The sequence below is a fragment of the Zalophus californianus genome, chromosome 12, assembly GCF_009762305.2.
Source record: "Zalophus californianus isolate mZalCal1 chromosome 12, mZalCal1.pri.v2, whole genome shotgun sequence".
Lineage (NCBI taxonomy): Eukaryota > Metazoa > Chordata > Mammalia > Carnivora > Otariidae > Zalophus > Zalophus californianus.
In genome coordinates, this window is record NC_045606.1 from 33,319,226 (window position 1) to 34,472,658 (window position 1,153,433).

Consider the following 1,153,433-nt stretch of genomic DNA (forward strand, 5'->3'; position numbering starts at 1 on the left):
CCTAGCAACGCGCTGGCTTGTTAACAACCGGCCAGCCGGCTAGAGCCAAAGTAGGCCGGTGGGCTGCGGCTGGGGCCACTGTCCGGACCCCCGGGGCTTTTCACGACTCTAGCGGCTCTCAGGCGGCCTTCCCTTTTCGGTGGCGGGGTCTCTTTGGGTCCTGCAGCTAAAGGGAACAGGGTAGGACAGAAGGACCCTCCCTTCCACCCCTCACTCCGCCGCTGCAGCCATGTGGACAGCGGGGGCCGGTGCGACGGCCGAGGTCCAGGAACCCGGAGGCAAGCTCAGGTGCAGCAGCACTCGCCACATCCCGGTGGTCGGGGTGGTGACGGAGGACGAGGAAGCGCAGGTATGGACGGGTGTCTGTGCTTTGGGAAGTGTGTGTGTGTGGGGGGGGACGTTGAGATCTGGGGGCAGCAAGAGCGGAAATGGGAGCCGGAATGGAAACTCTCGGAACCCGCGGGACCGAGGTTCCAGGTGCGGAGCTGATGCCTCCGAGAACTGCGCCGCCTGAGGGAGGGGTTGGCTGTCGTCAACCAACCTGTCTGGGGACTTGGGGCGCGATCTTCTCCCGGAGCGTCTCTCTAAACAGAGTAAGCGAGGTTTTGCCGCTCTTCTTCGTAAAGTGTGACCACGAAGGTCTGGAAGGCAGTGAAACGTTTTTAGTGGGGAAAAAAAAAAAGGAGTTGATGACCATTTTGTTTGCACTGGGCTTATATGTAGATACCTGTTATCAAGTGATGTTCTTGATATATGCGTAAATTCTCTCGTGTTTAAATTTGCTGCTACTTTAAAACCTGCACCTAGAGGGGAAGAAAACGCTGTTAAAATTAGAAATTAGCCTCGTTTTCATATGAAATAGAAAGCTGGTGATGGAGTCGGAGTGAATCGAGAGAGAGCAGACCTTATATATTTTACTGTACTTGTATTTGGTTTTGAGTTTACTTTTATTATGAATACAATATTAATTCTTCCAAGTCGGTCTGTTGAGATATTTAACTTCGGAACCCTCGGCTGGATCTCCACTGGTGGCGGAGGTGTTTAGAGACTCTAAGTCGTTAACACGCTAGAGTTCCATTGCTCCTCCCTAGAGAGTATTGATCAAACCCTAAAACGTGAATACTATGGAGGAATCCTGCTCTGCCTCCTCACACTTGATGGGGTCACTATGGGAATTTCTGTTGAGGTTTTGCTAGTCTCAGGCTGCGTCAGGAACCCTGTCTCCTACGTCCACATCCTGGAACCTTGGAGAGTTCCTTGGGAGTGGCCAGTTGACTGGGGACCTCTTCTTTGGGAATAAAGAGCTCTCTGAGTACTGTCTGACATTTACACTGTAGTAACCTGCGGAGCAACAACACTTTTCATGAGGAGGAGCTGGTCCTAGGGGAACTGACCTAATCAGTTTTGTGGAAGTATTCCAATCTGACGGGGAGAAGGACTTTCAGGAACAGCAGCTCTCCACTCGCAAGGCTGCAGGGGGTCTCAACTCTACCTCCATTCTCCCAGACACAGCACAACTGAGAAGTAGGTGAATTTGGTATCTGACGGCTCTCCTTGTTCCTTCACTCGGTGTAAAAAAGGTGGGGGGGGGGGACGAGAGCCGAAGGGTGGGGCAGTGGCAAGGTTATATGAGGTAGGCTAGTACCGGTTAAAAAGAAAAAAACGGGAAGTAACTTTTAACAAGCCATTGCCAAAATAGTCTACAACATATCAAGTAAAGCAAAACAAGTAAACCTGTGTGTATGTGTGTGTATTTTCTCCCTTCCCTTTCTTTTTTCCTCTTCTTTCATTATTAGCCCTCCTTACAGAGCCTTGGATTGTCATCCAGGAAGAAATCAATTTCTATTAGAGTTCTTGGCTTATTAATAACTATTTGTAGAAGCATTAATATTTTTAAAATTACTGGAGCAGAAGAAGGCAGTTTCTCTCAAAAGAAATGAAATAAATTAAAAACTTTTTAGAGCCGGGAGAAATGATCATTCAGCATTTTTGGGTTTTGTTTGGTTATTTTTACAAATGAGGACCCTAAGGCCATGAGAAGTTAACAGAGTTACTCAGTTTCTTTACTCAAGTGGGGTCTAGCAGTCTTTGCCATCATTAAAATGATAAACTTTTAGACTTTTGCCTCAGACCAGTAGAGGAAAGATTCTTAGAACTCTTGGAACACTTGAGATACAGTATATCCGGTAGCTAAAAGTGACTTTGGAGAGTCTAACTCGGTTCATTAAGCCAGCTCCATCCTATGCTTGAAATCACAAATTGTTTACCTTTCTTTATTTCCTCTTTATTTTAATGTTGCTCTCATTCTAAAGAATTGGAAGCCCTTTAGAGCAGCGCTTCTCAAACTTTAGTGTGCATTTGGAACGCCTGGGGATCTTATTAAAATACAGATTATAATTCTGTAGGGCTGGGGAGGAGCACTGGATTCTGCCTTTCTAACAGATTTCCAGGTGATGATGCCATTGCTACTGGTTGGAAGACCCCATTTCCCACTCTAAGTAGCAATGCTTAGTGTATTATAACTGCAGTAGGGTATGAAGAGTGCTACAGAATTTCATAGGTAATACCTGGAAAGCTGTAGGAGGTAGTTTCATATGGATCTCTTTTCTTGTCACCACAAGGTTTCAGTCAATCTTGGATTAATGTCACATCCTAGTTAGCGCCTCTCCCTCTCTTCCCAATCTGTTTCCCGTAAATACCACTTTATTGTCTTCCTTTCTCCCTCTGAGCCCCACTCTCTTTAGGATTCCACAGTAGCTTCTTATTGCTTACCTCACCATATATAATTACACTGACCAAATCACTTAATTCTCTAGGCTTTGTTCCTTTTTCTATAAAACAAGCCTGTGTTAGATGAGTGTTCCCCAAACCTGGGTGACCATCACAGTTTTCTGAGGAGTTCAAAAAACTGTACATAACTGGGCCCTAACTCACATCTACTGAATCATAATCCCCGGTGTGGAGTCTGGGACTTTTTAAAGAGCTCTCTCAAGTGATTTTTAGCCTCAAAACCACTGAACTAGATGATATCCAAGGTCTCTGCCATCCCTAAAGTGCCTCAGGTCTATTCTGCTGTGTTTTCAGGGTTTCCCAATGCACAATCTGAACTCATCTGTACTGGATGCTCTGTTCAGTGCCACAAGGGCAGAATTCTTGCTGGTAGTTTTTTCCTGTAGTGTCCTCCCATAATCTCCCAGGATTCCCCAGTAGCACCCAGCACAATATCTGGTACTCAAGAGGTGATGTTAAATATTTACTGAATGAATGCCCTCCCCTTTTTTCTGAATTTAAACCTTACCCTACGTCCAGATCCTGCCTCTCTGACATAAAGTACTCTCCCAATAGGAAGCACTTCCCATTTATCTTCACCCTCACAAATCCTCTCATAAATGAGCATAGTCCTAGGTCTGAGTCATACCATTTCTCCCCTAATTATCACTTGTGTTATGTTCGCACCTGTTTCATTTGCCTAAATTTTGTCTCTGCCCCTAGAATATGGGTTCCTTAAGTGTAGGAAATTTATCTTAATGCCTATGTGTCCTTCTCCCCCGTGACTCTGAGCTCGGAGTAAAAATTTTTTTAAACATTATGTCTTACTTAGTCCTCGACTTTACCATATAAACTTAGTATTATTATACTGTTGCTGAAACTGGGGCCTTATGTGTTAAAGTCACAAAGCTAGTAACTGGGCTAGTAGGTTCCAACTGTACAACACGGTGATTTCACAGGTTTGTACATCCTGCTCTGCTCACCACAAGCATAGCTACCATCTGTCACCATACAGTGCTGTTATAATATCATTGACTGTATTCTCTATGCTGTACCTCTCATCCCTGTGACTTATTCATTCCATAACTGGAAGCCTGTATCTCCTATTGCCCTTCACCCATTTTGCCCAACCCCACCATTCCCTCCCCTCTAGCAACCATCAGTTTGTTCTCTGTATTTATAGGTCTTATTCTGCTTTTTGTTTGTTTATTCATTAGTTTTTTTTGTTAGATTCCACATATGAGTGAAATCATATGGTATTTATCTTTCTCAGTTTGATTTATTTCACTTAGCATAATACCCTCTAGGTCCATCCATGTTGTCACAAATGGCACAATCTCATCTTTTTTTATGGCTGTGTAATATCCCAAAGTATGTATATATTACATCTTCCTTGCCCATTCATATATCATTGAACACTTTGGTCGCTTCCATATCTTGGCTATTGTAAATAATGGTGCAATAAGCATAGGGGTGCATATATCTTTTGAAATTAGTGTTTTTGTTTTCTTTGGGGTAAACATCCAGGGATGGTATTATTGGGTCATATGATAGTTCTACTTTTTAACTTTTTGAGGAACCTCCATACTGTTTTCCATAGTGGATGCACCAATTTACATTCTACCAACAGTGTACGAGATTCCTTTTTCTCTACATCCTCACCAACACTTGTTATTTCTTATCTTTTTTATTTTAGCCATTCTGACAGGTATAAGGTGATATCTCACTGTGATTTTGGTTTGCATTTCCCTGATTGTTAGTAATGTTGTTGTTTTCATGTGTCTGTTGGCCCTCTATATGTCTTCTTTGGAAAAATATCAATTTATGTCCTCTGCACATTTTTTAATTGGATTGTTTGTGGGGGGTTTGGTGTTGAGTTATGTAAGTTCTTTATATATTTTGGATATTAACCCCTTATCAGATATGTCATTTGCAAATATCTTTTCCCATTCAGTAGGTTGTCTTTTTGTTTTCTTGATGGTTTTCTTCACTGTACAAAATATATTGATTCTATATGAAAGCAGGAGATTTTGTATGTTTCATTCAATACCGCATCTTTAGCATCTAGAACAATGTCTGACACAGCATAAGCCCTCAAAAAATACTTGTAGAATAAGTAAATTGTGATTACTTGACTTGCATAGGTATCACAGCTGAGCTTCCTTGCCCAAATTTGCTCTCCCTCTGAAAACCTCCACAATTTTCTAGTTGATGTCCTATCCTGCTACTGTCTGTAATGCTGCCATGGACTGTGTCATTAAAATTGCCTACCATGGTTTTGGAGTAATTGCTAGAAATAATCTCTGTGTTCAATTGAGAAGTCAGGCAGAGAACTAAGGTGCAAAGAACCAGCACTCCTGCATCAGTCAGACCTGCTGGCCCAGTTACTAGCTTTGTGATCTTAACGGGCAAGGTCCCAGTTTCAACAGGATAATAATACTAAGTATATATGGTAAAATTGAGGACTAATTAAGATATAAAGCTAAAAAAAAGGAGGGGAGGTGGTACCTGCTGGCTCCATTGGTAGAGGATGCAACTATTGATCTCAGGGTCATGAGTTCAAGTCCCACGTTGAGCATGGAACCTACCTACTAGAGAAAGAGAAAGAGAGAGAGAAAGAAAGAAAGAGAAAGAAAGAAAAGAAAGAAAGAAAGAAAGAAAGAAAGAAAGAAAGAAAGAAAGAAAGAAAGAAAGAAAGAAAGAAAGAAAGGAAGGAAGGATATAAAGTGCCAGACACATAAAAAAAAGACATAAATTGCCAGATATATAAAAGGACCATAGTAAATGTTAATTCCTTTTCCTATAACTATATATCAAATGAGCAGGATTTCTCCCCTTTGACATGTCTCTTGGTAAAATGGGAAAATAAGTTCATCCTATACCTGTAAGTGAAGGTTTAATTTTCTTCAAAACAGCTTATTAAACTTTTGATTTTAAAAGGTTTTGTTAAATGTTTTTACAATTCTCCATGAATATGATAACAGCAATTATTTTGATACTTACTTCTGTATATCCTCTTTTGCTTCACTCTGCTCTGTGCTCTCATTTACCCAAACTCTTCCAATTATTACTTTAAGCCTCTGATTTGGAAATCTCTGCCCCCCAATTTAACTTATTTCCAGCCTCAACACAAGCCTGTTCGTCCAGACTTTCCTGTCTCAGCAAAGGTTGCCAATACTTCTATAATTCCTCAAGCCCAGGAGTCATCATCACCTTTGCTTCTCTCTCCCATGAAATCAAATCACTCCTTAGGTCCCACTGATTCTACCTCCTTGATATTTTTCATTCCATTCCCTTTTGTCTATGCCAGTACCTTAGTCAAGGCCCTTTACAGATGTCTCCCACCTCCTTTCCAGCTCATTCTAGACCTTTCTAGTTCAGTCTCTACTCAGCAAACTAAATTACCCTTTTTATTGTTATGCTCCTCTGGTTAAAGCCTGTGGAAATAAACAAAGACCACCTTAATGAGAATAAGCAGGGACTATTTAATATTCAGAGCTTACTATAGAAAGACAGTCAGCCATCATTAATTTGGCAGAGACTCCAAGGTAGGCAGGGAAGCTTTGAAGTGAAAAAAAGGGAACGCTTCTGGTATGCTCTGGTTGGAGGTTGTTGCCATGGGGAAGCTGGAGGTGGGCTAACTACATATATACATATTAGGGATAGTATAAGCCTCCCAGGTGTTTTTGGAAACAAGTTTTCCAGGATCCTGAGGGGGCTAGCTATTGTTAGGAAAAGGTCATTTATTACTGTTTAGTAAAAACTCAGTTATGAGATTCTTCAGATATATATTGGTGGGTCATATGCTTGGAGGATGATTGCCAACATGTATCTTGGAGGGGAGGGAGTGAGAGAAAGGAAGTCTCCAAAAGAATTTTTATATGCTAAAGTAGACTTACAGGATCCTGGGGGTTGGGCTAAGATAGCCTTTTGCCCTTAGCAAAGTATTAACATTGAGGCAGCTGAGTCCCTAGAGGAATGTCACTCTGCCTGTTTCCAGAATTTGGGATTGGGCTGTAAGTAGTAAGGAAATTTAAGCTTTCTTTTACCTTTGTTTCTCACATCTATTTGACCTCTCCTTACCTAATTAGCATCATTTATAGCCACTATTCCCTGTGGTATCTTCTCCAACCTAGCAAGCTCCTCTCCATCCTCTCAATGCCTTATTTTCTCTTCCTCCAGGCCCTCACACATGCTTCTCCTGCATCTCCATCTCTCAAACCTTCGGTTCATCTCACAAATCCCACTCCATCTCACCTCTGCCTGCAGATTACTTCTTCCGAAAGTTGTCCTATGCCTTTCTGTGCCTAGTCTGTATGCTTCCAGAGTACACTTTTCAGCATCCGTGGAGCATTTTGTAGCATGTTATCTGTATTGTATTCCATTCCAGACTGATAGCTACTTGAAGTCAGAGCAGTGTTGTTCCGCATACCTAGCACAGTTTCTGAAACATAGAAGCTGCTTATAAATATTGGTGGAAGGAGAAAAAGGCTAACGGAGGGAGTGAAGGAGAAATCTTAAAAATATGATATATGCCAAGCAAGTAAAACACAGAGTAGCATCAAGTAATAATGCAACAGAAATCTAAGAGTAACCTATGCTCTAATCTTTACTACTCGCTGTTTTTTAATAAAAGTTATACCTGCTCATTTGAGGAGAACCATTCTGATAATACATGCAGGTATTAAAAAGAAAATTTTGCATTGACTTTTCATTTCAATATGCTTTCCAGGCCTCAAAGCCAATATTTCAGAAAATCTGAAAATAAAAACTCACTATATATATTTCTCAGAGAACACAAGAGGAAAAAAGAAGACAACTGAGGTAGTGGTAGATGGCACTGTTAAATCCCCAAATCTTAGAAGGCAAAATTGTATTCAACAAATTTTTTGGTAACAATAAATGTAATCATTTAAATAGTTAACAGTAAAATGTAACAGTTTTTAAGGATAACCATAATACCAGGTATAGATCAGTATTTAGTATATCATTTTTGATTAATTTTTTAAGAAAAATCATTTTGAGTTAATAAACTCACCCAATTACTTATTCTACAGACTTAAAATTAGAATACCTAGCTCAAAATTGTTTTTGAAAGACATTGCCTGAAATCAGAATATGAGTTTGTAATTGTGAAAGGAAAGAAAATTCTAGATTTAAGAGGCAATGGAATAATATCTATGTAGAAATATAGAAATGTATGTATTATAGATTTAAAAATCAGAAAATACAATGGTGTTAACACTAAGTGAAATTAGGTTTTTACACATGTAAATAATAAGAAAATAGTATATAAATACATGTATTTATACATGTAAACATAAAGAGAAAATAGTATATAAAAATTTTTTGTGTAACTACTTAAATTTGGGATGATAGCACCTTCTGTTTCCTTCTCCACTTACCTACAAATAACTTTATATGCCAGGCCCAGTTTTTGGTGCTGGGGATGCCAGAGAACAAGTCTTTGTCTTCAAATGAGCTTTGGGGCAGGGTGTGGTAGGGGATGAACATGCAAATCATTTTAGAACTATGATGGGAATTGTAATGGGTATGTCCGTAGAGTGCTATGGGAACACAAAGGAAGGATATTTGTTCTATACTTCTTCACTTGGGGAAGCAACACCTGAGCTGAGTTTTGAAGCACATGTGGGGGTTAACCAAGGAGAGCAATAGGATTATCACAACAAATGATAATATAGGAGGGGTGGGGGCATTAATGGAGAATCATTGAATGATTTAGATGAGTTATGTTCAGATTTGAGTTTTATTATCCAAACCATAGAGTAGAAGACCATGTTGAACGGTGCAAGAGTAGAGGCAGGAAGAACAACAGGGAAACCCCAACTGAGTGAGAGATGAGAACTGAATAAATCAGTAAGATGGCATGGGCTCAAGAAATATTTAAGATATAAAATTTATAGACCTTGGACATTCTGTTTTTTTTTTAAGATTATATTTATTTATTTGAGAGAGAGTGTGCACAAGCAGGGGGCATGGTGGGGGAGAGGGAGGGAGAAACAGACTCCCTGCTGAGCAGGGAGCCCCATAGGGGGCTGGATCCCCAGACTCCGTGATCATGACCTGAGTCTGAGTCGAAAGCAGATGCTTAACCGACTGAGCCACCCAGGAGCCCCGACATTCTGTTTTCTAATGAGGATGACTGTAAGAATGCTGGTACTAACTGAGAGAGGGGATAACCTTCCTTGTTCAGGAAGGTAATCTCCTACCTGTGGTTTAGAGGCAAGTCTTATGTATATCTGCATAGGCAAACTCAGTGTAATTTGCATGCTTGGGATGTGTAATATCTACGTACCGGATCATTTCACTTTCCAAAGTATGGAAGTGCTATTATTCCAGATGCATTCTTGGGCCTTTCAGGGCTAATAAAATTTAAAGACAGTAAAATTATAAGACAATACTAGAATTCGAGAGGTGTGTTTTATTTTTAATTTTTATTTTATTATATTATATTAATCACCATACATTACATCGTTAGTTTTTGATGTAGTGTTCCATGATTCACTGTTTGCATATAATACCCAGTGCTCTATTAAATACATGCCCTCTTTAATACCCATCTCCAGGTTAACCCATCCCCCCACCCCCTCCCCTCTAGAACCTTCAGTTTGTTTCTCAGAGTCCGTAGTCTCTTATGGTTCTTCTCCCCCTCCGATTTCCCCCCCTTCATTTTTCCCTTCCTACTATCTTCTTTTTCTTTTTAAACATATAATGTATTATTTGTTTCAGAGGTACAGGTCTGTGATTCATCAGTCTTACACAATTCACAGCTCTCACCATAGCACATACCCACCCCAATGTCTATCACCCAGCCACCCCATCCCTCCCACCCCCCACCATTCCAGCAACACTCAGTTTGTTTCCTGAGATTAAGAATTCCTTATATCAGTGAGATCATATGATACATGTCTTTCTCTGATTGACTTATTTTGCTTAGCATAATACCCTCTAGTTCCATCCATGTCGTTGCAAATTGCAAGATTTTGGGGGGTTTTTTGATGGCTGCATAATATTCCATTATACACACACACACACACACACACACACACACACACACACACACACCCACACACCACGTCTTCTTTATTCATTCATCTATTGATGGACATCTTGGCTCTTCCCATAGTTTGGCTATTGTGGACATTGTTGCTATAAACATCAGGGTGCATGTACCCCTTCAGATCACTACATTTGTGTCTTCAGGATAAATACCCAGTAGTGCAATTGCTGGGTCGTATGGTAACTCTATTTTCAACTTTTTGAGGAACCGCCATACTGTTTTCCAGAGTGGCTACACCAGCTTGCATTCCCACCAGCAATGTAGGAGGCTTCCCCTTGCTCCACATCCTCACCAACATGTGTCATTTCCAGACTTGTTAATTTTAGCCATTCTGACTGGTGTGTGGTGGTATCTCATTGAGGTTTTGATTTGGATTTCCCTGATGCCAAGCGATGTTGAGCACTTTTTCATGTGTCTGTTGGCCATTTGATGTCTTCTTTGGAAAAATGTCTGTTCATGTCTTCTGCCCATTTCTTGATTGGATTATTTGTTCTCTGGTTGTTGAGTTTGATTAGTTCTTTATAGATTTTGGATACTAGCCCTTTATCTGATATGTCATTTGTAAATATCTTCTCCCATTCTGTCAGTTGTCTTTTGGTTTTGTTGACTGTTTCCTTTGCTGTGCAAAAGCTTTTTATCTTGATGAAGTCCCAATAGTTCATTTTCGCCCTTGCTTCCCTTGCCTTTGGTGATGTTTCTAGGAAGAGGTTGTTGCGGCTGAGGTCGAAGAGGTTGCTGCTTGTGTCCTCCTCTAGGATTTTGATGGACTCCTGTCTCACATTTAGGTCTTTCATCCATTTTTAGTCTATTTTTGTGTGTGGTGTAAGGAAATGGTCCAGTTTCATTCTTCTGCATGTGGCTGTCCAATTTTTCTAACATCATTTGTTGAAGAAACTGTCTTTTTTTCCATGGGACATTCTTTCCTGCTTTGTTGAAGATTAGTTGACCATAGAGTTGAGGGTCCATTTCTGGGCTCTCGATTCTGTTCCATTGATCTATGTGTCTGTTTTTGTGCCAGTACCATACTGTCTTGATGATGACAGCTTTGTAATAGAGCTGGAAGTCCGGAATTGTGATGCCGCCAGCGTTGCTTTTCTTTTTCAACATTCCTCTGGCTATTCGGGGTCTTTTCTGGTTCCATACAAATTTTAGGATTATTTGTTCCATTTCTTTGAAAAAAGTGGATGGTATTTTGATAGGGATTGCTTTAAATGTGTGGATTGCTCTAGGTAGCATTGACATTGTCACAATATTTGTTCTTCCAGTCCATGAGCATGGAATGTTTTTCCTTTTCTTTGTGTCTTCCCCAATTTCTTTCATGAGTATTTTATAGTTTTCTGAGTACAGGTCCTTTGCCTCTTTGGTTAGATTTATTCCTAGGTATCTTATGGTTTTGGGTGTAATTGTAAATGGGATCGACTCTTTGATTTGTCTCTCTTCTGTCTTGTTGGTGTATAGGAATGCCACTGATTTCTGTGCATTGATTTTATATCCTGCCACTTGACTGAGTTCCTCTGAGTTCTAGCAGTTTTGGGATGGAGTCTTTTGGGTTTTCCACATAAAGTATCATATCATCTGCAAAGAGCGAGAGTTTGATTTCTTCTTTGCCAATTCAGATGCCTTTGATTTCTTTTTGTTGTCTGATTGCTGTGGCTAGGACTTCTAATACTATGTTGAATAGCAGTGGTGATAGTGGACATCCCTGCCGTGTTCCTGACCTTAGGGGGAAAGCTCTCAGTTTTTGCCCATTGAGAAAGATATTTGCTGTGGGTTTTTCATAGATGGCTTTTATGATATTGAGGTATGTACCCTCTGTCCCTACACTCTGAAGAGTTTTGATCAAGAAAGGATGCTGTACTTTGTCAAATGCTTTTTCTGCATCTATTGAGAGGATCATATGGTTCTTGTTCTTTCTTTTAGTAATGTATTCTATCACGTTGATTGATTTGCGGATGTTGAACCAACCTTGCAGCCCAGGGATAAATCCCACTTGGTCATGGTGAATAATCCTTTTAATGTACTGTTGGATCCTATTGGCTAGTATTTTAGTGAGAATTTTTGCATCCATGTTCATCAAGGATATTGGTCTGTAATTCTCCTTTTTGATGGGGTCTTTGTCTGGTTTTGGGATCAAGGTAATGCTGGCCTCATAAAATGAGTTTGGAAGTTTTCCTTCCATTTCTATTTTTTGGAACGGTTTCAGAAGAAAAGATATTAATTCTTCTTTAAATGTTTGGTAGAATTCCCCTGGAAAGCCATCTGGCCCTGGGCTCTTGTTTGTTGGGAGATTTTTGATTACTGCTTCAATTTCCTTAGTGGTCATGGGTCTTGTTCAGGTTTTCTATTTCTTCCTCCTTCAGTTTTGGTAGTTTATACATCTCTAGGAATGCATCCATTTCTTCCAGATTATCTAATTTGCTGGCATATAGTTGCTCATGATATGTTTTTTTTTTAAGATCTTATTTATTTATTTGAGAGAGAGAGAATGAGAGATAGAGAGCATGAGAGGGAAGAGGGTCAGAGGGAGAAGCAGACTCCCTGCTGAGCAGAGCCTGATGTGGGACTCAATCCCGGGATTCCAGGATCATGACCTGAGCCGAAGGCAGTCGCTTAACCAACTGAGCCACCCAGGCGCCCTCATAATATGTTTTTATAATTGTTTGTATTTCTCTGGTGTTGGTTGTGATCTCTCTTCTTTCATTCATGATTTTATTTGTGTAATTTCTCTTTTCTTTTATCAATCTTACTAATAATTTCAAAGAACCAGCTCCTAGTTTCGTTGATCTGTTCTACTGTTCTTTTGGTTTCTATTTCATTGATTTCTGCTCCGATCTTTATTATTTCTCTTCTCCTGCTGGGTTTAGGCTTTATTTGCTGTTCTTTCTCCAGCTCTTTTAGGTGTAGGGTTAGGTTGTGTATTTGAGACCTTTCTTGTTTCTTGAGAAAGCCTTGTATTGCCATATACTTTCCTGTTAGGACCGCCTTTGCTGCATCCCAAAGATTTTGAACAGTTGTGTTTTCGTTTTCATTGGTTTCCATGAATTTTTTTAATTCTTCTTTAATTTCCTGGGTGACCCATTCATTCTTTAGTAGGATGCTCTTTAGCCTCCATGTATTTGAGTTCTTTCTGACTTTCCTCTTGGGATTGAGTTCTAGTTTCAAAGCATGTGGTCTGAAAATATGCAGGGAATGATCCCAATCTTTTGGTACCAGTTGAGACCTGATTTGTAACCAAGGATGTGATCTATTCTGGAGAACGTTCGATGGGTACTAGAGAAGGATGTGTATTCTGTTGCTTTGGGATGGAATGTTCTGAATATGTCTGTGAAGTCCATTTGGTCCAGTGTGTCATTTAAAGTCTTTATTTCCTTGTTGATCTTTTGCTTAGATGACCTGTCCATTTCAGTGAGGGGGGTGTTAAAGTCCCCTACTATTATTGTATTGTTGTCAATGTGTTTCTTTGCTTTTGTTATTAATTGGCTTATATAATTGGCTGCTCCCATGTTAGGGGCATAGATATTTACAATTGTTAAAACTTCTTGTTGGATAGACCCTTTAAGTAGGACATGGTGTCCTTCTTCATCTCTTATTATAGTCTCTGCTTTAAAATCTAATTTGTCTGATATAAGGATTGCCACCCCAACTTTCTTTTGGTGTCCATTAGCATAGTAAATGGTTTTCCACCCCCTCATTTTCAATCTGGAGGTGTCTTTGAGTCTAAAATGAGTCTCGGGATGCCTGGGTGGCTCAGGCGCTTAAGCGTCTGCCTTCGGCTCAGGTCATGATCCCAGGGTCCTGGGATCAAGTCCCACATCCGGCTCCTTGCTGAGCAAGGAGCCTGCTTCTCCCTCTGCCTGCCTCTGTCTCTCTCTCTCTCTGATAAATAAATAAAATCTTTAAAAATAAATAAAAAAAATAAAATGAGTCTCTTGCAGGCAGCATATTGATGGGTCTTGTTTTTTTATCCAATCTGATACCCTGTGTATTTTGATTGGGGCATTTAGCCCATTTACACTCAGGGTAGCTATTGAAAGATATGAATTTAGTGCCATTGTATTTCCTGTAAGGTGACTGTTACTGTATATTGTCTCTGTTCCTTTCTGGTCTGTGTTACTTTTAGGCTCTCTCTTTGCTTAGAGGATGCCTTTCAATATTTCTGCGTTTGTTTTTTTTTAACTCAAAATTGATTTACTCTTATAAGCTTTTCATTCTCCCCCTTTTTTTTAATTGAAGTATAGTTGACACATAATGTTACATTAGATTCAGATGTACAACATAGTCATTCCACAAATCTATAGTTACGCTGTGCTCACCACAAGTGTAGCTCCCATCTGTCACCAGACACTATTACATGCCATTGACTATATTTCCTGTGCTGTCGGTACCTTTCATCCCTATGATATTCTTTCCATAACTGGAAGTCTATATCTCTCACTCCCCTTCACCCATCTTGTCCATCCCTCCATCATCCCCTTCCCCTATCTTTTTCTGTAAGATATTTTTAAGTTGCCAAGGGATATCATATAAAAATAGTGTTTGATGTGATTTCTTGATTCTCATGACACAAATTCTAAGAGTTGTGTGTGCTTTTAGGGTGCTTTCAAGACCATGGACCTAAATCGTGTCAGCAACCTCCTTGAAGAGACTGATAAAGTAAGCTTTGAGAGAACATTTCTCTGCTATATCACTTATAAACTATGATTTCCCTGAAAGGTAACATGTATTCCCCCAAAATAAGTCTTGTTTCTTTCTTTTTGTTGAAAAGGTTTCAACTAGTAAGTGTCTTATATTCAAGGACTGTTTAAATAAGAATGTATTTATGAATGTATAATGAATGTATTTAACCTGGTAGGGAGGCTGGAGGAGGAGATTACATTTGGTTTTGTGGGATGGACAAATCAATGGTGGATATAAACAGAAGGTATCCAAAGAGTAGAGGAAGACTCTTGTAGCCTTTATTAATTGCTTTATTAACTTATTTATTAATTACCAAGTAGGATGTGGGGAGCAAGGGTAGAAAAAGCATATCATGATGTACTACTTAAAATTTTCTGATATGAAATCTGGAGATATATATACACACATACATACATACTCATACATACTCATAAGTAATCTATTTTGAGAAGAATCTTATATGGAAATGGAAATGAAATTATTTCAGGTATAAGATTCAAAGTGGAGAGTTTAGGCATTGGGAGAAAAGATAATAAATGCATTTAATGCATGCTTACACACCACACTCTCCTGGCATTACCCAAGAATCCACAGAGTACCTAAAAGCCAACACAAAGTATAAAATTACTACAGAATGAAGATTGCATACTTTTAATATGTGGGAAATGTGTTGATCTTGGTAGAGCCAATCAAAACCAAACAATGTCTAGGGATTAGTAGGCACAAAAATTTACTTATTATCTTAACATTTTTTAGTTTCTACATTTTAACATAGAAAAAAAGCTTTTTTTCTTGCTGGCTGTGTTTGTTGTAAAAGTTATTTTTAATTTTGAATATATCTGCATTTTAAAAAAAGAAAACTCAACCACATAGAGCTCCTACTAGTTGTTAAATAAGGGTAGACCAAAACAAAAAAAAAGTATAAAAATGCCACAGCTTCTCATGAAGGATTTAAAAACTTTAAAAGGACAGAGTGATTCAGTTATGTAAACAAACACATCACTGTATTGATTTTTGTTTTGTTTTAACTGGCTGAAGATGTTTGTGCCAGTATACTGGGCATAATTTAGAGGTTAAAAATACAATTTCTGCAGACAGATTGCCAAATCTGACTTCTAACACCACCACTTATCAGCTAGCTGATTTTGGACAAATGAGTGTTTTGCTTGAGTTTCCTATTCTGGAAAAGAGAGATAGTAATGGCACCTTCCTAATAGGGTTGTTTTAAAAATTAATGAAATAACATGTATCTATAGTACATATATGGTGCATGGCATAGAAAAATGCTCAGCAAATTCAAGTATTGTTAATATTATTTCTGAAAACAAATGCTGCTGGGGTGCCTGGGTGGCTCAGTCGTTAAGTGTCTACCCTCGGCTCAGGACATGGTCCCAGGGTCCTGGGATCGAGCCCCACATCGGTCTCCCTGCTCTGCAGGAAGCCTGCTTCTCCCTCTCCCACTCCTCCTGCTTGTATTCCCTCTCTCACTGTGTCTCTCTGTCAAATAAATAAATAAAATCTTAAAAAAAAAAGAAAAAGAAAACAAATGCTGCTTTTATATTAACTTAGTTTTTATTCTCAGTTGCCTAATCAAATTTAAATATGTTTATTTTTCCCCTCACTGTTTCAGGAAACATAATGCTTACATTATAATATAGTAATTTAAGAATTATTTGATAAATTTAATGTCTACTTTTTATATTAAAATTTTAAAAATCTCAACAGATTTAACAGCACAAAAGAACTAAAATAGATAACTTGTTTTAGGATGATTTAGAAGAAAAACAACTTAAATCTGTCAAGAAACTGGTGCAGTGTTATCAGAATGGATTTGTATCCTTTACATATATATGTATGTTTGTTTCATTTATCCTAAAATGAGAGAATTTTTATTAGAAAATATATTATTTTCCTCTTGCTGCTGTAACAAATTACCACAAACTTAGTGCCATAAAACAGCTTAAAGCTTTTATCTTACGGTTCTGGAAGTCAGAAATCCGAAATCAGCGTCACTGGGCTAAAGTCAAGATGTTGGCGGGGCTGGTTTCCTTCTGAATGCTCTCGAGGTGGATGCCCATCCTTGCTCTTCCCAGCTTCTAAGGTGGTCAGTATTCCTTGGCTCATGGCCCCTTCCTCAAAGTAGCACCACTCTCACCTCTGTTTCTGTGGTCCCATCTTCTCTGATCCTCTCCTGCCTCTCTTTTTCCCAGGTAAGATCCCTCTGATTACTGTGGGCCTATGTGGATAATCTGGGATAACTTTCCCATCTCAAGATTTTTAATTTAATCACATGTGAAAAGTCCCTTTGCCATGTAAGGTAATATATTCATAAGTCCTGGGACTTAGGATGTGATCATCTTTGGGCAGGCCATTATTCTGTCTACCACAGAAAGTATCTAACATTTTGTGTTTTTCACAGAATTATACTTTTTGTTTTTCAGAATATAAAATTGAAAAAACAGATTAATGTACTTAATTCTGTGCAGATAATGGCAGTTTTTATAGACTCAGAGAGACAGTGGATATAGTTAGGAGGGCCAAGTCAAAGTCTTATTTCTACCAATATACTTGATTAGTTGTAATTTTGATAAACTTCTTAATTTCTCCACCCTTATAAAATGGGGATAACAGCACCCCATGAGGTTGCTAGGAAGACTAGATGAGATAATGTACATGCAAGTGCTTGATAACCAGTAAAATATTATATAAATATGTTATCCCCATTGTATATATCACCTGATTGGAATATATGGAAACCAGTGCAACTCAGAACTGTCTGTGCTCAAGAACCAGTTTATTGTTAGGTTGTTGTTGTTATTGTTATAAGCTTTGCATGTATTAGCTATTACAGAAGGCAATACAGTTGTCACAGGAAACTCTCACCTTCTGTAGTCGTCTTACCACAGACTGGTAACAGAGAATTTCAGAACTGGCAGTGGTCCATAGAGCACCCCTTCAGTGGTAGTGATCTCCACAACCTCCAAAAATTCTCTAAAGATGTAAGTCTCTAATATTAGCTTGTTTCAGTGTTTCAAACATCTTAAGCCTCCCATTCAGGGAAATGTGCCTTAAAATTTTATTTTAATTCTTTTATTGCCTTATTTTAGCCTCCTTTTATATGGATTTGTTGAGTCCATCAGTTACCTGAGGGCTTGTGGATATCAAGCATTATTTACTGGTAGCCAAAAAAGTCTACTAGCAAGTGATTTCTTTCCCTGTCTTATCCGGATACCTCAACACCTCCATCATTTTTTTTTTTTAAAGATTTTATTTATTTATTTGAGAGAGAGAGAGAATGAGAGATAGAAAGCACGAGAGGGAAGAGGGTCAGAGGGAGAAGCAGACTCCCTGCTGAGCAGGAAGCCCGATGCGGGACTCGATCCCGGGATTCCAGGATCATGACCTGAGCCGAAGGCAGTCGCTTAACCAACTGAGCCACCCAGGTGCCCTCCATCATTTTTTTCTTCTTCAAGTTAGAGAGTTAGGGGCAAATGGCTCTATTTTTTTTTTTTTTTTTTTTTTTAAGTAGACTCCACACTAGGGCTTGAACTTACAACCCTGAGATAGAGATCAAGAGTCAGACTTGGTTAACCGAGTGAGCCTGCAAGGTGCCCCCAAATGGCTCTATCTCTGAAGGCCTTTCATAGGCTGCCTTTATATATGATAAAACATAAAGCAAAAATAAGAGAAGTATCTTGGTCACTTCCATAGGTACAGAGGTTTGTACTTCCAGTATATCCAGCTTTCCCATCTTTTCCTAAGAAGATCCTAGAAAGAGACTAGAAGTGATAGGACTCAACCACAGAAGTATGTCACAACTATCATGTTTCCTTGGCTTTAAAAGAATATCCGTGAAATTTGTTTATGTACCGCTTGAGTTTTTTAAATAGATAAAAAGTGCTGTTACTTCAAGATTTAGAAGAAGTAAATTCTGCTTTTATACTAGTTTTAAATGAAATAAAATCTCAACTTATACCTTAAAAGCAAGAAAATGCATCTGAATAACATTAATAAAATAAAGAAAAGGTAGGGTTGGGTTGTTTATTCTGGAGCAGTGTATGTTTTGTGTGTGAGTGGGGAAAAGATGAAGGATAAAAGTGAGTCATTAACTGTTTTCAATTTTTATTACTTATTGTCAATAGTTATTGATCAGCTGAATCCATGGTATAATAGTTAGTAATCAAATTCTAAAGATGTGGTGAGAAGAGAAAACAATATTTTGAATAAGAGGTTACTGAGACAAAAATTAAATAATGTTCCTGAAAAAAATATGGTTCTAAGTTTTCCTATTTACAGTTCAAAATTAGTATAATTAAAACATTGTCAACCACATTTAACAAAACAGATGGAATTCTATAGATTTTCTTGACAGAAATCTATAAAGACTATGCTGATAAATATTAATCTTAATTTTATTTCTTAACTAAAAGTATTAAAGCCCCTAAGGGATTTAGCACAAATATTTAAAATTTTGAATCTGTGTGCAGAAAAAATTGAAAACCAGCCCCACTTTATAGAATCTGCATTAAATATCCTAAAATTATGTGGGTAAGTCTCTTTTCTTTAATTTACATTAGCATGCAGTATTTTATTATGTTTTATTTTGTATTACAAAGATATACAGTATGGTATAGTAAAGAGGTAACTCAGAAAACTTCACTTGATCACTTGATTCCAGTTGATATTTCAAAGGTAGTCACTTTTATTGTAGTCTGAGATAGCTAGCCACAAAAGATTAAACTGTAAGTATATTAAAATGTTTTGTCATAATAAGTTGTTCTCAAGAGAGCAATAAATGTAAGGTGAAAGCAAGAAATTGTGACTTTTTAGAGAATTTTTGAGAAAATTTATGAACACTGCTAAATAGTTTGTCTAGTTTTTTTCTCTTTTTAGAAAATTTGACTCTCCAAGATATATTAATTTCTGAGTCATGTTTTATTGATTTTTATTGATTTTTCAAATTTGAATGAAGAATAAAATATCACCAGTCATTTCTGGTATATATTTTTTATGTAAATTAGAGGTGAGCATTATAAAACCAATTTTAAATTTGTTTATGTAAATGTAAATTACATAAATATAATTTTTAAAATGTAAATTAGAGGTCAACATTATAAGATTAATATATCCTGTCCTCCATATTATTTTTTCTCCAACCATTTGGGGGAACTAGTAGTATCTTCAGCTTGTTTGCTGCCACACAGTAGCTAATCCAGATATACATTAAAATATCCATTTTTAGTTTTCAATATAATATTGTAGAGGAGATTTCTTAAAGTAGGAATAAACCTTTCCATAAATTTAACCTTCTAAATCTTTCTACCAATTTAACTTTTTAAATAGCATGTTTCTTTTAGTATACAAATAGTAGTAGTAGTAGTATGTATACATGGTAGTATGTATACATGGGAGTTTCAACTCTTACTCTTAGTAGCAATAACATTTAAAAATTTTATAACTATATACACTTCATTTTTTTTGATATCTGAACAAAATCATAAAAAATAATTTATTGAATGCCTTTACCAGGGCTTACTTTTTAATACAGACTGTGAAAAATAAAGAAATAAACTACTGCTCTGGTGCTTTCAAGGAAATTTTATGTACTAATTGGAAATTATTATTATATTGATGTGAGATTATATTGTTATTTCAAATTTCAAGGTTCTGCAAGTCCTAGAAATACCAGGCCTATAAGCATTACTTTGAGCAATGCCAGTGAAGAGCTCCACCAAGAACTGGTTCTCTGTGAAAGCTGTGATTGAATGTTTCCTCACATAAAATGACAAGACTTTGGAATTACACTCTTTACTTTCCCTCAGATTTCATAATTATTCACATTATTTAATTTTTTTCTCCTTTCCTAATTTCTGTTTTCATCCTGTGTATTTCTCCACACCTCACCCTCACTTGATCCCCTTCTCAAGACAATTTTGGGGGATAAAAACATTGAAAATAAAAAATAAAACCTAGCCTTTCTGTTTTGGCTTCTATGTAATATGTTTTCTCACTACATCAGAAGTATAATGCATATTATTTTTATAACCTTTTGAGGGGGAAACTCTTCTAGTGCTTTATCTTATAGATTGTTTCCTCTGGTAGAAAAGGAAGTTTGAGGACAAGAAGTAATTTTAGACTTCTTCACTTTAGAGATCCAGCTTGAGCTGGATAACAATAAGTTATTGATTTCAAATGAAAAATTCTAGTAAACACTAAAAAATGAACCTCTGTGGCATTTATAAAATTTTCCTTTCATAGCTTGCCCTTGAAATATCTTGAAATTTTTTCTTGAAAAACTTGAATTAAAAGTCCTATAGAGAGGATATATTATACTTTTATATAGCACATGAGGTTCAAATTTTGAACTCATGAAATACCAAAATAGTTCATATTTTGTATTTAAGAAATAATTTTTTCTCCTTTGACATTTAGACTAATGACCTAGGTTTGAATGCCCTGTCTTTTATGATTTTTAAATAAATTATTTTCAAGTAACTTTGGTTATAGTAGCGGTGAAGTATAATTCTAATATCATTAATATTTGTTATGTTTTTATATAATTAATATAAATTCTTAAATTTTTTATTTATACAGTGTTGCAAGATGGCTTTCTTAACCCTTGCCTTTTATGTTCATCTCTCTTCATTTTCATAAACCTATTCTATCTTCTATTTGGTCAGTTAGAAACACAAAAATTTTTTGATAGTTGCCAATTCTCCCAGGGCTACAGAATAGGATATTATCCTCATTTAATTCTTTAGAAAGGATTTTCCCCTACTTTGCCAATGATGGTTCAATTAAGGACTTCGTTAAACATAACTCCTGCATTCTTCATTCTTATTGAAGCTTGCCATTTTTGAAAAAGAAAGTATCAGATGAAATAACATATGCTGAAGATACTGCTAATTCAATCGCGCTTCTGGGTAAGTTAAGATTTCTTCAAGATCGAGGGGTGTAGTATATGACAGGCCCTCCTGACAAGAAAGAAATGTCTTAGTCACTAAGTTTTAGAATACTCTTTCAAATGTAGGTCCTTTTCTTGTTTCCGATTGGGAATTAATCATAGTGTGCTTGATGATAATTTTTGTATTGTTTTCCACTAAGGCGTTTTATGATACCAACAAGATTCTGTGTTCCTTAATTGAAGGACTGGCAGATGCTTATTTGTCTTGATGTTATTTAGTTTGTTGAAATATTTAACTTTTTTGTAAATCTGAAGTATATGTACCTCTCAATAATCACAAAAATGTTTTCAAATTAAACTCTAATAATTGCTAAAATTTAATTGCTAGAATCACTGAGATCCAAATTATTCATTAAATAATCTAAAATTTTAAATAAAATCATAAAATAGGGAAACATTAATCCTTTTATATCTAAATAAGTTTCATAGTCTTAACGGTAGATATTCTGGGAGAAATTATTATGGCCTAGAGTGGATAAAGGCATCAAGGAAATTAGAATAAACATGGGGAGTTAGATAAGGTGACCACAAGGAACAACCAGGTTGGAAACTAACAGGAAACTTTAATTCTGTGAATCTCTAGCATCGAAATTTACACAGAGAAGCCAACCCATTATCATTAATGGTCATTAATCATAATATTAACAGATAAAAGATGTAGGTTTGGTTGATAACATTAAAAAAATGCCTCTGTTACCCTTATTTTTAAATGTTGTCTCTAAGAGTATTGGTAGGCATTTGTATGATAAATACATGGCTCTTTCTTACTGTGTCAGTCTGCTCTTTGCTGAATAACTGCTTGCCTGTCTTCAAACACTTGAAGGAAGTATGAACTCTTAGCTTAAAATGAGCTCCCTTCACTGATTGTTGACTGCCAGTGCTACTGTTCTGTCCCTTGTTTTTTAATAGCTGGAAACATGAGTTTAAACTAAAATAATTGTATAGATTATAAAGGGTTGAACAAAGCTGTTCATTTTTACTAATAACTTCCAGTTTCTACTATGTAGTATTAAATCATATTACTTTTTCTTTCAAGCAATAGTTATTTCTGATTCAAGAGTAGGATTTTGGAAATGTATGAGGGAAAAAGTTGGTACTCTGTCCTGAGATTATGAAATAGGAAACTGTGAGAAATAATCTAAACTTAAAAGAACTAAAAGGGTAGAGAAGCAGATGAGAAACCTTAGAATTTCCCATAAACTTGAACATTTGTTTAGTTTTGTTGGAAAATTTTAGTTGTTCCTATTGAATAAATTTTTCCAAAACATAGTGATTTTTTTCAACATCAGAGGAAGTGTTCAAAAAAAAATTAAGGGAATCATCTTGAAACTGTCTTCTTTTCTTCTTCTTTTTTTAGTGGTATCTTTTGCAGATAGATTCTCCTAAAGCAAGGGTGAGATTTTCCTATGTGCTTCCTCCTTCTGTCCATTTGCATCCCCACTCACTGATCATTTCCAGAACATTATGCAAATCCTAATGCAAAACAGGAGTGTTTCAGGAACACCTCATTATCTGTTTCCCTCACGGAATCCACTCACATCTGGTTCAGCCCTGAAGCTGATTCTCCCAACTCCAGTCATCCCAGGCATGCAGAGGACATGGAATAGTTCCAGAATCCCACAGATCATTTTCAGATTCTCTTAGGGATCATAACTTGTAGTTCATCAGAGCAAGAACAATCCAGTTTGAAGTACAGGCTGAAGCCAGTTCAGAAGTAATATAGATAGACCTGAAAAGGAAACTTCCCAATCCTTCATCTCCACCAAGATAACATGAACATGAAACTATTATATGTAGGGCAAAGATTGCCTAGAAACTCACTGTTTTCCAGTCTGTCTGCAAATTGAAAAGCAGAGCTCACTTGGAACTTCGCTAAGCAAAGGATGCATTATTAGAGGCAACAAATTACTGATTCTCTAGTTAAAGAGAAAAATGCTAACCCATATCTTGCCAGAATAATAATAGTAACTTACTATATGCCAAATGTTATTCTCAGCTTTTTATCATATTAATTCCCACAGCAATCTTTAAAGTAGTAACTATCATTATACACATTTTATAGATGAGAAAAGTAAGACACAAGCTCACATAGGTAGTAAGTGACAGAGCCAGTATTTAATCTTAAACAGTCTGGTTCCATTATTTATGTTATTAACCATATTTTCTTCCTTTCTTCCCGGGAAGGAAAGGCTGAGTTGATTGAGGAGCCAAATATTATAAGGATAGGTCCAAGATATTTCATGTATGCATGTGTGCATGTATAAAATTACATGGTCCAGTTTGAACTTCTAGTGAGGATATTTTTAATCATATTACTAACACATTTAAATTTGCAAGTAAACATGACAATGTTATTAAATAGCAGTCATTTCTCTTTCTGGCAGGTGAATTAATGAAAATACCAAATTCTGAATTGAGGATACAAATTTGTAAGTGTATTGTTGACTTTTATCATGCAGAACCACCAAAGAAGCATATTACAGGTGAAGTTTTCAATGATCTTTTAGTAATAACTAATGTCTGTAAAATAATATTCTTTCTCATTCTCTTTGAACTTGGAAAGACACAGTGGGATTGATGCAGGCTGGCTAGGTCCAAGGACCCAGAGGGGTTCCCACTGGACCAACCAAGAGGGTCGTTGGTTCTGTGCAGGATAGGAATCAAACACAAGCCAAGTGGAAATGAGAGCAGAGATTACCAAAGACATAGAGAGAGTGTAGATATGGACAGAGTGTCCGGAAGACTCAGAAAGGAAAGAAGAGTGAGTCTTGTCCTTGCTTGGGGCCTGTGGTTTTTATTGAGGATTATGGTCAGGTGCACCTGTCTTCTCAGGCTCCCAGAAACAATAGGTGTCTCCAATATGCCCTCGAGCCAGGTGTCTTGATGAGTCAATATTCTTGGAAAATGTTTATGATGACTCTGCCCAGTTATTCTTTAGATATTGTCTATTCTGGAAGACTCCAAAGAAATAATTAAATCCTTGACCTTTATAAGGAGGACATACGTCATTATATTATATATATAATATATACATTAAATTTAATTTTAAATTTTTGAGTTGACTCATTACCTGGCCTTTTATAGAAAAAATTTTGCCCAGGGGCGCCTGGGTGGCTCAGTTGTTGGGCGTCTGCCTTCAGCTCAGGTCATGATCCTGAAGTCCCAGGATCAAGTCTGCATCATTTGGCTCTCTGCTCAGCGGGAAGCCTGCTTCTCCCTCTCCCACTCCCCCTGCTTGTGTTCCCTCTCTCGCTGTCTCTCTGTCAAATAAATAAATAAAATCCTTAAAAGTAAAAAGAAAAAAATTTGCCTATCCCTGTTCAATACCACTGTAAAATGCCATACTTTTTTTTAAAGTTGTTATTGCTGTTGTTTAATAATATTACTCATTCCTTTGTCTGAACATAGATGATTACTATGTGAGGTAACTTACATATTTATTAACTAATTGTTGTTAGGTTACCAGCAAGCAAGTTCATCATACAAGATTAAGATGGCTGAGGTCGGAGGACTGGCAAAAACAATGGTCCAATCATTGGCCTTACTTGAAAATCAACTTGTTGAGAAACTTTGGGTACTTAAAGCTCTGCAACATCTCTCAACTTCTGGTTTGTATATTATTAAATTTAAATACTTCTTTCTGAACTATTTTTGTTTCTGTTTAATGGTGTCAAGACTGTACAATGTAAATAATTTTTAATTTTCAGAAGTTAATTGCACTTTAATGATGAAAGCACAAGCAGCCAGTGGAATCTGTGCTCACCTCAATGACCCAGATCCCTCTGGACAGCTTCTGTTTCGTTCATCAGAAATACTTTGGAATTTATTGGAAAAATCTCCAAAAGAAGAAATCATACAACAGCTTAGTAACTTGGAATGTTTGCTGTAAGTAAATGGTTACGTAGGAATGTTTTTTAACCTTAAAATGACAACCTATAACATAACTAATGTCTTTGTTTGAATTTGTTTTCAATTAGGCTTTTGAGTCATATAATGACTATGTTTCAGGACATCATTTTTATGCTGTGGTAGGAATGCATCTGTGCAATAGCAAGCCATTTTTTTCTATTTGGAAAGATTTTAAAGTAGCTTGTTAACAAAACTAAATTATGTCTTTGAAGAAGTATAAAATAAATTAGACATTTAAAAGAACTATTTCTTTTGTTCATTCAATAACTTATTTTTAAATACTCTCTTCTGGATATTGCAATAAGCATTAGCAATAAAATATAAGCGAGCCTTTAAGTTATTCATTTATTCATCAAATAATTATTGTCTGCTCTGTGCCAACTTCAGTACTAGGCCGTAGGAATACAAACGAAAACAATGCAGACATGATCTCTGCTTCCAAGGAATTTGCATTATGTTAGAAGATGGACAAGTAAACAGGCAACTAAATGCTATGAAAGAGACTATCACCGGTGCTACATGTTGTCTAGAAAAGAGTGATTCTGCACACACCCAACCCAACTGATTTAAACCACATAGGATACTTATGGGCTTATATAACTACAAGGTCAAGGATAAAACTGGTTTCATGTCCTCAGCAAATAACAGGATGTGACCTTCATCATCTTTCTACAGTCTTCCATGGTGTTAGCTTTATTCCCTAGCTCCACATGGTGAGACCTAAAGGAAGTTTAGGTTCACATAATTACAACCCCAAATCAAGCAGAAGAGAAGACTTCCTCTTCTGAAAGGCCAAAGAAAATTCTTTGAATTGAGTCTCTGTTGATCCTGAGTGGTCTAGGATGGCCATATGCCATCCCAGAATGAACTACTAGTGACAGAGAAATGCTCTGGCTAAAAGGAAGTTGAAGGCAACTTCGCAAGACCAAAAGAGTAAACGCCTAAATAAAAATAAGGGTACTACTATAAGAAGGGCAAATAAGGGGCACCTAGCTGGCTCAATCTGTAGAGCATGCGACTCTTAATCTCAGTGTTGTGAGTTCAAGCCCTACCCTGGGTTTAGAGATTACTTAAAAAAATAAAATCTTAAAAAAAATGATGAACCTGATGAACACTAATTTGGTATCTGAATGATAAATACAAACTGACAACACAGAAGAGTTTTGCATTCAGAGAGCATCCTAGACAGAGGAACAGAAGTGAAAATAGAATTTAGCAAAATAAAAAACTGGAAGATATTCAATATATTGGGAGCAGAAAATAGAATCGTGAAAGATGAAGCTAACAGTGTTAGCAGGGACCATAACATGAAAGGCTTGATAAGGCTTGGTAAGAAGGTAGGACTTTTTAATCTTAAAGAAAAACCTTTAAGTAGTTTAAAAAGGAAAATGATATGAATTATCTTTACTTTAGAGCAGTCACTTTGCCCACAGGTATAGATTTGGATTGATGGATTCTTATCTGATACAGACTTGAATCCTATGGCATATTTGGAAATGTAGAAAAGATCAGAAATACTTTGAAATGAATAGTATAATATAAAAAAGGGGATTTTGTTGATAGACACTTAAGTGGCATTTGCATGGAAATACGGTTTTAAAGATCTGATTTTACTTTCTAGGGCTTTGAAGGAAGTATTTAAAAATCTGTTTATGAGAGGTTTTAGTCATTACGATCGTCAGCTTAGAAATGATATATTAGTAATCACTACAATTATAGCTCAAAATCCCGGAGCACCAATGATCGTAAGTATGAGTCAAACTGCATTAATTTTGATTGTGGAACAATCAAATTTGATAAATTTGGTGTGGGGGGAAGGAGTCCTAAACAACGTTGTAAAATTTATGAACTTTGTTGTGATAGCAAGTTATGTTATAATGTCATTATGGTCACCAGTAGTTCTGCCAGTTCTTTACAACCTTTCGGAAACGAGATTCTCTTTCATATTTTATAATTCGCTTACATATTTACCATTTATGATGTATTTCTTTCCTTGCTGATGATACGAGTTTATATCTGGCATCATCTCTCTTTCACCTGAAGAATTTCCTTTCCCATTTCATATGATGCAGATCTGCTGGCTGCTGGCAACAAATTTTCTTAATTTCTTTTATCTGAAAATATCTTTAATTCAGCTTAATTATTGAGGTCTGTGTTCATAGAATATAGAATTCTAAGTTGAACATTTTTATCTTTTGGCACTTTGAAGCCATTGTTCCACTGTCTCCTGGCCTCATGTTTCTGATCAGAAGTATTATTTCAAGTTGTTTCCCCATGGACAATGTATCACTTTGCTTTGTGGCTGTTTTTCAAGATTTTCACTCTATCTTTGGTTTTCAGCAGTTTTACTATGATGTGCCGAGATGTGATTTTCTTTGTATTTATCCTGCTTGAGATTCATTCATAGAGCTTCCTGAGTATGTAAATTGACTAAATTTGGAGGATTTTTGTCATTGTTCTTCAAATATTTTATCAGCCCCATTCTCTCTCTCCCCTCTTCTGTAATTCAGATTACATGCATGTCTGTCGTGAGGCTCTGTTCACTTTTTTCAGTCATTTTTCTCTCTATACTTCAGATTTGATCATTTGTATTGGTCTATATATCTAAATTCACTGACTTGTTTTCCCTGTCATCTTCATTCTGTTATTAATCCTATCCAGTGCCTTTTTATTTCAGATGTTGTCTTTTTCAGTTTTTGAATTTTTGTTTCCTTTTTATAGTTTCTATTTCTCTGCTGAGAGTTCTTGTCTTTCTGTTTAATATGAGCATCTTTACCATGGATTCTGGTGTACTCTTCTGAAAAATACTTATTCTTTTATATTAATAGGCATTTAGTTTGGGCTCCTCATCCCTACGGTGAATGGCAGGTCAAATCTCAGTTCATTTCTTTTAGCCTTACCTAGGATGCTTGAGTAGTCCCTGCCCTGGCATGATTCAGGCATTAGCCAGAGACTTGGCAGTTTATACACGGAAGTTGAAGTTCCCTTTCCGCTGCTCTCTCCCTTATGGGATTTCTCCCTTCACTTTCCAGGAGCAATAGTTGCCCTGAGATTACCTCTGCCCTCTGAGTGTTCAAACCACTAAGATAACAGCTTTATCCTGAGTTGTAGCATCCACACATGGTGTGGACTAGGGCCTGGCTTCAATCTAAAAGCCATTTTTTAAAAAAGGGACACTCATGCAGTACCATCTCCTTCTTCAAAGTTCTGACTCCCCTACAGTATTTACTTGGTTTTGGTCACAAGACAGTTGTTTTTATATTTTGTTCAGAGTTTACAGTTGTTACCTGTAGGAAGGTTTCTTATAGAAGCTACTCTGCCATCCTAGAAGCTGAGCCTCCCTATATCTTATAATGTAGAAATCACTGAATGATTGACATCCCAGAGTAGAGATCTTTGGCAATGATATTCACATAGCCACAAACTTTCTAAGTTGTATTTAAAGGAAATTTGGGAATGAAGTCCTCAATCCCAATGGTTATCAAATGATTATCAAATGATTATTGGTTATCAAATGATCCCAACAAAGAACAGTCATAGAATTTATATGCGTAAATGGGGGCAACAATCCTACCTAGCTTTCTGGTCAAGGCTGCAATGTTTGGGTAAACCCATGTTTCTTTGGAAGCCCCTGGTTTCCAGTTAGTTAATAAATTCTCATTAGCATCCTTGCAAACATTCAGGTGAGTTTTATGAGTCAAATAACATCTTCACATTTAAAGAAGACATATGGATCCTAAAGCAGTAGCACCATAACACTGCAAGCTCAAAAGCCTAGGGGTCTGCCCCTGTAAACTCTCCCTAATTAAATAAAAGTCCAATTAGGATATCCCTGGCAGGAATAGGTTCTCTCATGCTGAAATGTTTGGAATTCTGGTTATTCTTCAGGGCTTTTCATGTTAAGTAGGAACTGTTATGTTATCTCTTGACAAAACTTTTCACATGAGAGTGGTTGGGGTCAAGGTGGGAAGGGGGGGTTATTTAGGAAGAAAAGCTGTCGAAAATATCTTTCACCCTTATTTTGTCACTTAGAGGTATAGATAATGAATTAGATAAGTAATTTGTAGTCTTAATACATTTTGGGTAATTACCAAATTTTAAACAGCATCTTATAAGATATTCGTAGAATACTGTAAAAATACTTCTTAGAACCAACAGTTTATATTAATTACAAGTTTATTGGGCTATATGTTTCCTGCTTTCATCCCTTTCTATTATTAGTACTTTATAAATTCAAATGAATGACAAGGGGAATCTGATAAAGATAAATATTAGGTAAATTTGGCATCTGTAATTTCCATCTAATTAAACTATCCTTCTGTGTATTTATATTAGGAATGTGGCTTTACCAAGGATTTGATACTATTTGCAACTTTTAATGAAGGTAAAAACCATAAAACTTTCAACCTATAATTATCTTGATGAGTCTTATACATTATTTTAGCTTTTACTTTATCTTATTTTTTTTCCCGCTCTCACAGTTAAAAGTCAAAATCCTTTGGTAAAAGGTCTTAAGCTTTCTAATTCCTATGAAGATTTTGAATTGAAGAAATTGCTATTCAATATAATTGTGATCTTATGTAAAGATTTACCTACTATACAGGTAAAAAATAACTAAAGTGTCTCACTTTGTAGTATAACTTTTTTAAAGTCATGATGACAATTCTTTCATTAACCCATACGTTTACCATAGAAAGTAACTCTTATTGGCCAGAATTTCATCTTCTCAAAATTTCTTTTGCTTATCTGTTAATAAACAGTGAATTCACCAAATTTAAACCACATAAACAAAAAAAGGCAGGAGAATCTTAGAGAATTTTTTATGTATTTAGATCTCCTGAATAAGAAAACATAAAATGAAAAAAAATCCATATAGGCCCATCCAGCCTAATAGTCTACCTCTGACCATATTATGGTTAAGGCTTTAGTCAGGCGGAATGTAGTGCTGTCATTTTTCAGCAATGTGATCCTGAATAGGCTGTTTAGTTTCTGTAAATCCCAGATATCTTTTTTTTTTTAAGATTTTGTTTATTTATTTGAGAGAGAGAGAGCACAAGCAGGGAGAGCAGCAGGCCAAGAGAGAGGGAGAAGCCGGCTCCCTGCTGAGCAGGGAGCCCTGGGATCATGACCTGAGCTGAAGGCAGATGCTTAACCAACTGAGCCACCCAGGTCCCCCAATCCCAGATATCTTAATTTCAAAATGAGGATAACACCTATCTCATGGAATTATTATGAGAGTTAAAGGAGCTCAGAATTTTTTTGGTAATACCACTTTGAGGAACACACACATATATATGCACTAAAATATGATCAGAGAAGAAAAAAATTGTCTTTACAGTTACAACTTTATTATTTACATCAAAAATATATACTCTATAGAATCTAAATGTATTTTCGGAAATGCCAAATAGAATATCATTACATAAAATATGGTTTTATTAGTACAGTGAAGTATTATATAACTATTAAAATCTCTATGGAGACAAAATGTACACACCACAGTTTATAAACCACTTTAGTTGACAACAGAGTCAAATGGCATAAAGACTATGGTGAGCTTCTTAAAGCACTATGTGAGAGGTGGAATCAACTAATTTTTTTTTATGTCATATGTTTGTGGCCCAGTAATTGTAGTGATGATGAATATGTGTACTGTTATTTGTAGTTCATGGAGTATTTTGAAAACATTTCCACTTAACATTTATAGTAATGCTAGAACTAGCTGTTGTTCTTATTCCTGCTTTCTCAATTCTAAATCTTGTGTTCATTCCCAGTGGACTAGTAGAAAATTTAGAGAAGTTCATAGATGTTATTGTGAAAAAGTCTTTATAAAATAATGCCAAATGAAAAGAAAATTGAATAGAAGATGGCACATTGTCTGCTGCTATCTTGTGAACCATATGTAAGCATCAATCAGAATCAGCCATAATATTAACTACATTGTCATATTATAATAGCTATGCATTTTTCTGTTTTATTGAAATCATGGATTCAGTACAATTTTAAAATTCTAGGCATGTAATTATAAATATGGCTTGTGACCTGAGTGGCATTGGTTGACTAGAATATTTGTATAAGTTCTGTTGCAAGTGCTTAAAAATTAGCCACAGATGGGGCGCCCGCGTGGCTCAGTCGTTAAGCGTCTGCCTTCTGCTCAGGTCATAATCCCAGGGTCCTGGGATCGAGCCCTGCATGAGGCTCCCTGCTCACCGGGAAGCTTGCTTCTCCCTCTCCCACTCCCACTGCCCCTGCTTGTGTTCCCTCTCTTGCTGTGTCTCTCTCTCTCTGTCAAATAAATAAATAAAATCTTTGAAAAAAATAAAATAAAAAAATTAGCCACAGTCATTATTTTGGAAAAATTGATATTTTTATAGTATAAAGTCTGTGAAATGTTTCTTTTTCAAAAACTGAAGGGAAGAGAGAAATGCCAGCAGTTTATTTGCCCCAAATTTTCTGCTCTTGTGGTTTGATCATAAGCAGGAGTTAAATTATATATATAAGCATAGACAAAAAAATTAACACTTATTTATATTATTGTTAGCTAGAGAGTGCATATCTGAGATAAGGGGATCATAGCCCACTGGTTGTTGTTTTTGGTTTTGTTTTGTTTTGTTTTTGGTACTTACTGTAGGTTGGGATCTTTAGGAAGGAAATTTTTAAAAATTCCTAATAAAACATCACACTGGAAATCTTTAATTTTCTTAGATTAAAGTTGTTTTAATTATGTTTCTAACAAAGTGCTTTTTGCCCTTCCTTATAGCTATTAATTGATGGCAAAGTTATCTTGGCTTTGTTTACCTATGTTAAAAAGCCTGAGAAACACAAAATAGTTGAATGGTCTGCGGCACAGTATGAAGAATTACAACTGCATGCAATTGTCACTTTGTCATCAGTGGCTCCTTTATTAACAGAAGAGTATATGTTGTGTCAGGGTAATGCTCAAGTCCTTGCATTTCTAGAATGGTGTGAGAGTGAAGGTGAGTGATACCTGTCAAAATTCTAATTTACATATTTCAATTTAACTCTCAATATATGCATAGAAAAAATAAAATTAAAGAAAAGAGAAATAAAAATATAGATCTGATTTCCCTTTGATTTTCATGTGTTTACATGTTGTTTTAAAAAAATCTGAGATTTGATTTAAGGTTAGACACATTAGTAATTATCGTAACTATAACTGATGCATACCTCTCAGTAAAAGAAATCATTCATATAACCTGATTTAAATTTTTGTATCATTAGGCTTATCCAACATTTATACTAAGTCCTGGAAATATTTTAATTATTCATTCAACAAATGTTTGTTGAATGCCTACTAGGTACTAGATTGTTTTAGCTGCTAAAGATACATTTATATTCAAAATAAATAAAATCCCTACCTTCATGGAGCTTAAAATCCCCAGCCAGAAGTAATGATTCCACATGCAGTCTACCAAATTAGCAGACTACCAATTTGTACAAATACTTTATTTCAATTCTCATCATTCTTAGGAAATAAGAAAGACTTTCTTTTTAAAAAAATGTTTATAAGGGAGATACTGCATTTTTTTTTCTGGTAGTTATTTTGCTTTGGAAATAATTTTATATGATACATTTTCAGTAGATCAAGAAAATCATATATCCATGAGGAAGGAAAAAATTATAGCTGATTTTTTTTATTCTCTAGTTTCTAATATGCAGAATTACTAAATTTATTCTTGTTAAGTTGCTGTGCATTAAATAAAACAATTATTCTGTCTATCCTTTATATCATTTATGTCTGCAAAAGAGGAAATGCTGCCTAACATGGGGAAGACTGATAGCTAACAATTATTGAGTACCTACTGTGTGGTAGGACTTAAACACCTTATAAGTATTAACTCATTTAGTCCTAACAAATCCAGAGGTTGAAGGTACCATTACTATCCCTGTTGGTCCGATGGGTAGAACTCAATCAGAAAAGTTAAATAACATGTTCTTGGTCACACAGGAAGTGTCAGATCCAGGGTTTAGTACAGGCAGTCTAGCTCTAGAACCTACATTTTTAACCCATACACAATACTCAGAACAGTGTTTTTAAATTTTTTTTAGCTTTAAACATAAAAGAACCTTTGAAAGAATGTATATTTTTTGTAAAAAAGAAAGGAGAACTTGCCTTGCTGTTTATCAAGACCTACCATAAAGCTATAATAATTTAAACTGTATGGTACTAAACAAGGAATAGACCAATGAAATAGAATATGTGGGAGGCTGGCATTAACAAAGATGTTATTGCCTTCAATGAAAATAAAAATTCGGTTCTTTCACCTTGTTAAAAAAGATCAAGTGCAAAATGAATTAAATCCTAAATATGAAAAGTTAAACTGTAAAAATCTTAGAAGAAAACATGGGAAAATATCTTTATGATAACAGGGTAGGAAAAGACTTTGAAAAACCAGAAGAACTTAAACTATACAGAAGATTAATGCATTTAATAATGTAAAATTTAGAAATGCTGTATGACTAAATGTGAATAAAATAACAACCTCAAATTGAGAGAATACATTTTCCACCCCTGTGACTAATAAAGGATTAGAAGCCAGGCTCATAAAGAACTCAAAAAAGAAAATAATTCTGCAAAGAAGTAGACAAAGAATAGAGACTGCCAAGTCACAGACAAAATTTCAAATTTAAATTAACATTAAAAGATGTTCAGCCTTATCGGTAATCAGAGAAACACAAATTAAGATAATAATGAACTGTCATTTCCCATTTAACAGATTGGGAAAATCTTTTAGTCTTGTACATTGTGTCCATATAACCACTTTGAGAAGCAATTTAGGAACTTTAGTGAAATTCAGTCTGGGTGTACTCTATATAATTCTGGTGTCACATGGCAAAACCTTTCTCAGTGGGAATAAGAGGACATGAACCAGAATGCTCATTGTGGCAGTTTGTCCTAGTGAATGGATAAACGTGATTTATTTATAAAATGATTGCCAAGGGGCGCCTGGGTGGTTCAGTCGGTTAAGCATCGGACTCTTAATTTCGGCTCAGGTCATGGTCTCAGGGTTGTGAGATTGAGCCCCACATGAGGCTCCACGCTGGGCGGGAAGCCTGCTTAAGATTCTCTCTCCCTCCCTCTCTGCCCATCCACCACTCTCTCTCTCTCTCTCTAAAACAAATAAAATGAATGCTGAAAGCAATTAAATGATTTAGATCTGCTTGTGACAATGTAAATACTTTAAAAAGCATAATATTTAGTAATAGTAGCAAGTTACAAAAGATACAATATGACACATTTGAGTAAACTTTTAAAGCATATTTCTATTCTGGGAATAGGAGAAGGGGAAAGGATAATATTTATTCCTCTAAAAAAAAAAAAAAACTAAAGCAAGTATGACAAAATTTTAACATCTGCTTAAACTTAAGGGTAGATATAGACGGTATCTGATATATTCTGTTTTATTTGAAATGTTTTTGCTTTAAATTTCTTGATGTAACGTATTAAATTATTAATATTTCTCCACAGATTCTTTCTTCAGCCATGGTAATAGTTTTCATGGTACAGGTGGCCGTGGCAACAAGTTTGCCCAGATGCGTTACAGTTTAAGACTCTTGAGAGCCATGGTCTACCTTGAGGATGAGACTATAAACAGTGATCTTTGTGAAAAGGGAGCAATTCAGCAACTTATAGGTAAAACATGTTTGTGTACTTATGAAAGTAGAATACTTATAAATTAGAGGTTTTGTTTAAAATGCTTTTTACAAATTTATTTTATCATTCTAGCTAAGAAACTCCTGAATATTCTCTTGATTTTTGTTTCATATTGTTGCTATAAATCAGTTTGTCATTACTAAAACATGATCACTCATTCTGTAAACATCTGTTTACTCCAGATACTATTTCATTTAGGATTATCTTTTTTTTTTTAATGGGCTACTGTTATCTTCATTTTTCTAGTAATAAGATGACCACTTTTTGGCCAGGCTTTTGAAGTCATTTAAAAGAGGATAACATTACAGTGCATCTGACATACCAGAACACTAGTATGCTGGGATACACAGAAATGTACACAGGAGATTCTTTTCTGTTATGATATAGCAGAATATCCTTGATTTTCAGTTTAGAATTGACTATAGAGAATCACCTTATCCCCAAAATACATACATGTGAGCTCAGAATAAAATTCAGAACCCGAAACAAAAGCTTTTTACCTTTGTTAATTAAGAAATAAATAGTCTTGAAAACAAGTAATATGAGATATAATATGTCTAGTCAGGAGCCAAGCTAGGAAGAGTTTTAAATAGCATCCTCTTTCGATGTGGGGAGCCATTAGTGGTTTTGATCAGGGAAGTTATATGTATAGTGCTGTTTTAGGAAAAGGAATCTGGAAGAAATTATCAGATGACTTGGAACAGAACAAGGAGAGGGTAAAGGCAGGGAGCTAAAGGATACTGAAATATGAAGGAAATAATTCAAAACATAGCATGTGTTACAGACAACAGAGAAACTGGCAAGCCTGCACTCACGTAGGAAGGAAAATGAGATCACCTAGAAAGGAGAAGCAGACCTGTGGCCAACCAGGTTGGATTCCTAGATGTTCCTAATAAAGGAGAATAGGCCAATCTGTTCCTGGCATGCTCCTGAACTGAGCCTCCAGCATGCTCAACTAGCTCTGCTAGGGACTGATCCTGCACCTGTCATGCATCCTAACAGGACCAAGAATCATCCCTTCAGGGCCAGGAAATAAGTTGTGATTTCCCTGTCCCTCTTACTTTGGAACATAAGTCCACCCCTTCCTGGTAGGGCCAAGGACCCCTTTAATAGAGAAGCAGTGATTTTTGTTCCTCATTTAAAGCTTAAAGGAAAATTCCTTTTTGAGGCAAAATTTTATTGTGACTGTCATTCCATCAGTGTAAGTGGCTATTTTCCAGTCTTTCTAAATTTTGATTAGAAGCAGGGGAGATATTTCAAAGGACATGGGAATACTGCTACTTAAAGTTATTGAAGATACCTCCAGGTAAGCATAAGGAGAGAATGCAGAAAGAAGTAACAGGAAGAGAAAACATACTTAGAGAGGTCTTCTACCTTTGCCTAAATTGACCCTGTTAACCATGAGGAGATGAGCCAGTTGTGATGAGGCATTTTGGTCATATATTTGCAAAGGCACTCATCTCTGCCTCATGACACTGCATATTTCTATAAACAGTTCTGTTTTTCTGTTTGTTGTGCAAAGTACCAGGTTGTTAGGGCATCTTTTAATAACACTCCATTAATTCTGTACTAGAAATGCTATATATATGGGGCTACTGATTGTATTCAGAGCTCAAAGAATCCACTTATCATCTTCTGTCTACAGCTTCTATATAACTGTGCAATTAAAATAGCTCCTTTTAAAATAGTTTCTCTAACTGAAATTTTATAAGAGATTTTTTTAAGAAGGGATTTCAAAACAGTAATTGATCAAAATAAAAATACAATGTCCAATAAGTTTACATTCTTTCAATTTTTTCACACCAGGAGTTTTTAAAAATACAATAAGCAAGGCTAATGACAAAGAAGAAGCCATTGTTTTGGAAATTCAGTCTGATATATTACTTATCTTATCTGGTCTTTGTGAACATCATATTCCTAGGAAGGTATGTATGCCTGTGAATCGAAGTTTTGTTCAGATCTTCCAATCCAGATGAACTGTTTCTTGGTGTCCATAAATGTTGGTGTTTTTTTAATCTTGTGAGGATTTAATTTAGTATTCTTTTTTATAAGGAGAGTATAATTATATACAATAAAGTATATATAAAGTGTAAATTTGATAGGTTTTGATGAATGTATACACCCATTTAACCAATACCTCAATTAAAACAGAGATGATTGTTATTCTCTTTGAAATTATTTCATGCCCCTTAGTAGCCATCCCCCTATTTGCCTTCAGGTGACCACTATTCTGATTTCTGTCCCCATAAATTAGTATTGCCTATTCTTTTACTTTATATGAATGGAATCACATTCATATAAATGTGCTTTATATGAATCACAGATAAATGTGATTTACTCTTTTATATCTGGTCCTGTCATCATATTTCTCAAATATATCCACATTATTGCAAGTATTAGCAGTTCATTCCTTTTTATTGCTGAATAGTATTTCATTGTTTGAATATACCCAATTTTTTTTTCTCCATTCCCCTATTGATAAACACTTAGGTTGTATCCATTTGGGACTATTATGTAAAAACCTTCAGTGGAACATTTTTGTAGTAGTCTTTCTGTGTACCTAATGCTTCCATTTCTCCTAGGTAAATATCTGGGAGTGCAATTAATGTTCATAAAGTAGGTATATGTTTTTAAGAAACTGGCAAACAGTTCTTCCAAAGTGGCTATCACATTATAAATGCTGTTTTGAGTTTAAATTGGATTCAGGGTGATGGGTATGTGATGAGCACTGAGTGTTGTATATAAGGGATGAATCACTAAATTTTACACCTGAAACTAATATTACACTGTATGTTAACTAGCTGGAATTTAAATAAAAACTTAAAGAAAAAAATTGGGTTCATACGTAGAACTAAAACTTAGAAAAAAGAGTTTAATTCCCTTTGATCTTTTAAATTTTGTAACAAACTGAGTCTCTAAGATTAATAACTTAAATAGCAAAAGACAGAATTGGAAAGATAAAAATTTTAAATTATGAAGTTTCCAATAGAGGGATTCTAGTGAGAGGCAACAAGAACAGTGAATGCATACCAGCTCTGAGCTTTGATGCAATTTTTTCTTATATTCTGCCACCCTGTGCCTTTGTTCTTCTGGAAAAATACTCATAGTCTTGCTTACTGGGTACCAGAACTGAACAACAAAACAATGAGAAAGGTAATTGGTAAGCAACAAATAATAAGTGGTAATAACTCAATATAAATTATTAAAGATTTTAACTACCATTTAAATGTTTATTTCTCTCTTGGGAGTATTAAAAAGTCTTCCATGATAGAATTTTAGCCTCTTAAATTAGTTTTTGCTATCTAGTATTCATCTGACAGGATACTAGACTACATTATAATGCAGAAGAAAATCATGGGGCAAGCTTATGGTTCACTTTTTTTAAAAAGAGGGAAAAAACAAAAAATAGAAAGGGACATTAAGCTGACATATTGATTGATGCCATTTCTAAAAATGATTAGCTTTATAATAATTTGCCTTAAATTCCTGAGAATGAGTGCAAATTTGAAAAAAAAATATTTGTATAAAACTAACAATGTTCTGTTTTTCTGGTATAAAAAGTTTTAGGGGACAGGATGAAACAGGAAAGAATTAGATTATTTCATAAAATAATTTTAAATAAATCTCTCAGGAAATTTTTGGAACTGAAGGAGTGGATATAATTCTTCGTGTAATGAAAACAGACCCCACAAAGTTACAGACTGGATTAGGCTATAATGTACTTCTTTTTAGTACATTGGACAGCATTTGGTGAGTATTACTGTACCCTAGTTAGAACCTCAATACAAGAAAATTACTTCTATGGTATTTGTTGGCTTAAGGTCTGATTTTTTTTTCCTGATAGATTTAAGATTTCTATCTAATTTTGAAAAACTACACAAATTTGTATGAAGTAAAGCCTAGAAAAATTAAAACTGTAGATTGAATAGAAATAAAATTAATCCTAGTATGCATGATAGAGAAGGGAAAATTTTGGTGCTATAATTTCTTCATGGTGTTGGACTTAGATCAGTTAAAATGTATTTCTGTACCATAATTTAAGCTTCAGTAAAAGTTTGCTTAATTCATAAAAAAAGGTTCTTCCCTCAAAACCACACCAGAAAGATAACTCTTCCAATACCTTTTTCAATAGTCCAGAAATGACACTTACCAATGTCCTTTGGAAAGTAATCTTGTCCATAGCTCATTTATAAAACCATTCTTGTATCTAAATTTAAATCCTTGTTTTTATTATTTGAACCCATTCTATTTTGGCCTCGTCTGGGAAAACACAAGCATCTACTCTTATACAGTGTTCTTATACCTGAAGACAGTTGAATTCCTCATTCATCTCCTCTTCAAAGAGCTGAAAACCTATTGATTAGGTATTTCCTAAGCAATATTTTTTCTCAAACTTTTTAGCATTCCTAAAGGGCAAAAAATAAATCATACATATATACATACACACATACTGCTTTTCTTAACATTAATTTATAAAATTTTGTCTTGGACAAAATTACTTGGGTTTCATGTATCATTAACACTTAACACATTTCTTTTGTCCTATTTGGGTGGGATTCATAAAAGCCACACTGCAACATATTTGGGGGGAAAAATAATGACTATGGACCTAACAGGCATATGCAGAATATTCCACTCAATATCAGCAGAATACACATTCTTTTTAAGTGCTATGTTATTGTGCTTTATATTAAGAAATATATATTTGGTCCATTCCTAGTACAAAGCTCCTAAAACTTTTGTCATTTCCTAACCATTAAGAGCAATGAGAACATCTTTTGTTACAGTATTTGGTCTTTTATTCTCAGTTCCTTTATTAGCTTCAGAGTAATAACTATGAAGGTAGTGTCTTTTTTTATTCATAACAAGCCCCTTTCAGCCACATCTGAGTTTATGTTAATGAGGTAATTTTTTAAAAGATTTTATTTATTTGTTTATTAGAGAGAGACAGAGCATGAGTGGGGGGCAGTGCAGAGGGAGAGGGATAAGCATAAAGAAGAATGGGGGTGCCTGGGTGGCTCAGCTGGTTAAGTGTTAGACTCTTGGTTTTAGCTCAGGTCATGATCTCATGGGTCCTGAGATCAGCCTCATGTAGGGCTCCTTGCTCAGTGGGGAGTCTGTTCTCCCTCTGCCCCTCCCCCCAAAATAAATAAATAAACATAAAAAAAAGAATGATTCAAATAAACAACCTAACTTTAAACCTAAAGTAACTAGCAAATGAAAAATAAACTAAGTCCAAAGTTAGCAAAATAAAGGAAATAATAAAGATTAAAACAGAAATAAATGAGGGAATAGAAAAAAAATGGTTTGTTTTAAAAAGACATCAAAGTCTACAAGCCATTAGCTAGACTAAGAGAAGGAAAAAGACTCAAAATTATGTTAAATGAAATAAATGAAATAGAACACATCACAACAGATGCCACAGAAATAAAAAAGATCATAATGGATTACTGTGAACAACTATATGCCAACAAATTGGACAATAGAGAATAAATAGATTCCTAGAAACATACAATCAAGATTGAATCAAGAAGCAATAGAAAGCCCAAACAAACCAATTACAATAAGGAGATTGAATCAGTAATCAAAAACCTCCCAACAAAAAAGCCCAGGACCCAATAGCTTCACAGGTGAATTTTACCAAACATTTAAAGAATTAATACCGATCCTTCTTAAACTTTTCCAAAATATAGAAAAGGGAACACTTCCAAATTCATTTTATGAGGCCAGTCCTGAGGAACATGTAAGCAAAAATCCTATAGGAAATATTAGCAAACCAAATTCAACAACACATTAAAAGGATCATACACCCCATGACCAAGTGGGATTTATCCCTGGGATGCAAGAATTGTTCAATATAAGCAAATCAATGTGATATACCACATTAACAGAACGAAGGACAAAAATCACATAATCATCTCAGTAGTTGCAGAAAAAAGCATTTGACAAAATTCAACAGCCTTTCATGATAAAAACTCTCAACAAATTAAGTAGAGAAGAAACAAACACAGTAAATGTCATAGATGAAAATTCCACATCTAACATCACACTCAATGGTAAAAAGCTAAAAGCTTTTCCTCTAAGATCTCTAACAAGGCAAAAGTGCCCACTCTCACCATTTCTACTCAGTACTATAAGTCCTAGCCAGAGCAATTAGGCAAGAAAAAGAAATAAAAGGCATCCAAATCAGAAAAGAAGTAAAATCATCTCTGTTTGCAGATGACAGGATCTTTTATGTAGAAAGCCCTAAAGACGCCACCAAAAAAACTGTTAGAATAAATGAATTCAATAAAGTTGCAAGATACAAAATCAAATACAAAAATCAGTTGGCGGGGAGATGAACCATGAGAGACTATGGACTCTGAAAAACAAACAGGGTTCTAGAGGGGAAGGGGGTGGGACAATGGGTTAGCCTGGTGATGGGTATTAAAGAGGGCATGTTCTGCGTGGAGCACTGGGTGTTATACGCAAACAATGAATCATGGAACACTACATCAAAACTAATGATGTAATGTATGGTGATTAACATAACATAATAATAAAAAAAATCAGTTGCATTTCTAGACACATTTCTATTCACACTATTATGAACTGTGCAAAAAGAAAATTAAGAAAACAATCACACTTGCAATAGAACCAAAAAGAATAAAGTACTTAGGAAGAAATGTAACCAAGGAAGTGAAAACCTTATGCAGTGAAAACTGTAAAACACTGATAAAAGACATTAAAGCAGACACAAATAAATGGAAGGATATCCTGTGTTCTTGGACTGGAATAATTAATATTGCTTAAATGTCATACTAGCCAAAGTGATGTACAGCTTCATGCAATCCCTATTAAATCCTAAAGATATTTTTTTACAGAAATAGAAAAACAATGCTAAGATTCCTATGGAACCACTAATCATCAGGGAAATGCAAACCAAAGCCACAGTGAGTTATCACCTTATACCTGATGGAATGATTATTATTAAAAAAAAAAAGATATGTGTTGGTGAGGTTGTGGAGAAAAGAGAACTCTTGATTTTGGTGGGAATGCAAATTGTGCAGCCACTGTGGAAAACAGTATGGAGATTCCTCAAAAAAATTAAAAATAGAATTACCATATAATCCAACAATCCCACTTCTGGGTATATATCCAAAAGAATTGAAATCAGGATCTTGAAGAAATAGCTGCACTCCCATGTTCACTGCAGCATTATTCACAATAGTCAAGATATGGAAACAACCCAAATGTCCATCAACAGATGAATGGATAAAGAAAGAAAATATGGTATATACATATAATGGAATATTACTCAGCCTTAAAAAAGAAGAAAATCCTACCATTTATAACATGGATGGACCTGGAAGACACTACACTAAGTGAAATAAGTCAGTCACGGAAGACTATCTCTTTTTTTTTCTGTCTAAATGTGAGACAGAAGACTATCTCTTATACATTATTTCTGTTACATGAGGCATCTAAGACACTCGAAAATATAGAAGTAGACAATAGTATAGAGACAGTAGGATCCTTGTTAAGTGAGTAACTTCCTTTTTATTTAAGGTGCTGTATTTTGGGGTGTTATCCCTCAGAAGATTACTTTCTTGAAAAGGAAGGCATTTTTCTCCTTTTGGACTTACTGGCAGTAAGTATGATTGTTAATAATTGTAAACAAACAAACAAATAAATAAATAAATGTTTTTATTAACTCTTTCCAAAACTAAGTACCACAGAACACTATTCTATAATTAAATATGCCCACAAATTGTTTAAATGTTTGTTTTAAAAAACAAAATCTCACTTGGAGATCCATAATTTGCATTGGCATAATAAAGGCTCTGAAAATTCCTCCTGTGACGAAACCTATTTACTTAGGTCAGCACTCCCAAACACCTAACAGCAGATAGTTTGTTTTATGGGATTTTTCCCAACCACCTTTAAAGAAATAGTTTGTGAAATGCTAGACAACATCAAAACCCATAAGCATTATTAATAACGTCTAGCTTCTTCTCTTAGTATTAAAAGTTAAGGGCCACATTAGACAAAGGAGTAAAGATCAGCATTTTTAAAGAACTGAATAGTTTGTAGGTAATGTGAAGAATCGAGTGTGTCTTAGATCATTTTACAGAATGAGCAGGAATGAGTATATTAAGTTTGCCAGAAAAGACAGTTGCTATTCCAACACCAACAAAGAATGGCAATGACGCTCAATTATCCTCAAAGTAATTCCCTACTGGCCTCAATTCTAAGTAGGTCAAGATGTCAAGATGATGTGGGAGGAAAAGTGTAATTTGGTTTCAATAAAACTTTGAGAGAAAAAAAAAAACTTTGAGAGATATTCTCATGTAGAGTCCTACCTATGTCACTGCCTTGACTGCCACCATTCATGATTTTATTAACAGAATAACCACGGGGCACCTGGGTGGCTCAGTCGGTTAAGCGTCTGCCTTCAGCTTAGGTCGTGATCTCAGGGTCCTGAGATGGAGCCCCGCATCGAGCTCCCTGCTCAGCAGAGAGCCTGCTTCTCCCTCTGCCCCTCCCCCTTCTCATGATCTCTCTCTCTCTTTTTCTCAAATAAATTAAAATAAAATCTTAAAAAAGAAAACAAACCAGAATAACAAACCTACTTGGATTTAGCAAAGGTACTAAAGTTATCTGTGTCCCTTCATCTATCTGAAAGAAAATTAGTTGGCATTACATATAGGAGAGCAAACTCATTAGATATAAAACATTACAAACAAAAAATAAATAAATAATAATAACCCATTTTGATAAACAGGAGTGAGTCATAACCAGAAGCCCTTGGAAGGTTCAGAAAATTGGACATAATACAGAAAGATATATGTGTGGCTTTACTAAATGATCTATATCTCACCATGTTTCTCTGATAAGAGTACAAATATGCCCAGAGACCCGTGGTGATTTGTCAGGAAATTCTCAAAGTCAGAGAATTAATTTGGCACGTCTTCCTAGAATCTTGTTTTTAGTTAAAGACTAGGAAATGGGGAGTTATATTAAACATGTATATTCTAAATAGTTAAATTCTATGTGAATATTTAAGGTTATATAAAAGACTTCAAAGACATTTCTCACTTGTGTTCACTCTCCTTCACCACTAGGGTTTCTCTGATGGAAAGGCATAAAGAAGACTGGTAGGAGAAGCCATATAGCACAGTGGTTATGAGCATAGGCTGCAATCAGTCTGACTGAGGCCTCCAATGCTTGTTAGCTGGGTAACTTGGACAAGTATTTAACATCTGTTATATGTTTCTTCATCTGTAAAACAGAGATAACAACAGTATCTATCCCCTGCACTGCTAGGAGAATTCTAAGAGTGACTGTGCATGTGCACATATGCACACACACACACATATATATATATATATCACACACATATATACAGTATTTGGAATAGTTCCTGGCACATATTTTTGCCATTTAAGTGTTTTCTATTTTTATGAATATAATTATTAGATTGTGCTTAAGGTGGATTAAACCAATTAAATTAATTACAGATTACAAATATTATTTAATGAAGTTTTTTTTAATCAACTCCAACCCTTGAAATTTGCCTTTTTCTCCTGAAAGTGAAGTATAGGAATAAAAAACCCAATTGAGGCTCTGTTTAATACAATCTGCTAAAATATTTATTCAGTGTGCAATGATAATAATTGCTAATAATGTTAAATATTATTTAGAGCTTTCTATGTGCCAGGCAGTCTTGTATAATTCATCATAATAACTCTCTAAAGCAGGTAATATTATCCTTCACTTTATAAAAGAGGAAACTGATAATGTTTGCAGTTAAAACAACAGGTTACAGGTTTCCTGTGCTATATTCTATTAGTGGTATACTATGAGTTAATCAACAAAAAATATTCCAGACACAAATTATTACTGTGTGGAGAATATAACTCTAGATGGACTTTTCTATACCTAAATTTTGGTTTGCTGAAAGCTAGTAGCAAAACAAAGGAAATATGCTTGATAATTTTTCTTAAATGCTTACTTTGCAAAATACAAAATTACATCTCATTTTGATTTTTTTTCAAATGTGACTGCCACTTGCAGTTACCATCAGTTATTTTCTTAGTTACAAGGTTGTAGTCATTATGAGTCTTTACCAACCTTAATAAAGCATGTAAATTGGAAAGATCCTATAATTAGAGTGAACTATGTATAGTACTGTTTACCTGCTCCACTTAAAATGAACATCTTCACTTATTTTTATAATCTCTCTTTTTCTGGACTGAACCAAATCAATTAAATTTTTGGTCATGACATATTTATGACTATATCAGAATTATATTGAATCTTTTTCTTTTTATCCTTTCTAACTCTTAATGTCTGAAAACATACTTTTTAATGAGATTGTCCCAAGTCATACTTAAGTAGAGTGTGAATTTTTTAAGGGAGTCATTTAGAAGAAAGTTACTGGTTAATAAAAGTGTTTCTTAGGGTTTTTTTTTTTAAGGCAATAATTCTTAAAATTTATTGCAACTCTTTTCCTTTTCCATTTCCTTGCAAAAGTTGAACCAAAAAAAATTCTGTAATCTAATACTTGGAATAATGGTTGAATTTTGTGATAATCCCAAAACTGCGGCTCATGTCAATGCTTGGCGAGGAAAGAAAGACCAGACAGCTGCTAGTCTTTTAATTAAATTGTGGAGAAAGGAAGAAAAAGAACTGGGAGTAAAACGGGATAAACATGGGATGATCATTGGTAAGTGTATTTATAACTGTTAGTAGTAGAAATTAGATGCATATTTTTAATTGAGATATAATTGACATATAACATTGCACTAGTTTTAGGCATACAATATAACGATTTGATATATGTACATATTACAAAATGATTACCACAATAAGTTTAGTTAGCATCCATCACCACACAGTTACAATTTTTTTTCTTGTGATCTAACTTTTAAAATCTACTTTTTCTTTTTTTTAAAGATTTTATTTATTTGACAGAGAGAGACACAGCGAGAGAGGGAACACAAGCAGGGGGAGTGGGAGAGGGAGAAGCAGGCTCTCCGCTGAGCAGGGAGCCCGATGCGGGGCTCGATCTCAGGAATCTGGGATCACGACCTGAGCCGAAGGCAGATGCTTAACAACTGAGCCACCCAGGCGCCCCTAAAATCTACTTTCTTAGCAACTTTCAAATGTACAATAAAGTACTGTTAACTGTAGTCACCACCCTGTTCATTATATCCCCAGGACTTATTCATCATTCACCCATATTTTTTTTAAAGATTTTTATTTACTTATTGAGAGAGAGAGAGTGATAGAGAGCATGAGAGGGAAGAGGGTCAGAGGGAGAAGCAGACTCCCTGCTGAGCAGGGAGCCCGATGTGAGACTCGATCCCGGGACTCCAGGATCATGACCTGAGCCGAGGGCAATCGCTTAAACAACTGAGCCACCCAGGCGCCCCCACCCATATTTTTAAAAAGAGATCTTTAAAAGATACTAGGGAAGTATGAGGACTTCCACCCCTTTGTTTAAAGTTCTTTTCACAAGAGTTTGTAGAACTTGCTATCAAATTCTGAATGAATGGAAGAAAACTAAGTAAATTAGTAGCAGGTTCATATTTTTATAAAATATTTCAGGAAGTGATATTATATTGTTTAACTCAAAAAAAAACAAAAAACAAAAAACCTAACATCATGTCCTAAAGAAGTTCGTTGAGTTACTTGCTTTTACAAATAGATTCAGTAATGTTTCATCTACCAATTAAATTAGGGATGTAAATAGAGTGCCTGAAAACAATTTTTATAGTATTTTGTACATTTCTGTTGATTCATATTCATGAAGCAAGTTTACTTTTTATATAAAAGAAGAAATTGTTTTCTTTCTTTTTTTTAAAGATTTTATTTATTGGGGCACCTGGGTGGCTCAGTCGTTAAGCGTCTGCCTTGAGCTTCCGGTGATGGTCCCAGGGTCCTGGGATCGAGCCCCGCATCGGGATCCCTGTTCTGTGGGAAGCCTGCTTCTCCCTCTCCCACTCCCCCTGCTTGTGTTCCTTCTCTCGCTGTGTCTCTCTGTGTCAAATAAATAAATAAAATCTTTAAAAATAAAATAGAGATTTTATTTACTTATCTGGGAGGGGGAGAAAGAGAGAGAGCGCGCACAAGCAGGCGGAGGGGCAGAGGGAGAGGGAGAAACAGACTCATCGCTGAGCAGGGAGCCCCATGTGGGGCTCGATCCCAGGACCCTGGGATCATGACCTGAGCCAAAGGCAGATACTTAACCAACTGAGCCACCCAGGAGCCTCAGAAGAAATTGTTTTCTAAGTAAAAATAAATCAAATGTTCATAAATTTTAATTACCAGCAATCTACAATGCTAGAGTACATTTTCTAAGCCTCTTAAGTTTCTTTTCATCTAAACTGTTAATATTGTTAATTTTTAAATGAAAATACTCCCCCTTTAACTTCTGATTTCTATTTCTATTTATTATTTCCGAGTTTTGATCTGTAACATCATAAATTTTTTTTTTATATTTATAGCATAATATATAGAACTCAAAAGCAAAGGAGATTACAAATTTGTTAAACTGACATTATTCATCATTCATCATCATTCATATTTGGATCTCAAAATTAGAAAAGTTATTTACATAAGAGTTTCACTTTTTAAAAAGTTATTTTGTAAAATTTCCATATTTTATGTATAATTAAAATGAAAGCTTTAAGTTTTGCCACAGAATGAGGAATAACTGATTACTAATGCTTTCAAAAGAATAACCATATACAATGTACTATTTTATTCTAATATTTTTATATATTCTATGTCTGGACTAAAATTTCAAAATTAGATATTAATTTACTACATTTTTATCTGTCCTTTCTGTTTTCATGATATGCAACGATTAGATACAAAGAAACCTCTATTTACCAGTTTCCAAGAAGAGCAAAAACTCATGCCATTGCCTGCAAACTGCCCGACTCTTGCAGTTATGGATGTTGCCGAGAATATCAGAGCAAAAATTTATGCTGTGCTGGGCAAACTGGGTAAGAAGCTACTTGTCAAATTCTCAAGAGACTCTGTTTTGCTGAGTTTGCAAGGTGATTTTGCTTTGGAGTCTTTTCAAACATGATGATAAAAAGTCCCTTTATACAGATAAGTGTGTGTTCCATTGTTACCCCAATGCCCAAGCTATGCCCTTGATCAATTAAAATCAGAATCTCTGGGTTTGGGGCCCAGGCATCAGCATCCTTCAAAGCTCCCCAGGCAGTTCCAGGATTAAAGGTGGTTAGTTTAGATGATTAGGCTTAAACATTAGAATTCTGAAATACCTGAGTTTTTAAAGTCCTTGCTTCCTATTAAGGAAAAAAGTTGTCAAACACTCTTCAGCAAGCCAGAGGCTCACAGAACTAACTTTTTCATAATCAAGATGAAATAAAAACTAACTCTTGGCATTAGTTTTTATGATAGATACATACATTTTGGAATCACTTGCTTTGTTACAGTAATTCTTTCTTTATAAACTTTGTTTAGATTTTGAAAATTTACCTGGCCTATCTGCTGAAGATTTTGTCACTCTTTGTATCATACATAGATACCTTGATTTTAAAGTGAGTACCTTCTTAATAATCTATTAAACTCTAATATGACAAAAAAAATCAAATGGGAAATAAAAGATCTATTCATAGTTGTAAGCAATCATCCATGTACTATATAGTTTTTATTTTCCATTTTGCATCTGGTACTGTTCAAGAAACCTACAATTGATTGGGTATCTTCCATAGGATATGATTTTATCTTACTATTAGTTTACAAAAGGAGATGGATGTTACTGACAGAACTATTCAGAAGCTTAACAGAATTTTTAAAAAATATAGTTTCTTCTCTTTAGAGAGCATTAGGAACTATAGTTAAATGAATTATTGCTTATTAACAAATTATTAATATTTATTAAAGATTATTTTATCCTTAATTTATATGATGATCAAATATCAGTTAAAGGATATTAGGTTTCTCACCCTGTTGGTTATATTTTTATTGGCAAATGAATACTTTTGAAGTTTCAGCAAAGTCTTTTTAAGTACATTCTCTTCTGATATTAGTACTATGTATTTGAATGTTATAAATGAATAAGTCTCTATTTTCAAATGAAAACAAAGCTCAGTTTCATCCCAGGCCTGGATATATAAATTTTTCTATAAATATAAGCATACTCAAGCACATTAATTTACAGACAACCAAGAATATGAGATGGAGCTGTGAGTATGATGAAACCATGGAGTTAAGAGCTTGAGATTCAGTTCCTTTCTGAGCTAGAAGGTAAGGGGCAGGGGACAGTGCTCTGGAACCCCAGTTATCCCCATGTTAATTGCCCTACAAGTTCAGCTTGACCTAACTTTGATTTATTTTTTAAAAGCATTCCTATTCTTTTTTTTATTTGTTTTTAATTTTTTTAAGTAGGCTCCATACCCAATGTGGGGCTCTAACTCATGACCCCAAGATCAAGAGTTGCATGCTCTATGGACTGAGCTACCCAGGCACCCCCTCAACCTAGCTATTAATACAGGGCTTTTGGGAGGAATCCATCAGTAGTTCAAAAGGATATAACTAAAGCAGCGGTTTCTGCAGCTGTGAGAACGGTGTGACTATAAACCAGAGGGCAGTGACAATGGTAGTGAACTAAACCTAGGTAGTAGAGCCTCATCCACGCATACCTCATCATTGTAAAACATTTGAGAAATTACTTCCGAATACTCAACTGTAACTGGTGCCGCAAATCATTCCCAGTGCACTTATTCCCATGTAGGAAGATGGGGAGAGGTGGTTCAGTAAGTGTTAACTTTGGAACAACCACCCAAATAAAGGATTACCCAAAATTACATCATTTATTTTTGGTTAATTTAACTTTTTAAACTTAAACTTTGTTATAACAGATTGGAGAAATATGGAATGAAATATGTGAAGAAATAAAATTAGAAAAATTAAGACCAGTCAATACAGATAAAAAAATTTTGGAAGTTATTACAACAGCATCAGAAAATATTGGAAAGATGGTTGCTTCTCTTCAAAGTGAGATGATTGAAAGCCAAGCAAACCAAGATGTGCAAAATGAACAGAAAGTATATACAAAAGTAAGTCACATATACCATTAAGGCAGGAAATAATAATTTCAATAAACAAGCTTACCATAGGATATATTTGCCTTACCTGTGAATGTTCCAGCACTTAGAGTTATATTGTAGTTTTTCTTACAATTATTTTCAGTGTTTCTGTGCAATTTTTAAAGAAACCATGGAATTAACAGCCTGAGATTCAATTACTATCTTCAGTATGGGTTTGTGGCATTATGATTTGATTTCTGTAGGCTTACATTTTAAAAAGTAAACAGATACGTGGAGCTCCTGGGTGGCTCAGTCGGTCAAGCGTCTGCCTTCGCCTCAGGTCATGATGGGGTCCTGGGATTGAGCCCCGTGTCAGGCTCCCTGCTCAGTGGAGAGCCAATTTCTCCCTCTCCCTCTGCCCCTCCCCTCTGTTAATGCTCTCTCTCTCTCAAATAAATAAATAAAATCTTTAAAAAAAAAAGTTAACAGACACCTGAGACACCTTTTTTGAAATGTCAGAGTTCCAAAATTGTGGTCTATTTAAGTGTATATGTTTAGCAAATTCTATCTGACCGTGTATCTCTGTGACTATATATGTATAACCTCACTGAGAAAGTTGACCCTCCATCCCTCATTCTGTGATAGGTCCTTACTGGTATGCCAACCATAGGCATATTGATAAAAGCTTCAATCTTCACTTCAGTGCCATAAAACTTACAATGAATGTTCTATCTATAGATCCAGAGGTAAGCTGGTCTCTAACTTTAACTAATCAGGAAAAAGCCTGCCAGGAAAATATAAGCCATTTTCCTAAAGCTTTGTGTTCAGTCGGAAACTGAACACAACAGAAGTTTTTGAGCAAATGGGTCTTTTAAGTGGCTCTAGCTTGTCCCCCAAATACAAAGACAATGCAGATTCCCCATTTCGGCTTGGTGACCCTTTATGATTACAATAAAATGTTTAAAACTCTTTAAGGTGATTTCCAAAGTGTTTTCTATTGCCTGATCTTTCACATAGTCTATTAAATGTTTATATCTACAGCCTAGTAGGAATTCTGTCTGCGTCCATCTGTGAATTCCACTCCATCTTAGACACCAATTTGCTTGAAAGTTTTATTTAAGAGTTTTTATTGCATAGATGCTGCCATTTAAGTAATTTATTTGTTTTCAAGTGGGATAGCCCTATTGGAAGTTCTGCCTCATTAGTCTGTTGAACGGCAGAATGTCTGCTGTGTGGACGAGCTATTGTTGATTTGTTGGTTTTCGTTGATTTGTATGGCTTTGACCCCACTTATTTTTAAGCAGTTGTTTAATTAAATACTCTTAGGTTCATAATCTATATTTAATAACATATTATTTACTAACCAAGGGCATGTGTTCTCTGATTATATATTTAGAGAACTATATAGTCTTTGCAGTTTGTTAGCGGTTATCTCCCTAGACTGCATCACCACAACCAACTCAGCACTCTCACAAAACTGCTTATCTTAAACTGCTACAGTCATAAATTAGTAGTTTTACCAATATAACCTTCCATAAACTATTATCAGTGGCAGCAGGAATCTCTTTATTTTCTCCTGTGAATTTGCTGTTGGGTCATTTATATAGCTTGTTCTGGATTATAATCTGTCTTCACAAGTGATAATCACAAAGCAATCAGTCTTGCTGAGAATGATTATTGTTATTTTTATTTTTAATATTTTCATAACAACAGTTTTACATCACATTTAATGGAGCGCAGTTCAAATCTTAGCCACATAATGCAGGAAGGATTTTACTCTAATCCTTTTGCTAGTCAGCCCTAAAATTAACATTGGTAAAATCTAGGTCTTCCTTCAAAATAAGGGCTTTAAAAACGCCCTTTGTTATCCTTTCATAGGAACTAGAACCCTTAATTATCTTTCTCATTTCAGATACAAGCCACACACAAGCAAAGAGAATTGGCTAATAAATCATGGGAAAATTTCTTGGCCAGAACATCAAATGCTAAAACTTTAAAGGTAGGATTTTAAAAATATTGTGGTATCCCCAACAAATAGACAATTCTGACAGGAAGATTTTTTCAGGAATAAATATTCAGTCACCTTTTCTGCTGACCTTTCTATAGAATACCAACACTGTTAGATCCTTATAAGTAATGTAGGATGATAACTATGCATTTTTGTAGTTTCAGAAGATGCTACTTTGAGTTTTTTTGCTCTAGCAGTGGGAAGCAAGGGTGATGTTCCTGGCTTGCCTAAAGGAGATGATCATTAGCCAGGAATAAGCAGGAGAAATGTGCTCCTACTTTCCACTTTGTGTCATTGATCATTTCTGTAAGAAGCAGAGTGAAGAACAGAAAAAACAACTGTCTGGGTTACCCTCTCCCCCAAGGGTATTTCCCCTCTGTGACCACCAAAAGAAACATTATATTAACACTTAAATGAGAACTGGGGATAAGCATCCCTTTGGGAAAAGGTGATAAGCTGCTTGAGGAATAAGCTGGAAACTCATCTACAAATTTTATAATGTTGATTGTTCACTAGAAATATGTGAGAAGCACCATGTATTTTCAAAACCTCATTGCTTTTCCCACTTTTTCCACTAATAATTTGGATATGTTTTTATGTAATGTTACAATTCTTTGGCTAGATATGAAATTGTTGAATGTTAAATTAGTCCATGAAAACAGTGAAACCACATTAAGGTAGTGAAACCAAAGTTAAGAACAAAAGCTCACTTGAGGTACTGTGTCTCCCCCTTCTCACTAAAAATTCTTCCCATCTCTGCTTAAAAAATATCCTCACAACTGCCTGTACTTTGAAGGAATAACTAATGAAAATCAGCCATTCCATGCAGATTGTTACCGCAAATTTTACATGTTCTAAACGTGCCTCAACTACTGAGTTTGAACCAAAGTGCAACAAATTATACAATTTATATTACTCTGAAAATAATTAAGTGTTCTGAATTAGTATTTATGCAAAATATTTTGAAAACATGTATCACCCGAGGTAAATTTAGTAATTTTATTAAATTATGGGCTAAAATGTGATTTCCATAGGACCTGCTTTATTCCTTAGTCATATATGAGTGATACCTCTGGAAATCTCAGTAATGTTCTCAGGTGACTGGTGTCTTCTGCAATGTATAAAAGATGTAACTTACTAATAACTATCTTCATAGCCTAAGTGAGTAAGTACAGGTTACAGTGCTACTTAATAAACAGTTCAAGTAGAAATCGGGCACAATTAAATGTACTTCACATGCTTCATTGCAAGTATGATAGTTAATGCTTTAATAGCAATTCATATTACTTTCTTTCTAATTTAAAAATCTTCAGAAAGCAAAAAGACTTCAGGAAAAAGCTATAGAATCCTCTAGATATGGTGAGCATCCACCAAACGCAATATTTCACAGGACAGATATTAAAGGCCTTAACACAACGGTAAGTTTTTTTGTTTGTTTTGCTTCATAATTTTTCTTAGTAGATACTGAATTTAGTCTCCATAGAATGTTATTTCCATGGGGGTTTTTCCTCATATTTCTTCTTTTTCTTTGGTCAAATTTCACATAGTTAAGCCATATTTATATCCAACATACCTTTACTCTCACCCAGTTCTGGTTTAGACCCGATCAGCCCTCCAGGATTCCCAAGAAACAGCTATAAGTTTGTATCTTTTCTAAAGTCAGCTGAAGGATGAATGGGTTTTTCTCTTATTGAAAAATTTTGTCAATGAACTCTTATATATACCTTTTGCTTTGTCAGGTGCCTTCCGGTCTGGTAGTAACAGTGGAAAGCACTCCTGCCCGATTATTGGGAGGACCTCTGGCTGATACAGATATTGCTCTTAAAAAACTGCCTATTCGAGGAGGAGCCCTACAAAAGGTGAAAGCAGTGAAAACTGTGAATGAGTCAAAGAAGAGTGTTCCTACATAAAATAATCTACAGACATTTTGAAAAAAAGTTTGCTTATAATTTTTTAGTTATATATATCTTTATAAACATAAAGCAAATAATTTAGTAAAATACTATGAAAAAATATAAGTAAGCACATGTAATTTGTTTGTATGGAAAATATCTACCTATAGCATCAGAAGAGTTGTCTTTAATTTCTTTGGATAGATCACTAATTCCCTTAACTGAAATTGTAAAACATGCTGTGTCAGTTCAACTCCTTTGGTTGCATGTGAACTACTCCATCTGGTTTAAGCCAATAAAAACTTTTACAGGCTCTGTAGCCATCAAATGTAGGAGTAATTAAGACTGCAGGCATTGTTGGATCTAGGGACTGAAATTCTGTGAGTAGGATCTTCTCCTTCCCTAGCAGTTCCTGGATTATATTCTCCCGAGTTGATACCCAGTAGAGAAGAATACATGCCTGTTTTTCAACAGTCTGCAACTGCCTCTGCATCTTGGGACCCTTGATTGGCCACATGCCCACTGCTGAGCCATTCACCATGACTTTGGCCAGATCTGGGTAATGCCTAGTCCCAGAACCAAAAGTAGGCCAACTCCAACCAAAATATATGGATGGAGCGGGGAATCAGGATATTGTTATCCTACGTATATATAAATACCGGGCAGCAAAAACATTTGCAACAAATTTGTTGGTCAAAGTAAAATAAGTTATCTCTGTTATAAAAAGTAAATATCAGTCATCAGCTAAACAATAAAAATAAAAAATAAAAATATAGACGGCTTTACTCTTAATATATAAATATGCGAAGCAAACTCTAAAGCTACTACTTTTCTTCTTTAATGGGGAAGGGAAGGGGAGAGTGAGGAAATGTTTTCCCTCCTTTGGTGGTGAAGGTGTTTTGCCAAAAAATAGGAGATAGATGCCTTAATGCTGGATGTAGAGCAAAGTGCCCCCATATGCTATTAAAAGATTTCCATAGCCTGTCTCCATGCCCATCAACCCCACCCAAGAAGCCACAAAATCATGTCCAGCACTGGGAGAGACAAGAACCTCTTTTCTTAAATTGGGAAATACACTGGAATTTGAGTCTAAATTCTAGGCCCATAGGCACACTCAGCAGTGTACTGGTAAATGTGTAACAATCAGCTCTTCAAGGGGGAAAAGGCCCTAATTTGTAGTGTTTGCCAATTTGGATGGTGTAAATACTCCCACTGTGACCAATTACAAGCTACTAACATGATCCTACTGAATGCAAAGTTGGGAAGACCTGCATAAAATCTACTTTATCAAATAAGAGAGGGCTCCATCGCCCCCTTGGGCTCACCTTCTCCTACTTCCTCCTTCATCCTCTCCTTCTTCCCCCAACTCACATTCCTCCAGGAATTTTCCATTATCCCCATCTGTGAAGTTAGTAGAATCTGCAATGAAGGGAGAAACTGCAACTGTTGTTAATGTTCTAATTCGAATGAGTTGATAGTACACCATTAGCCAGCAGCTTCTCATCCTGGCCCAGCTGCCCATTCTTGTGGCCCATAAGAGTAGATAATGTACATCAGCTTACCAGAGAACTTTGCCTCTCCTGAATCCTTTTCTCTATTATCACCACCAACAACAAGATATTAGAAGGCATAATTTGTTCCTCCTCTTCACACAGGAAGCCCTAAGCACAAAGATTCCATCAAAGAGTAGTTACTGGGATCCTGAGACAAGAACGGACATAGACAGGACATGCAATGATGAGATGACCATACGGAAAGCACAGATATACCTCAAGTATATCAGATACAAAACCAAGATGAAGAGCCCACGGCTAAGAACAATAAATCTCTACCTCATTTTGTAGACCATAAGCTCCTTTCTCAGATGCTAAGCTCCCTAAGGACAAGGTAGAAACCACATTTCATTCATCATTGAAACACATCAGTAAGTAAATTGCTAAATAAGTGTGATGGCGGCCTCAGCTCCTGGCAGCCTTTCGCTTGAGCTCCGCAAGGGCAACAAAGTCCTGAGCTCAAAAGGAAAATTCATCCAATAAAATACTATACACGCAAGGCTAACCACAAACATTATTAAAGTTCAAATGCATTTACTCCCTAACAGTGATAGACTTTCTCTAAAATGATGAGACAGAAATACTATTCCATTAACCGATACTATGACATAACCAATGTGTAGAAATAGAACTGATATCACTTGGTTGGATATAATTTTTGTATGTAGTACAACTTGGTATCTCCAAACTAATTAGGACTGACTACAATCAAAATAATCTGTGATATCTGTGGACCTTTCCCCCTTGCTGTGTAGATCTTACCCATCAGGAAGAGGAAAGTTAAAATAGGGCAGGATGTTACCTGGCAGCAAATTTAACAGCTGAAGAAATGTAGGTGGATGAAGCGTAGCGTTGCTTAATCCAGACACTTGCCCTTGGTAGACAGACATGCATCAAGTTTGCAGATTACAATTCCAGCCACCCTTGCAGTGAGCAAGTGAATCGGTCTGATGATATCACTAACTATAATAGGTCTCTGTCTCTCCTCACATCCAGTGCTTCCAAGGCACCCCTGAGTCCACTTAGCCTAACCAGTCTGACTGAAATGCAGACAATATATTTCCCTTCCACGAGTCAGTTGAGACAAAATTTCAAGCTCTCAAATTGAAACTTCTGCTAATAAGCTAAATGCAAATAGAGTCAAAAGAATAAAAATGGAGTTTAATGCATACAGATGAAGTGGTTTCGACACACTTCAGTAATGAGATGTTTACCACATGAGGGAGCTCATTCCTTGGTTAAACTGTTAGCCAGTTGTTGCTTATATTGGAGGAAAACCAGTGAATAATCAGGTGAATAACTCATTCATCTCATCCTCTGGAACACAAGGTACATTTTATGTCACAGGAAAAAAACCTTTCATGTTCAGCCTAAATCTTTTCAGGTCAAATATCCATTTTCTGTAATCATTCTTACTTAATCATTCCAGACATTATATCTGGCCAGCCCCTTCTGAAGGGCCACAATTTGTTAATATTCCTCTAAACTGTGACCAAACTGAAAAAGATTTCCAGGTGTAGTAGGACCCATGAAGGATATACTGAAACTAGTCTTCCTCATTTTTGCACACTTTCTGCCAACATAGCCTACGCTTACGTTAGTTTCATTAGCAATTATGTTTCATAACTGCTTGTATTAACTTTCCAGTCAAGGATGCTTTTTGAGAAAGAAAAAGGCAGCCCCTGACATTCAGGAACTGGCCCAATACTATCAGGTCAAAATTCTACAGAAAAACCCATTGCCCAGATCTTGATTTCTAATTAATATTCTCCAATAAAAGAAACCAGGTCTCTTTGAAGAAATGGCCGGTTCCAGGGATGGGTGGAAATACACAAGATGAGTCTGGAGCATCCTATAGAGTTCCTAATGACCAAAGCTGGAACAATTTCAGCAACAAAATAAATAATGTAGTAGTGCTGGATTATAACCCAAAGTATAAGTAAAAGTCTATAAGTCCCTACTGATAGAAGTAAATAATGAAAGAACAGGAATGAAGAAAGCGGAAGAGGGGGAGGGAGTGAGGGTAGACAAATCTCCCAATATAAAGAATTCCAGATAATTTATGTAGATATTCCCTCCTCCAGTAGGTGGGACATAACTGCCCATTCCCTTAGGTGTGGGTTATGCTTAGTGACTTGCTTCTGAAGAATACAGTATAGAAAGAAAAGAGAAAATAACATTACAGTGGAGAAACCTGGTATATACTAATGTAGCCAAGGTTAAACATCAGTGATAACTCATGTTGATGGCATATACCCTTGATCTGAAGTATTGAGAATAATACTTCTGAGGTCTTCATCCATAAAATCTATAAAGTCAGTCTAACCATGAGAAATACAATCAGGCAAACCCAAATTAGATATTCTGCAACATACCTGACCAGTGCTCAAAATTGTCAAGGTCATTGAAAACATCTTCTTAGACCTAAGGAGACAAGATAACTCAATGTAAGATGGTGTCCTGGATGGGATCCTGGAACAGAAAAAGACATCAGGGAAAAACTAGTAAAATCCAAATAAAATATGAAGTATGGTTAATAATTTATCACTAGTAGATCATTAGTTATGACAAACATACCATACTAATGTAAGATGTTAACAACAGGAAAAAATTGGTGGAGTATACACGATTTCTCTGTACCATCCTTGCAAATTTTCTGCAAACTTAAAACTATTCTAAAATAAAAATTGTATTTAAAGTTTAAAAAATGATCTTTTGACTCATCTAGTCAGATGATTGAATAGGGCAAAAGAGAAATACACATTATTCCCCACTCAACCACATTTCGACCACCATTTCTCTTTTTTTTAACTTATATTTTGGTATCATAAAACTACTTCTGAATTATTGTATTATTTCCTACTCTACCTTTGTCCCACTGCAGTGACAGCTCTGTGAGTCAAGGATTATTTAGCAGCGTACTTCTAAGCTCAATGAGTTTTTATTGAATGAATGAATGATGAAAAAAATAATAAATTTTTCTATATACAAATGACATGATTTGTACCAAAAATTGCGGGGTGGGGAGGGGATTTTTAACAGAACATGATATCTAAGTGCCAGGAAAAAGGCTTAAGATGAACTGCTCTAAAACCAGAATACCCATTTTGGCAAATGTCCTTATTTTTCCTATGTTTAATAATCCAATGTAGCCTGTAAATTCAATTAGGAGAACTAGAAACCAATTTGCAATTGACCTATTTTGGAAGGCTAACAAGTTTAATTAACACTAAAAAGTTCATCATTGCTGCAATAGAAATTTTTATGACAACTATGGTGATGAAAACTGGTTGAACCATTTTTTAGGCTAAAATTAATCTGGTTTTGCTTTATGCCATTGAACTTTTGAGCTTCAAAAATTTGCTCACAGGTAAAAGAGAGATAATCTCTAAGGAAAATCATGACCCTGTGCCTCTACCTGTAGGAAATTAATTAGGCAACTTCTTGTGTATCTTTCTGGTCATTTGAATAAGAGAAAGTAAGACCAACCCTCCAACCAGTTGATTTTATGAGCTTAGCGATCTGTCCTTAATTGGCAAGATAAAATATTTTCAATGTGGAAATTCATTAGACTTAAAACCTCATATTATCTGCAACCAGTTATTATATAAAACTGGGTTATGTGAAATATTGGTAAAATAAAACTTGAAAGCTATGTGATCCATTTATTCTTTAATATTGGGGATTCTTTTAAAAAATGAAGCAAAAAATTAAAATTAAAAAATATATTGGAGATTAACTTGGGGTTCATGACCCCTCCCCCCAAAATCATACACAAATGTTGGACACTCTGTACATACAACTCTTAGTAAAGTGTCTATAGCTTCATCAGAATTTCAAAGTGGTCCATAACTCAAAGAATGTCAGCCCCCACTCCACCCTTTAAAGTTTATTCTTGAATCAAGTCAAACCATCAGACAGTTACACATTTGTTGAGTATTATTTGGGGGGCTTTTAAAATTATATGTAATTGAGTTTGGGTCTGCAGGCATCAGCTTGCATTGAAGGGAATCTGACATTGCCAGGAACTTGAAAACACAGTGCTGTATACCATGGTAGCCATTATAAACCCTATGATTTTTATTGGTTCTTAGTCCTAGCAAAGACTGGGCTTCTCCTAAACATGTTGTTTGGTTTTTCTTATCAACGGTGTGAATCTTGAAACTGCTCATGAGTTCTTCACCTTGAGAAGTAGGAAACTCAGACCAATTTACAGCTACCCTTTTATCAAATGTATAGGCTTTTGCAACATGCATTTGAAAGTATTAATCTAAACTACAACTACATATTATTAGTTTCCTGTCTTCATTTCCCATCATCTCAATTTCCTCATCTACTTCATGTTATCCTATTGTTTGGTATATATTTTTAAAGCTTCATATCCTTTTTGGAATAAGATGTGAGATGTAAATAGGAAATATATTTAAAAAAGAAGAAAACCGAGCTTATAACTAAAGACAAAAATTCTACCAGACTTCACTTTACTAAAACAAAATTTCTCATTACCTTTCTGTTTGTTATTCTTTTTTTAAAAAATGAAGACAATAAAAGTGAGAACATAAAAAAAAGTTAGTCCTTAATGCATAGAAAAACACTTTAATATATAGGATGGCTTGGTGATGAAATGCACATTTCAGAAGCCACTCAGTACACTACATCAAGATTAAATATTATTTTTTAGGACAATACTGGTATTAATTTTGGCACAGTTTTAAAGTCAACATTATGTATAAGATACCTTATAAAATTAGTTACAGCATTACTCCATTGACTGCTGTATTTAAAAATATATTGCATTTGAATTTTAAATGTTTTCTTTAAGATAAAGATGCTTTACAAAGATGCCTTCCAAATAAAAAATTATTGACAAGTTACCTGAAAACACAGAAATGCTAATTCAATAGCCCTAGAGCATTTACACATCAACAAAAATACAACTTTCATAAATATTAAAGAATCAGAAATAACAATTTTGATAAATACTACAGGAAATATTTGACCTCAGAAATACTGACAGAATTAAACTTTCAGGTTGATGTCACCTTGCTTGAGGTCTTTTCCATGTTCTTTCTCTTATACGTAAAACTCATGTTTTGTAAAATCCAGTCCTATAATATTAGAGAGGAGAAGTTAATTGTCACTCTAATGTGACTCTTAAGATTTCTTACTTTCAAATAACCCTATTGAAAAAACTTTTAAAACCTAACTACATGTCCTATGTTTAAAATTTCTTCAATAAATGTAATAGGAATAATTATAGTGTTAAATAGCTTTCTTATGAACTATTCATGGGGAAAATAAGGTAATAATTTTAATGGTCTACCAAATGTATTATGTCTCAAGGTCATTCAGATCTCTGCATATCAGAGCTCCCGCAGGTTCTAAATACAAAATTAGTAAAAATGAAAATCAAAGTCAATCATATTAGGAAAAAATAAGGCAAATTTGCTAGCTTTTTGGCAAATAAGGATTAAATATTGAATTTTTAAGACCACTAAACTGCTGTTCTCATAAGTACACATTTAAATTACCTCCTGTTATCTTCTGTGGAAAATCATACTTGGGAGGCATCACCTGTCTTCTGCCCATTCCATGAGATCGTGAAAGCAAGCAGTCTACATACATGTCCCAGAAATCCTGAGCTATACTTAAGAAGACATTGTAATGTTTGGGCCGCTGAGATTTTTGCAAGAACAACATGAAATTCCAGAAAGCATCCACATTGTGCTGTATCTTGAGTTCCTTGAGATCTATCATGGTCAAAGAGCAAGCATTCCAACACTGGAAATCAATATCTTCTGTGATGCCTGGGCTGATGCTGGCAAGCACCCCCTTTTGGAATTCAAAATCAGCATTAATCAGATTGATTAGCATCATGCAGCCCAGTGGTAGGCAGAACCATCTTCTTGTGACAAAACCCATATTCTATACAGAAGGGGGAAAAAAAAACAAGGAATATATTTTTTTAAGTTTTTATTTTTATATTTAAATTCAAGTTAGTTAACATACAATGCTACACCGGTTTCAGGAGCAGAACCCAGTGATTCATCACCCAGACGTTGCTCGTCCCAACAAGTGCCCTCCTTAATGTCCATCACCCATTTAGCCCATCCTCCTACCCACCTGCCCACCAGCAACCTTCGGTTTGTTCTCTGTATTTAAGAGTCTCTTATGGTTTGCCTCTCTCTCTGTTTTTATTTTATTTTATTTTTCCTTTCCCTCCCCAATGTTCATCTATTTTGTTTCTCTAAAAAAAAAAAAAGAGGGAATATATTTTTAAGTTAAAAAGAAAATTATTCGGGACGCTTGGGTGGCTCAGTCTATTAAGTGTCTGCCTTTGGCTCAGGTCATGATCCCAGAGTCCTGGGATCGAGTCCCGCTTCAGGCTCCTTGCTCAGCGGGGAGCCTGCTTCTCTCTCTGCCTGCCGCTCCCCTTGTTTGTGCTCTCTCTCTGACAAATAAATAAATAAAATCTTTAAAAAAATAAATAAAAATAAAAAATTTATTCAATTACTTAATGATCTGTTTAAACCTAAAAATTTGTAAATACATACATATTTGGTTTTGATCAAGCCAAATTTGCCTTCTATGTATTTGTTGGTTTTCCTCTAAGTTGCCGACTCTGGGACCTTCCTTTGAAAAAAATACAGTTACAATTTGTTTACCAACCTTCTGATAAAGTCTTCAGGAGCCACTGAAATCCAAAACATGTTTATGAAGATGTGATGGATTCATTTCATCACAGACTTTTAGAGCTGAAAGAAATCTTTAAAAGCACGTGCTCCAACCTTCTCCCTTTACAAATTAGAAAAATTCCCCTGATATGTCTCAGCAAGTTCTCAGGTCTCCGGTCACCCTATCCAAGACTCCTACCACAACACATTCCAACTAAGGGGATCAGAATACCGTCCATTCTATGTGGAGCCATGAGAAAAAGGTGTTCATTTATTTATTTAATTTAGATGTCACCAGTCTATTAACCCAAATGGTGTTGGATGCTCAAGCACCAATTTTCAAAGTTACTGATGCTTCTTACATTTATTCATCGAAAAATATTTGTTATGCACTGATGCCTGGTACATCCCTGGCTTCTCTCAGGTTGTTCAGGATCTGTTTGGAGAAGATTAACATACACACCTGAAGGAGCACGAAGACAGTAAAGGTAATATGATCTAATATGATATAGTGCAGGGTCAATGACATTCGGCAAAATCTTGGCATTTTCTAATGGTTCTTTGCTCAAGTTTCCCTGCCAACTGATCACTCAGTAAATTGGCTACATAAGTGGACATCGAGGGCTAAATTGGCTTTGAATTGCCACGGAGCTACTATTCCAGGCTAACATTGGAAATGTCCCTGACACAACCTTGACAGCCGGGGGGGGGGGGGGGGGGGATGTGACAGATCCAGAAGACTCACCACCTCCTTACTGATATACCGCTGTCTGACACCTCCCTTAAAATAAGTTAGGATAAAGAAACAAATCAAAAGAAACACATTTAAACTTAGGTTATTCCGGTCGTTTCACATTGTCGAAAACTGCAGATTCCCCCAAATGAGCTGAGACTGCCAATTTATGATACGAGTTCTAAAAGAAAAGGACTGGGTGGGGCCTGAGAATTTTCTTCCACAAGAATTTCAGGTTACACTCCTGACCAGTGCCCTCCTCCGGGTCGGTCGTCCGGGCTCGGGAGAGGGAACGCGAGCGCTAATGGAGTACCTCTCTTCCGCGCCGAGGCGCGCGTCCAGCGCGGTGCTCCCGTGCGCTCAGCTCGCTCGGGGTCTCGGGCGGCTCCTACCTGGGAGGAACAAGAGGTCTCAGCGCGGGCACCGGACGACTCCCGGACCTTCCGGCCCCAACCCCCAGCCCAGCCGGACCCACCCCCGGCGGCAGTCGAAAGGCGGGAAGCCGTCCTCCGCGGGCGCCCAGAGCGCCTCGAACTCGCCCTGCTGAAGTGTGTCGGCCCCGCGGCGCTCCGGGGCTGGGAGGCTCGCCGAGGGCGGAGCTTCGGGCTCTGCAGCGAACCTCGCGAGTGGCGCGGTGGTCAGCCCCGCAGCCCGAACCACGCTCCTTTTCTAGAGAAAGAGGCGGCAAAGAGTGGGTGGCCACGCTCCCGAGACCCAGCCCTCGTCTCGCCCACCTTCCCTGACTGGAGACCCACTGGGCCCGCCACGCCCTGCACTGGGTCGCTGCTCCCGTCTTGTACTCCTCCGAATTTCTCGAAATTACAGCGGCTCAGGTATTCCTCGCTCTTTCCCTTCCTCTTTCTGCCTTTCTGTGAGAAAATCCAGCACAGCAGTCAGTCTACTACATACCAAGGGTATTTCCTCCCTCCACCCACCCAGCCTTCCTCCCAATTCTGCTATCCAGAGAAGAACTTTCCTAAGGCTATGGACTCTATTAAAATTAACCTCCTTGATGAGTTCTAACCTCTAGCTAAGTGCCATTTAAATTAGTAATACTAACACATACACAGTTGCAACGTATCTTCCCTTCTACCTAACTAGTGTTTAACGCTGAGAAGAGAGTTTTCCTTAACCTTTGGTAGAATGAAGACTCGGCTCAAGTCCCTTAAATATCTATCTGTATATTGTGCATCAGTCTCAGCCTTGACACATCATTTGGACTACCTCTGTGTTTAAGTCTGTGCCCAAATCCCAATAGCAATCATCACAGGAGCTGTATGGGAAATCAACCCAAAGCTAGTTGCCTTATCCCCACTTACCCTTAGGCAGGTCACCCTTTCCTCATGGGTTCTTCAGCAGGGATGGTGAGACTGTGGTCAAACCCAACAGCCCCATCTCCCAGCAGCTGTCCTCCCTAAAGTCCACTTCTCCCAGCCCTACAGCTATTCAAAGCTCCACCCTGCCCTCCTCATCATCAGTGCAGCCATCATTAGTCCTGCCCTGAATGCCTTTTCATGTCCCTCCCAACATCAGGACCAGCTCTTCCACAAAACAGAACTGAGAAGTGATTCATTTACCCTGATTAGGTAGAATGCACACAAATCCATCTCACAGCAGATTTTCTTCAGCTCTAGGTTTCCAGGCATTTCAGTCCACTATTAATCATGGACTCTTAAAATTAGCAGAGACATTAAAAATGACCTAATCCAACATCCAACATCCCATCTGAAACTTGAACCCCTCCCTCTCCCAAAGAATTCCCCACCCACCAAAGCTGTTGTCCAATTTGACTTGACCTTGGGCACTCCATTCCTATAAAACAAGCAAAGGACACAAACTAGTAATTCATAGAAGAGTAATAACCAAAATCCAGTATATATGAGAAAAGATGTTTGCCTTCAAGGAAATAATACATTGTTTTCTCTAATTAAAGTTTAACAAAAATTGAAGCATTTGATATTATACATTAGCAAATTTTTGAGAAAATGAACACTTTCATATGCTTTTGAGAAGAGTGTCAGCTAGTGAGTATAATCACCATGGAAGAAAACTGGCATACTTTTTTCAATCTGAAAATGATCCAGAAATTCCACTCTTAGTGTCTACCATCAAGTCAATGACAGAAAATATCCACTATATGATTGATTTCTCTCCAGGGTCCACATGCTACATTATAAATAGAACCTGTCTAAATGATGACAAATGTATTCTTTAAATCATTTTAAATGGTTTAAATGATTTAAAAATGATTTAAATCCAGAAAATGAAACCTCCAAGGAAAGAAGGTAAGAGAGGAGAAAGAAGAAGAATCAGAGTAAGGAAAAGGGGAAAGAGGAGAAAAACAGGAGCCTAAAAAAGTGAGATATGGATAGTAAACTTGGAATTTGTTAATTGATAAATACATATGGTAAAAAGTGAGATAATAGATATTGAATTTACACTTTGTAAAGTTGTTCAATATGTATGGTAAAATTTCTTGGGTAATTTCTAAATGACAGAAATAAGGAACACAACTTTTGAACAGGTAGAAAATAAAAACTGAATAAGAAAAACAGATTGATATGTGAGCAGTGTAGGTGGTCTTGCTCTGTGCTTCGCTGCAGGCTGCAATTTTGTCCTCTGAGTCATGTGGGGTTGGATGATTCTTCTCCTGATTCTAACACAGCCCACTGTTACAGTGAGCTGGCCACTCCGGGCCCTTCCTCCTGGAGGATCCAGAGAACTTCCAGACGTAGAAGGCAGCTCTACTGCTCTACAGAGGAGTGGGATCTTTTCAGCCACAAAGCCTATTGTTGAACCCCTACCCCTTAGGTATGGTGCTGACTCTGCTCTCTTGTCTTTATTAGACTGACGGAGTCCCTGGGGGGCTTAGTGGAGAGCCCATTGCCTGGGAGCTCCTGGACCACCAAAAGTCAACTGGCTAGCGCAGAGCCCCCAAACACCTTCCAGACCATCCATCTAGAAGGGTGTGGATAAGATCTCCCTCCACCAGCTATAACCTTGGAACACGGCACTAAGCATGTCCAGCCAGGTGTCAGAATCCTGGGCAGGCAAATTCAGAGCGTAAGTGTTATCAGAACTTGAAGGTCTTCTCCATCTGGATGTTCCTTGTCCTGGATGAAGAGCCTGTTTAATACACACATGTGAGTGGGTTGCCTATAACTGCGGGATGGAGTGATGTCACTCTTCTCCTTAGGTTCTGCTGTATGCTTTGCTGTCCTTGGCAACTGGACGTTGGCTCTGATGTCTTGGCTCTTAGATGGGGGTTTGTGCTTCACGTTTAGCTGCTGGAAGATGGTGTCATTTTCATCCTTGCTTCCTCAACATCTGCCAAGAGTTCCTTCATACTTGGGTGTCTTATTGTCACTTTATTTGGTGTTCAGCGTCTCTTCCATGAGAACTTGTCTGTGTGCAGATAACAGTTGAAGCAATGTGTAGGTTGGCTGTAGAAAGGGGTATGATGGAGTAGTTAGTATGCAATTCTTATGTTTCACATGTCAAAGTCCTTTCTTCAACATAGTGTATATGTGCATATATTGGTCTGAAGGGGGCAATAGAACAGCAAAGCCTGCTCAGGACATGGAATGATGGCTACTGTGTGGCGTAAATGAATTTTTCTCGTGAAATAAAATTGAATATATATTTTTTAAAAAGAAAGAAAAAGGGATTAGCAAATAGGAACTCAATTCAGAAGGCAAGAACAGAGGGGGGGGAAAGCATAGAGAAAAATGACAAGTAGAAAGCATATTTAAGATAGAAGAACTAAATCAATAATCACAATAAATACACATGGTCTGAACTTGTCAATTAAAAGAGGAACAATATGGTTAGATTTTAAAATTCTGCTATATGCTGTTAAGACAAGATACACAAAAAAATAAGGACAGGGAAACTTGAAAAGAACAGAAATAGATATACCATGCAAATGTTAATTTTTTTAACTGATACAGTTTTATTAAAAAAAATAAAAGAAATGATAAAGGAGAAAAAAGGAATACTGTATAATGATAGAAGATGCAATTCAGGAAGAAGATACAAATATTCTAAATTTACATACAGTTCAACATAGCCACAAAATACATAATGCAAAAATTGACAGAAGTAGAGGGAAAATTGGAGAAACTCACCATCATAATGAAAAATTCAACAAACTTTAGGTTAGAAAAACAAATAATTACTAAAAGTATAGATGATTTGAACAACACAGTTAACAATTTTATATAGAACCATGAAACATACAGTTAGAGAACACTCTCAATAGAAAATAAAGTAAGTCTCATGGACATAAAGCAAGTCTCAACAGATTTCAAAAACTGTTATCATTCAAATTTTGTTACCTGATCATGATATAGAAAGTTTACAAATAAAAGCAAAAACATAAATTTCCATATGTTTAGAAATTTAGACAACAATGTTTTTATTTATACAATAATCTTATTTAATAATAAATTTTAAAATAAATTACAGGGGTGCCTAGATGGCTTTTGATTTCAGTTCAGGGTCCTGGGATCAAGCTCTGCATACAGCTCTGCATTCAGGAAGCAGTCTGCTTCAAGATTCTTTCCCTCTCCCTCTACACTTCCCCCTACTCTTGCACTCTCTTTCTCTTTAAAATAAATAAATCTTTAAAAAATAAAAATAAATTATAATGGCAACCATAAAATATTTAGAACTGTATAATAATAAAAATATGGCATATCAAAACCTGTGAGAAGTCATTAAAATCATCCTTAGAAGGAAATTTACATCTTTAAATTCTTGTGGCAAAAAAGGAAAACAGGCTGTGAATTGATGATACAAGGAACTAAATTTAACAGTTCGAAGAGAAATAACAGAATAAAGACCCCCAAAGGATAAGAGATTATTTAAAACTACACATTAATGAGCTAGGGAAAAAAACAGTTGATTCTTTTTAGAAAGAATAATAAAATAGACAACCTCTGTTGAGACTGATCAAGAAAAAAATGAAAGAAGGTACAAATAATATTGGGAGAAAAATGGTATATATCTTATCTATACATATAAAAAGGGATTAAAAAGATATGTGACCATGAAGAAACATGATATACCATAAATTTGAAAACATAAATGAAATTAATATATCCTTAGAAAAATATATTTGTAAAATTCATATAAGAATGCAAAACCTGAGAGGGGTGGGAGGGATGGGGCGGCTGGGTGATAGACATTGGGGAGGGTATGTGCTATGGTGAGCGCTGTGAATTGTGCAAGACTGTTGAATCACAGACCTGTACCTCTGAAACAAATAATACATTATATGTTAAAAAAAAAAAAGAAGAAGATAGCAGGAGGGGAAGAATGAAGGGGGAGAAATCAGAGGGGGAGATGAACCATGAGAGACGATGGACTCTGAAAAACAAACTGAGGGTTCTAGAGGGGAGGGCGTGGAAGGATGGGTTAGCCTGGTGATGGGTATTAAAGAGGGCACATTCTGCATGGAGCACTGGGTGTTATATGCAAATAATGAATTGTGGAACACTACATCAAAAACTAATGATGTGATGTATGGTGATTAACATAACATAATAATGAAAAAAATAATAATTAAAAAAAGAATGCAAAACCTGAATAGTCAATGACATTTAAAGACCTTGAATCTTCCCATTGGAAAAAAAAAATCAAGCCCATATGATTTTACACTCAACTTTCAAGGATCAAATATTTCCCGAAAATTAAAAAAATGATAAAACCGCTAAATTCATTTTAATATACCAAAGTGAGAACATTGTGTGAACAAGAGTAAAGGCACAAGCCCATCTCACCAATAAGTATAGATAAAAAATCCCAGAAACCCCTCGTTGCCTCAGTTGGTACAGCATGGGAATCTTGATATCCTGGGTTATAAGTTTGAGCCCCACATTGGGTACAGAGATTACTTAAAACTCTTAAAAAGAAAAAAATCCTAAACAAAATACTAGCAAACCAAATTCAGCAGGATTTATAAAGACACGTACCAGTATCAAGCTAGGATTATCCTAGGGTTGCAAAAGTAATTCCACATATGAAAAATCAATTACTGTATTCACCATATAAACAAATTAAAGGAAGAAACCACTTGATAAAATTCAACACACATTCAAGATTAAAAAACAAAACAAAATGAAATGAAATAACTCTTAGCAAACTAAGAATAGAAGGAAATTTCCTTAACCTCATATCCACCAAAACCCTAAAACAAGTATCTTTCTTACGGTAAAACATTAAAAACATTCTCTTTTAAAGCAGGAATTAGGGGCACCTGGGGGCACAGTCGGTTAAGGGTCTAGTTTGGGCTAAAGTCTAAGCTCAGGGTTGTGAGATCAAGCCCATGGGGCTCCTCCCTCAGTGTGGAGTCTGCTTGGGTTTCTCTCTCCCTCTTCCTCTGCCCCTCCCCCTGTGCTCGCCCTCTCTCTCTCTCTCACTGAAATAAATAAATCTTTAAAAAAAATTCGGAACTAGGGGCGCCTGGGCGGCTCAGTCATTAAGCATCTGCCTTCGGCTCAGGTCATGATCCCAGAATCCTGGGATCGAGCCCTGCATCGGGCTTACTGCTCAGCAGGAAGCCTGCTTCTCCCTCTCCCACTCCCCCTGCTTGTGTTCCTGCTCTCGCTATCTCTCTCTCTCTGTCAAATAAATAATAAAATCTTTAGAAAAAAAATTAGGAACTAGACAAAGAAATAATACAATATACATAAAAAAATAAAAGAAGATAGCAGGAGGGGCAGAATGAAGGGGGGGAAATCGGAGGGGGATACAAACCATGAGAGACAATGGACTCTGAAAAACAAACTGAGGGTTCTAGAAGGGAGGGGGGTGGGGGGATGGGTTAGCCTGGTGATGGGTATTAAAGAGGGCACGTTCTGCATGGAGCACTGGGTGTTATATACAAACAATAAATCATTGAACACTACATCAAAAACTAACGATGTAATGTATGGTGATTAATAAAACAATAAAAAATTTAATAAAAATCCCACCTTCTAGGTTAAAATGACAATTTGTGGCTTGGGCAAGTTACTTAATGTCTTTGTGACACTGTTTCCTTATTTGTAAAACGGGGATGTAAAACAAACCTGCTTCATAGGGCTGTTTAGATAATTAAATATTTATAAAGTGTTTGGAACAGTGCCTAGCACATAGTAACCACGCTATATATAAGCTTTTGTTTAAAAAAATAATAAATTATATCCACAGACAAATTAAATTAACAAGAGAATTTTGTAAGGTTCTGTAAGATTGCTGGATATAGGATCAATCTACAAAAATCCAATGCATCTCAATATATGAGCAACACACAGAAAATATAAATCAGATAGAGGGGTGCCTGGGTGGCTCAGTTGTTAAGTGTCTGCCTTCAGCTCAGGTCATGATTTCAGGGTCCTGGGATCGAGCCCCGCATCGTGCTCCCTGCTCAGCAGGAAGCCTGCTTCTCCCTCTCCCACTCCCCCTGCTTGTGTTCCCTCTCTAGCTGTGTCTCTCTCTGTCAAATAAATAAATAAAATCTTTAAAAAATATATATATAAATTAGAAAAACAGGTGCTATTTACAATAGCAACAAAAATATAAGGCGTCTAGAAATAAATTTAACAAGGGCATATACATCGTTTATGGAAATTTTTTTTTTAAGATTTTATTTATCTATTTGAGAGAGAGAGAATGAGAGATAGAGAGCACGAGAGGGAAGAGGGTCAGAGGGAGAAGCAGACTCCCCGCCGAGCAGGGAGCCCGATGTGGGACTCGATCCCGGGATTCCAGGATCATGACCCAAGCCGAAGGCAGTCGCTTAACCAACTGAGCCACCCAGGCGCCCCGTTTATGGAAATTTTTAAAAATTTGAAAGATATTGAAGAATCTAAATAAAAATAATGCTAATATATGGTGTATAAAGATATCCATCTTCCCTGAGTAATATATAAAATTCAATCAAAATCAACAAGGTTAATGAAAAGTTATTCTGAAAGTTGTATGATAATGCAAAGATCCAAGATAACTAAGATTTTCCTAAAGAACCACAAGAAGGAGAGAGACTCACTAGTAATTAAACAGGGTGTTCCTGGCTCAGGAATAAATAAATCAACCAGTGGAGTAGATTAAAGAACCTCAAAACAGACCCTACACATTTATGAGACTGCCTATGTAACATAATCAGTTTTGTAGATCTGTAGGAAAACAGTGGCTTTTCCAGTAAATAAGGCTAGGACAGTTGGTTATCCATATGGAAAAAATAAAAGTGGATTCCTACCTCATTTTATCACAAAAATTAATCCCAGGTAAATTAAGAATTCAAGTGTGAAAAGCAAAGCATTCTAACTTTAAGAGAAATTCAGAAGAGTATCTTTCTGATCTTGAGGTTGGCAAGGATTTCTTATACAAAATACAAGTAGTGCTAACCATAAAAAAACTAATACATTTAACTACATTAAAATTTCTGTTCTGTTAATCACAACACATCATAAGCAAAGATAAAAGATAACTATAATCAGGAGAAGATAATTACACTACATAAAACTACAAATAGATTAGAAATAGGATCCAAGATCTAAGAGTCTTCCATGAAATCAATAAGTACAAATACCATAATAGAAAACCTAGCAAAAGGCATAAAGAGGCATTTCATAAATAAGAAAGCATAATGAATGAATGCATAAATATACTCATAACCTCAATACAAGCAGGGAAGTGCAAATTAAGACCACAATCAGATATGAACTAATACCTATAGAACCTAAAGAAGTCTAGCAACATCAAGTACCAGTAATCATATAAAATATCTTAGTCAGGGTCCTCCAGCAAAACATGGGAAAAAAGAGATATGTGTGTGTGTGTGTGTGTAACTTTACATATTTAAAAATTTATTATAAGGAATTAGCTCATGTGATTATGGAGGGTTGGAAGTCTCTTGACCTGCTGTCTACAAGCTGGTGACCCAGGAAATCTGGTGATGTAGTTTCAGTCCAAGTCCAGAGGCCTGAGAACCAGGAGAGCCAATGTGGGTAAGTCCCAGTCCAAGGGAAAGAAAAAAACCGATGTCTCATCTCAATAAGTCAGGCAGAGAGAGTAAATTCTCCCTCACCAGGCCTTTTTGTTCTATTTAGGTCCCCAAGAGATCTCCACCCACTCTGGAGAAGGCAACCTTCTCTGCTCAGTTTACCAAGTCAAATGTTTATCTCATCTAAGAACACCCTAATAGACTCACCCAGAAATTCCATTTGACCAAATTTCTGGGTACCCAATGTCCCAGTCAAGCTTACTCATATAGTTAACCATCACATGTAGCAACAGGGACCCTTACACAGCTAAGAGGAGCACAAATTCATTCAATTAGTCTAGAACACAAACTGGTACTATCTTCTAAATTTGAACAAGCACATAATTTAAAATCTTTTCACTCCAAGAGTATATCTTGAAGAAAGTCTTACATGTGGGCACCAAGAAACTTACACTAGAATGGAATGTTGTTAGCACCGTTCATAAACGCAGAAAACGTGGAAATAATCAAAATGACCATTAACAGGAGAATGGATAAATTAACTGATATGTTCTCATACTGGGATGTTATTCAGTAGTGAAAATGAATGGACTCCAGGGGCGCCTGGGTGGCTCAGTCGTTAAGCATCTGCCTTCTGCTCAGGTCATGATCCCAGGGTCCTGGGATCGAGCCCTGCACTGGGCTCCCTGCTCAGTGGGGAGTCTGCTTCTCCCTCTCCCTCTGCCCCCGTCTTGTGCTCTCTCTCTCTCTCTCTCTCTCTCATGCTCTCTCTCTCAAGCTCTCTCAAATAAATAAATAAAATCTTAAAAAAAAAAGAAAATGAATAGGCTCCAGCTATACTCTTTATAGATGAAAAAAAGCAATTTGCAGAAAATACCATTTTTATAAATTTCAAAGACAAGCAAAATGAAACCATATGTTCTTTACAAATACATATATATGATAAAATAATTTTAATAGTAAGAAAGTGATTAGCATGAAATTCAGGAGAATGGTTAGGTTTGGGTATACAAGGGAATGAGATCTAGAAAGAATGTATAAAGAACTTCAATGAATGGTGGATTCACTAGTCATTTATGATTATGGTTTCCAACATATATATGTTAGGTATGTTCTTTCCTACTATGGAAAATGCATAATAAAAGTGTTAGGATAGTACAGAATAATATATTTCAAATACAGAAAGACAAAGCTGGCTGACTGGTCACAATGATTTGAAATGGAAATAAAAGAGAACTCATGTTTTTAGCTTACCTGCTTATGGGGGTGACAATAATAAATATGAAAGACGGAAAGGAAGATGATTAGTGGGGAGGATGGATTTGATTTAGTATTTACTGCATTAGAATTGACTTTGAATTTTCCAGAGTATCTAACATTTAGCTAGAAATATAACTAAGTTGAAGGGTCTCTATTTTGACATAAAACTAATTACTGCTTTGAGAATATACAATGATAAAATACAGCTGAGATGAAGATGGAGGACTATGCCTAAATTTAGGGGTCCTTGAGTTGCAAATGTAATCAATGAAGGAAGGAGAGAAAGAATATTCAGTCTATACAAGCTCTAGGGTAGTATAATGTCACAGAACCAAAGGGAGGATTTTACCGTCTGAATGTCTGTGTCCCTCCCAAAATTTATCTGTTGAACACCTAACTCCCTAAACGTGATGGCATTAGAAAGTAGAGATTTGGAGGAATGCTTAAGTCATTGAGGGTCGATCCCTTATGAATGGGATTAGTGTTTTATAAAACAGGTTCCAGAGAGATCCCTAGTGCCTTCTACCACGTGAGGACACAGTTAAGAATTAGGCAGTCTGCAACCCAGAAGAGAGCCTTCACTAGAACCCAACTATGCTAGCACCCTGATCTTGGACTTCAATCTTCAGAACTGTGAGAAATAAATTTCTGTTGTTTATAAATTACCCAGTCTTTTGTATTTTATTATAGCATCCCAAACAGACTAAAACAGAGGATATATTTCTTTTTTCTTTTTTAAGTTTTATTTATTTATTTGCCAGAGAGAGAGAGAGAGAGGGAGTACAAGCAGGGGGAGTGGCAGGCAGAGGGAGAAGCAGGCTTCCCGCCGAGCAAGAAGCCCAACGCGGGACTCAATCCCAGGACCCTGAGATCATGACCCAAGCCGAAGGCAGACGCTTAACCATTTGAGCTACCCAGGCGCCCCGAGGATATATTTCAAGAATCAGAAGGCTGCAGTAGGTCAAACACTTTAGAGAAGGCTAGAACTGGGTCTTGAAATACCATTTTTCATCTGGCAAAAAGAAGGTGCAGTGGTGAAACTCAAATCCACACAAATACATTTTAAAATAGCTATGATAAATTCATGCAAGAAGTTTAGATTTAACAGTCAATGTCTGTAATGCCAAGTCAACTAATCACCTAAGTTATCATTATATCTAAAATAAAACCTCTAACTAAGCAGATATGTTTTCCCAGCAGGCATTATTTTAATTAAAATCATTGTTACTTCCAGCAGTATATTCATCGCCATCCTATCATGAGCATCCTGTTGCTGGCATATCCCCATCATTCAGAAACTCCATCTCTGAGTTGTATTGAAAGCATCTCTCCCTTTCTGTCACTTTAGGTCCTAACCTACTTCAAAGTCCCTTCTACTTAATTCAGTCTTACTTCTGCAATTAGGTGATCATTTTCACTACATTACTTGGCATCTATTCATATTTGTATTTGGCACCTATATTACCTATGTCATCTTTTTTCTATGAAAATGTGTTATCTTCCCTACTAGTTTATAAAAATACTATCTTTATTTCATGTTTTTTTTTCCTAGTGACTGGCATATGATACAATGGGCACTCAAGAAATATTTTTAGCTGATTTCTTCTTCATATCCATAATATTCCATCCATGTAGGAAGATGTGTCAGCTTTTCCACAAGGCACACTAAGTATTTCAGAACTCTAGTGTTGTCTGTGAGGATTGCCTGGTTGAGTCAGGCCAGTGGCCTATTCATTCCCCCCAACACCACCGTGCTTCTTCCTACCTTCCAATCACTGAGTTGCAGTTCTGTCACACTTGGGTTATCCCGTTTCTATTTTATACAGCATGCTTCTCCAAGAAACACTGCCATCATCACAACCCACAGAATTTAGAAGAGCACTCCACACATGGCAAGGACATGGTGACTGACTAATGCTGAATACCTACAAAAAGAATAATTTTTCAATTCATTGATTTTCTGACTCATTATAGTGAAAGACAATTTGAAACATCTACAATTGCAATTGCCTCTAGTAAACCTTAATAACAACGTATTTATCAAAATGTGATTCAATGACCTTGGGGAGAAAGAGCAGGAAATGAAGTTGAAACAAGTAAGTACCCTGCAGAGAAAACAAGCACTGCTTGACTGTGACTAATTGAAGGGAAAGAAGGCATAACTTTTTCAGGAATACCGAGACAAAGATGAACAAAATGTTGTCTCTGGAGACAAGAGAAAAAGAAAAAGTTCAGGAGAGAAGTTGAAAAAAGATCGTTAATCCTTACCCTTGCCAAAAAATTAGTAGAAAATATTTTCTTGACATTGTTTAAGAGGAACAAGAAATAAAAGTGTATCTTAGGTTTACTTTATCTTAAGTTTAGCCAAAACATAGAAAGTGTATAAATATCATGTATTCCAGGATCCTAATTGTACCTCTTTGTATTATTTTGTCCTGGTTGCTTTAAGGATCACAATATATAATCTTAACTTTTCACAGGAAAGTTAGGGTTAATGTTGAATCGATTCATGTAAAATGTAGAAATCTTGCAAACTATGAGTTCACTTACTCACCTTTGCATCCTTTTTGCTGAAGTTGTCAAAGGTATTATATCTACATACATTAGATGATATATTATAATTTCCATTGTTCTTCATTCCTCCTCCCTCTACCAAGATCTGAATTTCCATGTTTTTATTTCTCTTAACCCTGAAGAACTTTCTTAATATTTATTTTTTCAAATTTTTAAATTTAAATTCAATTAATTAACATATAGTGTATTATTAGTTTCAGAGGTAGAGTTCAGTGATTTACCAGTCTTATATAATGCCCAGTGCTCATTATATCATGTGCCCTCCTTAATGTCCATCACTCAGTTACCCCATCCCCCCCCACCCCTCTCCCCTCCAGCAACCCTCAGTTTGTTTCCTCTGGTTAAGAGTCTCTTATGGTTTGTCTCCCTCTCTGATTTCATCTTGTTCATTTTTTCCCTCCCTTCCCCTATGATCCTCTGTCTTGTTTCTCAGATTCCTCATATCAGTGAGATCATATGATAATTATCTTTCTCTGACTGACTTATTTCACTTAGCATAATACCCTATAGTTCCATCCACATCATTGCAAAGGACAAAATTTCATATTTTTTTGATGGCTGAGTAGTATTACATTGTATATATAATATACACCACATCTTCTTTATCTATTCATCTGTCTGTGGACATCTGGGCTCTTTCCATAGTTTCGCTAATGTGGACATTGCTGCTATAAACTTTGGGGTACAGGTGCCCCTTTGGATCACTACATTTGTATCTTTGGGGTAAATACCTAGTAGTCCAATTGCTGGGTCATAGGGTAGCTCTATTTTCAACTTTTTGAGGAACCTCCATACTGATTTCCAGAGTGGCTGCACCAGCTTGCATTTCCACCCACAGTGTAAGAGGGGTTCCCTTTCTCTGCACCCTCGCCAACATCTGTCATTTCCTGACTTATTAATTTTAGCCATTCTGACTGGTGTGAGGTGGTATCTCATTGTAGTTTTGATTTGGATTTCCCTGATGCCCAGTGATGTTGAGCATTTTTTCATGTGTCTGTTGGCCATTTAGATGTCTTCTTTGGAGAGATACCTGTTCATGTCTTCTGCCCATTTCTTGACTGGATTATTTGTTCTTTGGGTGTTGAGTTTGATAAGTTCTTTATAGATTTTGGATAATAGCCCTTTATCCAATAAGACATTTGCAAATATCTTCTCCCATTCTGTTAGTTGTCTTTGGGTTCTGTTGACTGTTTGCTGTGCAAAAGCTCTTTATCTTGATGAAGTCCCAATAGTTCATTTTTGCCCTTGCCTCCCTTGCCTTTAGAGACATGTCCAACAAGAAGTTGCTGTGGCCGAGGTCACAGAGGTTGCTGCCTGTATTCGTCTCTAGGATTTTCATGGATTCCTGTCTCACATTTAGGTCTTTCATCCATTTTGAGTCTATTTTTGTGTATGGTGTAAGAAAATGGTCTAGTTTCATTCTTCTACATGTGGCTGTCCAATTTTCCAACACCATTTGTTGAGGAGACTGTCTTTTTTCCACTGGATATTCTTTCCTGCTTTGTCAAAGATTCATTGACCAGAGTTGAGGGTCCATTTCTGGGCTCTCTATTCTGTTCCATTGATCTATGTGTCTGTTTTTGTGCCAGTACCATATTGTCTTGATGATTACAGCTTTGTAATAGAGCTTGAAGTCTGGAATTGTGATGCCACCAGCTTTGCTTTGCTTTTTCAACATTCTTCTGGCTCTGTAGGGTCTTTTCTGGTTCCCTACAAATTTTAGGATTATTTGTTCCAGTTCTGTGAAAACTGATGGTATTTTGATAGGGATTGTATTGAATGTATAGATTGCTTTAGGTGGCATAGACATTTTAATAATATTTGTTCTTCCAATTCATGAGCATGGAATGTTTTTCCATTTCTTTCTTTCATCTTCAATTTCTTTCATGAGTGTTCTACAGTTTTCTGAGTACAGATCCTTTGCCTCTTTGGTTAGGTTTATCCCTAGGTATCTTATGGTTTTTGGTGCAATTGTAAATGGGATTGACTCCTTAATTTCTCTTTCTTCTGTCTCATTATTAGTGTATAGAAATGCAACAGATTTCTGTGCATTGATTTTATATCTTGCCACTTTGCTGAATTCCTGTATGAGTTCTAGCAATTTTGGGGTGGAGTCTTTTGGGTTTTCCCACATAAAGTATCATGTCATTGCAAGAGGGAGAGTTTCATTTCTTTGCCAATTCGGATACCTTTTATTTCTTTTTGTTGTCCAATTGCTGCAGCTAGAACTTCCAGTACTATTTGGAACAACAGTGATGAGAGTGGACATGCCTGTTGTGTTCCTGACCTTAGGGGAAAAGCTCTCAGTTTTTCCCCATTGAGTATGATATTCGCTGAGGGCTTTTCATAGATGGCTATTATGATATTGAGGTATGTTCCCTCTATCCCTGTACTGTAAAGAGTTTCAATCAAGAAAGAATTCTGTACTTTATCAAATGCTTTTTCTACGTCTATTAAGAGGATCATTTGGTTCTTGTCCTTCCTTTTATTAATGTAGAGTATCACAATGTTTGATTTGCAGATGTTGAACCATCCTTGCAGCACAGGAAAAAATCCCACTTGGTTGTGGTGAATAATTCTTTTCATGTACTGTTGGATTATATTGGCTAATATCTTGGTGAGAATTTTGGCATTCATGTTCATCATAGATACTGGTCTGTAGTTCCCCTTTTGGGTGGAGTCTTTGGTTTTGGGATCAAGGTAATGCTGGCCTCATAGAAAGAGTTTGGAAGTTTTCCTTCCATTTCTATTTTTTGAAACAGTTTCAGCAGAATAGTATTAATTCTTCTTTAATTGTTTGGTAGAATTTCCCTGGGAAGCCATCTGGCCCTGGGCTCTTGTTTGTTGGGAGATTTTTGATTACTGCTTCAATTTCCTTGCTTGTTATCCATCTGTTCAGGTTTTTTATTTCTTCCTGGTTCAGTTCTGGTACTTTATACATCCCTAGGAATGCATCTATTTCTTTCAGATTGCCTAATTTATTGGCATATAGTTGCTCATAATATGTTCTTATAATTGTTTCTATTTCTTCAATGTTGGTTTCATTTATGATTTTATTAATTTGGGTCTTTTTTCTTTTGGATAAGTCTGGCTAGAGGTTTATCAGTCTTAATTCTTTCAAAGAACCAGCTCCTAGTTTCATTGATCTGTTCTATTGTTCCTTTGGTTTCTATTTCACTGATTCCTGTTCTAATCTTTATTAATTCTCTTCTCCTGCTGGGTTTAGGCTTTATTTGCTATTCTTTCTCCAGCTCCTTTAGGTATAAGGTTAGCTTGTGTATTTGAGACTTTTCTTGTTTCTTGAGAAAGGTCTGTATTGCTATATACTTCCTTCTTAGGACCGCCTTTGCTGCATCCCAAAGGTTTTGAATAGTTCTGTTTTACTTTTCATTTGTTTCCATGAATTTTTAAAATTCTTCTTTAATTTCCTGGGTGACCCATTCATTCTTTAGTAGGATGCTCTTTAACCTCCTTGTATTTGAGTACTTTCCAAATTTCCTCTTGTGATTAAGTTCAAGTTTCAAAGCACTGTGGTCTGAAAATATGCAAAGAATGATCCTAATCTTTTGGTACCACCTGAGACTGGATTTGTGACCCAGGATGTGATCCATTCTGGAGAATGTTTTCTGTACTCTCAAGAAGAATGTGTATTCTGTTTCTTTAGGATGGAATGCTCTGAATGTATCTGTGAAGCCCATCTGGTCCTGTGTGTCATTGAAAGCCTTAGCTTCCTTGTTGATCTTCAGCTTGGATGATCTGTCCATTGCAGTGAGGGGGGTGATAAAGTCCCCTACTATTATTGTATTATTATTGATGTGCTTCTTTAATTTTGTTAGTAATTGGTTTATATAACTGGCCTCTCCCATATTAGGGGCATAAATATTTACAATTGTTAGATCTTCTTGTTGTACAGACACTTTAATTATGATAGAGTGTCCTTCCTCATCTCTAAATACAGTCTTTGGTTTAAAATCTAATTTATCTGATAAAAAGATTGCCACCCCAGCTTTTTTTGGTGTCCATTAGCATGATAAATGGTTCTCCACCCCCTCACGTTAAATCTGGAGGTGACTTTGGGTCTAAAACAAGTCTCTTGCAGACAGCATATCAATGGGTCTGTTACTCTGTGTCTTTTGATTGGGGCATTTAGTCCATTTACATTCAGAGTAACTATAGACATGCTGCATCCATATCACTAGAAATTCTAAGATATGAATTTAGTGCCATTGTATTACCTGTAAAGTCACTGTTACTTTATATTGTCTCTGTTCCTTTCTGATCTGTGTTACTTTTGGGCTCTCTCTTCACTCAAAGGAACCCTTTTAATATTTCTTGCCGGGCTAGTTTAGTGATCACAAATTCTTTTAGGTTCTGTTTGTCATGGAAGCTTTTTATCTCTCCATGTATTTTGAATGACAGCCTTGCTGGATAAAGCATTTTTGGCTGCATATTTTTCTCATTTAGCACCCTGAATGTATCATGCCAGTCTTTTCTGGCCTGCCAGGTCTCTGTGGATAGGTCTTCTGCCATTCTAATGTTTCCACCCCTGTACGTTACAGACCTCTTGTCCTGAGCTGCTTTCAGTATTTTCTCTTTGTCTTTGAGATTTGCAAGCTTCACTATTATATGTCGAGGTGTTGACCTATTTTTTTTTAAAGATTTTATTTATTTGACAGAGAAAGACACAGTGAGAGAGGGAACACAAGCAGGGGGAGTGGGAGAGGGAGAAGCAGGCTTCTGCCGAGCAGGGAGCCCAATGTGGGGCTCGATCCCAGGACCCTGGGATCATGACCTGAGCCAAAGGCAGATGCTTAACGACTGAGCCACCCAGGTGCCCCCATAAAACATGTTTTGTATGACTTTTCGCCAACTTGCAGGGAGCAAATTGAGGCCTGCCCTTATGTCAGAAACTGTGAAAACAGAATTCTGAGTACCTCTCTTCTTACAAATGTCAACTGCCCTTTTGGTTATTCTCCAATGCCAGTGTCTTCAAGTTATTTGTTCTTTATCTTTCGCTTAGAGTTTATCTTTGTTATGTGTAGGAGGATTAGTCTCACAAGAACAACTCATGCCAGCACTCCTCTATGGCGCTTACTTTGTAGGTTATGAAAACAGAAACAGAGGTGTTTCCTTGTTCACTGGAATTGGGGTTTGTCACCATGAGAGTGGAGTTGTAGTAAGATAGAGGTTATAGGGCAATTTCCTTAAGTGTAATAAATACCACTAGTTTGAATTCATTGGAGTGACACCCAGTGTTAGTCAAAATTCTGTATTATAAAATAATGTAAAAGAAATGCTTTGACTTTTCATTATATTTTAAGGAATTTGCTAGCAAAGTGCTAAAAGTGGAGGTTCTTAAAAGATAATGATTTATTAAGTATCCTAAAACTGAAATTAGCATACCTATATATATGCAAACAGATCACCTAATATGAATGTTTATTTCAAAAGTTAAAGTAGCATAACATATACAGCCTGGGTGGCTCAGTTGATTAAGCACCAGCCTTCGGCTCAGGTCATGATCCCAGGGTCCTGGAATGGAGTCCCGTGTCAGACTCCCTGCTTAGCGGGGAGTCTGCTTCTCCCTTTCCCTCTGCCCCTCCCCCTGTCTTTCTCTCTCAAATATATAAATAAAATCTTTAAAAAAATAAACAATTATTCTTACTTTTCTGGATTATAGAATTTAGAGTATTTTTTCCTTTTGTTTGTAATATTTTGAGCTATATTGCTTTGTAATCAGAAAAAAAGTGATTTTTAAAATGGAATACATTCTAAATTTTATTCATAATAAAGCATTTTAAAATTCTTATTTATTTTTTTTTTAAGTAGGCTTCTTGCTCAACATTGGGCTTGAACTCACAACCTCAGGATCAAGAATTGCATGCTGTACTGACTGAACCAACCAAATGCCCCTAAAGCATTTTAAAATTCTATCCATGCTTTCTCATAGACTGTGCAATTAATGCTGCATCCATATCACTAGAAATTCTAAATTAGCATGGGCTCCACTGAATATTATACTAAAATAAAAGCAAATATCTGAGTTATTTGCAATTAATTTCCTCATAAACTTATGTCCTTATACCATAAAATTTTTTAGTGAAAGGATTAAAATGCTTAATTTTTAAAGGAAAAATTGTTATATGTAAGAAAAATATTCATGATAATGTAAACATAAGCAGAGAAAGAGAGAAACAGAGAGAGCACTAGCAGGGGGAGAGGCAGGCAGAGGGAGAAGCAGGCTCCCTGCTGAGCAAGGAGTCTGATGCAGGATCCTGGGATCATGACCTAAGCCGAAGGAAGACTCAACCAACTGAGCCACTCAAGCATCCCAAGCAGATGTTTTGAAAGCAAAGATCTGCATTAGTAGTAAACTTTTAACCTTCTACTTGTACTTAAAAGTTAACAAAGATTTCTAGATTTTGAAGAAAAATTTAAGCTTTACATTTCTTCCCAATGAGGAGAATATTTTTTGAGCTTTAAGAACAACCGTCACATGTAAGTTCGAGCCCCACATTGGGTGTAGAGATTACTTAAAAATAAAAATAAATCTTAAAAAAAGAAGAATGACTGTCACAGTTTGGCTTCTCCAGGAAGCAGATGCTGTGATAGCATTTTGGAGGCAGGATGTTTGTTAGGGAGTGCTTTTGGAATCAACACCTGTAGGATGGAGGGAAAGGAAGCAGGATTGGGCAGAGGGAGAAGTTGAGCTGTAATGCATTTTCAATGAAGTTATCAGTGAACTCCATGGGAAGTGCTGAAGGTGAAATTGCCCATCAAAGTTACCCTGTTGAGTCAAACTGGTCAGCCTTTTTAAGTACCCCCCGCACCACCCCCAGCCGTTAGTCATTGGAAGACCATGCCTGAATGGATACAACCTTGGCCAAAATGGCTTTTGCAGCTTAAACAATCCTTGAAGGGGCTTACAGCCAAAGGCTATTTGTGGACATCATTCTCAGCAGGTGAGGCAACATGTTCTTCCTTGAAGGGCTCCTGGTGCTACATCTCCATATTTATCACAATTATGAAATTTCCTTTCTACTGGAAAATTCAACTCAGTGCTAGGTTCAGTATGAAACAAGTAAATTTATGCCCATATTTAAAGAAAATCAGAAATTTGGATTATTTCCCAACATGATTGGATATAGAATTCTGGGCAGTAAAGGGCTCATTTATAAAATGTAGTTGAAACATAATTATTTTAACTAAAAACAAGAAACATAATAAGAAGTAGATGGGATTATCAGGCAAAATGTCTAAGAAAGTACAAATACTGTACAAGAATAAAACAATCTTCTGAGCCACACTGCTGCTAAATCTCTTTAGAATTCTAGAGGTTGAAAATAGAGTGCATCAACCAGTATTCTAGGATGTGAAGCTTCTGTACTCTGAGGGTTACAGCTCCCTTTGTGCACACTCTGCATAGGTCCACAGTGCAGAAGCAAGAGAAGGCTGTATACCAGAAACCAGAGAGAAGGAAGAAGAATGCAAAATACTAAAAAACAAGGTCCAGACCAGAAGAAGATGCCAGGCATAAAGAAAAACTGTTCTACAAAGTCAAAAGGCAAACCAGCATAACATGAATACAACTTTATTGAGGTTGGATTAGGTCATCTGGCACTCCACCCAACCCAGACTAAGATACACATTCAGTGGCCAGTATTGTAGGTCTTCTGACAGGAAATGCCAAAGGGAGGGAGTGCTTTCTTAATAAACAACACACCTTAATAAACTACCTTCTTAGCCCATCATCATTCCTTTTACTATTCTCTAACACTGTAGCTATTCCCAGAAACTCTAATTCTTCTCCATTCTGAGCTCCCTGCCCCCCAAAACTTCTCTGACAACTTCTTCATATGTCTTTTCTTTCCACCTTCTCTCTTTCTTTCTTCTGTAGCTTTTTATTATGTAGCTTCACATAGCTTTTCTGGTTTCATTTGTTTTACCTTGTGTATTTATTTAGACCCACACTTGAATTTAGGAGACCAAATGATAGCCCCAAGGGACCAAAAAAAAAAATCCTTTCTCTTATGTGTAGGGGATGTTCAAGGAGAAGAGAGAGACCATGAATGTTCACAAATCGGTAATTATGACTACCCCATACAATTAATAATTTTATCTCTATTACAAATAATAAGAAGAGTACACTGTATTTTGGAGTTTCCCTATTAGATGTGGCAGATTTTGTTAGGGGTGATTGGGATCTAGATCCATTTGTAAATTCTGAAATAGATACAGAGAAGCTTTCTGGAACTATTTTATAGACTACAACTATTGAGTTCCTCTAAACTCTGCTGGGTGGAGATAGAGAACAACTTGATGCCTAGCCCTTTTTAGATTAGAGGAAATATGTTTTAAAACCCATATCTTATGTTAATTTTTAGCTAGAATCCATGAGTAATGTAGCACATTCAGCTCCCTATATCTAGTTGTTTGGGAGTGTTACCATTTAAAAGACCCAAAGCAGATTGGACATCATCAAGAACACAGGCAGTAAAAAATAAAGCATGACTAATCGGGGATTACTATGGGCCAGGCAACACCATGGTGAATTTAAGGGTAGAAAAACTAAAGAACAGGGGTGCCTGGGTGGCTTGGTTAAGTGGCTGCCTTTGGCTCAGGTCATGATCCCAGGGTTCTGGGATCAAGCCCCACATCAGGCTCCCCCTACTCGGCAGGGAGTCTGCTTCTCCCTTTCCCTCTGTCTGCCGCTCTGCCTACTTGTGCTCTCTCTCTCTGTCAAATAAATAAATAAAATCTTTTTTTAAAAAAAGAAAAGCTAAAGGACAGTTTTAGGGTTCAAGGGTTTAGATGTTTACCATAATGATGGACCAGCTTACTGAAGAGGACAATTACAGAAGGAATGAATGCTGGTATAGGAGACACTAAGAGAGCAGTTGGAAAAGGGAATTACAGATTATTGTCATTTGTAATCACTGTGATTCTAAACAATCCAGATTCACATTACAATCTAGTCAGGTAATATAGGTCTTCACAGTAAATACGTATAGGTTTCTGTAAGTTTCTACAAGTATATGTTATAAAAACTAGGACTATAACTGTGACAATATCAACACATTTCATAATTTTTTATAAAGGAAAATCACCACACTCTTCATTCAACAAGTATTTGATGAGCACTTCTTGTCATTTGATGAGCACTTGTTGTCAGGTGCTGAGCTAAGTTTTGGAGTTGCAGCGGTAAACAAGTAAACAAGGCCCTAGAGGAGGGAGACAGACAACAAACAGGTAAACAAATGTATAAATAAAAGGGATTGTTGTGGATAGTGGCAAGTGTTATAAAGATAATAAAATAGAAAGGGACTGAGAGGTGAGTGCTATCTTGGAGATGGTGGTTTCAGAAGATATCTCTGAAAAGATGACATTTTTAAAAATTTTTAAAATATTAACATATAATGTATTATTTGTTTCAGGGGTACAGGTCTGTGATTCATCAGTCTTACACAATACACAGCCCTCACCACAACACATACCCTACCCAATGTCTATCACCCAGCTACTCCATCCCTCCCACCCCCCTCCACTCCAGCAACCCTCAGTTTTTTTCCCAAGATTAAGAGTCTCTTATGGTTTGTCTCCCTCTCTGGTTTCGTCTTGTTTCATTTTGAAAAGATGACATTTTATGCTGGTACTGAAATGATAGAGTTGGCCAAGAAGATAAGAACTGACTATTTTAGAACATGCCAAACAGAGGGACAGCTAGCAAAATGGCCTTAATTTGGGTACATGTTGAGTGTGTTCAAGAGAGTATCATAAACAAATTGTTAGTGGCCAAGTCATGTGGGACCTTAAAACTTTGGATTTTACTCTCATTACAATGGGCAGATACTGGTGAATTTTAAGCTAGAAAAGAAAATGATCTGATTTACATTTTCAAAGGCTCCCATAGACCACTCTGTGGAAGATGGACCAAAGGGGCCAAGAGTAGAAGTAGGGTTATCAATTAGGAGGCTTTTACTACAGTCCAAGAAGTTAAATAAGGGTAAGAGTGAAGGTGGTGAGAGGTTACTGGAATTGGGAAATATTTAGGAGGTTTGGTCAAATAGATTCACTGATGGATTGGATGTGAGAAGCCAGGAAGAGTGGAAACAAGATTGACTGAGGTTTTTGGTTTTATCAGTTATGTGAATGATTATGCTAATAACCAAGAAAGGGATGACTGAGAAAAGATGATGTCACAGAAGTAATAGGAAGGGGGTACAAAAACTCCCTATACTTACATGGATGGGCTTTGCAGAAAGATCCTTGAATATCCTTAAATGGAATGAAAATTTTGTGGATATGTTCACACGGACTTTAAGGGGGAATATGCAAAAGTTTCGTTATATTCTTAAGAGAATTTGAAAAGTTAACTTTGGAAAGTAAAGACAGGCACTTCTTAACATCTTGCCTTTTGGCTTTTCTTTTTCTTTTTCCTTTCCTTTGTGTTTACAATTATGTGAAAGTAGACAAGAAAGATCAAAGTTGTTATTAGAGAATTTAAAATATATGTAAAGAAAAGGACACATTTTGAGAGTTGGTCTTTTTTACTTCATTGAGAATATAAATATATACAGGATAGACCTAAAAATACTTCTGGATTCCTCTTTAATTTCCTTGTATATTCAAGATCTTTTGGCATTCCTTGGAATAGGCTATGCTCTGGCCTTCCTGGTCTCCCCTAAACATACATTTTCTTTGCCATGTCCAAGGGATATTTTTTACCTCGGGTTTTTTGAGCTCTCCCACTGAGGTATAACTGAGAGTATCTCTTATAATCCTTTCTATAAATAGGCATTACATTAGTTGGGTTGAATCAAGAAAACAGAACACTATGAATAGTATGGAATAAGGGACTTATTATAGGTATTAGAATCAATACAATTGGGGCACCTGGGTGACTCGGTTAAGCCTTCAACTCAGGCCATGATCTCAGGATCCTGGGATTGAGCCCATGTTGAGCTCCCCACTCAGTGAGAAGACTGCTTCTCCCTCTCCCTCTGCCTGCTGCTTTGCCTGCTTGTGCTCTCTCTCTCTCTCTGTCAAATAAATAAATAAAATCTTTAAAAAGGGGGCTCCTGGGTGGCTCAGTCGTTAAGCATCTGCCTTCAGCTCAGGTCATGATCCCAGGGTCCTGGGATCGAGCCCCACATCGGGCTCTCTGCTCTGCAAGAAGCCCGCTTCTGCCTCTCCCACTCCCCCTGCTTGTGTTCCCTCTCTCGCTGTCTCTCTCTGTCAAATAAATAAATAAAATCTTAAAAAAAAAAATCTAAAAAAGAAAAAAAGAATTAACACAATTGTGAGAGAAGCTGAGGACAGAAAGATCTGAATGTGAATAGTTGGAGGATTAGAGAAAAATCACTTACAAAGGACCACAAAAGGACTTGTGAAAGACTCTGTGGAAGGCTGCTGCCTTTGTGTCTAGTGGTGGGCCTGAAGTTATTGTAAATCAGCAGGTCAGGAAGAATCAGGAAGAGAAGCTGGACAGACATTAGGGTAAAGCAAGGACACGTTTTTCTTCCACAAGTACGAACTGGAACATGTACTGGTCACTCATTATGTCAAACTCCAAGGAAGCAGGCCTTGGGCCCACAGAAAAAGTTGCTGCCTTTGACCATCTTGCAATACATGCTACAGGCCCAGGAACTGGAAAAGTTAAAGGAGGTGACCTTATGGGAGCTAGAGAAGCTGTGGGCCTGGGTGCTAATCCATATGAACAAGGTGAGCCAGAACATCAGTAACCACACACACACACACACAAGCTCGTGCATGTGCAAGGACACAAGCGTGTACTGAGCAGTGCTGCCTGATGGGAGCTAGAGAAGCTGTGGGCCTGGGTGCTCATCCATGTGAACAAGGTGAGCCAGAACATCAGTAACCACACACACACACACACACACACACACACACACACAAGCTTGTGCATGTGTGAGGACACAAGCGTGTACTGAGCAGTGTGCCTGAGGCCCGGCATCAACCCTCTGAACATAATGGCTGCTGTTTCTCCCTTCCAAATCTCATGCAAATTTCTCTAACGGCCAGCTCTAAACTGAAACTACTAACGGGAAAGAAATTCTAGAAACCATAGTTACAGCTGAATTGACACACTATGAAATTATCAGTCGTGCTGTTCACCAAAATACCATGAGAAAGAAGACAGTAATTCACCTCAACCCCAATCATGGCATGGAGTGAGGCTGGATGTATTTAAAACTTACAAAATGTGATGGGACAAAATAATTCAATGAACTCAACTTTCTTGTCCTAGCCACCCTACCATTTCATCTGAAATTCTCAGACATTAGGACTAGCACTTGCATAACAGTTTTCATAAATTTGGGCTACTGTTGTTAGTAAAATGTTGGCCTGGGTGGATCACAGCTTTGACTCAGTCATAATTCCTATGTGCCTATGTAAATAAAATGGGTCAAGATTACTCAATTTCATGTCCTCTCTAATTCTGCTACAGCCTTTTATATCTGGCTTCAGGGTAATGTTTTATAAATAGTAATCTTTGCTTTCTTGTTGCAACACTTCAATGTCTTATAAGGAAGTAATAGGAAATTGATGTACTTATTGTTTTCTTTCCCCTTTGAGCCATAATTTCCAAACATGACAGATCTCATCTTCTTTTAACAAAATGTGTTTGGGGCGCCCGGGTGGCTCAGTAGGTTAAGTGTTTGCCTTGGACTCAGATCATAATATCAGGGTCCTGGGATCAAGTCCCGCATCAGGCTCCCTGCTCATCAGAAGTCTGCGTCTCCCTCTGCCCCTCCCCCTGCTCAGGTACTCGTGCTCTCTCTCCCTCTCAAAAATGAATTTTTAAAAATGTGTTTAGGCGCCTGGGTGGCTCAGTTGTTTAAGCGTCTGCCTTTGGCTCAGGTCATGATCTCAGGGTCCTTTGATCAAGTCCCATATTGGGCTCTCTGCTCAGGGCGAGTCTGCCTTACCCTCTCACTCTTCCTCTCTGCTCTCCCTCTCTCTCTCAAATAAATAAAAAAATAAAATCTTTAGAAAGAAATGTGTTTATCAGCTATAAGACACCATTTTTCTTTGATAAAAAAATAAAGTACCTTTTATCTATGAGAGAATTTTCTGTCAGAAATCTTACATGGCAAGACAAATGACAATATTGAAATTTTTTTCTAAGATGACTTTTCATATGAGAGATGATTTCCTTAATGAAGAGATGCAATCATTCCTAACTGTTGGAGACATAATTTACACAGTAGGCAAAGAGAAGTCCAAATTTGAAATTAATGGCATACAAGAGAGCAGTTCTCACTGTCCAAGATCAGCCCATAGAGGTTTACTTGAAGGATTGTTAATTCCTTTACATTTCAGAAGGGGGGGCAAAATGATAAAAGAGGAGGTAAATATCATCCCCAAATAAATATCAGTTATTATAATAGAAAAGTTATAAAGAGAAAAAAATTCATATTAACACAGTCTTCAGTTCCCCATAGCTAAATTATTAATGAACTGAGAAATGACCAAAGTTCATGCAGAGAGGAATTGAAAATAATATATTCATGTCTTAGTCAAATTCAGTTCTAGCCCCAAATTTCATATTTCTCAAAAAAGGAATATCTCGGGACATTGACAAGTTATAGCTGACACATCAAGACAAAATGGAAGCTTCATACTAAAGTAAGGCTCCAGAGCCAAATTCAGATATTTTTATTATGATTTTTAATTCCAGTATAATTAACATACAGTGTTATATTAGTTTTAGGTGCACAATTCAGTGAACAAGTTCAGATTTTAAAGGAAATGATAACAAAACTCTTGGACCTCTCAGGTCCTCCATCCCCAAACGGTAGGGAATAGGAGACGCCTGTTCCCTCTCCTCACTTTCATTTGGATATGCAGGGGCCTCCAAAAAGCCTACTGAGAAAGCACACTGTCTTATCCCTGCAGTGGTGAGGCTTATGACTAGTCTGATTCCCATCCAGAGAAATTAAGAAGTCAAGAGATCAGCTTACCAAATGCTGTGGTGCTAAAGGAGAAGAGGTTCTATTGTTTGGAGATTGGCCTGCACTCTCAAATTTGCCGTACATGAGAGTTTCCCATAGCTGGATGTGGGCCATATATGAAGAAGAGCTCACCTTGGATTCAGTTCGATGGAGCTACTGAAAGGGATCAAGGGGTCTATCCACAAGGATAGGATCTAAGTGAATCCCTTATGTCTAGAGGTAGCAAGGGTGGAAAGATCAAGGCAGCATTCAAACACAAATTTATCTATCAGGGAACCAGAGGTGAGAGACCCCAGTGGTGGGACTCTTTCAAGTACCCACAAAAGCATCCATAAAAGAGTTAGCCCTAAATATCTGCCAATCCCAGGAACTCAAATCTAGCCCGCCAAAGTCAAGTTCAAGTAAAAATACACTTATCATCTTTTTCTTCCTGCTTCTCATGCTCCAAATCTAGAACGACCTGAAGCCAAGGTTAGCAAAATGGCACCTAAAATCAGCACAACCTGAAAGAAGGGGTGAAAGATGTAACTTTCAGTTAAAAGCAGAATTTAGATTATTATACAAGAACCAACACTCCTAATTTATGAATCCAGACTGTTTGGGGCCTTAAAATGTTTTTAAGGTATGTTTATCACCTAAGAGTGAGTAGAAAACCTTGGGGTGTTGGGGGGGGTGCCTGGGTGGCTCAGTTGGTTAAGCCTTCAACTCTTGGTTTCAGCTCAGGTCATGATCTCAGGGTTTTGATATCAAGCCCTGCATAGGGTTCTTTGCTCTGTGGGAGTCCGCTTCCCCTTCTCTCTCTCCCTATGCACCTCCCCTGACTCGTGCTCTCTCTCTCCCTCTAAAATAAGTGAATCTTAAAAAAAAAGAAAGAAAGAAAAGAAAAGCTTGGAACTCTAATTCAATAGTGGGGGAAAACTCCCACCATTGGAAAGATTTAAAGAGATAATGGGAAGCAAAAAAAAAAAAAAAAAATGTGTTTTATTAGGTCTTATGCTTAGGGCTTGTTCAATGTAAAAGTAATTTAAAAAAAATCACTCACACATAAGCCTTACACCAATTCCACCCTATAAGGCTCCTGTGTAAACAACTTATTGTTTACTTGCCCTAGATAGAGACTCATCCTTTCCATTGTTCAATTACTGCCACCTCTTTTTGACTCATCAGAAACTTTCTTAGCATTCAGGGGAGCCAATGTATAATTGCCAAACTTTGTGGGTTTTTTTTCCACTTAGTTTTGCTACACACTGGGGTTTAAGCCTACTTTTTCTTACTAATAATTATATAAAAGAATTACATAAAATCAGTTCCAGATTACCTTTTGGTAGCTACATTTTTTTCCCTCTCCTGTCTGTTAGCATTCAGTTTTGTCAACAAAAAATGGGAGAATATCCCATAACTGTAATTGCCTCACCAATAGACATTTCCAGATCAAATAAAATACGTACTGAGAAAAGGACCTAATGAGTATAATTTTAATGAAATACTAACAACAGTAATAAAGCTCTAGTAGGTTGAAGAGTCAAAGAGAGATAGGGAAACTGATACCAGAAATGAATACCAAGGGGCGCCTGGGTGGCTCAGTCCTTAAGCGTCTGCCTTCGGCTCAGGTCATGATCTCAGGGTCCTGGAATCGAGCCCCACATCAGGCTCCCTGCTCAGCAAAGAGTCTGTTTCTCCCTTTCCCTCTGCCCCTCCGCCTGCTTGTGGTCCCTCTCTCGCTGTGTCTCTCTCTGTCAAATAAATAAATAAAATCTTAAAAAAAAAATGAATACCAAAATTTCTGGGAGCTCTACATAACTAAACGAGAAATTTAGGGGCACCTGGGTGGCTCAGTCGTTAAGCGTCTGCCTTCAGCTCAGGTCATGATTGAGCTCAGGTCCTGGGATTGAGCCCCACATCGGGCTCCCTGCTCTGCAGGGAGCCTGTTTCTCCTTCTCCCACTCCCCCTGCTTGTGTTCCTGTTCTTGCTCTGTCTCTCTCTGTCAAATAAATAAATAAAATCTTTAAAAAAATAAATAAGTGAGAAATTTAGTGCTGTTGGGAGAGTTAGATGGAATGAATAAATAAATTTAAAATCCAACCAGAATTATTACAAATCCAATTTTTTAAAATTATCTCTTTGAAGTGTATTGGGTCCTTAGGAAAGATTAAAAAAAACTATATATTTTTTATGTTCTCTACAACTCTTGAACAAAATAAGTTCTTAATTTCACTTCTGTTCACACAACCATATCCTCTAGTAAGTTGTGTGTTCTTCACCTTCTCAGAGTATAATCTCTGCCATGTGTCCTATGCAGACTACATAATGGGTGCAATGTACACAAATGCTTTTCCACTCTAAAGCTGTAGCTTACTGTGTATGGAGTGATAGTCTAACACACACATGCGTAGTGTGACAGCGCTCCAGCTGGTCTTAAGGGCTAACTTGCTTCAAGTTAACATGCTCCTTGCCTGCTCACTTAAGGTCCTTGATCTGTAACAGAACTAATTTGCCTTCTTTGAGATTTGTAGATCACTGACCTTGGGGAATAAGGGACCAAAACTCCCAAGCCACAGAGGCCAGCAAGTCGGCTTGAAGCCACCTTGGCTTTCTGATTAGCCCAGCAATCTTCTAGCAAAATTTTTTTTCTTTTTAAGGTCACACAAATGACTTTACTGACCTCTGCACATCTATAGCGCTTACCCTCCTTTGCAGAAAGAACAGAGTACTCCTGCACAACCACCCCCTGGTACCAAGGAACCAGACCTTCTTGCACAATTTCTGATTACCAAGGTAACTCTGTAGCTGGCATCATCGAGTCTCCATGTGATCAAGAAGTGTCACAGACCACTGTACTCCTTTAACCAATTAAAACCACTTAAAAATCTCTGGGCCAGGTGCCTGGGTGGCTCAGTTGGTTAATAAGCGACTGGCTTCAGCTCAGGTTATGATCCTGGAGTCCCAGGATCGAGTCCTGCATCAGGCTCCCTGCTCGGCGGGGAGTCTGCTTCTCCCTCTGATCCTCCCCCCTCTCGGGCTCTCTCGCTCTCTCATTCTCTCTCAAATAATAAATAAAATCTTAAAAAAAATAAAAAAATAAATATCTGGGCCAGGCAGAAACCTCGGAGTTGGCCTTTGGACAAGAGTCCCCCTTCTCCCCAGGCAGCTGGCTTCCTGAATAAAGTTCATATTCCTTTCCAATCAAAACTCATCTCTTGAGTAGTGGCCTTTTGAGTGACAGGCAGCCAAACTTGGGGTTTCGGTAACAATAGGACAATGACTTACATGTTCTTACAATACCACTTCTAGGAGAGAATATTTTAGATGATTAATTTATGATGAAGTAGTAATAAAGACTTAAAATAATACATGAATATGTTAATATAAACATTCATTTCCTTATCTGGAATTATTATTCAAATTATCTAAGAATTCTATTTTATTGTGGGTGGAGTCTGCTTTATGGAGTATCAGTAACAAGCAACCAAGAAAATGGGTTAGGTAAATGAGAATCCCGAATACATTACTGAATTTCCTGCTGTAAGAGTGCTCACTCTTGTTTTGGACAGGCAGGAAGCAGCATTATCAAAGGTCCTTCTGATAATTCCACCGCCATTCTTATAGCTGTAGATGATTAAAGGAAAATATTAAAAAGAGAGCAATGACTCATAGTATAGTAGAAGCCCCTTAAAATACTTTTGTCCCTCTAGTACAAGTAGTTGACAATGGGGGTCTTAAAAACATGATTCAACCAATTCTTAGGATTTCTATAAATATTTCTCAGAAAATAACCTTTTTGATGACATTCCTCAAATTAAAAACAGGGTGCATGAAAAGCAAAGCAAAACCATGCTCATTAGGAATAAGTTTCTCCACTCACTATGAGTTCAGGTATCAGAAATAATAGAATTTATTCCTTGCTTTCATTAACACAACTACTCTGCTTAATTATTCTTGCTTAGTTATTCCAGTAACTATGGCAGTGTCTTAGCCCATATCTGAGTATGTAGGATAAATTAGGAACTCAGTAATTGTTAAATGAATGAAGGAATGAACAAACCATAAATCCCTAGGAAGAAAGGCAATAAATCTACTGTTTTTCTTCACATAGGTTTTGTTTCAGGGTAACAATTATATGGCCTGAGGCCCTCACTTTGATAATGCGACATTTTAATCTAGAGAGATAAAGTTTAGCAGGTATATGGCTCTAATTTGTTCAATCTATTTACCTTTATTACCTAGGAGAACTTGATTTAATCACTGAGTGTAAGACCCCAATTAATAATCATTTTCAGAGTAACAATATTTTTAACTGCAAGAAACTAAAAGAATTTATGTTAATTTTGGAGATTATAAGGCTAACAAGTGAGAATAACTCCGTGCCCCACTTCAGGTGATTCATATATCATAGGAGTTAGAAATCTAGCCACTGTCTTTCTTAAGAATAAATTAATTACAAATATTCAGGGAGTATATATTGAGTCTGAGGCCTAAGCCAGATGGACCCTGTTAGGAAATATTAAAAAGTATAAGATGTAGACATCTAAATAGTTGGAGATGACAATGTAGCCAGTTTATTTTTTTAAAAAATCATTTCAAGATTGAGGTGGCAATGAGACGTAAGAATGAAACTTTCAAGAAAGCAACTTTATGTTCCCACCTGGAACATGGATATGATGGCTGGAAATACAGCAGTCATGCTGTATCTGAGATACATCTGAGAGCATAAGGGGATCTTGAATACACTGATATGATCAAATGCATAAGTTTAAGAGGGAAAAAAACACATCTGGAGATCAATGGATAAATGGTTACAGTGAAGAAGACCTTTGGGTTACATTATTTTCTCTGTATATGAAAACTAGTGAAGCCTGATAACAATGCATTATAGAATCAACAAAATAATTAAGATTAGAATGAATCTTAGAGAAGCAGTGTAAGCTCCCACCTTCTGTTACACTGAGGACACCAAGAAACCTTCCTTTTTCCACATATTCCCCCACTGGAGGATCTCCCACACTAAAGCTTGAAATTCTTTTAGAAGTTAGGGCCTTTTGTTCATTTCACAAATAGAGATAAAAACTAAAAGTAAATGCCCCAAGGAATTAATGCACCAAGTTAAAATCATGTCAGCTTGTAAAATACAGGTATCGTATTCATGCCTGAGATCAAGTTTTGATGGGCACTGTGAGAGGAAAGCAGAAGGGTACTTAGTACCTATAGCAAAAGTAATTACAGTGTGCAGATGCAGAAAAGGAAGCTTAAGAACACTAAAAACAAACTATCATTTCAACATTTTGTTGTTGGGGTGGTTCTAGAAGAGGAAATGCAGAGAGAAAACATTTTGTTAGTAAATACTAGTAAATCCAATCTAATGATTACTTCTTGCTAACCTATAATATTCATAAAAAAACCATAGATACAAAAATAAAAAGAACTGTAGATGCTGAAAAGTATCAGAAAGTTAATCTCATAGCAAATTTTGGGATAAACTATCTCCTGAGTAACTATATTAATAGAGAGAAATGAGATGAATAATTTAAACAATAAAAATGTTTTTTATAGTACTATAGTATAGCACTATACTTGCACTTATGTGTTGTAGATGAAATTTCCTGCACATTTCAGTACAGTTATTACCTCATAAAAAGAAACAGGCTTATTTATTTATTTGGGAAATTAGTTTTTGGTGTAGAGGAGAAGGGGTGGGCATTTCAAGGAAGTTAGTGAATATCCAAGGGAGTGGTGTAAAACTGATGACAGTTTCACATTACAGACCCTGTAACTTAGTTACTTTGACTTCTGAACAGCAGAACCAAAAGCATGATAAACAAAAGGTAGGAATCTAATAGAAGTTCAGAAGACAAAAGATCAATTTAGATAATCTACAAAGCAGATAATCAATTTAAACAATTTTCATTTTAGTCTGCTGACAAAATTATATAGTACAAAATCATAAAATGTTAGATTTGTTAATTATATATTTGTTCATATTATACTTAAAATAATAACTACACTAAAATATTTATCAGATTAAATGTAACGTGGTATCCAAGATTATATTCTGGAACAGAAAAAGGTTGTAGTTGAGAAAGTGCTGAGATCAAATAAACTCTGTAGTTTATAGTATTGTACCAAAGTAAATTCCCTAGTTTTGACAAATAGTTGTATGTTAACATTAGGACAAGCTGGGAACTCTTTGGGCTATCTTTGTAAATTCTCTGTAAATTTAAATTTCTTCCAAAATAAAATGCTTATTAAAATTTTTGTATTAGAATAAAATTTTTGTATTAGAATAACTCTAGTTTATATTAAACATTTTTTGAAATCAAATTGTGAGGTATGCCAATGGCTCATTTGGGACTACCATGCTCATTTTGCAAAATTCTCTAGTGCCAAGGAGTTTAATTGTTTGCCTATACTTTTATCTCCAGAGCAACCATGGGGAAGAGAGTCGTGTTTTCTCAGTGGCAGAAATAGTGATATTTTTATCCAATTATGATATCTGCATCAGGTCTGGATAATACCTTGGGTCATTTCACTTCATGTTCATTTTAGTTGCACATGTTAAAGGTGACAGTTTCCAGTTTCATGTTTCTTTTACTATGTGATAACCAGAGCTATAATAAATATCTCAGGCTCCGACTATGTTTTGTTCAAGGAAAATATACTTTATCCTTTGTTTATAGTACATAATGTTCCTCTGTATTTTAGGATGTTTTAGTATCATTTTCTCATTTATTTTTCATTTGCTGTTATCATTTTCCCTTGTATGTATTATGGGAAAGAAAATAATTTTGGCCTGTGTTCACTAATAAGAAAAAAAACTTAGAAAATAAATAAGTAGATTGGGCTTAACACTATTCTGACAGAAGAGAAAGACCTAGTAAAGATAGTAATCTAAATGGCAGCAAATACTAGCAAGATTAAACTAAGCATCTACATACTAACAGCCTAACGTCCTGACTAATCACAGGTTAAAGGAGAACCACAACTTTATTGACTGGTAGGGAAGAGTGAGGTTCAGTAGCAACAAAGGAATCAAGACAGAAAGGGATATTTTTTACATTTTGTATTTCCAAATAATCACTTTCATAAAAGCGGGGTAAAAATATGAAAAGAATTCTAGAAATGAAGTCTGGAGTGGTTAAGAAAGATTCCAGTAAGACTGGCAGTGTGGTGCGGGGCCGCCTAACTTGGCTGTGGATTTTTTTTTCTTTTTAATTGTACGAGGCCTTGGGGGAAAGGAGGTGGGTGGAGATGACTTCAGGGTGGCCACTCTGCTGCAGGTTCTGCTCAGGCTGAGGAAAAGTATGTTTTAATTCTCACAAAGGCGCGCTTTAAATGTGAGGTGGAGAAAGACCCTTGTCTATCCACCTCCAAGAAGCTAAGGTCTCACTAACTGTTTAAGACAAATTTCCTTCCCCACTAAACACAAATGAAATTGTTACAGCCCTAGGTCCTGACATTTGTGTCCCAAATTCTAGATGCCTTGTCTCCGAGCATTTACTAAAGATTATTCATCAATGAACGAACAGCTTTTCGGGCTCTTTTTTCGCAATTGAATTTGTGACTTTTACGCGTTTGGCTTTATTGTCTGTTGGCGGTTTTTTTGTTTGGTTTGGTTTGGTTTTTTCCACTCCGCTGCCCGGAGTGAAGACCGTATTACCTTTGGTCTCCTCGATTAGCGTAAAAATTCGTGCAAGGCAGTTCAGTGTCCAGTGCCATCCCATACAAAATGTTAATTCCTCAGGTATCCACTCTGCACCTGATTGTCCCGTGCCTCGGTGCGCCTCAACATTTTCTCGGTGTTTTTCGCTGCTTTATGCCTACACAGAGGTTAATTTCTCCCACCTACCAGTAAGGCACACCGCTCATCGCCTGCGCCTGCGCGTGTCCGCGGGAGTTCGCTATAGAGCGCATGCGCCCTCCCTGCAGCTGCGTGCAATGGGAAAAAAAAGTGTGGGCCGCCGGTGATGATGTAAAAATTCCGCGCGTTACCTCGATGCGCACAGCTTCCACGGGAGTGAGTCCTGGCCCGTCGCAGTGATGGTACACTGCAGTTGCGTGTGGTTCAGAAGGGTACGTGACTGGTGTTTCTCATCCTGTTCCCCAGAGCCTGGTGCCTGTAGCCCCACCTGAGAACTCTGGTTCTCCTTTCCTCCCTGCTTCCCTCCTTTCTTTCTGAGGGCCTCTTTCCTGCTTGGTTCTCCTGTAGTTGTCTCAGCCCTTCCAGAAGTCAGGCTTGGCCCGTGAGGGGTGGGAAGAGTATATCTACCTGGCACGGTTTAGGACGGTTGTTTGGGGGCATAGGGTTTTCGGTTCTTCAGGGGAATTGTGTGCATGTGGGATGGGGAGCTGGGAAAACCTGCTTACCTTTTAGACTTGCAATATGGTATACATAGCGTGTAGGTTGACGTTTTCTTTTGGCTCAAGTAGTCTATTTTTCTTCTTTTAGGTAATAATATCCATAGCCTGTTCCTATATATGTTTTCCTCGAGTGCACTCTTTTTAAGAGCTTTCTAAAAACTACTTTTCATCAGGAAACGAAAATAATGTAATTGGCTTGTCTTCTTGCAAGAAATTTAGGTCAGTTTTTATGCAGTGCTCATTTTAGACATCGTTTCTGTAAAAATTTACAGTTGCTTCAGAATTAAAGAAAAACTCTTAGTCTTACTAGTATGTTTTGAAACTTGCTGGCATTATGAAGAGTCTTACTAGTAATGTTTTGAAACTTGCTGGCATCATTAAAAATGACAAGAGTCAGAGACTCATAAAATAAGTTTGGTTTCTAAACCTCTGAATATGATGAATCTAGAGTAGTAAGAAATGTGTCACGCATTGAACGGAACTTTAAAAACAGGAACTTTCTTTTACTGGAGAGGCATGGTTAGTAATATTTCTGAATTAAATTATACTTTTTTTTGAGTTTGGAAATTTTTCGTTTTTTCAGTAAGTTCTACACCCAATGTGAGGCTTGAACTCAGGACCCTGAGATCAGGAGTTGCAGGCACTACTGACTCAGCCAGCCAGGCATCCCAAATTAAATCATACTTCAGTCCTCTATTTTCCAGAAAATAGGTAGTCAATAGAAAAGAGACTTGTGAAACGTAGCATTTGTGTATATGAGGTAACTAATTCTTCAGCTAGAAAGAAATTGCTTCTTCTTTTTTTTTTTTTTTTGTGGTTCAGTTCTGAAAGGCTGCTTGTGTAGCCTTACTGCCATGAACAGTCACCTCCACTAAATGTTGTTTACAAGGAGAATCTATTCACTTATATGTGACGCATTTCTGATCTAGCCTGGCAGAATCAAAGTATAAGTTCTTCACCTCCAAGAAAAATACTCTGGCTAGCCCTCAGGTTCATCTTTTATATATTCCTTCTACCCTGTTCCCTTACAACATTCTATTTCATGAGTGCATCTGCATACTCAAAACCTGAACTTTGAGTTCTTTGTTGTGCTCCCGTCCATTGCAATCTGAGCTCTAGACTGCATCAGGATCACCAAGGGAGCTTTTGCTAAATCTGCTGGTTAGACCTATCCTTATTCCCTTCCCCAGAGTATAGTGGAATGGTCAGTGGACTATACATATTTTGGAAAAAGCTCCCAGATGGTTTTGATACTTAACCTATGCTAAGTGACTAAAGACCAGGAATTTAAGAAATTACTCTGTAAGGAATTTTGATAGTTTGAGAGGTTAGTACATAGGATCTTTACATGCAGAAGTTTAGTGAGGAAAACAAGTAAATACTAAATGCAGTGTAAGATTTCAAAAGGCGTCATAATAAAGATATGATCTAATGGCTGAGAGAGTCCAGCAAAGTCAGTGCTAAGTGTTGACTAGAGGAATAAAGAAAGACATCAGAAAATGTGAGATTTGGGTGGGTTTATGATAGAAAAGAACAAACGACAGTGGAGGAAAAGCATGAGCAGAGTGGCATGGAAATGTGATAGTAGATTATGTAGTACAGAGCAAAGAGAGGAAGGAGAGATAGAGGCTGGACAAATGAAAATAAAACTGGAAGAGTAAGTTAAGAACTTTTAAGATTTCTTTAAAAATTTTATTTATTTGACAGAGAGAGAGACAGCGAGAGAAGGAACACAAGCAGGGGGAGTGGGAGAGGGAGAAGCAGGCTTCCTGCCGAGCAGGGAGCCTGATGCGGGGCTCGATCCCAGGACCTTGAGATCTTGACCAGAGCCGAAGGCAAACGCTTAACAACTGAGCCACCCAGGCGCCCCAGTTAAGAACTTTTACTACTGAGAATTTTAGACTTTATTTTACAAATAGCCATAACAAAAAAACATGAATGGTTTTTGAGTAGGGAGAAATATAATTAGAGATCAGATTTGTTTTCAGAAAAATAGCTCAGGCAGCAGAGCAAAGGCTGAGTCAAAGGAATAATTAGACATTGCAAGAGCATTTTAGGAGCCAATGTAATGGTCAAAATACTAAGGCACTTGTACGAGAAAGGAGAAATAGGTAATAGAGCTTTGAGAAAAGAAGCAGGTGTAGTCAGAGATTCCCCAATGTAGACTCAATGACTAGATAAACTGTGGTTTCATTATTTGAGAGAATATTGGGGGAACAGAATTTACCTGAGGTAAAGTTTGGTTTTGCCATGTTATCATATATCTAAGGTGACTATTATCCTTGCAACGAATATCTAAGAAAAAGTTGCATATTTGAGAGGTTTCAAATATAAATTAAATGCAGATCTTGCTCTTGGTTGCTTTAGACTATTAAGCTTACCTCCTGATGGAGATGTCCAACAGACTAGACATAGAGAATATCTTACCTAGGTGATAGTTAACTGGTATAGTCTGATATCACCCGGAAGAGAAAGTCTAGATTGAAAAGTAGGACGGGGGCATCTGGGTGGCTCAGTCGGTTAAGTGTCCAACTCTTGATTTCACCTCAGCTCACGATCTCAGGGTCATGAGATCAAGCCCTGCATTGGGCTCCCCGCTGAGCATGGAGTCTGCTTGAGATTCTTTCTCCCTCTCCCTCTGCCTCTCCCCCGAGCTTGCACGCACACGCACTCTCTAAATAAGTAAGTAAATAAAATCTTAAAAAAAAAAAAAAAGTGGGATGGTGTCAGAAACCTTGAGACAGAAAGTGGGAGAACAATTGACAGTTGAAAAGGATCTTTTTTTTTTTAAGATTTTATTTATTTGACAGAGAGAGACACAGTGAGAGAGGGAACACAAGCAGGGGGCATGGGAGAGGGAGAAGCAGGCTTCCCGCTGAGCAGGGAGCCCGATGTGGGGCTCAATCCCAGGACCCTGGGATCATGACCTGAGCCGAAGGCAGACGCTTAATGAGTGAGCCACCCAGGCGCCCCCCCAAAAAAAGATCTTAAGAGAGTTAATCAAATGGGAAAGGGGGGTCAGACCAGAGGTGAACTAAGAGAAGACTATGGATTTGACATTCAGAAAGACTATATTGACTTTTTTAGGAGCTTTAGTGGTAACAGGATTAGGAGTTCTAACTTGGTAAGCATGTTTGGTATACAAATGGTCTCTTTCTCTTTTTTAAGTATGGAAACTTCATTGATAACCTAAGACTCTTCACCAGAGGAGGAAGTGGTGGAATGGGTTACCCTCGCTTAGGTGGAGAAGGTGGAAAAGGTGGTGACGTCTGGGTTGTAGCCCATAACAAAATGACTTTGAAACAACTTAAAGACAAATATCCTCAGAAACGGTTTGTGGCTGGAGAAGGAACAAATAGTCGGTAAGTATTTACTGAATGACTTTGATTTTAGAAAATTAATCCCTCCCAGAGGAAAAAAAAAGTTAGAAGATCAAAATTGAACTGGTAATTTGAAGGAAATTATAGTCTATATTTGTAAATGAGCAAAAGTCTACAATAATTGTCTCAACTCTAGTTAAGATAAAAGGTAGATACTAAGGAATGTTTTGGAGTTTTTAAACATTATTATCCTTTTCTTCTCTCAGTGTCTGTTTATATTCTTTTGCACTTCAGAAAAATGGTCTGAATCTCCACTGTTTCCTTCTAAAATTAAATTTTTAGCAATCTTTAGGAAACCTTTTTCAAATCTCAGCTGTTCTACCCACCCTACCATCACCAGTAGTTCTACCAGAATCTTAAGATTTAGAGCCTGTTTCACTCATAAGTCCCTTGTATATTTTCTTTTGGCTTGTTTTGGTCTTCTCTCTGTGACATCAAAACCTTCCATTTATTTTTTGTAAATTTTATTTTTTATGGAACATATATGCCGCCCTCAGAATAGGAAAGGAACTTTTTCTTTCGTTACAAAGATATTGAAGAAAAATCTTACTCAGTTATCTATTTTGGAAGTGGTGCTTGAACCAAGTCTTGAAAGGGGAATAGAACTTTGCCAGATAATCAAGGCAGGAAAAGGTGTGTTGGCAAGTGTACAACATTTATAAAGGCAGTACATTAGGAGGGAACAAACTGTTTGCTGAAATAATACTTATTTCTAGCATAACTGTGGTACAAATGGGGTGGCTCATTTTAAAATAAAGACATTATAGTCCAGATCATGAAGAGCCTGATATGCTGTGTTACAGAGTTTGAAGATTATCTTAGAGTGATGGGGAGTCATTGAAGGATTTTAAATAGGCAAGTGACATTAATAAATTAATGTCTTAGAAAAATCACTCTAGGGTTAATTGGTTAAAGAATGCATTAGAGGTGTTGATTGAGACTAGAGACAGGAGATCAGTTTGGAGAATACTGCAATATTTCAGAAATGAAGTTCACAGTGTCTGGCCTATACCCATCATTCTGGTTTCATCTCCCTCCATGTTCTGTGTGTTCTACATTCCAACCATGTTGGCTTTCTTTTAGTATCTTTTACCGGTATTTGTCTTCTATCACTGGGCTTTTGTTTGTGTTATCTTTTCCGTAATGCTTTTTCCTCCCCTTCATCCAGCTGCCTCCTATGAATCCCTTAGATTTAAGCTCAAGTCTTTCCTGATCTCCTTGATTAGGTCAGGATTCCAATATGAACTCACATGTCTAGGTTCTAATTCATAAGACTTGTCACAGTTATAATTTTCCATTTTCTCATGTATTTGATCAATGTCTGCTTGCCAGACTACCACTGAGGTCCATGAAGACAGGGGACATAACAGTTTAGATCATCATTTCTTCCCAGATATCTAGTACAGTGATTGGTACATAGTAGATACTCAGTTAACATTAGTTCATGATGAATTAGATTGACAGAAATGGATGGATTGGAACTATATTAAAGAAGTAAAATAAATAAGACTTTGTGATTGATGGAGTATTGAAAGAGAATAAGTCAAGGATGCTTCCTGGTTTTGACTTGAGGAGTGGGTAGATGATAGTATCATTCTTTGAGAAGGACTGCAGTAGAAAGTGGCATCTGAGATATAGAAAAAGGGAGTTGTGAAGGGCCCTCAGAGATGTCAGCAAGCACTTGAAATACAGGTCTGTGATTCAGGAATATGGTCAGGTCTAGAGATAAATTTGTTGATCATAGGCATGGACTTGAGTAAGTGCATTACAGAAGAGAAAAGGATTGAGGATCAAATTCTGTTATTCACCAACATTTAAGGAAAAGAAACAGAAGGTGTGATCTAAAATAGATAGTCAGGAGAGACTTAATGTCATGGAAGCTAGGGAAGAATTTAAAGGAGGAGGAGGTAACAGTCTTATTTATCTTGTGGAGTTCCGGTAGATTAAGCCAAGAAGTTGAATAAACTTACTGAATGCCAGAATTTGAATGAACTATTTTATAGTTTTATGAATTATGCCATCATATGTCTTTATTTGGGTCTTACAAGAAGCAGGTACCAAAGTAGGATTTGATGAACGAGATTTATGGGGAAAACATCTATAAAGGCAAATTGGGGAGGGACCTGAAGGAAGTTGGGAAAGTTGTCAGACCACTGTGCAAGTCTAAGCCTTACGAAGGAGAGAGGGAAGGGCAAAGTTTTAGTCCATTGTGCAGTTCTGAGAAAGTTTAGGCAAAGCTGATGGTGACTCCTTAAGCAGAAGTTGCCCATCAGAGGAATTCTTGTCTCCTACAAAGGGGCTGCCTTAGTAACCCTGCCGTACCAGGTCATTGGCTGGAAGTAGACTGTGGGAAGCATCATCTCTTTAAGATTTCAGAACATACCAGCTGGGGCCATAGGTCTTTGATGTTCCCTGCAGTCACATCTGAGATGCATTTTTATGGCCCACTATGGCATGCAATGTTCAATGTTATTTTTATAATCAATTGTTCAATGTTTTTTATCAATATTCAGAAATCTACAAGGGTTTTGCAAGTTACCTTATATGACATTTTGTTTCTGGCTATAGGACCAAAGGATGCGATTCTTAGATTGATGAAATTGAGCTGTCATTGATTTTCATTTTGCAGTGGTAACAGAGATAGTGTCTATTTTGTTCAATTCAGCACACACTTTCTGAGGATCAAGTATAAACCAGATACCAAAACAGTATCTTGCATGTAGTAGACTCAGATGAAATCATACAGTGGGGTATGGTGCGATTTCATGCTGTGACTTCAAGGTATTGCTTTGTAAACTGCAGTGCAAAAGCATTGTATAAGTTAGTTAAAATCATAAATGATTGATTTGAAAATTGGTATTTTAACTTTTTGAAATATGTATTTGGAGTTTAATATTTAATACAAGGGAGTTTTTTTGTATACTGGTATCTACACATTGCCTCATTTATCCTGCATTTTACCTCAAGAATGTGCTTTCCAACCAGTCTGCGTCCTTACCCAAACAACCGAGCTTTCTCAGTACAGTCTCACTCCTCACACCTACTCACACCTCTCCTCATTTTCTGTTTTTCAAACAAAGCTCACTTCCTTCCATCTAAACAGATTTGTTCCCTATTGAGTATAAATCTCAACTCCCTTTTCTTCTTTTCCTTGAAAGATTTGTTCATGTGCTTTAGTTTTGGGGATATGAAGAAGTTAATCATGGGAAAAAGAGCTCAACTATTAGACTTCCTTTTAAGTACTCTCAAGTAGTATTTTTAGACTGTGTCTTTCAATTCTTTAATATGGTACTTTCAAACCATTTTTAGTGCCACCCATACTGAGAAACATTTTATACTTTTACCCAAACGTGTATTATCTCTGTTTTCTGTTCTGTGGCATATCGTACATTGTTGTTTTCCTTTATTTTGGGAAAATATACATAACATGAAATTTACCATTTTAATGTGTACAGTTCTGTGGCATTGTACTACATTCATATTGCTGTACAGCAATCACCTATCTTGTTTTAAATGCTGGTGATGATTGCATTTTGAAAAACATTGCCTTAGGGTTGTAAAATCAATTTATTAGATTTCATATAAAAAGTAGAATAGGAAACATTAGCACGTATCACATAGTAAGTATGGTTTCACAAAACTTTAAAGTCATATATATATGAATTTGTGTGTATACATGTATGTATACATACATATATATGAATGACTGTATCATTTCTTATTGAGTTGGAGTTGAAAATTGAAAACTACTGCTCTGAAGAAGCCATGCCTTCAACATGTAAATACCTTTATAAAGTGTTCAAGATCTGTATAAAAGTGTCTGTTTCTTCAGCTATAAAATAGGGATAATAATAGTACCTATTTCTCTTTGAAAAAATGAATAAAATTGATAAACCCCTAGCCAGACTTATGAAAAAGAAAAGAGAAAGGACCCAAATAAATAAAATCACAAATGGGAGAGGAGAAATAACAACCAACACCACAGAAATACAAATAATTCTAAAAGAATATTATGAAAAACTGTATGCCAACAAATTGGACAACCTGGAAGAAATGGATAAATTCGTAGAAACATATAAACTATCAAAACTGAAACAGGAAGAAACAGAAAACTTGGACAGATTGATAACCAGCAGAGAAATTGAATCAGTAATGAAAAAACTTCCAACAAACTAAAGTCCAGGGACAGATGGCTTCCCAGGTGAATTCTACCAAACATTTAAAGAAGAGTTAATACCTATTCTTCTCAAACTTTTCCAAAAAATAGAAATGGAAGGAAAACCTTCAAATTCATTCTGTAAGGCCAACATTATCCTGATACCAAAACCAAAGACTGCACTAAAAAAGAACTATAAGCTAAAATCCCTCATGAACATGGATGCAAATTCTCAATAAAATACTAGCAAATCAAATCCAACAGGACATTAAAAGAATCATGCAGCACGACCAAGTGGGATTTATTCCTGGGCTGCAAGGGTGGCTCAATATTTGCAAATCAACATGATATATACCACATTAATAAATGAAAGGATAAGAACCATATGATCCTTTCAAAAGATGCAGAAAAAGCAATTTGACAAAGTACAACATCCATTTATGATAAAAACCCTCAACAAAGTAGAGATAGAGGAAACATACCTCAACATCATAAAGGCCAGATACAAAAAATCCACAGCCACTACTGTCCTTAATGGGGAAAATCTGAGAACTTTTCCTCTATAATCAGGAACAAAACAGGGATGTCCACTCTCACCACTGTTAGTGAATATAGTACTGGAAGTCCTAGCCACAGCAGTCAGACAACAAAAAAATAAAAGGCATTCAGATCGGCAAGGAAGAAGTCAAACTTTACTATTTGCCGATGACCTGATACTCTGTGTAGAAAACCTATAAGATTTTCTCTATGATTGCTAAGACTCTACCAAAAAACTGCCAGAACTGATACAGGAATTCAGTAAAGTCGCATGATACAAAAATCAATGTACAGAAATCTGCATTTCTGTATACCAGTAATGAAACAGCAGAAAGAGAAATCAAGGACTCAGCCCCATTTACAGTTGCACCAAAAACCATAAGATACTTACGAATCAACCTAACCAAAGAGGTAAAAGATCTGTATTCTGAAAACTATAAAATACTGATGAAAGAAATGAAGATGACACAGAGAAATGGAAAAACATTCCATACTATGGACTGGAAGAACAAATAATGTTAAAAAGTCTATATTACGCAAAGCAATCTACATATTTAATGCAATCCCTATCAACATACAGTATTTTTCATAGAGCTAGAACAAATAATCCTAAAATTTGTTTGGAACCACAAAGACCCCAAATAGCCAAAGCAATCTTGAAAAAAGAAAAGCAAAGCTGGAGGCATCACAATTCTGGACTTCAAGTTATATTACAAAGCTTTAGTGATCAAGAGATCAGTGTGGTGCTGGCACAAAAACAGACACATAGCTCAGTGGAACAGAATAGAAAATCCAGAAATGAACCTACAACTATAGATCAATTCATCTTGGAAAAAGCAGGAAAGAGTATCCAGTGAAAAAAGACAGTTTCTTCAACAAATTATATAAGGAAAACGGGACAGCAACATGGAAACTGGACCACTTTCTTACACCATACACAACAATAAATTCAAAATGGATTAAAGATCTAAATGTGAGACAGGAAACCATTAAAATCCTAGAGAAGAACACAGGCAGTTACCTCTTTGACATTGGCCATAGCAGCTTCTTACTAGATTGTCTCCTAAGGCAAGGGAAACAAAAGCAAAAATAAACTATTGGGACTTCATAAAAAGAAAAAGCACAGTGAAGCACACAATCCACAAAACTAAAAGGAAACTTATGGAGTGAGAAGGTACTTGCAAATGACATATCTGATAAAGGGTTAGTATCCAAAAAATATAAAGAACTTATAAAAACTAAACACCCAAAAAACAACCCAGTTAAAAAATGGGCAGAAAACGTGTCTTTTCCAAAGAAGACATACAGATGACCAACAGATATAGGAAAAGATGCTCAATATCACTCATCTCAGGGAAATACTAATAACAGCCACAATGAGATGTCACCTCATACTCGTCAGAATGGCTAAAATTAACAACACAGGAAACAACTGGTGTTGGCAAGGATGTGGAGAAAGGGGAGCCCTCTTACACTATTGGTAGGAATGCACACTGATGCAAGCCACTCTGGAAAACAATATGGAGGTTCCTCAAAAAATTAAAAATAGAAGTAACCTATGATCCAGTGATCACACTACTGGGTATTTACCCCCAAAATACAAAAATACTAATTTGAAGGGATACATGCACCCCGATGTTTATAGCAGCATTATCAACAATATCCAAATTATGGAAAGAGCCCAAATGTCCATTAACTGATGAATGGATAAAGAAGATACGGTATACATATATAATGGAATATTATTCAGCCATAAAAAGAATAAGATCTTGCCATTTGCAAGGATGTGGATGGAGCTAGAGAGTATTATGCTAAGTGAAATACATCAGAGAAAGACAAATATATGATTTTACTCATGTGGAATTTATGAAAACGAATGAGCATAGGGGGAAAAAGAGAGAGAGGCAAACCAAGAAATAGACTCTTTACCATAGAGAGCAAACTGACAGTTACTAAAGGGGAGCTGGGGGCGCCTGGGTGGCTCAGTTGGTTAAACAACTGCCTTCGGCTCAGGTCATGATCCCGGGGTCCTGGGATCAAGCCCCGCATCAGGCTCCCTGCTCAACTGGAAGCCTGCTTCTCCCTCTCCACTCCCCCTGCTTGTGTTCCCTCTCATGCTCTCTCTCTCTCTCTGTCAATTAAATAAAATCTTAAAAAAAAAAAAAAAAACTTTAAAGGGGAGCTGGGTGGGGGGGTGGGAGAAATAGGTGATGGGGATTAAGGAGTGCACTTGTGATGAGCACCATGTGTTATGTGTAGGTGTTGAATCTGAACACCTGAAACTAACATACTGTATGTTAATTAACTGGAATTTTAAAACTTTAAAAAAATAGCGGTGCCTGGGTGGCTCAGGCGTTAAGCGTCTGCCTTTGGCTCAGGTCATGGTCCCAGGGTCCCGGGATCGAGCCCCGCATTGGGCTCCCTGCTCTACAGGAAGCCTGCTGCTTCCTCTCTCAGTCCCCCTGCTTGTGTTCCCTCTCTCATTGTGTCTCTGTCAAATAAATAAAATCTTAAAAAAAAAATAAAAAAATAAAAACTTAAAAAAAGATAACAGTACCTATTTCATAGGATTGTCCTGAATCTTAGGGTAATATAAGTAAAGCTTTTAATAGTGCCTGGTACATATTATTGGCTGAATAAGTGGTAGATGATTATATAATAGCCTTAATATGGTTATCATTATGTAATTGTATAATCTTTTTGATTGTATATTTTTCTTCATTTTATCTCTACATAAAGGTTATTCAAGCTCATTGTAAAAATATCAGATAAAATAAAAAAATTTGAAAAAAATTCAGTCACCTGTAATTCTTCCACCTGTAGATAACCACTATTAATCTTTTCTTGACTTTCCTAAGTCTTTTCTATATGTTTATGCAAAATGACTTGTGGCAGTTAGCTTGTAATTATGTGGGTATATATAAAATTTGGGGGTACAAAAATGAGAGCACAATATTTTCCAGCCTTTTAACATTTTTTTTCCATGCCAGAGAATTGTTCAGAATGGCTGCATACTAAAATACTATTGGAAATAACTTTTTTGGCATTCATTTATTTAGCTATAGACTTTTTTCACTGTTATAGTCACAATGTAATATATATCCTTGTGTATATAGTGTTTTACATGATTGTTCAGTTATTTTTTTAGGATAAATTTCCAGAAGTAGAGTTGCTAGTTAAAAGTTTGTACCAATTCTATCATGAGCAGTGTTGAGAGTAGCTAGATGAGTCTCTTATAATTAAAGTACTCTTATTTGAGGTCAGTTTGTTAAAATGTTACTTAATGGATTTTCCATTTTTTTTCTAGCTTCTTTGTGTTATAGCAATGATCTCTCCATTTTAGGCATATAATATTTTAGTTCATTATCAGTTAAAATGACTTGGCATTTAGCTTGGTAACTTAAATCATTACCTATTATTATTATTACTTGTTTTTATTATTTTATTTTTATTGTTTTTATATGGTAGTCTAGAATGCAAATAGCGATAATTTTCCTCTGATATTTGGCCATTTAACATCTGCATTAACAAGACAGTTTGGTTGCTTGTCTCTGTAAACCATTATATTTGCTTGAGTATAATCCATTCAATATAGTGGGTTTTCCCTATTTTAATTTAGCTTTTTTTTTTAGAGTTAGTGCACTGAAAGGGTCTAAAGGAAAAGACTGTGAAATTCCTGTACCTGTGGGTATTTCAGTAACTGATGAAAATGGTAAAATTATAGGTAAGTGTATTGTAGATTCTTTTTTTTTTTTTAAGATTTTATTTATTTATTTGACAGAGACAGCAAAAGAGGGAACACAAGCAGGAGGAGTGGGAGAGGGAGAAGCAGGCTTCCCACTGAGCAGGGAGCCCAATGGAGGGCTCGATCCCAGGACCCTGGGACCATGACCTGAGCTGAAGGCAGACACCTAATGTACATATTTTCTAAAATTGTTTGGGAACTGTGGGGAATAGCTCCTCTTTAAATTTTTTAAAAACTATTTCAACTGCTAATTTATAAGAGATTTTGAAAACTTTATATAAGAGTTGTTCAAGGGGAAAAAAAGTTGTTTAAGGGGCACCTGGCTGGCTTAGTTGGTTGTGCATCTGACTCTTGACTTCAGTTCAGGGTCCTGGGATCAAGCTCTGTCTGAGGCTCCTCACTCAGCGGGGAGTCTGCTTGAGATTCTCCCTCTCCCTCGGGCCCTCCCCCTCCCCCTCCAGTGCGCAGGTGTTCACTCAAGCACTTGCTGTCTCTCAAATAGTAAATAAATCTTTTTTTAAAACATTCAAAATTAACTGCTAGATTTAAGATTATTTTAAAGATACAGTTCTTGAGATTTATAAATTGGAATTTTTTTGGCATCTGTTTCTGAACCAAAAATGTCGTTAGTGATTAACTCCACTTAGTTATCTTTGTTCTAAGTATCTTTCTCTGTCTTTTTAAGGAGAGCTCAATAAAGAGAAAGACAGAATTTTGGTAGCTGAAGGAGGTCTTGGCGGTAAATTACTCACTAATTTCTTACCACTGAAAGGCCAGAAACGGGTCATTCACCTTGATCTAAAACTTATAGCTGATATAGGCCTAGTGGGGTAAGTATCATTTGTATTTTTATTTTTGTAATTTCAGAGAGATAGTTCATGAGTAGGAGATAAATATAAATGGTAATTTGGGACCAGTGTTATGGAATTCGTGTGTTGTTTGCATACTTTGAGAATGATGCAAAATGTAGTTATTTTAGTATTGCAGACATAGAGTTTCACAATTAAAATTTATTTGTAAAAAGAAAGGAAGATCATAGCAATTGAGTAGGCTAGTGGGAATGGTAGGGAATGAATCAAGAAAGAAAAATCAATCAAATGCAGTAGTATAAGAAGGTGAAAGAAAGTTACCAGATACCAAGGAATAAAATTAAAATTCCAAACCACATTTTATGAAGTGTATAGGAGGAAATAAAAAGAGAAAAAATGATTTAGATATTCTTAAAGTCTTAATAGAGGTATCACTAAATTGTTGATCAGGTGGCTACTGGCCGATACAGACAGTCTCAACCATCAGACTTAGACACTGTTGAGCACCAGGTTGGATCTCGATACGATGTTTTCCCGTCCTTCATGCTTTACTTAGGCTCTGTCCATTCTCAGTACTGCAGACCCCCCCGGTGTTGTCCTCTTTCACAGGTTTCCATTGTTTCCTCAGACAATGTTGTTTAGCTGTAGGGTTTGCAGTACTGGCACCTGACTGAGGGGGACAGATAGCAAGATAGAAAGTAGGTAAAGGAAAGGAAGACTTCAACTTTGCATTTCTTCTCTCCCTCTCTGCCTGGCCGCCCTTCAGCATTACACAGTAGTCACATGAAACACCTAAGAAAAAGGTAGGGAACACTGCCTTATAGCTGGCCCTACTTCAAACTTCCAGTTCCATTCCTCTCCTTACATAGCTTCTTTCTAACTCTCTTTATCTACCATTCCAGCCATCTCACTGCTTCCTTACTAGAGTTATCAGTCTGAATCCCTCACTTCTTGCCATGCCTGTGTAGCTACTAGGTCTTACCATCAGTGGCATAGAATTCATAAAGGCCCCATTCCTCCTGACATAACAGGGAAAGATGTGATCCTGGTGTTCAAGCTTGTCATTTGCTTTTAGTCTTTTCCATAAAACAAAATTATCATACATAGTTTCTGTAATAATATATACTTTTCACAATGTTGTGGGCTTAGTAGGGTTTTGTGGACAAGACTGAGAATCTAGCCATTCACAGTCTCATTTGTTACAAAAATGTGTTTCAAGTTCCATAGAGACACCCCTGCAGACTAAGAACCTCACAAGGCAAGGCTGAGTAGTAAACATTGGGTGAGGATGGGGGACTCAAGTGAGAGATTTTTTGGGTGTAGTAAACGTTGGGTGAGGATGGGGGACTCAAGTGAGAGACTTTTTGGGTTAGAATCTCATAGCCTCTGGAGACCACCTGGAAAACATTGGATAAATTTTGGAATGTCTCTAAGCCTTTGTTTTCTCATTTTTAATAGTGGCTGGAGATGTTGTTAAAATGTTGTAAGATAACACATTTACAGCACAACACATGCCTTGGATTTATGAATGCTTAATGAATGAATGGTAGCTGCTGTCATCATCATCATTACATTGCCAACTTATTGGAGAGTACATACAGTGAAATACTAAGCTTTTTAGAAGTGGATTTGATATTACAGTCAATAACTAAAGCATCACTTTTTTTTTTAAAGCATCAAGTTTCTTAAGTACAATGCTTAATGTATGTATTTTAGTGCTTTTAAATTAGGCAACTATTCTTAAAAGTTACTACTGTGCATACCAGCATAAACAGATACCTGTTTGTTGGTTTCAGGAATGAACTGAAATTTAAAAGAAAGGTGCCTATAACTAAGATATTTGTACTGCTGTTGTCAAATCTGATCTTTGCATAGGTTGGATTTCAGCCTCTAATAAAATTTTTATTAAGTACTTTTCAGGAAAAATCTCAATTATTTCTTCAACCATTAACATCCTTTTTTTCCTCACATTTTGATCTCTTTGAAAATAGTCGCTGGCATTTTTCTGCATTTAATACTGTTATGAAAATATGAGGATAATGGAAAGAAGTAAGCAAGTCTAGTTAGGGATAATCATGAATAAAAATTATTGCAATTTGCATTTCAAAAAGTTACAGGGGCCTAGGTATAATAAGATATAAGACAATACTGTATTTCCACAAGAAAATGAGTCATTAAAAAAATCTCACCTAATTTTATTTAAAATCCATTCTAGGAAGATATATTTAATGAGATATTTTAATTAGATTTATTTTGAATGTTAAAAGAGCTCTACTAAGGGGTTATAAATTTTTATAGAATTTCAGATTAATTTTTCCAAAATATTACACCATTATTCCAAGTGAAAGTTTGGCATGTTTTGTAAGAACAGCTTTCTCCAATTTGAATGAAAGCTGTGAAGGTGGGCGCCTGGGTGGCTCAGTTGGTTAAGCGACTGCCTTCAGCGCAGGTCATGATCCTGGAGTCCCGGGATCGAGTCCTGCATCGGGCTCCCTGCTCAGCAGGGAGTCTGCTTCTCCCTCTGACCCTCCCCCCTCTCATGTGCTCTCTCTCCGTCTTTCATTCTCGCTCTCTCAAATAAATAAATAAATAAAATTAAAAAAAAAAGCTGTGAAGGCAGGGATCACATTTCTCTCATTGCGGTATTTTTGATGCCTAGTATATTGCCTTGTACAAGTTAATGATTAATAAATATTTGGATAAATTTAATGAAAGTATCTGAATGGAATTGAGGAAATTATCTCTTTTTTTTTTAAGATTTTATTTATTTGACAGAGAGAGAGAGATCACAAGTCGGGGGGTGGGGGCAGAGGGAGAGGGAGAAGCAGGCTCCTGGCCGAGCAGGGAGCCTGATGCGGGGCTCGATCCCAGGACCCCGGGATCATGACCTGAGCCAAAGGCAGACGTTCAACCGACTGAGCCACCCAGGTGCCCTGAGGAAATCATCTCTTAAGTGACTCTCATTCCTAGTACTTTCTTTCATATATGGTGGGCCTTTCCTAAGGTAAATTTAGCAATAAAATCAAAGCCTTTAAAACAATATATATTTTAATTATATTGTAATTCAGTATTTTCTTATCAAGAAATATATCTTAAGGGGCGCCTGGGTGGCTCAGTCATTAAGTGTTTGCCTTTGGCTCAGGTCATGATCCCAGAGTCCTGGGATCAAGCCCCAAGTTGGGCTCCCTGCTCCGCGGGAAGCCTGCTTCTCCCTCTCCCTCTGCCCCTGCGTGTGTTCCCTCTCTCGCTGTATCTCTCTCTGTCAAATAAATAAAATCTATTAAAAAAAATGTATCTCAAGAAAGAGATTAAAAGTGTATGTAAAAGTTCAAGGATAAGGGCGTGTGGGTGACTCAGTCGGTTTGGCTCAGGTCATGGTCTCAGGGTCCTGGGATTGAGCCCTGGATTGGGCTCCCTGCTCAGCAGGGAGTTTGCTTCTCATTCTCCATCTGCCCACCCCCCCCCCCGCTCGTGTGCTCATTCTCTCTCTCTCAAATAAGTAGAATCTTTAAAATGAAAGTTCAAGGATAATAGCTGTAGTTTTAAAAGTTAGATAAATAGTAAATGCTGAAAGAAAATTTCCTGAAAGAAGAAAGTAGTTATCTATTAATTCCACCACTTCGGGGTGACTGTTAATGTTGGTATGTGTCCTTCTAGCTGCATACAGTTTTTTTGCAATGTCATTTATAATAGTAAAAAATTGGAGATAACCTAAATGCCTAACAAGAGGAAATTAAGTTACAGTGTGCCCTTGAAAGGTGTTCACCTTACATTACTCAGTTTAAAAAGCAGAACAACCAACTATGAAGTAATCTTCCAGAAAAAGAAAATCAAAACTGAACCTAATCAAGGCTTTATCTCAAACTAACAATTTATGGAAAAACTGGGGCAAAGGAGCATGCTAAAGGACATTATGGGGGTGTCAGCAAAAAAAAAAAAAAAAAATCCAGACTATAGGAAAGAAACGCTATAGGACAAATGACCCAGTTTCCTTAAAAATAAAATTGCCGAGGTGCCTGGGTGGCTCAGTCAGTTAAGTGGCCAACTCTTGATTTCCACTATGGTTATGGTCTTAGGGTCCTGGGATCAAGCCCCATGTGGGGCTCCACACTCAGCGGGGAGTCTGCTTGAGGATTCTCTCTCTCCCCGTGCCCCTTCCCCTGCTTGTGCTTGCAGCACGCACACATTCTCTTTCTCAAATAAATAAATCTTTTTAAAAATATAAAATAAAATTGCAAAGAGGAAAGAAAATGGGGGGAGACCTTTACCAAGAGATATTTAAGGGATACATCAATCAGTTGTAATACATGGACCTTAGGTGAGTCCCTGTACAAACCAACTTCAAAAAAAGTATATTGGGAATGTGTTATTTGTTGAAGCTAGGTGATTCCTAAATAAGATTCAGTACTTCTCTCTACTTTTCTATGTATTTGTAAATGTCCATATAAAACATATTAAAGAAAAATCTACAAAACAATATAAGCAATATTTTGTCATTGTTTGGCTAGAATTAGTGGATTGTTGGTATTTTTATTAGTTTCTTTTTGTTTTTCTATGATTTGCAGGCTTTTTAAAGATAATGGAATTATTTACACTCAATACTAAAGCATCTCTAGTGCCCAGCATGAATATCTCTTTACTTTTTTCGTATGTATATTTCATTCAAGTTTTTCAGGATTATTTTTAATTTATATTCTACTTTTATGCCCGGAAACATTCAAGAAATCTACTTCCTGAAATGTTAGAAATTCAGAGATAAGCAAGTATTATTAATAATACTAATATTTGTTTTAATATATTATTTTTTCATTTCAGATTCCCAAATGCTGGAAAATCCTCTTTGCTAAGTCAGGTCTCTCATGCAAAACCTGCAATTGCAGATTATGCATGTAAGTATCATTTGTTGTGCGTTTTAATGTGTGGTGGTAAATTTTTAAAGACTAATCTTTCTTTGAGTGTGAATAAAGTGACGACTCTGAGGGTCTTAGTTGGAAAACTCTTGGCCGCTAGAATACATGCATTTCCCATTAATCCTCGAAATCTCTTTAGCCCTCAGCAAAGTTCCTAGTACTTTTTAGATACTTGCTTTTTTGCATTTATTTCTCCTTTGCATATTCATTTATTTGATTTAGTTGTGATTTTATGAGCACCTACCCTTTATCTACTGTTCTTTCATTTAACAAGTATTTGTTTCTGTGAACTGCAGTGGGTTCTGGAGTTACAAAGACTGGTAAGCAGAAACAGATACTGTTCTGACTCTTACTGAGCTTACAGACTAGTAGGGAAAGGCACATATATCACACCTGACTGTGGGGGAATATATTATGATTCTATGAAAGAGTAGGTAGCTGCTTTAAACTTCTTTGGGAAAGTGTGATGCCAGGGCTGAGGTGTGAAGAATACATGCGTTAATCAGTGACAGACAGTGGGTGTGAAAGGTGCTTCAGTCAGAGGAAATAGCATTGTACACAGAGGCTTTGTGCTGGCAGGGAGATCTGTGTGTCTAGAGAACATTTAGTAAGGGAAAGAGGGAATTGATAAGTAGAGACCATATCATATAGACCAGGTAGGCTTTATTCGTTCTTTATGTCTAAAGAGCAGCTGATAGCCTTTTAATCAAAGGATAAAATGATTAGATTTGCTTTTCAAAAAGATCTCTCTGCATATAATATAGAAAATTGATTGATGTGGGATATAAATGGGTCTGGAAAGAATAGTTAGGCTATTACAGTAGCTAGATGAAATATGCTTAGACCGAGTAATGAATAAATGTGATAGAATCTCTGCCCTCATTAAACAAAAAGATATAGAAACATCCATTAACCTGGAAAATACAATTAAGCCATTCTAAAACTCTGATGAAATAGAGTTAATTTGGAGCTAATTGCTATAAATTACATGACCAATATTTATTGTTATAATACAGGGACTCTTGAGAAGGAAAGAGGAAGAAAAGTTCAGTCATAGGAAGGAGGCTAGTGCAGAATTGATGAGGCTTGAGGATAAATGAATGAGAAAGGACTAAACAAATTTCATCCACAGACCCAGTGATAGAAACCTAAATTCTGTTCTACCCACCAGCACCTTTATCACGTTCCTTAAAGTACAAGCAAAGAATTTTGAAGCCCACTAATTAGATTAGATCTATGCCTATACAGATTATAATTGTATTTTCCATTCCAACAAATGAGAACATAATCTGAATTAAGTTGTTTATAAAAAAGAAGTATTATTTATTTTATAGATAATGCTAAGACAGTTTTGGGAGTACCAGCCTTTATTCTAGCCTTAATTTGTTTTTTTCTTTTAGTTACAACATTAAAGCCTCAACTTGGAAAGATTATGTATAACGATTTCAAACAGGTGAGTATTTTTAAAGTAAGACACTTGGTTAGAAGTGAAAGTACTTGCTTTTGGTATGTGGACTTTGTAATATTTGATTGTTTCTGTGGTGTTAGGGGGGAAAAAGTAGCAGAATTTTGTTTTTGGTAAATGAGACCATGATCGAATCAATTCTGCTAAGCACGATCGTAGTAAAATATTGTATAAAAATATCATTTTGTCCTTCCAAAGTTTAGGTCCGGTTTATCATTACAGCATAGAATCTTCTTTATCTCTTTGACCTCTGTTTGTTGTCATTGCAAGTCCATATTTTACTGCCATATTTGATTATTGATTTTTGTTTCCTAAAAACATTTTCCAAAGTTCATGGAATTGATTTTATTCCAACTCTCTTTCCTAAAAAAAGTTTTTAATTGAATGGGATTCTGGTCTAGTTATTAAAATTCATTTTTTCTTGATAAGGAATAACTATAGATCTTTTGAATAATTAGAGTAAAAACAAATAACAAAGGAAAGTAACAAAATTTTTAAAATGTGTAATGTATGATAAGCACTTATGCTCCTTGGTATTTACCCAAATGAATTAAAAACATACATACACACAAAAACCTGCACATGGATGTTTGTAGCAGCCTTGTTCATAAGTGCCAAAATTTGGAAGCCACCAAGATGTCCTTCAGTAGGTGAATGGATAAATCAACTGTGGTAATAAAGGAATATTATCTAACACTAAAAAGAATTGAGCTGTGAAGGCATGAAAAGACATGGAAGAACCTCAAATATGTATTACTAACTGAAAGAAGCCAATCTGAAAAGGCTACATACAGTACGGTTCTATGTGACATTCTGGGAAAGGGCAAAACTATGGACATAGCAAAAAGGTCGTGGTTGCCAAGGACTAAGGGGAAAGGAAGGATGAATAGAAGAGCACAGGGTTTTTTAGGGCAGTGAAACCAGTCTGTATGATACGGTAATGGTGGGTACAGGATGATGCACACTCGTCAAAGGCCGCAGAATGGACAACACCAAGAGTGAACCCTGAGGTAAAATGTGGACTTAAGGTGAGGATATATCAATAAAACATAAAAGATTTGTATTCATTCATAATAGTTATATAACAGTAAAAATTAAAAAAAACTTCAGCAATTATATAGAATAATAAGTAAAATTATAAATACAGGATAGTATGAATATGGAGAACAATATTTAGAGGAAAAGAGAACATTGTATATTTTAAGGGAAACTTAATTCTCAATAGCAAAATTCTCAGTGGAGAACCTGCAAACAAAATTTCAGGACATGAAAAAAAAATATTTTCAGGACATGAGACCTCTGTTGTATTTTGTCTGTGTGACTGCTTTGTCACATAGCCACAATTTCCTTTAAAATTCTGAAGTCCTGGGGCGCCCAGGTGGCTCAGTCGTTAAGCATCTGCCTTCGGCTCAGGTCATGATCCCAGGGTCCTGGGATCGAGCCCCGCATCGGGCTCCCTGCTCCATGGGAGGCCTGCTTCTCCCTCTGCCACTCCCCCTGCTTGTGTTCCCTCTCTCTCTGTGTCTTTCTGTCAAATAAAATAAATTTAAAAAAATTAAAAAAAACCTTAAAATTCTGAAATCCTATCCACAGGGGCAGTGTATGAAGAGCAGTGCTTCTCACCCCTTACTGCACATCGGAATTAACTGGGTGGCTTCAGAACAACAATGATAAATGAAGCCTGGGGCCCGGAGATTTGAAACCAAATTCCTTGGGGTAGGGCCTGGGTATCTCTACTTTATAAAAGATCCCTGGGTGTTTATAATGTGCAGTGAGGTTTAAAAACCACAAATGTAGACATGGTTAATAACTTATAATTTCAAAAAGGAGTTATAAGAACCTTATATCCTTTACTTTCAAAAATGGTCAGTAGTCCTCCTGGTAGAACATAAACAGAAAAGGAACAATGATGCCATATAATCAATTACATATGGAATTTAAAACTTGAAACTACAGAGCTATACTAAGTCAATGTCTGTGGAATTAATATCCTTCTATTCTTTTAAGAATTCATAAAGTTGAAATTCTATGACAGGTTCATATTGAACAATATAATTGATAGAATTCTAAAGAGAATTTATGTGATTAATAAATGTTCAACTAATCCCTAGAATTCTTAGGCTGTTAGATTAGTAAGTAAAAATGGGACTCTATCTAATTTCTGATAAAGGATTTTAATTTTTTTTTTAAAGATTTTTATTTATTTATTTGACAGAGAAAGAGACAGCGAGAGAGGGAACACAAGCACGGGTATTGGGAGAGGGAGAAGCAGGCTTCCCGCTGAGCAGGGAGCCCAGTGTGGGGCTCGATCCCAGGACCCTGAGATCATGACCTGAGCCAAAGGCAGACGCTTAACGACTGAGCCACCCAGGCACCCCGATTTTGATTCTTAATACCTTGGCTTTATAAAGATGCAATGATAATCACAAATTAGTAACTGTATTTGAAATATGAAAATTTGAGGATGTAATTGTTTTCTTTTTTATCAAACCGTTTAACTTTGTATTAGATATCAGTAGCTGATCTTCCTGGTTTAATAGAAGGAGCACATATGAACAAAGGAATGGGCCATAAATTCCTCAAGCATATAGAAAGAACTAGACAACTACTGTTTGTTGTAAGTCATATGTGTACCAATGTAATGTTCAAATGAATTTGAAAATCAATGTGTTTAGTTTTCCTAGAAATTTTTTATAATAATAAGATTTAAAGATAAGGTAGTTATCATATGTTACTCCACTGAGCGTTTAAATGGGGGTCAAAATATAGTAAGTAATCTTCGTTTATAATACAGAGTGAAAATGGCATTAGTGTATCAGATGTAAATTTGGCCATACTTGTAAAGTTTTAATTTCTTAAGATTGTCAACATACTGCTATGTTATATAGTATCTCTTTCCTACTTCACTGGTGGTGCTAGAGCTGTATATGAGATTGTCTGTATAGTACATACAAATTTTTTTATCTAAACTAGTTTCTTATTTCATTAATGATTGTAATTTTATCAGAATAATTATGGCTGTCTTGACACCACAGTTTCTCTTACTTATTTTGAATTACTGCATTACCAATAGTGTATAGATTGAGAAATTATTTTTAGCTTGAGAGAGTAAAACATGTTAAAACATTGAAATAATTATTGTTTTTTATGTTAAAGATTGTCTCTTTCCATATTTTTTTTAGGTTGATATTTCTGGATTTCAGCTTTCTTCCCAAACTCAATACAGAACTGCCTTTGAAACCATAATACTGCTTACAAAAGTAGGTTTTCTGTTCTACTGTGTTCTGCATTTGGTCTAATATATAGGCATATAGACCTGTATTAAATAACAGATAATTAGAATAAATACATATCCCACCTCGACTTTTTGAAGCTTTGATGTCAAAGAATCATCTAAACTTGTTTTCTCCTGTTCTATATTAACCCACTCTTCAACCTATTACAACCAATGAAATCCTCCTCTGTTCTAAATCCGTATTACATACTTCTCAGACTTTATCTTGCTTGAACTTTTATTCCTACTTTTTAGACTATTTCTCAATCTTTTTTTTTTTAAGATTTTATTTATTTGAGAGGGAGAGAGAGCACGAGTGGGGTGAGGGGCAGAGGGAGAAGCAGGCTCTCCGATAAGTAGGGAGCCCCATGTGGGGCTTGATCCCAGGACTCCGGGATCATGACCTGAGCCAAAAGCAGACATTTAACCAAGTGAGTCACTCAGGCGCCCCTCAGTCTATTTTTTATTTTTTAAGATTTTATTTATTTATTTGACAGAGAGAGAGACACAGCGAGAGAGGGAACACAAGCAGGGGGAGTGGGAGAGAGAGAAGCAGGCTTCCCGCTGAGCAGGGAGCCCGATGTGGGCCTTGATTCGAGGACCTGAGATCATGACCCGAGCTGAAGGCAGACGCTTAACAGCTGAGCCACCCAGGCGCCCCCCCCCAGTCTATTTTTTTATGCTCTTTCTGTTTATTCTTTAGGTAGCATTCAGTTGCAGTTAATATGCTGATGACTGCCAAATCTGTTTCTGATACCTGCATCTTTTTGGTCTTGCTTTAGACCAGCTGCCTAATAGATATCTTTCATTGGATGTCCCATTACATTCTCAAACTTAATATGTATACAACTGAACTTTACTAGTTTTGTAAACCAGGCTGTTTGGTTTCAATTCTATCTTTCTCACCACCTGCATTAAACCCTGTCAGTTCTATATCCTAAATCTCTCTGAAATTCATCCACACTGTTATAATCATCAGTCCCCCTCACTAGAATGCTTTAAGTATTCCTGTACCATCGCCTTGCTTCCAGTCTCACTTCTTTCCAGTCCATTTTTTTAATTGAAATTTAGTTGACACACACAGTTACAGTATTTTCAGGTGTGTACCACATAGTGATTCAACAACTCTGTACATCATCATGCTATGCTCACCACAAGTGTAGCTACCATCTGTCACCACACAATGCTATTATAATACCATTCTCCAGTCCATTTTTTTCATATGGCCACTAGAGTGATCTTTGTGAAAGAACCAAGCTAATGCTTATTCTCTACTTAGAACACTGAAATGGTCCCCCACTGTTGTTAGGTTAAAGTCTTACCCTGAACATGGTTTTTGAGATCTGGCAAGGATTGGCTCCTACCTAGCAGTTCATCTCTGCCCTTCCTGCCTTACTTTCTATTCTCAGCCACATGGTTTCTCTATAGCACAACATGATGTTGCTTACCTCCAGGACTTTGTATATCTTATATCCTTGTCACTTTTTGTCTATTATGAATAATGCTCCTGTGAGCATTTGAATATGGGTTTTTGTATGAACATGTTTTCATTTCTCTGGGGCATATATACCTAGGAGTAGAATTGCTAGATAATATGGTCAGTCAATGTTTAACATTTTGAGGAACTGCCAGACTTTTACAGAGTGGTTGCACCATTCTACCATTTTATAATCGCACTAGCAATGTATGTGAGTGTTCTATTTTTTCCACAAGAATGCCAAAACTTGTTGTTTTGTCTGTGTTTTTTATTTTTAGTTATCCTAGTAGGTGAGGTGGTATTTCATTATGGTTTTGACCTGCATTTCTCTAGTGACTAATGATGTTGAGCATCCTTTCATGTGCTTTCATGTGCTTATCAGCCATTTGTATGTCTTTGGAGAAATGTCTGTTCAGATTCTTTGCCCATTTTTTAAATTGGGTTACTTGTCTTTTTATTGTTGAATTGTAAGAGTTCTGTATATTTTGGATACAAGTCCTTTATCAGGTACATGACTTGTAAATATTTCTCCCATTTCACTTGTCTTTACTTTTTTTTTTTAAGATTTTATTTATTGGGGTGCCTGGGTGGCTTAGTCGTTAAGCGTCTGCCTTCAGCTCAGGTCATGATCCCAGGGTCCTGGGATCAAGTCCTGCATCAGTGGGAAGCCTGCAGGCTCCCTGCTCAGTGGGAAGCCTGCTTCTCCCTCTCCCACTTGCCCTGCTTGTGTTCCCTCTCTGGCTGTCTCTCTCTGTGTCAAATAAATAAATAAAGCCTTTAAAAAAAAGATTTTTTTTATTTATTTCAGAGAGAGAAAATGAGTGCATGAGCAGGGTGGAGGGGCAGAGGGAGAGGGAGAAGCAGACTCCCCACTGATCAGGAAGCCGGGAGCCTGACAGGGGGCTCCATCCCAGGAACCTGAGATCATGACCTGAGCCAAAGGCAGACACTTAACCGACTGAGCCACCCAGGTGCCCTTGTCTTCACTTTATTTATGATACTTTTTGAAGCACAAAATTTTACATTTTAATGAAGTTCCGTTTGTCTGTTTTTTCTTTTGCTTGTTCATTGGTCATAGCTAAGAAACCATTGCCTAATCCATGGTCGTGAAGATTGACTCCTAAGCACACTTACTTTTTCCAAGAATAATATAAGTATAGCTTTAGATTGTCATTATTTACTTCTGAATTTTATCAATGTGCTTAATAGAAGTCTAGATATCTGTATTTGGCCCTATGCACAGATCACAATGTCTCTAGGATGTCATTTAAGTTAAAATATATCAACATGTGACCTAACCAGTGAGCATTTTATGAATTTTCTTTGTCACTTAATTTTGTGGTTGTTGAGGTTTATTGCATTTCAGAAATGTGAGTGTGCTCTAAATTACCCAGGCCTACAAAGTAAAGAGAGATATTACTAAATAGGTAATCTATATAGATTCTTTAATAAAATTACGTGATTTTTCTTTTTTGATTTGAAGGAATTGGAGTTGTACAAAGAGGAACTTCAGACAAAACCTGCACTCCTGGCAGTTAATAAAATGGACTTGCCAGGTGCACAGGATAAATTTCGTGTACTGATGAATCAACTCCAGAATCCTAAAGGTAAACCCATTTGTTCACTTAATGCCAATTTAATGATTACCTGTTGGGTGCAGAGAGTGCTAAGTGGTATAATCAATGGAAAAGAAAATTGACAGTTGCTACTCTTTAAAAAATTATGTTTGAAGAAAGAACACATTAATATGAAACTTTAAATAACATTGTAACATAATACTTATCAAGTTTCAGAATCGTGATATGGACAGTAAGTTGGAAGAGACAAAAGGAAAAGTCAGGCTTCATGAAGAAGTAAAATTCAAACCGGGCCCTTAAAGAGTTAATGGGATTTGGATCACGAAAGGAGAAAGTCAGCATCTACCTGTAAATTCTTTTACTTTAACATACCTCACAAGTTCTAGACCTTCATTCCCCTAATACACCATAAATTTAAAACCAGAGCAAATAGTTCTAAAGAGGTATGTATCTTTGCAATGCCAGCAAAGTACTGTGAAGAGTGCTAATCTTCTAAAAAGAACTTGAGTACCTACGTGTGTGTGACATAGAAAAATAGATGCTGTTGTTGCAAAAGGATTTATTTGTTTGAAATTTGTTCCTAAATGGACCATTTTGTGTAAAGGAACTTAAAGGGACTCTCCACAGTTTTGAATATTGACCTTTATGGAACACTTCCTATCCTACAGTAATGATGCTTTCATTTTTCTGACTCTAGTAGAGGACCTCTTCACAAATGAGAAGTCAGGTGGATGGAAGGTGGCTAGTATGTTTTTTATTTATTTTTATTTTTATTTATTTTTTTTAAGGATTTTATTTATTTGAGAGAGAGAGAATGAGAGATAGAGAGCACGAGAGGGAAGAGGGTCAGAGGAAGAAGCAGACTCCCTGCTGAGCAGGGAGCCTGATGTGGGACTCGATCCCGGGACTCCAGGGTCATGACCTGAGCCGAAGGCAGTCGCTTAACCAACTGAGCCACCCAGGCGCCCTAGTATGTTTTTAAATAGTAGTAACTTCTCTCTTTTTATCCTTCTGATAGAAAGGGGGGAAATAAATTATAGCGTACTAGGACTAGCATACATCACCAGAAGATCCTTTCTCCCTCGAAAAAATCTTTCCCCTGCGTAATTTATGTAATGGAGCTGTCCTTGAGTTGATAAATTACTTTCAGGATATAAATACTTCTTATTCCTTAATGTCTTTATTCCTTAATGTCACTTGCTTTATGAGGTCATTGCTAGTTGGTCTTGCAGGAAAGGGAGTTTTCAGAGGAGATGTCAGAAGGGAGGGTAACTCTCTTGTTTGTGCCTGTCTTGGACTGTCATAAAACAAAATATAGTGCCCTCAGTGATAATTCCTGAGTTAGCTTCTTTGGACTTACTTGGGGATGTATGAATCTCAGAACTGAAGCTCCATCTTGGCTTGTCCAGTCTCTCTCAGTCCAGCCTTTCCATTTCATATCCATGTTAACCCATCCCATCAGTGTGCCATCTCCCTTCCCATTGTCTTGAAGGCAGGGAAGAGGAAAAATTAATATAATAACTGTCAGCCCCTGTGGGGTGACAGATTGGACTCATCTGAAATGATCTCCCCTTAAACTGTCGCCAAACCTTTTCAATTTTAGTATGGCTCCTAACACCAGTGATAATAAGCCTGTAGTTTAGGGCAGCTAAAGGCCACCTGTGTACTGGGGCAAGCTACTATATCCCAGTCATGAATGATGAAAATCTGTGTTGCCTGATTTCATTGAACTCCTCCAAAAAAAGCAAATTTATTGCTTCTGTAAGTAAATCATGTATGATTATCTTTTATTTGTACTTAATTTGGTTTAAAATACATTCATCCAACAAATATTTGCTAAGCACCTATCGTGTGCTAAGAATCTTACCATTGTCATTTGTAAAAACAAAAGTTTCTGAAAGCTTATTAATGAGGGAAGGAAAAAAGGATTAAAAATAAGGTACCAAAGGTACCTTAGTACCAAGGTACCAAAACCTTGATTCATAAATCAGACCTCTAACATAGTTTTAATTTCAAAGACAATGAAAATCAGCTTAGTTTTGTGTTCCTTGTTTCAGATTTTCTGCATTTATTTGAAAAAAACATGATTCCAGAGAGGACCATGGAGTTCCAACATATCATCCCCATCTCTGCAATTACAGGAGAAGGAATTGATGAATTAAAGAACCATATAAGAAAATCTCTGGATGAACATGCCAATCAGGAAGATGATGCATATCATAAGAAACAGTTGCTTAATTTGCAGATTTCCAATACAATATTTTATAGTGATCCACCACCAAAGAATTCTGTTACTAGCCCCAGATAGATGTAATTTAAACCTATTAAAAATGATACCAAAATTATATTCATTTGGAAGTTTTTCCACAGACATGTATTTTTTAGAAGGTTAGTTATTACTAACCTTCTGCTATAAATGCCATAATTCAAGAACCATACCTTCTTGTTTTGTAGTTAAGTGTATAGATAGTAAAAAACTGAGACCTAAAAATGACAAGTTATAATTTTATGGCCAATCTACCTATAATAAAATCCTCTGATATGCCTGTATTTATGATGTCTCTAGTGAGATCATTTATATATATATAATTACATTATATAAATATAAATATATTTATATTTAATACTAAATATAAAATAAAATATAAATAAAAATATAAAACAAAATTAAATAATACATTTATATTTAATATATAAATATACAGAAGAGCATTCTCTAGAATATTATTAAAATGAGCAACCAGGTTTTGTTTGTTTTTGAGTCTGTCATATATCTGATTCTACTAAATTACCTTTTTTGGAAAACCTCAAAACCCTAAATTTCAACATATGTTCAGTGATAATAAAGATCACTAATAATATTTAACAGAAACCAGCAGGTAGATGTTTACAATTTCACCTTTTGGAAATTTTTCTTTCTTAAGTGAAAGTATTTTTTCCTGCTTTGAAGCAGATTGGTATATGTCTCATTTTCTTGCATTCAAATCTGTCTTGTCTATTTTCATGTTTTAGTAAAGAGAAGTAATAGGAAGTGCAAAGTTGAAACAATATTTTCAATCAGTATATTAAGATTAAGGGCGCCTGGGTGGCTCAGTCGTTAAGCATCTGCCTTCAGCTCAGGTCATGATCCCAGGGTCCTGGGATCAAGCCCCGCATTGGGCTCCCTGCTCAGCAGGAAGCCTGCTTCTCCCTCTCCCACTCCCGCTGCTCGTGTTCCTGCCTCTGTCAAATAAATAAATAAAAAATCTGTAAAAATATATATATATATATAAGATTAAAATTTGTAAATTTCTAAGTTTCAAAAATATAATTGGACATTTTCTCTTCGTAAGTTTTATTATAAAATATATATGTTCATTGTAGGAAATAAAATTTAAACCACACAAAATCTTGAAAAAAAAGTTCCCATCTTCCTACATTGGACCCTCTGGTCCTTCCCAAAGAAAATCACTGTTAATAGTTTCTTATATTCCTACAGAATTATTTATTCATTTATCTTTTTACTAAATGAGTTCATCATGTAAACCTTTTCTAAGTTGGGTTTTTTTTGTTTTTGTTTTTTTTAAATAGCAAGTTAATGAGCTTTTAAAAATTATACTTCAAAGGTGCTTTTAAATTATTAGAAATTATTTTGGGATTTAAGGCTCAGTGAAGCCTTTACATAATGGTAATAAGTATTACATAAAAATGATGTCAGTATTGTTCTACTTAAATTTCTTCTGATGTGACACTGAGTTTTTACGAGCATTATTTCACTTTTATTTGTTTTCTGTTCTCCACTCCCACGTCCCATTCGAGGCCCCAGATTGGTGGCTTTTTTTGTATTTCCTTCATTGCACAGGTATTTATTGAGTGTCTCCCATGTGTCAGGCACTGTGCAAGCCACAGCATGTGCAATGTTAAAGACAGGACCTGCTGCCCTTATGGATCTCACATTCACAAGCAGAAACTGCAGGGTAATCGATTAGAATAGCCTGGTTCTGCTTTACATCAAAGAAATGAGTGAGAAGAGCATTTGGAATTTAAACATCTGTACTGATCATTCTGACCATGTTTCATTTTGGGTATGTTTTACACTTACAACTTTAGTATCCTTTTTCTCTTTTTTATTATTTCCTAAATATAAAGAAATAGCAATGTGAGGTCAGTTTCATCAGGTGAGTTTCTGAAGTTCTGACACCATAATCTTACTTTCTGCTATGGCAAAGGATAGTAGATACATGCTGAGAATTAAGAGGAATTATATCTTACTTGCTCTGTCAGTAGTGGCCAGGTTACTACTCTACAACTAACTGAAGCATTGTGTTATGTAACTCACTAAAATGTTCCATGATTTGTATTTTCTAGTTACCGAAAGTTGATAGTTTTTATTCTAAACAGGAGAAAATCTGGATCCCTTTTTATTTTACAAAAAAATACATTTTAAAAACTTAAAAGATTTATTTTGAAATATACTAACATCTCATATGCCATTTATTCTGTCCTTAAGCAAGATTTTTTTCATTTTCACCTTTCAAAATATATATACTTTTTGGAAGACTTAATTTTTATATTACTGAATAGCCAGGGTATCAATGTGCTATGTATAATAAATTTTTACCAAGTCCCAGTAGTTCTTGAAGAGCTTGCTGTGTCAGATTCATTTACATGATGAATTTTAAGTTTATACCACCAGACACTGTCAAGTATTAAGTATATCATACTGTGAGGTTGGATTTGTGCTTCGAAGATTTCACCTATGAATAAAAATGTTCCAGAAATAATTGTTCTTTTTGCAGTATATATCCATATTATTCTTATCATAGCAAAGTGAACTTTATGGAAAATTAATGTTATTTTAGATTTTATTTATTTATTTTAGAGCGAGCATGAATGGGGGGAGGGGCAGAAGGAGAAGAATAAAGAAGGACAAGCAGACACCGCAGTGAGTGCGGAGCCCTATCCGGGGCTTGATCTCACAACCCTGAGATTATGACCTGATCCGGAATCAAAAGTCTCAGCCGCTTAACCCGACTGAGCTACCCCGGGGCCTCTAATGTTTTCTTTTAAGTGGTAAACATGTATTATCTAATCGGGGGGGGGGGGAAGTCTTCATAATGGGAAAAATCGGGCCAAGGGTATTTTATTTCAGGTTTTATCTAGTTAGTTTTCTTGTAAAGTTATATGTCATTGTTTGCTTTGGGAGAATGGAGTACAGAGATTCCTTTGAGAAAGTTAATGAGAGCTAAAGATTTTTTTTCTTGCCAACATGTACATAAACACATGGACTATTTTCTAAGTAGTTTCATAGGGTTTGCAAAGTTCAGATAAAAAAAATCAGTTAAAGGTAAACTCCCTCTAGAAATTTGTAATATCATTAAGTTACATTAAAAATGTTTCCAGCGCCTGACTGGCTCGGTCAGTAGAGCTTGGGACTCTTGATCTCAGGGTCGTGAGTCAAAGGCCCACGTTAGATGCAGAGCTTACTTTAAGTAAATAGATGGATAGATAATAAGTGACAGCTATTTAAATAAAAGCACACGTAATAAAATTTTTTTAAAAAATGTTTCAAAGCAGCACAAGTTAGCTCACAAACTATAGCTTAAAAATGAAATGAAAATTAGCAGTAGTTTAGGGGAGGGTATGTGCTATGGTGAGCGCTGTGAATTGTGCAAGACTTGAATCACAGATCTGTACCTCTGAAACATAATACATTATATGTTAAAAAAAAAAAAAGATAGCAGGAGGGGAAGAATGAAGGGGGGCGAAATCGGAGGGGGAGATGAACCATGAGAGACGATGGACTCTGAAAAACACTGAGGGTTCTAGAGGGGAAGGGTGGGAGGATGGGTTAGCCTGGTGATGGGTATTAAAGAGGGCATGTACCGAATGGAGCACTGGGTGTTCTACGCAAATAATGAATCATGGAACACTACATCAAAAACTAATGAGAGTTATTGGTGGCGGTTGTTGACACCGGAAGGACTCCCGCCTCACCTCACCCACCGCCCTCCACCCCCACCCCCACCCCGGGAAAGGCGAGACTCGGGAGACAGAACAAAGGCGAAGCCCGGCCGAGGAGGCGGACCGAGGTGCCGGGAGAGGAGGGCGGTGGGGCTGGGCACGGCTGGCGCCGCGAGTCCGTTTTGCCGCGGTGCCCAGTCGGTAACGCGCGGTCCCCGCTGCTGGAGCACAGGCGGCCGGGTGGCTCCAGGTGGGGCCCCTCCCACGACCCCCCAAGCCTCGTTTGATTGTCAATCACAACGTGAGAAAAAAACAAAAACCTGATTGCTTTGTCCTGGGAAATAGTAACCCTGACGAATACACCTGCTCGCAGGGGACAGAGGATGTGATGGAGCTGCTTGAAGAAGATCTCACGTGCCCAATTTGTTGCAGTCTGTTTGATGATCCGCGAGTTTTGCCTTGCTCACACAACTTTTGCAAAAAATGCTTAGAAGGGATCTTAGAGGGGACTGTGCGGAATTCCTTGTGGAGATCCTCTCCATTCAAGTGCCCTACATGCCGTAAGGAAACTTCAGCTACCGGAGTCAATAGCCTGCAGGTTAATTACTCCCTGAAGGGTATTGTAGAAAAGTATAACAAGATCAAGATCTCTCCCAAAATGCCGGTGTGCAAAGGACACTTGGGGCAGCCTCTCAACATTTTCTGCCTGACTGATACGCAACTGATTTGTGGGATCTGTGCTACTCGTGGTGACCACACTAAGCATGCCTTCTGTTCTATTGAAGATGCCTATGCTCAGGAAAGAGATGCCTTTGAGTCCCTCTTCCAGAGCTTTGAGACCTGGCGTCGGGGAGATGCTCTTTCTCACTTGGATACCTTGGAAACTAGCAAAAGGAAATCTCTACAGTTACTGACTAAAGATTCAGATAAAGTAAAGGAGTTTTTTGAGAAGTTACAACATACATTAGATCAAAAAAAGAATGAAATCCTGTCTGACTTTGAGACCATGAAACTTGCAGTTATGCAAGCCTATGACCCAGAGATCAACAAACTCAACACCATCTTGCAGGAACAACAAATGGCCTTTAACATTGCTGAGGCTTTCAAAGACGTGTCAGAACCCATCATATTTCTGCAACAGATGCAGGAGTTCAGGGAGAAAATAAAAGTAATCAAGGAAACTCCTTTACCTCCCTCTAATTTGCCCACAAGCCCTTTAATGAAGAACTTTGATACCAGTCAATGGGAAGACATAAAACTAGTAGATGTGGATAAACTTTCTTTGCCTCAAGACACTGGCACATTCATTAGCAGGATTCCCCGGAGCTTTTATCAGTTATTTGTGGTAGTCATTCTGCTTAGCTTTCTTATTTTCTTTAGTCCCATCATATTCCTAGAAGGGTCTTTATTTGATGAATTCACAAGTTGGAAAGACCATCTCTCAAACTTCAGTTCTTATCTGACTAAATCAGCTGATTTTGTAGAACAATCAATGTTTTATTGGGAACAGGTGATGGATGGGTTTTTCATTTTCAGTGAAAGATTTAAGAATTTTACTTTGGTGGTGCTGAACAATGTGGCAGAATTTTTGTGCAAATATAAACTACTATAAAATCTGTTGCAAGTGTACGGTTCTCTGTCTTTTGTTAGAAATTTGTTAAAGAGCTGAGTGGTAGTTCAGATTTGGTCAAGATTTCAGTCAGATATCTTCCTGCAAAAGTATTCCTTTCAAAAATAATGTCCTATACGTGTTGTTCAAATTAGGTAGCATAAAGATAAATGTGAGATTTAATACTAAGTCCTGAACCCTCCTTCCTTTTTAAATAGTGCTTTTGTAATACTCCTCCTACCCCCAATATTGGTTGTGTTTATGCTATGGAAAAGAGGTGAAAGAAGAGCACATGATCTAATATTATGTAAATGAGGTAGTGTAACAGTGATTGTTCATTTAAACATGTAATAAAGACTACTCTTGTAAAGCAAAACAAAAAATGATGTATGGTGATTAACATAACATAATAAAAAAATTAACAGTAGTTTAAATTGTAAACCTTATACAGAAGGCATTTTATTTCAAAAACATGGTAACATTTTGTTTGAAGACCAAGTGGTGAATTGAATTTAATGTATATTTTTAAACCTTTGAGTATCTCAAATTTAGTTTAAATCTGTCTCTCCTAATGGAATAGACAAGTGAAGCAAATCGAGAAACAGTACATTGTCTGTGCTGGTAATAATATCTAACACTAATGTTTCCATATGCTGGGCAGTGTACTGAGTTCACAAATATCTCTTTTAAACACTACACTATATTGCTTTTTGGTCATTTACTAAGTTGGGTGGTGGGTACATGAATGTTTTGGGTTTTTTTGTTTTTTTTATTTGAGGGAGAACCAGAATGAGCAGAGAGGAGAGGGGCAGAGGGAGAGGGAGAAGCAGGCTTGCCGCTGAGCAGGGAGCCCAATGCAGGGCTGGATCCCAGGACCCCGGGATCATGACCTGAGCCGAAGGCAAACGCTTAACAGACTGAGACACCCAGGCACCCCTGTTTTGGGGGTTTTTAACCTTTTGGGGAGTCTACTGTATTTTATAATTTAAAAAAATGTCTTTGCCTTATAAGAGTTTATACCTTGGGAATAAGCCATTTAGATAAACATAGTTAACAAATGTTGGCCGACAACATGCTGTAATATTTACTGCAAAGTTAAATAATAATGAAAAATTTATTTATTTTTCTTAAATAGCTATGTCAGAGAAGCATTGTATTTGTTTTGTTTTGTGATTGGAGCTTGACAAGTTGAGGGAAAGTATCAGAGGAATCTCTTTAGCTGTAAGTGGGTGTCACAAGCCAGCTGAAGGAAAAGTAAAATCAAGTAGGTAATAGAAATGAGAAAAGGAGAGAGAAAAGAAAGAAAAGCATGTATATTGGAAAGTTGTAGTACTTCCCTGTGGATAATTCAGGAGTAATGTGGGTTATTGCCTCAGTTGTCTGTCAGAAGGATGAAAAAGCCAGGCGCAATTTCAACTACCATTTCTGACCATAACAAATCATTAATTTTAGGCAGTTCTAATTTTTGTACTTTTACTGTTTCTCATTATATGACTGTTGCTTAATTAATAGTTGTGGAAGATTTCAGAGAAGCAGTCACCTTTGTTTATATTATTAACGTGTTTATAGTAGAAATTAAATTTGTTGGGTTGCCCCAGATACTAGGCTATGTGAAGCACAGCTATTATTTGAACCCAGTCCTCTGAAATACTTAGAATTTGAAGAACAGCATATGCAGTTTATATTATAATTAATTTTGGAGCAATATATGGCAAAGTTGGGGTTTTTTTTCTATTTATTTTGTAAACTTTAAGTGATTGAAAGTTGAAAGGCAAAGGGCAAAGCTTCCTTTGTTCATGGCACATATTTCAATATATTTTTCTGAAACTGCCAATATCCTCTGACCAGTGCCTTCATTTTCTTATTTGTTATCAAACATTATTACTGGTATTATTCCAATATGAAAGGCTTTAAGAAGACCATGGTATAATTTTCTTAAGAAAAAGGGTGTGATTATAAATCTAAAATATGCCTTCAGTTTTATTTGGATATGGTTTGCTACAAATTGAGGAGATTGAAAATACTTTAAATCAAGAGCAGGCATTGAATAGAAGCTTCTGGCTTTCAGTGGATTTGCAACATGATTAAATGACAGTAGATAAAAGCCTCTGGTCAACCAAATCCTAAAGGGGAGAAATAAGAGTACTATAGAATAATTGAGCCTCGGTTTCAAAAACAAATCTTAAGGGGCGCCTGGGTGGCTTAGTTGATTGGGCGACTGCCTTTGACTCAGGTCATGATCTCAGGGTCCTGGGATCGAGTCCCACATCGGGCTCCCTGCTTGGCGGGAAGCCTGCTTCTCCCTTTCCCACTCCCCCTGCTTGTGTTCCCTCTCTCGCTGTCTCTCTCTGTGTCAAATAAATAAATAAAATCTTTAAAAAAAAAAACAAAAACAAATCTTAACATGAACTGGTACTACCTTGAGGTCAAGAGAAATTATAAGAACAATATAATGTGCATGCATGGCCTTTCCTATAAAAATAGAAACCAGAAAAACTCACCTGCTTTAAAGAAGCATTTATCAAGCGTTTATCAACGTTTACCAACGTTCATCAAAAGTTTAAAATACAGGTTTATTTGTAAAAACTAGATTAAAAACAGTGGCGGTGGAAGGAGAGGGTAATAGGCATGGTAAATGACAAAGATTTATAATACCTGAATGCAATTATGGGCAAAAGCCTTCAGTTATCATACTTTAAGCGAATTCTTTTGTACAATTTCCTTCCCTGGGGCACCTGGGTGGCTCAGTCCTTAAGTGTCTGCCTTTGGCTCAGGTCATGTTCTCAGGGTCCTGGGATCGATCCTGGGATCGATCCTGGGATCGAGTCCCGCATCGGGCTCCCTGCTCAGCCAGAAGCCTGCTTCTCCCTCTCCCACTCCCCCTGCTCGTGTTCCCTCTCTCGCTGTCTCTCTCTGTCAAATAAATAAAATAAAAAAACTGATTAATTAAAAAAAAAAAACTTAAAAAAAAATTTCCTTCCCTCACTCCCCTATTCACCAGTAACTTTATTAAAGAAGATTGGAAACAAGTGCAGTCATCCTACCTCTTTTATAGTAGACAACAAAGTCCTAAACATTTTTAAAGTGACAGCTCACTGCTTGATTATCCAGAACCTTCTTTCCTTATTTCTCGTATTAGTTTGCTAAGGCTACATTAACAAAGTACCACAAACTGAGGGATTTGAACAAAAGAAATATATTGTGTCACAATTAAACTAGAAGTAGGAGATGAAGGTACTGATGGAGGTGGTTCTTTCTGAGGGCTGTTGAGGGAGATTCTCTTCCGTGTCACCTGCCTAGCTTCTGGTGGTTTGCAGTGTTCCTTGGCTTGTAAAAGCAACACCCCAGTTTCTGCCTTCATCTTCACATGGCATTCTCCCAGTGTGTGTGGTTGTCTCCAAATTTTTCCTTTTTATAAGGAAACAAGTCATGTTGGATTAAGACTCAAACTAATGACCTCTTTTTAACTTGATTACCTCTATAAAAACCCTGTCTCCAAATAAGGTTACATCCTGAGGTATGTTGAGAGAGGACTCCAACATTGGAATTTTTGAGGAACACCTTCTACCCATAACATTCCCCTACTTTTCTCTCTATACTTCCCAACTTCCCAATTAATAGATATTTATTATTTTTTATTTGGTAGTCTCCTCTAAAAAGTAGTATATGGGGAGGGTTTTTTTTTTTAAGAGGTATTTATTTCGGAGAAAGAGCATGCATGGTGGGGGGGATGGCCAGAGGGAGAGGGAGAGGGAGAGAATCCTAAGCAGACTCCCTGCTGAGTATGGAGCCCGTTGTGAGGCTCAGTCTTAAGATCCCGAGATCGTGACCTGAGCCAACATCCAAGAGTCGGACACTGACTGAGCCAACCAGGCGCCCCCAGAGTTTTTTAAATTAATCTGTATTTGTTGAGTTTCAGTCAGGGACTTGAAAATACTATGGTGAGATATGACTAACACATAAAAAAGGAATATTACGTGCCAGTTAGTTTCCATTTGGAGTTGATACATGTAATTTACAGAAGATAAAATTATTCAGACAAGGGGAAAGGTAGGTAGGATTTGAGTGGGCAGAAAGGGTAGTAGAAAGACATTACAACTTCAGGAATAGCTCCAATAAGTGTTCAGAATAAAGTTTTAGCTGCAGAAATCCAAAATAAAGAGACTGCCCTGAATCTGATGAGTTCTGACTGGTGACAACAACCTTTTGGGAATATCCTCCACTTACTATTTCTTGATTTTGAGCACATTATTTAATCTCTTTGCATCTCAATTTTTTTGTCATTAATATAGATTCATTGTGATTAAATTAGATAATTCATAGAAAATATCCTTGGAATGTAATAAATATTGAATGTTCTCTATTATTTTTAAATCTACATTAATATATATGTAAGGAAATTATTGCACATATCTTAATGTGAAGAGGTAAGGGCTTAATTTTTTAAAAGATTTTATTTATTTGAGAGAGCATGAGCATGCGTGTGAGTGGGGGTGGGCAGAGAGGGAGGGAGAGGAAGAGGGGAAGAGGGAAAGAAAGCTCAAGCAGACTGTGAGCTGAGGCTCCACACAGGGCTGGATCCTATGACCCTGAGATCATGACCTGAGCCAAAACCAAGAGACCAACGATAAACTGACTGAGCCATTCAGTCACCCCAAGATGAGGGCTTTAAATAGGATTGTGACAATTCTTTGTATTGAATAAGGGACAAATGGATATTTCAAAGAAAGAATCAGGATGTGGTTCCTAATTTGAGTAAAAGGTATGAAGAAGATGTCAAAAACAAAAGAAGATAAGAAAGGGGAAACCACTGACAAAATAAGGAATGATGGAAGACATAAGCAGAACAATCATTATTTTTTATTTGGAGAATGTTGAAATTAAAGTAATAAGTTAATCATATGAGCTGGTAATTAGAAATAGGACTGAAGTTATGGAAAGTCTTAGCCAGATGTGGATTTGGGGAGATAAAAAACAGATTGCCCTCTGAAGAAGTTTTTATTGATAGGGCCCCAGGACAGAGCCTTTTGATAATGGGGGAGTGAGGAGGAGAAAGTGAAAGCAACAGGTAGACAGGGAACAAATCAGGTAAACCAGAAGAAGAGTAGAAATGTTGGTGTTTCCAAAAATGAGAAAGCAGAGTTTAGGAAAAAAAGAGGCAATCAGAATTGTGCAGGAGGTAGACGAGAATGAGGACCAGAAAGAGACCCTTGGATTCAAATAGAAAGAAGTGATTAGTGACTGTGGCAGGCAGAATATTGGTCCTGTAAAGATGTCTTCATCTTCATCTTGAGAATTTGGGAATACATTCAGTTACATGGAAAGGGAGTATTACAGTTGCTCATCAGATGACCATAAAATAGAGAAATTATCCGGGGTAGTCCGAGTGGGTCAAATGTTATCACAGTGCTCTTGAAAGATGAGAGATGCAGAAGAATGTCAGTGATGTGATTTAGATGTTGAAAGATTCAAGCAGCTTTTGCCGAGTTTGAAAATGGAAGGGGATCATAAGCCAAGGAGTGCAGGGTCCTCAGGAGGCTGGAGGAGACAAGGAAAGTCTCCCCTGAAGCCTCCAGAAGAAATACAGCCCTACCAGCACCTTTAGTTTAGCCCAGTAAGATCTGTGTCAGGTTTCTGACCTCCAGAACTGTAAAATAATAAATTTGTGGTTATTTTAAGCCACTGAATTTTATAGTAATTTGGTACAGTGATAATAGGAAACTAATACAGTAAGTAGATATTTGTAGAATTTTGGTGGTGGTATATTGCAGTGAATTTGTTTTAAGATTTGACTTACTCCTTAATGAGTCTCTGTTGAGAAAAAATGGAAAGCCAGGATTGTTAATTGCTGATCTAAAGTCTTACCTAGGGGCATCTGGGTGGCTCAGTCAGTTAAGCGTCTGCCTTCAGCTCAGGTCATGATCTCAGGGTCCTGGGATCTAGCCCCACATTGGGCTCCCTGCTCAGCAGGGAGCCTGCTTCTCCCTCTCCTCCCCACTTGTGCTCTCTCTCTCTCTCTCGCTATCTCTCTCTCAAGTAAATAAATAAAATCTTAAAAAAAAGAAAAAAATAAAGTCTTACCTAAAGTACTTCTGAGAATGATATTCTAATAATCTAGTTCCACTAGGGTACATAAGTATTTTGTTCTATCTTTGCTATACTAAAGGCCAGGGTAACCATAGATGTGAACTTATCAACAAGTTTAGAAATAGTTCATCACTTCCTTTTGGTGCTGTTATTTTTTTTTATCATTATAATCAACTACATATTCATCCCAGCTAAAATCTGCTAACCAAGTTAATTCATCAGTGATTATGAACTAAATTTTAAATTGATTTTGTATAGAGTTATTGGATTCAATTCAGTTTTATAGATGAAAGAACTGAAATTCAGAGCAAAGAAGTAAGATATGCTGTGTCATATTGCTATCATCCATCTGGCTGGCCTGTGTTCAGAGATCCTTTTACCCCCAATCTTTCTTTCTCGTAATTACATTTCTAGGTCTAACTTTGGGATTGGATTGCTTCAGGCCTTAGATAACTCTATCCATCCTCTGAAGCAGTATGGAAGATTAGAAGGTGGTTATAATGGACAGATAGTGAGTGGCCTTTTCCCCTTTTCTATCACTAACAAAAAGTTCCTCGAGAAACATAAAATGAAGAATGGTAAAAACAATGTCAGACACTGTTGTAATCTTCTCTATGTATAGTAACTCATTTAATCCTTACCATTATTTTTTTGATGTGGATAACATTATTACTAAAGGTAAGATCCTGAGCCAGAAGGGGGTTACTTAACTTGTCCGAGTTAAATACAGGCAGAGTGGGATAGGGATGGATGCAACCCTTGACTTTTGTTTAAAACTGTGATGCTTTCTACTGGGTATTTACCCCAAAGATACAAATGTGGGGATCCGAAGGGGTACGTGCACCCCGATGTTTATACCAGCAATGTCCACAATAGCCAAACTGTGGAAAGAGTTAAGATGTCCATTGACAGATGAATGGATGAAGAAGATGTGGTATAGATATACAAGGGAATATTATGCAGCCATCAAAAGGAATGAGATCTTGCCATTTGCAACGACGTGGATGGAACTGGAGGATGTTATGCTGAGCGAAATAAGTCAATCAGAGAAAGACATGTATCATATGACCTCACTGATATGAGGAATTCTTAATCTCAGGAAACAAACTGAGTGTTGCTGGAGTGGTGGGGGGGGTGGGAGGGATGGGGTGGCTGGGTGATAGACATTGGGGAGGGTATGTGCTATGGTGAGCGCTGTGAACTGTGCAAGACTGTTGAATCACAGATCTGTACCTCTGAAACAAATAATACATTATATGTTTAAAAAAAGAGAGAAAAGAAGATAGCAGGAGGGGAAGAATGAAGGGGGGGAAATCGGAGGGGGAGACAAACCATGAGAGATGATGGACTCTGAAAAACAAACTGAGGGTTCTAGAGGGGTGGGGGTGGGAGGATGTATTAGCCTGGTGATGGGCATTAAAGAGGGCACGTTCTGCATGGAGCACTGGGTGTTATAGGCAAATAATGAATTGTGGAACACTACGTCGAAAACTAATGATGTAATGTATGATGATTAACATAACATAATAATGAAAAAATAAATAAAACTGTGATGCTTTTCTTCAAACTTTTTATCTTGAAAAATTTTAAAGATACAGAGTTGGAACAGTAAATGAACACCCATACACTTCCTTTCTCTAGATTCAACAATTATCAACATTTGCCACATTTACTTTATCTCCATTTGGTGTGTGATCATTTGAAATTAGTACGCAACATGACACTTCAACATCCTTTTTTTTTTTTTTAAACATTTATTTATTTATTTGACAGAGAGAGACACAGCGAGAGAGGGAACACAAGCAGGGGGAGTGGGAGAGGGAGAAGCAGGCTTCCCGCTGAGCAGGGAGCCCGATGCGGGGCTCGATCCCAGGACTCTGGGACCATGACCTGAGCCGAAGGCAGAAGCTTAACGACGGAGCCACCCAGGCATCCCTCAACATCCTTTATACATATAAAATACATCAGTCCTATACAAGACTTCTGAAACCTTTATTTTAATTCAGATATTCACTAATGCAATACTTCATATTTAGAAGCCACAAAGAAAGGGACAGGATAGTTGGAACTGTGCAGAAGAGTAAAGTTACTTTAAATATCTAATAGCTAGTTAATGTGCTCAGTGCTTTGCCTGTATTTAGTCCCTTAATTTTCAAGACAATTCTATGATGTAGGTGATCTTATTATCCTCATTACAGATAACCTCAGAGAGAGGTAACTTGCCCAAGGCCACCCAACTAATATGGAGCAAAACCCCATATTAAACCAGGCAGTTAAATATATTTTTAAATATTTAAAACAAAGGATGCTGAAGTGTTCATGATGCCTATCACCTTAGTGATCACACACACACATAAGTGGAGATAAGATAAATGTGGCAAATGTTGATAGTTGTTGAATCTAGAGATTAAGCATACAGGTTCATCGTACTATTCAAGTTATCTGTATCTTTGAACATTTTCAGAATCAGTTCTAGAGTTTGAGCTTTTCTACTTGTGCCTTGGTAAATGCTTTGTGGAAAAAAGTATTTAAGGATTTTTGCTAACAAACCTTACGGGGAGATCACATTTAGTAGGAAATATTTAGTTGGGTACCCAACTCGAAACTATTTTTAGTTTTGTTTCGTTTAACTTTTTCTTTTTTTAAACACCTGTAACCCAAATCTGGAAGGAAGTGAAGGTGCAAGAGGAGTAAGGGGGCTGGAGGCCAGGGAGAAAGAAAGGCAGGAAGTGATCGCAGGATGTTGCCTGAGGCCGGCGGCCCAGTGGATTCTGGGAATTGTAGTCTCCCAGTCATCCAGGGCGTTCCTGATTAGGGCCTCGGGAAAACCTGACTACGCTCCCAGAAGCCTCTGGTGCGGCTCGCTGGGAACGCACTTCCTGGGACGCTGCGAGGGAGACGCTCTAAGAAGCTCCTCAGTGTGGGCGAGTGAAATGTCTTGGATGTGAGAAACAGGTAGGTGTGGTCAGGAATCTGATTTTTGTGTCTTTTGCATAAGTCGTTGAGGATTTCGTGTAAAATAGCTAAATCGAAGGGAACCAGGGACACTGAAAACTGTTGACCCCACATCTGTGGACGTGAAAATTGAATGAGGAGGTATTTGATCAGGCTTTAAAAAAAACAAAAATTGTGTACACAGGAGTGTGAAAATGTCGAGGTGTCTTGCCGGAGCAGCCGAGGGCTTGTTGGCTAGCGGGGTGTGCGGTGTGGAGCTGCAAGTTGCTATTTTTGAATCACCAGCTGGTTGTGTAATGATGACCTGCTCGCGGTTCAAACCCACTCCGTGTTGCAGGGATGGGTTTGTTCTGAGAGCGGTAACAGTCACTGTTGCGGTCTCTTTCTATTGGCTCTAACCAGGAGAGCCCCCCCCTTTTTTTCTTTCTTTCTGTTAGCTCTGGTGCTCCTAAGGACAGGGCTCGAAGGGAAAGAGAGGAGAGGAGGGGGAGTGCGGTTTGCTCTGGAAGCTTGGTTTGCTTTACTCTGAAGCCCAAGTTGTGTGTAATAGGCCTTGGAAGGGGCCGGTTACCGCGTTAGAGGAAGGCCAGACTTGGTGGCCCCACTTAAAATGAAAGCTCAGGGATCCTAGTGTGTGCTTTTAATTGTAAAACGATTTTCCCTTAATTTGGAGTGAGCAGTTATGCTTGGTACCAACTTAAGAAACATCTTTAGAAAAGAAAAATCATAATTTGAAATCTCTTCTGTGCAGACTCTTGAGGACAACATTCTACATAATAATAGTGAGGCTAGTGATAAATGCCTTAATCCAGGAAGTTCTCTGGCGTTTATAAGTTTGCATCCTGCCTATTGTGATAAATAGTATTTGAAAAGGAAGTTGTTGATGCCTAAAATAGATCTATATAAACATATTTAGATGGCAGGTTGACCCATTGGTGGAACTGTAAACTCAAAAAAGAATGCTAGTTGCAAATTTTAGGATGCACAATGCAGATCAACTTAGCCTAGTTTTGTTATCAGTGTCCTTTTAAAAGGTACAAAAGAAACTGAGTTTCTTTTACTTCGAAGACAACTAACTGCAGTGTTTCCTTGGGCCTCCTTATTCTTAGTTGTGAGTAGGATTTAAAAAATCCATTGTGTGTGTGTGTGTGTGCATGCATGTGCTCGCGTGTGTGTATAACACACACACATAATTTAAAGAAGTATTATATTAATTTAGGCATTTTTCCTATTTCTTTAGGCCCAGATCTCTACTGTCTATTCAGATGTGCATATATTTCTTCTCTCAGTTGATTAAAGTTGTTTTACACCTGTCAAGTACCTCAAAGAGTAAGTACATCCTTTGATTTTACTCCTTTTCCTTTTTCCACCCTCTATCAGATGGCATGTTTTTCTCTTGTTCAACAGAATGAAGTTATAAGATAGAGTTCCCTTGTGAGAGCAATGATTGATAACCTGTAGTTTCTAAGAAAACTCCAGTTACAGGTCGAAGGGACTGCTAGTCTTACCATCAAGAAGTAATGTAGCTGCTGTTACACATGTCTTCTATAGCTATTCCTGGGATTGTCCCAGAAAAAATTACATAGTGATGGGTCTGTGAATTCTTAAAGCTGTTAGCCATTATTTCTGCCTCGGACTTCTTTGAATGCTATTCAAAACCACAAAACAGCTATCTTTTTGAAAATACTTTTAGTTGAAAATGATATATTTGATAACTTTAACTGTGTACCGAATTCTATCCATCTACTTCTGAAAGTCACCACGGAACAGATAGATGACAAATGTGAAGTGCTTATTTTGAAACAGAGTCCTTATTTGATTTGGTCAGTAACGGCTCCATAGAGAATGCTCTGTTATTATTGTTACATGGCTGTAATCATCTGTGAATGATTGCTGAGATCCAGAAGAAAAGCACATTCCTAGCTAAAGGAAATAAATAAGTCTACTAATAATCATTATAAACTTAAATTTCTGACCATACTCTGTTTTACAAAGGGCTTTACTATTCATAATCTTACAGATACCTTGGGGGACATTTTACTGATGAGATATTTGAGGTTCAGAGGACATGGATAACTTGCCCAGTTTGTAAATGGTAGGTTGTGACTGGCATTTGGGTCTTTGGTTGCCAGGACTGTAGTACCAAGTTGCCTCTCACATGGAAACAACAAGCCCAGACATCTATATATTTGACCCAGCTTAAGGCTGTTGCCTAGTTAGTGTTCAAGAAAACTACTTAGATTTGTTAGATTAGTGTGTTCTTAACCTGGCATATTTTCTACAGTCCCTAATAAGGGATTTTCGTATGGCAAAAAGATGTTTATCTTTTTTCTCCATTGCTGTATTAAAAAGAAAATATAAATACAAATATAGTAAATTGTTCTACTTTAAAAAATAGTTTTGCTTTGATAAACAGGCATTAATTTGATATATTAACCTGTTAATAAAAAGGGGGTATATCCAGTAGTAACAAACCTATTGAGTTGAAAACATGAGGATCAACACAGGTATAATTGATCGACTCTTTGGCCACTGTGAAAGTTAACCAGTGTTGCCAAACTTAGTTATGTATTTTTGGAAGAATAGTCTTTATGTAAATACTTGGGAATCGCCTCAGTTTTAGGGGAATTTTTTAGGGGAAGAAAATGACCTTTGTTTTAAAAAATGGGAGAGACTGGCCAATAAAGTGGAAAGTGGAGGGCATGGTTTAGAAGCAACTTGGAAGCTTCAAAACGTAAGATATGAATGAATGATAACAGAGCAGATTTGTAACTTTGGATCCTGACCATACCCATATGGAGCTTACATTTGTTTCTTTGATTGTTCAGTTATTTAACAAATAATCGAGTGCTTTCTGTGTACCAGTGTGGGACACAGTGAATAAAAGAGAAGGCTTTCTGTCCTGGAATTCAGTCTAGTGAGAAAGATAAATACTGAACAAGGAATTATAAGCATAATCACTGCTCCCAAAGAGAAGGTGCAAAGGTGATTTCAGAGCATTTAACCAGGGCTGGGGAAGGTAGCGGATCAGGGAAGAGAGAACAGGGTTAGGGCCAGCCTCCCTGAAAATTAGAAAAATGAATACCTTTTAGGTAAGCAAAGAATAGAATGGAATTAAGAAAGTTCTAGAAGGAAGAATAGCATGCAGTAAAGCCCTTAGCCAAATTTAAAAGTGCCAAATTTGAAGACTGAAAAGAAAAGTAATATGACTACATAGTCTGTAACATGTTAGATGGGAGAGTGACACATAAGGAAATTGAGAATTTGACAGGAACTGATGGTGGGATTTGAAACTTTGGAAACTATATAGTTTTAAAATTTAGAAACTATTCTGAGGGAAATAAGAAGGCATTGAATGTGAGAAATGTAGTGAGGGGTACCTGGCTGGCTCAGCTGGTGGAGCATGCAACTCTTGATCTTGGGATTATGGGTTTGAGCCCCACATGGGGTGTAGAAATTACTTAAAAATAAAATCTTAAAAAAGAAAAAAAGAAATATAGTGAAATAATCAGATTTGCATTTGAAACAAGTTATTTTGGATTAAAAATTAATAGGCATAGGACAAGAGTAGAGATCTTTCACCCTCTTAATATGAACAAATCCTAACCTGAGAGCATTATTTTCAGTTTTAAATCACTAAACATACTCCATCTCCCAACTATCCCTGTAAAATGATACTTCATCCCTCTAGTGAGATATATGACTTATCAAATCATGCAGATGTGGAGTTAAGAAAAGATCATAAAAAGGAAAGTAGCCAAAGAAGGTTAAAAAGAACAGGGACATTAATTCCAGCTCTGAGGTTGAAATTAGCTAAAGAAGTGAAGTTAATAGTATTTCCCTTCTGAAAAAATGCCATGGTATCCTTGTTGACTGTGTAAATTAGGACTTTCAGTCAATCTCTGGGCTCTGAGCTAAGAATGCTTCAGTAAAAGCAAGTTCAGGGGACTGAAACAACATCTGTGTTGATTTGATGCAGGATAAGTTCGAACACACTTGATCCTGAAGTAAATATTGACCCACCTCTGCTCATTAGTGTCATTTGATAGTCTATAATCTAAGAATTACAGAAATTTATTTATAATAAGTCGTTCATTCTGATCTTGTTTCTCATTCCCTTTTCATTGTAGGAATTAGTGGTACAAGGCATCTTGATTGGAGAAATCTCAGTATTTCTGATACTCCCAAGTTTTTTACCCCTATCTGAAAGCAAGAGAAATTTATGATTGGGTTAGGACTCTGAGTACATCGCCTGAAGGAGTTCTGAAGCTTTGAGAGAAACAGAGGGAACTTTTTTCTTATGTCTTTACAACTTTAATCAAATCATCATTCTCTTTCATTGCTCAGTCTTTCTCTAACCCTGGGTGATACATTTTTTATGAACAGGTACCTTATTGGTTCACTTTGTTTAATATCTAACAATTATCCTTTGACATGTAGTGGTCATACAATTGATTCACTCTCAGCATATTGACTTCTCATAGAACAGCATATTCTTTCCCTCAGTCTGATTGTTAACACATTGGAGCAAGGTTCAGATCTTAGTGGCTTCAGTGTCCCTCCAGGGTCTAAGAGTATTTTGCATGTGCTGGATACTCAGTAAATACCGGAATTGAATGAATTGATTATTGAATGAATTATTACTTGGTAATAGCTACTTCCTTGTCCGATTCTACATTATCAATAGCCTACCTTTGTGAGTTACTGTGGAAGAGTGCCCAGTACTCATTTATTCAGATATTCCTAGAATGACTTATGTGTTGGGCACTGTGCAAGTCACCAACAGTGTATGGGGGAGACAGACAGGTAAATGAGCAAAAGCCAGTAAGAAGCTGCATTTTGGAGCTTGACATCATTAGTAGCCTTTTCCAGTGTAAACATCCTCAAACCTGCACCACAGTTTCCACTGCTGGAACAAGGTAATTTGATTGCTAAAATTAAAACAGTTTTTCTCCCCATTTTGCATGAAAAATATAAATTAGGACTGTAATTCTTTTGTTTTCATCTGTAAACAGTATATTTGTAAGTAATTGCTACTTCTAATAATATTGACAGAAGACAACATGATAAACAAGTAGTAAACTAATATTAATGGAGAAACTTAGAACTAATTATGCTTAACTTGAGGACTTTGAAAAATGGTTCACTTGTGCTTAAACTGATTTTATATTGTACAGTTATATAGGTATGTATGTGTAACTATATATTTTCTGCTAGTAAAATTTTTCCTAGTTTACATGATCAGTTTAAATATGCAAATATGTTGTTTTCTAAAGAAAAAAAAAGTGCCTTCCCGTTCAGATACATTTGATCAAGTCCTAACCCAGTTTAGCATTTTGATCTTCTTTCTGGCCCCTGAACTCCTGGAAATGCTATTCCACCATTGCAGCAGATAATAGTTGACTCTGCAGAGGATTATGGGTACTCTGAACACATACTGTATTCAGAAACAGTAATATTCTCAACCTTGGCCCTTCATCATGATCTGACTAAAAGAAGTAAATATGCTACTTTAAGTAGTCTGTTGTGTTGCCTCATTGGGGGTGTGTTAGAAGGCAGAGAAAATATACTTGGGTGGTGTTTGGAGAGTGAGTTTCAAACTCTTAAACTAAAGCTGAATAAGATATTGGTCTTTATAAAAAGAACACAGTCTTTTAATTTGGAATGAGAGAAAGGCCTGGCTACTTTTTTTCTTTTTCTTACAGTAGCGTTAATAGAGATAGGTTGTCATTACCTCAAGAATTTGTGCTTTCATTTTATGTGAGCAGTAATGGTATAATAACCAATAACCACACGTGTAATAACCTGAAATGCATGCAGGTCATCTTGAATCAGCCAGGAAGTAGTTGAGTAGAATCATTTCAGGGATCTTTGTTCTCTTCATTTGACTAATTCAATGGAGAGGAGTTCATTTACATTGTGTAATTATCCAGTATGCCTAGCATATAGGAATGAGATGTTGCTTTTTCTTATTTAACATTTATTCAGCAAATGTTCTTTAAATTGCTCCAGTATGCCAGGCACTGAGCTGGTCACTGAGTGCTAAAAAGTAGTGAACACTTGAATTGCTCTTAAAATGTGCCAGACATGTTTTAAGCAGTGGACAGTATATTAACTCACTCAGTACTTAACTCTGTGAGGTAGGTACTGTTATTTTTCCCATTTTACAGATGAGGAAAAGGAATCACAGAGTTCTGTAGCAGTGACCCAAGGTCACTTGGCTAGTAAGTGAGGAAGTGGGGATTAGAACCCTAGCAGTCTGGCTCAGGGTCCTCCCTCAGCCAGTCTGCTGTCCTGTGATCCTTCTTTCTCTACATCTTTGTCTTCTTTGAGCCACCTTCACCTCAGCTGCATGCTAGTTTCATTTTCCATTTGCATGAGCACTGGGGACTGAATTTGTGTTGTTTTGTTGTTGACGGTTGATGAGTGCTCTGACCCTATATATTTGAGTGGCTGACACATGAAAGTATGTGGTAGATGTGTGTTGAGTGAGTGATAATTGACAATTGAGAGACTTTCATATGTGATGTTAAAAGGATTTGAAATTATTTTTATTGTTCCTCTGCTTTGCTGGGAAGTAAAATACTCATGTCCAAAGACTTTAGTTCTTTGGTCGCTACCTGACCCGGCCACTGGTAACCAAGCATAGGTGAGTGCGCCTGCGCTCCGGGGTCACAGGCACATGTGTTTACGTGCCTTCATATTGTATGTAGGAACCAGGGACAGACTTTCCCTCTTTGCCTTGACATCATTAGTTGTGCTGCCAATCAGCACCACCCTTCCTGCTCTGTTCTCCTATTGTCCCCTCATGATTTGTCCTCTTGTGTGTCACCCCCCAGTCTGACTGACGGTACTGCACAAGCCTACCTGCCATGGGCTGTCGGGATGTCCATGCAGCCACAGTCCTCTCCTTCCTGTGTGGAATCGCCTCGGTAGCAGGCCTCTTTGCGGGGACTCTGCTTCCCAACTGGAGGAAATTACGACTGATCACATTCAACAGAAACGAGAAGAATCTGACTGTGTACACTGGCCTGTGGGTGAAGTGTGCCCGATATGATGGGAGCAGTGACTGCCTGATGTATGACACTACTTGGTACTCATCAGTTGACCAGCTGGACTTGCGGGTCCTCCAGTTTGCCCTGCCTCTCAGCATCCTGATTGCGATGGGTGCCCTGCTGCTCTGCCTGATCGGAATGTGCAACACGGCCTTCAGGTCCTCAGTGCCCAACATCAAACTGGCCAAGTGTCTGGTCAATAGTGCAGGCTGCCACCTGGTGGCCGGGCTGCTGTTTTTCCTGGCAGGTACTGTGAGCCTCTCGCCTTCCATCTGGGTCATCTTTTATAACATTCATCTGAACAAGAAGTTCGAGCCAGTCTTTACGTTTGACTACGCAGTGTATGTCACTATGGCCAGTGCTGGGGGCCTGTATATGACTTCCCTTCTACTGTTTATTTGGTACTGTGCATGCAAATCTTTGCCTTCTCCTTTCTGGCAGCCACTGTACTCCCATCCTCCCGGTATGCATACCTACTCACAGCCCTATTCAGCACGCTCCCGCCTCTCTGCCATCGAAATTGACATTCCAGTAGTTTCACACACCACCTAATGGGGAAATCGTTAGTTCTCAGAGAAAACTTGTAGCCTCACATTTCCCTTGTACAAGGACCCATATACATTTTCCTTTGTTTCTGACGAGTCAATGAAGCCAAATTTGTATGTCCTGGTAGAATGAAGTGCTGCTAGTTTTATGAAAAGTACATTATTTTAAATGTGAATCATTCCTTTTATCTTGCTTCTTATGCTAGAAAGATTTTTAACCTCTATATTGATATCTGATCAGTTATTCAAGTGGAAAGGGCCTGTGTCTCAGTTGAGGTAATTTAGAGCAACATGGTAAAGTAAAAAATGAAGACTAAGAGAGCCTATTGTACATGATCTTTATGAGTATTTTAGAATGTGTATTGTCCTCTTTCTATAATACCTTACACTGGGAAAAAAAGGGCAATTTCAAATATAAGAAATTCTTTCAGGTAAGAGTAATATTTTAACAGTAGTAAGTCTACCAGCTTAAGGCTGTAACTTTTCTTACTTCTCTCTCGGGGCTAATTATATAAAACAGAGTTTCATATTTTGAAGATACTTTTCTTTTGTGCGTTCCTTATCTTCTACCTCATGGCAGTGTTTAAAAATAAAATGCATTTTAAGTGATGTCAGAGAGAATAAGCCTAACATTTTTAAATAACTACTAGTATGGATAACATTTAACATAATTTTAAAAGTTAATAATTCTATAAATTGTATTATTAGAGTTAGAATGGGCCATGTGATGGATCGGTGCTTCCCCTCTTAGGCAGAAAAGCCTTTTTTTTTTTTTTTCAGATAGCATCCACCAAGTAGTACTCATGGTCCTGTATAATCTCTTAGTGACAAAGAGAAAGAAAGAGGCCCAAGTGGTGTGTTCTCTTTCAGACAGTGGTAGGGGACAAGCATCTATTCTTCATTGACAATATCAGAGATTCATTCTGGTGGACTGCCTTTTGAATGATGAGTGAAGTAAGTTATGGCTTCACCATGACCACATTCACTCTTGATTCAGTTCCTGCCCTCGTCACTGATTATTTCCTTGAGCATATATCTTTGCTCCACACTTTAGTGGGTGCTATAGAGGATACATGAAAAAAGTATGAGATCCGGTCCCATCCATTAAGAAATTTTAACATAACAAAGAAGATCAACTGTTATCTAATAATAGGAAACAGTCTGACTTTATTGGCAGCTGGTCTTAATTTCTCAATCATTGATCCAGGAATATAGTTCAACCAGAGACATGGCTTTCTGACAGACAGGCTTATTGTACAATACCAGCAAGGTTCTGGAACTTAGAAATTCAATTCATTGGATCCTTTAGAGCACTTACCTTAGCCTAGACACTGTAATAACACTATATCAGATTCATGAGAATGGGCAAAAGTAGTAAAGAAATTAAATTGTTCCCTTTTTACCTCTGAAAGTATGATGATGTAATGAAGAGGGAGGAGTATTTAAAATCTCTTCTAACAGGGTAACATTTAGATGCATCTGCATTAACACTGAGATGAATGCTTAGAAATTCAGGGATATTGGGTCTTTACCCTTATGAATTTGAGCTGCTGACTTACTTGGTATAATTTGCTATACATTAGTATCATGTTCATAAGGATATTGTTTTATTAATCATTACAAATTACACAAACCACTAGTTGCATGGTAAACAGATTATTATGCCTCTTTGCAAATCTGGATATGATTCTGGTACTTCTGTGGATGTAAGTGCTACTTTCCTTTTTTTCCTAATTACAGCACTGGTTTATGTATATAGCAAATAAATCCAGTTGTAGAATTTTTAAATGCCATCAGTATAAAGCATGCAAAACTATGTTTTTTTAATTTACAGCTTCTGATTACCTTTAGTTCCATTCCTTTTTACTCCTCTCAGATGTAGCTGAATCTTGATCACTCCAAGACAATGGCAGGTAGAATTTTAAGATTAATATTAATTTCCTCCTTTGCTAATTAATATCAGTCCTCACTCTCACTAAATTTGTCGAGAAGTGTCAAGAATTTACCATCTTCCTGTTAGTATCAGCAATGTTAAAGAAAAGTTGACTCAACCATTAATATACTAGACAGGTTTTAGTCCATGGGATCATAAATATAAATGTGAAGCTTTTTCTGTAAGCATCTTTTGCAGTCTTTTCATAATCTGTAGCCTCAAATTAGTATTTACTATGGCTACATTAGGCAAAAGAAACAGGTGTTTCCCTTATTGTCTTTAATATTTCAGATTTGCTCTCAATCGCTATTCTTCAAGGCCATCAAAGGAAAGCAAGTATTTACAGTTCTTTTTAGTAATTTTTGAGCACTCATCAGGCTATCATTGTGATGGGGGATATGGATTTTTTTGTTGTTGCTGCTGCAAGTTATTAATGTTAAGGGCCTTTTACAGAAGCCAGCTTGAAACAACCTTAAATGTGGTATCATGCACCAGATTTGGTTTATCCGGCCATGAGAGAAAAAAAAACCAACAACTCTGAGTTTACTTGTAATTATACACTATAATAAATAATGTTTGTTGTAAGCTGCAATGTAAAACCTCAGTGAAACTGCACTGTACTTCTTGGTGTTTATTAAAAGATGTATTTTTACAAGTTTTTGTTTCTATCCTTTTCCTCAATGCTTTAAGGTAAAATATTTTAAGGGACGCCTGGGTGGCTTAGTTGGTTCAGTTTCTGACTCTTGATTTTGGCTCAGGTCATGATTTCAGGGTCATGAGATTGAGCCCCATGTCAGGCTCTGTGCTGGGCGTGGAGCCTGCTTAAGATTCTCTCCCCTTCCTTCTCCCCTCACTCACACGTGCACTCTCTCTCAACATAAATAAATCAATAAAATATTTTGAGAAATGTTTCTCAAATATATGTAAATTGAAAAAAGATACAGCCCCATTTAAAGCCCTACAGAGTAGCAATTGGAAAGGAATTAGAAAACATGGATTTATTATTCCAGAAGCATCAAGACCTTTCATCCATTTCTAAGAGTAGTCCTAGGAATTCACTGGACTGTTTCAACATTCCACAAAAAAACACTGAGTGAAGTTAGTGTGCCAGATTTGCCTCATCAATGGAGTTTTCTAATGGTCTGTGTTCTTGAAAATTGAGAGTTCTCAAATGGTTAGGTAGGAGGACCTTTCCTTACTCTTCAGAACATGAGGTTTCCAGGAGAAGTGGTCCTGATAGGTAAGTCACCTTAAAATTTCTGAAGCTTGGGATGAGCTTTTAGTCTTTTGGATTGCAGCCTTCTGGGATAGTTCTCACATGCACTCCTCACTGAACCCCTCCTCTATGGTAGCACCTTAGATGGAAGAGCCATCCATTACACTAGAAATCTGAAGCTGCTTCAGGTTAGACATCCCCAGCTGAATACACTAACAATTCAGAGTCTGCCCCTCAGTTGGACAGATTCATTGAGGGTGACTATGTGCTAGAGAATCCCTTCATGCTAATCAAATTCAAGAGAGACTGATTTACCAACCAGAAATGATAAATACAGATTACTTACAACCACTATCCAAGGCCTGTTTTTAAAAATACACCGTAGGGGCGCCTGGGTGGCCCAGTCGTTAAGCGTCTGCCTTTGGCTCAGGTCATGATCCCAGGGTCCTGGGATCAAGCCCCGCGTCGGGCTCCCTGCTCAGCGGGAAGCCTGCTTCTCCCTCTCCCCCTCCCCCTGCTTGCGTTCCCTCTCTTGCTGTCTCTCTGTCAAATAAATAAATAAAATCTTTAAAAAACATAAAAATAGACCATAAAACAGATCTCCTTCAAGAAAAAACTGATTCCAGTCCTGGGATAGGGAAAGTACAAGACAAGCCCAGCATATCTTGTTCTTCCAGAAAGTAAGGAAACAAAGAATGATGGGGAGTTATCAAATTACATAGGAGCCAGCTTGAGGTTCCCACTGACCAAATCTGACAATCTGAGCATCAAAATAAACAGTAATGGGTTATAAGCTATTAAATAAAGCAAAACTCTGTGTGTCTATAGTGATAGAAATGGAAAGAAAGAAAAGCTGTTTGTTATAGTAAAATACCAAAAAATAAATACAGAAAAAAAAGATGGAGTTAGGAAAACATCAATAGAACTAAAGCTGGTTGGTGAAAGTTTGATGAAAAATGGGATAAATATCCTGTAAATACTTAGTCTCAAAATTCTGCTCCACAAATGACTTGTTAATTTCAAAGGGAAGAATAGTAACTTTATAGTGGGTAAACTTGCCAGACACAGCTTTAACCAAGTGATCAAATTTATCACTGATAATAAGACCAATAATTCACCTCCTGATATGATGCAGTAAGACCACACCATTGCTTTTGTGGTGTTTCCATTAAAAAAAAACAAAACAAACGAAAACATAGCTTGAGAGACGCCTGGGTGACTTAGTCGATTAAGCGTCTGACTTTGGCTCAGGTCATGATCTCAGGGTCCTGGGATCGAGCCCTGTGTCGGGCTCCCTGCTCAGCAGAGAATCAGTTTGTCTCTTTTCCTCTCCCTCTGCCCCACCCCCCACTCCGCCCCGTGCACGTGTGTGCGCATGCATTCTCTCTCAAATAAGTAAAATCTTAAAAGTACAGAGCTTGAGATTAATTTTGAGGAAAGATGTGCAGCTTGCCAGTTCCATTTTTGCTTTTTGCTTTCTTCTCTTTCTCCTGCTCTCACTCTTCTTCAATTTTATAAAAAAGCATAAAAACTTACCGTCTTAAGTTGTCTCCAAAATATTGTATACAGTAACTCTTTCAGGAGGGATTTTGAAGAGCTTGTGTTAGGTCTTCTGAAAAAACTAAAAAGGAAAGATCCCTTGCAGGAGAGCTGTAAATCAAAGTCACAGAACCACAGGACTCGGGTCTTAATTAGCTGTCCCATTTCCATCGATTAGGAAAATATCTTCATTCCTAAGACATACTGACCTGTTACCCTAAGAGTCTCCCCTTGCTCCCCCTCCCCCACATTGGAGGAACTTTTCTAGGCGAAGGTCATTCCTCCAATACCAGCTGGATGTCTCCCCACCCTCTAGTTTAGAAGGGCTGTGGAATTTGGGTAGGAAAAGCACAACTGTAGTCTGCCTAGTATTCATATCCAAATCTGCTCTTAATGGGGAATTTGGGTTGGTTTGTTGTATTTAGTCTGGAAATACGCCAACCTTCAGACTGTTCTATAAAACAAATTCTTAAGCAAATACTGAGGAAGAACATGAGATGGTGGATGAGAAAAAGAGAAAATTTTCCTTATTTTGTATGAAAAACCGATGTGACTGGGTACTGTTAGCAGGAATCTGGTAATTGGAATTTTGAGTGGTCCTTGTTCATTAAAATCCTCTGTAGAAGAATATATCTTCACGTCTCTAGAGTTTTACTTTATGGAAAAAGGTAACAGCTGCTGCTCATTAAGAGAAAAGGTATTATTGGTACTTTAACTGTGTTATAACTAGTGGCCTCACTTCAAGATTCACTCTCAACAGTTTGAAAGGATACTTAGAGTAAATAAATCAAGATAATTCACTTAAATTTGAAAACAATTTTTGCCTCTACCCCCATGTTCCTTTTCTTGCTTTCACTCTCAGAACCTACACCTGTGATCCGGAAGGTCCAGGTGGGAATTGTAGCAACAGAAGTTTGCTGTAAGTAGTGGGGACCCCCAAGGCCTAATAGTCCCCTCTAGGATAAGCAGGTGTCTAGGAATCCTGCCTTCACCCTTGCTGGCCATGTGGACAAGGGCTTTGGCTTAACTGGTCCCTCATGTTCTAGAGCTGCTAACCTGCTCCTGACTACTTCTGTTTTAAGAACTCAAAGGTCCAAGCGGATGCTGGAGCCAGGTGATACCGGCCAATTCTGCACATCTCTTCCCAGCTCTCTATCCTATGACATCATGTTGGTGGCTTGACACTGGCCATGTTAGAAGTATGTATGCCACGGAAATTAGCAAATGCTACAAATTAGGGCTTTTCTTTTTTTCCTTTCTCTCAATTCGTTGAACTTCAGCCTAGTTGATGAGGAAATTTATAATGATAACAAGTGCTGAGAGCTGTAAAACTTCACCTGTGATAAAAGGACTCTCTGAAATAGACTCTTAAGAGGTCCATCTCCAGTATTGCTCTGTCTTCCTTTGCACCACCACTTCATCCTGTACACAGGTAATAACCTAATAAAATGCAAATATGACCTAGCGTCTCCCCTACTTAAAATAATTCAGCTGCTGCCCTTCAGAACAGAATCTAAGCTCTTGCCTTAAGTCCCAATGGAAGGTCTCATACAGTAATACAGGGTACACCAAAGAATATAGAGCCAGCCAAAGTGAACTCCCTGGCATAGCACAATGACACAAGAGTTATATGGAAGGGGATTTTATCCCCATGCCCATAGCTGATCAGACTTTTAGCAATTATTGACACTAACAATATCTCCCAAGTCTAATGTGTAACAAAGAATGCAAATTCAATAATAAATAATAGGAAATACCCTTTTTCAGTGACTACATTGGCCACATGCTTTATTCAAGGAACTTATATTTTGTATGTGATAGAGTAGCATGATGATAGCTAGCCTTTAAGATGGCCCCTAATGATCCTTGTCTCCCAGCATTCATACCTTTTTGTGGTCCCATGCCACTGAGCGGGGCTGACCTATGTTTCCAGTAACATTTTGCAGAGATGATAGTGTGTGATTTGTGAGGTTAAAGTCATAAAAGACATTGTAGCTTCTGGCTTTCCTTCTTGGATCACTTTCTTTGGGGGAAGACAGCTGCCATGTTATGAAGACATGAACAACCCTATGGTTAATACAGGAGGATACCAATAGCCAGTACCAACCTGGCAGCTCTTGTAAGAGAGCCGTGTTGAAAGCAGATTTCCTTAACCCCAGCCACGCCTTCAGATGACTGCATTCCTGGACAACATCTTGATTGCAACCTGATTGAGAGACCCCAAGCCAGAATCACCCAGCTAAGCTGCCCCCAACTTCCTGACCCACACAAACTGAAATAATGCTTATTGTTGTTTTAAGATGTTATGTTTGGGACCTGTTATACAGCAGTAGATGACTAATACAAGAAACGTACAGCAAATGCAGAGGACCAGTCTTTAAGAGTATTTGTTTTTGCCGTGAAAGACATTGTGAACTTTCCTTGCTCGCTATTAGAAAAAAATCTCTGTCATGACCCCAGATGCCCTTGAAAAGTGCTGAATGTTGCCCAAGTGTGGTAAAACAGTCTAATCTGAAGTGTGTATATAGGGAGTGGGAGGTGAGAAAGATTTGAGCTTAGTTTAGCAGAGCTCCTTCTAATTTTGGTTAGGTTGTGAGTGGCTACATTTGTTACCAGAGAAATAAACTGAAGAATAAACATACACAGAGTTTGGAATGGAAGTTAAATACATTTATAGTCAAATTAATCTGATGCACATAGTGGTTATGTTGTTTTATGGTTACCAGGAATAAATAAGCCATACTTATGAAAAACACGTAACTTGTTTTTATCTAACCATCCAATTACCAACCAGCTCTACTGGAAGAAAACGAAACAGATAGTTGCCCATGTAGAAGAGGAAATAGCTGATTCTATGACTCATCAGGCAGTTGAGATGACAAGTAATACCTCTCTCTAGTAAAAACAAATAGCAAGACAGCCTGTGGCAGGAGTCCTGAGAGAAGGGTTGCTAGAGGGAAACTGAATTGTAAAGACATTTCATTACAGTGAATATAATCTGATTGCTCTCTTTTTTTTTAAAGATTTTATTTATTTGAGAGAGAGAGAATGAGAGATAGAGAGCACGAGAGGGAAGAGGGTCAGAGGGAGAAGCAGACTCCCTGCCAAGCAGGGAGCCCGATGTGGGACCCGATCCCGGGACTCCAGGATCATGACCTGAGCCGAAGGCAGTCGCTTAACCAACTGAGCCACCCAGGCGCCCCTGGTTGCTCTCTTAACACTTGCCCTGAAAAGGGCAATCAGCCTAAGGACACTGAGCTCCTTGGCTGGGGAATAAAAGAGATTCCAAGGAGAAACTGTGACCTGAGTGGAGGGATGGCTCAGCAACGTGAAACGTCAAAAACTAACTTTTCCTAATCTTTTTAGGTTGCTTCTCTCACCACCGAGCTTGTCAGGCACTGAAGTGGAGAAAGTCATAAATGCTAAAGTGGATTGGAGGAAACTAGTAAATTTTCCCCAGGTAGAACCACAATGCCTGTGGACTTAAGAGAGCTTTGACAGAGAACAGAGTAGGAATTAAGGGAGTCCTAACACCTTGTGGTGGAATTATCTGTAGTTCAGCTCAAGTCAAGTGAAACTCTGTGTCCTTAGACATGAAGCTGCAAAAGAATGATGAACAAAAATTCAGTTTGTTCGGAGAACAAAAGTATATGAGTGTTAAGGAAGTAAAGGAATCAAACTTTTAAGATTCTCCAAAGAGAAAAACGGCAAATAAAAAGAAAATCATCTCCCTCTTACGTTTTACTTAAAAAACCCAGCTATTGTCATTTGCATATCAAGCAACTGGCAGCCTGTCTTTCTGTATTTATATATTTGCTTTTGTTTCTACAGATGCCTCTGAAATTTTTGTTAGAAGCAAAGTCACTAAGGTTGCCAAGAGAAATTTGCAATGCTTCCATGGTGGCATAGACATGAATTATGCCAAGAGGGATAAATAAGAACACCCCTTTCCCCAATTCCCACTAGATCTGTGCTTTTGGAAGGCATTGTGACATAAGGGCAGGACAGGCTTCATGGACATGAGACCTGTGCAGCACACAAGGCCCTGTGCTCAGAAGGGCCCTGTCCCTGGTTTAATATTCTGTGGTCACTGTCTTGAAATTCTTAATTTTTGAACAAGGGGCACTACATTTTTACTTTGTGCTGGGTCCCAAAAATTATCTAGCCAGTCCTCCATGAGGTCACTGTGGGAAAGGCAATACACCAGTTTGTGGGCATGCAGATTTGGGATTAGACATCATTGTGAAAGAATGCAGATCAAGCACCTGGTATAGTATGCCTGGTTTTACTATGAATATTATTCATGAAAGCCAAGTCTAGATCTCAGATCCCAATTGATGTTAGTGCTGGCCATAAAATAAATATCTTTATAAAAACATAATTCTATTTTTGCTTTACATTTTAGAGGTGGTTATGGATTTACATTACCACTGCTGTCACTTTTGCTAGGATCCTCATGCCTTCTTATTACTTTACTTGGAGCCTTTAGTAGAGACTAAGAAAATTAATAATTTTCTTAAGTATTTGCTACTTCAAGTAGGGTAGTTATGTTTTTCATGATTCCACTGAGAAACAAGGAATTCAGTGATTCCTGATTCTCTTAAGAAAACATGATGGTGACTGTATATACTAAAAAACATGAAGGTGACTATATATATCATACCATTATGGTGTCATTTCTGATAGTCTGGGACAAAGGATTTTTCTACTGTCTCCACTATCAAAGCAGCAGGCCCCCTCTCTGGTTGAAGGGAATATAAATTTGAAAACTTATGAAGTGATCAAACAAATTGCTCATCTTTTAAGCCAGCCCCCAAATAACTGCAATCAGGGAAACATACTTATTCTTTACTTTGGAGAAGAGAGTGATATTGGAGCACCAATCAAACCTTCAGTACTACATTGAGCAGCTCAAGTTGTCCTTACTGTGGGGAGAGGACAGGGAGCCAAGATAGGTCCTGACATTACACAGGATTGAGATAATGTACCTCAAACCAACACATATGAGGTTGTGTCTGAATATAGTAAATTCTCATTATTCATGGTAGTTATATTCTATCAGATCACAGTGAACACTGAATTAGTACTGACCCGTTGCTCCTGGGAGAAATAGAGAGTTAGGTTCCTGGAAACTTCTGGCCATAACATTTTCATCAGTCAATGACTACAAAACCTTGTTTTATGTGTATGTCTATTTAACACCTTATTTATCGTTGATTCATTAACATTGAATTCAAAGCCAATAGCACTATAACTCATGCCTGAGCAAAGCTTATCTAACATATGTGTTTTCTCCCTAAAGCATATAAGAACTTTCTTGTACTTTGGAATATTAGACAGCACTTAAGCACTATGTTTGAGAGTGTTTTAAGCAGTAAAATCACCAATAAAAAAACCCCAAAATGTGAAAAACGTGGCACTAAATAGATTGCAAAAAGGACACTTGTTTATGAGAGCTGTAACAAGAAGATAGTGTTACACTTTTTGACCTCAGCTAGGAATGAGCAAGATGGGTCATTTGAATTTTTTGCTGCTCTGCTTGTGTCCAGGAATGACCATGAAAGCTTATGAGTATTGATTTGGGGGTTGCAAATACATTTTAGTGAGTAGGCAAATTTATAAATATGGAATCCATATGGAATCTATGTGTATATGGAAATTGAGAGAGAGTGATTTCACTACCTTAGTGGACTTGAAGAGAAAAAAAAAATCCAGTAGGTTTGTTAAGAGATGCACGCAGATAGGAGATCCAGCCATCTCTCTCATCTCCTTTTCCAGTAAGATGCAGCAGAGAGCACCCTGGACATGGAGTCAGGAGAACTGAGATCTCTACAATTCTTCATCTTTGTCTTACCAGCTGGGCACCCTTGGGTAGGCATCTGAAACTCCATGTTCTTATATCTCAGTTTCCACATCTGTATGTTGAGACCAAAAACATCTGTCTTCCTTCAAAGGGTGGTTGAGAGGGTCCAGTGGATTTTTAAGTTCTGTACCATCTGTACCATAAACCATAAGGTGTCATATTATGTATCAGAATCTTCCTTTGTAGATGGTTTATCTTCCCAGAAAAAACAAGAGCCAAGTCTATGCTAACATTTGGATTTGGATAATAAGTATGTTTCTATTCAAAATGCATTATGAGGGCACCTGGGTGGCTTAGTTGGTTAAGCGTCTACCTTCGGCTCAGGTCATGATCCCAGGGTCCTGGGATTGAGTCCCGCATTGGGCTCTGTGCTCAGTGGGGAGCCTCCTTCTCCCTCTCCCTCTGCTCCTCCCCCTGCTCATGCTCTCTCTCTCTCTCTGTCTCAAATAAATTAAAAAAATCTTGAAAAAAATACATTATGAATCCAAGGGGATATAATATAAGTATATTCTGGTTAAACTGTCTTTTCTAAGTAAGATAAAGTAATTGAGCCAATAGTTTTAAGACCTACCCCTACTTCTAGGATTTTAGGGACAAACATGGGAATGAAAATACTTGTGATGTAACAGTGTTGGGATGGGGGCAGTGAAATTTGACCCTACTCTGATGTGCAGGAGTTGGGTGGGGGGGTGAAGGAGACACTACAAAGGACCAAATCCTTGGTAATGGTTGCACAACATTTATTTTTTTTTTTAAAGATTTTATTTATTTATTTGACAGAGAGAGACACAGCAAGAGAGGGAACACAAGCAGGGAGAGTGGGAGAGGGAGAAGCAGGCCTCCCGCGGAGCAGGGAGCCTGACGCGGGGCTCGATCCCAGAACCCCAGGACCATTACCCAAGCTGAAGGCAGACACTTAACAACTGAGCCACCCAGGTGCCCCAATGGTTGCACAACATTAAGAATATATTCAGTACCACTGAACCACTTAAAAATGGCTAACGTGGTAAATTTTTTATTATGTGTATTTTACTATAATAAAAAATTAGAAAAAATAAAAAGTGAAAAATCAGTGGTGGGCTGGACTTGGCTGGCTGGAATTTGCTAGCCTCTGCCCTAGTAGATCATCATGGGGGGGGCATTCCACTTAGGAGACTCTTGGTTTGTAAGAGAGAAAGGGTCTGTTTTTGCACAGTTCTCCAATAATGTGAAGTAGAAGAATTTTTTTTTTTTTTTTAAAGGATCCAGCCCAGAGCTACTGCACTGTTCTTCCATCACATTAGGAAAAGGATGCAGCCCTAACCCTTGAGTTCTAGGGCAGGACATATGGAATATGCCGTGGTCCATGAAGAGTCATTCCTATTTCATCAGCTGTAAGCTCTGTCCATCTGAAGGAGATGTATGCCAGAGCTGTGAGTGGGTCCCCCCAGACAGGGGACTGGGCACTGACGTCATTTCTAGCTTTTACAGTTTGTCCACAAACTTAATAGGTAGATTTATTTTCTTCCTTTTAAAGTGGCTAAGGTTAAAGGTATTTAATTTAGTTGAATTATAGATAGGCTAGAGGAAGTCGATAATAAGCTGTTAGTATTTTTTAAATGAACACCAAAAAAGTAATTCTTCAGGAGAAAAATCAAATAAGGTATGTAAACCTGCTTTGAAAATTGTAGAATGTACCATGACCAGAAAGCATTAGGAATTGACTGGTATCTCTAGCCAGATATGCTTACAAATATCACTTTGTTAACATAATTCCTTTCAAATGAAAGATGTTTAAAAAGTACTTGCATCTTTAGGTTTCGTATGCCTGGCAATGCCAAACACATTAGTTTGCCAAGACAAGATTTTCTCAGCCCTTTTCATTATTATGATTTTATTTTATACTTGATATAAACCCAAATAAATGAACAGCTATTTCTGAAACTTATCACCTAACACTGTTGATTCACTTTCCTGTTCAATTGGCATCTCCTGCTTCTTTCTTTGATGAAGAAATTCTCAAACATTTATGTAACCCTGTGTCTACATGCAATTTTTATATTTGGAGCACCTTAATCAGAAACTAAATATGGATTTCGTTTCAATATCTGCCTTAGTAATTAGTTTATGAAAACATAAGTAAGTGACATGTATTGCCTAATATATTTGTGCTTATTTATTTTAGATCAACATAAAATATGCAACTGGAAGAAGAGCATTGGGAAATACCGTGACAACATGGATTTTGGTAAGCTGAATATTGTATAAGGTCTTAGGTTTCCCCGTGCATTCATACTTCTCAGTAGTAAGATCGCACTGAGTTGTATCGTCATTAGCTTAAAGGACAATACAGGAGACATACAAAGCCCAGATTAAGAGGCACCTCTCCCTAGTGTGCTTGCCATCCCACCCGTCTCTTTCTAGGTGAACCCAGTGAATTTTTAAAACTATTCAACAGTAAGTCCTTGAAGGGTCACTCCATCCAGAGATATTTTACAGTTAATATGCCACTCCTAAAGATTGGAAACTCTTTTTTTTTTTTTTTTTTAGGTTTTATTTATTTATTTGAGAGAGAGAGAGAGAACATGCATGAGCAGGGAGAGTGGGAGAGGGTGAAGCAGGCTCTTGACTGAGCAGGGAGCCCAATGTGGGGCTCGATCCCAGGACCCTGGGACCATGACCTGAGCCGAAGACAGACGCTTAACCCACTGAGCCACCCAGGCGCCCCAAGATTGGAAACTCTTACGTTCTTCAAAATTAATCAGCAACAGTGGAATTTTAGGTATTATTCATGCTAGAAGTAAGATTCTTTGAAGCCTGAGTTTCTCCTGGAAACTCGCAAGTCAGACCATGTGAAACTACCCAATTTTAGTGCATTTTAGGCTAAAGCCTAGTCAAAGCATATGAAAATTTGTTGAGACTTCTTTATGGAAAAATATTTTTTTAAAAGATAATTTGAAGATCATTTTATGAAATGCTCTATTTTGCAGAATACTTTGTGACATGCAAAATAGTTCTTGTTTTAGAACTGCACTGGAAAGCATGTATAAGTACCAATTATTTTAAAGCGAAAGGCCATATATGGGAGGTTTTTTCCAACCTTCAAATTCTCTTATCTGGCTATAGTTTAATTTTTGTGCAACAATTGTGACATCTGGTGGTTAAACTAAGTAATTCCACTGAAGGGTTTCACACGCTGTTTTCCTTAAATTCTTTTAATATGGGATCTTGCTATTCATACAATACTGTACAAATGTCTTTGCATACTTAATCATAAGGAACAAAGACCAAGTAGTGGAATTCCTGAGTGAAAGGATGTATGTAATGTTAATATTGTTAATTCACCATTCAAAGAAATTTGTACCAATTTACACTTCCACTGTGACTGGGAATAGTTCTTCACATCATCACAACAATGTGTATTACCAAATGCATTCATTTTTGTTTTATTTTTAACTTCTATATAAATGGGGCAATTCATCCTCTTACGGCTTTTTTTTTCTTTTTCTTTATTCTGTTTTTTGTGGGGTTTTTTGGCCACTTGCATTTCATTTATCAGTGAGGTACCAGCCCACATCTTTATCCCATTTTTAGAAATGTACTGGTTCTTGAGCATGTTTTGTGTGTGCATGTGTGTAAAAGGTTTTTGCGTATTGAGAAGTTAGTCATTTATCTGTCATTTGCACTGAAAACATTTTTCTGTTTTGTCATTTATTGTTTATACTTTGTGATTGTTTTCTTCTTTGTAACATTTTAAATTTTTATGTAGTCAGATATAACAATTTTTCCTTTTATAATTTTAATTTTATGTCATATTTTAAGTGGGATATTGGCAAGATAAGCAGAATTTTGCTTTTGTCTCTATACAATTCTCTACTACTTGAACATATTGCTATGAATGTGAATTATATTATAAAAATTATTTTAAGGGAATATTTCATCCTATGGAAAGATAATTAGGATCTATAGTTAGCTGAAAAAACAAATTGTAAAATATAACCCCACTTTAGAAAATAAAAGAATGTCTATGCAAACAAAAAAGACTGTATGGAAATGTACCTAAATGTTAATGATTTCAGAGTTGAAGGATTTGGGTAACTTTTATTGTTTTCTTTTTTATTAATTTCTATTTTTTAATCACTCTACAATGCACTATATTACTTTATGATTATAAAAAGTAAAAAAATTTATCAGAATTAATTCCTGTATAGATTTCTATATAGTACTTTAAGTATGATTTCATATAGCTTATGTTTTACTCACCCGAAGGCCTAGCACTGCCCTTCTCTCTATTCCCCACTCCACAGACTTATTTCATTCTTAAGAAGTTTGATTCATCAGACATTTCTTATAAAATAAGATGATATACTCCATTAATACCTTTAAAAGGATAAATTTCTAGTTCCTGGAGCCAGAAGATAATTGGATACAAAAATATCTGACACGAAGGTTATTTCTTCCACCAAATTTCAGTCATGCAAGACCCTTAATCCTTGGATTTCTTTTCCATACTTGACTGATTTCATCTATATCTTACGTGGGATAAGTAGCAAATACTTCTGTTCTTTGACTTACTTAAAAATTATTTATATAATTATACTCACACTGTTCCAGAAATAATTTAAAGTAGTTAGTAACAACTCACAAAGTTTAAAGCTAAATAAAATGTAGCCAGATGACATAAAATGTAAAATAAACAAGCAAAGAAATCAGAACAAAGAAAATAAGAGATAAAGAGTGATAAGATGAAATCTAGCCCTTAAGGATCAGCGCTCTTCTTGAGGGTGAAATTAACCTTTCTAAGCAGCTCCCTCCCCACTACCACCCACCCCCTGTGAAAGAGACCAGAGTTTGAAAAGGTCACGGTGTCCTGAGATTGAGGCCAGAGGGAAATTATTCAGGTGCAGGAGGTTTACCTGTGACAATAGCATAAACTGGGGCTTCCTGTGGGTCAAGAACAAAGCTAAACTCTTTAAGTCCTGGTTCTGTTTAATCTTCACAATAACCCCATTGTTAGTGGGGAACATTTATTCCCGCTTTCCAAGTTTACACTTGACTCCCTGGGAGGGAAACACTGGGAAGTAGTCTTTTGGGCTTCTCAAATCTGCCCCCTTAGTAACTTCTTCCTCCTCTGGACGAGTTTGGGAGAATTGGTGAGTTTGAGAGAAGGAAGGGCAGCTGCAGTGCCTTCCCCAGGAGGGCTTGTTCTCCTGACTGGGAAGGTGGGGGTTTTCTCTGGCCCCCTTGCTCTGGAGAGCTCAGTCCTTATACTTGTGGGGTTCTGATGTAGTTCTCAATTCAGCTTTGTCCGTAATAAATGTGACACTGTCCACAACCCTTTATCTGAAACTCCTGGGACCTGGTGGGTGGGTTCCAAACTTCAAAAATTTTCAGATTTTAGAAATGTATGGTTCATTTACAGTTTTTGGGACAACGCTCACTTATCAAACATTATTATTTCTGCACTAAAAGGTATGAATATTCACACTGAGTGGGATAAATTAAGACCATATCACATCAATTCAGATCAGATTTTACTGTCAAATGAGTTCAGATTAAATTGGATTTTTCTGCCAAATGAGTTATGAAAACACTTTTGGCTTTTAGAACTTTTTGGATTTTGAATTGTAAATAAGAGATTGCTTGACTGTGTTTTGATCTCTAACTGTGACTTTTGTGTCTACTTTTTCAGTTGATTCCTGGCCTGCAGAGCAGAGGAAAGCAGAGGTAGGTATACCAAGAAGTTATAAAAGCTTCAGGATTCTTCTGTGACCTCATAACTTACTTTGTATTTATAATGTCAAATTCTTGCGCTTAAAGAGACTCTTCAAAAATATAAGCTTCAGGTCCCACAAAACCTAGGTTCACCTGTAGAGAGAAGTATGATTGTCTTCCCTAAAAGCCCAATAGCCTAAAGGTAGGTACCATTATCATCCCCATTTTACTAAGGAAGAGACTGAAGCAGAGATGTTAAATTTTTTGGCATCCATTTGTAAATGGCAAAATCTGGATTCAAACCCAGTGGAACTCCTGAGTTATTGCTTTTAACCATTGCCTTTCTACATCTGTGGATAAAAATAATAGCTGACATTCTTTTTCCAATTAAATTTCAGAGGTTAGCCTTTATCCCAACAAAAATAACCTAAGGCATCTTAATTTCTGTCAAATGTCTTAGTTTGATAAGAGAAAAATGAAATTCTTCAAATAAAGTTCTCTAGTAACTTAGGAAAAAAGCACTACAATAACAAACACTCTGATATATTTTCTTCCAAAGATAATCCACAAGATTATGTCCTGTTTACAAATTATCATTTTCCTGATAGCAAGCCTTTAATGTTAGGCAGAATCTACTCCTTTTCTCCAAAATGTAGTTGTATTTGCACTTCCGAACAACTATATTTGGCTTTTCATGAAATTCAATCCAGAAATCAGTGAAAACTGTACACAGACTCCTCTAACATTTCTATAACAGTAAAAGGTTTTGTGTATATATGACCTCATTTCTCTGCATAACAAGCTGCGAGAAAGGGAAACTGAATACCCACATTTTACAAATGAAGACAAGAGAAAGTAACTTCTCCAAGGTCACCAAGTAGTGGTAAAATTGGCACCAAGACTCAGGACATTTCCTCTCCCCTTGTCCAGGGCCAGTATTACCACCTCTGTTTTGTAGAAGCTTGAGGGAGAAGTTTCTTCCTAAGGGGAAATGTAGAAGGATGTTTATTTAAAGAGCATCGACTCTGGTCATAGAGGCTCCAAGTTGTCTCATGTATAACTTCATCTGCTGGCTAATTACTAACTTCACGTTTCTAAGAACAACAAACCCCACACATTCAGACTGATTTTTATTTTGCTCTCAAATTGTGTACTTGGCATAAGAGAACAATAAGGAAAATGTTCTGTTCCTCACAGTTACAATACTATTTTAAACATTTTGTTATGAAATATAAAGTTATAGAGAATAATGATCTTTTAAAGAAGATAATAACCCACCCACGATACGCCTTAACACTTTGCCATATTTGCTTCGGATATTTTCTCAGGCAATAAAGAGTTTTCCCAATCCCATTCTTTTCTTGCACTACCCAGAGGTAAAACCAGAAAACTAAATTTTGTATATTAATCCATAAATATTTATATAATACTTTGGCATTTACATGTTCTAAATACAGGTTTTTTTGTTATTTATAGGAAGAGGTAAATTTTATCATTTATATAAATATCTTGTATCTATCATTCTGCAATTTGTTTTTTTACACGCAGTGTTGTTTTGGGATTCATGCTGGTTTGAAAGCTAATAGATATATGCCTTTAGCTTTTGTGATATTGTGGATGGGATCTTCATTTCAACATTTCCTATTTGGTCATAACTGGTATATGAGAACACTGTTGGTTTGGGATCAAGGAAACTTTGTGAACTCGTTTATTAGTTTTAATAACTTGTAGATTCTCTTGGCATTTCCATGTGGGCAATCATCTGAAAATAAGTCCAGGCAAGCATTTTTAAATGATCTTATTTCTCAGTGTGACCTGCTACTTTACAGAATAAAAAGCTCCCAGGATATCTTGATTTCTAAAATAAAATCATTCTCCAGTATCTACAAGCATATGTTCAAGTGCAGATATTCAGGAAATGCCTTCTTTCCCCTGTCCTGCATGTTTTTCAAAAGGTGTAACTATAACCATATTCTTTTCTTGCTCTGTCACCCTAAGACTTTATTCTCAGACATTATTGCTTGGTGCAACTTCAAATGGAGCACCAGAAGTTTCAAGAACTGGAAGCAAATGGGTCACTTATATTTCAAAAAGACCCTATTATCCCACTTAACATTATCTGTGATTTTATAGAACAGTGGAGAAATATTTTGGAGAAATAGTCTTTAGCTTTAAGAAGCTCCAAATCAGATTTCTCTGTAAATTGAAAGAAAGGTGTTCTCTTTTTATTTATTTATTTTTAAATATTTTATTTATTTATTTGAGAGAGAGAATGAGATAGAGAAAGCATGAGAGGGGGTAGGGTCAGAGGGAGAAGCAGACTCCCTGCTGAGCAGGGAGCCCGATGCGGGACTCGATCCCAGGAGCCTGGGATCATGACCTGAGCCGAAGGCAGTCGCTTAACCAACTGAGCCACCCAGGCGCCCCTCTTTTTATTTTTTAATAAAACAAGTTAGAGATGAGAAGTGAATTCAACATAATCTGTTCCCATTGAGAAGAAAAGTTAAAGAGTCAGATAATGAAAATCAAGGCCAAAGACCCATTATCTTTGTGGCCATTTATTCTGACCACCTATCAGTACTGGGCAAAAAGACCAGTTTTTTTTGTTGTTGTTGTTTTTTTAAAGATTTGACAGAGAGAGAGGGAACACAAGCAGGGGAAGTGGGAGAGGGAGAAGCAGGCTTCCGGAGGAGCAGGGAGCCCGACGCGGGGCTCGATCCCACGACCCTGGGATCATGACCTGAGCTGAAGGCAGATGCTTAATGACTGAGCCACCCAGGGACCCCAAAAAGACCAGTTGTCTTAATAAAGCAAGTCTCCTGAGAAAGCATACTCTGGTTTCCATGTGAACTGGGAGCCAGAGTTTTAACTCTATGTCTTTTCTCATTATTTTGAACTGACATTGTTAAAGGACATTTTTCTAAAACTCTGCTCAATAGAAGACATTATTAAATACATGCTGTGTCAATTAGGCCTCTTTGGATGCAAACAATAGGAACTGACTACTTAAGCAAAAAGTTATTGGAAATATTCTAGGTAGCTCAGAGAGTCAAAGGGAATGTTGATGAAGGGAAAGGGATGAAGGCACTTCTGGGAATCTAGGCAACTAGGAATGAGTGGAGAGTCTCTGCAGAGAACTGCCCTACACGTAGTCCTGTCTGTGTTACCCCACTCAAGATTCAGACTCCTGGAAGAGAGAGACTGGTTTGCCTGACTCATGCTGTGTGGCCTCTCCTTGGTGTGTGTTTTTGGTGGACTGAAGAAGGGTGGCAGGGAGGGCACCTTCGTTTCCATGTCCTTCCAGGAAATCAGGGTTTCTTACCCAAGTAAAGGGGAAAATTGCTGTACAGGAGGACACAATAGACACAATAGATACTTCATTCCTCCTCCACATGCTTTTATCAAAGCCCAGTGCAGCGGTTTCCTGGCAGAGCCTCTTGGCTGTGGCACAAAAGGGGTGTCAGACCCCGGAAGGAGATAACGCCTGTGAAAGTAGTCCTGAGAATGTTTGGAGGGGAGCCTCCATCAAGTCCACCGAGGACAGAAGGCTGCCAGCGTGGATCTGAGTCCTCTTGAAGGAAGTAGCCTTATTACACACAGGAAAAATGGGCTTAAGCCTTTTAAAGATTTGTATTTTTTTTTTAAGATTTTATTTATTTACTTAACACAGAGAGAGCGAGAGACAGAGAGCAAGCACAAGCAGGGGGAACGGCAGGCAGGGGAGAAGCAGGCTCCTGGCCCGATGCAGGGCTCTATCCCAGGATCCCAGGATCATGACCTGAGCTGAAGGCAGCCGCTCAACAGACTGAGCCACCCAGGCGTCCCAGATTTGTATTTATTTTAAAGAGAGAGCACGGGTGCCAACAGGGAGAGGAGAAGAGGGAGAGGGACAAGCACACTCTGCGCTGAGTGCAGAGCCCAACCCAGGGCTTGGTCCCCGAGATCATGACCTGAGCCAAAATCAAGAGTCAGATGCTTAAGTGACTGAGACACCCAGGAGCCCTGGGGCTAAGTAAGGCTTTAGAACTGAGAAGAGTCTGCTTGGTGGACACTTATGGGTAGGTTGACCTAGATGGCTTCCAGGAAAGCAAAAAGGTCCTCTAAAGGGACTTATTATTATTATTATTTTTTAACTTCAGACTATTGTTAGAGCAGTTAGCTAGCTCCCCCAAGGGAGTTCTGTGGTGCCTGTCTCCCTGTTTGATGCCTCGGCTCCACTACATAGCCAGGGAGATTTCTCCCTAAAACATCTCTCCCATCACCCTTATTTTGCTTCTGTTGCTGCTCCCATTGCCTTTGCCTCTATAGCAGGTAAATGCAGACTCCAAAGCGGACCACCTCAGTTCAAATCCTGAACCTTCTACCTACTTTCCGGTGACCCTCTATATCCCTATCCTGGCTTAATCCAAGTGACCGTTGTTGCTAATGTCTAATCACTTATAGCTCTCCAGTCTTCCCTCCTTCTTTGTAACATTTATTAAGATACCCAATCATAGCATTACCCCCTTTTCCTGAGAGCATCCAATCCAGAGGAAAGTCTTACTTCCTTAAGCCCTTCCCCAAACACAAGGCCAAATCCTTTAACAACTCCTTTCAAACACTTACTGAGATACCCCACATTTTCCCATGTTGTGCACCTTCCTGCTCTGTTCTAAGAAATACACCCAGTGTGTTCAACTTCAGGTGTGTTCCTGGTGGTCTTTAGCTGGAGGGTATTGGCACAATCATGGGTTTTGAAATTTCAGTGACCTGGTTTAGCATTCTGGCTCCATTAACCAGCTATATGAACTCACAGGTCTCTTAACCTCTCTGTACCTCAGTCTCCTCATTTGTAAAATGGAGGTAGTTGTAGCACTTTTCTATCTGAACTGTTATTAGTATTAACATGTAAAGAGCTTAGCACAGCACCTGACACATAAGTTATCAATAAATATTTGCTATTATTATTTGCTCAGCAATAGTAGAATTTTCTTACTTTAACAGAATACTAATTCCAAGATTTGCATTTGATTTTGTCCTTTGATTGGTGGAATTATCCTTGATTTTATTCCGTGATTCTTGCCAAATTACATAAATTTGAATTCCAATGTATGTATGTGAATGTGTGCATGCATGCATTTGGTGAGAGGATGAAAGGAGGGCCTAACATTTACTGAACATTACATACCAGACGCTTTGCTGGGGTTGTTTATTTTTTGTAATGAACAAAAGCTAAAGAGATTTTCATGAAAAACTTTTTGAAGCTAGATGCACAATTTTCCAGCAGAGCTGCAAACAGTTCTGCTGAAAAAAGGGGCCACTTAGCCATCCTCCTGAGGAGTTTGAGTCTGATTTAAGCCTGAAGCAAGGATTTAGATTTAATTTTCCTGCAAGGGGTAGAAAAATTCTCTGCCAGAGACGTGACCTTCAATTTTTTTTCCACAAAATGCCTTTCAGAGCCTGCAAAACAAAATTAACCCACATGAAAATGTAAATCAAGTTAAGATATGAAATCACATATGCTATTTACTGGCTCTATAGAAGTTTGACAGCAGAGTTTAGGTTGCGACAAGCTTCAAGATATCTGAGAAGACCTTTCATTTCAGGGTCTGGAATGATTAAATGATTAAAATTGCTTTTTAATAATTAAACGTGCCATCTGTATAAGGTAGAGTGTGACCTTTCACCCAGGTCTCTCAGGCTGTTCTAGAATTTCTGCAGTTGGCACATATGGTATCAGAAATCCATTGCTATTCTTCCTTTGAAATATTAGAGGAGCAGACTTAGAGCAGCTGTTTTTGGGCTGCCAGATTTCATTGAAATGTGGGTTTTAAAAGCCCTTGGCTTGTCATTTTGAGTTAGCTTACCTTAATCACAAATTTCACCATAATATAATTCAACTGATGCCTGAAACTCAATATAGCAGAACATTTGCTGAACAATGCACTTAACAACACCAAACAACCAGAATGTATGATTTCCTTCAAAATGTCCCTTTCGGGGCACCTTTGTGGCTCAGTTGGTTAAGCGTCTGCCTTCGGCTCAGGTCATGATCCTGGGGTCTTGGGATAGAGCCCCAAGTCTGACTCCCTGCTCAGCGGGGAGTCTGCTTCTCCCTCTCCCTCTGCTGCTCCCACTGTTTGTGCTCACTCTCTTTCTCTGTCAAATAGATAAATAAAATCTTTTTTTTAAGATTTTTAAAATTTATTTGACAGAGAGAGAGAGAGTGGGAACGCAAGCAGTGGGAGTGGGAGAAGGAGAAGCAGCTTCCCGCAGAGCAGGGAGCCTGATGTGGGGCTCAATCCCAGGACCCTGGGATCATGACCTGAGCCGAAGGCAGATGCCCAACCGACTGAGCCACCCCAGCGCCCCATATAAATAAAATCTTTTTTAAAAAATGTCCCTTTCATGTTATATGTGCCCTCGAAAATGTCTAATAGCTTATAAGCATTCCTTTTCTACAACAACAAAATACAAGAAAACAGTCTCCACCATGCTGTCTTTCCCCTGGTGGGCCATGTAAAAGGGAATATGACATTTGGAGAACTATCTGCTCTACTATTGCAGTGTTTCATTTCCATTTGTCTCCTTGTATTTTTTAATTTCCTCTTTTTGAATTGATGCAACCCAGTCATTAAGCCAACTGTAGTAATTAGATAGCAAGCAATGAGTACACTTGCATATTTGTCTCAAATGTCATTTCAGACAACTTCCACGGCTCAGAGATTGACAGATATAACGGTCAGAACAAAGGAATATCAGTCACCATAAACATAATTTCTGTGTGTTGGGGTTGGTTTTCATAGTGCTCACTAATTAATCCATAGTATCCTGGAGACTTTTCATCTGCTGGCCTTCAACAGGCTGTTTAGTTATTAAAGTTCAGCTTTGAGACTCCACTTGAATGCTTTCAGTACTGACTTACTGCTTCCTTTGGAAATAAACTCAATTCATCATTTGCATTTAAAAGTGTGAATTTTTAATCTAGAAGCAAAGACAAGGGAGCTAGTCTTATTTTAAAATATGCTGCAAATTTTATTTTTAAAAGCCAATCCATGGGAGAAACTCTCTTAGAATCTGCTATTTAAATTTATTGCTCACATAAACTTATAGCTGGGGATCAAGAGAAACTATCGTGTTTGCCTTATTGTATTCAGGAACCAAAGGAAATTCACTGGGCGTTAAGACATAAGATAAAATAGGGTACATTTGCCCTTTTTACCCCCAGCAAGATCTTTAAGCCAATGGACAGATAGTAAGTATTCATTCATTTATTTATTTATTTTAAAAAATGTTTATTTCTGAGTTCCTCCTATATATATATATATATATATATATATATCTATATATATAGATATATATATGGATCCTGGCACACTTACCACTATGAATGAGATTTGTAAGAACTCCATCTGGGTTGAATATAGAGAGTGAAATACATAAAATAAGTATCCATAATACAAGGCAATTTTATATATATACATAGACACAGACATGTGCACTTGCGCACAAGGATTTATAAATCAAAGGAGAGGACATTTCACTTTGTGAAGGAAAGGTATGCTGGTTATTTACCAGCTCACCTTCCAAATCCATTTTTGACCCTTCTCTTCCCTGCCCTGACCTCTACAGATCGCCTTACCCGAGTTTCTTTGTCCCTCTGGCTTTGGGAAGGTAGATAGTAGAAGAGAGAGCTCTGGGTATTTATTCCCTCTGCTCCCTCAGCCAAACTACGTTTCCCCAACTTTATGACTGTAGCTCTTATCAGCCAGTCCCTCTCCAGTTCTCTTCAGATTGTGGCCTCTCAGGCCCCATTTTGCCCCTTCAGTTCCAGCACTGGTAAGAGCTTCCCTTTGGTGTTTGGTCGTCCCTGGGTGCTCCACCATCTTTGTTCTTGTCATTACTGCCCATGCCTCACTATTCAGTCCTCTGCTTGACTTCTCTTCATTTAACTCTCCTGCTGGTGTCCTGACTGACACAGAAAGAAGGAATACAGAAAGTCAAGAAAGATAATATGGAGGTTCCTATACCTTTGAATGTTCCACAGATACACTTTGGTAAATCAGAGCAAAATTATCCCAGCTAAAAACATGTTTCTCTTGCCACCAGCAGGTGGCATTAGCAGTCATATCAGTCATGTAGGGCTGTGCATTGTTCTTTCTTTTGAGTCTGTTGGCTATTGTGATACTGTGATTTATAATAAGAAATATATATTTGGTCTTCATCCATATTTTTGGCTCAGAGCTCCCTAAAACCCTTGGAATTTCCTGAGAAGAGCAATAAAGTTGTCTTTTGTTATGTTAATGTGGCGACTTTTAGAAAGCACCTAGGGATGGGGGCTGGTAGCCAGGAGAACCAACCCTGTGATTTGAGGGTTGGAACTTGTACTTCTATTCCCCGCCCCCGCCGCCCAGGGAAGGGAAATGGACTGAAGGTTTGAATCAATTGCCAATGGCCAAAGTTTAATCAGTCACGCTTCATCATGAAGCCTTTGTAAAAACTCAAAAGGACTGGGTTCAAAGAACTCCCGGGTTGGTGAACCTATGGAGATTTGGGGAGAGAGGCATGCCTGGGGAGGGCATGGAAGCTCTGTGTTCTTTCTCCATACCATGCGCTGTGCATCTCTTCATTCTGGCTGTTCCTGACTTAATCCCAAGTGGCCTAGTAAGTAAAGTGTTTCTCTGAGATCTGTGAGCTGCTCTAGCAAATTAAGCAAACTCAAGAGGGAGGTCATGGGACCCCCTAATTTATAACTGGTTGGTCAGAGGCACAGGTGATAACCTGGGTTTGTGATTGGTATCTGAAGTTTCTGGGGACAGTCTTGTAGGACTGAACCCTTAACCTGTGGAATCTGATGCTACCTCTGGGTAAATAGTGTCAGAATTGAGTTGAACTATAGAAACATAGCTGATGTCCAGAGCATTGTTTGTTGGTGTTGGGGGACCACCCTTCCCCCACTACCTACACATTGAAATTGGTGACCAAAGCCTAAAAGAGCTAATTTACTCTATTTTTAAAATGTTATACAAACATTAATTCTACCACCTGAGGAAAGCAAAAGCTGTGAAAGAGTTGAAAAACTATTTTAATAGGCACACATTTACTTTTGATAAAGGCAAGAGTAAAGATGATTTGGAAAAAATGCAAAGGAGAAAGAAAAGAACAAATTTTGCATGTGCACAAGGAATGAAATTATGTACTGACAAATAGACAGTAATCCACAAAAGACTAATCCAAGAGGCTGAAGCAATGAAAAAAATGTGTGTGTGTGTGTGTGTGTGTGTGTGACTAAAGGATCATAATTAACACAATTAATGCCTGTTAGCATTAGGAAAGGGCTAGGAATTTGTTCCAAAACTTAAAATGAGGAATGACTTTGAGGCTTCTCTCCTGGGTGACTGGATGGATATTAATGCTATGAATCAAATTCAGAAAACAGGAGGAAGAACAAATTTGATAGAAAATGTCAGGGAACAAGAATTCCTGTCCCCTTTAAGGGTCGTTCTAGCTGGACTAGGAATCAAATTGACATGAGAAAGATTAACAGGAGAAAATCGAATGTAATAGTGTATGCCCAAGGAATCCACACAGACATGGAAGTTCCAAAGATAGTCAGGCAAATGAGGTATGTATGTCATCCTTCCCCAAGTGGGTAGGGGTCTGGGACTTCAGGGGAAAAGAATGCACTTCACAGAGTGATAAAAAGAGCAGATGTTTGGTAATTAGACTTTTGCTCTGCCATACAAATGGGTGACTCAGATAAAATTTATCCCTGCTATTAATCCTTATTCTGGGAGAGACTCCCCAATTTAGATTCTTCTATGTAGTTAAGGGAGAGGCAAAAGTTTCTCTTGAGCCTGTAGGATCTTGATTGCTGATTGCCTTCAGTTTAGAATAATCTTCATGCCAAGTGGCCCATCCTGGGGTGGCCTGTCCTTGGCCCTACTGGAAGATGACTCTAACTTTGGGCATACTGAGTTTAAGGTGTGTGAAGGACATTCAGGTAGAGATTTCTAGATGGAACTTGCAGTATAAGACCAGAACTAAGGTGATAAATGATTTGGGGCTATAGCTTTAATTTTTAAAAGTATTTATTGAACACCTACTATATGCTAGGCACTATTGTTAGGGTTGGGTTATATCAGTAAACAAAGGAGAAAAAAACCCTACTCTGTGGAGCTTATATTCTAGTGGACAGGAGAAAGGAAAATAGCAATAACATAATAAGAAAATTATACAGTGTTTTAGATAATATGATACCTGGGAACAATAGAGCATAGTAAGGGGTTTGGGGTTGCTGATATGAACAGATGTGGGTTCCAGTATTCTCTGAGGTGGTTCAGATTAAGCCTCATTGAGAAGATGCCATTTAATCAAAGACTTGGAAGACCTGAGGAAGTTAGCCAATGGGCTATCTGAAGGAAGTGTGTTCCAGCCACCATAAAGGTTCTGAGATGACAGCATGTCTGATGTATTTGAGTAACAACAAAGATGGCAGCATGGCTGTAGCCTAATCACACAGTAATAGTAGATGATGCCAGAGAGGCAAGATGGAGAAGTGTCAGATCACATAGGCGTCAGCTTTTTGTAAAAAGTTGGAGTATTACTCTGAGTCAGATGGAAGGTTCTGAATAGAGGTGTTCCCTAGCTTGACTGACTTCCTTCCTTCCTATTTATTTTTGTTTATCTATTTATTTATTTACTTATTCATTTATTCTTTTTATTAAGTTTTGAATTTTAATTCCAGTATAGTTAACATACAATATTATATTAGTTTCAGGTGTACAATATAGTGATTCAACAATTCTACACATTGCTCAGTGCTCATCGCCATAAGTGTACTTTTAATCCCCTTCACCTATTTCACCCATCCCCCCACCCACTTCCCCCGGGAACACTAAGTTTGTTCTCTATAATTAAGAGTCTGTTTCTTGGTTTGTCTCTCTCTTTTTTCCCCTTTGTTCATTTGTTTTGTTTCTTAAATTCCACATATAAGTGAAATCATGTGGTATTTGTCTTTCTCTGACTGACCTATTTCACTTGCCCTTACACTCACTACCTCCATCCATGTCATTGCAAATGGAAAGATTTCATTCTTTTATAAGGCTGAATTTCATATATATATATATATATATATATATATATATATATATATATATATATGCCACATCTTCTTTATTCATTAGTTGATGGACAGTTGAGCTGCTTCCATAATTTGGCTATTGTAAATAGTGCTGCAATACACATAAGGGTGCATGTATTCACTCTGAATTAGTGTTTTTGTATTTTGGGGGTAAATACTTAGTAATGAGATTATTGGATCATAGGGTAGTTCTATTTTTAACTTTTTGAGGAAACTCCATACTGTTTTCCACAGTGGCTGCACTAGTTTGCATTCCCATCAACAGTGCCAAAGGGTTCCTTTTTCTCCACATCCTCACCAACATTTGTTGTTTCTTGTGTTTTTGATTTTAGCCATTCTGACAGGTGTGAGGTGATATCTCATTGTAGTTTTGATTTGCATTTTACTGATGATGAGTGATGTTGAGCATCTTTTCATGTGTCTGTTAACCATCTGTATATCTTCCTTAGAGAAATGTCCATGTCTTTTGCCCATTTTAACTGGATTATTTATTTTTTGAGTGTTGAGTTTTATAAGTTCTTGATATATTTTGGATACTAACTTTTTATCAGATATGTCATTTGCAAATATCTTCTCCCATTCTATAGGTTGTTTTTAGTTTTGTTGGTTGTTGCCTTCACTGTGCAGAAGGTTTTTATTTTGATGTAGTCCCAACAGTTCATTTTTGCTTGTTTTTCTCTTTCTTGCCTCAGGAGACCTATCTAGAAAAATGTCACTATGGCCAGTGTCAGAGCAATTACTGCCTGTGCTCTCTTCTAGGATTTTTATGGTTTCAGGTCTCACATTTAGGTCTTTAATCCATTTTGAGCTTATTTTTGTGCATGGTATAAGAAAGTGGTCCAGTTTCATTCTTTTGCATGTAACTGTTCAGTTTTCTCAGCACCATTTGTTGAAGAGACTGTCTTTTTCCCATTGCATATTCTTGCCTCTTTTGTCAAAGATTAATTGACGATATAATCGTGGATTTGTTTCTAGGCTTTCTATTCTACTCCATTGATCTATGTGTCTATTTTTGTGCCAGTATCATACTGTTTTGATTACTACAGCTTTGTAGTATAACTTGAAATCTGGAATTGTGATACCTCCAGCTTTGTTTTTCTTTTTCAAAATTGTTTTGGCTATTCTGGGTCTTTTGTGGTTCCATACAAATTTAGGATTATTTGTTCTAGGTCTGTGGAAAAATGCTGTTGGTATTTTGATAGGGATTGCATTAAATCTGTAGATTGCTCTGAGTATCATGGGCATTTTAACAGTATTTGCTCTTCCAATCCATGAGCATGGGATATCTTTCCATTTGTGTCACCTTCAATTTCTTTCATCAGTGTTTTATAGTTTTCAGAGTACAGGTCTTTCACCTCTCTGGTTAAGTTTATTTCTAGGTATTTTATTCTTTTTTTTTTTTTTTTAGATTTTATTTATTTGAGAGAGAGAGAATGAGAGACAGAGAGCATGAGAAGGAAGAGGGTCAGAGGGGGAAGGAGACTCCCTGCTGAGCAGGGAGCCTGACATGGGACTTGATCCTGGGACTCCAGGATTATGACCCGAGCCGAAGGCAGTCACTTAACCAACTGAGCCACCCAGGCGCCCCTTATTTTATTCTTTTTTGAAACAACTGTAAATGGGATTGCTTTCTTAATTTCTGTTGTTTTATTATTAGTGTATAGAAATGCAATGGATTTCTATACATTGATTTTGTATTCTGCAACTTTACTGAATTTATTTATCAGGTCTAGTAGTTTTGGTGGAGTCTTTAGGGCTTTCTATATAGAGTATAATGTCATCTGCAAATAGTGAAAGTTTTATTCCTTGCTTACCAAATTGGATGCCTTTTATTCCTTTTTGTTGCCTGATTGCTGTGGCTAGGACTTCAGTACTATGTTGAATAAAAGTGGTAAGAATGGACATTCTTGTCTTGTTCCTGATCCTAGAGGGAAAGCTCTCAGTTTTTCACATTGAGTATGATGTTCGCTGTGGGTTTTTCATATATGGCCTTTATTATGTTGAAGTATGTTCCTCTGAACCTACTTTGTTGAGGGTTTTTTCATAAATGGATGATGTACTTTGTCAAGTGTTTTTTCTGCATCTATTGAAATGATCATATGGTTTTTATCCTTTTTCTTGTTGATATGATGTATTACATTGATTGATTTGTGAATACTGAACCACCTATTTGCATCCTGGGAATCCATTCTACTTGATCATGGTGCATGATTTTTTAAAATATATTGTTGGATTTGGTTCGCTAATATTTTGTTGAGGATTTTTACATCTGTGTTCATCAGAGATATTTGCCTGTAGTTCTTTTTTCTTGTGTCTTTGTCTGGTTTTGGTATCTGCATGCCTTATAGGATGAATTTGGAAGTCTTCCTTCCTTTTATATTTTTTGAAATAGTTGAGAAGAATAAGTATTAACTCTTCTTTAAATGTTTGGTTGAATTCACCTGTGAAGCCATCTGGCCCTGGACTTTTGTTTGTTGGGAGTTTTTTGATTACTGATTCAATTTCATTGCTGATAGTAGGTCTGTTCATATTTTCTATTTCTTCCTGATTCAGTTTGGGAGGTTATATGTTTCTAGGTATTTATCCATTTCTTCTAGGTTGTCCAATTTGTTGGCATATGATTTTTCATAATATTCTCTTGTAATCCCTCATATTTCTGGGGTGTCAGTTGTTATTTCTCCCCTTTCATTTCTGAATTTGTTTGAGTTTTCTCTTTCTTTCTTTCTTTCTTTCTTTCTTTTTTTTATGAGTCTGGCTAAAGATATCAATTTTATTGATTTTTTTCAAAGAACCAGCTCCTGATTTCATTGACCTGTTCTTTTCTTTCTTTCTTTCTTTTTTTGGTTTCTGTTTCATTTATTCTGTTCTAATCTTTTTTTTCTTCCTTCTATTGGTTTGGGGTTTCATATGTTTTACTTTTCCTAGCTCCTTTAGGTGTAAGGTTAGGTTGTTTATTTGAGATTTTTCTTATATCTTGTGGTGGGCCTGTATTGTTCTAAACCTCCCTCTTAGAACAGCTTTTGCTACATCCCAAAGATTTTGGACCATTGTGTTTTCATTTCCATTTGTCTCCTTGTATTTTTTAATTTCCTCTTTGATTTCTTGGTTGACCCATTCATTGTTTAGTAGCATGTTATTTAACATCCATGTATTTATGCTCTTTTCAGATTTTTCTTGTGGTTGATTTCTTTTTTTTTTTTTTAAGATTTTATTTATTTATTTAACGGAAAGAGAGACACAGCAAGAGAGGGAACACAAGCAGGGGGAGTGGGAGAGAGAGAAGCAGGCTTCCTGCTGAGCAGGGAGCCCGATGTGGGGCTGGATCCCAGGAACCTGGGATCATGACCTGAGCCAAAGGCAGACACTTAACGACTGAGCCACCCAGGCACCTCTTGTGGTTGACTTCTAGTTTCATAGCGTTTTCATCAGAAAACATGCATGGCATGACTTTGATCTTTTTTAGTTTGTTAAGACTTGCTTTATGGCCTGATATATGATGTATTCTGGAGAATGTTCCATGTGCACTTGAAAAGAATGTGTTTTCTGCTGACCTAGGATGTTCTAAGGGCACCTGAGCGGCTCCATTGGTTAAGCGTCTGCCTTTGCCTCAGATCATGATCTCAGGGTCCTGGGATCGAGCCCTGCATTGAGCTCCCTGCTCAGCAGGGTATCTGTTTCTCCCTGTTTGCCCCTCCCCCTGCTCATTACTCCTCCACATTCAAGTAAATACATAAAATCTTAAAAAAAAAAAAAGGATGGAATGTTCTGAGTATATCTGTTAAATCAAGCTGGTCCAATGTGTCATTCAAAGCCACTCTTCCCTTGTTGATTTTCTGTTTGGATAATCTGTCCGTTGATGTAAGTGGGGTGTTAAAGTCCCCTACTATTATTATATTACTATTGATTACTTCCTTTATGTTTGTTATTAACTGCTTTAGGTATTGGGTGCTCCCACTTTGAGTGCATAAATACTTACAATTGAATCATTATATAAAAAACTAATGATGTTCTATACATTGGCTAACTGAATTTAAATAAAAAATATTTACAATTGTTATATCTTCTTTTTTTTTTAAAGATTTTATTCATTTATTTGACAGAGAGAGACACAGCGAGAGAGAGATCATGAGCAGGGGGGGAGGGGTAGAGGGAGAAGCAGGCTTCCCACTGAGCAAGGAGCCCGATGTGGGGCTCAATCCCAGGACCCCAGGACCATGACCCGAGCCAAAGGCAGACGCTTAACCGACTGAGCCACCCAGGCACCCTACAATTGTTATATCTTCTTGTTGGATTGTCCCCTTAATGATTATATAGTGTCCTTTTTTGTCTCTTGTTATAGTCTCTATTTTAAACTGATAAATGCTTCTCTATCTCTTCACTTTCAATCTACATGTGCCTTTAGGTCTGAAAGGAGTCTCTTATAGGTAGCATATAAGTGGGTCTTTTTTTTTTTTTTTAATCCCATTCTGTCAGCCTGAGTCCTGTGATTGGAGTGTTTAGTCCACTTACATTGAAAGTAATTATTGATAGGTAGATATTTATTGCCATTTTGTTACTTGTTTTATGGTTGTTTTTGTAGTTTTTCTCGGTCCTTATCTTGCTCTATTCTCTCTTATTAGTTGGCTTTCTTTAGTGATATACTTTGATTCCTTTTTCTTTATTTTTTGCATATCTATTACTGGTTTTGTGGTTACCTTTTGGTTTGTATATAACATCTTCTGTATATAACAGTCTATATTAGGTTGATGGTCACTTAAGTTTGAACCCATTCTTTATTCCTGTCCTCCTCACGTTTAATTATATGATGTCATACTTTATATACTTTTATTTTGTGAGTCCCCTTGATTGTTTTTTTTACAGATACACTCATTTTTACTGCTTTTGTGTTTCCTACTTTTTATTACTCTTGCTTATGGTCTTTGCTTTCCACCCTAAGAGTCATGTAGGGCTGGTTTAGTGGCCACGAATTCCTTTATTTTTTGTCTGGGAAACTCTTTATCTCTTCAATTCTGAATGATAGACTTGCTAGATAGAGTTTTCTTGGCTACAGAACTTTTCCTTTCAGCACTTTTCATATGTCATGCCATTTTCTTCTGGCCTCCAAAATTTCTGCTGAAAAATCAGCAGATAGCCTTATGGGGTTTTCCTTGTATGTAACTGCTTTATTTTCTCTTGTTGCTTTTCAAATTATTTCTTTATCACTACTTTTTGTCATCTTAACTACTATGTGTCTTTTTTTCTTTTAAGATTTTATCCATTTATTTGAGAGAGAGCAAGCTAGAGAGAGAGAGAGCATGAGCAGGGGGAGGGACAGAGGGAGAAGCAGACTCCCTGCTGAGCAGGGAGCCTAATGCAGGCCCTGATCCCAGGACCCTAAGATCATGACCTGAGCCAAAGGCAGACACCCAACCAACTGAATTACCCAGGTGCCCCCGCTTTGTGTCTTGATGTGGACTTCCTTGGGTTGATTTTTTTTTGGGAGAAAGATCATAAGTTTTGAACATGTAGAGATGAAATGTTTGTTTGACATTGTTTGAAGATGTTGAATAAGTATTTTGAAATATTTGACTGGAGATGGGAAAGGTCCAAGCTGGAGATATAAACTTAGGAGTCAGCAGCACATGGATGAAGAGGAGTAGAGGAGAGTTGTTGGAGCAATGCTGTTGGAGAGATGTGGAAGGTGAGATCTAGTGCCCTTGGGGCAGGTTTGGTTTTGAATAGGAGCATGAATAATTCCTCTATAGCAACAGGCAGAAAAGCAGAGAATGAGAGTGAAGGCACTAGGGTAAATGTGGAGGTGGAGTCTAGATTTCCTCTTGACTGGTTCCATTTTGTCTGAGATAATAAACAAAGTCATCAACTAAGGATGGTTTGGGAGGGTGATGAATAAGGGACAACTGTTATGTCAGGAGTGTGTGAGATTGCTGATTCCAAGTCAGCGAGAGTTGGGGCTACATCTCTGGGCAAATTTCTCTCTGGGCAAGATGAAGCGATGAAACGTCATTCATAAAGCACCAAGATACTGAGATCAGTGTAAGATTTTCAGGCATAATGGGTGGTAACATCACTTTCTCAACTGTCTGCCTGAGGTGGGATGTTGCAATTATCTGAACAGATTCAGGGACTCAGAGCTGGTGAGGTATACATTTGGGCAAGGGGAGGCTTATAGTTAGGGACAGCAAAGTGACACTCTGAGGGAGGGAGTGTACTGATCTCTTCTGCTGTTCTGCCCTGAAAATTATGGGTTTTCTGTAACAGGCAACAATCACAATCTTCTCTTCTTAATTTGGGACAATATCAAAAAAGTTTCCCTTTATCTTTTATTTATTTGGATAAACAGATAATTTTTGTTCATTTTGTAGTATGTGTATAAAAGTATACATACCTGTATGGAAATGCGTATATGGCTAGAAAGAGCAAGATAGCAAGCTTGATTTATGAACAAAGGAGCTTTATACATGGGATTTGTAGACTTACATATTTCCCTTCCTCATTGCAGCTATTCAGATCAACTCTAGGAAAGAGCACAGGGACCTTGCATAAGAACAATAATCACATCTGTTATCATCATTTTTCCTTCCTCTGAGGAATCTTAATATGTTGCTTTCAAGGAAGGAATGCTCAAGAGACATAAGAAAACATAAGTTAAACTGGCTTAAGCAAAAGGGGAATTACTGATTCAGATAATAGAACAAATTGACTCCAGGGTCTGTTTGATCTAGTTTCCAGATAGATCAGCAGGATTCTGTTTCTTCTTCTGAAATGACTCCATTCTCATGCTGGCTATTCCCTTATGAAGTAGAGTCCTTTGAGAAGCAGATGCCGACACAGAATTAGACATGGTGATGATTTGGGTCTCTATGAATCAATGTCAACTCGGGCCCTGTGTATAAAAGTCCTCAAAATGTCAGGTACTCCTCTTTTTCCACTTTACAGCCACTCTGGTAAATAATCGTAGTGAATGGGGAAGGACTGGAAGAATCATTATAGTATATTTTTGATGCAGTTGTTCGTGGAGTCCCTTCTAGAACCTGGACACTTCTTCAGTCAATGAGTTCTGGATTTGAAAATTGGCTCAAGTTTGGATGATGAGGAAGGGATTGTGACTTTTTATTGGAGCTATGACCTCAGCCTCCTGCTCTTCCATTCCTGCCCTTTTCTGATTGTGGATGTTAAGCAGCACCCTTGATTAATGCCCCTCTATTCTACCCCAAGGAATGCCATGTTCTTTTAGCCATCTCCTATGAGTCAAGCCCCCATTTGCCGACCCTCTGACTTTGGCTGTTGTTTTGATTATTGTGGCTTCCTGAATTCTTGTGTTTACATACCACCACTTGACCATTATTACTTTAGGAGCTCCATCATTCCCGTTGGCTATAAGCAAGCCCAGCTCCATGACTGCTTCTACTATCAGTCTTGGCCTGCATCACTAAACACTAGTGCCCTCTTAGCAGCATGTTTCTGATGGCATTGATGTTTTCTCTGGACCCTCTCCTGGAACATAATCATCTGGTGGTTTTTCTAGCCTCACATAATACATCTATTTCAGTAAGCCCAATTCTCTCAGCCTTTCTATTCCTTCCTCTTCCTTCTGTGTAGGCAACTCAGGCATTACCACTTTCCTCCAGGTTGGCCCTCACTTTCTTCAGACTTCTAAAAGCCACCCTAACAATGAATTTGCCCCATCCCCTGGGGTCTTGCTAGGGTATTAAATCCCATGAAAGAACCCCAAGTCAATGAAATCTCACTTATCCAGTTTAACATTCTAGTGCCTGGATAAGCATCTTCAAAATTCAGTTTCAGTGGTACTCATTGACTCCTTTCAATACAAGCTAGTTATACTATAGAATATAGTTTTTTTTCCTCTCTTATCAGCCACAGTGTGTCCTCATCTGGATTCTACTAAGTTTAACTCTAGTTATTGGCCTATCAGCCAGGAGAAGGAGTAGTAGGGACTCCCAGCAGGGGAGTCCACCTCCACAAGCTCTGAGGTTTCAAGGGGACCTGCAGAGTCAACATCACATCCTCGGGAGGATCCATCCATTTACCAAGGCCATCAGGTATATGGTGGTAAAAAGAGAACTGCATCACTAAGAAGTTCAGTAGCTCTCCTCCATAAACCAAAACTGACAGTAGAGATAGTCACAGAACTGGGCTCATTAATATCCATGGAATTAATGAGGCTTCCAAAGTAATAGAGACCATGGTGGTGGTGGTACTTAAACACAGAAGCCATGTTTCAGCCAAGCTTTCCCAGCCAGAACTCTGGCCTTAGCATGAGACCTGCCTGGCTCGACACATAAATGTCTCTGGAACTCTCACTATCAGGTCCTCATTCCGCTGCTTAGCTGTGTCCATTCCCACTACAGGGGATAAAGGCTGTCAAAGAGGTCCTCTGGCTTTCACACTTAGTCTTTAACTGCTAGTCAGTAGCCCTTGGTTTCTCATTACCCCGCTGTCGGGCATCAATACAACTCTATAACCAACCCATTCTGCTGTCCTTGTAGGCACCACTCCCCTTTATCTTTCAAATGATTGAATCATTACACCTGCCAGGACATTCCTCTCCACCGTATCATTTTCATGGAAAATATTTTACCACTAGTGAATTTTTTTAGCAATTCAGCTGTTGTCTCTCTCCAGGGACTATTCATACTCCACATACTGCTCAAGATGGCATCATTTTTACCCATTGGATAGTAACTGAACCAGTTTCAAAGCTTTACCTTACCATTTGTTTCCTCCAAAACTTCTAGTAGTGTTTGTATTAATTTGCATCCTTCATGGATCAGCTGCCAAGATGCGACTAGAAGTGCAAGAGGTTTATCGGGGAAACAGTTGGGAAAGATAACAGAAAGGGATCTAGTGAAGGTGAAGAGAATCTTCAAACAGTGATACAGGGATGACACCTGTAAAGGTGAGGTGAAGGAATTAAGATTTGTTTGGAAGGATTTCAGAGTACAGACTAGTTCTAAGAAAATTTCAACCAGATTGATGCGGAGTCCTCAAGCCAAAATCTTCCATTACAGACATTCTGGATTAGGGTTCTTACCATGTTTAGTCTTGGCTGAGAGAAGCCTGTAGGAAACATGGCTTTGGCATGAATATGGTGGAACATCTGAGGGACAACAGCCGAGGCCATCATTCACTTATGCTCTAAACTGGGCGTTTTCACAGCCACACACTACGTGGTTTCAAGCATGGCTTTTAGCAGCTACAGGGATTAAATCCTTTCAAGTTTGAATCCAGAGAAAGATAAACATCTTTGTCCTAGCATTTCTAGCAGAAGCCCTGAGATTAACTTGGATTGGACCAGTGTGGGTCATGTGCCCACCTATCTACCTCATGGTGGCCAGGGAAATAGCATGTTCTGATTTTTTTCAGGTCTAGTTTTCACGCCCCACTTCCAGGATAGATTTTGGGGCCCCATTCATACCATGAGAACTGAGCAGTGGTGAAAGGCAGATTCCCAAACAAAAACATGCACATAAAGAATATATGTATTTTTAATTTTAAACACTATTGCCAGGTTGCTTTCCGTAGACATTATAACAATTCAAAGTTCCACCAAAAAGGAAAAAATGGTACCTTTTTCTCCATATCTTCACCAGCAATATGTGTTAACTTTGTTTTAATATTTTTGCCAAACTGATGGATACAAAATGCTAGCTCATTATTACTTCAGTTTACAATTTCCTAGTACTAGCATATTTTGAAATATGTTTTCACACATTCATTGGCTACTTGGATTTACCTTTCTATACATAGTGTCTTTATATCTTTTGTCCATTTTTCCATTGTTTTTCTTTTTTTTTTTGTCCTTTTCTTGTCAGTTTATATTTTTCATATTATAGCTAATAATGCTCGGTTGGTCTGTCCTCTGCATTGCAGATAGGTAAGGAAAAAGCCTGAAACTCTGCTCATGTCTTGCCCATCTTCATCTTTATAATCAGTACTAGATCATAGGCCTCAGGGGGCAGTTTAGATCAATATGCCAGGCCTTGGGACAACTGCATCATTCATTTTTGAAAAACAAAGCAAGATAGGACCCAGTGAAGCACAAGTTTCCATGCCCCATCCTCGCTCAAATTTCAGTAATTCTGGAACCACCTTAACAGTTTTGTTGTCTCCTTTAAATTTTGTACTACTATTTATATTTCTGAAACTTGGCATTTTAACATAGATTTATTTTAAAAGTTTATGTTGTTGCCATTATATCACTATACCCACTAGTTACAGTTTTCCAATACACATTAAAAATAAATTCACAGAGGCGCCTGGGCTGTGCAGCTGGTTAAGCCACCCACTTGGTTTCAGCTCAGGTCTCTGCTCAGGTAGTGATCTCAGGGTCAAGATGGAGATCCATGTCCAGCTCCACGCTCAGCTCAGAGTCTGCTTAAGTTTCTCTCTCCCTCTCTCTCTGCCCCTCCCCCTTACACTCTCTCTAAAATAAATAAATAAATCTTTTATTAAATAAATTCACAACTATGAAAGTAAAAGATATCCGTCTGCATACCACTTAGAATACACCATACTTTGGGAAACGACATCAAAGCATGCCCTAGGTCCACAGACCAGTCAAGGAGAAGATCAAGGATTTACAGAGCTGTCAGTTTCACTGCTTATCTGCAGCACAGCAATCCCCATGGGGTGGGGTGTATGGTAGCTTCATTTATATCTGAGGAAAACAGCACAGAAACGTACAAGTGCTTTCCATGCCATTGGGTGGTGGACATTAGAATCCAGGCCTTGCTCCAAAAGCAATGGGGTAGCAGGGACCCATCAAATCCAGTGGGCGAACTTTCCCTAGTGGTCAGGGCTCTAGGAAGCCTGAGCCCAGGGCAGGCTGGGATTGCATTACCAACATTCTGCGTTCTGGCTGGAACGCTACAAGTTCTAAGGTTCTGCGAATTATGCTGGGGTCCAGGGCTCAGAAGGGGCTGCCTCGGAAGGTGCTGTGATTTGGTTAGGTCACAGTCCCGTCAGGGATCCTCCTGTCCAGCCTGGTACCTGGTGCCCACTACGGTCCAACTGGCCTGGAATCGGCAGAACCCAGGCTGGAGGAGTGATGCGCTGGCTGCGGGCATGGGGCCAAATCCTCTTGCCAGTTTTCCTCTCCCTCTTTCTCATTCAACTGCTTATCAGCTTCTCTGAGAATCATTTTTCCCACATCTCCAGACAGAGGGGCAAGCAGAGATCAAAGTCTTTGGATGATGGTGAGCCATTCCAAGCCCAGAGGCTGATGCCCTATACACGCCACTGCCACCACATTTCCTTTTGACTGTGCCACTCTGGCAGCCTGAAATTTTCATCTCAAAGTTGTTTAGTGTTGGTGGGAAGATATTTTTTAGGGCTCTTTGATGTTTTTGGTGAAATCCAATTTAATTGGACTCGAATTAATTTGCTTTATCAGAAATGTGAAGAGTGGATTAAAACAGTTTAAAAATTTGGGAAAGCATGTGCCCCCTACCCCCCTCACTTTTTGCATGACCTATAAAGCACATAAAGTTTGTGCTGTAAGCTGTAAATTAACTAATCAGACTCTGCTCAATAGTCATGGCTAGTCTTAGTGCTTTAAGGTTTTAATTAATACATTGCTTAATTTGTGTCTTAAGAAAGAATTGCTTTGGTCTGGAGATTTCCCTTAGTTTTCCTCCCCAACTGAAGAAATTTTGGAATGTTAAAATTCATGCTGAGTTGAATTCATGAACCTGGAAATAAGATTTTTAGTATCCTAAATTGAGATTGTATAGATAGAATAAGGACAGGATTTGAATTACTTGGAAAATGCCCTGTAAAAAGATTGCTATTTGTATGAAAACTATAAGAATTACTGCTGTCTGGTTTCTAGAGTCTAAAAGAATGTTAATATCTATAAGGAAATTGGTCTTCCTTACTAAAACCGAACCCAAAACTCTCAGCTTTGTCCTGAAATGAGACTGCCCTTTGAGAGGATGGAGAGTAGGGAGAGGCTGAATCAAAAGGCCTAGCTTGTTTCCTTTGGTTTCATCTTTCCCATAGATTTTTCTCTTTTGACTTCTTGGTCATCCCCATACATACTCCAAGAGGAACAGTGTTCTAGTACCATCCCCACCATGTTCTCCACACAAGCAGTGCCTAAAAACATAGGCCAAGCATAGAAAGAAATCCTTCCTTTTGTTCCCTAGCAACTTGGAGTCATACTGGAATTTTTCTAAAGGTTTTATTAAAATGCTGATGAAGAACTAAAAGGGAGTGAACAAAGACACAAACAAATCAAGAATTACAGGTAACATAGTCTGGTCTCCAAAGGCTGAAGGTTCTGCTTCTAGGTAGCTCAATTCTAGGACTGGCCAACCCTGTTCAATGTTTCTGTGGAAAGCTTCCCTTTGTGCGGGAAAGCCTAGTTCAGCCTGTCCTGGACCTCCCCCCACCCCCAATTTTTGCTTCCTAGCCTGAGGCATTTCCCCTTTGTGCTTGCATTCAACCTTCCCATCTAACAGGGACATGGTTTCTTAGACATCATTCCTTCAGCTCCAAATCTGAGAAAATGATTCTAACCCCTACTATGATCCCCACCTCCATCCTTCCTAGCACTCGGATTGATAGGCCTTTCCCACAGGACTTTGTGAATGATCCCACAACAAGTGAGACCTACCACAAAGGGGGTTGCTTTGATCCCTGATATTCACTTACATCCGAGAGCTCAGTAAGCAATTTCCTATGAAATTACAGTTGCACTTGGAACTTTGGGTTAGGAATCTTTTCCCCCAATATCTAAGGAAAGAGTAAAAAACCACACTAACATGTAGTGATGTTCTTTCACCAGGAGCAACCAAACAACAAAGGGGCATAGTCTAAAAAGCCGCTGGCAACCAAGGAAAAAAATAAAGGAAAGATTCTGCATCAGAACAGAATAGTACAGCATGACAATGCTCCAAATACCACTATCACCCTTTAGAAGTCACTAGTGAGTAACTAAATTCCAAGAATTTTCATTAATACTCCTGGAACTAGAGAGATGCAAATTGAGTGGGTATCCTATTCTTTACCGTTCTGAAGAATAACAGGAAATTGTAACAGTGGAGAAAAAAAGGGAAAAAGAAAAACTGAACAATGGATGGAAAGGTCAGTTCCTGGGCTGCAAACTTGGTTTAGGGGCAGATCTACAGTCCCTTTTATGGAAATGGGTAATGCCTCTGATTAGCTAGAATCCTGGCAGAGGAAAATGACAAAATCTTAAAAGAGTGTAGAGCCCAGATATTCTAACAAACTCTGGCACGGCCTCACCTGAGTTCTTTCCCTTTGTCAGGTGCTGAGAACGACTGAATGAATAGAACATAAAATACCATAAAACTGTAGTTTCTCAGAAAAACATCTCAAGGATAGTTTTAGGTGGTCAAGGTGTCACCTACATCATGTCAGCACAAATAGAAGGTCTGAACGCAACAATCCAAGCATTAGTAAGATGAAAATAGACACAGAGCAACTATGCAAACACTGCATAGCTAACTCAATAATGAAATTAAGGAGTTTGGTAGCATGTAGAAAACAAATAATGTACCCTAGAATAAAACATAATTCAAGGAACAAATGCAATTTTCCCCACAAGTGCTTTTAGCTAGAGAATCACCAAATAAGAAATAGATTCAGTGAGGGGCACCTGGGTGGCTTAGTCGGTTAAGCATCTGCCTTCAGCTCAGGTCGTGATCCCAGGGTTCTGGGATTGAGCCCCCACATCTTGCCTCCCTGCTCAACAGGGAGTCTGCTTCTCCCTGCTCTAGCGCTCTTGCTCTTGTGCTCTTACGCTGTCTTTCTTATTCCCTCTCAAATAATATCTTAAAAAAAAAATAGATTCAATGAAACGAGTCTCAAAGTAAAGATATCAGAATGAGGTAAAAAGGGAGATTTCTCCGATGAAATACATTGAAGGCTAAATAATATGAACATGAGGCAAGTCTTCCAGGTTTTCTCCTTAAGTACCCATTTATTTCTGCTAATGTTGAACACACCAAGAACATTTGTCATTTACACTCTAAAGTATGCATATTATATTGGGCTCTGATAGCTGCCTCCTTCCCCTTCTTCTAGCCTAGGGGGTGCTGATATCTGGGAGGAAGTGGCGTTTCACTGTCTTTCCCCTCATGGACTTTTCAGTTTCTTCCATCACCTGTACACCTAATTCCCAGTACTAAGTTTCCTATATTATATATAGTTAGAGTAATTGCTATCACTCAAGACCCTCTCTGAAATTTATACTCCAAGATATTATTTAGAAAAATGAAAATGAACCAAAGGGAAATGTAGCATTCAAGAAAGAGTAGTAAACAAAGAGACCAATAAAACTTAGAGTTAATTTTAAATGTTTGATTTTAAGTCAACAGCAACTTAAATGTAATAATAATTTAATAATGATTCATAAGTATTTAATAGTAATTAGAATTCCTGATTACATCTACCTGGGAAGTGGTATGGAGAGGAAAGGGAAGAAAGCAAAAGCATATTAGGATCCTTATATAGGTAGAGAATGTAGATCCTGATTAGGCAAAGATTATAAAGAGGCATATAAGGGGTGCCTGGATGGCTCAGGATTTATGCATCTGACTCATGATTTCAGCTTAGGTCTTGATCTCAGGAATGTGAGTTCAAGCCCCACATGGAGCCTACTGAAAAAAAAAAGGCATATAAAAGATATATCTCAAAAATTTTTAAATAATAGCTTATATGTAAATAGAACCAGGAGGTGTGGCTTCAAACCACTAGAGGAAATAAAGGAACAAAGAATAAATTGATGGACTAAAATATACCTTTCAAAAATGCCGCTGAGAAAGAAAGCAAGTATAGCAATCTTAATATTAGATAAAATAGAATTTAAGTAAAAGAAAATCTTTAAGTAGAAGTGATAGTCCATGCTGATATTATAGCACAGTACATGAAGATGACATATGAAGCTTTGTTCATCAAACAACATAGTTTTGAAATAGATGCAGCAAAAGTTGATAGAAATAGAAAGAGCATTTGACAAGTTAAATCCACATGGGATCACTTTACATGCCTATATCAGAAATCAACAGATCAAGTATATAAAATATAAGGCTACAGTATAGAGAATTATAATATATAAAGCCTTGTGATCTGGCCCCCCGTTGTTTTGTTTTGTTTTGTTTTCCTCTTAGCTGTTCTTAAAACAATTCCCCTTCCAGGTAAACATTAGAATCAGCTTGTCTGATTAAATTGTTCTATTTTTTAAATTATTAACTTATTAATTCATTGCAATGCCAATCAAAAAGAAAGTTCTTGTTTTGATATCTGGTATAATATATTTTGATGCCTAGCTTCTCTAGGTGTTTCAAATTGTGGTCCTCCTGGGAGAAGAGAAGAGGACCAAAGATGGAACTTTATGCAATAACATTTTAGACTTTGGTAGAGGAAGTGGAACCAGTCAAGGAAATTCAAAAAGAGTGGCCAGAGATGTTCCAGGAGAACTAGAAGAGAATGATGCTGCAGAAGTTGTGAAAAAAAATATAATTAAGAGGAAGGAAGTGACTAGATAGAATGTAGATATACAAAAATCAGGCCTGTGGGGTAAGGGAAGAATCTGGTACCTAGCTGTGTAAATAGCTAGTACCTCTTCCTTCAGGAATAGAGTGAAAGAAAGAAAGAACCTATTGCTTCATGTAAAATATGATCATGTAGGTTAGCTGGTCCTCACTGGTTCTCCAATAAGGGCAGGAAAGGCTATAGGAAAAATTTCTGGGTAGTTATACAAATGTTTAGTCTAAACCTCTGAGATGGACCACATCAGGTCATTCACTGACATGAGAGTCAAGCTAAAAGAGAGGGAAATGAGGCCATGAGGGGCAAACAAGGAAGTTCAAGGTCAAGGAAAGTGAAGTTTTGAGTGAGGTCAAAATGCAAGTGAGAGAGGAAAGAAAAGAAGATTCCAGTTAGAGAATAGAATATTGGAGTTTAAGATTTTGTGGTTGGAGCCATCCAGAATGATGCCAAAATCTAAGATGAGATTATGGAAATAATTTGCTTAAGATGAAGAATCAAGAGTTTTTCTGGATGGTGGAATTTCAATGTTTGTTTTTACTGTGTACATATTTCTTATATTGAACATGTATCATTTTTGTAGCTATAGAAAGACAATAATCCTGTTTTGATTTTGGAAAAAATATAAGTATCAGGAATGAAAATAAGGAAAATATCAGAACTTAGTGGAAAGAAACAAAGCTGTGGACTTTATACTAACTGGAATGTTTTTAGATGCAGTGTAAGAAACCAAGATTTTACATATAAGAAAAACATAATTTGTCTTGCTTAAGTGAAGCAAAAGAAATGTATGGGACCTCAGAAATGAGTGAATCACCATCATCTCCATATTTCTCCTTTGTTTTCTCTCCTTTTCTCTGCTTATCAAACTCATTCACTCCTATTAGCTTCCTCCTCAGGGCTTCTATGGTCACTGGCAGCTCCATCTTCTCAACTTCCCAAACAAAGAGAAAGTGGCTCCCTGCTACCTCTTAACCCACACGTTTTCATTTGTAAATCATCAGAGGAAGGCTCTCATTGGCCTGACTTGGTCATATTCCCTCTCCCTAGACCAATGTGGTCTGGGATTCACCCCGTTTGGTTCAGGTGTGCAGGCTTACATGCCTGGCTGGGACCAGGGAGTTTGTGTAGGAGGGAGCAGTTACCAGTTGTACCATGTGTCTACTGCTGAGGAAGGAGCAGTCCTGCCAAGGAAGGATGGGTTATATTTCCCAGGAGAAAGGAGAGGTACTGGTGGTCAAAACAGCTTAAACCCACATTCTGTCATTAGCAAGTGAACGTCAATGTGTTAATTGACTTTTCTGAGGTCAGTTTCTTCATCAATAAAGTGAGGTTAATAATAACCACCTTTCAGGATTGTGAAGATTGGTTATAATTGTTTTCAAATAAGCATTTATGTTTATAAATTGCTTAATAAGGATTCCACATAATCTGAGAGTGAAGGCCAATTTATATTTCTCATGAAGCTGGATTGATTGCTGGCTGTGGCTGCTCAGAAAGGGTTTGCATTTTTCCAGTTGGCTCTTTCAGAGAGTCACCTTTTCCTAGTTTACACAAAGATGCCCTGTCTTCAACTAGTGCTAACAGCAGCCCTACATCTTCAACTTTCTCTAATGTATATAATATAAAAAAGGTAAATGAAAACCATGTTGATATCATGCACATGCTGGTATGATGTGATGTGGCAAGTTCACCTCTGCGGTATTCTTCCCCCAAACCCATATCTTCAGTCTAATCTTGAGAGAAACAGACAAATCCAAATTGAGGGATATCTACAAAATATTTGGCCAATACTCTTCAAAACTGTCAAGGTCATGAAAAACAAGGAAAGACTGAGACACTGTTACAGACTAAAGGAGACATTATGACCAAATGCAATGTGGGATCCTGGATCTTGGAACAGAAAAAGTGCAGTAGTATAAAAAACAGTGAAATCCTAGTAAAATCTGGAGTTTAGTTAAAAGTAATGTATTGGTGTCAATTCCTTAGTTTTGATAAACGTACCATTGATAGTGTAAGATGTTAGCCATGGGGAAAACAGGTGAGAGGTATACAGGAACTTTCTGTATAATCTACGAAATTTTTCTGTAAATCTAACATTATTCCAATGTAGAAACTTCAGCTGTGGAAAAAAAGCTGTGGGAAACAAGTAGAATTTGGAGAGCCCATGTGGCTAAGTCACATGCCTTTTGTTTCCCTGCTCCTGCCTCCTGAAGTAAGCCTGAAGCCGGCTGCCCCCAACATAGCTGAAGCAGTAGAATCTTTCCCATTGACCTTGCCTTTTACTCAACTTCCCTTTGGAGGCTCCAAAAGGGTCGGGTATTACTCCAAAAGTAATATTCAATAGGGCTTAATTTGAAAAACTCTCATAAGTCTTTGGCCAGCCGAATCAGATCTGTATCCAATCAAACAATTTGAAATTAAATAGAAAGGCCTGACCTTTCCCACAGAGCTTATGAACTCTGTCCCCAAAATAATAAAGTGACTTTATTGTTATTGCATCACATGAAAGCTAGGGGATTAATTCCAGACTCTACTTACTTTACAGAGATGTTGGAGTAAGAAAAAGAACCATCAAAATGCTTTTTTTCCAGACTTATGGTTTTTATTCTAGAACTTTCAAATATAAATTATATTGTTTATTTTTTTATGAAATAAGAAGAATGAAAATCCTCATCTGGGAGAAGTTTTTAAAACTTGTGGCACAACAAAATGAAGAATTAATTTTTTTTTTAATATTTAAAGACCTGGGGTGCCTAGGTGGCTCAGTCGGTTAAGCGTCTGCCTTTGGCTCAGGTCGTGATCCCAGGGTCCCGGGATCAAGCCCTACGTCGGGCTCCCTACTCGGTGGGGAGTCTGCTTGTCCCTCTCCCTCTGCCCCTAAGGACTAATTAGCCAGGAATATCTTAGCAAAACCATGTTGAATAACAAAGAAATTACTGAAAGAGGTTTTTTAAGTATGATGTTGTAAATATATAGTGATATTGCCAATTTGTTTTTCCTTTATTTCCTTTTTATATGGTTCCAATAAAACCAATTTATTGGTTTTTGGAAGTTATTTTTTAGAACTTAACTTGGCTAATCAAAGTTGGATAATGCCATTTCACATTTTTCCCAGCAATAGTAGAAAATAAGGGAGTTAGGATTTAAATAGTACCAATGGGAAAAGTGTCTAGATATGTGAAAATAATGAAATAACACACTGGGGTATGGATGAGTATGCCATTAAACAGGAATGACTAAATGAAATGCACTTTTATATAAAATTAAGCAACAAATAGTCTTTGCATTTACATTTTTGCACTTAATTTTTTATAGCATGTGCTGTAAAGAAAAATTGTCAATTATGTACAGAAGATAAGAAAGTAAGTTAACTTATATATGAGAAAATTGTCTTGGGAATGTTATAAAGTCACATAATTTACAGTTGTAAATGTACTTCCTTCTAGAAAATTACGCTTTAAAAACAAAAAAAAATTTTTTTGCTTGAAAAGAATTATACTTTGGGAAGAATTTTTTTTTGTAAGTCAAGGAAAAGATAAGCCCTTTGAGATGCAGTGACAATTTCCTTGCTACTCTATTATCCCAAAACTAGAAAGGATGACACATTGTTCCTTAACTAAAATGTAGCTAAGTTCCCTTCTCTGATGATTAGGTAGCTGACATTGTTCTTCACTTCAGATTTGGAAGAAAGCAGGAATGCCATAAGAATTGAGGGGTATGGTGTTACAGAGAGCTTTGCAGCAACCCTTACAAAACCATTCAACCAGTATTGGAGAACCGACAATTAACACCAAAGACAGAGAGACATGAAATCACTAATTAGAAAAGAGCATACCCTAGTAACTGGTATCTGTCATAGTGATTTGGATGCACGATTCTGTGTGCCTTCTTATGGTCATCAGTGCCAGTCCTTCATTTAATGAGGACCTGGGCTTCTGGCTCATGGACTTCTCTATCCAACCTGTGTGCTTTTCAAACTCGGTGAAGGCCCAGACACACTTGATCCCTCAGGGTCCTGACTTCCTCAGGTCTGCATTAAGAAGTCACTTCCCTGGCCACACCCTGAACCCTGCACAGTCTACAGTGGCTCCTAAATTTTCGTTCCCCTTACACTGTACTTACTTTTCACCGTCAGCTAGACTGTCTTCTAGTCCTTTAATCTCTCATTTTTCCTTCAGCTTATTGGCCCTCTCCTATGGACTCCTTCAAGCATCCTTCCTGTGAATTCTCATGGCTGTCCACTTGAATGAAATATTCTTCCACATTTCTTTGTTTGTTACAATGGAAATTTTCAAACATATAAAAGCAGAGAAAATGGTATAATAGAACTGTATACCTGCAAGATCCATCTTTTTTTTAACTTTTTTTTTGTTATGTTAGTCGCCATACAGTACTTCATTAGTTTTTGATGTAGTGTTCCATGAATTATTGTTTGCATATAACACCCAGTGCTCCCTTCAGTACATGGCCTCCTTAATACCCATCACCAGGCTAACCCATCCCCCCACCCCCCTCCCCTCTAGAACCCTCAGTTTGTTTCTCAGAGTCCATTGTCTCTCATGGTTCGTCTACCCCTCCGATTTCCCCCCCTTCATTCTTCCCCTCCTGCTATCTTCTTTCTTTCTTTCTTTTTTTTTTTTAACATATAATGTATTATTTGTTTCAGAGGTATAGGTCTGTGATTCAGCAGTCTTGCACAATATGCTGTTCCTCTGGATAATGTGAAGTTCTGCTCTTTGAAGACTTTTTAGACTTAGTTAAGGTGTTAGTCAAATCTTTTTGTGATATGTTACAGAAGCCCAGCTCAAACTAATTTAATAAACAGAAATCCAACTCAAACTGATTTTTATTGACTCACAAAAGTGGGAAGTCCAGGGATGGCCTTGGGATCATGCACAGCTAAATCTCCAAGGATGTTATTCCCATTTCCTCTCTTTTCATCTTTCAGCTCCGCCTCCCTCTGTGTATTGAACCTCCTTTTGTCCTATGGCAAATGTGGACATTTTCCATATAGCTCGAAAGAGCCTGGCTCCCAACAGATACCTCCCAATGTCTGTATACAACTTCAAAGAAAATTCTAATTGGCTTTATTTGGGTCTTCTGTCCAGTCCAGCACTAGTTACTGGGCCAGAGGGATGGGCTACCCTGAGTACCACTGACTGGGTTGGATGATTCCAGTAGGATAGAAATGGTGGAGCAAAGCTGACTGACAGCTGCAGAACCACTTAGAACTGAAGGATGACAGCCACAAAGGAGAGAAGGTGTGGTTACCAGAAGGACAAGGCTGGTGACACAAGCTGAGCAAAAGAGTAAAAACAAAAAACAAAAAACAAAAAAACTACCTTAGTCTACTGTATTTCACCCTTCAACTTTTCAGGATGTGAAGATCCTACTTTCCCTATCTCTGCATTTTAAAAAATGCTCCTAGCAAATAATACAAATAACCCTCAACTAAAATTGTCCTTCCCCAAAGTCAGTTAGTTATTGCCCTCTAGCTCTGTCTGGAATCTCAGAGCGGTGTGCATGATATGTGGATGTTCCGTTGACTGTCCCTGGCCAAGCAGTGAGTTATTGGTCACCAATCTGGCTGCCTTAGGCTCAACCTGTGAAGGAACTCCCTGTTCCATTGTTCTCTGAGCTTCTGTCAGAGAGAGGCACAGGAGAGAATGTCTCCTTTGGGGACTGCACTGCTTTAGGAGCTCACCTGATCTGGACTTGGTTACGGGGGCCTGGGAATCAGCTTAGCACTGAGTAACCACAAGGTCCTGTCTGACAGGTTCAGGTTTTTCTGGCAATTCATCTCCCATAAAAACCTGCTAGATGGCATGGATTTGATTCCTAGAAATGCTGAGAACTCTTAGCCAAGATGAGAAATCTCTGGGCTATAATCTGAATCTAGGCTTTGATTTTGCAGTTCTAGTCTTTAAGCAACAGTCTGAGAGGATAGGACCCATTCAACCTAAGTGACTCCATTTGACTTCTGGTCTTGGTTAACATGAGAGAAAAGCTGGCCTTTGATATACCTCCTGCTCTCAGGCAGTGACTAAGGGGTGGTTCTTTACTTGGAATGAGTCATTATCTCTGCTGGTCTCAGGATGTTCAGCAAGAAGTGATTTGGAGGGGTCTGGGATCAGTCTTATAAGATTGGTTACCTGCACAGAACCAGACTGATTAGGTTAGAATCCAAGTTCTTCTGTTCACTAGCTGTGTGACCTTATGTAAGTCATTTGACTGTTCTGTGCCTTATTGTCCTCATCTATAAAGTGGACATAATTTTTCTTAGCTCACAGGGTTACCATAAGGATGAAATGAGTTAATATATAAAAGGGCTTAGAATGATGCCCGTCACATGGTAGGCTCTATTTAAGTGACATTTTTACCACTCTGTCCTCATTTTTCTTTTTACTCTTCCAGATTCTAGTCTTATCTCCTGCAATGGTTTTCACCTTTATACCTTCCTTTTGCTTACTTCAGCAGGGGACTTAGAATTCACTTTTCCTATTTTTCACATGATTATCTCAACACCCAATGAGCAGAAGGGAGAAGGGCATGAGGTATGACTGATTGACAGCCCCACCAAGCCCACATGTAACGGAGGAATCCCCAGAGGAAGGAGTGAGTGTTATAGACAAGGGGAATGGGAATGAGTATTGAGGGGTGAGAGGGGGGGGGGGGAGAGAGAGAGAGAGAGAGAGAGAGAGAGAGAGAAACCCTATCTACTGTAGTTGTTATTACTACTTTATGAAATCATGTCTCAGGTTTAGTTCTCTAAACATAGAGCCTAAGAAAGGGATTCAGGTACATGTGATTTCTTGAATGATTGCCTTTAGCAAAATTCTATGGAATAAGAGTCTCAGGGCAAGAAAGGGACAAGAGCCAAGAAAAGATACAGTCTTGGGATGCCTGGGTGGCTCAGTCGGTTAAGTGTCTGCCTTCAGCTCAAATCATGAGGACATTGCTTTCATTTTTTTTTCTTTCCAAATACAGTGTTTTTGGTGCAGTGAAGAAGGGGCTTGCAAAAAAATGTGTTTTCCATATTTTGGGTGTCAATTCAGTTCTATATATTGGTCAAATTGTAGAGGTGAGTTGTCCTTATTTGAATTTTTGTGTACTTTTTCTCCAGTTAACTTGCAAATACTGTATTTCATCATATTTGGAGGATTATAAATTATTATATTTGCTTTATTAAAAATATAGCAAATCTGTTCATTGATGTTTCCCTGGATACAGGCTGATACTGGTTGTTTCCAACCAGTGTTGGTTCAAGCTAGGTCAACATTCATTCTGATTGGTGAGTACCTTACCATACCAGCTGTTGACTACTTTAAGTTTCAGCTCTAATGTACTCTAATGTATGATAACCATTACCCAGTGAAGGGAGGTGTTTCATGTTGTTTTAGGAACTCCAGGAGTTTCTTATACACTAGCCTTGGGGTGAGGACATATTGAAATATGCCCAGGAACATTACTCTAACTTACATTTCCTCAACTAATATAATCTATAATGACAGTTGCCATTCAGAACAGTGACTCCCTAGGACTGAACAAATTTTAATCATCTTTATATCCATAATGTGTTTTTTTGGTATGTTATATGGTACTTACCAAAGCATGGAATTGTACTAGAACCTTATAATAAGTTTCCAAAAAAGGTGAAATGAAAAGCTTTCCTAGTGAACCCTAACTATATGAGAAAACCCAATCTAGAATCTATGTTTATTTCTTAATTGAAGTGAAAAAAAAAACACATGAATTTTGCCCTCAATTCCCTGTTTTTTCAGGTACTATCAGGTATGTTTAAATCATAATTGATTGTAGCAAAGAGCTTATGAACAAGTAATGATTCATATATTCAGTGTGAATGGGAAGCCCAGTTTCCATTTCATGTTCTGTCCTTGTAGCTTCATTTTACGGATGTACACTGGGGGTGATGGAATCTGCAAATGCTAGAACTCTGCTCTCCCAGCAAGCATTTGTTGTCTCTTTGACAAGGAGCTCCTGAACTCAACAAACCTCCCCCTGCTATCTGCATGCATCTTTACAGAAACAGCAGACTGAGGAATCTGCTCCTTTCTGTTGAGATACTGCCTGGAATGAGTTTAGAGGGAAAATACAGGGAAAGAAATAAGCCAGTGGCCTAAGAGTTTACCAGTCTGGAGATGAAGGACATTAAATGCTACATCCTTTTAGCAGCTGATTCTTTTCTAATATTGGTGATTATTGTATTAATGGTAGTTTTACTGGAGTATATGATGATGTATGTTATACTGTTTTTCCATAACTTGTTAATTTGTATTTAAGAATCAAACTGCATGATACTAGAAAAGATAAAAATATAAGAAATTATTGCTCTTCTATTAACTTAAAATATATTTCTTTTCATGCATTTCAGTTGACATGTTTGGATTCCTGATGCTTCTACTCATCATAATATTAATTGCAGTACTCATTTGGTATTGCTGCATCTTTCACTATTACCTGCAGGAGTATGTTCATTTTCTCCTTAGTAAGAATGCACTTGGGGATAATATCACTGAAGAGAATGCTAAGCTAGTTATCAGGAAATGTTTTACCTTTTATATGTAATAAAAATAACATATCTATATGATAGGGGGAAAAAACATTCAGAAGGTAACAGAAGATTATCAAATGAAAAGGAAAATTTAACTTGCCCACTCCCCACTCTACCTCTTACACCTCCTCCCCAGAAGTAATCCTTCTAGTATGATTCTAATGCAGTTCTTCTTTTGGTTACTTCCTATATTTGAACAATATGGTTATGACTCCGTCTCATGATTTATTAACTTCAGATGTTATCTATTGAGTCCCCAGAATGAAAGCTGAAAATTTATCTTGCACTATCCATAGTCTTCTGTTATTTTGCTCTTAGTGGGTATTACCATTTTGTGATTTTTGAATTTTAACTATCATTTTTCATTCTTGGCTCTTAAGATTTCTAATATTTCTTCTATTGGTTATTGTTTCAACTTGATTGACTTGATTACTTTGAATAATTGGCTTAGTGCTCTGTCTCTGTATAATCAATTCTTCTCCCATTACTTAAATAAGAAAATTTGGAACCCTGTACTTCTGTCTATTCTTTCCTCCTTCTATCTCCTAAACTCTGTAAGCTTTCTCACTCATTTGACCTTTTTTTTTAAAAAGATTTTATTTATTTATTCGACAGAGAGAGAGAGAGACACACAGTGAGAAAGGGAGCACAAGCAGGGGGAGAGGAAGGGGGAGAAGCAGGCTTCCCGCTGAGCAGGGAGCCCGATGCGGGGCTTGATCCCAGGACCCTGGGATCACGACCCGAGCTGAAGGCAGACACTTAACAACTAAGCCACCCAGGCGCCCTCTCACTCGTTTGACCTTATCAAGTGTATAATGTTTACTTTCTGTTTGATAACTATATCTTTATATCCTGAAATGCTTACTCTATAGTTTGAATCTAAAATTTTAAAAATATAATAAACATAATTTTTAAAATCATGATTGTATAAATATTGCTCAGTAAAGACCAAACTGAAAATAGAAAATGTGATTCTATGTAATTAGCTGTATTACTTGAAAGAGAATTATGAGGTGTCTGATCAAATAGATTCTCTTTTCTTACTCTCCATTTCTCAAAATCATGCTACATTTCATTTTGTTTCATGTTTACATTGTGACTTTCTTCTACAGCTTTTGCATTTTTCTAGGGTTTTAAATTACCTTTATTATTTCCTTTCAAGAAGGACAGTCGTATATATCTATTCCTATCACTGTGATCATTCATCTTAGTATTTGGAAAAATATTTTCATTTTCATCTTATAGACACTCTTCTAAAAACCTGAGTTTTTGTTCTAATTTATAAAAATTAGTTTCTTTTCAGGGCTCTATTGAGCTAAAACAATTTTTTGGATCCTGTATCTTCCTCTTTTTAGAATTTTTTTCCCCTTTTACTGGAATATTCCTCAAGCAACTTTTTCAAAAGGAGTTCACAGAACATATGTAAAGTGTTTCCATAGTCCACACATGTTGAGAAATTTTTCTCCATTTTCCTTTAGCCAGCATTGCATTACTTTTTTTCCTTATATTGTACACCTTTTCCGAGAAAGACCCTTAGACAAGATAGAAAGACCCATAAATAAGGGTGCACACTAATAGGTTCATCTGCAAGGAAAATATGCCCTATGAAAAGATAAAGATTAGCTAAATGTCCTGTTTGTTTACCTGAGACCTCCACTTTGTCTAGGACTTCATATTTTTTTTGGCTTTGAGATTTTATATCTTTTCCTTATTAACAAACAAGAATAAAAGAAAATGTAAGATGGAAGATCATTTCTTACTCTTTACCTCTAGAACAAAAATATATCCAGAAGGAAGAACCAATAGGGTATATATTACATGTGTGGTAAGAGGATGTGGCAAATACATTGTTCTTTCCTTTTTTATATTTTCTTCCCAGGATTCTGGTATCTTTAAAGTGTCATCCCTTTTTTTGTATAGTGCTGAGTAAGGTGGCAAATTATGCCCACAAGAGAGTAGGGACCTGAGCAAATATACATCACTGAAGCTTCTTTTGTATGTAGTTTCAAAGCAAAACCCTGAAGCCTCTCAGCAAATACGGTCCAACAATTGCACTCAGTTCTGGTTAGCTCTGCTATTCACCCACCATCTCATCCTTTTCAGTTTCTTTTAGAGATCTAGATCTTGTTAATTCAATGAACACTGTATACTGTCAGAAGAATTTGTCATATTAAGGACTTATTGTACTCCATAATCCAAAAATCCTGGTTGCATTCCAGAAATAGTCATCTTTCATTTAAAAAACACCTTTGAATGACTAATGGAGCATCAAAGTATTGATGACTACCTGTGATCTAGTATTCTTTTTATTCAGCAGATGTGATTTAAAAGTTAAAGCACTTTTAAAAGTTCCAAATGTTAAATAATATGAATGTTTAACTGCTAATGTACTTAGTGCCTCCTTGACTCTCATCTATTTCAGCAAATATTTATTGAGTATTTTTTATGCCCTAGGCAGTGTTGTTGTCACTAAAAAAAAAGATCACATCCTTAGCTTCATGGTGAGGATATACTCTACTAAGGGGACACAGACAAGTCAACAAGCAATCGTTAATTCTATTGCTAACTTATTGATATTTTCAATGATATTCCATTTATTTTAATTGTGTTTTTCTTAAACACTAAAATCTCCATGGTGGATACATAAAAGGAGAATTTAATTTAATAAACCAATGGTAATAAAAAGTTGCATAAATGCAGTCTAATGTAATGAAATACAGTTGACCCTTGAACAACACATTTGAACTGTGTGAATCCACTTTTATGCAGATGTTTTCAATTAATACAGTGCCGTACTGTAAATGTATTCTTCCTTATTTTCTTAATAATGTTTTATTTAGCTTACTTTGTTAGAGTACAGTACATATTACATATAACATGCAAAATATGTGTCAATCAACTATGTTATCAGTGAGGCTCAATAGTAGGTTCTTAGTAGTTAAGTTTGAGGGGGTCAAAAGTTATACATGAATTTTCAACCATGTGATTAGCACCCCTAATTCCCATGCTGTTCAAGGGTCAACTGTAATTTCAATGATAACCTTAACTATTCTGACATAAACCTCATTAATTCTAAGTTCATCGTCATTTTGAACAGAGCTCAAGTCTGTGTTGCTGGAAGACTACGCACAGTTTATATTCACCGTGGGCCTACTGCTGGCAAGTGTTTTCATTTACTTGATGGGATGTCCCAGGCCCTCAGTAACCTGCAGATGGAAGTCTTGCCCTTACTTTTTTTTAGGCATCAAAATTAAAGTATGGGTAGAAAACACAATAGCAGATTTCTTTGTTCTAATTTCTAAGACACATTCTTATAACCTCAATAGTTAGTCTAGGATGGGTAAAACCACAATATTGATAGAGAAGAGGTAAAAATTTCCAATCCAAATGGGATATTAATAGATTTCCCAGTTCCCCCAACTCCCACTCCACAAAAGCAATTCAACAAAAGATGACATTTGCCTTGAGGAATTAATTTACTTCATCTTACCTAGTTGGCGGACCCTCTATCCACTCTTCTCAACTTGATTATTTAAACTTTCCCTTACTTACAAAATTCAAATCTTGGCTTCCTTCAGCTCACCATGCATAGCTCCTGGGCAGGTCCTCCTACTCCCCTGCTACCCAGGCCTGGATCCTAGAACCCCAACTGGAGTCAAAACTGTACCCTCCCCACCTCCTTTCACCTGGGTAATTGGACCATAAATAATTTTAGGTCAGAATATGGCTGAGGAAAGTGTTTTATAACTGAAATAAGACAACTACAAAGTGCTTCATAATTACTATTAAAAATAACTCTGGGGGTTATCCAGGTTTTTGTGCTGCTCTGGCCCTGTAGGACACAATACTAAATCTGAACAAGAAGCAGGGTGAAACTCGTAGGGGTAAGGATGAAAGGTCAAACACATACACATTCCATTGCCAACTCCTAGATCTTCTTATGTAAAAATTGTGTGTTTTTTTTTTTGTAAACAGGATCATGAGGTGTTCCAAAAAGCTATTTGAGTTGGGGAGCTGAAGTTCAGGGTGATTGCTGTTTCCTGGGGTTGAAATCAAACCGGAGGACTGCAGAGAATAGCTCTGTGTTTCAGTTTTTCTCCCTCCATTTAAAACGTCACAGCAAACTGGGCTAGGAGAAATGTTTTGAAAAGAGCACAAGGTTGGGTTGTATTTATTTTGGTAGAAACAGTTATCTATTCACAGATTGAGAACAATTAGTTACACTAGATTCATTGTAGGGACTACAATATAATCAAATTAACAAGGCAGGATTATTTTCCGCCCAAGTGAATAAACTGCAAACCCGGGGGGAATGCTTGTATTAAAGGGTTGAGTAAAGGAGACAGGATTCTTCAAAAGGAATTGAAGATGGAAAAATGGGAGATAGTGGTGTCATAGAGATCAAAAAAGGAGGGTCTGAATATGGAGGGAGAGAGATTCATGGGTGTTCTTTGGATTTACAAATTGGGGAGTTACTGGTAACCTATTTGCATGTGATTGTCTAATGAGCATTTATTTGAGACATAGAATAAGCGGACTTCTGATTTATGGAAGAGGAAAATAAGGAACCTTATACACTCTGTATTATTTGACCATGATGCTCCTCACCCACAGTCGTTTTCCAGGAGTGGTGGTAATATCCCCTCACTTAGTCCTTGGTCTATACTTCTCTAGCAAGTGAACTCAGAAGATGATTTGCTGGGATTATGGATTCATTGATCATCCACAGGTTTTCTGTCACTGGAGACAACTAGTCTTGTGGTCACCACAAAATATTTGACCTTTTCCTCTTTGCTAAATCCATACCCAAGTCAGTTAAGACCTTAAGTCTTTTGGAGCCCTAAATGTTAAAATCACAGTAATATTAAAATCTCAGAGTAGAGATCATATTGTTATTTACAAATATTTTGTGTTTAGCATTTTAAAAATCAGCTAAGTCATCATTGACTTTTCAGAAAGACTTTGTAAAGGTAAATTGATTTTCTTTTTTCATAGGATATGATGAATAGATAACTGGAAAAGATAGATTTCCAGAGAGAAAAAGAGGGTTTCTTCAATGGTAAGCTTCCCAGTTGTATTGTATGAATTGTCTGCATGCCTTTTCCCTCCTCCTATTAAGCAACTTTTAAGAAATGTAATCAGAGTTAATTAAGAAAGTTGAAACCAAATCTGTAAAATGTAAATGATTTTCAATGCCTGAAAATATGTAATAGAAGGCAGCAGAAAAAGGAGATATAACAGCTCCTCAGTCAGGCTGCCTTCGTTGAAATCTGGGCTTCATTGACTAAGTATGTCATATTGGACAACTAACTAAATCTGTCTCTGCTTTAGTTTCCTCATTTGTTAATATTAGCTAATAATAGTGACTAAATCATTGGGTAGCTCTGAGGACAAAATGAGATTTTACAGGTAAAATTTTTAGAATTTTCCCCGCCATTGTTACTACTGTTACCACCAATGTTACTAGAGTAGTCACAGAATCTTGGCACTTATATCTCAGGGTATGAAGGTCATCCTGCCCAAACCCTCATCCAGTGCTAGGACCCTCTTATCAACATCTCTAGCCTGTTGGATGATGAGCAGCTTGGGACTGTCACTTGGATGGAAACAGTTACTAATTTGGCTTGGTGTGTGTGTGTGTATACCGCATGCAAAGTAATTCATGAATTTACAATGATTTCCTCTTGATTTTCTTTCACCTTAGTTTTCCCCTCCTCTCCCTTCCCCTCCCCACCCTTCCCCTTCCTTCGCTTGTCTTTCATCCTTTTTCCCTTTCTTTTTCTTTTTCTTTCTTTCCTTTCTTTCCCCTTCCTTCCTTCCTTCTTTCCTCCCTCCCTTCCTTCCTTCCTTCCTTCCATCCAGAAGCGGACTCATCAAAGAGGAACTTGATGATAATAGGATTGTTTTAAAATGTTTTATGTCTTCTCATGCTACGTTGTTGTCTAACTTTTGTATCAGAGCATTTCACTTTGAATCAAAATGCTATTGCAGGGTGGGGGTATTATTGCAGAAGAGCTTTCAGGATACAGTTGACCCTATGATAATCATATAAAGACTTTAAGTGCATAATATAAAAGGCAATATTTAATGCTTTTTGGTTAGATATTATGTTAAAAATAAAACAGTGAAACATTTAAAAAATTAGACTTTTAAAAAATAGACAAAACTTCTATATGGCAACACCTTAAAATCTTAGAATAACACATTAAAAACATACTAGCACAAATTATAGAACTACTTACAGATTCTTTTTCATATCTAATTAGTCAACTTAAAGAAAAGATAGGGAATTCTATTGAGAGAAAAGAAATTGACCAGGCTTGTTAGGACACAGGACTGTGAGGAGAGAGACCTAAAGAGTAAGACTGGGACTGGGGAAGCTTTCGTTTGGGTGATGAGAAAGCATTTGAAGAAAGCAGCTGTCTTAAACTGGGTTCCCTGGTAAATAGGCTCCAAGGCAGAGATTGGCCTACAGGGCTCTACTGGGGAATACTTGTAGGAATAACACTTGTAAGAGAGATAAACAGACTTGGGCAGGGGGAAGAGTTGAATCGTCATACGGTCACTACCTGGGACAATCTTATGGTGAGCTCTGGAACCTGGATGGCGTCCCTAATTGAAGCACAGGAGCCCAAACCCCAAATCAACCATCCTTAGATGTGGGATGCTCTCTAAAAGGAGGCTTAGGGGCACCTGGGTGCCTCAGCCATTAAGTGTCTGCCTTTGGCTCAGGTCATGGTCCTGGGATCCTGGATCGAGCCCTGTATCGGGCTCCCTGCTCAGCGGGAAGCCTGCTTCTCCCTCTCCCACTCCCCCTGCTTGTGTTCCCTCTCTCGCTGTCTCTCTGTCAAATAAATAAATAAAATCTTTAAAAATAAATAAATAAATAAAAGGAGGCTTAATGTTGAGTGAAGCAACTCCCTTTGAAGGCAATACCCAAAAAGAGCCTGGCAGCTAGAAGAATGAGTGCCTTGATCCTGAAAGGGTGGGCTGGGTAGTGCACAGTAGCATCTACCACAGCAGTTGTCATTGGTTTGGGGGAATACTAAGAATAGTGATGCTGGGAAGACAGGATTTTGAAGTGTTCTATTGCTCATTAAGGGCACAATCCTCCTTCACCACTTAAATGCTTTCTATACAACCTAAGTAAATATTTACATTTCTTTTAATTCTATTTTTCCGTTGTTATTGAATTGATGATGGTGATGATGGGGAGGATGATTTGACCCAATGCAGAGATTGGGTCAATGTGACCAGCTTTATTTTCAGGTTAGATAAATTTTGGAATGGGATTAGTTGTGATACTGACTGAGAAGGGGAAGATATGTAAACTGATGATGATAGGTTTACTTGAAAAAGAAGGTAATTGAAAAATGGGATGTCTTGAAGAAGTAGAAGCAAGCAGATCTAAAGGGACCGAAACTGGGGGAGTAGATTGTGGCCAGAGAGTATAATCTCCTTCTAGAACATTGAGAGATGCAACAGTTTAGAAGACAGAATAGCATTTTCTATGAAGGACCAGATAGTAAATATTTTAGGCTTTTGGGGTCTTACCTTCTACTCATTTGCTGTCATTGTGCAAAATCAGCCATAGACAATACATAAACGAATACACATGACCGTGTCCCAATAAAACTTTATTTACAAAAACATGCAGAGGGCCAGATTTGGTCTCAGTCATCGTTTGTGAACCCCTGGTTTAGATGACAAAAAAAGACCGCTGAATGGCTGTGTTTGACTAAATTGTTACACTGATTTGTGACTATATATATATATATTTTTTTTTTTTCTTTTTAGAGAGAGAGAGAGAGTGTGCGCACTAGCAGGAGAAGGGGGAGAGGGAGAGAGAGAGAATCTTTAGTGGGCTCCACGCTTAATGTGGAGACCAACAGGGGCTCTATTTCACACCCCTGAGATGAGATCATGACCTGAGCCAAAAATCAAGAGTCAGATGCTTAAATGACTGAACCACCCATGCACCACTGTGACAGTTTTTTTTTTAAAGATACCAAATAAAATAGCCAAAGGAAGATACAAAGAGAAAGCTAGAATAAAGTAGCCACATGTAACTCATAATGCCATCCCTTCTGTCCCATGCTTGATTATGCACAGCCTTTCACTTCATGATTTCCTAAGTTCTTCATGCTTCACATTTATATGCTTATTTTGGAAATAATCAGTTTTTGAGATAGAAGCAATGATTAATCCAACCAACATGTGCCACCCTGATAAATCCAAATGGGTTTCAACAAACACATCATAAGAAGTAGCTAATCTCATGATAAGAAATGTAGCAGCAACCCAAAGGAATAGATTAGACTTCAGGAATACACGTGACAGGGAAGGGATCTTTCCACTTAATTTGTGTGATTTTTGACAAATCTTTTACCCTCCTGTACTTTATTATGCAGCTATCTGATAAAAACACATTTGGTTCTTTTCCAGAGTTTTGAAATCTACATGACACATTTTAAAATCATTTGAAAACGATGTTCAGTGCCTTTTTGGAATAACGCAGTATTTTTCACATCTAAGTAGCCACCCGGCCAAATCCACAAACAGGGATGTTATTAAGGAAAGCCTTTGTTGGACTGTAGGGGAGAAGAGATGATCCTAACAATCACAATTGTACAGGCAGTAGAGATCTGCTTCAGAATTTCATTCACTGTTATAATTTCGATGCCCGAGTAATTAAAAAGGGGAATCAGAAGGCTTTATGTCTCTTAGCTGTCTTTTGGGAAACATATGCTGTTGAATTACATATTAGGCATACCAGAGCCTAATGAGCAAATTGTGACTGATAATCAAGGAGAAAGTCTTAACCTGGGTGTCCTTCTGGTGGAGGAGAGCGACAGTTAAAAGGCTGAGGGTGAGTGGCAGAATGACAATAGCTTTGTTAACCTGACTCTGTAGATGAGATGATCATTGCCTGAAATGCCAGCGTCTGGTTGGCTGTAAGAAAATGCCTTTTTCTCCCTCCATTTAAATGGTAATTACACATTTATAATGCATTGCAAGTGTGTCTAGTTTTACTCAGAATCCTCTGGGAGCTCTAGAAACTAGTACTTTTATAACGATGGATACTCTTTTGGAGTTATTTCTTTGCTTGGGATGATTTTGTTTTTATTAATTTTCAACATTCACCTGCATTTTCCCCCTTCAAAACCAATAGGATTTTCCCAATCGAATAGTAGCATTGGCAAAATTGAATAATGACATTCAAGTCATGTAACATTAAATAATATCTGTATTTTAAATATCTTTTAATTATCTTGGTAGTTACTGCATGCATGTTAATTTGGTATTGAGTATTGTTTTCTCATAAATAAGTCAGGCAATTTCTAGTAAAATCACCATCCCCTAATTTTTCCTTTTCCAAAATTATATTCTTGTATTCCTTTAAAATCTAATGGTTAATTCTGATACTGCATATTTCCTTTTCCCTCTCTTCTCTCTGTGCATGGCATTTAGTTCAGATTCATTTTGGCATTTATATCAGTACCCACTTATTTCTTTAGGTGTAGTATTTTATCTTGACCTTCCAAGCTGAATGCAATAGAAGCACCAAGCAAAACATAAGGATCTGGAGAAATTAATAAAGACAAGTACTAAATATAGATCCCTCAGCATGTTCCTGACCTAGTGTTATTTACATAAGCAATCATTTTCTATCAATAACTTATCTTTCTGATATCAAGATCATTTTAATGTAAAACTCCATCAAATTCTTGGAAGAACAAGCTTTTTTTTTTGGACAAGTTATTTATAGGATTACGTAAGATTGTGTAGTCAATATGTAAAGAAAAAAGTTGACAGAATATAATGCAGGAGTAACATTTTTTCTATAAATGTATACAGTGATGGTTCTAGCAAAAGGATATCTAAATGAAATAAAACCACATAAATGAAACCCTGTGACTAATAAAATAATAATTATTATTATAATTGGAAAGGCAGTAGTATTTTTTTTTTCTTAAGGGACTCCTCCTAAAATATGACAAGTGCTTTTTTTTGGTTGGGGGGGGCAGGGGAGTTAAGCAGTCAGGTTTAAAAGTTGCATCTGGAATGTATTAGCTGTGAGATCTAAGGTAAATAGCTTAACATCTCTGAGCTTTGATTTCTTGATGCATATAGGAATAATAATAATCATTTTGCAAAGAAGCTTAGGAATAATGTAGGAAAAGCTCCTGGAATATAATATATAATCAACAAACGCTAGCTCTTGAGCAGGGGAGAGAGCCAGACAACATACCACCATCAAGTAGAAAGAGTCCAATCCCCAAACCAGCAAGCTCCTGGGTTCTATTCTCTGCCCAACACCTGTTAGCTAGTTAATACTGAGCAAATTATTTAAATAGTAAGTCTTCCTGTCTAAAAGGGAAATAATAAAACTATGAAAGTTGTGTGAGAAGTAACTTAAATACTGTATGTAAAGCACTTTTTTATAGTACCTGGCACCTAGTAAGTACTCAATAAAGGGTTCTATTATTGCATATTATAAGCCTATAACGTCACTATAGTTCTGTAGGCACTTGGGAACATGTAAAGGAACCTTAGAGGGTAACTTGAGACACTTTAAAATCTTTTAAGGAAGATAAGACCTTGAGATAAGTATAAGTTTCCATAGTATAAAATATAGTAGGTTCCATAATGGGGGTCCATAGGTACCTGAGAGATGAGTTAAAGTCTAGAGAACCTGTGTTTGCGGGATCAAGTAGTACTACATGGTGGCCATTGTTGCATCTCAGCTGAGTTTGAGGGTGGGCAGCATATCTACAGGCAGAGACTGGAGCTTGTTAGGGGGAGAATGTTTGGAAGAGGAAGCAGAATGTGCAATAATGGTCACGAAAGTGAAAAAGGACAGATTATATGTGAGTTTTGGTGAGAAGGAGGAAGTTTTTATGTTGAATTTGTGGTAATAGCAAGTTACTAATGCATGTAGACACTCCAGAGTTGAGAGCATGGTTGCGGAGAGCATCTGCCTGGCTCAGTCAGAGGAGCCCGCGACTCTCGATCTTAGGGTCGTGAGTTTGAGCCCCACGGTGGGTGTGGAGATTACTTAAATAAATAAAACTTAAAAAAATAAAAAGGACAGAGAGTTGGGAGCATGGGTGTGGCATGGAGGAAATTTGAGCTGGAGACCTAAAAGAGGAAACAGTGTATATGTAGCCACGGGTGTGGGTGAAAATACTGTGGTGTGTGTCAAGAGAGAACAGAAGGGCAAGGATGGCTCCTTCAGGACAGCCTTAATCTAGGATGTGGCAAGAAGATGGAGGAGCAACTCACACAGTGAGCGAACCAGGAGGTAGTAATGCTAAGGTGTAGGATAAGGGCAGTCAGAAGCACCACATACATGCCACAGGCAAGAGGTCTCCATACACATAGTCTGTTTTGTAAACTCCAGTCATGTTTTTATACTATTAAGATGTTTCAGGATACTGAATAGCACTTTGCTAAGTACTAGGCTCTATGGTAGCCGAAAATAGGTTATAGCTTTCTAAAGTGCCTTAAATTTCAGGATACATTTTCTGTCCTATGGGAAGGGCCATGCACAATAAATGGTTTATCTGACAGGATACAGTTTGCCTGGAGCATCATGTAGAATCTGAGCAATGCACAGGCTCAGTGGGAAAGAACACTGAGATCTATTAGCAATATCTCCACTCTGAAAGGGGTAGGGAATACTGTTTCTAAGTTGGTCTTCTCTTGATTAGATGCTTTCTAAGCTATTGTGAAAACTCTAAATTTCTATGGTTTTCAGAACCCCATTTATCATACGCATCAACTAAAAAAAATTAAAAAGGCAAATGACTCTTCATGATTTTGTAGCCCAGCTTTCCAGTGCTAGGACTTGTAAAATGAAGCTGGATTTTGGGCTTTCTAGAGTGAATAAATGAAATGAAAAAAAAATTATGTGTATTCAGCAGAATACAGGAGAATGACTGCACACCTTCAACTCAGCTTTTAACTACTTAATGCAAGTGTGAAGTGCGTATGTGTGCCTGTGTATGTCTGTGTGTTTTTAGTTGTTTGGGACTTTAGATAAATGTTCTAATGGGAGTATGGTGGGACTATGTAAAGGGAATTGAAAGTAATTGCTTTTTACTGTAAGATGAAGAAAGGTTATTTAAATTTCTCTAGTCAAGGACTTTGATTATAGAAAACCACAGGCAGGGAACATAAAGAGCAAACGCTGAGTTGAATTATTCACTGAGGGGAATTTATGGTAACCACATTAATAATGTTTTAGATGAGACTCTCCACTGTTCTATGTGAATAACTGATGTAGAGAAACTTCTATTTTATAAGTACTCCTTATCAAAGAAATTTGCTGTCTTTTTTAATGACTCACTAGGTTAATTTTATTTTTAATAAGCCCAATACAGAATAGATTGATTCATTTTATTTTTTCTTAATTAAAACATTTTTAAAAATTTTTTTTAAACTTTCATTTATTTATTTGAGAGAGAGAGCGCAAGTGAGAGAGCACAAGCCGGAGGGAGCAGCAGAGGAGAGGGAGAAGCAGAGTCCCCACTGAGCAGGTGCGGGCCTTGATCCAAGATCACGACCTGAGCCTAAGGCAGCCGCCCAACCAACTGAGCCACCCAGGCACCCCTAAAATATTTTTTATTGAAGTATAGTTGACAAGCAATGTGCTATTAGTTTTAGGTGTACCACACAGTGATTTGACGACTCTATCTATACATTATGCTGTGCTCACCAAAAGGGTAGCCTCCATCTGTCATCATACAAGGCTATTATGGGACCATTGACTCTATTCCCTTTGCTGTGCCTTTCATCCCTAAAATTTACTGTTCTCAGTCTTGAAAAGGTTGTACATAAACACTCTTGGAAAATACCATTATAATTTAAATACCTACTAGAATTAATTTTAAAATGATTTCCTTTGCGGAATTCTAGTGCTCTATAGCCTCTCGTATTTCTTCTAACGTATTTACTGTGTTGTAAGACTATACCAATCATTTCATCTCTGTGTCAGAATATAAACCCCTTGAAGGCAAGGGCGCTATTTTATCACCAAACCATTGATGTCACTTGTGTGTAGTGCCCAGCTGCTCTCTAGTCCTCTCTGACTTTTCCTTGTGTCCACTGCTATTTTCAACCCCTCTGACAAAAGTGTAAGACATGGTGCCTGCCCTCAAAAAACTTAAAATCCAGTTGCTGAGAGAATAACCACCAGAAATAGATAATGAAGTGGGGAGATAACCAAAAACTTAGAGAATAGGTCCGAAGTAATTATCATCTTAAAATCTTAATTATATTTTCATTCCTTTTTGGACAACAGATAAATTCTCAGTGATAAGGCAAGGGCTTTCCCTATTTGGGCTCAAGGGATGGGACAACATGTAAAAACTCTACTATCTCTATCTCCTGTGCACGCTTAGTATCTCTTTTCCTTGTATCTTTGTTCTATTTTCTTTCTGATAAGGGCCTCTGGCACCAGTTCCTGGTACTCATTTGTCAAAACTCTAACTTTTTTTCAAATGTCACCTTAATGTCACCTTCAACCAAATTTTCCCAGACTCCCTTCAGCAAATGTTGCCTTTCCCCTCTGAATCCCTTTCCCTTTCCCCCCACTCATGCTCACATGCGCATTCTCTCTCTCTCTCAAATAAATAAAATCTTAAGAAAAAGAGAAATGAATAAATTCTGAGGATCTAATATATGGCATGGTGATTATAGCTAATAATACTGTATTATATACTTGAAAGTTGCTAAGAGAGTAGAACTAAAATGTTCTCACACAAAAAAGAAATGCTAATTATGTGAGCTGATGGAGGTGTTAGCTAAGGCTCTGGTGGTAATCATTTTGCAATATATGAGTATCAAATCAACACACTGCACACCTTAAATTTCACAGCGTTGTATGTCTATTATATCTCAGTAAAACTGGGAAAAGAAAGAAAGACAATGATCCCAGCGTAGATACAAAAAAAGTGAGGAGCAAAGGAATATAATTCTGGGAAGAAAAGATGGGACTGAAATTTGAGGGAGGGGGGCGAGGTGGGGAACCTGCTTGAGATAAATAGGAAGGACCTCCTTGAGGGAGGTCTTTAATCAAAGACCAAAATATGATAGGGAGTTAGCCAGGAGCAAGGTAGGGGGAAGGAACATTACCAGGTGGAGACCGGGATGAGACAGAGATTGGCGTTTTGGAGAAACTGAAGTTCAGCATGGATGGAGTGAGCAAGGATCGGATAGTGTGGGCATTTATAGGCCATTAGAAGGAGTTTGGGTTGCACTAGACTTGACTGAGAGGGTGTGATTCTCAGCTGGGTTTAATAAGCCTATGTTAATGTAGGGGAGTAGGTATTTGAGATGGAAGAGCAAAGTCACGGGATTGTGATGAAGAATAGTGTCAGGGAAGGCAAGAAATAATCTGAAGAGGAGCTGATTGGTGCATATGAGAAGCTTCTCTTTGGGAGGGCATCATGCTATATATATTACGTGTATATATACACGTATATATGTATATATATATATACACGTAATATATATATACATATATATACGTGTATATAAATAACACAGCAACGGCCTCACAGTAACCAACTTTGACGGGCTCTTTCTCAGAGCAGACAAAAAGTCAAGCTGACGTGGTGACCTTTTGGAAGAGATGGTTTCTTTTCTGAGAAGAACCTTTTCGGGGAATATTTGTGCTGAGTGAGCTTTCTGACCCTCGGGCAGGGTGCATAAATGCTCTCCTTCACGAACATTCAACTCTTTTCCTTTCATGTCCGCAGAAGGAAATAAATCATTTATGTTAGTTTTGGTAACTGAAGGCTTTTCAGTTCCAATTTACCCCCGTGTGTGTGACTAACTTGAGTTGATAGTCATTATTAGCCATGCACAGCTTTTCAGTGGATGGACCATGAGTTGGAAAGTATTACACTTCTGTGAAAATTGGTGTAAAGGCCTTGAATTTAAGCTTTCTAGTCTAAACATGAAACCTGAGAATTTACAATTTACATTGTATTACATTTTCAATAATGACTGTGTCGTTTTTCTTTCAGGCTTCCTTCAGGATTTTAATCATCCTTACAGTCTCTTTGAAAATGATTGAACTTTCAAATTCCCTTAAGTTAAAATTTTAAATTATATTGAACGTTTTTGTAGAGCATTTCATTACTTTTACATTATGACTTGTTCAGTAATTTGAGATCATAAGGGTTGAAAAAGCTCTTGAGACAAGATTTTATGGTTAATTTAAAAACTTTTTAAAAACTTCTGAATCATCTCCTTCCTAACTAGTTTTACAATCTTAATGTTCTTTTCTTGGAACATAAAGTGGTATAAATAAAGAAAGTTCAAACTTCCAACATGTAAATTTAAATATGGCATAGGGATTGGAGGCTACACCCAAGATTACGTATGACGTTGTTGTTTTCTAATCAGTGTTACCAGACAATAAGCACTTGAATTCTAATTTTGTTTATATTTATTATTACCAAAAAAACCCTGCTCCACTATTCAAAAGCTTCCCTGGAATAGCAAATCTGAGGTAATGATTGATATCATTAGTATCTGTATTGATGACACTTTGGGTGGATTAATGACAACATATTTTTAATGCTGTAGATACTTTAAAATAAAAAAGGTGAAGACTCTTAACAATTTAAGGAAAATACTAGAGGATTTTTTTAATAGAGCAAAATTATGCCAGACTACCAATACCAGGTAGTTTCTTCATTAAAATTCAGTAATGTTTTGATACATTAATTATTAAGTGTGTTTCACCAACTTTTTTTTAACTTCTGCCTTTTAGGCAAAATTTGGAAGATGAAGCATAAACTTATATTTGATATTGTTGCTATTTGCTGTACTTTGATATAAAACTAATGTGGCTTTAGTTAAATTTGACAGGGGAGGGAGGATCATCTGATATCAAAAATTGTGAAGAAAATGATCCATTGTCATAATGAGGATGAATAAAGCTTGATTCTATATATTTAGACTCCCCCCCCCCCCGCCAAGATATCAAGACTGGAATTACTAGAGCTAGGAGAAACCAAATTTGTCTAAGTTGAGGTGGCCATAACATCCAGCAAGACAGATCTTGCGCTGGATCAAAGATTGATTTCTTTGTTTGGCAGAAAATTTGACTTTGGTTGAAGAACTGAAGCAGCAATATAGAAATAAGTAATTTGTCTTGTTCCACCCAAACCCAAGAACTTCCTCTGTCTTTTCCCCCATGAAGTGATAGACTATCTAGTAAATTGAGGCTCTCTCCTGTCTGCCTCAGGTAATGTCTTTCCCCTTCAGCTCAGTTCCTGGACTTTGTTCTTATTTTATTTTCTCCTCAGCTTTATTGAGGCATAATTGACAGGTAAAATCATATATATTTAAAGTGACAATTTGACATACATATACATTGTAAAATGATTACCACAATTAGTTTAGTTAATACATCCATCACCTCACATAATTACCTTTGTGTGTGTGATAAGAATGTTTAAGACTACTCTCATAGCAAAGTTCAAGTGTGAGATACAATATTATTAACTATCCTCACCATGCTGTACATCACATCTCCAAAATTTATTCATCCTATGACTACAAGCTTGCACCATTTGACCATTTTCTCCCCAATTCCCCCACCTGCTAGCCTGGTAACCACCACTCTATTCTCTGTTTCTGTGCACTTGGCCTTTTTTTTTTTTTCCAGAGCCCACTTGTAAGTGAGATAATATAGTAGTTGGTACTTCTCTGGCAGGTTAATTTCACTTAGCATAGTATCTTCCATGTTCACCCATGTAGTTGCAAATAGCAAGATTTTCTTCTTTCTTATGGCTGAATGATACTCCATTGTTACATACACACACACAAACACACACACCCCTTAGGGTGAATACTGAACCTCACTGTGAAAATCATACATAGTCCTATAGAACTCTCAGTTTGCCTTTATGGGTTTTTTTGGTAATATGTTTTTCAGTAGCTTTCTCGGGGCTTATATATGCAATGCGAACCCAATCAGCCTCATTCTTCAGTTGTAAACGCAGTGCTGGTACTAAGGTAGCAGACAGATAGGGCCCAGGAAATGCAAGTTTTATTAAACTTGTTACAGACTGAAGCTTTATTCTCATAATTCTAGGTAAAGGTGTAGAAAAATTTTGAAGAATAACCAGGAGTACTTGTTCTCCCGTTTATAAGATTACCATTTCCCAGGTTTAAATATATCTTTTTTATTAGGAAGATTCATATCTCAAAAGCATACTAACTTTCAGAATGTTAAAAATATATCCATTTTGTGTTAATTCTCTACATATGGCTGTTTTCACAAACTTTTCAAAATCTCATTAATTGATGTCTTTGGGAGAGTTTCATCTTTTTCTCCTTTCACCATAACAAATTTCAATTTCATTTCTCACTTCAAAAACAATTCAGTATGGACTGCTATTTTCTATAGAATGTCATGTTATCTCCAACAAATTGTGAAAAAAAATCATCCTTTAATCATACAACCTGAGTATGGCTCTTGATTTATAACCACCTGAGAAAAGACTTCTATAAATAAACACCAAAGGAAATAAAAAATATTAAGTCATGCTTTATTTATTTTATTGTAATTGTAGTAGAATTTTCAATTAATCTCTTCATTAATGGCCCTAATTAATTCATTCTAAAATCTACTATAATTCTATATTTTAAAAAATTATTTACTGACTTTTTTCAATTTTTTTCTTACTTTATGTGATCAGATTGAATAATTATCAATGTATCATAAAATACTATATTTAAAGAATTAGTGATTTTGTATTTGTTTGGTGTTAAATGAGATTATGAATAACCTTGTTCTCTTGTGTTCTGTTTGACTTTTTTCTTTCATCACCTATTAGGGAATCTAAAAAAGTAAAGTGCTACTCAGCTGCTGTCTTTGAAGAATAACTATTTGAGATGAGAGTAAGTTGATAGTGTAGTAATAAGGTCTGGTGATAGGTTTCCCAGGAGAGATCTTATGCAAAAATGATAGAGGGCTGCCCATCATTGAACACAGAGTGCTGACATTCTTGACTTTAGTAGAGAAGCATTTATCTCTGGCACCTGCCCCAGTATATGAGTAGCTGTCATGTACTCCAACAAAAGAGAGGAAAAAGTGTCACTATGATTTAAGAAATATGCCTTGGCATAAGAAAAAGCAAAATATTTTGAGCACTTAGAGCACTTTTTTTTTTGCTCTATTACGCCTGGTTTCTAACAGTGAATTATTTAAGTTATATGTAATAGTATTAGAATTTTCCTATTGAGTTCATCGGTATGACTTCATCATTGTAGAAAGCTCTTTGAATTATTGAAAAGACCCTGTGTGTGTGCTATAGGAGTAAAAGGTTTTTGCATTTGTGATTACTGAATTTTCAGCAGTACATAACAAATGAAACACCTAGATAAAATGTAAATGCGGTCTTTACAAGTATATCAATAAGACATTAAATTTAAAGTTGATCAATTAAAACTTATCCCAAACACTTCACTTATTAAAACAAACAAGCAAAATCATGGAATAAAATGCATATTGAAATTGATTATTGAAAAAACGAAGGGTTCTTAAAGGTTTTTAGATTCCTGACAGGTTGGCTATGGAACCAGAACCTTTAAATGTGTTCAAAATATTGAAGTGCTGATGCTTTTTTTTTATGGCATTTTTATTCCTATTACTGCTTTCTTGGGTAAAATTATGAAGGAAGTCTGTCAGATCTCTTTTACATTTATATTTTCTCAGCAGGTATGCCCTCCCATGGCATTTTACATGCTGGCTTTTCTGCTGCTACTGGCTTTCAATTCTAACTCTTCTTTTAAAAATATGTAAGAGATTTTAAGTTTATATACATACATGTGCATGCATAGTGTGTATCCATATATAAAGCATAACAAAAATTTAATTTGATCTTTTTTTTACTCATTTTTTTGAAACAGATTTTTTTTTTAAAGATTTTATTTATTTATTTGACAGAGAGAGAGAGAGTTAGTGAGCAGGGGGAGTGGAAGAGGGAGAAATAGGCTTCCCACAGAGCAGGGAACCTGATGCAGGACTCGATCCCAGGGATCATGACCTGAGCTGAAGGCAGACGCTTAACGGCTGAGCCACCCAGGCTCCCCTTTTTTTACTCATTTTTTAACAAACACTAAAATTAAGTACCAAAATTAATTTTCTCCCATAAGAGTATGCACCATTAGAAATTATTCACTTATTTCCAGTGCTGCTGATATTACTTAAAATGTCTTTGGACCTCTTCCTTTGAAATGTCCTTTAAAACCTGCAAAACATTTAAAATACATCTTTAGTAGTGGCAGGTCATCATTCTTTGAGGATGGCTGAGAATGGGAACAAAGAATTTGTTTTTGAAAGGCAGAAAGGCATTCAGAGCCATATGTGATGAACAGGTAACAGATTGTTGCAGATAACCCATTTTTGGTCAAAGTCAGGTTTAGACTATAATGTGCACAAGAAAGGAAAAAAATGAAAAAGCAGGAAGGAAAATGGTGGGGGGGGGCGGACCAACTATGATAGCCATTTGTAAAGAAAAATCCAAAATGGTTGCAGCAGTTGAAAAAAGCTTTGCGTTTTTCATGGTGACTGCTTTGAAAGAATGCAATCATTTGGAAATACTGGCAACCCACGAAGTTCTGAGGTTTTAAATGATTTTCATTTATAATTCTGAGCTCATTATATCCACATTGGGATTTAAAGTGAACAGCATATAAATTAAAACGGACTCTGATTAATTCTTCCTAAGGCTCTTTATTCTAGGCCAAAAACCTTACTCCCTTACTCTCCCTTTTGTACCATCCTCTGTGATTCTTACTGAGGAGACATCTTCTTGGCTTTGTGGAGTTTCAGAAACCTCTAGATTTGCTGAGTCGAGATGGCTCTAGGAAATGTCAGCTTTGGACAAAAGGAATGAAGCAAATTTTAGAAAAGAGGGAAAGGCTCCTAGATTCAGAGAGAGTCTCCATTCTAACCAGAACTTGGGGTGGTTTTCAACTTAGGAAGCTACAATCTGGGGAGGGATCAAAAAAGATCAATTTAGGGGCACCTGGGTGGCTCAGTCTGTTAAGCCTCCGACTCTTGGTTTCCGCTCAGGTCATGATCTCAGGGTCATGAGATTGCGCCCCCTTTGGACTCCCTGCTCAACGTGGGGTCTGCTTGAGATTCTCTCCCTCTCCCTCCCCCTCTGCCCCACCCCCAGTGTGTGTGCACGTGCTCTCTCTCTCTCAAGATAAATAAAATAAAATCTTAAATAAAAAGATCAACTTAATACCAGTTGCCAACTGAAATTTCATACTAATTGTCCAAACTTCTTTGTCTTACGTCGTGAGATTGATGTTATGCTTGGAAGAAGAGACCAAGGTTTAGACTTGGAGACCTAGTCTGACCCTAAATTACTTGAGATCTTGACAGATTTTTTCAAGAAAAGGATGGTTTTTCTCATTTTCTAATGAATCCTTTGAGACAGACAGGTAAGAGTGCCCCAATTGTATAGATAAGGAAAACTTGAAAAACAAGCTCGACACAGTAGAATATATTGCCCAAGATCATTTGGCTTTAAGAAGTGGAGCTAAGCTTGAAAAGACACAGCCTTTGTCTCATAGGAAGCTGCTTCTCTGGGGCACCTGGGTGGTTAGTCGGTTGAGTGTCAGACTCTTAATTTTGGCTCAGGTCATGATCTCCGGGTTGTGAGATCCAGCCCCTTGGGCTCTGCACTCAACAGGGAGTCTGCTTGAGATTCCCCTCCCTCTCCCTTTGCCCCTTCTCCCTCTCTCTCTCTCTCTCTCTCAAAAATGAATAAATAAATCATTTAAAAAAAGAAAACTGCTTCTCTCTGAGGTTATAGCTAAAAAATTTCCTTTAAGTTTGTCTAAAATCACACAAGAAAGAGGTTATTGTGTTAGAAAAATACTTCCTGTCAATGAAACTAAACAATTCTGGAGGAAATGCTTTCTCAACTGTGTACCAGTAAACCAGAAAACTCCATGCTTGGTTATAAAATTAAGGATAGGTTTACTTTTTATTACCCTTTAATTTGGTTCAAACACTTCCAGTGACTTCCAGCTCAAATGTTTTCTTTGTTCATCATTGTGAAATTCCCAAAGCACATATGATTAACATATTAAGGGCAGTCTTCTAGTCATCTGAAAATCAAATTCCATGAGGACTCAGGTTCTGTATTTAGGAATGAATTTATGTTGAGTTTTTAATTCTAACAACATTTGAGACCCTACTGTACAAAGCATTATAGGTTGTTCAGAATAATTTCAATAACATCACTGCATATAAGAATATTACATAATGCCCTGGATATCATACACTGTAGATACAGATTCTAACTAAAAGGATATTTTCATATCCTCTTGCATAAACTTACTGTTGTAGATGGAGGTTATTTCATTTGAAAAGATAATTGCAACCAAAAAAAAAATTGAGTGTTTATAAACATCTGCAATTGCCAGTATGTTTTTTTTTTTTTTTTTTTTTTTTTTTTGGTACAGAAAGAGGGCAGAAGAACAAAACATCCATGTTTCAAAATGCTTAATCAAATGTCTCTCATTCTCTCCAATTGTCTCCTCAAAGATGCCTGGCAAAGTTTCTCCAAAAGAGCCCTCATCATTCTACAATCTTGCACATTTGATTTGTACTAAGGGAAAAAGAAAGGCTAGATTGCTTCAGGAGAAAGAACCACTTACAGTGTTCTATGGCATTGAGCCACATTAAGTACAATGTTAGGAGATGATTACAGTATTCTATTTAGTATATACTTTTTGAAGTGTTATGTAGTATATGTCATTTGATATATACATATATATAAATGCATATAATATGTGTGTATATATATATACATTTTAAACATAACGTTTTGCTAACTTTTATAAAAATACTGACCCTCAGATCCCTTAATCAAGAGCATAATTTTGCCATAGTTCTCCTTTGCAAGAAAATGAATCAATTTAATTATTATTATTAACTTACGCAATAACAAGGGTAAAATTTTGTGTAACTTTATGATAACAAAGCATTGTCAGAATCTTATAACCCAACAAGAGGCTTTTTTCTTCTTTCCCCATATTCCTCTCCCTTTACCTCTTCATTTTTTTTTGTTTTTCCCTCAGTTTTATTGAGATATAATTGACATATGACCTTGTGTTACATTTAGTATTAGTATACAACATAATGATTTGATATATGTACATATTGCAAAACAGTTGCCACAATAAATTCAGTTAACATCCATCACCTCACATAGTTACAATTTTTTTCTTGTGATGAAAACTTTTAAGGTCTACTCTCTTAGTAACTTTCAAATATGGAGTATAGTATCGTTAACTACAGTCACTGTGCTTTATATTACATCTCCAGAACTTACTTATTTTATAACTGCAAGTTTCTACCTTTTGACTACCTTCACCTATTTTATTTCCACTTCCTGATTCTGGGAACCACCAATCTGTTCTCTGTACCTGTGAGTTCAGTTTTTTAGATTCTTCATATAAGTGAGATCATACAGAATTTGTGGTTCTCAGTCTGACTTCACTTAACATAATGCTCTTAAGGTCCATCCATGTAGTTGCAAGTGGCAGGATTTCCTTCTCTTTTATGGTTGGATAGTGCTGCATTGTTTATATATACACATATATACACACACACTGCATTTTCTTTATCTATTCATCTGTCACTTAGGTTTCTTCCATGTCTTGGCTGTTGTAAATAATGCTGCAATGAACACAGGGGTGCAGATATCTCTTTGACAGAGTGACTTCATTTTCTTTGAAGAAATACCCAGAAGTGGAATTGTTGGATCATATGATAGTTCTGTTTTTAATTTTTTGAGGAACCTTCGTACTGTTTTCCATAGCAGCTGCACATTTACTTTCCTAGTAACAGTGCATAAGGGTTCCCCTTTTCTCCACACCCTTGTTATCTCCTATCTTTTGGATAATAGCCATGTTACAGGCGAGAGGTGGTGGTTCACTGTGGTTTTGATTTGTGTATCCCTGGTAATTTGTAATTTGAACACCTTTGCATTTACCTGTTGGCCATTTGTATGTCTTCTTTGGGAAAAAGTGTATTGAGTTCCTCAGCTCATTTATTATTGGATTGTTCATCTTTTGCTATTGAGTTGTATGAGTTCTTTATATATTTTAAATATTAACCCCTTATTGGATATATGATTTGCGATTATGTTATCCCATTCTGCAGGACCCTGGGATCATGTCCTGAACCAAAGGCAGATACTTAACCAACTGAGTTACCCAGGCGCCCCCTTCTTTCCTCCTTTTTGCCTGATTGCTCTGCCTAGGACTTCTAGTAATATGGTGAATAAAAGTGGCAAAAGTGGACATCCTTGTGTTGTTCCCAATCTTAGAGGACAAGCTTTCAGCTTACCATTGTTGAACATGGTGTTAGCTGAGAGCTTGACATGAATGGCCATTATTATATTGAGGTACATTCCTTCTATACCTAGTTTTCTGAAAGAGTTTTTTTTATCATGAATGGATATTAAATTTTGTCAAATGCTTTTTTTGCATCTATTGACATGATCATATGATTTTTATCCTTCATGTTGTTAATGTTTATATCATGTACATTGTGATCAAGTGGGACTTATTCCAGGGATGGAAGGATGTTTCAATATCTGCAAACAAGTCTTTCATTTATGTTTGTTTAAGTCACCATATGTCCCAATTTTTCCAGGACCATCCTACTTTATACCTGTTGTCTTGGGGTAATTAAAAATAGAACCCCCTCAAATAAGCACATGAAAACATGTTCACCATTGTTAGTCATTAGGAGTATGCAAATCAAAGCCAAAATGAGATATCACTACACACTCACTCAATGGCTCAAATTATAAATAAACACTGACCACCAATGGTTGCTGAAGATGAAGATGTGGAGAAACTATACTTTCTTTTTTAAGATTTTATTTATTTATTTGACAGAGAGAGACACAGCGAGAGAGGGAACACAAGCAGGGGGAGTGGGAGAGGGAGAAGCAGGCTTCCCACTGAGCAGGGAGCCCGATGTGGGGCTCGATCCCAGGACCCTGGGATCATGACCGAAGGTAGACGCTTAATGACTGAGCCACCCAGGTGCCCCGAAACTATACTTTTAATACATTGCTGTAAAGAATGTAAAATGGTACAACCACTTTGGAAAATTATTTGATAATTTCTTAAAAACTTAAATACACCTACCATACCACCCAGCCATTTTATGCCTAGATGTTTACATGTGGAAAATGAATACATATGTCCATACCAAGACTTTTACATGAATGTTCATAGCACCTTTGTAATAACTCTAAACTGGAAACCCAAATGTTCATCAATAGGAGAATGGACAAACAAATTATGGTATAGCCGTATAGTGGAACACTACTCAGAAACAAATAGGAAAAAACTATTGAAACAACATATAAGAATCTCTATGTGAAAGACATCAAACAAAAGAGGACCTAGTATATGATTCTGTTTATATAAAATTCTAAAAAAGCAAACTTGTGACCAAAATGAGGTCAGTGGTTTCCTGGGAATAGAAAAGGGGGATGAAAGGAGAGATTACAAGGTGACACAGGGAAACTTTTTGGGACGGTGAATATGTTTATCATCTTGACTGTGGCAAGAGTTTCACAACTATATGCCAAAACTTACCAAAGTGTACATTTAAATGGGTGAAGTTTATTATATATCAATTATACCTCAATTATACATTTTTTAAAATGCCACCTTTCACTCTCAAAGGTATTTCAGCTCGAATGTTGGTATTATTCTTTCTTAGTCTGGGTGCTGATTTCATAGATTTTTAAGTAGCGTATTGTGATTTATTCAGTTTGTGAAAATCTACTTAAAATATGTGTACTTTTCTGTATATATATATATATATATATATATATATATATATATATATTATACTTCAATCAAAACATCACCCCCCAAAAAGAGCCTGAAAGATTCCCTGAGGGAAATATATGCAGGAAGTATTCCAGTTGGAAAGTAAATTAAAGGATGACCCTATCCTTTGTATTTTTATTTTTTTAATGCTAGAGAAAAGAAAACTAAGACTTACAAACAACTTGCAAAAACCCACAAAAATAGTAAATATTTCCATGGAGACTTCAGCTAGTTTTTTCTTTCCTGAAAAATCTATGTGCTTTCCTATGCTTTCCAGGCTAGTGAAAGAACTGGTCTCTCTTCAATGAAGGATTATTATGTTAAAAAATAATCATCTTATTTATGATCATCCCTTACATATTTATGTCATAATTCATGATCATTCACAATAGATTTGTTCAGAGCCGAAGAATAACATTCATTTCAATACTCCAGCAAGTTTTGGGACACAAAGCAACTGATTCTTGTCAATTAGTTCAGTGGTACCAATATGGTCTTTGGGACAAGAAGCTGTATTAGAAAAGGATTTTAAGAAAACAAAAGACCTAATCTCAGGAAACAAACTGAGAGCTGCTGGAGTGGAGGGGAGTGGGAAAGATGAAGTAGCTGAGTGATGGACATTGGGGAGGGGATGTGCTATGGTGAGTGCTGTGAATTGTGTAAGACTGATGAATCACAGACCTGTACCCCTGAAACAAATAATACATTATATGTCAATTAAAAAAAAAAAAAGACCTCCCGTTAGTGGAGAATATAATACTGAAGATAGAGTGAAATGACCAGTAGAAGATAGTAATATACTTATCAGCATTTTGAGATAGTGAACACTTAAGAAGAAAAAAAATCCATGCATTGATATGGATTTTTATGTATTGTGGTGCCAGCAACTCAGTGGAAATCTTTTCTCTGTGGAAGATATTTTTTTATTACCAGGGTAAAAAGAAACAAATCTTTGATATTAAGTAGCAATTTAGTTTAGAAATTGATTAATATTATAAAATAATAAACTGCCTTTTAAGTAATATGGCATAGCATTTTAATAAATACTCCTTAAAGATTAAGTTATATTAATATGATGCTTTGCATACAGTAGACCATCAAAGTGGCATAGACTAATTTTGATTCATAGCCGGTTTAGGGGAAGCAGAGAGGGAAAACATAGTAAGGCGGATAGGGAAGAAGGAAAAAATAGGCATAGTAGAGCAAGAGACAGCAGAGAAATATTCTGTTGGTTTCTAAAATAAATCATTTTTAGTGATCTTCAGCTGTTACTTGAGGCTCTGAGCTACTTATAGAGTGTAGAAGATTCTATGGGTTGCCTATTCAATATCTACTTTCTTATATGCATATGTTAAAATGACCCTGATTTTGTTCAAATAGCTTGCCATGTGGCCATCTACTCAGAGAGTCTGGTCCCATTCCCAGCCCCAGAGGGTAAATCCTAATTGGTCTAGGGCATTCTCATTTTCCTTGCCAGTAATTGTTTTAGAAAGGACACATGACCCAATTCTGACCAATCACAAATGAGAAATCTGCTGGAAGTTTCTAGGAAAGGATTTCTCACTCTTAGATAAGACACAAAAAAGACACCTTCCTCTTCTTAATTTGGGCAATATTTTATCTAAATGTGACTCCCAGAGCTGCTGCTTCCATGACTTTCCTATCATGAGACAAACAAGTCTGGAAAAAGTTGATACCTAGAGAAGAGCAAAACTGAAAATTGGAAAGAACCTAAGCCCTTGATGATGTGATTGAGACACTAAATTATCCAGCCCTGGGGTTACTAATCACCAGCCAAATGATCTCGAAGATTGATCTGGGCCTCAGTTTCCTCAACTATAAAATGAGGAAGATGAATTTTTGACTTGATCCAACTGGGACCTTCAGCTCCATTATCATCCCATGGTTCTCGAAATCCATAAACCTGAAATGGTTTATGGAAGTTACTGTGAAGTGGTTTAGTGAAGTTACTGCACTCTTCTTGCTGGTGAAAATATATAACCCAGGGAGTGCAAACATCAGGAAACTCTAACATGATTTTTTCAGGGTCATTTCTAGGAACACGAGTTTTAAAAGTTGCCTAAGGCCAAGCTATTAAAAGATTTATAGGCATTTATAAATCTTTATAAAAGATTTCCAGGCATTCCAAATATCAAAAGCTGATAACATGCTAACAACATGCTCAGTGTTATCATAATGGAAGAAATAATTGCTAAAAATCTGAAAGAAGTGCTGAGAAGCAGAACCTAGGCTGGAACTCCCAACATTCCTGTTATTATATCGATCACAATATAAAAAAAGAGATGGGCTAAGCCAGGCAATCTCACCTCACCCATTTTTCTTTGGGTCATTAGACATTCATATTAAGGTATTTTGTAACATGGTGACTTTCACACTACTCTGACTTTACAATTTTGAAATTTCAGCTTAAATGAGATGAAATGGAATTGTCTTTTGCACCAGGAGGTCACGAGGACTGTTCTATCTCTTCTGCTTTCTGTGGTGTTGCTGCTACCATCTTTTAACTAATATCCAATGTTTCAAAGCCATTTTCTCTCTCTCTCTCTCTCTTTTTTTTTAAAGATTTTATTTACTTATTTGACAGAGAGAGACAGCGAGAGAGGGAACACAAGCAGGGGGAGTGGGAGAGGGAGAAGCAGGCTTCTCGCGGAGCAGGGAGCCCGATGCGGGGCTCGATCCCAGGACCCTGGGATCATGACCTGAGCCGAAGGCAGACGCTTAACGACTGAGCCACCCAGGTGCCCCTAACGCCATTTTCTCTTGATATGGGTGTGTTCATGTTTCAGAATTGCCTGACCTTTCAAGAATTTACTGTTTATTTTCAAGGCAAAAAGAAAAATAAAAGAAAAAAGGATTTTACATCAAATGAGGTTTTAAGCTAAATGAAATGCAAGGCCTATCCCATTCTTGAGAATCCCTGAGAAGTAAACATTTTTCCCAATGGAACTTTTTCTATTTTCAAAAGCAACTGTCAGTGTTTCCAAGTTATTGATAGAAATGGAAGTTTTTAAGTCTTAATCCATCTAAAGCCTGCCTTATGTGTAGGCCAAGAAGTGATTTTCAGGTGTCTTGGGATGTTCCTATTAGTCCAGCATCTGTGCTTGAAATGCCTGCATAAGGCAGTTAACCTCCATCTGGGATAGGCTTCTCCTCTTCCTAGAAAAGATGGAAAAGAGGGCTCTTGAAATATTTTTCCAGGCTCAAATTTCTATGAATAATTATCATATGAATTAGGAAATTACTAAAGGCTATTTTACTTGCTTCCATATAAATCGAATATTTATACCTGTAATGTATAAGGTACTATGTTTTTATTTTATGCAAAAGTTAAAGTGTTAGGACCAGACAATTAAGCCAATAGAAATGTAAACATCACCTTAGAAACCCTGGACAAAGAAAGCAAGTGATAGAGCGAGTGGTGGGAAGGGGTAGGTAGAAAATCCTGCAATTTGTGGCTTAAATTAAATTGTATCTTAGTTCCCCATCTATATAATGATAGTACATTGAATGCTTTTGACTATTAATAAAAGCTACCTGTTTATAAAGGACTTAAAATGTTATGAATTATTGCAGAGCAAATATAAGCTTGACTTGGGAATCTTAAAACTAATGATAGGGCGCCTGGGTGGCTCAGTTGGTTAAGCGACTGCCTTCGGCTCAGGTCATGATCCTGGAGTCCCGGGATTGAGTCCCACATCCGGCTCCCTGCTCAGCAGGGAGTCTGCTTCTCCCTCTGACCCTCTTCCCTCTCGTGCTCTCTATCTCTCATTCTCTCTCTCAAATAAATAAATAAAATCTTAAAAAAAAATTAAAACTAATGATATTCTCACCAAATGCTTTTTTTAAAAAGTGCTCAAACTGTCTTTTGGTCATAATGGTTCTAACATTGCAAATATCACTGTCAAAACCCCAGGTTTTCTCTGACCAGAGTCTTCTTTGGAAGTAATGTTAGGGAAAGCCAGCCCATGTTCATCGCCCTGCCTCATTTCCTCTCCTTTGTCTTTTCCAAGGATGCCCTCTATTCCAAGGATGCCCTCTATTCCTAATTCCACCCATAATTCTGTTTAGTCATAAATTCCGCAGACTATCTGCAAGCTTTTCAGAGTTAGCTCATCATACCAGACCTGAATCTCTGAGCTGTTCACTCAAACATCTGTTTTCAACAAGCTTGGAGTCTCTGCTGTGCCTTGGATTCCTTTCTCCTCTCTCCCTTCTCCTGGTGGGCTTATCCATGAATACAGCATCTGCCTCAGTCACCTTGTTTACTTTCTCACCTTCCTCAGCTAAGAGTAATGCCTCTCTTCCTAGGATCAACCAGGTCCTGCCAGGCCATCCTACAAAACAAGTCATCGATATCTTAGAACTGAGCACCAGACAATACTTTCCAGTATTATGGCTGGCCTCCTGGCTTAAACACTATTCCTCCTCCTTTCAGAAGCAGTCCCAACTTTTGTTTGAGATCCACCTTTCCCCCATTTTAGTCAAATAGACAGGGTAGGCCTCTGTTCTAAGCCCTAGAGGATGAAGTTTGGGACCCAAGAGAGCCTATTCCCACAATGATCGATTCAGAGGTAGGAATGTGACCTAAAATGACCCAAGCAGAGAAAATGATAGGACTTCCCCTAGAAGTTGTAGGATAGTTGCTTTTTCTTCTTTGGTTAAATTTGAACCTGAAAGGTTATAACTGAAGCAAGTTTGACCTTAATATTTACAGGTCACAGAACAATTAAACAAATAGAGGTCTATGTTCTAAACATAGAAACATATGCCTAAATATGTAAAAATTATAAAATCAAACACAATATGAAATAGCAAATTGTTGTTTTCTCCTATCTGGATGAATATATTTTCATAACGACCTGTAAGTTCAGGTTAAAATTCTCAGACCTGGATTTCTAATTTGGAACATGAAAAGGTCACACATAGTTTGGCTCATCTCTTCTCACTCCTGCCTCAATTCTTTACCACAAGAGGACTAGTAAGCCATGTATGAATACTTCAGACTGTTCATTCGAACTCTATACACATCTTCTGGAAACAACTAACTCTTGGACCTAAAGGTAGGCAAATTGGCAATTTAGTTCACTCTTAGGTGGACAGACTCAAGGAAGAGGCCTACCTAGGGCTGAGAATTAGCTTGGAAATTTTTAGCAGAGAATTCTTGGGTCTGTGGTACCCAGAATATAATCTAGAGGGATATGAAAAGATTCCGGGGGAGTACATGCCTTTGGCTCCAGAGCTCTTTGCACCATGGGGAGGGGACATGGCTGGAGGAGAGCCAGAGAAAAACTCTCTATAGTGCAAAGTCCAGGGGAGGGGATCCTTTTGCCTGGATCTAAGGGTAGCACTTAGGTTCAGGAAACCATCTCACAACCATGAGGGTAGAACCTGTCTTAGAATAAATCCAACATAACAAAGAAGAACAAGCCAAACCAAGAGATGGAGGTAACTGGGTTATGTTTATATCACATGAGACTCCATATAAGCCACACCTAAAGCCAACCTCATCCTGGGACTATCCATTTTATGAGCTGATTCATTTGTTTTTTTGCTTAAGCCAATTTGGGGTGAGATTTCTGTCACTTGCCAACTGAAAGAATTATGTCTGATATAGGCTTCTTAATGGTGTTGTGTGAATGACTCATGTCTGGGCTGTTCTGCTTCCTAAGACTGTGGGGTTAACCTTGATCTAACCAATCTCCTCAAATGAAAAAGTTCCCCTACCTCCTCCCATATACCCTGTTGGGGAGGGGGTTCCATGTCCAATGTCTTGACAATCTCTTCTTTGTCAGCCTCATTTGCCTAGGGACCAGCCTGCCTCATACCTACATTCTCCTAGTTTGTAAAGGGAAGCCGCTTTCAAATGCCAAACAATAATCCACTCATTAAAGTATTGCTAAATTTATAACACCCAACAGTTGAGCCAACTGAAAATAGGCCTTAATGTGATAAACCACAAAGAAAAGACTCAAACAACCTAATGAACACTGTAATCTTGAAAGCATCAATTCTTCAGTATCAGCATCCTCAGTAAGGACAGTCCAAACATGTAGAAAGGAAATAAATACTCCTATTTTGAAAACTGGTTCTTCTGTTTATTGACAGGTTGCATTTCATAATTTAAGAAGATGTGTACTTTTGTACAAATTTTTGTTTCCTAGTTCCCATCTCCAATGGCCCATCTGATGTTAGCCCCAGTTAATAAAAGCTCAGCTCAGAATTCTGGCCCCCTAACAGAGACTCTAAACCCTAGAAATTAACTTCCTGAGGTCATATAGAACCCTACATGATAATGAATGAATGAATAAATGAATGAAAGAAAATACTTTATCAATTTCAATTGATATATCACTATTTTCCCCATGAAATCATGCCCCAGTGAAGTGTGTGATTTTTTTTTAACCAAGAAAAGTATTGAAGATGGGGTCATACATGTGTATCTTTAAAAGTGAATATTACAACATGAAGTTTTCTGGACATTAAGCCAACTACAACAAATCCCTCGGTATCTAAGAAACAATGTCCCCTGCTCCCATAGATGGAAAGTATGTCTGCTCTATTCATACACATGCCTCATCACCACTGCATTCACCTTTGGCCACAGAGAGGAAGGGGATGGGAGCAGGAATAAAGTTGATAAGCAAAGAAACAAAGATGACAGACCAAGGTGAGAGACCACAAAGAGACTTGCATACACAAAGCAAGAGTGATGGCCAAGGATCTTGACAGCTTTCAGTTCCTGATTCTACTCTCATCCGAGGTCCACCTTCGATTCCTGCCTATTAGCTCTGAGAGAGCTAGCTCCATAGACTTCCAAGAAAAAAAATTTTTTTTCCTCTTTAGGCTAGGTCCAGTAGGTTTTTGCTAATTCAAATGGAAATTCTTAACAAACATATGGTTTATAAAAGTTTGTCTTCTAATTTGTGTACAATCATGGGTTTTCAGCTCATTAAACTTTAAAGAAAATCTCAAGAGTGACTTGTTTTGGTCTGCGCATATTCTGAAATTCTGCAATTATTGTCTAAACAAGAATTTGCTCTTGAACAGAAAGAACAAGAAAGTCCTATTTAAAGCAGTCCTTTTTACTGTGGATAATGTGAATAGTGTAATTTGCAATGTTCATGGAATTTTAAAGATCTTTCCCCTGAACTTCTCAACCATAATTAGATCTCTAATCAATTGCTAAAATCCATAGTGACTCAAATCATCAGCAAACTTGAAGATATTGACCTTCACTTCTTGGTTTTAATGGTCTCTATGTACTCTATATTTCAGTGATTCTAGCACACAATGACGTCCTTGAGTAAAAGAAAAGAACTGTTTTCTAGCTGCTCTTTTTTTTTTCTAACCTTGATTTATTCCCCATGCCTTCTTTTATTTAAAACAGAAAACAAAAACAAACGTCTATAAAAACCTCCTTATCATTTAAACATTTGTATTGGTTTGCTAGGGCTGCCATAACAAAGTACCACAGACTGGGGGGCTTCCACAAGAGGAATTTATCTTCTCACGGTTCTGGAAGCTGGAAGTCCAAGACTGAGGTGTCAGCAGGGTTGGTTTCCCCTGAGGCCTCTCTCTTTGGCTTGTAGATGGTTGTATTTCTCCCTGTGTCTCCCCATGGTCTTTTCTCTGTGCCTGTGTCCAAATTTCCCTTTCTTATAAGGATACCCTTCGTATTGGATGAGGGCCAGCCTAATGACATTGTTTAACCTGAATCATCTCCTTAAAATACCCTATCTCCAAATACAGTCATGTTCTGAGGTACTTGAGGCTTAGGACTTCAACATCCTAATTTGGGGTGTGGGTGGGAGGACAGTGCAGCACATAGCAACACTTAATCAATATTTTTTGAGTCCCTCATATGAGCTATTTTAAAGATTGGGAACAGCTTTACCCTCGTAAAGGCTCCAATCTCAAGGGGTGTCTTTTACTTAGAATGCTGTTTAAGCCTCTGTGATGTAGAATAGGTGGGAATTCCTCTCCCACGTTAGAGTTCCAAGGTGAGCAGCCCAGGCCCACTGGATGGCTGTGTGCTGTCCCAGCACTCGCTTTCTGTCTGGCACGGGTGGTTCCTCTGGTTCTCACCACCACCTCCGCATCGCAGCCAGCAGGAAGGAGGAAAGGGGAATGCACACGCCTTTTAAGAGATGACCTGGAACTTGCTTCTAGTCAAAAGAGAGTCATAAATCCACTGGTGGCTTCAAGAAAGGCTAAGAAAATGTCCGTATCTAAGTAGTCATGGGCCTAGCTAGAACATGATTCCCTGCGGATAAAAGGGCAAATGGGTATTAGGGGACAATTAATGGGGACAGGGGCCAGAAACAGGCAATGACTTCATGTAATGGAGTAAGTGAGAAAGGGGCATTGGGTACAGAAGCAGCCAAGGCTGTCGTAAGAAGAGATGGAAAAAGACAGAGATGCACAGAAAGATAGAAACTAGAGACCAAAGACCAGAGAGGGGGCAAATGAGAAGGAAGCTGCCTGGGTTTCCACAGCTTTTTAGATCCCGATTCTAACCCGTTGTGGGAGTCCTCTCTTAGTCCTTATTTTTTAATTCTAAGTTGATTATAAATTCAAGTTTTAGTTTCTTTCCAGAGTGACCTTCCTATTTACAATGCCCATTTACCTGCCAGACAAGTGCTTGCTTTCAACCAACAATTCAGAAAACTATGTCTTAGTCCTCATTCTAACTGGAAAAAAACTGCCATAGTGACAAGTAGGAAAAAAGTCAGCTTCACAGTTGTTTGATTATATACACTGGTATTTTAACTATGTGACCACAAGAGAAGGTGTGTACTTTTTAAAAAAGAAGAAATGTATAAAAGAGGCTGAAAGTTATTGACAAGGCTTGCTAACCCTGTTAAACCCTTCTATTTTTTAGAAAAACATCCTTTAAAAGAAATAGTCCTCTTAGAAAAGGTGCCACACACATTAGAAATTGTTACCACAGGATTGTAGATTTTTAGCAATAAGGTTTTCCTGTGTGGTAGGATAAATGCATGCAAAATATTTCAGTCAAAATTTTGATCTACCAGTGGTTGTTGAAAGCTACAAAGCCCAGATGATCATATGAAAGTTTAAAAGGGAAATTCATGTACTTTATTTATTTCCTAGAGAGGTTTCTAAATGGTAATCCATAAATACTTCTGGATAAAAAGAAATCTGAGATTCCAAAATTATTTACTCTCTAATCAATGTCAGTGAAAATGCACCGAGGCAGCTAGATTTTGCTCATGGGTCCTTGGACTTTGGCTACCCAGCATTCATTCCTCCTTCTTAACAGCACCCAGTTTCCTTTGAGAAATTACTCCTTCTGCTTTGGAAATACTCCTGGTAAACTGGTATGTTAAGGTCTCTTCCCTGCCACTACAGATGAGAAAGTGGCCTTTGGAGGCTCTTTTTTTTTTTTTTTAACCAGAGCCTTTTATTCTACAACCAGATGGAGCTGGGGGCTAACACTTGATGTAAGCTAGGTCAACTTAAAGCTAATGCCTGGGCGTCTAAATCTTGAATAGAGTAAAAATGAAACGGACATTGATAGGATTTACCTGTTCCTGCACTGGCACTTTACTCATTGAATCTAGGCACAGGCCTCCAGAGATTTGCATAAATTCTATGAGTTTTCATATAATTCCATTGTCCTTCTATTCAGCAGACTTGATTTGTGTTGTTTTCTATCTAAAAGCTATGATTCAGCTTCTATCTATTGATTTATAAATTCACCACATTGAACTATGATTTCAAAACTAAACCACAGACACACACACACCACCACCACCACCAACAACAACAACAACCTTACAACCTATGAAAGAATTTAGTCAGGAAATACCAACAAATGAAAAGATGGACGGAAAGAGAGAAGTGTGAATAGAGCTGTTACAAAGTTTTCAAAGATCCTTACAAACATGGTAATTGTCCCCAGTAGAAAAAAGGAGGGGCGGAGGGAGGAAATATCAGAGTATCACAGAAAAAATAGTTCAACTTTATCAGTAATCAAAGAGAAATAAAAACTAGATACCAACTTTTCCTCATAAAATTGAAAGTGATTTAAAACATTAATACTGTTGAAGAGGTGGTGAGATAAGCATTTTCACAAACTTCTGGTGGGTGTTTAACTGGCTATGAGTTTTCAAGAAAGCAATTAGCAATATGCAATATGAACCATCAAAAAAACTCATAAACTGTACGAGTCAGGCAGGTAGAACCACGATGAGGGTTACAGAAAATGGGATTTATTATATGAATAGAGCTGTTAGTTGTGGGAAAAGCCCGGAGAGGATTTGAGAATCAGAGGAGTCACTAACCAATACTCAAGCACCAGGGTGGGTGGACAAGGCAGAGCAAATCTGAGAAACTGATGTAGATATGCAAAAGGGGATTTGTGGGAATATCTCTGGGGGGCCATTGCCTTTGAGGATCCCCAGCCAGACAGGATGGCTGATCTTGGGCCGCTATCCATCAGCAGGGCCAAGGGACGGGAAGAAAGGCTGGGTGCCAAGGTACCAGGAGAAGTGTGGGGACAACCAGGAACCTGATGAGCAACTCAGTTTCTGACAACAAAGATCTTCAAAGAGTAAGCCAAGCTGCTGCCTCACTTCTCTTTCCCAAACTCCAATTCTACCTCAAAGTGTGCAGGGTAAGGAATTCTGGGTAATACAGTTTCCAGTGTAACCAAGTTGAGAATAGAACAACCCAGCACCCATATCTTTGGATCTTGTAGTCCCATTCCACACTTAGGAATGGATCCTAATGAAGTGAAAAATGTAGCCAAAGATTAAATAAAAATATAACAGGGCTGTCATAGTTAACACAGACAAAATTAGAAATAAGTTAATTTCCAGTAATAGGGGAAATAGACTAAGGTAAGACACAGAAAGGACTTCCACGCATTCATTTAAAAAATTATTTCAAATGGCCTTTTAATGACATGGTTGTGTCCTCATGATATAGAATGAAAAAGTAGGCACAAAATTATATCTGCATTAGAATTATGATTTTGGAAACATATGTGATTTGACTTCCCTTTTATGCTTTCTTATTCCCTTCCTTATTCATTCTTCACAAAGCAAGCAAATCCCAATGTGGTTTTCCAGTGCACCTGGAACAAAATCCAAACCCTTCTCACAGTCTGCAAAGTCCTTCATGGTCCTGCCTTTGTGTTGATCTCTGATGGCTCTTTGCTTGGCTCATTCAACTCCAGTCCGACTGGGCTTTGGACAGTTTCTAGCCGAGGCTAACATTCTCCCGCCTTAAGGGCTTGGCAATTATTACTTTTGCTTAACATGCCCTTCTCCCAGATCCTGACTGACCCCTTCTCGTTATTCAGCTCTCAGCTCAAATGTCACCTCCTTTAAGGGGCCTTTCTCTGAGCACCTCATCTACTGTCTCCATTCCCCTTCCCACCCAGCAGTCATTCTCCCTCTCATTTTTTTCCTTAACTAAAATTCCTGTGCTTTTTACTTAGCAGTCTACCTCACTAGAAAGCAGGGAGGGCCCACAAAAGTGGGAACATTATCTGTCACATTCATTGTTGTACCCCTGTGACTCTAAAAAAGCCACAAAGGCTCACTATGGTTTCACTGGTTGAATGGATAAATGAACAAATCAATTTTCTGAGTTTTCTACAGTGAGCATCTTCCCTTTTATAGCAAAGAAAAGGTATTTGGAAGGAATATGTTGCTTGAAGGGCAATCTCGTGTCACGAAGGATTTCACCTGTTACATAACTTAAGCTTTCCCAATTGTCATATCTAGTGATTATCCAGGACTATTTTGGCTGTTGTATTTCTCTTAAAAGATAGGTAGGAGTCTCCACTGTACAGGAAAAAAAAAAAAATGTGAATTCAGTGTCAGCAAAAGCACAGGAATTTGTAAAGCATTCTCCCAGATAAATCATGTCATGTGTAGCAGTTAAGTAGCCAAAACCCCTTTTACCATGATAACACTCTAGAACTCCCAGAGATCATGAACTCAAAGCCTGTTTTAGGGCTACAACCATCTCCCCTTCTAGCTCAGTGTTCAGTGACTGTTAACACCTCTGTTTTGCCTCATCAACGCCACCCATCCAGCCACAATTCTACTCTCTTCAAGACTCTCAGCTCCTCCTGGTTTTGTGTCTTACCCTATCATGACCAAGGGGCCAACCACCCTGACTGGTTAATCCTAAACTTCCTTTGCTCTATACTTCAGACTCTCTGAGAAAATCTCAACTATAGAGAAATCCAACTGCTTATCTTCTCCAGGTTAGTGTCTTGGCTTTAAGCTGTCTTCAGAGGAACAAAATTTTATCTCCTTTTGCCTGAGATTGCCTTTTTACGTTCCAGTCTTTTGATGTCCTTAGTTCACTAGGTACTTAAATATAATGGAAGAGGTGAGGCAAGGCTTTGTGATGTCAGGCTATGGAGCCCAAACATTTTCACCTTCCCAATCCAACAAAACACACACACACACACACACACACACACACACACGCAAGGGCGGGAGACAGTACTCTATATGTTAGGTTTCTTTGGAGCCTTCCCTCCACTGCAGTGGCCAAGCATCATCCAGGCAGCTGACATATGATTCACTCACTTGGCTGAGAACTAACAGAAAAGGGTAACACATACTCTCTGAAACCAGCCAGGCCTCTAGTCTGGGGAAATGTTTCATTCTTCCTGGGATAGGGCTAAGTTTTAGGCATAAGAAATGAAAGCATCCGAGTAGAGCTTTAATTAGATTTTATCCAGAAGGTAGAGTAAAACAGGTGCACCTATTTCTCAGAAATTCATTTTGGGGGATTTTTCATAAGACAATCTTTTCCAAAATAATCAATGACAAACTTCCAACACTCTCCTGTGGCTGATGAATTTAACTATCTTTAGCAAGCATGAATTCCACTGAAGGCAGATAAATAGACAACTTTATGGCAGGTAACTCTCCAGCCTGGCCTGTTTTGTGCTAACTTGATTCTTAATTTTGTGGCAAATGAAACTTTGTGTGACAGGTTTCTTTTTTAGACTCTGAAACTGGCAGCTATTTTGTTCAGTTTTATGGTTAAATAAATTTTGTTATCAGCCTCAGTGATTTTTTATGCTTTCCATGTCCCCCTAAGAGAAAGTAGGCAATCATCAGAAAGTAGCCATGGAGAACTTCCTCTTGCCTATTACTAAGTGCTGCTGGAGAAAAATCACCCTGTTAGGCAGATTGATTTCTCTATAAATTTGTGGATACCCACTTCAGCTGGGCTCACAGCATTCCCTGTCAATCTTCTGTTTCTGAACTCACTTCCTTCTCTTATTCTCAAACAACTTTTTCAAACCTCTACTACCAACATTCCAATTCTTTCTTTATTCTCAGGAAAAGACTGTATGACTTACTTGGCATAGAAAATACAAGCCATCTGAAACACACTCTCTTCACACTCACTACAGTTATACAAAACTAATCTAGATCCAACCCTTCCCCCTTTCTTTCTATTACCATAGAAGAGGTCTCCCTCTTCTGCTTAAAGTTCATCGCTCTGCAACAGACGGTCTGTAAGATGGATCCCAAGAGGGATACCTGGGTGGCTCAGTCAGTTAAGCAGCTGCTTTCAGCTCAGGTCATGATCGCAGGGTCCTGGGATTGAGCCCCGCATTGGGTTCCCTGCTCCCTGCTCCCTGCTCAGTGGAGAGCCTGCTTCTCCCTCTCCCTCTGCTGCTCCCCCTGGTTGTGCTCTCTCTCTCTCTCTCGGAGTCAATAAATAAATAAAATCTTTTAAAAAAAGATGGCTCCCAAGGATCCTCACTTAATGATATTCATGCCCTTGTGGCATCCCTGACTCTCCAAAGAAGGTTGGAAATAGGTGACTTATTCCAACAAATAGAACATAGTGAAAATAATAGAATGTCACTTCTTGTTAAAAATGTTGTAACCTCTGTTTTGGGTATTCTTTAGTTCTCTCTTGTTTTTTCACTTATTGACCCTGAAGGAAGCCAGCTGCTATGTTGTGAGCTGCCCTGAGGAGAAGTTCATTTGTCTAGGGAGGCCTCTGGCTGACAGCCATCAGGGAACAGAGGTTCTTAGTCCAAGAGCCTGTGAGGAAGTGAATGCTCACAATACCCACATGAGCAAGTTTAGAAACAGATCCTCTCCCTTCCCCCCACTCTTGAGTCATCTGATGAGACCACAGTCCAAGCAAGTAGCCTCTCAGCAACTCCATAAGAGACCTTTAGCCAGGTGAACCCGGTTAAGCCATGCCCTGGTTTCTGACCTATAGGAACAGGGAGATAATAAATATTTGCTGTTTTATGCTGCTAAATTTGGGAGTAATTTATTATGTAGCAATAGATATCTAATACAACCTTCATCTATGCTCTGGATCTTTCTCACCTGCTTCTTTTTTTTTTTAAAGATTTTATTTATGTATTTGACAGAGAGAGACACAGTGAGAGAGGGAACACAAGCAGGGGGAGTGGGAGAGGGAGAGGCAGGCTTCTCACGGAGCAGGGAGCCCGATGCAGGGCCCGATCCCAGGACCCTGAAATCATGACCTGAGCCGAAGGCAGACGCTTAACAACTGAGCCACCCAGGCGCCCCTCACCTGCTTCTTTTTTCCACATCTTCAAATCTTCCCTCTCAACCCATTCCTTCTAATTAGCAAGTGCTCATGGTAAAATGATTTTTTAAAAAAGAAAATCTTCAATTCCAATTCCCCTTCCAGCTACAGCTGTATGTCTCCCTTCCTTTTAGAGCCAAATTTCTTGAGTTATCCACATGTACTTAATTCCCCTTCCATTCATTTTCTTTCCGTTCCATTCACTCCCTATTCATTCCACTGCAATGTAGTCTTTAGCCCCATGAATTCCACAGAAACTTCTCTTCCCCATGTCTCCAGTGTATCCAATGGGAATTTTCAGACCTTATTTTGCTTGACATTCAGTACACTTCATTCCTCTGAAAAATGTTTTCCTTCCTTCCTATCAATTATACCAGACTCCCTGGTTTTCCTCCTTTCAGAACATTCCATTTCAGCCTCTTTTGCAGGCTCTTTTTACTCTGCCCTAAAAGCTTGTGCTTCTCAGGACTTAGCCCCAGGTAGTCTGTACTTCTCACTCTATATACACCACTTGGGCAGTCTTACTTCCTAATGAATCCCAAATTGATATTCCCAGCTCCTTCCTCAGCTCCAAACACATATATCGAATGGCAGGGAACTGACATTTTTAAAGTATTTTGAAATAATTCTTTAGACCACAGGAAGAACAATGAATTGGAAACCATTTGGAAGGCTGCTACAGTTATCCAGGCAACAGATAATAATGGTGTCCTGGCCATGGTTGTGGCATTGTGAATGGAGAGAAGTGGACAGAATTGTAAAGTATTAAGAAAAGAGAAAGATAACAATTGCATATACAGACAGATGGAAGTCAAGCTGACTACTTTTCTAGTTTAGGCAAGAATGGTCAAATAGTAATATCATTTGCTAGGGTAGAAGAAAAAAAAGGCAGATGAGGGTAGTACTTAATGACAAGGTTAGTTCTGTATTTGCTGAGAGGAGCAGTGGCTCACAAACTTGCACGTACATCACAATTACCTAGAGGGCCTGTTAAGTCACAGATTGTTGCGCCTCATCTCTAGAATCTCCAATACAGTAATTCTGAAGTGGGGCCTCAGAATCTGCATCCTAGCCAGTTCCCAAATGGTACTGATGCTGCTGATCTTGGGACCACACTTTGAGAACTACTGCTCTGGTCTTCTTGAAAATACAGACTCTTAGGTCCCATCCTTGTACTACCAAATCAGAATCTACATTTTAAAAAAAAATCCTCGCATTGTTTATATGAACATTAAAGCGCTTTTATTGAGGTGCAATTGACATGTAACATTATATTAGTTTTGGGATGAACATTAAAGGTTGAGAAGCATTAAAGCTCTCATTTGGATGGTCCTGTGTAAGTCAGACAATTTCAAGTTCACCCTGTGAATATGGCTTTTGTGCTGTAGAATTATTGTCATAACTACATGTAACTTTCATCTTTCAAACTGGTTTAAAAAAAAAGGGGTCAAATTATGTGTGTGGTCGTACTCTTTGCCTCATTAATTAATCCTCCTATAGATATAAATTTCCTTCTTGAAAACATAGAAACCCTAACAATAAATAGAGTGCTTCACATAAATTGGAATATGTTATATGTAAACCAAACACTTGATATTCTCTCTGTGGTTTGTATTCTACTTGCAAAGTTTTTCAGTTGATTTGTTAGGCTTTTCACAGGTTGCCTTTTTTTATTTTAAGATTTATTTATTTTTAAGAGAGAGTCTCAAGCAGACTCCACGCTGAGTGAGGAGCCCAACGTGGGGCTTGATCTCATGACCCTGAAATCACAACCCTGAGATCACAACCTGAGCCGAAACCAAGAATGGGAAGCTTACCCAACTGTACCATCCAGGCGCCCCTCACAGGTTGCCTTTTTGAGGTTGCTGCCTGCCACAGTTTTCAATTTTACTCCAAGCTGAAATATAACCCCTGTCTTAACTTCCTAAAGCAAGACCTGGCTATAACTTTACCAGAGACTTGGGGATCTATGGAATGGAGACTTGCAGAAAACCAGCCCCTGCACACAAGTGCTTCAGGAGTTCACAGCTACTCCTTCCCAAGGAATATTCTGACCTTTGACTTTATTCCTTGACCTGTTGCTAAAATGTACTTCACCTGCCCCACCCTCAACCCCTGCCTTCTGTCCCATGGTTATGCCTCTTCCAAATTACCACCTACCCGGAACACAGAGAAAAATCTAGTTTTCCCCTTTTGTCCTGGTGCAAAGCCTGCCCCACTCCGTGGGTGTCATTTGCAGTCTAGCTCCTTGGAGTCCTTGAAACTCTCCAATCTGGAAGAGATTTTGGCTTTATCTTTGCATAGTCAAAAGGTCCATTGGAGGTTTCTAATCACCACTCCTCTACCCCCCACAAATTTACTTGCCTTCAGATGCAGTTGGTGAAATAGAAAGATGCTGTAGGGTTTTTCAAAAACGCTAAACTTCTACCTGCAGATAGAGCACCCTTTCCACATAAAATAGTTTTGTTCATTCATTCATGTGATAGATCCAACTGTCAGAAAGTCACATGTGTGATGGCTGTGTTTTTAAACAATATTAGTGGTCATTTGTGCATGCTTGCTGTATGACTACAAAGAATGACTCAACGATGAGTCAAATGCCCGTTTTTTACTCCTCATTTCCTTTTTCCAGTATTTTTCAAAAGTTTCCTGCTAATTGACATAATTTCAGTGAAATTAAACTTACACAAAGTCTTTTTTATCAGGCAGTGAGGGAACAAACAGATATTCAGTGGGGGGAAGATGAAACTCAACTTATACCTCACACCATACATAAAAATTAATTCAAGATAGATTATAAACCTACACATAAAATGGAAAACTATAAAGTTTCTAGAGGAAGTCATAGGAAAATATCTTTGCAATCTTCGGGTAGGCAAAGATTTCCCGAGGAAAGCACAGAAAGCACTAACTGCAAAAAAGAAAACAAGAACTGGTAAATCAGACTTCATGAAAGTTAAACACATTCAAAGGACACTGATGAGAGAATAGACAAGCCACAGACTGGGAGAATATGTTTGCAACACATACATCTGACCAAACACTTGCAACCAAAATATGTAAAGAATACATACAACTTAATAATGATTTAAAAAACCCAATCTTAAAAATAGGTGAAAAGATTTGAACAGACACTTCATAAAAAATATACATCAATGGCCGATAGACACTGGAAAGATGCTGGACATCATGTTCTCATATAACTTTAAAGCACAACGAGATACTACAACATCCACTAGCTAGAATGGCTAAAAGTAAAGAGAATAAAAACTCTAAACTCTCATATATTGCTAGGGGGAGTATAAAATGATGTATTTTTATACTGGAAAATTGTTTGGCTGTTGCTTGTAAAGTTAAACATATCCTTACCATACGTTCAGCTATCCCACTCCTAAATGTACACCCCAGTGAAATGGAGGGATGACTGCCCAGACACCGATATGCAAATGTTCATAGCAGCTTTGTTCCTAGTAGCGCTAGATTGGAACCACCGCAGGTATCCATTAACAGGAGAATGGGTCAACAAAGTGGGGTATAGTCATAGAGTAGAATACAACTCAGCAATAAAACTGACAATTGATGTAACAACAAGGATCAATCTCACAGCATTATGTCCCAGTAAAAGAAGCCAAACTCAAAAGAATACATACTGTATGATTTCACTTACATGAAGTTCAACAACAGGTAAAACTGATCTATGGTTACAGAAATCGGAACAGTTGGGGATGGAGGTGGTGGGAGTGACTGGGAATAGGCTGAGAGAACTTTCTGCCATGACAGAACATTCTATCTCTTGTGCGAGTTTTGTCAAAAGTGATGGAATTGAGAAATGGAAGGAAAACTTCCAAACTCATTTTATGAGGCCAGCATTACCTTGATCCCAAAACCAGACAAAGACCCCATCAAAAAGGAGAATTACAGACCAATATCCTTGATGAACATGGATGCAAAAATTCTCACCAAAATACTAGCCAATAGGATCCAACAGTACATTAAAAGGATTCTTCACCACGACCAAGTGGGATTTATCCCTGGGCTGCAAGGCTGGTTCAACATCCGCAAATCAATCAACGTGATACAATACATTAACAAAAGAAAGAACAAGAATCATATGACCCTCTCAATAGATGCAGAAAAAGCATTTGACAAAGTACAGCATCCTTTCTTGATCAAAACTCTTCAGAGTATAGGGATAGAGAGTACATACCTCAATATCATAAAAGCCATCTATGAAAAACCTACAGCGAATACCATTCTCAATGGGGAAAAGCTGAGAGCTTTTCCCCTAAGGTCAGGAACACGGCAGGGATGTCCACTCTCACCACTGCTATTCAACATAGTATTCGAAGTCCTAGCCACAGCAATCAGACAACAACAAGAAATCAAAGGCATCCAAATCGGCAAAGAGGAAGTCAAACTCTCACTCTTTGTAGATGATAGGATATCGTATGTAGAAAACCCAAAAGACTCCACCCCAAAACTGCTAGAACTCATACAGGAATTCAGTAAAGTGGCAGGATATAAAATCAATGCACAGAAATCAGTGGCATTCCTATACACCACCAACAAGACAGAAGAGAGACAAATCAAGGAGTCGATCCCATTTACAATTGCACCCAAAACCATAAGATACCTAGGAATAAATTTAACCAAAGAGGCAAAGGATCTGGACTCAGAAAACTATAAAATACTCATGAAAGAAACTGAAGAAGACACAAAGAAATGGAAAAACGTCCCATGCTCATGGATTAGAAGAACAAACATTGTGAAGATGTCAATGGTGCCTAGAGCAATCTACACATTGAATGCAATCCCCATCAAAATACCATCCACTTTTTTCAAAGAAATGGAACAAATAATCCTAAAATTTGTATGGAACCAGAAGAGACCCCGAATAGCCAGAGGAATATTGGAAAAGAAAAGCAAAGCTGGCGGCATCACAATTCCGGACTTCCAGCTCTATTACAAAGCTGTCATCATCAAGACAGTATGGTACTGGCACAAAAACAGACACACAGATCAATGGAACAGAATAGAGAGCCCAGAAATGGACCCTCAACTCTATGGTCAACTCATCTTTGACAAAGCAGGAAAGAATGTCCAGTGGAAAAAAGACAGTCTCTTCAACAAATGGTGTTGGGAAAATTGGACAGCCACATGCAGAAGAATGAAATTGGACCATTTCCTTACACCACACACAAAAATAGACTCCAAATGGTTGAAAGACCTAAACGTGAGACAGGAGTCCATCAAAATCCTAAAGGAGAACACAGACAGCAACCTCTTCGACCTCAGCCGCAGCAACTTCTTCCTAGAAACATCGCCAAAGGCAAGGGAAGCAAGGGCAAAAATGAACTATTGGGACTTCATCAAGATAAAAAGCTTTTGCACAGCAAAAGAAACAGTCCACAAAACCAAAAGACAACCGACAGAATGGGAGAAAATATTTGCAAATGACATATCAGATAAAGGGCTAGTATCCAAAATCTATAAAGAACTTATCAAACTCAACACCCAAAGAACAAATAATCCAATCAAGAAATGGGCAGAAGACATGAACAGATATTTTTCCAAAGAAGACATCCAAATGGCCAACAGACACATGAAAAAGTGCTCAACATCGCTCGGCATCAGGGAAATCCAAATCAAAACCTCAATGAGATACCACCTCACACCCGTCAGAATGGCTAAAATTAACAAGTCAGGAAAGGACAGATGTTGGCGGGGATGTGGAGAAAGGGGAATGCTCCTACACTGTTGGTGGGAATGCAAGCTGGTGTAGCCACTCTGGAAACAGTATGGAGGTTCCTCAAACAGTTGAAAATAGAGCTACCCTACAATCCAGCAACTGCACTACTGGGTATTTACCCCAAGGATACAAATGTAAGGATCCAAAGGGGTACGTGCACCCCAATGTTTATAGCAGCAATGTCCACAATAGCCAAACTGTGGAAAGAGCCAAGATGTCCATCGACAGATGAATGGATCAAGAAGATGTGGTATATATACACAATGGAATATTAGGCAGCCATCAAAAGGAATGAGATCTTGCCATTTGCAACGACGTGGATGGAAGTGGAGGGTGTTATGCTGAGTGAAATAAGTCAATCAGAGAAAGACATGTATCATATGACCTCACTGATATGAGGAATTCTTAATCTCAGGAAACAAACTGAGTGTTGCTGGAGTGGTGGGGGGTGGGAGGGATGGGGTGGCTGGGTGATAGACATTGGGTAGGGTATGTGCTATGGTGAGCGTTGTGAATTGTGCAAGACTGTTGAATCACAGATTTGTACTTCTGAAACAAATAATGCAACATATGTTAAGAAAAAAGAAAAGAAGAAGATAGCAGGAGGGGAAGAATGAAGGGGAGTAAGTTGGAGGGGGAGACGAACCATGAGAGACGATGGACTCTAAAAAATAAAGTGAGGGTTCTAGAGGGGAGGAGAGTAGGGGGATGGGTTAGCCTGGTGATGGGTATTAAAGAGGGCACATTCTGCGTGGAGCACTGGGTGTATGCACAAACAGTGAATCATGGGACACTACATCAAGAACTAATGATGTAATGTATGGTGATTAACATAACAATAAAAAATTTTAAAAAATAAAATAAATCATGCGGATGTAAAAAAAAAGTGATGGAATTGGACACATAAGATCTATATGTTTCCTTCTATTTAAGTGATATCTCAATATTTTAAAACTTGAGCAGCTTAAAATAATATAGTAACTGCATTTTGCCTCTTATAACCATGGATCCATTGATTCTACTAATTCTACCAATGGTCAACTACTCAATGGTAGTGATGGATAGCAGTTACATGTGTAGTCTAGTCAAGTAAAACTCTTGTTACTATGAATCTTCTGAATTTTGTTAAACATACCTGCAGATTTATTTTAACTTATGTATTCATCTACACCAAATGTAGATTTGTTTTCAACTCACTTTTTTCAATGCTTTTGTTTATCTTTATCTTCTGATCTGAAAGGTCTTCAACATGTTGTCCCTTGTTACCAAAATCCCCCCCAATGCATTACACACAGTTCAAGTGCCATTTCCTCTGTGAAGCTGTTATTTTCCCCGCAGCTAACATAGCTCTCAATTCTTTCCTAAACTAGGGAAGCGCTTTTTCTCTCAAGTACTAATTCCCATGATGACGAAACAGCTTAAAATATATTTAGAGTTTTGTTTCTGGAATGACCTTCTTTTCTAGAATGTAGGCCACACAGGGTTGGGCACACAGAAGGCACTCAAATGCCTAAATAAATATATGAACTAAAAAAAGTTTAATCTCATATAATGTGGATTTCCTTCCCCTGAACTCAGAGTATACATGTAAGAAGATAATTTAAATGTGGCAAATAGGTCTTGCCTTAATGAAAAAGAATAATTATAGGAAAATTTGAATGATACTTTAACTTTTAAACTCTTATGGTAAAAAATATATTGTTTTAGTAACCAAGGTTATTTTATACATTACAATCATTATACTAGAGAAAGTTCAACAAAATAAAATAAAAGTGATTGACAATTTCCTCCTTATTATCAAAAGACAAGAGACTGGTTTGACTAGAAGTATCTGTTTTCAATAGGCACATTCTGCTTATCTTTGGAAGGCAGTTAAAAGATAGCTCTATATTTCAGATTATTTGGGGCAGTAACAAACATTTAGCCTATTCATTAATGAGAATATTTTATACTCATATCGTGTGAAAGCCTGTAATATGTATGAGGGACTGTCGCTAAAAAAGTGTATTTTGGTTTTCAGTGGTTACATTCTGTACTTGATGACTAAGATTCATATCAGTCAGTCCTATATTATAATAACAATAACAGAAATATTGCTAATAAGTGATGATTCATTACACTGGACGTACAAACTTGGCTTCATGAATTTGCTAATTGTTTTTCACTGTTCTGGACAGTAGCCAGTCTCTATTCTTTTTTTTTTTTAAAGACTTTATTTATTTGTCAGAGAGAGACACAGCAAGAGAGGGAACACAAGCAGGGGGAGTGGGAGAGGGAGAAGCAGGCTTCCCACTGAGCAGGGAGCCTGATGCGGGGCTCAATCCCAGGACCCTGGGATCATGACCTGAGCCGAAGGCAGATGCTTAACGACTGAGCCACCCAGGGACCCTGCCAGTCTCCATTTTACTACATGAATATTTCAAAGGCCCTGCCAAATAAGTTCATAAAGAAAGTAGGAATTAATATAGTATTAAACAAAGTACAGTAATGCAAATATTCTATACATCAGATCCTAAGGTAAAGATATTGACTAAATTGAAAACCACCAGAGGGCAGCTTAATACAAAAGTGATGGATACTTGAAAGAGTATGGTAGTTGAGAGATGATGGACTCTGAAAAACAAACTGAGGGTTCTAGAGGGGAGGCGGGTGGGGGGATGGGTTAGCCTGGTGATGGGTATTAAAGAGGGCACGTTCTGCGTGGGTGTTATGCACAAACAATGAATCATGGAACACTACATCAAGAACTAATGATGTAATGTATGGTGATTAACATAACAATAAAAAATTTAAAGAAAAAAAATCCCCTCCCCCCATTTTTTTGGCCGCAGCTAAATTGGACAGGAGGTCAGGCCACTTGGCCAATATTAAAATTTTTTAAATATGATCTTAGGTTTTCCTCCCTGTGGTGGCCAGTGCTTTTCCTAAGAAAGAAGTAATTGACACCACTAATTTGTTTTGTTCTAATTTAACGGAATTAAAAATGAAAATTAAGATGATACTGATGATTCTCTTTTAAGTGCTTTTCATAATTTTAAATAATTGATGTATGCAGCTGTTTGCGTTTTGTCTCTGCCTCTTGTTTAAATACTCTATGAGGTAAAGGACATGTACTTTAAGGACCTTGCCAAGTACAGTGGCTAGGAGGTTGGCTTTCAATAATTACTTGTTTCGATTAAGTAATTAACTGTAAATTCTTAAGGGACTAACATTTCTGGAGACTATTCTATGTTTCCATATAGTCAACAGCAATACCTCTCTCTATCCATCCACACACCCACCCACCCACCCATCCATCCAGCCAGCCACCCATCCACACATCCATCCATCCATCCATCCATTCATCCATCCATCCATCCATCCATCCATCCATCCACACACCCATCCATCCACACAGACATCTAACCCTCAAAGAGAATCTTCAGAAAGAGTTCCTTTCTCTTTGGTAATTGAAAAAGAAACTTTCTCAGTGAAGATTTCCCAGTTCAAAGATCTTCCTTCTAGAATGCATAAAATTGCTTGAGGAATCTTTACAATAGGGGAAGTCTCATTTTTTTTTTTTTTTTACAAGACTGACAGCTCTCCTTCTTGTTGGCCAGTTCCCTGGTGAGAGTACGGGCTCACCATGCTGTTTCCCTCCTGGTTGCTGGTTAAGAACTACCTTTTGACAAACTAAAAGATGAAGCCTTTCTTCTTTCACATGATTTATGTTATTTGTCTTGTAATATGTCAGAGTTTCTGAAGAAAATTCATTGTCATTCTTGTGGCTTCTTAATAATAAAAATGAATCTTAGGATTCTGCCCTGGACCATGATCTCTTCTCACTTAAAAGCCCCCACAACCTTAACCATCACCTCTATGCTGATGCCTTACAAATTTGTACATTAAGCCCCGACTGTTTCCCAAAACTTCAGACTTATGTATCCACCTGGATGATCCACAGCCACCTTCTACCCATAGTGAGAAGGAAAGGACAGGGAGGAAAAGGAAGGAAAATGAGAAGAGGGGAGAGAGAATAGAGAGACTGAGTGTTTTTGTAGTTTACTTTCCACCTCTCCTCCTCAAAAACTGTGAGAATAGAAACTTCTAGAAATTTTTGGCATTCGTCAACAGCAGAGGCTTGTCTTCCTTCCATCTGAATATCTGGGAAGACAATGCCATTCAGAGAGCCCAAAGACAGTGTGGGGCAGGTGAGATAGAGTAAACTGTCAGTGTTTCATTTTTAGGCAAAAAGAGAGCCTAAAGAAGATACCTCTCCCCCAAGTTCTTCAAAGCCTACATAAGGCAGAGAGAAGATACAAATTTCCATATCCCGAGGCTTGGGGATGCTAAGGATTAAGCCAGGGGTCTGCCAGAAGTCACTGTAAGGGGATCACCTAGAGCTGGGGGCTAGGTGGCAGAAGGATATCCTCCCCAAGTGGGCTGAAGGGAGGCAAATCAAGGGCATGACAGAGTGATGGGGTAGGGAAGGAGGGTCAGGGGTTGGGGAAGAGAAAGGACAATCACAGGTCCTTAACAGTGTTTGCCCAGAGAGGAGATGGAAAGTCACACTGTCCAGGCACTCAAAGAGCACTTGCAGTGAGGGTGGGACAAGACACCCCTCACCTGTGGTCCGTGGGAACCAGCATCCTGCCCCCACTGCCATTACGTTCTGAGAACTGTCCCATCCCCCAGAGATCCTGAGAAGGGAGGGAATGGAAGAAATTTTGAGAAATGAGGGCAAGAGTTCACACTTTGTAATGATAAAATAGTGAGCCAACTCTGACTGGATGTTTACCAAAAGGCACTCAATTTTATGCTGAAAGTAACTAAGCTCCCTATAATTGACAAGATTAAGTGTTTTCACTGTCACTGGAAATGGGATCTCACAGCAAGTGGAGCTCAGTCTGAAGTAATAAAGTAATATTTCTTTATAACAGAGATGTGATTGAATTTTGTAACACCTACACAGAACTTATCCCACGTTCTCTCACCTGCAGATGAATTGTATATGTTTACTTTTACTATCTTTTCTCTCTTTGCTATGCATAACACCGGATTTTTATAATGTTGGGTTAACATTTAACTGTCTAACCAGTTCTTTTTTTCACTTAGTCAAGAACTGTGAACATCTTTTCAAGTCACCAAATATTTTCCTTTAGTGTAATTTTTTTAAAGACTTAATTTTTTGGAGTAATTTTAGGTTCACAGCAAAACTGAGAGGGGCTTTCCTATAACCTCCTTGCCCCCACACATGCACAGCCCTGTTATCAACATCCTCCCACCAGTGCGGCATATTTGTTACAATTGATGGATATACATTGACAGCTCATAATCACCTAAGATCAATAGTTTATCTTAGGGTTCACACTTGATGTTGTGCATTCTATGGGTGTGGACAAGTGTATAATGACATGTATCCATCATTATAGTATTGTACAGAATATTTTCACTGCCGTCAAAGTCCTCTGTGCTCCACCTATTCATCTCTCCCTGCAGCCCAACCCCTGGCAACCCCTGAGATTCTCACTGTATCTATAGTTTTGCCTTTTCCAGAATGTCATATAGTTGAAATTACACAGTATGTAGCCTTTTCAGATTGGCTTCTTTAACTTGGTAATATGCCCTTAAGATTCCTCCACCATCTTTTGATGGCTTGGTAGCTCACTACTTTTTAGCACTGAGTAATATTTTATTGCCTGGATGTACCACAGTTTATTTATCCATTTACCTACTGAAGGACATCTTGATTGCTTCCAAGTTTGGGCAATTATGAATAAAGTTGCTATAAACACCCATGTGCAGGTTTTTGTGTGGGCATTTGTTTTCAACTCCTTTAGGTAAATACCAAAAAGTATGATTGCTGGATAGTATAGTCAGAGTAGGTTTAGTTTTGTAAGAAAATGCCAAACTGTCTTCTAAAGGGGCTGCACCATTTTGCATTTCCACCAGGAATGAATGAGAGTTCCTATTGCTCCACATCTTTGTCAGCATTTGGTGTTGTTAATTTTGGCCATTCTAATAGATATATAGTGATATTTCATTGTTGTTTTAATTTGCATTTTCCTGATGACATATGTGAAGCATCTTTTCATATTCTTACTTGTCATCTGTATATCTTCTTTGGTGAGGTGTCTGTTAAATTCTTTGGCCCATTTTTAAAAATTGGGTTGTTTGTTTTCCTGGCATTTTAAGAATTCTTTCTATATTTTGAATAGCAGTCCTTTATCAGATGTGTCTTTTGTAAATATTTTTGCCCAGTCTGTGGCTCATTCTCTTAACATCATTGTTCATAGATGACCATGTTCATGAGAACATCATTGTTCAGCAGAAGTTTTTAATGTTAGTGGAATCCAGCTTATCAATTATTTCTTTCATGGATTGTTCCCTTGGTGTTATATCTAAAAAGTCATCACCCACACCCAACATCATCTAGGTTTTCTCCTGTGTTATCTTCTAGGAGTTTTATAATTTTGCATTTTATATTTATGTCTATGATCCATTTCGCATTAATTTTTGTGAAGGGTGTAAAGTATTTCTAGATTCATTATTTTGCATTTGGATGTGTAGCTGTTTCAAGTACCATTTGTTGAAAAGACTATCTTTGCTCCATTGTGTTGCCTTTGCACCTTTGTCAAAGATTAATTTAATCACCTTTACATGGGTTTATTTCCAAGCTCTCTATTCTGTTCCACTGATCTATTTGTCTGTTCTTTTGCCAATATCACACTGTGTTAATTGCTACACTTTATAGTAAGACTTGAAGTTGGGTAATGTTAGTCCTCCAACTTCGTCTTCTCCCTCAATATTGTGTTGGCTATTCTGGGTCTTTTCCCTCTGCATATAAACTTTGGAATCAGTTTGTTGATATCCACAAAATAACTTGTTGGGATTTTGATTGGGATTGCATCTAATCTATAGATCAAATTGGGAAGACCTGACATCTTGGCAATATTGAGTCTTCCTATCCACGAACACAGAATATCTCTTCATTTATTTAGTTCTCTGATTTCATTCATCAAGAGTTTTGTAGTTTTCCTCATACAAATCTTTTACATATTTTGGGATACTACCATAAATGACACGGTGTTTTTAATTTTAAATTCCATTGTTCATTGATGGCTCTCAGTATAATTTTTTAAAATTTTATTTTATTATGTTATGTTAATCACCATACAATTTTTAACAGCAGCATTGTAATTGATCATATGGCTGTTTGGAAACTTAATTAACTAACCTCTTTCTTTTAAACAATATTTAGATTGTTTCTTGTTTTCTGCCTTTTTAAATACCAGGAAGATAATGAACAATCCTATACATATATCTTTAAGTGTTCCTAAGAAAATTTCTTTAGAATAAATTCCTTAAACTGGAATTTCTGGATCAAAAATTATGCTACTTTAAAGGTTTTTGATACATCTGGCCAAATTGACCTTGAGGAATGTTAACACTTTAAATTTCAACTGACAGTGTGAAAGAGTGCCTTTTTCCTTACATCCTCAGCAGTGCTGGGTATTACAGTGTTTAAATTCTCTTTTGAAAAAATGTTTTTGATTGAAAAAATTATGTTATTTTAGTTTGTAATTATATGATCACTAGGGAAATGATACAGTAAATCCCTCTGTTGAGGATATCAATAATTTGCCATATGCTGTCAGTATTTTCCCCACTTTGGTATTTTGACAGGTATTGAGCTCATCTATGAGTACAGGAGAGTGGCATGAAGGTATGAAAATATCAGTAATGACACAAGCAATAGGTATGTGTGTGCATGTACATGTGTGTATAACCAAATGATTTATGCTTAAAGAAGTGGTTAATGAACATGGTATAAGAATCCTCTTTTACTCCTCAAAAAGTTAAACATAGTCCAGAATAGGAAAATTCATAGAGACAGAGAGTACACTAGTGGTTACCAGAGGCTAGGGGAGGGGAAAATGGGGGTAACTACTAAACAGTACAAGGCTGCTTGTTGGAATGATGAAAATATTCTGGAATTAGACAATGGTAATGATCGCACAATTTTGTGAATGTACTAAAACCAACTAAATTGTACACTCTAAATGAGTGAATTTTATGGTATGTGAATCATATCTCAATAAATTCATTATTTTTAAAAGTCACTATGCTTATTTTTCAAGTGTACAAGTGATAATTTGAATAAAAGGACAACGTGTTTTAAATCATTTTCCCAAGGCAGAAGAAAGAACAGAGGACTCTAGGCTTATTGAGCCAACATTAATTCAAGGATAATGGGTGCAAGGTTTCCATTTGGGGTGGTAAAATTTTTCCCTAAAATTAGATGTTGATGATGCTTGCATAGCCTTATGAATACACTAAAACCCAGTAAAGTATACACTTAAAATGGTGAATTTTATGGTATGTGAGTTACAATCTCAATTCTTAAAAAGTGTTTTTAAAAGTTGACACAGGGGTGCCTGCGTGGCTCAGTCAGTTAGGCAGCTGCCTTTGGCTCAGGTCGTGATCCCAGGGTCCTGGGATTGAGCCCCACATTTGGCTCCCTGCTCTGTGGGAAGCCTGCTTCTCCTTCTCTCACTCCCCCTGCTTGTGTTCCCTCTCTTGCTGTGTCTCTCTCTGTCAAATAAATAAAATATAAAAAAAAGAAAAATTAAAAAAAAATAAAAGTTGACACAGAGGGGTGCCTGAGTGGCTTAGTTGGTTAAGCATCTGACTCTTGGTTTTGGTTCAGGTCATGATCTCAGGGTCATGAGATCGAGCCCCAGGTCAGGCTCTGCACTCAGCTTGGAGTCTGCTTGGGACTCTCTCCCTCTCCCTTGGCCCTTTCTCTCTCTCTAAAATAAATAAATAAATCTTTAAAAAAAAGTTGCTATATGACCCAGTCATTCTACTTCTAGGTATATGCCCAAGAGAAATGCAAACATATCTCCACACAAAATCTTGTACACAAATGTTCATGGCAGCAGCATTTATAAAAGTGAAAACAACCCAAGTGTCTGCTTATCAACTTATAGAAAGATAAACAAAATGTGGTATGTCCATACAACGGAATATTGCTCAGCAATAAAAAGAAATAAAATATGGATACATGCTACAATAGGCCGAATCTTGAAAATGTTATGCTAAGTGAAAGAAGCCAATCACAAAAGATCACATACAGTATGAGTCCTTTTTTGTGAAATGTCCAGAATAGACAAATTTATAGAGGTAGAAAGTAAATTATTGGTTGTCTTGTGGGGAGGGGGAGAATGGGGAGCAACTGCTAAGAAGTAGGAGCTTTTTTGAGGGGTGATGAAAATATTCTGGGATTAAATGGTGCTAGTGATTGCACAATCTGAATATACTAAGACCCATTGAACTGTACACTATAAATGTATGCATTATGTGGTATGTAAGAATTGCATCTCAATAAAGCTATTTAAGAAAAAAATACTATCAAGTTGTTGCAAAATGTTGAAACAAATATTGAAGACAGGTGGTAGAAGGTAGTCTTTGCTAATGTGATATAAGAAAACCTCAAAGAAAGGACCAGTCTGTTCCTTTCAACCTTCTTCATGAATTATGGCTAGCATTTACCAATATCTTGAATTTATAATGACTCCTTTGACCCTTTTCTAGGTCTTGAGTATTTTACTTGAGGTTATTTCTCCCTCTCTCCCTTAGGGATTCACTGTCCCATGCTTGTGCACGTTGCAAATGTCCTGCTTTCTCGCAGGGCTTATGGAATCTATGTGCGTTTTGTTGTGCAACATCATGCTCTAGTGTAGAACAATAAAGAGTTTAACGCCATCTTCACATTTTTACCTTTACCTTGCACTCTTTTTTTAATAGACATGGTAAATAATGTTGATATTATGCACTCATGCTGGACAGTCACCACGTGATTGATTTTGCCAGAAGAAGAGCATTTACCACACGGCTGTGGTTCTTGTTATTCAACTCTCTCTCCACAAAAATTACATCTCCCTGGTAACTGGGTTGTTTTAGCCATTGTTTTGACTTTTAACAGCCTTGGAGGTGGAATCTTGTCAAATGTTTTAAGTTATAGCACTTGTGACTTCATTCATCAAACAAAATTCAGTACCTGTCATTGTCCAGGCATCATTTATTTATAACGAACAATATAGAACTCCGTAAGATTCAAGTGAGTGCTTGGAAGGCACCTTGTCCCACCACTTCTCATCTTCAGCTTTGTACTTCTCAGCTTCCTGGAGCGTGTGCTCAATGTCTTCCTTGCTCAAGTGGCTCTTGTCTGTAGTGATGGTAATCTTGTTCTCTTATCTACAGCAGAGACATTGAAGATGCATTAGCATCATCAAAAGCAACTTCAATCTAAGGAACGCCTCAGGTGGGGGGGCAGGCAGAAGGTATAGCCTGTTAGTTCAAACTTGCTTGAATCTTACGCATTCAACATGAAAGCAACTGCTGAAGATGAAATCTTCAGGGCAAAATCAATGATGAAGATAAACAGAAGATTCTTGAAAGTATAATGAAATCATCAGCTGGCTTGATAAGAACCAGACCGCAGAGAAGGAAGAAGTTGAACGTCAGCAGAAAGAGCTGGAGAAAGTCTGCAACCCCATCATTACCAAGCTGTACCACCGTGCAGGAGGAATGCCTGGGGGCTTCCCTGGTGGTGGAACTCCTCTATCTGGTGGTGCCTCCACTGGGCCCACCATTGAAGAAGTTGATTAAGCCAACCTGAAAATAGGTCTAGCATTGTTCTACACAAAACATTTGAAGGACCCAGGTTTGTGCAAATCTCATGGTAGTTTTAAAGTCAAGCTGCTATAGTAAATACACTGGGCATGCTTTATACTCAGATATGGAATATATGCACAGGGAAAGGAAATAACATTGCACTTTATAAGCACTGTATTATTAAGTGGAAAATGCAGTGTCTTAAATAAAACTGTTTAAAATTGGCACAAAAAAAAAAACAAAAAGAATTCCAGTTGATCAATCAAATTGATTTTTCTCTTACAGATACTGGTAAGAGCACTTCAAACATGAAGGGGAGCATGGGGGGGGGTGCTCGTCAGTTAAGTGGTGGATTCTTGATTTTGGCTCAGGTCATGATCTCAGGGTCCTGGGATCAAGCCCTGCATCAGGCTCCCTGCTCAGCAGGGAGTCTGCTCAAGGATGCTCTCTCTCTCCCTCTCCCTCTGCCCCTCTCCCTGCTCACACTTACATACTCTCTCTCTCAAATAAATAAATAAATCTTAAAAGAAAACACCAACTGTGAATGCAATTAATTCAGGATTGTTTCTCCTGACAGATAATCTAGTCTGTCTGCTGTTGAATGACAGGCAAAAAAGAAATTGGGTAAGAAGAAAGTTATTTGAATAAATTCTTCTCGCATTTGTAGAGTGGTTTTGTTTTTTAGGGTTTTTTTTTTAAGATTTTATTTATTTATTTGACAGAGAGAGACACAGCAAGAGAGGGAACACAAGCAGGGGGAGCGGGAGAGGGAGAAGCAGGCTTCTGCCGAGCAGGGAGCCCAATGTGGGTCTCGATCCCAGGACCCTGGGATCATGACCTGAGCCGAAGGCAGACGCTTAACTGACTGAGCCACCCAGGCACCCCCCGTTTTTTTTTTTTAATTGTAATACAGTTGACATACAATGTTGTATTAGTTTCAGGTGTACAACATAGGGGTTTGATAATTCTATACATTACACAATGCTCATCATGTTAAATGTAGTTACCCTGTATTATTGTTATTACAATATCATTGACTATATTCCTGATACTAAACTTTTCATCTCCATGACTTATTTATTTTACAACTCGATGTTCATACCTCTTAATACCTTTCACCTATTTTGCCCATCTCTCCACTCACCCGACTCTGGCAATACGAGTTGGTTCTCTGTATTTATGAGTCTGTTTCTGTGTTTGTTTGTTCATTCGTTTGTTTTATTTTTTAGATTCCACATATAAGTGAAATCATATATCTGACATTTCTTTGTCTGACTTCTTTTACTTAGCATGATACCCTCTAGGTCTATCCATGCTGTTGCAAATGGCAAGATCTCATTCTTTTTTCTGGCTGAGTAATATTCCATTGTATATATATGTATATCATATCTTATTATTCCACTCATCTATCATTGGGCGCTTAGGTTACTTTTGTACCTTGGCTATTGCAAATAATGCTGCAATAAACATGGGGTGCATATATCTTTTCAAATTAATGTTTTCTTTTTCTTTGGATAAATATCCAGCAGTAGGATTAGCAGGTCATATGGTAATTCTATTTTTAATTTTTTGAGGAATCTGCATACTGTTTCCATGGTACTGAACCAATTTCCATTCCCACCAACAGTTCATAGGGATTCCCTCTTCTTCACATCTTCCCAACACTTGTCATTTTTTGTCTTTTTGATACTAGCCATTCTGACCGGTATGAAGTGATATCATTGTGGTTTTGATTTGCATTTACCTGATGACTGGTGATGCTGAGCATCTTTTTATGTCTGTTTGACTATCAGTATGTCTTCTTTGGAGAAATGCCTATTAACGGGACACCTGGGTGGCTCAGTCGGTTAAGTGTCTGACTTTGGCTCGGGTCATGATCTCAGGATCCTGGGATGGAGCCCCGCATCAGGCTCCCTGCTCAGTGGGGAGTCTGCTTGTCCCTCTGCCCCACCCCCCCCAACTCATTCTCTCTCCCGGTCTCAAATAAATAAATAAAATATTTTTTTAAAAATAAATGCCTATTAAGGTCCTCTGAGCATTTTTTTAAAGATTATTTATTTATTTATTTAAGAGAGAGAGTGTGAGCATGAGTGGGAGGGAGGGGCAGAGGAAGAGAGAGAAGCAGGCTCCTCACTGAACAGGGAGCCCAACATGGGGCTTGATCCTGGGACCTTGAGATCATCACCTGAGTTGAAGGCAGATGCTTAACCGACTGAGCCACCCTGACGCCCCTGAGCATTTTTTAATTAGGGTTTTTTTTTTTTTTTTTTGGTATTGAGCTGTAGGAGTTGTTTGTATATCTTGGATATTAACCCCTTATAGATATGTCATTTGCAAATATTTTCCCCCATTTAGTAGGTTGCCTTTTTGTTTTCTTGATGGTTTCCTTTGCTGTGCAAAAGCTTTTTAGTTTGATGCTGTCCCAATAGTTTATTTTTGCTTTTTTTTCTTTTGCCTGAGGAGACAAATCTGGAAAAAATGTTGCTAAGGCTGATGTCCAGATTACTGCCTATATTTTCTTTTAGGTGTTTTATGGTTTGGGGTCTTAAATTTAGGCCTTTAATCCATTTTGAATTTATTTTTGTGTATGGTGTAAGAAAGTGGTCCAGTTTCATTCTTTTGCGTGCAGTTGTCCATTTTCAGTTTTTTTTAAACAATTTTTTTTTTTTAATCCTCACAAGAATCTTGGGAGTGCAGCTCGGCAACACTTGCCCCATTATTCTTCAGTGGATAAAGACATGAAATCAGGGAGATTATGTGATGTGTTTGCTCAGAGGTGTATAGGAATCCAGAAAGTCTGACTCTATTTTATTTCAACTTGACTTCTAGAATTAAACAAGACTGGTAAGCAAGCCTCCCTAACATTTTCTAAACTGTCTATTTTGCTCAGACTTGATTCTAACCTAAAGTTACCTTTATGAGGAAAGAACCCCACTGAGCTCTTTGCTCAGTGGGATCTGGTATTCCATCCAATCTCCCTATGTCAGTATATAAATTGACTAAAGTTAAAAAAAGAAAACAATATTTCCTCAGTGTTTGGGAATGGCGAGCCAGAAAAGATTACCTACAACATATGAAGAGGTAAAGTATACCTCTGCTTTTTGGTAAGAAAAGTTCAGAAATGATTGTGCTTTTTTTTTTTTTTTTTAAGAAAGGACTATGTTTGGTTAATGAAAATTTCACAATACTTATCTTTGGCTAGATATTAAACATAAAAATATCCATTCATTCAAAATGATAATTTTTATAAAATTATACATAGTAAAAGCACATGGATTAGATTCTTCATCTGTTGCAAAAATCTTACAGCTTTAAACATTGCCCAAATGTGTGTAAGAGCTATATTTGGAACCATTTCATAATAATAATTTCTCACTTTTACCCAGCACTAATTGTGTAGGGTGTAGGAAAAAACCTGTATTCTTCCTCCTGTGTATCTCTTTTATTCTCACACTCTTATTACCTCACTCACAGCACTTCTGACACCAGATGTGTGGGGTTTTTCCCCCACCAGGCCGATCTGGGACACCAGCTGGGTGTCCTAGAAGTTAACTCAATTCTGACACTATGTACCTAGAGATAGCATCAAATTCCATAGGTTCCCATGACCTCCTCCCCTTGGATTCATTTATTTGAATAAGACACTTGCTTATGTTTACCAGTTTGTTAAAGGCTATGATAAATGATACAGAGGGGCATCTAGGTGGAAGAGACATGGAGGGAAAGGTATGTGGGAAAGGACACGGGGCTTCCATGTCTTCTCCCAGCACCTCCGTGTTTTCACCAACCTAAAGTCTTTTACAGACCCCACCCTTTGGGGATTTTTGTGGAGGCTACATCACAGTGCCATGATCGATCATTAACATCATTTTTAGACCTCTCCCTTCTAGGGAGAGCTGAGGGTGGGCTGAGAATTCCAAGCTTCTAATTGTGACTTGGTCTGCCGGTGACCAGCCCCCCTCCAGGCACCCGCTAAGAGTCACCTCATTAGAACAAAAGACACTGCCATCACCCAGGACATTTGAAGGGATGTGGGAGCTCTATGTCAGGAACTGTGGTCAAAGACAAAATATTAGAACCAAAGATGCTCCTAACACCCTTGTCACTTAGGAAATTGCCAGGGTTCTAGGAGCTCTGTGCCAGGAACTGCAGGCAGAGACCAATGTATATATTTTCTATTATCTCACATGTACTAAGAACTATTATAAGTGGTGTTTATAAGTATTAACTTAGCTAATTCTCACATAAGGCTATGAGGAGAGCTCCATATAACATAACAGAATGTGATGTGACATGACATAATGTAATGAAACATAATATACTTTCATCTTATAGATGAGAAGCCTGAGGCAGAGAGATTGAGTTTCTTGACCAAAGTCTCATAGCTTTTATGAACTAAGGTCAAGATTTGAACTTAGGCACTTACGTACTACCTTCTTTAGATCAACTGCTTTCATGTTAGGCACATGTTCTTAATTCAGATATCAGCCGCTTCCCCCATACTTATTTATCGAAAGCAAATAGTGAGTGCATCAACACCGGGGCCTTAGCAAAGTTTGAAATCTTTCTTTAGCATCTTTCCATCCCCCCCCATTTTTTTAAGAATATTTATTTATTTGAGAGAGAGTGAGAGAAAGAGTGCACAAAAGGGGTAGGGTCAGAGGGAGAAGCAGACTCCCCGCTGAGCAGGGAGCTCAATACAGGACTCGATCCCGGGACTCCAGGATCATAACCCGAGCCAAAGGCAGTTGCTTAACCAACTGAGCCACCCAGGCGCCCCAGCATCTTTCCATTTTCCTAAATATATCTGTAATTCCTTTCTTTTGTCCTTGTCCACCCTTTTCTGTCCTCCCATGGGCTCCTGCTCAGGCCCCCAGACCCAATCCAGGACAGCCCTTTTATCTAGCTGAACTGTTCCTTCTTTTTTCTGAATCTAAGTGGGTCCCCATGGTGCCTCGGCTATTATGAGGAAAGCCCAGGAATATTTTTGCCTACAGAGGAACCTGTTGATTAGGCCACAAAGTCTGGTCAGGATTTGAAGGTGACCAAGAACAATGAGTCCTAAGGTTGTTTTCCCTTTGGCTTATTCCAACTTAGCCAACAAACAACACAAGGGATGGATAAGAAATGAAGGCTGCCAAGGAGTGGCCTTGACTATCCACTACCTCCTCAGTTTCCTACATGGTGTATCTGAAATTTAATGGCATTTCCTGACCATAGTGAAAAAGCACTAGGTCAGAAGAGCCCAAACTCCAGGCTAACTTCCTTTGACATGTGCGGTAGGGAAAGGAGTCCCATCACGGCCCAAGGGCCCACAATTTTTGCCCACTAGGAAGCTTGCTGCGCCATAGTCACTTAATTCTATGTTCCAGGTTTTGGGGCCTACAGAAAGATTTATCATAAAGCTAATGAAGTTTAATCTTCAAGGCTCTTCATTTCCCCAGGCCCCTGGGAGTGGCGGGAGTTGCTTGACGTTGTAGAGTGTTCTAGGTGGGAAAGGGAAGCCAGGCTGTAAAGGAAACATGTCTGTGTAGGCATTTCTGGTATATGTCCTAGAGACCTCAGACAAAAAGGACTTGAACCTTTCAAGCTCTGGTGTTTTACTGTGATTTCTTTTCTCATTCTAAATAAATGGCCAGTTCGTACTCAATTTATAATTGTAATTTTGTTTAATTAATTAATTAATGTGTGTAGAGGGCTCATAAAATTGCATCAGCATAAGGCCACACCTGGAACCTGCCTGGTCCTTCTTATCTTAGCTGAATTAAAAAGGAACTGATTTTTTTGGAAAGAGATGGGGGAGCTAGCTGCCTGTACTGGATATTCTGCTTGCCACTCCAGACCCCCCTCTCCACACTTCTCTCCCCTAGTCTGTTGCAATGCATCCCTGGATCCCTTGCAATTTAGTCAGGGTCCACCAGTGGGGACCCCCACAGGAGGTGGGATGACAGGAGGAAAGGGCTGATGCCCCTGGCTTCTTCTTTGGTCCCAGCTTGGAACCTGTGTAGTCAGTAGGGCCCCACGCTTGGAAGGGCCCTGCACTTGACTCAATGCTTTGCTGACACAACTTTGAAATTCTTCATTTTGTCTTTGAATGTGAGTTTTGTTAATGAAGTCTGATACACAAACAGAGGAGATACACACTGTATGTGTCGGCCAGTTCCGGCTGCCCCATTTGCATGTAGCATCTCCAGAGCCCCATGATAACAGGATTCCTGTGAATCTGTGGGAGTTCAGTGAGACTCAAAGCAAGTACAAGGTAAAGCATATCACATCTATGACTGATTAAACTCTAAAATGCCTCTTTCCATTTGAACCAAAATTTGCTTCAAATTCAGAAGAAAGGTAATGACATTCTAAGAAACACGAACAACCAAAGAACTCTTATATTCTTTCCTACTCATGTTACTTCCCTATATTAGCCAACCACTTACACTAAAACTAATGCCATAGAAGGAAAGGGAAAGATAGGGCAATCCACAGCCGCTTTTCCTTTTAGTTCCTCTTTACTCATCAGTAAGCCAAAGGCAAAGAGTGTTGGTACAATGTGTGTATGTAAAGAAGTGAAATAAACAATTGAGCTAGTTTTGTGTAGTGTTTATACTGTTCTAGTAAAAAAAAAATATATGTATGCGGGAACTATAAAATACACATCGTATCATTTTGGTGATTTTGCATATGTGTTAAATGCTCTCATATTGCATCTAAAGCTAACATTGCACATTGTAGGGGTGCCTGGCTGGCTCAGTTGGAAGAGCATGCGACGCTTGATCTCTGGGTCATGAGTTCAAGCCCCATGCTGAGTGTAGAGATTACTTAAATACATACATAAATAAATAAACTTAAAAAACAAAACCAAACTAACATTGTACATTGTAAATGGCAAGATTCATGATAATGATTTAAACTTCTCATTTTTTCTTCATTTAGAATGGTGTTAAATTGAAACATTTAAAAACATGACCAGTCAAGAGAGAGGGAAGAGATACTGTGGAAGAAAACCTAAAGCTTTATAATGTAGGACTTTTTTTTTTAAAGATCTTTATTTATTTATTTGCCAGAGAGAGAGAGTGTGAGAGCACAAGCAGGGGGAGCGGCAGGCAGAGGCAGGAGCAGGCTCCCCACCGAGCAGGGAGCCCGAGGTGGGACTCCATCCCAGGACCCCAGGATCACGACCCGAGCCGAAGGCAGATGCCCAACCGACTGAGCCACCCAGGCGCCCCTATAATGTAGGACTTTAGCAACATTTTTTTTCTTGCTTTTTTCAGTTCGCACTGAGCCTCACACAGTATGTCCTGGGCCATGGTGGCCAGTGGCCGCATTACTCCACCGAAGGCCGCAATTCCTGACAGGTGGGCCTTTTCCCACTCCTCCAGGGCTCCCTGGGTGTCAGGAGTTGGTCCTTTTCCCTTATGCCTTCAAGCCTGCTGCTGGTAGCATTTCCCATTGTTGCCACTCCCTAGTTTCCCTTGAACTCCTGCCCACAACTTTGCAAATAAACTTTCATCAGTCTCTCTTTTACACTCTTCTCTTTGTTTTTATATATTTCACTCTGGACAATGTCAAACATAGACAGAGAGAGACGAGGATAATGGACACCCACGTACCTACTCTCCTGCTTCAACAGTGCTTCTTTCACTCCTTCGGAGGGTGCCATTTGTTTCCTGTGGGGATCCTGGCTGATGGAGGACCTTCCTGTGCCTTTTGACTGTTCACTACAGCCTCTCCTCAACAGGGAGCAGCAAATTGGCAGCTTATTTCTGAAAACAACCGAATGGACATTATCCCACAGATTAAAATGGAGGAAGTGATTTTAGACAACTTCCCTGCCTGTTCCGTGAAACTTGGTTCCTTAACTCCTTTCTGGGCACCCTGGCTCATCTTAAACTGGCCTTTGTTTTGTACACAATACTACAGAGAGGGGACACATTTGGCACTGTCTAAAATAAGTGAATCACATTGATCAACAACATTTATTCCCACAAATTAATAAATGCTTTATCTTTTCACTCCTAAGACAAAAGGAAACACTTGGGAAGAATTTTTTCTTTGTGAGGGAATCCTTTTTATGAGAGGATTGATTGTGTGGTCATAGATAAGCAACGTATCTGTCTTCTACAATTTCACGAAAATAATTTTGTCATTAATGAGATTTGCTAGTAAGGCAGAAAGGTCCTATCTATAAGGATAGAGTCATTTGTAATATGAGACCCTGGTCTCCTTTCTCAGCAAGAGAAAGAATCATTTCAGATTTAGTCTCTTTGCCAGTAGATACAATAAAAGTAGTATACAATTTTATGAATTAGTATTTGGAAATAGACCGTTTTTCATCATGACCCATCAGGGGTCCATAGAATTGTCTAAATCAATAGGAAGCTAGAGAAGGAAGAAGTAGGGAAAGAACTAATTTTATCGAATGCCTTCTTTATATTATAAGTGCTCTCAGCTTTATTATCGTGTAATCCTCGTAGTAATCCTAAGAGGTAGATGTTATTATTCCTGTGATAGACAGGAGGGAAGTGAAGCTCAAGGAGGATAAGGTGCTCCAAAGCCCACAGCTACCTCATTACAACAGCCACTATTTACGTATTGCCGTGTTTGACTCTATGGGCAGCACTCTACAGCCTATGAAATTTAACCTATATCCGTAATTCAGATAAGGTGGCTGAAGCATCTTGCCCACGGTCACGTAGATGAGGGCTGGCAGGTTAGAATTCTGAGTCAATCCTGGCTGATTTCAATCCTTACTATTCTTACTACCGTCTGTTGGCTCCCAAGGGAGATGGGTACGCTGTTACAATTTCTTTTTCCATCTCCAGCTTCTCTTCCCCTTTACCAGTGTCCATTCAATCATTCTTTGTTAGATCTTTCACTTTGATAAAGGACACGAAAGCAAATGTATGCAGACAGGTCCTTTGTCATCATATTTCATTGCACAATCAGTCTCAACAGTAGTCCTGTTCTTTCCTTGCTCATTTTGTTGTCTAACATAATTTTCTCCTTTCATTGTCTCCAGTCATTTGAACTCAAGTACTCCTAAAATATTTTAAGAAGCAATAAATTCCTCACCACATTTCTAAGTTGATGCCTAAGATTCTTTATCATGCTAAAAGACTTGTAAATATACATATAAATTCCAATAATGACATTTAAAAATAAGCTGTCCATCACTATTTAAAAACTCTCTAGTAGAATCTAAATAATATAACAATTTGATGCCCCATCATACATTGTAAGTATACATAAATCAGTTCTTCTTTACCTGTAGGAAATTTTCTTTTGTTTGTTTTTCTTCTTGAAATTATATTTCCATTCCACTTCCTAATATATCTTTATACTTAAAAAATTTCATGAATCACATACTTGTATGCAATGAAAATATGTCAATAAAGGGAAATAATTTTAAAGTTTTTGTGACCATAAGGCTCTAAGTGTTAGAAAATTCTACACAATCTCTCAAAATAGCATAAATGCATTACAAGTATTGATGAATAATTACTAGACATAAAATGTAAAATTGTATTGGGATTGTGGTTCTTAATGAGATGGGTAAAGTCTTTCTCCCCAGATATCCAGGGATAAATATAACAGGCTTCAGCATTAATGATGAATGTAGGATATGTAGGTAACAAGTGCTGAGAAACTCTTCACCTAAATAAGTAAATAGGAACAATAGAGGTTTGTTACAGCAATAGGGCTCAATTCTTTGAATTCTTCTCAGTTCTATGCCAAAATTTACATGGTAATCTATCATCAAGATTAGTTTTAGTAATTTCTCATCTGACAACTCAATTAGGCATCCTTCCCTTTGTGGAAAACGGAGAATTGGAGTCCATCTGACTTGCAAAAGGATTAATTACCCTATCATTAGAGTCATTCATTCCCCCTTTCTTGAGCACCCTAAAGGTTCTTCTAACCTAGGCAATGACTTAGTAGGTTTGGGAGGAGTGTGAGATATGCCTTTCTATCATCAAGTGATACAAGAAAGGTGACTGCAGAGGAGAGAGGAAAGGAGAGACAGCCTAATAGGAGCTTTCTTGTGTCATTCCATTTTAGGAAAGCTTATCTGAAACAATCCATGGCCACTTACTCCCTTCCTCACTCCCACCCCCAGCCCCAGAAGACCACATACCTCCCCTCCCCCAGTGGATCCTGTTCTCTTGCATTTGTTTTTCAAGCCTTTGCTCATTTGGCACTTTAGCACTTGGCGCTGGTGATAAATGCTGTGACTGGCTTTTTTAATTTAATTTTATTTATTTATTTGAGAGAGAGAGAGAGAGCGCGTGAACAGAGGGCGGAGCAGAGGAAGAAGGAGAAGCAGACTCCCCACTGAGCAGGGAGCCCGATGTGGGCCTCCATCCCAGGGTCCTGGGATCATGACCTGAGCTGAAAGAAGACACTTAACTGACTGACCACCTAGGCTCCCTGTGGCTAGTCTTTTATGTGTCCTGTGAAATGGGTCTTTTTCCTTCCCACCTTTAGTACACACTTTCTTAAAATTTTAAGCTCTTCCAAAGAGCTCCCCTTAGGGCCTTGTAAATAGGGCAACTATATGAGCACAGATATTTATCCTGGCCAATCCATTTGGAAAGAAAGAAAAAAGAAAGAAAGAAAGAAAGAAAGAAAGAAAGGAAGGAAGGAAGGAAGGAAGGAAGGAAGGAAGGAAGGAAGGAAGGAAGGGAGGGAGGAAGGAAGGAAGGAAGGAAGAAAGAAGACAGAAAGAAAGAAAGAAAAAGAAAGAGAGGGAAGGAAGATCCCAAATACTCTGGAAGATACAGAGGGGATTTTACATTATAAGAGGTTGAACCCGTATAGAGGGGCTGTACATCAGGCGACAGTTATTCAAGCCTCTTAGACTTACACAGATATTGATTGGTTGCCTCCATTCAACATCTACTCCTCACTTTCCACAGCAAGAACACCTCCAGCTCCTTCTCAGTTGCATGGCTTTGGTGGTTGATGCCATCTCAGCTCTGCGGTTAAGACCTGGAATTTGATGTTCCTGGCTGTAGGAATTGATTAGTTCAAGATAGCACATAATTCAATCCAAGAGATTTTGCCCATGTTTCTTGAGAGAAAGAAAACATTTAAAAAATTTAAATATATGTTTTGACAGATGGTCCGGACAGAGATGCTTTCTCTGCTGCTGGACACAAGTGAAGAGAAGTAGCTCCAGGAATCTCTGGTAGCCATTTTTGAACCACAAGGGCAGAGGTCTCTTAAACATTATTTGTTTGTAGTAAAATTTCCTTTTCCATCTTGAGCTTCTCAGAGCTCTTGGCAGAGCCAAAAAAATGGAGAGGAAAAAAAACCTAGGAACTGGTCATGGTCATTTGATCTAGGATCAGCCTCTCCCTGATATGGGTAAATTCCCCAATATTCAGTTACGTGAACCAATGAATTTTTCTTATTGCATGTTAATCTGAATTGAGCTTCCTCTTACTTGCTACATAAAAAGTAGTAATTAATTTAATCACTACTGTAATCAGAATATCTCTGCATTTTTTTGTTAATCATTTTTTTTCACATATTGGGACTATAAGATATACATGGTTTAAAGAAAGGATACCATCGTTTAAGAAGACTGAAAAGCTATAGTCCTAGATTTCCATTCATTTCAGGAAAGAGATAACTGGTATTTGTATGGGTCAATGTACAACACCTCTCTTTTCTCTATGTGATCTCCAAAGATGTTGAGATCTAGATCAAAATGTCAGCATTCTTACTGATGGAGCTCCTGTGGTCATAGCGTAGCTGTATCATCATAGTGGGCTTCCTAATACTTTAGGCCTGAACTGGACTTCACACTCAGCCACAGACACTGAACCATCACAGGCCCGTTCTTGTAAAACTCCTGACAAGGGCATGCAGACAGTACACACTCAGTAGATAAGCTGGCTTCCAAGAAGAGGGAGAAGCAGGGTGGGGCTTGGCTTCAGCATCCAGTGTCTTATCCCAATCAGCATATCAATCCTCTGATCTGGAAGGAAAAGGGAGGGACAGGGGCTGAGAGTCAAGAAAGCAAACATACAAAAATATGTAATCAGAATTATGGCAAATACAGGGAGGGAAACAAACAAGGCCTTGTGTAAAAAAATAAACGAGTGAGGTTGCTTTAAAATGGGTAAGCTGGAAGGCTCTCTGAGATGACATTTAAGTTGAGACTTGAGGGATCAAAAGGAGCCTGTCATTCAAATGAGAGGAGGAGGTTGGAGTCAGGGAGCATTCCAGGTAGAGAGATCAGCAAGTACAAAGGCCCCAAGGTGAGGAAGAGTTGGTGGGGGGAGTTAGGCAGGGGCTGAACCATGTGGAGCTGTGAGTGACAGTCAGGTGTTTGGATTTCATTCCGAGTGTGGCGGGAAGTTGTCAAACCACTGAACAGTTTAAACAGGAGAGTCAGGAGAGTGACATGAACTTTCACGGTTTAAAAAGAATCCTTTGGCTGTTCTGAAAATGAACTGGGCAGGTGCCAGAGCAGAGACAGGGAGGTCGGTTGGGAGGATATAGCAATAGTCCAAATGAGAGATAATGATGCTCTGATTTAGAGTAGTAGTGGTGGAGATGAACAGAAGGAGAAGAGTCTGAGACATTTTGGAGATAGGCTAGACACAGTTTGCTCGTGGATTAAATATAGTTAATTATATTATAAATATGATTAAATATGGGAAGTAAGGGGCATCTTGATTTTTGGTTAGAGCAAAATATAATCCTTCCTTCCTTCCTTTCTTCCTTTTTCCCCTTTCCTTCTTCTCCTCCTTTTTTGTCTTCTTATTACTATTCTTACTACTCTTAGTATGAGAAAAATACATCAGTATTTTATTTGTAGACATGTTAAGTTTGAGATACATAGCTGAGACTCAACTATATGGATATATGAATTTGGAATTTACATTTGGGGTATACGTTTGGGAATTATCAGCAATTAGATGGCATTTAAAGCTATGGGAATGATTGAAAGGCTCTCCAGAGAGAGCAGATAAAGAGAGAGGCCAAGGAATCAGAGGGTCCTCAACATTTAAGGGTCTGATAAAAACAAAAGGGCTAGAAAGGAGATTGAGAACGAGTAGCCAATTGGATAGGTGGGAAACCAGAGGATAACATCATGGAAATAAAGAGTATTTCAAGGAAGGAGTGGCCAACTCTACCATGTGTACTCCGAGAACACCATAAGATAGGACAGAGAGGTCTCCTGCGTTTGGTTGCATGGAGGTCTTGCCCTGTTGACAAGAGTGATTTCAGCGGGGAAAAGAAACCTAAACTAGCGCATTGAAGAATGAATGGGAGATGAAGAAGTGGAAACAGAGTTGTGGGCAACCCTGTGGAAAGATTTTGCTATGAAGGGGAGTAGAGAAGCTATAAAGTTTAGGGAAGGAAATGTGGGGACAAGGGAGGTATGTCTGTGTGTTTAAAGACAAGAGACTTTAAACCTGTTTGTTGCTGATGGAGATGGTCCAGTAGGGTAGGAGACGGTGACATGCAGGAGAGAAAGGTTAAGCAAAGTAGTGAGGTCCTTGAGGAGGAGATTGAATCCAGAGCATAACAGTAGAGACTGAAAATTAAGTGGAAGGGCCTGTCATCTACCTGTCAGGACAGAACAAGGAGGTGGGAGCAGAAGTGAGCAGAGATGAAGGAGCGTCCATTTGGTCCTTCTGTTTTCTCACTGGTGTTCAAGACCTTGGATAGAGTAATATGGTTATATCATCCCTGGTAAGTCCCATGTCTTATAATAATATTTTTAATGCTGCCATATGTAAATCAAAATATGGTTTAATTTATAACATTGTGAGACTTTTCACAGATACAAATTCACAAAGAAAAACAAATTTCTTGGTCAAAGCCTATGTGTAAATTTTTTCACTAAAAGTACATTCTGATTGACCATATTTTGAATTAAGTATAAGAGAACCAAGAGTATTCTATAATTATGATAATAGATATGATTACTGACATTTGGAAGCTGCTTGCCTGAGTAGACCAGACAATTAGAATTTCACATGAAATAGGCTGAGGTTCAAACCTATATGGGACTGAGTACTTTGCACAGAGAAAAATTTCCATGGCGGAGAACTGCATTCTTAACCTGTGCCAGGTATTTAAAAAACCTGCTGTTTTGGTCATAAGGGAGCATAGAGAGGGGGTGGAATGGGTGGGGAGAGAAACATTACGGATGTTATGCAAACTCATCACTGCTGCTGGAAAAACAACACAAAACCACAACCAAGTCAGTAACGTTATCTTTGGCCTATAAAGAATGGTACATTTTTTTGGCTGACTATCATCCTCAATAATTTATCTTGTTGTTACATAATGTGTTTCCTTAAGAAAACTCAAAATGCCCCACACAAGTTATTTCATTTGTCTTCATCGCATTATGAAGCTGAGAGCAGAAGGGAAGTTGTCTAGACCAGGGCTGTCTAATAAAAATATAACCCAAGCCATGTATGAGATTTAAAATTTTCTAGTACGCACGTTTTTTTAAAAAGGTAAAAAGAAATAGGTGAAATTAATCTGAATATTATGTTTTATTTAGCCTCATATATCTAAAATATTATCATTTCAACATACAGTGAATGTTGACTGAATATAAGCAATGGCTTATGAGATCTATTTCATTCTTTTGTTGGTACCAAGTCTTTGAAATCTGGTGTGTATTTAACACTTAGAATACATATCAGTTTGGACTGGGTGCATGTCAAGTGCTTGGTGCCACATGGTGTCTCGATTCCAGAGAATAATGGAAAGGATGATGGTCACAGGATTCAAAGTCTGGGCTCTGTTGCAAGCTAATAAAATGTAAGTGTTTATCACTGTCCTGCTCAAAATCCTCCCAAGACTTCCCATCACTCTTTTTTGTTTTGTTTTTTAAAGATCTTATTTATTTGAGAGAGAGAGAGAGAGAACAAGGATGAGGGGGGATGGGGCAGAGGGAGAGGGAGAAGCAGGCTCCCCGCGGAGCAGGGAGCCAGATGCAGGACTCGATCCCAGGACCCCGGGATCACAACCTGAGCCGAAGGCAGATACTTAACTGACTGAGCCACCCAGACGTCTCTTCCCATCACTATTAGAACAACAGCTAACCTCTTACCTATGAAGCTGAACGTGATGCAGCCCTACCTCCCTTACCAATTTTATGGCTTACCAGTTTTCCCTTGATCTTTCTGTACCCACTCCTGCCACCACCCTACCTCAGATGGTGGCACTTCCTCCTCCTTCAGCCTGGAATGCAACTTCTCACGGCTTAGTCAATGAATTTATTCAAGTTTTAGCCGAAGTGTCATCTCAGGAAGACAACGATCTAAAATAGCAATTTTCTCTAGCCACTCTCCGGCAACTTACCCTCCTTTCTTAGTGTTCATTACACTGAGTTCTGAAAATATGCATGCACTTTTTAATTTGTTTACTATCTCCTCCAATAGAAGGTTAAGTTCTATGAGGTCAGGGGCATCGCTTTGTATGCTGTTGGATCACTAGCACCTGGAATAGTGCCTGGCACACAGTAGGTTTGTTGAATGTATGAGTGAATGGTGTTATTTATGGCAGATCATTTAGAGGGTATAGTATAATGTTTAAGGGTGTACATTCTGGAGTTAGACTCCTTGAGGTCAAATTCTAGCTGTCTGCTTACTATCTATTCCTTTGTGTAATTACTTAACTTTAAACTTCAGCTTCCTCACCTGAAAAATGGGGATGTTAATAATGGCATCTATTTCATAGAAATGATATTGTTTGGTTTTGATGGTTAAATGAGATGAAGTATATAAAGTACCTAATACAGTATCTGGCCTGTAGAAAGGACTCAAGAAAATTTCCCATTATTTTCTGTGAAATACAGATTAAAATGAGTGCTTTGGCTTACATGCATCCCTCAACCTACCCCAGTGCTCCAGAGACATGGCTCTTGACAAGGATACTAACACTCCATTCCTTTTGCTTCTGCAATGCATGTGTTCCCATTTCTAACTCGGCCACCCTTTTAACTCCACTGGATACTGTCAAACTTTTTTTTTGACTTCCGTAGCACATAGGCCTTCCTACTGCTCCTCTGCTTGTTCTCTCTCACTTCCCTTTGCCGACTCCTCTTCCTAGTCCCTTGATTATGTTCCTCCAGGCTCTGCTTTTGATGCTGGTTACTCTCCACCCACTCCCTGAGCCATCTCACCCACTCCTAGGATTTCAATTATCATTTCTCTGCCGCCGATTCCGGATCTGCTTTTCCAGCCCAACTTTCACTCCTGAGCTCTAGGTCCATATCCGCAGTGGCCTTGTAGCCATTCTGCTTGGATATCCAATACTGAAATCATTCCATTTCCTCCAAACCTGCTCCTCTTATAAGTGTCCTATCTTAATCAAGGGCCCCCACCCACCCCTTGTCCAAACCAGAAAAGGCAGTATCAGTCTTGAGTCCTCCCTCTTCCAGACCACAGTCCAATCAATCATGAAGTACTCACAAATCTGTCTTTTACCTTCTCCTGTTGTCCTACCTGAATCCAGGCCAACATCACCTCCTGTCTAGATTCCGGGCTAGACTAAGCTTCCTAATAGCCACCTATGTATCCACTCTTTCCTCCCTCTAATTCTCTACAAAATGACTAGAGTAATTTTTTTTTTAAGATTTTATTTATTTATTTGACAGGGAGAGACACAGTGAGAGAGGGAACACAAGCAGGGGGAGTGGCAGAGGGAGAAGCAGGCTTCCCGCCGAGCAGGGAGCCCGACGCAGGGCTCGATCCCAGGACCCCGGGATCATGACCTGAGCTGAAGGCAGACGCTTAACCACCGAGCCACCCAGGCATCCCAATAACTAGAGTAATCTTAATAAAATAAAATTCAGTCTCATTATCACGCCCAGAGCCTCATTGCTTAGAGCTGCAAGGTGATACATAGCTCCTCATTGCCCTTAAGGATAAAGTCAAGTTTAGTGGTAATTTAATTATACATGTTCAAAGGTTATACACACATACAAACAAAACAGCAGTCCTCAGCAGACCCTCTTCCATGTCAGTGTCCATCATGTCTTGTGCTTCAGCTCCCAGGAGGCAACCACTATCAATTATTTTACCTGACTCCTTTGGAGTCATTTCTGTACCTCTAAAGAACATGTTTATATTGCCTTTTTTTTTTTTTAAATAAGTGACTTCCAACTCTAGAAGTTGAAGATTCAGCTTATTTTCACCAACCCCTATAGTCCTTACTGTATGCATGAATACTTCCCATTCCTCATCTTCTCAATGTGGCTAAAACTTGATTATATTGCATTTAGTATTTGCACTGATAGGGCTTTGTAAATCATAGTGTATACTAAGCTATGAATATTTATCTTTTCTTGTATAATTTTTTTCTTTTTTCTTGGGTTAATTACTGCCACCTCCCCCCCTCCCTGCCCTGTAACTTGGTTTTTGTAATGAGAGGCTTGACTCCATTTTGATGTTTGTTGACAGTTTTCAGTCTCTACCCCTCATTTCTTATCTCCCCCACATCTGAGCAACCAAGAAAGAAGACCTGTGTAGGCCTTTACCTCTAAGAGTCGATGGGAATTTCAAATATAGTGCAGGTTCTGAATCCTTGTTAAGTGGAATCCCCACCATGATGACTCTATCCTTTAATCACAATCAAAGCCCCAGACCACTCCTAGCCCTTTGCTCATTCTCTCACCATACCCCTGAATGAACTCTTTCCCTGCTGGGAACCCCCAGCTTAGTGTTAGTACTAAATATACTTCGTTTGTATTCACTGGTGGGTGCATTGGGTCATGTGTCTGGACACTCAAATAAATTCCTGAGTGGTGATCATGCCTACCTCTGGGTAGACTGATCTATGTGTTCCTTTCTACGTATTTATCATTAATACATCCCCAAACTGCCCACACCCTCGGTTTTGTAAATTTTCCCTCAACATACTTTAAACACCTGTTATTTTATCCGTGTCATTTTCTTGATGATCTTTCTCCTGGGGCCTCTGCTCTGCTCTAGTCGACCAGATGGCTGGATCTCTAAGTTTCCGTTAGAGCCATGGGCTTAGATTTTTTTCCCTTCACCATCATCCCATCTTTCTCAGGTATTGGAATCTCATTTCCTGGATTCCATTTTCTCTTTTCTTATTTTGGTTGAACAAACCCTCTGATAGCTTCCTCTGAGAGAAATGGGCCTATGAAGCAACATTTTTGATCTTTCATGTCTGAAAATATATATTCTGTCTTCCCACTTAATTAATAATTTGGCTGGGGAATTCTACATTACAAGTTACTTTCTTCTACTATTTTCTAGCATCCAGTGTGGCTGTTGAGAAGTCTGAAGCCATTCTGGTCCCTAATTCTTTTTAGATCCTGTTTTTCTTTTCTGGCAGTTTTTCGAATATTCTAATACCACAATAGGTTTTCCAATTTCATAATGATGTGTCTCCATGTAGGTTTGTTTTCATCCACTGTCTTGGGAGCTCAAAAGGCTGCTTCATTTGGGAAGTCATGTCCTTTCATTCCAGGAAATTTTCTCAGATTGTCGTTTCCTTGATAATTTCCCCTCTCCATTTTCTCTGTTCTCTCTTTCTAGAACTCCCATTATTCTGGTATTGAACTTCCTGGACTAGTTTGTCCTTTCTCATTTAAAAAAATCTCTTCTCTTTCCATCTTTTTGTTTTACTTCCTGGGATAGTTCCTCATCTTTATATTTTAAGCTTTCACTTGAAGTTTTCTTTTATACTATGATATTTTTAATATTGAAGAATTCACTTTGCCCTCTGGCGGCTACTTTTAAAAATATTTATAACATCCAGGGTTGCCTGGGTGACTTAGTCGGTTAAGCATCTGACTCTTGAATTTGGCTCACATCATGATCGCAGGGTCATGAGCTCGAGACCAGAGTTGGGCTCTGCGCTCAGTGGGGAGTCTGCTTCTCTCCCTCTGCCCTTCCCCCCCAAATAAATAAATAAATCTTTATTTTATTTTTTATTTTTTTTAAGATTTTATTTATTTATTTGACAGAGAGAGACACAGCGAGAGAGGGAACACAAGCAGGGGGAGTGGGAGAGGGAGAAGCAGGCCTCCCACCGAGCAGGGAGCCCAACGTGGGGCTCGATCCCAGGACCCTGGGACCATGACCTGAGCCGAAGGCAGACACTCAACAACTGAGCCACCCATGTGCCCCAAATAAATAAATCTTTAAACAAAACACAGTTAAAAAAAATATTTGTAGCATCCTGTTCTTATCTAATGGTTACAATATCTTATACTAGTTCACTATCTTTGAATCTTTGAAGATATTCGTAATAGGTTTTTTTTCCCCCTCCTGCATAGTCTTTATTTCTTCCTGGTTGCTTTTCCTTTTCTTTTCTTTTTTAAAGGTTTTATTTATTTATTTGTCAGAGAGAGAGACAGCACAAGCAGGGGGAGCGGCAGGAAGAGGGAGAAGCAGTCTCCCTGCTGAGCAAGGAGCCCAATGCAGGACTCGATCCCAGGACTCTGGGATCATGACCTGAGCCAAAGGCAGATGTTTAACCTACTGAGCCACCCAGGCATCCCTTCCTGGCTGCTTTTTTATGTTAGTTTTGGCCTCTTTCTTATTAAAATATTCCATCAGCTGTCTGGAGATTTTTGTCTCTCCGCCCAAATCTAGGATACAGGTACTAAAAAGTTTTAGGCAAAGTTAACTTACATTGTTGGGCCTGGAAACTGGGTTTCACTAGAGGGCAATCAGTTGGTCAGAATCATGCGAAGAAAGTGAGGAAAGAAAGTTAGGCATCTTGACATTCAGTTATAAACCTTCAGTAGGTTGCCTGTCAGCCCTGCCAACTGCTGGCTTAGGGTTAAGCTTTCTTGGGCCTGCCAAGTCAGTAACTACTCAATTATGGTTTTTCCGGCTTCCAAAATTGTTTAGGTGGTGTTTCTTCTTTTATTATCTATGTTCTTGTGGACTTTTGCTTTAAAAAAAAAAATCCATTCAAACTATTCATGGTTCAGTCAGTTAAATGTCCGACTCTTGATCTCAGTTCAGGTTTTGATCTTAGGGTTATGAGTTCAAGCCCCATGTTGGGCTCCACTTAAAAAAAAAAATCCATTCACTATGATTTTGTGGGTTTTCGAGAGGAACAGAAAGTACCATGAGTGTTGTCTAACATTTCTAATAGTGCTTAGATAGCCTTTACTGTATGATCACTAAAGTGTCTACTTTTTGGTCCTTGTCAGATTCACCAGACCATTTCATATCCATTTTATGCTCAAACCACCTTTCAGTTTCTTGAATGCACTATGTTCTTCCTTTTTCATCAGGCCCCAAGTGCTGATCCGCCTGCCAGGGACTCCTGCGTGCCCCCTAACTACCTCTACAGATCTTTCAGATCTCAGTTTAGCTGAGATTGCTCTAGGTGGACTTGTCTGATCCTCAGATGAAGGAGAAATCTCCCTGTTGCATGGTATCGATCGCACCCAGTTCTTCCTTTATTTTAAAATGGGTCATCTTTTATTTTCCCTCACTAGTCTGCAAGCCCTGGGCAGGCAGGGGTGTGACTATGCTCCCCCCCTTTCATTGCAGTATATCTGCTCTTAGCACAGTGTCTGGGACATAGTAGGTGTCAAAATGCATTTGACCAAGAAACAGACTCTAAACTGTAGAGAACAGACTGATGGTTACCCGAGGGGAGGTGGGCGGCGGGATGGGTGAAATAGGTGAACGGGATAAGGGAGGGCACTTGGTGTGATGAGCACTGGGTGATGTATGGAAGTGATGAATCACTAAATTCTACACCTGAAACTAATATTACACCTATGCTAACTAACTGGAATGTAAACAAAAACTTGAAAAGAAAATAAAAAGTAAGCATTTGATAATTATACAAATGAAAACAAGTGAAATTACTTGCTTATGATAAGAAAATAGAGATAATGCTGGAAACCGATTCTCTCAATCCTTTCTGTTCAAGTCTATCGGCCAATCTCTGTTTTCTTGGTTTGCAATTAGAAGAAATTAAATATACTTGGTTAGGAAAAGGAGATGATGATCTCTTAAATTTGTAGGTGGGAAGGACCAGGATAATTGTCTATCTCTTGTTTACAGCTGAGAAAGCAGAGGATTGGTGATGCTGTAGAGGTCACTACAGAAGGTTCTGGAACTGAGAGTATCTTCTGGCTCCTAACCCTGTTTTCTTTTTTACCATTTGAAACACATCTAGGATGTTACCTCTCCAATCTTACTGTCTTTTATGCTCCATGAATATTTCTACCTGGTCTTCTCTATCTGATTTTCATCAAATAACTACCATCATATTGTTACTTAAGGGACTAAATTAATGATTCTTACTTGATGGAGGTTGTACGGGAATCATCTTGGAGGCTTTTTCAATCTATATGTGTCCCTTCCTCCTCCTGCCTCTCCAGTCCCTGCCTAAGATGTTCTAGAATGATCCTTTGAAAATGCTTCCCTAGTGCTACAGACTGAATGTCTGTGTCTCCCCAAAATTCATATGTTGAAACTTAATCCCCAATATGATGGTATTTGGAGGATCTTTGGGAGATGATTAGGTTATGAGGGTGAAGCTCTCGTGAATGAGATTACTGCCCTTATAAAAGATGTCCCAGGGAGCTCCCTCACCGCTTCTGAAATGTGAGAACACAGTAAGAAGTTGACAGTCTCCAACCTGGAAGAGAGTTCTCACCTGAAGTCTACCATGCTGGCTTCCTGACCTCAGACTTTCAGCCTCCAGATTGTGGGAAATAAATTTCTGTCGTTTAAAAACCACCCAGTCTATGGTATTCCATTTATAGCAGCCCAAACGGACTAAGACACCAAGTGATTTTATTATATTTTTTTGAAGATTTTATTTATTTATTTGACACACAGAGAGAGGGGACACAAGCAGGGGGAGTGGGAGAGGCAGAGAGAGAAGCAGGCTTCCCACTGAGCAGGGAACGCAATGCAGGGCTCAATCCCAGGACTCTGAGATCATGACCTGAGCTGAAGGCAGATACTTAATTGACTGAGCCACCCAGGCGCCCCAGACACCAAATAATCTTGATATGACTCATCCTCATAGGTGGAGAATATTTTATTAAATATTGGTTATGACCAAATTGCATTTTATTAACCCAGTACCCTGACACGTGCTGCAATGGCTCAACAAGTGATAGTTTCAGAATGTTTAGTTCATTTACAAACACCACTTAGAGTAGAAAGGAGCCTCTTTTTCAAAGTCAATTGTATTATCTTTCAATACTGTACTTTTAATATTTCCCTTATGGTAGGAGATATCAAAATACAGCACTGGGATTTAGGAGCTTTGATCCATCCATTAACCTGCTTGAGTTTGGCTGGTTTTTTGAACTCTCTCTGCTTCAGAATAGTTCCTTTCTATACAATAAGGACAATCCTAATTATACCCAAAGTATAGCAAAAGAAAAAGAAAATGTCCTATAGCATGCTACAAAAATGTTTTATAAAAGAAAAGTTTTTCGTAACCAAACTGTGTCTCAATCTAAAACTGGATGCTGTGTGATGATCTTGGGGATGGTCTCTTGGCATCTCTTGGCCCATTTCCTTGTGTAACATCATGATAATGATAATGTATAGGTTAAAATGAGATCATCAATTTATAGCCCATTATAAAACCATAAGTATTTTAATTACATTTAAAAATAATAAGTAGTGAGTTTAGCTAGTGAATATGATATGTCTGATGATACCATCAATGTAATTATCCTATGGACACTTTTTCTGGCTTATAAGCCCTTGATTAGAATAGGCATGTGAGGGTCACCTGGGTGGCTCAGTTGGTTGAGCCTCTGCCTTCTGCTCAAGTCATGATCCCAGGGTCCTGGGGTTGAGCCCTGCATTGGGCTCCCTGCCCAGTGGGGAGTCTGCTTCTCTCTGCCCCTCTGCCCCTCTCCCACTGGCCCTCTCCCACTCGGGCTCTCTCTCAAGTAAATAAATAAAATCTTAAAAAAAATAGGCATGTGAATGCAGATGAACTGTCAAGGGCCTTGGAAAGAAAGATTAGGATGTTTTTGATAGAAGAGCTGTGTTTCTGAACTTAATTGCCCCTAATAGGACTTGTCTAGACTGATGAAAAGGCATAAGGTTTTGATTCCCTAAAGCATTAGCTTCTGACCACTGTCACATCCATATCTAGAGTTCAATTACAGGACTGGTCCCTGAAATTTAATTCTGATGGATGTGGAACAGGGTGCATTAAAATGGATGACAGCCATAAATGGGGGCCCTTTCTTAATGACACATCTATATCATACACACAAATAACACCAAAGGGCCGAATTAAGTGACTTATATCTTCGTTAGAAATGGTGGTTGGTATTTTCTTATATAGACTTCCACTGTACAAATTATATAATAATGGAAAGCAGGAATGAGGTAACATTAACATTTATTTAAGCATGGTTTTAATAGGACAGGGCAATTTACCAGTATTTCGATGCATGCTTTGACCCTGGTAGTTAATTTTCTTCAAAACTGTTCTGAGCTAATTTATACTTGACATCATTTGGATGTTTTGGCAGCTTCTCTGTTCTTATTATAGCCATTTGCAAGTACATCAATTACTTAGGTCCCTAGGTCTCTTGAATACATGATGAACAAATATAGAATTACCTATAAAACAATCAGACAAATACAGGTTTTATTTCTGCACAAGCTTGGAGGTTTGTGGCAACAGAGTGATTCTGTAAATGTGAAAAGGATTGAAATTAGGAGTCACTAGGCAATGGATGGCTGATAGAACAGGGTGAGGGAAAGTTGGGGGGCTCCATTTATATGAGTGTGAACACCCTGGTTTCTGCAAACTTCCATTTTCCTCCCCCTTTTTATTTTAATTTGCTCTATGTCAAAAAAACAAGAACAAAAACCAGGAACTCCTTAAGGCCAGACATTATCCAACAATTGGAACACAAAAGTTGGTGAGAAGAGTTTCAGATTCCATGTACTAGTTTCACTGATGACTCACTGGGAACTTGGTGTAAGTCACCTAACCTGAGAAGTTCCTGCTGGATGTGTTCAAAAAAGGAGGATAATATTTGATCCTAAAAATAATTAACTAGAGTGACTGTTTAGACTTTCTAAAAGGATATTTAATTATGTAAATTTCTGCCACTTTAATAATTATAACCTGCTTATATGTCTTAATATTTACCCTTTGGCTAAATTCTAAAGTTTTACATTAATAAACATACATTTTCTCTCTTTAACTTCACTTTCTAACTCTATGCCCCACGTACTTGGCATCCTTGTTTCGTGGATTTTTTTTTACTGACAGTGTCTTTTCATACTGTTTCGGATCAGTAAATCTGTTTCTGCTTTTGCTGGATTCTAGATTCTAATCAAATCCTCTATATTTCATCTTATTTGGATTAGGATTCATTCCCTTAAAATTTACTGCCAGTGTATTAGCCTGCTATTTTTCTTATATGGACAAGATCCATTTATAATAAAAACATAATTTATGTATAACTGAACTAGAAATAATGTATCCCATTGCACATAATTTTTGTTGATGGTCTTCGTCTGTCTTATTTGCATGTTAATCACTTCTCGTTAGTATATCTACCTTGTATATAAGCTGGGAGAGGAAAAATTTCACCATTCAACTTAAAATCAGAATCTTGCTGCTATGAATGCCCTTAGAGGTCATCTAGTTCAAGCCCCTCATTTTATAGATAAGAAAGTATGTAAGTCACTTACTTATCTAAGGCCACACAACACTTAAGAGTTGGATCTCCAGCCACTGTTGCTACTACTCAAGGTCTCATTAATACATATGCATGCTTTAAATGATAAGTTTGATTAAGGTCAACCCATGCTGGGTTCAGCCTCTAGGTAAGCTTATCTGTTTGTATTCAGATTCTGCCTTTAATTCAGGCCAGCCAAAACGATAACCTTGTGAACCTGAAGTTCGGAGGGAGAACTGGCACAGATTCATCCTCCCACTGAAAATACATATGCCACACAGATGCTGGATAGTCATCTTTGTTTCTGAGGACAACACATCACTTCTCAGTGGCAGCAATATATTCCACATTCATTTGACATTTAATTTATATCCACTATGAAATAGACATCATGCTTTTGGTATCTAAGGTCCCTGCCCTCAGTGAACTTACAATCTAGGATGAAGACATATGTGAAACAAATAACTGTGTCAAGAGTTGAATCCTCTAAGTGTTCACATTTTAAAAGCATCCAGTTAAAAATTTCCTTCTTTGTGTCACGGTTTCTTGCAAAACTAACCATTTTAATATATAACCAACAAAGGAAGTTGTTAAGCATATAATGGAAAGTTGGTTATTCATATTTGACAAGGTTTATTTGGTCCATTACTGTCTCTCCTGTTAGGTATACTCTTGTGATTAGGTGAAGCTTGTTGGAGGTGGGAAAGCTGAAGTTTTGGAGTGGGGTAGATAAAAATGAAGTAAATATTATTTTTATGTTTTAAATTAGTATTTTTATTAGTATTTATAAGTAATGTGTTCTTTGGGTAAAACATTCAAATTATACTTAAAGGTATAAAGGGCAAAGGGAACATTCCATTCTGGGTATGCACACTTAACAGTTCTTTGTTCTTTTTAAATTTTTATTTATTTATTTGAGAGAGAGAGAGAGAGAGAGAGAGCCTTGCACAAGTGGGGGAAGGGGCAGAAGGAGAGGGAGAGAGAGAGAGAATCTCTATGGGATTTTGTGCTGAGTGCAGAGCCCTATGCAAGGCTCTATCCCATGACCCTGAGATCATGGCTAGAGCTGAAATCAAGAATCAGACGCTTAACCCTGAGCCACCCAGGTGCCCCTTTGTTCTTTTTTAAGAGAAATTTTCTATGCATATAGAAACATAAGTATATTTCCTCCCACAAATGTGTTAATGATTAATATGCTTTTTATTCACTTACCCTAGATATATTTATCCATCAATACATACTGATTTATCTCACTTAAAAAATGTTTACCTACTGTACCTTTGTAAGGATATACCATGATTTACTCAGGCAGAAGCTGACCTTTTAAAAAGTTGGAAATATTAAATACTGGGGAGGTGAAAAGGAGAATCTATATCTGTATGTGTATTTACCTATATGATATAGTCACTGTCAGAATGACTAGGATAGCCACAGACATATAGTAGTCAAAGTTTATTTTTAAATTTTTAAAAAATATTTTATTTATTTATTTGACAGGGAGAGAGAGCACAAGCAGGGGAAGAGGCAGGCAGAGGGGGAGGGAGAAGCAGGCTCCACACTGAGCAGAGAGCAGGATGGACCTGGGGCTTGCTCCCAGGACCCTGGGATCATGACCTGAGCCGAAAGCAGACACTTAACCAACTGAGCCACCCAGGTGCCCCGCAAAGTTTATTAAATTAGTAACTATTTCATCTTTGTTGACTGGTAGATAGAGCCCATCAGTATGTTGATTGGTTGCTTTTTGTCTTTTCATTCATAGCTGCTGCTAACTTTCTCCCTAACTAGCCCAAGGAAGTGGTAAAAGTCAAAACTTTTTCCTGTCTGAGGACATACTTGGTGCTGTCTGTAATATCTAAATATGGTCACTAGGACCCAACATCCTTGCATTTTAACTCATACTGACTTTCTTGATGAATTCCCCACCCTCCTTGGCTCCCCACTTGGCTTGACTTCCTGTCTTTTATCAGGAGCAATCTATCAAAGACCCAATAATGTGCTCATTACAGAACAGAACAAATCGAAGTGTTCTACCTCACAATTTAAGGAAGGCAGGGGGCTAGTTTTTGTTTTAAGATAAAAATCTTTTAACAAAACACAAACTCCCCAAAACTTCCTTTAAACCAAACAGCATTGTCACACGCTCACAAGCTCTTATTACACAGCCAGATGACTCAAGATTACTAAATTTCTATTCATAAGGAGTTTGCTGGCCGCAAATCAACATTCAGGCCCTCCCCCATCTTCCTTCTCTCTCCCCTGGGACACTTAACGTTTGGAGCGCTCGCTGAACCACGTTTTAAGAGAATGAAGACGATGTGTTTGCTGGCTGAACTGTTCTGGGATTTTATAAAGCCTCCTCCAACCCCCTCCTTTTTAAATTTTTTTTGAGGGGGCGGGGAGAGGAGGTCAGAATCTTTTTGGCCTCCCAGCCTTCCAGTTTGGAAATATATTCTAAAACTGGTAGAGACGAAGGACTTCTGTTTGCTATTTATTATGGAACTGGGTGTTCCTATCAGCAATTAGCTACATCTACATTCCCATCAGTCACTCAGAGTGACACAGGGGTGAAGGAAACAGCACTAGCCCGGCCTTGGGGGGTTACAGTTGACGCTTCTACCTCTGCACTTGACTCCCCTAAAAAACGGGCCCACCTTTCCCTTTGGATCTTTCACTTCACAGTCTTTCTGGCAAAACTGGGGGGGAAAAAAGTCACCGTCACACCCGAGCGGTCCCCCAGGCCTTTCCATTCTCCGGACTCAGAGGCAGTGGTCGCGGCCACCCCCTCCCCCCAACTCCTCGCTCTTTTCACACGCGTTCGTGGCAAGGAGAAAACCACTCAGATAAATGACCGAGATCCAGAGCCTTCCCTTTGGGTGGCCTCCCCACAGCGTGAGACAGAGTCCCCGCCGCTGCCAGTTCCCAGCCCTGCCTGTTAGAGGCCCCGCGCTGGCCGGGTCCTGCAGCGCGCGGCCGGGGCGGGGCGGGCCGGGCAGGGAGAGGCGCGCGGGGGCGGCCGGGAGGGGGCGCCGCGGGGGCGCGAGCCGGGCTGAGAGGCCCGAAGAGGACGCGGACTCCGAGCTCGGGAGCCGAGGTCCCGCTGGGGTCCCGCGCCCGGGGTCCTTTGCCCAGGGAAGGCGGGGCGGAGGCGCCGGGAGGGGCGGTGAGGGCGGGGCGGGTGGCGGTTCCGCTCTACGGCTCTTTTCTCCCGAATGCCCGAAACTCGGGGCTGAGAACTTCTCCCCGCCTGTGCCCCGTGCACTCGGCGACCCCCGGCTCCCGCACCTTGTTCCCAGCCCGCCCCCACCCCGCCTCCCGCCGCGCCGCCCCCACTGCCGGCCGCCCGCCGCGCCGCTCTCGGTTACAAAGGAGGGAAAATGAGCCGGGCGGCGGCGCGGCGCGGGGCTACCGCGGCGGCGGCGATGGCTGCCGCCCCCGGCACCACGTAGAACGCCCCCGTCCGCCCAGCCGCGGCCCAGGCCCGAGCGGAGCCTACAGCTAGCCACTCGCCTCCCGAGCCCAGCGCGTCGCCTTCTGGCCGGAGGAGGAGGAGGAGGTGGTGGAGGAGGAGGAGAGGAGGAGGAGGCGCCGCCTTCTCCTCGCCGCGCGCCCTCGCCGTTGTCTGCGCTCCGCTCTGGACCAGTTTGGGGAAGTTGCCGGAGGCCGGTGTCGCCCAGATGTGCGACCTCATTGAGCCGCAGCCGGCCGAGAAGATCGGCAAGATGAAGAAGTTGCGGAGAACTTTGTCGGAGAGTTTCAGCCGCATTGGTGAGTGGCGCGCTGCCCCGGGCACCCGGCCGGTCGCCCCCGTCGTCTGCTCCCCTCCCCGCGCTTCTGGCACCACCAAGGCAGCGGCCACCTGGGGCAGGCGTGGGGTGCGCTGCGAGCGGACGGTGGACCGAACAGTGCCCGGAGCTGGGGGGAGGGCGACAATGGAAAGGAGAGACACCCCTCTCTCTCAGGATCTGGGGGTTCGTTTGTGGATGATCTTGAGCCTACAGTTTGGGTTCCGTCTCCTCGCCACTAGCGCTCGGGCTTTCGCGCCCGCGGTGGACAGGCGATGGGACGCCCCGGGCCCCGCTGCGCAACCGGCTGCACGGCCTCCTGGGTCACTTGTTTTTTTATTTATTTATTTATTTATTTATTTATTTATTTATTTATTTATTATTTATTTATTTATTTATTTATTGCGCGCAGGCTTTGCTCTGGGGTGTTTCGTAAATAATTTAGCTTTGGAAATTGGTGAGACGTTGAGTTGTGCCTTGGTATTGTTTAAGACATCCAGCCTAAAGGGAAGTAGGACAGATACCTTGGGACCTTTTGTTCGGTACTTCGGGTCCTCGAAAGCGAGATTTGGCTGTTCCGTCCCGAGCTCTCTGAATCTTTCCATTGCGGCAAATAAATGCGCGCCGTGAACTTCTCTGAACGTTTACGAATGAGTCTCCCGAACTTCTCACATTTACTAGAGCTCCGGAACTATTGTCTTTAAACCAGCCAACCAACCGACTGATGTACAAATAAAAACTGAGAAATGTTTAGGACATTTAAGAATAAATCCATGTCACAGACTATAACAGGGTGACAACAGTATTGTGTGGAATGGATTTGTTAGCTTTTTAGGGTTGGCCATAGAAAGCCCTTTTAACCTTAAGACGGTAGCTGCTTCTTCTAACATTATAACTTTCATTTATGTAGGTAACTGTTTTCAGCAAGAGAATCATACAAGCACTAAAAATAACCGCTCAGATTCCCTAAGAAGCCTTCTAGCCTTTGTTTCACTTGTTTAACATGTCATCCATGTTAATGAACGTGTTAATGGAAATTAAGCATAAGGTACTTAATTCCTTAAAATAAACCCCTGGGGTGCATATGAGTATTGTAGTCATCCTTCCATCCCTTCCTTTAAAAATCATTTTATAAGTGCACTCTAAAATATGCAAACTTTGTTCAAGCAAGAGAAAATATGGATCAAAATTTAGCCTAGTTTTCTTTGTTGTCTTTAACTTAAAATTTCCTATTGGTATACAAAATCTCTCCCAAAATGACTGTAAAGTTATCGTGTGAAACCAATATTTAATCCTGGTTTTACTTATTACATGTATCGGATATTTGCAGTTTCACTTTTACTTAGGGATGCATATGAAGAGTTCCTACATGCAAATGAAGATTGAAGCCAAGAAGAATGTGAGAGAGCAAGGTGTTGAGTTGGTGTGCATTTTTAAGGAGAATGTTCTGCCCCGGACTAAAACCATCACAGAGGCGGGTTCTGGAGTCCATTAAGCCCTGTTCTAAAACACATTAACTGTATATTTACTAATGCTAATGACTCTGTTGGAGCCCTTCCAGTTTTGTGTTAAATAATTCATTGCAGTTGAATCTCAGTAAGAAACCAAGGACATTAATACAAAAATTCCTTATGTTTAAGCAATTTCAAGATTTTGATCGCCAATCAGTAAAATTTGGATTAACTACAATGCTGGCAAATGGGGTATTACAGTTAATTGGATTTTCTAGCTTACTGAGAGTTAGTGATGTGAAACTCCTTTTGATTCCAACACTTCTTAAAATATCTTCTAAGATACAGTAGATTTTGCTTCCTCCCTTTCAGAAACAGTACAGTGCAGTGAACATAACTGATTATTTCTTGTAGTGATGGAGAGTCATGATTCTGAATAGTAACTCTCATTCTGGAATACTGTAAAAGGAGATAAAGAGATTTTACGTGGTTGTGCTTGTGAAGCAAACCCAACACATGCATTGGAAATGGGATTACAGAAAAAATGATCTTTGTTATCTGTATTTTCTTAATGTTTTATTTGCAAAATTACAAAGCAATAAAATCAATTTGATTATGTAAAGATTTTAAGGTGCTTGAGGCTACTGAATGGAGTTTGTACTATGGAATTATATAGTGCATAGCCACAGGGTGTGGGCTGTGTGTGTCAGACCACTGGGATTTCCCATCTTGCTGCTTGTAGCTATGTGACCTTGGACAGGTCCCTCCACTTCTGAGCTTCGGTTTTTCATGTACAACTCAGTTTTGTTATTGGCACGTAGTGAAATAACGCATATGATGTCCTGTATGGTACATAGTGCAGACTCAATAAAGATTCATAATATGTTATTATCATTATTGGTGATTACATCATATAGACATAATTGATCTTCTAGGTGGGAAGCAAGAGAAGTGAGGGGAAGAAGGGGCTACTGACTTTACAGTATAAAAACAGGATGGGTTTTGTAGTTAGTCTGGTCTGGGTTTGAACCCTGTTTTCCCAGCTTGCTGTGTGCCTTGGGCAACTAGCAGAATATCCCTAAACCCCAGAGTTCACATGTATAAATTTTCTCAAGGTTGTTGTGAAGATTAAATCAGGTAGGATACATAAAATATCTAGTGCAGTATCTGTTACATGTGAAGAACAGTACTGGGGGCTGATACTCTTCCTTCCCATTTCTCTGTTTATCCCCCATCTTCCTCCTGTCTTCATTGGTACTTCATGAGGAGATCAAAGAGCGAATGGTTTATTCTTGTTGAATAATCCAACATCTCAGCGTTTTCATTCCCTTTAAACAATCTACGATGGCTTTTGAAATAAACATACTGACTTAATTTTGCTTTTTTAGGATGATTCAAAAGTGTAGCTTGCTATATGGCAAAATATACAGTATCGTTGTTTAGCCATGAGAAATTAATCATTGATAGAAAATGAGGACGTTTGAAAGTATGTGATAGTCAATGTTTATTATTAACGGTTTTGACTCTATAAAAGTGGTAATGCTAATGTTTAATTTATTCACACATGAGTGATCATGTCAACTTTGTCACTACCCATCCCAAATACAGCTGATCTGAAATTACTATATTATATAAGGTCTAATAAAACACACTTGCTTTCAAGCCATAGCACTCTAATTTATGACATCTGCCAAAAAGTGACTATAACACAGTTACAGTCCTTTTATAAGATGGGTGTAATTGAATTTCAAAGGCATTCACTGATTTCAGTGGTGAGTATCGTTTTCTACTAAATAGTGTCAGTGTGTTCACATATTTAGGAACTACTGTAGTTGTCTTATGTTTTTTGTTGTTTGTTTTGTTTTGTTTTGTTTTTTTGGTTAGCATAAAAAGTGACAAGTGGGAACTTCGTTGTTAAAAAGGTTATATTAAAATCCTTTTCCTCTTTTCTTTCCTTCTTTCAATTTTTAAAGGATCGCCTAGGAGGAAGAAGGCTTTCTGTAATATCTGGCGTAAGATTAAGGTCAAACTGGCATTTCTTCGTATTCATTTGAATGCATTTCTTCACGCTTATTTGGATTAACTTGTAGAGAAAGGAAGTTTATACTCTGTGATACTGGAAATGAACCCCATGTATACCATTTCTTTAAAAGATGTAGTTTGTGAGAGAACTGAACAGAAGGAAGAGGCTATGGTTACACTGAATTTTGGGGTTTGTTACTTTGTGCTGTAAGTATGTAATGTGGGGTCTAGCTGTCATGTGATAAGTCCGTTCTTAAGGGTAAAGGTTCAGGCACAGAATTTAAATATAGTACCACGTTCTCTCCCCATGTAGTTTCAGAAGATTTTAATTTGCGAACTGTGACATGGAATTTATATCCATGATCCTTTCATAAGAGAAAATAGTATATGGTTTTCATATACCAAAACTTTAGTGTGTCTCAAAATGTAAGAGACTATTGTTTTGCCATTGAAGTAGAACTCATTAATTCAACAAATAATTATTGAGTACCTCATATGTGCTAGATACTGTGCTGACATTGAGATTCAGTGGCCACTGTTACCGGTCCTCGAGGACTTTAAGAGGATACAGGCCAGTGAATGGGCATTGACAATCTTAGAGTGACAGATTTTACCAGGAAGATTAACATAATTTGCTGTTGGAGAACATAGGAAGGACATCACTTTAGTCTTGGTGGGAACATGGAGAGCTTTCTAGAGGAAGCAGTGTCTGAGTAGAGGACTAAGTAGGATATCTGAATATCTTAAATGATTTAATATATACCACCTTGTTAACCCATAAAAATGTAATATGCTTGCTATTCCAAGATATCTTCCAAGACAGTTGTGAGTTTACATTTACACGAATGATTAATGACAATCAGGGAATGTAAACAGTAATGAGATGTTGTGTGCTTGTTTAGGTCAGGGTTTATTCATCAATGACCTGATAAATATTTGGCAGAGACATCTTTAATTGGCCTTTGTTGTTACTGTTAACTGCTGTTCAGGACAAGGATTCAATATTTATAAGAAACTGTATAAGGTGTCAGTCTACCAATAAAGGGTTTCAGTGAAGCCATGGCTTTTTTGGGGTCTTAAAATGTTCTCCCCTGTGGTATCTTGGGCTGGAGAATAGAATGCGGGGGAGAGAATCTAGCTTCCTGCTCCTTATATTTTAGAAAACACCTGCAGTTCCTCTTCTATTTCTTCCTTCTCTTTTGCCCTCAGACCCACCTCTTTATCCAGGAGGCAAGAAAGAAAGAGCCCCGTCTGGATGTCAAAGACATTTTAGTTTTTTGCTTTCTCTCAGCTTGAGGGTCTTCATTCTGTTTGCAGTTACCGGAAAGATAGTTCAACTGCAGTTCCTATTTGATGCTTTACTTAAGACAAACCATGGCTAAATTTTGGAACTTTATTATGTCCAAAGTATATAAAGTATAGGAAGTTTGTGCTGTGAATTATAAGTTTGGTGCTTTAGCTTTGGATCTTGCATGACAGCCATATAATTTTTCATTCATCTTTGTTAAATGAGCTAGGTATGAGGCTGTACAGTGATTGACTTTGTATTTGGAATCACTGAGCTAATCATTTCTTATTCCAAAAAAACACTTTTTTTTTTTTAGATGGAACAACTTGCCTATATTTATGTAGGTCATTAATATTTTATCTAGGAATCACTACTCAAGTATGTTGATTAGAGGACATGTCTTAGGTTTGAAGGAAGTGAGGGTTGTAGTTTAGGATATGAGGGTTGTAGTTGGTTGATATTTAAAGAAAGCCTTCCAGATTAGAAGTTTTACATTCTAAGTTAAAATATAGCAATTAAAGATCATCTAGGCTCTTAGCTTTCTTGATAGCTTTCTATCGAAATAGCTTATTTTGGATTTAATGTAAGTTAAAGCAAATACATAATAAAATGTGTGTAAGTAATTGAATGCAAGATAAGCCATTTCAGACTAGGAGAAAGGGCTGTCTTAATTTTTCATTCAGAAGAAGTTGTCCTCTAATAAAGCAAGTAGAGAAATATATTACAGATCAGTTTCTTAGGCAAAAAGGAGGAAAACTAAGAATTAAACTTTCAAAAACATTTTATCTCCCTCAATCTGCTCTCATCCACCTTAACTCTCCACAACCTCATCTATAGTAGGAAACAGAAAATATCCTTTTCAAGATTGCTAGACTGTATAGTACAGGCTCTGAAATGATAACTTCAGTTTAAGCACATGACTTCTCTCAGAGCTTAATTGCCAACATAATTTGCTTTCCATTGCTTTTGTCAGAACATAGCTTTCCAAGTAAGAGTGACACAAGTGCTTCTATCCTGACTAGAACTGTCTAGTATAGACCAGTAAACACCTATGCACAATTCTATAAATTGGAAACATTTCTCCAACTAGTGCTTTCAGCCAAATTAGTTCCTTTGTGCATTCTCCTTAATATGAAACATTCTAAGTAATTGTAGGATTTAAGCAACTAGGGTGTTTGCCAACAATGCATGAAATACTTCTCTTTCTCTTTAGAGTAATAAAATTCCAGTTCTGAAGCTGCATATTTAAATAAATTTTAAGTATTTGCTAACTCCTATAAAATATTCTGAATGTATTGTTTCCTTTGGTGATACTTTGTTATAAAATGGATCATGTTGAAATGCTTGAATTATGTCTCTGCAGTGCTTATTTTACATGCTTAGTCTTTTCTCACCGTATTTAAACTTCTCTTGGCATGAAAATCTCATTTAGGGCACTGTGCAGAGGGGGTGTCATCCTGACAATTGGTTTGGGAGGATCACACACTGTGCCCAATGATATATGCTCAAAACCCAGGAGTTGAGGGGGAAATTTCTTTAAGATTACTTTTTGATGCTTTCGTACTTTCATTAAAACGTTTTTCTACTAAAGAAGAGATAGGGGAAAGATATGCATACTTCTTTTCCATACTTGGGAGGATCGTCCATTTACATATTTATGAAACTGTTTCCACGAAGATGCATGCTGTGCAATTCTCTGTCTCATTTGCAGCTTTCCTATTTGTATCATAACATTGTTATTCAGGTTGGGGTACAGTTTTACTTTCTGAAATGAAAACACCATACTGCTTTGTTTTCCTTCTGTTTTCTAGAACTTAGATGCTTAGTCTCTTTGAGATGTTTCACAATAACTGTTTCCTTTCCCTTTTTATTTTGTAGCTTTGAAGAAAGAGGACACCAGCTTTGATGAGGTAGGTTAAATTTCTTTATCTAATGTTAGATGTATTTAATTACCGCCAGGTACAGTTAATAGGTGCCAACTTCACACTTAGAAAAAAAATGCCTTAAAAAAAAAGATGTCATCTCTCTAGTTACATTATTTTCAGGTTTAAGTAATCATTCGAAGGAGTTTTGGTAGCAATCAACATAAATATGTCTTTTTAAATGAATAAAAGATACCCACTGGCCTTTGTATTGCTGCTTTCTTAATGGTGGCAGAGCTGGTGAAGCCCAGTGTGAGGTGGATGCTTAGGGCAAGTCTGGATTTGTTGGGGAGTTGGGCATCGCGGTTCCCTGCAGCCCTCCTCTGACTCCGGGTGTGATGTGATGTTGACGCCACATATTATCTGTCAGACTCCCAGAGGAGAAGCTGACTTTTCCTGTTCTTGTTTTTCTATTCTTTGTATATCAGATCTGTCTTTATCTACTTGCTACAAAGTAGCAAAAAAAAGTCTGTTCCAGTAAGGCGCGGGTTCCTATGTAATTAATAGCATCTGAATGTGATTTTTAAATTGTATTCTTTCCTGAGTTTTGTGTAGTATCAGTGGGAATCACGAGAGACACAGTGTGTTTACAAAATATTCTCAAGAGAGCTATAGAGTGAAGTGTTTCATTGTCACCGTCCAAAGCCATGGTTACTGATCTGTGTTATAAACTGGGCCACATGTGTGTATATATTGGAAGTTTATATGTGAACACAGAGGTATACACACAACGTGCTTATCCTGCAGCCTAATGGAGCCTAGATTAGTTTGGTTGTGGTTGTGATTTTTCAGTTGCAGATTCCATGAAATATGCTACCTGTCATCCCTCTGTGTAGTGCTTCAGAGAAGTGAGGACATTTGTGCTCAGGGAAAGGCCCCTTGACCATGTGGTTGGCCCGGGTGCGGGGCAGGACCACGCAGGGAGAGCCTGCTCCAGATCGGGATTTCTGGATGGGGTCAGTGACTTTTGGCTCTCACCGTCTGCTGCTTCGTCGTTTGCACCTGTTCTTTTTTTTTTCCTGGCGCCCAGCTCTCTGGAGCTACGTGTCCCTGGACTCCAAAGCAACTTCCCCTACCAGGAGTCCTGAAACATCCTGTAAATCTTAGTTATTCTAGACCTGAAGCAATAGAGGACTATTTTCTTCCTCATCTGTAGTGGGTAATAATGATGTTCTCCTCTAAACCTGTATTTCTGGAATGTCTGCAGTGTTACTGAGATGCTTTTAAGAGAGTATTTTCTTCTCAGAAGAAATCAATGTGAGAATATTGGACACCTTTTCTCTCTTTGTAAAGAAAAGTCTCCCCTCTAATTATGGAGGTAATTTAAGCTTACATAAAAAAGAAAAATAAGGAAAAAGGAAGAAAAATCTACCAATCCTACTATCTAACCACTACTAACCACCTACTAACAACCACTGTTGAATGTACTTGCTTCTTTCTCCTTGTTCAGAAACAAACAAACAAAAAAAGCCATATATTGCATCCTGCTTTTTTTCTTATAAAAGCAATAATGTGGTATTTTCCATGTTTTTACAGAGGACTCCTAATCATTATTAGGGATTTGAAAAACCTCCTATTTAGTTTAAATGCCATTGTTAATGATTGTATGTTATTTTGTCATGTGGCTGTGAGATTAGCTTTCAAAAAAATCTGAGGCTGGAACCTAGATGAAAGTTAAGGATATATCAAGCCAGTAACAACCCACCCTCCTTTACCAGGAAACCTCTGCACAAAGGTCTGGATTTTGTCATTTGGGGCAAAATTATCCTTAGCTTTTACAAAGTGTTTTCCTTCCTCTGCACCACAAGAGATTGGTTAAAAACCTCAACTTAGAAAATTGCAGAATGGTACACTGGGAAGAGATGTTGGAAATCATGTGACCAACTTCATCATTTCACTGATGAAGAAATTGAGGTCCAGAGGGGCCAGGGAATTTCCAGTTAATTATGGGAAGTGCCAGGGTCAGGCACCTAGGAGACAGTAGTAGTAGTAAAGTCATGCCTGGGTGTAAACCCGAACTTGACTACCCTTTCAGGGGCTATTGACTTACTTTTTCCAAACCTTTTATCAATTAGAGATACTTATCTCCCTCCTAAGATTGTTCTGAAGATTAAATAAGCTATGTATGTAAAGGTAACAGGTAGTGATGGGCACATAGTAAGTGTCTCAGTTGGTATTGTCATTGTCTTTGTCATTATCATCATCATCATCATCATTTCTTTACCGATGTTCTCACCATGACATCACCTTCTGTATTTGGAAGGGCTACAAGGAGGAAGGAAAGATTTAGTTCGAAATTAAGAATTAGAGCTATAAAGAGAGTTACTTTCGGATACTCCTCTAAAATTCCGCTTTGTAATCCTCGGGTGTCTTGCACGTGGTTAACATTCAGTAAATATATCTGTTGAATATGAGTAAATATCTGTTGCTAATAAGGAAAGAGAGTGTTGAACCAAATGTCAGACAGTGTGGATTCTCCTTTGCCAGTTTCTAGCCATTCAGTTTTCTTGTTTGTAAAACCAGTCAGGTAGATAGATGATCATCCTCAAGTTGCTTTCTATCTTTAAATGTAGGCTGAAATCTTACGAATTTACAATTTTACTAAGATCAGAAAACAGCACTGCGTCTGTGATTAAATAAACAGAAAATCACCTAGTTGTTCAATGACCGTCTTCAAACTACAGTGTTAGAAGTTTTCTTGAACTCATTTCTTGGTCTTCTTTTCCTCTTGTAGTCTGTTGGAATTCAGGTAAAATTTGATTCTTCAAACGTGGGGGCTGGGTAAGCTCTTAGATATACATCAAGGTGTGGCAACTCTCTTCTTACTCAGTATTTATGAGGTGGAGGGCTACTTAGCTTGCGGATAGAGTTTAGTTGCTACTCCCTGATTGCTACAGAGGATTTCTCTAGGGTTTGTGTAAATGTTTGACCTTGAGGAGAGGAGAAAAAGAAACGTGGACCTATTTGAAAGACCTATTTATTCATTCATTCTTAAATAGGCTAAAATACCATGATTGCAAATTTTTATAAGCATCCTGGAATTATATTCAGAAACAGTGTGCTAATGGTTGTTGTAGAGAGAGAATGAGGCTCTTTGGAAGTTAAGTATGGAGGGATGTTTACAAGAGGTAATTTTGTTGGAGTAGGAAATTTTGTTGAAGCCCATCATATTTGGGGAGAGGATGACCTTTTGGCCTTCATTCATTGTGTATCTGGGCCCTGATTAAAATAGGAAGCATTTTGTGCTCTGCGGGTTTAATCTATATATTTCATGTGGATAGACTAACCATTTATAAGGATATCCTGATATCCTTATATAAAGTTGCAGAACTTTCCAAATTTTTCTCACCTTTTGTCCCCAGTAGATGTTGTAGGTCCTGTCCCCTGAGTGGTCCCATTTTCCCTGTGCCAGTGAACAATACTGTACTATGACTTCAAGGAAGGCTTTGAATCTTATTTTTTTTTATTTAGGGATTTGTTTTAAAATGAGACCTAAAGTACATTGGGGAGGGTATGTGCTATGGTGAGCACTGTGAATTGTGTAAGACTGATGAATCGCAGACCTGTACCTCTGAAACAAATAATACATTATATGTTAAAAAAAAAAAAAGATAGTAGGAAGGGAAAAATGAAGGGGGGGGAATCGGAGGGGAAGACGAACCACGAGAGACTATGGACTCTGAGAAACAAACTGAGGGTTCTAGAGGGGAGCAGGATGGGGGGATGGGTTAGCCTGGTGATGGGTATTAAAGAGGGCACATATTGCATGGAGCACTGGGTGTTATATGCAAAAAATGAATCAAAAACTAATGATGTAATGTATGGTGACTAACATAATAAAATTAATTAAAAAATGAAAATAAAAAAATAAAATAAATATGAGACCTGAAGTATAAAAGGTCAGAAAATACAGTTAATCTCTTCTAATGTAAAAGTACTTCGCCTAAAACTTTTCGAACGTTGAAAGTAAGAAGTTCTAAGTATAAACGTGTGTAGAAAGAGTTGTAAATGTCTAAAGCCACAACGATTTATGAATTGTTCTTGTGTGTAAATGAAAAAGGTTAAATTGTGTAGTTTTTGTTCTGCTGCATGCCTTTGTGTTATTTTAGCTCTGATGAATTGCCAGAACAAAGTGTTGACTATGCTTGGTTCTTTAGTGAGACATACAAAAATTCTAGTGATTGAAGTAAACTTTTGAAAATACAAAGAGTTTTGTTTGTTTATCATATATAATCCAGATAATTAAGCACTTATTTGTTTGGAAAAAAATGAAGGATCACTTACAACTTTTCTAATTCTTCTGTGCTCTGGTCATTTGTTCCTTGTTTGCAAAGTAGAAGGGGCTGCCTACACAAGTTTTGGCATTTTCCAGCTATTTTATTTCTTGTATCCTAAGGAAATGTGTACAGAGCGTCTGAAATGTCTTAACATTTTTACATCTGATCTCTCACTTCCTCAAGTACATTTTTATAGGTTAACTTGCTTCTTCTCTACTTAATATAATAATTTTGCGCGCTAGATGGGGTAGTATGCGTTGATCTCTGCTTCTAGTCCAAACCCCTCTTCGTAATTATGTATAAATATATACCGGAGAGGATGGATTTCCAGTAGTCATTTTTCTGAGAACCCAATTCTAGGAATCATGTACAAATATGATTTGGGGATACCCCTGGGCATTATTGTCCCTGCACTGTGGGTGGTGGGAGCTGTTGCTGTTTTTTTCACCACCCAGCTACTGTTACCACCTCAGGCCTCAGAGTGTGTGAGTAACGTATACATTGTATACAGCGGTCTAGCTTCCAACTTCCCAGACTTCCTCATGGAAAATATGAAATCCCAGTAACAGTCTTTCCCTGTTAGCTTCCTCACGCTCTCTTCTCTTTGCTGGCTCCTTGTTTCCAGATGACGCCTTCTCCATCTGCCCTATCCCCTTCTTTAGCCTGCATCCCATCCCCCTCCCCTGTTTCCTTCTCTCTTTGCTGATGGTACATCACTCCCCTGCCAGTATCCTCCATGGCCGTATCCCTTTGTACTTTGCTGGTAATCTACTCTGCCAGCCCTCGATTCTGACCTGGCATCTTTTCCTCTCTTACCCACTGGCTGCCAAGAGCTGCTTGAGGAAATCACTCTGTAAATAAATTTATCATCTCTGGCCTTCGCTGGAACCCGAGGCGACTGTGCACAGTCTTGCACTGTGTGGCTGGCCTGTTTCCTGCTGAAACCTTTCCGTGTCCCTCAAACCTCCTAGCTACCCTTCCCCATCCCTCCTTCCTTTAGGAGATGACTTTCCCTCTGTATTCGTTTGCTAGACTTGCCATAGAAAAGTACCACAAACTGGGTGGCTTGAACAACAGGAGTCAATTGTTTCCCAGTTCTGAAGACCAGAAGTCTGAAATCAAAGCATGGGTTGGGCTGGTTCCTTCCGAAGGCTGTGAGCGAAGGATATGTCCCAGGCCTCCTTCCTTCGTTTGCAGATGGCTTTCTTCTCCCCGTGTGTCTTTGCATCACCTTCCCTTAATGAGTGTCTGTGGATCCAACTTTCCCCTTTTTATAAAGACACCAGTCAATGAAGGAGGGCACGTGATGTCATGAGCACTGGGTGTTATATAAGACTGGTGAATCACTGACCTTTACCTCAGGAACCAATAATACATTGTATGTTCATTAATTGAATTTAAGTTAAAAAAAAAAAGAAAGAAAAAATATAAAGACACCAGTCATATTGAATTAAAGGCCCACCCGACTCCGGCATGACCTCCTCTTAATTTAACTAACGACATCTGCACTGACCCTATTTCCAAAGATCACGTTCAGAGGTACGGGGTGGGGGTGTGGGGTGGGGAAGACTTCAACATAAGAATTGCCGGTGGTCACAGTCCAACCCGTAACACCCTCCAACTCCTTGGAACACTTAGTACTATTAGATGTCAGCACCTTGCCCGCACGGGTACCTCCAATTTTCCTTCCCTTTTTCTGGTCTCAGAGGAGGATGTGTCTTTGCTGCTGTCCCAGGCTAGTTTCCTCCTTCCCTCTTCATTCCTTTCCCTGCTTTCACTCCAGAAGCGTGTGTAATTGAGTCCTTCCTTATCTACTTATCCTTTCTTACTCTGTCTCTTCCTTTGTACAGGTCTTTTAGCTGAGGCGCTGAGCGAGGGCAAGCCTTCCCCAACTCTTCAGTGGCAGCAGAAGCCTTCCGTCCACCGTGATCATTTTGTCATGGTCCCCCGAGGAGTCTGTCCAGCTCTTGCTTTTGGCTACTCCCTTATTATACTTACACGCACCTGGCTGACCTCACTTTCTGCTCTGAACTCCACACCCAGATATTAGATGTTTCTCCCTCTGTGTCTCCATGTCACCTCAGTCTCAGCATGTACAAAATACTCCTAAACCTCTGCCTTTTCTCTTTCCCGTATCAGTGATTTTCCAAGGCAGAAGCAGCCTGACACCGACCTGTGCTTCCCTCCAGGCCCCACATCCTGACACTGGCTTGGTCCTTGTTGCCTCCTGCCACCTCCCTTCCCCCTGCTGAGGCGCACAGTGAGCCTCAGCCTCTCTTGCCTGGGCTTGCAGTCAGCATCTCATGGCTTCCCTGCCTACAGCTTGCCTCCTGTTCCAGCACTGTACCAGATCTGAAATGCCAGTCATGGCGTTTCTCTGGCTTAGTATTTTATTTTCTTTATTTATATGTTTATTTTTTTTTAAAGATTTTATTCATTTATTTGAGAGAGAGAGAAAGAGATAGAGAGCATGAGAGGGAAGAGGGTCAGAGGGAGAAGCAGACTCCCTGCTGAGCAGGGAGCCCGATGCGGGACTCGATCCCGGGACTCCAGGATCATAACCTGAGCCGAAGGCAGTCGCCCAACCAACTGAGCCACCCAGGCGTTATTTGACAGAGAGAGACACAGCGAGAGAGGGAACACAGCAGGGGAAGTGGGAGAGGGAGAAGCAGGCTTCCCACCGAGCAGGGAGCCCGACATGGGGCTCGATCCCAGGACCCTGGGACCATGACCTGAGCCGAAGGCAGACACTGAACGACTGAGCCACCTAGGCGTCCCTCTCTTGCTTAGTATTTTAAAAGCTCCCTCTTGGCTGCAGGTTGAAGTCCAGATTCTTAAGTTGGCATTCAAGGCCTTCTGTGATCTATCTTTTGCTCACCTTTGCACCCTCATCAGTTGTCTCTTACTTTAATGCCTTCATTATCATTCCAGCTGCCACCACCTCAGTTCCGACTTTATCACTTTTACCTTTTTTTTTTTTAATCCCAGTAGCCTCTTAATTGGTCTCACTGTTCCATCTCTCACTCCTCTCCGCCACCCTTCCCCAAATGTCTTTCTTGTCATGACACTTCCTGATGCAGAGATTTGTGCAGCAAGTATTTATTGATGTGTTTTTTATGTCAGCCTCTGGATATGCTCTGAACCTGACTCTCAGTCTAGTAAGTCTCACAGAATTTAATCCCACTGGCATGTACCTGTTGGCCTGCTCCTGTCATCATGGCGTGTTGGGCCTGGGCACAGATTCAGTCTCACTCTCTTTATAGTAAGATTTTACATGACTTTATGTCCGCTTTTATTTTCACCGTGGTCATGTCTGACATCCCTGGAACCTGTACCGTGCAAGAAGTCTGGAAATTTACAGACTATTCTCTGATTGTGCCAGTAATCTGGTACGTAGTAATTTTTCAAATGTGACATTTCGGGTGGCTGAAAAAGAACCTCACTTCCTCCTTAATTCTGTCATTGGAACTTAGTTGAAATTTTTGGATTCTTACAACTTTCTGTGCTTTAGTTTTTCCTTTCTATAAATGTTTGATCACATTTACTGTCTCCCTAATCATGGTAGACATAATTACAATAATTATGTCTAGTCCCAGACAGTGGCTAGAATGTTTGGGTAGTGCTGTAAAAATTCAGAGAGGAAGTAACATGTCACACAATGTAAAATGTATGACATTTGGGAGAATTAGTCACTTCCATATTCTTAACTCCCAAAAGATAGAATGTTACAGAAATTGAAAGCATGAGTTGGGTCCTGTTTGTCTTCGTGAGCTCTGTGCATCCTGGTGGCAGACCTGTTAACCTATAAGAAGTCTCACCTGTAAGAGTAGTTGGTGTTCCCTTACTGGGTGTGCTTTGATTTGCATGTTTGAATTCTTTTGTAGAGAGCTGGCCTTTGGTGTAGGGAGTGTTTTTAATACAACTTAAGTGTTCATGATATTCTTCAACAAGAACAAAATGGGCCCAGTTACAGGGAGTATGTTATACCCATTTTCTTTCTCACTGAAATTTGAGCCAGTGATTTATCATCTACGAATCCTTAAATTGCTTGGTTGCATTTGAGATGGCCTCTTACTTACTCTAGGCACCATAATGATAATTGAAATCAGCTAGGCCAAGGGGTTAAGGTTTTCAGAGGACTGGAATCATGTTCTGTACTTGATCAGGAGTGTGCTGACCTTTAGGTCAGTGTGACAGATAAGTGGCCCTTCTCTGAGAGATACACTTATTAATTTTTCTTTGTAGTCTAAAACACACTTAGCTCTTTTTATTCTCTGTGTCATAAAATTTACAAAAGGCACAATTACAAAAAATTGGAAGCAAAAAATTGCTCTTTATTTTGCAAGCTTGATTCCTCCAGGGTGCATCAATATGAGGCTTTTGGAAGGCACTCTTTCACTATGTAAAGACAATAATTAAAGGAATATTCAGTTTTTCCTTCTGAATCTGTTTTGTTGTCAGTATATAAAGTTGGTTTAGTTTAGTTTTTAAGTTTTCTTTCTTTTCTTTTCCCTCCCTCCCTGCTTTCTTCCTTCCTTCCTCCCTCCACCCCTTTCTTTTTTCTTTTCTTTGTTTTAAAAATATGGGTTTGGGGAGTTCCTTAAAAAAATTTTTTTTTAATGATCTGAAAATATGGCAGTAGTCTGTAGTACAGTGTCTTGTGCAATATTATGTGCTTAATTTAAAATGCTTCTTTTCTGAGAGTCTGTCATATCCCAAAGGTGTGTTCAGATGATGAAAATGACTGAGAGCCACTTTCTGAATATCTGTTATTGAACTATTAGAAAGGAATTGAAGATGGACATTAATATAGTCACATGTGGTCTGAATTTTTTTTGAAGAGCTCTTGATTTCAGATCATGCATCCTGATTTTTGGCTCAGAAAAGTAGTTTTTTTGTGTGTGTTTAAGTCTTTCTAAATAGCGACTCTAAATCCTAAATTCCATGATATTAAATGTTATATCAAGAGTAAGGAATATGTGGACCAAAAATTTTTTAAGGCTTTTACAACTAAAGTAGAAAAAATTGTTGTAACATGTAATTGTATACTCAGCTTAAGTCTTGTCAGATAGAGTACTTAGTTGACTTTTCACTGATACACATTTTTCTAACCTGGCAAATCAGACTCATAAGTATTGAAAGAGACTTGGAATTGAACAGAGTCTTGGAGTCACCAATTCTGCGTGCTTATTTGTGTTTTCTCAATCTATATATACTCTCACGTTGAGATGTCTGTAAAGTGTGATGTCTAGAAGGTATCTTCATATTCAGTGTGTGGGAATTAGTATTCTCGTCTAGCCAACCTCAAACACATTGTTACAACTCTGTGTTCTTATCAGCTGAAATATTGAAGTGTGCACATAATTTCCTTTAAAAAAATGTAGAGCAGATTGATGTCAGTCTCTCAATTGTTATTTGATGTATTTTCTTGAGTGGGAAAGAAAGGGGCTGAGTTGCAGTTAGAGTACCAGGAATTTGGCATATTCCAGAGTTTGCCCATGGGAAACGTGCCAAGTATGAAAGTATGACATTTGTCTTGGTGGATACAAACTAGTCTGTTCCTCTAGTCTGTTTCTTGCCTTAAAGCTGGGCTTATGACAATAACTAGTTACTTCAGAGCATTATTTGTTCTATTTTTAAAGGATTTTGAAAAAAAAGGAGATTGCACCAGTTCTATAAAACAGTGATGAGTGTGAAGGGTTAGTTTCTAAATGCTTCCTAAAGATTTCAGTGCACTTCCCCTACTAAAATCACACATTTTGAGAATACTGCTGCTGCATCTAGCCAGGCTTCTTTTTTGGGAGTCTGTCATTTCCCACAGGAATGCTCAGATGATGAAAATAACTGAGAGCCACTTTTCTGAGTATCTGTTATTGAACTATTAGAAAGGAATTGAAGATGGACATTAATGTGGTCATGTGTGGTCTGAATTTTTTTGAAGAGCTCTTGATTTCAGATCATGCATCCTGATTTTTGGCTCAGAAAATAAAGTCCTAGTTCTACAATTGTGTATTTCTTTATATCTCAGTTTTCTAGATATTTTAGCCAAAAGAAAACTAAGACAGTGATCAAGAATTTTTTAACAAGGAAGAGGCTAAGTAGACGTTAGTCTACAACAGAGAAAAATGAATAAGAATAACTTAGTTATTTTTTTCAGTTTTAATGAAAATTTCATTAATTAAAAAGTTAAAGATAAAGAAGAGATAAGATTGATGAGATAAAATTGTGTTAGTAATCATCGTTCAAAGCATGAATTACAACTTCTTTTGTGTTATAGGTGTTCATTTATTTAAATCTTTAGTTGTGTAGTTCTCTTTATATCGTCTTCAAGTGAAATGATGGAGAATGTTCTGCAGCGCTTGATTCTCTCCTCTTAAAAGAAAGACTATTTAATTTTATAAATGAGCATTCTTGGGTCATTAGATATTGGGGTTCAGGTGTGCAAAAGGCCTGGTAACATATGGCCTGTCCCCAGACGCCCTAATTGAGCTCAGAACTTTCCTCAAGAGGTTTGCATTACTTTATCTAAATGATGTGTTACATGTGCAACAAAAAGTGCTTTAGTCATAAAAGGAAGAAATAGATAAATATATATTTTGTAAGATACACTGGTTTGCCTTTATATTAATTTCTGTACAGTTATTGGAAGATAAAAATCTTAAAGCCCATATTAATGACATTAATTGGATGACCACAATTTTGGATAATTGACTTTTAGTAACTACAGTGTTTCCTTTATTTTTCTTATAATATTTATATATATGCATTTATATACAATCATTTCCCTCCATTTGAATATATTTTTAGGTAGTACGGTATATCGAACTCACCCTGGACTTTTTTTCAGGTTCAGAATTTTTCCTTCTTATCACAGTTGCATATTTTTCACTCAATAATTTTAATACTTGCTATTAAGAAAGTAATCATGCTCATTACAGACAATTTCTAAAATATTAAAAAACATAAAATAAAGCTTACAATGTTGAGTAAAAACAACCATTACATATAGAGTAGGATCTCAGCTTTGTAAAACATACGTATCCCTGTATGGGGGAAACATCTGACAAAAGGAAATACAACAAAAGGGTAATACGGAAATTGAGGCTCATTGAAGTTGTGACTTGCTCAAAGACCCTCAGCTAGACTGTGGTCTAATCCATGATTGCAACCCAGTCTGTTTGACTCCAGGGTGTGCTTAGCATTTTCCTGGGCTGCTTACCAGGAGAAGGGAGAAGAACAACAACACAGGCCCTGTGGGTGTACTTTGTGGCGTACAGATGGGGGGAGGACCTAAAGTTCTTACAAGGATGCACCTGATGTTTGGTAGATGAGTGATTTTCCTAATAAGGAATAAAAGCAAGTAAACTTAAAGGATTCCTGCAGTAGATCTGTGTCATTTTTGAGCTGAGTTACACTCATTTTACAGAGAGGGAACAGGGCCAAGAAGATTAAATAAGTTGCTGAAGAGAAACATGGTTAGTGTGAGATCAAGGAGGCCTCTTGTCTGAATTATTCTTTGCATTTTAGATTTCAATTTCAAGCTTATGTTAAAACTGTGCTTGTATTTCCATTTTTGTCTGGATTTGGGTGGTGATTGGATGGAATTATTTGAGATATAAACTTGATCCTTCTGGTAGTAGGAGTTGAATACAGATTTCCTTAGGGCTCTGCAGACAGTGAAGGCTATGGAAGGGTGATGATTGGACTAGGGACCATGGATCACCAGCCTGCCTACAGATTGGTTCCAGCGGAGGCATTATGAACTGATGCTGGCGTGTGTTTTAACTGGCATGGTCAGAAAACAGTGTCAGAAGATCTGCCAATGGTTGTAAAATTGCCTCCTTAAACAAGACAAGTAGTTAATATCAAACAGAAAATGTCAGATAAACTCAGTTCTTTTCTTTAAATCCTGTCTAACACACACACACACACACACACACACACACACACACACACACTCACACGGGCATGTGAAGTGACTCTAGCTTCATTTTTGTTTCATATTGTGACAACCAAAATCTTTATGAAGGTTAAAAACATAGCAGAAAAAGGCAGATATTTTTAATATTTACACCTTAGCCGAAAAAGAAAGATTTTAGGTGGGCATGGAGAGAGACGTTGACTACTTTGTATTCCTTTTCATTGGTAACCTGGGAGCTGAGAAAAGAAACAGACCAGTTTTTTCTCTCTTTCTCTTCTTCCTATACTTCTGACATCGCTGGGGTTTCTTCTTTCCTTTTTTACCCCCTGCAAACTGCTTGGTCTTGGTGGGGACAGTGAGCTCCATCTTGTCTGAAGCAGATGGCTCAGCCGCCTGCACGATGCTTCTCTCGCCCTGAGCCCCTTCACAGCCCAGGCAGTGGGTCCAGGCTCCTGATGACCTATGGGCTGCCTGTGCCATCCTTCCACTGTGCCCGAGATCATTCTGTTCTGGTTCGTGACTGGGCAAGGGAAGAAGAACACAAAAGCAGGCAGGGGATGCCAATGTTTTATGGTAATTGGCCCCTGTACGACAATGATCAGAATGACCCCTGAAAAAAGACTTGAACTTCCTTATTCTCCCCACTGCATTTCAGGGACTGGTTCTGGCACATATATTGTTTGATTTGTCTTCTTTGTTTACCACCAGTTGAGTAGGGAAGATTTGAGGGCACAAACATGAAGCGTGATTTTAGATTCTTCTCTGATACAAGTTGAGCTCAGAAGCAGGAGAATTTGTGCCTTCTTAGTGGGTTTTTTTTTTTTTTTCTCTTTTTGATGAGAAGGATCAGAGAAGTGAAAATATCAAGAGAGCAGAATCAGTTTTCCGGTCACCAAGCTCATTAAAGTTAATATTTACTTTAAAAATGAATGTATTTGCCAACCCTTCCTCTTATTTGTTTGGGGAACATTTAACTTATGTGGGAGAGCCTTTAACTAGTTTCCACTTCTTTTGGGCATTTTTCCTCCAAGGCCAGTGGCATGTGTGATGTGCTGCTGAGCTCGGTTTTAACACCTATTTTTTTTTTTTTTTTTTTTTACTTCAGATTCCATTTATCTTGAGGGTAAAGGAAGGGAAAGAAATGAAGCTGTCAGATTTTTTCTGTTTCTCTGTGTTTACTGCTCAATCTTGTTTTCAGTAACTCAGTTGACACATTCAGGGGTTTATGAAAACTGGAAATTTGATTAAAATACAGCCTTGAAACTCAAAGATTACATTTGAAAACTTTTGATATTTTTATTGTTCTTAATTAGAATCCTATTTTTATACATAAAATGATACCTGGTCACTCATGAAAAGATAAAAAAATACAGATGATAAAAAATCTGAAAATTTAGAAAATTAAAATTTCATATTTAGTAAGGAATTATCTTGAATACTTTTAAAAGAATATCATTTCAGTTTACAGTTTTTTTTTCCTGTGTAGGAACATGGTATGTCCCAGTGCTGTTCATGTTTTATCTTTTTTAAATAAAAATCTCTTCATAAAGTACATTATTGTAGTTTTCTTAATCTTTGTGGCTTGCTTTTTTCATTTGTCATTAATGTTATTTTAAGACATCACTTGAAAAAGATAGCTAATTAAGAATGAGAATCAATTTTTATTGTTCTTGTTCCCATAGGATTTTATATATTTATTTTCTATTTTGCTATTTTACTGAACTCCATGGGTTCCAGGATTTTTCAGGGGCTTCCTTTGGGTTTTCTAGGTATATAATCATATCATCTGCAAATGATTTTTTAATCTCTTCCTTTCTTGTATTTATCAGTTTTTTCCTCTTGATGCTTGTAACTTTCTAAGTGAAAGCTGTTATTTTTCTTTAGGTCTCAGATGAATATTTTTCAACATAAAAAATTTTAATGAACATAAAATATTGATTATTTCAACTTCTCTAGACATTTAATAACCAAAGGGTAGAGTAAGTTTGCTGAGTTTTTAAAACATCCTGTGTCGCAGAACTGATGATTAGGTTTAATTATTTGAAGATTGTTTTGAGGAATGTTGGAGATACTATATGCCTCTTTAGTACCTTTAGTTTGACATTCCTTTGCTCTTAAAAGTCTATTAAATATTTCTGTAGTGAAAGCCACAAGTGTGTCCTGTAGATGGTACAATTAGTGCATAGTATTTTTGTCCAGTTAGAAATCTGAAAAATGTGTATGAACTTTTAGTGGGACATCTACCACCATTTCGGGGATCAGCGAGGATCACCCGTTTGGGGGTGAGTCACAGGAATTATTGATTCGATGTTTGGTGGGCTAGGTATTTGTCTTTGAGAGTTGATTTATTTTCGAATGATTAACTGATTGGCGCTGGCTGTCTTTGGTTGTGACTGTGTTCTCTGTGTTCTCCCGGGCTGTGAACCCATTCCTCTCCACCCTGTGCTCCCTCTGATGTAGGGCGGTGAGTAAAAATCACCGTGGGATCTTGCTGCCCCATCTTCCAGCTGGATTGCCCCTTCCCCCCCACAGACAATCTGTGTGCACCTCCTTTTCCTTTTAACTGTACAACAAGGGTCGTAATCTCTACCTGGCAGAGTTATTGTGAAGATCAGTCAGATAATGCTTGTAAATTCTTTAATAGGTCTTGGGACATAGCAGGTACACTTCTTCATAGAACTTGATTGTGCCACTCACAGCACCCGTCACACTCGGTGACATTTATGTCATCCTCCTTTCCACACAAGCTGAGGGTTGCGTGGTGCCTGCCTAGCTTTATCATGGGACATCAGTGATCTAATTTTAGGAACCTCCTCATTTTAAAGATGGGGAAACTGAGGCTGGGAAGTCCAAACTTAGGCTTCCTCCTGCCACTGTTCCTCTCCTCCTCTGTCACAGTAGCCTTGCCGTGACCACGTGCTGACTGGATCTGGCAGAAAGCAGTGTCCACTTGTGGGTTTGTCAGCTAGATGGGCTTCGGTGGATGGGATTTTATATCCCAGAAGACACTCAGGAGCTCTGTGTGAACATTCTTAACCAATGCCTTAGTAGGGAACAGTGCTCACATCCATCCCATCTAATAATGTGCATTTGGTGACAGGAATTTCCAGGAAGATCTGTGATGATTACCCTGTTTACAGAGGGAGGAAAATCTTCCCCTGTTTTCCCACTTCTGGGTGGCTGCCTCCCCCGTCATCTCTGATGATGTCCATGTGGTTCTCTTTCTTGGTTACCAGCCTTTTAACAGGAACCTATTCATTGTCTTGGCAAGGGGAGCCCTTAAGTCCCTATTCTCTATTCTGTGTCCATGAGTTGATGAAATGGGAGATTTTCTCCATCAGGATGTTCTCCTCTCATACATTTATTATCATGATCTTGGGACCTGTTGTCTGAACAGATATTTGCATCCTTAACAATCACCTCTTATTTCTCCCCATGGGAGCATGTGGTTTTTGGGGGTAGAGGTGCATTTCTACCTCCTTCTATATCTCATTTGCTCAGCATAGTGTTTTGTACCTGGTATGTGCTGAGTAAGTGTTCCTTGAAAGCATAAATGGATACTAGTATTGGGGTCTTTCGGTGAGTTTATTTCTATAATTCAGTTATAAGATTTCTTTTGTCCTTATTTTTCAGAATGCTGTAGAAATTCACCAATCGTTTATTGATGGTGACACTTTAAAAAAACCCTTAAATATAAATAAAATAAATTGAATACATTTTTAAATCTTCTCAATAACATTGGCATTATTATTTCTACTTTTACAGATGGGGAAACTGAGATTTAGAGAAGTTAAGCAACTGACACAGGGTTGCAGGGCTAGTGAGGTGTTGGAACTGGAGGTGACCTGGACAGCCCCCTGGGCCAAAAGCCGAAGTGGGCAGGGCGTGCGGGGAGCCTCCTGGACTGTGGCCTTTTTAAAGGAGCCTTGAAAGTTCCTTGCATTTAAATGATGGCTGAATTACATTTACTGTTGAATTGTGTGACTTTTAAGTTGCAAATGAATGCTAGGAGTGTGTTAGGGTAGTCCTTGGCTGTGGGACTAATTGAGAAACAAAATGAAAGTGCTGCAAATAAATTGATTTTCCTACTTGGAGTAGGTGCTCACTCCACTTCTATCAGTCTTGTGGCATTTGCCTTCAGGAGTCTTTCTTGTCTAATTAAAAACTACAGGCCAGATGTTTTGCGGTGTCAATAATTTAGTACCCACGTCTTCCCCCCGCCCCCCAGTTGTTTGTTTGGAAACAGTTTAGAATAATCTGCACATTTAAAAAAAAAAAGTGAAATGACTGTCCGTTTGTGTGGCAGTGTTTTTACTTATTTAGAATGTAAGGATTTTTCTGTGCCTCTCTTGAAACTATCTTCTAGAAAGACTGTGGATCCAACGTGATGACCTTTTCAAGACGTCTCTCGCTTGTAATGGGAGGCAGAATCAAGTTGTGATCCATGAACACATGTGTTGGGGTTAATTCTCTTCATATCTTTGGTTTTTCCTCCTCATTCCCGAGATCTATGAAGATCAAGCATTTGAGGTTGCACACTAGTGTGTTGGGTTTTCATCTGGGGCTGTCCCTTCTCTAAGTGGGGAGTGAAGGTATTGGGAGGGTGGTGCAGTTTCCCTAACTTTATCAGTGGTTTGGGAGATACATTATTCTAATCCTTAACATCCTAAGCAAAGACTACCCTGACTGTGTTTTTACTGAAAGCACTTCTTGTCACTCTGGGTAGTTCCTAGTTTATTTATTTACCTTTGTGTAAGGGAATTCCTTCTTTATTGTGCTGTCTTATCTTCGATCAAAGTTTCCACCCAGGGACCCTTACTTAAATAGCATTGTCTGAGGCTTGTGTGTGTTTTCTTTCCTTCCTTCATTCTTTCTTTTCTTCTCTTTGAAAAGCTTTCTGCGTTTTTGCCCCATCTGCACTCTGGTTTTCCTTCTTTCTATTTATGACTATTGTGTAATGAATATTCATAGTTCCCATTATTAATGTAGTAGCGTGCCATTTGTCAGCTTACTGGCTTCTTTGTACTATAATTTTAAAAAAATTCTGTTTCTTTATTTTTTAGTTTTGACATCTTTCTTTGTCTTCTTAAATTTTGTTTTTTCTAGAGTTTGTAATCATATCAGTCCCTGGCCCCCAACCAAGACATATGTGCAGGTCTAAAACTGCACAGTACAGGATGTCGAATGGCTTAAAAGGATTTCTGTTGTGGACTGAAAGAGTGGATCTGTGCCTTCTGAGGGTATAGTCTGACTGCATGAATACTAATAATTAGACATCTTTTATTTTAAGAGAGGGGCAGCTGTTACTGTAGTTGAATTTGAAGATCTTTCGTTATTTTGCTCCTCTCTTTAAAGGGCTGTTCTCCATATATGCATCTCCTTGGCAGAGTTGATTGCAGACCCAGATACTGGCATGTTGATAGCATGAAAAAAGGAGGAAAAAGAATTTGACAAGGAAAATCTGAAAGGTTCTGAACATTAGATTTTAAGGTGTTAGGTTTGTTTTCTATTTATTTATTTATTTGACAGAGAGAGACACAGCGAGAGAGGGAACACAAGCAGGGGGAGTGGGAGAAGGAGAAGCAGGCTTCCCGCTGAGCAGGGAACCCGATGCGGGGCTTGATCCCAGGACCCTGGGATCATGACCTGATCCAAAGGCAGCCGCTCAATGACTGAGCCACCCAGGCGCCCCTAGGTTTGTTTTTTTAAGTCTTTTTTTTTCCAGCTTATTAAAAAAAGAGTAAAACACCTAAGCATTGTGCATATCAATTCTTTTTGAAGTGATTTGAAGGTAAAATTTCCACCATCTTGCATTTGACTGGAAGGTCTAGCAGTCAAAGTTCCTTTAGAGCATCCTCAGCTGTCCCTTGGAGACTTGATTAGGATGGCATTTGCAGTGATGATTGTGCCTTCCTAGATTTTCAAGCTTTTTATTTAAATCAGTGCTTATTATTTCTCATTGTTAAAAAAAAAAGCTGCTGAATCTTAAAATCCAGTGATGATTTCCTCTAGAGGGTTGAGTTACTGAGTATATGGTGTTAGAGGGACGGACCTCCGTCTCCCTCTTTGCTAACATCACAAGCCCTGAAACCCCTATGCATGCTGGCTAATCCAGGCAAGAGTGTCACTGCATAATCAGAGCAGATTTTGTAGGGCTTCAAAGTTTACAAAACAATCTCATATGTTATTTCGGAAAATTCTTGCAACAACCCTGTGAAGTGTGGTGGGTAAGTATTTTCATCCCTGTTTTGTAAAAGAGGAAATTGCATTCTGAAAAGGTGAGCACTGTGCCCCAGGCCACAATTTTCTGTTCTCACAGTGGAGCTGGGCCTGGAGCCCATGTTTCTTGTCTTCCTACCTTCCCCGCATTATTCTGCTTCATCTGACAAAGTCAGGATTTAAGGACATTGTGTTCAGGATCAGATTAGGGAAGGTGTGTGACCTAAACACGCCAGAAACAGGGATTTCAAAATGTTAGTTCTTTCCTTGGTACTTTAATGACAAATAATACGAGTTACCCACTGATTTGTCCATTCAGACACATGTGTTTTATTTTCCATGTTCCATGACAGACTTACAGACCTGAATCCTTAAATTCACATCCCTGTGAAGAACATAAGTCCTGCTTTGTATTCTTCACATGCCTCGAGAGCCAGCAGCTCAAACTGTGGCACGAATATTGACAGTTTGGCTAAGAGGAAAGAAGGGAGAAGTGTGGCTAGCAACGATCCTCTAGAGAATAAGAAGAAACTATGACATTTTTGGACGGCATTACGAACTGGGGGAAAAGTTTGGCGAAAACAGGAAGCTGCCTTTGAGAAGAATTTGGCATTAGATACGGATTCGAATCCACATTCCGCCACTTAGTAGCTATGTCACGAGGAACAGTCAGTCTCTCTGCGCCCGTGTCTCAGGGCCCTTCTCTGAGAGGCTGTGAGGCGGCTTCATGGCCCCGGTGAGAAATCAGGGTGCTCCAGCCGAGCGGCCGGGTGTCCTAAGCCTGCAGTCGTGTCCAGGCTCCAGCACTTCTTGGCTGTGTGGTTCCTAACCTCCCCATGCATCTGGAGCAGGGGGGTAAGACTAATACCTGCCCCATAGGGTGGTTAGGATTGCATGAGTTTTACTACATGTAAATTCCTTAGAACTGTGAATGGCTCATGGTGAATTCTCTACTAAAAGTTATTTTTAAGTGGGATAAGGTAGGGAATCTCCTGGTGCCTCTATTAAGCTCTCACTACGTGAGTTTTTTTCTCTCCTATATAGATTTGTTAAGATCAAGCCTAATGAATCTAAAAACTCCCAGAATAGAATGTTTTTGTATTGCATCAGATTTCATTCATGTAGTTGGTGGCCTCTTACACCTTAGACGTTTATTTTTTTAAATGTGATCTTTTTGTACGGTAAATCACTTAAAATACTGTGTTATATCATGTCTAGGAAATTCAGTATAAGCCTTTCTGAGAGAGAAGTCCTTGTGATAAAAGCCAGCTGCCCAGACATTTCCAGCCTCCTCACCCATCCCCCAGCCGACCGCCGAAGCAGCGGGTTGGCGGAGATCCAGCTCTCCTCCGAAGCGATGGGATTGTTCCAGGGCCAGGAATGAGAGCAATCTGCCCAGACTGGAGACGGCTTCAGCTCCTCCACTTGCTTCATGTTCCTAGTCTCCTTCCCCAATGGATCCAGCCCCATTTGCCAGCGTTGGGGATATTGTTTTAGCACTGGGACGCATGGAGGTCTTCATATTAAAAAAATGATTTTTGAGTCTATTTTTTAATTCCATGGAAGTTTTTCTGTTTTTCTTTGTACCCTGGGAGAAGAGCTGTGAGTTCATTTTAATTTACAGCTACTTGTCTGCCAATCGATAGGGGCCGCCTCTGGCTGTTGTCCAAGCGTAGCACCTTTCTGGATCTGACTCAAGTGTCGAGACTGTGGTTTCACCTTCCCCGCTTTACATCGGGGCGGGAAGGTTTAGTTATTTGACTGGCTTAGGCCAGGAAATTATTGGCTATTGTCAATGGAATTTGTTTATCTTTTCCACTCCTCTGCATTCCTAGACTCTGATAGAAGTCATCATCACTGTGATTGCACTCCAGTCTAACTCCTCCCCTTTGTCTCTTTTTATTAAATGCTTGCTGTTTCTCTCTTTTTTAGATGTAAATTCAGGGACCCCCATGCAGACATTTCAGAAAGGGGTCCCTTGATCAGCAGTTGTTAAAAAAAAGAAAAAAAATCTACCGAACATCTCTTCTGTCCCCTTTTTATTCGGCCACCGCCTGAATGTTTTCTGCAGGTATTCTCCAAGATTTAGGATATATCTATCTACATAACTTTTTAAATTTATGCTTGATGCATGCATAATTCTCATGAGCTTCTAGACCAGCATTGTCCAACAGAATTAACACAAACCATGTACAATTAAAATCTTTCTAGTGGTACTATTACAGAAATAAAAGAAATAGGTTATTTTAATTTTACGATGTGTTTTTTAGCTCAATATATAAAAATACTATAATTTGGACATGTAATTGATATAAAATTATTATTGATATATTTTCTACTTGTTTGTACTAAGTTTTCAAAATCTGCACAGCGTATCTCTGTTTGGACAGACCCCATTCATGTGGTCAGTAGCCAGATGTGGCCATATGTCATATGTCACCACAGATCTATCCTGGAACTTTTCTTCTCTCTTGAAAAAGCATTGCGCTGTACTGGCAATTATGTCCCCATCGCAGTGGCTTAGAAAACAGGCATGAGTCTGTGCCTCATGTCTTTGCCCATGATTAACACATACCTAGAGGTTTTTCCTTTGTTAGGAAAACTAATTGGGATAAAATACCCTAAAACGTGAATTCGGAGTAGCATGTGTCAAGTCTCCTAAACAGTTGGCTGACTTACTGACTGCTCATGATAAAAATTCCTTTGTCTTCTGGAAGCACGAAGCAGTCAGAGCAGGACTCAGCATTAAGCCCAGTCCCTGGATGCCTTCTCTCACCCAGAAGCCATGGAAGTCCGTTTCATGCTCCTGAAGGCCGCTGCAGCGCTGCGCATGGTGCTCGTGAGTGACGTGGCACTGTCACGCCTCGCTCCCCGCCACGGGTACCGTCAAGGTCATGAGGTTTCAAGGGTGAAAGGTGACTGATGTTTAGGATGCTAGCTCCCATGCTTTATGCCTCATCTTGTGCCCTCATTTTTCCAGGACCCCTCAATTACCTTCTTTGAGAAAATGGTTATTGAGTGTTAAAGACCATTACTGAGTCTCAAATGTACATGGTTATGGCTGGATTTCAGCCACTGGAGGGTCAGTATAATCTATTTTAGGACAGTGTTTCTCAAACTTTAATGTGGATGAGAATCACCTGGGGATCTTATTAAAATGAGATTTTGATGCAGCAGGAATGAAGTGGGGCCTGCGAGTTTGCCTTCTTCAGAAATTCTCCAGTGATCCTGATGCTGCTGGTCCACAGACCACATTGGAGCACAAGGATCTTATGGTAACAGAAATGCCAATCTGTGATAAGTTATTATCAAACCGCAGCAGAAAGAGGAAAATAATAATGTAGTGAGTGAGGTTTTCCACCATTTTTGCTTTATGTTTTTTAACATTCAGAAATAATTTCTTTTCTGCCTTCCTGTTACCATGGTGATTGTAAATGGTAGTTATTATTTAAAAAAAAACTTTCATTGCAAAATTAAAAAGCTGACAACCCTATTTATGTCTCCAAGTTAATAAAAGAAAATAATTTTACTAATCCACAAACTGTTAAAGTCTGATGCCACCACCACCTAAATTAGGAGTTTATAATTTCCTTTCCTGGCACTTACAGTATTTTGTATTGATATAATTACTTGGGTAGTTGTTTAATGCCACTTTCCCCACTGTGCTCTAAGCCAAATATACATTTATATTTATATATATATATCCCCCCCCACTGCTTTGGTCCCTACTGTCTAGCACTGGGTCTGGTATCCTGTTAGTCCCTAATCGGTATTTTTAGGACAGTTTTATTCGGTGGGTCTTAGTGGGAGTGGTACTGCCTCTCCTCAGGGAGTGTTTGGAAACTCGTGGGAACTAATTTTGGTTGTCCACAAGAATGGAGTATGCCGTTGGTGTTTGATGGGTGGAGGACCAGAGGTGCTAGACATTCTGGGGTATACAGAAAAATAGCCAACTGATGAAAGCTTATTCTGTGCATTCTGCACAATCTTAGAATGTCTCTGTTGAAGATTCAGTTGGTGAAAAAAGCTATTTGTAATCACCTGAGCCAAATATCTAACCCCGCTTAACATATGAAACAAAAACTTTTTTTTTTGGCCCAATTTTCATGTGTTCTGAAATTTTCAGTAATGTAACTGCTGAGTACATCAGAGTTGTACTTTGATTTATTGGAGACTTTGCAAAGACATATCCACCGTTTTGGCAAATCCCATCACTAGAAGCAGTGCTGCCTGTGGTATTTAAACTGTACCAACACACATTTATGGACAGTGTGATGAATATGGACATACATATATGTATATACACATGCACACACACACACACACATTCAGTCTTTATTTAAAAATATCCACTAAAGTATCGAAAATATGCAGGTGAATGTCTGTCTTTTAAATTCATATTTACTCATTAAAAATAGTTGTAAGCATCTTATTATCTCATTATATCATTTATTGTAGTCATGTCTATTTGCATATTAAGATATATATACGTATATACATACAGTTTACACATCTGAAAGACAGTAAAAATTACTTCTCTTTATTTTACCTCTATATTACAGTTTTCTCTCTCTTTCCATGTGTGTATTCACTATCTCTGGATTTCAAACATTTGCTGTGAAAAGGTGGCACTGATCTGATTGATAGGGCTGAAAATTCCTGTTCTTACGGGAGCATCAAGGAATCAAACATTCCTACATTCTGGCTTTGGCTGATTTCTCCAAGCTGTTCAATGAGTAGCTGTGAATTCGCTGGGTGATGGACATCATGCAAGTGATAGTGTTTTGTGAGTGACTAAACACACAGCGACATGCCTTAGCTGACTTGGTGACTCTGCCTAGAGCCCCTGGGAAAGGCAGACTGCTCACCTGAGACTCACTGCTGTGCTTCCCCTGCATTTTCCATTCGGGAAACAGACCATCTTGGAGGAAGGGGTTTGCCAAATGCCGACATAGGATGGGGTCTAGGGAGTGCTGGTAGTGGTGGTGGGGCTGTTTTAATGAGTTAAAGTTCAAGTTTGTCAGGTGAACAAAAGTAGATGATGTTTTATCTTTCCAAGAAGAATTTCAGATACTTAGACTAGGGGTCATTATTGTAAGAATTTTTGGACAGTTATATATTTGTCTGTTTGAGAGTGACTTACAACAAAATCCATTGAGACTCACAGCCCGGGGAGACTTGTGTGTCTTTCTCAGTGGTTGGCTTGGATGTGCTACCAGACACAAAGGCGGAGGGGAGTACGCAGTGTACATGTGGTGCCAGGAAAGGGGACTGAGTTGGGGAAAGATGGTAGTAGTAGGTTCCACAGCAGAAAGCCCCTTCTCACACAGCTAATTCCAATAGGCTTAGCTGGCTAGAATGTTGCTCATTAATTGGAACTAGAAAGATGTAGGAGGCTCAAGGATAATTGGCACTGGAAAAAGTTCACCGAAGGTGAATCCGCTTAAGATGGAGATCAACATTTCACGTCTCATAGGCATCCAAGGTTTAATTGAGATTTGGTTCTTATGGAAAAAGAACTGATAATCATGAAAATAAAGTTTGTTCTGGTTTTTATTTGCAACTCCGTGCTGCTTTTTAGAAAAAAAAAAATGAATTAAGGTTTTCTTTGGAGTATTCTGAAAATTTTATGATAACACATTTGCTATCCGTCATTTAAACATAATCATTTAAACATAAACATTTAAACATAATCATAAAGAGTCCTTTTTGTTTATTTTTATTTTTTCAAGGGAATTTATTTTATTTTTTTATAAAGATTTTATTTATTTATTTGACAGAGACAGCAAGAGAGGGAATACAAGCAGGGGAAGTGGGGAGAGGGAGAAGCAGGCTTCCTGCTAAGCAGGGAGCCCGATGCGGGGCTTGATCCCAGAACCCTGAGATCATGACCTGAGCCGAAGGCAGACGCTTAACGACTGAGCCGCCCAGGTGCCCCTTTTCAAGGGATTTTAAAAAGCTTGGTAATCATTTCATTCTCTTTTAGAGCATCGATAGAATTAGAGATTGCTTGCATCTTTGTTAATTAAATTATCCTGAGAGCCTCATTTTCTGTGGTCTTTTCCAAAGTCACTTTCATTATTCTCATGAAATATTATCTATTTTGCAAGATTTGTAGTTGATCTGTTTGAATTTTCATGCTACTGGCAGGAGGAGCAGATTGGGGGGAATATTTGACTATGGAACTGATTTTAGAAGTCATCAGTTCCCCAGAGAATATTTTTGAGTTCTAATGACCTAAGTTTGGGGATCAATATTTGGATCACAAATCCCCTTGTAACCCTCAGATTCTTTGTCTATTTTGTGATGCCAGTTTGGTGATAGAATCAAGGGATGAAGTGTGTTTATCCTCCATATCTCTATCACAGAGGCTTATGCAAAATAACTTTTTAATAAATGCTATTGAATGGAATTGTTGAATTTATATTCTTCTATGATTTCATATTTGCAAAGTTTCTCTGTGTTGCCCAAGGTTGTTATAACATCTTTTTTATGCTATACTTTATAAGGTATCATTTTCATCTAAAATTTGGATCATGACTATTAAACATTTGCTTCAAAGAGAACACTTTGTTCTTTGAAATTAATAATAATTAAACACACACACACACACACACACACAGAGGATAGCATCTGCACAGGGATCTTTCCCCTCAGTGTTATGAGCAATTATGAATCATGACCAAAGAGAGAGGCCTTGTAAATTATGAATATTCTGAAAACAATGAGGCATATTCTGCTGCTACAAAGATTAACACCGGAGTTAATGGAAGCACCATATGCCTAGGGGGAGATGTCATCAAGACAAACATGTAGTTTGTCAAAGTGACATTTGGATGAGTATAAGCAATATTAACCCAGTCATAAGCTCTTGTCAAATTTAAATCTGATTTTAAAAGTAGCTGCATTAGGTTTATTTGTATATCTCTGTCTAGTGTAGCAAGTGACTTGAAGCCATCAAACTTTTAGGGTAAAAGAAAGTGACATAAAAGTTATCAGCAGTAAGATCTCTTCTCACCAACTGCTGAAATACAAACCTTCTTTATTATTTTAAATGTCTTGACTGCTTTGACCCATCCTAGTTTATTATGAAATTTTGGATAAAGTAAGCTGCTTTCTCCACCCAAGGTACCACTTTCTGTCCTGTAGAGAAAGAGGTGTTAGCAAAGAGAGACTTTGTGTAATAAGACAAGTATTCATTATGCGTAATCATCCCAGGGAGCAGAAGACCCTCTAATGCAGTCGTCTTCCAACTGGGAAACAAGGCAGATGCTTAACTGACTGAGCCACCCAGGTGCCCCCCCTTTAAATAAACTTATGATTAAGTGTTCCAGATAACCTTAAAAATTAAAAAAATTGTGCACAATATTTCTTCAGTCTTAAGTATCAGTTTTTTGGTTGTATAATATTTCATTGAGTTGATGCATGCTACTTTGCTTATTCTCCCCCTATATACTTTCTTTTATTTTTCTTTCCTTTTATTTTTTTAAAGATTTTATTTATTTATTTGACACAGAGGGAGACAGTGAGAGAGGGAACACAAGCAGGGGGAGTGGGAGAGGGAGAAGCAGGCTTCCCGCTGAGCAGGGAGCCCGATGCGGGGCTCGATCCCAGGAACCTGGGATCATGACCTGAGCCGAAGGCAGACGCTTAACGACTGAGCCACCCAGGCACCCCATTTTTATTTTTTTAATTAATGAAAATTTCTGTGACATTTTAGTTACTTTTACTTTCATTTTTTTTTTTTTTTCTTTTTGCTGTTTCCTTTGGAAACAATCTTAGCTAACTCTCAGGAATGAATAGATTGCTGAGATTTATTTTTTTAAGATTTTATTTATTTATTTGAGAGAGAGAATGAGATAGAGCATGAGAGGGGGGGTGGGTCAGAGGGAGAAGCAGACTCCCTGCTGAGCAGGGAGCCTGATGCGGGACTCGATCCCAGGACTCCAGGATCATGACCTGAGCCGAAGGCAGTCGCTTAACCAACTGAGCACCCAGGCGCCCGAGATTTTTGATAGGTATTTCCATGCTACTTTTCTGAAGGGTTGAAGTAATTTTTGTCATTTAAAATAACATTTTACTCTTGTGTTAAATATATAATGTTCCCTAGTTTAGTAAAAGTTGCTTTATTGTATTTCTTTGACTAAATTGTTTTGAAACCTGTGTTTGTTTCGCATTATTACCTCATGAATCATGAGCATTTTATTTATTCAATGAGCACTTTCTGAATACCCACTCTGTGTCAGAACTTGTGCCAGCTACTGGAGATACAAAGATGAGAAAGACTTATTTAGCCTGTGCATTCAAAATAATTCTCCATCTCATGGGGAAATAATTACAGTAGGTAAAATGAGGGCTTCAATCAAAGTATAAAAAAGGTGCTTGAGAAGGGATTTGGGGGATGTGGCAGTATAGGAGGCGAGGTGATCTGTGTGTGCAGCTTGGAAGATGAACCAGCCTTTGCCTGGAGGAGAGATAAGGGGCAAAGAGAGGGCGTTCTGAGTGGAGTGCGCGAGGATTCCCCAGAGTTCCCTCCGGCTGACAAGTTGTCAGCTCCCTTGCGTTTCCTGTTGATTCACTAGCACATGCAGTTGCTGTTGGTTTTAATATGCTTTCACTCTTTATGTCCCATCAGATATTAATATAAATGTTAATCTTTGTCATGTTTAAGGCAGATATTTTAGTCTGTTCTTTGACTTCTTTTAGCTACTTTTCATCTTTTACATTCTCATCACACAGGATTATAATTACTTGTTTTGATGTGTACCATATGGAAATTTCTTAATTCATAAAATTATAGATTTGGCTGATCCAATAGTAGCAAAATCTTGTTTCTGAAAGTGGTTTTCCACCATGTGATGAGAAGAGTTGTGAAATGTATGTGGAGCCCCTGTTTCCCACACCCAAGTTCTTTTTTTGTCTGATCCCTTAGGATAATACAGCCTGGTATTATTCTGACGGCTGAATCAGGAAGCCAGGAGACCAATTTCTCTTTACTTGCCCATCTTCTCAAGGTAGAGTGGCTTAATTTATTTGACCCAAAGAGCCAAACCCACGGTATTATGCTGTATGGTTCTATGGCGGCAGTGAAGGGACAAACTTGTTCACTTCTTAACAGCCTGAGATTTTTATTCTTTCAGCAATATAGTAGATACTAAGAAGTGAGAGAACAGAAATCAAAGGGAGGGCACTTGAATTATGACTAAATTATGTTTCCCCCAAAATTCCTGTGCTGAAGCCTTAACCCGCAATGTGACTGTTTTTGGAGATAGGACCTTTGTGGAAGTAGTTAAAGTTAAATGAGGCAAAAGGGGAGGAGGCTCTGATCTGATAGGGTTAGTGTTATTATTGGAAGAGACACTGGACAGCTTTCTCTCTCTCCCTCTCTTCCTCCAATGTGAGGACACAGTGAGAAGGTGGTGGTCATCTGGAAGCCAGGAAGGGAGCCCTCACTAGAAACTGAATCTTGCCAGATTTTAGTCTTGGACTTTCCAGCTTCCAGAACTATTGTTTAAGTCACCCACTCTGTGGTCTTTTGTTACGGCAGCCCAAGCAGTCTAAGACAGGCGTAATGATAATAATCAAAGCAATTATTGACTGCTTAACATGTATTAATTTTGGATTTCTTTTCAGCAAAGTATGAGTTAAGTCATATCTTTATCTCCATTTTACAAGTGAGGAATCTGATGATTAAGTGACTTGTTTCAGGTCTCAGTGTTGGGAAGGGATCTATAGATCCCTGTTGAGCTTATGTCCAATTTGAGGAAACAGCTCCATGTAGTTCATTTACAAAGTGAGTGGGGATAAAGATTCACCAATAACCACACGTGCAGATTACAAAGTGGTTCCTGCTCAAAGAAGCTTGGGAAACTTACATCCTTCTCTTGGTAGATGCACATTTAATACTCAAGTTTCAGAAATTCTTCAGTGAAGAAACTTGTTTAAATTTACCCTCATGTTTCTCAGATCACTTCCCAGGGGTATCCCCAGTGATTTGCTGTGGAGCAACATCTCTTAGACACCCATTTGGGTATGCAGCTCAGAGTGGTCATCAGACTCCTGCACTGGCCACCAAAGGCCAGTTTAATTTACAATGTACTCAAATGTTCAATGAACATGGATGGATATTTATTATAATTTATGGAATTAAAACATGTAATGGGGTTAGTCGGTTTGGTGTCCGACACTTCATTTCTGCTCAGGTTGTGGTTTTATGGGGCTCTGTGCTCAGCGCAGAGTCTGCTTGAGATTCTCTCTCCCTCTCCTTCTGCTCCTCTCCCCTGCATACACTCTCTTTCTCTCTCAAATAAATAAATAAATCTTTAAAAAATGTAATGAGATTGTTCATGTTACTTCAAAACATTCAGTTCAATTTAGCTTTTATTCTTGCATAAAGATTAGGCAAAAAACTCAAGGTAAATAGTTAGGAAAACTTTAGACATCTTACCTCTAAGGAAAAGAGAGTAGATGCCTTTAGAAAAATGAGCTCCTTTGATTTTAGTGAGTACCTGCTATGTGGCAGGCATTTTATAGGAAAGAAGGAAGGTCCCAAGCTCATGAAATTTACATTGTACAGAGTTGTGGAGATTAGAGGTTACATGTGTCCTTTTCAACATGTTTATATATATCCCTACAAATTTTTATAGTTGGAAGGTTTTCTACACATTATTACTTTGGGCCCTTGGCCTTTTCTTGATAAGTAAGTCCTCAGTTTTTTCAGGCACTACTGTTTTGACTATGGAAACTAAATTTGGGCCTGTCCTTGGTTTACAGTATATCAGTCTATAAATAAATCTTAGATCTAATTATTAAAAGAACTCTTTCCCTTTTTAACAACCTTAAAATGATTTAAAATCTCTAAAAGAGACTGGTTAGACTTGTCCTACCGTCCACCTCCCCTTTTTTTCCTCTGTGACTCAAAGGGAGTTTTAAAATTCTAGACATTTGCCAGGTATGAATTGAGAAAGAACCTAAACATCTGGGTGAAAGTGTTGGCAAGGTTGTTTAGGGGTTTTCTGTCTAGTCTCATGTTAGCATTGCTACAGTGATTTCTTAGGAAAATTCTGGGTATTTTCCTCCTTCATAAATAGGTCATAACACATATTTGATATCACTTAAATGAATGTTTTTAGACAGCTGTAATTTATTTTTAGTGAGATTAACCAAAGTGCCCTCACCGGTTAGCAAACACAAGCCCATTTTAAGATATAAAGTTCTCATCTTTAACATATTGGCCAAAAGAGAAAAAGACTGTTCTTTTTAGAAGCAGGTTGTCCTGCATCAATTTCCTTCTAAGTCATACGCACTGAGAATAATTAACAGCTACTTACTAGACTTCCTTTAAGCAGATCACTGATCTGGGAAGTGGTCACTTTGTCTCAGAAAGGGTTTGGTCAGTGGAGAAGAAAATCGCACCTGACATTTATGGGTAGAGCCAGTGGGCGGGAGCAGCCAGCTTTTTGACGGCAGTTGTGTGCTCTGGATTGACTCCCCCCAGTTAGTAAGATGAATGCTGACTTCTCTTTGTTTCTTTAACCTTGCCACTCTTCGCCTAAACATTCAGAGAAAGGCAATTCTGTCACAGTTCATGAGTCACAAAGCTTAGAGCAGGAGGATGCTGATCTTGTGGATGCCTCCAGTGCTTGAGTTAGTGGTTTGCATTAAGATGGCAAAAGAGCTTTCATTCCCTAATTAGTGGGAGGCACACTGGCAGTGTGAAGGACCTTTTTGCTCCTGGAGATATATTTGTAACGGCTGAATGTACATGCGAGTGGCTTAAGCCCAAAGGTAGACCTTGGCCGCTTTGGGCTACATTGTAAAATTAGTTGAAAAATAACTCTAACCTAAACCTTTATTTTTTTTCTTTTCTGTTCTTTTTTCATGTTAAGCTCTTCCCCATACTTAAAAAAATTAGAAATACATGCATGCAGGACAAAAGAACATACAGTAAAATGTTTTTCTCCTCCCAAGTCCCTAGTACTCCTCCCTAGAGGCAACTATGAACAGCATTTTTAAAGATCTTTATTTATTCATTTGACAGAGAGACAGCGAGAGCAGGAACACAAGCAGGGGAGTGGGAGAGGGAGAAGCAGGCTTCCCGCGGGGCAAGGAGCCCGATGCGGGGCTCGATCCCAGGGCCCTGGGATCATGACCTGAGCAGAAGGCAGACACTTAACGACTGAGCCACCCAGGCGCCCCTGAACAGCATTTTTAAAACTCCTTTCTGACACTTTCTAGGCTTATATGCCCTCCTTCCTTTTTATACTAACGGGGCATATCTTGTTTTTCTTCCCAACAGTATCTTCTGACGGTGTTTCATATTAGCCCATATGCAGCTCCAACTCATTTTGTTTATAGGTTGCTTGCTGTTCATTGTATTGTTGCGTTACAATTTATTTACCCATTTTTAAAATTGATGAACATTTTGGTCATTTATAGAATTTTATCCCGACAAACAGAGGTAACTGAATAGCTTTGTTCACAACTGGAAGTGCTGAGTCACACAGACTATGTACAGTTGTAGTTTTAGTATATATTGCCAAGTTACCTTTCAAAGAGTATGCACGGATCCACACTCTCACCCACAATACTTGTGTTTACACCTTTGCCCTGATGTGTTTCCTGAAACTTGCTGATTTTTCCAGCCTGGCCCATGAAAATTAATGCTCTACTAGTTGTTTTAAATTTGCATCACTTTAATTATTAGTTGAGCTAAGCATCTTAAGTTTATAAGCTATTTTAATTCTCTTTCGCTCTCCTTTCTCTTTTTCTTTGTCTTGTGAACTCCAGACTCCTTTCAATACTTAGTTGTCCTTGATGATTGCTGCACAGTTTAGCAGGGGAACACCCAGAGACTTGTGTCTTAGAACCTTCTTAGTGTCACTAGAAACCTTGGAGGTCATGTAATTCCACCTCCCAATAGGTATAAAAATTTTTTGTAATCTTTGATCATCTGCTTGAATGCTTCCAGGATTAAGGGGGCTTAAAACCTCATGGGCATCTAATTCCTCTGCTAGCTTTGGTTGACGGAAAATTCAAGATAGGTTAAAAGAGTAGTGGAATAGAGAGGGTGGGAGTAGCTGGACTCTTTAAAGAAACCACATTAATGAGGCTAGAAGATTCCTTCAGGCCCAGTCAGGGGACTGGGAGCAATGTATGTTAAGTGAGTCTTGTCCATTTGACTAAGGAATGAGAAGATATAACCAGGGACGGCTTTTTGAGGACATGTATGTTGTTGCTCCATAGTTAGTTATCTGGAAACATAGGCCTTAAAATAATAAGTATCTGTTAGATGTTTATTTAAGTTAACTAAGGTTTCATTAGAGTACATTAGAGTTCCTGTTGGTCAGGAATTTGGGAGCCACCTAGCTGGGTGGTTCTGGCTGTGGGGGTCTCGGAGGTTGTAGTCCAGATATTGGCTGCAGCTGCAGGCATCTGAGGGCCTGACTGGCCTGGAAGGTATGCTTGCACCATGGCTCACTCGCATGGTTGTTGGCAGAAGGCCTCAGCTCCTGGCCACACGAACATCTCTGTAGAGCTAGAGAGGATGTTCTCAGATCCGGGCAGCAGGCTTCTCCTGGAATGAGTAATGGAAGAGAAAGCAAGATGGAAGCTGTAGCATCTTTTATGACCTCAGAAGTGACACGTGGTCATTTCTGCAATATCCTGTTGGGTACGCAGGTCAGCTCTATTTCACATTCACTAAGAGTGTGAATACTAGAAGGCAGGGATCCCTGGCGGCTTTCTTGGGGAATGACTACCCTCTGGCCCCCAAAGATTCACATCTCTCTTACCTGTAGAACAAAATACACACCTCTCAGAGGCCCCAACTCTCATTCCAATACAGAGGCCAACTCTTTGTGTCAGAGAATTAAGAGACACTTAAACAGATTTAGACGTGCTAGGAATCTATGAAGAATTTTTCCTTGTTGGAAGAAATTGTTGTTATTTGGGCAGTGTTCTCAATTATACCAGTATTTCTGTATGTACTATCCTATGAAAAGTCTGGCCCAAATAAATAGGAAATAGGTTTATATCCTGACGGAGGAAAGGAGTTCTAGTGAAAAATTCCAGCTTATTTTTGGTCAAAAAACCTTCATGACATTAACTAATTCTCGAAAATCAGGGTTAGGTTCTCGGAAAGCCCATACTGGGGAGGTCTCCATCAAGGAACTTGAAATGGAATGGGGGAAAATACGGATATCAAACTATGCTGGCTATTTATTTGTGTTTTCAGCTTCAAGCCCACCATCTCCTACTTTGTTTTGGAAGGCTGCGAAATCCACTTCCCAGATTCCCTTCCCAGCCGGATTCCTGTTGGTTTCTGGCAGTAGGAGACCCTGGTTGGAAGATTGAAATGGAGGAGGAAGGCCGAGGAAGGATGTTGCTGTTTTCAGCTCCTGTCAGCCTTTCTCCTGTGGCCAGCTATAGCTCAAGTCTATAGTTTCTTTCGGAATTTTTGACACCAACTTTGGCCCCTAACCAAGGTCCAAGGGTCAGTTATACTGTTGTGTGTCCTGTTCCCTCCACCCTCCTTGTAGTCCCTTACCAGCCCCTCCTTGGAGCACCCGGGTTCTGATAACCCCACATCTTCCCTTTTATTTCTTCAGTCCCAAGGTTGTAGCTGCTTCTAGCAGTTACTAATATTGGGGTTATCTCTGTGTTTCCGTTTTACTTGTCCAGTCTCCCAGCATGTAGGTAATCACTTTCTTCTATTAAACCTTTGCCATTTAAGATACCTAATGTCTAGGCGCCTGGGTGGCTCAGTTGGTTAAGCGACTGCCTTTGGCTCGGGTCATGATCCTGGAGTCCCGGGATCAAGTCCCGCGTCGGGGTCCCTGCTCACCGGGGAGTTGGCTTCTTCCTCTGACCCTACCCCCTCTTGTGCGCTCTCTCTCAAATAAATAAATAAAATCTTTAAAAAAAATAAAATACCTAATGTCTCAGATTTCTGCATTCCTACGGACTAAAAGAGTTACTCATGTTTCTAGATTAGTCATCCTTCGTAATTACTATGACCTGTTTGTGGTTAAGTTTTCTTTCTTGCAAGGTCATAGCTAGAGGCCACTGTCCTTCATCTGTTTTTTGTCCGGATGTTTGGTGCTTTTCTGATTTTTAGTGCTCATAGTCGTTGACTTCATTTTATGAAGTCCCTGCTTCCTTATTTCCGTAGTGGTCTTAGAGGTGCAAGTTACCTGAGATGCCTGAGTAGTTTCCTTCAATCTACTTAAAACCAGTACTTTCTTCATTGATTCCTAGAACAAGGGAGTATATCCTCTGTCCTTGGCTCTACCTGGTCCTTCCTGAGCACCTGCGTTTTGAGCCTCTGTCCTAAATACTGCCCACTGGTGGGCAGCTGGGGACCTGCACTTATTTTCCCTCTTCTTTTCTCTTTCCCAAGACTTTTTACTTCTGCTCTGCTATCTGCTTTCTTCCCCTTCTCCCTACTCCAGTTTTCTCTTTTTCTTATTATCCCCAATGGGAATGCTTTATAGTTTGTACATATTAAAATTGGAAGCACTTGCCGAAAAGGTGTATCTGCTGAATTACTTGAATTTTATATAAGGAGAATTTTTGCACGAGGAAGCATAATTATATTAACTTATGAATCAAGCGAGCATTTTCTTAGACCGGAGGAAAACAGCTAGTGATTTCATTAGTGATACTTCTTTTCTGCAGGTGAATAAATTCATTGAGCCTTTACACTTTTATTAGAGGGGTTTTGTGTGTTGTTGTTGATTTTTAGTAAACATTTATCTTGCTTCCCTGTTTATACAGTGCTATTATCAAGTAGGTGCATTGGGGGATAGCAGAGGAGTAAAATGACCCAGAACTTGCCTGTCTTCAAAGACTGTACTGTGTACCTGGGGACATAGAACACATACACTGAACAGCTATGGGAACAAAATAAGTGTGAGAGGTTGTGATAGAAACTGTACTTAAGTGCATAGTGGGGCATATAATAGCGATGCTTCCGGTGTACAGGCACCAAACACTTTATGTTGTCTCATTTAATCCTTACTAACTCTTAAGCAGTTCCTCTACTTAGTCTTCTTTTGCAAGTGGTGAATCTGAGACTCAGAGGTCTGAGGATACACACCTACAAAGTGTGAGTCTGAAGACTCTAATGGGTAGAAGTGAAGGTTGTGTGCACTTGTGTCATGCTTGCGTGCGTGTGTGTTCTGGGATGTGCCAGATATATTCTATTTACTGCCCTGGATCCCTTCCCCATTCTTCTCCAGCCTGCTCTGTGCCCTGGGCGACTGACTTGTGTGGATTATACCAGTGAACACCCTAGCCCTTGGGATTCCAGACAGATTTGACCAATGGGGAGACCCACTGGGGAGAACTCCGGAGATCTGAGGGCAGATGGAGAGTGATTCTGGGTGTTTGGTCCTCTAGCTCTTCTGTGCTAAGTCTTGGCCTGTTGGCTCCACAGCACTCCCTGCTTCCTCCTGTCCTCCCTCCGTCCCCTCTGTGAATTCCAGGAATCAGCTCACCCCTTGACCCTTCCAGCACAGAGGGGTAAGGATTATCCCCTTAGTAGCACTAATCCTGCCCCTGACTTTATTTTATTTTTTAAATTATTTATTTGAGAGAGAGAGAGAGAGAGAGAGAGCACACATACATGAGAGAACACGCGATCGAGAGGGCACGCTCAGGAGAGGGAGAGGGAGAAGCAGGCTCCTTACTGAGCAGAGAGCCCGACATGGGACTTGATCCCAGAACCCTGGGATCATGACCTGAACCAAAGGCAGACGCCTAACCAACCGAGCCACCCAGGCGCCTCCTGCCCCTGATTTTAAACGTTGTTTCTTGGTCAAACTCCATTTGAATGCATTACATCCAGTGTGAATGTATCTTGTGTTTCCTGTTGAGACTGATGGGAGGAAATATTTCTAAGGCATTCCTCCCTTCCGTCCCTCCCACCCCTCCCCTCCTTCTATCCTCACAGACTGTTCTGCATAGAGGATAAGAAATAGCTAAGACATGGTCTCTCTCAGGGAACTTAGAGTATAGGGTAAAATTTGACTAATAATAACAGAAAGGAAATGGATTTGAGAAGTCAACTGACTGAAGAGAGAGTCTGGCACATGAAATGGGTGGACTACTCAATGTGAAATGTAGCTGGCAATTCACAGACTTGTTGCTTATTCTTTCTACTTGTACATTAGCTTTGTCCCCTGGCCAAAAGTTTGAAAAGCTCATCTTTATTAGTTTAATAAAGCAACATCAAGGAGGTCTTTTTAAAAAAGTACATAACTGGAAGTGTGGTTTTCAGAACTCATTATATTCACTAAAAATGTAAACTCACCGTAAGTGTTGTCAATCAGATACAATTCTCTACATGTGTCCCTGGATTTAAGATGCATATGAAGTTTCAGAAGGTCTACCAGTTGTCGCTGTTCTTGTTTTAAACTGATAGACTATTCTTTGGAACAGGTTCAAGTTTACAGAAAAATCGAACAGAAATTAGTTCTCATATCAAATCACAACTCCCTCTTTTCACCCTCCCAGTTTCCCCTGTTATTAATATCTTGCATTAGTGCGGTACATTTGTTAAAATTGATGAGCCAATATTAATTCATTATTATTAACAGAAGTCCATAGTTTACATTAGGGTTCACTGTGTTGTTCACTCGATGAGTTTTGACAAATGTATAATGACATGTATCTACTGTTATAGCATCATACAGAATAGTTTCGTTGCCTTAAAAAGTCCTCTGTGGTCCACCTATTCATCTCCTCTCCCCTTCCCCTGAATTCCTGCCAACCATTGATCTTTTCACTGTCTCCATAGTTTTGCCTTTTCTAGAATCTTATATGAGTTAGAATCATACCATATGTAGTTTTTTCAGATCAGCTTCTTTTACTCAGGAATATGCATTTAAGGTTTCTTCTTGTATTTTTGTGGCTTGATTGCTCATTTTTTTTTATTGCTGAATAATATTCCGCCGTCTGGATGTACCACTGTTTGTTTAACCATTGACCTGCTGAAGGACATCTTGGTTGCTTCCAGATGTTGGCAAGTATGAATAAAGCCGCTATAAACATTTGTGTGCAGGTTTTTGTGTGGACCTAAGTTTTGGAGTGGTGTCCAAGGATTTAAGAGGTAAGTGGAGATTAGGAGGGTCTATCATGTTTTTTTTTTTATGTAAATAGCTAGGAAAAATAAAGTTTTTGTTTCTGCCCATGTTCAGTTCTCGTGCTGTTGTATTAGTGTGGCTGTTTAGACGAGCACTTAAGGCAAGGACATAACATCAAAACACAATACAGGAAAAGGAGGTATTTCTGGAGTAAACTACCCATTCTCTGATGTGAAGTCTGGTCTCTAATCCTGAAAAGGGTTATTTTTTGAACTAGTCAGAGCCAAGGGCAGATACTGGCTTCCTTGCCAGACACACTGAGGCTGAATTAATCACCTAATTAATCACATAGTTTTATGGGTAACCTGAGAATCAGAGTTGAAATACAAACTGAATATCTGATCTACTAAATCAAGTATAAAATACTGAACTGTTTTGCGATTTTATGTGAGCAGTTTACCCAATGACTTTTATTTCAAATAGAGGAGAGTAAACACATTACAAATGCGTATCTCATGTATGAACACATCTTTGGGATGTTAATGTGGCTCTTCCTTGCTTTTGAGTAAGCAAAGAGCCATTCTTTCTCAAGACTTCCTGTGGCCACCAGTAATTCTGCCAAGGGGTCCGACATCCTGGGAATTTGCCAGCCTTTCTTCTGAGACTTTGACTAATGCTGAAACGCCCTCAGGGTTTCTAGTGGTCTGTTTAAGTCTACTGGTTCAGTGTATGTGGGTGCTGAGCAGTATATATAAATTCCCATCTCGAAACTCCTGAGTGGTGTAACTTCAAGAAAATCACTTCAACTTTTTTGTGTTTTAGAAAGTACCAAGGCTGTCTCTGCTGCCTGGGGCTATTATAAAGGTGGATTAGCCCATGTTTTTAAAGCACTTAAAGCTTCAGGGGCAAGTGCCTTGCAACTTCCAGGCATAATTACTGGCTCTATTCCAGCTGGAATAAGGCAAGCAGAGTGCACTCACTTTAAGCCAAATGCTCACCCTTTTCTTTTGAGGACTCCATTTAGCTCCTTTGTAGAGGTAATGTATCTTGCATGTGAAAGCATTTGAGTTGCAGTGAGGGATATTTTAATTATTATTCAGTATTCCATCATAGATTTGGACTCATCATTTTGTATCCGAACCTAAGGACATCATACACAGTGGCCCAGAATCTTCCTTAACTTAAATGAAAGTGGACAGGTGCTTCTCCTTCATGTTTCTGAAGAGCACTTAGGCTAAGCTTCTTGATCTGGTTTTTCCTCTTTAATGGAACCGTTCCAGCCTGCAACATTCTGCATGTAGTTCAAAGCATCCGGTGTGATGATAAAAGTGAGAAACAGTAGGGAATGGCTTTCTGATTTCCTACAATTATTAATCAAAATTATAAACAAGATGTTTATATTTATAAAACATTTGTTTTGGTTTCATAATGGCAAAAATATTGCACATCTCATTGCTCTTGGAGATTTAAGCCTCCTGTGTTGACATCAACAGATAACGTGGGAATTGGAAATAGCTGCAGAGAAATAGATATTTTAAACTATTTTCTAAAAAATAATTTATGGAGGAGAAATCGATGTCACGGACATTTGGTGGATTGCAAAGATCACTGTTGCTCCTTTACTGAATTCCTTCTCTTTTTCTTTTTGTAGTAATAGACCCTCATACTTCTACACTTTGGATGGGCTCATTTGACAGCCCCGACTATTCACTGGGATAAGGACTTTGGTTGCAGTTTGATTTGGTTTTGTTTCTTCTCGTTTGAAATATATTTAGCAAATTTTCAGTGACTTTATTTTTCCCTCCATCTTATTACTGTCATGACAGAACTTTTGGTAGTCGATGCTAGCAGTTTTCTTTTTCTTTCTTTCTTTCTTTCTTTCTTCCTTCCTTCCTTCCTTTCCCATTCATTTTTTTTTTTTTAAAGATTTTATTTATTTTTCAACGGAGAGAGAGACAGTGCGAGAGAGAACACAAGCAGGGGGAATGGGAGAGGGAGAAACGGGCTTCCCGCAAGCAGAGAGCCAGATGTGGGACTCGATCCCAGGACCCTGGGATCATGACCTGAGCCGAAGGCAGATGCTTAACAGACTGAGCCACCCAGGCGCCCCTGTGCTAGCAGTTTCTTAAGTTCCATGTAAAAGCTCAAAGCTGGATGTAAAAGTTTAACATGATAGTTCATTTGAGTATCTTTAGGTCTTTAGTGCAAGGATGGTAGAAATGCTGTAGATCTTCACTGTCCAATACTGTAGTCACTAGACACTAGTGACTGTTAAGCATGTGGAATGTGGCTTATGGGACTGAGAAACTGAATTCTTAATTTTAATTAATTTTAACTTAAATAACCACACAGTTATTTTAAGTAACTGCTGTATTGGACAGTGCAGTGCAAGTGAGTCATTTAGTTAACTAAAGGCTTGCCTTAGATTTTATCTTAATGTCCTGGCAGATGCAGCAAAAAAAACACAAAAAAACAAAAAAACAAAAATAAAAATTGATCCATCTGTTTACTTTGTGCTAGAGATTTCACTGGATATTTAATTTTTTATGATTTATAACACCCCCATGAGCTCCTGTTTTACTGTGAGGGATCCAAGGCTCAGGGAGCATAAGTAATTCAACTGAGGTCATAGAGCTTAGTCTACATTTGTTCTTTCTGTTTTGTCCCAGGATATAATTTTGGGTCAAATTGTGACATCAGTTTTTTTGTAGAACACCTCTCAGTTTAGGTTTGTCTGATGTTTTCTTTTGATTAGTTCAAAGTTTTATAATATTTTCTTCACCCCCAAATGAAACCTCATACCCCCTGGCAGTCTTCTCCTAGTGCCTAGCAACCACGAACATTCTTTCTCCACAGATTTCCCTATTCTCAAGGTATCACATAAATGTAATCATACACCACAGTATGGTCTTTGTGATTGGCTTCTTTCCTTTCACATAGTGCTTTCAAGGTTCATCCTTGTGGAAGTATCTATCAGTACTTCATTCCTTTCTATGGTTGAATAATATTATATTACATGGATATGCCACATTTTGTTTATTCACTCATCAGTTGGTAGAGACTTGGGTTTCTAACCATTTTTTGGTTATTATGAATAATCCTCCTATAAATGTTCATGTATAAGTTTTGGTGGAGACATATGGTTTCTTTTTGCTTGGGTGTATACTGTATACCTAAGCGTGTAGTTGCTGGGTCCTGTGGTTACTCAATGTTTAGCATTTCTGAGGCAGGGGTAGTTATTTTTTGATAAATGTGGTTGGTTCTCTATTTTTTCTTGCAGTTTCCGTTCACTAGTGAATTAGGGTTGCAGTGAAGTGTAGATTCAAGACAGCAATAATAGTGGATCTGGTACCCTCCTTTAGTACCACAGAAAACATTTTTTAAAAAATAATCAGTACTTGTTTTTACACTTCTGCACATATGTTTGGGATTAAAAAATGGGTGACGTTCTTCCTCATATCTTTTTTTATACTTTTGTTTGAAAAAATATATATATACAGGTTGGTATTTATATAAGCAGTATTCCCAGTGTAATGTGGATAGTAGGAGTCTACAGATTGTTGGTAGAATATCAGTTGAAATAATTTGTACTTTTGAATAAGTATTCAAGGTTGCTGTGGGGAAAATTTATGAACTTGAGACAGGACAATCTCTTTTGGTTTATGGCACTTTTCTAAGCCTTACTATGTTCAGACCCTAAAGGATTGGACTACATGCCTCCCTGCTGATTTGTCTGCAAGAAACAGCAGAATTTTAAGGCAATATAGCTTTTTATTTTGCTGTCGCTCGATAAATAGATGTTTCTTGCTGAGACGACAGAAGTCTGCAACTACTTCTTAAAAGTACACAGAGTTTAACTCTGCAAATGTTTCCAGAAATGATGTTATTAAAATAAGGTTATGATGTACTTTGGTCTGTAAGAATATAACTCTTGAGTTACAGCACAGTTGATTTAAAAAGAAAGAAAACGTCCTGAGATAAGAATCTCCACACTTGTGATATTTTCCTAATTTCTCCTGTTTTATCCAGACATTTCCTATTGTATATTTTTTGTGCTAGGTGGTAAGAAGATCATAAAAGTATGTGTGTTGTTCTTGTCTTTAAGGAGCGTATGCAAATAACAATATAAAGCACAAATGAAGAGAAGGTTCCAAAAATGATACACAGAGATGTGGGAAGGTTTCAAGTGGTTCAGAAAGAACTGAGCAGTGTGGGGTCCTCGGATGGGATCGAATCCTGGAGCTCGGGGCTGTATGTGTGTGTATGTGTGTGTAAATCTTTTGGGTTGACTATTTATTCTTTTTTTTTTCCCCAAAGACTTTTTGTTTGGTTTTAGGTTTACAGTAAAATTGAGAGGAAGGTACAGAGAGTTCCCATGTACCCTCTGCCCTCACACATCATAGATAGCCTCCCCTGTTTTTAACATCATTTTTCACCAAGGATGAACCTTTGATTGACTCCTTATAGTAAAAGTACAGCTGTATTAACTTGGAATTCACTAATTGGGAACTTTTTGTGAAATACTGGGTAAAGGTTGAGCTTTCACAGATTTATTCCAAGAAATTAATAGCATCAGTGACAGAAAGTGAATTAATTGCATCAATGACATGAAGTCAATGTTCCCCTGTTTAGGAGAAGAGACTGGTTCAAAGTACTTTTGTAATGAAGGAGCCATGCATAAACGTTCCAGCAACATTTACTGAATAGTAGAATGGTGAGAAAGAATAGTGCGGTGGCCAAGAGCACAGATTCTAGTATCTGACTCCCTAGTTTCAAATATTGGCTCTATTATTTACTAGCTCAGTGTCTCAGGCAATTTATGTTAACTTATCTAAGCTTCAATTTCTTCTTCTGTAATATGGGAATGATAATCTTGTCTACTTCATTGCATTGCTGTGATGATTGAATGTATTAGTACACATGAAATACTTAGATCCATGCTTGGTACCTGATGAGCATTCATTCAGCATGATAACTTAATGGGTTCCTAGCACTGTGCTAAGTGCAGTGGAGAGATAGAAGAGAATTTCTGGTGTCAAAAATCTTACAGACTAAGAGGTAAAATAACATGTATTGATATATAATATACATACAACTTCACTATAATATAATTCAGATAAGTGCTTATTTTCTTTCTAATTTGTGATTTAAAACCTATAATCAATTCAATGGACTTTGAAAGACCTAGCTCGAATCTCTTCAGATAACAGAAAAGTAACAGGCATTCATATAACATCCTCTCTTGTTAAGACTTTTTCATAACTCTGAATGACTTTCCCTGTTGGGTTGATTTAGTGAAATTCCCAACTAAGCCCGTTGGAGTGAAGGCACACTAACCTTCATCCTCACGTATCTGGTGAATGTATCAGTTACAAGAAAATGCTCCTGTTTCTTGAATATTTTCTTATAGCCCAGCTGCAAAACATTAGCTCTTGAGCCTAAATAAGTAGAAACTGGCAAAATCATGGAGCGAAGCCACTGCATGAGATACCACTTGGCACCGAGAGACCGAACTGATGTTGGTCATTGGGCCATTTCCCAGTGATTCTGAAACCTTTCCTGAGAAAATGTTAAGACCCTGGTGAGTTGAAGTCTGTGTCTGCTTCAGGAATCCTGCAAAAACTTTTGAGAGGTTGAGATTTGCCCTTTGAGGTCTACTCAAGCTGAAATTAAGAACTAAAATACTTTGCACAATTTCTGTTGGCAAAAGATACTTGTGGCTACTGCTGTTCCTTTTCTAGCTTTGTTGTTATTTTAAAAGTGTGCTGAGGGCAGCTGTAGTGCACAACTCCAGAGGACAATACTAGTGGATGGTTTATGTAAAGCGTGCCCCCTAGATTTGTGCAGTACGTGGCCTGCGCAGCTGCACATGGAGGTCCTAGTGTTGCATTTGGCTTCATCTTGTCCTTAGAACCTGTTGTGACAAGTTCTTTGGAATGTGTCTTAGGAGTGAAATTGGGCCTTTAACTGGATAAAGTCTTGAACTCTAAATACTCAGATAACCCTGTATTTAACTGCATGCCTTCTCTGTCTGGTGGCATTAACCCAAACTCTCAGGATTATTACCCAGGTTAGTATGACATGTGTTATCACTGTAAGGCATCTGGTGACTGGTTTAAAGGATTTCTAACCCTTGTGCACTGGGACTTCATGAAGCATTCTTCACTTTGAAGCCTGATTTTTGTTGCTATAGCCACTGTTGCTGGGATCGAACCTTCTGTTGTCACTTGAAGGTACGGGGGATTTATAAATGCACGGATGCTTGTGTGCAAGAAGCTGCTCAATCTCATACTGCAAGTCGGGCCTCCAGCGGCTGTGGGCGGGGCCTTGGGGTCTGGAGCAACTGCAACAGCTGCCCTAGGAGTCATCAAAGCCCTCTCCTGCATTACAGTGGGATTAAATATGCTATTTGCTAGAGCTGTGTCTGGCAAGAGTCTTAGACCACTTCCAGGAAAGAAAAACAAAATTATATTTCACAAAGGAGTAAGAAAAGTTGGCCCTGATCTCCATGAGGTCACTTCACTTTGTACAATTAGTTTGTGCTTTTTATTTTAACCAATTTTGTCGGTGCTTTGAGGAAGACTAATTAAGCTTGTGATTCTGACTTAGGGAAATCAGAAAAAAAACTATTAACTTTGGGGTGATTGGAACCAAGGTGATGTATTTTGCTCATTTAGGTTATTATTAATTTATATTTACTAATCAACAAATGAGATTGCTGTTCTTGCCCAGATTTTTTAATTTCACATGTTTGGTAGTTAGGAATATTGGTATAAAGTAAGTCCGCCGACTTAAACACAGACATCTAGAACTGGAAGAAATTCTGATACCATTTATCACAAGCTACTCATTTTACAGGTGTCAAAGCTGAGACGCTGAGAAGCTAAATAATTTGTGCAAAGTGACAGAGCCAATGAGTGGTAGACTCTGATCAGCACCCAGGCCATGCTGTGCTGGTGAGACATGAGTCATGCTCCCTCTGTCCCCATGACAGGCACCCTGGAAAAGCCAGGCACTGGCCTGGGCAGGTACAGAACCCCTCTGTGCAACCGAGGTGATTCTCATGTCAGCACTTGATTTGAATGGTGTGGGGTAATGGTTATAAAAGACCCTAGGATCTACTGCAAGAGTGACCCTGCAGTCACTTAACTTCTCTGTCCCTCAGTTTCCCAAACAGTAAAATCGCATTTACTCCACATACAAACTCAAGGATGCTATGAGCGGATACTTATAAAGCACTTACTACAGTGTTTGGACCATAGTAGGTGCTCTGCAACCGAGAGCTGTTAAGATTATGTACTGGAGGTTGCCTTTTAATTTTCTAAAGCCCAAGTGTAGGAGAGGAAGTATCTCTAGAGAGGTGTAGACAGTCATCTTGTGATTTTGCTTGTGAGTTTGAAAAATGGAGCAACTTTGGCACCAGGTGATCATAGTTTAAATCTGGGCTCGTCTACTTTCTAGCTATTTGACCAGATTCAGCTCTTGCCACAGTTTGTCCAGTTAACCTGCCAGCTGAACACCCGCCCCATCTTCATCTCTCCTTTTCTCAGTCACTGTTTTTAATCTCAGCACCTCTCTGTGAATGCTTTCTGTTTCTTTTTCTTCTTCTTCTAATTCTTCTTCTTCTTCTTTGAGAGAGAGAGAGAGAAAGAGAGAGAGCACGGGAGCCAGGGGGCAGAGGGAGAAGCAGGCTTCCCACTGAACAGGGAGCCCGGTGCGGGGCTTGGTCCCAGGACATGACCAGAGCCAAAGGCAGACGCTTAACGACTGAGCCACCCAGGCGCCCCTAAGGCTTTCTGCTTCTGATCTCTGAAGAAAATCCATCATTCCTTTGTGACTGTTGTTGTAGCACAAGAGACTAGAGTTATTCCCAGGCTTGGAATTTTTATTAGCCAAATTTCTGCTTAAGATTTTTGGTCATACTCTTCTATTCAGAGTCTCTCTCTAAAAATTCATTACAACCTTCAATCACCCTTAATAGAAAGCAAAGACAAATTTCTGTCATTTCCATGGTTCAAGGACTCCTTGATAATGCTTTCATTTTATAGACCTCTCCTCTGAAGAATAGAAATTGCTTTTATTTTTTTTTTTAATTTATTTATTTGAGAGAGAGAATGCGAGCATGATTGACAGGGACAGAGGGAGAGGGAGAGAGAATCTCAAGCAGACTCCATGCTGAGCATGGAGCCTGATGCAGGGCTTGATTTCAGGACCTGACATCATGCCATGAGCTGATACCAAGAGTCAGACACTTAGCTGACTGTGCCACCCAGGCACCCCAGGATAGAAATTGCTTTTAAGGAAATACTTAGTTTTTAGAGTCCGAAGCCAGTGAAAATTGTTTACAGTATCCATCTGGAGGGTTTTAAAATATAATATTTTCTAATATGTTTTTTGTAACACATTTTTTTATTTCTCACATTTGGTGTAAAAGTTTTCTAAATGCATTTTTTTCTCTGGCACGTAAAATTGTGTTGTTAATAGTATTTAAAGAGCATTCATTCATTCATTATGCATTTTGGCAGGTGCTGTGCTAGGTTCTGAGAACATAGTGAATGACACAAATTTGGCTTTAGCCCTTAAGTAGTTTACAGTGTAGTGGAAAGTAGGAAAAAAAAACCAGGTCTTCAAATGGGTAAGGAAAGGTTAAAGTCAACAGAAGTCACTAAACTCTACTAGTTCTGAACCAATGAATATTAAAAGAAAAACTGTTCAAGAGGGGTTGAGCTGTGAAGATAAGTCAAGATGCATGTATTTTTTTCCCCTCTATGATTGTTTACTTTTGTAAGGTCTATAACAATTTATTTCTCCAAACTTTATGTGGCACAGAACGCAAAGGACCTTAGATATTTTTCTGTAGCCATCTGAATCTATGACAGATTCAGCCCCATTGGAGCATAGTGTTTGAACTTCAGTGTGCAGCAAAGCAAGGGAAAGGAAAAAGCATCCATCCATAACTTAAGACCACAAGTAGAGACAAGGTGACTCTTCTCTGATGGACAACCCCACAGTTAAACGAAATTTTGAATGCCTTTACTCTGCACTAGATATTTATCTAATGATTATAAAGTTGGATTATCACAGATAATCCCCCTCCTGAAGGCAAAAAAGAACAAGCAAACAATCTCCTCAAGTCCCCCTTGTTTCTCCACAGCTTGATGATATTAGGAAAGCTCACATCCAGTATAAAATGTTTTTTTTTTTTGCCCTTTTTGAAAGAAGTAGGAGCTTAATACATTTGATAAAGTTTATGACTCATAAATGGTTTATGGTCTTTATCTTCTATTGGACATCACCTACACAGATAAGTTTAATAACCCATAGCAAGATCATCGCAATGAGCCTGTTCTGTGCTTGAGAGAAAGTGTACAGATCTGAAGAGTAAAGCTGGTTGAAGGGATTCTACTTTTGGGGGTAAATTCTGATAAATCTCAGCTGATGATCAGCTTAGCTCTGTCTTGGAACCCTAAAATTTTTACCTAATGAAAAAGAATATGAAGTCATGTTTTACCTAGGCCAGGTCATGACTCAACTGCAGTAATTACTGCATTTTATATAATTACATCCACCAGATGCCTGGAAAATCTATTTGCTTGTTCCTTTTAATTGGTGGGTATTGTTTTTATTGTTAATTATCCCATGTTATATATTCAATTTGATAAACTGCATTTTGGGGGATGATGTTTAGATCAGCATAATGCTACTTAATAAAAGTAAAACCAGGCATCAGAGTGCACAGTGCCTGAATGTAAATAAATGCACAAAGTGCAGGGGTGGTAGGGTGCTGGGTGTAGTTGGAAGGCTCATCCTTTATCTGTAGCTGTTTATATCCTGCAACAAATCCAAGCTCAGTATTGTCAGATCTTTAAAAATATCAAGGCACTCAAGAAATCCAGGCTTTATGTTAAATCAAAAGATTTTAAAATATCCATAACTAATTATTATTATTATTTTTTTAAAGAGCACAATGGATGGCAAACAAACCAGTTACAAAGCAAATCCCAAGCCAGGCAGCAAGGGGACAGTTTTAAACCTCAGCTGCAGTCAGGGTCGATAATTGAAAGCGCAACACGGGAAATGACTACAGAGCAGCTTTTAAGTAATGAGGGGAAATTCTTTCAAGTGGCAGTATATCCTGGAAGCTTTCTCCTCTTTCTAGAAATCCAAGCATAAGAGGAAAACGAGATTTTGGAGAGGTATTTTCCATGTGTGCGATGCAGGAGAATTGCACATTAAAAAATGTCTGCATTTGTAGCTGATAGTAGGGTGAGTTGGAATGGTAGTAGTATTGCACGAGTGAATTATACCTAGGCTGAAGTTTAAATAATTGTAAATAGGGAAGAGGAAGTTGCTTCATTTAGCAAATCAGATCTGATGTGCACATGTGACTTATCCAGGGCAGATCATCATGCTTCAGGGTAGATATGTATCTACTCGGGGAAACCAAAAGGAGTTACAAGTTGGACTACATAACTCCTCTGTTTAGTCCTTCAGTGACTTTCCAAACTTAGTAACCCAGCAGAGCCCTTCTCTATCTGACCCCTTCCTGCCCCTTCAGCCTCATCTTCTGCCAGCCCTCATCCCCTCATGTATTCATTCCTCTTTTTCAGTAATAGGGGGCCACTCTCAGTTCCCAAATGCTTTATTGAGTCCCTTTGCTTTTGCATCCCTGTATCTGCTACTCCCTTTGTCTTGATTACAGTGTTGCCTGGTTAGCTACTCTGATTTCCAGATTTAGCTCAAATATCTTTTTTTTTTTAAGATTTTATTTATTTATTTGACAGAGAGAGACACAGTGAGAGAGGGAACACAAGCAGGGGGAGCGGGAGAGGGAGAAGCAGGCTTCCCACTGAGCAGGGAGCTCGATGCAGGGCTCAATCCCAGGACCCTGGGATCATGACCTGAGCCGAAGGCAGACGCTTAACCGACTGAGCTACCCAGGCACCCCTCAAATATCTTTTCTTAAGCAGAATCTTTCTTATATCTAAGTCAGCATTTCATAAACTCTAGTTCAGGATGGATCTTAAAAAAAGACAAAAAATTGTATTAATATCAGGTTCAGAAATGATTCTGATTCTCTGCCAAGGTTTGCAAGAGAAGTATTTCATGAGCTTACTAGGTATGCTGTATAAATCAGTGGATTTACATCAGTTTCCCAAATTAGGCATATTATAGCTCCTTTGGATGACTCATGGCGCACATGAGCATATTAATGACTGAGAATTAGTGTAGTAAATATATTACCTTTGTTTGACCCAGTGTTTCTCAAACTTACTTGACAATGGAATACTTTTGTTTGAGAACATCTGCTAATGTTTTGAGGAACGTCTGATTTGGGAGTATAGTTTTGGAAAATACTGCCCTAAAATATGGTTTTGGTTAATAAGAGGAAATGTCTTAGGAAGGAATGTCCTAGAAGTAATGGAAACGAGAGTTTTTGTCCATTTCTTTGAATGGATTTCATGACTTGGTTTCAGTATTTCAATATTTACGTTATCAGTGGAGACCCTTTAAAGCTCTGGCGGGCCTAACTGCTACATGGTACATCCAACAATAAGAAATGCAAATTTCTATTACAATCTCTTATAATTTTTTCTTTGAAAAATTTCATACCGTAAAGTAAAGAGGAGGGTATGTTGAACCCACATATTCCTATTGTGCAGCTTCAACAAAAATTTTGGGACTTTTATTCTTTATCATGTACCCTCTTTCTGCTGACCTATTCTAAAGCATATCCAAGATGTCATGTCATTTCATGCTTATACTCTTCAGTATGCATCTTCATAAAAGGGGATATTGCCTTATCTTACCTCAGTAATATTGTTGCCCTTATGAAAATTATAATAATTCCTTGGTAATGTCTAATATCCAGTCCATATTCAAACTTTTAAAAAAATTGAGGTATAATTCACTATACCATAAAATTCACTCTTTTAATGTACAAGTCTGTGGTTTTTAGAATATTCACAAAATTATGTAACAATGACCACTATCTAATTCCCGAACATTTTTATCAGCCCCAAAGAAAACCTGTACATTAGCAGTCACTCCCCATTTTCTCCTCTCCCCACTAACCTAATTTTTCTCTCTAGATTTTGCCTGTTTGGAGCACTGTGGGATCTTTTGTGACTGGATTTGGGATGTTTCCACTTTTTGGTTATTACAAAAAAAAAGCTTTATGAATATTCATGTGTCAATTTTTGTGTTGACATTTTCATTTCTCTTGTGTATATCCCTAAGAGCGGAATTGCTGGGTTGTATGGTAACTCTATATATGATTTTTTGAGGAACTGCCAAACTGTTTTCGAAAGTGATGGCAACATTTTACGTTCCCACCAGTAGTATACGTACGAGGATTCCAGTTTCTCCACATCCTTACCAATACCTGGTATTGCCTATTAGGTTTTAGCTGTTTTAGTGGATGTGAAGTGGTCTCTCACTGTGGCTTTGATTTATATTTCCCTAGTGACAGATGATGTTAAGCACCTTTTCATTTGGATATTGATCATTTGTATATCTTCTTTGGAGAAATATGTATTCACATCCTTGCCTAGTTTTTAAGTGAGTTGTCTTTTTATTGGGTTGCAAGAATTCTTTATATATTCTGAATGCTAGTCCTTTATCAGATATATTGATTGCAAATATTTTATCCCATTCTTTGGGTTTCATTTCACTTTCTTGATAGTGTCCTTTAAAGCACAAAATTTTAAAATTTTGATCAAGTCCACTTTACCTATTTTTTTTTCTTTTGTTGCTTGTGGTTTTGGTATCATACCTAAGAAACCATTGTTTAATCCAAGGTTGTGTAGGTTATGCTGATGTTTTTTCCTGAGAATTTTAGAGTTTTAGCTTTTACGTTTAAGTCTTTGATATATTTCTATTTCATTTCTGTATATAGTGTAAGGAGGGTACCACACTCTTAAAAGTAAAATGTTAGCTTCAGCCTTCAGGGTGACCTAGAAGGATGGCTATTTTCCTTTTGCCTCCATCTACTCTGTACCCATCCCCCGTTCCAACTCCTCCATCCTTACTAATCATGACATAATTCATTAGAATCTATTTGTGTACTAGGAAGTAGTATAATCAGAGTCTATGAGAGGACAAAGTCTCTATTGCACATGTGATTACATTTAATTAAGCAAATAACCACGTTGTAATGGACATCTGCTGTTTTTGCCTTTCTTGCCTACTCTTTCTGTTTTTCTGGAAATGGCACTTGGTTTGTTCTTTGGAGTCCCCTCCACACAGTCTCTGTCTATAGGCTGACCTTACAACACATACTCCTGTCCAAGGTGTGGGCAAATTGCGCTGACTTAGCCAATGAGCATTTTATCTCTAGAGCCATAGTGATTGGTTCAGAGATGGGCATGGACCCAAAAAGGGTCAGGAGAGAGATACCTATAATTAGTGGGAAAGAAAACTGGTGTAGCCTGGAAGTACTACTATCTTATTACCAGAAAGAGGTGTCTGCCTGTTTATAAGAGCAGTGTGAATAGAAAGATGAGCTGGGAGATGGCTTCTTGACTGCCCGTTGAATGACTGAATGTAGCTTTGCCTGAAGCTTAGACTGCTCCGGACCTTTCTGATACACGAATCTGTATATTCCTTTTTACATTCACAGCTGAGAGAGTTGTGGTTATTAGAGACAGAATGCTAGAAGCTGAAGACACAAAATTTATTTAAGATACTTTCTGCTTTCATGGACTTGACAGCCTAGAAGGGAGACAGTTTTTTTGGTATTTCATATCTTCTATTTTGGCTTGTTCTTAAGAAAGAACCCCTTTCTTAACAAAAGCTGGTAGGGTTTGCAGTAACATTCTTGAGGAAAAAGTAAAGAATAGAGGAGAATTTTCTGTGGATGAGCCTTTTGTTTAGCACATTGCCAGCTGGATGTTTTCATCATTTGGAGTTTGGTACCCAGACTCCACTGGAATGGCTGGATGGCTGCCATTTTTCATCCAGATGGTGCTCCCTGTGCCTGTTAAATCAGGCGGGAAGTTGTGGTCCTCGTGTAGATTGGCAGCACGCAGGATTTCCAGCATACTGAATTTGAGATCTAACAATTATTAGAAGTCACAGATTCTTTTTTTCTGTCTCTTGTTTTTCTTGATTGTTTTCTTTCTTTTTTTAAAGATTTTATTTATTTGACAGAGAGACACAGCGAGAGAGGAAACACAAGCAGGGGGAGTGGGAGAGGGAGAAGCAGGCTTCCCGCCAAGTAGGGAGCCCGATGCGGGGCTTGATCCCAGGACCCTGGGATCATGACCTGAGCCAAAGGCAGATGCTTAATGACTGAGCCACCCAGGCACCCCTCTTGATTGTTTTCTTGATTTTCTTACTGAGCTACTGTCTTCTCTGCAACCCCCATAATTAGAAGGTTAGACAGACTCATTGTAGCTTGGAATAAGATGATCAGAAATAAGTATGAAAATGGTAAGATTTAAGCAAACAAAAAAAGAGAAGTCAAAAAATATTGTTTTCTTAAGTATTGAGGCTAATGTTTGGTGCCATTCCAGGGGCAAGCACTCAAAATCTTTATACAGAAGAGGCGCAGAAGGGGAAATCGGTGTGGCAATCAAGATGACGTATCTTGAAGTTTCATTTGGACAGCAAGACCATATTTTCTCACTTTGTATGTCTTTTGGGGTGGTGGGATAAGGGACAGCTGATGGAGTGATTCTCTTCCGTCCCTCCTTCCGAGCAAACTTCAGTATGTACCACTGCTTATTTCTTGTATCATTCCCAGTGCTCAGTGGCATTGTTTATAATGAATTTCCCACTCTTGTGATTGTGGAACTTGCCTAACAAATAAGAAGTTCCTGTGGCACATTTACTAGTGGTGTGTAAAAACAAAATGGGCATGATATATGACCACTGGAAATTTGCTGTCTAAAACTGAGGATGACACAAAAAGACAACTGTGTTTATGCTGGGCTGCAGATTATTCTGTTCTCTTAGGTGTCCAGGAGCCATTTGTCAGAGCTTTGGGAATAGAAGAGCCTGTTCTCATGTTGAATGTAATTTATTTTGGGGGATAGGTGGGAGGAAAATAGAACTTTTGGAATTACTCGGACCTAGTGTTAAAGGGTGACTGGAAGAAGTGAAATCTGAGTAAAGCAGGGAGAGAAGAATCTAGAAGAATATAGGAATATAGAAAATCCTATAATTTTTTTTTAGTCATAGCTTTATTTAGATATAATTCACATGCTGTACAACTCATCCATTTAAAGTATACAGTTGAGGGGCGCCTGGGTGCTTCAATCGTTAAGCATCTGTCTTCGGCTCAGGTCACGATCCCAGGGTTCTGGGATCAAGTCCCACATTGGGCTCCTTGCTCAGCGGGAAGCCTGACTCTCCCTTTCCCACTCCCCCTGCTTGTGTTTCCTCTCTTGCTCTCTCTCTCTCTCTGTCAAATGAATAAATAAAATCTTTAAAAAAAATATACAGTTGAGTGGTTTTTAGTACATTTGCAGAGTTGTGCAACCATTACCCCAATAAATTTTAGAATGTTGCACCTCAAAAAGAAGCTTTGTATATTTTACTGTCACACCCCTATTGCCCTTTGCCTTCTCCCCTCCTCAAGCCCTAAGCAACCACTAATATACTTTCTGCCTCTATAGATTTGCTATTCTGGACACATTTATATAAATGGAATCATATAGTTATAATAGTGGCCTTTCATGTGTGTCTTTCACTGAGCATAATGTGTACAGACCCCCTCCCTGTTGCAGCACTTATCACCGTTGCATTCCCTTTTATGGCTGAATAATATTTCTTTTTTTTTATGTACTGTGTTTTAATTAAGTTTGGAATATTTCCTATTTTCTAACTTTTTTAATTGAATAATATTTCATTGTAGGGACTTATCATATTTTGTTTATCTAGTCATCATTTGATTTACATTTATGTTGTTTTTACCTTTTGGCTATTAGGAATAGTATTGCTATAAGCATTTATGTATGTGTTTTATTCTTACATGGATGTAATAACAGGTCAGTGGGAAACTATTCTAGCCAATATGTCAGAAACATTTAGTTTGCCATAGTTTCAATGCTGGTTGACCTTTTATACCACAAAAACTGTGACTTACTTCTAAGGAACAGATACAGAATTCAGGAGACTGATTTTTAGTTCAAGTTATGGAGCTGGAACTTTAAGTGGTTCCATTCTGAGGAATTATTAAATTTATTCACTTATACACATCGCTCTTAAAGACAGTGGTTCTCACACTCTTATCATTTCACTCTGCCTAAGGGAGAGGACATTCTTCCATCAGACTCTGTGAGGATCTCTACTGGTGATTCTCAGGGAGCAAGGAGGGGCAGTAAGCAGATGGAAATAAACATACGGATATCGTCCAGTGTGTTCGATACCATCATGGTACCTCAGTGATAGGAGAAAGAAGAAGGATGGTGCCGCCATCCTGGCAGAGTCAGTGAAGACTTCACCTCACAGTTGTGGTCACACTCAAATTTGAATTTTTTTAAAAAATGAGAGAGAGCCTGGATTTTTGCCACATTATAAAATAGCTTAAACTTTTGCTCACTAATTTTTTTGTTACTGTCATAATCACGATTGTTTAGCACTCAATATTTTTTTTGTTTTTAAGTGCCACTCCTTTCCATTTTTATTAGGGAAACAAAATAAAAGAGATCATGTTTATGTAACAAACTACCAAACTGTGTCAGTTGAACAGAATTTTTTTTTCTATGAACTATTATTACTACTTTCTTCTGAGCTATTTTACATTTAAATTTTGACTGTCTTTTTTGTTCTTTTAACCAACTACTAAACAGAAAACTTGAAATGGAATAGGTGGGGCTTTATGGGGAAAGATGAAGTTCTTAGTGTTGAAATAATAGATTTTATGAGTTTAAAATCTTAGTTCTAGTGTTACCATTAATGCAGATTTTTGCATAAGTTTTCTCAGTATACTTACACCATACAAATGACATTTTGAAATGTAGGTTACTGTTTAAGGAATATGAATGAATTATTGTCTTATTATAGATGTTATGAAAATTACTTAGTTTATTATATTAAAAGCTACAGAATTTGGAAGAAACTCTTAAAACTGATTAATCCATTGTCCAGAGACACAGTAGATGGTTCTTGTTGATGAGATTTTCTCTAGAAGTCTCTGGCTTCAGTATGATGATTATTCCAACACATGGCATTACACTGAAAAAAAATTGCATGTGAATAACCGCAAATCCATCTTTTATAGATCGCAAAACTATAAATATCAGTCCTTATTTGTTACTCAACACATTGTTGCTTTGCTTTCATAGTTGCTACTAATTGCACCAATAAAATAATGGAATACTATGATGGATTTTTAAGAATTTTGACATCCCCTGAGTTTATATCAAAGTTAAAACTTATTTTTATAGATATCAAGAATTGAATAAATGGAATTAACAACTTGTTTGTCACTCCATAAACACGCCACTTACTGTTTTTTATAGACTGTTCAGTCATGCTGATTGCATTGGGATGAATGCTTTCTTGTGGAAACACTCTTGACATTTGGGCTTTTGAGTAAGTTGGTTGTCTTGGACCTTAGTTCCATAGTGAGATGGTCTATTGTTCATAATGAAGGGGGCTCTAAAATTGCAAGGCAATTTTGAATGACTCTTATGAAAAGGCTGCTTCCAAAGATAGAACAGTAGTTTTAAGAATATGGTTATCTATAGCAAGAAGAAAAATACAGCCTCTAAAACAAAGCCATGTGTTCGTAATCAGGCTATGGGTCTGCCAGGGTAGGATCAGGAGGGAGAGTCTGTAGAGTTGGGCCTCTGGCTGGGGGAGGTGGCTAGGATCACTCGGTGGGATTGTCAGTGTGGATTGGAGGTTTCAGCCTGAACAAATCCTATCAATCTAGAGAGATCCTGGTCATAGCTAGAGAAAGACAATCAGTTTGGAAAGGTAGAACCACAGCTCCTCTAGAATAATATGAAAGATGAATTTCCACAGATATAGAGATGTTGAAGGTGAGAAGATGTTAAAATGAGCTGTAGACTAACTTCAGCAGCTTAATTTGCTTCCATAATTATCCTGGGAAATGCGATGGTAAAACAAATTTAAACTTTTAGATTTAAATGTTTTAGGGATGATTGTTTTCTCAGAGGTCTAAAAAAAAATCATGCAATGCATAATTATGGTCTGTGCAAGCATCTTTTCCAAAACATTTTGTCTAGGCAGTTTTACAAATGGTGAATAGAAACCACAGTTACACCTTTGCTCCACAACCCCCGTCCCAGGAAGCACTGCGCGCTCCTGCCCTGCACACTGGCAGCTCCAGGCCTCCTGGAAGAGGCAAGACCTCTCTCAGCACTCCCATTCTGGCTTGGTGACTAAGCCAAGTACATCTTTTACCTTTCCTTCCCTGCCTGGAGGGGGCGCCCCACTCCAATCAGAAGTTAGAGCCCAGCCCTATCCATCTGGGATTTATTTTGGTACATGGTGTAGAAGAAGATTGAAATAGTACTGCTTCTACCCAAGAGTTGATTTTAGGAGACCTGTTTATTGAGTACAGTTCATTCTTATTACGTAGTGCTTGGCTATGGTGGGGGGGAGCCATATGGGCTTATTCATAACATGGATCTCATTAGTACTGAGATGGGGTTTGTGATGGTTTTGAGGGTCAGAAAGCCTGGAATCTTGCCCATTCAACCTTCCTTTTCCATATACTAACTTTTATATATAGTAGTGTTTTTTTTTCTTGAGATGTTATTTTCCATTGATCTTTGTGTATATTCTTGTGTGACATTTTCTAATTCTTGGTGTGGCTAGTCTGCCCTTTAATTCTGTTTTCAAACTACTTTTAAATATTTATTCTGTTTGAATGCTTTGCTTTTATGGTCTGAATATAGGCCCTGCCCCTTCTGTGCCCCCCCAACCCATGTTGGCATAGACTGTTTAGAACTTTTTTCTTGAAATGTTAATTTGGCTACTTTAGCAAAGTAACAGTAGTTAATTAGAGGGTATCATGAAGTTGATAGGAAAGGATGTGCTCTATAAAATAACCAGTCAACTGTAACTCTATTAAAGGGAATATATGCTTAACTTTTAAAGAGCACCTTCTTGAATTATACTCAGAAATAGAACCAATTGGATGCACCAATGTAATTTATTCTCTTTTCTATATATGCAAGGAGATATACAAATTGCCTGTTTTCTATATCAGTTAAGTATCAACCACCTCTCTGTGAGCTTATAATATGATTCAGACTTTGCAAAAAGGTACACAAGAGAGAAAGAGAAACTTTCATGGCAACCATGATCTTGCTTCTATATTTATTGATTTCTTTACATTCTGCTTGTTTTCACAAACATTTCAGGTTGCTTAAAATAAAAGTCCGTTTAAAAATATTTTATTTATTTGAGAGAGAGAGTGATAGAGTGGGAGCAGGGTGGAGGGGCAGAGGGAGAGGGAGAAGCAGACTCCCCGCTCAGCAGGGAGCCCGACTTGGAGCTCCGTCCCAGGACCCCAGGATCATGACCTGAGCAGACGCTTAACCAATGGAGCCACCCAGGTGCCCCAAAAGTCAATTTTTAATAAGACTGAAAAAAATGTATATAGGAAGAAGAAAAGTAGGAGGGGATGGATGGTGAGGCAGTATGCCAAGAACTTTTGGCTAGGCAAAGGTCCCGTGAACTGAGATTAACAGACTTCACAGCTCCTCAAGAAGGCAAACCTCTAGACCAGTCTAAAAACAATCTTTGTTGATTCCTTCATTTATTCAGGAAATATCTATTGAACACCTACTGTATGTCTGGCACTCTTTTAGGCATTGGAAATATAGTAGTGAGCAAATCAGACACAAATCCCAGCCCTCATAGAGCTTAAATTTTAGTAGAGAAGCCACAATAAACCAAATGTATAACCCCTGTGGTTATGTTTAATGGGAATAATTGCTAATGAGAAAAATAAATTATGTGTGGAAGGAAGATAGGAGGTGTTGCTCTGTGGGGGAATGCTTACCATTTGGATGGAGTGATGGAGGGAAGACTTCTCTGAGAAATTGACTTTGAAGAAATGGCCAGAAGATCGTGCTGGAGCAGTAGGGACATTAGGGGAAGACAGGTGCTGGCAGAGGGAGCCGCCGGAGCCAAGGCCCCGGTGTGCTTGGAGGAGCGGGAGGAGGGAGAAGAGGCGGGGTAGAGTGAGGGAGGTGAGACTGGTAGCCGGGTGTGGTTAGCACCTGCAACTCCAGGACCAGACCTAGATGTTTCAAGGTTTTTCAGGTAAGAAAGGGCAGGGCCACAGATAGAACCAAGGAAACTAGCCACACACACCTTCTAATTTTTGTTCAGTTGTATATCAGGTTTTTTATGTGCTCTGAGTCTCTAACAAACACCTTGAAGAGTGAGCAGTAATGGTGTATATGGGTACAAGTTTACAGTTTCTTTTCTATTTACCTGGACATAGACCATTTTGAAACACTAGTGGACATTTTAGGATGTACTTCTAAATTTGATATATTACTGTTGCTTTTAGAAACAAATGAGAAAATTCTGACCTCTCTGGATACACTTGGCATTATGAATATGTAGACAAATACCCAGTAAGAGAGTATTGTGCTATCAGTTTATGAACTCTGTGGCTCGTAATCTAAGTAACGATCCCTGAAATATAATTTCCTGTCATTCACCTAACTGCCAATTTCCCCCTAAATTCATGGGTTCTGTAAAACTTACTGTGAAACTTGAGATGCTGAGAATAGTCGACTTCAGATTAATTTTAAAAATTTTTTCCAGACAAAGGTGTATTAAAATTATGCCACTGCAGTCCTGTAGTCATTTTCACACTTATGGTGTTGTTGGCTGTTTGTTATTATTGAAAGAAAATAGAGTGATGTTTCTAAAATCATGGTTTCAGTTCTGTTCCAGGAAGTCTAACTGGGTAGTCGTTTTGCTGAGTTCTCTTCCGTGTGCTCACTAAAGGGGAAAATACCCAATCACTCTGCCTTTTCGAGGTGATGGGGAGGAATACATAATATATTTTCTTGGAAGCTGTTTTTTTCTTCTTGTGAATAGGAGGAGGGAAGCCTACCATCTGTGCCCTGATGCATGTATAATCAAGCCTGTTGCCTCTGAAGTTGATGTTTGGTGCCGAAGATGAGTTGATTTTTTTCATTTTAGTGACATTTATGTCTTTTATCACTTTGTGGAAAGGGAGATGGGGGTGAGTGTTATGAATGTCAGGTCTCTGTGGTTGACGCATTAGTGCACGTTGCTTCTTTAGGCCACCAGGGGAATGGATTAGGACGATGCCCAGTGGTGCCCCACACAGCTGGACCACAGAGGCGCCTCTTTGGCAGAGTCAACAATTGGGCAAGAAAGGCTGTGGCTCAGTGATGAGTGTAAACACTGTTTAGTTGGAATTAGGAGCGGAGCTTCTGGTCTCCCAGTTATTAGCTAATGAAGAGTGAAGTGGAGGAGAGGGGCAGCCTTTGCTGGAGAACAGCACTGTTTGAAGCATATGATGTAGCGGCCTTATTAAGGGAAGCCACTTAAGTTCAGAATATGGGATGGAGCCACAGCTTTGGAAGGCAGGCATTTGGTGGGTTCTGCAAGACTGAGCAGAGGAACTAGCAGAGGGGAAGTGGTTTGCCTGGCCGTCTTGGCCAGTGCTTAGAATAAAAGCAAGGTGTTGGTTGCCGAGAGCCTTCACCCATCACATTAATTGGTACATGAGCAAATAAACCTGACCTAGAGCTTTAGAGGGGAAGAGTGATAGCAAGAGCCAGGGCACTAATTATCTCCTGCATTATTTATGTTTATATCTTCCCCACTAGACCTTGCATGTCCTGAGAGTTGTGTTTATGCTTAGTCATTTTATATCACCACTGTATACTGGAATGAACTGACGGATGGGATGAATTTCTCCTTTTAATATCATTTTTTTAACCTCTTCAGTAAGGTAAGGTAACTTGATATTCAGATATATTTTGAGGAGCCCACAGTATGTAGCATCACTTTTCTTCCTTTTAAAAGTGTGGGATTTAATGAAGAAGGATTACATAAGGGCCGAGAACAGGGTCGTCTTCATATAAATGCAGAAGTAATCACTGGTTCATTGTCTATCAGTTCATTCATTCATTTTTCATCAGACATGCACCGGGCACTGCTTATCATGTGTCAGGTGCTGTGGATGCAACACACAACATAATCAGTCATTTAAGAAGGAGCTCACAGATTTCCGTATTTGAAATAAAGAGAACAAGAGAATAATCATCCACCTAAATTGTTTCCCAAGGAATTGTATTAGGAAAGAGTTGCAAAGAGAGTCGGAACAGTTCTTAAGAAACCTAGTTCAGAGATAATATTGTGTGATCACCTTAAGATACATTAACTGAAATAACTTGAATTAAAATAATTTAGGGGTGCCTGGGTGGCTCAGTCGTTGAGTGTCTGCCTTCCGCTCAGGTCATGGTCCCAGGGTCCTGGGATCGAGCCCCGCATCGGGCTCCCGTCTCCGCGGGAAGCCTGCTTCTCCCTCTGCCACCCCCCTGCTTGTGTTCCCTCTCTCGTTCTCTCTCTCTCTGTCATATAAATAAATAAAATCTTTTAAAAATAAATAAATAAAATAAAATAATTTCAGTTACATATTCAGACATAACATTTTAAAGTTTGTTACTTAAGATTAATTTTTCTCATAATATACACAAAGTATTTCCATTAGTGTTTTATAATAATACTAATGACTTATTAGCATAGGTAATATATTGTCTCCTTATTGGCCTGTAATGGAAGTTATCTCAAACTGAATAAATGTACGTTTTGTCAAATTGTTTACTCCTTCCAAGGACCTCTAGAAACACAAGTCCTGAAAACAGTTTGTTTTAAAAGAAAGTTATAGGTCATATTGCAAAGAATGAAGAAAGATTGAACTGGTGTCATTTTTTTTAAACCTCTTAAAATACTCTGCATGTTGTGGATGTGCAAGAAATGCTCTTAGTGACCCCAGTAGATTTTTTTTTTAAATTTTTTTATTGATATGTTAATCACCATATATTACATCATTAGTTTTTGCTGCAGTGTTCCATGATTCATTGTTTGTTCATAACACCCAGTGCTCCATGCAGAACGTGCCCTCCTCAATACCCATCACCAGGCTAACCCATCCCCCTACCCCCCCTCCCCTCTAGAACCCTCAGTTTGTTTTTCAGAGTCCATCATCTCTCATGGACCCCAGTAGATTTATTGAATCAGAGGAGATGGTTTTCCTTTTTACAAATCAATCTACTTTTGTTCGCATAGTGCAGCTATGTTGTATGATTTGCTGTATAAATCACTGAACCTCTCATTTTTAAGAATGAATTTTTTAAATGATCTTTTGCTATTTAGATTCATAGCCACCGTAGGCTATTGAAGAGGCTACCTTAAAGTGTTGAGGATGGATGTCTCCACTCAGAAATGTGCTGGGCTCTCAGAGGCCATTATCTTCATTATCTTTCTCCTAGTGCTTTGGATGTGATTAAAAATGATTCTGTGTGGGTAGAGTATGAGGGTTTTATAGCATTAGCATCTTTTTGTTTATATATGTACATATGTATATATATATGTAAAATTTTTGTTTATATATACATATCGGTTTATATAGATTTTACACACATATATATTTGTATATGCATATATATAGTGTATATGCATACATAAAACATATATATCCCTATCTATATATGATAATTTGAGAACTGAATATGAAAATATCTAGTCTTGTGTAGCATCATAATTTCTTTATATTGTGAAATATTAGCTCCACTAATGACATTCATTAGAAGGACATCAGTTTTTATCTGTCTTGGATTTCACGACAGCCTCTTTGAGGTAAACTTGAATTTTCTTGCATCATTAGACATATTTTCTAAGGTCTGATTAAAAAATAGTTTATTTTGTTATCTTAGGTTGTCAAATATTATTTAATATAATGAAATTTCTTCACCCATAAGCAATGTGGATAGAAGAGCACCAGTTCCTCATTGATTGGAGAAATAAAATATAGCATGAATAATAAATTTAAAATCATGGTGTAGAAGAAGCCAGATGAGACCCCAGTCAGACAGAATGAGTTTCTATTTGTCTTGCTTTCAAAGACACTGTTATATGTTGGAAATCTATTGGGCAAATTAATCACATTCCCTCTATAGGCAGTTCATAACAAAGCAGTGCATTAAGTTGCCTGTCTTGTTGTCATCACATATCACGTGTGCATAACACGTCCTGTTTTGGATCAGCTGCTGGAATGATTGGACACTTTTGTTCCTTCGAGTCCTTGAGGGTAGAGAAGAGGTTGGGTGATAGAAGTTAGTTCTGGGGACCCTGACAATTACCATTGCTTTATAGGTACGTATTTCCGATGGAGATGCAATTGTGGTCACAAATTAGAAGACCGAATAACTCATTTTTAATGGTTTAAAACTTTGTGAGGCAAACCAGACTTCAGCCATGCCTGGGTGTACTTTAGAATATGACTGTCTGTACAGTTAACACATTTTTCCAAAAACTCTGTTGGAAAATTGAAGTCTCTTTTATGGATTCTGTGAAGAGACCAATTCCTGCATCTGGGAGCTGTGTACATGTTCGAAAGTATGGATGCTTGGATTTATTTTATGGGAGAGGATCAAAGTCAGAGTTTTAACTCCCCTTTTGTCCTATGTTCTTGTTATTCCCTTTTAATTTGTACATTCATTTTTTTATGAAATACTTCAAAATTTGACTACTTGGGGCACACATTTCAAACTATATTATCTAGCATCAGACATTTCTGCTCTCTCATATTGCTGGTCTATGTGAAAACACGGAAGCTCTTAAGCTGAGCCTACTTGCCTATAAACTTGATCAAATGTCACTTTAATCCCTGTTCATGTCTGGAAAACTAAGAGCTATTCATGCAGTGCTTATTAGTTCACTTGTTTGAGACAAATATTTTCATTATATACTTGGTGGAGGTGACCCCATTTGGGTATCTACCAGACACTCTCATAGCTGATCTCCATTTAATAGACGTGTGGATTACCAGTTATCCCCCACTTCCTCTGAGAGCGGACTGACTGGCAGTGCTCAGCTACTTTCTAGGAGGCCCATGCACGGCTGCTCATTGGCTACCTGCATATTTTCGCTAATTGTACTTGTGTTTGTAATAATATAATTAAGTAACAATAAACTGGTAAGATATAACTGCATAAAGAAAAAGACTGTGGTTGTTGCTATGAAAAGTAAGTTAAATGTGTTGGAAAGATACGATACAGGCATGTTCCTTTTTTAAAAAAATATTTATTTTAAAGAGTGACCGCGAGTGAGTGGGAGAAGGGGCAGAGGGAGAGGGAGAGAGACTCTCAAGCACATTCCCCGCTGAGCATGGAGCCTGACATGGGGCTCCATCCCACGACCTTGAGATCATGACCTGAACCAAAATCAAGAGTTGGATGCTTAACCGACTGAGCCACCCAGGCACCCCAGTACAGGCATGTTCTAAATACTTTTTTTTTTCCTGTTGACTTGGGTATAGGAGAGATAGCTCTAAAGATTGTACAAATTTAGAAGACTTTAGCCCAGTCATCTTTAAATCTTTCCCTTATGAAACTCAGTGGTGGAATTTGTAGATGATGTTCTATGGTTGTAGTTAATGTGGGGAAGAGAAAAGACTGAGTTCCTGGACCATCTTCAAAGAAAAATCCTTCATTCTATTTCAGAAGATACCTGTGTGAATGTACATTTATAAGAATTAAGTAAAATGTTTGGGGCGCCTGGGTGGCTCAGTCATTAAGCATCTGCCTTCGGCTCAGGTCATGATCCCAGGGTCCTGGGATCGAGCCCCGCATCGGGCTCCCTGCTCAGTGGGAAGCCTGCTTCTCCCTCTCCCACTCCCCCCTGCTTGTGTTCCCTCTCTCGCTGTCTCTCTCTCTCTCTGTCAAATAAATAAAACCTTAAAAAAAAGAAGTAAAATGTTTAAGGAATACATTATGCTTTTTTTGGTGAATTGTTACCTTAAATAACATCTTTTTTGTACTGTACATTTAGTAGTGGTATCTACCAATGGGTAAATTATTAATTTACATTTTACATTAACTTACCTGCATCTTTTTAAGCACTGAGGTTATATTTGAGCTTCATTATTTTGTTATTTTTAATTCAGATAGAGTCCCCGAATATTAAAGTTTATATATTCACTATCTAGTAAGAAAATATCAAGAAAACAGTAATAACCTAAAAAAACTTTCAGGGAGAATGTATAAGTGTCTAAAAGAAAAGCTTTTCTTGTGAAAGTAGAAGCAAACTAATGTATTTAGTAAAAATCACCTTTTTATTTGGAAATAATTTAAAGTTAATGTAAAAGTTTTAAGAATTCGTGCAAGAACTTTAAAATATCCTTTACCATCCATCTGCTTTGTTGTTTGTCCTGTCTGCGTGTCTGGCTGGCTAGCTATCATTTATCTAATGTGTGTGTACAAAGAGATATAGGTTCTCTCTGTCTCTCTGTCTCTATCTCCCTCTCTCTCCCTCTCTTGTTCACACATGGGCTCACACAGACACACACAGACACACACACTCTTTTTTCTGACCTATTTGACAGTAAGTTGTTTATAAGATAGTATATATTTTCTAAGAATAAGGATACCCTCCTACATTACCACAGTGAAGTTATCAACTTCAGTATGTTTAACATTGATCCAATATTTTTTATCTAATCTGTGGTCTGTTTTCCAGTTTTGTCAATTGATCCAGTTACCTTTTTTATGGCATTTTTTTTTCTCCTCCAGTGCAGAACCAAGCCCAGAATCACACTTTATAATTAGTTGTCATGTCTTTTTAGTCCTTTTAAATTTGGAATGGTTCATATTTTATGACGGTGATATTTTTAAATATAGTTTCTTTTCTTTTTTCAAAAATGGAACATCTCTCATGTAATGTTTGTGTGATGTTTCCTGTGTTTAGATGCAAGTTATGTGTTCCCTGCTGTAATATTTCATAACTACTGATGTGTCCTCAGGGTTTCACATCTGGAGGCGCATGATATCTGTCTGCTCCTCAGTTTTGTTGTTAATTTTGATCATCCACTCAAGGTGTTAGCTGATTTCTAAATACTACTTTTCCCCTTCCTATTAGTAGGCAATATGAGGGGAGACATGTTATTTCCATGGAAAGATCTTGCTCCTCATCAAAATATTCCTACCTAGAATTAGTATCCATTGATCGTTCTTTACCGTGGTTGTTGCAAAATGGTGATTTTCCCTCTGTGTTGACCCACCAGCACTTGGCCTTCTCATATAAGCAATTTCTTCTTCATTTATTTATCTACTTATTGGTGTGAACTCATAGTTTCCTGTTCTTCCCCCTCTGGTTTATAATACATTACTATTGTAAAAGTAATTTTGGTGCTCAAATTGTCTGGATGGGTGTGGGAGCCTCTTCAAGGTGGCTCCTGTCTTTGTGATATGCTAACCATTTCGTTTTAGTTCTTACTTTATGGTGTTATGGGCTTATTTTATGCCTTCCTGATCCAGCATTTCCCCAAGGAGCCCTGAATTCTTTTTGAGTGGGGAGTGATGTTAGAAACCCGGGTTCTGGGTGCGTCTGTTCCTTGCTTCTGGGGAATATGCTTTTACGCCCTTTGAGCAGACAGAGCTAGAAAATGTATGCATGCAGGGGCGCCTGGGTGGCTCAGTCAGTTAAGCATCTGCAGCTCAGGTCATGATCCTCGGGTCCTGGGATCGAGCCCCCCCTGGCTCCCTGTTCAGCGGGGAGCCTGCCTCTCCCTCTGCCCCTCCCCCCACTTATGCTGTCTCTCTATCTCTCTCAAGTAAATAAATAAAATCTTTTAAAAAAGAAAATATATGCATGCATATTTTATACATACATGCATATATACATTCACAATCCATATATGTATATATGTATGCATGTGCATACCTTTACACATACATATTTTAGAAATCTTGAGTCCACACCATACCCCTCATAGAGTTTTTCTTTGTGTTTCTCCATTTCCTATCTGTATCTCTCTTCTTCCATGGTAAGAACCCTAGCTCCCAACAACTTCAGTATATTTACTCATTTGTTGAAATCTTTAATGTATCTCAAATAGTTTCAGAATTGTTTTGCCCTAACACTCTAAATCAAGCCTGATAAAATGAATTGAGGGTTGTTTACCAAGTTCTCTGCCCCTTCCCTCCTTCCAACTAAGAACACTGTTCATAAATTTTGTAAGTTCTTCTCCCCCTCCCTCTTCTCCTCCTCCTCTTTTGATGTTGCAGTGTGGTTATATCATTCATTTAAAATACAATTTGGGATGATTTGTTTCAGTTTGCATTCAGTTTTAGTCCTCCCTGCCTGTCCTTGTTCATTTAATTTTATTTTTTGAATATCAGTAACATTAATATGCTTCCAAAAGTTAAAAGTACACAGAAAGATATACCAGGAAAGTGTCACCCCCTCCAATGTCCTTTCCACCCTTTTCCTACTCCTTAACCCCATACAGGCAACCACCTTCTTTGTTTCGCCCACACTGAAGAGGTGGGGACTGAGGATCCATCTTTTGAAGGGAAGGGAATGGAAAAACTGGGAGAGGTGTTTTATCACCTCCATGTCATGTTTATGATTCTTTGAAACCTGTCTGTCGGGGCGCCTGGGTGGCTCAGATGGTTAAGCGTCTGCCTTCGGCTCAGGTCATGATCTCAGGGTTCTGGGATGGAGCCCCACATTGGGCTCTGGCTCAGCAGGGAGTCTGCTTCTCCCTGTCCCTTGCCTCTCCCCCTGCTTGTGCTCTGTCTCTCTCTCTCTCTCTCTCAAATGAATAAATAAAATCTTTTAAAAAAACCTGTCTCTCTACCTCATGTACATACCTATGTTTAATTTCAGATTCCAATCATATACAAACATCCAGTGAGGCCATCTATACCCTGTAACATAAATGAGGTTGTCTTATACTTACCTTTTCCACTTATAATATGCTGTGCACATGAGCATATTAAAGTTTCTGAGAAACTTTTTAAAAATCAAACCAAGTTTTAAAAATTTTCTTGACCATAGAATTTCCTCCTACTTCTCCACCCTTAACTTTTTAATAATGTTCCAAAGAGCTGGTCACCCTATACAAAAACTTTGTTCTGGTATCATCTTTAAGCACAGTACTTGTTGTTTCAAGTGTTGTCATCATGTTAAATATGTTTCTTTTTATTACTACTTGGCTGATTATTTTTTTTAAGTAGCAGGACTATCTTGAAAGTTCCCATATAGTTTTTTTTTTTTTTTTTACTGTTATAGATGTTCTGTGATATTCATTGGACCCATTCGTGTAATACGTAATTACTAATATATAATCACTTTCATCTATTTCCTAATGTTGGACAGCCTTACAATCTTGGAATACATCCTGTTTCATCTTAAATTTCATTTGCCAGTGTTTTTGTGAATTTTATATTCATATTCACAAATGAGACTGATTTAGGGTTTTACAATTTGCATTTTACATTTTTGGGTGTGAGGGCTATGCCAGTGATTAAAGAAGTATCTGTTCCATGAAGATTCAGCAGACTTGCCCCAAAGCAGCTGGGTCTGATACCTTTGGGATGATAGATCTTTGATGGCTTTGAAATTTCTTATGTTGTACAGCTTGTTACATCTCTTGGATTAATTCTGGCAATTTATATTCTTCAAAAATCCTCCATTTAATCTACTCCCCCTCCCCAAAACACTCAGTCCTGAGTATTTCTCCTCTTCTGTTTTTCCATTTAAACTCATTAATTTCTGCTTTTTTTTCTTTTTTATTCCATTATTCTTCCACCTACTTGTTTGTGGGTAAATTGTATATGATGGAGATCTGCTGTTTCTTCAAAAAGTGTAATGAACATATTTTAAATCTACTAAATACTTAAAAATCACAATTGTGATGCATCCTTATTTATTTAGCTAGTTCCCTGGTTACAGACAATTAGATTCTTTTTGTTTTTCTTGCTGTTAAAGTCAAGGCTGTGATTTACATCCATATACATATATCTTTGTATATGTTTTATCCCTCAGAATACATTTTGAGAGAATTTCTAAGTCAGTGTGAAATTATGTTTTAACGGAAAATGTTAAACTGTTCACCCGAAAGACTGTTCCACGGTAATTGTTTGAGAACCCCGTACCACTGCAATTTCCGGATCCTCTTAGCTTTTACCTAAATTGACGTGATGAAATTATTTTGTTCCTATTTGTGTTACTTTGATTTCTAATAAGGTTGAAGTATTTTCATTGGCTTGATGGTCATTTGCTTTTGTGTGTGTGACTAGTCTGTTTCTATCCTTTGCCAGTTTTTCCATGGGTAATAATTTTTTCTTTTTTTTTTTTTTTTTTTTTTTTGATGTCTGATCGTATTTATTTGTCACTCATAGAAAATCTCATTTTTGACTGGACTCAGACTTAGAGGTAGAGGCTCTCAGAGAAGACAGCCTCCGTCTCTTGGCAATCTGTTCCTGGCGTTTTTCTTTGGCCTCCTTCATTCTCTTGGCCAAAAGTTTAGCATATTCTGCAGCCTCTTCCTTATTTTTCTTAGTGCGCTGCTTCTTCAAAGCAATACGCCGCCGTTTGTGCTGGAGGACTCGTGGAGTAACAAGACGCTGAATCTTAGGCGCTTTGGTTCTAGGTTTCTTCCCTTCTTTGTTTAGGGGCTTTCTCACAACATACTGGCGGACATCATCTTCTTTAGAGAGATTGAAAAGTTTGCGGATTCTGCTGGCTCTTTTGGGCCCCAGGCGACGAGGCACAGTAGTATCAGTGAGTCCAGGAATATCCTTCTCCCCTTTTTTTACAATGACCAAGTTGAGAACGCTGAGATTGGCATCCACAATGCAACCCCGAACGGATTTGCGCTTTCTCTCTCCAGTCCGCCTTGGTCTATAGCAGGAATGCCCCTTACTCAGCAGCAGGCGGACACGACCATGGGTCAAGACACCCTGCTTCATGGGGAAGCCCTGTTTGTCATTGCCACCACTGATTCGGACCACATAACCCTTCCATTCTTCACCCAGAGCATCAGCAGCAACTTCTGTGGCCATACGCTTCTCATAAAAGGTACGAAGTTTGCGTTCATCGTCTACTTCAATGAGTTTCTGGCAGCCAGTAGCTTCATCCTGAAGCAGCCTACCGCCTCCGAGGCGCCACGAAAAAGAGCAATAATTTTTTCTTAATACTTTAGGAGCTGATTGTATTTCTAGGGACAGTAATCTTTGCTTTCTGTATCTATATAGCAAATAATTTTTCTGGTTTGTCATTTTTCTTTCAAATATGCATAATTATTTTTTTTTTCATTTTCAGGGAATCAAGTTTATCACTGGGATTGTGTTTAAGTTTTCTATACTAATATGAGAAAAATATCCACTTGTATTTTGTTCTGGTAGTTTCATTTTTTGCATTTATACTTTTTAATTATCTAAATTTATTTTAGCATAAGGATCAAGTAGGGAACTCATCTTTCCCTTTCTTTTAAATCGCTTTTCAGTTGTCTCAGTAGCGTCTATTGAATGATCCATCTTTTCCCCACTGCTTTGAAGTGCCACCATTATCACAAATGAATTTTCAATATATACTTAGGCCTGTAACTCAGTGATACTATTACATTGATTTGTCTTTTTTTTCCTGTGTCAGTACTGCTCTATTTTAATTACCAAAGCATGTTAATACACTTGGTGTACATTTAGTCTTCCAATAAATATTAGAATTTCTTTTCAAAATTAAGACTGTTTCCTATTTAGATTTTGATTAGCATGGCATTGTATTTAAAATTAATTTAGGAAGAATTGATATTTTTAGTATGTTTAAGTCTTTCTGTTCAAAAACAAATTAATTCTTCGGTTATTTGTTTTCTTCTCTGTTTCTTATTTGTATTTTCTAGTTTTCCTCATATAGGTACTATGGATTTCTAAATAATTATTCCCTGAATATTTTACAGGTTTTTTCCTTGATATTTTGATTATACTTTGTATTCAGTTATATTTTCTGTTTTAACACTTCAAGAAAGCTGTTGTAATTTACATGTTAACTTTAACAAACCATATAGCATAGTGTGTGTCTTTGGGCATGTTGCTTGCTGCAACTTTCTCCTAAGAAGATAGTAGTTGTAGCTGCGTCATAGGGATTGTTTAGAGTTTAAATAAGATGATATTTTAAAGGAATTAATGCATAGTTCTAAATAAATGTTAATTGCCATTATTAATATGATTTTTAGTTTTTGACCATTTTTGTACCGAATTTTCTTATTACTAGTAGATTTTTCATTTTATTCTCTATAATTTCCAGATATTCAGTCATTCACCTGTAAATAAATATTTTGCCTTTTTGTTCCAATTAGGTATGATTTCAAAGTGCCTTTCTGAAAAGCAGTTTAATTCAGGGAAAAGGTGTCGGATCATTACCATTTTCAGCTGCCTTTGACTTACTGATCAAAATGTCAACCATCTCCTAACGTAAATGAATTTGGGGAATGAACTTGTGAAAAATGAATTATATGGTGTGGTTTTCTTTATTTTTTTGAGAAGCTCCTGGAAGGCCTGGTCTGTAAGAAAGGCCTGTTGCCCACAGTGTCTTCATTAGACCCTGAAGTCAGTGTTATCCTATTAAAAGAGGACTCTGTCTTGTTCTTCAGTGGAGCCCATCTCCCCATAGAAGTACTAGTAAATATTGTCAGTTAAATGGAATAACCAAAAATTGTTATGTGGAGTGTACAAGATATTAAGAGAATTTTTAAAAAAGATTTTATTTATTTGAGAGAGAGGGGTGGTGAGGGGAGGGGCAGAAAGGGAGGGAGGGGGGCAAGCTGACTCCACGCTGAGCCTGAGTGCAAGCCTGACAGGGGGCTCCGTCTCCTGACCTTGAGATCATGACCTGAGCTGAAGCCAAGAGTCAGATGCTCAACCAACTGAGCCACCCACGCGCCCCAAGAGTATTTCTGTCATTATTTTCTAAAAGTAAGGTGCTGTCAGGAAAATGGTTAAGTCCAAATTGCCACTAGTGGCTACCAATCCTGAGATAGAGATTATTGAAGTCAGTAGAATATTATTTTGCCTTCAGTTAAAATTTTCCATGTATTAAATATTCACTTGTGCTTAAAGTGAATTTTAAGTGAGTAATGCGGCTTCATTATATTGTATGAACAACAGAAAATGAAAAACTCTATCCAAATACCAAATTGTTCATGAACTAAAGACCAGGGAGGAAGAAAGACGTAAAAACCCATTTATCATGACCTCCTCTAATGAGTGAATGCATGATCTAATCGTGAATGAATTTTTTTTTTTTAAAGCAGCATCTGCGACTTACACAATTTAGAAATGTTAACTTGCAACTAGATCAAACCATTCACATCAGGGCAGAAGGTATAATTTATTCAAAAAGGCACTTCAGTATTTCTTAAGCCATGATCTGGGTGGGCTGCAAACTGCACGTAAACATGACAAGTAGAAAGATTTAAGGGATGGCTAGAGTAGTGAAATATGTTCCTTTTCCCCCGTTAAACCTAAAATATCATTTTCAATATGGGTCTGTTACATTAATCAACCAATGTTAAGGGTCTCTTTGGAGCTGCTTTGAAAGTCAGGCTGGGTAAGAAGCAGCTCTGGGCTACTGGACTTTTGGATTGATCAAAACAAGACTATGAGGAAAAAGGCTTTACTGAGGAGGTGGGATTTAAACTGGGTTCTGAAGGGTGAACAGGGTTTGGGGAGCAGGTGAAAAAGGGAGGCACAGGGGGAAGATGGGAGTGGTGGGACTGAAAATAGGAATAAAAATTATGGGCTAGGAGGGCAAGCACTGATCCAGATACATATTAATGACTAAATGTGTAGTGGAATGGGGAAATAGGGAAGCAGTGTGCTAGGGTTTGGGAGTGTCTTGATGACTGGGGAGGTTTTTACCCGAGGTACTTTGGGCAACAGCCCTCCCCACGCCCCAGAGAAGGATTTAGGCAGGTATTTAAAACATAGCATTTTACCTTTAAGGCCTAATTAACTTTTTCCAAGGGAATCTGTAAGAGAAAGGCATTATTAGTCTTGAGGAAACTTAACCTCGATCTTAATTTCTGGATATTCTGATAAGACTGTGAAATGGTGGCATCTTTTCCTGATGATCTACAACAAAAAGGAACAGTTGCTGCAGCTGAAAGCAGTAACTGCTGAGGGACAGAAAAGACAGCCAATAAATACTTGATTTAAGTCACCAGGTTTGACAACCGAGAAATGTGACTTAGAATTATGATTTCTTTTTTCACAATGTCACCTAAATCAATACCAACAATATTAGAATGACAAAGTATAAAATTAAAGAGCTCAGACCATAAGGACACGATGAGGAGGGGAGTTCCAGAAATTCAGGCTGGATTGTGGTGATCACGGAGCAGTCAGAATACACATGTACAACACATTCCCATGACCCTTTCCTGCATCGAGAATGAACCGAATAGAATTATTGCTTCACAGATTTCCTGCAGACATCCAATATCTGTTTTTGACACCTGGGATCAGTCATAGACCAGTGGATACAGATTTCTAATAGAAGTCAGTAATGACACCTGAGAAAATAAATAAGATGGAAATATAAATAGAAATGGCATGTCACCTTGTGATCATATTTAAAAGCCCAAAAATTTCTTGAAGACTTATTATTATTTTTTACTTAGGTCATAATTAACCATCGCCATGTGTCCCTACTATTAAATTATTTAATTAAAAACCTGTTTAATAATTTCTGCTTCATAAAAACATGGTTTTTTCATTGTTTATATAGCACATGGAAATGGCATAACAGTCACACGTTACAGCATTGAGTCAATAATTCATGTGCAACGACAGTAACCACTATTAACAAAATATCCACTGTTAACAGATTATTGCAAAAGTAAACTGGAGAACACAGTGTATTGCAGGTAAACACGATATATTGAAAATTATTATTGTAATAAAAACGATCCTACATAGTGTTCCAGTGGGAAAATGTACTAAGACGGGATTTTTGAGACCACAGGCATTAAGATCTGCCTTGGTGTAGTCCATGCTGACGTCAGAGAAAGTTTCAAATAGCATAGAAACAATGTTTACAATGTGATAACGTGATTGGATTAGGCCACCAACTCAAACATCATAATAAATTTGCGGAGTCTTTCTCTTTGTTTTCCTTTCTCCTTTTCTCTTTTCTTTCCTCCATCCCTCGCTCCTCCGTCCCACCCACCGAAATGACTGTGTTCTTGATGTCTACCAGACGGTGTGTTCAGGGGTGCGGCTCTAGACAAGATGGAGAAGTCAGTCTCTTGCCCTCCCACAGTGTTTGCCTTGAGCTCTGCTCTCCTGTGTTCTGCCGGTGCCCCAGTTTTCAGACAAGTTGAACAGACAGTTACAATACGGCGCTCACATGATTATCAGAGTCACTGATAGGATTATCTTTATCCGGGCACTCCAGGAGAAGCAAATATGGCTAAATGTGGTTGAAGAGGTAGAAAAAGACTTGTGGAGTTCTTAAAGGGACCTGCGGTGGCTCTCAGGAGCCACAGAAGGTGATGGTGCTGATTTTAATGACGAACTTAACCTCAAGTTTATGGTTTTAAAAAATATTTGGTACTGGTACCGATTAAACACTATGTTTATCTGTTATCATCGGGATCATTTGTTATTTTATGTGTGGACTGAAGGGATGTTTAGGGAAGCTCGGTGTGGGTAGAGAATTTCTTTAAGTTGTTGCGCCAAGAGATGGCAGAAAAGGGAGGCAAGGATTAAAGTGGAGGGTATGCAGGAATGAAAATAAAAAGGTGTAATTAAGTGAGCTGTAGTCTGTGAGTCTTTGATCTCCCTTAAGGAGGAAGAGGGAAGGCATTTTTACAATTTAGGTCTTCCTGTACTGGTCCCAGGGGGAACTGTTAACCTAGAGTAGTTTACTTGCTGACTGGGAGGCTGTCCCTTGTGGAAGGGTAGCAGATCCGTGGTTGTTGGGGACAGACTGCGTTTGGATATTCAGTGTGTATAGATTGAGTTTCCCTAACTAAGGGAATTTCTACCTCAAAATAATATTTGAAAGTCCATTGAATTTGCTCCAATTACTTGGAAGACATGAAATATACCTTATCTATTTTTGGATCCCTCCCTAGGTAGGTTCTAGGCACTTAATCATTGTTTGCTGAGTGGATGGAAGAATTTGAAAGTTGCTAATAAATCATGAATTACTTGGAAATCATTCTTTGATGATCTGTAAGAAGAGAAACTTTGGGTCTTCTTTGAGAAAGTTTTTACAGAATTTCAGATTCATGATTGTTGTAAGAGACTTATGCAGTCTAACTGTTCTATTGATAACTTAACATTTTTAGGTTTTATTGAAAGTTTCTAAAGTTAGGGGTGCCTGCCTGGCTCAGTCGGTAGAGCATATGACTCTTGATCTCAGGGTTGTAAGTTCGAGCCCCACGTTAAGTGTAGAGATTACTTAAAGGTAAAATCTTAAAAAATTTTTTTAAAGTAAATAAAATTTCTAAAATTAATGGAGACATATGAAACTGCATTAGAATAACCTGACTATTCTGAGCATCTTCATTTTTAATAGAATGATGTACCATCAAAATTGAGGGCCCACATCTTTACACTGTAAATCCTCTAAGGCAGATATCAGCCTATTTTTAATGCTCTGACAGGCGTGCAAGGTGGGTTTGCTTGATATTTGCTGTCTTAGAAGAGGCAGGTAGTGTCACACTTAAGCATGTGGGCTTGGTAAGGTGTGTTCCAGTTTGAATTCACACTCTACTGGGATTCCTATTAAGTGGCTTATTTTTTCAGTGCTCTAGTTTTCCTCACCTGCAAAATGGGAATAACAGTGTATCTACCAACCTTAAGGGACTTATGTACAAATTAAATATGGCAATTCGTGTAGAACAGAACTACCTGATGGTGTTATTATTAACATTATTAACTTACTTCACTATGTCTATGTAATTTTTTATTTAGGAAGTGTTTCTTAAATGAATTTAATTAAATACCACACCTTTATTTCATCTATGAAGGAAATTCCTTTAGAAACACTGAATACTCCATTTGTAACAGTATTCGATATAATACTGTGGTTTCTCTCATATTGAGCCAGATGGCGTTCTCTAGCTACAGAATAAAGAATCCTTTAGCTGTGTGTCATTTTTGGAGCAATCACATACATTACTTTAAAATGAAATTAACGTGGAATTAAAAATTGATATATGGTAACTGTATAGAATTTTCCACTTAGTTGTAAGAGAATTAATTTTGCATCTAGATATTTTAAGAGCATCAAAAAGATTCATTACAATAATTACACCCAAAAGGGCTTGTTTTGACAAAGATTACTTGAGAAAGTGAGCAAATAAAAGTGAAAACAGAAAAAGCCTGTAAGTTCAATTATAAATGTGACCACAGTTCTCTCAATACTCAACTCAGATTTAAGTCTGTACTGTACTCCGTATTGTGAATTTTCTGTTTCATTTTTATTCATGGTAATAATTACTTGAAAACATTTTTTTTGAAGTCTAAAATGTACTCTTTATTTGGTCCCATGTAGTTTGGTGATTTGCAAATAGAAATTCACAAATACTTACTGAATATCTAGTGTGTGTTTATCTCAGCTCTGAACTTTGAGGCTATAGCAGTGAACAAAACAGACAAAAATCCCCGCCATGCTGGAACTTAATTGTGATGGGAGACAGGTAATAAACACAAAGGTGAACTTTATTTGTCTGACATTAGTAAGAACTATGGGGAAAAATAAAGCAAGAGAATATATGGGAAAATTCGTAAGTTTAAATAGGATGGTCAGGGGTGCCTGGGTGGCCCAGTCGGTGAAGCGTCGGACCCTTGATTTCAGCTCAGGTCATGATCTCAGGGTCGTGAGATTAAGCCCTTTGTCAGGCTCTCACCCTCTCCTCCTCCCCACCACTGGCGCACTCTCTCTGAAATAAATAAATAACTCTTAAAAAAAAATAGCATGGTCAGAGGAGATAGCACGGGAAATGTGGCTTTTGAGCATAGACTTGGAGGCCATGAGGGAGTGAGCCAAGTGGATGCGTGGGGGAAGAGTATTTCAGGTAGAAGCAACAGCAAGGCAGCAATTGTGGGTGGGACAGAGTGAACAAAGAAGAGTAGTAGCAGTGATTTCAGAAACATAAGCAACATAAAACATGGGGTCTTATTGACTACTGTAAAACTGACTTTTATTCTTAATGAAATGGGAAAGCATTGGGAGTTTTTTGGGGGGGCAGGGGGGTCAGTAGAGGGAGAGGGAGAGAGAATTCTGAGCAGACTCCTGCCCAGTGTAGAGCCCGAGGCAGGACTCGATCTCATGACCCTGAGATCATGACCTGAGCTGAAATCAAGAGTCGGACACTTAACCGACTGAGCCACCCAGGCGCCCCACCCATTGGAAGTTTTTGAGTAGAGTGAAGTGATTTGGCTTCCATTGGAAGAGCACCATGTCATCAGCTATTCTGACAAAAGACAGTAGGGAGCAGCAGGAGACCGGATGAGAGGTTCCTGCAATAATCTGTAAGATGCTGGTGGATCACCATCCAACTAGGGTGGCTGCTCTGGAGATACGGAGAAGTGGTTGGTAGAGTCAACGTGATTTGCTAATGTATTGGATATCAGATTAGACTCATCAAGGCTTTGGGTCTGAATAACTTGACTGATGGAGTCACCATCAAGTGATCTTTGAGGAGCCTGTTGAAGGAGTCTGTTCTGGGATTGCTCTTGGGCAGGAGATCAGTAGTTTTGTTTCAGATGTGCTGAGTTTGAGGGAAAAGGTACACATTTCTACGTATAATCTCATAGCACACGTGTGTTCTTTAAAGATATAAAAAATAAAAATGAGTTATGGAGTGTTCCAATTTGAGAAATACATGCATTTTACATTTAGAATTATTTTAACGATTCACTTGATTGCAAATATTTAGGAACCCATATTTCTGGCTTGCTTCCTTGTGTCGTTACTCCATCTAACACTTTTTTCCCTATAAACCGAGTGTGTGTTTTTGTTTGTTTTATTGGTTTGGTTTTAGATAAATACACCCAGATATTCCATTACATATCTATTTTTCAGGAACTTATCTTTCAGATATTACCTACATTGGATAGCTATGTGTTTATCCCAAAATGATACCACAGTTGCTCAAATTTTTTTTTCTGTAATTCTGTTTTTAAATTAATTCAAAACTAGCTTATAAGCCACCTGGGAAAATTAGTCTTGAAGGGATTTTCAATTTTTAGACATTGACTTTCATTCAACCTCAGCTTTGACACATTGTACATTGATACCCCTTAAGAGTCAACAACTTTTCATGTGACAAGCTTAGTCTTTCACTCGTAAGTAGACTAATGATGTGGACTAATGAAGGTACATGAGGGCTCTGCTTGCTGGAGACTATGCTGGGGATGCTGGGGAAGGCAGGGGCCCATGACTGTCCTCTGCCTCCTTCTGCCCAGCACTGCCAGGCACCAGGACTGTTCTCACCTCTCAGGCTGCAGGGGGGGGGGGGGGCGGGGGGTTGGGTGGGTCTTTTTATTTCTCTGAAATAGATATTCTATTTTAAAAATCTGTTTACTCTCAGTAGATAACTTTTAAAGTAAATGAGGTCTTGTTGTATTTGCTAAAAAAGGGATATTCTTCAATTATATAGTAATCATCTTAGGGAAATCCTTGTCACAAATTCTCCTTGTTTCCCAGATCAGGATTTGTTACAGTTCTCTTGAGGATATTGGCTTTTGACTTTATTTTAAAAATCTTTACAAACACTCAATCATGTCACTTAACATGGCAACTAAGAAGCTTACAGTCAAATTTGTATTTGTTGTCTAGCAAATGTGAAATCCTTTTCCTTTGACTTAATTTTTTCACACACTTAATTTTTAATTGTGAAAAAACCATATAACATGAAATTTACCATCTTAACTGTTTTTAAGGGTATAGTCCGGTCGTGTTAACTGTATTCACATTGTTGTGCAACAGATCTCTAGAACGTTTGCATCTTGCAAAACAAATTCTATGCCTGTTGAACAGCAAGACCCCATTTCCCCTCCCTCTCATTCACTTATTTTTAAAGATTACTTTGTAAAAATCAAACACAGATGTCAGATCATACTAAATGGATGATTATTATAAAAAAAGCACAGCAGTTTATTTCCCACGTGTACCCTCATTTTTCTATTTCCCTTTACTTGCCCTAATCTATGTAGACAGTGACATTCAGCTTTTTTTCACTATTTCTCTAGTATTTTTAGGTTGTATCATCATTCTTATTTAAACAAGTAGTGTATATTTTTCATTATGAAGATGTCAGTGTTCACTATCCAGTGCTATCTTTTGCCATTCATGTACACCTTTTGTTTTAATTTGCGTTAATAATTCACACTTGTTGCCCATTTGCTTACTTTTCCAAATTCCTTATCCTTTTTATTGCCTCCCAATGTGCTGACAATCTTTTAAATGATTAAATGCTTTTGGGGACCTCTGTCTCACAGCTTCCACTTTTCCAGCTCCAGGATAGATGGCCTATTCCAGGCCTGAAGAATCTCCATTAACCTGGGACTTCCCTCAGTACGCCATCATGTTGGATTGCCTGAATGAAGATTCCATGCCTGTGCTTCCTGTTTGATAGAACACTCAACCAGTAGTTTCCCTAAGGAAAAGAATATGGGTGGCTAAATTTTTGTTACTTTCGTGGCTGAAGCTGCCTTTATTTCTGATCTCACACTTGAATAATAGTTTGACTGGGTATAGAATTCTATGTTTAAAATACTTTTATCCTGTAGAATTTAAAAATTAATGCTCTATATTGTCTTATAGATTTAATTTTCACTTTCAAAAACTCTTTGCCATTGTAATTGCTAATTTATATATCTGTATATGTATCGTAAAAAATATTTCTTTGGAGGCTCTTGGGATTTTTTGTATATTATTATTTCTGGTATGATATAATTTCATAATAGTTTGCCTTATAATAGGTGTCTCTCTCTCTCTCTCTCTCTCTCTCTCTCTCTCTCTCTCTCTCTCTCTCTCTCTCTTTCCCCACTCATTGGCCTAGACACTTGAAGGATTTTTTTGAATCTGAAGACTTGTAACCTTTGGTTCTGGGATAGATCCTGGAGACTTTTTGTCTTTTTGTTCTGGGAAATTTTCTGGTTTCATTACTTTACTAATCACCTCTCTTTTCTACCTTTTCCCTATACTTTATGAAACTCCTCTTAGTTAGACTTTGGATCTACCGGATTATGAGATTGGTATTCTAATATTATTTGTTCACTTGCATTTCCTATCCTTTGGTCTTTTGTTTCTGTTTTCTAGATTTCCTTGATTTAGTTTTCCAACTCCATGCTTTCAGTTTTTACTTGTTCATTATATTTTTAATGTCAGTCTATTTCTTGGTCATTGATGATTTCTTTTACATAGCATTCTGTTCTTTTATATATGTGATCATCTTCTTTCTCTGAAGATATTAATTATAGATTCTATTTGTATTTAAATTAGTATTCTCTGGGGATATTAAATATGACTTTTTAAAACAATATAAAAAGGTTTTTTTTTGTTTTTACTTTTAAAATATTCTTCTGTTTTATGCAGTGTCTGTGTTACATCTAGATCCCCCTCTCTCCCCGTTTATTTTTGTATGTTACTCTTTATATTGGAGACTGTTCTTAAATGTATGGTTATCATTTTCTATCAAGTGTCTTTTACAAATGAGTCCTGACATGTTGATTAGTGTCTCTCTCTGTGTGTATAGCCTATTGGCAGGTTGTTTCGTTTGTCTCGTAATGAAGTAGCAAGCAAGTTGCTTCATCAAGGGATTCACAAATGTCAGTACGTGAAGTTTTTCTTTTTAGACAGGTTTATTTTTCCAGAGGAGACTTGTAACATCTTGGTTGGGGAAATTGGGCTCCCTATATGGGAGCAGATCAGGGAGTAGATCTGAGAGTCTTAGTATTTTTCACTTTGCAAATTCTTACTCAGTCCCTCTGGGTTCAGTCCTAATTCTCAGTCTGCTTTCCTTTGATGATGACTCTGATCCTTACACCTCTAAAGATCACTTTCTCCAGAAGATAACCTGGCTGCATTGAGGAGATCTAGGGGTTTCAGTTGCACCATAGAGAGATTTCACCCAGCTCTCTTTTTTCTGCTTCTGCTCCTCACTCGCTCTGTCCTTGGTTTATGTGGCTTGTCTGAGTTTTGTGCATGAATTGGCTCACATCTCGCTGGTATCCCCCTGACAGGCACTTGACCAGCAGCTTTCTCTGCTCTGTCAAACTGGTAATTGCTCCTCCAGCACTGTTGAAATGTTCTGACTTTCTCTTTGTCCTGTTAGGCTTAGGTCCTTTTTATTCCTTTACTGGCATGTATTTTTAGAGGAAAGCAAACAAAAAGGTGCAGGTGGCTAATCTGCCATGTTTAGCCAGATGTCCCCTTCAGCTTTTTGAAGTTTTATTTTATCTTGCTATATTGTAAGTATTTCACTATTCACCTTAAAAAATCATTTCTGGAATAAGGCTGGGTATAAAATGTTTTGAAAGATGGTACCATGAGTGAGTATAAAACTGTAATATGTAGCAGGACACAGAATTGAAAGTTATTGAAACCATAATATGGTGAAATAGTGAATAGAATTTAGTGTGATTGAAGACAACCTTTGCATTTTTAGATGTCTGAAATATATAATCACCATTCTTTCTACCTGGATTGTCTTCCCCCCAAAACAAAAAACAAAAAAGAAAATAAAAGAGAGAGAGAGAGAGAGAGGAAAAAATGACAAAGAATAATGGATTATGCCCTTAGGCATATTTTGTCTCCTTTACTACATCTTTTTCACTGCGTTATGAGCAATTTAGAGATGTGGGCACCTTGAAAAATGGCTGTGCGATTCTTGCTGACTACCATAATTTTTTATAGATTCTATTACTAAAAATAGATTTTAAAATAAAAGAATTCAGATTTTATAGTTTGTAGGTTTTTTTTTTAAAGATTTTATTTATTTATTTGACAGACAGAAAGAGACAGCGAGAGAGGGAACACAAGCAGGGGGAGTGGGAGATGGAAAAGCAGGCCTCCCGCTGAGCAGGGAGCCCGATGTGGGGCTCGATCCCAGGACCCCGGGGTCATGACCTGAGCCGGAGGCAGATGCTTAACGACTGAGCCACCGAGGTGCCCCTATAGTTTGTAGATTTGATCAGTATCTGTTTTTCTGTGTGAGGGAACTATTCCAGGAAAGTACCGTGGAAGTTCACAATTATTACCCTGTTATTTTTTAAAGATAAGTTTAATCTTTAGTGGTCATGTGACTTAAATTTAGGTAGGCAAGTGAAGATGTGTAAGAACCATTTTATATTTTTGTTTGCTAAGTCGGGTAGCTAAGGTTATTTATTTGGAGTCTAATCAAAAAGAGACCAACTCCTCATATCTGTATTCTATGTATTTTATTGAGTTAGCACATTTTTGTATGTATCTCCTAAGCAGCGAATAGTGCATTTATATAAAAGCACTTTCTTTGTTGCAGTATATTTCGTATATTGATATACAGATATAAAATGTTGTATTTGAAGGTTAATTAGCTTTTGAGCACATTGTAGTTGGTTTTTTCATGTCATTGCTTCTGCATTGGCCAAAGTGCAGAATTATTTTTATTTTTTATTTTTATCGTATGTATTAAATGCATCTATAGTGTTTACTATGTGCAAGGCACTGTCTTAAGTCCTTCACGAAGATCAGCTAATTTATTTCTCACAACAACCGTCTGAGGTTGGTACTGTTTATCCCCATTTTCTGGTGGAGAAATCTGAGAGAAGTGAAGGAATTTGTCGAAAGTCACATAGCTGGTAAATAGAGTCATGCTATGAATGCAGGCAGTCTAGGTCCTGCGCCCATCAACCTGACCCCTATGACTTAAAATAGTAACTCATTCCACAGTGATTGCTCTGCATCAACAAAAAGTTGGGACAGCTCCCCTTCAGTCTTTATCCAAACCATGATAGACATTAAAGGGTTTCAGCTAGTACTCACGGAAATAGGACTGCCTCCCACTTTATTGAGACTCCGTGAATATCTTAAAAAGAAGATAAAATCAATCTGGCATTGGTAGATGCCACTCCCATGGTAGAACCTGGGAGATTTTATAATCCACCCCCCCCCCCCCAATAGCCAGTGAACCACAGAGAAGGCAGGTGGCCTAACAGCTTAAATGTCTCAAAGGTATGCATTATTGACCAAAACCTAATGGATTCCTCCAGCACAGGGGTATGCCCAGTTCTCTCTAAAACCGTCCACATTGTATCACTATGAGGGGGTGGGCCAGATGGCCAGTTCTCAGAGGTACTAAAATAAATTTGCATGTCTTCAGCCTGGAATATCTATATTTCCTCTTTGTGATGTCCTCATAGATGCACATTAGACTTTGATAGACAGTGTGATCTTGAGTCCTTCCCACATTTGTAGGTCAGCAGATAAATATCAGAATGACTCAGACCTCCTGTCAAATGTGGGGGAAAGATGAAGAGCCTTCGAGGCAACGAAGGAGCGCACATTATCTCATTCCTGTGTTAGAAGTTGAGGGTGCTGGATCGAGGACTTTACACAATTGAATCCCAGAGCTGTTACAAGTCCACAAAGCTCACATAAAAGCACAGAATATCCCTTCTTGTGCTGAAGCCAACATGGTACCCACCATGTGCTGTGTTAAGGAGAGACTAACATGACTGAAGATTGCACCATAACAGAAAACAGTATGGAATTAAGGTGTTGTTTAATGAAAACTAGGTACTTCTCAGTAAGTAGATGCTTTCCAGTTACCCACGAATTCAGAATCCTGGGAGGTTTGGCGGATAAGGAACAATTTGGCCTGCAGGCTTTGGCATCGGCCGACTCAAGCTTGAATCCTGGTTCCACCACTTATGTGACCTTGACCATGCTGCTTAATCTCTTTAAGCTTCATTTTTCTCCTATGTAAAATGGGGGAGAATAGTAGTACCCTTCTCCTAGGATAATCAGTGGGATTGAATGAGATATTATAAACAAATGTTTGGTACAACGACAGGCACATTGAAGCACTGAGTGCCTTTTAGTGATAATAGTGTTAGTTGTAATCACCGTCATCATCAGCTGCAGCAGCATCTCCCTCTCCTTCACATGCTCGTCTTGTTGATTTCATGTGCTAAGTCCAGATTTCTTTTCTATTCCTGTCACCTCAGTTTTAGTTTTCCTCTCTAACCAACACTTGTACAATACTGTCCTATTTGGCTTCAGTGACTCATCGTATGCCTCTAAAATCCCTCCTCAAAATTCTTGGTATTGATCTTTTTAAAACTCAAATGTGACCATGCCCCTCACTGCTAAATCCCTTTCAGTGTTCCTCAGAGCCTTCAGGATAAAGATGATCCTTTTCATAGTTACAGGACGAGATTTTCTCTTTGGGTTTAAGACCCAGGTGGTTATTTTTAGCTCTGACAGGCTACCATTCACAATCTTGGTGAAAGGGACAAAGGGTTATGCTTCCTTGCTACATCCTAGATCATAAAGTCAACCACTGAGCAGTCTGCATTGGTACATTGGCCAGGTTTATGAAAGAGAGCTAATGATCTTGAGACCCCCCAGCCATGATCATACAGCTCTTTAGTCAAGTCAGTAACTATTTATGGAATACTGTCTATGAATTTAGCAAATTAGATTGGACTTGTTCTTTCTGAATCTCAGTCTGATGCCCTTTTCATTTAAGCAATTTCTGAATTTACTGTGGGTCACGAATCTTTGGGGAATGCAATAGCAAGTAGAGTTTATGTACTGGTTATTTTTATCTTATTTTGACTCCACCAGAATTTCTATACATCTGTTTTGACGATTTGGAAATTTAGGAAGGCAGGTTATCAGAATTGGCTTCCCAGTAGTATCTGGGTCTTCCTTGAAAGATATCATTATCAGGAGGGGTTCCTACTTGCATAAGATTATTTTATATTTTCTTTGTTTCAATTGTGTGGACTCTAAAGTTATAGATCTGATACCTTTGTAGATGCAAACCCAGTTTCATTTTCTACCTTATAGCATTGACTTGCATTTTTCATTATATTTTGCATAGAGGTCACTGCACTGCTATGATGAGAGAGAAAACCTGCTTTAAATTCAAGGCATTTCTTCTATCAAGTTAAAAAAAAAAAAAAAAGGATTCTCCCCAGAGAGAAGCATTTTGCCAGCAGGGTTCTGTAGCTTGTAGGGTGTACCAGGAGAAGGTGCATAAAAATGTGAAGCACATGAATGAAGGTATAGTTCATTTAGCCTGTGTGTGAAAAGCTGGATTTCTTTTTCATGCTGTTATAGGAAGTATTTCAGATTTTGTACATATTTGCTCTTTTTCCATTTTGAAATGGTTGCTCTGTGTATTCTTCCCAAAGGTATTTAAAATGTGACGACTTCTGTGGAATGTAAATATTAAGGTTGATGTCTAAAGGTCGTTTTTAAAATTTAAAACATCTGCACTCCCTCATACTTAAATATTTATTGAGCAGAAGTTGTATAAGTTATATAAGCTGGTGGCGAGTCCTTGTAATAGACTCTAGTCTGTGATGCCCACAGAGATTTGGAGGAAACAGGCCAAGATTAGCGCCCATTTTGTAAGTGTTCCCACCTGGTGGCAGGCATCTTCAGGGGTTTCCCCATTCTTTCCTAACTTGAATCTTTGTCATGAATAGCTTTTGCAGATACTTTTCTTTTTGGCTTTCTCGGGAACACCATGCACTCACAGTTGTGTTGGTGGGGAACTTCCGGGAGAGGCTCCTCAGGGACGTGGCTCGGGAGAGCAGAAATTGAGCTAGTTTGTGCTGCAATGTAATTGTGTGGTGTTCCTTGTGTGTCCCGATCAGTTCAGCGGAGGTCCCAGGCACACGTGAAGTCCAGTGAGTGAACATCTACTCTGGTCATTGATTTTGGGTGCTCTGCCTTTGTTCATTTTTCTTAACGATTCCCTTTCTAGTTCCTCTCTGACTTGATATGAATCATAAACCTGCTCATGGAGCAGAGAGAAGTTGTTTAAGCTGGCTCTGATATCACATGTTCATTCACCTGAGTGGTTTTGCTTCCTTTTAAAATGGATGCATAGTGTAAGGACGGTAATGTGAGAGCTCATTGAGGCAGAACAAATGTGTCATTGGCATTAAGTCATTTGCCTCAGGAGATAAAAGCAGACATAGGTGGGTTATATAAATTAAAGCCACAGTTCACACCAAAGGGATGGCCAGAGGGTGGGAAGGAAGGAAGGAAGGAAGAATGGATTGCTGTCATCAGACTCTGCTTCAGGGTGGAACTCTGATCTTTTCACTTTTGCACCTGAGCACTTGGCCCTGTGCCATACCTGTGATGCGTGTTCAGTATATGTTTTTGGAAACAGTCGAAGATAGAGTAACTGTCAAACAAGATGTTGAGAGTAAGATCTAAGAAAAGAGGGGAAGTAGTGATTACATAACAAACACTAAGGATACAGAGAAAGCCAAGAGGAATAGAAGGCAAACCATGATTTAAAACAAAACAAAACAAAAAAAAGAACAGTGAGGGCGCCTGGGTGGCTCAGTCATTAAGCATCTGCCTTCGGCTCAGGTCATGATCCCAGGGTTCTGGGATCGAGCCCCGCATCGGGCTCCCTGCTCTGCGGGAAGCTTGCTTCTCCCTCTCCCACTCCCCCTGCTTGTGTTCCCTCTCTCGCTGTGTCTCTCTCTGTCAAATAAATAAATAAAATCTTTTTTTTGGCTATTTATTTATTTAAATAAATAAAATCTTAAAAAAAATAAAAACAGTGAAAGCAAACCCACTTAAGGTTAATTGAAAGGCATCTGATTAAAAAAGAAACTTCGAAGACTGACCATATTTATTCTATATTGTTTCTTTATACAAAGAAATATTAAATATGAAAATTAAACCTACTTTTTGAACCTTAACAACACAGGATTTTTTTTTTTTTTTATATGCCTCTTGTCTGGAACAACTGATTTGAATTCTAGGCTATTCTGCTATGTGATCAGATGCCAGTTTTTTTACGAATTAAAAAACATAATTGAGTTTTCTTATTGAATATTTCGCCACCCAAAGTACTATTAACATTTAATATTCTAAGTAAGTTAACTGATTTACTGTGCATATGTGAGAATCTCTGTGCATTAATTAAAGACAGTCATGTGAATGTTCTTGAAGTGCTAATTGATTAAAAGTTGAAAATATTCAAATAGGAACATGCTGAGAAATGTTTCATTGGGAAAATGAGAGGAAAGTATGAATGTGCTAAGATACGTTTCATTGAGAAAATTAGTTAAAACTTTGCGAGCAAGAAACTATGAATACCCTTTAGGTATGAATGTTAAGGGGTTAAATAATCATTTAAGACTGGTGTGGCGTGTCTTGTTTCTCTGCAGACCTTGAGCAGCTAAGTTGCTACTTCAACCAAGAACAGACATGGTTATGTGGGTTATATAATCTTATGCGACCAGAGTAATTTTTTACAAATGAAACTGCTATTTTTCTGCTTATGACGGCTTGTTGCCTACAGGATAACATCTAAAACAGGTCGGCACACAAGATCCCTCGCGATTTGTCTGCTTTCAGTGTTACCACAGTTCAGTTCAGTTTACCCATTCTACTTCCTTCTTCCCCTGCTCTCTCCCCAGATTTCCTGTAGGGAACTCCTTACATTCCTATAAGTTGTTACAATATTTCCTAGCTCATCTGCTGTGCCCATGCTGCTCTTTCTGTGTAAACTTCCCTTAGCTAACATTATGAGGCTGTAAAATTGTAACTTGGAAAATAGTTAGTGGCTCCTTTTGGTGTTATACCATCTGTATTAAAGGAATAAACAATTGAAATGTATACTGTCTATTCCCATAAGCAGCGAGTAAGAGTATAGAAATGATTATTCATGTATTCATCCAACAAATATTTATTGAGCACCTATTCGCCAGACACCGTGTTTGGCCCTAGAGATTTAAGAGTAAGCAAGACAGAGAAATTCTGGCCCCCAGGAAACGTTCACTTTAGTGGGAATGACAGGCGGACAATAAACAGAAGTAGAGTGGTCGAGAAGTGCAAGGAATATCAAGCAAAGCAAGGGAAGCGGAAAGAGACACATGAGGGGAAGTGTTAATAAAGTGGTCAGGGAGAGTATGTCTGAGAGGGTGACATTTGAATGTAGATCTGAAAGAAAGGAGGGAGCAAACTGGGTGAATACCTGGAGGAAGAGAGTACAGTGGCCTTGAGGTACAGAGGGGCTTAATGTTCTTAAGAAACAGGAAAGAGCTTAGGGTGGCTGGAGTACCATGAACAGGGGGACTGGTAAGAAGTCAGAGAAGTAGCCCCTTGCCGGTCATGGTTACAATGTAGCATTTTATTCTAAGTTAGAAACTGTTGGGTTTTGAGCAGGAGAGTGACACTTTTTAAAATCCTGGTTGTTGTGTATAGACTAGGGCTGGGGGGGAGAATAGGAGAGTGGCGGCAGAGAGATAAGTTAGGAGGCTGTTTCGATCATCTGGAGATGCATGGTAGCTTAGATGAGGGTGGAGGCAGTGGAGGTGCTGAGAAGTGGCTGGATCTAGTATATGCTCTGAAAATAGCATGAAGAGAACTAGCTGTTGGGTTGGATGGAGGATATCAGAGAGAGCAATCGAGGGTTCTCAGGTTTTTGACTAGGGAAATCGAGTGTATTAATGGTAGGGCCATTTATTGAGATGTAGGCTATTGGGGTTGGGAGGGTGTGAAATCAGGAATGGGGTTTTGGACCTGGTGAGTTTGAGATTCATGTTAGATATCCAAAAGGAATTCTTTTATAAACAGTTGAATATATGAGTCTGGGGATGAGGGAAAGGTAAGGCCTAGAGGTATAAATTTGGGAATTCCCGGTATATTGATGACATTTAAACCATGACATTTAAGATCCCCTAAGGAGGGAGTAGAGACAGAGATGAAAAGAGATCCACATCCCAGGCTTGGGACACCATCATCTTTGGAAGTTGGGAAGAAAAGGAACCTCCAGCAAAGGCGACTGAGAAGCAGAGCCAGTGAGGCTGGAAGAAAACTAGCCATGGAGCCCAAGTGAAGAAAGAGTTTCAGGAACGAGGAGGTGAGCAGTTATGCCAGTTGCTGCTGAGAGGTCCAGGTGAGGTCTGGGAATTACCCACTGGAATTGGCATGTGGAGGCCACGGTTGACCATGGGTGGAGTGGAGAGGACAGAGATCTGGTTAAAATGAATTTAAGGGAGTTTTCGCTTTTGTTGTCTTTACGTTTTGCTGTCAAAAAATCATTGCCATGACTGATATGTGGCTGTCATTTTGCAGTATATACATATGTTAAATCATTATGTTGTGAACCTAAAACTACAATGCTATATGTCAATTATATCTCAGTTCTTTTTCTTTCTTTCTTTTTTTTTTTTTGAAAGCAAGAGAAGCGGTAGAGCTAATTGGGGTTAACTACTCTTTTTGAAGAATTTTGGCTAACAGGGAACAGAGTAATGAAGCTTATAGCTAGGAGGGGTGGCGGGATCAAGGCAGATGAAGGTAGAAGACAACTTTGGGAATACTAGTTTCATTCCTCTCCTCTCTTTTTTGTGAAGCAAGAAGACATGCTTTAGCTGAAGCAGTTCTTAGCTCTAATATTTATAGTCCCTAGAAACATGAGAAAATTGTCATTGAAAGAGAGAGGGCTTATTACGTTCTCTATGGTATTGAAAATCATTTGTAAGGTATCAGATTTTGGTGCAGTTACAATGTACTTTCTTCTTTTAACTTTTCAGGTGTTAGATGGTGTCTTTGAACTGATATAAAGCTGAACTGCCCTGTGTGAGATCGTTCTATAAACCTAGGAGTAATTTTAGAGTACAAATTTTAGAGAGGACTTGTATGTCTGAAGCGACGCTGATGGCAGTTACAGCATTGCAGTTCTGTTAGAATATCTAAATGGAGTTAAAAGAATCAGACATTTTCCCAATAAAAAGAAGTGTTGGATGGACATGGCCAATTGTTAAAAAAAAAAGTTCTTAAATTATACTTGAAGAAAATTAGCTAATACAGGCTATTTGATGCTTGTCCTGATAGGTAGGGTTAGTTTTAGTTAAAATTAACTGTGTCACAATTATATGCTTACTTTATATTTTCAGTGTGTGGGGGGCATATCTTGGAGAAAGGGTTGTCTTCAGAGTCCTGTGTTGGTATTTTCACTTGTGCTTGTATACACTGTTCTAACAGTAATTAATTTTTATTAGTGTTTATATTCTTTTTTTAAAGATTTTATTTATTTGACAGAGACACAGCGAGAGAGAGAAAACACAAGCAGGGGGAGTGAGAGAGGGAGAAGCAGGCTTCCCACTAAGCAGGGAGCCCGATGCGGGGCTCAATCCCAGGACCCTGGATCATGACCTGAACCAAAGGCAGAGCTTAATGACTGAGCCACCCAGGCACCCCTAGTGTTTATATTCTTGATTTAATTTCATGCTAATTGCAATGACAGCACAATAATGAAGTCTACCTATAAATTATTTTATCTACTATTTTAAAAAAATTATTTACTTATTTATTTTTAAAAATATTTTTTTTTTTAATTTGAGAGAGAGAGAGAGAGAGAGCACGAGGGGGTGTAGGGGCAGGGGGAGAGGGAGAAGCAGACACCCCGCTGAGCAAGGAGCCCAATGTAGGGCCCAATCCTAGGACCCTGAGATCTTGACCTGAGCCAAAGGCAGATGCTTAACCCTCTGAGCCACCCAAGCCCCCCTGTTTTACCTACGATTAAAATACAATTTCTAAGTTATACTACCTTATGCTCCTTGCACATGGAAGTAAAATACTTTGGTAAATGAAAGAGCGGGATGATGATTGAGGTTTACCACATGTGGGTAGACTCTGCTTCTACATAGATATCATCATAGATTTTAATTTTAACTTTAATAAGAAAGCGGATTATTTGTGTATGTTTTATAAGCTGGTGCCTCAGAATTTTATTCCTTCCTTGATCAGATAGAACATTTTGTTTAGTGCAGTCTCAGAAGACAGAGTCTTGCTTCCTGATTGGCATCGGTTATCTTAAAATACCCCCAATTCTTTTGGAAACGTGTGCATGCCAATTTAGAACTGTTTATTTGAAAAGTTACTTGGTTGCTCCCGGCAAAATTGATTCTTGATGAATTTTTGTTTTCTAATTTTCTCTTGTCCAGGGAGTTTCTAGTGGCAGCCAGGTATGAATACATTATGTGGCTGATTTTCCTGTTGGTAAATGTAAAGTTTACTTCTTCTAGCATTCGATACTCACTAAATTTCCCTTGTGTGTCCTGATGGTGGTAAAATCTCTTGCTATCATTCTAATCTGTTCAATAAACCTTGTCTTTGAAGTTTCATTATATAACCGTGGGTTCTCAGTCTCAAGTTGACTCTTAAGCGGCAGCTTTGTAGTTACAACGGGGAGACATGACAGAAGAGGAAGAAAGTCTGGAGAGGGGGTCAGTGGGGAGGAAGGAGGAGGAATCAGAGTGAGCAAAGCTTTCTCATTAAAACTCATAGAGAACATATATAGCTCCTTCTACCTTTAGCCAAAGGAAATATCAAGAAAGGCTGTAGGGTAGTACATATAGCTGTTAAAAAATAGTTGATAGTTGAATAGCTGTAGTTGAATTTAATGGAATGGTACAAAAGCACAGTTCAGTCGCAATTGCAATTGAAATAGAAATATAGATACTGGAGAAAAATCAATAGGAATTGGTGGACATAAAGAATGACTGAGAAAATGAGCCTGTGGCTGCTACAGAAGCAGAAGGAAGTGCCCAGGCTTATCTGAGCCAAGAGAACCCAGACCAGTAGCAAACTTCATGCAGAAGTATGAACCCCAGGGGTGTCTGAGGTGCCTAGAGGCTTAGTGCTGAACTCTCCTCCGTTTGCCTTATGCTTATCGCTGGGCTATAAAAGTCTTTGTTTTACTGAACGCTGTTTTAAGCAGTTTAGACACCAGTTGGCCTCACAACAAGCCTCTAAGGTATTGAATTATTATTATTATTATTATTATTATTATTATTATTATTATGATTCCCATATGTTAGGTATCTTGCCCAGGGTCAGGAACCCAGGTTTGTCTGGTTCTTGAGCTCACATTTTTTTCCATTTAGCTGTTCTGCATCTGAGCTTACGTTGAAGTTAATGCTTCAGTGTACCCATCTGCATGATTTCACCTATGATGTCTCTTTTCTCCTTCTCAAACCTGTATTATCTCTGAGGGTTTTGACTTAAGGAACCTTGGTGGAAAGGAAATACCTGAACCCAGATCTGCACCCAGTTGGGGCTCCTTAAAGCCAAGTGGTCTTCCTGGGGCTGTAATTACTTTGTATCCAGAGTAGGAACTGATTGTGAGGGGGTCAGTCAGGAAGTATGAACGGTTTGTTTTTGTTTTTTTTTAACATGAACTTTTATATGAATTGAAGTTTCTTTGAATGGTTAGAAGAAACAATGACTATATAGGGAATCAAGTGCTTCAGTAGAGGATAGATAAAACCAAGTTAATCAGTTTGGCCTTTGTATTGTGATAAATAAAATGTTACCTTCCCTAAATTAGAATCAGGACTGGGGAGAGGAATGAGAGCTAACGGTGGTCTCCAAGTTACCCATGACTAGCTGTTGCAAAAATTCTCAAAACTCAGTTTTCCTTAAGGAATATGGAAAAAGAGTTTGGTTGTCTGCATTGTGGGTCACTAGGAAAAAACACATCTTTGAACCAGATGGGCAGGCCAGTGTACTTGGAGTCCCTGGAGTCCATCCAAATACTCTTCCACCAAAGGGGAGAAAAGAACCATTGTTCGTGAGGTTTCAGATCATGGAAGTTGTTCAACTCTTCTAGACTGTGCTTCTATGATACTACAAAGGTTCTTTGTTAAGTTATCAAATTACGTCCAGATAGAGATAACAATTCTTGTGCTAAGAGTGATCATCACTAGTTTTTGGATATACATTTTCTACCAACATCTTAGCTCTGAATTGTGACTCTGCTATTCAGAGCTTGATTACCTAATGTGAAAATCTGCCAGTTTTGCTTTATCTATGAGACTTTCCTCATTCTGAGGAATAGTATTTTCCTATAGTATTTTCCTATAGTATTTTCTTTTAGATCTTCTGTGGCAATTATTTCTTGTATTAAGCTTACTTGTTTAAGTGTCTGTGGGGACAGCAATTGTGTCTCATTCATCTCTAGACCCCCTGTACTGCTTAATACAAAGCTAAGTAAATGGTTGGTAAATGAATAGAATGTGAAAAAAATCCTTTAGTAATGAAATACAGAAAATGTAGTTTACTCTCTGTCTTCTTTACATACTCCACACGTCCCTAGTGTACTTTTGTGACTTTTTCTAAAATTCCCTTGCTGTTCACTTGTTTAATTTTTAATAACCCTCTTTCCCTTCATGGCCAGAAAGCCTTTAAAGCCCAGGTCAGCGTAACAAACTGATTTCCTTTTTGTAATTCCAGTGACATTTCTTAGCTACATATGGCTGGTGTTATTTACCAGCAGTTTATAAATGGTATCCGCCAGGCCAAATCAGTTTAGTATCATTTACGTGTTGTTCCTAAAATTTGAGAATGTGCTATCACAGCAACTTGTATGCCTGGTTAAACTAATTGGTCCGAGTATTTAGGCTTTCTACAGGTGCAGATAACCGGTTCATGGGTTCATGCTCCATGTCTTGTGGCAGCTATACAACTTCCCCTGTAAATTACAAGAATAAATTTAGAAGTTTAATATATATGATAATTTAGTACAAATTTATAGAAATACTAGTATGTACCATAGGTATGTGAAGCCACTTTGTGAAAACATTTGGCTGCTATTAAACCCATTCTTTCCTACCGTCATCTGAGTTGACATCAACCTTAAATCTCCTTTTCCTGGGGTTTAAAGCAACATGTCTACGAAGTTTCTTAGCCGCAGCTCTAGCATCAGTGTTTCACCATAACTGCCTATCCTTTTGTACATGTATTTCCACGAGCACTGGCACTCTTGGTTACAAGGAACTGAAAATCAGCTCGAAGCGTTTAACCATTTTTTAAAAAGATTTTATTTATTTATTTGAGAGAGAGAGAATGAGAGATAGAGAGCGCGAGAGGGAAGAGGGTCAGAGGGAGAAGCAGATTCCCTGCTGAGCAGGGAGCCCGATGTGGGACTCGATCCTGGGACTCCAGGATCATGACCTGAGCCGAAGGCAGTTGCTTAACCAACTGAGCCACCCAGGTGCCCAGCTCGAAGTGTTTAGAGGAAAAAATAGGACTTATGGGCAGGTTAGTGTGGCAGGATAGAAGCAAGGGCTGAACAACCACGTTTTAAGTCAGCCAACTGGGGCGCCTGAGTGGCTCAGTCAGTTAAGCGTCTGCCTTCGGCTCAGGTCATGATCCCAGGTCCTGGAATCAAGTCCTGCATCGGGCTCCTTGCTGGGCGGGGAGCCTGCTTCTCTCTCTGCCTGCCGCTCCCCCGGCTTGCGCGCGCTCTCTCTCTCTGACAGATAAATAAATAAAGTCTTAAAAAAAAAAAAAAAGCCCAGCAGGCAGTGCCGAGGACCTCAGCGGGTGGGACCAGGGATGCCGTGGTTTCAGTGCTGTCTGTCTCTTGCCCTCATCTCTGCTCTTACTCCTTGTTAGTTTCAGGATTTCAGTCCAGCTTCTGTGCAGGGCTTGAGACACGGACACCGGTGGCTTCTCAGCTGATGATGCTCTCTGCTTTGCCACCATCGGGAGTAGAGGGATGTAGGGTCCAGTTCAGCTCTGCTTGGAGAAGTCCCAGGAAGCAAATGGCTTAAGTTGGATGGCTGGTCTGGTGCTGGACAGGACACAGCCCTCCCTATCCTGCAGTGCATGGCGTCAGGGGAGGAACCACTCCCAGAACCAGCTGATTTTCGGAACCATTCAAGTGAAACATTCCACAAGAAGTGGCAGAAGGGACTCAATCAGTATTTGAGTGCTGCTCTTCTTAGTGTTTCACTGGATACAAAAGGCATGTAGGAGTAAAAGCATTTCAGAGCTGGTAACATCCCTGGTACTTAAACGCATTTTTTGCCTCAAACCTCCTCTGTTACACTAGTGAGACTGGACTGGTTATATGATCATCTGACAACTCTTACTTAGACAAATGATTACTTTGGTTTGCTTTCTGCTCTTTGAGGATGGTGTATGTGTGGTTTCAGAGTGATCTGAATCATACCAGCATTAGCTTGAAAAGGCAAACACCAAGACATTGGTCAAAGGAAAGTTAATTAAATTACATAGGAGCACCTATTTTAATTTCACTTGTGAGTTTCTTCAGTTGGTTACCTTTTCATTATCATGCTTACTGTTGAATGCATAGCATTGTTATCCATTCTTTTCCCTGGCCCTGCTTCCTATTTTGTTTTTTAGGGGTATAGAGTGAGACAAAGGAAGAAAATTATTTAATAAATCCTTTTTATTTTAATATTTGAAAGTATATACTAGATCAGTGGCAGGGAATTTCTAGATTAAAAAATGTCAAAGGTGATTTAAAGTTATTTCTGTCTGTCTATTTGACAGGCTCATTTAAACAAGTTTTCTTCCTTTGGGATTTTCCTGATTTTCTAACTAAGTAGAATTTTAGAAAGCTGGTCTAAAGTTCCTAAAGGCAGTAAAGCTGACTTATAACCCTGAACTAGAAAACTTTTTCTTCCCTTTTCATAGTTAACATAAAAAAACTTAAGTAAGTTTTTTTAAAAAAAGACTTAGCTCCTTAAGAAGCTTTTTGATAGTCCTGGATTTGTAGCCTCTCTCCATACTAGAATCCTGACATCAGGAAGAGAGAAAATCCTCACATCTTTTCTCAATGCCTTTTGCCTTTCTTCTTGCTTCTACCTGAGGATTTTCTGTCTGCCACTGAAGTCTTATAATTTAATTCACATTTCTAAGATGATGTTAGTGCTACACATTTGGAACTCTCTGATACTGTTCTTCTGTGAATATGGTCATAGTAAGATCCCTTTTACACCTGCATCTCCTGCTCAGTTTCTCATACTTGGGGCATGACACCCCATCAAAAACCTGGTTGTGTTTTTGCAAGGGTGTGAGTAGGAAAAACCTCACTAGGCCATGTGAATACCTAGGCATTTTATATAAGTTACTTGAATAAATAATAAATACATAGTGTGTATAGATATGTATACAGAAACCATGTAATGCATATTTTAATGCAAAAGTCTTATGTGCCAAGGATTAGAAATTTAACTGAGGAGAGGCGAAGACTCAGATGTAGACAAGTTGTTACCCAGGATAAATTGAAGACACACAACCTGGAAATACAACATATAGGCAGGAGGAAAATTGTTCCCTAAAAAGGAGTAGACTGAACCCTTGGTTCAGAAGCAGAACTATGATCAGACATCACATTTTTAAGGGAGACAAAAATAAGGCCTGCCTTTTTATTACTGTGATATGTATCTACCTGTTTCTGTTGCTAGGATTCATGAAAATCAACCTTCCATGCTGCTTTTTGACAAACATAATCTAAAGTTTCCTTGCTATACCTCTGTCTTTGGGCTTTTAATCTCCAACCTAGATGATGTTCATAACTGAACTTTTTTCACCTGGACATATTTTCTGCAGTTCATGGTGACCAGCATAGGATTTATCTCTAGTCAAGAAACAAATATAGAGCATCTATTGTATGCAGGACCCAGTGTCAGCACTGTAGGGAAGACAGAGATGAAGAAGATATGGCGCGCGTGTGTGTGTGTGTGTGTGTGTGTGTGTGTGTGTGTTACGGTTATTGTTTTTGTTAGTGCTCTGGATGCATGGATTTTGAATAGTCTGCCCTCAATCTTATTTTCCCGTAGGCCTTCATATTTCTACGGTGCAATTTAACGGAATACAACATTTTTCAAGAACAAATTTATTGGGTTGTGATAGAATTACCTGTATTTACTGATAAACTTAGTTCTAGAAGTAGCTCTAGAGCTAATTAGCTCTAGAGCTAATTCTAAAATTAGCTCTAGAATCCAGAAAACACTCAAATTGTGTAAATATTAAGGAGAAAATCCTAAGGTTTCCATGAAATGACATGAGTGATATATGGATATTTTTGGTATTGAGAAAGTATTTTAAATAAATAACATTTCTCTGAATATATGGAAGTCTAAGCAATGACTAGCATTAGTGGAGAAGAATTAAGTCATAAAATTTTTAGGGTTTATTAAAAAATAAAGGTTTAGGTTTACTAAAACCTTGTGAGCATCTTTAAAACAATCATAATACGAACATTTCACTGTAAAACTTTGCAGTAGAAAAAAATTGCTAGGGTTGCCTGGATCTGTAATAATTTGAAATTCAACCTCTTTTTTGGGGGAACTTCTATCTTTTCTCTATCACTTTTCAAAATAAAATATCTTTGCTTCCTTGAGACTTAAAAGTTTATTGAGATTAATTCATAAGGCAGACTTATTATATGAGATTTATATGCATAAAGTAGACTTTGCTCTTACCCCTTTCCTGACCTTATTTCCTTATTTAATATTTTCCTTTTCCCTTTTTTGGTTAAAAGAAGGGCTTTCTCTATCCCTTTCTTCACTACTTCTTTTGTCTGGGTTCCTTTTTTATGGGGGGAGGCCATCTTGTCTGTTAGACTCTACTTCTGTGAAGGTCGGGCATCTGGCAGCCTCATAGGTCTGAGATGGCTCCAGGTAAGCTGATAGGAAATCAGAATTTCTGCCCAGGTGAGAAGTACCTCAGAGCCGAGGGTACAACCTGTGGTTGGGGGGTAACTAGGCTAGTACTTCTCCACTCAGGAGACAGTTCATAGTTCTGCTTTGCACTGCCCTTTTCTCACGTTTGCACAAACCTCTATTCACAGTGTTCTGATAAGCCTGTTTGTCCAGTTGCCCAAGTTTAGGCAGTTGAGGAAGGTTGTGACAAGACTGAGAGAGTGTGGTGGCCTTAGGAGGAGGTGGCACGTTTAGAGCCTTAGGAAAGGAAGCCTGATGGCAAAGAGAGAATAAACCATAATGATGATGCAAAGGGTCACATGGGTGTCGCGTCTGGAGATTGGGAGCCGGTGGCCCTGTATACTCTCGGTTAAACCCTGATGGCTGTCACTAATGTTCACAATGGATCCAGTCATCATCAGTTGAAGATTAGACTGTGTTTATTATAATTCTTTGGAAAGTCAGGGAAGTGCATGATGCTATAAAGGTAGATACTTCAAGGGATCAATTTTTGTTTTCCTGCAAAAATGACCTAAGCAGTTAGAGGTCAGAGTCTTGCATTTTTATCAGTTTTCTTTCTTATCTTTTCCTTTATATCTATCAAGATGATGTTTTTACAAAAGACTTTTGTAAATAGACCCTTTATTTTACCAGCTGTTATTGTTCTTCTGTGGTGTGGTTTCAGATACATCTCAATGTCCTGTCATAAAGATAGTCTTAATAGCAGTGGATTGTGAGTCCTGACAACATGAACATAATGATTAATTTCCTGTAGCTTTGCCTTCTAGCCTCTGTTTTTTCACTTCTGCTTTAAGGCCAAGCTTGTGTAGCTGTATACATACGTTGACACTATATTTTCCCCACACGTTCTTCCAGGCCCCTTTTGTTCCCACTCTTCGGGAGCCCACAGAATTTGTCTGAACAATGGTCATCTGCAGCAGCTCTTCCTGATATTTATTTTTTCAGCAGGTACTGAGTGCTGTCCTTGGGGCTGGAGCAACGCAGAGAGCAAATGAGTAGAAGCCCGTGCTCTGGGGCCATTTACATGCTAGGGAGGGCAGAAGACAAACAAATAAATACATTAGATGGTGCAGCAAACACAGTGCGAGGTGACGGGGAGGGAGGAGCACCAGCAGAAGGGGGAAGCCAGGGAAGGACTCCCAGGAGGAGATTACTGACATCCAACCGAGTAATGAGAAGGCGTCAGCCAAGACTATCTGAGGAAGAACATTCTAGGCAGTGAGAGCAGCACAGACATATTCCCGAGGCAGGAATTAGCTCTGAGGAGAAGAAACATTGTCCATTGTGGCTGAAGCATGGAGTGGTGAGTGCTGGAGGTGCCCTGCTCAGAGCAGCTTGGTCAGTGGGTGCCTAGGCTAAACAGAAGCCCTTCCTCTCCAGCCCCCAGTCAGTGATGACCAGTCCAGGCGTACGCAAGGCCAGCCCTCTTGCTGCAGGTGGGACGAATGTTGGGTGTGGCTTTTTCCGCTGAGGCCACTCTTCATCGCTTTCCCCCATCCTCCCTGTCCTGCCTCCTCACTCCTTCTCTCTGAGAGCATGTCCTCAGTAAACTAGGTGAACAAGAATCCTGGCTGAGCTCTGTTTCTAGGAAACCATAACATAAGACACATACGTGAACGTCTGACCATTTTTTTTGCAGGTTCCAGACCCTTATATAATTGCCTACTCCCCACGTCCACTCGGATGTTCCAAAGATACCTAAAACCCTCAACATGTAAAAATTGAATTCATGATAATTTCTCCCGTATCCATCTTCCTGTATCCATCCCTTTAGCTTATGATTCCACCTTTCCCTTTCACTTCATTATACTAAGAATTCAGGGCCATGCTTGGATTTTCCCTTTCCATTAGCCCTCCTGTCCAGTCACAACAAGTAACTCAGAGTGAATGTCTCTCACCTCCCTTGTCTTTCCATCCCCATTTTTTTTTAAGGTTTTATTCATTTACTTGAGAGAGAGAGCAGGAGGGGGGGCGGGGCAGAGCCGAGGGAGAGAGACAAGCACGCTCTGCACTGATTGCAGAGCACGACTCGAGGCTCAATCCCTCAACCCCAAGATCATGACCCAAGCCGAAACCAAGAGTCAGACGTCCTACTGACTGAGCCACTCAGGCTCCCCCATCCCCATTTTTGTTGCTTTAATTCAGGGCTTTGACTGAAGTATTAGTCTCCCAAGTAGCCTCCCCAGCTCAGTCCTGCAAACTCTAATCTGTTCTACGCCATTGCCCTGTTGTAAAATGAGAAATCCCCCCCCAGCTGCTCTTCTGCTTATAGTCCTTTAGTGCCTTCCTGTGGGATTAAATGGCAGCTTCCTGTTGGATAAAATCCCTAACTTCTTAGCATGGTTTACTGGTCTGTTACGCTCTGGCATCAAGCCATCTCTCCCTCAGCCTTCCCAGCTGCCACCAGTCTGTTTACTGCTCGGCGGTTTCCTTAGACAGCTCCCAGTTTCAGGCGTCCGATGCTTGTGTTCAGTCCTGCTGGTCCTCAGATGTCTACCCCCTTCTGGCCGGTGCCTGGAAGACAGTCTGGGGCTGCCTCCTCAGTGAGGTCTTCTCTGAGCCACCCTCATTTGTACCCAAGTAAGCGCTCCCAAAACACATTTCAGTATATTATAATCACTTGCTTTATTTCTAACCGCTCACTGGGTTCCTTGCATGCAGAGAACATGGCTGTTCCTATTGCTGGGGGCATCAGCACACGTCTATTGAATGAATACGTGAGAAAAATAAAGGGGAAACTTTATTCCGTGCAGTTTGTTGGCTCTTATGCAGGAAAGCTTCGTGACCGTGAACGTTATACACGTCCTTATCTGCCAACTCTATAGGAAGAAAGATACAGGAACTACTTGGATGAGGTGACTGAAGATAACACTTCTAACATTTTTTTTTTTTTTATATTTCAGGGAACATTGAATGATGGGGGAAGGAGGTAGATTACTTAAGCCCTAAAATATGGATTTGGGAAATGTATTAATTCTTTTAAGTATTCATTTAATATTTTCCAGATAGCTAGCATTGGGGGAATAAAAAAAGAAGCAGTTGATACAGTTTGTTCCTCAAGGACCTTAAAATGGGGGAAAATGTGAACAAGAAAGCTTTTTTTAAAATTAATTTTATTTTATTATGTTAGTCACCATACAATACATCATTAGTTTTTGATGTAGTGTTCCATGATTCATTGCTTTCGTATAATACCCAGTGCTCCATGCAATACGTGCCCTCCTTAATACCCATCACCGGGCTAACCCACCCCCCCACCCCTCTCCCCTCTAAAACCCTCAGTTTGTTTCTCAGAGTCCATAGTCTCTCGTGTGAACAAGAGAGTTTCGAGGCAGCATATGATTAAGTGTTAAATGATTTAAATAAAAAGCACGGTTGGTTCTGAAAAAGGAGAGTCTTTGTGGGCTGGAGGGTTGAGCAATCACAAACAAAATCTCAGATTCTTATAGGAATGAAGTCCCCTCTCCAGAAAAGGTGCTCATGGACCTCAGTAGTTTTCAGATATTAAAGAGGTAGCTTTCTCTCTTGGCTTTGTTGTAAAAGGAAGTACATAATAGTTGTGTTTGAAGAACTTTTTGTAAGTTTTTGAATGAGCTTTTGTGTTGCAGAAAAAATAAAGTTCAGTATCTTCACAGTGTGATTCAAAAGGCTGAAGGTGAAAATGGTTTGCAAATGGGAGATATCTTTTTTTTTAAATTTTATTTATTTGAGACAGAGAGTGCATGAACATGAACAGGGGAGGACCGCGGGATCATGACCTGAGCTGAAAGCAGATGCTTAACCCACTGAGCCACCCAGGCGCCTTGGGAGATGATTTCTTTAAACCAATTAGGATGTGAAGGGAAAACACTTTTCCCTGAGCTTTCAAATTGTAAGTGCACCCAGTCCTGTGGGCTATGAGAATATTGGCTGCTTGCTCACCGTTGACACAGTAGTTACCTCCTCTTGTACTTTAATCTCTTAATTAAGTAAATATCTGTGATGTCAGATTTCATGCTTAAACTTGTAAAATTTCTTGCCTAAAGTGTTTTTCAGTTATATTCTTGTGTCTTAGCCTAATTTATACCCTTTCGTGGTTCTGTATTTTGAGGATAGGAAGTACTTTCAACAAAGACAAATTGTAGCTTAATCACTCTCCTGTAGGGGTCGCTATAAGAGTAGCCTTTTGGCATTCTTCCTTGCCACCCAGCACCCAGCACTGTGTGGTATGACTTGACATAATTAACCTAAGGACTGTGAGATCTGCTTTGTGTTGGCATTTTACTTTTGGGAGTGACAGAAGCTCTAACCCCTCTAACCAAGAATTCTGTAGGCTCGTAACTATGTATCTTATCACTTCGGTGCTGTAAGTGCTACACCTGTGCATTTTTAACCTTTATTTGGTGCATGGTTATTTTAGAGTTCTCATTATGCCCCATTTGCATATGAAAAATATATACACATAGACACATTAAACTATTTTAGTGGCTTTTGCAGCACGGATGATGGTAGCCTTCGTTGGCTTGCTATAGGACCTCAGATTATTGTTTAATGAGGTTGTCACTCAAGATCCTTACTGGCTTCCTCCAGTGCTTTTAAAAAAATGAATTGAGTATGATGAGGTACATCCCCTTGATTAAATGTTTTTCCTCCTATGCAATCACCATTAGCTGTTTGGCTCCCATTCTGTATTCTTTTGAAGCAGCCCTGCCTTGCAAATCAATATCTTTCTGAAGAGACTGTGTTGTGAATTGCCTGGACAGCATATGCACTGTTACTTTGGCTGCAATGCTGCTGCAGAGCCTGGTTACTCTGCCTTCCTGGGAACTCCACAGGCAAGTCCATCGTGTTTGGAGAAAAAAAAAAAAAACACTAGATCTTTTGGGGGGGGAGAAATGAACTGTTAAAGCTATTGATACTGAATGTTAGCATGCCCTTTGTATTCTTGTGAACTATTTTTGGTCTTATTCCACTGAGATTAGTTTCTCTTAGGTGATTTCTGGTGTGTGTTTGTGTGTGTGTGTGTGGTTTTTTTTTTTTTTTTGCTTTTGCTTCCCCCTTTCTTGGTTGTAGTACGGCCGTACCATTTCAGCTTGCTAGTGCAGAAAGATGTGAATTCAGTTGCTGTATGAACCTGGCCTGGTGCAAACACATTGCTAGAGACATGTTAAAGAGTTCCAGGTGAATCGAGCCTAAGAGAGACAACAGCAAAACGGTAAGACGGAGCATGCTTAAAATTAGAGCAGGGGTTTTAATTTGGAGCATCTCGGCAAGTCTGAATCCTGACTCACTCATTTACAACTTGAAAAGGATTCATTTTATGCATGTCATTTCACTCACCCCCTTCTATTTAACTGCCAAAAACATCACAGATTGATCAAGGGGGTATTTAAATTAGGGATCCAACAGGAGGTTACTCATGGGGAGTCTCTTGAGGCTCCCAAGGCTACTGCTTGTAGTTTGTAAACACCAGTAGCAGTGATGAGACGAGCAAAAGGTTTAGCGTCTGTGCTTTGCCATAGCTGAGTGTTATTTCTTATGAAACTCGTCTTATTTATTACAGCTTAAAGAGATCTTACAGATTGTTTTGCCTGGCTTTGCTTGGCTGAATGCCCTCTGAGTCAAGCCAGTGAAGGACGGGAGACCACTTCTTTCATTTGGGTAAACTGATGTCCATGAATTAGCTGGATTGGATCTGAGTGGAATAAGCATCTCTAATGTATTAGGGCTGTGGGGTTTCCTCCTTGCTCCTTCCACCCCCTTCCCTTCTAGAGTGCAGAAACGTACCTGTTTTAAGTCTGTGCTTTCTGGCAGAAGTCAGTGTGCTGGTATTTTGCATCATTACACCTGGAGTGGTTATGCTTTCATGTACGGAAGTGATAATCCTTCATGCAGTTCTGCTTGAAGTGCTGGCTCTAATAGTGGACAGGGAGCGTTTTGGATTCTAATGGAGAACCCGGCATGCATGAAGGACTGGGCTAGCAGACAGGCTACTCCAGAATGCTGCTTACCTGCTTGTGCTGAGGATAACAATTGAGAGACAGAGATGTAAACCTTGGTATCTACAGGGGTGGCATTTCTATTTCCTTTGTTAATTGGCACACAGTATTGGGGGTGGGGGACAGCTGAAGTTGCAGAACATGTTTTAATATTATTAAAGTGAGGCTACTATATTACATGGTCCTGGTGGATTTATTAGGATCCATCTACTATATAGGTGCTGAATATCCAGGGTGTCAGCATTTGATTTTTTGCTTTAAAAATATTCTACTTACATATACTGTAACTCAGCAAATCACGTAAAATGTAAATAAATGATGCAGATGGTGAATATCTGTTGAGAAAATCATCGGTAACTTGCTGTAGCATGTTGGTCATAAGCGAGTTGTGTATAATTTTGTGACATTAGTATTTTTAAAAAAGAACACATGATTACTTGATAGACAAGTGAGATAAATTTTTGAGGGGGGGGCCACTTAGGAGCCTTGAATATCCTTCTGTGTTTACTCAACTCTTGATTACAAAGGTGGGACATTGATTTTGGGGAATGAATATTTGGATTTTCTTCCAAAGAGAATTCAAGTTTTATTTTAATCACTTACTACTTTCTAAAAAGTCAACATGAACTATAAGCTGTTCTTTTCCATACTTCAGTTGTTTTTTTCTGAAAAAAACTTTTTTTTTCTGTTCAGAAGATGATGTACTCTGTGTTTGTTTGTTTGTTTTTTCTGAGAGTGATATGTTCTAGCTATTTATATTTTTACCTTCACTTTGTATAAGCTGTGAGGTTTATTTTTTCGCCCTATGACAGAAGGAATTGTACATTTGCAAGAAGTAATTTTTAAAAAGGGGACGAGTAGAGCAGTTATATGACATTGATTTTACAATCATATACTTTTTTTAAAAAAAGATTTCAGTTATTTATTTGAGAGAGAGAGAAAGAGAGAGCACAAGCAGGGGAGTAGTAGAGGGAGAAGGAGAAGCAGACTCCCCACTGAGCAGGGAGCCTGATGCAGGGCTCGATCCTTAGACCCTGGGATCATGACCTGAGCTGAAGGCAGACACTTAACCGACTGAGCCACCCAGGTGCCCACAATCTACACACTTTTTAATTCCTCGTTCTGCAAACGTTTATTAGCCATCTACTATGTGTAAGACATTGTAAGACTTGCTGTGAGGAAGTACGATGAAGTGATAACACTCCCTTCCCTGAAGGAGCTTAGATAGAGTAGCATTGGTATTTTTCTCTGGAATATGCTCCTTATTCTTTCTTATGAATAAGTAAATTTGATGCTTTTTAAATATTATATTTTCTCTCTAGGAGACTCCTATTTTCTTTTAATCATTTATTAAACAAACATTTATGGAGAGTCTACTGTGTAATGGTGTAACTGCTCTGTAACAGTGAGTCAAAATGATCTGGGGCCTATCCTCATGGAACTTACCATGTACTGTACTTTTTAAGATATTTCCAGGAGAAATTTTGGAGTAGGTTTCTTTCATTTGCGACAATTGCAGTACTTTTTTCATTTTTTAATTGTGTTATAAAATATACTTACCGCAAAACTCACCTCTTTAATCATTTTTAAGTGTACAATTCATTGGCGGTAAGTACTTTCACAAGATATTGCTACTATCACTGCTATCCATTTCCAAAACTTTTCCCATCATTCAGATAGAAAAACTCTGTACCCATTAAATAATAACTCCCCATTTTCCCTCCCCCTGGTCCCTGGTAATCTCTAGTTTACTTTCTGTGTCTATGATTTGCCTCATCAAGTGGAATCATACAGCGTTAATCCTTTTGTGTTTGGTCAGTTTCACTTAGCATGTTTTCCAGGGTTCATCTGTGTTGTAGCATGTACCAGAATTTCATTACTTTTTAAATATATGCTTTGATTTTTTTCTGGGGGGGGAGGGGCAGAGAGCAAACGTTAAGCAGGCTCCATGCTGGGCGTGGAGCCCCATGCAGGGCTCGATCTCAACCCTGAGATCATGACCTGAGCCGAAATCAAGAGTCAGACACTTAACTGACTGAGCCACCCATGCGCCCCAGTATAAGCTTTGATCTTTATATGGAAAAACACCAGAATTCCCCCTTATATGCTTTCAATGAATCAAGTTACCATATGGGCACCATAATAGATAATTTAGAGATACTAAAACTCAAAACTTGTAGGGAGGGGCAGGAAATGCAGAATAGAAATGCACTGAGGGAATAATCTATGGATATATTACACTTGGATTCTCTACATGCCTGATAATTGGTCTACTTAGATTTTCATGTCAGTTCTTTGGTGTGAGAGAGCAACAGTCAGCTGAAATATTCAGTGGAAGGCTGGACTGTGGCTTTTGTCATTATTAACATTTGAATTTCACCCCCTCTGCTTCAGTTCCCTTACTCTATCTGATCGTGTTGAGGTCCTCCTGCAGACTCTTAGAATTGGCAGGTTCTTCAGCAAGTGTATTGTCTACTTGGCTCATCACCATTGGTTCAGCCAGTGGGAGAGGGAGACTTTACTCAGTCTCCTGATATCCACTGCAAATCCTCCTTCACTCCCCACTGCTGTTTTCAGTGAACGCTCAACCTGAAAACCTCATGTTATCTTCTGAGTTGGGCAGAGAGGAATAGGAGAGGGTATAAGCTTTTTGCCACATTAAGCCCGTTTCCTTTGGATGAGGTAAGCCTGGTTTCATCAATATAGCATTCTCTTTCTCAGATTTCTTCGTGATACTGTTTATCTTAAATCCAGATGGTTTTTCTGGTAGTGAATCCTTTTTAGAAAGCCAGGTTAAGGCTCCCAGAGGTATCCATTTATCTGCCATCGACTGATTTGATGATTCTTGGATGGGATCAGTCAGCGGTTTATGTCCACACTATTCAGGAAACACAAACATATATGGGAAAGGAAGATTCAGCGTGGTAGTGCCTCATGCCTGAGTCATTCCATCTTCCCATCAGCCTGTCCTTTTTAATGATTTTAATGCTTTCTGCCCACCCTAACTACTTTGCTGTTCAGCCTTAACTTTTGATATGAGGCTGATTCAGAATCAGGTCAGTCAAAGGCATATTCAGTTTAGGTGGTGGAAGTAGCAAGGGATGAAGGGAGGATGGATGAGAAAACCTTAGACCACAAAGCACTTACTTCACTCAGCTTTAAAAGTGCCTTCTTTTGCATCAGGAGAAGAGAGAATGAGAGAAGTGTTGCGGATAGGTCTGGCCTTTGCTTATTTCTCTTGAAATATAAATCCCAGGGAACATGTAAGGAAGACATCCCAGTGGTCAAGAGCTTGGGCTTTGTAGTCAGAGTCTTGGAATAAATCTCGTTCCCTCTGCTTACTCTCTGTGTCGTCTTGGACATGCTACTTAGTTCTTGTGTGCCTCAATTTAAACATCTGTAAACTCAGAATAATAATCCTACCTCATGGCGCCATTGTAGAGATTAAGAAATTACTTATAAAGCATTTTTCAAAGTAGCTGTTACATAATAAGAGCTCTGTAAGAACCATCATCATTATCATTGGTATCTAAAAATCCTTCATTTCCATCTCTCTTTTCTTTCAACTTGAATTTATCTTGCCCAAGTTTAATCCTTTTTCAGTTTGCTTGTTTATTGAGCATATATGACAAGTCTTAGCGTTATTGTGTTTGAGGGGATAAAAAGAGGATTTGAAAGAGTGTTCCGGTCTTCCATGTATCATGTGGTAGGCTTTGGAAGGGTATATGTTCTGTAAACTTCCTCCTCTGCCCCGCTGATAGAAGTTTGCCCCAGCGGCTTCTTCCTCAGCTAAATGAGATCTTGCTAAAGTACAAAGAGGACAGTGAAATGTTCCTGGAAGCACTGAGGCTTATTTTCAGGTGGCAGATGAGCAGCAGGATTATGTGTACCCCGCTGCTCTGCTCTGTTCACCTTGACGATCTCCGTCCGGATTCACTATTGACTTTTCTCAGTCATAGGAAAGGTTGACAGAACCAGCCCTCATGAAATCAGCGAGGACTTTATTATTAATGGATTGCTGTCAAATTTATTATTGCTGAAATTTTAGCTCTTTACAATAGATGGACCAATTGTCAAACCTGCATTGAAAGAGACTTCCATTTTTTCCCCAAAGGTTCATTGTTCCCTGTGTTTCTCTTCATAAGCTCTGTGTGGTTAGTGACCCATATATGATTCTCTGAAAATTTTAAGAGCTTCAAAATCAACCCTATATTGAGTGATGCCCTGTATTTTTCTGAATTCTTTGGTCAGGTTTGTATCTCGATTTATTTTATTAGAATAAAAACATTAAACTTTTAAACTTTATAGCATCACTCTTGACATTAGTCACTAAATTATTTAAGCATTAATAATACATCTAAATTTTATTAAAAGGATAGTTATTGTAGGTGACGAGATAGAAGTTGTGCTTATTTATATAACCATCTGTTTCAGAGTAAAAAGATAGTACACAATTTTATTTCTCCTTCAGGAAAGGAATTTAAAGATATTTATAATCTTTATTTTTAAATGCTGTTCATATGGTTACCAGGGGAAAGAAATTCAGGCCCTAATGGATCAGTCAGTACCTCCAGTAGTGTCTTTTTTCAGTTTCCATTTTTAATGTTATTATGCCTTCTGGATGCTTGATCTTACATGAGGGACAGAATAGTGAGCTACAGATATTTGAAAGGTATAAACATGAAGGAAGAACTAGCCTGGTTTAGTACAAAGAAGCTATGGGTGGTGCAATGAAATTCAGAAGAGAAACAAAACAATTCAGAAGGTATCTAAGACTATCGTTTGCACAGCCTTTGAGACAGATGACAGCTTCTCTGGTCCTTGTGATGTTAAAAAAACCAAAAACTGAAAAAAAACCGCCTCAAACAGTAAGCCTGTGTATACAGGTAGAAAGCACCCTGGACCATGTTCATGATTTCAAACAGCCGTGAATCTGGAGTTCAGCCTGATCTGTTTATTGATTATAAGTACTTCTGGCATGGTAGACATTTTAAAATCGCTGTAGGTTATATTAGTCAGTCCTTCTTGCTAGGTTTATTTCACACCTCTGCATGGCGTGGGGTCCTTTGAAAACACTCTGGTTTCCCTTTCTCAGGTTAGGAATAAAAAGAATAACTATATTTAAACCTGTAAATTTTGTGAGAGAGGGGAAAAAGGTTCTTATTTGCAGGAACAGACTTTTTCTTTTCTAGGATAAGAGCTTTAAGGGAATAGTGTCTTGATGAAGAAACTAATTAGCCATGTTGTGAGCCACTTTGTGTAGCCTGAGTCTCTGTTTTGTCGAGAATGGGTATTCCAGTTCCTCACTGCAGCTGTGAGAATTTTGTACGTTGAATAGGCTTTTGCTTTGTGGAATCTCAACAAAGCCACTCTCTTACTTCCTGTGGGGGGATTCTCATTTCGTGTGCCCCATTTCTGAGCCCTCTGGCTATAAATGGGAGAGGGTAGGTAATAACAGATGTCAATTGTAATATTTCGTCTCCCAACACTATATATTCATTTGGCCATATGATATGAATGCTACACTCTTGACTCTTTTTTCCATGATGGAGTTTTAGCCAGTATATAATTATGGATGCCAAGTGAGAGAAAATTCACATATCTTCTTTCTCCTCTTGACCTTTTTGGGATATAGAGTGTGTTTTTAGTGGAAACAGTGACTGAAAGCCACCCAGACTTCCACAGAATTGCCATGTCCTTCTATTTGTAAATAGGGGTTCTTGTCCCTTATCCAATCTAGGATGGGACATATTCAGTTATGCCAGGTAGGCAAAGGGCTTTTTTTTTTTTTTCTCCTCTCCAGGGGAGGACTTGTTTTAGGATACATGATATACTTCACAAATGTAAGTTCCTTTTAAACTCTTGTTTCTAGGTCCTAAAGTGACTTCCTTCTATTTTTTTATTATTATTATTTTTTCCCAAAGCTACCAAATAAACTCTGGTAATTAAAGAGCAAAGCAAGATTTTGGGTCCAAATTTCCTTAGAATAATTTTGTGGTAATTTTTGTCATAGATCTGGTAGTCAATGGCAAAACAATGCTTCTGTATTAGAAACACAGAAATCCACAAATTTCTACAAATGGTACAGATGTGGTTGTGACTCATGTATATTCTTTTTTCTCTGTTTTTCACTTACTCTGATCCCATTGCTTTAAAAAAATTCATAAGTATCTTGGGTATACCTTGTTGGACAATTTTACTTCAGAATATTTAAAAATTATATTAAAAATTATATGAAATTGACATGACCTTTTGTGGGAAGTTTGAGTAAAAATGTTGCCCAAGGAATATTGAAATGATTATCACTCATATAGTACCCAGAGTTTGAAACAAATTTTGCCTCTTAAACTCTTGACCTCTCGCACAATCTCAATCTCTTATTTGGCCATACCAGCAGAATCTATCATTATATGGTGTAGGGCACTGCAATTCTTAACGTGCACACAAATCCCCTAGGGATCGTGTTCAAATGCAGGCTCTGACTCAGTAGGACTTGAGGGGGGCATGGGGTGGCATTGAGATCCCAGGTGTTGCCAGCACCGCTGGTCCACAGCAGAAAGGGGTTAGAGAATATTCCGGATGAAATCCTTATTTCCAAAGATAGCTGCGTTCCAAAAATTCTATGTAGGCCACAACTAACAATAGGGCATTTTTATAATTTATGGTGTGTGTTCATCAAACGTTGTGTTAAATTTATCATTGTGATTTGGGTGAAATAAAGAACATAGAGGTCAGTGAGTAGAAGCATCTGTTTACACGAACCTGTAAGCAAACTATCACGTATATCTAAAATCAATATTTATTTCAAGAGAGGGAGCATGGGCGTGCTCAAGCGGGGGGAGGGGCAGAGGGAGAGAGAGAGAGAAACACCCATTTCATGCTGATGCGGGATGCAGGGCTCGATCCCACGGCCCTGAGATCATGACCGGAGCGGAAACCAAGAGTCAGCTGCTCAACCAACTGTGCCACCCAGGTCCCCCTCAAGAGTATAATTATAACAGAAGGGAAAGGAACTGAATAAAATTATTTTAGCAACGTATATTAGCGTTCAAGCTGCTGAGAAGACCACCAAAATATTTCATAATAAAACTAGACAAACAATCATCAAGCCCCTTGGTGGTAGAGCACTGAAGCCCAGTGAGGGCTGTAACAAACCTATGGTCACTGAAGTGTCATAAAGGATTCGAGTGTCGTCAGGACTTCTCCATTCACCTGTGTCTGGTAGCCAGTAAGTGGATTCAGGGTTTAAATGAAATTAGGCCAGACCCCGAAGAAACCAGTCAGTAGAAAAATAAGCATTTTTAAATGAAACCCAGCAATAGACTTGGGATTCTGGTGAGCAGGAACAGCTGGGAAAGCCTTTCCATTGACTGGAAAAGATCTGGACTCAGAAGGTGCCGCATTGTTAGGTAGGGAGGACCAACTGTTTTCATGGCCTCTTTTGTTAAAGGGAAAGACTCATAATAAGGAAAACAGTCCATCTTTGAGTAAATATTAACAGAACACCCATTTCATGCCATCTTTTGGGCTTTCCGGAATATTAAAGAAATGGAAGATCGTGATTTCTGTGTTCAAGGTGTTTCCAGTTGGGTCATAGAAATACAAGGAACACATGAGAAGCAGAGCAAAACAAAAACCTCCTCCCATCCCAGCAAAACAAACTGAACACATGCCAGCAAATTCCACAGCGGCTTATATGAAAGCATGCAAGACAGCATTTATTTAAGTGACAGATGATGAAGTACAATCTAAAAATGCCCTAGTGGTTTTGCGAGGGCATTTTTGGCTGTGACAGTGGCAGTGACATAAGGACACGACTGGCGTTTAGTCAACAGATCCGACGTTGCCACACGTCCTACAATGTGACCACTGCGCACGCAGCTCGCAGATGATTTGTCGGCCAGAAGGCGCAGGGTGCCGTCACAGTGCCGGGCTTTTGGAGCTAAGGTAGACTCACGGTTCCTGGAGAGGTCAGGAGGTGCTCATGGTGTGAACCTGTCTGCCTTCCTCCTAAACCTAAAATCCTAAGGGAAACGGGATGTAAAAGGAAGCACAAGGAAGTGAGGTTACGTGTCTGGCCTTATGTAGTTGATCTATTTAAAATCATTTACCGGCTGTCAGCTGCTGCCTCAGGTTCATAATAGGAGAGTCGAGCTGTAAAAGATCTTAAGAGCTATTTACTCCAGCTCTCTCATTTTACAGATGAGAAGACTGAGACGCAGAGAGTGTAAGTGACTTGTTCTTAGTCACTTACGTGACGTATGCGGACAGGAGGCTTTGCCTGGATGTTAGCTAATGTTCTGAAGGTGATTTTAGCCAAGATCTTGGTTCCAGGGGTGCCTGGGTGGCTCAGTTGTTGGGCGTCTGCCTTCGGCTCTGGTCATGATCCCAGGGTCCTGGGTTCGAGCCCCGTGTCGGGCTCCCTGCTCAGTGGGAAGCCTGCTTCTCCCTCTCCCATTCCCCCTGCTTGTGTTCCCTCTCTCGCTGTGTCTCTGTCAAATAAATAAATAAAATCTTTTAAACAAACAAAAAGATCTTGGTTCCGGTAAAACATAGCTGTAAGTAAAAATACACCCATGCATATATCCCTTTTTGTACATAGAGATAACACATCCCATATCTTTGCTCCGTGTAACCATTCACACTGCCACCTTTGCACGCATGCACACGCACATGCACACACACAAGAAAAAGACCACAAAGAGAGGGAGCATACTTTTAGATCTTGCAAGTTGAGGTTAGGGATGAAGGTAGCTGTCATGGGTTATGATGCCAGAAGCATTAGGAATTCCTCCTACTCCACCCCCTCACCCCCACCCCGCACCCCCACCCCCACCAGAATACCTTGCCCACCTACGCACCCATACCTGAAATTCTTTTTAAAAGGAACGAAGCTTTTTATTCTATAATGCTTAAAGTTCAAATAATTCTGGGAGAGGTTACATTCTGATTTAAGTGTTCAGAAGCTTGTAGATGACTGATGATGGGTTTTTTTTTTATTGGGAGCAGATTCTGAGAGGAGACACTGAGTAGGAGAAACCTATCAGACCCTCACAGGGTAATGGATGAGGGGGAAAACAAACATAAGAGTTGTTGCAGTATCAAGATTTTTGCCTAATTATATTCGCTAGCTTTGTATTGGACGGGTCATGGATCTTTCTTCCATGAATGTCAAAAGACCATGACTTAGCTTACTGCCTGACTCATGATGCATATTTGCTGTGGGTCATTGTAGAGTCCTTTAAGCCAGTTCTTTCCCTGGTGTCTGTCTTCATGAAGAGTGTGGGGTGAAGAAGTGGGGAAGATCACGCCATGAACTCAGTAAAATGTCGATCACCAGAAAATGGTTGATTCAAAGGGATAATTTTCACCTTGAATGGATTCACTTGAAATGAATGCCAACCTTAACTGAATTAAGTTGTGCTCTTTCAAATCCACTGCTGTGAGTTTGGTAGACAATTGTCTGGATTTTACATAGCTCCAAGCTAAAATCGTGGGTCAAACTGTGACTTTTGGAGCCTCCAACACTACTTGAATATCTAACAACTTTTACTGAGTTTTGAGTCCACCAGCTAATGTACAGACTCCTGTTAATGATGAGTGAACCAAAATAATTGATTCAGATGAACACCCAAATTTGTGGGTGCATCTCTAACCTTGTTTGAATTCTAGGTTCTATTGAATTTACTGGAAAAAAAAACTCCAGAAGTTTATTTTGGTATTTGTGATGATTGCTTCTTTTTTATCTGCCTTCAAGTACCATGAGACATCCCTGCTTATATAAATTTTATCACTTTAGTTTCCAAACGACAGGCACAAGGAACAAAAGTGCAGTCATAAAAAGACACAGCCTTATTCCTGTTAATATTGGAATGTCTATTATTTTCAGGCAGTACTGATAGCCCAGCTATTTCCTGTGATTGGCTTTGGGAAGAGGTACCAAAGGTGTTTTCTTCTGACCCTATCATTTGAGAAAACCACTCTAAATCTATGTGTAAAGCCCTTACTTTCTGTAAATTAGTCAAAACCTTTGCTAGACCCTTCAAGTGGAGATTTGAAGGAGAAGGTGCTCTTGGCCGGGGGGGTGGGGGGAGGGTTGCTATAAAATAAATAGAAAACACCGTCTTTGCCAACTGGAGGAGACAGTCAAGTTGTTGAGGTTAAAGTATCACAAAAAGAATATAGTCCCAGGTACACAAAATATTGGAGCAAACTAAGTGGTGAGTGGGATTTAATCAACAAAGGCTTCTGAGCAAAGATAATTTTTGAGAAAAGTCTTTTTTTAAATTGAAGAATAATTGGCATGTAATATTGTATTAGTTTCAGGTGTATGATAGAGTGATTTGATATTCATATATACTACAGAATGGTCACCATAATAGTCTAGTTACCATCTGTCACCATACAAAGTTGATACAATATTATTGACTATATTCCCTATGCTGAACATCTCCATGTCTTATTTATTTTATAACTGAAAGATTGTACCTTTTAGTTCCCTTTACCTATTTCATCCATCCCCCCAACACCTTCCCTCTGGCAACCATCAGTTTGTTTTTTGTATCTATGAATCTGTTTCTGTTTCATTTGTTTGTTTTGTTTTTTAGATTCCACATATAAGTGAAAACATACAGTGTTTGTCTTTGTCTGTCTGAATTTCACTTAGCATCATATCCTCTAGGTCCACTCATGTTGCAAATGGCAAGATTTGATTCTTTTTTTTTTAAGATTTTATTTATTTATTTGACAGAGAGAGACACAGCGAGAGAGGGAACACAAGCAGGGGGAGGGGGGGAGGGAGAAGCAGGCTTCCCGCTGAGCAGGGAGCCTGATGTGGGGTTCGATTCCAGGACCCTGGGATCATGACCTGAGGCGAAGGCAGACGCTTAACGACTGAGCCACCCAGGTGCCCCAAGATTTCATTCTTTTATATGGCTGAGTAATATTCCATAATATTTATATGCACTATATCTATAAAACACCTTTTTTATTCACTTATCTGTTGATGGGCATTTAGGTTGCTTCCCTCTCTTGGCTAAATAATGCTTTGATGTAATGGTGTGCAGATGTCTTTTCGGATCAGTGTTTTTGTTTTCTTTGGATTAATACCTAGAAGTGGAATTGCTGGATCATATGGTATTTCTATTTTTAATTTTTTAAGGTACCTCCAAACTGTTTTCCATGGTGGCTTCATAAATTTACGTTTCCACCTACAGTGCATGAGAATTCCCTTTTCTACACATCCTCACCAATACTTGTTATTTCTTGTCTTTTTAATATACTAGCCTTTCTGATGGGGGGAGGTGATATCTCATTGTGATTTTGATTTGCATTTTCATGTATCTGTGGACCATTTCTATGTCTTCTTTAGAAAAGTGTTTATTCAGGTCTTCTACCCATGTTTTATTCAGATTTTTTTTTTATTGAGTTGTATGAATTCTATAGAGATATATTTTGGATTGAACCTCTTATTGGATATATCACTTGCAAATATCTTCTCCCATTTAGTAGGTTGCCTTTTTGTTTGTTGATGGTTTCCTTCAATGGGCAAAGGCTTTTTAGTTTGATATACTCCCATTTGTTTCCACTTTTGTTCTTGCCTGTTGAAACAGATCTGTTGCATTAACAAAACAAAGGATAAAAATCATATGATCATCTCAGCGGCTGCAGGAAAAGCATTTGACAAAATTCCACACCCACAAGATAAAAACTCTCAACAAAGTGGGCATAGAATATACCTCAGCATAATAAAAGCTATACATGACAGACCCACAGCTAACATCATACTCAGTGGTGAAAAGCTGAAAGATTTTCCTTTAAGATCAGAAACAAGACAAGGATGCCCACTCTTGCCACTTTTATTTAACATAGTATTGGAAGTCCTGGCTATAGCAGTTATGCAAGAAAAAGAAATAAAACACATCCAAATTGGAAAGGAAGAAGTAAAACTGTCACTATTTGCAGATGACATGATACTACTTATTGAAAATCCTAAACCTTCCACCAAAAATCTATTAAAACTAAAAAATGAATTTATTAAATTTGCAGGATACAAAATCAACACACAGAAATGTGTTTCTATACACTAATAACTATCGGAAAGAGTATTTAAGAAAACAGTTCCATTTATATTTGCATCAAAAAAGAATAAAACAGCTAGGAATAAATTTAACCAAGGAGGTGAAAGACCTATACTCTAAAAACAAGACATTAATGAAGGAAATTGAAGATGACACAAATAAAGAAAACAAGCACAAATATGATTATTGCAAATTATATTACTGTACTTAGACTCATCCTATTTAAAACACCAACGTTGTAGGTTTAATTAAGTTTATTATTATTTCTGTGTGTCTTTGTATACCTTCCTAGGGTTATAGATCTACTTATTTAAATTATTTGCAGGGGTTTCAGTAATACTTTTTGAATCTTCTTGGGGTCGTGTAATCTTTACAGATCCACAAACCAGTGTCTTCTCAGAACAGCTGGGCTTACAGGATCTGAGTTGTTGACTGTTGGGGTCTTGGTTGCTTTTTCCACAGTGATTCAGATCTGCGTCACTGGTAAGCAGTCAGTTGGGTTTTTTTTTAAGGGTTAAATTTCACTTAGTTATTAAAATTTAACTCATTTCCAAAAAAAGCCTCCCGCCTTGGTTTCATAGAAGTTTTCTTTGCGATCTGGTTTCTCTCCACTGGGCATGTTCTTTGTAAAACATTGCTCAGGCAACATGGCATACTCTTCAGTCTGTTACTGTGTTATATTGACCTGCCCTGGTATTAGAGCGTGTTCTTGTGGCTGCCCTTCCTACCCTTGTGCTGCGTAGGCTCTCTTAAGGCCCTGACCAGCCATTCCTGCTTTGGGTACAGTTCCTACTTTTTCTAGCACTAGTTGCCTTCCTCCTTATTTAATGCAGTTCCATGGATTAAAACCAACCATATCCTATTATGTTCATGCTTTTTTTATTTTGTAACTGCCTTTTGCCCTTTATATTAACTTTTCTCTTTTTAAATCATAATGGTCTTTCCCTAATTCAACTTGTTCCATTTAACTGTAATTTTATTTTCCTTGCGATGCCTAAATACATAATTACAGTTTGGCTATTAGGAATCCCTGTAGGCAGACTCCTTTGTCCCTTCTAGCATTGCCCCCTGACATTTTTTTTAAAAGAGCCTAGTTTTCTGGTAACAGCTGGATATTTCACAGCTGTTTTGTGTTTTCTGCCTCGTGAACTGGAATCAGATTACCTTTCAAGGATTCCTCTTTTTTCATAGTGGAGAATTGGAACATAGACCAAAATCTGGACTCTAGAGGTACACATGAAAGTTAGTAATGCATCTAAGAGCTACTGTTTGGTGGTTGGAAAAGTCTGCCTTTTTGAGGTTATGGGTTCCCATTGATTTTTCCCAGTTTGACATATCATGCTTCTGTCCTTTAGTTTTGTTATAGTATCAGATTTTATGTGTCTTCAAGACTTTCTACTGCACTGAGCATAAGCATTTTGTTGTGGGAAGAAAGAGATTCTATTTGGGTAGGGGGAATGTTTATTTAATAGTTTGCTAGCAGGCTGATAGAAGGAATCAGATGAAGACTTGGGCACTGGGGAGTAGCGCCAGTGGATAACCTGACTTCTAGAACCCTCTTTCATTGCTAGGACTCCAGTGTGCTTACTCTTCTCTTCGTGTGCCCTGGGTTCTTCAATAAATTTATTCTTCGGGCTGCCAGAAATTGCAGCTTTCTTGGGAGAATGAGTACTATTCTTTCTTCATCTGGCCCGTATCTTTCTCTGGACCCAACCCCTCCGTCTTTTTGGGGTCTGCAGGGTGAGTTGCCTGACAAGCTCATGAGGTCAACAAGGCTGGCTCCCTGTATCTTTATGAAGGGCCTGGATGCTTCTTTCTGTTCTGCTTGTGGTTAACAGAGTTGGCTAGATCATGTTTAAGTTGTTTGTCCCAAATATTGGAAACTTGAAACTTTTCCAGAACAGTCATTCTGTCCTGTGTGGAAAATTCAAGTATAGATTACTTTCCTGGATGAAGGTACATGCACAAAGCAGGTGCTGATAAAGGTATTATTCACATAAACCCCAGGCAATGTGGGGACCAGCATTAATTGTGTATAACCTTAATTATGTAGAGAACTTGTTTGTGGGCTTTATAATGCTGATGGAGAAAGCTCTCAATATATGGTCATTTATTGATAATGGTCCTAAGATTCATCACTGACGTTTTCCTGGATCAGATACAGTAGTATATCAAATTCAGAAAGTGGTACCTGCAACATGTTCCTAAGAACATTTTGCTCAAATGTCCAAGTACTTCAAGCAATTCCAGTAAAGTGAACGTATTAGTTTTCTATTGCTGTGTAACTTATTACCACAAACTTACTAGCTTCTTAGCTCCGCTTCTGTAGCAGTTCAGGCACAGCACAGCTGGTTCCTCTGCCCTTAGGCTCACTCGAAATCAAGATGTTGGACATGGTTGTGGTTCTTACCTGGGGCTCAGGATCCTCTTGAGCAACTCACTGGTTGTTGGCAGAAATAATTTTCTTGTGGTTGCAAAAGGACCAGCGTCCCCATTTTCCTGCTAGCTGTCACCCAGTAAGCACTCTCAGCTCGCCCAGTGCTGTGCCATGTGGCCCCCATTTTAGTTCACAGCATGACATGTTTGCTTTCTTCCAGGCTACCCAGATCACATCTCTCCTTTTTTCCTGCAACTAGCTGAAGGAAACGCTCTGCTTTTAAAGAGCTCGCCTTGGTTGGGTCAGGCCTACTCAGGATAATCACCCATTTGCCACGTCACAGAATATAATCATGGGAGTGATACCTCATCGTATTCACACTCAAAGGGGAGGGGATTATTCAAAGGGGAGAAATTTGCGTTGGGGTATAGTCCTGAGCATCCCTGCCTTCCAAAGGCGAGGAACATGAGGTGTCATTTTAGAATTCTGCCTATCACAAGGAGCTTGTCGTTTAAAAAAAAAAAGACAACCACAAAAAACTTTTGTTGCTAGTATTTTATGCACAGATATGTATGTTTATTATTTTTTGTGTCAAGACTGCTGTCTTTTTTTTTTTTAAGATTTTATTTATTTATTTGACAGAGAGAGACACAGCAAGAAAGGGAACACAAGCAGGAGGAGTGGGGGAGGGAGAAGCAGGCTCCCCGCGGAGCAGGGAGCCGGATGCGGGGCTCGATCCCAGGACCCTGGGATCATGACCTGAGCCGAAGGCAGAGGCTTAATGACTGAGCCACCCAGGTGCCCCAAGACCACTGTCTTTTGGACAATGGGCTTTTGGATAAGAAATGTTTCAGAGCTCCAGTCCTTTTAGCAACAGCAAGAAGACTGCTTATTTGAACGAACTTTCTCACATCTGATACATTAATTTGACAGAACCTTAATGAGCTTTCTGGTGGGCCAGGCACTGAGCGAGGCTCGGGAGGAAAAGGGTGCAGTAATGTGGACAACCTTGTTGCCTGCATGGAACTGGGTAAGAAGATTCTGAGTCTCAAATGTGCTCTCCTGCTGGTACCGGGGAAAGCGTGGTACTCTGCAAACCACTGTGGCATACAGATACATTTTAAAAAATGATCATATGAAGTAGGAGCTAACTAGCAAGAAATATGTTGTGAATGTAGCAAAGAAAATCACAGCCATACGCATGTCTCCATATAAGTATGCTATTTCCAAGAAGTTTGTTTTATGTTAATGATAGCTTTCTGCATGTATTTTGTTGTTTGTTAGTAGAGGGCAAAATGATAAATGTGAAGTGCTTAAGAATGTTTGTGGGAAATATTTAAAGTTTAGGAAATTTTGTTGAAATACCCTTTCCCTTCAAAATTAGGAAAAGGCTGCCACTCTTCTGCTTTAATGGTAGAACACTAGAGAAGCTGGTTTTCCACAGTGCATAGTTCACACTGATTTTTCAATTATCAGTGTGCTATAGTCAGGTCTGTGAAATGAGAGGCGACCTGACTGAACATATAAATGTAGGGCCCTTAATATAAAGCATGAGGAAAGACATAAGCAGTACATTCCGTAAGAATATCTCTTGTTTAAATTGTATAGATTTAGAGGATTTATCCAAATATCCAGTTAGAGTACAGCTGTCTCCAAAACTTAACAGATAACCTTGCGAGTCTTAGTTTTGCCAGAACTGTTAGCACAAAGAACGGCAAATGAAAGGTTTATATGGATTTATGTGATTTTGTGAACTCGTTAAGAATTAAGTTCATTCTTTCCGCTTCGATGGTGCCCTTACAGTTCTTTTTTCCTCTGCGGACATGTTGCTGTGACGTTTGTCATTTAGACCTTGCTGATATTTTTTGCTGTAGCTCTGCTGATGTACATGTGTTACAAATTTATACGGCATAGTTAAATTTCCCCCATGTATCTAGAAAAAGTTTTTCACACATATTTCCTGTAAATATAGAGAAAAACCAGTATTCTATCTGATAAAATATATTTTACTAAGACGGTTTAAAGACCTTGGATAAGAAATAGAATATAGGGTTAAGTGGAATGTAAGGTTAGCTTCATATTCTCCTTTGCAAAACTAAGAGATGTTCCGTGGCGCTTTGCTTCCTGGTGCTATTTGCAAGGATAGAGTTGTAGTCCAGATATGATTACCATTTTCCCATTATCCGTGTATCAATTCAGTCCACATATGCATCTTTTTATATTATCATTTTATATACATTTATTAGCTCATTTGATTTATATATGTGTATGTAAATCTTCTTTTAAATTAAGAAACTAGTAATATTTTATGGCTGAAACACAGAGATTAGCTTCTTCCCAAAAGTGTCACAGTAAATTGAAAAGACCCATGAATTGGTTTCTTCCTTTTTTTTTTTCTTTTTTCTTTAGGTTTTACTTCTCTCAGCCATGTTTTTTGTAGTCCCTGTGTATAGATCTTGCACATATATTTGGTCAGAATTATCACTAAATATTTAACATTGTTCAAAGCTGTTGTGAATTGTTTTTTATTTCATTTATTCATTTTTTATAAATTGTTTTTTAAATTTAAATTTCTAATTGTTTGTTGCTAGTATCTAGAAATAGAAATGCTTTTGTATATTGATCTTCTGTCTTGCACCCTTGATAACTTATTTATTAATTCTAGTGGTTTTTTTTCTGTAGATTTCACTGGATTTTCTACATGGATGATAATATCTTCTGTGAATAAAATTGGCTTTACTTCTTCCTTTCAAGTGTAGATGCTTATTATTTCTTTTCTCCTGCCTTGTGGCATTGTCTAGAATGTATAATACAATGTTAAATCAGATTAGAGTGGACATCTTGATTTGTTCTTGCTCGTAGGAGAAGATTTTCAGTTTCTCATCATTAACTTTTATGTCACTCTACTTTTTTTGTAGATGCCTTTTAATCAGCTTGAGGAAGTTTTCTTCTATTTTTCTAAACTTTTTATTTTAATTTCAGTTAGTTAACGTACAGTGTTATGTTAGTTCAAGTGTACAGTATAGTAATTCAACACTTCTTTACATCAACCTGTGCTCATCACCACAAGTGCCCTCCTTACTCCCCGTCACCTATTTCACCCATCTCCCCACCCACCTCCCCTATGGTAACCATCAGTTTGTTCTCTATAGTTAAGAGTCTGTTTCTTGATTTGTCTCTCTTATTTTTTTCATTGCTTGTTTATTTCTTAAATTCCACATATGAGTGAAATCATACAGTATTTGTCTTTCTCTGACTTATTTCATTTAGTATTATACTTTCTAGCTCTGTCCATGTTGTTGAACATGACAAGATTTCATTCTTTTTTATGGCTGAGTAATGTTCCATTGTATATATGTACCACATCTTCTTTATCCATTCATCTGGTGATGGACATTTAGGCTGCTTCCATATCTTGGCTATTGTAAATAGTGCTGCTATAAACACAGGGGCCCATGTATCCCTTTGAATTAGTGTTTTTGTGTTCTTTGGGTAAATACCCAGCAGTGTGATTGCTGGATCATAAGGTATTTCTATTTTTAACTTTTTAAAAAAAATATTTCATTTATTATTTATTTGAGAGAGTGAGAATGGAGAGAGAGAGCACATGAGAGGGGGGAGGGTCAGAGGGAGAAGCAGACTCCCTGCCGAGCAGGGAGCCCGATGCGGGACTCGATCCCAGACTCCAGGATCATGACCTGAGCCAAAGGCAGTTGCTTAACCAACTGAGCCACCCAGGCGCCCTATTTTTAACTTTTTGAGGAACCTCATGCTGTTTTCCACAGTGGTTTCACCAGTCTGCATTCCCACCAACAGTACACAAGAGTTCCTTCTTCTCCATATCCTTGCCAACACCTGTTGTTTCTTGTGTTGTTAATTTTAGCCATTCTGTGTTTCTATTTTTAATTGGTTGAGTTTTTATCATAAATGGGTACTGGATTTTGTCAGATGCTTTTTCTGAGTCTATTGAGATGATCATATGATAAAAATATCTATGTATTAGTTATTTATTGCTGCATAACAAATTATCCCAAATCTTAACATCTTGAAAGAGCAAACATGGTTTTTCTAACATTTTCTGTGGGTCTAGAATTCAGGTACTCCTTAGCTGGGTGCCTCTGGGTGCCTCTGGCTCAGGGTCTCTCTGAAGTTTTGATCAAGGAGTAGGCCAGAGCTGTGGTTGTACTTGAAAGCACAGATCATGTTGGTGGTTTCAGGCCCCAGTCTTTCTGCACATGTGCCTCTTGACAGGGCTGCCTCATGGCATAGCAGCTGGCCTTCCTTAGGGCTAAGTGATCTAAGAGAGAGGGAAAGAGTGCCTATACAGAAGCCCAGTCTTTTTATTATTATTTCTCTGAAGTGATATTCCATGATTTCTGTCATATCCTATTTATTGGATACAAGTCCAAAAGTAGCCCACATTCAAGGACTAAATGAGAGTGTGAATACCTGGAAGTGGCCATCACTGGGAACCATTTTAGAGACTGCCTACCGTTCTTTATTAAAATGGTACACTACACATTGTGTGTGTGTGTGTGTGTGTGTGTGTGTGTGTGTGTGTGTGTGTTTAGAGAGAGAGAGAGAGTGCTCGTGAATGGGAGTTGGGGGAGGGGCAAAGGGAGAGGGAGAGAGAGAGAATCTCAAGCAGGCTCCACACCCAGCATGGAGCCCAATGTGGGGCTTGATCTCACAACCCTGAAATATGACCTGAGGTGAAATCAAGAGTCAGACGCTTAACCAACTGAGCCACCCAGGCGCCCCTAAAATGGTAACCTACACATTTTTGAATGTTAAGCCCACCTCACCTTCCTGGGATTAATTCTACTTTTTCATGATTTATTATCCTTTTTACATACTACTAAATTTATTAAAAGTGTGCCAATGATTTCTACATCTGTATTCATAGAGAGCAATCAGTCTGTAATTTTCTTCTAATATTTTTGTCTGGTTATAGGGTTGAAATGATGCTGGTTTCATATAATAAGTTGGAAAGTATTCTTGCCTCTTTAATTTTTTTTTTTGAAGAGTTTCTGTGGAATTGGGTGTTATTCCTTCCTTAAATGTATGGTTTACTTTGCCAGTAGTGTTGCCTAACCCTCGCTTTTTCTTTGTTGAAAGGTTTTTGGCTACAAATTTAATTTCTTTAATAGACACAGACTTACTTAGTTTATCTGTTTCTTCTGGAGTGAGCTTTGGTAGTTTATGTCCTTCAAGGAATTTGTTTCTTATAAGTTGCTGAATTTATTGCATAAAGTTGTTCGTAATTATCCGTCGGTCCCTAGTGATATCACGCCTCTCCAATTTCGGATATTGGCAGTATTTGTTTTTTACATTTTGTCCTTATCAGTCTGGCTAGAGGTTTATTTATTTATTTTTTAAAAAAATCTTCTCTGAAAATGAACCAACCAGCTTTTGGTTTCATTGATTTTCTTTATTGCTTTCTATTTTCTATTTCATGTATTTACATTCTTTTTGTTTGTTTTTAAAGATTTTATTTGATTTATTTGAGAGAGAGTGAGAAAGAAAGCACAAGAGGAGGTAGGGTCAGAGGGAGGAGCAGACTCCCCACTGAGCAGGGAGCCTGATGCAGGATTCTATCCTGGGACTCCGGGATCATGACCTGAGCTGAAGGCAGTCAGCTTAACCAACTGAGCCACCTAGGCGCCCCTCATGTATTTACATTCTGATATTTATTCATTATTTTCATTCTTCTCCTTATTTTGAGTTTCAGTTGCTCTTCTTTTTTTGGTATTTTAAGGTATAATCACATTGCTTGGAGACCTTTCTTCTTTTCTACTATATGCATTTAGTACTATAGATTTTCTCCAGTTGACGTACTACTTTAGCTGTATGCTACCATTTTGATATTTTGTGTTATTTTCATTTAGTTCAAGATACTTTCTAATTCTCCTTTTCTATCATTTAGTTTCTAGATATTTACTCTCATACTTATCTTTTAAATCCCTTCTGGCTCCATGCTCACTTCGGCAGCACATATACTAAAATTGGAACGATAAATCCCTTCTGGCTCCTTTTTAAGGTATTCTCTTTATCACTGGCTTTAAGCAATTTGATTTTGATGTGCCTTCATGTTTTTTCTTTTTGTGTTTCTTATACTTGGGGTTTGTTGACTTCTCCGGCCCATGTGTTTATACATTATTATAATCTACTTGCCTCAGTGATATGGTGGTTTCACATCCACATCACATCTATTGCCTCTTACTATCACATCCTTAAGAAGAAAACATAAATCCTTAAAAATATTGAGTACATCTCATCTACTTGTGATAAATTGTTAGTTTTTGATCATGGGTAGAGGAATCTGCCTTAAATCTTTTTCAAGACACCTTCAACAGTATTGTGGTTTGTAAAGTATGATGATATCCTTCTCATTTGACTTAATTAAAATTCAACCTGTGCTTTGCAGTTGAGTCATACTCTTGGGACAGAGCTGATGTTTAAGATTTCTTTTTTTTTTTTAAAGATTTGATTTATTTATTTCACAGAGAGAGAGAGAGAGCGAGCAGGAACGGGTTGGGGGGAGGCAGAGGGAGAGGGAGAAGCAGACTCCCCTGCTGAGCAGGGGCCTGATGCAGGACGCTGGGATCATGACCTGAGCCAAAGGGAGACGCTTAACTGGCTGAGACACCCAGGTGCTCCAAGATTTAATTAAACTTTTTTTTTGGTTTGTTTAAAAATTTTTAAGGAAGGGCATAATTTAATGCTATGTACTTTCCTACTCTAGCAGTTTTAAGAAATTACATTGTCAGACATGTTTATTATACAATTCAAACAATACAGGGCATATAAAAAGTTAGTAATCTTACCCTTTACCAGTTCAATTCCACATGTCTGGAGGTATTCCATGTTAACAGTTTGGTGTGTTTTCTTCTATTCCTTTCACTGTGCTCAGACATATACATAGGAATACTTATGTCTATGTCTGTTTCTGTGTGTCTGCATATATATCCATTCATACACGTAGATACATGTGTTCCTCATGTGGGATCATTTATGCATAACACTCAGATACTTTATATTTTTATTTTAACAATATGGGGTTTTCTTGTTTTCCTGCTTTTAAAAATAAAGATGTGGAAACTTCACAGCAAGAAAAAACTCTAAAAGCAATTTCAGAATTACCTTTTCTCTAGAGAGAACAATAAAGTTTACCTAACTTCACAGACAAGCTAGGTGCCATAAAATTATTAAATAAGAACAACAAAGTCTCCAGAGTATAGGAAGAATGAAAGGCTTAGAACATAGAGTAGAAAACAATGGGGCAAAAGTCAGAGACTAAAATAAAATGCGAGAGTGGGGCAGGCAAGGCTAGAGAATGAGGGGAGTTGGGAAGCAAATAGGGGTCTTGTGGATTTTGAAATGAGTGTTATTCAGTGTTTCTCTTTTATGGTATTATTTCTTTACATTCATTAGTTTTGGTATTAGAAAAAATACTGTTTTCAATTTTTCAACATCTCTAACCATTAGCTCTTTTATATGCACAAGTTTTATATTCCAGTTTGGAGATGAACTTTGGACGGGACAGATTTACTTGAAATAAATGGTGATCTTTTTCTCTAGCTGTGTTAGCTGCTTCTATGATGACCCGTCAGTTCAAATGCCCATCTGATTTAACTCAACTGATTTTTAAAAAATTACTATTATTAAGGCAAGTTGTCCAACTTCCTAATCATTCAGAATCATTGTACTTGCAGGCAGGTGGTAAGATGTGTGACGGTTCAAGAACCACATTAGGGAACTAGTACCCTAAACCTTAAGCTTTCCATTTTACGGATAGCATTTTTAGTGTCTGCCCTAAAGGAGTAGAAGCGGAATAGTTATGAGGAATTTTTTCATACTGGGATTTAAGCTGGTATAGCTTTTAGAATGTGGACTTTCTGAGCATTTTCTGAAATGGAAATTAGCAGGCTTTCCTAGAATAATAAATCGCATGTTTCATGATATTAAAGCTTCAATGGGGAGTTCTGAATTTCTTTCTTTCTTTTTTCCCAGATATGTGTCACAAAGATGTCTACACGGAACTGCCAGGGAATGGATTCAGTGATCAAACCCCTGGACACAATTCCTGAGGATAAAAAAGTCAGGGTTCAGAGGACGCAGAGCACCTTTGACCCATTTGAGAAACCCGCTAATCAAGTAAAGAGGGTGCATTCAGAGAACAATGCTTGCATTAACTTTAAGTCCTCCTCCACTGGCAAAGAGTCTCCGAAAGTTAGGCGGCACTCCAGCCCTAGCTCGGTAAGTGCAGTCTTCTTAACCAGCGGGGAAGCAGAAGGAGTATCCCTCCAACAGTCGTGGTCCGCTGTGCTGGAAGAGGGCAAGTGGCTTTATCAGTGCATTATTATGCACGCTCTCTCAGGGTGGTTTAGTGTTTTTTTTTTTTTGCAGTCTATATACGGACTCTTTATTCATAAGTACCCAGCAAGCAAATGAGAAATGATTCAACTTATTTTTGGAAAAAAAAAATTTTTTTTTTCTAGTTGTTTCCCATTAGAGGATTTATAATTAAACATCCTTTGGTGTTTCAAGCCCTTGGAAAAGGATATTGAACTTTACTGTTTTTGCGGGCAATATAGTTTTGAGTTCTGCAGATTCACAGAGAATGTTTCAGAGTAAAGGTTCAAATTTAGTCACTTGTCTTCTTCCAGTTTGTTTTCAGTGTAAATGTTTTAAATTTAAGAGCTAGATGTTGAAATTGGTCTTCTTAAGGAGAAGTCCTATTCGTCATAATGAAATTTTCTTACACTAGATTAAGGCAAGTCTTGCCTTTTGACCTAAGGAGTTGTAAAGTTTTGAGGTAAATGCTGCTTTTTGACAGTAAAATTTTTACTGAAACTTTTATTTCCAAAACTGGCCTGCATTTAACCCTGTAAAAACCCTTACGATCTTTTAAAGTTAAGTAATTTTCAGATTTAATTTACACTTGAGAACCTTTTGAGTAGATGTTCTGAGAGTTTAAAAAGTAAGAGGAGAATGCTAAGAGAATTTTGATTCTATCATCCTGCTAAGAAACATGTCATTTTATAAATACTACATTTGATGAGGACAAAGCAGAGCCAGAAATGTCAACTGCTAGAGGAGTATTGACACTTCAATTAAACTGTATGACACTGCACATATCTGGTCACATTTTGTGTTAATGAAGCCAAAATAAATATTATCAATGCAGCATTTGTGAGGAGCATTGATTATCTGCTTTTTTTCCAAACTGACCCCATAGTCTTGTCTATGAGTGCAAGGTAGCATCCATCTAGAACACAGACACATCACTAACTTCTGGGAGAACTTTTAGATTTAGTAGCATTTTAGAAGAAATGAAAGAAGTTGTTGAGAATGATTAAGCCTATGTTATGGAAAGAGAGTTATATATATTTTACTATATAGTTATCATAATATTATTATATATCAGCCTAAAATGATATATAGAAATTGGCATTTTCAGATATTGCAATGAGGCATACTTGTACTAAGGAATTACTTACTTTTATCTGAAATTTAAATTTAGCTGTCATGTATTTTATCTCAATACTAGTTATAATCTACTGGTGTAGTCCTTCTTATGTTGCTCAGATTCTTCGTACTTTAACCATTGGGAGCTCTTTCAGTTTGGCTCCTGTGCCTTTTTGAAATGTCTTTGTCCCTCTGTTTTTGGAACATGTCCTTACCTTCTGGTCCTACAAGACACTTTTGGCTGATACTGTATTTTACCCAACCCCAGACCTAAAACCACCCATTTCTCCAAAGAATCTCAGTTCCTTTTATTGGAGAGTGGTAGTTAGAAACCAAGATGTGGGTGCTGGATGTGCTTGGTGCTACCAGGGGTCATGTAGATTTAAAAGTCAGTGCATACATCGTAATATAAGTGATAACCATGGAGCTTCCATATTTTTAATATTTAATAAGGAATTAGTTTCAGTTTTTTCAAGGAAAGTTGAATGTTACCTGATGCTTTTTGTATTTCTCTCTCTCTCTTTAAAGTTCCATTTTATCTTTATTAAAGTAATGCTTGAACATAGCTTAACAGATCAAATAGACAAGTCTGGGGGGATGGCAGCGGCCTAGGTTTTGAAACTCAGAACAACTAGTATAGTAAAACCACAACCAGTGGATAATATTGGCAACAAATACAGTTGACAGGTATCTCTGTGAACCTCAAAATAGGAGTGAGGAGGGGAACAAACCGTGAGCAGTTTTCAGAACTGCATGGTGTTAGGAAGGGTGAGGATGGAAGCTCAGGGAAGGGAAAGGACTCCTCTCTGAAACTCTACTCTCATAGCCCCCCCCCCCCCCCCCATTGCCATCAGGTACATACTCGCAGCTTGTTGGGACATTCTTAGGACAGTGGCCGCAACTGGGAGGGACTTCGATGGCTTTTGTGAGTAGGTGAATGCAGAGACCAGGGTGGTTTACTGATACTGGAGTAGTCTGCTGGCCTCTCTGGGACTCCTCTAGAACGTCACATTGAAGCCCTGAAGACCTTTCCAGGACGAAGCCCTGCCCTGAACGGAAAGTGCAGAAGCAGGCTTTCGTGTAGGTCACATTCAACGGGGGCAAAGGAAGTGGATGGTTCAGAAAGAAGTGTGAGCAAAACAGATGAGGGAAGATCTCAGTGTGTGTGCTAGTTCGTTTTTATTTTTTAACTTCATGAAACGGATGAAAGAACTTTATTTTCGGAAGCTAGAAAGGCTATCTTGGCCACAGCCCTGTCTTAAACTACTGAATCATTCATTTTACTTAAAATAACCAATAGAAAAATTAGTGGTTGAATCTTACACAAAACGAGGGAAAAAGAGAAAAAGGAACAGCATAACATCTTTACAGGTAGTGAAGGCAGGCTAGAAGGAGGTGAAATGATCGTTTTGTGCAGATTTTTGCTGATGTATCTGGAAAATCTAAAAGAATCCGTGAAAATACTCTAAATAGTGAGAGAAGTTAGCGAAATAGCAGGTTAAAAATTAACATACAAAGCCCAAGAGAAACCTTTATAAAAACAAGAATCATTATTGAAAACTGGTAACTAAAGCGAATAACTAAGCGTTTATTTTCTGTGATTTCTACATGAAATTGACCTCATGGTAACCTAGTTTTGATGGGGGGGGTGAATTTGTCTTTTAGAAATAATCCCACTAATACATCGAGAAAGAATAATATATTTAGGAATCACACTTTGGTAATCCCTGAGGCGGTAATACATGTAGGTAATGATGGTCAGTACCTGCTGACATCGCCAAGAGAGCTAGCCAGACATTGTGATGTCCTAATGGAAGTTTACGCAAAGCACCTGCAAAATTCAACCCGAATCTGAGCAGACCTCTCGCTATAATAACCACTGGAACACATCAAGAGAGGATTTTCCCTGTTGTGTTGCTATCCCCAAATATATTTTCCCCTACTTTCTGGCTTTTAATATATGGTGTTTGTAATCTTGTGATGCTCTAAATGCTATTCATAGCAAGGCCACATGATATACTATGATTGAATTTCTTTCTTTGAAGAACTTTCTTTTTTTTTTTTTTTTTTGAAGATTTTATTTATTTGACAGAGAGAGACACAGCGAGAGAGGGAACACAAGCAGGGGGAGTGGAAGAGGGAGAAGCAGGCTTCCCGCCGAGCAGGGAGCCCGATGTGGGGCTCGATCCCAGGACCCCGGGATGATGATCTGAGCTGAAGGCAGACGCTTAACGACTGAGCTACCCAGGCGCCCCACTTTGAAGAGCTTTCTAACATTTTCTTTTTTCTTTGAAGTATGGTAGACACACAATGTTACATTAGTTTTAGGTGTGCAACATAGTGATTCAACAACTCTATCCTTTGCATAACTTTCAGATTTTCTTAGTCGTAATTGCTTTCTCTTCATTTATTCATAATTGATATAATGATTTATTATAATTTCAATTACAAATTGAGGTCCCAGATTATTTGGTAAAACTATAAAACTTCTGAAACAAATCACAAATCAGGTAACTTATCAGTTTTTCTTGCCCCCCGAGACTGTCCTTGACGTTGTCAATCCTTCTAATCCAGTCTGGACTACTTGATCTCCAAGCCTGCTATCCTGCGGCTTCCCTTCACTAGCTTCCTGAGAAGTTTCTTTTCCCTCATTTTTGTGTTAAATGCCTATGCTTTGGGTTATGCGTCTTTCTTGTTCTTGGTTTATGTCATTGCACATATGACCGTACCTTTATTCATACTTGGTAACCTGATTAATAATCTGGGTATAGGATTCTAGTGTAGGAAATAAATTTTTTCATAGCCTTTTGAAGACATTGCATTGTTCTTTTCTAGGTCCCTTTATTGTTATTTTAAGCCCTAGACTATTCTGATTCCTAATTCATTCTTTGTGGAAACAGATCTAGGACTTTGTTTTCATCCCTGATGTGGACCTTTTTCTTGGTACTCAGAGAATCTTTCCAATTTTGAAATCAATTTCTTTCAATTTCAGAAAATATTCTTTTATTATTAATTTGTTAATTTTCTTTTTGGTTTTCTCTGCTTTATGGATATTTAAAAAAATTTTTAATGCTTCAGTTAAATTTTTAATTGATGCTAACATTTATTTCCAAAAGCTCTCTCTTATTCCTCAGATTTTCTTTTGAAAATCAACCTGTTCTTTTTCAATGAATGATATATTGTCTCCTCTGTTTTTGAATATACTAAATGTAGCTTGGGGGAATTTTGAAGAGGTTTTTCTTTTTCTTTTCTTTTCTTTTTTTTTTTACTACCTAAATGATCTCGAGTTTCCTTTGAGTCTTTGAGTTCTTTGTTTTGGGGTTTTTTTGTTTTTTTTTTTGGTTTCTGCCTTGCCTGTTGAGATTTTTAATTTTGGTGAGTCTAGATCATGCCTTTGGAAAGAACTTTTGACTGAGTTCATATTATGAATAATGTGCAAAAAAGTTCATAGGAAGTTCTTTGTGCCACCGGTGCTTGTCAACTAGGGGAGGCCTCAGCATAGGGAATATCAGAGAAGACCTAGTCGTTTCGTAGGAGGACTATCAGATGTCAGTATCAATCCATCTTTTTCCTTGGCTGAGTTGATCCCCCAGAGCAAATTTACCGGTCGATTTTTTAGGATATGAAAGCCTAAATGCTATTTTTCTGAGATGATCAAGAAGGGGCCCAAGGTCTCCCAGTCCTACACAAACTTTCTTGTGCTCTGTTTTCATTCAATATGACTCTTCATCCTGATTTCCACTGTACCTGGTGTCCCGGTTCTGACCTGTCTGGTTCAACCTCTTCTCTGCTGAGGATCACGGTAGGGCATACACCTGCCTGAGAGAGGCAAGTTCCCAGGAAAAGGACCTGTTCCTTAAACCCACTCCGACTAAGCTCTTTGCTTTTCGCCCCTCGTTGAAGTTCAGCTTCCAGTTCTTGAGTGTTTCTGGGATTCTGAAGTATGAACTGAGTTCGTTCTTCTTGGTTTACGCCTTTGGTCATCGTCCTTGTCAGCAGCCTCCCATCCATTTGTCTCCCATTCCCAAATTTTTGTTTGTATCTTGTCTGCAATCTTCTTACTTGTTCTTTTTGCCCTTATGAGTTATGACTTTACTGTCAGTTTAGTACAGATTTTTGAGGGAGAGAGATAAGTACATGTGTTAAAACCACCATGTTTAACTAGAAATTTCCACTGTTTCGCTGCTATTGTTAACTTCCTTTAGATTCTTTTTCTTGAGTTTCTTACTGGGCTTACCCTTTCCTGTTCTACCCCAGGAAGTCTTTCTTATATATATCAGACCACTTATATAACTTTGTGTGGAAACTGCTTTGCTTTCTTTTCTTTATAGGAGTTTTTGCCTCCATTCAGTATGCCTTAGAAAAAATGTCTTTGCTCTTTTCTCCTCAAGTTGGAAGTGGTTTCTTTTCTCTTTTAGCTTGGTGCTATAATACTCTGTTTTATTCTGAATCCTTTCTACCTTCTGCCTTTTTGTTCTCTTCCATATTGCGACGGAAGAGGGTATTTTATGATACTCTCTTTATGGAAAGACCATTTTCCTTTGGATTCCTCATTGGGCAGAAAATGGAGGCAGTAACACATCTTGTGTAATACCACTCTGTAGCCCATCTGATAGTGTATGGGTTTGCTCATTTCATACCCACAGTCATAGGAGTTTTAGGACGGATTTTGTTATACAAATTTTTAAAGGCTAATAGGCATCAGAATAGTCCCTTTACCCAAGGGCCAGCAAGATTAATGCCATATCTTTATTTTTTTGTTATTTCTTTGAAGTATTAGTTATCTTGAATAGGCTCCAAGAGCACAGTTGAGAAGGAGGGAGAAAGTGAGCAGAAGTGTGGCACTGTGCCGAGTTCCTGTTTTAGTGAGGACAACGGGCTAGCTGTTCTGGTTTCTTGGGATTGCTATGGTGGATGTATTGTACGGTACCACGTCTCCCCACCTGCCCTTTCCACATGCTGGTCATTGCTAGGAATCATGACTGAAATCAAGAAACCAAGAATACCTTGACCTCAGAGACCATCACATTCATCTGTATACTTCCTTAATTTGTTTAGAGAGTGGCACTTTAAAATTCAGGCAGAATCTAAAGAATGTGATTTTATTGGAATTGGTCTATTACAAGGGGTATTGGACAGCTTTTATTTGCTTTGACACTTCTTGAATGCCTGCTCTTCTGGGCCTCGTCCCTGAGTAGTGTTTGATACTGCCACGGACGGGGCAAAGCTTTCTTCCCTTTTTCCCTCCCACCCCCTCCATCCCCGCTGCGCTCCTCAATAGCTAGAGCTACTGGAAGTGCTGTGGGAGACCGCCTGTCTCGCTCGCCCAGTTTAGAAGGGATTTCATTGAGCTGTGCCATCATAAGCTAAGCTTAAAGAGAACATATTTTCAGAAATTCATTTTTAGATTAAGGTCCTCTATACATTCCACCACAGAGTCCTCCAAATGTACCTCCTCCCACCTCCAGATAAATCTATATCCCATGATAGGCAGGCCCAATCTGAAGAGGGGAAGCAGGTGCACACTTGAGAGTCCCACTTCAGTTCTCAGGGTTTATCCTTGAGCGACGGGGTCTTATCTTGGCATTGCCTCCTTCTTGTGCTGACTAGAACATTCCTAGAGAGCACCAAGCCCCCTCGTCAGGTTGTTACCACCTGTGGTACTTGGGTTTATCTCTCTGTGTAGCATCTAGATCTATTTTGTAACCAAGTTACCCATCAACTGTGGATTACCTTAGTGTGACTTTGTGATCCGGCTAGAAATACAGGATGCTAGAGCCTCTTTCTGAGATCAAAGGCAGAAGAAAAATTAGCAAAGGAAAATTTCACTTGAAATTCTTGTTTAATGAGGCCACGTGAATCCTTCCCACTTTACCCTCACATCCACTCTCAAAATTATAGTATAATACAGTAGTGCAGATTGTGGTTCTCCTGCAATTCAGGGCGTCATCAGTAACGTTAAGCAAGGGGTTATATATGAAGGTTAAAGTCAGTTTTCAATGAATTCAATATGAAACTGTGGACATTCCTATAGCCGTGTCATGGTATCATTAGAATGGACATAGAGGTATACTCATGCATTTTATAAAAATGCAGTTCAAAAATACATCCCTGCTTTTAGGAATGGGGTTTCAGTAGATGATAAATTTAAGCATAATTTAATGCCTCTTCTATGAGGATTCGGTCTTTGTGGGAAGATTCCACCAATGCAGTAGTGGTAAAGAGAATAAGTCCTTGATTCTAATTAACTTGGTTTGAATTCTAGCTCTGCCTTTAGCTACAGGATGTCAGATGAGTTATTTACTTCTCCAGTCTTTAAAATCTTCATGTTCGAATGAGGATACTAATAGAGCCAACCTCAGGGTGATGTTATAGGGATTAAACCTAGGTGCTGTATTTGAAGTGATTAGCTCAAAGCCAGGCACGTAGCCAACACTTGATATTAACTAGCTGTCATTGTTAATTACACAAACAATGAACTAGAACTAGCAAAGGCCATGAGTATCTCCTTCATGGCAGGGTGGCAGGCACCATTCAGCCGGAATATTATCTTCATTTTTTCATTATCTATGCCAATGTTCCCCTCCGCTGGTCCATACAATTGATGGTTCTCTGTACCTTTATTCTATTTTTACAAAAAATGTATTTACATTATCTCATTAAATTCCACATCTCTGTGCAGTTAATGTGTTGGTTAGTAATTGCTGATTAGCCCTCTGTATTTCCAGTTTTCTAAAGTGCTATCTCAAGACTGCACTCTAAGTAGGGAAGTGATAAGCAGAGGATACTTGCCCCATAAAACTTTCCAATTCACCCATGCACCTGACAGCAAAGACCCAAAGATAATATTTACAGGTGACTACGTATGGGTTTGATCTAGCATCTGTTTAAATGTTGATGATTTAATAAAGTTGCGAGAAAAAAAAATAGGCAAACCCAGGGCCTGAACTTTAATTATCAAACAAAATAGGACCTCTCCTTCTGAATTATTCTTAATTTCATCCATTTGATGGGAAGGATTTTATTATTGGCCTCTTTAATGACTTAGCAGTTGGATTCCTTATTTATATGCATAGTAATTACAGATCAGAACATTTCTGGTTACTTCAAATAGGGGGACTGACTTTCTAAGAGTCTGACTCCTAAAGCTCAGACTATCTTAAGGCATGCCCTATTCCATAGGCCCATTCTTTTTTAGATAAAAATTTTTAGAGAGACATTATGTGTGTATGGAGCTATGAAGCTAGCATGATTTATCTGTAGATTACAGTGTATTTCTGCAATGTATACGTGTCAGTTTCACAGGGAAAATAACATTGATTGTCTTAGCATCAAATGTGGCAAAATATTAGTTTCCTGCTATCACAATATTAATAGGGTGTATATGAACCATGGTAGTTAGTACATCCAAATCCATTTAATTAGATAGAGTACTTTGTGCCATTAGCATCTTCTTTTACTTGATTTTTCTTGTGAATAAATAGGGTTTTTTTTTAAGCATATTCTCCTTGTTTTTCTGATTTCTTCAATTCTGTTTCTTCAAGTAGTACATTTAGTGTGGTCTGTATCTTAAAACAGTTACATCAACTCTGATATATAAGGCAGTTGATAAAGAGTGAAATATTTTAGAAAATTATTTGTGCCTTTACAGGAGGAGAAAATATTGGCTTCCTCTTCTCCTGCCAGTTTTGTGTGACTGTGTCTTATACTTGCTATAAATACGCATTAGCAGTTTATCTCCTAATATGAGTAAAGGGGTAATTTTCTGCTGCTGCTTTTTTTCTTGAACATAGATTAGATTTATTCTTAAAGGAGCACAAAAGCAAACACAGACTTCTCATTCTAATTTTAAATAATTTAGAGTGGAACTGTGAACACAATATTTTCCCCATTGAAGATCATTTTATACTGAAGTTTAATATAGGTTTTAAAATTTCTATTTAAAACTTGGGCTCAGGAGGGTGATGGTAAAGTGTGACATTCACAAGCTGTTTCCCAGGGATGAAAAATGCATGAGAACATAACCCACACAGGACTAGCCAGGCGATTTTGAATGTAATTTTCCATTAAGTTTTACTTGATTCAACTCAACACATGGTTTGTACCTTACAAGTTTCTTGAAGAAAAGAATACGTGGTCCATTGTTTTTATTAATCCCTTCTTAGTATGTCTAATTCATATTACTTTCGACCTTTCTTCTTTTCTAGTATGTGCATATGTATTTATATTTTCTTGTTATGTATTGATTTGGCTGTATCCCCTGGGTCTTAAAATGTCATGTCCTCAATGCCACATATTTATTTATGAATTTTCAATTTTGATTTTCTTTCTCACACGGCTAAACTATTTAAGGTTTCCTTTTGTTCTTAATTGCTAATTTTATTGCATTATGTTCAGAAAAAGTAACTTAAGGTATTTCTGCAGTTTTAAATATTGAAAGTGGTCTTTTTTTGGGAATGTTAAATGTGGGCTTGAAAAGAATATATATTAACATGTGTATTAGATTAAAATGGTAATTCTCATATTCAAGTTCATAAATCCCTTACTTCTTCCTTGTCTGCTTGCTTTTTTGATGTCTGAGTGATGGATGTTTGTTGCCCATTATCACCGTGAATTTGACAATTTCTAATTTTATTGCTACCAGCAGTTCCATACATTTCAAAGCTATGTTAATTGACTCATACTAGTTCATGATTATTAAATTTCTTTGTGGATATTAATGTTCATTTTTATGGGGTATACTAATTTAATCTATTTGTTGTTTTATGAATTCTATCTTGTTTGCCATCAATATTGCGATAACGCATTATTTTGTAAAATTCCTTTTTTTTGCTGTATTTTCCCTTTACTCCTTTATTTTCAGATTTACTCGTTTTAATTTTGTCTCTTAGGAATAGGATATTGCTAGACTTTCTTTGTTTTTTTTCAATCTGAGAAGTTTCTCTTGATAAAGGAAGTTTGTTCATTTATTTTTATTACAGTCAATACGATTGATATGTTTTACACGATTGATATGTTTAAACTTAAGTTCATATTTTATGAACTTTTACTTGACGTGTTTTCTTCTTGAGCACCCCCCCTCCTCTGACCTTTCACTTTTTATTTTCATCCCTCTCCTCATTACATTGTGTTCTTCTATTCTTTTCTCTCTAATTTGTTTGGGATTTGTGTATCCAGTTCATATTATTTTGTGATGACCTTTGAAGAGTTAAGAAACATACTAAAACATATGCGTTTGGAGTTGCTCAGTTTCTGCGGTCTGCCCTGATCAATTGAAGAAATCTCAGCCTGCCGTTGCTTCTTTTTTCCTAGTGTTCCTTGCCTTTCTGTGCTTTTCCCATCACTCCAAGTATGTCTTATATCAAGATAATACAGAATTCTATATCTAGATTTTTTTTCTGTAGGTGGCAACATTACATCTTTTCCATCCTACTGACAGGACTATTTGGGGTATAGTATTAGTGATTCAGAATCATTTTCTCTATTTATTTTGAAAATGTTGCTTAATTGTCTTTTTGCAGTCACTGTTGTCTATGAGGATATTATGCTGATTGGATATTTTTTCTATTTAGGTGCAACCTCTCCCTAAAGTTTTCTAGGGGAATTCTGTTCAAACATTGAGCTTATTACTTTTCATATGTGTCCATTCTTTTATTCACTGCCCATTGAATATTTTATTTCATTGATTAAATATTTAATCTCTAAATCTCTAATTGTTTCTTCTTGAAGGTTGTAGTATCTTCTGAAATCTCTCTGAACATCCTGGTTATTTTTATTCAGAGTTATTCTTGGCAATGTCAACTCTCCTACCAGCGTTTTTGTTTATCTGCCCATTAAATATTATGCCTTTTTTCCCAGTTATTGATTTTCCTGAAATGATTTGTGATTTTTGATTATATACGCATTTTTGAATTTGAGAATTGCTGTCAGCTTATTCAGTTTTCTGTAAATCATCTGTAGTGATCTTACGAGAGAGCCAAGGATTACAGCTTGGGCATGGGGTGGGGGGAGGGGGATTGTCATCCTTTTTCTAGGCCGTGGCTGGTTCTGTCCTTGCTCTGCCCCTCTTGCCCGAATACCCACAAGTCTCAGCTGTCTCCTCTGTGCAGATGTACCTGCAGTTTGCTTGGGAGGACACCCTGTGCTCAGCTGTGTTGATTAGTTTCACATTTTCCTGGAGGCTCCTGCTTCTTTTCTTTGTAATGGTCTTCTTCTCCAGGTTGGGGCTTTAGGTTGCCCCAGTCTTTTCTCTGAAGTTTTGATTCTGATTACTGTCTGTCTTTCAGAATTTCTCAAAATTTCTGATTAAATATTGGCACTCTTTCTTGTTTCCCATTCCTGTTTCTGATTTATTATTTTTGAAAAATATCTTCTCAGTCACTGTGTGGCATTTTGGGTGGGAAGGAGGTAAGAAGCATGTGTTCAACTTGCCACACAGGATCTTTATAAATGGTGGGAGTCAGATCCATTGCCAGCATGTTATGTTTTCCATAAGTGGTATAAGAGCACATTCTCAAGGATAGTGTTCTATAAACTTTCTGCAAGAAGATCTTTTCCTGAGCTTCTGAAATTCATTAATTATGCAGTAACACAATCACCAGTAACTTTTTATCAATTATTTATGTATTTATAACTGAGATTGGTTAATTCCATTAAGATGCTTTTAATTCCTCATATAATTATCATTTTCTGATATGCTTTGATAGTACCCTTTTATAGTGACATTAAAATAACAGGTAACTTGGCGGTGCCTGGGTGGCTCAGATGGTTAAGCGTCTGCCTTCGGCTCAGGTCATGATCCCGGGGTCCTGGGATTGAGCCCCACATCGGGTTCCTCACTCAGCGACGAGCCTGCTTCTCCTTCTCCCTCTGCCTCTCTCCCTGCTCATGCTTTCTCTCTCTCTCTGTATCTCTGTGTCTCAAATGAATAAAATAAAAAAAAATAATAATAGGTAACTTGCCCCATGGAGGATAGCACTCCCCATGTCTTGCCTGGTGAAAGTTGAGGCGGGAGCTGGGGACAGCAGGAGTGAGATTACTCACTTTCAGCACTTTTATCATCTTGATGGGATGTACCATGTCTTTAGGAAGAGTTATTTTGCTGCAGCTAAACTTAAGGGTCAGTTTATAATACATAAGACAGTTCCTTTTGTGTTAATGAGTAATATCTGAGTGATACATCTTTGATTATTTGTTTGCATTATTGCTAAGAGGTATTGGAGGAGTACCTTTATCCGGCTGAATATTATACAGTCATGATTTACAACAGGGGTCAGAGGGTAAATATTTTCAGTTTTGTTTATATCACCTCTGCTGCGGGTATAGCTCTGTTGTAGCTTTCAAGTCATAGACAGGATGGCAATGAACATGCATGACTGTTCCCTGATAAACTTTGTGGACACTAAAATTTGATTTTCATATATAATCTTATTGTGCTATTAAATTTTATTCTTCTTTTGACCACCCACCCCATTAAAAAAAAAAAAAGTAGAAACTTTTCTAAGTTTGTGGGATGAACAGGTGTTAGTTTGGACTAGCCAGCCCCTAATTTAGAAGGTTATATAATAACATGGAAAACATTCATAATATGTTGAGTGGGGGGAAAAAAGCAGGTTAAAATCAGTATGTTTAGTGTAATCCCATTTATGTAGAAAAGCAGTCATCAGTATGTAGATAACACTGGAAGAAGAGATACCAAAATATTAATGGTGGTTCTTTCTTGGTAGACAGATTATGGGTAAGTTTAAACTTTCTACACTGTGTTTATTTGCATTTTCTGAGTTTTGTATCCTCAATAGTTATTATGTTGTTTTTTAGAATAAATATTCTTATATCAGAAAAAAGGTATTTAACAAAAGTGACAGAATTTATATATTTTTAGCAAAATTGGCCTATTCATTGTAATTAGTTTGATACAATCTGTTTTGTTTACCCTCTGCTCCATTTTTAGCCGACAAGTCCTAAATTTGGAAAAGCTGACTCATACGAAAAATTGGAAAAACTAGGGGAAGGATCTTATGCTACAGTATACAAAGGGAAAAGCAAGTAAGTTCATTCGGTTTTTAATATTTCGCATTTAAAATGTACCTGCTCTCTTAATACTGATTATTAACAATTAATAATATTAATTTATTTAAATAATTCTCCTTTAATATATAGTAGATTTTCCCTCTCAGTTTTTGTTGTTGTTGTTTTAAGAAGTGTGAAAGTCAGCAGAATTGGTTTTCCCTGCTAGCAGACAATTTTGCAGGCTTGTCCAATTTATCTTTTCTGTCCTACCCCTGCCCCCCACCCCCAACGTTGGGGCTGGAACCCTCAAATGAGAATTCGTTTCCAGGTGAATGATAGGATTAATTTCTTCGGGAGGTTTAGTGTTCGCTTAAGAATAAGAGTACTGATTTGACAAAGTCAAATATATTGGCCATTCCTGCATCTTTTTAAATTGAGCTTTTACTCCATCTGAAGAAACCACTAAATTAAAAAAAAAATGCAGAATTTTTCTTTTTTCCTGCCTGTGTACTTTGACACCATACTACATATAGTTTCACATGGAGAAGCAACCTTCCCTCCTGTTGTTATTCTCCACCCCCCGCATCCCCCTGCCCAGTGCTATCCTGGGGTCAGGCACAAGTTTGCGTTCTTGAAAAGCTTACCCCAGATGTTTCTGATAGGCCTCCTCCCTCTCTTATTGATTAAGAGTGCAGAGTTACTGTATTCAGTTGCATGCAGAAATGTAATGCTGTATCTCAAATAACTGTAGGAAATTTACCTTAATAACATTACCAAATAATGTTGAAAAATAATTTTCTGAACCATTCACTGTTTTTGTCTCTCTTTTAAGTCATTATGGAAGATAGGAAATTCTAACCTAACTAATTACATAAAAACATGTAGTGGAAAATTCTCTGAAGGAACTTTCTAAACCCGTAATTGGAAATTTTGGCCATTTAGGTAATCTTTGGCTTTTCTGGAATGTAGTTTTATACCTTTGCTTATGTTTTTAAAGAAGATGAAGAGATATTTCTGACAAAGGAAGATATGTGGGTAAGGATGCAGGAATAATATAAGTAACAAATAATAGTACTAATTTTGAGATTTTAAATATTTACCAAAAAAAATCTTTTAAAAAATTTGTATGAAAAAGGAACATGATGGGAATAAAAAAAACAAGTCAAATCTAGAGGGTTGTTTGTTAATGACTTATCTAGAGTGCCTGAGAGTTATAGAATATTGTTGAGCAATTTTTAATAGAGGTTGTGTGTGAAACTTTGTATTCTTTCCTAATAACTAAAATAGTTATTTCTCTAGTATATAAAAATTAATTGTACATTTAATGTTTATAACGTGGGGGTCACTACACTGCATTAAGCAATTGTTTTGCATAATGTATGGTATATCCATTGTCTCATCATTTCTCATGATGCCCTACAAAGATAGTTCCTATAATTACCACCTCCATTTGACTGGGAGTCCTGGTGCTTGGAGAGTTTTCACCACTTGTCCAAGTCCACACAGCTGGTTAGTGGCAAAGCTTGTTTTGGGGTCATGTCTCTGGTTTGCAGCCATTCTTTTCCTAACCATTATACGATACTTCTTGCACAGTATAAGGCCTTCCTTGGAAAGCCTTGGTCCTTGTTGAATATTCCAGATGGTTCTCACATATGCTCTGGCTTGTTGTAATCATGAATCAAACAGAAGCAAACATATTATTTCATTATAAGGAAACACACCAGTTACTTTGAAGTGCCTTCCCAAAAAAGATGGGCTCAGCTGATTTCCAAATGTAAGTTAATAACTCTATTAAATGTTTAACTTTGTGATTTGTGTCACAATCTTGGAGATAGTTGAAAAATCCTCCATTTATTATGCTCGAATAAAAAGAAAGGCTGCCTTTTAAGTGTCTGCAATCTTTGAGAAGGGCGGTTCCGGACAGTTAATACTCTTCACTCCAGCAGGCCTAAATGTATCTTGTCAGCATTTCTCAAGCAGTTTCAAGCCTGCTGGTCACATGTAGCATTTAATTTCCTCCAGCTGGAGATGAAAGCCATTGACCACTCACCTGCTTTAAGAGAGGACAGGTTGCCTGTGCTTGCTTGCTTTAGGGTGGCAAGGTCAGGCCAGAGCACAACAGTTTACATGCCATCTAGCAAGGTTTGAGAGCTGAGTTTGTTTGATGTGTCCCCTGAAGTGCTGTAATTTGAATAGCCAGCGAAATGTTGTGCCCCTCATCCTAGGACTCCTCACCACTCTCCCATACATGTCAGCATCCCTGCCTCCCATCTTTAAACATTATCTTTAGCATCTTCTTCTCCAAGAGCAGCTCTCATTATATTGTGGTAAAGTTGCCTGGTATTTGTGGAGATCTCACTAATTTCTAGTTTGTGAGCATTTTACAAATACACCTTGAATCACATGGGTCAAGTTGGGATTTTGCCACGAACCTCACTGTATTAGTTTGCTGGGGCTGCCAAAACCAAGTACCACAGACTGGGTGGCTTAACAACAGAAATTTATCTTCTCGCAGTTCTGGAAGCTGGAAGTCTAAGAAGGTGTTGACAGAGTTGGGTCCTTCTGACGGTTGGTTCTGTAGGGGAGAGAATCTGTTCCCTGCTTCTCTCCTAGCCTCTGTGGTGAGCTGGCAATCTTCGGCACTTCTGGCCTCTACACACGGCACTTCAGTCTCCGCCTTCCTATTCACATGGTGTTCTCCCTGTGTGTGTCTGTATCCAAATGTCCCCTTTTCAGAAGGACACAAGTCATATTGGACCAGGGCCCACCTGCATGACTTCATTTTAATGCATTTACCTCTGTTAAAGGCCCTATTTCCAAAGAACCTATGTCATATTCTGAGGTATTAGAGATGGAACTTCAGTATATCTTTCTTTGAGGATATAATTTAATCCATAACATGTACACATTTCAAACCTCAGTAATTTGGCACTGCATTCATGGCAGTGTTCTTCTTTTACTATTTATGGTATATCTTGAGTCATCTTTTATTTCATGGTTCTTTAAATAATACAGGCAAAGGGGAGCCCCCTCCCCCACCCACAAAATGTCTGTGTACTTGTTGATTTCGGTGTAGCTGCTGGTAGCTGTAGTATAGAAACTCTTGAAGGAATAGAGAGGCTTTTTATTACCTTGAATTCTCTTGAGTTTCTTACTCTACATAGAGTGGGAAGAAGTTGGCTGAGATTTCTGTACTGCGTAGCCCCCTTGGTAAAGAGTTTGGTTCTAGGGGCGCCTGGGTGGCTCAGGTCATGGTCCCGGGGTCCTGGAATTGAGCCCGGGCTTCAAGCTCCATGCTTAGCAGGGAGTCTGCTTCTCCTTCTCCCTCTGCTGCTCACCCCCCCCACCCCCGCCCCCGTTTGTGCTCTTTCTCTCTCTCTCAAATAAATAAATAAAATCTTAAAAAGAAGACATTTAAAAGGACAAAAAAAATGTAAAATACTTGAATGAGCTTGTATTAGTCTTTTGTAATTTGGGGTAATTATGCTTTTCTTTTTAATACAAAAAAACTTTGAAAAGGCAAAAATAAATAATAAAAAAAGAGGAGCATGGTTTTAAAGAATATGGCTGGTACTGCAACCATGTCAACACAAAAAACTCACAAACAAGCTCTTCAATTTTTTTAATAAAAGCTTTGGATTTCCCACATTTTCATATTTGAGTAGAAATATATTTTTTTTAAATCAGTGTTCTTCAGCTTACTTTGTGTGTGTGTTTATGTTTGGGGAAGGGAGGCAGTTTATCATCACTCGGACTACGAATCTCTATCCTGGCTTGGTTTCCTGATTATGTTCTCTCTTTTAAATCCCTGTAGCATTTAATATAAGATTTAGAAAAATTATGGATTGTATAATATTTCGCATTTAAAAAATATAACATTTAAAATGTTTTTAATTTAGTACCTCAAAATCATTTTTACCTTTCAGGAATTGTCCCAGGGACTTTTGTACATTAAGAGACTTGTTAACATTTTTTTTTTTTTTTAGCTTACTCAACTACTGATGAGTGTTTGTTATGTTGTTTTTATGCCCTTTTTATACTGTAGGTGAAGAAGAGGTGAATCACATGCAGATTCTGACCTCAGGTGCCTTCACAGTTTTGAAGGGAGGTGGTCCATATACCTAAATAACTCAACATAAGTTAGAATGTAGTGTATTCGATATGAGCTAGAATGCAGTAAAAAAGGCCCATGTAAAATGGTGTGGGGTTTTCAAAAGGAAGGAAGAGAGGATGATGTTGACTAAAGTATTTTAGATGCGTTCTCTCCAGGCGTGACTGATCAAATTCACAGCCTCATGTGCTTTTATTTTTTCAATTTTTAAAAAAGTTTTTATTTTAATTCCAATTAGTTAACATACAGTGTTATATTCATTTCAGGTGTACAGTGTTGTACAGATTGAGCACTTCCGTACATCACACAGAGCTCATCATGACAAATGCCCTCCTATGTCCCCGTCACCTATTTCACCAGTCCACCCCCCCCACATCCCCTCTGGTAACTATTAGTTTGTTCTCTATAATTAAGCGTCTGTTTCTTGATTCTCTCTCTCTCTCTCACTTTTTTCCCTTTGCTTATTTGTTTTGTAAATTCCACATGTGAGTGAAATCATTTGGTATTTGTCTTTCCCGGACTGGCTTCTTTTGCATCAATAGAATGAAATCTTGCCATTTACAAGGACCTGGAGCTAGAGAATATAATGCTAAGCCTCAGTGCTTTTAAATCAAGCCTCCCTCATCACTGTGTGTATTCATAGGAATCCTTGGGACAGTTGTCTTTTGGGCTCTGGCCCCCAAACAATTATATTTTCACCCTTTGTTATCAGACTCTCCACTAAACTTGTTAAAGACCGGAGCCTTAACGGAAAAGCAAACTGATTCATTTTGATTATTGTGCAAATTTTGATTAAGCAAAAGTGTACTGTTTAAGTGTTAAAGTGGAATTGCTTAAAGCAATGTAATTTGGCAGGGTCAGTGCGTTATTTATGTGTGAGCACCCATTAAGGCCTGGCTATTGCAGATAAGGGCTGGGACCACAGACAGCCACCTCAGACTTGAGATGTGGTAGGACCACGTGCTTCTCAGTGTCCTGGATCTGCACCCCGTCATGAGTACTGAGAAGTTATGAACCTTTCCTCTTGCCTGGAACAGAGTTCTCTCCTTTCCTTCCTACTTACCTAGGGGGTATGTGAGGCTACAGATGCTTGCTTTTGATTTTCTCATACTTTGTGTCATTTAGCGAAGGAAAAACCTGCTCTTTGTTCCATCTCTGGAATTAGAGTATTCGACTTATTTAGACTAAGTCATCCCACAGATGGTTCTGATTTTTGGTCCTTTTTTTTGCTTATCTTGCATTTCTTTTGAGGTGATGGTGCCAAAGCGTTGCTCCTGTGGGAGCCTGCTGAACAGAGAAGCCTGCCGCATGGGTTTGTGCCAGCCGTAAATTGTTATCTCAGAGGTCAATAAGAACAATGGACGAATTTGCTCATTTTATGTAACATGAGATTTATGGGATTGAAAGTGCCAATCTTCTTTTAGCATTTCATTCTGCCAATTTGTGCTGAATAATTGAACTTGAATTAAACGACCTCATAAATTGAGAGACTATGCCAAACCAAGACTGAACTCTACTAAACACATTTCAAAGAGCTCTTCAAAGCCCCAGGAGGAATAGGGGGAGAAATGCTGTTAATTAAAACAAGCAGCAGCAAGAAGAAAGGCTGTGGCAGTTAACCACCTTTTCAGAATATGTGAGATTAAAGAGGTGCCTCTCACTGCTTGCCCTGAAGGTCAACTCCATTGAAACACTATCAGGGGCAGTTTGAAGAATTCTAAAAATCAGAAATCCCCAGATGGAAAACACTGGACTCCTGGTTCACTGAAGTTTCAATCTTCAGTGTTGACAACTGGACTGTCGTGCCAATCTCCAGCATCCGGAGAGGTTGCCTCCCACAAAAGAGGCAAATCTGATTACATTTTATGAGCTCTGCTGCAGGAGGCTCCTGAGGCCCAATCTCTGTTTCTCATTAGGTCTGCTCTGATTTTCTTTTAGACTTTGGGTCCACAGGCCAAAGCTTATTATCACCACTCACATTAAAGATCAAGCCTGTATCCACGCTATTAATCACAGGGTCTGAAAATGGCATCATAGTATGATAATGCTATCAGTGTGAGCTTTGTAATTTAAATTGTACAAAATGCAGCATTACAATGTACAACAAGAGAAATTGGATTAGAAAGAAAAAAGCCAATGGAGTAAATGAGTTTACACCTTGTAATTTTCAGATCCGGTGCTCCTTCTGTCTAGGTGAAAGTTGAAAAAGCAGAATTCTTACCCTTATGTAGGCCAAGGAGGATAATGGCCCACCCACCAAATCTGCTAATTAAAAAAACCCTAAAGTCTATTCAGATTGCAGATTGAGCCCTGACTTCCTTTAGAGGAAGAATGCAAGGCATTGGAGTCTGGTTCATGGGTACAGCTGGTTTCATTTAGCTTGCAGCAGATAAACAAACAATGCCTAATTTTTTTGACAAAAGCGACAATGAGGATATTGTTTAGGCAAGAATCATGATTTCAATTATTAGACTAAACTATGCAGGAATAACTTTCCTATTAGACAATGTCTAAATGTATTGGCCTCTGTTAGCCATTTTTATTACCAGAGTCCTTTGATCATTTGATTAGGAGACCCTCAAAAGAATCCGTGATATTTGCTGTCTTCAGAATTGTGGTCATATATCAGATATGCCCAGCTGGTGAAAATGGAGGCATTTTTTTGGTTAGGGGAGGAATTTCTTGAAAAAGTTGGGGTAGAATTTCCAATTATCCTAATGTCAGGGCTTCTTGAATCTTTCTCCCATAGTTCAATCTAAGTGGTTTTTGAGGAGGACAAGGGGAAGGATATTATGATAAGATCGGTTTCAGTTTAAAGCATACCCACATTCCTGCGTTGTTTCATTATTATTGTGATTCTTTTAGTTTCAACCAGGATGCTGGGGAAGTAGCATCTTTCCATTCTAAATCCGTGGTTCTCAACTGGTTCTAGATGTTGCTCCTCAGGAGACATTTGATGATATCTGGAAATATTTTTGGTTTTCACAACTTAGGGGATGGTGGTGGTTACTGGCATCTAGAAGTCAGGGATACTGTGAAATGTTCTACAAATGAATAGGACAGTCTCTCACAACAACGAATTATTTGCTCATTTGCCTCAAACTGTCAGTAGTGCCAAGGTCGGGAAGCCCTGTTTAAACAAGGAATGCATGGAGGCAGTTCACATTTTCTTTCTTTCTTTGTTGTTGTTGTTTTTTCTGTTTTTGTTCTTTTGTTATGTTTTTTGTCACGTCTCCTTAAAAGAGCTCCTTCCTTTAGAGATATTTACCAAGACCCTAGTATGTTCTGTGTACTGGGCCAGGCGATGGATATGTAATGGTGAGCAAAACTAGGTTCTTCTTTTCATGGAGCCTATCATCTAGTGGGGGAGAGAAAAACAAATCAAGCCAGCAGACACATCTGTAATTTAAGTTGCATAAAAGAAAAGAGAGCTGTGAGAAGGAAGATAGAGAGTGGTAGGTTATATATATTTGCGTGAGAGAGAGGGGTGAGCAATAAGCATGCTTTAGATGAATGGACAGTGGCAGTCTTGCTGAGGAGGGGACACTTACTCTTAGATCCAAAAGAGATGTGACCAGCCAGGGAATGTTCAGGGACAAAAGTGCTTCAGGCCAGACCCCCAGGTGGGGTTGGTGTGTTCTACAAACTCAGAGAGCCCCATGTGACATGGGGTATGTTCAGGGGAGAATGGTATGAATCGAATTTTGAGAAATCTCCAAGGCCTTGAGGATCATGTTAGGAATGTTCTGCTTACATATTACTGCAAAAATGAACCACTTTGAAACATAGAGACTTAAAACAATAGCTATCGTTTTTTTGCTCATGAATCTGCAATTGGAGAAGGGTGGGAAAAGTTTGTTTCTTCTCCCTGAGGTATCATTTTGTGCAGCTTGACTGAAATATGAGGGACCCATTGCCAACATAGCTTACATGGCTGGCAAGTTGGTGCTGGCTCTTCCCAGGGCTTGGGCTTTCTTATAGCATGGTGACTGGGTTCTCTGAGTGAGCATCCCGAAACATAGGAAGTGAGACTTCTGGCTTCAGCTCCAACATGTAAAGAACTTGGAAGCTGATGCTCCCATCCTTTCAAAGAGGAAAGGCTAGGCAAACAGAACATGCGAAACTTTGGTTCAATTCATCAAAGAGTGGAGGCCACAGGGCAAACCACTGTACTAAATTCTGGAGAGGCTGACATATTCAGATAGAAATAGCCCAAATCTCCTCACCAGGAGCACAGGCTGCTGGAGCCATAAACTGGGAAGAATACTTAAATGGTAATTTTTATGAGTTGCTGGAGATGGGCTGTGGTCTAGCATGAGAGTGAGAACTCTTGGGGACCACAGTCTTAGGGAGACCCCCACACTTTCTTTTGTTTTGCCTCCGGGAACCCTACCGGGTTCCCACAGTGAAGATCATGGAAAGATCCCCCTTGGGGCTCTGGCAGGGGAAGAGGAAAAATAATCATAAAATACACCCAGAGTGTTCTCCATCACAGAAGCCTGCTCTGTAGGCAAAGGTCTTTGCTAGAGCCTTATTCCAGCTGATGGAAGGGAATTTCTCCCACTCACACTCTCTCCAGCCTTTCTGTCTCACTTAAGTGGGAGAAACCATACTCAATAATGGTTAGGGACTCACTGCAGTCAGGGAAGGAAATAGGGGGTTGAAAGGGGGAAAAAAAACCAATTATACCACTGGAGAAACACTTGTGAAGGTCACATCCCATGATGCAAGCTCACTAAATGAATTCAGATTCACTCAGAAGCTTTTGAGAATGTTCACACTCCCTCATACCTTACCATCGCTCCAGTGTAATAACAGTAGATTATGCCTGAGAGAGTTGCAAGACAGACTCTCTGTGAGGAGGAGTACTAATGTAAGCCTCAAGTCAGGAGGAGACAAAAACAGGGACACTAGAATCATTTGAAGCAGTTACAACAAACAGTAAACACAGCCAGATTAACATAAATCTTTAGGTTTGGCTTTCAACAAAAAATTACAAGGCATTCCAAAAGATTGGAAAAAATACAGCCCCAAAAGACAGAGCAGTCGTCACAACCAGACTCGGATGTAGCACAGATGTTGGAATTGTCAGAGAGGGAATTTAAAATAAATGGGATTAATATATTCAGGGTAAATGGATAAGGGAAACAAAAAGCAAGAGAAGTGGGTAATGTAAACAGAGAAATGAGAAAAGAATCTAAGAAAGAATCAAAAGAAAAGAGAATTTAAAAAAAAACCACTATAAAAGAAATGAAAGATGCTTTTGATGTGTTCAGTAGACTTCAACACAGCTGAAGAAAGGGTCAGAGAACTGAATATAGGTCAGTAAAAAAAACCTTCCAAACTCAAATGCAAAGAAGAATAAAAATAAAAATGTCTGAGAACTATGGGATAATATCAAAAAATGTAACATATGCATAATTGGAATACCAGCAGAAGGAAGAATCAAGCAGAAGTATTTGAAGTAAAAATGGCAGAAAACTTTCCACAATTTATGACAGATACCAAACCACAGATCCATGAGGCTCAGAGCACACCAAGTATGTTTATGTGTAAACAAATCTGAAAAACAAAAATAAAAACCCTGTATACCTAGGCATATCATATTCAAGCTGTGGAGAAACAGAGACAAGGAGAAAATCTTAAATGAAGCTAGAGGAAAAAATACTTTACCTACAGAGGAAAAAGAATAAGAATTTCATCAGATTTCTCATCAGAAACCACAAAAGCAAGAAGAGAGTGGAGTGAAATCCTTAAGAAAAGAGGTTAAAAAAACCACCAACCTAGAATTCTATATCCAATAAATATCTTTCAAAGGTGGAGGAGAAATAAAAACTTTCTCAAACAAAAACTGAGGGAACTCATTGGCAGTAGACTTGTCTTGTGAGAAATTTTGGAAGTACTTTAAGCAAAATGAAAATGATACAGGTTGGAGACTTGGATCTCTATAAAAAAGAGCGTTTGAGAAGGAATAAAGAAAAGTAAAATAAAATCTTTTATTGTCATCTTAGTTGAACTAGAAATGCACTGTCTGTTTCAAGCAATAATAGTAACAGTGTATTGGGAGATTATGGCATCTAGATAAGTGAAATGAATGACAGTAGCATCATGAGGGTTGGATGACTCAACGGAGAACACTGTTAGAAGGCACTCTGCTACACAGGAGCTGATACCGTGTTATTTGAAACTAGACTTAGATTAGTTAGAAATGTAAACTCTAGGACAACCACTGTGACGATTTCAAAAAGTCTAAACGATACACTAAGAAGATAAAATAGAATTATATAAAATGCTCAATTAAAATTAGAGGAGGCAGAAAAAGAGGGAGCAAAAAAGGGACAAATACAATAAAAAGAAAACAGTTACAAACAGGATAGATTTTAATATACCTATATCCAAATCGCATAAGGTATCATTGGTCTAGATGCACCAAATAAAAGAGATGATCAGTGTGGATGAAAAACAAGATCCAACTCTGTGCTGCTTACAAGAAACCTACCTTAATTGGATTAAAAGTAAATTCATAGAAAATATGCCATACTAACACTAAAAGAAAGCTGGAGTAGTTATATTAATTTCAGACTAAGTAGACTCTTTTGAAGACTCAGAAACCCATCAGGATAAAGAGGGGGCATCCCATAGTGATAGAGGCATTAATTTCCCAGGAAGATATAATAATTCTAAATGTGTATGCACCTAACAATAGAGTGTCAAACTATGGGAGGCAAAAGCTGATAGAACTGAAAGGAGAAATGGACAAATCCACTCTTGTAGTGAGAGGCTTCAACACCCTCCTGCCGGTAACTGATGGCTCAAGCAGGCAAAAAGATCGGTAAGGAATAGATGACCTAAACAGCACTTCCAAGGTACAGAAAGTGGAAGCTGCCAGCATTTTAAGGCCTGTTCCCAGAACTGGAACTGTGTCACTTTCACCTTCTTTATTGATCAAGTGTTCCGAGAGACCAGAATCAAGGGTAGAAGACATAGATGGTACCTCTCCATGAGGAATGTCAAAGAATTTGGGGGCTATGTTTTAATACGTCACAATATAGTTTGGATTTCATTTCAGTCTAGAATTAAATCTTTGCTCTCACCTTTGCAGAGTTCTTTCAGTTATCTTTTCTGACCACATATTCACTGATGCCTTTTTGGATTAACCTCACCAAGTGTTGGATACATTCCTGAGAACGAGGACCCAGTGTGGTGTTCGGTGCCTTGTGGAGAGAGGCATCTTACGTGCTGGTTGGCCTAAGACAATCCTGGTTTTTGCTTGTCTTTGTGTTATTATTAATAGTGTTTCTTTTCACTAATTCAGTGTTTCTACTATCCATTGTCTCCATTTGGGTGATAAAATATACAACCACCTTACTTATACAGTACTTTATTCCTCTAGAGACTTGATAAAGCATTTTGCCAAAAACCAGAAGTTATTTAAAGTGCCTTATTATGGAATTCAACTGAGTATTTAGAAGCCTTAATTTCGGTGAACCTTTGGGAGCTTTTTAAAAATTGTGATTGTCATTGAACCTCTAATGAAGATTTGTCAATTAATTTAAAAAGATTCATGACGATTAATGACCTTTAGGTACAGCACATTCTCTTAGACAGCAGGGTATGGAGTCTAGAGGTCATGATTTTTGTGGAATAAAACTGATCAGTCTAAAATTCAAATGACCTACCCAGATCCCTTACTGCTCAGAGTAATTCAAGATAGTGGAAATGCTGGAAATTTGAAACAGGAATTAATGAGTAAGCTGGGACTTGGGTGGAATCAGGTGCTATTAGAGATCAAAGAGTCAATGACATTGGGGAGGGTATGTGCTATGGTGAGCGCTGTGAATTGTGTAAGACTGTTGAATCACAGACCTGTACCTCTGAAACAAATAATATATTATATGTTAACAAAAAAAAAAAAGAAGCTAGCAGGAAGGGAAGAGTGAAGGGGGGATATTGGAGGGGGAGACGAACCATGAGAGACTGTGGACTCTGAGAAACAAACTGAGGGTTCTAGAGGGGAAGGGGGTGAGGGGATGGGTTAGCCCGATGATGGGTATTAAAGAGGGCACGTATTGAATGGAGCAGTGGGTGTTATATGCAAACAATGAATCATGGAACACTACATCAAAAACTAATGATGTAATGTATGGTGATTAACATAACATAATAAAAAAAAGAGTCAATGAGTTTTAGTCAGATGCTTATAGTTTATTTAGCATTGGCACATACAAGAGGGATATACTATAGTATTAGGAGGAATTATAATCCTGGGGAGATGGCAAAAGTATTTGGAAAATCTAGAACTATAAATTGCATAAAGTAATCAAGTACAAGATTTGGATTGTAGACATTGTTGATTTGGGATGATTTTTGAGGAGTGTGACATCTGGTAGAGCAAGATCAGAAAGGAAGGCTTTGGAGAAAGGAGTGGGGCATGATCTGATTCTTTTCTTACGTTTGGGTTTCCTGGGAAGTTCAACTTCAGGCTCTTGTTTGTTGCCTCATAATGAACTGGCAAGTGATACCTACCTTTGTCAGTAGAATCTGAAAATGGAAAAGATAATACAAGCTCAGTGACTTTAATGCAGAAACATATCTGACTTTAAAAAAAAATCTCGAGACAGAAAGGAAATGTAAAGATTTTAGGTATGAGACATTTTTCATGCTTAATGGTCGATAACCAAGCAAATATGTGCTTTCTTCCTTCCGGGGTTCAAGGACTTAAACATATAGTTCACTGTATAAACAAATTTTTGAAAATTTGAAAAATACCTTTCTCTATTTCAGAATGGTCTCTTGGGGATTGCAGTATTTTTATTTTATTATTATTTTTTAAGATTTTATTTATTTATTTGAGAGAGAATGAGAGAGAGAGAGAGCGCGCGCACATGAGAGGGGGGAGGGTCAGAGGGAGAAGCTGACTTCCCACCAATCAGGGAGCCCAGTGTGGGACTCTATCCTGGAACTCCAGGATCATGACCTGAGCTGAAGGCAGTCGCCTTACCCACTGAGCCACCCAGCTGCCCCGGGGATTGCTGTATTTTTAATGGTCTCTCTTTTCAGGGATTTAAATCAGCGATCCTACAGATCTATGAGCATTGTCTGAGCTGAGGGAAAATTGTAAACACCAGGAACTTCCAGTGAATAGTTGAAAGCCCTGTTGTAATTCGACAGAGAATAAGATAGAAGTCATCCCTTATTGGCCTGATGTGTGAGAGAAGAGTGACTTCTGAAGCAGTTTAGCAGCCAGCACAGGTACCCACAGACAAAAAAGCCCCTGAGGAAGCAGGAAAAGCAACCAGAGGCTTTTGTTGTGTGTGATCAAAGCCCTGAGGAGAAAGAAGAGCGATATGGAGATACTGAGAAACCAAATAAATGTTCCTAATGAGGCCAACTGGGGATCCCAGAAGAAGCTGAATTCCTAAGGGGAAGGCAATGGGCTGGGTTAAACAGAGTGACAGATTTGTCGGGAGTTTTTTGTTTGGGTTTTTGTTGTTGTTGTTGTTGTCTGCTTTAGTCCCCTGGAAAGTTTTAGTGTTAAGCTCTGGAGAATTAAGGGCACCTGGGACTGTGCCCAAAGTAAAGCGCAGAGTATTATTAAATTAAAATAGAATGGATCTCATCTCTGAGTGAAATAGAAGTGATGGAATAACAGAACACCAATAGTTAGAATTAGACGAAAGAAGAACCACAGGATCTGAGAGGGGTTGCCTAGGAAGGCAGCCAGAAAACCAGCCAAATGCCAAGGAAGGCAGAGAGTTACAGGGGCCTGTGGGTGATAATGTCCAATATTCAGCAAGGTCCTGAAAAGATTGGTCCTGAAAAGAACCCATTAAATTTGCAACTAGGAAGGTTTTTCTTTAGTTCCTGTAGGGGACTGGTGGGGTTAGAGACTCTCCTGCTTTGGATTGAAGAGAGAAAGGGGAGGATGGAGGCCGACATGCAGGGAGTTGAGGCAGGCAGCAAAGGAAAGAAGATAGGACAGAAGTATTTTTTTGTCGTTTTAGTTTTAAACCAGACAGGAAAAAATTCAGTATGTGTATAGATTATGAGCCAGGCATCAGTAAAAAGGGAGAGAGAAAACAACTAAGGAAACACTTGAAGTATATTCTTGATGAGGGAATTTGAGGAACTCTGTTTTCTCTGTTGCTTGAACTTTATTCCATAGGTCTTTGGTAATGCCTCTCCCTGTCATGTGTTAATAATATATAGATATAAAATAGTTTTTATTGCCAGTTTCACCTCATTTAGGACATAGATCTATAAGAGTATTATTATTCTTAAATATCTCTTCTATTTTTATTTATGTTCCTTAAAAATTTAAATACATCATTGAATTCTGTGTAGCACATGGGTTTCTCTGCTTTCCTCTTTTTCTTCATTGATACTAGTTGTAGTTTTTAAATGACAATATTTTTGTGTCTCTCTCTCTCTCTCTCTCTCTCTCTCTCACGGTCCTTTCTTTCTGTAATTTAGGGTCATGAAATAAAGCTAAGATTATGGAACACTGGGCTAAGCTTCATTTTGTCACTTGTGAAAGTAGGGCCCAAATATTAGAATTGATTTCACACAGCTGTGAAGAATCTATGAGAATGAATGCATTTGGAGTTTATAAAACATCTCGAATATAGTACCTGTTAAATGAATGTTGGCTATTACTTTTTTCTTTGTTTTTTCTAACGATTCTGGAAAAGTTTTGAAATGAGATGATTTCTCCCATTTTACAGATGGAGAAATGAGGCCCATAAAATCTGAGTAATTTGCCCACAGTCACTGACATAGCTGTGTGGCAGAGCCAGGACCCAGACTCAGTCAGCCCATCTCTAGAGCTGAGTTCTTAATTTTTATCTCCTTTTATTTTTTACTTACTCATTTTATTTTGAAAAAACTTAAAATCTGTGCTTACTCTCCCCTCTTATTAATGATTAACCCTAGGGTACGTGACCAGTTCTCCCATGATTCTTAATCTTCCCTCTGTGCCTCTGCTGTCATTTCTCCTTAGTTTTGTATCGCCCACATTCTCCACTGTTCTAGGCAACTCCACAGTGACACATAGCTCCCCGCCCCCCATACTTCAGCCTGCTGATTTGTGGCTTTCCATGTAGAAGGGACTGCATGAAATAGAACACTTACTGCTCCCCTTTTCCCTCCTTTAGATACAGTTATTTCGGACAAGGTTTTCCATTTCATTGCTGCCTTCTCTGTATGGACATCGGCCGGAGATTCAGTGGCACCCATGTCTCTTACTACTTTTTCTTCAATTCCTGTGACACACAGAACTCCTGATCCACCAGCACATTTACAACCCTTTTGTCCTTCTCATAAATAACGGAGGAACTAATATTATAGTAAGAGCAGTACCTTAACAAAATAATTCTTTCAAATAGGTTTTTGAGTAAATCGGGAACTCAGCACCCTTGAGCCACCCCTTCCCCCCCAAGTTATTCCCAGCCGTAGCTGTGAATGCGCTTAAGTATTCAAAATGGAATTAAGAGGAGGAAATGATTCTGCTTGTTGTGTCCTTTGAGAGTCTTGCTGAATTTTCTGGCCCACTTTTCTTTGTTCTTTTTTGTCACTTCCTTATGAACTTGTGTCTAAGCAGGTACATTTATATTGTTTGTATGTGTTTATTCACACAAACTTTCAGATGGCTTGATTAAATTTTAAATCATTTTCGTGATAGCTGGTGTGACCTGAGCTAATTTACCATTGACCCATATGTTAATAAAAGGACTTGTTTAATTAATAAGAGCTGAAGAGAATATCTGTACTGAAGTTATTTTGTTTAGTAAATATGGTTAGGTGAATGATGCTTCATGACAAATGCAATTTTTGAAGCTGACATGGCCAGATCTCTACCTAGGGACAATGCTAGTAGCCACTTATTTATTTATTTATTTTTATTATTTTTAAATTTAATTTAATTTTATTATGTTATATTAGTCACCATACAATACATCATTAGTTTTTGATGTAGTGTTCCATGATTCATTGTTTGCGTATAACAGCCAGTGCTCCGTGCAGTACGTGCCCTCCTTAATACCCATCACAGGGCTAACCCATCCCCCCACCCCTCTCCCCTCTAGAACCCTCAGTTTGTTTCTCAGTGTCCATAGTCTCTCATGGCTCATCTCTCCCTCCGATTCCCCCCCCTTCATTTTTCCCTTCCTTCTCCTACTGTCCTCCATGCTGTTCCTTATGTTCCACAAATAAGTGAAACCATATGATAATTGACTTTCTCTGCTTGACTTATTTCACTTAGCATCATCTCCTCCAGTTAGTAATCAGTCGGCAGAGTTATATTTCCCTTTCTACTTTTCAAAAACTTCCCATTGTGTTGCATATATTTATATAATATACAAATACACGTATATTCATGTATGTGTATATATGAAAAGGAAAATGCGGGTAGCAGAGATTGTCTTTGAAAGTTGGAGAGAGCAGAGTTGACAGGTTGAATGGTGGGCTGTAAATTTATACTCCTGAGTAACAACATTGTTGCCCTGAAACCTTGGGTATCTCAACTTCTCATCTGTCACTTTCTTATTCTACTTCAGAACTGGAGCCATTCCATCTATCTAAAATGAGTAAATTTCCCTGTTTTCCCAAATATCCTTTATAATTCAATCATACTTTCCCCATAGTCATTCAAAATGAGTGAGCTTTTATAGCATAAGGGTTGGATGCTTCTCTGACATATGATTAATCATGCTTTCTCACTTTCTGAAATCCATAATCTGAGTCCAGTTGAATAAATAGTGGCCTGGATTTTAAGATCATAGTAAAAAGAAGAAAATAAGGAATGTGTTTTCTTTAAAAACCAAGAAAAAAGAATAAAAACTAAGAATAAGGTGATTCTGTGTGTTATAACCAAAGATGTTTATCTACCATGGACCCGGGACGTTAGTTTTATAGTGTTTATTTTTTATAGTAAGTTTTATATTACTACTTATGTAGCTATAGGTACTATATATATTGTTATATGTATGGTTATATATACACACAAAGACACATGTGTGTATATATATGTGTGTGTGTATAACTATATTCCATTTTGAAACAAGGAATATGTATAAAATAAAACTTAGAAAAAAAGAGGAAAATGGTAAATAACTATAAAGTGACTATTTTATTTGCAGGTATTTGACATAGAAAGATTTAGATATATGTATTCAATTTACCCAGTTTACAGATATATTACTTTTTTTTCTGTTTACTTATTATAAGATAGCATATTACACCAGCTAAAGTCTTATTTATTTTCTGGGCCAGGATTTGTATGTAAGGTGTTGTCACGGGAGAGAGTTCCTCAGCTGGGTGACTACTGATGATTTCCCATCTGCTGCAGTTGGAAGAAGAGTCATGACATTTGTCTCCATTTCTCCTTTTAGGTGAAAACTGAGTAAATGTCTAATTATTTTTCAGTATATGTTGCCTCTGAAGTCAGAGACTTTATCCTCCAACACTCATTTTGAACTTAAATGAAAAGCACATTGGAAAGCTTTCTATTAATGGCTGAAAAGATTCACACACACAGAGACATTTAGGAAAGCTGACTTTCGTGAATTCTTAGTTATAGAAATTATTCTATTGGGGAAAGCTGATGGGATCTGCCCTATCTGAAGCTGTGTGCTAGTTTAGCCCTTGTTGGAAGTAGTTGACTTCATTCATTCCTGTGTGCAGTATTTACTGAAGCCAGACTCTGCAAAAGCCATGTAATACAAGGAAAAGCTATAGAACGTGGTTTCTCCTCAAAGTGGCTAAATTATGTTGTCTCACTGAACAAAAATTAGAGTTCTTATTGGAAGCTAGATTTGGTGCCCGAGACTTTACATCACTGAATAGCCTCTTGTTTAAGATCTTGTCAGTTTTCCTTACTTTGTAGCACTAAACCTGGCAAAAAGATTCCTCTTTAGAAAAGGGATGCTAATGTCTTGTTTGATGGTGATAAACTCACATGTTACTCCTTGGAAAGCCCTGCAAGTTAGCACAGGTAGATTTAACAGGTTGTGTATTTGGCTTTCTTTGTCTTTACAATAAAGACTTGCCACCAAATATTTTATAGTATGTACACATGGGTACAGTTTAAATCCTGGACATTTTTTAATTTTTAGTATGTTTTAATGTTAATCTGTATTTATAAATATATTAATTTTATAGTCTGTTTTTTCTCCTTTTAATTTAGTTTAATTATGTTATGTGAGTCACCATACAGTACATCATTAGTTTTTGATGTGGTGATCCACGATCCATTGTTTTCATATAATACCCAGTGCTCCATGCAGTACGTGCCCTCCTTAATACCCATCACCAGGCTAACCCATCCCCCCACCCCCCTCCCCTCTAAAACCCTCAGTTTATTTCTCAGAGTCCATAGTCTCTCATGGTTTATAGTCTGTTTTAATCTATATATCATGAAGTACATTTAGTAGACTTATAAGCTCAGTTAACTTACCTTTATTGGTTAGGAATGTATATTTAACAGATGAACATTGTTGATATGTTAGCTTTTACTTCATTCAGAGCTCTACCCTAAAAAAAGTGTTAGCAGGTAATAAATATAATGTCTCGCAAGATCAGAGGTCTAATTACTTTACTGGATCAATCCTGTGGTGGACTAGAGGCATCCAGATCCCTCTTGAGTCTACTATTTATGCTCTACTGATTCCCTGGTTTTTACTCTCTGTACTTTTAAGCGGACCTCCCCACCTCCTTCTGCATCTTTGTTTATAGATCCCTCTGTGTAAATGGCTTGCTTCTCCTTTTCACATGCCCATGGCCTATCCCATCTTTAAGGTCCAACTCAAGTCCCACTCATACTGAGATTTTCCTGGCTTCTTACAAGACACTGTCCTTGATTAAACTTAAGCTATGCTCCTCTAAGTCCTCCTCCTGATAGACCTTGACTTTGCCTGCCACAATCCACCCTCCCCCGCCACCTCCCGGCAACCCCTTGTCCTTGCCAGGCCTTCCTAGCCTAGTTTTAGCAAGATTCCTGCCATTTAGAGAAAATCTCCCCACCCTTGCTTTCTGGTTGCTCTGGCCTGCCCTTAGCCAGGATCCTGTTAGATCAGGTTAGCAGAAACTACCCCTACCCTTGATGTCACTTCTTAGTAATTTTCCATCCATCCGTGAATGACCCCCTAACTTCTCTGTGGCTCTAAATCCCCACTGTTCTTGTATATTCAGAGTTGAGCCCTGTCTTTGTCTCCCTTGTTATAATAGTCTTGAATAAAGCCTTACTATTTAAACAGGTGTCAGAATAATTTTTTTTCATGATTTAGTTACTGCTTTGCTTTCTATGTCCTTTACTTCCTCATGTGTATGTAACTTACATTCTTATGTACGTCATGTACTCTTATGCATATATGTGTTCTTCAGCACCTATCACAATGCTATTAATACATACTCAACTATAAACATTAACTAATGATTGGGGAAAGTGTTTAGGGATGCCGTGACCACACTCTTTAAGTGTGTTGAGAAGACATTGACAGATGGCTCTTGGGAGTAGAGATTTGTAGTCAGGACATAAGAAGTTCTTTCTTCAAACGCACATTTGATTGCCATGGGTCTTAGTTCTTCCAAATCTAAAGTCACGTATCTGGGTTCATAGAGTAAAATCTTCTAGCATATCTATCCTGGAGGTGATTTGATTGGTTGCTTTCCATCACTAGGTATGAAGCGGTTCCATTACCCTAAATTCCAGCCAGGCCAACTTAAGGAACTGTGCCCCATATAGGTCCTGCCCCCATGTGGCCGTCAGGCTCATACTTGCTTCCTCTGTCACGTCTCTCTTGCTTGACTAGTGGGGTTGCTTTCATCAATATACCAAAATGAAAGTCATGAAAATTTATGAAAGAAATAAGTACTGGGGCCATTTTCCTTAAAAGGAAGTATGAGCTTGTTTGAACTTGAGGTTTCCTGGATTTTATATCAGCTCATCCAGTAAAAAGATAGATTATTAAACCACACACACAAAAGTAAATGACCAAATATAAAAGTGGGATACCATTTAAGAAAAACACCCACCCACAGAAAGAAGTCTAGAAGATACACACACATGTTGAAAAATTTACCTCTGAATAATGGGATTATTTTGATATAATTTTTTTTTCTGTGTTTGCCAACCATTTTGCCATAAACACGTCACTTTTACAATTAGGATAAGACTTATTAATGCCCATTCTAAAACACATTGATCTATTTTAAGGTTTGTAAAAAATTATTAGAAAACACAAAGAATAATGACATTGCTTTGACAGTAAATAATTTGATCACAGGTGTCTGAAAAAAAAATACACTGATACACAGAGCGCCTTTGTTGAATGTAGGAGTAGTGCGAGAATATGGCTCACGTACCTTTCTTCTGTGGTTCACGCTGTAATTATTGCTACCCCACAGAGAACTTATGAGTATGGGTTCTGAAGTCTGACCTCCTAAAAATTCTGAAACTGCCTCTTTTGGTTGTGTGATCTGGAACTGTGCCTTGGTTTTTTTTGTTTTTTTTTTTAATAAAGTGGAGATGGCAATAGTATCTATCACACAACTTTGTTATAGGAATTAAATGAGACATTGTAAATAAAGTCCTTGGCCCAGGGCCTGTCACATTTTAGGTGCTTTAACAATAGTGATATTCAATGCAAGTGCTATTTTTGATTTAAAAGACACCTATTTTAATTTTAAACCTATTGGCTGTATGTAAGACCATCTGATTCCATATCAGGGTAGTTTGTACTCTGGCTCTAGTGCTAGGTTTTGAAAGTAATACTAAGCATAGATCTTATTATATCAATTCTACATAATTTTTATAAAGTCCTTATCTAATCAGCTCGTTAGTAAAACATGAATTAATACAAAGCCTGAGCCTCACCATGTGTAGGTGGATTGTTTTCAACTTTTTGTTTGAGTCATTTTTTACATTGACACCTTGCTTGCCTTTACAGCAGTCCATTGTAGTGCCCCTTTTATTTTTAGGAGAGTAATAATAGTCTTTAGATTTAGTAATTAATGATGCCTAAGCATTGTTCTCCAATCCTTCTTGTCATAAAAGACTTCATTCAAACTAGATAAATTTGGCTTTGCTTGATATTGTTTTAGAAAATTTCATTTCAAAGATATTTAACAGTGACACATTTTCTATAATTATGACAGTAATCCAATTTAATGAAGAAAATAAAAATCACTCATAATCCTCTTCACTTGATAGAAGTCTTAGTCCTTTAACCAAGCTACTGTGTATTTATAATAATTATCTTTGTTGGTTCTCTATGGGCCTTTGCTGCCAACCACAAAAAAGAAAATAACCAGGTTGCTATCCTGGTTGACATAAACTGGATGGGTGTGTGTGTGTGTGTGTGTGTGTGTGTGTGTGTGTTTGTGTCTTTATTAGAATGGGTAGAAAATAGTCTGAACTCTGAATACCTCTGCCTAATGGCTCTCCAGGGCTGCTTTAATTGTTTTATCCTGCTGTTCCAAACTTCACTTAATTTTGTATGGCTCTGTTTGAATGGAAAATGCAAGATCTCTGTGATTAACACTATTTGGCAACGAGTATTGGGGGGTTCCTTAAAGTCTTGTGGTGAATCAGTGATGTGCTTTTTGGTGCATCTCATTTAACTTTTTTTAGAGATGCTTTTTTCCTGCGAGTGGAGGCCTGATTTCTCTCTTACGATGCTGAACATGTGTGCCTCAACTAGAGAATGGGCACCATTTCTGACTCTGTTAGTGAAATGGGAACATCATGGTTTAAACATATCTTTGCACTGAGAAAGCTTGAGATGTTCTAAGGTGGAGCGTCAGACTTTATTCTCTTCTTTAATCCCAGCTTGTGTAATGACTCAGGCTGATTGTGATGCTGTAGTTAGACTTTAAAAAAAATTATGAATGAGTGGATTTTAATTTTATATTTAGATATAGTATGAGATACAGTATGTAAGCATTAGCTAGAAAATAATAAGTAATCCAAGGTAGGGGAAAATGATATTATCATCAAAAAGTATATTCATTTCTTTTCTGGTTTTTTGAGGCATTTTCTATGGGAAAAAAGCTTCTGAAGATAAAAATCTACTTGAAGTGGCAACTTGACCTCAGAAAGAGAAAATTTGATTTCTCTAGAAATGTAAAATGCTGCCTTTCCAAAGACCGCAGTAATATGCTTCCGCAGACAAGTGTGCTTGAAAGTGGAACTAGGGAAAAACAGGGAAAAACCCAACTTCTCCTTTTTTTTCTTAACCTTCACGCCGTCCCTTCGTTCTTAGGTTTCAGTGCATATGGGCATATTTGGGTGTTGTATGTTTAGGGACATAAATTGTATGTTATAGAGAAAAATTTGTAGAAATATTTATTTATTTATTTATTAAGATTTTATTTATTTATTTGACAGAGAGAGATGCAGCGAAAGAGGGAACACAAGAAGAGGGAGTGGGAGAGGGAGAAGCAGGCTTCCTGCTGAGCAGGGAGCCCGATGCAGGGCTGGATCCCAGGACCCTGGGATCATGACCTGAGCCGAAGGCAGACGCTTAACGACTGAGCCACTCAGGCGCCCCATTGTAGAAATATTTAACAGTGAATTTCAAATCTCACTATGTGTGAAAAATCAGTTTCTAAAAGCTCAAACTACATTTTACTTATTTTTTAACGAAACCCTGCCATCTCATTAAACATGCCCCTCTTTAGTAATTTCAGGAATATGTGTCACCAACTACCTTTACATTTGTAGGTGTCCTGGGCATCTTTTCTGTGCTTTGTGCCTTTTTTTGATATGTGAACAGTTCTTCCATTCCTTGTCTTTGATTCCTTTGCCTTACTTTTTTTTTTTTTTTAAAGCAACTTGTCTTTGTTTATCTTGCATTTTAGTTGCTTAATACTGTCTTATTTCTTCTCTGGCTGGTAATCTCCTCAGAGGCTGTATGCATGGGACTTTTGCTCTATCCAAAAATGGTTCCTTGCATCTGGAGGTATTCCAGAAGAATACCGAGAAGTGTCCAGTCCGTTGCCCTAAAACTCTGGAAGATTAATGTATCAAAATGGATGGTAAAATCTCTCAAAACCAAACCAACACAGACCAGATAACCACAATACAATGCAGCTCAGTGAGAGAAGGAGAGGAAGCATCAGAAGCCCAGGAAAGGCTAAGGTTTCAAGTTGATACATAGAAGATGCCACTGGGGTAGAAAGGTGCTGGAGAATGAGTGCAATTACTCCCCTCTGTTTTGCTTATATCACTGCTACCAAGGCGAGTGAGCTTCTGGAACCAAAACACAGAACAAATATAAGAGTGAATTAAATTATCAAATGTCTTGGGAAGTTTGAGAGTACTATGGTTCTCTATGGAGTTCTGGTTTAAGACTTAATATGATTATTTAACTGAATTTTAAAGAAATTAGGGTTGAGATTGTCCCATCCCTGTCAGTCATCCTTGAGGAACTATGAAAAATTGGCAAGGCATTAGCAGCCTTGAGAGGTCCACATAGTCACAGAAGACAGATTCTCTGAACCAGATCCAGGGGAAATGGTGTGATCGACCTTCTCTCTGCATGCCCTTCTCATTCCCTCTCCCCATCAGAACATTTTAGGACAGATCACGCAGATGACTTCTGAGTAGTTAGAAAACAAAATAGCGATCTAAGAGTTCATAAATATTATGTCATCCCTAAATAACCTTAATTCCTTTTTCTGATCAGATTGTTAAGCTAGTAGACCAGTAGAACCCTGTAGATACTGTATATTTGTTTGTTTTTCAGATGCGGGGAACGGTTCCTGTTTGTGTTCTGATAGGTAAGAGAGTGATAGGCAGTTGAGTGCTGTGCTCTTGCTGGTGGTGGGTTTACAACAGGCTGATTAAGGATCCCTAAGAGTAGTAGGGTTTCTTCTACCTCCTTTACATGGTAAGAGGTTGACTCATTTGTTCACCGCTGAGCCCTAATTATGTGTCAGATGCAAATTTTCTAGTACGGTCCAGTGGTAGAGGTAGATGGTCAGTGTCATGGTCTGAGAAGGAGGGGCCATGGAAACAAAGGACTAGATTGGAGAGGTTGAAAGTGAAAAGAGGAGGGAGGAGAGAGTAAAGAAAGAAAGGACATTTAATGAAGCCAAGTCCCCAGGAAGGTGTGTGGGGTAGGGGTCAAGAGTGTGGTGTCAAAGGGCACTGTCTTGGACCTCATCCTCTTCAGTGTTTTCATTCCTACCTCAGATTAGGACACAGAGAAGGGTGGGTAGCCAATGCCCATCAAAAACAGGATCGGAATTTGGAACATATATGAGGGGCATGAGCAGTTGGTTGCTGCTGACAAGTTGGAATTTTATTAGGGATAAATCAGACTCCTGAAGTTGTGTTTAAAAAGTGAATTATTAGGCATAGGGCAAGTTAGAAATGGTGTGATTGCAGGGCCCCTGAAGAAAACTCAGGGGTTTTCATTCTTGGTAAGATTAGTTTGAGTTTACAGTATTTTGTGACTATCACAGTTTAAAACATGCTTAGGCCAAAGTAGTACAAGTTCGGTTTCTGGAACGGGGCAGGGTACTATCCCAGTCCATCCAATGCTTTTCAGACCACATCTGGTAGTGTGTCCACCCTGGCAACCACATTTCAAAAGGGGCCAAACAGCTGGGACTTCTCAAAAGCTTGCAACTAAGACTGAGGGCTAGTCAACTATTTCAAATAGCTGAGTACTTTGGGATGTTTATTGTAGAAAAGGAGACTTGGACGTGTTCCAGACCAGACAAAGGAAGAGAGGCAATGAGAAGTTGATGTAAGAACCTAAAGGCTTAACAGACTGGTTCTCAGCACCCCAGGGTGTTTTAAAAAATACAAATGCTTAGGACCCCACCCTACCGCCAATTAAATCAGGAGTGTGGCCAGGCCAAGATATGTTTTAAAGCTGCCCAGTTGATTCTACTATGCAGCCAGCACCTTAATCCTCCACGCAGCTGCAGAGGCTGGCCCCAGTCCCCTCCATGCCTTGTCTAATGCTCAGAGGCAGCCACAACAGCAGCCCCTGTCCCACCTGCTTCCAAGAGACCGTCAGGACGGAATCTCCTCTGCTCATCACTGTTTACCACGGGCACCACCCAAGGGATAAACTCCCGGATCATCTGCTGTCTCTCTGACCTCACCCCCCTACTTCTCACTATATCTTTTACACTGTCCCTTCCTTTCCTTCAGGATCTTCCTGTGTCTTCTAGATCTAGAACATCATCCTCTGATCAACAAACATAATCTCTACCTCTCTCTGAATTTTTTCTTAACTTCCGCTTTAACAGAAAACTGGCTCTCTCTTGAGGTTATCACTTCTCTTGAAGTCCTCCAGATGACTCACAGGTTTTTATGTCTAGCCTAGATTTTTGTACTGAGATCCAGATCCACCAATACCAGTGCTTACTATGTGTCTCCACTGGGGATGCTCCCAGGCTAAGATCCTCCGAAACAGGACTCTACAACTCTGTCTGAATCTCCTCTTCTTTAGTTTCCCTCAATTCAGTAAGTGGTACCTGCATCCACCCAACACTGGAGTCAGAACATTTGGAGTCATCTTTTACAACATTCCCTATACCCAATCCAATTTATCCTGACAGGTTGTTGATTGTGTCTTCAGAATGTCCTTTTCCTTTTTCCCATTGCTCTTACCAAACACTGTTTTTGTGCGGCCGCCATCTTTCCCCAGGACCACTGCAACAGTTTCCTGCCCTTCCTTCCTGTTCCCACTGGTGTGCTCTTTCAGGCCATTCTGATTTAAAGTGGAACTAGGGGGTAGTGGGTGAGCTGCAGACACATAATTTAATCATAGCATTTCCTTTCTTTAGATCACCAGTGTTTTTCCTTTCCTTTCCTTTCCTTTCCTTTCCTTTCCTTTCCTTTCCTTTCCTTTCCTTTCCTTTCCTTTCCTCTCCTCTCCTCTCCTCTCCTCTCCTCTCCTCTCCTCTCCTTTCCTCTTTCCTTTCCTTTCCTTTCCTTTCCTTTCTTTTCCTTTCCTTTCCTTTCCTTTCCTTTCCTCTCCTTTCCTTTCCCCTTTCCTTTCCTTTCCTTTCCTTTCCTTTCCTTTCCTTTCCTTTCCTTTCCTTTCCTTTCCTTTCCTTTCCTTTCCTTTCCTTTCCTTTCTTTTCCTTTCCTTTCTCCTTTCCTTTTCCCTTTCCCTTTCCCTTTCCCTTTCCTGTGGCTCTTAAGGACCTCCATGATCTGGTTCTTCCATTCCTCTTTCCAGTGCCTTCCTAACTCTCCATCCCCTCTCCGCCAACAGCAAGAAACTCCAGTCACTCTTTCCTTCTTGTATCTTTGTTTAACACATTGTGTTCTCTGCCTCTGAGATTTTATTCGGTTGGTTGTTCCATCTACCTGGTTCCAATCTCTTAGTCTATGGGTTCCTCCCCTTTTTTGCCTTGAAATTTATTTGTTGAAGAGACAGGTTCATTTTTCCTATAGAATTTCCTATATTGTAGATTTTCTGATTGTATCCCAATGGTAACATTTAATTTTGTTACCTTATCTCCTTAATTCAGTAGTTAGATTGAGACTTGGTCAGATTCGGGTTGGGTTTGTTCCATAGGAGGGGATGCCTGCTTCCATCAGGAGGTGCATAATATCTGATAGCCTCATTTTGTGATTTTAGCAACCATTAATAATCCGTTAAGTGATTAAGGTTAAGAATGGTGTTAATTCAGATTCTGTCATTCCTTCTTCATTTGTTATACGCAGTACATCTATAAAGAGAAACTTCCATATATCAACTATCTCGTTAGAGTGAAGGACATTGTATATGAAAGTATATGAAGAGGGAAGGTAAATGCTTGATATATTCTTTTCAGCTGTTTTGAAACTAATGATATGGTTTTGTTTTACCCTCCAAATATGACTCCTGAGTTGGTTTTGTTTTGTTGCATTATAAACTTATTGAATTGAATATGTTTGATAGCTTTCAATCACAGGTATTAGTTTAGTGATGCTTAAATTGTTCCATCTTGGATGAGTGAGAACCTCTTGTTTCTCTTTGATACTTTATGCCTGTCTCCTTGGTGAGACCTAAGTGCAAGGATCATGTCTCTGTTCTTCATCCTTTATGCCAAGCACAGAATCACTCTCTCTCAATTTGTTGATTTAGGGGCAGGATATTAAAACTTAATTATGGGACAGACTATCTTATGAAAGAGCATTTAGTTAGTCTTTGTGGATTCAGAACTTGAATCAGACAGTGGAAGTTACAGGAAGCAAATTTTGGCTCATGCCAAAAAAATTGGGGTAGTTTAGGGGAGTTGAGTTCCATCAAGTCTTTTGAGGGGCTGCTTTGTTCCAGGGAGGGAGCGGACAGGGTAAAAACTCAAATCAGTGAGGATCTTTTTGCTTGGAGCCCGAATGGTCATTGAGATCACTTCTGCTTGCAAGGTAATGGCTCTCAAATCCTTAGTTGACAGATTTTATTTTTGGAAAGGTGCAGAGTTGGCTGGTTTAAAATTGTTGAAATGTAATTATTGTTTTCTCGCATGAACAATATATGTCACTCTAAATTTGGTTCAAAGTATAATGAGTTTGTACATTTGATGAAACATTGGCAATGATGAATTATGCGTTAGTAGCAATCATTTCTTTTATAAAAGGTTATAATTGTCCATCGAACAGACTTCTCATTGCATTAAATTCTCAGACTTTTTGCATTGTTAGTCACATTCTAATAAATAGCCATTATACTATTCTCTTTTTAATCTTTGGATTTTATTAGTAGTCTTTTCTCTGTATTGATAAAGATTAGCATGAAGTGTGATTACTGGCAACTTACTTTGAAATTCTAATTTATTTTTCCAGAATAAAATATAGTAAATAGTACTTTCAGGATATTGCAGAATTGCCAAGATTTCTCACTTACACCTGAATAAAAATTGAATTTAGATGGAGATAGCAAGACCACGTGTTTAGTTAACCAGGTGGCTCAGTTGGTTAAGCGACTGCCTTCGGCTCAGGTCATGATCCTGGAGTCCCGGGATCGAGTCCTGCCCGCATCGGGCTCCCTGCTCAGCGGGGAGTCTGCTTCTCCCTCTGACCCTCCCCCCTCTCACGTGTGCGCGCGCTCTCTCTATCTCTCATTCTCTCTTTCAAATAAATAAATAAAATCTTTAAAAAAATATTTCCTTTAAAAAAAGAGTTTTAAATTTTTGAAGTATGTATATAATACAGCAAGTCAGCACTTTAGCCAGTGTCTTAAGAGGGAATTAATAAAACAAGCACTATTAATAGTACCTTTAAAATATTTTAATGACTTTTCTGAAAATTTAAAAATTCAGCCCAATATATTGTCCTTGTTATAACTCTAGTTTGCCATTGTTGCTTCCTCAGTAGTATCTACATTTCCTTCTATAGCTTCTAGACAAATACGGTTGGTATTATTTCCTAGCAGTTTCTCTTGAGACAAAGTCATAATGGAAGAGAGGCAGAATATATTAAATTTTCCAGAGTATATTAAATTTCTTTTAGGTATATTGCCTTAATTTCCTTTGTATCCTCTAGATATAATTTCTTCTAGGTGTTAGCACATGGACACTATTTTCAAAGATGACCTGGTTAATATTTGTAATTTTGTTTTATTGTACTAAATTATCCTATGAAGTTGAAGTAGCTAATGGAACAGAAAACCTTTGGGCTTTCCTTTGAGAATTTTTGCTCATAAGGAAATTCTTTCTGTGCATCATCTTTTGAACCTGGAAATTTTACCCTAAAGGGGGCATTTTCCTTTGTAGGTTTCACAAATGTTGAATGAACAAATGAACAAATGCATGAAAAAATGAACAGGCTGTGTTCCTTGTTCAAAACCCTTAGATCTTCTTGTTTTTCTCTTGCAAGAGAACTTTATTTTTCACAAACTTAGGGCATACAGCACTGCGGACAGAGTTTCTGAAGTTCATAGAGATTTGGATTTGTGGTTAGAACCAGTTTGAAAGCTGGATCCACTTGAACATGGCTCTGCCAGGACACCCAGTATCCCCACGTCTCTGTGTGTGGAAAGCTCTGTGCTTGGGCATTCCCCTGGCTCTTCCTCATCCTGCATTTGAAAGCTCTTCTGTGTGACCAGCGGACTGAAGGTTGATTCATCCCTGGGCCTGAAGTCAGCTTGGCCAAGTGAGATGTTGAAAAATTAGAGAATAGTAAAGAATCTCTGAAATTAAAACGGCTCCTTAAATAGCTTAAGACAACTGGGTAAAACCTGGCAATACCTCCAATAGAATGTTCTGTAGTATTATTAACACAATTAAAAGTTTTTTTTACTATGTTAATCACCTGAATTAATGTCTTCATTGCCAATCAAGCCTTGATTGCCTTCTATTCATTAGCTTTTGATTTAATTAATGAGACTTGTTAAAGAGGAATCTTCAGTGTTTTCCTGTAAACAGCTCTAATTTATTGATTCAATTGGAATTTTGTAATTATTCTAAGGAACTTAAATCAATGTTTGAAGTATATGTTTTGGATCTTTAAATAAAATCGTTTAAACTACACAAGGTAGTTATTAGATATAATTTCTCTGTTACCTCCTTTTCTATGTTATTCTTTGTCATTTTTATAGAATAAGAGGTATCGTCTTTTGATGTCTTTAACAAAATGACATTTTGTTAGAGTTAGTGACTTGGAATTTTAAGTATTTCAGTCTATGCTAAAGTTTATAAAAACATATGCATCAAAGGTAGAACATTAGAAAGTTGGTAATGTTATTTTTTCGCAAAGGTATTCTTTCCAAAAGTGGAGCAAGTGACTTAGCATTTTTCCCTAGGGCTTTAGAACTGAGGGTTTCAGTAGTTGGTGAGTGTCTAGACATGTAGAGAAAAACTAATTAAGAAAAGAGAAAGTCACAATGACTCTAAGGTTAAAGAGCAATTTGATAATCAATATGATTCCTAATGGGAGACCACTAAAGCAGTTGAAGAAGAGGGGATACTGATTAGTGGTCTAGACACAGATAATTAAAGGATAGCGGGGGTTTTGAAACATGGCTGTTGGGTGCAAAAGGGTTAATTAACAAAGTATTCTATAAACTCTGAAACTTTAAGTAAATGAAAACTTGCCATATCCACATGTGTCAAAATCAAAGAGGCTACACATTTGATTTGAAAAAGAACAATAAATACTTAAACCAAACATGAAAGAAGATACTGAAAACTTTATTAAATTTGAGATTTCTGAAACTTTGAAAGCAGCAATTATTATACTTTGTTCTTTTTTTTTTTAAAGATTTTATTTATTTATTTGAGAGAGAGAGGGAGCATGCGCAAGCAAGAGAGCACAAGCAGGGGGAGTGGGAGAGGGAGAAGCAGGCTTCCCACTGAGCAGGGAGCCTGATGCGGGGCTGGAACCCAGGACCTTGGGATCATGACCTGAGCCAAAGGCAGACGCTTAACCGACTGACCCGCCCAGGCGCCCCTAAACTTTATTCTTGAGTTATCTTTCAGGTATAAGAAAGGAATTATCAGTATATTAACATTATTCAATAAATGTTTTTGAGAGCCTACTCTCTACCAAGCAGTTTTAGGCACTGGGCACATAACAGTTAACAAAACAGAAAGACTTCCTTCACTCCCAGAGCTAATAGTCTAGCATAAGTTTTAAGGAAATTTTCAGTGTTATGTAATATAATACATAAAACTCAATGTTTCTAGCTGTTGTGATTATCATAACTATAAGAAATTAATGCTTGGAGTTTCAATTCATGGAGAATGATGCTTCAGAATCAGAATTCCATTAATCTGGATCTGGTACTTTTTATGCAGTTATCAAAGTAAATATGTTAAAAAATTTTTTCACCACAAAAATAATGCACATTAGTATATGAAATTACTTAAAGGTGTTCTACCTCTAGTTGCATTTAAAGAGTAAGTGTTGGCTTAGTTGAAGGTTTCTCTCCTTTTAATATATTATAGGGGAATGAATTATGCTTCATGGTCTGAGAGTGTTTTAAGTATATGACCTTCAAAAACATGAATTCCCTGTATTCTAGAATTCAGTTCATGGTACATATAAGTTAATGATCTCAAGGGAAGTAGAAAAGCTTTGTGGGAAGAAGGTTGTGTGCATTTTTTTATGGGTGAGGGGAAAATATCTGTAAATGTGGGGAAAGTTCCAAGCAGTTCCTGGAAGCAGTTACTGCCTCCTCTGGGGAGCCAGTGATGAGCTCAACTGGGCTGAGAAAAATCTGTGCAGATGTCAGCACTGACTGCATTCCAGCCTCAAGCCCCGCCAGAGACCACCACCTCCCCCCCTTTGTCATAAAGGACAAAGTGAGAGCACAAGGTACAGTCTCCAGTGGAACTCCATGTGCGTATCAATTTTTTGCCTACACCTGGGTACCTAGAGCACAGTCAGGAACGGAAAAATCAAGGTAATGTACTGAGGTGCAAAAAGGATGCAGAGCAGAAAAGCAGTTGGCCTGTCATCCCGGCTGAAAGACAAGGAAAAATACCTCCTAACCTTGAGAAGAGGGCACATTGTGGGGCTTTATAATCAGATGGCATTATACCATCAGGGTAACCAACAAAGTATTTCCATAGTTAGCGCAATGAGGAATGCCACTGGGATGGTTGGGCTATGCTGCATTCTTCGGACTTTCAAGTTTTGTGTCTGTGGCAGTTTTTCGAGCAAAACCAGACCAATTGGATGCAGTTCTTAAAAAAGAGACATTCTCATTCTTTGTTTCAGACTCAGGCCCTGGATTTTCTGGACCGCATGAGTTCTTGTTTGCTGGTTCCATAAGCTCTGAAGATTTGTGGTTGCAATTTTTGTCTCTCAGATTGGCAGAGTCAGTGGTTGATAACATTGTATAGGTGAAGGGGCTAACAGGAGCTCTTACAATTGTTCTGTAGGAATTATAAGGTGGTACAACCTCCATGTAGGATAATTTCCCACTATTCATCAGAATTAGAATTTGGATATGCACATACATTTCAAACTTGCAATGCCACTTTTAGGAATTTATCTTCCAGATATTTTTTTTTACCTGAATGAAGTTACATGTCCAAGAATATTTATCGCCATCATTATTGTAGTAGCAAAACAATGGGAACATGCTAAACGACCATCAGTAGAAGACTGGGATTAAATGAAGTATATTACATGTATACAAAGGAGTACCCTGTGGTCTTTCAAAAGCAATAGAAAGTTTTCTCTATGAATTTATGAGGAAGTCGCCAAATTTGTTAAGGTAAAATACACAGTGTACTCTGTCTAGCATACTACCATAGATGTGTGTGTGTAAGTATATATGAACAGTGGTAACCGGTGACCTCACAGGATGGGAGCTGGGTGGCTGAAGGAGCGTAGCAGAGAGACCTACTTTTCATCAAATGCCTTCTTGTACCTTTTGCATTTGTAATGTGTGCTTGTTTTATCTATTCTTATTAACAAAGGATGCTGCTGGGCCTAGTAAAGGTAAAGGAGAGCATTTGCCTAGAAGACCAATGTAGATTGTCATGTTTTTGTTAACAGAATTGACTAGATAAAAAAGTTATCTGTCTACTGCAGTCTGACTTTTAATTAGAGCCAATACACATTTAGAATACGTCTGGAAGAACCATCTGCTTTGGAAAGGTCCTGTGTAATCTTATAATAGTAAAACATTCATAACTTTTATTTTGATGATATACTGATGTATAAGACACATTCAGACCAAATATAATTTTAGAAGGCTCTAGTAAAAATAAAATAATGAGAAAGGGAGGAATGAGTGATATTGAGAGAGAGAAAGAAGAGGGAAGAGAGAAGTTTGAGTGTCGAGTTTCTGACCTTGGGGATTGAATGACCTCAGCTTCAGACTGAAGACGAAGACATTTCAGCCAAGGAAACGAAGGAGCTATTGGAAAAACTAAGGACAAGAGTTATTTTGATTTCTTGATTTCTGATTAGTCTGAGAATGATTGATCAAGCATGGTGATTTTGTTAAGCACTAGTTTCATTCTGGAAGGAACATTAGAGGGAATCATAGAAAACTTCGGTTAAATCTTGGACGAGGCGAGTGTGAATATTTAAAATGTGAATATTTATAATGATGATAGAAAATTCCCAACCTTACTGAAATTAATGTTGTGGTGGCATGATTGAGTCACTGACATTTTCAGTGCAAAAATGCATAAAATATAAACTGTAAGAAAATTAGAGCCGTAACGGGAACATATTCTCACGGATTCACTTTTCTTTTGTTTCTGCCAGAGTAAATGGGAAGTTGGTAGCCCTGAAGGTGATCAGGCTGCAGGAAGAAGAAGGTACACCTTTCACAGCTATCAGGGAAGGTAGGCATTTTCTTGTTACCTTTGTTTTTGTGTTTGCATGATTCCTGTCGCTGTTTAAATATTATTCACCTCTGCATACGCAGAGTTTGTAAATTATATGGTTATATCTCATTGGAAAGTGTAAACTGAAATTTAAAAATCAGGATCTCTTGCAATCATATCGAGTCATGTTAAATAAAATAAGACAATCCTGCTGTATACTCAGGTGTGGGGGGAAAAAACCTGATGTGTATTGATGGTGAGACTGAAGCTGACTGCAAGGAATTTTATATGCCTGGTTTTGTTTGTAGGGTTTCTAAGGTACACATTAATCTAGCATTACTTTATATTCATGCCTTTTAAGAAAATTCCTTACACATACTGGGCTTATGCTATCTTGTTAGTCATTTGTCTTTCTTCTTTCTTGATTTCTTTGTTCCTGTCCTTTACTATTTTTTCTGTTGGTCTTTTTTTTTTTTTAAAGATTTTATTTATTTATTAGAGAGAGAATGAGAGAGAGAGAGAAGCACATGAGAGGGGGGAGGGTCAGAGGAAGAAGCAGACTCCCCGCTGAGCAGGGAGCACGATGCGGGACTCGATCCCAGGACTCCAGGATCATGACCTGAGCTGAAGGCAGTCTCTTAACAACTGAGCCACCCAGGCATCCCTCTGTTGGTTTTTCTTATTGACATATAGATACTCTTTATATATTAGCATCATTTATCTTGTAATATTTTCTTTGGCCATTTTTCTAAAAATTTCTCTTACAACATAGTTTGTTACATACATGTTTTTAATTCTTATAAAATAAAATTGCTTTATATTTTATTTCTGCAGAGTTTCTCTAGTCCAAGAGAATAAAATATCTTTTTATTAGTGGGAACTTTTCAGTTCAGTTTCACAACTTTTAGTATTAATAGCTTTCCCTCTACTACATTTAAAAATTTTAGTGCCAATATAGTTAACAAAGTGTTATATTAGTTTCAGGTGTACAATATAGTGATTCGGCCCTTCTGTACATTACTCAGTGCTCATCACGATAACTGTACTGTTCCTCCCCGTCACCTGTTTCAGTCATCCCCCCACCCACCTCCCCTCAGGTAACCATCAGTTTGTTCTCTATAGGAAAGAGTGTTTCTTGGGTTGTTTTGTTTTTTTTTGTTTTTTTCCCCTTAAATTCCACATACCAGTGAAATCATATGGTATTTGTCTTTCTCCGACTGACTTATTTCACTTAGTATTATACTCCCTCCACTACATTTTTAAAAGTACAGATTATCTTGATGTAAGACTTCAGCTTATTTTTTGCATTGAAGGAACTATAGCTGGCCCACAACAAGATAACTGCGAGTGATTTACTGCAGTAATATCATTAAGGTATTGAGGAATTAAATGTAGTCTGTCACTGGTCTGATTCGTTCCTCACAACCATCATTCTGATTTACATTTGTTTCTGAGAGGCCTCCCTTCGCTTTTCACTTTCTCACCTCTCATTCTCCTTTCTCCTTTTCGTACCACTTCCGTTTGATTTCCATCATTCCTACTTAGCTGAAAATGTTGTTGTGAAGGCATCTTTATGAAATATTTGTTGCATAGAGGGTGCTCCGTCTGATGGGATTGGAAACCACTGGTTGAGATACAGCAGTGGTTCCCATCGAGCTCTGGAGGTAGGCAAGGTGGAATGCTCTTGAATTGGATTTTGCTAGACCCTGAGTGCTAGGGAGTAGGAAAGGGGCAAAGAGATGCTGGGCCAAGAGAGAAGCAGGAGGAAATGAAACTGAGCAGCAGGCACGCTCCCTAACGTGTGGGGTATACACTGCAGGTTACCAACCTGCCCTTGCTGTTCATGCTAGCCTCGGTTCAAGGTTCAGGGCAAGTTTATAATGGTATTAGAGGATCCAGTTGTGACAGTTGGACTCATCAGTGCGAAGTTCAAGGGGAGAAACAATTAGAGCCAAATTGAAGTGGTTATTGATCTGTTCATACTGCCTTGGTATGAGGCAAGGCTGTTGGGCACAAGGTAGGCCTTGAGATAAACTTGGGAACGGGCCCTGGGAGGCAGTTGTGTCAGAGAATGCAGGCCTCTGTGGGTTAGGGAGCCTCTGAAGACTTTTGAATTGAGTGTATTAGGAAGATAAATCTGATATTAGGATATGATATAGATTAGATGAGGAGGAACCTGGAAGCTGATAAATCAGTCATTCAAAGTCGTGCAGATTTGAAATTACGAGGACCTGGATTGATTAGAAAGCAGTGACAAAAAAGGATTTGTAGAGAAAGAAATGCCAAAACAAGGTGAATTACTGGGGTTAGAGATTATTTGAGAGGGAAACATAAATGGTTTTGAGTTTGAATGAGTAAAAAAAATGGTGCCAGAGAGAGAAATAATTTGTGTTGCTTTTAACACTTCACAGTTCGAAAGGGCAGTTATCTACTGTAAGCTTCACTTGAGCCCTCCGAAGGGATTTTGTATAGACTTTATACTGTTTATAGAATCTGTGATACGAGTATGGAATTGAGGCCTAGAGAGGTTAGATAACTTGTCCACGGCTTTGGATCTTGTACCTAGGCTTTCTTAGGTTCCAGAATGGTGTCATACTAACTCTGTGGAGTAGTGGATTTGAGTTTTGGACTTTCTGAGTTCATGATACGTCTATACAAAAAATGTCTTTTGGGCGATGTGGGAGTAGATCTCATGAGAGTTTAGCATAAACAGTATATATTTAGCATAGTCCTTAACAAGCTGAATGAGTGTAAGATTTTTGTGGGAGAGGACTTTGAGCAAAAAACAGGAAGTTAAATTGGAAGGGAGCATAGTGAGGTGGAAAGCCCCGTGGATATTAAGAGTCTAGAAATCTGGGCTTCATTCTGGCTGTTTTCCATCACCTACTGGACAACGCGAGGCAAGTCACCTGTATTACTTTGCTAGGGCCCCTGTAGCAAAGTACCACAGGACGAGTGGCTTAAATAACAGAAATTTATTGTGTCGTAGTTCTGGAGGCCAGAAGTCCGAGGTCAAGGTGTCGGGATCTTGCTTCAGAGGGCCATGAAGGAAGGATCTGTTTCAAGCCTTGGCTTGTGGATGGCCATCTTTTCCTTGTGTGTTCACATCATCTTCCCGCTACCTCTGTCCAGTTTCCTTTTCTTGTAAGGACACCAGTCATATTGGATTAGGGCCCACTCTAATGATCTCAGTTTAGCTTAATTACCTGTGAAAATCCCCTGTCTTCAAGTACAGTCACATGTTGAGGTGCTGGGGTTAGGACTTCAACATGTGAATTTTGGGGGACACAATTCAGTCTCTAACACCACCTCATGGCTCTAGGCCTCCGTAACCCTGGTTGTGGAACATGGGAGTTGGTTTGTGCCATCTCTCAGGAACCATCTCCCTTTATGTTATGGTTTTGATTTCCCACGGGGTCTTCAAACTCAGAGTTTTGAATACCGTGGAGAGCAGGGGAGGCTGCAAGAATTTTGAGGCCTGGAGGAACAGATCACAAAATGACATTGTATTTTCCATTGAATAAAGTATTTTGAGATTTCCTAATACAGTCTGACTTCTCGGTGACTTTTAATGGAGATAAGTGACCCGACAGAAGAGGAATTAAACTTTGCGTCAGTTTTGGTTATTTACTCCTCTCTTGCCTTCTCATTCCCTCCTCTCATAGTCTTATTTTTCTCATTTTTCTGCTCTGTATGTGCGAAACCAAAAGCTAGCACAATTGCTCCCTTTTGCTGTGAATAGTGATTCATGCAAAATAACTCCTCTATGTATCTGGTGGTAGAGTTTGAAATATTTAGGATGGGGGGTGGGTGATGTTTGGGATATGTTCATTTTTGCATTTTTACATTTTTGCATCTTTACATTGATGAGGGTGTAGCATGGCTTGCTCAATTGAGACGAAGCACTTTAATTTGAGTTTGCCTCTTTTCTGCTGTTGTGGTCAATTTCCTCATTCACAAAATGTCAACAGCAGGAGGTTTTCAAAGGAGGAAAGCAGCAAAGTAGTTTTCAAGTGGCAGCTTGCCACTTAGAAGCTTACCTGGGAATTTAGATTTTAACACATAATTTTCACCTAAAGTAGAACTACTTGTCAGCAACTCTAATCTTACCTGGATTTATGTCCAGAGATGGACTTTGAATTTTATCTCAGAGCTAGAGTGCTTAATGGCTTAATTCGGGTTCAGGTGCTTTGAGACTCATTCTATTTTTGATGGCAGCTTAGAGAAATTACAGCAGTGCTATGGGCTAGCTATTCTATTTTTTATTCTCATATGATATCTTCATAGATTCTGATGGTAAGGATAGAGTCAAGAGATACTGGCATGGTTTCAAAATGAGTAGATAAAGTTTCTTAGGATATCCCATCTTTTTTTTTTAAGATTTTATTTATTTATTTGTTAGAGAGAGACAGAGAACACAAGTGGGGGGAGGAGCAGAGGGAGAGGGACAAGCAGACGCTGACTGAGCGCCGAGCCCAACACGGGGCTCGATCTCGCGACCCTGAGATCATGACCTGAGCCGAAATCAAGAGTTGGACACTCAACCCGACTGAGTCACCCAGGTGCCCCAGGCTATCCCATCTTCATAAACAGCTTCAAGATGTCTGTATTCTTGCTCTGTGATACTATATTCTAGATGTTCAGCAGTTTGTTTGTTTGTTTGTTTGTTTGTTTGTTTGTTTTTGGCTAAGATTTGCCCAGAGAAAGAATAGAAGGGAACCAGTTACCATTTTTTGTGAATTTTTGAATACCTAATAGTTTTCTTAGGCAAGAGTTACGTTAAGAGAAATCTAGATGCTCTGAAAGAGAACAATTTTTTTTTAAAGATTTTATTTGTCAGAGAGAGACAGAGCGCACAAGCAAGGGGAACGCCAGGCAGAGGGAGAAGCAGACTCTCTGCTGAGCAAGGAACCCAATGTGGGGCTCGATCCCAGGACCCTGGGATCGTGACCTGAGCTGAAGGCAGACCCTTAACCAACTGAGCCACCCAGGCATCCCTCACCCTTCCACATGCAGATCTTTACTGAATCTCCCTGTTTTCATTTCAGTTTATGCAGCTAGTTTTAGTGGGACTAAAAGATATTGAAGTACTTAGGGCATAAAATGATGAGGCTCTGTAAAACAGTGGGGGGAAGGAGGAGATGAATGTGTTTGGGAAGGACTTTAGAGGGATAGCTGGTAGGGCTTGATGTTTGACTAGACATGGAGCTTGATAGAAATGGGATATTCAGAATATTCCAGGATTTTTGGCATTCATGAATAGTTAGATAGTGAAGCTAATAATAAGAAAGGCACTACAGGGTAGGGGAGTTTATAGGAAGGGAAAGAGAGTAAGTTCAGTTCTGATCATGTTAAGTTTGAGATCTGGCCTTCAGGTGGTAATTGTTTATGCAGTGGTGCAATTTAGATAACCCATCAGTTGTACCTAAATTGGGGACCTTACCCCACATTCCAAGTACATGATCTCATTTAGTCTTTCAACATTGTGAGAAAGGTTGGTGTTATCTTCATTTTAGTAATTAAGAAGCTGAGATCTAAAGAGATTTTTTTGTCCAAAGTCGTACAAATAAGTGGCAAATTTGGGTCTTCTACCCAGGACCCAGGCCAATGCCTGATGCCTGATGGTCACTCAGTACATGTTGAGTGAGTGAGTAACAGAATAAGTGAGTGAATAAATCCCAAATCCTTTAGTGTTATTCTACTATATTGCATCACTGTTGAGACAGAAACCTCTATGATCAAAATTGTATATGGATTCTTTTCAGGCTACTAAGCAGAGAGGTGAAGTTGGGAAATCGCCTTAGGGCAGTCGGAAAATGTTGAGTCTTGGTGAAGACTATGGCACTAGCTACATGAGCATAAGTGGGTCACTTAACATATTTAACCTTTAGTTTTTTCATCTTGTGATGAAGGGGTTTGGACTATATGATCTTAAAGCTTTACGATTAAAATAACAGTACCAGTGTGAATCATTACGTGGATAAAGGATCCTTAATTGTATCATCAGTATGCTTTATACACACATGGTGTAATATGATGCACATTTATTGTGTTGAAAATATTTCTTTTAAACCCTCTAATAATAATCCTTTATGTCTGTCACTGAAAAAATTAACATGAATTGCTTCAGAGCATTTGACAATTGACAGACAGGTTTTTCTTTAAATGGAAGATAAAAAAATCCATGAGTCTAGACTTTGATTTTAAGTAAGCTTATGTAAATTGCCAAAATTGTTATTCTCTGTAAGAATGAATAATTTGATGGATGTCTGCCAATTGATATCAACAAAAAATTTGCAAGCTTTTAGATCATGTGACTTTAAAAACTGAAAATCATATGTTTTCCTTTGCATGTCTTTAATTTTAAAGGATGAGGTTTGTTAATAAAGTAATTTATTTTTTGTCCCCTTTAAGTTTGTAAAAAATTTTATATTGTATTTTCTCTTATTTGAAAATAGAGATTTCCAATTACATTTGGAAATATAAATGTAAATATTTTATTGGAAATGTAAATTGAACTATGATATACTTATGTTTAAAATATTTTTAGGATTACACAACTAGTTCTAATCTGAAGGTGTTTGTAATTGGCTAAAAATCTCCAAGGACTTTTTCAGTATCTCCTGTATGCTTATGTTTTAAAAATGCTATCTCATTTAATTCCTCCCAATATTCCTGTAGAGGTATGAATATCTCTGTATTATTAGGTGGTGATTGAGGCCTGGAGATAATAAATGGTCTTGTATCACACAATTTACTAGTAAACAGCTAAGTTAGGATTTTAACTGGGGTCTTTTAACTAAAGTGTTTGTTTCAAAGATGGTAATTTCTTCTCTTCAGAATTTCTAATCTAAAAAAGTTATGGGAGTCCATAACCTACATATAAACTTCTTGTCTTGACATTATTATCATTGCTACTACAAGTTGCCGTATAAAAATTCCATCCAGGCACCTCTGTTACTTCTCAATATTTGAAGTTGTATTGTTGATCTATGTATGATCTATTGATAGAAATAGTCAAAGGATGACAAACAATGCACAGTACTTAATTCCTGACCAATGTCTTGACCACTGACAGAATTTAGTGTCATTTATCTTCAAACTCTAGATTAAGGTAAATTCTTTAATGTAAGAGAATAGTCAAGGACAATAGTAAACAAGGAGACTAATATTCATTAAAAAAATAGGTATGTCATGTATATTGGAAAGGAACTTGACAGTCTTAGAGGAGACAGAAAGATGAGCAAAAACATATTTGAAGGGAATAATTGCTAAAAAGTTACTGAAATTGTTGAAAAATGGAATTAATCTATTAATTCAAGAAGATAAATGACCCCCATTAGGAGAAACATAAAGAGACCAAAACTTACACCTGTCATAGTCTAAGTTTGTCTCTGAAAGACAGAGACAAAGAGAAAATCTTGAAAGCAATAGGAGTAAAGCAACTCGTTACATTTAGGAGGAGAGAAAAAAAGTATGTTTGAGATCTAACCTGTTATCTAAACCAGAGGACGCAAGAGGCAATTGACATATCCAAAATGCTTAAAAACAAAACAAAACAACCTGTAAACCAAAAATTCCACATGTAACAAAAAATATCCTTCAAAAATGAAAGTTAAAGACACTTTTAAATCAGCCACAAATTAGGAGAAAATATTCTCAAATAAAATATTTTTTTTAATTTTATTTTATTATGTTATGTTAATCACCATATATTACATCATTAGTTTTTGATGTAGTGTTCCATGATTCATTGTTTGTGTATAACACCCAGTGCTCCATTCAATACGTGCCCTCTTTAATACCCATCACCAGGCTAAGCCATCCCCCCACCCACCTCCCCTCTAGAACCCTCAGTCAACCAAAATATCTAAATTATATTAAAAAGGTCCCAAACTCACCAATTAGCAGACTTCCTCCAGATTTTTAAATGGGAAAACAGTTTGAGTATATATTTCACCAAGAAGACATATCAGTAGCTAATAAGCCCATGAAGTGATGCTCAAAGTTGTTAGTCATGAACTATATGAAAATTAACACCATAGTGAGATGTGACTGTATACCCAATACAATAACTTTAATCAAAAAGACCAACAATACCAGGTGTTGAAAAAGGATGTGGAACAAGTGGAACCTTCATACTTTGCTGGTGGGAATATCAAATGGTACAGCCACTTTGGAAAACCTTTAACAGTTGTTAAAAGTTGAATATGCAGTTACCATACAAACCAGCATTTCCACTCCTGGGTATCATATCATCTCCCCAGGAAAAAGGAAAACATACTTCTACGCAAAGACACGGACGTGAATGTTCCTAACATTACCATGCTGAATGGCCAAAATCAGGAAACAATCTAAATGTCCATCAGCTGTTGAACTGATAAACAAAATGTTGCATATCCATACCGCAATAAAAAGAAGCTAACTACTAATAACATGCTTCGAGACTTTTGGACCTCGAACACATTATGCTTGGTTATATAAGCCTGGTTGTATATACATAAAATTTCCAGAAGGAGCCAATCTATGAAACAGAAAGCAGAGACCCATGGTTGCCTGGGGCTGGAGCTGGCAGCAGGGATTGGCTGTAAACTGTCACCCACCCTTGTGACATGAAATTGTTCCTCTGCTAGGTTATTTTTATGATTTGACAAATCTGAGTTGTAGTGGCTGTAGAACTCTGTAGATTTACTTAAAGTCATTAAATTTTATACTTACAGTGGGTATATTTTATGGTTTATAGGTTATACCTCAAATAAATTTTCTCCTAATTTTATTAAAATATATATTTACAGGCTTAGCTAAAAATATACACTTAGCTAAAAATGTGTTAACACTAGTGATCATTATTAATAATAAATTAATCACTACATTGCAAAACCTAGAAAATCTCTCTTTTTTCCAGTTTCTCTAAACTTGTATTATTTTCAATATCAGAAATAAGACTTGTTGACTATAAAAACTGACACCTCCTATTTTCAAAGATCTTAAAATTTATTAGTGGAGAAAGATAAACACGTTGGCAGTTGTATTTGTAGGACTACAGTTACAAAAGTCTCTTGGGGGCCAGAGTGAGTGGGAGCCTGTTGGTAAGTCAAACAGCCTTGAAACTCATGAGAGAAGTGGGGACACTTGAGCAGTGTTGGCGGGTCACATTTCACCTCAGACCTTGAAAAACAAAGCATCATTCCAGTCCCTTGTCAGAAGCTGTCTTCTAGTTCGCAGTGTTGACATTAGCTTATATTATAGCTCTCATCCTTCCAGGAAGCCAGAGAACACGAAGTAGCAGAAGTGTGCCGAATTGACCTGCCCTAACCACTTGGAAGAAGGAAAAGAGACACCCTATGAGGTTGCAGTGAAGAACCTTTTGAAGTTGTGTGTCACTGCTGTCAGTTTTTGACAAACAACTTTAATCACAACATACTATTTGTTCAGTGAGATAAAATAACCCAGTATGAACAAAGTATCCCTGTATAATTTACGGAGCCAAGATGCTGATTGAAAATGACAACCGGCGGGTTGAACTTTTATGACTCCACAGTGGAGAAGTGGCCAGAGAAGCTCGATCTTGGAGGAAGGAATGTCCTTTGCCCTTTCTCAAGCCTGAGTTCTCCCAGCCCATCTGCAACTCTGCTTTGACCATCTTTTTTATTTTTGTTTTTTTAAAGATTTATTTATTTGGTGGGGGAGGGCAGGGGGAGAGGGAGAGAGAAACCCAAGCAGTCTCTGCACCGAGCCGGACGCAGGGCTCGATCTCATGACCCTGAGATCAGGACTGGAGCCCAAACTAAAAGTGTGGCGCTCAACCGACTGTACCACCACCCACGCTCCCCATGCTTTGACCATCTTTCAAGACCTTCTTAAAGTGCTCTCTCTTTCTTTCTGAAACCTTTGCTGGCTTTCGTAGAAATAATCTTTTTCTTTTCTTTTTTTTTTTTTAAAGATTTTATTTATTTATTTGACAGAGAGACACAGCAAGAGAGGGAACACAAGCAGGGGGAGTGGGAGAGGGAGAAGCAGGCTTCCCGCCGAGCAGGGAGCCCGATGCAGGGCTCGATCCCAGGACCCTGGGATCATGACCTGAGCCGAAGGCAAACACTTAACAACTGAGCCACCCAGGCGCCCCGAAATAATCTTTTTCTTTTTGGGCTGCTTTGCCTTGCTTGTTTTGTTGTTGTTGTTTTTGCTTATATGCTTACCTCTTGGCATTTATTTATAGCACTTACATTATACTTTATGATACGGTCAGTTTTTTTTTTTAATACTTCCTTTTTATTTTTATTTATTTTTAATTTTTTATGAACATATAATGTATTATTTGTTTCAGGGGTACAGGTCTGTGATTCATCAGTCTTACACAATTCACAGCGCTTACCATAGTACCTATGGTCAGTCGTTTTTAATTATAAACTATATATATGGCCTTTAAATCCTGAGGGTTGTGATGTGAAGCAAGCACTGGCTAGTCAGATTCTAGATTTTTCCCTTCTGTCACCAAAATGGAACTAACCAGACTCCAGTTAGTATTTTCATGAATTTTAAGCAGTAATGAAAAGTGCCATGGTAATTTGTGAATTAAAAGGAAAAGAGCTCTGGTGTGGTGGTGGAAGACATGGGGTTTGGGCTAAGCTTAAGTGATAGTGTGTAATTTGTTCAGGTTGCTATAACGAAATACCAGAGCCTGGGTAGCTCATCAACAGCAGAAATTTATTGCTCACAGTTCTGGAGGCTGGAAGCCCCAGATCAGGGTGCTGAGATGGTTGGGGTACCCTGGTCTCCAACTTACCTTTTATTCTCACATGGCAGGAGAGAGCTCTATGGGGGTCTTTTTTAAAAAGAACATTAAGTACCTCCCAAAGGCCCCACCTCCTAACACAGTCACCTTTGGGGGTTAGGATTACAACATAGAAATTTTGAAGGGAGAGCACAAACCATCAGACCATAGCAGGTAGGTAGGATTCATATACGGAGAAATGAACAGAGAAAGCCCGGCCTGCTAAGGTAGCTGGCTCACGTAGGAGATATCACTTCCTTCCCCTCTCAACCCCATCACCAGTTTGACTGGCATAGAGGAGTTTAAATCTCCTGACAGTGGGGTGGGTGGGTTGCCCCTAAATGTTTTCTGATGAAAACTGTAGCTGTTCTTTTGTTCACTATTTTTCTACTAAAAAGGTAATCTGGGTGTATGTTCTCAGCAAAGTCTTAGTTTCTAGGACTTCTGTTTTTTATTTATTTATTTTATTTTATTTATTTTTTACCTGCTTTTTTTCTCTAAATGAGGACTTTTATTTATTTATTTATTTTTATTATTATGTTATGTTAATCACCATACATTACATCATTAGTTTTTGGTGTAGTGTTCCACGATTCATTGTTTGCATATAACACCCAGTGCTCCATGCAGTAGGTGTCCTCTTTAATACCCATCACCAGGCTAACCCATCCCCCCACCTCCCTCCCCTCTAGAACCCTCAGTTTGTTTCTCAGAGTCCATAGTCTCTCATGGTTCGTCTCACCCTCCGATTCCCCCCCCCCTTCATTCTTCCCCTCCTGCTATCTTCTTTTCTTTTTTTTAACATATAATGTATTATTTGTTTCAGAGGTACAGGTCTGTGATTCAACAGTCTTACACAATTCACAGCGCTCACCATAGCACATACCCTACCCAGTGTCCATCACCCAGCCACCCCATCCCTCCCACCCCCACCACTCCAGCAACCCTCAGTTTGTTTCCTGAGATTAAGAGTTCCTCATATCAGTGAGGTCATATGATACATGTCTTTCTCTGATTGACTTATTTCGCTCAGCATAATACCCTCCAGTTCCATGCACGTCATTGCAAATGGCAAGGTTTCATTCCTTTTGATGGCTGCATAATATTCCAGTGTGTGTGTGTGTGTGTGTGTGTGTGTGTGTGTGTGTGTGTGTGTGTGTGTGTGTATCACATCTTCTTTATACATTCATCTGTTGATGGACATCTTGGCTCTTTCCCTAGTTTGGCTATTGTGGACATTGCTGCTATAAACATTGGGGTGCACGTACCCCTTCGGATCCCTACATTTGTCTCTTTGGGGTTAATACCCAGTAGTACAATTGCTGGATCGTATGGTAGCTCTATTTTCAACTTTTTGAGGAACCTCCATACTGTTTTCCAGAGTGGTTGCACCAGCTTGCATTCCCACCAACAGTGTACAAGCATTCCCCTTTTTCTGCATCCCTCCAACATCTATAGATTCCTGACTTGTTAATTTTAGCCATTCTGACTGGTGTGAGGTAGTATCTCATTGAAGTTTTGATTTGGATATCCCTGATGCTGAGTGATGTTGAGCACTTTTTCATGTGTCTGTTGGCTATTTGGATGTCTTCTTTGGAAAAATGGCTGAAAGACCTAAATGTGAGACAGGAATCCATCAAAATCCTAAAGGAGAACACAGGCAGCAACCTCTTCGACCTCAGCCACAGCAACTTCTTCCTAGAAACATCACCAAAGGCAAGGGAATCAAGGGCAAAAATGAACTATTGGGACTTCATCAAGATAAAAAGCTTTTGCGCAGCAAATGAAACAGTCAACAAAACCAAAAGACAACCGGCAGAATGGGAGAAGATATTTGCAAATTATATATCAGATGAAGGGCTAGTATCCAAAATCTATAAAGAACTTACTAACTCAACACCCAAAGAACAAATGATCCAATCAAGAAATGGGCAGAAGACATGGACTTCTGTTTTTTAAATTGTTTTTTGTTACTGTCACATGGGTTACTATAGCATGAGTTCTTTTGTTGATGCTGGATCATTAATATCTGGGGTAGTTGGTGAGCAAAAATCCCAGAGACCCAGGATCCATAAGGGAATATCATGAAGTCTGGGGAAGTAGAGATAGAACATGAACTGAAAAGGAAGAATGCGTGTAGTCGAGGGGATTAGTAAGGAGCCAAGAACAATTTGAGTGTCTTAAGCAAGGGTGAGTGTGAGGAGGACAGCACCATTTACAGAAACAGGAAGCAGGAAATGGCAGCAACTTTAGGGTCACAGCGATTGAATAGATGTTACTTACATGTGCCGAAGTTGAGGTGATAGCCATTTATCTCAGTAAAAATCCCTGAATGGTAGGATTGTCGAGCTGAGAAGAACGTTGGTGATTATGTAATCTGGTTCCTTCGTTTCACAAAAGAACACACTGAGTCCCAGAGTGCTCGCTTCGGCAGCACATATACTAAAGTTGAAATGACACACTGAGTCCCAGAGAGTCCAGTAGACTGTTTGAACTACCGAGATCAGGAGAGTTCAGGCCCAGAGTGAGAGTCATGTGAGTCATTACCGTGGAAAAAGGTGGTCTGAGATCTGGCAGTGAATTACATCTTTAAAATGCAGTTCCCACCACAGATTATATCTGATCTTGGTGTAACGTGCCAAAAGGCGACGTCATTTAGGTTTCTCTGTATTTCTCATTTTCCTCTGACATTTTGGAATGTGGTGGAACTCTTCAAAAGACCATCAAATAATTCATGTTTTAATTTTTAAAAAGCAAATTAATAGCATGTGTGGAGAGACATACCATATAGTTTATTGTGGGAAAAGTTTAGAAGTAGAAAGCTACAGGAAATTTTAGTGGAGGACATTTATATTTTTTGGACACGTGCCATCTCAGTCAAGTCCCTGAATGTACTCATAAGAATTGAATTGATAATAGCACTTTTTAAAAGCCCTAACAATTTGAACAGGGCCCAAGAAAAAGAATTAAGGGAAATAATAAGCAAGAACTTGGCAGTGGTTCTCTTTTTGTGAGCTGATACTCCCTTCTGTCCTAAAGTTTAGGGCTAGTGTGGGCAGTAACCAGCAGCAGGGGTCAGTTTTAGTGATGACAATTTGGTTTCACAGAAGTACTTATGATTATAAAATTTTCTTGATTAAGACTAGGATTAATTTTTCTGTAGGGGCTTTTTGTGGGGGGGGTCAGCATTTTAAGGCAATTTCCATGATGAGCAGCAGATTGATTGGATTTAAGATGATTGAGATAATATTTAGTAAAAGATCTGAATGCATACTAGTCATTTAATGAATAGTTGTCTGTGACTTTGCTTTCTAAATGCCTTTAATTATTCTATAAAGATTGTAAGTCTTGTGGGAAGCAGGTAAACACTTCCACTCTCTTGGGGACTTCCAGGGTTGGTCTGGATATGGAGTAGGTCTTTCCTTCTGCCCCTTTTATGTTAATATGTTTGGAATGTTGTGGATGGTTAACGGTGGTAAAGGGAACCAGTAACTCCTACTACCTACCCTTTCTAACCGACAGATTGTAAACCTGATGGACTGACTACCAGATGGATTGAAACCCAGGTCCATCTGACTCTACAGCACAGCTGTTAATACTAGGATGTGCTTCTTCTCAGAGGCAGGATTACAGTGGTTAAGACTTTACCCTTAAGTGATTTGCTACTTCATGGCCCAGAGCCTCAGACCAGAACCCCAACTCCTACTCCAGATTTCCTTTCTTAGTTCTCTCTAGCAGAATCATGAACTACACTTAGAAAACAATTGAAACTTAATGGCAGGGATTCACCCATAACCAATTAAATTTTGGGAACATAGGTTAATCAAATACTATAGACATCCTGCTATTTCATAAAGTGATTAATATAGCAGAACTTATTGATACTGCATGTGGTGGAGTAGTTAGTGCAAAAGAAAATATTTTTGAAGTGTTGCTCTATCAGGGGAGCTAAATCAAACTGAAAATAGGAAAACATGAAAGTATAGCTGCTTATCACACAGTTTTGTTTTTGCATAATTGGACGTTTTCAGAATAGGAGACTTCTGGTAGCTTAGCTCCAGTTGGAAAAACTGTACTTCTAGATATTTCTTATACTTCCAGATGGTTTTTACCTAAGTAATAGATTCTTGAGAATGCTAAGCCAACAAGCCTATGCTATTATAATTTCCTATTTACCTAAACCATTAAAAATAAAGTCAAAACTAGAGTAAACTTTGTTTCTTAGGGATATTTTCCCTCAACCGTAAATTTTATGCACAAGATGGAAAAAATCGCTGGTATTAAATCTGTAGTATTGAAGAGGAAGTCCTGCCTTCTTAAACTAAAACCTTCATCAATCTAAAAGTTTTTAAGTAAAACAAAATCTTAAAATGCACAAAGAGCAAATGGGCCAGTCTTTTGTGTGTATATATATTATTTGTTACCCAAACTTTTCATGTGCTGCCATATTATTATACATATTGCTATACTTGGAGCAAAAATAGGACCAGAGAAATATATGGGCATATTATTTCAATGATTTGATAAACCTGGGTATTGCTTTTGGGCATCATAAAGCATCTAGGCAAATCCTTAAGTACAGTGATATATTACTTTGGTCTGTGCATGGAGTTGTTAGCGGAAACTTTTATGTGTCATTGGAGGGCAGTATATGGTCTTTTATATTTCAGAGATGAAGTATAATGCAAAAGGAAATTTGAGGTGACAGTCAAGAGCTGAGATTTTCAAACGCCATGCACTGTTCTTACGAGGAATGTTTATTTTTCTTTGTTTACAAGAAAGTAACTGAAGTGATTTGTTATGCATTATATGACCCAGAGGGTATCTAGCAAGGTTTCTTTAATGTTAATATTTTCAGGATACAGTTCTTTCTGCACACATGCACATGAATATATACATTGATACATCTCTGCAAATTAAGAGCTTATTTTAGATAACTCATGTTTAATAAGTGCAGTTCATGTTTTTTATTTCCCTGATGATTGCGATTTTTTTAAAATTTCATAGAAATAAACATGTAGGAAACTGTCTTCTTTTTAGTTGCTGTGGGCCCCCTGAGTTCATGTAATCACTCTAAGCAATTTGTATCCTTTAGAGAAGAGAGAGAGAAGACATTTCTTTAAGGTTTTATATGGTCATTTATAATGCATATAATAATGTAGAAAACCAGTCTTTCGAGAGCTTCCAGCTTTTTGAGGAAGTCTTCCCTCAGTAGGAAGAGGGGGACTTCTCATGTTGAACATTTGCTCTTTCTCTCTAGAGGAATGAAATTCCCCCCTTTGAGATAATTTTGATAAAAGAATAATTTGATCCGAAGTCACATTAAGTTTAGAAAGCAGGCATGGTAATTCAAAGATAGAAGTCAGTTACTCTTTTATAGGCTTCACATTTTTGGTCATCCTTTTTATTTATTTATTTATTTATTATTTTAAAGATTTTATTTATTTATTTGACAGAGAGAGAGAGACAGCGAGAGAGGGAACACAAACAGGGGGAGCGGGAGAGGGAGAAGCAGGCTTCCCGCCGAGCAGGGAGCCCGATGCAGGGCTTGATCCCAGGACCCTGGGATCATGATCTGAGCCGAAGGCAGATGCTTAACCGACTGAGCCACCCAGGCGCCCCAAATTTTTGGTCATCCTTGACACCATTTTGTCATTTGACACAAAATTTGCTGCTACCATCGAAGAGCTGTATGACCCTTGCAGTATTTAAGTAGGCATCCTGTGTTGTATTTTTGTTAAATCTGACATCTTGAAGTATCCCCTCTTGTCTCTCTGGAGGTCTTCTCCTTTTTCCGTGTCATGTAGGCATCCTGCATACCCATGGACCTGACTCTCCTCACTTCCTCATGAAAGTTCGTCTGCTCTTACGGTACCAGGTCTCCCCTCCCTGTGCTGGTTTCCCAGCCCACATCTGCAGCCTTGACTACGGCAGCCCCCAAATTCAAACAACCCGAGGTGACTCTTACTGAATGTGCTACCACTGCCTCCAACTCAGTGTGACCAAACCAAACTCTGTTTGGAATGCTGCGGACCAGGGATCTCGTTGCATTCCAAGTCGGCCTTGTTTCCACTGGCGGAAAGAAGTCTGCTGGGTGGTGTTATGTCAGACTCCCCTCTCTCCATACGTAATCTGTACATTTGTCACCAGGGTGGCCATGATTTTCATCCTCTTCGTTGTTCTTTTTACCCAGATGTAAAGTATTTGAAGGTCCTGAAATAATTTCCTTTTTGGGCCCCTCTGATTCGCGTTCCCTCCTTTCAGTGTTTCCTGCCTTCTGCTCTTGGATTAGTCCTCTTTCAGCACAGTCTGATCCCTGGGTCAGATCCCTGGAAACAGACTCAGAGGCAGAGTCTCAGGTGTGTTGGGGCGTGGACTTCAGAAGATAAACCTGCAGGGAAGTGAGGAAGGCAGGGTTGGGCAGAGGGGGATGCTGCCTGAAGTGAAGTTGTGTCTGAAGCCTCAGCTGAGCCTAGAGAGTGCTCCAGAGTTGAGATGGGCCTTCAGAGTTGTTGCAAACTGAGAAACAGGGCCAGACCCTTTTACACCGCTCCCTTGAAGGTCCCCCCGGGGAGCCCCCTGATGTGCTCCACTTCAAAGGCCCTCTAATTTCATTTGCTGTATGGCTGTCCTTTGGTCTGCAACCACCATATTGATCTCTTCCTTTCTGCCTTCTCAAATGCCTGCCTCTGAGCCAGTCACCCCCTGAGAGGAGGGGTAGGCTGTCCCTGCAGCTAAGGACTCTTCCCAGCAAAGGACACAGCTGTGGAGCGGCAGCTGAGGGATGGGTGTGCTGGCACTGAGAGGGCTGTGAGCCCCACCAGATGCACTGCCATCCCATTCAGCATTTCATTTTCCTGTAGGAACCTGAAGGGCTTCCCTGCTGGCTGCTTCATCAAGGGAAATGTCTCCGCCTGACTTCGAGGTCCCCTCCCTTATCGCTTACTTAGCCCCACCCTACCTGCTACTGACCTCAGTTTCTCGCCATCTTGCCTCCCTCCCCTCCAGTTGAGGAAGGGTTATCCTCAGTGTAGAGTCTGCCAGTAGTGTCTGCTGTGTAGCCTCCTTGATATTCCTGCCCACCCATTGCCTACTCCACATCATCCTTCAAGCCTTTGCTTCTGGGGTCCTCTCCCTGCAACAGCCCTCCCCTCTAGGTCTTCTCTTCTGCTTTGAAACAAGTTTATGCATCCTGCTTATAGTTAGTACTGTACAATTCTGTACCTCATGGTATACTTTATCGTATTTCTCCATTAGCTTTGTGTGTGTGTGTGTGTGTGTGTGTGTGTGTGTGTGTGTGTGTGTGCTATTCTTAATGTGTTTAACATTAATTATTATGGAAGGTGAGACTTACATTTAATTTCTTTGGTATTTTTGGCAGCATCTAGCAGAATGCTAGTCTCATATTAGAGGCTCCTTGAGTGGCTGTTTTATTTCCCAGTTGTTTTTGTAAGCATCACAGACAAAAGTAAAAACCAAACAAACAAACAAAACACCTAATCGAATGATGAGATAAGCTGGAGGGAGTTTTCTGGAAAGATTATATTTGAGTTCAAGGGATGACATTTTCTGAATTTCAGAATTACATGTTTCTGTGAGTTTGTGTGGCTCCTGCATGGATGACTTGAAGTAAATTATGAATTAACAGCAGTTTCCTTATTCTCTTGTCTCAGTTCACTCTCTCATACCGTTTTTGGGCCAGGGTAGCCGGTGTTCTTCCCTGTGATTCCAGTCTCCCTTGAGGAATTTTCTTCCTGTCCTGGTATCCAAGTACAATGTTCCGCTCCACACCTTCCTCCCTCAGCTGCCCTGTAACCTCTTCCTTTACACATAGAGCTGCCTCCCCGGGGCATCACCCCTGAACATCCTCCTGGTCAGCTCTCGCCTTCAAAACTTACGTGTATCAGTGAACAAACTACGTTTATGTACAACGAAACATAACGTTGGCTGAAAAGAGGCAGACACAAAAGAGCGTGTGATAATTGTCACAAAAATGGGCAAAACTAATCTATGGTGTTATAGTCAGGATAGTGCTAACTGTTGGGAGCAATCGTATTTAGAAGAGCACACAAGGGGGTTTCTGGAATCCTAGGAATTCTTCATTTCTTAATCCAGTGCTGATTACATGGGTGTGAGCTTTGTACTTGTGAGTGGTACTTATTTATATGTGTGTTATAGTCTGATAGGAAGTTTTAAAAAATTAACTCTCTGCTCGGCAAGCTGATCATTTTATAAGCTCTTCTGTGGATGGGGGCATTTGTTACTCTTCTGGAAGTACTGATTTAGAGGTAATAGAAAGAGGGGAGTCCTGAACTTGGCCCTCTTTGTTCACCCTTATCATGGTGTTTCTGGGGAAGGGTGTAAAGTTGTTGAACGCATCTGTCTGCTACTGGACATTATTATAAATTAATAACAAAAAAAAACTCATGTTCAAAGTCTTGAATTTTTCTTCCAATAGAGCCTAGTTATCAGATTGTTTTTCCTTGTCTTATTAACTCCTCCTGTCCCAAAGAAAAAGTCTTTACTTTTGTTTTATCTTCAGCAAGAGTTACAGAACAGTTGATTGCAATTTTCCTTTGGTGTTCTAGATAGAACAATAATCTTTTGAAAAAATATCTCCCAATGAACTCTTCAGAATATCTGGGAAGGGAAGGTTGAAGTAGAGGAAAGTACTATTAGTTGTTTACTTTGGCTCTGTCATTCAACTTGGATGCACTTTCTCATGGTACCAAGGCTTCCAGCAACAGAGAAAAGAGACCCTGTTGGACTTTTTACTTTTCCTTGGGTGGTGTAAGTTAATATAACAAAATTGGAAAGGCAAAAACAGGAGAAGTGCAGGTAGCAAGCTATAGAGGAAAGAGTAGATTTGGATCAGCCAAACTAGTCTCCAGTTTGGATTCTGGCACTTAGTAAGTATGGGAATTTGGGCAGATTGTTTAGCTTTCTCTAAAAGGGTGGTCACTGTGCTGTCTTCATGTGCAGGATTCGTGTGAGGATTAGACATAATGATTGTATAGCTCCAGAGCCAGTAAGTGCTCAATTAAAGGCTGTGATGACATGCGACTGGAACAGAGAGGACCAACATTTTCCAGATTGTTATTTTGAATACATGGTAGTTCAATAAAGGTATCCCATACCAAGCACTTCCATATATTGGGAAATAAAAATAAATAGAAGGAAGCAATCCTTCCTCTTCAAACAAGGACACAAAATTTCGTGAAAGAATTAAACAATTTTAAGGCCATACATGAGCAGGTATTACAGAGTTTTCATAAATACATGGAGAATCCAAAGTAAATGAAAATTCTTGTGAGATGGGGTTTGTCAGGGAAGGCTTACATTCACAGAGGAAGCTGTGCCTAGAGCAGAGTTTTGGAAAATTAATCATAATGATGACAGACAACATTGATTCTGCATGGATTCTGAGCTGGGCATCAGACTTCCTGCTTTAAGTGTATTATCTCATCTAGTCTACACAAGTACCCTGTGAGGGATAGTTGCTGGCACTATTTCCGTCTGATGGCGAGATAAACCAAAGCTTCCGGAAGAGATGCAGCCTACCCACAACCACACAATTAATGGAGCGGTGGGGCCGGGTGTCCAAAACCCTCATAGCCATCTCTGCCATCCTCAGAGTGAACATAGTATTTGTACAGGACAGTACCTACATTGTTTTGGAAACAGTTGCTTTCAGGGCACCTGTAAGTCAGTTGGGGAATCAATAATTCTACCTTTGTTCTCTTAAATTGCAACAGAACAGCGACTAATGAAAGGTGGCATGGTGTAGCGGATAGAATGTGGATGTGGAGTGGGATGAACTGGTTTCAAGCCCTTGCCACTTGTCAGCTGCTGTGTGGCTCTGGACAAGTTACTCAACAAAGCTGGGCATTCGTTTCTTACGCTATCTTTAAAAGAGGGGCGAGAAATAATGTACTTTGCCATTTTGCTCTAGGGGCTATTGTAACCATCTCCAGGGTTTATGAAATTGTCAAGTGCTACAAAGTAAGTTATTTTTGTTAGTGTTATAAGTAATAGACTTGGTGATGATGATAATAATGATAGCGGTGAAGATGGTACAATAACACCAACAATAATAATTTAAAATAGTAGTAAAAACAGTCCGTGATTGCATTGTGTCAGATAGCCACGAGGATGGAACTGCCCTTGCTGGCAATATTTCAGATATTTGCTGATTAAGTGGTTTTGGTAGATTTGCAGTTTATGCCCTTCTTGGCTCAAACAAGCAATTAAATACTCCTCAGGAAATCATGAAAGGTTACCTTTCATGTACAGCCTATGCTGTTGGAATTTTGGCTTCAATTCAGGACTCATGGCCAAATTAACATCTGAATCACTGGAAGCCTATTCATAAAGAATGGGATTATGTACAGAACTAAAGTTTATGTACTCAGCTAGAGTGACTTGAGTTTCACAATGTAGCCAGGAGATAGAAACTGTTCTCCTGTACTTTGTGCTCCAATTCACAGACTGAAATGCAGCGTGCTGTGGGTCTGTTATTGTGTTTCTATGTAAGGGAGCCTCTGACTTGGGCCGGCGCCTGTTAATTTAATGGAGGATGCCTCCAATTTAGCAATTGTGATTCCTAAAGGGCCCCTAGGGCCCGCCAGGAAAATTTTTGTATAAATGAGAGATAATGGCAATAGTTTTTAGTCTTTCGCAAATCATCTCTTTAAGTAAAATGGCTTGTGAAAACTACTAAAACCATAGTATAATTATTTCTGAAAATTAAATTCAGTTACTCTTAGAGGGACTTCTTCAGAGCTAGAAAATATTTGTTTCATGCTCGTAGTTGTTGCCCTTGCCTTTCTTGCTGTGGTATAAGTAGTAGAGACTCGTGTATACAGACTCCTATCTTGGAAGTGGTTATTTTTAGATCAGATTTTTTTTTTTTTTTGGATGACTGTCTTTTTTTTTTTAAGAGATAGCTTGATACTGCAAATTATAGCAAATACAGTTCTTACAAACAGAATTTTTCAGATACTATGAACTTTTAATATTAGGGACTTGGTAAATAAGTGTGAATATTTTTAATAAGCTGTTTTGCTAATAGGACTAATTCTGTTTGACAAAATTTCTATATCATAAATTTATCATTGTTTAAAAATGTTAGTACTCATATTTTGGAAAGGATCCTTTGAGGGTGTAGATTAACATAAAAATCACACAGAATGTGGTAGTTATGCTTCTGGTAGTCAAAACTCCTAGCAGTTTTATTTTTTTAATCAAAGACTTGATTAGTCATTTGGATAGAAATTTCAATTAATTGCCTTTGCAATTATAGCTATCTTAGAAGAATTCTTTCCAGAAAAGTTGAGCAAGGATGCCAATTAATTCCAGCTGTTGGAGTGCATTGTATGTAAATGTCTGAATTCAGCCTCCAGTAATTTAGAGAGAAGCTCTCAAATGCTATAATTTAACAACCAAAAAGCTTTGCAGGCTGTTAGTCCACTCATTTGACTGAATTTTTGAATGAAGCATTGATTTCTGCGTTTCCTTTTTCATAAGCTAAGTATTCCTGGCACTGTTGGCCATCTCTGTGGAGATGCCAGTTCTAGTAGGTAGACAAGGTTGGAGAGGTTTAAAAAAAAAAGGCTTAATTTCTAATTTTAAAATTATATATTACTTTTAAAATTTCTTTAAATTCTCCAAACTGAAATACTTGGTTGCATATATGTTTTTTTTAAAACAAAAACTAAATATACTTTTTTTTTTTAGAATAGTTTTTAGGTCTACAGAAAAATAGAACAGAAAAAACAGTGCTCCCGTAAAGTCTCCCCGTACCAAATTTGTTACAATTGATGAATGAATATTGATACATTAGTATTAACTGAAGTCCATACCATGGCTTACTTTGGGGTTCACTCTGTGTTGTACAGTTTTATGGGTTTTGCCAAATACGTAATGACATGTACCCATCATTACAGTCTCATAGACAATGGTTTTACTGCCCCAAAGATCCCCTGTTCTTCCCCTGTTCATCCTCCCAGCCCCTTCACTCCCTGTCCCAACCCTGGGCAACAACTGATCCTTTACCGTCTCTATAGTTTTGCCTTTTTCAAGAGTGTTGAACAGGTGGAAGCAGCGAGCATGCAGCCTTGTCAGAGTGGCTTCTTTCACTTACCAATATGCATTTAAGGCCCCTCTAGGTCTTTTCAGGTCTTGATAGCTCATTTCATTTTAGCACTGTATAATCTTCCCTTGTATGGATTATCACCCAGTTTAGTTGTCCATCCACCTGTACTGAAGTTGCTTCCAACTTTAGGCGACTCTAGATAAAGCTACTCTAAACATTCTTGTGCAGGATTTTGTGAGGACGTACATTTTCAATTCCTTTGGGTACTTCAGTTCTTTTTACCTAGGGAGCAAGTAGACCCTGAGTATATAGATGAGGGTCAAGAGAAACTCACATTCCTATGGAGGTCAGAAGTGGGAGTTGGGAGTAGGGAAGATTGACTATTCACAGTTTACAGTATGGGTTATTGGGGAGGAAAATTTTTATTCTACCCTTCAAGATTCTTTTGGCTGATGTAAGAATTACATTGACATGAGGCAGATTAGCAGGAGAAAATAAAATTTAATTACATATGTATGGGGGCTCCATAAGAAGATGAGGCCCACAGGCAGGCAGGCAGTTGAGGCTTATATGCCATCCACAGCTGAGGAAAAGGGGATAGGAGTCTGGGACTTCTAAGGGAAGGAAAGCAATTTACAGGTAGATGGAAAAAAGTAAATGTCTGCTGGGCCATACAGTAACAATAGGACACGAGAAGAATTTTAACAAACAGACTGGTGAATTCCTCCCTGCCTACCACACCAGAGTTCATATTGTAATGTAGTTATCTATGGTGATAGCTCCCTTCCTGGAGCGGGTCTTCTATCTAAATTCTTTTAGGAAGGGGGCAGAGGGTCAAAGGTTGTCCTGAACCTTTTGTTTCTTAAAAATAGCCTAGAATAATCCACATGCCAAAGATACACATTTTGGGTTGGCAGATTTTTCCTTCCTACAGTGTCCAGCAAAAGTTGGCAAATGCCAGCCGGTCTCCTGCCAGTGGCTAAGTGGACCATGGGAAGAAGCTGGAAGGACATTTTCCTGCTTGGTTACAGCTCAGAGCAATCAAGAGGAGTACCAATAAACAGCCCTAATTGGTCCTATTTACAGGTCTGATTAATTAGATTCCCATAAATACTTTTAAACTGCATTGATAAATCTGCTATATTTAGTTCTTTTTAGACATTTACATGCCTTGATCTAATAACCAGAACTTCTCCAAGTACTTAAATTGTTTTCTGCAAACCTAATAAAGCCACATTTATAAATACAGTTCATCTTAAGAATTCTGATGCTGCTGAGAATGTAGTAAAACTCTTAAGCCTTTCAATTTAAAATCATAAGTTGGAAAGAAATTAAATTGAAATTACAAGCATAGTTTGTTAACATATCAAACTATCTTAAACATAATAAATGCTTTATCAGCTAAATGTTGAACTTTGTCCAAGTGATTATACATTGATTCCTAAACTTAACATCAGAAGTTTTAATACAGTGGATTTGATTTGATCATTATGTCTCTGTTTGAAATTAAATATTCCCAGAGTTCTTATCACATAGAGTAATTTAGAATTATCATTCCAGGAAGATCAGGCTTGTTATACAAGGCGAATTAAGTAACTTAGCAGCCAGAGATCTGAGACCTGGTGGAGGGCTGCCATGTGGCCATCCAGAGGCACTCTCTCTCAGCCACTGAAGGACCTGCGTGCCATTTTATATAGTCCGTATCACAACTGGAGGACTCCAGGTCTCTACTCTTCAATAATTCTTTTATCTCATTTGGATCCTTGGATTGCAGAATCAACTAATCTCTTCACCTTCTCATGGAATTCTATATTCTTTTCCTTTTTCCTGTCTTATTAGGTCAGAACTCTTAAAGCTGTTTTAATCTAATTCTACTTGAATTTCCCTGTCTTTCACACCTTCATCTGTGTCTACACATGTTGTGTAGCCACAACAATGAAGTCTTACTCATGACATTTATGTTGACCGAGCTTCCAGCTATCTCTGATAGAGATGCTCATCTGTTTGTTGAATGATGGCACTGAGAACAGTGGCCCTGAATCATACTTGTTAAGCAAAGGTGAAGAACTAGTGTCCTGTTAGAATTCAGCTAGTTGAGGTTTCATGTGACATTTACATAGTATGTAAATATTGTCCGTAAGTGGCAGAGTGAGTTTCAAATACAGAGTTGTATTTGCGCTGCTTTTTATAAGAGATCCAGTATGAAGTACAGTTTTTAGGTTAGATTGTTAAGGTTGACTTGCGTCTTTCTCTCAGCCTCCCACATCTAGTCCATCAGTAAATTCTTTTGGCTTCACCTGTAGAAAAGATACAGAATGTAACAATTTCTCACCACAGTCTTGGCTGCCATTATCTCCAGCTTGGGATTTACTGTTAAATAAATAGCCTCTTGATTTTCTTTTCTTCCACAGTAACCCCCGCCCCCATTTACAGTTTATCTTCTATATAGCATTATCTTCTATATGGCATGATCTTTTTAATACATAAATTAGTTATTCTACCACTATCAACCTTCCAGTGGCTTTAATGATAATAGACTGAAATCAAGATTTTTTAGAAATATGTTCTAGCTGCTAGCTTCTTTCCTACCTCATATCTGATCTGTGTCCTTAACTAGACTGGCCTCCTTATTCTTCCTTGACCACATAGCACACATGAAGTTCCACCTTAGGATCTTTGGACTTACTGTGCCTCTTACATCAGCTCTCTGCCCTTGACTATTAGCACGCCCTTCACATTTAAGATCACTTCCTCAGAAACATATGCAGAGGGTACATCTGATCACCCTTTCAGATTTAAACTCCCTCTTTGTCACTCCACCATCGACACACACTAACTTAGTCCCCATCATTGTGTGGTCTTTTACTGATTAATTTTTATTCATAGTCCTTACCAATAGCTAGCATTGTCCTGTATATTTCTTTGTATTGTTACAACTTCTATACTATATCCCTAGCACCTACCAAATAATTCCTGGCACTAGTAAGTGTTCATTAACACTTACAGTACAAGATACTTGCTGAATGAATGAATGAATGAATGTCTTCCTCATTAAGATGAAAGCCCAGTGAAAACAGGGCTTTGCTTGCCCATTCCCAGTGCATCCCCAGTGCATCCCCTTTGACCCCATAGGAAGCACTCAATAAATATTTATTGAATGAAAGATGGCTTGATGTAGGCTTAAGTCTCTGTGAAGCATTTTCATTCTTGGTGTTAGATTCCCTTGACCTTGTCTTACTTAACAGTAGCCCACCCCCTTTGCACCACTCTTCAGTGATGAAGTCACCAAGGGGAGTCTTCTGTAAGGTAGACATAACAGAGTCTGATTTAAACACTGTCATTGGGCCCTTAACTGATTGATTTAGTTTTCCTCATGTAACCAGAAGTAAAATTAGTAGTATAAGCACAAAGTTGAGAATAAAGTGGAATTCTTGAAATTATTTGCAGACTTGGGGTTGCTAAAGTAACTTGTCATCTTTAGCATGGAATTTACAGTAGACATTGCCATTTAAAGTTTTTTTTTTAAAGCCACTTTACATACAGAGTGATTTATAGTAAAATATCGGGGATTTAAAAGAAGATAAGAGTGTTTAAAAAAAATACCTGAAAATCCCTTAAATCAGTTTGAATTTTTAAAATATCCAGGATAAAAAAAAAAAAGAATATGTTGCTAAATATTGAAGTGTCATTGAGGATAAAATGAGCCCTTATGTTTGAAGAGCACCATGCGGTATACAGGATACTTTCCCTACTTTATCTGAAGCACTTATGGGCCTGAGATTAGGTTTAATAAAAATACTTGAGCTTCAGAATGTAGGAGCTTATCTAAAAGGCTTTGAAGAAGTTCTTTTAGAGAAAGGTACTCAGGGTTGTGGGTTACTCTCCCTAGGGTGAGTCAGTGGAGGTGAGGAAGGTCACATGGGTTGGGACTCGGGAATGTTTCTAGAACTGTTGGTGGTGCCTGTACCACTCTCACGCTTGTAGCCATCTCTGTCCCACCTTCCAGCCCTCGCCTTGTCAGCCACCGTGTCCATGCTTAGCTCTTGACTCTGCCCTTGTCTTTTCTCCAGAGGCGTAGCAGAGTAGTGAGACGATGGGATTCAGAATCACCAGGCCTGGGTGTAACCTCTGAATGGCCACTTGCTGTTTTATGGGCCGACTTTATTTCAGATCTCATTCATGTTCTATAAGCATGTTCCATGCTTCCGACTGTTGGTTGATTGATATTGGAAACCACATTTCTAACATTTGTGAAACCATTAGTCAAATAGTGACTATGATATGAATACCGTGTAAGGGCTCTGGGGCTGTGATTCTCAAACACTGTGTGTATCAGATCCCTTGGGGAGCATTGGGAGCATGATTCCAGGGCACACCCCAGGGATGCTGAATCAGAATCTTGAATGCTTATGTACAGAGATCTCATTTTTTCAGTTTTGATATTTGCAACCACTGTTCTGAGAACCCAGGAAGAATTATAAGGCGTTGTCTCTGCCTTTCAGATGCTTGTCTAGTTAGAATATGAAAATGAACATGAATGGCACAATTAGACAATGTTGGAGTTGAATTTTTGTTTATTTGGTTGATGTGAGTGGAGAGGAGCTCTAGAGAGGATAGCATGGGGTTGGGTGCCCTTAATTTATGTCTGGGTTAGAGAGTTTGGATAGAAAAGTATCAGATAAGGTGACAGCAAGATAGCAAGATGTATTTTAGTTTATCAGTCATAAGAATGGCTTCAAAGCACATATAATGTTAAGTAGCCTTTTATGTATTTTTATCTCTATACCTCCCAAAGCTGGTAGGATTTTTCAGGAAGGACATAAAAAGAGACCCAGCCATTTTGGTTAAATTTATTTTGTTGTGAAAATAAACAAAAACCTCCCAGCCTTTTATAAATTTGAGTTACATCTCCTTTCAGATTCCTTTAAGAATGTGAACTTTGGATATTGCATAATAGTTCTCATCATCTTAACAACACTTTAAAACATTTAGACCAACTTACCCAGTTGCTTCATGACAAAACTGTACAGGCAGTTGACTAAAAGATCCCTTGGCAGTGATTAAATCATTATAAGCTCTTGATGATTGTCCTCTTGTAGTTTTATGGTCGAAAAGATTAATGGCTTTCTGAGACTTTATTGTAAGGGCTTTTTTTTAAAAAAAAAAATAAGATTTTACTTATTTATTTGAGAGAGAGAGCAAACACGAGTGGAGGAGAGGAGCAGAGAGAGAGGGAGAAGCACACTCCCCGCTGAGCAGGGAGCCTGAAGCAGGGCTCAATTCCAGGACCCTGGGATCATGACCTGAGCTGAAGGCAGATGCTTAACCGACTGAGCCACCCAGGTGCCCCCATAAGGGCTTTTATAAGTAAATGATCTGAAAATAAGATGGAATCAATTCGAGAAAACTGTATCTCTTTTTTGTATCTCTTATTTAGCATATGTAATTAATACATCTTCCTAGAAATTATTTTCAAAAAGATATTAATCGACAATGCTAATAGGTGTTCTTTGAGAACAAAGCTATGATTACGTTGAAACAATGGGAACATGTGTGACATGGAGACTGACTTGTTTGAAGCTGAGTAAAACCAAGTGAGGCTGGAGGCTGAAGTGGAAAGGCTAAGGTGGGGGAGTGGTTAGGTTAAATAGGACCTTGTGTGTAAAAAGTTGTGATTTTATTATGAGTGCAATGGGAAGCCATTGGTTAATTGAGAAGAAACTAGTGTTTGCTTATTTGCAAGGGATTGGTATAATCTGATTTAAGTTTTAAAGGATTCCTTTGCATTTTTATTTTTGGTAGGCCAGAAAGAAAGATGTTGGTAGTTTAAGATGATAGTAGGGAGATAGGGACAAGAGAATGGAATCTGGATATATTTTTGGTGGTACCACTAATGTGCCTTACTGCTGGATTGATCCAGCAGATAAGAATAAAATAGGAATCAAGACCAACTCCTAGGTTTTGTTTGTATAGCATTTCCTGGAATGTGAGACACTGTGGGAATAACGTTTTGGGGGGCAGATCTGGGGGAAACCCAGGATTCATCAGTTTTCCAAATTGATATGTCTAGTTGGCAGCTGGATGTATAAGGCTGTTGGTGCTCAAGAGACACATAGGCTAGAGGGAAAGACTGGAATGGATGGTCTTTAAAAAACCACAGAAATAGATGAGATCATTCAAGGAGTGAATGTAAACAGAAAAGAGGGCCCAGGACCGCGCCCAGTGTTTAGACATCAGTCATAGGAGGAACAGGAGGAGAAGCAGGAAGAGGAGGAAGCAGCAGAGGTGACTGAAAAGAGTGTTAGGTTAAGGAGAGATAAACAAGAGAATAAAGACATGGAAGGAGAGAGTAGTCAAATTCGTCAAGAGTTTTTAAAGAGTCAGAAATTGACTAGAAATAATCAAAGAGCTGGAAGCCAAATTAGAATAGCTTGTGGACCAAGCAAAAGATGATCTGAGGAATCAGCAAGGATTGGCATCTCTCTGAAGAGTAACTGAGAAATGCTTGTTGGAGGTCGTTTAGAGTGGCAGGTGGGGGGTGGAGAACTCGAAGCCGAGGAAGAACACGTAGGCTGTGTGTGCTGGCGGTGATTTGGTACAAAGAGAGCAAGTGTAAGTCGTGAGAGAGAACAGATCATTGCTAGAAGTCAAAGGAGAGATGATGGAGTCTGCCCTTGACAAAAGCAGTGGATGACAGGGACAATGAATACAGATGTACCTGCTGTATGAGAGACTCTGTACAAGACAATGATAAAAGGAAAGTCAAAGCTTGTTGTTAACAGTCATGTGTATAAATGTGAGGTGATCCTATTATTTTACAAGTACTTCTACTGTTACTGCTAGCTTTCCTTATCTCTTCCTGCCTCTTTCTCACCTTCTACCAGGGCACATACAGTAATACAGTATTAATACAGGACAGTGTGTGTGTGTGTGTGTGTGTGTGTGTGTGTGTGTGTGTGTGTGTGTAGTGTTTCTCCAATGATGAACAGTAAGTGGAATATTCACCTCTTTTAGATTACAGACTTTTGAATACAAAATGATAAAAAAAAACAACAACAGCAATGCACATTTCACGGTTTTCTGGAACACCTGGTGTTTTCCTATGGTCCCCAGATTGACTCAGTTCTTTAGTTTAACGAGACAACTGAGCCATGTTCCCTCCATTCTGTGTAGTGTAGAGCAATGATTATTCTTGGGCACTGTGATCAAGTACACGATTTACGTGAGAGGAAGTTTCTATGCCATGGAGAGTTTGTTTTTAGATTTTGCTTCTGCAAAAATATTTTTAAGTAATATTTACAAATGAAATAAAATTCTAAAATGCCGAATGATAACCTTAGTATGTTAGAACATGATACCAGAGTCATCACAGATTACACAGAGGGAATTAGAGTTGGACTGACTGCCACACCCCCATAAAGGCTTCTATCTTTTTTGTTGCCCTTTGGTTTTATACCCAAAGGCTGGGTATGTCATCTCTATAGAGGAGAAAGGCATGTTGGACCCAAAAGAGCATGACCAGAATATCACAGATGGATTTAGAAGCCCAAAGAACCTGTCTTTTTTTTTTAATATTCTATTTATTTATTTATTTGAGAGCGAGAATGAGATAGAGAGAGCATGAGAGGGGGGAGGGTCAGAGGGAGAAGCAGACTCCCCGCTGAGCAGGGAGCCCGATGCGGGACTCGATCCTGGGACTCCGGGATCATGACCCGAGCTGAAGGCAGTCACTTAACCAACTGAGCCACCCAGGCACCCAAGAACCTTTCTTTGAATTTTGCTACTGGATTCTGCCTTTTTGCCTCTGGCAAGTGGACAGGCATGTTGTTTCCATGACGCAAATTATAGGACATCCACCTATCCTAATTCTCTTGACTGCAGCAGATATGCTGGTAGCCAAGTAAGAAGTTTTGTGGAAAGTTGGGGTGAAAAAAATGTTGAGATTTGATTTCATTCATTCATTTAAGAGTTGAGGAAATGGATCCAGTCTCAGAGGTTAATTGCATTAGCCATAAGGAACATTCTTGCTGGTCCAGTGTGGTGGAATTCATGAAGAGATAGCTTTCTAGTAGCAAAAGTTGTATACAGGGGACCCCATTTGTTTATTTCCTCCCATCCCATCTTTTCTTCTCCCTGCAAGAGACTTTTTTTTTTTTTAAAGATTTTATTTATTTATTTGACAGAGAGAGACACAGCGAGAGAGGGAACACAAGCAGGGGGAGTGGGAGAGGGAGAAGCAGGCTTCCCGCAGAGCAGGGAGCCCGATGGCGGGGCTCGATCCTAGGACCGTGGGATCATGACCTGAGCTGAAGGCAGACTCTTAATGACTGAGCCACCCAGGCGCCCCTGCAAGACACTTTAATGGTCTCTACTTGCTGTGATGTGTTTTTCAAGATTCAGAAACAAATGGCAGATTTGTGCCTCAGGAGTCTTACAAAGGTCTTGTAGAAACCACGTATCACATATAAGAAACAAATACTTGTATTTGCTGGTCATTTTTCAGACTTCTCCCAATAGTATCACTGAACTCTGTGCTTATCTTAGCTCATCTAGGATAAATCGTTGTTTTTAGTAAAATATAATTACACAGATAATAGAGTTATATGCATAGTTTTCATTGAGAATCAAAGTAGGATGTGTTATTGAATGCCTGTGAATAGTGAATTTTACTCTTTTTTGAAATTGTTTCTTAGCTTGATGATGATTCTTCATCCTTCCTCTCTGTACTGACACACAGGTTGGCTTGCTGGGACGTTCAGTTCCGTGCAACCAAAATTTACTGTATGCCTACTGTAGACATCTGGAAAGATATAAAAAGAATGAAGGGTGAGAGTTAAGCTGACTGTCATTTAAACGTAGGGTTAGATGGATGAGAGGCTGGAAATAACTTGCTTCGGAGGATGGGCTATGTCTGTTTTCCTTCTGAGAGGAGCTTGACTCTCTCATTACCTTGTCACTGTCACCAGAAGCTGTCAGACTTTCAAGCCAAGATGTTCTTTTCTCCTGTCTTCTCTGGCCTAGCAACTTCCTATCTTCCTTTCAAAGCCTCCTTGTGTTTTAAATGACTGAAAAAGATAGTGAATGCAGATGTCCCCATTGTGGAGACTGGCAGAACGATTTTTCAAGAACCACGGGATGACTGGAGCTCAAGTCTTACTTTGTCACTTGAGCCATGAGCTTTGGAAAGTTCATGATGCTTAAAAATAAAACTATAAGAAGGATTTTGTTTTCTTTAAAGCCTTATAGTGATCTGCCAAAAGTATCCAACAGAACAACCAGAACAGGACATTCTCCTAAAATTAATTATAAAATGCCTTTTGATATTTTGAGACTTAGGAAGGCAGGAAGAACAGGTTTCTTACCTGTGGTCTCTCCCATTCCTTGCTTTGCTGGGGCAGGGCAGGGCTGGTGAGTGGGGAGTTGGAAAGACAAGGGAAATTTGTGGCCTGAGTTCTATGTAGAGCAATGCAGAAGCTCTGATGAGTTGTATGAATTCATACTGAGTCAGATCACTCAATACATGGATTCTCATCTACTGAAGGGCTACAGCTGGACTCCATTGAGAGGTTTAATCAATACTGCATTTTTAGAAATTCTGAGGGGTTTTCCTTTACTTTTTCATTGACACTATGTCTGTTTGAATGAAAATGCGAGTGAATAAAGAGAAGATACAAGACAGTAGATACACACACACACACACACACACACACACACAACTGCATACTTATATGGTGGCATATGTATGGAAAAAAAGGAGGAAAGGCAACAAGTTGTGGTTATCTACCACCTGGATTATGATAGATCTTTTTGCCTTTTACCTTTTTAAATTGTTAAAAAATTTTTTTTGGTAATGAATATATTTTACTTTCGTCATCACAGTAAAACACATTATTCCTATTTAAAAAATAAGTCATGGGATTTTTAGAGTAGTGAAACTATTCTGTGTGATAATGTAATAGTGGACACATTTGGCGGAACCCATAAAATATACAGCACAAAGAGTGAATGTGATCTATGGACTTTAATTAATAATCACGGTTCATAGCAACTTATCAGTTGTAACAAATGTAACACACTAATAATATGAGGTGTTAATAGGAGAAACTGGGGCAACTCAGGGGAGAAGAAGGAGTGTATGGGAACCCTTTGACTCTGCTCAATTTTTCTATAAACCTAAAACTGCTCTAAAAAATAAGGTCAATGATTTAACAATAAAAGTGATGTGGACTATTGTTAGATATTTTAAAAAGATTTATTTGTTTATTTTAGAGAGAGAGCAGGCATGCATGGGGGGGGGCAGAGGGGCAGAGAGAGAGAGAGAGAGAATCTCCAGCAGACTTCCCACTCAGTGTGGGAGCCCAACATGAGGCTGGATCCCACAACCCTGAGATCACGACCTGAGGCAAAATCAAGAATCAAAAGCTTAACCAACTGAGCCACCCGGGTGCCCCAGAATATTGTTAGATTTTTGAGAGTAACTGAACATGTTGCCCAGTGATCTCTGTTAGGAAAGGTCACCTACGGCAGCACTTGCATATATAGTTTTCGGCTGAGTGATGGTGTTTGCATTGTACATACCCAGTTATTGGCTTTCCCCAGAGAAGCTAAGGGAGGTGGCAGAATTAGAAGATGTGGTTAAAACAGGGTACTTCTTAAATACCTGGTAGGTCCAGACACTTGCTGTGGAAAGAAGGAAACTGATTTCTATGGAGGGCCCGCCCTGTACTGGGCACTACACTAGGTGTCTCCTGTGTCCTCAGGTAGCCTTTGTTGTACCACCGTGATACAGATATTAACATCTTCATGTTACGGCACCTGGGTGGCTCAGTTGGTTAAGCGACTGCCTTCGGCTCAGGTCATGATCCCAGAGTCCCGGGATCGAGTCCCGCATCGGGCTCCCTGCTCGGCAGAGAGTCTGCTTCTCCCTTTGACCCTCCCCCGTCTCATGCTCTCTCTCTCTCTCTCATTCTCGCTCTCAAATAAGTAAATAAATAAAATCTTTAAAAAAAAATCTTCATGTTATAGGTGAGGAAGAACCTGAGCAAGGTCACAAGCTAGCAGAGACCAGAGCCTAAAATTCAGATCTACATGACCCTACGTTCTTTTGACTTCTAGTGATGATTCTTAGTTATGTACCATCCAGATTTTACCTCCGATTTTGTATTCTCCTTCAAGATGCCATTTTGATCCTATGAAACTATCATTTGACATTTTGGCAATAACGTTAGGCCTATGACTTCATTTTCTTTGTTCTTATCTCGCGATCCTCACGAGTATTTAGTGCTATGTACGACTCATATGAAGGATTTGTGAAGGGTTTGAAAGAAGCCAGATTAAGGTGAGACATGTTCACTTAATAGTGAGCTGTGCAAAAGAAGGCAGTGGGAGTTTGTGCCAGGAAATAATTTGGTAATACAGCTTTAGGAAGATGAAGACAGCAAGGAAGGGGATTAGAAACAAGTAGCACAGATTGGAGAAAGCAGCTGCTAGAAATGGCTTTTGAGACGAGAGACGTCTTTCTCTCGGAAGAACCAGAGTGTGTTGATCACAATCTGGTGGTTAAACACACACATCTAAGTGCATCTGTACGTGTGTGTGCACGCGCATGCACACACACATTTGGCACTTTGTTGTAAAAATTGGTATCATAGTTAACAGGTGGCTAGCACCGCGCAGTCATCTAACCGGAAGATAATGGTTAGGACCTGGAATCCTACTTTGTAAACCTTGCTAATCCTTCTGATACTGGCTGAGTTGTGCTGAAGGTGCGATCCTCCTAGATAAGGAGGTGTCATGGCATTTGCTGAGCTATAGTGCATCTTTTTCATAGGAATACCAGACAGCCTTATTGCTAATGTTGCTTTTATTGGAAAGATTTGCAAAGTGATTGTGATTTTCCCACTTGGTTTTATTGGGACCAAGGTATTATTATTGTATTGTAAGGAGTGTTCTGCTGTTAATTGTTGAGTTTGCTTGTTTTAAGTAGATGGGGGAAATTGTAATAGCTCCTTAAATTCACATCTTCTTCACTAAGAATGACATCTACTGATTTTTGATTAGAGGTTATAGGAATTTGATATAAACCAAAAATTGGCATCAAATAATGCTATTTCTCTTTCAGCTCTAGTGTGTTGGCCAGTGAGTCATTAGTCTTAGTCCTTTATTCCTTCAAAAAGTACATACTTGCAGTTTCATGTAAGTTATGTATATTTATCACACACGAAGAGATGTGAATTTCAATTTTAAAAGTAGTGATTTGGGGTGCGTGGGTGGCTTAGTTGGTTAAGTGTCTGACTCTTGATTTCGGTTCAGGTCATGATCTCAGCGTTGTGAGATGGAGCCCTGTTTAGAGCCCAGCATGGAGCCTGCTTAAGAGTCTCTTTCTCCCTCTGCCCATCCATCCCCCTCTAAAATAAATAAATAAATACGTAAATAAATAAATGCAATGATTCATCTTGGTATTTTAGATTAATTTTGCAGCTTTATCCAAAAATGACTAATGACTTGATTATTTTTTGCATGAAAGTTAATTGATGATCTTCTTAAGCCACTGGGAATTAACTACCTCCATCTTAGTGGGTTGACCTTGTATATAGGATAGATATTTCTACAGCTCTGAATTTTAAGCATGATGTTTGTTAGGAAAAATCACATATCCAGTCACATTCTTGAATGTAAAGCATCCTGGATATAAAATCTACCTGTGGTTCTGGTCTCAGTGCTAAGATGGTCGCAGGGGATCCTTTTGGCCAGACCTTCCTGGTGAGGCTGCCTGAAACAGAGATGCAGTGCCCTGGAAATGAAGAGTTCTCCTGTGCCTAAGAGTGCCAGGAGCAGTGTCTCGGGAACTTTCTGCTCCAGAAGCCAAAGTCTACCTCCTGGTTAGAGGGGGGAAAATCCTTGTAAGGGCACTATATAGGGAGATCCAATAGCCTAAAACCAGTATGGACAGAGTAAGCTCCTTATTTGAATCCCTTGTGTAATCCATTTTTTTTCCCTTCAAAATCAAGTGGTAATTCAAAACTAGCAGGAAATAAAATGTCCAATTTCAAATGTACAACGTGTAGGCAAGCAGAGATTGTTTCTGCTAGCTCTCTTCTCTGGTGTCACTCATTTGCACTTCTTCCCAACAAACCTTCTCATAACACTTGTTATAGTAAATGATATTATTTATGTGACGAGTGACAGGCACCACTCAATGCTAACCTTGTATTAGACACGTACATTTTCATTACCTCAGGTAATAAAGTTTTTGACAGTGATATGTGTGGGATAGCATTGTTTTTACTGAACTCTATCCCATCGCTAATCTATTTATGTGACATCTTGAAAACTTTTACTAAGGAAAAGGTAAGCATTTCCATTCTATTTTCACAGAACCACCAAGTTATGATTGTGGTTTTGTAGTTTAAAATGTACTTTAAAAATTTAAAAATTTTTTTAAAAAATTCCCATTGCTCCTTGGAGTACCCTTAGCAACAGGTATATAACAGAGCAACAGAGCAGTAACAGGGTCTACAAGTTCAGCAAGAAAGATTTTAAAAACTTTAAAAAGCATTTTAATCACTAACTGCATAGACAATTAATATTGGGGCCTCAAGAGAATCATCCTGTGGAAGTGTAGTCAGGATTGGGAGTGAGGAGAGACGAGTTCAAAATCTGCTTTCAGTAAATCCTGACCTTGGCCAAGGGGGTTAACTTCCCAGCATCTCAAGCTTTAATCTGCAAAACAGGGAATTTGGTCTAGATGACCTGAAAACTCCCTCAGCCAGCACTGTTTTCATCTAAAAAGATGGTGAAAGAGCAGTGGGATTAGGAGTTAAGGTTAGGAAATGGAGCTTCCAAATTTCTGTGCTGGGTTTTAGTCTCTCCTTGAAAATGAAATATGAAGTAGGGGCGCCTGGATGTCTCAGTCTGTTGGGCATCTGCCTTCAGCTCAGGTCACAATCTCTGGGTCCTGGGCCTGAGCCCCACATTGGGCTCTCCCTCTGCTTCTCCGTCTCGCTCAGCTCCTTCCCCTGGCTTGTGTGCACTCCTTCTTTCTCCCTCTCAAATAAATAAAATCTTTTTAAAAAATGAAGGATGAAGCGAAATTATCCTCTCAGAACTTCTAGATAGAAAATTCTGTATTTTCTGGTGTACATTGATAGTCTGTTTGCACAATTTTTCCCAAAAAAGATGGTAGGAATGATCAGCTTTCATTTCTAAGCTCCAGATTCACAGTTTATGTGATCTCAACCCCCTCTGAAGTCAACAAATGATAGATAAGAAAGTATCAGTGCTGTTTATACATCAGGATTTTTCTATTGCAACTCACAGACCACTTTCACTCAAATGGTTTAAGTGAAAGGGAAAAATATATTATCTCACGCAATTAGAAATGTCGGGCTCCAAATGCTGTGTGGTACTCCCTGCTTCCTCAATGACTGAGGAATCCCCTCCTTAGTGTTGGCTTTGTTCTAAAATGGTATGCCTCCCATCAGTTCCAAGGTGGCAGCCTGTGGCTAAATGCTTCCTTGTTCCTGTCCAGCAAGGAAAGAGAGGAACCTCCAGCATGGAGTCCTTTATTTTTCTTTTTACTACTTATCATACTGTAACAACTACATATTTTATACCTCCTTGCCCCACCCCCACTTCCTTCTTTGTTTCTTTGTTTCTTTCTTTCTTGTTTGTTTTGGTTGTCTCTCCTCACAAGAATAGAAGCATGATAGAGTGGTATTTTTGCTTATTTTTGTCTTTGTTCACTGTTTTCTCCAGCACAGTGCCTCACACATAGTAGTCACTCAGTAAACATTTATTGAATGAATGGATGTTTTTGATGTTTTATAAGCAAATGTTGCATTACATATTTCTCTGAGCTTTAAAGTAACATCTGTATTTTTGAAGGTATTGAAATGATAGAAATTACGTAAATCTGGCTAACCATTTTTGGACATTTTTGTTTTCATACCACTTGTTTTATAAAGGTTTTGTTTTACTCTTCATCTTTTAAAATCACTAAATGGAAACATGATTTTCTAGGAGAAATTTCCGTCAGAAAGTTGAGTAAGTTCCTTATTTGAATCCCTTTTGTCATCCATTTTTTTTCTTCAAAATGAAGTGCTAGTTTCTTTAAAATGAGTGGGAAATAAAATGTCCCATTTCAGATGTACAATGTGTAGGCAAGGGGAGATTGTTTTTGCTAGCTTCCTTTTCTGGTGTCCTTCATTTGAATAATACATTCTCAACAAACCTTCTCATAAGACTTGTTATAGTAAATGATATTATTTATATGACAAGTAACAGGCACTACTCAATGCTAACCTTTTATTAGACACGTACATTTTCATTTCAGTTATTATAATACTTATATGAGTTTTTCTGAAAAAATAAAATGAGAATTGTTTTCCCCCTTGGTGACACTATTATGTCACTGAAGGATAGCAGTTAGTAATCTTGTTTCTATCCATTACCAGCAGTTCTGTCAAGTTGTCACTAGAATAGTATATTCAGGTAGTTAGTCATATATGAAAGGACTCCCTCCTTTTGGACAGCAGTCTATTCTATTCCTGCTGGATGAACCTTCTGGAAATTCAAGTCCTATTCAGCCCTCCCCTCTTTTTTGTATACAGTGTAATTAAACTCCAAAAGAACCTGACAGTGAGGCCCAACCTTTGTCTCAAACTTTGTCCCCATTACTTCCCTTTAGACATTTGTTTTTTTAGTCAAAATAAACTACATAATATTTATTCATTCATGACTCTTGTTCTTTTCCCACACTCAAGTTTCTTGAGCTTCGAATGTTCTATCTCCTTATAGCACATCCATGGTTTTTTTAGAGCAATTTATATGACACCCCTATTACAAGATTCCACACTTTTCTTTTTATATATATGTGTGTGTATATATATATATATATTAAAGATCTATTTATTTATTTGACGGAGAGAGAGAGAGAGAGAGAGAGACAGCGAGAGAGGGAACACAAGCAGGAGGAGTGGGAGAGGGAGAAGCAGGCTTCCCACGGAGCAGGGAGCCTGACGCGCTGGGATCATGACCTGAGCTGAAGGCAGACGCTTAACAACTAAGCCACCCGGGCTTTTTTCCAGTTTCCTCCCCACTTTTCTCCAGTTAGAAGTTCTTTCTTTTTCTTCTTCATTGCCTTATTTCAATCATTCAGCTGTTCTTCTCTACGGCACTTACATAGATCTGTGAGAGTAAAGTTATTTGTGTGTCCTTTCTCACTGACTTGAGTGTAGAAGTTTTGCTCAACATGAGGATCCAGGTAAGATGCTTCTTTGAGGTGCCACAGTCTGTGCTGTTGCTGAGCATTCTCTGTATCCGCTCCAGGAATGTTTACAGGAGAGCATCTCAGTTTGCTGGAAGTAGCTCATCTGCATATTTCCATCAAATTGAGCAGTACCCCAGGTCCTAAATTGGGTCAAAGAAATATATTTATTTGTTGAAGTAGCAGGAAAAGAGGAAAAAAATACAAACACATGCGTTATCCAGTCTACCATGCCAGAGTAGGGTTAACTCTAGTCAAGACAGAGGAGAGGAATGGCCAGCCGTGGGTGTGATCAGTCATTACCTGGTTATGGGTCAATCACTTGCCTTGATTTTATGAGGAGATTCATGGGAAAAGAAATAAGCATCATCTAAATAACCAAAATGGCACCCCACAGTCTCACATTGGGGCTCAGCCTCTCTATAGACTGTTGCCCTGTCATTTCCCCTTACCCTTGTCAGAGAGCAGTTCACTTTCTGTTTGGTCCATTTCCCCTAACCTGTTATATATGAACGAGGGGAGGGCAAGCAGAATTTTATTTCTTCCCTTCCAAGACTCCAGCAGAAGATTCAGGGGAGGAGAGGAAACTTATTTATTTTTGGTTCCATTCCTTTATCTTATTTGGGGAAGCAGGGCTGGTAATTGTACTCATCAGAACATTTCTCTCGGCAGTTCATACCAAGCAATATGGAGTTGTTCTTGGATGCTTGTCTACTCCATAGCTAATCTAAGCATAGTATGATTTTAGCTTATATTGCTAGAAGAGTAAAATCTTAAAAGTCTTTCAGCACTTGCAGTACCTTTCTACATCTTCCAAGGTTAGACAATTGCAAACAGATCATAGATGTATAATAAATGTTAGCTGAATGAATGAATAATTATTTGGTTAAATAGATACCTGTAGAGAACAAAAGAATTTTGAAAATTTTTTCATTAATTTTTTATTAGCTACATTTATAATATTAAATAATAGATGATCTAAGTAAAAAAAAATTAAACTCTCTTATAGTGAGTGTAAGAAAAAAAGTGAACTACCACTCCATCCACACTTTATTTCCTGAGCCCAGTGTCATTCAGCATAGGGCTGTCTGTTCGAAGCTTCTGGAGCATTACCATCCCCTCCCACTTCCCTTTTAAATACATACTGCTTTCAACTTGATGTCCCTTTCTCCCTCTCCCACCCCAACTAAATATATCTTAGACATGTTTTGTTGTTAATACTTATAGAAGTATTGTTCTTTTTAATAGATACACAATTTTTTTGTTATATGAATGTGCCATATATTTTTTAACCAGAACACAGTGAATTTAGGACAGTTAAGAATATTTCAAAATTTCACTATTAAGAACATGAAGAGAACATTCTTATTAATGTCTCTTTGCTTATTTCTACATCTGTCTATGAATTTCCAGGAGAAATGCTGGTTTAAGGCCTACAGGAAGTATTTTAATTTTTTAACGATTTATTTATTTATTTGAGAGACAGAAGGAGAGAGCATGTGCTCATGAGCAGGAGGGGCAAGGGACAGGGAGAGAGAATCCCAAGCAGAATTTTCACCGAGTGTGGAGCCCAACATGGGGCTTGGTCCCGGGATTCTGAGATCACTACCTAAGCTGAAACCAAGAGGCCGACGCTCAACTGACTGCGCCACTGAGGTGCCCTGGGAAGTATTTTAATTTTTAATAGATGTTGACCAATCTCCTCTCCCACCTCAGTAACATCTGGCCTCAAATAGAGTATGAGTGTATGAATTTCCTTAAATCCTTGCCAGTGTTAAATATTATTTGGATTTGCTCTGAGTTTCATGTTTGGGTTTCCTCACAGATGATTGCTTCCCTCCCCACTGAGTCCTTTGTTGGTGTATTGGGGAATGTCAGGCCATCACAAGCGATGCCTGTAGTTCTCTCAGACTTTAAACTCTTCAGTTTTCTGGGTAGAAGCCTGGCACAGTGGCTTGGAAATCAGAGACCTGGCTCTTGGCGCAGCTTCGCCATAAGCTTGCTGTTGCGGCCGTGAATCAGTCCATTTTGATTCTTTATTTCTCATTTTCCTAGGCTGTAAATATCAGATGTTTAATGCCTACCTGACATTTTCCCTAGATCTCTGAGAATGAATTGGAGAAAAAGCGGGCTAGAAAGGAGAAGTGATGTACCAAATTGTATGACTTTTGACAATCTCTCTGGGGCTACAATGTTCTTATCTAAAGAAGTCCATCAGTTGGACTGAATGTCCTCCAAGGCCTGTTTAGATCTGTCAGTCAATGAATCTGTATTCAAAATGACATGGGGAAAAAAAAAAAAGCCCCGTGCTAAAAGTCCTAAGGGGCTCCTGTTCTACCTAGTGGGTCTCGGTGGGGCTTTGAGATGAGCAACTTGAAATGGGTATAATTTCATTCCTGCCTGTTCTTCTTTGGTAGGAATTGCGATCTTGCTGTAGTAACGTGTTGCTCATTCTCCTTCTGATCGCCTTTCTTAGCTGTGTGGTTTCTGGGACTCATAAAACTCACTTTGGATTGGCTGCTTCCAGTTTCCTCATAAGTTTTACTTTAGCTTATACAGTCAAGGTAATGGACTTTTATACATGACGTACAAATATTGATTCAGAGATCACAGACTTCAAGGTCCAGTCAGTATCAGGGTCTAAGAGTCTCTGCCAGTCTTGGGGGGACAAGGAGGTGGGGAAGCATAGCAGTGATATCTTATATAAGGGGCAGGTTGTGCAGCTCTGGACATACAACTTTTATCCACATTTGGTTTTTCTAGAAAAGCCAAAGTGTAATGCATTTTATGTGAGATCCTCCAGTTCTTAAATACTTAATAAATTTCTAAAACATGGCAGAAGCCAAACAAACTAAGTTTGTGGGTTGGCTTTCACTCTGTTGTGACCCCACCCACGTATGGTTTAGAACTCTACTCTTCTTTTCTCATTGATGTTGCCCTATTGTTTATGAGCTTATCTCCTTCTGGGCAGAATGTTAGGATGTAATACCAGTTTCTAACATGAGCTTTTTGAAACAATTTCAAATAACTTTCACCATCTCTTCCATAATCTGAAATGTGAGTGGAAATAAAATAATGACTTCTTAGTTATAGCAGGAGTATACAGCATTTCATCTGCTTATGAAAGGGAAACTCCTAAATGACATCCTATAGGATGCTTCTTTGCTTTTTAAAATTCAGTGGAATCTCTAGCCTCAGTGTGTTTGTCAGTTATTACACAATAAGAATGCATTTATTTTGATCAACATATCCTGCTGAACTAAACACATTATAAGAGGATAACCAACCGACAGCAGAGTGCAATAGTAGCAACTGTGCCGCCAGTGGCAAGTTATGGAAGATCATTTAAGGATTTTGTTTTTCATGTTTATGCATGCATTATTTAATCAGCACTTAACAGGCATCTTCTCTAAACTCAGCCCTGAATTGTGTGCCATGAGCACAGCTGGAGGAAGAGCAAATAATGAGTGATGGGGGATACAGACAGGTGGAAATAGGGAATCAGGTAATTATAACACCGGGAAGAACACCTCACAGTGTGGATGTACTCATCGGAAATGCCCCTAACCTGAGCCCTGGAGGTCCACAGAGACTTCCAGAGGAAATGATAGCCAAGTAAAGATCTGAATACCCAGTACGAAGGAGGGCCCCGAGGCTGTGGGAGACAGCAGGGCAGAGGGAGGAGCACCCTGGTGGCCTGAGCTGTGCCTGCATGCCACATGGCTGGAGTTCAGAGTGTGGGGGAGAGTTGGGAGAGCTCCCTCAGGACCCCTGTTGTGCGGGTCCCGTGAGTCCTGTCAGGCAGCCCTTGAAAGGGTTAAAGAAGAGAAGAGCCTCAATCAGCTGGACATTTTTTTAAAAGATTTTTATTTATTTATTTGACAGAGAGAGACACAGCGAGAGAGGGAACACAAGCAGGGGGAGCGGGAGAGGGAGAAGCAGGCTTCCCGCTGAGCAGGGAGCCAGATGTGGGGCTGGAACCCAGGACCCTGGGATCATGACCTGAGCCGAAGGCAGACGCTTAACGACTGAGTTGCCCAGGCGCCCCAGTTGGACAGTTTTTAAAAGACAGTTTGAATCGCAATTTCCCCTTTAGCTCTCTTCTTACTGCTGTCTTTTTAGACCTCTTTTGTCCTGGTGGTGTGACTGCGAGTGAGCAGCCCCACAGGTAGCTCCCATGGCCTCTGGTCTTCTCTACTTCAGGGTCTTTTGCCCCCAGCACCTGGGTAACTACGAAGATAAAGAGAAACCACAACCACAGCAAAGCACTAGGGAAGAAGACAAGAAAATCAAGCCCATGAGAGAAGCAGACGATGCCGATTTTGATCACAGACATAGAATTGCACTGTATCAGGAGGCAGGAGGCCGGGAGCTGAGACTTAGGGCCAAACTTCCGTATATTTTGGTTTCCTCAGTTTTCAAAGGAAGGGTTGTATTATACACGGTGGAAGGTGACACTCATTCTCACGCGCACGATGGGTCAGTCACCTTGTGCTTAAGTCAAATCATAGATGTATTTAATGCACTAAGATTTGACATACATATGTATGTATTTGTGTGTGTACAATGTTTATGTAGCAAGAGGAAGTTTTATTAGGGAAATGTGGGTCACTAGGAGTTGGAACACATCTGAGAATCCGATGGTGATGCTAATGACAGTGCATGCTTACCGTGTGTTCAGGAGCTGCCTTCTTATATGGAAAGGCAGGTGCTATGAGCAGAAACTATTTTCAGTACCAGGCACAAGCGTACCTTGGAGAGACGCTAAGAAAGGCCCCTCCGCAGTCACACTTGAGCAGGCTCAGGTGTCAGGAGTCAAACAGTTTGCTGCCGAGGTCAATGTACCATCAGATTCCTCTGCGGGGGTCGGAGGTGTAAAACTTGAGACCATAGTCGAGAATCCTGTTTTTCTTCCCCTTGGTCATTTTCTCCAATGGCAATTTTTTTTTAACTACCACGACACTCGAAAGTCACCCTGCTAATTTAGAAACATAAATCTTATAATACACAGTTTACTTATCTTTAACTTTACTCCCACAGTTATCACTCTAGAGAAATGCTTGATCTTATGCAAGTGTATCATACCTTGCGTGGAATCTACCACTTCTAAGACATTGCCGGTTTTGCACAACGAGATAGTGACTTTAAAGAAGATAATATGAGACTCTATTAAGATTTTTAAAAGCCATTCTTATCATTTTTGTACTGAAGTGGCTTCTCTAGTGTAGGTATTTAGGCAGTCCTCACGTTCAGAAAAGGCTGGGAGGAGCCGCTCCCCAAATTCATTCAGTAACAGTTTACTCGTGTTAACTTGGCATCAATAGTTTTATTTTTTTATCATCATATACTTCTGAATGCTGAACACTTGAGATATCACTCTATCCTTTATAGGTATGTTTTCCTGTCTTGCTTTTTGTATATTTCCAAATACAGAAAAAAAATCTCCTTCAAATGCTGCCGGAACCAGAAGGAGAGACGAGAAATGAGAGCACTTAGAGACGGGGGCTTGCCAGTCCTGCCTGCCTATGATCGGAAGGCAATCCCTGACCGAACCCTTAATTCCTCTCTGACATTAAATAACATTTACAAGCCCTGAACGTTGAAGTGGGGCTAGAGCGGGCCGGCTCTCTGTCATTACTGAGCATCACTGAGCCCAGAGAGAAAGGAAGCCCTGGAGGGAGGGGAGCAAATTGGGAGGCAGAGTATTAGTGACCTTCCTGTCAGTGGCAGAGCTCACTCAGCAGGGCTGAGGTGAACTTGGGTCCCCACCGGGGCCACCGCTGATTAGAGGTGGCATGGAGGATTTCAAGGCCTTGTACAGGCCTAGGGACAGTTTACTGTGTTTTGTCATGGGAAAGTAGAAGGTCATTGCCCTCCTGAAGGTTAACCAGTGCTGTGGGCCTGTGCACTTCCCACTGAATTAAGCTGTAATTTGAAATTTTTATAGCTTTGACTGTGTTATTAAGTCACATGCAGTAGTAGTATATTTGACATTTCAATTTAGGGGATATTCAAGGGTAAGAATTAACCCCAACCAAAATTCATCTTCATTTTTTGTAGTCTTTCCCTTCTTCCTTCTGTGCTCATGATCTGTTTATAGTATCTCCAGACCTGCTGATTGTATTTGTTTATCAAAGCACTGGTTCCAATACAGGGCTTATTGCCAGCATTTTACATAAAATCTTATTCCTTCACAGATTTCAAAAATTATGGGATTGAAAAGTCCATATAATGATGACCTTATCAACATTGGATTTATATGAAAAAGCTTTATGACCTGACTTTTTTCTTTTTTAACTGAAGAGGAAAAAATGCACACATTTTTCAAAATACCATCAGATTTTCAGAATAAAGACTTGTCTCTTCCTTCAAGCCCAAGACTTTTAATCTTTCAGTGGCATCTGTCTCAGCAGGTGTGTGTGTGTGTGTGTGTGTGTGTGTGTGTGTGTGTGTGTGCGCGCTCACGTATGTGAGAGAGAGGGAGACAGAGGGGGTGGGGGAGAGAGAGGGTAACAGATACTAGGTAAACAAACTGATTGATTGTCTTGCTGTTTCTTTTGATTTGCTTGTGGAACAGTGAATAGATTGTAATGTAAGTGCATAAATACATGCACACACATACACAGCCCACAGTCATGCTACCCATTTCTCCATATCAAAACTAGGATAACACAATGATTTTTAAGCTTTAGGATGCATAAGCATTGAATAGAAGGCTTGGTCAAAATATCGGATGCCAATTTCATAGGGACAGGAGTTTTCTGTGTTTCTCCCGTTGCCTAGTGATTGGCACACAGTAGATATTAAATAAAAATTACTTGGATTATTCTTAGGTCCCATCCCCATCATTTTGGATTTGGTAGGTTTGGGATAGAGTCTAATGAATTTGCATTGATAGCCGTTGGTGTGGATTGGATCATTGAAGGACCATGCTTCAAGAAACACCTCCTGGTGGGCCTGTGGCTGTGGTGATATGAACAGTCTAATTCCTGACAAAGGGTGGTAGAGTTTTCTGTGTCTGGAAATAAGCTGCAAAATTACGTTGCTTTGTGGAGGAATCTGACTGCGCTATACCACTTGAATGGTGTCTTGCAAAGTTGAGTGTCCTATGTGCAGGCCCCTATGTACTGGAACTTGAAAGCATGGCAAAGAAAATATTTTCTGACTTTACACTTCTGTTTATTTTTGTGAAATACAATAATAGCTATTCACATATTTTCATGTAAGGATTGAGGTTGAGTTACATCTAGTTAAACAGTGATGGCTATTATGCTACCAATGTTTATTCTTCTTAACCAGAAGACATAAGGGGCTTGGTGCCAAACCACACATCTTTTTTTATTGCATACTTTGTAGTATTCTTACTGACTATACATATAAGCCACATGTAATAAAGTGTAAAGTAGTTCTTCCAGAAACCCTCAGCTCCTACGTTGAAAAGTACCTGGAGCATAAGTGCTACTATTTCCAACCCTGTCACTTAGCAAGATTTGTTTCTGCAGAAGTTACTAGCAAGGTGTTTACATTAGAGAAAACCACCCATCTGCTTTCCCATCCTACCTACATGCATGCGTGGATCTTTCTAGTGGCACATGGGAACAGGATCAGCTACAGTATGGAAAGGCAGCTGGTGGGTCATTTACAGGTTCATCTGGAAGTAGTTGGAGACAATCAAACTAGGAATCTTTTTCAGTGAGTACATTAATCTTAATGCAGGAAAGTAACTATTTAGACAAGAAACAGTTTCAACATTTTGGATTAATGCCTGATGTGGGATCAAATTAGAGGCTGATAGGGGCCTGCAGTGTTCCAGAGTAGGAAAAGAGCCCCTTATAATGTAAGCATCTGCACCAATAGCCTAGCGAGAAGGGGTAAGTAATGAGGCCAGGATTAGTAGTGAGGGATCACATTGCAGTTATAATGATTCATTATTGTAGATGTGTTGTAGTTGCATATTAATTGTGTAGTTAAGCATCTGTATGCCTTTTTAGTGCTATTTCAGTTTGCTTTAGCCAACCCACTTTTAACAAAGAACTTTTCAAGACCTCTTTTGTAGTATAAAAGGAATATCCCTGTATCATCAACAATTCAAATGATATAGAAAGTACATGTAGAAAATTAAATTGTTTCTGTATTCCTCCCCTCAGCTGTAACCATAGTCTGATAAGCAGATTCCTCCTTTTTTTTTTTTTTCCTATGCAGTGTTGGGTCTTGGCCCTTTGGTGGCAGATTAATCGGTTTGAATGTTAGCAGTGATAACAGTAACAATGCATTTGTGATAAAGTTAAAATTGCTTTGAGCCAGGTAAACTCTTATTAGGTTGAACCGTGTGAAATTGCTGTGTTGGTAGGTCAAAAATGTCAAATATTGTCAGTTTTATGTAGTTCAGCTATACTATGAGAGGAATTTGTTCTTTAAAGTGTTTAGTAAGCATTTGCTGTAGTCCTGTGAGCCTGCAATGTGGAGGTAGCCCCCCGCAGACTGCCCTTTGCCAGTAGTGGGTTGGGGGATAAACAGGTATTGATGGCAAGGGGAATGGTCGGGTCTGTAATTTCCAGTACCACATTTCAGGTTTGCGACGTTCGGGATATTAGGAGTGGAGCAAAGCAGGAGGAATAGGCAGTTGGATTGAATTTCTGTCTATCCGCAAATAGAAAAACTTAGCTCTGGAGCGAGTAAAAACAGTAGACTTTTTGTTGTTGTTGTTGTTGGATAGAAAGCGATTTATGTGATATTTATAAAGTATTCCTAATGTGTTGTATTATCTTTCCACGTTTGGATGATACCTGGTGGTCAAGAAACATGTCTCCAAATCCTACATGTGATTTTAGCTTAATTAAGTTTATATGATACCACATTTTGGCTTTGTGTTTTGGGTGATCCATGACCTCTTTTTCCCGTAACCCTGAGTTGACTCTTTGTATGTGTGTGCATACAAGGTATAAAAAGCAAAAAACATGGAGTCAAAGATACAGTTCCATTTTTTAACCTGATTCTTGCACTTTTTCATTTGTTAGCTTATGGGTATGTGCGTGTGTATGTGTTTGTTTATCATATTAGATATCATTAAGGGAAAGGTCTGGAACTAAGTAGAACCATCGCCTTTCTCCTGGTATGTAGCTGAACTAGGCAGCCATACCTTGCAGAACTGTGTATAGGTTAACCTAGGAGCTGTGTATCTGTTCATTTTTCTGTCTAGACTGCCTAGTCCTCACAGACACAGTTAAACAAGCAATCTTGTCTTTTCTCTGCATGTATTGGTTTTTGGTTTTTTGGTTTTTTGTTGGTCTTTGGCTTTTTTTTTTTTTTTTTTTTTTTGCTCTTTACCCCTGAGATTTTCCCGTTCAAAATACTTTAGCTATGAAAATATTCAGAATGAACTGGCAAGTAACTTCTCATTGAAAGTAAGCAGTTTTATTATTTCTAGTATAAAGTGAATTTCAGCAGCCTTAGAACTATCTAGCTGTGGGCTTAAAGAAAAAGTTCATGTCTGTTGTAAGTTGTAGCTTGAGGTATGGTTGGCTCCTTGGGTTTAATGAGTAGTGATGTTTGTCTTCTAGAAATGTCAGGTAGCAGCCTCTCCAGTCTACCCCTCAGGAAAAGAGGACATTTTAAAAAAAGAGAGAGGAATATATGAATGCACTACTTCTTTCCAGAGGCTAACGAGGGAGTGAGCAAGGATAAGTTGTGTTTGTTTGTGGTCTCTCCTTTCCTAGAAGGATTATCATCTAATGACTTAGAAAACTGATATATTAAAGAAGGGTTTTGTCCTTTCTTTCTCTATTAACATTGCTTGTAACTGATAAAATGAACATACTCTGGGGGCGCCCGGGTGGCTCTTGGTTAAGCCTCCGACTTCAGCTCAGGTCATGATCTCAGGGTCATCAGATCCAGCCCCGTATTGGGCTCCACGCTCAGTGGGGAGTCTGCTTGAGAGTCTCTCCTTCTCCCTCTCCCTCTGCTCCTTCCCCCTCTCCTGCATGCTCTCTCTTTTCTCTCTCTCTCTCTCTCTCTCTCTCTCTCTCTCTCTCGCGCGCGCGCGTGCGCGCGCAAATAAATAAATAAAATCTTTAAAATAAATGAACATACTCTGAACTCTTCTGTTGACTCAGAATTTATTTAATCATGATGAAATTGGAGTTTAGGTGAAATTTATCCCTTCCAAGTGGGAGTGGAAATAGAAGATGTTTATTCTCAAAGTGGGAGGTTGGAAGTTTCAATTTGGCAGAGAAGCGGATATCTGAATCCTGCTACCAAACGAAGGGAGGTTCCCTGTGTCCTTCTGTCCTTCTGGGACTTTGTCAGAGGCACAATTATCTTTAAGCGCAACAGTGTTTTTCTGTTTTTGTATTGTTTCAACATCACAGTTTTGAAACCATTGTTAGAATTTTACCCCCAACCCTAAAATTACAAGTCTTTTGTATCACATACAGTTGAAAATTTTTCAAACCTCAGTGGTGAAATGAATTTAAAATGTTGCCATATGTTTACTTAAAATTCGTGGAGAAACCAAGTGAGGAACCAAGCATGCTGGAATTACTAACGCTAATGTTACAGGATTTGTTTGTCAGTAAACGATGAGAAAATAACATGTGTTATATCCGTGATATTATTAGGATTACATGGAGAATTATTTTGACAGTGTTTGTCTTGAAAAGGGAGACATACTGGCTTTAGAACTTGTAGGTGCTAATCGCTGGTCTGACTTGGCAGCCCAGGAGACTCACTTGCCGTGGTAACAGCAGGAATTACAGTTTCTGGCAACTCTCTGGGAGCAGTGGTTGCTGCCTTGGCAGCCTCATAACTAGTCAGGTCTGGCACCTTCCTGGATGTTGATAGAGATCACGGGGGTTTTCTGACCTTCCATGCCTTTTGTCTGCCATCAGCTATGAAATTAGTGGCTCTGTCCTTTTTCAAATGCAAATTTATGATGTGAAGCTCAAAAGAAAGAAGGTTTGCTTTCCAAATACAGATATGGGTACCTATTTAACTGATAGTCTACTTTAAAAGTGTATATAAATGTATTTAGAAATCGAAAATCTGTAGTAATTGAGACTTACAAGAAAGAAATGTGGAGACTTTGAGTCTTCGTGTAGAAATGGTCAAAAATATATAAAGCAATGACATGACTTTTTTCTATAATATTTGTCACTGTCAGGAACAAACTGTTTTTTCCCCAAGATGAATGATGGCAGAAATTCAATTTTCCTGAAATTGTAGGAAAAATGCCACGGGAAATGATGAGTGTGAAGACATTATTTTGAGAAATGAGCAACAATTTAGGTGTAAGTGGCGAGAGAAAAAAGGCGGTAATGGGGCGGAGATTGGGAGGGGGGAAGTTAAAAAAAAAATCCCAAGGCAAAAGATCCTCAGGGCCCGGGAGTCTTAATTTAGTGGAAGCTTCAGTACCTTTTTGGGGTTGTTGCTGATAAGGATGGATCCTTACTGAATTTGACAGGCTAAGGCGGTAACTTGAAAAATGAAATTGGACAAGATTACAAATCCTGTTGTATAATATATTTCCAAACTTGCCTCACAAAGCCAGGGAGCTTTCATACAACATGGGATCCTTTAGGCCCTTGATTCATTTCACCTGTCTGCGTTCTGTACCTGGTGGGTGTGAAGTCCCATACCTGGTCATCATTTTCAAATACCCTGTTGTGGTTTGAAATATTGAACTCTGAGGATGAGTCTGCCTTGAAAGTTCAGTGCAGACCAAGTGTCCTTTTTAAAATGAGCAAATGTGAAGTTGGTCCCCAGATTAATATCTGAAAGCTAGCTATTTAATAAAGTTTTAATTGTTTAAGGCTGATGGGCCAGTTGAATAGTTAAAAGAAGGAGGATTATAAATTATTGGAATTAATGAGACGAAAGTCTATCATAAGTCTATATGATGGTTGTTCCTTCATAGTTCGTGTTCTGTGATTTTATTGTTGTAATTATTTTCCCATGTGTGCTAATTTACAGAGCTCCAGTAAAATAAACTTGTAGATATTTTTGCTATAAGGTTTTTAGTATATAAAACTTAACTTGCCCATGGCAGATCTGTGTGAGACGGGAGAGGAGGCCTCACTATGTAGCCCGGACTTGTCTGGCCTTGGACTACATACACTGTTGCTGATTGAGTTTCAGGGAGAACACGCTTCTTGTTGTCTTCCAGTGTTGGAACCAGCTACACAAATTAGTTCTCTTTCTGGATGAACTTCTTTGGACCAAATATATGTTTATTAAAGTTTGTCTTGCAATTAAGGAACATAGTATATGGTCCCGAAACAGTTTTGCCTGCAGAAGTCTACAGAAATTCATAGAAGTAATGGGGCGCCTGGGTGGCTCAGTCGTTAAGCGTCTCCCTTCAGCTCAGGTCATGACCCCAGGGTCCTGGGATCGAGCCCCGCATCAGGCTCCCTGCCCCGCAGGAAGCCTGCTTCTCCCTCTCCCACTCCTCCTGCTTGTGTTCCCTCTCTTGCTGTGTCTCTCTCTGTCAAATAAATAAATAAAATTTTAGCAATAACAATAGCTCTACTAAAACAACTGCTCACATTCTTTGAGCTCATACTAGAATTTATCTATATGCTTTCTCTCTGCCTTTCTGGGGAATGCCCAGTGCAGCCCATCTTGCATGATGATTACCTATCTAAAATAGGATATATGATATATGTAATATCATTGTATTTGAGTAAAATATTAAATAATCTAGATTTGCTTTTTTTTTAAGTTACGTTAAAACATGGGTGCATTTCTTTATTTTTACTTTTTTAGTAGACTTTATTTTTTAATGCAGTTTTAGGCTCACAGCAAAATTGAGTGGCAAGTTCTCATATATTCCCTGCCTACCACCACCTACTTCCTCCCCAGCCCTGCCCCTAAGCCTCCCCTACTATCAACATCTCTCACCAGCGTACATTCCTTACAAGTGATGAACCTACACTGACCATCACTGTCACCCAAAACCCAAGGTTTACATTAGGATTCATGCTGGGTGTTGTAAATCTTTTTGTAAAGATGTGGGTGGTTTTGCAGTATTACTGGGTATCAAGAATTTGTCCAGGGCCACCAGTGCCAGTAACTAGGTTATTTTATGACTTTTGGAGAGCAAATAAAAGCACATGTGACCCACATCTTTAAAAGCATTAGGAGATGCCACAAGCCTATGGATGCAGAGTGGTGCAAGGGAAGCTTCGGACAGATTTAAGAGACTGTGTAAAAGAGTAGAGGGGTATGGAGGACTTAGATGAAGCCCAGACAGAATCACTTCAGAAAGAGAAAACACTGACTACCGAAAAGATTGAAAGCTAATAGGATTGGAAACTGCTGTCTGGAGGAGAGATTCAGATATTTAGGGAAAGGATCGTACCCCTTGAAGTTGGCAGTGAAAGTAAAAAAGGAAAGAATAGGGAGAAATTAAGGCTCCTGTAGAAATGAAAAGAAACAGAACACCCCAAACTCTCTCCCTTTCTCCCACCAGCACCATCCATAATACCTCTATGTATAGAGGAGAGAAGAACTGATGTAAGAGAGGACTCTCAAACTAAGAACACAGTTCCTTGAATGAGTAAGACTAGAACAAGCACATCTGTATAAAACTGCTGTAAAAATTCAGAAAATATAAAATAAATGCATTTTAAAAAACAACCACAAAATTAAAAAAAAACTGTACACAACAAACTGTAGGAATCCTAAATGTATATACAGTAAACATCACACACAAAGCAAAACACATAAAGCAAAAACTGGTGGAATTCAAATGAAGTTGACAAATCCCCAGTTACAGCTGGGGATGTCAACAACCCTCTCTTGGTCACTGATAGAACCATTTTTCAGAAAGCCGGCAAGTACAGAGAAGAGCTCAGCGACATCATCAACCAACAGAATCTAATTGGCGTTTATAGAACTCTCCACCCAATTTCAGCAGAATATATATTCCATACGTATGGCATGTATACCAAGATAAACCACATTCTGGTAATGAAACAAACCTTAACAGATTTAAAACAATTGAAATCATACCAAGTATGTCCTCTGGTCATAATGGAATCAAACTAGAGTTTAACAGCAAATAACAGGTGAAATAATTGGGGGGGGCTTCATCTAAATGAAAACTCTCTTCCACTACCCTTGATTCTGAATAGTTATTGGCTTGGAAAATGGGAAAAGAAATATCTCATCTACAAAACGATAATGAAACATATCAGTTGATTATTATCCATTGACTCTTTGTCTGCTTTGTTTTACAGCTTCTCTCTTAAAAGGACTAAAACATGCTAACATAGTGCTGCTTCACGACATCATCCACACCAAGGAGACGCTGACACTTGTGTTTGAATATGTGGTAAGTAAAATAAGAATTCAGATTTTATAAACATAAATAAAATTCTTGTAGTATTATGATGGATGGAGTTTCTTATTTAAGTTGCTGTAGCAAAGTATTTAATCTAGTAAGTTTGTATAATTTTGAAGAATCCAGAAAAATGTTAAACTGAATTTTCATCAGATATATTATCTATTAATAATCTATTTGTCCCTGGATATGCTGTAATTTTTAGGTTTATCAAATAGGATTAAACAGCATGACAGTGATCACTCCATCAAAGGAAGTTCTTTTCCCTTTGGACTTAGAACTTGGTTTCTCAGAAGCATTCTTACTAAGATTTTTTTTTTTTCCTTTTTGGGTGGGTGGAGGAAAGCCCGATACTTACAATTTAGACTTCACAGTTTTCTCCCTCAGTTCGTATTTCAGCTATTAATTAAAACTTCCAATTTGCATAGCACACAATGTAATGATCTTACTGTGTTGAGAGTATTACTGCTAGAAGACTTGGACTTGAACTCATAATTAATCTTTCTCCGCTTCTCTTAGAAAAACATATGGTATTTATGTAGCACCACTTCAGCCTTTAACTGTGGAATCATGAGATGTAACCATGATAATTAACATCCCAATTTTCACAGATGGATCTGAGAACATGTAATTTATAAAATACAAATGACATTGGTGGAGACTTTTATTGAGGAGAGTAGCTATTGGTATTGTGAATGTATTAGGATCCCATTTTGTAAATTACCACACTACTTTTTTTAAAAATTTGAAATAGGTTCCATGCTTTTTTTTTAAATATATAATAGAATGCATATTTGCAACATTTTTATCTTGCTAATGTCTGCCTGCGTCTGTTTATCATTTGAAAATTGTTGTCTTATGAAGAAGCCATTTATCTTCTCTATTTACATATAAATGATAGATACATTTGAATAATATGGTAATGTGGCTACAAGGACAGCTAGAGCTGAGCAGTTGAATATATTACATGCTACCAAGAATGGATGCAGATTCGCACATCAATGCAAATATAATTTCTTTTGTTTAATCGGTGATTTTGGAGTCAATAATGTATTCAGTTGACTTAGAATTGGGATTTTTGTTTCATATTTTCCAGTAGGTCTAGTTGCAATATTGCAATTAAGTCTAGATTTTTCTTAGTATACTTGACGAACTTTTATGTTTTGTAGAAAAAAAAGATTTCAAAAATGTACTTATTCCCCCCTCCAAAATTCGATGATTAAGCTAGAAAGAGAAACAGTTTGGCCTCTAAAATCAGTAACGTTAATAGAGAACCTAACAGAAATTAATATGAAAATATGTTCTTCAAGTCTTAAAAGAAAACTAAATATATTTGTGAGGCTAAAATCATTTGATGATTTTATATTCTGTGGAAGTGGCCACATGAAGGAAATTCACTGCCCTGAAATATTTGCTAACTGATTGAGACTGACTTTTAAACATGTCCTGTAATATTTGCTAACTGATTAAGACTGACTGTTAAACAATCACTCTTCTTTGTGTGAGTGAAATTTCCCCTGGTCGCAGTTCTTGTGGAGCCATCCCAGGTCAATCAGCCACGTAATAGTGTGGACATCAGCAGTACTTTTCATGCAACGTTTTATTCCCAACTTCTCTGAGGGAGTCAAGACGTAGCTTAACCTGTTCTCTCTTTGAGAATGAGGCACGCTCGCATCATGCATGGTTTAGGACTGCCCTGCCTTGCCTCTCCTTGGGTCCCCCGCTCTGTCTTTATTTCCTCAGCTCCCCATTGTTCCTGCCTTCCTCTTTTCCGTCTAACGCTTGTCTTTTTCTGTTCCTTTCAGCTCCTGCCCTTTTGCTCTCTCTGGTGGAGTACTTTTTGTTGCTACAACTAAAGTTTGGGTTTTGTTTAAGTAAAATGTTTGAATGGATCTCTGAAATCAGAGTTGGGGTAGGGGGTGGGGAAGAGTTCCAGGCTGTAGAAAAGGCTTACAAGAGTCTTCCGAGTTAGAGTTGGGGATGTGTGGGCTTCTCGGCAGTGTTAGTGTGACCATGTGGCACTTGCCCAGTATAAAAATAACTCCCCAGAATATTTCCTAAAATTTTTATTTTTTTATACTGCCTTTTCATTGCTTGTTGTTTGTACATCTGCTGATACCCTGAGGAAGATTAAAAGGCTCCTACATATTTTAATGGATTAATCAGATTGCTTTCCTCCTAGTATCTAGCAGAAATAAATTCTGCTTTTTTCTTGTATGTTTCATAGTGATGGAAAGGCAATAATAATTTCAAAGCATGAAATAAATACCTTGGGAGTTAGAGCAGATCTAGGTGAGGGACATACGGTAGGAAACCAGAGGGCACTGTGAGCTTGGCATGATGAGTGGTGGATCAGAAAAGGAGGTGAAAGTATGACCACAATACTAGAAATCAGTAACTAAAATTTATTTATTGTTTTATGCTGAGCATTCTGCTGGGGGCTTTACATGCATTACTATTTTTGATGTTCTCAACAACCTCCTGGAACTATGAATGTCACTTTACACAGGAAAAGAAAATTAAGGATTAGGGAGATTAGGTGCTTTTCCAGACCCATTTTACTCTGGTTCCCAATTGTAATGTTGTATCTCCCGCTTATTTTTACAACTGTAGTTAGATTGAGCTTTTGGTCAGAAGAAAGAGGAAAAGGAAATTTTCTTCTTTCTTTCCACCACCCTCCCTTATCTGCTCTTAAGATCCTGAGTGCAGTTAAATCCTGAATACGGTTAAACTGCTTTGTTCTTTAAACAAGTGTTGTGGACTGGTCAAAAGCCTCATCATTTAAGATTTTATTTTAATTATGAAATGTTTTTAAGTTTCCATAAAGCAAACTTATAATTACAGTATTGCCCCCTGTATATCACTGGGTTCTACTTACACACACACACACACACACACACACACACACACACACACACACACACACAGGACCTTGTTGTTTAGCAAGCCCTGAGATATATCAAACACTTTAATGTGCAGTTTCCTAAACTTAGTGATTATATTGCCACATTTCAAAATTGTTAACATCAAAGTTGTTTTCTAAAAAAGGTTGATTTTATAGTTTCATGTAATTAATAGTACCCTTTTTTTGAGGAAGAGGAATGAGTAAGTTAAAAAGTGTAAGACCGGAGCACCTGGGTGGCTCAGTGGGTTAAGCGTCTGCCTTCAGCTCAGGTTGTGATCCCAGGGTCCTGGGATCAAGCCCCGCATCGGACTCCCTGCTTGGTGGGGAGTCGGCTTCTTCCTCTGCCTCCCTCTCCCCCTGTTCCTGCTTTCTCTCTCTCAAATAAATAAAATCTTTAAAAATAAATAAAGTAAAATAAAAGTGTAAGAAAAATCCATACACGGTGCCCATTGAAACCCTAGTATGAAAGAAAAGTAAAATAACTTAAGATTCACTAGGTACTATTGGATTTTTTTCTTTGGATTTTAGTTAAGTGTTCAAGGCCTTTTTTAACGTTCCTATGTAATTTGAGTTCCACCAAGTGAAACACTCTTATTTATTTATTTTATTATTTTTTAATTTAAATTTTGATAGCTAACATATAGTAACATTCTTCTTTATGATCATATACATACTGCATAAATACATTTCTGATCTTTGCTTTAAAAGAGAACTTGAAGTCCAGCTGCTTTGTGTTAGTCCCATGGATGACATTGCAGGTTACACAAAAGCCTTGGGAGGACCAGAATAATGAAATAAGTGATGAACAGTTAGTGATGTGGAAGAGCACTGGAAGATTTCAATGACTTTGGAGGTCATTATTAAGACTCTTCAGTGGATAATAGGATACTGCTAGTATACACTGTCTCTGAAGTACTGTGGAAAGCTCCTAAAATGTCTGAAATTTAGATTCTTACACACTTTCAAAGTGTGTAGTTATAATCTGTGAGCTGCAAGGTTGGGGACCTGCTGGAAAACATGCTGCTCAGTTTACTCCTGTTTTCAGTCCTGTCTTCCTGCCATTGTTGTCCAATGTGAAGGAGCATTTTTAACCAAGGAATGAGTCAGTTAGCTTGAAAAATATATCTGGTTTCACAGTGACTTAAGACATTGTTATAGCTGCCTTTTTTTCCTACATGGGTTTGAGTGTTGGCAGAGAGATACTATAGAAAATAGTGAAAGTGCTAATAGTTTTTTTCTACTTAAAAGAAAGTTAAACAATTTAGTTTTTTTTCCCCTTTTCTTTCCTTTTTTGGCCAAAGACAAATTAGTGCCACATTAACCTATTTAACATCATGCTGAAAAATTTAAAACATGTGATTATGTAAATATATATTACCATTAAAGCACATAACTATCCTGTTCTGGTTTTTATTACATGAGATCAAAGTATGTGTAGCAGAACTCTTCATTGCACATTTAATTATTATGTATAAGAAGAAAAACAACAACCTTATAGCTTGTCGTGATATTCACTGGAGCACTCATTTTATTTCTTCTGCTGTGGGGCAAACTAGTAAAATAGTCAAACTAATGTGCAACATTATGTAAAAAAAAATCTATATTACATATGAAAAAAAATCTATATTACATATGAAAAAACATGTAAAAAATCTATATTACATATGAAAAAAACAGTTTTTTTAAATCACAAAGTGATTTATGAATCACCAAAATTCATGTAAGTTTTTTTTAAAAAAGATTTTACTTATTTGAGAAAGAGAGCACAAGCGGGGTGAGGGGCAAAGGGAGAAGCAGACTCCCTGCTGAGCAGGGACCTGGATGCAGGGCTCGACCCAGGGACTCGACTCTCGGGGACCTGATTTCAGACTCCATCTCTGGACTCTGGGATCATGACCTGAGCTGAAGGCAGACACTTAACCTACTGAGCCACCCAGGCGCCCCTATTTTTATAGTACTTTTATTCTACAAAGCCATCTCTCATATACATTATTCCATCAGATTCCATCTTTAGCCCTTTGAGGTACAGAAGGCATATATTATTGTTGCCCAGTTTTGTTTGTTACCCAGTTTTTATCGAAGAGGAAAAATAATGCTTAGAGAATTTAAAGTGAAATCACTCAGTTAAGTTAAAAGGGTAAAGACAAGACTTCTGTGCCCAGATGCTTGTTATCCTCTCTCACCTTGACGGCCAGTGTTGGGATGAAGACCCATCTTCAGAGTTTTATATGATGGTCTGAGGTGTGTGTGATGTTCAATATGGGACTGGCAGCTGAAAGTTATGTTCTTTCTTTGCTCCCTGCCACACAATTTACCTCATTCTTTGGTTTCTCTGCCTCATACATTTTGATTTCTAAGTCTCTGAGGAATGCTTTAATTTGCATGATTTTAAGCCACATCTGTTCTCAAAAACTGTAGCTCTCCATCAGTATTCTGATTTCCAGATTAAACTCTCCTGGAGCAATGGAACATTTTTCTGCTTCCTGTGAGATAAAATACATGTGCATGTGTACAGGCACATACAGCTGTAAATGGGGGTGATCGGGGCACCTCGCGAGAAGGTGAGGGGTATTTATGTAAAAAACCTGAAGGAGGTGAAGGAGGAACACACAGATATTTGAGGCACGTAGTGGAATTCAGGATATATTTTCAAGGCTGAGCTGATAGCATTTGATGTGGGATTTGACAGATAAAGAGGAGTCAGGGATGACCCCCAAGGATTTGGACTTGAACAGCTATGATAGTGGAGCTGCTGTGAGGAAGGATGGGGCAGAGTGCAGGAGGAGCCGAGTGCAGGAGGAGCCGAGTGGGGAAGACACGGCTCCGATTTAAATGGGTTAAAGTTGACATGCACCTTGTATGTGCAAACGGACATGTCACAAGGCAGTTGGATGCATGAGTCTAGAATTTAGGAAAGAGATCCAGGGTAGACATTTGGAAGTTGTCTGGGTTGTAGATATTGTTTGACAAGGGGATTGTATGGGATCACCAAGTGTGGTAATTGTTACATTGGTGGTCCTCAATGAACCATGTCTTTGTATACTCACCCCCTTGTGCAATCCTTACCCCTCAATCTAGGTAGGGCTTTTGGTTGCTCTAACCAGTGAGCAACATGGTGGAAGTGACACTGCCATTTGTGGTCCTGACAGCTTCTCTTTTGCACTCTTGAGCATCCTGACCAGGATGTGTTAGAATTCCAGTTGTCTTGCTGAAGAAGCCATGTGGCGAGGGAGAGGCCACGGAGGACATGGAAGAGAACGGAGAACCTAGAACACAGTGTAGAGTTGGGCTCTACATATCGGACCCCAGCCAAGCCATTTGCCCAGCCAGCCTAGCTAAGTGCCAGATGTATGACGGGAGAAGCCATCTTGGGAAGGGGGGAGGGTGGCATATTCTGGGCTCACAAGTATCACCTGGCACCAAGGGCCATTGTCCCTGATATGCCTTTTCTGAATTTGCAACCCAAGAATTGTGCAAAATAATAACATGGTCGTTGTTTTAAGCCATCCAGCATAGGGTTGGTTTGTTGTATGCAGTCAATAACTAAAACAGCCTATGAGTGAATGAACACAGAAAATGGAAAGGAATTTTATGGACTGACCTCTGGGGCATTCCACCATCAAGGGTCACAGTGATAAGGAACTGTCAACAAAGGATACTGAGAAGAAAACACCAGTAAGAAAGGAGACTGTTCATGAATTCAGAGGAAGCGGTTTCATCTGAGACTGAGTGCAAGAGCAGAGCAAGTGCCTCTCCAGTGCCTAGCCCAGTGTCTGGCACATAGTAGGTGCTTCGCAGCTCTGTTTTCTGGGAGTGAGTGAGTGACATTTGAAGCAGGAAGAACAAGAGATTATAATAGTGTCACCATCTAAGGCAAACAACTGAGAGAAAGCAGAACTAAGTCACATTTTAAAATTTTTTCTTTATCTTTCTTTATCTATTTATCTACATCCCATCTTTAGTTTCCGTCGACAGTCTTTAGTTTTTTTTTTTCTCTCAAACCAAATATTCTTCCAAGCAGAAGGTGCAGAGCAGATCTGCCTCCACAGCAATTAGAGCAGGCCTCGGACAACGGGACGGTCAGAAACCACCTTGTTGTGTCAAAAGGAATTAAAGGGCCTGGCTGCTCTGAATAAACGTACCCGTCCGAGTTCTCTCTTGCCAGCAACAGAAATTCTCTTTGGCTGAATTAAACAGACGAGTTTATTGAGAGGGTATCATGTGGCTGACGGACCTGCTGGGAAGACTTTAGAAACCAACAGGAACGGTGTAAAGCTGACGATGCAGACTGGAGCCAGAACCATGCCACGGAACCGGCCACGGAGCACCCTGCTGCCCCCAGGAGTGTCGGCTCCAGACACTGTCTCTTACCTCACTGTCCTGACCACCCCAGCGACTGGAGGTTATTACCTCTGCCGATGATGTCAAAATAGCGTTGACATTCTCCCTGCTTCTTCAGGTTGCGTTAGCTCCTACTGCAGAGTTCAGTTTGGTCGTGTATGGTAGGTCACACTAGGTCACATGCTCACGTTTTGACTGCACAGGCACCTGAGAAAGCGGCCTTTTGGCTTTTGCAATAGCAGCGGGGCCTTGCCTTCCACCAAAATGCATAAAGGCAGGGGATTTTCACAATACAGGGAGTACGATCAAATTTAGAACACACTTTGCTCAGTTCCCTGCTCTTCCCAATCCCCTCCCCCCAAAAAACACCTCATGAACATCCACTGGAATGAGTTCATTGTGTAGCCCCAGATAAATTACATCTAGAATGTGAAAAGAAGTGCCCGTGGTGTATTAGTAGAACTGTCATTTATAATCTTTGAAAAATCAAGAATGAAGGTGAGCAGAAGTGATGCTGGTTTTTAAAAGATGGTGGTGGGGGGGCCTGGGTGGCTCAGTTGGCTAAGCATCTGCCTTCGGCTCAGGTCATGATCCCAGAGTCCTGGGATCAAGTCCCACATCGGGCTCCTTGCTCAGCGGGGAGCCTGCTTCTTCCTCTGTCTGCCACTCCCCCTGCTTGTGCTCTCTCTCTCTGACAAATAAATAAATAAAATTTAAAAACAATTTAAAAAAATTGTTTAAAAAAATTTAAAATTTTTAAAAAATTTTAAAACAAAATTTAAAAACAAAAATAAAAGGTGGTGGGAAACAAACCTGAATCTATAGACAAAATAAGCACATGATAGAACGTTAGTGAAATTCAAAATTAGATCTTTGGATATTAAAGTCTAATAATCTTCATTCCCTTTTAGTAACAGTGTTATTACTTGATTTCAGCAAAGCTTGTGACAGCGGCTCTCATGACATTCTTAGAATAAAATTGAAATCCAGTTGTCACAAGATTATTATTCTTTCCGTTTATTGCTGGATGAACAACTTTACTCAAAGCCTATTGATTAATGAATTGACATCAGGGTAGAGAAAAGTTTATCAGGGTATGCTGGAGGGCATTGTCTTTGACCTTGTCCTGTTTGATATTTTTGTTAATGACTTAGATGAAGACATGGTGATGGTGTGCTTGACCTATTTGTGTGTGTCATAGCTGGGAGCTATAATTAACACTTGGGGTGATGGAATCAGGGCTCAAAAAGAATCTGATGAAATGATGAGTGGAAACTACAGGGTGAATTGCTGTGGGACAAATAAAACAATGTGGTTAAGAGAAAAAGAAAAGGCATGCCCAAACTCATATGGAAAAACAGGGTGGAGGAAAATTAACTTCAAAATGCAGTTCATTTCATATGAAAAAGACTAGTAATTTCTTTGGTTCAATGAACTGAAGCAAACAGGAGTATGCACCGAGGGTGGCAAGAGGTCTGTGAACCATGCATAACATGGAAACAGTGACTTATTCAGGAGGATTAGATGTACTAGAGAGTAGAGAAAAGGTAATGTGTGTATTCCAGACAGGACAAGAAAGCCAAGCATGGGAGTTCTGGGGAGGATAATTTTGGCTTAATCCTGGGAAAGGTATTCAAATGTTTTGTGTTACTTATAAATTAAATGCAATGTCTTGAAGTGTAATGAATGTCTTATCGCTAAAGTATTCAAGTAGAGTGTAGGTTGATCCACATCAGAAATTCTGTAGGGAGGGTTCCTGACCTGTACTCTATGCAAGGGATTGAAATATGTAATTTAGTATGTTATTTCATGTTTTCCCAACCAAAACCATGAAGTAGGTGGAAGATTCCTCCATTTTGCTGATGAGGAAATTCATGCTAAGATGTCAGATACTCCATGTGTGCCCTTTCCAGTGGCTGCATGGTATCATCTCCTGTGTCAAGTGTGAATCTACCTGACTCCAACTTTACATAACAAAGGACTGACTGAGGTTTTGCAACTGTTAGGTGAAGTCATTTCATTTGGCATAACTTTTAGAAGCAGAAACACAACTTGTTATGGTCATTCACTTCATTCATTCATTCATTCATTCATTCATTCATTCATTCGTTTTCTCCTCCAACATATAGGAGTTATCTTCCAGGGATTATCCTTGAGCTCTAGAGATACAAATATAAAACCTTTGCTTTTAAAGAGGTTGAAGTCCTATGGAGGACTGTGGTCTTAGGCTAGATAGTGTCCGTGTGCCATTTGAGTTATAAGCTGCTGTCACAGGCCTTCCTGTGCCATGGGACTGGAACACATTTGCGTTTTAGTGAAAACAGTGAGAAAACCAGATTTGACTTACGGAAGAATTTCCTTATGGAAGAATTTCAAGGATGTTTTAGTTTCATGTATGGAGAACTAGTTATGCAGTGTCATAGTGTGATCCTATATTCTGAAGGGGGCTGGGTTGTCATTCAGATCCGAGTACCAAACCTGAACAGATGTAAGCATTGTGGATGACTGAATGTGCAGGCAGCGTAAATAGAAGAATTCTGAAGCATACGGAGAGACTAAAGAGAAACAAACTTGCTTTCAGTCAGTGCTCTGTTATAAACTTTTCATTTTGTCTAATTGGTAGGACAAAGTCAATTACCTTCTTTGCTGTCCTTTACCCTAATGGCTTTTACTCATCTAACAAGGAACCCTGGTCTCTTTTAGTCATTTTCCATTGTATTTGTTCACTTACTATGTTGGGTGCTGGGATTTTAGTTTATTTTTCCGGTTTACATCATGCCTGTCTTCCCTGTGTTCTAGTTTTATTTCATATAGTTGCCATCCTTAGGAAGTCCTAATCATAGTTCAGTATTTTAACTCACATGATTTAAGATAGAAGTGTATCCAGTCTCTTAACTGTTGCTATAGTAAACCCCTGATTATCCACAAAAACACACAGTTTTGAGTACCTTCCTGTAGATAAAACTGCTTTAATGAGAACACACTCTGCCTCTGTGGGCTTCTTAAATTCTTAATTATTTTTCTTACTTTAATTTTGAATTTCATCATTTAAGCTATAGGCATGTAATGGGGAAGCTGGAATAATGTGTGATATTTGAAGAGAGTACACTGAAGAAAAGACTTTATTGGTAGAAGCAGATCATAGGGAAGGTAAGAACAGAAGTAAAAAGAGAATTCCTTTAGAAAAGAAAGAACATACTTTGCATATTAATTGTTTGGATTCTTTTTCCTCGCAGGAATTATTTCCATATTTCTTAAGTTAAGAAAACAGTAATCTTGGGACAACTAAGCATGTTTCAGGGGACAGGTGGAGGCCGTAGAGTGATGCATTCAATGTAATAAGACTGACAGTAATGATCAGCTTGGAGAAATTAGAGAAACGTTCCAGCTTAAGTGCTTAAAGTTGCTGTCTGATGAAAGTACCCGAGATCGGGAGAAGAGGATCAATAATTCCAGTTACCTTCACATTATGTTTGATTAGGTCGTGAAGTAATTGAAGAAAAAAAATCATAAGCAAATTTATCTCTAAGTGAGAAAGTATACATTATTATATATCATACAAAATGGGGTGTCTGCGACTTCTCACCAGTTTTCAGAAATACATTGCAGTATAACAACCGTTCAGGATTTTCTTTCCTTTTATTGTCGTTAGTGTTATTGTTGCTGTTACTATTTCGTGCATTTCAAGAACACTTTAATTAACATCATATAATGTTTTAGTCTAATATGTGTTTTGTGCTTTGGTAAAGGGATGTTAAACCCATTCCAGGTTTAAATCATTCATTTTTGTTGATGTGATTGTTGTTTTTATGTGAGTTACACATCATACGCATATAAAGAGTCAAGTAGTTTCATAGTTTGCTATGAAAAACAGCAGTTTTTTACTTTCCAATCTTTTAGGTGATTCTTTTGGATTTTCCTCTGAAAATCTAGTAAGACTTTCTTTTATTACTACCTCTTGTCACCTTTTGGCATCATCCATTGACTCCTACGGTGGAACACCTGAATTTAGTGGGTTTTTTTTTCATTATTCCATTTTTAACAAGTGAATGCATCCTACCCTGCCGCCCTCCCACCCTCTCGTCCTCTTAGTGAAGATGTAATGTAATTTTGATTAGATCAGAAGTTCAGTATTGACATTATTATGTCGATAAAAATCTTGTTTGTAGCTGAGGCATATAGTATACTGTGATTACTTTTTCCTCTTCAGTTCAACCTTTGGTTTCCCTGAAATTAATAACAGTTTCCAATTTTCCATTTCTACCATTAATTTAAGGCCTTCTCAAGCCTCTGTCTGGGGCATCTCCCTTCTCTGGCTTCGTGGGATGCCCTTCTGCTCTCTCCTGAGGTGGAGCTTCTTCTCTCTCCATCTCATGTTGTTTTATTTTGGGGGAACACAGTTTCTCGTAGCTTTCTGGGAAAGAGTGTGTGGAAGTTTTTTGTTTTTTTTTTTTTAGATATTGCATTTCTGAAAATATCTTTATCCTGAGCTCATGCTTGATTGACATTTTGAATAGATACAGAATTCTTGGTTGGAAATAATTTCATTAGAATTTCAGTCGGATTGCTCTATTGTTGTCTAGTTTCCATTGTTTCTGTTGAAATGGCTTTCTTTATTTCCAGTGTTCTGAAGTTTCATGATGAAGCAAAAAATAGACCAGGATGCCAGCTTTATTTTCATTTGCACCTTTTCAATCTGGACATTCCTGTCTTTACATTCTTCTTCTTCTTCTTTTTTTAAACAGTTTTATTGAGATGCAATTCCCATAACAGAATTCACTCTTTTCAAGTGTCTACTTCAATTTTTTTTAGCATATTCACAGAATTTTGGGAACCATCATGACTATCTGATTTAAGAAAATTATGTCACCCCAACCAGAAGCTCCCCTACCCATTAGCAGTCACTTTGAATTCTCTACCTTTCCAAGGCCTGGGGAACACTAATCTACTTTGTGTCTCAATGGATTTTCCTGGACTTCCTTATAAATGGAATCATTACTATGTGACCTCTTTTTTTTTTTAAGATTTTATTTATTTATTTGACAGAGAGAGAGACAGCGAGAGAGGGAACACAAGCAGGGGGAGTGGGAGAGGGAGAAGCAGGCTTCCCGCCGAGCAGGGAGCCCGATGCGGGGCTTGATCCCAGGACGCTGGGATCATGACCTGAGCCTAAGGCAGACGCTTAACGACTGAGCCACCCAGGCGCCCCTACTATGTGACTTCTTGTGATAGGCTTCTTTCACCTTGCATTATGTGTTTGAAGTTCATCCATGCTTTAGAGCATACAACAGTACTTTTTTTTTAATGTAATATTCCGTGGTATGGATATACCACACCAGTCATCCGATGACTCTGTCTTTAAGTTCTTGAGACTGTCAAACTGTTTTTCAAAGTGGATGCCCCATTTTATGATCTAACCAATGGGGTTTGGGGGTTCCAGTTTTCCACACCCTCAGCAATACTTTTTGTCTGTCTTTTTTTTTTTATTACAAGCGGATATTTGATGGTTTCTTGTTGTCATTCTTTGAATTTCCCTCCCAACTAATGATGTTGAACATTTTTTAGTGCGCATATGTCCTTCTGTTTCAAGACATGATCTTAAATTATTTTGTTGTGATTTCCTCCTTTCATTTTCTTGTTTTTCTTTGGATCTTTTATTATTTAAATGTTGAACCTCCTGTATTGCTTTTCTAATTTTCTTGTCTTTTCTTCCCTACTTTTCTAATTATTTTTCCTTTAGCCCAGCCTTAAGGGACATTTTCTCAACTTACTGTTTCATCTCTGCTGTTGAGGGTTTTACATTTTAATATTATTTCTGAGATACCTTTTTGTTCTCAGATTATTCCACTTTATAATATTCTTATCTTGTTTCAAGGTTGCAGTATCTTTTCTTACCTCCTGAAGTATTAATAATAGTCCTTTTTTTTTTTTTTTTTTAAGTCTTCCTAACAGTAATTTCTCTGTTTCTACCAAGCTGTCACTGTTTTTCTTTTCGTTTGTTCTGGTCTCTTCTCTGGAGTAAATATTAGAGGCGTTGGTTTGATAGCTGGGGATTCTTGGCTATCTTACTTAAAGATGGCACAGTAACAACCTTAAAGATGGGAGCTTCAAGATGCAGGCAGCTGGTTCGCCATTCGTTTCAGTGTAGGAACCAGCCAAGCCAGTTTGCTGAGAAATACTTGATACTCCTACCCATCTTTTCCTGCAGTGCTCAGAGATTCCCAGTGAAGATTCTTCTGAATTCCTGCCTGGAGGGTAGAGGCCTAGCTGTTCTGGAAGCAGAGTGGGGTATAGGACCCCCCGGGAATTATCCTGTTTCAGGATGCTATCCCTGTCCCTAACTGGTTGAGTGTTCCAGTTCAGATGCTCTGTTTTACCCTCTCTAGGTATGAGAGAGGCACTTCGATATGTAAGCAGAGTGGGAAAGTCATCTAAAGATTAAATAACTACTGAAAAGACTTCCAACCAACCTCTCTTCCACACTTTAGACCACCACATATTGACCTGTTCCTTCCCACGCCCCGTGCTACCCACCCTGAGCCTTCTGGTTGTTCTGTTTATAAATAGGGCCGCTTCTAGGCTTTCCCCTCTGCCAGGTTAATAAATAATTTGTTTGTTTGTTTGTGTTTTGCTCTGCTAAACATGCTATCATCTGTTTTGGAGCTTCTAAAATTGGGTGTGGGATTCAAGAAGGTGCAAAGAAGGTGTATATGTTCAGTTTTGCGTCTTTACCTTGGAATCTCATCAGTTCTTAATAAGTTTAAATATGAGCAAATGCTCGAGCCTATCATTGTGTAAACCACTGTGTAATTAGATCATTTTTTTCACAGATGATTGTGAAGCATATAAATCTTTGCTATTTATCAGTTGTCAGAGTTCATCAAATGTGACAAGGCTAGTGGGAGTGAAGATATTTATATTAACTCTTACTAGATTATTGTCCCATCAGTAAAATTTTAGGCACATGGGCAGTGTCTCAAGTGCAAGTGTGCCTTCTTTAGGATGTCCTGTCTTGATGGAAAATATTTTTGCTTGATAAAAGGTCGGTTAGTCATTATTCTGTTTGTTCATTTGTTGTCATAATTTGTTATGATGATCGTGGATGTGGATATACTCATACATTTGATACCATTTTAAAGCCATTAAGAACATTTTTACAATGTAAGTGTATAAGAAAATAAACAAAGGTGAGAAAAGTTCTGATTTTTAAATTTAATTATTAAGAACATATGCGGCTCCTGGGTGGCTCAGTTGGTTAAGCATCCGACTCTTGATGTTTGGCTCCGGTTCTGAAATCCAGCCCTGTGCAAGGCTCTGCCCTGGGTGTGGAGCCTGCTTGAGATTCCCTTCCTCCCTTCCTGCCCCCTCCCCCCCTTAAAAAAAGTATTAAGAATGTATAGATTGCTTGTTTAGCCAGGTTCATTATGGTTTTGATTGCTGTGTATAATTAGAGACCTCCTCTTTAGAAAATGAATATTTTAGTGGTTCTCGGTTAACATCCAACTTCAAGGGAGTAATTTACTTTTTTTCTCACTGGCAGGTACAAGTCCAGTTAGAAATCCCCAAAAGATGCTCATTCAGAACCTGAGAAATTAATTTGTCGTGGCAGCTATTTGCTAAGTAAGAATTTTCCATCTTCTAGGTTTTTCCTTTTCTCTTGATTACGTGATCTGTGTTTTAAAGCTTTGAATTTCGGCTCTTAGCTTTCACTTCAGCCATCACAGAGACGTTTGGAAGATTGAATTAGTTCTCTTTCTTCCTCCTTCTATTTCTCTACCCTTTTTACTTGGATAAAGAAGTTAAAAGCATCAAGGAAAGATGAAAATGTTGAGTAGTCTCTAGCTAGAATTTAGGAAGTATATTAAGGAAAGATATCTAATTCTAAAAATAAGGTAATCAACAATACTGGGGAAAAGAGGAATGATGAGAGATGATTAGTAACAGAATATTTATTAGAAGAAAAGAAAGGACTAAGAATTTTTTTTTTCTTTTTGGTAATCAGATTTCACCTGAGTTATATCTTAATAAAGGGTGGAAAAGGGGGACATAATCATTCTTGTTTGTCATCATGACATCTGGTAAGAAGAAGGGGCATCTAGTTTCCCTGAGGCGAGGGGCTGGTTTATCTTTTGGTGTATCTCATAGTAAAATTTCAGTGGGAATTCTAGAAATCTTTGCCAAATTGATATGATTATTTCCACAGAGTAGACGGACGCATCAGGCATGAGTGTGTGTGTGTGTGTGTGTGTGTGTGTGTGTGTGTGTGTGTGTGTGTGTCACAAACGTAGTAGAGTTTTTTTAAGGTTTTCATTAAAACACAGAGTGTGACAGACTCAGAGACACGGGGTCTGTATCTTCCTTTAAAGGAGGACTTGCTTCCTTGCTACAGGAAACAGTCACAGGAATGCTTCCCCCTGCCAGCAGCTCCAGGATCTGCAGAGACCCATCTGGAATGAGGCCATGCCTTCTTCCAAGCATCCTGGATCCAGGGCCTATGTTAGTTGGGAGTATAAAGACCTGGTCATTTCTGCCCAATGCAGGGCAGCTCTGGTGCCAGGTTGGCCAAGGCTTTATTGGCCTGCATGGCACCGTCATTTCCTTTCCTTTGTCCAATCCTGCTTCCTATCCTTCCTTCCACCTAATAAACACATTTTAGTTCTTTTACATAATAAGCATGTTGTACCCCCAGACTCTATCTGGAGAACCCAACCTATGACACAGAGCCATAAAGATTAATTTAAACACATAATTTAACCCTGTAATTTAACAGGGATTTGTTCTCTTTTAGGGAATTACAGTTAGACTATGGGGTGCTGACTTAAGTATCCAAGTATACCAGACATGATACCAGAAAATCATAAGATGTCCGGAGTTCAGAAGGGGTAAAAAAAATACACAGTATAGCAAGAACTTCTAGAAAAATTAACTTTAGATGATGGATGATTGAGTGAGTTCATGAAATTGTAGCATGCCTTCGAAGTTACTAAATCCTTGACAGCAGGACTCTGAAAAACAAACTGAGGGTTTTAGAGGGGAAGGGGGTCAGGGGATAGGTTAGCCCGGTGATGGGTATTAAGGAGGGCATGTACTGCATGGAGCACTGGGTGTTATACGCAAACAATGAATCATAGAACACTACATCAAAAACCAATGATGTAATGTATGGTGACTAACATAATAAAATAAAACTAAAAAAAATAGATTAAAAAAAAGTCAGTGCAGTGATGAGCACTGGATGATGTATGGGAGTGTTGAATCACTATATTGAATCACTATATTGTGCACCTGAAACTAACATAACACTGTATGTTAACTATACTGGAATTAAGATTTTTAAAAAGTCAATGCAAATATATATACATATATGTAAATATTTAATAGTCTTACTATATTATCAGTGGGAAAATGTGAGTATTATTTGCCTAATGCAGAATACTGTATTCTTAATATTCGGATCCCAATACCTGCAGGAAGATCTTACCTCCTTTCCATTTTGAACTTAGGTCTGATGATATGGATGTCTTTGGCCAATAAATTGTGAGAAAAAGTTATTTGTTATCACAGCATACATAACTCGGCCTGTCCTGACTGATAACCCTAAGTTACTTAGTATCCATCCACCCCAGAGAAAGTGGATATGACCATGGGTTATATTTCAAGACTTTTTTTTTATGATTCATACTGCTCAGATGCATGTTGTTGTGTGTGTATGTCTGTATGTTTTTTTATATGTATACTGCACTCATATACTACATATGCTATCTTTTAACCTTTTAAAAAACTCACAGAAGTTAGTGCTACCATTGTTTTGGAATCAATAAGTGTAGCTATGTAGCACTGTTTATCCACCTTTTAAAATTCATGTGCCTTTGTCTTAATATAAAAATCTCATGCTTTTTTTTGATATCACTTTAAACCTTGGATAAATTTAGAGTTCTTAATAAAACAAGCGATGATTTTAAAAGATTTTATTGAACACTTGGTTCTGGCTTTTTGACATTTAAAAACCACATGTTTTGTCAGTGAGGGCATTAAATCAGCTTGCTTACCACAAGCTTTTGTATCATTAAATAGTGTCAAGGATCAAGGACAGATGAGGTCACCTTCCATGTCACCTATTGTTTCTGTTGTGTTTTTTTTTTTGATAGAAATTATTACAACCAGCTTCATATATTGAGTATGATAATTACATGCCAGGCCTACTAGTTTATTTGGAAGTAAATATTTAGATATTTTGTCCTAAATTTTTTTTGTAGCTGTTTCAAATTCAAGCACCATTAACTTCTTTTACATTTTGCTAAGACTTTCTTTCAAATGGTATTTTTAACCACAACACCAGGACAGCCCTACCTGAATTCATTCTAGATAGACTTGGTGAGATTTTATTCTTTCTCTTGAAATTTTTTCCAGTAACCCTTTTATGGCAAATTGCACTAAGTCAAAAGAATGAAAAGTTATTTTTAGCTCTGATTCACTGAATACATAATTAGATTTTGGCATAAAAGCTTAAAACATATCATGAGGAGCAATAATGTTGGTCTTCACTCCTTGAAGTTTCAAGATTCATATTCAAAACATCAACTCTATCTGCCAGATATGTCAAGCTCCTGGGAAAGTTATTATCTTGGCAAGTTTGCAAGTGTCTAATGATTGAGAAAAAAATTAAAAGTTGTTTTTTAGGGGATCTTTAATTTCATACTATGCATAGTAAGGAATTAGCCCATTTTCTTTGTCCATGAATTGAGCAAAGCCCAGTAACAAGAAAGATGAAAAAGTCAGATCTTTGACAAAATTTTTTATGACAGGTAATTCAGCAGTTTGACTTTTGGCTGTAGATCCTGAAAAAGAGCTACTTTAGAATTTCTACTCTACATTTTGGCAGTTCTCGGAGTACAAGAATTCATGAATTTGGGATTCCGCACCCGCCCACCCGTGATCTGAGGTCTTCTTATTCTTTGCTATTAAAGGAGCTACTTGAAACAAAACTTTTACAATTTTCTGGATTTCTAACAGTATGTTTTACTACTAGTACTTCAGTTTCTTTTCTTTTTTTTTTTTCTAAAGATTTTATTTATTTATTTGACAGAGAGAGACACAGCGAGAGCAGGAGCACTAGCAGGGGGAGTGGGAGAGGGAGAAGCAGGCTTCCTGCGAAGCAGGGAGCCCGATGTGGGACTCGATCCCAGGACTCTGGGATCATAACCTGAGCCGAAGGCAGACGCTTAACAACTGAGCCACCCAGGCGCCCCAGTACTTCAGTTTCTTGCATTTCAGGGCATCAGACTCTGCAGGTAAAAACTTGCATTTTAAAAAAACAATGTTGGTGTGACCCTTGTATTCACTAAGTTTGAGAAATCTAAATTACTTTGACTCTTTGTGTACTATATTGAAATAATTACAGTTGTGCTTAATAATGACATAAGCATGCAGACGTGCTTCAGCTGTGCCACAAGAATAGCGATATAAATTACCTTTTTCATCAGGCATTGCCATTTGGCCAGGACTTTTTCTGAAAGCTTTGTCCTTTTATACTCTATGTATTTCCACCAGCCAGGAAGATTTAAATGAGCTCTACCTTTGTAATATAGATTTATTTTTAAAACCATTTCTCTAATTCAAGAGTTTTTTATGTGTCACTTTTCTATAGCCCACAAACTGCCCCGTTTATAATCAGATATTTATAACCACATTTAAGAACTCCAAAGTGTTTTGAATTATAAAATCTTACTAGCATTACTTCTTTTTTTTTTATTTTTTTATTGTTATGTTAATCACCATATATTACATCATTAGTTTTTGGTGCAGTGTTCCATGATTCATTGTTTGTTCATAACACCCAGTGCTCCATGCAGAACGTGCCCTCCTCAATACCCATCACCAGGCTAACCCATCCCCCTACCCCCCTCCCCTCTAGAACCCTCAGTTTGTTTTTCAGAGTCCATCATCTCTCATGGTTCCTCTCCCCCTCTGACATACTCCCCTTTTCTTCCTCTCCTGTTATCTTCTAATATATCCCTCTGTATTTCCTTGGGGGAGAAAACGTCCTAATATTTTTACTACTGGATCAAGTGATATGAGCAAGGGTATAAATGTTTCATTTTAGGTAAAAGGAAGAAGAGTATTATTCATATTTATTTGACTGTCATTCTTATTTCCCTCAAAGTCATCACTGAGCTCCCAAATAGTGAATAGTTTTTATTCATTTGTATACATTTTACAATACTTTATCCATTCTAGGATTTTGAAAATATATTTTGATTTTCATTTTTTAGGCCAAAAAAGACAGATGACAGTTTAACAAATTGTATGTGTTTACTATTTTAATTGGATTATGTGTTCCAGAGTTATTATTTTTAAAATTGGAAAAACCTATACCTGAAGCTCATTACAGTATAATTTATAAAGTTTTCTGAACCACACATCTGGTATGATCAGTGCTTCGGTGGGTGTTACTCTGACCCTTTAGGACCATTATTATAAACAGAAACCTCCTCTATTCTGCTTTGTAGCTGGCCAAAGTGATCCCAGACTAGCGTCTTTGGTTCTTCTACCTTAACTTCCCTCTTTACTGCCGTCTTTGTCTCCTCTCTTCCATTTTAGTTCTGTTTCTAACTTTTTCCCCTCGTGTTGCTCTTATCCTATAATTTCAGGATCTCCTGTATTTCTAGCAGGGTGGCTCCAGAGGGTGTTTTCAGTGTTAAGATATTCTTGAAAACTATTTCAGTTATTTTCTTTTCTCTTTGATCTCCTGCTTTGACTCCAAAAAATTTTATGTGGCCCACTTTGTTAATCTTTTTTTCTTTCCCCAAATTTTTGAGGATGTTGGATGATCAGAGCATTCCATTCTTTATACCCATTGGCTTTTTATTTTTCCTTTTAAAAATCAAACTGGCTTCAAAATAATATGAACATCTTTTTAAAGTGGCTATTTCACTCCATTAAAATTTATTATATGGTTTAGGCTTGTGAGTGGTTTCCCCGAGGGCATATAAACCATACTGGGGAGCTCTTTCCTTCACTGTTTCAAGGGAAAACATTTTACACATTCTTCTGATGCAGGAATAACATATGTTTCTGTAGAACTACAATGTTCTACTTCTGGAAGATCCCCCCAAGTTTCTTGAAACTTTCCAAATTTATACTTTGAATTTTTTTAATTTTAAAAGGACAATAATGGATGCCTCCTAGATGTTTTATAAACTAAATAAATTGTGGAGATAGAGATATGGATAGAGATATGTATTCCGTTTATGGATAAGCCTGTACAATATTGAAATTACTGCAGACACAAACTGTTAGAGCCTGAATGTCTGCATTCTTTTTATCAGAAGAATGGCTCACAGCAGTCTTACTGCCTGGGTAGAGCTATCTAATCTGTCTACCCATACTGTCATTGCCAGAAGCCGAATAGTAAGTTTTTTGTTTTAATGGAAAAGATCTTTTAGGTTGCTGGTTTTACATGATGGGAATGTGGTTGGAAATGCTTCCTGTTCCAGTCACCAGCCCCAGGCTGCCCATGCGTTTTGGCTTCAGAGATGACAGCTGAAACCAATTAGGCAGAATTATGGGCTAGCAAAATCACATATAGGTTTATTATGACCAGAAAGGAGGAGAACACATTATATGATTTTTAAAATGGCTAATTTAATTAGGAATGAGCTGCAGCACTGTGGTGGCTATGGGAGGATTTTCGTGTAGTATAAACCACTGTGTGTGTTAGCCATCCCTGCCCTCCCCGGGGAATACGTGTGGGTTACTGGATAGCATTCCAAACATTTTCCTAAGTGGCTTAAAACCAGGTAGAAATAAAATAACCCGGAAACAGACTTTGTAATCTGTAACATAATTCTATGCAGGAACAGTTGAATATATGAGAGTATTCCACTTGAGAATTTATCTTTAGGTGACGATGGAATAGATTGAAAGACCATATTATCGCTATTGTCAGACCATGTCCCATGATGCAACTTGAGGCACAGTAATCTAGTAGTAATTAGAATTTCTACTTCAGAGTGGAGAGATAGCACTTTTGTACTTGTTCATAAATGTCTTGTTTTTGTCGTTAAAGATACGGGATTTCAGTGTATTAGCATAAAGGCTAAATAACATTTGATAGAATACTGACAGTTTTATTTTTTAACCACTGTTTTAAAAATGGGCCTCTTTGGTATATAGTAGGTACACACTTCTCAGTAAAGCATCTTAAATGGCTGTGATTTTGTTTTAAAGGTAAAGTTGATTAATGCATCTTTTTATTTTTTTCTCACTAGTGAATGATGCTCGCACGTTGTAACTAACAACATTAAAATTTCATTAATTATGATTTGGGAATGAAATAGATGAGTACTATAAAGCTTAATGGAAAAAATGCAATTTCAAAGTCAATTTAAACCTGTGGACTTCATATCAGAGCAGTTTGAAACTAACTGCTCAGTAATTTGATGTATTAATTCTTACAGCAATGTAGGCTGAATAAAACAGAGGTTATAGCTAGAGGAGAATGGCATTGATTGCTGTAGAAGAAAGGAGGGCTCAACTTCTATAAGTTTTCTTCAATTGCCTCTAGCAGCAACTCTTCCCCAGTGAATTACATGACTTTAATGAGCTTCAGGTGAAATAGATTAAAAACTAAAATGATCGTGAGTTCTACCAAAGTTCACAGCTACCCTTCAAGTGTGGTTTTCATTAGAATGCCTGTGGTGTGTTCCAGACATGGGACAATGGTGATGAAGGTGACATTAGCCAGTAATAGAGTCAGCCTCACAAGGAAACATCTGCCACAGTTGCTGCTTTTGTCAGACTAACAGTTACCATTGTGGCCATTAATCTGGGGACCACTTGCACTACCACCAAAGAGTGGAAATAATTGCTCTTGTTGTTCGAAATTTGCAGTCTTTTTAATGTGATCTCTTACCGGTCAGAGTACTATTTAAAGGTTCTTTATCATGAGTCACTTACCTGGGAGAGAGAGGAGTGTCTAGAATCAAACCGGGATGGGATTCGGGAGCTTCATAAGTAATCAACAGTCAGGAAGGGGGGGGCTCTCTGTTTTTATATTTCCAGTTTGCACATGTTTATCAACTAGTTGTTAACATATTTTTTTAAATCATGTTCCCACTTAATATTTTTTGTTTGGTAAAATCAAGTTTTCATGAATTTCAAAATGAAACTATACCTGAACCTTGGCGTTTAAACATAAAATAAGCCTATCCCTTAAGAATAAAGATATTCAAAATTAGTTTTATTATTTTGTGGACTCTTTCCATATTCTTGCTCTTGTGAAGTCATATCTTTTTAATGATATAAAAAATTATACCAGGCTTGAATATACTGACGCCCCTCTCACTGTCAAAATGGAAAAATAAATGAAACAGAAGCAAAGGCTGTGGAGGCTAAGCTTAACACAACTTCAGACTGAGGATTTCTGCTGGTTATCCCCATGGAAAGACTTCCTTATTTTTAGCCCACGTGCTAAAAATAGGGCTGTGCTATTTTCAATGTCATGTTTTGGCAGTGCTTCTGAAGAACATCCAAATTAGCTGCCAAATATAGTGGGCACCATACTTAACAGATGCATGTATTTGGGAAGGGGCTTTATTTGGATCCCCGCTGGATGAGGAAAGCTCAGTCAGAAAGCCAGTGGTAATTCAAAAGCATAATTTCCCAGAAGAACTTGATGTCTCTTGAGTAGGAGGTTTGATCATTTAAAAGTCCAGCGATTGGAAAACCTAACTTCATGGAGAATGTGTTGATTAAAAAAAGAAACACAGGTACATACTTTATGGCGAAGCCTACTTATCCACGGACTTAGACTTCTCTCTGCCCTGGAATATGGGTAAAATTTCATGTCTGAGAAGTTGTCTGAGTTGGTGGTCTCCAGAGAGCCTTTTTACCAGTGGCTTTCAGTAGAGGGATGCTCTCTCCTGACCCAAAGTCAGTTTGAAACAGAGTAAGGGATGGAGAGTGGAAACTATGAAGAGCTGAGTGTCATAGTCTAGCTCGTTTCTCGTCTTTTTCTCTGGCTGGCCTCTCTTTCTGGTCCTCTTTTAAAGGTCTCTTTTCCACTCAGGCCTGTTTCGAAATGGTCATTATATCCGTAATTTGTCTTTGTAGTTTTTGTTCATGTGTTCCCCTTTAAGTCTCGTGGCTGTTCATCACACAGCTCTCAGGTCTGCATACGATTGAAATTAACAGACTCTACTGTGTGAAAGTGCTTACGAATAAAAAGTCTTTTCCAGTTTTCTGTGGTCTTTCCTGCCCTTTTTTATAAAAGGGAGATTTCTCTCCTGCTTTCTAAGTGATCCAGCCACAAAGTAATCAAATCAGTATGGGGAAACCCGAATTATAAATGTGGCAAACTCCTTTACAGAGAGCATTTATGTTCAGGGTATTAGGAGTTTGGGTATGTTCCTCAAATTCCTTCTCCTAGAAATACCTATGTTAATAACCAAATAAATACTGCTTGCCTGATGGGTAGTCGACAGTGAGGAAGGAGGAAACTCATTTTGAAAGAAATATATGCTAGTGTGGGGGTTGAGCCCTCGGAGCCCCTTTCTGCTCTCACTCTGTCTCCTGTTTGGTCTATAAGTCTAGCCATACTTGGTAGCTTCATTTTAAACCACCCACTACATGGAAGATTGATGAGGTGTTCTTAGCCATTCAGGTATAAACCTGTCAGACACAAGTGCTTCTAAAGGCATTACCCTGAGGACCAGCAGCAATGATGGAGTGAATAGAGGGAGGTGTAGGAACACAAGGTGAAGCATAATGTAGTGAAGGAAAGAGGAGATGTCAGCCAAGAGCCAAGGTAGAGATGGGAGGGTGAAGAGGAATTGTGTTTGATCTGTAGTCACCAGGCGTCTAGTCTAGTGACCTGGCCTGCTCCTTTTCGTATCAAAATAAGAAGTAGCCAGAGAGCAAGCCGGATGGATCTGAGATTATCTCTGTCTCAGGGGATACTGATCTGTTGGTCATATGCCATAGGGGCCTTCTGCTTAAACCTAGGATGACTTTAAAAAATGGAATGACAAAGAAGTATCTTCTAGCACTGTTCCTAAGGCTTAGTACTGTATTTCCGGACCAGTGCAAATCATAAAGGTCATATGATCCAATGAGTTGAACTGAGGAAAGCAATAAGAAAGAAGAGATGTGGGGCACCTGGGTGGCTCAGTCGGTTAAGCATCTGCCTTCGGCTCAGGTCATGATCCCTGGGTCCTGGGATCGAGCCCCACGTCGGGCTCCCTGCTCAGCAGGGAGCCTGCTTCTCCCTCTCCCTCTGCTGCTCCCCCTGCTTGTGTTCTCTCTCTATCAAATAAATAAAATCTTAAAAAAAAAAAAGGAAAGAAAAGTTGTAATGAAATTTGTAATTTAGGCACATCTAATGTAGATCCAGGCATGATACTGTGTAGTAAAAAAAAGAGAGAGGGAAAAGAAACCATTTTTAAAGCAGGCAGAACAGAAGTTTGCCAGGGTACAAAGTGGGACACTGTACTATCTCTTGTCTCTTTTTCTGTGGGAGATTCTCCAGATTCTTGCCCCTAATCACCCAGAGCAATCTGAAGTTGATTGTGTATTTCCTAAATACAGTCTCACCGGTTGTGTACAGAGTGCAGTGGAGTATGAATGAAAATGTCTGGTTATGAAGACAGGAAGAACACTATATGAGGATGAAATGCTACCCTTACAAGTTCCAGTTTTCTGACTGTTTTTATCATTCCATTTTTAATTGTAATCCTCCCAAATATCCCCGCTACTCTAAACATACCGCAGAAAATCATCATCATCATCATCATCACCTGTAGCATCTACCATGTGCTAGGTAGTGTTCTGAAACCATTATGATATTTACTCATTAATTTTATAACATCAATTGAGGTTAGGTGTACTAGGAATATTCTCATTACACGCATGAAAATCTTGATATACAGAAGTTATGTAACCTGCCCAAGGTTACATAGCTAGACAGCCTTGTGTATATATGCATGTGATGTATATGCACACATACACACATTTTGATGCCATACATCTAAGGAAATATGAATTTTAAAATTTAGAAGGTTTGGAAAATTCTTTATTAAATTTCCCAAGATCTCATTTTGGAGAAGCCTCCTTCTTGCAATTCATAATGCTAATGTCATTGGTTATATACTTAGAAGGATATCATGTGTACCTTGAGGATCAGGCATATTCCCCCCCCCAATACGTTTCCTTCTTCATAGGTTGTTTTTTTTTTTTAATTTATCTTATTTATTTTTTCTTCCAAGTTTTTATTTAAATTCCAGTTAGTTAACATATTAGTTTCAGGTGTAGGATTTAGTGATTTAACACTAAATAACACTGCTCATCACAAGTGCCCTCCTTAATCCCCATCACCTATTTAACACATCCTCCTGCCCACCTCCCTCCAGCAACCCTCAGCTTCTTCCTTATAGTTGAGTCTTTTATGGTTTGCCTCTCTCTCTGTCTTTTTACCCAACCTATGTTCATCTGTTTTGTTTCTTAAATTCCATCAACTGATGAATGGATAAAGAAGTTGCGACACACACACACACACACACACACACACACACACACACACACACACACACACACCACACACAATGGAATATTACTCAGCCACAAAAAGGATGGAATCTTGCCATTTGCAATGATATGGATGGAACTAGAGAGTATTATGCTAAGCAAAATAAGTCAGAGAAAGACAAATGCCATATAATTTCACTCATAGGTAGAGTTTTTGAAAATTTTAAACAAAAAGTTTGAATACTTCTTTGGAAAAAAATTATAATAATTCACAAGTATGTAAAATCTACAGGATGTAAGCTCTATTAGAGCAGAGACTTTGTCTTATTTATTTATGCAAAATCAGCATTTAATATATTTTACTTATGTAGAATTAGCATTTGATAAATCTAAATGAGTGAAATATATAATACTGTGAAAATTTTGTACCCGACACCATTCCACTTCTTTAATTTGTTAATTTTAGAAGCTCACATTAATAGGTGCACTTATGTTGAACTATTTCTTCATTCCTAGCTTTAACCTTGTTTGGTACTGATGTGTAGCCTTTTAATGCAATATTGAATTCTGGTACCTACTGTCACTAGAATTTAAATACATCTCTGGTCATAAAGTAGTTGGTTTAGTTCTCATCACCTCTCCACTGTTTTTGCCTGCTTTGACATTTCAACCTTAAAGAAGGAGTGGGAAACATTTTATCTTTTTTTTTTTTTTTTGCCCTCTGGGGTAATTTATATCTGCTACTTGAAGGTTTGGAAGATTTTCCATTAAACTAATCTGAACTTAGTACTTCTTTTTTAGGTATAGCTGTTCAATTTCTATCTCTTATAGAATCAAATTTAATAACTTATGTGTTTTTAAGAGACATAAGTTTTTATCTAGATATCAAATGTATTATTGGTTTAAAGATGTGTATAATACTGTTTAGTTTATAGTATTATATGTTTATTGTATATTTTTAAATCTTCACATTTTTAGTTGTGTCATTATTCTCATTCTTAACCTTGATTACATCTTAATAAAACCCTTCACTTAAAAAAATTTTTCCAAGGTTTGTTTGTTTTATTGGACTTAAAATTTTTTTTTTTATTTGAGTGTAGCTGACACACAATGTTACCTTAGTTTCAGGTGTACAGCATAGTGATTCAGCATCTCTCTATGTTACCCTGTGCTCACATCAAGTGTAGCCACTATCAGCCACCATATGACACTGTTACAATGTCACTGGTTATATTATTGGGCTTTTCAGAGAAATGGGGTTTCTCTTTAATTGATCAAGCCTGTTGTTTTCTAGTTTTCTAATTAATTAATTTCTGCTATTAACTACATTAATCCCATCTATTTTCTTTGGGTCTCTTTGGTTTTTTGGTATTCTCTAGCTTTAGTTTATTGGTTGTTTTATGTTTTTTTCAGTCATTCTTATATTAAAATTAATGAATGTAATTAATGATCTATAGTTCCCTGACAGTAAAGCTCTGGCCATTTTCCATTGCTTTAAAATTTATGCTGTATCTCACTATCATTTTTAAATAATTTAAACATTTTTGGTTTTCTTTATTTTTTTAAAGAAATTTTCCACAAAAATAGATTTTCTTTCCTTGTTCTTCCTTTTCTCATTCTCTCCCTTTAACTGCTTTCTTCCTTCATTATTTTATTCCTGTTATCATTGAACTTAAGACCCTATTGACTAGAAGAAGCATTACTTGATGTACTAGTAAGAGAAAAAAAAATGCACTCAAACTGTGATTTAGTACTTTCTTATCATTCAGAGTTTTTACTTTATGCCCATTGAAGGAGCCCTACAGACTAATTCTGGTACTTTTTATAGACTCTTACCTGAAGTTTTTAATAAATGGGTTTCCAGATAACAATTACATCTCATTCTTCCATCTTTTTTCCTCAGATGGTCCTTACATTGTTCATTGATGACACATGCCATCAGAGTAATAAAAATAAGAAGTTTGCTCAAACACAGGCAATACCAACTACATTCCAAATACTGCCTGGGAAAGAGCAAATTCATGCTGTCATTCCAATGTCAGAGATAAAAAGAATTGTGTATCTTAGAGTGAATGAAATATACTACATTTTGATTTAATTTTATTTTAGTTGTGAGAGGATGTAATATGACTTCTGCTTTCTAACTTTTAAGGCTTTATCTGTGTCTAATACATTGTCAAGTTTGTGAATATGCCGTTTGTGTTTAAAAAGCATGTGTAGCATGAGTTGAATGGGCACAAAAGGAAACACGCTCTTTAATTGTATTATTCATATCCTTTATAACCTTCCCTTTTTTTTGCCAATTCCATTTGTTGACTTTTGAAATAAGTAAGCTAAGTACCTCAAGATTTGTGAAATTATTAGTTTCTTCTTTTATTTTTACCAATTTTTGCTATATATTGATATGCCATGTTGTTAGGTTTGTTAATGTTCAATACATTTTCCTTGAATTCTTTTATGTCTAATATTTACATTGATATGAGGATTCCTTTACCGGTATGAATAACAAAATATAAATAACATAAATATATAGTATAAGATACATTATTTGTTATTTTCATATTTTTTGTTGTTTATCATTTTTAATTTGTATCTTGGAAACAGTGTAAATTGGATTTTCTTTTGTAAACTGAGATTTTACATTTTTATTAGGAATTGTAACATATCATGGATATATAATTACTGATAAAATTGGATATACTTTCTGTTGTTTTATTTGTTGTGTGTGAAGTGATGAACAAATGTGGTACAGTTCTTCCTCTGTGGATTTTATTACATAATGGGCAATATCTTCAATAATAGCTCATTTTTGTTTATCATGTTATAGGTGAAAAGTATGTTCTGTTGTACTGTTTTATCTGTTCTTCAAAAATCTTTAAGGAAGGTATTAGCCCTTTTCAAAAGGACAGAAAAATTAACATGGAGTTACATGGCAATTTGGGGACTAGAATTCATTCCTCAGTTTAGTAAGTGCAGTCACTCAGGAAAAACTCCATGGAACTCATAATTATATTTTAGCATCATTTTTAATGAGCTATACTATATATAAAACTATTTCCACCTTTCTTCAGTTCTTCTCTGTGTTGACATTTTGTCTGGACCGAAGAGGCAATAATTTCCAAATCAAACATAGTTTCTGTCCTCAGGGAGTTTGACTTTCATCTGGAAGCTCAGCACCTTGGGTATGGTCTAAGATAAAGGCAGTATTGTCTTAGAAGGAATCTAAAAGCATTTCTTCAATCCTATTTTCTTTGCCTTTTTCCTTCAATTGGCTAACTTCTTTCATTCTCTACTCATGTCTGACTTCTTCCAGAGGCTTTTCCACCGTCTCTACACCACAATACATTCTCCCTGGTATGCCCTCAAACGTTGCCCAGTACTGTTCCTAAAATAATATACAATATAGTGTACTATAATTATCGGTATGTCTGTTTTTTGGTGGTGGTTGGTTTTTTTCCTACTTGAAACTGTTTCATTTAGTTCTATGACCTTAGCGACTAGTGTAGTAACTGGAACACAATAAGGGCTTAAGAAGTACATGATGAATAATGAATGAATGCTAAATTTTGTTCTGCATCCTCAGCAATACCACCTGGCATGCAATAAAAGCTCAATAAAGGAATCAACTGTTGTCACCATTGCTATAGCAAGATTCTTGAATGTAGCATAAAACTAAATTCTTCAATAATTGAAGCCTAATAATGGGGCATAAATACTCATGTTCAGTAGCTTTTCCAGAATGATAAAACGTTTCATTGTTATAAATCTTATAGTATCCTCTAATAAGAGAAGAAAAATTGGAATAGCAACTCTACATGTTTTCTGAATTTCTATATAATTCATAAGCAGAATAAGCATTAAGAAGAAAATAAATACAATTGTGGGCAAATTGAGCTTGAGATAATTAAAAGAATAACAGCGTAAGATATATTTAGAGATCTTCCTTTTTAGTTATATATTGTGATGAGCACAGGGTGTTGTATTTAAGTGTTGAATCACTAAATTGTATACCTGAAACTAATATTACACTGTATGTTAACTAACTGGAATTTAAATAAAAACCTAATAAATAAAACCTGTATCTGGATATAGTCATCCTAATTTATAATTTTGAAAGTGTTTCTATTAATTTATAAAGTATATTTTGCCAAATACATTCAGGGGTTCTGGAAACTTATTAAATTATTTTTTAATGAATATAGTTATGAGAAATTTAAATAAGTACAATGATTAATTTTTCTACAATGATATATGTAGTATTTTCATCTCATCTAAAATAAATAATCATAACTTGCATTTGCACTTTGAAAAATTCAAGATAATTGCAGTTTAATTGGTTTAGTGTGTGTATGTGTGTGTGTTGGTTTCGTTTTTTTTAAGTTATGGTACATATATTTATAGTTATTTTTTAAATATATTTTCAATGATTAGGAAATTAGGCACTTAACAAATCATGGACATGAATTCCTTCTAATACACAGGTATGTTTAATATAAAACAGCGTAGAGATAAAGATAATGATTCAATTGTGGTTAAAAGTGATAGGGCGGAGAAGCATTCAGCTACATACGCTAAAAAATCCACCCACTTGTCTTATATTTGCTTTGTTCAGAAGGCAATGGTGACTTTGAAGTAGAAAAATATTGATTCATCATGTTATAGCCAGAGGGATGTTAATACATTTTCCCTTTTTTCTTCTAGCACACTGATTTATGTCAGTACATGGACAAGCACCCTGGGGGGCTGCATCCAGATAATGTGAAGGTAGGAAAAGATCTTTTTAAGCTGAGGGTTAACATTCTTCATGTGTATTTTTTCAGTGGAAGTCTAATCTCTCTACCATAACTTAAAAAAAAAAATGTTGCGTAAAGAGAGTGATACTGAAATGAACCCATGGTTATTGCTTTGTTTAGTGATTGGAAACTGTGTTTAAATATTAAGTATTTTCACTGGAATATTATTGTTTACAACTTATTCTCTTTTTGTTTCATGGAGAAACAGTTTGCTAATAATAAGTGAGATCCACTGGAATGCCATTGTAACACTGTTTTTAAGAAAAGAGAGTCTCAGGTAGCTGTACCTTGGACCTTCATACTAAAGTGCCACTAAGTTTTAATATAAAATATTATGATCCAAAACAAAGTTATAGTGAGTTCTCAATGTATATTTTTTCATTTGTATGTACAAACAGATGAAAATAGTTTCCTACTGCTCTCTTTCATTTCTTTTACTACAAATTGGATTACTATGTGTCAAAAGAACTAAGTTTTTCTAAGATTTGACCCAGCAGCCATCTTGGAAATTGTCTCAAAATTTCACACTTCGAACAGGAGACTCTTTCTTAGCATATGTGAGCAAGTCAGAAGATACCAAAGGTATATCTGAAAGTTTAAGGATGTGCTCACATTTTATAATTCAAATGACTGCATTCATGATCCTGAGAACCAGCTGAGTACTGTGGATGTATGTGAAGTAGAATTGTGCCCATTTCTTCCCATTCATTATCTGTCTACACCACTCTCTCCAAGAGATACCTTCTTTCTTTTGTACTTTTCCCTTTGCTTGTAAAGGTGTATGTGCTCATATGCTATTTCGTGTGTGTTTATTTTGCTCTATAAAAACAATATATATTATTGTATGGCATTTAAAAAAATCATGGATATCCTTTAAAATCAATATATGACTGTGTAGTTTAATTTTCCCAATAACTGCATGTGAGTCCATAGTATGAATGAACTGTAATTTTCAACCGTTTTCTTATTCATGGATCTTATGTTGTTTCTAGAATGTTGTTATTCTAAATTATTCTAGAGTAAATAGTAGTTTAAAACCTTTACATTACTTCTTTTGTATATCAGTTAATGGATTTTCTTGATTAAGAGACATAACTTCAGTTTTAATGAATTTGACTGGAACATTTGCCCATGAGGTTTTGAATTCTAGAAGGACTATTTTCCTCTACTTTAACAAGCATTGACTATAACCAGTCATTTTAATTTTTGCCATTCTGATGAGCAAAAATGGAATATCTTTTATGTTAGTGTTTCTTTGACTGCTAGTAATACTGAGTATCTTTTTCACAGGTTTCTTGACCATTTGTAATTATTTTGCCTGTTCTTATATATTGTCCATTTTTCTATTATTTATTTTCTTATTTTTAATAAGTCACAGATGCTTATTAATATTTGTGGCATTAATAATGAGGATTTTCATGATGGCCAGTTATGTTGTATAATTTTAAAATGCATGAACTTGTAACAGCTCTGAAAAAACATTGTTTAGATAAATAATAGAATCAATATGTTTCATATAGCTTTTTTTGTTGTGCACTTTTTCTTTTGTTTTATTCATAGATATCTTTTAAATTTTTTGACTATTCATTTTTCTTCAAAATCAGTATCCGTTGACATGGACAGTTTTTTTAGCAGTTAGATTGGGGAAGAAATTTTGACAGATGGTTAAGATGTGCTTTATTAATCTTGCCATGTTTAAGTCCAACTCCAAACATTAATATCATAACATGAGCATAATTTTGTTCTTTTTTCCCTAAACATTAAAACATTTTAAGTTGTCTCATTTACACATTAAATGTTCTCTTCTTAGGGTTGATTGGGTTCAAAACCAACAGTACAATACATCCATACTCCTGTTTCCTATCTTAATCCTAGGGATCTGTGGAGAACCCAGGGGGAGCCCAGGGGTCTGTTGGTCTCACTGGACATCAGCAGCTACTCTGAGCAAACTTTTATTTCCTGACTTCCTAGTTCAGTGACAGAATTGAGATTAAAGATCTGACTGAACCCTTTCAAAGGGTGGCTCAGTCAAGCATCCAGCTCTTGATTTCAGCTCAGGTCATGATCTCAGGGTTGTCAGATTGAGCCCCGCATCAGGTTCCGTGCTCAGCGCAAAGTCTGCTTGAGATTCTCTCCCTCTCTTCCTCTCTTCCTCTGCCCCTCCCCCTGTTCTCACACTCTTGCACTAAATAAATAAATAAATAAATAATCTTAAGGAAAAAAAGGAGCCATGGCATCACTGGATTTTTATTGTCCTTGCTTGGTTTTCTCACCAGCCTCTGTGTGTCATTAGTTGTGGGCAAGTATTGGTGGAAAATTTTGTTGGTGAAACAAAGAAAAGAGCTTTTTCCACAAAGCATAGTTGTGTTCAACATCCTCAGGTCAGTGTCACTGATGATTTTTGTGGCACTTCTAAGTTCTGCTTCTTCCATGCCATTTTCTTTTTCCTTTATCTTCTCGTGGTTATGAGGAAATTGATCTCTGTATTGTGGTTTTTCAACTAGTCTGTACTTCCTTGAAATCATATTTCAGTAGCTCTTCCCCAAGTTTTGCAAGTTTTTCTCTCATCCATGGTCCTCCATTGTACTTCACATACCTAGTGTTTGCTCCCTGTTCCCAGCCCTTGTAGTGCTGTGGCAGTAAACATGGTTTCTAGTTAGTGTCACCTAAGGTGTGGTGAGAAACTTAATGGTGAATGTGTTCTTCATTCAGCGTAGAAATAATGTCAAAAATTAGATGCAATACCCATGGTGAGTCTGGATATTAGTCATATAGAGTAGGAATTATACCCACTCAGAAGTGGTTTGATGTGGTCACAGATTGATGCTCTACTACGTTTTTGCCTTTAAAAGAGCATGATACGATTTACCTCTTCTTACGCTTTTTTGAGTAACTGAAAGTCAGCAAAATATATTGATATATGGTATTCCTTTACCCATTGCTGTTGAAATCTTGGCTCCTTGAGGATTTGCCAAAGTGTCCTGGATAGTCTCAGTACTTCTTAAGAGTACAAGAAACCTCAGTAGTCCTTGAAAGGTCTTCAAATTTGGCTCCATGGCAGAGTCAGTCACCTGCAAAGCTTCATATATATATATATATATATATATATATATATATATATATATATATATATATATATATTCTCTCTTCTCATCTTCCAGAATCAGAATCAGATTTCAAAATCCCTTTAAGAAGCAAATGGTGGGCATTTGCTCAGACCCAGGGCTGAGAGCTCAGGGTGCCTCCCATGACCCACAGTGTCCCCTCGCTCTCCCTGTGACCCTGATGGCTTTAACCCCACAGGACATGTATGCTTGCTAGCTATCCTGGCCTGTTTCCCTCTCACAACCTTACAGCCTGCCTTCCCCTACGGCTCCTCACTCTGCCAGTGAGGTGGTCACAGTGGGCAGGGGCTGGGCGGGTGGGTGCAATAGGGAAGAGCATGAGAGACAGAGTCTGGCCTGTGGTGCTTCAAGAAACAGGTATCAGACCTGTTTCTACCTCACAGTAGAAAATTTAAGCATCTCTTGTGGATAATCTGACCAGTCCAAGAGACCAGAAGAATCCAGGTGACTACAGTGAAGACCCCCTTTGACAAATAAGTAGCTTGGAGGAAGCAAAGTTGCGTGCATTAATTAGACAAAGATAGGAAAGAAGACTTCCAAAAATCATCAGTATTCTCCAAGAGGTATAAGAGTAATGGTATATCTATAAAAGAAGAATGATGGGCTATTTTTAAGAAGAGGCATTTCGTGAACAGAAAGTTGCTTTAGAAATTAAAAATATGATGACGGAAATAAAAATTAACAAAAAAAGGTGGATGATAAAGTTGAAGAAGTATGCCAGAAAATAGAGCATAAAACATGAATCTAAAAATGAAAGTATCAAAAAAAATTAGGGGTCCAGGCCAGGGTATCCAACATCTGAATAATTGGAGAAAATAGACAGGAGGGAATCATTAAAGTAATAATCATTAAACTACACTATTTCCAGCTGTGAATGATGTGAATTTCAAGATTAATAGGGTCCATTAAATGCCCATAACATTTAATGAAAATAGACTGACAAAATTTATTTATTGCAAAATTTCAGAAGACTGGTTTCAAAGAAAAATCCTACAAAAGGAAACGGCTTTACTGCAATGGACCAAAATCACAGCGGCATTAGGTATTTCAACAGCGACACCAGAAGGGAGACAGCAGTGGGGTAGTGGCTTGATGGTTCAGATTTCAGACTATTCTTCTGGGGCGCCTGGCTGGCTCAGTTGGTAGAGCACGTGACTCTTGACCTCAGGATTGTGAGTTCAAGCCCCATTGTGGGTGTAGAGCTTACTTAAAAATAAATAAAATTATTCTCTCAACCTAGTATGCTATACAAAGTATCAAGTAAACGTGAGGGGAAAATAATTATTTTCAGATGTTCAAGGAGTTGAAAATTATGCCCACCCTAGCATCCTTTCTCAGGAAGCTACTCAAGGATGTACTCCACTAGAACTCAGACGTAAACCAAGGCAGAGAAGACAAAGAAACCGGGTAACAGAGGCTAGCCCAGGAGAGAGATGCAAGAGATTTTCAGAACAATGTTGAAAAGAGTCCCAGGATGACAGTTATGCATCAGGTCGGGACAGTAATCCACTGGTCCAATTAGAGTAGGTCAGAAGTTGCCAGGAGAGATTTCCAAGAAGAGGAAGTCGTTAGGTGGAACACCTAACGTGTTTGAGCAGATTTCCAAGATGGGAAAAGAGTTTGGCATTGAATTAGCAGTAACTACAAAGAAAACTAAATGAAGGAAAACAAGCCAGTAAACAAAAGAACTAGGTCATCACTAACACCAGGAAAAACAGATTATTGTGCAGGGGGAAGAAAAGTATTCATAGTAAACCTGATGGCTCAGGTCACAATCGTAATATTTAAACGTTAATGTTGGTATAATTAAAAAAGAAAAACACCTCTTTAAGTGAGCCTGCTGTAACCAAGCAAGCTCCTTCCAGGATTAACCATCCTAGAAAGGGCTTTTTGACTCTTTGTCCAATGTTCTTTTCCCTACACTGCATAATTAATACATTAAATTACTGTAATTAGCTTATTATTTGACTTTATATGCACTCAGTCACATAGGTTTGTCATCATTTTCATATTGAAGATAATACTTATACCTTCTCTGAGGGTGTGGGAAGTTAAAAAATAGAATGCAGCTTGTTAATGCCTGTGTTTTGGCATCTGAATTGTAGTGCACGGAAGCAGACGGCCCTTATTACCATGTTGGTTTCCATGGGAGGCCACTCACCTAATTATGCACTGGCTTTTCTTCACCTGCTTAGACACAATGCACTCCTCCAGGGTTACATTCAGGATCTGCACTGCAGGTGAAATTATTCTCAAAGAAGTCTGACTATGACATAGTGACAGATGTCCCACGGGTATTTCTATTAGATGTATTAACGTATTTTTTTCATGTGGTGATATTTATTGTCACCTAAATCTATGAATGCAAAATGAAGAGCATAAGAATAATATTTACTAAGTTAACAGCTGTTCATAACGCTGAGCTAGATGTTAATTAAAAAAAAAAACAGTTGAGCTAAAATAAGACCTTGTAATGGTTCTCTGTAATTTAAGATGTGAAAACCAGGTGAGGTAAACTATTATGTTGAAAAGAGCATGTTCTCTAATAACTCCAAAGCTCTGTGTTTGCCTAAATAGCTCGTAGATCATTAAATGATTGCAATGTCATAAATACTGAATATTCATTATGTTGAACAGAAGGAAAGCACAGTGATCAAATCCTTTTGCTTCTAAATCTGGCAGTTTCGACCTTTAGTTTCATTATTGGGCAGCAAGACAGTATATGTGAAACATTTATCTTGGATTCTAAAAATGTACATATTTTTATTTACATTTCATATATCCTTGTTTATGGTAATAATATGGGATGTCTTGTCAACTAAAGTTGTTCTTTAGTGTGAATCATCTCAAGCATTACAAAGATGATGTATCATTGAAAAATGAAGGGGGGGGAAGAACAACTGGAATGGTACATAACTTGTGATTTCATAACAAAGCATGGAATATTCTACCCTGATTTTATACTATATCCTCAGCAAAACATCTGTTAAAGTTTTATCTTCCTTGATGTATATTCCTTGTAAGTACTGGAATAAACTCATAACAAAAATTGTCAATGTTAACTAAATTTCTAGAATCACTGCTATTTTCTCAGTATGACATTGTGAAATAAATATTCACTATTAACTAATGGTTTGTTTCTTAGCATAATATCAATTTTAGACAAATGGGTAATTTTAGCAGTTAATTGCTTAGAGGGCAATTTAAAATCTCAATCAAAAGACTGAGGACATTGTCCTTGTTATAAATATTTATGATGATTAAAGGTATAGCAACCAATTGCTAGAACATAATTGGTATGTCAGAAACTGGTTAGAATTTTGGGGGGAGGGTAGTTTATTTTTTTCCCCCTTTAAGCCATTCACTCTGAATTTTATTAGGTTTTGGCTACCATAGTTGAGTTGAATGCAGGACTTGTATTCTTCACTTTATAACTCTCAGTGATTTACAGATTGATCATTGAGGTAAAGGAAATGACCATAACAGTCTAAATTTTGTCCTTCTTTTGGTGTTTTATGTGTTCTTTAAAAATTAATAATCATGAGAGACTGAAAATTAAGGTTCATGGAAAAAAGATTAATTGCTGCTGTCTCCAGCTAATATCTAGAAATGTAGACGCGTGAATTTTAATATCATGACGACATTGGATCCTCCTGCGTTTTTCTGTAATGTACCTTCATTTCCATGTTATCCTAATGGCTTTTCTAGAAGATTCCTTGCAAAAATGCATTTGCACTTTTTTAACGCAACTGTTTTGTGGTAACCCAAAATAAGCAAAGTAATTGTGAATACTGTGCCTTAGTCTCTGAAATATCTGAAATCCAACTGGCATAAAGCTGAGTTTCATTTTTGTATTTCAATATCTATATTAATTAAAAAGATAGGATTATTATGCTTGAAAAATCGCTATTTTTCTTTCATAGTCCAGGGAACAAGCAGGTGTATAACAGACAGAATAATGTTATGCCAAATTAAGACTGTCTTATACAGATGGCACGGAGAATTGATTCCTAAATGAGACTTTCTCATGTTTAGATAGAAAATCAGATAACACCTGATTTTCTCCATACTCTGCTTTAGAGCTCTCATTTAGCTGGTAATGATTTCCTACTATGCATTACTGTGAATATATAGAGACTTCTCATTCTGTATTTTGGGAAATATGATTATTTCATGAAGCTATTAAAGAGTGCTTTAGTCTCAGCACCTGTCCAGGTTTCTTTTGAACATTTTTATCCTATTTTTATTGTAACAAAATAATCTTCCATATCTAGAAAGTGAAGGATTAACAATCAAAGAAACAATAAAAGAAAGTGAAACTCCATGTGTTGATTCATATTGTGCTGGACACTCAGAAGGGGTCTCAGTAGTGAATTTCTGGTGAAGATGTGGGGCCGCTTTCGGTTGTTCAAATCATGTCTTTTGTATCTTTGGCATCATCTGCCGATCTGCTTGTCACAATCTGGATCAGACAAAGGAATCAAGGCAGCTAATTAAATGGCAGACTCTTTTTTAGGAGTGCTTTAAAGCCTAGATTGAAAAGAAATCACCCCAAAGATTGATGAAATATGGTCATTGGATGTATGCCATATGATATTTTGTAAGATGGAAGATAATTGTAAAATGAAATTACCCAGCCTGGGGAATACCCAGTGAGAGTACATCCTCCTGGGTGTTAATCTTCAAGCCATTTACCTTGCTTCTCTCTCATTTAAGATGGATCCTGCACTTGACCCCTTTGTTTGTATGTTTTCCAAGACAAACATGAGGACCCAGGAAGGAAATCAGCCTGAGTAATAAAGTTATGTACACACTACCAAGGATTTTTCTGATTTTGGACTAGCCAGTACATCTCGTAGATATATTGTCATTAATGTATCCATTCCTATTATTTGAGACCTCTCTGAGAGGATATAAAGAGAGGTTTGTTGATCATTATATCCAAATTCAAAGTGTTTCCTGCATTCTGTTTGAAATTTTTCTGTTATAGCTTATACATATGAGCTTTCTCTAAGACCCTTAGACTCAAGATTTATCACCTTTGTCAGTTTTTCAGTGTGCATCTCTCTCTCTCCTTTTTAATTGTGATTTTATTGTGTTTTTATCTGGAAGCCTGTATCTCTCACTCCCCTTCACCCATTTTGCCCAAATCCCCACTCCACTCCCTTCTGGCAACCACTAATTTCCTGTTTATGGGTCTGTTTCTGCTTTTTGTTTGTTTTTAGATTCCACATGTAAGTGGAATCAGATGGTATTTGCCTTTCTCTGACTGACTTATTTCACTTAGCATAATACCCTCTAGGTCCATCCATGTTGTCACAAATGGCAAGATCTCATTTTTTATGGCTGAGTAATATTCCTGTGTGTGTGTGTGTGTGTGTGCGCGCGCGTGCGTGTGCACGCGCGCGTGCGTGTGCACGCGTGTGCTCCATCTCTTCTTTATCCCTTCATCTATCAGTGGTCCCTTGGGTCGCTTCCATATCCTGGCTACTGTAAATAATGCTGCAGTAAACATAGGGGTGCATATATCTTTTTGAATTATTATTTTCATTTTCTTTGTGTAAATACCCAGTAGTGGAATTATTGGATAATATGATATTTGTATTTTTAATTTTTTGAGGACTCTCCATACTGTTTTCCATAGTGGTTCCATCAATTTGCATTCCCATCAACAGTGCAGAAGGGTTCCTTTTTCTCCAGTTCTCGCCAACATTTGTTACTTCTTGTCTTTTTGATTCTAGTCATTCTGACAGGTGTGAGGTGATATCTCATTGTGGTTTTGATTTGCATTTCCCTTACAACGAATGATGTTGGACATCTTCTCATGTGTTTTTTGACCATCTGGATATTTTCTTTTGAAAAATGTCTATTCAAGTCCTCTGCCAACTTTTTAATTGGGTTGATTGGGGTTTTTTTGGTGGTGTATAAGTTCTATATATATTTTGAATATTAACTCTTAATCAGATATATCATTTGCAAAAATTATCTTTCATTTTAGTAGGTTGCCTTTTTGTTTTGTTGATGCTTTCCTTCGCTGTGCAGAAGGTTTTTATTTTGGTGTGGTCCCAGTAGTTTATTTTTGCTTTTTGTCCTTTGCCTGAGGAGACATGTCTAGAAAAATGTGTCTGTAGCCAATGTCAAAGAAATTACTGCTTGTGTTCTCTTCTAGGAGTTCTGTCGTTTCAGGTCTCACATTTAGGCCTTTAATCCATTTTGAGTTTATTTTTGTATATGGTGTAAGGAAGTAGTCCAGCTTCATTCTTTTGCAAGTAACTGTCCAGTTTTTCCAGCACCATTTATTGAAGACACTGTCTTTTTTCCTTTGTATACTCTTGCCTCTTTTGTCATAGATTAATTGACCATATAAGCATAGGTTTATTTCTGGGCTATCTCTCTCTCTTTTTAAAAAAGTTGTATTAGTCTTGTCAATTGATATTAAGACATTTCATGTTGATTAGTGTCTAAGATGTTACTTAAAGCAGTAAAACCATTTTAAACTTCATTTATTACTTATCATTGTGTGTAAAAAAAGAATGACCCTTTAGTTAGGGGAGAGTAGCATACGTGCACAAATGAAGTTGAGAAAAATTTGTATTTCATGCTATTTCTTTAAAAGAGTTTTATAAAGTGCGTGTCAATCATGTCAGTTGTGTAATTCTGAACTATATGGACAAAGAGAAACCTGATAACAACAGGTCTTAAGAAGATTACATTATTTGAATTCTTTGAAGCAACTGTTTCAGTTTTTCTCTTGGAAAATAATGTTAGGTAACTATTTAAGGCCAATAGCTTAAGTTTGACCATTTTGTTTCTACTTAGCTAGGGAATATTTCTAATACTAATTTTAGGCTGTTAACCAACTTTATTAAAGGGAAAATTCTCATCCTCAGTCCTACCAACTTGCTTCATCATATACACAAACCCTCAACTTGGAAACCTACTTACTGTATTAGAGCTTCTTCCAAGGAATGTGACAAAACAAAGATCTGTCTTTCAAACCCCATTTGACTCCCTGTAAGCATCCCAGCTCTGGGTTCCCATGGTTTCAATCTGCTGCTTAAGGTGGGTGTCTCTCTGTACCTTGCTTGGTATCTACCATTGCACTGAGGCCAGAAGAGAGAGGGCAGAGGCCAACTTCCCTGGTATACTCAAAGATCACAGAAACTATGCAAGATCTTTCCCACAAGAGCTTGCCCAAATACCTGACATTCTCATTTTTGGAGTTATTCCTCTCCAGAAAATTATCATCTTTAGGAATAAGATATTAATGTGTAAATATCTCAGAGAATGTAAATTAAATAATTGTTACATTATCTGGAAATGATAAAATGTTATTTATCTCAGGACCTTGAGGGAGTGGAACAAAGAAGAAGAAAATTGAATGGAAGATCTCAAAAAGAATAAAAAGTAGCAAGACAAAGTACCCCTGGAACTCAGATTTTCTAAGAACTACACCTATCTGTAGTACATGGCAAAAACAGTATACATCTACAACCTGATGGCTGGACATGGATATTTGTGTCTTACCCATCCCAGTAGCACACTTCACACTGTCAAGGATGTCCAAAGTGTGACACGTAAATTATACCATAATATTGAATATCTGGGGTTTTGTTTCTGTCTACCTTACATCTCCATATGACAAGCTAAGCATTCTTTCCAAAAAAATTAACACATGAAACTGCAATGATGGGTTTTGTAAAATAGGAACTGTTTGACATGAATTCTGTACATTGTATTTGCAATTAGGATTTGGTATTTGCATTAGGTATTTGCACATTTGAAACTCACCTAAATGCAATGAATCATGATGATCATAACTGTGGCCTTTAAAAATTTCAGAAGACCCAGTATTGTAATGATACCATTATCTGGTGTATATTGTAAAATATTTTGACATTTCTCAGATATTTTGGGGTCTCAAAGTTTCTAATTATTTTCCATCTCCAGAAAGTTTGATGTCTGGGTAATTTCATGTTTGCACAGCCTATGGGTTTTTAAACAATACAGTGGTAAACAAGGAACAGATTACTTGAAGTATTTATGACCCATGTACAACTTTGGTTTGTTTGCCACTGTCATATTTTCTAGCCTTAGATTCACACCACGTATAGCTACTTCAATCAAATAGTACATGTACTTTTTAAAAAAAAATCAAATAGTACACAAGCAGTACTCTTAATTACTGGGTGTCAGAGCAAGACAAAAACGGGTTCAGATATTAGTATTACCTCTTACTTGCTGTGTGGTCCTTTGGCCAATTCATTTAATTCCTCTGAGCCGTTGTTTCTTTATCTCTGAAATAGGGGTAATAGCATCTATGTGGCAGAGGTGTTGGGAGGATTAAATTATCTAAAGGAGTGTAAAACACTAGCACAATGTCTGTCATCGTAAGCACTTAGTAAATGGCAGTTATTATAGCTCTTTTATTTGTGAGTCCCTTTCATTTCTCTTATTCAAACAATTATGAAATGATACAGCATTACAAGGTGAATGACTATTAAAGGTATCTAAGACTCAATTAGTCATTTTCAAAATAAGAAATTTAAGATCCAGAGATGTTAAACTTGGCTCCCAGGGGGGAAAAAGTACACTAAATGTGTTTGTAAGAATTGGTTGTATACCAGAAGGCATGGGGTCCATTGCTAATAGCTCTAGTAAGCCTCCTGTAAGCCCTGAGAGACTCTAGACATTGCTTAAGAAAGCTGACCCATGAAAATCCATATGATGTTCCTGTGCTTAGTCTCATATGAAGTGGAACCACACATATTAAATAATTCATGCATTTCAGACTATTCATAGAACCCAGTGACTCCGAACACTGATCACACATCTATAGACTTTGAAAGGGAGGGGAATATAAATCTTGTTGTTTACTGCAAGTGCCAATAATTCAAGTAATAAAACATATTGAGTCCAGCAATGTGTGCCTTTTACCCACTTAAAAATTTTTGATAAAAGGCCTTACCTTGATTTTTTTTTTTTACCTACTTAAAACCTAGGAAGTTTCATAAGGGAATAGATAAAAGTATTAAAGGCTATCCCCAAGAAGTATATAGCATGGCACTGAGAATAGGAGCTGTTTCCTGCCAGGGATGACAAGACAACTGGGCTATAGATAGATCTGCTGCTGGCAAAAATGTTGCTGTTCATCAGATCATTGCTATTTAAGGCATTTTCCCATTGGGGTTTGTACTGCAGAAAGTGAACATATTCAAACTAGAGTATAAATCCTCAGTGATTATATTTAAGAATTTGGAGGAATCTCCTTTTATAAAGTTGAAGAGAATATCCTGAGGTGACAACGTATTTTTAGGAAGATCTTATGGCTACTATAGTAGAAAGATGGAAAGAGAGTTTCACATCTGTTGATAATACTTATCAACTTCAGTACCTAAAGCCATGTTATTAATTTCTGAGAGGATTTTAAATAGCAAAACCAAATTCAGGAACCATATACTCATTACATTATATACTAATTGAGACTTTTACAAACTTGGGTTCACTTAGTAAAAGCACTTTCATTATATCGTGTATATATCTGTGTTCATCCGTGCATTTTTCAAGCATCAACCACATTTAAGATGATGAGGTATAATGGGAAGTTCACAAGTGCTATGTGATGGATGAATGACTTACTGAGGAAGTTCCTTGTGCATTTAGAGCTTAGTTCTCTTATTTAAAAGAAAAGAAAAAGTACAGGATGATTGATGGAAAGGATGAAATGATACATGTAAGAGTACTCAGAACAGCTTTTAAATTAGGGTAAACCTTCAGTTGGTATCAGTCCCCACTCTTTTCAGTTGCTGAGATTCCATCAATATGTACCAAGTTTTATTAGCAAATACCAAAGATGATCTGTACTTCTTTTCTGTGCATGTGACCCCTCTTTGGTGGTCCTTCTTGTCCTCACACGGTCCCTCTGGTTTTCAAAAAGATCAAGTGTGGGTTATTGTGTGGTGATTTATACAGCCAAGTGGAGTGGCTTTCCCAAAATTTATATGGGAAAGTTAGGTATTTGCCTGCTTATCTAACAGAAGAGATTCCCAAGACATGAGTTCTCAACACATTTCCAAAGACTATTCCATTCTGTTTAACTTAGCATGTCCACTGCTTTCTTACAGCCTCCCCCAACTAGCAGTGCATATTCTGTTAAGCACATTAAAATATTATTGCCAAAACACCAGCTTTTCTAATGTGTTTAGTGAAGTGTGCTGTTGTCCCCTGCCACCATTACTGTTATGATGATGAGTTGGTAGGTTTCTAGTTTTATACATTGTGTTTTCATTTATTTGGGTTTATCTTCTTAACTTATCTTGTGACCTGCTTGCTTGGTCACTTCAGTATTTTTCCTCAGGGTAGTAAGAGGTCTGGCATACAACACATCATTTCACCTTGTGCATCTAGTGACTGTTCAATTTGATTTCCTATTAAAATTTTATGTGTGATGAGTGACCAGATTGCTATGATTTATCCCTTCCACAGGCTGCTCTTCATCTTATGGCAGGATCCGTTCTGTTTTTTTTGTTTTTTTTTTTTTTTTTCAATTTTAGTTGGAGCCTCCATCCTCTGTGCCTCCAGTACACACAGTTTGTGTTGCTGTTACAGCGCAGACTTCTCGAAGTGGTAGCCATCTGCTTGTGTGTCTCTCATACCCAGTGAACTGTGAGCTTCTGGAGTCCAGGGACTCTATCTAATACCTTATTTATCTTTGCATCCCTCGTGCAGACAGCACCTGGCATGGCACATGGTTGGTACTTAATATCCCGAGTGAATTTATTCTATGGAGATTTGTTCTGACTTATCTTTGTGCATTGCTCAAAGAGCTAAAAGTTGTTTGGGGGCTGGCACCATGTTTGGGGCTGTATTCGTCATGTCTGGGCCTTGTTTGTCACATACACAATTGTAATTGGAGTGTGTAGTTGCCTCCTTCCCTGACACCAATTTTCTTAATCTCCTTTAATATGATACCCTCTTTGAATAGCTTCTGCATTAGCATGAGGATTATATATTTTCAATAATTAGTAAAGCTATTAAAAGAAGAGCGCTTTGGGACTGCCTGATTTACCCACTTCTACCCTTAGTGTTTGGAAAATCCCATGGCATTGTTTCCTCTCTGTTATTTTTGTATCTGCTTCATCCAGATGTCTCTAAATTCAGCCCAGTAATCACATTACTGGTATAGGAGTGTCAACTGTGTGTCCGGGTTAGGGAGATGGCCAGGGCACGCCACCTGTGAGAGGCAGGATGATACATATGTGGTAGACGTATGCAGAGGCTGCCCCTGGAGCACAGCGGGGAGCACCTCACGCACACCTGTGGAGGGAGTGAAGGCCTGGGGAGGTGGTCACAGTAGGCTCCAGGGAAGAGTGGTTCTTGAGGTGAGACCTAAGAAATAACCTGAAGAATCACAGGTAACAAGGGGAGGAGGCTTTTTTTGTCAGAAAAGAGGCAAGAATAAAGGTAAAGGCTTGAAGAGCACTATGCTCAGAGCATGGGGGGTGGGTGAGATTGCGTGAAGTCAGGGAGCATAGGGTGATGAAGCCTGAGCCCAGAAGGCTGTGGTATTATATGCCCAGACTTGATCCTGTCAGTTGGAGGAAGCAGCTTCTATATCAACATTTTGTCCACTTGTGTTGATTTCTGGCCAAGATTCCTATAGTGAGGTAGATGGTCAAGACCGTGGACTTTGGAATCGAACTGCCTGGGTTCGAGTCCTGGCTCTGCCACTTAATTGCTGTACAACTTGGTGAAATTTTGTGCTTCATTTCCTCATTGTGAATACAGAGATTAAATGGGGCTGCATTCTGATACACCCACAGAATGGCAGTTGGCACTTGCTGTCCCTGAAACTAAAACTCATAACTCTCTGGTAGGCCCCAAAGGTCAGTTAGCTCCTTGCAGAAGGCTAGACTTTCTTTTTAAAATCAGTTTATTTTTTGAAATCGAGTTTGTTATGTGGTCTGCTTTTGCCTTTTGTTTTTAAGCTTTTGAAAACACAAAGTAGCTTTACTGGTTCACTTTCTCCCTTCTAAACTAGAGAAATATGGATTTTCTTAGAAATTGTAAGCTTTAGGCTTCAGGATGGAGGGGGTATTAGGAGTAAAGAATGAAGCTGGATGGTGGCAATGGTGTTGTCTTTCCATCTGCCACCCAGAAAGGATCAAGAGGAGGAGTCTAGAGAGATGTTAGCTTCCTGAGGTTCTTGAGCCACTAATTTAATCTAGGCTAACATAGAACAGACTTTTCCTTTCTGATGCTTAGATTCTGGAAATAATGACCCCAGGCCTTCACTAATCCGTAGCATGGCATCACATACAAAGATTTTGAAATGAATTTATCTTACTGTGATTTCAAGGTATCCACCCTGTAAAAAGTTTACCTGGCTTTTATAGCCCCCCATTCGTCGGAAAATATCCCAGAAATGCTAGCTTCAGTGCCCTCAAGGAGTTCCCAATCTCTTCCATTTAGATATTCTGGAATCCTTATATCATCAGTCTTTGACAACTGACTCATTTCAAATTTCCCTGAAACTGCTTTTTGTCACTAGCTAATTATATAGACTAGAATACCGATGGCAGTTAAAACATCTGTTTTTATTTTTGTTTTAAAAAAAAAAGATTGATTTCTAGGGGCACCTGGGTGGCTCAATCCATTAAATGTCTCTCTTCGGCTCAGGTCATGATCTCAGGGTCCTGGGATCCAGCCCCACATCAGCTCCCTGCTCAGTGGCGAGTCTGCTTCTCCTTCTTCCTCTCACTCTGTGGTATCTCTCGCTCTCATTCTCTTGCAAATAAATAAAATCTTTTTTAAAAACCTAAAAGATTAATTTCTAAAAACTGACATTATTAGGATTATTTTGTGAAGTAAATTGTTTTAAAATAGTTCCTTTTTCAGGACACCTGGGTGGCTCAGTCAGACTCTTGGTTTCAGCTCAGGTCTCCATCTCAGGGTTGTGAGTTCAAGCCCCGCATTGGGATCCGTGCTGGGCATGGAGCCTACTTAAAAATAAAAAAATAAAATAAAGTAAAATAACATAGCTCCTTTTTCATAAACAGGATACTGGAAACCCTTGCAAATCACATTGTTATGATCAAAATAGAAATATTTGATATGATCCAATATGAAACTAAACACATAAGGCCATCGGTCACTTCCTAAAATTATTTCTTACAAAAGTATTGCTCTTAAATTCTTGGTTTCTCTATTTTGTGTTTCCTTTCGGATGGGTCTGCTTTGGAATCAGTGAAGGTGCATGTCTGTCTTTAGGCAATAGCCTAATCTCTATGGCCATATGGGCAAAAGCAGTATAATTACAATGTAGTATTAATTGGGCCATGTGACTGTTTTGTTTTAATTATTGAAATCATCTTATCTTTCCATTCCTTAAAGCATGTTAATGGGTGAATCACTGGATAACATGTTTATGTCATTTCTATGGAATTAAATATGTGCACATTTACATAAACTTGGTAAAAAAATTCTGCTTCCCTTGATAATGTTGCAGATAGTTTTTTTTTTCTGTGTCTCAAGCATCACTAGAAGCCTGAGGAAATCAGATATTATAAAGAATTGATTCTTTACATTCTGCCTAATTTATAGAGTGCAGATTGAATTATAGATTTCTGGCTGAGGAGGGTGTCACCCTGGGTTGACGTAATAAGTTGGTAGAAAATTTTAGATTTACTTATTAACAAACCAGGGATTTCCATACCTTTAATGCACGTTCTTTTTAAATGATTTGGGTAGGAAATTTAGTGATGGGTACCCATTTTTACCAAATACAAGTGTTTGGCAACTGTATGTAGAAACTGGCATTTATCTGTGTTCAGATTTTAACTTTTGTCTCCCTATTTTTTCAGTTGTTTTTATTTCAGTTGCTGCGAGGGCTGTCTTACATCCACCAGCGTTATATTTTGCACAGAGACCTGAAACCACAGAACCTTCTGATCAGTGACACGGGGGAGTTAAAGCTGGCAGATTTCGGTAGGAAAGCAGTTAATTACCAGTCTATTTTGTCACACTGTGAGAATGCCAGGCAGATGGTGACACTGCATTTGTTGAGGTTTGCTTCTTCTATCATTGTAGATCATAGGTAACATTTTTTTGAGGCTTGAAGGAAATTTTTTTTTTTTAATGATCAGCATCATGCTTCGTGGATTTATTAAAAATTCACACTGCTTGTTAGAGTCTTGAATAATCATAGGCACAAATCAGGTGTCATATATTTCTAAAGGAAAAGTCAGTCCAATCTTGAGCATGAAATATGTTGAAAGAAATCTAAATTTTTTCACCTTTTACTAATAATGCAAAATGTCAAACCTATTCCAAAGTGGAAGGATAGTGGAAGGAACCCTCATTACCCATCACCCAGCTTCCACAATGATCAATCTATTGTCAGACTTGAAGAAACCTGAATTTGGACTTTAGGGGGGCATCACAAAATATATTCCACAGTACATATTGCCCTGCGGTTTTAATAACTTAGAAATCTAGGGCTGGGGTTAAGTTTTCCAGAAATGACTGTTTCAAGACTTCTCAATAACTTTACAAAAGTAGACGCTGATTCCGATTTAGAAGTTGTGGTTTTCAGTCATTGTAAGTCATCCCTTCCTTAAATTTTTGAGGTTGGCCTCTTCCAGCTTAGAAGCTTTGCTCCAGACTCTGTTTTGACTCCACAAAGGGGAGCAAAATTGTATCCTTGCTGCTAGCTCTCCTCCCCTCATCAAGTGTGCCAGTCCTCCTTTGCCCGGGCTCTGTCCTAGCAGAAAGGGTGCTGAGTTGATTCCCAGCACCAGGGGATGCTGGTGGCAGCATGATATGTTGATATTGCATTGCCTCAGTTATTTTTGAATACATATTCTGTTTAGAAATTTGTCCCATTAAGAGTGGAATAGAAATGTTACCCTTGGGACATAAACATGCCTGAGGTTGAGATACAGGTTTTTGATGAAATATGATTATCTTTTCCCACCCCACCTTCCGATAAATAAAAGAGCAAGAAATGTCTGTTTCCTATTCCAGGGTTAGGAGACTGCTCAGTACCTCTGGAATGAATCTACTCTGTTGGGTTTTAAATATTTTTTCCTTCTAAAATTGAAATAGAACAAAAGTTAGCATAACGAGTGATATATTGCAAAAGTGTCATTTGTTCTCATCTTGCTGGTAGAAATGATGAAACTCTGTGTGTGTGTGTGGTTTATTGCCAGATTTTAGCATCAAAATAATACAAGGTGGCCAGACATAAAGTCTTTCTATAACAGAGTAGAAAATAATGGGAGAGTAGGTGGGTGGAGGAGAGATTTGTGGTTCCTCAAATATAGGGTTATTGGATTTGCTGTGAACATATTTTGTGGTTTGTCAGTTATCGGTAAATTAATAAGGCTTCATAGTGATTTTCTTCTGATGTTTTAATATACTGTGAGATATATGTTGGAGTAAGTAATTGCATTGAACATTTAATTCTATTGAACGCGGTTTTCTTGTGCATTTGTAAAATACATTTTACAAAGTTGATTTTGTTTATATGATCAAGGGTATAATGAGATTATATGTAAGTGCTTACTGGGGATTATTTGTTAATTTTATGGCAATGTTTTTATTATAATTGTCAGGTAAGTTCATCTTAAAAGATTCTTTTGGATCTTTAAAACTGACATTTTATAGTATCAGATTCAAAAATAGATTGAAATGCAGTTTTAAACAACTTAGGAAGTGTTTTAGAAAATTAGAAAATTGAGAGATACTCAGAGCAAACATTCACATTTTCCTTCTTTTCCACATTTCCACATTTTCCTGGTACCTTTACTCTCCTCCTCCAGGCTCTTCTTTTTCAAAACATTTTCTTTTGTAAACAGTTTTCACCCCTAAATAATATGCCATGCACATTCTCTCTTGTTGTTAAATGTGAAAAAAATCATTTCTAACAGCTTAGATTTTTCCTTTCATAGCCCAAACCTCGTCCTTTATTCAGTTCCTTACCAATGACCATTTAAGTGCTTGCTGCATTTCCCTCTCGGGGGCAGTCCTGCGCTGAAAGGCCTTGTCGGGGAAGCTGTGGGGGTCCACTTGCTGTGTCCGTATTCTAAAGCCTCTGATTCCTTGCACCAGACCGTTCTGCAGAAAGGTGTGCCACGCACCTCCCCCCTCAGCATCACGGATTGAGTCTCCTTGCCTGGAACACACCCTTGGCATGCGTCCTGTGCATGAAGTATAATAAGCGAGACTCATCCACCAACTGACAATTTCCCCCCAATTAATTGTGCATTATTTTTGTCTTTTAATTTAAGACATGCAATTAACTGTGATTTACTGCACTTGGGCACATGTTTATGTCTGAGCTGAAGGAAGCACAGTAGAAGCTGTGGAGAAGCTAGACAGTCAAAATGGGATGGTTCCAGGCAGCAGAACAATGAGAAACACCAGCTCTTAATTCAGACTTTGATGTATAAAGAGCTTTAGAAGCAGTTCTTTTGTCCTTTTTTTTTTTTCTTGTGTGAAAATTGATTAAAAGAGACAAATGAAATCTGTCTGAGTACAGGTCCCATGGTGTGAGTGTTACTGTTTTATTAGAAAAACTACTTGGGGAGTGAGGGGGGAACACTGAAATTTATTGAATTTATTCTGAGTGCCAAACACTTAGAAATTCTTGTTTCACTGTCTCTTCAATCTAGTAAGGTATATTAACCCATGTTTTTGAAAGAGACCTGAGTTCAGAGAGGCTTGACCGCACAGGTAACTGGTTGCAAAGCTGGAATTCTTCAGTTGCTCTTGCAGTGCACTGAAATGATTGTGTTCATTGGTTTATCTGTTTAGTTTTTTATTCCAGAACTTGATTGTAAGTTCTGTGAGGGCAGGGACTCAGCTTGTCTTTCTCACTCTTGTCTGTGCTGTGTCTAGAACCATGCTTAGCACATAGTAGGCATTCAGGAGATACTGGTTGAATGAATTAAAAATATGTATGACTAAATTGAGTATTAGTGTAAAGACCCACTGAGGCTCTTGGGTGGTTCACTGGGTTAAGCGTCTGCCATCGGCTCAGATCATCGGCTGATCTCAGGGTCCTGGGTTCCAGCCCTGCATCTGGCTCCCTGCTCAGCGGGGAGTCTGCTTCTCCCCCTCCCTCTGCCTCTCTCCCTGCTCATGCTCGTGCTCGCTCTCTCTCTCTCTCAAATAAATAAGTAAAATCTTTAAAAAAAAAAAAGACTAAGACCCACCCGAATTTACTAATTTCTCCTTCTTTGCTTTGGTAAACCAGCAGTTAACAAACTAATTTTCCCTTCATCAGTGCTACCTTGGCTGGATATAGTCAAAAGCTAAGAACTTGCTAGTGTTGGAGCCTCAGGATTGCTTTGAAGCTTAGGCCCTACATACCTGCTTAGTATTTACTATGTATGTGACCTTGGGCTGCAGAAATACAGGTCACTGAGTGAATGTAAACGCACACAGAAGGTGTCTATGATTTGCAGTTCCTACTCTGCTGGCCTTAGATGATCATCTCATTACATTGTTGTTTTGGGCAAAATGTGTTGAACATTGAGTTAAGAGAGCTGGCTCTGTCTATAACTAGCTTGTGACTTTCACGAAGTCATTTATCCTTTCGGATCCTTAGGCTCCTCCACCGAAAAATAGGAGCATCGGACAGGTACTTTCCAAGATCCTTTTCAGTGCTGTTTTTTTTTTTTTTTTTATGTTGTACGTTTATGAAACTATTAATTTATTTTCTAATGACCAGATATTTGCTGGTAATTAAAAATTGGTCCATTGAATCTTGAATCAGTACTATACCATCCCTCCCTGGAATCTGATTTTTTTTATTTTATCTTCTGGAAATTCAAACAGAGGAGAGCCACAGTTTTATAATAAGCACTGGGATCACATTAAAAGAAAATTATTGAAGTATGACAAGTAAATGCATAAATAAATTCACTGAGAAATTAATGTTCATTTGCAGTATAATAGTATGAAACTTAAGGATATATTTCCATGTAAATGAGATTAAAACAAAATAGATGAGTCTATAGACTTTCCTGCAATCCCTATAAGACAAGGATGGTGTCATCCACATTTCCCTGCTATTCTCCCACTGTTTTAAAGGGTCACGCCTAACTCTATGGAAAGACAGCTGGGCCGAATTTGGCCCTGAAGAAATGAGACAGTGAGAAGTCCGTAATGTAAGCACGTAAGCTTTTGGCTTATGTATGTATTTTATATATATATAAATTTTTATTTATTTATTTATTTTTTACTGACTTTCCTAATGCAGGAACGTTGTTAAACAGATCTGTGGTTTTAATCAAGGAAAATTGGATGGGTCTCTTTCCCACCAGAGGTCTAAAATATTACCTTCCTAATGTTGGCAGTTTCCTCCTCCAGGCTGTTCCCTGTTCCTCGTCTTGATTTAAGGAAGGAAATTATTGTAAATCACATTTTAGATTAATTTGCAGAGCACACCAGAGAAGGAACTCTACTGAGGCCGTGGCGAGCCCGGGGTTTGTTGGTAATGTGCCTCTCTGAATTCGCATGGGGAATAGTGGAAGACAGAAGGAAATCAGCTGCTTTCAGATGTAGAGTCGAGTCTGTCAGTTTGATAAATGGAAAGCGTCTGAATAAATGCCTGTTGGTTCCCAAAGTATAGACCTTTAACTATTTTTTTATCATTAGCATATAAAATTCACCGTGGAAGCCATAGTTACAAATTCAAGGTTAGATATAACTTAGTCCATTTGTTTGGTCTGTAGGATTCATTTTAACTCTATGTTTCGGAATATATTTTCTATAAACAGAATTAACTATATTTTCCAGTGAGGTGTCACTCTGCTTTTATAAGGCTTTCTTTCTCAGCAGTTTAACACATGAGCAGTTCTAATGCAAAGTTCAGACAGTTGTTTTCATATACATCTGAAAACTGAAGAATATTTTTAGAGCAATTGCTGCAATATGAACCAAAGAAAGATCTATTTTTCCCCTAATTTTTCTAGACTTCATTAAAACTCCAAATTAAAATGTACATATCTGAAAATTTATCAAAGAGATTATCAAGATTACATGTTAGAAATAATTTTGATCGACATGTGAACTAGACAGTTATTTTAAAGATGTGGTAACTCTTTTGAAAAGGAATGTTGATACTTAAAATCATCTTGTCTCTCATCATAGCATCATCACTTAGCTTCATTATTTAAATCTTGCTTAATATCCCATTCATGCCTTCGAAAGTTTTCTCACATTCAAGGGGGATGGATGATGATGACAATGATGATAACATTATATTGTTTTTCTGTTTTGTCTTATCACAAAGTAACTTCTCCCAGGTATGCGAAGATGCTACATATATGAGAGATTTTGTTCTCCTTTTAAATAGACTTTATGTTTTAGAGTGGCTTTAGATGCATAGTAAAATTGAGCAGAAAGTATACAGAATTTGCATGTACTCCCTGCCCCCACACATGCATTTAATTATCAACATCCCCCACCAGAATGGTACATTTGTGACCATTGGTGAACCTCTACTGACATGTCAGTATCACCCAGAGTCTATGGTTTACATTAGGTTCACTCATGGTGTTGTACATTCTTTGGGTTTTGACAAATTATAATGATGTATCTGCCATTATAGTATCATACAGAAGAGTTTCACTGCCCTAAAAATCCTCTAAAAAACTCATCTGTATGGGTTTTTTAAAAGCTGTAAATGGAAACCAAGAAGAAAATATATGAATTGCGACTCATATGCATATTCTACTCTGTCTATGAGAAACCTCTGTGTTCAGTCACCATAAAGCAGATTGAAGCAATGTGGATGGGGGTTGATTGCTAAGAATGGCAGCTTCCAACTCCATGGAAATGAGGAAATTCAAAAGAGTGTTAGTTCGGTTTTAGCCATATCATGCATGTGAGGTAATGAGACATTTTAAAATGCAGAACAGACTGCTACAAATAGGGCTGATCATCTCATTCTCCACTATGGATGGGAACCTTCTGGGCAAAGGGATTTCAGTATGCAAAATTATTATTTGTTTGTTTGTTTTTGTTTTTTGACTATACAATATGAGGGCAGAATTGTTGGCAGTAAATCAAATAAGTGATGCAGGATCTGAGTTGAAATATACTGATGTGTTTTTAGAAAAAAGTCTGCATGTGGGTTGACTGCAGCGCTGTTGGCGGTAATGACCAGGGTGGGGGAATTGTAGGTGATGTTAGCAAGAATGACAGTGAAACAAAAGAAGACAGTGTGAAACAAACCTCAGAATCATGAACGCTCACAGGCTACTCAGGACAACAGTGCTTACACTTGAACATGAGTTTTGTTAACATATAGGTCGTGTAAAAGGTTGCTTAGAGTTTAACAATTCACTGATGTCCCTTAATTCACAGATCTTCCTCTGTCTCTTGCTTCCCTTCTAAGAAGCCACGTTTTTAAAATGCAGCCCAAGCCAGACTCCGCTGAAACATACGTCAACAGGCCTGATTTATACTAGAATCTTGGTCATAGTGAGTCATGTAGTCTGAGGCATATGTTTTCTAACATTTTTACTGGGAACTAGAGAAACTGGCTACCGTGGAAAATCTGACATATATTGTAAATTCTGAAAGCTAGACACGCTGAAAAAATTTGTGATTTTGATGGTTTTTTCCCTCATTTTAATACTATCAGTTCAATATAGTTTGCTTTTCCTCTTCTGTTTTCTAAGGTTTTTAAAATGCCATATGGGTTGGTTTATTTACTTTTGGAGTAGTGCGTATTTATTTTAATATTAAAAATTTTCTCACCTTGAATGATTTCTTCTGTTACAGTAGATCAACACTGGAAGCTAGGACTTTTCTTTTCACATGTTAATAAAAGAAAGTACTGGGGGAACGCCTGGGGGGCTCAGTGGGTTAAGTGGCTGCCTTCGGATCAGTTCATGATTTCAGGGCCCTGGGATCAAGTCCCACATTAGGGTCCCTGCTTCTCCCTCTGCCTGCCATTCCCCTTGCTTATGCTCTCTCTCTCTCTCTCACTCTCTCAAATAAATAAATAAATAAAATCTTTAAAAAAAAGTATTGGAAAATTAAAAAGTACCAAAAAAATTGAGAACTAATGATCTGTGTTACTTAGAAATTTTAGATACATGTCTGAAAAACAGTCTATTTTATCACATACTATAAAAATAAACTTGATGTGTATAATCAAGCTTACAGATCTAAAATAATACAACTTTTTGCAAAAATTCAAAACTTAAAAATGGAACACCTCTCAGTTAAATATTTGTCAAGTTATTTGACATTCTAATTTTTAATCTGGAAGGATATTGATATAAAATGCGGATTGAAGTGTTTGGTTTTTCTTTCCAGTTTTGGAGTTAGAGTTGACAGCTAGGGAATCTATTGTGTGAATGTTATGTGTGGAAACTGTGCTTAGAACCAGCCTGGAAGTCATAGAAGGGGGTCAGTGAGTTGGCTACGTTGAGTGCCCCCCACACGAGAATGGGACAAGAAAGGTGTAAAGAGAGGCCTAAGAAAAGTCAGAGGCGGTTTCTGAAAAGGTATCGGTAAGCTCTCGACCTACTTAAAATATGTTGGGAGCCTCTAATCAGAATCACTACTATTAATGTTAAAAGAACAATATAAAATAAGTATGATGTGGCAGCCTTGCGCTCCGAGAGTTGGAAGCAGAATGTGATGTTATTTTCGAAGCCCTCATCCAGTTGTTGATAGAGTCTTAGCATTGGGAAAGTTTTGTTATTTTTGTTTTTCAGATAAAGGCAGCAAGTCTATGATGGGAAAGTTAACATGAATCTGTCATAATTGTATAAGAAAACCCACTACAGTCACATTTCCAGAATTTTTCATTTTAGATTTTCTCTGGATTTTGAAGGAAACTCAGAGATTGTCTTGTCCAAATCTCTTATCTTAAACATGTATACACTTTGGCCCAGCGATGGAAAATAAGTTAACATTGAGCCTGTTACTTAGTAAATGATGTGTTAAGTTATTAATGTTATTGTGGCCAGTGTCTCTAGAGTCCTAATGTAGTACCCAATAAACTATGGATAACTTATTTAGCACATGCGCAGGCTTATTCCCCAGACATATGAGAAGGTAGAAGTGCTGACCAGATGTCTAGGTCAAAATAATCTCTCTGGGTCTGGGTACCTGTGTCAGCTGCAGTGAGATCCTTGTGGGGAAGGGGGCGATCCCTCAGTCCTCACATTAGAACTAACGTGTCCATCTTGGGGAAATGGAAAAACAAAAAACAAAAAACCCACCAGTATGAAGAATGTTTCTCACAGTAGACCTGCAGGAAACCTCATTGGAAATATAAGTTGGAACGGAGCCTTGGTAATTTATGAATTAGAAGGAACCACCCTCTTTCATTATGTTCCTGGGAGAAATTAAAGCATTGAGCAGCCCTGTGGGCAGAAGGCGGCTGAATTGGCTTTAACAGTGTTCCGCTGTGACTCAGCCGTCCTGGGCAGTAGCTGGGAAATGCCCTTGTTGCCTCCCAGTGGGAGAAATCTGTTCAGATCTTGCCTTTTCCATGGGTTGGGAATAAATAGTACACAATTCCGGGGCAGGGGAGATGTAACAGACGTACTACTTAAAAACATTTCGATCTGAAATAGAAAACTTTTTATATGGGACCTCATATACCCAAGTGAAAAGAGAAGATCAAATAAAATGTCCCAGAATGGTTAGGGTGCAGATTCTGGAGCCACATGCCAGAGTTTGAATCCAGACTCTCCAGTTTACAAATCATGTGTCCTTGGGTGAATTACCAAAATTCTCGGTGCCTTAATTTACCTGTTTAAAAATAAGGATGCTGACAGGAATATGGGGTACCTCATAAAATTGTTAGAAGACAAGTAAATGAACACTTAGAAATCATGTAAGGACAGTGCCTGGCTTATAGACAGTCCATATAAATGTCATGTTTATCATTATCCCTTTAGGGTTTAGGGTTGACATGTTCAGAATGTTACTTTTTTTTTAGTAGTTTTTGATGTAGTATTCCATGATTCACTGTTATTTGTTTTTAATGCAATTTTCCCCCTAAAGTGTATAAACGTAGTTTCTTGCCTTTTTGAACAAGGATGTAATAAGGAATATTATTCAACAATTCGTTCAACAGATTTTTCCTGAGTGCCTCCCATGGACCCAGCACTGTGCTCATGGCAGAATGTACAGTGGTAAATCACAGCAACTTGGTTCCTGCAGCTTTCCTCACAGGAAAGTCTTGCAGTCGCCATTTTGAATATCAGTTACTTTTTCTGTGGAGATGCACCAAGGGCTAATGAACTTTTTTAAAACGATCCGATTTTTAAATCATTGTCTTGTATATTTTATGGAATTGTCACTTGTGTATTTTAAAGTATAATTACTGGCCAAGGTAGAATGTTCAGAGTAATAATTCTCTACACATCAATGTTAAAAACTTTCTGTTGTTTGTAGTTCAGATTTTAAAATATATCTGTCACAGTGCCAATCAGTTTAGCTTCCCTGGTAAAGAGACAGGATAATTTAATAAGAGGGACTAATTCTTGTGACAGAAGTTTTCACGATACATTTGTCCCATTCGTGTCATTCTTTGAGAGTAAAATTATACTTAATGTTAGTTCTTTTATGAGGCAGACACTTGGTTAATTAACCAAGAATCTGCGGGTATTATACATATTCTCATAAACAACTGAGTGCTTCTGCCAAATGTTTCAGTAGGAGAGACCCGTAAGATAAGAAAACTTTGTGAACTGCGAGAAGAATCATCCCTAATGAAAAATAGAATTATACCTTAGTACACACTGTAATAAAGAACTGAGTAAATTTTATCAGAAGCACTTGAACACTACGAGAATGAACGCTCCTTATGTGCAGTGTCCATGTTTGTAGTCTCTTAGGAGTCGCTGTTGCTGCAGGAATTACTTTACGTTGTCAGGTAATGCCGAAATCTAAATGAAAAATGGCATATTGATTTTTAAGGGTCTTCAGAGATTTGATGCTTTGTAAAACAGAGTCTATAAGAAAACAGTGTAGGTCCATTATAACTTGTTTTCTAAGACTTGTGACCGTTTTTTTTGAAATGAGATTTGATGTCAAAGTTCATTTGACCAGTCTGTAATGTCTCGAGGAAACGTACACAGCTAGAAATATGCATAAATTAAGGGACACACTTGTAGTCTTCAAGAAAAGGTATGCATAGATTGTCAAAACAAATGATTTAAGATTGTGGGAGATTCCTTAGCAAAGTCATACGTCAAGCGGTTTGTAGCATGTATCCTTCATTCCAGTAAAAATATCAGTACCCTACATTTTGTCAGCATTGGCTATGACAGCAAACTTAGTCATTTTTTAAATTTTAAGAATTGCTTATTTTACCATCTTTGTGAGTGACATGTCTGTGATCTTTGGATATGGGCATCTGTGCTGTACAATATGGAAGCAAAAGATGAGGATTTTGCCTAGGACAAGATATAGAAGATCCAGGGGATCTTCTAGATTCCAGTAGATCTAGAGGATCTAGATTCCAGTGGCTGGAAGCATTTTCATTTTTGAATATTGAATTCAACCTTGGAAAAATTGTAGTAGTTGAATCATCAAAACATTTTATCAGAAGCACTTGACATTAGATTGCTTTTAGGAAATGAAATTGATTCAAACCTCTGTCATTTCTAATAATAATAATAGCAGCCCTTTATAATTCATGAAGTGATTTCATAGTTCTTATTTTGTGTTACCTTCATAATCCTGTGAAGTAGACACTACAGGTCTCATTACCCCCTTTTTAATATGAGAACCTTGATTTGTGCTTATAATATTAGCTCAACATGGGCATCAGATTGATTTTTTTTTTAATTTTTAAATTCCATATGCATATATTTATCTATGTAACACATATGATTTACTAGAATTAGTATCTAATGGCTCACTGTAAAGTTCATTATTAAAAACAGTAAGAGTAAATCAACATTTTAAGTAGTCTCCTTGACGATTTGATTGTTTTTGCTAACTTCTTTCAGATATGATGAAATTACCTTTGTTTCTCCTTTGACTGATAAAGAGCTTGTATTTGTCTTTGTCCTCTTAGTTTTCTGTGATGCTTTGTGAATATTATTTTCAGTCTTTAGTTCATTTGCATGAACTACTTTTTATAAGATTTAGTTTATTTTTTTAATTTTTTAAAATATATAATGTATTATTAGTTTCAGAGGTAGAGGTCAGTGATCATCAGTCTTATATAATACCCAGTGCTCATTATATCATGTGCCCTCCTTAATGTCCATCACCCAGTTACCCCATCCCTCCCCCCGCAGCAACCCTCAGTTTGTTTCCTATGATTAAGAGTCTCTTATGGTTTGTCTCCCTCTCTGGTTTCATCTTGTTTTATTTTTTCCTCTCTTCCCCGATGATCCTCTGTTTTGTTTCTTAAATGCCACATATGAGTGACATCATATGATCATTGTCTTTCTCTGATTGATTTATTTTGCTTAGCGTCATACCCCCTAGTTCCATCCACATCATTGCAAATGTCAAGATATCATTTTTTTAATCGCTGAGTAGTATTCCATTGTGTGTGTGTGTGTGTGTGTGTGTGTGTATGTACACACACACACACACACACACACACACCCCACATCTTTATCCATTCATCCGTCAATGGACATTGGGGCTCTTTCCATACTTTGGCTACTGTGGACATTGCTCCTATAAACATTGGGGTGCACATACCCCTTCGGATCACTACATTTGTATCTTTAGGGTAAATACCCAGTAGTGTAATTGCTGGGTCATAGGGTAGCTCTATTTTCAACTTTTTGAGGACCCTCCATACTGATTTCCAGAGTGGCTGCACCAGCTTGCATTCCCACCAACAGTGTAGGAGGGTTCCCCTTTCTCTGCATCCTCACCAACATCTGTCATTTCCTGACTATTTCACTTTAGCCATTCTGACTGGTGTGAGGTGGTATCTCACTGTGGTTTTGATTTGTATTTCCCTGATGCTGAGTGATGTTGAGCATTTTTTCATGTGTCTATTGTTGACTGATATTTTTACATTGGCATTTCTGTGGAGTCTGTAGGCTTGAAAATAATTCATCCTGAAATCATCTTGGAAGATCGTATGACTTATATCTTTTAAATAACAACATGAAGAATGTTCAGGTAGTTCTGATTTTTATTATGATTGGTGATCTTTTAAATACGAAAATTATAGATAAATGTGTTTTGCTGTCCAGCACTTTATGAAGGGGAATAGTTACAAATGAACTCTTTGGTCTCCCTCCAAGAAGTAGAGAAATTTGGATGTGAATTTGAAATTGTCTTTGAATCACTAAGTGAATGCCAAAATAAAGAGTACTTTTACCCTCCCGCTCTAAGGGGCTGTCTGTAAACTGAAAGCTCAAACATTGAAGGTAGTCAGACATTCTAGTACATGCCAACTTACCCTTTCATTGCAGAGATAAAATTTCTGGAAATCAGGAAGACATTAAAAAACAAAACTCAAAGCCCTTTTTCACAGTGCTCATTGTTAGACTTTACTCTCCCATTTACCTTCCTTTCTCCAAGCTGCCCCCTCCCACCTCCGGCTCACCCCCAGTCACTGTCAGTGCTGGTGGCAGGTGATGTATATCACTGCTGTGATGGGGGAGCGAAGGGGGGGAAAGATTGAGCACCGTTGTTTTGTCTTCTTTGTAGCGATAAATTGTTTTGTTGAGAAATACAAGTACATAATTTGTTTTGCCTATAAAAATATCATGCTTGGTATATCTAGAGAGATAATCACTACAGAAATGTTGGAAGTGAAATGTTTTCATCTTGGTATTATTTTTTAGCAGGAGCCAGTCAATTCCCCCAGTTAGTTGGATGGCTGTTGTCCTGTTTGCACACTTACTCTGTCTTCTTCTTGCAGAGGCGTTCAGAGCCAGCTTTTTTTTTTTTTTTTTAAGATTTTATTTATTTATTTGTCAGGGAGAGAGAGCTAGAGAGAGAGAGAACACTAATACAAGCAGGGGGAGCGGCAGGCAGAGGGAGAGGTAAGCAGAGGGAGAAGCAGGCTCCCCGCTGAGCAGGGAGCCCGATGCGTGGCTTGATCCCAGGACAATGGGATCATGACCTGAGCCGAAGGCACATGCTTAACTGGCTGAGCCACCCAGACACCCCTCAGAGCCAGCTTTTGATTGCTGTTTCTTTTGCTGCTTCCGTAAATCTGAAAAGGCATTTCTACAACTGTTATACAACCCATATATTCATGAAAAATAATTTTTAAAATAAATTTTTTGTCAGTCATATCAGTTTAGGGTGAATTTCACAGGTGTGTCTCCCCCGCCCCCAGTGAATTTGTAATATATATTAGCTAAGTGATTAAAGGCCCTTGACCTTCCTGCAGTGAAAATAAAATCTGGTATTGCATCTCTCAGGTTTATTTGATTAAGGACACATTTTTGACTTTGGAATATAAGTTGGGAAAATGTTGGTATATTAGTTATATATTGCTGTTTAACAAATTACCACAACCAAGATGCTTCAAACAACAGGTGTTTATCATCCTCTAGGTTCTGTGGGTTAGGGATCTGGGCATGACTCAGCTGGGTGCCTCTGCTTCCAGGCCTCTCACATGGCTTCAATCGAGGTGTCATCTGAAGGTTCTCCTGGGAAAGGATCTGTTTCCAAGTTTCCATGGTTGTTGGCAGAATTCGTTACTTGCGGTCTGTTGGACTCAGGGCTCTAGTTCCAAGCTGGTTGTTGGCCAGAGGCCACTCTCAGTTCCTTGCCACATGGACCTCTCCAACATGGCTACTTGCTTCGTCAAAATATTCAAACCAAGAAGGCAATAAAGTGAGTCTGCAGCAAGACAGAAGTTATAGTCTTGGCCATATTCTATTTTTTAGAAACAAGTAACAGGTGCCATCCCTACTCAACAGAGCAGGGAGGGGATTCCACAAAAGTGTGAATATCAGGAGGCAGGGGTGTCAGGCGAGCGACCTTAGAGTCTGCCAACCACTTATGGTATAAAAACTACTGTCCACGTATCTCTTGATAATTACACTGTGTGATATGACTTTCCATAAGAAATAGCAGATAACTGAGCATGTAAAGCCTTATGCTAGGGTGTAAAGATGTATAAAGGGTATCGGTAATGATGCTGCTGATGACAAATAGTGATGAGAAGTAAGCCTTCATTGACTGCTACTTGTGTCAGATGCTGGGGTGAGCCCCCGGCTTGTCGTCTCTTACCTAATCCTCACATAAGCCTCCTTTTCCAGAAAACAAAATGGAAGGTTGAGAAGTTAAGTAAGCCTGTAGGTTGTTCTCAAGCAATTCACTGAGAAATTAGACAAGTTATGCCACTAATTATACTATTTTTCAGCGGGTGACTTCTCTCTACATGACAGGAGCCCAGGAAAGGGTTGGAAAGACTTAGAGGGGACAGCCCAAAATGGTCTTTTCCAAGGATGTGTATAGGATATCATGAGGTTTCTGAGACAGGGACAGGGACAAGGTACAGTGTAAGTAAAGGCAGGTAGGTTTCCATCTTGGTAATACTTACAGTCCCTCTACAATAACATGACAAAGGATAGAGCTATTACCTTTAGCCACAGGCAAAGATATTGGTGGACATGTGGGCATCAGAACCAGAGAGATTAAATGTCAAATAGGGTGGCAACAGTAGCAGATGGCAACTATTTGGTTATATTTTTTATTTATTTATCCCCGGCCTCTCTCCAAAATGGCCTTGCAGCAGCTGCTGATCTGATGGTCCACTTGCTCTCTTCTTACTTAGCCTGCTGCTATTATGGGCAGACGTGGTTCCATCCACCCCTTGCCTTCCCTCCGGTTCTGGTCTCCGAGTTCCACCTTCAGACAGGTGCATCTGGGAAGGCGCTGGGTGCCAGTGCCCTGGGGGCCTGGTAGCTGCAGTGCAGGAGAGTTTCAGCATTCATTTCGCTGGCCTTCTATCTGCTGGAACCTGCTGCCAGTTGGGCAGGACCCGGGCCAGGCCCAGTCCCTGCACAGAGAGGCCCCTGGGACAGAGGCAGGGCGCTGAGCCAGGTGTCTGCAGCATACAGTGTGATGTCCAGAGCCCATTGACAGATCGGGGTCGGTGGGGGGGCAGGCTGTGAGAGTAAGCCCTGGTCCGCTTTCCCAATCTTCTGGGCTAGAACAGTGGCAGTAGCCAAGGTTCACAGCAAAGACCAGGGCTGAGAAACTAGGCAACAGTCGTCTTCTCTGAAGCCCCTTCCTTGGGCAGAGATGGTAGCAAAAAGGTAGGCTCATTTAATAAAAAGAACATGAGAGTAGGAGTGAGAAGTCCAAGCACTTGTTCTAGCATTTTCACTAACTAGCTGTTGGACTTTGGACTAGTCACTTAAATAGGCAGTTTTATTTTCGTAAATTAAAAAAAAAAAAAAGACAGGATTTAATGATCTTTAAGCTTGAAATCCCAGATTTTAATATCTTTAAAGGTCCTTTAAAAACTCTTCTCTGAAGTGAGTCTACTCTCTTTTCTACCATATATTTATACAGTTTGTGGCCATTTCCTTAAAAATACCTTTGCTAATTCCAAAAGTCAACTTCTGCTTTGCCCATGAAAAAATTTTAAGAACCCAACAAATACAGAATTATTATGACTGCCGGCCTTATCTGGAATGATTTTATTACCTTTCTTAGTGTAATCATCCCAATGACTATAACTAGGTATTATGGATAAAGAATGGTGAAGAATTTTAATGCCTTCAGAAAGGCTAATTTTTTTTTTTTTTGCAATTCTATGCATTTCTCTGTGTTTATCAAGATAAATATGCTCTTAATCCCCTCTCTCTATTTCACCCATTCCCCCCACCCAGCTCCCCTTTGATAATCACCAGTTCTCTGTATTTAAGAGTTTGGGGTTTTTTGTTTGTTTTTTTTCTTTGCTTGTTCATTTGTTTTGTTTCTTAAATTCTACATATGAATGAAATCAAATGGTATTTGTCTTTCTCTGACTTATTTCACTTAGCATAATGTCCTCCAGGTCCATCTATGTTGCCACAAATGGCAAGATCTCATTTTCTTATGAATGAATAATATACCATGCCTTCTTTATCTGTTTATCTATCCATGGACACTTGGATTGCTTCCATAATTTGGCTTAATTAGTAAATTATATTGCAATAAACATAGGGGTGCATATATAGTTTTGAATTAGTGTTTTTATTTTCTTTGGGTAAGTACCCAGTAGTGGTATTACTGTATCATTTGGTATTTCTATTTTTAATTTTTAAAGGAAACTCCATATCGTTTTGCACAGGGACTGTACTAATTTGCAACCTTACCAACAGTGCATAAGTTTTCGTTTTTCTTCACATCCTCGCCAGCACTTGTTATTTCTTGTGTTTTTGATCCCAGCCATTCCGACCGGTGTGAGATACCTCACTGTGGGTTTGACTTGCACTTCCCTGATGATGGGTGATGTTGAGCATCTTTTCATGTGTCTGTTGGCCATCTGTATGCCTTCCTTTGAAAAATGTCTCTTCAGGTCCTCTGCCCATTTTTTAATCAAATTATTTCTCTTTAAAGTTGCCATTTTTTTGTAATTTTATTTTTTTAATTTAATTTTTTATTTCAATTAAATTAGCCAACATATAGTACATCATTAGTTTCAGATGTAGTGTTCAGCAGTCCATCAGTTGCATATAACACCCAGTGCTCATCACATCACGGGTCTTCCTTAATGCCCATCACCCAGTTACCCCATCCCCCCATCCACCCAGCAACTCTCGGTTTGTTTCCTTTAGTAAGGAGTCTCTCATGGTTTGTCTCCCTCTCTGATGACTTCCCATTCAGTTTTCCCTCCCTTCCCCTATGATCCTCTGCACTGTTTCTTATATTCCACATATGAGTGAAACCATATGATCATTGTCTTTCTCTGGTTGACTTATTTTGCTCAGCATAATACCCTCCAGTTCCATCCATGTCAATGTAAATGGTTAAGTATTCATCCTTTCTGATAGCTGAGTAATACTCCATTGTATATATGGACCACATCTTCTTTATCCATTCATCTGTTGATGGACATCTGGGCTCTTTCCATAGTTTGGCTATTGTGGACATTGCTGCCATAATCATTGGGGTGCAGGTGCCCCTTTGGATCACTACATTTGTATCTTTGGGGTAAATACTCAGTAGTGCAGTTTCTGAGTCGTAGGGTAGCTCAATTTTCAACTTTTGAAGGAACCTCCATACTCTTCTCCACAGTGGCTACATCAGCATGCATTCCCACCAACAGTGTAGGAGGGTTCCCCTTTCTTCCCATCCTCGCCAACATCTGTCGTTTCCTGACTTGTTAATTTTAGCCATTCTGACTGGTGTGAGGTGGTATCTCATTATGGTTTCGATTTGTATTTTCCCAATGCTGAATGATGTTGAGCACTTTTTCATGTGTCTGCTGGCCATTTGTATGTCTTCTTTGCAGAAATGTCTGTTCATGTCGTCTGCCCATTTCTTGACTGGATTATTTGTTTTTTTGGGTGTTGAGTTTGATATGTTCTTTATAGATCTTGGATACCAGCCCTCTATCTGATATGTCATTTGCAAATTTCTTCTCCCATTCCGTGGCTTGCCTCTTAGTTGTGTTGACTGTTTCCTTTGCTGTGCAAAAGCTTTTTATCTTGATGAAGTCCCAAGAGTTCATTTTTGCTTTTTTTCCCTGCCTTTGGAGACGTGTCTAGCAAGAAGTTGCTGCGGCTGAGGTCAAAGAGGTTGCTGCCTGTGTTCTCCTCTGGATTTTGATGGATTCCTGTTTCACATTTAGGTCTTTCAACCATTTTGAGTTTTTCTTTGTGTATGGTGTAAGGAAATGGTCCGGTTTCATTCTTCTACAGGTGGCTGTCCAATTTCCCTGGCACTGACAGAATAAAGTTTCAATTTTTTTAAGACAAAAGGTTTACAATGAAATGATTGATAGTATAAAGGATATCTTTTTTTAAAAAAAATCTGTGGATATTTTGTTTTATTTTGACAATTAATTCCCTCAATGTATTTTTAGAAATGCATACTGCATTTGTTCACAGCATTTGATTCAATGTCGTGTTTAATGCTATGTGATAGATTTAGAGTAATTTAGTCAACAATTTAGAAGTACTCTTTTTGTACTTGTGGATTTTAATAGACAATCATAATTTCAAAGATTAATCCACCCACATGTACTAAATTTTACTTAAGTCCCAGATGTATATTTCAAGTAGTTTCTCTTTCCACTCCTTTAATGAAATTATTTAATGAAAGAAACATTGAGATCAGTAAAGAAAAGGATAGCAAATTAGAGAGCACCTTATGATTCTGGAACTCACATTTGGTTTGAAGATAGTTTCTAAATTTAAAATGTCTTCAGCTACACTTAAAGATTCCAAATAAAGCTTTATTGATGAGGATAAATGCCTGAAAGAAAAGCTATTTGGACTGACAAGAAAGGAAGAGTTAAAGTCTATGTGTCAGATTCTGTAAATGACATGTGCTTCAGATGTTAGGTTTCTGTCTTTAATTCCTAAAGGAGAAGACACTTGTCTAGTCTGGCGCAAGAGGAGTTTATATTTTATTGCTGATAGCTCTGTTAAAACCGTGGCAGTCTTCTGGGAACATCATTGGTCCTCTCAAACTTAGCATGTGAGATGTTTGCTGACAAATGAGGATAAATTGTTAGGTTGCTAATTCTGAGTTCGAACTGCTCAAAACCTACCTAACTATATTCTCACATCCATTATTTCTGGTTATTTAGATCAGCAGGCCTTTACATGGTTACATTAGATTTGGAAAGGAACACTTCATTGTATGAACTGTAAAAAAAAAATTTTTTTTTATTTTTTCTTTAAATTTTTTACTGTTATGTTAATCACCATACATTACATCATTAGTTTTTGATGTAGTGTTCCATGATTCATTGTTTGTGCATAACACCCAGTGCTCCACACAGAACGTGCCCTCTTTAATACCCATCACCAGGCTAACCCATCCCCCACCCCCCTCCCCTCTAGAACCCTCTGTTTGTTTTTCAGAGTCCCTAGTCTCTCATGGTTGGTCTCCCCCTCTGACTTCCTCCCCTTCGTTCTTCCCCTCCTGCTATCTTCTTCTTTTTTTTTTCTTAACATATATTGCATTATTTGTTTCAGAGGTGCAGATCTGTGATTCTAAAAAAAAAAAAATTTAAATCCTAGCTGCTTTGGGCAGTTTTGACACTTTCATCTTAAGGGAAATCTACTTTAAGTATTATACTTGCAAGCAAATTTCCCTTTAAGGAAGATTTTTTTTTTTTTAAACATCAGAATTGCCTGATGATTCAACTTGCTCACGCAAGTTTATCTTGGTCTTCGTCGCTAAACTGGTTATTACTCAACAAGCCTGTGTTTTAGTAGACTACTTGGTGGTAGTGGTGAGAATATTTAAATAATAGTTTATTTCAGCTTGGTCTACCCAGTCATTAGCTCATTGCTGCCAGCCATCAGTTTCCCTGCCACACCAGGAAAGCCTGTCATTTACATCCGATCACTATTTTAGGACTCACATTATGAAGTATAAAGAAATACACTAGAATCTGAGGGTGGAGGCGGGAAGAGGGTGTATGATGACACAGGGCTGAGTGAGGACTTATTTGACCCTTTTTCTTTCTCTCTTCTAAAAACAAGTACTTTTTTTCCCCCTGTGCACACAGTAATAGACATTTCAGAAAACAAAAGGGGAGTAGAGTGAAGATTAAGTGTTCTTCTCCTCCTGTTTTATTATTCCTTTCCCTGTTGCCTTTACCTGTTCCTTATGTTTCTTTTTGGAGATAGAATATGTCTATGTAAGCACATTTGTTTTAAAAATGCAGTTCGTACATAGCATACCCACTGTTCTTTATTTTGCCTTTTCTCTCAACAATTTATTATAGCTGGCTCCATATTAATACATTTAGATTTATTGGCCTTGTTGGCTGCATTTTGTAAGCTGTGCCATAATTAATTTAGACACTTTCCTTCTGGAATTTGAGGTTATTTTTTGTCTTTTGCTAGAAACAGTATCACAATGAATATCCATGCGCACAAGTCTTTGTGTGTATAAATACAGGATAAACACCTAGAATAAAAAGGTGCCATTGATCACTCTCTGGAACTTGTGAAACACACCCAGTGACTTCCAGGTTTAGTTCAGTCAGTCAATTCAGTGAACACATTATCCATTCTAGGCCCTGTGTTGGTCCTGGGGACTTTCAAAAATCAGACACTGCCTCTGCCTTAAATAAGTTAGCATCATTCTCCATTGACTGTGATGCTCACAGGTAAAGTGCCAGGTGACCAGTCATGACAGGGAGGAATGCCTTCTGACCTCTGGATTTAGAGAAGAATTTGGAGCTGGGTTGGAATTAGAGGTGGGAAGCAGCAGGTTTACAGCACCAGGAGGAAGGGTGTTATAGAGTGCCTGCTGGGCGCAGTGCCTCCCCCCTTCGTGGGCACCCTCACCATCCCTGCGACACGCCAGGCCTGCTCCTGCCTCACTTGTGGTGCCCTCTGCCTAGAATACTCCCCCTAGGTTTCTTTATGCCTTGGTCCCCTTATAGTGATGCCCACAGGGCATCGGAGCTCCTCAGCTTGGGCCCTGGTTATTTGCCTAGTGCTGAAGGTATCCTGGTGTATCAGAAACAGGTACCTTGTGTTCCTTCACTCTGCTCTCCCTCTTGATGCCACCAGAAGGTGCCTCTCATGATAGCGTCATGTCATGGCTGGCTCCTCCCTGGCGTTTGGCACTGCCATGACCACTCTTGGCCTCCTCAGCCATCTGCCCAAGGGCAGAGCAGACCCTTCCCTAAGACTGCGACAGTACAGCCAACATCAGGCTGTCAGTCCCAACAAGATTTTGAGTATTTGGGGAAGGGCAGGGCCGCTCAGGGGTACCGCTTCCTTCTGTTTAAGATTCCCCACTCAGAACCTAGAGGTCCCTCCTCAGAGTGGGGGGAAAGGGTCTCCTCTCTGTTTATCTCTGCCTCATCTCCGTCTGCCTAAGACTGGCTTCTGTCTCCGCAAAGTGAGTGTTTCCAGTGATCTACCTAGAAATCAGGCGCCAGGCCTCCAAAGAGGAAGTTCCCTCCTTGTGAGAATCTGAGACCCCTGGGGGATCTAATTTCAGATCTCAGGGTCCACCTTCCATCCCCTAGCCACAGGATTGGCCAGTCAGGCCCGCAGCCCCAAGAAACAATCATTGCACTTAATATTTATACCGAAACAAAACCAACAGTCCAATATCATACGCGTGATAGGATTTAGACTTAAATGTTACCACAAGTTGGGCTTTATGGGTTTTGTCCTTTTTAGGGTGAGGAGTAGCTCTCACCACATTCCCTTTCTTTAGTCCTTTGGCTTCCTGAAAACTTCTAATGGAGAACGAGGGGGAGCATTGTTGTGTTATCTCTGTGTTCCCTGAGGCAGCAAACATCTTCCTCAAAGAAACCACAGAGCCTCAGAAGCCCATTAGCTTTGCCAAAACATGCACCCAGTTTACATTAAACCCTTCGCTCTGCAACATCAAGATGCAGGTTAATTTCACAGCTTGCTCCAGAACAGTGGGTAGGGACTTGCTTTATATTTATGTAACAGAAATTTTGCCATTAAGTTGGTTTTCTTAGACTAAAGGAACAGTCAGCCTCAAAGATAAATTCAGGTCTCTTCCTTTAGTAAAACTGAACAGCTGGAAGCTTTGAAATGATGTTTTGTACTTCTGCTCATCAAGGTTTTTTTTAAAGACAAAAAACAAAAACGAAAACAAAAACCAAGAAAACCTCTCAGGTCTGGGCGTACCTCTTTCTCTGCTTAAATGAACTCTGAGAGGTAGCTGGGGTGCTATGCAGTATCCTATGCAGAAACCTGGTGTCGTAGTTGAGATCTAAGCTGGTTTCACACATCTGAGTCTTCCAGTGCCTAGTCCAGGATCCTAGTGAGCAGAGACAAGTTGCTTCCCTGTCCAAATGTGATTGAGACAGGCATAGTCTTGTTTTAAGTACGGTATTTTACAGAGGACTTGGTGTTATGTCAGAGTGAGGAAGGGGTGGAGGGTGGTAGTAAGAAATGGACAATCATAAGAAAGGAATCTTTCTCAGAGAGAGCTGATCATGTAGACAGAGAGATAAACATGGAGGTAAAAAGTTAATAAAATAGTTTTATATACTTACTGCTAAGTGAGCTGAATGGAGAATGACATGTGATGTAAAAATTGAGAGGAGAGGTTGATTAATTCTTGAGGTTTTATTTATCTAAATTTTAAACATACTAGTTTGAGAAATAATGGAATTTGTTAGGAAAGTATATCCATCACTTATATTATTACAAACCAGTAGCTTATATATTAATAGCCTTATTTCTCTTTGCATTTGTTTTTAACACATATGTGAGCAGTATAAAAGAATTAAAAGAATTTGATGTGTGTTTTGGGTTTACTTCTAAATAACAGTAACAGTAAAGGATCATGAGCTTTTATGTGATTCACTTTTACTCACATTGGGTTTTAAACATTTTAAAATCCAGGGACAGATACTCTATTGAGATCTGACAGAAAGTCCTAAGGTATAAAATAGTGGATCAGGTGGGTTGGGCCATTCTCTCTATTGGTCAGGACGATATACACATGCCACCTGCTATAGGAACACTGTCTCAGGGGTTGGTGGATAGGTGGCTGTTCTCAACATATATGTCAGTCCAACAGTAGACTCACTGTGGGCCAGACACCATGCCAGGAGCTGGAGATAGAAAAGCAAATAAACCATGGTCCTACTTTCAGGGAATCTGGTGTGGGGCAGATGGTGGCTGACATATGAGTGAATGACTTGGCAAGTCCACTCAAGCTTGGGGCTTCAGTCAATCAGAGAAGAGGAAGGCTCATTACCTGGACCAGGGACGGGAGGACAAGTCAGGGAAGCTGCTGGAGAACTTGGCTAGAGTATAGCTTTGAAGGACATGTAGGAGTTCATCAGCTGAGTTAGGCATTCCAAGATATGAGACCATGTTGTGCAAAGAAACTGATGTGAAAGCAGATAATTACAGGTAATTTGCCTAGAACATAAAAAGGAAGGAATGGGAAGAAATAAGGCTGGAGTAATAGCAGGGGAAGTCTTTGGATTTTGGACTTTCAGGATAAATTCCAGAGAATCCATTAAGCTCTTTAGCAGAGAAGTGAGGTGATCAGATGGTGTTTTAGTTAATGGTGACAGCCAATGTGTTGTGAGTGTCGTATGAGCCAGGTGCACTATGAAGCATTTTCCATGCATTTCTCATTTAATTCACACAAATACCCTGAGTCAGGTGTGATCATTGTATCAGAGATCCTAGAGGGGAACAAAGGGTAGCTCAAACGGGGTGATGGAGGAGAGTTTGAGGTAGGGACTATTTATGAAACTGTGGACAGGGTTGAAGATGTGAAACCATCCAAGCTAGCCATAGTGGGGAGCCTTTACCACTACCCACATGAGGGATTAAGAGAGAAAGTGATTCTGGAACCCACTGAGCAAGAGCGGTAGCTTTCCAAGGGAGGGCTTAGCCACTGCCATTTACCTGTCCAGCTGGGAAGGAATTGGATGGGGGAGGGGCGGGAGAGGGGTGCAAAAAAATACATCTGTCTCGCTGTTTTTCTTCCTTCTCATACTCTGATCTTTGGGCAGTGTGCCTCCCAGTGGTCAAAACCAAAACTTGAGATCACAGGGCCAAGGATTCTGTAATTAAAGGCCCATTAAGGTCAGCCTCTGGGAAGCTTAGAAGGTGGGGGTCCCGGGGGGGGTGGAGAAGAAGAGTCAGGAACACATTAGAAGAGATAAATGGAGAATATCCAGCCGAGTTCTTACATGCCTTTCACAGAAGAAGCAACTAAAACTCAGCTAGATTAAGCTACTTGCCCCAAATCACATAGCTTGTAAGTGGTGGGCTCCTCTGACCACGCCGAGGAAGCTCTTACGCACTGCATGGAAATGTCTCTTCCTCAGACTATGGAAAAGAATAGGAAGGGCAAACGTGCTGGCTGGGTGACCAGTTAGGAGCTCTTTCAAAGGTTCAAGGCCCAGAAGGGTAAGGTTGAGGAACTAAAGTGGCAGTCAGTGGCAGTGAGGCCAGAAAGAAGGGGATGGATTTGATGCAGTGGAGGCAGAATGGACAGAACTGTGGAGCTCAGTTTCTTTCTCATAAGAAATGATAATATCATAGAAAGTACAGGCTGTCTTAGATCCTTTCCAGCACGAAAGCTCTGTGACTCATCTCTGCAGTGATTGTGATACATATTTATTTCATGGAATTAATGTATTTTTGAAAATGTTCCCCAAATGCTCCATACACCTTCTTTTGGAGGTTTGATGTTTATTTACTACATTAGTGACACCCAGTTCCAGTGACACAACAACGAAGATTGTCACCAGGTATCACAAAACATGTTTTAAAAATCATCAAAATAAAATGAACATGTTCATGTCTTTTAGTAGATGTTTTCCTTTAATTAAGTCTGGAATCCTGTATTGAGTACAGTGTGGAGACCCCAAAATATAACTTGACCTCTACTCAAGTAGTATGATAAAAGAAAAGGAAAAACTAAAAGCACAGGAGAAAAAATTCAGAAAAATTGGGCAGCAACCATAAAACAAAACAAAAAAAATATTCAGTTTGACCCAAACCTTTTTTTCCCTTGAATTGGCTCAATAATTGCTTCATTAATTTGAACTGATTCAGTTGGACCTTTATTGTTGTAAACACATGAAAACCCCTCAGTTAAAAAATTCACTTCAGGGCAACTGGGTGGCTCAGTCGGTTAAGCATCCCACTCTTGATTTTGGCTCAGGTCATGATCTTGGGGTCATGGGATCGAGCTCCGTGTTGGGCTCATGCTCAGCACAGAGTCTGCTTGTCCCTCTCCCTCTGCTCCTCCCCTCCGCAATAAATAAATAAATAAGATCTTAAAAAAAAAAGGTCACATCAGTAAAGACACCTCAGAAGAGCTTTTTCTTTTTTTAAAAAAAAATGCTTTTTAAAAAATTATATTTATTTATTTGACACAGAGAGAGGGCACAAGAAGGGGGAGTGGCAGGCAGAGGGAGAGGCAGGCTCCCTGCTCAGCAGGGAGCCCGATGGGGGGACTCGATCCCAGGACCCCGGGATCATGACCCGAGCTGAAGGCAGCCGCTTAATTGACTGAGCCACCCAGGTGCCCCCAGAAGAGCTTTTCCTTGTGTCATTACATGTCCTACAGATAAGCTTTAACCACAGCCGAGTTTGAGATTTCTGAAGAAAAAAGGGCCGGGCAAGGGCCCTCAGAGCCCTGTAAGATAGATAGCACCCCTCATACTCACCTTTCTTTCTTCCTTTCTTTCTTCCTTCCTTCTTTTCTTTTCTTTTCTTTTCTTTTCTCTCTTTTCTTTTTTTTTTTTTAAGGTTTAGCTCTTCCTCTCTAACTTACCACAGTCTCTGGCTGACTGCTCCATTTCTGGGGCTACTGCTTTCTGCTGCTTTCCACTTTAAAACAAAGCAGCAGATGAGAGCTCTTCTCATTCCAGTGATTAGACCCTCCTAAGTGAAGGTTTCTGAGCATTTCTTCAAAGTACTTCCTTATCAAATTTCTCTTTTCCTTGAGGGTCTGTTGTGTGATTGTTCTGTGAGGCTTTCTGCACAACATCAATCATTTTCTCTCATTTCCTCATATTTTTGGAACCTCCTTCCAGTAAAACCAGCTTGTGTTTTTCTTTAAAAGATTTATTTATTTGAGAGAGAGAGAGCACGAGCAGAGGGAGAAGGAGAAGCAGACTCCCCACTGAGCAGGGAGCCCAATGCCGGGACTGGAGCCCGATGTCAGGACTCGATCCCAGGACCCTGGGATCATGACCTGAGCCAAAGGCAGATGCTTAACCGACTGAGCCACCCAGGTGCCCCCAAACCAGTTTGTGTTTTCTCCTCATTTCTCTTTCTTATCCTCACCCCATAGCTTTCCCTCTCCCACCAGACTGACCTGCCACCACTCCGGACTTGGGAGTCACTCAGCCTATGCCACTCCATCTAGATGGAGCCCAGGAACACATTTGTTCCCAGATTCCCAGTCTTCCTGGGGACGCAGTGGCACTGCCTGTGTGCATCCTGGCTTAGCCACTTACTACTGTAACTTGGGGTAAATGCGTTTCCTTTCTGTTAAATTAGCATAGTAATAATCATACTACCTTCTAGGTTGTTGTAATGACTAAATGATGTCATGTATCTGAAAACCTAATAGATTGTAATTGCTTGTTAAGTTCTCATCAGGTTTGCACTAACATATTCACTGATTTTTCGTATTTTAGTATTATCTATAGTAAGACCAGGTAAAAATATTGCATTACCCCCTCCCCCAACTTTAAAAAAAAAAATTTAGGTGGTTTAGGAAGGAAATGGGAATGATTCTCTCATAAGCCTTCCAGAGGAACACTCACTGTAATTTCTTATTTCCCTTAAAAGCTCAAAAATTAATGAGAGCATATCTTGTCATTTCAAATGTTACGTATGGATCATGTCATCTTTATAGATTGGCTTCTTTCTTATTAAGTGCAAACGATACCTCTGGCATAAAATCATAATTATTTTTATGTAATTTGACCTAACCATAGTTGTGATTATTCAGCAATCTTTCTTTAACACATACCAGTGCACACTCTTAGAATATTTTGGGTATATATATATTAATACATATTTATAACCAAATGGCCTAAAAGCTCTGAGTAATATGTCTTAAGACTGATATTTTTATGATGAACTTAGTATGTTTTACCTCTAGTTTTTTTTTAATTTTTTTATTAACATATAATGTATTATTTTTTTCAGGAGTACAGGTCTGTGATTCATCAGTCTTACACAGTTCACAGCGCTCACCATAGCACATACCCTCCCCAGTGTCCATCACCCAGCCACCCCGTGCCTCCCACCCCCTCCCCTCCAGCAACTTTCAGTTTGTTTCCTGAGATTAAGAGTCTCTTATGCTTTGTCTCCCTCTCTGGTTTCATCTTGTTTCATTTTTCCCTCCCTTCCCCTATGATCCTCTGTCTTGTTTCTCAAAATCCTCGTATCAGTGACATCATATGATACTTATTTCACTTAGCATAATACCCTCTAGTTCCATCCATGTTGTTGCAAATGGCAGGATTTCATTTTTTTGATGGCTGCATGATATTCCATTGTATATATACCACATCTTCTTTATCCATTCATCTGTTGATGGACATCTAAGCTCTTTCCATAGCTTGGCTATTGTGGACGTTGCTGCTATAAACATAGGGGTGCATGTGCCCCTTTGGATCACTACATTTCTGTCTTTGGGGTAAATACCCAGTAGTGCAATTGCTGGGTCATAGTCACCTCTTTTTTTAAAAAAATTGGGAAAAAGGGGCACCTGGGTGCCTCAGTCAGTTGAGCGTCCAACTCTTGATTTCGGCTCCGGTCATGATCTGAGTCATGAAATTGAGGCTCTGAGCTCAGTGGGGAGTCTGCTGGGACTCTCTCTCTCCCTCTGCCTCTGTCCCTCCCCTACTGCACCCTCTTTCTCTCTCTCTCAAATAAATAAACCTTTAAAGAGATAAAATAAAAATTGAGAAAAAAATCAGCATGGATTCGGAAATTCATCAAAATTGCCAATTTAGTCAGATTATGAAATTCATTTTCTGTATTGTGTTGTCGTCTGGCATTGAAATAATAACTATGGTTCTCATAAATGAGAAGTAGAAACTAGAAAACAAAATGTAAGCCAGTGAGCTGTAAAAATGATGTCACACTCTACTGGAAATGATTTCACATTCTCTGTGAATGTGGATGTGATGTGAGGGGATCATTAAGGTGGAATTATTTACTTAAAGGCCTTTTGAAGAATTTGAGCTTATATGATCTTCACACATTTAATTTTAGTAATATTTTCTTAGGATCACTGAGTTTTTGTACGTGGATGGGCTCAAAGTTTCCTTAGTCTGACCCATGGGTCAGCAAAACTTTTTCTTAAAGGGCCAAATACTAAATGTAGCCCATGGGTCCTAGTCTCTGCCAACTACTGAGCTCTGCTGTTGAGTGCAAAAATAGCAGCAGAAGATATGTGAATGAATGGGTGTATCTGTGTTCCGGCAAAATTTATTTACAAAGACAGGTAGCCAGCTTACAGGCGCTTGAGGAATCTGATCTCAGGCCTTTTATCTTACACATAACATAGCGAGCAAGCTTACGTGACTTAACCAAGGAGACACAACTAACTAGTTAGTGTCAGAACCACTATCAGGCATTTAGTTTTTTCATATCACAAATCTTTCAACATGCAGGCTAATGCTCTGATAACAATAGCATATTGCTAATATGGTAGTCAGCCAAAGGATTCTCACGGTTTGGTCTTACCATCATGAAATCTATTAGTTTCATTTAAAGCAGTATTTCCCAGAGAGGTATATTGTTTTTAACTTCTATACAAAATTGAAAATAAAATTTTCCTATATATGAAATTTAAGTATTTGAATATTTTCTGTTTTTTAAAGATTTTTTTAAATTTAAATTCAATTAGCCAGCATATAGTACATCATTAGTTTTTGATATAATGTCCAATGATTCATTAGTTGTGTATAACACCCAGTTCTTACCACATCACGTGCCCTCCTTTCTGCCCATCACCCAATTACCCCATCTCCCCATCCACCTCCCTATCTGCAACCCTCAGTTTGTTTCCCGGAGTCAAGAGTCTTTTTTACTTATTTATTTGAGAGAGAGAAGGGGAGAGAGAGAGCATGAGCAAGCAGGAGGAGCAGAGGGAGAGGGAGAGACTCCCCGCTGAGCAGGGAGTCAGACACCTTGATCCCAGGGCCCTGAGATCATGACCTGAGCCAAAGGCAGATGCTTAACCAACTGAGCCATCCAGGCATCCCTGAATATTTTCTTTCTTTTTAGAATGTCTATATTAAAATATTATGATCGTTTCTGTTATTTAAAATGCAAGATGAAAAAATCTGTGCCCTTTAGGATAGATAGTAATTATGCATAATTTATTAACTTTAAAAATTCAAAGATAATTAAATAAAAACAGAGCAAAATAAAATATTGCCTTAACATCTTTAAGTGTCTTCTGCACTTAGTTTCACTTTATTAGAATTTATTTTCAAAGAATACTATTATTCAGTTGAAAGACTCTAACAATTGCCAATCAAAACATTCCGAAGGGATTTTGGAATCCTGCAAAGACTTGCTTCTGTTAAAATAGAAATCTGGACAGAAAGGAAAACAAAGATGTTTCATCAAAGGAAAGAAAAGGATATTATAATTGTAATCCCAAAACTTTTTTTTCCACTTTAAACAATACCATGTGATATTAAATGTATGAAAATACCTTCAAATACCCACATTTCCTGCTTCCTATGATGGGAAAAATGGGCAAGGGGATTGGAAGAAGTCCAACTTTCATAGTGCTTATAGAGAAAGATTGGGCGTTGAAGTCTTTTATTATTTTTTACATTGAAGAGTATTCCAACTAAATTTTAATTTGCAATTAAATTAATTTCAGCAAATATAGTTCATTATTGTCTAAAATGTATTTTGAAATTGATAACTTTTGCCATGGATAGACTTGAGGTTAGTGTAACAATCCAGCAAGAAATGAGGACGACCTAGGGAGGAAGAAAAGAGGGAAATTATAAAGTAAAATCTGTTGAATTTTGTAATTTTGTAAATGGAAGGAGCCTTCAGTGAAATAAGCCCCCTGGCTTTGGTGAATGGATGGATGGTGATGTTTAGTGGCGAGTTCTAGAACACTGGAAGAGAGAACATTAGTTGGAAAATTGGGGGCAGGAAGAATGTTTGTGTAAGATCTACATGGACTTTTTTTTAAATCAAAATCTAAAGTTTTAGGGGAAGAGTGATGCTAGAGATATTTATTTGGGATCATTAGCATATAGAGAGTAACCGAAGCCATGGGAGTAAATAGTGTCACCCAGGAAAACTTGCCAAGTGCAAAGGGAAGAGGTTGAAGCCAGAACTCTGGAGGACACCAGAGGAAAATACTTTTTGTTTTGTTTTGTGTGATGGTTGTTTATCGATACATTCTAGGAGCAGCAGTAAAGAATTTTCAGAATGTTTTAGCACATCATAAGATATTAATCTAAATCCTCTAGGAGGAAGGGGACTCCATTAAAAATTTATATGAAAAAAAGACATTTCTGACCAGTTCCCAGGACTGTGGGAAAGAAATATGTATATATATATATATAAAAGCCTTCCTCCACCCTTCCTCTGTGGACTGGCACATGGAATAGAGAAGTCTTTTCCTTTCCAGCCTCACTGCCAGATGGTAAAATATTACCCAAGTATTTCGTGTCTGTTTGGAATCAAGTTATGAAGAAAGGAGCTGCTCTCCTAGAAATATTGATTTTTGTTATTAAGAGTAAAACACTCTTTTTCTGATTGTTTAGTTTGGGGAATGAAGTATGTTGAGAGAGGTGTGGGAGTTGCTCTAATATAAAAACAAAACTACTGACAATGACAAAACAGTGGCACATCCTCTGGGAAATGGTGGAGCCTATTCCTTTATAGAATATTTCAGTTGAGTTTTGCAAATTCATCTAGTTTTTGCCATTATTCCACTTAATTAGAAAGAAACAAGTCATTGTTGTCAGTTCTTTCTCAATTCCTTGGTTGAAGAATTGAGCAGAGACATGGGAATTATCATTCTTTTTTTTTTTTAAGATTTTATTTATTCATTTGTGAGAGAGACAGAGAACAAGCAGGGGGAGAGGCAGAGGGAGAGGGAGAAGCAGACTCCCCGCTGAGCAAGGAGCCCGATGCGGGACTCAATCCCAGGACCCTGGGATCATGACCTGAGCCGAAGGCAGACGCTTAACCATCTGAGCCACCCAGGCCCCCGGGAATTATCATTCTTGAACCCCTATCCTAGGTTTAGTGATTTTCTTCATTAGAATTAGAGGTTACTCAATCCCTAGCCAATCTTACCGCATGCACAGGGATGCATTGGAATTTGAAAGAATAATTAGATGTGCATGGAATATAAAATCTAACATATATCTGTGTACAGCTAAAGGAACTTTTACTGTTTTTGGAAACTGAAACGGTTTTCTAGTGAAATGCATTTACTCCTGGACTCATGGCATATTTCCCGTATTGACAGTGCAGATGGCTTGTAGACACTTGTGGTTGGGGTCATGTTGAGTGCCTGTAGGACATCTTTATGCGCCTAGTGAGGAATGGGATAGCCCCAGATCCGAAACCTGTGGACAAATGTGAGCTGGAGATCAAATCTTGTGAGAAATCACCTATGGATGACATTAAAACATGGCATTAGCCACAGTTACCTATACCCATTTGAGAAAGCCCTGGTTTGACTTTATAACCCTAGACAAAACCAACAGTTAAGGGGCAGATGGGGGAATATCCCAGGAGACCAAGCCAGTCCTGTTCACTTTTCTATGTCTGAGAAGTCAAAGGAGTAAATTTAAAAGAAGGGGAGTAGCCAACAGTGTCCATTGCAGCTTTGAGAACTATTAAGTAAGGCCTGAAGGGTGTCCATTGGTTGGTGCTAAACAACTAGTCTGTTTAGGACAGATGTTGGAAGCATTATTGCATGATTTATTTTGTGCTCCCGCCAGAGGGTAGAACCAGGCTCAGGGTGGCAACCGATGTTGGATCGCCATCTTATAGAGATAAAGTAAAGGAATTCTTTCATTGGGTAAAAAGTTAATTATGAAGCTTAACTCTTCTGGAAATCTAAGATTCTTCTGTGCTAGCCAGTATTAAGGTTGCCCAACTTTGAATAATTGACAATAGGGTTTGAACAGCAGGATTTTTTACTCTCCTCTAGGGTTTCTCATGAGTTAGAAATGGTAACCTGTTAAAGTGGGTTACTCTGATTTGTTCTGTAAGCCATTTTAGATGTCCATAGGAACACACACCCTTTTGTATGCACACGCTCAGCCTAAATAGCAGCGTGCAAATAACCTGTACTCATCTGTTTAGCATTTCACTTTGCTTTTTGACTTTTAATTCAAACTAAACATTAGTATAAGAAGTTTTGATAATAACCCATGAACTTCATCCTTTTTAAAAGGTAGTGTAGCTCTCTTCCTGTAGTGTAACCATAGCAACTGACAAGGAACAGAGAAAGAAAGCTTTCACACACGCTGTGCTAATTAATTCTGTCCTACAGTTTTCCTTCAGCTGGAGGATGCAGTTTAATAAATTCTGCATGAGTAAGTGTGTTTTGATGCATGACTGTAAATACATGGCAATATCTTTACCAAAAATATTTATTAAAAATATAGTTATATATTCCTACTTCAAGGTATACTCTTTTTTTTTTTGATTCATTGCTTTAATAATTTGTTCCCTCCCTGAAAAATTTTGGGATCTATATATCTTTTTAACTGAACGGACATATTTTTAAGATGAAAGCCTTTTGTTTATCACCATATAGGACACCTTCCACAAGAAAATGTCTTAATTGACTATATTGAAGTGAGATGATAGAAGAGTTTTTCTCAAGCGATGCAAAGGAGTATGTCTTAAAAATATAATAACATTCTTCAATATGACACATTAACATGCAAACCATTTTAAGAAACTGCCTTAGCACGTTAAAAAGTTAGATATCGCAAACTCATTTTCACTCTTGATTTGGGAAGTTATATGACCCATATCAGTGGTGTTTGGGTAGTCCCTTGACCTAAACGTGTGGGAAGGAGGAGAATAATGGAAACAAAGAGCTTTTCCTTTTCATATTTTTCAGACATATTTAACCACTTTTACAAACTTATTTTCAGAGTAAATGTACTTGACCTGAAGTCACATAATTATTTAGATTTATACTATTTCTAGGATATTTTGAAGTCTTGTTCTCTCTTTAAAACTGGAAATACCACAGTTTTCTTTAACTAGCCTGGTCTTCTAAGCTGTTAAAGAAAATCTCAGAGCTTTTTCATTCTCCTATTCCTCTAGCCTAGCTTTCTGTCAACAGGGCCTCAGAAAAACCAAGAGGATCCAGCCTGAATGTTTTTGGCATCCCATTTCACATGACAAGAGCATATGGAACGAGTCAGAACCTATTTCAAGGACTTGTACTTAGCTCTTTGGTCTCTGTATAGAAACATGCTCATTTGAGGAACTAAATCATTTTATTTTATTTTATTTTAATGTTATGTTAGTTGCCATACCTCATTAGTTTTTGATGTAGTGATCCATGATTCCTTGTTCATTGTAACTAAATCTTTTGATGGGATTATTAAATTCTGGAAACACTTTACCAACCCGATTGTCCTATCTGTTCAGTTTTACCTGAATTTAGGTAGGTTAAAACGTTGTAGAGAAAAGTAGAGTTACTATGGAAATCTATTATTAAATAGTTGTTCCATTCATGTGCAGAAAAGTAGGGTACCATATATATGTATATATGTTTGTGTATAGTCTGTACATATTAATATAGAATACTTATCAACATTAACCAATTTATAATATACCATTGTATTGTTATAAAAACTGAATTGTAGAAAAAATTGAGTTACTGTAACCATAGCTGAATTAATTAGAAATTATTTGTCTCATCAGCTGTCCTATTAATTTTAACATTTTCATATAATATGGTAAAGAGAATATCAAGTGTTTAATAAACAGGAGAAAAATCATGTTCCTAAGTAGTATATAAAAATATACATAATCAACATTAAAATGAATATGTAATGGTACATTTATTGTAAAAATGTTATATGTGCTTTGAGCCTCACAGTGATAAATAATACTTTTCACTTGTTATTAATGAACATACCCAGATAGAAAGCTATCATACGGATTTTTTTTCTTTTGAAAAAAAAATCTACAGATTTTGTGATTTTTTAAAAGGAATTATATATTCATTGTGGAAAACTTGGGAACAAAACCTTGAAAAATGTATTAAGTGAAGAAAAAAAAAACTGGAGGGGCACCGGGGTGGCTCAGTCAGTTAGGCATCCAAGTTTTAATTTTGGCTCAGGTCATGATCTCAGCGTCATGAGATCAAGCCTTGTATTGTGTTCACGCTGGGCGTGGAGCCTGCTTAAAACTCTCTCTCTCCCTCTTCCTCTGCCCACCCCCCCCCAATAACAACAACAGCAACAAAAGAAAAGCCCAAAACTAGATAATCCCATTTTCCAGAGCTAACCACTAAACAAATAGTTTCTGCCAATCTTTTTTCTATGCTAAAGTATTTATGGTTATGAGGTCAAACTGCACGTAATCCTTCACTTAACATATTACTGTGACCATTTTCTCAATTTCTAAAATTCTTAGAAAACATTTCAGTTTATTCTATGGTATCTCGTCATCTCTATGTTCCAAATTTAACTATTCCTTTATAGTTATTTATGTAGGTGGGTTTCAAATGAGTTTCCTGAACATTTCCCAGTAAGTATTTGTCAGAACACTGTAAGAAAAATTAGTTTTGGGACAACCCTTTGAGAAAAACCTCATATTTTCTTCTTTCAGATTCATAATATATATTAGAAAAATCAAGGGCACTAAGAAGTCTCAAAGTATGAAGACCTGTTTTAACTTTTTAAACTATCTTTTCCCCAAATCATTTGACCTCGGAATCTTTTCTCCTAGTACTTATAACCCATAACACTAGGGTTCCATGAAACATTCTTCAGGAAGTCTGGGAGATTTCTAAGCTTCTGTGTAATGTCTAATAGGTTATGAATTGTTTGTAACTTTCCTGGGATTTTATCAGATTTATGATGCTTGATTAGGAAATATAAGTGACTGTTGGTTATTAGCATTATTTGAAACAGGCAGCAATATACTTTCCCCAGCCTTTCTAGTAATATTGACAATGCATTTGTGATTCTGTATTACAATGTCATGTTTGACCTTTTTAAAACTGTGAGCTTTCAAATTTAAATTTCCTTGTTCTATTAATGCCTATTAAACTTCTTTGTGTTTCCTTTAATCCACAGGTCTTGCAAGAGCAAAATCTGTCCCTAGCCACACATACTCCAATGAAGTGGTTACCTTGTGGTACAGACCTCCAGATGTCCTCCTGGGCTCGACAGAATATTCCACCTGCCTTGACATGTGGTGAGAAATGGAAGATTTACTCTAGCTAATTTATCTGTAATGCGTGGTCTGGGTCATGCCTAGACAAACATTCTAACAGTTTGAATGAAGATTAATGGTGCAGGAGTGTTTGCCTGTGTGTGGTAGGATTGCTGGATTTAAAAAAAAAAAAAAAAAAAAACGTGATTGGGAATATTTCCTAATCAGAGGCTCCCTTGCAGTTGGTGTCTGGTAATGGTTCTTGATGGACAGGGGCAGAGATATTTTTCTGTCAGTACAGTGATTTTTCTCCCTGAGGGTCTTAATTTGTAGCTCTGTTTTATAACAAGGAGGCGTGTATCTCCAAACAGTAGTATGGGTTGGAAATAGAGGAAGTGTGTTTCAATTCAACAACAAAGCTCAGATTAAGTGGCCTGAAAATTTTGGTGTTACTGTTAGTCACTAAATTTGGTGTAGTACACTCTTGAGAACTTGGTACAAATTATCTAAAATGAAACAAAACAATGACTTTTTAAAAATATCACAATAAGTTTAATTTCGGTAGAGTCTCAGTTTCACACGATGGTTTAGCAAAATTTAAAAACCTGTTTAGGAGGCCCAAAGACTGACAAGATTTAATGCATAATTATTATTAATTATAAGATATAATGAATTCCCGGAGTGCCTGGGTGGCTCAGTTGGTTAAAAGTCTGCCTTTGGCTCAGGTCACGATCCCGAGGTCCTTGTGTTGGGTTCCCTGCTCAGCGGTGAGTCTGCTTCTTTCTCTCCCTCTGCCCTTCCCCCCTACACACACACTTGTGCTCCCTCTCTCTCTCTAATAAATAATTTTTTTAAAAAAAATCTTGAAGTATAAAGTATAATGAGTTTCCAATCCAGTGTGATCTAAATCAAATAAGCAAATAAGGGAATAATCTTATTTTTAGTAGTCAGGAAAGTCTTCCTAGAGACTTAAAAATGTCCTCTATTAGTAGAAAAATCCCTTTTCGAGACCCACAGTTGTGTTCAAAGTAGAACGATTCACATTGCACTTGTGCTATTTTATCATAGGAATCTTTTACCATGAATGATTTTGCCCCCCTATATGAAATTCAGTTACATGTTCTTACAGTGTTTATGACCTCAGTAAAACTTTAGCATGTGTTATGTATCTTCCTGCCATGTACATACCTCACTGTTCTTCCCTCAGTAATCTTGGCTTTTAGTAAATTAGGCTGTAATGAGGCCTGGCATCTTTCCTGATGTTTTTGATCCAAACATTTTATAAGTAAGAAAACAATCAAGTTCCTTGTGATGTAGGGCACAGTGTAGATTTTCTTAATTAGGCTCCAGCAAACCCCCCCACCACCAGGAACAGGATTTCAGGATCTGTAAGGCCACTGAAAATATATGCAACATTTATGTACCCATGGATATATTTATTTTTATGGGGTGTAGATCTGTAGCTTTCGATAGAGCTATAAAAGAATCTGGGTCATCAAACAGCCTAAAATCTATTGTCATAAATTTTATAATGCCCTCATAATAAATCTAATACCAAGGTAATGCATATTCCAAAACATTGAGAATAAAGATGACCATCTATCATTAAGAAGCTGAGCCAATTCATTTTTCCATTACTCTTTTTGGCTTTTTTTAAAGATGGTTGTTTACACAATTAAATTTTTTTTTTTTCCTAAGAGTAAGCAGAGGCTTGGGCAAAAGAGGTATTTTGATCATTAGTCATAATGGAGGAAAAGGTTAGAAATAAGGGTTCGTTATCAGGATATCAGTTACTACCTTTCTCATTCCCTACTTCCTTCCTGCCTTACAGTTGAGAGTTGGCTATACAAATAATCATTAGTTAATATTCTTGAGTTATGGAGTGTTTTTATTTTTTGAGTGAAAATTCTAGGTTGTCTTTTAGTGAGGTCAGTTAAGGACTCTGCTAATAGAACATAGTTTGGAAATATTTGTGACTTGGAGACAGTTTTGTCTTAGTGCTTGGCAGTTAAGTCTCTACACTCATAATCAGAAGAGGCTGTTTTTTATACATTAGTGGCTAATTTTTTCCAAACCTTTAAAAATGCTCTTTAAAGTACAAAGAACCACATGGACTTTGACTTGCTGATATGCCTGTTTCTGATATATGGTATTTGATTTCCACCAACCCACCCTTCTTTTCTTTCACGTGTGTCTGCGTGCATGTGCGCACGTGTGTGTGTGTTCATCCTCTTGAAGAAGGCTTAGGTTCTTTCTGCCTATTTGCTTTAAACAGAGACATAATGAAGCATAAGAAGACTGTTATTTAAGTGGAAGGTAGGAAAACTGATATAAAATAGACCCCGAATGCCCTTTTGTCTGCATGCCAAGATTATTCATTGCCAAAACCAAATAGTAAATGTGTTATGTTTGAGCAGTTCCCATGCTTTTTGGCTTTCCATTTTCAAGCCCTAAAATCTGAGTTATGTCTATGCCATTCCCGTCATTCTGACTCTGATTTCATTCCAAGCCATTTTCTAAAAGCCATTTTGTTATTATTCTATAAGTCTGTGAAAATGTATGTATTTTTCCAGTTAGAAGTTCACAGGCACTGATTTTTGCATAATCAATGACATCGATGCTGGGTATTCACAGAACTAGATATGGGACTATAATTGAGTCATGGCTCAGCTGCACCAAAGAGAAGTGCAAATATGAATGCATGGACAATAGTGGGGAGGCAGGTGGTAGTGGGTTCAGGCTATTTTTACAGTTCATTTACCATCCTGGGGCAGTAGGGTAGTAACTAAAAACTAACGATCCCTACACAGTGTTACATTTCCCAGTTTTCTGTTTAAATAGCCACAGGCAATAAAAATATTAATGAAGACACATATGCATTAACGTTGGCAGCAAGTGATGAAAAATCAGAGCTCGCCGTGTGATGATTTACTGCTCTAGGTCTCCAGCACTGTGGCAGTGTGGAAATATATGTGCAGTTCGAGAACTCAGCAGGAAATGTAGGTTTTTGATACCTTTGTCTCCCTCTGTGAAGGAGGATTTAAGCAGAGGGATCCAACTGGACATTGTCTCACGTATAACTTCTCTTAATTCTTGGATTTTATAACTCTTTGAAAGTCAAGGCGTAGGAAATCATCTTTAAGCTTTGAAACCAAAAGGCTTATGAAGGACTGAGAACCACATTATGAGAAACGCCAATGTGAAAAGCAGCTTATCTGTGTAGTTCCTCCCCCGTCAGGGAGTTCCGCTCTAGCTGTCGAGGTCATTGCTCTAAATGAGCTTTAGGTTTCTGTATAGAAGCTCAGAAATATGTTTAGAGTGGCGTTTGTTTTCTCAAGCAGAAGGTCACTTGGGATTATTTTAAGGGATTAATTTGTAACATATGGTAACTAATGTAGCTAATAAATAATAGTATCTCATCAACATCACAGTGCTTCTGGGGGCCACGCTGTGTCGTGGCCCTACCTTGTGGCATCAGTGACAGTGCTCCCCAACACGAAGTATGAAGAATGAGAGCGCACAAGTCTCTTCCTTTCATCATCTTTTTAAAAGCTAATTAACATATTAACTATGCTTGTCAAAATGTGGGGCAAATCATTTATAAATAAGCCTGTCAAATGTAATGAGATGCATACTAAATCATCCTTTTCTCTATTACGTCTCTGATTTAAGATTAAAATTAATTTTTTCAACATTGTAGCAGCTGGATGGTTAGAAAAAGATTTCCATACTGGTCTTGACATATAGAAAAATGTCTGCTTCTAAATTGATTTTGCATATATCAGAAAAGAAATTACCTATTTATTGAGTATTATAAGGCCATTTAGCATTGATTTTTATTAAATAAGACTAATCACCATACATATTGGCAATGTATGGAGTTCTGCCATCATCCTTAATGACCACTCCTGAACCAAGGAAATTTACGTAATAAAATAAGATTTCCTAGGACTCCGGTTTGTTTACCGCTGTTTTAAGAGAGAGAATCATAAATGAGTTCTACTATAGCCCCACCCTGAATATAAATTTGTTCTATATGAGGTCCTGTCTTGAGTAACTTGAGTGACAGTAGTAATAGTAATGGAGTCTTAAGAAATAGTAATCATAATAGTAACAATAATAGAGATCTTATTGGACACAAACTGGATTCTAAGTTTCTCTTATGCATTTTTGTCTTATATATTTTAATTACTATCCTACTGCACCATGATACAGCAGAAGAAAACAGAACACAGAGAGACTAAATAAGATAGTAAAGTTCATTTAGTTAGTAAATAGAGATAACATGCAAATTTAGGGCTAACTCACTGCAAAGCCCTTTCTTTTTACACCATATTACATAATCTCTTCTTAAGATGATTTCTAAGAAATTGATTTTTATTTTACTGGTAAAGTGATTCTAAAACACAAATACGGTAAAATCCCATTTTTATAGTTTAGGTTATGCTCTGAATCATTTTGGATCCTTTACGTGCTTTGAATAAAGTAAGTGGCCTTCACTGTCAGTCAGCTGGTTTATGGACTGCCTTTCTCCACTCATGTCCGTGTTCTGTATCATATAGTTTTATTCAAGGAGGAATTTCTTTGAAATAAACTTATGATGTGAATCACTGGATTGAATGCATTTTCATGAGACCAGTATTGATGCTGGCATGTATATTCCCAACTCTTAACCATTACTCACTCACCGCTGCTGCTAAAATGAATGAATCCATTTAAAAAAGAATGGTAGAGGGGCACCTGGGTTGTGCAGTCAGTTGGGTGTCCGGCTCAGGACGTGATCTCAGGGTCATGATCTCAGGGTCCTGAGATTGAGCCCTGCATCCAGCTCCATACTCAGTGTGGAGTCTACTGAAGACTCTCTCTCCCTCTCCCTTTGTCCCTCCCTACCACTCTCTTTCTCCTCTCTCTCTGATAAATAAATCTTAAAGAAAATAAAAATGAATAAAAAAGAATGGTAGAAGAATGAGAATTTGAGTTCAGGAGCTACCTAAAGTCATCTATCTGTCAACATTATTTACACGTTTTCTTATTAATCAGTTAAGACCAGGGAGGATTCAAATTAGTCACTGTCAAAAGTAACAACTCTTTAAGAGCTCTTGAGAGCTGCTCAAATAATACATGACCCAAGTGACTTGTTGATATAGCCACTGACGATGCAATAGAACATAATAAAAGAAGAGGGCTTAGTCAGACAGGCATCTAGGTGGTTGAAAGCTGAGCTCATGAGGCAGCCTAGTTTCTGAGCCCATTTCTACTACTGAAGTCCCTTAAAATTAGGAAGACCATGTAGTATAGCATCCATACGAGGATACTTTTGAAAGTTAATAGTTGTTATGCTAGGGCAATAGGTGTAAAACAGAGATTTAACTGTGGCATGTGGCCATCTTTGTCATAAAGCACTAGACAATAATTTGCTAAATACTAGTTGTCAGAAGAACCTTAATGCATTTGAGTGCTTAATTCAGACCTAAGGATTGCTGGCTACAAACTCAAGATTCCTAGCAGAAAACTTCTATTACATTGCATAATAACGAATTATCTCCACAAGTACAATTCTTGAATATTAAGATTATTATGGCTTTAGAGAGTGGCTGCCGAAGTGTTGAATTTAGCAGTGGCTTTGGAGTGCAAAGGAACCAGTCCTATTTTTCTATCAAAAGCTTAGCATGGTTATGATTTTTACATCCCCTGTTTGTCTATCAGTGTGGGTTGTGAGAGAAAAAGTGTATGTGCGTTTTTAATGGATATGTTCGGTCATTTATAAGTGATAATTTAACTGAATAGTATATAAAATGAGGCCTTACATGTAGTCTTCACTACTAAATATTTTAAAAATAAATTAAAATTTCCCTATTTTTGTCAAAGTTGCAAAGTAAATGGCTACCCACAAACTGATTTTTGGGCAATTTTTGAGTAGCCAATCACAATGACTAAGTTTCACAATATTAAGAAAGCGCTTGGTGTATTCAGCTACCTCGCTGGTTTGTGAGAATTGCAAGAGATGGTTGATTGTGAAATTCCTTAGGAAATCTAAAACTCCGCAAATGCTGGGAATAGTTTTCTTATCGGCTCTTAATATATTAATCAGCTAACCAAATATATTGCATTTCTATTGAAGTATTGCATCCAAGCGTGCTCCAAGATATATAAAAGAAATGGAAGAGTCTACATTGGGTTTTAGGGAGATTAACGTACTGTTTGTATCTAGAGAATTAGAGAGAAATTTTGGCCCAGAATGTTCTCATCTTACCTGAGTGTGTGTGTATGTGTTTAATTTGGAAATATGTAAATCAAGTCCTCCAAATTTAGAGAACATTGGCTGTACACTAGCACCTTTTATGTGTTAATTTGTGTATTTACTCCTGTAGGAATTAGAAATCAGTTCTCTAATCACGTAACTAGCAGTGGTTTGCTGTGTAAAGGAGAGGCAAAGTTGTAGTAGAAAACACACTGAAAACCTAAATTAGGTTCTGTCTCTGCCACGCCTTCCCTGTGTGATTTTGGTTAACCAAGTCCCTTAGCTATCCTTACCTTCAGTTTCCAAATCAGAAATCTATTTCAGGTATAACCAATAACTCACAGCCACCACAATAGTAATACTCGCAGAGATCGTAATCTCCTGCCTCACCTATCCTTAACCCTCTTATCTTATTTCCCAGAAGCAAGTACTTCCAGCTCTTTTAGTATCTACCTCCATATGTCTTAAGTTGTTGATATTGCTGTTTATTGATTTATTATTTTAGACATTATCTACTAAGTAGGTGTTATGGTAGATGAGGATTTAATTTTCTTCCATCACCCATCCCCCACTCCAACTTCACCCCAAGCTCCCAGTAAAGAATCTCTGTCACATCTTGACACATTAATATGTAAATATTATTCATGGTAAGTCAAGTAATATTCATGATTATGTGTCCTCCTGGTAGAATCTTTTGCTTTTCCTGGACTTCATGGTTGTCTCTGATTTTTATTAGTTTAGTTTTCTTTGTTCCTGTATTGTTCATTATTTATAGGTGTAAAATATTTGTCAGTTACCTATGAAAAAATATTTTCCAAATGCTCAAACACATCAGCAAATCTATCTATACCATTTAATTTTCTTGACATCACCCTCCCTCAACTTTTTCTTTGTAAATTTCCTCTCAGCTCTTTGATTCCTTGCTTTAGCAGAGCTGAATATCTGTCATGTTGTGACTTCCATTTGCCCCTCTAGTATTGTTGTAGGTCCTAAGATGGTTATTTGTTTCTCTCCAAATCTGTTTTCTACCCATTTGTTCCCTGCCCTATGTCCTGGATGGCTAACCCCTATGCAGTGCATCTTCCAAGCCGCCTTGGCTTCTGGTTTCCAGTTGGGTTCAGGCAATGGACAGGGAAAAGAGGAGATTGAATATTCTTCCCTAATTTCTTTAGCCCACATTTCTGGAAATGACTGACTATAACTTCGGTGGGTAAACCCTTCTTCTACATTGTTGTCATATATTGACATATTGACAGCTCTAGCTGTCAATAGATTCCACTAACACTTGACCTTTTCAATTCTAGGGCTAATAATGGCTATTTGTTCTAAGGTAGGTAATGGCTTCCTGCTGTTGCTAGCCTCTTAGTGTTTTAATATGTCTTTTCGGTTCCCTTACACCTCTGTAAGAATCACCTCATTAAAGTCTGTTCTGAGTTAGATTCATTTTCCTTCTGGACCTTTACTGGTTCCAGATTCCCTGTTTCCTGGATTCCATGTCTTCCTTCTTTAGTATACTCAAAAAGAATGCATTAGAGATACAATTCTCAAATTCTTAGTTTTCTGAAAATGTCTTTATTCCACTCTCACACATGATTGATAAACTTTAGCTGTGTATATAATTAGGTTTTTCTTCCCCCTCAGAATTTTGAATGCATTGCTTCATTTCTTTAGAGCTTCTGCTATTGTTACTGAGAAATCTGATTCTATTCTTATTTGCAGTCATTTGTATGCCCCCTCATACTTTTTCTCTGGAAAATATTAGACTATTCTAATCCTGATATTGTGAAATTTGATGATAATGTCCTTTGTTGTTTTTGTTTTGTTTTGTTTTGTTTTTTGTTTTTTTGTTTTTTTGCATTGGTGCTAGGTAGATTCTTTTCAATAGAAAGACATAGTTCTTAGAAAAGTTCTTGAATTTTTTTAAATGATTTATTTCCTTCCATCTTCTCTGTTTTCACTTTTGGGAAAATTTGTAATAGTTTGATATTGAAGCTCCTAACTTAATCCACAATTTTTAAAAACATTTTCTCTCTTATTTTACAACTTATCTTTCAAACTTTCCATCTTTTCTTAAAAAATTTTAATTACCATATATATATAAGTGCCACTTCCTATTCCTCTGGGTTCTGTTGGAAGCTTTCCTTAAGTATGGGGTTGGGAGGAATCCTTGGCTGTCCATTTATTTTTATAAATGAGGCACTATAATTCTGTATGTATACATAGGGGGCACCAGTTGACTGGTAAGTTTATTATATGTTGTTCAGTCAAAAAGCTGGACTTTTCAATGGGAGATCCATACATGTCAGTGTCTGAAGGTCTAGTCTTTGTTCTGAGGAATCAGCATTCCTCAGATGCTGATTCCTGGCATCCAACATCCTCAAGGCAGGACAGGAGAGGGGAGCTGATGGTCACACAGGCCAGTAAACATATTTTTCATTTAATTTCCCTTTTCTCAGCTCTGTGCCTCACCCTGATCTCTTTTATTCTCAATTTGAGGCCTTTTGTTTTTAATTTCTCCAGGGAATAAACACTTGGTGCCCTGCTGGTGGGTTGGGATGGAATGTGGTCAGAGAAGCCCTATGGGTCATTTGTTTTGTGCAGACTTCCAGGTCTCTACTCTGTTTCTGGTTGCAGACTCATCTTCACCCTTTCTAGAACCTGTATATCTCCCAGTCCTGAGCCTTTTCTGAGTTGTCCTAAGTGAATAATCTGACTATAACTTGAAGTTGTAACTGCCTGCGGTCAGCCTAGATTTGCCACAGCTTCATCCACATCCTCTGAAAAAAAATTCTCTCTCATCCACTGGTGTTTCCTCAGCTATTTATTTTGTCTTTGTTCAAAATTTTATTCCTTAACTCATACTTTGGTCACTTTGGGGAGGGAGAGGGCGTCTGTGCACATTTTGCCCATGTCCTACTCTTGTTGAGAATTTAATATTCGTGGCTTTAACTAGGGACAGTTGACTGCTAAGATCCTTGCCCTGTAGAAATTTGTGATTTTGCTTGGACACAGATGTGAGTTGTAGGTGCTAATGGGTGGGAGCCAGTCAAACAGCACAGTGCAGGCTGGAGCCTCTTGACTGCCAGGACTTAGTGTGACAGTGGACATTTGTCATCCTTACCACTAAACTGTTAGTGACATAATGACAACTTTAGTCATGAAAACAAACTTAAAAAGAAAGCCATATGCTTTTTGGGGAGCTGGTGATGAAAGGGAATAGAATGTGAAGTGATGGTTGTTAAAAAGACAAAAATTGCACATGAATTTAAAGAATTGGCTGCAGAAAGTAGTCCTTTGGATCCATGGCCTGTGTGGATGCAACATAAGCTTGCCCTTAAAACAAGCAAAAGCGATTAGTGAAACTCTTCCAAGTGTTCCAGTCAGTATAAAGCTTCTAATCCAATGGAGGTGAAAGGGTGGACTGTTAATTTATGTGTACAGGAAAGATATGATTGAATGGAAATGTAACTGGGGAGCAACTGGAAACTTGTATAAACATCACTGTGTGACTGTAGTTAGTAAAGGGATTTGGATGTCTACTTCGTACTGTTCATTGAACGATGGAAGTGGGAACTTCTGTACTGTTGTGACATTTCTAAATTAATTCCTCAGGACACTGCATTATCTGCACTGTACTTTAACTAAGGGCCACATTTTCATTTACTGGTATTCTGCTGTGTGAATTAATATAACTTAAATTTACTAGTGGCTTTCTTGATTTTAGACACTGTATTATATAACTGAGAAATTTAGATTTTTTTTTCAGTTTTGTTCTTCAAATGCAGTGTCCTTAGATTCCTATTAGGTGTCACTAGGGGATAAAAAGAAATGATACAAAAACAGAAAAAGAATTAAAGTGAAACTTAACTAAAATAACCTATTAGTGGCCAAAAAGCAGGCTGCTAAATTCCATTAAAAAACAAATAAAACCAGGGGCACCTGGCTGGCTCAGTCTGTTAAGCATCTGCCTTCAGCTCAGGTTGTGATCCTGGGGTCCTGGGATTGGACCCCATATCAGGCTCCTCGCTCAGCGGGGAGTCTGCTTCTCCCTCTCCCTCTGACCCTTCCCCCTGCTCGTGGTCTCACAGGCTCACTCTCTCTCTCTCTCTCTCTCTCAAATGAATAAATAAAAAAATCTTAAAAAAATAAATAAATAAAACGTAATCACAGTCTGTAACAGGCACTTAGTATTTTTTCTTTCATACAACAAATGCTTTACTGTTCCTTTGAGATGCTTACAAATACTGAAAAACAGCCAGCCCGGGCCCAGCAGCCATGGCCCAGTGCTGGGAAGCAGGACAGGGAGGTGGGCTTAGTGTTACGGCTTGAAGGGCTGAGGCCACACAGTTGGCAGCCTGGTCCTTGGCTCTCCACTTCTGTTGCCCTAACGAGGCCAAAGGGAGGGCAACCAGACCTCAGGGTCCTCTCCCTCTGCTGCCTCCTCTTGTTCAGGTTTCCCCCAGGGGGTATCTGAGCAGCCTTCCATCCCTGTTAGAAACTCAGCCTATACAGAACCCCTCTAGCTGCCTCTTGCTCTTCCTCTGGCAGGCTGTGCGTCGGGCCCTGGAAACACAGGCAGGGGGTGGGAAGGTGGTGTTCAGTCCCTTATCCCAGCATGAGATGCCTGAGGTCCTGGGCTGGAGAATTGGCTGTATGTACCCTCAGATGGGCCCACAGCTGAAGCATGGCGTTACCAGGAACCAAATCTGAGTAGCTCCCTGTTTTCCTATACACGTGTGAGTTGTTCATCGTTTGCCTATGGCATTTTATATTTTTCTGTATTTCCATAGAGACAGTAGATTCTAAGAATGAGATGTTTACATAATTTCATTTTCTGTAGCGCTTGGCAAGGCTTTTCTATTCTTGTTGATAATTCAGTGGCTCTTCCTTGATTGCTAGCTTGTACCATGTTTGCCTCTGAAAACAGGATATATTCATAGCCTACTGTAAACTCTACAAATTTAACAACTTTATTATCTTAACTATCTATATTTTCATCTATTTGTCATTTAATCCTAACATGTTTAATTTACAAACTGTTTCAGAGTTTTAGCAACCCAGTGAAATCAATTCATATTTTTGTTATATTGTTATTTTAAGGCCATTTTAAACCCTTACCCCCCCCAAATCTGAAGGTGCTTGGTTCTGTTGCCCACATTAGCTGGTTGGTGGTGGCACAGGGGAAAACAAAACAAAACAAACCCTCTGGAGTCCTAGGGCAGCCTCCTTCCCACAAAGATCTCCCTTGCACAATAGGAGTATCCTTATTCATTCAACAAAACCATACAGAATGTCCAGGGGTTCAAGCATGAAAAAGATCTCGTCCTTGACCTCAGGCAGCACCCACTGGTGCTACCGATGGTCTAGATTGCACAGCCACATTCCAGGGCACATCGTCAAGAATATTCCATGAAACCCACAGACGCCACCAAAAAATGGACAATGTGGATTTCCAATGGAAAGCTTTTGGCCCTCAGGTCTTCCGTATATTATCTAAGATATCAGATCATTGTCAAATATTTTACTGTCACGTATCATCTGGGCAGTCATATATCTTAGGAGTGCCCATGCCAAGATTCTTAACCACAGTCCATCAAAGTCCAGCTCTTCCACGTGATGACTGGAACTAAACATAGTAACTGAACACCCTGAAGATTGAAGTTCAGAATTCTCCCCCGTAGAATGATAGAGTAATTTACATGAAGGTTTCAGCAGTGATTTCTCTTCCTGATACGCAGACACGGTTCCTCTAAAAAGATTTGGTATGTCATTTACTTTGATCTTTAAGAGAATTACCCATGAACAATTTTTTTTTTCCTGATTCCTCATTTCACATTTTGCGGGAGGATTAATACATTTGCAGGGAGAAATCTTATAACTTCCTTGTTCTGCATCAGCTGTCATATAAACAGAAATTAAAGATGTGCAAGGCTTATTAATTTGTTTTCTCTTGCCCTGCATGGTCTACAGTTATTCCTTGGAGAAGTGCTTTCACTGGTAGCATTTTAAATGTCTAATCAAATGGGACTTCTCTCTTCCTGCATTGTTCCATAGTACGAGAAATACTATTTTTTGCTATCCAATGCAAAATTTTGAGTTCTACATTTTTTTCTTTACCATAGTCCTCAGTAACGGTCTTACCTTTTTACATTTTTGTGTTAATTGTGACTAGTTTCTCAGATGTTCCTGGTCTGAATATTCCTACTTATCTATATAACCCATAGCTGTTGTTTTAAGATTTTATCTCTGGGGTCTCATTATCTGTGGAAGTCGGTTTTGAATTTTCAAGCATTTTTAAACATCCACAACAATCTTATTTTCAGCACTGAGTGATGATGATAGACTTCAGTTTTTAAGGGTAGCTTTATTGTTTCCTGTGCCCGCACATTAATTTTGAAGATTTGATTTTGTTTTATTCTCATCCTTGTTAGCATTTGTGTCATCAGTAATGAGAACCAATTTGCCATCTCTATTTCTTCTTTTTTTAACCTAACAGACCAACCAAATAGACATGTTCTAACTAGCGAGGCAGCATGGCATCACGGAGGGCTCGCTGGCCCAGGATTCAGAATCACCTTTTCAGGTTCTGGGACAAAACTAAGACATTTAAACATGTAGTACAGTTTCCTTACATGTAAAAATCAAAACACTGTCATGGGCATTCTCTAAAATTCCTCCAGCTCTAGATTTTAGCATTCAAGTAGATTGTACTGCCAAACCAGAGGTTTCCATAAAGGCTGCTGGAATTCCTTCAGGGTAGCTTACAAATAAAGTTAGGGTTTAGATATTTTGGTGAAATTTGGTTTAGATATTTTGCTGAACTGATTTTTTTTACATTTAATATAATAATAATAATCATAGGTCTAAATCAAATTCTTGTCTCTACTGCAGTTTCTTATGTGCATTCCTCAGACTAACTTATGCAATTCATTCATTCATTTGTTCATTTTAAGGATATTTATTAAGCACCTATTTTGAACCGCACTTTAGATCAGGTCCTGGCACTTACAAAGATAAGAAAAATCCATCCATGCTTCAAGGTCAGAGGGAAAGGCAGTAAGATAAGCTATCATACAAGTATACAGTTAGGACACTGGCAACTCAGAGATGAACGTGATAAACTTACCCTTGGTGGTTAGTTGAGGAGAGGTGGGAGGTCAAGGAAGGTGTCATCAAGCAGTAATTAGTTGGGCTGACAGGTCAAACCCGCTTTTCAGAGTTGACAGAATTTGGGCTAAGGGACGACATAGGCCATGCCGTGCACAAAAGTAACCTACCTTGATATTTGTTGGTAAAGTAGAAGGACAGAGTTTAAGAAGCAGTTGAGAAAAAGGAAGGAACGGAGGGAGGGGGCAAGTGGTTGGAGACCAGAATGGAGAAATATTTATGAATAGTTAGGATATGACACCTTGATGATGGAATGAGAGTAATATAGGAAAGGTAAGGGTTTCAGATGACTCCTGACTTTCTAGCTTAGGAAACTGGACCAGAAAGCAGAAATACAGCTCTGCCATATGATTCGACACACACACACACACACTAAAATATACATGTACGAAAATATATGTATAATGAAATATGCATACTAAAATATATAGTTAGATACATGCATATTAAAATATGAGCAAGAAACGTAAGGAGCATTAATGCCATTGGTACTTTAAGGTGGGTGGGCTTCTTGATCTTCCTCCTAAGTCTTATTTCAGGTGTGGATGCTGGGAAGGCGGTTTCCACTCACACACCGGCTCCCTCCTCCCGGGTCAGCAGCAGGACACCCTGGGCCTTGGCTTTACTCAACTACATTAACTTCTTTCTTCTTTTTTTTTTTTTTAAGATTTTATTTATTTGAGACAGAGAGACAGAGAGAGAGAGAGAGAGAGAGAACAAGCAGGGGGAGGGGCAGAGGGAGAGGGTGAAGCAGGCTTCCCGCGGAGCAGGGAGCCCGATGCAGGGCTGGAACCCAGGACCCTGGGATCATGACCTGAGCCGAAGGCAGACGCTTAACCGACTGAGCCACCCAGGTGCCCCTACATTAACTTTCTGTACTTCATTCTTTACTTTTGTTTAATTTTTGTCCTGATATGTTTAATTTGTAAGTGCAAATTTTTAAGTTTTTCACAGTTTGAAAAATAAATCTTAGTGTCCCCCTTACATAAAAGATCTATTGTTTGGGACCGAATATTTTCTGAGATGAGCTTTTACATGCAGTCTTAAGGTTTGGTTTGGTTTGGTTTTCATTTCTTGAGAGCTAAGTACTCCACAGAAGTATTTGACTAAGATATATTGTGCCTATCTGTGCCTAATGAACCACTAACCACACAGTAAATGATGAGTGACAGTTTAATCAATTCAGTTCCTTCAGTAGTCACCAAGGGCATGTGGAATGTAATTTTTTAATCTTTCACTTTTCAAATACTGCAGATGCCAACATGAAAAGACCATGTCTGTTATGTGTAATAAATTTTCTTACAAGTTATAGGAAAAAATTTTTTTTTAAATTTTGGTCTTTTAAAAGCTAACCTCTTAGGGAACAGAACTCTTTGGTCCCTCTTACAAATACATACATTCCAACAGAGAAAAGTGACATAAATAAATGGCCACCTTGGTGCATCAGATCGTACTAGCTTTAATTGCATAATGGTGCATTTCAGTGAACCATGGCTAAATAAAATTACCTATTAGGTTAATTAATGTGGAACCTTTCTGAGTTAGTATTGCATCACAGTGTGTGAAATTCAGATTGTGTTTAGCATTTAATCTAATTTACTTTACCAGTCTGCTGTTTCTTTGTTCCTTTGGCTAGAGCCTGAATGCACATTCAGAAAATTAACCTGAGATAAAAAACTCCTTTCAAGACAGAATTACCTAGATTCATTTAGATTCATGTTCCTCAGTTTCTGGTCCTGTGACCAGCAGCATCTGCATTGCTTAGGAGGCTTGTTAGAAATGCAAGATCTCAGGGTGCCTGGGTGGCTCAGTTGGTTGGGTGTCTGACTCTTGATTTCGGCTGAGGTCATGATCTCAGGGTCATGGGATCCAGCCCCAAGTCAGGGTCTGTGCTGAGTGTGGAGCCTGCTTGAAATTCTCTCTCTCTCTCTCTCTCAGCTCCTCCCCCCACCCCTCATGCTCTCTCACTCTCTCTAAAAAAAAAAAAATAAATAATAAATAAAAAAGAAAGAAAGAAAGAAAGAGAAATGCAAGGTCTCAGGCTTCAGCCCAGACCTAGTCAGTCAGAATTCTGTGTTCTACTAAGATCTCCACCTGATTGCATACCCAGTAGAAGGTGAGAAGCAAAGCTTCAGATGCTTTTTTACTGACTGACACATAGGCTTTGAGGAGATTTCTGGTGCCAGCCTAATGTTGTAAGAGAAAAGCGAAAGAACTAACTTGCAGTGAGTTACGGTTCTGCTTATGTGCTTTCTTCCTGCCAGAAGCAGCTTGACACTCTGTCTTTATTTTCAGCCGTCTTTCCAAATGTTTTGACAATGCAGATAGTTCTGAATGGTTCTAAATGATTCTCTGAACTTGAGTAGAGGCCTCCTAACTTGTACTTAGAGAAGTCTAGAACGGACAGGTCTCCCCTCCAGGTGATAGTGTGAGCCGGGCGGGTCGCTGTCCACTGCGCCCAGACTCAGATACACAGGCTACGCTGTGCCATGATCCTGCCCAGACTCTGTGGTTAAGCTCTGCGACTTGAGAATGAAACTGTCACTTGTCTGCTTAAAGCTTTCTATCCTAAGGAATCTCAAGCCTTTGCCAATACATGGATGGGATTAGAAGCTAAAATCATAGGATAGGTTTTTTTGAGATTTTGATTGCACCATATTTTAAAACATTAAAGTCCTTCTACATTGTGTACTGGGACTGAACCCAAACTGTTGCCCTGAGAATTAGGAAAGAAGGAGAACAATGTTTTATTTTTTACTGACCAGAATAAGATTAATGCCAAGAAGAAAAATAAGAAGCTCTAGGTCCTGTTTTATATTTCTTCAAGGGAGATAATCATCTCTTGGGTTAATTAATGTCTTGTAACACTAATGTCTTTGTGAGAAAATTGAGTATAGTCCCCTTGAAAGGCCATGTGTCAGAGGCAGATATTGTTTGAGTATAAGAGCTGAGGGATCTAATGAATCCCTATTTTAGTGGAAGGATATAAAGTTATCCAACGGGATTTTAATAAACAGGTACATTACAATGCATCTTAACTGGTTACAATAGTGACTAACCCGGTTTCATTCAGGTCTGGGAGGGCCGCTATATTGCCAAAACCACTTTGACTCATTTGAGCTGTGCCTTTCAAAGTAAGAGACCAAATCCTTGTTCTGAGAACCATGACAGTGGCTGGTCCATTTATAAGTAAATACATTACAGTTGCAGGAAGTAAACATGAGAAGCTGGAGTTAGGGGCCCTAACCCAGTCTGAGAGATGAGGAAGCCTCACCAGAGAAGTGGTGGTGAGCTTGCTGTTACCTGCTCTGATGGAGAAATGTTTTTGCCCCTTCTCTGGGAATTCCCTTTTTTCTCTACATTCACACTCCCCGCTAATGCCCCAGACTTAATAGTACAGATAAATTTTTCATCTTGAATTTCTTTGCCATAGAATGTGCATATCAGTTTTCAAATACCTTTATATCAAAATTCATCTCTGTACCCCAAAACTGCTAGAACTCATACGGGAATTCAGTAAAGTGGCAGTATATAAAATCAATGCACAGAAATCAGTTGTATTTCTATACACCAACAACAAGACAGAAGAAAGAGAAATTAAGGAGTCGATCCCATTTACAATTGCACCCAAAACCATAAGATACCTAGGAATAAATCTAACCAAAGAGGTAAAGAATCTGTACCCAGAAAACTATAAAATACTCATGAAAGAAATTGAGGAAGACACAAAGAAATGGAAAAACGTTCCATGCTCATGGATTGGAAGAACAAATATTGTGAAGATGTCAATGTACAATCTACATATTCAATGCAGTCCCTATCAAAATACCATCAACTTTTTTCAAAGAAATGGAACAAATATTCCTAAAATTTGTATGGAACCAGAGAAGATCCCGAATAGCCAGAGGAATGTTGAAAAAGAAAAGCAAAGCTGGTGGCATCACAATTCCGGACTTCAAGCTCTATTACAAAGCTGTCACCATCAAGACAGTATGGTACTGGCACAAAAAAAGACACATAGATCAATGGAACAGAATAGAGACCCCGGAAATGGACCTTCAAGTCTATGGTCAACTAATCTTCGACAAAGCAGGAAAGAATGTCCCATGGAAAAAAGACAGTTTCTTCAACAAATGGTATTGGGAAAATTGGACAGCCACATGCAGAAGAATTAAACTGGACCATTTCCTTACACCACACACAAAAATAGACTCCAAATGGTTGAAAGACCTAAATGTGAGACAGGAGTCCATCAAAATCCTAGAGGAGAACACAGACAGCAACCTCTTCGACCTCAGCCGCAGAAACTTCTTCCTAGAAACATCGCCAAAGACAAGGGAATCAAGGGCAAAATGAACTATTGGGACTTCATCAAGATAAAAAGCTTTTGCACAGCAAAGAAAACAGTCAACAAAACCAAAAGACAACTGACAAAATGGAGAAGATATTTGCAAATGACATATCAGATAAAGGGCTAGTATCCAAAATCTATAAAGAACTTATCAAACTCAACACCCAGAGAACAAATAATCCAATCAAGAAATGGGCAGAAGACATGAAAAACATTTTTCCAAAGAAGACATTCAGATGGCCAACAGACACATGAAAAAGTGCTCCACATCGCTCAGCATCCGGGAAATCCAAATCAAAACCTCAATGAGATACCACCTCACACCAGTCAAAATGGCTAAAATTAACAAGTCAGGAAATGACAGGTGTTGGCGAGGATGCAGAGAAAGGGGAACCCTCCTACACTGTTGGTGGGAATGCAAGCTGGTGCAGCCACTCTGGAAAACAGTATGGAGGTTCCTCAAAAAGTTGAAAATAGAGCTACCCTATGACCCAGCAATTGCACTACTGGGTATTTACCCCAAAGATACAAATGTAGTGATCTGAAGGGATACATGCACCCCAATGTTTATAGCAGCAATGTCCACAATAGCCAAACTCTGGAAAGAGCTCAGATGTCCATCAACAGATGAATGGATAAAGAAGGTGTGTGTGTGTGTGTGTGTGTGTGTGTGTGTGTGTGTGTGTGTGTATACACACACACAGTGGGATATTATGCAGCCATCAAAAAAGTGAAAGCTTGCCATTTGCAACGACAGGGATGGAACTAGAGGGTATTATGCTAAGCGAAATAAGTCAATCAGAGAAAGACAATTATCATATGATCTCACTGATATGTGGAATTCTTAATCTCAGGAAGGAAACTGAGGGTTGCTGGAGTGGTAGGGATTGGGAGGGATGGGGTGGTTGGGTGATGGATATTGGGGAGTGTATGTGCTATGGTGGTCACTGTAAATTGTGTAAGAGTATTGAATCACAGACCTGTACCTCTGAAACAAATAATACATTATATGTTAAAAAAAAAAAAAAGAAGAAGATAGCAGGAAGGGAAAAATGAAGGGGGGAAAATCGGAGGGGGAGACGAACCATGAGAGACTATGGACTCTGAGAAACAAACTGAGGGTTCTAGAAGGGAGGGGGGGATGGGTTAGCCTGGTGATGGGTATTAAAGAGGGCATGTACTGCATGGAGCACTGGGTGTTATATGCAAACAATGAATCGTGGAACACTACATCAAAAACTAATGATGTAATGTATGGTGGTAAACATAATATAATAAAATAAAATTAAAAAAAAATCATCTCTGATTAGCTTGCTGCCCAAGTTATTTCAGGCCGAACCTTAACTGACATCTGGCGGTCTAGCCCGCGGTTCTAGGTGATTCATGCTGCTTCCAAGGAAAAGTTCATCAAAATGCACAGAGATTCTTTTTCTCTCATGTAGTGAAAACTCAGACTGCTACTGCTCCTCTACTTAAAATGACCGATTCTGTATACAGTTCCAAGGAGATGCAGTCCTTCTTCATTTTTTTAAATAATAAACTTTAAATTTTAGAATCGTTTTCGATATTTTAGAAAAACTATAAAGACAATAGAGAATTCCTATATCGTCCTCACCTGGCTTCCCCTGTTTGTTAACATCTTACACTACGATATGAGGACAGATGGTACATTTGTCTCAGCTAAGGCCCCCACAATGTTCCATTGCTATGAACTAAACAGCTTCATTTTGACTTCACCAGTTTTTCCTTAATTTCTCTTTTGTGTTTTAGGATCCCGTCCAGGACAGCACACTACATGTAGTTGTCATGTGTTCTTAGTTTCCTCTGGGTTATGATAGTTTCTCAGACTTTCTTTGTTTTTCATGACCTTGACAGTTTTGAGAAGTACCAGTCAGGCATTTTGTAGGCTGTCCCTCAGGTTGGGTTCATCTGATGTTTTGGGAGGAAGATGACAGAGGTGAAGTGGACCTTCTCATCACATCACATCAAGGGTACATGCTATCAACATGACTTAGCACCGGTGAGGTTAACTTTGATCATATAGTTAAGGTCCTGTTTGCCAGCTTTCTCCATTGTAAAGTTATCGTCCATCTCCTATCCCTGCCTCCATACTCTACTCTTTGAAAACAGGCTGCTCTGCTCAGCTCTTACTTGGTAGTAGGGGGAGAGGGAGGGAGGCTTACATTGCTTTTGATTCATTCAGTCATCAAATATCTTTGAGCCCTTACTATGTGCTGACATTCTGCTCTGCCCTGGGAACAAGATGATGAACACTACTTTGCCCCTGATCTTGGTCTTCCATCTAGCGGAAACACATCCCCAAAAAGCAAAGACAAGTGAATATCCTTTGAATGTGAGGAAGGAAACAGACTAGGGAATGGAGGGTGAAACATGGAGCCTGGGCAGTAAGGGGAAACCCGCCTTACATGTGGTGGCTGGGAAGGACATTTCTAAAAGGAGCTGACTGCAGACTAACAAGAAGCACTTACCCACGCACAGAGTGAGGGGAAATGTGTTCTGGGAGGAAGGAACAGCAGCGCATGCGCAGATCCTGGAAATGGGGAGGAGAGCGGCATGTTTCGGGAACAGACAGCAGAGCAGCATGACTGGACAGAAGAAATCTCATGGGTAGAGGTGTGATGTGAAATTGGCAAGCATGTGGGGACTTCACACTCCCAGGTCTCCATTCTTAGTTTTAAGGTAGAAAAAAGCTCAAGCTGTAATTTTAAAAATCTAATTCCTCTCCTTTTATCAACACAGAGACACTGATGTTAGATGTGGATAGAGGGAGGGCAGATGGAAAGAAAATAACTTGAAATCCTTTCCAAACACAGAAAGCTTATATTTATATTATTATATTATATTATATTATATTATATTAATTTTCATTTATCAGGTGAAATTTCCTAATATTTATAAAAATAAAAGGTAGTACTTCCACACAATAAACTTCGGCCTAAACACAAGACAAAAATTTCTGAAAAAAGTTCATAAAAGTAAATTCTCCTTCCACCCCATCCATACCAAACCCTCTATCTTGAGAAGAAATCCTTAGAGAAGTGGTTGTATAAGCACTGTTATTAAAAGTCACCCTACACATTTGCTCCCAGTTTATTTCTCAGTTAAAAATACTTTAAGATGGGGCATCTGGGTGGCTCAGTCGTTAAGCGTCTGCCTTTGGCTCAGGTCATGATCCCAGGGTCCTGGGATGGAGCCCTGCATCGGGCTCCCTGCTCAACGGGGAGCCTGCTTCTCCCTCGGCCTGCCACTCCCCCTTCTTGTGCCCTCTCTCTCTGTCAAATAAATAAATAAAATCTTTAAATATTAAAAAAATAAAATAAAAACACTTTATGATAGAAAAAACACCGTAAGATTAAAATATCCATCTTCAATCAAGTTTTAAGAATCTACTAGTTTTTTGGCAAAATGCATGGCAAGTTTTAAAGCATATCTACCCCAGGGAAACTGCTGAGGAAAATAGTGAAAAGCCAGATCATTCCTGAGGGCCCATTTCTATTAGTGCTTTATTAACGAATCATCGTACTACGCAGTTTCTTTCATTTTCTCTCCGTATCTGATGAAGGTGATTTCTTCTATTTACAAGTATGCTTTTATGCAAGTGAAGTGTAACATAGATCAGGATTTGGCAAACTTTGTCTGTAAAGGACCAGATCGTACACATTTCAGGCTTTTCAGAGCATATGGTTTCTGTAAGCAGCTATTCAGCTTTGTTGTGAGGATGAGAAAGCCGCATAGACAACACATAAATGAATGTGCGGCGGGGCTCTAATAAAATCTTACTTATGAACACTGAAATTTGAATTTCATATAATGTTCATATATCATCAAATATTCATCTTTCATTTGTTTTCAACCATTTAAGAAAGTAAAAGCCAGGGGTGCCTGGGTGGCTCAGATGGTTAAGCTCTGCCTTCGGCTCAGGTCATGATCCCAGAGTCCTGGGTTCCAGCCCCGCATCGAGCTCCCTGCTCAGCGGGAAGCCTGCTTCTCCCCCTCCCTCTGCTTCTCCCCCTACTAATGCTCTCTCTCTATCTCTGTGTCTCGAATAAATAAATAAAAAAAATCTTTTAAAAAAAAAGTAAAAGCCAGTCTTAGCTTATAGGTTATAAAAACAGGCACTGGGCAGGATTTGGTCTGTAGTCTGTGGATCCCTGCATATTATTGAGTGTGTGGCCCCCGAGTAGAGAGAGGGCTGATACTACCGCTAGTCTCATTCATTTGCTGCCATGAGTGGGAAAGAATGAGGTGGCTTTACGACCAATCGTTGTAATTGCTTCTGTCCTCGAGACTATTTTATCTCCTGATCTGTAATCTGGGTTTTTCACCTGTATGTCCAGTTGGTGAGCTTCATCCATCATCGAGTCCTAGGATACAGAAAAAAGCTGAGACCTAGTGTAGGAAGAAAAGACTTAGCCTAATGTATGGACTTCTGTTCTTTTTTTAACTCTCTCTTCCACTTTCTGAGCACAGCCATCATAACAGCATTTGGCTCTCCCAAGATTCCTCATGTATAGGGTCCTGTTTTCTCTCTCTGGAATGCCCCATTCCCACTCCCATGCCATCACCCCATAAAGCACCACGTTCCACTTTCCTAGTGTCGTTAGATTTCAGGAGTACAAGTGCATGTCCTCCTGTGCTCCTTTGGTATTTATCATGGGAATTGTGAAGAATGTTTTAGAATTACTGTGTTTATAGTACACAGACATACTTGAAGGAAACTTGATAGTGTTCCCCAAATTGACAACAGTCCTAAAAGTTTACATGACTATATCAATCAGGAGAAGGGAAGCTGAAGGAACAGACAACTTTTCTATTAGACTATCAGAAAAGAAAGTCATCATTATGCTAGAGGAACGACTGTTACCTCTGTATTCTCTTTGTAGAAAATATTCTAGAGTTCTTATAGAAGAGGTAATCAAAGATTATGCAGCCAGAATTGTAGAAAGAAAAATATCAGAGAGGTGTGTCAGTTAATAAATATGTTACATTATTTTTCTGAATTTAATATTATTTGTACTGTTAGCTTTTAAAAATTTATGATTTCTTTTGATTTATTTTCTCATTCTGGGTTCACTTTTGTACTCAATTTTTATTCATAATTTTGTATACTTTTTCAAAGATTTATTTATTTTAGAGGGAGAGTGTGCACGCAAGCAGGGGGCAGGGGCAAAGGGATAGAGAGAGAATCTCCAGCAGACTCCCCGCTGAGCACAGAGCCCGACATGGGGCTCAATCCCAGGACCCTGAGATCATGACCTGAGCCAAAATCAAGAGTCAGCCACTTAACCAACTGAGCCACACAGGTACCCCAATTTTGTATACTTTTTCAAAATAATAACTCCCAAATTGTTTGACCTTCAACCTTAAAAAGTTGTCCCTCCATAATCATAATTACAAAGAATTACCAGTTCTGGGGCACCTGGGTGGCTCAGCCGGTTAAGCGCTTGGGATTCTCTCTCTCCGTCTCCCTCTCCCCACTACACACCCACACCCTGCTCTCTCACTCTAAAATAAATACATAAATATTTAAAAAAAAGAATTATCAATTCTGCTTAAAATCTTTGAATTGTGGTGAAGAAATCACATATCTGCAGCATAAATTAAATTTGACAGTTTTGAGTTTGGAAGAACTGAAGGATACATGGGCGTGAGTGGGTGTTTCATACGTCGTCTTACCAGGTAACTAATCGTGTGTGAGAGTTTGAACACACCGCATCCTGGGACAGCTTTAATTGTAAGCTTTGTGATCAGTTCTTGTTCTTGAAAAATTTAGACTGTGTGGGTGATAATTACATAATTATTCAAATTGCCAAAAGAAACAAATTAAAGGAGGCATTTCCTGAAATAAGATTATATATCATAAGTATAGAACTTAAGTGATTGAATTCTTTCTCAGTAAGCCACAGGGCCACTTAATCCATCAAGAGCTAGGAGTGCAGAGTAATAGAGGGTAGCAAGGGGGAAAAAAAGTGGAGTAGGCAATAGTCCCTTCATATTAAATTGAAGGGCTTTTATTGCTGTGTGGCAATAAGGCAGCTCCCATCATGAAGTATTCTGCTAGGCTGTAATATGTTGATATGTTTGACACTTCTGCTTTTTAATTTTCTTGTGCATTCTATCACCTTTTATACATCCTTTAAGTATAATTCTATCAGCTTTATTAGTATACCCTCACACAGCTTTGGAAAATGATGTCATCAGAAACATCCATTAGAAATGAAAGTCCATGTCCCTTAGCCAGCTGAGCAGATAAAAGCCTGTGGAAATGCTCTGTCGTCGTACTCAAACTGAGAAAAATTGCAGCATAGATTTATCTTTTAATTGTTCTAAATATTGTATTATGGAGATGATCTGGACCAAGCACAAGTAGTGCTAACAGCATTTCTGTAAGTGTGTGTAATGGTTACCTCACCCGTCAGCTTGCTGGGTACCCAGTGGGGGCAGCTGTGGCTTCTGCTGAGGGTCTGCACACTCAGAGTTGCAGCCTATGCTGGGAAGGACGACAGCCAAATGACACTGAATAGAGAGTATACCCTGAATGTTGGAAGGAAGGTGTTGGTAGCTATTGAAGATCCAAGATACTTTATGTATACGTAAATAAGAAGACAATAGAGGGGCGCCTGAGGGGTGACTCTTGGTTTCAGCTCAGGTCCTGATCTTGGGTCATGATCTCGGGTCATGAAATGGAGCCCCATGTCGGGCTCTGTGCTCAACTCAGAATTCTGCTTGGGATTCTTTCTCATTCTCCCTCTACCCCTCCTGCTTGTGTTCTCTCTTTCTAAAATAAATAAATCTTGAAAAAAAAAAAAAAGACAGTAGAAATGTAGGTCAGTAGTCTTAGAAAAGAATTAATGGCATAAAAATTTGGAAAGACCCTAAATTGAAGTCTTAGACCTAACCAGGCATCTGAAGCCCCAATATTTATAAGAATATCATTGCATTTTTAGTATGCTAATAAAATGATTGTCAAAATGTATGTTGTGTCTCAAATCTTAAATGAAGACAACTTGTGTTAAACCCAATCTGCCTAGCACACTGATTTTAAAGTTAATGATTTGTTATTTAAATGGAATTATTTTTATGATATATAAGGTAGCATTTATTTATTTTTAGTCATTTTGATTCTCTTTACTTTTGGTATTTATTTTGGGTAGAAATTATGTGCTGTAATAGAGAAGAGATTTCTGCAAATGCATTACTTCTTTAATTCAATACATGGTTTATACACAACTGTGTAAACAAGTGGGGCAGTTATAGAGATGTAGTCCCTTGTCCTTAACCTCTAAAGGATCTGAAAGAAGTTAAAGGCACAAGGGTTTTGCTCACCCTAAGTTTGAATATGAGTACAACAATTGAAGAAGTATCCCAGTATGTTCATGATTTCATCAGAATGCTTTCAGGAAACAGAAACCCATTCAAGGTAGAACCATTTAATACACACACACACACACACACACACACACACACACTTATAGAACGATTTAATATATATATGTATACACACACACACATCCTGGAGAATTGCTGGAAGGTAGAGAGTGCTAGCAAAAGCAATGGATTATCTGAATATCTAGGCCTTAGGAAGGTGGGAACCAGGTCAGTTCAGGGGACTTCATCTGCAAAAAGACTGTCCTTCCTAGTGCTCTGTCATTAATGTGACTTATCCCATCAACATATCCTAGTTTCTTTCCATCCCTCTCCCAAGTGATTGTTTGTTAAAGTCCCAGCAGAAGTATCTGATTGGCTCTCTGCCTATACTATGGATTGGTTGTTCCCACTGGGTTAGGTGCAGGCCTCTGTGGTCTGGGAAGCAAGTCTCCTGATCTGCTGGACTGCCTTGCTAGACAAGGACTGTGAGCATGACCTGCTGAGCTAGGAGGGGAAGTTGACCATAGTAGATGGCTGATATATTGAATGAGAACTTAATAAAATAAACTCATAAAGAGAGCTATTATGTCTGCTGGAATGCTCATAGAAGGCTTTGTGGAAGAAATGGCATTTAAATTAGGTTATAGAAATTGGGTTGGATTTATCTGTTAAGAGCAAATAAATGAAGAAGGAGGGAGTTGTAGGTAGTGAAGCAATTTGAGTCAAGCTGTATGGGTTTATGCTTGGCCCATGGGCAGATCAGTCCAGCTCAGCAGCAATCCTCAGTGTAGCTGCCCTGAATCACCAAGTAGCCTGAATCAACACCTGGGATCCAACCTAGACTGATTGACACAGGATCTCTGGGGTTTGTGTTCAGATTATTCACAGTTTTTAAAAGTTCCCCCCAGATGATTCTGATGCAAAGAGAGGTTTGAGAACTCCTGGGCTGCTTGAGAGGACAATATATTAAGAATTCATGAAATGGTGTTGGAAAGGGGTATTTGAAAACGACTGAAGGCTTTCTAGATCAGGCTAAAGAGTTTCTTGACTGTTCCCTGTAAGTAAGGTGGAGCTGCTAAGTGTTATATTTTATTGGTTGCCACCATTTTCTGAGCTCAGTGTAGCTGCATCTATTAGAGACCTTTCAGGGCACTAGACAGAGAGGGAAAGGAAAGAAGTAGGGTCTAGATATATGTGGCACAGCCCTTGGTACTCATTAAGAATGTCATTTATTCATTGTTTCTCCTCTGTAGGAGTAGACGTCCTAATTCCAGATTTAATTTACCAGGAAATATTGGAGCTTTTGTACAATTCTTTTTTCTTTTCTCTTTAGGGGAGTCGGCTGCATCTTTGTTGAAATGATCCAAGGGGTTGCTGCTTTTCCAGGAATGAAAGACATTCAGGATCAACTGGAGCGAATATTTCTGGTAAGTTCTTTACAGAGTGCTCCTGAGAAAAATTGGTTTCTAATTCATCCTTTCATGACAAGTTGTACAGTGCTGGTGGAAAATGATTTTAAACAAATTTATTGGTTGTCATATTTAATTCTGATGTATTTTTTGCACCTTTGAAAATGCAGGAAATTAGTTAAAATTGTGTTTTTAAACTACTGTACACGAATAAGGTGCCAGAATGGTAGGAAATGATAGGATGTCTGCTGTAATGTAGAATAGTGGGTTAATAATGAGGGCTCTCGCAGAAGAATGTCAAACAATTTATGTGGATGCCCCTGCCCCTTTAAGTGGGTGGAGCTTAATTCCCTCCCATCCCCACCCACTTAAATGTGGGCTTTGATTGGTAACTTTTTCCATCAAGTAGAGCTTGGAAAAAGGAGGGTAACTTTAAAATGGAGAACAGGCAAACCACCTCAGCAGGTCTTCAAGGCTAGCATCATCAAAGGTAAGTCATGTTGGTAGCCTGTACCTTTGATATAATGTGCCACTGTCTCTGTGGTCTTCCTCTCAAAAACTCTAACCCTAGTCTAATCACAAAAAAAAAAATCCCACAAACTTGAGGGACATTCTACACAATACTGCTTAGTACTCCTCAAAACTGTCAGGGTCATCAAAAACAAGGAAAGTCTGAGAAATTGTCATAGCCCAGAGGAGGCTAGGGAGCATGACAACTCAATGTAATATGGTATCCTGAATGGAATCCTGGGACAGAAAAAGGACATTAGGGAAAACCAGTGACATCCGAGTAAAGTGTGCAGGTTAGTAAGTATCAGTGTACAGTTGGTTGTGACAAATATACCATTTAAGATTTAAAGAGGAAACTGGTGAGGGGTATACAGGAATTCTCTGTACTGTTTTTCATAACTTTTCTATCAATCTAAACTATTCTAAATTAAAAGCATTTCCATTTTAAAAATCTGCACGAAGAGAAAATAAAATGTGTTCTGGTGCCAGACAATCTGGGTTTATCACCTGCACTGCCACCTTGGACAAGGGACTTAATTATCTGAGCCTTAGTTTCCCTTGGGAGAAATGAAGGCTAATAACAGCACCCATCTCATAGGTTATTTTGAGGAATAATTGACTTAATACACATAAAATGCTTTTAAAACTATGCCTGGCACATAGTTAATATCCCACAAGTTATTATTTTTATCAAATCATTTTATACTGAATATTTTTATTCAGTAGAACTTCCACATTAGCTAATATTCACATACACCTATTTTTTAAAACATGGAATCAGAGCTAGACAAACTAAGGTCTTCGGTAAAAGGATTTAAACTATATGCATTGTAGCAGTCAATCACATTATCATACTTTTCCCTTCTTTAATAAGACTCCCATATGAACTCACTGGGGCAAATTTTAGTATGGACCATAGCAAGAGATAAACTTATCCTATAAGCATGTATTTTAGGTATGCAAATGCAGCATTAAAATACAGCTTTCATATTAAGTATAAGGTCCCAGGAGGGTGTACTGATACGAATTGAGACTCTCCATCACTACTGTGTTCATCTGGACATTAGCAGTAAAATGATTACAAAAAGTGGACAATGGAACTAGAGAATCAAAGCACATGTGATTCTTCCATGCTGTATCCTGTACCCCAAGTGCCCCTGTAAATCATAGCAGATGGACAACTTCTTCCAAATGTTGCCATATTGATCTCTTCTCCCAGAAGCTGTCTGTATCCACTTCCCTTTTAATTTTACTGAATTATTTTTTACCCATAAATTCCCACACTGAATGTTAAAACAATATCTTATGATTATAAAAACAATGCGTCTTTGTACAGAAAATTTCCAGTGTCAAAAAGGATAAAAGCTGGGGCACCTGGGTGACTCAGTCGTTAAGCGGCTGCCTTCGGCTCAGGTCATGGTTCCAGGGTCCTGGGATCGAGCGCCACATCGGGCTCCCTGCTCAGCGGGAAGTCTGCTTCTTCCTCTCCCACTCCCCCTGCTTGTGTTCCCTTTCTCGCTGTGTCTCTCTCTGTCAAATAAATAAATAAAATCTTTAAAAAAAAAAAAGGATAAAAGCTGAAAAATCACCCTTTGTCCTAGTAAGCAGAGAAAACCACATTTAGTGTTTTTACATATATCCTCCGTTTCTATACACGTTAAGAAAAATTGAATCATATTTTGTATACCTTTTATAACTTTATTTTTTCACTTAAAAATATGTTATTAACACCTTTCATTGAAAAATGAATCCAGAAACTTCTCATTCTTAATGACAAAGGAGTGTTTCATTGCATGGATGAGACGTTATTTGCTTAATCAGCCCCATGTTAATAGTTTGTTTACAGTTTTTAACTATTATTAAGTGCTGCCAGATACATCCTTTGCATACTAATCCTCTTAGTTAAAAATAATTATTAGAATTCAAAGTCCTTAATTCAATAACATTTAATTTTCATAAATTTATTGACTGTTCTTACACTTTGATCCCTTCGTCTAAAGTCATGAAACACGGGGCGCCTGGGTGACTCCAGTTGTTGGGCGTCTGCCTTCGGCTCAGGTCGTGATCGCAGGGTCCTGGGATCGAGCCCCGTGTCAGGCTCTCTGCTCAGTGGAAAATAAAGTCATGAAACACTTCCTTCTCCCTGTTCCTAAGAAAACCTCTTACTGAGTTGATTGAGATTGTACTGAGCCTGTAGATTATATTAGGAAGAAAATATATAAAATTGAGCTTTCCCATCTAAGAATAAATTATATTTCTTTATTAATATTTTATGGTCCTTTGCATAAATGTACAGTTTTTATAAATATTTTCTTTTCCTATATTCTACTTAAGCTTTTATTTTCATTCAATTATTTTAAGTAACTTTCCAAAACTATTTTCTTAAAAATATAATAAACTTGTTTATTTTTATGTCATTGAAAAAAACAGAAGAGGGAATTTTAATGGGCTGTGGTTTGCATCATATAGATTTTTATGCTAAAACATGTCTTCAAATATTTAGCCTTTTGATTTATTTGAAGCTCAACTATAATAATAATACCACTTAATTGTATTCTGAGAATAATTTCCTAAACTTTAGTTTCAACCTAATGGTTCACTCTGCGATAATTATTGAATAATGCTTATATAACCTTGTTAAATTACTGGTTTTTATACTAACATCACTGATTTACTATATTTGAAATCAGAAAACTTCAAAAGGGAATCATATAGAAATATCTTCATATATACATTATTTCCAGATGAATTTAAAAGAAAAGGAAATGGCTATATAAATGAGATATATGCCACAGCTATAGAACCAAAAAATGAGTTTCATAAAAGCATAGTATATTGCTAAACAGTAGTTCAAAGATTTCATTTTACATATTATTTTTATAATGCAGTGATTTCCAGTAGGTACTATCTTGTTGGATTGCTTCCTGTTTGCAGATTTGCCTATTATTTTTTTAATTTTAGGGTAATAATTTCCTAATTTTATGGGTATTCAGAGACCTTTGAGCTATAAGTAGGCTTTTAATAAATCAAAGAAATAAATCATTGCAGATTTCCCATAGGAGTATTGGTACATGAAACTACTGTTTGCTCCTGTTAGAGCACAGAGCTCCTTAAATGCAGATAAATATCTTGATTGATGGTAATAGTTTCTTCATTTACTGTAGTTTTTTTTTTTTTTAAACGTGCATAATGATTCTAACAAGTAAAATGTCCTTTGGCAATTAGGAGATAAAGGTCATTATCTATATAAAATTGCTGCTTTAGAATTAAATAGTAATATGTTTTACTGTGAAGAATGAGACATGACCACAAAGAGAGGAATCTACAGACTACTTGAGGCAGTAAATGTTATCATCTTAAATACTTATTTTGTCTACCGAATTGTTTAAATTTGCAAAAAGCAGTATAAAGCAAAAAGAGTCAGACAAGCTGACTCTCTCAGGAGTTGTGTGGTCACCGGAAGAAGAAATTGTACTACTCCAATATAGTTAAAGCACTGGGAAAAAATGCTTTTCCTTGGTGACCTTTTATGTCTGGTCTGAATCAGAATTACTATTAAAGTGTGATTAAATCCCCTTTCACGGGCTTCTCATATAAATTGCCAGAGACCCTTTTCTAAAGTGGCGGTTGTATATCTGGCCAAGGAGATAATCAACTTTGAGAAGTCATGAAACATGGGATTATTTGGTTTGTTTTGTATTTTAATACAGGGATTAAGTCCATTCATTCACCTGTGAACTGTGTATAGAAAGGTGGTTAATAACTTTGAAGAACAAAATTAATAGCTTGTTACCCAAGGTAACTAATATAATTAACTCCCACACACTGAGTCTTTACAACAAATACGAAAGGCAACAAAGACCAGTCAGTAAAGCCCTTATATTTTTCTTCCGAAGATTTTTTTCTTTCTTTTTTTCTCTCTTTCCCTCAGTTGGTGGAAAGGAGCAGTTCACATTTTTAACAAGTGCTTTGAACTTATTTCTTTAGCATAATAACTGTGTTGGTATATTAGGTGAGCTGGCTCTGCTACAATCTGAGATTTCGCCACTAAGTCATTTTCCTTGAAATTGTGATACTCATATGCAAGAAAGGAAGGAAAGTGATGGAAGTTTGACAAATTATATTCAAGACATTTGGAATTGCCAGGTGAATGGGCACCTACTTGTCTAAGCAATAACTCCACTGTTAGGTGAAAAGAGTGATGTATATTCATTTCTCCAGCATTACCTCTTTCTTAGTGTGGCATGAGGTATGCTATTCACCTCTGTTAGTTGCAAAAATAAGCAGGAGACGTATTCATCCCGGTAAACATATATTCAGAGTGACAAAATCAGAACTAATAAAAAAAACTTGTATTCTAATCACATTGTTCTGAATTGATAAAGAAATCCACTTGGTGGAACCCTGGGAATACGGGTCTCTCTCCCTTCACGACAGCTGCACAAATGGCAGAGAATGCTGGCAAGCTGCCTGAGACCTTTGGCAGATGCTTCTGGGTTTGTGTGGCTCGGGGCCCAGTGTCCCGCGGCCATGACAGAGGAGCTGGCGTGAGCTTGTTGTGGGGCCATCCTTGTTTTCCCTGCCTTTGAATGTTGATAACCCTGAGGGTCTCACCTCTCCCTGTTTTCTAGATCTTCGGGCTTGCAATGAAATTTCATCCACCAGTTGTTTGTTATCCTGTTGATTACTTGATTAATACAGTTGTTAAAATGTTCCTCTTCCTCATGTATATGTCCTTCAGAATTTACGTGTGTGTTTGTGTGTGTGAGTGTGTGTGAGTGTGTGTGTGTGTGTGCACGTGTGTGAGTGAAAAGAGCCACTTGCAACTTTGAAAGGTATTACTCAGCCTGGCTTTTGAGTCATCCTTCCTTAAGCCTCTGTGTTTTGCAAAGGACTAACTGTCTCGGAATGTGGTCTTCAGACTCAGTTCCAGCCCTTGTTTCCCTATCCTGGCTCTATTTCCAGGATCTTAGCTCGAATGATAACCCTGAGGTTTCATGACTGGCCAGAGTAGCCATATGGAAAGTAAGAGAAAGCTGGTGGTCATTATCTTTAATGGCTGTTACTATCCAATGGGATATAGGAGCCACACTGTTAAGACAAAATATTGGGAACACAGATTGTATCCCCAGTACCACTACTGGATTTGCTTGAGGTCGTTTCTGGCATACTTCTTCAGCACTCACTTCGCAGCACTAGATACAATGGAGATGTAAAGGAATTGTGTGCCCTGGGGAAACTGATGACAATCAAGGTGGGCAGGCAGGACATACCTTTAAGAATAAAGTCACGAATAATTGCTGAGCAGTTGTTCAGCAGAAGGGAGACCCAGTAACAGTGGCAGATCCTGTACTAGTTAAAATACTGAACTCAAAGAGTTAAATACTAGGTTCTAATCCTAAATTGTTGTTTCCCCGAATAAGTCCCCCTTTCTAATTGGAGTGCAGTTTCGGCATCTGTAAAGGGAGGAGTTGAACTAGATAATTTCAGTACTGTCTTGCAGCACTAACCTTTTTGAATTCTAAAAATGCATGATATTACAGGATTATGCATAAAGGCTGTGGGTGTTTAAAGAGAAAATTGCTAAGAAAATTTTTGTCAAGCATTGAAGAGAGAATAAGACTTGAAGTGGAACAGGGGAGATGGAGACATCAGGCAATGGTAGAGAAGTGAGATGGGGACGATAGGAGTCTGTCCTGTACGGGTGGAAGGTGAGACTGGGTGTTCGAGCCTGGACTTTGATAGACTGAGGACTTTTTAATCTTATTTTATCTATGAAGTAATAAGGAGATAATATAATTTTTTAACCAGAGTAATAATGTTAAAATGGCCTTTTAGCAAAATTAATACATGATTAATATATGATGATAAACTCAGATACATGAACATTGTAGAGAACTAAGCAGGACATGCTGGGTTGAAGGATATTGAAAATATCAAATAGTAATTTTCTAATTGGTTTATCTTTTTAAGATAGAGTGTGTGCATGAGTGCAGGGCGGGGGGCGGAGCGGGGGTGAAGGGCAGAGGGAGGGGGAGAATCCTAAGCAGGTTCCACACTCAGCTGGGAGCCTGACTGGGGGCTCTATCTCATGACCCTGAGATCATGACTTGAGCCAAAATCGAGTCGGACACTTAACTGGCTGAGGCACCCAGGTGCCCTGTTAAATAATTCTTAAGGTCAATTTTAGAAAAACAAAGTCAGGTTTTTGTTTTGAAAACAATTTTCACATTAAATTGGGAGCAATTTCCAAACCATTAATATATATACTTGAAAATATTATTTTAATTATACTATAATATCTTCTAAATGTGTCCAAATGTACTAATACAGTGGTAATTTGCTTGTGGTTTTTATCCTACACTAAGCATCACATATTTTTTATCCCCTTCAGTTATTCTTTCAGCAAGGATTATTAGGCACCTCTTCTGTGCCAGGCACTGTGCCTACAGGCGATGGTAGGACATAGTCCCTGCTCCCCTCAAAAGTGCTTTCAGCTGGGCTACATCTGAACAGCTTCCAGAAAGTCACATCAGAAAGATGTTGCAAAACTGTTGTGATATGTCTTGGATATAAAGGATATAGAAGAGAAAGGAATAAAAAATAACTTCAGAGTATCAACCTTGGGAAACAAAGTGATTCGTGAGAGCCTTGAAAATAATGGGAACATTGAAGAGTGCCCCCAGAGAGGAAGAAAAAGACAGCTCAAGTTACTGGACTTTATATGGCAGCCGGGGACCCCAGCTGGGGAGGCCCACAAGTCGTACCGAACAGAGTCAGGAGGAAGACAAAGCTCAAGGGATCATTCACCCAAAGCAGACAAAGTTGGGTCCCAAACCACCGTAGTTCTTGAATAATGAAAAGGTGGAGGGGAAAATGCAGTGGAGTGCTGTCTAAACCTTACAGATGCTCGTGGTTTGTGGGTGGGGGGGCAGAGGTAGGGATCTAGGTAGGAGAGAATCAGTGCAGTGACTCGAAAGTCAGTGTAAGGGTGAAGAGCAGAGAAGTGAAGGGTAAGTAAGGAGGCAGGAAAAAAATCACTCCCTCCAGGAAAATTACAGATCAGTTCGGGTGTGTTTAGCTCGTGGGTGGGGTTAGGAGTCCCTCCTTTCTGTGTTCCCTCAGGGTATTTCTCACTCGGCCTGTATAGCATGTGGCACACTCTGTTTGCTCATTAAATGCTTTTAGACCAGAGGAGGAGAAGGATTTCCGGTCTAAGAAATTGAAGAGTCAACACAGAAAATGCATCTGGGTTTAATTAGAGAAATTTAGACTGTCCATGGCTTTCAAAGGAGACTTAAGATTCTCCTCAGTGTCTCAGGGGGAAGGTGTGGGGTAGGCTCAAGGGAGGCTCACTTTTAGCCCCTCCACTCCTGGCTCTGCCTTTATTAAGATTTTGTGTAGGAAATGCATCTCACTGCTGAGAGGTTAAAAAAAACCCTGGACGAATAATATCTTAAGATCCTCCCAGGTCAAGGTTCTATGAAAAAAAGAAAAAAGACCATGTGGAAAAAAATGATAAAGAGAGATCCAGAGAAAGCGAAGATGAAGAAATAACAGTCGAGTGATCCATATAGGGAGACATTAGATAGACATTCTCAAAAAGAAAGTTCTGTGCTAATTAATTAGCTAATAGAAATTTTGGTAGCAAACTGTAGTAGGGTCATTTCTCATGAGAAAAAACAAGGACAGTAGGATAGCCGACTATAGAGTAGCTAATCCCATTAATTTTTGCAAAGAAACTTCTATTTGAATACCAGCTAGTCGGGGCGCCTGGGTGGCTCAGTTGGTTAGGCGTCTGCCTTCGGCTCAGGTCATGATCCCAGAGTCCTGGGATCGAGCCCCACGTCGGGCTCCCGGCTCCGCGGGAAGCCTGCTTCTCCCTCCCCCGCTCCCCCTGCTTGTGTTCCCTCTCTCTGCTCTCTCTCTGTCAAATAAATAAATAAAATCTTAAAAAAAAAAATGAATACCAGCTGGTCATTATGTAGAAATTTGAATTACCTCACTTGGTGAAAAAAGTATTTTTTACCTTGAGTATTCTTGCATTCACATTATAGTGTTACAAACTTTCTGTGAATGGAAAATGATATTTTCATTAAATCATTCACTTTTTCATTAAGTTATTAATTTTTTCAACAACTATTATGTAGTTACTATGGGCTAAATATTCTTCCCTCTTCTGTGGGGAGAGCAGTGCAAAAAACAAAGTCCTTGTTCTCTTGGAACCTGTATTCCTATGGAGGAAGATAGATAATAAGCAAATAAATGTATAATGTGTCCTATAACTGTTGCATGGGAGATGCCACTTTACATATGGTGTTCGGGGGAGGTCTTTCTCAGAAGGTGATACTTGTGAAGGTAGATACCAGGGATCGTTTAGGTGGAGGGAATAACAACTTGTGTGTCCTTAATCATGATAGTATCAAAATCAGAGTTCTCAAGCCTGAATTTGGTGAATTAAGGATCATTCTTTCTAGTGCATCAACATGATTTTTAATACTCTTATTACTTTGACCTCCTTCATATAAAACATTTCCTTCTGTGAGAAGTCCTCACTTTGTGTGAAGCATTAACTTCCTGTATCTGCTACTATTCAGACATCAAACAGAGCGAATCAACCAAGTGAGTTGGAAGTACACCCGTGTGCATGTTTCAGATTGGAATTATGCTGGAGCTAGGGATTTGAGCTTCCTAGTTTAGTTATCAGAAATATTGATATAGATAAAAGAAAGTGGGAAATGTTTCTGTTTTGGAGAATAGATGATGGTTTAAAGGAGAGAAAAGAGGTAGAATATCTAGAGGACGCAGAGAGCCAGAAAGCACTCACTTTCGGAAAGTCAAAAGGGAGAGGAATTTCAAGAAGGAGAGATGTATCAACTGCATCAGATACTACAGTAAGGTCAGTAGAAGATGGTGCAGAGAAGGGGCCCCTCGTTGGTAACTTTTTTTTTTAAAGGTAATCTCCTATTTTTTTTAATTTGCATTTTTTAAAGATTTATTTATTTATTTTGAGAGAGTGAGAATGAGAGAGAGTACATGAGAGGTGGGAGGGTTAGAGGGAGAAGCAGGCTCCTCGCTGAGCAAGGAGCCTGATGCGGGACCCGATCCTGGGACTCCAGGATCATGACCCGAGCCGAAGGCAGTCGCTTAACCGACTGAGCCACCCAGGCGCCCTGGTTGGTAACTTCGAAGGGTTAGTTCCAACAGTGTTGGATATTTGAAGTCAGATTACAATGGGCTTAAAGAGTAAGTGAAAAAGTGGAAACATTGAGTATGGACAACTTCTTTGAGAATTGACTGAGGCAAGGTGATTAGATGTCACCTTACAGGTATTTTAAAAATCAGGATTTACAAATTTTATGATATGCCATAAATATTTTTAAAATAATGAAGACCAGGGTGTTTGTAAGGTAAAGGACCCTAAAGATATAAGAAAGCACATTTGATGGATCAAAGTATGGAATAGGCAAGGGCGGATGGGTGACAGAGAGGGTGCCTTGGCAATGTGGATGAAAAGTTTTGCTGAAAGGTAAGAAAGAAGAAAGGGAAGGAAAGAGAGGAAGATTTGAGTAAATACTGTAGAGGAGTAAAAAGGAATGTAAAACTATCACGATCTACATGATTCAGAAATGGAGGGGTTGTGGCTAATGGTGATGTGCCTTTGGGAGGGCAGACGTGGAGAGGAATGGATCGTATTTGCAGTGCTGGTGTAATGCCAAATGGATTGTGACTGCCATATGACAAGAGAAGGTAGTTGCTGACAGCATGTGTTAATCGATGTCAGTTTGAAACATTATTGTAGAAATAAAAGTGCTACATTTGTAGTTTCTGTGATTTATAACAGTTTCCTTTCCTGTGAACACAGGATTGCTTTTAGGTATATCCATCCACCTGTAAATATTTTCCAATTGTAGGAGTCTTTACCAAAGACTTGTCTGGAGGTAATGGTTCACATCTGTGGTCTAACAGTCTTAAATGTCTGGGACATGTTTTAACCTAATATATCCCTGTTTTATATTACCATTTTAGTATTCGTGACTTTATTGTCAGTATGTGACTACTCACTGACTACTGCAGTTATCTCTTGTCATGTAACCACCTCAGAACTTTGGGTTAGGGGCACCTGGGTAGCTCAGGCGATAAGGTGTCCAACTCAGTGTTGGCTCAGGTCATGATCTCAGGGTTGTGAGATCAAGCTCCACATTGGGCTCCACCCTGGGTATGGAGCCTGCTAAAGATTCTCTCTCTCTTTCTCTCTTTGCCCTTACCCCCACCCCAAGGGGAAAAAAACAAAACAAAAAAGAAACCTCTGGGTTAGATCAACAACAGTCATTTTTTAAAAATTATCTGTCATAGTTCCAGGGTCAGGAATTGAGTAAGGGCAGTTCTGGACTTGGTGGACTTGGGGTCTCTCATATGGTTGCAGACAGACGGTGGCTGGAGCAGGAACAGTGAGAAGCCGGTGCAGCCGGGGATTGGCCAAACATCTCTCTCTTCTTAGAGTCTTGAGGTCCTGCATAGGTTGTCTCCATGTGGGTCAGTTTGAGCTTCCTCATGGTATGAGTTGGGTTCTAAGAGTGGGTGTCCAAAGAGGACCAGACGGAAACTACATGATTTCTCTTTAACTTAACCTCAGGAGTCATTCAGTGGCTCTCTGTCCCTCACCCAGAGTCAAAGGGAGGGGACATAGACCCCAGTTCTAGATGGGAAGAGTGTCAAGAATGCTGGGCCCATGGTTTAAAACTGCCACAGTGGTCACATAAATTTTCATTAGGGCATATCACCAAATTGAGCTGATAAACAGCTTTGTAGGAAGAACAAACTGGGAACGATTTAATCAAGCTTTTAGATTTTTTTGGTCATTTTTCCTCCAGGCTCCTGATAGCCATTATAGTACTGCTTCTCATGATAAACACGAAAGTGTGAATTGTCACACAGTGTTACTTGGTAGGTCATGAGGTCCCTCGTTTGCTCACCCTCCTTTTCTTCCTTTCTTCACTAACAGGTTCACAGATGTGTCAGACTGAAAAAGATGGTGAAAAAGATGCCATAGTGTGACACATCTGAGACAAAAGAGGAGGTGGTGACACTTCTTAGCAAATCTTCAGAATGTTATCCATAAAGTAGATTTTCAACTCAAATTCTGCCATGATTCTTTTTTTTCCATTCACAGCATGCTTCGTGCTTCGACATATAGGTCTTTTATTCTTCAGAACATCACCTTTGTTATCTCTTGTGGTCGGCAGCATCAAAGATGGCTTCCATGGGCTCCACCTCCTGGTATTTATGCCCTTGTGTAATCCCCTCCCCTTGAGTATCAGCTGGACCCAGAGACTTGCTTCTAATGGACTATGGCAAAAGTGATGGGATATTTGATGCGGTATTACTTCTGAGGCTAAGTTAAAAAAAGATTACTACTTCCTCTTGCTCACCCTCTCTTACTGTCTCACTGGCTGACTCTGAGGGGAGCCAGCTGCCATGTTGTAAGTTGTTCTGTGGAGGGACCCACTTGTCAAGAAACTGATGTTTCCAGTTGGCAGCCAGTTGAAGACCTAAAGTTGACAGCAGTTCTGTGAGTGAGCTTAGACGTGGATCCTTCCCCAGTGGAACTTTCATGTGAGAACACAGCCATACCTAACACTTTACTACTACCTTGTGAGAGAGCCTGAGCCAGAGACACTTAGCTAAGGTGGACCTGAAATCCCGACTAACAGAAAATGTGAGATAATAAATATTTGTTACTCAAAGCCCCTAAAGTTTTGAAGTGACTTGTTCTACAGCAATAGATAACTGCATCTCCTTTGATCCCATGACCAAGAAAGGGGAGATACTGTTACTGTAGTTTTACAGCTGAGGGAACTGCCGTCAGAGATTTTGTGAACTTTTAAGAAGATGTGTTTCATAAGTACCAGAACTGAGCTGAAATTCTAAATCTGCTGACTCTTCCACCAAAATAGTATTTTGTTTTGTATTGTTTGGTTGTTTTGCTCTGATTCATAACAAGGAGTGTGCATTAGAGTGACTTGGGAATCATTTCCTGAATACTCAGTCATTCTTGGGCCTCACTCAGGGCCTTCCAAATCAGTCTCTGAGGATGGGCCTCTGTGCATTCTAACAAACAAGAAGGCCTTGGTTGATGAGTCTTCTTGGTTAAGAGCATCCACTCTAAAAGGCACATGTCCTACTTTGAAACGTTATAGATGTTTTAAATTTTCTGGCCTGATGTGACAACCTAAAGACCTCATTAGTGCAGGCACCCTATCCAGAATATAGAAATCCCTCTTCAGTCAGACGACGTCCTGTGTTTCTTATAGGGATACTTTTGATATGACCCTCAAGGGACCTGCCCTTGTATACAAGTATATTTGGGAGTTTCTTTCACATTGCTTTGTATTAACAATATTAGGTGACTAGTATTAGAATGTGTACACAAGGAAACAAAGACTTGTAATCACCATATCCCAGCACTGTAACTTCTGTCTGGCCTGATCACTTGATCAATACGCTGTTTCTCTCCCTCATTTTGCAACCTACATTTTCTTAGAAGAGTAGAGGCCTTAGAAGACTTTACCCACAAAGATAAATCTGTCCAGGGGCGCCTGGGTGGCTCAGTCATTAAGCGTCTGCCTTGGGCTCAGGTCATGATCCCAGGGTCCTGGGATCAAGCCCCGCATCGGGCTCCCTGCTCTGCGGGAGGCCTGCTTCTCCCTCTCCCACTCCCCCTGCTTGTGCTCCCTCTCTCGCTATCTCTCTCTCTCTGTCAAATAAATAAATAAAACCTTAAAAAAAAAAAAAAAGATAAATCTGTCCAGGCTGCTAATCTTTTTGTGAGGTATGAGTTCATTTAAAATCTGACCTTGTATGGTCTCCTGCCCAAGCCCTACAAGGAAATTTTTTTTAAAACAGCCTTCTCAAAACATTCTATCCTAAATTGATCTCATGTCACATTATTATATATCTGGATAGGAAGCAATGGCTGTTTGATTAAAATTTATCATACAAAATAATCTACCCAAATCATTGGAGCACAGCCCCTAGAGAACAATTTTATACTAAGTCAAGGTAACAGATTATCTGACCTTGGAGATGAATTTTTCCTCTATCTCACTCATCTCTTTTGACAATGACAGTCATATGTTTTCCATGTATGTGTAGGCTGTGACATTTTTATATTCTTCCTAAAATCCCTTTGTCTGTGGGTTTGGTTGTACTGGGAAAGTGTTGAGCACTATCTATTTTAAATACACCATTCGAAGAATTTTTTCTTGTTGTAGTGCCTAATATAAACTCAGTCTTCTGTTCCTTTTGAATAACCCCAAATATTAAAATTGTCAGCAAACTTGAGTCTCTGGGAATATATTCTTCTCCAGGACAAGAGGAAATGTCCGTCTAGTAAGAATTGGTTTAGGGACACAGCCCATGTGGCAAACATCTGTGACTTTACACCTGCCAGGAGTTCCTCTTCTCTTATGTCTGATGTCTAAATATGACCCTTCCTTCTAAATACGAGAAATGTCCCCTCTCCTGCCAGTGGTTTCCCAATTACACATTCTCTTTCCTTCTCCTGGACCTCTTGGTCTCTTTACCCAAACCTATCTGCTGTCTCCCTTCAGTTTTGAGCTTGCAGGGTGGTTGTCTTTGCTCTTCTTCCCCAGTACAGTTTAGGATTTGGGGATGTGGGTGGGGGCCACAGGAGTGCTTTGTGCAAATCAGGCATTAGTACTCACTCTGACGCTGCAGAGGTATTGACTCATGATGATAGAATTACCGCAGATAAGTGTTCACATTTCTTAAACTTCACTGTCTTTCTAAAATGCATCTTTTGAGGGAACTCTGTGGGGATGACATTAAGAGCCACTTTAAAATTTAAAGACAATTTCTCTTCTTTTGTTTACTTGCTTAAAAATAGATGTGAGTACATGCTTTCCTCTAGGTCCTCCTTTTGCAGTTCCTTATTCTAATAATATGTAAATCACTAGCGGCAGACAACATGTAACATTCAGATGCAGAGATCATTTTACCGAAACTCAATAGAACAAATTACTGTCCATTTGCTCTAAGTAAAATTCAGTATGAAGAATGTTTCATGTTTGCCAAGTGAAAAGTGAATAGCTGAAGGGTATTAACCAAACCATTTTTGGAAAATAATATTAGATTCATATCTCAGATCCCATTTTATTCCCAATAAGATGAAATATTGTTTATCTGTCACATGGAATAGTGATGTATGCACGCTTTGATATGATTATTGACACTTGGGACGTGTTTCAATACATTCAGCCATTTTGAGTGCCCATGATACACTTGACAAGTGGGCTTTGGTGAATTTCTATCTTGAAGAAGGTTGCAGAATTTTTGTTGAGTTTTCTTTTTAGTACTTAGTACTGGGTGTGCATCACTGAGGAAATCAGGAAGCTAAAATCATAAAGGAACTAAATCTGATTGCCAATTCCTTATTAATCTTCTTCTTTATAGTTAAAAATAATTTTTAGACATAAATAATCACTGTATATAATCTTGATCTCTTGATATACCATGATATCAAATTAGATGTGACATGCGCAAGGTGTTAACTAACTTTAGTGAAATTATAGCCCTTGAGCAACAAATTTTTAAACAAATGTAGTATTTGTTCATCTTGCCACATATTAAGCTCAATTTTTGCAAACAATAAAATTGATGCTGTTATAGAAGAAATCTCTGTATCTCCGGCTCAATTTTGCTGTGAACCTGAAACTGCTCTGTAAAATAAAGTCTTAAGGGGAAAAAATGCTATAAACGCATCAAAGCAGAATACTGTCTGCAAAATCCATTCTCCCCTTTGAGTCATTTGTAAGATTCCCCCTTCAGGAGTTTTATCCTCTTTCTCTCAGTGAGCCGCTACGTGGAAGGGAATGGACACTCGGGCAATAACAAAATTTATTGCTTGGCAATGTGATGGTAGCAGTGCTGGACGGGGCAGGGAAGTGCAGAGAAGTAAGTTCCAGCCACTGAAACAAAGGAGCAAATGGTGTAGTAACAAGGTCAATTTGAGGCATTAAAAACCCACCTATAATCAGTACTTGGGGAGGAAGGGGGAGAGATGGGGAGCATTGCCGACGATCATTTTTCTTCCTGTGTATTCAAGTTGGTATGAACTGGTTAAAATGGGAGCATTCATTTATTTGAGCAGACCTGTATCGACGTTACTTCAAAAAAGATAAGAGGGGCTACACGGCATTATCCATCACACAAAGCTCAGTGACTTTGGTAGAAAGCAACAGATCTTTTACCATTGAGTTTTAGGACAGAGAGTGGCATATTTGTTAAAGCATAAATATTTTTGGACTTAAAAATACTGCATTATTTTTTACCGGGAAACCGGCCTGTCCCAGCCACCCACTTTAGCATTGCTTTAACACGAATTTGAGAAAAATAATGACTGAGACGTACAACAAAGTGGTTTTATTTTCTCTACTGATATTTTTATTTCTTTACCTTCTAGTTTCCAAAGTCATGATTTTATTCATGAAAATGCTACAGGAAGCAAGCAGGGTGGTTTGTTTTGTTTTTTGTTTTGTTTTGTTTTGTTTTTTAAATAAGCCAACTGCTTACTAATTCCTTGCTCAGAAAGTTAGCTGAATGAAACACGAGAGAACACTCATTTCCTCTTGCCTTTTGACTTACCATCTACTGATGGGCTTGACCCAAGAACTGAGTTTTGACAAATGCCAGGAATAGAGCCTATAACTGGAATTTAGTGTTCAAAACCCTCTATTAAAGTAAAAAGATCTACAGACATGTCTTTGATAGGCTACTTCCATTTCACCGCTCAATATTTTACAGTCTCTTCTCATGTGATCTTGCGAGAAAACAGCTGTGCTTGGCTTCTCGCTGGTGTGCACATTTATCCCGGATTGTTTCCACTGATGTCAGCCAGGCCTGACAAGCCAAGCCTTATGTCTAGAGCATTGGCATGGGATCCAAGAAAGTAGTAGAAGGGCTTGGCCACTCCTGCAGGTACAGAAAAAGATGCTGCGATCCCATTGGTAGAAGTCATGCATTAAGGTGCTCTTGCAGTGACAAAGAAGAGTGCTCTTTTTTCCTCCCGTATACCCCAGGCTGCTCTTTGATAAATGTTCATGCTGTAGGGCTGCTTCTGACAATATTTAGGACGTTTTAGAAAATAGAAAAAGACAAAGAATTCGTTTTGAGGCTCTTTCCCAAACCCTTAAAGAAGGAAATATTCTAAGCGAGGTCTTCACATTGACTGACAACTTCAAAAGAGCAACCGGTAAAGGGAGGAAACAAGTCAGAATACTTCGGTGGCTTTGGGAAACTGGACCAAGAGCTCAACATATTAACTAAGAGGATTACACATTTTCAAAAGCAATATACATTTCTAAGTCTTTTTATTCGTATTTGTTTGGTCTTCACTGGAATGAAGTTTCTGGGAGCAAGGTAGTCACGTGGCAGATCAGTGTTTGGAAATGAGTAACTAAATGTTGAAATGGGAAGTAAAACCAGCGGGCAAAAAAAAATTGTGTTTTTTTGTTTGTTACTGGGTTTGGTGTTTAGTCTTAAATTTCTGAAAACTCAGTATTTGCTTTCGTACTCTTCAGAGGCTCTTGGTTAGAAATGCTTCCTTTTCTTTTGTTCATCTATTTATGATAAAATTTTATCCCGACGAAATAGGCTTTTAAATATTGTGAAGGAATGGTAGTGCACTGTCTAAGATGACAGATTAATTACCTTCTTTTCCCCGTAAGGGAACCAGGAAGAATTTGAAGACATACTGGTGCTGATAGCTTACCCCTAAGGTCTGGATGTTCTACCAAAAATAATGAAAAAAGGAAATTCAGTCCTTTTTTCATTATTTCCTCAGAAATAATGACTCTCAGGATATACAGCTTTGATAATACCAGCCTGTCGTTTCAGATGATGAGATAAAAAAAAAAGAAAGTTCACTCAGGAAAGAAAGAAGAAAGCAAATGAAGAGATTTTATCCACAGTGTGTTGCAGCATAACCTGCTGGAGAAATAAGGTAGTGATAATGAAAACATAACATCAGGGTATCTTCAGTGGTTGTTCTGCTTTTTTTTTTCCTTTCTTGGGAAGGGCAATACTTTTTCAAATGTGACTATAAAAAAGATGCTTTCTTTTTCTCCTATCACTCAGTCCTTTACTTCTGAGCAGTGTTTAATTAATTCCACTGAAGAAGCCCCAGGGGGGAAATTAGGATACTTTGCGGGAATTTGTGTATTCACCTCTTAGCAAAGTCTGAGGAACCAATAGTTGACCTGACTGCTCTGTCCTGCCTCCATTAACACAACTCACACATAAATCTTTCCTATAACTGCGGCCAGAGAGCTTAAACCTGATTGTTATCTTCAAAACTCTTTCTCTTTGCCTTAACATTGTATTTACGCCTAGTGTATCACTCAAGAATCTGTAATAAATTTATGGAACTTATGACCCTAAGAGATGATAGGAAATATACAGGTATGTCAGGGAATTTTTAAGATAAATTCTGGAATGAGATTTCATGATTTCTGGCCTGGTTCTTGGAAGACCTGACTTCTCAGCCTGTCTCTACTTATAATTAGATACGCTTAGGCAGGACTCAGTTTCTTCACCTACAGAATGAGGTTAGAGTATCCATAGCTTTCAAAAACAAAATTTTTAGTAATGTAATTTTTTAAAACGAATTCTCACCTAAAATCCTGAGACCCCAAATTATACCTGCTTGACCTCTATTCTTCACCCTCCCCACCAATAGCCTTGGTGTGCCTGCAGGAAACTGTAGGACTCCAAGAAACTTAGTTTGAGAACCACTGGACTAGATGATCTCTATGGTATGGCCAAAATTTTTAGTTTTCTCTACAGTAGTTATTTTATTGTATGTTTTTAATATCTCATACATTTTAACATTAATGTCATAAGGGTCCCTTTATGGCTCGATATACTATTTCAGATATGTTGCCTTCATTAAAATATTTATCCTTGTCTTCTGATTTCCTTTAGTTATTTGGTTAATGATTTTGATCACTGTGTAGTATAGATAAGTATTTTAATCCCATAGCAATTATTTTCGTGGCTCACAGTATGAATTGTGTTTTAGTAAAACATTCATGGACTAATTCAACCAATATTTATTGACTATCTACTTTATGACAGAAACTGTGTTAGAACCCAGGATGCACAAATAAATAAAACATTGTCCCAATCTTCAAGAACGTCAGTCTGGTGGGGAGAAAGACAGGAAGCACACAGTGACGATACCATGTGGTTAAGTGCTGAGTTCCAGCCTCATGTATCCAGTCTCCTGACTAACTCGTGTGCTTGGATGTCTACTAAGAATATCAGATGTAGGGGCACCTGGTGGCTCAGTTGGTTAAGCATCTGCCTTTAAGCGTCTGCCTTCAGCTCAGGCCATGGTCCTGGAGTCCTGGGATCAAGCCTCAGGTCAGGCTCCCTGCTCAGCTGGGAGTCTGCGTCTCCCTCCCCCTTTGCCCCTCCCCACTTGTGTTCTTTCTCTCTCACTCACTCTCTCTCAAATAAATAAAATCTTTAAGAAAAGAATATCAGATGTGATCCATCTAAGTCATGGTTCTTGATATATCACAAGCAAAATCATTCAAATCTTTTCCTTCTTAAGTTTTGCTATTTCAGTAGAGTGGCAGTATCCCTCACCAAGTTGGCTCAAGCCAGCAACTTAGGAGTCCTTAATTTCTATCCTTTCCTCATTCAGTGCATGAAATACATCAGCTAGTTCTTCTATTACTTCTGTTCTCAAATTTTGACTTGAGTTTTGATTCTCTGCCTCACTAGTTCAAGTCACCATTACGTCTCCCTGGTCCCTGCAGCGGTCTCCATCTGGTCGCCCTCCTCCCCTCCCCCAGCAACACTTCCCTGACTTTCAAATGGCAGCAAGAATTATTAGTTAGCAGATTGGTTTGGCTACTACAAAAGAGACAAAAATAGCATGTCCTAGAGAAAAATAGGTGGATTTTTTTCTCACTTCAAGCTGGTGGGTCCATAAGAGATTATCCATATGATAATCTCACTAGACACAGAAAAATAATTAATTGAAATGCAACACCCATTTATGAGCAGAACTCTCAGCAAGCTAGAAATAAATACAGGAGAACCTCCTTAAACTGATTAGAGATATCTATAAAAAACATTCTATTTAATGGTGAAATTCTGAACGCTCTGACTCTAAGTTTCAGAACAGGGCACGTATATCGTCCCCCCTAAACTCCTATTCAATATTTGTGGGCCAAATAAGACCAAAAAACTAATTAGACCAAAAAAAAGGAAAAGACCTAAAGATTACAGACAACATGATCAACTATGTAGAAAATCCTGGGGCGCCTGGGTGGCTCAGTTGGTTAAGTATCTGACAAGAGAAGGTCTGAAGTAACCTGGTGAGCAGTGTGCCAGACTGACAGTGAGAAATGAATAATAAAAGTAATGAACAGCATTAAGAGCCTACTTGAGGCTCAAAGTTGCTACCCCCTTCAATGGATGGTTATCAGTCAGGATCCAATCTGGAGTCAGTAACTACACTGTAATTTGAACAGGGATAGCTTAATATAAAGCATTATTAACTATTTACAAGAGATTTGCTATTTTTTTTCTTTTTCTTTTTCTTCTTTTTTTTAAGAGGGTATAGAAAATGATGCTAAAGAATATCCTAAAGCTAAAGTAGAGAACCCAAGGAAGGAACAAGCTTAGAAAGGGTTTCCTTTGCCAAATTTGGGGGTGACTTCATTGGAAAAGGTGTGGCTACAGCCCACTGGTTGGAAGACGAGCTCACTCGGTCGTCCCAGGCCAGAGTTGGTCTACAGCTATAGAGCAGGCTCGTTACATGGAATTACTGACCAAGGCTGGCTAGTTGGCAGCCTCCCTCTGGGATGCCAGTGGGCCTATGCTCATGGGCAGGGCATTGCAAACAGGAAATCCCCCTCTTGGGTTCGGCGGGCAGGCAGCCAGGAAACTTCTGGCTAGGATTGGAAAACTGGAAGGTGGACACCATTGGGTGGCAGGGCAGGTGCACTGCTGGGAGTCATGTGCCACTGGATGGAGCGAAGATCCTTCCTCCTCTGGGGTCCTCCAGCACCATCTACTGACAAAACTTAACATCGTGCCGGCTGGCAAGGGAGAAATGTTCCAGTATCACATGGAGACAGTGGACGGTGTCCTTGGAGCTGAGTAAGCGTTACATTGATAAAGGAAACAGTTCCTAACTTCTACCCTGAATACTTATTAACAATTTCAGGGATCTCATTTCCTTCTAAGTCGCATATGAGTATATCCGCTAATTTTATTAAATGGTGTTATTATTAAATAAAGGAGAAAAAAGTCTTACACACTTGATAAGTCAAAGGAAAGCAAGATTACGACTCCAGCCTAGTCAGAACTCAAGGTCAGGGAGCCTTAGAATATAAGCAATTTAAAACGGAGTTTGCTGCACTTGGATAAAATGACACATTTTGGCAGAATCTTACAGTTTACAATTTCACATTCCAGGGTGTGGCCGCTGTACCATTCTGACACAGAATTAGCATCTCTAATTAATGTTATGTAAAACAGAGGCCTGTGAGGCCCAGCTCTAGGAGACGGTTCCTTGTGAGGCAAAGAGTATTTTTAGGACCAAACCGGAGTTTTCTTTTAGGGTCCACATGGCACTAAACAGATGGTGACGTGGGTGGCTGTGGTTTAGGAGCTGAAGCGGTCCATAGAGACACCCAGGCTTGTCCTCGTCGCACCCTAGAGGCGGTGATGGCCATAGGCTGGTCTGGGCAGCTCTGCTGCAGGCTGGTGTCAGCCATCCCCGGAGGCGGACACCGCGGGACTCTGCAGATGGGTAGCGCCCAAGACTGCGGGGCGGCTGGGAACTCAGACAGCTCTAGCCTACTGGCCACATTCAGAATTAGCATAACCATGCCTATTTTAATCTGAAAAGGAGCAGAGAACTCGCCCCCCATCATAGCTCTCTTTAGCTCTTAAAGGTATAACTTAATGTTGAAACTGCCCTTCCCCCAAAAGGTCCCTTCTTGTAATTGTTTTTTAATATTCCAATCTGTCTGCTCCCTACGCTGCCTTTATCCAGAAACTTGGATTCTGGCTAGTGAATGGGTTTAGAGAGCAAAGAGAAAGTCATTTAACACGTACTTATTTTTTTTTTCCTCCAGAAAAACATTATATACATTCTTTTTGATAGAAATTCTTTGCTCCCAACACCTGTATTACCAAATTCGTCTTCTAAATTTGATCACAACGCCATTGTTCGTACCATATGTTCTCTGTCAGTACCCTGTCCCATTTATTTGATCTTGTTGTCGTCTTTGATTTATTAAACTAAAAAGCACTCTGAATTCCACATATGTTGGAATTATGTAAATTTAGAAGTTAAAATTTCCTCCAGCAGCTCTGTAATCCCCTCTCTGGCACTTTTATTAAAAATATCGAGCATATTCTTTCTTCTATGCGTTATGCAGTCCTTCATACAAATAGTATGTGTTTGTGAGTAATGAGTGTTTCACCCCACCCCCCAAAAAATGTTACGAACATTGCTTTCAACTTGTTCATTTTGTTTTAACCATGGCATGGTGATCCATTCTCCGGCTATTACATATGTATCCCACCTAGTCCTGAAAATTTAGGTTGTTCCCAGTTTTCTACCATCATGGAAGAGCCTGCTGTAGGAACATCCTAGTTTTTACCCAGAGCTTTATGCACTCGTACATTATCTCTGCAGAAAATGATTCCTTGAAGACTGCTGGGTGCACCTTGAACCTTTTTATAGGTTTTGACATATCATCCTCCCAAAATGTCGGTCCAGTTAATACTCCCCTTAGCCATGATGCATGTGCCCTCCTGCCTCACTTTGATGCCAGTATATCACTGATTCTCCCCAGAAGCTGCCCTCCCCTTCACCGTGACTGGTTGGGACTTGTCAGTGTTATTGTTTAGCCCATGATTTGCTTTCCTGAGCTAGAATTGTAACGAAAGAAAAATAATTTTCCCTCTCCCTTCTGAGCTCTTAGCTGAAACCCATGCAATGAAAGACTAACAAGACAAAAACAAGTAAGTTTATTAACATATATACTTCATGTATACATGGAAGATACCCAGAGAAAAATGCCTGACCCCTCCAGGTGGCTTAGAATTCAGACTTAAATTCAGACTTTCCTTAATAAGGAAAGGGGAGGAGAGATGTCCTCTTAGGGGAGAGTAAATTATTTTCAGGAAAGATAAGTAAGCCTTTAAAAGAATAGGTGAGGGGCCATCTGGGTGGCTCGGTTGGGCGTCCAACTCTTGATTTATGCTCAGGTCACCATCTTGGGGTCATAAGATCGAGTCCCTTGTGGGCATGGAGCCAGCTTAGGATTCTCTCTCTCCCTCTGCCCCCTTTCCCCTTCTCTCGCTCTTAAAAAGAAAAAAAAAAAATAGGTGGGACGTAAAATAGTCTGTGCTGAACTTTGTCTCTGTGTGGTGTCTACTCTCCAGTCCTTCGATAAGTGTCAGTCTTCCATGGCTGTTGAAACTTCCTTTCAGGGAGGGGCTTTATGAGAATTGACTTCCTTTTGGAGAATTTGTCTTTAGGCAGATAAGGGAAGGTCGGAGAAAGCCTTTCCTGGCATTAGCTGTTTTTCAAGTGCCTCAGCTCAAAACAGTCATTCTATGAAAGTGTCCTATTTTGCGGTGGCACGTTCTACCCTTCAGAGGGAACCCAACGAAAGCTTGTCTCGATCTTAGATAATTTGCCAGGGTAGCATTATTCCCGGGAGACAGTATTCTGACCAGACTTTCTTGGGAGTTATTATAACAACACCATGCTTGTAGGGAGGTGTGGGCCATCTCACTAAATTAACCAGGGCCAGATTTCTTTATCCTGTGGAATGGGTGATAGAGTTATGGTAGGTTTTTTTTTTTTTTCTAAACAGTATACATTTCCAGACAGAGCACTGCTAGACGCATTTATAAAATGTATAACAATCAGATAACTGTTACCAGTAATTGGCAGTCAAACAAATCCACCACAGCGACAACCACCCACCACAGGAGCAAAATAAATTCGTTATTTTTCCTTTTTTCCCAGAAGAAGAGAAGGCTCAGATTCATTTCAACTGGATAGAGTGAAAAAGCCTTCAAGCTAGCAGCTGTCAATAAACCATTTGGGTTTTTTTTTTTTTCCTATAAAGACAATGCAACATCTCTAAAGATAGTGAAAACAGGAGCAGGGAGAACCTTAACCACCCCTTTATTTTCATTTGTATACATGTCCTTCTAATTTTGATCCATCTGTCAGTATTTTTCATGGTTAAAATCCTTTCATGAGCACAATTTTACATTCTGATTTTTTTTTTTTTTTTCACTTTAAGCATGACATTTTAAATAGTCCACGTAATAGTCGCAGCCTTTGCGGTCATCGTGTGTTAGTTCCGGTAGGAATGGTGGTGGCCTCCCCCCAAAAGACCTTTGCCTCCTGGAATGTCCTACTGCCGAACTAGAATTGCTCCTTCTGGGCACACCAGAGCCTTGCAGAGGGTCTGGGAACGCCAGCCCGGGGAGCGAGAAGGCCAGAAAACAGGGATGGTGGTGTCTGCCATAGCTGCGGCAATTCCAGGCAGGAATTTGTTGTCTGGACTTCACAAAGCCCTGCTGCCTCAAGGTGAAGCCAGTTAGCAACCTGAGATTGTGACTTGAGTGTGGCTGGAGGGATAATCAGGGTAATCAAGGGCGAGTAAGACAGGCAGGTGACGAAAAATGAGCAAACAGCTACCTAAACAAGCACTGCGAATTTTGATTCAAGTTTAGAATAAAGGCCAGAACTAAACTTACTTAAATTCAGACTACATTTGAGGTCACTGTTGGAAGTTTCTTGTGTGTTTGTTGTTAATTTTGCTCCTTCCTTCATCTCTCCATCCCAACCTTGTATTTGCATTCTATCTTCCAGTGCCTATTGGGCAGTAATGTTTTATTTTGTTTTGTTTTGTTTTGTTTTTTCTAAAAAGTTTAAAACCATGGGGCGCCTGAATGGCGCAATTGGTTAAGCATCCAACTCTTGGTTTCCCCTTGGGTCGTGATCTCAGGGTCATGAGATCGAGTCCCGCGTCGGGCTGTGCACTCAGCACAAAGTTGGCTTGAGACTCTCTCTCCCTCTGCCCCTCCCCCACCTCTCTAAAATAAATAAAATCTTTTTTTTTAAGATTTTATTTCTTTATTTGACAGAGAGAGAGACAGTGAGAGAGGAAATACAAGCAGGGGGAGCGGGAGAGGGAGAAGCAGACTCCCTGCTAAGCAGGGAGCCAGACGCAGGGCTCGATCCCAGGACCCTGCGTCAAAGGCAGACGCTTAACGGCTGAGCCACCCAGGCATCCCTAAAATAAATAAGTATTTTTAAAAAAATTTAAAACCATAATCTCGAAGGGACTGGAGCCTATCAAAGTGAGTGAAGGAGAATTTGCAGGTTGAAAAAGCATATTTAGTTACCTATTCCTTGTTCCTGTCAGAATACTTAATTACTTCTGAAATTTTAAATAACATTTATGGAATATATGATGATTTTATTTCTAAAAGAGGATATTGAGGGGCACCTGGGTGGCTCTGTCAGTGAAGCTTCTGCCTTTGGCTCAGGTCATGATCCCAGGATCCTGGGATTAAGCCCGGAGTCTGGCTCCCTGCTCAGAGGGAGTCAGCTTCTCCTCTCCACCTCCCCCCCCCCCCCGCCGCCCTCTCTCCCTCTCTCTCTCAAATAAACAAAATCTTTAACAAAAATAAAAGAGGATATTGAGTTAACTATATTTTTAGGAAGTCAACCTTGGAACAAGAGTACAAAATTTCATCTTATGCCAAATTTTCATCTTTTGAGGTTATGTCTCTTTTGAAAGAGTTTAAATCACCTTTGAGATATAATAGACATTCTATATTTAAGGTGTACAATAAGTGTTGCCATGTGTATATACCCACAAAACCATCACCACAATCAAGATAGTGAATACAGCCATCACCCACAAAAGTTCCTTCACATCTCCTCATAATGCCCCCATCCCTTCCCTGTACCACCCTTCCCTGCATTCCCAGGCAACCACTGATCTGCTTCTTGACACTATAGATTAGTTTGTATTTTCTTAAATTTTGTATAAATGGAAATATACAGGTTAGACTCTTTTTTGGGGAGAGGAGTCCTGGTGTTTTTCAGGGAGCATAACTATTTTTATATTTATCTATGGTGTTGATAGTATCAGTAGTTCATCCTTTTTTATTGCTGAATGGTATCCCACTGTGTGGATGTACTGCAGTTTGTTATCCATTCACTTGTTGACATTTTGGTTATTTCCAGTTTTGTTGTGTCTGGTTATTACAAATAAAGCTGCTATTAATAAGTCCTTGTATGGCCAGTGTTCCCTTTTTCTTTGGCTGAATACCTAAGAGTGGAAAACCTGGATCATCTGGTGGGTGTATGTTTAACTTTTTAAAAACCTGACAATCTGTTTTCCAAAGTTGTACAATTTTACATTGCCAGCAGCAGTGTATGAAAGTTCCAGCTCCACATATTTAATTGTAGACATTTTGATAGGTGTGTACTGATATAATAGTTTGCCTTGCATTTTCCTAATGACAAATAATATTGAGCATCTTTGCATGTACTTATTTGCCATCCCTGTGTCTTCTTTGGGAAAGTATGTGTTCAAATCTTTTGCTCATTTTTTATTGTTCGTTTTTTTTTTCCCAGATTCTTGAGTTTTGAGAGTTTTTTTGTATATTCTAAATAGAGAATTTATCAGATAAATGACTTGTGAGTATTTTCTTCCAGTTTCTGGCTTATTTTTTCATTCTCTTAATAGTTCTTTTGAAGAGCAGAAGTGTATAATTATGATGAAGCCCAAAGAAATGTTGGGCTTCTTCCGTGGTCACAAAGATTTTCTTCTGTTTTCTAGGAAGTTATAGCTTTAGGTTTTATGGTTAGATCGCTGATCCATTTTTAATTAATTTTTGAATGTGGTGCCAGGGATACATCAAAGTTCCTTATATATTTATCCAGTCATTCCAGTACCATTTGTGAAAAGACTATCCTGTCTCTGCTGAATTGCTTTTGCAAACTTTATTGAAAATCAACTAACCATGTATGTGTAGGTATCAGTAGACTATTCCATCTTGATGCCAATAGCACATTGTCTTAATTACTGTAATTTTGTAATAAGTCATAGGTTATGTAAGTGCTACAACTCTGTTCTTTTTAGAGTTGATTGGCTAGTCTAGATCCTTTACATTCCCATGTGAATTTTAAAATCTGCTGGTCAGGGGCGCCTGGGTGGCTCATTTGGTTAGGCATCTGACTTGATTTCAGCTCAGATCATGATCTCAGGGTCCTGGGATTGAGCCTCGAGTTGGGCTCTGTGCTCAGCATGGAGTCTGCTTGGGATTCTCCCTCTCCCTCTGCCCCCACTTGTACTCTCTCTCTCTAAAACAATTTTTTTCAAAATCTGCTGGTCAGTTTCCACAAAAAGCTTGCTGGGTATTTGGGATTATGTTTAATTTATAGATCATTTTGGAGATAATAGGCATTTTAATAATCTGGAGTCTTCCAATCCATGAACATAGTATATCTCTCCATTTATTTAAATCTTCAGTTTCTCTCAGCAGTATTTTGTGGTTTTCAGTGTACAGGTCTTGCATATCCTTTGGCAGATTTATAACTAGTATTTTTATGCTATTGTAAATTGAGTTTTTTATTTAAAATTTTCATTGTTTATTGCTAGTGTATAAAAATACAGTTGGTTTTTATATCTTGATCCTGTATCTTGCAACTTTGTTAAAATCAACTTATTCTAGTAGCTTTTTTGTAGATTCCATAGATTTTTTTTTAATGTAACTAATCCTGTCATTTGTGAATAGGTAGTATTTTCTTCTTTCTTCCCAACATGTAGTCCTTTTATTTCTTTTTTCACCCTTTTGTACTGGCTAGAACCTCCAGTATAACGTTGAATAGAAGTGACAAGAGTGGACCTCCTTGTTTTTTATCTTAGGAGGAAAGCATTCAGTCTTTGACCATTATGAATGATGCTAGCTTAAGTTTTTTTTACAGACATTTTTTATCAGATTCAGGATGTTCCTTTTTTATTCCTAGTTTGTGGAGAGTTTTTATTAAGAATTGATGTTGGATCTTGTCAAATATTTTTTTCTCATCAATTAAGATGATCGTATCATCTTGGACCAAAAAAATGCTGTTATCTTTATCTATGTTGCTTTTAAGATTTCTCTTCATCCCTGGTTTCAAATTATTTGATTATGATGTGTTTTGGTGTACTTTTCATTATGCTTTTCTGCTTAGGGTTCATTAAACTTCTTTTATGTTAGTTTATAATTTTCATCAAATTAGGAAAATTTTGGTCATTGTTTTTAAACATATTTTATCCTGCCTCCCCTTCTCACTCCTCTCCTTCAGAGATTAAAATTACATGTCTCTTTGGCCACTTGATTCACTGGTTGTCACAAGGCTCACAGCTATTCTTTTCCCTTTTCTCTTTTTTCCCCATTTCAATTCAGAGCATCTTTGTTGTTATGTCTTCAAGTTTACTCATCTTTTCTTCTTCACTATCTGATTAGTCATTAATCTCATCCAGTGCATTTTGCGTCTCACATGTTGTAGATTTTATCTCCAGAAGTTTTTTTTTTATCTCTTCTGTGTCTTTACTTAACATGTGCAGTCTGTAGTCTTTCCTCTACCTTTTTTTTTTCCTCTAGCTTTTTGACATATGGAATGCCTACATAATAATTTCCTCTTCCTTTTCTACAAATTCTGTGCTAGTTGTCATTTCTGGGTCAGTTTTTTTTTTTTTAATTTTTTTTTTTTTTTGCCTCATTATAGTTGTATCTTCCTTCTTCTTTGTGTGCCTGGTAATTTTTTATTCCGTGCTATACATCGTGGATTTTTTCTTGCCAAATTTTGTATATTTTGGTATGCCAAAACATATTCTTCAGCTTGTTCTATGACATGGTCTAATTACTTGAAATAGTTCCATCATTTCAGGTCTTCCTTTTTAAGCTTTGATAGCAGGATTCAAGTTACATTTAGCATATGGTGAGTTTTTCTTCAATTCTGAAGCAAGATCGTTCTTAGTACGCTAAACGTGCCTTGTGAGTTTTGAAGTTTTCCACTCTGGCTATTGGGAATCTGCACTATTCTCAGCCCTGTATGAGCTCTGGGCACTGTTTGCTCTAATTGTTTGGGTGATTCTTTCCCTAGCATTGGGTAGCCTTTTATGTATTGATCAGTACTTAACTGAAGCTCTCTCTGGGTTTTATTGTTGTTGTTGTTGTTGTTGTTTCTCTTCTTTCCAATGTGACTTAAGAATTTTCTTCAGGCAGTAAATTAGAGCAGTCATAAATTTCATGTTGTTTGTTTCTTGTCTCTTAGAAATCGCTGTCCATCATTGCCTGATATTTAAATACTTGAGAGTCATTATTCCGTTATTTCATGTTTTCTTTGGTGTTGTAGTTGTTTCAGTCAGGAGGGTGAGTTTGGTCTTTCTTACTTGAACTTGACTGGAAGTTGTGACTATTTCTGCATGCCCTCAAGTATTCAGCATGCTGCTAGGTATGTAGTAAATATTCTTTAAAAATGAATATAAAGAGTCATATTATAAATAAACATTTTTTTAAAGATTTTATTTATTTATTTGACAGAGAGAAAGAGGGAGAAAGAGAGAGCACAAGCAGGGGGAGCAGTGGGAGAGGGAGAAGCAGGCTCTCTGCTGAGCAGGGAGCCCGATGCAGGGCTTGAACCCAGGACCCTGGGATCATGACCCGAGCAAAAGGCTAGACACTTAACTGACTGAGCCACCGGGTTCCCCTAAATTCCGTTCTTCCTTTTCTCCCTTTATTTCCTCTTTCCAGGTTCCTGTCCAGTGCCTCCCTCAGGGAGGTCTTAGCAGGACTCCTGATTTGTTCTTCTATGGATAGATAGATGCCTGCACATCATTTGTTGTTGAACTAATCTATTTTTCACTGTCTTTCTACTTTGAGTCTTGCTTTTGGACAGCAAATTATTCTTTGCTTACATCTACTTGCTTCTACCATTTATTAGAACTTCTTTATATTTTATTATTTTTCCTACATCTCTCAAAATTTTATAAGCCCAAAAACTGAGTCAAGTTTAAAGAAAGGCATTCTAGAAATCATCAAAGGAAACTGCTAGGTTATTTTCCACAGGAGACATTTTTTCTTTTTCTTTTCAAATGTTACTCTGACATTGAGAATGTTCCAGCTTCTGTTCTTCATAAATAACTCCAATCTGGTTGAAACCCGGGTTCTTATCCTATCAATGTATCAGTGTTTTTAAGGAAAGATCTTTCTCTAGAGCACAGTCTCATTATCCTTGTGTTTTCATTCCTGCTTCTTCTCCTTGATTTACCTTTAGGTAAGAGAAGGTGGCTCTGAGTCAGGAAAATCTTAGTGTCTAACTATAATAATCACAAACTTTATATAACAAAGTTAATTTGAGGTAACATATAATTAAGACTCAATCTAAAGAGGGTTAGCTCTGCAAAGAAGAGAATGCTAGAGTGTTTTCAGCCCTGCATGAGTCTTTGTGACTAGTGAAATAACTACTCAAAATTGGAAAATTGGACTGGAAAGTAGGTGACATAATTTTATTGTATAGTTACAGATGTGCTGAGAGTATCACACATAAACTCTTCTGGTGTTTAAGCTGATGACATTTTTTTAGTTGTCAAGATATTAGAACCTTAAAACATCACACCAAATGACGTTTCTTGTCTTTCTGCTGGCTCTATCACTAAACTTCGCCTTCAGTTTATTGTAGTCTAGCCCTGAGTTTTAAAGTCACACATGAGGTAAACCAAGTTGTAATACTCATTATCCTGATGTGAAGATAGGTGGGCTTAGGGAAGCAGAGAACATAATTTAACTGCAAAACAAACTTCCATTTATGTTATGCTGTCCACTATGTGGCTTCCCTTGCTTCCTCAGATTAGTTTATATCTCAGGGATTTTCTCTTTTGTAATTTAACACTTCACCACTGACATGGAAAAACTGAAACACAAAGGTAATCTGGAACAGAAATAGAGATTACTTTGTGAATTTCTCATTCTTTTCTTGGAGTCAAAACATAAGATCATGCTTAGAATGATTGTTTAGCCCACGTTTTTCTTTCCAAGATTTTTTTATAAATGTTACCAACTCTATAGCATTAAATACGCCATTGCGTACAAGGATAATAATTTTTTTCCCTCCTCTTTTTAGAAAACCATCTATTGTCAGCAGGCTAAGTGTGATATATTAGTGGCAGTAATACTAACCAAGCATCTGGATTTTGTGAGCATAAAAGAAACTGTTATTTTAAACAAACTTACCATAGGTAAATGGTCAGTAAGCTGAGTTACTACCAATGAGGAGGGTTAGTTGTCATTATTGTTACTAATAGAGACTTATTTGGTTTGAGATGTGAGTGTCACATTCCACGGGGGTGTGTGCCCTGGAATGTGTGAAGGGACAGCCCGGCTCAGGTGCTAGTGCCTGAGTACCCACTTGTCCAGCTATATAAACCAGCCGTTTATAATGATTCACTGTTGACTGGGGCAACTGGGACAGTTCCTTTCCGTTCTCAGTCTTGGATTTGTTTCTTATTCATATTAAAACACATAATCCTTAAGACTAAGTTTTTAAAACCCTATCCACTGTCACTAATCTTTATTTAGTATATCTCCCTTCCGGCGTGCTGTCTTCACCTAACAAAAAATGTTCTGTGTAGTGTTTCATTTGATTTTGTCTTAGTCTATTTGTGCTTTTGCCTTTCTGCATTAGGTGAGGTGTCAACACTTTGATCCCTTCTTATCTTACTCAAACTCACTTGCCCATTGTTTTTATGAAATCTGGTAGGTCTCCTCACCAAACCCCTTTATTTACCAAGCTCATTCTTATTCCTCTTTCTTTTCTTGGGCCATCACTCCTTCCTCAAGTCACTCCCTGCTTTTTTCACTCCCTTATCCGTGTTCTGTGCATTCCCTGCTGCTATGGGGTCCGCAGCCTCAGGAAGCTCTTCCTTTACTAATTTCTCTTTACTCACAATGTGAGTGCTTCTCCTCTATGCCATCTGCAACCAGCATTGCTCACAGTAATGGCAGATACATCCAGCAGCATTTCTTTTCCCAGTTGACAACGTTTTCTTTTTCTAGTTCCAGAATTTCCACCCCTTACTTCACAGAATGTGGGTAAGACTCAGTTAGGTGTTTGTATATAAAAAATACATTTGAACATCCTGCAAAACATTTGTTTGCTTTTACAGGAAGTATCCTAAAATGATGGTGACACATATTGGCAGATGACTCGGTTTTAAATACATTTTAGGAAGTTGGTGGGGGCTTGGGTACCTGTAGCATGTCAAAATTTCTCCCATTTAAAGAAGCTGGAAATACAGTCAGTGGTATTGCAATAGCCGTGCATGGTGATGGAGGGTGGCTACACTTGCAGTGAGCACAGTGAAATGTATAGACGTGTCCGATTGTGATGTTGAACACCTGAAATTAATGTAACACTGTGGGTCAACCATACTTCAGTAAAAAAAATATAAATAAATAAAGTGTCTAAATAAGTACTGGGAAATAGGCTGTCAATTAGCATTTTCATGCAGAACTTTGGCTTTTCAGAAATAGATTCCTGACCTAAATTGAGACATGCCTATCCTAACCGTCATTAAATAGATCCCTGCTGGTAGCACGTCAGAGGATGCTGGTTGGAGCCACAGGGAGCTCTTCCTGTGGAAAAAGCAGCCCTCTGGCCAAATATTCATCTGCAGAACCATGCCTAAAGGTTAGAGCTTCTGCTCTTGTGAATTTTAATTTGGCAATATTTGAAACCTGATGTGTTTGCTGGAAAAAACATCATACTCTAGCATGCTTCTACCAGTCTTTTTTTCTTTTTTTTTTTGTCAGAGAGAGAGAGACAGAGACAGAGAGCACAAGCAGGGGGAGCAACAGAGGGAGAGGGAGAAGCAGACTCCCCCGCTGAGCAGGGACCCCGATGCAGGACTCGATCCCAGGACCCCGGGATCATGACCTGAGCCAAAGACAGACGCTTAACCAACTGAGCCACCCAGGTGTCCCTCTACCAGTCATATTTTTACACATGCCTCTCATTTTACCATGATTTTTGGCAGCCCTTCAGGCCTCTAGTACTGAATTTTGTGTATCACTCATTTTTAAGGCTATTCCAAACTTGCTCTCAAGCATTGCTAAAAATCCATCAAGCCATTATCATAGGTGGTACAGTCACTGAAATGGATGTTTATATGTATTAATTTGTACTCTTTATAGATTATACTCTCTCTAATTCTATAATGTTTCCACATGGCCCCTCCTGGACTGTTACCTCTTTTGAAATGTGAGTTGTGCATTTTTTTCTGTTCCTTTTCAACCCACCTAACCAAATCTGCTATCATATCAGATGTTCAGTGAGCACTTGTAGAGAGATTTGCAGTCCAGGTCAGAAGCAGAATTGCAGGGTACCTTTGAAACCTGAATAACAAATCGTTTATCTCGGGCCCTACTGCGGTACATCCTATGTTACTATGTATGCTAGATGCCCTTTATATTCATCATCCAAGTTTTAAGGTTTTGGAAACTAGATTCTATAGGTAGAATGGGGGAGGGGGTGAATGGCTTTTTTTTTTTCATCTGTCAAACTTTCAAACAGAACTAAACAAAGCATTGTCTGTAGTAACTTCATATGTGCCCAGTACTGTAGAGGCACAGAAAGTGACCTATAAGGGACCTTTGTGAAAGCCTCCCACAAACGTCAATATGCCTATTGTTCCTGGTAAGAAAGAGAGGAAAGGGAAATCAGAAACACAATCCCTATATCAAAGAAGAAGGCAGTCTGAGTCCCTATGGGACTCTTGTTTGTCTGTTCTTGGGTCCCCAGTGATGTCTCCTTTCTTCACTTTATCTGCTGGAATCCATTTGTAATGAGCAAAAATGGTTTAAGGACTCAGGTCTGTTTTCTCTGAAGTTAATAGTCCTTAGTGAGATATATTCTACTTCTCAAAAGAGACTGACCTAAGACTTTATTCCCCACTGTTTTCTCCAATATGGAAAGATTTTCAAGATATGTAAAAGAAAAAAGGCAAAGTACAAAATGGGTCTGAGTGTCCCTTAGTGGGAGGAGAGCGAATGGCTGAACAGATGGACATGTTATGGTGTCTAGGTAGTAGTGCACAGAGCATTTCTAGATGGCACTTTCCTACAGGATTCAGGACTGGGCTGGACTAACAGACTCAATTTGATCGAATACTCTTACATACTTTATGTCTACACCTGTACTTTTAATATTTTGCTATTTGCATATGATATTTTCGTAACGATCTTTTAAAGTCAAAAGTTAATGTTTTTAGAGAGAAGAGCCCTTTTAAAGTGAGAAATTAATTTGCTGGTCAGCTTTCCTGTAAACTTTCAGCCCAGCAGTAGGGTGTATGCTTGGTGATGCTCCCTCCAATGCTGGACATTTGGTCTGTATGTTGCTCTTATTGCTATTTGGTCTGTGAAGTCGCTGTCACTTCAGCTGCTTAGGTACCTGTTTGTGCTGGACATAAGCCCGGTAAATGGGTAGTGCTTTATGATAGATGAGCGTCAGCGTTTCTGGAAAGGCTCTGCCTTCAAAGAGCTCTGTTAGAATGGCCAACAACCAATGTATTCTATTACTGCTCTTGTTCTGTGAGTAGGTGAATCTGTACACAGAGATAACAGAGCGTTTTGAATTACAGGGCCAACAGGGTGCAAAAGCTAGCCAGCTTTCCAGATTATTTCCATAACTAAAGCATGGTGCTGCTAACCAGCTTCATCCAGCTCCAGGGCTTGGAGGAAACCAAATTCGGTTGGCTTTGCATCAGCCAGAGGTTGTGCTGGCAAACAGTAAACAAACAAATACGACAGTGTTTCCTAAACAGAGACATGGGGACAGTGGTATTACTGAGTGAATTTATTATGCAAATTCATGGCATTAATGATACAGACTAGATAAATTTGCAATCCTCTGTATAAAAGAAGCAAGAAGAAACAGAAAGGGGAGGAAGCTGTCTTTGTTCAGAAACCCAAGAAGCGCCGTGATGTTGCAGAAAGAACCTAGGCCTTGGGGTCAGAGCTCCCTCTCATCCTCTATGTACATGCTGTTTGTCTTCATACAGTGGACTTCCCTTTCTGAGCCTTGTCCGTGTCCTGAACACAAGAGTACCTAACTTGTGAGGATCGTTATGATAATTGAAGATAAAATATATAAAGAGAGTTTCTAGTAGAGAGAGCCTGGCATAGAGTAGGCCCCATAAGTCAGACTAACTTCGCTGTGCAGACTGGCAGAGCTGTAGCCGCCTCCGTGCTAAGCTTGCGTGCACTCACGCCATCTGCATCAGCCCCGGTGGGCTTGGCTCAGCTCTGTGAATGGACAACTCCATCCACCTAATAGCTTCCTGGAACTTCTTCTTTCATGTCTGTAATATTAAGCTTTGGCTCCCTTTCTATACTCTTACCCAGGGAAAATTACACCAAATAGACCTAGCTTTGATCTATTTTCAATTTTGACTGAATTATGGACAATAATACTGTATTCTAAAGTATAGCCAGATACTGCAGGCTACAAAAATTCAAACCCTTTTTAGTCTTTTCAGATCTTGAAAGTAGATGATTAACCATTGTCAGCTCAACATTGACTTGGGCTTTCTTAGCTATTGAACTCCTGGCTCCAATTCACACCTCCATTCTCCCTTTAATCTTGTATAATTTTTTTGTAATGCCTTAATTTCAGAAGTGCATTTATGTGTTGGTTTTGTTATTTTAGCAGAATTATGATCTTTGGTATGCTCCGTCCTAAAAGCTGCTTTTAGCATAATGATTACGAAGCATCTGATAGTCAACAAAAGGACTATTAAAGCATTAATTGTATCTTCCTTCACTGCTTAGGGCTTTCTTCCCCAGAACACCCATGCTGTGAAATTCCATGTTAATAAGACCTCAGGTATTGCAAAGAACTCTTCCTATCCTATCCTAATGCTATATAACAAACCACCTCAAAATTCAGTGGCTTCAAACGAATGTTTTTGTTTTTTGTTTTTTAAGATTTTATTTATTATTTGACAGAGAGAGACACAGCAAGGAGGGAACACGAGCAGAGGGAGCAGGAGAGGGAGAAGCAGGCACCCCACAGAGCAAAGAGCCCAGTGCGGGGCTTGATCCCAGGACGCTGGGATCATAACCTGAGCCGAAGGCAGATGCTTAACGACTGAGCCACCCAGGTGCCCCCAATTGTTTATTCTTACACAAATGCTCCCGGGTTCGTTGGGGTTGGCTGATCCAAGCACAGTTTATCGTCTACAGGTTGAATCCAGGTTGGCCCCACATATTTTCCATTCTCCTTGGACCAGCGGGCTCATCAGGGCATGCCTTTCTCTGGTGATGGCAGAAGAGCAAGAAGGGTGAAAGGAAACGTGTTCTCCCTCCTAAGTTTGCAACTGCCCCTTTCCTGTCCAGCCGCATTCCATTGGCCAAACAAGGCAACGTGCTGTAGAAAGACATATGCAAAATCATATGGCAGAGTGTGCAGCTATAGGAAGGAGTGAAGAATCAAGATCAATAATGGCCATCAGCACATCTGGCTTTGCCACTAACCAATGAGGACCTTTGAGCAAGTCTCCAAGCCTCAGCTTCTCAATGATTGCATTCATTCATGGCATTCAACAGATGATTTTACTAGGGGTGCCTGGCTGGCTCAGTCAATAGAGCATGAGATGCTGGATCTCGGCTGGGTGTGAGTTTGGGCCCCATGTTGGGTGTAGAGATTGCTTAAAAATAAAATCTTTTTAAAAAAATAATTTTCCCGTCTACTTGGAGCCAGGCATTGTTCTAGGCGATGGGACTATTAACGGTGAACAAAATTGTGAGAAATCCTTGCCCATACAGGTCTCATATGCTAGTTAGAGATATATAGTAAATAATGTTTGTGTATGTACATGCGATCATGAGTGTGTAATGTGTCAGAGTAAAAAGTAAAAAGCAATGAAGTAAGATTACATAGGGTAAGTAAAATAATTCACCTCTCTCTGCCCCAGTGATTGCCACTATTAGTGGTCTGGTGTTCGTGGTTAAGGGGATGGATAGTGGTGCCTGACCATCAGAGTGGGAATTCTCTTCCTTTTACTTGTTTTGTGATCCTGGACATGTCTATCATTTTTCCATTGCTGCATAACAAATTCCTACAAACATAGTACCCTCAAGCAACATACATTTATTACCTCATAGTTTGTGTGGGTCAGGAATCCAGGCACGCTTAGCTGTGATCATGGTCCCGCAAGGCTATAGTCTGGGTGTTGGCTGGACTGTATTCCTTTCTGGAGCTTGGGATCTTCTTTCAGTCCCGTGTGGTAGTTGGCAGGAGTCAGCTCCTGATCATAGTAGGAAAGATGTCCTCACTTTCTGGCTGTGAGCTGGGGGCTGTGGTTTCCTTGCAGTTGCCCTCACAACATGGCAGCTTGCTTCTTCAAGGCCAGTGGGAGAATCTCTCTCCATTCTGCTCTCTCTCCAGTCTAACTCTACCAAGACAGTCTTACATAACGTAACATAACATAACATAACACAACATAACATAACATATAACATAACATAACCATGGCAGTGACTCTCCCTTCACCATTGTCACATACCAGGGACTAGAAGTAAGTCAGTGTCGGCCTGCATTCAGTGGGAGAGGTTTATACAAGGGCAGGATTAATGGAAGGTCATCTCAGAATTCTGACTGCCAGAAATATGGCATACTTAACCTCTCCGTGTCTCAGTCTCCTCATTGGTAAAATGGGGGTGATGATAGATCTACATCATCAGGTGGTTTTGAGGATTAAAGGAATTAACAGAAGTAAATCACTTAGAACAATACTGATTACAGAGAAATCTCTATATGAGTACCTATTTTTCTTATCTGTAAAATGTGAGCATTTTGTTAGGTGACTTTGAAGATCCCTTCTAGTTCAAACGTTTAATGATTTTGTCGTAATACACTAGTTTAAGCAAGGATAAGAAATCTACTGATTTAAAAAAAGAAAGGAAAGCATAATATCGGGACAAGTTGAATTTAATCTAAATAGACTGTATGGTCCAAGGAGGCAAGAGTCATTCTTCCACTATGTTGCCATCAGTGGAACCTCCATAAGTACTTCATTATTTGAAGTTTTGTGGGTTGCCTTGATGAGGACTCTTTGAGGGAGGACACAGGCCTTCTAAGCAAATATTTCTGTGTCAGAAACTTTCTTCCTGGGGTCACCATATGGTCCCCTAAATTAATCGAAGCCTGTGGTCTCAAATAGACCACTGGATGATGCCACTGGATTATAACGGAACAGTTTGAATATAGGTGCTAGTTCTATATTTGAGACGTTTGTGTGAATGGCTTTTAATCAGACTTGTTGAAACGTGAATGACTGGAGCAATGCAGCTCCTAATTGCCCTCTGCCTCCCACACAGGCCATGAAGAGAGGGCCTTATGGTCATCTCTCCAAGACACCTTGAGGCAACAGGAAGGGTCCAGGTCTTGCTGTGACTGCTTCCCTTCCAAGAGCCACTGATGAAAGCTGCTCCTTTCCAGGCAGGAAAGTGCTTGTGAGTGGGGGGCATTCAGTCTACAGACCAACTCCATGTCCTGTCTCTTTGGATGATATACTCTGTCTGGAGTGATGAGGAGCCAAGGGACCACTCTAGTAGTTGTTGATGTAATTCATACTCTGAGTGTTTACATTCTCTATGGAAAAGTCCATCATTTAGAGCAGGATTTCTCAAGAGCAGCACCACTGCCCTTTTGAGCTGGATATTCTTTGTCACAGGGGGCTGTCCTCTGCATTATAGGCTGTTTAACAGCCTGGTCTCTATCCACTGAATACCAGTGGCAAGCCCTCCCTGCTTGTGACTCCCAAGAAATGTCCACAGATATGACCAAATGTCCCAATGCATTTTATGTATGTATTTATTTACATAGTTATCATGAATTTTTTTAAATAATTAAAACATGCATGATTTAAGAAAAAAACCTCAAACAGTATAAAATGGTAAGAAGTAGAAATATGTCTCATACCCTGGTACCCCAGCACGAGGTTTCACCTTCCAGAGGCAAATATGTTACCATTATTTAGGTCATAAGAGATCTCTGGGGATTGTACTGGAATTTTTATCCATGCAGACCAGATATGGGCATCTAGTTACTATAAGACACACAGACTTATGTATTATATTTTTATTAGCAACTTTTTTTTTTAATTTGTGTTCAAGATGAAACGAAAATGACTGGAATGAGTCTCTTTCAGTTTGTTTCCGTTGTATTTTTTAAAAAGCTTGTCAGCTTTTTCTGGACTGATATGTGGCCTCTTAAGAAGAATGGCCTCTTAACTTAGTCCTTTGGCCTCTGGAGTCTGTCCCCATGATCTGTTTTAAGACTGATGCTGTGTGGCAGTAAGGAAGAACTCTTTGGGGCATCAATATTTTAAGCCCTCGAAGTAGACATTTTTCATCAAATGAAACCACTGAATCCTTCAGAAGTGCTAACACCTGGTTTTTTGCTGGGAGTATGTGAACTGTGGTTTTTACTGATCCCCTTGTCCTATTGAGGACACAGTGTACTCCATGAGGTTGTATTTTTCACATCATGGCACCATCTTCTCACCCAGTGGAATACGATGTCCTTATCGAGGCTCATTCATTTATCAGTATGCATGAGTCACCGTTTTCATGACAAATGCGTTTACCCCATGAATCCGCTTCCTGTATTGTAGTATCATAGAATGGAAGTGTGATTTTTGTTGGTTTTCATGGTGGTGGAGATGATCTTCCCACCCAGCTAACTTCCACAGCCTCACCAACACTGATCATCATTCAGGGAAGATTTTTGAAAAGGATCATTCCTCCTCTTGGCAAAACTAAATAAGAGCTCTCACAATCCTGATGACAGTATAAACTTATGTGATGATTCTACAGAATACATTAGAAAAAAATTTAAAATAGTCATATCATTTGGCTTAGAAACTAGGTTTTTCAAAGTTGCTAAATAGTCACCAGGACACAAAGATTTCTGAATAGAAAAGTCTAACAATGGGGAATAAGTAAATTATTATTACTACTACCACTACTGTTACTATTAACTAACAAAGCACCATGGTAATTATTTTTTATGCATTACCTCATTTAACTCTCACCATGTTGTGAAATAGGTGTTATTGTTATTTCTAACCGTAGCAGAAAAGTGTGTCTAAAAGAAGCTAAGCCACACATCAGAAGGGTAATGGTTATGATGATGATGATGATAATCATGGCAGCCGACATTCACTGTCACTATGGCACGTGGTATGCTAAGTACTTTGCATGTATTACCTTATTTAATCCCCTGACCAAGAACACAAAGAGGTAGGTATTCTTTGTTATACCCATTTTACCAAAGAAGAAACTGAAGCACGGGGAAGTTAACTAGAATAAAAGAGGTTAAATTACAGCATTCAGAATATTTCACCCAATTGGGATTTGAGTGTAGATAGATTGATTTCAGAGGCCACACCCCCCTTTTTTTTTAAAGATTTTATTTATTCATTTGAGACACAGAAATAGAGGGAGAGAGAGCATGAGCAGGGGGAGAGGCAGAGGGAGAGGGAGAAGCAGGCTCCCCACTGAGCCAGGAGCCCAATGTGGGACTCGATCCCAGGACCCTGGGATCATGACCTGAGCTAAAGACAGACGCTTAACCATCTGAGCCACCCAGACGCCCCTAGAGGCCACACTCTTATCATTGTGCCTACCAAGATCATGTGGTTGTTATGTGAATGCCAGACCAAAACCCAAACTCAGATCTGGTGGACAGTCTGTTAATCACTGAGAAGTATAGCTAATTAGTGAAGCTAATTCCATATGGTGGATTGTCTTGTATGTGATGTGATTATTTACTGTCTTCAGAGGTAAATGGAGTAAAAAATATAACACACAGAGGTTATCAGGGATAGGAAGTAATGAGTTCCCTCATCATATTAGAATTACACTCCCAGTTTCTAGGACTCTCTGAACACCTCTTCCTAGTTTCTTAGCAACCTGAGTACTTAATGTTCTCATCTTCCATATATGTGCCGCTGAAGTCTACACCCATGAACATTCTTTCTACCCAGCCAGCTAGGAGTTTTCTACCCTCCCCTCAGGCACAGTCCAGCCTGGCCTCAAATGCAAATAGTGTTGAATGATTTTAAAGTAATTTAAGAATTGTGGATATACATCTTGAGGTGTTTTGTTTGCTCAGTTATATCACCACTGGCATCATCTTTAAAAAGTGAGGTCTTCTTGGCCAGGGATGGGAGGGTCTATGTGTTTTCAAAATGTTTGTGTCTAATCTAGTAATGGAACTTTTCATAGTACATGTTAATAAGAGAATCAGATTCTGTTATCTGTTATGAACATACTGTCACAAAACTGGATTGCCTTACACTGTACCACAGCTGTACCTGTCACTTTGTTCAGATCTCTTAATTCTGAAGTCAGCGACAGAACAGCCCATAAATTAAGGAGGAGATGGGTTTCTACCAAGGGATTGTCCAAAGATAGAAAAGTAAATTTTCAGTGACATCTTGGGGAAACCCAGCTCACCAGTTCAAATAGGAGGTGGTTTAAAGCTTACACAGTGAATAACTTAGTAGAAGACAATGAGTTTTATGACTTCGGTCTCTTAAATTGTACTTATGCAAGTGTGGTACATGGGATGAGAAAGTGCTGAAGATGATGGTTCTGGTTCTTGGACTCAGGTCTCATATTTTAAAGGACTGTGGATGACCTTGATCGTATGGCCGCTGCCTCCTTCTGACAAGGCTAGTGGGCAAAAGAAAGACATAATGGCTCTGTTTGTAAAGTGCAGTATAGTCTGAAAATGCGTCTACCAAGGACAACCTTGTGCGATTAAGACTCTGAGCGACCTGCCAGTACACTGTCTTTAAAGCAATGCTGGAAAAGAAGAGTGGCCGGGAGCATTTTCTTCCTTTTTGAGTTGTATATATACTTAAAAGAATGAGTCGCCTAGGACTCTAGGCAGCAGTGCCATGGGCCAAAATTCCTAATTTTTTTTATCTTTCAGAAATGCCCACCATCCTCCATCTCTGTTCTTCAACTTGTTGCACTGTAAGCCTATTTTAATGATAAGGAGCAGTAAGGCAGACGTGGATGAATCTTGAACCATCTAGGTGAGCTCTTTGAACGGACTGTTACCTGCCTTTTTAGTGAACGTGGTCATTAGAAGACTCTGCGCCTTGGTTGGACTGGCCTTTTGCTCCCGTTTGTTGACAGGCAGACTTGTAAGACTGTCCTTTGTCCCCGGCAGCCTGTTAGTGGGAGAATGGGGGGCATGGCGGAGAGGGAGTGATGGATGAGATGTTGCCTTCTTGAGAGACCAGAAGAGCTGACAGCTTCAGCTGTGTAGGAGGCCACATCATGTCGACATCCAGACCCCCAACTTTTGGGAGACTCTGTCCTTTACTGAAAATAATAAACTATCCTGGCAATGTTTTTTGACGTGTTGGTAATCCAGGTGAAAACAACTTCTTAAGAAACAACAAGACAGGATTGTTGTTTCAACTTACAGAAGTTTGATGGAAGATAGAAAGAAATACCCATTGCTGGTCCAACCCGGTTTGTCTAAGGTTTTTAATCTCCATTTTGTCTTTCACACGGGGATAAAATTCATGGTCAAGGTCATCATATGTGTTTAAATTACTTTCATGGTATAATCTAATGGGAGTCCATTAGATCTCTAGAGTCCAGAGACCGTCCCTTCTCCCCTCCCCCCACCAGTCACCATTTGCTGTGTGACCCTTGGAAGTCGCTCAGCCTGTTCCAAACACCATTCGTGTATCTCTATATAAATCAGGGATCCCCATTTAGGGTTTATTATTTATTAGATCACATTTCATATTTCCATATGCTGAAGCTTCCTCCCCCCAACCCCTCTGAGCATTATCAACTCTCAGTCCAAACTGTGATGCAGGATGCATGAAGAGTTTGTGTGTTTCTCACTTGGAATACCTGTAGGACAGGTTCAGCCTTTCTTTTCCTTGCGACACTTAGGCCTAAGAGCTCTTGGCCTACCAGTGCTACCCTTTGCTATTTAATTGTGGAGTTAGCACTAAGTATCAGTGTCTCGGTCAGTGCTGGCTACTCTAACAGAATGCAGTAGGCTGGGTGGCTGTAACGGTAAACATTTATTTCTCACAGTTCTGGAAGCTGGAAGTTCAAGATCAGGGTGCCGGCATGGTTAGATTCCGGGTGAGGGCCCTTTTCCTGATTATGCCTTTACGTGGCTTTTGTCAGAATGTGCACAAAAAGAGATCCTGTGTCTCTTCCTCTTTTTGTATGGGACCTAAATTCTCATCATCAGGGCCTCACCCTCCTGACCTCATCTAATCCCACTTACCTCCCAAAGACCCCACTTTCCAAATACCATCACATTGGGGTTAGGATTTCAACAAATAAGTGGGGGGGGGTGGCACTTATAGCACTAAATGTTTGAAAAAACTGATTAAGGGGTGAGGAGGAATTCAAGTATCTCTCTGCTTTAGCATTAATTTCTTAGCTGATTCATATGTAACCCACAGTGCATAACTTTCACTATTTCTAATTATTGGAGACTGATTGGCCCAGTATAGCATTGATGCATAAGTGCATTGAAATGTAATGTGAACTTAACCAGATAACTCACAATAATCTAAGCTGGTGCTGATGAGGCTAAATTAACACCAGTTTACAATTTAAACTTAAGAATAACAGCCATTGAAATTTACAACCATGGGGTTATAACATGGGAGATGAACCCGTAGCTCAGTGTTGTCCAGATAATTGCAGAACTCCAGCTGTCTTGGTGTACCCGTGGTTGTCAGGAAGATCCAACGTTATCAGAACTTGAGTGGCAGCCAAAATTCCTGAGATGATACCTCATTTTCAACTCTAAGTAATTTACTAATTTTAGATTATAGATACCAAATTTTGGCATTGGTATTCTAAATGCCAGTTCTTGACCCACACTGAATCTGTCAGGAATAAGTAGCCCATTTGTAGGTGGAAGTCTGTGATAATTGCATGCCAGTCACCAAGAGAGTGGGAGCGGGAGGGACCCGTGGACCTACAGCTTGTTATGAACATCACCCTTTATCGGGGACCGACTTTTCCACAGCTGTATCCTAGCTTCTGGCACAACCATTGGCAACAATGAGTTCCCAATACCTTTCTAGGGATCAATATGTAATAATAGACACATGTTGAAATTATGGTTGAATTATAGTTTAAATAGTTAAATTGTATAGTTATATAGTTAAACCCCAGTTAATTATAGTTAACTAGTATATATACAGTTGCAAAAACTATAATAAAATATTGCAGCTGTAGCACGCTCTATAGAAATATCCTGACCTAAATTTTTTAACAGCCTTCCTGCCAGTAAACTGAGCAGAGGTTTCGTTGTAACTCAACACCTTCCTGCATACCCCATTCAAAGCTCTAAAAATAACAGCATCTCTTTTTGGAACAGGTAAATGTGTAGATGGCCTTTGGTAGGCAGGCTCTGACCTACATACTTGGAATACAAGCACATCCCTTACTCCCGGCGGGGCGGGTGAGGCTTTGTCCTGCTCTCCCCCCTCTTCCCAGCACCACAGACGCAACAACACCGGAGAGGGGCTGCCTCCTTTCCAAGCCCTCCACCACTTCCAGGGGCTCTCTCCCCTGCCCCACTCTAAGCGCAACTAGGTGTCTCCATGAAAGAAGTAAACACATAGTAAAGGGGAGAAAGAACATCCAAGCCGGTCACCCGGCAGAGACACCCTGCGGGCAAGCCTCAGAGTCCACCCGACTGCTGTTCCCCATTAACCGCGCTAAAAACGCAGAGGAAATGATTCACTTTCTGACCACCCCTTCCCTATTCCACTGGAGTGTCTGTCACTGCCCCCAAGTCACACAGCTCCCTTTTCTGTGCTTGGCCTCGATCTCCATCCCAGCATCTGCCTGGGCTCGGAAGCCTCAGGCCAGCCCATTCTATCTCTCTGGACTGGTATTGCTGCCTCAGCCTAGAGTTTGACGAGTCTTGGGGACTGGTTCCCTGTCCTGCTCGCTGGAAGAGAGGTGTGACTTCCACACTGGCTGCATTTGGATCAGAAAGGCTGTTGTCCGGGCTGGTTTGGCTCTGTAGTGTTTTTTGGTTTGTTACAGATAATACTAGCCTTTCGTGCATCAGCCACCATGTAGAGAATCATGTCTTTGGGAAAATATTTTGTGAGTCCCAAGCAGCTCTCAAACTGTGAGAACACAACTCCATTTTAGGTGCCGATATTTAATTTTTGCTTTATGGAATTTTATAGTCATAAAGGGAAAATAGACCCCTGCTAAGCTCTCACTTGCCATTTTTACGTAATGGAGTTTTCTGACTCTTGGGCAGAAACTGGTAAACAGCACAAATGCTCATCAGTGAGAAAGTGGATGAATACCATTCCATTAACATTATAGTCACACGAGAGTGTGGATGAATCTTAGCAATATAATGTTAAGTGGAAAAAAAATTCCAAAAGATTAGCTACAGCCTTGTATCCTGAATATAAAATATGAAATAATTAAAAATACTTTATAATCTTTATAAGGACAATAAAATTATATAAAAACAAAGGATAGAGAATAATGAACATGAATCAGGATGGAGCTTGCTTCAGGTGGGCATGGCTGGGTGATCGCATGGGGCCTGAGCTATAGGATTAGATGTGGCTGTTGTTAAATAACCCAGTTCTTGTCCGGGGTGGTGAGCTCATAGGTGCTTATTCTGTTAATGGAAACAAAACTCTGTGTACTAGGTTGAAGAAAAAGAAAAAGAAAAAAAAAAATTAAATACATCCTCTTTTCTGTTACATTTGTCAGGTTGGAATAAGAAGGAATGACAAAATCAGCTTTCTTAGTAAATAGCTATAATGGGAGTATCTTTGACTCTGAAACCAATCTAAGTGTGCCCGGGAGGTCAGCGGAGGCACGGCAGGCCTTAGCTGGTGAGGTTGCTCAGCGGACCGCTCAGCTTCGGCCTGTCGGTCTTTGCTGGTCTTGCAGCCGTAAACTGGTTTGGAAGTCAACTGAGGTGAATTAACAGTCCTCTTAATAAAGTGCTGGCATCTGAGTGTTGAGGTGGGAAGGGCACCAGACGAAAATCCAGGCTGTGTCCTGGTCTGTTTTTCTCTCCTAGGGCACCTGACCAGGTCACCCTTCTTTGCAGTATAGTTTTCTCATCAGCGAAGTCGCTAATATTGTCCTATTTTATTGGGCTGATCGCAACTCATGAAATAATAGGTGTGAAATTGCAAACAGTAAAGCAGCTTCAGTGAGGTTGTTATTGCTGCAAGTGGATATTTCTGTTTACTTCATGTTTTGGATGCATAAAATATCCATTTTGAGTATCATGTATTAATAATATTTTGTAAATGGTAATTTTACTCTGTAGTAGGCTGAATAAAGAACACCAAAAATATTAGACCCTAAATCTCTGGACCTGTAATTTTACCTTATTTGGAAAATAGGTTTTTACAGATGGGATTAGGTTAAGGATCTTGAGATAGGGAGATTATCCTGGATTATCCGGATGGACCCTAAATGCAGTCATCAGCGTCTTTGTAAGAGAGGAGGTTTGATACAGAAGAGGAGAAGTCAGTGTAGGGGTGGAGACGGAAATTGGAGTGATTAAGCCACAAACCAAGGGAACCCCCTTAGCCCCCAGAAGCTGGGAGAGGCAAGAAATGGACTCTATCCTAAAGCCTGGAAGGGAAGGTAACCCCATAGACACCTGGATTTCAGCCCAGTGAAAATGATTTCCAATTGCTGACTCCAGAACTTAAAGAGAATTAAAGTTCTGATGTTTTAAGTCAGCAAGGTTGTGATTATTTGTTACAGCACTGACAGGAAACGAATACATTAGCTTTCACATATTCTTGAAGGAAATGTAATTTTCTAAAACATGCTCGAGGATGCAAAGTTTCACAGTGTTGCAAGCCAGTTCCGTAGCTTTGTCATTTTTAATTTTAATATAAAAATGAATATTTAAAAAGCTACATTTTTGAAGGCAGAAGTTATAGTTTTGCATCTTTGTGTCTCCCGATAATTAGCACGTTGCTTTGCACGCAGGTGATGCTCAGTAGATAGGAACACCACTTTCATTCGAGAAAAAGAAAACGGTGATCAATTTGGGCCTGTGGTATGTGTCATATGTGACACAGACATGTGTATGTGTCTGTGTCCTAGAATTTTCATTGGCCTCAAGTTTGCAGCTGAAGTTAAGAGCATCAGTGGATTATTGTGTCTTGCCTGTTTCCAGAAATGATTCAAAGCCTCTTGCCATAAGAAACACCTAGGCTTTGAGACTATTCAAGTGAGGACAGGAGAGCCGTGTGGGGGATGAGCTCGGAGGCATAGAACGCCGAGCCAGACTCATGCAATCATTGTCATCTGCGGTGGCTCCTGATACGAGGTGCCCGCACCACTGAACTGGAAATTGCCCACAACCCCCTGCCCTTTCCAAATGCTACTTGAACAAATATACCTACATGCTCTGGATGAAGGTGCCTGTGACCAGAATTTCCTCTCTACTTCCTGTGCTTTTTAGGTTGAAAAATCCAGTTAGAATGTGTTCTTTAAAGCAGCGTTTCTCACGCTTCGGTGCTGATATGGATCACCTGGGGTTCTTGTTGAATTATAGATTCTGATGCATCAGCTGGGGAGTGGAGCCACGCTGCCTTCTGCAGGTGATGCTGATGCTGCTAGTTCATGGACCACATTTTGAGAAGCAAGCCTCCAGCATCTGGTGCTCCTGCCTCCAGGTCCCGCCCCCTGGGTTCATTTTTCCACATTCCATGCCCCTGCTTCAGTCAGCCTCGCTGTGTGGCATCTGCTTGGCAACATCGCCTTCCTCCGGCCTCCACAGCCTCCACCCTCGGGTTCCTGACCGGCGCACGTTAGCACCCTTGACCGCGGCTCCCGCAGCGCGCTGCGGGGACTGACCGGCTGAGGCTGAGTCCCAGCAACATGGCCCAGGGAAAAGAGAAAAGCCATTGAGATGAGAGTGCAATCGATGAGGGAGTCAGGGTTTAGGGAGACGGGAGAGAAATAGTAGGAGAGAGGGGGGAAGGGAAAGAATGAATATTTTATTGGAGGAAAACATTTTAAATGAGCTGTTCTCGGTGCAGAATTTGCCAGTGAAGAGCATTTTCTAGAGTAGTTTCAGATTTATTCTTTAGTTACCTTCTAATTTCTCTAACAGCCAACTGCTTGTTTTGTTCACTTACCTGCTGTTTGTGGCCCTTTGGATCCAGGCTGAAGACTTAAAAAAAAAATCTATAAACCATCTAAACTGAAGGCCTCTAAGAGATCGCCTGGTTAGATTGGGCCAATCAGTCCCAGCCCTTGGTGACATTAGAATCACCAGAGAGCTTTAGAAAATTCCACATACCTAGGCTGCAGCTCGGACCAGTTAAATCAGAATCACTGGGGTGGGTCCCACTCCTTAGTGTGTTTTTTAACCTGTTGTTTTTTTTTTAACCGCCTCCCAGATGATTCCCATGTGCAGCCAAATGCCACTAAACTAGACCTTTACCTTCCAGTGGGTGAATTGAATTCACTTTAAATAGAACTCAAAGAGCTGTCCTTTAATTTCGGTTCCTTCCCATCTGAACCCTTGCCCTGTTGAAAACTGTACAATATTTTGGAAACACCATCTCTTTTAATCCAGCAGTTGAGCCACTGATTAAATATTGAAGCAGCTTCTGAAGTCCCAGGCAGCTTTTCATTTTCTCAGTGTGGTGGCTCCCCCTGCTGGCCCTTCTCAGTAATGGTCGCTGCTCTGCAGAATCTCACTGCTTGTTCTGGACTCTGGAACACAACCAACCTGGAATCATAGCATCTTAGAGCTGCTTTTCTGATCCCATATGCAACCTGTATGCCATTGACCATTGCCAAAAATGAATAGTGCAGACACTCTAATCCTTATCTAGTGGCATTGTAGGTAAAGCCTAGGGAATGGTGGAAGAGAGGAACTATATGTGTGGTGTATATACATACACACACATAATATACATGTGTATATATACACCACATACATGTATATATTTGCTTATCATGCTACCAGAAAAGATTCTGATATCAGCCATTGATTGTGCTGGTTCCCTGCAAAATAATTAATATTAAGACCTACTTTAGAAAATGGGGAAAGAAAGCTTTCATCCATATCTTCTCTGCCCTCCTTCATCTAATCATACCCTTTTCCTTATCAGCTCACTTCTCCTTATCTATCCAGTACGTTATAATGATGGCCAAATATAAACAAAGGTAGATGCAAATGCAGGACCTCATCCTGTCATATAAACTATCTGTTGTAGTATTATGTCAGAATTTTACCGCAGATGACCCTGTGTCAATGGAGGCAGAATTCGATCCTTATAATATCTGACTGCAAAATATGGTACAGTCCAACCCTTAGCTGCGATTAAACCTCATAGGGCTGCCATTCCAGTTTATACAGCTCTTGTACTTAGAATGCCCTTCTCTGTTGCACATTAATATCTTAACCCATTGGCCCTTGTTTTCCATCCGACTCCTCACAGCATAAGTCAGTCCCCCCGGTGACATTGCTGTACTTCATCTGTTCGAGGTGACGTCCCACACCATTGCTTTTCATTGAGGGTAGACCACCTCTTGGGACGTGGGCCCACCACCCCCTTTCTGGGGACATCCTGTAGAAGACTGTTTATTTTTGTCCCTCTCCACAGGCAGCACCTGGTACTGGCATAGCAATCCAGACGTGTTCTGACTAGTATGATTCAGTGATGTAATCTGCATTAGTTGTTTATTGCTGTGTAACAGTATTACCACAGACCTAGCAACTTATTTTTTAAAGATTTTATCCGTTTATTTGAGAGAGCGAGCAAGCACGAGTGGGGGGAGCGGCAGAGGGAGAGAGAGAAGCAGACTCCCCGCTGAGCAGGGAGCCCGATGTGGGACTCAATCCCAGGGCCCTGGCATCATGACTTGAGCCCAAGGCAGACGCTTAACCGACTGAGCCACTCAGGCGCCCCACAAACTTAGCAACTTAGCATACATTTATCATCTCAGTGCCTGTGGGTCAGGTATCCAGGCATGGCTTAGCTGGTGCTCTGCTTCAGGTTCTCCCAGGGCTGCAATCAAGGTGTTCAGCTGGCCTTCAGTCTTTTATGAGGTTGGGCTAGGGAAGGATCCGCTTCCAAATCATGCGGTTGTTGACAACATTCAGCTTCTTGTGAGCCATTAGACGGAGGGCCTTGAGTTTTGCTGGCTGTTGGCTGAAGCCACCTCCAGTTTCTTGTCTATGGCCTTCCCAGTTGGCTGTGAATCATTTAACACCATCTGAGCCCCACAGCTGCCCTTTCTGATCCTCCTGGGAGCGAAATCGTGCCGCTCTTAAGAGCACAGTCTTTCTAGTCAGACCAAGCTGGTTTTGAATTCCAGCTCCACCCACTTGAGAACTGTTTTTCTAGATAGAGTGCACACAGGCAGGAGAAGTTAGGAAGTTCTGCTTTTCTGTGGCTCATCTTTGAACTCTGTAGTACCTGTTCCAGAGTGCAGTGTGTGACAGCCAAGCCCAGTTCTGCCGAGCTTCTTCACAAGCTGCATTTAGGACTTCTCCCTGAGGAATCGTAAAGAATCTTCCAAAACCCAAAGTAGTACAGTTGTGAAGCAATTAGGATTTTAAAGATGTGTGTTGTATGTGTGGACTTTCAGAGTTGTGGTGTAAAAATCATCAGAGTTACCTGGTTGTTCTCCATTTCCTTGGATTCGTTGCTAAGTCAGCTTGAAATCACCCAGCACTGCCCCAGAATGCCCACCTCATAAAACCGAAAAACCTAAAGTGGGAACCCAGCACGTTGCACATCACTGCTTTAGTACATACCCATGTGAGCCAGTTTTATCTGCATTTGATAGGCCCGAGTTCCTCTGCGCTGGAGTCTCTGTGAGAGACTCCTCTGACCCTTTGACCCAGGAAAACTATTAGCAGCCCTTGTTCTGTTTAAACTGTGGGCATTCTTCAGGAAAAGCCTACAGACTCATTTTTAGCAGACCTGGGATCTGACAGGGAAATATGAGAATTCGTGCAACTGTTAGTAATTTGGAAAGGTAAGTAAATATTTCTGACAAGCACTAGTTCTTGAGCTCTGAGCTTTAGAAGTTTAGAATCCGCTCTTTGTTTGTGGTAAAGTAGATGTTTCAGCAGAGAGACCCTCTTTTTCTGAGTGTCTTCCTCTGCTCATCACAGAGGCTGACACGGTGGGTGTGATCATTACCCGTCAGTGTGGAAGTAAGCCCAGAAGAGTTAAGTCTGGGGTCCTTAAATCCTAGTTCATCAGGGTCAGACAGTGTAAACCTCTACTGAGAAGGTGAGATCATCCCTTGTTTTTCTTAACAGATGCTAAAAGTCCAGGAAGTCACAGAGACACCCTTCTGGAAACTGTGTATGCATGAGTATAGGGAAGTGAGACCATTTTGTAGCTTGTGTTTTGGTATTTGCTTTCTATTACCATAAATAGGCTAAAGAGTTCCAAATGTTTTTCTGGACTTTAATCCCTCTCCTGAGATGTGTATCTGTATTTCCCGCTGCTCTTTACACGCCCCCCATCTTGATCTGCAGGCCTTTCTCCCGTTCAGTAGATCTAGGATTAAACTCATTGCCCTCAGCCCCCAAATTTGCTTTATCACCTACATTCTTGATTTTTAGCTAATAACTTCTTATTGCCTATAAAATGGCTCTTAAATGGTAAGAAATACATTTTGATTTTTTAAAGATTTTATTTACTTATTAGAGAGAGAGCACAAGCAGGGGGAGGAGCAGAGGGAGAAGCAAGGAGCCCGATGCGGGACTCCATCCTAGGACCCTGAGATCATGACCTGAGCCGAACGCAGACGCTTAACCGACTGAGCCACCCAGGCGCCCCAAGAAATACATCATGACTCATAAAGCACTCATATACATATACTCACACAGATGTAAGGTGAATAAAAGTTTCATAAAACATGTATCCTTAACATGTATATTACCTTCTGATATTACCTGTTCTATTCATCTTAGAAAAATGCTGATATGAACACTGAAATTTACAATCTCTCAGGGGGTCATGTGACCTGTAGGCTGAGAAAACCTGAGACAAAGTGCAGTCCCCATTTATTCGTTCCCTGGCCCTAGCCTCCCCTTCCATAACCCAGCGACACTACACGCTATAACCCAGACACGCCACTTGCTCATTCAGTCAACATGTACTGAGTGCATATTTGGTGTCAGGCGTATTCGGTGTAGGCACTAGGGATCTAAAGATATGAACACCGCAGTCTCCACTCGGAGGTCTACGGTGCAGTGCGGAGACAGACCAGTAATCTAACAATTGTCAAGGCCATGCGTCGGTCCTGTAGGAATCCTGTACAAAGCCGTCAGAGATTATGAGGATCACAGCGTGTAACTTGGACCAGAAAGTCTTTCAGGAAAGGGTGGCTCAGGAGCTGAAGCTAGAAAAAAAAGTAGGAGTTAACCTGGCCAGTCGTGGGCAGGGCATTCCAGAAGAGGAAACCACTGTGAGAAGGTATGGGGGCATGAGCAAGAGAATTTGGAGAACTGAAAGTATTTTGATATAGCCCTTCCTTCTAACCAGAGTTCTCTGCTGTCACTACCCACCCCCACCCCCGTCTCCCTTCTCTGTACTTGGCCAGCTATTACTCAGTGTTCCCTCTGCCATGCAGCTGTTCTCCCTTGGCCTCAGGGAACCTCAGGCACACCTCCACTTTGGGCTCTCAGCTCCTTCTCCCCACACTTCTGAGGAAGCATTTGTGTTGAAGGCAGCCCATCGCCGCCCCCCCCATCTGCCTCAGAGTGGGAGCACCTCCAGGCAGAGCCCCCATCTCATCCTTCCATCTTCTGTGATGAACACAACAAATGTTAGCCCAATGAAGACATGGATCAATAAAGGAACAGGGAGACGTACCAGCCACGGGCACAGGTGTCAGGTGAAGCTTCTTGAGTGACCTTGTAGAAGACGTTTTAACGTATCATAGCATGCCTGTCACTTTAAGACTGAAAGCCTCCTCAGATGTTATCAACCTGCCTATTTACAGATGTGGGACCACCTTCGAAAGGTCGGTGGTGCTATTTTCTTCTGCCCTGTTTTATTTGCAAAAGATTAGTTTTTACTTTTAGGGAATACCTCTTTTTCTAACCTAAACCTGTCCTGGTTGTGGAATGTCTTAGTCAATTAAGAGAAATGAAAATCTGTCAGAGACAACGTACACCCACTTTCTGCTGGGCACAAGTAACCAACCTGTCATCTCTAACCATGCATTTAACCCAGATTGCCTTCCCAAAAAGGCTTCCACAGGAAGAAAGGCTGATTTTTAATACTTCTTTTCCTTTGCCCACTTTCTACCCACATTGTATTTCTTGTGCAAATGGCCCAGGAGTAGTAGGCAGGAGAATCTGAGGTGTGGAGTCTCATCAGTCGGCGTTACAATAACTCAAAATAAGACTTATGCATTTTCTCTGCATTCTACTTATACATTTCTTTGCATTTTGCTGACACAAACATTGTAGAGACATGTACCGTTAGGGTCACAACCGTACCTTTACTAGGAGTGAAAGAACGAGGTTCAAGTTCTGGCTGGACTTGCTGTGATTTATAACACCTTCAGAGGGTGTGTGTCATATGTGTTGGATTGATTGTGATCAAGTCGTGATTTTGAGCCGAAAGTTTCTCCCTTTAGTTGCTCAAGTCCTTCCCGTCCTTCATGCAGATTTTAGCGGAAGCTCAAAGGGGAGCATTCCTCCAATGAGCTATGTGTGCTGCTCGCAAGCCTGGTTGTCTCCCTGCCTTGAAATAATCATCAGAATTAGTGAAAAGAAGGAGGAATGCCTTTTGCAGACACTGTTACTGCAGTAGCTCCTGTCAGACAGTGTCTCCGCCTCCTTTCCTGTCTTACAACCCCCTTCCCCAGCCCTCTCCCTGTCTGCCCACCTCCCACCCAGCCCATCCGTAGGGTGGCCTTCCTTGTGTAAGGTTACTGTTACTGTTGATTGTGCTTGCAAAATTAATCGGTTACACTTGAAAAGAATGGTATTATCTCATCCCAGAACCCAGCGGGGAACCTCATACCTGTATTTAATCCCGACTCACCAGAGTAGGAAGCCGTGAGGGAAACACTCACTGCGTGTTTGCCCCTCTGATATGAGGGCCCCGTCCCCCTAGTAAATAAACACACAAATCATCAAAGCTCTGCATTTCCTTATTGCACAGCCTTGCCTGCTAATGCTCAGATAAAATGAATTTGCTTCATTCCCTCCCGTGGTATCTGCCGTTCCTCCTCTTTTCCCAGCTTCTGGCTTTATCTGTTGCCCTTTCTCACCTGTTGCACTGTGCGTGTTGGTCCATCATAGTTTGAGTTCCGTGTGGCATGGGGCACCAGACTCTGCCACGTGGCCAGTGCCGCCCTGACCTGAGCCTGTTTTCTAGGGGCACTTTGAATAATATCTAATACTTACATAGTGCTTACTCCTGCCAGGTAGTGTTCTCACCACAAGGGAGGGGGGTGCTGTTATCACCCCCAGTTTACAAAGGAGGGAATTGAAAGCTCAGTTCAATGAGGAACATCAGTGAGGTTATTTCTTGCCCATGCTCACATGACTAGTAAGTAGGGGAGCAAGGATTTGAACCCACGGAGTCTGTTTCCAGGGTCTGGGCTCTTAACCCTCCAGCTCCACTGTTCTCGACTGGTGAGTTACCATGACCACGGACTGTAACAGCAACCTGTGGTAGACCTGGGGGTTCGCATGGGGTGAACCCCGTTCTATGTGAACTGCAGTTGCCTTTTAATTCCTTCAACCAGATCAAACATCGTGGTGGTACAAAAGGAAATGGGGAAAGAAGGCGAAAATGTGGATGAAGAAAGAGTGTAGAGGGAGGACAGTATGGGGGGATGGGGAAATTCTAAGCCACATAAAGATGTTACCTGAAATGAGTGGTGTGGGTCATCGAGAATGAGCATCCCAAGCTGTTTGTCCTGCTTCTTTGAAACATCATGATTCTCAGACAGAGGATGTGGGGGACGAAATGACAGAATGCGTAGAACTGCTAAATGATGAGACATCTGATGCTGGAGTAAAGGACAAAAGCTCATGCAAGAATCATGAGGGACACACACATGCTTGATTCATTTCCATGGAAATGACAGCTTATCGCTGGCATCCTAAGCCTACTTATTAAGTTTGGAGTTGACAAAATGCAGCAGATTTCACTGCCTGCATTCAGCTGCATGTGTTAAAACACAGACATTCATCTTGGGTGGCTCTTTAGCTTTTAGTTTGGGGTTTGTTTTTGCTGAAATAAAATCCCTGGCACACGATCATGGAAAAAAAATCCAGAGTTTCATCATACGCAGTGTACTGTTTTCTACACTGGAGAATTTTGAGTGCTTTGGAAATAATAAGTCTGTTTCCACAATTTCCTGCTCTCCACTAGGTTCTTGGAACGCCAAATGAGGACACGTGGCCTGGAGTTCATTCTTTACCACATTTTAAGCCAGGTATGTTTCATTAATTACAAATGACTAAGTGCTTCCTATATGCAGAGTGAATATATACATTTTCCCCCTCAGGCTTCTATATTATACCTTGAAAAATTCTGGTTACTTGCTCTTGTATATTCTACCTATTAGTGGAGTTGTCCTTTGTTTTTACAATGTATTTGTCTGTAAAGATAGAATTAATGACGTTCCTTATGAGAGGTTTTCACCATATGTATCTCATTTGAGTTGTCTGGCTAATAACGTAACCGTATCATCATCGGTTAGACTGGCATCCATGTCTATAAAACAAAATTTAAATTAGGATACTGTGATCTATCTGTGTGACTTCTTTGAAACAATACTAGGAAAAGTATTACATTGTAAAAATGAAAACTTTACATTTTGATTTTTTTAAAACTAGTGATATATATATATAGTCCATTAGTTTGAGTTTAAACATATAAAATGTCCTGTATGTCTGTCATACAGCATGCCATCTTTTTTAATGTAAAATATTTAAACCTCTAAACTGGAAAATCTGAGAGAAAATGCATTCTAAAATAAGTTGTCACTTTTTCCTTCACCAGTAGATGGCAGTCAAGAAACTTTCAGTTTTAATAATTACACCTAGAGAAAGGATCTGAAATGTAATTTAATTTTTATAGGAGAGATGAGAGGCTTGGAATTGGAAATTTAATAAAAATCAGTGGAATGAATTATTGTAAAATAAATCTTTTGTTTTTTTTTACTCTGCTACAAAACATGGATTATAAAGTGTAGACCCACCATAAAATTACTGAAAGGGATTTTATGGAAGATCTAATAGCCCATTATTTTATGAGGGAAAAGAGCTATGAATAACTTCTGTTATGGGAGCCAAGTTTATTCTCTTGCTCCTTTTCCCCTCTTTTGGGGCACCATCAGGAATAAATTACCAATCCCAAAGAATGACTGACTTGGGAAACTATTTTTATTCTCAGTAGTTTTCTTCTGAGAGTGAGAATTCTTCTATCTTCTTGGCTTGCCCCAAGGACTCTTTGTACTTTTACTGAAATTTTTAAGTAACTTCTATGTTCTGAAAGACTATAGAAACTTAACAATTTAAGATGGATTTTTTTTCTTCTTTTTTTAACCAAGCAAGAAGCGCTCTCTAATTGCTCCAGCTTTTCCTAATGGAATCTGGGAACACGGCTCTTTGTAGATGTTCCAAATGTGGGCTGTGAAAGGTTAGCCTCCCCATGTTAGTATCTAAAATCTTCAGTCCTGGGAAAATAAAATAGAGGAGACTATGAAAAGATTTTGAATAAATAAAGTTAGATGCAGAGAGGAGTAATTAAGACAGTCATTTGGCCTGCCAAGGTTCTGCACCAGAAAAGATGGAGTCATATGTTTATTTTGGTGTGAACAGAATTAATCTCATCAACAACATACAAAAGCATTTATTAAATGTGTTCTGCAAAGTCCTCTGATGTAGTGCAAGTCAAGCTAATAGATGGGGAACTTCATGAGATCAGGGACTGTGCATAGTTCATATTTGGTGTTCAATAAATATTTGTTGCTCTGAACTAAAACGTATTATTTATGTGACTTTTCCGGGATAGACATATATAAATTAGGCTATATATGTGTAAGTTATTTAATATTATGTATAAATACTGTTACGGACACTTAAGAAGGTAACAGGGGACCAGAAGAATGATGTGTTTAGATGGTGAACGGCGTGGGTACTGACAAACAAGAAGGATATTCCAGGCGAAGCTTGGGGCTTGTAGGTAAGAGTAGACATGATAAATGTTTTTTGAGTTAGCTTGAGAGGTGCCAAGGGGAGACAAGGTAATAGACTGAGGCAAAGGAAGCAAATCTATGAGTCCTTTCATGCAGCACTTAATCAGATCATCAGGGGAGTCCTCACCTCTGACCTCCCGAACCTCATCCTCCAGGGGGAGAAGGTACTCATTCCCAAATGAGAAAAACAGCAGTGCTAGGGTCTGCCTGTCCCACTCCCACTCTGCACCTCCTTATTCTACCCCCAAAGGGTGCCTTAGAAAGTCTGAGGGAAAGAAAGGGAATCTGAACCTTAAGGACGTACTTTGTTTTGTTTTGTTTAATAGAATTCAATTTTTTGAGCAGTTTTAGCCTCATAGCAAAATTGAGCAGAAGGTACAGAGGTTTCTCCTATACCCCTGCCCCAACACATGCACAGCCTCTCCATTATCAACATCTCCCACGACAGTGATATATCTGTTACAGTTTCATGAACCTAAATTGATGCAGCATTATCATCCCTAGTTCATAGTATATGTTAGGGTTTGCTCTTGGTGTTGTATGTTCTGTGGGTTTGGACAAATGTGTACTGACATGTATGCATCATTATAGTGTCCTACAGAGTAGTTTCACTGCCCTAAAAGATCTTCTGTGCTCTGCCTGTCGTTCTTCTCTCCCCCACCCAACCCCTGGCAACCACTTTTTTTTTTTTTTGTCTCCATGGTTTTGCCTTTGCCAGAATGTCATAAAGTTGGAACCTACAGGGTGTTGCCTTTTCAGATTGACTTCTTTCACTTAGTAATATGCACTTAAGTTGCCTTCATCTTTCCTCATGGCTTGATAGCTGCTTTCTTCTTAATGCTAAATATTTCATTATTATGGTATATTGCGGTTTATCCATTCACCTCCTGAGGGACATCTTGATTGTTTTAAGTTTTGGCAGTTATGAATAAAGATGCTATAAACACTTGTGGGCAGGTTTTTGTGTGGACATCAGCTTCCAACTCCTTTGGGCAAATACCAAGGAGTATGATTGCTAGATCATACATGCTTTGCTTAATTTTTTAATAGCTAATAAACTTAAGCAATTCAAGATATCAAACAACAAGAAAAAGGAGCATGGTGCAAAGCCTCCTCAACTCTGTCTGCCATCTTCCCACTTCCTCAGAACCACTGCCCCCCCGCACCCCCCATTTTATTAGTTTCTTATGTTTCTTTCCTTTATGTAATTGTGGGAAATTATGAATATATATACTTTATATTTCCAATATTAAACACAAATCTGGATCTTGCTTGTCTCATTAATGCATCCTGTGGGTCTTCTCATATCACTCTATACAGGAGACCAGTGGGGCTTAGAGCTGTGTTGTTTTCCATTATATGGATTTAACCTGTTCACTACTTATGGGCATTTGGGTTGTTTCCAGACTTTTGCTATTATAAATATCATAACCCTCTACATATATATACATGTCACATGTATGCAGGTATATGTAATGGATAAATTACCAGAAGTAGGGTTAAAGAATCAACAAATATATGCAATTATAACTTTGAACACTCTGTCAAATTGTCCAAAGGGATGGTGCCCCTTGGCTGTGTTACCAGCAAACACATGAGTATGTTGCTTCTCCACTCCACAGGCTACAGCCAAATTTTCAGACTTTGCCAATCTGTTAGGTGACAAAAGGAATCTCAACACAATTTTTAATTTCGTGCTCCTTTTTATGATGAGATTGAGCATCTTTTTGTGTTTCAAGATCATTTTCAGTTCCTTTTCTGGGAACAGTTAATATCTTTTGCCAATTTACAGTTGAGTTATGTGTCATTTTCTTATCAATTTCTATGGGTTCTTTATACATTGAAGAAAGCAATTTTGAAAATAATCCTCACTCTCATATCTTACTTTTCTTGCTTAACTGAATAAATCTTGCCCTAAGAGAAAAAAAGCTATGGTGCTTGAGAACAATACAGTCATTATATTTTTTAAAAGATCAGTTGTTATTAGAGATCTATGTATAAATCTACATATATGTACCTTTGAAGGGAAAACTGTTTTCAAATGGATTATCTTACAGCTATGATCTAGGTAATGAATAAAGCTAAAAAGCTAAGTCTCTTGGTTTTAACATATTGTAATCTAATTACCTACAGGGTGTTTTTAGTTGTTTTTTTTTTTTAATTAACTTATCCTTATAGTTAATTTCTATAGAATAAGTCCAGTGTATTTATTAACTCAGCAATACTTATTGAGCACCATTTGTGTGGATAGGAAGTGGGGATGTTGCTGTGAACAAAACACACAAGATCCCTGATAGGTAGGAGAGACCTATAATACATAAAATATATAGTATATTAGGTGGCGATGAGTACTCTGGAGGAAAACAGAGCAAGAAATAGGATCAGGAAATGCCAGGGAAGGGGGCACTTCACAGTTTTACACTGTAAATGTAATCAAGGAAGATCTCACTGAAAAGATGACATTTGATTCAAGGACATGAGAGAGAGAGCGCGCGAGCGAGCCATGAAGATATTTGCGGAATTTCCAGGAGAACCACAAATACAAAGGCCCTACAGTGGGAGGAGGAGGGTTTACAGTCAGGTCAGAGGCGACAGGCACTGTGCCAGCAGGAGTCCTTCACCCTTTACTCTGAACCAGACGGAAAATACTGGAAGATTTTGAACAAGGTGGCACACGATCTGGGTTGCATTTTACTAAGATTACTCTGTCTCTTGTGCTGAGAATGGGGGGCCCAGGCCCAGGCAGGGAGACCCGCTCGGAGCCTGGGACAGGAGTCCAGGAGCGAGATGGCGAAATGAGTCATGAATAAAGTGACTTTACCTTCTCGACGTCTCTGTTTTAGCAGAGGACTTAACCTGGCTTTCCCTTGGAAAGTAGAGCAAAACTAGAGAAATACTTTTAAAACAATTGCCAAAAAATTAAAAGAACAACTAGATAACAACTGGGTCTTAGTCTTTACTATTTAGTCTGTATCCTTCTCTGCTCTTAACATTTATGCTGACACCAGATTCCTTAACCTCAGTCCTTAACCTTCTGCGGGAATTCGCTTACTCGCACAACAACCAGGCAGCTGCGTAAAATAAACATATGTAACACACACATACACATACGTGTGTGTGTTACGTAGAATAAGGAGTCTAACTGTGGAAGGTGCTGCTTTTGCATCATTTCCTTCTATTTGAATTTCTCTTTAAGGTAATGGGAAGTGGGTCTGGTTTTTTGAACCTGATTGCTTTCCCGTTTCTCTTCCCTCACCTTGGGGTTTTGTGGTATATGGCCTCCCCCGCCTTTCTCTTTCTTCCACCTTCTCCTGCCTCTCCTCCCCGCCCCTCTCTTATATCAGAGCGTCTCCTTTTATCACCATGCTGAGGACGCTTGCTGTGGGCCAGCCTCAGAGGTGAGAGGTTATTCTTAGCGCTTCAGTAATTCTGTCACCTCTGATCAGATTCATCACAGGACAAGCCCGGTTCCCTAACAAAAAGTAAAAGTCCACTGTAAAATTAAGACAATTTTCCTTTCACTTGTTTTGTAGTTACTCAGTAACGGGACACTTCTGCATAATGCTCTGTGCCTCAGTTTCCCTTTGAGATAGTAAGAGGCTTCCCCATGTGAATCCCAGCATCACTTTCTCCTGCCTGCTTCGCCCACGGCTACTTTACATCAACAGAGGCAACACAGCTTCTGTGTCCCCAGTGAAGTGATACTTGAAATTCTTTGTTATATAAGACAGACTTAGCATTAATATTTTCTAAAAAACACATCTTGCATACATATTTGATACATTGTTTGGGCTTTGCAGAATTGTGGTCATTCCTAAATCAGGATAGAACATAGGTAGACATTGGAGGCTTTCCAGGCTGGTAGAATCGGGGCGGGTGACTGAGGATGCCGAGAACACTTTGAAATTTCCTCCCATCGTGGAAAACCCTTGGGGCTGGGAGCGCAAACACTGTTTTGGTTGTGCTGTAATTAAGCAAATTGAACATTAAAGCTGTAAGAAGCTTCAGATGGCACCCGGTCCTGCTCTCTCCTTTGTCAGGTTAGGAACCCGAGGGCAGAGATGTTAAGGGGTTTCTCCAAAGTTAGTGTCAGAGGTGGGTTTCCGTTCAGTGCTCTTTTTTCCCAGCATACATCATGGAAGATCATGCTACTGGACCTGAGCATGATTACTGTATCGCAATTTCTCAATGACCTTTTTCCAGTGAGCATTTTATTGACTATTCGTCTAGAAAGAAAATAACAGAAAACTAGAGAGGATCTGATCTCTGTATCTAGTGAACTACATAGAACCACAAATATCACTTTGTATTAAGTAGTTTGGCCTCAGGGTGCCTAGGTGGCTCAGTTGGTTAAGCATCGGACTCTTGATTCCCGCTCAGGTGGTGATCTCAGGGTCATGATCTTAGGGTCGTGAGCTCGTGTCCCACGTCGGGCTTCACGCTGGGTATGGAGCCTGCTTAAGATTCTGTCTCTGCCTCTGCCCCTCCCCACTCTATACTCTCTCCCTCTCATAAATAAATAAATAAACGTAGCTTGTCCTCAAAATAACATGTAGACTCCATGTATGATACTTTTATTCATCTCTTAAGTGCTTCCAACAAAAAGGGGCATTCAACAGCATTCCTTTAATGGTAGATTATCATTCAGGAGTTTAAAAAAGAAAGGCGCTTTCAGGAAGAAAAAAATGTTGCTAGACCAGAAACAATTAAAAGTAATAAAATTTAGACTAAAATAAATCCGTGTTCCCAAATCAAGCAAGAGAACAGAGCGTTTCTAAAGTGATTATAGTATTCCTGAGAGAAAGTTATCTAATACAAGAGGCTGTTTGATTAAGGAAGATTTGATGAAAATAGAATGTTTTTCAATGAACGAAGTGAAATAAAAGTTTTCCATTGGAGGCAAATTGCAGAATGGTAGTATTTTAAACATTTTATGCCCAAAACTAAGCCCACAGACACATTGACCTTGAAGGCAACATTTAAATATGGACTTAGTTCCAAACAGAGAAAGACAAATACCATGATTTCACTTAAATGTGGAGCATGACCAGGCAGGCAGTAGGCAGGGGATGGATTAAATGAGTGATGGGTGTTGTATGTAAGTGATGAATCACTAAATTCTACACCCAAAACTAATATTACACTGTATGTTAACTAACTGGAATTTAAGTAAACACTTGAAAAAATAAATGAATAAATAAAAAGCAGAAGCAGACCCATAAATACAGAGAGCAGACTGATGGTTGCCAGAGGGATGGTGTAGGGAGGTGGGCAAAATGGGAGAAGGGGAGAGGGAGATACAGGCTTCTGGTTATGGAATGAGTAAGTCAGGGGGATCTAAGGTACAATAGGGATTATAGTCAATTGTATTGTAGTAGAATTGTTTGGGAACAGATGGTCGCCACGCTTGTGGTGAGCATACCATTAATGTATAGAGATGTTGAATTTTGTTGTCCACCTGAAACTAAGATAACATTGTGCATCAACTATATTTAAATAATTTTTTAAAGGATTTTATTTATTTGACAGAGAGACAGCGAGAGAGGGAACACAAGCAGGGGGAGTGGGAGAGGGAGAAGCAGGCTTCTCGTGGAGCAGGGAGCCCGACGCGGGGCTCGATCCCAGGACCCCGGGATCATGACCTGAGCCGAAGGCAGATGCTTAACGACTGAGCCACCCAGGCGCCCCTAATTATACTTTAATAATTTTTTTAAAGAAAGGAGAAAAGAGTATGCACAGAACACCAGAACAATAAAAAAGAAATTTAAGGTTAAAAATATAAAATAAAATATAGATAGATAAATATGGACTTGCTTGTACTAAGGTTTTGTAATGAGGTGAGGAACTTCTCAAGTCCTGCCTGTTCCACAGGCCTGCCTGAGGCCTAGAAGCTAGATCCAGACTTAATTCCAGAAGGAAGATGTAAATTATTTCAGAAACAGGATGCTATGGTGATAACACCTTACATTTTATGTTATATTTTATTATTTACAAAGCACTTGAACATATTACCTCAATTGGTATTTAGAATCACCCTGAGTTATTATAAGTTTGTTGCTCTAAAACTGTTGTCCCATTTTAACAGACAAGAAACTGAAGCTCGGGGAGATTGTGTGGCTTGCCCAAGGCTCTATCTCAAGATGCAGCAGAGCCAAACTCAGTCCCAGGTCTCACAGCCCCTAGCCTGGTATTCTCACCATGCCTGCACCTGCCTTTAAGTGGGTTTCCCTAACTGCAAACACAGGGGCGTGGGGGAGAATTGTCAGGCTCTCCTCAGCTCTGCCTTGCAGCATCTTGGAAAAGATTTGTACCTTCTTGCGGATACGAGTATCCCCTCTACACTTTTAACCCTGTGCTTCCAATAAATTGTGAGCTCCAAAATGCCCCCTGTAGATGTTTACCTTCAGATGTGTGGTCCTTAGTACATATTATGGGAATTACCCACTTTCATGATTTGTAGCCCTAAGGAAGTTTGGACCCTTAGCCTTGATTCACACTCTTGGCTTTTCCCCCGGTCTTTAAGAAGGTGGTAGAAAAGCTGTGGAAGCAGCAGAAATTGTGTGGGATATTCAGTGCAGGAAGGTTGAAAGGAGGACATCTTCATGCCAAGATGGTGCCTTGTAGAGACCACACCTTCAGTCAGGGGACCCGTGTGGGTGTGCAAGGAGCTCTTCCTTGCTCTTCCAAAAGCATCTTATGTCTCCACCCAGCTCACAAAGTCCTGTGGAATTTAAATGAGATAATTTATTTTTTAAATTCTCTTTAAGAGAATTTAAAATTTATTGCTTTATAATCACTTATATTCTACCTATTTTTAAGAAGATTTTGAGCTAGCTGTATAATTGATATAAAAGTGCTTTTCAACTGCTAAGGACGTGTAACTACAAAATAATATTTTGGACCATTTATAGTGTCCTCTGCCTGGTATTTCCTTTCCCACTCGCCCTTTATGCTTTATCTCAAGAATTGTTTTTTATGTCTTTTTTTTTTAATTGATTGTTAGCAACCGTAATGATCATGGGTTACATCTGGATATACAAGGGTGTAACTATGTGATGGTTCTAAAAATGGACTTTAAAAATTATGCAAATATCTCACTCTTTTTTTTATATTCAGTAGGACTTTTTATTGGCAGTGTAGTAACTGTTAAGATGTAGATAGTTTTAAAATGTATGAAATATGACCAATAGGGCCAGCTTAAGAAGTTATTTACATGTCATGTGGAGACTATTTTATGTTGCTAGGTTTTTTAGTTTTGTGTTGGTTATGGAAGCTGTGTAAAGATTGTCTAACTTTTCCTAATGGAGTTGTACTTAGGTCTTTCACACCAATGATTGGTTTTATATTTTTAAAAAAGACATATCCCAGTCCAGAATTTGGTTTGCCCTGATGAAACTAACTTCCCTTTACTGAAAAGAATGCATTTCCTAATTTCCTTTGTAAGGAAGATGGTGCGCTTTCAACATGCTTATCTAATCTCTTCATATTGCTAGCTTAATAGCTCTACCACTTATTACTCACACTGAGTTTTAAAATGAGTTTATTCAAGAATGTTCTTAGGAAGGCAACAATGTTTGTTATTAAAAAAAAAACTTCTGTTTCTTCATGCTGAAAAGGTAATGTAAGAGGCTAGAGTTATAGGCTTCTTTCTATTGGAATTCTGATAGTATATATAACACAGTGTAGTCATTTCTGCGATGCCAGAATAAATAAAAAAAAAAGTCTCTTCTATGCTTCTCTTCAAAAAAGCGATGAATAATAACAGAAGATGGCATTAAAAAAGCCATTTTTTTTTCAATTCATTCTGTAGTATTGGAGCCAGTATTTATACCATCACAGGCTACAATGTTCACTTTATCCACTTTAATAAGTTCTGTCACCTCTCTGAATTCAGCGTCATTCAAAACAAAAGTCCACACGTTATCACAGAATCTGTATGTATTTAGAGAGCCCCTGAAATTGACTCTGTTCCTGACCCTCTGCACCAATGCTGAATTTATAGCTTTATCAAACTGAAGTAGAACTTGAAAGGCAAGTTGGGGGGTGATCTGTTGAGACTGTATGAGCTCATCAAGGCTCTCCTGGAGACTGTTTCCCAAAGTGGTGTTTCTGTATAACTGATATGCCATGGCTTAGAAGGAAGAAATTGTTTTTCTTATTCAGGCTTGCATTGATGTCCTGTGGGGAAGGCGCTTCCCACCGCGGAGCGGACAGAAGTGGAGGAGCAAGCAGCCCAGCAGGAAGCACCTACTTCGCAAATATCTCACTCTTATCTCAGATTTTATTGCTAAAAACTGTGGGTCTGCCTGACCCAAGACTTAGGACATTTAGACTCTCTCCCCCCACCATCAACCACCACCTTCTCCGACTCTGCGGTTCCTCCTCCCATCAATAAATGCCACTCTGGTCAGATAGTGAAAAAGCCAGTTAATCAGTAAATTTATGAATGAGGTGAACTTTATAGAGCAGAGGAAGCTTTAGCAAAGGTTAAATGTAACAGGAAGGACACAGTGCCTTCACTTTCGCACTCTCTGATTGAGGCGGTCATGTTGGGAGGTCGCCAGTGGCTGCGAGCGGGAGAGAGCATGCCAACATGGAGAGGCCACACTCAGTCCGCAGTAGCATGCTTCACATATTCTCATGACTTGGATTCTCACTGAGGGCTCCACTAGGTACCAGACAGCATTGTAGGTGCCAAAGACACAGTGGTGAGTAAAGCAGACAGACCTCTTTCCATGTGGAGCTTATGTGCTCAAGGAGAGACAGTTAGGAGACAGATTACAGGGCGGTGTGGCTGGCATAGTGTGACCACGAAGAGCCGCAGATGATTCAGAGGGATGGGTTCTGGAAGGCCAAGGTGAGGCGTTAGGATTTTATTTGAAATGCGAGAAGAATCATTGAGCAGGGAAGGTTTTTGATCAAGGAAGGAAATTGATGTTTTATGTTTTCAGAAGGACCCGCTGGCTACAAAAAGTCATGGACCGATGGCAGAGATGGAAAGAGGCTTTCACCTCAAGTGTGAAGTCCCCCCTTGACTGGGAGTTTCTGTCTATAGCTCTGCGTTGAAAAGGGTCTATAACAGCAAATCGGGACTTGGGGGGAGCTATTCTCACACCAGTTAGCAGAGTTGACATAGACTTGGGGGATAGAGCTGACCAAGGATCTGATATGAAATAAGTCATAGAAGTGGCCAGTGCTATAAAATAAAATAAAAATAGTGGCTCAGATGGTTAAGCGTCTGCCTTTGGCTCAGGTCATGATCCCAGGGTCCTGGGATCGAGCCCCACATCAGGCTCCTGGCTTAGCGAGGAGCCTGCTTCTCCCTCTCCCTCTGCCTCTGTCCCTGCTCATGCTTTCTCTCTCTCTCTCTCTCTCTGTATCTCTGTGTCTCAAATGAATAAATAAAATCTTTAAAAAAATTTTTTTTAAATAAAAATAAGGGGGCACCTGGGTGGCTTAGTCAGTTAGGCATCCAACTCTTAATTTCAGCTGGGTCGTGATATGGAGCCCCGCGTCCAGCTCCATGCTCAGCGCAGGGTCAGCTTGAGATTCTCTCTCCCTCTGCCACTCCCCCACTGTGCGCACTCTAAATTAATTAAATAATTAAATCTTTAAAAAAAAACAGCCAAAAAGTTTGATAATCACTCAACACTGTAAAATAATAATTCTGTTTCTCCCCAGTAGGCAGACCTATGGGAGGGAATATCTTTATGAATTGCAGAAACCCATTGCATTGCAAAGTGGGGACTCTCTGTACTGATCTTCTCTGTACCTGCTCGAAGAATTTCCCATGTACTTTCACTAGAGGGCATCAGGAATAACGGAGACTAGTAGAGTATCTAGAAAATGCTAGAGAAAATGTAGTAAGATTACAATTTTAAGGAAAAATGAAGTTCCTCTGACTGCAGTCTTATCAAAACAGAACAAAATCCTAAGTAGGCTGGTTTCATTACTCTCACTCTTGGAATTTTGTAAAAATTCAGTTGGGTCATTATCCACACCTCATTTCACCAAGGTTGTTATGGCATGCCAGTCACCAAATAAAGATTTCCCCGTCTTTTCAATAATTCTACTGCCCCCACCCCCCCCCGAAAAGAACTAAAGTACTTGTATACTGTCCAATGTATGTGATTTAGTTAAAATCATGTCTAAGAAAAGAATTAGAAATTCAGCCTAAGAGTGAGAACAGAATCAAACAAAGACATGGGTAACTTTCAAGGTACTGAAAGAATTGTCAACTCTTTAAAAATGGCATGCCTGAGTTGTTATATACCATTCACAGTACCATAAACCAGCCATACACTTGTTATTGCTTTCTTTCACTTATAACATGATGTTTTATATATATCCTGCACACAGTAAGTGCCAGCAAATGTATAACTAGAAATCTATGCATTGCAAAAGGTTCTCCGTGTCTCCTGACCCCAAACCTTTAAACATATTTCTAAAAACTTTAAAAATCAAGATCTTAGGAAGGGGTACAGGGAATTGGAAGTTTAGATCTAAAACAAGACAACTTGATTCCTGCGTTCAAGTTGGGTCTTGACTACAGTACCTTGAGTAGTTAACTGTGTCCCCAGGGAAGGAGTGGGACCCCCCCACACAGAGGCTTAAGCTTTGCACAATTAACCATCCTGAGCAGTAATTCCACACCACTGTGAGAGATTCATAACTAAGTGATTGAACCAAGGATAGGATGAAGGTGGGATTTTCTCTCCTCTGTCCCTGGGACTTTATAGGCACCCAGAGAATAGTGCTTATAACCTGAGAATTTGTGTATAATTTTCAGCATTTGAAAATTCTTAGAAACACAGAATAATGACTGAAAATTGAAGTGCTAGTTGGTTAGTGATGCTGTTTGTGTTGTGCAGTTTTTGACTGTTTGCCAGATGCTTTCATGTAAATTACCTCAGGAGGTCCTCCTAAGAGGGCAGGTAGGCATGAAGATGAATGTAGCTGAAGATCCATGAGGAACGCCCCACAAGGTAGCACTGGGCCAGAACCACATGGAGCAGTCAATTCCTCCATGATAGGGCTCGAAACAAACCACCCCAAAGTCAGGTCAGTGTTAATTGTTCGAGCCTGTTTGGTGAGCTGGGTTTCAGCTGATCTTGTCTGGGTTCTGCAGGGTTCACCTTCAAGGTGATATAGGACAACTGAGGCACCCAAAGATTTTTTTTTTAATTATGTCCAAGGTTACTAGAACTGGGAAGACATGGTCTGGCATTTCCTATGAACACAAGACTGTTCTCCTAGACAGAAGGTTAAGGCACTGACAGCCTATGGAAAGGGTTCTGGTCTTACCACACATCTCGCATCCTCCTTGGAACGGCAGCTACGAAATAATGCTCTTCCTGTGACAAGAGACAGGAAGAGCACAATGCCACAGACACATTTCAAACCCGCACTGTGTCAGTACCACTGACATCCATCGTTCACGCCAAATATCATATCCATGGGGCAGAGAAGGGAGGGTGGGGAGAGGGGTAAGAAGAAATATTTGCTGAATAATAATCTAAATCTCCCATATTAGAGTTTATGACTTCTAGGCTTATCAGCTACTCCTGGCTAAAATAAGTGAATCTCACAGCCTTGATTTGTTTAAAATCATGTTGATTCAAAACGCTTCTTTGGGCCATTATCATAGGGATCATGCAAGACAAATACACATGACTATGGAATAATAACTCTTTTGCTAGTATAGAGGTGAAAGGAAAAATCTTGGTTTATTTTTGATGCAAGAAGTATTTTACTCCCAAATATTCAAGTAAGACATGATAAACCGTCTACTAACAATTGGCTCAGTTTTAAGATCTGATGAAAGTTCCTTCACTTATGCTTGTCCTTGATACCACGCTGTCAGAACATCTTTGTAGCTAACAGACAATAATGTTTGCAGTGGAGATTATTAAGAAAGGACATAACTGTGTAGCTACACGGATGCTTTCACCTCCACAGCCAGCTTTGTAAATCCAAATAATAATCTCTTGATTATTAAAAAGGACAATTGTTATTCTCTCAAAGCTAATCCTTGCTCTACACAAGTGCATTAAAATCACAGATTTACATATAAGGAGTTAGAAGCGTATGGAAGTGTCTGTGATTTTTTGGTCATTTCTTTATTGCTTCAAAAGGGGTACTTTAGTTTAGCTTGAGTGTTTACTCTCCCTAGAGTAACACTGCTTTCAATATACAGTATGTCTGCCTCATAGGTGTGTAACTTTACCATACAAGATGGTCAGTTTTTCCAGCATATCAATGATAGTTGTGGTAGTAGTGGTAATAGCTAGCTGGCATTGAGCGTTTACTGTGCATCAGACACTCTTATCAGCTCTTGAGGTGCCTTTCCTTATTGAACACTCACAGTAACTCTGTGAGGCAGGTACTGCTATTATTCCCATCTGTGATATAGGACAACTGAGGCACCCGGAAAAAAATTTTTTTTAGTTATGTCCAAGTTTACTAGAACTGGGAAGACATGGTCTGGCATTTCCTATGAACACAAGACAGATTGTTCTCCTAGACAAAAGGTTAAGGCACTGACAGCCTATGGAAAGTGCATTGGGAGTGGGGAAAATATGGCTTGTGTGCATGTTTTTTTAAGACTGTTATTAGAGCACTTTTAGCTTCACAGCAAAACTGAGCAGAAGGTATAGAGATTGCACATACACACCCTGTGTGTGCGCACACAGTCCTAAGCCTCCCTGGTATGAACATCGTGGGACATCTTTCATAATTGCTGAACCTACATTGACACACCATTATAACCCAGAGTTCATAGTTTACATTAGAGTTTACTCCTGGTAAACATGGTACCTTCTTGGATGTGGACAAATGTATAATGACATGTATTCATCATTACGGTATCATACAGAATAATTTCACAGCCCTGAGAAATCCTGTGTGCTCTGCCCATTCCTCCCTTCCTCCTCCCTAACCCTGGCATCCACTGATCTTTTTACTGTCTCTGCTTTCCAGAATGTCATCTCGTTGGAAGTGTGCATGTTTTATATTGCTGGTTAAAGGAGCTTTGTGATCTGTTGTGTTGCTGCTGGCTTTGTGCATTGTTGAGGTCAAACTTCAAGTCTCTTCCAACGGAGACACAGAGGGGTCTCCTGATATAGTGGCGAAGAGCATGGACTCCACCTCCAGACTGGCTGGGCTCAAATCCCAGCTCTACCACATGTGAGCTGTGTAACACGGACAAGGTGCCCAGTGTCTCGCTATCTCAGTTTCTCTATGTGTAAGATGGAGATGATTGTAGCCCATCCCCCATATTGTTGTCATGAGGACTAAAGTGAGTGCATATTTGCAAACTAATATACAGAAAATGTTTGCTAAATATCAAATAGGAGGCTTGGGTATCCCAGCTCTTTGGTAAGGAACAGTAGACTGGGAGCAGAGCTCTCGTTCAGCCTAACCCACTAGCCTGCATCATGGCCTCAGATGACTCAACCTTTCCAACCTCAGTTTACTCCTGTAAAATGAAGTGGTTAGACTCCCTGATTGTTCACATTGCCCCTGAAGGTGCTGAGCGCCCCCTTCCTGATCTCTTTCTCCCTTAGGCGAATCTAGATGGAGGGATGGGTGCATCACATGGAAAGTGAGACACAAAATCTTTCCTTTCCTTTCTTTCCGGGGTACTGTAGAGATATGTTATGGTTTGTGAACAGTACACTTTAGACTTGCAAGAATGCCTGCGATTAAACTTTCCTAGAGAAAAACATCTCATGGGAAAGAGGAGCGTTCCATGACTTTTACGTTGGATTGTTTGAAGACCTCGTCAGGGACTATGCACTCATGAAGCCACAGTTGTATGCATGTCCGAAAAGCCAAGCCATCAGAAGTAAAAATATTTAATGATAGAAGTTGCTCCGAGATTACTCATTTTAAAACGCCCACCGCTGGGAATTAAAAGATGATTTGCTGCATCCAGGGTAGGTCAGGGTTCTTCAGTCTGCTTGCATGTCTGAAGGTGGCCACTGAGCATTTTGAGGTAGCCATCTGGGTGACAGCGTCAGGGCAGTGCAGTTCTGTTCAGCATTAATGTGTCATGTCAGAGCCTCTCACTGATAACATTCGAGCTGTGCCAAATCACAGTCACTATGTATTTTGGGGCTATCAAGTGTCTTAAAGCTGTGAATTGCAGTTGTGCGAACATACGTATTATTTCTAAAATGCCCATTTAGGTCACTCTGTTTTTTTTGGAGTTGAGATATCTAACATCCCCATATTTTGGAACAAGTTTGGCCCTCTCCATCTGGGGTAAACTCTCCTCTTCTGTACAGGAATTCTGCTTTACTTCTGTTCTAAAAATTATAGATGGTTTAAATCCAGCTTTTCTGTCTCGATCAGACTGTCAACTGAAATGTTCACCACTGGCTTGGCTTTCCTAATAGAAGAAAGTGAAGTTTGCATGAAAATTCTTGTGCATACTTGTCAATATAGTTTTCTTCTATTGAAGACCCGTTAGTATTGGTCCCATGATTTATTGTAGGCTGTTTATGACCATGTATGTTTTGTGCACTGCTGTAGATCCACGGTGCCTAGAACAGGGCCTGGCCAACAGTAGGCACCCGAAAGATACTTGTAGAATAAAAAAGAGAATGAATGAATACTCATGCCTCCTATCCTAAAGGATTTAAGGATATTTTACATGACATAAACAAGTAATAAGAGTGATTATTTGAAATCTCACCAGCATAATTCATAACTGTGTTTGTTGTTCACCTTCTGAAGGACCAGAGCCTTTTTTGCTTCCCTGAAACAATCCTGAGAAAGGCCTCAGCCTTTCCTTTCTCAAGCGTCAGCGCAAGGGCCTCTGAACTACCTGTCAGCCCTTGTGGTGTGGGGAGGAGGGCGCCACCCCAGTCGCCCCCACTCCCCCGCCCGCCCCTCGAGCCTAAGCCCCTCCCCTGGGCCAAGGGGGCCTAAGCCCCTCCTCCAGGCCCCACCCCAACCCGGAACCCAGGCTGCAAGTTGCTGGAGTACAGGCTACTCCAGGGCTCTGTCGGTCATTGAATTTAGGTCCCATGCCCCAGAAGCCCAGCCGGCCAATGGAAACCTCATTTTGAGCGCCATCATTAATCTTTAAAGGTCCAAGCACTGGAAACAGGGCCCCACCTCAGAACCGAGGCTCTGCCAGGTGATAGGATGGCCATGGCTCTTTGCTGATATTATTACTACTTTCTTACAAGCTCAGTAAGAAAGAGTAAATGTATTTGTTAAAATATAAAATAATCCTAAAATTTTTAAATTGTGAATACTTGAATATATTGTTGAGAGGAGTTAATTATCAAGCACATCTAACATTTCCTGTGGCATTTTGAACATGCTCATTTTTATATTGACTTATGAAATACTTGTTCCATGATATTATTTACACTGGATGATATTAAACCTGTTTACAAAAGGTATACTAAAGTCTTAGGCTTTGTAAGATCTCACCTCTATTGCCACCCCTCCCCCAAAAAGAAAGAAAAGCGTTAGCTTACAAATCCCGATTTCACCTCTCAAGTCCTTTGAACATACTTGGGATTTTTAATTGGTTGGGTGATGTAACTGTTTACTCATATGTTTTCCTGTTATTGAAGTTAGAAACACAGCAGTGTCCTGGAAGATACAAGCCAAAAAAAAATTGGTGAGAAAGAAATGAGGTGGATAAAAATTGAAATTATTTTCCTGGTGTACAGAGTTCCTACCTATAAGCAAACGAGTACGTTCAGTTTAGGTTTTCTCTTGATGTGGGTTAAAGTCTGCTTTCCTAATGCCTCAAGCCAATGCAGTTTAGGCCTTTTAAGCTGGGAAAGTGGAATGCATACCATTGTTCTCCACTTGTTTTCCCGTGGAATTTCAACGACCTGCGGCACAGAAGCATGGCAGTCTGAGGGAAAACCTTTCCAGTTCTCTGTCTCCCCACCCCCGCACGTGGCACAGCAAATGATTTCTTCCGTGAGAGCCGTCCTCCCTGGCCTCCCTCTGCGTGTGATCATCCTGTGCTATGTCCCTGCAATAAGAGAAGGTGAAAACCAGCCTGCAGGTTTAAATTAATTGCACTCCTCAGTTATGCTCGGAGTTTAGCCAGTGCCTTACATCACAACATTCTAAACTTCCAGTTTAAACATAATTGGAAAGAGAGAGCTGACATTAAAGTAGTCACTGACAGAGTAAACTTAACTAAAGCAGAACAGTGTAAAAACACTCATATGCAAATAACTTGAATAATCTGATAAAATTATTCATAGGCCCTTGAATATTTTATTAAAGATACCTATTACTGGTTCTGAGCCCTGGATTCCAGTACCTTTTTGTTTTTCAAACTTATGTACCTAATTATATTGTGTTTGTTCTAATGGAACACCACTTTTATTCGTAATGGAAATCGTTTTTTAAAATATAATTTTTTCATGGAGTCATAAATGTAATGTATGTTCCTGGCCAAAAAAAAAAAATGGTAGCACCTCCTCCATTTGAAATTGTGTACTTTGGCAGTTAAGATCTGGAAGATGCTGGATTCAAGAGAGCAGCACCTGTGTTTTGCTGGGGCTCACGGCAGATATTTGAGTTTATCCTGTCTTCATTTGGAAAAGAAAGAGAGGCACTTAGTGGTTCTGCCTCTGGGCTCCTGAGGAATCCACACTGCAGCACCCTTCAGTCTGTATTTGTAATTCTGTATTTACATTTCTGTGCCACTGAACTATAACCAGGACTTTTACCTGTTTCTACGTGTCCAGTGCAGCTCCTGGCATCCTGGCAGGCGCCCAGGTAACATTTGCTAAAAGAATTCAGAGTTTACTTGAATAGGAATGGAAGGTAAACATAGGAAGACCTCATTCTTCATTCTTCCTTATTTTTTCTACTTTCATATGGCGCGTTTCAATTTGGGCTCTTCTATGCACAGCTAAATCTGACATACTGTGTTTCTAGGGAAAAAAAATTTCTATTAGCATATCCTGTCAAACTCTAAATAGAGGCAATTCTTAGAACTAATATTTATGTGCAGTCATTAATTGCCAAGAATAATAATTTACTTGTAAATGCAAAATTGTATTAATTTTATCTGTAATGGAATTCTTGTTCCTCCTGAAATCATAGCAAATTATTAAAATTGCTTTGTGGGGAGTACAAAGTTAAAGAGATCAAATTTGTTTTACAAGAACATTTGATGTAATTAATTTTTAAAATGTCTCTTGCTTTTTTAATACCAGACTTTAGATAATAATAATTTTTTAAAGACCTTTATAAAAAGAACTGTTCTTCCCATTTCTCCCCTTTGTCAGCTAATCCTCAAACCTAGAATATGCCTTTAAATTTGTGCTCTACGCCTGAATTACATTGTGACTTTATAATGCAGTCTAGTAGAGACTAAACTCAGACATTAGATGTTCTTTTGAGACTTTTAATTCCTAATTGTTGGCGAGCACTTTGACCTATAGCTTTAGAACAATAGCTGTTTGGAACCGGGCCGATCTTTGGCAGATCACGCCATTAGAGCATAATGGCTAGTTTCTGCACTGATTGGTCAGAACCCATGCCCGGCAGGTTCTTAAATATTTTAACAATTATCCCAGCTTGAATGATGACTCTGAAACTCCATGAAAATCCTCAGTACTTTCTGAATCATCCTGGAAAGATTCACATATTCTTGGGGGTAACAGTTGAGTAGAATATGAAATTCTCAATCTTTGGAACTTGGAAATTAGAGATCACTAAATCCTCTATTCGTCATCTTAATGCCTACCTTTTGTCGTACCCTATATCCAATCTATCAGTAAATCTATTGCTCTGCCTTTTAGCAAGCTGCAGACTGACTGACCCCTTTTCACTACAGACACTGTTTCTAGAGCCCAAAGTATATCATCTCCCTCCCGTACAGTTGTAAAAAACTTTTCTTGGTCTCCCTGCTTCTGTCCTTGGTTCCAAGAGTGTATTCTCGAAACAGAGGGCAGAGTGGTCCTTAAAAAAATGTCTGGATGGTGTGTTACAGGCTACAGGGGCTCCATGTGAGCTGGTCTTCTGCCCTTGTGCCCCTTCTCTGTCTCAACCTCCACTTCTCTCTCTTGGGCTGTCTTTCTACTCCAGCCACCCTGTCCTTCAAGCTCACCTCACCCTTGCACATCCCCACGAGAATGTGAGCTCTCTCCCTGCATGAAGGGTTTCTGTGTGATTCCCTTCTATAGCCTCAGCCCCTGAGAAGGACACTTGGCACACAGTAGTTGCTCAATAAATAGTTGAACCAATGAATCACTGAACAGTATTTCCAGTCATTCCGTTTGGATAAACTGTGTTTAGAAATAGGAAGTTGAGTGGGTTCTTAAATTTCTTTTTGTTCTTATCTAATGGTATTCTTCCACAGGAAATACACCGTAACAAAAGCAGTATCAGTCATTTAGATTCTCTCCTTTAAAAGCTTGTCATTAAAAGCAGACAACATTGAAAACAGACACCAACCAATATTAAGCAAAATTAAGCCTTTAAGTATTAAATTTTTAAAAAGAATCAAGATCAATATGAAAAAGATGCCATTTAATTTTATTGGAGGACATACACACAAATCCTTTCTGAATGGAAGACACACCATATTGTTATGTACAAAGATTTTGTATCATTCTTTTCAGATAAGTAGATATTTTAATGAAACTTCAACCAGATTTCCAATGGGAACTTTATTTTATCGATTGACTGTTTTGTTGGAAACTCACCTTCCCTCATCACTTAATCTAAAGTGTCTCTCTCATACTGGTCAGTCTACATTATATCTCCTTGTTTTACTTAGCTAGAACACTCTTTTTTGCCCACCTTTATTGGGATAGAATTGACATATAACATTGTATAAGTTTAAGGGGTACAACATAGTGATTTAATATATGTCTCTATTTATACCACAGTAAGTTTAGTTAACAGGTCCATCACATCACATAGTTAAAATTTTTGTGTGTCTGTGGTGAGAACTTTTAAGATCTACTCTCTTATTAGCAACTTTCAGATATACAGTGCAATATTGTTAACTAAAGTCCCTATGCTTTACATTACATCTCCAGAATTTATCCATTTTATAACTGGAAATTTATATCCTTGGATTGGTTTTCATCCATTTCTCTACCTCCCCACCCCCTGCCCCTGGCAACCACCAATCTATTCTCTGCTTTTATGAGTTCAGGGTTTTTTAGATTGTACATTTAAGTGAGATCATACAGTATTTATCTTTCTTTGACTTATTTCACTTAGCATAATGCCCTCAAGGTCCCTCCATGTTGTTGCAAATATCAGGATTTCCTTATTTTTTACGGCTGACTACTATCCATTGCATGTATACACTACATTTTTTTCATCCATCAGTAGACACTTGGGTTGCTCCCCCATCTTGTAAGTAATGTTGCAGTGAACATAAGGGTGCAGAAATCTCTTCTTCAGAAATTAAATACCCTGATACAGAATTGCTGGATCATATGGTAGTTGTATTTTTAATGTTTTGAGGAACCTTCCTACTGTCTTCTGTGGTGGCTGCACCAGTTTACATTCCCGCCAGCAGTGTATAAACACCCCCGTTTCTCCACATTCTGGCCAGCACTTGTTAGCTTGTCTTTTTGATGCCAGCCATTCTGACAGGTGTGAGGTGACATCTCACTGTGGTTTTGATTTGCCTTTCCCTGACGATTAGTGACATTGAGCACCTTTTCGTGTACTTGTTGGCCAGTTGCATATCTTCCTTGGGAAAATGTCTATTCAGGTCCTGTGCCCACTTCTCAGTTAGATTATTTGATTTTTGGCTATTAAGTTATAGGAGTTCTTTATATATTTTGGATATTAACCTCTTATCAGATATGTGGTTTGCAAATATTTTTCTCCCATTCCGTAGGTTGCCTTTTCATTTTGTTGGTGGTTTCTTTTGCTGTGCAGAAGCTTTTAGTTTGTTGTGGTCTCACTTGTTTATTTGTTGTTTTTATTGCTTGTGCTTTGGGTGTTGTATCCATAAAATCATTGTCAACACCAGTGTCAAAAGCTTTTACCCTCTGTTTTTGTCTGTGCTTTTAGGTCTTACATTTAAGTCTTTATCTTTTTTGAGTTAATTTTTGTGCATAGTTTAAAATGGGGTTCCAGTTTCATTCTTTTGCGTGTGAATATTCAGTTTTCCCAGTACCGTTTATCAAAGAGATTATCTTTCCTCCATTGAGTATTTTGGCTCCCTTGTCACACATTAGTTGACTGTACATGCATGATTTTAATTCTGGGCTCTCCATTTTGTTCTATTAGTCTATGTGTTTGCTAGTACCATACTGTTTTGGTTGCTATAGCTTTGTAAGATAGTTTGAAATCAGGAAGTGTAATGCCTGTAGCTTTGTTCTTTCTCAAGATTACTTTGGCTGTTCAGGGTCTTTTGTGGTTCCATACACATTTTAGGATTGTTTTGTTCTTCTATAAATACAGAAATTGCCATTGAAATCTCAATAGGGATTGTATTGGATCTATAAATGATGTTGGGTAGTATGAACATTTTACCATATTAATTCTTCCAATCCATGAACACAGGATTCCATTTCTTTCATCAGTGTCTTAATAATTTTCAGTGTACAGATCTTTTATCTCCTTGGTTAAATTTATTCGTAGGCATTTCATTATTTTTGATACTTTATAAATGGAATTTTTCCTTTCTTTGTTTTTCACATAATTCAATGTTAATATACAGAAATACAACTGACTTGTGTATATTGATTTTGTATTCTGCAGCTGGACTGAATTTGTTTATTAGCACTAACAGTATTTTGGTGGAGTGGACTCTATATAAAATCATGTCATCTGCAAACAGAGACAGTTTTACCTCTTCCTTTCCAATTCAGATGCCTTTTATTTCTTTTTCTTTCTTCTTTTTTTTTTTTCCCTGATTGCTCAGGCTCAGACTTTAAGTAGCATGTTGAATAGGAATGCTGAGAGTGGGCATCCTTGTCTTGTTCCTGGCATTAGAGGAAGAGCCTCTGCCTTTCATAACTGAGTATGATATTAGCTGTGGGCTTGTCATACATACCCTTTCCTGTGTTGGGTACATTCCTTCTTTACCCAGTTTGTTAAGGGTTTTTATTACAAGTGGATGTTGAATTTTGTCAAATGCTTTTTCTGCATCTATTGAGATAATCATGTGACTTTTGTTTTTTATTCTATTAATGTGGCATGTTACATTTATTAATTTGCTTATGTTAAACTGTCCTTGCATTCCAGGGATGTATAATATAAAGAGACATTATTTTTTCATTGCTGGAAAATGAAAAGTAATCTGTCAGCATCTGTTAAAATGTAAAATGTGCATACCATTTACCAAGCAGTTCTATATGGAGAAATCTATCCAATAGAAATGAAAGCATTAGTATATAGAGATAGATGTGTGAGGATATGTACTGAAGCATTGTTTTTAAGGGGAAAGGAAGTGGAAACTACCTCTGTTGTCACCAGTAGAATAGTCAAATACCTATGATACTTCTATTCTATGGAATGTTATACAGCTTTAAAACAATTGTTACATCTGTTTTCTTGCTTTGAAGGACTATCTGCTATATATTAAAAAAATTTCAGGGACTGTTCATTGTACAATCCATTTTTAAAAATTAAAATAGTATCTGTATATGTATATATGAATGGGTTTGCATTTATAAACATAAAGGAATATGTGGAAAGAGACATACCCAAGCCATTAACAATTGCTGTATCTTTAGGAGTCAAAAATAGGCAGCACGAGAGGAGATTATTAATATCTGTTCTGTGCTGCTTTATTTAACTTGGTAAAACAAACATCTTAATTTTTAAAATATAATGATGATTCAGTGAAAAATGTAAATATACATTATAGGACATTGGTAGTTTAGATGTAAGAAAGAAAATGTAAATACCAAATAGTGTAAGAAAGGAGAACCAGCATTACTGTATTGGATCAGAGATGTCTTCATAGTGGAAGCAACAACTCTCACTTCACTGATGTGTCAACGTTCTTCAACATAGTTTGGAGGCTTGGAATTTGTGTTTCTTTTTTCGACCCAATTAAAACTTAGTTATTCTAAGAAGTAATTACTGGGAAACTGGATTATGAAATAAATCACCGTAACAAAAGAAAACAATGCTTCATTATTTAAAATGTTAAGATCTTCCTGTTTTATTCTTTGTAACTACCCGATCTGAAGGTGAAGACTTCCCATAACTGGCATAACCATGGCTACGTCAAACACTACCTTTTTAAAAGTTGAGGGTTGTTTTTTTTTAAACATACTTGTAATGTATACATTTGAAACAAAGATCGTTTATCATTTTTCTTTTTTATTTCAGAACGCTTTACCCTGTACAGCTCTAAAAACCTTAGGCAAGCATGGAATAAGTAAGTCTTTATACAGTTTGTTCTTGTTCTCTCTCTCTCTCTCTTCTCTCTCAATCTCTCTCTCTCAGTTCTTAAAACTCTCCAAATAAGTTTGTCTTGACATTTTTCATTTGCTCATCCAAGTATCCATCCATCCATTCATTTAACCATTAAATAGTCATTAAGCCCTAACTGCATGCCAGCCACCATGATCAGCCTAAACTGGTGCTGTTATATATGAGTTTGGGTTCCTGCAGCAACGTGGTGTTGCTTCAGAATTCTAAACCCTAAAATTCACTGTGCTTAATCTTCTCATAACTAAATTCCAAGAAATATTTTCGCAACAGCAAAGTAGCATCTAAGTACAACGTGATGACTGATTCTGATCTAAAGAATGCAAGTGACAAACTCGGAGCTAGATAAAATTGATCTTTCAGATTTTTTCAGTTTATCTGTTGTTCCACTAAGTCTTTTTGGAAAGCTAAGTACATGTATCACTTGAAATATATGTGATCTGTTTATTTAATTTCTGTTCTCTCATCTGATCTCATTGAAATAGTTTTATTTATTGGTTTCGAAATTTGATGAAATCTGAAGATCTGGGTTTCTCAAGTTATTCAGAGGTCTTTTATTGCAAGCCAACCTGTTAATAAATCACTGAAAGTTGGGAGGCAGAGTGATTGAGTCACTCTCATTAGTTGTGGAGATCGTATTACAAGCATGATGCTGGGAAAAAGGTAACTGGAACTGCTTTGATTTAAAAAAAATTTAATTTGTCATAACAGAATTTTGTCTATGGGGAATTTAGTGTAATTGCCTCAGTTTTTACTGTTATGACATGTTTAATTTTAGATGCCATCAATTATAAAAATAAAAAATAAGAAAAAACCTTTTTATAATAAAAATGTTGTCAGTAGATCCAGTGGACAGCTTATTGGGAGGAACTCATTGAATGAGTACATACTCTGCGGTGGTTTATTTGGAAGATTTGGCAGTTTGTTTTGATTAAATTCATCCTTAGAAGAGCACTGGGATAATTATTTTCGTCTAACACAAGGCTTTGCATTTTGCCATTTGAAGAATCAGCTCTCAGTATCTAGAGTCTCCTCGGGGAGGCATGCCCTCTGCTGGGAACATTCTGTGTGTGTTCCTCCGGTCTTGTACCCCTCCCCTCCCCCCCCCCCCCTTGGCTGATCAGCGGTCTAACATTTTACTTGAGTGCTTTCATACACCAGGCACTACATACAGTAGGCAGTTCCTACCTTAATTAAATGATCAAACACATTCTCTCATAGTTGCTCAAAAAGTTTTGTCCAACCAGGTAACCATCTTATGAAACAATTCTTTATAAAGCAATTGAATTTCTAACCCGTCTTTGAAGTCACAGGAATATCTGGCAAATCTTCACAGAGCATTTGTGGAGAATAGCCATTTCCTTCCTTCAGAGGGGCAGAGCTAGAATGACCTCCAAATTGCCCAGGAGGATAAATGGCAATCCTTATCCACTTAGAAGAGTCTACGAAAAATGGGAGGTGGGTGTCTGTAGACGATGCTGAATGGTATTTCGTCCGCCGTCCTCCTGTGGCCGTGACCCCACTTTGTAGACAGCTGACCCACTGTAGCCGTTCATTTTTATAGCTTGTATTCAGCACCACCTGACGCCACAAGCTCTCAAGCACGTGCCCAGATGAATGAATGGCCTTTCTCGTTCAACCATTCCACAGTGACAAGTGGGATGCCTTGCAGAGAAGGTGCCTCTATCCATGTACAGTAGTACTCTACCCCAGGGAAACGAGGTTATCGCATGTCTTTCTAAAAGAAAAGAAAATTGAAATAGTATTCAAGCTTTGCATTACTTCACTTCATTCGGACCACCTAAGACCTGATGCCTACTTTGCTCTGAGAGGTGTTGATCATGGAACAACAAGAGTACTTCATTTCGTTGATGAAAATCAGGACGTGCAATCCTCTGGTATTGATGTTTTAGAAATTTTAAAAACGTGCGTTGTGCACAATCTCCAAATTTTTCTTAAAAGATGCTGGGTAGTCAGTAAATACGCTTTTACTTTTGAGGGCAAATAAGAATTCTTCAGAATATGATTTTTTGCAAAATGAGAACAGAGTTTTTAAGATGTAATGTCAGGGATATTATTTGTATTTTTTTAAAGATTTTATTTATTTGTCAGAGAGAGATACAGCGAGAGAGGGAACACAAGCAGGGCGAGTGGGAGAGGGAGAAGCAGGCTTCCCGCGGAACAGGGAGCCCAATGTGGGGCTCGATCCCAGGACCCTGGGATCATGACCTGAGCGGAAGGCAGATGCTTAGCGACTGAGCCACCCAGGCGCCCTTATTATTTGCATTTTCTGTGAACATAGGATTTATAATTTTTCTACCAAAACCAAGGTCTAAAATACTGAAGGAAATCTTACATTTTCATGTAAAGTCTTTTTAATGAACTGGTAGAATTGTAGTTAATGTCTTTTAATCTGTAACATTATATATGCTTTAAAAAAACTAGATTTAATTCAAAAGCATCTAATAAACTGGGTCCTACCATTAGATTACTTTTAAAGCATTTTAGGAAAAATATCAAAAGCTGAGCTTGAGGTTAAGATTTTCAAATTAGAAACGTAACTTGTTCAGAACCATGCTATTTTTAAGTTCCCGTAAGTCTTATTTTTTTGTTGCCTTAAAGGATTTATCTCAGAAAACACAAAGTAATAAAATATCACTAAAAATATTATACAAATACTACTTTCTGGAACCCCAGTGTTATGTACTTAATCCTTAAAGCCAAGCCATAGCCTCTAGCCCACGAGAACCCAGTGAAATTTAGAGAGAACTGAGAATTCAGAGACATTAATTATATTATTGACTCTTCCTCCAAATGGACTTGTGACTTTGCAGCCATTGGCGTTTCAACATCTTTCACTTTGGAGTGCGGTCTACGTTCAGAAGAACTGCATTTAAAAATTATTAGGCCAGTGCTGGCTTTCTCTACCACTGCTAACTCATTTGCTTGTCTACAAGCACAATTACGAAACTAGAGCAATTGGTAAATTCTCTTGTATAGCAGTAATAGGTTCAAAATAAAATGAACTAATTTGCAAGAACTAATTTGAATTCAGTTTTGATGGGTTGATATAAGATGGGTAGGTTACTAAAAAGTAAGTCACCGTTCCAAATTAAGTAGCAATATCTTTAAAAAATACGTATTAACTCAGCTATTAAAGCTAGTTGGTGTGTCAACCTACCTAAAAGAGCCAGAATTTCTTGAGAAGTGAATCCTCAAGTCTCTTTGAACAGCTGTAACAAGTGAGCCAGTTTACCGGGGGGCCGAGTCCGCCCTAGGTAACACCAATACAGTTCCCTCCTGACTTCATTTATACCAGTAACCATGGGCATAATTTTATCCTTTGAAGGAGTTTTTAGTATTCTAGGGAAACAAGGCGGTGATGGGAGGAAAATATCAAAGGATCCAGCAGATATCTAAACTCAAAAAGACAATATAAAGAAGAAATCTTAATTATAGGATTGGGAATGATAAATATATATTAATAAAAAAAAGAAAGTCCTTTTAGTCCCTCATGCTGGACATGCATGATTTGTGTGGACTCTTCCTGCTTAAAGGGGATTTTGGATTAAAGGGAGACACATCTTAATTTTATAAATACATGTACTGTTTTCTGACCGCCTTCAAAAACATTCCATTTTATTTCATTGGAGTTGTAAAGACTCTCTCTATTTTTCTTCCAAATCTCTCTGTTTATAGTTGTCTGACATTGGCATGTATATGCAATCAGCCAAGAATTTCAGCCACTTAAAAGATCTTTTATTATTTTGGCTAGAGAGGCACCCTCACTATACGCTCTCCGGCAATGTTAGGGGTAGGATTCCAGGAACACATTTGCTTGCTTTGGAACTTTTTAACAGCTGAACAATTTGAGGGGGGGTTGAAAGGAGCAAAAAGAGAACCCGGGGTAAACCACAAAGTCACAGAAGACAGATTTGGAAAACACAACTTGTGGCTGATAAAGCAGCACATGTCCACAGACTTGAAGAGGTGGAGGCCAGCCTTGCCCTGCTTTCTCCATCCACATGCTCCGATTCAGCTTATAATCATTCTGGTTGGGTAAGTCTGACTGAATTTCTCCTAAGAAATGAAAACATCGCTTCTTTAAAATATGTAGTAAATACAGAGACATTGTGACGAAGCTGCTTTTATGGAAATGCAAGAGTAGAGAAGAAGACATTTACCTGCATATATTTGAATGTACCAGCAGTCCCAAACCCTAATTCAGAAGTTTTGAAAGTGTTTTCTAACTTTGCATTCTTGCACTTTCCTTGAATACGTTCTTGAACTCAGTGATTAACTTCCAAACGTATTTTAAAGATGACCTGCTGGATAGTTGTGGTGCATATGCATAAAACGTAATGAATTTAAAATGATTTTTAAAGGAATAATACACACTTCACTCTATATATTTATGCTGCTGATTCCCTATTTTTCTTGTTGTCCTATCTGATTGCATTCCATTAAGATTTAAATCAGTGCCTGCTCAAGAAACCGAAAGGTCCCGTTTTTCTACTCTGCCTTATTGTTCTGAGTTGATCTAAGATTTTCTAAAATAATAATATACTGCACAGTTAAGTTAGGGCTTTCACCTTCTGAACTAGTTTAGAAATGTTAGAGAAATGTAAGATCGGCTGTTGGCACTAGGAGGCGCAGTTGAGCTAGAGTCTTAACTCATCCTCCACTTCCACATTTTTTTTTCCATTGTTGATCATTTTTGTTATAATTCTATTTACTTCAAAGTAACAGTTTTAATTTATTTATTGCCTGGAGATTTCTTCTCACAGTATTTTCAAAGAAATTATTCTGTACATCATCAATGCACTTTTTTAGGCTTGGGTTTATGGGGATGACAAGCTCTGAAGCAGACATTTTGGAATTCCATTCTCTTCACTCCAGGGTGAGCTGGAGCTGCAGTCGTCCGCTGCCCAGCTTGTGGATGTGAGCCCAGCATCAGGAGGCTACCTGGGGTGCAATTCCTTATGACACCCTTGGAAATAGTTTTCAACACTTGGGTAGATTCAAGCAGGTCTCTGTCCTGCTCTCAGACACCCACACATGGTGTGTTTGGAGGCCCCAAAGTTGCAGTTCAGAGAAGTCGCTGGGGACATTCATTTTCACAGAAATGAATCACTAGTTCAGGTCCTGAAAGCATCGTGGAGGTGTGATGTTTACTCAGTCTGTTAAACCGCGTGCTACCTCCCAGAGGGCAGTTCTTCTAGAATATTGCAGACTGGATTTTTCAGGGGGGAAGGAGGAGGTCCAGGCTCTGGTGGGAGCCTTAGGGAAGACAGCATCAAGGGCTGTCCAAAGGTATGGGTCGGGGCAGCAACCAGGAGGACATAGAGAAAGCTAGCCAAGGGAAAGCTGGCAAATTTGCCGGAGGCCCGGACCTGGCTACTAATAGTGGCCGTGGTGTAGATATGGTAACAGATGAAACATACCTCGTCAAAGGTCTCACGTACCCTCCTTGACCCATAGTCAGAGCTGTGATGGGGTAGCTGTGGTAATGAACACTTGGGCAGCCTTTTGCAATGTAGAATTTGCTTTCGTTTATGTTATCGTATCCTCGTGTCTTTTTTTTTTCTTTAACAATCTTGGGAAGTAGCCAGGACATATACTGTCATCTCTATTTTATAACTTAAAATGCTCATTGAGGTCAGATGATCAGTGTTATTGAAAATTACAACTCGGAATGTATGCCGCCAAAGTGAACCTTAGGAGAGAGATATCAATTTTAAAGCCCCAATATTCAAGTGCATCAGTATCTGATTTTGTTTCGTTCTCATTACAACCCTGGTTGGGGAGGTCTCTTCTGGAAAATGATGTCATTTATTCCCAATCTAGGTTTTTAGCAGCAGGAGAGCTGGATGGAGTCGAAACCTGACTTCTGTCCTGGGGAAAGTGTTTGCAGCAGGCGGACCACACACATCAACTCGGGCCTCCCCTGGGCCGCTGCTGGATAATGCACCATTGGGTTAAAGGCCGGCTTGCGACAGTCTAAGTGCTAGAGATGACAGGCCTCCCGGCCACCCGGCCAGACCCTGCTAGTGAGATCTGTACCCTGTCCCACTTCCCCCAGGAAATTACCCTCTGTCATTCTGTGCCATTGCCAGATTTCTTGTCCATATCTTTCTTGCGGTAGCAAAGAGTTCGCTATTATTAATAACCCCTGGTGATGGCCGGGGGCAAACCCCGTGCTGTTGGTTATCCGCTGAGCACGAGTTTTTTCTTGTTTGTTTGTTTCCCTTCTGATAGACAGAAAATATCCATCTTCTCTCTTACTAATTGGCAGTACGTGCCAGGCTTGGGAGCTGGCAACAGCCATTGTTTTTCATCCTTTCGGATTATGTGTTGGATTCCTCATCCCAAAGTACACCCTTCTGGTGCAGCTAATACCTTCCTCCTGCCATCCAGCTCATTAAGGAATAAAATCCAGCCATGCTTCTGAAGTGGCACAGAGCTTCCAGCAGCAGCTGGGCTGCTTGATTCCGTGAAAGCTGCACGACAGAGAGAATTAGGCTTTCTCGCACTGTTTCCCAAAACAGATTCTAGAAGGGTACGCGAGCTGAAGAAGTTCTTCTGCCACTCCAAAATATGCAATGGGCTGTTTGTGTTCTGTGGCTGCTGTAACAAATCACCACAAGTGTATTGGTGTGAAACACCACAGCAGTAGTGGCTCAGAGTTCTCTCGAGCTGGAGCCTCGGTGGGCCCAGCTGGTTTCTTTGCTCTGGGCCTCCCAAGGCCGAAATCGAGTATCGGTAGGGCTGGGCCCTATCAGGAGGCTCTGAGGAAAATCTGTTTCCAGGCTCATTCAGGCTGTTGGCAGAATTCAGTCCCCTGTGGTCACGGGCCTGAGCCTCCTTTTCTTTAGCGGTTGTCAGCAGGGAGTCTCACCCAGCAAAGGCCACCTGTTTCCTCTCACGCTGCCCCCTCCTCCTTCGACCCAGCCTCAGTGAAAGGGGTCTCTCTCACTGCCTCAGAGCCCTCTCACTTCCCCTCCGGCCCCCTCTCTTCTGCCTCCCGTAGGAGAAGGTTCTCTGCTTCCAAAGGCTTACCTGCATAATCCAGGTTAATCTCTCTATTTTAAGGTCAGCAACCTTAATTATGTCTGCACTTTCACCGTAACACATTCACAGGCTTCAGGGATTAGCGAGTGGACGTCTTGGGGCCTGTTCTGCTTTTCCACAAGTGGGTACTGGGGTTTCCTATTCAGCGATGAGTCATGGGGTAGGGCAGAGTAGAGGGGGCCATCCCAGCTGTCGCCAGGTCAGACAGTCTGGTTCGTCTGATCTCTGACCCATCTGGTGACAAGCACAGGCCTCTGACTCTGGCGGTTCCGTGTTGCCTGGTTCCCACTGGTATCCTCAAAATTATGTGTAAGGAAAAAATAATTTTCCACCCCACCTCCACCCCCGCATAGAGGGAAAAAGGGATTGTTCTCCAGAAAGTTCATAGCCTCTGAGATAACTGAAACTTGGACCGAAGATTTCTTTCCCCTCTAAATCAGTGCTGTCCAATGGAACCTTCTTCGTTGATGAAAACTTCTTCTATCTGCCCTGCCCAGTGCAGGAGCCACTAAGCCCCCTACAGCTGCTGAGCACCTGCCATGCAGCCAGTGTGACTTAGGAACTGAATTTTAAAGTTTATTTTAAACTTAAGAGTTAGTTTAAATGTGAATCACCGTATATAGCTACATATTGGGCAGCACGGCTGTCGATGAACATGTAAACTCTTCACTTACTGTGAGTGCCAACCAGCGTGGTAGAGGCATGGATGTCTGATGCTGTGGAAACCCTGTGCCTCCGAGCTCTTGGCATTTTGCATTCAAGTGTCCAGAGATCTTCCTTTAGATTTGTGCTTCTCACCCCTGTCTTTTATTTGTAAACACTGAGAAGATAATAGCTCTGGAGGACCCAGTAAGTGTAATAAATCTGCAGAGGGACTATTGGAAGTATCAAAGAACATCAAGCAGACATGCCGTCCCACCCCCCCTTCGAGAAGCCATGCTGTTCCCTCCTGAGGGGGGCTGCCGGTTGCAAGCGCCTCTCTTCCTTTCTCCTTCTCGTGTTCTCGCTCGCTCTTTTCTGTTGGGAACTGCTCGGGGTTAGACACACAGCTCTCTCTCCTTTTTGAACTCCCTCAAGAATTCACCTCTCTGCTGTTGTTCCCGGCCCCCTTGATCTACCCTAACTCTACTCAGAAAATATCATAAAGGCTCAGCTTCCTCTTCGCCCCATATGAGATGCTATTGAGAGGGCTCCATTTTTCTAAATAAGCCTCCCATGGACCCCTGTGGGTACGTATGTTAATTATTAAGCTTCAGAACATTGAAAATTACCACAGTTTAGAAAGTGAAACATAAACAGAAATACAGTTTCTACTGAACTTTATTTATTTTAAAAAAACTGGATATGAAAAAAACTCAACACTTATTTTTAGCCTTTTCTTTTGATTAAGAAAATGTGAATTTAGTGAACTGTCAGCCTCAAAATTAAGGTGAACATAAGTCACTGGAAAAAGATGATTTTAACAATGTCATCTTCTGTGTCCACTGTCACCCACTCCATTCTTTTCTTTGGTTATCATGAAAATTAGGATTGGACAAGGGTCCCCCTTGTCATATGGGAAGACTTTCTATAAAACTGAGTGTAACTTCCACCCATTGTGAAGATACAGCCAATAGACTCTTTATGTTGATGTGTGCATCCAGTATCTGCTGTGTAGACGGGGGTCCTGCTGACCTTGTAAGAACACACAGCCAGTAAATACTGTTGACATGAACCAGGAAAGATTAGAGATGAAGAAGGAAGGCAGCAAAAGCTTAGTTGGCACAGATGGCAAGAAAATGCCTGAAGTCGGCATAATTTGGTATCATAGGGGCCAAGTTCCAGTCCTGGATCAGCTACTCAACAGCATAATGTTCAGGAAGCTCACTAATCAACCTGAGCCCCAGTTTCTCAGTCTTTAAAACCCTCGGCGGGATTGTTGTGAGGACTGGATAAAGTATGGGTGTAAATGATGGGGCCCCATTGGCCAGCGTTAGCTTACCTCCCTCCTGTTTTTCAGCTCACCCTGTACTTCCCTGCTCGGCAGGGCATTTCCTTCAGTTCCCAATAAGCAACATTCCTTGAACATGAATCCCACTGTTACGCCGGGTCCCCCGACATCTTCTGGACTAACCTTTCTAGGAGCACACGCTGAACTGCTTGGTCACAAGATCATTTTTTAAAAATACTTCTTATGTAGAAATAAGATTCCCTCATTCCCAGCGGTTCCTTCCTAAGAGTGATATGTTAACAAATAGCATTGTACACAATTAATGTAAAACTGTGATTTATCCTAAGTCTTGAAACACATCTAGTAGACAGTTTTCCTAATTAGATTGAAAGAAACCCATAGACACTGTTACCAAGTTCAAAGCATCTGTTAGACCTTTCCTGTCATGCTCTTCATACATGAACTGATGGGTCAGACCAAACTAGCTGTGCTAGGGCCTAGGTGTCCACTTGATCCAGGGGTTTCAGTGGTGAGACCAAAAGTAGTTATTCTTGCTGTTTGGGGGCTTTTAAATGGGGCAGGTGAATGACTTATCCCTAGAAACACAATGAATGAAGGCTGGGAGCATGGCCTTAGTTTGCTACCTCTGTCATCACTGGGGACAAAGGTAACTTGGCCTTTTGCTTTCAGACATTAAGCCAAGGCTATACCCTAAAGCACACATCCCATGTTACCTTGTTATATTCATCATGGGAGTGACTTTAACAATAGATTTCATTATGTCTTTAACAACGAAAACAAAAGATACCTTAAAGTGCCATAAACAGGCACACATACAGCCCCCAAATCAATTCTCTTTTGTCTTACCTAAAAGAGCATGTTTAGATCATTTGGACATTTTGGGGATCTCAAAAGAATCTAGTGACAATTTACAGTTGAAGTCTCATAGTATATATGTGTGTGGATGTCCTTACTGAGACTATCAACGAGATATAAGTAAGTAGAAATAGCAACAGAAAGGGATCCATTTTCTGGCCCTTGTTGCCTTGTTACATAGCATATCATGGGTATCTGTATATGAATTCTATGCTAGGCCGCAGCTGTATTTAATCCCTCAAGACTTGATATACAAACTTAATGCCAAATAGAGAACTTCCCTTGAATTATTCAAATTGCCCCATAAGTGATTTCCCACTCTTCCTGCAATGGAAAGCATTTGATCATAAATTCAATTAAATCAGTCATCATCTTTGTGATGTTTGTCCAGCTAAATCCTTTAGTGACTAAAGCAATAAACATACCAGCTGTGTGTGTGTGTGTGTGTGTGTGTGAGAGAGAGAGAGAGAGAGAGAGTGTGTGTGTGTGTGTGTGTGTGTGTATGGCACAACTGTTGGGAAAAAAATTGATTTGAAGTAAAGATGAAGGGTAGTTCTCATTTCTTAGGCCAGATTTTGACCACTGCAGCCAAGCTTTAAAAGATTAAACTCTTAGCAGGGATAAAAATCATGTGTATTCCTTTAAATTCATTGACTTATTTCACAACTCAGAGCCTAGTCTTAATATATTGAGTTTTAGATCAAAACTGGCATACTTTGGAGAAGTTAGTGAAAGCTGTCAAACCACATCAACCATTTTTCTTCCTTTTTCCTCCACACCCTCCCCTCCCTAATTAAAACAAAGGAAAAATGATTGTCAACATACTTTTAAGCTTCTCCAGGAAAATGCCATGATAGGACTACAGTACTATTTATGATTTCTCATATTTATGTCAGGTGAGGAGGTAGGGTTTATTAAATCTTATAAGTGTTGATTGTTTCTCAGCTTGATCCTAAAGCCTTTCAGACAACAGATATAACTAACTGCTTCCCCTCTTTTTCATCATACTTTTGCTACTGATCCTATTAATTTGGATATAACTGAACCCTTATTCATGCAGATCTTTACATATATGTGTATATCCATGTGACCTGTAGAGGGCAGCATGTTCTGGGGGAAAAAAAAAGTGAGCTAAGCAACTGATTTTTTTTTTTTTTTTTTCCCGTTAACAAAACAAGTAAGCTATCTCTGGTAGAGAAATCGGAGCTTCCCCATGCTTTGATTGTCTGCCACTTTAGGTATCTGCTTAGATGGAGAATGTTATTGGCTCAGCTACCTTGCAGGCTGCTTAATTAAGGATTACACCAGATTCCATGCCTTTGCCTCTGAGTAGAACGAAACACATCATTTTATTTACAAACATGCACACAAATGTGATTTTTCCATTTGTCTCTCATTTCTTGTCATCCTTGACTGAAGTTTAGAATTGGAATTGAATTATACCAACAGTTGTGATTTTATTTGGTGGTTAAATTAGGCTTTATTCTGGAATTCTGGTTTTAGCTTGTGACCCCTGAAAGAATTCTGATGTCTCTTCTTTTCCCCAAGGAAGTGAAAAAGATTTCCACAGGGACATCCTCCATCCATCGTAACTTTAGGCTCCTTCTCTTAAGGGCCAGCCCATTTTTGGAGTAATCACTGAGCCAGCCCTCTTCTCTGTAGCTAAATTCACTGCTATTCTCAACCCAATCTCTACTTCTCATCTAAAGAACCAAATCCTCCCAGTGTATAAACTACACAATTCTTTTCTTTTAATTTTAGAAATTTCTAGAAGCTGCAGCCAATCCTGAAAGGACATAGAGCAGCACTGTGCAGTAGATCTTTATGCATTGATGAAAATGTTTGATATCTGCACTGTCCAGTATGGCAGCTGCTGGTCACATGTGGCTGTTCGTTAACTTAAAATGTGGTTAGTGCAGTTGAGGCACTGAATTTTTTCATCTTGTTTAATAATTTAAATTTAAGTAGTCACATGTGGTTTGTGGCTACCAAATTGGACAGTGCAGAATAGAGCATGAATTCTGACCAGTTCATAACAAATGTTCTATCAGAATATATGGTGCGGTGGATTAAATTTTGTAGCTAAAACTCTGCTTGGCCTTTTATTCTCTTGCTTATTCTGTCTCATATAGCTGTAAGCTTAAATCCAAATCCTCTGACTCTGCCCCAGGATTTTCTCTGTCTCTCAGAACATCTGAGAGATTTCCAATTTTCCAATCCTTCAATTTTAATATTGAACGTACCTCTCGGGTATCCAGAATGGAGTTTCAAAGCCTAGCATTTTGGCACACTGATTCTATGGGCATCTAGCATGTCGCTGCCTCAGTTTGGTCACCTCCTTATATCTAGTTTTTCCTATATATAGAAATAAAATTTAAGAATGTGTTAAAATGTGTCAAGCTGCAAACAAGCTTCTTCCTTAATTTGGAGTACACCCTCCCCCCTTTGTATGAAACAGTTCTTTGCATTGACTAAAAATAAAGCCTGTGCTTGTTCCATCCATTCTAAAGTGACCTTAGTATCCTTTTGAAAATTTTCTTGGAAGTTCCCAAGTAATAATTTTTTAGATGCTTCTGTATTTTTACAGTGGTCTGCAAATGCTTATGTTCAGTTTTTTACATTATGCTGATGTTACTGGTTTTAAGACATGAGCAGACTTGTTTTTTTAATAGTTTGTATCATACCACTAGTTTCTGCCTGAAAACACCCTTACCCATGTATACCTGGCAATTATAAATAGTTGGACCCCAGAGGATAATAAATGTGTAGCCTTTTAACTTTATTCGTTTATCTTTCTTTAATTTCAGCTGTAAAGATAAAATTAGTGCTCAAGCAGATAAACAGCTCTGGCAGTTATGCCAATTTGAGGTTTCTTTAAGCCATGGATATGGAATGATAGCCCTTCCATTATAAATCATTTTCCATGAAGAGCCAAATATGGAGTTAAAGGCAGGAATAAAGGAATGTGCAACTCAAAGGTTGTGCTCATTTTAGTAAAGACAGCTTCAGCCTAGTCTGTGCTCACCATCAAACCACCCTTTATAGTACCCATGCCCCCAGCTCCATAATCTCCTCTACACACTGAGAGACAAAAGCAGGGCTGGTTGATAGCCACATTTTTCTTTAAGAAACTATCCTCTTGGAAAAGCCTCAGCATCCCCACACCTCAAGGCACAGCAAAACAAAATAGCGAGGCATCATGACGTTCTTGTCAATGCTAATGGGCTTTAGGACTGGGCTCCCATGCACAAAACCAGTTCCCTGCCATTGGTAGGCTTTCTGCTAATGGACATGCGTGTTATCTGCAGAGAAATCATTAGACGGAAGTCTCTATAACATAGCAACTGTTTCTGTGCTAGGAACAGCCATTTGTAACTTCCCGAAGCACTTTAGGCTATTTGATAATAGTGATGCAATCACATGCAGATTCATATAGGCACAGAGAAAAAAGTGAAAGGTCAAAGGCAAGGGCTTAGAACGCAGAGAAGAATGTAAGGTGCCAGTTCTTAACTCTTCCTGAGTTGGAATGCACCCTACAGATTGGTTGCTAAAGCTCACGACTTAAATTACACATTCTCATATAGGAAGAAATAATGTCTTTTGATAGAAATATACAAAATATTTTTTCTCAAAATTTAAAGATCTCTGATGGGTTCTTGTATTTGCAGCATACATCACATCACAGAGTAGAATAAATTAGTTTCCAGGGCTTGAGCCACAAAACCAAATCAAACACAACAACAACAAAAAAATGTTTTCTCCATGCTAACTTTAGACCCAGCCCAGGCCACGTAAGAAATTACAGGATTGCCTCTCCAGACACATGTTGCAGTAAGTCAGGATCCTAGTAGATGACAGCTGGGTATTCTACAGTTCCGAGGGCCATGGTTCAGATGTCTGTGAGTCCCTCTACTTGGAAACCATTTGAACAGAAGGGTTCTTGAACAGAAGGAAGAGAAAAAGAGGAATGAGGATGGCTGAGGTAGAAGACTTGCTCTTTACCATTGTCTTGATGAATGTGTATTTGAGGTCAGCCCCCAAGTGCCTGCTAGGCAAGAGAAAAGCAAGACATCAAAAACAGGCCAGGGAAATGGGAACCAGTCATGGTAGGCCACAAAATGAGGAAGATACTAGACAGTTATAAAGAGGACAAAGAGTCAAGGGGAGACTGACAAAGAGGAGAGTGTACCTTGGTAAGTAACACAAGAGAACACACTTGCAAATCTTCTTAAAAATTAAGAAACAGTTCCTGAAGCAGATCTATCAAGAAAATGTATCTATCTTTAGATATGTAAAAGGATATTGGAAATATTTTTACTTAAGATGTTCTGTCATTGTTCTATTTGATGAGCATTTTTAAAAAATGAGATTTGGGGGACATCTCGGTGGCTCAGTCAGTTAGGCATCTGGCTCTTGATTTCGGCTCAGATCATGATCTCAGGGTTGTGAGATCAAGCCCTGCATCAGGCTACTCACTCAGCGGTGAGTCCGCTTGAGATTCTCTCCCTCTGCCCCTCTCCCCACTCGTGTGCTCATGCTCTCCCTCTCTCTAAAATAAATAAATCTTTTTAAAAAATTAGAAATAAGTTAAAAATGAGATTTTTTTCCGTGTAAGTTTACTCATGACCTTAAAGCTTTTATTTTTCCCAGTAGTTGTAAATCTCGCAATGAGGTATTTTCTACCAAAGGATTTTCAGGAATATAGTCTGATTTGGAAAAGAATATTATAGTCTTAAAAGACTCCTTTTTCTGCATTTATTAGGGTGGATTTAACTTTTTACATGTATGGAAGTAGTGGAGAAGTAGCTGGAATGCTTAGTATTAAATACCAGCAGCGGCATGTGTTCATGGCACGCGTGGGTGTGTCTGTGGCAGGCCAAACGCTTTGTCCTGTTCATCTCATTTAAACCTGAGAATAACTCTGGAAAAGTTTTCCATGTTTTTCTGATAGGAACCTTTAAGCTGATTTTAGAAAGCTTATTTCCCTGTCTTCAATTATCTTGTGGCCTCAAGAGCAGATCTGGAAATCTGCCCCTCCTTTGCTCTGTTATACACAGCAGGGCCGAAACCAGGGTGAGGCAAGGAAGGCACTCACCTTGGGCTCAGAATTTAGGGTGGCACCAAAAAAGAACTTAGTCATCAAGATACATAACATTTTAACGCAATATTCTAAAGAACCAAAAGATCACTTCAGTGGTTCCTATGCTTCTATCGAACAACCCTTCGTTCTTCCTTCTGAAACACCGGTGCTGGGGAGGTTATAGAGAAATGGGCCCATTTGTTTACTGCCAGTGGCACTGTAAACTGGTAAACAATGTGGAAAACTTAATGGAAATGTGTTAAAAGCTGTAAAGAGACTCATTCATGGGACCTTCAAGAAATTTGATTTCGCGTCATGTGTGGGTTCAGCAGGTGTTGGGGAAGGCACTGACGAGGTTGCTGTTCCCCTAGTGCTTACCTTCTAGGCTATCAAGGACAATACGCGAGCAATAAAATAATCTCAGAGAGTGATAAGTACATGAAGACAATAAAACAGGGCAATGTGATAAAAAAGGAAGAGCATGGGCAGCCCGGAAGCTGTATGAAGGCTGGGGTTTTGCCTGTTTTGTTTCCTTCTATATCCTTTGCACTTACAACTGAGTTTGTCGCATAGTAGGCACTCAAGAAATACGTGATGAAGAATGAAGGTGGAAGAACCCAGTGGTGAGAGTAGAGTGCGTGGGAGGGGAGGAGGCTGGAGACTGGAGGCAGAGGCCTGCTGAGGAACAGCCTCATGGGCTGCAGACGGGATTTTCACTTCCAACAGGAAGCCTGGAGAATTATGTTTTTGACCTAATAATTTGACTCTTTGGTGTTTATGCCAGAGATATAAATCAACGGAATAAAAACCAAGCTGCCCAAAGATTTTCATTACTGTGTAGTATATCCTATTTTTTAAAAAGACTTGTTATTAACCTAACCAAGATTCAGGAAATGGGGAAAGGTATGATAAATCAGGATTCAGGGACCTCGGGGAATATTATACAACAATGTTAGAATGGTATTATGAAGACTCTGAAAACATAAGGAATGCTTCCTGTGTTTTTCTGAAAAAAAAAGTTAAAAATTATATGCACATTAACATATTAACTATAAAATTACATCTGTGAACTGTGACTGAAATGTAACATACAAGATGAAAACAGTTGTGTTAGGGTGGTAGAATTTGGGGGGATTGTTTTTCTACTTTCTGAAAATTGTCTTTAATATTACTGTCACAGTATCTTAATAAGAAAAATATGTTGCTTAATTAGTACAGAGTTTCCATTTGGGATGACCAAAGCGTTTTGAAATAGATATTAGTAATGGTTGAACAGTATTGTGAGTGTAATTAATGCCACTGAATTGCACACTGAAAAATGCTTGAAATGGCGAATTTTAGGTTTATATATGTATTACCACAATTCTTTAAAAACCAGATACCTTCTATACTCATCAGCATGGTTCAGTAGCCTCCAAGGGGCCCCCCGTGATCCCTGTCTCTTGGTCTTTATACCCTTGGGTAGTCCCTCCCACACTGACCCAGGTTTGGTCTTGGTGACCAATGGCGTGGGGAAGAAATGATGGCATATTAGTTCTGGAGTTAGGTTATAAAAGACTGCTGCTCCTTCCTTAGCTTGGACTCCCTCTCTCTCTAATCACTGGCTCTGCAGTAGCCCACTGCCAAGTCATGTGAAGAGCCCTCTGGAGAGGCCCACATGGTGAGGACCTGTAACCTGCCAGCAGCCATGTGAGTGAGCGGTTCTGGGAGTAGATTCACCAAGCCCAATCCAGCTTCAGGTGACTGTAGCTCTGTACATCAACTTGATTGCAACCTTGTGAGAGACCCTGAGCCAGAACTACCCGGTTAAGCTGCCCCAGAATTCCTGAACCTCAGAAGCTGTGTGATAATAAATATCTACTGTTTTAAGAAAAGAAGATTTTAAAATTTCCATTTAACTTTCACTGCAGCTGTACCCGTGGGTATACGGTTTTCCCCTATCCTTGAAGTCTTACTTTCTCCTCTTAATGGAAGTTCTTGGTGCAGCAAACTTTGTGAATACAAGTATAGTAAAAGGAGAGCTGTGTAGTAAAGTGGAAAGAAATGTTTTTTCATCCTAGCACCCCAATGTGATAGTCACGAAGCTGAGTGCCTCACCAGGACTTGGCCTGATATAAAATGCCTACAACCATGTTTTTGCAACTGGAGATTTGGTTAAACTAACTACAATATTTAGGGAATAGTGAGTGAAAAGTAAATATCCCAAGTATAAAAAAAGGGGGGAAAAGCATACACCACCAACAGGAAAAAAAAATATTTATGATGTCCCGATTTTTTGGTTATAATTTTTTTCTTCACGTGGGGGAAAACAAAAAGCTAAAATCACCTCAATGTGGACTTGAGTTTGACTTTCAGGAGTTTAAAGAGAGCTTTTAAGAACTCAGTTTTTGAAAGGAAATTTTATCTTGTAAAAAATATAAAAATTACAAAGAAATAAAATGATACATTCGGTCAGACCTACACATACAGGATTAAACACACCTAACTGATAAAAATTCATTACTTCCAAGATCGTAAACTTATGCTTTTATTTTCCTTTACGTGTTTCAGGATTTTCCAAATTCTCTCAAGTGACCATGTCTAACTTTTATAATGAGAAAAAAAATTACAAATCAAACCTTTAGAAGGTAGATACAAAGAAGAAGGCATCAGCATCTGAGGCACAGACCATGCTCTGCCCCTCATTTGCTGCGTGACCTCGGCTATGCTGCTCCTCTCTGAGCCTCAGTTTCCTCTTCTGTAAGGAGGGATAGTGATGATCATCTGGTAGCTGGATATGCAGAATAGGGAGACAATGCGAAAAGTCTCTAGCACATGGTGAATGCTCAATAAATGCTTTGTCCTCTTTTGTATACCTTCCCACAGTATTTAGAACAAGGGTGGGATGCCTGGGTGGCTCAGTAGGCTGAGTGTCCGACTCTTGATTTTGGCTCAGGTCATGATCTCAAGGTTGTGGAATGGAGCCAGGATCCGCTAGTCGGGGCTCTCTGCTCAGCGGGGAGTCCGCTTCTCCCTCTCCCTCTGCTCTTCCCCCTACTTGCACTTACACGCATGTGCGCGCGCCCTTTCTCTCAACTAAATAAATAAAATCAAAAAAAAGAAGAGTGTCATTTGCTAGCTGGTCATGTCCTTTGTGATAATCAGGGGAGACCAGATAGTTCAACAGGTAGTTGATTCAGAGTGGAGTCTAGAAGACACGCTATGATAGGGAAGATAGGAGGCTCCTTGCAGGAGCAATAAACACTAAAAGATATTTTGACTTTCCTTCCTGAAGATCATCAGGCCCTTTAGAGAGGATGCCAAACTCTTCAACAGTCCTAATCCAGTTCTTGTTTTGGACATAATCATACAGCCAGTTCTTTTTTACATCATAATGAAATCATATATTTTCAAATTCCAGATGCGATATCATAAGATAAAGAAACTGAAATTAGAGTCCCCAGAAAATATATTCTTCATTTGCCTTGTACTAAAATTCAACAACCCATAATAAGCTCTGATCTAACCAAATTATCTTTCATATTGATTTAATGGGAACACTGGTTTTGGTGATTTTTCTCTAATCCTAACCATTTAATATCCTTAATGTATAAGATGACAATTTTTTTTTGTAAGGAGTAGGGGAGCATCGGGGGGGCCTGGGTGGTTCAGTCGGTTAAGTATCTGCCTTCAGCTCAGGTCCTGATCCCAGGTCCTGAGCAGGGAGCCTGCTTCTTCCTCTCCCTCTGCCCCTCCCTCCGCTTGTGCGCTCTTTCTCTGAAATAAATAATATCTCTAAAAAAAAAAAAAAAAGGAGTAGGGGAACATCTCTTCTATATCATCAGTGGGTGCTAAACTATGTATCTTTTACCTTAATTTTTTTTCTTTTTACATTTTTCTCAATATTTTGGATCACATCCAGTCTCTAAGGAAATAAACATGTGAAGAGAGTTCTGTGGAATGTTCACTGTGCTGGTATTTTTCTTCCTTTTATCATGCCCCAAGATTCGCCAAAGTTGATATAAATTCACCATGCCTTCTTTAAAAAGCGTAACAGCAAGGCATTCTTCCTGTAGGACTCAGACTGTAAAAGGTGATTTCCTTTTACTCCATTTGGTTTAAGCCTGTAAAAAGCATTAAGTGAAAAATCTGATATGTTAGGGCATTTATTGTATTACTAAGTTATATTTGCAGTTCTCAGTGAAAGGTTTATTGAGAACATAAACTTTGAAGAGGTTTTGTTCAGGATTAAAGATATATTTTTCTTCTCTTTTGGTGAAATAATATCACACAAAATGATGCCTTTTGGGAGCTATTTTTAACACTGTTTATAGTCAGAGGATGCACCGTTCCATTCTGGTGAAGCAGATATCAGCTTCCAAATCCAGCCTCTGATGATGAGATTTGTAGCTTCTATGGGGTTTCAGAGGAATGAAAGGTTCTGAAGTTACCAGTTTCCATTAACTCAATTTACCATAATGTAGATGCACCAATAAGTTAAACAGTTTCCTACCCTTTTGTAGTGAAAATGTTTTTCATATTGTTCATGTAATTTGGACTAGATATTTAGAACCCATCCATCTGAAATGTAAAACATAAACCATTGCTAAGGTCTAATGTGTGTTGGTTTTTTGTTTGTTTTTTTTTTAATAAATGAAAGTTTGAATTTAAACTCCTGATGCAATCTTTTATCATCCAAAATGAGAGTTGTCTTTTTCAGAAGAAACGGTGCTATAACCGGTCACTCAGAATTCAGGAAAATTGGCTTATCTTTATTGTCTAAGCAGCAAAAATATCAAAACCAGAGCAAGGGTAGAACATTCATGAACAATTTGCTTCACTCTGGATTTCGTAAAGACATTTTGAAAAACTTGTGAAACAGGTGAAAAAATATGATGCCTATGATCTATTGAAGCAAGTTATAGTAAGAAAAGTTCAGTCTCCACAGTGGTCCTGTGCAGTAGAAGGGGGTTATTAATTTTATCCTGATCTATATCCAGAAGTTGGAAAGGTTACAAGTTGCCTGATGTTCTTCAGGTAACGATGGAATTCCATACGGGGAAAGTCATGTGGTTCTGAAGGCCTTGTGTTTACGATTGGATAAAACAATAAACAAAATAACTAGGACATTGAAAGCCAATTCTGTTGAATGAAAATCTGTTGGGTTTTGTGGGTATTCTACACTGACTTGTGAGTTTAGAATTTTAAATATTCTATAAATTTTATCCTTCTGATTATAAGGGTTAATTATTATTAATGCATTTTTACCTATTTAACTGAAATAAAATATATCCTTTTCTATCCTGTCCTTCAGTCAGAAGATTAAAGAGTAATTATTTGTGCCTCTTCTGCTGTAAACCACATTAAAGTCAAATACTGAACATAACTATAGAATCGTTTAATCACTAGTCCACTAAATCTATGAATCTTTTCTAAAATGTAACTGAGGCACGAGTATAATGCCTGACAGGTGAATACTATTCCTATAGAAGAAAAATGTCAACGTTTGGTAAGTTCTAACACATCTTAGAGAATTTTTAAAATTTTTAAAATTTTTAAAAATGATATTATTTAGACAGACTTAGGGGGTGAGTACATATGGGTGTTATTTTTTTTTAATTTTTTACTGTTATGTTAATCACTGTACATTACATCATTAGTTTTTGATGTAGTGTTCCATGGTTCATTGTTTGTGCATAACACCCAGTGCTCCACGCAGAATGTGCCCTCTTTAATACCCATCACCAGGCTAACCCATCCCCCCACCCCCTCCCCTCTAGAACCCTCAGTTTGTTTTTCAGAGTCCATCGTCTCTCATGGTTCGTCTCCCCCTCCGATTTACTCCCCTTCATTCTTCCCCTTCTGCTATCTTCTTTTTTTTTTCTTAACATATATTGCATTATTTGTTTCAGAGGTACAGATCTGTGATTCAACAGTCTTGCACAATTCACAGCGCTCACCATAGCACACACCCTCCCCAATGTCTATCACCCAGCCACCCCATCCCTCCCACCCCCCACCACTCCAGCAACCCTCAGTTGGTTTCCTGAGATTAAGAATTCCTCATATCAGTGAGGTCATATGATACATGTCTTTCTCTGATTGACCTATTTCACTCAGCATAACACCCTCCAGTTCCATCCACGTTGTTGCAAATGACAAGATCTCATTCCTTTTTATGGCTATATAATATTCCATTGTGTATATATACCATATCTTCTTTATCCATTCCTCTGTCGATGGACATCTTGGCTCTTTCCACAGTTTGGCTATTGTGGACATTGCTGCTACAAACATTGGGCTGCACGTACCCCTTCAGATCCCTACATTTGTATCTTTGGGGTAAATACCCAGTAGTGCAATTGCTGGATCGTATGGTAGCTCTATTTTCAACTGTTTGAGGAACCTCCATACTGTTTTCCAGAGTGGATGCACCAGCCGCATCCCCGCCAACATCTGTCATTTCCTGACTTGTTAATTTTAACCATTCTGACTGGTGTGAGGTGGTATCTCATTGAGGTTTTGATTTGGATTTCCCTGATGCCGAGCGATGTTGAGCACTTTTTCATGTGTCTGTTGGCCATTGGGATGTCTTCTTTGGAAAAATGTCTGTTCATGTCTTCTGCCCATTTCTTGATTGGATTATTTGTTCTTTGGGTGTTGAGTTTGATAAGTTCTTTATAGATTTTGGATACTAGTCCTTTATCTGATATATCATTTGCAAATATCTTCTCCCATTCTGTCGGTTGTCTTTTGGTTTTGTGGACTGTTTCTTTTGCTGTGCAAAACCTTTTTATCTTGATGAAGTCCCAATAGTTCATTTTTGCCCTTGCTTCCCTTGCCTTTGGCGATGTTTCTAGGAAGAAGTTGCTGCGGCTGAGGTCAAAGAGGTTGCTGCCTGTGTTCTCCTTTAGGATTTTGATGGACTCCTGTCTCACATTTAGGTCTTTCAACCATTTGGAGTCTATTTTTGTGTGTGGTGTAAGGAAATGGTCCAGTTTCATTCTTCTGCATGTGGCTGTTCAATTTTCCCAACACTATTTGTGGAAGAGACTTTTTTCCATTGGACATTCTTTCCTGCTTTGTCAAAAATGAGTTGACCATAGAGTTGAGGGTCCATTTCTGGGCTCTCGATTCTGTTCCATTGATCGATGTGTCTGTTTTTGTGCCAGTACCATACTGTCTTGATGATGACAGCTTTGTAATAGAGCTGGAAGTCTGGAATTGTGGTGCCGCCAGCTTTGCTTTTCTTTTTCAACGTTCCTCTGGCTATTCGGGGTCTCTTCTGGTTCCATACAAATTTTAGGATTCTTTGTTCCATTTCTTTGAAAAAAGTGGATGGTATTTTGATGGGGATTGCATTGAATGTGTAGATTGCTCTAGGCAGCATTGACATCTTCACAATGTTTGTTCTTCCAATCCATGAGCATGGAACGTTTTTCCATTTCTTTGTGTCTTCTTCAATTTCTTTCATGAGTATTTTATGGTTTTCTGAGTACAGGTCCTTTGCCTCTTTGGTTACATTTATTCCTAGGTATCTTATGGTTTTGGTGCAATTGTAAATGGGATTGACTCCTTGATTTGTCTCTCTTCTGTCTTGTTGTTGGTGTATAGGAATGCCACTGATTTCTGTGCATTGATTTTATAGCCTGCTACTTGACTGAATTCCTGTATGAGTTCTAGCAGTTTTGGGGTGGAGTTTTTTGGGTTTTCCACATACAGTATCCTATCATCTGCAAAGAGTGAGAGTTTGACTTCCTCTTTGCCGATTTGGATGCCTTTGATTTCTTTTTGTTGTCTGATTGCTGTGGCTAGGACTTCTAATACTATGTTGAATAGCAGTGGTGAGAGTGGACATCCCTGCCGCGTTCCTGACCTTAGGGGAAAAGCTCTCAGCTTTTCCCCATTGAGAATGATATTTGCTGTAGGTTTTTCATAGATGGCTTTGATGATATTGAGGTATGTACCCTCTATCCCTATACTCTGAAGAGTTTTGATCAAGAAGGGATGCTGTACTTTGTCAAATGCTTTTTCTGCATCTATTGAGAGGATCATATGATTCTTGTTCTTTCTTTTGTTAATGTATTGTATCACGTTGATTGATTTGCGGATGTTGAACCAGCCTTGCAGCCCAGGGATAAATCCCACTTGGTCGTGGTGAATAATCCTTTTAATGGACTGTTGGATCCTATTGGCTAGTATTTTGGTGAGAATTTTTGCATCCATGTTCATCAAGGATATTGGTCTGTAATTCTCCTTTTGGATGGGGTCTTTGTCTGGTTTTGGGATCAAGGTAATGGTGGCCTCATAAAATGAGTTTGGAAGTTTTCCTTCCATTTCTATTTTTTGGAACAGTTTCAGGAGAATAGGTATTAATTCTTCTTTAAATGTCTGATAGAATTCCCCTGGGAAGCCATCTGGCCCTGGGCTTTTTTTTTTTGGGAGATTTTTGATGACAGCTTCAATTTCCTTAGGGGTTATAGGTCTGTTCAGGTTTTCTATTTCTTCCTGGTTCAATTTTGGTAGTTGATAACATCTCTAGGAATGCACCCTTTTCTTCCAGGTTATCTAATTTGCTGGCATAGAGTTGCTCATAATATGTTCTTATAATTGTTTGTATTTCTTTGGTGTTGGTTGTGATCTCTCCTCTTTCATTCATGATTTTGTTGATTTGGGTCATTTCTCTTTTCTTTTGGATAAGTCTGGCCAGGGGTTTATCAATCTTGTTAATTCTTTCCAAGAACCAGCTCCTAGTTTCGTTGATTTGTTCTACTGTTCTTTTGGTGTCTATTTCATTGATTTCTGCTCTGATCTTTATGATTTCTCTTCTGCTGGGTTTAGGCTTTATTTCCTGTTTTTTCTCTAGCTCCTTTAGGTGTAGGGTTGGGTTGTATATTGGAGACCTTTCTTGTTTCTTGAGAAAGGCTTGTATTGCTATATACTTTGCTCTCAGGACTGCCTTTGCTGTATCCCAAAGATTTTGAACAGTTGTGTTTTCATTTTCATCGGTTTCCATGAATTTTTTTAATTCTTCTTTAATTTCCTGGTTGGCCCATTCATTCTTTAGTAGGATGCTCTTTAGCCTCCATGTATTTGAGTTCTTTCCGACTTTCCTCTTGTGATTGAGTTCTAGTTTCAAAGCATTGTGGTCTGAAAATATGCAGGGAATGATCCCAGTCTTTTGGTACCGGTTGAGACCTGATTTGTGACCTAGGATGTGATCTGTTCTGGAGAATGTTCCATGGGCACTAGAGAAGAATGTGTATTCCGTTGCTTTGGGATGGAATGTTCTGAATATGTCTGTGAAGTCCATTTGGTCCAGTGTGTCATTTAAAGTCTTTATTCCCTTGTTGATCTTTTGCTTAGATGATCTGTCCATTTCAGTCAGGGGGGTGTTAAAGTCCCCCACTATTATTGTATTGTTGTCCATGTGTTTCTTTGCTTTTGTTATTAATTGCCTTATATAATTGGCTGCTCCCATGTTAGGGGCATAGATATTTACAATTATTAGATCTTCTTGTTGGATAGACCCTTTAAGTAGGATATAGTGTCCTTCCTCATCTCTTATTACAGTCTTTGTTTTAAAATCTAATTTGTCTGATATAAGGATTGCCACCGCAGCTTTCTTTTGGTGTCCATTAGCATGGTAAATGGTTTTCCACCCCCTCACTTTCAGTCTGGGGGTGTCTTTGGGTCTAAAATGAGTCTCTTGCAGACAGCATATTGATGGGTCTTGTTTTTTAATCTAATCTGATAACCTGTGTCTTTTGCATGGGGCATTTAGCCCATTTACATTCAGGGTAACTATTGAAAGAAATGAATTTAGTGCCATTGTTTTGCCTGTAAGGTGACTGTTACTGTCTATTGTCTGTGTTCCTTTCTGATCTATGCTGCTTTTAGGCTCTCTCTCTGCTTAGAGGACCCCTTTCAATATTTCTTGGAGGGCTGGTTTCGTGTTTGCAAATTCCTTTAGTTTTTGTTTGTCCTGGAAGCTTTTTATCTCTCCTTCAATTTTCAATGAGAGCCTAGCTGGATATAGTATTCTTGGCTGCATATTTTTCTCGTTTAGTGCTCTGAAGATCTCATGCCAGTCCTTTCTGGCCTGCCAGGTCTCTGTGGATAGGTCTGTTGCCACTCTAATGTTTCTACCATTGTAGGTTATGTATCTCTTCTCCCAAGCTGCTTTCAGGATTTTCTCTTTGTCTCTGAGACTTGTAAGTTTTACTATTAGATGTCGGGGTGTTGACCTATTTTTATTGATTTTGAGAGGGGTTCTCTGTGCCTCCTGGATTTTGATGCCTGTTTCCTTCCCCACATTAGGGAAGTTCTCTGCTATAATTTGCTCCAATATACCTTCTGCCCCTCTCTCTCTTTCTTCTTCTTCTGGGATCCCAATTATTCTAATGTTGTTTCGTCTTATCGTATCGCTTATCTCTCGAATTCTGCCCTCGTGATCCTGTAGTTGTTCATCTCTCTTTTTCTCAGCCTCTTTATTTTCCATCATTTGGTCTTCTATATCGCTGATTCTCTCTTCTGCCTCATTTATCCTAGCAGTTAGTGCCCCCATTTTTGATTGCACCTCATTAATAGCCTTTTTGATTTCGACTTGGTTCTATTTTAGTTCTTTTATTTCTCCAGAAAGGGTGTCTCTAATAACTTCCACGCTTTTTTCAAGCCCAGCTAGTATCTTTAAAGTCATGATTCTGAACTCTAGGTCCAACATCGTACTAATGTCCGTATTGAGTAGGTCCCTGGCAGACGGTAGTACCTCTTGTTCTTTTTGCTGAGGTGATTTTTTTGTCTTGTCATTTTGTCCAGAGGAGAATAGATGAATGAGAGAACAAAATGCTAACAGGTTAACAACATCCCCAGCAAATATACTCTATACAAATCAGAAAAGACCTGAAACCAGGGGAAAAGAAAGGGAAAGAAAGAAAAAAGAAAGAGGGGAAAAAAAACAAAAGGATAAAGATAAAAACAAACAAAAACAGAACCAAACAAACAAAAAAAACAGAATATGATCAAATATGATCAGACTAGTGTATAGATCAGTGCCACACACTGGATTTTGGGCGTATTTTGGTCTGTTAGAAGAAAGTGCCTCCTAACATTTTAAAGGAAGAAAGACTTATATATGTACAAAATAAGGGTTGATACAATGAAGGGATGGAAGATGACTGTAAAGATGAAAAGTATAAAAGATTTTATAAAAGGAATTGATAAGTTAAGAAGTTTGAAAAAAGAAAGAAGATTAAAAAAAAGAAGAAAAGAAAAAGAAAAGGGAGAGAATGTGATCAGGCAGGAGACTAGAACAAAGCCATACACTAATGATTTAGGGTATATTTTGATCTGTTAGAAGAAACTGTATCTCAAAATTTTAAAGAGAGAACAACTTATATATATATGCCAAAAATAAGGGTAACTACTATGAAGGGATAAAATATGACTCTAAAAATGAAAAGTAAATTTTTTTTAAAGGGGATTGATAAGATGTTGGTTGAAAAAGGGAAAAAGAAAAATTCAAAAAAAGAAAAAAACAGTTAAAAAAATTAACTTTGAAAAACTAATGAATCATGGTAAAAAAGCCATGAATTCTATGTGCAGTATTCCCCTAGCGCTGGAGTTCTCCCGTTCTCCTTGATCCGTAAACTTGGTTTTGGCTGGCTGTTTGGGCTGATCTTCTGGGGGAGGGGCCTGTTGCCGTGGTTCCCAAATGTCTTTGCTGGAGGCAGAATTGCCCCGCCCTTGTCGGTCTGGGCTAAGCAAGCTGCTCGGGTTTGCTCTCAGGAGCTTTTGTTCCCTGCAAGCTCTCCGTACAGCTTTGGAGGACCAGGGTGAAAATGGTGGCCTCCCAATCTCCACCCGGAGGAGCCGAGAATTCGGGGCCCCGCTCCTCACTGCGCCCCCAGAGAAAAGCAGTCACTCCCGTCTCCCTGGTCTCAGGCCGCACTCCGTGCTCACCCGGCCTGTGACCGAGTGTTTCTATCTCTGGCTCCTGACCCCGTGTGGAGTCTCCAAACCCAGCAGATCCCCTCCTGAGGGAGGGAGGGGAGTCTCCCCGGATCTGCCGCTTGTTGGGTCCCTGCTGGAGGAGCAGTGGCCTGACTGGGCCGCGGATCACAGTTTATGGCAACCCCGAGCTGAGAGCCCGCGCCTGGGCTCCCTCTCTGCAGCCGGCTTCCCCGCTCCAATACCGGGGAGCTCTGCTGCACTCAGGCACCCCCAGTCTTTCTGTGACCCCGAGGGTCCTGGGACCACACTGTCCCGCGAGGGTTCCACCCCCGCTTAGCCACTGGAGCGACGTCCCTCAGTGGAGCCGACTTCTAAAATGTCCGATTTTGTGCTCCGTGGCTCTAGCACTTGCCGGTAGCGGCCGACAGAGGCCCCCTCCCCGGCAGTCTATCCTCCTGAATATCGCCTCGGGTTCACTTCTCCGCACGTCCTACCTTCCAGTAAGTGGTCGCTTTTCTGTTCGGAGCGTTGTTGCTATTCTTCTCTTCGATCTCCTGTTGAGTTCGTAGGTGTTCAGAATGGTTTGATCCCTATTCAGCTGAATTCCTGAGACCAGACGAAACCCAGGTCTCCTACTCCTCTGCCATCTTGCTCTGCCCTCACATATGGGTGTTATATAAGCTATTAAAAAATAAAACTTTACAACTAAAAAAGTAACTGCTACTAGGCACTAAGAAGAATTGGAGAGGAAATGAACATGGAATCTCTGCAGAAATAACGTAGTGAATTAGGTAACCTTCTCTTCCCTGTAAGCAGGGAAATGAAAGCATGATTGATGCAGGAGTTAAATAAAAATAAGTCTAAATACACAAGAGTTTTTGTTGAAAAGAATATAGCAAGAAGTTCACTTATATTAGTTTTTCTCCATGAATATTTTATGATAATATCTGTATCAGTGGATTTATAAAATGTAAGTATGAAAATCTATAGCTTCATATTAGTACATGGGAAAGCCTAGTATAATTATGTGAAAAGTTAACTGATTTTTTAAAAGCCAAACAACTCTTTATTTGATTTCAGAGTGAACTTAAACATTCAAAAACATCTATTTTTTCCAGGGACGGTAGAAAATAGTCATAAATAAAATCATAGGAAATTTGCGGTAATTTTTATCTAACTAAGCTCTGTAATCCAAAGCAAGAATTTAATGTTTTCCTTTTTCTGGACCATTTTTTGGCAGTTTATAATACTCTTGAGTGTCAGTGCTAATGTTTTCAAAAACTTGATTCATGCACATCCTGCTGAGGACTCTCCAGCACTTTCTGTACTTTTCCACCAGATAGAGTTTACTGTAAGGGCAACTATGTATTGAGTAAGGGTTAGATCTGAAGGAGAGACCTAGCAGTACGGATTGGTCTGACTAGCTTCGGAGACAGTTCATCTTATCCATGTTAAAGCTGGATTCTCTTTATTGTCTTTATTTAATATAGGGCAGTGTGGGTGTTAACAAGAATATAGAATGGAGCACTGGGTGTTATATGCAAACAATGAATCATGCAACATTACATCAAAAACTAATGATGTGTAATGTATGTCGATTAACATAACATAATAAAATTAAATTAAAATTTAAAAAAATATAGAAAGAACAGTCTCTACAGAAATAGAGTTCAGAATTAAAGGAAGAGAGAAAGATAGAAAAATGTAAGGTGTCCATAAGGAAAACTTTAAAATAACTCAATAACCCTCTTCCCAACTTGGCAACATACATCCGTGTGTGTGTGTGTGTGTGTGTGTGTGTGTAGGACAGTAGCAGTAAATCTTTGGTGTGACATGTAGTGGACACTAAGATTTAAGAGTCACAAATCTAGATACTCTTCATTTTGACCCTTTGATTATCTGGATGAAATAAAATAATACATGTGAAAGCACTTTGTAAACTGTAGCATTCCCTGTGTATAGCATTATCATTATATAACATTTTGACAGTCAGGGGAGCTGACCACTATGGGCATGAGTGTCTTCCGGGGAGATTCTGTCATTAAACAGTTTCACCAGAATAAATGAATGAGAATTGAACAATCTTCTGTGTACAACAAAACACAATCTATTTATGGAAACTAATATAAAAATGTTATCTGTTTACTTTGAGGGAAGGAATCTCATTAATTTTTTTTTTCATAGCAGTGCATTGACAAAGGAAGTCTCAGCATTAAACAACTCAATCTCTTCATTATTAATGTAACTGAGAGTCTCGCATCTCATTTCATTGCACAGCCCAGCACCTGGGGTTGAGAAGTTCATTGCACAAGCCTAAACCTTCCCTTCTATTAGTTTTTATCTTCTCTTGGAGTTTATTCCAATGTCAGGGATTCCCTTCATGTTCTGCTTGACAAATTACTGACCCTTCTTTGCAAAATGAATTAAATTTGAGCCTATTTTCTAAAAATAAGAGCAGTTTTATGACCACAGAGTCCCCCTAAGTCAAAAGCTTTGATAAGATAGTAATTAAATGAGCATTTTGCTTTTCCTGTGTAGACAAGAAAGAGTACCACATCTGACAGCCCCGGTTACAGTTGAGGAAATAGCCTGTCTTTATGGGTGGGTGGACCTCTGCACAAATCATTTCCAAGAGATTACTTGTTGTATAATCCAATGGCCAGTGCCCATGTTGGCATCTTTGCCACAGAGACAGCATGTGTACTGCCAAACGAAAGGATCCAGTCCCCCAGCTTTGCTCTGTGAAGTGTGTGACAGTGAGTAAAGCATGAATATATAGGCCCTCAACATCTCACTCCAGCTCATTCTTTTTCCAACTCTGTGAGACAAAGCACACTCGTATGCTCCACGTACAGGCCCATGGTGTATGTAGTTCTATGCCATCATAGAATGCATTGAGGAATATTCAAGAACCTTTTCCCCTTAACTTCCTCTTCAACTGTTATATAGAAATCAGTATCTCCAATGCTCTAAACAAATTGAACCTATGACACCTCTACTCTTTATATCCAGCTTTCATGAGCTAACATGTTAATAGGGGTGCCTGGCTTTTTTTAAATAAGATTTTATTTATTTGAGAGAGAAAGAGAGAGAACGAGCAGGGGTGTAGGGGCAGAGAAAGAGGGAGAAGCAGACTACCTGCTGAGAGGTGAGCAGGGAGGCCAACGTGGGGCTCGATCCCAGGACCCTGGGATCATGACCTGAACCAAAGGCAGACGCTTAACGACTGAGCCACCCAGGCGCCCTGAGCATGTGACTCTTGATATCAGAGTTATGAGTTCAAACCCCATGTTGGGCATGGAGCCTACTTAAAAACATAAATATAAAAAATAAAATGTTAATAAATCCCAGTGAAGCTTTCTATAGAGATATCTAGAAGTCAACTCTTGGGAACAAAATGTAACTTGTCTTAGTTGTTCCGCAGGCAGATGTATCATCAATTTTAGAGGGAGTCTTTTGGAACTACAGTGTAAAAAAACAAAACAAAAACCAAAGAATTTGTAATCCTAGTTTATAATGTACCTTTAAAAAGACAAGGACCAATTTCCTTCTTACTTAAAAAAAAAAACAAAAGAAAGAAAATGACACCCTCCAGGGGATGTGTATTTTGAAGATGTATCTTAAGGACTAGGATTTGACCTTAAGATGTTTTTGCTCAAAAATGATGGCTTACTTTTTAAATGCATGTTTCTCAGGTAAAGTAAAACTTCTGTAGGTGTAACATTTGATATACTCATGACACAGATGTCATGGCCCCAGGCTGTACCGGGAATCATGTCCTACAGGAAGTAGCCCTAGCTGCCTCACCCTAGCTGCACTCTCCCTTTTTTTTTGCATCATTTTCATCCTTCACCTTCAGTGCTCTCTTCTCAACTTTGTCAGTCTCCTGTAGTCTGGCAAAAGACTCTGGGTTCACTTTGCTCTTTGTCTTGGTTTTCAGAATGGCTAAGAAACTTAGGTGGCTTTGAAAGCAGTTTGTTGACAGGTTGAGTGAAGAGAAGTGAGACGCACATTGGATCATTTCATTGGTGATGGCAGAAAGTTCTGGTAGGTTAGTGATGGCAGGCTAGTGTGGCCGTGCTAACCCTCCCTGTCTCTAGGTCACAGTGAGGTTCTTCCTAGATTGGAGGGCATATAACCTTAGAGCTAGACAGCCCTTCAAGACCATCTATTCCATCTCCCTCATTTCTGAGGCACAAAAACTGACCTGCACAAGGGATAAAGAAAATACCCTGCTCCATATCCCTGGTCTAAGGCAGTTTTTTACTGTTCATGTTGCCTCCTTTCATACCTTTCTTTTTAATGCAAATAAAGTGTGTGTGTGGGGTGTATGGATAAGGACTAGGAAAATGAAAAATATTACGATTAGAATAGCAGCATTCAACTATAGTAAAAACATTTGTTTGAAAGTTACTCATAAGAGTCTACACACACACACACACACACACACACACACACACACACACACACACACACACACACACACACTGGATTCAGTACGGATTGCCTCTCTTTGTTGTCATCTAGATTTATCATTTTAAAATTCCTTAGGTTTTTCAGAGTTTCCACAACAACAAACATCTTTTACTTTTTAAAAAAATGAATGTGGAATGAACACGAAAGTCCTCTGTCCCACATACCCTGCCAGGTTTATGCGACCCTTCACGAACACAGAGCTCCCTGAGTCTACCCTCTGAGCTGGTAGGCGCAGTCTGACAGCTGGAGGCAGGTCCCTACTCAGTGACCTGGGATCAAGCACTGAGGTCAGTGGGAAGGCCTCACCACTGGCAGTGCCATCTCCCCATTGCCAGAACATCCCTTGAATCATCAGACCCCCCCACCCCAGACATGGAAGTCCCAATGTCAGCCACTCAGAGAGTCAGCTGTCTACCCCTAAAGGTGAATGATCCTTGTGAAAAACCTGCAACACCCCATCTCTCTACACTGCTCCCTCCACTGAATTTCCTTGATGAGTTCCCTGACCCTACCTTCTCACATCTCTAGATGGCCTGATGTCCGTCCTTCAGGATCAAGAGCCATCTGAAAAACTTCTCCTGTGCCCTTTGTTAACCCCTCCCACCCCGCTTCTGACAACCACTGATCACTCCATCGTTTCTATAATTTTACCTTTGCCAGAATGTCACATAAATGGAATTACTGAGTGTGTAGCCTTTGGCTTCTTTCATTTAGATAATGCATTTGAGACTCATCTTTAAAGTTGAGTGGTGAAAGAACCTTAGCCTAGGAGTGCCAGGGTGACTCAGTCTGTTAAGCATCTATCTTCGGCTTGGGTCATGATCCCAGGGTCCTGGGATCGAGCCTCACATCGGGCTCCCTGCTCGTCAGGGAGCCTGCTTCTCCCTCTCCTCCCTACTTGTTCTCTCTCTCTCAAATAAATAAAATCTTGAAAAAAAGAGAGAGAGAGAAAGAAAGAAGAAAAAGAAAGAAGAAAAAGAAAGAAAGGAAGGAAGGAAAGAAAAGAAAGAGAAAGAACCTTACCTTAAAACAACTTTGGTTAGCTAATTTTTGAGGTTTAACAGAGGTGATCTAAAAGGAGTAGTTTTTTGCTTTGTTTTGTTTTTTACGGTAGGGAAACGATCCTGAGTTAGTGATGCCAGGGAGAAAGTACTGAAGATTACAAGTTAGATGATTTTATTAGGAAGATTATAAATACACACTTTTGGGAGGAAAGAGTCTCTTCTGCTACCACAAATCTTGACCTAAAATGCTGGAGAAGGTACAACAAGCACATCCTTTCCAATGCATGTGCATAACTGAACCAAGAAGACAGTAAGTGAAATCTCTCAGGGACCAAGAATGAAGAAACCAGAGTGATAAGGACGTGCTAAAGTTGCCACTGCCCTGAAGTGTTGCTAAAAAAGGAACATGGAGCCACTTGGGGGTCAGGACACAATGCTTTGGGCCTAAGACAGGCACCACATAGGAATCAAGATTCCTCACATAGTCAAGACACTGAAAGCACTTCACCTCGGTAATGGGCTGGCTGAAAAAAAAATCTGCTTCCAGCAAAAAGAGACTGGCAAGGACAACTATGTTGGCTTTGGCTCTGGATGGGGCTGAAAAAGTCTCCTGAAAATTCTATAATTTTAGGTTTAAATTTACATAACTCACATGGTTGCAGAAGCCGGCAGAAAGAACTTAGAGCACCTAGCTGTTAAGAGAACCCCAGGACTCCTGACAGAAGCAAAAGAAAATCCCTATGGAGAAAGATATTCTCAACCCAGGCCAGTCAGAATTCCCACACATTAACATTAGCCAAGCATGAGTTCACAACCCAGAATTGTAAAACATTTGAGAAACAGTCACTGTGAGTGAGGGTCAGTTGCAAAAGCAACAACAAAATTGGCCTCCCCCCTCACCCAGAATTTCAGATATTGGAAATTATGAGACATAGAGTATAACTATATTTAAAATGTTGTGAAGAAAGAAAAGATCAAATCTAAAACTTGAACAAGAAACCATCAAATTGGATGCACAAACTTGTCAAAGACTTAAAACGAACTTATGAAAACAAAATGAACAGGGAAAAAAGCATATTAATGCAGCTGATTAGAGAATTAGTTGAACTGGAAGATAGCTCTGAAGTAATTACTCAGAATGGAGAGCACAGGGGGCAACAGATGGAAAAGATGAAAGAACAAGTAAAGACATGGAGAATTTAATAAGATGGCATTATGTTGTAGTTACAAAATGAGAGAAGAGAGAGAATGGGGATAGGCAGTATTCGAATAGTAATGGCTGAGATTTTCCCCAAATTGTTGAAAGACATGAATCCTCACATTCAGGAAACACTGAATACCAAGTAAGTTAAATGAAAAGAACACCTTGGGGCACCTGGGTGGCTCAGTCATTAAGCGTCTGCCTTCGGCTCAGGTCATGCTCCCAGGGTCCTGGGATCGAGCCCCGCATCGGGCTCCCTGCTCCGCGGGAAGCCTGCTTCTCCCTCTCCCACTCCCCCTGCTTGTGTTCCCTCTCTTGCTGTGTCTCTCTCTGTCAAATAAATAAATTTAAAAATTTAAAAAAAAAAAGAACACCTTACATTACAATTGTAAAAGGAGAAAGAGAAGAGCTAACAGCAGCAACAACAGAAGCCAGTGAAATAATATCTTCAGAGTTAAGGGAAAGTGCTTTGAACCTACAATTCTATCCCCAGCCAAACTGTTATCCTGTATGGAGACAAAACGGAGAGAATTTGCCACTATGTTCTTTTGTCATGGAGAGAACTTCTGAAGTTTGTATTTCAGATTCAAAAAACTAAGGAGAGAAGGAACATCTGAAACATGAGAAGAAAGGTGATGAAATAAATAATAAACATGGGTAAATCTAAATAATTACAGTGGCATTTAATATGTGTGTTTTTAAAAAGCACAGAAAATAGGGGCGCCTGGGTGGCTCAGTCGGTTAAGTGTCCAACTCTTGATTTCAGCTCAGGTCATGACCTCAGGGTTGTGAGATCGAGCCCCACGTCGGGCTCTGCTCTGAGCATGGAGCCTGCTTAAGATTCCTTCTCTTCCTCTCCTGCTGCCCCTCCCTCCTCTAAAAATAAATAAATAAAAAGCACAGAAAATAGGAATAAAATATGAGACAATACTGTCTGAGAGATGGGACTAGTGTCATCAGAAGTGTCCTAATGTTCTTGTATTGTTCAGCGGGAAGGTAAAGCTACAGTTTAAACTTTAAGCAGTTAAAGTGAAATGTTAAAAAGTTAAGGAGCCATCCGCTAGGAGAACTGAGGGTGAAGGTATAAAGTGTGGAAGTTTCTTCTGATATCCTTGATGGTAAAACAAACAAACAAAACAAAACCAACTGACCCCAAAAGAGGACACACCTGGCTGAAGATTGAGAGGTTCTGTGGTGTTCTTGGTCACATATTTATTACGTTTCTGAAGGGCAGTGGAGACTTTTGTGGGAACACAGCATGACCCCTATACAGACAGGTGAACTATAGAAATTCATTACTATTCCACCAAGAAGCTCCATAAGAGGGGTTAACTAAGACACAGGAGGATGGAATTAAAATCAGGAAAGCATTTTACAAGCATTCTGACCTAGATGGGCTAAACCTGGGGGAGCTTCCTTTCTCTTGCCTCATTACTGGAGTGGAGTTGCTGCTCCTTGCTGGGGCGTTCATTTCATTTCCCATTACTCCCAACGCCTCGCTCAAAGCACTGAGACTTACAAGTGTAGTATATTGAAATAGACTACAGCTTCTTCACCTCACTTCTGTATTCTGTATTCATTTTTCTTTCAATTCTTTCATCATCCTATTGAGTGTTTTTTTAAACTAAGTATGGCTCAGATGAACTGACCAATTCTTGTGAAGTCATACACAGGACAGTCTATCCAGTGTGACCCCAGATTTTTAGAGGAACTTAAAAAGTGTGGCATTACCACAATAGGAAGAATATGTGAAGGAACTTACCACACTGCTCTTGCAGAGAAAGAAGGCTGACCATTTGATGGTGGTGTGCTACCATCCATCCAGGCTGTTGACCGGTTATGTCTTGGAAAGATGAAGTTTCTGGAAGAACCTAGTTGTTTTGTCACTGTCATCATGTTACAGGTCTTGGGAGAGCTCTAATGCTTGTCGCCCTAACATTAATTGAAGGTGGCATGAAATATAAAGATGCAGGAAAGTTTAGAAGATGAAAGTGGAGTAGAGCTTTTTTTTTTTCTTAAGATTTTATTTATTTATTTGACAGAGACACAGCGAGAGAGGGAACACAAGCAGGGGGAGTGAGAGAGGGAGAAGCAGGCTTCCTGCAGAGCAGGGAGCCCGATGTGGGGCTCGATCCCAGGACCCCGGGATCATGACCTGGGCTGAAGGCAGACGCTTAACGACTGGGAGCCACCCACGTGCCCCTGGAGTAGAGCTTTTAAAAGCAAGCAGCTCTTGTCCTAAAATCCAGCTGCACTTCATCTTTACCAGTAGTCATAGAAACTGTTCTTACAGTCAATAAAACTGGGCTGCCTGATGCTATTGTCTCAGAAATGGAGCTTAAGACGGGACCCGGTTTATCATACATAATAGCCAACACATAGGCTTGGCGAATGGGAAGTCTGATGAAGCTTTCATAGGAGTATTGATAAGCAGTTCTATCAGGCCTCAAGCTTGGCAGAATTGCACCCTTTGTGTTTGGATTATCATCGGGCTATTTGGAAACTTAGCAAAAGATGCTTGCTGTTCAGCATTTAAAACGTGCTTATCATTTTTGTCAATTGACCTTTCCAGGAAGCGTTCAGTATTGAGTTGTAAGTGTTCTGCAAATCTATTCACGTGCCAGAATCTTAGCAATATATAAAAAATATAAAAAGATTGGGTGCCAAAATACCCAGCCACAATACTTGTATGTCTTTAATATCAGAACAGAATTAAAATTCAGGAACTGTGAAAAACAGTCTAGATCTTCTATGGTTTATCCCTTCAGTCATTTCAGACGTTGATAGTAGGACCTGTATGGCCTACTACTTTATATTTATATCTCTCACATTTAAAACAGTATACATCAGGTTTGTGTAACCACTGATTTTGTTGGCTTTTGGCCAAGTCTGATAACGATTTTTTAATGTCTTTCTATAAATCTCATTTTGTGCTATTATGAAAACCCCCATTGTGAAAATCACAAACCTCTGGTTGAAAAGTTCATGTAAAATCCACATTGTAACAGAAGCACATATCTTTTTTTTTTAATTTTTTATTGTTATGTTAATCACCATACATCATTAGTTTTTGATGTAGTGTTCCATGATTCATTGTTTGTGCATAACACCCAGTGCTCCACGCAGAATGTGCCCTCTTTAATACCCATCACCAGGCTAACCCATCCCCCCAACCCCCTCCCCTCTAGAACCCTCAGTTTGTTTTTCAGAGTCCATCGTCTCTCATGGTTCGTCTCCCCCTCCGACTTACTCCCCTTCATTCTTCCCCTCCTGCTATCTTCTTCTTCTTTTTTTTTTCTTAACATATATTGCATTATTTGTTTCAGAAGTACTGATCTGTGATTCAACAGTCTTGCACAATTCACAGCACTCACCATAGCAGATACCCTCCCCAATGTCTGTCACCCAGCCACCCCTTCCCTCCCACCCCCCACCACTCCAGCAACCCTCAGTTTGTTTCCCGAGGTTAAAAATTCCTCATATCAGCGAGGTCATATGATACATGTCTTTCTCTGATTGACTTATTTCACTCAGCATAACACCCTCCAGTTCCATCCATGTCATTGCAAATGGCAAGATCTCATTCCTTTTGATGGCTGCATAATATTCCATTGTGTATATATACCACATCTTCTTTATCCATTCATCTGTCGATGGACATCTTGGCTCTTTCCACAGTTTGGCTATTGTGGACATTGCTGCTATAAACATTGGGGTGCACGTACCCCTTTGGATCCCTACATTTGTATCTTTGGGGTAAATACCCAGTAGTGCAATGGCTGGATCGTATGGTAGCTCTATTTTCAACTGTTTGAGGAACCTCCATACTGTTTTCCAGAGTAGTTGCACCAGCTTGCATTCCCACCAACAGTGTAGGAGGGTTCCCCTTTCTCCGCATCCCCGCCAACATCTGTCATTTCCTGACTTGTTAATTCTAGCCATTCTGACTGGTGTAGAAGCACATACCTTTAACGTCTCCAGACAAAAACATCTTAAAGTTAATTGAATGTTTGCACTTTGGGGTGCAAGTTAAAAGAGAGGGTGGAAAAATGTGGGAGTGAGCTATTAAGTACTTTTAGCAAAATGTCGTGTAGGATGTACTGAATGTGCCTGTTAGTAAATATGTTTTTAAGATAGACATGCTTTGTTCTTGTAGCTCAAATAATTCTTAATCATAAAATTTCTGAAAATTTGTAATTTTTTCCTATTTTTATTGGAAGTTGTTTGCCAGCTATTGTTGATAGAAGTGTGAATTTTTTCCTTCTCTCCCAATCTCTTGCAAAAAGAGAAGTTAGTTTATGCAAATGAATTGAGTAGGTGTCTAATATTTTGTTTTCCTTTTGATCTGTGTAACTTAGTATTTGTATACTTGATAATTTGTCATATAATTGATAAGGTGGTACTGTGTATCAGTGTTCAATCATATATTTACAATTTCTGGAATGTATGATTCTAGTTCTTTAGGAAGAATAATTTGTAAATGTCCATCAGCTTGTAAAAACTTAGTGCAGGAATTTAAACATTTAAATAAATACTGAAATGGAAAAAAAGAAAGAAAAAGTTGAGAGTAATCATTAAACAGATGGAAATAGAATTTATAACTTCTAAAACAGAAGATGGAAATGTTCGATTTTAAAATTCAATTTAAAGAAGGCAGGAAAAGAGAAAAAAAGATGGACAAAATAGAATACAATATTAAAATGTTAGCAGTAAATCCGAACATACCAGTAATCACAAGATGTGAGTGGACTACATTTTCTCCTTGGGTCACTCTTAAATCCAGCTATATAATATTTGTGAAAGAGCCCTTAAAATTATGGGTATGAAACATTAAAAGTAAGAGGATGATAAAGGTATGCCAGGCAAGTACCAAGCAAAAGAAAGCTGATGTCATTAAATTAATATGAGGGAAAAAAAATGAATTTTAGCCCAAAAGCCTTATTGAAAATAAAGAAGGTTGCTACAGAGAGATTGAAGACTAAATTTATCAGGAAAAGATAAAAGTGCTAAACTGTTACACATTGAATTACCCGGCTTTAGAATATATAAAACAAAAATTAACTAATTACAAGGGAAGATTTTTAAATAGATCATCACCATGAGAGACTGAAACCAACCATAATCATTCTAGCATTCTGATAAAATGTACTTATGCTTTGGGATAAAATGCCCAAATAAGATATCCTGGAAGTGTCCTATCTCAAACAACTCGGATGAACTCAAAAAGTGGTTCTGGTAATGACAAAGACTCTGCTATTGAAAATGTGGACAGTTGGAATAAAAGTGGTTCTTGAAATGCAAGTGAAGAAATAGACTTCCTAAATTAAAATTGTGTAATAATGAAAATATTTTTATATATATCCTGAATATCACAAGCATTTGATTATTTCATCAACATTAAAGTTTGACATTAGTCATTTGGAAGGAGGAGAAATGAGATTGTCTTATATTGGTAATTCCTTATATTTAGTCGGCATGTGATCAGCAACTCTACAGTGTGTGATTTGTGGCTGATTGGAGCCAGAGGGACTGCGGACACAGGCTGGTTCATTGCTCGTGTACAGAATCAAGCCGATAGCTCAGCTGTAGCCTCAGTCTGGCGCTGGTGTTCTGTTTCATCAAAGCTGTGTCAAACTCATACCAATGATCATGTTCACCATGATTACATATACACTGTACATTCAATATAAGTGCAGTTTTTACCATGAAGTCTACCTATCTCGAACTTTGCATTTGGTATTTTAAAAGATGTTAATGAAAAGTTTATAATAATGGGAGTCTTAGGAAGAGGCAGCGATAATTTGGATGGCCCTGGCCCCTCTTAAAGGAAAGAAGGAGAAAAAACACTATAAAGAATTTTGAGAATGCCTCCTTTTCCTATGCAGAAATTTGTCTTTGCCTGGCAGAGACATTTAAAACCAATCCACTGATCAGTTTAAAAAAACAAAAAACCAGCCACTACGACAGCCAAATACTGAACCCATCTATGAGACCTTCACATACGAAGACCTAGAGAGGCCTCATAGTTGGGGTCTTCAGAGTAGTATTTTTCTTTGCTCCTTCCCTGTTTCTTCCTCTATCCAAATTCGTTACCTCCTTTCCTCTTCCTCATTCCCAGTCCTCCCCTGCTCCATAACAACTTTAAATCAATGCTGAAGAGCTGCTTGAATATGGGAAGCGGGTGAATTGTTGGTTATTGAGGAAAATTCATTGGCTGTGTGTTTAGTAGCTTCAAGACTTGAAAAAATACTCACCACCATATATAACTTGCCTTGACACTCTCTGGCTCTCTCTGAGCGTCAGTGTCCTTACTGCGCTTGTTGCAGAAACTCAGGAACCCATGGGTTGCTTTTAGAAATTATCTGAGAGGGTAACAAATGCAAACCACTTTAGAGTCAAGTAATTCTAGATGGATTTAAATCCACTCAGCCGGGCGCCTGGGTGGCTCAGTTGGTTAAGCGACTGCCTTCGGCTCAGGTCATGATCCTGGAGTCCCGGGATCGAGTCCCGCATCGGGCTCCCTAGTCTGCTTCTCCCTCTGACCCTCACCCCTCTCATGTGCTCTCTCTCTCATTCTTTCTCTCAAATAAATAAATAAAAAATCTTAAATCCACTCAGCCTGCTAATTGAGCAGTCCACGCCTTTCTCCGACTCCCGCTTAGCTTGCACCGCTATTTGATGGAGACAGAGTTCCCTTGTCAGACTAAATAAATATGAGCGGTGTGTAGAAAGTGCCTAGGAAGGTGCCTAACATGGTTAGAGGACCCATAAATGGCAGCCATTATCAGGAATACTTTTATTATCATGTTTATGTTATCTGGGTTTAATTGTAGCAGAGCAATGAAGTAGAGGTTCTACAAGAAGTAAGCCTGGGCTGGACTGTGTGGTCTGGTATGCATTTGAAAGTTGTACCCGATGGGCGATTTGAATTCTCTGCTTTTTTGGTAATCTTGAGACACATATTTTCTATCTACTATTGTTTTAATGGTCATCTTGAATAAATTCAGCCCCATATGGGTTATACACATTCCCTTTGTTAACCTGCATGTTAATAGCATGATTGCTGATATTTGACGAGGTACTTATGCCAATAATTTTATATTCAATGTTAGAAAATGTAAATTCTTAGAGGAAAAGTAACTTTAGTAACTAGAGAACGTAATAGTAGTGTTATTTTAATTCTCCTAGTTATTTTGTATTAATTTTCTTATCCAGATGTGTATGCAATAGGTAGATTCTATGAACAAATTCTGGTAACTATTTGATCAATTATCTCCTGAAATATTCTACCTGGGGACCTTGTTCTGTCCTGAAAGTATCAACCTTTTGCTTATAGTAGAAATATTTTCAATCAATGAGATGAGGATATCAAGAGTATAAAAGCTAGTTTAGATTAACAGATGCCCCAAGAACCAAAGTGAATTCTGCTTCTGTTTATTTTCAGCAGGTAATTTAACTCGGTTTTGGCCAAGAATAAATAGGTCCAGAAAAATTAGGTGAGCTCTATGTCTTATTCAGTGGATTTTCTTGTTTGGTCTGATTTTTCTTTTTTGCATGTGTTTTCAGGCTCAGCTATGTGAATTATGCAGAGGATCTGGCCTCCAAGCTCCTACAGTGTTCCCCAAAGAACAGACTATCAGCACAGGCTGCCTTGAGCCATGAGTATTTTAGTGACCTGCCCCCACGGCTATGGGAACTGACCGATAGTGAGTATGACAAATCTGAGACATCCAATCAAAGCAGGCATATCATTTTAACGTCTGTGTGTAACGTACTTGTAGGAGGATTCATATGTTTTTATATGTGCGTATGTAAGATTATGTATGGTTGCATATGCATTACATGTACACATATGTATGTGCGTGTATCTGTAGACGGGGGTTGAGGGAGACCCAGTGAGAGAGAGAGAATGAGGAAAAGGGAGTCGTGTGTATATATTTAGTGGAATCCTGCCATCCAGTTGCTAGCTTACCAGACGGAGAAAGAAAATGGATTCCTTTTTTGCTATCTCTGCTCTGCAGTCTGCAACTGCATGTCTTTGTATTTGATTATGTGTGTGTCCAAAAGAATGATCTGAGCAGTCATAAAGGAAAAGGGAAATATGATTTACATATTTAGTGCTTTATGCATGCAATACTTTTTAACTGGCTGCAGTACACAGAGGAGAAATGATTCATTTTTGTTTGATTCTCAGAGACCATCTTGGTTGTAACAATAATGTTAAAAAGGGCTGCTATGCAGTGAGCTGACGAGCAGAGTTGGCAATTGGCTAATGCACTGAATTGACATGTAAGAACCAAAGACTTGTAATTCATTTCAACTACACATGCTCTTGGTATTCATACAGACAGTGCTTCTCTGGATCTTTTAAAACAAAACACATTCCTGGGTGGGTTTTTGTTTTGTTTTTACAAAAGCGTTCGTATTTACACAGCCTTTTTCAATTATATTTTAAATATTTGGGAGATTTATGACTGGGAGGATCTCATCTTTCTTCCAAAGTGTGAAACAGAATTCTTGTGAAATTTTGCAAGACACTATTGCAGTAAGAACATTTTTGTTCAATGGTGTTGTGTTCTTTCCAAATGCCAATTTGAAATATTCCTTCTCATACTCTTTTCTAACTACCTTAAAAATTAATATACTGCCTACATGCATAGGCATTTATAATATATTTATTAATCCTTGGGTACACATTTACCATAGACATACAGAAAGTTATTTCTTTAATCTCTTGGACTTTAGTCTTTCCCCCCATTGTAGTATTAGATTCTCCTTGACAACAGGACCCCTTTATTTTGTAGCTAAGTCCCAAGTAACAACTCCTCTTGCATCTTTCTACCCAAAATCTTTTTTGATATCCTACATTTAATTTGAATTTCTTTTTATCCTAAACTGTCTATAGATATATTAATCCACTACTCACTACTCCCCCTTATGCTTAGTAAATCTTCTTTAACATTTTACATATTCCCAACCAATATTTATTCTATATTCTGCCCTCCTTTCTTTCTAAAAGTCTACCCACTGACCATTATGACAGGTCTTCCCATTTTTTTTTTAATTAAAGATGAAATTTCTGTGGAAAAATAATGAATTAGTGACACATCTTTCTATACTGGAAAAAAAAGATACAAACGGGCTCATTAGTTTATGGCTCCTCAAAATCAAACGTATGGTCTGTTTTCCCATTTAGTATAACTTGTAACTTGATATCACTCCTCCTTGGTGACATCTCAATCCCATCTGACTCGATGATTGAGTTTAAGCCAGGATTTTGATGGTCTACGAATTCTGAATTCTGTGGTAGTACTTTTCTGTTAATATGGACTTATTACCCACTTGCCACTTAGTTTATCAGCCAGTGGTTAAATCCAGTTTCTGTCAGGAAGTAAATGCCTACACATTATCACTCGGCAGCAGGCTGCCACCGGAGATAGCCTTGTCCCCGTCATTAACAAGCACAATGTATGCAGAACACCAGAGGGGAATTAAAACCACAAAAAATACCTCAGGGTGGTATTTTTAATATGAGAATTTAATTTGTAATTTCACAGATTAAGAATTTTGGCTGCATTAATCCCTTTATCAGCTCACAGCAGGCTATTTGCAGAAGCATAACCATAAGGCGATATTCATTGGCAGAAACACGTCTTTGCATTAACGTTAAACATCAGGAGCAGTGAAACCTTTTGAAGGGGGGAGAATAAAGATGAAAAATCATTATATTTTTAAAGCAAGATTCCGCTAAATGCCTCCGGTAACAATTTTGAGTTACAGAAATGCTATTTCTGTGTCTAACAGATAATCATTATGAGGCATAAATCCAGTCCCAAGAAAGGACAATCCTGGTATCAAATACTATAGTCGTTTCCATTTAGAACAATGTGGTAGTCCTTGTAAACATGTTTACAAAACAAAATTCCTAGACTTCAGAAACTTTGAGAACTAGTTTTGGTGAAATGACTTCTTCCGAGGACTCTGTTATCTAGGTTAATATTCTGCAGACTATATTTAGAAATTATTCAAATTAAATTTCCCATTAGTTTGGAGTCTGATAAAAGTTCACCACCTGGCAAATGGCAGCAGCGAGGGTGATGTCCTCATGTGCTTCCTTTAACAAGAAGATTTGGAAGGAGGTCCACCTGAGAAGAAGTGTTGCAGAACCAATAAATGGATTGTCTTAAAAATGAATGAATGAATGAATGAATAAAATGGATTGTCTTAAGCAACAAAGTATTGGTTTAGATTCATCAAATCCAGGAACCTCACTGTATTAGTCTGCTCAGGCTGCTATAACAAATATACCTTAGCCTGTGGGGGCTTAAACAACTAGCATTTATTTCTCTTAGTTCTGGAGGCTAGGATGTCCAAGATGGAGGTACTGGCATATTTGGTTCCTGGTGAAGCCGCTTCCTGGCTTGCAGAAAGCCACCTAACTATATCCTCACACAGGCAGAGAGAACAGTCTCTCCCTCTCTCTTCCTCTTTATAAAGCCCCTAATCTCATCATGTGTGCCCCCCATAACCTCCTCCAACCCAAATTACTACCCAAAGACTCCGTCTCCACATACCATCACATTGGGGATTAAGGTTTCAACATATGAATTCAGTCCATAGTGCTTATATTCTTAAAGATAGTTTATAGAGTTTTAAAAAGAATATCCACAAAAGGAAAACACGTATGCAAGCAGAAAGCAAAACCAGATTAAAAGGAGAAAATTGGAACAAAAATAAATTAAAAGTGGGCTTGAGCCTTCTTGGCCTACTTTAATATATCCGACTGTGTGAGAAGGGTATCAGGTGTCATTACAATCCCGGTTACACAAAGCACTGCAGTTGTTCCGTGGATCCGTATAAAAATGAAGTTGTATGCTTATGTCAGACTCTTCTTTGCTTTGGAAGAACATAACAATATAATATCTTTCTTTACTATACCGCTCCTTAAAATCTCACTAGTTTACATAATACCAAAATTTAGAAGTGTTGTGTTAGTGTGCCACCAAAGGGGGAATTACACATTCATCAAGCAAGAATAATGATACCTGGGGATCTCATAGTTAAAGGCGGCTAATTCTGGTGGCACCCTGTCATTCTCCCTCTGTCCTGAAACCCCAACAGCCTTGCCCCACTTCTTCACAGAAATTTAATTGCAGGGAAGTACATGGAGGGCTGATTTAGAAGAAGTTCATTACTTTTCCGAAATACACCACAGGGCATTCTCCTGTGTATACTATCAAGTTACATGAATTATTGAAGCTGAACTACCCTTGTCAAAGTAAATGAACAAAATACACTTCATAGCACAGAGTCCTTGATTTTATTACATTCATTTGCTAATTCACAAAACTCAGATCTGCAGTAAAAGAAGGGCAACAAATTGGTACAGTGTGTGGAGCACCGGACTGGGAATCAGACCACCTGGGTTCTAGCTTCAGCTCTACTAGGAGCTAGCCAGGCAACTTTGGGCAAGTGCCTTGGTCTCAGTGGGTTCCTGATTTCTCATTTAGAGACACAGTGATCCCTAAGGACCTTTCCAGCTCTGATGTTTGTGAGTTTTCCTACTCATTCCTATATACATCCTGTATATTATCCTAAAACAACATTATAGCCATTAATTTAGCCTCACACCGTCTTCTTAAAAATAAAACAAACACACCTGGTTCACATATATTTACTGCTTCCAGTTCGTTCCTAGACTTCCATTCTCTCTTGAGTCCTTTTGAACAAGGCTTTCATGCACAAGGCTCCGGAACTGTTGTTCTCAAAGTCTCTGTCGGTTGGTCCTTCCCCAGCCTCATCTAGATCCATCATCAGAATTCAACACAACTGTCCACTATCACTTCCTAGTAACGCTTCCTTCCCTTGAATTCCAGGACGGGACGCTCCCATGGCTTTCCTATTGGAGCTACCCTAAACTCTCCTCTTCAGACTTTTTGTGTATTTCTCCTCATCTGCCAGCCCTCTCACTTTTAGAGTGCTCTAGTGCATAATCCTCAGGTCTGTCTACATATGCTCCTCCCAGAGCCTCCGTGATCTCATTCAGGCTCATGATTTTAGGTATCATCTATACATTGACAGCTTCTACATTTCTGTCTCCAGTCCCACCTTCCCTGACTCCAGACTTGCATATTCAGCCGGCTATTTAGCATCTCCATTTGGCCCTCTAGTAGGCATCTCGAACTTAGTACCACCAAAACCAAACTGATCTTTCCCCCCAGGCTTGCTCCATCTGTCCTCTCCCCCTTGTCAATAAATGGCAACATCGTTCTTCCCACTGATGGAAGCTGTCCTCTATGCCTCTTCTTTTGTCACACCCAACCCCAGTTCTTCCACAGACCCTGTTTGCGCTCCCTTCCAAATAGATTGAGGACACACCACTCCTCACTTCTTCACTGCTATCACCCTGCCCCACGTGCTCCCCATCTTCTCTCACCTGCGTTTTACAGTACCCTTCTGTTTTGCCTGCTTCTCCTCTTGTTCCTTGGTGTCAGCCCTTGCTGTTTCCTCTTCCTGTCGTTTGTGCTTGCTAGATTTCTGCCTGGATTGCTCTCTCACCTCCTTGGGTCTCTGCTCAGATGTCTCTTATCCAGAAAGCCCAAGCGTCGCCTGGCTGGCTCAGTCAGTTAAGCGTGCGACTCTTGATTTCAGATCAGGTCTTGATCTCAGCGTTGTGAGTTCAAGCCCCGCCCTGGGCTCCATGCTGGGTGTGGTGCCTACTTTAACAAAAAAAAAAAAAAAAAGAAGAAGAAAAGAAAGCCTTCACGGACCTCCTTCCATTGCAGCATTTCCAGTTTCTCTTCCCTGCTTTATTTTTCTTCATAAGACTTACTGCTAGTTCATATATTTGTTTGATTTTGATTGTTTATCATCTGTCTCCCCCGAATGTAATCCACAAGAACAGGGATTTCTTTTCATTCCAGTTTATACACTACAGGATTCCAAAATACCTAGAACAGTGTAGGCTCCATAAATATTCCTCCAGTAAACAAATGAAAGAATGGCATGAAGGAAGTGTAAGACATGTTTCCAACCCAAATTCATTGTTCTAGATCAGAGAAATATGAGCACGAATATCAACCGCCCTGTGGTTCTGAAGGGAAGGCAGACCGTGCTGTCAGATGTGTGTACAAATCTGTGTCGGTGTGTGGCTGTTACCACTTGACATTTCAGAGACCAACACATACTCATGATGTTTTATGGGCTGGATATCTGGAATTGCATCTCAGTCTCCATGTTTTACAAGGAAAGATTATAAATAATCTATAAATATATAAATGGAAACTCTTTATTCTGTCCACAGTGTCTTCTATTTTTACCGTCCCAAATGTAAGATTGCAGCCAGAAGCTGGAGAAAGCATGCGGGCCTTTGGGAAAAACAATAGTTATGGCAAAAGTCTATCAAATAGCAAGCACTGATGAGCACAACATTCTCAAGAAAGCACAGGTAAGGTGACCTACTTTGTCTGGAAAGTAATAATGAATAGACATTGAGTAGATCTTTTCAATGAAATATTTCAGATTCCTTTTTTTCCCCTATGAGTCCTGTGAATCTCTTGTGTTCATTATGGCATTCATCACAGATTCTACTGAGGAGAATACAGCTGTCATATTTACAGGTACCTACTAGATCCTAGCCAAAATTGTATTTTATTTATGCAGTCGTAAACCATTTCAGTTATAAGCAGATCATTTTAACTACTCATACATTCTTCGTTGACGTTAGAGAAAGGTTAACCTTGGGCCGTATCTAAGTCACAGATTTGCTTTATTGGGCCCACACCATTTTTTAGATTAGTTGCTCTCATTTTAAAATGGAGAAATTTTACACAAAGTCTGGATTCTTGGCTTCTTCTTCTTCTTCTTCTTCTTTTTTTTTTTTTTTAAATCAGCGACTCCGGCAATGCTGCACTCACACATTCCTGCCAGAATTTCGTGTGTATAACTGAATGGTGGCTGCTTCCCTTGGAAAGAACACGTGCTCCCTCGTTTAGCTCCGCTGCCGTGTGGGCTACTCAGCCCACTTCTGATTCTTCCCTGGGCCCTAGGACAAACCTCATCATGATGATGCTTTTCTTTTTTCCCTGTGCCATTCCTTGACCTCTGCTATTCTGTAGATAGGAAGCATCATCTAAACGAGGCAATCTCTTGCATGTCGCCTGTTCTAGTCACACATGCTTCACAGAAACAAGCAGAAGACAGCTGCTTCTGAAAAGGCTGTGTCTTTATTGCCAGATGGAAACATCTGGGTTTTGGGGGAATTTTATGCCTATATATATCTTTCTGGGTTTTTGTTTGTTTGTTTGTTTTTTAAGATTTTTATAATGTAACATAACTCTGAAGCAAATGGAGAACACACTTTTTTGTGGGGAAGGCTTTTTATTTGCTAGCCCATATGTGTTCCTTGCTCATGTGGATATTCAGTAATTAAATGTTCCAGTGAATCGAAGGATATAGACAGCATTGCAAGAGCCCCTCTTCCTTCTTCTCCTTCTTAATACGAGATATGTTAATAGGCTGAATTGCCAGCATGGTGAAAAGAACAAATGAAACTGTCCACCTTGTCTTGGGGGGGATTTGCCAAAACGTTGAGTTATGTGGAAGACTTCGCTGTTGCCTACATCAATGTGGGGGCCAATTTTGGCCTCTCGGGAATATGGTGGTGATGGATGAATGATGGAAATGAAAGCTCCCCAGGTAAAACATGGTGTGTAAATGCCAGTCAGAAAATGTTACTAATAGACTCGCTGCTCCATATGTAAGAGTAAGATTCTTCATTCTTCAGGTTATTTCTCCCCATTGGATACAAAGTTACCTAGAAGCACAAGTTCACTCCCTCCCTGGTATTTGTACTCCCATTCTGAATTTCAGCTGGTCACACAAAGAGTGGGCTGAGTTACCTCCTGGCTGTGAGAACAGGTTTAATTCATGAGGTTTGTAGCATATGCTTTTTAAAGTGTTTAATGTGCATTACCATAATGAAGGCACCTGGCTTCAGAAATCCCGCAGACAATTCAGTTAAAACAAAAGATGAACTGTATTTGTGCTGCCTCACGCACCCAGCACACAAGCAAGCTTGAATTTCAGTCACAGGGCTGTGTGTCTTTTCTTCTCTGCTCTTTTAAGATCTCTGACCCGAGCCTACCTAGCCAGTCAAAGCTGCTAGAAGGTGCTTCAGGTCAGCTTCTCCTTACAAAATCAAATGAAGCTGATTGGACAGAAACACTGCCCGTAAGGTCTCAGAAATTGCTAATTAAAAAGAGGTTTATAAAAAGAGGTGCTTAGAACTTCAGTTTTACAAAAAAATATGTTTTCTTTGCAGTGTATTTTTTGAGCTAGATTTAAGGTTATACAAACTCCTTCTCTAGAACTGTTTGATAATAATATAAATATGTTCTCTGTGAGTTTTCTCCTTTTCACATCAACTTTTGAGGCTTTAATATTATCGTTTATGTTGCTTTCTTCCAAATCCAAATACCTCAGCTTGAGTCAACATTATAGTGAGGAAACATCTAAGTTTTTCTTTTCTCAGAAAAGCTACAGGGAAGCTGGATTCTAAGAGTTTTCTGTCAGCCGGCAGAAAAAGAAACCATTTTAATTCTTCACCTTTGTGGGTTTTTAATTTCACTCAAATGAGGCCATCTTAGAAATCAAATAGTACAGCCTGTATATTGGCCTAATACATCTGTGCCGTGGGACTTCTTCTGACCAACAGCAGAATATTAATGTCTGTATTGTAGATATGACAGAGCACAAAGTCTACATAAATAAGAGTATTTGTATAGAAAAACATGTAATTCCCTAGATTTTGATTTTGTTGATGAATTAATTAACTGTTTAGAGCAAGCTGTGGCATGTTTAATTTTTCTCAAACGTCCCAGTTCTTTGTAAAACCTAGAGAAATTGGGAAGAAGAGGGGTGGGAAAGAGGTTGAGGGCCCAACGAGGCTAACACTGTAATCTAGCATTTCAGCCGTCTTTCTTTGGGGAGTTGTGCAGAATCGGGATGAAAAATGCATTGCATCACTTCTGTTTTTGAAATGACGGAGGACTGTTCTAACTTGCCTCCTATACCTCAGTGCCAAATTGTTTCTAAACTTGCATACTAAGGTCACTTCAATTATTTAGTTAATAATACTGGATTTGCAAAAAGTGGCCTTAGTGGAAAAGCTAACGAGAAGCATTTTTCTTTGCAGCAGAAAGCAATTTTTGTTCAGAGTCTTATAACCAAATTAAATGAAAAGAAAACTGCCTGCACCTAAGTTAAAAATGGGGTAGGTGCCACTGGATGATCAAAATACTGTGCTTCCTACATGTTGTTATCCTCTAAAGATGTTAGTAGACTAATGCTTTCATAGATTGTCCCCACTCTTTTTATCAGCATTGAAGGGTAAGACCATCCTAAAGTCTGAGAGAGCCTGAAAATGTGCATTGAAATTTTTCCCAAAGACCAGAAGCTATTAAATACCACATCCATTTGTATCACTTATATTTACATATAGCAATTCCAAACACGCCTCTATGCTGAGCTTAATTTTCCAGCCATTCTGAATTGAGACGGAAACTGCATGGTCACTCTGTCTACTCCTTTTGCTGAATACAGGGATAAGAAAGACCCTCTGGCATCATTATCTGAATGTTCAGTAAAGCAGGTATTCTCACGCCCTGGGGAGATTTTTAAAACCGCAGGTTCCTGGGGTCCATGAATCTGCACTTTGAAGGACCCCAAAGGATGTTAATGCAGGTAGCCCTTGAACCACATATGATGAAATCTCCAGTAAATATTTGAGAACTGTATATTTATGAAGTAAAATAATCAACTTATTTGGGTCAGGACTGGATAAAGACAGACTAGGAAAACCCATCCCTTCCCTTCCCTTCCATATTCTTTTAAGCAAGAATAGCGCAGAGTTATGCTCTCCAACAGGGTAACCCACTAGCCACGTGTGGCTCTTTCCATTTAATTTTTAATTAAAATTAAATTAGAATTTTGTATCCTCAGTAGCAGAACCCCATCTCAGGTGCTCATTAGCTACACATGACTCAGGGCCACATACTGGGGACAGGGCAGGTGCAGAACCTTTTCAGTATCACAGAACACTCTCCTGGACAGCGCTGGTGAAGCGCATTGCCCCTGCCTGCCTTTTTTAAGAAAGAATTGGGAAAATTAAAACTGCATTCAATCAGTAGAACTATGTTTCAATTCTGGATTATAGCCGTCTAAGAGAAGCTTGAATTGTGTGAGGAAGGGACACCTTCCATTGAGAAGATAGGTGGCCGGGTGCGAGGGACAGAGACAGATCGTTGAGAATGACAGGAAGAGCTGTGCCGTGGGGCCGGGGAGACCACGAGCTAGTGGCCTCGGTCAGATTTCTTCAGTTAACAGTGGTCTTTGTTGAGGTTGCTTTGGGAAATTAGGCGGAAACAAGGCTGATGGTCCACGCAGCTGCATAGACAGGCCTCACGAAGACTGGGTGTCCATCAGAATCCAGCAGGAGTCTGACTTTGCCTACCACCTTAGCCACCAGCTCAGCTCTGGTAACCACTCCTGCCGACGCAGCCGGCTTTTGCTATCCTTTGTGCGTGACATGATGGCGGCTCGCTTTTTCTGGCTGTGCCTCTGCTACCTACCATTTCCCTCTCCTTTTCATCTCATGGCTTCCGCCGGCTTGTTTCTGCTTATTCATGAATCCTGCTTATTGTCATTTCCCTTCATCCCTCTATTTCCGGGACAGCCTCTCAGTGAGCTCTTTTACTTGGATTCAAACCCTCCGCAGGAGCAGGTCTGATTGGTGTAGGCATCCTCGTGAAGCAGAAAGCAAAGCTTTGAGCTAGGCTGTTGTGTCAGTCTGACTGGATTGCCCTGGGCCCAGCGCCGAGCCCTGATCCAGTCAGCTGAGCTGTGAATGGGACCAGTCTTCTCTTAAGGAACCCCTCAGAAGAGAGTTCTGGGTTTAGCAGCCCCTGAAGCTTCTACAAAGCCCAGAGTATAGCCAGAAGGCACCTTGCCTGGCCTGTACACTATGAAGGAAAACAAAATCAAACAAGTACAGAGGGAAATTCCAATTTTAATGGCACGACAGCACCCTCATTGTGTGATTTTTTTTTTTTTTTTGACGAAAGGTCTTTTTAAGCCATGTTGCATTTTCTCAACTGTAGGCACAATAGGAGATAATACTCATTAATACTTGCCACAGTGTAAGAAATGCAAGTATTAGTTGTAGCTTTCCTTCAGCAGCAGGAAGTTTTCTGGGTTTTTTTCTGGCAAGAACTTACTTTCTGCATGATCCTGCAGATTTTTCTTTCCCTATCAAACGACTACAGTTTTATTATCTCTGTTGTCTCATGCAGGTGACAATAGTTGTGGAAATAACAGGCAGAGGAGGAAACAAACTTTAGTGTTCCTCACAGATTTTAACTGAAAGAATCCCTGGTTTTTGTCATTACCCCTACATTGCTGCAGATGAAAATATACATCTTATTCGGGAAATTGATGGTGCTGTGAACCACAGATGCACAATGCATGTTATGAACACCTGATTGAGAAGAGGCTGGGATGTTGGTGGTTTAGTTTTCCCCACCTTACCTCCACCCTCCTTTCCTTAGCTTCCCTCCACCCTAGAGAGTCTATTATCTCCTCTAAACTATGATGCCAAATAGCAGGCTAAGGATGCTTGTCCCTTCTCTTCTCTCCCTCCCTTCTCTGTCCCTCCCCGCTTCCTCTCCTTGGGTCACCTCTGATCTGTACCCTGCATCACCACCACCAGCCCTGTGAATGGATTAGCAAAGGACTCGAAGGCCTTTACTATCTAAGTCTGCTTAATTATGTCCTGGGATTGTCACAAAGCAGAATGAAAATAAAGTTAAATATATCATGTTTCATCCAGGGTGCATTTTTTTTAAGTATTTTTTTAGAATGACATAATTTCAGACTTCTAGAAAAGTTGCAAAAATAGTACAAAGAAGTCCTGATACCCTTCACCTACTTGCCCCAGTGTTTACATTTTACTGCAATTGCTTTATCATATTCATTTTCTCTCCATCCTTCCCTCTCACTCTTTCTCATACACATGCACGTGCACACACGCACATATACACACGTGTATATACACATTGTTTTTCTAAACCATTGTTTTTATTTACATGATGCTCCATTACCTTTAACTATTTCAGTGTGCTTTTCTTAAAATTAGCAGAATTCAGAGTGATTTTTTTTTTAAAGATTTTATTTATTTATTTGACAGAGAGAGACACAGCGAGAGAGAGGGATCACAAGCAGGGGGAGAGGGGGAGGGAGAAGCAGGCTTCTTGCTGAGCAGGGAGCCCGATGCAGGGCTCCATCCCAGGACCCTGGGATCATGACCTGAGCCCAAGGCAGGCGCTTAACCGCTGAGCCACCCAGGTGCCCCCGGAGTGATATTTTTAAATTAAAAGAAAATAATAATAGTTTTTTACCCTTGCTTTTCTTTTTCCTTTCTCTGAGAGTTTTTAAAAGCAAAATGGCTAAAGGAGAAGAAACTGGTGTGATGCTCCACAAATTGGTTCATCAGTCCATGGATGTTCAAAAATTAGCTATATTTTTGTGATGCAATTTTCCAGGTCAGATGAGCTTTCAAATTGTGGCGTGAGGGTGGGGGAAGGCACTGCAACTTGCATCTTCTGTCTTTTTAAAACCCAAATTAATGTCTTAGGGACTCTTTAGCCAGCAGCGTAATATGAATGAAGCTTTCTTATAAGTAATGGGCACAAGGTGTGATGTGGCTAGTAAGCAAGATATCTATTAGAATGCTTGGCCAAACTATTATGAAGTTAGCAGTCACATATAACAAGTAGTTATAATCAGTTCAGGTGCTCTATTTTTCCCTTTCATTTAATGTTGATTCTTATGAATTTGGGATACAGAGGGAATCATCTATGCCCTAAGTGCACTGTATTGTATTATTAATACCAGGATAGCAGCTGAGTCCCACTAGACAGTCTTTGTGGTTTGCAGATGCTCTAAGAAGTGTCTGAGCATAAAAGGAGGCTGTTTGAGTTGAAGTGGGCTGCTGGTCTGGGATGACATTTGAATGCATGGAGGACAATGTCTAAATGACAATGTCGAGAAAGGAAGGCAAAAAGAAGCTTGAAACTATTCCCATTGTCCCACGGATGCTCATCACTCCTCCTGAGATATTCCTCACATGGAGGCTTTGTCTGGGTAGAAACAGGGAGTGGGATCAGGGAGGGATGGACCCTGGGACCCTGGGACCAAAGCCAGGGATTCGGGTCCTTAGGCACATTAAAATTCCAGAGAGATAGCAAATGTAATGAAAACTGCAACCCAAATGTATTTCAAGTCTAACAAAGTTAAACATTCTAGCTAAATTATTACAAGTATATTTAACAAAACGTTTGCAATACTCCGAGATGCTTCTATGAATAAAGCTTTTAAGAACATCAAATTGGTTGTGCAAATGAATAATTTACTGAGTCTCTTTTGGAATTTAGGATAGCTGTTTCCTTTACCAGTGCGCACACACAGACACGCACACACAGACACACAGACACGCACACACAGACACACAGACACGCACACACACACAATACACTCACACAGCCAAGTAGAATAATTTTCAACAGTCTTAGGGTTGTTAGGATAATATCATAGATTAGTCCAAGGATTATTTTTCCACCCAAGGAAATAATGTACAAGGTCTAGAACAAAATACCAAAGTTGTAGAAATTGATGGAAATTTATCTCAGAATAGATATCACCACGTATGCCAAGCGTGGAATCAAATACTGCACTGTTAACTTCCATATTGGGTGAATTTTTTTTTCCTTTGAATTATCCCCATTCTTTTAATGTAGTTTGCATTATGTATAGTGCCCTTGGATTTTTAATTGCTCCACATTATCATTTTCAATGCAATTAGTAAAATGCCCTCAATTACATATAATAATTACTGTAAATGGGGCTTTTGGCCTAATTACTATAAATGGGGAAAGATGTGTGATTATCATGTGCAATTAAATCATATACAGTATTTATTTTACATTATTACATACAATGGTGTAATGATAACACATAATTATATTGTATCATTCCTTGGTCAACAAATCTACTTCATACTGAGATACCTAGAGTAGCGATCCGTGTACTGGATCTTTCTTCCTAAAGTAATTGGGTTATTCCTTCTGCTGGGAACCCACTAAATAAACTGATTGTGCACAGCAAGAAAAAATCTGGAAGGAAAAAATCATTTTCTCTCCATTAATTAGGAATGCCCAGATTATCCTATGTTGTCAGTGTCAAATCCTCCCTGAGCACAAAGCCAGCCTCCACCATACCTGTTTGTTTTTTCGTAAATGGATAAAAATCAACACCCCTAAATGGTGGCAACATTTAAAATATGCCTGGGGAAAAAAAAATAAAAAAGAGGTCCTTTCTTCGTTGTGGCAAACATGATAATCATCCCTAGTTTACAAATAAATGCACACTTAACGAGCTTATAGCACATAATTAATTCTGCAAAGGATGCTGTTTGGCAGAGTGGGATTATGAGAATTGCATATTGATAGTGGCAGGAGAAATCTATTTTCTCTGCGAAGGTAGGGTGTTCTTGTGTTCTCTAGAAACTGGCACATCTCAGAGGTGTTGCTCTCAAAACGATCTCAGGATGGAAAGAAATCAGTAATTACAGAGCCAGGCATTCGGTTGTGTCCTAATTTTCCCACCAGTTTTTCAGTGTTTCAGCTGCCTCAGAGACTTAAAGTATTCTCATTAGGTAGCTGCAGAGGCAACCGCTTGCCTACTCCCTCATTCTCTCGTTCGCATTTCCTTTTTTTTTTCTATTCCTGCCTTGGGAGTGACTGTGAAGATCATTTGCTGGAATGATTGGCAGGTTAGAGGATTCGATCAGATGAGTTCCTCTTAGTGCAGGTCAAAAAGGCTAGTTAGCAGGAGCTGTCGAAAAATGCCAGCAGCATTCGAAATGGGAAATGTCATGACTTCGAGGCAGGGGGTGCCACCTGGAACAGAAAGCCCCCAGCTCATTAGCAAGTTACAGGATGTGGGCTTAACTGGAGGGAGCAGAGAAGGAAAGATAATACCCAATAGGGAAAATGATTGTGAAGTGGAATTGATTTCATGTATAATTTGTTTATCACTAGAGGGGACAAATGCTGTCCTTCTGACATGAGCAGAGGAGTATGGACTATGAATGAAGCAACTTAGCATAATCTCCAGGTTGAGCTTTGGATTTGAAGAATGCAAACTTCTTTATTCTTAACTGTGGAAATGATCAGGTCATGTTACATTAATTAAAGCTGACATACTCTCAAATGTTTTATCTGGGCAATTGTGGCAATTGCAACAGAAATGGATAGAGATGGGCAACTTCAGAAAAGAAGAAGGATTTTTTTTCTCCCCCTTTGCTGGCATGGAAGACTAGCTCAGTTGCATACTGAATTATAACAGGGCTGGTGTTTATCTTCAGTGGTTAGCTAGACTGCACAAACCAAACCAGGGTTCTCGATTCTCCTGCAATCTCATTTATAGAAGAGCATTTGCCCTTTGGGAGATGTAGATCTAATCCATGTGAAAATATGTATGTATATTTTAGAATATGACTATCATATTTTGGCATAATGTTAAAATTTTAATTTTTTTAAAGGGGAAGCTCTCCTATTTCATTACTGCCTAGTTGGCAGTTCATCTGGAATTTGATATTTTGCCATAAAGTCAGCAACTTACAGTAGCCATAGTTACAGACAAAACTAAACCAAAAAGGTGTCCTCACAGGAAAAATTAATCTGCAGTTTGTAAAAAGAGAATGTAGTGGCAAAACAGAAAAGAATATTGCCTCGCATGTGTTCAGACTGAACTCCAAATTGAAAGCTTCCAGTATTTCTACAATGTATGAGATGAGCTTCAGCCTTAAAGTCTTTCACTACATAAATTCCATCAGAAAATGTCTTTTCTTTTGATAAGGAACTTTTACGATATCATTTATCTTTTACTTGGAGATCTTCATCTTGTTATTTTAAGTCACAGATGCCACAGCTGCAAGTCTTTCTGGGTGTTTACTCAAGGATGTTTACTTAGCGTCCAGAATTTGGTTAAAGCATATATTTTCAAAAATGTCTTTGCCTTGAGTTTCTCTTTTCTCTTAAATATTGAAACCTTTTACCAGGCAGTTATGAAATAGCCAATGCTTGTTTTATCAAGCAGTCTCAGACTGCTGCCTTAAGTGACTAGGAATCTTAAAACCTCCTAGTCAAAACACTGGTGGAAAATTCATTCTGTTCTGTATTCAGCATAAAAAGCTTAGCATTAAGCTACTGAATATAGCTGTCAAGATATACTGCATCAGTTTTGTCAAATCTAAAACTTTAAACATCAGCGTGAATCCACTCATCCCCTCATTTGGGAGTTTTATTGTGTGGTCCAGAAGCTGGCCTTTGAAAAAAAATATATGAAATACTATTTGAAATGGTTCATCTAAAGTTAAGATTTTTTTTTATTCTGCCACAGTAACTCAATTTGTTAATAACTGACAGATGTATTCGAAAAAATGAATAAATCAACTATTTTGAGAGAAACGATTGTCAAAAAAATTTTTTTTTTAGTAAGAAGAGAATTGAGTCTAGTCATCCACAAGTGAGTTCCCAGTGTTCAGACTAATTTTTTAACTAAGATGTCCTTACCTCTCAAGACGGGCAAGCTGGAGCTATCTGGCCATGCAGACCCGGAGGTGAATGTGGTGTGTGTGTGTGCATGCCTGGTCTCATCCGCCATCCTTTTCTCCATTTCCTGCCCTCACTTTGGCCTTCCACAGTCAGCTCTGTAATCACAGACTTTGTAGACTCTCCACTCTTCTGTATTCTTCTCAATTAATCTTCTCTCTATTAAACTAAAATAGTAGTTGATACACGTACTGACATTCTTGTGTTTAGCATTCCCTTTGTTGAATATCTTCACTGCTTTATAGATTGAGTCACCTTGTTATTAAAAGTTTCACCTTCAGATTCTCTAACACATTGAATCTGTAGTTTCCAAATGACCAGTGCGTGATTTTAGAAAATCACTGCATAGATAAAATATTCACTGGAAGTATGAAATAAACCAATAGATGTTAAAATAAAGAATACAATGAATTCACTGAGACCATTTCAGATTTCCCAGTGCAGCTGACCCTTAAGAAATTACCACTTGTTGGGGCGCCTGGGTGGCTCTGTTGGTTAAGCATCTGCCTTCGGTCCAGGTCATGATCCCAGGGTCCTGGGATCGAGCCCCGCATCGGGCTCCCTGCTCCGCGGGGAGCCTGCTTCTCCCTCTGCCCCTTCCTCCCACTTGTGGTCTCACTTGCTCACTCTCTCTCTCTCTCAAATAAATAAATAAAATCTTTAAAAAAAATTACTACTTCCTGAGTTTTATTGTAATATAAAAGAATATATATCCATGATTATCAGAAAGGGCTATTAAAATACTTTTTGCTTTTCCAACTATGTATCTGGAGAGGCCACATTTTCTTCAGTTGCTTCAACCAAAACAGTATATCATAGGACAGATTAAATACAGAAGCAGATATGAGAATCCAACTGTTTGGATCCCGCTAGACATTTAAAAAAAGATTTGCATAATTGTAAAGCAGTACCACCCCCTCACTAATTCTGTTTGGAAAATATAGTTATTGTTATTAAAATAGTATTTAATGTTAACACAATGGGTTTTTAATGAACTAATAATATTTTAAATTATCAATTTTAGTTTCAAATATGGTAAATATCTATAGTTTTGATCCATATCTACAGAAGATCTTTGAGGGTCCTCTATAATTTTTTTTATAATTTTTTTAAAGATTTATTTTCCTATTTCAGAGAGAGTGTGCTCACACACAAGTGGGGGAAGGGCAGATGGAGAAGGAGAGCAGCAGAATCCCCACTGAGTGTGGAACCCGAGGGGGACCCTGAGATGCTGATCCGAGCTGAAATCGAGAGTCAGATGCTTAACCGACTGAGCCACCCAGGTGCTCCTGGGGGTCCTCTGTAATTTTTCAGAGTATAAAGTATCCTTAACCACCAAAAAATGTGAGAGCCACTACTCTATATCAGCAATGCCATTCATTAATTCTAACATGCTAATTGGTAAAAATATTGGTAATATTTTTCCCCTTTTAATAAATTGCTATTCAGTGCAGTCTTTTTTTCTTTATAAAGTTATCCCAGTTCTAACCATCTAATTGACTAAGTTTTTCAGTTTACAATGGGTATAAATCCTTACTCTTGTGTTCGCACAGATGCCATCCGAAAACTATAGTAGAGTATCATTTACTATGCCCTTGATGATTAGTAGGCCAATTCTTTTTTTTTTTAAGATTTTATTTATTTATTTGAGAGAGAGAAAGAGAGAGCGCACACGCAGTGGGGGAGGGGCGGAGGCAGAGGGCGAACCAGGCTCCCCGAGGAGCAGGGAGCCCGATGCAGGACTGAATCCCAGGACGCGGAGATCACGACCTGAGCCGAAGGCGGATGCTTAACCTACTACTGAGCCACCCAGGTGCCCCTAGTAGTCCAGTTCTTAAAAGAATTTTTCTATATGTTTTCTAGACTGTGACTTTTCCTTTTTTTTAACACATTAGTTTTGACCTTGTAGGGAGAAGGGAGAGGCTCTGACTAGATGATTCTAAAGCATCAGGCCAGTTCACATAGCTTGTGTATAGGACTCAGGAGGACTGCTAGAACAGCACCCAGAGCAGACTCAGTGTAAATTCAACTTCTTTCAGGAGAATGAACTCAGGTCTTTCCCTGCCCACTGCTATGAGGTCACTTGTAGAAATCTGGGTACATTTGGGGGTTCAGAATTGAAAGTAACTACTCAGCATGAGTAGCGATCAGATTAGGGTTGTATTTTCTTAACTCTTTATTTTGAAATACTTTTAAATTTACAGAAGAGTTATAAAGCCAGTGCAGAAAGCTATACCCTTCACCCAACTTCTAATATTAACAACCTTTATAACCATGGTACATTTATCAACTTAAGAAATTAATGCAGGTACCATACTAGTAATTAAACTACAACTGTGATTGTAGTTCACCTGTTTTCATACTTCTATCCTTCTGTTCCTGGAGCCCATGCAGAGTAGCACTTTGCATTTAATCATTGTGTCTCCTTACTCTCATCGGGTCTGTGATAGTTTCTCAATATTCTCTTGTTTTTCATGACCTTGATTCTTTTGAAGAGTACTGTTCAGGCATTTTGTAGAATGTCCCTCATGATGTTGTCTCATGGTGATGGATTTCAGGGAAGAGTACCACCCAGATGCAGTGCTCTTCTCCTCACACCATGTCCGGAATTACATGACGTCCACAGGCCTTATCACTGGTCATGTTGACCTTGATCACTAGGTTAAGACAGGTGAGGTTTTAAAGCCACGGTGATATTCAGAAAGTAAAATCAGAGAAGTAGGAAGTCTGGGACAGGTTCTCAGTCAGATCGAAGGAATTCAAGATGAGTTCCTGAACTGAGGACAGGGCTGCTTGATGTCGGACTCGGGCGCTGGGGGCGGTGGGGGGATTACTCTCGGGACTCAGACCTTCCAACTGAAAATGGGTAGAAATGGAGGAGAGGAGTCACTGGCAGAGAGGACAGTGTCCAAGTTAGGAAATCAGAGATGGTCCAGCTGCTGACTCATGATCAGTGATACGATTCTGCAACATGTCCGACAGAGTGTGAAATATATTTCGTGAACATGAATAAATGTATAGCTATTTTGCATGTGTTGGGAATAAAGCCAAAGTTTCATCCCCTCTGTACTGAAGTTTCCTGTGATTTGTTTGTCTAACCCCACTAGAATCTGAATTTCAGCCTACTGGACTTTGGTGACATTTTATCCTCATTTCACAACTTTATCTCCATTTCCTAGTATGGCACATAATTTATGTTCATTAAATATTTTTAAAATGTTGACTGAATTAGTGAATATCCAACTAACTCACCATACCATAATTTCCTGTTCTTTTAGCAAATATTTTTTCAGTAGCCATTATGTTGGTGCCGTTCTAGGAAGGACTGAATAGGACAGTTTCTGGCTTCAAGACCCTCACAATTTATTTTTTTTAAAGATTTTATTTATTTATTTGAGAGAGAGAGAATGAGAGATAGTACGAGAGGGAAGAGGGTCAGAGAGAGAAGCAGACTCCCTGCCGAGCAGGGAGCCCGATGTGGGACTCGAACCCGGGACTCCAGGATCATGACCTGAGCCGAAGGCAGTCGCTTAACCAACTGAGCCACCCAGGCGCCCAAGACCCTCACAATTTAGAGACACAGATAAGAACATTTAAATTTCAGGATGAGGAAGGCTATGGTAGAAGGTTGCATGAAGCTGTGTTGGGGGACAGATGAGGTAAAAATTAATTCTGCCAGTGGAGCTTGGAAAGGTCTCACAGTGGAAGAGATTTTGAGCCAAGGGAGGAATTATATTTTCCATGGGCAAGAAGGAGGAGAAGGGTGTTTTCTCACAGAGGAAACACTGAAAGCAAAGTCGTGTCACAAAGTGTAGCATTATAGGGAATGGACTGGTAAAGCTAAAGAGCATGGATAGGAGGTCTGTGAGAAGGGATCGAACTGAACACAAGATTTGAAGCTGGATTGTGAATGGTCTGGAATGACATGCTACAGAGTTTGGATTTTAATGTGATTGCCCACGAGGAAATATATATGACTCCCTGGTCAAATACAGAAGAATCAAAACATCTTAAAGCTGGGAAGATCCTTTAGGGACTATATAACAACTTGAAAGAAGATGTAGTATTTTTTTCTTTTCTTTGAACTTCTTATTATGATAAATCATGTCTTGAAAATAAGTAAAGAAAATGTATACAATTCCATTCACAGTTATAGCTAATATAATATTAGAATATTAGAAATTATACCAATATTTATCCTTCTTTTTGACTGAAAACCTATTCATCCTTCAGCCCTAAAATTTTGTGTATCTATTATAGGTATGGTTCCTTTAGCATACATTTTTCAACAAGTATGTAACATGTTTCTTGGAAAGTTATGCATGAATAATTTTAGTTGAAACAGTATGCCTTCTCTGTTTACATATCTTTTTGTGAAATGAATAATGACTCCCTTAATTTAAGTTTTGTGAGTAGGTAGAATTTCAATATGAAATTTAGGGGAAATGCAAAAACTAAAACGTGAGATAACTAGTTTTCCAGGGATAAAAATTTAAGAGTTTCTTTCGTAGTATTGTAATACTTTTGAATGGTGACAAATGGTAACTATACTTATCATGGTGAACATTTCATAATACATATATATATACACACACACATATAATTATATGTACACATATACATATGTAATATATGTATAATATATATAATATATGTGCATATATGTATATGGAATTGCTGTATTGTACACCTGAAACTAATCTAATATTGGCTATCAACTATACTTCAAAAAATTAAAACGATTTTTGAATTGAAAGAAATGTCTAAGAATTTAGATCTTCATGGTCTTAATGTGATCAGCACTCAGTAGGTGTGCAAAAGTTATTTTCATGAATAAATTCAAACATATTTATGAGCTTTAAGTTCCTATAAGAGTAAACTCTAGTTTTCCTACCCATTTTTGCCTAAATCCAAATAAACTGTTAAGTATTTGAAGATCTTAAAGTCTGTCTACCCAATTACTTAAAACCACCTAATATTTAGTAACTCAGTAACATTTTTTATCATGATGACAATAATGACAGAGAAAAAATGTTAAAGCGACTAACATAAGACAGATTAAACAAACTATTTAGAATGGACCACTTAAATATTTTTACAAGAAATTATTGAATAGATTAAAATATACCAAACTAGGGCGCCTGGGTGGCTCAGATGGTTAAACATCTGCCTTCGGCTCAGGTCACGATCCCGGGGTCCTGGGATCGAGTCCCGCATCGGGCTCCCTGCTCCTTGGGAGCCTGCTTCTCCCTCTGCTTCTCTCTCCCTCTCTCTCTCTCTCTCTCTCCCCCTCTGTCTCTCATGAATAAATAAAATCTTAAAAAAATATATTTAAAAAAAATAAATAAAATAAAATATACCAAACTAGATGGAATATTATAAGAGCCTTAAAAATTATAGTCATAAAAGTAATGATCATGCAGAAATACATGGGATAATGTGAAAAAAGTAGAACATTCTGCTTATATATATAAAATTTATGTGTAAGCAAAAATGACAATGGAAATACATTAAATTGGTATATCCCTGGTTTAACAGAGAAAAATGGATTTACAAATTTTATTGCATAACTAAGAAAGTTAATTTACAGTTTTATAGTCATGGTAGGTTCTTACTATAATTCCAACCACAGAGCCATCTTGAATGGGTCCCAGCTCTTTGATGTTCTCTCATTACCAGACTTTCCTCTGTAGATAGTAGCATATGATGAAGAGTCAAATACCAAGCCAAATAAACTCATTTATAACCACGGAGCATTTCATAATTTAAAGTATTTTCTATTCTCCTAAGAAATGCTGGTAAATTAACACTAGAAATAGCAGTGTCCAAATGATTAAGGAACAGCGTGGAAACATAGTTTTGCCAAAGCAAATAGAAGAGCTAAATTAATCACATCAGAATAAAAATTTGGAATTCCAGATTCTTCACCTTGTGCTTATCTGAATAAATTTTTCAAGAGGCTGTTTTTTGAGTCTGTTTTAATGGAACATTGCCTCCTTCCCTATGCCAAGACTAATTGCACAACATTGTTCTGTGTGTTGAAAGCATGGAGACATTGCAAGGAAGCCATGAGAGTTTTCCAGTTAAATCCATGTAACTACAGCTCAACAGCTCGTGGCTGATGGAAAGTCTTTGAGGTAAATAATTTATCACCTCACCTCATCCCCAAAACTTCTCCTGATCATGATAGTGTTGGTCTGCCGGCAAGAACATAATACAATCTTTGGTGGTCACGGCCCACTTCCCGGGACCTGAAATGTTTGCAAGAGGTGAGAAATTAAGATTCTTGACCTTCTCTCAGTCTTGTCTACAGCTTAAGGATAAAGAAGGAACGCTGGTGAGGCAAAATCATTACCTTTTATTTGTGCCTTTTATCTGTAATGCAGGGTAAAAATAAACTTTGAGAAGAAAAATGTATAGGTGAAGAAAAGTGCGTTTGTAGAATATTTGTGTCAATGAAACAATTTGTTTCACTGTTAATTCTTTTTCACTTTTTTTGTGACTTCCCGTGCGATACTTCACCATTCCGTAAGCTTTGTTTTTGAACTGTCTGTTTTCCTGTAGTTTCTAATTTCTACCTTCATTCCATCTCTTGACTTGAAATATTCCCTCGGAGGAGCGAAAAAAGAAAAGTGTGTGTGTGGTGGGGGGGCAGCTGCATGGGGTGGTAGGAAGGCAGAGGGAGGGAGACTGCTGAGGGGGGAAAAAAGATTTAAATGAGAACTAGAATGAATGCCTCACTTGTTGGCTTTTAGCACAATTACCATACCTTAGGAAATATGCAGGGAATAGTTAATTATGACTAAATGAGCCCCTTTTAGAGGCAGGGGCAGGCCCGGGGAGCTGACTGTCAGAGCCTTGAAGGATGTTGAATTGGCAGGCTGGTCTCTGTGTCAGGCGGGCGATGGTCTGCCGGGGAAGCCAGACAGAGAAAAGATAGCTGGGTGAGAGTAGCCTCAGACAAGGGAGCCATGGATGGCATTTGCATACTTTTCCTGCAAAGGGGGTTTAATCCAAAGAAAGGAGGAGATTTCAGTATTGTCAGGCCGGCTTTGTTCAGGGTGGAGAGCAGAAGGAAATCTGAAGAGGCCTTTCTCAAAGCCTTGGTCTCAGCCTTGAGGTTGTTCTAGTAAAGTTATGTTCTTGAGGGTTGTTTGCACACTATTGTCTGTTTGAAGATCTTCTAAACCCGAAGGGCTCAAAGTATCCCCCTTTTCCAGCACAAAAGAAGAGAATTTGTGTGGTAAAAATGACTTGTGTTGCAAACTGAACCCAAGCACCCTTTGTTCTTGCACAAAATACTCTGAAGTTCCAAGGATGTCTTTTTGAGCCACACTGAGTCACACCATAAAAGTGTTCGTAGGCTAGAAAACAGGGTAAAACCAACCAATACTTGTGTCTTTCTTTGCCAGCTCAAAGAAGTCCTTAACATAATTCCCCAAAAAAGATGGCTTAAAAAATGTGGCAGATAAAAAAACAATTTTTGATTGCCCTGGATCATTTTTGCCCTATTTCTTCACAGAATTTTCTGAGATTGAAGTGTTTAAGTCTAAAGTTGAGGCAAATTATTTGGACCATTAAGCAGAAAGCTTTCTCACCACCTGACCAACCTTATCTTTTCTCTGGCAACATGAGCTTATGATTGTGGTGTGTGTCCAATTGTCACAACTATGTCTCCTTTTATAAACTGTGGTGGACTATGGAGTATGTGATGGTCTTTTCTTCAACAGAAGTTTCTCTAATAGTGCACACATTTATAGTGAGGAGCATGTATCTGCAATAACTGCTTATGTAATAAATCATCATGATATTTATGGGTCAGAAATCAGGACTTGTTTCAACTGCACTCGTTGGTGTGAGCCTAAGTGCTCATAATCCTTACAGTTGAGGAAAGTTATATACTAAAACACAGAATCTGAGTTTTAAAAAACTACAGTGTACTTGTCTGTAAGGATAATGTGGGCGATTGTGAGTGCCTTTTAAATTTGTCCTCCATGTGGAGCTTAATGTTTCAGAAAATATGGGTTTTATATATGTGTCTGTGTGTGTGTGTATAAATATATATATATAATTCAAAACATACAAACTAAATGTGGTTTATAGCTAATTAAGCAGGATATACAATAAAATTTGACCTTGGAAGTTAGAAAAAAAGTAGGTATTTATTCATAGCAACTAATTTAGCTTGAGACTTTTTTTTATTAAAAATATTACTTTATCAATTTTTTTATTGTTGATATTTTTGCTGGATTTTTGGTTCCTTTGGAGACGTGCAAAGAAGACCCTATACAAATTCAAAATAAAAATAAGCAATGAAAAGTCTGTTTGTCTGAGGGTCTAAAAGACAAGGAAATGTCCCTCTCAACTTCAAAATAAAGGTGAAACCTGTCACATGTTAAAAAAAGAAAGAGAGAGAGAGAAAGCTTACTTTGAAATTAGCATGAACCAGCTTCTGAGAGACAGTTATGCCCTCTTCATTTGGTAAAGTAATTAAGCAACCTTTTATCAAGATAATCATATTTTCAGGTTTCCACTGATGTTGTAATACCAGTGAGTTTGGATCAAGGTGAGGCTGGAAGCTAAGACATTGGCAGTGGCCAGATAAGAGCTTTCTGATGTTATAAATGAGTAGATAAAATGGTGCTTGCTACTTTCCTAAATACGTTATTTTTTTGTTATTGTTGAGATCCTTGTCTCTGAACTAAGTAAACTCTGCTTTGCTGGAAGTGGTGCATTTCTTTCTCCTGCTTTGCATTTTTCTCTGTGAGAAGCGTGTCTGAATTGGGGGGACCTGAATATACCTCTTTGTTGCTCAGCTTGTCAAGCACAGTGCTGTGTTCTCTTTCCCACCAGGAAGGTCAGGCCGCTGGGGGCCAATCTGTTTTCTGAAATGAACCCTACTGTCTGTCCCTGGTGTCTGACAGATTGAAACAGTTGTCTGTGTTACTGTGCCTTCAATGATTTCAAATGCTTCATTTTCTGAGAAAAACGTACTATATGGAGGCTACAGGAAAAAGATAAAAATATTTAAAAGGACTGGACTTTGGTATTAATATTTATCTAAAAGACAAATTTAATTAACTTTCTAAGAACATATTTACAGATTAGGAAGTTAGCTGTGTGCACTGTGCACACACTCACACATACCAAGATAAGCCTTCACTTACGAGTTCTACTTCTGAAGACTTATATTGAGGGTTCTTTTTTTTTTTCCCAGTTGGAGTAATAAAATTATGAAGTATGGAACTGTTTCAGTGGTAGAATTTGTAGCAGTAAGAGTCTTTTGTTCACTTAGATTTCAGTTTCATGTATTTTGATCAGAGGTATGTATAAAGCCTGAAGAAATTTGTACTGTGCTGAGCCTCACTTCAATACTCTCCAGATAATTGAGCTAATTAAATCTTTACCAACATTAACACAACACCAGCATTCCTTGGATAGTGGATAATTATTGCGCGAACATGGCAAGCTTAAACTAAACAGATGAAAATAGAGTCCTGTGGAATGGGTATTGAGTTTATTCTTTATTCATCTTTTGATAAGGTTTAATTAAAACTGCCTCTCTCCATTGTGGTGAGAATGAATGTGCTTGTTTTCATAGTGAAAAGCAAATTATTCACTTCAGCCATGGTTCAATAATCAAAGCCTTTGCAAAGTTTTGGGTTATAGTGTAGCAGTGGGGATATAATTGCTGCAAGTCTGTATGAAGGCTTTATTTTTTTTTATTACTTTCTCTTACTTATTTTTGTCGAAAAGCCCATTTTGTGATTTGGTGTGGAAGTACGTATGTCTGAAGCCTTCCTTGTACGTTTACCGTGGCTAGGTTTGTTTTTTGTTTTTGTTTTTGTTTTCAAAGGTGTATTTCTTACAGCCTCTTGCTAAAATGAAAAATGAAAAGGGACACACATTTAAATAAATGGTATTTGAGATGGGTCTTTTACGTTAGTGTAGAAAGTTCAGTGAAACCTTTAAATTTTGTGGCTCCCACTGGATTGGCATGGTACCCAACCGTCCTGAGGGTAGAAAAGGAGTAGACGTTGGGAATTCTTTCCGCAAAGACACGTTTCCATTCTCTTTCGCTTTCTTCAAATCCACTAGAAAGATTTTCCTTGTTGTTTGTTAAAGGGGGTGGTGGTTTTTTCCCTTAGGTTGGTGATAATTTTGTAGCATGAATAGATTTTATGTATGTTAATGACAACTTATTTTCAAACAATTGTCATGACTGTGCTGGGATTTCTTTTCCTCTCTTCTGCTTCTTTTATTTTTTTTAATAAAATTGGAGATTGCAAGACATAGGATGTTTTATGGAATCAAGGACAAAAATAAAACGGAGCCTTGGGCATCAACTGGAAGCAGAGACTCAAACACAGACACGTCTCTCCTCCTTGTTTTTGTTGCCTAGATTCTGACTTTCCCTGCTTTTCTGGTCCATGCTGTGGAAGCCTTTTGTGGACTTGGCCTATGATGTGTCATGAGAAAAAAAGAGCAGACATCACCGTAGGTCAACATTCCCGACTCCCTAACAAGGGAATCTGCCCTTCTTAGATCAAGTGAATTAGCCCTACATCCAAATGGTAGTGCCTTTGCTTACCACTGCCCACTGCACTTTTTCCTCATCAGTTTCTTAAAGACAACGACATGCAGACATGAGCAAAATTTTCTTATCTATACAATTATTTTTAGGATTGTCATTGAATGCGGTACTTTTGAACTCCCTTCACGTGCAGTGATCATTATCCAGTGGACTGGAAATAGTGTTTCTTAAGTGGAATAGATGAGATGAGAAAGGAGAATTTCAGATGACAGGTGTAGTAGGAGCATTGTTTGATGGAAGTTTTGTCTCAGCTCCGTGTGTGGGTTTGTGTGTGCTCGCGTGCCCCTGTATTGAGTCACTTAATAAAACGTGCTTTTGCCGTGAGTTGTGGCCAAAACAAGTTTGAAAGCCAGTGGCTGCTCCTCTGATCCCCTTCGAGGTTTCTCCTGGGAGGCGGGCGGGGGGGGGGTGACACTGGGCAGAACTCCAAGTCCATCATTCTCCCCATCAAAGTAGCTCCACTTTAATCTGCTCTCTTCGTTATGTTTCCGTCTAAAATATCTTTTAAACAAAGGATGCAGTGGCCAAAATTTTGAATAAATGACTTCCCAGTTCCCTTCTTAGGACTTTTAGAGCTAAGTACAGTAGCCGCCCGGACCAGATCAGGCCTTATTTTGGGAAACTATCCAGCCCTCACTTGTTTGGGCTTTTTTTTTTTTTTCTTTCTTTCTTTCTTTTCTTTCTGAAGTTGAAATGAAGTTTCCCTCCTAATCCCATAGAAAACTCTGAGACTTAGCATATAACCAGGACAGCACTTAAATCTGAACAGACTTTAAACAGCCTTACCATTAGAAAAGAGGAAAGCAGTGAGTCCTTTTCCCTGCACTTTTCCTGTCTGATTCATTAGGGAGGGACGAAAGGCAGAAGTGAAAATCAGTGACATGAGCAGGAAGGAGTCAGGCAGCCTCACGTGCCCGAATAAGGTCCTTAGAGAACTGGGGATCGAGGGGAGAGGCAGTCTCTTTAATCAAAATACACAATAAGAAAATGAGCTGACTTTCCGAAATGTGCATTTTACTTGACTTCCTTTGGAAAGTTAAAATTGGTTTAGCTGTCACTTTTTCTGCCTTTGACATCCTTGAGGGGATGATCTAGGTGACACACAGTGTCCAAAAGCTGGGATCTCATGCTGAACTCTGGTTTAGTTATGAGTGCTGTTTTGTCTATATGCAAAAAATGTGAAACATTATGGGCTTCCTTTCTTTGGACCTTATGGTTATGGACATTTTATTAGTCATTCATTGCATTAATATCAGCCTGTTAGCCTTCACCTGAACAGGCAGTTCTCTAAACTCAGGGAAGCTGTGTAGAGTAGGGCTTAGGGTCTTTGGCTTGGCCCATCAGCTTGGGCCTTGAGGCTTCACTGACTAACAGCTCCATGACCTGGGCTAAGTTTTAACCTCTTAAGCCTTAGGTTTTCCTATCTGTCAATCAGGAGGAGGAATAGTGTCTTTCTTATCAGCATGTTTAGATTAAATGGGATGATACACATAAAGTATTTAGCACAGCGGCTTGCTTGGTTTATAACAAGGGCTCAGTAGCTATTATGAATCCCAAATTCCATGAAGTCTGTGGTAAACAAAAGACATATTGACTCGAACTCTTTCGTAATTGTTTTTGGTTTGTCTTTCCATTTCTTTAAAACAAAATTTTAAAACTAGAAATCCTTACAATGCAATGTATTTCTTGGTACAAATCATATATAATCAGGCCTCCTGGGTGGCTCAGTCAGTTAAGCATCTGCCTTGGGCTTAGGTCATGATCCTGGGGTCCTTGGAACCCGAGTTCCGCATTGGACTCCTTGCTCAGCAGGGAGTCTGCCTCTCCCTCTCCCTCTGCTGCTCCCCTGCTCATGCGCTTGCGCTCTCTCTGTCTCTCCCTCTCGGTAAATACATAAAATCTTTTAAAAAATCATACATAATCATGACAGAAGGAAGAACAAATTGAGGTTCAGTGTGGCATGAGTTTTAAAGAGGATGAAGAAAGGGGATTGGTGAGACATTCAAGAGACTATTTTTTGTTATCAGCGAAGAAGGGCAAAGGTAGAACTGAACCTGTTCCAGGCAGGGGATGGCAAGAATTTACTTGAGAGAAACAAAGACCATGATAAGATGGAAGCAGTCTTTAAGGAAGATTATTTCAGTTTCATGGCCCTCAATAGAGGGTTGTTGGAAAATCATTCCAAAGAAATCATGCATGTGACGTAGTCATGTGGTTGAAGTGGGAGGGAATAGGCAAGAGAAGAATTAAAATTGCCTCCTACTTTGTGAGCCTAGAGCAGTGGCCAGATGGCACCTTCCCTGGTGGCCTGGAAGAACTCGGAAGGGGTAATCAGTAGGTGGGGACAGTGAAGCCATGTGGCCACACCCAGTAGAAGGGTGCTTTAGTTTAGGTTGGTGTATCAGTAGAGAGCGAGCATTAAAAGCAGAACCAAAGATGATAGCGCTCTGATGAGGTCAACATAACGGTTCCCAAAAATGGGCTCAGTGATACTGAGCTGTGGGGAAAGGTCGGCACAGACAACAGAGAGAGAGGTCAGAAAAAAGGCAGAAATAAGTTGTAAATGTGTCCCGCTTAGCATCCTGTCCAGGACCTCTTCTCTGTGCAGAGTTCCACACTACGAGTGTTTGTCTTGCTCTGATTTTCCAAAACACTCTGGAGGCTGTAATCTGGCAGGCTTTAGCAGACCCTGGCCACACACATTGAATTTGCCTAAAACTGTGTTTTTAAATCTTTAAGATAAGAGCCAGCATTTACAACTACGTAGATTCTACATAAAAATCCACATTTTTCTGCATTTCATTAAAAAGAAAAGGACGGTTGAGCCACTCTGGGCATTCTCTAACTGCAGTGATCAGTGAGGATTGAGTTGTGCCTTCTTTAGAAGAGGCTGTGCTGTGAACTTGGCCGCAATCTCTGCCACTCCAACGCGTCCTCCCGCCACTGAGGCTAGGAAGCAGATGCTTCTCACCTTCACCTTTTTACGGTTGTTTATCTTACGTAGAGGTAAAAGGAAAGTGAGACATCACTTGTAACAATGTCTCTGTCCTAAATGACAAATGTAAAAATAGCCAAAGGAGCTTGTTGTTGAAGAAAAATTGACGAGAGCGTATTTCTTTATATAAATTAATGTAACACACTTCCCTCACGAACGTTACCTCCTTGGCCCTTATTGGCCTGTCTTAGAATCTTTTCCATTTGGTAATTAGTCAGATTTATTTTACTATTACATGTGTTTCCCTTCCACTTCCAAGAGGACCTACCATAAAGCTTCTTGAGGTAAAGTCAATCTATTCCATAGCATCTAGCATAGTGTTGCACATAAAATGAAATATTTCCCTTTAGCTGTTGGGGAACTGGTAGCAAACTGAAAGGAATCTAACAGGTTTCCAAGGAATAAAGATATTCATGGAAATAAATGGCCCAGATGAATGAGAACCAGAAGACAATTGGCAAACATGTATTAAATGCCAACCAATTACATATAGATTTGTGAGCTCTCCGAGGCCATGGTCGTATTAGTCCACTCAGGCTACCGTAACAAAATACCATAGACTGGGTGGGTTGAAACACCAGGCATTTATTTCTCACTGTTCTGGAAGCTGGAAAGTCCAAGAGCAAGGTACTGGCATATTTGGTTCCTGGTGAGACTCTCTTCCTGGCTTATATGTGGTCACTTTCACACAATGTCCTCACATAGCAGAGAGAGGGAGAAGGAGAGCTCTAGTCTCTCTTCCTCTCTCATACGGATGCTCATCCCATCATGAACTCATCTCAGCCTAATTACCTCCCAAAGCTCCAACCCCAGATACCACCACATTGGAGGTTCAACCTGTGAATTTTGAGGAACATCAACCAGTCTATAACAGTGGTCCCTTAGTGTCAAGTAAGTGAATTAAATGATATAAGAGACAGATGACCACTAGCTCAAGGTAGAGGTGAGAAGTATACAAGTGTAAATACAGTGCCAGGAAAACAGAGCAGGGACAGTCCCCGCGGAGTCAGGGAATGCTTTGTGGAGAGGAGAGCAGTGAGCTAAGGCTTGAAGATGAGGTGGAATATTTATAGTCCGGGACGGGCTTCCAGGGAGGCGGACTTAAAGGCACAGAAAGGCTAAAAAGTCCAGGGTGTGTTTGAAGTGGACCAGAAATGCAGTGGCCCTGGACAGCGTGGTACAAGAGTGGGTGAATGGGTGTGCCCAGAGAAGGGCAAGGAAGAAAATCTGACCAAAGACCATTCACTGTAATGTCTGAATACGCATGTGCTACTCTTTTCCTGAACCTTTTCCCTTTATTTCTAGAGAATTCTGCAGTGCACAATAAAACACAGTGATCGGGTTTATAAGAATAATAGTGACAACAGCTCACTGAGCGTTCACCGTGCGTCAGGCATCCACGTTGAGTGCTTGAGCGAATATTCTCTGAGTCCACACAACCGCCTTCTGACTTAGGTGTGCTCATCCCCATTTTGCAGAGGGAAAACTGAGACCTGAGCTGTTTGTTCACGTTGCCCACATGCCGCTGAGTGGTGCAGCTGCTCTTGTAGCCCCATTCAGCAAGGGGCTAGAAATGTCAGCTAGTGGTGCCTCATCTTGTTTACCCACCGCGGGTCTCATTCTGACTTCCGACAAGCCTGCTTTACTTTAGATGTTTCCATCACAGTCTGTCTAAGCCTATGCAATTATTTAGTTGCTGATGTCTCGAGGAACTTGAACTACCTCTGGAGATAAAATTAGAGATGCGAGAGCTACAGTTGCCCCCAAAACCCTGTCCAAATTGAGTTAATTAATCTGTAACTCGAAAACCCTAAAGGCCCTATTTAAATACAATTTCATTGTTAGTGAGAAGCTCCAGGAACCTTGATTAAAACTGAATGCAGTCAGAAATAAAAAGTGTAAATCTGTCTTTCATCTAAAATTCTCAACATGAAAGTTGGGCACAAGTTCCCTGTTGTTTCAGTTGGCTCTTAAAACACGTATCACAGTTATTAGTAAGATGATAATGTTCTATATAAATTTCATGAAGGCCCGAGTGGTCTGAAAACATCTGAGATTTTCTACATAAGCACTTGTTTTTTAAAACATATCCTTAAGATACTGTTATTACAGGCCAAATTCAGACGGTATTACCATTTCATAAATATTTCTTTCAGAATAAAAATCTCGTAGGTGCAGTAGAATTCCTGTGCAGCTTTCGTCTCTGACCAGTTTTCTTGGATTCAAGCAGCCTGTTCTTATTTATGTCACCTTAAAGGAGAAGGGAACAGGGCACCTGGGTGGCTCAGATGGTTAAGCATCTGCCTTCGGCTCAGGTCATGATCCCAGAGTTCTGGGATCGAGTCCCACATCGGGCTCCCTGCTCCTTGGGAGCCTGCTTCTCCCTCTGCCTCTCTCTCTCTCTGTCTCTCATGAAAAAATAAATAAAAATCTTTAAAAAAAAAAAAAAAAGAAGGGAACACAGATCATCCAGAAGCCATTTAGTTTGAGAACACAGTGTTTGAACTGCAGCTGTGCTATCGTAGTCATTTTTGGCATAATCTAATAGTAAAATTAGTCTGTACTTCTTAAAATACTAGTCCTTTTGGAGCAGGAATTCTGGAATGTCCTGATGCCTGGAGCAAGTCCACAAAAGGGATCATCCACTTGACAGATAGTTGAGGGCTTTTTAAAAATGTATAGCAAGGGGCACCTGGGTGGCTCAGTCGTTAAGTGTCTGCCTTCAGCTCAGGTCATGATCCCAGGGTCCTGGGATCGGGCCCCGCATCGGGCTCCCTGCTCTGCAGGAAGCCTGCTTCTCCCTCTCCCACTCCCCCTGCTTGTGTTCCCTCTCTCGCTGTGTCTCTCTCTGTCAAATAAATAAATAAAATCTTTAAAAAAAATGTATAGCAAAAGCAAACAAAGTAAAGAATCAAAGGTAAGAAAGCATGCCAGGGAGAGATGATTGAAGGAAAAGCATAAGCTCTCCCTCACTTTCCATTTCTAGGCTGTATCTTTCCAGTTGGGTGGGTCCCAGGGACATAGTGGCAGAGAGGAGAGAAAGAAGGGAGACTACGGCGGACCTTTCTCCCTACAAAGAGATTTAAACATTGAGATTGTGTTTCTCTCCTTTCGTTTGCACCTTTTTTTTTTTTTTTTAATTCTTAACGGGTTGCTGAAGTATGCGTGAGGAAAGCCATAGGTATTTGCTGTTCAGAGATCAAGTACTCTTAAAAACAAAAAGAAATGGTTCTCAGGGTTTTCCTAAGAAAAACACTAACTGAAGGAAACAGAAGGAGGGGTGACCTATTCTCTTCGGCAGTTTAAGATTTCCTATTGATGTGGATAACCAATATATGCAAAGGCCTGTTCTGATGGAGCAGTCTCAGTACCATCCGTATAGTGCCTTATTTCTTTAGACATACCTTTTTAGAAGGTTGAAATTTAAATTAATAAACCAGTCAGGGCTGCATGCCGACATGACTTGAAAGTTAACTGGAATTTATTGATCTGCAGCCTACAAGCTGTTCTTTGCCGCACTGCACATAAGAAAGCCTGTCTTTAAAGTCGCCACAAAATTTTTTTAATTACCTCAGAAAAGATCTTTTACATCTTCAGACAGTACTGTTGTTTGACTGGAACCTTCTCCCTTCTACCCCCTCCCCCCCAAATTGGGTCATTAGTGACTAGGGTTGACAACAGCAATACTAATGCAACATTCACAATCCATGCTCCATTTTCTGCATAATCGAGAGAATGGAACCAGTGGCTCATGGGGCCCGCCACCCTTCCTCAGTCTGTGGGGGGGATGGTAGGGGAGGCTCAAAAGCTGGGGATGCAACTAGAAGGCTCCTCATTTCCTTTATTAACCTGTTAAGAATCTAGCCTCCCAAATGTCCCAAACTTCTTACACCTATTTCAATTTTTCCCTGATTGCTTTCTCTTGAAAAGCCGCCTGTTGTGTAAATCTGAGCCCTTCCTATCGGGTGTCCTAAAAGAGCCTTTTAAACTTCAAAGGGGGTTACCTGGCTCTACTGTTGAGACAGTGAGCATAAGGGATACCCCCACTTGCATCCTTTGTGATTTTACAAACTTTTCCAGTCACTCCTCTCAACTTGTTTTTTCCTTGCTGAACAATTTTTCAACCCTCATTTTTCTATCCTCCATTTTTCTTTCATTACACACACACACACACACACACACACACACACACACACACACACACACCCCAATGAGGTTTTCCCCCCTCCATTTTTAAAAATAATACTTAGAAAATATTTTATTCTCTCAGTTTCACTGGACTTTTCTAATCAGATATCTTATAGGACATAGTAATCAAACTTGTCCATGTCGGGTGGGGCAGACACACCAGTTTGGTACAAAAGTAAGAGCATCATCTGCTTATCACCTTCAGGTCTCCTTTACTCCCCCTCCTTCTCTCTTCTCTCTCTCTCTCTCTCTCACACACACACACACACACACACACACACACACACACAATCTTCCCATGGTTTTATCACATGAAAGAGGCAGATGGGTCATACAGATCTTTCTTTGAGTGTGCTCTCTCTCTCTAAGATGACTTTTAAAATAAAAAGAAAATCCAGCTAATGCTGTCTTTAGTTACTTGTAACACTTCTCTGATGAAAATTGTTGTTTTCACTCATTATTTCCCATCTTAAATCAACTCCTCTCTCCATGAAAAAACACTTTCCCCGATCTCATGTTAACTCCATTTTTTAAACTATCTTTGATGTGGAACCTTGTCAAAGGGTTTTTAAAGTTTAAATAAATTATGTGCCCTGCTTATTTACCTCTTTAAATAACTCAAAATGGTTGGAGAGTTGTGCCCCGCCCCTCTCCATGGGGCTCCATCCCAGGACCCTGCGATCATAACCTGAGCTGAAGGCTTAACTGACGGGCTACCCAGGCACCCCTAAATGAGCATGTTTAACATTAAAATCAGCATCAGGAAATCAGTCAAGAAGTGAAAGGGGGGGGCACCTGGGTCCCGCATCGGGGGCCCCTGCCCAGCGGGGAACCTGCTTCTCCCCCTGCCTCCCTCTCTCTGTCTCTCATGAATAAATAAATAAAATCTTTAAAAAAAAGAATGAGCACTATAAAAATTTTTTTAAAAATAAGAGAATTTGTAAATCAGATAATGATATGCACATAATTACATTTTACTGAGATAGGACTTGTCCATTTCCAGTCCCTTTAAAAAGATAGATGGCAGCTCCTTTGGTGGGTATGAAGTTGGTCCGGTAATAATTAGCTTTGGTGCCCTAGGGTAGAAAATGGGAGTGTCCCCTATAAGTCCCACTCTATTCTGGATGTTTAGGCTACAAAGTCAAGTAAGTCTTAGTGCCCACCCTTCCGGATACCGCAGTCTTCTGGGAAAGACAAGCAGCACTCACTGAATCTTGCCCGAGTCATGAGGACTGTGGTAGGGTACAACCAGGACTGCAGTAGGACCACAGAGGAGGGATATGTCAACAGTGCTACTGGTGGGACTCCTTGCTTAAAGGTATTATTTTGTTTTCCATTCGCTTTGTATCAACACAGGTCAACAAATGTTCACGCAGCCCTTCCTGCGTGCCAGGCGTTGTGGAGACAAGATATAGCTGTTGTCTGTAAGGGGCCTGTAGACGAACAGCTGAAGTCGTTGCCATTTTTTATAAAAACATAACACACCAGGTGTGAAAATTTACAATGAGGAAGCCTGGGCCCCGTGTTAGAGGCCTAATGATTTTTGAGTGCTCTGGATGGACCAGTAGTCCTAGCCCATTTTTAATAATAATATTTATTCAACACTCTGCTTTCTGCCATAAAACCGTTTTACCCTCTTGAAAAAGAACCATCTCGAGAAATGGAAGCGAAAGGGCCCTTTCCGGATACGGAGTGAAGAGCCCTGCAACGAAGGAAGTAGTTACTGGGTGGGAGATGTTATTTCGGGGAAAGGAAATGCTGAAAAGAGCTTTCGTTCAAAATATTCCCTCCCTCCTCTGAAGCCCTCTTCTGAACGTGCCCCTCCCTTTGGGAGCTCCTTCAAGAAAAAAAGTTAGCATCGCCTTCTGCGCGTGTTACAGCCTGTTTCTTTGCTTGGGTCTTTTCTGGCTTCCCTACCCTCGGCGCCACCCTCCTTGGGTCCAGCGGCCTCTGGCGCATGCGCACACAGGATCCCGAGGGCGGAGGGCTGCTGACTCCTGCACATGGCATCTCGTGGTGCTTAGTGGTTCCAGCGCTCTCAGCTCGCATGTAGCTAATGCATGAAATGTTAATACTCCTTAAAAAGAACATATGTTACAATCTCAGTGCCTTGTCAGACACGCTGTAATCTGTTAGCAATTTTAGACCTGACAAAAGCTTGTTTCTTCACCGCGTATCTCTCTCCCTAGTTTTTCCCATTCTGTGTCCTGGGCAAGTTCAAAGCATGATGATGACATAAAATAGCACATGTCTTGATTTTGTTAGCCAGCTCTATATGAATTTACTGACTAATTTCACTATATGGAATTCAGTATGCCATATGGGTGTGTTCTTTCATTTTATTCCGCTCCATTTTCTCCCCCTCTCTTTATTGACCCGATGCGTCCAGATCTATAATGGCACAGGGCGTGGGGGGGCGGGGGATTGATTGACTCAGATAGTAGGGGATTGCAGTGTAGTGATTTCACGCTCAGTTGTTGGCTAACAAGGCACCATAGTTTTTATTTAGTGAGGCCCAGTGGCAGGAGATGAAGAATGGTGTAGGGTCCAGCTGCCGCAGTTACGGAGCAGGCAGCTTAAAGAGCTTCGGGGTTCCAAATGTGAGGGGAATTGTCTCTTCCCAGCAGGTAAGGGACAGATCTAGATGGAGTCCGTTGTGTTCAAGATGCTGACTGGCCTGGCCAATTCATAAATCCAAAAAATTACTATGTCCTCCAGTTGGCAGGAAGTGGAAGAGAACCTAGGGGCACACTTAACCCTTTTAATGCCATAGATGTAAGACCTACTGCTTGCTACTTGTTTACAAGGAGACATTTTGTGTTTTAAGCATTTATTTATTTTTGTTCTGTTTTGTTTAAAGACTTATTTATTTTAGAGAGGGAGAGCGACAGGGGAGGGGCAGAGGGAGAAGGAGAGAGAATACTCAAGCCAACTCCCCACTGAGCAAGGAGCCCGACCTGGGGCTCGATCCCAGGACCTGAGATCATGACCTGAGCTAAAGTCAAGAGTGTGCCGCTTAGGGTGCCTGGGTGGCTCATTTGGTTAAGCAACTGCCTTCGGCTCAGGTCATGATCCTGGAGTCCCAGGATCGAGTCCCACATTAGGCTCCCTGCTCAGCGGGGAGTCTGCTTCTCCCTCTGACCCTCCCCTCTCTCATGCTCTCTCTCACTCTCTCATTCTCTCTCTCAAACAAATAAATAAAATCTTTAAAAAAAAAAAGTGTGCCGCTTAACCAGCTAAACCACCCAGGCACCCCTAAAGCATTTATGTAAATGTAATCTCCCTTCCTACATTTCCTTTTAAATCAAAATATGTTAGATCAACTAATTATCTATTTAGTGAAATATAGCCAGTCAATACATTTACTTTTGCTGCTCCATAGTAAAATAATGTAACATATTTTCATTCTTTTTAGACTTTTTTTTTTACATGTTGGTCTAAAAAACTAGAGAAGCTTGGGGCACCTGAGTGGCTCAGTCAGTTAAGCATCTGCCTTCCACTCAGGTCATGATATCAGGGTCCCGGGATGGAGCCCAGCATCAGGCTCCCTGCTCAGTGGGAAGTCTGCTTCCCCTTCTCCCCCCCCTCAAATAAATAAAATCTTTAAAAAATAATAAAAATCTAGAAAAGCTTAATGTTTATGTGCTCTGTGTGTGTGTGTGTGTTTTAATTTTTGGTAAGTCAAATGGCCTAGTGAATTTGGCCTTTCCTTCATTCATGAAAAGTAGTTTACTAGGTCAGTAAAGGTTCAGAAGAGGAACATAAAGGACAGTGTTTATCCTATTACGAAAACTGTTTTTAGGGCGCCTGGGTGGCTTAGTTGGTTAAGCGACTGCCTTCGGCTCAGGTCATGATCCCGGGGTCCTGGGATCGAGTCCCACATCAGGTTCCTCCTGCTCTGTGGGGAACCTGCTTCTCTCTCTGCCTTCCACTCCCCCTGCTTGTGCTCTCTCTGTCAAATAAATAAATAAAATCTTTAAAAACTATTTCCAAGCATGTTAACATCACTGTTAATATGCTAAGTCCAAGTGAACCGGTGAAGGACCTCTGCTTGATAAAATTAGCCTTCTTCTTTTTTCTGTGTATACTTAAAGATAATATAATTGTATCTCTTTAAACAGTATTAGAACTTAGATTTCGATGCAGCTATGTCTTTCAGGACATTGATCCAAATAGATTTTAGTATAATAAACACAAGATCCATATTTCTTGATTATTTGCCTCATTAATGCATAAACTGTTTTTGTTTATGTGGGAAACTCTCCACTAAAGGACAGAGATGTCACTGCTAATATTTGCTATTTAATGTCTGCAATGTCCTGAGGATCATATAAAGCAGGCATAATTTATTCTTAAAACTTGAGTTCCCTTGGGGAGACTACTCCATTTGCTTCTGCTTTAGTGTTCTGCCCCTGCCCTTACCCCCTCCTTGCCCAGACCTGGGTCTTCAGGCTGTCTCATAGTGTGGGACAAAGAACTCAAATTCTCAGTGCTAAAGTGAGTCTGATTTGCTAATAGTTACAGGTCCAGTGGGAGCCTCCTCATTCCCAGAATCCATTCGTTTCAGATCATATCCCTGATACAGATTGGCCCTATTAAAAGTGGCTCCTTGTTACTCAGATCCAGATACCTATGGATCTCATCATGCTCTCATTCACACAAAACATTGCCTTCACCTGGTAAAAGCCCGAGGGAATGTGGTTAGCCTATAAAGTGTGGGGACTGACTCCCTAACTTCGGAGTTCTGCTGGGGTTCCGTTGAAAATGGTGCCTTCTTTATTTCTGATGTTTATTTCTTTAGTTGATTTCTAACTAGTTCTTATTTTAATGATGTTTGCCATACTTTTACAACAATATACATAAAAACTAGTTTGGAATGGCGTTCCTCTTGTACTTCCTCATTTGATCCCAACCAGCACTTTTGTTCATGATCCCATAGATGAAGAAAAGGAAAAATCCTTCCCTTTTTCTCCTTCATATTCTCCCTTTGATCCAGGTTCATGCTTAGATGGATGACAAAATCCACTAGTAGTTAAATATCTACATTATATGGTCGCTAAATGGAAAGATAAGTCTCAGTTTTGCCCACTTATGATGTAATGTTATGGCCTACTGAGCTCAAAGAGAGAAGGGAAATAGTCTAAAGAAATGGAAATTAGGGCCAACATGAGATGGAAGAACCCTTAGAGCATGCGGGCTCAGTTGGAGTTATACCCATGTATTATATAAAACCAAGCCTGGGTGTTTGAGATTATGGGATTCTGAAACACAACCAGTGGCTTGATTGGCTGTATTAACCAATCAGACTTTCCTCTTGTGGTTACAACTTCTCCCAAGTTCCACAGAAAAATTATAGCTCCCCATGTATAGGCCACTTATTCGTACAGTGTTAAGTCTTGTGAATCATGGTATGATCTTTTGGTGTCCACAGATACATAGCCACTTTAGAGTCATTTAGAATATAGTGGGAGAAAAGTAACAACTGGAATTGCCATCTGAGAATTTTCACAATCAGTGAAAAGTATTTTTTCCTCCTCCTCCTACTACCCATTTTATCACTAAATCTCTAGATAGGAACAGTCTTCTGAAATAAGAAATCAGTAAGATGTGTAAGACTTACATTATATTTTCAGGTTAACTTTTATGCATCTCTTAGGTCTCTGGCAAAGCTACCTGGAGATAGGACTTATTTTTTAGCTCTAACAATTTCATTCGTGGAGATCTTAATCATTTCTGGTGCTGGTGTTATATTCCAGTCATAAGTCATGTGAAAGTTGCTTCCAGTATTTTTCTCAAACTACTTTTTTTAGTTTATATACAGATTTAGCTATTTCCAGAAATCTATAATCCATTCAACAAGTGTTTATTGAGTAACTACTATGTGCTATGTGCTGGTCCAGTAAAACGTAGTTATGTATTTTTATTCCGTTCAAGGAACTGATACCTGAGTAAGAGAAACACATATGTAAGTATATTACTTTAATTTAGGTGGGAAGTACTGTAGCTACAGTGTGAAAAATGTGATGCCAGAGACAGAGAATAGCAGCTAAGACCAGCATGTAAATAATAAAACTGCATTACTAAATGGGGGAAACATTATTACCACTTGCCTGACTTGTATATGGTAATGATGACTTTTTATAATAACCGTATGGCCTACAGGTTGAATGCCATTTTCCACACATGGTAAAACTAGAAATACCAAACATTTATAAATAAATCCAAGTTATAGTCTAAGAATCCAGTGGAGGATTGATGTATCTGCATTGGTGAGGTGTGAGTGACGTGAGGCCCTGGTTGGGCCTTGACCAACTGCAGAGCTGGTGGGGGATGGGAAAGGGAAGCCTAATGAAAAGACCAATCTGGCTGGGGTCATTCTCCTGGAAAGACAGAGAGGTTGGGATTCAAGAACCAAGAAGCTTTAGGCAAAGGGGCTTGCTTTGAAGGCGTGGAAACTTTCAACCTAATATAACAGATAGTAACAGATAGTATTTATTATTGTGTCCTTGAGCAGGGAAATGACACTGTAGAAGTAGTATACTATTTTTTAAATAACATTTATCATGGAGGGATCTCTGATTACAATGTTTATATACTGATCATAAAATTTTGGAAAAGCATGAAAATAAATCCCTTAGAGTCCCAATACCTCAACACAATTTTGGTTAACATTTTGGTGTATTTGGGGGGGGGGGGTTTGTTTGTTTTTATTTTGCCTTTTTTTTTTACAAAATTGGATTCATACTCTATATAACTTTTATAACCTGCTTTTTTTCCCCCACTGAGTAAAACTTAAACATTTTCCCATGTCACCAAATAGTCTTCTGCAATGTCTTTCTTAATGGTGTGCATTCCCCTGTATGAATGTGCCACAATTCTATTTAACCAACCATTGAACGTTAAAGTTGTTTCCAATTTTGAACTGTTGCAAATCATGTTACAGTGAAAATCCCTGTATAAAAATCTTCCCGTACACTACTAATTATTTTCTCAGGATACATTTCCAGAAATTTTAACTCAAATTTTGAGCCCGTAGGTATGGATAATTGAGGTTGCTAATACATATTGCCACATTTAAAACACCATTTTAGAAAAATAAAGTGGATGTAGTGTGCAACATTGCTTGGATGAGAGATTCTGTGAGAAGCAATTCAACATAGTGCTAAAGAATGCTAGGATTAGACAGCTTTGGTTCAAATCCTGGCTTTGCTTGCTGTGTGACCTCGGTCAGATAAATTCATCTCTGTGCTTAGTTTCTTCCTGGGTAATGAGATAATTCATATGAAGCATTCAGAGCAATGCTTGGCACATAATAGTTGACACTGTTGAATTGTTATTAGTATTATTATGGCAATAATTTAAGCTAGAGGTGGTGAGAGCCTAGATTCAGTTAATGAGAAGAAAAATTCAGAGAGAAATCTTTGGTGAATCAGTAGGACTGAGCAGCTGATTGGCTATATTGGCCAAGGGAGAGAAAAAAGTTAAAAGAGAGAGAGAGTCAAAAATTTTAAGCCTAGGGAATAGATTTCTTAGTGATGGAGGTGGCTCAGACCATACTCAAGTTGACATCGTGGTGAAGGGACACAGGCTGGTGTCTGTAGGTTGCAGAGTGGAGACTGAGGAAGGCCATGTCGATTTGGGAACGATCGGGAGTGACCTTGGTGACATAGAAATGGATGGACTCCCAGGAGAGAGCCAGGCTCAGGACCCTGGACTGCAGGAGATGGGAAGAGCAGGAAGATGGACCAGCCAAAGAGACCGAGAAGATTGCAGAGGTAGACCGAGAATCAAACTGTGGGAGCCATGGAAGGATAAAGGTCACAAGGGAGAGGGTACTCCGCTGTGCCATAATAGCGGAGAGTTCAGAGATGATGGGAAGTAAAAACCATTCCTAATTCTAGCTAATAAATTGAAAGCAACAGTTTGAATTTTTTTGTGTATTCTGACGGTTCTTTTGTTGATTTTTCCTTCTAGCGTCTTAAAACTTTTCTTGTGAATCTTAGTCACTGTGCTTTCATGGTCATTTTCAAACACTACTTAGAATTCTTCTTTGCTCTGTTAGTTGCATTTGAAAGAAAACTCGCAAAGCAGTTAGTCTTCCAGCTTGCCCTCTAACAGATCTTTGTTTCTCATTCATTTCATCTTCGGCACAGTTGCCTAAGCATTTGGTTCATGTAACCATTAAAAACGCATGAACAAAAATCTGTAAAATAAACAAGACTGCGATATTTTATGCAGTAATCACTTGCCAAGTCTCCCCTTTGAAACTGAAGCCATTTTTGTGTCATTGAAGTATAGTAGAATGATCCCTAAGCAAGATTTCTGTTGGGTTGTTGTATTAAAACAGATGAAATCATTTTAAGTAAAATGTTAAAAGCATTTACTTTCTAATTCAGACCAAGCTTGATCCAAAAATATTCATCATTCATCCAAAATTAAAAAAAAAAAAAACTTGTATTTTGACCCCCGATTCATTTGCTGTGTAAACCGGGAAAAACTTTTTCAGATATAAAAACTGTCCTTAATGTAAATCATTTCTTATTTCATTCCACTTTGTGCAAGTTGTTTTCTCATATCATTTCACTCTTATTACATTTTGAGTTTTGGCTTGTTGACACTCACTTATCACCTTCTAACTTTGTAAGTAACTCTTACTAGAATTGGCCACCAGACCTCTCCTGACCAGTGACCTACGTATTGGTGTTCCCTGTAATCCTTAAAGTACATTTTGTTTTAGTTTGGTTTTGCATTTAATTTGAAGTATACTTTTGCTATAGGCCTGGTCTCCCCGACTTTAAATCATCCTGAGGTTGATTTTTCCCCAAAACATGTGTTTGGGGTAATTTTTAAATCTCTTTGTTAGATTCAAGTTAAACTGGGTTTTTTTTTTTTCCTCCTGTTTTCTATTATTTCTTGGGTGCGCAGCAAAGCACTGAGCCCAGATGGATTCTTTATAACGGCTGTTTGACAACGATTTAAAGGAGGAAGTGCGGAGATCCTTTTTTTTTTTTTTCTCTTGCCTACAGCTGCTCTCAATATGGCTCATCATGACTGAAAGGAAATGAATAAAGATGAGTTATCTGAACTGAAAATCAGCCACAGAGCAGAAGCAATTCATACTCCCCAACCCGTCCATGAATCCAGTAGGGAAAAGGAAGTCATTGCTGTCGTTTATTTATTCATATATTTTTAATGGTGGCAGGATTACTTTTTAAATCTTGTACCTTTGAGTAGCGGCCATTTGGAGCATTTGTGAAAGGCCATATGGTTTCAAATGAGATTTCCATCACATTCTGTGCATTTGAAACTATTTATACAGCACTGAGCTCTTGGCATGCCCAGCACTTGGAGCATGAGCAGACCCATGAAAACGCCATAGACAAAACTAGAGAACATGCAAATAAATAGCAGTTAAGGAAATGTTAGTGGTTTGACATGCCATTTCTGGATCGGCCTTCACTTGGATGATACAACGTATATTTTATTTTAAGCAGCTATCATTTCCATATATTGTGCATTACATGTCTCCAGTGATTAATTTCTACCCTTGTGACTTAGGTGTCTTAAGTGCTCAAAAGCATTTCAGACAGGGAAACATGTGGACAGAGCATTCTGAATTTGGGTCCAGCCTCGGATGGAGGATGATGTTCCCTGGAGAAGTTGCTGTGTCACACGTTTCATGTTTTCTCTGTAAGAAGAAAAGTTGTGTATAAGTGTGAAAGGCAATTTCTAGCTGAAAAGATCTCGTGTTGCCTGAGATTTGGGGATATGAGCACCGAAGCTCTGGGTACAGTCAGCTTTTATCCACGACAAGCAACAGGCTCCCGATGGCATGTTCCACAGAAGCCACCTGTGCTTCTAGATGTACTTCCAATTCAGACAGACCTGGATTCAAATCCCAGTGGCATCGTTTCTCACTGTGTGTCCAGGGGCAAGTCCCTAAATTTCTTGCTTTCTTTATTTCCTAGTAAGGATAGGATTGATCTCACAAAGCTGTTGGAGAATTCACTGAGAGAGGAGGGATGTCAAGTGCCTCCTAGTCCCTCGAGGCATCACGGCCTTATGGCATGGCTGTCAGCTCTGGTTTCAGAGTCAGCTGTCCGGGTTCTGACACCTCCTGACTGTGGCCTTGAACACAGAGCGCCCCCCCCGCCCCCGCTTCCTCATCTAGACAGCAGCAGTGACCACAGTCACATCTCATGACTTGTGCTGAGGAGTGACTGAGATGTCCCACCTACGGACTTAGACTAGTACTCGCCTGGTTCAGGGAAAGTGCTCAACACTCTCGCATGCTGACCTGACAAGATGATTGGGCAGATGGGCATCATGTCTGGGATTCCTAGCATGCCCTGAACACACAGTGAGCAGTGACTACTGTCTTGTCATCCAAAAGTAATTCCATGTGGAGGCCCACCTCACCGTGAGCACTCTTGAGTGGACCACCTGGCTCATCACTCTGGAGTTCATCCTGGCCACAGCAGCATATGGTCTGGCACTTGCCATCTGTGATGCTCCTATTTTTCTCCAAAGCCATGATGAGTTCCACAGCTCCCAAGAAACTTCCTGTTTCTTTCATGATAGCCATTTGCCAAACATACAGGTTTTTGACATCCCAGTTAGGCATGGCACTTCCAGACTTGTTACACTGGAGATGCAGAATTGGTCACAACTTGCATATTAATTTCCATTAATATGGAACATTCTCTAATTCCCGAGTGGTGTTCTCTGCAAAGTCATGTGTCCTTTCCAAGATAAGTTACATTGTATTGAAAATTACTATAGAGAAGGAGGACTGGGCACACCTGGGTGGCTCAGTCGTTAAGCGTCTGCCTTCAGCTCAGGTCATGATCCCAGGGTCCTGGGATCAAGCCCCTCATCAGGCTCCCTGCTCCACAGGAAGCCTGCTTCTCCCTCTCACACTCTCCCTGCTTGTGTTCCTTCTCTCACTGTGTCTCTCTCTGTCAAATAAATAAATAAAATCCTTAAAAAAAAAAAAGAAAGAAAAGGAGGACCGGGGTACCTGATGGCTCAGATGGTTAAGCACCTGCCTTCGGCTCAGGTCATGATCCTGGGGTCCTAGGATCGAGCCCCACACTGGGATCCCTGCTCAGCAGGGAGTCTGCTTCTCCCTCTTCCTCTGCCTCTCCCCACTGCTCCTGCTCAATCTCTCTATCTCTCTGTCTCAAATGAATAAATTAAAAAATTCTTTAAAAAATAGAAAAGAAAAGGAGGACCATGAGGGTCCATTCCAGGGCAGGTGTATATAGTGAGCGATCTTGCTGCCCTGTCAGAGGTAAAGAACTGACGGGCAAAGGGTTAACATCTTTCTCCAGCTTAGATGTAGTCAGGTCGTGAGGTGGGAGGCAGCCATGGGGGGAGGGAGGTATTTAATATGCTGGCTATCTTGAAGCAACTCAAAAAAATCACATTCTTAAACTTCAAGACTCCAAAAGAGAATGGAAATTATGTTGCATTTTCAATGATGTGCCTTTCCCACAGGAGAAAAACTTTTAATATCTGTGAACACTTTCTTTAATACCCAACAAATGTGATATGCTGCTAATAGAAAAAAAGAATGCCGATTTCACTTGTGTGCTGCATGGTACTAGAACAATACAGAGTTCATATTGTAGTAACTAGTCTCTAAAAGTACCCTTCTAATGAGAAACAGCACTGTTTGGGCAAATATTTTCTGGCATCTTTATATTTCCTTTAACTGGAAACAGAAAATGTTGGCTTGGTGTCATGACCATAGGATACTTGTGTTTCCTAACTAAAAACAAATTGTAAGGACAGTTGTGCCAAGAAAAAAATGAAGGTGGTTGGAAGGTATGGAATGGGCTCCTTCTGGTGCTCAGCTCTAACAGTGTCACCACCATAGCTTGGCTTACTGACTGAGCCACCCCACGTGGTAACACTATCGTCTGCTGCTAGTTCCTCAGGTGTAGTCACTTACTGCCTTTCTGCCTCTTCTGCTCATTGTACCCAGTGGTAAAGAAAAAAAAAAAGAGAGAGCGTTCTGTAGAGATGAATAACTCAGCATCATGAGAATCCTGAACACTTGCAAATTTGGAAATATCTGAACTCTAAAGCAGATCTACTTATCAATTACCCATAGGGCAGCTATTCAAAGCCCATATTATCTAAAGCTGTGTCCCAACTTTACTGTGTGTATGGGTACTGTGTCAATGGGAACAGAGGCTGTGCAGGAGCAGGGGAATGTGAACCTTCCTCTGGGTTGCAGAGCATGGTGGCCTCAAGCAGAGGGGGAAGGAAACAAAATTGGATGTAAGTCTGAATTGTGCATCTAGTGGGGGGGAAAAAAAAGCACAAATCCAGAAGACAGGCAATGAGATCATAGTTCGAGTTACTAGCCTAGGACGGGAGGCTCCCAATTCATCTTGATGGGTAGAGTCTGGAATATGCCTATGGTGGTGTTTATAGGACGCCTGCAACTTCAGTCACAGATGGTGAGGGAGCCATGGAGACAGATCAGTAGGTCAGATGTACTCCTGGTTCCCCTCCAGTTCCAAGCTTTTGGATCATATACTACTTTCTTAATGCATGAGTGTAATAGGAAGACATGTTTACAATATTTAATAGCTGGGATCAAAATGAGTCAGGAAGGACTCACTTTTGTCTGAAGAAATATTGATTAGAGATTACATTTAGAAATGAGATCCACCTTGGTTGGGTGAATGAGATGCTACTGAGATTTCCTCTAAAAATAATCTGCATTACTTTATCCAGGATGGAGAAAATGAAAAGGAGAAAAAAGCACAAGGTAATAGGGAGGAAAGAGCCATCTGGGTGGAATAAGACCATGTGCTCCTGGCTTTGCCTTCTCCAAATCTTCAGCAGATTCCACAGCAGCATCTCTTGTGAGCTGAATTTCAGTGTATGGGTCCCAGGAGGTGGGAGAGTGCTAGAGCCCAACCATGGCAGCATAAGCATCACCCTGTGCCCGGAATTTACAGAAATCTTGGGGATTGTGGACTTTCATGGGCTCGGGAATTGCCTTTTTACCCAGACCTAAAGATCAGAAATCTTCCAGCCACCATCCGGGTAATACACATATAAAGGTGTGTTATGACAGGGAGAGGAAAAAAATTCACATATGCAACTTGTGGCCTGTTAATGCTTGTGGGGAAGTGTTTAGTTCAACAGATGACTGAAACCTGTAGCCACATTTGGTTTCTGGTTATCCATTCATTTTACTTGTCCAGGTTTACAGGTAATCAAATATTTACCATATACTGTATATATTTTTAAAGATTTTCTTTGTTTATTTCAAACTCCTTTTACCAAATCCTGTACTTGCTATTTCCTTTTTTCATTTTCTTTGTTATAATGTATTTGTCAACTCCACTTATGTTCGTGGATGTTAATGGGTTTTTCAGACTACAAGGTATGACTACGCAGTAATGCAGTTACTCTCATTGGCCAAAACAAAACCATACTTCTTTACTTCATAATCCTATCATAAGCATTATGTATTTATGGCACGGTTCATTTGCTATGTGATTGAGGGCAGTTTACAACTTTATATGTAATACAAAAGATGAAGTAAATTATTGACTGTCTCCAGAGCCCCTGACTCCCAGGGGTTCACAGTCTCGTTGAAGAGGGAGATGGAGACCCACAGAAACCGTGGAAAGACAAGTCCATTCAGGGACAATATTCTGAATGGGGAGACACTGCTCCTGGCTGCGATACTCAGAGTGGAGGTGGGGTTTGACCTAGACACGTAGGTAGGATAATGGATATTGTGGGTTCGAAGAGGGTAGGTGGACAGACAGGGTTCAAGCAGGGCCACCCCAGCACAGAATCGGTGCAGGGACAGCTGGTGTATGCACAGGGCAGCACGGGCAGGTAGCTAGAGGGCGGGTTTCTTAGAAAGAGTAGAAGGTAACGCTGAAAAACTGAATTTACTTCTTTTAGAAATCAAGACGTTTGCCGTATGAATTTAACAGCTAACCTGACTGGTGAGGTTCTTGAAATGCAAGACTTATTGCTCAAAGCAGTGCGTTTTTCTACAAGACCAGACAGAGCACAGTGAGAAATAACTTTGTGTTTTGATTCAAGGTAACAGCTCAAGCTATTTTTATGATGGACTAATCCTAAAACAGCTTTGGAGTGACAGTACCAAAATCAAACTTTTACAATTGAGTCAGTCAGCCTCTTCATTATTTTAATTATACTCTCTTATTAATAAATCCTTACCTTTACTGTTTCAAAACAGCTTGAGGCAGATTAAAAAAAAAATGAGCCTAAGATGGCTTTTAAAATCTAACATGAGGGGCACCTGGGTGGCTCAGTCGTTAAGCGTCTGCCTTCGGCTCAGGTTGTGATCCCAGGGTCCTGGGATCGAGCCCCACATCGGGCTCCCTGCTCGGCAGGAAGCCTGCTTCTCCCTCTCCCACTCCCCCTGCTTGTGCTCCTGCTCTCGCTGTGTCTCTGTCATATAAATAAATAAAATCTTTAAAAAATAAAAACAATCTAACATATGAAAATAAGCAGTTAAACCGAATATTAAAACACCAAAACTGTAGATACTGCTAAGGTCTTCTTGGCTTTCCCCACATAGCCAGAACATGAGAAATAAAATATGGGTCTTAGTTGTTTAAATTTGTGTATCAATAATTTCTATTAGCAGTTCAAAAATGGCATACCAACATGAAACGTAACTACATTTTTTTTATATAGCACTGAAGTAAAAAATCTCCACGGAAGTTAAGAAGCAAATTAGCCATTCCGCCTTCTCCAAGCTTGATACTTAAGAAAGATTAGCTTTTTCTCTTGGTATCTAAAAGGTTTGTTATTTTTTAAAAACTCGTGAAAGAGAAGCACATAAAAGAGAACAGTCACTGCCTTCTTTGGCAGGCAAATGGCATTAGCATGGACAGACTTGCTGGAAACCCCTCAGTGGAGGACTATATAACACATGGAAACATTAGATTATATATATTCTGACAAAATGGTCTTTCTTGCAGAAGAGCATCTTCTTAAAGCAATCCAACAAAAGCATCCAAGTTCAGGTTTTCAAAAACTTCTGTTCAAATCCCACAGTCCCAAGTTGACTTCATTCATTCAGTTACTCCATACGTATTTATTTATTGTTCCGTGTATGTACAAGAAATTGCACTGGGTCCAGTGTTCTCTTCAAGCACCAATTTCTCTAAAAATCTGTATTTGCATTAATAAGCACCTTTTCATTTTTTTCTTTATTAAATATTTCTTGTCCATGCAATTCCAACAATCATTTGAGCTTTATGTTGAAGGGAAGTGATTTTGTTGTCGTTTCAGTGATACCTTTACATTTCCTTCCCTCTGAGGGATGGCCTCATGGAAAAGGTAGAAAGACTTTTTGGATAGGAAGGGAGAGGTGGAAGGCAGGAAACTGGGGAGTCCAAGCTTTGAGAGGGGCTCTGTGAAGGCACCAGTTGAAGAGGAAACGGGAAGGATGAACGAGAGCAGGTTACTGTGAACTGGGCTGTGAGGCAGAAGGTGAGGGAGCCAGGGACAGGGGGCACCCATAGGCCTAGGATAGTGACAAAGAGCAAAAGCCCCAGGGTCAGAGTCCCAGCTTCAAATCCCAGCCTGACCACCTGCTGACTCTGTAACCTGGAGAAGTCGATTACCCTCTCCACGCCTCTGGTTCCTCATGGATAAAATGGGGAAGATAGTAGTAATAATAATAACTGTATCTACCTCATTGGGTTGTCATGATGATTAAAGGGAGTTAATACACATAAAGTACTTAGAATAGTGTCAGGCACGTAGTAAGTGATCTGTAAATTTTAGCCATTATTAGGGTTATAGAGCCCTATAGAGAAGAGACATATAGTCTGAGAGGACAGCCTCAGTTTGGACATGTAGCGGTGCCAAAGCCCCTCCAGACTCCCTTCTCTGAGAAGTGTTGTGCATACAGTACTACAAATTATGTGTTTAGAATACTTACATAGGGGCTCCTGGGTGGCTCGGTCGTTTAAGCATCGGACTCTTGATTTCGGCTCAGGTCATGATCTTGGGGTCCTGGGATGGAGCCCCAAGTCGGGCTCCCTGCTCAGTGGGAAGTCTGCTTGTCCCTCTCCCTCTGCCCCTCCCCCCGCTCTCACCCTCTCTCTATTTCTCTCTCTCAAATAAATAAATATAAATTGTTAAAAAAAGAATACTTACATAATTGTTCCTCAATTATCATCCCTGTTTTCAAAAAAAAACGAATGTATCTGTATGTTCCTAGAAGTAGCACCAATGGGATTCATTGCTCCCGTTCACTGCTCCCAGTAGTGACGATTTCCCCCCTGACCGACAGGGCAGTTAGTCAGGTTGTATTAAATGTGCTGTACGAGCCCATAGCCAGTGAAAGCAGCAAAGATCTTCTTGCTAGAATGTAATTATATTGTCTCCCTGGGTCCCTGAAATTGCTCCTCATGTCCACCCCATGTCCTGCTGGTCCAGACAGTCTGGAATAAATTGGTGCAAGGAAGTGTCTAGGTTCTTTAGAAGCCAGCACAAAGTTTTATGAAGCTGCTGGTGGTTTTGCAATGTAAGTATTCCTAATAATAGGCTGAGGGTTTAAAATTGAGGAGTTTAGGCCCAAGAGGAAAATAACACTGTGGTTATTCTGAATTATTGAGAAATGAGGTGGTCCATATAAGAAAAAAATTTACATAAATGGAGTTTGCAACTTTCGGTACACAAACTAATTGCTGTTGTAACCATTTTGGATAAACACATGCATAAGGAATTCATTAAGGTTTTGAGATCCCAAATCATGGGCTTGAGTCTTACAGGTAACCCTTAACAAGTTGCATGATCATATTGTGTCTATATTGTCTAAGTGTTAGTTTCCTTATTTGGGAAATGACAGTATTAAGAGCATCTACCTCATAGGGAAGCTACAAGGATAGATTTCAGGAAGTGCAGCTAGCAGGCGACATTATCTGCATAGCGTGACATCGGAAACGCACTAAACGTCCAGTAAGAGGTGAGTGGGCGAATCAGTATGGTATAGCCATATGATGTTCATTAGCTTAACAAGCCATTCCTCACTGATGTAAAATTACAGCCAACTGAGATCCAAAACTATGAGGAAGTCTTAACTTTTGTGGAGTAGAAATAACAATTGCAATACCTAATATTTCCACAATGCTTAGTTGCCAGATCCTATATAAGTCTTGCATTTATAAGTACTTGTTAAGGCCCCAGAACAACCCTCAAAGAGAGCTACTACTGTTACCTATACCCATTTTACACATGCGGCTGCTAGGGCAGGGTATGGTTAAGAAACATGCCGGGCTGGTAAGTGGCCAGGCCAGAGTCAGGGCAAAGGAATCGGGAGATGTGTGTGCAGTTAGGAAGTCGGGTGGACTCCACACGATCCCTCCAAGTCCCACCTGTGATTTCCTAGACAGATGTAGAAAGGCCGGGCTATGCCACAAATGAATAAAATGCACCATTATTGCAACGTCGGCGTTAGTAGCTGGCCCGAAATACGGATGGAAACTGCCATCCTTGGAGCAGAAAGCCCTTCCCATCTCAAGATTGGCGGCTGGTGATTCTGCAAGCCCCACATCCAATTTCAGGCCACTTTTCTGCCTGCCCTTATCGAACACAAACTGTGACGTACCAAAGGGGGATCCAAGATGAATTTGTAAAACATCATGTCAGGTCCTTTCTAGTCCCAGTATCCCCTGGTGATCCAAGGTTGGGGTCTAAAAAAATAGAACAGAACAGAGAAGAGGAAGGAACACCAACTTGCCACAGATACACATAGAGTGAAGGCGCTATTTTTGTTTAAACGACAGACAGCCGAGAAACAGTTATTTGATCCCTGCTGCTTGAGGGACAGTAGGGAAAGAAAGGTATTTTTGTGATCACTCCTCAGCATTCCCCGTGCGGCTTGGTTCATACAGTCACAACAAAACCCAGACTCTAATAATACATTGCAAGCAACCACAGATACGTTGCAAGCATTATGCAGAGTAGCAACTAACATCCAGCTTCCTTTTGATTACTTCCAGGCCTGTGACATTTAGGATGCAGCACATTTCTTCTAACCTCAGAGAACTCACAGAGTTAACAGCATCTAATAATCACGTGCTGACATAGGAACTGTAAGGAATTGGTGTCCTTTATCTGTCTTTCATCACATTTAGAGTGATAGGGTGAATGAGTACCATATTAGGAGTCCAAAGATATGGGTTTTGGACTAAATCTAACCTCATCACCAACTAGCTGTGACCTTGAGCATGTCATCTAATCTCTATGAGGCCTCTGGCTCCCTTTCTCTAAAATAAGGATAGAGTTTTGGGTCTCCAGAAGCCCTTTCAACTCTCATATTCTGTGCTAAGCCATCAGTGAGTTCTGGCTAATAACAATTTCAAAAGGGAATAGCATTCATCCCATCCCCCCGAGTAAAATCAGACAGCAGGAAGACCAAGAGAGTGGACATCCCAAATGCTTGTAAATGTTTACCCATCAACTGGGAATGGCTCGAATAGTTCTCAAAGTAGGACTTGCACCCCCTTTTCTGAAAGGAGAAGTGAGACTCTTAGCGTGCCTTTGAACATTTTAAATGTCAGTTTCCTCCGCATTGTTTTTATTTTTAAAGTCCTCTCTACAGCATCATCATTCTCAAAGTTATTCAGTCATGGCATTATTGAGGAATAGAAGGAATAGAAGCATGCATTTTTTTTTTTTAATCTCACCCAAGTCTTTACTAAATTTTATTCTGTTGCAGTATGCTTGAAAATGTGTGGGTTTGGTCAAAACAAGTACATACTTCTTGAGCAAAACGCGAAAGAGCAGTTTTCACTGTTTCCTTCTACTTTTGTCAGTGCCCTTCACTGTTAACTCTCCCAAACTCCACAAACCATCTCAAGTGAGCTATTTACCAAATGCCCGTTTCCCTAATCAGGAGGCAGCATGTTACTGACAGCCTTATGTGTAGAAGGTCTAGTTGTAGAGACACTGGAGAAATGCGTATCTGGATTTCTATACAGATTTTTTTTTCACAGAAGTCTAACAAATACATGTAGTCATATCTTAGGACAGGAAGTGTGTTGGGTAGCTTGAGCCTGCTACCCGTATAGGCTCTGTGTGTCTGCTGTGAAAGACCAAATATCATCCCAGTGGACCTGACCTAGTTGAACATAAATACACCATTGAGGAGCAACTGGCTTCAGAATTAATAAAATTTATGAATAAATAGGATGGCCTTGCAAAGTGGCTGAACCAGAAGTGCCTCTTAATTAATTTTTTTAAAGCAATGTAGCAGGCTTTAGCTGCCCTCCTGATGACAAAATCTATGAAATGAAATTATTTTGTAGAAGGCAGTTGGATGCCTTTCCATTTGCATTTTGCAAGATTAGAAAATGAATTTAACCCATAAGAGGATCATAATACAGAGCCTTATATTTTTGAATAAGATGCTGATCCAGCCTAGGAGCTGATGGCTGTTGGGGCTGGTTTTACCATCTAAGTAATTCGGCATTTTCCCTTTTTATTTGTAAGGCCTCTGAGTATGTGGGAATGTGTTTGTCAGTACATCTCAATTTCAGGTTTTGTTTTCCATACTCCCTGGTTTCTCTGACCTGTCCCAACAACTCAGCTCAATCTGCATCTGAAGTGATTACTTATGAAAAATTGAGAGAGCTGGGCAGCCTGTGTGCTGCTCCTGGACCCACTGGTGAAACTCATTAAAGAATCAATCACCAATGAGGGCATTCATCCACAAGAGCTGGAAAGGAAGCATCCAGATCCTTCCTTCACTTGAGAATATAATTCAGAAAAGAGGAATATTTTTCAGTTGTTGCTCACTGAAGCTCAATTTTGAGAAGTCACCATAAAAGATGAGGCTGAGAATTATAATTGGGTCTTTGGTATGGACAAATTGTACTGTGTCTTTTGATTTTTTTTTTTTTTTTATTTTAAATTCCCCGTAAAAGGTCACTGGATACAAAGACAATCTCTGAATTTATTGAAGGGAAAGCTACAAAGCTGTTCTATGCAGCTCTATATATGCCTGTTTGTATTCCATACTCTTTTGTAATCCAGTAACAAACAGACAAAATGGAATTCAATCTAAGAATTTCTTTACTGTCTTTTAAAGATTTTCAAGGACTTATGTCCAAACAATAATGAAAAATTTCTAGTTTAAAAGAGAAAAGACAAAGGCCCCCACATTTGCCTTGTATGGTATTGTTTCTGCATTCAGAGTGGCAAATGTTAGAAATACATTTCAAATTGCCGTTCACCCAGGTATCTTTTCAGCTCCCTTGCCTGGGCGGTGCATTTTTGACTTGGTGGCCATTTCTGCATTCACACTAAAGCAACTCACTGCCCAGGCGAGTGCTATCGTGTAGACAGGGTCATGGCTGCGCTGTGAACCTAGTCTCAATGCCATGTTGCATTTGGGGCTATTTGCTGGGTAACTAATTAGGGCTCAACCTGATGTCTCAGTTTTGGGTTCCAAATTGGCCAAGTGGACATGACGACATTGCCCCTGTGTCACAGGGGGTCTGGGCTCCTCCGATGGAAAGAGAAGCAGTACAGTGTGTGAATCCTGGGCCAGCCACTTGGTTGTTTTGCAAAGCACTTAACTTCTTGGGGCATAATATTCTCATTTGGAAAAAAAAAATGTGGAAAGAATAGTATCTATCTCATAGGTAAGAAACAAAGCCATTTTGTAGAAGGTAGTTGGCGTGTTCACACTTCACAAGATTAGAAAATGTATTTAGACCAAAAGGAGATCATCATGCGGAACCTGATGTTTTTTATAAGATGGTGTTTGAGCCTCAAAGCTGATAATTGGGGCCACTTTATATATGGTTATGTGAATTCGATAAATTAACTTTTGTAAAGTGGTTAAAACAGTGCCTGGCACTTAGTAAGCATTTTGTTTGTGTTAGCTGTTGTTATTAATATAAACTCAGGTGTATGCTTATCACAGTCAGGGAGACCTTGCAGAAGTCATAATTGAGAAATAAAATATTAAACAAAATGTTTAAGCTCTTTGAAGTTTCACTTTACCTGTCAGGCATGGTGGTATTCACCTTATATCCATTATCTTGTTAAAGACTACATGATTCCTTGGAGAACATACATTTTTCTCTGTTAAAAAGGAATTAATTAAGTGTTGAAGGAGTAGGCATTTTCCATTTTTACCCATTTTTATATGTAGACCAAATATCCATTAATACAGGCTATGTTTCCTTTCTGGAATACCACACATTACACCATCGTGCTGCATTCCTTTCAATTTTTTAAAAGTCCTTTCTTCATTTAGGAATGTATTTTTCATTTACCCACTTGTAGAGGTAGATAGCGTAGGTAGTATTATTTCCAGTTGACAAATGGGGACCCTGAAGTTTTGTGAAACCGAGGTGAAGTGACCATCCGAGATCGTAAACCAGGTTCATAGTCCAAGGCCACAGTCATAACCCAGACCTCCACTGGGCTGGGCTTCCACCCCAGCCCCTTGACTGCTTCCTCACGCATCTGCTGAGCAGTCATTTCCAAGAGCTGAATAAAACCACCAGCTTTGCTTGATTTCCAAAGCTATTGATTGTGCCCCTATTCTTCGTTCATCTTGTGGATAATAAATCCATCCATTTAAAGACAAGAAGAATTCAGTGTTCAGCTGTGGTCTGCTACACACATGTCCACTTTCCTTGCATTTTCTTTGAACAGAACACAGTAAAATCTATTGTACAGCTCACCGGCGTGATATCGCTTTGATAGACACTGAGTGACCTAATATACACACTCCAGTGTACTCTAATCTCTGGTCTCCCAGCTCCCACTCGGTGGGAATTCTGAGATGTTGATGGAACCCCGTGATTTAACAGAGCAGCCGGGCTGCCCTTTCACCCCTCATACTGGTTCTGACAGCTGCCTGCCATGTGTAGAGAAAACCTCACAGGCTGAACCCCTGTCACAGAGTAAAGGTCCTTGAATAAACATACAAGCATGATCATGCTACCACTCTGGAATGAAACTGTTTTTTTTTTTTAATAATGAACTTGCAGTGGGGAAATTTTAGAGCTGAAGATCAGTAGCACCCCCAAAGTGTGCCAAGTGCCTTCTCCCTTTAAAAGTAAAACAAAATAACATACACAGGAAACCCTGGTCTTGTCCACACGTATTTGAGTGACCCATCTTTTTCAAATGGATTAAGCCGGTTTGCCATTACCCAGATTTTTGCATTCGGAAAAGTAACAGGTCTGCCAGAAATGATGTGCAGCGTCTCCTGGGTTAGTGAGGAAACTCGATTTGTTTTTGAGCTATCAGTTTAATCCACCCTGCCTTTTTACTTTTATCAGGATGTTCTTCAGGTAAAGAATGGAAGGAGGCTTTAGGCAGGACTACCATCCTAAATATAAAGTTGGTTTAAAAAAAAAAAAAATCCCTCCTCAGCCCAAATAGCATTGTGCTTTATAATACATTCTTTTCACATACAGTACCCTGCATTATCATGGCTAATGTTTTCCTGCTGAGCTGCCATCGTCTTTTGTCAAGCTGTCAGGGTATTAAATTGATGTACCTTCCACATTTGGATAGAGGTCATTATCCTGTTGCCTGGTTGCATTGCCTCTGCTGAGCAGGTTAACTGCTTGAGGTCTTTCATCTAGATAAATGTTTCGCCAGCACTTTTGCTCTGTGATGACATGAGCTGTTCCTTAGAGGTCAAATAGTGATGTTATGATAAGCTGTTCCCTGTGTTTTCACAGATATGGAAAAGACTGGAGTCAAACTTCATCACAGCCCTAAAAATAATGATAAATGTTCATCTTGGTACACGTTTCCCCCGGAATTTGCGGCTCTTTAGAACTGTGGACTTATGTTTTAATTTTATATACAGAGAAAATGTTTGCTCTTAAGTGTTTTATTGTTTCCATATCATAAATGACTCCGCAGTGTGCTGGAATTTACCCTTTAGTTCTGATGATGGCAGAAATAAATGACTCTGTGTGTGTAAAAGATAGTATGCATTATAAATTTGCAGATTTTCTAATATAAAATAACATTTAGAGTAGTTTAAAGACCACAGTATTAAACACCTTGGTACTGTCCACATAGGAAGACAAGGGGAAAGATACAATTAGGTCATTTCACTTTAGTGAAAACTGATTTGCTAATCAAAAATAATTTTGGTTGCTTGTATTTGATTTTTTTTGAGAGAGAGATACAGATATTTATTTTAAGGGACAGTTGGGGAGAGGGTGTATTTAATTTTTTATAATGAAGAATATACCAAATAAAAAGGAAAAATGATTTTAAGTGATTATATTATAACCAAATAATTTTTTTAAACTTGTTTCTGAATTCCCAGGTTTTCAATCCAATTTTTTCCCATCTTTTTTCACTGTGGTAAAATACATAATAATGTAAAATTTACCTACTTACCCATCTCTCAGTGTACAGTTCAGCGTGGTATGAAATATATTCACAGTGTTCGTACCCATCACCACCATCCATCTCCAGACCTCTTCTCTTTAAGTGGTTTCCTAATTGAAGCAGGCTTTATCTCTGCAGCTTCCACAACTAGAGTTGTTATATGAGCTACAAGATGCTTTTTTGAGTAAATAGAATAACTTTTTTTAAATCTTTTTTTCAAATGCCACTTTATAGCCTCCTTTGAAATGTAAACACATGACACTATATAATTTTAGCCAAACTGCCTCATTTTGATCTTTGACTAACTTCATTTTATATTGTCTTTTAAAAATATATTAGTTTTTTTTCTTAATGCATACAGTTATTTTCAACAATTGGCCTAGATTTTAGATTATTGCTTTATTATTAAAAGTCACCTATGTACAGTCCACAAATTTTATCATAAAACGAACTTTAAATCCTGCCTAGAGGTACCATCTTGTTGAACTTAGAGTTAGTGAGGTCAAATGCACTGGTAAACTTTTTCATTTACCTGCTGTTAGGTGGTGTAGAAATAAACATGAGTGAGACGGTGAGAACCACCCTCAGTGGAAGAGTCTGTATTTCCTTTCCTGTCCAGTAATTGTATCACCATCAATGCAGTGACCCAAACTAGAAAGCTCAGCACCTTCCATAACAGACCCTATCTCTTAACCAGACACTGAGTGGGCCCCCACGGCCTGTCAGTCCTTTCTGAATACTGTCTTAAAGTCCATTTGCTTTTCTTCACTCCCCATTGTCTTCTAGCCTTGGTTGAGGCCCTCTTTCTTCCTCATCTGCTTCCTTAATTGTTTCTCTGCCTCTAGTTACCCCAACTCCCGTTTCTCGCCACCATCCGTATTCCTCACCACTAAGAGAGTTTTCTTTCCAAAACATCAATCTGATCAGTCACTTCCTACTTAGAAATGTTCCAGTCAGTCCCATTGGCTGGAGAATAAGGAGCCCTGCATCGTCTGGCCCTGATCGAACTTTCCACCTAATTCCCCCCCCTGTTCCCCCCAAACCCTTTCAGGACTACAGCCGTGGAGACACTCAGGGTGCTGAACATGCCCCCCTCTCCCGCTCCCTAGACCTGTTTCCCTCCCCGTGGAAATGCCTCCTTCCTTAAGCTTTCAGACTTATTTTTTTCTTTTTCTTTTTTTTTTACTTCTCCAAGAAGAGGTCATTGTTCTAGCTCTTTCACCTTGTACCTTACTACTGCACTCACATTACAGTTTTATTTTGGTTCATTTATATGTCTCCCTCATCAAATTATGAATTCCTGTAAAGCATGGATCACATCTTATCTGTAGTCAAACTAGGATGAATCTGCCCCTCTACACCCAGACTCTTTCCTAATTTCCTATTCTGTGCTAAAATTCTTCTTGAAAACACCTGCTACTTCACCTTTCCCAGTGGCCCTTCTTCCCCTTCACCAAAGAAAGCATCCTCTCTCCCAACTCAGCCTTACCATGTAGTATTGTCTTCAGCTGTAGAGACCTCCAGGCAACAAAGGGATACATCCACTTCTACCTACCAGAAAGCCTCCTCTAATCAAAGCACCCAGACTTACTCTAGTAATAAACACTGTTCTTCCAGGGATACACCAACTGATTTGGGAAGAAGGGAAGCCACCTTCATCTACCTCACTAAGAGATGCATTTCCAGTAAAAATTCAGTTTTATTTTTAATAATTATTTTCAATTTTGTAATATTTTATCACTTGGATCAATTTTCTTGGGAAATTTTTAACTAAATTAAAATTCCTGTACATATTTATGTTACAGAGTATGATAGGGTGATAACGACATTCCAGGATAAGAATGTATTATGTTAGGATAAAATTCTGTTAGAGAAGTGCAATGGATGTACAAGATAAGGAGAAAAATGTATGATGTAAAATTCCCAACTGTTAAAGAATAATTTATTCATGTACTTTTTAAATAGAATATGGTAGATCCAATATAGTTATATTCCACTGGACCCACTTTAAAGAACGATGTAAAATCTTTAGCTTAAAATGTCAATATTTTCAGTAAGCCAAACATTACATCCTTTACTACCATTCAAATTTATGATAAAAAAATCCCATTTCGGCTTTAAAACGTGCAGAAGAATATACAGTGTAACAAAAACATTTGTGGAGTAGTCAAGCAAAAGAAGGTTGAAGACTCTTAAAATGATCACATTCCAATCTTAGAAATGCAAAGCAAATGTATGGAATGTTTATCCTGTTGTTGTTTTATTTTACTGTTTTATTTACCGTTATTTTATTTTAGTGTTATAAAAGTTATCCAAGTTATCCAACTAGGCAAATTCACTTTCCTCCCAGTTATACCAAACAATAAGTATTATCCAAAGCCTAAACGGGACCATCTAGAACACAGGTCTTCTGCCCATCCCCGTAGCTGGGCCTAAGCCAAAGAACCTCACCGATATCCAATGGATACAGAACTCACTGAATTGTACAATTTTTTTTTTGACTGCACTCAGATACCAAGAGCTCATGAACATTAGGTTAAATGTCTAATAGGATCATTGGTAATAGATCCACAGTCTTCAGATTCTCCTTGTGAGCTGAGATACCAAAACACAACCACATGATTAATTCAACCAGATGTTCCCCCCTAATAAATATCATCAGTGTTTATCATGAAGGGTACTTTGCTAAATGCTTGGGATACAGAATGCATCACAAATTCACAGCACCCCTGCCTTCAGGGAGTTTACTTAGTTTTAATGAAATGTTTAAATAATAATGCAGTTCATGCTGTGGCTATTAAAGAATCATAAAAGTAATATTTAATGACACACTGAAATATGCTGTATGCCTTTCCCTAAGTAAAAGAAACAGGTTGCAAAGCAGCTATGTATAGTACAAACCCATTTCAGTAACTAAAATATACTCATATGTGCATAGAAATAAGAAAAATACAAGCAAAATGTTAACAGTGTTTTTCTCTTGATCAAGCAGAATTATGGGCGAGTTTCATTGCCTTTTTGCTCCTCTGTAACTTCTACAGTGAGGAGATCCTTTTGGTAATAAAGCCATTGCCATTGGGTCTGGAGATGACAGAGGTTTTAGGTATGAAGCTAGGGGCTGTGAACAAAAGAACAGACTATGAAGACAAATGGGAGAACCTGCTTCCCTTAAGATCCTTTTCGGAGGTCAAAGCTGTAGGCCAGGCACTTACTCACTTACTCATATCAGCCCCGATTCCGGTCTGTGTTCTCTGGCAACCAATTCCATTTTTGCTGGGAAGCCAGGAGGGACTGAAGACAGACGTGAACCATCTGCCATGAAGCTCTCGTGTGGCACACACTTGGGCCTTGGTCGTCCATAGCCTACAGGAGTGAGTGCCTGACGGCAGACAAGTTAGGGTCTACATCTACTGGCCTAGTGCCCCATTATCTGCCGCTTGTCCAAGAGTTCCCTTAGCTTTTCCCATTGCTGAAAAACGTATTGACACTTTCACACTCAGGGACTTAGAGGTAGGAGGTTCGCGTAAAGAGTACTTGGTCTTACAGTTAAGGCCTGGCTTCAGCCCCACAAACTATATCATCTAGAAAGCTCCTCAGTTTATATATAGAAATATCTTTCAGATAAGGATTGTGCCACCTGTCATGCCTCCTTAGGGAGAATTTGAGAGAACAAAAGGAAAAAAATGTAGATGGAATGAACGTTTTTTTTCTTTTTAAAGGGAAGGCCTATAGAAATAGAAGAGATCACATTAGAAAATCTAACTTGACACTCAGAGATTTCTAGAGACTCAGTTTTTGTTGACATTTTAACCAGCTCTTACTTTCTGGAAAAGGTCGAGGACTAAATTCTGCACCAGAGAAGGAAAGCGCACACGCATTACCCTAGCTTAAGTGTGGCTTGCCACAGCCCCTCTGTTTACATCCTACAAGTAAACACCCACTCTCGGGTTCACACGGCAAACCTCTCATGCTTAGTTGACTTCTAAGGGATTTAATCAAGCTAAGGATATATGATTCAAAGGCCAAAAAAAAAAAAATGTAATTAAGAAAAAAATCCTTTCTATGGCAAGGAAAAAGCAGATTGTTTCCATTAATTTTATGAGTAATTTTGTTTTTGTTGGCTGAAAATGAAACCCGGGACAGGGGTGGTGCACCGCAGGGAGGACTTACTGGAACAGCGCAAGGTTTGTGTCAGAGACGTGCCTCACTACACAGTCACATAAACACACGTGCACACAGACCGGCTCCCGCATCTGAGGACACTCAGAGCAGGGCTCTCCCCCTCGCCACACCGGCTTCCCCACCCAGCTTTTCCCTCCTGGCCTGAGGTTCTGCTCTACTCCGCTCTCAGTGGCTCTGCTCTTCGCTCCTCAGCATTTCCTATCAGCCTCTGAGCCCCTCCTGTCTTTGCTTTGAATGGTCTCTTGAATCCCTGCACTTTTCTTCATTCTGTCACCTCACACCTGTATTTCTGTGAGAGTTCCTCTGGGCACCACCATCTGAACAACAGACATTCATGGAGTACTTGCTGTGATGACAGGCTCTCCTTTGTTCTGCTCCACCCTGATGGTGACACATAATTAAGTCTTCCAAAATGCTGTTTGCATCATGCCATTTCCCTTCTCGGTGATCTAAAGTGACCCTTTATGTCTTTCTATCACCAGTCTAGCCTCTTCCATTTGGATTTCAAGAACTTTCACATTCTGACTCCATCCTTCTGGAATCTACCCCAAAAGTCCCACTTTCTCTGCTCAGACCATTTCCTGTCTCCATGTTTCATTTATTCATAGGAATAAATCTGTACAAATCCATTGAACACCTGCTATATACATGCCAGGCACAGGGCTAAGTGCCTAATATTAAGATGTAGTTCCTTCCATTAGAAGTTCCAAAAGTCTAAAGGTGGAAATATGTCAGGGAACAACATAATATGATACGGTCAAGGTCCTGTGATGGTTGTACGATGTGCTGGGTACGTTAGAGGAAAGTGACTGCTGAGTCCACCTGAAGCAAGCTGACAGTTTTGTCCAGGGGGACCAAGGATATTTTCCAGAGGAGACCAAAACCAGACTGAGGAAAGAGAAAGCTGAGAGTCAAAAGCTGGTGTGCCTACCTCATGCTAAAAACCTGATCTAAATCCCAAGAATAGGAATAGAACTTCAAATGAGGAAGGAGTCAAGAGTGAGATGAAAGGAGAGTCAGAAGGGAAGCATGCAAGGACCAGAGGGTAGGTCCTGGACAGTGACGGAAAACTGTCAGAATGTAGAGGACTCAGCTTTATTAAATCGTAGGTGTTTGGCTTAGAAGCACCGAATTCTTGGGGTAAGGGCAGTAGTGGGAGCCAACACAAGGAAGCATACGATTACTATGGCTTAAGCACAAAATAGGCGTTGGAAATAGTTATGATGGGAAAGGAAAGTCAGGGTCCTATTGAGAAGAGTTTTGATTGCCCACCCCAGGCGTATGGATTTTGTCCCGTTTGCAGTTGGCGGTGGGGCCATTGGAAAGGGCTGGACAGGCAGCAGTGTTGGAGCAGGTCATGGGTGAGCTTGTGAGTGACACTCCCGGACACAAGTTCTAGAGAGGAGCTAAAAGAGAACACCTTATTCTAATTGGTATAAAGACACAATATATATTGCACATGGTAGCCCCAGTTGTCATCTGTAGGTTAGAAAAAGGATTCTAGCAACAAATATTTGTTCTCGGCTTCAGTTAACATTTATTGAGCACCTCCTATATTCTAGATGCCATTGTAGACCCTAGGGACTCAGTGGTAAATAAAGCAGAACATCTCCACCCTCACCCCAGAGAAAGTAAGCAATGATGTTAGAAATCAGAGAACTATTTAGAAAGCTGTTGCCCTTCCCTTGGCCTTTCTCTTTCCAATTCCAGCCACCCTATAAAGCCCAGCTCAGTTCCGTCATCTTCCCCAGCAGTTGCCCCTCTCTTCTTCCCCAGACCTTCTAGTTGAAAACTTTTCTTAAAAACTCTGATACTTAACCTTTTTTTCTGATTACAGAAATAGTATATGTTCAATATATGAATTTTAAAACAATATAAGTACATAATGTAAAGAGAACATACTCCATAATCTCACTCACTAAATATGACCACTTTCCATTAGTATTAGTATAATGGAAAGTCTAATGTATTACTTTTATACAGCCACCAGCATATAACTGTCATCCTCCTCACCATTGTCACAAAATGGGCAAATTACTTCCAAAGTTATGGTTTTAGACTTTGTGCCTGGAGAGAGCACAGAATTCTTCTGTTTTACAACTTTATTGAGATATATCTCACATACCATAAAGTTCACCCATTTAAAGTATACAGTTCAGTGGTTTTTAGTAGATTCACAGAGTTGTGCAAACATCACCACAGTCTTAATTCCAGAACATTTCATCACCCTAAAAAGAAATCCTGTAGCCATGAGCTGTCAGTCCACATTCCCATAGCCCTACATCCCCCATGGCCCCAGACAACCGCTAATCTGCTTTCCGTTTCTGTGAATTGGAAATTCTAGACAGTTCACATCAATGGAATCATACAATATGCAGTCTTTTGTGACTGGCTTCTTTCACTTTAGCATTATATTTTCAGGGTTCATCCATGTTGCTGCCTGCATCAGTATTCTATTTCTTTCTTTTCTTTTTTGTTTTCAGAGTAATACTCCATTCTATTCTTATAGCACATTTTATTTATCCGGTCTTCAGTTGACAGACATTTGGGTCATTGCCACTTCTTGGCTGTGAGGAATAATGTTGCTCTGAACATTCAAGTGGCTGCTTTATTTTACATCCAGCAGTGTATGAGGATTCCAGTTCCTCCACATTTTCATAGGGTTCCTTTGAAAGAAGGAGATGCCTCTTACCCTGGACTAGAAGGCTCCCAGGTAGGCTGGATGGCTGTGAATTGTCCATTTGTTGTACATTGTATATAAAAGCTTTGTCTTCCAAGTTTATGGTAAAGTCATGAAAAGCTGCTTTTGAGTGAATCCTTCTCTTTGGGAAAAAAATACTTACACAGATTGATATTCTTCACCAGAGGGACACATTTGACTATAGTCTTTCTTTCAGCAATCACATGAATCCAAGGTGGTTTTTTGGTTTGTTTTTGTTTTGTTTTTTTTTGTTTTTTTAGTTTGTTTTTTCTTTAAATTCTGAGACAGACAGAGAGAGAGCCCGAATTTAGATAATCAAGAATTCTGGACTATTACTGATCCCATAGAATCTGTGCTAATTAAAACATTTTCTTTGAGGGTTAGTTATAGCCTTTAAGGGAAAAATAGGCATATGAGATTTTATATTACTGAAGATTTAACACTCCTGAAAATAACAGAAGTACAATAGATCTGCAAGAGGAAATACCTTCAAAAACAAGCTCAAGGTGAAATATTAGCTCAATTAAAACACGAGAATCGGTTCAGGATTAAATAAAGCATTGATAGAGCATAGTAAGTTATTAAAAACAGTACATAATTATGTCTATGTCAGCACATCTCTTTAAAACTTTCTCTGATTCTTTTAAATAATTACTCTTTGTCCTTGTAATGACGTATATACTTAAATACTGTTAAGTACTCCTCTGGTAAGCTCTTTGCCATATGCCCCAATTAAGACATCCCTCTTTTTCCATATTGCAGTTAAGACGCATGAGAATCGATAACAGCTACTTCAGTGTTAGTTTTAAACCCAAATTTTAGGGGCAGATGAGTGGCTCAGTCAATTCAACGTCTGACTCTTAATTTTGGCTCAGGTCGTGATCTTAGGGTCGTGAGATCGAGCCCCTCATCGGGCTCTGTGCTCAGCAGGGAGTCTGCTAGAGATTCTCTCCCCCTCTCCCTCTGCCCCTACCCCTGACTGTGTGCGCACGCGCTCTCTCTCTCTCTCTCTCTCTCTCTCCCTAAAATAAATAAATAAATCTTTAAAAAAATAAAAAGTAAAAAAGTAAACCCAAACTTTAGTGAGGGCAAATGTCACAGGAAGTGCGTGGAAATCTCTTAAGGCAGATGGTCAGCAACTTCTTCCAAACATATTTATGAAGACGGTAATGTTCCAAGAGTGTCACTTGAATGTTTCTCATGTATTTAAACTCATATCCTTCATTACTGGTGATGAACAGTATAACAAAATGGAAGTGTTAGTCAATTCTTGATGGGATTGAGAAGAAAAAGTAGTAGAGACTAGTGTTTATCTCCTCTCAAACTAAGCAACTGAAAGCAATATCCAGACAAAACAGAGTCCTCAATGTTGTACACAGTTGTCAGTTTCTTCCCCTTGGATTCTGAGTTCACCAGCTAAGAGCTAGAAGTTTAGGGCCAAGGCGTATGTGTGTAGATATATAGATAAGATATAGATTAGGTAGGTAAGTGGATAGATAGATAAATGATAGACAGACAGACAGACAGAGGAAACATACCACTATCATGTTTAGAGTAAGAAATTCAGAATCTCTAGTTAAAGTTTTAAATAAAAATTACTGAATCCAAATCTTTTGTCTTGGTGCTCTCTATAGAATATGGCTATAGAGAAACTAGTCGTTGGATGAAGACCATAAGTCCATTGCCTTATTGTCAGCATTATATCATACCTCAAAATAAGGTATGACTGTGGAACAACAGAATATCATTATATTGTGTAATTGTTGATTGCTTTAGAGATTAGAGATTCAAACCTAGTTTCCTTTCCGGAAACAAGAGCATGTTAAATTTAAAGGACTCATCTTTAATTTAGTAACCAAAGTGCCTTAGAGTATGGAGTTATTTGATTTTCTTTTTTCATACATGTGTTTTATGTGTTTGTAGCTAAAGAAGTTGAGTAATATTTGACATTTATGATTATTTCTATTTAGCTATCTTTTTCTTCTTTATCATTTCAGTCCATCACTAATGCCTTCAATAGCTACCATTATCAAAAAAATCACAAAATAATTCAATTTGGATATACAGTGTTCAGCATGAAACATGTTTTACTTCTTCCTTTTTTTCTGAACAATTTTCTTCTAAACATAAGGATTTTTAGCAACACTTTAAACAGTGCTGATCAACTAAGCCAAATTCCAAACAGGTCTAGCTTTTCATTGCAATTACCAAATATTACCATCTCACCGCCAGTTATGGGGTCAGTAGTTATTCAGCACATTTTATGTGGGTGTGTTAATTATACAAATAATTAATAAATACATTCTTATTGAAAAGTATCTAAATAACACATTACCATAGCTAGTAGAACTTTATTAAGTTTCCACCCTGCATAAAATCTTGATCTCTTCTCAGAGGGAGCCACCATTAACAATTGGTACGTATCTTTCCAGATCCTTTTTGACATACATGATCTCTCATGCTTATGGTTTCAAAAAATACTATTACTTGAATTTTACTCAGGTTCAAATTCTATTAAGTTCAATTTACCCAGCCTGAGAATGATATTCATATGAGAATCCCAGTTTTTTCACCAGATACCCAGAAACTTTTCTCTTACCAGAAGGAAGAAACACAAGCAAAAATAAAACAGTCTAAATCTTGGCAGATGCACCCAGTAGTACTATTCATTTGTTTGACATAAAAGCATGCATTTTCTTATATGGCTTGTAGTATTTTTCTCATTACCTTCTCAAATTTTGTTCTGTTGCTTTTTAGAAGTGAATCTTCTCTCCTGCCATCACAATAAAGTATAAAGAGTATGGGATTTGGAGTAGTAAAATCTGGGAACAAGTTCCAACTTGGCCACATACTAGTTGTGAGTCCTTAAGTAAATTATGTATTCTCCACCCTTCATTAATGACAAAACCAACCACCCCACTAGGATTGTGTTGAAGAGTTGATAAGCTGCAGTTTTGGTCTGAGGACTTGTGATCCAAATTAGACCCAATAGTCATGTATCTTTCGGAATGGGCTAGGTTTTGTTATGGCTTACCGTAACACATGTTTATTTCTCGCTCACACGTTATGTCCAATGTGAGTCACTGGGGGCTCTGCTAAGAGACACAGGCTAACAGAGGCTACATCTCCACATGTCCTTCCTGTCACCTTGGCAGGGGGAAGAGACGTGACAAGATGAATACTTGAAGCAGCCACATGGATGGGTGCATTTCATTGGTCCGAGCAGGTTGAGTGGCCATGCCTAACTTCCAGGAGAGATAGGAAGAGCATTCCACTGAAGGCACCGAAGATAGAGAGCTGGAAAGTGGAGATTAACATACTAATGACAGCCACAGAAATGTTAGCAAACATTAGAGAGAATGTAAAGCCTTTCTCAGGAAGGATGAAAAGTCATTCCTGTTATTTCCTTTGATCCCAGAGATAGTCAAGAAAGATTTCCAAGCGAGGAAAACAAGTTTGGGGACAAGAATGAGAGCCTTGTGTGGGTTTCAGGCATGGAAAGGAACACAGGTCAAGGACTTCAATAAGGAAAGAAAGTGAGGGAAGAGGTGGTATTAGAGTGAAATGCACTGGGTCTCACATGCGACTAGAGATCGAGCCCCATGCTTCTGGGTCTGAAGAGGGTTGCAAACTGCAGCCTGAGCGAACTCCCCCTCAGCCCCCTCGGCACATCATCAGATGTGGTATGTCTGCGCCATGCAGATGGGTTCAAAGCCTCTTGACTCCACCTTTGTGCTCAGCTCCTGGTAGTGCTTCTGGTGTCTGGTCTCACTGTTGGCATTGTGTTCTTGCTTTTGGCCTTTGTCCAGCTCCTCACACTTCCTTATTGTGGAAGATCACCTACCGACCCGGGGTTGGCAACACACACCATGGCCACCAGGCTTCATAAGCCACTAAAAAAATTATAGCAAGGTTTTCTCTCCCTCTATTCCCTCAGAACCTCTAAAGAACATCCTGTTTAAAAGTAAGGGAAGTGAACCTCCCTATTATTTAAGAAAAGATATTTCAAATGAAAAAAGTTTAGATTTCATTATGCCGAGCCTGGTTTTTCCTTACACTTCCTCTGCTTTGCCTTAATTGTAGAAGGGTTCTGAGTTTGCAAGATACTTAGGATCCTGCCTCTTAATGTTTAGAATTTCTCTTCGGAAGAGTCCTTCAAGAATATCACCAATTGACATTCAAATGGTGTGGGTGTGTGTAGGAGTGCGTTCAGGGGAGGGAGAATAAAGGATGATGGAATGCAAAGCTTCAAGGAGGGGAAATGAAAAATGGCCTTGTTGCATCTGGTCAAGTGCAAAACTGTGGTCAAAAAATGTTCATATTTGACTTTGAAACTCTTAGTCCCTTCTTTATCACTACTCAAAGAAAGAAATTGTATAAAATTAAGTTGTATAAAAGTATGGGGCACCTGGGTGGCTCATTTGGTTAGGCAACTGCCTTCGGCTCAGGTCATGATCCTGGAGTCCCGGGATCGAGTGGCGCATCAGGCTCCCTGCTCGGCGGGGAGTCTGCTTCTCCCTCTGACCCTCCCCCCTCTCATGCTCTCTCTCTATCTCATTCTCTCTCTCAAATAAATAAATAAATAAAATCTTTTTTAAAAAAAGTAAAATTATGTGGCTCACGGAACTGAGGCGGTTCTGTGCAAACGCCCTTGAACACCCAAACCAGCAAGCAGATCCGAGGGAGGAGCAAGGTAGAGGGACAGTTAGGTGGGGTTGCCATGGCAACCTTGTACCAAGTGGGATAAGAGTCATCCCTGACTCCACATTTTCCTTTTCCCTCCTTAACTGGTTCCTGAAGATTTACAGTATTTGGGCTCTCAGTGCCACCATGCCAGGTCACAGAGAGACAGCATAAACCATAAGCCTTCCTTGTCTTCCAGCAAGGGAGGAACAAGTAATTCATGTGCCCAGGATGAACAGGGTACAAGTGTCGAGAGAGTTCAACCAAGAAGATGAAAGTGAGCAAGAGTCATTGGTATGCCGAGCTTCCAGACCAAGCTCTGGTACGCTACAACTCTCAAATGACAGAACCAGAGTGAAGACCACAGAAGCCAGATCAGTCTGTGAAGAGCAGAAACAGCAGACCATGAATTGGTCTTCTGATGCTAAGAACAAACACTGTTATTGGTAAGAGAAACAAAACTTTGTCCAGAGAATAGGAATATGAAGTATTTCTCTAACAGCCTCGGCTCTCTTAACCATAAAATATAAAATGCCTGCCTTTTGCAGGTGGGGACCAGAGGCACAATAAATCCCCTCCAGCTTCTCAGGTGAGTTGTCTACAACCCTCTCTGAGAGGGAAAACATAGGTGGCCATATTGAAAACAATTGCAAATTCTTGGCTGATACCATTTTTTACCTTAAAAGGAAAAGTAAGAGTTCAGGGTAATTGGCAAAGTTAGGAGAAACTCTCACTTTTATTTTCACAATGCTAAAATGAATAAATACAGCATATGAAACAAAGTGATAATCAATGGCATTGAATAGAATTAGTAAGAATGGGTACAATAGAGTTAGTTTCCATTTATCTGTTATCCTGCATTAATGTTACATCACTGATAATGACTTTAATAGAGAAGAAAGGGGAGGGAAGAATGAAGGATTGTATGTGGGGAAAAGAGTCTTTGACTCAGCTCCTCATACTCCAAGGATCATCTATTTAGATCCCTGTTTAGCTCCCTATGTAGGGATCCACAGCTCCCATTTATGCTTCTCCTGCTGACAATTGCCTTCATCAGATAGAATGGTCCAGGTTCCTTCCATCTTTCTTGAAGGAAACATGACACGTAGACTGAATGAAATTTTTAGTTTGTTTTGTTTTTGTTTGGTTGGTTGTATTTTTATCATCGAGGGAGGGTGTAAGAAATCATGTTAGCCTTTTCCTCCTTAACAGAAATCTCCCTAGACTGTGCCACTTGTTCAAAAGGAATTACCTTCAAGTACTTAACTTTCATGGAAGGTATTTCCTCCGCAGTATACTCTAAAATTATGGCTAGATGGTGGAAATGCTCTTGATGGTTCAACATTCTCACACTCTAATCCTGAGGTCCTTGACCTGGGGTCCCTGGACCTATTAATGGAACCAGCTTAGACTGTATGAAAAAACCTGCATGAAGTTATAGAGATGGAGTTTTCTGGAGAGAATTCATTGGTGTTCTGAATTCATCTTGTATTGGTGAACCAGAATTCATCTGGTTCTCGAGTTTGGCAGTGACTCAGAAAGTTTTAAGAATTATCACAGTCCATGGGGCACCTGAGTGGCTTAGTTGGTTGAGCGTCCAACTCTTATTATATTCGGCTCACGTCGTGATCTCAGTGTTGTGAAGGCTCCATGCTCATCATGGAGCTTGCTTAAGATTCTTTCTCTGCCCCTCTCCTGCCCCTCTCTCTCTCTCAAAAAAAAAAAAGGATTACTGTGATATATGTGCAGTGCTTAAATAGCCCTCCAGTGACCATGATTACATACTTTTTAACAGAAAACTCTTGTCATTAATTGTTTTCTAGTCTCTCTAAATTATTTCTTTGCTCCATTTCATACTTCTATTCCTAGTAATTGCCCTCTACCTTGTGCCGGAAATCAACCCATTAGAACCTTTCGTAATAAGAAAGTACTGAGTGGGGTGCCTTGGTGGCACAGTCCATTAAGCATCTGACTCTTGGTTTCGGCTCAGGTCGTGATCTCAGGGTCATGAGATTGAGCCCCATGTCAAGCTCTGAGCTCAGCTTGTAATCTGCTTCAGACTCTCTCTCTCTCTCTCTCTCTCTCTCTCTCTCCCTCTCCCTCTCTCTCTCTCCCTCCCCCTCTCCCCCTCTCTCCCCCTCCCTCTCCCTCTCTCCCTCTCCCTCTTTCTCTAAAATAAATAAATCTTCTTAAAAAATAAGAAAGTACTGAAAGAGACAAGATTTAACTTTACCATGTTAATTCAGGCATGAGCAGTTTTATATCCTGCTTGGACCAAGGTCCTCAATAATTGGTTATGAGAACTCTGGTACTATATAATTGCTTATATAAACTCTAACACTAAACTCTGGAGGTCAGTAATTAGAAAACAAAAGAGCTTTTCCATTTTAGCATCTCAGGCCCCGGCTCATTGTGCATGACATCTCATGCAGAGCTGCCGAATCGAAGAATTGCAAAAGGAACAAAACCAAAACAGCTTACTGAAGCTGATGAGGCTGGGTTTGTTTTTTTCCCCACATTTGTAAACTTCAGACAATGTACATTCTATTTAATTAATTATGTTTAAAATGGAACTGGAGTGATTTTCCCCCATGATAACTGAAGCAACTAAGTCACTAGATCTGTTTTTTGTGGGTTTTTTTTTTTCTTCCAAATGGCCCCAGTGTTCAAAGTCAGGACTTTTGAAAGGACTTAACAGAGCATCATGAGACGTGATAGGTGCTTTAGGGTACAATTTTAATGCCAGCAGACTGGAAAACAAACAGCATAACCCAGACAAGGCATGACTTTGTTCTTTAGCATTTGTGTGAAGAGGAAATAAGATCTTTCTGGGATGTGCTCTGGCTCACAGGTGTGGAAGAGAAGATGTCACATTCCTGACTTAACCACATTGTGTGTGGGATTCTGGTTTGGGGGGCAAGGCAAAAAGGTATTGCCTCGCCTCCCACTATAAGAGCTCAACTCCTGTAACTCTTCTTGGTGCTTTTGTTTCAGTCTGCTGCAAGTGGACACTACAAAAAGCACGAAGCATCCCTAATCCCACGAGCCTGGTGTGCACTGGCTGACGTCACTGTGGTCTCCAGCTCTTTTGCCAGTGGAAGGGAGACACTGACCCCAGGCCTGCAAGCGCTGTTCTTTGCTCTGCCGCTAAACCACTGAGCTGTTGGCACTTTCATTGTTTTATACCAGGAGGAAATCAATTGTGTTGATGTGAGTGTCTTATTCATCAGACATTACAGCCTTCACATTTTTAATGAGCTGAACCTCCTAGTCCATGACGTGCGACCACAGTGAATCAAGGCAGGAGCATGGTGATGATGTTTTCTGATTTATTGCAGTTGCTGTATAAAAGATTTGACAGTATTTCAGATCTCCAAACGCTGCAGTTTGAAAGTCTGTCTGAGGTCGTGTGCTAATCAAAAACAGCAAATCACGTCTGAGTTGGAAAGGACAGCAGAGCAGTGAAGCTAAGCATTAGTGCACATTTGTTTTTCCTTTTCCTTTTAAATGCATAGGCAAATATAAAGATGCAAGTGAACAAACTATTTAATGAGTACCTAAGGCATCTTCTGGCGCATGGTGATTGATAAGAGGGCGGGGAAGGGGTGTCCCATGCAGCAGAGAGTCAGGCGACATTTGCACGTCTCATCCTGTGAGAGTGGCAGTCGCAGCCACCTCCTCCCTGCCGCCCCACACAGACATGTGTGACTTTAAATAGATAGATTTATTGAAAGTGCCACTGAGAATTGTGAGGAATAAGCTGATGGTCTTGAATTCAACAACCTCATTAGAGCAGAATGAGATCGACCATGGCTTCAATAAAAAGAACTTCGAGAAGAAGGTCTACAACGCAGAGTCAAGGAGAGGTGAAAAATCCCTTGGCGGCTGAGATCCTTGGCAAGCTCAGATCCCACCCTCTTTCGAACAGCTCTTTTGCCGACTCTCAGGGTTTAGCATTTGCAACACTTGGTGACACGCACTTTGAGACTAGAGCGTCAGCATGTCTTAGTTCGTGTAGTAAAGTGCCAAGCTCGCTGACTCTGTTGTTATAATAAAGTTGGAAGTAACAACTTGTGAACCCTGTTGTCTCTGTGAGGGTGACCGACTCATTCTGATTTGCCCCGGTTTTAAAACTGAGAGTCCTCCATCCTGGAAACCCCCTCCGTCCTGGCAAACCGGGACAGTTGGTCCCCCTGGTTCCTAGAAAGGTTGTGATTCCCCTAGTGGGTATGTAAACCTGGAACAGACCTCCTGCTGCTGATGTGCCAGAAGACATTGAACCAGTGATTCAAGGAGTAGAACTTTAAAAAAAAAACAAATAACAATAACAACAAAACACTCCGTTTTATAAAATCTATTATTTTCTTACCATCATGGTCCTGTTTTTTTAGGCACTTTCATTTAATGAGCAAATAAATGGAAATACACTTTGAATGAGAGAAAATGCCACCTGAGCACAGAATGCTAGTATTTACTTCTCATGACGTGTTCCATAATTCTGTCTCTCAGAACTCATCTTGGTGATTAGATATAGTAACTTGTGGGGCACCTGGCTGGCTCATTCAGTGGAGCATGCAACTCTTGATCTCAGGGTTGTGAGTTCAAGCCCGACGTTGGGGTGGAGATTATTTAAAAATAAAATCTTTTTAAAAAAAAAGATATAGTAACTTGTTATAGAAGTGTAACTAGTAACAAAATGCTTTAATTGTAATTTTGTGGAGATGCGTATCCATTGACTTTATGTGTAGATAGTTTCCATGACTCAACACTTAGTGATTTGTCCTTGGTCTTTGCGGGCAAGTTGTTCATTGGCACTGTTCACAGGGTGGGGCTGCTACATGGGAAGGAGTTGGTGGGAGGTGAGCTGGTTGTCCAGCATCCGTGTCCCCCAGTATGACCTTGTTGGACCCACCTGGGGCTGGGGCGGGGGGGAATGCGCTATGGTAACAAATGTGTCGTTCTGTGATGGTATCAGAATGCGCCCCACCAAGAATAGATGTTACTGCTAGATTATGATTTCCATTTTCCTCCCTGTGTTCAGCAGAATACTCCTGTAAAAATTCTATGGTTTATGGGGAAAAATAGAGTAAGAGGCAGACAGCTCAAAATGTATTCAACCTGGTAACCATAATATTTCCATCTATTCAGGCCGCTATAACAGAATACCACAGAAGGGTGGCTTTATAAACAACAGAAATGTATTTCTCACAGTTTTGGATGCCGGAAGTCCAAGAGCAAGGCACCGGCAGATTCATGTCTGATGAGGACCCTCTTCCTCTTCTTTCTGTGTCTTCACATGACGAAGGGGTGAGAGAGCTCTCTGGAGTCTCTTTAGTAAGGGCACTAATCCCATTCATGTGGGTCCCACCCTCGTGATCTAATCACCTCCCAAAGACTCCACCTGGAAATACCATCACACTGGGGATTAGGTTTCAACATAAGAATTTGGGGGGCATACAAACATTCAGTGTAGAGCACAGAGCACTCACGAAAGCAGTAGAAACACTGTAAAAATACTAGCATCGCTTACAGGTGAAAGAAGATTGATGAAAGAAAGGGTTGACGATGTAGAATTTGGGATGACAGAGCAAAATGTGCTAAGATCTAGGAGAAGTATACAAGAAACAGTTAATTCCAAGACAGAGCATGTGGCCAAAAGTCAAGGCAAGAGGAAGCATGTAGGCAAACAGACAGCACGTACGGTGCTCCCATACACTGTCTTTCTCTCTCTTGTATATGCGCTGCCATGACTTGGTGGCTCAGAATCTCTCAAATGACTTAAAATCTCTCTCATGAACGAACCTGACTTCTGGTTTATGCTGACACCATTCTTTATGTACCAGCCATTTGTAATCTAACTTCAACCACAGAAATTTGTGTCTTAGCTTTGCGGATTTCTGCAATACGATGGTTCGTGGGACAGAATGACATTGTAGGTGATGATATTATATTGAATTCAAAACCTTTAGCATGGAAACTGCTGCTTCAACACTTTGGACAATAATACTAGACAAGTTTTAATTTGAAAGAAAAAAAATCCACCCAAAATGAAGTCTCGGATATTCTCTCAGATCTTTTAATTAACATCAGACATGAACCCTCGTGTTTCTCTGACTGCTAAATACTTAGAAGTGGTTTTATATTTGTGTGTGTTCGTTTTAAGTTGTAAAAAATTCACACACTGCTAGGTTACATAGCTTTGTATTTGGTTTATTTAAATATAGGTTAGTAGGACTGTAACATATAAGGAAGGTTAAAGAGTCAGAATCCTGTTTAATTAACTTATCCCACTTGGTAGCCAGTCAGTTATAAAGGTATGCTGAGCAAATAAACCTTCCGATATGAAATCCTTGAAAAGAGTCTCATTTGGTAAAGGCTTTGCTATTCTTAAGTTTGTCATTGAAACTATTTGAACAAGCTATTTCAAACCTCACAGTATATGTATTTGTATGTGTGTGTGTATCATTATATATATGATTTTATATACAAATTCTGTGTGTGTGTGTGTGTGTGTGTGTGTGTGTAAAAGATGGCCTGTGTCTTGGATGTTCTTACAAGACCTAGATCAGTACTTTATTGTCTCCCTACGCTTCCCTTAGCCCTCACTGAGACAGGATATACTCCCAGAATTGCCATCCACATGGGTCTAAAATATGACTACTCTTTTACATAAATCTCATTCAATAAACAGTCACACCATGAAAATACAGCATTCTTTTCAATTACCACTAATTATATATCATACAATGCCTGGTCTTTAATGAGGATTTCAAGAAATGTTCACTGATAGTGATGATTATTGAAATGATATGTTAAGTCCGTTTCCTTGTGTGAGAAATGCTTTGTTTTGAAATGTTAAACTTATAGCTTTGCCTAAAAATTTTAATTAAAATCTCTACTTTGGCATGAAGCTTAAAATGTGCAAAGTCACTGCAATTAGTGCATTGTGCATCCATATGGATGTTACCAAATGGCTTTCAACTTAAAGGATTTGAGCTATTTTGAATGATGGACCTTCTGTTAGGCTTAAAACAAAGCCTGTCTATCCCTGCATTCATTTTAATTAATATTCTCTTGCTAGTCTCAAAGATGTGTTCTATTCTGGGGGGGGTAGGGGGGTGGTGAGGAAGAAACATGAGTATCATATGTCAGAAATAAGTTACAGAGGTAGGTTTGACTGATTTTCTACTTCCTTCAAGAAGCTTCAATACAATGTCAAAGTAACTAGAAAACACTGATTTCAGATGTTCTAAAAGAAAACCTGTATTTCTAGCCAAATCATAACATAACTCACTTTAAAAAAAAGAAATTAAGCTGTCCCCAGATTTTTTGAATCAGTATAAAGATTAAACCTTATCATTTTGAGTCTGATATTTATATAAAATCTACAGTATAAAATTTGAGTATATGTGCTCTTTACAAATGAGTATATGTACCGTATATGTATGTACTTGTATTTATACATATTTTTACTTCTGAGAGATCTGTACTTGCTCAGTTGCTTTAGGATTTAGCAACCTTATTTCTGGAGTTAATTTTCTATAAGTAGTGAACACTCCTTAAAGATGCATTAAGTACTAAAGATTAATTTCATTGTTTTTCTTAGTATTTTAAGCAATATCAAACTCAAAGTGGCACAGCCTAGTAGTTTGTTTGTTTTTTTTTTTTTCCTGGATATTTTCCATGTGAAATCTTATTAATATGGTGCTTGGGGAGGGGAAGCATTCTGGGCTTTGTTTTCCACAATATCAAAAATAAATTCTATAGACAGTTTTATGTATTAGTTAAGGCCCTGATTTTCTAACTGTTCTCAAACATCTCTCCTCAAGCCACTTTCTGTATACCTTCAGAAAGCTATTCACTCTGATGGCCACTGGAATCCTTTGACTTTGCCAATTTAGGCTAATTTTGAATGCTGGTTTAAAAGTAGACAGCTAAAATGATCCCAAAATATCTTCCCTGAATTCTTAAGAATAAGATAAATGTGAAAATTACAAAGCAGAATTGTAATTTACCAGAACATGTGGGTAAGATAATTCATCTGACGTGTGACTAGAAAGGCATAAAGTCAGTAAGTCCACTCTAGAACACCACCATTGCAGGTCCTGTATTGTTTTTTCTTTGATTCCAGCATGACGGAAATTCATTCCTCACAGCCACTAGATTTGGCACAAAGATAACCTAATTTTTCCGTATTGACTGAATGTTTAATTTTTATTCCCTTTTTTTAAAGCATGTCATTAATTGCATATCTATCTTTAAATGACTCCTTATTTACCAGTGGTTTGGATTCTACATTTGAAAAGGAGATTGGAATTGGTTTTATTTTAGATAAGAAACAGATAAAAACTGAAGTTGGTCAAATGCTATCCATTGTTTTTCTCGAAGATAACTTCATTATTTTATAATTCTATACTGTCTTTGCTATTGTGAGGCAGCTTTCTCTCTGTCAAATTTTAATAATTCTTCCCTCTCTGTTAGGCATCTTAACAAAGAGTCTCGAACAGAAATGAGCGGATTACCCTACAGCCTCACATACATCCTGGTGAATATCCTGTTCACAATTTAGGCGATGAAAGGAAAACCTACAGTTGTTTTAATTTGGAACCAAAATAATCACTTCTCTCCAGTGAGGCTTAGAGGGGAAGAAAATGGGCCAGAGTCTTCCTGTACGGTGGGGGGGGGGGGGGGGGAAGATACTTTGCAGAGGGGCAATGCAGCAGGGGAAAAAAATAAAAAAAATAAAACAAGCACAAAACCTTAGAGTGGGTAAATAGGCTAGTGAAAGAAAGGCCATCTGATCGCATTGGCAGCACCTTGAGCTGGGGTGCTCAGCTGCATGGTCCTGCCAGCATGTAAACTGCACGTGTGTATGTAGGGGGGTATGTGTGTATTTACACACAGAGATTTAATGGGGAGCACAGAGGGAATTAGAAAGAGCCTGGTCCGTTTTTAATTTGGGTCTGTTTGCTTGCATTTAGCACTTAAGGGCTTCTACATTCAGTTTGCTCAAAAGAGTGATGAAGCACTCCTTGCTTATGCCTCAAATCAGAAATGCATGAAGTGCAGCTGCAGAGATAATACATTTTCCCCAAAGGCTTTGGCTGAGCAAATTAGGTGTCAATGGGGTGCCTGCGCAGGCAGTACTCTCTCTAATTAGTCTCTTGAGCCTAGTTGGTGGCGGGTATGAGATGATCTAATCAATTGGTCTGTGTCTGATGGTTCGTGTAAAAATCCTACCAGGCAGACTCTCTCCCACAGGTCACCCACCTGCACAGCAGGACTGCTCATTTTCATTTTTCATCTCCTCCATCACATGATGCTGACAGTTGGTTTTAAGAAAATTGAATCCAAAAAATATCTAGTTCAGAGGGCACATGGGTCAGAACAAAGTTGCATTATGGGTACCAGCGATCCAATTAATTAATATTTATAGCTGAGAAGCTCTATGTAGATATTTCTGAATAAGGATTTTATCAATAAAATCCAGTTTCTTGTTTAAAACATTCGTTTCTAGAGAAAGAACATTGTAAAAGCAGAAAGCAAGATAAAAATGGCATCCATTAATCTGATGATATATATACCTATGAGTTGATGCACACTTAGTTGAGCTTATGGTCATAGTCACTGTTCATTTGTATTGGATATGTGGTCTATTTTAATAATCAATTAAATGTGAGGGAAGGACATACATTGCTATTATATTTTGCTTCCCTGGGAATGTCGTATACCCTCACTCCTTCTACCCACCTCCGTACACATCAAACGTATGATTACATTTAAATCTTAAGGAATTTTTCTAGCAGTAAATTGACCTACCTTACATGTAGTCCTTGAAAATTGAAACTAATGCTGAGGCTGCCCAAGGAGGGGGAAGGGGCATCCCGTGCTGCTGATGAACAGTGTTAGGCAGGGTACCTGGCACAATTTGGGCTATAGAGTCATCTCATATAGATGGGGAAGAGGCTACCTCTCACTGGCACCTCCCTTCTTTTTTATTCCTGGCTCCTTCTATTAAATGTCTGAGCCCAAACCTAAGTAAAGGACTTATCCATAATCACGGCGTTCACCATTTATTATCCAATTACTATTATTATGCATTACGCTTTATTATCCAATTCCTGCTTATGCCTTGACAAGCACCATCAATGGCTAAAAAAAAAAAAAAAAAAAGTTTAAATCAACCCAACAGGATAGTGACATGCCACGGATTATGGTGACAACATCATTTATTATTGTATCAAATCAGGTACCCTGAAAATCACATCATTCAAATAGAATGTCATGAGGTTAAAAAAAAAAAAAAAAAAAGCTTGGTGCACAGGAAGGTGTTAATTCTACCCACCTTTCTTGGCTCATGGTGTGTCTGTGGATGGCCGGTTCTGCCCCCAGCACTGCCCTCTGTCAGTGTGCCATGAGGGAACCCTAGTTCTAAAAACGTACTCCACTCCCAAATGTTCAGATTCCACCTTCTTCCTTTCTATTCATTCAGCAGGGTATCTGAGCAGGGGCTTGACTATGCTCTAGGGACACAATAGTCAACAAAACCAGGTTTAATCAAGGACATAATGATGCCGCCTGCCTCCTTGCTCCCTCACAGGAAATGTCCCCACACGGGAGGGACATTTGAAGTCACTCATTCGGGAGGTCAGCCTGGGCAGGTCTGCATTCTGTGGATTAAAGTAGTAGAATGGAGGAGAGCCAGGTCATGACTACAGTCGGCCCTTGAACAACACGGGTTCGAATGACCCAAGTCTATACTTACGTGCTGATTTTTTTGATAAATAAAGAACAGTACTGTAAATGTATTTTCCCTTATGATTTTCTTAATAACGTTTTCTTTGCTCTAGCTGACTGTATTGTAGGAATACAGTACATGATACATATATAAAATATGTGTTAACCAGCTGTTCGTGTTACCAGTAAATCTTCCAGTAAACGGTAGGCAATTAGTAGTTAAGTTTTTGGGGAGTCAAAAGTTTTATGCAGATTTTCAACTGTGCAAGGGGCCAGTGCCCCAATCCCTGCGTTGTTCAAGGGTCAACTGTATGTCATTTCTGTGTGGCAGTAGGAACTCATGCCTAGGTCAGCACATACCAGGACAAACCCATAGCTCTTCCATTTGTCCAGGGTGGGCAGGCTTCCTGGAAGAGCTTCAGTCTCTGTTTAAGCAACATGGAAGAGAAAGAGCATTTTTTCATCTGCTTAATAAAAATGTCAGGTTTGGTAGCAGGCTTGGGGACTAGCTGAAGATGCATGTGGACAGGAGTGTTTGAAATGTTGCGGGGACAAGTGCTCTCTGTCTTTGATGTCATGGGCCTCAGGAAAGATGTCAGTGCAGAAGCCAGAATGCATGATTACATGGGAGCCACAGGTAAAGCACAAGATGGATTTACTTCATTTCCCTGGGAGAATGGGAGCTAAGGCAGTTAGTCTCCTTTAGTTATTTTTGCTAGGGTGGTCACTTGTTTAAGAAGAGATCTGGGCAGCCTGGCAGGGGTGAGGGCTGGCCAAGTGAGCCACAAGCAGCAAGTATTTGAGATAATATCTGAGGAGTTTGGACTTAGTGATAACAAAGAGCTTCCACCGAGGCTTCTCCCTCCACCCCCGGCCTCTCCCAGAAACTTAAGGGCTTTTTGTCTCAGTCACTGAGGACAGAGAACTCTTAAGAATGGAATGTTACCTCTATCTCATACCACATACAAAAATTAACTCAAAATGGTTTGAAGATCTAAATGTAAGGATTAAAACTATAAAACTCTTAGAAGAAAACGTAAATCTTTATAACCTTAAATTTGACAATGGATTTTTAGATATGACACCAAAACCATAAGCAACAAAAGAAAAAAATGGATAAATTGGACTTTATCCTAATTAAAATGGGCATCAAAGAACATTATCAACCGAGTGAAGAGACAGTCCACAAAATGGGAGTAAATATTTGCAAATCAAGGGATTGATACCCAAAATATATAAAAAGTGCTACAACTCAACAACAAAAAGACCAACAACCCAATTTAAAAGCAGGCAAAGGACTTGGAATACATATTTCTCCAAAGAAGATATACAAATGGCCAACAAGCACATGAAAAGGTGCTCAGCCTAACTAATCATTAGATAAATGCAAATCAAAACCACAATGAGCGGTTCACCCCGCTAGGATGTCTGTAATCCAAAAAAAAAAAAAAAAAAAAAAACAGAAAATAACAAATATTGGCAAGGGTGTTGTGGAGAAATTGGAACCTTTGTGTATCGCTGGTGGTAATATAAAATGGGGCCGCCACTGTGGAAAACAGTTTGCCAGTTCTCCAAAAGTTAAACATAAAATTGCCATATGACCCAGCAATTCCACTCCTCGGTATTGACCCAAAAGAATTGGAAAACAAGTATTTAAATACTTGCACGTGAATGTTCACAGCAGCACTATTCATAATAGCAAAAAAGTGAAAACAATCCAGATATACATCAACTCATGAACGGATAAACAAAACATGGTATATCCATTGGCCATAACAAAGGATGAAGTTCTGATACATGCTACAAAATGATGAACATGATGCTAAATGAAAGAAGTCAGACACAACAGGTCACATATTGTATGATTCTGTTCGTATGAAATATCCAGAATAGGTAAATACATAGAGACGCAAAGCAGATTGGCAGTTGCCAGGAGGCTGCGGCAAGAGGAGAATGGGAGTGACTGCTTCGAGGGTATAGGACCTCCTTTGGGGGTGGCAGAAATGTTTTGGAACTAGACAGAGGGGATAACTAGACAGTTTGGATAACATTGTGAATATCCTAAATGCCACTAAATTATATGCCTTACAATGGTTAATTTTAGGTTCTGTGAATTTCACCTCAATGAAAAAGAAAGGATGGAAGGTTAACCTTCCAAAAAATCATCCTATTAAGCAGAGGAAATGAGTTGAGAGTAGGGAGGACGCTGTTCTTAACAGTAAGGCTGGAACTTTTTGCTTTCTTGGTCAAGGTAGTAGTGAAGTTCTTGGCACGACAGCCTGCATGACCAGCAGTGGGACAGCCGTGTCTCAACCGAAGGTCAAGTTTCCTTCCCTGCTTGGGAAGATGACAGTATAGCAGTGTAGACAGGAACGAACAGGCCTCACCAGGCCTCAGTGACCTTGAGCTTTAAGTGGAAATGAGGAGTTGGTTCTGGGCCTCGGTGGAGGTGGAGCCTCTGGGCTGTGTGACTTGATCCTGGGAGTGTTTCTTTTCAGCCTTCCTGGCAAGACCTTACTTTCACATTGTAGGGACTCAGTGAAACTGCTTAAGGACCAAACAGAAATGTGGAGAGGAATTCCTTCTTTCTCCTTGACCTGCTCACATGGAAGTAGTTACCAGGTTTAAGCAGGCACTGGTTAAACTGGAAATGCACAGCTGTGTGCAGGACACAAGGCTGGCAATTCAGGTCATGCTGGCCAATTTTCATTCTGCTGAAACTAGGTCTGATAATACGCAACCAAGGAATTATATACAACCGGGCTTTTTTTAAAGCATGTATGTGATCCCTTTTTCTATTTCATGCCCATAAAAATGACACGAGGATATGTCCTTTTAATGGTCTATATGATGCTACAGGCACTTAATTAAGACCAGTATTAAAAAAAAAAAAAAAAAAAAAAAGACCAGTATTACTACTAATGATTCAGGGAAGGAAATTTGCTGACTTTCTTTTCCTCTAAATAATCCAAGAAGAGGTTAGACCATTTAAATTCATGGAGTTAAATTATTTTAAGGGGAAAAAATGGAGTCAGAACATTTGCTTATCATGTTATGTGAGAACTGTTTTGGTGAAGGAGACCACTCTGCCTCCCATAAGTGCGCGCGGGGTGGCTGCTTAGAAAATGGATAGACTTACTTTTGGCCTGACCAATTTTGATGTCTCGTGTAATTTAGAAAAAAAATGAATGATGTAAGTTGTTTGTGGGTTTTTTTTGTTTGTTTTTGGATTTGTTTTGTTTTGTTTTGTTTTTTGTTTTTTGTTTTTTTTTTACATATAGCAATTTTCTCTTTTCCTCCTTCCAGGATTAAGTTGTCATCATTCTGGGAAGAAAAAAAAAACATTAATGAAGTGGCCAATAATACGAAGGGAATGACGGATCAGTTTCCTTCCCCTCCCTGTGGTGGATTTCACTTACAAGAAAACTGAAGCTGGCAAGACCCTGTTTTCTCTGCAATTTATTTAAAACCTTGCACGCATTTGGATACCTTGTGATTTCCAAGAACTATGTGAAGATTAAGCTTTGCTTACTGATACATGGCATGTATTCTTTTCAGTCTTTTGTGTTTGATTTTGTTTGATTTCCCTCTGCAGTGCAACGTCTCTGTAAAGGTTTTTATGCTTTCACCAGCCATGTCTTAAATACATTAAGACAACACATTTGGTGTTCACACTTCTTCAGTAATGTCTGTACTTGAAAGCCACATAGTGGCATAAAACAATGTGTGTTTTCTTTGAGAGCAGTGTACATTTTGCAACCACCAGGAAGGAAATTTTTAGCTAAAGCAAACCCCTGTTCTCAGGCTGACTTGACAACTTGGTCCCTAGCTGTGGGGCCCCACTTGTCACTTACCTTTTGAGGACATCTGCAAATGTGGTTTTTTTCTTGGAAATAACTGCACATGTATATAGGATATTGGAATCTGCTTAGCATTTTCAAGCCACATAGCATGACTGTTTTCCAAGTAGGTTGGAAGTAAAGAAACAAATATCAAGCATTAAGAACAAAGACAGGGATAAATTGCTTACTTTTCAACCTCTGGAAATTAAGGTGACTTTTTACATGTTTTCTGGGTCTTGTCAACATCTTATATTTTCCATCCACTCTGTTATGCTTCAGGAGCATTTTCTAAGTGGAGGAGAAAAGAATGAGGAACAGAATGCTTACAACTTGGGTGCAAAAGAATTGTATCTGCTGGATGAGCCCCAAAAGCCATCTTGGCTAGTTACCATTTAAAAAAGCAAATTACAGAGTTATCCAGAGTTAAAAATTTGCTCATTTACACCAAAGCACCTTTACATTACACTTTTTAAAACATTCCAAGCTGATCGGAAGACATCACTGGGGACCTTAACTTTAACCAGTCTCCTGGAAAAACTGTTCTTACGCAGGTTGTAGAAACAATGCAGGAGTCTAGCTTTCAAGATGGCAAGGGAAAAAGAAAGGCCCAGCTTCCCTTATTTAGAAGATGAGGGACCTCGAAGGATGAAGGCGCTTATGTGACAAGGAGGGAAAAGTGGACTGGGCACGCTCTGTGCTTTGATGGGGAGGGCAAGCTGCCTGATGCAGGCCTTCTCCCAGTGGGGCCGGCCTCGCTGCACAACCCCAAATAATACTGAGGCCAACGGGGCAGTTATGGAACTTCATCTAAAGCATGAAACCTAGCCCCTCAGAACACCAATTCCTGTGGAAATACTCTTCATGTATGTTGTTTTACATTTTCCTGTTGGTCAGAAAGAAGGAGAGATTGAGAACTTGAAATGCATCGCACTTTTTAGGATCAAGACTAGGAATTATGAGCCAGTTTGGCAAAGGCATTCTCTGAAAGTCCCATGAGGGAATAGCTTCTCTCTAGTCAAAGCCAGTATTCCTAGGAAATTGGACCCAAAACTTCTAAGCATTAAAAGGGTACCTTCCCTGGAGTGCGGCATGAATAAATATGTCAAGGTCACAATCCATCCTATTCAGAAGTAGCATTCATTGAAAGCTTCTAGGTGCAAAGCAAAGAATTACTTACTAATTGATTTTAAAGAGAGCAAAAGTTACCCAAGGCTAGAGTGTTTACTGTTTGCTACCTAGAAGTCTTTCCCATTCTCTCTGACATTCCAAGCCACTGGAAGTCTTTAGTGGTATTTTACCATGTGCTTAAATTAGGATTCCTTAACATAAATACGGAGAGAAAATTTTACATGCAATCAAGAACAGCCTTGCCTGTGATTGGTTTTGAATTATTTCTTTGGGGGAGAGGCATAACTTTTGTATTTTACTAACTTTAAACCAAGAGCAGCTGGTGATTAAATCTTGCTATTTAATAAGCTTTCTAAGTTGAACATTTGAAAATATTTAATATTAAGAGACTTCGATTAGGAATGTTAGCGTCATTCAGAGATATCTGCCCCTGTCATAGGCAGCTTCTCTCGGGAGAGGAAACATAATGCTACTCAGTGTGGAGGGAAATCTGGTTTTTACACAGACATGTGTCTCAGAAGGTCTCATTTAGGAGGTTTGTAGCTCCCCAGTCTTGTCCTCAGTACAGGAAATCCAAAGTTGGGTTTGTCTCTCTCCCCTCTCCTCTCCTATTGGCAATCCAGCTTCCCACCTCCCCTCCCCCCGCCCCCTCCCACGGAGGGCATCCATGAAAATCGTTACAGAATGTGTTCATTAGCAGATTTATTATTCTATTGAGAAAGCACTGGAATGTTTTGTGAGATTATTTTTATATGAAGGACTAGCCTGAATTCATACAGCTGGAATATTAGGAATTCATTAGCATTGTGGTGGTATCAATGCAACATCAGTGCACGCACAGTATTCTGAAAGAAAATTTGGGACATTGCCATTTTCTTAAAGGGACAGTTTGGTTGACTTAAAGATGCAGGATACATAAGACATGAAAAAATGTTTTTGCAGTGCTCAAAAGAAAAACAAAAACAAAACAGGGGACATAAGGCAGGGGTGGCTGTCCATCCACTGAAAAAAGGGTGAGAAGCTATTTCTACCTCCCAAGAGTAGTAAGAGAAGTTTCCAGGGGAGCCTCCAGGTGTGCAGAGAAAGCAAGACCTCTTGGTATCTTTCCCTCAGTGTGTACATGAAAGCCAGTGTAATTAATACCCTAGGTTATGTGTCTATATAAGATACTCATCTGTGAATAGTACTTACTGGTTTTGTAATCTTTGTTACATAAGAGGATGTTTAGGCTGTACATACTGGGGTGGATTTTTCCCTGCCCCGCTATACATAGGAATATGCTGCATAATTGCACATAACTTCTATCTCTCTTACTGGCTTGTAGGCAGAGGAAACCACATATGTTACTGCCTTGCAATTTTCTCATATACCAAAAACAACAACAACAAAAAGGTCTCAAGTAAAATAAGCAATCTCCTATTTTCATTCCCCTTCCTACAGCAGCATATTTAAGAGGCACATACAAAATCTACATTCTCTAGTTGGGAGTGGATTTTTTTTTTCTTTTATCTTTTATCTTTTTTTTTTTTTTTGGTATGATACACTGAGATGTGTACTTTCTAGCAGAGGGTCGGTACCTAAGAAATGTGTTAGCATCATTCAGAAAACTATTATACTCCAAAATGAAACATAGTAAGGAGAATGGAATAATACATGTTGCATATTTGTTACCAAGTGTAATTTGTCTGTATTATGAAAGATGTAATGGTTTGTCAGTTGTCACTGTTGTTTTCTTGTAACATGATATGGAATAAAGTATAGCAGAACCTCTGTACATTTTCTTGCTATATCTTCTTGGTGCCCAGGAACACCATGGAGTGTCAAACATTGTTTTAAAAACTCTTAGGCACAGTCATTTTTAGAGTGAAATAAGCAAACAGGTAAGGCTCTTGGATGTGGGAAGGAATGAGTTAGCTGGAATGTTCCAGGAGTCTGTTAAACCCTCCCCCCACACACTTTTTTTTTAAGATTTTATTTTTTTAAGTAATCTCTATACCCAGCGTGGGGCTGGAACCTACATCCCTGAGATCATGAGTTGCATGCTGTATCCACTGAGCCAGCCAGGCACCCCAAGCCCTCCCTTTTTTGCTATGCTTTGTCAGATTTGGGTAAAGGGGTAGAGGCTACATAGAAAAAGTCTGTGTTTTCTTGGAATTGTTCACAATTCCACCAGCTCCTTAATGACGTCCACCACAAGTTGCATGTATCTGAACCGATCTGGTTTTGTTTAATGACAATCCTATTTATCTTTTATTGTCTCTTTCTTAATTATTTTGTACATATTCTAAGATGAGGTGAGTAGATTACCCTCCCCTCAATACAAATCAAAGCTTCAGCTCAGCATGCCCACATTCTGCTGGAAGCATCCCTCCCTGAGCTGAGCACACTTCCCTGAACATCACCTAGTGGGCGCCTGCACTCGGATTGACAGGGCCACCTCGGAAAGCCAGTCACATTTCTGTCATCACCTCCTCCTCCTGGTCGGACCTGTCAGCTTCACAACTGCAAACAACGCCCACCCCCCCCCCCCCCCATGATTTCATAAATTGCTAATAGTGTTCGTGCCAGGTACAGTTATCAATTTATAGATATGCTATTTGGTGATTTTAAAATGCCTGCCCTTGAAGGGGCACCTGGGTGGCTCAGTTGGTTGAGTGTCCAACTCTTGATTTCAGCTCAGGTCATGATCTCAGGGTTGTGAGATCAAGCCCCGTGTCAGGCTCTGTGCTCAGCGAGGAGTCTGCTTGAAATTCTTTCTCCCTCTGCTCTCGCTCTGCTCCTCCCACTCATGAGCTGTCTCACACTCTTTCAAAAAGAGAAACAAATCTCTTTTTAAAAACGCATACCCTTGAAGGCAAAAACGCATTTCAGGTCGTGCATTCGGATGACTCGGGACACCTGGCTTTCCCCTGGGAAGACCCTCACTCACCAGCAGCAGTGCCTCAGGTTATCCTTCCCTTGCTCCTCTCCCACAACTGAGTTTGTGAGCCCTTCACAAGCTTAACATTGTCACAAATTTAAGAGTTTCTGAGCCTTTCTCAAGCTTAACCTTCTCACAAAACCAAATGTCCGTGTTCTCAGCCACCGCATATCCCATTCCAGAAAAGCTCGGGCGAGCCTGCACAGCCTCGGCTCCCCAACCGCCCCTGCTGTTTCCCCCACAGCAGCAAGTCATCTGCGCCAAGGACACGTGCGTTTTCTCATGGCCCTGCCGCCACCAGTGGCTTCTGAGAGAGGAGATTGTGTAAAGGTGGACTTCGTGGTAGCCAAGGCAGAGACATTGAGACCCAAGGCAAATTTCTCAGTTCGACAGGAGCCAGAAATCACCCTGGAAACTGAGTAGAATTGAAGTGCCGAAAGAATAACTGGTTTCTGGGAGTAGTTTCAGGGCACGGGCCACTGTCCTGCTTCCACCAGCTACGGTGGCGGGCGTGCCCACCGTCGAGGTCACTTGTGCTCCCGCATTAGAGCCTCACTGCGCCATTTAATTCTCTGAGCTCTTGATAAAAGACAGGAGGAAGAGGGCTGGTCTCTACAAGAGGCCAAAGAATTAGCTTTGAGGAATATCTTGAACGTTTTAAATGTGGCAGTCGAGATGACAGTCCCCTGTGGGCTCCGTAATTGCCCAGTGTCCGCTGCTTTCTCCGCAGAGCTGTTGCAGCTCCGCCAGGTTGGAGGATGTGCCGGGCGCTGGCTGAGACGAGCAGTTAGAGTCGGGAGGGCGGCACTCACAGAGTTGCCGTTGGCCCCTAGAGTGAAGAGAAAGCAGAGGGGAAGGTGTTGGAGCAACCCTGTGCCACTGGGTTAACACGTACAGTTGCTGCATAATGGCGGGCATTGTCAGTCTCCGCAATGAGGACCCCACAGTGGCCCAGGAGCCTGCTGTTACCAGTAGGTGGTGGCGTTATGGGCATTAGCTTTGAGAAGCTTATACAGCAGAGGGGGCTAGGATAAAGGACACAAATCAGGGGAAAACTGACAAGATTAAAAAAAAATCCAAGGCCTCGTATTTACTGTTCATCCCCCATGCTCTCGGTGTACTATATTGTCTGCGTCGAGTCCTGCTGAGCGAGAGCCAGGCACAATAATAGCTCGGAGCAGCCTTGCAGCCCCAGAGCTAGCCTCTGCCATGGTGCTGGCTATGCTGGGGGAGAATGGGATTCTGATAGAGTTGTCTTTTTTGTCCTTCCCTGTGAGACCACCAATAATTATGGAGGGCACGCTGCAAAGATGGGGTAAGGGTGGCCCACTGGAGTGTATCCTGAGAAGTGACCCAGCAGGGGCCCCGGCGAAGGTGCGTGCAACCGTAGTCCAAGGCGGGCCTGCCTGACAGATGTACACAATGCTGGGCTCGCCCAGGGATGCGTGTTTGAACCAGCAGTTCAAGGATTTCGAGAAGTAGAAATGAAACTTTGCTTTCGACATCATACCCTGGTGGGAAACAATGATCCCTTTTCCTCGCTCCTCCTTCAGCCAAATCAAGTAACTGGGGACCTTGTGTCCTCAGAGAAAGGCTGTAATCCACTCAGATCCTTGGGGAAAGTAGGCACAGGTCCTGTAACCCGATTCTGCCTCACATTTGGGGAATTCCGATCCTCACGTTACGTTTGCTTAGCCCAGTGGCTCATGGCCCTGGCTCTCCTTAGACTCATGGGGACGTCTTCAAAACACCCCAAACCCAGACCAATTCATCCTAAAATATTTAGAGTGGGGCCCTGGCATTGGTCTGTTTGGGGAGCTCACCGGGTGACTCTGTTGAGCAGACCTACACAAGAACTGCTAGACTCTTCCCTTCCTCCTGTCTGTTGCTCTAGGGGTAGGGTAGGCAAACTTTTTCTGTAAGAGCCAGGGAGTAGGTATGTTCAGCTTCCCAGGCCAGACAGCCTCTGTCACAACTCCTTACTCTGCTGTTGTAGCATGAAAGCAACTGTGCCCAATACACACATGAATGGGTTTGGCTGTGTGCTAGTCACACAATCCATGGGCACTGAAGTTTGAATTGCATATAATTTCTACATATCGTGAAATATTTTTCTTTTGATTTTTTTAAACACTATTTGTAAATGGAAAACCCATTTTTAGCTCGCAGCCTATGTAAAAACATACAATGGGCAAGAATTTGCCCGGGGTCTGGAGCTTGCTTACCTTGGCTTAGAATACAGCCCTGGTAATGGGGGAGGCAAGGACCACCCCTGACATTTGCTGGGCCCAGGGTAGAGTCCAAATGGAGGCCCACATAGCTTATTCTAAATATTTAAAAACACAAATCCAACTAACAAAATGTTAAATATATTCTGTTCTCTTACCTGGACAAATATGTCTTCATAATATTGCCTGGAAGGCCAGGGTTGCACTTAGAATCGTGGAACTTCTCGAAGTTCTTCTCCAAAACGTGTCAGCATGTAGATCACCCGGTTCAAGCCCTGTCTGCTGCTTTTCACTTCCCACTCCGAGCTCTACGGGTGTGGATCCCGAATGAGAGGCTACACGTGCATGGGTATCAACACTGCTGCTCCCACATCCATACTCTGTCCTACCCTTGACAAACAGCCCCTCCTGAGCCAACCCTTGGGGACCAGGTGCCTATCCTCAGGGAAGGTGCTTGAGGAGGAAGACTCCATATACTGAGAGGATTCCAGAGTCCCAGACATGTGGAATATATGGGTAGAAGTGGGGGAGGTAGGTTCCTGTTGAGCATGACACCATGAATTCCTCATTCTGGAGTATGGGGTAGGAGTGCTTTGCCTGCAGAGCCAGACCCTTTAAAATGGGAACCAGAACAGGAACCCCTCTTGCCTGGGTTTAAGGGCAGTGCTGTTCAGTGATAAGAGCCTGAGAATTAGTTCTGGTGGGTTTTCAGGTTCCTTGTGCATTTCATTGGCCCACTCTACTCCAAAGCCATAGACATGGGCCCTATAATGTGAGTCAGAATCACTGTGACAAAAGGGCAAAAAAAAAACAAACATGGTTTTAGTCTATCTCTTAGAATTAAAGGATCTGGCCTCCTCTCAATCCGGTACTGGAACCAGCTGGTACCAGTTCACAAAAACCGACGGTAAAATATGTAGGAATTTTGTGAGTCAGTTCTTAAATCACTGATAACTTGAAATCAGATGGGAGTATGTATACCACAAAAATGGGCAGACTGTGCAAATCAGGTCCTTTTTTTTTCTTTCTTTTTTCTTTTTTAAGAGCTGGTTTCCCAACACACCATTACCTCTTGGCCCCTTTCCTTCCAAGCTCGTCTCCCATCTCTCCATGCTCACATCTACCTGCTCCATGCTGAACTTCCCACTGATCCCTGGCTGTTCCAGACCTTCTCATGGCCCTGTTCTTTTGCAGATACTGTTCCCTTGGATTAGAATGCCTTTTCCTGTTTTTCTAGCAGCCAAATTCCTAATAATACTTTTAATGTTCAAAAAGTCTCCTGGGGCGCCTGGGTGGCTCAGTTGGTTAAGCGACTGCCTTCGGCTCAGGTCATGATCCTGGAGTCCCGGGATTGAGTCCCGTATCGGGCTCCCTGCTCAGCGGGGAGTCTGCTTCTCCCTCTGACCCTCCCCCCTCTCATGCTCTCTCTCTCTCTCTCTCTCTCTCTCTCTCTCATTCTCTCTCAAATAAATAAAATCTTTAAAAAAAAAGTCTCTTGCAAAGCATTCCAGAACTCGCCTCAAAACGATTCCTCCTTCCAAGTCCCCACATCACTTTGAAAATGGTAACAATAACAAGTCTTTTTTCAATCTCTTTATCCTCAAGACTGATGAGAGAGACCAAGTCCCAGTATTTAACAATTTTTTTAAATAAATCAGTTAAAAGGATAATACAGATTAAATAAGAGTGGAATGGAATATAGTTTACCTTCCTAAGAAAGTGTTCGGAATCCTGCAAACAACATGAACATACCACACGTGTACTCTGTGTGACTCTACACAAAGCCCTGCCCGGATCTATGGGAGAAAATGAAACCAAAGAGGGAAGATTTCCGGTTGTCCTCAGGAGCTCACAGAGGCAGGGGTTCCTACACCTGGCTGACCGCCCAAATCCCCTAGGGAGCTTTCTAAACATTCCTACCCAACCCCAGTCTCCGAGGTGCCAGTCTAGGCATGTGTACTTTTCAAAATCTCCTCAAGGGTTTCCATTGGTCAGCCATGACAGTGAACCACCCTGGAGGGAAGTTGAGGTGCATAACCTTCTAACCAGTCTTTCGTCTGTCTCAGATTTCCCCTCTACCCTCTCCCCCTGAGGATTCTATTCAAATTGCAAATCATTTGAGAGGCACTCAATTTGAGGGGAGCCTATTGGTAAGTTATTTCCTACATCTTCACAAAGCAAAACAAGAAATGGAATTCCCAGTTCTTTCCCACATTCTGTGAATTAGTGGGAGCATTACTGAATCTGTGTACCCCTCATATGGATACCAGAGTTCCGACATGTGTTCTGATATGCTCATCTTACTGACTCCAGAGCACAGCCACACCCTGGGGGAGGGCGCTAAATTACCCTTCGGTTTCTGTGCCTTGTTGTTGTCTGCCAAGCATATCAGAGAATTTATTAGGCTGAAGAAAGTAATATTTTTTTTTCTGCTGTTGGTCATTAACATCCAGGTGAGGTTGCATGCTTTCAGTTGTTACCAAGATTGAAAACCAAACATAGTACTCTGTAAGTGTCACTTAAGGATCCCCATTGCTGTTCATCCCATGTCATTGCATGACCAAATTTATTCAAATTTATTCATAAGTTTATTATCAGAATCATGCTATTTTTGTTTATCTCATTTTGTGGGCCAGCAAACAAACCCCAAGAGGACAGGTGCATCTTGACTAAAATGTTGCTGTCTTTGCATGGAAGTCATTGACTGATGACTGAGTCCTATCATTAGTGGCTGGGTTGGGCAGAAGGTTCATTTGGAAAGCCTAGAGGAAAGTCTGGTCCCATACTGAGGAGCAGACAGGCAGCTCTTTGTACGGGATGGAAATGGAACTTGGATATGTGTGTCTCCCACCTTCCCCGCAATACAGAGAGCACCTGGGATGGGATAAGAAGGGGCTTCCACATGCTGTCTTGCCAGGTACAGGTGTGCTGGAGTTGATCTCAGGGTGGTATTAATGGAACTCCCAGGTGAATGCCCAGAAGAGATTAATGAAGTCAGGACACCAGGTATATAGGGACTGGCCTTGAAGCTTAGTGTCAGATGAAGTTAAGACATGGTGTCAAATGGAAGTAGAAGACCAGGGGAGGGGAGAGAAAAACTGAGAATACAGTCATCTGGACAAAGACTGGAGATGCTGGCCAGCACTTACAACTGGGTCTGCACAACCCCTATCATACCACCTCGCTAAAGAACTCCAAGGATTCCCATTCACAGACAATGAAATGTGACTGGTGCCCTCCTTGTTCCAATTACGTATTGCTGGATAACAAATCACCCCCAAATTTAGTGTCTCCAAACAACAGTCATTTATCATCTCTCACCAGTTTCTTTGGGCAGGAGTTCAGGAGCAGTGCAGCTGAGTGGTTCTGGCTTGTGATTTCTCACGAGGCTGCAGTCAGATGGTGGCTTAGCTGGGGTCATCTTTAAAGCTTCACCACTCACATATCTGGTGCCACAGCTGGAAGGTGAAAGAGCCAGAACAGAGCACCACTAACTTCATGTGATTTCTCTACGAGGTCTCCTAAGCATGAGGCTCAGGTTAGCTGTACATTTTATATGGTGGCTTGGGGCTCCAAACCACATGCACCAAGAGAACCAGGTGGAAGCTGTGTTGCTTTTTATGGCCTAGTATTCTATTTGTTGAAGTGAATCACTAAGGCCAGCCTACATTTACAGGGAGGAGAATTAGATTCCACCTTTCAATGGAAAAAAAAAATGTCAAAAAATTGTGGGCATGTTTTAAAACCATAACAATCTGCCCTCCAGCCAGAAGTTATTTATATTGATCCCACATGCAAATGCACTTGCCCCTTCCTAAGACCCCCAAATAGCTCACCTGGATGGCATCCATCCAGGTTCAAGGTCCAGCTGCCCACCATCCAAATCAGGTTCAGGTGCTGCTCGGTAGGTGCAGATCCTCAATTACAATCACCCGAATACTGTTCTTGATCCGAAGATCTGTGGACTAAATGAAAAGCTATTGCTCCCCCACCCAATATACTTTGGTGAGAGAAGCATAGGATAGCCACTAGAGACATGTCAGTAGTCTGTGACAATCAGGTAATCAGCCTGTAGCAATTCTGAAATCCAGCCAGGCACTGATTAACCAAGCTCCTTGATTAGAGCTGAGTAGGAGTGATTATTCTTCATGGCACTTGATTCCATTCTCTGGACTCTAGCTTCCTCCCTCTGAATTATCCTTCATGTTCTAGAACATGTACCCCATCTTTTTAAAAAAATATTTATTTATTTACTTGAGAGAGAGAGAGAGAGAGAGGAAGAGAAGCAGACTCCCCACTGAGCAGGGATCCATCCCAGGAGCCTGAGATCATGACCTGAGGGGAAATCAGGAGTCGTACATTTAAACAACTGAGCCACCCGGGCGCCCCAAAAATGTACCCCATCTTTATAACTGAGCAGTTTCTTCAGTCTGCTTCTTTCCCGGAGAATTTTAGGAACCCAAAAGCCTCTTTTCATTTTATACTACCTCTATCCCTTTTAGCATGAGCTGACAATATTTTCATTAGTACAAGTCTGTTTAAGATTTTGTTTCCCACAAATAATACATTATATGTTAATAAAAAAAAGAAAAAGGTTTTGTTTCCCCTCAGTCTTATTGAGATTCACTCCATGAGATAAAAAAACACAGCCACAAATCTCATTGAGATAAGCTTTTCTCTACCTTAGACTAGGGCTACTGTGGGACTGTGCCCTTAAGATTCTTAGAAACATTTCTGTTAATGGAGACATCTAAAAGGCATGCTCTTAAGATCTTTAGAGTGACCCTTAGCTGTTTGAAAGACTCTGTAAGGCACTACCTTAAACTGTGTGGCATCTTAACAAAGGAAACTTGAGTCACACCGCTATCTTCATCTTTAGATGGAAATTACATATATTAATTTTAGCCTCACAGGCCATCTGGAGAGGATGAAACTGAAAAATAGTTTTATTTTTTGAACCCCTAAAGTCTTTTGGCTCTTTTATTTAACACTGGTTTTTGGTTTGGTTTGGTTTGGTTCAGTTTGGTTTTTTTACTTCATCTCCCTCCTCTCGTATTTTACGGCAGTTAAAAGGATCAGGAAGCACCTTCAACACAGTGCCGGGAAAGCTTCCTGGATCCATTAGGTATATATTCTGTTTTCCGTGTTACCACTGGTGTAAATACCACAACACTTCAGAACCAGGGGCCCCTTTCCCCCAGCTGCCAATAATCTCCTGACCTTCCTTCAGTTCTTCACCCGAAGCCTCTCCAAAGCTCCTCCGATCTCTGCCCTCCACTTCCGTTATGGCAATGCTTCCCCTCTAGGTACCAAAAAATTTCCACTGATCTATTGTGAAACAAATCACCCTCAAAATCAGTCGCCTAAGAACAGCATTCACCTGTTTTCTGTTTCATGGTTTCTGTGGAGCCACCATTCTGGATCAGCCTGTTTGGGTGGTTCTGGCTCAAGATCTCAGATGTTACTGGGTTTGGGGCCAACTCAAAGGCTGCTTTGCTCACATATCTGGCTTGTAGGCTGGGAAGAGGGCATGGCTGGGGCTGGGACTGCTGGGTCTCCCTGGGCCCTGTCTGTGGTTTCTCTAGCATAGCAGTGTCCCTGCTCCAAGGAAATATACCTCAAGAGAGAGAGAGCCTGGTAGATGCTGTGTCACCTTTGATGAACTAGCACTGAAAGCCACAAAGAGTCACTTCTTCTACCTGCTCTTAATTAGAAGCAAGTCACTAAAGGCACCTGGGTGGCTCAGTTGGTTAAGCGACTGCCTTCGGCTCAGGTCATGATCCTGGAGTCCCGGGATCGAGTCCTGCATCGGGCTCCCTGCTCAGCGGGGAGTCTGCTTCTCCCTCTGACCCTCTTCCCTCTCGTGCTCTCTTATCTCTCTCTCTCTCTCTCAAATAAATAAATAAAATCTTAAAAAAAAAAAAGAAGCAAGTCACTAAGATTAGCCCAATATTTAAGGAGAGGGGAATTAGACCCCAGTTCTTAATGGGAGGTGTTTCAAATAATTTGCAGACTTGTTTTAAAACTACTGCATCTCGGGGCACCTGGGTGGCTCAGTCGTTAAGCGTCTGCCTTCAGCTTAGGTCATGATCCCAGGGTCCTGGGATCGAGCCCCGCATCGGGCTCCCTGCTCGGCAGGAAGCCTGCTTCTCCCTCTCCCACTCCCCCTGCTTGTGTTCCCTCTCTTGCTGTGTCTCTCTCTGTCAAATAAATAAAATCTTTACAGAAAAATCTACATCTCTGGAGTTAAACAACATAGAGGCACTGTCCTAGTGTGTGTTTGCTTGCTGATCAGGATGAGTTTGGTAGACTGGGAGAAAATCCAAGACTGTGATTTTCTTGGAATTCTGGAAGGTAGGTGTCTGTTTTTAAAATTATCTTCAACTGAATGCTATCCCCCAAAAGCACTTGGAAAACCTTGGCCTACCCTATGGCCTTTGAATCTGGAGGTGATAACTGCCTGGAGTTCCACTTGCCTCACAGGAAACCATGTGTTATACAGAGTTTTGTTCTTGTCCCTCTTTAGCTTCCTGCCTCCCAAAGCCAAGCAGCCACTGTTCCAGAAGAAAAAGAACCCTCCTCATGTAGCCAACAAGCAGCACTCTCTCCATCTCTAGCCTCTAAGACTCGCTAATGCTTGGATTTGACTTAGCCTGAGTAAGTAGCTTTTTCATACTAATTTTTTTAAAACCCTGTTGTGCCAAAGGATTAAATAAGCAATTGTCTAGGTTTAAATGCCTCACGGGGGACTAAAATAACACCTTTGGGGACAGACAATCTAGTTTTTGAACCCACTTCATTTAAGGCAACAAAATCTCTTTTCTGTGTGGAATGCAAGTGTAGCCCTAGCTCAGATAGTATGCAATCAGTTCTAGGGTGCAGAGATTTTTCTTTGCAGGCTGACAAATGAAAGTCTATATATGGGTGTGGAGGGGGGTGCAAAGGAGTTATGGTCAACCCTCAGAGATGACTGGAGTCTTTTCTATATTTAGACTACGTCTTGCAATTCATGAAAATGAATTGCTTGTTCTTTTCCTTCTTAAACCATTCCTCTGCCCTCTACTCTCCTCAGGCTTTATTTATTTATTTTTAAAAATAACTGAGTCACATGTGAGCCATTCCTAAAGCTGAAGACTTATTTTTAACAACTTGCTCAAACACAAATCCCATTGTTCACATCTTTAGGGACAGTGAGTTACTCCAGAGGAAAAAAAACATAGAGATTTTGTATACATTTTTTATTCAGTGAATAATTTATATTAAAATAAATTGTGCAGAAAATGTGAAAGATCTTTGAGTAATCCAAAGATTACTGTACTGGGAACCAAAAAAAAAAAAAAAAAGAAAGAAAGAAAGAAAGAAAGAAAGAAATGATTGAAATCTACAAACCTCTGGAAGGAGCTGTGAGAGGAATTTTCTTTCAAAGTTTTTTAATGGTGTCCTTGTTGTTTTGAATGCTGAGTCTCTATCTATTGTTCCAGGGAACTCCCTGCATGCCACCTTGTTCATTTCCTCTTCCCCACTGTTAACATGTGTTGGTGGGAATCTAGGAAGTTGTTGTTGTTGTTGTTGTTGTTGTTTTAAGATTTATTTATTTATGAGAGAGAGAGAGAGTGGGATGGGAGGGGCAGAGAGAGTCTCAAGCAGACTCTGTGCAGAGCCCAATTCGGTGCTTGATCCCAGGACCCCAAGATCACAACCTGAGCCGAAACTGACTGCATCAGCCAGGCAGATCCTCTAGGAAGTTTTGATAGGGACTCAGCTAAGGTAAACTTCAAGGATCATTGATTGGGTATAGACCAGATGAGTGAGGAAAAAAAGTCAGCAAATAGGGCAGAAGAAGAGAGAAGGAGAAAGAGAAGCAGCAGGCTATGATGACAAAATATATTGAATCAAATCAGCTTCCAGCTCTTAGTCTCTTAACTTTAATTACATTTTCCTTCTTGGGTATCAACAACATTGCTGCCAAAACCCTACAGCTATAGGGGACATAAACATTTAAATCTACCAGAGACAGATGGCAACATCAATCTTCATTGTCGCTCTCTTAGAGCCATCTGCAGTGAATGGGACATTAGAGGTGACTATTTCCCACAAGGGCGCTTTTTAGATTTATCTTCAGGAAGTAAAGATGCTTCATTGTTTTAGGCAGAATTTTGTTGGCTAAGATCGTGGGAATTACAACAGCAATAGAAAGCTAATGCTGGGTAAAAGTTACCAGTTAGCAACCCTACAATTTCCTTTCTGCTCAGCCTCCAACGATGGTAGATGAGATTGACAGCCGGTCACCTCTATCCAAAAAGTTTGCTCGTGACCATACAGAGTGGCCAGGCTAACAGATTGCCTTAATTTTAGCCAGGGAACGTCCAACAGTCAAACCCTACTTTTGAACAGAGAATCTCAAAGACTCTATTTGAATCTCTGATCATACACTTAACCAGAATAGGGCCTTATGCTAAACTGTCCTAATGTTTTAATGTTTTTCTGTTTATGACAGCCCTTGGTAAAGTTTGATTATTCTTCACTAAATACATTATAACATACATTTTAAGATAAGTCTAGAGGTTAGCCTGTTCTATTTAAAAACACTCTTTGTGCTTGGTTTTTAAAATCCAAATCTATAGGGGCGCCTGGGTGGCACAGCTGGTTAGGTGTTCAACTCTTGGTTTCAGCTCAGGTCGAGATCTCAGGGTTGTGGGATCGAGCCCCGTGTCGGGCTCTGTGCTCAGCGCAGAGTCTGCTTGGGACTCTCTCTCCCTCTCCCTCTGCCCCCACAACTCTCTCTCTCTCTCTCACTTTCTTTCTCTCAAATAAATAAATAAAATCTTTAAAAATAAAAAAATACAAATAAAATCCAAATCTGTATTTCTTCTATAATTATTAATACCTTTCATTGCACTGGACATATCAGGGGGTTTTACAGAGCTGTGTCATAATGCTGAACGGGCTTGATGATATTTTCCCTGGTACCTGGGATGTTTGCATCTGTTTGAGTGCCAGTAGAGGAACAAAACTGGTCCCTGTCTGCCACAGGCGATAGAACAGAGGAGACTTGAGGCTGTCAATTCAAGAATCATACTGCAAACTTTAAGAGCCAAAGTTGAGGTTCTTGATGCCATTCAAAGAGATTTGTGGAACTGAGAAACAGATCTAGATTTAGAAGAGACGGAGTTCCATAATCTTTGATTAAAACCTCTTCCTCCATGAACATAAACGTTAAAACCAGCAACTCTTAGCAGCCAGGGAGCCCCGACTGAATTTAAACACATGTAAAGAGGGGTTTGAAGGAGGGAACCTAGCACAAAAAGGCATCTGGCATGCAGAGTCTTTGTGTAGAAAGATGGGTGAGGCTCTCTAGAGCTTTCAGCCAATTAAATTGGAATGCCTGTGTCTCACAGAATACCTAGAGTAACTGATAATTCTCAGGGTTTACTCTAAGTTTCATTGGCCTTGAGTATCAGGATTTCCACTGCCTCTGTGAGACTTAAGCTCTCAATTTCCACCCCCAAACAGTTTCAGGTGCTCTTCCTGCTGCCCATTCATGGCCCTTCACATCCTCCTCCATGATGTAGCTGAGGAAACCATTGGAAGCCCTCTTCTGCGGCATGCCGTCCCCTGGTTTCTCCTGCATTCCATGTCCAGGCCACGCCAGACCTCAGCGGTCTTCCTGGTGGCACCCGTTCCCTCTTACCTTGTTCCTCAGCCTGGAATCCTTTGCTCCTGACTAAACCACCGACCTGTTCTTGGTCTCTCTCACATTCAGGCTTTTGCTGTGTGTTCTAGGGCATTTTACTAGAGCATATTAATGCCCCCATTTTATTATAATTCTCCTCTCTGCACAACTCCAAGCTCCGCTTGCTCTCTGCATGAACACAGGGTCTGGCGCACAGTCAGCCCAAACCAAAGATGTGCTGAGTTAGGGCATGGGTCAATACCATGCCGCTCCCCTCCTTCCATGCAACATGCTGATTAATCCCTGGCCATTCTGCACAGCTGCCCCAGGAAACCACCCCTGACCTGTCCCTGCTCTGCTTCCCCAGCACCCTATCTGTAACCTTTCATTTACTTCATTTCATCAACTTCTGTTAGGTTACAAGTATTTATATTACTTACCAACTTACACATTTGCTCTTTCTGTGGCCCAAAGGGCCAGATCTCAGCAATTTCCTAGGGTTCAACCTAATAGAAAAGCAGGAGCACATGGTGGTTCTCTATCAGACCGACCTAGGTTGAATACTGGCTCTGTCGCTTCACTTGCTGTGTGTCCTTGTCAAGCTCCTTCGCTTCTATGTGCCTCAAGTTTCCTCATGTGTAAAATGGAAGTAATCATGGCAACTGCAACAGAGTAGAGGCAATAAGATTAAAGGAGGTAATGCATGTTAACATGCAGCACACGGGGCTGTTGCTAATGTTAGCAACAGTTAGTCAATAGATAAATGTTTCCTGGGAAAGCCCACTCTGCACCAGGGATAGTGCTAGTTGTTGGAGGTACAAAGATGGGTAAGCCAAAGGCAGGCTTGCCTTTGTGGAGCTCATAGCCATTAGAAGTAGGCTAATGAGTCTAACCAGTGCCACAAATGGGGAGGTACTGAGTGCTCAAGGCACTGTTTCCCAAGTCTGCTGCTAGGGTGGAATCATCTATTTCTATATATACCTAGTTTCCCAACTTAACTGTGAGAGGCTTTGACTGTCTCATTCCCTGGTATATGGTGGATGCCATAGCTCAGCAACTAGGATACAGTGGTTACTCAATAACTGAATAAATCCATGAATGAGTCAACAATGAATGAATGAATGGTAGCTCCGGCTCTAAGGATATATGGGAGAGAAGCTTCTCAGGTCAGCGTTCACAGCCAAAGCAATCAGGAGTTCTCTCTCACAAAATTGAAGTTGTCCAGTGTTTTGCTACAGAGACTATTTTTGGTGGAAATGGCAAATAAGTGTTGCTCAGCCAGATCCTGGGTTTTTGACTGGTTATTGTTTATTTTTTAACTATCTTTTCACAAGGTTGTAGCACCAAAAAAAAAAAAGAGAGAGAGAGAGAGAAAATGCTATTGAACATTACTGTTTATGTAAAGTATAATCATATAAGCAAAGAGAAAAACAAGAGGTGTTTTTTTCCTAGTTCACCATTCATTCATTCATTCATTTCACAAGCATTCCATGTGCTGGGCACTTGGTACATAGCAAACATTTGGGAGAGAAACAAGCACCCCCCAGCCCTCTGCTTCAGGGTCTTATTTCTCTTACCTTTTAGCCGATTTTATTATGAACATCTCTTTGTTTATTTAAGAAATACTTGCCAAGAGCCAACTCTGGACCAGGCTCTGTGATGGGTGTGAGGACCCAGTGATGAGCAAAAGCCACTTTGGCCTCAGCTTCCATGAAATGTGGGGTCTAACGGGAAGGACAGAGGGTACTGAACAGTCACGTAAATATGTGGTCCAAGTGCAATTAGCACAGCAGAGGAAAAAGAGGGTACAATGAGATGATACAGCAGTGGGCTGAGCTGGGAAATCAGGAAAAGCTTCCAGGAGGAAGTGACTTTTGAACAGAGATCTGAACGATGAGACAGGAGCCAGAAAGCTCTAGATGCCAGTATCAGGAGACAGGTGGGCTGGGGCTTCAGAGGCAAAGGAGAGCCAGACAGGGCCCAAGGACATTCAGGTTGTATGATGAACTTTTAAGAATGTTAAGGAAAGATGTCATCTGCTCAGATTTACATGTTTCACTGTTTTCCATCAATTAGCTTGTGGGTTCTTTGAATTATGAGGCCATGTCATACTCATTTTCATATCTCTGACCACATCCAGTAGAGGATGCAGGTGGTGCTCAATTGATGCTAATTGGATTTGGGAAAGGAGGCCGGGGACATGACCTTGTACCAGAATGTTCATGATGATCTAGTTCAGTGGATACTTGTATCTCCAAACCATGAGATGTTCCTAGATGTCCCCCAGTGCTTTCCCCTAGGCCATGCAGATGAGAGGTGAAAGGGCATGGCACTGTTTTTCACTTAAGAAATATTTCCGTTTATATTATTTCTCTCTGAGAGAAAGGATTCTCAGCTATCCTTCTGCCTGGATTCTCATTAGGAGAATTGCTAGTCGGCCACAATCTCAACTGCAAGACTCCCTGAGCATCATTTTGATGATTGGGGGTGGGTGGGGGTGAGGAGTGTATTCTCTCTCCCTGGTATCTTCTACCTCAGTCTGATCAGCAATGCAGAGTTCCATGTCCCCTGACTTCACTCTTTAATATTCTTAAGGCCTTTGCCACTCACAGGCCAGTCGGCAGGATTATGGGCGTCTTTTGGAGACTGACTTCTGTGGGACTGACTTTTCTTATATTTGGAGAGCGATGCTCAACAACTATGGTAAATGCCCCCAGATTCTCTGAGAGAAAATTTGAGGTGATCAGCAATACATTGGCCACCTCCATGGTTGGATACTTAGGGAAAAGCACTTTGGAATAGGGATAACAGATAGCGATACATTTCAGAGGCCCTTTTCACACAGTGGTGATTTTCTCAAAATGAAAACAGATCTCAAGGATCTTTGTCCCCTCCCAGGAGGCTTTTCTTCCCAGTATGTGGATAGTATGTGAATATGATTATATAAATGCAGCAGGAAGACATGCTCCTGATCACTCTTTAAATCATTTGATGCTGGCAATGATCTCATTTTTAAAGCCACCAGAAACCACAGATGATGGCTAAATTACCCACATTTTCTTAAACAGCTTCCAATATCTGTTTGGCTGTTTTCATCCTTCTCCCTTGTGCTGTTCTGTGGTACTGCCTCAGCCTCAGAGATTCAGAGCGGCCGTCTGCTGAACACATGAATACTAAAGAATTGGTTTCCTTAGTAACAATAACCATGAAGCAGCTCTCAGAACTTCCTGCGTTTCTGTCTGTCTGACTTTCTGTTTGTTTTCTGTTGGTCATATGGAAAAAGACGCCCAAACCAGGCCTGCCCATAAAAGATGCACATCGATTTTGTGACCCATAGGCAGAAGGGAGGCTCATCTCTGCTGAGGTCACATTCCTTTTCTCAACCCGCTGCCCTATTCTGTGAGGTTAGGGCTAAGCCAGAACACCTGCAATGGTTCACGATCATCTCAGAATCTTTTTCTTTCTTCGAGTCAAAATTTGGAACCGCAGAGCCAGAGTGTAGGACACATAACCGAAATGACTCTTTCTCTGTGGGTCACCAACATGGTACTTTCCAGAAGAGAAGACATTTTTTCTTCCCACAATATTTTTAATTATAAAAGGAAAATATTAGTTGAGCAGAGAAGGTGTTGCTGCTTTTCCGGGATTTCTTTTTTTCAGTGTCTGTTGTGAGAAGTTGCCCTGCTTCCTGCCCCAGCTCCCAATTCTAGTCAGGAGGAGCCCACAGGGCCTCCCTCTTCAGAGGGAGCAGAGGGAGATGTGCCTCAGGAAGCTTTAGGTTCCCCATCTTACCGCTGGCTTCTGATCTCCTTGTCCAGATTCTTGATGGATTCTGCCATCTTAGCTCCTGGGCACATCCTGGGGTACCTGCCCCTCTGTGGCTTCATCTCCTGGCTGTCCTAGATTCCTGGCTATGGCTACAGAGGTGTGCATCTGCAGGGCAAAGCACACGCCTGCCCCTTCCTGTGTCAGCTGTCTTCTCAAGGCAGTGTCTACTCGACACACAAACACAAACAGAGCCCTGCTTAGTGCTAGGCATGATGCTGGACACTGGGTCCGGGAATGAGCAGAAAGACCCAGTCCCTGCCCCCATGAGGATCACAGTCTGAAACAGTAATTTGGGTATAGGGCAATGGTTAGAGTCCATTACAATAGGAGCTATACGCAGGGTAATGAGGACCACTGAAGTTCAAGAAGCCTATAAAGTTGGAGGCAGAACAGGGAAAAGTTCCTGAAGAGGTTAAGTCTAACCTAGTCTTAAACTAAAAAAAAAAAATAGTAGGAATAGGTAAATATGTTGAACACTTACTATAGACTAGGAACTTGACATGTGTTGTATATTCATTATTTAATTCCCACAACTGCTGTGAAGCAGATTCTATTACCATCCCCCACTTTACAAACTGAGGCTCAGGAGTCAGAATTTCTCACAGTCACTGAGCTGGGACGCAGCAGAACCTGCAGTCAAATCCAGAGCTGTGTGACAGCTAAATCCAAAATCTTAAGCACAAGCTGAGTGGAAGGAAGAATCCCAAATGGTCCAGTGTGAAAGTAACAGGGGGTTACTTTTGCCAGAACATGAGTGTGGGATGAAGCATGGAGAGAGGCAGGCAGGGCCAGCTTGGGGAGGCCTTGCTGATGAGCTTGGCCATGGTCCTCAAAGTGAAGGTGAGCTGCTTGATTTGCATCTTGGAAAAACCTTTCTGGCCATAGTGAGGAGGATGGCTTTGCAGGCATAGAATTAGGGATAGGGAGGTAGTAGTCAATCAGTAGTCCTGGTAAGAAGTGATGTGGGCCTGAATGTGGGCATCAGCAATAGGAACACAAAGGAAGGGATCTTTTCCCAAGAAGCTCCATCCCCTGGACACCTCCTCCCTCCCACATTGCACCTCTGGCGCAGCCTCCAGGGCTTCTCTGGACATCATATCTTCAAATCTGTCTGGGCTTACCTTACCCTCCCACACCTTACACTGCATCTCATTTTGTTTCCAACTCCCCGAGCCTTGTATAGCAATAATACTTAGCAAAAGAGTATTGAATGGAACAATGAATGAGTTGAAATAGTTTCTGATTTCCCACCTGTTTAACACCCCCCCCCCCCACCCCGGTCCAGACCATTGCAATCTTGTTGCTGCCCTCATTCAAAGGTAATACAGAAAACTGGACAGATGTTCTGACCAAGCATGAGATATGAGTCATCTGGTTGTCACAATGCAGATACTCATTGACTGATATGTAGAATCATCTCCTCTGTCTTGGATTTGACACTAAGAACACTAAGTGACAAATGTCAAACAGTATATACCTCAGACAACTTAGCTAGAAGAGAAAGAGTGGAACTCAAGAGGTTTCTTCTAGGCAATTTCATATTTACTTATATAGACAGGCAGAGATGGGCCCTTTCTTCATACTTTTCCCAATAAAACAGTGGGCCAAAGCCTGGTAAGATGGTGACAAGTGAAACAGGGCACACACACAAAGAAACGACTAAGATATTCCCATCAGTGGAGGACCTACTATGTAACATTTTGAAGGCAACAAAATTCATAGCTCATAATGTGAATAGCCTCTCTCATCTGGTGGTCTTAATTTCTTCTTGATCTAGAAGTAAAAAATTTAAAAAGTAAACATAACCTGCACATGGTTATTTATAGAAGCTTTACTCCTAAGTCCTAGAACTTGGAAGCGGCCAAGATGTCTTTCAGTAGGTGAACGGATAAGTAAACTGTGGCACATCCAGACTGGAATATTCTTCAGCACTAAAAAGAAACAAGCTATCGAACCATGAAAAAATAGGGAGGAACTTTAAATGCATATTACTAGGTAAAAGAATTCAGCCCAAGAAGTCTACATACTGTACAATTCCAACTATATGACATTCTGGAAAAGGCAAAACTATGGAGACAGTAAGAAAATCAGTGGTTGCCAGGCAGGGTGAAGGGGATGAATAGGCAGCATACAGAGGAGTTTTAGGGTGGTGGAAATAAGCAATATGATATTATAGTGATGGATATATGTCACTATGTATTTGTCCAACCCACAGAGTGAACTGTAATGTACAATGGAATTTGGGTGCTCATGATATATCAGTGCAGGCTCATCCTTGTTTAAAAATGTATCACTCAGAGGAATGATGTTGAAAATAGGGGAACTACACATGTGCAGGGCAGGAGGTATATAGAAAATCTCTGAATTTTCTCCTCGATTTTGTTATAAACCTAAAACTTCTCAGAAAGATAAAGCCTTAATTAAAAAAAAAAGACAAGAAAACACAAAATCAGAACAAACAACTGTGGAGTGACCTTAATTACGTCAGCTTCAATGGACTGAAATGCACATAATATTCTATGGCCCAGCATTTTAGCAAATAACTCAAAGCTTTCTACTTTGTGTACGTGTTCCCAAAAAAAGAATTCTGACAAACTATATACACCCCATGCACATTTTGGATTGCTTTAGAAGAGCAGGACTGAGATGGACAAAAGATTCAGGGGTCCCACTTATGTGGAACCCTGCCCCCTTTTGTATGAATCTGCAAATAAATGCAAGGGTCGGGGGGGGGGGGGGGGGGATGAATGTAGTTCTCATATACTGTGTGAAGGAAGAGCCTGTGGCCCCTGACTCCCTGACCAAAGGCAACAAATAAGCCACAGCAACTCAAAGAGACACAGGAAAATACAACTAGTTCTTCAAAAACCATACAAGAGCAATTACCATATTTTAGCATATGGTTCCACACTGAATTATTTCACAGTTATAATTAGGTTGTTAATGCGGTACAGAATTGGAAGATACACTAATTTGGTGTACGCTTTATCTAATCTGCTGGAAATGCAACATTGAGAGGGCTTGACTCTTCACAAGCGATTAAAAAGGACTGTTCAACTTAACTTTAATATCACACTCTTTTTTTTATTGTGTTGGCTTTGTAGTGTGTGTGTGAGAGAGAGAGAGAAAGCAAAAGAGAGAGACAGAGTTTCCATCCCAGTTATAAGCACAAGCAATAAACTAGTCTCTGATTTGTTTCTACTATTCATCGTGTACAATTCTTTTCTTTCTTGCTTGCTTTTTTTTTTTTTTCTTTTTTGCCTTTGGTGAATTAAAACTGAATTTTCTTCTCCAGGACACTTCTCTGTTCCAGTCATAGTAAATACCAATTTCATTTCCATCCTATTATTTTTCTAATTAAGCATTTGTCATGCAAAAGAAGATCTAAGGTGCCTCTGCTTTCCATTATGTAAAATATTCAGTTATGATAATAGCTTTGGGATGGCATCTTGAAGGTGTTATGGAAAGAAATCAGGGAAGAAATAAAATAAACTGTATTTTACCTTGGACTTTTGCCCATTTATTTTCTCCCTGGTTTGCCGCAATTACTAATACTGACAATGTCCCATCAATTGTGAAGGATGTACACATAATTAGCATCCTTTAATAAAGAGAATTCTATTAGGTGCCTATCTAAAATGTGTTTTAAGGTTAAATTTTTTCTCTTCTATTCACACTTAGCAAAACCTATAACTTCTTTACTTGATGAAATGTGCTTCTGAGCTCAAATTGTTTCAGAACAAAGTAGGAATATGTCAGAAGGACAACTTGGTATTTCTTAGATATTCTTTCTTCCTTCTTATGACAAATCCCAAGGGGCTAGCTTCTGTCGAAGGAGAATTTATTTTCTAAATCCTTTGAACACAAAGCTTTTCCATTTTCTGTGGCAAGATATTTTTCCCAAACACTAACAATCACATCGTCTATCTATACATACACTGTATATATCCACCCATATGTATGGGTGGATATATGATATTATATATATTATGTACATATACATGATACTATCTATTGGTTTATAAAATCTTAGACTTTAATTTTCAATTTCCATAGTTGGCACAGAGTACGCTGTGAAATTGGATTTTATAAAGGTGAAACCATTTCTTCACAATTTCTCAAAATGTAGACTGAGAGTTTTCTGGTTTTGGAAGGAGCCCTGGTGCACGTTCTGAAATTGCCAACTCCTAAAGCACATTGTGGGTGTGTGTGTGTGTGTGTGTGTGTGTGTGTGTGTGTGTGTGTGTGCGTGCGCTTAGAGTGCTAGTAGTTAAATCTCACTGTGAATAGCTGAGCGCTCAGTATTTTCAAAGCTGCCCTTGTGGCGTCCCCCCCCCACCTCCCCTTTATTGGACTGCTGCATCTCCCCCAGCCACTATGAGTGTTGCCTGCTGAAGACTTACATATGCCCCCCTTCGGGGAAAGTTGTCCTGGGCTAATAGAGGAGCCACCTCACCCAGGAAGTTGGTGGGGGGAGGCCACAGTTAATGGCTGATTGATAAGTATACAAAGGCTGGCACCCTGAGCCCAAGAGAGAGCAGTTGGGTGGTGTGGTTAATGCTCCAGAGCACCCTCCAACCATGGCCCAGGCCAAGGTGGCCTCTGCCTGAGTCCACACCCCTCACCTTCCCTCTCCTGCTTCACTCCTGCCCTTAGTGGGGAGGTTTTCCTGAATAGCACTTGCTCAAGAAATTGCCTGCACTCAAATCACTGTCTCAGGCTGTGTTTCTAGGAAACTTCTTTCAATTTTAGACTTTCAATTTTCTAATCAATAAAATGTAGATAAATCATTCCTGCCTAGTCTCTTCCTCAATGTCGTGGTGGAAATAGTAAATTATGTGGAAGAATTTTGTAAACACCTGAAGCCATAAGAATATTTTGCAGGCAACCTGATGTATTATTTATTTTAATATTTCACCTTAGGTTCTATGCAAATATGGTTGATTTCTACCAACTTGTGTTTTTTACACTTTAGGCTAACGTCCACCTTGCTGGTTTTATCATTCTCTAGCAACAGCTGATTTGTGACAGTTGCTGACTTTGTCGCTCTGCACACCTGGGCTCTCCAAGGTGAATGTGTGAAAGAGATGTGACTCCAGCAAAGGACAGTGTCAGTCTGGGGAGCACACAGTCCTCACCAAAGGCCAACTAAGTAAGAACACAAGATGTGGTTTTGTCAGATCTTCACATGGTTTTAAGCTAAGCCAGGCACCAGATTTTTATGTGGAATCTCCAGATTCTTAAATACTGACAGTACATTTTTAAAAAAACATTAACACCCTACTATTCAAGTAAACCATGACTGGGGACCTAACTGGGCTGTGTCCAGATTTAAGCTCCTGAAATAACAGGCCAGGTGATCCCCACTGAGGTCTCAGCTCCCAGCACTGTGCTCAGCACATGGTAGATAAAAGGCCCTGGATGAACAGAACCACTATCAGCAATGCGGGTTTCCAAGGAGTTAAATGAATGACCACTGGTTTTAGTAAACAGTTCTCCACTTTGTAAAAACTACTTAGCATATGATTCTTTTCCCTAAACAGTATTACAACATATGCAGATTTTTATTCACTTGCCAGCCTGCTATTGCACAACTTTTCAAGGACACTTAGTCTGTTTCCTGATCTATTAAACAAAAATAATTATGCCTGACCTGAAAATAAGCAAAAGCATGAAAAGGGGCTTTAAAACAGGGGCGATCAATCCAGATGTAAGAAATCACTGTTTTCTAAATTCTGCCCTGGGATCTAAATCCCATACTCAGAAATCTGAAACTGAGGAACAGAGGCTCTCTTATCTTTCTTCTAAGATGGTCTTTCCTTAACTGTAGTCACGATTTTTGCTCTAAAAACTTCATTATTGTTTTCTATTACTATTAACTGTCTGATCTTTTTTTTTAAGTCAAGTACATTTTTCCCTAGCTACCAACTATCTTTGTCAGCTACCGACTCTACCTTTGTCCTAAGCAGTAATATCTATGAATGCACAGGTCTCATGTCCTAATATTTAATTTTGTACACATACATATACACATATATAGGTGTATGTATACTTTGTGTGTGTGTGTGTGTGTATATATATGTATATATATATGTATATATATATACACACACACATCTAAGTGTGTATATGTAAATTGCATCTATGTCCCATCTAAAATCACCTTGCTTATCACCAGTTATATGGTGATATATTCTGCCTCCCCTGGAATAGTAGAATTTCATAGGAAGATTTTTCACCTCTCTCGGTCTATTAATTTACTCATTGGGCATTTGTCACCCATTGTCTATCTCATGTAAACCTGGAACAGGCAGGAGAAGATTAACATTGGTTCCCCAAAATTTTAAGCTACTCTAAAAGCTTTGTGAGCCCATGTGGCTAATGAATTTCAGGTAGGAAACTCACACTCCAAATCTCCCGGCTTCCGATTCCTGTGGACTTGGTAACAACATACAGGAAGCAGAGGGCAAGCCCGAGAGAGCCATATTTGTAAAATGCTTAAGCTTTCCTCTTAGAGTCTGCCCCAGGGGAATCCGGGTCGTGCTACTAGCAAGTTTTACGACAGCAAAGTCTGGTGGCGCCCTTCTCAACAGCTTTCATGCGGGAAGCCCTCTGGTGCTAGGCTCCTAACTAAACCAGCCCCCAGCATTGTCTTTTCTGAGGTTGGCTTTAGCTATTGAATAAGATAATGGCATTCAAACCAGTGTCCATTAGGATATGAGATGATGTTAATAATTACAATCTGCGTGTTTAGGTGGTGCCTCTCTCGGCAAGTACTAAGCGTGTTACAAATGTTATCTCATTTTCATCTTCCTGACACCCTTGTGAAGCAAGCATTTTTTTATTGCATTACTACAGAGAAAGCAGCTGAGGTGTGAAGAGGTTAAATTCTTTGCCCAGTCTGAGAGCAGATCTGAGATCACAGATCTCAAGCCTGGTTTGATGTTGTCTAAAGAAAGTATCTGTAATGTATTAGTGTCTGGGTTTCACACCAAATGTAGGGAATGTCTCTGAAAATATTTACATTTAGGTCTGTAAACTCATAGGCTCTTTAAACTTTGCATTCCATGTGGAACAATGACATGTGCCTTCTCCAACTAGCAAACAAACATAGGGGTCCAATGCTGGAGTCTGACATACCAAATGCCATCTGCCAGATAACTTATTTAATAAATCTTTATGTACCAGGCACTGTTCCAAGTGCTTTATAAATTTCTAAGTACCATTACGTTCCTCATTGTACAGGGAAGAAAAGTGAGGAAGCTAGACAACTCGCCCAAATGTCCCACAGCTGGTAAGTGGCAGAGCTGAGATTCAAATCCACTCAATCTGGTTCCTGAGTTCATGCCTTTAGGGTGAACTTTCTGCAGCCCTCAAGCTTTTAATAGTTATTTGAAAATGTACTATATCTCGCCCTCATGCCAAAGTTGTTTTTTGTTTTGCTTTGCTTTGCTTTGCTTTGTTTCCCGTCAGTGGTTATCCTCTTAATCCCAATTCTGGGCATAATCTTCTCATGTAGCCAATGATTCAGCCCGCACCCCAACTGTGCTTATATTCTAAATGGATGACTAGCTCATACTCTAGCAGAGTGACTAGAAAAGAGGGCTTTGATCTGTATCATTCATCAATCCATTCCACTCAGAGTCTGTCAAGACATCTCCCACAAGTATAGAAGAAAGGACATCTCTTTTTTGTTTGTACTTTGGAAAAGGAAGAAGAGTGAAATTCTCCCACCTGTTTGTCCCAGGATTGGGATGAGTTTTTACAGTAAGCAAAACTATTTCTCACAGGTGACTTATGCAATATACCTTTCGTTTGGAGAGTGTTTTCATTGTGTTCTATATATTCATTATCTCATCTGATCCTTACACAACAGCCCAGTGAGATAATCAGGGAAGCGATTTTTATAAGCGCCATTTTACGGATGAGAAACTGAGGTTCAGTGTCGTTAAATAAACTTGTCCACAGTCACCCAGCTAATGAGCTATAGGAGGAGCAGAATATGTCCAGTGTCATATATTAATAAGCCCTATAAATTATCTCATCCCATATGAAGCTTAATAGCTTCTGGTGATATCATTGCTAAAATTGGGCATTTAAGCCAATAAAAATCAAAACAATTCCTACTTAGGATTACAGACAGGACACTTGAGAACATTTAGTGATTTCCACATTCAGCTACCTTCTCCTGTTTGAGACAACATGAAATAGACTCTCCAGGGTCCTCAAAAGAGGGGTTCCGTGTGGCTACTCCTACCAAACATGGGACTTGTACTTACTCAACGAGACGCTGCCCATTGCCCGAATGAAGAGAACCTCTAGGTCCAAAGAAGAGCCATCTCCCTTATTTCAGGAATGTGTTCTTTGTCCCCTGGTTATAGACACTGTGTGCTGGAGAATTAGTTCACTAAAGAAGGAATGAAAAGGCAATTCACTCAAATGAGTACTATATGGGCTGGGCTTGGACCCTGGAGGTCAAACTGTCAACTTCGACTTTCTCTATTATATGTCTTCTATAGAAGATTGCTTATTTTTCTCTTCTAGTTTCTGGGACAATTGCAGTGAATTGCCACTTGTTATTTCAGATTTTTAAGACTTAGTTGGCCCATTTATTATTATTATTTATTATTGATATTACTCCAAGGGGCGCCTAGGTGGCTCAGTTGTTAAGTGTCTGCCTTGGGCTCAGGTCATGATCCCAGGGTCCTGAGATTAAGCCCTGTATCATGTTCCCTGCTCTGCAGGAAGCCTGCCTCTCCCTCTCCCACTCCCCCTGCTTGTGTTCTTTTGCTGTGTCTCTCTCTGTCAAATAAATAAATAAATAAATCTTAAAAAAAAAAATAATACTCCAAATAGGTCATTGTTGCAAGCATTGGCTTCTCTCCTCCTCTACATAAGATCTTTATCCCTGCCTGACTACAATCAGTTGTCTGATGTGAGTTTCTTCGGTTGTCCTTCCTACCACCTCAGGATTTTCTGGATTTTTCTCCCCAAGTCCCCCTCCTTGAGAACTTCACTCCATCAGTCACAAACATCTCCCCCGACATTCCCATGCCACTGTGTGCCTCAGCCTTTCTCTCTTCACTGGAACATTTCCTTTTATCCACCGAAAGGCTTAAACTTTTTGGTTTCGCTGCACCTTCCCATTCTTCATGGCACACTCTCTTTGCTGGCTTATAGGACATTAAAGCCTGACTTCTGTCTCTTTGCAGTGTGTTCCATTTACTCTCATTCCTCCCCCTACCCTAAATCATAGGTATTCTCCAAAATTTAGTCCTCGATATTTTATCCTTTCTCTGGAATTTTTCATTTGGTGGTTTATCCATCACATTGTTACTACCCTTGTGTCTGATGGAATATTTCGTCAAGTTTCCTTTGAAACAACAGATCAATTTTATTTATAAATAAAAAATGCAATGCTCTAAATAAGAATTTTAGCAAACAGGAAACAGAAAAATATGAAAAGACTAATACACTATAACCAAGTGTATGAGGCTTACTCTAAGAATGGAAGGATATCTCAGCATTAGGGAATTTATTAATATAATTTACCATATTTATAGATTGAAGGAGACAAAACTCATATGATTATTCTACAGATGTTGAAATTTGATAAAATCATAACATGCCTTCTAACAAGTCTCAATATTAGGAATGAATGGATAGTGTGTTTCCTTAACATGATAAAATAAATATCTCTCATCTCAAATGTCAACTTTATCCTTAATAAGAAAACAGTAGAAGTGTTCTCCTTAGTCAAAAAGAGAACAATTATGCTTAAGAACACCAGTATTATTTAATATTATTCTAAAAGTACTTGCCAACACAATTAGATAAGAGAAAGAAATAAAATATAAAATAGCAAAGGGGAGGAGGTAAATTACAGCTACCAGAACATCTTAGAGAATGAACTGAAAAACTTTTAACAAACAATAAAGGACTTTGGTCTAGATATATTAGATAATGTATAGGAATACAAGTATTCTCACTTCTTACTGGTGAGAGTATAATCTGGTACTACTTATATGGAGAACAATTTGGAAAGAGTTATAAAAATTAAAATATGAGTAAACTTTGGCCCAATAATTTCATTCCTAGGAATAGATTCTTGTACTTGCACATGTACAAAATGATATAGGTCCAGGGTTTTTTTTTTTGCAGCTTTATTTGTAATACATGATGAGAAGCAAACACCCATGAATAGAGAACTAGTTGAATAAATTATGGTGCATCCTGCAGTAGAACATTATGTAGCCATTAAAAAGAATGAGGTAACTTTATGTGTGTTGAGTGTGGAATTATCTCCAAAATACATTAGTAAGTGATGAGAGGATGGTGTGAAACCATGTGTATGGTAACTTACCATCTGCATGTAAAAAGAAAAGAAATAGGAAAGAGCGCATATGCTTGTGCTTATATTTAAGTACCTAAGGAGCTTCCAAAAGTTGTTGTCTCTGGGAGTGAAACTGGGAGACTAAGAGAAAGGAGTGAGAGGAAGATTTATTTTTTTGCTATATGATTTTTTGTTATTGATTGGTAGTAAAACAATAAAAAAGCATTAGTAAAATAAAAATGCTTTTAAGAAGACCCAAAAACAAAGAAACAAAAACAACAGTAACACAAAATCCACTGCCTCTTTGAAGAAATAGAAAAGAAATCCATATGGAATCTCTTCAGTGGCTATTGCTGTGTAACAAATCACCCCAAAGCTGCATGGTTTAAAACAACAAAAATGTAACATGTCTTATAATTCTGTGGGTTGATTGGGCTCAGCTGGGCAGTTCTTCTGCTCACAGGGTATAACTGAGATCACTCAGCGGGTGCCCTTGAATGCACAAGATGGTGCCTCAGCTCCAGGACCTTCCTGTGTTCCCTCTCAACATTCAGTAATCCTGGAGCTTCTTGACAGCATTGCAGCTGGCTTCCCAGATCACAAAGACAGAAACTGCCTGCCTTTGAAGGCTTAAGCGTGCAACTAGCGCAGTGTCACTTCCTCTGTGTTGTACTGCTGGTCAAAACCAATCTCTAGACAAGTTCAGATTCAAGGGGAGGGGAAATAGACTCCATCACTTAATTCAAGGAATGGCAAGGAATTTGTGGTTATCTTTAACCCCTGCAGACCTCCACATTTGCTCAGCTCAAATCACCACAGCTATTGAAACAGCTATTTAGAATTCCTTAAAGTGTTAAAAAATCTGGGTCAGATCATCTTATGTAACTCCTAATAGTTACTGTTTCTCCAAAAGAACAAAATAGCTCAATTTATGGCCTTAGGTTAATAGAACAGTAATTTTATAGACTCTTAAAATTCAAGAGCTGCTTTAAAAACTGTTTAAAATCCAGGTAGAATTTATATAGGTCTGTTTTATAGATGCAAAGATCAGGTGGCATATCTATAAAATCTAGAGAAAGTAGGTAAAGTGAATTTTAATCAATCTTTCTTTTTCAAAAAGAAAAGCCAATATATTTCTGTAAAGAAGATGAGTATTTCTGGAAGGCAAAAGCAACCATAAATCAGAGGTGTCAACAAGCTCTATTACTAACAGTAGAGAAGAACCTTGCCCAGGAACTCAGCAGTACCCTTACTGGCCACCAGGAGTTCCATTGGCTTCTTGGGAAGGCTGATGAAAGAGATGTGGGGCTCAAGATAAGGCTACCAGTCCACCAGAGTTCAGATATGCTGTTGGCTATAATCCAGCCTTCTCATGGGTCCTCAAATATGTCTTACTCCTTCTTAACTCTGAGTTTTTGGACCATTCCTCTTTACTCTCTCGCCTTCCCATGCTTTCCCTTTTGGCTTAGCTAACTCCTCTTCGTCCTTTAGCTGATGAGTTTGTATTTCTAATCCATAGTGAAATTTTCTTTGGGCCTACCCACTTCCCAAAATTAGATCAGATGTTCTTGGGGTAATTCCTACTTCTGTTGTATAAATAATTTTGCAGAGCTGCCTCACCCCTTCTCTGGGATCTTAACCCACTATTCAGGGGTGACCCCCCAGCAACCATGTCTGTACAGAAAGAACAGCTTCCCTGGCTCTGATCAGTTAGTCCAGGGGCAGAAGATACACTCAAGATGGACGAAAGACATTCCCTTTTGAACTGAAAGACTTGGGGTTTTGATAACTAAGTCACATTAATGAAGCACATCAGAAGGAAAAATCCATAAACTCCTACCAAAGAGGTAAAGCTAATTTGATTCTTGCTTAATTATCTCCTCCTTGGATCCTGCTAGACACCTCTGTGACCTTCCCATGTATCCCTTTCTTTGATGAAGCTATCCAGAGTTGTCTGTAACTCCCAACCAAAGATTTAACATAATTTATACCAACTGCAATGAACTTATGTATGCATGTATAATGAGTGGTTTAAGTATATGTTCTGTGTTCTTTTCAGTGCTACAATGAACGCTCTGTGAAGACAGGATAGATGTCTGCCTTATCTGGTGGTATATCTTGAACACCGAGCAGAGTGCTTGGCACATGGAAAGTGCTCCATGAATATATATTGAAGGGAAATAAATGGAAATATAAAACTGATGAAGCTCTTTGGGAAGAGACTTCACTATGTTTTGAGCAGGAGGCTTAGGGGACCATTGTGGGTTTAGAGTCCATGTGGGTGAGAAATGCTTTGAATGGTAGCTCTTGTTTGAATTACTCTCGTAGTCACACAGCTCAACCTTTGGAAGACATCCTATATTATCTGATGGCAGAAAGAGTAAAGTACAAAGACCCTGTTTACCTTTGGATGCCAAGATGAGCTGATGGAGCTTTCTTACTATAGATGGAAAAAAATCTTTCTAAATTTAGGCAGTGCAGGGGAGGGGGATGGTAGCTCTGTGAAGCAGTGGATCCTGCAGGGCTGTGCGGCCCATCACAGACAGACTGGTGAGAGGGCAGCTTGGCAGCAGGAACAAGGCTGGCAGAGTCTCTGGCAGAGTCTCTGGTGGTCAGGGTGTGAGCACAGAGCAGCCGTGACAGCCGTTTGCAGCAGGGAGAGCTGCTGGAGGTGGATGGAAACGCGGGGCCAGAGGCGATCTCCTTTCCTGACTACAACAGTTCCCTGGAAACAGGGCTGGCAGAGCTGAAATTTCAGTATCCATAGTGGTTCTAAAACCACACAGAGTTCTAGGGTTGCCCCCTACTCCCCAAGCTCTTAGCACTTCCAGGCTGGTGTCACAAGGGTAACACTAGCTTAGCTGCATGCTGGGGTATTCTAGTAAGAATTCCTGCAGAACACAGGTTTTTAATTCATCACAGAGCTGTGTCTCTTTGTAATTTTTTTTTTTTTTTTTTTTTTTTTTTAGAACATGAACCTGCTAGATAACTTGGTCTGATGTGTGAAAATTGAGTTCAAAAAATGGGAGCTTTTTACTTCTGCACTTAAGCTACCTACTTTCTAATTGCCCTAAAAGATGAAACAACTTTGCATTAGAATATGTCTTGATAACAGCCCAATTCTTGATGCACAACCATCCCTGAACTTTGGAATGACATCTAACCGAGAGTCAAAGACGAAAGCCTGATTCCCACCCCACCCCTCCCCCCCCAGTAGTCACAATACAGGAATCCTCAAGCCTCATGACTCACTCCATGCTTCTTGGGGAAGGTTCCAGCTCTACCAGTTCGAGCTTGTCCAATCCTGTCGGAATTATTTTGCCAGTGTACAGGTGTCTCTGTAGGGGTGAAACATTTTGTTCAGTTGCTCTGAGTCTGAGACCACAAAATCTGTTTTAATAGCAATTTTATGCAAAACATTTTTTTTTTCAGTATTGGTGAGGGCCTATAGCTTTAAAATTTGTGGTTAACAGTTCTTAAAAAGCTTTACTGTAGTTAGCTAAGGAGGAATTATACAGCCCAGTGGTTAAGCCCCTATAGTCTACAGCTAGACAGCCATGGTTCAAATCTCCCTTCACCTGTTCATTAGGGTGTGACTAGTTCTTAATTCTCTCTAAGCCTGAGAAGTGAAGATAATAATAGGACATCCCTCAGCAAATGAATGTGAGAACCAGCTAGCACATAGTAAGCACTCAGTAAATGTTATTATTAAAACTATCTTTAACCCTGGAATATAAATTAAAGTTATTTTATAGATTCAGATTTCTTCATATGGCAGGTTTTAAAAATTGCTACAAATCCTTTTGACACTGTTCCCCTTGAAGTGGCATCCATGTCCCTTCCATTTGAATCTGATCAGGCTTGTGACTGCTTTGACCATTAAAACATGTTGGAAATGACACTGTGTGGCTTCCAAAGCTAAGTCATGAAAGAACATGCAGCTTCTGCCTCATTTGCTGAAACATTGAGCTGCCATGTACCAAGTGTGACTACCCTAAGGCTTCCATGCTGGAGAGGTGACTTGTATCACTCTGGCTGACAGTCACATCAGAGCCCAGCCACCCCTGCCTTGGGGCCAGGCATTTTGGAAGTGGATTCTCCAGTCCCAACTGTTCCAGCCGTCAAACACCTGAGTCGCCCCCCAGCGTTGGAGTCCTCCCAGCTGAGTGTCCCCATTTCGTGGTATTCAGAGAAGTCATTACCGCTGTCCCTGTCCAAATTCCTGAGTCCATGAATCATGAGCGCAATAGAATGGTTATCATTTTATGCCACCACATTTGGGGTGGTTTGTTACATAGCAAGAGTTATATGGCACATTTAGAAAATGATGGATTTAGGGGTAGTCATGGGGTAAAGGGAAAATTTACCCCATGGGAAGATCAACATAGTTAGATCTAATCTTGATCTGTGTGCATACTTTCCAAATATTTGTCAATTTTTAATGATGGCAAAGTTTACTCTCTTCTTTCTAAGCTAGGATGCCTGTGTTAATCCAAAGGGCTGGCAGCAAACAGAATGCCATATAAACTCCACAGACTGCAAGGCCCGGAGGGGAAGTACACTAGCCCATGTAGCAGAGACTTCGCTTACTTCTGTTCTTGAGAGAGCTGAGGGGAAATGAAAGCTGAAAAGAAAAGCCCTTGGTTTAAACAGACGCGACTGCATTCCAACCTATCAGATCAATAATGCAGAGATTCTTCAAATCAATATGCTGAGGCAGTTTTATCAAATGCACTTGCCTATTGATTAATATTCTGACTTTTAAATGTAAATATCCATACCTCTCTGTTGTGATCAGAATTACAGAATATTAAAGCCAGCAAAATACACAATACCCATTTAGATTATCACCCTAATTTTATAAACGAGGAAACCGAGGTTCAGGGAAGCAAGAAAACTCACTAAGATAAAAGAAGTGCTTTTTACCCATCACTGAAGAATATTCCAATGTCCAGGACTTTCTTCTGAGGCAGAAAAATGTAAGAATGGCAAGTACATCCCCTAGGGGTGTACCCCATTAAATCAGGTCACAAGAAAGCTATATTTTTAGTCTATTTTTTTTGTCTCCTTATAGAAACACCTTCCTGCACCTAAGACATACCATTATATCTTGGTTCTTATTATGGGTGGGTATTAGAAATGGCCATCTGACACTGCCCTATGGTGTTTGATATCCTTTATACTAAAACATCCAAATAACTTAGAGCTAGGTTCTTGAGCAGAATTTTCTATCCTCTAATGAACTTTCTTTAATTAGGTTACAAAAGCTAGGGAATTTATCTTGTTTCCCTTGGCATGCTGCTGTGGTAATGCAGGTGGTAACTGCATTGGAATTCTGGTTTCCCCACTGACAGACTGTGTAAGCAAGGCAATGTCTTTTTTTTTTTTAACATTTTATTTATTTGAGAGAGACAGAACATGAGCAGGGGGAGGGGGAGGGGCACAGGGAGAGGGAGAAGCAGGCTCACCGCTGAGCTCGGGGCTTGGGGCTCAGGGCTCGGGTTCGACGATGCGGGGCTCCATGTAGGGGCTCCATGCGGGGGCTCGATGCCAGGACCCTGAGATCGTGACCTGAGCCGAAGTCTGGACACTCGGTGGACTGAGCCACCCAGGCGCCCCTGAGCAAGGCAATGTCTTAAGCTTCCATTTCTGCTTCTTAACTGAAGCTCATCATCTTGCTATCTCCATCAGTATTGTTGTGAAGATTAAGTCAGGTACTATGATGATGACAACTTTCATGGGGGAAAAATGCTTTCTTTTTCTTTTACTTTTTTTCAAGTATTAGGATCTTTTTAGCCTTAGATGTCTAATAAAGTACAAATAGCCGGGTGCTGTTCTTTACCCCCTGGCCAAAGAAATGTTGTCAGATCTGAAATGAGATGCCTGGTTGCATGTTCCATTTGTTCTTAATCATAGTCCCAAAGATGTTATCTTAAGAATTTTTACTAATACTTTAGAAACCATGGATTGACTTCCATGTTACCTTTGGCCAGAAGATTTCAGGTTAAGGCAAGAAACAAATAAACAAACAAACGAAAAACAATTTGATTACACTATGGTTTTAAAAGATGCACAACATTATCCCCCCCCAACAAAAAAATGTCAGGTTGTCCAGAAATGAGAGCAGAAAGGCTTGCTTACGGAGGCACAAGTTTTACTTGTTCTCTTAAAAACTTCTTTCAGCACCAAAATGATTCCAAACTCTGCTCCCCACATCTTAGCCAATCAGAGAGGCCTCTTTCAGCTCATGAAACATATGGTTTTAATTTACAAGGGATCATCTATATTTCTTGCCCAGGGCCTCACAGAAGGACTACATTTTAAATCCATTACAAATGCCTATATGTTTTGCAAAAGTTTTCCCAGAGTATACACTATTTCCAATTGCCTAACGACAACAGACTAATTAAAGCAGAGTCATGAGATGGCTCTTTGCATCTGGTCTTTGGAGAAACTGAGACTTAAGTAATGTATTTAGCAAAGTCTTCTTTTATAGTTTAATCTTTGATTTACAGGATGAATTTGGGTAATTATTATACTAGCTTGTTGATGATAATTCAGTGATGGTGATTTCTCTTTCCTTCTATACTTCTATTTTTTAAATGGGTTTTGTGAGATTTGTGTACAAATAATCCACAATTCATATTTAGACCTACCGAATATACCCATCCATGTTAAATTATGGAGTCTTACTATGTTCAAAATGTGCATTCTAGCAAGTTATAGCTGACTGTCAATAGATAAGTCAGTTTAGGATCTTACTATGAGTCAGCAATAAGTGCCCTGTAAGATAAAAGTCAAGATAATCAAACTTATTGTCTCTTTTGATAGGTTGTTTTAGGAAAAGCAATATATATTTTTTAAAAAGATGGACTTTTCAAAGAGAGTTTCTAAATTGAGGCTCTGTGTATAAATGAATCCAAAAACTATCCCACCAATGTCAAGTACAGATTTGTGTGAGAATGAAGGAAAAAAGGAACAAAGAAAAGACACTTAGTTTTAGAATTGTTGCAAAAGAATACAGATGTTTGGGAAGACAAGTATTAGCTTATGCAGAAATTCCTGGGTCGGAAATTCAAGAAGGAATAAGGTAGAGATCTAGTGTGAAAGCTCAGGCAGCGTCTCTAACTTCCAGTGTCCCTGCAAAGGCAGTATGATAGACTCCTAGGTGATGCCTCCCAGGTAGGAGGGAATAGCATAGTCTGAGTTTTCTCTATCACTATCATCTCCCTAACCAATCAATATCACTTCACTAGGAATTCAAAGAAAAGAGTGAACTCCTGACAGGTGAGATACAGAGGTGAGAGTCCAATCTTAGAGTTTCAAACTATATTATGTCTTATAGGTTCAAACTATATTAGGTCCAACCCAGCATTTCTCAAACTGCATTCCACAGAGCACGAATGTCAAGCAAAATATTTACATTCTGGGTCCCAGCAATGATATCCCTATTATCCTGGCATAGAAAACTATGTTAAATACTGAGGAATTACCGTGATCTGCACATCTCAGAAACCACATTTTCTTCTATGATTTTTAGGAGTAGACGTATTCATATTCTGTTACTCAATGGAAGCCCATAGACTTTCGTCAGACACAAGGCCTACTCTGGTACTTACTGGCTATAGACCCTTAGACATGTTGCTTAACTACTTTGAGCATTAGACTCTTCATCTATTAAAAGAAGATAATAATTAGTACCTTACTTCAAAGAGTGGTAAAATTTAAGTGACAAAATGTAGGGTACATTAAGAAAAACAATGCCAGATACATATGATTGATGCTCAAAAATATAGCCTTACCCCGTGTTATATCTGTTATTCAACAAAGATACTTCAAGCCTTCCACCCACAAGCCAGCAACAAAACAACTCACCTAAAAGTTCAAGGTCCGCCAGGTTGCATGTGGAGTATTCACCTAACTGCTTGCGTGTCCATGTGCACTCAAGTGAATGTAATTGGAACTGGATCTCTAGCCCTGGTAATTATCCATATTCAGCCTGACATAAGCAGTCTGGAGAAACTTCAGAAGATTTGGGAAAGGCCTGATAAAACAAGATCTTTGATATAAGAAGACTTGACAGAGTCTGAAGCTTGAAGAACCGATATCGAGGAGGAACTGGGTTATGTTTATAGTTCTTGCCTAATTGAAATATTTTTATTACAAAGTTCATAATAGTTCATACTTATTTAGTCATTTTTTATCTGTGGATCTCAAACCTTTCCACATCCTGAGAAAATAATATATTTTAGATTAAAGTAAAAACAGGCCGCTCATATTTCTCTTCTAACATTTTTTTATCCATAGCCTGCATTACCTCCCCAAAAGACTTTCTATAACACTAATTGTCATTAGTTCCAACTCTGAACTGCTCTTGATTTTAATAGCTTCCTCTATACCACAAAGGTTTAATAAATGAAATACTGGATTGGTGTAAAATAAATAGAAAATCTAGGGTTTTTTAACTTTGGAAGACAACTCTCAGGAAAAGATTTCTTTTTTAGTTTTATAAGGTCTTTTTTTTTTTTTTACACAATCCGCCGAGAGAGAACTGCAAAAAACTGACTTTTTAAAAAAATTAAAAGAATGATAACTACTCAGAAGAACATAGAAAGGGCTAAAATAAGCATCTAATGAAATTCAAACCAAACAAGGCCAGTTACTTGAAGTTCGTCCCTTAACATTTCTGGGTCTAGTGTTTTTCATTATAAACAGGAGAAAATCAGCTAGTTCCTAGGTGATATCTTTAGTTCCTTCTAGTTCCATGATCTGGCAAAAAAATACTTTTTTTCTTCTCTTTCTCTTTCTTTCTTTTTTTTTTTTTTTAAGATTTTATTTATTTATTTGACAGAGAGAGACACAGCGAGAGAGGGAACACAAGCAGGGGGAGTGGGAGAGGGAGAAGCAGGCCTCCCGCTGAGCAGGGAGCCCGATGCAGGGCTCGATCCCAGGACCCTGGGATCATGACCTGAGCTGAAGGCAGACGCTTAATGGCTGAGCCACCTACGCGCCCCTCTCTCTTTCTTTTTTAATTCTAATAGCATTTCTGAGCCTCCTCCCTAGTAAACTTCACTGTCCAGTGGAAGATAAAATAAGCTCAAGAATTTCAATAGAACAACTTTTGAAGCAGGAGAGTGTCACCTACTCTGAGGAACAGAACTGAACACTCTGCCTTATTCCCTGTGCCCCATCCTGTGGGGGAGAAGAGGGTTTGGAGCAGTGGTGTTGGTGGATGCTTAATGCATGTGATGCTTCTTGGTAACTAACACATTAGAATAAATTCACTTTTCACTCAGCCAGTCACCAAGAGTGACCTTGAGAGAATGGAACACAAGATAGGTCTTTACAAGACAGGAATGGTAGAAGGAAGATGTTGGTAAAGTTTCTTGGTAAAGTTTCTAAGTATGGTATGCTATCAGCAGAAGAATGAACATCAGGACAGAAGGCTAGAGAAAAAGTGTCCCTGGGAAACTGGTAGGCCAGGATGCTGGAAGGTAAAATGAACAATTATGGACTATGAGTGCTCAAAGGATCTCAGAGAGCACCTTCTTTTCAATAACAAAATTTTTCATGAATTATTGTCAATACACACACACTCACATATGATACCTGTTGTACATTTAGTACCTGTTGCATTTTCTTTTTAAAAAATATTAGGAACCCAGAAGTGCTTTAAAACAAATATATATTTTGTGAATTTACTACATCCATGACTGTTTGAAAAACAATAATATATGTATCTGAGACAAACAGATGTCATTTTGGTTTAATGGGTGAAGATACGACTACACATTCTTGAGAGACACCAACATGCTTGGTGATGAAATTCACAGTGCCCTGTTAGTATGTGGTACAAGTACCACCCATCTCAAGTGGTGACCTTGATGTCTAGACTAATGTTCAAGCTTCCCAAGTGACAGCGTGCCCCAGGTTCCATCTTTCACAGCCATTCTGAGACCCCCACCCCCCACCCTGCGTATGTGGGAGAAAGTGACCCTTCAAAAGCTCCCTATTGTCTGTATACTGTTTAGCCCAAACTTTTTAGTATGGACTAAAACTTTCTCCTGCCTTCCTTACGATATCTCAGCCACAGTCACTCCTCACCCCCACTCCCTTCAGCAATTTAAGTACTTCAGAGCTTCTGTCTTTTGCACCTTCCACCCACCTCTCTATCAGAACACTTACCCATTTCCACTGGCTGGCTGCCTCCCTCCTCCGCTGAGCTCATTCAGCTTTGAGATGGACAACAGGCTAACTGATCTACCTTTCTATGCCCCACTGCACTTTGGCCTCCTGTAAGGCTGAGCCATGTCTTACACATCTTTGTATTCTACTACCTAGTATCACTTATAGCATAAGAGGTGCTTCCTAAGTGTGTATTAAACAAATGAATGGATAAACAAAAGATAGCAAATAACTGTAGAAAAGTATCCCGAGAGTCTAATCAGAGGCCAACAAATCCTAGGTGGAATTAATAATACAATGGCACTTCATTGATAAAACTGAGTCACCTCGTTAAAGCATCATTAAAAACAAAAAACAAACAAACAAACAAACAAAAACCGTAGGCAGAAGACAACAAGAATGCAAGCAGGCTGAGATGGATTGTGTTGTTTAGAATTAGGAAGGGAATGTGCAGTCAGCTCTTTTGCTTTCAGACTTCTCTGTATTGTTTGTTAAACTGGCATCCCCAGCTCCGCATACCGGTGGAAGACCACCACGCTGCAGCCCAGCCTGTGGCTCCTAACTGGCCCAGATCTGACACTCCCAGGAGTGGCCCTTGCGCCATGGGCGTCCCCGGGTTTTGGAAGGCTCCTAATAGCTCCCCAACAGCCCAGGCTGTTCGCCAGCGATGCGTCTGCTCCGGTCCGAGGCACTTCTGCCGTCCCGGGCAGCGAGGACGCTCCGAAGAGAGGTCGTCGGGTTCTCAAGATTTTCTCTCTAAAGATCTAATAGATATCCTTCCGTTACTTCTGTTTCTGACTTGATTAAAGAGGAGAAAAAGGACAACAAGAAGGATAATAGTAGCGGACGGCGCATCTGGTTTTACTTTTTTCAATTCCGTCAAAGTTTGTGTTTGTGTTTTGTTGTTGTTCTTCATTTGACAGCGATCCCGTGAACTCCTCCTTGGGGAAATGGCGCATCCAAAGCCCGCCAAGCCCAGGCTGAGAGCTCTAGGACTTATTATTGTAATATTTTAAACAAAACCTCGACAGACAGAAACTCAAAGAAAGCCGTGCGCTCCTTAAGTCAAAGGCATCTGTTCTGATGGCTGCGCTCGGTTTGCTGTTTGTAACCAGCGTTAAGAGCAGGATTTTTAAACATGAAAATGGATAAAAGAAAAGAAAAACTAAGTCCCGGGGTCCGCCGACTCCTATTCATTATCTCCAACAGCATATGGGACCATTCTCCCACTAGTCCTCGCCCTTTCTTCCGCAAAAGGAAAGGCAACCAAGCCTGTCCCGCTTCATAGCAAACCCACTCTTTGTGCCTGAGCGGTGCCTCGGCCACCGCTACTACTTCCTCCTCCTCCCGCCCCCTTCTCCTCCCGCCCGCCGCCGACTTTCGCTCAGGGAGGCAGGCAGCAGGCGCCCTTTGCGCCGGGAAGCCAGTGCCGCGATTGGGCGACGGTCCCTGAACCTCCAGTTCCGCGTCGGTTTCAAGGCTCCTCCCTCCTGGTGAAAGACAGACTGCGGGGCGCCTGGAAACCGGTCCGAGGGCGCGCGCGACAGAGGAGAGCGAACGAGTTGAGGGATTGACACAAATGGTCAGGCGGCGGCGGCGGAGAAGGAGGCGGAGGCGCAGGGGGGAGTCGAGGCCGCTGGGCTGCGGAGAGTTGTACGCTCTACGGCGCCGCGGCCACTAGCGCTGCGCCGCCAGCCGGGAACCAGCGAGCCAAGGGCCAGGAAGGCAGGACGCGACCCCGGCGCGCCGGAGCCACCTGGGCTCTCCCCGCCGCCCACGCTTCATGAATCGCAAGTTTCCGCGGCGGCGGCGGCTGCGGGACGCGGAGCGGGAGCCGGGGGAGCGGGCTGAGCGCGGCTCGGGCTCGACGGAGGGCACCGGCGCGGAGGAGATCTCCCCGGCCGCAGGGGGAGCCGCCGCCGGCTGCGCCACTGCCAGCCGCAGCCGGGCGGCGCCAAGAAAGGAGCCGAGAAAGTATGGCTGAAGAGGAGGCGCCTAAGAAGTCCCGGGCCGCCGGCGGCCGCGCGAGCTGGGAACTTTATGCCGGGGCGCTCCCGGCTGGACGGGTGGCGGAGGGGAGCGGGGACGCGGACAGCCGCCGCCGCCGACGCCCCCCAGCTGATTCTGGACGCTTGGCGCGCCGGCTCCTGCTACTGCTTTGGCTCCTGGAGGCTCCGCTGCTGCTGGGGGTCCAGGGACAGGCGGTGGGCCAGGGGCCGGGTCCGGGGCAGCAGCCCCCGCCGCCGCCGCCGCCTCAGCAGCAGCAGAGCGGGCAACAGTACAACGGCGAGAGAGGCATCTCCATCCCGGACCACGGCTACTGCCAGCCCATCTCCATCCCGCTGTGCACGGACATTGCGTACAACCAGACCATCATGCCCAACCTTTTGGGCCACACGAACCAAGAGGATGCGGGCCTCGAGGTGCACCAGTTCTACCCCTTGGTGAAGGTGCAGTGCTCGGCGGAACTCAAATTCTTCCTGTGCTCCATGTACGCGCCCGTGTGCACCGTGCTAGAGCAGGCTCTGCCGCCCTGCCGCTCCCTGTGTGAGCGCGCGCGCCAGGGCTGCGAGGCGCTCATGAACAAGTTCGGCTTCCAGTGGCCTGACACGCTCAAGTGCGAAAAGTTCCCGGTGCACGGCGCCGGCGAGCTGTGCGTGGGCCAGAACACGTCGGACAAGGGCACCCCGACGCCCTCGTTGCTGCCGGAGTTCTGGACCAGCAACCCTCAGCACGGCGTGGGGGGGCACCGTGGCGGAGGCTTTCCGGGGGGTGCCGGCGCGTCGGAGCGAGGCAAGTTCTCGTGCCCGCGCGCCCTCAAGGTGCCCTCCTACCTCAACTACCACTTCCTGGGCGAGAAAGACTGCGGTGCGCCCTGTGAGCCGACCAAGGTGTACGGGCTCATGTACTTTGGGCCCGAAGAGCTGCGCTTCTCGCGCACCTGGATCGGCATCTGGTCAGTGCTGTGCTGCGCCTCCACGCTCTTCACGGTGCTCACGTACCTGGTGGACATGCGGCGCTTCAGCTATCCGGAGCGGCCCATTATCTTCCTGTCGGGCTGCTACACGGCAGTGGCCGTGGCCTACATCGCCGGCTTCCTGCTGGAGGACCGAGTGGTGTGTAACGACAAGTTCTCCGAGGATGGGGCGCGCACAGTGGCGCAGGGCACCAAGAAGGAGGGCTGCACCATCCTTTTCATGATGCTCTACTTCTTTAGCATGGCCAGCTCCATCTGGTGGGTGATTCTGTCGCTCACCTGGTTCCTGGCAGCGGGCATGAAGTGGGGTCACGAAGCCATCGAGGCTAACTCGCAGTATTTTCACCTGGCCGCCTGGGCTGTGCCGGCCATCAAGACCATCACCATCCTGGCGCTGGGCCAGGTGGATGGCGACGTGCTGAGCGGGGTGTGCTTCGTGGGGCTCAACAATGTGGACGCGCTGCGCGGCTTCGTGCTGGCGCCACTCTTCGTGTACCTGTTCATCGGCACGTCTTTCCTGCTGGCCGGCTTCGTGTCCCTCTTCCGCATTCGCACCATCATGAAGCACGACGGCACCAAGACCGAGAAGCTGGAGAAGCTCATGGTGCGCATCGGCGTTTTCAGCGTGCTTTACACGGTGCCAGCCACTATCGTCATCGCCTGCTACTTCTACGAGCAGGCCTTCCGGGACCAGTGGGAGCGCAGCTGGGTGGCCCAGAGCTGCAAGAGCTATGCCATCCCCTGCCCCCACCTCCAGGCGGGTGGAGGCGCCCCGCCGCACCCGCCCATGAGCCCAGACTTCACAGTCTTCATGATCAAGTACCTTATGACGCTGATCGTGGGCATCACGTCAGGCTTCTGGATCTGGTCCGGCAAGACCCTCAACTCCTGGAGGAAGTTCTATACCAGGCTCACCAACAGCAAACAGGGAGAGACCACCGTCTGACACCCAGGGGCTCAGCCCATTCCCAGCCGTCGGCTTCGTCCCAGCCATCCCCATAAAGCCGGCCCTGTGGAAGCCTTGCCAAACCTGGCTACTTGAGGCTTCCTCACTAGCCGTTCACTTTTCGCAGGCTCCTTTTTAACAGCACAGCTCCTGCAAAAGCTTCCGTCCCTGGGGGCAAACGGACTGGAGGGCCCGACTACAGCAGGGGGGATAGACAGACCTCTCTCGTTCTCACACTCTGGTACCAGGACTGTACGCTTTTATGATTGTAAATAGCCTGTGTAAGATTTTTGTAAGTATATTTGTATTTAAATGACCGATCACGCGTTTTTCTTTTTCTTTCTCTCCCCCCCCATTTTTTTTGGTTTTGTTTAAATTTTAATTATTTAGGGCCGTTTAACCATTTGAAGCTTTTCCTTCTTTCCCTTTTCGAAGCACTGCAGAGGTAAAACGGGAGCTCGCGGTGCTCTCGCTTGTTCTGGCGCGCCCCTCCCTGCGGCAGTCCGGGTGCGTCTGGGACTGAGGGGCCCGGGTCACTTCCCGCCTCCTCTTTCTACTCCCCCCTTTCCCTTCAGTGCTTGGGGTCAGGTCTCTTTAGATACAGAACTCCACGGAGCTTCCAAATCGCGGGGGGGAGGGGGGCGGGCGGAGGCCTCTGCCCATCCCAGGTGTTTCCTTGTGGGGGGAGGGGGGCAGATTATGAAGGCCTTGTCCCTTTGACTATCCGAAACTGAATTTTTCACCGTCCAGAACCCCGTGGCTTCGAGGAGGCCCCCTGGACATGGGCTGTGGCAGTCCCGGCCTTCCTCCGCACTGGCCTCCCGACTCCCAGGCACTCCCTCCTTCCACCTAAGTTGGTTAGAGGGTGAGTGGGATAACCATTGCCAAACTTTTTCATGTCTAATTTTTGGGGGATGAGCTCATTTCATTCTCTAGTGTCTAAAACCTGGTATGGGTTTGGCCCACGTCATGGAAAGATGTGGTTGCCGAGATTTGGGAAGAGGCACGAAGCTTTGTGTGGGTTGGGAGAGACTGAAGATGGGGGTTGTAAAGTGTTAATTCTAATTGCATACTGATGCCTGGCAAACTGCCTCTAGGACTGAGAGCCCGCATTTCGGTTTTACCTTCCTGTAAAATGGAAACATTCGGTCACCTGGAAAGCTTTGTTAAGGAGTTGATCTCTGCTTTCCTTAAGAGGACAGCAGGACCTAAGCTGAATAGGAAAACTTGAAGGAGATTTCGGTGTAATGGACTTCCTCCAAATGAAGTGCTCCTTTCTTTTAACCAAATAATAATTAGACGTATATGAGAAACTTTACAATGTAAAAGTTGTATACTTTTCAACATGTTATGATGATGATTATTCAGCAACACATTTTGAGGGAGGAACAATCCACGTCACTAAAAATAACCTTGTAAGATGCCAGGAGGTAAAGAAGGTGGAATAATTGATGGGGTTAGCTCCTGAAACAAACAAAATATGGGCATGCATGGTAAAGGGAAAGTGTGTGCAGTTCTCCTGCATTGAATCCTGTGTGCTCCTTTTTGGATTTACAGAAATGTGTCAAATGTAAATCTTTCAAAGCCATTTAAAAATATTCACTTTAGTTCTCTGTGAAAGAGAGGAGGAAAGCAGTCCTTCTGATTGTATTGTTTTAAATTTTAAGAGTTTATCAAAATGCCGGTACTTAGGACCTAAATTTATCTATGTCTGTCATACCCTAAAATGACAATGGTCTTTGGATTTGGTATGCATTCTGTTCACTCTCACAAAATCATCTATATTTATAGAGGAATAGAAGTTTATATATATATATAAAATACCATATTTTTAATTTCACAAATAAAGTTTTGTACAAAATTATATGGTTTTTGTGCCTGAAAAATAGAGCTGGAACTGTCTGAACTATCTTTGCATTTTATAGTGTCTCATAGCCAACCCCAGAGTATATAAATTCAGGAATTCAATGAAAAAGTCTGTCCTTACGCATTCACACCAGTGCTCGCTTCGGCAGCACATATACTTACTTACACATTCACACCAGCCCTTAAAGAAGTGTCCTACTTGCAGTGTTGCGACTGACATTGCCAAGTTCCTAGGCAACATCTGCTTTCATGACAGTAGCGATATAAAATAGAAGTTTCCAAATTATTTCTTTACTCAAAGAGGATAATTAAAAAGAGAACTCTAATTTTAATATTAAAGCTTTTCTTTTTTCCTTTCAAGGGGTAAATTTACATGACTTTTTATAATATGGAGGTTTATTTAAATCATCAGGCACCACCTTGGTCACGATTTTTTTGAGGTACTGTCTTTTTTATAATCTTGGATATTCCAAAACCATAAGTGGGTAATAAATGGTTAACGGACTGTGTGTTTATTAGCATTTTAAACAGTAGTTGGGCGTATAAGGTTGTTTTTGTTGTTTGCTTCAGAAGAACCCATTTTTATATTGTTCGAGGAACCTTTTCCAGAGAAATTATCTAGTTGGTCTACTCTTAGTCAGAATTTATATATATATATATATAGTGTGTATATGTGTGTATATACTTATGTATATATGGATCTATATCTATAGATCCATATATACATAAATATATATACACAATTTTTATAAAATAGAGGTACAAAGTTTACTTACATATTTTACAATATGGAAATAAGGTTATGAGAAATGGAAAATGCCAGATGGAAAACCTCAAATACCTTTGGAAAACAAGTCTCTTATTCCTTTACAGACTAAAAATATTTATATTAAATTTTCCCATGAAAATATTTTGTGATAAAATGACAAGGAACTAAAATGAAGACCATTGATAAAATCGAGTTACTTTCGTGGTTATAACACAATTGTCTTTTAAGTCATTATTATTTTAAGACAAATGAAAAAATTAAATCTAATTGAAAATACAGCATTCAACTTTAAGTAGCAAGATGCAATTTTATGGTCTTTTTTTCTTTGTTTCAATCTACCATAGTAGATATCTGAGAAGGTTTTATTGTGTAGACGTTTTAAAAAAAACAATTCTTAGGCCAAATTAAAACATGTCTCCTCTTTAGGTATTTCAATCAGATAATTTCTGGGGAAAAAATTTAAGATTATTAATCTCAATCCAAGAAATAAATATAAGGCATTCTTATTGTGGGTGTCCTTATAATGATGTAACTAAATTTGATGCAGAAAGGTTTTATAATGCTGGATTTAAATAGCCTTAAGAGACATTTTTAGGTGACCATCAGGCTTTGTTTTTAGGAAACAACTTATTTAAAATTGTATAGCATATAGAAAGCCAGTGTATTCTTTTGTTTCTTTCCATACTAGTGGCAAAACAAGACTTCCCTGGAAAACCATAAAGGTACCCGGAATATGGTCCCATTAGCATGCTGTTTCCATGACAAACCCTATTTTCAGATGGTCTGATTTGCCTATTTTTTTTTAAACCGGCTATCAGTTGGAGTCAATTTTCCCCCTCATGGTGTGCTTGATTCAGCTTTTATAGTAAATGTATACAGAGTATGAAAGCCTTCTGATGCTCTTTAAAAAAAAAAAAAAAAAGGCCATTTTTTTTTTTACTTAAACTTTGTGGGAGCAGAAAGTCTTATTTTTAATCTCAGAGCCAGCCAGTGTCAAACATTTGCAAAACAGCTGGACCAGATTTTTCGGTGTGTCTGGGGTAGTCACTTGTCAGCCTAGGTTTACAGTCCTGGTGCTTTCGTCTCCAAGCAATGAAGGCTCCTGCTGTAGTTACATCATTCCTAAAGTCCAGCATTTAACTAGGACAAGAGACCACAGTGAAGAGTTGGTGGCCAATTAAGAAAAAAACTGCCAAAACCACAAACCATTTCAGGACTTGGGTGGCTCCAGATCACTTTCACTGATACCATGTTTTAATCTTTAAAAAAAATTTTTTTTGGAAGATGCCATATTTTCAGGGTGTGTGTGTTTGTGTTCAACTCCAGCTACTCTTACCTTCATTGCTTTCTAATCTGTCAATTGGCTATAGGCCACAATTTATGTAATGTACATGCAATTAATTGAAACCAGTGGTATCACACTGGGTATCTCTGATACATTTCTGATTATAACACTCTGTGTAACTGGCGCTTGAGAGCTAAGAATCAAAATGTGGTCATTACATATGTCTTGAGGTGGACGCTAGTGATATTGTTATTGAATATTTCACAGAATATAGTAATTTCAAAGTCTTGCAGGATTAATCTGTAGAAGCCGAAATAAGATGCGGAGTACATAGAAGAATTCTCCAGTTATATTACTAAAAAGGAATTGCAATACTACCTTAAATTTGAGGCTTTTATTTTAAGGCCCTGACATTTGAAATGAGGTCTTACAAGATATGTGCCAAAAAAGGTGAAGTTTTTTTTTTTTTTTTTTTTTTTGGTGACTCCTAAGACTTATACCTCTATTTTGAAATGTTGGCATATGCTAATAGCCCTTAGAATTTGAAAAACAGTAGTTGAGCTTCAGTCATGACTCAATTTCCTTAAACTTGTTGGGCTTAAATATTTCTGTTCACTTTGGTCATAGCTTTTGACAATGGATTTATTAAGCCATAACAATTATAGTAACAAAATAGCTTATTTGGAACCTAGTGACTAAAAGACAGGTTAAGCTCTAGACCAATTTTCTTAAGTAGTATCATGATGTATGGTGACAGCTGTCTCTACCCCATTACAGAACCAAGTTCCTGTCTAAGACTCTCCTGTTGGATATTTTTGTTTATGAGTTGGTTTGAGACGCAAGTAACAGGTCAAATAAGAGGATTTCTCACAGAAATCTTTCTCATGTAGTGAATTGGCTCAAGTACAATCTATAGGCACATCCCACAATAAACATACAATGAACAGTCTGAGGGTTATCAGTCTTGTAGGTCAAGCAGATTCTTAAATGGCTTGAAGAAAAGATATTTTTCGGTGAGATCTCTCTAAACAAATCCTTTTATTTTAAGATGGTGATATTCTAAAGAGGTCTATTTTTGAGTGATAATTCAAATAACACTGCATTTCCTAAAGGAATCATCAATAAACTAGTTGAATGGCATATTTGTATAACTAATAATTTTAAAAATCAAGTATTGGAATAGCACTAATTTTGCACATTTTACACCCATGCTATTTTTTTTAAATAAAATTGACTTGAAGACAATAATTTTAAGTTTTAAAATTTATAATATGCATTTCTCATGTGAAGATCTCAAGAAATTTTATTCACAGGACGACTTACAAAACATGTTCCTAGGAATATAGTGATGAACATGAAAAGGAACCACTCTTGCTGCTTTGAGATAGGTTCTTTGTGGCCTGGATTTCTTTTCTTTCCTTTTTAGAAACCAAGTATCCTCCAATTTGTAGATATCTCCATGTTTCAGATCTCAACACCTGTTTGATTTAAATTTGCAGGGGAATAACTGCAGGATCCCCCCATAGACAAAGTGTGGCCTTCGTTTACTTTCAAGTTGGCAGCATGTCCTTGCTTAAATGAAGCACTCTGAGAGATTGTTCTCTTGCCCTTGGAAACGCTCATCTTCACAAACACAGCAGCAAATACCTGGAAGTCATATAGGCTAGTTAAATGCATATTCCAAATGCCAAGTGCTACTTGATTGTTAAAAGAATTTTTTTTCCCTTAAAAGTAGATTTAGAGACTATTCTTGACCTTATCTTTCTAACTCTTGGAAAACATTTTCTTTTTTTTAAAGTTAACTTCAATAAATCCTCTGTCAAAAACTCAAAACTCGGATAAGATGACCCATTGTTTAGGCTTGCCCAGGGCTGAGTGGTTTCTTGAGATGTTGGACTTTCAATGGTCAAACCAGGAGAGTTCTATGCAAGCTGAGATGATGGGTCACCATGATTCATGGATTAAATTGTGCTCCCCAAATACAGTGAAAGCTCCATGGTGGTCACTTGTCCAGCATTAATAGTAGTCCACTGCAGCGCTAGCCTTTTTTAATATCAGATGAAAAGCCAATGAACACAGCCCTTTGTAACTGATCTTCACAGTGAGTACCAATCAACAGAAGCTGAGTGGAACGTGAAGGTATAATGGAACAAACCACATCGATATCTCGGCCATTCTGCATTCTGCCTCCTAAGGAAATGGGTCATAGTTACAAGAATCTCATTGGCCACTGAGCCCTGTTCTCACTACTCATGAAATCAGGTTAAGTGGATATTTTTGTTTTAAAAAAGATCTCAGAAGTATTCCCCTGGAATGAACAGAGTTTTTTTAATTAATGTTAAAGTTCATTAGATTGTAAGGAACTGTTAGGCTTTTGCATATGTTTATATTTATTTTGCTTTCCTGTATAATAATACGGTCCCCTGTAATGAGTTTACACACTCAAGTAGGGATTATCCCAAATGGCAATATCTCGACACTTAATTTAATTGTCATACTTTTTCTCAGAAGAAAGTAGGTTTAGCATCCATACTTTTCCCAAGCAAAAATTATCTACAGAAAGGGAAAAGAAGTAGATAAACTTAAATTCTACCATGGTTATTGGGAACGGTGGAATGCAGCATGTGGAACATGCAATCTGTGGTCTTCACGTTTCTATTCATAGGAAAACGCCTCAGAGTTGCTCCACACTTTATATATTGAGTTCATCCCTTTTGCCATCCTTCTCATACATCTGTTCCTATCATCCTTCTTGCCGTGCACAAAAAATTTCACTGCCTTTGTTGCTGAAACAGAACACACTATTCTTGCTATCTTTTAACTAAACGCAGTGTAAAGGAATAAAAAAAGAAGTGCAGATAAGGTATTTATTTCAGGAGGTACCTACACATTAGTTTCTAGAGCTGTGATTCTCAACAGGGGTCAGTTTTGCCCCCAGGAGATATTTGACAATATCTGAACACAATTTTTATTGTCTTGACTGATGTGTGGGGTTATTATGGGTATTTAGTGAGTAGAGGCCAGAGAGGCTACTAAACATTTTACAATGCACAGGACCACCCCTGACAACAAAGGATTATCTGATCCAAAGTGCCAAAGTTGAGAAACCTGGATCTGGAGGAATACTGAAAATAGTGAAATATACATGTTTTAAATAATGAAATATATTAGAATTATAAACTACAGTTGAGAAAAATATGGATTTATTTGTGTCTACAGCATGTGCTTTGCTTTTGACCTACAAATTTTGTTTCAAATTGATGAATAGCTTGATGATATTGCATAGCAGTCAATGTCTTCATCTGCTTGGGCTGCTATAACAATATACCATAGACTCTTAGTTCTGGGGCTTGGGAAGTTCAAGATCAAGGTAGCAGCCGATTCAGCTCCTGATCCTGCTTCCTGGCTTATAGACAGCCAGCTACCTCTGTGTTCCCATGGCTCCCATGGGGGTGGAGAGAGATCTCTCTTTTCCTAAGGGCACTAATCCCATCATGAGGGTCCCATAATAATGACAGACTCTAAACCTCATTATCTCCCCAACGTCCCACCTCCAAATACTATCACACTGGGGATTAGGGTTTCAACATACAAATTTTGAGGGAAGCAAACATTCAACCAGTAACAGTCCATAAAATGCCTGCTTTTGTTTTTTAAATCTAGCATCATAATTTCAGTGGGAAGAAATCTGTAAATAACATGAAACAGGTCTACTGAAAAATCTTATAAAGACGTCTGTTTAGTACTATTCTATTATACTTCATATCCCACATTTCCATATTCTTTTATACATTTCCTTGCATCATTGAAGGTGCTACAGTGCAGAGGAAAAACTCGGGCCTGGGAGCCAGAAAACCCGTGTTCCAGTATTAACTCTGGGCTAATCGGGTTAAGGTACCTTGGGTGAGTCTGACCCCCAGGGTTTCATGAGCAAATGGAGATACTAATGAAATAATAGATATGAAAGCCTTTTTATAAACAGAGAAGCTCTGTACAAATGTGAAGTGTTTTCACTATCATTCGCACTGAGCTAAGTTAAGGAAAGAGGTTGAGATATCTTGAAGCCTCCCTCTTACTTTGACTACCTTCCTCCCCACCTGCACCTGCTACCACTTTTAGAAAAGGATGTCCTAGTCACTGAAGGGATTCAAGGTGACTGGGGGTGGGTGGCTTTCTTCAGTCTTCCTGGTCACCCATCTTCTGGCTTTATCACTACACTTGGGTTCTCCTGGATATGTGGAGCATTTTTCCCAGTTTTTATGAGACTCTGGTTAAATTTAGTGTAAGTCAATCTCTAGTGCATCTACTGTGCCGTTTGAATGGGGTTGGGTCCCGGTTAGGAGAAAGAAAGCCCTTCTTCAGGAGGACTGTTTAGGGGAAAAAGTTCTTTTACACCAATGTTTGAAGGTCAGAGAAGTAGGAGAGCTAAGAATATGTTCAAGACCAAAATGTGGCAAATTCACAGGCAGACACTGGATTGAGAGTCCTCACAGGAGGGGCAGAGGTGTCCCAGGAGCTGTCTGTCCTTTTGTTCATTGGCGAGTTGGGGTTGATGTGAGAAGCAGCTAGGATGGGAGGTGCTTTATGTCACAGTGGGGTCATTTGGCATTGGAAGGGGAAAAAGAAAGGATATAAGGAAAACCAAAGTCAACTACTCTTTCCTGGGGCCAGCCCTAATGGGGGTGAGTACAGTAGAGTAGTTGAATGGAAACATTGCTGAAATAGGGCCATAGCTCTCGATTAGAAATATGACCTTCTTTCTTCTTCCTTTCCAAAAAAAAATCCGTTTTTTGGACATAAAGATTTTGAATGTCATCTTGGAAAGAATGTTAGAGTTGTAAAACCTGGCTTGAATCCCAACTAGCTTATAGCCTGAGATCCATTTATCTCAAATGATGATAATAATTTTTTACTAATTCATATGGCTGTTGGGAGGATCAAAGAAATAAAGTATGTAATGATATTTTTAGCACTGGAGAGTCACCTACAGATTTTACTCTTCTTCTCCCCACCAAATATTTGTCTCTCTTCCTCTTCTACCTCTTCTTCATCACCCCACCTCCTCTCCTCTCTCATCTCCTATGATTCCCTGTCCCTTTTCTTCATCCTTCTACAACTCACCATTATCACTGATGGAAATTGAAAAGGCGCAATCCAAACTAATGCCGTATTTTTTCTGCATCCTCTTTTCAGGCTAAGCATGTCTTACAAGACTTATTCAGATAAAAGAGTAAGCTAATGGGCAGCCTTAAGGTTAAATGACACAAATAATGTTCTGTATATTAATCAACTAATGATATTGCTCTTAAAGCATGAGTGCATTTCTATGCATTCATGCCTACTTTGTGATATACTATTTCAAATTCAGTTTCTTTATGGCTGCTGACAATTCAGATCTAATTGGTAGGTTGTACACTTGTGTAACATGGCAAGAGCTCTTGGAGGCCACTCTAAATTATAACGAGAAAGAGGCTCATAATTTCCTTTTAGAAATATGCTCCTCTACTGGATTGATAACTAACTGAAGAATTGCAGGAGTCTTATGTTTCCGTCCTTGTTGACTATATTGCCAGAGGGAACTTATTCAATAGAACTTATGAAAATGTTCCTTTGATAATACTGAAGCATACCAAATGAATTTTGATGTGTGAAGTTGAGCAAGGTTGAGGGCTTGTATCAAAGCAGTTGATTGGTCATTTCATTATTTCCTCATATAGAAAGAGCAGCTAGCCATTTTGGTGCCTTGGTCATTCCTGTGGTCTAGTGTATTGATTTTCTACTCCACTGTAACAAATTACCAGAAACTTGAAAAACACAAACGTATTATCTTACAGTTCTATAGGTCAGAAATCTGACATTGGTCTCACTGGGATAAAATCAAGGTGCTGTATGGCTATGTTTCTTTCCGGAGGCTTTAAGGGAAAATCCGTTTCCTTGCCCTTTCCAGCTTCTAGAGGCTGCCCCCACGGCTCATGGCAGGCTTCTTCCATCTTCAAAGCCAGCAATATCGGGTCAAGTCTTTTCTCTTACTGTCTGATTCTCTGTCGTTGGGAATGGTCCTCTGCTTTTAAGGACTCCTATGATTAGATGGATACAGGATAAGGTTCTAAGGATTAGAGCGTGGACATCTTTGAGGGCCCATTATTCTATCTGCCACATCTATGTCCAGCTGTTGGAAACAGCTAGAGGATCTTTCTTTTAGAAGTATTCCCACCACAATCTCATTCTTCACAATTCTGTTTTTTTAAAAACCGGCTTCCTGAATTTCTTCTGTTCTCCATTTCATTCTCTCAAAGTATGCTTCTGTCAATGGCCAATTCCTCATTGATACCCCCTCTCCCTTCACCTCATTTTCTGTTAAGCACGCTGCAGACCAGTGCTAATCCTCTAACTCTAGAGATTTCTTTATATTCCAGATGTCATCTTTCTTCCTCTTCCTTGCTACACATCCTCTCCTTTGCTACCCTTTATGTTACCCTATGTGTCGTTTCAATACATAGCCCTCTAGATTCATGTTTTGTGTCTGTCTCAGAAATAGGTCAGAAAGAGATGGCAAATGACTGATGTCAACCAACTTCTCCCGGTTGAATACAGATAAGCCCACCACTTTTATTGCAGATATAACTGTATGGTTTTCCTGAGAGATACATCTTTCAAATGATTGCATTCTTGCCCTTTGATGAAGGGCTAGATGTGAGAGATAGTGAACATAGTTCATCTCATCTCCAATTAATCTGATCTGTATTTCTAGCTGTGATTATAGATTTTAATTCTTTATGAAGTTATCATCATGTTTATGGGGAAAATTTTTTTTTCTCATGATCTTTAATTTAAATGTTTTGTAGAAAAAGAAAATCTCAATTGCCTGGGTTGCATTTTTTGCAAATTCAGGTAATGAATACGCCTGCCCTAGTTTAAAATGTTATGTTGACACTTTTGGAAAAGAAATTTTTCTAGCATTACAAGTGCATTTTTAAAAATGTTCTCTAAAATATAATTTTTAGTCTACACTAGAAACCAACTGCAAGATTTTTTTCGATCCAAAATGTTACAGCTAAAAGTATACATTTTCCTCCTATATACATATAAATCTCTCTGAAAAAAAAATATGCCTTTTCCAGCAGCTATTTAAGAAGAAGGATTTCAGATATTCATAGGTAATCCCAAATATGCATTACTTACAAGCACCTAAATTTTCAGGGAATATATAGAGATACAGTAGAGTTTCTAGAAATCAGTATTGAGTTAATATCTACAAAGGGATGTCTAATACCACTATCATTTATTTTCTTTTAAAATTTTAAACTATTCATCCTCTCTATAGTTTTTTTTTCCCCAAGTAAGGATAATTCAGTAAGAGACCAGGGGTCACTTGAATACAGTAATGGCTATATAAATAGAGAAAATGTGTTTTAATACTTGCTTCATTAGAGCCAAGTTGAATTAACATAGGAGGTGTAGGGTATGTTTGAAGATCTCAGATAAAGCAAGTTACAATGAAACCTAATTCAATGTTAACTAAAATAAAAGTAGATGATATTCAAAATATACAGTATTTATCAGAGGTAGCAATGGATGCTAAGAATTTTTAAAATTGAGTATACTTAAGAATCACTCAGGGAGTTTATTAAATATGAGGCTTTCTAGCCTCACTTTTAGAGACTGATTTTGTTGGCCAGGGAGGTGTTCAGGAACCTCTGTTCTGGTGGTTTGGATGTTAGAGGTTTTTGAGGGGCTTTTTTTTTTAAGATTTTATTTATTTATTTATTTATTTATTTATTTATTTATCAGAGAGAGAGAGAGAAAGAGAGCACACACCTGAGCTCATGCCAGGGGGAGGGGCAGAGTGGGAAGGAGAGAGAAAGAGAATCTGGAGCAGACTCCCTGCCGAGTCCAGAGCCCGATGCTGCTCCATCTCACGACCCTGAGATCATGACCCTGGGATCATGACCTGAGCCAAAACCAAGAGTGGCGTGCTTGATAGACTGAGCCACCCAGGCACCCCCCTTGAGGTGCTTTTTGAAACACTGGGTTAAGTAAAGCTAAGGAAATGAGTAAGGGACCGATAGTGCTCAGTGGAGGAAGAGACCTGGCTTAGAGAAGAAACACACTAGCAGACCCAAGTAGGGCCAGGGTGATCTTGGATGAAACTGGTGACAAGATACACAGGAGTGGCAGTGGCAGTAGGACTCTCTGTTCCACTGGCCTCTCCCCTAGGTTTTGATAGGGACAACTCATGCATCTCAAGCTTTAGGAAGTGTTTGGCAAACACAACTGCAAGGCAAGCCCCTAGCCATTCCTCCCACTTGGCATACCTCCTCTTGTAAAGATGTTGTGGAAACTTCACTGGACTCTGGACCTCAAAACTATGAGCGCTAGTGGGGGTGCCTGTGTGGCTCAGTCGTTAAGCTTCTGCCTTCGGCTCAGGTCATGATCTCCGGGTCCTGGGATGGAGCCCTGCGTCGGGCTCCCTGCTCAGCAGTGGGGGGGGGGGGGGAGGGGGGGCTGCTTCTCCATCTGCCTCTGCCCACACCCCCCCCACTCGCTTGTGCTCTCTGTTCTCTCTCTCTCTTCAATAAATAAATAAGTAAAGTTAAAAAAAAAACAAAAACCCCAGCTATGAGAACTAGCTTTTTAGGACTCTCAGTAGAGAACAGACCTGTCCTGCCTGCATTGTCTTTGTCCCCAGAGATCTAATTCAGAAACAGCCAGGTGCCAGGCTGTTATGCCCAACAGGCCCCTCTTCGAGGCCGCTGAACAGTTTGCCCAGGCCTTAGGTTCTTTTAATTTTACTTTTTAATAAAAGAATAGGGCCTTAATTTCATACTAGAGGTTAAAGCTTAATTTAGAGTTATCCCTCAAGTTAGAAGACTTTCAGAATCTAATCAGTTCTCCAGTCACTAGGTAGGGAAGGAGAAGGGTATAGATTGTCTCTTGCTTAGAACTGGCTTGCGACAGCAACATGTAGAGGGAGACAGTGTGGCAGGTCTGGAGGCTTGACGTGCCAGCAGAGGTGGGACTTCAAAAGGCTACTGGTTTCCCCCAGGCTGGGCCTATTCGCTTTCAGTGGGGCAGCCTTTGGCAGAAGCTGAGCACACAGGCTTCTCAGGCAGCTCACCTTCCCATCCTTTCTGATTTTGTTTGTTTAGGTTTTTAACACAACTGACTTCTTAGAAGGCCCTTACCTCCCAGGGAATTCACTAATCAAGATAATACTCTATTTATTTGCATAAACAAAGCTTTATGAAAGAGAAATTCATTCATTAACTAAGAAATGTGATCCTTTCCACTGTTGTACCTGAGTGCTTCAAAGCACCATTGTTGTTCACATCAATTAATCCAGGTAACTGGGAAATGTGAGTAAGACGGGGCTCAACTATATCCCAACTGATTTTACAAGATTAAAAAACAAACAAACAAACAAACGCAAGCCCAAGATATCTAAACTTCATGTTGTCTTAAACATGTTAAGAACTTGCTTCCTAGGAAAGAATAATTACAGTAAAGGGGAGAAGACAGTCACATCTTTTTAGAGTGAAGTAATTTTATTCCATAGCACTTACTGGAGCTTGGAAAATTTCAAGCAGTCTTTTCCTTTGTGCTGGGAATAGGCTTGGAAGAAATACCTCCTCCAGATATGGTGAATGTCATGTTAGCATCTAGCTAGGGAATACGAAAAACAGTGTTTGATAATTTTGTTTATTATTGAAATGGTTTTATAGTCTAAATAAAGATGGGTATTAAACTTCAAAATAAATATTTATTAGATCTAATTAATTAGGAATTAACTATTAATAGTCTTAATACTCAATTCAAAAGACAGTTTATGATTAATTAAAAAAAGTCATTAAGCAGCCATTTCTTCCAAATGAATTGTGTAAATTTCAAGGCTGAGGAAAATGATTTTTTTTAATGAAGTCCTCAAAGTTACAAAAGAAAGTACCTGAATTAACTAGAGATGTTTGAAGTGATCATCAAACGAAGTCTTATACAGGAAAATATAATTAATCGATCTCCCACACATTCTACCTGCCCAACTAATTCTGTCAGTATTTTTTATTGAGATATAATGTACGTACCCTAAAATTCTCCCTTTTAAGAAGTGGAAAGTTCAGTGGGTTTTGTTATTTCACAAAGTTACACAACCTCACAACTACCTAATTCTAGAATATTTTACCATGCTAAATAGAAACCCTTGGGCCCCTGGGTGGCTCAATTGGTTAATCGTCTGCCTTTGGGTCCTGGGATGGAGCCCTGCATCGGGCTCTCAGCTGAGTGTGGAGTCCGCCTCTCTCTCTCTCTTTGCCCCTCCCCCTACGCGTTCTCTCTCTCTCAAATAAATAAATAAAATCTTTAAAAAGAAACCCTGACCTATTAGCAGACACACCTCATTCCTTCCCACACCACTCTCATTCCCTTAACAACTACTAATCTGCCTTCTATCGGTATAGATTTGCTTACCCTGGCTATTTCACATAAATGGAATAATACACGTGGCTTTTGTGTCTGACTTCTTTCAGCTAGCATAATGATTTCTAGGTTCATCCATGTTTTAGCATGTATCAGTATTTCACTCTTTATTGTGGCTAAATAATAGCCTACTGTATGGATATACCACATTTTGCTTATCTATTCATCAGTTAATGGATGCCTTAAGCTATTATGAGTAATGCTGTCATGAACATTTGTGTACAAGTTTTTGCGTAGGCATATTTTTTTTAAGTTTTTATTTAAATTCCAGTTAGTTAACATACAGTGTAATATTAGTTTCAGGTGTACAATATAGTGATTCAACACTTCCATACATCATCCTGTGTTCTTCACAACAAGTGCACTTCTTAGTCTCCATCCCCGATTTCACCCATCCCCCACCCACTTCCCCTCTGGTAACCATCAGTATGTTCCCTATAGTTAAGAGTCTGTTTCTTGGTTTGCCTCTCTCTTTTTTCCCCTAGGCTTGTTTGTTTTGTTTCTTAAAGTCCACATATGAGTGAAATCATATAATATTTGTCTTTCTCTGACTGACTTATTTCGCTTAGCATAATACTCTCTAACTCCTTCTCAAATGGCAAGACTTTATTCTTTTTGATGGCTGAGTAGTAGTCCATTGTGTGTGTGTGTGTGTGTGTGTGTGTGTGTGTGTGTGTGTATGACATCTTTTTTATCCCTCCGTTGGTCGATGGACATTTGGCTGTTTCCATAATTTGGCTATTGTAGACAGTGCTGCTATAAACATCTGGATGCACATACCCCTTCAAATCTGTATTTGGTACCCTTTGGGTTAATACCTAGTAGTGCAATTGCTGGCTGGTAGGGTAGTTTTATTTTTAAATTTTTGAGAAACCTCCATACTGTTTTCCAGAGTGGCTGCAGCAGTTTGCATTCCCACCAACAGTGCATGAGGGTTTCCCTTTCTCTGTAACCTTGTCAGTTGTGTGGGCATAGGTTTTTAATTCTCTTGTGTTTACACTTAAGAGTGGTGCTGGATCATATGGTAACTCTATGTTTAATTTTTTGAGAAGCTACTAAACAGTTTTCCAAAGTGGATTCAACAATGTTTGAGGGTTCTAATTTCCCCACGTCCTCACCAACACTTGTTATTGTCTTTTTTATTGTAACCACTTTAAGGAGTGTGAAATGGTATCTCACTGTGGTTTTGATTTGCATTTTGTGTCTTTCAATATTTTGGAACAATTCAATGGTGAAAAAGGAAAATCATGATGGTTTTCATACCTCCAAATAAACTGAAAAAGGAAAGTGACTCTAGAATTGTTCATAGCTTACCTGTTTATATATATATATATCAGTCTATTAATCAAAAGGATACATATGGCTTATCAAAATGTATCGTATAACATGAATGTAGAAAAATATAAAATATTACTAATAGGTAATCGAACTTACTGTATTAAGCAAATAGGAAACAGGTAAGGTAACTTGTAATATGCAACAGGTGTATTATAAAGCTTGTACACTCACCAGAGGTGGGTTAAAATTTTGTCTTCCAGGGAGCAAAAGTTTAAAGTGATGAACTGTAAAATCCATAATGCTTGTAAGACTAAAAACAATTTAGAATCTTTTACTGACTGTTGTAGAGTCAATATCTATTGTCTGCATGATCCCTCCAGTCTCAAGAAGGTCCTGAATCTTGATGCAGTCCTCTTCACTGCTGACTATTCCAGATGATAGAAGAGCTAAAATTAGCCTCCCGCTTCCTCCTGCCTGCCAAGTCCTTGTCTACATACCCTGCTTCCCCTGCCCTCCGTTACCACCAAGGAACTACAAACTCCAGTCTTCCAGGCCAAACTCATGTTCTTTTCTCTTGGTAGGTCCTTCATACCCCCAGACAGAATTAATTTTCCTCTCTGTGTTCCCATAGCGCTTTTTAAGTAACCATTGTATAGAATTTATCACGTGGGATTCACATATGTGTCAGCCTTCCCCAGTGGACAGTGACTGGTTTCACAGGAGGGAAGTGTCTTCATTTTCATACCCTCAGGCTGGGCACAAAGCAGCTACTCAGAAAAGGGTGGTTGTGTCAAATCGATTTCATCAATCATTCCTGACTTCCCACCCTCCCGCAAAGACAGGTCAGTTTTTACTGTCCCTCTTTATAAGTGACTCCCAGAATGAAAATATGTTTTTCATATTTTAGTCTATTGGTGTGCAAAATGCCCATCCGCTCTGCAAACCAGGTTTTCCTCAGCTTCCACTTTCTAATCTAAATGTAAGCCTTTATTTGTATCCCTGGTGAATATCATTTTGTTTCCTGCAGGAAAAGATAACTTCATCTTGTCAGGCTAAAATCATAAATTTCAGTTTTAATTCTGTCATCTGTCATATCCACTCTATCAACCAGCTTGATGTCATCTGTGTATGGGAGGATAATATGACATATGTGCATTTGCCTTTTTAATATAATTATGTCTAAAGTGCCAAAGGAAAAAAATATCCAGTACATCTAATTATTTATAGGGAAATTTTTGTTGTTCTTTAATTCAAGATTCTAAAATATCACATTTCTCTCTCCCTCCACCCCCACCAAAGCTTTCAATAGCTGTGGAAAACTCTGCTATCATTTAATATATGTGTTCTCTGCCAGATATGTCTCCCTGACCCCCACAGACACAAAATGAGCAGTTCCGTGTGTGCCCACTCCTCTGGCATCCTGTACATTCATTATCTTAGAGCTTACATATTTTATGTAATAGTTCGTACAGTTACCTCTTTTCCTTACCAGGCTACAGTCTCTGCTTTATTTAGTATCCCAACAGCTTAACACATTGCCTGGCTAAAATTTTATTTGAGTCAAATCTACTTTAGATCAATTACATAATATGTATAAATACTAAATTCTTTCATGTGGTCAGTAAGTAAAAAGAGTGGGTGTGATAATCTCATAGTAGTAAGAGACATTATTTCAGGGATGGTTAAGGCAGTCAATAGATGAAATTATTTCTCTGATAGGACGATTTCAGGTTTACCATAAACTCATCAAATAATGAGTTACATTCAGCAAAATTTAAAACCTCTTAAAATAAGGGATCTAATAATTTGTCAGTAAACAAAATGTTAGTTTGGAATGTAATCATTCCAAGGTTTGTTTTTATTTGTTGTCCTGAGCCCTCTGCAAAACTCTAGGCTGAAAGGCTGAATCAATGGGGTCATTTTAGGCACTACTCAAGGGTTTTCATTCCTGAAGCATTAAAGGGAGCTTATTAGAAGCCACTCAGACCCCAAAGGAGGTCCCACAGTGGAAAGGCTTAGGACAGTGTTATGGTGAGAACTCAGTATAATTTGGTTTTTAAAAATTCCTCTCTGCAAGACATCCTCATGATATAAATATTCCTAATTAGCACAGAATTTCAGTTCCTTCATACAAAACGCTGCAGTGCAATTTAAGGCTGCTTAAAATTATCTTAACTTGTCCCATTTGGCAAACTAAGCCCAGGTCTTAGGAAATGTGGAGCTGTAGTGTGCATGAATGTGGGCAGGCTGTGCGAGCTCCCTCCAGATCTGAGAGAGCCTTTTTGTTGACCTTACACTGAATCCTTATGTTTGAATATATCATCAGGATGCAATAGCCAGCTACTGGCTAACTGACAAGAGAAACTTCTGGAACACTAGGGCAGAAAAATGTAAGAAGTGGAAAACTACCCAAACTGAAGTTATTCAAATATGGTTTGCTTCTTAACATACATTCACATAAGCAGCCCTAACAAAAAGTAGGTTTTCTGTTAGATGCTGAAGAGACAAAAGTCCTGTTCCTGTCTGCTTTCTTTCCTTTTGGGGAAAGGTTAGCCACTGGATGCCATGAAAAAAGAAAAAAATCTCTAATTCCTGAACCCACCCAATATTTTTAATATCTTGACATCTGTATTTATGTTCTGTCAAAAAGTTAATAGTATGAAGGATTTATTATAAATCCTGAGCTTTATTTTCTGAGTCAGAAGAGCAGTTATTAAGGATTCACATGCACAGGCATTGAGTTTGTGCTATGACATGGTCCTGTTCTCAAGAAATGTACAATTGAAAAGAAATATCATTCCACACAAGAAACATTTTTTTCCCCTACTTTCTTCCACTACCATAAAAAAATAAAGTATAAGAATTAAGAAAATGAACAAACATTACACTAATAAAATACCTAGGGATTGGAAAACTGTCAAGAAAATGTGGAAGAGGGGCACCTGGGTGGCTCAGTCATTAGGCATCTGCCTTTGGCTCAGGTCATGATCCCAGGGTCCTGGGATCGAGCCCAGCGTCGGGCTCCCTGCTCGGTGGGGAGTCTGCTCCTCCCTCTCCTACTCCCCCTGCTTGTGTTCCCTCTGTCGCTGTGTCTCTCTCTGTCAAATAAATAAATAAAATCTTAAAAAAAAAAAGAAAATGTGGAAGAGGGAGGGAAAAAATGAGGCAAAAGGTAAAGAGAATGGGGACCAAGAATATAAATAGATTAAGAAATGATTGCATGTGGCAAATGAGATCACACTGTGACTCAAACATGCCTGCAGAGCACAGGCAGAATTCTTTTTTTTTTTAAGATTTATTTATTTATTTGTTTGAAGAAGGAGCGCAGAGGGAGAGGGAGAGAGAACCTCAAGTAGACTCTGCACTGAGTGCGTAGCCTGACTCAGGGCTCAGTCGTAGGCTCCAAGGTCATGACCCAAGTGGAAAACAAGAGTCAGTTACCCAACTGACTATACCACCCAGGCGCCCCCAGAATTCTGTCTTAGTGAAGACCAAGCCACCTCCTGGGATACAACTCACCTAGACTGAGAGTCAAATCCCCCCAGCATGGTGAAAGATTAGTGCCAGAGTATGGGGAGTGGGATGTCCGAGGATACTGCCCTTGGATGGATCCCCATGGAATTGTGCCTAAAGCCTCCCAAGAAGACAGCCTGAGGATGAACGCCAAAAGTGTTGTTTTCGTAAAAGTCTATAAAGACACGTAGCATGCTTCCCCACTGCATTGACAAAGTGCACCTTGAAGGGGGTGCCCTGTGGTAATGAAGGTCACTGTTACTTGGTGTTGCTTAAAGTGTTGGCTCATTAGCAGCTTTGGCAGTTTGGGTGCATTTGCTTCACTAGAGCTGTGACGTTATAGCATCATCAGTGCAGGTTGAACTGACTGGTTTTGACATTAGACAGAAGTGACCCAGGGCCAGTGAGGGCAACAGAGGGAGGGCAGGAGTGCCTTCATAGAAACTCCATGGGATGCTGCAAGCTTCACAAGTTCATCTCAGAAAGAGGAAAATGTTGGGCATCGTTTAAGAACTGTGAGGATCATGTTCTTGAGCACATGTGATATACTTTTCAGAGCTCTTGAAATTAGTGGGTGAAGGTGTATTTTAGAAATGAACTAAAAGAGGGGTGCCTAGGTAGCTCAGTTGGTTGGGTGTCTGACTCTTGATTTTGGCTCAGGTCATGATCTCAGGGTCATGAGATCGAGCCCCACCTTGAGCTCCACACTCAGCGTGGAGCCTGCTTAGGATTCTCTCTCTCTCCCTCTGCCCCTCCCCACACTCACACGTGCACGCACTCTCTCTTTCTCTCTGTCTCTCAAAAAACAAAACAAAGCCAAACAAAACACTAAAGCAGTAACCATAGTGAAGTCTAGGGTGCAGGTTATGAATAGGGTGACATGCAATTTGTCATCTAAACAGCAATGATTTTGAGAATGAAGGGTGTGCTGCTAATAAGACAGCAAATGTAAAATAAGAAAGTATGGTCATACTATGAGGAACTGTCCTTTTCAACTCTGTTAGTTTTGTAATGTTTGCAGTTTTATCCTAAGCATATATTTTTTAAATCAGAAAAATATATGAAATTATGTAACATACATCCAGATGAGGAAAGGGGAAGAAGGTCTCACAGAATGACAGGGCAAAGATGGAAGCGTGATGTTTGCATTGTTATGGTAACCTTAGTACCACCCCCAACCCTGCATTGTAGTCTAGAAAATTGTCTGCAAATTATTCATCATTCACTGGCAACCCCAAAGCGGCTTACCTTGTTTAGCATTGTCCCACTGCCCCAGCAGTTCTGGTATGCCCCACTTTAGTTACTGCGTCTTACTCTCTGCTGTGTCTTCTCTCTGGTTTAGTAGGCTTTCAAGGTCCAAAGGGACATTTTTATGTTAAAAGCCTGGGGGTAAAGTTTAGAAACACAATGCATCTCATCACAGCGGCCACAAAAGTCCTGTCAAGATGCTAATGGTAGAAAATTTCTTTATAAATAGAGTACCCTTGAGATCAAGATCCTAATTTACTTTGTTCCATATTCACAAAGAGAAGTTGACTTCTTTTTTTTAAACGAAGTTGAGGTTTTGTCTTTAATGAATTCTAAACATGTAGCTAGAAGCTTCTAGCGCAAAGCATACTTTTTTTGTTTTAAGCTCTAAGTGACTTTATAATTTCTGAAATAGAACACTCCTCTGTCCATAGGGCTGGTTCAGATAGAACTATGTGGTCAGTCTTTTGCCATTGTCCCAGCCCACTTCCTTGAACAGCTACCTTTATGAGACAGATGAGATTTAGAAGCTCCTTGGAGCCCACGGTGATGCAAATAAAACTGGAGTAGATGCCGTATATGAGAGAAGGTGGGCCACCAGTCCACTGACTGAGTCTGATCACTCTACAAAAGTTGATAAGCGGCTATCACCTGCAAAAGAGAAGGCCTAGCAGGAGAGGTAGCTAACTGTCTTGCCTGATTTAAGATCTCTGCCAAAAGTCTCCCTAAAAGTTACCTTTATTAACCTTCCCAGTATTGGAAGATCTCCAAGGGCTGCATTTTTGTGTTCTGTTCACAGGGCTATCCCTACGGCCTGTAACAGTGACTGACATATAATAGAAGCTATATGCCATATAAAAATAGTGTAATAAAAGAGTATTTCTTTATCTTTAAAATGGGGATATTAGTTGTACCTGTACCCAGGATTGACATTCAGCTGGGTATTCCATTTTGATATATAATTTCAGTGTCACAGGATGGTGAGGATTGCATGAGTTCAAACATATAAAGCACTTACCGTAGACCCTAACACGTAGCAAGTGGTCAATAAATCTTAGCTGCCATCGGTTGGAAGGCAGGGAGGTTGACATCCAGGGAGCCTGGCAAACAATGAAGAAGCCCAGTAGTGGGCATCCCTGAGTCTGAGAAGATATCACAGTGGTTCATGCCGAGTCCCACCTGATTGTGGGGAAGAACAGTTGCCAAGGGTGCTGTCGTCCTTGCCTCCTGGGCCCAGGCTTGACCTTGACTGCCAGGATAGGGGATTATGGGAGGCAGAGTGCATTCAGAGGGGCACTGGTGACGGTAGAGGCAAAAGGGCAATGAGGTGGGAACTGAAGTCAAATGCATCCCCCACCTCCACCTGCCAGGAGCTGGTTTACAACCCAACCATCAGTTTGCTATCCTTGACTTAATACATTATATATTCAGGTCTCTATTCTCTATTAAAATGCAAATGTCCTTGGGGCAGGAGGTCATACATTAACCTACCACCAGGAAATGGCATTTATATCATCTGCTTAGGGATACTGTTCTCCCAGGAATGAGATGGCAGAATTCTGAGAGAACGGGCCAAGGGCAGTTAGGTTTGGTAATGCGGCACCAAGATCACCTGAGCATGGGACGATGCCTAGGAGAGTGGTAGCCCCATCCTGCTTAGTGGGGAGATGCTGGGGAGTAAGGTGGAGGGTGCAGGATGTGAACAGAAAACATGTAGGAGGGTCCTCTTACCAAAACAATAATCTCTTGTTTACCCAGGAATAAATCTTGTTGCAAAGATGAGAAATTCAGCATTATTTTCAGAAGGTTTTCAACTTAATTGCTCTGGGTTGGTTTTTTTTTTTTCCCCTAATAGACTTATCAATTTAGAATACAGTGCATGGTACTCTTTGGTTAAGCTACATGTATGTAAGAATGAAGGCAGTTGTAGAAGGTGAAGGTGGGTTGGAATTTATGCTATTTGTGTGTTTGGTAATAATAATTCTTACACTTTACATTTGTATAATGCAATATATATATATAATCTATATAATCTAGTTAGTCACAGTAATTCTGTGAGCTATGGAGGGTATGTAATATTAACTCTATTCAATACGTGAAGAAACTAAGGCACAAAGAATCAAGATGCAAGAATAGTGGTAGAAGCCTCTGGGGATAGGGATTCAAACCATGGTTTTCTGACTTCAGATTCAGGGATTTTTTTTTTTTTTTTTAATCATCACTTGGCTACCTCTCAACCACAAATTAATTGGTGGCATCTGTCAAGCTGAAAAACAAAATCATTTTCAGTATTTTTTCTTTTTGCCATTAGATAGAAGAACCTCCGGTTCCTACCAGTTTGCTCTCTATTAAATATACTAATTGAAGAATAAACTAGTTCTGTTCTTTAAAGCAGCAGTTCTAGAGGATACACATGATCCATCTGGGCATGGGAAGAAAATAGTAGGACTTTTAGTTTCATATTTTGGGATGTGTTTAAATGAACATACCACTACAATATACCTTAATAAATATATATAGAAACGTACACACACGTATATAGCATGCTTTCTTTTTTCTTTTTCTTTTCTTTTAAACACTGAATTGCAGTCTCACAAAAGCTTGGAAATCATTGTTCTTAACTGGTACCACTTTCTGTAAAATGTCTGCCCTGTTTTTAGCTAAGCACACTTCTTTTGTTTCACCTTAAGCTTAGTGCAACAGAGTATGGCAACCAGCCTGCTGTACCCAGAATAACAGAAGCTTTGAGTGAGAAAGGTCTAGAGGGATCAATTCGCCTAACCCCTGCATTTGACAGAGGAAGAAACTGAGGCTTACAGGGGTTAAGGGATTTGCCCAAGCTGACAAGTTAAGGTTGAGCCCAACAATATGGGAAACAGATGGAAAATCCAGTTAATGCTTAGCTAGCCATGGTAATGTGTCATGGGGCTGGCTTGCAGAAATTAAATCCGTTAATAATCCCCAAACCTTATTTTAGCCAGAAGTTTTAAATGCCTCACCTATCAAACCTATTGCTAAAGATGATAATGTAATGGCTTCATTTTTCTTGGGCCCCCAGGAATGTCTGCATTAAGCAAAAATATCCCTATGTACTGCTCACTAGGTATCTGGTTACATACAAATACAAATAGTGATTTAATTATACACAGTAATTGGTAAAAACACTTGTATTGACACAAATATACTCCTCAATCCCTGACTTGTTGTACAGAATCGAACCAAATTACAGTATTCCCCATTAGGTAAGTAATTACTCAAAATCCACTGAATTTTGAAATACTATAAGCCTGCTTCTGAAGGGACCACCATTTCTTTGGAATTTAAGACCAGAACAATGCTGGACTATTGTCATAGGCTAAACTCCAGTGTGTTTTCAATTCTGTTCTGAACTCACAATTTTCTCCCATTGATCTGGCCATATATTTAATCACCAGTGTGAAAGGGTTTTATTTACTGAAATATGGACGGTAAGATTAGTTTCCATTACTTTTTAATTTTGTAAAAATGTCCAGATCATTACTGAATGACTTCCTCCCTCTTATGAACTTTAAACTAATTTTGCCCTTTCAAAAGCAAAACAAAATACCTCTAAATTACCATTACCAACCTGCTAGTATCTTTATTAGGAAGCTTATGAAATTTATAGTTTGGTTTAAGGAGAATTGACTTCCTTGTACTGTTGTCTCATTTTTCCCCCAAATAGGTTATTTAATTTGTTTTCAATTTTTATTTATTCAATCATTTTATGATTGCATATGGCATTTTTTCCATTCTATTGTATTTTCTAACTGTGCATCATAGATTACTGTGAACATTTATTTTTTTACAAATTTTGTAATCTATCACTTCACTGAATTTTCTTATTATAGTAGTTTTTTAGGTTGATTCTCTTGGGTTTTCCACATAGATGTCCATCTCTTATATGAATAATGACTATTTTACCTCCTTTTTTGAGATTTTTATACATTTTGTTCTCTTATGTAACTGTATCAACTACGACTAGAGCAATTATATAAGTATGCTTCAATTATTGAGCATTAAGAAGTTTTTTCCTATTACACCAAAGCTGCGGTGAAGATCTGCACAGAATTTGAGTAGTTTGGGTCATTTCCTTAGGACAGATTCCCACAAAGGTGATTTGTTGGTCAAAAGGCATAATAATTTTAAAGAATTTTAATACATTTTACCATATTTCTTTCCCAAAAGGCTCTATCAATGATTACACTCACCTTCCTCTGCTGTCCACCGTCCAGAGGCTCCTGGCACAGATGCCTTCTTCCCATACCTTCCTTTGTGCACCTTCCCTTTGCTGCCCACTCGGGGGGTACCTGGGAATTCCAGATCAAACCTCCCCACATCAAATAAAGATCAGACACAAGAACATAAAAATTGCAACTCAAATAACCGAATAATCAACGTGGAGATGACATTTCAATGATTTGGAGATGATTTGCTTACTCCACCTGCAAATCATCTTCTCCTCCCCTTTTCCCTCATTCCTCCTATTCTGAACACCACTGAGCTCAGTAGTTTCTACCACCTTAACTTCTCTTCTCCCCATTCTTTATTCTCCAACCACACTGTTACTGGTCTAGTTCAGTGGCTCACCCTCTCTCACGGGGACCACTGTAATCCCATCTAAATGAGCTGACCACTCCCACAGAACCCTTGCTCCGCTTCTACTCAAAGCCCTTCAATGGCAGGAATACTCCCGAGGAGGGTCACCATCTACCTGTTCAGTTTCTCCTTTTAACCTCCCACTTACATACTACCTTTGAGCCATACCAGAGTATTTGCGGTTCCCCGACAACTTGCAGTTCCAAGCCTCTGTGTTTGCATGTGCCATTCCAACGGCTGGAGTGCCCTCCACAGCCCCACATACCCACAACCCCATTCACCCAGAAAAATCCTTTTTATCCTTTAAGATCCAACTCAAAGAGCTCCCGTCTGGTAAAACATTGCCCATTCCACTCCTCACCCCCCACCCTAGAACTGTTATAGGAAGACCTACCGACTGATGGAGTATGGCAATATTTCTTGTTGTGTCCAGTTACTGGGGTTCTTATATAAGTGAAACAAGGTTGATACAAATTGGTAGAGACTGGCTTTCCCCCCTTTTTGGTGATTTATATTTGTTTAATGTGACTTCAAGTTTATTCAGTACAAATCTATTATCTCCACCAGCAGTGTAAACACAAGAATCAACACTGCAGAAGGGGCCTCCATAAGAGCCAGGAGAAGGATGCTTACAAGGTAAGAGTCACTCTATGCCTCCCTGCTTCCTTGTGCCTCAGGCACTTGCCTTGCTGACTGTTAACAATCACCTTAGGCCCTGAAGCACAATGATGAGAGACCCTCAGTGACTTGCAACTTCAGACAAAGTTTTTGGTGCCCCCCCCACCTTTTTTTTGGTAGGGGAGAAATCCAGAAATCCTGTGAGCTAGTTTGATAGGTAAAGTCTTAGAGCTGGAAGTGGGGTGCAGGGGGTTAGCATGTCATTCAATTCAGTTCTTTGCTTATAGAAAGACAGGAGGAACAAACCAGTACCTCCTGTTTCTAAAGGTCCGTGGGAATGAAAAATCCTTTGTTCATCCAAGCCAGCTTCTGCCAGCACTCATCAGCAAGGAGTCTCTGGTTCTCACTTCCTATCCTGCCTGCTCTGTATCTCCTTATCTATCTCTTCCAACTCCATTTCCCTCCTCTAGGGTGACTCACTTATCTCTGGTTCCCTAGAACTGCTAGGCTGCAAGTGTCTTCCCTGAACAGCACCAGTTACATGTTTCTAGCTTATACCAGGAGAGCCTCCCTCTGATTCTTGTTCTGCAAAAGTCAGGGTGGGGCGGGGGGAGGGGTGGCGGGGAGGTGGGGAGCAGGGAGAACCTCACAGATAAACACATACAGCACCCACAATTCAACAAGGAAAAACAGAAGAGGCGCTCCCATCACACACCTGGGGGATGAATTTTGCTTTACAGCACAGCTGCCCTGCTGCAAACTCTTCTAAGGCATGCCAATTTATTCCAAATTCCACCACAAGTGTCTGTGAATGTCTAGTGAGATGTTCAAAGCAAGTTAACCATCTACAAGTTGGGGGGGGGCTCTTTTTTGTGGATTCATTGAGAAACATGGACAAAACTGCTAACATATGTTTCTGTTGCTAGGCCTTAGTCTTATCACAGTTTGAAACTGTAGAAAATCAATTACGTGCTTTGAATTACTCCCTTCCCTGGCACAAAAGCATTTCTTCATTCTTTCGGGATAGTGAACACTTCGCAACATCTACCACTAAAAGCCTGTTAGGATTCTCTGCTAAATTAATGTAGTACAAATAAACCAAACAGAAGGCCGGTAGAATGCCAAACATCCCCCTCTCTCCTCTGTTGTGGCTTCCTTGCAGCTTGGGACCTTTCTGCCTTGCTGATGCAACATCTGGACAGCATTCAGGGTTGTTTCTCAAGGACACAAGCGTGCACCTCCGGTGAATTTCAACTTTCAACATCTCTCTGGCTCTAATCTATATTTAATGTTTCATGACTGGTAGTCAAAGAAGCTTCAGCTAAATATCAGGTTGGAATGAAAATGATCCTTGGGAGAACGTTTGCTTCCAATGTGCGCCAGCAAAGTGTCTGTGACAGAAGCTTTCCCCGGAGATCTGTTGCCCATTCTCTTGCAGTGATAATAATTATGCCTTATGATTGCTGTGCCCACATAATCAAAGATTGCTTCATCAAATGTGATCCCGAGGGGAAGCTGCCTCTGGTCCTAACTGGATGCCAGTCACAGGGAGCAGCACCCCTAGGGATCCCCAATCTTTCTTTTGCCCTTTTCAGTACTGTGGTGTTAGCATTGTGTTTCTTCATATTCTTCTCAATGCAAATGATGTGTAAATCATGCCCTCCAGAAGGTGCATGTGGTGAGGGGGAGAGGGTGGGGAGAGAGGGGGGGCTGGTGTATTCTCCCCCGGCTCCCCTCCCCAACCTACCACAGGGATTTCTCGCATGGAACATAATTACATCTGTGCCATATGGGCTCATTTATATTCTATTACAGGTTAAGCTAATACGACTCAGAAATATGCTAAAAATACCTCAAAGTATTCTAGAGCTGTCAAAACACTTGTCATTTCTTGCTCACCCATTTGATTGCTAGTGTTTTTGTTTTTGTTGGGAGATTCAGAGAGCTAAGAAAGCATGCTGACATGCTGGTGTCCAGTCTATAAATATAGTTTAATTTCCTGTATTATTGCAATCTTTGGGCTTGCAAAGAAAAGATCTTTCTTTATAGACCTGGAATGGCCCCAAGACATGGGCACTGAAGCCTCTATGCTTATAGATTTTAATTTCCCAAGAGGTAGAAAATACAGATTTCAGATGTGTGGTTTTGTCAGCTTTAGAATATTTCTTGTCTTTGATGTAATTATTCATTGTGATAGAGAAACACCTGCAGTTGGGCTGACACACCAGAGAAATGTGCTGCTTGAGTTATAGGAATTGGTTTGGATGTCAGGCAAATCTTGTTGAGATCTTACATGTGGCATGATAATGAGAAGTACAATCTGTAATGAGTAATGAGTTCAATAATGATTTACAGGGGCATGTTGGGTTGTTTGTATGCAATGGCTAAAGTCCACCAACCCGTTAATTTCTACCATCAGTTTGGAAAATTGGTAGGTCATGCTTGTGTAGACTCTTAACCTAATGGTTTGATTATGTAATTAATTTTTTCATTACCACTATCTTAACATGTTAGTGGAATTTTTAAAAATTAATCTTGGGAACAGAAGAGCAAACACAAATACTGTACTTTCCCATGCTTGACAAGTAACATTTCCAAAGCTTACAGGGTGCTAATCACAGTATCAGCCATCAGTCGAATACACAGACCATTTAACTGAGAACTGAACTCCCACAAAACATACCTTTCTAATTTGATAATAACTGTTCTATACTATCTGGTTGGAGGAATAACTGTTCTTTTTTTTTTTTTTTTAAGATTTTATTTATTTATTTGACAGAGAGAGACACAGCGAGAGAGGGAACACAAGCAAGGGGAGTGGGAGAGGGAGAAGCAGGCTTCCTGCCGAGCAGGGAGCCCAATGCAGGGCTCGATCCCAGCACCCTGGTGTCATGACCTGAGCCAAAGGCAGATGCTTAACTACTGAGCCACCCAGGCGCCCTCGCATAACTGTTCTTTACTATCTGGTTCCAATCTCAACTCTGCTACTCACTAGCTTGTTATCTTGGCAAATCCCATAATTTTTCCAGTTCCCCCCATCTGTAAAATGAACATAGGAATAGTAGCTTTCCCCCATGGGATTATTAGAGGTATTAAATGAGATAATATATGTAAAATGCTAGGCACAGTGTATGGCACATAATAATCACTTAGTAAATATTTGTTGTTATTATTGTTGTTGATTTCTAGTTTTATTATAAACAGCATCTTTTTTTTTTTTAAAGATTTTATTTATTTATTTGACAGAGAGAGAGACAGCGAGAGCAGGAACACAAGCAGGGGGAGTGGGAGAGGGAGAAGCCGGCCTCCCGCCGAGCAGGGAGCCCGATGTGGGGCCCGATCCCAGGACCCCGGGATCATGACCCGAGCCGAAGGCAGATGCTGAACGACTGAGCCACCCAGGCGCCCCTATAAACAGCATCTTTATAATTATATGGCTCTTTTAGTTAAAAATTAAGTTTTTGCCCAAATCATGTTAGTTGCACAAACTTTCATTTCTCTTAGATCATATAGGCCAGAGGTTCTTGGCATTTGGGGATTTTACAACCAAGTTCTTGCTCCATTTAGAATCATTAGAAATTTTATGAACTGGCATGGGAAGAAACAGAAAAATTCAATGTTAATGCACTGAAGACAAGATTTTCTACTTAACATATAATTTTTAAATATTTGTACATTTAGGATTGCTCAGAATACAAAGTGAACTCATGCAATTGAAATGTTACATTTAAATCAGAAGGAATTGTAGTTTATGCTGGGCAAATGGTTGAGTCAGTAACTATAACTATAACCAAGTTTTTAGTTTTTGCTTCTTTCAATTCTTTTCTTTAAATTATTTTATTTAAATTCAGTTAGCCAACATATAGTGCATACTTAGTTTCCGATGACTTTTTTCAATTTTCAATTCTTAATGTAGAATTATTTGAACACTTTGAAGGGGTGTGTGTGTGTGTGTGTGTGTGTGTGTGTGTGTGTGTGAAGGGGAGAATCTATGTTGTAGATATTTGCACACAAGAGAACTAATTTTGGGGTTTCAATTAAGTGTCCCTATTCAGCCTCATGACCTTGGGTAAGTTATGTGCCTTCCTACTCTGCAAGACTGGGCTCTAGATTCTCAGGTCTTCCTTCCTTATATGCTGTTTCTACTACTATTAAAAGAGCAATGAAAAAATCGGAATTAATATGAGAAGGGCTGTGAGTTGCCTGGACACTTCAAACTTGGGTTTTTGAATGGAAGGTCTAATATAAATGATATAGAAATAGGACTTTTCTCTTTCACTTGTCTTGGTTTGTGGTTAGGGATAGAAGCAATGGCAAAGTGACACATGGACAATCTTTTACAGGTGATCATCCCCATACGCCTCCCTGGCCAGGCTGTAGGTACTAGGTTTTTGGACAGGATGCCGAAGACTTAAAGGATTCAGTAGCCAGGGAAACAGCAATGTGATTCTAGACCTTCATGATTTATGAAATTTCATGATTAGAACTGATATTTTTCAGTTTTTAGAAAATGCTTTTTCCCTCTCAAAATTACCCCCAGAGACTTTTCTGCAGAAAAGATAAGGCACACAAACTTTTTTTTTAAAGATTAATTTATTTATTATTTGAGGCGAGGACCAGAGGGAGAGGGAGAGAGAGACTTAAGCAGACTCCACACTGAGTGCAAAGCCCCACACGGGGCTCCGTCTCAGGACACTGAGATCACAACCTGAGCGGAAACCAAGAGTCAAACGCTTAACCAACTGTGCCACCGAGGCACCCCAGGCACACAAACTTTTAATGGTAAAGTTCAATCATCTTTTCTTTTTAGTTTTTTCTTTCAACTGTATTGTAAATTGCTTTAAAGTAAAAATAAAAGTTTTCCTCTTTAAGCTTACATATTAAAAATAAAATAAATCTTTAAAATGGTAAACAAGATTCGTTTCTCAGGCTGAATCAGTATGAGATTAATGTTTTCCAGAATGTCATTTGGTTTGACCCTAAATCTTTTCTTATAATATCTTCCCTAACCTATTCCCCTATTGTCCACATGAGACCACAGAGGGTGTTAGAGATAAGGATTGGTAGAAATCTATTTTACTAAGAGTGAAAAGAAGTCTTTTTCTTTTCCCCTGTAGTTTTTCTTAATAGATCAGGAAACATTCTTTGGGAAAAGCTGGAAGTAAAAGTGAAGCAATATTAAGACAACCACTAGGCTCACAAACACATTGATTTGTTCCTGTGGGGAGTGTGTGTTTGCTTTTACTTTAAGCCAGAATTCATTATAAACTTAAAATTAATTGCATTCTCTCTAAAAAATGTCCAGCCAGAATGTGTCTTAATAAGGGACGAAGACCCCCTCGCTCCCATTAAAAGCCTTGTTCTCCCAACTTAACCTTGAAAGGCAGCAAAAGTAACCTACATTGTAACCATTCTTGCTCTCTGTGCCAGATCTAGATGCTTAAAGCTTTCAAAACATAGTTACTGTGTTCCCGTGTCTTCTGTAAAAGACATTTGTCCTATCTAGAAGGAAAGATCATTTCAAATTTGAACATCCATTTATAGAACTTTTGGACAGAAAAGCAAATTCCCAGAGTCCCAATTGACTGAAAAAAAAATTCTATCATAAAAAAATTCCTCTGAAGATGAAAGAAAACTCAAAACTTTAGTCACAAAATTGTGTCATATTTCACATAACCTATGTAAACGATCATCTAGAAGATAGTGGGAAATCTGAGAGTCATGGCTAATTTTTTTTTTTTAATTTTGGGAAATGCTCCTAGGAAATTTAATGCATTAGAATTATAATGTTTACTCCATTTTGTTGTTTTTTATTAATACACCTTTTTCTTGTATTTTGTAGGAAATTTAGAAAATCACAAGAGATATAAAGAAAAAAATAAATTTCACAGAGATAAGCCCCTTGACATGTTGTTTTATCTCTTTCTAGTGTTTTCTCTATTCATAAAGATATATTTTAAAGTAATGAGATTGTGCTGCATATAAAATTATGTATCTTGGATTTGCCCCCTTAGCATTCTTTCATTTCCTCATATCTTTAAATATTCTTCCAAAATTCTATTTTTAACAACTGCGTAATATTTCATTGCACAGTTGTTCCATAACTTTGTTTACCTTAATTTTTCATTGGAGATATTTCCTTCTTAGTGATTTTAATATGCAGCGAATGATCCTTCCAGTGTCTTGGGTTCTCAAACTCCTGACCGCTTTTTCCCGAGCGGTGTTGTCCTTCTGGTTGATAGCCACCCATTCCCATGGGCAGCCCCTGCGAAAGCATGTCACTCTCACTCTCTCAATGTCATGTATCCCGCCCTAACCAACATCTCCTGACTTTCTGGATCACCCCCTCTGGTATTCTGACTATAGTTCTTTGACTCCACTGGGACCTCCAATTCTACCACCTCTTCACTACCTCTTCCTCCCTTCCTGTCCTGGCTCCCCTTCACCCAGCTGAATTTCATCCACAACAATCATTCAATTGTGTGCACACCTCCAATTTCATTCTCCATTCCTCCATCATTGTTTGGAGAAACCACAATACTGCTTAAATCCGGTTCTTTGCCTACTCTGTACCTGCACCTGAGTAACTTATGGCTGGAGAACACACAACCAAGCTGATTGCTCTCACTTTAAATTCATAAGCACAAATGCAGTGAACCCTGAGTGCTCAAAGTAACCGTTCTCTACCTCTCTAGTCCATTTGTTCCCCTACTCATTGACTATTTGCTACCTTCTTCTCTCCCCTCAAACCTCCAATACCTCCTCCCCTAATCTTTATCATCTTGGCTGATGATGTTGCATCCTGCTTTCCTGAGAGACCCTTACAATCACTTCTCCTCCAACACTCCCATTTGCCCCCCCCATATGCCACTGCCCCTCCTGCTCTCAAAGATGAATATCCATGCTCCTGACTAAAGCCAGCCCTTCCACCTGTGCACCCAGTCCCATCCCTTCTCACCCACTTGTTTTAGCAGTTTGACTTTCTCTCTCTTATATCCTCAAAATGTTCATTCTCTCCTGGATCATTTCCTGTAGCACAGAAACATGCTGTTATTCTCCCATCTGTCCCTGTAAATCATCACCCATTTCTTTGGGCTCTTTACAGCATAAATTGTTGAAAGGGAAGTCTCTACTTCACATTTCTTTCTTTAAAATAAATATTTTATTTATTTATTTATTTATTTATTTATTTATTTATTTATTTATTTATTTAAGAGAGAAAGCAATGGAAGGGAGGAGCAGGGTGGGGAGGGGGCGCTGTGGTGGGAAGAATCCCAAGCAGACTCAGTGCTGAGCATGGAGTCCAATGCAGGGCTTGATCTTAGGACCCTAAGATCATGACCTGAGCCAAAACCAAAAGTCAAATGCTTAACTGACTAAGCCACCCAGGTGCCCCTCTCCTTGACATTTCTGATTCTTTTCCTTCCACTCTCTCCTAAATCCTCTCCAATCACATTTTTCTACTCCTTCCCTGAAGCTGCTCTTGTCAAGATCACGAATGACTTCCCCACTGCTAAATCCAATGGTCAGTTCTCACTTCTCATATATTTGACCTTTCTTTATTTGGTTTCTGGGATATCACACTCTCTGGGATTTCCTCCTACCTTTCTAATTGCTTCTTCTCAGTCTCATTGGTTTTTCCTCTCCCACCTGATCCCTTAAATTTGGGGGTCTCCAATGTCTTGGGCCTTAGTCCTCCTCTCTTCTCTGCCTATACCTATTTGCATGGTGATTGCATCTAAACTCATGACTTTAAATACCACTTAAATGCCTAAGACTCTTGAGTTCATCTCTTCATCCCATACCTATCTTCTGATATCCAGGCTCACATGTAGCAACCTATCATATCTTCCTTTGGTTGTCTCAAATTGAACATGTCACAAACCAAATACCTGATCGGGCCCCTACACTAGCACCTCCTACAGCTGTCTCTGTCTCAGTTGATGGCAACACAATTTTCCTGGGGCCAAGGCCACAGCTTTGGCATCAACCTTGATCTTTATCTTTTCTCACACTCTCCATCCAGTTCATCAGAACATTTCTTGCTCTATCTTCATCGTATACCCAGAACTTGACCATTTCTCAATACCACCTCTGTTACCACCTTGGTCTGAACCACTATTACCAGTTTCCTAACCTATTTTGCTGTTTCCATCCTTGCCCCTCCCACCATCTATTCTCAGCATAGCAGCCAGAGTGAACCTTTAAAATCTAAATCTAATCAGATTATGTGTCTATTTAGGATCTTCTAAAGATTCTCCAGTTCACTCAGAGTGAAGGCCAAAGTCGGGGCACCTGGGTGGCTCAGTGGGTTAAGTGTCTGTCTTTGGCTCAGGTCATGATCCTAGGGTCCTGGGATTGAGCCCCACGTGGGGCTCTCTGCTCAGCGGGAGCCTGCTTCTCCCTTTTCCTCTGCCTGCCACTCCCCCTGCTTGTGCTCTCTCTCTGTCAAATAAATAAATAAAAATCTTTAAAAAAAATAAAAAAAATAAAAAAAAAAAGAGTGAAAGCCAATGTCTTTGCAGTGGTCTACTAGGCCCTGTGTGTTCTGACCTCAGTTTCCTATCTGAGCCCTCTCCTTCTCCTCTCCCCTGAATTCACTACATTCCAGCCACATTGGTCTCCTTGCTGTTCCTCATACAATCCAGGCAGATTCCCATCTCAGGGCCTTTGCACTGGCTGTAATGTCAGCCTAGAAAGCTCTTCTACTCTTTATGTGAATGTTACCTTCTCAGTAAAGCCTGCCTTGGTCGCCCTATTTTATAATGCACCCCCAACATCTCCTGCTCTGATCCTCCTTATGTCTTCTCATTCTTCTTTTCCTCCATCATTTGGGAAAGCTTCTCATATCACATGGGAAGCTTCTTTTTTATTTTAAGATTTTCTTTATTTGTTCGAGAGAGAGAGAGAAAGAGAACGCACTAGCAGGGGGAGGAGCAGAGGGTGAGGGAGAGAGAGAATCTCAAGAAGACTCCACACTGCGTGCAGGCCTGACCTGGGGCTCCATCTCATGACCCTGAGGTCATGACTTGAGCTAAAATCGAGAGTCAGACACCTAACCTACTAAGCCACCCAGGTGCCCCTCACATGGGAAATTCTAAGAAGCTATGCAATTATTGTATTAAGTTTGTGTTTATTATGAGCATTCTTGTCTGAAATGTAAGCTCTCACAGTGCCAGTGTCTTCATTTTGTTCACTTAGATATAGTAAGTGCCAAGAAAAATGTCTGACACATAGTAGGTGTTCCATAAATACTTGTTGAAAACCTTTAATACATAAGCCTATCCATATAGAAAAGGCAAACATTTTAAAGACATATTAATCTCCTTACTTTAGTCAGTATTTGCTTTGCAGAACCTGCTATCTAAAGTCAAGTGTAATTTCTAACTTTGGTTTGTAATGCCTGAGTTGAAGCTTCACTTTTTCTATCCTTTGGAGAAGTTGACTTTCAAAACTGTTTTGATGATAGATAAAATGAGAAAGAATAGCAAGGTACTGAAAAGTAAAGTGAAGAATTATGACAACCATCTGGATATTTCAGCTACATGAACTCCAGTGGTGAACCCCTGTCATCCAGTGAAATAGATAGCTCCCAGCAGAAACACTTTAATTTGTCAATTGGAGCATGGAAGACGGTGGGTTGGAAGGAGCATGGTGGGGGGTTGGCTGTGAAAAGGAAATGGAAAGTAAAATGCAAGGAAAATAGATGTGCTAGAAAAGCCATCAAGTACCTAACCCTTGTAAATGACCATGCCTATAGTTACACGTTGGAAATGCCTGTGCTTTTTCTGACTGAGAAAATTGTGATGTGTGCTTACAGCATAGAAAGGATGACATTTCTCTTTTCCTCAGATCTGAACTATTGTGTTGGTTTTTAACTTACATGGAGAACCGAACTATAAGAAGTGTGCTTAAACTTCTCCCCCACCCCATGTTCCAGAGCCTAAGCTCATGCTACTACTAATCTGCTGGGAAAAACAGATTGAAAAGGATTTAAAGAGACCCTTTTCAAATATGAAGGCATGCGAATCCAGCCAGGGAGACAGGCGTTTACAGCCACTAGACAAACACCTGCATTAGTCAAGGAGCACTCAGAAATAGGGCTCGACCTACCTGGGGAGGATTTTGCTAAGGAAAGCTGGTTCTCACAGAAGAGGGAAGCAAAATTACCTCATAGGAAACCAGTTGTTTATGTGCACACAGCTCCAGCCACCTAAAATCATTTTCTCCTTATCTGCTTTAATCAGAGTTTCCTATTAGTTTTTTTCTCAGTTGCTTTCGAGTGTTGACAACAACCACTTTATTGTGGGTGGGTGAGGGTTGGATGGGGCAGGAGTGGGGAATGGGCAAACTGAACAGTAACCACTCTCATTCCTTACTATTGCTGTTTCACTTGTTGGGGGGAAATAAAGGAAAGTAAAACAAGTGTTTTACCAAGGCCACAGCCCGGTTGCTCAGGCCTCAGAAGGGCAGCAGGTAACCAGGAGGCACAGAGCATAGGTTTTTCAGAACAGAGCAAAGTGATCAGTGAGGAGGGAGAGGTAGAGAATGCTAGTATGTGTGTATATTGGGGGACACTGCAATTTTCAATAGCATGCACAGACAAAGCTTTATGGAGAAGCAAACTTTTGAGCCAAGATCTAAAGGGAGTGAGGTCTTAATCATAGGAAGAAAAAGCATTCCAAGCAGAGGGAACAGCAAAGAACCTGGAATGAAAATATGCTTAATGGGTTTGCAGAACATCATGGATGTTGTGTGGCTGGAATTGAGTGACCCTGCTTTATCTCTCCCTGATGCTCATCACCACCTGACATGCGATATACTTTCATATTGATTTGTTTATTCTTTGTAACCCCAGCATCTAGAATAGTGCCTGGCACATAGTAGGCACTATGCTTTGCTACCCAGATTCCCCTTCAGGAACAAAGACTGCTGGGCATACTGCCAAAAGACAGTTCCTACCTGTCAGCCTCAATCTGTAAGGAGATGGCCTACAACCAAGAACATCGCTCAAAGTCACCCCTCCTTCCTATTGACAAAGATTGATCAATGCAAGAGTATAAAGTCCTGGATGCCAAGCCCCAATGTGGGACAATTCTGAAGGGCCACCCGAGTTCTAGAACTTTCCATGGTTTTGGCTGAAGCCTTCTTTGAGTCTGTATCAGAACTCTACTTTTCTTTCCGCCCAATTCTAATTTCCTCCTCTCCTTTCCACAAATGTTGATTTCAGGTGCACTCCCTGTTTGACATCTTGCATGCTAAGCTCTGTCTCATAGTCTGCTTACCAGGGAATCCTACCTGAGAAGGTGTCAGGGGTGGTACGGAGAAAACAGATGCTTGAATTTTGGAGGAGAAACACCTGCCAACTGACAGGCACTGAGGACTCCAACACTGATGGAATGTGGTATGTCCCTCACAGTAGATAGCAGTGAAATTGTTAAGCCTTTTATTGATGGTAAACCAGGATGATATACTACTGAAAAGAAATGTGATAGTGATACATTATACAGGCATCTGAGAAGTATGGGAGCAATTATATCTATAAGGACTTTGGAATTGAGTGGTGGCTCTTGCTGAGCTCAATTAACGCTCTCGGAAAAGATTTTTGTAAAATGCGGAGGGTGATTACTCAGCAATGAAAAGTCAAGTTTGAAGACCAAGGGGCTTCCTTGGAGCATACAATAAATTGTCCATTTCCTGTAGGGGGAAGGCATAAAAAGTTGAGGAACAGGACTAAGACTTAAATGTAAGAGAAAACAAGCTCCAGAGAATATAAACTCCCAACCAAGGAGGGTTGTCTTCTATCCCAAGGTCAGCTTTGTTGTGAGAAAGTGGACCCTAACACATGGAATGGGACTTCTAGCTTAAAGGCCCTGAAAATCTTGAATCCATAGCTACAGTGCATTCTGGTAAATGTCTAACAACTAGCTCTCCAATACATTCATCAGATATACTTTAAAGTTTATTCCACACAATTATTATTTTCTTCATTACTTCCTTTGGACAGTCAAGAAAACAATTAAGACCTGATTTAAAGTGTTCATTAATTTCCGTGGGGTAAGTACTCCCACTATGGCCAATTTCAAGGTGACATTTCACTGAACATGCTACTCAATAGCACCCTATTGTATATATTTTCTCCATACAGACACAATGGATGCAAACATCCTTGAGAGCATAAGTAATAGTAAAATGTAGTAAATCACTAGAGAATGAGTTTTCAGTATGTATGACCTTTGTTTTATTTTTAATTTAATTGTAAGTTTTATAATTTTATTTATAATAATGGGTATTTTTATAACTGGCTCACAAAATTCCTGAAAATTGAACAATTCGCTTTTGAGATGGGGAACTAACCAGTAAAGAATTCGAATTTACTTAAATAGCAATCAGAGGATCTGGTGTGAAATCAAGTCTCCAAAATTTACTAGGATCTAACACATTAAGATTATGCAATTTCTTTACATAGTCAATGAATCTATCAAGGAGAATGGTACGATTAATCTCTTAGGCTACAATTCTGCCAACTTTGGTTTGGAAATAACAGTTTTAAACTGTGCATATTGTTTTTTAGAATCTGTCATCTTTTTACATATGCAAGAATCAATTCAATTCCTTTAAACGAAAGAACACAACCATTATTCTCTTCACCTACATTTTGCCAACAACAGTGCCTTCTTAGCAACAGGATCTCTGCAGTTGGTTAGGGATTATTTTGTAACATGACAAAAGATTGCAACGTAAAATTTGTTCCAATTAACATTCTTAAAATGTTTGCCTGCTGGAGGAAGAACTTTTCTTTAAAATGCTGTGGATTTTCTTTTGACATGTTGTAGTATAGTGAAACCTCCTGTTTCAGCTTAATGGAGTTGGCCCTAAATAGAGTGGGATGGAGCCAGGAAATTTGGTATAAGAAACTAGCATGGCTATACTCTTAGGTTGCAAAAATAAATCTTGAACAATAAAAACATTGGGGTTATTTATTATTGTCTCATTTTTTAAAAAAAGATTTTATTTATTTGAGAGAGAGAGAGAGACAGAATGAGATGGAGAGAGGGGCCGAGGGAGAAGCTGCCTCCCTGTCAAGCAGAGAGCCCAGGCCCGGCAGAGAAGATGCGTAACCAACTGAGCCACCCAGGCACCCCATTGTCTCATGTTTTATTTGAACTTTTCTTTCACTGGCCTATAGAATTATGTGGTCACTTACTCATTCATTACTTTAACAAATATTTGCTACAGATACAAAAACAGTTTAAAATAACTTATTAGGTGTCAACCTAAATAAAGAGGTAAACTGAGGCAAGCTCAAGTTACCGGAAATTGAGCTTACTCGGCACTAATGGAAAAATTGCAATTCACGAAAGAAGAAAAGCAGGAAGCTACAGAAATGCCCAGTGAAATTTGAGGGCAGACTATATTTATGGGCAAAGAGTGCAAAACCAGCAGATGCAAGCCGGAAGCTCATTGGCTGGAGCATGGGGGAAGATGTGTTTGGCGGCTGCTCATTGGTCAGGAAACAAGTTCCAGTTTTCCGTAAATCAGGCATTTACGGGGGTATCAGCCTCTGGGTTCTTAAGTTTCATATGCTTGAGGGCACCTCTGAGATTCTCCGTTCACTATCTTCCGGGTGCCATTTTAGACAGAAATCCTTTGGTGCTAGAAATACAGCGTCTGCTTCGTGGCTTCATAGTGCAGAGCTTTTAGCCCTTCCTATCAGGACCAGGACAAAAGACTAGTCAGCTGTGGGCCATTTTCCACTTTGTGAGGGAGAAGAGCGGCTCCGCACCTGAGGGAAGCCCTTCCAGCTGCCCCTCGTCCCATGGAAGCCGGACGGGAAGGAATTTGGCATCCATCCTCACCACTCGGGTAAGTGAACATTTCCAAAGAATTTTTTACTTTCCTTTGCTACCTTGTTCTTCCCACGACTGAGGGGTCTTCAGCACTTCAGGAAGGTGCTCTGAGGAGCAAATTCAGAGACAGTGAAGGACAGAAGGTTGTGCGGGGCTTGTTTTCACGGGTGAAGGGGCGATTTTGTCTTGCTCAAGTGTGAGGTGAAAAACACTGAAGCAAAACGGAAAACCAGGTGGTAGAATTGGACAGCTTCCCCGTTTTTTTCAGAGTTGGCATTTCATGCTACAGTTTTATTATTATTTTTAAAATATTTTTATTGAGGTATAATTGACAGAACAATGTACTGGTTTCAGGTGTACAGCGTAATGATTCAGTATTCGTATATATTGCAGAATGATCAACCCTGAAAGGCTGTTTAACAATCCATTCCTATATATAGTTACAAAATTCTTTTTCTTGTGATGAAAACTTTTAAGTTTTATTCTCTTAGCAACTTTCAAATATACAATATAGTATTATTAACTATAGTCACCATGCTGTAACCTTACATGCTGAAGTATCTATTTTATAACTGGAAGTTTGTGCCTTTCGACTCCCTTTATCCATTTCGCACCTCCACCCCCACCCCCCTGCCTCTGGCCACCACCCATCTGTTCTCTGCTCCTATGAGTTCAGTTCTGTTCTGTTTTGTTTTTTAAGATTCTGATGACATCGTATAGTATTTGCGGTAACTTATTGTGAACACTTGGGTCATTTCCATTATGTGGGCTGTTGTAAATAATGCAGCAATGAACGGGGGGTGCGTATATCCTTTTGAATTAGTTTTTTTTTTTTCTCCCTTTGGATGAATACCCAGAAGTGGAACTGCTGGATCATGTGGTGTTTCTCTTTTTACTTTTTTGAGGAACCTCCATACTGTATTCCATAGTGGTTGCATCAATTTGCATTCCCACCAACAGTGCGCAAGGATTCCCTTTTCTTCACATCCTGGCCAACACTTGTTATCTCTTACCTTTTTGTTGTTAACCATTCTGACTGATGTGAGGCAGTATCTCATTGTGGTTTTGATTTGCACTTCCCTGATGATTAGTGATATTGAGCACCTTTTCATGTACTTGTTGGCCATCTGCATGTCATCTTTGGAAAAATGTCTATTCATATCTTCCCATTTTTTAATCAGATTGGGGTTTTTTTGCTATTGAGTTGTATGAGTTCTTTATATATTTTAGGTTTTTTATATTTTTTTCCAAAGATTTTATTTATTTTTTTTGTTTTAAGGAGAGTGCGGGCACATGAGCAGGGGGAGGGGCCGAGGGAGAGAGGGAGAGAGGAAGGATCTCAAGCAGACTCTGGGCTAAGTGCAGAGGTCGACATGGGGCTCCATCCCATGACCCTGAGATCATGACCTGAGCTGAAACTGAGAGTTGGATGCTTAACTGACTGAGCCACCCAAGTGCCCCATATTTTGGACTTTTAAAATGTATTAAATTTACAAAATGTCAGAGTCTTTTTCTAGTGTCTACAAAATCTACAAATCTAAAAATACTAATAAACACAGCAAGTCATGGACTAATAGAGTCATTGGCTCTCCATTATTATGAATGATTAAAAACTGATTTTATTAAACTAAGCAAGGAATAAAGGGAAAGAGATGTTAAGAGCTAATATTTCTTATTACCAATGTCATACCCACTTAAGACCCTTTGCAGTTGCTATTCTCTTTGCCTGCAGTGCTTTTGTACCAGATCATCTTTGCATAATTAGCTCCACTTAGGTCACAGCTCAAAGGGTACCTTTCCAGGGAGACCTTCCCTGACAACCTGATAGAAAGTAGCTCTTATAGCATCCTTCTTTAATTTCTTTGTAGCAATTAGATTTTTCTAAACTGTATTTGTTCATTTTATTTGTTTGCTTGCTAATTTTTTTGGTCTCTTCCCTCAACCAAGTGGAAGGAAGTCAGAGCTCTTGTGTACTTTGTTCATCGCTGCTTCCTATGGGTGTGTGGCCCATAGTAAGAGCTCTGTGATTAGTATTTTAACAAATATATGTGAATGGGTAATATTTAATTGCTTTGAGTTTCTGTAGTATATTCTTCATTGGAAATCCCATGATGGATTCCAACATTTAGATGATATATGCTTGGCTTATGTACTTAACCTTCCAAATGCTAAGCTAGCTATTTACTGATTGTCACAGTCCATTTAAAAACATTAAGGGATTTGTTACTATGATCAGGTTTGTTTTAGACTTTTATAGATCAAGATTTTCATTGAATAGTGTACCCCTGCCTGTCTTTTCAAAACACTTACAGACTTTGCATCTTCTGTCTTACAGTGTTATCACCTTGTTTGGACTGATAGTTTAAAATTAGAGACTTTGTCTTACATAGCTGTTTATCTTGTATATAGCATAAGTTTCGTATTTATGGGCTGAGTAAATGATAGGAGATATAAGTGATTATGAGATGTGTGACTTAAGCCTACAGGGAAGTGTTACTTTTGTATCCAAATAAATGAGTTTGGGCTAAGAAGTTCAGGAAGTGATTAAAAATTAATCTAATCTAAAATAGACAAATTATAATTAATAATATCACTGGTAAAGCTGCTTGAATTAGGCGAATCCTAATTATGTCCCACCTCATAGTCACTACTCAAATGTGATATTGCAAAGGGCAGACTATGTCCACATATTAGCAGAAAGTCTATGTTCTCTGGTGTTGCCCACCTGGAATATTTCTAAACACCCTGGAAGAAAACTCATGTTTCCCACAATCCACTCTTGTTTTCTTGACCAGGCATCTTATTGTGGATGAATACAATAATCATTCCAAAAATAATTTATCCATCCAATGTTCCTGACTTTGCTTTGTTCATGGGCCTGTCTTAACTTCCCCAAACACAGCTAATATCAAACAATAACATTTAACGAACTCTACCAAGGAACTTGGGTATAACAGAATGGCCACAGCCAACACTTGTTAGCTCCTACCTGTTCCTTCTTTGTGATGGTTGTTTACCTTCTGCTGTAGACATGTCTCTCAAATCTCTCCTTTCTCTGATCCAACAAGAGGAACTCCAAGCCCTAAATCTTTTCTCTCAATTTCAAACACATTTCAATCAATATCTTTATGAAGACGTCTGATAGATTGAATTATTGGACTCAATCCTTCACCTGTATCCATATCCTTTGTCTTATAGTTTAGTTTTGCATTCTCCCCACCAAAGGTAGTGCATACTTCCTTGCCTCATGACTTTGGGCTCTGCCATATGTTTTACTTTGGTTAGTAGTGTGTTAGCAACTGTGATGCAAAATGCAGCTGGAAAAGTGCTTATGTGGTTGGGTTTGCCCCTTGATGTGCCTTTGCCATCACCATGAGAAGAATGTGTCCTGAATAGCCCACTGGGACTAAGGAGGATGAAAGACATATGGGAAAGACCTAGATCTGCAGACCTGCAATGTGAAACAAAATCAGCCCAGCTGACTCACAGATCTGTGAAAATAATTTTTTTCAGTCACTGCATTTTGAGGTTGTTTGTTATGCACCATTGTTGTGGCAAAAGCTAATTTATACAAGATGTTACTCTTCCCATGGTAAAGTCAAATATTTGCATCTTTATGCAAAGTAGTTTGGCTACTTATACTCTCCCCTGTCCCCATTTCAGAGTAGCATTTTAACTTTACCTTTGCATAATCAAAATGCATTTAAAATGCTTTCTCAAAATAAAAAGTTTTCGTGTAAAGATGTTTTTTCCCTCTACATGTAGAACAGAAAACCAAAAACTACTTTTAAATGACCACTTTTCTATCTCTGAAAAAAAGTATTTTTTGATAAATCCAGATTTATCAAAAAGACAAATTAATTGTTTTGTTTTGTTTTGTTTTTTGATGAACTATTTCTCTACAAATGTCCCCTTCATTTTATAAAAATATTCCTTGGGGTACTAATTCTTTTGTATGTCTGTCTCCTGCCACTGGAGTCTAGGTCCCCTAAGAGGAGGGCAGGGACTGTCTTGTCCATCTTGATGTCTCTAGCACCACTTCCATTGCCTGGCTAATTGGTCAACAATTGCTTGTTGAATTTCTTTTTTTTTCAAGATTTTATTTATTTATTTGACAGAGAGAGACACAGTGAGAGAGGGAACACAGGCAGGGGGAGTGGGAGAGGGAGAAGCAGGCTTCCTGGTGAGCAGAGACCCCGATGCGGGGTTCGCCCCAGGACCCCGGGACCATGACCCGAGCCGAAGGCAGACACTCAATGACCGAGCCACTCAGGCACCCCGTGCTTGTTGAATTTCTTTGTAATTAATGTAGATATTATAGTAATTCATATGAGAGGGAAAAGCTGAGGATTGGGATGACCTTAGAGAAGGTTCAGAGAAGTGATGGTGGTGGTGATCCTGAAACACTGGATAGGTTTTGAGTTGACAGAGAAGAGATGGGGAAATATTTTAAGTAGGGCATGAAGTGAATGATATATGATGACTAGAAAGCACAAGACTCATTCATAACCAATTAAAACATAATTTATCTTACAAATATTTTTGCATATAATTTTAAAGAAACTTGTAAAAAATGAAGGTACTCTATTATTGAACTCAAAAACCAGCTAATATTAATAGAATTTCTTTAGGGTATTGAAAAAAGTAAAAGTACATTGGGGATTTGTAAAAAAAAAAAAAAAGCCATTTTCTTATTAGTATATTGAAAACTGGTAGACACTTTCCAACCCCAATTCTGTTTTAATCCTATTGCCCCCAATTCCCCTAAAAATGCCATTGAGATTTGCTTTGATCTGTATCTGTATTCTGAATGTCATTATTCCTCATTTCTCAGACTTATCTTGAAGCACATTTGAATCAGATGGGTTCAATATATTCTATCCATTTGTCTTTAGGCCCTAGTAGCAGGTGCTCAAAATATTTTCTGTTACTATTTTTTTATTAATATCTATATTACTAGTAATAACTAATGATGTTGATTCATTATGTCAGTTCTGTGAGGTTGGTGCCAAATTTAAGTCTATCTTTCAGTTGAGGAAATTGAGGCACAGAGAGATTAAATGATTAAAAGATGAAGTACCAAGTCACACCAAGAGTAAGTGGCCGCACCATGACTCAAGTTCAGATATGCCTAACACCAGCACCACGGTATTTTGAATCAACCTGATGCACATGGTTTGGAAAACCATATAGAACCTACCACATGTCATCCATACTTTCTATTTTAGTCCATGGCCAAATATCATTGTACTATAAGATAATGCATTATATATTATATAAATTTGTGTGTGTGAATATGTAGATAACAGGGTGATTTGCCTTTCTCAAATCCTGATGATAAAACCTGAAAAATAATTGCTGCTGTGACACACAAATTGCATGTATATATATTGTTTTCATTTTTACAGACCCTGGAATGCTCATTTATCCCTCTTTAGCTTGGGAGTTACAACACGCTCATAGCTAGCAAGAGTGAGCCTGCTGCTGACGCCTTAAAGTCAGTGCTTAAAGAATCTCATAAAAAATTGAAATTTCCACCTTTATTCAAGCTTGTCAGGAAATCTCCCCATAGCCCTTTGTATCTGAAAATTCATTATAGCTTGTTTAAAGCACTGTGGGAAACAGTTTTACATTTCTTCAGTTGCACATAAAATCACCTTATGAACTGCCAAATGAAAACTGGGAAAGCTCAGTGAATGGGGATGCCTTCTTCAAAACCTCCTTGTGAAATGGAGCTGCTATGATCCCTGTTTAAAACCCAGAGATTGGCAGAATAGATTTAAAAAATGATCCAACTACTTTCTGTCTACAACAGACACACTTTATATTAAAGATATAAATAAAAGGATGGAAATAATATACTATACAAGCAATAACCAATAGAGAGCTGGAGTGACATACTAATTTCAGAAAAAAGTAGAGTTTAAGACAAAAGTTGTCACTAGAGAGAAAAAAAGATCATTTTATAATGATAAAAGAGTCAATATATGTTAAGAAAAAAAAAAGAAGAAGATAGCAGGAGGGGAAGAATGAAGGGGAGTAAGTCGGAGGGGGAGACGAACCATTAGAGACGATGGAGTCTGAAAAACAAACTGAGGGTTCTAGAGGGGAGGGGGGTGGGGGGATGGGCTAGCCTGGTGATGGGTATTAAAGAGGGCACATTCTGCGTGGAGCACTGGGTGTTATGCACAAACAATGAATCATGGAACACTACATCAAAAACTAATGATGTAATGTATGGTGATTAACATAACAATAAAAAATATTTTTTAAAAAAGTCAATTTATGGTCAATCTATCAGGAAGACATAGCAGTTGTAAACATATATGTGTCTTAGAATCTGAAGTACATAAAGCAAAAACTGACAGAATTAAAGGGACAGATAGACAATTCAGCAATCATAGTTGGGGTCTCAATATCCCATTCTCAGTAAAAGATGGAAGAAGCAGAAGATCGATATGGAAATGGAAGACTTGAGCAACACTATAAATACTATAAACCAGACATCTATAGAACACTTCAGTCAACAGTAGCAGAATACACATTTTTCTCAAATTCACATGGAACAGTCTCTAGGATCAACCATATGTTAGCCATGGACAAGTCTCAGTACATTAAAGAGAACTAAGTCATACAAAATGTATTTTCTGACCACAACAAAATTGAATTAGAAAAAAAATACCAGAAAGAAATTTGGAAAATTCACAATTATGTGGAAGTTACAAAAACAAAACAAAACCAAAACCAAAAACCAAACACTTCTGGATAACTGAGGGGTCAAAGAAGAAATTACAAGGGAAAGTTGGAAAGTTAGAAAGTACTTTGAGAACATATGTATCATATCAGAAACTGTGGGATATAGCTACATGGGTGCTTAGAAGGAATTTTATAGCTCTAAAAACCTATATTTAAAAAGAAAGATCTCAAGTCAATAACCAACCTTCTACCTTAAGAAACTAGAAAAAGAAGAGTAAACTCAAAGCAAGCAGAAGGAAGGAAGGAAAAAGAGATGATTTTCCAAATGTTAAGGTACTTAGTGATTCTTCTATAAACTTAGTGAAATTTTTCATTTGAAGAGCTTACTGTAATTTTTAAGTAGAGAGACCATTTAAAATTTTATTTTATTGTTATAAAAGTCACACTGGTTCACTGTAGAAGGACTGGAAATTTCCTAAAAATATTTTTAAAAAAATCACAAAAGTATTTTAAAAAAATCACCTTTAACATTTTGGCACATTCCCTTCCAGTCTTTATTTTAAGCCCATATGCATAAAACCTATATAGTGGACAGGAAATACATACATATCTCTATTTTTTCACTCAAATTTGATTATAAGTTTCCCTGTATTAAAAACATTTCTTTGAGATATATTCATTGACTGTATGATAAGGTGCAAACTGCTTAATTTATTGAACCATTTCTCTATTTTGGACTTTTGGAATTGCTTCTATTTTTTTTTCTTAGAACAAAGTTATAGGTGTGGGATTATTAAATCAAAGATTAAACTGCTTTAAAGTTTTCACCTGTTGTGATTGCTTTTCAGAAAGGAAGTGCTCATTTACATTACCACCAGCAGTGCATTAGAATGCCTGTGGAGATATTTTCTGAATCCTAATGGAATCATATAATTTGACAAATACTAATATAGGATCAAAAGTTTAAAATATTTAAAGTCAAGACCATTCCAGAAAATTTAGAACATTATTTTAAAAAGCAATAAAGAAATTACTGTTTTCCTTTTCACAAATGACAAAATACTACTAACTTGAGTTACTATTTTTTTTTTTTGCTACATCTAATCATAAAATCTAGAGGTGGAATTTAGAAGTCTTTGCGTTCAACTACTTATATTTACAGACTTAGTTAATTCAAGGCTAGAGGGATAAAGTGAGTAGCTCAAGTCACATAGTTATGCTCATGACTTAAAGTCCAGGACACTTTGTTTTTTAAACAATTTAATAACTTAAAAATACAAGGAATATGTGAATATAATCCTAGGAAAAATCAAACATTACAGATATAGAGATGTAGATCTCTCTCTCTCTCTCTCTCTCTCTCTCTCTCTCTCTCTTTCTCTTTCTCTTTCTCTCTAAGAAAAAGTGAATACCCCCTTCCCCGCATCCTCAGTTCCATTCGACTTCTCAGAGGTTTGGTGGGGATCCTTCCAGACACTTTCCAAATTCTAAAACTTTAAGTTAAAATTTTTATTCTAGTATATCTTCAACTTGCTTTTTTCTTTTCTCATTTTCACTTAACCATATATTCTAGAGATCTTTTCATATTAGCACATATCTACCTATATTTTTAACTGCTACCTAGTGGTATAATATGGACATATCATAATTTACCTAAATCTCCTTTTTAATGTTATTTGTTGTAATCTCTTGCTTTCTCAAATGATGCTACAATGAACATCTTTGGACATACACTTTCATGCAAATGTGCATGTGTTTCTGTAGGATAGATTTTCAAATATCAAATTGCTGGGTCAGTGGGTATGCATACACTGCCCAACTGTCATCCAAATAGGCTATACTATCTCTATTAGTATAATAGGCAGAATATGCCCCCTTTCAAAAAGGTCTACTTCCTAATTCTGAGAACCTCTGACTATGTTACTTTTGCTGGTAAAAGGAACTTTGTAGATGTGATTAAGATTAAGAACCTTGAACTAGGGAGATTAATCTGATGACCAGAATCCTTAAATAAGCAGTGAATCTTTCCCAGCTGTGGTCAGAAAGGGTCATGTGACTATAGAAGAATGCTCAGATAGATACAGCATTGCTGGCTTTAATGATGAGTGAAGGAAGCCAGGTATGCTGGTATCTTTTAGAAGCTGAAAAGGCAAGGAAATGGATTCCCTCCTAAAGCCTCTTTCAGAAAGTAATACAGCCCAGGTGACACCTTGATGTTAGCCCACTGAAATCTGTATTGGACTTCTGACCTACAGAACTGTAAGATAATAACTTTGTGTTGTTTTTTAAGTAACTAAGGTTGTCACAGTTTGTTACTACAGCAATGGAAAACAAATATGATTCATTTAAGAGAATACCCGTTTCTTGAAATTCTTAATGTTAGATATTTATCAATATTTTTAACTTTTGCAAGTCTGATAGTCAGAAGTGGTGAACCACTGTGCTTTTGTTTGAATTTCCCAGATTCTTGATGAGGCTCAGCTTCTTCTTCTTTTTTTTTTTTAAGATTTTATTTATTTGACAGAGAGAGAGACAGCGAGAGAGGGAACACAAACAGGGGGAGTGGGAGAGGGAGAAGCAGACTCCCCGCCAAGCAGGGAGCCTGATGGGGGGCTCGATGTGCGGCTCAATGTGGGGATTCGATGTGGGGCTCAATCCCAGGATCCCGGGATCATGACCTGAGCCGAAGGCAGACGCTTAACTGAGCCACCCAGGTGCCCCAAGGCTCAGCTTCTTTTCATATGTTCTTGACCCTTTGGATTTCTTTTGTGACTTGGCAGGACATAACCTAGGTTCATTCTTCTGTTGTACTGTTTGACATTCTGGTTGGTTTGTAAGGTCTCTTTCACATTTTTTATATTCTGCATTTAGTAACTTACAGCCTTTACTTGTTATGTGTGTGCCAAATATTTTTTTCCCAATTTGTCACTTGTTATTTTGCTTTCTTGCTACTTATTCTACTTTATTGCAGTTGCTCGATCTGCCTCGTGATTTCTTAGCTCATCCCTCAGTGTTGTCTATGGTAAACACTGCCTGCATGTGCCATACACTAGGATGTTGTTGAAATGGGAACTGTCTATGCTGGTGGACTTCTCCAGGTTTGAAGAGATTAAATATGGGTTTCCCCTGCTATCTGAAAGTAGAGCATTCCTTTGAAAACTTTTCTAAGCTGAAGAGGCATAAAGCAAAGAAGCAATTACCATTAATTTATATGGAAAAATCTTTGAGCATTCCTAAATCCAAAACATAACCTTCTATTCAGCTTTTCTAATACTTAAGGACACGTGTTGCTAACTGGCACATAAAATAAATTGAGATAAAGCACAAATGCTCACAGACACAGTTCAAAGCTGTGGTGGCTTGATGCTGAAATGCGTAGTAGAGTTCCCGGAGGAGGAGCTTGGTGGGACCCCTCACTGCTCGCTGCTCCAGGTGTGTGCTGCCTCTGTCACAGCTCCACTGCAAAACAAACACTGAATGCTAATTTTTGCTTTTCTCCTTTTTTTCATTAAGGCAAAAATCCTTTTCGGATTTCTTTTGATTGGTGAAAACAGGTATTAATGTAGGTCTTTTGTAAAAGGATACCTGTACCGCCTAATTCTATGGAGGAGGTTGCTTTCTTAAGAAAAGAATCCACAGATGCTGTAAAATCAATGAACTGAGAAATTGAAAGATTGAGTCAGATGATATGTTTTTTTCCTTCAGATGCTACATGAGCTGTTGTACTGAACAAAGAAGTGTCCAGTTGAGCGTTTGGCCCATGTGTCTTTAGGGCCTGCTCTATTCTGTACTAACCCTATTCTGTTCTCACTAAACCAAAATTTTCAAAAGGAGATGTCTTGGGGACCTAGGAGAGTCAGGTACATTTAAAATAAAATATGTGGCTAGAAAGATTAAAAGCTAATATTTATTGATGAATTACTATGTGCCAAGCTTGCCACTTAGTCCTCACAGCAATTCCATAAGGTAGGTATTATTATCCCATCATACAGATGAGAAAACTGAGGTTCATTCGAAGAGGCAACTTGCCCGTGGTAGTATTAAAGGGTAGATCCCAGACTTGAGCCATAACTATTTGATTCAAAAGTCTTAACCACTGTTAACTTATGCCAGATACCACATCTGAAAACTAGTCTTAGCCATCCTACAATAAAACTCTCCAATAATTTGAATTAGTAAAACATTCTGAATTATATCTTATTTTATTACTTTTGATGACATATAGTAACTAGAAATCAGGCTACAAAGTGTCCAGTAGGAGAAGATTAAAAAAAATTTGGTTGAGTAGGCAGCAGTGATTTATAGTCGTTGATTTGTCAGTTGATTACCTATTGGTTGCTTCTGAAATAGTGAGGAGTGCTTGCAAAGTAGCTTTCCTCATTCCTCTGCAGTCTTATTCATTCTATAATTTGCAAAATAAATCTTCTATTCAGAAATAATAAATACAGGAACTTCATTATAGTTCCTAACTGATTTATCTCAAATGCTGGATTTGTGGAATCTAGACTAATGAGTTAGGCCTTGCATTCCTGGTTTCTCTTTATGTGCCTATGGTGGGGGCAGAAGGGGGAAAAGAAAGCATTCAGCTGCTAGTGTGCAGGGAGAGTGCGCTAATTGGTTTCTGGAAAGAAATCTATTTTGCGGACTTTTACAGGTGGTTTAGAAGCTGTCAGAAAACCCAGGGGCAGCAGGAGAGCCATGAAGTTGGTCTTACCCTCAGTCCTCCTGCCCCGAGGGGGGCTCCAGGACAAGCTCACACGGAGCCATCTCAGCACTCACCCCAGGCCTGTGCCTTCCCGCTGCTCATCTCACAAAATCTGAGTCTATGCTCACAGAAAAGGTTGAATCAGCCTCTTCAATAAAAATTCCTTTTCTGGTATCTTCCCAGAAGAAATTAACTACTTCGTTGCTGAGAACCAACATAGGACACATTTTGACCAAGTAATGGAAAAGTGTGTGTGTGTGTGTGTGTGTGTGTGTTCTTTGTTGTTTTAAATTTTAAAAGCCACACCTAATCAGGGGTGAGGATTTTTTTTTTTTTATCCTATTTTCTGTAGTCCTAGCCTTTGCATTTTTCAATTTCAATAGTAACCCACTTCCTAAAGTTATTATTAAAGATGTCCATTGTGTAGTAGACACAGGTTGTGTGCCAGAATTCCTTCCTGTAAGGAACCACTGACCTCCAGTCTGTGCCCGTAGTACTCCCAGAGATGGAATCAGGAGCCTCACCTGTCTTTGAGAATGAGCCCTGACCCTGGCCAGTCATTGCTTCAAGAAAGGGCTTGATCCCTCACTGGCTTGTAAGCAAACTGTCAGAGCCCTCCCTGGGGTTTTTGTGAGAGCCAACAGTAAATTCTGTCTCCTATTCTTGCAGATCATTCTCTCAGGAAGATCTGAAGTTCACTTGCCATTGGCCATATTTTTTAACTAGGTGAGGATGTCTGGGGTGAAAAAGAAGGAGGACAAAACGTGGAAGGAGGCAGAATCAGTGGAGAACCTGAGGACATTGCCTGAGCCCCCATATCCAGCTACCTCTTGGGTCACTTCTACTTACAGGTTCATGGTGATATGGGCCAAACCACCTTTTTTAGCTTACACTAGTTCTGTCTTTTTTTTTTTTTTTTTTTTTTTTAAAGAGAGAGAGCACGCGCATGTGATCAAGCAGGAGTGAGGGGTTGGGGCAAAAGGATGGGGGAGAGAGAGACGCTTAAGCAGGCTCCATGCCCAGCATGGAGCCCAACTCAGGGCTTGAACTTAAGACTGACCTAAGCCAAAATCAAGAATCAGATGCTTAACCGAGCCACCCAGGTGCCCTCAGTTCTGTCATTTTAACTAAAGATTGTGAGTAAAACTTTCTTCCATGTACCTTCAAACACCTATTGCTCTCCTCCTCACTTTTACAAAATAGGATCACTCTATGCATATTGCTTTACATCTAGCCTTTTCAGTTTATGTGTCATTAGTACTTCTCCAGGTACTATATTTAGACCAACTTCGTTCTTTTTAAAACAGCAGGGCATGCCACAGGAATGCATAGGTCTATTTATTTTTAAACTGTTCATTGATGGGTGGACATTTTGTTTATTCCCCAGTGTTTGATATCACAACCTAGCCTGCAGGGTACATCTTTGCAACAATATCTTTAGACATTTGGGTAAATATTGTTACAAGATAAATTCATGGCAGTGGCATTTTTGGGTCAAAAATTTCATAGAATTTTTCATAGAAATTTCATAGAAATTGCCAAACTGCCCTCCAGGAAAGTTGTGTCAATACTAGGCTCACAGCAACAGCATATATGAAAGAAAGGTCCCCTTTTTCCACACCCTAACCAAGGTGTGGGATATTATTACATTTAAAATCTTTGGCATTCTTTGAGATAAATATATATCTCATTGTCTTAAGATGTGTTTCTTTAAATATTAGTGGATTGAAACTTTCCTTCTACTTAATGGTTATGTGTGTTTCTTTATCTTGGACATGCTTGTACATACCCCTTCCCTATTTTCTGCTGGGGTCTTCATGCTTTTCCTGGTAATTTGTAACAATTTATTATCTATCAAGTTTATCAATTCACTGCCTGTCATATAGCCTGTCATTTTTTTCTAATTTGTCTCACTTAAAAAAATTCTTATGTGTGATGTCTTCTGCCAGATTTAAATTTTAATTTTCACATAGCCAAATATATAAATATTTTCCTCTTTTGTTTTAAAAACTCAGTAATGTTATAAATCTAACATTTATTCCCAAATATTGTAATAGTTACCTATAAGAATTTAATTTTGTTGGTGAGAATATTGTGTGCTAACATTTTTAGGCTACTAGATGTAGTTGGGAATAATTTTGTGAGGAAATTACTGTATATCTCTTTTAAAACTGTTCTGTTACAGTGCATGCAGTGATTTTGACTCTGGACAAGTTTGAGGCCCACTCTAATGATTGGCAAGAGTTGAGATGAGGGTTAAGGGATTGGGTTCTATTCTATCTCTGCGTTCATCTTGGTGAATGATCTTGAGTGAATCATGTAATCCCTCTGGGTTTCATTTTCTCCATCTTGAAAGGAGTGGATTGAATGAGATAAGCTCTTCAAACCTTTCTAGCACTAAACTGTCAAAAGTCTATGAATTCTTTGCACATGTTTTATTTAATAGAGCCAAGATTTGAATCCAGAGTTTGAAGTCTGTGTGTTAAAACTATTACATTTTCTCTTGTGCAGCGCTCTGTGTCTCTCACTGAAGGGAAAGAAAGTGGTGTCAAAATCTGTGTCTGAGAGGGCAAGTGAGGGGAGAATAGATCTGGTGAGAAATGAGAGTACAGAAAAGGATGAAGGGAGAAGAATTTTCCTTGGGGTAATATGTGGTGATTCTAGAGGTGGAGATCAAGGAAGACCAGAGGTAGGAGGAAGGTTGGAGGAAAATAAGACTATCAGGGAAGAAAGGGAGTGGAAATAGACCGCTTGTTTCTAAGAAAATTTACTTTTTGTTGGCCATGTGTCTGTCAGGGTTATCTACATCAAATGCTAAGCCAGAATGCAGGCCATCTCCGTTTATTTCTCAAAGAACCGACATACTCAAGCTGCTTAATACATCTGCCCATGATGAAATATAAAACTTTATAATAGAGAGTGGGGAAATGAAACATATGAAAGAAATGTATTGTTTGTTTGCTTGCTTTGCCTTTTAGAGAAATCCATGGAAAAATTCACAAGAACTGAGGAGAATGAAGAACCAGACAGAATGAAGGGAGGAAAATTGGGGGGAAAATATCTATGTGTTCTTTAGAAAGCAGTGAGTAAACTTATCGATCAAAAAATACTGTTAACTAACTAGAATTTAAATAAAAAATTGAAAAAATAAAATAGTTTCCAATTAAAAAAAAAAAACAAAGAGACCAAAAGGATCAAAAGCCTATGCTCAACGAACATTGAGAGTGTTCCTCGTATTTACTATAGATCTTCCAAATTTGTCCAGCTGGGAAAATTTTTATAATATTGTTTTTGGACTATGCTGATGAAGATGGTGAGATTTTCTCTTTGTAACATATGGACCCAAATTCCTGGAGGTGATAGAACCAGCGTACTAGGCTGATTTAAGCTTTTGAATTTTTGCTGATCTGATGGGTGAAATTTATAAGGCTATTGTTTTAATCTGAACCTTTTTCTCTGATTAAAATTGAGGTTGACATCTTTTAATATGTTACTTGAACATTCTATTCTTCTGTGAATGCATCTTTATATCCCTTGCTTATTTTTCTGTTAGGTTGTTTGCCTTTTTCTTATTGATTTATAGGCATTCTTTATATATTCTGGGTATAAATACTTGGTCAGTCCTATGTGTTGCATGTAACTCTGTGTAAGTCTGTAGTTTATATTTTATCTTTATAGTAAATTTCATCATACAAAAAGCTTTCATTTTAATGTAGTCACATTCGTCAGGTTTTTTTTTTTTTAATTACTATGGTTTGTACTTTTTGTGTCTTACTTACAAAGTTATTCACTACCTTCATGGTCATAAAAACATTCCTTGTTTTTCCTAAAAGTTTAGAAATTTTGCTTTTCTTTAGGCATTATTCCATTTGGAATTGCTTTTTACATACAGTTTGAGATGAGGAGTTTACTATATTTCTTCATATTAACCAGTTATACCAATATAATTTATTAAATCACCTGTCTTTCCTACACTAAATTGGAGATTTTGTAGGATTTTTACACAGACAGTATAGGATTGGAGTAAAGATAGATACATGGATCAGTGCTGGAGATTACTTAATAGAGACTTTCTATTCAATAGAGAGTCTCTATATAGTCAGTTGATTTGGGATAAAGTAGTTAAGGCAATTTAATGGAGAAATGATCATCTCTTCAATAAATGGTGCTGGAACAATTGGGTAGCTTTATGCAAAAATAAAATAAAATACACCTTAACCCTTAACTCATGTCATATACAAAATTTAACTCAAAGTGGATCATAGTCCAAAATGTAAGAGTTAAAACTATAAAACTTCTAAAAGAAAATATAGGAAAAAATCTTAGTGACCTTGGATTTGGTAAAAGACTTCTTAAATATGACACTGAAAGTCCAAACCCCAAAATAAGAAGTCAATAAATTAAAAACTTTTGTTTTTCTTTTCTTTTTAAAAATTTATTTATTTGAAAGGCGGGAGGGCCAGAGGGTCAGGAAGAGAGAGAATCTCAGGCAGACTCCCCACTGAGCTTGGAGCCCAACATGGGGCTTGATCTCATGGCCCTGGGATTGTGACCCAAGCCAAAATCAAGAGTCAGACACTTAACTGACTGAGCCACCAGGTGCCCCAAAAACTTTTGCTTTTCAAACCAATACCATTATGAAAATGAAAGTCAAGCCACAGCCTAGAACAAGTACTTGCAAAATATATGTCTTATAACTAATTAGCAAGATAAACAACCCAATAAAAATTGGTAGGATTTAAACAGACACTTCACTAAAGAAGAAATATAGATGCAAAAAAACATGAAAAGATGCTCAACATCATTAGCCATTAGGAAATGCAAATCACTTTGCACCCATTAGAGTGGCCGGAATTCCAAAATTGATAAAACCTGACTGTACCAAGTGTTGTGGAGGATGTGCAGTAACCAGCAATCTTCTACAGTGCTGGTGGGAATGTAAAATGGTACAACTGTTTTGGAAAACACCTTGGCAGTTTCTTAAGTTAAACATGCACTTTTCTGTGACCTAAGAGAAAAGAAAGCACGTGTTTATACAAAGATTTATACATAAGTGTTTGAGCAACTTTATTAATAAAAATTAAATATTAGAAACATCTCAAGTGACCATCAACAGGTGAATGGATTTAAAAAAAACCTCTGGTATAGCCACATGATGAATTTAAATGAATTTTAATGAATATCTGGGAATTCCGGGGAAGATGGTGGAGTAGGAGGATTCTAGGCTCACCTTGTCCCATGGATACACCTAGATAACATCCACATCAGTGTAAATAACCCAGAAAAGGACCTGAAGACTGGCAGAACAGGTTCTCTGCAGCTAAATTTAGAGAAGAGGCTACATTGAAGAAGGTGGGAAGGGTAGAGACGCAATTGGGAGCCAAAGTGACCTGTGAGACTGTCTGCAGGGAGGGAGGATACAGTAGAGTACACAGAGAGGAGAGGAGCAGACTCCACATTAAAGCACTCCAGGCACGGGGACCCATGCTGGGAAGACGAATCTCCATAATATCTGGCTTTGAAAACCAGAGGAACCTAACTTCATGAGTTCTTATAGTCAGTGGTGTTTAACACCTGGAACTTTAAAAAATAGCAACTTCAGCTCTGGCAGAGCTGGAGAGCGAGAGGAAACTGGGTCCCTGCCCTTAAAGACACAGCACAACAAGCAGCCCTGCTGAGACACAGCGTAGAAGCAGCAGTTTGAAAAATGCCTGGGGTGTGTGGGAGGGAGATTTGTTTACTAATCTCAGAGTTGTGCTGGAAGGGCAGGGATCTTTGGAGAATTCCCTAGGAATAGAGGAGCTGGTGGGTGCCATTTCCCTCTCTTGGCCCCTCCAGCCTAGATACATGGACAGCTGTTGAAACCAGCGGACTGCAAACACTCTTTACCTAGCTTGCTAACAGGGTACCTTACCCCCATGCTCTTTTGTGGACCTGCTCCCTCCATCCTGGCCTGGGCAGCAGTTTTCCAGTGGCTGCAGGTCCCCTCCTGCAGCAGATTAGTGTGAACTTCACTAACAGTGCACACCCCACACCCAAGTTCTCTTGCAGACCCATCCCCCTCCAACATGCCTTTGGTAGGAGTCCATCCAGAGCAGTGCCACAAGCCTGGCAGTATGTAAGCAGCCCCAACAAGGGCCAGAACTGCAGGTCCTGACTGTCAGTGAAAGCTTCTCAGGGGACAACAGAGGGAGAGCATCCTGCAATTTGGTGCTATTGCACTTCTGGCAAATGCCTGATCTGACTCAACTCAAGCCCGAGGCAGCCCCAGACTGGTCCATAATGACATAGGGAGCAAAACTGCCTACAGCAGGCAAAGAGACATTGCAGATGACTGGACTGAAGACAAATACAGTTCAGCCACAATAGTAGGGTGCATATAGTAGGGTGCAACATACATAGGAGATACCCCTGAAGTGCCAGGTTCTAGTGAACAGGGAACATTGTGCTGCAGGACATTACAGGGCCTCTTCTTCATAAGGCCATTACTTTTAAGAGTAGGAGATCAAGTTGACTTTCCTACACATAGAAATAGAGAATTAGACAAAATGAGGAGATACAAGAATATGTCGTAAATGAAAGGACAAAACTACAGCAAGAGAGCTAACTAAAATATAAGTAATATGCCTGATAAAAAATTTAAAGTAATGGTCATAAAGATATTCACTGGACTTGAGAAGAGTGGAGGACCTCAGTGAGACCCTCAACAAAGAGATAGAAACACCAGAAAGAACCAGAGTTAAATAACTCTATAACTGAAATTAAAATTACACTGGAGGGAATAAATAGTAGACTAGAGGAAGCAGGAGAATGGATCAGTGACCTGGAGGACAGAGTAATGAAAAGCAACCAAGCTGAACAGGAGAGAGAAAAAATAATGAGAATAGATTAAGAGAACTCAGTGGCACCACCAAGCATAATAACATTTGCATGATAGGGATCTCAGAAGGAGAAGAGAGAGAAAAGGGAGCAGAAAATGTTTTTGAAGAAATAATAGCTGAAAACTTCCTGAATCTGGGAAACGAAGCAGATATCCAGCTCCAGGAGGCATAGGGATCCAACAAAATCAAACCAAGGAGGTCCACACCAAGACACATAATAGTTTAAATGGCAAAAAGTAGTGATAAAGAGATAATTTTAAAAGCAGCAAGAGAAAACAGTTACATACAAAGGAAACCCCATAAGACTATCGGCTGATTTTTCAGCAGAAACTCTGGAGGCCAGAAGAGTATGGCATGATCTATTCAAATGCTGAAAGAAAAAAAAACGTGCTGACAAGAATACTCTATCCAGCAAGGCTTGCATTCAGAATAGAAAGATAAAGAGTTTCTATAAATGAAAGTTAAAGGAATTCATGACCACTAAACCAGCCCTGCAAGAAATGTTAAAAGGGATTCTTTCAATGGAAAGGAAAGACCATAAGCAGCAGTAAGAAAAGTAGGAAACACAAAAGCAGTAAAATGAAATATATCTATAAAAATCAGTCCAGGGATTCACAAAATGAAAGGATATAAATTATGACACCATATACCTAAAATGTGGAGGGAGAAAACTAAAGAATGGGTTCAAACTTAAGTGACCATCAACTTAATATAGATTGCTATATGTGTAAGATGTTGTATACAAACCTAATGGTAAGCACAAATCAAAAAACAGTGATAGAAATGCAAAAAATAAAGAGAAAGGAATTCAAGTATATTGCTAAAGAAAGCCAGCAAACTATGAGAGAAGGGAGCAAAAGAATAAAGGAACAGAGAACTATAAATGTAGCCGTAAAACAAGTAACAAAATGGCAATAAATACATACCTATCAACAATTACTTTGCATATAAATGGACTAAACATTCCAATCAAAAGACATAGGGTGAAGGAATTAATACAAAAGCAAGACCTGTCTATATGCTGCCTACAGGAGACTCATTTCACACCTAAAGACACATGCAGATTGAAAGTGACGCAATGAAAAGGCATCCATCAGACAAATGGAAGTGAAAAGCCTGGGTAGCAATATTTATTTATTTACATAGGAAGCAATATTTATTTATTTAAAGTTCTTAAATTACTTATTTAGAGACTTTAAAACAAAGACTGTAGCAAGAGACAAAGAAGGACACCATATAATCATAAATGGAACAATCCAACAAGGAGATACAACATTTGTAAATATTTGTGCACCCAACGTGGAAGCACTCAAATACACAAAGCAGCTAATAAGAAAAATAAAGGAAGTAATCAATAGTAATACAATAATAGTAGGGGACATTAAAACCCCCTTTACATCAATGGATGGATCATCCAGGCAGAAAATTAACAAGGAAATAGTGGCTTTGAATGACACATTGGACCAGATGAATCTAATAGATATATTTGCAACATTCCATCCTAAAACAGCAGAATGCACATTCTTTTTAAGTGCACATGGAACATTCTCCAGAATACATCACATATTAGGCCACAGAACAAATCTCAACAAATTCAAAAGGAATGAATTCATACCATGTATCTTTAACAACTACAATGCTATGAAACTGGAAATCAACCACAAGAAAAAATCGGGAAAGATGACAAATACAATAGAACAGATCAATGAAACCAGGGGCTGGTTCTTTGAAAAAAAAAATCAAGAAAATTGATAAACCTCTAGCTAGACTCATCAAGAAAAAAAGAGAAAGGACTCAAACAAAATCACAAATGAGAGAGGGGAAATAACAAGCAACACTACAGAAATACAAACAATTATGAGAATATTATGAAAAATTATATGCCAACAAATTGGACAACCTAGAAGAAATGGATAATTTCTAGAAACATATAACCTCCCAAAACTGAGTAAGGAAGATATAGAACATTTGAACAGACTAATTACCAACAATGAAATTGATTCAGTAATCAAAAAACTCCCAACAAACAAATGTCTAGGACCAGATGGCTTCTTAGGTGAATTCTACAAAACACTTAAATAAGAGTTAATACCTGTTCTTCTCAAACTAGTCCAAAATATAGAAGAGGAAGGAAAGCTTCCAAACTCATTCTATGAGGCCAGCATTACCCTGATACCAAAACCAGATAAAGATACTACAAGAAAAGAGAACTACAAGTCAATATTTCTGATGAACAATCTTCAACAAAATATTAGGAAACTGAATCCAACAATACCTTAAAGAAGTCATTCACCATGATCAAGTAGGATTTATTCCCAGTATGCAAGGGTGGTTCGATAGTCACAAATCAATCAGTATGATGTATCACATCAATAAGAGAAAGGATAAAAACTATATGATCAATCCGGACTACATGCGCCAGGAAAACAGAGCTGGAGGGTGAGCATGGGTCGAGCCCTGCAGTTGCAGTGGGTGAATTTGGAGGAGCAAGACGCCACCCCCGTGAGAACCTGGAGGCGAGGTGACCAAAGCCACATAATGTCAGTAGTTCATTCATCCGTCCCTGCCAAATGGATTGTGGGGAAGGTGATTGGAACAGCAATGCAAAAAAACAGCTAAAGTGAGAGTGACCAGGCTTGTTTTGGATCCTTATTTATTAAAGTATTTTAATAAGCATGAAACCTACTCTGCTCACAATGCTCTTCAGCAGTGCACAGTTGGGGATATTGTGCTTCTCAAAGCTCTACCTGTTCCACGAACAAAGCACGTGAAAAATGAACTGGCCGAGATCATTTTCAAAGTTGGACAGGTTATAGACCCAGTGACTGGAAAACCCTGTGCAGGAACTACCTACCTGGAAAGCCCAGTCAGCTTGGAAACCACCTGCCTAACCAAAAATCTGGAAGAACTCAATAGCTCTTCAGCACAGTGAAGGAGGATTGGAAGAAGGAGCCAAAGGGAAAGATTTATAAGTTTGCTTTATGGAAAAATGAAATTTTTCTAAGTTTCATTACAAAGTGTAATTTCTCTTCCAGTATTTATGGAATAGCTAAAAGTAAATGAAGTAAAGGCCTTGTTAAATTCTCATAAAAGTTTAAGGTAAAAAAAAACTATATGATCATTTCAATAGATGCAGAAAAAAATCTGACAAAGTACATTTCATGATAAAAACCCACAACAAAGTAGGTTTAGAGGGAACATACATCAACATAATAAATATCTGAAATAAATTGGAAAAAATAGAATTATCTGTAATAAAAAGGGATAAAATATTGATACATGCAATAACATGGATGAATCTCAAAATAATTATACTAACTGAAAGAAGCCAGATGAAAGAGTAGAGATCCCTTTCTATAAAATCCTTTATAAACAGAACTGTCATGACTGAAAGCAAGTTAGTGGGTTGTCTGAGGAGGGAGGAATTATAAATGGACCTGAGGAAACTTGGGAGTGATGATTGTGTTCATTATACTGATTGTGATGATGATTTCGTGGATGTTTACTTTTGACAACATTTATTAAATTATATACTTAAGTATATGCAGCTTACACAATAAAGTTGTAAAAATGGATATATTCAGAGTTTCTTTTGATGTCAAATAATGTACTAATAATGAGGACATCAACTTCTTTTAAATCAAAGACTTTTTCAAATTTCCATGCTTTTTTAAAGTTTTTAATGGACAGCTCAGTTACTTGTGTATAAAGAAAATAGTTCTTAATTGTAGCCTGTATATACCAGTGTTCCCATATCATATATTGCTGCCATTAAAATTTTAGATTAACCCTGGAATAACTTTGCTGAGATCACCCAGAGTGGTGAGAAATTAATCTCTTAGGCATAGAAAGGAATGTTGGGTGTGTGGGATATAAATTTTTTTAAACCTGGAAAATAAAAAGCACTTAAGATTATTTGCCTAAGATATGAACTTAGAATAATTTAACTCTGGTATTGTCTGCAAAAAAGAAAAAAGGTGTTTTTATTTTCTTAAAAAATAAAACTTCTCAACTTTGATAATCAGATATAGTAAACATCAGAGATTTTAAACATGACCTTTCCCATTCTGTTCTTGAATTGATTATTTGTAAACATCTGGGCAGTCATGCATAAGGACACACATTTTGTGTCTTCTGCTGGTACGGCCCTTTCTCCAAACATTTTCAGAATTTCTCTTTAGTAGAGTCATGTCTGAGCCAGAAGGAAAATTGATCTCTTCACTATAGTTATAAATCACCCAAAATGTTATTACAAACTTTATAATCTATTCTGTCTACCAGATCTGGTTCCACATCATATCAGCCTGTTTTCAAAATCCCCACAAATTAATTTCCCCAAACAAATATTTATAACTATTTTGAAAAAAATTCTACTCTTATTTGACTAGTAGGTTGCTTTACCAGTATCCTGGTACAAGGACATGTCTTTTTAGCTTTGACAATAAAGAAATAAGATTTTATTTTTTTTTACGTTTGAAATTAATACATTAGTTCTTCATGGAGAAATCAAGGCCTAAGATACATACACAATAATACCATGTTAATAAAAATAGAAGCCAGCCACATTCTAAGGTCATTTCCGTTAACGGCCATAATTTAAAAATAAGAAAATTAATTTTTCTTGATCCAAATTACGGAAATCTTAAAAATGGTTTTTCTCTAGGGCACCTGGGTGGCTCAGATGGTTAAGCATCTGCCTTCAGCTCAGGTCATGATCCCAGGGTCCTGGGATCGAGTCCCGCATCGGGCTCCCTGCTCCTTGGGAGCCTGCTTCTCCCTCTGCCTCTCTCTCTCATGAATAAATAAATAAAATCTTTAAAAAAAAAAGTTTAAAAAATGGTTTTTCTCTAGAGAATATTATTTAAGAGAACAATGTTACTTTCAGATCTGTTCCGAAATTCAAACTCATTTTGTAGCAGAATTACAGAATAATGTTTTAATTAAATTTGTTTCTCAAAAAACTGTTAGATTTCCATTTCTTTGGGACATACTGCCACCAGTTAGTTAGCTGTTCAGTTTTCCAAGTTAAACTTTATTCATTGCTGTTGAAAATATTAGGGATATTAGAAATATTATATTCATTATTTTTTCATCTTATCAGAAAGACATGGCATCTTGCTAGACTAAATGGATATGTTTAAAGGCATGCAATCTTGGCATCCCCACAATGATTTTAAGGAAGGCACTCAAGGTACCAGTGATCTCATTAACAGGCATATCTTGCCCCTCTTTAAAAAGAAGAGCTGAGCAAGTTAAAACTGACACTAAAAAGAATACTTAAACCATTTGGGGTCACTGTGTAGAAGGGTTCAGTATGTTCAGGGCCCTGTTTAGATAATCTGTGTGCCTTCATAGATTATAAGGTTTAGCAGCAGAATCCAGGCCAAGGTATGTCTCAGCTGAGGCTTTCCAGAAGAGTATTCTTTAAAGCAATGACTAGGCCTTTAACATAGCTGACTGAAGGCACTCCATTTACAGAGTAGATGGTTATGTAACAAGAATATTAGTTTCCATGGTGAGGTTCTAACACAAAGATTAATAAGAATACTACAATGACAAGTATTGCAGAAACCCCAAAATATGGATCACCTTGTTTGCGAGACATTATTTAATATCTCTGTGCCCTCTTCGTTTGGAGCATGAGTGACCGTAACTGTAGATCTTAACAAGGACAACAAGAGTTCCTAATGGAGGCCCTAAGGTGACTGGCTCAAATGCATAAGCAGCCCAGTTGGCAATCTCACTAGCTCCCATTGAGAGCAGTCCAGCCCACAACCTTTCTTTATAGTCAGTGATACTGTAATAGCATTGTACCCCATGGATGGTGGCCCGAATGTGGTGAGCATACATAATGTATAAACTTGTTGAATCACTGTGTTGTACACCTGAAACTAATGTAACATTGTGTTACATTATATATGTACTCAAAAATATTTTCAAAATAAAAACAAAACAAAACAAAAAGATTTGCATGGCCATGTTGATCTGCTTTCATAGATCCTCTTCTAGTAAGTTGCAGGAGAACTTGTTTTTGTTAGTTTTATTTCAAAATGAAGTTTTCTCTAATAAAAATATTGATGCTCATAGACAATCCCAGACTCATATAAAAATCATATAATACATGCTTCTGGATATAGCATTTGCTCCTAAAGCAGCTCCTGTGCATCACATTGATCATAAAGGAAGAAAAACTGTTGATACTGGAAAGAATGTGGTTCAGTCTTCAAATCAGACTTTCACATTCCCATACAGGCTTTAGGCACCACCACAGCCTCTTCATGCCCCTGTTTTCATCTATGTCCTGTGGGAAGTAGGCATGGCCAAGGCTGCTGCTGGGCTCCTCTCCATGGAGAAGTGCCAAGCTGTCCCTTCTAGGATGATCCTTGACCACTTTTGCTGCCACTGCTATGATGAGATCCTGTCTTAGTGGCACCTAATTCTGGACCTGTAATAATAGATATCAGCAATATATCTATATCTATATCAAGTATATTTTTTAAATTACAGTTGAGACACTGTTACATTTGTTTCAGGTCTACAGTATAGTGACTTGACATCTCTTTATGTTCTACTATGCTTACCACAATTGTAGCTACATCGGTCACCATACAATGCTGCTACAATACAAACGACTATATTCCCTGTGCTGTACCTTTCATCCCCATGACTTACTCATTGCATAACTGGAAGCCTGTATCTCCTACTCCCCTTCACCCAATTTGCCCATCCTCCAACCACTCTACCCTCTGGCAACTACCAGTTTGTTCTCTATCTTTATGGGTCTGTTTGTGCTTTTTTTGTTTGTTCATTTGTTTTGGTTTTTAGACTCCACATATAAATGAAGTATGGTGTTTGTCTTTCTCTCTGACTTATTTCACTTAGCATAATACCACTAAGTCCATCCATGTTGTCACAAAAGGCAAGATCTCATTTTTTTTTTTTAGAGCTTAGTAATATTCCATTTACATATATACCACATCTTCTTTATCCAGTCATCTATCGAAGGACATTTAGGTTTCTTCCATATATTACCTATTGTAAATAATGCTGTAGTAAACACAGGGGTGCATATATCTTTTCAAATTAGTGTTTTGGTTTTCTTTGGGTAAATATCCAGCAGTAGAACTACTAGATCGTATGGTATTTCTACTTTTAATTTTTTGAGGAAGTGCCATACTGATTTTCACAGTGGCATTAATTTACATTCCCATCAACAGTGCACCAAGGTTTCTTTTTCTCCACATTCTCACTGACACTTGTTATTTCTTGTCTTTTTGATACTAGTCTGACAGGAATAACATGCCATCTCATTGTGTTTTTGATTTGCATTTCCCTGATGATTAGCAATGTTGAGCATCTTTTCACGTATCTGTTGCTTATTTGCATAGCTTCTCTAGAAAAATGTTCAGATCTTCTGCCCATTTTTTAATCAAATTTGATTTTTTGGTGTTGAGTTGTTTAAGTTCTTTATATATTTTGGATATTAACTTCTTATCAGATACATCATTTGCAAATATCCTCTCCCATTCAGTAAATTGCCTTTTCATTTTGTGGATGGTTACTTTTGTTTGCAAAAGCTTTTTTTTTTTTAATGTAGTCCCTCCCAATAGTTTATTCTTGCTTCTGTTTCCCTTGCTTGAGGAGACATATTTAGGAAAATTTTGCTAAGGCCTATCTCAGAGAGGTTACTTCCTATGTTTTCTTCTAGGAGTTTTATGGTTTCAGGTCTCACATTTAGGTCTTTAATCCATTTGTAGTTCATTTTTGTGTATGGTGTAGGAAAGTGGTCCAGTTTCATTCTTTTGCATGTAGCTGTCTAGTTTTCCCAGCACCCTTTATTGACGAGACTGTCTTTTCCCCATTGTTTATTCTTGCCTCCTTTGTCGTAGATTAATTGACCATATAACTGTGGGTTTATTTCTGGGCTCTTTATTCTGTTCCATTGATTTATGTGTCTGTTTTTGTACCACTGCCATACTGTTTTGATTATTATTGCTATGTAGTAAATCTTGAAATCTAGAATTATGATACCTCTGGCTTTGAGTTGCTTTGAGTATTTGACGTTTTTTATGATTCCATACAAATTTTGGGATTATTTTTTCTAGTTCTGTGAAAAAATGCTATTGGTATTTTGATAGGGATTTCACTGAATGTGTAGATTACTTTGGGTAGTATGGACATCTTAACAGTATTAACTCTTCCAATCCATGAATATATCTTTCCATTTGTTTGTGTCATCTTCAATTTTTTATATCATTATTATATTTTTAATATCACTGTTTTATAGTTTTCAGAGTACAGGTCTTTCACCTCCTTGATTAAGTTTATTTATAGGTATTTTATTCTTTTTGTTGCAATTGTAAAGGGAATTGTTTTCTTAATTTCTCTTAATACTTTAATGAATAAATGAAAAAAAAATAAATAAAAGGAGAAGGATTTTCACCAAGCATGTAGCCTCTCAAACTGATTACTTAAAAAATGGTCTGAGGACACCTCGGTGGCTCAACTGATTAAGTGTCCAACTCTTGATCTCAGCTCAGGTCTTGATCTGAGGATCATGACTTCAAGCCCTGCGTTGGGCTACACACTGGGTGTGGAGCCTTCTTAAGAAAAAAAAAAATGTGGTCTGAATTTGTATATTTATGTGTATAACTCAGTGGGTCCAGTAGGGTCTGATTTTAATATGCTTAGGCTAGAAAATCCCAGCCCAGGAGACAGTAAATGGAGAATCATCACAGAATACTTTCTTTAGGACACTGCTTTCAGAGTTGTTCATTTCTCATTGTGAGTATAAGGAAATAAGGGCCATTGGTCATTTTTATTGAGTATCTATGCTTGACAAACGTCTAGGTACACTTGATAGTCTTTTCCTTTTCTCTCTCCCCTCAACTTCCTGAAGTAATGCTTGGTGCCATCACATAAAAGAAAGTTGTCTCTGAGAGGAAAAAAACAACAAAAAATCTTCATGAGATGCTCCTCCTCTCAGAAACACTTTCAAGAAGAATTGAAAGGAGATCATTTGCTTCTTATTTTTCTAGAGACTTGTTTCCCCACGCCCACGTGTGTGTGGTATGTGTGTGTGTGGTCAGTACAAGTCCTCTGTATGCTTTATAGAGCTTTGCTTCACATGTAGACAGAGACCAAAAGGACCACATTCTTTCTGAATGAGGGGGTAAATTAAGGTCCACACTATTTAACCCCTTGGCTTTTTCTTGGTAGGGAAGTGGCAGGGAAAAGCTTCAGGTTGTGTACCAGCATAGACAATAGAAGCACCTTTTGGTTTTTTTTTTTATTTTATTTTATTATGTTATGTTAGTCACCATACGATACATCATTAGTTTTTGATGTAGTGATCCACGATTCGTTGTTTTCATTTAACACCCAGTGCTAATGGAAGCACCTTTTGCTGACATTGTTCTCTCGAAGCTTACAATTGCAAAATGAAACTTGTTATTTCTAATCCAGAAAGACAGCTGGAACTTTCTACTGTCAAATGCATTGTTAATGTCATATTGGATCATATGATAATAGTGGGATAAATCTAATGGGTTATCTCAACCACACTGCAGACAGTAGAGTGAAGTGAAGTGGGCTAGGTAACAATCCAGAGAAGAACAAGAGGACTGAGTTCCTGAGCCATGTTCAGTTACAGGATTGCATTTGGTTTGCTGTTTAGTTCACCGTGTTGTCCCTACCAAGGGACCTTTTGGAGTATGAACCAAGCTTATTCCACTCATTAGGATTAACTTTGTCAGTTGATTTGTTTATTTTCCATGTAAAACACACCTATGAGGAAATAATGTTCATTACTTACCATCACTGAGAGGGTCTGTCCCCATAATCAATTCTGTTCCCTGGTGTCATTCTCAGGGATGGATGAGTAGGTGGCAAAGGCAATATTTTTCTCTTACTCTGTTTCTTCCAAAAAACTTAAGAAGAGATCTGGCCATATTGACTGTTCATTGACCTAAGATTTGTTGCTCTTTACCTGACAGAGTTAACCTGGATCATTCCTCTCAAGAGAGAGTTGGTAAGAAGGAAACACTGATGAGTTTGTTGGTGCGAATCCTGGGTTCACATCCAGGCTCTGAGTTTGCCAGTTTCTGAACTTTCTGGGCTTCATGTCCTCATTTGTAAACTTCTGGGTTCAGAGAGTAAGAATCAAGTGAGATAATGGAAAATACTTCATATGTAGGAAAAGAGATGTAAAAACATAAGACTTTATTATCTACCACTAGATCAAGGGTTCCCAATTTGTCTGATCATGAGAGGTGTCTTGGAAGCATATTAAAAATACAGAATTCTGGGGCCCTGCCCAGACCTACTGAATTAGAATCTCTGGAGTCAAGGCATGGATTTCTGCAGTTTTATAGCATCCTGAATAACTCTGATGCTCACTCAGGTTTGGGAATCACATTGCCAGGGTTTGAACTTCTTGAAGATGGGAACTGTGTATCTTAGTATTTTAAAATCTCTACACCTAGCACATAGTATTTATATAACCCACTAATGACCAAATTTACTAAGGGCACACTGTGTCAGACACCATGCTAGCCAATGAGGAGAGACAGCACAATCCTGGTCTGTGCTGAACTTACATGCTGTAATCGTTGGTGATGTGGATGTTGCAAGGCAAGTAGGATAGTTTCAGTACACTGTGAGGATGAGTGTCCGAGAAGTTGAGTCATTGAAGAGTTTTAAGCAGTCCTTTGATATGATTTGATGCTGTTGGACTTATCAGTCTTGCCTTTATGTTTGATGTCCAAGAGCATTCTATTTTCAATGCTTTGTTGTGGGCAATATTTCCTATAGAAAATAAAAACTTTAAAGAAAATATTTGATGGATTTTCCCATTGTTCAGATTTCTTGATTCCTCCTGGTGAGTTTCCCTGGATATATGCAGTATGTTCATTTTTACACAACAACATGTTGGGGGCAAGTGCTAGTGGAATTTTGAAATCTAAACACCACAGGTGCTGAATAGGAGCTACTGAAGGACATGCCATGAAAGGGGAGAATGAGAAAATAGATCCTCTGGGGAGTCTTACTCCAAGATGAAATAAACTTTTAAAACAGAAAGAGGCTACAGGAAGGAAAGTTAAAATTCCAGTATCTGTCTTGGGATGTGAAGAACAGCAAGTGTTCTTGACTCAACCCAAACATGGCCGACTGACCCCAGAGTCTGGCTGACCCTAGCATAGCTGGCTTACCCAAGTTTTGCCCATCCCTTCAACCAAATTTGAACCCTGTGTAAGCCCTGAAGTCATTTGGGAGATCATTTGAAAATATTTTCCTCTCTTTGTCTCCTTGGTTTGGACTAAGAATGCTCTGAGGAGAGCCGTGTGGAACCACAGGGGAGAGAGAGCTCATTTTTCTATATATATTTGTGTTTTTATGACCCTTTTCCTGCAAGTGTTGGGCAAGGAAGGAATGATGAAAATTGACTCCTTGATTTTTGCAGTGTGGTGTGAGCAAACGCAGTTTCCCATTGAGGCAGTGTGGTGGGAAAGGAAGCACTGCATTCAAACTTAAAAGCCATAGTTCTGGTGTCCTGCTCTAAACAGCCCTTCAAAGCATGCTGCTGAATGAAGGAAGGATGGACAAATGAAGGAATGCCAGCTGGGCCTGGCCATTTCACCAAACCTGAGGCTAAACTCAGCAACCTCAGGAACGAAGGACCAGGGATTACCACTTTGGGAGTGTAAATGTATCCCAGATGCTGTGTGAGAAGTGAAGATCCAAGCTGTGGCCTCTGCTAGGTGTTCACAGTCTGAGGACCATTGAACAATAAGCTTAGAATTCCATACGTAATTCGTAAGAGGAGAGGTCTCATATTGGATTCCACATGAAGAAGGAGTAAGGACTCTGGCTGAGCTTTGAAGGGTGAAGAGGGTTTGGACAGACAGAAGAGAGGAGAAAGATGCATCTAATGTAGCAGGTAGAGAAAAGGCACAGAAGTGGTTTACATCCTAATGGTAGTGTTTGAGACACAGTGAGCTGATTGAGATGACTGAAGGAGGTATTGGGGATGGAGGGGGAGCAGTGTGGGCCTGAAGGAGGCAAGAGAACAAGGTCTTGGTGTAGCACGAGCACAAGAAAGAACAAGGTGCCACATGAAGATTTTAAGTTGAAGAGCATTGTCCTGGGTGTCTTGTCGGGCAGAGTGGGCCCCTCCACACCCAGCTGTTGGCTGACTCGCTCTTTTGCACAGCCACTAAGCCTGGATGGAAATCCAGTGAATATTTCTGTTGCTCTCCCAGGTGATCAGATCTGCAGATATGTGGGGCAAGTTCCCTTGCACACTCCCTTGTCTGAAAATTAACCAACATGATGGAGACTAGATCACATGCTTTCAAAACAAACCAAGTACTTCTTCCCTCTAATATGATTTACCAGATGACAGATGATCCCAATCCCTGTAATTACTTGGATACTTTAATTGACTTTCAGTGGCAGTAATAAGTAACTGGAGTTCAGGCTTGTAGAATTTCCTTCCTAATTGTCACTGTTAAACCACTCATTACAGAGATAAATAACACACCACTTGATTTAAACCGTTTCTTCCATCCATGTAAATTCCAGTGGCAGTGCCCCAGCATTTGCAGGCTCCTAGGGGAGCTGTTTAGGGGTGAGGAACACGGGCAGTACACCTAGAGGGCTGCCCAAGCTGGTTGGCTGTTTCCTTTGAATTAGCAAGCCACAAGTTTCCAACACTGACGCACTTCCTAGTGCTTTGGATTTAAAAAGCTGTAGAAAGGATAATTGACCACAGCTTGTCAGCACAAGAGATTTACTGTCATTAGTGCAAACTCAGATGAATTACTTTAATATCATGGAATAAAAAAACGGTCAGATACTTTCCTCTCAGTAAGTTAAGGGTACTTAAACAGCTTTTCACAGTTTACTTCTGCATTTGGTGTAAAGGAAGGAGGAAATCATAAAGGGCTGTGAGTGGGAGTGAAGGGGAGGAATGGGATTAACTTGGCAGAGGTAGGAAAAGGTAGATTTCAGATTCTCAAATCAAATCCAAGTGAACAGATTTCTTCAGGGTTTGCTTGTTTTTAGGGTGGTATAAAAACTAAATAAACATTTAAGTTCCCAATATTGATTTCTACTTTTCATTGTAATATTAATTTAGAAAATTCTGTTACAACTTGGGTTTTTCTGTTTGCCTCAGTTGTAGAGAGAAAAAAAACTGCAAATAACACAGGGTAGTTCCTAAAGCCTTTATTACACCATAGACACCAGTTTGGGAGACCTGAATTGTTTCATTCAGGGCCATGCAAATATGGCCCTCTAACTTGTTCTATTTTGTTTTGCTTTTCAATCATCTATTCTTCTGAGGATTGTGTAAAAGAGCACCAGTGCCCAGGCACAAAGAATGCCTAGAACTGGAGCAATTTATTTTCATTTTGCTTCCCTATGGTTCTTTTTGCAAAACTCTTTGCCTCCTAACTCTTAGAACCCAGGACAGGCCACCACTGGCAATTGTTTCATTTTGATTTTGGGGAGGAGGGCTCCATTCCTGTATGATCATTGAAACTAGACTTGCTTTGCTGTCTCCTGCTTCCACTAAGATCTAAACACATGGACCTGGTTCCTGTGGTTATTATAACTGAAATGGAACTAATCTCACTCATTTCTGTGTGGCTCAGCACTGTGGGTTAATATCTGTGAATGTTGTTGCCAATTACTGTCTCTGGGTTAGTTGGTGGTAAGCACTATTTGTTCTTTCGCCTCTTTATTTCTCCAACACACTAGAATATACCTGAGAGGTGAAAGTAATAGAAACTCCCTCTGAAAGGAGAGAAGAAGTCTGTAAAAATCCAGTAGAATTTGTAGTTACTGCATATTTGATTATTTCCCTTTCACCTCTGAGTCTTGTGAGAATCACACAGAGGGAAAAGAACATAAAATAACCTCACTAGTAGCTATATTGTTAAAAACATAAACAATAGCACCAACAAACAGTAGCACTGTGAACCCTGGCCATCATGCTCTAGGTCTGAAAGCGAATGAACTGGACTTCTCAGGATCCAGGAGAGGTGGAAATACCAGAAACTTGGGCCTGCAGGGTCTCTGCCCAACTCTGGTTTCTACTATTTTGAGTGAGTTGTAGCTTTGACTACATCCCATTAATCTAGTGATGGCTTGCTTCCAAATTGCTTTGAAAGAGTCATGGTTTGAGTTTCCTAATTCCATTTTCAAAATTAAAAATTTAGCAGAGTCCCCAACCCCCTGGCCATTTGTCCAGACTTTGTGTGTTTGTGTGACACAGAAAAAGACATAATACTTATTTTTAAAGAAAAAAAGATGTCATGTAAGATGGATAGAGTTAGGGTGGAGAGAGATTTGCAGAAGTAACTTCACGGTTGTCTCAACTGAGTTATAAAATACTCCTCCATTCCTACAAGATGGATGGTAATGGAACTACCTTTATCATTGCAAAATGTGTGTGAAATGGTGGCCGCTTTCATATGAGAAAAAAGAAAATGGCAAGAAATAGCAGTGTACCTGACTGGGTTTTATTAGTGTGTGATGATTCCTTGTTGTAGCCAGGGATCTTTCATGTTCTCCAGCACAGATTGGATTCGGGCCTGACCAGGATGACAACATTACCTCTTGAATGGGTAGCCATTACTTTTAAATAAAATCTGTGTGCTCTGTCTCTGCTCTGGGTGCAGCTTTAACTGACCCATCATATGCCTGGCAGAGTGTCTGAGCCCAAAGGAGATTGAAAATAACTTTGATTCAGATCACATCAGATTGAAGGTGCCTGTAGAAGGGTTGGGAGGCACAGATTGGATGCTGGTCATGCTTGTGGCCAGGAGTGTGCAAAATGGACTTAGTCCATTTCCAAGACCAGAATGCAGGGGAAAAAAACTTTTTATGTATAAATATGACAACCTGACACTCAGAAAGGCTAAGCATCTCTCTCCAGGGATGGCTTGGCCCATATGCTGGGTTATACAGGGTGTTTGAAATTTGCCAGAAAGAGAGAGCGATTGAGAGATTGGGGAGGTGGGGGGGAAGAAAGAGAAAAAAACCAAAGGTTGGATTTAGTTTCTGTTCCTGTTTTGTTTTTTGTAGTAGAACACCAATTAACCTATATTAAATGTTTTACCTGAATGTGAACTAATGAGTAAATGCTTTTCTGGATGAGGTAGGCATATGGTATGTGGGCATGCTTCCCTGGATATCATCTGCCTTGTGGAACTCTTCCTTTTCACCTTCATTGCCCCTGACAGCTCAGCTCATCTTTCTGATAATAGAGAGACCATCAATCACCAGCAGCCCGCCCATAAGTATTGGGGAAGGTGGAGGGAGGTGACAGATATGAAGTCACTAGGAAGACAAGACTGTGTGTGGAGTGACACAAATGGGAAAACTCCAGGTCTTTTCTACAGACATGATTCCCTCAAATCCTTACCATGTCCCTGGGCGTGGATGAACACAGGGGATTTTAGTCTCTACAGTAGGTCCTCAAGATTCGGTGGTATAGATTTTGATGGTTGACTTTAACATATTTCAATTTGGCTTTAATATTTGTATATCCCCTATTATTACATGTTTCCCCCAAAACTTAAATAGTTTTACTTTTAGTCTCTTTCCAGGCAATTTATAAAAGGCAAAAGGTAGGGGCACCTGGATGGCTCAGTCGGTTAAGCGTCTGACTCTGGATTCAGATCGGGTCCTGATCACATGGCTCCAGGGATTGAGCCCTGAGTCAGGCTCCCCACCCAGCGAGAGTCCACTTGGACACCCTCTTCCTCTGCCCCTCCCCCTGTTCGTGCTCTCTTTGTCTCAAATAAATAAATACATATTTTTAAAAATAAAATGCAAAAGGTATAAAAAAGTAAGTGAAAATAACTTCTAATCTTACCACCCAGTGATAACCCATGTAATACTTTCATAAGTGTCTTTCTAGATACTTTTGCTATGCATGTATACACACAGATACAAACATAAATAAACATGTAGTGTTCTTTCAGAAATCTTTTTTCGTTTAGAAACATGTCATGGCCAAATTTCTATGCCCATAACTGTATTTTATGTCATTCTCTCCAGTGACTTCTTGGTGTTAATTATATGGTTTCTTTTTCATTATTATGAAGTACTTGTGGGTACATCTTTACATATTTTATGACATCTTTAGGATAAATTTCTAGAAGTGGATTTGATTAGAAGATTATGAGTGTTTGAAATGTGGCTATGTGTTCTCATGTTGTCTTCTAAAAGGTCATATTAATGGGAGGTATCATGGATGCATCCATGGTAGTTTTTTTTTAAGTAATGCTTACATATTTATTTCCTGCCTTTCTACAGTACAGAAAAAATATCTAATTACTATGTAACACTCTTTTAGAAGGAAAAGTCATACTATAGTCAGATGACTATTTTGTCAAATTAATTGTCCTTTTATGGTTCCTGGGTTTTAGTTATTATTTGCTATTAAAAAGTAATATAAGTGGTCATTTCTTCAAGTTTCTTTGTGATTTTCAGTTGTAATTTTGTGATTTCAGGCTAATCATTCTGTGTGGGCATGGTGATATTTGGGTAGTTTGTAGGGAGGCATATATGTTAGATTTGCTTTGGAGTTTAAGTTGCAGAACAGCTAGGTGATTCCTCTGGACAGTGTAATGTGAATGCAAGACAGAGGCACTGTGGGTGTCTCATCCCCATTCAGTCTGAAAACTGACCAGCAGCAGGCAGCATAAATATTCAGGCCATGCACATGTGAAGGCATATACCATGAAGACACATGCAGATAGAGGTTCAAAGGTTCTTAGCCCGTTGCTAAGGAAACATGTCCGTAGTCTTATGAATAAACAGAAGATAGGTGAACTGAGAGTGTCATGTGTGGATGGGGGAAGAGGTAGAGAAAGAGTTATTGTAACAGAAAAGTATGGAACACATTGGAGTAGGTTGGGGAAAATTAGGGACAGAAACCACCATACCTAGGCTTTTTAGACATCAGCAAAATAATCAGACGAAGGCAAAAAATGTAGTCTCACTGGCAAAACTGAAACTCAGACACAAAATAAACAGTTGTATAAATTGAACCAGTTGGTTTTTAGTGATTTCAGTGCATGTGTATGTGTATGCCTGTGAGTTTGCATAGAGTTCATTGTTCCGTAGTGGGAAGCCATCATGAAATAGAATGACAGCCCGATACGTTATATCGTGAAGCTCAGTTCTTTAAATATGAAATCACAGCCAGCCCCTCTGGGTGCAAACATAAGGCGTGAGAACTAGCCCAGCACCACTGCTGTTATCATCTGGTATCTGGGCCCTTCATTAATATTTATGGAGCCGTAGATTAAGCATAGACCCCCTCCATAACTCAGGGAACCAACTCTGCACTCAAAATAGTTTAATCTTGGCTTTTAATGTGAAAGCAAAAATTTTTAAATGTTTGCAAATCCAAAAAAAAAAAAATGTGCCTTAAGATAGGCTACATGGCTTTAAAAAGTTCATTTCTCCTGAATTGAGAACCCATGTCCTGTTCTAAAATAATCCTGCAGATAATTTTGGCTCTACTCCCTTCTGAATGGTCCTTTAAAAAAAAAAAAAAAGATTTGTTTATTCATTTGAGAGAGAGAGAGTGCATGTGTGAGCAAAAGCAGGAGGGGCAGAGGGAGAGAGAATAACAAGCAGACTCTGCGCTGAGTACAGAGCTCCACACAAGGGCTCGATCTTACTACCCCAAGACCGCAATCTTGGCAGAAACCAGAGTCAGATGCTCAACCAACTGCACCACCTAGGTGCCCCGAATGGTCCTTTTTGAACTGCATCCCATAAGAATAATTTTCTTTGTCTTTCATTCTGTCTTGTTTTCTTATGGAGAAGGGAGGAACGGGTTAAAAAAAAATCCTATAATTAGCTGAGCACCTAATATGTGTCAGGCACTATACTAATTACTTTTTTTTTTTAAAGATTTTCTTTATTTATTTATTTGACAGAGAGACAGCGAGAGAGGGAACACAAGTAGGGGCAGTGGGAGAGGGAGAGCCCGATGCAGGGCTCTATACCAGGACCCTGAGATCATGACCTGAGCTGGAGGCAGACTCCCAATGACTGAGCCACCCAGGTGTCCCACTATACTTATTACTTTACACATGTCAAATCATTCGATGCCATAGCCTTGTAAGATAGATTGTATCATCCAGCTCCAGAGTGGCTAAGTTGTCTGAGGTTGTACTAATTTGGTAGAGAAGGATTCATATTCAGATTTGCATGACACCAAAGTTTTGTGATTTTTTTCCCTGAGCTACATGTGAAAGTAGCAGAGTTCTTGGGATTCCTTGTTTATTCTTGGCACCGTAGAAGTCATTATTACGGGAACATGGCCCAGGGGCACCTGGGTGGCTCAGTCATTTGGGCGTCCAACTCTTCATGTTAAGTTGAGTCTTGATCTTGGGGTTGTGGGTTCAGGCCCCGCGTTGAGCTCCGTGCTAAACATGGAGCCTACTTAAAAAAAAAGAGGTGTGCCTGGGTGGCTTCATCAGTTAAGCATCTGACTCTTGATTTCAGCTCAGGTCATGATCTCAGGGCCATGAGACTAAGCTCCAAGTGGGGCTCTGTGCTCAGCAGGGAGTCTGCTGAAGATTCTCTCTCTTCTTCTCCCTCTGCCCCTCCCTCTGCTTGCTTGCTCTCTTTCTCTAAAATAAATAAATCTAAAAAAATATGGCCCAGAGTCTTTCTAATAGTATGTATGTAATTCACACGTTGTAAAATGCATTTCTTACTCACCTATTTGTGTCCTATTCTGTGCTCTGCATCATAAGGGCTGCAAGAGAAGTAAGATGTCTTAGTTTTTAGCCCTAGGAGAGCTTCTAGAGCTTCTAGTCCAAATTGCATCAGTTAACTGCCCCCCAAAACAACATTAGGCAATATACATTCATAGCCAGACCAGATGAGATGACACAAAAGAGGATTCTGTGTAAATATTAGCTGCTTTCCCACAGAACAATGGCAAGCAGAATTGGGATACCAGTTGTCCTTCATGGTAGGCACAGTTTAGTGAATAGGACCCCCAAAATGTGAAATAGTCCAAATATATGTTCAAGTAATTCTCAACATATTTCAAGAGAAATCTTAGGCTTTCAGTAACCTGGAAGAAAAAATTGAGCAGAGAATGCTTTACTAGTTTAAAAATTTTCTTTTGAAATTACTTGCCCTAATTTGAAATTTAAGCATCATAATAATGTTGATGATAATGATAGTGATGACTAAATTTATTGAGCACTCACTCTAAACTCTATGCTAACATTTTGCTTGTATTACCTCATTTGGTCTTCATAACCATCCTATGAGGTATGTACCCATTTTACATGTGAGGAAACCGAGACCTGGAAAAGTTGAGTAATTCTCTTACAGTCTCAAACAGAAAATTGTGGAGCCTGAACTCAAACACAGGTCTGTTTGATTACTCCATATATACTTTTCTTTAAACAAAGGAAGCAAGTTGTGCTAACAATAACATTTGCTTTTCATGTCTGCCTAGTAATGGACCTAGCTATGCACACAGGCTGCATGTAATGTGAGGGCTTCTGCTGAGTTGTGTCTGTCCACATTGGACCCATCACTTTCCATGGTTCTTTTCAGGCCTGTCAGGATATTCCCTGCTTCTTATTTAATTCATAAATCTCACCATTTGTGTTCTTCCTCAGCTAGTCTGGCTCTGAGTCTGCTTTGCTTAATCCTGTATCGGGGCAGAAAAGTAAAATTAAAAGTCAAGGGATTAATTCTAGAAAGCTGCTATGGGGAAGTGCAGGATATAAGAGAGGAAAAGGTCCTAGGCATGGTTGGGGTTAAGGAGGGACCTTCTGTAAACTTCTGCCATTTATGTCTTATCCCCATTGACTGGTGATCCCTTTGGAAATCATTTAGAAGTTGAACCCCAAGATATTGGCCATCGAGCAAGTGAGCTGCTCAGTTTAAGAAACCATCCCTGGGCGCCTGGGTGGCTCAGTTGGTTAAACGACTGCCTTCGGCTCAGGTCATGATCCTGGAGTCCCGGGATCGAGTCCCACATCGGGCTCCCTGCTCAGCGGGGAGTCTGCTTCTCCCTCTGACCCTCTTCCCTCTCGTGCTCTCTATCTCTCATTCTTTCTCTCTAATAAATAAATAAAATCTTAAAAAAAAAAAAAAAGAAACCATCCCTGAATGTTCACTTTAGGTTAGGAGGAGAAAGTAAAAAGAGGAGAGGTTGTTAGATTGCAGAAGGCAGCACTTTGTTAATGGACACTTGGAAGGGCATGAGATGGGTGCCAGACATACAATTATTATGATTCTAGAAGCTTTGTTTAGAGTTTTCAAGTAAAATCACTTCTCGGCCTTTTGGCTAAGATCAAGTGTAGAGTTTTCAAGTAAAAATCAATTTCTGGAGTACTTGCCATGTGCAAGGGGCTTTGTAGGGGCTATATAGATAGACTTGACAGTTCCTGATTCATAAGGAACCTAAAGCAGTTAATAAATTCTAGTATAAGTCAACCTGTATTATTAATTCATTCTAATGCAAATCAACCAATATAAAAATAAAGGGTTGAGGACACAGGCAAAGAAGACAAAGCACAATCAAAGAGCATGCTTTGATTTCTTCTTCTTACTTCATTTGACAAACTCTTTCTGACACTTTTGCATCCAAACACTTATTGAGCACCTAGTTCAAGCTCAGCACCATGATAAGAACACAAACATGATATGGACTCAGAGAGAAAGAAATAGAATGACAATCCAGAGTAGCTGATCTTCCTATAAGTAGGATCCAAGTACTTGAGGTGCTCACACAGGAGATGACTTTGGTTTGGATCTTGCTGGCTGGGGGCATTTCACATGACAGAGAGGAGCCAACAATCATCTTGTTGGAAGAAGAGCAAAAATTCCAGTACAATGTGAGTATAAGGCACATGGGAGGAGTTAGGGCTGGAGAAAAAACAAGGAACACGTTTCTGGAGAAGCTTAAGAGGTTGTGCTGGGATTTTGGATTTTCCTAAAAGTTGCCAAAACCCCCTGGAGATGTTTTGGCCAGGAAGTGACATGGTTTATTTTTTTCAGTGCTCATCTGCCTTCCGTGTGAAGGACTGGCTGGATGTGGAAGATATTGAGGTGGCCTCTTCCCAGCTGTTTTGAAGGGAATATCATTTCATTGAACTTGTAAACTCGGATTGCTCTGCTCCCCATTCACCCATAAAAGGCCATAAGGTCTAGACTGTCTCTAGTCAGCTCTGGCCTCTTTTAGCGTCAGTTTGGATTATCCTTTCCCACAGCTAACTTACCGTCTGTGGTTCTTTTCTGAAGCAAGCTTCTCGATCTAAACTTTTATCTGGAATAGGCATTTGGGATCATCTCCAGGTCTTCTAAATGGGTTGGAACAAAAAGGAACAAGCGGTGGTAGGGAGAGAAACAGGCCTCCGGAGGGCTTCTTTGCCTCTGACTATTTACACCCCTTCCAGGATGAAAGAAGGAAAACATTAAAGACCAGATATGCTTTCAAAAATAGAGAACTCATAAAGTCATTGAATTTTGGAGCTGAAAGAGGCCTCAGAAAGCCGGTCTCTGGTTTTCAGCAGGATTCTAGAAAGAGTACAGGACTTGAAATAGCCTGTTGTTCCTATGACTGTTTATGGTACTTGAGATAAGTAACTTAGACTCTCAGAGCCTCAACTTTACCTGTTAATTAAGGACAATAATACTCACCTCTCTAAACGAAATTAAATATTATATGCGAAAAAGGTAAAACCATGTATAACATAGCTGTGATTTCAGAAACTGAGACACAGGCAAGTTAAGTGGGCATATAGGATAGTCCTTTCACTGTAGTGAGTGGATTTTTTCACAGCCCTGACCTATGAAACCCCAGTCTGGTCTTCCTAAGTCTGTAAGCATTACCAAGCTGACACAACACTTCTAGTGAGAATGGCAAAATCTCTTTGCGTACCCTGTGTTCTCATGTTCCCTAAAATTTGAACATTTCTTACTTTAAAGTAGCTGATGGCATTGAACCCTGATTGTATGTCCGTCTTTGTTTTAGCAGTAAAGGTTTAGGGTGGATTTTACCTAGCAGTTCACAGTCTGTCTCAGGGGATGCCTTAGCATCTCAGCATCTCCATGTCACCTGAAAGCCCTTTGTGGTTTTTTTCTGGAATGAGTCCCAGTGCTTACCTCACACAGGTATGTTAGCACTTCAGTTTCACTCAGTTGTCAGAAAAGATGGTTGCCTAGTTGTTGACTCATGAGAAGTTGGGCAGCAAAATAGATGATTCTCTTCACAGTTTTGCCCCTTTGCGCATTAGCCTGGTCTTCTTTCCCTGCTCCGATGCAGACCTACTTTTTCTTTCTCAAGCCATGACCTGTTTGACAGGAAATGTGTTCTTTAGTAAGCCCAGTGGCTTGATTACATCAAAGCAGGAGATACCCAAGACTCCAGTGAAAAGAATTGATTGCAAGAATAGGACAGTTACCACATACTCAGAATGGCTTTTTAATAAAACTCACTGAGAACAATTAATTTTTTCCTGATGATTTTATTTGCTGCCTTGACTGTGTTTACAAAGCTCCTATCGCTGGCCATGGCTACTAGAGTTGGTCACTGACCACTGGACCTTCTACAGTGGAGTCCCGGTTTTGATTATCTAAGATCAGGAGAATCATTCCTCAGATCTCTAGTTGCCTGCAACTGCTTCCTTTCAACCCTCTTTTGCTGCCTTTCCTGTCATGATGACAGCAACAAAAACAGCACTAATAATAACTAAAAATTACATTAGTGCTGGCTTTGTGCATGAAGCTTTCCTAAGCATTATACCTATGTTTAATTAACTAGTTCGATGTCTCCACACAGCAGATTTTATAATCTCAAGGAATCTAGGGACAGGAACTGTGAGTCAGAGATATGATAGGGGCCACTGTCAGACTGTAGGGACTTTAGAAACAGTTGTCAACAGAGGCAGATTTTGACACGTCTGGAAATGGTTTTGATTGTCTCAACTGGGGGGGGGGTGCCACTGGCATCTAGTGGGTAGAGGCAAGGCATATGGTTAAACATCCTATAAGGCACAGGCCAACCCCCCACAACAAAGAGTTATCCAGCCTAAAATGTCATGAATGTGAAGGTTGAGAAACTTTGGAGCCACATGATTTAAGTACTCTTGTGCAGATTACATAAATTTCAGTCCTGCTTCTGCACCTTACTATTTGTGGATCTTGGGCAAGTAGCTTATCCTGTTGAGGCCTCAATTTTCTCAACTTTAAAAATGGGAATGACAGTAGTAATATTATGTTATGGGGTTGATGTCATGATTAAATGTATTATATTTAATCCATTAATACATGTAAAATGCTTAGCTTAGCATCTGGCACATAATAGATGTTCCATATAGTAGCTGCTGTTTTTATTAGTTAGAGCCCTTCTGGTCTTAGGGAGACAAACTAGCTTCTCTTTAGTCTTGAGAGGATACCTTCAGTTCATGCCATCCAAGGGAATAGTTTGTTTTTCCATCTCAATCCTAAAAAAATTCCTATCTAGCCCACTAGGAAGGTCAGGAAAAGTTATCTTTGATTTCGTCCATGGAAGGTGTCTTTTTCATTTTTTTTTTTTTTAACAGAAGAAACCCACAGTTCTCTGTCTTGCCCTTGCATTTTGTTGCTTCTCTGTTTCCATGCCTACCTTCTAAGGTCTAGTCTGTTCACCTGTTCCTGCTACATCATTACACCATGTGCATCCCTGAAAAGGGAGCGTGCTATGGTTCATCCAAGTCTACACTGCTCTCCAGAATGGGTGTTCTCAGTACATAGAGAAGGAAAACTATGCCTGCTTAATCCTCAGGTAGAATTATGGGCCGATATCACTGGAATCATCTAGGAACTGAGACAGAGAGGGGTTCACTAACTTACCTGACTTATCCAAGAAGTGAGTGAGTGAGTTAGGAATACATCTAGCCTCTAGTCTCTCTCTTCCATGCTTTTACATTCCCCCCCTAGGGGAATGTTAGTGAACTATGCCTACATTTAGGGTCTTCAGAGTCTCCTGAAATTATTTACTGTGTTTTTGTGGTAGGAGGCTCACTCTGAACCTAAGTTGGTACATGATTTTGATTCAGGCCCACTGGGCATTTCTGAGCTGGTAGAGTAGGGATACCAGAAGATTCTACCAGAAGAGTGAGAGCCTATTCTGAAGGAAATAGGAAGCTTGAAAAGTGTGACCTAGTAATGAAACTTCAGGGTTGTGGGAATAGGGAGCCATCCCAAGAACAGAATGGTGTCTGTCACTTTGTGTCTATGAAGATGAATCTTTTCTGAGACCCAGTGTGTTTAAATGGGAGTCCTGTGGTAAGCAAGGATTTAAAGATTTGTTTTAGGAAAATTTTATAAAGTTTTGTGCCCAAGGAGCATAGCTATGTGTCTACCTAACAGAATGTGAAATGAAACAAAACACTGAATGGTTTGGCATGTATGGGGTTCTGATGCATCAGCTGAGGGGAAACATCTGTTCTGAGAGATTTTGGCAGAGTGCCATTAGATGCCTGGGGAAGGATGATGGAGAAGTAGGAATGCCTGCTAGAGTGGACATGAGACCCTTACTGCAGACTCAGTAGATATTCCTAATGTTTCTGCAGGGAAGAGCCTGTGAATTTGGATTTGTAATGTTAGTCTATTGGTATGTATAGGCCTGAGGAAGTGGATGGTATCTGAAATTTCACTAAGATTTTGGTACCTCAAAATGCTAACAAATATGGTGATTTGTTACACTTTTTTTTCAGTCCTTCAAATTGGCATTTTCCCCTGGTATGCTTTATGGATTATTACTTTCAAAAGTCTGCAACATATTGCTAGAATAAATATGCTTATAGAACAGCCTGAACCCTAGAAGAATGGTCCTGTCATGTCATTTATCAATTACCTCAGTATCAGATGAGGCATTCACAGCAATCAAAACACATTCATTTTAAATGATGTTCTATATTTTAGACAACTACTATATCCATATTGAAGTAGTTTAAATATAAATGAGGCCCATAGAAATGTCAGGCAAAATACAACTGCCAAAATTATAAGATCATTGGCAAATGTTTGAATGGCAGCCAGTGCTGGGCCTTAAATGTTGAGAAGGAGCTTCTCAAAAGTAATTCAAGCTGTAAAAGCAAAGATACATTTTGGAATCCTATCCACTTGGAATTCATTTATACAGTGTGTTGACTACCTATGGCTACTGGGCATAGACTAGGTAATAGGTGATAGGAATGCTGTGAAGCTATCTGGAGGAGATTGATAAAGAGAACTAGTGTCTCAGTTATTTACTACTGCTTAGCAAAACCATCCCAAGATGTAAGAACTTAAAAGAGCAATGTTATTATCTCTTATAATTCTGTGAGTTGACTAGGCTCAGCTGGTCAATTCTTCTCTCAGAGTCTCTTATGTGGTAAGAGACGGTGGCTTGAACTGAATCACCCAAGATGATTCCACTCACCGCAGACATTGACAGGATTGGCTGGAAGGCTGAGACATCTTTCTTTCCATCTCCATGTTCATCTCACTGTGCTGCTAACTTGGGCTTCTTTAAATGGGCTTCTGAAACCTGAATCTTAAGAGGTCAAAAGCAAAAGCTGCTAGGTCTTCTGAAGGCTTAGACCCAGACTGGCATAGTGTCACTGTCATCGTTCTCTGTTGGTTAAAGCAAATCATAGGGTCAGCCCAGATTCAAAAGACATACTATACAATGCTGTGAGTACTGGGAAGTGTGGTTCATTGGTGGCCATCCTTGGAGACTGGCTGTAACAGATAGCCAGGGTAATACCAGTGACAAAAAGATAGGGAAAGTGAGTTCTGAGCTTAGACGAAAAGAGCTGATTCATAAATAGATTAAAGCATGTTAAGTAGCATATATAGAAGCATCAGTTACTCCCAAAGTACAGGAAGTAATACCCACAGATGAATAGGGATTTTTTTTTTTTAATCCTGAAAGACATACTATGTGGCAAAGAATTGGATGAAGGTGACCTTGGGCTTCTCATGCTGAATGTGTACTTCAGGTAAGGATGGCATTATGTTATTATATGAAAAGAGAAACAGGACCTTATTCATTTGGGACTTAAGAGGTAGAAGTGAGAGGAGAGGGAGACATTTTAAAGTAAAGCTTGAAAGAGAGGCTGTGGAATTCATACTGAATGCTCTTCATTTTCTTGGGGTAGTTAGAAGAATGATTATTTACTTAGGGTTGAGAACAGCAGAGTTAGGTTTGGCATGTGCTGTGGAAAATGGAAAATGTTTCCAAATAAAGGGATCTGGTATGCTGAGAAGCACAGGGCCCAGCTGATAGTGGACTTAAAAGCATGTAGCAAGGCCCATTGGCAGAGGTATATGGTTTTCTTCTACAGCACATTTACAGTTTGGGACAGAGACAGTTGAATAGTTAGGTCTTCATAAAGAAGCAGGTTGTGATGTTGGAGGTATGTTCCTCTTTCCTTTCTTCAGCGAAAACTATGTGGAGATAGCTTGAGGATCTTGCAGGCATCAGTTTTCAGGACCTCCATGCATCTGCTGTCTCCAAGGGGCGTTTTCCTGCCTGGCACAGCTTCCTCCCCAAGGGTGACTTCTTTCCAATAAACTCTGCATGCAAAACAAGGTGCATAGGACTCATTGTAGTTGAGTTCAAGGTGGAAAAGATACTCGAGAAGAAAATTTATTTCTGTAGTATCTTCATATCAATAATAAAATTAAAAATTTTTTCTTTATATAGATAATACATGATCATTATGGAAAATTATAAAATATAAATGAGCATAAAGAAGAAAACTTAAAATTACCTAATCCCATGTCTCAGAAATAATTGTGTCAATAAAAAAATTCCATTTTTTTCCCTTATGTATATACAACAGTAATTATATTCAGGACCAGCTACATCATTTTGGGAGCCCAGTGTGAAATTAAAATATGGGGCTCCTCCTCCAAATATTAAGAATTTCAAGATGTTCACAAAAGAGCATTCAACCAATTCTGGGGCCCTTCTAAGTGTGGGGCCCTATGAATGATACAGGTTGCATGTCCATGAAGTCAGCCCTGCTTACCCCCTAATCTCAAGCATAAACAATTTACTGCTGTAGAACTTTCTCCTTCCTTCCCCTCTCCTAGCCTCAAGGGCAGCTTTGGGGCTGCCAGAGTATTTGCAGCTACAGATGTAGCTAAGTCAGTCCAAGGGACCCTCCTCAGGTTTCATCCTCAGCAACATGTACAAATGAATAGTTTGTTTTCAGATATTTTCCATTTTCTCCTTTCAGTACATGTTAACCTCCCTTCAGCCTCATCTCCAAGGAAGCCTGGCCCTTGAAACCTACTGGAATTTGCCCTGCTGGGTTTTGGGATTATTTGGAAACTGTGATTCCTTTTTCCCTCCCAATTTCTGCCCTTTGGAATGGTAATGCCTTACATATGTCTGTCCTACCATTGTATTTTGGAAGCAGATAACTTGTTTTCTAAGTTTCACAGGTGCACAGATGTAGAGTAATATGGCTCCAGTATGGACCATGCCAAGTCTCACCCATACCTGATTGAGTTGGTTTAGGAGGTAAGATTGGGACTTTTTGAGTTGATTTCATTTAGATGAGATTTTAGACTTAGAGTTGATGCTGGAATAGGTTAAGACTTTTAAAGATTTGGGGAAGGGGACACCTGGGTGGCTCAGTTGGTTAAGCATCTGCCTTCGGCTCAGGTCATGATCCCAGTGTCCTGGGATAGAGTCCCACATCGGGCTCCCTGCTCAGTGGGAAGCCTGCTTCTCCCTCTCCCGATCCCCCTGCTTGTGTTCCCTCTCTTGCTGTGTCTCTCTCTGTCAAATAAAAAAAAATTTATTAAGTGAGGTTTCCATCATTTGCCTCCAAAAGAGGCCTGTATACAATAAGAACTCAGCAGATAGTGTAACAGAACTGATGACATAGCAAGGTCCTTTATAAATTGATTAAGTTTCTTAAAACAAAGCATCTATTTTCACCTGTTGCATGGGGGGGGGCAATTTGAAGTTATATAAGAGAGGATATGACATTAAAATATTATTTATTAAGCAATTTAAAAAAAAAACTCAAGTTATTTCATAAAAACAAGAATGGGGTATATTGGTCCTCTGCTCTGCTTCCTTCCCCAAACTCTCTCCCCATGACACTGCACAGCTCCCTCCCCTCCCAGGGTCCTAGGGAAGCAGTGGATGTCCCAGTGCAACTGCCCCTCTTAACTCTGTATTTAGTTGCATACCTTTGAGGCTTCAGAGTTAGATCTCATCTGTGGGCAGCTGGCTTGTGCTTTTCCCCCAGATCCTGTAAGCTGCATCCTTGAAGCTTATAGCCCTTCCCCACATGCATGGGAAGAGCAGTGTGGCACTTATTTCTGAAGCACTGCTGGAAAGGAAGAGCAGGGCCAGGTTGGAAGTATTGTTAGCTTTGCCTTATTAATAAAATAAGGTTAATGATTTATTCATAGCTGAGACAATGCCGCTCTGCTCTGGAGGACAGCACAGAATGGTTACATTCTAGACAAGCAGCTGCTGTGGAAGAGATGTGAGCCATCTGAGAAATGGTCTTGGGCTGTTTCTGTGAGGTTGTGAGCAGATTTATCTGACCACGTCAGAGCTCAGAGGCAATTATTTGTATACTGTGGGTGTTGTAGGATAAATGCTGGTAATGGAGGTCCCTGGAAGGATGCCCCCTTGCTTTTCCATTTCTCATCTCATGAGTATTTGTTCACCTTCTTTCTTTATCCTCTCTTTCTTGGTACCCGGAAGATGCCTGAGTTTGTAATTTGAGATGTGTTATCTGGGGAATATCAATATAATACACATCTGAACATGATCCCCATCAAAGGGAGCTCATCCCAGGAAGCAGAAGAGAGAAGTGGTATTTAGGCTTTTCTGGTGCTGGCCTAAGCATACACTATTTACACACTTCTTCTTTCCCAAATGGACTGCAGAATTTTTTTATAAATAATTAGAGATTTAATACGCTGCAGAATCCTGGTAAATAACTGGTGTGTGTATATGTATTTATATATATTTTTAAATGCTAATTACTGTCATTGGTTAAGGACGGAGTAGATTACTATTAGTTCAGGTATGTTGGATGATTCATTGGTTGATGTGGTTCAGAGGGCAAAGTGACGCAGGATTTGACAATTTGCAGAAAAACAAAAGCAAGGGTACTCACTTCCTAGCAAATCAAGCCAGGCTTGGACAGAATGGACAAAAGTCAGATTTATTTACTGTCTTGTTGCTGCTTTTACTTTGTTGGGCCCCCATCTGAGCTTCCATGTCTTCCCCGGAGACTTCAGATTTACATCAAATGTCAGAGAGGAGAGCGGGAAGTTTTCCCCTGACTTAGAGGGGAGAAACAAGTCCATAGGAGGTATTGAAGAAAATCTCATTGTTGGTATATATGCTTCCACACAGCAAGGCTTCCTAAGGGACTTCCCTCCCCTCTGCTCAGCCTCCTTGAGACGAGATCAAATGTTTCAAAGCATTTCTACCTTTACTAATTTTTTTTTGTGTTTTCAAGACTTTATTTATTTGAGAGAATGAGAGCGAGAGAGAGCATGAGAGGGAGGAGGGTCAGAGGGAGAAGCAGACTCCCCTGCAGAGCAGGAAGCCCGATGCGGGACTCGATCCCGGAACTCTAGAATCACGACCTGAGCCGAAGGCAGTCGCTCAACCAACTGAGCCACCCAGGTGCCCCTACCTTTACTAATTTTTAATGCCTCTACCAGACTGAGACTTGCCCCACTGGAAAAAAAAATTATGTTCATGGAAGCAGCCAAAAATAAAAGTGATCCTCTAACAGTAGCACATTTAACTTCTTCATAACTATTAGCAGGAGCCAAAGAGTATAGCTTTTGCCCAATATATTAAGCCTTAGAAATGTCTTAGGGTAATGATCACACTGGAAATCAGAATATGTTTAAGTATAATTCACAAAACTCAGAGTCTCCTTACAGAAGAATCAAAAAGGCTATCACCCAGATCCTTTGCTGTAACTTCTCCAGCTCCAGACCCCGCCCTGCCCATTCCTTTTCTTTGCTCCTTTGCCCAGTTTCCCCCCAAAAGCCACCCACAAGGGTCCATGCGGGAGCCAGGAATGTAACCCTAGGATTTGGTTTCCCAGGCCATCAGGAGATAACACTGCCTATCAGCCAAAAAATAAAGCTTCCTGACTGCAGTTGCAGAAATTACAGCTAATTATATGCTCCATGCTTCCTGCAAAAGATATATATTTTAAGCTGCTGGGCTGACTTTCTCCCTTGGCTATATTTAAAGGTTAGTTTCTGACCTGCTTCCTGGTTTAATGGAATAGTTTAAATATTACAAATCATTACTTGGTTCTAATGAATTATATCTCCCCTGGCACCTCACAAAATCCTTATCATGCCAGAGGAAATAGTTGGAAGGAATAGGGCAGTCTCCATGATAATAAACAGAATAACATGCCATAGGGTTATAGATTTCAGGATCCCCCAGCTTCTTGGGTGGTTGAAAGCATCTGGCCCTTGGCCTCACACTCCCAGCACCTGAGGCATGTGGCTACACAGCATGAACACCCTCTTGCCTGCCTCGCATGATTGTTCACTCTGCTTAATTGTCAGCTCCTGCTAAGAACAGGTACCATCTCATTTTCCCAGAGATTGTGGAAATGTTGAGCTTTGCTTGTGGCCAAGTTGGGTAGCTGAATGTGCAGCGTTTCCTTCTTTGATAGGCAAATGCTGGGGGGGGTGGGTCTGAACCTATCTGCACATAGAGGTCTTTTATTGAATTCCAGTTTCCAATTCTAGTGCAGATTGGGACCAAAACAGTTTCTCTTTGTGTGTAATTGTGTAGGCAGATAGTCTCTTATCCATCTTTGTCTGTTTACACGTATTGCTGTTCTTATTAAATAGAAGAAAGTAACCAAAACACAGGTATGCAACACTAAAAGTGATATTCTAGGCTTGAAATAAAAGATCACATGAAAAGCCCTTCTCCCTCCCTAGGAGCAAGAGGGAAGAGATTCAAGTCTCTTTATTCCAGTGAAGCAAAGAATAGCAAGGTAAGACTGTGGAGAGGTCTCTCAGCATTGACAACTAAATTGCACATTTCCATGTCTTTAGCTGTTTGACAAAAACACCCATGGGGAAAGTGAAAAATCCAACCACTTGTACAGATGATTTGTTTCTGTTGTTCTGAATGCCCTGATTTCCCCCCTCAGTGACTAGAAGATTTGAAAACAAAGTGAGTAACCATTGAAGTATCAACCATGCATCAGATCTCAGATCTCTTGTTATGTGGAATTCACTCATACTATATTGAACTATGAATAATGTAACTTCTGAAATAGCTGATAATACATAATTATTTTTATAAAGGAAGCCCTGTGAATATATAGGTTTAAGCTGCTGAGTTGATGTGACTCAGAGGTCCAACTTAATTCATGACGTATTAAAAAATCTCATACCACCCTATGCAGCTAATTCCACCTTAGAAACAAATTTGTTTTTTTCCTCAGGTGGGTCCCCATTAAAATTTAAAAGTCCCTGGAAGAGGTAATTCACCGTAGAAAGGGCCAATTATCAGATTGTTTTCTAAGATGATGAGTAAGACCAAAATGTACTCAGTGTATATGCCTTGAGGGAGAAGATAGTAAATGTGGAAATGTCCAATAGGGGCTGAAGGAATTCCAAAGCAAGCCTGCCCATCTTTGTGGTATGTACAATGTCAGGAGCTGTTCTTTTATAAGCCATTAGCTAAAAGGAGAAATGACCTCCCACTGGACAGATGCTGATTATTCCCAAATAGAGAGGCAAATACCCACATGGAAAAGTAAAGTTCTTCCGTGTGTGTATATGTATATAATACTACACTAGTAATATTTGGAGACTTTTATTTTTAAGGTTTTTATTTCTTAGAACACCAAAATGGAAGAGCAGGGCCCTTAGAGTCACTTTCTTTGAGGAAAGTTAAATGAAACCAAAACTCTACTAGGGATAGATTTGAGGGTAGATGCAAAAAAACAACAAAAAACAAAAAAAATGCAATTTTCAAGGAAGATCACATCTAAAAAGATGAATGTCATGAAACTTGTTTTTTTGTTTTGTCCAAAGCAGAGAAGAAGCACAGGAAACTGGGAAATCTCAGCTGATTTTTCGGGGTGGGGGGGGAACAAAATGTCTCACAAATTCTAGTTTGCTTTTTATTGATTGATTGATTGCGGGGGGGGGGTGGCAGAGGGGGAGAAATAATCTTAAGCACGCTCCACACCCAGCACGTGAACCCAAGATCATGACCTGAGCCGAAATCAACAGTTGGATGCTTAACTGACTGAGCTACCCAGGCGCCCTGACAAATTCTAGTTTGCTTTAAAAGGAGACACATCTAGGGGCACCTGGTGGCTCGGTTGGAGACACATCTAACGGGTATGACACAGATAACTGCAGAAGGAAGATTTTAACATAGTATTTCTTTCAGCAAGATAGTTTATCACACTCAACAGAAATGACAGCAAAAGGAAAAAGGATGGGAAACCATTCTGGGGTGAGCAAAGGGTGACAAAAGAATGGGAAAATCCAGCTTCACCAAATATTTATTTATGCTTATATAAACCTCAATTAGCTATCTTCAAATGCTAAGTCTCTGCTGAAGAGAAGGAGCATTTGGAAATATGACTTGGAAGTTGGTTGGTGTCAGTTATTTTGCTGCATTGTTCATTAATGTAATTGAAGTATATACTACAGAAACAGAAAAGGAAATGTGACTTCTTCAGGGACCCATTAATTTCTTAAGGATAAAATGTTTGAAGGTTCAAAGGCTTTGTTGAAGCTTATTTTAAATTTAAAATTTCTATTGCCAAGGGATTGATTACCATTCTTACATTAGCTTTGTCAAACACCAAGTTGATTTCAGTTCTTTCAAAGTTTTGTGGCACTTAACTATTTTCAGAGCATTATTTTTTTTAAAGAGAAGGCTGTCTTACAAGTTCTCCCAAGGACAAACTTGCTTTCCCTTTACAAGAACAGCAAGATGAAAATTTCTAAAATCTTAAAAAGAGCAATTCCCACTCTCCCCTTCTTTGGGACCTTGAAAGTCATTCCTGCAAGTCAGGTACAGCACCTCTTCATTCAAACACATTCCCATATTAGTTTCTGTTTGGTTTCCCTTTGACTTTAAGACATCAACTTATTTAAGTGTCTTTGTGCTTTTGAAGCTTAGTAATGTTGTTTAGGGACTGCTCAGTAAGATTATTTAAGCTTTTTCCATCCCTCCACCCCAATGACTATACACAGTTCTTTTTATAATTCTCTGCTGTCTTCCTCTGATCACTGTTTAAGGCGCTCTCATAAACACCCTTAGAAAGTGAGCCAAGATGTCCCAAGCACCAGTTATTAGTTATGCTGTCCCAACATTGAACTCGTTAGTTCAAGAAGTCAGACAGCAGCATTTCCGGCTCCTTGGAAACCCAGCCAAAAAAGAAAACTGTCATTTCACACAAGAGCAAGAACAGGAAATATGCCATCAGGAAATCAGGGTTAAGGTGGCAGTACCATCCACCCAGATGAAAGTGGTCTGAGAGGACCATGAGGCTGCATTAGAAACAATAGCATTGTGACCTAAGGCTTTGCCACAGGAAACCAGTAATGAGATTGCTGACACCATAAGCGCATTTCAACAGAAAATCTTTCTTCCTACAAGAAGAGAGGTGTTTTCTCCTCACCAATTTTGCCTTTCCCTACCTTTCCAGTCCTGGTGCTACTGCAAGATGTTGGGAGTGTGAAGTTCAGCCAACAGGAGGCGCTCTGTTGGACTGTACCTCCTTTGGAGCTGTCTCTAAGTACATTGGGAGGTGTGGACAGACCTAAAGGTTCAGACCTTGAGAACTGCCCATCCATAGCCGTACCCAAGCCTTGATTCCATGTAGCCCTGAGAAATCTGGCCTCCACTAACAGGGACACAGGACCACCTGCTTCTAAATCCTCCAATCCCAAAGAGTTGTCAGGAGAGGCTGGACTGAAATGGCTTTAATGGGCTCCCAGTCTCTAGTGACATTTGTATATTAACTAGCTCTCTTACCCCTTGACTGAAAATAGGGAGTTGTGAATGTGTGGGATGTGTGTGTGTTTGTGTGCGTGTGTAACTAGGTAAAACCAGTGGTGAAAACATTTGGGGACTGAGATGTGTGGGGAACAGTTTCCTATCATGTTAGAGCAGGAGTAGGGCTGATCCACTGTTGCACAGACAGCTGAATGCCTAAAGATGGATCCTTAGTACAGGCAGTGGATGATGATAATGATGATATGGATTGAAGAAGAAGGGAGAATGTGATGTAGAGGTACAAAACCAGAGGCTGCTACGAAACCATTGATGCTAAAAAAATGTCCCCAGTGGGTGTCTGGTGTGCAGCATGGAGAAACACTTAAGGGGGCTGGGCTTTGCCAACATGGTTAAGCTAAAAGCCCCCTCCTGGATATCACATTCTAGTCTGGTGAGCATAGGAAAGAGGCTGAGCTGCCTCTCCCATGGGGAATTCAGAGTTTCCGTGTTTTTGCATCATTATCAAACCTTACAGGCCAGTTTCCTCTATAGCTAAGAGTGTGGGGACAACCTTGGTATTCTCTACTCTCAAGGAGCCTTCCTCTGTGAGGAGCTCAAGAATAGAGCTGGTGAGTGACCTCTGCTCAGTGTTTCTGATTAACAGTAAGAGGGTAGATGCATTGGTGGGGACCTATCCCCCCGCTTTTTTCTCCAGTATTCAACAAACATGGATTTACATCCTCATTCTAGGGTCAGGGACTGTCCTAGGCATTCAGGATACATAGGAGAAAGTGGTCCCTGCCAGGAGTTGGGGATGTAGGTTGTATTATCACCCCATGGCAGATGGCAAAACAGGGTCAAAGAAATTAAGTGGTTCAGAACCAGGGCATCAAAGGATTTCAGTAAATGATCAATTTGAGAATTTGAAGGGTGGATTTCAGATGCTTTTCACAGTCATTTCTCCTTCAGGAGAGGCTACACAGAAACAAACGTGTGATACTACTCTCCTCCAGTTTCATCTCCATTAAAAGGATGGAGAATCTGAGCTGGAGTGGTTGTGACTGGCTGGATCATGTTGATTTGTTCAACCCCCAGTCACTCATTTTTCAATACCATCCTAGACCACTGAGTCATGGTGATGGCACATAAGATTGTGACTACAGCAATAGCAGCTACTACTTCTGTCAATACCATATCTGCTGATACTGTATTCATCTAGGTGTCACTTTCACTACAGAGTACTACACAAACATCAACCCTGCAGGTGTCATTTTTACCACTGCAGTGTAGTTGTTGAGAGCATGAGCTTGTGAGTCAACCAGACCTGGATTTGAGTCACTATTGTCATATTTTACCCATGAGGAAACTGAAGCATATAGGACTGTTATTTACTGAGATCACATAGCTTGTAAATATCATAGCTTGTAAATAGAAAAACCATGCCAGAATTTGAACTGTTCCTATCTTACTCCAGAACTGACATAGTTCACTTTGGGATGCTATCTACCCATATTAATCCCAGCATTTATTGATAGTAGGAACTATTTGTCAGACACTTACTGTGAATCAAGCCCTATACATACATTGTCTCATTGAATTATCTTCAATTATTCTTTATAATTACCTCCATTTTATGGAAGAGAGAAGGAAGCCTAGATATATTTGCCCAGCATTTTAAAGTTAGAAAGTCGTAGAACTCAAACTGGATCCCAGGAGTGTCGACCCGGAAGCCCATTTTCTTAACCACTATGTATGCTGTTCAGACAAAAGATTTGGAAAGGACTGATGGATTGGTGTCATATTCAAAATTTCCTTTCATTATTGGGTAGAAGTTTCCAACACTGCCTTCTTGGATACAGAAAAACTGAGTATCCAGTGAGAATGCCAGGTTAGCAGCACAGGTGAAACAAATACACACAGACACAGCCCTCATTAAATCCCCTTTGAGGTAAAGGGGTCCTTTCAGACCGTGTAGTCCAACTTCTTTGTTAGTTCAGAAAGTTGATGTCTTCATATTCCTGCCAGTTGGAGGAGATCTCATAGTTTTAGCCCTGCATTACCTAAAATGCATTTTTTTCTGAAATTTGACTTATTTTAAAGAGCAAAGATACCCAATATCAGATTTGGGTTGTTAACACTGATAAATGTGGTACTATTTTTAATTAGACTTGACTTCCAAACCATGCAGATTAACTGTGGGTAGTAGGGTTAATGGATTTTTTTTTAAACTGTGCTTTTCTGTGTTTTCTAAGTTTTCCATTTTTTAAAATACATGATTTGGAATGCTGTTTTTAAAGAGAAGAGATCAATCAGATTTTACTGGTATTAAACAGTGAAGTGGAAACAGCATAGATCTCAGTTAAACAAACCTGGCCATTGAATCCCTGCTCTGTTCCTTATGATTTGTGTGATGTTAGTCTCTTCTTAACCTCTCTGAACCTCCTGTCTCCATGGGTCAATGGATATTTTCACCTACCTTCCAAGACTGTGTGAGGCTTAAATGAGATACTGGTGTAAATCACTTGTTAAATCTCTTCCCTTTCCCTTGTATTCCTTTCACCAGTTAAAAATAAAACTTGCAGGGGGCAAGGGCAGCTGGGTCGAAGGGGAATGTTATATTGAAGTTCCTAAAAGCATTTGGCAAATGATGAATTACATAGTCCTTAGGTACAGTGTCTTGGGGATTGCAGTTAACAAACTTATAAACATAAAACAGACAAAAAGAAAATTGGACAGTAAGGAGGAGGAGGTAGAAGAGATACAGTAAGAAACATTTCAAGAGTCTATAGCTTTGTAATTTAAGTTCTCATCTGCATCTTATTATCTTAATAATCCAAAACAACAGCCCTTCAATGCCTCACACAGAGGGAGGATGGGAAATAATTTCCTTGGACAGGGTCCCTGGCCTCTCTATCACATTAGATATTATTTCCAAATGTTGAGTGTCAAGGGAGTGTTTCACATTCTCCTACCCTTTAAACCATTTGGCTCCCTTTGGGAAAGGGATGAGCTTAGCAATCCACAGAGCAGCCTCCTGGAAGAGACTTCTCTGGAATTCCAGAGCTCCAACAGGAATACAGTGCAGCATGTGGAGCCTCCACAAGAAGCAGTTTATCCAAATATGCATCCTTCTCTTAGGGCCTATAGACAAAACTCCATTCACTGGGGCCATGTAGGATTTATTTCATTTTTTTTTCTCCTGGGAAATTCAGTGTATTTTAAAAACTGTTTATTTTGAAATACTTCAAACTTAAAAGGAATACAGTAATACTACAAGGGATCTTGTATACCTTTCACATAAATTCCTTAAATGTTAACATTTTAGTGCAGTTGCTTTATTATCTCTCTAATTATGTGTAATTATTTTTTTTCACCTTTGGGCAATTTTTTAATATATTTTTTTATTATGTTAATCACCATACATTACATCATTAGTTTTTGATGTAGTGTTCCATGATTCATTGTTTGTGTATAACACCCAGTGCACCATGCAGTACATGCCCTATTCAATACCCATCACGAGGCTAACCCATCCCCCCATGCCCCTCCCCTCTAGAACCCTCAGTTTGTTTCTCAGAGTCCATAGTCTCTCATGGTTCGTCTCCCCCTCCGATTTTCCCCCCTTCATTTTTCCCTTCCTGCTATCTTCTTTTCTTCTTCTTCTTTTTTTTTTAACATATAATGTATTATTTGTTTCAGAGGTACAGGCCTGTGATTCAACAGTCTCACCATAGCACATACCCTCCCCAATGTCTATCACCCAGCCACCCCATCTCTCCCACTCCCCCACCACTCCAGCAACCCTCAGTTTGTTTCCTGAGATTAAGAATTCCTCATATCAGTGAGATCATATGATACATGTCTTTCTCTGATTGACTTATTTCGCTTAGCATAATACCCTCTAGTTCCATCCCTGTCGTTGCAAATGGAAAGATTTCATTCCTTTTGATAGCTGCATAATATTCCACGGTATCCATTCATCTGTCGATGGACATCTTGCTTCTTTCCATAGTTTGGCTATTGTGGACATTGCTGCTATAAACATTGGGGTGCACATACCCTTCAGAGCCCTACATTTGTATCTTTGGAGTAATACCCAGTAGTGCAATTCCTGGGTTGTAGGGTAGCTCTATTTTCAACTTTTGGAGGAAACTCCATACTGATTTCCAGAGTGGCTGTACCAGCTCACATTCCCACCAACAGTGTAGGAGGGTTCTCCTTTCTCTGCATCCCCACCAACATCTGTCGTTTCCTGACTTGTTAATTTTAGCCATTCTGACTGGTGTGAGGTGGTATCTCCCTGAGGTTTTGATTTGGATTTCCCTGATGCTGAGTGATGTTGAGCACTTTTTCATGTGTCTGTTGGCCATTTGGATGTCTTCTTTGGAAAAATGTCTGTTCATGTCTTCTGCCCATTTCTTGATTGGATCATATGTTCTTTGGGTGTTGAAGTTTAAGAAGTTCTTTATAGATTTTGGATACTAGCCCTTTATCTGATATTTCATTTGCAAATATCTTCTCCCATTCAGTCGGTTGTCTTTTGGTTTTGTTTACTGTTTCTTCCGCTGTGCAAAAGCTTTTTATCTTGATGAAGTCCTAATAGTTCATTTTTGCCCTTCCCTTGCCTTTGGCAATGTTTCTAGGAAGAAGTTGCTGCGGCTGAGGTCTAAGAGGTTGCTGCCTGTGTTCTCCTTTAGGATTTTGATGGACTCCTGTCTCACATTTAGGTCTTTCAACCATTTTGAATCTATTTTTGTGTGTGGTGTAAGGAAATGGTCCAGTTTCATTCTTCTGCATGTGGCTGTCCGATTGTCCCAAAATCCTTTGTTTTTTCCATTGGACATTCTTTCCTGCTTTGTCGAAGATTAGGTGACCATGAGTTGAGGGTCCATTTCTGGGCTCTCTGTTCTGTTCCATTGATCTATGTGTCTGTTTTTGTGCCAGTACCATACTGTCTTGATGATAACAGCTTTGTAATAGAGCTTGCAGTCCGGAATTGTGATGCCACCAGCTTTACTTTTCTTTTTCAACATTCCTCTGGCTATTCAGGGTCTTTTCTGGTTCCATACAAATTTTAGGAATATTTGTTCCATTTCTTTGAAAAAAGTTGATGGTATTTTGATAGGGATTGCATTGAATATGTAGATTGTACATTGACATCTTCACAATACTTGTTCTTCCAATCCATGAGCATGGAATGTTTTTCCATTTCTTTGGGTCTTCCTCAATTTCTTTCATGAGTATTTTATAGTTTTCTGAGTACAGATCCTTTGCCTCTTTGGTTAGATTTATTCCTAGGTATCTTATGGTTTTGGGTGCAATTGTAAATGGGATCGACTCCTTAATTTCTCTTTCTTCTGTCTTGTTGTTGGTGTATAGGAATGCCACTGATTTCTGTGCATTGATTTTATATCCTGCCACTTTACTGAATTCCTGTATGAGTTCTAGCAGTTTTGGGGTGGAGTCTTTTGGGTTTTCCACATAAAGTATCATATCATCTGCAAAGAGTGAGAGTTTGACTTCTTCCTTGCTGATTTGGATGCCTTTGATTTCTTTTTGTTGTCTGATTGCTGTGGCTAGGACTTCTAATAATATGTTGAATAGCAGTCGTGATAGTGGACATCCCTGCCGCATTCCTGACCTTAGGGGGAAAGCGCTCAGTTTTTCCCCATTGAGAATGATATTCACTGTGGGTTTTTCATAGATGGCTTTTATGATTTTGAGGTATGTACCCTCTATCCCTATACTCTGAAGAGTTTTGATCAAGAAAGGATGATGTACTTTGTCAAATGCTTTTTCTGCATCTATTGAGAGGATCATGTGGTTCTTGTTCTTTCTTTTATTAATGTATTGTCTCACATTGATTGATTTGCAGATGTTGAACCAACCTTGCAGCCCAGGGATAAATCCCACTTGGTCGTGGTGAATAATCCTTTTAATGGACTGTTGGATCCTATTGGCTAGTATTTTGGTGAGAAATTTTGCATCCATGTTCATCAAGGATATTGGTCTGTAATTCTCCTTTTTGATGGGGTCTTTGTCTGGTTTTGGGATCAAGGTAATGGTGGCCTCATAAAATGAATTTGGAAGTTTTCCTTCCATTTCTATTTTTTGTAACAGTTTCAGAAGGATAGGTATTAATTCTTCTTGAAATGTTTGGTAGAATTCCCCTGGGAAGCCATCTGGCCCTGGGCTTTTGTTTGTTGGGAGATTTTTGATTACTGCTTCAATTTCCTTAGTGCTTATGGGTCTGTTCAGGTTTTCTGTTTATTCCTGGTTCAGTTTTGGTAGTTTATACATCTCTAGGATTGCATCCATTTCTTCCACATTATCTAATTTGCTGGCATAGAGTTGCTTATAATATGTTCTTATAACTGTTTGTATTACTTTGGTTTTGGTTGTGATCTCTCCTCTTTCATTCATGATTTTATTTATTTGGGTCATTTCTCTTTTCTTTTTGATAAGTCTGGCCAGGGGTTTATCAATCTTGTTAATTCTTTCAAAGAACCAGCTCCTAGTTTCGTTGATGTGTTCTACTGTTCTTTTGGTTTCTAGTTCATTGATTTCTGCTCTGATCTTTATTAATTCTGTTCTCCTGCTGGGTTTAGGCTTTATTTCCTGTTTTTTCTCTAGCTCCTTTAGGAGTAGGGTTAGGTTGTATATTTGAGACCTTTCTTGTTTCTTGAGAAAGGCTTGTATTGCTATATACTTTCCTCTTAAGACTGCCTTTGCTGCATCCCAAAGATTTTGAACAGTTGTGTTTTCATTTTCATTGGTTTCCATGAATTTTTTTAATTCTTCTTTAATTTCCTGGTTGACCCATTCATTCTTTAGTAGGATGCTCTTTAGCCTCCATGTATTTGAGTTCTTTCCGACCTTCCTCTTGTGATTGAGTTCCAGTTTCAAAGCACTGTGGTCTGAAAATATTCAGGGAATGATCCCAGTCTTTTGGTATCGGTTGAGACCTGATTTGTGACCTAGGATGTGATTGGTTCTGGACAGTGTTCCATGGGCACTAGAGAAGAATGTGTATTCTGTTCCTTTGGGATGGAATGTTCTGAATATATCTGTGAAGTCCTTTTGGTCCAGTGTGTCATTTAAAGTCTTTATTTCCCTGTTGACCTTTTGGTTAGATGATCTGTCCATTTTAGTCAGGGGATTGTTAAAGTCCCCCCCTATTATTGTATTGTTGTCGATGTGTTTCTTTGCTTTTGTTATTAATTGGCTTATATAATTGGCTGCTCCCATGTTAGGGGCATAGATATTTACAATTGTTAGATCTTCTTGTTGGATAGACCCTTTAAGTAGGATATAGTGTCCTTCCTCATCTCTTATTATAGTCTTTGTTTTAAAATCTAATTTGTCTGATATAAGGATTGCCACCCCAGCTTTCTTTTGGTGTCCATTAGCATGGTAAATGGTTTTCCACCCCCTCACTTTCAGTCTGGGGGTGTCTTTGGGTCTAAAATGAGTCTCTTGCAGGCAGCATATCAATGGGTCTTGTTTTTTTATCCAATCTGATAGCCTGTGTCTTTTGATTGGGGCATTTAGCCCATTTACATTCAGGGTAACTATTGAAAGAAATGAATTTAATGCCATTGTATTGCCTGTAAGGTGACTGTGACTGTATATTGTCTGTGTTCTTTTCTGGTCTATGTTACTTTTAGGCTCTCTCTTTACTTAGAGGACCCTTTTCAGTATTTCTTGTAGGGCTGGTTTCGTGTTTGCAAATTCCTTTAGTTTTTGTTTGTCCTGGAAGCTTTTTATCTCTTCTTCTATTTTTCAGTGACAGCCTAGCTGGATATAGTATTCTTGGCTGCATATTTTCCTCATTTAGTGCTCTGAAGATATCCTGCCAGTCCTTTCTGGCCTGCCAGGTCTCTGTGAATAGGTTTTTGCCAATCTAATATTTCTACCATTGTAGGTTACAGATGTCTTGTCCCGAGCTGCTTTCAGGATTTTCTCTTTGTCTTTGAGACTTGTAAGTTTTACTATTAGATGTCAGGGTGTTGACCTATTTTTATTGATTTTGAGGGGGGTTCTCTGTGCCTCCTGGATTTTGATGCCTGTTTCCTTCCCCAAATTAGGGAAGTTCTCTGCTATAATTTCCTCCAATATACCTTCTGCCCCTCTCTCTCTTTCTTCTTCTCCTGGGATCCCAATTATTTTAATATTGTTTCGTCTTATGGTATCACTTATCTCTTGAATTCTGCCCTTGTGATCCAGTAGTTGTTTATCTCTCTTTTTCTCAGCTTCTTTATTTTCCATCATTTGGTCTTCTATATCACTAATTCTCTCTTCTGCCTCATTTATCCTAGCAGTTAGAGCCTCTATTTTTGATTGCACCTCATTAATAGCCTTTTTGATTTCGACTTAGTTAGATTTTAGTTCTTTTATTTTTCCAGAAAGGGTTTCTCTGATATCTTCCATGCTTTTTTCAAGCCCAGCTAGTATCTTTAAAATCGTCATTCTGAACTCTATTTACCAAAATATAAACCAAAATAAGGTCTCCTACTCCTCCACCGTCTTGCTCCTCCCCCTCATAATTATGTGTAATTATTATCATTACTATTTTTTAAAACCATTTGAGAACAAGTTGCAGATATGATGCCTTTCTGCACCTAAATACTTCAGTGCCCTTTCTAAAAACAAGGGCATTTTCTTACATAAACACAGTAAAATTATTATGATCTTGAAATTAACACCACTACAACACTATTATCTAAAGCTCAGACCTTATTCAAATGTCATCATTGTCCCAGTGATCACCTTTCTGACAACAGGATCTGATCCAGAAGCAGGCATTGTTTTTGGTCTCTAGTTTTTTTCAATCTTGAACTTTTCCTCAGTCCTTTCAGGTCTTATAGGACTTGACATTTTTTAAAAGTAAAGGCCGGGGCGCCTGGGTGGCTCAGTTGGTTAAGCGACTGCCTTCGGCTCAGGTCATGATCCTGGACTCCCTGGATCGAGTCCCACATCAGGCTCCCTGCTCAGCGGGGAGTCTGCTTCTCCCTCTGACCCTCTTCCCTCTCGTGCTCTCTATCTCTCATTCTCTCTCTCTCAAATAAATAAATAAAATCTTTAAAAAAAAAATAAAAGGCCATTCGTTTTGTAGAATAGGCCCTTAATTTGGATTTGTCTAATGTTTCCTCATAACTATTTTCATGTTCTGCATAATTGGCAGGAATATTATAAAAGATACGTTAGCTCTTTCTTAGTGTATATACCAGGAGGCACCTGATGTCAACTTGTCCTATTATTACCATCCTAACTGGAATGCTATTATTCTCTTTGTCATTAGTACAAATCTTGTATGGAGATATATTGAGACTATTTAAATATTGTGTTTCTCCTGAAACTTCTACCCACTAGTTCTATCTTTAAAAATAGTTTAGAACTTGCCCCTTTTTTGTAACTTTTGGCTAAAAATAACAAAGGTTTACTATTAGTTACAGTTCTTCTCCCTAGAAAGCCATGTGTAAGAAGGGTGCACTTTAAGGCAATGAGGCAGCCCCATAACAGGGCCAAGATTCCTGAAGACCAGACTTGTTCTCTCTAGGTGTCTCTGAAGTTCACTTTGTCTTTAACAATTCCTTCTACTCCCACTGGGAGAGAACTCTCTCAAACAGTCCTCCAAACTGGCATTGGGATGAGATGGCCCCTTGCCAATCTCCAGAGAACCTCCTGTACCATCTTACTCCTGTCCCTCAGACTGCAGTCTGGTGGTTTCTTCTGAGAGCTTTTTGTGGAGTTTTTGTTTTGTCGTGTCTGTGAATCTCTTTATGATGGCTTCCTATTGTTTACTTTGGAAATTGTTAACTTTTGCCTATGGCAGGGCCCTAAGGTCTGAGCCCTGCATCTGAACTGGTAGACTAGAGTGGTGACCAGTTGGGAGGTCATCAGAAGGGCAAGAAGCCACCATGTGAGAGCTCAGTCTCTCTGTTCCTCAAAAGACCTTATGAAAATGCACACAGCTTGGGAGTTGTCGCCTAAGTTGTCTGAAAACACCTGTCCAGGAGGAGTTCCTGCCCTGATTTTATGTCTTCCCACCACAGCCCCATGGGTGCTCACTCTGCTCCTTCTCCTTCCGATTCATATCCCCTGGGAGAGCCCACCATTGCATCTGACAGAACACATTTGTGGAGTCAGCCTTTTCCTTTCAAATCCTGCATTCTGATTTAGAAAAAAATGGGGGAAATTTTTAAAAGAAAGATATTGGCATTCTTTTCTGTCTGCCCAGATCTGGTGGCGATTTGCAGCTGCCAAAGTCTGCAGTACCTGCCATGGTCATTTAGATGGCCTGGGCTGGAACTACTGAATTCAATGCTGGTGCTGGCAGCCACACTCCACTCCAGGGGAAGCCAAATGCATTCTCTTCTTTCTTCTCTTCTCTTCTCTCTCTCTCTCTCTTTTTTTTTTTTCCAAATCCATGATATGAATTGAAATACAAGGAGGAGTTGGGTTCCCCCCCCCATATAACAGACTTATTGAGATATAGTCCACATACCATACAGTTTGCCAGTGATCCAAGTATACAATTTAGTGGTATTAGTATATTCACAGAGTTGTGCAACCATCACTACTATCAATTTTAGAGTATATCACCTCCAAAAAGAAACTCCATACCCATTAGCAATAACTCTCCAGGGGTAATTTTAAAAATGCCACACTCTATCTCTTGAGCAATAGTTGTCCATCATTTATTCTTTCTTGGGCTTAACTATTCAGTAACTATTTTCCAGATGAGCTGTGCCTGGAGTGAGCTCTCTGAGAATACTTAATTAATTGATGGAAGCCATGTAGTTAGGTTTCCTTCTCTAGGGAGTAGTAACCTAAACTTGTGATTAGTGAATTTCTTCTGACTTGTTCCCTGGAGAATAGTGAGTGGGTTATTCTTAGGAAACAATCTGATTATGGGAATCATCTTTTCTGGGATTTATGGTTTTAGTGGCACTTTCATATATACAATATTACTTCATTCTCCCAAACAACAATTAGAAGTAAAAATAACAATAGAATTCACTTATAAAGTGCTTCTTCTATATCTGGCAGTTCTAAGTGGCTCACATACATGTATTAACTTATCTAATCCTCAACCACCAGATGAGACAGGGCTCTGTTAAAATTAGCCAGAAATGCAGAGAGGTTAGATGATGACAAGCCCAAGTTTGTAGAGCTAGTAAGGGCAGGGCTGAGATGTCAGCATATGCAGTTTGATTCCAATGTGAACTCTAAGCACCACTTTAATTGCCTCCAATATTCCCATTTCAGAAGCAAGCACCGAGGCTTTGAGAAGTTATCCATTATGAGAGGAACTAGTTAGGACTTGAATACAAATAGTTGGACCCCAAGCCCAATGTTATGAGGCAGCATGCCTCCATCGATGACTTAGTTCAATATCTTGCCAGATACACAGAATCAAGTTATTCAGTTAAACCAACGCCCTTACCTCAGCAAAAAAGGGGAAGGGGATAGAAAATATTCCCTATTGAAGCTTCATATCATCAGATATATTGTTATTGTGACATTATTAGCATGTAGAACAATTACCAAAATATAAGGTTGGATATACTTTTGGTGGACCAGAAGTATTTTTAAAACCAATCTCCAGGGTCAGTTTTCCCTTCTCTACTTTTGCCTTCCTTTGCAACATCTCTTGATTTCTCTTTCTCAGTATTTCCTATTCACAAATAGGGAATGAAGCACATGGATTTAATAACCAAGGCAGTGATTCATGTACACTTTCATCTAATCAGAAAGCAGTGGCAGGCCCAAGAACTCATTTTGGTTGTGTATCATTTTAAAAGAGTTGACACACATGTCCTTTAGAGAGAAAATAATAAAATTTAAAAAGCAAAAGCCAGCTTGGACCTGCCAGCTGCCATGATTGGTTACACAGAAAAGATCCATGGAACCCTGAAGTCATTTGGGTTTTGTTATGTGTGCTGCAATAGCACCAACTGTGATCTCTACCACTTTAAATGGTTTAATGACTTCTGGATAAGTCTTCAGAGTTAAATGGTTAAATCACCAAATGCTCCATAAAATAATTATGCAAACAATTTTCTGGCTAATTATCTAACATGAACAGAAGCACACAGCTGCTAAGATATATAATTGCTATTTCATCAGGGCTGGCTATTGTATTTACATAATTCCTTCACTGATCTCGGTGTGGTTTGGTAGGAGGCCACTAACATATCTCATGAAATGAACAAGTTAAAGTAACAGCTCTGGTCTCAGCTAGTGACTTACTTTGATTTTTTTTAAGGGAATGGATTAGGGTCTTCAAATTAATCCATAATGGACAAGCATATAAGTAGTATGTACATTTGTGTAGTGTACCTAAGTCTTGGACATGTATATTTCAATTGTCTAGTGTGGGTAAAGATTAATATTTTAACTTATTGGATATATAATATATAGAAAATCACATGTATCATAATCATACAGTTTACAAATGAACAATCTTATGTAACCGGTTTTCAAAGTAAAAAAAGATGGCATATCTTCAGGACCCCAGAAGCCCCCTTTGTAACCCCCTTCCAATTCCTACTCCTTCCAAAGGTAGTTACTATTTTGACTTCTATAAGCAGAGATTAATTGCACCTGTTTTATACTAAATTTGAATGAAATCATACAGTGTATGTCCTTTTGTGCCTAGCTACTTTCATGTAATACCATGTTTGTAAAATTCATCTGTACTATTGCAATTTATCCATTCTCATGGCTGTATGGCATCCCATTGGGTGAATACACTACAGTCTATTTATCATTCTACTGTTGAGAAATGTTTTGATAGTTTCTAGTTTGGGGATATTATGAATAAAGCTGCTATTAAACATTGTGCATATATCTTGGTAAATACATGCACACATTTCATTTAGGTCTATAGTATGTATGCGGGGAATTTCTGGGTTATAGTGTGTGTATCTTTAACTTTAGTAGATACTGCCAAACAGTTTCCTTGAACAGTTGTACCAATTTTCACTCATACCAGCACTAGAGAAAAGCACTATGGATGAATGTTTTGGAGAATTCTGATTGATGCATGCTAACTTCTAAAGGGCAGTGCAGAGTAGGACTCTAGCAATATGTCCTCAGGAGGAAAGAATAGGGTTGGAGGAAGTGGTCATATTCAAGGTCTTCTTGTAGATGGGAAAAGTCTCTGTGGAAGTTTATCATCCAGTCCCCTTCTGTAGCACACAACATGGTCCTAGAGAATCTCCCCAGGCCTTTCTCCCTTTTCTCTTCAGCCCATGTGGCTCATGCTCAAGGGCCTCTCAGGTCTGAAGCCCCATTCTGGAGGCTTGGGGATGCCCTCCCTCTTAATATGGCTGCCTTTGCTGGGGTATACATAAACTTAACAGTGGTATCTGGTCCCTCTGAAGCAAGGAGAAGGAAGGATGAGAAGTGAAGAGGAGGCAAAAAGAAATAAGAGAACAACATGAAAATCTGACTTGAGTCCAGCTATCTGGTTGTGTAACTTTAAGCAAGTCGCTCAAATTATCTCATAGCTTTGGTTGCCTCATCTGCAAAAAATGAAGACAACAGTTTTTTGGTTTTTGTTTTTTTTTTAAAGATTTTATTTATTTATTTGACAGAGAGAGACACAGCGAGAGAGGGAACACAAGCAGGGGGAGCGGGAGAGGGAGAAGCAGGCTTCCTGCGGGGCAGGGAGCCCCATGTGGGGCTCGATCCCAGGACTCTGGGATCATGACCTGAGCCAAAGGCAGACGCTTAACGACTGAGCCACCTAGGTGCCCCAAGACAACAGTTCTTAATTCACTAGACTTATTTGATGATCAGGTGAATTAAAACGATGTATGTAGAAATGCTTTGGAAACTTTAAAAAAAAAACCTTGGGTATCTTTTTTATAGGCTATTAATATTAATAACCAAAGTGTTACTTTAAAGTAGAAATGTATCTCTAAGAAGTGATATTTGTTCCATTTTTCTATTCAGATTATAACATTCACATTAACAGGCAAAGAAATAATCTTCTCAGCAATGTTAACAGGAGTAACTGTTGGAATGTTGGAAATAATGGCATTTCCTAGGATTACCCAGGATTCATTGCTTCACTCATCCAGACCTCCATCCAGACTCGCATCCATGAATTAATTAGTTTAACAAACATATATTTATTGAGGACTCCTTTAGGGCAGTTCTAGGCAGAGATTTGTAACAGCATTCAAAGAGAGACTTCAAGGGGTCTCTGAATCTCCTGATTTTGTATGGAAGGGAATGTGGTAGTGACTTCTGACATCAGATTCTCACGGAAATCTCTCAACACCCCTCTCCAAAAAAAAAAGGTTAAGAAGCACTGTTTTAGGGAATGTGTGGAATAAAGGAATATGAAACTTTATGAAATAATATGTGATTATCTATATAGGAACTGTAAATTACAAGCTCCCCAGTAGCAAGAATAGATACCACAGGATAACAATAATATTTTCAAACTGCTGAGGAGAAATAAATATTATCTTAGAATAATATACTAAGCTTGATTATTATTCAAGTGTTGGGTGAAATAAAAACAAAAAGCATTTTCAGAGAAACAAAGATTGGGAGAGTTTACCAGTTTTAGACCCTTGCCAAAATAACTATTAATGAATATCCTTCAGGAAATAGGAATTTTAAGTCCTAAGTAAAAAAGCAAGAAGGAATGATGAGCAAAGAAATTTGTAAACATGTTTATAAATCTAAAAAAGCACTGTTTTTTTTTAAAGATCAATTAGGGACTTGTTCAAATAATAAAAAACTAAAATGCTAGGTGACAATAACATGTACAAAGAGGGTGGAAGAGACTGAAATTATAAACTTCACGTTCATGGTATTATTTGGGAGGAAGATAGAGATTTATTCTAGACTTTGAACAGGTATGTCTTTTAAGATTTAAGAGTAACACTAAAAGACCAGGAAAAGAAAATAAGTACATACAAAAGAAAGGATTAAGAAACACAAGAGTAATCTAGTAAGCAGGGAGGAGAAAAAAATAAGCGAAGAAAAGACAATAAATAGAAAAAACAAAATATATTAGAAAAAGTTTAGATGTATTAGTAATCTCATTAAATGTAGACTAATCAGATTAAGTTAGTCAGATCATGTTTAAGAAACACAACCCAGGGGCACCTGGGTGGCTCAGATGGTTTAAGCGTCTGCCTTCAGCTTGGGTCGTGATCCCAGGGTCCTGGGATCCAGCCCCACGTGGGGCTCCTGGCTCAGTGGGGAGCCTGCTTCTCCCTCCCCCTCTGCCTCTACCCCTGCTCATGCTCTCTCTCTCTCTGTGTGTGTGTCTCAAATGAATTAAAAAAAAAAAAAAACTAAAAAAAAGAAACACAGCCCATGTATGTGCTCTTTACAAGAAATGTCTAAAACATAAGGATGATTATAGATTGAAAGGGTTGGAAGAATATAAAACAGGTAAAGACTAATATTGCTGGAGAAGCAATATTAAGGCAAAAAAGCATCATTTGGAATAAAGAAGGTCGCAATTTAATGACCGAAGAGCAATTCACAAGGAAGCAAGGGCTGTGCTGAATCTGTATGTTCTAAACAAGACAGCCTCCTTATTTACAAAATAAATCTGACAAATTTGTCTTAAAGGGAAATATTTTTGCATGCTTCTTTGATGAATTGATGAAAAGGTAAAAATTGGTAAAGATACAGATATTTTGGACAGCACAAGTAACAGACCAGCTTAAAGGAGTCATATATAGAGCCTGTATTCCTCAAAAAAGGATTCACATTCTTTTCAAGTATACTTTGAAAACACCACAAAAGAAGTCCAAGGAATACCAAAGAGTGAGTAACACAGAGCACATCTCTTTCTACAATGCAATAATATTAGACATCAACAACAACAAAAAAGCCCCCCAAACCCATATATTTGGAAATGAAAATTATCTTATAAATATTCATGAATCAGAGAAGAAATAATGATGGAACTTATGAAATATTTAGAACTGAATGACCACAAAACACTACCTAGAAAAACTTGCGGGATGCCAGCATGTCCTTAAATTTGCATCATTAAAACAATGTGGTATCTGTGATGATAGAGCTAGACAAGGCTATTGTGTAGGAGGAGAAGAGGATCAGAGGAGGTTTCTAAAGGAGCAGGATCTGATATGAGACTTAAAATATAGGAAATAAGAAGTGGAGAACATTCTTGAAAAATATTCAGTGGTAAATTATACAAAGAAGGAACTATTGTGCCTAAAGATAGTTACACTGGTTTGTTGGAGCTTGTTTTAGGTATACCCTCTTGAGTTTTGTTTTATAACATATTCCTTTAAAATAAAAACAGAAAATGATTAAAGTGATAAACGTTTAATTGGATGGCTGTTTATAGCACAGGATAATTGAAAGTTACAAGGAGTGCATTTTCATACAACATTATATGGTAATCCCTAACCAGGGGTAGGAAATGGTTGCTGGAAAAAGAGACTGTGAAGGAATTGGGATAATTGAGATCAAAATTGTATATTGGGGTCCTAATTCCTGCAAGGGAAAAATAGCTTTTACTGAGACTAGTGTTCCTGCAGATACTGGATGGAAAAAAAATGTTTGAAGGCACTGGACAGTGACCGGAAGTAGGCAGAAACATTGACCCGTTACAGAAGGGAGTTTGTGCCCTGAGGAGATTCCCAGGCTGCATGCTACATGGAGTGCTAGAACTCAAGCAAAAAAAAAAACCCACAGGTTTTTTTGTTTGTTTGTTTTTGTTTGTTGGCCTGAAGGGACAGAGAACAGAGTGTGGGGGAGACAGAATTGCTGGAAATTGAGGGTGGGGATCCCAGAAAGGATGAAACCATGATGAGGAAGGACTTAAATTCTGCAAATAAACTCCTTTTAAATCCTTAACTGACTTCTGAGCAGTACAAGCATGAGTGGGATTCCAAATATCCCAATGAGAAAATGACATCTAGGTAGCTGAAAGAGCTGAGGGAAGATTGTAGCAGCTGGAACCACAGGGAGAAACAGTTTGGAGTTTGAGTCTTGAAGTTAAAAGCACGTGGTAAATTCTTTGGACTTTTCATTGAAATACCAGAGAGACCTTAAGAGTAAAGAATACATAACGGAACTATCGGGTTCACTCCAGAACTAAGGGGACATGAAATATAGATACAATAAAGCATAAAACCAGGCCTCCAGAAGTTAATGGTGACCTGTTAGTAATTTGACTGGTTGCTTGAACAAAATTGATGGATGCTTTTCAGGGGAAGATTACAGAAGAGCCTGTATAATTTATCATTTCAATAATTAAAAATTACTAGACATGCAAATTTTTTTATTGTGATGTATAGTCAAGAGGAAAAATCAGTTAGATGGGCAAGTGATCCAGATATTAGAATTACAAGATAGGAATTTCAGGAGAGGTTTAAAGACTAAAAAGGAGCCAAATTGAAATTCTAAAACTGAAAAATTCATTATCTGACATTTTAAAAAGTCATTAAATGGAATTAACAGTATATAAAGAAATCAGAAAAAAATATCAGGGAACTTGAAGGCAGATCAATAGAAATTATCCAAAATGAAATGCAGAAAGAATTAAGATTGGGAAAAAAATCAAGAGTCTCAATGACATGTGGGTCAGTATTAGGTGACCTCATGTAGGTTTAAATTGATTTCCAGAAGGAGATGAAAGAATAGAGAGAGAAAAAATAGTTAAATAATGGTTCAATATTTTTAAAGTTGATTAAAAATAAGCCCAGCATCCCATGGATCAAGGATGTTGAATGAATCCCAGTAGATTAATATTAAGAACCCCAGAAGGATAAATATAAAGATAACCACATCTAGGAACATCATAGACAAGCTGCTGAAAACCAGTGATAAAGAAAAAATCTTTTAAAAAAAAAAGATTTTATTTATTTATTTGACAGAGAGAGAGACCGCTAGAGAGGGAACATGAGCAGGGGGAGTGGGAGAGGGAGAAGCAGGCTTCCCACTGAGTAGGGAGCCCAATGTGGGGCTCAATCCCAGGACCCTGGAATCATGACCTGAGCCGAAGGCAGACACTTAACGATTTGAGCCACCCAGGCATCCCAAGAAAAAAATCTTAACAGAGGGAAAAAGACACATTAAATATGGAGGACAGTGGTTACAATAACTGCTGTCTTCAAAAGCAATGGAAGCCAGAAGACAATGGAATGACATCTTTTAAAACTTATCATCTAGAATTTTATATTTAGTGAAATAGCTTTAAAAATTTAAGTGAAATAGAGACATTTTTTAGACAGGTGAAAGCTGAAAACATTTGCACCAGCAAAATTGACTACAAAAAAATGCTAATGATTCTAAATGTCTAAAATTTTTTAAAAGTGTTTTTTAATCTAAAAATGCTAAAAGTTCTTCAAAGGAGAAATGAGATAAGTTAGAAATTTACATCTATAGGAAGAAAGAATATGAGTAATGGTAAATATGTGGGGAATTATAAAATACTATTTTTCTTTTTTAAACAGTTTTTATAAACCAACTGATAATTAAAGCAAATAATTTATTGCAGAAGGTTATAACATATGTAGCAGTAAAATATATGAAAAGACTAGCACAAAAAAAAGGGCCAGGGTATAAATGGAATTGTACTCAAAAGTCTTTACATTATCCATGAAGTAGTACAATATTAATTCAACATAGAGTGATAGGTTAAACTTGTATATTATAATTTCTGGAAAAAGATATAAAGAGGCATAGATAAAAAAAGTCATAGATAAAAAAGAGGAGAATATGGGATGAAATACTAAAAATTACTTGGTTACCACAAAACACAGGAATGGAGAAACAAAAGAAGGGGGGCAAATAAAGATGGTTCACTTAAACCCAACTGTATCAATAATTAGATGAACTGTAAATGGATTAAACACTACAATTAAAAGACAGAGATTGTCGGACTGGGAAAAACAAAACAATACAGCAACCAAGACCCAAATATATGCTGTTTAGAGGAGAGATACTTTAAATATACAGATACAGGTTGAAAGTTAAAGGATGGAAAAAGATAAACAATGTGCACACTAAGTATAAGAAAGTTGGTAGCCATATTAATATCAAATAAAGTTGACTTCAACAAGATAGAGTGTTACTAGAGGTAAAGGTCATTTCATAGTGATAAAAATAACCAATTCATCCAGAGACCCAACGATAGTAAATATGTAAGCATCTACTAATTAAACTGCATATAAAATTGAGTAGCAAAGTTGTTCCCTATTTTTTTGTAGGAGAGTTCCTATCCTTTTGTAACTGTTGTATACCCAGGAATGATGTGAGGATAGAGATGTTTTAAATAGTGTTTACAGGGAGTATAATTATACATGCAACGTAGCTAAATGGTATGTTTCTTTCTGCTGTGAAACTATATTTGGATTTCAGGTGGTAATTGTTTGTTCTTTTTTAACTTGAAAATGAAAAATACCACTGTTTTTATGGATGTAACCCCAAGTTCATGAACTATATTTAGGGATCTCCTTTGTAAAGTTGTCTAGGCAGGAGTTGTGACTTTGAAAATAAGCTGGGTGAACAGCCCAGGGTAGTCTATGTCACAGTCATAATGTACCCTGTGGTGAAGCCATTCCTTTGGTGTTTCTGGATGTTAGGCTACAGATGGTTCCACAGATTGCTGAATTCCTGGCATAAAAGTGAGATAGCACTCAGTATTCAGTCATGATGCTCTACCATAATAACAATCACACTTATGACAACACATTGAGTTGTCCCACTATTCAGCATTTACCAAAGTTTCGTTTGCCATGGACTTGTTTGAGATGCAGAATTAATATCAACTTATAGGAAGACGCTCATATTGACCCAACAAAATGAACAATAGACCTTTAGGAAAGAGAGAATCAGAGATTTGTTGTATTCAAAAGGATCCCTGTCAGTCATCTCAACCAGCAATTTCTAAATTTAATGAACATAAAAATTACCAGCAGAGGTTGTTAAAGTGCAGATTCTAGGTCCTTTCCCAGAGATTCAAATTTATGGTCTGGGACAGGACCCAAGGATCTAAACTTTTAACAAATTCTCTGTGGAAGTAGACCTCAGACTGTACTTTGAGAAATACTGATCTAGTTTCAACAGATCATACATAACAAATGTCTTCTAGCATCTGCTTGAACTCCAGCCATGGTGAGCTCACCACCTCACAAAGCAGCCCATTCCATTTTAGCAAGTTCACCCTTATTCTGCGCCTAAGTCTGCCTCTGTCTCCTGTATCTTCAGGCTCTTTCCTCTGGACCTACCCAGAGTAAGTGAAATATTTCTCCTATTATGATGGCCCTTTATGTCTTCTAATATAGTTATTGGGTCTCCTTAATAAATCCTTTTCTTTTCCATATTATATACTATCAGTTACTTCAACAATTTCTAAAATGGTATAATATTTGGACATATCACACATCTTTATGTTTGTAGCTTGTGTCTTAAAATGCAATATCAGAGCTGAAAAACATATTTCAGTTTACACTCATAATTACAAAGTGCAGTGAGGGTCATTACCTTTCCTGGTTTACTTTCATAGGTTTTTTTGTTTGTTTTTTTAAATATTTAACAGGTAGTATAATTTTGCTAACTTTGTCCTTTTAAAAAGATGCCTTGGCTGTTCTGGGACCTTTGCATTTTCATATAAATTCATAATCAGCTTCTCAAGTTGTCCAAAAGGGCCTGATGGAATTTGTTTGGTTTGCATCAAATCTAGAAATGAATTCAGATAAAATTGACATTTTAATAATATTGATTCCTACAATTCATGAGTACATTATAGCTCTCCAATTATTTAAGTCTTCTTCAGTCTCCTTCTGCCATGTTTCATGTTTTGTGAAGTTGATCCCTAAGTATTCATATTTTGATGTTATTGAAAATTTTAAAATTAAAGTTCTGTTGTTTTCTGCTAATACACTGACATAATTAATTTATATATATTATATCTTATAAAATGTTCTAAACTCGCTTATTGTAGTTTTTTGGTAGATTCCATAGGTCTATTTAGATTATAATGTCACCTGTGAATAAAGACAGCTTTAGTTCTTCCTTTCCAATCGGGGTGCCTTTAATTTTTTTTCTTTGCTTTATTTAACTGACAGGAACAACAGGAACTTCTGGTACAATACCAAATAGAAGTAGGGAGAATGGACATCCATGCCCTTTTTCCAACCTTAGGGGGAAAACAATTCAGACTTTCATCATGTCACTTGTAGATTTTTTATAGATGCACTTTCTAAGGTTGAGAAAGTGCCCATCTAGTCCTACTTGCTGAGTTGGTTTGGCTTGGTTTCAAATCAGGAATGGAGTAGGAATCAGCATTTTTTTCTAAAGGGACAAACAATATTTTAGGCTTTCTGGGACATATGTTATCTCTGTCATATAGTCTTCATTTATTTTATTTTTGTTTTTTGGTTTTTGTATAACCCCTTTAAAATATAAAAAAAAAAACTTTTTTAGCTTGTGGGCCATGAACCATAGTTTGCTGATCCCTGATATACAAGTTTGTTATGCCTACAATTCTCACAACTCACAGTAGAGGACAGTGGTATCAAATTGCCAGGCCTCCACATCCCTAGTTTTGGGGTACCAGAGAAATGGAATGAATTGACAACCTAATCTTAGTCTTTAAATATATTACTTTGCATTAAAATATTCCCATAAAGAGACAGTAATCTCTGTTTGCCTATGTTGACTATTTATTTATTTATTTTTGTTATGTTCAGTTAGCCACCATATAGTACACCATTAGTTTTTTTATTAAATTTTTTATTATGTTAATCACCATACATTACATCATTAGTTTTTTAAATAATTTTTTATTGTTATGTTAATCACCATACATTACATCATTAGTTTTTGATGTAGTGTTCCATGATTCATTGTTTTTGATGTGGTCTTCAGTGATTCATTAGTTGCATATAACACCCTGTGCTCATCACCACACGTGCCCTCCTTAATACCCATCACCCAGCTACCCCATCCCTCCACCCCCTCCCCTCTGAAACCCTCTGTTTGTTTCCCAGAGTCCGTCATCTCTCATGGTTTGTCTCCCTCTCTGATTTCCCCCCCTTCAGTTTTCCCTCCCTTCCCCTATGGTCTTCCGTGATATTCCTTGTGTTCACTTATATTGGTATAAGTGAAACCATATGACAATTGTCTTTATTTGCTTGACTTATTTCACTTAGCATAATCCCCTCCAGTTCCATCCATGTCCATGTGAATGGTGGGTATTCATCCTTTCTGATGGCTGAGTAATAGTCTATTGTATATATGGACCACATCTTTATCCATTCGTCTGTTGAAGGGCATCTTGACTCCTTCCACAATTTGGCTATTGTGGACATTGCTGCTAGCCTATGTTGACTTAATAGTAGTGAGAGATATTACTAATGAGAAAGGACATAAATACTCTAAAAAGTAATTAAAAATTAGAATGCATTCACCTTTTTTTCATCTTTAAAAAAAATATATTTATTTATTTATTTTAGAGAGAGAGCCAGAGAGAAAGTGCAGGGCAGGGGAGGAGCAGAGGGAGAGGAGGGAGAAAGAATTTCAAGCATACTCCTCGCTGAGTGCAGAGCCTGATGCGGGGCTCGGTTTCATGACCCTGAGATCAAGACCTGAGCTAAAATCAAGAGTCTGATGCCCAATCGACTGAACCACCCAGGCACCCCAGAATGCCTTCACCTTTTTGCCCATCTACAAAATTTCTAGTCATCAAAGAGTAACACATTTTGTTCTCTGTTGTTCTAATGGGCCAGCCACTAATGCACTCAATTCTTTCAGCCCCTGTGCACTTGCAAATCTGAATGTTTTAAGACTGGCCTGTACTCACAAAGCAACTAAAGAAAGTTGAGATCTCTTGGTCTTCCAATTTCTCTATTGTGTTCTTCAGGGGAGACTTTCTTCTCTATATCCATTTCTTACATAATTAGAAGGAAAAAAATCCTACAGAACATAAAATTTACATTTTCCCCTATGATTTCGTATTTGAAAAAAATACTTTGAGCAGAGCTAGTTTGACCTCTGCAAATATTGTTACCAGAATAGGAAAGTTTTTAAAATACAGTTTCCTTCTTTTGAAATTAATATTATTTTTTAAATTATCATTCCTTAGGTTTGAGTTTCTTTCCTTTTGGTGTGCAGTTCTATGAATTTTAACACATGTATAGATTATGTAGCCACTGCCATAAACAGCATACAGAACAGTTCCATCACCCCCCCAAAGCTCTTCATGCTGTCCTTTTATAGTCACACTTTCTCCCACCCTTAACCATGATCGGTTCTCCATCATAGTTTTGTCTTTCAAAAATGTCATATAAATGGAATCATACAATATATAACCTTTTTGAAATAGTTTCTTTTACTCAGTGGGCTGTCTTTGAGGTTCATATGACTTGTATGTATCAGCAGTCTTTTTTTTATTGCTAAGTAGTATTCCTTTGTACAGATTTACAACAATTTGTTTAGGCATTTATCTTTTGGAAGATAGAACATTTGGGTGATTTTCTGGCGTTGGCTATTATTAGCTTTTTTGTGAGGGTCTTTGTGTGGTTGTAAGTTTTCATTTCTCTCAGTACCCTGGAGTAAAAGAGCTGAGTCATATGTTAACTTTATAAGAAACTGCCAAGCTGCCTTCCTGAGTGATTATATAATTTTGCATTCCCACCAGCAGTGTATCAAAGTCTCATTTGCTCTGTATCTTTGTCAGCACTTGCTATTCTGAGTATTTATATTTTAGCCATTCTAACAGGTGTGTAGTAGTATTGAGTCGTGATCTGAATTTGCTTTTTCTTAATGGATAATAATGTTTAACATCTTTTCATATGCTTATTTATCATTCTTTTATCTTTTAGTGAAGTGTTTATTGAACTCCTTCACCCATTTTTAATTTGTTTCTATTGTCTTTTTATTGAGTTTTGAGAGTTCTTTATATATGCTGGATGCAAATCCTTTGTCAGGTATGTGATTTGCAAATATTTTCTCCCAGCCTGCAGTTTGTCTTTTTATTCTCTTGACAGTGTCTTTGATACAGCAAAAGTTCTAAATTTTGGTGAAGAATAATTTATCACATTTGTATTATATGGGTACTATTTTTGGTGTCATTTCTAAGAACTATCATCTACCTCCAGGTCATGAAGATTTTCTCTTATATTTTCGTCTCAAAGTTTAGTAGTTTTATGTTTCCCTTTTAAATCTATGATCCATTTTGCATAAGATGTGAAGTTTGGGTCAAGTTCATGTTTTTACATATGAAAGGTCAGTTGTCCCAAACACATTTGTAGAAAAGATTATCATTTCTCCATTGAATTGCTTTTGTTAGTTGCTTTTGTCAGAAATCAAATACCCATATTTGTATATGTCTGTTTTTGGACTCTATTTTGTTCCATTGATCTGTTTGTGTCTATCTCCTTGCCAATTCTGAACTGTCCTGATTTCTATAGCTTTATAGTAATAGTAAAGTATAGTAAAGTCCTAAAAATCTGACACCAAAGAGCTACAACTTTATTCTTCTTTTTCAAAATTATTTTAGTTCTTCTAATTCCTTTTCTTTCCCTTATAAATTTTAGAATCTGCTTGTCTATATCTACAAAATAATTCTGCTGGGATTTTAAAAAAATATATTTTATTTATTTATTTTAGATGGAGAGTGTGCACATGCGGGGTGGGGCAGGGGTAGAGGGAAAGGGAGAGAGAGAAAATCTCAAGCAGACTCTGCCTGCGCATGAAGCCCGACTCAGGGCTCGATCTCATGACCCTGAGATCATGACCTGAGCCAAAACCCAAAAATTGGATGCTTAACTGACTGAGCCACACAGTCTGCATTTTGACAAGATACCTTGCTGATCTGTGTAGATTAGAGTTTGAGAAACCCTGGTATGGTGCGAGGAGAGGGAATAAAACACACATTACTGTCATCACAAAATGTGAGGCATACCAAAGGAGCTCAACTAAATTTTGCCAAAGCTGCATTCCATTAATCCTCCTTAGAAGTTTAATAATTTGTGTAATATTATTAACATTTTCAGATTTCTTCAGGGAGCATGAGTTTGTTAAAAGGATAATACGTTTTACTTATCTTTTCCCTTTGACCCTTCAGACCCATTTTTGGATTTCTAAATTATCTCTTGATTATGCCAACAACCTCCCATGAGTATTAGTGGGTTGTAATTATTTTGTTAAAAAAAAAAAAAACGTTTCCAGCCACAAACAGAAATTCATAATTACCTGACTCAGTAATGTGAGTTGTTAACGGAATATTTGCTATTTGAGTAAAAAGGTACTGCACACAAATAATTAAACAAGATAGAGAACACCCAGGCAAGAATCTCTACTTCTTTTCCACAGTAGTGGCTCTGTGGCTCTCTATCTAGATGCTGGCATTCTTTTTGTAAATGATTGATTTTTCTACATCTGAGTACTGATAAATCTCTAACCAGCTCTTGTGTTAATATTGTGCCAAGATGAAAAACAGAATAATGACACAGCAGGGATTACAACATTGAAAGATAAATTGACAATTCAGCATATTGAAAGGGGATTTATTATCTATTTCTTTTGTGATCTGACTTAGAGTCCAGAAATTGTGGTGTCCTTCGAGTTTCTTCATTTATGAAGTTTGGATTAGTTAGGGATTTTCAAACTCTTTTATAGCCATGCAACCCTTTGTGCAAAGGAAACGGGACAGGCAGTCCTGTATGTGAAAAGATAAAACAAGGGCAGCTTGGGGGAAAGCTGAATTGGAGAGCCAGGTTTCAAAATCTGGGCAAGTTGCTGTCTGCAGTGTTGCCTATCTCTGAAAATGGGGCAGCTCAGTAAGCAGTGCTTAAAAATCAATGGGTTGAAGCCAACTTGTATTTACTGAAATAATTTTATTTTTATTCTTGATAAAAAGTGATTTATAAATTACATCTCTGAGGGGAGTCTCTGTTAAATGGGTCTTGGCATTTTCTGGGTTGACATCAAGTGTATCAAATCCCATCCGTTCTTTGTGAGCAATGCATTTTCCGTTCATTCCCTACTTGTGGTTCTCACAGCTGCCGCCCTAGCTCAGGCAAACGTAACTCCTGCCTGGACAATTATGACAGCCTCCCAAAGAATCTTCCTCCACCTCCAGTCCTTTGGGGGAAAAGCCAAGTTTTATACATACCAAACAGACAAGGAATCCTGCAGTTTGCTCCTGGCTTTGTTATAAATCTCTACTGCCAGTGGAGAGTAGAGTCCAAAATCCCTGGCTTGGCTTAAAGGGTTCTCCTCTATGTGGTCTCTACTTAGCTTTCTATATCATGTTTCCCTTGGTAAACCCCACAATCTAGTCAACAAGAGTTACTGTCTGTAATTTACATGCCATTCAGTGCCTTTCTCACTGTTCCTTTCCCCACCATGTCTTACCTATCCTCTTTGTATGTCTAAGTAATACCCACCTTTCAAATACAGCTCAAATGCTGTCTTCTCCCTGAGGTCCTTCCTGGGTCTCTCTGTCCTTCCCAAAGTCCTACCCAAATTAGTAATCACCCTATTACCTAATATATGTAGGGACCCCATTCTGAGTACTTACCCATTCCAATCTGTGTTATAGCTGTATACATTAAGCTCACATTATTTTATTATCAGCTTTCTATTTTCTCTCCTGTTGGCTATTTAGAGCATAAACCACGTCTTGTTCAATTCTGAATCTCTCATGGTGTCTAACACATGGCAGATGCATAGCAGATATTTGATGTACAAAATACAATCTGCTATAATATGATTGTCTCTCTGAGAAAACTGTGTTATAAAAACAGTTGTTTCAATGGTAAAAGGGGGTTATGGCTGTCAAATTTAAGATCATAATGAAATTATTTTTCCTACAAGAATTTTAAGAATAAAGCTTTTTAATAACTTCTAAGTGTATTTTGTTACTGCAAGTGGATATAATATATTGGGTAACCATAACTTAATAAAACAGCCTATATGCTTTTTCACCTTTCTTTAACCCACTCATTAGTTTCTTGATCTTCATCACCTTTGATCCTGAACTTGTGCTTTTACTTATAATACAGTTCCAAACTAATCATAGTGAACCAAATCTAGGGAAGATAATTGAAAGACTAGGATGCAACAGAAAAGTCAGTTACCCAAATTAGAAATTAGACCCCAAAGTAGAAGTACATCAATGAGCATGTGTCTTCTAAAGTTGGACTCTCAAGTTCTGCCCCTCCCAGTTCCAAGTGGGTACCACTTGGCGTGTTTACCCTGGATCTTGCCAGACTAACCTACAGGGTTTTATTGGGTTGCTCAGTGTGGATTTCTCACATAACATCTTAAGAAAGAAGAACAGAAAAGGAAAATTTATTGAGTGTATATCATTTTTTAGGCCGGATGCTAGATAATATTAAAAAGTTATCACATTTATCTTCCCTTAAAGGAAGACATGACAGTAAGTGGCATCTTACATTTATAAAATAGCCCACCGTTTATATTTCATATAAATCATCTCATTTAATCTTCCCAGTGACCCTCTTGTGAGGAGGGCATGATCCCCATTTTAGAAATGGAAAAGCCAAGACTCAAAATGGTTGACCAATATGCCCAGGTTACAAGGAGAACTTTGAAAGAGCTAATACCTGTACCCAGATCAATGTTTATCCCACCAAGGCCATAAAGTCCTGCTTTCCTTGTAGGACTTGTTTTGAAGGTATGCAAAGAATGTAGGCTTTGGAATCATGCAGATGTGTTTTCAAATCCTGGCTCTGGAATATCCTAGCTCTGTGTCCTTAAGCAAATTTCTTAACCTTAACCTCATGGAGTTCCAGTTTTTCAATTAAAATGGGGAAAATAATAATTAGCTGGTAAAATTGCTGAAAATTTAAATGAGATCAATTGTACTTTATGCTTAAAGCTTAATGGTTTTTAACAAATGCTCATTTCCTCTTCTGTTAATATTCTAGATCAGGTAATCACCAATGAGGTAGTAGAGAAAAGAAAGTCTAGGGTCAGATCTGGGGTGTATGACCAGAAATGTGAGCATGTGTTTATCAAAAGGAAGAATATCCTTTAAAAGTTGAAAGTCACTATTCTAGAATATATTAATCTCAAAATGGTTGGTCAGACAATTTACTGTGTACTTTCTTCATGAAAGACACCATATTGGTTGCTAAAGGGGATATAGAGACATGGTCCTGCTTCAGAGAGTGAGCTTTGGTCTGCTGTGAACATCTCTTCTCCCTTTAAGGACCACTGTGGCATGAGATGCAGACTCTCAGATACTAGGTTACTCACACGTCCCTAAGCAGTCCCTCCACCCTTGTGTGGTTTCTTAAGGAGTTTGCTTCCACCTACAGGGCCAAAGCAATAAAGGATATAGATTAAAAGTTATAAGAAGACTTTACAACTGTCCACCAGTGGTATACCTGGCAGTCCCTTAGAACATGCTTGGAAGTAGGTATGGGTGTCTCTCTGCTCTTATGTTCTCCAAAGTCAGCCATGCCTTATTGCTCTAACAGAGTTTTCTCCTTAGTGGGTCATGAAGCCAATTTAGTAGGTCTTGATCAACATTTTTTAAATTAAAAAGACCTTACCAGATTAGAAAATATCAAAATGCATCATATTTATCCTTAGTATTTTCTTTTCCATTAAACATTAGCTTGTGTAAGATATTTTCTAGTGCGGGTGACCATCAAAAATGTTTTAAAAACATGTTCTAAAAAAACAAGACCTTGCATTAAGTGCCAAGAATGCTCATAAATAGGTGACAAGGGTTAGACTTTAGGTTTAAGTCTAGCACTTTTGAGGCATTTAAGTCTAGCACTTCTAGGCATTTCCACTAAAATATATGTAGCTGCCTTTAGATAAATGTTCTTCCTTTCTGTTATGGCTGCATGAACCATTCAGTTGGATTTTTCCCTGATGTCATTTCTACCACCACCAGACCACCTCCCCCTTCCTGTTTCCATAGGAGAATCTCTTTGACAAAGCCCCCAGATCTAGTCCCTTACAGGCTAGAGTATCCCAGCTGTTATGCTCTACATCTCCTGAAAATGGGTACATGATCAGTTCACCACCAGGAATAATCCAGTCTCACTCAAAGCTGCCCAGAAATCGATACAGAGACCAAAGTGTAGGGGAGATTTTTGTTTTCACTGTTTTCGTACTCCTCAAGCCACCATCTGCTGTGTTGTCTCTGCTTTGCGTGGTTGCCTGGGAACACCCTCTCCCTTGGGATTCCCTCCTCCATCTTTTTTTTACCTATTTCTCCTTGGGGAGCTCAGCTTCATTCCACCGCTCCCTATACCCAAACCAGCTAGTCCCATTTCAAGCTGTGACCATTCAGATCCAAATTAGCAGATTCTTTTCCCCTGGATCCTCCCATTCTTCAGAGTTCTCTTGAGACTAAAACCTTTATCTGATACCATTTACTCCTTTAATGAGATGTTATAATTAAAAGGGACAACAATGGGAAGGGGCAAAGAGGATGAAGTGGGCAGAGCATCCCATCCTGCCATACTGGTTTTATCTCATTGGACTGAGTCTCTGTTCTCTGCACCATATTGGACAGTGTGTGAGCTGACACTGAGATTTCTAAGGAACCTATGCATTTATCCCACTGAATAAAGGATATTTGATAATCCAGTCAAGAAATGGGCAGAAGACATGAACAGTTTTCCAAAGAAGACATCCAAATGGCCAACAGACATGAAAAAGTGCTCAAAATCACTTGGCATCAGGGAAATCGAAATCAAAAACCTCAATGAGATACTACCTCACACCAGTCAGAATGGCTAAAATTAACAAGTCAGGAAACGACAGATGTTGGCGGGGATGTGGAGAAAGGGGAAGCCTCCTACACTGTTGGTGGGAATGCAAGCTGGTGCCAGCCACTCTGGAAATCAGTATGGAGGTTTCTCAAACAGTTGAAAATAGAGCTACCCTACGACCCAGCCATTGCACTACTGGGTGTTTACTCCAAAGATACAAATGTAGGGATCCGAAGGGGTACGTGCACCCCAATGTTTATAGCAGCAATGTCCACAATAGCCAAACTATGGAAAGAGCCAAGATGTCCATCAACAGATGAATGGATAAAGAAGATGTGGTATATATATACAATGGAATATTGGGCAGCCATCAAAAAAAACACGAAATCTTGCTATTTGCAATGATGTGGCTGGAACTAGAGGGTGTTATGCTAAGTGAAATAAGTCAGAGAAAACCGAGTATCATATGACCTCACTGATATGAGGAATTCTTAATCTCAGGAAACAAACTGAGGATTGCTGCAGTGGTGGGGGGGTGGGAGGGAGGGGGTGGCTGGGTGATGGACATTGGGGAGGGTATGTGCTATGGTGAACACTGTGAATTGTGCAAGACTGTTGAATCACAGATCTGTACCTCTGAAACAAATAATACATTATATATGTTAAAAAAAAGTAGGAAGGGAAAAATGAAGGGGGGTGGAAATTGGAGGGGGTGACAAACCATGAGAGACTATGGACTCTGAGAAATAAACTGGGTTCTAGAGGGGAGAGGAGTGGGGGGGGGATGGGTTAGCCTGGTGATGGGGATTAAGGAGGGCATGTTCTGCATGGAGCACTGGGTGTTACATGCAAACAATGAATCATGGAACACTACATCAAAAACTAATGATGTAATATATGGTGATTAACATAACAATAAAAAAAAAAAAAACTAATGATGTAATGTATGGTGACTAACATAACATAATACAGTAAAATTTAAAAAATAAGAAAAAAGGATATTTGGAAAGGCGCCCCTGGGTGGCTCAGTTGGTTAAGTGTCTGCCTTCGGCTCAGGTCATGATCCCAGGGTCCTGGGATTGAACTCCGCATCGGGCTCTCTGCTGAGCGGGAAGTCTGCTTTTCCCTCTCCCTCTGCCTGCCGCTCTGCCTACTTGTACTCTATCTCTCTGTCAAATAAATAAATAAAATCTTTAAAAAAAAGAAAAGAAAAGGGATATTTAAAATACAGTTACACATTAGTCCCTTCCCAGTGTTCTGTAGTTTTCTAATTGTTCAGAGAAGGAAGTGTTGTTGAGGACTGGAATAATGACAGAAGGCCTTATGGAATAGATGGGGTTTGAACTGAAGCTGGAAGGGTGGGCAAAACTTAGAGACGTAAAGCAATGTAAGTGGGACTTTGTAAGCAACTAGGACAAACAAAGATAGCAGAAAGGAATCAGGAGACTCTATGAATTAGTGTACCAACCAGGCTGGTGGGATGAAGAGCTCGATTGGTCCTCTGTTAACCCCAGAGGGAAAACCTTGATGGTTTTTGAGCAAATGAAAATCGTGTTTTAGGGAGATTAACATTACGGTTTGTGGAGCAGATTTGGTGCAAAGAGACATCCAACAAAGGTAGATCACAAGGAACCCCTATAGTAATCCAGGCTTGAGGCAACCAGGGCCCCAACTAAAGTGATGCAGTAGGAACTGAGAGGGAAGCAGAGATATGAGGACTTTTACAAGATAGTTTGTCACCGACTTAGAGAAATCTAATCAGCAACATTTTATTTATGCGCTTAGTCTTGAACCAGTTAATTTGCCCTTCAGATGTATCTTTCCTGAATATGTAAACTCTCTCATTAAGATACAAGCCATATGCCTGCTTTGAAGCTAAGCCAGACCCCACCTAACGCTGGCCTTTACCTCTTTTTTTTCATTGGTAATCAGCTCACTGAAGCAGATGTTACTTCCTGACTCCAGAGATGCCAACAGCCTCAGAAGGAAATGGATTATAGAATTGGGGTCTGCACTCAGCATGATCCAAATATGGAAATCAAACTGAGGCCTTCTTAGGCTCCATGCTTGGCAAGGAGAATGAAAAAGGGCTTAATGTTGGGCCTCAAAAGACACAGTGGTTACCAGAGCCATAGTGGGCCCATTTTCTTGCCTACAGAAGGTCTTGCCAGTAATAACAATTAACACTAATGGCATACTTTGGATTTACCTTCATGGATTAATTCGATAAATATTTATTGGCTATGTACCAGGCATTCAACAAGGCTTTGGGGATAAAAGAAACAAAGGGCACAGTTCTTGCCTTTGATAAAGTTTCCATCTGAGTAGGAGAGACCTATAAACAAGTAAATACCATTACAATGGGGTGTTCTGCTCTCTGCTTGTCCTCCATGCACCAAAAATTATAATGATCTGACGCTGTAGAGATAGATAGTTTGGGATTAAAGTCTTCCCACTGCATACATTTTGGTTATCACTTGGAAGGTTAAGAAGGCACATGTAAACACCTTATACTAAACCTTTTATTTGAATAAAAGCAAGAAAGAAAACTCAAATCAACAAGTCCTCCATAAAACCTGGGAGTTTTCCCCATAATTATTTTGCCTTTTCCCCTGGGCCTTTATTTAACCAGTTGCGGTTACACCGTCTGGCCTTCTTTTATAGAAGCCTTGAACTTCACAATGTGGAGGCCCCTACTCTCAGCCCCTAGAATGAGTCAGACTGCTGTGGAGAATTCCAACCAACGGCAGTAGGAACTGGAAGAAAGATAGCCAAAACTCTTAGTGAAATCCTTCTGTGGGAATTGCAGAAATAGGGTCTAGTGAGGTTTTGGTCTAGGAAGTTTAGGAAAAATGAAAAGCTTGTTAGTGAACATTTAATCTTCTCTGTGAATTATAATCATTTCTTTACAGACAGAATCCTATCCCTCAATAGGTATTGTTTCCCAGTTACAACAATAGACGTCATCTTAGGAAAAGGTCAGTCAATCCAGGATCACCAAGTAAAGAACAGATTTTGTTGTTAGTTACTTAATCTCTGTTTTTCTGTAATAAACTGTTGGTCTTTGCTAAAAATTAGAACCATATATAATTAAGGGTCTTTTTGTTTTACAGTATTTTTTTTTTTTTAGTTTAAATGAGGTGGTTTCTAGAGTTGGAGGATATACAAGGCTGAGGTTAGAAAAAGCTAACAAAGAGATGTTGACTAGAAATAAATGTTGTAATTATATTGGCTTTAAGGATTATTTCAAGCCTTAGGAAGAGAAGAAGGTATTGAGAACCCCTCCCTTTTTTTAAACAGAAACTGTATATACCATGTCTCTAAATAGTTTCAGGTTAGTTTCTTTAGAAAGTATACCACCTCCTTTCCCCCCTCATATCCTCATTAGGCTTAGCTTAATAATAATATGAGGGGCCAAAAAAGCTTTTAAAGCTGATTTCCTTTGGTTTGTAATTCCTTGCCGGAACTGGGGGACTGATTGGCTATGCCTTCTGCAGTCTTCTGGCTATTTGTGAAAGTGTAAAATGAAACTAAGTGCACATGTACACACAGACACACACACACAAAATGAGAGAGAGCACGTAAGAGTGAGCCCAGTATGAGTGCACTACAGAAAAATATGTTCATGGTAATTTAATTTTACTAAAACTGGAAGTGGTAGGAGGGGTAATAAATCCCATTAGTAGATTGTTTTCTTGTCCTCAGTGGGAGGTGCCTGCTGATCTATACCACTTCCCAGAGAAGTCCTGTACTGCACTTGGGTGTGGTGGACACAAGACCTGGATCTCCTTTTGGTCAAGGACAAGCCAAAGTCTGTTCATGGAGGCTGGGAATGTTGAGATGAAATCACAGGGATTTTATGTTCTGTGCTTTTCAAGTGAACATAAAAAATTTGACAGCTATGTTTCACTCCACTGGAGTCACTCACATCCATACCCATCCCAAAAGTCACTTAGAGGGGTACACAGCAATGCAAATAGTGAATTATCCAGTTCAGCTATTAGCCAGTTGCTAGAAGTGGTCTTCTGAAAATTCAGGTGATTACCTAACATATTGAGTAAGGCAAAATTCCAAAGTTTTTCTTCTTGCTGATGTATGACTTTTTCTCTTGTTAATCAAAAGATCCTAAAAAGCTGTATGAATCACAAAGGTACATGAAAACATCAGTACAACACATGCTGAGGCAAAGTTGCCCAATGTTTGAATTATTCTCTGGTAATGATGTTTCCATGTAGTTTAACATTTTAAAGCATAAGTTATCAGCCTTCCAGCAAGTCTAACCTGGCTCTGCTTACAGGAGCCATTCCTTTATTCAAATTAAAACACAAAGTGCATAATTTCCCATCCATTAGGAGGAAAGTGGGCTTTTGACATTCCTTGTAACTACCTAAAGCAACTAAAGAAAAGGCCAAAGAGTCATTCATTCAGAAAATACTTTTTGAGTACTTACAACATTTTAGGCATTACTAGTTGCTGGTGAAACGTACAACTCTTGCCCTCATAAAGCTTGAACTCTAGGCCTCTACAAATCTGGGATGCTCACCCAGTAGTAGGACGAGATTCTAATTATGCATAAGGATTTGGAAAAAACTGAGGTCTGCACTAAAAGGGTGATCAAGGAAGTAAAGAGTCTGGGAATTATGTGATATGAAGAGCAGTTGAGAGATACTGGAATGTTTAGGGACATTGCAAGTATAATTCTCTTTGGCTCTAGACCAACAGGTGGTAGATTTCTGTTGAATAGAGAAAGGGTATAACATTTAGAAACATCTCAGAATAAAATGAGCTGCTTTGGAAGGTGGCAGGCGTCCTACCCCTATGTGTTGAGGTAGCCACCATATTAAACACCACTGCCCAGTGGTCTTGTGGAGGCATTTTTGCATCAGACAAAGGTTTGTACCAGATGACTTCTAATCAGTCTTCTGAGATTCATCATTCCATAAACCTCATAGCCAGTGACCACAGAAGCAACCAGGTCCATCTAACAATTCATTCTTCAGCCTGCACATTTTAAGTCCAGTCAAACAGAGAACTGGGAGAAACTCTCTGTCCCTTTGTTCTAGATGGAACAACACAATATAGAAATAGAAACTGCTCTGTCCTCTTACCAAGACTCATTCTTACAGATCATCTCCCTAGAGAAATGGTCACTGACCAATGGTTTTGTGGAGGGGACCTTCAAAATCATGTAGTGATTTGTCATCAACAGAGTCCAGACAATAAAGTATCACTGTTTCAGTTCAGTTCATTTTCTATGATGTGCAGATTCTAAATGGTAGATTTTGAATCACCTTCTGAAGAGCAAAAGGATGGGAATTTTTGACTGTGGCTCTCATGCTAGGCCCAGGACGTGGTTTCATTCAGTCCAGTTCTTCCAGTATTTACTTAATTCTGTACTGGGCCAGCTCCAGTCTTCTGAGTTGCCTGGCTATAAATTCTGACCAGAAAAATCCTAAACTTCTTTCCTTATATTTGCAATTCTCCTTCTTTTCTGTTTCTTCCAATTCAAGCTTTGAGGTTCCATGACTGTTTATATAATCAGACACTTTTTTTCAGAAACAGCATAACTACTGTCTTTGTGAGGAAATGTCCTACAAATGCTCAACACTTTTCAAGTCTCTACTTTTTTTTTTTTAAGTGGAAAGAACAATTAAAGAGATTAGGGGGGTAGGTCTGGCATACAACAACTTGAACGACTTTTCAGGGTATTTTCTTTGGAGGATGTGATTACAGCTGTTCAAACTTAAAATTATTTACATTGAACAATAACCTTGATTTTAAAAAGTCATATGACTACATATAAACTAAAAAAATGGGAAGGAATCAAACTTGGTGTTTTTCATGGACATATATTGCCCATTGGCTGTGGCTTCTCAGGGGTGCCTTTGGGGGCCTTGGGTTGGTGGGGAAAGATAAACGAGGACTGAAGAATAAGAATCTTGCCTAGTGAGTCATATTGGGTTGCAGCTGAATCTGGAAACAGCAGGTCGTCATCAGAAAGGTTTATATGAAATCTAATGAATCAGAAAGAGAAAGCAAGAGGAAATGGTTTCTTTTCATACAGGGCCAGATTCTCATCTGATGTAAGTCTTGGAGAATTAGCAACATATGGAAATTATCCCCATGTGGTTATATGGGATAGCAGTATGAGGAATCATTAGAGGAACAGGGATATTTAGCTTTGTGAAGAGAAGATATGGGTGGGTCAGATAGCTCTTTTCAAATATTTGGAAGGTCAGCATGTGGAGAAGGGAGTATTATGTGCTGTTACAGGGGCAAAACAGTCAATGGGTAGACATTGGAGAGACAGGCTGTGGTTTAATAGTCTCTTGTCTCCCATTAGGGCAGCAGAGCATGGCAACTTCCTCATAGCAAGATGGGCTTATGTGAGGGGACAGGAAGATGTTTCTGGAGCCATCCCCTAGGAATTGATATGGGAACTGAGGAGATGGACCCAGCTCTGGGACTGACAGCAAAGTTTCAGCCTACCAGGCATGGCTTGATTCCAAAAGCAGTTCAGACAAATAGGCAGCCAGGAAGAATGGGAGACATCTGGACTTTGGAGTCTGGAAGGCCTCAGTTGAAATCCTAGCCATGTCGTTTATTGTCTGTGTAATCTTAGGAGAGTTGCTTGGCTTCTCTGAGTTGCAGCTTCCTGATCTGTATAAAGAAGAAAACATCACCTGTACTAATGGACAGCTGTCGTTTTTGTCTACTCAGATTTCCCTCTCCCTGTTCTATTAAAAGCAACTTGATTTCTCCCAAGTCAAGTAGAGTCCTGGTGTTAATCAAGGTGGCCTGACTACCCCATGGGCAATCAGATTTTGCCTCCCTGGAATTTTAATCCTGAGTGGGGTAACCCAAAGGTGGAAAATATTTACAGCTGATTGCTTCTGAGGATGGTATTATGAAGGGACTGTCCATTGGTTCCTGCTGCCCACATTTCCTGAGCCACCAGGTTTCTGTCCTTTTGGGGGCCGGATTGTTCATCATCTTCTTGAATTCTGTGAGCTACCCTATGTTCTTCCAGTAGATTGTGTTTTTGTATACGTTAGCTGAATCAGTTTCTGTGATTTATAGAAACAAAGAACTCTTATCTGTATACCTACCTTAATAAGGGTTGCTGGGAGGATTAACTGAGAAAATACATACGAAGCCCCTGTTACTATCGTCGAGTCTGACATGTAATAGGTGTTGAATAAGTGGTAGGTAGCTATTGTAACTCATCAGGTACTGAGGGCCCAAGGTGAAGTGGAAGACAAGTCCAACAGCTGGGGAAAGCCACATTCTGAAGTTAAGGTACACAGAATCAGAGGGTATCCCTCTGCCCCTCCTCAACTATCAGGCTGACTCCTACTCATCTTTCAAGATTCAGTTTAAGGATCAGGTATGTCTCAAAGCCTTCCATCCCACCCTCATCATCCTAGCCCCTCGTCATCCCCTATATGCCTCAGCACCCTCTGTTCCAGCAGTGAGCACACTGGGTTTTACAGCTGATTCTTTACCTCATCTCAACTGGGAGGTCAGGGCAGAGACTGGAGCTTGTTCACTCTGTATCTCCAGTGCCTAGCCCAAGGCCTGGCAGAGAGAGGAGGGAGGGAAATGTACCAAAGGCAGAAGACCCTATACTATACTTTTGAGTTTTATTTGTTGTGCATGTGTATGTTGGAGGTGATTTGTTCTTATGGTTGGAGATCCAGTTTATGCAAATGTGTCAAAAGGTAGGAAACCTTTTAACAACATACTAGTTTTGCTGGCTTTGCTGCCAAGGAATACAAGTGGAGCCCAGAGAGTGATCTAACTGGAGAGGCTGATGAAAAGATATTGGGGGATCAGGTTAACTGAATATTACAGACCAATACTTTAATCTCCTGCTCTAGATAGCTCCAGTCCTAGATGATTCTCAAGGTGTTTCCCCAAGGATCAAAGGTTATGTGATAGTCCACATAAACTACACTTAAATATGCCTAGTCTAGTCTTACAAAAACTGTCCTAAATCAAAATGTTTATTGCACGAGCCTAAAGAGAACAGAACATACTACCTAATTATTTCCCCTTCATTAGTTAAGGAATGACATATTAAATGCTTTAATCTCCATAGGCCATAATTCTATGACTAACTTTAAAACCAAACAAGAAACGAAACCCCCCACTAGCCTGGCCTTATTCAACGCTGGTTTATTTCCTCTGGCTGTCATTTTGGGCATCTCCAGTGATGAGGAACATTGATGATCTCTGACCATGTTAACAGTACACCATAACCAGAAACATTTAGGTGACTTGTATTTACTCTTACTAGTTAAATTAAACGTAGATCTTATATTAGAGGAAAATGTGGTTCTCCTTATACTTTGAATTATGAGCTCCTAGGGTAGAGGCTGTAGTGTAATAAGAAGTTGGGGCATCAGTGTTGTTATCCTCAGACATCATGCCAAGCCTCACTGTTGTTCATGCCTCAGAGAGGGAGCAGGTGTGAAGCTTGAAGGGCAATGGTAGGAAGAAAGGTCTCCTTGCCTGGGCACACTCTCAAGAGTGCCTGCCTTCAGCAGAAGTACTGGGCATGGGCTCATCCAGTGCAAAGGAGAGGAAATGTGGAATGCTCACATTTCTTCCATAAACAGGTTTGTTCCAGGATTCTAGGAGTTACAGGATTTCATCTCTGTCCCACAAGACATGACACCTTCAGGAGCCAAGCAATTGTTTGCTGGAAGGAAGCAAGACTGTTTAGCTAGGAGAGGAGACTCGGGGATGGTTTATGAGATGGGGAAGACACATAAGACTCATCAGGCTTCTTTTCCCTGGTTACATGAGGCAGAAATCCAGGGCGGACATATTTCAACTCAATTTTTTAGAAACCGTGCTATAAGACAGAGCTGTTCCAAGAGGGGAAGGGCTGCCTCAGGAGGGATTGTGGTCGCTGTCCCCGGAGGGCTTCACCCAGAGACTGGGAGCCCATCCCAGGGAGAAGTTGCGAGACTACAGAAACCTAGTGGGTGACTAGACTAGACGGCCACAGGGATTTCTTTTCTTCCTCAAAAATCTGAGAAAACAACTTAAAAGAATCTGAGAACATATCAGAGCTTATCAGAAAAGGAGAAGGATTAATTCTCTCTTGCGTAAGACAGGTTTTGTGGGGTCTTCATGAGTATGCTAGGGGTGGTCATTAACCAAAGAAAGCCTCCTAAACAAAAAGTATACACATTTCCAGAGTAAACTGGCAAGAGCCTGGAGTTACACTCCCAGATTCACAGAACATTTGACCTCTCCTGGATAACATCTAGAACTATTTTTATTAGTCATTCACAGTTGCCTGCTATACACAGACCGCTTTTGTAGGTACCGGGAGAGTTATAAGATGTTTATGGCCCAAGGAAAGTGAAATATATGGAGAAAAACATCTTCACTAACCAAAAACTCAAGATCAACATTGAGAAATTTTGAAAATATTCAAATATGAAAGAAGAGAGAGCAATTGAAGAGGATTCCAGCTGTAACTTAGAAGGCTGGGATCCCTGCAATCCATGTCATGCCCATATTTTAGTGTTCCATGGTGTGGGTCTATAATGTGACCACCCACATCACCTTTTCATCGTCTGTCAGCCAGCCCTGTCAGGGTTTGAGGTGGGGTGGAAGAAGGAGGAACTCTGTTCTTGGTGGAGCCTTTTCCTTTCACTCAACAATATTTTAGTTGGTGAAAACAGCTCATGCAAACTACTGGCCTACCTTCCCTGATCTTGCTTTGTTGATATTTTGTCTCCACTTCCCCTCCCACTGGCAGAGAGGCAGGGGGAGTAAATGAGGGGAGACAGAAGAAGAGAAAACATCTCTATCTTCCCCACTTTAGACTGTACCACTAATTCTTATTGTCCAGGTGATGTTAAACTTCACAATATCAAATGAAGCCAGGGGAAGTGCCCACATGATGCTGTTTCCAGGCCCAATGGGCTTCTACCTAGTGGTGTTAAATATATGCACACACACAGATACATACATCACGTATTTTGCACTCAGGTTTCAGAGAAATAATGACTCCATTCTTATTTGAACAAAATACCAAGGGACATATTTCCAGTTTGAATATTACTGGTTAATTTTGTAGACTTTTAGTTCAGACATAGAAAAATACCAAGTCTACAGGACATATATGCCAGAGAAGGGCATGAGAAGGAAGGTGTAAGCCAGGAGGAACTCTTGACAAACAATTTCAGTGGAGCTTTGTATTTTCAAAGCAGTTTTGAATCATGAAGTAGCTTACCCTGCTATCCCTAGAAAGTAGGTCAGTACAATATTTTCACAGGTGAGGAAATGGAGATACAATGTTTGGGTGGCTTACCCAGCACATAAACTTGGGTAGGAACACCAACTTCTTAATTTCCATCTGGACACGTTGACTAGGCTACCTTCTCCCCAGAAAAAAAATTTAGCATTTATCAACTTTTATTTTATATTTTTATATGTTCACGAGGCTAAAACACCACTGGTATAGACCAAGAAGTCTTAAGACAATAGCACTGCAAGGGTTAGTTTGAAGCTTGTGATTATTCCCCAATCTATTGTACAGGTCAGCTGCTCTGTTCTGGGGATATGGTAGTAGCTGGAGATTTAGGAGACCTGGATTCTAGGAGTAAGCTGCATGACTTTGCAAAACTCATTTTAAATCTCCAAGCCTTGCTTTTTACCCTCAAAATGAAGACAATATTTTTAAAGTTTTTCATTTGAAAAATGTAGAAAACACAAAATAGTTAAACCACCCATAATTTAACTGTACTTTTTGAAGTATATACAAAAAGAAGTGATAGTGTCTCTTCTCTCATCATAATTGAATGTATAATGCAACATCTAATGGGTTCTCTCAAAGGGGGAGATCTATTTTTATTTAATAAGTCACCTCTATTTAGCTGATAACTTATATTCTGAATAAGCTTTTTATATCCCACACCTTACTCTTGTAAGTGAATTGAAAGTTGAAAACTATGAAGTATGTGAAAGAAAGATGGTATCATCTGGTACATAGAATAAAGATGAACTTTTTGTTTGTATATGTGTCTGTATTATGCTTGTTTTATTTTGTTTTAAATTGCTTCTGTACTAGAAGTGGAGTAAAATTTGGAATTTTTACTAAGAAAATGGAAGCTGAATTTTCTATCTCTGATATACTATCTATAAATTTAAAATAAAATGGAGCAATAAAGTTCTTACCTATGCATTAGGGCCAGCAAGTCTGCTTATAAGAGGAATATGTGTGTCGTGGCCTGAATTTTCCAAATTCCTCATATGGGCTAATTAACATTGATTAATCAGACCATTTTCCACCTCACTTTGGGCAAACAACAGAATTTGCCTTACTCCCATGACTTAGGGAAAGCATTGAGGCTTAATAGGACCCTCTCTTAAAGACAGAGTTGGGATATCTGGTTTGCAATCTCCAAAAAAACCAATGCAATCCTTTTTCTTGTCCAAGGGCTGAAAGACAGAGGTTCAAGGGTAGGTGGCCTCTGCTACTACCCACCATTCTGATGAAAGTACAAAACCATAGGCTGCCTGTTAGATCTCTGAGGTCATGTCCCCCAAATGGACCCTCAGCAGCAGGCCTCTGGACATGAGGCAGCCGTCTGCTAGTGGTGATGGTCATTCTCAACCTTTATTCCTCCATATCATTCCTAGTGGATATTGTTCACACACATAGCTCATGGTTACAAACATACAAAAGCTATGGGAAGTGGCAACTTCATTTTGTCCCTGTCAAGAAAACACATGGGAATGAGAATGAGGGAAAATGACATTAACATAGGGATCATCTTTAATGTCTTCAGATGTGCAAAACTTTAGCACTTTGTTCCCAAGTGATTGTGACCCACCAGTGTGGCCCAGTGCGACAGCTCAGGACCAGTGGCCAAGGTTAACTATTCAGGTCTCTTTCACATCCGAATTCTCAAATCAGTGGAAAACACAAAGATCCCAGCTATAATCAGGCAGCAATTCCTCATAGGATTTTGATCAACCACAGTAATTTTGTATGGAAATAGCCAGAAGGCTGGTTCAGAACTAGGCCTTCTCTCCCACACATACAAGACAATATTTCCTAACATGTGGCCTGGAGAAAATTTTCCTCTGCTTCCTCCACAAATTTTAGAAGACTTACTCGTGCTTAAAGTTGCATTTGTATGACATGGTTGCAAACAATGTGGAAACCCAGTTCTACATCATATAAAAGTAAGTCCAGGGAGAGGTCCACAAAGAGCAGGACCCAAGGAAGCTAACAAGGCCAAATATCAAATATTTGAATATCAAATTTCCCCATCCTGCTCACATTTACCCCCTTTTTTGTTTCTAGGTCACTGATTAAAGGTTTTGACAGATAATCTTTTCTATTTAAACTCATCCGGACACAGTGCTATCATGTGCCTCTGAAAGTTCCCAGTGCTGTGCTCACCCTGAAAGAAGGAAAGAGTGAAGCTCTTTGCACCGAACTCTCTCCACCCCAAATATATCTCTTCCACAATTGGTGAACTTTTACACCTTTCCTGTTGAACAGCTGATCTCACGTGCACTCAAATGTTTGTAGGTGGGAGGGAAATGTCACTAAATGCTGCTGCCTGCTGAGCTCTTGATTTGCACGGATGGGAGCACTGTAATGGTCCATGGAAGCCAAGCTTCAGACAAAAGGTTACACTCAACATTACTCTCACTCTGGAAAGGAGTTCTATATTCAGTCTTGTGTTCATGAAACATGAAAGCACATGTCATAAAAAATGTTCTGCATATAAATGAAATAATGCAAAGCAATTATTACGCTTGTTAAGGATGCAACAATATGATTTTGAAATGTAAAGTGTTAATAATGAATAAAATATGTTTTAACCTGTTCAAAATGATTTAACTCTTAAATGCAATGTATGCAACTAAAACAGGGAAAGATGCCACATTGAAGGACCCTGTAAAAGGCAGAAACCTAAACACAACAGAGACAAAGCCAGAAACCCAAAAGTCAAGTTCCCTGTGTTATCTATGCAGACTGGCTGTCAATATTGTTCAAATTAGCGGGTTAATTGCCAAATCTCCAGTTTACTTCAGGCTGTGTAGATGAAGTTGGTGTCAAAATTAAATGCTTCATAAATGGCTCTTTTGATGTTATCTTCAAATTCATCTCCTTTCCTAAGTAGGGCTATTAAAGTAGCTTCTACAGTGGCAGCAGTCTTTCCAACTAAAACAAAATAGCTTAAATGCTTAATGGGCCCAATTCTCTGTGGAACCCCTGAGGCAAAGATGCTGGGAGTAAGTATTTAGCAAGTTGAGCGGGGAGGGGGAAATAGATGGGGGGGGCAGAGGTGGTGGGGGGGAGTAGAATGAGCTTCTCCCTACTCCCACCTTCAGGGTGGTTTGTATTGGTAATGGAGACTGAATAATCAACTTCATGACCTTAGAGCTCTCAACCTGTTAGGCCAACTCATGTTCTTCCTCCCTTGCCCACACACCTCTCCTTCTCAGTCCCTCCCTTTCCAACGTGTTCACCTAGAAACATCAAAGATATCACCCAGGAAGCATTCCCCTTCCCTCTACCATGCTCATAAACCATTGTCCATATACATACATCCCCTCTTCCTTCTCATGTCTAGGGTAACCCCTTCCATCTGGGCTTTGAATTCATCCCCTCCCTTATCTCCTTTATAGTCAGCTGATCCTTCACCAGAGTGGGCTTGTCACATTAAATACAGAATAAACAGGTAATATTTTAGTATAAGTATGTTCCAAATATTGCATGGAATACACTTGTACTGAAAAAGTATTTGTGGTTTACCTGAAATTCAAATGTAACTAGGCATCCTGTATCTTCACTTGCTAAATCTGGTAACCATACACCAGAGTTCGTTCTTGACCATCCACTGTATTAAATAGTACTCCCCCCTTCACATAGTTTCTATCACCTTTTCTTACTTTGTCTGCATACATTATCACCACTGAGTGTATTATATACTTATATGTTTGTTTATTGTCTGTATTCCACTCTCTCCTCACTAGAATGTAGCTTCCATAGCAATAGGAATTTTCAAATTCTTTGCTGCATCCCTCTTGCCTAAAACAGGGCTTAGTACAAGGTGTGTCCAATAAATGTTGAATAAATACATGCTTGAGTCGCTCTCCTTTTAAAATAATTGTCACTCAACCCCACAATCGCCCTAGATCTACTCCTTCATCTCTCTCCTTGACTGCAGAACCAGATTTTGTAAGAGGTCTTAAAACTCATTGTCCCTGTGACTTTATCTCTTGGTTCCTTCTCTTCCCACTCCAGTCTGGCTCCACTCTTATTTCACCAAAATAGCTTTGGCTAAGGTCACTAATTACTTCCATGTTACTCACATTAACGTTTTTTACCCCCATCGAATCTCTCAACAAGATTTGATGCGATTGACCACTCTCTGCTTCCTGAAATAAGCCCCTTATTTCACTGGCACTGTACCTTCCTGGCTTTCCTGTGCTTCCATAATCACTCCCTCTTAGTGTCCATTGCCAGTCAGTCCTTTCCTACCTGGCCATTAAAATTTGGAGTTAGTCTAGGCCCTCTTCTCATTCTATGTTTTCTCCCCCAGGTAACTTCACCTATGACCAGGGCTTCAATGACCATTTATCTGCTAATGACTTCTAAGTTTGTACATCCAGCCTAAAACTCTTCTCTCTTCATTCCAGACCTATATATCCAGTTGCCTAGTTGGCATCTCCATAAGATGTCTTAAAGTTATCTCAAAGTCATTTGTCTAAGACTGAATTTAAGACATCCTCTGCCTATCCAACTGCTGTCCTCTTCTGTTGTTCACATAATGCGTGAATGACACCTCCACGCATCTAATGTCACAAGCCTGAAAACTAGCTGTCATCCTTGATGCCTATAAATCTCACCTCCCACATAGCTCTTGAATCCATGCATTCATTTTTATTTCCATAGTCACCTAGTACAAAGGAGTATTACCTCTTGCTAGAGCACCGTGGTGGCTTCTTAACAAAAGGAGCTACATTTACTAACTCAGACCTCCTTCTAATCCACTCTCCACATTTACATCTAAAGTTACTTTTCCTAGCCCAGTGATGGGTATTAAGGAGGGCACGTACTGCATGGAGTGCTGGGTGTTATATGAAAACAATGGATCATGGATCACCACATCAAAAACTAATGATGTATTGTATGGTGACTAACACAACATAATAAAATTTTAAAAATTAAAAAAAAAATACTTTTCTACTTGTTGAAAATTCTTCATTAGTTTCATAGGAGGCTCTGACTTCTCTTTCCAGTCTCTTTTTTTTTTTTTAATTTAATTCCAGTATAGTTAACATATAGTGTTACATTAGTTTCAGGTATACAATATTGTGATTCAACAGTTCTATACATCACCAGTGCTCATCACTACAAGTGCACTCCTTAATCCCCATCACCTATTTCACTCATCCTCCACCCCCCTCCTTCTGCGAACCATCAGTTTGTTCTCTATAGTTAAGAGCCTGTTTCTTGGTTTCTTTCTCTCTCTCTTTTCTCTCCTTCCAGTCTTATCTCATGCTGCTATCTTCCTCATTCTCTCAACTGCAGCAGTGCTGGCAAGGAATGAGATTCTTAAGTGCAACTCTGTATTCAGGAGGGCTAGAAGAGAAACATTACAAAATAACAAGTTTAAAATGTGAATTATTAATAATGTTTCACATGAAATCAGCCATCTGCCAAAAACATCGTATGAAATTTAGGACTAAAATGTCCTTCACACATCATCTGGTCTAATTTTCTCCCTCTGAATGAGGAAATGAGGGTTCAGAGAGAAGGTAATCACCAGAGTCACACAGCTATTTAATGGCAGACATAGGAGTACGTGCATCCAGAATCACACTTCTTGCCCAACTGGAGAGAAAATAACTGAGAAAGAAAGTGACCTGAGAATTACCATAGTTCTAAAGGCATGGAGGAGCCAGTCAGAATGAGGCTGAGGCAGGGGCACCTGGGTGATAACCGTTGGTTGGGCATCCAGCTCTTGGTTTCAGCTCAGGTTGTGATCTCAGGGTTCTGGGATAGAGCCCTGCATCAGTCTCCGCACTTAGTGTGGAGTCCACTTGGGATTCTCTCTCCCTTTCCCTCTGCCCCTCCCACTCATGCTCGCTCTCTCAAATAAATAATCTTAAAAAAAAAAAAATAAAGGCTGAGGCCAATGAAGGGAGCTAAAACTAATCCACTAGTCAACCATAAAACTGCCCACAAGAGAACTAGTGAGCCTTCAGACATAAGAATCAGGAACTTTCTCAATGAATTTTTCAAGTATGTCTCAAAGGCCCCCAAAGTAATAAAAATTAAAAAAATAAAAGGCCTACTGTAGACAGTTTCAGCATAATAGTCAATGATGTGGATGACACCAAGGTTGGGGTCTTGGCAGACCAACTGCTCATTCATATAAAGAAACACAGACATCCTGACCATACTACCCACTGAGAGCCACCTTTTATGAATTGACCACAGAAGCCATCGGTTACCACCTGGGATTTTCACAAGGAACCCTTTCCCTCTTTGATGAGTCCTTGAAGAAACTAAGAATTGTCAACTTGGTGTCCACAGAAGTTACAGAGTGAGAGCAATAGATTCAAGGCACCATTATTTACTGACAATTAGGCAAAGGTATCATTTTAGAGATCCCTAGTCTATTTCCTTTCAAAGGAAATTGCAAGCTACTGAGCACAATTCATACTTTGAAACTAAAGTTGTCATACAATAGCCAAGGGAAGCTTTCTGGAGGACTCCACTATTAAGATCAAGGAAGGCTGAGTAAATATCCTGTATGTGCTTATCACTATGGGCACTGAAGTGTAAATGAGTGTGAAAGTTGCCTTTTTGGTGTCAAAAGACCTGACAAGATTTTTTCCAAATGGGATTGGAATTATTAGTATATTTGTTGAGCTAAGAGGCACTCTTTATCAGCTGTAAGTATTTTTAATTGGTTTCTAGGGAACACCTGTGTTAGGGTTATAAGCATCAAAGGTGATAAACAACTTAATTATCCTTCCAGAACCATTAGGAAAAAGTATCACTGTTGGTGAGCTTTCTTTGATGCCTTCTTTTGAAATGCCATCCTGCTACTATTGTGGGGCTATTTGTAGTTTATTTCCCAGAGCTTTGATTTTCCCTTCATAAATAGAAAAGGCAGATAGAAGTAGATTAATGAAATTAATAACGTTTGCACAGATCAGATATATCTCAGGTTACTATTGGGATAGCTTCTCAATGGAGAAGCAGCAAGTTAGAGACAATCAGAAAACCTTGAGAGAATTTTTTTTTTTAAGCAGGCTCCACACCCAGCATGGAACCCAACACAGGGCTTGCGCTCATGACCCCAAGACCAAGATCTGAGCTGATATCAAGAGTTGGATGCTTAACCAACTGAGCCACTCAGGCACCCCAACTTTGAGAGAATTTTGATGATAGAGGCAAAAAGCATATGAGGAATAGAAAGGTATGGGTTCTGGCACTGATTTCTTTATCATGATGATTTCTAAGAAAAAGGATTGCCAACCTGGGGTGGCTGTTATAGAAGGGAAGGGAAGAGTTTTGTAATTTGTTTATTTCCAATCACTGTCTTTGAATTTCATTCATAAAGACAAGTGGAGACATGAAGCAGAGTGTGGTAGCCTATGCATTTGTTAGGTCAGACTCTCTGCTCTTAGTACCTTTCTTTCCCAAGATTCCACCTTGGATCGTAACATTTTTTCACTTCCTAGACTTTATTCAAATACAGTGTCTCTCAGAGGGGTTTTAAAAAATCACTAATATAACAATAATAACTTTTCTGTAGGGAACAAGGAATAATCAGAAGTGGGATTTGAGTATAGGCCAAAGATGGACTTTACTGAATTCACTTTTGCTCAGGACTAATACTGAGTCACTTAGCATTTCGGTCCTGCCTCCTTCTCTTATTTTATTGTCACATGAAATAAAATTTCTGGCTGTCACTTCCAACTTTTTGAACTAAGTTTATGTGGTTAGTCTTACCTGGCAGAAATGAATGAGAAACTATGTTTTGAGCACCTCAAGAAGTAAGGTACTATAGACATTCAGGGGAATATATTATAATCCTTTTTAAATACTTCATGTTTTTAAAATGTCAGCTGGGATAAAAGTCAGAGTTGGAAAGGGATCACAGGAAGCTATTCCTGTCCTTTTACAAATGAGGAAATGGAGGCTTCTCTGGAAAAAAGCTATGAGCCCATACTCCTGGAGAATTACCCCATAGCCTCTCACTTGATTCTGCTAAGAGAAATCTCACACTGTGGTTGGGACTAGAATCATGTTAAATAACTGTCTCCACATGACATCTTTGGTATTGGATAGAATTAAAGGGAAACACGGCAGCCACCATCCTTTCAGCCCTGCACCAGATTGGCAATCTACCTAGTAGGCCAAACATTAATTTCCCAAAAACATTTTGAAGAATGGAATGTTAAATCACAATAAAAATGTCAGTTGGACATTAAAAATCAGAGCTTTAAAAAAATACATATTTTCAAAGACCTCAACCCGAGAGTGGAGTGACTGAGTCATCTCTTGGTCTGACTTGATTCAAAAGACATGGGACCTTCTCTTAACACTGGAGGGTCTATTAACCTGAGGCTCTTGACCCTGAGCTTACAGCAGGGCTTGTCTCCCTTCACACTTCTCTATACCACCATCCATTTCCCCTGCTCCTTTTCCGTTGTACAACCGGTCAGCTTTAAATTCTATCTGAATGTTGGTGAGAATTATTTGTTAAAGAATAAAAGGTCCAGCTATATCCATTATATAGTGCAAGCTTTGATAAGAGAGTATGTGTGCATGTGTGTTCCAATTTTATGATTTCACATTTGATATGTGGTATGTTTTGGCTCCAGAGAGGCATTTAAAAAATCCTGGTTATCTCAAACCAAATTGCCTCAGTCTGCAGACAAAGGGTTTAGCAGTAACTTTCATGCATTCTGCAAACCCCAACACCTCTGCTTTGTTGCCTGTTTTCACCACAGCCCCATTTCTGAGATCTTTTCTAGAGGAGGAAGATGAGAAAAATCCTTCCTCCAGAGTTCCAGTCTAGAGAAAGACATCTCCCTGCTCTGGGTTCTATTATTGTCAACAGAGAACCTGGGCAAAGACTATGAGTTTTGTAGTATTTAATTGGCAACCAGTCCATGGCCAGTCTATATTTGATTCTTTACCATTTTCTGTCAGCTGGTGTTGATGGTAGTCATTGACAAAGTTTGGGTTATGGGAATGTAATTACCCACAACCTCTTTGGTATTGAGTAGGAATCATGGTGTAGAAACCATGATGATTTTTAGAGAACAAAACCCATGTTTGAGAATTCTGCATTTCCAATATATCTCTCAAGCTTTCCACAAGTCCTTCTCATACCCTAAATACAACAAAGAGATGTAACACAAGTTCTTTAGTAACTATGGCTCTGTCCGACAATGACTTTACACCCTTAGAATATTTGCCCTGATTTATTTATGAAGTTGTATAAAATAACCCTATCTACTATTACTAAAACTATTAGAATTAATAGAAAAATAGTATCTTCTCAGCCAAGCTTGGACTAGAGCTTCAAATTGAACCCCAATACCTGCAGGTGAAGCTGCAACCCAGGTGATTTCTGGCTGTGGAGATCTTTCATCTTTATATCTTATTTCTCAGGCACCTCCTTCTCATTTTTGTCCCTGAATGGCTAATAGCATCCTCATGGTAGCTTCTGATCAGTGTCTGACCTCTGTAAACAGTTCCTCTCACTAACATTACCCCACCTCCATTACTAAAACTCTGGATCTTGCCAGATCATCTCTCTGAGCAAAACTTTAATATTCTGTGTTCCTTTTCTTCAAGATCTTATAGATAACCAGTAAGAGATTTAATACACCAGAATATGATAAGGTTAATTAGCCAATTTAGCATAGCCCTTAAGAGTATGTACTTTAGGGACGCCTGGGTGGCTCAGTCTGTTAAGCGTCTGCCTTTGGCTCAGGTCATGATCCTGGGATCAAGTCCCGCATCGGGCTCCTTGCTCAGCAGGGAGCCTGCTTCTCCCTCTGCTTGTGCTCTCTCTCTCTCTCTCTCTCTCTGACAAATGAATAAATAAAAAATCTTAAAAAAAAAAGAGTATGTACTTTAAAGTCAAACTGTAATACCTAAAACATTGTATTGTAAATAATTATGGTCTAATCAAGCAGAACTATTATTATTATTGTCACCAACAGCAGCAGTTGCTTATAACTGGTATGATCATCACCCTCCCCAGGTATTATAATTTTTCTACGGGCCTTCAGTGAGTTTACCCAATAAAATGAGGAATGTGAAATTTTCTCAGTCATCTAGCTGGCCAAGGAGGGGGAACATGGTCTTGCTTAGATGCTATCAAACCTTCTAATCCTTCTGCTGTCCTGCACTGAAAACACCCATCCCTGATCAGTCACAGCTGCAGGCAGGGCTGGGGCAGCACACAGCAGACAAATAACTGGCCGGGTGGTTTGGGTTAGAGATGGCCACTTTTGAGGATCTCACTTCCCCTCCTCTCAGGAGCCATATGAGCAGTGCAACCCTGAACTTCTCAGGTTCCAAAGCTGAGATTCATAACGTATGTTTGAGCTCAGTGTAGCATGAGCAGATAAGAAGACAAGGATTTTCCTTCCTCTAATTTAAGCCCAGAAGTCTTAATATTCCACACAACAGAGTTTAGATAAATGAAGAATTCTTTTTAATGCTTGTGGAAGAGCTGGGCATATGCACACATTTTCCCTAATCCTCAAGAGTGGCACAAGAATTGGCATCTCCTGAACCACTTGTAAGTGAAGCTAAACAGAGCAGCAATAACATTCCTACTGGTTCAGACTGATTGTGGGGCTGCCTTTCCCATTTCTGGTGCAGTAACTGGAGACTTGTCTGTCTGCAAGGATGCTAACATTGAGCCATGAGCCAAGTTTGAATGGTTTCCTGACTTTGGCTACTATGTTGTTGTGCTGGCTCTAAAATAGAACATATTTCTCAAGTGAGTTAATGCCTACTTACCACTTTGTTGTAATGTTTAATTATCATAAATGACCCTTAATTGTTTAATTATTAGACCAAAGGGTAGATAAGAACTTGCTGCAAGCAAAATAAAAGACCAAGCCTCTCTCTGTATAAAAAGGCATATAACATATGCATATGTATCATACATGTACCTACATAACTAGAAGTATTTTATATGAGTCTTTATGTATAAATCTATTTTTGCATATTTTTAGATACACCAGTTTGTGCTGGGTTTGATTCAGTGGTCATATAGGTAGACTACAGAGATGCTGCCCAGAAAAAGAAATGGTTTGGTTGGCTCAAAAGATGAATTCCCTTTAATAACACTGTTACTAAGGACTGTTACTAAAGACTACTCTGCCAAGCAATGTTGGTCCTCTCCCCTTGTTGCTTTCCTCTTTGAGAAAACAATTCACACTGCGGTGAGAGCCTAGAGTGACTACATTGCACCTAGTGCCAGTTCAAGGTGGAGAGAAGGTGGCCCCATGTGCATAAGATTTCTTAGCTAGAGTCTAGTACTTACGTAAAGAAAGGACTGATCCTTTGAGGAAATAGGAGGAAAGGAATATTCACTTAAGTTCTCTCTGATTTGTGATGAATAACACCTGCCAGTCTTAAAGGACTACTGACCTCCCTTTTCACAAGATGAAAAGATATGAGACCTGAAAAATTCAAAGCAGTTCAAGGAATGTGCTCTTCTTACAACTAAATCTTTTCAGAGAAGCTGTTCCTTGTGGACCATTTCTCATGCACTCACAGAAGGCACTGGGAAGTGATTCCAGCTTTCGGTGTCGAATAGTAATAGCTCCTGTTAATTGAGCACTTACTATATGCCAGGTGCTGAGCTACATGTTTTACTTGTATTTATCTATTTATTTCTTACAGTGACTCTATTAGGTGCATCCTATTTCTATCTGCATTTTATAGTTAAGGAAACTAGGTACGAAAGGGTAAGTAACAAGTCCACTGTCACACAACCAGTAAGTGGCAGAAGCAGATTTGAACATAGGCAGCCGGACTCCAGATCCCACCACTTTAACCCCATCACTATACCAGTACAGGTTGCATTGATTTGGGAATGGTGCTGAAGCTTTCAAAAACTCAGAATAATTAGGAAAAATCAAATGGTTCCCACTGATTTTGAGTGTTCTCTGTTGCTGATGGGAAGTCTTGAAAAATGTCGATAGAGAAAATGAAAACAGCAATAGCATCAACGGTTCTGGTGAAACCAGTGTCTCACTGTGACTCAACCCGTAGGAACAAGTCAAGACTCCTGTTTTCCCTTGCTTGGCACTGACTACTGCAGTAGAGGCAGGAGGCACAGTGGAGGTTAACTCTTGGGTAAGTGTGTTTAACAGCTCCCACTCCTGGGGCTCATTAACCACAAAGGAGGTGGACTTCACAGAAATGGTTACAAGTCACCCAGGGAAGAACTGGCTAATGACACTAGTCTCACATTCCCAAGCCCAGAGGTAAATTACACGTTCCCTTCAGAGGACTCTTTTAGTGCTGCTACAAAACTATTAGGGCTGTTAGAAAAAAGACAGTTGAATCTTTATATTTTCTTAGCTGCCTTGTACCATCATATGTGTACTTGATATTTTGAAAAGAGCCTTGAGATGTCATGAAACCCCCAGAAAGATTATATAATAATCTTTTTTCACAAAGTCCTCCCTAATTGTCTTCCTAATGTCTGAGGTTACTCTACTCATTCGAAAATTACTTCATTTAGCAAAGGACATTTTATAAAATACGTGGCCTGCAAAGCTAGCCTTACCCCGAGGGGGAAAGGGAGGATGCTCCCTCATATGTTTGGGGAGGGACTTTTTATGTATTCTTTCAACAAAGTTACATGGAGCAGCTGCTATGTGTGTGTAACTCCCTAGAGGCTGAGGGAAATACAGGGATAGATGGCATGGTCCTTTTCTTGAAAAAGACTTTGGAGTAATGTGTGCAGTGATCAGAAGTAATGAGCTAAATACAAATAGCGGAACAGGACTTGCTGTCATAGAGACATGGTTGATGTGTTGCTACCAGTTTGTCTGGACCATCCTCATTTGTTACCTCCACTCACATCTCTTCTATGCTGAAAACAAACAAGCAAACTGAGGAAGATAAAATCGAAGATAGAACACCACAGAAAATGTTTTAAAAGGCCAACTTATCTTAGAGCCCTAGCTTCAATACTCATTTTGATATATGAACAAGTCTTATAGGAGCATGTTTACAAAGGCAAAAGTCATGAGAAAGAATTTCTAGAAAGGAGAGAAAAGATGAATTGTTTCCATGGTACACCAAAACCACCACCACCACCACCACCACAACAAAAACAACCCAACAAGCAAACACTTTCTGGGTAAGTAAGTTAGATTGTGTGTCCATATCTCCCACTTTCTTGCTATATTACCTCTATAAAGCACAGCCTCTCTGAGCTTCAGTTTTCTTCATATAAGACTAACAGTACCTGGCCTGATGGGAGAATAAAAGGAGACATAGCTATAACATGCTCCATAACCAGATTCTTTTTGGAGGGAAAACATGAGTGAGCTCATAGACCTTTAACCTTTAATTACTTTTTTTTTTTTTAGCGATTTTCTTTGAAATGGCATGGAAATAGAGCGTATACTTCTGTAATGCTAAGTGATTTCTTACCCAAGGAAGCTGAAAACACTGTTGTATCAGACACCTCGCATGCACTACTTCCAGTTCTTTCTGTCTTTCCTGTCTGAAACTCCAGCCACTACTGGAGTGACTAGTTCTACATAGTTTCAGGCTCAACCTGATGGGGATATGCTCTCTACCCTTACTTTGTGCCTCCTGCCAAAGGTTAATGAGGAAATTCAGAATGCCACAGGACCCTGTTAGGCACTCAGGCAAATACAACCTGGAAATGCAATAGAGGTAGCACCCACCATGGGATGAAAATTTGACCAGTGGTAACAGGAACCCATAAATTAATTTATTTCCCCTTTCTCGCTCTAGAGAGACTGTCCTGAGAAGCAGCTGTATGGCTTCTCAAAGGATGGCCTTGCAACATCAAGCAATAAGTTGATCATAGCAGTAGCCAGTTTGATCAGCATTCTTGTATTTTCCTCCATTCTTCTCTGCTTCATACTCCATAGTCTATATTCTGGATTATACTCCTTAATAAAGTTGTGCAATTTAAGACTTTGGTTCAACCTTGCTTTCTGGGGAACCAGGGCTAAGACAGTTGATACCAGAGTGGCTCCAGAAAGCAGCCCTTCAGGAGGGTGTTTTGGATCTGGGTTAGAAAGACCCTAATGCCATTAGAAGATATAGTGGTGGTAACCTCTGGCATGTAGTGGCATTATAATAGCTAAGACTTTCCCTTGTGGGTAATTGGGCTGAGATGCAGGTGGTAAATGAGGGGGCCATGTAGTTAAAAGCATGGAAACAATGATAATGATATAAATTATGAAATAGACATGCCTGCTGTTAACTGCACTGGAAGACTTAGAAAATAAAAGATAACCTCAGGGAAACCAACCGTCAACTCAAACTAATCTGTGAAAGCTGTAAATCCTCTATAGCAGCTTCAGTGGAAATGGTCATCTCCCAGAAACATAGGGAAGACCATGCTGAAAATCAAAACTGTAAGTGTGGCAAAACCAAAAAGGAGAGTGAATATGCAGCCTCAAGCAATGTCCTATATCAAAGTCAGGACCTTGGCAGGAAAAGGGAGAAAGGAAATATTTAGATGAATCGCCTGAGTATTTTGAGCTCCCACTAAACTCGGTAAGATACCCTCAGAGACCCTTACCAGAGGACAGAAGTGGCTGCCTGCCTAGAGACTATACAAGGACTTCCCCTAAAGCAAGTGCTTCATAAAATGATAATTTTTTTTCTTTAAGATATGCCCCCAGCATCCTTCATAGCCTCTAAACTGTTGACCAAGGTGAAGTCTCAACCTAGCCCAAGCCCTACTCCTGGAGGGAATGGCTTATATACCAAAACAGTTGCAGAGATTTGCTAACATGATCTGGTAAGAATAGGGACTACACATGAGGGTCTTCAACTGGAGTGAGGAGATCAGAATATAAGGATAGAGGAGAATTTACTGATATGGGATACCCATCTGTGATTGGGATTTAAAATCCTACAGAGAACCCCTGGAAGCAGTCCTAATAGTCCGTTAAGATGTGTCTTGAAGCTTGGTGAAGAGAATACTATCGACCAATGTGGTAGAAAATCATAGCCCATCACCCAGTTTCCAGATCTAAATCTGTTCATGGACCCAGAGTTCAGTAAGTAGTGGGAAGCTCAGTATCCCTTGAGGAAGGACTTTTCAGTATAACCATAAGCATATACAGGATATTTCTCTGATTCTTCCCCCAAATGGCCCATGACCATTTGTTACAGTAACTCTTGCACTGTTTAAAGGGGAAAACTCAGGCCCTTTAAAGTCTGAGAATCATGGCTGAAATGATACCAAGGGACCTGAAGTACCATCAAGGATCTCCAGTTAGAGAGGAAGCTCATATGAGCTACATTATCACAATGGAGTTTTGGCCCAAGGTTGTCTCACAGTGGGTGCAAAGTATTCACATACCAGTCTTGAGGTTATTTCTTATATTCTGAGTGTGTCTTTGGGATAAATATATTAGCTGATTGAACCCTCACACTAGTTCCCAACTCAGTGGTATAAGGTTTATTATGGTAAAAACTGCCTCTATCCTTGGCCAAGATTGTAAATCAAAAGCAACACTGCATCCGGGTAGAATTACAGAGGTTGGTGGCATTATCGGGCTTGAAGGGTACAAATGTGGTGGTCACTGTCATATCCCTGGCTCAATTTACCTGTGTAATCATGATGTCATGATGAATGATATAGAACTATCATAAATTTAACCAGGCGGTTGCCCCAATCACATCTGCTATGCCACATGTGTTATCTTTTTTTTTGCAAGTGGATTAAAAGGGTACTAGGTATGAGACAGTGAATCTGGTGAATGTGTTGTTCTCAATGCCCATAAGGAGGAAAGATCAAAGGCAGCTTATAGTCACACTGTAGGAACAGCAACTCCCTTGTGAAATTTATTTTCTGTCCCTACAAACTTAAGGTCCTGGTTTCCACTGTGGGGTGGAAAAGTGGGAGGGACACTTCTGCCAAGTACACAGAAAAGTTTCCACTGAACTTGAACTACCCCTTATGGACTCTTCATGCCAGTGAGCCAGCAGCGAAGAAGGGAGTTATCATATAGGCAATTGTAAGCAACCCTGATGACAATGTGGAGTTAGAACTGCAGCTACAGAATATGGCCACGGAGGAGTATGTCCAGTATCAGGAAAACTGCCTTCGTGGCAGCTTTCTTGATTATGCATACTCATTCCCTGCCTCACTCCTCTTGCCCCCACTCCCACTCCCTGCAAACTGGGAAAATAGTAATATAGAAACCTTTGCCTCAGGCTCCCCTTTCAGGAGAACCCATGTTCAGGCTGTTGTCCCGCTGGTAGGTTCAAATGTACTCACTTGCTGGGAAAGAATGTTTATGCCAGGCACTTTACATATCTCATTCTATTTAATCATCATGATGATCTTGAGAGGTAGGGTAATTATTTCTATTTTCCAGATAAAGAGACAGTTTCAGATCAGTTAAGCATTTTGCTAAAGAACATAAAGCTTATGAGTAGTAGAGCCAGGTTTTGGCCCAGGGAAGTGTCTACCACTGAAGTTCAAGTTCTTTCCTCTACATTTTAATGCCTAGATCAGTGATGATAAAAATGAGGACTCAGAAAGAAGATAATTCTTTCTATCACTTTTTTAACCACCTTTGCACTACTAGTGGTTTGGTTTCACTTTAAGGTTTTATTGTTCCTTTTAATATACAATTTATTATATAGTGTTCTTCAATACAGGCAAATATTGTAGGAATGTTAAAGAAAATGGTAGGTTTCTATCGTTCTGAAACATGTGATGGAGGAAATCAGAGCACTCTTTTTAACAAGATCTGAGAAGTGAATACAGAGATAAAGTAAAAAGTCAGCTCATTAAAATTTCTTTTCCTTGAGGAAATAATTTGTTTCTAAATAAATTCAGCACAATAAAAAACATGAGAGAAGAAGAAAAATGTGAAACCTTATCATAATTTTAAGTTTGATATGTCACCAAATAAAGTAAATGGCGGTAGGGTGGAAAGAAATATAATCCATAAAGGAAGTAAGAAAGGTTAAAGAAGTCAGCAGTAATTAAATGGTGACTGAAGCTGAATGGAAATTGATCTGTATTAGCTGAAGGCCATTCCTGTCTTTTAGAGTGTTATACACCAGTCTATTTCAATATAAAAGTATGTCATTTCTGAGCCAAGGTCACTAATTCAAGACAGCAGTGGATTCCCAGCACACACATTCTGATATTCCACACCTGCTGGCAGGTATTGAAATAGATAAGATACTTTAATAAGGCTGTGTGGGAGTATGAGCCATAAGAGCTTCATTGGTTTGCTGGCTGTGGAAGCCAAAAGCACATTGACTCAATTCAGTGCAAATAGAGGTGAAAGTGGCAGCTCAAGCTTTTAGCTGACGTGGCCTCTGATGGATGGTCATCTATCCCCAGGGTTATATCTGCTCAATAGGGACTTAGATAACAGCAGGAGGCTGGAGAAATTTGTGCTCTACTTAGATTCTGTTCTGGTGTTGCTACTGAATGCTAGGCTTTCTTATGTAACACGTCTAATAGGAAACAAAATTGCATGATGTTTATAATTTTTATTATGAATGCTAACATTATAAACCATCAATCATTATTATTGAAGACGATGACAGTGCCAGGCCCTTTATTCAGTGCCTACTATATTCTGGTTCTTTTTTATATAAATTTCTGTATTTAGAACCCTGGAAGGTAGATGTTATTGTTCTCACTTTCTACACGAGGAAACTGAAGCTCAGAGGGAATAAGTAAATTGCCTAAAATGAAGGGCTGAGATAGTAAATTAACCAAGGCTCTTCTCTGCTTTTTCCATTATACAACATGGCTGCTGATTTATTTCCAGGAGTCTAAATAAGCAAGGGCAGACTTTAATAAAATCCTTTATGTTCCCAGAGGATGTGTTACAGAATAGAATTAAAGCACATTTTTGGAGTGATGAGAAAATATGGCCATGGGTGAATCAATAATAGCAGCAACAAAAATAGAGTTGATTCAGTATATTTGGGCCATAATCTTTATCAAGTAATGTGAAAGATACATAGTCAACCCTAGAAGGCCATTAATTCACTGAACACATATGTTGAGTGAGTTCTAGGTACTTGAGTTGTACTAGATGCTAGAGCTATGAAAAATAAAAAAATAATACAAGGATAAATGGCATTTTTAGAAGGAGTTCTCATGCTTTAGTAGTATTCATAAAATCAGAATGGCATTATGCTTGTGGTAATTCCTCTAATTTTTAGCAGTCTAATACATATAGTAGTTTGGGGCAGGTATTTCAATCTGAATGAAATTCGTAGATCTACATTTTGATTCTAAAAGTAATTCTTAGTTCAGAGCACCATGGAAGAGACTGCCAGTTTATCACCAAACCTATTTTCTCTTCTTGCTGAGTACATAGTTACTACATAGTTAGACTGGATTTCCCAGTGTCCCTTGCAGTTGGATATGACCGTATGACTGAGTTTTAGCCAATGGAAAGTGAGTGGAGGGATGGACACCAATTCCCCTAAAGACATATCCATAGCTTTTCTCCATACTTCTTCCTCTTTCCCTATCTTAATGCAGATGGGTTTAGTGACTGTAAGGCCATGTATTAAAGATAGTAGAGCCATAACATAGAAAGAACCTGAAATCCTGGGTGAACATGGAAGATCATCCTCCCAGGAATCCTACATTATACCTTTATATGAGTGAGAAATAAAGTTAAGACACTAAAATTTGAGGGTTTATTATACTTAGTACCACTCTAATATAAATGCTAACATGTATTCAACAGATATTTGAGTACTATTACATATATAATTCCCTCTTACTTAGGAATAATTCAACTGGCACATAATATGATTGTATTATTATATATAGGTTTCTCAATTTCAGTAATCAGTAATGCATGAGACATTTTTCATCACATTCCTGACTTTTTCTCTTATTTTGAGCTTTTGTTCAGACTTTTGTCCTCCATAGGATTTGCTAGCAAACAAGGTGATGAAGTTTTTTTTTAATGGCAGAGAGAAATGTAAAGTTGAGAATTTAAAGTTGATGGCTAATGACAGAGAAATTCTGTGGCCTAGGACGAGACTTGCAGTATTTCATTTGGCTACCTCAAACTAATGGAAAGAACATATGTATCCTAGAGAAGCATAGTGGAGACTGGCCTGAAGGACCATAATGTGAGATCCCCTGACTGAATCCTGAGCATCTCAAAGGAAATGACTTCATTCTGTCCATTCATTTGGAGATTGGACACAAAGTTGAACCACATCACCATGTGAGAGGCAAGAGTATGTATGACCTCTTGACCCCTATTAGTCTGGGGGCAGCTAGGTGTTGACAGAAAAGACATAGATTTTAGTATCAAACCCTAGTTTGATTCCTTACTCTTTGCTGGCTGCAGGTGCTTTTAAACCTCATGTAAACAGGGAGTGATAACATCCACCTCTCGAAAACACTGTGAGGTTTAGAGGCAATGTTTTCAAAGTACTAACAAACAAAATACCTCAATATATGGTAGCTAGAATTAGATTTATTATTAATTTTGCTTATTATGTTTGTAAAGAGCACACAAAGAAAGTTTAGACCATTTTCATTAATGTACAATATACAACAACTAAATGTTTGGGCTGTTGACCCTTTTAAGGTTTCCTTTCTCATTAAGTTCATCTTATTCTGTATTGTTCAAGAATTAAGGCAAAATCCTGGCAATTATTTCTAGTAATCTTTTGAAAACGTAACTCAGTAAAAAAAACTTCTCAAGTGCTTTTAATGCGCAACATGTAACGTTGTTTTCTATATATGTTTAATCCTGTATTCTGTTTGGCTCTCGATGATTATTTGTATTGCTCTGTTGTCACCAAGATAAGAACTACCTTATCTCAGAAGAATGGAGACCTTTTTTTTTAAATTTAATTTAATTTTATTATGTTAGTCACTATACAGTACATCATTAGTTTTTGATGTAGTGTTCCATGATTCATTGTTTTCGTATAACACCCAGTGCTCCATGCAGTATGTGCCCTCCTTAATACCCATCACCAGGCTAATCCATCTCCCCACCCCCTCCCCTCTAAAACCCTCAGTTTGTTTCTCGTCATCCATAGTCTCTCATGGTTCATCTCCCCCTCCGATTTCCCCCCTTCATTTTTCCCTTCCTTCTCCTAATGTCCTCCATGCTGTTCCTTATGTTCCACAAATAAGTGAAACTGTATGATAATTGACTTTCTCTGCTTGACATTTCACTTAGCATAATCTCCTCCAGTCCCATCCATGTTGATGTAAAAGTTGGGTATTCATCCTTTCTGATGGCTGAGTAATATTCTATTATATATATGGACCACATCTTTATCAATTCATCTCCTGAAGGGCATATCGGCTCTTCCCACAGTTTGGCTATTGTGGACATTGCTGCTATGAACATTGGGGTGCATATGGCCCTTCTTTGCACTACATCTGTGTCTTTGGGGTAAATACCCAGTAGTGCAATTGCTGAGTCATAGGGTAGCTCTGTTTATAAGTTTTTGAGGCACCTCCACACTGTTTTCCAAAGTGGCTGTACTAACTTGCATTCCCACCAACAGTGTAAGAGGGTTCCCCTTTCTCCACAACCTCTCCAACTTTTGTTGTTTCTTGCCTTGTCAATTTTTGCCATTCTAACTGGTGTAATGTGGTATTTCTGTGGTTTTGATTTGAATTTCCCTGATGGCTAATGATGATGAACATTTTTTCATGTGTCTGATAGCCATTTGTATGTCTTCTTTTGGAAAAGTGTCTGTTCATGTCTTCTGCCCATTTTTGGACTTGATTATTTGTTTTTTGGGTGTTGAGTTTGAGAAGTTCTTTGTAGATCTTGGATATCAGCCCTTTGTAGTGTCATTTGCAAATATCTTCTATTCTGTGGGTTGCCTCTTTGTTTTGTTGATTGTTTCCTTTGCTGTGCAGAAGCTTTTTATCTCGATGAAGTCCCAAAAGTTCATTTTTGCTTTTGTTTCACTTGCCTTTGGAGATGTATCTTGAAAGAAGTTGCTGTGGCCCATGTCGAAGAGGTTACTGCCTATATTCTCCTCTAGGATTTTGATGGATTCCTATCTCACATTGAGGACCTTCTTTTGTTTTAAAGAACTACTTTAAGAACCATTGAGAGATAAAGGTATTTGTTACTGTCACTGCTAAAACTTTATGCAATTCTCACTATCATGGAGGGAGTGAATGAACCTCATATAAAAGATTTAGGTGCAATGAATGGAGGTTAATTTATATCACGTGTATATTTAATGCTCTGGAATTGTAGAGTAATACTAGCCAAATTAGTGAAAGAAGGGGCAAAGAATAAAGAAGGCCCTTTATTTTTATTCTCCACATGTCATCAAGTGAATATATTCTAATAGTCCCATGACTTGGAGTTTGCCACAGACAGGGAGGACGGCATGTTTGGTTTGGGCATGGTGTAATTTTAGAATGCAAACTTTCTTGGATTGTGTAATTTTAGAATGAAAGCGTTCTTAAAGCTAGAACTGTCCAGTCCTGCAGATGTTTTAAGCTCTTATTAATCAAGGCTTATTCCTTTATCACCCTCAATGCTTATGCCACACCAACCTTATCATGAACTGTCAACCATGGTTACCATTAACTGCTAGTATTGAGGGGACCAGGCACTCTTACCTTGCCCAGAAGCCTGGATCTTACCCCTGACCAGTTGAAGAAGAACAATGGAGGCATGAAGGTTTGTAATGCACAGGCAATAAATCATACTAGCAATAACACAAGTGCAGTGGTTTCTCACCCCCGCCCCCCCCCCCCACTTTCAACTGCTCTGGAAAGGCAATTTTGCTGTACATCTCTTTGGAGAGCACTGGTGATCTGAAGAAATGCTTCCTCTTGAAAGAACCCTTGTTATTCACAGTGGAATACTCTTGAATTTTGCAGATCGTCAAATGCACACAAAAAGTTTTTTTTTAATAGTTGAGGAAATAAGCCTAAAGAAAATGTGTACCTAATCCTATTAGCTGACTTAATATAGAATTATTAAAAGCCTTGATATACAGGATTTAACACAATCTTTCTAGCAGGGTGTGATGTAATCTGTTTTTGTTCCTCAGCTAGCAGATGGATTACCTTTAAGTAATTTCCAATATGTTAAGAGATCAAAAGCCATCCTCTCTCCACCGATGCAGTAATCGTTCTTCTCTGCTGGGGGTTGCTTGGTCCTGTGGTAGGGATATGCAAAGGCTCCTGGCATTTCCAAAGATAGAAGGGCGACATTTCTTCAGACTTTGAAGTTAATAATCCTTCAGAAGTTAAAAAACTGAGGGATTTTTCAAAACCCTTTTAATGTTCTATATGCCATGTGCAAAAGTAAATATCTGTAAGAAATCACTGAGGGCTGGTGTGAAGCTTAGAGGAGTGCTCTACAATCTCCCAAGTCATGGACTGGTGCAATCTGTCGCTGCTGAGGGTGTGAATAGGTTGTGCTTCCATCAAGTAGCACTGTTTGGAGGATGTGATGTCTGTGTTGAATGTTTTAAGAATAATGCTAGAAATAAATTCAGTGAAATTCATTGCCTATGCTGCCATTGATGAACCCAAGCAGTGGCATTATGACAGGCCTATCCCTGCCATCAAGACATGACTCTTTCTAAGCCTGCAAGGCTTTCAACTGCTTCCTCATGCATTTGTCTTGCTGTTGGAAATGATCTGTTGGTGAGGAAAGAGGGTAAATTTGCATTCAGGATTCTGTTTGATCTTTACTACTAGAGAGAAAAGTGTTTTGTATCTTGACAGTTTAATATGCTTCTAATGGACCCAGAGCCAGTCATTTTTTGCAAAATTTATTTCATATTTTCATGATGTGCTGAGTGATAGAACCCTGCTGAATTTTGAGTGCAGACAAACCTAAGTGTCTCAAGGTTTGTTACCACCTTTGCTTAAGGCACTTGCTTTTGATACAGAGAGGTTTCATTTTATTCTTTGGACCAGTTATTTTCATGCTACTTAAAATGAGAGAAAAGTCTCAGTAAGAAAATATATTTCTAGCCACACAGGGAGCCCTAAGATTAATCTCCTCTTGGAGATAAAATGGATTGTTTTAACTTAAATGGCAGGCCCCTCTACTAACACCCCTTTTTCCTTTTCACCATTTTGGTTTATGCATTTGCTGGCTAGAATGTTGACAGGCAGTTGATGGATGAATGAACATCTAATAGTCGTCAAGAGGGACAGAAGGAGAAAATATGAAATAGAATTCCAGACGCATGTGCAAGAGGCTTGCAGGCATCAAATTTCATTTGGAAAGGAAGTAAGGGCAAATGGCATGGAACAAGAAAAATTATGAAATGGGAACTTGAAATACCCCAATATCATTTTACCACAACACAGAAAATCACACACATATACAGACTACCCATTTTCCCAAAACAGACTCACCAAAGTGTTTGGAGCTCTAAGTAATATCTGCTTTCTGTTCTGACCAACACCCAAGAAGGAGCAATATTATTCCTCAAAGTCCTTGGAAGATTCTTCCAACTATTCTACAAGGTATTCCCCTTTTGAGCATTTTCTGTTATTTTAAGTACCCGGAAATAACTGATCTAAAGAATAAAATGAAACCTCTTCATATTAAAGGCAAGAGCTGGTAAGAGTTAGGTGAATGATTTATAATGACTCTTATACAAATCTCCCAGTGTTTATTGAGCTCATTCCTTCTTTCCAGAATGATTTCAACACCATTGCTCCCAGTACTCTCTGGAACCTCTTTTCTTGTCCTTGGAAACTATTGCTGTGTCTCTGCTTTCTTCTCTTCAAGATTAAAGGACCCGTAGTTTCTTTAACCACACTTTATTCTTATAAGGCCTCTTGCTTCCTGTGGGTCTCTCCTAGGTTCACTACACTCGTTGTGAATCAGGGTATAGGATGTGGTCATTCAAGTACAAGGCTGAGGCTGTGGCAAGCTATCAGTTTATCCTTTCTTCGGTCACATATCTAAAGATAGTCTGACTTTGAATGGAATGTGTAAAACCTAAACATTAATGCCTGAGGAGTTTGGGAAAAGGTGAAATTTGGAAAGTCAGTGATTCTGTCAGCTTGGATAATAATTGCCCATCCTCTGAGATGAGAGAGGTAAAGTAGTCAACTCTCACTGGACAGGGTAAGTGAGATTGGGAGAGGAGTGGAAGGGTAGTCATGTAAAATAAAAAATCAAGCATAGAAACAAAACTAGAGTTATTGCTCAGTTATTCAGCATTGTCATAAGTGTTGTTAAGGAGCAGCATGATCTACGACTTGCTCACTCTCAAAAATTGCTTAACACTGAAAGAATAGTTGCTTAGTTCTTCTCCTACCCCCATCCAAAAGAGAGGACTCAAGGCTTAAATTTTCTGGGCTTCCTGTTGGGAGAGAGAAATGAGTAATTGGCTGAGTGGGAGGACTCTGTCCCTTCTGCTTCCATTCCTTGCAACCAGAGCTGATCTCCTATCCCCCTCTGTTTGTCTTGAAGGAAGTTACAATTAGCAATAATTAGCCAGGGCCTAATTACTCACCTCCCCTCCCCCATGGGTATATGCCCCCACATCCCTGCTGTACCTGAATCATAGTTAATCCATGAATCCATAAATCAATAGTGGATAATGTCAAATTGATTGTATAAGATGTTTGTTGGATTATTAAGCATCTAGTTTTGAAACATGGGATAATTTTAGATCATGTACTAATGTGACACTCAGCTCACAAGAAAACTGTGATAATTCTCAAAGAGTTCTGGTTCTTGAAAGAAAAATATTGCATAAACACAAGGCTAGCTCTCGTTTTGGCCCTCAAGGCATAAAAATATTCTATCTCAAGCCAGGGTACAGAAACATATCACTCTCCAAGTGGTATTATCTTGTAGAGTGCTGATAATTACCAACCTTCTTCCTCCGTCTTCCTGTATCACAGGCCAGGGAATGGGTTAATTTTCTACACTCTGGAGTCAGACTATGGATTCCTATTCTTGTTCTTTTGTTAAAAATACTGGGAAAAAACTCTACCTGTAGTGAATGCAGAATCACAGTGCTAAGAAGGACCTTTGGAGGTCAATAAATTCATCTCTCTGCCTTTCTGTAGGACTGTGCCCCTTGCCACCCAGTTGAGAACTCCTGGGATTTTGAGGCAGTGTAGGATGAATATGGGATATCTTCTGACTCCAGCACACAGTCAAAAACTCAGCCCAGCAGTGAATGCACAGCACTTTCTGTCTTCCCACTGTGCCCTGAGTAAAGACTTTTTACTTCATACATCATTCACAACTTGCTACAGGGATTTCACAAAGCCAGTACATACCCTTTACACAAAGAAAAGAAGAAAAAGAACAGGTCTAAGGAAAAAGGAAAGAAACAAAGATGTGTCTGTCAAATGTAGCATTATCAACATGGAAATTAACAAGGCACAATGTAGTTGGGGATATTAATTAAACAAATGGAGTTTCTCATTCTGTTCATACATTTGAATAAATCTAGAGAATTTCAGAGTCAAACATAGTAAGGCAGTTTCATTTTCTTGCTGGGCTCTTGTGCCCTGAGGAGCAAGGCAAAAGTAGATGGAAAATGGAAGCTATCCTTCCCCTAGAGAGATCTGGTAAACAGATGCTAAGTTAGTCCCATCTGGCTCACAGAATCCCAAGGTCCTAGAGGAAGATGCCACGCAGAGATGTGAGAGATACTGTCAGTGCTGGATGTGCTGCCCCCAACGACTGAAGGAGAGGGAGGGACACCTTCATTTGAGTCTTTGAATGTCCCAAGCCAGGATTTCCCACAAAAAGGTGAAAGAACAACTTATTTATTGCTAATGCCTGAGGGATTTTTCTTTTTCCACAAGATGATGTCTATGAGCATGAAGATTATTTTCTGAGTAATTAACACTTCTACTAAATTGTAATTGAAACCCCCATTCTAATATTATTCTAATATACTATGTCATATCATATATCATATCATTATATACTGGTTGGGCATCATAGTAAATTAATGGGCAGATTTGCTTGGAAGAAACTGAGATTTAGTCAGAAAAATTAATCACAGAGTTACTAGTTTCCAAGTAGTGAATTAAGACATTTTCATTGTCTTTTCCTCTTGAGAAATAAAAAATGTTGATTTCTGAAGCTTAATGAGCAAAACCTGGGGCTGCAAGCCTGGCTTTGTTATTACTGAGTCATCTTAGGCACCAGTAGCTCACTCTGCTCTTCTCTCCACTAACGTTCACCCATGTCCTTTTCCCTAAGGCTTCATGAAGAAATGAGGGACAAGTTGTTTTCCATGTTTTGGTCCTGGACCTAAAAGCCCACCAAGTCCATGTCCACTGAGCTATAGACAGAGCCCAGACTCACCATTCAAGTTACTAAAAACCAGGTGCTGGGTATATAGGGTCCCAGGACATGTCTGCCCTGTCACCTGTCCTTAGCCTACCAGGCCTGGGAGCCCTTCACACACCACACTGCACAGACCTACAAAGAACCTAGGTAATTGTATATGACACCCACTTACTCACCAAATTCTGCCTTTTTCTTGACCTTTGGTTTCCCTATCCCCATTTTTTCTTGATCTTTTTTCTGGTCTCCCACATCCTCTCCTGACTCTGGGTTTGGCATATCTATTCTGATTCCTCTTTCTGGATTATTAGAAAGCAATCCACAGGCTGCCCTCACCAACTCTGAGCTTGATCAACTCCCCTGACTTTGGAATTCTCACAGTTCTGAACAGAGCTCCCTCCATTAGACCAGCCCTGTGGGGTCCTATTGGCTCTGATCCCATTTGGCTAGAAAGGGAATTGGGGTTTTCTGGCCTATACTGAACAGTTAGGGGAGTAGAATGAAACCCTCTCAGAGAACTCTGACTTCAGCTTCCCTTCCTCACACAAGAGGTCAATCCTATAACAGCAAACTGAAGACTGGAAGATCTTTGGGGGAGAACTCAACTCATCATGCAGTCACTTATTCAATAAACATTTGTTGTTTCCACTGTGTGCCAAGAATTGTACTAGACTTAAGATGCTGGTAGGTTCTCCATGTTTGTGCTGCTCAAGAGTATATGGCAAATGTTTATCCCATATGAACAGACTTGGAATAAAATCACTGTGGAATGTTGCAATTTTAGTTGGCCCACCAGTAATCAAAGTGCCTGATTATTGTCATGACCTAGACCAATTAGGTAGTGTGGTTTATAATAGGACCCACATATTTGGGCTCTCTGCACTGAGTTTCCCTAAGAGGAAACAGAAGCATCACAGCAAGGAATAAAAATTCCATGACAAGATGAGAGGAATAGAGTGTGTGCACATAAAATTGGGTTTTGAGTATCTTTCTGGTAGCTTGGAAAGGTGACAAATCATGTAAGGCTTAGAAACGAATAGGATTCCAATGATTTCACTCCAGAAACACTACAATGGTTTATTTTCAGTGGTACTGCGGGTAGAGACCAACTTAATGGTAGTTCTTTATAAAGGCAATGTAGATTGCTTAGTTTGGAAACTAAAGAGAGAAATACTTTAGATAAAAAGATTTATAGGGTTTTTATGGGTAGCTTCATTCAGTCAGCCATTATTCCCTCAGAAGTCTTTAATAACTCTCCGTACCTTTAATAAAAGCTTTCCTTAACAAAGATATTGTTACTTTAAAAAGACTAACTTTTTAAATGTTAGACTTTTAAATACTACCTTGAAGGATACAGAGAAGATACTGAAAATCAATTGAAGAATCATAGGCATGTTGCCTTACTGTGATTGCTAGAGATTTGGAACAATCCTGCCCGAATTGTGCTAGATTTATAAAGATTTCAATAGTGTTTGGATTCAGACCATCTTTTGTTCAAAGCATGGAAACAGGCAGAAGAAGGACATGATTAGGACAGTGGGTTTTTTTTAACTTTGACAGCAGAGTGGTTCCCCCCGGGTCACTGACTACCTTTTCCCCTACATATGTCACTGAAGGGAAATGTTGGAGTCTTGGAAGGTGAGCAGAGGGCTGTCCAACTTCCTGGGATATGAGAGGAGGAAAATACCACTGAAACCCAGCTGTTCTCCGTTAGTGTTCCCATCAGTGCTCCCAAACTAGACTAACAGGAGCAGGTGTTAGTAATGTGTGCCATGTTCTGTCATCGGGGTCTCCTTTATAGGATCACTAATCCCATTCATGAGGGCTCTGCCCTCATGAGCTAATCACCCCCCAAAGGTCCCACCTCAAATATCATCACACTGGGGATTAGGTTTCAATTATGAATTTGGAGAGGATGCAAATATTCAGTCTATAGCAGTGTATTTTTCTTTAGTGAACACCCTCCCAAAAGATGGAGGCAATAAAAATCAGTAACAGCAGAAATAATAAACATGTAATAGAAGAAAAGATCTTGCTTATAATAGTTTAAAAACCTAAGAACATACCCATAAGAAATTTTTAAGACATATGTGAAAACAAGAATTTTAAGTAAATGAAGATATATAGAATGTTCATAGAGGAGAAAACTCCCTGTAGTTCAACAGCTCAGTCATGCCTGCAGAAACTTGGCTGCAAGTGTGAATCAGCCATCTGTAGTCCATCCCATCATGGGAGAGCAATGCCAGCTCTAGGGTTCAGAGTAGGTCAGACTCAGACTACAGAAGAATTTCACATTCATCAGAGTTGGAGGCAGAACTGTAAAATATGGTTATACCTGTCTTTCTGCTTGATACAACATAAAGGGAAAGTAAAATTCCCTGATCAGAGTCTTTGTCTTAATTTGTATAAAATTCTAGCTCGTTATGTTTTTAAAAAGAATCAAAGTGCAGTATTGTCCAGAAGGGAAAAATGGCTCTAACTTTAGCAGAATCTAAGACAAATGCCATGCCCTACTAGATAGCAAGACAATCATAAAACTCTAGTGGTTAAAACAGTGTGGAATCATCACTAGAATAGAGAGATCAATGGGAAACAATAAAGAGTTAAACGTATGTACATAAATGAGATCACATTTAACACTTGGCAGAACATTATTTTATCATCAATTTAACTATATTTACTAAGATAGGCACAAATTACAAGGTGTCAGGCATACTGTTTCTATTCTTGCTTCATCCCCAAATTATGGGGTTGGAATAATGGGTTCAGTTGAAAGAGAAATATACTGATTACCACACTGCCTTATTTAATCTAATATTCACTCCGGTATCAATAAAATACCTATTTTTTCTTTTCTCTATATTCTAATTTTTTCTATTTTTATCTATAAAAATTAGATTTAACTAATAGTGCATAGGATTTCTAAGAAAGATAAAAATTAATCTTGTAACACTATATTCCCACCAAACTGGCAAAAATTAAGTCTGATAATAGCAAATATAGGTGATGATATGAAATAATGACAGCTTTCTTACATTCCCTGTGGAAGTGTAAATTGATGCAATTACTTTGACTTTTCTAGTTACATTAAATATATTCATAACATATGACCAGCAGTCCCACCCCTAAGTGTATACTCTTTTGTATAAGTGTACCAGGAAAAATGTACAAGAATGTCTAAAGCAACATTATTTCCAAAATATACAAACTACTTACATTCCCATCAACAGCAGAAGGGATAAAACCGTTACTCTGTAGCATACAATGGAATATTTTACAGCAATGAAAATAAATGACTCTCAGCCACATGCAACTGCATGATATCAAGTGATAGAAGCTAGACACAAAAGAATACTTAGAGTATGAATCTATATAAAACTCAAAAACAGGCATCATCACTACACTCTAGTGTTTAGGTGTACATAATTAGGTGGCAGAAGTATTAAGAAAAGAGAAGTGGTGATAATCAGAAAAGTCAGAAAAGGGGTGTCCTTTGAGGGAAGGAAGGAGATTGGGATTGGGAAGGAATACATGGGAGCTTCTGGGAAATTGATAATGGTTTCTTTTTCTTTCTTTCTTTCTTTCTTTCTTTCTTTCTTTCTTTTTTTTTTTTTTTAGTATAGTTGACATACAATGTTACATTAGTTCCAGGTATATAACATAGTGATAGGACAAGTTTATACATTATGCTATGTTCATCACAAGTGTAGCTACCATCTGTCACCATACACAATACCTCAATACCATTGATTATTTTCCTTATGCTGTGCCTTTTATTCCCATGATTTATTCATTCCATAACTGGAAACCTCTATCTCCCCTTCACCCATTTTGCCCATTCCCTATCCCCTCTGGAAACCATCAATTTGTTCTCTGTAGGGACATCGGTCATGGTCTCTTGCTCTGGTTTATAGTCACACAGGTGACACTTACTAAATACATATTTAGATTTTATTACTTTTTACATGTGTGTGATATAAATAGTTAAAAAATAAGTCAAACATTTTGGGTACTTTTTCTTGGGGAGTCAAGGACACATGTCTCTGGACCATGACTTTTTTTTTTCCTGTGGTTGGGCTTCCCCTGAGGCCCAGAACTCCTCATAATTCAGGATCACTGCATATAGCACTCCATGTTAGGAAATAAATAACTCTTGGTCCTGAGATACTTTGCAGTTCACATGAAGCTGAGCTAACTCAGCATTCTCTATTTTAGAAATTTGGATTTATTTCTCCTCTTGGGATATAGCATGAGTCTGTAATTGACTTTTTTTCTTACTATACTTTTAAAATGAATCTAGGCTGTTTTGAAGTGTATTTTTGATCTAGTGAAATACAGAGTAATATCAATTAGATATTCTGAGTGTCATCTGTTTGTTATTATTTAGTAATGTGATATGCCTTGTATGTCCACTTTGGGGCTTTTAAAAAAATTTCTGTATTCACCACCATTGCAAAATCAATCAAATGTGAGCAAAAGCAAAGGCAACTTGAATGACCCAAAACCAAGATTTGAGCTGCCAAAACAAGCAGTAAAAATTTTTACTAGCTCTAGTGATTTTCAGAAAGATAACATTTATAAACTTTATTTCAAGTAAGTTTCTGAAAGATCTGGAAACATGATTATCAGAATGCAGATTGTATAGAACTTTGATTATTATATTTATAATATATATATATTTATATTAATATATATAATATATATTATATATATAATTATTAGAACTTTGAACTGATTATTCACAGATGCAAATTATCTTGCAATTGGAAGCATACTGATATATATTGCAAAGATGTTCTGACATTAGTAATATGCTGCCTTTGTTACTTTAGGTCAGTCTGTTCATTCTTTCCAAAGAAAGAACCTTACAGTTTGTATTCTTCCACAGATGGGAAATGATCAGGTAAGAATTATTCAAACACACCCAACCTGTTAACCACACTTCCTTCCAGAGAATGAAATTTTTGTAGGGAGACAGGCAAAAAGCAGTCACTTTTTTCTTTATATATTTTGGAATTATTTGATTTTGATTAAAAGAGTATTTCATAATTATATTTCCCTTCATATTTAAATTTCCTGTTAAAATCAAGATAAAAAAATGAAATTGATCAGCTATCCCCATTGCACCTCCTCCTTTGCATGGCTGGCTCCATTTTATTCTTCACATGTCCGTTTAAAAGCTATCTCTCTGTCTCTGAAGCAGGTTCTTCCTGTTATTTTCCCTTGTGGTAATTTTTTCATCCATTGTGTACCATTTATTACATTTTTAATCATATTTATTTTAATGTTTATCTTGTCATCTGCCCCATTGACTCAAATCCCCATCAGGGTATCTACAGAGTCTATTTTATTCACCACTTTATAGCCAGTGCCTACTCAGGTATTTGGTGAATGGATGAATAGATGAATGGATGAATGAATGAAAATTATCAGATTGAAACTACCAGATGAAAACTACCATCTTATTCTTTTGGACAAACTATGACACTGTAATCCCAGGTACGAATTCGTCCTTGCATTATTTTGCTGAATACTTGCTTATAGTACCAAAGAGAGTGCAACACTGGCGATCAACATTATGGGCTCCACTTGGCTGTCAAATAAACCCGCTGAGTTAAAGCAGATTCCATCCTAGGTCAGAGATGCCATTCTCCTTTCCTAACTCCATCACCTTACACACCAACATTCACCGTCATCTTTCTCCTCCAAAAAGCAACATAATGAAGATAAATAGGCATTTTACAGACAGGTAATCTCATGATAACAGATCCCTGTTATTTACACCAGCAAAGCCATTTCCAGGGCGTCAGGACTTGCCTGCTCCTATAGGGGTTGGATTCTGCCAGTCCATGATCTATAAAGGTGTAGGGTTCATTAGGGCTCTGAGAACAGCTGTCCATGACTGCTGGGGATCAGATTACAGGATCTCATTAACTTGTTCTCCTTGCCTGCTTCAAGCCTTTTCTTAGGACCAAGACCTATTATTTCAACTTGCTTGGTATCAAGAGGCCAGAGACGGAGAGTTTTGTTTTACCTACTTCTGGTCAATATCATTTTAAAGTATATGCTAAGAAAATAACATTTATTGCAAATGTTGCTATAAAATATAGAATTGTTTCATATCTCTGAGCAACTAATTTTTGTTTAAAATTTCCTACTTATCCAGTTAAGAATGACACAGTTAAGGGGCGCCTGGGTGGCTCGGTCGTTGGGCATCTGCCTTTGGCTCGGGTCATGATCCCAGCGTCCTGGGATCGAGCCCCGCATCGGGCTCCCTGCTCGGCTGAGGCCTGCTTCTCCCTCTCCCGCTCCCCCTGCTTGTGTTCCCTCTCTCGCTGTGTCTTTCTCTGTCAAATAAATAAAATATTTTTAAAAAAAAGAATGACACAGTTAAAATCTTTGCTAATCTGCAATAGTCTGTTAAATATGAAGAAATTAATAAAACTCCAAGGAAGTTGTATTGTTTTATGTTGCCTTTTTTTTTAAAGATTTTATTTATTTATTTGACAGAGAGAGACACAGCGAGAGAGGGAACACAAGCAGGGGGAGTGGGAGAGGGAGAAGCAGGCTTTCTGTTGAGCAGGGAGCCCGATGTGGGGCTCGATCCCAGGACCCTGGGATCATGACCTGAGCTGAAGGCAGACTCTTAATGACTGAGCCACCCAGGCGCCCCTTATGTTGCCTTTTTAAAAAAGATTTTATTTATTTATTTTAGATGGGGGAGGGGCAGAGGGGCAGGGGCAAGCAGAGCCCTTCACTGAGTGTGGAGCCTGAAGCGGGGCTTGATCCCAAGACCCTGAAATCATGACTTGAGTCAAAATCAAGAGTCAGATGCTTAATTGACCGAGCCACCCAGGTGCTCCGATGTTGCTTTTTTTTTTTTTAAGTTTGGTAACTTCTCTGAGGAATGAAAATGTCCTGAGTGTTATTAAAAGCATGTGGATCTACTTGAGGTTCACTCAGCATAACAGGTTTAGCTCAGAGAATAGGCCAGCATTTTAGTTCTTCAGAGTATGAATTGTAAGGGCATACTGGTCTTCTGCAAGAGTCTGCTATAGACAAGTGAAGGGTGACTGGAAAATGTTCTAGGACAAGGGGAAACTATGTGTCTCAAGGCCTCGAGTAAGAGAAAACATGGAGGGATGGAGAAATAAAAAGAATGCCACGTGCTGCAGAATATGAGGGAGGAGTGGAGTTAGAAAAGGGGCAACGTAAGTAGAGGCCAGATTATGCATGGCTTTATAGAGTATGTTAAGGATGTGGCTCTTTAACTCCAAAACAAAGGAAGGGCTTTTGAATGGCTTTAACCACATATGAAGGTAGGAAGGCAGGAATGTGGTCAGATTTGATTTTTGGAAAGAGACATACACTGGATGTGAGGGGCTAGTAAAAGTGAGGTTGGGATACTATTGCAGTGCTATCGTGAGAAATCATGTCTGGGTTGTGATATTGACTGTGTAGATGAAGGAGAATGGGAATGAAAGGATTGAGGATCCATTTAAGACATAACCACGTGTATTACTTGTTAATGAATTGGGTATGTAGTACAAGGAAGGAGGAAGTATCAAGAATGACTTCCACAGAGTTTTTCAGCAACTGGGTGAATATTAATACCATTCACTGAGAGAGATCACACTGGAAAGAACCCCCATCTGAAAGAAAAGATAATGAATTTAGGCTTACACATAATGAGTTTGAGGACTGTAGATCCAAGAGAAGATGTTGCATAAGCAGTTAGATATCCACTTAGGGCTCAGAAGGGAGGTCTGTCATTAGCACTGGCAATTCAAGTCATGGGAAGGGATGAGATGGGGTAGCAAAAGAGTATAAAATGAAAAAAGAGGGCATGACACCTCTAACCAACTCTAATGTTTAGTGGTTGGAGGAGGAGAACTGGCAAAGACACTGATTAAGAGCAGCCAGAGAGGTACAAGAAAAACCTGAAGAATGAGGAAGGGGAGGAGGGGAATAGAAGCCAAGGGAAGAGTGTATTTCAAGATGGAGGGAGTGATCAGTGGCAAAGGGATGAGTGTTAATGTTGTGAGCACCAAATAAAATGAGAACTGAAAATTTTCTGCTGGATTTAGCAGTATCGTGGTCACAGGTAACACTAGAAAGAGCCATTTTGTTAGAGGGGAGAAACAAGGGTCAAAATGAAATGGGTCTTTAATGGAATGTGAGGAAATGTGAGGATATAGAGTCTTGACAAATTTCACTGTGAAGAGAAAAGGGAGAGATGGTAGATGAGAGGGAAAACATTAAATAGGATTTCTTATTAAACAGGAGAGGCCAGAGGGTATTTAAATACTGGTGGCAATAGTACCATTAAGAGGGAGGGATTAAATAAACAAGAAAGAGAAAGGTTCAATTGTTATATTGTCTAAGGATGTATGCTGCTGCTGGTACCATCTTGTGCTAATTGTAGACTCCCCCTATACCTTTCTTCTTGGCTATTGGCTAAGACTACAGAAAAGAATCCCTCTGTCTACCAAGCATTGCCTTCAAGTTCAGCCTCCTGAACCAGCAAGGCGAAGCCTCTTGCTGATCCTTCAAACTTTAGTGGGCTTTTGTTCCTGAGTTCAGTTCAGTCCAGCTCTCCTTTGCTCCATGACCAGAGCCACAACCAATGCCTTAGCCACAGATTCTGGGATCTCTTCCTGCATCACAGCTCTAGGCTTCACTTGCTCAGGATGGGAAGTGAAAGGAATAAATACTAAACTCACAAAATATCAGTGCGTGACTGTTCATCGGTTCAGTGGCTGAAAATATTTGTCATGTATCACGGTAAGGGCCCAGAATCAATTGCTTACTCCATCTTAAAGAACACCCAACTTCAAGGGCAACCTACAATTGTAAGTCAGATGTTGTATACTTGAGATTCCATCCCAAGTCAGGGCCTTTCCTATATATGCTTCATGGTTTTTCCTTTCAGACTTCTTTCTAGCTAGGTTTCCATTAAATTCAATATGGCTGTCATTCCCCATGGAAATCTAATCCCATCTGTTTTACGTTTCTTTCTGGACCTTTTAATGTCCTAACTTACTTCTTTGGAAAAAATATTGAAAGCTCAAAGTAGTAGATAAAGATTTGTGTTCAGGAAACAAGCTGTCAGCACAGATGTATGATATAATTTTTACCAAAATTTCAATATTACCTTAATGTATATTCAGGGAAAAAGATATAAATATAGTGTTCACTCTAAGTGGGATCATAAAACAATTGAATATTTTCATAGCTATGTACCCAGACATTGGTTTGAGGCAGTTTTACACTGTTATTTCTGATTCTTCTGTGTTTACTATTCGTGTTTTAAAATGAAAGGAAGAGAGAAAAGAAGGAAGGGAGCAAGGGGAGAAGAATAAAGGATTCTGCTTCACTTTCCCCCCTAAAAAGCTAACAAGCACATAGACATCTGGTTTAAAAGTCCAGAATCCTGTGATATTTCCTTTGGTTTCATCTCTGCTCACCTCATGCTAAGAGGTAGCACAATACAGTGATATGATCATGGATTTTGGAGACAGATAGATCTGGGCTCAAATACCAGCTCCATTGTTCACCATCTGTGAGACTTGGACAATTTTCTAACTCTCTGAGCCTCAGTTTCTTCATGAAATATTTAACAATGTGAACCTTGCTGGGTCACTGTGAGGATCATATAAGATTAAGTGTGCAAAGTGAATTACATATCAATAAATGGCAGCTATTGTTGCAAAATGGACTGAGACCTAACAAATGCATGCTGGTCTATTTCCTTCATGAGAGAAGAGCCTAATTGGAGTGAGAGCCACCTGCAGACAGAGCCATTCATAATAAATGGAGTCACTCATACTCAAGTTGTGACTCTCGTAATGGAGGGGGCCAAGTGCTCCTTAGCGTGATGATGTCAGCATTACGGTTTCCCATGAGATATCCTCTCTTCATATGAGACTAGTCGGTGAGGTTTTAGGGTGGGGCTGGAGGGAGTGTGTGGTGAGTGAAAATGAAAGCTTGGGCCAGAAGAAGCCGGCCACAATTCTTGCTAGTAGAAAAATTCGAATCAAGACACTTCCTGTCTCTTCATTGTGTAAATTCAGAGCATGCTCATTCCTCTTTAGAGTCTGCAAAGCCTGAAAAGCTTGAGTTCATGACACCAGAAAGAATAAGGGAGGAAACTCCAGTGAAGAGCAGTAGAGATTCCTGAAGGGTGGATGTGAACACTGGACTGGGGGTCTAGAAGGAGCTATAAAATAACAGAAGAAATTGGGGAGAGTGAAAAGGGATTAGAAAAGATGGATAATCCGTGTGGAGTATACCTTCCTCCTGGAGGTCTGAATCTGTAAGTGCCCATCGCACCCTTTTATGGTATCAGGGAAACAAAATCTGGTGTTTCCAGGTGATATTACTCAATGAGAACTTTCTGACCTTTTCTAAAACGAATGTGCATTCTTTCTTTGAATTCTGGTGTTTGTATTTGGTCTGGGGAAGACTTTTGACAGGAAAGGTCATGATTTTCCAATCACCCTGTAAGGGTTTCCTGGCCACCCCACCAAACATCCATGTGCCCACACATTGTTGATCTCCACGGAGGGACCATGAGCCCCTTGTGGCTGAAACTACTTCACCAGGCAAGATGGAATTTCCCTATTTCCTCCCACAACCCACCATGAGAGAGAAAAGGATGGGGCTCTATCAAGTCCGGGATTTTATATTGAGAGTTCTTCCTTGATGTGCTTTGTGAACCTTTCTGTCCAACCAAGTATTATATTCCAGCTGTGCTGTTTGACATGGCTGTTCTACTCCTGCCCACCTTTACTTCCTACTCCCAGCAGCCTGCCTTCTTTAATCCCAACCCTTGGTGACTCTTCTCATTTCCTCGAAAGATCCCTACTTTTTCCACTTCTTGTTAGCCAGGTATAAATCTGCTTTTAGTTACTACATTTCAACTAAATACACACATACCTAATATATACTTGTTTCTTCTCATCCTTCCCCTGGGGAGAGATTTGGGGTTCAGTAATGATTCATTGTGTGTGTGTGTGTGTGTGTATGCATGCCAAGATACACACACACACGTGCACACACACACACACACACACACACACACACACACACACACACACACTATCCCTGTAGAAATAGAGACCAAAGTAGCAGGGACTAGACTATGTGAGGAAAGGTAAGAGAGAAGAGATTTTTCATTGTTGTAGAGTCTTTGAAGTGATAGACGGGTAAAGAGAAATTTTAAGTTATTTTGTTGTGTGATATATACTCTTTAAGTCCCATGCCACTCATTCAAGAATACCTTCAGAAGTCATCCATATAACTCTTCTAAGTCTCCTGAAATTGTATTTGAGTTTTTATCTGATTGTATTGTAGTAGAATGAGATCTCAAGGGGGTTCTTCCATATTTGTGTTAAAGTTAGGTATAGGCCAGGATAGCTGGGTCAGAGGTCAAGACAATTCAGGGCCAAAGGACGGTGATGAAAATAATTCAGGACCAAAGCCCAGAAAAGAGTGATTTAAAGGTGGCTTGGGACCCTCTGATGGCCAGACCACTTGTGGATTAAAGATCCTAACTACTAAGTGGGGGAAAGCATGGTGCCTGACAGGCCTTCTAGAGCTACAGTTTGCTGTAAATCCCTTAAATTGTTAGCACCAATCCTTGATTTATTTCACTAATCCATCTTCTGGATCAGAGACTTCACCAGGACTGATCCTAAATCATAATCAGGAGTGTGAGGCCAACATTTTCAGCTTCCTTTTAGACATCCCACTTGGTGGCCTTTCTCAGACTCAGCATGTCCAGAACTGAACCCTTCCAAATCCCTTGTAGCTTTGTTTAGGTGACCAGTCCCTAGGTAACCAGGAAGGAAACACTGATTCCTCCTCTCCCTCACTCTCTACCTCCAAGTAGGCAATCAGTTCAGTTGTTCCTACTCCTAAAAGCTTACTCTATAATACCCTTTTCTCTTGAGCATATCCGCCTATTTCACATCCTCACCACTGGCTTCCTAACTAGTTTTTCAACTGCAATCTTAATTGTCTATTTTACACCTGCACTGTCAGCAGAATGATCTTTCTAAAATACTTCAATGGCTCTTTTTTGTCTACAGGATCCAGTCTAAACTTATTAACAAGTTTCATAATTTATAGTCTGCACTATACTATAGTCCTTTGCTTCTGGCCTCATGTTCCATTACCTTTCCTCAGTGCTCCTTTTGAGATAACACTGTTATCTCACACTCCATGTTCTTCCACATCTCCAAGCTGTGATTTCTACCCAGAATGTTCTTTGCTCCCATTGTCTGCCTCTAAGATTTGACTCAAATACTACTTTCTCTGAATCCTACCTTGATTACTCTCTACTGAAGTCAGTTTCTGTCTCCTCAGTAATCCCGTAGCATTTTGACTGTGAAGTGGTACAGGACAAGGACTGTATCTTACTTTTTTTGATCCTTCTATGTCAAAATAGTACCTACCACATAGATGTTACTCACTATTTATTGAGTGATTAAATTTGATACTGTATCTGAGACACCATGGACTTTTTTCTACATGATAATAAGTTATTAAAATAATTAAAAACTAAACAGAGAGCAAGCTAGGAATAAAAAGATGCTTTCTTAACCTGATAGATTAAAAGCTAAAAAGTCTATAACTGACATTATGCTTACTGGTGAAATATTGAGTGCTTTCCCCCTGAGGTCAAGAATAGGACAAGAATGTACACTATTACCATTGCTCCTCAATATTTTGCTGGATATCTAGTCGGTGCAATGGGGAAAGAAAAAGAAATCATAATATATGTAAAAATACATTAAGCTATATGTTGGAGATTTGTGTACTTTATACACTACATATATTTTTATCAAATATATGTATTAATCAAATGTATATGTGTATATATATTTATATGTGTATGTATACATACATGAAAACAACCCTAAACTAAACAGAGGCAGTGGAACTATCTTCAAATACTAACTTCATTATTCTTTTTGAACTGGGCTTCTAGCTATAGTTTAATGTCCAGTCAGGCATTTATACTTCCTCTTTTCAAGACTGCTCACTGTAGCCTCCAGTACAGTATGTCGTAGTGCCAGAAACAGGGCAGCTGGGCTGATTCCTTATGGAGAGAGACTGGTGAAAAAGTTGCTTTTTTTTTCACCTAATTTTGTACTAAGACAAGTGCTTTTTCCCTCTGTTTTTCCCATTGAGATATAATTTGCATACCATAAAATTCACCTTTTTAAAGTGTATAATAGTTTTAAATAAATTCACAAGGTTGTGAAACCATCACCACTGTCCAATCCCAGAACATTTCATCACCTCAAAAAGCAGCACTGTACCCACCAGCAGTCCTCCCCATCCTCCACTCACCCACCCAGCCCTTGGAAAGCATTAAACTATTTTCCTCTTTTCTCTGTCTCTCAGTTTGTCTATTCTAACATCTCATAACAAATGAAATTATACAATTTGTGGACTTTTTTATGAAAGACAGCTGATTTTAAAGAAAGATTAATAACATTGTGAAGTGGAGTTTATAACATATAGAAGTTAAAGGAATGACAAGGGGTGCAGCAGCCTGAATATGGTCCCACAAAGATGTCCACATTCTAATCTCTGGGCTTTGTGAATATGTTACATTGCACAGCAAAAAAGAATTAAGGTCACATCCTGGATTATTTGTATAGACTCAGTCTATTCATATAAACTCTTAAAAGTGGAAGAGTGAGACAGAATGGGTCAGAGAGATGTGATGGAAAAAGGTCTTAACTCCCTGGTGGTTGCTGGCCTTGAAAACAGAGGAAGAGGTCTACAAGCCAAGGAAGGTAGTAGCCTCTAGAATGGAATAGTCCTCAGTTTACAGTGAGTGAGAAAATGAGAATCCTGATCCTACAACATTGAGTAATTGAATTCTGCCAATAACCTGAATGAGCAGGTAATTGATTCTCCCCCAGAGCCTTCAGAAAGGAACAGAGCCTTGCCAGTGCTTTGGTTTTAGCTCAGTGAGATCTGTGTCAGAGTTCTGGCTTACAGAACCAGAAGGTAATAAATCTGCATTGCTTTAGCCTCCAAACTTGTGGTAATTTGTTATGGCATCAATAGAAAACTAATATCAAGTGTTGGAGAGAATATGTAGGAACTGGAAGTGTCAGATTCTAGTAGGAGTGTAAAATGGTACAACCACTTTAGAAAACAGTGTGACAATTTTTTATATAGTTAAATATAAACTTACCATGTGACTCAGCAAAACAACTCTTAGGCATTTAACCAGAAGAGAAAACATGCCCACAGAAATTCTTTTATATGAGTGTTCATAGCAGTTTTGTTCATAATAACCTCAAACTAAAAACACCTTAAATATCCATCAACAGATAAATGGTTATTTATACATTTTGATATACTTCTACAAAGGAGTATTACTTAACAAACAAAAGGGGGGGACAACTACTAGTACAAGCAACCAACATGAATGAATCTCAAAAATATTTAGCTGAGCAAAAGAAGCCAGACAAAAGAGGACATACTGGGTTCTCCCTACCCCACCCCATTTATGTAAAGATACAGAACAAATGAAACTGATCTGTAGCAATAGAAATTAGAATTCCTAGGGCAGGAGGTGGAGTAGAATTGACTGCAAAGGGGCATGAGGAAACTCTGTGGGGTGTTGGAAATGTTCCATATCTTGATTAAGGGGGTAAGTTACATAGTTATGTACAATAAAACAAAACTCCTCAAACTGCATATTAAAATGTGTACATTTTATTGTATGTAAATTATACATAGAGTTGATAATAAAGTGAAACATGCTAGATGACATTGTACTTGACATAAAAACTTGGCTGCATATAGGCAGACAGACAGAGGTGTTAATCCTAACTCTGACATTAACCTATGTTATGTTACTTGGAACAAAACACTTAACTTCTCTGAACTCCTGTATTCTCATCTGTAAAGTAATGTATTAGACCAAATCAGAGGTTCTCAACCCTGGTTGCACATTAGTGTCACTTGGGAAACTTTTAAAAAATACTGGTAATTGGGTTACATGGCCAAGATTGTCATTTTAATTGTCCTTGATGTTGGGCTCGAGTACTGGCATTATTTTTTTTCAGAAACTTCTTAACTGATTCTAATATGCATTGGTGTGAGAATCGGAGCTTTAGAAAGTTTAGAGAAGGAGAAGTCTGTAATTTTGTTTCCGTGGAAATTGGCCGCCAGTCTCTAAGAATAGCATCATTGATTATTAGACTATGGCTTAGAAATTGTGAAAATGTTGGAAAAGATGCCTAGAAAGATATAATAAGTGGCATACATTTTGCCAGAATACCAGATGGAGAATCATTTTCTATGAAGAACAAATATTCAGTAACCAGGCCCAGCTCTCTCCACCATTATCCCAGACTAAATGGATATAAAAAATATATTATCTGGTTTATAGAAAGCACCTTCATAGATAAAAATAATCAGAATATACTTGAATTTTCAAATTTTGAATTTGTACTAGTTCAAATTTCCATTTTTATATACAATTTTATAGACCTAACTGGTTAGGAAGCTTTCTTGATAGTCTATTCAAGAAGCAATTTACTTGGGGGGATGGGTTAGCCCGGTGATGGGTATTAAGGAGGGCATGTATTGCATGGAGCACTGGGTGTTATATGCAAACAATGAATCATGGAACACTACATCAAAAACTAATGATGTAATGTATGGTGACTAACATAACATAATAAAATAAAATTAATTTAAAAAAAGCAATTTAATTTCTGGGTTCTTAAAATGATTGAGGCATCTATAGAAGAAACTTCTATGCTAGTTCTCAGCGAATCACCCAAGAAAACTCATATGAGTTTCTCTCACATTTTGAAGCTAGTCAAAAGGCAATCCAATTTGGTAATTCAGAGAGTAATCATTCTCTTTGTGGATTATCCAGATGCCCTCCTGTCTCCCTTATTTTTTGATTGACCACCATTTGTCTATTTCTCCATTGGAAGAGAGGCGTGGACACTTGAGGGAAACCAGATCAGAGTTAAACAAATCTGTTTGCTTGGCAAATAGCTCCATTTGTGCGAAGAAATGGAAATGGTTTTTTAAATAGTAGTTTTAGAATTACCCTAAAATCATTTATGACAAGCTCTCCACATCTTGATGCTAATGTGTTTGTGTGTGTGTGTGTGTGTGTGTGTGTGTGTGTGTGTGTGTGTGTGTGTCGGGGTGGGGGAGGGGAGAGAGATGTTCATGATAAACAGTAGACTCTTTCAACAGTTCAAACCTGAAACATGGGACTAATTTTATTTTTCAAAGCTGTTATTTGCCAAAGTAAGTTTTTTAAAATTTAATTTGCTACCTCTTAGTCATGGAGTAGCTATGAGTACAAGTCAATGTCATTCTTTTAAAAATTATCCCAGTGGGGGCAATCGGGTTCTTGGGAAAGAAAACCCACACTGGTACAATAACATATGGTCTAACAAATTCACAATTGAGTGACTTTTCTTGCAGCTGTGGTTCAAATTATAGGCATTTTAGATGCTTAATGGTGACTTTAATTTACTGTGAGGAAGTGTATGCTGAGCATCTGGAAGGACATGCTTTTACTTTAATCATTTTGATTTAGGTGACAGTAATTACAAGTATCATCATGGTCTGTGGAGAAAACATTGGTTTTACTGTTACCTGCCAGGACTTGTTTCCATCTTCCACCAGGACATTTTTTTTTCTTGGACCAAGAGGGGTTAAATATCTCACACACACACACACACACACACACACACACACACACACACACACACACACACACACAGAGTTAAATTACCATTCTGAAAGTTTCTTTGCTACTTAAGTGTCTGGCATAATCGTGGATTCATCATAATTCAAATTGGTGAATTTACTTAGCCAACCTGATAACATGTTAAAAGATTAAGAATAGCGGTATTTAAGGTACCTTAAAAAAACAGCATTCATCTGTCCTGGAGATTTTATAGCTAAATAGGTGTAGCAACTTGAAAGTCATTGGAGTAACATAAATTATTTCTGTCTCTGACTATGCAGGTAGTTTTGTAAAAAACTCCACTCAAGGAGGTATTAAGTATGGAGTGGGGCAAATGCCTTGCTCTTAGCTCTTGGTTATTCTTTTTTTTTTAATTTTTTTATTGTTATGTTAATCACCATATATTACATCATTTGTTTTTGATGTAGTGTTCCATGATTCATTGTTTGTTCATAACACCCAGTGCTCCACGCAGAATGTGCCCTCTTTAATACCCATCACCAGGCTAACCCATCCCCCTACCCTCCTCCCCTCTAGAACCCTCAGTTTGTTTTTCAGAGTCCATCATCTCTCATGGTTCATCTCCCCCTCTGACTTACTCCCCTTCATTCTTCCTCTCCTGCTATCGTCTTCTTTTTCTTTTTTCTTAAAATATGTTGCGTTATTTGTTTCAGAAGTACAGATCTGTGATTCAACAGTCTTGCACAATTCACAGCGCTCACCATAGCACATACCCTCCCCAATGTCCATCACCCAGCCACCCCATCCCTCCCACCCCCAGCCACTCCAGTAACGCTCAGTTTGTTCCTGAGATTAAGAATTCCTCATATCAGTGAGGTCATATGATACATGTCTTTCTCTGATTGACTTATTTCACTAAGCATAACACCCTCCAGATCATCTAAGCAAAAGATCAACAAGGAAATAAAGACTTTAAATGACACACTGGACCAAATGGACTTCACAGACATATTCAGAACATTCCATCCCAAAGCAACGGAATACACATTCTTCTTGGTTATTCTGTTAACTGTTTTAAAGGCACAGAATTGGAAAGATTAGAATAATCATTTAACTCTAAATCCAAAGAGGAGATTCAAACTCAAGATCAAAATACCTCAGAACCAAAAGCCTCTTCAGACTAGAGGGAAGACCCAGAAGATAAGAATAAACATACTTCAATATGGAGACATAATTAAGCTTATGTGACACATGGTAGGTAGTCAATAAGTATTTATTGAATGAATAAATGAGAATTCCAACCAATCAAAACTGCAGAAGTTGTATAACAGTTCCTATAATTTAAAAGTATCTTACAGATATGAACACCTTAATGGTTTAAAAAATAGGTAGAATCCCCTAAAGATAGTTTACAAATATGAGCATCTTAATGGTTTAAAAAACAGGTAGAATACCCTAAAGATAGTTCTCTCTTGAAAAGATTCAACTGTGTTTCTCTGCAGAGAGAAACACAGAGGGTTCGCTGAATCTCATTCTGGGCTCTCTGAATCTCATTCTTCAGTTGTAATACGAGGACCATAACATATCTTCTTTCTACATCACCAGATTGTGGTGAAGATAGCAGTGCTTGATAAACTAAAGAAAGTTGAAAAATGCAGCGTTCTCCACATTATCTTATTTATATTTTCCCATAAAAGATGCTTCATTTTCCTCTATCTTGTACCACATACATACTGATAAATGTATTTGACAGCCAGACACTGTGTTTCTTCTGGACCTTATGAATAACAATGTTTTCAGTAATGGGGTCATTCAGAGAGGTTGTACTCAATTATTTCAGAGATGATCAAGCCAAGTACTGTTCATTTGGGGTTGTTCTCTCTAGGGTTATCTGCTTTGAAGCAATTTCTCTCTTTGTTAGAAGCTCCTTCCAAGGAGAGACAGCAGAAATTAAAGGACTTAATGTCAGAGTTAAAAAGGGCATTAGAGACACCAGTCCAGAACCTCCTGTTATTCTTAAGCGTAAGATCAAGTAGAGAAAAGTTCCTTAGTTATAAGAGAACACATCTGCATATAACAATGCTGGGTGTTTCCCCAGGTCCCTGTCCAGTATTGTTTTTATTATTCTAGTGTAATTAATTTGACCAGCAAAAATGCTTTTGGCATAGAGGAGTTTATCCCCCTTAAAAGTAGGGATAATCATTTTCCTCTGTCCGTCCTATCCTCTTCTTTGCCTTGACATTGGAGAAGTGACATTGGTTGAGAAGTTCCAGAACCTATAGTGAAGATATTGAAAGCTAGGGACACTGGGCATCCTTTTGGTTCTGTCCTTTAGTTTTATTATTGTAGGATCCATAAAACGCAGATTCTATGAAAAGAAACTCTCCATACTAGATGATGTTAATGTCTTGGTTATTAAAAAACATTGGCAACTTCAGTATACTCAAACATACTCAAATTAGAGTATATTCTGGATTGTTAAATTATGGAATATGCACTTAAGAAGATTTATGTTCTAGAAATTGGAACTAAATACTCCTCAGGTAAAGTATCATGGTGGCAGTCTCCAAGCATAAATTCTTCCCTATCCAGTTAGTCTACTAAGCATGCTAATTCCATTCACCTTGCCAGAGTGGGGCTTAGGAAAGCATGTGACCTAATTCTAGCCAATGATTGATGGGGGAATGTCTGCTAGGAGGAACTGGGGTTTCTGGGAGGGATTTCCTTGCTCCCAAAATTTCACAGAGAAGACATGGCTCCTTTTCTTCCTGTGAACAGAAGATGCAGCCATCTTGATGTCTACCTGATGAAGGAATTCACATGCAAGCATTGCAGAGCTAAGGGAGGTGTCAGAGAGGTATAGATGAAGCCTCAAGAAACCTGCTTAACTTGTAGCTAAAAGCATCCTAATTGAAAATTTGAGTGACAGCAACTCTTAACTTAATAATTGATAACCCACCCTCAGGAGCCCCTGGGTGGTGTAGTTAGTTGAGCATCGGACTCTTGGTTTCAGCTCAGATTGTGATCTCAGGATCATGAGATCGAGCCCTGTGTGGGCTCTTCTCTCTCCCTTTCCCTCTGCCCCTCCTGCTCATGCTCTTGCCCTCTCTCTAACATAGATAAATAAATCTTGAAAAAAATAATAATTGATAGCCTACCCTTACACTCTCAATTCTGTGAAAATGCTTCAAAACCTATAGTTTTGCTGATGCATAGCCACTCCTTGTAAATTTCTCTGGAAGGCAATGTGGATCTCAGAGCAGAGAAATAATTATTATTACTAAAAGTCTTCATTAGTAGTAAAAGACTCTTCCTGGATAATCTGCTTGTTTCAGGTGGGTTGGATAAAGGATAAAATTAACCAGGTATGAGGGGGTGGGAATCGATCAACAAGTCTTTATTGGGTATCTACTAGTGCCCAACATTCTACCAGGGATTCAATCAAGAGTAGATAAATTACCTGCATTATTTTCATGTGAAAGACTGCTCTTATTCAATTATCCATTTCTAATGGAAGTATTCTTAATTCCCAGCCTGATAGCTCTTATGCTGTTAGTACCTAGTGCAGAGAAATGTGCTTGAAGAATTTGTGTTGACTTTTCTTTGCTAGCCAACATGAAGGCAGCCAGACCCTGCCAAAGTCAGCACTAAAACTACTTCTCATGAGTAATAACAATAATATTCTTTTCCTTTATAACATCTTTAATCCGAGAATCTTAAGCCTATATAAACATTTGCCCAACAATACTCAAAATCTCAGTATTTGGTTGATAGGGAAATTCAGCTAGATTGAAGAACACAGAAATAAAAGTAGAACCCCGAATCTTGACTCACAATGGTCTTTTAGTCTATTGTCCCCACCCAACCATTCAAGGAAAATAAAAAATTACAGAGCCTTCAGCAGGATAAACAATTAAGATTTTTCCAGCCCCAGTTGATGATTCATTATTTCTCTTTCCATGCCTTTTAAAATTTTTTTAATCTTTTATTTTATTTTTGACAGTGGGAACTCTGAATGCCAAAAGGGGGGGGGGGATTGAGCTGATTAGGACTATATGGTATCCTGGATCTGCAAAAAGAACTTGGCAATATTTGAGGAGTGAGGTTACTTTGGATATTTACAGAGCTTCCTGTTGGACTAAAGTACTGTCAAAACAATCTTCCTCTTGCTTCTTAAGTAATTCTCTTTCTAAATTGAAAGGGAAAAGAAAATTATGGAATTGAATTTTGGAGGAATAAAAAATAATGATGCATTAAACTTCCTAAATTCTGAGTTTTCATAGCTTATGAAAAGAGCTTTGAATTCCATTATTTGGACTTAGGATAAGTCAGCAGAAGCTAGATGAAGATTAAGAAAATTCATAATGAAACTAAGATTTTATGACATTATATTCAACTGACATAAACTCTTTTTGAACACAAAGAAATGAAAATTAATAAGCTGATTATAAATGAAGCATTTCCTAATAAAGTAGACCGACCAGGGTCTCAGCTTGGCAACATTTTGATTAATCCATTTTTGGTTGATCAATGATTACTCTGTCTTGATCCATAAAGGCTTTGAACTGAAGTATCTTCTCGGAAAGTAATAATATTGCATTAGAAAATAATACTATTTAACTCATTCTATTTATATTTCTTTCCAGTTTAGGACTATGTTAGCTGGGGGTCTGATTCCGTCCAGCACACAGCCAGTCAGCTGAGAAATCCACTTGATAGTAAAGATCTTACTAAAATATCCCCACATTTCCCTGAAGCTGAGTTCACAAAGAGAGTACAGCAAAAGATGCAGATTTTCCTTTCATGTACATTGAGCCTCCCATCAATAACTCTCAATCATCCTTGCCAGGAACCTCCACTGAAGTGATGTCATACACCATGAAAAGGATACATTAAAGCTGAAGTTTAACATGGAAACCCAAGATACCACAGGAAACAGATCTAGATTTAAATAGGTGGTACAATTTATATTTTAGTGGAGTGCTAAATTTTTGTATTATTGAAGGTATACCCTTTTTATTTTTGTTTTGCTTTGTTTTTACATAAGGCAAGATCTGTCCATCCATCTATCTCTGGTAGTTAAACTTGCTCTGAAATAACAACTGATAGGTAATTTCTAATTTTCAAAGAACTTTATTATTATTTAACACATGGCTCATCTCATAAATGTCATATGAAATAACTTGGACAGGCATTATTTTCCCCACTATTGGTCACTTGTTCTAGGTGGTTCAGCTGCTAAATTGGCATTAGAATCCAATCTCCTGATTTCTCATCCACTGAACTTCTCTCTCTGCCACTTTTACTTTCTTACAATTCTGAAATATGTATGGATTAGCCCTTAAACCTAACTCATTTCTATTAAAATATTGTCAGTATCATCTTTATTTTCTTATACTATCACCATGAGAACTGAATCACCACATAAATCCCCATTTCTAGGTATAATTTTTTCTTTAGTGTTGCTATAAATTATTTGGTACGTTTATCCTGTATCCCAAAGGCTGATGAACTTCATTATGGAGCCTATCTCTCCCACACTTAAAAACCATCGAAGATACAAACAACTGCATGTCATTATTATTACCCTATTGGACCAGGTCTGCATGACAAAATCCCTTTTAAAATTTTGAAAGCTTTCTAAAGTTGCTATATGCTACTCCACTCAGAGAGGGGAAATAATAAATATTCATATTATACTCAGCTATTTGAAATGGTTGAGCCAATTTTACTACTCTACCATGGAAGAAATCCAAAGACCAACAAACCCAGGTCCTTTATAAGTCTCTTCATTATTATGCTCTCTGCCATAACAAAGTACTGTATTTGTCATCAAAATCATTTTAATGCCCTGTTCATACTGGTCTTGAAAGAAACAAATACTTCTTTGTATATGAGTTTTTCACATGGTTGCCCTGATGAAACATATGCCATTGGAGGACAAATATATTGATGCAAGTGAAAAAGAGCAAATTGATTCCAGGAACCTAGTTAGAGGTAAAAGATGCCATTTCCTTATTTTCTGAAATGCAACTTATATAAAATGTCACACTGGGCTTTATTTCTGGAGGAAGAGTGTGCTGCAACTTCATAACTGACAATTTTTTTAACTTGACATTTTGTCTATTACAAAAATGCTGCACGGAGTTGTGGGCAAATTCTTCCTACTGCTTCTGGCTAGCTCATTCAGTAAATCTTAATGTTATTACTGAAGATGAATGAGCCACCCAAGGTTTTAACCACTTGATTCCAAAAATCTCTGTAATGTTATGGTACAAATGCAAAGAGCCAAATTTTGAAATTTTCTGGATCAGCAGGAATATCCTTTTCCTGGGAGTACTTATAGTGCTTCTTTTTTCTGGTTGAGTTGTGATTCTTATAAACCCTCCTTGAACATTTTGGTATCCCCTGCCAGAAGTTGGAAAATAAGAGGAAGATATTGTCAATCTTTCTTAATTATTATCCGTAAAAATTATCAGGAAGTACATATTTCATTGAGTAATTACTTGTAACAACTGACGCAATAAAAGCAAGAATTTTACACATGAATAAGATAATTTCACTCTCAGCACATCTGAACCACTTTGCTTCCACTTTTCATACTGAAGCTGAAGTAAAACTTCCCGAGAGCAAGATGGCGGAGGAGTAGGAGACCTGGATTTCGTCTGGTCTCAGGAATTCAGCTGAATAGGGATCAAACCATTCTGAACACCTTACGAACTCAACAGGAGATTGAAGAAGAGAGTAGCAACAACTCTCTGAACAGAGAAGCGACCACTTACTGGAAGGTAGGACGTGCGGAGAAGTAAATCCAAGGCGATATTCGGGAGGATAGACGGCGGGGGAGGGGCCTCCGTCGGCCGCTTCTGGCAAGTGATAGAACCGTGGAGCACAAAATCAGAACTTTTAGAAGTCGACTCTGCTGAGAGATGTCGCTCCAGTGGCTAAGCGGGGGGTGGAACCCTCGCGGGACAGTGTGGTCTCAGGACCCTCGGGGTCACAGAAAAACCGGGGGAGTCTGAGTGCAGCAGAGCTCCCAGGTATTGGAGCGGGGAAGCCGGCTGCAGAGACGGAGCCGAGGCGCAGGCTCTCAGCTCGGGGTTGCCATAAACTGTGATCCGCGGCCCAGTCGGGCCACTGCTCCTCCAGCGGGGACCCAACAAGCGGCAGAGCTGGGGAGACTCCCCTTCCTCCCCCGGGAGGAGCAGGGCGGGAGCGCACCGCAGGGTTTTGCTGGGTTTGGAGACTCCACACCGAGTCGGGTGCCAGAGATAGAAACGCTCGATCACAGGCCGGGTGAGCACGGAGTGCGGCCGGAGACTGGGGACACGGGAGTGACTGCTTTTCTCTGGGGGCGCACTGAAGAGCAGGGCCCCGAGTTCTCGGCTCCTCCGGGCGGAGATTGGGAGGCCACCGTTTTCACCCTGGTCCTCCAAAGCTGTACCGAGAGCTTGCAGGTAACAAAAGCTCCTGAGAGCAAACCCGAGCAGTTTGCTTAGCCCAGACCGACAAGGGCGGGGCAATTCCGCCTCCGGCAAAGACATTTGGGAACCACAGCAACAGGCCCCTCCCCCAGAAGATTAGCACGAACAGCCAGCAAGCCAAGACCAAGTTTACCGATCAAGGAGAACGGGAGAACTCCAGCACTAGGGGAATACTGCACATAGAATTCATGGCTTTTTTTACTATGATTCATTACTTTTTCAAAGTTAATTTTTTAACTGTTTTTTTTTAATTTTTCTTTTTCCCTTTTTCAACCAACATCTTATCAATCCCCTTTTTAAAAAAGCATTTTTTATTTTTCATTTTTAGAGTCATATTTTATCCCTTCATAGTAGTTACCCTTATTTTTGGCATATATATATATAAGTTGTTCTCTCTTTAAAATTTCAAGATACAGTTTCTTCTAACAGATCAAAATATACCCTAAATCACTAGTGTATGGCTTTGTTCTAGTCTCCTGCCTGATCACATTCCCTTTTTTTTTCTTTTTTTAAATCTTCTTCTTTCTTTTTTTCAAACAACTTATCAATTCCTTTTATAAAATCTTTTATAATTTTTATCTTTACAGTCATCTTCCATCCCTTCATTGTATCAACCCTTATTTTGTACATATATGTCTTTCTTCCTTTAAAATTTTAGGAGGCACTTTTTTCTAACAGACCAAAATACACCCAAAATCTAGTGTGTGGCACTGACCAAGCACTAGCTTGATCATATTTGATCATATTCTGTTGTTTTTGTATTGTTCTGTTTTTGTTTTTATCTTTTTCTTTTTGTGTGTTTTTTTTTCCTCTTTCTTTTTTCTTTCTTTCCCTTTCTTTTCCCCTGGTTTCAGGTCTTTTCTAATTTGCATAAGAGTATATTTGCTGGGGACATTGTTAACCTGTTAGCATTTTGTTCTCTCATTCATCTATTCTCCTCTGGACAAAATGACAAGACGAAAAAAATCACCTCAGCAAAAAGAACAAGAGGTAGTACCGTCAGCCAGGGACCTACTCAATACGAACATTAGTACGATGTCAGACCTAGAATTTAGAATCATGACTTTAAAGATACTAGCTGGGCTTGAAAAAAGCGTGGAAGTTATTAGAGAAACCCTTTCTGGAGAAATAAAAGAACTAAAATCGAACCAAGTCAAAATCAAAAAGGCTATTATTAATGAGGTGCAATCAAAAATGGGGGCTCTAACTGCTAGGATAAATGAGGCAGAAGAGAGAATCAACGATATAGAAGACCAAATGATGGAAAATAAAGAGGCTAGGAAAAAGAGAGAGAAACAACTACAGGATCACGAGGGCAGAATTCGAGAGATAAGCGATACGATAAGACAAAAAAACATTAGAATAATTGGGATCCCAGAAGAAGAAGAAAGAGAGAGAGGGGCAGAAGGTATATTGGAGCAAATAATAGCAGAGAACTTCCCTAATGTGAGGAAGGAAACAGGCATCAAAATCCAGGAGGCACAGAGAACCCCTCTCAAAATCAATAAAAATAGGTCAGCACCCCGACATCTAATAGTAAAACGAGTGTCAGAGACAAAGAGAAAATACTGAAAGCAGCTCGGGAGAAGAGATATGTAACCTATAATGGTAGAAACATTAGATTGGCAACAGACCTATCCACAGAGACCTGGCAGGCCAGAAAGGACTGGCATGAGATCTTCAGAGCACTAAATGAGGAAAATGCGGCCAAGAATACTATATCCAGCTAGGCTCTCATTGAAAATTGAAGGAGAGATAAAAAGCTTCCAGGACAAACAAAAACTAAAGGAATTTGCAAACACGAAACCAGCCCTCCAAGAAATATTGAAAGGGGTCCTCTAAGCAAAGAGAGAGCCTAAAAGCAGCATAGATCAGAAAGGAACACAGACAATATACAGTAACAGTCACCTACAGGCAATACAATGGCACTAAATTCATACCTTTCAATAGTTACCCTGAATGTAAATGGGCTCAATGCCCCAATCAAAAGACACAGGCTATCAGATTGGATTAAACAACAAGACCCATCAATATGCTGTCTGCAAGAGACTCATTTTAGACCCAAAGACACCCCCAGATTGAAAGTGAGGGGGTGGAAAACAACTTACCATGCTAATGGACACCAAAAGAAAGCTGGGGTGGCAATCCTTATATCAGACAAATTAAATTTTAAAACAAAGACTGTAATAAGAGATGAAGAAGGACACTATATCCTACTTAAAGGGTCTATCCGACAAGAAGATCTAACAGTTGTAAATATCTAGGCCCCTAACAGGGAAGCAGCCAATTTTATGAGGCAATTAATAACAAAAGCGAAGAAACACATTGACAACAATACAATAATAATGAGGGACTTTAATACCCCCCTGACTGAAATGGACAGATCATCTAAGCAGAAGATCAACAAGGAAATAAAGACTTTAAATGACACACTGGACCAATGGACTTCACAGACATATTCAGAACATTCCATCCCAAAGCAATGGAATACATTCTTCTCTAGTGCCCATGGAACATTCTCCAGAATTGATCACATCCTAGGTCACAAATCAGGTCTCAACCGGTACCAAAAGATTGGGATCATTCCCTGCATATTTTCAGACCACAGTGCTTTGAAACTGGAACTCAATCACAAGAGGAAAGTCGGAAAGAACTCAAATACATGGAGGCTAAAGAGCATCCTACTAAAGAATGAATGGGTCAACCAGGAAATTAAAAAAAAATTAAAAAAATTCATGGAAACCAATGAAAATGAAAACACAACTGTTCAAAATCTTTGGGATACAGCAAAGGCAGTCCTGAGAGCAAAGTATATAGCAATACAAGCCATTCTCAAGAAACAAGAAAGGTCTCAAATACACAACCTAACCCTACACCTAAAGGAGCTGGAGAAAGAACAGCAAATAAAGCCTAAACCCAGCAGGAGAACAGAATTAATAAAGATCAGAGCAGAAATCAATGAAATAGAAACCAAAAGAACAGTAGAACACATCAACGAACCTAGGAGCTGGTTCTTTGAAAGAATTAACAAGATTGATAAACCGCTGGCCAGACTTATCCAAAAGAAAAGAGAAATGACCCAAATCAACAAAATCATGAATGAAAGAGGAGAGATCACAACCAACACTAAAGAAATACAAACAATTATAAGAACATATTATGAGCAACTCTATGCCAGCAAATTAAATAATCTGGAAGAAATGGGTGCATTCCTAGAGATGTATCAACTACCAAAATTGAACCAGGAAGAAATAGAAAACCTGAACAGACCTATAACCACTAAGGAAATTGAAGCAGTCATCAAAAATCTCCCAAGAAACAAAAGCCCAGGGCCAGATGGCTTCCCAGGGGAATTCTATCAGACATTTAAAGAAGAATTAATACCTATTTTCCTGAAACTGTTCCAAAAAATAGAAATGGAAGGAAAACTTCCAAACTCATTTTATGAGGCCACCATTACCTTGATCCCAAAGCCAGACAAAGACCCCATCAAAAAGGAGAATTACAGACCAATATCCTAGATGAACATAGATGCAAAAATTCTCACCAAAATACTAGCCAATAGGATCCAACAGTCCATTAAAAGGATTATTCACCACGACCAAGTGGGATTTATCCCTGGGCTGCAAGGTTGGTTCAACATCCGCAAATCAATCAACGTGATACAATATATTAACAAAAGAAAGAACAAGAATCATATGATCCTCTCAATAGATGCAGAAGAAGCATTTGACAAAGTACAGCATCCTTTCTTGATCAAAACTCTTCAGAGTATAGGGATAGAGGGTACATACCTCAATATCATCAAAGCCATCTATGAAAAACCTACAGCGAATATCATTCTCAATGGGGAAAAGCTGAGAGCTTTTCCCCTAAGGTCAGGAACGCGGCAGGGGTGTCTACTCTCACCACTGCTATTCAACATAGTATTAGAAGTCCTAGCCACAGCAATCAGACAACAAAAAGAAATCAAAGGCATCCAAATCGGTAAAGAGGAAGTCAAACTCTCACTCTTTGCAGATGATAGGATACTGTATGTGGAAAACCCAAAAGACTCCACCCCAAAACTGCTAGAACTCATACAGGAATTCAGTAAAGTGGCAGGATATAAAATCAATGCACAGAAATCAGTGGCATTCCTATACACCAACAACAAGACAGAAGAGAGACAAATCAAGGAGTCAATCCCATTTACAATTGCGCCCAAAACCATAAGATACCTAGGAATAAATGTAACCAAAGAGGCAAAGGATCTGTACTCAGAAAAGTATAAAATGCTCATGAAAGAAATTGAAGAAGACACAAAGAAATGGAAAAACGTTCCATGCTCATGGATTGGAAGAACAAACATTGTGAAGATGTCAATGCTGCCTAGAGCAATCTACACATTCAATGCAATCCCCATCAAAATACCATCCACTTTTTTCAAAGAAATGGAACAAATAATCCTAAACTTTGTATGGAACCAGAAGAGACCCCGAATAGCCAGAGGAATGTTGAAAGAGAAAAGCAAAGCTGGCGGCATCACAATTCTGGACTTCCAGCTCTATTACAAAGCTGTCATCATCAAGACAGTATGGTACTGGCACAAAAACAGACACATAGATCAATGGAACAGAATCGAGAGCCCAGAAATGAACCCTCAACTCTATGGTCAACTAATCTTTGACAAAGCAGGAAAGAATGTCCAATGGCAAAAAGACAGTCTCTTCAATAAATGATGTTGGGAAAATTGGACAGCCACAGGCAGAAGAATGAAACTGGACCATTTCTTTACACCACACACAAAAATAGACTCCAAATGGTTGAAAGACCTAAATGTGAGACAGGAGTCCATCAAAATCCTAAAGGAGAACACGGGTAGCAACCTCTTAGACCTCAGCCGCAGCAACTTCTTCCTAGAAACATCGCCAAAGGCAAGGGAAGCAAGGGCAAAAATGAACTATTGGGATTTCATCAAGATAAAAAGCTTTTGCACTGCAAAAGAAACAGTCCACAAAACCAAAAGACAACCGACAGAATGGGAGAAGATATTTGCAAATGACATATCAGATAAAGGGCTAGTATCCAAAATCTATAAAGAACTCATCTAACTCAACACCCAAAGAACAAATAATCCAATCAAGAAATGGGCAGAAGACAGGAACAGACATTTTTCCAAAGAAGACATCCCAATGGCCAACAGACACATGAAAAAGTGCTCAACATCGCTCGGCATCAGGGAAATCCAAATCAAAACCTCAATGAGATACCACCTCACACCAGTCAGAATGGCTAAAATTAACGAGTCAGGACACGACAGATGTTGGCGGGGATGCGGAGAAAGGGGAACCCTCCTACACTGTTGGTGGGAATGCAAGCTGGTGCAACCCCTCTGGAAAACAGTATGGAGGTTCCTCAAACAGTTGAAAATAGAGCTACCCTATGACCCAGCAATTGCACTACTGGGTATTTACCACAAAGATACACATGTAGGGATCCAAAAGGTACGTGCACCCCAATGTTTATAGCAGCAATGTCCACAATAGCCAAACTGTGGAAAGAGCCAAGATGTCCATCAACAGATGAATGAATAAAGAAGATGTGGTGTATATACAGAATGGAATATTAGGCAGCCATCAAAAGGAATGAGATCTTGCCATTTGCAATGACATGGATGGAACTGGAGGGTGTTATTGCTGAGTGAAATAAGTCAATCAGAGAAAGACATGTATCAGATGACCTCACTGATATAAGGAATTCTTAATCTCAGGAAACAAACTGAATGTTGCTGGAGTGGCGGGGGGGTGGGAGGGATGGGGTGGCTGGGTGATAGACATTGGGTAGGGTATGTGCTACCGTGAGCGCTGTGAATTGTGTAAGACTGTTGAATCACAGATCTGTACTTCTGAAACAAATAACGCAACATATTTTAAGAAAAAAGAAAAAGAAGAAGATAGCAGGAGAGGAAGAATGAAGGGGAGTAAGTCAGAGGGGGAGACGAACCAGGAGAGATGATGGACTCTGAAAAACAAACTGAGGATTCTAGAGGGGAGGAGGGTAGGGGGATGGGTTAGCCTGGTGATGGGTATTAAAGAGGGCACATTCTGCATGGAGCACTGGGTGTTATGAACAAACGATGAATCATGGAACACTATATCAAAAACTAATGATGTAATGAATGGTGATTAACATAACAATAAAAAATTTAAAAAAAACAAAAAACAAAACAAAACTGTTCCCGAAATAACTGAATTAAAAGTGAAAATTAAAATAAGTTTTAACAGTTATTCAGGGCCCAGTCTGAATGAATTCAAATTTGTGTGTTTTTGTTTTCATTGAATTTAATTGTAATGGTTTGAAAACCTAAACATACTCTTGGATATTTCCATGGTATCTGGCAGAAATAGCTTGCTGACCCTGAAATTGTGATGTAACATTCAGTCTTTGAAAACAGCACACATCTCTTCCATCACCATGTCTCTCAGTTCCTAATGTATACAGGACAATTCATAAATAATGAATGGATGAATAAATAGGAATAGAGTTTTGACTATTTGATAAATGATGCCTTCCTTCTCTTTGGAGACATAACCATTCATTCTGATACAGAGCACTCTTGAAAAAATAATTTGATATTGATGCTAACAGTCAAATGCAAGTTTGAGGAAATAGGTGAAGGATGTGAACAAGGGCTAGACAGAATTTAATTGAATTGATGGTCATTTCCTAGTCCTACTTCAGAATTTGTCTTTATATCAGTTCTCTCTAAGGAAAAAAAATAACAGGAAATTAATAGAAAAGACAATTGCTTTACCCTCATTTTCAAAAAACCTACACTCTAACCCTTCTCTGGAATTTGAAAATTCACCTTGAAATACTTTGGTTCATAGCATTTTGGACTTGAAGCAGCATTACACTGCATCTCAAAGTAGAAGGGGTTTTGTAGGTTTGCAAAAGATTTCTACATCAACAAAAAGTCTTTCCTGGGTAATATTTGCCCAGTGTATCTGACTCTCCCCATATGCAGGATCCCATTGGTTTCAAAGAGATTTTGACTAACAGGAGAATGTAAAAACCCAGATCCCATTCAACACATAAAAGAAAGGAATATAGGGCGCCTGGGTGGCTCAGTTGGTTAAGCGACTGCCTTCAGCTCAGGTCATGATCCTGGAGTCCCGGGATCGAGTCCCGCATCGGGCTCCCTGCTCGGCGGGGAGTCTGCTTCTCCCTCTGACCCTCTTCCTTCTCGTGCTTTCTATCTCTCATTCTCTCTCTCAAATAAATAAATAAAATCTTTAAAAAAAAAATTAAAAAAAAAGAATATTTAAAAAAAAAAAAAAAAAAAGAAAGGAATATACTTTCCCTTCACTTTGACTTCCTATTGACAGATATTAACCAAGTAAAAGACAAATTATATAATGTTAAAGTAAGAAAATGGAAGAATCTGATGAATCTTGGGTGTCAAAACTCAAGCATGGTCAGCCATAGAAATGAGTCTTCCAATCCAAATCATGTTTGTGGTTGGTTTTTGTCAAGTAAGGACAAAGAGAGAGGAATAAAATATAAATAGCTGCAATATATAAAAAGAGATAGACTATACTGTATGACTAAATTTACTAATTATAGAATAATATGTGAGTGACAAGATGATTTTGCTTTATAGATAGAATTGATATGGAATTTGTCATTGCTGGTGGGAAGGAGAGGTTGGAGAGACTCAGCAGAGGGATACCGGGAGAGATAGAAGGATGTATTGAATTTATTGAATTCCTACTACAAGTCTACTACAGACATATTAATACTTTAAGCACAAATTATTCAGAGGTATAATTTTTTATAGACAGTTCACCTTAAGCTTTGTATCATTTCTGTTTTTTAAATGGTATTTTGAATGGGTCATCATGTTGGTAGCTCTGTAGATGAGTTAATCTAGTCATTCAGGCCACTTGCCTCTGGATGGCTAGAAATCATTTTTAGATTAGAAATTGTCTGGAATTAATGGAAATACCCCCCAGGTCAAAGGAATTAGGTTCCCTTCCCTGTCTTGTCTTTAATGCACTGCAGGGCCTTTGGTGGTTAGTGTGCAATTTCAGCCTACACTAGAGCACTAGAGTCTGACTCATGCACAACAACTCACATTTGAATATTGGTTATTTTAGGGAAACACTCAAACAACTTGCAATCGAGTAAATATTAATATATTCAAATGCCTTATCATAAAACCTTAACAGGTGTAAGATTTGACTCCTGATATGTTAGCAGGGCTCTGAGATTTTTCTCCTCTCTGCTAATGTTTGTTAATTGTCCTGTAATAAAACTCTAAATTTATATCATTTTATTCCTAAAATGCATCATTCCTTATGTAGGAATTATCAGGAAATAATCTATATAAATTCAGGCTATAAAAGTGTTCACCATAGTGTTATTTCTAATAGCTCCAATTTTAAGTCATCATAAATATCCACAAACATGGTATTTTTTAAATAAATTAAGGTTAGAGTAACATATAGTGAGGAAGAATATTTTTTTAAGATTTCATTTATTTGAGAAAGAGGGCTCAAGCAGGGGGTGAGGAGGTGCAGAGGGAGAGGGAGAAGCAGACTCCTCACTGAGCAGGGAGCCCGACATGGGTCTTGATCCCAGAACCCTGGAATCATGACCTGAGCCAAAGGCAGACACTTAGCCAACTGAACCACCCAGGCACCCCAGGGAAGAATACTTTAAAAGAATGAAAAGAATGCCAGTGAAAACAGCAGAATGGGAAACTCCAAGGGCCCATCCCTCGACAGAAACCTTGAAAAGCCCGGCTAAAACTGTCAGAATCAACTTTGTCAGAACTGTGGAAGATAATCAAAGATTTACAGCAGCCAATTAAATGCTTAGGAAGGGGGCAACTGAAACCCAGTGGGAAAGTTTTGTGGTGTTTTAACTTACCTTGGCCCCACCCCACCTTCCCTGGCACAACAGCAGTCTTGAGGACAACAGCTCACATCCCTGGTTGTGGATTCCTGGTGTTGACAGAAACAGAGAACTTTATTCCCAGAGAGTCAGTCACTTTATATGTAAATGGATTACACTCTCCAATTAAAAAATAGAGATTGGCAGAATGGGTTAAAAATGATCCACTATATGCTATCTACAAGAGACTCACTTTAGATCCAAAGACACAAACAGATTGAAAGTAAAGGGATGGAAAAAATATACTCCATGCAACTACTAAGCAAAAGAAAGCTGAGGTTGCTATACTGATATCAGATAAAATAGATTTTAGGTCAAAAATTATTACATGACACAAGGACGTTATATATTTACAAAAGGGCCAACACATTAAGAAGATATAACAATTATATATACACCTAATAGAGCCCTAACGTAGATGAAGCAAAAATTGACAGAACTGAAGAGGGAAATAAGTAGTTCTATACTAATAGTTGGAGACTTACATATGCCACTTACAATAATGGATAAAACAACTAGACTGAAGATTAATAAGGAAATAGAGGACTGAAACACTATTATAGACCAACTAGACCTAATAGACATATACAGAACATTGCATTCAACAAGAGTAGAACATATATTCTCAAGTGCACTTGCAACATTGTCCACATGAATATATGTTAGTCCACAAAATGAATTTCAACAAATTTTAAAAGATTGAAATTATACAAAGTATTTTTTCAAATGACAGTGGAACAAAACTAGAAATCAATAACTTAAAAACTGTAATTCACAAATAAATGGAAATTAAACAACACATTTTTTGAGAGAGAGTGCACATTCATGTGCAGTCAAGTGGAGGGGAGGGGCAGAGGGAGAGAGAGAATCCCAAGCAGGCTCTGTGCCCACTGCAGAGCCCGAGATCTGGGGCTCAATCTCATGACCCTAAGATCATGAGCTAAGCCAAAATAAAGAGTAGGTCACTTAACTGACTAAGCTACCCAGGCACCCTGGAAATTAAACAGCACAGTCTTAAACAACCAATGGGTCAAAGAAGAAACTACATGGAAATAAAATAGTTGAATGAAAATAAAATGAATTCATGGACTCTGAAGGATTAAATAAAACCATTAAAACTAATGCAGAAGTGTATTCATTGACATGGAAAGATGTTTATATTATATCAAGTTTAAAAAGAAAAAGGCCAGCTGAAAAAATATAGCTGTGTATAGAGGAAGCCCTTTAAAATACCCCATATACACACATTCACATAAATAGAAAAGCATCTGAACAGATCATTGCAAAATGTCTGTTATCTTTAGTTGATTACTTGTGATATTATGTTTTTCTTTCTATCTGTGTTTCCTAATTTTCCCCAATGCATATATATTATTTGAGTGAATTTTAAGTGAAATTTAATGAAAAATTAAATTTAATGAAAAATAAGTGCTGTTATGAGCACTTCTGTTATTTCTGTTACTACTTTTTAAAACCTAAAGTCACCAAAACAAGCAGATGAAGAGGAAATAGAGATTATTTAAAACTTAACAAAATATTGTATGTGTATAACAGGCAAATTTCAACAAAATTATTATATAATGTAGACTTTTGAAGAATTTTCAGTCAGAACATTTAGCTACTGCTCTGATTTCTCTTTGATGTGATTTATAGTTGGATAACGTAGACTTCAAGAAGAAAGTAAACATACCCTAGTATTAAGAAACACTACATCAGGTGAGTGATTATTTCACTGCTACCAGTATTTGGAGCAGGCATTTCAGGATAATTGATCCTCTGTGGAAAAGAAAGGAATTTCCTCTCTTTGACAGTCTGGGGCTCTTTAGGGCTCTCAGCAATGCTTGCTTTGTTGTACATTGTTGGAAATCCAGTTTTGCATTAAATTAGTTCCAAGGATAGAAATGTTATGGGAATGAAACATCCAAATACATTTTCTCTCTGGAGCCTTGTCTTTATTCTAATATAAGGAAACTTTTATTATCTCAAAGTCATCTGTAAATGTGGTAAGGAAAAACTCAAGTCATAAAATGTAAATCAAATGCTACAATACGAACTTAACTGGCAATGGAAAAGCAAGAAGAGGCTTCTTTTGTCTTTTTATTTCTGACCTTCATACCAAATATGGATCATCTTACGAAAGAATTAAGCTTGAGAACTGGTTCTGCCCCATCACAGAACAGAGAACAGGGGAACTGATACCACTCTTTTCATTATTTTCTATAAGATGCTACTTAGTGGACAAGTCAAAAAAATCCAAATTAAAAAAATAAAGATTAATCTATATTAGCTAAATATTTTAAATTTCTCACAAGGGATCAGTTCCACATGCTCCCCTTACATTTCTAAGCCCTGCATCCTGTTTCTCCCTAACTTTGTTCTCAAGGAATAGGACCTCACCTCTCTCTAAGTCCCTTACCCACTATGCTGCCTTTTCTAGTTTTCCTCAACATTTAGCTAAGTGATGGACCTTCCCCATTTTTGTATGTGAATCCTCTTAGCCACAAACAGGAATTTCTTATTTGTATTAACTGTAATTTAGAGCTATTTTATTACAAATAGTAATGACATTGCATATTGAATATGAAGGGGGGAAAAAGTCAGTTTGTAACATCTCAGAGCTAACTATAGGGAGAAGTTGCAAAGTTCCTCCCAGATATGGGACCCCAAGAAGCCAGATAAAAATGATCTGGCTTTCTCCGAATATCCAGAGGTTATAAGGATTCTCACTTACACTGTTGGAAGAAGAGCTTCCCAATTGCAATTTTTTTTTTTTTGCTTGTCTTTATCCCCTTTCATTAAATTGTGGATATTTTCACAGTCGGAAACATTTCCTCAAACGTATTCCAGTGTATTATGTGTATTAGACTCAATGTATTTTGTGAATTCATGTTTTTAATGATTTCCTGCCGAGTTGGGAATCAAACAGGGAGCAGAATCCAGCCATGCTCCTCTCTGATTATCAGTGCAGTATCAGCTTTCCAGGGCAGTAACAAAATCAGAGCACTACCCCGCCCTGGCCCCGCCCACCCTGGGGCTGATGCTGGTGTTTCATCCCCTATAGACCTACAGGTCTTTAATACTCAACCCACTGAGTTTCTACCACAAAGACAGTTTTTGTAATAAGATTGATTTTTATGATCTTAGAAATCATAAGTAATATAAGGGTTTTTTTTTGTTTTTCATTTTTAAGTAACAAAAACCAATTAAAAGTAGAATATAGAAAAATAGTGTTTCTACTGGGGATTTACCCCAAAGATACAAATGTAGCGATCCAAAGGGATACATCTACCCCAATGTTTATAGCAGCAATGTCCACAATAGCCAAACTATGGAAAGAGCCAAGATCCATCAACAGATGAATGGATAAAGATGTGGTGTATATATATGTGTACACACACACACACACACACAAATGGAATATTATGCAGCCATCAAAAAACCCAAAATCTTGCCATTTGCAACGAGGTGGATGGAACTAGAGGGTATTATGCTGAACGAAATAAGTCAATCAGAGAAAGACATGTATCATATGATCTCACTGATATGAGGAATTCTTAATCTCAGGAAACAAACTGAGGGTTGCTGAAGTGGTGGGGGTTGGGAGGGATGGGGTGGCTGGGTGATAAACATTGGGGAGGGTATGTGCTATGGTGAGCACTGTGAATTGTGTAAGACTGGTGAATCACAGACCTGTACCTCTGAAACAAATAATACATTATATGTTAAAAAAAAAAAAAGTAGGAAGGGAAAAATGAAGGGGGGGAAATTGGAGGGGGAGACGAACCATGAGAGACTATGGACTCTGAGAAATAAACTGGGGGTTCTAGAGGGGAGAGGGGTGGGGGGATGGGTTGGCCTGGTGGTGGGTATTAAGGAGGGCACGTATTGAATGGAGCACTGGGTGTTATATGCAAACAATGAATCATGGAACCCTACATTAAAAACTAATGAGGTAATGTAAGGTGACATAACATAATAAAATAAAATTTGAAAAAATAGTGTTTGGGGGCAATAACAAATATTTAATATCAATTGAACATTTATGATGGAATATTCAGTATATTTTTCCTTCAGTTCAATCTGTTGTTCTAAACTAGAATTCAGAGGTAAAGCAGGTATAGAAGCAGTGTGGATGACACATAATAATACTGTACATTATTTGGTTGATAGTGTTGAATTCATGATAAATTAAGCAAATTAAAAATAAGCATAGGTTTGCCATTATGTGATTCTGTTTCTTAATTCTCTATTCCGTTGGTTATTTTGCCTATTCCTGTGATAATTCCACACTGTTTTAACTTTTAGAGTTCTATAGTGTGCCTTAATATTTAGCAGACTGTGGACCTTGTATTGTCTTTGGCAGATGCCAGAATTAGAGCTACTTATCCTTTCTGGACTATATACACTTTGATCTTTTTATAGATGCAGTGAAATGGAAATTATACACCAGGACACAGACACTAGTCAGAGAGTTTCAACTTCCCTTTATTTTTTATCAAGTAGAATGTCAGGTAATATCCATATATTGTCTGCTGTTCTTCCAACCTCCATTAAATGAGAGATTCTTCAACAATCTGAACTGTTCTAAGTCTCAGAGGTGGCACTAATCTCTCATTAATCTCAGAGATGTCCATGTTGAGGGGAATAGCAGAGGGTTGTTCACACTGCAGCCAAATTGCTGAAGTCATGACTGAGCTATTGAACTACAGGGAATTTTCTCATCTATGGACATAGTATATATCTTTATTTACTAAAAAAAAAATCTTTATTTTCAAAAGTGCATAAAATTTCTTACAGGCTTGTTACTACATAACATCATATTTTCCTATTTTGAGTGAGATATTTTCTCCTAATACATTTAATAATGGTTATTGATTATGCATAGGAAAGTTCTTGTTTTGTTTTGTTTTGTTTTGTTTTATTGCAGTAGTCTTTGGGGGATGATTTTATTGAAGAAAAGTTTATCTGCAGGAAAGTATATAGTTTATTATAGTTTCACAAATTCAGTACAGCACCGGGTGAAGAAAAGATGCCTTCTTTGTGCTCCCTTCCCACCACTGCCTCCACCCCAAGGGTAACCAATACCCCTAACTTCTAACACCATGGAATAATTTTACATGTTTTTGAATTTCATTTAAATCGACTCAGTTATTATGAACTCTTTCGTGTCTGGCTTCTTTCACCCCACATTATGTTTGCAAGATTCATCCTTATTGTGTGTAGTTGACATTTGTAGATTCTTACTGCTGAGTAATATTTCTTTTTGCTAATATACCACAACTTATTTATCTACCCTATTTTTATGATCACTGGGTAGTTCAGGGCTATCACAAATAGTACTTCTATAAACATTCTATAAACATGTCTTGTACATTGGAAGTTGCTTATGCATTTTTGTTGGTTACATACCTAGAAATAGAACAGCTTAGTCATAAATTTAATAGGTACTGCCAAACATATGTTTACAGTGGTTAAACCAATTTATAGTTCTACCGTCAGTGTGTCATGTCAGAGTTCCAGTTTAATTTAGTACATAATTCATCAGCATTCCAGAGTTTCAGTTGTTCTGCATCCCTGCCAAAACTTGGTATTCTGTATCCTTTTCATTTTAGCCATTTAGTGTACTAGTGTGTAGTACTATCACACCATGGCTTTAATTTTGCTCTTTTCTGATGACTAATGAAGCCAGACATGTTTCCAAGTGTGTATTAAAACTTAGTCTACTTCCAAGTTGATGATGCTCAAGCTATTAATTATTAGATGCCATTTCTATATCTGGCCACTTTATTAAACCTTCTTATTGGTCCCAGTAGTTATGAGATTCTTCTTCTTCTTCTTTTTTTTAAGTAGGTAGGTAATCATATCATCTGAAATTATTGACTATTTTAGGTCTTGCTTTTCATACTAGGAAGTAACCAAAACACATGACTAAAATTAGCTTGAATAATATAAGAATATATTATTTTATGTACCAGGAAATTCCAAGATAGAGTAGCAGCAGGTACAACATGTCAAGTTCCAGCTCTGCATTTATGAAAGTCCCTTTGCTTTATTACCCTCTTATGTTGACTTTTTCCTCAAGCTGATGTCCAAGTGTTACAGCAAGTCCTGGTTTGCTAAGAAATTTATAGAAAATTTTTCATCATGATTGAATGTTAAATATTACCAAATGCCTTTTCTACACCTATTGAGGTAATACTGTTTTATTTCTTTAAAGTGTTGATTAATATATCAAAGTATTTTCTGGTTTTGAGCCATCCTTGAATTCCTCAGCAAAACATATCACTGATATTTTGTTCTTTTAATCTTCTACAGGATTCAATTTGCTAATATGTCATGTAACATTTTGGATTCTTTGTTTATAATAGAATGGGCCTATAATTTTCTTTTCTTGTGTGGTCCTCAGCTTAATTTGGCATCAGGATTAAGTTGAGTGGCATAATTCTTCATATTTTTCTAGGTCTTGGAGCAATTCAATACATTAGAATTTACAGTTGATCCTCATTACTTGTGTATTCTGTAATTGTGAATTTACCTACAGACTAGAATTGATCTATAAGCCCAAAATAAACACTTGCAGTACTTTCATAGTCGTTTAAAAAGAGAAAGAGAGGTGAAGAATTTGAGTCACCCTATATGCATCTTTGTAGCGGAAGTTGAACAAGGCAATGCTCTGCCTTCTTGTCTTAGTTCTAATACTGTGACCAAGTGTCTTTTTTGTAGCCTACATCGTGCCATGTTTTTTGCATTTTTGTGCTTTTTTTGTGTTGGTAATTTTGCAGCTTAAAAATGGCCTCTAAGCATAGTGCTGGCATGCTGTCTAGTGTCCATAGCACAAGAAGGTTGTGGTGTGCCTTCTGGGAAAAATCTGTGTGTTAAATAAGTTTTGTTCAGGTCTAAGTTTTTGTGCTGTTGGCCATGAGTTCAATGTTAATGAATTAATAATAAGTATTAAAGTGTCTTTAAACAGAAAGATACATAAAACAAAATTAGATATTGATCATTTGATGAAAATGTTGTGACCAGAGGCTCACGGGAACCTAATCCTGTATTTCCCCTTGGAGCAGTGGTTCAGAATTCACTAATTCAGTTAGTAGTAGCTTTATAGAGCATAACTACCAAAATAATAAGAATTGACTGTGTGTATTGTTTGAAGAATTGACAACAGTCACCCTAGTGCCTTTTGTAAAGATGTATCAATAACTACCATTTTGATTTATTTTCTGGTCTTGGTCTATTCAAGTATTCTATAATTTCTTAAAAAGTGTCTATTTCATTGATATTCCCATTGATCGGTGTTTCTTCTTATAATATTTTATTACCCTGTGTACATTCCATTTTTGTTCCTAATCTTGTTATTTGGGTATTTCTTTCTTCTTTGACTCCTGTCAGTGTCTGTCTTTTGGTGACTATGAGTATTTTCAAATAATGAGACTTAATTTTGTGATTATCTTTGCCATTTGTTTTTGGTTTTCTTAACATCTTCTCTTATCTTTAATAATTCCTTCCTTCTATTTTCTTTAAGTTAAAATTTAGTCAGTTTCTTTTCATAACTTCTTATATCCTAAAATAAAGTTATAGTTAAGACTTTAAAATTTTTCTTAATTATCTCTTTGGCTGCAGCCCCTAAGATTTGATATAAAATGTTTTTGCTGCAGTTCAGTTACAAAATATTTTGTAGCTTAATTTTTATTTTCTTGAACCCAAGAGTTACTTAGAAGTGTTTTCCAGGGTACAGATAATTTTTTTTACATTCAGTTAATTCATTAATTTCTAACTTTATTGCATTGTTACCAGTGAATGTGGCTCTATATGGTAAGCTATTGGAATTTATATTTCTTATTTCTACTAATACATGATTAATCTTGTATTAGGGAATCATTGTGTATGATTCTGTATGTATTTGAAAGAATATGCAAAGTTAAACAGAAATCGATCAACTCAGGCTTGTTGATTATGCCATTGCCATTTTCTTTTATTCTTACTTATTGTCTTCCTGATCTGCCAATCTCTGAAGAAAGGGAGATAGAATTTTCCTTTATAACCATGGGTTTGTCAATTTATCCTTATATTTCTACAAGTTATTTTTTTATTTACATACAATTCTCATACCATAAAGTATACAATTCAGAGAGTTTTAGGGTATTTAGACACTTGTGCAATTCTTTTTTTTTTTTTTTTTAATTTGAGAGAGAGAGAGTACACGTGGGGTGGGGAGGGGCAGAGGGAGAGTGAGAAGCAGGCTCCCCACTGAGTAGAGAGACCAACACAGAGCTCAATCCCAGGACCCCGGATCACAACCTGAGCTGAAGGCAGATGCTTAACTGACTGAGCCACCCAGGGGTCCTGACACTTGTGCAATTCTAATTCTAGACGATTTCTACCCAAAAGAAAACCCATACTCATTAGTAGTCACTGTCCATGCCCTCCCCTCTCACCAGACCCTGATAATGCACTGATCTACTCTATTCCTATAAATGGAGAATACAGTATATTTTATAGGACTTTTTTTTAAGATTTATTTATTTGAGAGAGAGAGAGAACAAGCAGGGGGAGGGGCAGAGGGAGAGAGAGACAAGCAGACTCTGCACCGAGCACAGAGCCCGATTTGGGGCTTGATCCCAGGACCCAGAAATCATCATCTGAGCCAAAATCAAGAGCTGGACATTCAACCGAATGAGCCACCTGTATTTGGACTTTTGTGTCTGGCTTCTTTCACTTAGCCTAATGTTTCCAAAGGCCATCTATGTTGTAACATATATCCATACTTCATTCTTTTTATTGCCAGATAATATTTCATTGTATGGATATACCACATTCATCAGTTGATGGACACTTGGTGTTGTTTCTACTTTTTAACTGTAATGAATAGGTTTTTATGAATCTTCCTGAACATGTTTTTGTGTGGACATATGTTTTGATTTCTCTTGGGTAGATATGTAGGAGGGGAATTGCTGGGTCACATGGTAGCTGTACATGTAACATTTTGAATAAATGCCAAACTTTTCCAAAGTGACTGCACCATTTCACATTCCTATCATCAATAAATGAGGGTTCTAATGATAGCCATTCTAGTGGGTATTATAGCCATTCAAGTGGTATCTCATTGTATTTTTAATTTACATTTCCCTAATGATTAATAATATTGATCATATTTTTATGTGCTTGTTGGCCATTTGTCTATCTTTGGAGAAATGGCTATTTAAATATTTGCCTAATTCTAAATGATTTGTCTTTTTATTGTTGAGTTTTTAGAAGTATTTTTACATTCTAAATACCAACCCCTTATCAGGTATATGATTTACAAATATTTTCTCCCATTCTGTAAGTTGTCTTTTCACTTTCTTGATAGTGCCCCTAAAACACATTTTTTTTTCATTTTGCTAAGGTCCAGTCTACTTAGTTCCACTAATTTTTGCTTTATATTTGAAAATTTTTTATTAAGCAAAAAATGTCCATGGCTGTTACATTTTATTAATAGTTCGCTTTTTAAAAATCAACTTGAAATGTTCATTTTCATCCTTTAGAAGCCTATTCTCATCAATTCTGTGTACAATAATATTTGACTCTATATGTAAAAATGTACATTTTCACATTAAAAGACACTGATGACAGTTCCATCAGTGAGGCCTGATGGAAATAGTACCCATTTATTTTAAAATTATATTCACAAACTTACTTGATCATAATTAAATATAATCCATGCTAATACCAAATGGTACAATTGCTTCAATATGTATCAGATACAAAACTTATGTAATTATAGTATCTGTACTTATCAGTGCTAATGAATAAAATTATAGACAGCATTCCTTATTAATTGCATCTCATTGACTATAAAGTCCAAGCACAAAAAAACACACTCTATATTAAAGCATATGATTTTTCAACTACTCTTAAACAGAAAGTCCAAAATCGACATTTCTATTCTAAATGCTACATAAAAAATAAATTCATCATCCAACAAAACTCATCTTTAACAGCCTGATTCTGCAGAAGCCTGATAGTTTAGAGATGGAATTAATGTGGTCTTGACCACACGCTTGAACCTCCAGGGAAACTCAAGGCTCTCTCCTCCTGTTATCCACACTAGTCCTAAGAAAGATGAGTAAATGAAGCCTTAGAAAAGATGCCCAGAGAATTTAAATGCCTTCATCTTTTATCTCTTAGAACAGTTTAGTTGTGGATTTCTGGATTCCTTATATACCAGATACAGACCATGTGAAAGCAGGAGTGCTAGGAATTCTTGCTGAGACATCAAAGATTTCCCTCAGCTATTGCTGTGATGGTTAGTTTTATGTGTCAGCTTGGCTAAGCAGTTGTACCCAGTTATTCAAACACTATTCTTGGTGTTATGGAAAAGGTATTTTAACCACATCTACAATCCGTTGACTTTAAGTAAAGGAAATTATCTTCAATGATGTGGATGTGCCTCATCCAATAAATTTAAAGGCCTTAAAAGCAACGGTAAGGTTTCATTGAGGAAGAAGAAATTCTGCTTCAAGAACTGCAGCATCAGTTCCTACCTGAGAAACATTCAGCATTCCAGTCTGCCTTTCAGTTGAACTTGCCAGTCCCAAAATCACAGAGACCAATTCCTTGAAATAAATCTCTTTACACACACACACACACACACACACACACACACACACACACACACACACACACACGTTTTACTAGTTTGTTTCTCTGGAAAACCTTGACTGATACTCTGACCTGTTTTCTGAAACAAGTTGCTCTAGCATTACGCTGAACGTGAAGCTTCTCAAAAAGGGCTTGAAATAATACTGTTGTACACCCAGAGACAGACTTCACTATTTTCAAAATTTCCCCACCTACCTGAAAATACTAACTCTGCCCCTTACCCAGAAAGGGTTGCCAGGCCTACCTCTATGATGGTTTGCCCTTCTTCAATCTCCCATTTCTAAGACCCAGAAGTGGCCACTTCCTTCAAGGCAGTTAGGAACTTCCTTTTATGTTTTATCATAAGCTCTCTACCTATTTCTTATAATAAAGATTGACATTCAGTTTCCAAGCTCAAGGATTTTGGAATTTGGAAATCTGTTTTCTCTTCCACAAAAGTCTGACCTTTAAAATTATTGTCTTATGAGAGACTCAGAAACGCCTAATTTGAGGCCGGGCAGTGACTATTGTTCTAGAATGCATATATTCTGGCTCCAAAGCCCTGAATTACCCTGTAATGGAAGGAATGGACGGGAAATCACGTGCCATAATGATTTAAAGGGAATTAAAAATTCTTTTACTTAATATTTTTAACCATACACAATTGATTGGTTGAATTTCCTTGTGGTTCAGTTGGCCTAAACTTCAGTCAGCAGCTTACAGTAACCAGCTGTAGTAAATTATATTATTTCTTCACCATTCTTTCTTCCCTCCTCAGCCCAGACATATTTTTAGCAGAGACACTTCCCAATGTCACTAGCTTGGAGTTTGGCCAGGTGACTTGTTTTGGCCAATAAATTGTCTGAGGACATAATGGGAACTACATTCAACCAGACTTCTAATGTGTATGTGTGGTTTGGTTTGCCCTCTTGTATTCTTGCCATCCACCATGAAAATGTATTGTCCCAGGGAGCCAGTTTCTTCAGAGTTCCAGAATGAGGAGACATATGGAATAGACCTGAATCCAGCCCATATCCTGGTACCAAGCCCAGCCAAACCCCACCCAACCAAGTCCAACGGAGTCATACCCTATCCACAGACCTATGAGCAAGAAACCAATGTTTGTTGTTATAAGTCAACTGAAATTTGGGGGGTTGTTTGTTATATAGCATTATTGCAGTAAAAAGCTGACTAATACAATAGTTTTATAGTAAATTATTTTTGCATGTTCTATATTTTATGTGGTACATAATATGTTCCATTTAACTTATATATCTGATTATCCAGCTTAATCAAGTCTCTGTATGAATTAGCAAAGAAAAACATTTGTACTGTATAGTTTTTACAACCACACTTGGGTAATGTAGTGGAAATATATCTACATCTTCCCCTTAGGTCAGAAATGTTTCAGTTGGTTTCTACTAGCAAGTCAGGAACCTAGCAAGGTCTTTATACATGCAAGACTTAGTGTACATGTTAGTGTACAGCCCCTCTTGACGGGCATTATGTTGACCAAGAGTAACATACCATCCAGCGGGAGCATAAGTACAACTTCCTTGTGACCAGCTATTCACTTATATAACTCCAGTATGAGTACAGCATCCAATCAATGTGATGGGAAAATAAACTAGGGATGATTTTGATATTCACATATTGCCATGGGTATCTATCTCCTCCATCATATGTTGACATCTGTGATGGTGTTTCTAAATAACTCAGGGCATCAGAGGGTTGTTCTCTCCCACAAGCCAGGATAAGTTCGGCAAACACATCTGTATAATATGTGCACTGGGCACATTTCCTTGTTGAATTATTCAATTAAATCTGATAATGAGAACACATTGACACAGTTAAACACTCAGGTGAATAAAGGATTCACTTTGAAGTGCAAAAATTCCTGGAGTCATCTGTGTGTTAACAAGTGATGAGTCTCACTATCATCATCCAGGGAGGAAGAAACTTTAGAAAATGTACACTAGAGTTGAGCATGCTGGAGGCTTTCTCTGGCATGATTTCAAGGAGATGAAAGGTGCAGGCAGTTGCCAGTGTTCATTTGAACCATCAGTGTTTTTAGAATAAATGTAATGAATTTTAAGAGACAGAAAAATAAGACTTAGTTCTTAAGTGAATCTTATTCCTCTGAACTCCAATGGTACATAAAGAGATGAATACAAGCATGGGTATCAATACATCTGGTTTCTGATCCTCCATCGGCAAAGCCCCTCATGCATAACCTTACAAAAATGTTGGGTTTTTTTTCATCTCGGTTCTCTGTAAAATGGAAGAAAATTGGTCCCCCATTGTTACCATAGTCTATATTGCAAAGCACCAATAAAACTTTTTGCAAATAAAAGGACCATTCAAAAATACAAATTTGGGTAATGGCTGTTACTTAGATATGATGTCTACATTATGAAATACCTGCCAGTCACACTGGCTGTCTCTATAACAAGGGCATCATTATTAACAGTGGTTTGGCACTTGAAAATGCCTGCTTATATGTTTATTAGACTGCACTGTCTCTCCATTTAGTGTGTACACCCTTCCAAATAAGGACCATTTCTTAGCTCTCCTTTGATCTTAATTACTTGGCACAGTACAGAGAGTGCAAGATAGGTGATCATTGATTATATAATAAAAGCAGTTAATAGTTGCCATTTGCTGATCCTCTTCCATGTACCAGACCCTGTACCAGGCATTTTACATACACTATCTCTAATTCATACAGTTGTACAATAACTCTAAAAGAAAAAAACTCCGCATTTTACAGATCAAGAAACTGAAGGTTGGAGAGGCTATGAGGCTAAGCCAAGGCTATACTGCTAGTTTAAAAAGAATGATTATACATATAATGAACAAAATGTCTAAAGTAATTAGATGACCATGATTAACAGTTTAGAAAAGCAAGAGCTAAAATAAAGTATCACTAGTAGTTGTTAATTGCTGATGTATTTCAGTATCATCATCAACTGTTCAGTGTCTACTAGGATCATGGTGCTGCCTTGGGTGTTACTTAACCTCTGAACTAAAGGCTTTGCATCAGCATCTAGAGAAGAAATTAAACATGTGTGAATGTTCTTTTCTTAACATGGAGATCAGTTCAATCACATAAAATGTCTGTCTGGTCTAAATCTTTCTTTCCAAATCATTATATCTAACTTATGAAGGGGGAATTTTTTAGTCAGTTTTATGCTCATGTGCCATTGAAATCATGTCTATGCAGTCATATCTGTGTTCTACACATTTCTTGCCCTCATGTTAGCTCAAGAAGAAAATGTAAAAGCAAGACCAGAAAGATAATTTGGGGGCAAATGATACCACAAAATTTTGAAACACTTGACCTGTATAAATACAGTAATTAAATCATTCTGTTTAGAGGTTAGAAAATGAATTGGACTCTGAGAAACAAACTGAGGGTTTAGAGGGGAAAGGGGTGGGGGGATGGGTTAGCCTGGTGATGGGTATTAAAGAGGGCACATTCTGCGTGGAGCACTGGGTGTTATATGAAAACAATGAATCGTGGATTACTCCATCAAAAACTAATGATGTAATGTATGGTGATTAGCATAACATAATAAAATTTTAAAAAATTAAAAAAACAGCTAATGATATATTGTATGGTGACTAACATAACATAATAAAATAAACTTTTTTAAAAAATTTAATTTCCAAAGAAAATGAATTGGTTTTTTTCCTCAAATTGTGAAAATCCTACCCCTAGATTTATATAAGTTGGTTGTTTTTTCTCTACTGACCTCCTCATGATTGTAATCTGATAATGTGAATGAGTCATTTAGATGAGTTTCCTCTTCAGAATATCTCATTCATGATCGGGAAAGGACCATTTAGCTAACCACTCTCTTTTTGCCTCTCAGGAAATTCGAGCCCAGACAGATGAAGTGGCCAGCTTGCAGTCAGTCGGCTGGCCAGTGTCAGAGCTGCAATTAGAAGCCAGACTTTCTTTCCATTACCCCAACCCCAGATTTCCAAATTGTACTTTTTAAAATGCACTGTCTTTTCTCATGTAATAATTAAGAAATATCATATAAGCTGCAGGAACATATTTTTCTTCAGTCTTGAATTAGCCAATGACTTGAGTAGTAAGCCTTCAAAAATACATAGTAAATCTAATTTTTAAAAATCAGCTCTGCTTATCCACAGCTGCAGGAGTACCAGGTAGCCCTTTCTTGTTTATGAAGACCCTCACATTTGTGTTATATTTAGGCCTCACTGTGAGCTGTTATTGTGATCTTGACTTTGTAGATGAGGAAACTGTTAACCCAGTGGTGGGGTTGGGGCGATATGGCACAACCAGAACTCTAAAGGGCTTTATAAAGTTGACTTTGTTGTTTCTTCCATTTCAACACATTTCCTAATTCTTCTCATGGAAGAGTTGCATGTCTCCCAGTGGGTACAGGTCCCCCCTTTTAGAGTAGACAGTTTTGGCAAAGAGGTACCTGCCTGGCCATGGACTACATTCTCAGCCCTACACCCATTCGGGTGGGGCCCTGTGATGAGCACTCATCAGTGGAATCTGAGCAGAAGTGTTATGTGTCAGAAGCATATAGTCCTTCTGTGATCTCTCTTTCCCCATCCATTGGTTTGTGTTAGTATCCAGGACATCCTTGAAAGGCACATGTTGAAGATGGCAGAGCTGCTGAGCCTGGGTCCCTGAATAACAACTGTCCCTTCCACCCTCTGCTCTGTTAACCAGTAATATCTACTGTATTGGACTATTACATGAACAAAAAAAATATTTTTATGAAAGCCAGTGTTGTGGGGTTCTTCTGTTACAGTAGCTACTAGTACCCTAACTAAAATGAATATATTTTTTAATCAGAGAATAGAATTCAGATTTCTATTATTCCTTGTGAAATCCCTATAAACACTTGTTCACTAACTCACGAACTTGTATTTTGCTACATTTCCCAATAACCTCCTTTGTATCCCTTGATTTTCCTCTACTTTAAGGTTATGATAATTACTACCCTATATTTTTATTGATGGTATCCAAACAAAAGTGTCGAAAATCACCTTTATGGCATACTTATTTGCAGAATAAATAGATACCTAGCAAAAACAATTTTAATGACTTCCCTCTTTTAAACTCTTCAAAGCACTCTCCATCTTCAGAAATATTTTTGAGGAAAATTTACATCTCTGGGAAAAGAGTGGTGGTCTGGAATTAATCAGAGAGGATTTATTGTCTCCTAAGAGTGTAGCTCACACGAGGGCTTCCCTGCTGGTTGGCAACCCTCAGAGCCTTAACACTGAGGATAGTCCCTGAGGAACACTATAGGACCTGTTGTCTGGGCACCGGTCCCAAAATGTGGCCTAAAACACATGCCAAGAGTTCAGATCTCTTGTATTTCCCCACCACACAGAGGGTCTGAGGCCTTCACTCCTTACACATCCTTGATGTGGTTTCTCCAGGGGTGAGAAGTGGGAAAAACAATGCTTTTGAGAAAGGTATCTAGACAAATTATTTTGACAACTCCCTCCTCCACCCTAAACTTTATACATTCACTCTCCATGCAATGTCAAGGTGTTGTTTTTCTTAATATTTCACGTCTCAAATCTGAATCTAAATCTCAGTAGAAGGAACGTTTTGCCAGTTAAGCAGTCCCCATAGCAAATGATAAATGCTCCAGCCACTTTTTGGAAAAAATCCTGAAAGCAGAGGTTGGTTACTAGAGTAAATCCCCATAGAAAAAGAAATAAATCTCTGTGACATCTGCTAATGTACACCATTTCCCTTAAACACCTCTTCCTGTCTACTTTCCACACCTCCTTCCCCCTTTTTCCAATGCTCCTTTGTTTTGTGTTTTTTGGCCTTTAGGGGATGACTTAGGCAGCAGATGGTACCAGGAAACCAAGGGTATTGCATCCAGCTGTGTGAAAGCATATTGCTGAATTAAAGTTCCTGGTCTAGGATCTGAAATAAAAATCAGTGTAAGCAAAAAGGTGGAAGCGTTTTGTTTAATGCCTTATTCATTCATGGGCTCAACAAGCATTTGCCATTCACTTATGGTGTTAGTATGGTTTAGAAATACCATAATAAAAAGAAATAAAAATAAAAGATACATGGCCTTTGTTTCCCTAGCCAGATGCAAATTATATGCTTAAAGACCCCCAGAAAACTATACAGTAAAAACTTTAAGTAAAACATAAAGAATAAGAGATTCAAGTAATTAGAAAAGATCCACATGTTGGAACACATAATGCACATATGTCAGGGAAAGTGTGCTCTTGTTTTATTTGTTTGTTTGTTTTGGGGGGAGGATTAACTGGTAGATTATCAGGATATTTGGCATGTAACATCTGAAGAGACATCCTTGGGCTGCATGCCCCATGAGTCAGACTAATTATAACCCAGAGTTCAGATTTGTTCTCATTTTTAGAGGTGGGTGGAGACCCTAGGGAGGATCTAGTGGAGGTCCACAGAGGTGACAGAGGCCTGCAAAAGAGAGCTCTGAAAGAGTTCGTGGAAGCAACAGTAGGCCCCTCATAGCTGAATTCATGTTCAGCTCTACCATGGATCAAAGAGTGTTCCTAAAAAGAGTCCCAAAGGGACTGTCCAGACTGAACTTCCACTATAGGACTTCTACTCTTTTCTGGCTATTTTGATGTCAACATGGACCAATCCAGAGCTGCCCACATGAGTCACCTTGAACTCCACATGCTTTGCATTATTGCCTCTTGATTCTCTTCCCTGGAGGTTCTTCATACATCTGGACTGCATTGTGGCATGACACACTTCTCATTTCCCCCACAAACATCCATGATTGAAGGCAGATGACACCCGACCTTAAGCTCACCTTTAGGAATCTGTGCTAAGCCTGGTTTAGCACAGCTAGGTTATAGTATGGATGTTATTCCTATCTTCTAACCCTGTGGGTCATGGATTATTTTCTAGAACTCCAGCTGTTGTACATTGCCAGGGAGATCAGAACCAGATTTAAATGGTGTTTAAGTTAAACATCTAGATAATTAGACCCTGAACCCAACTATTAAAAAGAAAAGACACACCTTTAGAAGTCCTTAAGAATGACATAGACACTCGTCTGTTTTGGATGTTTAAATGCAATTCTCCATAAAAGATGATTTCTTGATGTTTCCTCCAACAATGTAACTATATATTCCAAACTTATAGGTGCTGGCATTTCTCCTTTTACTTCCTTCTTTGTCCATGTGTTTGGGATCATGGGATTGCAAGGGAGGTGGAAAATCTGCAAATAAACTGTAGCTACTATATGGCTTTTTTTGTGGGGCTGGAAATGTCCTAGTAATTTTTAAATCTGATTAACTTGTGCTTCATTTAAATGCATTTTACTGGTTTGAAGTAGTATTCATTGGCTTGATTCTTGTGGCATCTTCTTCAGTGTCTTCTATCATCTTCAGCATCATCACCATTATGATCACTAAACTGGATTGAGCTCTCCCTCTATGATGGGTTCTGTGCTAAGTACTTTACATATATCATCTCTTAGAAATCTCACAGTGGTAGGTAGTATTAGTGTCCCATCTTTCATATGAGGAAACTGAGTGAGGGAGGCTATGTGCCTTGCCCACTGATAATGATGGCACCTGTTTATTGGTCTAATGAATGGCATCTGATAAAGAATCCCTTTTCTGACTTGAGGCTTCATATTTGTCGAGTGATTTTTACATTTCTTACATTCATTTCAAGTGAATGAAATGCCCTTAGCCCTTTCTCTCCAAGTGTCTTTCTCTATTTTACTTTCTCCTCCCTGCTCTTAAGGCTACTAGCCTTTCCTCTCCTTTTGCTCTCTTCTCTCTATCACGGTTTTATCCTCATCACCCTGTGTGGGGTTTCTAGACATCTTTCCTTCTATGCTTCTCTTCTTCCTGCCTATACAAAGTGTAGAGCACATGACATGGGTGCAATGGAGCACTTTCTCACACAGGCCCATATTAGAGGGGCTTTTATGGATTTTCTTTATTTTTCTCTGTTTTCAATTTCATTGATTTTTTAAAGTAAACTCTACCCCCAATGTGGAATTCGAGCTCATGACCTCAAGATCAAGAGTTACGTGCTCTACCCACTGAGCCAGCCAGGTGCCCCTAGAGGGTCTTTTATTTGCAAGAAGTCTTAAGGGCTTTAATGACAGAGAGAGAACTTTCCCCTGCTCTCAGAAGCTATTGGGCAAGTTTCCAAACTCCCAATGAAGTAATTTATTTCACAGGAAAAAAATATCCAACTATCTGGAGCATTTTATGCACCTGACACCATCACATTAGTGGCATCAGATTACATATTCAGTAAGGACCTCTGCCACATGCTGTTGCGATTAACCACATGGGAATGTACAGGCCAGGACCCCTCATAATTATTCAATCAGTGCCATAGTACAACATACAGAGCAGTGAGAACTAAAACTGCCCTTGGAACAGAATGCTGTATCTCATTAGGAAATGAAATTGTGACTTTCCTGGGAGTGACAGTTCTGGCAGGAAGAGATGGCCCAGATTTCTAGTTATTACCAGTTAACTACTACAGTCCTGCAGCTCTATGTTTAGGTCTTTGATAAAGAACCTCCAAGGAAACTTCAAGATGGTTTTGACTGAAGCATGGCGTAAAACAGTGCCTGTATATTTTGGATGCCTGATCAGCCATGAGAATCCAGTTGAGGGATGAGTATAAGGAATTCATTAGTCCTTAACCCAGATGTTGCATTGAGATTAAGGGAGGTCGGTCAAATTGGAAATGTCTATGATACCTGCCTCAAGACTCCTAAAATAGCACCTAAGAACTCTGCTTCTAGAACTTTCTCCCTACTTCCAACTTTTCAAGAGACCCCCTAACCCCTCGGGCTCCTCCCATGCTGCTAAGGGCTCCCACCCATGTCTTTCTTCCCTGCCCAGAGTTCCAGATCTGGACCTACTTTTCTCTCTGTCTCCTACCACCTGCACCTGTTGAGGGCCTCATTCCTAACATGTACTTCTGACTTAGTTTTGGAACTGCTGCTAATTAACTAGTGAAACAGAAATTTGATAGCATTATCTTTGCTATCTTCTATTTTAATTACAATAGTATAAATTGACTAATAACTCTGCTTAGTGGTATAATACTAGAAAGTAGAAAAATACAATAATAATTTAGAAATCCTGTAATGTAGTCCTCTGTCCTGTCTCCTGATCGGCTAAAGGCTTTGCATAGCTCTCAAAATATGTATGATTTTAGTACTGCAGCAAAAGTCTGTTCTGTGCAACCATTATAGAATCAATGCCAGTTGTCAAATTGTAGGTTCGGGAACAGGCATTGGTCATGAAGTGGTACAAGAGTGACTGGCCACTCTCTGCAATTAATACCCTCAGACTCCACACCACTACCACCTGAGAAGATTAGAATGAAACATACTCTTTCCTACTTGTCAGTAGATGTTCAAGTATCTTAGTTAGGGTATTATTTATATTATTTCCACCTACCTGTTGTATATTATGGTGGAAACAGTGCTATATATTCATGAAACCTCTTTTCTTTTTTCTTCTAGGCCCAAAACGGAACCACATTTTCCAGCCTCCTCTGAAGTTGGTTGAAGCCATCTGACTGAGTTATGGCCAATAGAATGTGAGCAGATATGATGTAAGGTAACTGCTAGACCTAGCCCCTAAACCTCCTGTGTATACCACCCCTTTCCTTTCTTACCCTCATTGGACTGTGATATGAGCAAAAAATGGACTCTCCTTATCTCAGACATCCCCCCCAAATACCAGTGGGTTGTTACAACAGTTATCCTGTTTAACAAATGTATTTCCTTTGTGTTCAGGAAGGTTCAATGAGTACCAGCAAGATAATTGGTGCAGTCAATGCCAGAGCACAAATTTAAAAAATTAATTACCATGGGATTTGTTTGGCTTCAAGGTAGATGCCAATTACACCCTCAATTTGAAGTAGATTTTTAGCATATTGTTCTTGAGAAATATGTTTTTCTTACCATCTTCCTGTTTTCCTTCCTGAATAATAATAATGCCAAACATTCCTTGTGGGGCTGTGTTCTTTCCGCCCACCTTTGTGGCCTGATGGGACCCCACTGCTCTGTGTAGGACATTCTACATCTACTCAGTGGTTTTCATCGGAGTGAATTCAAAGAAAAGGAATGTGGTGATGCAGGCAGTAAAGTAATTTCAGCCCCTCGGGTTCCTTGGCCTTTCACACAGAGCATATGTCTTCAGCCAAAGCACTTAGGATTCAGACCCTGTATGAGTGTACAGCGTATGGGAGGGAGGGAATGACTTAAAACAGATGAGGGTTTTAAGTTCAGCCTGTGCTCAACAGTTAAATTTAATTTAGAGACTTCCCAAAACCTTCCTGAAGTTACAAAAGGGCCATGAGAAATCAACTTCTTTCTTTTGTGGTTGCAGATTTAATTCTGCAGTTCATGAAGCTGCGTCAAAGTGCTTGCGTAACAGTGCAGGCTGCCGCTGATGGAAATGAGGACGGGTTCTTCTTTGTTGTTAAATACCTACAGTGATGCCACAAACATTCAGCCCCCACTATTATGTTAGATGTGTGAGCCGTGATCCCTGCCCCCAAGGAATTCAAAGATGTGTGGTGAAACATCCATTGAAAATGCCTTAGAAAGGAAAATGCTATTGGTGGACCTGGTGCTTCAGAGGTTAAGCTTGAAAAAGCCCTTCCCTAGAAGGAAAGTCTCAGAGAAATTCCCCGGGTAGAATTACAGGACTGAGAGGGGTGCCGAAGGTTGGAGACACTTTCTGCTGAGATCACATTCCTTGCCTCTGTGTGGTCAGCGCAAGCCTTTTTCAGCACCACAGAAAATCTGCCTGTTCCTAAATTGCTCCTCACAACTCAAATGTCAGTTTAGGGTCATATTCTGAGAGACAGCAAGTTCCAGCACCCTGAACCCCTTTATACCTACTTGGTGTGCTGTACTATTTTTTTCCTTTAATACCAAATAGTCTAAACTTGGAAGCTAGAAATATGGTTCCCATCCCATAATTAATTGGTTAGTAATGTGACCTGGAACAAGTCCCTTTTTCTCATTTGCATCTGTGAACTAGAGAATCTGTTACACGAAGGCACACAATAAATGTGTTGATCTGAAATCCCCTAACTCCTTTATTATTTATAAAAACATTTAAAATGGAAAAATCTCTGCAGATAGCATTCTCTAACCTAGGAGTACATCAAAATCACCGGGGAAGATTGCCTTTCTTTGTTAAGGTATAACTTAACACAGCTATTTGTTTTTGGTTACCTTTCCTTTAAGATAGAACTTACATGCAATAAAATACACAGATCTTAAGTGCACAGTCAATATATATCGACAAATGTATGCACCCATATAACTATCACTCCAGCCTAAACATAGCATTGCCATTACCCCAGAAGTTTCCCTTGTGGCTCCTTCCCAGTTAACCACCCCACCCCACCCCTAACACTCACAGTCAAACACTCTTTAATTTCTGTCACCATCTAAATGAAATCAGATGTATATATTACTTAATATGTGGTTTCTTTCACTCATAATGTCTTTGAAAATCAGTAATTCTTTCTTTTTTATTGTTAGTAGCATTCCATTGGATGAATATACCTGCTATGGACTGAATTGTGTCTCTCAAAGTTCATATGTTGAAATGCTAACACTCAATGTGATAGTATTTGGAGAAAGGGTCTTTAGGAGGTAATTCAGGTTAAATGAGGTCAGAAGGGTGGAGTCCTCATCTAATAAGACTGGTGTCCTTATAAGAAGAGGAAGAAAGATATCTCTCTCTCTCTCTGAGTGCAAGCACCAAGAAAAGGTCATGTGAGGATAAAGTGAGAATGCAGCTGTTTATAAGCCAGGATTTAATGACCAGGACTTAATTGGTCAGAACCCTGATTTTGGATTTCCCAGCCTCCCAAACTGTGGGAAATACATTTCTGTTGTTTAAATCACCCAGTCTATGGTATTTTGTTATTTGGAAAAATTTCAGCAAGTGCTTATTCAAGAATATTTCTGTCTCATTCTTTCCTCACCTTTCAGGACTCCAATTATATGTATGTTAGACCTCTTGATATTTTCTCACAGGTTATTGACAGTTCTTTTTTAAAATCTTACTCTGTTTCAGCTTGAAAAATTTTCTATTGACCTATCTTGAAGTTTCCTAATTCTTACTTAAGGAATATCCAAACTTCTATTAGCATACTCAATGAATTTCTTATTATATATTATATATATATATATAATTTTTCAGCTGAAGAATTTCCATTTGGTTCTTTTTTAATAGTTTTCTTTTCTTTCCTAGTCTATCCCACCTATCATCCTTAACGTATGTATTCCTTGTAAATTCTGTAATACATTCATAAGATTTTAAGTGTTGTCTAATTCTTAAAACAGTCATCTCTGTGTCTGCTTCCATTTGCTATGTTTTCTCTTGATTTTAGTTCACACTTTCCTCCCTACATCCTTTCCTCCTTATTGCATTCTGAACATTATGTAAAACAAAATTTTGGAGACCAAATATCATATTATTCTATATTGCTTATATCTATTTTCTCTGTATGGTAGTTTTATCGTGGTTACAGTAAGGTAAAGTATTAATAGTTTAGATTTCTCCTACAGTCAATTTAGGTGTGACTGGGTCACAGCTTTAATTAGATTGACTTTATCTGTGATTAACATAACACCCTGAATTAATTGAAGTTTATAATTTCCATCTGGCTATTTGTACATTAGAATTTTATTAAAAGACATGACTGTCCCTGTATGTTTGAAAAGAAATAAGTTCCCAAAATTCTTCTGATCACAGTTTCAGTCAGAACAAGAACATCAACCACAGTGTAAACATATTGAATATCCACCATGTTATAGACATTAATTATGTCTGGGAATGCAAAAAGCTATATGGACATTCTTTGCCTTAAAGGGCATTTAAAATCTTATTGTAGAAATAGGCCAGATACCTAAAAACTCATATAATGTGGTAAAAATAGATCTTGCAATATGCTGAATGAGTGAGACCAACAATGACTATAGTTCTGTAAAAGAAATATTCACAAAGAGCTCTGGTGATTAGAAGAGACTTCATGTGGGAGGTAAGACCTTAAATGGGTCCAAAAGAAAGTATAGGGTAATTGAAGCAGGGTCAGGGATGAGAGAGAGGATGCCATGAACAAAACATGGTGCATATTTAAGAAGAGGAGAGAAGATTATAAAGTTTGGAAAATGTCATATTTTGGAGGATCTAAGAATTTGGTTTTACATGGGCATTAATGTAAAGCCAAAGACCAGTTGTTAATGTGGTAGCCATATAATCAGAACCATACTTTGAAATAACCACTCTTACAGAAAACTGAATAGTGCCAATGCCTATTTGCCCTCACACCCTTTTTTTTTTTTCCTTTTCCCTGCTCTGTATCGTAGTGGGGCTAATCCCACAGGCTGGATTTGGCATGTAAGATTGGAGAACGGATGTAAAAGAAAGCCAGAATTTTTTCCCCTTTCTTTTTCTTAGACTTCTCCCACAACAGCTGGATCACTTCCTTGGCATCTCTTCTTACCTCCCCCTAAGTGACCCTGGCCTCTGAGTCGTAATAGCACTGCTCTCCCTTTTTCTCTCGGTTTGGGACCTTAGTAGCTTCCTGATATCACCAATCACTGGATTACTTCACGAGCCTTAGTAAATATCTCATCCTCTTCAATTGCTGCTCTACTGAACTACCTGCATTAAATTCCTTCTATTTTATTTTTTTTTTGAAGATTTTATTTTTTTAAGTAGTCTCTACACACAATGTGGGGCTTGAACTCACAACTCTGAGATCAAGAGTCACATGCTCCACTGACTAAGCCAGCCAATCACCCCCTTTCTATTTTAATATAGCCATAGTGGTTTGTTTTCCTTACTGGATCTGGTTAGATCTGGGGATATGATTATAAGTAACTTATACTTCATGTATCATATTATACTTCAGAGTTTTGAAAATTTTAAGACATATTACTTTGCAATAAGAATAAAGCAAAATTTTCAGGCTCCCTGCTCTGCAGGAAACCTGCTTCTCCCTCTCCCACTCTCTCTGCTTGTGTTCCCTCTCTAGCTGTCTCTGTCTCTGTCAAACAAATAAAATCTTTAAAAAAAAAGAATAAAGCAAAAATTTTTAAGAAAATTAACATAAATGCAGTGTATAAAGTGAATTGACACTATATAGTAACTTAAAACAATTTAAATAAAAATAAAATAAAGTGAATTGAAATTAGGAAATATTAGATAGAACTTATATAAGCCCTATATATAAATAGTTCTATAAGTTGTAATTGAAGAGAAAAAGATACTGAATGGCTATACCTAGGACAGAAGGAGCCACGAGAGCAGTGATTCCAAACCAGGGGAGGGAGTAAGAACTACTTGGGGAGTTTTTAAAAAATACACATGTTGGGTATCACCCCAGACCAACTGAATCAAATATCTGAGGCTGGGTTCAGCCATGACTACTTTGAAATGACTTCGTGAATGGTGTTTGTCCACTCCATCCTTATCCGTTATCGTCCCGTTAGCACAGAGCTTTAGACATGAGGGAACCACTAGGGAGAAGAGCAGGTTCACTAGGAGAAAGGTCCAGAAGAACTAGAGGTAAACGAGTAGGGAGTCAAAGAGGGAAAAGTCAAAAGTACTAAGCAAAATAACACGTATAAATTTATGTCTGGAGATTAACATTTAGTAGAAAGATTTTATAAAGGTATTTCATGTTTATCCTAACACATTATTAGGTCTACAAAAGCCAAATTCTCAAATATATTAATGTAGCAGAGAACTTGGGGGGAAAATGTTTTAAAGACAAAGATTTTGTCTATCTGAATGCTATCTAAAAATACCAAATGAAAGAAAGGGACTCCGTTTATAGCAGTGTGATTTTCTAAACCACAAGAACTATGAGGAAGATCCCATAAACAACGGCATTTTAAATGCCAAATTAGAATGAATAAATAAATGACCTCCCCAAGGGAAAATTGGCTCCTTTGAAATTTTAGCAAATAGAGTTATAATTGCCAGATTTCCTTATTTATGGAAAACTAAGCTTCATTAATATTGAACTTGCCAGTTATCTACATGAGCAACAGAGATCTTCATGAAAAGGGAGATTCAGTAATTAGCATTTAACTCTTCATTAAAACATATGAATAGCAAGAAAAAGATCAACATAGTCTTGAATTCCACAAACATAAAAATTATCTTTTATTATCAGAACACCATTTATGGGAAGTTTAATAGACATTTTATGAAAAGCATCTAACGAGTGAGCCCTATGTTTAATTGATATGAAAAGCTTTATTATATTTAATAAGACACTGTAAACCCCATCCACAAACCCAACAAAAAATACCAGAATCTCTAAGCCAGACAAAGAAGCTATCTAATGGGTAGGTATTCTCCATAGGGACTGACTCAGGGTTGAGCAAACCTCTAAGAAATCCACATTACAGCTCTCACGGTCTGGCCTCCCACCCCCAAGGTCACTGTGAGGAACAGCTCCTCTCCCAATTAAACATGCACTGAGGCTCTGGCCCTCTGTGCCATACACAACAGATACCCTGTGCAGGAGCAGTGCCAGTGTGCATTAGGAGGTTGCTCCCATTGTGAAAGCTTCAAAATTGGGCTTGTAGGGGATAAAACAGTGGTGGGAGAGACAGACTGGAACCCGAATGACTCTGCAGTGCTTTGGGGAGGTGAGAATGAGGGAAACCGTAAATTTAGGTTAATCTAAGGCAATGGTTCCCAAACTTGGTGAGATGCCCAAACGCCTATTGGTCTGTTTAATTCTAACATGTAAAGTTAGGATCTGCTTTACCAGCAGAAAATATGACTATGTTATAGAAATACATTTTATGTGTAGCTATAAATATACATGTATATAAATACATATACTTGATACAAAATGATTATTGTCATCTGTCTGGCGAAACAAGTTGTACACTAAGCACGAGGAACTATTTCTCAGTTTTCTTATTAACACTTCTCGGCTTGTTCATTTTGTCATCTGCTAGTGTTCACAACCAGGCAAGACCTCACAAGTGCCAGTGGTTTGAGAAATTATTTGTGAGAGAAAAACATAAAAATCAGGAGATCCTTCATTAATTTACATTTTTCTGAGAATGGGGAAAAGACTGCTGCAATTATATTTTAATGAAAATTAGCTTGGTCCGCCATGAGAAACACCCAGAATTTGTTAAGAACCTTAGACTGTAAACAACTGAAACCTACTTGAGCTAGCTGAAATACAAAATGGGGAAATTACTAGAAGGATATAAGGGTACCTTTTGGGATACAAGGGCAGGGATGACATAAAGATTCACAAATTTCTGGAACCCAAAACTACAAAGCCAGGAGGAATCTCTCTCCATCTGTTACCAGTGTTTTCTCTGCCTATCTCATTCTTCCCTCCCTCTCTTTCGGACTCTCTCTCTCTCTCCCCCTCTCATACACACACACACACACACACACACACACACACACACACACACACACTACATTCACAAAGCAGTAGTATATTGTAAATTTCACAACTCCCAAGGCTATCAGAGATAGGATCTATTGTTTGCTACAAGGGTAAGTGTGTGCCTGGCTCACTACACTCACATTTTCAATCATTTTCTGAATTCTACTTTGGGACTGCCTTCCAATGGACCCCTGAGAAACAATGGAGTGTACATCATTTTCTTCATTATCATCAAATCCTTGATCCTTTATGCAAATTGCTTTTATTAAAAAATGCTTCAGCTGTGCATGTTTTAGGTTATGACAGTGGCAACAGGAATAGGCTAAGGTCTTGTTCTTATGCATTTGTTAGGAAGGTACAAACCAGATGCAGATTTCAGCTCTGTGAGCATATAGGATTCCAGATTGCCTTGCAGGGTAGCTAAGGGAGGTGCTCTCCTCCCCACAGTGATGGTAGATCCTCAGAACAGCAGCTCATAGCCCCCAGCATCCCCTAATACAGGGCTTCCCACACTTGGACTTTCCTATCAGCAGACAAAAAGCTACTATGTCCTCAGGACAGGACTAAGAAACCAGGTGAGTGATGTCTAATGCCTGGAGGAGGGAGCCAGGCAGCCACAGAGCTGGCTCAGCCTGCAGAGCCCAAGGCGAAGGATTACACTGCTTCTGTGGCTCCAGACTTGTCCATATTCACAAAGAATTTCAAGTGAAAGAGTGACCCGATGTTGAACACTGTAATCCATCCAGTTGGCAATGTCACATCTAACTTACCTGTGAGCACTGAGCTGCCTAAGCAGATTAGGCAGCTGTCATGCACTGTAGCTGAGGAAAGTTCCAGTCATCCGTGAGACCTATGACTTTTCTATGCTTCCAGAGGAAGTTGCCTTGCTTTGCTGGGGGGTTTATTTTGGCTGGGGGAGAAAATGATAAAAAGATGATTGAAGTGTGGCTGTTTTGTACAGAAGGGAAGTAACTTAGGTGATATTTCAGGTATGTGTCTGGTGACTCTTGACTAGATGGTATAACTGGTCAATGTAGCAAGATACCTTTGGGTAGAATTGAAAAATTCTAGATGCTCTTATTCATGTATATATGCCCTATGATACAGATGTTGACTTGACTGGTGTCATACAGTGCCATGTCCCTTGTCACATTTCCTGAATGTCCCTGGTTATAAATACCATTGGGGGGGTTTCCGACTTAGATCCTGGTGGGTCAGAATCCTGATTCTCTTACTAACTTCAGAGCCTCTGCAGGCTAGCTTTATGCCCAGGCACACAGAGGTATGATGCAACAGGCACGAAAATCCCACAGGCCTAAAAAACACTTCCACATCGCCTGTCACATGCCTGAGGCCCCTGCATATCTCTCTTCCTTTGTGGAAATGCTTCTGGAACCTCATCCTTTCTGTCCCCACTACCAGTTCCCTAGGCTATCACAGTCACTTCTCAGCTCAGTCTCTGCTTCCAGTCTTTCCCCGAGACTGATCTATTCCAGAACATGCTGTTAGAGGCACCTCTTCAAACACATTTCTGGTATGGAACACCCTTGCTTAAGAACCATCATCTTCTGGTGACCTGGTAGGTACCAGTTTGTGCACAGAACTTTCTCTGACTGGTATTCAAAGCCCTTGTCATTGTGACAGTAGCATAACTCTACAGTGTTTGCCCTCATTGCTCCCCTTCACTTACAGGTACACTCCAAATAATCTTCATTATTTTATTTCTAGAGTACATTCTCTATTTGCCTGTATATCTTTGTTTCTCTTGCTTCCTTGGCCTCGCCCTCACTCCAGATTCTCTGCCATTTGAACTCCCCAGTTGATCCTTCAAGGCCAATCTCGAAAATGCAATTTCCTGAGGGCTGGTAATATAATGTATGTTGTACCCTTTGTAAACAATTAAAATATGTACAGCTGTAAGAATGCAAAACATTATTTACAAATACTCTAATCTGGGAAGTTGTATTCATTTGGTAGAGATGTCTTAACACAGTACCACAAATAGAGTGACTTAAACAACAGATATTTATTGTCTCACAGTCCTGAAAGCTAGAAGTCCTAATCTAGCAAGGCTGTTCTGTGTTTGAAGGCATTAGGGAAGGATCAGTTCCAGGCTTCTCTTCTAGCTTCTGGTAATTTGTTGACTTGTGGCAACATAACTCCAGTCTTCACATGGCATTCTCAGTGTGTCTGTCTCTTTGTGCACATATCCCCCTTTTTCTAAAGATACCAGTCCTGTTGGATTAGGGCCCCCAATGACCTCATTTTAATTTGATAACCTCTCTAAAGATCCTACTTCCAAATAAGGTCACATTCTAAGGTACCAGCGGTTAGAATTCCAACACATCTTTTTTTGCAAGACATAATTAAACATATAATAAATGTTGACCAATGATGCAACTTTGATCAATGTTTTGGCCAAAAGAAAGGTCTTAGCTTGTGGGAGAACATCCTTTTATCACCAAAACCAGAATCATAAAATGCAGGCAGAAAACTCTGTTGACCCAGCAGTCAACAATGCCAGGGAGCTTCTGCTTCACAGCACCTGCAGATCAGTTTATAGGCTCACCGCATCTGAAAATGTGAAGGATTATCCTTCTCTGCCTACAGATTCAAGAGGACAAAGCCTTCTGGTGAGAAAGGAACAATGTAAGAGAATAGACCATTGAAAGCTATCATAAAGAAGACCAAAAAAGGGCGCCTGGGTGGCTCAGTTGTTTAAGCGACTGCCTTCAGCTCAGGTCATGATCCTGGAGTCCCGGGATCGAGTCCCGCATCAGGCTCCCTGCTCAGCAGTGAGTCTGCTTCTCCCTCGGACCCTCCCCCCTCTCATGCTCTCTCTCTCTCTATCTCATTCTCTCTCTCAAATAAATAAATAAAATCTTTAAAAAAAAAAAAAGACCAAAAAAGTCTTAGCATCACCTGTATATACTTTGAGCATACTCAGTGGTACTCACAAAACAATATCACATTCAGGTGGCCTAACACTGTGGGTCTCAACCTGGCCACACATTAGAATCAAATGCTGATATCTTACCCCTCCACCTGCTCAGACACTGATTTAAGAGTGTGGGATAGATCTGGGTTTGGGATGAAGCCAGGCTTTAGAATCACTGATATAGGCCCTAGATGCTAGGGTAAGATAGTCCTAAATACTTCAGTATTTAGAACAGTGCCCACCTATGGCTTTGAGTAAAAAATGAAGTTTATACTCCCTTTGTAGCATTTGGATAAATTAGTGAAGAGGAAGCATCCACAGTAATTTTTCTCAGCGTCCTTGACAGCACATTGTCCAGGTTGTTGAGGCCATGATGTATTCCTTAGGATTTCTGAGATAATCATGAGGCCCTAGGTTGTAAAAATAAATTCCTTACTGGTTGAGCTTTCCAGTCAACATAGTGCAATATATTCTTTGTCTCTTAAGAACTAACTGAATGAAACCAATAGAAATCGGTGCTCCAAACATTCTTCTCTTAGTAAAAATCCTCAAATTGTTCATTGAATACACGGAGGAATTAGAAGCTTATAAGAGGGAGAGATTATATCAAGTTACTTTAAAGCTGAAAGTGTTTATTTTGCTTTATGGGAAGGGAATGAAGGAATTCTTGAGCATCTAACCAAATAAATTATCTCAGAACCAGTGGCCCACACCAGAAAAACTACACTTTTGGTTATTGGTAGCTTTGTTATTTGGTAAAACCTTGTGAAGTTTAGGGGTGCCTGTGTGGCACAGTCAGTTAAGCCTCCGACTCTTGATTTCGGCTCAGATCATGATCTCAAGGTTGTGGGATTAAGCCCTGTTGAGCGTGGAGTCTGCTTGAGATTCTCTCCCTCTGCCCTTACCCCCAACTTGTGCATGCACGCTCTCTCTTTCTCTCTCTCTCTCAAATAAATAAATCTTAAAAACAAAACAAAATAACTTTATAAAGTTTATGAACTCATCCTGAGGTAACAATTATTAAATTTTCACATAAACTGCATTCAACTCTGGTGCTTGTCAAAAGTACGAATGACCAGGCCCTGTCTTTCTAATCCCAAGATTTAGGTATTGATCCCCTTCACTGGGCTGTAAGCTCTTGAGCACGAGGACCCTGCTTTATCCTTCTCTCACCCAGAGTAACAAGTATGAGGTCAAGCACGTAAAAGGTACTCAGGGAGTTTTGATATAAATGTAGTCACTCTATTCCTTTCTGTTCTTGCTAGAACCAGGGAAAGGGAAGAAATGGGAGTGAGCCTACTGAGTCAGCATTTGGTATTCTGGACCTGTCCTAAAAAGTAAGAATGCAGACAATCAAGAGTGGTATTTCCAAATCAGCCAATTAATCAGTCACAGGTGACTGGACAGTGAAAAACATAGAAACACCTCCTCTGGAGAAACCTAGCAAACTAGCACTACTTTAATTATTTTATATATGCATGTATTGGTGTTCTACTATAAAATGTTTTTCATAACAGAAAATATATGATGTTATAGTTTCTTTCTAGACACTTCTACTTCATCTACATATATTAGCAAATTGATTAGTAAACTCCTAGTTGGCAGTGTGTTGGTGTTTTTGTTACATGTTTCTCACAACTCACAAGAGACACAAAGTAAGGAAACTGATTCTCTTCTTTGGCGGTAGCACCTGGTGACCCAGAATCTGTTCCCATGAATCTGACACTGAAATCCCACAAAAGGATGCCTCTTGCACATTCAAATATTAGGTTAACTGAGGGTGTAGACAGTTGAGAAAGTATTTAATGTGCCTGGAGAACTGTACCTCAGTCCCATTCTGTTGGGTCCCTTCTAGTTCCTTTAGAGACATTCCGCAGTGATTATAAAATGGAGTTAGGTTTTGCAACAATTAAAGACTATCTTGTTGACAACTCAGCAACAATCTGTGATTCTTTAAAATGTGTTTATAAACTGAATTCATGAGATAACCAAGATTTTTATAGAATGTTATATTGATGTAAAGAAAATTTTTGAGGATTTGAACCTCTTAGTAATTTAGAAATAGGTTCTACTACTTATGAATTAAAATTAAGAATTAAAAAAAATAAGATTCAAAGTTCCCTCCAATAGTTTGTACCAAGAAACCATTTCTGAGGAACCAAGACACTGTATATATTTAAAAATTATTTCAAAAGAACTTAAAGATCAAATTGTTTACTAAATCCAAATTGCTTCCTTCCTTCTCCTGTGCCCTTTTGTACTCACCAGAATTTATAAATTTCTGCTATAATTTAATTTTTCATCGTAACTTTTGAAGTTGTTAATGTATAAAGATCTGACATTCTGCTTGCATACAGCATAAACTGAATCACATTGAGAAATTCCCCACTGTTTTTTAACTACTCAATGCATTTTTAATGGAAAAATATTTTATTGATATCTAAGTTCAGAGATAGTTCATTTATTGTAGGGCTTAAGTTCAATAAACTCTAATACTGTGGGTATAAAAGTTTCAGTCTTTTTATTCAATCATGGCTAAAGTAATATTTAAGACATTTACCTGACTTCTCTATTTTCAGCATCAACCTGCTGAATTATCTTTTCATAATTAATAATATGCTAAAGAGATGTCATCAAGCCAAGAATTGTTGTTGTTGCCTGACTCAGGGCAAAAAATCTGTATAGAAAGTTTCAGAACAAAATAATAGCAAAACACAGATACTATTTTGTATTAACTTTTTTTAAGTATAGTTTTTTTATTTTAATTCCAATATAATTAATATACAGTGTTAGTTTCAGGTATACATTGTAGTGATTTGATAATTCTGTGTATTGCACAATGCTCATCATGATAAGTATACTCTTAATCCCCTTCACCTATTTAACCCATCCCCCACCCACCTCCCCTCTGGTAACCATCAGTTTGTTCTCTGCAGTTAGAGTCTGTTTTGGGCACTGTCTCTTTTGTTCTTTGTTCCTTTTGTTGTTGTTGTTTCTTAAATTCCACATATGAGTGAAATCATATGGTATCTGTCTTTCTCTGACTTACTTATTTCACTTAGCATTATACCTCATATTACATTTTTTTCAAATGTGGTACAGCTCTGGTGGTCATGAAATGTTAATTTTTCATCACCACAAACGCAACCATCATAGAAACTATATTTTGCCATTTCAGGATATTTCCTAAAATGCATAGTGATTATTTAGGGATTGATGGAAACCTATTCCCACTTCATTCTTTCATCCTTCTCCTGAGGGAAAAGGCTACTGTAGACCATGGGAAAAAGAGCCTCAGGCTTTGTGGCAACCTTGGTGGAGAGAATTTTGACCTCCAGGCAGCATGAATGACTGCAGATAATCAGACACTCTCCTGCTTACCACAAAGTAATGGATTCTGGGAGGGTTTGGCTCAGAAACATATCTGGACCCTAGAGAGGAAGATCACATGTGGTCTGCTGTAAATATCCCACCCTTGCTGGAATAGATACTGTTGAAAACACCTGAAAGTGCAAACCTTACATTAAAAATGACTACACTTCACAGTGTTAAAAATTTTTAGTTATAACGATGTCACTAAATTCTTAGTGATACCTTAGAAGAATCAAAAAAAAGTTTGTGTGAGGATCACAGTTTGTCCTGGAGTCAGGGTAGAAAGTAAATTTTTAAATATGAGACCCTTATTGAAGTAGATGCATTCACTCACACAGCCTCATCTTCCAGTTTGAGGAACCTCACAGGTGGCTTTTTATATACCTTCTGAGTTCTTGTTTCTCTTTTGGGCCCTTCCTTTATTGGATGGTGATTTTTTTAAATCAAGGGTGGGAAGAATGAAATCTGTGATGTCCATTTACCCCTTTACATCTTTCCAAACTATCAGTAAGTGAGTGAATCTCTTCCTCTATGGAATTTGATACAAGTTACAAAGACAGAAATAAAGAAATCAGCATAAAACATAAGGTCAGAGAGGTAAGTGCATTGTATCACAGCCACTGGGATTTATATTTTATTACTTACTGGAAAAGGGAAAACTCATGACAAATGGATTCTTTATCCCATGCAAAAGGAAAATGTGATGTGTGAACATGTTATAGAAGAGAATTGTCTAATGTCCTAAATTCTTCCCTGCATATATTAAGGGTCTTGACACACCTGAGCTAAAGAGTTTATCCCTGTGGAAGCATCCGTTCTATGAATGTTTGTTCTCTCACTCCTATCACAGAACCAGAACAATAACAAAGATAGTATACAGTCACCTGGTTGGATTATTTTTCCTAAGCAATTCTTAAGGAGTCCTTTAACTCAGTACTCTATGAGGGCAAGAAAATTATATTTAAATGGACACGAAATCACTTCTATGGATGAACAATATGTAGTTTATATAGTTTCCTAATAGTTCATAGATAGGTGATAGGTAGGTAGATAAATATATGTATGTGTGTGTATGTGTGTATGTGTATATATATATGTGTGTGTGTGTGTGTGTGTATGTATATGTAGGTATATATATATATACTATATATGTAGGTATATATACTAGAGAGAGAGAGAGAGAATACTGTCACGACTAGGCAATTAAGGATAAGATTTATGCATAACTGTTGATTACCCTAATGTTAATTCTCAATCTTGCTACACTTATGGAGTGCTGAAGCCCTTAGCCCAGGGGTTCTTTTTTTTTTCAACTGAGATATAATTGACATACAACATTATATTACTTTCAAGTGTACAGCATAATGATTCAAGATTTGTATGTGTTGCAAAACGACCACCATAGTAAGTCTAGTTAGCATCCATCACCACGCGTAGTTACGAATTCTTTCTTGTGATGAGAATTTTTAAGGTCTACTCTCTTAGCAACTTTCAGGTATATAATACAGTATTATTAACTAGGTTACCATTCTATATATTATATCCCCAGGGTTTATTTATTTTATAACTAAGAGTTTGTATCTTTTGTCCACAACCCCCACCCAAGAGGTCTGTAGATAGAATACGGGGGTCCATCAACTTAGATGGGGAAAACATTATGTCTTCATTTTCACTAATCTCTAATGAAGTTTAGCATTACCTTTAATTATAATAGTAGGCAGCAAGTTACAGTAGTATTAACATACCTGTGACTTTGTTACCAATATGGTAAAAATCATACATATTTCATATCACATTATAGGTGTTGCAGTTATCTTGAAATATTGTTTACTGTCAGCATTACTTTAAAATCATATTAGTTCTTAGGTCCATCACTAAATTTTGTTATTTTCTATATTAATAAAGAAGTACATATATTACTGTTTACAAATATTTAGTTTAATAACTGTATTCCTAAATAATTAATTTTGATTGAAACCCTATGTATTTTTGATGCATTTTAAGATGTCCTTAGAAGGGGTCCATAGGCTTCACCAGACTGCCAGAAGAGTCCATTGCACAAAAAAGGTTCAGCATCCCTGCCTGAAGTGGCATTGACTCACATTGTTGTCTTTATTTGGCAAAGTGGATGGTTTTATCTCTAACACACTTTGTTCTTTCTGTGCCCCAAACATTTATTCAACAAACATTTATTGATCCTTTATGTATGTGTGTCAGGCACTGTTCTAGGTGCTAAAGATTCAGAAGTGAGTAATATAAACAAGGCCCTTGCCTTTAAGGAGCATAATTCTAGTGGGAAGACACAGCGAATAGAAAAGTAAATAAACCCAGCAGTTTCAAATTGAGAAAAGTTACATAAAGGAAATAAACAATATTAAGTAGTACAGAGTAAGGGTGTCAGGAAGCTCTTCTTCAAAGAGGTGGGGGAAATGTATTCCAGGCAGAAGAGAGAGCAAATGGAAATGCACCAGGGCTGCAAAAATCCAATGTATTTTTCCTTTATTACTATTGTTAATGACCATGCTATGTTAATAGAAATGGGATTTTGGCCTTCTGGCAACCATTCACCCTCCTTCTTTAACAGTTCCCCATTCTGTTTTGAGTATTTGTTCTCCTCCCCTCTGGGTTCACAGTAGTAATGGCAGAACTGACTCCACATCCGTAGATGTCACGTGGCATCCACCCGTCAGAACCATTCAGGTTCTGCTAGCCACAGTGATTGGTTCAGGGGAAGACATCAGAGATGGTGAGATGCCATGAAACTTTTAGTGAAACTTCTGTAGTTTAAGTTGAGCGTAATGAGAGGAAACAGTTACTATAACCTCCTTGAAACCCCATGAAGCCCAACGATGAATCTAACACATGACAGAGAACAGAGCTGAGTTCAGAGGTAGAGAGACTGGGTCCTGGTGTCCCTGCTAAGTAAAACCTTGCCTGAAACCAGATTTGCCTGGAATGGCTAGTTACATTAGCAAATAAATTTCCTCTTGACTTGAATCAGTTTGGGTTGGGTTTTCAGTCATAATAGAAATAATCCTGATACCTGATAATCACTGAAAACAAATTCATTCACAGATTTTTTAAGCAGTTTTGCCACATTACATTGCCCTTGCTCAGCCTTTAGCCATAATAATATTCATCCTGAAATAGATTTATCAATATATTACATTAGAGGAGAATTATTTTCTCTCCCCATCCTTACCCCTCATTTTATTTCTTTATTTATTTTTGCAGTATTCTTCTGGATTTAAAGATCAAATAGCCAAGTTCACTCCATACTAACTTACTGTTTTGCATATTTGAAGATAATTTCTTAAACATAATCACTACAATCCCTCACTACGATTCAGAACACTGAACTAAAAGACCAATATAGCCTTTGTAAAGGCCAGACAGGAAATAACTAGTAGCTGACTTCATGAGTCTAGTGCCAAGAAATAAGTTTTAAATAATACCTTGTATTTAAACTGTATGATATTTATATTCCAAAGGCCAATACGCAAAATTCTGGTAATATAACCCCCCCCACACACACAGACAAACTCCCGTGATCACAAATGTACATGAAACAAAGTTTCTTTGATAGTTTAGTGAATGGAACTTATGCCACTCCAAAGCCTTTTAATTCAGCAATACACTTAGGGTTGCACAATTTGTCTGTCTAGCTGATACCTTGTCTAAATGGGAAATGTGCTTCTCCCTTTTGCTAAAAATATTTGGGTAGCCTGTGTAAAGTGAATTGCTCTTCCCCATTTAATCTTTCTCTCAGGGGCTATTAAGGTTAGATTACTAGGAACTTGGAAGTTTTAATACCAAACCAGACAGCTAAGACCACCGTCAAAATCTGTCTCCACTCACTTGTCAGGACATCTCTGGAAATCCACTTAACTTCTCCTGAGACTTGGCTTCTCCAGCAGGAGCTCAAAAATGATAGGGGCCAAAGCCACTAGCCTCCTAGGATTAGTGTAAAAAGTAAAAATAATGGTCAACTTAATGAAGGGATTTTAAATAATTATAGAAAGGGGAAAAGTTGTGCTATTTAATTTTGATCCATTTTTGTAGACTTTTAAAATACTCCAAATTGTTTCAAATCAGTAATTTTATTTAAGAAATAGAGTTTTCTGATCCAGCCATTCAGCAAGGCTAGACAGTTATGTGACTATCTTTTCTTCTTCCCTGCTCCTGATGGAGGATTTGGAGCCCTCAGGGCCATTGTTTCTGGCAGAAATGAGGCATTCCAAGCCTTCTGGGGACATGGTGCATGTCCCTCATTTTGTGCAGGAAGAGTTCATTACTGAAAAGTGTGTGCTATGGGTACGAAATAAAAACAACAGGCCCCAAATAGCCTAGGGCTGAATTCATTACCTGTGGGCTAGCTGCTAATGATTTGGGGAGCACACTGGTGCTTAATATTTTATCTGTTTAGTGCCAATGTAAGGGCTAGCCTCTCAAGCAAGCCCCAAACTGAGAATTTAGTGTCTGAAATTTCTGTTCCGGAGCAAGGCACATCAGAAAAGAAGAAAGATTTTTCTCTTTGGTTTCTGCTGCTTCTGAGGCAAAGCCCAAGACTTCTGGAGCTCATGTTCTCTCCCAGGCACAGCCACCCTGTGAGGACTAGGAGTAGGGCCTCCAAGGAAGGGGTTCAGGCTGTCCATGCAGAACCTGACAGATGCAGAGGTCCCATCCATCCTGTAGTACTTTGTTTCCACACTGCCAAGAAAGTGGCAGAACAGCAAGAATTCGGGTTTGAACTCAGAGTACTTTTGTCATGAATCCCTCCAATATTTTGAAGGCGCGAGAGGCACTCAGGTAACATTCACAATAGGAGAAAAGAGGAAAGGGCTCCAGGAGAGGGAACTGGATTTTCTCTAATACTGTTTCTAATATCCTAATATTCAGTTAAGCCACAGTTGGTGGAGTAGAATTCAAGCCCAGGCTGCGTAGCTCCAGAGTCTACGCTTTTAACAGCCATGCTGTAACCCAAATGTGGGCCACAAGGGTGGCTATGAGTCTTCCTGAACAAAGCTGAAAAGGAGGCCAGATAAGCCCCAAGTGCTGATGAAAGGACAATATGCTAGATGAACATACATCTACACACGTGTACACACACACACACACACACACACACACACACACACACACTTCCCATCTGGAAGGATTGAGCACTCCTTCCCCTGGAGTAGAAGTTTGGGTGGGACAGGGGGAAGTGGGGGTGGGAGACAATCGAGGTCTTCCACCACAGCCAGCCTTACAGCAGCAAATCATGTAGGGTTATTTGTTAGAGGATTCTCCAAAGCAGGCCAGAGCTGGGACACCAACCCACAATTCTAAAAATGATTCTTCAAGGGCAGGGGAAATCCAGGAAGAAGCAAATAGCCATTTCTCTGATGATCTGGCTTAATCCAGAGATAAAAATCTAGGATGTCAAGTGGGATAAAATAACTGCTATTCCGGTAGTCCTCCATAAATATTATTTCTTATAAGCAAACTTAGGCAAATGCTGGGAAGCAGATAGTTTGAGCCTAGAAAGAGGGAAATTTTGTGTTGCCAATTAAGAGAAAATCTATATGGTCCATTAAAGATATTAAGGGAGATTAAGGGAGATGCCCACCAGTCTGCAGAAAGGGCCATCCAGTCAACCTACATGGTTCACATATCTGCTTCTCATCCTAGGTTTTAGTTTTAAAAATAGAATCAAACTGTAAAAACAAGTTTAAATTTCAAAAGGTACTAAAGTCATATGTTTTAATGTGATATAGTCAATGTGTAATTTTTTAAAAAACAGAGTATAAGGCTGGCACTGAGATTACATGTGGCTGCAAAACTTCACAGGGAGGGAGAATAAAATGCAAGTGACTGCTTTATTGCCATTTGTTTTTAACTTTAATATTGCCTGTATTGCTACTTCCCCCACTATAATACTGAACCAAAATAAGGCCCTTCAGTTGAATAAAATGAGTGATTGCATTTTTTTTAAGCATAGGATGAACCACATATCTGGCACCTTACAATTCAGTGTGAGATTTTTCTGAAAAGTGAGATCCACAGATTAATAACTATTCTCATTTATCTCACCACTTTCTTCCTCAGCCTCCAAATCAGGGAAGCTGTGACTTTCTGGCCAAGTCTAAGTGTTGTATCAAATCACCTCATATGCCAGGGTGTTCACCAGCCATGTTTCGTGAAGATTCTATACTGTGGCCCCAGGAGATAGATTGATAATTTTGCTGATGAATGTCTCATGCTGTTCTTAAAGGAGAACATTTTTTGCTCTCACTGCAAATGGCTATAAATTCAGCCCAGCCTCATCTGTGTCTTCAGGTGGACTTCATCAGTTGTAGGCATCTTATCAGCAAGAAACAGCCTCTCCTAATGGCTTGATAAATATTCTAGCCTCCCCAGAATCAGCTATCGAGAGATTCAAATCATAGTCAGTACTTAGAGCAGCTATTACTACAGACTTAATGCCAGTTACCCTTTGTACTTATCTCTGAAACCAGAGAGGCTGAATAGCTCTTTTTATGTTTCCACTCCTGGTCACTAAAAGCCGAGTTCATTCAAAATTTCCTCCTGCCTAGAGAGCTCACGTGCCTGTAATAAAAGTCGAAGAAGAGATTTGTGTGAATATAAAATAAAATGTATGTTTTCTCTGACATTCATTCCCTCCCCGCCAGCCTTTCCCAAATTTGGCCTAAGGACAAAGACATGTAAGTCTGAAGTGGTGGGGCAGGGTGAAAGGTAGAAACAAACCTCACTGCCTTTAAATTAGTTAGTCTAAGACAAAATGGTTCCAGGGTGATGTGGGGTTTTTCTTCTGCTTCTTCGTTTTAATGAAAATGATTTACAGGGTCTGAAATCTGAAGAACCTAGGGCTTGGGATTTATGGAAGTGTGCCAGTTCTCGATGGAAAACAAGCACTTGCTCCTGTATGGTCCCAACAACATATCTTTGATAAAAGTAATTATAACATCTCAATTGTTAAGAAGATTAAGGGGAGTTACTAAATAAAGCCCTCACTGTCCTTCATGGGAACTGGGCATAAAGAACACGGTCTGTAGTTAGTAATACTGTATTGTATACTTGAAAGTCGCTAAGATAATAGATCTTAAACATTTTTATCACAAGGAAAAACATTTGTAACTGTGGTGATAGATATTAATTAGACTTATGATGATCATTTTGCAATTTATACATATATTGAATCATTACGTTGTATAGCTGAAACTAATGTTATAGGTCAATTGTATCTCAGTTTTTTAAAAATCGGCACATAAAAAAAAGATCTTGAAATTCTTAGAGGGAAAAACAGAGTGTAGGACAACATGGTGCCTTCTCAAAAAAGCTAAAAGGTATCTGTGTTCATAAGAGGACTTCACAAAAGGTACAAATCCACAGACACTTTTAACAGCTCTTAAAAGGGTCATCACTCATCTCTATGTTTTATGGTTAATCGGATCTTCTATTCAGGGAAGCAGTGTTCTACAGAATGCCAGCCTTACAGCTTGAATTTTGTAGAACGCACACTTGTTTGTATGTAGCACTCTTCAGTTGCAAGAGGTCTTCCTTTTGTGTTCTTATAGTTATTCTCACAGTAAGCTTTGGTATAGGGAAGGTATGAGTATCCCCATTTCACTGATAAGACAATTGAGGTTCAGACAAAGTTAAGCAATTCATCCAAGGAAATGAAATTACTTAGTTATGGAGCACGTTTTGTGGTAATATGCCTAGGTTACAAAATTCTGGCTCTTCCCACTCTGCTGTACTGTTCACCAAGGATACCAGGACTAGGAGGTGGTAGGTGTGGGAAGGGGGCTAGCCATGGATGAGAGGAGTGGACTGACCCATCAGAAGCCATTTCTGAGGCACACACTCGTAGTCTAGGCAGAACTTTGATTCATTTTCCTAATTGTCATTTTTATACAAGAGGAAATAACAAAAAATATCTAGTTTTATCACTTGTTAAAATATCCCTTTTACAGTTATTAATTTCCTGTCTTTAAAGGTCATGTTCTTTCCATAGTAAGCAACTTCATTCCCTTGATGTCCTATCAGTATCTGAGGATGATCTTCCCTAGGAAAATCTCAGTATCTGTCAGACTATCCAAACTCCAGTGGTAAGCAGAGAGGGGCAATGACTGAAGCAAGATCTGTGTTCTGCTTTGGATCGTGGGTTTCTAGTCTCATCGTCCCTTCCCAAGCCGAGAGACAAGCCCCCTTTCTGCTGTGAAGCCAGTGCTAAGAATTATGTCCTCCCCACCTCTTGTGTTGAGCACTGGGTGTTATATGTAAGTGATGAATCACTAAATTCTGCTCCTGAAGCCAATGTTACACTATATCTTACCTAACTAGAATTTAAATAAAAATTTGAAAAAAAAAAAAAAAAAGAATTACATCCAACCTAAGGTAGCCTATGAGGAGAAAAAGTTGCCCACACCATCTTTGGACAGAGAGTGAGCTCAAGATTTGGAAATGGCCCCAGAACTCACAATACCATGAAAAATCACTTGCTTAAGAGCTCTTGGTTAAAAAAAGGGGGGAGGGAGGTTAAGTTCCCCTCAAGTAACTTTTTTTCTGTAAGTGAAAAAGCTTGCTAAATCTGTGACCTCGAGGTTGACATTGTATAATTGTAGTACTGAATAGATGTCCAAAAATAAGATTTTACTCTGGTTTTTCAACACCTTTCAGTTCCATACTCATGAGGTGAGAGGCCACTCACTGCTGTCTTTCAACCTCTATCACCTTTTGCGCAGAGTAGAAGAAAATCCTATTGGGTTCTTCTTTCACACACAGAGATTAAATGGTCAGATAGCGCCTATGGGGCCACATTCCAAATCCTTCTGAGGCCATTTAGAAGCATTTCATCATTGCAACTGTTGCTTCAGTTTTTCATCTACTCACAGCTCAGCCCCACCAACAAGCCTAAGCCTGCCCCCTTTCTTTCCCTCTGAAGGCTTTTCTTCCCAACAAGCTAGGAATCTCCTCACCTCCTCTTACACACTAAAGAACTAAGAAAAGAACGTGTCATAACTCTGAGCTGCAACTTTGTTTTTTCTTGGCATTCAGATTCTCATCCCAAATGAAGATTTATTCATAAATGTTTTATTGCTTCTTAACTCCACAGGATACTTTTAGTCCATTTTTTTAATCTCTCATTTCTCATCCAGCACAAAGTTTTTCTCATTGATGCATATTCCTCTGGTGCAGCCCTTTTGTCTGCTTTTCAAAGTAGATGTCAGAAAACAACATTGTTTAACAGACAATTCTGGAGCAGAGTTATGTCAGCTAGGCTTTTAGTTTCTGTTTCTGACTGTCTTCTCTAAATCATCCAAGTGCACTATCAGAAGGCCTGGCTGAAACTCCGGCTTCTCTAGCTCACCCCTTTAGATGCTTCCTTGGCAGGATCTCATGCAGGAAAGAACACCAATGAAGACATGTCCACACCATGGTGACCTCCTCGAAGATAGTGTCTTTCTGACTCAGGCTTGAAATGTTTGCTGTCAATGGTGCATGGAAAGGTAAGGTTACTGAAAGTGGCTTTTAAAAAAGCCGAATCGATCACCCAGGTAACTGGGCAAACAGAAAGTCAAGTAAAAAAAGAAAAGGCAAAAAACCCACTTAAACATAAACCAGTGCCACCCACATGTAAATGGCAGCAAAGAGCCCGAAGCAGTGTTGAAACAAAAATTTTGAATGGCTCTAAGAGTCAAAAAAAAAAAAATGCAAAAAGGGAGCCATACCTCAGGGCTCAGAGAGGAAGTTCCTTTGGTCTGCCCTGCTCTGATCCTAAATGTCTGGAAATGATTCCTGTGCTTTTGTCAGGATTATTTGTCATGAACCAGTTTAGACAAGGCAGGAACCAACCCAAATCTGTTTTACAAACCCACTCTAGCCTTGCGTCCTTCATGGAATGCAGGCCGTGCTAATTTACTTCCTCAGAGGAAGAGGCCCTGGAGGCAGATGATTCTGGATCTTCTTTTGGTCTTAAAAAAGTACTCTAAGGCATCAAGAGAATTAAAGTTTGACCCAGGTAAAATTAGTAATTTTTCTTGTATATTTCTAACCCTAGCTGCTCTACCATAAATTCACCTTGTGGCTAAATAATTTGTGATATTAATCACTTTTTCCTCCCAGTACCAAGTAAGTAGACCCTGCTTTACCTTGTCCCAGGGGAAGTCCATTTTATAATCAATAAGCAGAAAGTCTCCAAGGCTAAACATTTAGCAGAAGCCTAAATGTTTAGAACCTAAGTTCACTGGAGAGGTAAAGGGAAGAGAAGGAGTTCATGAGTAGAAACAAAGTAGCTTTGAAGAAGCCTGGGAAGAGATCAAAATAAAGGGATTTCTCCAGAAGAGAGTGGGAGACAGAGAAGTTGGCTGATCACCGAGGAGCAAGAACTTGAATCAGCTTTCTGGCAACGCCACTGGGAGGAGTCCAGAGAGGCGTGACCATCAGATTGATCTAAGAAAAGGCATGGTCTCTGATGTTGCTTGCCCATCCTTGTTCATGGACTGAGATGATCAAATCTACTCTGCCTGTGGTGTCTTCATTAGACTTGCTGGGGATTTTCATGCAGCATATCCCTGCTATGTAGACAGATTGCAAGGCCAGAACTGAGAACAGAGAAGAAAAGCCTCAAGATTTATTTATTCATTTTTATTCTCTTAGTTGATCAACTAATTGCCCTACAAAATATTAGTTTGAACCATGTAAAACTGCTGCTATTCAACCATTTTGTTGACTCACAGAAATGGCAATTTCATGTGGTTGGCCAATTAATGAAAAGGTAGTCTATCCACATGGTAGGTGCTGATCCCGTGGATCAACAGGGACAGCTGCTTGTCCAAGAATCTCCCTAGGTAAAGGTCTTCCACAGAAACCCGAGCTGTTCCCCTGTCATACACAAAGTGCCTACTGTTGAGATTCCTAGCAGAGGCAAAGTGAGCGAGGGTTTGAAGGAGTAGGGTGGCTATAAGTGGGGAGCAAGAAGAATCACAAGTTAAGAGAAAAATCTACTTTGACAGCCTCTTGTTTTCTCTTTGAGAGGCTTGGCTTTTCCAAATAGGGCACATTTTCCCTTTCTTTTTTTTTCTTTTTCATCTTCAAATGAATCCTTGTGTTTGTAAGTATATCTCTGAACAACAATGAAAAATAAACTAACAATGGTCCCTAAGCTGCAGTAAAAGCAGTGAAATAATATCCTTCCATTGATGTGAAGAGATGAAAAGGCTCTGACTTAGAATGTTTTTAACAGCAAACCATTTAAAAAATATTAAGAGGTCAAAGTTGAATGTGCATCCATTAGATAGCAAGGAGTGATAGAAGGATAGACAAATCTCCAAACTTGAGCACAGATCTCTGCCAACAAAGGAAATTTCAAGAGTCCGTTTTACTTGGGTATATTTTATTTTGGAACTGTCATCCAGTTCCAATGCCCCTTCTTCCATGAAGCCTTACTATATTTCCCCAGCCACAATGGGTTTCTGCCTTTTCTGCCTTTTCCTGAAATTGTGTGTTATAAAATAAGATTCTTCTTAGGGTTATTCGAATACCACCCATTTATGAAAACCTACCATATTCAAGGCACTATCTTGCAGGCCATAGAAAAAATTAGAAAATACAGTCCTGCTCTTAAGATTCTTAGAGTGTAGCAGGCAGTTGGTTTAGTGGACAGTTATTTTGACCTGTGCCAAATGTCTTCGCATGTCTTATGTTCTTACTAATCTGCAAGTTCCTTGTGGACAAAGTTTATGTCCACTTCTCTCTCTGCCCCCCCTCAGGCAGTGCCCAGCTCTGTACTTAGCATATACCAATATAGTAAGGGCTCCATAAATGTTTGCTTGAGTCCCCAGGTGTGGGGGCTAACTTCAAAACTTGATGGATGGATGAGCAGAACCTGTTCTGCACTGTGTCTTTCCCCACACTCATTTGTTCCTCTTTCTGGCCAGCCTCTGGCAAACTCCTGCTGTGAAGTTCAAATAATTGTGCTCTTGCCCCTTTATTCATTCAGTCTTCCCAAACTCACTTGTTAGATAGGCACACTAAACCTGAAGACTGCTCTGGTACAAGGATACCAATAAGCACCATCATTCGGTTCTCTCCCCCTCTTGTCCTTCCCTGCTGACTGCCAGGACAGGTGGTCTGCTTTTCCTTTAAACACATTTTCTTTAAGACAGTTGTGGAAATCTTTTTTCATTGTAAGTTCTCTGGATGACTGTTTTGCTTCTTTTCTCTTTATGGTGTGGTTTGTTCCTTTCTTAACATTATCTGATCTGTGAAAGAGTACTTCCATTCATGAAGAATTTCATGTGCTGGTTAAATTAGATTTATTTCTTTTTAATTTTATTTTATTATGTTATGTTAGTCACCATACAATACATCATTAGTTTTTGATGTAGTGTTCCACGATTCATTGTTTTCGTATAACACCCAGTGCTCCATGCAGTACGTGCCCTCCTTAATACCCATCACCAGGCTAACCCATCCCCCCACCCCCTCCCCTCTAGAACCCTCAGTCTGTTTCTCGGAGTCCATCATCTCTCATGGTTCGTCTCCCTCTCCGATTTCCCCCCCTTCATTTTTCCCTTCCTTCTTCTAATGTCCTCCATGCTGTTCTTATGTTCCACAAATAAGTGAAAGCTCTATAAACATTGGCAGGTGCATCAAGCCAAGAGTTAGAATTATAGTAAGGAAGCCCACTTTCTTATTTTGGGAACTCCCAAAAGCAGACTCAGAGATAAGGATTTGGGTGCAAGGATTTGGAAGGTGACCCCAGGAAACATGGAGAGGGAGTGAGAAATGAAGGAAGGAAAGAAAATCAACGGAGTGTGTTGATAAACAGGTGGCCTGTTTATATGGGGCTCAGGCTTGCTAAGGACCTCATGAGACACAACATAGATGCACTTAGTTTGACTCACCTAGGGGTGAGGAGGCTGGGAAATGTACCCACCAACTCCATTCCACCCCATTTTATTAAAGACTGCCCCTGGACATTAATCCCTGTTTTGTCCAACATGCTTCTGAAGCTAGAAAAAGCAGAGAGATACGGGAGCTTGAGGTAAGAAGTCTTAGCTTATACAGGAAGCTGAACACTGAAGCTGCAGATGACCTCCAGAGTGACTGAGGGTACAGGGCCAGTGCTGCACTCACTGATGTATAATGGAACTTCATATCCAGCAGGCCCCACCGTCTGGAGACTGAAAGACTGTTGTACCTGGGAATGCATGAGGGCATCAGGTTGAGAGTGGGACTAAAATACAGCTCACATTCTGTTCCCAGACTGCATACTCCAGCAGGGGACTTCATCCACCTGAAAGAAGGGAAGTTCTTTTTCAAATTTGCATAAAAGTAGCAAATGGGCTAGTAGAGACCCCGATTACACTACCTTATTATTACAAGAGATGCCAAAACAGTATCAGTATTGTATTAGTATTTTTAGGGTCTGATATCATATGCCAGTTTCCTTGATGTGGAAAAGAGGTAACACCAGGATAAGAAGGCAGTAAAAAGCAGCCAGATTTTGCACTAAGTAATACCCATTTTGGGATATGCAGGTGATTCTTTTTTTTTTTTTTTTTTTTTTTTAAGATTTAAAGGGAGGAGGAGGGAAATCCTCAAGCAGACTCCCTGCTGAGGGCGGAGCCCACTGCTGGGCTTTATTCCAGGACCTTGAAATCATGGCTTGAGCCAAAATCAAGAGTCAAATGCTTAACCAACAGAGCCACCCAGGCGCCCCTATACAAGCGGTTCTTAATGCAAATATTACTTTTGCTACCACCTCCTTCATAGCAATTCTCTGAGATCCTTTGCAGCAATAATTAATGTATGCTTTATTATGAGCTTTTTATTCTATTCCGAGAGAAGATCTTAACTTTTTGCCTAATAGAAAAAGGTGGCCCTCTCACATTGTGCCTTGTGCTGTCTTTGCCTGTCACTGGAACTTGCCACATGGCTGTGCCTGACCCAGAGGGCATTTTCACTTGATTAGAGTCGTCTTTCCAAACCCATCTCATGCGTGAATTTTGTAGACTCCTCAGTGCTCCTCATTGGAGGGACTGGCCTATGAGTGATGTGGCTGGTTATTTCACAGTTTGGAATTTCAGTGCTGTGGCTCCTGCTTCCCACATTTACAATAGACACGTTGACTTTGCTGAGTATATTTCCTGCACTTGCCTGTGCTTCTGGGCAAGGACTTTTAAAGTTCTTTTCTGTTCCACAAACTGTGGTTTGCATGTTTTCCATCTGACTGCTTAATGGCAGGATGCCTTTCTCCACCTCACGAACAAATTGAATTTTCTGATCGAAAGTTATTTACTTGGTCTTTGAAATCCTATAACTTGTCCCAGTTATTCATACTGACTGAATAACTCCTGCAGCATGAAAGAACCCAGGGGTAGTCTCACATAACCAAACTCAAGTCAAGGACCCTTTAAGTTCTGACGGCTACAGGACCTTATGAAGACCTCATTGGAGGCTTTTCTACCTGAGCAATTGTTAACTTCCTGTAATCAGAGAAAGTTAGGTCTGGATAAAGCCTTGGAGATCATCCCAAAGTGACATCTAATGCCTGTAGCTTGTAAACTACAGTATCTTGTTGTGACTTGATGTAGAGAATTATTTATTTATTTATTTATTTATTTATTTATTTATTTATTTGAGAGAGAGAGAGAGAAAGTGCGTACATGAGCAGGGAAAGGGGCAGAGGGAGAGGGAAAGAGAATCTCAAGCAGACTCCATGCTGAGTGCAGAGCCTGACAAGGGGCTCAATCCCAGGACCCTGAGATTGTGACCTGAGTCAAAACCAAGAGTCAGATGCTTAACCGAGTGAGCTACCCAGGCACCCCAAGAAAAATTATTTTGAAAAAAGCTAAAATACATTTACTTTCTCATCATGGCTTTACTTGAAAAGGGAAGAGACATATGGATCATGAAGAGCAGCAATTCCCTGATGGATATCCCGGCATAACCTTGAGATTGTCATTTGTTACTTTATTCCTAATTGTTGATAGCTGTGATCATGGCCTTAGCTCTAATTCTGGATGCTCTGCAGATACAGTAGGTAAGGGATGGCAGTTGGCACAGAAATGCACATTGAACACAGGAAAATTTAGTCTCATGTACCAAACAAATTCTCCTATTCCTATAAATGGGAAACAGAGATGACAGTTTCATATTCTGACAATAGGTACAGAGAACTGCTATGTTGGCAAATGAAATCATCAAGGAGCTCTTAAATTCCAGGTGCTTGCTTTTATATTTACTTAAGTTAATGATTAAAATAGATGGACAAGCCCATTTGACTTTCTGCATATAAGGAACAATTTTGTTTGCTATCATAAAGGTTCTTTTATCAATATTGCCATTTATGTTCCTGACTTGAAATTTGATCTTTCAACTCCTGTAACAACTTCTTAGGCTTTAAGGATTCATTCACAGTGATTGATATATATATATATATATATATATATATATATATATTTTTTTTTTTTTTTTTTTTTTTAATAATGGAATAGTGGCTTTGGGAGTCAGACAAACCTGAGTTTAAATCCCACTGACTAGCTCTGCGACCTTGGTCAAGTTACTTCATAACTTGCCCCCCTCTGAAAAACTTGGGCATAGAAATGTTGAGAGAATTAAATGATAAATGTATTTTAAAAACTAATATAGTGTCTGAACTATAACAGATCTAGGTTTTACCAAATTATCTATCTATCCATCCTTCTATCTTTATGTCTCCCAACTTTCTTCTATGACTATATTAAGAACTCTAGCAAAACACTCAATATTTCTCTGAGTTAAATAAAAAAGGGGTGTCTATGAAAATTGCTAACATTTTACATATTTTTTTCAAGCAGTATTTTGTCCCTTGTAATCCAGATGCTGAGGTTTATATTTTTGAGAATTGTGAGTAGTCCTGTTTCTGCCAGCATGCCTTCTAGTGCTAGATTCTTCACAAGCGCAAGAGTTCATCAGGATTTCAGATTTGTTTGTTGGTTTGTTTCTGGGTTTTTTGTTTTTTTGTTTTTTTTTGGTTTCATGGTTTTTTTGTTTTTTGTTTCTTTTAGGATTTCAGATTTTGATAAATCAAATGAATCATTGCTCTTAGCTCCAGACTACTCCTCTCCTTTATCACGAGGACAAGTGAAAATAAGAGGACTTTCTAATTTGCCTCTGGAGCATTTATGGGTGTCAGTTGTCTTAGTGGGCTCCTTGATTTAACAGGTATCACCCCTGTGTTGTCTTATTGTTATCTGATTCTCTCCCCTCTCGTGGCTCTTCACTGTACTTCCACCCTTGGTACAGAAACTCGTAAATCCAGTTCATCATCAGCCTCCACCCAATCAACTGTGATTCAGTGGCAAACACTCTTGGCCAGCATCTGGAGAAATTGGAGAGGTTGTTTGAGGGGTTTATTTTATTTTCTTTCTAATGAAATCATTTTGGAGCTCTCCATATCATTGAAAAGAAAATGCAGATTTTCATCTTGTGAATGGTAACAGTTATTGAACATATCTAAAGAGTGGACAAGTGAGAAGTTCCTTTGTTAAATCTTCCATGTTGTGTCTGCAGACATATGTTTGCCTTTTCTGTCTGTCCCCCATGTGTAGAGACACACATGAGGCCAGCCCGCTATGGAATTCACTGTGTGGAAGGCCCAGCTTCTCATGACTGCTTCAGAAACTGGGTCCTTCTGGAGTTCAGGAAAATGTTGTATATGCCATAGAATCCTCTGGTAAGTGTGGACAAGTGGTCTGTGGACCCCTTCTCAGACTAATCTTTTTAACAAGAATATAGCACATAATATGTCAAGGGAAACCAAATATATTAAAATGCAATTATCAAAGTATTTTATTATGCTATATACACTTCTTCACTAATGCATAAAATAACAGGTCTAGTAATCACTGTAATTCCAAGTAGTGATGAACTTAATAATTGGAGACATCTAAAACAATGGTGAAATGACATGAAAATATCCATGCTTTTTACTGGTGACAAAGTCCTAAGTATTACTAATATTATTGCGGTTTGTTTTCTACATTTATCAATAAAGGAATGCTAAATTTCAGAGATTAGCAGAACTAAAGATGCCATTTTTTTCCCCCATCCAAGTTTATGGATCTCCCTGAATTCTTCTTCACCAACCTCTTGGATTTCATGGCCACAGTTTAAGAATCCAAGGACCTTAACTCCCAGTGTGTGAACCAAACTCTTTGGTTAGAGATTCTCACAGTCTGCCAAAGTTGCAAGGATTCAAGAGTCAATTCCTTGCCAGTGGTGACAAGCAAAATTTGAACATTTAAAACCAAAGCTGTACTTAAGAGAAGGACCTTTTGTCTTTGCTGACAATGGAAGGGATTCACAGTGAAAAGATCATTGTGTACCTTGGATGTTTGGTTAATGTGCCTTTGAAGGCTCTGGAACATACCACCAGGAGAATTCATCCCCCTGCAGACTTTAATGCCACTGCATAGCAAATATTGAAGGGAAAAAGGCAGATCAATGTATTTAGTCCACGAAAGATAAACACTTTCCCAGTTTATGTCTCCACAGCAGTGAAGTTCATCATGCTAGATCGTGTTGTAGATGAGCCTTGAAAGGGAAGCCTGGGATGTTTGTCCAGGGCACTGTCTGGGTGTTCCCAGCATTACCTTCTGTCTGTTTGTTCTCTATCCCCATCCCTCCTCCTCCTCAGCCTGGCTCCAAGTCAGCTCTGAACTAGAGCCCCAAAGGACTAAAGGCAGACTTCCTCTATGAAACCCTCCTGAGGCCTTCCTAGGGCTCTGCCACTGGGTGATGGGAGTCACACTGATGGGGACGGGAACAGTCACTGCCACCTTCCTCCCTCCTCTTTTCTACTCAGCTTCTGCCAGGTCCTGACAGCTCTGGAAGCCGAGGCCTTTCTTTGACTCCCATGCAGGTCTCCGTGCTGTGCACTGCTGCCAAGCCATGGGGCCAGCTCTAAGAATGTGTTTTTAATATTCATTGTTCACTCTGTCTGTTACCGATGTGTGCACTGCAATTATTGTAATTCTTTGCACATGTGTTGTTATGAAATGGGTGCCTTTCAAGCCATGCCAGGTTACTTTTTTTTCCTTTCTGAAACCCAAATATATTATTTCTACCTATGTTTCAGTTAGTTTGCCATGCTTCTTTATTTTATTTCAAAGATGAGTCTGGGCAGCGAAAAGAGTGGTGTGTGCACAAAGCAAGGTCTGCCTACTTTCCTTGTGATAGAACAGTTGCTTTTGATTTAGGCTTATGTGGTTTTTACCTCATTCTCTTGTTTTTGTTTTCTTCTTTCCATGCTCACGAGCAAGCCGACTTTCAGACATACACATCCCACGTGTACTGCTGCTGGAGTAGCCATCTGCACCCAGGGGAAGGCACACGTGTAGTGTGCAAAACAGACATGCACACATGTGCATGAAAACAGCTTTTGGTTGGAAGTTTTCTTGGATGTTAGGGGTGTTTTTTTTCTCCTTTTAGTGGTAAGGAGGAAAAGAAGGTCTAGAAAAGTCATCTTCTTTCTTTTTTAACTTTAATTGGGCCTTTTCTGGCACAGTGTAGAAAATTCAGCTGGGCACAAAAAGGATTATATGCTTTCATTAATTCAGATTGTCTTATTTTTGTTTTTAATTTTTTATCAAAGAAAAACAGCAAATGTGAAACTAGATTTTAAAATCTCATATTTTTAAGCTTCTTAGGATAATGACAAAACCTTAGTTTTTAAGTAAATTAAGAATAACTAGTTTTGCCTTTGAGAACTTACTCTTGAGATTCACAGAGGCTAAATTAAGAATAAAACAGTGGAGGTGTCCACCTGGCAAACATCACCAGCTATCCCCGCATACATGTTCCTTTCTTTAGAGAGTCTCAAGCCACTCTCTGTTTTTGCCGGGAAGAGAAATCTGACCCTTGTCTGCTAAGCATTTTACTTTCATTGTTAACTATATCCATTTGTCACCATGAAACATTATTATTTTTAAGGCAGCAGGGAAACAGGACCGCTTGCTGCATAATGGTGCTGTAACTCTTGTGGCCAGGAAGGAATCAAAGAAATGGGTCAGTAGCTAATGTGGGAAATCGTACCAGCAAGAAAGAAACATGCGGAGTGACAGAAACAGAGACAGAGAGAGGAAAAGGAGGAAAAGGGAGAGGGAAGGAGGGGGCAGGAGGAAAAATACTGAAAGATAAAAACAGAGACCTCTGCAGAAAAGCTAAAATTTCCATGAAAAGATTTATAAAAGGATGGTATCGCTGTTGCTAGGGAGCTGGGAGGAGAGCAGACAGATATGCCATCCACTAAAGATCTTTAATATAAACCTGCCTTTGTTTGCATCATCTCTCCAGTGAGGAGACTGGATAAAGAGGAGAAGAAATATGGTGAAGCTGTCTTCTTAGACACACAATTTTAAGAGCACGCTCTGTAGCTGCTGTGTTGAGGGCATGCCTGAGGTCAAAGGGCACAGCCTCACTCCCCAGAATTCCAGGGCCAAGGTTGCACCCATCTAGTTATGGGGAATGGCCCCACTCGCATGTAATATGATGGCTCTTAGATGTATAACCCCGATGTGGCAGGTTCTGCCTTCCCTTAAATGAATAAATGTATCTTAATCAGCTGTTTGGTCTTACTGTTGCCCAGGATTCGGGTTGAGGAAAGGAGTCTGGTGCTGGGGCAAACCAGCAGTGGCTCCTCATGGTACTGCTCCCAGTGAGAAACAGAGGAAGTGGCATGGGAAGTCATTGCTACTCCAGAATCACCTTAGCACCTGCCTGTATTAGGTAGGGTTTTCCAGAGGAAAAGAACAAATAGAATATGTATATATGTATATGACAGGTTTATTTTTTATTTTAAATGATTGGCTAATGCCCTTGTGGGGGCAGGCAAGTCCAAAATCTGCAAGACAGTCTGTCAGGCTGAAAATTTTGATAGGCATCAGTGTTAAGTCTTGAGTCCAAAGGCAGTCTGGAGGCAGGATTCCCTCCTCTTCTGGAGACTTCAGCTTTTTTCTTAAGGCTTTCAACTGGTTGGATGAGGCCTACCCACATTACGGAGGGTAGTCTGTTTTACTCAAAGTCTACTGACTTAAGTGTTGATCACATCTAAAAAATATTTTCATAGTAACATTGATGGTGTTTGTACCATAGCCTAGCTAGGTTGGTGCATAAAATTCACAATCATACAGCTCTATGAAATAACTAAGGTGAATAATGTTCATCCCTCACCAAACCAACATACTACAGATTCAGAGATATGAGGTAGGCATATGTCCACTTTGCAGCCAGTGTGATAGAAGCTAGGACCTTTAGTTAGTATAGTTGTTGCTTTGTTCTAACCTGAGAAAATTCCTTGCAGAATTATATCTTTGAAAGGAGCCTCCTCTAAGGAATCTATCCCTATCTTGAACTTTCTGTCTCTAATCCAGACACTCTTTACTCCATACAACCCCTTATTTAACTCCCTCAGTTGGATGCCCCAGCCACTATCACTGGAAATTCACCCTACCACACCCCTTGGTCTGTCCTCTCTCTGCACTCTGAAACAGTGTCTCATATTCTGGCCTGATGTTCACTGAGCTATTCCTGCTTAGTTGTGGGCTCCAGAAGGGCTGAAGGAGTCAACTCTACTCCTGTGAGGGAAAGCAAATATAGGTGCTCCAGTTCTTGTTCAGTCTCCTCAAAAGTGAAAGCTTTGGCTTGCTTACCTTACAAGTAGGGTTGTCAGATTTAGAAGAAAAAAAAATTAAATTTGAATTTTAGATAACCAATAAATGATTTTTAGTATAAATATATCCATACTTGGGACATAAACACTAAGAAGTTTTTCATTATTAATCTGAAATTGATGCCCAGTTACATTTGAATTTTAGATCAAGAACAAACATTTTTTATTAACAGTATGTCCCATGTAATATTTGGGACATACTTACACACAAAAAAATTATTCCTTGTTGATCTGAAATTCAAATTTAACCAGGCAATTTGTATTTTATCTGTCAATCCTGCAAGATGACTTAAAACATAAAGACACTGCTCCAACTCATGCAGTATTTTTTCTCAGAGACAACATAGGCTGGTTTCCTATCTAGGAACACATTTTTCCAAAAGCAAGCCTGTTAGTCTCTCCTCTATAGCAATAGCTTCTGACCACCTCTCTTCCCAGTGCCAGCTGCCCTGGAGGGGTTGGGGCCACTCCAGCTTTATTTCTCCTTCTAATCAGGGTATGGTGGAAGGAATATTCAATTTGTCCTGTTCAGGTTGACATTTTCAGAAAAGGAATCACTGACATCCCCAGTCACCTAGACTCAAGACCCTAGAGCCAACCTCAATTCTTTCTTCCCTTCTGTTCTCCCTGCCAGGGCTTTATTTGCAGTGTCTTTTGTATCTTCTCCTTTTTGTCTCAGACATCCCTCTAATCCACCTTCATTATTGTTCACAGAGTGACAACATGAACCTCTGACTTTTTCTTCCTGCCCATAGCACCTGTCTTCTACAGTCCATCCACCACACTCCATGACCTGACGTTCAGTATCATTGTGAACACTCAGACACTCCCAAGGCTCAGAAACATTCTGTTTCCAGATTGTCTGCCAAATGAAGTCCTATATTTTGGCCTACATCAAGTCCAGATATCAAGGCCATATATCAAATCCCTCAAGTAACTGACTTTAACCCAATGATCATACGCTTTTTCTTTTTTTTTTAAGATTTTATTTATTTATTTGAGAGAGAGAGAATGAGAGATAGAGAGCACGAGAGGGAAGAGGGTCAGAGGGAGAAGCAGGCTCCCTGCTGAGCAGGGAGCCCAATGTGGGACTCGATCCCGGGACTCCAGGATCATGACCTGAGCCAAAGGCAGTCGCTTAACCAACTGAGCCACCCAGGCGCCCGATCATACGCTTTTTCTGAAAAAAGCCAGGGAGTAGATTTTTTAGCCTTCGAAGGCTATATAGTTTCTGTCACAGTTATTCAACTCTGCTGTTTTTGCATGAAAGCAGCCATAGACATCAGTGAATGGGCTTGGCTGAGTTCCAGTACGACTTTGTTTATAAAACGGGTTGGGGGTACAGATTTGGCCCATTCCTTCTCTAGCTGACAAACCAAACCTGTTCTCCAAGCCTCAGCTCAAGTGTTCTTTTCTCTGTGAAGGTCTCTCTGATCCACTCAGTTGGAAGCAACTCCTTCTTCACTTCATGTACACAACGCTTTATGTCTTTTTATGACTATGCCCACATTCTGCCTTGAACGGAGTCCATGCCTTCGCTCTTTGTTGGCAAACTTGACATCCCCTGCAGAGGCCACCATAGTCCATTACACAGGGGAGATGTTCAGTAAGAAAGTAGTGGTAGGAAGAATGATGGAAAGCCAGGAGAGTGAGTCTAGAGGAAGGGCAGGGGCTTGATCAACTACAGCCTCCTGCTTCTCCTCAGATAAGTCTGAGTTCCCCTGAAGACTGTGGATCAACATGAAATGCCTTTTGGAGAAGCCCAACTTCCAGGCCAGTCATTTAAACACACAGAAGCCTGCGCCTCAAAAATAAATTAGCTAAGCATTCAGTTCCCCAACCAGGAAGGTTGGTATTGCAAATTCATTTGGACTGAAACCATTTTCCTTTTTGAAACACACCCAAGTTCTAAAATAAATAGCTTCACCTGATCTGGACTGTGAACACATTCCTCCAAAATCCATCCCTCGAGAGAACTTTGTTACCTGCTTCAGCTCAAAATGTACCTGACTCCAAAGCATCTGAACTTTTCCTAGCAGGGGTAGAAACAGCCAGGCCCTGTGTGCCTCAGAGAAAGTGTGTCAGAGCTGGGAAGAACGAACTGAGGAAAAGAGCAATAATGCAAGCATTTTTTTCCAGCAAAATAACTATGAAAGTTAAAAATTATTTTTTAAAGTTAGCTATCCTTGAAAATTGCAAGCAAATCTATTTCTCTAGTTCTTTGTCAATTTTTGGACTTAGAAGTGGTTTAGTTATATTACTACATACTTGATTTTGTCTCTGTAATCATTTTAGGTGCATGTCATGTCCTCTTAATTAATCTGCAGGTTTCTCAAGAGGAGGATACCTATTTTCTTTTCTTGCATACCTCCTAAAGCATCTTAATACCAGGACCACAGCAAACGCTCAATAAGCATGCGATCACTAAATGAATGTATGGGGTGTAGTAACCTGCTGAAGTCCTTGGTGGGGGGAATTAAATTAGTCAAGTTAATTTTTTTTAAAAGAATTCTTCTCTTGTAAACCTGATCCCACCTCTTTTCCACCACCAGTTAGTACCTCTATTTTAAGTCCTTTGAAACTTTCATAACAATAAGAAAGAAAAATTTTGCTTACAGCTATGTTTTATTAGATTTAAGTCTTCTTTGATGGCAGGACACAACACACCAACACTTGGGTAGATGAAAAGCAGAACTTTTTGTTACTTGCCAAATGAGAGCAGGCTGTCAGGCAGGACCACACAGAGGCTTACACCCAGGGGTGGGCACAGTTTATGTGTGGCAAACAGAGTGGGATTAACTAAATTGAGCACACTCCCTGTGAATTAGCTGATTTGAATAATTTCACAGGTTTCAGGACTAGGGGCTATTTCTAGCTGTCCAGTACTTGACCCAGGGGCAATTAGGCCTGCTGCATAGATACCAGGAGTATAAAAGTTCCATAAGGGAATTCACTGGAATGTGGACTTGAGCTGCCCAAAAGGGGGGACTGATTGGCCTCTAAGCCAGACCTCAAAACTGGATCAAGACACATTTTTTAAAAACTATATTATGGGGGTGGCTGGGTGGCTCAGTCAGTTAAACATCTGCCTTGGCTCAGGTCATGATCTCAGAGTCCTGGAATTGAGCCCCAAGTCGGGCTCTCTGCTCAGTGGGGAGTCTGCTTCTCCTTCTCCCTCTGTGCTCTCTCCCTCTGTGTTCTCTCTCTTGCTCTTCCTCAAATAAATAATTTTTTAAATAAATAAAAATCTTTTTAAAAAACTATACACTATAACACCCTCATTTATAGTTCATAAAAGCAGGGGACTCCCTGTATTGTTCTTGTCATTGTACCCCAATGCCTAGCATGTTGAAAGCACTCACAATTGAGTAAATTGAATGACTCCAGATTTTCACTTCTACTAAGGGTGGGCTACTAAGACTGCAAGCCTGGATTCAACACTTTCATTAGATATTGAGACTTGCACTACAGGAAAAAAATATAGTTAATTCTACTAGTCAGGGAAAAAAAAGTGATAAGGTCAGTATTGCTCTGTCAAGGGATTATATCCATAATCTGGAATGTTGTCATTTTATAGAAATGACAGACACAAATGATCAGTGTTTATTGCATGATCAAATCTGAGAGCAAAATGACATTTGGGGGTAAGAGAAGCGGAAATGAGAGAAGCAGAAACTGGCCAAAAGCCAGCTAAATTGGAGTGGTTCTACTGTGGGATAGAAGATAACAAAGCTTTGAAAACCAAGTAGCAAGGAAAGGTAAGAAATGAGACTAAATAACAAACTCATGAGTTCTGGAAAGAGAGAAAGTCACTGATTTTTTTAAGATCACATGACACTAAGAGCATTTGGAGGGGTAATCATAGCCTGTTGGCAAAAAAGAACTGAAAGAAAATACATCTAGATTTAGTGTACATAAAATAAACAGGAAATAATGTCTTGGAACTTTAAAAGTAAATCATTAGCCCAATGAATGCAAGAAAACAGACTTAAAGAAATGTTATCACACCACTACAGTGTTTCTATGGGAATTAACACAAAATGAGGGCTTAATAAAAAACTTTAGAAAGCATTAGAAAACTATAAGTTAAGCAAAATTAAGAGGTTTCTTCATAACAGGACCAAGCAAATTCTTTATTATGTTAACAAATGTTGGGAACCTCTAAGAAGAAAGTGTGGTGGGTGGGTCCCAGCCACAGAACCCTCCCTTCCTTTCATGGAACAGCACATGTGACTCATACTCCATAGAACACTCTTAGATAAAGCCCATGCTAACATGATTTTTCCCCCATCTGTGTTATTTTCATGACAACACAAGTTATTTTATTCTGTCAGAGAACTTAAGCAACTACATTCCAGGACACATAAACACCATCCTACCTCTTAGGAACTAACTAAAAAATTCTCCTCATGTGTAATGTAGGTATTTATGTCCTTTGAAAAAATATATCTTGGAACATTTTTGAGACAGACTAAATATATATGGTAATATCAACTCAGGGCTGAAAAAATAAAAATAAAAAAGATTTGAGGCAGGATATGGTGAGCAATGAGAGAACCTCACACCAATCCTAATGTTAACCACTGTCCCGTAATGTTCCTGTTCATCTACTTAATTAAATGCCTAAAGAAAAAAAAAATCAACTTAAAGCCTGCAGCCAAAGAGCAAGCTAAAAATAACATTAGCAACTAGAATTTCAATTTCTACAAGTCTTTGCAAAATTTGGCAGTGACTTCGAATAAGCATTTGATTAGGACATCAAACAGTATCAAATATCAGCATTTAGCTACTTAGCTTGACATGTCAAGCAGAGGCAAAAGCTGTCATCAGCATTCCAGGAACAGTAGACTGTGCTAGGCAGGTCTGTGCCCAGCAGTTTACCCAGTGATTCTGAGATAAATAGTCTGTCTCTCTTTTTGCTATAAACTTCTTTGCAAAATTTTGTGATTTTCATCCTAATGAGGCAGTTGTTTATTGACATTTTAAATGATGTAAGGTCACTTCATAACTTTCAAGAAACTACTGACATTATTTGTAATTCTTTATTAAACACATAGCCATGGAAGCTACTCTGAAATCGCTGATGTTACAAGGAAGACAGCCCAGAGGAAGTTGGTGGCTTTCAGTAACACCTCCAACAATGGCTTCTTTCATTGAAATATTGATTGAGTACATGCCATGTGCTAGGTCTTTTGTCACCTGGCTTGCTCAACTCTGTCATTATAACTAAATGACCAAGACAGCCTAGTCAATCAGGGAACTTTTAATTTATTTTCAGTGGCGAAAGGAATAGACTGAAGGTCACATAGCCACAGGTATCAAGCAGGCATCCTGGGCTCATGTACTGCCATTGGCTAAATGAGCTCAAACCTAGGAAACCACACCTAAAAATCTCAGGTACACCTATATATCAGGGAGCAAAATTACAAACACCATTCCCAAAGGGGCAAAGAAAAGGAAGATTCTTTATTGTACTATAACTATGGTGACCAAACATGGGACAATTCCAGTTTACACCTTTTGTCCCAGTGTCTCAACTGGTCTAACATCTCCCTCAAATTTTTAATTATTTTAATGAAGAATTATTAATAGCTGCACTGGGAGCTCTCTACTTTGTATTTTCAGCTTCTGATATGGTTGTCTAGTAGTAGAGGAGATGTATGAACAGATTTTGTTTTTACTTTAACCTCCCTTTCAAAGCCGGCATGTGTGGTACTTGCTAGTAAACACAGTGCCCTCAGGCAAGAGAGAGCTCATGAAGCTAATTCCTCCCAGTTTGGGTGGTACTAGGAGACTCAACAGCACTGCCTTTACTGGCCATTTTTGGGTCTGCCAGTTGTGCTGTGACCTACACTCACACCCACACCCATCAAAATGCATGAAGCCACTAGCCATCAGTTGGCTGGATCAGTAGAAATGTGAGACTTTATTGTTTAGTTGGGAAATGTGCAAGGGAGCTGGAGGCCGGGCTATCTTGTCATAAAGCTTATAGAGAGCAGCCTGAATATTCTCATTACATGGTTTTGTTATTTATTATTTGGTTCATGTACACTTATCAGCAGCAATTATTATTTGGTAATGTTGTTTTGCAACAAACTCATCAGGAAAGAGCTCAAAAAATCAAAAGCACATGTTAAGCAAAAAACTTAAGTTCTGAATTTCAGTTTCACAACAAAGTTGATGATGAATGTGGAACTTGCAAAAAATGTTTATCAACACAATTTACCATCTACTATGAGGGCTAAGTGACACCACTGACCACATGAAAACCAGAAGACACAAATCTTCTGAAGAATTTCCAGCATTTATCCCACAAGTTAGAAGTTAATTTAAGACTATATCCAAAAATGACCAAATGTGTGCCTACAAAAAGGGCATTTACATATCAGTCAGTGAAGCATGACTTTTCATTTACCTCAGATGATTGTTTTTCTTCATTAACTTCACCCACTTTGGATTCCAAGTTTGCTTTTGGACATATGAAAAGTGAAATAACCGTTCACGTGTTGGCTCCATTAGCAGAAGAACTGCACAAACAATTCAGTGAAGCCAGTTTTATACCAGTATCCTAGATAAGGAGAAAACTCGTTCCAATAAAGGTTTGTTTTTCTTTATTCAATTCATGAAATCAAAATACATCTTTTGGATATTCATTCTGACATTATTGTGAATGCTCTTATAGGCTCAGGTAAGAAGTTCAACGTTAAAGCTTTTGTGATATGTAAACACAAATTTTACTGGAGTAGAGTTGTGAGAAAAACAATATTCTTACTAAATTAAGAAACCTTTGGAGCAGATATATACTTGAAGTTACATCCTAGAAAGCTGCTGTATTCCACTAATCAAAATAGTAACTGTCTTTGTCAAGATATATAAATATACACTGATACAAGCACATGCATGAAGTTAAAGTAACTGAACTATAAAACTTTATGAGGAAGCTGGTATTCAACATCTTTATGGAAATAGCACTGTCTTTGCTGCCTGCCATCCAGGTCTGCCAATGGTAAGAACAAAAATGGAAAACCACATACTGTAGGTCTAAAGTTTTATAAGTTGTAAATCAAGCTAGCAAACTGCTAAATAAAATAGGTTTGAGCCTAACATCACAAATATACTTTCAGTAATGACCTGAAAAGCCAGGTTATAATTTAGAATCCCCAGAGTCCTTGAAATCCCTGTCTGCAATTGGCAATGTGAGGGAAACACCTCAGCCCATCCTGAGCTCTTTTCCTTCAGCTCCCTCTGGCACGGCAAGGGACTCATACAAACAGGTGAGGAGATACCAGATTAGCCATTATGTTGAAGCTCTGTCATCAGCACCCCCTCTGGCCACACCTAAACAGCTGTCCCTTGCCCAAATCTTAGGCCACGGAGGGTCTATATTGGTAGTGAGATCTACCCTTGAGAGGAGGTACCCAAGGAAGATGCCTGCCCATCTCTGGGAGCAGGTCTGAGCCATCTGGGCAAGAAATTCTGGGGCCTTAGCCACTTGGGCATTTGTCTGAGATGGCATGTCTTCTTGGCCCCTCAGATTGGATGGAGTTAGGCTGGAAAAGGGTCAGAACTGAGCCCTCTAAAGTGTAGGGCCCTGGGCAGCAGTCTGTATTGCTCAGATTCAGGTCTAAGAGTAGTACTAACTTAACTAATCTTCGATGTTGTCTCTTCATCTTGTACGTGAAATTCTAGTAGATTTAGTAGACATTCCTAATCTAGTCAAACCCTTCACATGTTCTTCAAACCAATGAAATTTGGGATCCTCAAAATTTTCTTTGTCAATAAAATAACACGTGGATTTAGCAGATTCAATGAAGACCCTTTTTTCCCTTGTCACACTGGATGTCTAGATGCTGTTTGGATTGGGTTTAGAAGATGGCGTAGTATAGATGTTTCTTGGTCTGAGTCTCTTAACAGTAGAGATGAAGAAGGGAAAATGAGATCACGAAAAGACTTGCTGTTGGACTTCAGAACACTGCCAGTTGCCATGGTGGTGGCATTAGCTGGATTTGGGGCAGTCGAGGTATCTTGGGAGGAGTTGCTTGAAAGTAACCAACAGTTGTTTGATTTGAATAAATCTGCATGGGTAGGAGCAGTGTCAGAAGTAGCAGCCCTTGTCTGAGCCAGGCCACCATTGCTCTGCCCATGTCTGCTCAGTCCACGCACGGTGCATCTCACTGTACATGGAGTGAGTGGAAAACTGCTGGCTTGAAGGGGCAGGCACAGGCAAGGTCAAAAATGTTTGAGGTTTTAAAGAACCATTTTGAAAATCAACTTAAATGCCTAAAAATAGTATTGAAATATACACACGTACACACACACACACACACACACCTTCACACACATTCTAGCATATTGTCAATGCTGAAATATTTTAAAACTAGTTACAGACAATGTACAATGTCAAATAAGCAATACTAACTTCGTGTGGCTGAAACAGAACTCATGATTCCTTATTAAAGATGCTTCTTCATGGAATTTCCCAACTCATTAAATTATACCATCAACATCATCCATGCATGTGCTTAAGTAAAAAGTCTAGATGTTAGCCGTGATTTCTTGATTTCTCACTTTTAATTTTTTAGAAGTTTTTTTCAAGGTTTTATTTATTCAAGAGAAGAGAGAGAGAGAGCATGAACAGGGGGAGAGGCAGAGGGAGAGGGAGAATCAGACTCCGCACTGAGCAGGAAGCCCAACACGGGGCTCAATCCCAGGACCCTGAGATCATGACCTGAGCTGAAGGCAGATCTTTGAGCCACTCAGGTGCCCCGAGTTCTCACTTCTCAGAATCTATCCATTAGCAAGTCATTTTGATTCAGCCTCTAGCTTGTATTTTAAAAGGCTTCTTCTCTTCTCCATTAGCACCACCTTCGTCTAAACCACCTGATTTAGGTCTATTAAAGAAAATGAAGTGATATGGCAAGGAGTCTAATTCCACTTCCTAGTGGTCACTCTTCTTCTTTTCTAGATGTCTGAGATAGCCTCTGGACATGAAGTCTCCATGGTCTGTCTCCTGATTAATTCTTTGACCTCATTTCAAACAGCCTCCACCCTGCCAACTATGCTCCAGCCACACTAGATAACTTTTTGGTCCATGAAATAACAAACTCATTCTTGCCTTGGGGCTCTGCACCAGCTGTCTGGCTGTCTCCTCTGTCCAAACAGTCCTTCCCCTTACCTTAGTATGGCTGCCTATTTCTTGTCATTCAGACCTCAGCCTAAATGTCACCTTCTCAGAAGAGCCTCCCTGACCATGCACTCTAACTTGGATCCACCCTGTCATGCTTTACTACATCTGCCTATTTTGATTGTCTGCATTACAAATGTTTAGGTGTATGTGTCATTTCCTCCGAGCTAGGATATAAGCCCCATTGACATCAGAAGTCTTGTTTATGTTGTGCACCTTTGTATCTCTACAATAGTGAACAATACCTGGTACCTATAGGTGCCCAATAAATGTTTGTCAAATGAATGGATAAATAGACGTTTCAGAATAGAGCCTGATATTTTGATTAAAAACTATCAAAATTATTCTGCCTGACTGGAGTTTTGGTATCAAATGCCATCTAAATAAATGAGATACAATCTGAGGACTCAACACTTCTCTTAGAGATAGGAATTAATTATATGATATTTGTAGTAGGATATAATCGAGATCCACTTTAAAAATATTGGGTGTATTATTTGTTACATTTGTGCGTCACTAAATTATTTACACCCTAATTGCCTAATTGTACCGGGTAGTCCTGGAACTTAATCTATTTAGCTTTCCTAAAGTCTGATCCATCAATTAATCACCCTCTGCACATGAAGCTCTTGGCCAGAATTTTAACAGAATCAGAATCTCTTGTGATATTCCTGTAAAGAAACTTATCAGGATTCTGAAGGAAAAAAAATTATTGCCTTAGACAAGAACTCTCGGGTGCTATAATCTTTTGTGTTAATTTCCATTCCTAAAAAAGGAAAATGTGCCTCAGTTTGCAATTAGAGGGCGACAGGGACTAGAGTGACAGAGACAGGGAACAGAGGCTGATTGTACATGTGTGAAGTGCCCATTGACTAATAACTCGAAGTATTAACTGGTTCTATGTTCCTTTCTTCTTCTTCACTCCTCCTATGATTATAAGTTTTAGTTCCATGAGGTATAAGTCTGCATTAACTCCAGGAGAAATTTATCAGTTCAGAACTTAAACTGAAGCAATGGTGTGTTGGTAAATGTTCGACAAATGGCTTTCTAGAAAAAGAGCCCTGATTTGTGGTGTTTGTTGGTTTCTGTAGTGTAAATAATCCCAGGATGGCTGATTTCAAGCTACCAATGAGACTTCATTTAAAGTGGACTTAGGTAGAGATACTAATAACTAGTTTTCATGAGCTAGTAGTATGACCTGGCTCTAGCACACCACTGAATCAAAGATACAAATTCTGTTTCAAGTTCATGAAGTTTGATGCACATATAAGACAGAAAACAAATGATAGTAGGTAAAATCAGACTGTGGTCAGTTTCATATTCTATCCCAAGATATAAAAAAAAAACAACTTTAGGGGTGCCTGGGTGGCTCAGACAGTTAAGTGTGCGACTCTAGATTTCGACTCAGGTCATGATCTCAGAGTCATTAGATTGAGCCCCATGTCAGGCTCTGTGCTCAGTAAATCTGCCTGAGATTCCCTCTCTCCCTCTCCCTCAGCCCTTCCCCCCACTCATGCTTGCACATACATACTCTCTCTCTCTAATAAATAAGTAAATAAATAAATAAAATCTTTTTTAAAAAAGAAAAAACTTTAAGCAGGAGAGAGAGGAAAAGGAAGTTTAGAAAGAAGTGATATTTGAGGCATCTAGCTGGCTCAGTGAACATGTGACTCTTGATCTTGGGATTGTGAGTTTGAGCCCCAAGTTCGATGTAAAGATTTCTTAAAATCTTTAAAAAAAAGAAGGAAGTGATGCTTTTTGTTCTCCCTGGCTTTACTGAGATATAATTGACATATTGTTTAAGGTTAAGGTGTACAACATAATTGTTTAAGGTGTTCAATGTGCTTTTGTTTGCATTTCCTGTTGATTAGTGATGATGAGCATCTTTTCATGTACCTGTTGGCCATTTGTATGTCTTCTTTACAAAAATGTCTACTTGGGTCCTTGGTACTTGGGTCCTTGGCCCATGTTTAAATTGAATTGTTTGTTTTTTTTTGCTATTGAGTTATATGACCTCTTTATATATTTCAGATATTAATCCCTTCTCAGATATATGTTTTGCAACTATATTTTCTTCCATTTCACAAGTTGTCTTTTCATTTTGTTGATCATTTCTTTTGCTGTGTAGAAGCTTTTTAGCTTGATGTAGTTCCTCTTTTTAATTTTTACTTTTGTTGCTTGTGCTTTTGATGTCACATCCAAAAAATTGTTGTCAAGACTGATGTCAGGATTTTCCTTATGTTTTCTTCTAGGAGTTTTATGGTTTCAGGTCTTACATTTAAGTCTTTAATCTATTTTGAGTTAATTTTTGTGAGTGGTGTAATATAGTGTTCTAATTTCATTAGTTTGCATGTGGATATCCAGTTTTTCCAACATCATTTATTGAAGAAACTATCTTTTCCCCATTGAGTATTCTTGGCTTCCTTGTCAAATATTAGTTGACTGTATATGTGAGAACTTATTTCTGGGCTCTCAGTTCTGTTCCATTGGTCTATGTGTCTATTTTTATGCTAGTACCATACTGTGCTAGGTGTCATGCCTCCAGCTTGGTTCTTCTTTTTCAGGATTGCTTTGGCTATTCGGGGTTTTTTGTGGTTCCATATGAATTCCAGGATAGTTTTTTCTATTTCTATGAAAAATGCCATTGGCAGTTTGATAGAGATTGCACTGAATCCATAGATGACTTTGGGTTGTATGATCATTTTAACAAAATTCTTCCATTAAAACGGGATATCTTTCCATTTATTTGTGCCTTCTTCAGTTGCTTTCACCAAAATCTTATAGTTTTCAGTGTATAGATCTTTCACCTCCTTGGTTAAATTTATTCCTAAGTATATTATTATTTTGATACTATTGTAAATGGGATTGTTTTCTTTTTTTTTCTTACCTTAGGTAGTTCATTGTTAGTGTATAGAAGCACATCTGATTTTTGTGTTTTGACTTAGAATCTTGCAACTTGACTGAATTCATTTAGTAGTTCTAACAGTGTTTTGGTGGAGTCTTTAAGATTATCTATATTTAAGATCACATGGTCTGCAAACAGACAGTTTTGCTTCTTCCTTTCTGATTTGAATGCCTTTTATTTTTCTTGCCTAATTGCTCTAGGACTTTCAGTAGTGTATTGAATAGGAGTGGTGAGAATCTTGTCTTTTTCCTGATCTTAGAGGAAAAGCTTTCAACCTTTCACCATTGAGTATGATGTTAGCTCTTGTCATAAATGCCCTTTATTATGTTTAGGCATGTTCTTTCTATACCCAATTTGTTGAGAGTGTTTATCATGAAAGGACGTCGTATTTGTCAAATGCTTTTTCTGCATTTATTGAGATCATATGATTTTTATATTTCATTCTATTAGTGTGGTATATCACATTTATTGATTTGCATATGTTGAACCCTCCTTGTGTCCCAGAGATAAATCCCATTTGATCATGTTTATTATCCTTCTAATGTGCTGTTGAATTCAGTTTGCTAGTATTATATTGAGAATTTTTGCATTTGTATTAATCAACAATATTGGCCTATAGTTTTTCTTATATTGTCCTTATCTGGCTTTGGTATCAGAGTAATGCTAGTTTCTTAAAATGAGTTTGGGACTGTTTCTTTTCAGTTTTTGAAAGATTTTGAGAAAGATTGTATTAGTTCTTTAAATGTTTAGTTGAATTAATCAATGGAGCCATTTGATCCTGGGCTTTTATTTATTGTAAAATTTTTCATTACTGATTCAGTCTCCTTACTCATTATTGGTCTGTTCAGATTTTCTGTTTCTTCATGATACAGTCTTAGTAAGTTGTATGTTTCTAGCAATTTATCCATTTCTTTTAGGTTATCTGGTTTTGGGGGATGTAATGGTTCATAGTGTCTCATGACCCTTCCTATTTCTGCGGTATCAATTATAAAGTCTATTGTTTCATTTTAGACATTATTTATTTGAGTCTTCTCTTTTATTCTTAGTCTAGTAAAGGTTTGTCATTTTGCTTATCTTTTTCCAAAAACCAATCTTAGTTTCATTGATCTTTTTTATGATTTTTCTGATCTCTATTTTGTTTATTTCTGTTCTGATCATTTTAATTTTTTTCTTTCTACTAACCTTGAACTTTGTTTGTTCTTGGTTTCTGGAGGTACAAGATGAGGTTGTTAATTTGAGATCTTTCTTGTTTTTTAATGTAGGGCTTTATTACTATAACTGTTCTATTTAGAACTACTTTGCTGTATCCCATAAGTTTTGGTATATTTCTATATTTGTTTGTTTCAAGATATTGTTTTATTTCCATTTTGATTTCTTCTTTGACCCATTGTTTGTTGAGGAGTGTGCTGTTTAATTTCCACATATCTGTGAATTTTCCCACTTTCTTCCTGTTACTGATTTCTATTTCATACCCTTTGTGGTCAGAAAAGATACTTGGCAAAATTTCAGTCTTTTTTATTTTGCAAAGACTTTTCTGGCTTAAAATGATCTAACCTGGAGAATGTTCCATGTGCAATTGAGAAGAATGTGTATTTTGCTACTGGTGGATGGAATGCTCTGTATTTTTCTGTTAGGTACATTTGGTATAAAGTAGTTCAAGTTCCATGTTTCCTTCTTAATATTCTGTCTAAATAATCAGATCACTTTCTTATTTGAATGTGGGGCATGAAGGAAATTGAGGAAGATACAAAGAAATGGAAAAAGCCATGAGCCATGCTCATGGATTGGAAGAACAAATATTGTTAAAATGTCTGTGCTACCCAGAGCAATCTACACATTCAGTGCAATCCTTGTAAAAATACTGTCGATATTTTTCATAGAGCTGGAACAAATAATCCTAAAATTTCTATGGAACCAGAAAAGACCCCAATAGCCGGAGGAATGTTGAAAAAGAAAGCCAGTGCTGGTGGCATCACAATGCCTGACTTCAAGCTATATTACAAAGCTGTGATCATCAAGACAGCATGGTAGTAGTAAAAAAGCAGATACATAGATCAGTGGAACAGAATAGAGAATCCAGAAATGGACCCTCAACTCTATGGTCAACTAATCTTCAACAAAGCAGGAAAGAATATCCAATGGAAAAAAGACAGTCTCTTCAACAAATGGTGTTGGAAAACTGGACAGCCACATGCAGAAGAATGAAACTGGACCATTTCCTTATACCACACATAAAAATAGACTCAAAATGGATGAAAGCCCTAAATGTGAAACCGGAATTCATCAAAATTCTAGAGGAGAACACAGGCAGCAACCTCTTCGACCTCAGCAGCAACAATTTCTTGCTAGACTCATCTCCAAAGGCAAAAGGAAACAAAAGCAAAAATGAACTATTGGGACTTCATCAAGATAAAAAGTTTTTGCACAGCAAAGGAAACGGTTAACAAAACTAAAAGGCAACCTACAGAAGGGAGAAGATATTTGCAAATGACATATCAGATAAAGGGCTAGTATCCAAAATCTATAAAGAACTTATCAAACTCAATGCCCAAAACACAAAAACTTCAGTCAAGAAATGGGCAGAAGACATGAACAGACATTTCTGCAAAGGAGACATCCAAATGGCCAACAGACACATGAAAAAGTGCTCAACACCACCCGGCATCAGGGAAATACAAATCAAAACCACAATGAGATACCACCTCACACCAGTCAGAATGGCTAAAATTAACAAGTCAGGAAACAACAAATGTTGGCAAAGATGCTGAGAAAGGGGAACCCTCTTGCACTGTTGGTGGGAATGCAAACTGGTGCAGCCACTCTGGAAAAACAGTATGGAGGTTCCTCAAAAAGTTAAAAATAGAGCTACCCTAGGACCCAGCAATTGCACTACTAGGTATTTACCCCAAAGATACAGATGTAGTGAAATGAAGGGGTACCTGCGCCCCAATGTTTATAGTAGCAATGTACACAATAGCCAAATTGTGGAAGGAGCTGAGATGTCCTTTAACAGATGAATGGATAAAGAAGATGTGGTGTATCTATATACAATGGAATATTACTCAGCCATCAGAAATGTTGAATACTTACCATTTACATCGATGTGGATAGAACTGGAGGGTATTATGCTAAGTGAAAAAAGTCAATCAGAAAGACAGTTAATATGGTTTCATTCATATGTGGGGTATAAGAAACAGTGCAGAGAATCATAAAGGAAGGGAGGGAAAACTGAGTGGGAAGAAATCAGAGGGAGACAAGCCATGAGAGACTCTTGACTATGGTAAACAAACTGAGGGTTGCTGAAGGGGAGGTGGATAGGGGGATGGGGTAACTGGGTAATGGGCATTAAGGGAGGGCATGTGATGTGATGAGCACTGGGTGTTATACACAACTGATGAATTGTTGAACACTCCATCTGAAACTAACGATATACTTTGTGTTGGCTAGTTGAATTTTTTTTTTTTGGCTAATGAATTTAAGTTAAAAAATTAAATTTAAGAAAAAGAAAGTGGGGCATTGAATTTCCCCACTATTGTTGCATTATCGTCTATTTCTCTCTTCGGATCTATTAGTATTTACTTAATATATTTAGGTGCTCCAATGTTGGGCACATATATATTGACAGTTATTATATACTCTTGATGAATTGAGCTTTCTCATTGTATAATGACTTTTCTTTGTCTCTCATTGTAGCTTTTGACTTAAAGTCTATTTGTCTGATATAAATTTAGCTACTCCTGTTCTCTTTTGGTTTCCATTTGAATTAAATATCTTTTCCTATCTTTTACTTTTCGCCTATGTGTGTCCTTAAGCTGAAGTGAATCTCTTGTAGGCACCATATAGTTAGATGTTTATATATCCATTCAGCTACTTTATGCCTTTCAATTGGAAAATTTAATATATTTACATTTGAAGTAATTATTATTGATAGGTAAGGACTTACTAATGCCATCTTATTAATTATTTTCTGGCTGTTTTTTTCCTTTGTTTCTTTTTTCCTTTGTTACTATCTTCCATTGTGAACTAATTGATGTTTTTCCATAATGATATGCTTTGATTCCCTTTTCTTTATTTTTTGCATATCTACTGTTGGTTTTTGCTTTGTGGTTACCATGAGGCTTACATAAACCATCTTATAGATATAATTGAGTTTTTAAAGCTGATATCAGCATTTTAAACGGATAACAACTTAACTTTGATCACAAAAAAAACTCTTCCCTCTTACTCCCACCTTTGCTGGAGAAACTATATTCTTTAGCAGTATGTTAGTGTGAGTCTGGAAAATTAGGGTAAGAAGATAGATAAAAGTTGGGCATGCTAGAGTAAATAAGACCTGTGTCCCTACCAGGGACAGGAAGCTAATCAAAGCAAAATTTTCTCCGAGAGTGAGAGGCTGGGTTTATTAGGCCTACCTGGAACTCTGGGAGTGAACAGCCTTGCCACTGTTCCTCGTGGCACATGGACAGCATTGGAGACAATAATAGCTATGAAGCACATTAGAGCAGAGTGCTACTGACAGCCCAGAGTCTTTCCTGAAGCCTCGTAAAGTGACACACTTCCCTTTGCTCTTGATCTTCCCTGAGCCCACAAGGACAGGGAAGAGCTGGGTCAGGGTGAAAAGATGATGTTCATGGGGGTTAGGATGAGAAGGCTGAAGAGGGCACAACTGTATAGATCTAGAAGTTTTTCAGAGATTGCAGACATTGTACACACATACACACACACACACACACACACACACACACACACACACACACACACACACACACACACACACACAGAGGAGGGGCAAAAGAACAGAGCCAAAGACACCCAGGAACCATGGATGAGTTCCACCTGGAGCGGGAGGCCTGCAGAAGATTGAGACTGCAGAGGCTAAAATCAGCCACTTCTTGCCCCAAATACTCTTCATGGCATTTGCCTACACCCCTGGGAGTTTAGAATCAGCACCAGGAAAGAGGAGAGTGAAAACTCCTGAATGGACTGTGCTTTAAACTTACAGCTAAAATTTCTCAATGGACTGAGGAAATCCCAGATTCAATTTTCTGCTCTCAATTGAAAGTAAGGGCTCTGGATTTAAAATCAAAAAAGTTAAATTAAGTTGAGATAGAGTGACCAACTGTTTCAGTTTGCCCTAGGTTGTGGAATTTTCACTGCTAAAACCTGGAAAATCTTGGGCAAACAAGGATGATTGGTTCTCCTAGTTGTAGATAGAAGGAGAGTGACATTTTTCCATGTGTGACTGTGAAATTCATACCCACTGACATTTAAAAAGGCCAATCTTGAACTCTCCAATCTGGGGGAATTCCCATATACACACTGGAGTGGACACTGATGCAGCTACTCAGATCCCTCTTTAAGGAAGGCCTTTGTGCCCCAGCAGCTGGGAGTGCTGGATGCACAGCATTAGCTGTCTTGCCCTGTAGGGTTTACCTTAGCTCTGAAGCCACCTCTCCCAAGGTCAGGCCCCTTTTTGTGCCAGCCCCCTTCCAGCAGCTAATCCATGTAGGAGTATAAAGGCTGGCCATTTCCTTCCAACTCAGGACAATGCTGAAGGGTCATTCTAGCTCTAAAGCTTCTCCATGAGGTAGGCTAAAGCTATTGTTCAACCTGCATTGCAGCCAAGCTTCTCCCTCTTCTTAATCCTGCTTCCTTACCCTCCCTTCCATGGGTGTTAATGCCAAGGGCACTCCCTAATAAACATCTGCATACTAAGCTCTATGTCAGAGTCTGCGTCCTGGTGAACCCAACTTCAACCCAAACCAGGGCCCTCCTTCCAATTTGCTTTCAGTCTGTTGCCTGAAACCACCTCACAAGGACATATAAGTCATGGGGGACTCACTGGTTGAGCCGAGAAAACTGGTTTGCCCCAAGGGGTTGTCTAAGGAACTGGCTTTTTTTTTTTTTAATTCTACAAAGTTTTCAGGACAAGAAAATGTGAATCATGGTAGGAACACTATAAATTTATTGAATGAATGACTAGGGCAGGGTCAGCTTCATGGATATATGACCTGTACACAGGCCCCCATCTTTCTCAGAAGGATATCACAGTGGCTTAATGTTCTGCTGTCAAGGTCTTAAAAATATTAATAATTTTTGAACAAGAGGCCCCACATTTTCATTTTGCACTGGGTCCTGCAAATTATGTAGCTGGTCCTGGACCTGGGTCTCCCAAGAACTAACTTATCCTCATATCCCCCAGGATTCTCCCTTACCATAGGGTGTGGCAGGAAAGCAGAGGGGATCTGCCAATGCCAACCCTTACTCTTTATAAATCTTCCTTCTATTTCTTTCTTTCAAAAAGGACTTGCCCTGGATTAATGAAGATCTGCTGGAGACCTTCCTATCTCTGCTTGGCATTATTCTTTAATAATACTACCCCTAAACTTTAATCTAAAAAATAGACGGGAAATTACAAAAATCAGAAAGAAAAAGCAAACCTCTATAATTGAAAGAGATAGGTTTAGGGGCAAAAGAAATGACAAGAAGACACCTGACTGAAATGCTGGCATTTAATCAGGCATTAGGCAGGAAGTGGGTAAGGCAATTCCAGAATGATAAGAACAAGCCTGAACCCTCTAATGGAATTTCTGTCAAGGTTTTCAATACTACAGTGCCCTTTAAAAACCATTTACTCCTCGGCCCTTATGTTTGTCCAGGCCTAGAGGTGAAAATGAAAAAAGGAAAAAAGGAGAAAAATGGAAAGCAAAAAAATGGCTCTGTTGACTTTTTTCAAAGAGAAAACAGGCCACAAGTTTCATAGGAAATTCTCTTACAGAGTGAAAGTCCCTTAAAAATAGGATCGGCTCCATAATTTGCAGGAGACAATGCAAAATTAATATGTGATGTCCCTTGTTCAAATTTTTAAAAATTTCAAGATGGAGAGCACGAAACCAAATTGAGGGCACTTGTGAGCCTAGGGGACATGTATGACTGCATAGGTCACACACCCATGCAGCTGGCCTTGCTTAGGAGTCTCTGAAGGCTTATACTATTCTCATTATCTGATTTAATCTTCTACTTCCATTTCAAAGCACCAGGGATATGATGATTGTGTGTGTGTGTGGCGCGTGCGTGCACATGCTCATGTGTTAATTTAAGCTTCACTCTAGGGATAATTAGTTGTCCTAATTCAGAATTAAACCTAGAGTGTTTGGATAGCATTATATCAGAAAATCTATGCTCCAGATGTCACTACTACAAGCACCTTAGCTATTAGTATTTCTAACCAACACCAGATCTTTGGCTAATTGGCATAATAAGTGTTATAAATGGGCTTTCATTGGTGAAATTAGTAAAAGTAGATGGAATCAGTGAAAATAAAGATATGAATGGGCTCAGATGTTCTGGAGACACTATCTAGACTTTCAAAACAGAACATAATAATCTAATGTCTATTATAGCCTGTAGTCTTGTGATTAGGGCCTGAGTCTTAATCCCTTAGAGTGCTACGTCCAACCATTGGTTTTGAGGATTTTTAAAAATTTATTTATTTTTTTAAATCCAGTATAATTAATATACAGTATTTTATTAGTTTCAAGTGTACTATATACTGATACAACAATTCTATACATTATTCTGTGTTCATCGTGATAAGTGTACTCTTAGTCCTCGTCACCTATTTCACCCATCCCCCCAGCCACCTCCCCTCTGGTAACCACCAGTTTGTTCCCTATAGTTAAGAGTCTGTTTTTGAGAATAGAGAGCCCAGCCCAGAAATGAACCCTCAACTCTATGGTCAAAGCAGGAAAGAATGTCCAATGGAAAAAAGACAGTCTCTTCAACAAATAGTGTTGGGAAAGTTGGACAGCCACATGCAGAAGAATGAAACTGGACCATTTCCTTACACCACACACAAAAATAGACTCAAAATGGATGAAAGACCTCAGTGTGAGACAGGAATCCATCAAAATTCTAGAGGAGAACACAGGCAGCAACCTCTTTGACCTCGGCAGCAGCAACTTCTTGGTAGACTCATCTCCAAAGGCAAAAGGAAACAAAAGGAAAAATGAACTATTGGGACATCAAGATAAAAAGTTTTTGCACAACAAAGGGAACAGTCAGCAAAACTAAAAGGCAACCTACGGAATGGGAGAAGATATTCACAAATGACATATCAGATAAAGGGCTAGTATACAAAATCTATAAAGAACTTACCAAACCCAACACCCAAAGAACAACTAATCCAATCAAGAAATGGGCAGAAGACATGAACAGACATTTCTGCAAAGGAGACATCCAAATGGCCAACAGACACATGAAAAAGTGCTCAACATCGCTCGGCATCAGGGAAATCCAAATCAAAACCTCAATGAGATACCACCTCACACCAGTCAGAATGGCTAAAATTAACAAGTCAGGAAATGACAGATGTTGGCGAGGATGTGGAGAAAGGGGAACCCTCTTGGACTGTTGGTGGGAATGCAAGCTGGTGCAGCCACTCTGGAAACCAGTGTGGAGGTTCCTCAAAAAGTTAAAAATAGAGCTACCCTACAACCCAACAATTGCACTACTGGGTATTTGCCCCAAAGATACAAATGTAGTGATCCAAAGCGTTACGTGCATCCCAATGTTTATAGCAGCAATATCCACAGTAGCCAAACTATGGAAAGAGTCAAGATGTCCATCGACAGATGAATGGATAAAGAAGATGTGGTATATATATACAATGGAATATTATGCAGCCATCAAAAAATGAAATCTTGCCATTTGCAATGACGTGGATGGAACTAGAGGGTATTATCCTAACCGAAATAAGTCAATCAGAGAAAGACAATTACCATATGATCTCACTGATATGAGGAATTTTAGAAACAAGACAGAGGATCATAGGGGAAGGGAGGGAAAAATGAAACGATGAAACCAGAGAGGGAGACAAACTGTAAGAGACTCTTAATCTCAGAAACAAACTGAGAGTTGCTGGAGTGGAGGGGGGTGGGAGGGTTGGGGTGGCTGGGTGATGGACATTGAAGAGGGTATGTGCTATGGTGAGCACTGTGAATTGTATAAGACTGATGAATCACAGACCTGCACCCCTGAAACAAATAATACGGTATATGTTAATTAAAAAAAAAAAGATATACTTGGAGACATGTCACTATCTCCAATTCCTTTACCATTTTCAACCATTTGATGTAACCAATTTCATTAATTTCTAATTTATATTTCCCTGTTTTTTATATAAAATATATCTGCTTCTAAAAAAAGTCTGTTTTTGTTTGTCTCTTTTTTCTTTGTTTTGTTTCTTAAATTTTACATATGAATGAAATCATACAGTATTTGTCTTTCTCTGGCTGACTTATCTCACTTAGCATTATTCCCTCAAGATCCATCCATGTTGTTGTAAATAGCATGATTTAATTCTTTTTTATGGCTGAGTAATGTTCATGTGTGTGTGTGTGTGTGTGTGTGTGTGTGTACATCTTTATCCATTCATCTATTGATGGATACATAGGTTGCTTCCATATTTCAGCTATTGTAAATAATGCTGCCATAAACATAGCAGTGCATATGTCTTTTCAAATAAGTGTTTTCATATTATTTGGGTAAATACTCAGTAGTGGAATTACTGAATCACATGGTAATTCTATTTGTCATTTTTTGAGGAACCTCCGTACTGTTTTCCAGAGTGGCTGCACAAGTTTACATTCCCATCAAGAGTGCATGAGAGTTCCCCTTTCTCCACATCCTGACCAACACTTATTGTTTCTTGTGTTTTTTATTTTAGCCATTCTGACGGGTGTGGTTTTGATTTGCATTCCCCTGATGATGGGTGATGCTGAGCATTTTCTCATTTGTCTGTTGGTCATCTGTATATCTTCTTTGGAAAAATGTCTGTTTATGTCTTCTGCACATTTTTAAATTGGATTCTTTTTTAGTGTTGAGTTGCATAAGGTCTTTAATTAATTTGTTTTTAAATTTTTATTTAAATTCAATTTAATTAACATATACTGTATTATTAGTTTCGGGGATAGAACTTAGTGATTCATCATTTGCATACGACACCCAGTGCTCGTTACATCAAATGCCCTCCTTAATGGCCATCACTCAGTTACCCCATCCCCCCACCTACCTCCCCTCCAGCAACCCTCAGTTTGTTCTCCTAGTTAAGAGTCTCTTAGGGTTTGCCTCCCTCTCTGTTTTCATCTCATCTTATTTTTCCTTCCCTTCCCCATTTTCATGTTTTGTTTCTTAAATTCCACAAAATCATATGGTATTCATCTTTTTCCGACTGACTTATTTCACTTAGCATAATACCCTCTAGTTCTGTCCACATCTTTGCAAAAGGCAAGATTTCATCCCTTTTGATGGCTGAGAAATATTCCATATTCCATATATATATATATACAATGTCTTCTTTATCCATTCATCTGTCAGTGGACATCTGGGCTCTTTCCATATTTGGCTATGGTGGACATTGCTTCTATAAACATTGGGGTGCATGTGCCCCTTTGAATCACTATGTTCATATGCTTTGGATAAATACCTAGTAGTGCAATTGCTGGGTCCTAGGGTAGCTCTATTTTTAACTTTTTGAGGAACCTCCATGCTGTCTTTCAGAGTGGCTGCACCAGTTTACATTCCCACCAACAGTGTAAGAGGGTCCTCCTTTTTCAGCATCCTCCCCAACATTTGTTGTTTCCTGTCTTGTTAATTTTAGCCATTCTGACTGGTGTGAGGTGGTATCTCATTGAGATTTTGATTTGTATTTCCCTGATGCCGGGTGATGTTGAGCACTTTTTCATGTGTCTGTTGGCCATTTGGATGTCTCCTTTGCAGAATGTCTGTTCATGTCTTCTGCCCATTTCTTGACTGAAGTTTTTGTGTTTTGGGCGTTGAGTTTGATAAGTTCTTTATAGATTTTGGATACTAGCCCTTACATGTCATTTGCGAATATCTTCTCCCATTCCGTAGGTTGCCTTTAAGTTTTGTTGACCGTTTCCTTTGCTGTGCAAAAACTTTTTATCTTGATGAAGTCCCAGTAGTTCATTTTTGCTTTTGTTTCCTTTTGCCTTTGGAGATGAGTCTAGGAAGAAGTTGCTGCTGCCAAGGTTGAAGAGGTTGCTGCCTGTGTTCTCCCGTAGGATTTTGATGAATTCCTGTCTCACATTTAGGTCTTTCATCCATTTTGAGTTTATCTTTGTGTATGGTGTAAAAGAATGGCCCAGTTTCATTCTTCTGCATGTGGCTGTCCAATTTTCCAACACCATTTGTTGAAGAGACGGTCTTTTTTCCTTTGGATATTATTTCCTGCTTTGTTGAAGATTAGTTGACTATAGAGTTGAGGGTCCATTTCTGGATTCTCTATTCTGTTGCATTGATCTGTGTGTCTGTTTTTGTGCCAGTCCCATACTGTCTTGATGATGACAGCTTTGTAATAGAGTTTTGAAGTCTGGAATTGCGATGCCACTGGCTTTGGTTTTCTTTTTCAACATTCCTTTAGCTATTCAGGTTCTTTTCTGGTTCCATACAAATTTTAGGATTATTTGTTCCAGCTCTGTGAAAAAAGTTGATGGTATTTTGATAGGAATTGCGTTGAATGTGTAGATTGCTTTGGGTAGCATAGACATTTTAACAATATTTGTTCTTCCAATCCATGAGCATGGAATGTTTTTCCATTTGTTTGTGTCTTCCTCTCAGTTTCTTTCATAAGTATTCTATACGTTTCAGAGTATAGATCCTTTAGCTCTTTGGTTAGGTTTATTCCTAGGTGTCTTATGGTTTTTGGTGCAGTTTTTTTTTTTAAGATTTTATTTATTCATTTAAGAGAGAGAGAATGAGATAGAGAGAGGATGACGGGAGGAGGGTCGGAGGGAGAAACAGACTCCTCGCTGAGCAGGGAGCCCGATGCGGGACTCGATCCCGGGACTCCAGGATCATGACCTGAGCTGAAGGCAGTCACTTAACCAACTAAGCCACCCAGGCGCCCCATTGTTTGTTTGTTTTTTAAAGATTTTATGTATTTATTTGAAAGAAAGAGATACAGCAAGAGAAGGATCACAAGCAGGGCGAATGGGAGAGGGAGAAGCAGGCTTCCTACTAAGCAGGGAATCTGATCCGATGTGGGGCTCAATCCCAGGCCCCTGGGATCATGAGCTGAGCCGATGGCAGACGCTTAACGACTGAGCCACTCAGGAGCCCCTTTTTGGTGCAATTGTAAATGTGATCAATTCCTTGATTTCTCTTTCTTCTAAGCCTCATTGTCAGTGTATAGAAATGCAGTTGACTTCTGTGCATTGATTTTATATCCTGCAACTTTGCTGCCTTCCTGTATCAGTTGTAGCAGTTTTGGGGTAGAGCCTTTTGGGGTTTTTACATAGAATATCATGTAATTTGCTAAGAGTGAAAGTTTGACTTCTTTATATTTCTTTTATTCTTTTTGTCTGATTTTTGAGGCTAGGATTTCTAGTACTATGTTGAACAAAAATGGTGAGAATGGACATCCCTCTAGTGTTCCTGACTTTAGGGGAAAAGCTCTCATTTTTTCCCCATTGAGGATGGTATTGGCTGTGGTTTTCTCGTGTATGGCTTTTATGATTGTGGCTTAGGTCATGATCCCAGGGTGCTGGGATCGAGCCCCACATTGGGCTCCTTGCTAGTGGGGAGCCTGTTTCTCCCCTGCCTGCCAGTCCCCCTGCTTATGCCTACTCTCTCCCTCTCGCTCTCTCTCTCTCTCTCTCTGTTTCAAATAAATAAATAAAATCTTAAAAAAATCTAGTTTGTCTGGTATAAGGATTGCTACCCGAGCTTTCTGTCCATTGGCATTATAAATGGTTCTCCACCCCATCACTTTCAATCTGGAAGTCTAAAATGAGTCTCTTGTAAGCAGTATATCGATGGGTCTTTTTTTTTTTTTTTTTTTTTTAGTCTATTCTGATACCCTATGTCTTTTAATTGGAGCATTTAGTCCATTTCCATTCAGAGTAATTATTGAAAGATATGAAGTTAGTGCCATTGTATTACCTGTAAAGTCGCTGTTCCTGTAGATTGTCTCTTTTCATTTTTGGTCTTTGTTTCTTTTGAGCTTTCTCTCTGCTCAAAGGATCCTCTTTAATATTTCTTGCAGGGCTGGTTTAGTGTTCACAAATTCCTTTAGTTTTTGTTTGTCCTGGAAAGTCTTTCTCTCTCCTATTCTGAATGATAGCCATGCTGGATAAAGGATTCTCGGCTGCATGTCTTTCCCATTTGGCACATTGAATATATCATGCCAGTCCTTTCTGGCATCCTAGGTCTCTGTGGATAAGTCTACTGCCAGCCTTATGTTTCTACCCTTGTAGGTTAAGGACCTCTTTTCCTGAGCTGCTTTCAGGATTTTCTCTTTATCTTGAAACTGGCAAGTTTCACTATTATATGTCAAGGTGTTGACCTGTTTTTATTGATTTTGAGCGTTCTCTGTTTCTCCTGGACTTGAATGCCTATATCCTTCCCCAGATCCGGAAGTTCTCAACTATAATTTGTTCAAATAAAACTTCTGCCCCTCTCTCCCTCTCTTCATCTTCTGGGATGCCTATTATCCAGGTATGATTTCACCTTATGGAATAGCTGAGTTCTCTAAGTCTCCCTTCGTGATCCAGTAGTTTTCTTTCTCTCTTCAGCTTCCTTATTTTCCATCATTTTATCTTCTATATCACTGACTCTGTCTTCTGCCTCATTCATCCTCATTTTTAAAGCCTCCATTTGGGACTGCATCTCAGTAATTGCATTTAATTTCAGACTGACTGGATTTTAGTTCTTTTATTTCTACAGTAAGGGGTTCTCTTGTGTCTTCTATGCTTTTTTCAAGCCCAGCTAGTAACTTTAGAATCATTGTTTTAAATTCTAATTCAGCCATCTTATTTATGTCTGTATTGATTAAATCCCTGGCAGTGAGTACTACCTCCTGTTCTTTCTTTTGGGGTGAATTTCTACATCTCATCATTTTTGTCCAGAGAAGAAAGGAGGAAAGAAAAAGAAACAACAACAAAAACTTCAGGAAGTGTTTCTGGTGTATGTTGTGTACACTTTGCTGTTGTGTTCTAGCTCTCTTTCCCACTGGTCCTTCCTCTACAGAATCCCTCCTTGCTTGTAATAGAGAGTGTTTGGACCTTTAATAGTTGTGCTTGATTTGTCAGAATAAGCCTGTAAAAGAAAAAAGAAAAGAAAAGACCAAAAAACAAGCAAAAAAAAAAAAAAAAAGCCTGATCCAAGACAAGAGAGAAGAAAAAAATAAAAGACCAAAAGGAAGCAAAAAAAAAAAAAGCCTGATCCAAGACAAGAGAAAAGGAAAAGGAACAGAATTGCAAACAGAAATACAGTAAACTAAAAACCTGATTCTAAAAATAAGAAAGAAATAAGGAAAAAATAATAGGAAAAGAATCAAAGAGAAAAAAAAAATAAGGCTAATCCAAAAAATATAGAGAAGGAAACAAACCAACAAATAAACAAAAATTATAAACCTGATACCAAAAAAAGATAGAGAAAAGAAAAAAAAAGAATATATATAAAGATAAGGAATAAAACATAAGAAATAGAAAAATAAAAAATTTTAAAATTAAGAAAAGAGAAAAAAAAAAGAAGCAAGCCTGGTCCTGTTTCCACTGGGAGCTGATGTTTTGGAGCGTTCTTTAATCAGTAGACTTGGTAGATGTGGGGGCCTGGGCCTTTGTTGGTCTTCTGAGGGAGAGGCCTACTGGGCTGGCTCACAAACTGACTTGTCCTTGTAAAGATGCCTCTGCCAGGCACATCAGGATGGGGATTAGTGTAGGGGACTCCAGCCTCCACTGGAGTTTCTCTCTGAAGTCTGACTTTGCTGGAACTCCTGGCCACCATCAAAATACAAACAAAATAAGGGATCTTTTTCCCATTGTGAATTCTTATCTGCTTTGTCATAGATTAATTGACCATGTAATCATAGGTTTATTTCTGGACTCTCTATTCTGTTCCATTGATCAATATCTTTTTTTGTGCCACTACCACACTGTTTTGATTGGTACAGCTTTGTTTTATATCTTGAAATCTGGGATTGTGATACCTCCAGCTTTGTTCTTCCTTTTCCAGATTGCTTTGGCTGTTTGGAGTCTTTTGTGAATCCATACAAATTGTAGGATTATTTGCTTTAGTCCTATGAAAAATGCTATTGGTATTTTGATAGAGATTGCATTAAATCTGTAGATTGCTTTGTGTAGTATGGACATTTTAAGAATAGTTGTTCTCCCAATCCATGAGCATGGGATATCTTTCCATTGTTTGTGTTGTCTTCAGTTTCTTTCATCAGTGTGTCATAGTTTTCAGAGGATAGGTCTTTCACCTCCTTGCTTAAGTTTATTCCTCAGTATTTTGTTATTTCTAGTGCAATTGTAAATGGGATTGTTTTCTTAATTTTCCTTTCTACTACTTCATTATCAGTGTATCGAAATACAGCATATTGGGGCACCTGGGTGGCTCAGATGATTAAGCATCTGCCTTTGACTCAGGTCATGATCCCAGGATCCTGAGATAGAGCCCTACATCTGAGCCTGCTTCTCCCTCTTCCCCTGCCTGCTGCTGCCCCTGCTTGTACTCTCTCTCTCTGTCAAATAAAAAAATTTAAAAATCTTTACAAAAAATACAACATATTTTTATGTATTAATTTTGTATCCTGAAACTTCACTGAATTCATTTATCAGTTCTAGTAGATTTTGGTGGAATCTTTAGGGTTTTCTATATATATTACCATGTCATCTGCAAATAGTGAAAGTTTTACCTTTCCTTACCAGTTTGGATGCCGTTTATTTATTCTTCTTGAGTGATTGTTGTAGTTAGGACTTCCCAGTGCTATGTTGAATAAAAGTGGTGAAAGTGCACATCCTTGTCTTATTCCTGACCTTAGGAGAAAATCTCTCAGTTCTTTACCGTTGAGTGTGATGTTAACTGTGGATTTTTTCATATATGGCCTTTATTATGTTGAGGTATAGTCCCTCAAATCTACTTTGTTGAGGGTTTTTTCTTCAAGAATGAATGTCATACCTTGTCAAATGTTTTTTCTACATCTATGAAATGGTCATATTGTTTTTATTCTTTCTCTTATTTTTTAAAAAGATTTTATTTATTTGAGAGAGAAAGAGCAGGGTGAGGAGGGGTGGAGGGAGAGGGAGAAGCAGACTCCCCACTGAGCAGGGAGCTTGATGCAGGGCTCCATCCCAGGACCCTGGGATCATTACCTGAGCTGAAGGTAGATGCTTAACGACTCAGCCACCCAGGCACCCCATATCTCTTCTCATATTGATATGATGTATCCTGTTGATTGATTTATTAATATCAAACCACCCTTGCACCCTGATAACAAATCTCACTTGATTATGGTGAATTGTTTTTTAATGTATTGTTGGATTTAGCTTGCTAATATTTTGTTGAGGATTTTTACATCAGTGTTCATTGGAGATATTGGCCTGTAGTTCTCTTTTTTGTAATGTCTTTATCAGGGTAATTCTGGCCTCATAGAATGAATTTGGAAGGTTTCCTTCCCCTTCTATTTTTTGTAATAGTTCGAGAAGAATAGGTATTAACTCTTCCTTAAATGTTTGGTAGAATTCACCTGGGAAGTTGTCTGGTCCTGCACTTTTGTTTGTTGGAGGCTTTTTGATTACTGATTCCATTTCCTTGCTAGTAATGTATCTGTTAAAAATTTCTATTTTTTCCTGATTGAGATTTGGGAAGTTATTAGGATTCTTGTTGTCAATATAAATGTAAGAATTCTTTATCTAAAATATTGGTCATCTAACTCAAATGAACATTTTATGGAGGTGTAGTTGGATCACCTGAAAGAATAAAGAGCTAGGACTTAGCAGACTTAAATAACAATTTAGATCCAGAACAAGTCAAGAATGTCTTGTGTCACTACCTCTATTCAACATTGTACTGGAGAGTCTAGCCAAGACATTTAAGCAAGAAAATGGAGTAAAAGGTACCCAAGTTGAAAAGCAAAAAGTAAAACTATTTTTGTTTGCAGATGCAGATAATCTTGTATATAGAAAATCCTAAGGAAACCATTAAATTAAAAAACTATTAGAACTAATAAACAAGTTCATCAGGGTTACAGAATACAAGATCAATATACAAAACCAATTATATTTTTATTTCCTTGCAATGAACAACCCAAAATTAAAATTAAGGAAACAATTCCATTTATAATAATATCAAAAAGAATAAAATACTTAGGAATAAATTTAACAAAGGAAGTGCAAAGCTTACAGTTTGAAAACTCCAAAATACTGTTGAAAGAGATGAAAGAGCACCTAAATAAATGGAAAGACATCCTATGTTCAGGAATTAGAAGACTTAATATTGTTAAGAGATGGCAACACTCCCCAAACTTATCTGCAGATTTAATGTAATTCCTGTCAAAATCCCAACTGATATCTGATCCTAAAAGTGATATCGAAATGCAAGGATCCCAGAATATTCCAAAGAATCTTAAAAATTAAGAACAAAGTTGAAGAACAAGCTCTCACTTCCTCATTTGGGAAAGAGGGAAGAGTATTGGTAGGGAGGCTAGAATCCAAATATTCCTTCTACACTTGTGGTCATGGATTTTAAGTGAGTCCAGTCAATGCAGCTGTGTTTACCCAAATACCTCCAGGAAGTAAAGGGTGTTTATAAGGGAGTATTAAGGGTAGTGGGGATAAAAACAAACAAAAAATAGAACAGTAAATGTAATCAGTAAATAAGCTCCAGGTAAATATTTGACTTCCTTTTATCTACTAAATCTTGTCCCATGCCTTTTTTTTTTTCTTGTCTGTGTTAGAAAAAAATATCCATTTTTATTAATCCCAACTGAATGTAATGGCATCTCCAACAATAATCCTTCTCTCTCCCACCTTTCATTCTTTACCTTGTTCTACTCTCAGGTAGGATCTCTATAAATGTAATACCCTCCAATCACACAGAATGTTTTGCCCAATGATTTTATTAGATCTGCTTCTTTCTAACAGAGTACCCTTTCACTGGCATGTCAGATATGAGTCCTGTCCAAGCCTTATTGACCCCCCAAGAGGTTGTTTCAATCACTGTCCTTACCTGTCAAAATCATACTCTTTGATGGCCATACTCTGTGGACACCTGGTGGAGAGGTGAATACTGTGCTTGACCCCTTCACCTCCTGATTTCTCCACAGCATTACAAGGACCTTCCTCCTCCATTCTGCTAAGATAAAATGAGTCTTCCACATTATCCAATTTTGTCTTCGTATTTTTCCTTCTCAGTTTCTATTAATTCCCATTTCCAGCTTCTTAATCACATCTTTGAGTCCTCTGACAAATACAGGTGACTTCAAATAAAAGCCAATAGTGTGGAGAAAGAGACAGGCAGTGTCATGAATATGTACATTCCATGATGTTGTATGTGGAGAAAAGCAAATCCATAGCTTCAGATTTCTGTGTTTAGTGAATTGCTTAACATGCAGGGAACATTAACTATAAAACCCAAGTATAAATCAAGCCATGTTGACTAAAGACCCTAAGCCAAAAATAAATTATATGTGTATATACGTGTGTGTATATATATGTACCTTTGATTATACAGAAAGATGTTTCAACATAGTGATTATTCAAAGAAAACCAGCCTCTCAACCACATGAAATAAAATCTTCATGCTGTGATAAAATATTGCAAACAAATGTGAAGGCTCTGAAATATAGAAAATAAAAGAAAACCAAGAATTCCATTAAATACGTAGCTACATTCATACTCAACCACACCCATACTTCAGTTAGATTTTGGAAAACTCTCTGGCTTATTTCTTTTGACTTCATGTTAGCTCCTGTGCCTTTTCTTAATGTTCAGAAGCTTTTAAAAAATACCAATTCCCTCATTAAGCATTGAATTTATAGTAGATCATTCTGCATTTTAATTTCAGTCACATGAAACACCCCACTGAAGAATCTGAACCAATCATTTTATCCCCACATCTCAGCTCTACATAAGAACAAAGTCTTAAGTTGTATTCTTATCATTAAATAAATAAAATAAGGCATACATGTTCATCACTAAATTTTTAAAAATGTGATTTGCAGTGTAGCATATTCACCACAGATGTCCTTATACATAGGCTATCAATGCTTGGCTAATTTAGTGACTTTTACATTACAGGTGTCCAATAAATAGATACAGAATTGATTTTACCTCCTCTACCCTATTCCTCAGTGCCTAAAACTTCTTTAATAAGTCACAGTGCTTACCTAGAGGCAAGGCTAAAAATCTGAGTAACCCTGGAGATGTAAAACACTGACTTAAATTCATACTGAGATATAAATGCCTTTTGCTAAACTAGATGTTAAGTGAGAGAGATCACTAGGTTTGGAGCTCAAACTAGATGTTAAGTGAGAGAGATCACTAGGTTTGGTCCAAGGATGGGAGTGCCTCATTCTTCCCATATTGATAATCTTTCAAAGCTTGACTCTATTTTTTTTAAAGATTTATTTATTTATTTTGAGAGAGTGAGAATGAGAGAGAGAGAGAGTACATGAGAGGGGGGAGGGTAAGAGGGAGAAGCAGGCTCCCCTCTGAGCAGGGAGCCCGATGCGGGACTCGATCCTGGGACTCCAGGATCATGACCCAAGCCGAAGGCAGTCGCTTAAGCGACTGAGCCACCCAGGCTCATAGGTTGGCTCTATTTTGTAGGTACATATTTGAATTGTGAATTGTTCTCAAAAAGTAGTTACCAACTTCTTTCCATCCAAAAATACCAAAAGGAAAATTTTTAAGTAAAAAAATGGAAATATATGCTCTCCACTACCTGTGAAACACGGAGTTTACATCGATAGGAAAAGACAAACTCCCTAACTGAAAAATAAATATGACATGATCAGGCAAAGATGAAATACTTAATATTACCAATATGTAAGGATTCAAGGATTGTAAATTCTAGTCAAAATGTAAAAATAGTATATCCTTTCCAAAAGATAGTCAGGCAATATTTATGAAACGCCTTATGAATATTCATTTTTAACCCAGTAATCCCACCTCTAGGGCTCCTAAGAAAGTATTCAAAATGTGCATAAAAATTTATATTCAAGGAAGATCATTTCAAGCTTATTTTTGAGTCATAAATAGAAAAGCTGAAATTTCCAAAAATAGAAAAGCAGTAACTTTTCCAAAAATAGAAAAGCAATAATTATGAAATGAAATTTTCTGTAGCCATTGAAGATCATTTCATAGATGAATATTGACATGAGAAAATGTCTGCTTATATTGCTAATTTTAAGAAGCATGTTATAAATTGTACAATATATTTCCATTTATATAAAAAGAATCTGAAAGGATATAGACAATGCTGTGATTATATCTGGTTAATAGAAATACAGGTGATTTTATTAATCTCCTTTGTGCTCTTTTATAGATTTTAAAAATTTCTATAGTAAATGTGTTACTTTTATAGTTTAAAAAATAGCAAGAAATTTTCCAGGAAAAAATATTTTCACCAAAACTCAAAAATGACTACCCTCAATCTTGGAGGTCTTTTGGGGAGTTTGCTCCAAGAGTTAGTTGGTTCCAAACCCAATACTTTCAACTGTTTATTATTTTTTTGATCTTACAGTGAAAGGCCCACCTTTTATTTGCCAGAGACACTAAGTGGGGCCAGATGGCTTGCCTCTCAGAGGAGTGGTTCTCAACCTGGCTGCCCATCAGAGTTGCTAAGAGTGCTTTAAAATAACACATGCTCAGTCTTCACCACTCAGAGATCTTTTTCTGTAGGTTTGGAATAGACAGGGCTTGGAAATGGGGTGTGTGTGTATGTGCATGTATGTGTGGGGGGTGTGTGTGTGATTTTTCTGAAATTTATTGTCATTTGTGATTTTTCTAAAATTCTAATGTACCACATGACTTAGGTCTTAGTTTTTTGATAGTCCTATCTTGTATGACTTGACTTACTCTATTTGTACTTTAGTTAGCCCAACTAAATTGTAACTCCAGCTATAACAGACAAGACTTTTTTATGCAAACAACATATTTTGTTATCTCAAAGTAGGAATGGGTTTAGCAGATAACTTTTTCCTGTAGGTATTTGTCACCAGAAAATAGGGCTACAGACAAATTGATTATTTTAAAATATAGTTATTATTTTTGGAAGATTTTTTATGTTCTGCTTTATAAATAACTATACCATAGAACACATTTCCTCATTTAGGTACCTTGCCATACAGTTTATTTGGAAAAATAAATACGGAATTAGCATTGTTCCTTGAGAGACATTCATTTTACATACATATTTCACAGAGGGTTTAAGGTGGTTTGGCCAAAATGAGCATGTTTATAACTGCCTTAGAAACTTTTAAGCCAAAACTATTCTGATAATACTACATAAATGAAACAGTAGGACCTTGACTGTACCCTGAAGAGGATTCAAAACACTTCTGTAGAAAAGCTCAGTCCTATTAAGGAGTCTTTACTTAAGAAAGGAGTTGGGGTGGTCTTCTATATAGGCATATTCTCTAACATTAATAGGTTTCTCAGCTTCAACAAAAGGATGTTAATCCCATCCTTAGAATTGATGGCTAAGACATAAGGCTTCGAGGGCAATCAACTATATAGACCAGATGCACTCCAAGGAGTTGTCATAAAATATAATCTCAAGTTTACTGCAGTGCAATATTTTTTCCAAAAGGTCAGTTAGGTAAACAATATTTGGATGAAATGGCTTAAATGTCATGTCTAGACATTCAAAAATAGATCCTTGGATCAAGACAGAATGCAAAGACAAGGACCTTTTCAGAATTTTTTGCACTAAACCATGCTTTAGGGGAGCATCGGTAGCTTATATTGAGAATCTCTGTAAGGAACAACCTTGGAAATGCATTTCTGTACTTATTATATGGACGTTGCTTACTAAATCAGCAAGAGATTTTCTTCTTAAGTACTTTTAATTGTTTTTTTTTACTTTTAATTGTTTTAATAATATAACTTACTTATAAAGACAACATATTCTCACTGAGTTAAATTCAAACAATGTAATATAAATTATAAAAAAGAAAACAAACCTAACCAACCCTCCAAAATAGCACTACCACTATAATTACCACTTAGATATGAATATGTATATGCCTTATCATGTGTAATATCAACACATATATAGATAGATAGGTAGATAGATATACACACATATTATTATGCTTATACATGCTATTTTCAACCTGATTTTTTTCATTTAAAATATCTTAATGACTATCAATGTACATCAGCCTTCTCAGTGACTATATATTGTATGGCTATCCCCAAATTTATTGAGTAAATATCCTATTACTAGCATTACCAGTTGGTTCTAATTTTTCACATTAGTATAAGTAGCATCATGTTGAACACCCTTACATGTACTTCTATCTTTGTGCATTCATCTGATTATCTCCCTTAGGGTAGATTTCTAAAAGTGATATTTCTATTATCACACTTCCTGATTTGGGGAAGAGGGAAGAGTATTGACAGTAAAGAAGGAATGTCCCATGAAATCCTCTTCAGAGTACCATTAAGGTCCTACTGTTTTACTTATGTAGCATCATCAAAATAGTTTTAGTTTAGAAGATTCTGAGAAAGCTGTGAAGAATATATACATATTGATACACGTGGCTAAATGTAACCTCTCCTACCAACAGCTCTAAGAGTGACTATTCCCTCTACCTACTGCCATCATTTTGTCAAGTTTTTGTCACTTTTTCATACTACTAAGTAAGTAAATTTTCAAATGTATACTGCTATTCCTATTTCTTTATTATTTACCCTTCCATGTCCTTAGTCCATTTTTCTATTTAGTCCATGTTTATCTTTCTCTCAATGATTTATAAAACCCTTTATATAGTAGAGATTGTAACACTTTGCCACACAAGTTGCAAGGTTTTTTGTTATTGTTGTGTTATTGTTGATGGTTGTCAGTTTCTGTATTAAATAGTTTGTCATTTACTAATTGGGAAATGGGAGACACAATATGCCACTCACTCTGTAAATTGCAGTTTTTCCCTTATCCCTTAAGACGCAACTTGAATCCCACATCTTTTCCTAAAGCCTAGACTCCTTTCCATCCTAACATCATCTCTCCCTCTGCCTAACTTCCACCTCATTATTCTGTACAATTTATTTGGTAACTTATAGTGCCTGCTGACATACCTACATATTGTCAGTCACATTCAAGAATTATTTGCCCAAGCCAGCAACCAACTCCTTGACAGGAGATAAGTATTCACTCTGTGCCCTCAAAGCAGTTGCTCAATAAATAATAAAAGGATTACTTAAAGCAATGAATGGGGGGAAAGTAGGTGACAGAGGTCATCTTGAATTTCCCAGGCTTGAGTAAGAGCTTGGCTGAAGCATTCAGCCAAAGAGCTTACGAAGATCCATTGTACTTCTTGCCTCAATATTCTGACTCAAGGTAAAGCTCATTCCAGTCATGTCAACCCCTGAGACATATCTATTGTCTTCATTAAAAAAGCATCGATATATCCCAATTTACTCAAAACAGTCACACCTTATGCCTGCTCTACTTGTGTAATTCTTAAGTTGCCCCTTTTCATTACCAAAAGTTTTGGGTGATTAAGTATATGCTTACCCTATCTCTTGCTGGCTCGTGTTTCTTATTTATTTCTTAAGCTAAAAATCTGCCACATACCTTAAAAGACTTGGTAGATGAAGATCAAATTTTCAAGTAGGATGGCTCCCTCTTCTTTGTTTAATTAATTAAATTTATATGAGAGCCTAACCTTGAAGGATTAAAGGAAACATTCAATATGCACATAAAAACAGTTGCTTTATATGAGGCTTTTAAGAGAACATAAAGTGTGTTTTTTTATTGTGTTTATGTTTTCTTCAACTAAATTGAGAACTTTTTGGAGTAACATTATTCTTACTTTTTGTACCCCCTTCATCATAGCACTTAAAACAGTACTCTGTACTCAGTAGGCGTACAGTAAATTCTGCTGCAAAACCACTGGGGGCCTGAAGGTTTTAATTTGCTTTTTGATTAAGGGTATCCTTCCTTTTGACTCCCACCATGTCATCACAGACATGTGGGGGGATAATATTCATTAGAGTGCTGAATGGGAACTGGTATCATGAAAACCCATTTGAATTATAAGATTCACTTTTATGTCTTTGGCTCAATTGTTCATGGATACAGCTCATCTGAATTAGATGTGTCTGAAAATTCAATTTCCCCAAATGGAAACATCTGGATCCTTTTTTCTTCCTTTAATCTTTTGTCCTGGTGACTCTGCCAGACAGTCCATATCCCTTGTTGGTTTGGCAGGAAATATGTAAGGGCATAGTTAGAAGTGGGGGTAGCTGGTGCAAATGTTTCCTTGTCTGCTTTTTCAGTCTATGTGGTCACTTTCCTCTAGATATTAGAATCACAGATTTTTATCAAAGTGAAGACTTAGAAGAAAAGTTAATGTAACTTCATCTTTTATGGCA

At 38.9% G+C, this 1,153,433-nt stretch overlaps 10 protein-coding genes, 2 long non-coding RNA genes and 2 pseudogenes across 18 annotated transcripts; 10 read left to right on the forward strand and 4 right to left on the reverse strand.

Annotated features, from left to right (window-relative positions):
• The first annotated feature begins 205 nt into the window (after nt 1–205).
• On the forward strand, nt 206–54,801 carry CFAP69 (cilia and flagella associated protein 69). Of its 2 annotated transcripts, XM_027573486.2 has the most exons (24): nt 206–349; nt 14,444–14,503; nt 16,295–16,360; nt 18,966–19,075; nt 21,374–21,450; nt 23,876–23,974; nt 24,950–25,099; nt 25,199–25,376; nt 27,022–27,145; nt 29,736–29,784; nt 29,882–30,003; nt 32,161–32,377; nt 34,891–35,055; nt 36,883–37,001; nt 38,708–38,826; nt 42,625–42,706; nt 45,592–45,784; nt 47,934–48,071; nt 48,559–48,635; nt 49,959–50,156; nt 52,039–52,125; nt 53,448–53,552; nt 53,874–53,993; nt 54,433–54,801. In XM_027573486.2, exons 1-24 carry the CDS (start codon nt 230–232, stop codon nt 54,460–54,462), a joined length of 2,805 nt encoding a protein of 934 aa, XP_027429287.1. In that variant the 5' UTR covers nt 206–229; the 3' UTR covers nt 54,463–54,801. The 2 variants fall into 2 exon arrangements, with proteins under 2 accessions (XP_027429287.1, XP_027429286.1); XM_027573485.2 differs by having other exon boundaries at nt 53,874–54,801.
• A 6,245-nt stretch (nt 54,802–61,046) lies between these two features.
• Nucleotides 61,047–63,561, reverse strand: LOC118356161 (protein FAM237B). Its single transcript, XM_035723412.1, has 4 exons — nt 63,462–63,561; nt 63,300–63,378; nt 62,249–62,374; nt 61,047–61,504 (listed from the first exon to the last, which is right to left on the reverse strand). Exon 4 carries the CDS (start codon nt 61,499–61,501, stop codon nt 61,088–61,090), a length of 414 nt encoding a protein of 137 aa, XP_035579305.1. The 5' UTR covers nt 61,502–61,504; nt 62,249–62,374; nt 63,300–63,378; nt 63,462–63,561; the 3' UTR covers nt 61,047–61,087.
• Nucleotides 63,562–97,720: 34,159 nt separating this feature from the next.
• GTPBP10 (GTP binding protein 10) lies at nt 97,721–126,620 on the forward strand. Of its 2 annotated transcripts, XM_027574745.2 has the most exons (10): nt 97,721–97,850; nt 101,307–101,500; nt 109,844–109,935; nt 110,642–110,786; nt 115,581–115,654; nt 117,076–117,128; nt 119,650–119,757; nt 120,323–120,400; nt 123,375–123,498; nt 125,526–126,620. In XM_027574745.2, exons 1-10 carry the CDS (start codon nt 97,818–97,820, stop codon nt 125,774–125,776), a joined length of 1,152 nt encoding a protein of 383 aa, XP_027430546.1. In that variant the 5' UTR covers nt 97,721–97,817; the 3' UTR covers nt 125,777–126,620. The 2 variants fall into 2 exon arrangements, with proteins under 2 accessions (XP_027430546.1, XP_027430547.1); XM_027574746.2 differs by lacking the exons at nt 109,844–109,935; nt 110,642–110,786.
• A 2,782-nt stretch (nt 126,621–129,402) lies between these two features.
• On the forward strand, nt 129,403–131,396 carry LOC113911485 (E3 ubiquitin-protein ligase TRIM13-like). Its single transcript, XM_027574154.2, has one exon. It carries the CDS (start codon nt 129,800–129,802, stop codon nt 131,021–131,023), a length of 1,224 nt encoding a protein of 407 aa, XP_027429955.1. The 5' UTR covers nt 129,403–129,799; the 3' UTR covers nt 131,024–131,396.
• An 8,532-nt stretch (nt 131,397–139,928) lies between these two features.
• CLDN12 (claudin 12) lies at nt 139,929–150,250 on the forward strand. The gene is made up of 3 exons (XM_027574552.2): nt 139,929–140,062; nt 141,303–141,391; nt 146,902–150,250. Exon 3 carries the CDS (start codon nt 146,935–146,937, stop codon nt 147,667–147,669), a length of 735 nt encoding a protein of 244 aa, XP_027430353.1. The 5' UTR covers nt 139,929–140,062; nt 141,303–141,391; nt 146,902–146,934; the 3' UTR covers nt 147,670–150,250.
• A 554-nt stretch (nt 150,251–150,804) lies between these two features.
• Nucleotides 150,805–214,223, forward strand: LOC118356127. Its single transcript, XM_035723212.1, has 9 exons — nt 150,805–150,835; nt 153,213–153,269; nt 160,378–160,440; nt 163,885–163,919; nt 185,957–186,245; nt 193,882–193,928; nt 197,554–197,647; nt 198,959–199,072; nt 214,174–214,223. Exons 1-9 carry the CDS (start codon nt 150,805–150,807, stop codon nt 214,221–214,223), a joined length of 780 nt encoding a protein of 259 aa, XP_035579105.1.
• Nucleotides 214,224–232,169: 17,946 nt separating this feature from the next.
• Nucleotides 232,170–262,887, forward strand: LOC113910995. The gene is made up of 3 exons (XR_003516346.1): nt 232,170–232,288; nt 262,325–262,408; nt 262,629–262,887. It is a non-coding gene; the product is annotated as an uncharacterized LOC113910995 (long non-coding RNA).
• A 19,891-nt stretch (nt 262,888–282,778) lies between these two features.
• Nucleotides 282,779–830,259, forward strand: CDK14 (cyclin dependent kinase 14). Of its 5 annotated transcripts, XR_003516423.2 has the most exons (16): nt 282,779–283,482; nt 290,139–290,170; nt 413,861–414,106; nt 427,269–427,363; nt 460,612–460,691; nt 514,043–514,137; nt 544,616–544,678; nt 561,695–561,818; nt 596,755–596,875; nt 623,315–623,408; nt 678,494–678,557; nt 702,633–702,681; nt 743,870–744,009; nt 749,607–749,750; nt 815,773–815,988; nt 826,822–830,259. XR_003516423.2 is itself a non-coding variant. In XM_027573639.2 (15 exons), exons 1-14 carry the CDS (start codon nt 283,392–283,394, stop codon nt 749,720–749,722), a joined length of 1,410 nt encoding a protein of 469 aa, XP_027429440.1. In that variant the 5' UTR covers nt 282,779–283,391; the 3' UTR covers nt 749,723–749,750; nt 826,822–830,259. The 5 variants fall into 5 exon arrangements, 4 of the variants coding, with proteins under 4 accessions (XP_027429440.1, XP_027429441.1, XP_027429442.1 ...); XM_027573639.2 differs by lacking the exon at nt 815,773–815,988; XM_027573641.2 differs by lacking the exons at nt 282,779–283,482; nt 290,139–290,170; nt 815,773–815,988 and adding exons at nt 390,522–390,606; nt 411,839–411,887.
• LOC113911276 lies at nt 308,573–314,329 on the forward strand. The gene is made up of 3 exons (XR_003516424.2): nt 308,573–308,607; nt 308,953–309,335; nt 309,818–314,329. It is a non-coding gene; the product is annotated as an uncharacterized LOC113911276 (long non-coding RNA).
• Nucleotides 357,027–357,950, reverse strand: LOC118356150 (40S ribosomal protein S6-like). Its single transcript, XM_035723383.1, has one exon. The coding sequence runs from the start codon at nt 357,948–357,950 to the stop codon at nt 357,078–357,080; it is 873 nt and encodes a 290-aa protein (XP_035579276.1). The 3' UTR covers nt 357,027–357,077.
• On the reverse strand, nt 687,732–688,522 carry LOC113911275 (transcription initiation factor IIA subunit 2-like). Its single transcript, XM_035723240.1, has one exon. It carries the CDS (start codon nt 688,451–688,453, stop codon nt 688,124–688,126), a length of 330 nt encoding a protein of 109 aa, XP_035579133.1. The 5' UTR covers nt 688,454–688,522; the 3' UTR covers nt 687,732–688,123.
• Nucleotides 830,260–866,940: 36,681 nt separating the features above from the next.
• Nucleotides 866,941–876,698, forward strand: FZD1 (frizzled class receptor 1). The gene has a single exon (XM_027574428.2). The coding sequence runs from the start codon at nt 869,629–869,631 to the stop codon at nt 871,573–871,575; it is 1,947 nt and encodes a 648-aa protein (XP_027430229.1). The 5' UTR covers nt 866,941–869,628; the 3' UTR covers nt 871,576–876,698.
• Nucleotides 876,699–931,909: 55,211 nt separating this feature from the next.
• On the forward strand, nt 931,910–932,303 carry LOC113911981 (annotated as a pseudogene).
• A 2,021-nt stretch (nt 932,304–934,324) lies between these two features.
• Nucleotides 934,325–935,537, reverse strand: LOC113911108 (annotated as a pseudogene).
• Nucleotides 935,538–1,153,433: the final 217,896 nt, after the last annotated feature.

Coding starts and splice junctions, on each gene's coding strand:
- CFAP69 (XM_027573485.2), top strand. CDS start 230: ATGTGGACAGCGGGGGCCGGTGCGACGGCCGAGGTCCAGGAACCCGGA. Junction 25,377..27,021: donor AGTAACTTGGAATGTTTGCT/GTAAGTAAATGG, acceptor TTTACTTTCTAG/GGCTTTGAAGGAAGTATTTA. Junction 35,056..36,882: donor AGCAATTCAGCAACTTATAG/GTAAAACATGTT, acceptor TTTTCACACCAG/GAGTTTTTAAAAATACAATA.
- LOC118356127 (XM_035723212.1), top strand. CDS start 150,805: ATGAGGTTTCCAGGAGAAGTGGTCCTGATAG. Junction 153,270..160,377: donor TGTAGCAACAGAAGTTTGCT/GTAAGTAGTGGG, acceptor TATTTATTTTAG/ATCAACATAAAATATGCAAC. Junction 199,073..214,173: donor GTATGTTCATTTTCTCCTTA/GTAAGAATGCAC, acceptor TTTTTCTTTCAG/GCTTCCTTCAGGATTTTAAT.
- FZD1 (XM_027574428.2), top strand. CDS start 869,629: ATGGCTGAAGAGGAGGCGCCTAAGAAGTCCCGGGCCGCCGGCGGCCGC.
- LOC113911275 (XM_035723240.1), bottom strand. CDS start 688,453: ATGGCATATCAGTTATACAGAAACACCACTTTGGGAAACAGTCTCCAG.
- LOC118356150 (XM_035723383.1), bottom strand. CDS start 357,950: ATGACAAACCAGAAAAATTATTTGCTATATAGATACAGAAAGCAAAGA.
- LOC118356161 (XM_035723412.1), bottom strand. CDS start 61,501: ATGGGTTTTGTCACAAGAAGATGGTTCTGCCTACCACTGGGCTGCATG.
- CDK14 (XM_027573639.2), top strand. CDS start 283,392: ATGTGCGACCTCATTGAGCCGCAGCCGGCCGAGAAGATCGGCAAGATG. Junction 514,138..544,615: donor CACTTGTGTTTGAATATGTG/GTAAGTAAAATA, acceptor TTTTTCTTCTAG/CACACTGATTTATGTCAGTA. Junction 544,679..561,694: donor TGCATCCAGATAATGTGAAG/GTAGGAAAAGAT, acceptor CTATTTTTTCAG/TTGTTTTTATTTCAGTTGCT.
- GTPBP10 (XM_027574745.2), top strand. CDS start 97,818: ATGGTACACTGCAGTTGCGTGTGGTTCAGAAGG. Junction 97,851..101,306: donor GTTGCGTGTGGTTCAGAAGG/GTACGTGACTGG, acceptor CTCTTTTTTAAG/TATGGAAACTTCATTGATAA. Junction 117,129..119,649: donor TGTATAACGATTTCAAACAG/GTGAGTATTTTT, acceptor ACTTTGTATTAG/ATATCAGTAGCTGATCTTCC.
- LOC113911485 (XM_027574154.2), top strand. CDS start 129,800: ATGGAGCTGCTTGAAGAAGATCTCACGTGCCCAATTTGTTGCAGTCTG.
- CLDN12 (XM_027574552.2), top strand. CDS start 146,935: ATGGGCTGTCGGGATGTCCATGCAGCCACAGTCCTCTCCTTCCTGTGT.